Raw genomic sequence first — 1103839 nt, 5'->3', positions numbered from 1 at the left:
CACCAGAGACGGCACAGACAGGGAGAAGCAGCAGCAGAACCAGGACACTGGCATGAAACGGTGCAGGAGCTGACCCATGGAGCAAGAGAGTTGAGTGCCTTTGAGGAAGAGGATTCCTGGCAGAGTGAGGTGCCTCCGGGCACTTATCGGTGGAGCTAAAGGACTTGGAACACTTGCCTGAACAGGCTGGCCCAAGAGGCCCAAGGGGCCGAGGGCCTGAAACAACAAGGAATCAGGAATCAGAAGCTGAAGAGACAAGGAACACAGGAAGCAGAGCTGCCTCAGTCTCAAAGGGTAGGGCCGCAACCTGTGGGGTCTCAAAGGGTGGGGCCACAGCCTCCTAGCTTTCAAAGAGTCAGATCTTCACCAACTTGGTCCTGCAGTGTGGGGCTGACTTTCACAAGTACCAGTGGGATGGGGCCAGGTTCACTGCCCAAAGCTGAGGGAGCGGGACTACCATGCCCAAGGGGCAGAATAACAGTGCCTGCTGGGGTCAAGGTGGCAGAGTTGCCACTCAGACCAACTAGTAGAATGGGGTTGCCCAAATCCAGGGGAGCAGAGTTGCCATCCCAGAGGGCCTGGAAGGCAAAGCTAAAGCCCAGGGCCAAGGGGCCTCTGCAAGAATCCAGTGTGTTGCCAATGCCCAGAGCTGGGAGAGTAGGGCCATTGCCTAACTGGTCTCAAAGAACAGAGGATTATTTTTCAAGCATTGAGAGGTAATGTAATTTGTTCTTCTAACTTGCTAGGTGCCTGTTATTCCTTCTTTCCCTCCAATTTCTCCTGTTTGAATTGGAAATATCTACCACTGAACTTTGGAAGCAGATAACTTGAATTCCAGATCTCACAGATGAAGAGGAATTTTCCAGAAGAGGAAATTTTGGACTTGGAGTTGATTTAAGACTTTTGAGATGATGTAATAGGGTGACTGTGTTTTACATGTGACAAGGACATGAATTTTGGAGGATGAATGTAGAATGTTATGATTTGAATTGTATCCCCCCAAAATGTGGGTCAACTTGGCCAGTTCATGATGCCCAGTACTGTGTAGTTGTCCTCCATGTGTTGTAAATCCTAACCTCTATAATGTTAATGATGCAGGACCAGAGGCAGCTAGGCTAGTAAGACAGGACAAAATCCACAGCATTAAGTTGCATCTTGAGTCAATCTGTTCTGAAATATAAGAGAGAAGGGAGAAGTGAGAAGAGGGACCTCATTATCTCCCAACAAGAAGAGCAAAGAATGGAGTGCATCCTTTGAACCCAGGGTCCTTGTACTGAGGAGCTCTTAAACCAGGGGAAGATTGATGACAAGGACCTTCCCCCAGAGCCATTGGAGAGAAAAAGCCTTTCCCTGGAGCTGACACCCTGAACTTGAAATTCTAGCCTCCTAAACCCTAAGAGAATAAATTTCTCTTTCTTAAAGCCATCCACTTGTGGCATTTCTGTTATAGCAGCACCAGATAACTAAAACACTACATTACTGAGATTTCTCTTGACAAAACTCTTCCGACCAGACATCAGTGAGAGCTGAATCCTCTGCTTACAATTTTACACGTCTAATGTGTCAGAAGATATATGATTAAGAACTGGTGGTACTGAGGAAGGCGGAAGTCCAAGATGCACTGAAGGCATTGGTGAAAAAAAAAGACTCCAGAAATTGAGGAAATACCAATTGAGATGTTTCAACAAACAGAGGCAGCACTGGAGGTGCTCACTCATCTATGCCAAGAAATTTGGGAGATAGCTACCTGGCCAAATGACTGGAAGAGACCCATATTTGTGCCCATTCCAAAGAAATGTGAGCCACAACGGAATGTGAAAAGTATCGAACAATATCATTAATTTCCCATACAAGTAAAATTTTGCTAAAGATCATTCAAAAGTGGTTGCAGCAGGACACCAACAGGAAACTGCCAGGAATTCAGGCTGGATTCAGAAGAAGATGTGGAATGAGGGATATTATTGCTGATGTCAGATGGATCTTGGCTGAAAGCAGAGAATACCAGGAAGATGTTTAGCTGTATTATATTGACTATGCAAAGGCATTCAGCTGTGACCACGTGGATCATAACAAATTATGTGTAACATTGCGAAGAATGGGAATTCAAGAACACTTAATAATATTCATGAGAAACCTGTGCTTATAGCAAGAGGCATGACAATCATGATAAATGGAGAAAATATTGAAGATGTCAAGGACTTCGTTTTACTTGTATCCACAATCGATATCCATGGAGGCATCAGTACATAAGGTCTCTATGAGTAGGAACTCCATGGCCCCAACGTGAACAACAACATGTATATATACCTATATATATATATGTGTGTGTGTGTGTGTGCATATATATATATAATATCTAGGTGAACATACCCACGGCCCTTCCCAAGACATTGAAAAGACTTACTAAGCAAGTGAGGGGCTCTGATGCTTAAGATTCATTAGTTTTATGGTAAATCATCCTCTGCCTAGTGCAAAAAAAAATTTTTTGTTTTTTACACAAAAGGAGAAGAATACTAGTTTTTGAAAAGTGTTTAGCATCTCTGTGTCACATATGAGCTTGCAACTTAGTCCCCAGTTCTTTGTATACATATAGGGCTCACCGCCCAACTAGGCTGTGAGCTCCATCAAGTCAGAGACTATTATTGCTGGCTTTTTATCCCTTGTATCTCATTGCATTGTTTGTGCAGTGAATGGGTACTCAGTAATTATTTATTTAAAAAAAATTATTAGGGTTAATTTTTTAAACAAAATGAAAAGAAGAGGAGCACTTTTAAAATGATTTTAGTGACAACTTAATAATTAGAGGACGTGTGGCACCGTAGGTGTTCCAGGTCTTATGACTACAAATATATTACCCCAAAATGTAAGAGCTTAAAGCAACAAGAAACTTTTTCTTTTTTTCCTCTGTGGTCTCTGTGGGTTGGGAACTTGGTACAGCTCATCCAGCAGTTCTGGCTTAGGGCGTCTCCTGAGGTGGCAGTCAGGCTGTGGCTGGGGGTGGGGTCACCTCAAAGGCTTCTTCACTCACTTGTCTAGTCCCGGGGGTGGAAGATTCAAACAACTGGGCTGGAACAGCTGCAGCTCCTCAGTCATTTCTCTCTGTCTCTTTGTAGTCCCTCCACATAATCTCTCTACCTTGGCAGTTTCTGGGTAGCTGGACTACTTACATGTTGGCTCAGGGCTCCCAAGGTGCATATCCTAAGAGAGAGAGCCAGAGGGAAGCTATTTCACCTTTTATGACCCAGCCTTGGCAGATACGCACCATCACTTCCACCATATAATATTGGTTGAAGCAATTACAAAATTCTACCCACTTGAAGGGGAGGGAACATAAACCACATTTCCTTAAGGAGAAGTATCAGTATCACATTGCAAGAAGAGCATGTGAGATAAAATATTTTGATGTGGCCATCTTTGGAAAATACAATGCACACAATAGAGGACAAAGCTTTCTAGATTTATAAACATTTTTTAAATAATAAAAGTTTTGCTTCTTTAATCCCCTTGGTAATAGCTAAAAGTTTTGTTATTTTCACGCTACACTACTAGGTGCCCTTCTAAGTAATAACGTATTGCACGTGAATGTTTGTAATGACCTTGCATTCAGGATGCACAATAGTAGGTGATGCTTCTCTTCAGAAGAGATGGTCTATTGTGGTATGAGAAGTTTTTTTTTCTTTAGAGTTTTACCCTAGAAGCTCCTTGGCCCCTTGGACCAATAAGCAACACCATGATAAATAGAGAAAAGACCGATGTCAAGGATTTCATTTTACTTGGATTCACAATCAACGTCCATGGAAGCAGCAGTAAAGAAATCAAGAGACATATTGAATTGGACAAATCTGTTTCAAAGGATCTCTTCTAAGTGTTAAAAATAAAGATGTCATTTGAGGACTCAGAAGAGCCTGACCCAAGCCAGGGTATTATCAATCACCTCATATGCATGTGAAACCTGGACAAGGAATAAGGAAGACTGAAGAAGAGTTGATGCCTTTGAATTACGGTGTTGGAGAAAAATATTGAATACACCATGAACTGCCAGAAAAACGAACAAATCTGTCTTGGAAAGAGTACAGCCAGAATGCTCCTTGTAAGCAAAGATGGTGAGACTTCATCTTGCATACTTCGGACATGTTATTAGGAAGGACCAGTCTCTAGAGAAGGACATCATGCATGGTAAAGTAGAGGGTCAGCGAAAAAGAGAAAGATCCTTAACGAGGTGGACTGACACAGTGGCTGCAACAATGGGCTGAAACATAGCAATGATTGTGAGGCTGGCACAGGACAGGGTAGTGTTTTGTTTTGAGCCTGAACTGACCCAACAGCACCCAACAACCACAAGTCTGATTTCACTCTGTGGGACAGTAATGGACGCGTTGTATCTACCACCTCAGATTTCTGGACTCCTGGCAGGTTTACTTCCCTTTAGCCACTGCCTTAACAGAACATGGCATATCTGGAAGGGTCTGCCTAACTAGCCTCATGCCTAGAGTCTCTAACTTCTCCTATCATTTCTACTTTCAGACTCTGGTAAACTACCATGCAATGGGATATGAGATCTGACTTCCTGAGCAGCTACCAAAGTTAATTCCCTTGTGGGACAAATTTTGACCAATTGCAGACAGTTTCAGAGGGAGCCTGCAAATAAATTCTTTTGACTTCCTCCCAGTGATGGTTAGTCTGGAGGCACAGTATTGTTTACCTGGAGGCATCCTGTGAGACTGAGCTGGTGCACCTGCTAAGTGACCAGCTATGTCTCTTTGTAGCTCATCACGCAGCAGTGGCTGGCATAATAATGCCACCCATTACATAATTTTTTTTTTTTCCTGCTACACTTCCTTTTGCACTCTTATGGCCCTCAGATTGCATCTCCCAAAAAAGGCACCAACAATTGATCTTTTTCTCAAATCCGGTATTTTAGAGAACCTAGGCTAAGACAGGGAGCCGTAGTGGTACAGTGGTTTCTAGTGGCCCAGTGGCATGGGGCATGTCGAGATATTCCTTCTAAAGTGGACGATAAGCTAATGCATCTGGCCCTTCACACAACTAAAAAGGAGGCACAACACCTACAAAGCCTCTTTGGATTTTGGAAGCAACATATTCCTCATTTGGCTAAGGTAGAAACCATTGATATTATTAACATTATTATCATTGTCTTTATTTAAACCTGAAGAAGTTAAGATTTGAAGACAGTAAGTGACTTTTACAACATATCATGGCTGAGTAAAAAATCAGGAATTTGAAATAAAGGATTTTTTTCTTCTACACCATGCTGCTTTCTCAAGTAGTGTAGGGGAGGCAAGGCCAAGATGGCAGAATACCCAGGTGCTTATGGTGATCCCTCTTACAATAAAGACCTGAAAAATCAAGTGAAACAATTATATTTATGACAAGCTAGGAGCCCTGAACATCAAAGGCAAAGTTAGAAAATGGACTGAGCAGCAGGGCAGGGAGAGTCAGTTCAAAAGCGGAGAGAAGTTACCGGATCTGAATCACTGAGGTCCCTCAGGCACCATTCCCAGGAGTGGTTGTGGCAGGATGGTAGTAGAATTTGGCCACAGTTTCCTCAAGGAGAAGCAGCCAGCTGCAAAGCCTACTCACACCTCCAGACCCAGAGAAGAATGGTGCTCTTGGAAAAAGCTACGTACGTGCATATATTTTACTGCACCCCCCACCCCCAAGCTGGCTTCAGTGGCTATTGACTTCCCTGGGCCTGAGATAGACCCATTTGAGAGCCCTGAGCCATGCTCTCAGACTTAGACGAGGAATAAATTCACAACAGAGGGAAAAGATAATTTGCCAGCTACACTGACTGGGGGAGCTCAGGACAGAAGTGGCTTCTGCCTAGGCATAAATGGTCCATGGATTTTGAATAACATTCCCCCCTGCATAGACCTGCGTGGGCCTATTTCAGGAGAATAGGCCCTTGCTGGCAGACTACAACTGTTTAAGCTGTGTAGTGGAGAGGGAAGTGTTTGATATCTGACACTGCTTTGCTTATTAAACAGGGCCCTCACCTACCCACATCAAGGGCATAAGGACTGGTGGCTCCACTCAGGTCACACAGCCACCTGTGAGAGGGGTCCAAGGACAAATGGTACCTCCCAGTCCTTACAATGAAAAGCATTGGGTGCCCGTGGTCTGTCTGCAGAACCCACCCACCTGTATGCTCTAGGGAACAAGGACATGCTTTCATCAGAGAAATGTGGGTGATGGTTCAAGCCCCCTGCCTTATTCAGAGTGTGACCCCGCTCTGCAACCAGATACCAGTACCTACACAAATCACCCCTGCCTCTCTAAGACTGTAGGACAGAGCCTGTACCACACACTTGATGACCAGCTACCTGGACACCTGAGCTGAATCCACACAAGAAAAGTGAATGGACTGAAAAGTTCATATATCCTATAACAGCTCTAGCCATCTGGTGGCAGGATGTCTGAGCTCCAAAGGCAAAAATAATCAAGCTAGCTCACTTAAGTAACCTATTTGGGAATATCAAAACAAAACAAAGCAAGGAACTAGGATACAGTAAGCAAACATAATATAAACTAATACAATAACTTGTAGATGGCTCACAGACAACAGTCAATATCAAACCACATAAAGAAATAGGCCATGATTGCTTCAACAAGCTCTCAAAACAGAGAATCAAAGGATCTTCTGGATGAAGGTGCCTTGCTGGAACTACTGGGGGCAGAATTCAAAAGATTAACATACAGAGCTCTTCAAGACATCAGGAAGATCAGGCAATATGCAGAACAAGCCAAGGAACACACATATAAAGCAGTTGAAGAAATTAAAAAGGTTATTCAAGAACATAATGAAAAATTTAATAAGCTGCAAGAAGGCATAGAGAGACAGCAATCAGACATTCAGAAGATTAACAATAAAAGCACAGAATTAGACAACTCAGTAGAAAGTCAGATGAGCAGAATCGAGCAAGTGGAAGGCGGAATTGGTGACCTTGAAGATAAAGCACCTGGCACCAATATATCTGAAGAAAAATCAGGTAAAAAAATTTTAAAAAATGAAGAAACCCTAAGAATCATGCAGGACTCTATCAAGAGGAATAACCTACAAGTAATTGGAGTACCAAAACAGGGAGGGATAACAGAAAATATAGAGAGAATTGTTGAAGATTTGTTGGCAGGAAACTTCCCTGATATTGTGAAAGATGAGAAGATATTAATCCAAGATGCTCATAGAACCCCACATAAGGCAGACTTTAAAAGCAAGTCACCAAGACATATTATAATCAAACTTGCCAAAACCAAAGATAAAGAGAGAATTTTAAGAGCAGCTAGGGATAAATGAAAAGTCACCTACTAAGGACAGTCAGTAAGAATAAGCTGGGACTATTTGGCAGAAACCATGCAGACATGAAGGAAATGGGATGACTTATATAAAGCAATGAAGGAAAAAAATTGAGAGCCAAGAATCATATATCCAGCAAAACTTCTCTTAAAAAAATATATATAAATAAATAAATAATTTTTTCTCTTAAATATGAAGGTGAAATTAGGACATTTTCAGATAAACAGAAGTTGAGGAAATTCGTAAAAACCAAACCAAAACTACAAGAAAAACTAAAGGGAGTTCCTTGGTTAGAAAATCAATAATATCAGGTATCAATCCAAGATTAGAACACTAGACACAGCAATCAGATGTCAACCCAGAAAGGTAAATCTCAAAAATAAATCAAGATAAAAAAAGCTCAAAACAGGGAAACAGTGATATCATTATGTAAAAGAAGGCAATATAAAAATAATAAAGAGGGATGAAGAAATGCAGCCTTAGATCTTTTATATGGAGAGAAAGACAAGGCAATATAAAGCAATAAAAGTTAGGTTTAAACTTAGAAAAATAGGGGTAAATATTAACGTAACCACGAAGGAGGCTAACTATCCTACTTATTAAAACAAAACATGAGAAAAAAATAGAGACTCAGCAGAAACAAAATCAACAACAACGAAGAAGAGGAAAAGACAGTACATAAAAATAAACTACTCAGCACAAAAAATTAAGTGGGAAAAAGGAACTGACAACAACACACAAAAAAGACATCGAAATGACGGCACTAAACTCATACTTACCCATAATTACGTTGAATGTTAATGGACTAAATGCACCGATAAAGACACAGAGAGTGGCAGAATGGATTAAAAAAAAACACAAACAAACAAAAACTCAAAGGATAGAAAAAAATATATCAAGCAAACAACAATCAATAAAGAACAGGAGTGGCAATATTAATTTCTAACAAAATAGACTTTAATCTACCACAGAGGATAAGGAAGGACACTATGTAATGATTAAACGGATGATACACCAGGAGGATATAACCATATTAAATATTTATGCACCCAATGAAAGGGCTGCAAGATACATGAAACAAACTCTAACAGCTTTGAAAAGTGAGATAGACAGCTCCACAACTATAGTAGGAGACTTCAACACAACACTTTCAGTAAAAAACAGGACGTCCAAGAAGAAGCTCAATGAAGACACGGAAGATCTAAATGCAGCAATCAACCAACTTGAACTTAAAGACATATACAGAACACTTTACCCAACAGCAGCCAAGTATACTTTCTTTTCTAGTGCACATGGAACATTCTCTAGAATTTACCACATATTAGGTCATAAAGCAAGCCATAGCAAAATCCAAAACAAGAAAATATTATGAAGCATTTTCTCTAATCATAAGGCCTTAAAAGTAGAAATCAGTAACAGAAAAAGCAGGGAAAAGTAATCAAATACTTGGAAACTGAATAATACCCTGCTCAAAAAAGACTGGGTTATAGAAGACATTAAGGATGGAATAAAGAAATTCATAGAATCCAATAAAAACGAAAACACTTCGTATCAGAACCTTTGGGACTTAGCGAAAGCAGTGTTCAGAGGTCAAATTATATCAATAAATGCACTCATAAAAAAAGAAGAAAGGGCCAAAATCAAACAATTATCCCTACAACTTGAACAAATAGAGAGCAACAAAAGAAATCTTCAGGCACTCGAAGAAAGGAAATAATAAAAACTAGAGCAGAACTAAATGAAATAGAAAACGGAAAAAAAAAAAAAATCAAAGAGTTAACAAGACCAAAATCCAGTTCTTTGAAAAAAATTAACAAAATTGGTAAACCTTTGGCCAAACTGACAAAAGAAAAACAGAAGAGAAAGCAAATAACCCAAATAAGAAATGAGATGGGTGATACTACAGCAGACCCAACTGAAACTTAAAAAATCATATCAGATTACTACGAAAAATTGTACTCTAACAAACTTGAAAATCTAGAAGAAATGAACGAATTTCTAGAAACACAATACGTACCTAAACTAACACAAACAGAGGTAGAACAACTAAACAGACCCATAACAAAAGAAGAGATAGAAAAGGTAATCAAAAAACTCCCAACAAAAAAAGCCCTGGCCCTGACGGCTTCACTGCATAGTTCTACCAAACTTTCAGAGAAGAGTTAACACCACTACTACTAAAGGTATTTCAAAGCATAGAAAAGGACAGAATACTCCCCATCTCATTCTATGAAGCCAGCATATCCCTGATACCAAACCAGGTAAAGACACCACAAAAAAAGAAATTACGGACCTATATCCCTTATGAACACAGGTGCAAAAATCCTCAACAAAATTCTAGCCAATAGAATTCAACAACATATCAAAAAAATAATTCACCATGACCAAGTAGAATTCATACCAGGTATCCAGGAATGGTTCAACATTAGAAAAACAATTAATGTAATCCATCACACAAATAGAACAAAAGACAAGAACCAAGTGATGTTATCAATTGATGCAGAAAAGGCATTTGACAAAGTTCAACACCCATACATGATAAAAACTCTCAGCAAAATAGGAATAGAAAGAAAATTCCTTAACATAATAAAGGGCATTTATACAAAGCCAACAGCCAACATCATCCTAAATGGAAAGAGTCTGAAAGCATTTCCCTTGAGACCAGGAACCAGACAAGGATGCCTTCTATCACCACTCTTATTCAACATTGTGCTGGAGGTCCTAGCCAGAGCAATTAGGCTAGATAAAGAAATAAAGGGCATCCAGATTGGTAAGGAAGAAGTAAAAGTATCTCTATTTGCAGACGACATGATCTTATACAAAGAAAACCCTAAAGAATCCTCAAAAAAAAAAAACTACTGAAACTAATAGAAGAGCTCACCAGAGTATTAGGATACAAGATAAACATACAAAAATCAGCTGGATTCCTCTACACCAATAAAAAGAACATCGCAGAAGAAATCACCAAATCAATATCATTTATAGTAGCCCCCAAGAAGATAAAATCTTACCAGAGATCCAAAAGACCTATACAAAGAAAACTACAAGACACTACTGCAAGAAACCAAAAGAGACCTACATAAGTGGAAAAACATACCTTGCTCATGGTTAGGGAGACTTAACATTGTAAAAATGCCTATTCTACCAAAAGCCATCTATAGATACAATGCAATTCCAATCCAAATTCCGACGCCATTTTTTAATGAGACAGAGAAACAAATCACCAACTTCATGGAAGGGAAAGAGGCCCCGGATAAGTAAAGCATTACTGAAAAAGAAGAAGAAAGTGGGAGGCCTCACTCTACCTGATTTTAGAACCTATTACACTGCCACGGGAGTCAAAACAGCCTGGTACTGGTACAACAGATACATAGACCAATGGAACAGAATTGAGAATCCAGACATAAATCCATCCACACATGAGCAGCTCATATTTGACAAAGGCCCAAAGTCAGTTAAATGGGGAAAAGACAGTCTTTTTAACAAATGTGCTGGCATAACTGGATATCCATCTGGAAAAAACTGAAACAAGACCCATACCTCACAACATGCACAAAAACAAACTCAAAATAGATCAAAGACCTAAATGTAAAATCTAAAATGATAAAGATCATGGAAGAAAAAATAGGGATGCTAGGAGCCCTAATACATGGGATAAACAGCATACAAAACATTAGTAACAATACAGAAGAGAAACCAGTTAACTGCAAGCTTCTAAAAATCAAATACCTATGCTCATCCAAAGACTTCACCAAAAGAGTAAGAAGATTACCTACAGACTGAGAATAAGTTTTTAGATATGACATTCCCGATCAGCGTCTTATCTCTAAAATCTACATGATACTGGAAAAGCTCAACTACAAAAATATAAATAACCCAATTAAAAATGGGCAAAGGATATGAACAGATACCACTAAAGAAGACATTCAGGTAGCTAACAGATACATGAGGAAATGCTCACAATCATTAGGCATTAGAGAAATGCAGATCAAAACTACAATGAGATTCCATTTCTCTCCAATAAGGCTGGCATTAATGCAAAAAACACAAAATAATAAATCTTGGAAAGGTTGTGGAGAGACTGGAACACTTATACACTGCTGGTGGGAATGTAAAATGGTACAATCACTTTGGAAATCGATTTGTCACGTCCTTATAAAAGTAGAAATAGAACTACCATACGATCCAGCAACCCCCACTCCTTGGAATATATCCTAGAGAAATAAGAGCCTTTACACGAACAGATACATGCACACCCATGTTCACTGCAGCACTGTTTACAATAGCAAAAAGATGGAAGGAACCAAGGTGCATGGCATCAATGGATATCAATCGATAAATAAATTATGGTATACTCACACAATGGAATACTAAGCATCAGTAAGGAACAGTGATGAATCCACAAAACATTTCATAACATGGAGGAATCTGGAAGGCATTAAGCAGAGTGAAATTAGTCAACTGCAAAAGGACAAATATTGTGTAAGACCACTATTATAAGAACTTGAAAATAGTTTAAACAGAAGAGAATATTCTTTGATCGTTACGAGAAGGGGGAGGGAGGGAGGAAAGGAGAGATAGGGGTTTTCACTAATTAGATAGTAGTTAAGAACTATTTTAGGTGAAGGGAAAGAACACACAATACAGGAGAGGTCAGCACAACTGGATTAAACCAAAAGCGGTTTCCTGAATGAAATGAACACTTTGCAGGCCAGCATATCAGGGGTTGGGGTTTGGGGACCATGGTTTCAGGGGACATCTAAGTGAATTGGCATAATAAAATCTATTAAGAAAACACTCTGCATCCCACTTTGGAGAGTGGCGTCTGGCGTCTTAAACACGAGCAAGTGGCCATCTAAGATGCATCAATTGGTCTCAACCTGCCTGGAGCAAAGGAGAAAGAACACCAAAGACAAAGCAATTATGAGCCCAAGAGGCAGAAAGGGCCACATAAAGCAGAGACTACATTAGCCTGAGACCAGAAGAACTAGGTGGTGCCCGGCTACAACCAATGACTGTCCTGACTGGGAACAAAACAGAGAACCCCTGAGGGAGCAGGAGAGCAGTGGGATGCAGACCCCAAATTCTCATAAAAAGACCAGACTGAATCGTTTGACTGAGACTAGGATGACCCCGGAGATCATGGTCTCCAGACCTTCTGTTAGCCCAAGAAAGGAACCACACCCAAAGCCAACTCTTCAGACAGGGATTGGACTAGATTATGGGATAGACAATGATACTGGTAAAGAATGAGCTTCTTAGATCAAGTAGACATATGAGACTAAGTTGGCATCTCCTGTCTGAAGGGGAGGTGAGAAGGTAGAGAGGGTCAGAAGCTGGCCAAATGGACAGGAAAAAGGGTGGAGGGAAGTAGTGTGCTGTCTCATTACAGGGAGAGCAATTAGGAGTATATAGCAAAGTGTTTATAAATTTTTGTATGAGCGTCTGACTTGATTTGTAAACTTTCACTGAAAGCACAATAAAAATTAAAAAAGAAGAAGAAGAAGTATAGGACTTGGGGAAGCTAGAGAATGGGGTTGTAGTCCTGACTGTGCATGTAGTTTAAATAAGTAAACGCTGGACATTAAGAGCTCTGTTGTCACAATGGTTAAGAGCTCAGCTGCTAACCAAAAGGCCAGAAGTTCAAATCCACCAGCCACTCCTTGGAAACCCTGATGGGCAGTTGTACTCTGTCCTGTAGGGTTGCTATAAGTCAGAATTGACTCGACCACAATGGGTTTGGTTTGATTTTGGAAGTTAAGTGATATAATAATTAATGATTTTTTTTTTTAACATTTGTTGATACTTTATTATGTGCCTGTTCAAAGAATTTTATATGTTAATTTCTTTAGTTTTTACACAACTTTATGATTTAAGTAGGGTTGCTATGAATTGGAATCAACCTGACAGCAATGGGTTTGTTTTTTTTTTATTATTATTATTATTTTATAGGTGAGAAAACGGAGGCACAAAAAGTTTAATGCCAAAGGTTCATCTACTAAATTGTGGCATCTTTGTACGCTTTAATTTTCTTGACTATTAAATGCGGACATAACTCCTTTCATGCCTACCTCACAGCCTTCTCACAAAGACTGATAAGTGACATGAAAATGCTTGGAAAATTGCAAATAAGTATTTTTAATATTGGATCTGTCCTTTTGATAAATGGAGTGGAAGACCGACTAACCTACATGCAGTAACCACAAATTAGGTTCTAAAGCCTGAAGCACATCCACAGCAGGTGTGGGCCAGGCATCCTGGTGTGGAAATGTCCACTGCTTTCCCTGCTGCCTCCAGATCTCACCCACACACATGGACGCAGAACTCATGAGCCTTCTCTTCCTTCTCTGAGGTCAGCATATCAATTTCCTGCTGATTTTTACTTATTCCAAATATAACACTATAACAATAAAGGGAATTTAGGAGAAATCATAAATCCCCCTGAATCCCATCTCCTCAGTAGATTAGCTAGTTTCATAGGAGTGATTGCTCTTCCAGTCCTTGTCCATAAGTGAACATTTTTACATGGATGTAACTATAGTGCAGGAAAACAAAAAAATTCAGTAATATTTTACTTAATATTATGGGATAAATTTTTCTAACATATTTATAAAGAATCATTGCTGCCCAGATTAAGCCATTTCCCATCTTTATATATAGTTGATTTTCACTATGAACTTGGTAACAGACAAAATCAAGGCAATCAGTGATGGTTTAATACCCCTTTTCCTAAATCCTTTAATCTGACCTTGCCATTATCCTATTTTCCCAGCGCTGAGAGTTCATCAGTATCTAATCAAACTCACCTGAACTTCTCTGAGGGTAAGGATCATATCTGTCTTTTCTTTCCAAGCTTTAAAAATCAACTGTAGGCATGTGACACTCAAAATACCCTTCCCAATGTCTCAGAAACCACTGAAAATCCCATTATACCATGTTTTGCATGGATTTTTCTCTTTCAGCTGCATCACCCAAGTGCTCAGTACACATTAGAAATAAATATTGTCACTGATTATATTTGAAACAAAGCAGAATTTAGAATTGCTTAATTTTATCCCCAAACCTATGCTATGACTTTGATTGCAGTTATTATAGTTTCCTCCTAAGAATTAAAAAACGTAAGGTTAAAATAAGATGTAAATTAAGTTCTCTGAGGGCGGAGACTGTTTCTTTGCTCTGAAATCTACTGTATCTGGTTGTTTAACCATCCCATTTGTTTAATTAATGTTTACAGTAATTAATCTTTTTTCATTTTTTTTTTTATCCTTTTATTTTAAAACCACCTATGGCGCTACATCTGAAATGAGTTCCTCATAGATAGCATATTATTGAATGGTATTGTTTATCCACTGAGGAAATTATTGTCTTTTAAGTGATATATTCAGGCTATTTACATTTGAGGTGGTTATTGATACGGTGGGGTTTAAGTCTACCATTTTATTGTTTGTTTTCTATTTGTTCCATTTGTTCTTTGTTCCTGTGTTTCTCTTTCCTTACCTACTTGTGGGTTATTTGATTTTTTTTTTTTATGATTCTATTTTAATTTGTTTATAATTTTTTTTTAATATTTTGTTTTGTATGATTTTCTTAGTGGTTGCTCTAGGTATTACCATATACATGCGTTAATACCATAGCCTATTGGTATCACCATTTTTTACCACTTCAAGTGAAGAAAGCTTATTTCCATTCTTCCCAGTTTTTAAATATAACTGCTTTAAATATTTTCTCTGCATACATTGATTACAAAAACAGATGTTTAAATTTTTTGGTTCAATCATCAAATATGATTTAAGAAATTCTCATAAGAAGTAAAACCAAAACCAAACCCTCTGTCGTCAAGTTGATTTCAACTCATAGCAACCCTCTAGGACAGGGTAGAACTGCCCTATGGATAGTCTATTATATCTTTTTCTATTTTTACCCATTATGATATTCTTTCCTTTCTGAACCTTTGGATCTTGTTCTGTTATCATTTCCTTTCTGTTAGAAAACTTCCTTTAACCATTCTTCAAAGACAGATTTCCTAACAACAAATTCTCTCAGTTTTTGTTCATCTTTTTTCCTCATTCTTGAAGGATATTTTCCCTGAATATAAAACTCATGGTTCACAATTCTTTTATTTCAGTACTCTTAACTGTTGTGCCATTTCCTGCTGACCTCCATTATTCCAGATGAAAAATCTACTGTCATTCTTATTGACGCTGCACTATAAGTAATCCATCACTTCTCTCTAGCTGCTTTCAAAATGTTTTCTTTGTCTTTAGTCTTCAAAAGTTTGATTTGGTATGTCTTGACATGGATTCCTTTGTGTCTATCCTACTTGGAGTTTGCTCACCTTCTTAAGTCTGTAGGTTTTTGTCTTTCTTCAAACTTGAGACATTTTCAGCCATTATATTTTCAAATAATTTTCCACTACCACTCTCTTCTTCCTTTCTGGGACTCCAATGATATGAATATTAGCTGCTTTGTTATTGTCCCACCAGTCCCTAAGGCTCTGTTCATCTTTTTTTTTTTCTGTCAGTTTTTCTCTCTAATATTCATATTTAGTAATATCTATTGATCTGTCTTCCAGTTCACCGATCCTATTCTTTGTCATCTCCACTCTATTTTGGAGCCCAGTGAGTTTTTTTTAATTTTGGTTACTGTGTTTTTCAATTCTTAAATTTCCGTTTAGTTCTTTCTTATAACTTTTACCTTTTATGAGATTTTCTATTTATTTTCTAATTTGTTTCAAAATAATTGCTGAACTATTTTTATGATGGCTACTTTAAAATCCTTGTCAGATAATTCCAACATCTGCTACATCTGTATATTAGTTTCTGTTTATTGTTTTATTTTGTTTTTCATTTATGTTGCCTTTTTCCTGGTTTTTGGTATGACAAGTGGTTTTCTATTGTATCATAGTCAGTGTATCATAATCAGATGACACAACCTTTGTTGTTAAAAGTGAAGAAGGCTCAAAGCACTTCCTGATAAAGATCAAAGACTACAGCCTTCAGTATGGATTCCACCTCAACATAAAGAAAACAAAAATCCTCAAAACTGGACCAATAAGCAACATCATGATAAATGGAGAAAATATTGAAGTTGTCAAGGATTTCATTTTACTTGGATCCACAATGAATGCCCATGGAAACAGCAGTCAAGAAAGCAAATGACATATTGCATTGGGCAAATCTGCTGCACTAGACCTCTTTAAAGTATTAAAAAGCAAAGGTGTCACCTTGAAGACTAAGAAGCGCCTGGCCCAAGCCAGGGTGCTTTCAGTCATCTCATATGCATGTGAAAACTTGACAATGAATAAGGAAGACTGAAGAAGAATTGATGCCTTTGAATTACAATTTTGGTGAAGAATACTGAATATACCATGGACTGCCAAAAGAACGAACAAATCTGGCCTGGAAACAATACAGCTAAACTGCTCCTTAGAAGTGAGGATGGAGAGAGTACATCTCATATACTTTGGACGTGTTATCAGGAGGGATCGGTCCTTGGAGAAGTATATTATGCTTGGTAAAGTAGAGGGTCGGCAAAAATGAGGAAGACCCTCAATGAGGTGAATTGACGCAGTGGCTACAACAATTGGTCCAAGCCTAGCAGCAATTGTGAGGATGGCACAAGACCAGGCAGTGTTTCATTCTGCTGTACATAGGGTCACTCTGAATCGTAACTGACTCAAAAGCACCTAACAATTACAACAACTTGGTCGTTTTAGATTTTATAGTATGAGACTCAGGGTCCTATTTAATCTTTTCTTTCTTTCTTTTTTTCTTTTTTTTTGCAGTCGGTCCCTCTTTTCAAGTGTAGAATGAGGGCCAATCAAGTATTCATGCTCAGCTTCTCACTGGAAACCACCAAGCATCCCACAAAGGTGGGACACTGACTCACATGGCTCTTTACAGAGAGACAGGGTGGAAATTCAATTTTCTCCTCAACCCAACTGGCACCTTCCCTTTGAAAATGGGGCACTGAACTCCCACTGCTTTGTGGCCTCTAAGTGGAGGTATAAGATCAGATGCCTGCTGGGCTCTGCTGCCACTAGGGAAATGGGAAGCAAAGGGGCAGCTCACATTACTTTGTTTCTTCAGGCTGGGGAAGGAGGCTCAGGTCTTCACTGGGTTCCTTTGACATATGGATAAGGATGGGAGTGAAGTGGCATACTAGACCTGTTTACTTCCACTGCCTGTTCAGTCTCAATGTGCTGGGTAAGGGTAGAGGCTTAGCTCATTTCTAGGCCCCACTGATATTACCCTGGTGGAGGAATCAGAGCATTCCCTGGTTCCTCTGTGCAGAAAATGGAATATCAGCTGCCCACTCAGCCTGTGGACACCACCTGGTAGGGGACTTGGAACTCTTCTCCCTGCTTCTGCCAGGCAGGAGGTGGAAAATTAGCTTCCTGTTGGGGACTGCTGATACCACCCAATGGGTGAACTGGAGCAGATATGCTTCCACAGGGAAGGGGGGTTGGATGAAAGATCAACTTCCTGTTCAGCCCCACTGTAACTACAGGCAAGTGGTGGTGTGGCTTTTCTTTTAATGTTTTGATACAGAAAGGCAGGTATTACCAAAAAGGTTTTCTGTTGTTAGATCACCCTTTTCGTAGTCCTTCAGCTAGGGAGAACAGGCTTTTCTTGGAGATTTTTGCTCACGTCTATTAGTGGTTTTCATTGAAGTCCTCTGCAGCACCCTGCCTGGGATATATTGAAGGCAATAAGGGAACCAGGAAACTCACCATAATGCCATTCCTCAAGTCCCAAGTCCCCTAAACAGCCACCTTCTTCTCTCTATCTTTTAAAGTCTTTTTAAGCTTGTTTGCTGTGTTCTGCCTAGAGTTTTTTAATTGTAGAAAGGAGGACCTTAGATGAATGAGGTTACACTGTCTTGGCCAAACACCAAAGATATTTCTTGTTTTGCAAATTTCCCTGCACATAAGGAGAGTGACTGATACACAGTACCCAACCCATTTCAATAAATATTTAATCTATGAATAAAGGAGTTACACACACACAAAAAAAGGAGTTACACATGCAAAGATAAATATGGTACAGCCCCTCCCCAGAGCAGTTCAGGTCTGGGATCTTTCAGTTCTACGTTCATATTCTAGATCTTCCACTTACGAGCATGGGAAAGTTCTTAAACTCTTTAAGGTTTATCACTTATAAAATGGGTGTTCTAATCGTTCCTGCCCTTAAGTAGCACATTGTCTATTTAGGGAGTTGAATATATAAATAGTAATAACCAAAAAACCACTTTAGTGCTGTAACAGAAATACAAAAAAATACAGCAAATTGAAACAAAGATGTAAAACACTTGTAAGCTTTCTCATACGTTACCTAATTCAACATAACACCCAAAGAAGTCTTGACAAATTAATCATAGTAGTAACCACAATAGTATAGACATTCACTGGGCGTTTACCATGGTAAAGTGTGAGTGCTTTATATGCACTATCTTCTTAAATAGCACAATAACTCTTTAAGATAGATACTTTGCTACCTTCATTTTATAGTAGAGAACATTAAAGCCCAAAGGGAAGAACTAGCTTTCTCTGGGTAACCTAAGTAGTTAATGATGAGTCCGTCTACCCCAAAACTGATAATCCGAAAGACAAAGACAACACTGCCCACTGCAAATAAGGGAATTAAGGCTCAGTTTTATTCATTTCTTCTATCCCCAGCACTTTACACAGTGCCTGGTGTACCAAACATTCAATAACTACTAGGGAAGGGAGAAAGAGAGGGAGGTAGGGCGGGGTGAGGGACAGGGAGGGGAGTAAAGCGGGAAACAGAAGGGAGGTTGGTTCTTTGACTTAGAAAAAAATCATCAGCCAGAAAATGACATATTCATGTGATTTGTGGTAGTGGTAGGACTATAGTAAACGAAAGTAGTTGTTGAAGGGCACCATATTTACAAATATTTAGAGTTCTGATTTATCTTGAGGAGGGAAGCCTGTATACACAGCTGTATTCAGTCCTGGATATTTGTTTGGTCTGTAAATAACAGCACTATAGCAACAGTACAGAGGCTATGCAGAGAACTACTCCTGGATTACTTATCTCACCCAAAACATCCCAGACTTCTGCTACCAGATCTACATGGCAAAGCAAGAGTTTTCTACTCTGATGGGACCCAGGGAGTCAGGACAACACAGAGGTTTGTCAGAGGAACAACCCAGGGAGTTAGAAAATAGTAACAATGGTCAATGCTTGATTATAATTAAATAAAAGTTATATTAGCTTGATGGAATCATATTTCATGTTTCTTGAAAACTGCTATAAATTTGATTTTTTAACACCAATTAGAAGTAATCATATCTCCCCAAAACATTATAATACTTTGGTTATTTTTCATGACCTTTATTCTATCATACAGTGTATAAGGTTATTCTGGTGTGTGTCCATCTTACATTCAGGACATACATGCCTCATGGGAAAAACAAAAAAAAAAAACCCAAACCTGTTCCCACCGAATGGATTCCGACTCATAGCAACCCTATAGGACAGAGTAAAACTGCCCTGTAGGGTTCCCAAGGAGCAGCTGGTGGATTCAGACAGCTGATCTTTTGGTTAGCAGCCAATCAATCTCTTAACCATTGTGCCACCAGGACTCCTCATGGACAGAGGCTATTGTTTTTTTGTTTGTTTGTTTTTTATTTATTTGTCCTCAGTTTCCCTGCAAAATGAGGATATTAACTGATCCATAAAAGCTCTCAATAAATGACTGAGGAGTTAATGAATAATCTTTAGTTCTTCAATTTATCCTCATGGCACCAAATGTAGAGTATTCAGAGGTTGAATATTGTAGTCGGGTGAGAAAATTCAGTCTAACCTGTTGTCAACTTCCTCCCTGCCCCTCCTGTACCAACACATCCTATCTTCTCCAACTACTTTCCCCCCAGCTCTTTAAAAGCAGTGGATCAGACTATTTCCTAAAGCTGTGTTTCCAGTATGGTGGCCTCTACCCACAGATATCTATTTAAATTAAGTTGAACTTCCAGTACCTCATTCGCACTAGTCACATTTCCAGTGCCCCATAGCCACGTGTGGCTCGTGGCTACTGTATTACACAGCACAGAGAAAGAACATTTCCCTCCTCCTGGAAGAAACTTCTGTAGGACAGCTCCCAGCTCTTAACGCAACAGCTTTACTGAAAATCTGACTCCAGCTTCCCTCAGTGTACATCTACGCTTTAAAACGCACAAACATGACTGTGGCTATTTTTTCAGAATAATTTGGAGGCAGGCATAGAGCTGGTAAGAAATGTCTGGGGGGTCATTGTTGAAGGAGCAGACTGATGAAAGTGTCCAGGATATGACTGTGCTCCACATGTGAGTCGGCTCTCTCTGGGACCTGTGTTATTTGAGCAATTTCACGTCAAGGGTGAGGTGATTTGCGTTCTTATGGGGTTGAGAGGTCAGGTCAAAGAACAGTGCATCTCACCATTCTTCTAGGATGTGAGGCAGTGAGTGTGACTCACTTATGCATTTCCCATAAATATTCATGGAGTTAATATATATGTATAGATGCACTTATGTTTTTACTCTATGTGTACGATAAAAATGTCATCTTTATTAGATTTGAAAGAACTAGTGTTTACCATGCTAGTACGACTATTATGCAACTAGAAATCACTTTGAAGGAAGGAAAGTGAGGAGGATGCCTGTGCTGAGGCAGAGGAGCCAGGGTGGCGGCTTGTGGGCAATATGCTCTTTTCCCCAGTCATTTTTTTCACTCTGCCACCGATGGGACTGTGGGCCTGGCTGCCTACTCCATCAGGGGTTTCTTTGATTGTCAGGCTGCTACGACTTCTTTTTTTACCATCCATTTAAAGCTACTGTAATTAAATAAAAAGGGGGGGCCTGGTGGCCCTCTGGTTAAGCACTCAGCTGCTAACCAAAAGGTTGGTAATTCGAATCTACCAGCCTCACCACAGGAAAAAGATGTGGCAGTCTGCTTCCATAAAGACTACCACCTTAGAAACCCTGCAGGGCAGATCTACTCTGTCCTACAGGGTCGTTCTGTGTCAGAATTGACTCCATGGCAATGGATTCGGTTTTTTGTTTTGTAATAAAAAAAAAAAAAATTGGAAATTGCTGATTTTCAAAATGCTTCTTTTATCTGTCTCACCTGGAAACCCTATTTCATTATTAATTTACTGAATGCTTACCTTATGATTGACTCATTATACCCATTAGCTTATTTAATCTTGACAATGCCTTATGAGGGCAGCACTATTAATATACTCATCACAGAGATGAGGATACTGAAGCTAGGTTGAACATTCCTCCCATGGTCATACGGTAGATAAATGTCAGGATTCTCATTCAACATGAAATGCATCATTTCAAAGAAGCTAAAAAAGTGGATAAATTAGGAAGGAAGGAAAAGGATCTAGTGTTGTGTATCATTGTGATTTATGTTTGCAACACAGCTACCACTGGCTAGGGACACTTGCTTAATGTGGAAAGGCCACCCACGCCCTCAACCTGACACCCGTTCCATAGTGCACATTCCTGTTGTGTTATTTCCCTGTGGACACGTTCATTTTCCAACCACAGTCTTCCTTCTCAGCTCCAGCCCTAGGACTGTGAACAGTAGCAGAGCAGGGCTCCAGGTTTTTAGATTGGTGAATTCCCTGTGCACCTGAAACACTTCCCTTAATTTCCTTGGCTTTCATTTTCGTACCCCTGGAAAGAGCCACTGACAGGTGCCAAGGCAGAGCAACCAAGCACTGACCGGCTCTGGTTTCAGATAAGATTATTCACAAAGACAAAAGCCTGGAACATTTAACAAATGCAAGTGTAAGAAGCCAGTTCAGCCTACCAGGGGCAGGGAAAATAAATTGCAGTGTCAACTTAATCAATGGTTCATTGCTGTACTTTTTCAGTGCTTGAACCTTATTAGGATTAAGGCTGCATTGCCTGGCTGAAAATCAATCTGGAATTTTTCAAACAGCTGCAAACTGCAGACATACAATTGCAAATAATTTGACAACTTCTCCAAGTACCTTGGGAAAATCCATGCAGAGCTAAATGGGACTGGTACAGGGATGTGCCTGTAGCTGGGGCTCAGGGGCAGAAAGAGAGGATGAAGAAGCCAGCAGAATCCATGACAAGGTTCCAAATCCAGGGTATGTTGACTGAATTCAGTGTCTGAGATCAGTTTTTAAGATGCAGTGACTGAACACAGGGGTATGAAGGTTAGGCTTTCTCAATATAGAGACTGACTTCAGGCTAAGTTTGGAATAGCAGAGGCTATACAACAATCACTGACTTTCTCTTTGAACCTGACCTAGCATCTAGAGAAGGCTTCAGGGATGATATGGACTACCAGGCTAAAGGGAAAGATGCAAAGGGACGAATCTGGCCAGACAGTGGCAAATACAGGCCTACGTATGCGATCTCATTCAGGTTGCATCTATATGTAAGATGAACAGTGTTTCTACAGAGGACAAGAGTTTCTACAGTTATAAGACTGAGGACATCCCAAAATACACAGTAGGCTCGTGGGTATTAAAAAAATACTTGAATTTTTCTTAAGAAAATGGACATTCAAAATCAGTGAGATCTGGGGAAATCCAGGCACCACCATTTAGTATATAACCTGGGGTGAGGTCATCAACCTCTTTCTCAGTTCTCACAGCTGTCAACAATGTTAATACTTTTCATCTCTCAGACTTGTTGAAAAGACAAAATGAAATCGCTAAATGCTGAGCACCATGATTGGCACATAGTTCATGGTCCCAGATGGTGGAAGTTGATGTTACTAACGTTAGGAAGAGAAAAACTTGGATTTGGGATTAGGTCATGCTCCTTACCCAAAGAAAATTTCTCCAATTAACTAGCATTTTATTAACTTGCAGGCTTAACCAACTACAGATTTTTTGATTCACAAGGAAAGTTCATAGAAATAAATAAAGACTGCAAACTTTTGAATGTTGTAATTTTGTGGAAAACTTTGTGATTTTCAGTATAGTTGTAATAATATATATATAGTTGGTATTTTTTAAACTAGCTATGATGATAGCTTTATGGATGAGAATCACATAAAGCCGATTCCTTAGAAGACAGAGATTCATCATATCCCCACTTTCCCACTTCTACATCATTTCCAGCCACCCATATGGCACCCTTTCTTTCTCTGTTCCTAGCCATGAGGGCTAAGACAGACCTTACAAGTTAAGAGGACACTGTCTTCGGTTGTGTTTGTTAGTTTGCTGGAACAGCTCATAGAACACATGGAAGACGTTATGCTTATGACTATAGGTGGTATTACAGTAAAAGGATATAAACTAGGATGATCATAAGGAAGAGGTGCATGGGTGAGGTCTGAGAAGTCACCCCCTGCCCCCCTTTACTGTCCAGGAAGCTCCCGGAGCCTTCCTGTTCTGGGCTTTTATTGATCAGTTCTGCATGATAGACTAAATCATGGCTCCTGTGGCTACCTGATATTGGCCTCCCTGGTCTGGCCAGCCCCCATTCATAAGCACAAAGACCCTGGTATGGCCTGGAAGTCCTAGACCCAAGGCACACCAATAACTCCAAAGGTTATTCTCCCAGAGCCAAGGACACAGGCCACCTTAATTAGGGTAAAACTAGGTCCTTCACCCCATATTAGCAAACTTCATATTGTTTATTTTTCCTTTAAATAAATATATTACAGGATCAAGTTAATCAGTTCAGATTAATTTTTCTTTTTTTGGGGGGGGGTGTGATGGTGATGGCCAGGCAATATGCCCAATGATGTGAAAGATATGTTCTCTGCCTCTAAGGATCTTTCAGTCAAATGGAGAAGATAGATTGTTAACACACTATTTCAAGATACTGTGGTAGGTGCAATGCTACCTAGGATGCAGCAAAAGTGGTCCAGGGAAATCTTCCTGGAGGAGACTCCCCAGTTAAAAGAAGGGACTGGTCTCATTCCTTTCATCATCAAGAGAGCCTACCATTCTTGAAGAAACACAGTTGGTCTTTAACAAATACTTGTTGAAGAAATGAATGAGTAGTATTGCTGTTAACCAGAACCCCAATTCCTTACCATGTTTAAGTAAGTTACATCTGTGTTAGAATCTCATTATAACTTCTAAAATGTAGGCTGGATAATGAGGATAGTGTATAGGAAATACACCAAACTAAGTACCCAAAGAATAGGTTTTACTTCTAACTTTGCCATTAGCTAGGCTTGGGACCTAGGGTTAAAGACTTCTAAAAATGAAGGGATTCATCCAGTCCCTGTCAGCTCAAAAATTATAATTCTGGTATTCCCTCCTTAGATATTATCTAAAGAGCATTATTAATAGTGCCTGGCATTCTAAAAGGGACTCATTATTCTCTATAAGGTAGTATCTAATAAAAAGGGCCCGATAATCCAATAAGAAACCAAACCAGTTGTCATCGAGTCCATTCCTACTTATAGCGACCCTATAGGACAGGGTAAAACTGCTCGATAGAGTTTCCAAGGGGTCACTGCTGACCTTTTGGTTAGCAGCCAAGCTCTTAACCCAGTAACGGGCTCTGGACAAGTGTTTGTTGAATCAAACCTGTAATATATTGTAGAGGTTCCAATTAATTTTATTAAATTATTCAAAGGTGTAGTCACTGGGTGGTACAAACAGGCTTGGCTGCAAACCAGGTTTGAGTTCACCTAGAGGCACCTTGGGAGGAAAATCTGGCAATCTACTTCTGAAAAATTGAAAACTCTGTGAAACATAGTTCTACTTTGATACACATGAGGTCGCCATAAGTCAGAGTCAACTCGGTAGAAACTGGTTATATCTCTCTCTCTATATATAAATTTTTTTAACACTAAAAGCAACTTTCTGAAAGGCTCTTTCAACTTTTCAACCTGAGTGCTTTGTTGCCACGTCCCTCATGTTAGCAAAGCTCTACAGAAAGGAATTCCATCTACATGCTTTTAGTGCTTCGCTCTTAGATCTGAACCATGGAGTTATTGTAGTTGACAAAACCCAAAAATAACTTTATAAAATGTGGCCTCTTATTCCCCTTAGAGTTGAAAATTCTAAATAAAGTTTAGAATTCACTTCCAGTTTTTTGAGAAGTATATTTTATAATTCTCTGAATTTATATCCATCTCTGTAACATTCTAGGTTCTTTCCTTAGAATGTTCTACTTCCTAAAGAGATAATGTGTCTTATATTTATAAAGGAACCCTGGTAGCTCAGTGGTTAAGAGCTCAGCTGTTAACCAAAAGGTTGGCAGTTCAAATCCACCAGCTGCTCCTTGGAAACCCTATGGGGCAGTTCTACTCTGCCCTATAGGGTCACTATGAGTCAGAATCAACTTGACAGCAAAAGTTTAATATTTATAAAGGAAATGTCAGTGGAACTCTTGCCACCTCTTTGCCCTAGCTTTAGTTTCCAAACAATCAGAACCTTAGCTTTAAAATGATTATTAAAAAAAAAAAAAAAAACCAAACCCATTGCCATCGAGTCAATTCTGACTCATAGCGACCCTATAGGACACAGTAGAACTGCCCCATAGAGTTTCCAAGGAGCACCTGGTGGATTTGAACTGCCAACCTTAATGATTATAAGACTGATTTAATCCAACTCCTTCAATTTGTAGATAACGAAGTAGGCCTAGAGGCATTAAACAATTCCCCAAGCCCTTTCAGTGAGGTTGAGACTAAAACTAGGATCCACTTATTCTGACTTCAAGTTCACAATCTCTCCAATAAGCCATGCATCCCAATTTTCCCTGTTTCCTTTTTGTGCTTCACATACCTTCACTCACTGATGTAGGCATCTTGCAACCTCCACCATATATCCAACTAGTTCATAATCTGTTTAACGTAGGGGTTGGCAAAATTTTTCTGTTAAGGACCAGATAGTAAATATTTTCGGCTTTGAGGTCCTTAGGTCCTCTGTGGTAACTAGTCAACTCTGCCATTATAGGGCAAAAGCAACCATAAACAATACTTAACCAATGGATATATCTGTGTTACAATAAAACTTTATTTACAAAAACAGGTAGTGGGCTGAATTTGGCCAGTGAGATACAGTTTACCAATCCTTGGTCTAGATCTGCCTTCACTATTCCCGATCATAGAAACCCACATACTCTGTTTGTCCGTGTTAGGAATTACAAATACTGTCTTCCCTAATGTAACAGCAAGGTCCTGTGAATTTTATACATTCATTCAACAGAAATCTATTGGACACCTACCTTGTGGAAAAAGAGCAAGAGAGTAAAATAAGTTGTAATAATAATATTAATAGCATATGATAACTATTGAGAATTTACTATGTCCCATTATTGTGCAAAGCACTTTTATACATAACCCTCTCGTTATCCTTACAAGACCCTATGTTATGGATTGCATTGTATCCTCCAAAAACGTGTCACCTTGGCTAGGCCATGATTCCCAGTATTGTGTTATTGTGCACTATTTTGTCATCTGATGTGATTTTCCTACATGTTTTAAATCTTACCTCTATGATGTTAATGAGGCAGATTAGAGGCAGTTATGCTAATGAGGCAAAGAAGCAAGCAGAGAGACAGGGGGATCTCATTACCACCAAGCACGGATAACTAGAGGCATGCATCCTTTTTACCTGGGTTGCCTGCACTGAGATGCTCCCAGACCAGGGGAAAAGAGTAAGGCCCAGGAAGGCTGGGAAACTCAGCCAAGAGCACACAGCTAGGTAGTGCTACAGCTGGGATTTTAATTCAGATCTGCATGGCTTTTATCACTGACTCCTCAAGGTTATGGGGTCTGGTGTCTTGTTACAGAGGAAGCATAGCTCTACCCCTGGATGCATGTGGCCTTCAGTTAATACCAGGGTTCCCTCTGTCTGTTCCTCTACCCGTGATCTTTTGTTTGGCAACAATTTGTGTCCATATATTTGATGTGAGCTATTGAAGCAAAAGAACAACAGGAAATTACAGTGAGATAACACTCTGGGTTTCCAAAGTATATTGGAAGCCAAACTGTAGACATTTTTTTTAAATAGTTTATCACTAAATATGTGTCTTTCAATATGTGTGATTTGTCCACCTACTCTGACCAGCACAGTGCCAGACACTGCTGCTCACACAACCAAGTGTCCAGGTTTTGGAACTCTGAGGTTAAAGGCTGAGTCTTCAGCTAGTTAGCCAAGAGAGCTTGGGCCTCCACTGCACACTGTGGTCCTTACATTCCTCTTCAATAAAACAAGACAGTTATACTAAATAATCACCGAGGCCCATTCTGGCTCTAACAGTCTAGTTAATAAACTTTATATAGGAGGTGAAGTATCATTAAGCAGCCCTTTCAGGGTTAGAGAGTTCTTAAAGAATTACCCTTGCTCCATAAGGTTTTCGTGAAGGGTTTTTCTAGCAGGGCTAGTTCAACCTCCTGCTGATAATTTGCATTTGCACACCCAGATATACTGAATCAAAATCTACATTTTTAACAAAATCCCCAAATGATTGTTATAATAAGAATCACCTCAGGGTCTTATTAAAATGTTAATTCTGATTCAGTATATATGGAGTAGAAATGCAAATTCTCAGCAGAGGGTGGAACCGAAATGAACTGGTTCGAAGCCCTGGCTTCTTGGCACTAAAATTTGACTTGGAGCACCTGGCTTTGATGCAAAGTGTGTGACCATTATAACATAATGGTTAAGAGCCCAGGCTTGGTATTAAACAACCCTGGTTTCTTATCTTACTATTTTACCACTTATTAATTTTACAGCTCCCTTTTTTTTTGTTGTTGGAAAGAGAATGTTTAGGTGGACTGTACAACAGCTCTTCTCTAGCTAAGGCATAAAAAGGGAGAGAAATAACGATTAGGACATTAGGAGGTCCATGGAGTAATAAATTGAAACACTAGTGAAATATGGGAGGGTAGGAGGGGGGAATTTTGGATCCAAATAAAGAAGTAAAGGAAATGAAGTGGATAGGAAGGTATTGAGCTCCCTGTCCATCGAAGGATTCAAATAGTAGCTAGACAATGACTTTTGAAAATTATAAAAATGGGATTCAGACATCAGATAAGAGTGTGGCTAGATAGTTTCCAAGATTCCTTCTGACACTTAGAGTCTGAAAAAAAAAAAAAGAGTCTGTGATCCTAAAAATATATGAAAGAGATTGATTTTTTCAACCCCTGCACTGATGAAATCAACTTGTGGAATTGGCTCAAGGATCCTTTGGGATTAACGTCACCAAACTTCAGAGTATCATGAAGAATGCTTAGTATTGCCTTTTGGAATTCCCAAAGAGCATTTGTTTCCTGCTTTGGAGCCTAGACAGCTCCACAAGTCATTTATTTGCTCACTGTCCTGTGCTGTGACCTTGAACTCACTGTGTTTTTTCAGGTAAGGTAGTCTGTGCCTGAGAGCTACCCAGGTGGCACCATGAAGTTACCACTTCAGGGTTCCCTAGCTTCATGGTCACAATCAACAAAACCCTTGATTGCCATCTGGACATTTACTCTGGGTAATCAGATCTCTCAGTAGAATGAACTGCCTCCACAAGAAGCAGTCTCTTGTCATTAAACTGTAGCGGTTGTATTAAATGTTCTTCTATTCACTTAGCAAACCTTACTGTTGTGCCTTCTACATGACAGGCATGGTGCAAGCCACTGGGATTATGAGAGCTACTTGCAACCAGCCTTCCCTACCCAGACTTCCCATTAGTGTTGTGATTGACAATGTGTTGCATCTGGATGTCTGTGTGTGCAATGCCAGGACTGAGGGGTCATTCCTGAAACTGACACAGGGAAGCACCACTGTTGGATTCAAGTGCAATCAAATCAAAAGTGATGCAGTATCAGCAGTAAAGCACGTGAGATGATGTCTCCTTCACCAGGTACATCTCTGTTTCTGACTTCTTTTAGGTGCTTTGAGAGAATTAGTAATAAATTGCCCAAGAATGTCTATGATCCAGATTTCAGCATGTCTTTTTTTTATTAAGGTCAATTGCTTGGAATGTCTTTTGGAGCTTGTCCATTCCTCCTTGAAGATCACTCAACTCAACATCCAACTCAAAATTCTCCAGGAAGGCTATGGACCCGCCTTCACTGACTATCTCTTCTGTCTTCCCTCTCAGTAGATGTTCCTTGGCATGATCACTGACAGAATAGACCCGCAATGAATATCATCATAATTGCTGTTTTTGTTGTGTGGCGTCAAGCCAATTCCGACCCATAGCGACCCTATAGGACAGAGTAGAACTGCCCCATAGGGTTTCCAAGGAGTGGCTGGTGGATTCAAACTGCTGACCTTTTGGTTAGCAGCCTGCGCTCTTAACCTCTTCGCCATAGTAATGATAAAAAACTGTGGTGCATACTGTCTATTAATACTCAGCACCATCTCTGCATTTCTACACTCTCCCCTCTACCACAAGGGCTAAAAGTCTAAAAGTGATATTTCTCAAGCTTCTCTGCCTCTGAGATTTATATTTGATCAATAAGGCACTTGCACCATATTTGGAAAAGATAAAAGAAAATAGGAAGCTATTATCTCTAGCTCTGTGCAAGCCATGGGCACTGACATACAGAGTGATTGCCAGAAGCTTTCTGGTATGCACCTGATAATCACCCCTTTCAGAGATGCTGGCAACTGAGACCACAGGAGGTGACTTCCCTATGATTCCTCAACACCAGTGCTTTCTGAAATCCAGCAGTAGCCTTCCTAATCTTCTTGCCCTAAGTCCTTCCAAGACATGTAAGCCCCTCTCTCTGTTAAATTCCTTTCTGCTTAAAATACCTAAAGTGGTTTCTGGTTTCCTGACTGAAGCCTGATTGAAATAATTAACTCATATAAGTAGCTCATATTTATTGAGTGTTAACTATTTTCCAGGCACTCTTCTAAATGCTTTATGAGTATTTTCTTGTTTAATCCTCATGACACAATTTTAGCCTTCCTTTTTAGATGAAGAAATTGGAAACAGATGTTAAGCAACTTTCATAAGGTCACACAGTACCTGAATGGAAAAGTTGAAGGTAGGAAAGAGTATCCGAAATCTAAGCAAAGCCAGTAGAGACGAGCCACCCCTTGGAGAAGGTACCTGGAAGAAGTCCAGACAGGCAGTAAGACACAGGGTCCCCCAAAGTATAATGACATGGTAGGTGGTAGAGTGGCCCAGGAAGAGGTACAAGGGCAAGTCTCAAAATTGGGATAATTTGCTCAGCTGCAAACCAAAAAGGTTGGCAGTTCGAATCCATCAGCTGCTCTTTGGAAACCCTATAGGCCAGTTTTACTCTGTCCTATAGGGTCGCTGTGAGTCAGAATGGACTCGACAGCAACGGATTTAGATAGGGAAGCAAGCAGTTAGCATCAATGAGGTCTGCCAGCATGATGCAAGACACTAACTGCTGACATATGATTAAGGGTCAGGACTATGCATCCCAGGAGGACTAATCTAAACTCTTCCTTACCGAGTTTTATATCTACTCCATTGATCCAGCATCCTTAGGATCCACTCACAGGTATATGCTCCAGCTCCTGTCAGTAAATGTTAGCACAGTCCTGCAGTTATTTCTGCGTATAATCCCTCTCCTGCAATAATAGGTCTAGAATTTCCACCAGTTGTGTTATGTTGATATTTGATCTCAAGTATGGATCTGGTGACCAGGGCAGATAGGGCAGATCCTGAGCATAGCAAGCATTATCTTGTAAGGCACATGCCTCATTTGAAGCCTTTTATAGTCTTCAAGAAAGGGGGCAGGTGGCAGACCTCTACCTCCAACAAAGTGAGGGACGGTACTTCTGCAGGTTTAAAAAGCTCAGGGGAATCTGGGAACTCAAGCTTCTCCAGTCAATCTACAAGTATATCCCTATCTCATGTCTTAGAATCCCTCTCCTTCCTCAAGGGGCTTGATTTTGGCACAGAAGACTTGTATAGGCTGGTTTTTGCCTTCTCTGAAGTTCTTCCCTTTTCTAATTAAGTCCTGTGTCTGATCCTCAGATGTGTCTTCCCTCCTGCTGCAGGGGGTGAGGCATCTTTTTAAAGGCTTCCAAGAAGGTCCTCTGCATCTCACTTTGCTTTAAATTGTTGATAACTAGATCTGAGACTATCATTTCCTCTCTTTATTTAAGCAGCAATGCTTACAAGAGCTATGTAATTCCACAGTCCTTACAGTCACTGTTTCCTCATACTTCTTAAATGCCAAGACATTGCGCTAGCTAGTATATCCCCTTCCACATGTATCCCATCCCAGCTCACCTCAGGTGAAATTTTTAGCAGTTGCACTGTTACCACAGGTCAGAGACTATCCACCTACCACCAGCAATGGGGTCCTCACTGCATTCCAGCTAGAGAGTGATCAACTCCAGAGACCTATCCTAGACCACTTTTGGTACCAACTGCCTTGGGTCTGGAAGCAGAATGCTAGAGGGGAGGTGGGAGTGTAAGAGAAGTAAGTTTGGGGGCAGTGCAAATGCTAAGCAAGAACGTGATCTCAGCTGAAGACAAGCTTTGATACCATCCAACAGATACACTCTGCAACACAAAGTGCACTACCGAGTCAGTCCCACTTCGAGGCTAATAGGTTGGCCTTTTATACGCCCAGGCCAGTATATCATTTTCTGAAGTCTGCAGTGGGTGTGTGCGGTGTGTGTGTGTGGTGGCGGAGGGGGGCAACCTGGCTTCCCAGGCAAGGCAGCTGTCACATTGCCAAGGTTAATTCTCCAGAAAGGGGACAGCTGGAAACTGCAATCAGGCAACCCTTACAGCACATAAAGGGGATCTGGCTTAGCCCCAACAGCACCTACTATATAAGAAGAAAGGATTCTTTTGAGAAAAATTAAAAACTTCTAGTAGAATTATTTAATTGACAATTAATTATTTAATTAATTTTTAATATTAAATGAGCATTCCCTGATGAAGAGTGAGTTTCTTATCGTTAGAGAGGTGCAGTTCGCATGGGCTGGTCATTTGGAGAGAGCAGAGCAGTAAATCTAGCTAAACGTTAGGTCCTTTCCACGCCAGAGATGTTATTACTGTACTTTAGTGGTGAGGAGAAGAAACTGGGGAAAATGAATGTGGAAAGAAGAGAGGCTGAGAGGAAAAAACCAAAAAGGAATCAAAGCCCTAGACAGATGTGTGCTTAGCCAGAACATTGACCATGGACAGGTCTGGGGGTGTCTATGAACCCCTGAAGCTGTATGCCAAACTGTGTGTGAGTGGGAGTGAACATTTTGCTAGAAAGACAGTCCATAGCTTTCTTCATATCCTCAAAAGAGTCTGAGCTCTAAAAAAATAAGGAAACAATTGCAGAGATATAGAAGCAGAAATTCCTCATTGGGAACCACCCCTCTCTCCCCATACATTCCATGGCTGGGCTTTCCTTACACTCTTTTGAATGTGTGTGAATTAAATTTCTGTAAAACGAAGTGCCATAAAGTCAGCTTTAACTCCTGGTGAACCCATGTGTGTCAGAGTAGAACTGTGCTCCATAGGATTTTCAACAGCTGATTTTTTGGAAATAGATCTCCAGGACTTCTTCCCAGGTGCCTCTAGATGGACTCCACCCTCCAACTTTTTGGTTACCAGCCAAGCATGGTAACCATTTGCACCATCCAGGACTCCTTAAATTTCTTAAGAGGAAGTTGAAATAAAAATGCCAGAGAACAGTTACTACTTGAAATTCCACCACAGAGCTTACAAGTTTTAGCCTGAAATTTTTCAGGGCTAGTCCCCTCATAAAGAAAAGGAGCCAAAAGTAAATGAACAGCTTTCATTTGTGCTAAGTCTGAAATGAGGCCATTCCTGTTGATTGTCACCAACCCCTGAAATAACCTATCTCTTTGCCACATATATTTTGACTCTGACTTCAGTGAGAGAAAGCCCAAATTTGGGAAGAAAATTACAGGGGAGACAAGGAGGAATCACCTCAGAGAACAGAAAGTCCTACTGTATAGATAACACATTTCTCAAGAATCCAATAAACCTCAGCTCCATGTCAACAGCTTACAGAAAGAAAAAAGGCACACAGTTCTTGTCACTTACTGGGCAGCCCCACTTCACGTTTCAGTGGAGGGCACAGGCCTGACAAGCAGGACATGTCCTTATCTGATTTTTATTACAGCAACATTGATTCTGTCTATTGGATAAGCTCATGGAAGGGATTTTATGGTTTATCTAAATAACTTCCTCATTTTATGAATTAATAAGCTAAGGCCCAGGGCAGAGGAGTATCATGTTTATGAGTGGCAGAGGTGAACCAGACTCGAGCCAGACTGCCTGAGGCCAAATTGCTGTGTGACCTGAAGTAAGCCAGGTAACCTCCCAGTTTACTCACATGTAAAATGGGGACAATGTTATAGAGGACATAACTAGCTCATTCATGGAATTGCTTAGAATAGGTCTGGCTAATGCTGGGGGTTCAATCAATATTAGTCGCTAACATTGTTATTTGGACAAAGGTCATTTGACTCCAAATTCAGTATTTTGTTCAATGAAGAACACTGAGTTGAAATTCTGGGATTTTCGTTTAGTATATGGAAGACTTTGGACACCTGATTTAATGTTCTACAGACTTGTTTTCTTACATGAAATAATAAATCCTACATCATAGAACTGTTTTGGAGACAAAACAAGATAATGAGAGTAAAACACCTCACATCTGAGAAACACAAAATAATGTTTATACCTGTCCCACCTTTCACAACACCTTCTCTGCAGGTCTTTGATTTGAAACTTCATGTCATGTTAATAGAAGGTAAATGGTAGAGAACTGACAGAAAATTAAGTAATTATATTATTTTAATACAATGAATGCACTTTTACCTATATCATCTTTGCCATCATCAGTGCAAAACTATGTCTACTATTAGCCCCATTTTACAAATGAGGATGAAGGGGGTCAGAAAGGTTAAGGAACTTGCTCTAATCTCCAGTAATACGTGCCAGAGACAAGAGTCTAATCCAAGGTGCCAGGTTGCATTCTACCTCTCTGCTCTCAGGCAATGGGGGCTAACGTTCCATTCTTAAGCCTCTCCCATACATAACGTTTTGTGCTAGGCTCTAAGGGGAATACAGGTGAAGGAAGAGTAATGAAAACTATCATTTATGTGGGGTGCCGATGTCCAGGCTGATAGCTAGTGGTTTACAGATGTAATCACATTTAGGAAGATGTGACAACCTGTGCCCAGGAAACCAGCTCAAAGAAGACAGTGCAGTGTCTTGTTGCCTTGTCTTTCAATTTATCATTTGATTGTGTTTTTTTTTTTTTTTTTTTTTCCAAATACTAAAGTAAGCAAAACCGGTGAAGGGGCTCCAAGACCTGTCCACGCAGGTGTTTACTCAGACATTGTTCTTCAAACAATAGCATTAAGTGAACTGGGAGTTGAGAAATAAGCAGTCAAAATCAATTGCATTTGCAGAGTCCATATGAGTTGTTATCTGCACAAATATTACAATGTCATCCATGAATTTAAAATGACTTCCAATCCAATAAGGAGTGCTGTCAGAATTCATTGGCAACTGATGCGAAGTCATGAGCATCATCACATACCTGGTTCTGGACAATTTGGACTTAGGAAGTGAGTTTATCTGAGCCATAGGGTTGTCCCCTTTTAGCCATTTCTTAAAGAATACAGCTGTTACAACCATGGTGATTAGGCTACTTGCTCCTAGTGACCTCCATTCATATCCTTGTCTACATGTTGCCAACGCAGTCTTTAAAAAAATTGTACCCAGACCATTGGTGATTATTTTAGTCACATCCCTTCACATAACTGGCATTGCCATGTTAAGAATAACTACTACTTGCATGCTATTTTTTCAAAGTGTATGTAAATATTTAAGTGTTTGGTGGTGCAGTGGTTAAGCACTCAGCTGCCAACCAAAAAGTTGGTGATTCTAGCCCACCAGCCACTCCAAGGAAGAAAGCTGTAACAGTCTACTCCCATAAAGATTACAGCTTTGTCCATTAAATGGGGAAAAGACAACCTCTTTAACAAATGGTACTGGCATAACTGGATGTCAACCTGTAAAAAAATAAAACAAGACCTATGCCTCACACCATACTAACTCAAAATGGTTCAAAGACCTAAATATAAAATCTAAAATTATAAAGATCATAGCAGAAAAAATAGGGACAATGCTGGGGGCTCTAATACATGGCATAAATAGTGTATAATCCATAGCTAGCAATACACAAATACCAGAAGAGAAACTACATAACTGGGAACTTCTAAAAATTAAACACATATGCTCATCAAAAGACTTCACCAAAAGAATAAAAAGAGAATCTACAAACTGGGGGGGGAGGGAAATATGGCTAAGAACATATTCAACAAGGGCCTAATCTCTAAAATCTATAAAATACTTCAACACCTAAATAACAAAAAGACAAATAATCCAGTTTAAAGATGGGCAAAGGATACAAACAGACATTTCGCCAAAGAAGACATTCAGGCAGGCAAAAGATACATGAGGAAAAGCTCTAGATCATTAGCCATTAAAAAAACAAAACAAAACCCACTGCCGTCCAGTCGGGTGGTGTAGTGGTTAACTGCTATGGCTGCTAACCAAAGGGATGGCAGTTCGAATCCACCAGGCACTCCATTAGCCATTAGAGAAATGCAAATCAAAACTACAATGAGATACAATCTCACCCTGACTATACTGGCACTAATCCAAAAAACAGAAAATAACAAATGTTGGAGAAGTTATGGGGAGATTAAAACTCTTACGCACTGCCGGTGTGAATGTAAAATGGTACAACCACTTTGGAAAATGATATGGTGCTTCCTTAAAAGGCTAGAAATTGAAATACATATGATCCAGCAATCCCACTCCTAGGAATATACCCAAGAGAAATAAGAGCCATCGCATAAATAGACATACGAATACCCATGTTCATTGCAGCACTATTAACAACAGCAAAAATATAAAAAAACAACCTAAATGATCATCAACAGATGAATGGATAAAAATTATGGTACATACACACAATGGAATACTATGCAATGATGAACAATGATGAATCTGCAAAACATCTCACAACATGGATGAATCTGGAGGGAATTATGCTGAATGAAATAAGTCAGTCACAAAAGGACAAATATTGTAGGAGACCACTATTATTAGAATTCAAGAAAAGGTTTACACACAGAAAAAAGCATTCTTTGATGGTTATGAGGAAGGGGGAAGGGAAAATCACTAACTAGATAGCAGACAAGCATCAGGTGGAATGGAAAGACAACACACAATACAGGGTGTCTTAGTCATCTAGTGCTGCCATAACAGAAATACCACAGGTGGATGGCTTGAACAAAGAGAAATTTATATTTTCACAATCTAGTAGGTTACAAGTCCAAATTCAGGGTGTCAGCTCCAGGGGATGGCTTTCTCTCTCTATCAGCCCTGGAGAAGATTCTTGTCCTCAACTTTCCCCTGGTCAAGCCGCTTCTTGTGTGCAGGGACCCCAAGTCCAAAGGATATGCTCTGCTTCCAGTGCTGCTTTCTTGATGGTATGAGGTCCCCCTGTCTCTCTGCTCCCTTTGTTCTTTTATATCTCAAGAGATTGCCTCAAGACACAATCCAATCTTGTAGATTGAGTCCTGCCTCACTAACACAACTGCCACCCATCCTCCCTCACTAACATCATAGAGGCGAGATTTACAACAAATAGGAAAATAACACAGTACAGGGAATCATGGCCCAGCCTAATGGATACACACATTTTAGGGGAGACGTAATTCAATCCATGACATAGGGAAAGTCAGCACAAATGGATCAAAGCAAAAGTGTAGAAATTTCCTAGACACATCCAAACACTTTGAGGGACCAAGTAGCTAGGGCTGGGGGCTGAGGACCATAATCTCAGGAGACATCTAGGTCAATAGGGATAATGTAGTTCGTAAAGAAAATGTTCTACATCCCACTTTGGTGAGTAGTGCCTGAGGTCTTAAAAACTTGCAAGTAGCCATCTAAGATACGTGTATTGGTCCCATCCCATCCAGAGCAATACAGAGTGAAGAAAACCAAGGACAAATAAAATATTCACCCAAAGGACTAAAGGAGCACTTCAACCAGAGACTCCACCAGCTTGAGCCCAGAAGAACAAGATGGTGCCCAGCTAACACCACCAACCTTCTAACACAGATAACAACAGAGAGACATGGACAGAAAGGGAGAAAAATGTAGAACATAATTAATATTAACAAGAAAAGACCAGACTTACTGGTCAGACAATGACTAGAAGAACCCCCAAGACTATGGCTCTTGGATACTCTGCTAACTCAGAACTGAAACCATTCCTGAAGCCCACTTTTCAGACAAAGATTAAACAGGCCTATTTTTTTTTTTTTTTTATAAAGCAAAAAATAACACACATGAGGAACATTCTTCTTAGTTCAATTAAATGTACCAGGCCATACCAGAACCTGCCCTGCACTGATTCCCACCCACCACATCAGCCTTAGTACAAGCCACAAACAACCAATCCCAACCCTTCCCCTTCAGCTGGATCTGACCTGCTGCACCACAGCTGAGCGATGACCATGCCCATTGGATGAGGAGGTGAAAAAGTATCATGCCCACAGATAAGCAAACAAGAAAGAAAGCACAGCCTACCTGCTCAGACATAGCCAAAACCCCAGTGAAAACCAAACCCAGTGCCGTTGAGTTGATTCCAACTCATAGCAACCCTATAGAACAGCATAGAACTGCCCCATAGAGTTTCCAAAGAGCACCTGGTGGATTCAAACTGCCAACCCGTTGGTTAGCAGCCGTAACACTCAACCACTACGCCACCAGAGTTTCCAACATACCCAAATAAAACAAAAAAGTAGGACAAAACAAACAAATCTACAACCAATAAGTGAAACCAATACTGTTGAATGTTCTGAAGACAGCAGACAATATCAAAACCTATGAAAAAAAAGGACAGGATGGTTCCATTAGGCATCAAAAATAAAACACCAGATGACTTTTCAGCAGAAAAAAAGGCACTAAAACTACCTGATAGGGAATTCAAATCTCTAATATTCAGAGCTATCCAAGAGTTGAAGCAAAAAGCAGACACCAATGAGGAAAAAATAGACAAATTCATGGAAAAGGCAGATAAATTCATGGAAAATACAGACAAAAAATGGAAGAATTCAAGAAAATAACACAGGAACAAAATGCCAAAATAAGTTCACAAACAGAAATCAAAAAAAAAAAAAAACACTTAGAAATCCAAAAGATAAACAACAAGATTTCAGAAATGGACAGTGTCATAGAAGGCCTGAGGAGCAGGTTTGAAACAATGGAAGACAGGATCAGATAAAATAGACTTGAAAACATAATTCACCATAAAAGACAAAGAAGGGCACTATATAATGATTAAAGGGATGATCAGTCATGAAGACATAACCATAAAAAATATCTACTCACCCAATGACAGGGATCCAAAATACATAAAACAAACTCTAGCGGCACAGAAAAGAGAAATTGACAGTTCCACAATGACAGTAGGAGACTTCAACACACCACTTTCAGTACAGGACAGAACATCTAGAAAGAAATTCAACAAAGATACAGAAGAGCTAAAGAGGACAATCAGCCAACTTGACCTCATAGGCATATACAGAACGCTCCACCCAAAAGACAGAAAGTACTCATCTTTTATTACACGCATGGAACATTCTCCAGAATAAACCACATCTTAGGACACAGAGTAACCCTCAACAAAATCCAAAACATTGATACCATACCAAGTATGACCACAGCACCATCAAAATAGAAATTCACAGCAGGAAGAGCAAGGAATAAAAAATAAATAAATTACTGGGCAATGGAAGAAATCAGAAATGAAACAAAAAAATTCCAAACGAGAATGAAAACACACCATACCAAAACCTTTGGGACACAGCAAAAACAGTCCTCAGAGGTCAATTTAAAACAATAGATGCACGTATTGAAAAAAAAGAAAATGACAAAATCAAAACATTAGCTACACAGCTCAAACAAATAGAAAGAGATGAGCAAAAAAAGCCCACAGCCACCAGCAGAAAGGAAATAATAAAGAGCAGAAATAAGTGAGAGAATAGTAAATCAATAGAAAGAATCAACATAACCAAAAGTTGGTTTTTTGAAAGGATCAACAAAATTGACAAACCACTGGCCAAACTGACAAAAAAGAAAAAAGGAGAGGATGCAAATAACCCAAATAAGAAATGAAATGGGGGAAATTAGAACAGACCCACTGAAATAAAAAGGATCATAACAGAATATTATGAAAAACTATACACCAACAAATTTGAAATGGACTAATTTCTAGAAACACACTACCTACCCAACTAACACAAAATGATGTTGAAAATCTGAACAGGCTCATAACAAGGGACGAGACTGAAAAGGTTATTTAAAAAGAAAAAAACTCCCCAAAACAAAACAAAAAAAACCCTGGCACAGATGGCTTCACTGGAGAATTTTACGAAACATTTAGAGACGATCTTGCACCAGTACTACTCAAACTATTTCAGAATGTAGAAAAGGAAGCAATAGTTCTGAATTCATTCTATGAAGCCAGCATAACCCTGATACCAAAACCAGGCAAAGACATGACAAAAAAAGAAAATTACATGAATATAGATCCAAAAATTCTCAATAAAATTCTAGCCAATAGAATTCAGCATCATATCAAAAAAATAATATACCAAGTAGGATTCGGGCCAGGTATGCAAGGATGGTTCAACATGAGAAAATCAATCAATGTAATCCACCACAAAAATAAAAGGAAATAAAAGAATCACATGACCATCTCAATAGGCACAGAAAAAGCATTCGACAAAGTCCAACACCTAATAAAAACTCTCGATAAAATAGGTATAGAAGGGAAATTTCTGAACATGATAAATGGCATCTATGCAAAACCAACAGCCAACATCATTCTTAATGGAGAGAGGCTGAAAACATTCCCCTTGAGAACAGGAACAAGACAAGGATGCCCTTTATCACCACTCCTATTTAACATTGTGCTAGAAGTCCTAGTTAGAGCAATGAGGCAGGAAAAAGAAATAAAGGGCACCCAAATTTGTAATGAGGAAGTTAAACTGTCCCTGTTTGGAGATAATATGATACTGTACATAGAAAACCCAAAAGACTCCATGAGAAAACTACTGGAACTAATAGATTCAGCAGAGTAGCAAAATACAAGATAAACGTACAAAAATCAGTTGGATTCCTATACACCAATAAACAGAATAATGAAAAGGAAATCAGGAAAATAATATCATTTATAATAGCCCCTAAAAAAATTAAGTACTTAGAAATAAATCTAACCAGGGATATAAAGGACCTGTACAAAGAAGACTACAAAACACTACTGCAAGAAACTAAGAGATCTTCATAAATGGAAAAACATACCATGCTCATAGACAGGTAGACTCAATATTGTGAAAATGACAACTCTACCCAAAGCGATTTACAAATACAATGCAATCTCAATCCAAATACCAACAGCATTCTTTAAAGAGATGGAAAAATTAATCATTAACTTTATATGAAAAAGGAAGAACCCCCAGATAAGTAAAGTATTTTGAAGAAGAAGAAAGTAGGAGGACTCGCACTACCTGACCTCAGATCCTACTATACAGCTCCAGTAGTCAAAACAGCCTGGCGTTGGAACAAAGACAGATACATTGGCCAATGGAACAGAATTGAGAACCCAGGTGTAAATCCCTGCACCTACAGTCACCTGATCTTTGACGAGGGACCAAAGTCCATCAAATGGGGAAAATACAGTCTTTTTAACAAATGGTTCTGGCAAAACTGGATGTCCTGCAAAAAAATGAAGCAAGACCCATACCTGGCATTACTGGCACAAATCAAAAAAACAGGATATAACAAATGTTGGAAAGGCTGCAGGGAGATTGGGACTCTTACGCACTGCTAGTGGGAATACAAAATGACACAACCGTTTTGGAAAATGATATGGTGCTTCCTTAGAAAGCTAGAAATACAAATACCATATGATCCAGCAATCCTATTCTTAGGAATACATCCTAGAGAAATAAGAGTCATCATGTGAGTAGACATATGTGCACCCATGTTCACTGCAGCATTGTTCACAATAGCAAAAAGATGGAAACAACCTAGATGCCCATCAACAGATGAATGGATAAACAAACTATGGGACATACACGCAATAAAGTATTGTGCAACAATAAAGAACAATGATAAATCTGCAAAGCATCTCACAGCACAGATAAATCTGGAAGGCATTATGCTGAGTGAAATAAGTCAATCACAAAAGGACAAATATTATATGAGACCACTACTGTAAAAACTCATGAAAATGTTCAAACACAAAAAGAAAAAATCTTTGATGGTTAAGAGGGAGGGGAGGGTGGGGATGGAAAAACACTAAATAGACAATAGATAAGCGGTAACTTTGGTGAAGGGTAAGACAGTACACAGTACTGGGGAAGCCAGCACAACCTGTACAAGGTAAGGCCATGGAAGCTCCATAGACACATCCAAACTCCCTGAGGGACCGACTTACTGGGCTGAGGGTTACAGGGACCATGGTCTTAGGGAACATCTAGCTCAATTGGCATAACATAGTTTATAAAGAAAATGTTCTACATTCTACTTTGGTGAGTAGCACCTGGGGTGTTAGAAGCCTGTGAGCAGCCATTAAGATACTCCACTAGTCTCACCTCTTTTGGAGCAAGGGAGAATGAAGAAAACTAAAGATACAAGAGAAAGATTAGTCCAAAGGACTAATGGACCACAACCACCAAGGCCTCCACCAGACTGAGGCCAGTACAACTAGATGGTGCCTAGCTACCACCACTGACTGCTCTGACAGGGATCACAATAGAGGGTCCTGGACAGAGCCAGAGAAAAATGTAACACAAAATTCTAACTCATAAAAAAGACCAGACTTACTGTCCTGACAGAGATTGGAGAAACCCTGAGAGTATAGCCCCCGGACATCCTTTTAGCTCAGTATGAAATCACTCCTGAGGTTCACCCTTCAGCCAAAGATTAACAACAACAACAAAAAAAAACCCAGTGCCGTCAAAGATTAGACAGGCCCATAAAACAAAATGAGACTAAAGGGACACACCAGCACAGAGGCAAGTACTAGAAGGCAGGCAGGGACAGGAAAGCTGGTAATAGGGAACCCTAGGTCAAGAATGGAGAGTGCTGATATGTCGTGGGGTTGTTAACCAATATCATAAAATAATATGTGTACTCATTGTTTAATGAGAAGATAGTTTGTTCAGTAAACCTTCATCTCAAGTACAATAAAAAATTATTAAAAAACAAACAAATAGACCAGGCCAAACGGGCAGCTCTTGCCCAAAAGCAAGAAAGGAGGCTGAACGGGACAGAACTAGACAAATGGACACTGGGAACCCAGGATGGAAAGGGGGTGCATGCTTTCATATTGAGGGGATCACAGCAATGTCACAAAAAAAAGTGTATAAATTTTTGAACAACAAATTAACTTGAGCTGCAACCTTTCACCTAAAGCACAATAAAATTTTTAAAAATAATAAAATAATTGGAAAAAAATTGCAGCCTTGGAAACTTTATGGGGCAGATCTACCCCTATAGGGTCACTATAGTTGAAAGCAACTTGATGGCAAAGAATTTTTTTATTTAAGTGTTTCATTTTATTTTATCCTTACAACTCTAGGAGGTGGAATTGAAATATCATTTCCAGTTTACAGATGAGCTAGCCAGAATGCAGAGAAATTAATTCAGTGATTTTACTCAAGATTGCACGGCTGATAAATTCAGGCATATTTAAAAAAACACTCCCGTAGTCCCAAGTGTTTTTACCTAAAACTTAGCATCGTCATTTGAGAGACCAGATGCTGAGGTTAGACTGAACTGAGTAAAATCCCAGCTTTCATATGTAAGAGCTGTGCATCTTTGAATAGGGCACTTAGTATGTTTAAATGCCAGTTTTCTCATCTGTAAAATAGGGGAATAATTGCACCTACCTCATAAAACTGTGAGGATTAAATAATTCAGGTAGATTACTTAGAACAGTCCCTGGTACATTGTAAGGACTCATTAGATTTTAAATGTATTATTAATACTTCATAGATACAGCAATGGACTAAGACAGCATCCACGTTCAAGCCCTGCCCTAACATTTTCTTACTGCATGAGTTTGGGTAAATGTTTATGTATAGTCTGTCATCCATAATGGAAATGGAAATGCTTTGAAACTTGTAGAATGCTATCAAAGTATCAGAAGTTATTATGTTGGTGCGATACAAACTCCTCAGGCAGCAGAAATAATACTAGTTAACATAATACTGATTCTTTGTACACGTGCTAGGCAGGGTATGCTAAATCATCTGGTGTTTTCTCACAAAGATCTGAAAGGGCAGGTATGAACATCCCCATCCTCTAGATTAATGCACCGAGGCTCGAAGCATTGATGTACTGTGCCTAAAGTCACACAATTAGTAAGTGATCGATGCAGTGGCACACAAAATGAAATCCCGGTCTTGAGCTCAAGCTCTCAGACACAATACCATAAAGAGGAGTTAGTATTTCATAGTGGTAAAGAAAGTGACAACAGCAAAAGAGTGGCATTTGGAGATACTTCTCTGCAAGGCTGTTTATAGCATATTAATGGAACTGGGTAGATTGGGCTTTGCCTGGCCCTGAATGCATCATCAGAAAGTAGTAAACCACCCTTACCTTATAGCTTTGTCGTCTTCACATATGGACGCCATTCCCACCTGGGAGTTTTACTGGGTCTCCCAGGTGATTTCTCATGAAATCTACCTAAATATTTAACTCTTTCAACTGGAACCCACAACTCAAAAAAAAAGTAAAAAAGAAAAACAGAAAGCATCTAAAGACAGCGGCCTCCCCGTATATTCTGGGGAAGGAAATTAAAATGCCATTTCAATGGGAAAAAATTTGAATTTATAATCTTGGGTATTTCAATCTGTTCTTTGGGAGCTTGGCAGTCTTACAAATTTGTTGTCATCTTATTTTAAGGAAAACACTGTGGGAAGTTTGATTGGATTTATTTTTATATAGCCATGCCCCTACTCACCTTATTTAGAAGAGGCCAATCTTGAGGGATGTTTCTTTTTTAAAACTTAAAAATAAATTAGAATAATTTTTTTCCTTCTTCCAAAGAAAGTTTTTCAGTGCATTTTAATAAGGCTCAAACTGTCTCCCGTTATGCCTTCGCTCAAGTTTTCCATGTTTAAATGTCTTTGGATCTTGGCATCTTGATGCCATGGATAGGAATTGTGGCTCCGTTCTGCCAGTCTCCTCCTCCCCCTTCCTCATATGCTTGCTGAAATAGGCTTAAGAGCCATCTGCGTCTCTGCTTGGAAGCAGGCTGAATGTCAGCCCTCCTGGAGGCTCCAAACATAAGAGACTTCCAGAAGATCTGCTGGTCCCACACCCAAATTGCCATGGTTCTTGTGTTGCTGTTTTCTCCTATTAATATTTTAGCACTTGGGTTGGATGAGCTTGGGAAGCCCTTTTGTCTCAGTAGGGAGCAGAAGACAAGCTGCCATGCACAGTATTTTCTCCCACTCACAGACAGTTTGAGAACTGACAGAACCGACTAAAAAGCAATTTTCACTGGGCTACTTCTTTTTTGGAGAAGGACTCAGTAGTCCTGATAAACCTTAAGAAAGGTGGAAAAGAAAGAGGAGAAAAGCATAGGTTGGGTTAGATGTTGAGTAGAAGGAAAGAATAAAAAAGGAAGAAAAGAGATGAAAAAGAAAAGGACTAAATGAGAGAAGGCTGGTATACTAGTTTCCTAGGACTGTCATAACAAACTACCATAAGCTGGGTAATTTATAAGAACAGAAATTTATTGTTTCACAGTTCTGGAGGCTAGAAGTCCAAATCAGGGTGTCAACCATGTTGATTTCGAGGGCTCTGAGAGAGTAACAGTTCCATGCCTATCTCCAAGCTTCTACCCGCTCCCAGCAATCCTTGCCTTTCCTTGGCTTGTAGCTGCAACTTTTGTCATGACATGGCCATCTTTCCTCTGTCTCTGTGTATCTTCTCCTTTCTCATAAGGACACCAGTCATATAAGATTAGGACCCATCTTACTTCAGTATGAACTTGCGTTAAGTTAATGCATAACATCTTCAAAGATTCCATTTCCAAATAAGTTCACACTCACAGGTACAGGGGCTAGGATATCAGCATATGTTTTGAGGGGCACAATTCAATTCATAAGAGTTGAGAAAATTGAGAAGGAAGGAAGCAATTGGGAGAGAAAGGAATACAGGGAGAAAGAATATAGGCCCTAAGCTTAACACTGAGGTTGAAACGATAGGCAAGTCTACAATAGGAAGGAACAATCAAGAGGGAGAAATGTGGAGGGAGGGAGAGGTAAATGAAGATGTCTGTAATGGAGCAGGCATGTTCTTATTCAATCTTCACAATACTCCAGTTAAGCTCAGAGTGGTTTTTAAAGTTGCCTAAGTTACAAAACTCATAGCAGAATCCAGTCGTCACTTATTATTGATCCATCAAGCAAACACTTGTTGAACACCTTGCGAAGAAGTGTCACATACTGTGCCAACTGTCCAAGTGAGAGTTCTGCCTAAGGCTGACTTGGCAGGGATAACAATCTGGGAAAGTTCACAGAATATAAACCAGTGTCTCAGTTTCAGAATCAAATAAAGAGAGTTCTAGATTTGTTGGGATGGCTCTAAATCTTTTAGACTATTGACGGAAGCTCCTTGAATATGGGGTTTATGTGTTACTCAGCTTTCCCTCAGGGAATTGCCTGAGGTAAATGCTTCACACGTTCCACACAGGGTTAGTATCGAAAAAGATCTAGGACCAGAGTATTGTAGGCGAGGGAACCCCAAGCTCAAGATCTGAAGGCTTTTCATGTGCAAAGAAAAAAAGGAGTTCTGAATGACTGAATCTAAAGAATAGGCAAGAGTTAGACTGGTAAGAAAGCACCTTATAGATTGTGGCAAGCGTTTTAGATTTTATTCTAAGTGCAATGAGAAGTCATGGAGGAATTTAAGCAGAGGAATTATGTGATCTAACTTATGTGTTAAAAGAACGATTTAGGCAGGTGAGGAGAAGGGTAGGTGAACAACAGAAAGTTAGTAGACTGGTTCAGTGGTCTGAGTGATAAAAGATGATGGCTTGCGCTGAGTAGTGGCAATGGAAATGAAGAGAAGAGCTTCAGATTCAGTGGTATAGTCAACAGAACTGTCTGATCACTTAAACGTGGGAGGAAGGAAGAATAGAGAATGGAGAATGATTTCTCAGTTTCTAGTTTGAGCAAAACAGTGGACAATGATGCATTTACTAAGCCCTGGAAGAGTGTGTAAGAAAAAGAATTTTTCATTGTTGGTGTTAAGGGGTTGGGGCCATGTAGAAAAAGTAGTTGTCTCTTAGACCTATTAGTTTGAAGTGCATAATAGAGACATAAGTGGAGAAATCTAGTAGACAGTTGGGTGTATAAGTTAAAGTTGACTGGAGAAAGCACAAATTTGGAAGTCACCAGCATATAGAGGGGCGATAGCGTAAACAGAGAAAAGAAGAGGGTCAAGAGCTAAGCCACGATGGTCAGGAGATGGGGATAAGCTCAAAAGTTAAGAAGGAATAACCAATGAAATAAGAAGGAAATTAGGAAGGTGCGGTGTCAGGAGAGCCAAGAGAAGGGAGTATTTCTATAAGGACCAATGAGTTAAACGCTGCTGAGAAGTCCTGCAAAATGATGTAGACGCTGAAATAGGAAAGACGGTGGTCACTGGTGACCTTGGGAAGACCAGTTTTAGTGGAGCAGTTGGTATGGACATGTGATTAGAATTGTTTGAGAAGAGGTATAGAGGAAAGGAATTAGAGTCAGGAAGACTACATAATTCTTTCAAGAAGTTTTGCTGTGGAAGGGAGCAAAGAAATGGACAGTCTTTGGAGATGGACTTGGATTCAAGATAGTACATTTTCTCCCCATAGGGGGCTGAATTTTGCCCCCCAAAAAGGCATGTTCAAGTTGTAGCCCCCAGTACGTGTAAATGTGATATTATTTGGAAATGGGATTTTTGCAGATGTACTAAAGTTTTTTTTTTTTTTTTTGTTACTAAAGTTAAGATGGGGTTATACTGGATTAAGGTAGACCCTAATCCAATTGCTGCTGTCCTCATAAAAAGAGGGAAATATGGACACTGAGACAGACACTCGGAGAGTATGCCATGTGAGAATGGAGGCAGAGATTGGAGTGATTTGTCTACAAATGAAGGAACACCGAGGATGGCAGGCAACCACCAGAAGCTTGAAAGAGGAAAGAAAGGATTCTTCCTTTGACCCTTCAGCGGGAATAGGGCCCTGCTGACACCTAGAATTTTGGATTTACAGCCTCCAGAACTCTGAGAAAGCAAATTTCTATTGTCTTAAGTGCCCAGCTTGTGGTACTTTGTTAAAGAAGCCAAAGGAAACTTATCAAACCCATTGCTGTCACATCAAATCACATAGTGAATGACCCTAGAGGTCCGGGCTATAAATCATTACAGAAGCAGATTACCACACCTTTCTCCTGTGGAGTGGCTGGTGGGTTCAAACCATCAACCTTTCGCTTAGCAGCCAAGCACTTAACCACTACACCACCAGGGCTCTTTAACATTTCTCCTGTAATGTGGAAAGCCTAGGGTTAGGTTTCCCTGAGATGAGGATTCATGTGCAAGTAATTTAGGATGAAAATGTTCCCAGGGGAATTGGTAAGGGTATGAGGAAAGCAAATGGGGAGGTTAGGAAGCCCAGCAAAAGTAAGATCTCTAGCAAAATCCTGCTGGAAGTAGCTTCAGCCTGATCCTCAAAGGGGAGTATGGGGGACAAGGACAGAGGGGGACTCTGCAGTGTAAGTTACCCTCAGAGCTGCCTAGACCTGAGGCAGGGGAGCTGGGCTTTCCCAACCACCTCACCTCTCAGTCATTGGTCAAGGAGCCTTTCCCCTCACACAGGACATGAGAAGAGAAAGCACAGGGAAGGCAGGTGGGTAGCAGAGCTCACAAAAAACAGTAAAAAGGGATCTGAGGGCATCTGAGAAGAGCAATCACTAAGGTTGGTCCCCTGTTCCAAAAGAAGTTTCAGTGGAGACCTGACATATTCCCTTTGGGGAACCTGCTTCTATTATGCAGCATGAAATTCCATTCCAAAGATATTTACTAAACACCTACGATGTGCTTGTTATGAGTTTGTGATGCTGTATAGTATGATTTGCAAGCAAGGGTAAGATTGGAATGTTGGACCTTTCTGCACCATGCTGAGTGGGTCCCTTAATGGACATAAACTTACCATATACAATCCAAAGATGAAAACTTGCAAGTATTGAAGGGATTTAATCATACCTTCAGTATCTGTTTAATGATTACTTTTCAACTTCAAGTCCTGAGTACTCACCTGGAGCTCAGTAAAAAGTAAGTGGTTTTCTTCCTGCCTCTGGCCAGAAATAAAGATTTAGCAATTCAAACTCGACAATTTAGTTGTTGGCATGAAGGAGATAATGGATTTCTCCACTCCCACTGTTCTATTGATGGAAGAAGAATATAGCTAACACCCACAACTTGCAGGAAGAAGACAAGAGTATTACAAAGGCCGATTTCATCTACCCCCAGTTCTGAGTTAGGTGGGTGACAACAAAAAACACGCATTGAATCCCCAGTGTTGTCCATTCTGCGCAGTGCTGAGACTACAAAGATAAATAAGGCTCATCTCCCGCCTTAGAAAAGCTCGACAAAGTCCAAAAATACAGAAACATGTTGTCCCAGCAATCATCAATCAAAACTGTGTGAATCCATCCCCACTTCTTGTCTTAGTGTTTACACTGGACAATACTGTGACATAAACATTTCTTATTCTCACTTTTTGATATCTCCTACCTTCTAGGTAGGCAGAACTGTTGGTTTATTTTAAAATCTTAACTTCCTTGAACAAACTCTTAAAACCAGCCACGCTGGAGCGATAATAAACCCCAGAACCACCCGAGTCTACCTTGAAATCCAACTTCATAAATACTAGAATACTTTCAGGGAAAAAATATGAACCAGCATTGGCCACACCTGGAAAATAAAGGGTTCTTCATATTCATTCATAACAAGCATCATGAAGTTCCTTTCATAACCCTGTGATGTACCACTAGATGCCCCACTTCAAGACTGAGGCACACATCCCACCTGCTGGTGAAAGTGTTGGCGACTAAGACCTGACAGCTATGTTCCTTCCTAAGATTGCCCTCAGTGAAATAAGCTGCCTCTTCCAAGTCATGCCCCTTTCCCAGTGTCAGCCCAGAACCTGATTGATCAGTGACAGGGGTACAAAGGCCTGGATCCCTGCCCCCATTCAGGAGAACTCCGCAGGGCTATCCCAGCACAAAAACTCATAGTGTTGGCAGAGGTTCCTGCTGGGCCCTGCTTCCTTCAATTCTTCCTCAGGTGTTGAGCTAGAGAGCATATCACAATAAGCTTCCAGTATGAAAACATCCAAATCAGAGCCTCTTCCTCAGGTCAGACCACTTGTAACAGTGCTTCTCCAAACCTATGCCCAGGTACTGGTAATGACATATCCCGGCCCTCAACAATGCTCCTCAGTATAAGGCTTACCTCATGCAACACCTGCCTTCGGGGCCCACATCTCTCTACTGTGTGACTCATCTCCCTTACCTGTCCTTCCCTTAAATCTCATCTGCCCAAAATGTTCATACTCTTCCTCTCATGAAATCAGCTTCTAGAAAAAAAGAACAAGATGAGAAAATATCATTTATTAAATAGTAATGTGAGCTTGACGTTTTGCTATGTAATTTCATTTAATTCTTACAGCCTTGTCACCTTCACATCACAGATGGAGAACTGAGATTCTGAAAGCATCAGTAATGGCTCAGCTCACCTGACTTGTAACTGGCTTAGCAAGAGAGAGAACTCAGTGGCTTCTGATTCCAAAGCCTGTGTGCTCTTTCTACCACCCCAGTGGTTCCCTGACTTACATTACACAGGCAGGTAAATTAAAAACAAACATAAAATTGGCAAGCAGAAATACAGCTATCAACATTGGATCTTGCCAAGAATATTAAAAAGGAAAAACCTCAGTCTACTTTTACCATCATTTCATAACAAAAGGAACATTAGCAGAAAATTTTGCAAAAACCAAATCTCAGTATAGAGGATGTTGTTGTTAGGTTCCGTCAAGTTGATTTCAACTCATAGTGACCCCATCTGACAGAGCTGCCCCATAGGATTTTCTAGGCTGTAATCTTTCTCCCACAAAGATGCCGGGTGGGTTCAAACCGCCAGCCTTTTGGATAGCAGCCAGTGCTTGACCATGGTTGTGCCACCAGGGCTCCTTAAAATAGAGGACAAAAACTCACTGCCATTGAGTTCTTCTGACTCATAGCAACCCAATAGGACAGAATAGAACTGCCCCATAAGATTTCCAAGGCTGTAAATCTTTATGGAAGCAGACTGCCATATCTTTCTCCCACAGAGCAGCTGGTGGTTTCGAACCACCAACCTTTTGGTTAGCAGCCAAGCACTTAGCCACCAGGACTAGGCAAGTGTAATAGAAAGCTTTTAGTTTCATGGAAAATTACTCCACATTGCCCTTCTTTTTATTCATTTTTGGTGAAGATGTATAAAAATTTTGTCAAGGATTGGTACAGATTTTGAAAAAGAAAAAAGGCTTACAAATCACCTCTAAAATATCTGGGTTTTATTCACACTAAAGTGTAAATGACCTTTCTAGGTTATTTAGCAAAATATTTTGAAAGTTTTAGAAGCTGTATCTAAGTCAGCTTTGATATGATCAAATGTGCTAAGGACTACATGGGAATGTTACATTTCAAGAAACAAAGTGAAAGAAAAAGGAAATCATATTTTATAACTTAGCTATTTTTTTCCTAGGTCTCAGATCTCAGAACTCAAGAGCTGGCAAGGGTCCAGTTTCCAGTCAGAAGGTTTTACTTTGGCCCTATCCATTCATATTTGAATTTCCTTTAAAAATAACATCCAGCAATTTTTGTTCTGTTATCAGGTACCTATAGCAAGGAAATGTAGCTAAAATTCACATGTTAATAACTAAATGCCAGCTCAGGGTTTGAAATGTATGCATTCAATAAAGCTCTTTGCATATGTTTTCTAATTATTTGGGGAAGTATAATGTACTAATATATTCATAGTAGCAACAAATACGTCTTGTGCAGAAACACTGACATTTACAAGCATCCTTTTGACCTAGAGGGATCCTAAAGCACCTCAGAGATGGTATAAAGATTAGCTGCCCATCCACCCACCACTGAAACGCAGATGCCCTTGGGGTGAAGAGCTGTGTGTCTGAGGCTTTAGTAATGCGGAGAACACACTGCAGCATTGCATGGGGAGGCTCTAATCCCCCACGTATTACAGATTTAGAACTGAAGTAAGGTACTTTGTTTGAAGAACAGAAGTATTTTAAGAAGACTGAGTACAATTCTGAAGTGGCAATCATTCCTTGCAGACAGCTTGTCACAGTCAAAAGGAAGAAGCCTTTGGGAGTTCATCAGCGCAAAGTTTGAATCCCAGCTCCTCTACTTACCACCTGGGGGACCCAGAACACAGCCCGTTTCCTCTCTGTTAAAGCAGGGGTGATAAGGGTAGCACCCTCATAAGCTTCCTGAAAAAGTTGAACGGTTGCATGTAATAGGCGTTAGTTGTTGTTGTCATAATTATATCTGTAAAAAGGGGGCATCATCAATCTGAAAGTATTGTGAGAATAATCAAAATAACAAAGAATGTTTATGGAGGAGGTATTATGTGCCAGGGAGCGTGCTCAGTGCTTTACGTGTGTTATTTTCTTGTATCCTCACAATAAACATATCATTTTACTGAGGAAGAAACCGAGTCACTGAGAGAGGAAGTACCTTGCCCAAGGTCACCACACAGCACTTAAGTGACAATCCCCAAATCTGAAATGTTTAGGTTGAGACTGAACAAATGGTATTTGGTTTATCTCTTTGGAGAATGACTTGGAAACCCACCCCACCTTCCTCCCCCTATTTTATTCTCTGGCAAATTATTCTGAATGGACTAAAGTGAAAGTTCGCGCTGCAGCCCTTTAATTTGTCCTCTCCCAAAATACCCCCTTCAATTCCACTCAGTGCACCAAACTATTATGGAGCGCCTGCTGAATGCCAAGGAATGTTCTAGGCTCTATAGCCACAGAAAGGTTTTCAAGGTGCTGTTCCTCTCCTGTCTTAAAACAAGGCCACAATCCTAATTATCAAGCAGGATAAGCATTATAAGAAAAGCATTAGCAAAATTATATGGACTCAGAGGAAAAAGTAATTAATTCTTGGAAAAACCAGGTAAGTCTGCAGAGTGGAAGTGGCATCTGAGCAAGCATAAAAGACAGTACATTTCTACACAGTCCTTGACAGGGCATCATTCTTTGGAGTTAAGCAGTAGTACTCTCTTTTAAAATGGAAGCCCTTCTTCCTGGGAAGAGGAAGGTATTACATCTCTTACTCTGTAATTTTTTAGATCACTTTCAGCTGCAGCTGGCAGGCCTGGAGGATGTCAGCAGCTAGGCCTTCAGAGAAAAGGAGCAGTAGAGTGGGCCAGAAGACAGGAAGCAGCATGTGGGTGAGAGGTGCCAAGGATACTCTTCACATACTGTACCAGTGTGCACGACTGTTAGCATGGTGCAAGTCAACCTGCCGCTTCATTGGAAAGGGCACAAAGCCTTCTCCAGAAGGAACGAGCTGAAATACTGGAAGGAGGATGATAGTGTAAGTATGTGAAAGGACATTCCACACAGCATGAAAACTTACAGCTTAGAGTCAGTTTACAGCAGTTTAACCAATTCTTCTCAGGGCCCCAGAGGCTGGGGCGATGGATTGTTTAGGGTCTTCTCAGCAATCCTTAGCTTCTATTATTGCATAACAGCTGTTCATTAAGAAACTCATTTCAGTTGCAGAGGGTGAACAATGTACATAGAGGAAGGCAGACAGCTTTTTATTTAAAAATCTGCCCAAAGCTGCAATGATACGTAGAAATACAACATATGAGTTTAGAAGCCAAAGAGATATGGGAGTCTGTTCTTCATAACTAACCAAAACCACTGCCATTGAGTCGATTTTGACTCATAGTGACCCTATAGGACAGAGTAGAACTGCCCCATAGAGTTTCCAAGGAGCACCTGGTGGATTCAAACTGCTGACCTTTGGGTTGGCAGCTATAGCACTTAACCACTACACCACCAGGGTTTCCTCTCCATAGCTAGACTTTACAAATCCCTAGCTGCTTGATGTCTGCCAAGCTAGCTTCTCTAAGCTCCAGTTTCCTCATTTGTAAAACAGGATTTATATTATTTTTTTTATCCTATGTGGTTAATATAAAGCAATATGCAAAACTACAATATAAGCAATACAAGGGCAGGGATTCTTTTTGTGTGTGTGTGAAAAGTCCACAGTGCCTATAATATTGCTTAGCATTTATCAAAAGAATGGATGGAAAAAATACAATAATATTTATCAAAAGCCTACTATGTTATGTGCCAGGTATTGTTCGAGTAACTGGATTCTTTATATAATAAACCGGATGATATCTAAGCGCTAGATACAATGTCTGGTGCATACAACCAAAAAAACAGCTGCCATCAAGTCCATTCCGACTCGCAGCCCCTTGAGGCTTTCAATGGCTATGATCTTTTGGAAGTGGATTGCAGGCCTTTCTCATGAGGCAGCTCTGGGTGGATTCAAACTGCCATCCTTGGTAGCTAAGCACTTAACCGTCAGCTCCAACCAGGGACTCCTTGCTGTTGTTTGTTGCCATGGAGTTGATTCTGATTCATGTGTTGTTTCTCTTTTACAACATCTCAAACAAGTGCACTAGTATGGAAGGAGGGGGTCAACCCAAGCATTACTAACCACTCGTCAGTGGCCCTACACTCTCTCACTATCTGAGTGGATCACCTTGAGCCTGCCATTTGCACTTAACCAGTGGCTGTTCTTTTACGCAATACTGCCTAACCTAGATCTGCCTGATTCCAGCCCTACCAAGCTTGCAAATCAAAGTGAGCATTACTTGAAGCGAATGCTAAACATCTTTCCCATAAAAGGCTTGCTCTGAAATAGCACTGGTTCTCTGCCAGTGCATATCCTAAATAGACACATATTTTAAGCTCCTCAGGTATGTCTTTAAGTCTCCTGTACCCATGAAAGTATTTAGCAGTATTTTGCACACTGTGGGTGATCAGTGAGTGCTTATTAGGTGAGAGAGAGAAGGCAGAGGAGGAGGAAGAGGAGGAGAGGAAGAAGGGAAAGAAAGGAGGGAGGGATCTTAGCCTTTTCAGTACTTCTTGTCTATTTAAGCACTTTTTTAAGGCAGTGGTTCTTGGTTGGCAGTGTACAGAAGAGTCAGCTGCTCTGGGACCTTGTTGAAAATGCAGATTCCTGCCCCATGACCAAAAATTCTATGCCAGTAGGGCTCTGGGAATATACATTTTAACAAGTGTCCCTAGATACTTCTCAAGCAGGTAGTCTTTGGATGCTCTTTGGAGAAACACTACCCTTGGGAAGGCATGATGAACATTGCTGCAAGGAAGGTAAGCAGTCTGGGAACAGACCGTACAGAGGCTGGATACAAAAACATCAGAGTGTAAGCATGGGAGTGGTTATTTTCTTTGAAATCTTGCCACTGTAGAGAGCAGGACTGAAACATTGCTTTTATCCTGCTACACTCTTGCTAATCATTCCAACTAGCTCCCTGCTCCCATTAAGATAAATCTCAATGTCAGCAATGCCCTCCATAAACTGGTTCCTACTTACTTTTCATACTTGATCTCTTTCTCATGCAGGTACCCATCATTCCAAGCAGAATGATCTATGCATTGCCCCAGGTATGCTATAAACATCTCTACATCAACATCAATAGTAGACAAAAAAAAAAAATCAAGTAATTCTCTCAACCTGGCGTGATCTAACACTTATTATTTCTTCAAATCCCAGGACTGATGACACCTCTGACTTCTTGGCTGGTTCCTACAATCCTACTGTCCAGGCCCTCCCAAGCTTAGTTTCTGCAAGCCTCAGGGCCTGATTCTCAAGCCTTTCTTGCAAATCTGTGAGCTTCTACAAGTTTTCAAATAAACTCTCTTTCCCTTATGTTTTCCAGAGCCATTTTTTTAATTTAAATCAAAGAACCCAAACTGATATACACTCTTCCCTTTAACCTTGACTTTTCCCATCGTCCATTGTATAATTTTTATATAGACTTCTCCCATTAATTTTTGACATCCCTCTGATTTTTTCCCCTAATTAAATTTCAAGATCTTCTGGGGTAGAGACTGTGTCTTAAAATTCTTTATATTGGCTCCTCCAAAGAGCTAGGAGAATATCTTGAATAAAACATCTGTGGTTTGATTGGGTAATTGACTATCCCCAGAGGTTCTAAGTCACTTCTCTGGCCTTACCAGAAAGTGTTCCTAACATCCTGACATCAAACTATTTCTGGAATTTTCCAAATCATTAATAATCCTTTGCCAAGCCAATCTAAACCGTGATGGACAGGAAGCATTCCTGTCTGTAACATTTCCCTGGTTCTGTTGTTTAATAGAGATTGCCAGCCCTGTGAACATCTGCTTAAAAGGAAAAACAAAATTCCTCTAGGGTAACTTGATTTCTGATCTTCATCAAGAAATGTCTTGGACTCCAGCACTCATCAGAGCATTTGGAAGTCCCACACACTGATTACAAAATGCAAGCCTACCCTTTTTCCTGTGTTTAGGAGTAAAGGCTGAGCTTTAGAGTCACTGGCCCTCCCTGCAGTTCACCAGGCTCTGTTCCCTTGCCCCCTTCTTTCTAATTATTTAAAACATGCACTCTTCTGTACTACGCCTACTTTTCATGGTGAAAGAGCATTCCTAAATCAAAAGAATTTACTGTAAATGTTGCCTTTCTAATTTCCATATGGAAAACACACACACACAAAGCACAATGTATCTATTAGGAGCCCTGGTGGTGCTGTAGTTAAGTACTCACCTGCTAACAGAAAGGTAGGCGGTTTGAACCCACCAGCAGCTCCATGGCAGAAAGATGTGGCTGTCTCCTTCCATAAAGATTTCAGCTTTGGAAACCCAGTGAGACAGTTCTACCCTGTCCTGTAGGGTCGATATGAGTTGAAATCAACTCAATGGCAAAGGGTTTTGGATTTAACTGAGATATTGTTAATTCACCCTTCGCACTAATTTCATATATTATTTTAAAGTGATTTCATATGTGCTTTCAAATATCTAATCCTTTGGATACATTGAGATTTGAGAAGGCAATGGTAAAAGGATTTGAATATAAGCAATTGTTTTTGCAGCTTGTCCACAGAGCTAAAAGCTTAAGACCTTTTCTTTTGCAGACAGTTGGTGATGTATCAAATAGGCACAGAGATCCTCAGTGTACTCAGTATTGGAAAATACTGTTGACCAGCTTTAATATTTTTTCTTTGTAAGGCTAGTCCCCTTTCCTCTGGTTTCTGCTCATTTCACCCTCTTGTTGTTGCTCTTAGGTGCCATGGAGTCGATTTCAACTTGTAATGACCCATGTCACAGAGCAGAAATGCCCCACAGGTTTTTCTAGGCTGTAATCTTTCTGGGAAGGAGCTCTGGCGAACAATGGTTAAATAATTGGCTGTTAATCAAAAGACTGGCAGTTCCAACCCACCCAGCGCTCCTCAGGAAAAGGACCTAGTGATGTGCTCCCATAAAAATGACAGCCTATGGGCAGTTCTACTCTGTCACATGGGGTCACTATGAGTTGAAAATTGACTCAAAGGCACCTAACAACAACAACAAATCTTTACAGGAGTAGATTTCAGGGTCTTTCTCCTATGGAGCCACGGAGTGAGTTAGGAACTGCTGGGTTAGTTCCAATCACCAGCCTTTCAGTTAGCAGCAGAGCACTTAACTGTCGCACCATCAGGGATCTTATACTTCACTCTCTAGTCCTTGGGAATTCAAAAGAATAGGAGTACATACACAAAGACTGCTAACCTTCAAGATTAGACTTAATTTTTGACAAGAAAAATTATGCTGAAGCCTAATCTCAGGGATATTTTCTACTTTCAGGTGACATTTCTTCTGTGATAATCTAAGAGCATTCAGCCTGAGGTTACAGTAAGAATAAACAAATTATCTTTGAAAGATCTTAATGCTAAAACGCAGATAATGAGTGACACAATTTAGATTTGATCTGAAGTCAGCTTCCATCAAGGATTCCTTAGACAACCAAGTACTGCATTTACAGCATGTATTCTCTTCCAACACAATTGGAAGTGTCACACGCATAAGAAAGACAATGTTTTTTTAATCATAAGAAAACAATGTAACAATGTCTTGCCTGAAACTTCAGTTGAATCCCTCACCACTTATTATTATTGTTATTAATAATAAGCATCTCTGTGTCACTATAACATTCATGGGCCTCCTTACGGTCGTTTTATCTCTAAGCTGATCCTTAACTTCTTCATGAGATGAATCAGTTTTATTCTGATTTTTTTAACAGTAAAACAAAGACATGAAGTAAATAGATAACCTGATCCTGAAATTCTGTCGCTTAATAGAATCCAGAGATCATGTATTTTTTTTTTTTTTTAATTTTCATGGGCTAACATTCTGAAAAATTGTGTGAATTAAAGCAAGAAAAAAAATCATCAATTATTGGGCTCACTGTTTTCACAGATCTCCTCGATGGTAGCTGCATGGGCCTATAACTTTATTTTCCCTCCAATTTTATCAAAGGGAAGAAACACTAACCTAGCACCCAGTCTTACTTAACCTTCTCCAAGCAATTGGCAGAAACTTACTTGAAAATACTGGCTCTTATTCTAGGAATTATGATATCTAATGCTATGTGTGACACAAACCTTGTTTTACTAAGAACAAGGGAGCACTCTAGCTATGAAGTCGACTGTCCAGATGATATATAACCGCAATACAGCGATCAGCCACAGATGTTTCTCTGGCAGGCCAGTCACACTGGATGCAGTTTTCAAACTGGGACATTTATCCATGTTTTTTTTTTTTCCCAATGAAGCTCCCAATGCTAACAGCAAAACTACTAACTTATTTTTCCCCTGCCAGTTCATAGTTGCTTAAAACACAAAAATTCTGTAAGACAAAGACACCAAGCAAGCTTTGGTTTATCTCTTGCAATGATGGTTAGCATGCCCCTCCAGCAAGAAGTGATATGTGCAAACATCTAACACAGTGTACGGCTTGCAGACAGTGCTCAGTAACCGATAGATAATTAAAATAAAGATGAAAAAGTGGACAAACCCCTCTTCTGATTGGCATTTGGCTGATATAAGTGAGGCAGGCATTTTTTCTTGCTCAATAAGTGGTTCTTTCTAATAGAACCACAAAAAAGCCTCTGGACTAGCTTGAGTTAGTTAAGGACAATATATTTCTACTGTCTGTATTTTACCTGCCTATTTCAAGCAATGTAAGCAATGTACCAAGCATATTTTTTTTTAAAAGGAAAGATGGCTTATTATTTGCAGTTGGGAACAAAGAGGGTAGTTGCACCAACTCTATGGCCACAATGTTCCCAGTTTTATTCCCAGGATAGAAGATCAGGGCCACCCAGGGTCACACTGTTCCCTACACAACTCCAGGGAACCGTACAATGGTCAACAGTGGGAATGGCCCTGACGGAGCCTTGCACCAAGCCAAGTGTCTTAGGCTGGCTTCTCTAGAAAGGTAAAATCAGTAAAGCCTATAAATATATAGAGAGAGATTTATATCAAGGAAACAGCTCACATGATTGTAGGGGTTGGAAAGTCCCAAGTCCCTGGATCAGGATAGAGGCCTTTCCCAATTCACAGAGGCGCAGAAGCTGGTGAACCCAAGATGAGCAAGTTGGAGAGCAGGGCTCTGGCTCACAGGCTGTGAAGGTCTAGGAATCCCCAAGTTCAACAGGCAAGACCGGAAGGTTTCTCCCGATTCACATAGCTGCAGGGACTGGTGAATACAAGATCAGCAGGTCAAGAAACAGGACTCTCTCTCACAGGTCATGAAGATCAACGAATCCCAAGATGGACAGGTAAGCTGCTAGCTCAAGTCCTAAGAACCAGAGGTCAGACAAGAGACAGCTGCTGGATCCAGAATAAGCCAACAACTTTTGCAAGGTGAGCAGAAAGGAAGTAGGCAGTGGAAGGCGGAGAGATAAAGGCTGAGGGGGTGGTGAGTCACCACAGGCCCCACCCCAGTGGGTACCACTCAGTAGATTCCACCATGGGGGAGATCGCGTATCAAATTTCAGTAGGGAAGTGATTGTAACATTACACAACTGCCAAAACACTGAGAATCATGGTCCAGCGGAGTTGACACACAATCTTAACCATCACAGTAAGCCTCACTATCAGACGTGAGGGCCCTCAGAGTATCAGTTGAGTAGAATCAGTTTGACTCATGGTGACCTCATGTGTATCAGAGTAGAACTGCACTCTCCAGGGTTTTCAGTGGCTGATTTTTCAAAGGTAGATTCCCAGGCCTTTCTTCCAAGGTGGCTCTCGGTGGACTTGAACCTCCAAACTTTTGGTTAGCAGCTGAGTACGTTAACCGTTTGCACCACCCAGGGACTCCAGGCTCTCAGACTAGATGCCTCTTTCTGGACCATGATGCAGCTGTGCTGTCTGGTTTTTCCTGGCCTGCGGAGAAATGAAGATGACGAATATGTTTGATCTCAGATTATTCAAGCAGATGTAATGTGAATGGGGGGTGTTAGTCCCAGGCTGTGACAAGGGCTCAGCTCTTTATAGAAGGCTCAGTCACCACCTCCTGTGTAGCAGGGAGGGAAGACTTAATTTGTCCCTCTCTCTCAAGGTTATTATTACCTCAGACATGGAGGCTTTCTCCTTATTGTTTTCTCTTCAGAGACTTAGGTCAAAGAACCAGTGTCTTACTACAATTGGCTCAACTTCCTTGTCTTATTCAAGTAGATAAAAGTAAGAAGACATTCTTTTGGTTGGGTCATGCTGACCAATATGAAAAAAATCTGAGTATTTTTTTTTCTATTCATTTTAAGCCAAGACACGCTCGCTACCTGACCTTAGATATAAGTCTTTATGTCTTCTGTTACACTTTGTTCACAAGGAAAGATCAAAATAATACTTTATAAGAGAAGTCCCAAAATACAGACCTACATTACTTTTTCTCATTCTTCAAGTTTAAATGTTTACAAAGAGAACTTCAAAAAACCTAAAACATTTTGTATGTGACAATGTACAGGCAACCTTTGTTCATTCGATAAATAGCAAACACTTTGGTAAGTGCCTGGGAAATAACGGTCAGCAATGCAGATACAGTCGCTGCCCTCAATGAGCCAATAGTCTGTCTCCAGGTTCTTGGAAGGACTCGGAGATTTTGCCAAACTGGATTGCTTTCTATCAGGAAAAAGCATCTCATCAGCGGCATTCCCACAGTAGGAGCTCAGCAGTGGTTAATGGACGATGAAGAATGATCAGTTTCCCCTTGAAACTGACTCAGTACTCCACAAATGTCACCATTTAAATGTGGCCTACATTTTCCCTTCTCCTCTTATTAAAGTGACACTTAGCCTCTTAGTGTCAGCATATTGGCAGCCATGTGCACACAGGTACCTTACTGAAAGTGTAAACATACTGACAAACATGCTGAGAATGCAGATACTGACATTTATTTTGCTTGTGCTTTCAGAGTGGCATTACCTTCCGTAGAAAAGGAGAAACTATGGTGTCTGGGTTGCGCTGTAGACAAACATAAGCCTACGAGTCATAAGCATTTGACCAACCAACCACCACATTAATCCCAGGGCTTGGAGTCACTTAAGTGAATACTGGGGGCCTCCTTTGTTCAGCATGGGTCTCAGCAGTCTCAGGTCCCAGGTGCCTCAGATGCTGATGTCTGTTATTGCCTCAGACTTCACTTAATAAGTTAGAGCTTTATGCATTGGACATTTCCCAGGGGGTTCTTATAGGGCTCCAGGAGATGGAATTGTGGAAGTTCAACTGTCCGGTTAAAATTACCTTTGGTTGTTGTTGTTAGCTGCTGTAGAATTGGCCAAGATTCACGGTGACCCCTTATACAACAAAACAAAACACTACCTGGTCCTATACCATCCTCATGGTTTGTTGCAGATCGAATTGTGGTGATCCACAGGGTTTCCATTGATTGATCTTTGGAAGTAGATAGACAGGTCTTTCTTCTTAGTCCATCTTATTCTGGAAGTTCCACTGAGATCTGTTCAGCACCATAGCAACACCGAAGCCTCAAGTGACAGATGGGTGCACCATGAGGTGCACTGGGGAATTCTACCATTGAAATTATCTAGGGGAGGCCTACTTGTATGACCAAATACTGTATGCTCTGAGAGCACTACCTCAGTACACCATTTCCTCTCATACTTCAGGCCTTTAAATGTGCTTGGACTTTACCACCTTCACCACCTCCAACCCATCCCGCCTCCACCCCCACCAACACACACACATACACACATGTACACAAGTGCAATGCACACCCACACTTATGCACCTGGAAAACTCCTAATTATTCTTAAATCTGATTGATATTCATTCCTCTGTGTCATGGTCCTAGGAGCAGGGCTCCCATAGCACAGTGTTCATGATTCCTTTCTGAAACTTAGGCACTATATTGTAAGAGATCTCTTTGCATCCATGTTTCTTCAACTAATGAAAGAACTCCTCCAGGACAGGGACTGAGACTGGTTTATCCTTTGTACTCACAGTCTCACAGGGTGCTTAGAACACTGTCGGTGGTTAAAAAATTTTGAGTGAACAAATACATGACTTAATCAAATAAACCCAGCACCTCCTAGGTTATTTCATGACCCCACCACCACAAGGGTCACCTGTCAGGAAAATTATCCTCAAGTGGGGCCAGATTTGCTTTGGGTCTAAAGTTAATCCTTAGGCGGACACTCAGAACTTCTGGCTATCTGTGAGTTTTAGGGATATTAGCAGAAGCCATATCTTTTTCTTTTTTAATTACAGCTGAAATATCTATAAATATGAATCGATATTCCAAGAAGCTCTGGGGCTTGGGGGAAAAATATGTGGATTTCAAGGAAAAGAAATATCCCATCTCTGGCACCATCTCAAGTACCAAGAGCTGACTTTCCTTAATGAAGTGTTAATGAAGTGTCAGCATGGACTGGAACATGGCTGATTTGCATACTCCTCAGTTAATAGTGTTAAAATAGGACTGTGTGGTTCTGAATCCTGTTTATTTTATAGAGTTAAAGCTCTTGTAAAGACTATTGATTCCTTTTGGAGGCTCTTAGAGAGTAGTCTAGTAAATTAAAAGAGAATTCATTTGATTACTCTAAAATGGGTACAATTCCAGTTTTCAAAGATTATACATTTTTTAACTCCATTGGGAAATTAAAAGGTGGGTGGCCTTGAATTTCACAGACAACCTCTTGGTCCTGAAATGTTGGGAGTTTTGTGCTCTATAGAAAAAAGAGTCAATAATCAATAGAACTGAAGTCATAAAACCCAGCCATTCACTCTGGACCACAGAAGTATTGGGGATAACCAGCATTACTGGCACAAATCAAAAACAACAGAAAATAAATGTTGGAGAGGCTGTGGGGAGATTGTAACTCTTACGCACTGCTGGTGGGAATGCAAAATGATACAACCATTTTGGAAAATGATATGGCGCTTCCTTAGAAAGCTAGAAATAGAAATATATGATCCAGCAGTCCTACTCCTAGGGATATATCCTAGAGAAATAAAAGTCGTCACATAAACAGACATATGCACACCCATGTTCATTGCAGCACCGTTCACAATAGCAAAAAGATGGAAACAACCTAGATGCCCACCTGCAGATGAATGGATAAACAAATCGTGGTACATACACACAATGAAGTATTACACAATGATAAAGAATAATGATGAATCTGTGAAGTATTTCATAACATGAATGAGTCTGGAGGGCATTATGCTGAGTGAAATAAGCCAATCACAAAAGGACAAATACTGTATGAGACTACTACTATAAAAAGTTGTGAAAAGGTTTATACTCAAAAAGAAACGATCTTTGATGGTTATGAGGGAGGGGAGGGGTGGGGATGGAAAAACACTTAATACACAATAGATAAGTGGTGACTTTGGTGAAGGGTAAGACAGTATATGATACAGGGGAATCCAGCACGACCTGTACAAGACAAGGTCATCAAAGCTCCATAGACACATCCAAACTCCCTGAGGGACCGAATTGCTGGGCTGAGGGCTGTGGGGACCATGGTCTTGGGGAACATCTAGCTCAATTGGCATAACATAGTTTATAAAGGAAATGTTCTACATGCTACATTGGTGAGTAGTGCCTGGGGTCTTAAAAGCCTGTGAGCGGCCATCTTGGATATTCCACTGGCCTCACCCCTTCAGGAGCAAGGAAGAATGAAGAGAACTAAAGGTACAAGAGAAAGATTAGTTAAAAAGACTAATGGACTACATCTACCACGGCCTCCACCAGATTAAGTCTAGTACAACTAAGTGGTGCCTGGCTATCACCACTGGCTGCTCTGACAAGGATCACAATATAGGGTCCTGAAGGAGCTGGAGAAAAATGTAGAAAAAAAATTCTAACTCAAAAAGAAAGACCAGGGTTTCTGACCTGACAGAGACTGGAGAAACCCTGAGAATATGGCCCCCAGGCACCATTTCAGCTCAGTAATAAAGTCACTCCTGAGGTTCACCCTTCATCCAAAGATTAGACAGGCCCATAAAACAAAACAAAACTAAAGGGGCACACCAGCCCAGGGGCAAGGACTAGAAGGCAGGGGACAAGAAAGCTGGTAATAGGGAACCCAAGGTCAAGAATGGAGGGTGTTGAAATGTTGTGGGGTTGTTAACCAACGTCATAAAACAATATGTGTACTAAGTGTTTAATGATAAACTAGTTTGTTCTATAAACCTTCATCTAAAGTACAATAAAAAAATAGCATTGAAGTATTGGGGGGTAAGACATTAGTACCAATGATCCCACTGCATCACTATTTTTTGGAATACAGAGTAATTACCTTCTGAAAAATAGCCCATCAGGAAAATACCTTAAAAATCAATAAACAAATTGTATGTGTATGTGTGTGTGTCACAAAATTACAAAGTACAGTGAGATTCTTCTTGTGGTTTCAAACTATATAATGGTGACAATCCAAATTCATATCTCAATTTTATTCTCCTCCTGTTAGTATTAAGCTTGTATATTCAGGGGGAACTTCCAACTCCTCGACTTGACAACCACATTCTTTTTGCACTACTCACTTATTTCACCAGTCTTCACAATTATGCCCTTTCTTTTTCTTTTTTTTTTTTTGGTTAAAACTAATTGCTGAAATTAACAAATTCAGAATGATCTCAATTATGTCTACCTCTATAGCTCTAAACACGGTTGTTCCTAATTTTCTACTTCATAAATCTGAGCAATGCAAGAACATAAGGTTCATTTCTTTCCAATATGTGCATGGCAAAAGTGCTTGCTTTAATTTTCTCTCCCTGTTTGTTATATAAGGAGCGGGATAATAAACACATACCTGGCTTCCTGATCTTCCTGAGATAACTTCCAACTTTAATACTACCTGAAAAATCTCCCCCATGGAGCGTAAGTAATGACCTTTACAGTATTTCTTGCTTCATGTTCATGTGTGAGGAGCTGTGATACAACAATGAGCAAAGTACAATCCTGCCTTCAAGGATTTTATAGGCTTGTGAAGGAATAAGACAAGAAACCAGTCGACTACAATTCAGTTGTGGCAATTTTTACAATATGGGTTTTTAAGTACACGTATTTCACTGTCTCACCAGAGTGTTACTTTTTGAGCTGGAACCTGGAGGACAGGGAGCTAAGGTGCTGGAAATCTACCGCTCGCCTTTGGAAGGGACAAACCCCGCCATTCTAATGTTGTAAAACAGCTCTGCCCCGAGCCTAATACCGGGAATGTTTGCTAGTGTCCTGGCAATGATCCACAGATACGTTTTAGATTTTCAAACACAAAGTGAAATAAACAGGGTGCTGGCACTGCCTTAACGTGATTGCCTGTTAAAAGGGTATTCAGTTCTTGGAATAGAATTACAGAGCATCCCTTCAAATTCCCAACAGGCTGGTTAACAAGAGTGTCAGTCAGTGAGTTTATCAGGCCCTTGCTGAACTCAGTGCATCACTTAGAACAATAGCTTCACTCTCTAAGGATCACAAAGCTGGTAACAACCAAGCCAAGACTCAGAAAAGAGTAAGCACACGTTCCTGAGTATGGAAATCAATTATTAAAAAAAGCATTGCCTTCAAGTCAATTCCAACTCACAGAGACCCGGTAGGACAGAGTAAAACTGCCCTATAGAGTTTCCAAGGATCAACTGGTAGATTCAAACTGCCAGCCTTTTGGTTAGCAACCAAGCTCTTAGCCACTGCACCATTTATGGTAGCACTTAAAAAGTTCCCCCTCTTCAAGTAACTTGGGTGGAGCGTAAAAGCCAGTAATGATGATGGAGAATTTAGTAAACATTTTTTCATGTTTATGTACTTATTCATTCAACACGTACTTTGAAACGACCACCACGTATCAGGAAATGGCCTAGGAAATGGGGAGATAATCATGAATAAGACATAATCCCTATCCTTAAAGTGCTTACCATTAAGAAATTCAAGTAACCTGCAATTAGAGTAGAATGTTCAAAATATCCAGGCTACTAGGGAACATAGGAGGGGAAGGTAGCCTAGTCCTATGGGATCATGGAAAGTTTCTCAATCAAGGCAATCTCTAAACTCAGGATTTAGAGCAGGGTTTAGGGAGTCCCTGGGTGGTGCAGTTAAGTACCTGGCTGCTTCTAAAGGTTGGTACTTTGAATCCATCGAGAGGTGCCTCAGAAGAAATGACTGGCGATCTATTTCTAAAAGATTACAGCCATATAAAACCCTATGGAGTGCAGTTCTGTCCTGACATACATGAGGTCACCATGACGATGGTCACGGGTTTTTTGAGCTTTTTAGAGACCTTAGCCTGCATTTAAGAAGCCCTAGTTTTTAGTGGCACACAGTGTTTAAGCACTCGGCTGCTAACCTAAAGGTCAGTGGTTCAAACCCACCAGCCCCTTTGCAGGAGAAAGATGTTGCAGTCTGTTTCTGTAAAGATTACAGCCTCCGAAAACCCACAGGGTGGTTCTATTCTGTCCTATAGGGTCGCTATGAGTTGGAATCTACTCAATGGCAATGGGTTTGGTTTGATTTGGGATTTAGCCTGCATTTGTCCTTGGTTAATTCAGACTTTCATCACATATTCCTGGGCCCTTATTTTGTCCTGCAGAGGTCCTGGTGACCCTATCCTGAGACAAATAGAGACTCCTTGCAGTGTCACAGAGCTGGGCCTGGTGTTGTTGACTCACAGGTATGACACAATCTTGCTAAATGAATACCAGTGCTGCTGGTTGATGTGTCTACAGAGTAGGTAAAAATATGGAATGAATCCTACAAATGTTCCATTCATGGGAGCTTATTAATGAAGATATTCTTCATAGTAATCACAGACTTACTTTTCTAAACTTCTAAGGCACAAAAATGTTTCACCACTAGAAGCTTGTATCTATTTGTGCCTGATGGTGTAAGCCGGGAATAATGAAGAATAAAATTATTTATTAATAACTTTACTGATAGGATCTAGAATTGGGAGTTATTAGATATCTGGTGTTTTTCTTAGAGGACACTTTTAATATTATTTTCATTTGACTTTTTATTGGTCTTTAAGCCCAATTTAAAAATCAGACATATGCATTTAAAAATACCTCACTAAACAGCTGTCTTTGTTCCCAGCACAAAATCTTTTTACATTTAACCTATTGAGCCAAGAAATTTATAAATATATTCATATATGTGTGGACCATTAAGTTGTTGAGAATAAATATTTATTAAATTTTTCAGAAATGGTGGACACAAGAGTGTCTACATGGGTCATCCCAAGGAAATGGTATTGGGGTGAGGACAAGCTCCCATTTCTCACTTTTCCCTTTTTAGAACTTGGAATTGCTTTCTTGTAAAAATAAATAGAATAAAAACGGAGGTTCTAATTGCCAAAATTTAGTTCTATGATGAGATCCAGGAAAATATGATGTATTTTCCATGTGTAGAAATTTCTCTCTTACAAAAAACAGATAATGATTTAAAAAAAATACTTCATTACTAAGTCCAGGTGCAATATTGAATTGAAAATTAGTTTCATGTATTATTACCATAATTCCCCTTTGATGTGAAAGTCAAAGGTACAGAATGTGGAAGTTGCAACAATATCAGTAAAAGAATCGTAAAAATAAATGGGCAGAAAATTATATAAACATCAGTTTAATTTCTTAAACAAATGTACTTAATTGTACTTAGGCAGAACCTGTACATGGGCTAAAAGGCAGTAGTTCAAACAGAACAAGGGGATACCGCGTGGTTTAAAATCAGGAAAGGTGTCCATCAACTTTGTATCATTTTACCATACTTATCCAATCTGTATGCTGAGCAAATAATCCAAGAAGCTGGACTATATGAAGAATGCAACATCAGGATTGGAGGAAGACTCATTACAACCTGTGACATGCAGATGGCGCGATCTTGTTCACTGAAAGTGAAGACGACTTGAAATATTTACTAATGAAAATCAAAGACTACAGCCTTCGGTATGGATTATACCTCAACACAAAGAAAACAAAACTTCTCACAACTGGATCGATAAGTAATATCGTGATAAATGGAAAAAATATTGAAGTTGTAAAGGATTTCATTTTACTGAAATCCATAACCAACAGCCATGGAAGCAGCAGTCAAGGAATCAAATGATGTATTACATCGGGCAAATCTGCTGCAAAAGACCTCTTTAAAGTGTCAAAACACAAAGAGGTCACTTGGAGGACTAAGGTGCACCTGACTCAAGCCATGGTGGTTTCAATTGCCTCATACACATGTGAAAACTGGACAATGAATAAGGAAGGCTGAAGAAGAATTGATGCCTTTAAATGATGGTCTTGGTGAAGAATACTGAATATACCATGGACTGCCAAAGAACAAACAAATCGATCTTGGAAGAAGTACAGCCAGAATTCTATTTAGAAGCAAGGATGGCAAGACTTCATCTCATGTACTTTGGATATGTTATCAGGAGAGACCAGTCCCTGAAGAAGGACATCGTGCTTAGTAAAGTAGAGGGTCAGTGGAAAAGAGGGAGACCCTCAATAAGATGGATTGAGACAGTGGCTGAAACAATGGGCTCAAGCATAACAATGATTATGAGGATGGCTCAGGACCAGGCAGTGTTTCGTTCTCTTGTACATGGGGTCGCTATGATTCAGACCTGACTTGATGGTTCCCAACAACAACAACATGAATCAAATATGTGAGCAGGAGGCTTGACTTTAAGCTTCCAAAGCATACCCTGTTCTCCAAATCTTGGACACTGGCATAGTAAAAGAAAAACTATTAAAAAGCTATGGCAATATTTACAAAAGCAACATTAATAAATTGAAATAGATTTTTTAAAAATCAGGTCTTCTCAGCCTGACCAGGCTAAAGTCCTTGAAAACATGCATCAACATTGGGGCAACTAGCTGAGTATCAAAAATTCATCTATGGAAACACATATCAAATCAGGATTTGATGACATGGAATGATATCGTTGACAATTTAACCTATAATAAATTGCACAGAAGCAATGGCAGAAGCAACATGGTAAAGCAGAATCATGAATAAGTTGCTTTAGTAGCTTGGCAGTGCACACTACTGTAAACCATACTGGACCAGAAAATCTGAAGAGTTCTAGCAATATTTATGCTACTAACTTCAGCCTTTGGAAAGACATTTTACCTCTGAAACATGAAGATGATACTTGCCCTTTGTGCACTATAAGGCAAAAAATTTGAGACTTACAACCAAGAATTTCTTGAAACACATTTGAGAAACATTGGAGCTCATTTTTAAGGAAAATAGCAACTCTTCCTAAAGACATCCCTATTTCTAAAACGTCTACTGAAGTGGGTTGGCCCACTGACTTGGCAAGAACATGAGTAAAGCTCTTAACTTTCGTAACATAATCATAATCCTGCCTCCCTCATGTCTGGTGTCTAAAACGTACGGCTTTCACATTATCCAACATCATAGAGTAGCTGCAGGATGGGCACTTGTTAGTTCAATCACGAATTGTCCATGAGCCAGTACCTGCCAAGGGCTGGCTTAAGACATCCGATATTTGAAGAAGACAGGCTAAGGGCATATTAAATACCCTTTCTTCTAAATTTCCCAAGCTTTATTACATTTTAAGTTAGATCATCAGGAAGCAACATTCTCAGACCAAATTATCTCGGTTCTCCATAGAACTGCCTTCACTAATTAATGATAAAAGCTTTTGCCCTGAGCCCTTATGGAGGGTCGATATAAAAAATGTCTCATCAATATTTCTGTAATTTTTGTAATGCTGTAGCCAGGCAGTGCCCACTATGCTCACAAACATCAATTTTCAAAAGGCCCATAGAAATACACCTTATTTAACTTAATTCCAAGAAAAGGTTTGTTTCTGTATGTCTGCCAGTGGACATTAGGTAACTAATGTTTCCTTTTTGCCTTAGACGTCAGGGAATGCAGAGCAAAATTCACACATATCTTAGAAATTAATTCACACTGAGTGCGTGACCTAGCTCTTCATGATGTTTCTTTTAGATAGTTTCTTCTGTTCCAAACATCAACTACTCAATTTACATTGTTTAACATGTAAGCTGATTTCTATCTTTTGCAAGTCTTGAAGGCAAACAGATGAGGAAACCAACATTAATGAACACTTACTCTGAAAATGTGTTTCTCAATAAAAAAAAAAAAAAAACAGCGCTGTCGAGTCCATTCCGACTCATAGCGACCCTGTAGGACAGTGTAGAACTGCCCCATAGAGTTTCCAAGGAGCTCCTGGTGGATTTGAACTGCCGACCCTTTGGTTAGCAGCCGTAGCACTTAACCGCTATACCACCAGGGTTTCCTTCTCAATAATAGAAAAAAAAATGATCTAGGTAGCAAAGCTAATAAATGTCAGAGCTCATATTTGAAACTACTTTTTTTTTGTTTTTATCCAAAGGACATGCTCCTATTTATAACTCTTCTATGCCTCTGACTCTTAATTAATTAATATTAATGTAATTATAATCATAAGCTTATTTTGAGCTGGATTGTTAAGCAAATTAATTCATTAAATACCTATTCCACTTTGCAGTATTGTTGTGAAGATAAAATTAAGAACATGAAAGCACTTTGAAAGAATTTTAAAATGGTATACAAATGCTAGGTTGTTTGTTTTCTACTATCCTGTTACATTGATACTGTAAGATTTAAATTACTATATTAAAATCTATTGGTTGTATGTAAGTAAGTACTTCCAAATCTTTAGTACTTGACTATTCACCCTATTTAGCATTCAATAAAGATTTTTAAACTAGAAAGCAAAAAGGGGTTTTGGTAAAAGTCCTTCAGACATAAAACACTTTACTGAAATTCAGTGATGAATGCCAGCCTAAACTAAACTTCAGCTCATAAATTCTGGTAAAAAAAAAATCCTTATACCATACCTACAGCACCTTTCTGCAAGCCATCTAAAGCCCAAAAGCGAAAACCAAACCTTTGCCATCAAGTTAACTCCGACTTATAGTGACACTTTGGGGCACGGTAGAACTGCCCCATAGGGTTTCCAAGGCTATAAATCTTTATGGAAGCAGACTGCCACATCTTTGTCCCGCAGAGCATTTGGTGGGTTGGAACTGCCAAACTTGCGGTTAGCAGCCGAGCACTTATCCACTGTGACACCAGGCCTCCTTCATTTGAAGCCATGCATTTGAAAATCCTACAGTGACCCTCTGACCTACAAACAGGTATTTTGTACCATAGGTCTGTCAAAGGAGGGGGATAGAGAAACTGTTCCTTTCTTACCACCAGAGAAACAGCCACAGACTATGAAATGATCAACTGTCTCTCAACACAGATGAGAAACTTCCCTTTGCTCTTCATTTCTGCCAGAATCCTCAGCCAATATTAAAGTGCAAACTCATCATATTTGATCCTATTTCATTAAAAAGTTTCTCTCTCTCTTCTCATTCCAGCTCTTTATCCTTCCAGAATATGACTTTCGCTATTTTAGCTCATGACACTAATTATATTTTTCATTTTGTATGTTAGTCCTATATCCTTTAGCTTGTCAGTTAAAAAAAAAAAAAATTAAAAATATACTGCATTGGAAACCATGAATATTCTTCTAAGCTTCAACTGCAAGTGTTGCATAATGAAAGCATCACTATAATGGGAAGATTTCAATGCTGCTTCATTATCAAGAAGGTAAACAACTCAGGAAATCCCTTCAGTAAGACATTGAGCAAACAATAGACAAAATATTTTCTGTATATTATTTTTAACTTAATGAATTGCAATCTCTTCTGCTAGCCCTTGTCCATGCTTTATAATTACTGGTGGTTGGTGTGAGGGGTTTTTCTTACTTTAATTTGCACTCCTAGAGGTCCTTGGACATTGACTATATCACATGGTAAGAAATGTCATGTAGGCTTCTGGTGATCTATAAATTATAAATACAAATAAAATACTAGTAACATTTTACCCTCGGAATCAGGGTGATAAGACAGTTTCAGGCAGTCACTACACTCTATTAGAGAAGTGGTAGAAAGAAAAGCTGGGATTGCAGACATTAGAAGTACCATTCCTTTCTGAAAGGAGCAACTCTAATTCCAAAGAGGAAATTGGGAGGGAGCTGCCTATTGACCAACGCTGGCACATCAGCGTGGAAAGATTCATGGGCCTCCCTTAAAGTCGATGTAAGCACAGTGTTGGGGGAATGGTCTGCCTCAATGTCTCCCATCAAAACTGCCTAAGTAAAGGCCTTAGGCCCAGAGCATTCTCTGATAAGGAGGTTGGGAGTTGAATTGCCTTCTCTCTCCCAATTCCTTCCCCCTATCACAGAAGCCTTCCCCCTGTTCTGGGTACACAGTAACTTTCTTTGTCTCTTGCACATGTGCAGGTGCCACAAAGCACCTGGCCAAACCGAATTCTATATCTGTTTCTGGCGAGGAGGGAATGGGGTCTCTCATGTTATGGCGCAAGTAGGGGGACGTGCCAGATTTTAAGAGCAGGCATCAAGGGGTGGACAGAAGGGGAAACAGGTTTTCTGAGGCTGAGCATGAGTGCCCTTATGTGGTCCAGTAGTTCACTACAGTTTGCTAAGTCACTCTTATGTAAGTTCCTGGCAGGTAGCCACTGTTGTCCACCACCATTATAAAACCTCTGCTCTCCCACTGTGGGGCACAGAGATCTGCTTTGGCTCTGCAGCCACCCAGGACTTGGCCTCATGTGTAAGTCTCCCTAATAAATTCCTTTGCTACCACTTTGGAGTTGCCCACCTCTTTCTTCGGTCTCTCAGCACCCTTCATTTTTGGAGGCAAGTTTTATGTTACCGCTCCATGCCTGGACACACAGAAGGAGTAGCAAAAAATAAAGAAGCATGGGCGTATACTTGTCAGGTTCTCTAAAAGCAGAGCCTGAGGCAGAGATTTGGATGCAATCTGTAAAGGAGAGGAGGAAGCAGAATATAGAAAGGGAAGGAGCCAAGAAAGGATTTCTTTTGTCTCAAGTGAAGTCTAGCCTTGGCCTGACGCTTGAAGTAGGTAAGGCCCTAGGTCAGGGGCAAGCAGACTTTTTCTGTAGAGGGCAAGATAATCTTTTTTGCAACTACTCAACTCTGCCATTATAGTGTGGAAGTAGCCACAGACAATAAAATAAATGAGCATGACTTTGTCACAATAAAACTTTATTCACAAAAACAAACAGTGGGTCAGATTTGGCCCATAGACCATGGTTTGTTGACACCTGTGCTAGAGTATAAATGACACCACAGAGCTGCTGCCTTCTCCCCACCCCAAAGGGCAAGGATTTTGGCCTTTTGTATCCTGTACCTGTCAGTGATCAGCTATGGAGCTGGGGTAGTGGTGATTCATAACCTCCCAGACAAGGTGACTCCTGTTAACTGTGTCAGTGGTTCTCAAACTTCATTATGAATCGGAATTACCTGAAGGGCTTGTAAAAAGAGATTGCTGGACCGTATTCCTAGAGTCTGTCATTCAGTAGTTTGGAACGGGGCCTGAGAATTTGCATTTCAAACAAGTTTCTAGGTAATACTGATTCTGCTTGTCCGGGGACCACAATTTAAGACCACTGAGCTTGGACAATCCTCCAGAGGAGAGCACAGCTGTGAGCCTTAGCAGGCAACACTCACAATGACTGAAGGACAGAGGCACTGGCCTGGTAAAGGGGATCTAGGCAGGGCATCAACAACATCCAGTACAATACTTCAACCAATTTGCAACATGGAAGGAATCAGACTTTAAGAACATATCTCTGAATAAGGCAATATGTTTATTCACAACACATTCTCTTTTTGACGAGGTTGCTCGTTCTTGAGCTGTCCTTCTTGCCTAACCTAATCTGATCCAACTGTTTCTTAACAGTGAGTTATATCCTTCTAAGCATCGTAATTATTTATATGTGTTTTCCACCACACATTTGTTGATGCATCCTTTGGTACTATTTGGTGTACTAATCTTTGTTAGCTTATAAGCTCCTTGAGAGAACAGACTATGTTTTCTCCTAACTTTATAATGAACACTATCAAGGGAAGAGAATTCTATACACTTCATAGCTGCTTTGACTCAATATTTCCCTAGGGAGAATGAAACTGGTAGCTTACAGAAACTAAGGGTTTCCTTATTTAGTCCCTCTCATAACTTCTGTCTTGTTCTTTGCTTATATTCATATTATCATAAAATATATTCCCAGACAATTGACTTTAAGAGCAAAAACATTGAATCTCTCACTAAATTTGTCCTTGTACATATTACAGCCCCAGTATTAATGTCTTCCCTCGAGCACTCTAATTCTAGATCATAGATTCGTTGCAAGGAGAACAAAGCACAAAGAAAAATCTTAATTTATGCCTTATGAAGTCAGTTTTCTGAGACTCCTATAGTTTGAGAGCAAAAAAATAGATCACTGTGTCCTGGACTGAGTATCTAAATCTTACCTTTATCTTTCTAAATATCCTTCAAGGCAAAACAGAGAAATGTGGCTTGGAATTATGGCTGGTTAAACCAGTTTTTAGAGTGAAATAAGTCTACCTGAAGAGTAATAATTGATGGAGTTATCTCAGTCTCAAGTGTTCAAACCCCAACATATACACACACACACACACATACACACACACACGCACAGTGGGCCAAGGAAAACCCAATCAGGATATAAGCCCAAGTAGCCAGAGCTGGAGATTGGGGACTGAAAGGCTGAATAAAATGAGGGATATTATATTCTGGTGTCCAAAGCAATATAAGCTACAGTAGCAAGTCCAAACCAAAGTATTTTAGGTAACATTCAGAGTCAAAAATCAAGGAAACAAAGTAGAAACATCAAGACCAGAAAGCAAGAGCCTGATCATAACCCACAGATGAAGTGAAGATCTAAATAAAATACCAGGAGGAATTAGGTCAGAGCAGGTGATTAATGCAAAGGGAGAGGGGGAGGGTAGACATAGGTGATAAATAAAAGAGGATAAATGTAGGTGATGTGCACCGCTTTCCTTTATTGCTCAGTAGATGTGGGGGACATAAATTAAAAATCCAGGTAAATGCATTATTTTGTAAGATTGAATATTAACATACATAATTTACAACCCAGGAACACTGCTCCAGGTATATAAGCTAGAGAAACTTACAAATGTGCACTAACAGATATGAATAAGAATGTTCAAAACAATATTGTTCATAAAAATAAAAAAAAAAAACCCTGGAAAAAACCCTAAGTATTCACAGGAGAATGGATATATTGTGGTATAAATGCATAATAGATCACTATACTTCAGGGGAAATAAATGGTCTGCAGTTGCATGCAACAACATGAATGAATCTTAAAAATATTGTGCTGAGTGGAGAAAGTCAATCTTTTAAGTCTTGCTTCCAAGTCAGCTATAGAAAGCTGCAAGGGAACGTCACTCTCATCCTAACGACAACATCAAAAGTCAGGTATTATGTAAAATCATAACTTTTCTTGAACCCATCAGGGAGCAGAGGTCATAAGGTAACTATAAGAACTGAATTCTTAAAAGAGGCAAGCCCCTCCAAGGAGACACAGGGCATAGAAATTGTTTTACCTGTGCCAGAACACAAGAGAACAAGGGGGCAACCTAGAAGAAGGTAAGAAGAAATCAGCTAAAATTATTTAAAAATTCCTGCAGGCCAAGTGTGGGCTAGCATATATATTTAGAATAACTAGGAACTCCAGACACAAGGGTAGCTTATAAAAAAAACTCACATACAAAATCTTCTCCACAGCCTCCAGCATATGATCCCAGGAAAGATTAGAGGCAGGACAGGAAGCCAGAGAGATCTCCATTCAGCAGTGCGGATAGGGAAGAGGTGATAGTTCAGTCACAAAACACAACCCAGAAATTTGTTGTTTTTGTTGGATGCCATCGAGTCGGTTATAACTCATAAAAACCCTATGAACAACAGAAGAAAGTACTGCCCAGTCCTGCGCCATTCTTGAAATCGTTGCTCTACTTGAGCCCATAGTTGCAGCCACTATGTCAATCCATCTCATTGGGGGTCTTCCTCTCTTTCACTGACCCTCTGCTTTACGAAGCATGATGCTACTTTGAGGAGGCAGCTCTTCCCCAGTCATATTTTTAGTGACTTCCAACCTCAAGGGCTCATCTTCCAGCACTATATCAGATAATGTTCCGTTGCTATTCATAAGGTTTTCACTGACCAGTTTATTCAGAAGTAGACCACTAGGCCCTTCTTCCTTGTCTTTCTTAGTCTGGAAGCTCCACTAAATCTGTCCACCATGGGTGAGCTTGGTGGTATTTGAAATGCCAGTGGCATAGATTCCAGCACCACAGAAACACACAAGCCCCCACAGCACAACAAACTGACAGATGAGTGGTGGAACCCAGAAATAGAACCACACACATACGGTCAATTCATTTTTTATGAAGGAGAAAAAGCAATCATAAATCCTGCTGGGAAAATTGGATAACCATTGGCAATTTTTTAAAAAAATAAAATAAAAAAGAACGTAATCCATACATTACAGTCTACGCAAATATCAACTTGAAAAGATCATAGACTTAAATGTAAGCTCTAAAACTAGAAAACTTCTAGAAGAAAACAGGAGAAAAATCTTTGTGTTCTTGAAATAAACAATGATTTCTTAGTTATGACACCAAAAGCATAATCCAAAAAGAAAAAAACTGAACTTTATCAAAATTAAGAACTTCTACCCTTCAAAAGACAATTTCTGGATAATGAAAAGTCTAGACACTGACAGGAAGAAAACACTTCCACATCACCTAGCCAATAAAGAACTCATATCCAGATTACATGTATACAATAACAAATAAATCACTAATGCCGCATTCTTCTTCATAGAGTCCAGCTTCTCAGGTTATTTGCTCAGCATATAGATTGAATAAATATGGTGAAAGGATACAACCATGACGCACAACCTTCTTAACTTTAAACCACACATTACTCCCTAGCTCTGTTCAAACGACTGCCTTTTGGTCTAAGTACAGGTCTCTCATGAGCACAATTAAGTGTTCTGGAATTCCCATTCTTCACAATGTTATTCATAATTTGTTATGATACACACAGTTGAATGCCTTTGCATAGTCAATAAAACACAGGTAAACATTTTCTGGCATCCTCTGCTTTCAGCCAGGATCCATCTGACATCAGCAATGATATTCCTCATTCCATGTCCTCTTCTGAGTCCACCTTTAATTTCTGGCTGTTCCCTGTTAATCTACTGCTGTAATTGCTTTTGAATGATCTTCAGCAAAATTTTACTTGTGTGTGATATTAATTATATTGTTTATAATTTCTGCATTGTTGGGTTACCTTTCTTTGGAATGCGTACAAACATGAATCTCTTCCAGTCAGTTGGCCTGGTAGCTGTCTTCCAAGTTTCTTGGCATAGACAAGTGAGTGCTTGCAGCACTACATGCATTTGTTGAAACATCTCAGTTGGTAGAGGCTTGTTTATCACTAATTCTTTGAGGGCTGATTAGACCTCTTCCTTCAGTAGCATTGGTTCTTGATTATATGCTACCTCCTGAAATGGTTGAATGTCGACCAATTCTTTTTGGTACAGTGACTCTGTGTATTCCTTCCATCTTCTTTTGATGCTTTCTGCATCATTTAGTATTTTCCCTGTAGAATCCTTCAATATTGCAACTCAAAACTTGAATTTTTTCTTCAGTTCTTTCAATTTGAGAAAGGTTAAATGTGTTCTTCCCTTTTTGGTTTTCTATTTCCAGGTCTTTAAACATGTCATTATAATACTTTGTTTTCTTGAGCTGCCCTTTGTACATTCCACATTCCAATTATTAATGGCTTTTGCAGCTGTTCCTTCTCATTTTGAGTAGTGCCCCATCAGCAAATAAAGGTTCTGAAAGCAGGTCATTATAAAGTTAAACATAAACTTATCATACAACTTAGAAATTCCACTCCCAGATATTTCCCTAGTGACATACAAACCTAAACAAAAAAGGTGCACACAAAAATTTATAGTACCTTTATCTGTAAGTGCCAAAATCTAGAAATAGTACAATTGGCCCTCAACTAGGGAGTGGATAAACCTAACTGTGGTATATCCATACAATAGAATACTAATAAAAAATAAGATGGAACCAACACTTGATACAGAGAACATAACTGAATTTCAAATACTTTATACCGAATCAAAGAAGTCATAGTTGCCATAGTCAAAAAGCTACCTACTGTATGGTTCCATTTAAACGACATTCTTACAAAGGTAAAACTAAAGGGACAGAAAACAAATCAGTAGTTCCCAGGGAGTAGGGTGGGAGATGGGTGAACTAAAACACTGCACTGGGAATATTTTGGGGGTACGGAACTGTTCTTTATCTTGATTGTAGCAGTGGAAACATGGTTGAATAAATTTGTCAAAACATGAAGACCTGTAAAGAGTGAAAGTACTGTATGTAAATTATACCTAAATTTTTAAAAATAGAAAAAAAAAAAGAAATACTCCTCCCAAAATCTAATAGTGATATCTATATTATACTGTATTTGGTTCACAAAACACACAAATACAAAATGAGGAATACATGGCTGAATATGCACCCATGTAGAAATAGGTATAAATTCAATATGAATAAACACTTCAGCAGAGTTGACCAAAAAGCCAGTTTGGGCTTAGCAGATACATAGAATTCATAATCAGGAAAGGACTAGTAGTACCCTATTTTTCTGTATAACCGAAATGACATCTGGGGCAATAATTCAGTTCTGGTGCCAGGTAGTAGGAGGAATATGAACCATGTAGTACCGCCTGCAAAGGGAATAGTCTTTATCCAGCCAGTGTGAATTTGCTGTCACTGAGGGGAAGTCAGTTCAGTGCTAAACTTCTTAAACTTCTCTTCCATTACTATCTGAAATTAGAGTACATAGACAAGCAGTTGACCGTACATCTCTGCTTTTACTGAACCTCTATATGTGCCTGATGGTTGACAAAGCACAAACCTAATAATGACCTTCTCCCATAGCTTTGATACTCTGTGTGGGAGTTTTGTTTTGTTTTGTTTTTATGATATATATGTTATATTGTATGTTGATACGATTTATGTTTTATATATGAAACTTTGGCTCTCCCTTTGCATATATGCATGCTCTCCTTACGTGTTTCCTTAATAACTTATGATTCATTCACTCATTTGTTAACTAATTAGCTCAACTGCATTTATCAAACACGTGTGTGACTCAACTTGCTAAGTGTTAAAACCCGTTGCCGTCAAGTCAAGTCCGACTCATAGCAACCCCACTGGACAGAGTAGAACTGTCCCACAGGGTTTCCAAGAAGAGTTGGTGGATTCAAACTGCTGACCTTTTGGTTAGCAGCCGGGCTCTTAACAACTATGTCACCATAACAGTGGCAACGGGTTTGGTTTGCTTGATGTTAAAGGTACAATAATGATTACTAATATTTATTTCACTACAATTTAATTGCATTTGTCCTTTATAGCTAACTCTGATCATAGAAAGATACGTTGTTGATTTCTTTTTCTAGCTCATAGCTTTTATTAGTGTAACTGCTATTGTTGTTGCTAGTGTAACTGTTGTTGTTGTTAGGTGACATTGAGCTGATTTTGACTCTTAGTGACCATATGTGATGGAATAGAATAGCACCATAGGGCTTTCTAGACTGCAACCTTTATTGGATCAGGTTGCCTGGTCTTTCTCCCAGGGAACTGCTGAATGAGTTCAAACTGCCAACCTTTAGGTTAGCAGCCAAGGGATTATGCCACCAGGGTTCCTTATTAATGTAACTAGTATACATAAATCTCCTTCACCATACACACACACACACACAACTAAAATGGCTGTTTTCTCTTTTTTTCTCGTGAAAATCTACTTGGGCTTAAAAATCATCTTTTTCATGAAGTTTTCTCCAACTGTCTTAGCTGAAAATGACCTCTCCCTGTTTTCTTTCCTTTAATATAGGGGGTATTCTAAAAGGTGTCGTAGGAGGGTAGGAGAATGACCAGGGATAATGCTATAACTCAAAACTAGTCGTTGTAAAGCTGTTACTGCTCTCAAACCCAATGGCACAGGGGCAGAAAGCGTTACCAGAAGAAGAAAAAAAAGAGAGTCATATACAGATGACCACTTTGAGAGCAGCAGTAACCTGTGTTTAAGGGACACAACCAGCCTGAAGAGACTCCACACAGAGGGAGCCAAGGGAACCTCCCCGGCATCTCTCATTTGGGCTCTCCTTGGCCAAGTCCAACCAAAGGCCTGGGGTGTGGGGAGCCAGATAATCTCACCCATACAGATTAGAAAGTGGTGAAGGATGGAGAGTGAATCTAGAAGTGCAAAGAGAAAGTTGGCAGGGTGTTAAGTATGGCCTTTTTCAGTCATCTTTCTCTCTACTGAGTAGAGTCTTTCAATCTAAAGACTTTGGTCCCAATTCAACTCTGAGAAATTTTTTCCTGTTATTTCTCTTACAACTTCTTCCTCTCCTTATTTTTTTCCCCCCTTGCCTTCTGAACGCGTTATTTTCTGTTTCTGGAATACCTCGTTTTTTTTTTTGTTGTTAGCTTCATTAAATTGTAAACTTCTCGAGGGCAGAGCCCACAGATTATTTATATGTCCCTTACAGCACAGCAGTTTGAACATAAATGACACTACAAAAATGAGCACTAAATTGAATAAAATCTAAATAATTTTCACTTTAAGTGTTGTTTAGATCATGAGAACTTAGAAGAGAAAGGCTTGCAGTAACATTTACAAAGGTTTTTCTGCTTCAATTTTGTTTTGAAAGCCACAGTGGTACAGAAAAGAACCCTAGGGAATATTATTAAATTTTTGAATTAGGAAGAGGAATGACTGTATACCCCATTGATTGATAGCAAAATATAAAAAACATTTAGCTGTTTAATAAAGAGGTACTAAACAAACAATACGGCACTGGGTTTTTTAAACAAACAATGGGGGTAGTGGTGGTTTAGTGGTAGAATTCTTGCCTTCCATGTGAGAGACCAGAGTTCAAGTCCCAGCCAAAGCACTTCATGCACAACTGCTACCCGTCTGTCAGTGGAGGCTTGCATATTGCTGAACAGCTTTCAGTAGAACTTCCAAAATAAGATGAGCTAGTAAGAAAGGCCTGGTAATCTACTTCCAAAAATTAGCCAATTAAGACCTTATGGATCACAATTGTCCAATCTCTAGCCCATTATGGACAGGGCAGCATTTTCCTTCTGTTGTGAATGGGTTTGTCATGAGTCAGGGACAGACTCAATGGCATGTAGTAAAAAAAACACTAATAACTAAAAAATTATTGCACTTAAACTTAATCTGAAATTCACTTGGGGTCTGTGTTACAGCTTAAGTAATGTGATTTAATCCATTGGTTGTCGTTGTTGTTGTTAGGTGCCGCCGAGTTGCTTCCAACTCAAAGCAACCCTATGCATAACAGAACGAAACACTGCCTAGTCCTGAGCCATCCTTACAATCGTTGTTATGCTTGAGCTCATTGTTGCAGCCACTGGGTCAATCCACCTCATTGAGGGTCTTCCTCTTTTCCGCTGACCCTGTACTCTGCCAAGCATGATGTCCTCCTCCAGGGACTGATCCCTCCTGACAGCATGTCCCAAGTATGTAAGATAGAGCCTCGCCATCCTTGCTTCCAAGGAACACTGGTTGTACTTCTTCCAAGACAGATTTGTTCGTTGTCTTGGCAGTCCATGGTATATTCAATATTCTTCACCAACACCACAATTCAAAGGCGTCAATTCTTCTTCGGTCTTCCTTATTCATTGTCCAGCTTTCACAGGCATATGATGCATTTGAAAATCCATTGGTAAGATCTCATATTATTACCTTTCTTTTGTTAAAATCTTTAGTTTTTTCCAATGTCTACAAGATATTAAATTACCAATTAAGTTGTTTTGTCAGAGGAGAAGGGATGATATATATTCCTATACTCTTTAGTGTCAGGAAAAGCCACCAAGGTTTAAATTCTAATTTTACCACCCACTAGCTGATTGAATTTGGTATATTGTTGCCTCTGAACCTCAGATTCCTCATCTCCAAATTGTTCCAGGCACAAATATAACCAGTAGATTGCATGAACAGAACTCAGAGGAGACAATGAGGAACACCCCAGTCATTCAACTGGGCATTTGAACCCATTGTATGGGGTTTGTTCTTTCCTTGTCATTAGATGAAATCTTAGGCAGTCCCCCCAGTTTCTCCACTCACTGTTAGATGATTATACAACCAGGATGGATTACCCAGTAAGCAAGGTATGCAGAGGCTTACTTGTGCTTACTTACTAATCTGTAGTGCAGTTTCACCTGTTTTTCACCACATCTTTGAAATTGTGCACTATGGATTAGTAAGCATATTGCTTGCTGGTTGTCCATTTCAGTATAATAACCCTCCAGAAGTCATTTGAAGTTAAACCTTCTTCCCTCCTCATTCAAGAAGATGGTGAGAGCTGCTTCTTACTTCCCCACCACTTTCCTACCACTTCCTGAACTACATAGGCTCCTCCAGACAAGAAAAAGAAAAGAAGCAAGGGTAGGAAAGGTATTACTTGTTGACATTAATAATCTACCTTTGGTTTCCTCTAGACTTGATGGGAGATTAAATTTCAGTCTCACTGGACTTGGCAGAAGTTTTAAGCTATTTTTCTTGGGTTCTTCATGGACAGCATCATTATTGGGATCTTTGACCTGAGCTCCCATAACTAGAGTAATGCCTCATCTTCCTGGTCCCTTACAATCCTCTCATCTGAGTGGTCCTTTCTACATAGACTCTCCTTTTTGTGGACCCATCACTACTCCCTCTGGAGAAGATCATTTTAAAACAGCTTGGGCAGATTTTATCTCTTGATTGGTGCACGTCTGGTCCCTCAGCAACACTTACCCGTCATTTGACCAGACAAACTCCAGGAGTTCAAGCTTTCCCATTGCTCCTCCTCGCTCTGCTATGGATCCAAATAACCAACAATGGCCTCTTACCTTTAAGTTTTTCTAGGCTTGACCCCTGGCTGCCTATGTGGTTTTCTTGAAGTTCCGTTCACTCAGATTGGAGCGAATGTGGACAAAGTAAGGAGTGGAATGAAAGAAAATGCCTCAGCACTCCAATGGCTTTTCCAGATACATTCTCTAATGGCCACCTCTTGGTTCTTTTAAAGGAGGTTGTTGATTCAAGGGTTACAATGCTGGTGTTTGAATCCTTTTTGGTAAATCCTGCATAGATGATTTGGTACATCAATCCACTATATGGGAACACTTGCATCTGCTGATTTGGGGCCACAGCCAAAACTGAGGCAGGAACAGTTCCTTCTTAACGTCTTGTAACCCATAATAGAGACTCAATATATGATCATCTGGCAGTAATGTGGGTGGGAGAAAAGTTTAATACGATATAGAATAAGCAAACACTACAGAATAAGGTAACAGAAAGATAAAACTAGCAGGGTGCAGGAAACAGTTAAAGGTCTGAACAAATCCCTGTTGGGGAAAGTTAGATAAAGAGCAGAATAACAACACTAATGTTAATAAATAAATAATAATAAAAACCCATTGCCATCAAGTTGATTTCGACTCATAAGGACCCCATAGGACAGAACAGAACTGTCCCATAGGATTTCCAAGTTAATCTTTATGGGAGCAGACTGCCACATCTTCCTACCATGGAGACACTGGTGGGTTCAAACAGCCAGCCTTTCAGGTAGCAGTCAAGCACTTAACCATTGTGCCACTAAAAACTAGTGCCACTAGTGCTCCATAAATAATAGTTGCTAGTTATTGTGCGTTTACTTTCTGCTAAGCACAGTGCTAATGTTTTATAAACAGGATATCTTTTAAACTTCAGGAAACTCTGTGAATTAAGTATCATCATTCCTACAATTCATATAAGGAATCCAAGGCTGAGAGAGTCTAAGCAACTTTCCCAAGGTCATGCTTTTCTGATATTATATGTAGTTTGCTGAATACCTATATATTTATGCACAAGTATTTGATGTCCTCCTGAAGTCCCACGTAAAGAACACTAATACATTGCCAAAACAGGACTCTGAACTTGTGGGACCCAAATAATAATCACAACCAAGTTCCTGGAGCCCAGAGTGTCCAGGTGTCTAAGTTGCAAAGATACTTTCAGTTTCTTTTCTAAAATAAAATACTTTCAGTTTGTTTTCTAAAATAGGAGTTCTTTTATAATATAAAGTGTAACTATAAGTATGAATAGGCTTGATTTCGTTACTATCCAGACACCTCTTAACTAAGATCATCTAAGATATAAGTTCAATATAAGTTAAATCACTTATAACTAGATTTTTTTTCCCATTTATGACACTATTTAGTCTCTTAGCCCCTTTTCTGATTTAAGGAAAACCCATATTTAATAAGTAGGAAGAAAATCACATACGTGAAACATAAGCTGCCAATCATTTTATGCCAATAACTAACTCTTCCTTGCAGAACTTCATGATATTATGTTTCCAGTGGTTCTCTGTGATTTGATGAAAACTTCTTTGAGTTTTCCTTCTTTGTTCCCCATAGTGGTTTCCAAGATTCTTTTGTTTCTTGTGTATCTTGTTGCCTATTAGCTATATTCGTTAATTTGCTCTTTGAGACATCAAATTTACTTTTTTTATGTTAGTCATCAGAAAAGAAAACAAGTAGAGAGATTAGCCTGATCTTACCACACTTGGAAGTACTGAATATGTTTAAATTTAAAAACTAAAATCAACACCCTGGGCCCATGACCCTCAACTGCCAAACCAAAACCAAACCCGAAACCCACTCTTCCTCTGTTCTCTGAGTAACAAATGGCTCCTTCTGCTATTTACTCAAACCAAAAAAATAGGCGTCATCCTTAACTCTGGGCCCTCTCCCCTGCTTCTACATGAAATCACCTCCATGTCTTGTCTACCCAACAACAAAATACATTTCACATATCTCCACTTGCTCCTACCGTCACAGAAACCACCTGGTCCAAACCGCTAGCATCTTTCCCAGCCTCCAAAGTAGTCACTCTACTTTTGTTCTTGCTCCCACCCCAATTCATTCCTCCAAAAACAGAAGGAGCTTTTAGAAATGTGAGCTGGAACTAGTTGAAATAGGAGGACTTCCCGAGACTATTGCCCCAAGAGACTCTTTAAACGAACTGAAACTGTCCCCTGAGGTCACCTTTTAGCTAAAGAACAGATTGGCTCACAAAATAAAGAATATTACTCTTGAGTACTGTGCTCCTTAAAAAAACCCATCTATATGAGACCAAATGGTCAACAGAGAGAGAGAAAATGGTCAACAGTTACTTTAAAAAAAAAGATGAAAAGGTAAGGGGGCAGGGAAACTAGATTACTGGAAACGCAGCAATCATAACGGAAATAATGAGAATGTTCATGCATTCTGAAGAATGTAACCAATGTCACTGAACCATTTGAGTAGAAATTGTTGAATGAGAACATAATCCGCTGTATAAACTTTCATAGAAAACACACAAAAATATTATTTAAAAAAATGTGAACTGCATTGCTTTGCACCCCTATTAAAAGCTTTCAAAAACTTCCTATCTCACTTATATAGAAGTGCAAGAAGAATAAAATCTAATCACTGTAAAATGATCTACCAGACCCTACAGAATCTTACCTCCTCTTATCCCTCCAATCATATGCTGACCTTTTTCTTCTAGCTTCTACCCCCATTTGTAAATGTTTGTGTGTTTGGTGTGATGTTTCTTTCCCCCAGTAGACTGTGAGTTACATCAAGGGAGACCAAGATGATTTTCTCCATCATCCATCATCTGTCTGCAGCAAAACACCTGGAATATAGGTTCTCAGTAAATTTTTGTTGAATTAATAAATGAATTTAGATAAGCGTTACTCTAATTAATAAGAAATACCTTATGTTACATGCAACCAGTGAAATGAATGTTACAAGGATCATGGGAAAATGTTTACAATATATTATGTGGAAAAAGCAAAATAGGAAATGTTGTATTGTACTTAACATTTACAACGTACACACGTTGTAAATATGCATAACATTTACGATATGATTGAATTCATTGGAACACAGAACAGACCTCCATGTTGTTTAAAATCAATCCTGGTTATAAAGGGAGGGGAAACTATTTTAACTGTTACACTGAGGCCTGCCTTCTGAAGTAGGAATTAGCATTTGCCTTAGGAGCAGATGATTCCTTTGTCTGGAAGGGAATGTTTGGAAGAGTCCTTGGTTACACTTGGTGAAACAAAAATCCTCGTCTGAATTGAGGAGATTTGTGGAGCTAAACTGCTCTCCACAATACTGAGCTTGTCTTTAGTGGAAGCAGAGTCACATCCTTGCCACTTTCAGCAAGCAAGGTTGTGTCATCTGCATAGTGCAGGTCATTAATGAGTCTTCCTCCAATCCTGATGCCATGGTCTTTTTCATATAGTCCAGCTTCTCAGATTATCTGCTCAGCAAACAGATTGAATAATTATGGTGAAAGGACACAACCCTGACACACACCTTTCCTGACATTATACCACGCAGCATCCCCTTGTCCTGTTCAAACAACTGCCTTTTGGTCTATGTACAGTTTCCTCATAAGCACAATTAAGTGTTCTGGAATTCCTATTCTTTGCAATGTTATCCATAATTTGTTATGATCCACATAGCTGAATGCCTTTGCATGGTCATTAAAACACAGGTAAACATCTTTCTGGTATTCTCTGCTTTCAGTCAGAATCCATGTGACAACAACTCTGATATCCCCCATTCCAAGAACTCTTTTGAATCCAGCTCGAATTTCTGTTAGTTCCCTGTTGATGTACTGCTGCAACCACTTTTGAATGATCTTCAGCAAAATTTTACTTGTGTGTTATAGTAATGATATTGCTTGGTAATTTTTGCATTCTATTGGATCCTCTTTCTTTGGAATAGACATAAATATGGATCTCTTCAAGTCAGTTGGCCAGGGAGCTGTCTTCCAAATATCTAAGCACAGATGAATGAGTGCTTCCAGTGTTGCATCTGTTTGTTGAAACATCTCAATTGGTGTTACATCAGTTCCTAGAGCCTTGCTTTTCACCAGTGTCTTCAGTGCAGCTTGGATTTCTTCCTTCAGTATCATTGGTTCTTGATCATATGCTCCCTTCTGAAATGATTGGATGTTGACCAGTTCTTTTTGGTACAGTGACTCTATGTATTCCTTCCATCTTCAGTATTGCAACTCGAGGCTTGAATTTTTTCTTCAATTCTTTCAGCTTGAGAAATGCCTAGTGTTCTTCCCTTTTGATTTTCTAACTCCAGGTCTTTGTACATGTCATTATAATATTTTATTTTGTCTTCTTGAGCTGCCCTTTGAAATCTTTTCTTCAGCTCTTTTGCTTCATCATTTCTTCCATTTGCTTTAGCTACTTGATGTTCAAAAGCAAGTTTCAGAGATTCTACTGACATCCATTTTGGTCTTTTTCTTTCTTTGGTCTATTATAAATGGTGTACTATACATTCTTTGTATCAGTAAAATTTATAATAAATTATGTAAACATACATATGCCCTTTTTTTTCTAGCAAGCTGATTGTTAAACATTTTTAGCGTATCACTGAATCCAGGCCACTTCTGTGGCAGGATGGAATTTTGAAACACTTAAGCATTTTTTGGGATACATAGAAAATTTGGAAAGGAGAACCTAATAGTAGGCTGCCCTTCCTGCAATAGAACAGGGTGAGGATTCCAAATATTGGTATTTGGGGATTAAAAGCGAAAGTAATTCTCAAAGACTGGGATTGTCAATACACCTGGGTTACACATACATAAATTACATGTAAGTGGACAAGGATTGGGGACTACTATGCCATGATGAAATATTGCTAGATTTGTGGCTTCATGGGTGATTCTTCTTTCTTTTAAGGATTCTTTATCATCTTGGAGAAATATAAAACATAATAATTACATAATTGTAAAGATAAGCAGTTTTGGCCTAGTAAACTAAGGAATATGCAAACTCAGACTTGAAGTCTAGCTCCCAGCTCGTAACTAACATGGGTTAAGTAGTTTGGTCTTATCGATTCTGTTTCTCCTCTCCAAAGAATAAAGTACCAATCTGGCTGACGAGGTAGCCGCGAGGAATAAGCAATGCAGTAGTTTGTCAACACAGTTTCTTAAAAGAGTGATAGATGGAGCAAAGAACACTCTACATTATAGAAATGCTAGAGGTAAAGCTAAACCGTACTTAAATATATCATGTTCCTTGGTGGTCAGCTGACATCCTTTATCTAAACTGATATTTTGAAATATCTTTGGTCTGTCTGTGGGCAATCCTTCATTAATTTTCCTAAGTGTCATCTCTGCCATTAACTTGGGAAAGTAAGAAATATATTCTAATGAGATTGTTAATTATAGAAAGTGCTTTATTTCCTGACTTGGCATCCTTATAAATCAAATGCTTTGCACTCTAAAAAAAAAACAACAGAAATGCAAAGTTGTTCATTTCACAAGGCCAAAAATAACACACAAAATTTCCAGAAATACCACTATTTTCATGTTGATGATGTGGGGTCCTAAGACTGCCCTTAATAATTTGAAAGATCTCTGCCATTGTAATGACATTTGATTTTTCACATAAAATTTTACATAAATCAATGGTAATATCAAAGAGAATTACTCTGCTAGATGAAAATAATTCAATTTTGCATTTCAATAGGTATAAGAAGGTTGCAATTTACCAGGAAAAAAAAGTTATTTCTTTCAATAAGTAGCCTTTACCCTCTCATTATTTTTGTTACCTCTAATTGGTGTCAAAATGAAATCAATACCACATGCCTATTTCATAAGACTCTTCTGAGGATTAAACGATCTATGGTGCTTAGAACAGGCACACAATACAAACTATAGACATGCTGCTATTATATTACTATTATTATTATCATTCATATTGGCTATGAAAATTTGATTTCAACTCTGTACCTGCCTGGTGATGTATTCCTAAGGTAGATTTTTACTGTCTATCTCATAACTCTCTCAGGTCATCTCCCTTAGCTGAGTTCACATCTCTGACTTTCTTGTTGCTTCATCCAGACTTCTCCAAGATTCTCTTGCCACCTCATAGAAATTAGAGATAGATATTTAGCCCACTAGTTTCAGCGTCCCTGGATTGTGCAAATGGTTAACAGGCTCAGCTACGAACCCAAAGAGGTGCCTGTAAAGATAAGACTAGCGATCTACTTCCATAAAATTATAGCCATTGAAAAACCCATGGAGCACAGTTGTATTCTGAAACGTGGAGTCACCATGAGTTGGAATGCCTCGACAGCAATGGGTTTGGGTTTTTTAGAGGTATGCAGGAAGTAGATCTCCTAGGGCTTTGTGAAGTTCTCTTTTATGAAGCCCAATGATTGGACTGTGATGGCTTTTCAGGGAGTTGTCTCATGGTTAGGAATTTTATTTCTGATAATTTAACTTTATTTTTTCTTTATTCATTCTTCTTAATACTAAACACACAATATTGTTTCTACTTGGTATATTTTTAAAGAATAAATTGCTGACTGCTTTAGCATTATAAAAGTAAAAGGAATAGAAAGATTAAGTCAAAGCTCTCACAGAATTTATGTATGGCATTCCAAATCTTCCATTGTGAGTCCTTCTCATCTGTCCACCACCTTATGTCAGCTACACTCTGTATCTTTTTGTGTCATTGCTGTTTCTATCATTCTGTTCTTACCACCATAAACCAAAACCCAAACCTGTTGGCACTGAGTCACTTCCATCTTATGGCCACCCGACGAGTTACAGAGTAAAACTACTCCCTAGGATTTTCTTGGCTATAATCTTTACAGAATCAGATCACCAGGTCTTTCTTCTGCAGTGTTGCTGGGTGGGTTTGAACCACCAACTTTTAGGTTAGCAGTGGTTAGTAGTTGAGCACAAACTGCTTGCACCACCCAGGGACCATCTTTACCACCACAGAAGTGGGCAAGTAATAGGGTAATCAAAATACCCCATCACTCTGGACACTGTCATGGTTGGGGGTGGGCATGTGACCAAACCAGGGCTGATCAATGTTCTTTGGAGATTGATATGGATGCTAAGAGAGAGACCACCCTCTTGTCTGTGGGATCTGTAGCAGTAAGAACAGTTCAATTCTAGACAATTCTTTCTCACCATATAGAGAAAGTTTGCCAGAGAATTCATTAGTTTCTAATTAAATGAAGTAATTAGCTTTTATGGCATTCATAATATGCCTCAAATACCACACCTAGCAGCACCTTAAAGACATTATCTTATTCAACCTTATTCAACCCTTTGAAACAACCCTGTGAATGAGTACCACATTCCCATTTGCAGATAAGAAGTTTAAGGCTCAGAGAAGCTAAGTAACTTAAACCTGTTGCCGTCAAGTTGATTCCAACTCCTAGTTACCCTAAAGGACAGAGTAGAATTTCCCCATAGGGTTTCCAGAGCTATAATCTTTATGCAAGCAGACTGTCACATCTTTCTCCCACAGAGCGGCTGGTGGAGTCAAATTGTCAACCTTTTGGTTAGCAACAGAGCACTTTAACCACTGTGCCACTAGGGCTCCTTAAGCAACTTAACCAAAACCAAATTGCCAGTAAGTGGCACAGCAAGGTTAAAAAGCAAGATCCCTGTGACTCTGAGGCCCTTTCCATCACGCCCCATGGTGATAAATAGTCTCCATGGAAATGAAAATTGTCCGGTGGCTGGAGCAACCTCTTTTCTCCCAGCGTGGAAGGTAGGTGTGCCTGCAGTGAGAGCGAAGTTGGGAAGAAGCCAAGTCTGGCTTTGGCACTGCATAGCAGAGTCACAAAACTACCTTGAAATACACTCTTCCCAAGGCTGTGACCAGAGCTGTCACAGACGACCTGTTTGCTAGGCTCTTTCACCAGATAAACACATAAAAGGAACAGAGCTTACATGTTACATATAAAGATTTAAAGCAAATCCAAGCCGATAAGTAGCCACTGTGTCTTTCGAACAGTCAATTAAATCCAATGTGACAGATGTAACACACTGTGCTAAGCTCTATGTGTGGATGAGGGGTAGGGATGAAAAGTCACAGGGGTGCTGTGGGGTTACGCACAAAGCTGAGATGAACACTCCTGCCTATTCCGATGTCTAATGTCATTCCCTAGAGTTAATTTTTCTGACATAGTAGACTGACTTCTCTTCCAATGATTTTCTCAAAATACAAAAACAAAACATCTTCCCCTCTAAACACATAACACAAAACCATAACAACACCACACTTCTGTCATTCGCACCTCTTTCCTCTCTTGGTAGTACAAATTCTTCCTAGACATTGCTTTGTGTGAACCGGTAAAAACAGTTTCTGTCAAGTCAATTCTGACACATGTCGCCCACATGCGTCAGAGTAGGCTGTACTCTATAGAGTTTTCAATGGCTGATTTCTCAGAAGTAGATCTCCAGGCTTTTCTTCAGAGCCGCCTCTAGGTTGTCTCCAACCTCCAAACTTTGATGCACATTTGCACCACCCAGGGACACCTGCTTTGTCTGTGACTCTCCTTAATGTCCTTCTCTGCCTTCTGCCAAGCATTGCTGAAAATACACAACTGGAGTATACAATACAGACCTTTGCTCTGTCCCCTTTCCCCAGGCCTAGACAAACCCTGGTCATTGACCAGATTTTCCCTTCCAAATAGAAGGATCATTCCTTTTCCCCTACTCAGATTGCTCCTTTAAAAAACACTTTGCACAGGGGACTTCTCTGAGCTACAATTTACCAACCCCAGTACTTTGTTCTGTTGCAACACAGCTCATTCTAAAGGTCCTTTCCCTGCCTCTGGTTTTCTTAATCTGTGACCTCACAGACTGAGCCCTTCCTTCTGTTGCTACGTGTGGTTCAGTGCAGAATGTACAAACAAACTGTGCTCTAGCTCAATGCAACATGCGTGCTCTCCATGTCAGCTTTGGACCAATGCTGCTCTCCCGTACTGATTTTTCCTAGAAAGTCCTTACTACCTACCAGCGTTAACTGAGCAATCACCATAGACCAGCCACTGGGCTAAGTGGAGCACTCCCATCTTGGGTGTCCCTCAAAGTGATCCTATTGGTTTGAGGTGATGAAGAAGTTTTAGAAATAGACAGAGCTGATGTGGTTGTACAACCTTGTGAATGTAATTGATGCTACTGAATACTTCACTTAAAAATAGTTAAAATAGCAAATTATATGTTATATCTATCTTACCAAATTAAAAAAAAAATTAAGTGATCCTATCAAATAAGTATTGCAAATGAGAAATTCATGATTATAAAGGAGAAGCAACTTAGTAAAAAGTCAAAAGAAAGTGGCATTGCTTGAACTTAAACTTCAGTCTGCTATTTCAAAGCCTATGTTTTTGTTGTTGTTGTTTGTTTGACCCCTACACTCTTGCTTCCCAGGGGAAACACTGGAAATCTGGCATCAGAAGGCCTAAGTTAAAAACCACAGTTCACCTACTTCTTTGCATAGTGGACTTGGAACTCACTCACCTTCTCAGCGGCCATTTCCTCCTGTATGACCTTCCATTCCCCCAAGCTTGCCCTGCCCTTGTTAACTTTGCTCCTTGCACCCGGAATACCCTCCTTGTTTAGTTAAGGACTACCTGCTCTTCAGCCTTCAGCCCTAACCTTCTGGAGGCTAGTTACCTCCCCCTCAAACAGGCTCCCATAAGCCTCCGGGCTCACCTCTGTTAAGTGCCTCATCAGAGTGCTCTGTAAGCATCCCATCCCTTATTTGATCTCAGCATCCCGTCAGTGTGCCTTTGAGGAGCTTCTGACTCATAGAGACCCCATGTGAAATGGTAGTGCTTCCACCATAGGGTTTCCTAGGCTACAGTCTTCACAGGAGCAGATTGCCAGGTCTTTTCTCCCGCAGAGACACTGGATGGTTTCAACATTTGAATTAGCAGCTGAGTGGGTAGCCATTTTGCCCCCAGAGATCCTTATTTGAGTATATAGTCCCAATATATGTATATTTACAAATCATTTACGGTATTATTTTTCTAATACATAACACATATTATAAATCATACAGAAAAATACAAAATTTTAATATGAGGTAAATTTTAAAAGGGATATTTTTTAAAGGCCTGTTAATTATAATGGTTTCAGACTACCTTTATTAGTTAATAATTTAGGGCACAATTTATACTTAGAGTGGGGTTCATCATTAAGAGGGTGGAGATAAATCAATATTTTGAACCATTATCTTGATACTATATTTTTCTGTGACTTCCCAGTAGATCTGATTAGATTGTTATTGTTTTGACTTCGAAATGTGGCTCGAAAGGAAAAAACATCTGCTTTGCCATTTGTTACTGTTTACTTTTTTTTTTTTTACTTGAGCTTGAGTCATTAGTATTACCTTCAATTCGTTCTTTCTCTGAAGGGGTCTTTTTAGCTATACATAATACATCCACTTAACAGAGACACATATGACATAGCAAAATAACATGGCACTTGCTGAAAGCAAGTAAATAAGGGGACTGCCCTGCCCACCACTCAGCTGGCATTCAGAACTCCTGCTCTTTCAGAAGCATGGTCAATGCTCTTTAAGTGACAGACTAAGGAAAAATCCACAAAGCAACAATTGTGGTAGACTAATGTATTTCCTTCTTTTAGATAAAAAATATATATGGGATTTCTGATCTTGTTTGATAATCTTGCCTTACCCAAGGGTATCCCCCTTCCCCAACATTAGGGGACCACTGCTCACACGAGCTTCTGGAGGCAAGGGCTATGTTTTCTCGATTTTTGAAAGTCCAATTAGAAAAACTCTCTCTTTTATTAACAACAAATTGACAAATACCATTTTAAGTGTTTTACCTCCATTAACTATTTAATCTTCACAAGAAGTCTATAAGGTGGATACTTATCATTATCCACAATTTAGAAATGAACAATCATGCTGCAGAGAGATGTTAATTTTGGCCCAAGAAACTGGAGGGATAGAGTCGCCATAAATAAGCTGGGGAATATCTTAGGTGTAGGTTTGGGGTAGGTATTCAATTCTAGATACGTTAAATTTCTCATTTGCAACAAGCCATTGGAATTTTAGTCATTTACGTTTATCCTGATTTCTGATGTAATTGCAGCTACTACTACCATCTTTTGGTTTTTATGATTTTAATTTACCACGCTTTTTCTTTTCTTTTTTTCCTATTTTGTCTTCTCTTTAAAGTGGAACATTTCCCTATATTTCTTTTTTAATTTCACTGCTAGTTTGGAAGGTATAGATTGAATTTTTATTCTGTACTGATTACTGTTAAGATTTTAGCATATGTATCAAAATGCTTTTCATAATGTTGTGTTTAGTATTTCTATCACTCTACCAAACAGCATGATGATCTTGGTGTATTTTATGTTTTAACTATACATTGAAGATCGTTTCTTACCTTGCTACTGCTACTGCTTACTTCCCTTATTATAGTTGCCTAGAGTTTTAATTTCAGTGTAAAAAAATTAGTTATATCAAATCTTATAAAATTTTCAATACTGTTTCAATTTCTGTGTTCAGCAGGGTTTCTTGCTTTTCATTTCTTCCTTCTAGTTTCACTTTTCTTCTTTCTGGTGTGTATTTTTAATCAGAGTCTGAGGATATTAATATCATAGTCTTTTTTTTATACCTGAACATATCTCTTTTTTCTTTCACTCTGAAATGATAGTTTATCTGGGTATATAAATCAGGGTAGGCAGTTATTTTCCTTCAGAACTTTTTTCTTCCTTTAGTCTTCTGAGAAATAATGTAGCTGATGAAAGTCTTATTTCAGTCTGGCTATTGTTCCTTATAGGTAATCTGTCTTCTCTCTCTCTGATAAACCCCTTGCCATCTAGTTGATTTCACTCATACCAACCCGATAGGACAGGGTAGAACTGCTCCATAGGGTTTCTAAGGAGCCGATGGAGGATTTGAATTGCCAATCTTTTGGTTACCAGCCAAATTCTTAATCACTGCGCTACCAGGACTCCTCTGATAGCTTTAAACATATTCTTTTCATCCTTAAGGTTGTGTCTACACGTGTAGTTTTATTTTTATTTGTCCTTATCATCATTCAAAGTATACTTCAAATATGAGAATTTCTGTCTTTTTTCTGCTACATAAAATTTCTCCACATCATCTCTTTAAATGTTGCCCTTAATCACAATTCTAGGGGCTCCATTCCCCATCTAGCTCCATTCACATTACATAATGAGAATTGATAACTTGGAGTTACAGGACACAGATTTATTTTCTTTCATCTTCTCTAGTGCCTTCTTCTAAAAAAATTAAACACATTTTTGGAGCCTTCCAATCTATCTTCTATGTACCTTAACTACTCTCTTTTATTCATTTATTGTTATACTTACTATACATGTAAAGAATATACACAGTATATACATAAGGTATAATATATAGATAACCCGCTGCCATCGAGTCAATACCGACTCATAGCGACCCTTTGGATAATATATAGATATTCATATATTAAATAATATACCTGAGAAATAAGACAAAAACCTTTAAAGCTCCCTTTATATCCTTTCCCAATCTTAGTTACTTCCTAATAATTAGTAACCAGTATTTCTGCATTTTGTTTCTTATGTTTCTTTAAAGTTTTAATACAGATTTATTTATTCCTAAATATTGTTTAGTTTTGTACATTTTTAAAATTTATATAAATGGTATACTTTATGTATTCTTCTACATCTTGCTTTTTTTCACTTAAAGTAATATTTGTGACATGTATTTGTACTAATGGGTGTGTCTCTAGTTCATTCATTTTCACTTCTGTGTGCTATTTCCTGATATAAATATACCCCATGTATTCATTTTTCCATCATTGTACATTTGGGTTAGTACATTATTACAAACAATGCTGCTGTAGATACTATCATACAGGTCTCCTACTAAATATGTGCAAGAGTTTTTCTAGGGTAAAAAAAAAAAAAATTTTTTTTTTTTTTATACCTAGGGGTTGAATTGTTATATGTGCACCAGCAGTGTATAAGATTTCTAGTGATCTATATCCTCACCTGCTCTTGGTACCATAAAAAAAAAAAAAAAAAAAAAATTTTAAGATGTGTTAATTTTTGCTGATATTGTAGATGTGAAATATATTTTGTATTTCCCTGATTACAAGTGAGTTTGACATTTTTTCATATGCTTATCCCTGTGAAATGTCTGTTCATGTCTTTTGCCCATTTTTCTACTGGTTTGTTTTTTTTTTTAGTTGATTTTAGGATTTCTTTTATATTTCCAGTGTTAGAATTTTGTGGATTTTTTGCAAAACTTTCACTTCATGTCTCCTCTTTTCAGTTTTTGAAGCTATCTTTGAATTAAAGAATAGTTTTAAAATGCTAACTTTTTTCCTAGTCTTACTTTGCTGGCTTCACTCTCCAAAGTAATGTTGAAGAGAGTTCACAATAATGGAATCTTTTTCCTCTTCCATATTTTTAAAAAGAATATTCTTAATATTTTACCATAAATTATATTTACTATACCAAAAAAAAAAAAAACCAAACCCAGTGCAGCCGAAACAATTCCAACTCATAACGACCCTACAGGACAGAGTAGAACTGCCCCATAGAGTTTCCAAGGAGCGCCTGGTGGATTTGAACTGCCGATCCTTTGGTTAGCAGCCGTAGCACTTAACCACTACACCATCAGGGTTTCCATATTTACTATAAATATGTTTTTATAGTCTCTTATTTTTTTTTATTTTTGTGTTATTTCTACCTTGTTTAAAAATATCTTTCTCTTCTTTTTTTAATGGGTATATTCCTTAATTTTTTAAGACCATAAATAAATTTATTATATAATCTTTATTCAAATTCTTCTGTTTCATTTATTCTGTGGCAAATTCATCATCTATTCATGGCTTTGTGGGCTTTCTTGGCATTTGTTTTGTTGTTCATTTATTAAACGTATTTTAGAGTTTTGGATTGCAAGCTTATTTTGAGAGAGAGGTTTCTCTGTTTCTCTCTCCTTCTTCTTCTCCCTCCTCCTCTCCTCCTCTTCCTTTTTCTCTCTTCCTCTCTCCTCACTTCTCCTTGTTAAGCTTTTGAACTTGCCTTCATGCTACTGTTCGCAGAACTGGTAGTCAGCTTGCTTTTGCTCAGTTCTTGGTCCTGAGGTTAGGGCCATTTCCTCCAACTTCTATACCTCTATAGCTACACATAAGCTCTAGTCCAGCTGACAATAGATTTTCCCACATCATTTGGAGATGTACCCCTACTGCTGGTTTCAAGCAGTGACTTGGCTCAGGTTGGGAAACGCTTTTAATCCATTTGTCTTCCACAAACTAAATTCTTGGCTGACTCTGCCTATTTCTGAGCAGGAAGCCAGGAGGCCAACAACACATCCTCTCAGCCTTGTTCACTACTTTGCATTTCTATTTCATTTCTGATTCACGGAAATACTCATCTTGATTTAGAGCATAAAAATCTCTTTCAAAATTTCTCATTATATGTGTGCTTGTGTGTGTGTATATGCACACATTTATGTTTACCTTGGAGGAGGAGGGGGTGCTTAAATCCACAATTTACAGCATTTTTGAGATAGAGAGCTCCAATTCATCTTCATATGCCCAGTAATGGGCACAAATTATCTACAAATGTTTGATGAAAAAATGCAGACATGCATGACTCTGTATACACGGATAATAATATCAGCCTTACAAGACTGTTTTGAGGTTTTCATATTTTGTATTTGGCCTTTGTATTTTTCAGGTGGTTTTGAACGGTCTGAGTTGGTACCCTGAGGAATGTCTGACTGTTAGACAGGAGTTTGTAGGAGGAAGACGACTATACTAACCCCCTAATCTGAGTCAGTTTCTGCCTGAAGGCAAATTTAGGAAGCGACTTCATAATTGGAACAGAGGCGTGAGTGCCAGACTTATGAAAGAAGCTGCTTGGTTCTTGGGTGGGAGAAGGCTGTGTGGAAAGGCCAAAGTCAAAGCTTCTGAGCTAGAATAAAATAAGACTCACTGTGTGTGTAATGTGGGATTTAATAATCAGGAGACTCAACCTCTTTGTGAACTGGTCTTTCCATATACAAGTCGTAACCCATAGTGTATTAAAAGCTGGCTAAGAATGTCGGTAAAGTTTTTTCAGTTTCCAGGAGGGAAGAAAGATGGCACTGGGTATAGTAATTTACGTGTTTTCATTAACATTATTGGTAAAAGATTCAAACTATTATTTTATGAGCCCTTCTGATTTAGAAGTGTTTATTATACGTACTCTACAGTTTGGTTACTTATATCCACTTTCCTTAACTTTATTTTACTCCTATGAAATTTAAACATTTTAATAGGAGACCATGGTTAGGAACAGCACTAAAACTCTCATTCTCTTTTTTACACACAGTAAAGCTTGAACCTCCAAGGGGAAATACATTTTAAATGTATTTGTATTTACCATAAGGCAAAGCTCTACTGTCTCTGTTCCCTCTTTGAACCTGAGAAGGATCTCCAAATATGAGGTGCTTTTGAGGTGACCCATCTGAATGGAGGCTGACCCGTGATTAACACAACGGCCATGTCAAGCACCTGGCATACCTGTCAACCTGTTGCTGAATCTGTATTTGGCTGCCAGAAAATCTCTTCTAAGAAATAAAAATAAATGCATACATGAAGGAATTAGACGCTATGGAAATAATTTTGCACAGTTTAAAGATGGCTTTCATGAACTGCAATTTTCAGGAACAAGAATTGGCCTCTGAACAGGCTTTGATAATGGAAATTGAAGCAGTTCTGAAGACGAAAGGAAGGTTAGTGCATTCTAATACCTGCTGAAAGATGTATTTCCTAATATGAGGTGACAGGTATGAAATGAGACCACGAAAAACATTGGCATCTATAAATATATTATTTATATTCTTTCCTGAATCCAGGTACCATACTGTGATTTTTATCCAAGAGTTAAAAAGCTGTGAAACCTGATAAAATTTAACCAAGAGTTCATGTTCTTGTATCATTATAAAAAGAGACCTCTTTTTTCTTGCCCTAGTTAATTCTGTCCACTTTCATTTTAACCCTGGTTTCTGTCAGTTTTTCATCTATAAAAATGTATAGAGTTGAGCCTGATATAAATTCTTCCTAGTTGTTCCAAAGTTATTCATTTCTTATCTCCTTTAATCACTTTCATATAATTTACTTTGATTCCCACAGGATAAACCAGTTTGACCTAAAGATCAGAATGTTCTAATCAAATGCCCACGGTTTCAAAGAAGACAGCATTCTTCTTTGTTGTCCATTATTATTTGATGAGGCCTAAAGTGAGGGAGGGAACCCTGGTGGCGTAGTGGTTAAGTGCTTCGGCTGCTAACCAAAGGGTTGGCAGTTCGAATCCACCAGGCACTCCTTGGAAACTCTATGGGCAGTTCTACTCTGTCCTATAGGGTCAGAATCGACTCGACGGCACTGGGTTTTAAAGTGGGGGAAATGGCATTTAAGAATGCCTAAAGAGCCCTGGTGGCACAACTGTTAAGTGCTCAGCCGCTAACCGAAAGTTGGTTGTTCAAACCCATCCAGTTGCTCCACACGGAAGAAAAACCTGGCAATCTGTTCCCATTAAGATTACTGCCTAGAAAACCCTATGGGGCATTCTACTCTGTCACATGGGTTATCATGAGTGGAAAATCGACTCAATGGCACCTAACAACTACAAAAATGTGCTCCAATCTCTTTCAACTAGCATGTATTATTTAATCCTTAAAACAACCTTATAAAACAGAAATTAACATTTTAGGTTTTATAAATGAGGGAAAAAAGGCTGAGAGAGGTAAAGCAATTTGCCAAGGTCACACAGTAAACAAGTGGTGCAAGAGAAATTCTAACCCAGATTGGCCTGATCTCAAAAGCCCTGCTTGTTACACATCCCTCCACAGATCTCTTCTCTAGCAAGGAGGGCTGTAAGTGTTTAAAAGGAGGTCTTTACCTACCTCCTTTCTTTTCTTTTCAGTTTATGAACTTCAAATGATAAATAACAGGTGTTAAGTGTGTGGACTAGAACTACAAGTCATCTTATCTCAAGTCTTCGTCAGGGGCATAGCGAGGGTAACAAATACCCAGTGGCAATCTCTAAGTTCCGCCCCCCCCCCCCCATTTCATGACGAATAGAAGCTGATAGCGGTGATCGTCAGCACCAACACCTCCCCTCCTCTTGTCCGGCTGCCTCAGTCAGACGCCCTTCATGTTTAGAGCGTCTCAGAATGTCATTACGAACCTCATCTGGTGTCCCTTTGGACTTGTACCCAGGGGCAAGTGACTCCCCCTATCCAATCCTCCCCCCCCTTGCTACTCCTCTGGTCTTTGCTTTGAACTGATTGGGGCACCCTTTGGAAAGAGCTTCAGGAACCCCCCCATACTCTCTTTTCAGTCTTTCACTCCCAGGCCCATGGAATTCCCTCCTCCTCGCTAGACACCAAAGCCCTCTTAGCACCACCCGGGTGTCCCCTGGCCATGTCTCAGGCTTTGTTAACAAATCAAGGCCTCATTCTTTAAACCTATATGATCAGTCAAAAAGAATTTATCAAGGACCTACACCAACTACAAACCATAGTAAAAACAGAAGATACAAGGATAGATAAATAATACACAATTCCTGCCTTCCAGGAGTTTACAGTCTTGTAAGAAAAAAAAAAAAAAAGACATTTAAAAAGGTAAATTATACTACGGTGGGACAAATACTAGAGTCATGAGAGAAGTAAAATAAGAACACAGAAGAATGAGAAGCTAACTCTGCCTGTGGTATTTAGTTCAGGCTTCTCAGAGGAGGTGACCTTTCTGTTGGGTTTTAAAAGTTGCATAGAAAGTTAAATAACTAAAGAAGAAAAAGAAACTTCCAGAAAAAAAGAACTGTATTATAAGGAAGAAAGGATTAAATAAGGCATGAGGGTGGCTTGACATGACTGAAGTCAGAGGAATAAGAGTGGTACAGTCAGTCTGTAAAGATAGGCTAGGAACTATTGCACAGAATTAGTTTTTCAACAAACATCACTGATCATGTACCATATGCCAAGCATCATGTCAGGCAAAGGCGATACAAAGAGAAATGTTTTCTATCTACAAGGAGCTGTTTTATCTGGGCTGTGATACAATGAATTTTGGATGTAGCAATGAAAGAGTATCGTACCTGTTAGCTATTACTCTGTAATTCATCACTGTTAGGTAGTTAAAACAATCATTTATTACCCATCACATATCTGTGGGTCATTGGAGGCCAGGTGATCTAGTCGGACTAGGGAGGCTCTACTTCAAGTATCTCTCAACTTCCTTGGATCAGTGTGCCAGGTAGGTCATGTCCTCATGGCAATGGCAGAAGTATAGGAGAACAAATGGAGGCAAGTGAGGGGGGTCACTTATGTTCCTACATCATTGGTCAAAGCAAGACTTTGGCCAAGCTCAATGTTTAGAGGGAGGAACTATAAATTCATATGGCTAGGGGGACAAATACAGGGAGAGGGGAAGCCTTGGGTCCAATTATTCAATCTACCATGTGCATGGACTTTATAGTCAAATAAAAAAACAGACCTGGTATAATGTGTGATATATATGTATTTATAAATTTAACACATATTTGATATATATCTCACACAAGATAATTTTATATATAATTATTTTCTTAACTAAGACATAGAAGACAAACCATGTTAAGCCCCTTTAGTCTCTACAGTAAGCAATAGCTTGCTCCTTTGGAGTGTTTGACCTCAAACTCTCTCGTTTCTATACTCCTTGTCCTTTTAATTTATTTTTCCCTGTTGTCAAAGAAGGAAAAAGTCTGATTAATTTATTCAAGATAAAATGATAAGAAGTAATAAAGTTGTAATACTGTAAGATCTTTCCAGGAACGTATTGGGGGTCTCTGCCTAGTGGTGGACATTGCTTAACTCATCACAATGAAGTAATAATGGTAGGATTTCAGGCACCTCTGACATCCTTGTGGGTTAGCCACAAACTTCCCACTGCCCCATGTGGGCAGCCACCTACTTTACCCATATGTTAAGCAATTACACTGCCAAGGATACCAAGAAAGTCTCTGAACCAATTTCTCCTTATCAACCATCACCAACTGAGGGCTATGCCAAGGGCTGTCAGGATGCTTTGTAGAAATGGGGATTAAATCTAGACGTCGGGACCGTGTTCACTTCTGTGCTCTGACAATGCCTTTATGCTGTCAGTAATCACTCAGCGTTCCTCCTCCATTATGATTGTCATTAATATCATCCTCCCACCAGTAAATGTGCACTCAGTCTCACTCATATGGCAGCTCCCCCGTGACCTCAGATGTGAAGCCATCTCTAGGCCTCCGTTGGCAATTGAATTATAGCACAAACCATACCAGCCCTTGCCCTGTGAAAATGACAAGGATGCTATGGTGCCCCTGTGCTTCACCAGACAGAAACCTACATCGCTTCTATGGAGAAAAAAAAAAAAAAGCCTAAAGAATGGAAGAAATGGCTCTTTAGGCTCGCTTGTAATAATTTTTTTCCTCTACTTTTAAAAGTAGCATTAAAATTAGAGCATGGTCATGTACAATTGGGAAAAGTATAGAAAGGCATAAAGAAGAAAATAAAGACCATCCATACACCATCACCCGGAGATAATCACAGTTAACATCAGTTAGTGTTTTTCTTTCTTGTCTTAAATAGGCAGTCTTACAAATACATAAATATATATTTTACACAAAATTAGATCACAGAATAGTTGGCCTACTTTTTATTCATGTTTAATATGGTGGTCATTAAACCAGGTCATTGTCAGTAACTATTCTTCAGGAACATGATTTTTATGTGTTTAGAGTTCAGCACTTGCATAATTGTCATAATTGGCATCCATGAGTCAAAAAAATGAAGCCCTCAGTTTAATGACATTTATTGCTAAGACGCTGACCCTCTATTCTCAATGCCTGTCACAGCCTAGTTCCCCTGAAGAGCTTGAGAGGGAGGGCATCAGAAAGTATGTGTGATATTAATTTATTGGAAGAACAGTTCAAGGAAGCAGGAGTAATGGACAAGAGAAGCCGGAAAGGAAGAAGAGCCCATATGAGGACATATTATCAAGTTGGTTATCACAGGACAGCCCAGGAAGCTGAAGAAACAGAATTTCAAGATCATCCATCAAAGGACAAAGAGAAAGACTTTATCCACCATTTCCAGAGGCATTGGTGGATCAGTGGTAGGATTCTCCCCTTCTGTGTAAGAGACCCAGGTTTGAGTTCCAGCAAACACACCCCGTGTGTAGCTACCGTCAGTGGAGACTTGTCTGCTGCTATGATGCCAAACAGGTTTCAGTGGAGTTTCCACACTAAGACAGACTAGGAATAAAGGCCTGGCAATCTACTTCCAAATCTACCAATGAATACCCCATTGACTGCAATGGTCAATCTGTGGCACACCATGGGAATTGTGCAGGTCTGGGCAGTGTTTCATTCCATTGTGCACCGGGTTATCATGAGTTGGGGGAGCCAACTGGATGGCAGCTAATGACAGCAACAACAATCCCTCTGCTGTTGCTCAAAGATACACCCCACAGGGTGTTAATTCTCCTGCACTTTTGCATTGCACACAAATGAACATGAAGGGGTGGGGTCTTGGATCATCAGCCTGAGGCAAGGCACCACCAGGCTGGGCCTGCATGAAGCCCTGGGAGCTGACACCCACAGGTAGCTGGAAAAGAGACAGGTGGATCTGAAGTGGTACAAAAGAGGTAGCTGGTACAATGCCTTCTCTGCCCTGGGTCTAAAATTTATCCTATTTAGAAAAACAAAACTAGACAGAAAACAATAGACGTTGTTTAAAATAAAGATTTTATTGTTAGCTTTACAGTGTCAGGAGACCACGAGAGAAGAAAAACAGAGGGCAGGGGTTGGTGTATAGCAGCCTGCCATTTCTTTCCTTTAAATTCTTCCTAAAAATAACTGCTCCAGGGTGCCTTTCTTTATTTCTTCCCCCCGAGTGAGCATTGTTTGCCTGGTGTTCCCTTGGCATTTTGTGATCTTTTCATACTGCAGTTATCATGACAATCTAGTAGGATGGATTCTCAGCTTAACAGGGTAGAAATTTCTAAATATGACTGTTAAATCTACTCTGTGTGTGTGTATGTATATATGTATACACTCAAAACTGTGACATAAAGTAAAAAATTTTAGAGTAGGGGGACTTCATTTTAATATATAAATAGTATTAAACCCTCACTCTATAAATAACAATGTTTGGAGCAGTTTAGTGGTCATGGAGATTAATTAGATACAATAGCGTGGCTGGGAATAAATAGCACAAGAATACAAATGTTTTCTCCAACAAATACTGCTTGATCATCCATTACGTGCCAGGCATGAGTAGGACATAAACAAGAATAAGATAGATCCCTTTATTTCAACGGCTTTACGATTAAGAAAAGAGCATTCTCTATATTGGTCTCAAGTGTAAAGCGAATTTTCACGTATGTTAACTAATTAGATGTTTATAAATTACCCTGGAAAATGGTAGTTTAAGCCTCAGAGCTCTGAATTAAGAGAGATGCAGTTTCAACTTTGGTTTCTCAACTTAGTTGTTGGTGTGGGGACAGGGCAGGGGGCTGCGAACCATTCCAAGCCTCATTTCCCTGACGTGTAAAGAAAAATAATTATAATCTAGACTTTATTGGGTTGCTATGGGAATTTAAAAAGATAGTCCATGTAGAGCACTTAATATATTGCCAAGTATACAGTCACTCTTCAATAAATTTTACTTCTTTTTATTATTATCCTGATTTCACAGAGTTTTTTATGCATTTTCAGGATCACATGTCACAGTAAGGGCTAGAACCCTTGTTCTCTGGCTCCCAGTTGTAGTGATATTTCCTTTGAAGAATGCTACTGAGAAGTATGGAAGCTAGCTCCAGACTTTCACTCTAATATATAGCATGATATTCTGCATGTAATCAATAATCCATACACACTGTTGAATAACTAATTGGGGGCAGACTCCAAGTCATATTACAGAGTTGCTAATGTATAATAAAAAAAAAAATGATTTTCATTCCTTTGCTTGGCATTGTTTTGGAGAGTATTAAAGATATCGAACATCATTTGTTCTTTTGGTAAATGATATGGTGATAAAAATTGTTAGGTGGTCAGATCATAAACCAAAGTCCAGTGATACTTCTGTGAGTAAATCCTTCAAGAACACATTTTCCTTTTGTGGAGTTGGCCTGAGCACAGAGATATTTAGGAGATAATTCCAGTTCTTATCCACTTGTTGGCGGAGAGGAACAGAAGGTGTTGGAACTCCTTAAGAGAACGATTTTTGCTTCTAACTGAAGAGAGGCTTGTGGTAGAGACTCCCACAGCCCAGGCACCTAGGAAAGGGGAAACGGTTCCTTATCCCTGGAGTCAGGCTCAGTGGTTGTGCAGCAAGCATGAGAAGGCCATGCGGGCATTGAAAGAAGGGGTCACGGTATTGAAGCCCAGCCATACTGAAATAAAGAGACAGAGGCTTCCTTAAAAAAGATCAGGTGGGATGCAATCTGTGGCCTAAAATGTATACCTGTGCTTCTTCTCTGATAACTAAAGTTTCTGAAAAAGCATGTTGTCACACTGTGTCTACTTCAGTACCTGAGTATCACTACAGTGGACTTTCTCACCGTTAATTGGGCATCTACATTGTGCCAGGCGCTATGTAGACACTACTTCATTTAATCCTCCCAACTTTCTGGAATTCATGAGAACTTAAAGCTTAGGGCAGGAACTTTGGTCATTTTTCTCACTGCTATATTCCTAGCACCTAAAATGGTGCTTGGCAGAGGAGGTTCTCCATACTGAATACATGAAGAGGATAGATATTATGATCCACCTGAAACGTAGAAAGGGTAAGTAACCTGTATAAAGCTAGTAAGTGGAGGGGCTGAGTTTGGTGCCCAGATCCATCTAATCCCAAAGCCTGAATTCTCATCTACTGTATTAGTTGATCTTACCAGTTTACCTACTTCTAGGATTTTCCCCTTCCAAAGCCCTTCATATAATACCTCCATTAATCCCCTTACAATATTACCTTCATCTTGTCATTTATCACCTAAAAAACCGAGATGACTCTCCATTGCCCAAAATGAAGTTCAAACTCCTTTGCCTAGCATTTCAGAGCCTATAAAATCTGGTCTTCACAGTATTATTTCCCACTAAAGCTCCCATAGGAAAGCTCACTCTAATCAGGCAGCTCCCCCCGTCCCTTGAGTAGATATTATATTTATTGACAGCCTATATCGCCCCCTTTGTTATGTCATTTGAAATTATCAATTTATTCTGTCCATCTGTCTGAATCCCCTCCTATTTTTTAGGATCACCTTAAGTCCTGCCTCTTCAATGAAGCTTTTCTGATTATCTCAGCCTGTAGTATTCTCATTCCTCCCTTATGTAGATAATGTCCACATGATTACTGGTCTCTGTAAGGAATATAACGCTTGTCTCTGTATCTAGAATATAACCACCTTGAGAGCAAGGATCATGAACCAGCCACTCTAACAAGCACTGTATCTGGCATCTAAGAATTGTTGGTTGAATGATTAATGCAGCTAAGTATATTGGGTTAGGCTAGCTAGAGGTCATATATTGAAAATATGTATGAGGATATTGGCTTGAAACAAACAAACAAAATCCTAACATTCATATCTTGATCCTGTAAAATGTGACTTAACCTCCCTTCCCTCTTGCTTTGCCTCTTCCTGTGTGTATCTGTGCAGGGCAGAGACTGCCAATGCTGCGAGACAGACTGTTTCAAGACATATGTAGGGTCACATCAGCCTGGAGGCTGGGATGGAGTTCAAAGACCCTGGCCAAGATTTTCAACTGGCTCCATTCAAGAGCTGTGGGTATTTGAGTGGCAGATTTTGCTACGAAGATTACTGCCGATGCAGTTTCTCAGTACTTCACCAGGGACATGATTGAGTACCACCCAAAATGCCAAGCCAGGTCAGGGATTGGTACTGTGACAAGCAAGAAATAAGGAAAATTATTATTTATCAACTTTGTTAATGCAAAAACCATAATGATACACTTCCTATATTTAAGATGGGAGGATTATTCTGACTAAACACTACTGTTGACTCCAAATTAACCTGCTGTTAGGGAAATGCTAACTTTATCTGACTAAATGTGTGCCATTTAGGGTAGAGGCAGGGGAGACGCTGTCTCCCTCCTACACTGGCACACTCCACCATAATAAATAAAAAGCTACCCAAGTTCATTCCCAGAAGGGCTGTTTCTCATTCTTTTGGGATAAGAGCACGATTTGTGCTGAGCAGTCCCCCATCAGCAGCTGTTCCCGTTCCCAGAGGAACCCAGTTGCTCCAAGGGAAAATTCTATTTGGAACCATCCCGGGGAACTGGGCCTCTACACCATGGAGCAGAGATACACATTTGAGATCCTAGTGGCTGCTCTGAGTGTTCTTCAAATAGTCACTCACTCAAAAACAAAACAAAACAAAACTTGATTATTTCTTTTTGCTCTGTACAATAAAAGCAGTCTGGGGATTTAGACATACTTTGAAAGAGACAACTATTCAGGGGAGAAAGGAAGCATGTGTAAGGATCACACCGAATTAATATTACTGTTGACCTATCTTCTAGAATAGAATTCAAGCTCCTTGAAGCAGGGACTACGTCATGTTAGGCTCTAGCCCCTCCAATTCTAGAACATAACAGGCACTCAGAAGTGTTTACTCATTTATGCTTGCACAAGTAAATAAACAGGCTAATAAATGAACAAAATAGTGATCTTTTTCTACATTAGCTGTTACTGAATAGATTAGTCCCAAGTTATCAGAATATATATATATATTTTTTAAATCTCTACTGTAAATGACATACAAAATTTCCAGTTTGCTGATGCCCCGTAACTAAAACCTGATATCTACTGAATTTCCTACCAAAAAAATTTCCTACAGCTTCCAAATATTCTAGCCATGACTGGTTAAGCATACATGTTCATTCAGAGCATTCTACCAGATATCTGACCCCAAATTAAAAGAAAAAGAAAAACATAAACTATGGTGTGCTTTCTAAATATTATGTATCAGGACCAGGCCCAGGTGGCTTCCTTGACTCTGACCCCTAATGAAAACACTCTGAGCTACCTTCAGGAGCTGGAGGATGCTTGATAGATTTGCTGGAGATTTTCACACCGCTCTGGCTTCTCTACTAGCTTTCAGGAGCACCGCTTCGATACCTTGTAATGCCATTAATGTCACTCCCAAACAAGCTCAGAAATATGTACTGAGAAATGAAATTTTCTTCAGACATTTCTTCACCTAAGCCTTCCAACTCCAAAAGATAGAAAGCCCTATCATGCGAGTCAATTTTGTCTTAAAGGCAAATAAAAAGTTATTGGCACCAGGTTTCAAATATCTCATGGAAAGTAATACTTGCAGCACTGCTAAAAAAAAAGTTATGATTTTAGTCGCAACTTGTAGGAAATGAAAAAAACTTTCCATGTAACTCTTAAAGCATTTTTTTTTCCCTTTTTTGAGGTGACTAACCTAGCTCAATAATCTGATTATTTCTTAAAACCAACAAGGATTGTTCATAATCGTTGTTGCTAGGTACCGTTGAGTTGGTTCAGATTCATAATGACCTTATGTACAACAAAACAAAACACTGCCCAGTCCTTTGTCATCCTCACAATCATTACTATATTTGAACCCATTGTTGTAGCCACTGGGTCAATCCATCATAATTACTTGCCTCAAAAATCCTGTTTCAACCTTGAAAACATCATGCTAAGTGAAATAAGTCAGGCACAAAAGGACAAATAAATATTGTATGATTCCACTTATGTGAAATATCTAGAATAGGCAAATGAATAGATATGGTTATCATGGTGGGAGTAAGGGGGGAATGGGGAGTTATTGCTTAATGGATACTGAGTTTCTATTGGGGCAATGGGAAAAATTGGGTAATGTACAGTGGTGATGGTTACGCAACATGGTAAATGTTATTGATGTCACAGGATTGTACGTGAAGAAATAGTCAAATGGGCAAATGTTTTGTTCTATATGTTTTTTACCACAATAACGTAAAAAAAAAGTATGATGTACTTATACATACTACAGTATGAATGAACCCTGAAAACATACGCTAGGTAAAAAAGTCCAGACACAAAAGGCCATATACTATAAGATTCAGTTAACATCATGAAGTGTTTAGAATTGGCAAATTCAGAGGCAGAAAGCGGTTGCCATTGGTTAGGAGGAGAAGGCAATGCGGAGTGACTGCTGATAGGTGCGACGTTTTGTTACCAGAATAAGGTTCTTGCTTCTCACTGGTCAGGGATGAACAGATACGGCATGCAGAATTTTCCACACGAGCAAAGCTTTATTGAGGAGGCTTGCAAGTGGAGACAAGGAGGGCCTAGAGCAAGGCCTACCCCTGTCTCACAGAACAAAAACCATGTAGGTTTTTAAAAGTTCTTATAGAGTTGCTATGAGTTGGAATCAACTCCACGGCACTGGGTTTGGTTTTTTTGGGGGCGGGGGCAGTGGGGAAAAGGTTCATGTTTATTCATATGCACAGGTGGGGATATATTAACTATGGTGTGGGTGCTGCAGCTTTCCAAAATGGCTCCTGTCCTGGAGGCCTCTGGGATATTCCTAGCAGGACTTATTATGGGGTGTCGTGCCTGCGCAGTCTCTCTTTCCCTGGGTTTGAGTCCCTGGCTGGGGCTATAGCCCCTCACTGCACCTGGTGGAAGGTCACACAGCGGTCACAGGTGGATGTTCTGTGCATGTCCCTGGGGGCTGGTTTTCTCCAGCTGCTTCTGAAAGACAACTTTAAAGAAGTTTGCGGGCTATTTTCTGATACCTGCCCCATTGTTCTGGGGAATGGCTTTGTTTCTATGCCCTGGCCCATTTCTTGTTACTTTGTTTGCAGATTTGGGGGAGCCCCCTGTTTCCTGTCTTAGTTTCTTTTTGCTGTAAGGAAAATGTTGTGAAATTAGGTAGTGGTATTGATTTCCAACACTCTGAATACACTAAGAACCACTGAACTGAACATTTTAAAAAGATTAATTTTCTGGTGTGAATTATATTCCAACAAAGCTGTTATTTAAAACAAAAAATCTCACTCAAGATTTCAGAAATAAAGAGTTCCCCTGTGACGAGATAGCAACAATGTTCAAAGATCCACAAACTGAAACTCCAGTTCACATTCTTACAAAATTGCACTTAACATGGGCAGGAAAAATCAAAGTTACTGAGGTATAGGCTGCAGAACTTTGCCCAGCCTAATCCACATCTCCTGGTATGATTCTAATTATGTGGGGATGATCTCAAAGTGTATTGGAGCACTTCTTGTTACCACTCACCAGACCTTGGTATCATAAAATCATATGAACCAGGGTGGAGAGGGGAAAACTTGTGAACTGGGCCGAGTAGACAGAGACTGGCTCTCTTCTCTCTGCCAAATGGCTAACTTCCGCTCCTCAGCAAGTCTCTTCACTCGGCTTCAACCTGAAGGGAATTGGCTAGAACACCTTTAGGATACAGTGGATGATTTTCCCTCCAGCAGTGCCTACCTAAGCAAAATGAATTGGTTAATTGAAGCAATTATCTGGCAATTCAAGCCCATACACTCTCCACTGGGGAACAAAGAGGATAATTTGGGGGAGAGGGGATTGCTGAATTAGGCTAATTGATTACAACCTATGCATCTACTTAAAGGTTAAGTTAAAGGTATTTCCATCCTCGAGGACAAAAAGCTGGGGTCCACCTTGGCTTCCTCTGAACTATGAGCATCTGTACGTGTATACAAGGCAATCTAGGCCCACTCACTGCCACTGAGTCGTCAATTCCATCTCATGGCAACCCTATAGGACAGAACAGAACTTCCACATAGGGTTTCTGAGGCTGTAAATCTTTATAGAAGCAGACTGCCACATCTTTCTCCTACAGAGCAGCTGGTGGGTTCAAACCACCAACCTTTTGGTTTGCAGCCAAGCGCTTTAGCCACTGTGCCACCAGGGCTCCTTTGCAATTTAAGCCAGTGGCTCTCAAATTTTAGCAACCCTTAGAATCATCTAGAGAACTTATTGCAGAGCACTGGCGGTACGGTGGTTAAGTGACTGGCTACTAACCAAAAGGTCGGCAGTTCAAACCCACCAGCTGCTCTGCGGGAGAACGATGTGGCAGTCTGCTTCCTTAAAGATTTACAGCCTCGGAAATGCTATAGGGAAGTTCTGTTCTGTCCTATAAGGTGACTGTGAGTTGGAATGGACTCCATGGCAGTGGGTGGTGGGTGGAGAGGACTTGTTAAAACTCAGATTGCTGGGTCCCACCCCTAGGGGTTCTGATGAGGTAAGTTTGGGAAGAAACCAGGAGTTTGCACTTCTAACAAGTTCCCAATTGACGTGGAAACCGCTGATCAGGCCTTTCTCTCATAAATTTAAAACAGTGTGAGGCTTCTTATGATAATCCCGTTCTCTCCCATCTCTAGAAAACCCAAACAAATATGGCTGGGGTACATCTATTCAGTCAACAACCAAATTTTATTGAGCACCAGCTATGTAATGATCAGCTTGGTGATATAGAGATAAAAGGTGAGCCTCTGTCCCCAAGCTGCTCCCAGTTTGGTGGAGGAACAGACACATAAACAGTGAAGACAAGGATGAGGAAGTGTGGGAAGTGTTATCACAGTGGTAAATACAAGGTGCCGTTGGGAGCACAGGAAATACACCTGGACTGAAGGTCATCAGGAAAAGTCCCTGAATTAAGGGAACACCTAAAGGGGAAAAAGAGGAGCATAGATGTTCCTGGGGTAGGAGCAGAATGAGCAATGGCACAGTATCTGGGTGTGGGCTTGCTCAGTGACTGTGAGGAAGGGGATGAGCGAATATGCAAAGACTAGGTCAGAGAGAAGAGCCCTGGTAGCTCAATGGTTAAGAGCTTGGCTGCTAACCTAAAGGTTAACAGCTCCAATCCACCAGCTGCTCCTTGGAAACCCTATGGGGCAGTTCTACTCTGTCCTATAGGGTTGCTATGAGTCAAAATTGACGGCAACAGGTAGATTGGAGAGATAGGCAAGGTGACACACATGAGGATGTCTGAAAGCCATTCATTCAACAGATATTTACTGAGATCTTCCTATATTGCAGACATTATTTTAGGTCCTAGGGATATAGTTCCTGCCCTCCCAGAATGTACGTCCCAATAGGGGTGATAGACATTGGTATGTTTAGGTAGTGGTTCAAAGGATGGAGAATTCTAGAGGCAGAACCATTTCAAGCAGGGGCTTAACAAGGCCCAGATTTATCTCTTAGATCACTCTGGTAGTTAGTGAGAGGAATAGATTGTAGTGAGGAGAGACTGAAGGCAGGGAGTCCAGTCCACTATATCCACTACGGTGGAATGGGCTTCCTATATAGATTTTAGCTTGCCAGGCTTAGTGGGGTAGCAAAGGACTGCAAATAAAGGTGCTAAGTTTGAGAAATCTGTTGATGTTCATGAGTCAGTGTTTCTGGGTCCAACCAAGCATGATGGTAACTTTGGATTGCGGTTGTGGGTAAGCTTCCAGATATCAGGGATCATCTTATGCCATAACTCTGTCCAACATGCACCCCTTTGTACATAGTAGGTTTTCAGTATATGAGTGAATTGATGTCAATGCTTAATAAATTGCTCCATGGAAAGTGTACCGAGAGTAGTATTTCATTTTAATATTAGCTCCTGAATCACAGCCAGAGGAAAATAATTTTTAATCACCACAAATCTTGTTTGAATTTGGATTGGAAGATTTTGAAATGAAAGGAACTGATCCGATTATCAACTCATTGAATCTGCCATTTCCTCATAATTGGTAGCTTTTTCACTTTACAGAAAAATCAACTATATTTGGTAACTGGTTATTTGCAGGTGGGCAAAGTTATCAGATATGAAAATAGATGATGTTATTCTGATTTCTTTTGGACAACAGCCACAGGGAGCAAGGTATTTTTCATTATGCAAATAGTCACATGCAGTTTACTTCTTAAAAATGACATTCATGGCTACCATTTGCCATAGTGAAATAAAATGGGTAGTAACTTGTTTAGCCAAAAGATTCCAAAAGTAAAGTAACGCATTTCATGAATTCAAAATTATGCTTCTTAATTTGGGGCAATGTGCCAACATTTATTTTTATTTTATTTACTTATTTTTCCAACATTTATTTTTAATAATACTTTGCTGAATCTATTAAGATCATAATCAATCAGTTGTTCTAATTTATTCATCAACCTTTTGGAAAGATTTTTCTTCTGTTTGGCTTTGGGACTCTTTAGCACAGGTTTTTTTTTTTTTTTTTTAAATAACTTTCCTTTTGCTTTAGTTAATGAAAATCATGCATTTCTCCCTTCTAGCAAGTAGACAAAAATCTTCATTCTGTGCCTAGAATATTTCCTGGAGGTGTACTAGAGAAGAAAGTGTAGGCTGAAGCAAAAAGCAGCTATGACATGTAGACAAATCAAAAGCCTATGAGCTATATCAACTCTAAGTTCTAAGATTTTATAGAACTTAACAATAAATAATTACCTCACACTTAAATGACATGACAAGTTTCCTTTTTATTCAGAACCAAACTTCTTCATTTACAAACAAGTCATGTTCAAAAGTCTGTAAGTCAGTTGCTTTGAACTTAGCCTTTCCCATCACAGAAATACTTTGTAAATGGTAGTCAACCGGACTAGCCCACACAAGCATATTTTTTCATAATATAACTTGTATCTTGTACTGAAATATGTTGTTGTTGTTAGTTGCTGTCAAGTCAGTTCCAACTCATAGTGACAGTATGCATGACAGAATGAAACACTTCCTGGTCCTGCACCATGCTTACAATCATTATTATGCTTGAGCCAATTGTTGCAGCCACTGTGTCGATCCACCTCCTTGAGAATCTTCCTCTTTTCTCCTGATCTTGTACTTACCAAGCATGATGTCCTTCTCCAGGGACCTATCCCTCCTGACAAGATGTTCAAAGTATGTAAGACGCAGTCTTGCCATCCTTGCTTCTAAGGAGCATTCTGGTTGTACTTCTTCCAGGATAGATTTATTCGTTCTTTTGTCAGGCCATGGAATATTCAATATTCTTCGCCAACACCACAATTCAAAGGCGTCAATTCTTCTTCAGTCTCCCTTATTCATTATCCAGCTTTCACATGCATATGATGCAATTGAAAATACCATGGGTTGTTGGGTCAGGCGCACCTTAGTCTTCAAAGTAACGTCTTTGTTTTTCAACACTTTAAAGAGGTCTTTTGCAGCAGATTTACCCAATGCAATGCGTCTTTTGATTTCTTGACTGCTGCTTCCAGGGCAGTTGATTGTGGATCCAAGTAAAATGAAATCCTTGGCAACTTCAATCTTTTCTCCATTTATCATGGTGCTGCATATTTGTCCAGTTGTGATTATTTTTTCTTTATGTTGCAGTGTAATCCATACTGAAGGCTGTAGTCTTTGGTATTCATTAGTAAGTGCTTCAAGTCCTCTTCACTTTCAGCAAGCAAGGTTGTGTCATCTGCATAGTGCAGGTTGTTAATGAGCCTTCCACCAATCCTGATATCCAGTTCTTCTTCATATAGTCCAGCTTCTTGGATTACTTGCTCAGCATACAGATTGAATAGGTATGGTGCAAGGATACAACCCTGACGCACACCTTTCCTGACTTTAAACCACTCATTATCCCCTTGTTCTGTTCCAAGGAGTACCCTTGATCTATGTACCGGTTCCTCATGAGCACAACTAAGTGTTCTGGAATTCCCATTCCTTGCAATGTTATCCATAATTTGTTATGATCCACACAGTTGAATGTCTTTGTATACTCAATAAAACACAGGTAAACATCTGTCTGGTATTCTCTGCTTTCAGCCAGGATCCATCTTACATCAGCAATGATATCCCTGGTTCCACATCCTCTTCTGAATCCAGCCTAAATTTTTGACAGTTCCCTGTCGATACGCTGCTGCAGGCGCTTTTGAATGATCTTCAGCAAAATTTTGCTTGCATGTGATAATAATGATATTATTCGATAATTACCTCATTCAGTTGGATGACCTTTCTTGGGAATAGGCATAAATATGGATCTCTTCCATTCAGTTGGCCAGGAAGCTGTCTTCCGTGTTTCTTGGCATAGATGAGTGAGCACTTCCAGCACTACATCTGTTTTCTGAAACACCTCAGTTGACATTACGTCAATTCCTGGAGCCCTGTTTTTTGCCAATGCCTTCAGTGCAGCTTGGACTTCTTTCTTCAGTACCATTGGTTCCAGATCATATGCTACCTCCTGAAATGGTTGAATGTCAACTAATTAAAAAAAAATTTTTTATTCAAAAACTCTTTTTAAAATTGTTTGTAAACAATGAGTATTATAAATCTTTTGTTCCTATATTTCAGTCATCTAAACAGACTGAAATATAGGAAAAAACAATTTATAATACCCATTATTTACAAATAATTTTAGAAAGTGATTTTGAATTAAAAACTTAAAACTTTTAACCTCAAGATACTTGAGGAAAAGCAAGTTTAGAAGTCAAGAGAGAGGGTAGATGAAAACTTTTGGTGGAGTTAAGGAAGGAAGTTCCTGGAAACATTCATTCCTGAGTGTCCGATGACATTTGTCTTTTATATTTATAATATGTCAAAACACATGACAGGTGTAACACTAAATATCCTTTATACTTATTAGTCATGGTTAGTGCTGAAATCTAGCTTATAAATAGAGTCCAGAGAGGAATGAAAAGGCCCAATCCTGGGAGTGGTGGTGGTGATAATTAAAAAACTTCAATCATTTTTTTGTAGACTTTTTCACTGTTATATTTCTTTATATGATCATTTGATAAATGGTGATTTTGCCACTAGACAAGATATATGAGGGAAGATACCTCACCACTTTTTGCTAACCATTATATCCTCAGCACTGAGCAGAAAGCCAAGTATATAGCTTCTCAAAAATATTTTTTAATATAAAAATCTAGAAATAGAACTACCATAAGATCCAGCAATCCCACTCCTTGGAATATATCTTAGAGAAATAAGAGCCTTCACATGAATAGGTATATGCACACCTATGTTCATTGTAGCACTATTTACAATAGCAAAAAATACAAACAACCGAGGGGCCCATCAACAGATGAATGGATAGACAAATTATGGTATATCACAGAACGGAATACTACACAACAATAAAAAAAATGATGAATCCATGAAACATCTTATGACATGGATGAAACTGGAAGGCACTATGCTGAATCAAATTAGTTAGTCACAAAAGGGCAAATATTGTATGAGACCACTATTACAAGAACTCAAGAAAAGGTATTAACATAGAAGAAAACATTCTTTGATGGTTACAAGGGTGGGAGGAAGGGAGGGAAAGGGGTATTCACTAACTAGATAGTAGACAAGAATTATTTTAGGTGAAAGGAAGGACAACACAGTACAGGGGAAGTCAGCACAACTGGACTAAACCAAAAGCTAAGAAGTTTCCTGATTCCAACCAAACACTTTGAGGAACAGAGTAGCAGGGGTGGGGATCTGAGGAACATCGTTTCTGGGAACATCTAGGTCAACAGGCATAACAAATTGTATTAAGGAAAACATTCTACATCCCACTTTGGTGACTGGTGTCTGGGGTCTTAAAAGCTAGCAAGAGGCCATCTAAGATGAATCAATTGCTCTCAACCTACCCAGAGCAAATGAGAATGAAGAACACCAAAGACACAAGGAAAATATGACCCTGAGATACAGAAAGAGTCACATAAACCAGGGACTCCATCAGCCAGAGACCAGAAGAACTAGATGGTGCCTGGCTACCACCAATGACCGCCCTGACAGGGAACACAATATAGAATCCCTGATGGAGCAGAAGAAAAGTGGAGTGCAGAACTCAAATTCTAGTAAAAAAGATCAGACTTTATGGTCTGATTGAGACTGGAGGAACCACAGAGGACATGGCCCCTGGACTCTCTATTAGCCCCAAACTAAAACCATTCCCAAAGCCAACTCTTCAGACAAAGATTAGACAGGACTATGAGACATAAAATGATACTGGTAAAGAATGTGCTTCTTAGCTCAAGTAGACACATGAGACTATGTGGCCAGCTCCTGTCTGGAGGCAAGATGAGAAGGCAGAAGGGGACAGGAGCTGGCTGAATGGTTATGGGAAAGGGTAGAGAGAAAGAGTGTGCTGTCACATTGTAGGGAGAGCAACTAGGGGCACATAACAATGTGTGTATTAGTTTTTACATGAGAAATTGACTTGAATTATCATCTTTCACTTACAGCACAATAAAAAAAAATTAGTGAACAAATATTAAAAAAAAAGAATGGTTTAAAGAACATAGAATTGTGAATGTGTTTAAAATTAGTGTTTAAGGAGGCAGGGCCAAGATGGTGGAGTAATCAGACGCTTCTGGTGAACTCTCTTACACCAAAGACCAAAAAAAACAAGTGAAATGATTATATTTGTGACAAACTAAGAGCCCTGAACATCAAAGGCAAAGTTAGAAAATGGACTGAGCAGCAGGAGAGGGAGAGACAGTTCAGAAGCAGAGAGGACCTGAATCGCCAGGAACCCTCAGGCTGTCGTGGGCTGCTGGTAGCGTTTGGCCACAGATTGCTCACGGAGAAACAGCCAGCCACGCAGCCTACTCACATCTACGGAACCAGAGAAGAACAGCACTCTCAGCAAAAGCTAAGTACTTGCATATATTTTACAGCGCCCCCAGCCCCCAAGCCTGGTTCAGTGGCTGACAATTCCCCTGGGCCTGAGATAGGCCCTACTGTATGCCCAGAGCCATGCTCCTGGCCTTGGAGAAGGAATAAATTCACAATCAGGGAAAAGATAATCTGTTAGCTCCACTAACCTGAGGAGCTCAGGACAGAAGTGGCCCCTGTCCAGGCATAAACAGTCCATGGACTTTGAATACATTTCCCCCTTGCATGGACTTGTGTAGGCCTATTTCAGGAGAAAAGGACTTTGTTGGCAGACTGCAACTGTTTCAGCTATGTGGTGGAGAGGTGGGTGTCTGATGTTTGACACCGTTTTGCCTATTAAACAGGATCCTCACCTACCCATATCAGGGGCATAAGGACTTGTGGCTCCACTCAGGTCACCCAGCTACCCACAGCAGGGGTCTAAGGATAACTGGTATTTCCCAGTCCTTACAACCAAAAGTATTGCGTGCCCATGGTCTGTCTACAGAACCCACCCATCTGTGCTCTCTAGGGAACAGGGACACACTTTCCTCACAGACACTCGGGGGGTGGTTGTCAGCCCTCTGCCTTACTCAGAGCATGACCCCTTGCTGCAAATAGATACCTGTACCTACACCAATCACCCCTGCCCCTCTAAGACTGTAGGACAGAGCCTGTACCACACAGTTGATGACCAACTACCTGGACACCTGAGCTGAATCCATACAAGAAAAGTGAATGGACTCCTAAGCTCTTATACCAGATAACAGCTCTAGCCATCTGGTGACAGGATGTTAGAGCTTCTATGGTGAAAATAATCAAGCTAGCTCACACAAGCAACCTATTTGGGCATATCAAAACAAAACAAAGCAAGAAGCTAGGATACAGTAAGCAAACATAAACTAATACAATAACTTATAGATGGCTCAGAGAAAAAAGTCAATATCAAATCACTTAAAAAAGCGGACTGTGATTGCTTCAACAAGCTCTCAAAACAAATAATCAAGGGATCTTCTGGATGAAGGTGCCTTCCTGGAATTACCGGATGCAGAATCAAAAGATTAATATATAGAACTCTTCAAGACAACACAGACTATATAAAGAAAGGGGTCAGGCAATACACAGAACAAGCCAAGGAACGCACAGATAAAGCAGCTGAAGAAATTACAAAGGGTATTCAAGAACATAATGAAAAATTTAACAAGCTACAGGAATCCATAGAGTGACAGCAATCAGACATTCGGAAGATTAACAATAAAAGTACAGAATTAGATAACTCAGTGGGAAGTTAGAAGAACAGAATTGAGCAAGCGGAAGGCAGAATTGATGAGACTGAAGATTAAGCACTTGGCACCAATATATTTGAAGAAAAATAAGATAAAAGAATTTTAAAAAATGAAGAAACCCTAAGAATTTTGTGGGGCTCTATCTAGAGAGGTGGGCTATCAAGAGAAATAACCAACTAGTGATTGGAGTACCAGAACAGGGAGGGATAACAGAAAATACAGAGAGAATTGTTGGTACATTTGTTGGCAGAAAACTTCGGTGATATCATGAAAGATAAGAAGATATCTATCCAAGATGCTCATCAAACTCCAGATAATGTAGACCTTAAAAGAAGGTCACCAAGACATATAATCAAACTGGTCAAAACCAAAGATAAAAAGAGAATTTTAAGAGCAGCTAGGGGTGAAGGAAAAGTCACCTACACAGAAAAGGCAATAAGAATAAGCTCGGATGACTCAGTAGAAACCATGCAGGCAAGAAGGCAATGGGATGACTTATATAAAGCATTGAAGGAAAAAAATTGCCAGTCAAGAATCATATATCCGGCAAAACCATCTCTCAAATATGACTGCAAAATTAGGACATTTCCAGATAAACAAAAGTTTAGGAAATTTGTAAAAATAAAACCAAAACTACCAGAAAAACTAAACAGAGTTCTCCAGTTAGAAAATCAATAATATCAAATATCAACCCAAGACTAGAAAACAGAACAAAGCAATTAGATATCAAACCAGATACGGAAATCACAAAAATAAATCAAGATTAAAAAAACACTCAAAACAGGGAAACAGTGATGTCATTATGTAAAAGAGGACAACATTAAAACAATAAAGAAGGACTGAGAAATGTTGTCATAGACCTTTCATATAGAGGGGAAGACAAGGTGGTAAAAAGAAATAAAAGTTAGGTTTAAACTTAGAAAAACAGGGGTAAATATTAAGGTAGCCATAAAGGGGACTACCAAATCTACTAATCAAAATAAAATACAAGAAAAAAATAGAGACTCAGCAGAAACAAAATCAACTACAATAAATAAGAGGAAAAGACAATATATAAACAAAATCTACTCAGCACAAAAAATTAAATGGGAAAAGGAAACAGCCAACAACATACAAACAAAGACATCAAAATGACAGCACTAAACTCATACCTATCCATAATTAAGCTGAATGTACATGGACTAAATGCAGCAATAAAGACACAGAGAGTGGCAGAACGGATAAAAAAACAGGATCTGTCTATATGCTGCCTACAAGAGACACATCTTTGACTTACAGGCACAAACAAACTAAAACTCAAAGGATGGAAAAATATATATAAAGCAAACAACAATAAAAAAGAACAGGAGTGGCAATATTAATTTCTAACAAAATAGACTTTAAAGTTAAATCCACCACAAAGAATAAGGAAGGAAACTATATAATGATTAAAGGGACAATATACCAAGAAGATATAACCATACTAAATATTTATACACACAATGACAGGGCTGCAAGATACATAAACTCTAACAGCATTGAAAAGTGAGATAGACAGCGCCACAATTATACTAGGAGGCTTCAACGTATCACTTTCAGTGAAGGGCAGAACATTCAAAAAGATGCTTAATAAAGACACGGAAGATCTAAATACCACAATCAATCAACTTGGCCTCATAGACATATACAGAACACTCCATGCAACAGCAGCCAAGTATACTTTCTTTTCCAACGCACATGGAACTTTCTCTAGAATAGACCACATATTAGAACATAAAGTAAGCCTTAGCAGAATCTGAAACATTGAAATATTACAAAGCAACTTCTCTGACAATAAGGCCTTAAAAGTAGAAATCAATAACAGAAAAAGCAGGGAAAAGAAATCAAACACTTGGAAACTGAACAATATCCTGATCAAAAAAGATTGGGTTATAGACGATATCAAGTATGGAATAAAGAAATTCATAGAATTCAATGAGAATGAAAACACTTCCTATCAGAACCTTTGGGACACAGAGAAAGCAGTGCTCAGAGGTCAATTTATATCAATAAATGCACACATACAAAAAGAAGAAAGGGCCAAAATCACAGAATTATCCCTACAACTTGAACTAACAGAAAGAGAAAAACAAAAGAAACCTTCCGGCACCAGAAGAAAGCAAATAATAAAAATTAGAGTAGAATTAAATGAAAAAGAGAACAGAAAAACAATTGAAAGAGTTAACAAAACCAAAAGCTGGTTCTTTGAAAAAATCAACAAAATGGATAAAACATTGGCCAAGCTGACAAAAGAAAAACAGGAGAGGTAGCAAATAACCCAAATAAGAAATGAGATGGGCGACATTACAACAGACCCAACTGAAATTAAAAGAATTATATCCGATTACTATGAAAAATTGTACTCTTAACAAATTGGATAGCCTAGAAGAAACACAAACAGAGGTAGAACAACTAAATAAACCCATAACAAGAGATTGAAAACGTAACTTAAAAACTCCCAACAATAACAGCAACAAAAAAAAAGCCCTGTCCTGGACGGCTTCACTACAGAGTTCTACCAAAGTTTCAGAGAAGAGTTAACACCACTACTACTAACGGTATTTCAGATCATAGAAAAGAACGGAATACTCCCAAACTCATTCTATGAAGGCAGCATATCCTTGATACCAAAACCAGGTAAAGACACCACAAAAAAGAAAATTACAGACCTATATCCCTCATGATCTTCGATGCAAAAATCTTCAACAAAATTCTAGCCAACAGAATTCAACAACATATAAAAAAAAATAATTCACCATGACCAAGTGGGATTCATACCAAGAATGCAGGGATGGTTCAACATTAGAAAAACAATGTAATCCATCATATAAATAAAAAAAGAGACAAGAACCACATGATCTTATCAATTGATGCAGAAAAGGCATTTGACAAAGTTCAACACCTACTCATGAGAAAAATTTTCAGCAAAAAAGGAATAGAAGGAAAATTCCTCAACATAATAAAGGGCATTTATACAAATTCAATGGCTGACATCATCCTAAATAGGGAGAGTCTGAAAGCATTCCCCTTCAGATCGGGAACCAGACAAGGATGCCCTTTGTCACCACTCTTATCCAACATTGTGCTGGAGGTCCTAGCCAGAGCAATTAGGCCAGATAAAGAAATAAAGGGCACCCAGATTGGTAAGTAAGAAGTAAAAGTATCTCTATTTGCAGATGACATGATCTTATACACAGAAAATGCTAAAGGATCCTCAAGAAAACTGCTGAAACTAATAGAAGAGTTCAGCAGACAAACAGCATACAAGATAAACATACAAAAATCAGTTGGATTCCTCTACATCAAAACAAAGAACTTCAAAGAGGAAATCACCAAATCAATACCATTTACAGTAGCCTCCAAGAAGATAAAATACTTAAGAATAAATCTTACCAGAGATGTAAAAGACCTATACAAAGAAAACTACAAGACACTGCTGCAAGAAACCAAAAGAGATCTACGTAAGTGCAAAAACATACCTTGCTCACGGACAGGAAGACTTAACATTGTAAAAATGCCTATTCTATCAAAAGCGATCTATAGATACAATGCAACTCTGATTCAAATTCAGCGACATTTTTTAATGAGATGGAGAAACAAATTACCATCTTATATGGAAGGGAAAGAGGCCCCAAATAAGTAAAGCACTACTGAAAAAGAAGAACAAAGTGGGAGGCCTCACTCTACCTGATTTCAGAACCTATTATACCGCCACAGTAGTCAGAACAGCCTGGTACTGGTATGACAACAGATACATAGGCCAATGGAACAGAATTGAGAATCCAGACATAAATCCATCCATATATGAGCAGCTGATATTTGACAAAGGCCCAAAGTCAGTTAATTGGGGAAAACAGTCTGTTTAACAAATGGTGCTGGCATAACTAGATATACACCCTCAAAAAAACTGAACAAGGCCCATACGTCACACCATGCACAAAAACAAACTCAAAACGGATCAAAGGCCTAAATATAAAATGTAAAGCGATAAAGATCATCGAAGAAAAAACACGGACAACCCTGGGAGCCCTTATACATGGCATAAACAGTATAGAAAACATTACTAACGATGCAGAATAGAAACTAGATAACTGGGAGCTCCTAAAAATCAAACACCTATGCTCATCGAAAGGCTTCACCAAAAGAGTAAAAAGATTACCTACAGACTGGGAAAAAGTTTTTAGCTATGACATTTCCGATCAGCACCAGATCTCTAAAATCTACATGATACCACAAAAATTCAACTGCAAAAAGACAAATAACCCAATTAAAAAATGAGCAAAAGATATGAACAGACAGTTCGTTAAAGAAGACATTCAGGTAGCTAACAGAGACGTGAGGAAATGCTCACGATCATTAGCCATTAGACAAATGCAAATCAAAACTAAGATGAGGTTTCATCTCACTCCAACAAGGCTGGCATTAATCCAAAAAACACAAAATTATAAATGTTGGAGAGGCTGTGGAGAGTTTGGAACACTTATACACTGCTGGTGGGAATGTAAAATGGTACAACCACTCTGGAAATCGATTTGGCACTTCCTTAAAAAGCTAGAAGTAGAACTACCATACGATCCAGCAATGCCACTCCTTGGAATATATCCTAGAGAAATAACAGCCTTTACACGAATAGATATATGCACACCCATGTTTATGGCAGCACTGTTCACAATAGCAAGAAGATGGAAGCGACCAAGGTGCCCATCAATGGATGAATGGATAAATAAATTATGGTATGTTCACACAATGGATTACTACGCATCCATAAAGAACAGTGATGAATCTGTGAAACATTTCATAACTTGAGAAACCTGGAAGGCATTATGCTGAGTGAAATTAGTCAGTTGCAAAAGGACAAATATTGTGTAAGACCACTATTACAAGAACTTGAGAAGTAGTTTAAACTGAGAAGAAAACATTCTTTTGTGGTTAAGAGAGAGGGGGAGGGAGCGAGGGTGGGAGACGGGTATTCACTAATTAGATAGTAAATAAGAACTACTTTAGGTGAAGGGAAAGACAACACAGAATACAGAGGAGGTCAGCACAACTGGACTAAACCAAAAGCAAAGAAGTTTCCTGAATAAACTGAATGCCTCGAAGGCCAGTGTAGCAGGGGCAGGGGTTTGGGGACCATGGCTTCAGGGTACATCTAAGTCAATTGGCATAATAAAATCTATTAAGAAAACATTCTGCATCCCACTTTGAAAAGTGGCATTTGGGGTCTTAAACGCTAGCAAGCGGCCATCTAACACGCATCAGTGAGTCAAAACCCACCTGGATCAAAGGAGAATGAAGAACACCAAAGACACAAGGTAATTATGAGCCCAAGAGACAGAAAGGGCCACATGAACCAGCGACTATATCATCCTGAGACCAGAAGAACTAGATGGTGCCTGGCTATAACTGATGACTGCCCTGACAGGGAACACAACAGAGTACCCCTGAGGGAGCAGGAGAGCAGTGGGATGCAGACCCCAAATTCTCATAAAAAGACCAGACTTAATGATCTGAGACTAGAAGGTCCCCGGAGGTCACGGTCCCCAGACCTTCTGTTAGCCCAAGACAGAACCATTCCCAAAGCCAACTCTTCAGACAGGGATTGGACTGGACTGTGGGATAGAAAATGATACTTGTAAAGAGTGAGCTTTTTGGATCAAGTAGAGACATGAGACTATGTGGGCAGCTCCTGTCTGAAGAGGAGATGAGAAGGCAGAGTCGGGTCAGAAGCTGGCCGAGCGGACATGAAAATAGAGAGTGGAGGGAAGGAGCGTGCTCTCTCCTTAGAGGGGGAGCAACTAGGAGTATATAGCAAGGTGTATATAAGTTTTTGTATGAGAGACTAACTTGGTTTGTAAACTTTCATGTAAAGCACAATAAAAATTAAAATAATAAAATAAAATTAGTGTTTGAAATTATATTTATTAGCCTTCATGTATCCAAAGACAAGGAGAATGGTAGCCACAGAAATTTATTTTTCTGAAGAATAAAGAGTTGGTAGGATAATTTATTAAGTAAAAGCCAAGTCAGGCGTGTCCAAATTTGATTCGGCTGCTGCAGATTCAAAATAAGGGGGGTTAAGATTGACCAGCTTTGAGATGCCAAAGTGGCAAAGAAGGCAATGTACAATCAGTACCGTATCAAGGGTGGGGCATAGAAGAGGTCTGCCCCCGGTGCAGGCGGGGGCCTGGGGGAGGGGGGACACACTGTCTATAGAGAATTAAAAAAAAAGTTAGTCTACTTTTTATTATTACAATTCTAAAAAATATAAACTATAAAATATTGCTCTTTAACAAGATCTTATTTTAGACTAAGTTGTCAGAATTTTTTGTGGTTGCTGTTAAGTGTTAATGTGTGTATTTATATATGTATGTATGTATATATATATATACTTCAATTTAAGACATATTAATTACTTACCCTTTAATAAACATTGTATTCTAATTGTAAGTTCAGAGAACTCCCAGTTGTACAATGGACCCCCAACCCATCCATGGCTACGTAAGTTCGTTTTGAGAGTAAGATTTTAAGAGCTTGCAATTATCCGAGTTCACTTCAGATGTAGTTTGTGCCCCCACCCCTCAAGGTCTGGCCTAAAGTTCCTCATGCACAAAGCCGTTCATAGTCTAGGCTCTACGGAGGCCCTTTAGAGGGACTTTGAAACTACTGAAACAGAATGCAAAAATTGATATGGGTGTGTTTATGTGAGTTTTTTAAAAAAGAGTTTCCGTCGGTTTAAGCCAAGGGATCTTTCACCCAGAAAACATAGAGAGCCACTAGGCTAGATAGTATCCAATGTCTTTTCCGTATTCTCTGGGTATATGGCTTCATAATATACAGAGCCAAATGAAGAAACCTTTGTTTTTAAAAATATTTCTGAGTTACAATTATATGTATATGAATTATATTACTTATGCCATTCTTAATTATAAAATATACTTTTTTACAAAAGGTGGATTTTAAATATGAGGTTTACTTGTTAACTAAGAGAAAAAAGGATATAATTACGTGTTTATATCTAGAAGTGATCCGTTTATATAAATTTTAAGGATGTATCATTTTCTTGTATTGGAATAAAAGTTTGGCTTGTAGTAAACCAAATCAAACCAAACTCTTTGTCATCAAGTCTATTCCGACTCTTAGCGAGCCTATATGACAGAGTAGAACTGCCTTATGGGGTTTCCAAGGAGCTGTTGGTGGGTTCAAACTGCTGACCTTTTGGTTAGCAGCCAAGCTCTTAACCACTGCACTACCGGGGCTCTTGGCTTATAACAGTGATATGAACAATAACCTGTCATACCAGATCTGGAGTTAGAATCACAGAATTCTAGCAGGGAAGGTATATATAGAGTCTGAACTTTGTTCTTGCTTCTAGCACTGACTTTAAATTCAGAAGACATAAAAAAATATATATATATATAGGTGCTTAATGATTCATTTCTAAAAGAATAAAATTGTTAAAGGTTTTTGAGTGCTTAGTTTTTATGGTATGTGAAACGCATGTTTTACATGTATTATCTTATTTATTCCTACAATAACTCTATCATATAGGTACTACTATAAATCCTATATAACATATGAGGTAGCTAAAACCTAGGGAAATAAAATAATTAGTCCCTGGGGGTTCAAGCGATTAACACACATGGCCGCTAACTGAAGGGTTAGAGGTTCAAGTCCACCTACAGGCATCTAGGAGGAAAGGCCTGGGGATCTACTTGTGAAAAACCAGCCACTGAAAACCTTACGGAGCACAGTTCTGACACACACATTGGGTTACCACGTGTTGGAATCAACTCCATCACCACTGGTTTTTCGGCATATATTTTGAGTGTGCTAACCATTTGCGCCACCCAGGGACTCTGGACCCAAGATAACATACCTTTAAATATGGAAAGTCAATTCTAACTCAGTCAGCCAGCCTCCCTCCAGAGCTTGCTCACTCAAGTATTAGCTTAAGCTGACTCCTTGTCATAACATAACCTGACTTTATCTGTTTCAAAAAATCATATTACTAGCGTTCCTTGACAGATCCATTCCTATCCCAAGTAGATAAACACCTATCTGTTGATTAAATGCTTCCAGGGAAGGAAATTTCACCACCTTCCTCAATAGCCCATTGTAGTAACAAACTGTTCCCTAAGGAAACCATTACCGAATGCTTATGGAAGGTAGGCACTGCCTCAAATGTCATGCTAGACAATTTCATCAATACTGTGAACACAGAACCAGACTAAATAGGATTACTGGGCATTTTGAAAAATCATTTTAACTATTCCTTGATGTAAACACTTAGAATTGATGATAAGCGTTTTAGCCTAGGATTACCAGAAAGTAGAGTCTGAGACAAGGACTTACTGGAGTGTGATCCCAGGCAGAATGTAAGGGACACAGGGTGGGAACCAGGGAAGGTAGGCGACTCAGTACACAGAAGCCCATATTATCAAGCTGGCCACTGCTTCAGGAGACTGGCTGCTTAATTCATCTTAATTCATCTGTGGAGCTCTATCAAACATATTTCAGAATTCTATGTTTGATGATGCAAAGAGGAGCATTTATTCATAGTTTCCGTCTCTACTAGTCAAAGATTTACTATAGGGTGTTAACTCTTTCACGTTTCTGGGTTTCAGTCTACACTAAAGCTTCAATAGAGAAGTCCCTGAGTGGGAGGAAGAAAGGGAGAAAAGCATAGGATGAGGCAACGTCAGATTGTACTTTTGTCAAGCTGGTTGAAATCCACTTAGGACTGGTTTTCCTGCAATGTCTAGGCAAGAAGAGACAGGTGAGGCCTAAAGGAATTAAAGTCGTGCATGAGAGCTATGTTAAAACAAGCAACATTGGTTTATTATAGATTTGTAGCTTTTCATTTTTGTGCCCTCTTTTCCTATAAGACTTAAATGTCCTAGAAATCATATTCATGGGGTCTAATAGAAAATTCTCAAACTTCCATCATTTGTTCACTCTGAATATTTATTGAGCATTTTCTTATATTTATTGAATGTGCCAGGCCTTATGCAGGGAGTTGGGGACAGAAATGTAAATATGATAAACAGATTCTCTGCTGTCATAGCTTATTTTTTTATCCTCTGTGCCTACCTTAGTCCTGGTCAATAGTAGGCACTTTGTAAAGAAATAAAAAGATCTTCTAATACAATCAGGATTATTAGCACAATGAGTATTAAATGTTATGCAAATTTTAAATGACCAGAGGGGTGTCCCACTAGATAAACCACTCTATCATCCTTGCAGGAAGTCTCTTACCCATGGCCTGTGATGGCTTATGTCTGCCCTGGGAGTAAAGAGTGTTTATTATCTGTGTACTGCCCAGGGACAGAGGAGGCTGAAATTTAGACAGATTTCTGTACTTATCTGTGAGGTGCCTCAGAGGCATAAGAGAATATTCGGATGAGCTAAAACCCATGTGCACCAGCAGCGCAGCAGTGGCAGAGGCCAGCCTCCACTCACCTGGCCCGCTTCCCAGGCAGAAGGTGGAAGATGCCCTGTTTCACTGCCAGCACTCCTTCCTTGAGCATCCCAGTGGCCAAACAACCATCAGCTGACTCTACCCAAAGTGCCTGGTTTCAGGAGCCAACTTGTTTCAGCACCTCCACAGAAGCACTGGGGTGGGAAATACACAATGCATTAAAATCTCTGATGCAATGTTAGCAGCATTCTGTTGGTAGCAAGGACATATTCATATTGTAAAACCAAAAAAAAAAAAACAAACCCCAAAACAAATCCATTGCCGTCTAGTGGATTCAGACTCATGGTGACCCTATAGGACAGAGCAGAGCTGCCCCCATAGGGTTTACAAGGAGCAGCTGGTGGATTTGAACTGCAGACCACTGGTTAGCAGCTGAGCTCTTAACTACTTCACCAACAGGACTCTATTTATATGGTAGTAAACCTTTAATGCCCTAGAGAGTGGCTGAAATAAAAATAAAATCAGAATAAAAGTATTCAAATTATAACATTTTGGAGGGCAGGTAAATTTTCCCAGCCGTGTTGGTGATTTCCTTGCTCCAGACCATTTTGCCTTCCCTGACAATGAAGCCCTGGCAACACCATGCTGATTACCTTGAATTAGCTGATGTATGGGGAGCTGTCACTGCTCCTTAGAATTCACATTAAACTCTCAGGGCGGAGTGACCAGAGCACGCCGGGTGCTTTATGGGCCAGTCAAGGCAACGAGGCTGCTGGAGGCTTTCAAGGGGAACATTCCACCTGTGGGGAGTGACGGAGCCTTTGTGTAGCTGTGAACAGGGCAGAGGCCCCAGGCTGGGAGCCTGAAGGTAAACCCAACAGGCTCTTCAAAGGGCTCGCTCTAGTGCTGAGCACAAAGCCACCCCAACCCCTCCAGTAGCAACCCCTACCTCCCTTCCCAAAGGGAATTTCATGGTCCCCAAAAGTAACAATTTCCTCTAGGGAAGAGATCTGCAGGCCTGACGGCCCCTATCCCCAGGTGTCAAAGATAGAGTTTAGGAAGAACCGCCTGACAGAGAGCATCCGAGGCAACGCGTCTGCTTGAGCGACTGCTTTAGAGACAGATGTGAGCTGCTGTGTGTGTGTGTGTGTGTGTGTGTGTGTGTAGCGGGGTGCTAACGCTGACTCTTCGCTTCTGGGGGAAGAAAGTCAGAAGTGCGAGGATACACAGAGCGGGAGACGAGTGTGAGTTCCGCCGCAGGAGCGGGTGTGGGGCAGTCGGAATCACAGGAGGGGTGTGGGTGCAAAAGTTACTGGAAAGGCTGAATGACAGGTTTTTAGCCGCAAAATCATCAAGCCCCAAACCAATCACTCTCCCTCCAGAGCCCTTCTCCCCAATTTTGAGAAAAATGTTGAAAAGGTTCTTAGAGCTGGGAAGGGGGGAAGAAAGAGAATGCACCACGTCCCTCTTTAAAACTATTACTGCCCCCTCCTCCACAAGGGAATCAGATGACCCTAGGATACAAAAATGTATGGAAAAGTAGTAGGAGCCTTGTCTGGGATGTACATTTTGAGTCAAGAGGCACAACATTTGATAATCTTCACGCTACAAACTAGCCTGGGTTTTTAGATAAGCCATTTAACTTTTAAAAGTGTCTTAGTTTCCTATCCGTCAAATCAGAGTTACACGTGCTAGACTTCTGCGGGGGGCTGTGGTGCGGGTCAGAGTGAAGGCTGCGTGTGCAAGCCGTCTGAACCCGGCACCACGCTCTACTCGCGGCAAAAAGACACGCTGGTGTTATCCTGGAGCCGCGAGAGAGGAGAGAGAGAGAATCGAAGGAAGACCAGCACTCTAAAATTAGTCCAGCTTCCAGGCCCGGCGCCGGGAGCGCCCTCCAGCTCGCCGCGCCTCCCCCACAGCCCCCCTCCCCTCCCCGTTCCTTCTTCCCAGCGCCACGCTCCGAGATCGCTAGTCATCCCCGACGCTGGTGCTTCGCTCCCCCTCGCCCTCTCCGCTCGAGGTTTGGGAGGAGACGAGAGAGAAGCGCTAGGGAGGGATGAGAGAGGGGCTTGGCGTTGCGTCGGTGTCGGCTGTGATGGGGAGCAGGGAGCAGCTAGGCGGCCAGCAGTAGCGGCGGCGGCGGCGGCGGCGGCAGCAGCTTGGAGCAGACGCTAGAGCGAGCGCTACTCCCGGCAGGCTCCGCTGTGATCTAGGCTGCGGATTGGGATACCGCGCCCCCGACCCCCTCCTCCCGCTGCCTTTCTCCTCCTCCTGGCTCCCCTCCTCCGCCTGCGAGCCACCGGCGGCGGCGTCCGGAGCGCCGTGCGCCTCTGCTCGCGGCCCCAGTCCCAGCGAGCGCACGGTGGGCACTGCAGCAGCAGCGGCCGGGGTGGCCGGCTAGCCCTGGCAGGAGCTCCCAGAGAGGAAGACCACAGGGGAAGCGCCTGGTGGAGCCCTGGAGTCGCCAGCGGAGGCAAGGGTGCGTGGGGATTTTTAGTGTGGTTATTTGGCTGACTGGTGCACCGGCTGGAGCGCGACTCCCGGAGCAAAGCTCCAGCTGCCGGGTGCAAATGGCCTGCGAGGTGGGCCCGCGAAGATGAGAGCCGGCGGAATGCGTGGGGGAAACTTTTCACCTTGTAAAGTTCCTGGCTCTGCGAAGCCTGGAGCCGTGGTTGCTGCCGCTGCAAGCAGGAAAGGAAAGAGGTTCGGTTCTGTGGCGGGAGCCGGGAGGTTGGCGTGGAGAATTGGCCAAGTTTGGGACTTTAGATTTGGGGAGGGGGCGCGAGAGAGGTTGCGGATCAGTGCACTCTTCCTCGGGCCCCCAGGGCCCTGGCTGCACGCTGCAGGTGGATAAGAGGGCAAGGAACCTGTTCAGTCGCCAATGCCTGTCCCTAGCGTTGGGGCTGTTCAGATGCCTAGAGATACACTTGGGGGACCAGGAAGCGCAAGTTGAGTCGACACTTGCCGAGGGCGCCGGGCGGAGCCGGGAGTCTAGTCTCTACTGCCGCCAGGGAGGACAGGGGTGGCCAGACAGCCTTCGGGTCCGCTCCCCACGCCTGGCTCCGGCTTGCGGAGGTCGTGACTAGAATGGTTTGTACTGAATGAAAGCTACTCTCGGAATGGGGCGACAGCCTTGTACAGAGTGGCGGGAAGGAGAGACTTCCTGACAGGGAGAGGGAAAGGAACTGTCTTGGGAGAGTGTTACGATTTTTGGCGGGCGTGCGGGAAGGTTGCTTGTCTTTGAAAAGAAAGCAGCGCGGGTCTGACCATCCTCCGGGCGGAAAGCAGCCCTCTCTCGGTCAGGGGCGGGAACGCGGGGACCGGCTGGCTCCGCGGGCGGGGCTCCATACCTTGCAGTGTTCGGCGAACCCCTTCGCCGGGGCTAGTGTGTGTGCCGGCCGGCGTGGGAGTCTGAGGTTCGCGGGCGGCGAGGCAGCCGAGGTGACCGGAACAGTCACCACTGGGCGCGCGGCGCGCACGAGGTTTCCACCAGTGGGGGTCGCTGAGCTAAAGTGCATCTGGCCCTAGGGCTTGGGCGAGCTCGGGTATTTTTAGCAGAGCTGTGGTCTGTATTCACCTCCTCCTCTCTCTTGCTGACTCTTGTCGCATGTGCTTTCTGAGGTGGTTAAACATTCACCAAGACTAGGCTTTGCGGAAAGCAACTTTTATTGTTCACTTTTCGCGATCTCACTCTCGTGGGCGAGGGTGCGCTCGGGAAAAGGATGCGAAGGCGGCTGCGAGCTAAGGGCGTCGCTTCGGTCCCCTGAGAAGAGCAAGGGGGGCGCTCTCGGGGTGTGCGTGGGGTAGTCGGGGCAGCAGCTGGGTGTAATAATGGGGGCCGATCAGGTAGTGGAAGAGGAGTCCCCGAGAATGGATGTGAAGAGGAAGAAAGCCTGCAAGATCAGGCGAGCACGCCGTAGGAGGCTAGGGAAGGCTCTTGGGAAGGAGAGGCGCCTGCGGCCCCGCGGGCGTGGGCGGCCGGGGGCCGTGCCCCGCGCCGTCTGGCCACTTCTCAAGCCTCCTGGCTCGGTGGCCCCAAGGTCCACCTCGCCGCTGCGCGCGCCGACTGGGACTCGGCTTCTGGTTTGGGCGAACCTGCAGCAGATGCGGCGAAGGGAGGGAAGCGGGGACCACGCTAATGATTCGAGAGTCCTTTCTCCTCCTCACGCTCCTCCCCGCCCCCAGACTTCGGCGCGTTTGTTTTCCAAGTTGGATCCCACTTCCATTTACAAGTGTCAGACAAACCCGCGCGAACCTCCCCCACTCGCCCCGGCCCCAGCCAGACAGGAGAGGGGGAGAGAGGGCTACTTGTCTGGGCAGCGCCTAGGGCGGTGCGACTCTCCCACCGGGAGCTTGACCAGCTTGGATTCCAATTTTGGAGGATACACGTAAATAAACAACACAATTAAATCACACCTGAACACTTGTATTCCTCCGCTTTTCGCCGCTCCTCGGTCGTATTAATATTCCGACTCCAAAGCCTGAATTTTCAAAGGCAAGCCGGGGTGGTGGGAGGAAGGAGGCGGTGGATTTGTGCCCTGGCTTTGTTGCCCGGATTAGATTCTCTGATTGCGCCCGTGCAGAGTTAAGATGCATGCAGAGACTGAGAACCCGCCAGAAAGATTGCAGCTGACTTTGCCCCATCCAAGCGGCGAGTTCAGGTGCTGGAAAAGGGAAGCCGGCCATCTAGGAATTGAGGACTGAGGCGCTCGCATCTCTATTGATTAAAGAGAGCCCAGATTTCGCCTCCACGGGCAGGCACTGAACTTCTCTTAACGTTTATCTAGCGCCTGAATGATGTTCTGGTTTGTGACGTGGAGATTTGAATCTGGGAAGGAAAGACGGGGGAGGGGAGGAGAGAGAATGAAGAAGAAGAGATGGAGAGATTGTGATTCTGCAGAATCCTGGAAATTGCACGGAGACAGCTACGTCTGCCCCCACCCTTTTTTTTTTTTGAGTTTTTAGGTCTCTATGAGTCGGAATCTACTCGAAGGCAACGGGTTGGGTTTTTTGGTATTCCCAAATTGGAGCAGTTGAACAGTGAGAGAATAAAGAACAGCCAAGAAAACCAGGGCGCCAAGAGACAAAGACAAAAAATGCATAATAACTTTAGCGCTTTGATGTGCTTTTTTTCTAATACGGTTGGAGTGGGGGAAGGTCTTTTAACATTCTACAAGGAGAAAACTTGTCTCTTAGAATTCAGTACCAATGCTGATATTCAATCATGAATCCCTGTTGTTGCCTTTTTGGAACTTGGACAATGAATGATGCTGGGGCCAGTTTCTGTGCAGTGCTCTGGGATGAGAAAGTTCCCAGAACTGTCCAGTGATGATGTCTTCATATCGGAGCCACACAGAGAACTCCACATGAAAAGCAGCTGGCAGGGAGATCAGAACTCGGTCAGCTGCTGGGCTGGCTCCATCTCTTGTAGCTGCAGGATTTTCACAGCTCGTGTTTGTTGACCAGTGGCTGGCTATCAAGCTGCCTTCTTCCTTTTTTTTTTTCCCCCCCTTCAAATTTTATTTATTCTGGTTTTTGGCAGAGTCATTTTGGGAATTTTTTTTTTTTAATAGGACTCAGTCTGTTAACTAGCAATTACAGTTGTGCTGAGCTTTTAAAAAATAAAATGAGTAGCAATAAGCAGAGTGGATGCCCACTGACCTGTATGCTATCTAGTTATTTTGCCAGCTCACAGCTTTTTGTAAAGCAGCCGCTCTTCAGGTTGCACACATAAGAACATTTTGATGTGTCAGGTTGTGTTATCATTCCTGCTTTCCTCATACACTGCAGAATGACCTGCTCTAAACTGGCTGATAAATTATGTCAAATAGAAAGAAGTAGGCAGTTACCAGTGAGGAGAGAGTTTTTTTTTTAGCTGGTTTGAGGAGTGCTCCTCCTGTGTTTTTATGCTATATTAATAGCTCATAACACAAATGGGACTGTGGTGGCTTTATCTTACTGGTGGTGGAGTTGGGTGGGGTGTTTCTTGATACCCTCCATCTATTCTGTTGACTGGTGGAAGAAGAGGGAAAAAGGTTAGACTGAGGATGCTTGGTTTTTCATTGTGGGTCATTCCCAGGCTTTCTTTTCTTTCTGCAGGAGTGCTGAGTACAGATCATCTGATGGGATCAGCTGGCCCAGCCCATCAGGATTGATTTCCTTTGATTGCTGGGGAGGGACTATTGATGCATCATTGTCTTTGCTGAGCGTGGCAAACACCAGAGTTGGAATGAAAATTTAAGAGAAACGGATTTGGAAGACCTAGTGGAAGGATGTGCTCACCCAATGCCTTCTTGACGGGAAGAGAGCCCCTGATTTTTGCAGATATGCGTAGTCTTAAAAATGTTAGAGGAAAAAACACAGTCCTGTGTATATTGCTTTGCTCATTGACAGAATTTTCTGGAATTCTGTTTTGATCCCTAATTGTTTCATATGTCATTATGAGTATCTTTCTACCTAGACTGGGCCTGTCTTTTTTAGTCCACCCTCTTGAGGATTATCACAGTGTCTACTGCCTAATAGGGTACAGAATAAATATTTAGGTGACTTCCAATGGGAAGACCTAATGTCTATTCTGTGCTTTGGTCAATTTGATTCTACAGGCTTATCAAACATATTGATTTTTCTGTCAGTTGCAGAGTACCTACTCATTTAATAAGCTTTTCGTTTTATTATTTGTTTGTTTTCACTGCATTGCTTCTCTTGAATGTCTTCTTCGCTGGTCCTCGAATTTCTTTCTGAGAGAAATTTTAGGAGAGCTTACCTTTCCTTTAAAAAAACAAAAAAAGTTTTAGCTTTAATATCATAGATTGAATTTATTGAGAATAATGTATTTGACACTTGTCTACTGGCTTAGAGCCAGTTTCTGGTCTACCAAAATAGGCTATCATTTACACGTAACAGTGACAGATGACCCATTGTAGTAGTCTGGGTTGGAATGGCACCCCCAGGTTAGTCTTAATTTTGACCTACTCTGGGAGTGAGGTTTTTTTTTCTTTGTATTAAGTGCAGTGGTTAAAAATTTAAGGATAGATTTACAGGCATGGTGGTCGTCAGAGAAAATAGAGAACAGATTTCAAAATGTAATGGTCAAACTCTTCATATAATCAAAATGTGTTACTTCCTTCCCTAAGGATGTGGAGGCCAGGGAGGAGGTTTGGGGAGGGTCAAGGTCCTTATGAGGGTGTTGTCTTGCTTGGAAGGAGCCCTGGTGGCACAGTGGTTAAGTGCTTAGCTGCTAACCTAAAGGTCAGTGGGTCCAACCCACTAACCTTCCATGGGAGAAAAATGCGGCAGTCTGATTCTGTAAAGATTTACTGCCTTAGAAACCCAATGGGGCAGTCCTACTCTATCCTATAGGAATTAATGCAGTGGCAATGCGTTTGGTTTTGGTTTTGTCTTGCCTGGGCAGAAAAGTCATGTGGGCGACCCTGAAGGGGCCCTTGAGTAGATTTTAGTATTTCTCCTTTCTGATTTTTCAGGGCTCCAGGATGTGGATCATAGCATTTACTTAATAAAGAAAATTTGTGTGTTAACTCTTGCTTTTTAAATTTACTCCTTTGTTTTTATGTGTAAAGTCACATGGAATTTAAAGTAAATTCCTTTTTATCTCTTAGAAATTGTTTTACTTTTATGTATTCCCTATTTTATTTTTAGTTGTTTCTTTGTTTCTCTTATCTTTTAAAAACATCCTTTAGTTAAAATTTATTTTCAGCAATACTTTCTGAATCTACTTCCCTTCGTAAGGCAGTGGGCAGGATTCAAAGAGCAGTAAAAAGTATTCTTTGCTTCTGTGTGCTTACTCTTGTTGAGAAGATGGGAAATACCCATGTACGCACACTAGAAATCAATATATTCTAAAAACCTACTGCTGTCGAGTTGATAAAACAGTGGCACTGGGTAGAAAGAGGGAGATATTATTAACTGGTGTAAACTTCTAGGAGGAGTATAAAGTGAATATAATCCAATTTAATAATGCTTAGTGAATCTCTAATGTATGCGAAGCACTACAAAATTAATTCTTCATTTCTTTGGGGCAGGGCAGGCCTCATTTTTGGAAGAACATATTCATGGGAAAAGCCAGATGGGCCGCTGGAAATTTATTCAGTATTTTGGAAAGACTCCTTGATTACCTTCCTGTGGTTCCCCACTCCCTAATTTCAAAGAGGAACTTTTAAGACTTTTACATACATCTGGGAGTGTGCGTGTGTGTACGTGCACACGCCCAGGCGTGCACACACGCACAAATACTGCATTTTCCTAGTGGTTAAAAAGGCAACAATTCTGAGTTTTTTAATTTGGCTGCTACCATTTGGTAGTATGTAAAAAGCACTGGTGCAGATAAATTGCTTTTTAGGGAATCCTTTTAAGAATCACTCATTTTTTGGTGTTTGTTTTCATAAAATTTGATAGATCATTCATTGGTAGCACATCGCTATTCAGCAGTTAGATCTGTAAGGCTTCTCATACTACCCCAAGCTCCCGGAAGTGACCCTTGCAGTTCTCAACCTTGACTGCAGGGTAGAATCTCGACCTGGAAACTTTTGAAACTTCTGATGCATAAGTCGTACCTAGACCAATGAAGCCAGAATCTCCAGGGGTGGGACCCAGGCATCAGTATTTTTAAAGCCTCCTAGGGGATGACCGTGGGTAGCCAAGGTCGAGGAACACTGTCTCAAAGGTTGTGGATCAGGTCTAGAGTTTGAATTTACCCTTGTTCAGAGCTCCCAGACTTCAGAGAACTTGAGTGAAAATCAAGAACATGTGCCCTGCATTCTCCTACTGTGAATATAACCCTTGGGCTGTACTGAATTGAAGCACCTGAAACTGAACTGCACTGGCCCAGAAGAAGGTGGCAGAGAAGGTTCAGGGCTTCCATCCACCTGCATTTTTGTTTCACAGTTTTGCCCATGGTTAACATTCCTTCTGTTCCCTGGTATGGATTTATCCACAGTTTGACCTGAGTTTGTTTCCGTCCCTTCTCCAGATAGTAATCATAGCTGGCCCAGGAGCTGGTAAATTAAATGTGAAAGGTTTCAAGCCTCTCCAGGAGCAGAGATTCTTCTCATAATGGACTCTTGGTCTGGTGTCTTTTTTTATATATGTACTTCTGAATTCAATATTTACTGGATTTCTCTTTTTAGTTGTAGGGATCACTGGAGTTGTATTATATATATAAAAAAATGTCCTCAAGGAACTTAGAATCAAGTTGTGGCTAAAGATGTGTACAACTGAGGAAAAAGTCATAGCACTGTTAAATGCAGGAGGTGGAAGGAACCATACATAGCTTAGCAGGCATGTTTTTGGCACGTCAGGAAGAAACTTCTTTCCTACAAACTGATGTACTTGGCGTGTTCTTAGTTTCCCGTCTTCCTCTGAGGCTTAGTTATGAATCTCAGAGTTAGCTTTGGCACACAGAGATTGGAGGTGTTCTGCCCTCTGGGAATTCAGCGTTCATGTCTGTTGCTTGGTTTTTAGCAAAAAAAAAAAAAAAAAAAATCATCTAAGTGGTATGTTAAGTAACCTAGTTTTCAGAATGTGGGTGAAAAGGCCACAATTTTTACCTCGGATGTTTCCCATGACTTGCTGACACTTGTACTTGGCCGAGCAGTTGCAAATAATATTTCAGTTATTCTTTTCTTTCTTTTCTTTTTTGAGATGTTAGAGATAAGCCCAGTTGTTGAGTGAGGCACAGATATGAAAGGTTAACCAGAAGTTTTATTGTAACTTCAGGACTTCAACTAAATGAAATTCCAAATGATCTGATAACAATTATACCCTTTCCAGTGCCCTGGAAGGTTAAAAAGTGAGCACTCTGGGGCAGCTATTAATGGTTCACATTTTGAAATAAGCCCCATATTATTAAAACTACTAAATACTGTTGAACATTACTTAATACTTGTAAACATTTGAATGCTTGCCAGATAACACAGATTAAATTTAGCAGCACATGTGCTTAATGACAGTATAAATGTCCATTTTTGCTATGAGATAAACTGTGTGTGTGTGTGTTTTCTTTAAAAGCAGAATGAGGCCATGTCTTGGGAGGAGGGCAGCTTGGTCTTTCTGAAACCTAGAGTTATCTATTACATATGACATTTTGTTGATTTTTTTTTTAAGTCTAAGTGATTAATATTTTGGACATCTGAAGTCTATTTTTAAGACTATGGTTTGAAATTCTCTGTTTGGCTGTAAGTGGTGGTTAGATGGCAGTTGCTGCTGGGATTGGTTGAGCAGTGTGTTGTGTGATTCATGTGGCATGGTCTCCTGCCAGGCTGGAGCCTGTAGCTACAGCTTCATCAGATTGGCCTGGCTGTAGAGTGCCTCACTGCAAAGAAATGTACACATGAAAGTGGGCCAAATGCAGATGACCTTACCATTGCTGGAGTTAGGAGAGAGAGTGGGGTGTGAATCTTTCTCGTGCTTTTAAAAAATGTTTCATGATAACAATTTCAATTAATGTTTCAGAATTCAGAAGTGTATGCAATCTCCCTTGAGAATTTTGTACGTATCTGATAGGACTGTAAAGGCATTTCAGAATGTCAATTAAATGGAAAAATATGCTGGAGTTGAAGATAATTAAGAAATGTTGAAGTCTGATGTCTACATATTCAGACGCTGTATTAGATGTTTTAATTAGTGAACCAGGATTTGGATTTATTGACAGAAGGTCTCTTTTCATGGCATGTTTCACTCATTAAAACCTCATAATGTCTTGGATCTTTTTAGCTTCTTGACTTCGGAAATGTGTGCCTTTTTTAGATTTTGCAACTGATTAGGATGACAATGCTTCTGCCACTGATGACCAGTTGGAGTGAACGCATGGTATCGTCTAACATGGTATCGTCTAACATTATAGAGCGTTACCAAAGCATTGGGCAGGGCTTAAAAAACCAAAACCAAACCCAGTGCCATCGAGTCGATTCCGACTCAGGGCTTAAACCAAACCAAACCCACTGCCCTCGAGTTGATTCCGACTTATAGCAATCCTATAAGACAGTAGAACTGCCAGCTAGAGTTTCCAAGGAGCGCCTGGCGGATTCGAACTGCTGACTTCTTGGTTAGCAGCCGTAGCACTAAACCACTACGCCACCAGGGTTTCCAAGAAAAACAAGGATTGGGAAGTAAAAGTATTAGAGTGGAATTTTTGCTTTAGCATCTTAAAAGTAGTTTGTGATATTAGTTTCCTCTTTATAGTCATTAGCTCTATATTGCATTTATCTGATGGCAGAGTCTACATTTAAATTTGCATTTCTCTGTATCTTTTTCAGTATGACAGTTGATGGTTTAATGATGGAAATCATTTTTACTCCAGATTGTTGGCATGAAAAAGTTTCCAGTCACACAGTAGATTAGAAAATTGTTTTCTTTTTAAATATTCTTTTTGTGGGATATAATTCATTTTGAACTGTGATGATTATAAATGCTAAATTGTACTATAATTAGTAATGAAATAACTTGGGAACGTTGCAAGGAGTGAAAAAGGGAGAAACATCGTTCAAGGAGTCTCTGAAAATACAGTTTAAATTTTGGCTGCCTCCTGTCCTGGTATTAATGTGATCAGCTAGCTTTATAAGATTTCTTAATTCCTCATCTTCATAGGTGTGCCATTTAAGTAAGAGCTATTTAAAGTAATCTTTTTAGCATTACATCTTTTCTGTAGACTTAGCACATCATTCACAGCCTGGTTGCACTAAGTAGACATTACATTGTTAGCCATTCTGATGGCCTGTGGTAGGTTCTTTGAGTCCCTGTTGTTGTTGGCAAAAGAATGTATTAAGAGTGCTCTTGTTACCTGGGACCAGCTTTTATACAGAACATATTAAACAAATCGGGTGCCTGATTCCTCAGCTGGATAAGTTTCACATAGATAGGCATAGGAAAAAAATAATACAGATGTGAACGTAAGCCAGAAAGACGATGGTGTCAGCATCTTTTGTTGAGTTGAAGTGACATATCTGCTTGAGAGTGCCCTGGATTAACAATGGAGACAGTAATGCCTTCCATTTGTATCCGGGAGACAACTACTATGATGAGGAAATTGCGCTATCTAGGCAATTGATTAGGAAATGTAAAATGAAAACATTATATCTCTAGATCAATTTCCTAGATCTCCTTGAATTATCCAATAATTAGATTATCTTCTTTTACTTTGGAAGTGTAGATTTGGTGTGTGTAATTACTTACGTTAATCACCGTACTCCCAAGTTGTATTCAGCAATGCACACATTCTGCTTAATTTATACTCTTTGTTTTTATATTTCTATTAAATAGGTAGGATTAATAACATATTATACCTCCTCTCCAAAGAGAGAGATGGAGACACAGGTATTTTATGAAATTTGCAACTTTCCTACAGCTCATCAGTGGTTATTATAATAATCAAAGTGAATAAGCATAGATTGCTCTTAAACAATAGATATGTTTTTAAACGTTGAGCATAAAGCACGTTTTTCCAAGCAAATCATATTTGAAATGGATTCAATTAGGGAAAACTCATTGTTTAAGTGGATCCTGTGGCAAATTCTTTTATAAAGAATATTTTCTCTCACTTTTTCTTTGCCTTTTAAATTTAGATTTTTTATATAACAAATTTCTTAAAGATAGGCAAGAACATATACATATTGAAAATATATTTCATTTCAAAGAAATGATAAACTGAAAGAGTTTTGCCTTGTCACTCAGTGTTACTTTGAGAAGAATCAGAGGGGAATCTAAAAGGGGAAAATGGGACTGGAGTTAAAGAAGATACAAATGACCACTTCATTTACAGAGATGTTGTGGAAATGTTAAAACTTAAGAATTTCCGGGCAGTAGCTTTTTAGGGCCAGGCCAATCCAGCCCATAGTCATGCTACTGATAATGTCAGCTCCTTTGTGAAGATAAGCTCACTCCCGTTACCAGGGTACCAGTCCTTGGAGCATCCAGAGATGTACCCCTCATCACTCAAGGCTTCTTATCTTCCGAAACCTCCGCTCCTGCCTTTTGTTCTCCTTAGTGTGTGTTGGTCCTTTATACACCCCCCACCCCTGACCTTCTCCTACCCCTGCGGTCACTGGTTAGAGAGCCCTATGCTGTGCCGAAGGTTTTCCCTAGATCTTACATCCTGTGTTGCTTTTTTCATGTTTCTGCACTCAGATCTCTACTACAGTTTGTATTACTATTAGGGCACATATTACCAGCTGCCTTGTAAGGTAATTCCCTGTGTTGGCATCTCTTTCTCCCTATAGACCATCATTCCCTAGGATGCAATAGCGTGACGTATTAACCACTACCCTCCCACTTGAATTAATGCTAGGTCTTGCCAGTGTTTAGTATTTCAAATGGAATGAACATATTTGTTTCTGATCAACTTGGGTAGTGGTTATTGACTTTTACGACTGAACATCTATGACTGTATACTTAAAAATATCCCTTTGAGCAATAGGACTACATTACAGTGCTGTTACTGGTTGGGTATAGAATATCTGATTGCCACATATTCTAGTTGAAGGAAAGCTCCTCCAGGCACATACACTCAGGTTCTTGATTGGCTCATCTGTCAAAACCGTGAATCTGTAAGTTCCCAACGAACATGGTGAAGACACTAAGAAAGCCTGTTGGATATGTCCACGTATCTGGTGACCTTTCAGTAGCACACTTTCTGTTTTCTCCTCTGACATGTAATGAGTGGTATGTACTTGTGAAGGTTGATGTCCACAGTCAAAGGTAATACAGGCCAGGAGACGGGCATTTTTCAGTGCTGAGTTCTTTCTCTCTCAGGAAAGCATTAAAAAAAAAAAAAATCTGTTGCTGTCGAGTCGATTCTTACTGATAGCAATCCTACAGGACAAAGTGGAACTGCTCCATAGGGTTTCCAAGGAAGGGCTGCTGGATCCAAACTGTTGACCTTTTAGTTAGCAGCCAAGATCTTAACCACTGTGCCACCAGGGCTCCCATGAGAGCATAGTGCATGTGAAAGCACATGGGATTGCCTTTATTACAAGGATCTTTGGAGCCTTTTAAATTTATATTTAAAAATTAAATCATTTGTAAACACCTGTGCTATAGCTATTATTACAGTAAATCACTGTCAACGCACCTCACAATGGATTGAGACATTCCAGTGGGTGCTGAAACATGGAGGTTCCAGGAGTCTCCTTCATCCAGATCTCACCATTGTGGGCAAGAGAATCTTACTTTAGGGTTAGGTGTACAGTGTCTTGAATATAGTAAAGCTTGCATGTGTATAAATGCAGGTACAAAGTTCTATGGCAGTTAGTAATAGAATAGATTCAAATGCGGGTCTTGTTAAATTTAAAATCCCTTGTTTTTTCAATTACACTGTACTGTATGCATTGATTGAGGGGTAGGCCAGTAAAACCAACACATGAATAGGTGGATGTCTTGGGAATCATATTGCAAAAATGTTCAATAACTATTTCTTGAATGAATGGAAATTGGAAAAGACTGTATCTGTTTTTAGACATTTTGTCATTCAGTGAGCCTAACAAACAAAATCTCATTAACACCGAGTCCATGGGAGCATGAGAAATGAGTAATGCTCTTAATTTCTTATTAAGTGATTTGCGTTTATTGAAAATTGGCTTGAAGGTACACTGAACATATTTCATAATATGGATTTAGATGAGTCCAAATCCCTGAGTCTTTCCTGTACTTAGAAATTGCTCACAGTTCATTGTTGGAATAGTGGGTGGAAAGAGGGACATCTTCTTTCTAACAGGATTTGCTGAAAGGAGAAGACGATAAGTTTAGACTTTGGAGATTCTTTTCCCATGCTCCTGTGCCTTTTAGGTTTGTATGATTGTTTCAGATCTGTATTTCTCCAGGCACACTTTGTACGTGTCTACAAGCAGATGAGAGAGAGCGAGGGCACACAGGGGCTGGTAGAGGCAAATGTAAATCTCATTTTTTCCCTATTAACTCGTGGGGCCTGCTGGGTAGCAGCAGGCATTACCAGACATTTAATTGTGTGCTAGGTAAGGCTGGCACAACTCCAGCACCATGGTGGAGCAAGAATTACACTAATCAGCTGGGATATACTGCGTATATTGATTAGAGTTGGATTTTTTAATGCAAAAAAAAAAAAAATCCTTATAAATAGTGGGAAAGTAATTGAGAGTAATTAAAAAGGCAGAGAGTTAATTTACAGTTCTTTAGATGAAAGGGCATTTTGATCCTTTGCTTCCATGCAGATTTCTGGGCAGGCTGGAGAGGTCTGTGAGTGCTGAGCCTAAATGGTGTGATTGCTGTTGCCACTCAACTGGAAAGAGAGTAAATGGGCAGGCTGTGTAGATCAAGTATTGGCAACAAAGTTCCAGTGGTTTCTTCTCTGTGGCTCTCAGCTGACGGAAGTCTACTCCTTTATTTGGGTCTGGAGGGCGGGGACAGCTTTGTTTCTTTTCTTGGCCTCAATAATAACTTTTGGTTATTCTTAATAGCCCCAAGGAGAACGAAGCAGGGACCCCCGTATCCTAGGGAACACTGATGGGAACATTAAACTATACTGGAATTACCTAGAGTCCCAGCTTATTTTGTCATTGCTTCCATCCTTCCCCCAGCTGAGAAGGCTTTGTAGTCATTGATGTCGTCGAAAACACTATCATTAAATGATGACCTGAAGTAGAGTATTTGCACGCTCTTTTTTGCCATCTGAGTCCTTTCATTCTTAGACAGTGCCTGCCACAAAATAGATGCTCAATGAGTGTTTGTCAAATGAATGAATGAATGAGATATTTTAGACAGGTTTTGTATGCTGGGATGATGTAGCATCTTTGAGAGAAGTTATAGATGGTATTTGGTGGAGGGTCAAGCATCATTATGCTCTCAGACCCTGAATTACAAGAAAGTAGGAAAGAGAGAATGCAGGTGGGGGAGAAGGAAGGGACTAAGGTTTATTGAGCACCTACTTATCAGGGCTCTTTGCATATGTACTTTTGTTTTGGTGTTAGTAGCATTTTGTGGGTGGGTGTTAACAACATCGTTTCACAGGTGACAAAGTTATGGATAGGAACTGAACCCAAACCTTAAATGGCAAAATCGGGATTTGAAACCAAAGCTCCAGCTCTTGTTGACAACCAGGGCTTCTCAAGGATAGCCATAGAAATACCTATACGGGTAAAAGAGAATGGACTCCTACTCTCAGAGCTTTGGGATGGAGCCCAAAGATATTTCATAAGCATCAGTCAGATTTCTTTGAGGTCTGAGTGTTTTTCCCCCAAGATTTATGCTAATTTTAGTCTATTCTGTAAGTGTTTGTTTTAATGTGAAATACTATTTTGAATTACTTAGCTATCAGTTAAAGTGCTTACATTTTCTCCTCAAAATCGTTAAGTAAAATGAACCCACCTAAAAGTTCCTTCAGGTATATCCTCAGAGAAACCTCTGGAATTTCCAAGTAGGAAATCTTAGAGGTGGCAGTCTGGTTGGATGAGGGATTGGTGGTTTGTCTTGAAATTGTGTTTCCCTGGCAAGCATAATATTTTACTTTGATTACATGCTTACTTGGGGTGGCCTGGAATGGGTATTAGAGATGGGGAAGGGACTCAAACTCCCCATGATTTCACCTGTTTATCCTGGAGCTTTTAAGTGCCATTGGTGTCACTCTGTTAAGCCAAGTTTGAGGAGCAGGCGTAAAACTATACTGCCCCAAATTATATTAATGTTAAAAATGATGACATTAACACATACTGTGGCTGTGGTTATTTATAAAAGGCTATTTTATTGTCCATTTTTTACTGCATGCATGATAGAGTTTATGGGGAAAACTTAAGAAAAGGAAAATATGGATAAGGAATCCTGAAAAAGGGGACAGTCTCAAACTTCCAGTGGCTCAGTGGACATTGAATTGGTAGGAAAGTTGTACAACATGATGAACTTAAGCCATTAAATGGTGCATGCAAAAAATGTTGAAATGATACTGCCAAAAGACAAGGACCACGTAAGGCTTCCAGAAGCCTGAGGAGGCAAGACAGGATCTTCCCCTAGAGCCTTCAGAGAGAACACAACCCTACCGACTCCCTGAATCCAGACTTCCAGCCTCCAGAACTGTGAAACAATTTCTGTGTTTCGATCCACCCAATTTATGGCATTTTGTTATGGCAGCCCTAAGAAACTAATGGAAACCCTGGTGGTGCAGTGGTTAAGAGTTCAGCTGCTAACCGAAAGGTTGCCAGTTGGAATCCACCAGGCCCTCCTTGGAAACCCTATGGGGCAGTTCTACTCTGTTCTGTGGGGTTGCTGTGAGTCAGAATCTACTCAGTGGCAATGGATTTGGTTTGGTTTTGTTTAAAGAAACTCATACACATGCATCAAGCAGCTGGTCCTAAAATCAGGGTTTGGTTGGTTGGTTTTATTGTGTTTTAATTTGGCAGGCATCTTGCCATCCTGGACAATCTTGATTTGACACAGATACCAAAATGTTTCATGTGTCTCATATGACTAATAAAAATAATGAATGAAAAAAAATGTTGAAATGGCAGATGTTTTATTTTATATATATACACTTAGCACAATAAAGAAAATTCTTTTTTTTTTAGATTTTAATATTTTACTGTGTTTTAGGTGAAGTTTACATGGCAAATTAAGTTCCCATTTAACAGTTTTTATACAACTTTTTCTGTGACATTGGTTACATTCTTCACAATGTGTCAAGATCCTCATTATTTCTATTATTTTTGTTCTGTTCCATTAATCTAGCTTCCCAGCCCCTCCTTAGCTTCTCATCTTTGTTTTAGGGTAAATATTGACCACTTGGTCTCATATAGTTGATTATTTAAGGGAACATAGTATTCACAGGTGATTAAGCTAATCTATTATTTGGATGAAAGGTGACCACCAGGTGTGACTTCAGTTCCAACTTTAAAGGGTATTTTAGGGAAATAGTCTGAGGGGTTCCTCTAGTCTCTGTGAGTCCAGTAAGTCTGGTCTTTTTTAGAAATACGAATTTTCTTCTACATTTTTATCCCTTTATATGAGGGACCTTCTCTTGTGTTCCTGGTTAGAAAGGTCGGTAGTGGTAGCTGGGCACCTTCTAGTTTTTCTGGTCTCAGGCAAGATGAGGCTGTTAGTCCTCTGCACTCATTTCTTCTTTGAGTCTTTGGTTTCCTTCACTCTCTTTTGTTCCAGACGAGTAAAGACCAATAGTTGTATCTTAGATGGAAGCTCGCGAGCTGTTAAGACCCCAGATACTATTCAAACTAGGATGTAAAACATCGTCTTTATGAACTATGTTACGCCATTTGACGGAGTTGTCCCTTAAGACTTTGTTCCCAAGCCTTCAAATCCAGTAAACCAATCCTGGGCAGTGTTTGGTTATGTCTATGAAGTATCCATAACCACATAGGGGCCCCTGTACATGCACACCTGTATGTGCACACCCATATACTTGCACACACCTTCCTATATACATACATGTATACATGTCTACCTGTGTAACCACACACATTTTTTTGGTTGTTATTGTTGTTGGAAAATTATATGTTGTAGCGTTTACCAGAATTGCCTATTATTCTTGCATACTTCTTAGTGTCTTCATTTACCTTGGACAGGTTGTACTGACTTCACCTATGTTGGGTATTGCCTTTCCCATCCCCCAAAATAAGTGTGTACTATCTAGAGAGAAGTCTTGGTGGCACAGTGGTTAAAAGCTCTCGGCTGCTAACTAACAAGGTTGTCCTTTAAATCCGTGAACCACTACACAGGAGAAAAGATGTGACAGCCTGCTTCCATAAAGATTTATAGTCTTGGAAACCCTATGGGGCAGTTCTACTCTGTCCTGTTAGGTCACTGTGAGTCAGAATGTGATTCTCCCTCCTTCCTTCCTCAATCCCTGGTAACCATCAAAGAATGTTGCTTTCTGTGTGTGTACCTATTCTTGACTTATTATAATAAGTGAGACCCTACAATATTTGTCCTTTAATGATTGACTTATTTTACTCGGCATAATGTCCTCCAGATTCATCCATGTTATGTTTCTCGAACTCCTCAGTGTTCTTTGTAGTTTCGTAGTATTCCATTATATGTATATACCACAATTTGTTTAACCATTCATCTATTGATAGGCACTTAGGTTGTTTCCATCTCTTGGCTGTTGTGAATAATGCTGCAGTGAATGTGTTGTTGTTGTTGTTAGGTGCCGTCCAGTCAGTTCTGACTCATAGCAACCCTATGTACAACAGAACGAAACACTGCCCGGCCCTGTGCCATCCTCATGATCGTTGTTATGCTTGAGCCCATTGTTGCAGCCACTGTGACAATCCATCTCATTGAGGGTCTTCCTCTTTTTCACTGACCCTCTACTTTACTAATCATAATTCCTTCTTCAGGGACTGTTTCCTCCTGATTACATGTCCAAAGTATTTGAGACGAAGTCTTGCCATCCTCGCTTCTAAGGAGCATTCTGGGTGTACTTCTTTCAAGACAAATTTGTTCATTTCCTTGGCAGTCCAGTATTCTTCGCAAATAGCAATACCGTAAATCAAAGGTGTCAATTCTTCTTCAGTGTTCCTTATTCCTTGTCTAGCTTTCACATGTGTGTGAGGCGATTGAAAACACCATGGCTTGGATCAGGTGAACCTTAGTCCTTAAAGTGACAGCTTTGCTTTTTAACACTTTAAAGAGGTCTTTTGCAGCATATTGGCCCAATGCAATGTCATTTGATTTCTTGATTGCTGCTTCCATAGATATTGATTGTAGATTCAAGTAAAATGAAATCCTTGGCAACTTCAATCTTTTCTCCATGTATCATGATGTTATTTATGGATCCAGTCGTGAGGATTTCTGTTTTCTTTATTTTGAGGTGTAATCCATACTGAAGGCTATAGTCTTTGATCTTCATCAGTAAGTGCTTCAAGTCCTTTTCAGTTTCAGCAAGTAAGGTTGTGTCATCTGCATATCACAGGTTGTTAATCAGTCTTTCTCCAATCCGGATGCCATGTTCTTCTTCATATAGTCCAGCTTCTTGGATTATTTGTTTAGCATACAGATTGAATAAGTATGGTGAAAGTATACATCTTATGCACACCTTTCTTGATTTTCAACCATGCAGTATCCCCTTGTTCTGTTGGAACGCCTGCCTCTTGGCCTATGTACAGGTTCCGCATGAGCACAGTGAAGTCAGGAATTCCAGCACTGAACCACCACTGCCCCCATCTCCATTTTGGAGATGGGGAAATTGAGGCCCAGAGCTGATAAGTGATTTACCCGTGTGGATATCATTTAGGATGTGTCAAACTCAGGATTCTAACTCAGGTTTGTCTAACTCTACAATTTGTACTTTTTACCTGCATGTTGTTCTTCCTCTACCTAAATGAGCCCTCCAGCAGAAAGACCTTTGGGTTTGGAGTGACATTCTGGATTCCTGGCCTGTGTCTAGCCTTATTCTAGTTACAGTGATCCTGTTCTATCCAGCTTCTCCAGTGCATGGCAAATATGATCTGGTTTTCTAAAATTTGTCTATACATCCAGGTCAGCAGGAAATGAATTGAGTGCCCCCAGAGAGTCACAGTAACAGTGCCGAGGGTCCCTGTTGGAAAGACTTTTTCACTTCCAGCCTAGGTATGACAACACAAATGGAAAAATTAACCACTGCCCAGGAAATGTGGACTTTTGCACCCTGCCTGAGTAATTTACCAGGTGCTGGAGCTAACTTCAGAATTATTGGTTTGTTCTGTGTCCCTGTCATGTCACTCTTGGGAATGGCCTTTAGACTTTAAATGACAGCACTTCAGGAAATTCTCCATGATGGTTCTTGCATGAGGAGAGGTTGAAGAAAGAAGTTAGAAATCAGCTGTTTTGGCTTCTCAGCTGAATATACATTAAAAAAACAAAAACAAAAAACAGAAGATAAAATGTAGAAAATTGCATTAGTTTGGTTAGGGGTCTTATTTGCATAAACGAGTCTTTGAATCACAATTACCCTCTGGTTTTGGACCCTGCTATTCTTGCCTTTCCTGTTATCTTGTCCAAGGTCATTGGTAAAAAGCTTCTCGTTTTATGGAGAAAGACTTCCTGAAATATTGCCCAAAGTAGATTCATATAGCCCGGTGAATAACTTGAGGTTCTATCAAAATCACAAAGTTAAGAGAATTATTTTTTATGCTTTTGGAATGGTAGTTCAGGAATTTGAGTAATAGACAGCTAAAAGTTCACTTTCATTTTGTCTGTCTTTATGACCAAAATGAGTAAAAATCTTTATGTTTTTGGTAATTACTTGCAGTGAAATAACCGTAAATGCGTAAGTCGCATGCTCAAGGCATCATGGAGGAATCTTTTTTGTTTTCACTTAATTGCACTGTGACTGGGTTTAGTTTTGATGCTTCAGACTCTGGGAGAGACATGAACTTATGACATTTTGAAGCTTGGAATCATTTCCTTTCTTCATAAGGCAGAGTTTGAGCATTCATATGGAGCCCTGGCAGCACTGTAGTTAAGCACTCAGCTGCTAACCAAAAATTCTGATTTGAACACATCAGCCGCTCCATGGGAGAAAGGTGTGGCAGTCTGCTTACTTAAAGATTTATAGCTTTGGAAACCCTGTGGGGCAGTTCTACTGTGTCCTATAGGGTCTCTGAGTAGGAATGGACTTGATGACAATAGGTTTTGAGCATTCAAGATTTTATTGAATGCCTTTTCACTCTGTAACTGCTTGTATCACAAAAGCCAGACTTACAATGCTGTTTTTTCATTGTTCTTTTGAAGCCTTGGCTGTATGTGTAATTTACTCCAATGTGTTAAAAGGAAGCATCTTTTCTCAGTAGTGGAAGAAAAAGCCCACATTCTCCCACAGTCGTAGCTGATAATAATAATACTTGCAAGCACAATGTTGTCAAACAAAATAAGATAGGACAAAACAAAAACAAACCCCAAATTGTAATGGAAGGGTTTGCATCAATACAGGCAACAGCCTAAGGCTGTAACAGATACACTTTGAGAGAGTTTGGCTCATTTTATTGACAGTCTGTTGTGAGCAGACATGCATTATTCTTGGCCCAAATGAAATGTTTATCAGTTGACAAAAGCCAGCAACTTACTTACCTGGTTTCACTTTTGGAAATATCCATGAAAGTTATTGTTTTATTGTTCTTTTCAGCTGGTTTTGCTCACGTGAGGACTCAGGAGTAGCTCTTTGGATAGCTGATTTCTAGTCTATTTTACAATCCAAGCTCCTTCTCTGCGCTCCCCCTTACTTGTTGGAATCATTTCTGTTTTACTTTAAAAAAGCAGTTTGCCTAATGTCACAACAAAATAAAGCATGGATTAGAAACAGCATTGATGTTTCAGACTTAATGCCTTTGTGACATCTCATTGCTATGCAAATAAGATTCAAGGAGGTCATCCCTTTAGCAGTTGTTCTAGCCCTGGTATCTACTTGATATTCCTTGGCCAAACTTACTAAGCATTCATTACTGTGCTAGCCTAGGTGTTTAACTCTTTGTTGGCTTTAGACCCGCTTTTTGAGGCAGCTGAACTCACCAGCTCTTTCTTTAGTGGACAGCTTACATTTCCGGAGCCCCCTTGGAGTTCCCTTCTGTTTCCCAGCATTTGTAGGTACCACAGGAAACCAAATCCACATTTTTGCATGATACACATGGTTTGCATGACAAGACTCTTGGGAAAGCTCATTTGTGATGTGTTTCCTTTGCTTGCTATATCAAGTATTTTTATCATTGCTAAATACTGTATTTTTAGATAGATGTTTTATTTACTTGCATTTGTGACAAGTTCTTGCAAATATTTCATGGGAAAATATAAGTCAGTGCTGATAAGTGTTCATGTAATACTTATTTTAAAATTAAATTGCAATTCAAATTTGATTTCATCTGATTTAGCAGATGTGTTAATGGGAAGTATTTACTGAAGGCGGAGGGATCTGATTTTAATTCAGTAGGAACTTACCACCTTTAATGAATACGGATTTTTCCTGGTGTTTCATTTGCTTGGTTAAAGGCTTTTTTTTTTTAATTTGCTAGTCTGATCTTTTTTAAAAAAAAAAAAAAACATGGTTATAAAAAGTATAATCCCCTTCTCTTATGCTTCCAGTTTTAAACGAGCCTTTTTTAGGTTGAGAAACTGGCCATATTTTAAATGGTTAACTCACTAAGCAATTATGCTCTTAGAGATGATTTCATTACAATGGATTTTCTTTGTACATCTGGAGATACAGAGCTGTCTAGACACTGAACTTGCACTGAGATTTTGGCTAAAATAACCACTAACTCAAAGAATGCACAACTTCACTTGGGGTAAGAAAGCTTAGGAACTGTGCAGAGAGGAATTCATTTTCCACCACTGTCTCCTACACATTAAGAATTATAATGATGAGATTGATGGAGTGATTTGAGCAACTATTTATGTTTAACACTGAGAATTCTAGAATGAGGATTTGCCTGTCTTCAAGGATTAAGAAGGCGTCTGTGGATTAAGGTATTGAATCAAATACAAAATTCTTTAAGATGCTACTTTCACCTTTTACAAACTAGTACCTTTCTGAATGTGTCTTATCTGACTTCCTACTGGTGTGAAGGACTGCCCAGACAACTGATAAAGACAGGTTATCTTGAATTCTGCTGAGACAGGCATTACTCCTTCATGATCTTGGTCAAGGGCAGTAAAAAACCGCTAGTGGCTAAAAGAGTGGAACAATATTTGAATGGCCAGTTAAGCGCAAATTTTCAAAGCGCAGCAGGTAAGTAAAAGCTTTAAAACCACTCTTTTGTGTGGTTCCCCACCTCATATCCAGTCCTTTATTAGCTGGTAAGTATTCATGGAGACCCTGTTATACTGTGGCATGGTTCTGGGTGCTAGGAGGGCCAGGGAGATGAATAAAACACAGTTTTTGATTGCAGGGAACTTGCTGGTAGTTGCTTTCAAGTCAGCTCCAACTCATGGTGACCCCATGTAAAACAGAATGAAACATTGCTCTGTCCTGCGCCAGTCACAATTGTTGATATGCCTGGGTCCATTGTTGTAGACACTGTGTATGTTGAGTGCCTTTCAACCTGGGGGCCTCATCTTCCAGTGCTAACTCTGACCATATTCTGTTGTGATTTATGGGATTTTCGTTGGTTAATTTTTGAAAATAGGTTGCCAGGCCCTTCTTCCTAGTCTGACTTAGTCTGGGAGCTCCACTGAAACCTGTCCACCATCGTGACCTTGCTGGTATTTGAAATAACTGGTGGCATAGCTTCCAGCATCATAGCAACACACAAGTCACCACAATATGACAAACTGACAGATGGACAATGATCAGGAAGCTTAAGGGGTTGAGATAGGCCTACTAGTAACCATCAAGAAGTAGAAACTGGTACTGTTGGAATGGATGTGTTCTATTGGTTCTAATGTCCTTTCTGAGCTCATCAAGAATTGATTGCCAACCTGTATCTTATTTTCACCTCCTAAAGTAGGACTCCTTTTTCACTGCTGGCATATATTGATATAGGAGCTAAAAACTAAGTGTGGCTTATTTCTCAGTAGCACCACTAAGGGGTCAGGGTTCTCATGTGCTGCTCCTCATCCGTCCTGGCAGTTTTTGTTTATTCCAGGAACAATTAGAAGAAAATCATATTTTATTTAGTAGATGTGTTCTAAGACAGAAAATGTGTAATTTCATTTTTGGAAGTTTTTTTTTTTTAAGTGGGGAACTCCTTTCACTTTAAAGAAACGCTACAAGTTATTCTTTTGTAAAGGAACAAATATAATTTATGAGTTATAAATTTGGATTTAGTAAAATAGTGTGAGAAATGTAAAATCAGGGAATAGTAGTATTCAATTTGGAGATTAGCCTAGTACCTGGCAGCTGCCTCATCCGTATTATCTTCCTTTTTCTACCTAAACCAGATGCTGAGCGAGAGAGGTGTTGAATGTATCCAACCAATATTGATTAAAATGAAAAGGGGAGACAAAGTTAAAGATATATATTAGCTAAAATGAGATAAAGTCTGAATTTCATTTGTCTCTGCTGTCATTGTTTCCATTACCGCATATGATTCGATTGAATATGTTCAGGCGTGGGTGAATTATAATAGCAGTAAGTTTTCTTTGGGGGCTGCAAGAAAGTTTTAAAAATGAGTTTGCTCAGAGTGAGATGGAAATGTTCATTGCTGGAAGCCTTGATAAAAAAAATTGTCCTGCTCTGTGTTTTAGGAAATTGTCTTTTCCGAAGTAGAAAATTGATAGAAAACTTTAAAAAAAAAAAAAAAAAGAAGAAGAAGTTGTTAGTAGGTCAAGCATTTTGTCTGCTACCCAAGCCGCCGTTCAGTTCAGAAATTTCCTTTCTTGTTACAATAGATGCAGGTTAATAGAATTCCTTACACTCCCTGTTGTCAGCAGTATTTGCAAACAGAGTTCTTCCTGGATCCTCGGCCTGCTTAGTAGGGTAAAATGCTACCAGATGAGTTGCAATACTTTGGTTTTGTGGTCTAGAGTCTGAACCATAAGCCAAAAACTTTAATTTTAGATCCAGATTTCAAACCATGAAATTTTCCTTGGGTATTATTTTAAACAATCCAAAAACAATGGAACAGATCTTTATTAAAATACCTCAAACAGTGAACTTCAGCTCTATTCCTGCTGATTGAATATAAAGATTGATAAAGATCAAGATTTAAAAATGTAAAAAACAAACCAAAAAACCAAACCAGTTGCTTTTGACTCGATTCCAACTCATGGCAACCCTTTGTGTTACAGAGTAAATCTGCACTCCATAGGGTTTATCATGGCTGTAACCTTTCAGAAGCAGATCTCCTGGACTTTCTTCTAAGGGGTCTCTGGGTGGGTCTGAACTGGCAACCTTTTTGTTATTAGCCTAAAAAAAAAACTAGTGCTTAACTATTTGCACCACCTAGGGACTCCTAAAGGAATGAGCACCCAAGCGTATTTAATATCCTTCTTATCATTCCACTGTAATTCATATCGCAATCCTTTTCTTATGCACACAATGGATTAGGATGCTACTCTCTGCCTTAGCACTTTTCCCTCACCTCCAGAGTCAGAATCCTATTTTTTGGTTATCTAGAAGAGGCCTTTGAGTTAGCTTAGCTCAAAAAGACTTTGCAGCCATTAGGTGGTATAAGAAGGAGGAGGGGATTTTTTGAAACGTGAGCTTTTAAAGTTATCATGTCATTTTGTACTGTGTTTGTATCACAATATATAATAGCTGCCTGATTGGACTTCATGCTTTTTTGGGGTAGAAGCCCTTTTATGTTCATTTTTATAGCCCCTGTTATAGTTGCTAGATTTAGCAGAAAAAGGGGTCCTGGTGGCACAGTGGTTAAGTGTTTTAGCTGCTAACCAGAAGGTCGGCAGTTCGAATCCACCAGCTGCTCCTTGCAAACCTTGTGGAACAGTTCTACTTGATAGCAATGGATTTTTTTTTTTTTTTAATAGGGTTGCTAGATTTAGCGGGGGGGGGGGGGGGAAGGAGTTCCAGCTAAATTTGAATTTCAGATAAACAACAAATAATTTTTTACTGTAAGTATGTCCCAAATGTTGCATGGGACTTATTTTTATCTGGCAATCCTGCCAAAATACAGATCATAGCTTAGACTATAGAGGGTTTTGAGAAAGGGTTTGTTGAATGAATGAGCCTCTAAGTGAAAATATCTGGTAGTTAGTTGTTTTCAGTTTAGTTGAAAATACTAATTGAGAGCACAGTAGAGTTCATCATTACATGGATGGGTAATACTTGAAGCCTTGGAGATTGACCACAGTGGTTGCATAGACAAGTGTTCTACACAATTTTAGTGAGCATTGAAATCATCTGGCCTGTTGTTAAAACATAGATTCCTGTGTGCCACCCCAAAATTTCTGATTTAGTAGGTTTGCGGTAGGATCAAAGGATTGTATTTCTAATAAGTTTTCCGGTTTCCAGGTAACGTTGATGCTGCTGGTCCAGGACCATACTTGGGTAGCTACTGTGTAGACTCTAGAAAGGGATTGTTGACAAACTTTTTCTGTAAAGGAGCAGATAGTAAATATTTTAGGCTTTGTGGGCCATACTGTTTCTTTCACAACCACTCAACTTTACCTTTGTAGCTTGAAGAAGCTTGTAGCTTTGTAGCTGAAAGACAATGCATAAATGAATAGGTGTGGCTGTGTTCCAAAAAAACATTATTTACAAAAACAGGCCACTGCCCAAAGTTTCCCTTGAGCCATACTTTATGGACTCCTGCTTTAGAACGAGAAAAGGTGAGAGTTGAGGACAGAACCGATAGCACGCAGATGTTAGAATTGTGCAGAGGAAAAAGAGCCAGAGAAAGAGCAATCTGAACAGTGGTGGAAAATCCAGGGGAGGGGAGTGTCATCCAAGCCAAGGAATCAGATTTTCAAGAACGAAAGCATGAGTCACCATCATCTACTGTCGAAGGGTGATTAAGGATGCAAGAGTGGATGAATACTGAAAGAGGCCATTAGATTTGGCAGTCAGGATGTAATGACTGACCATTGACTGAGCAGTTTCAATAGATGGTGGGGAGGGATGCCTGCCAGATGGCAGTGGGCTGAAGTGAAGGAGGAAGTGGAGGCAGCAAATTTTGAATACTTTTTCAAGAAGTTTGGCAGTAAAGGAAAGGAGGGGATTGCAGCCGAAGCTTAAGGGGAAAGTTGGACCCAGGAAGGTTTTTAGGAGGATAAGAGGAAAACAAGTATGTTTATAGGCAGAAAATGCCAATAGAAACAGGGCCTGGGGAGCAAACACATTGTCTTCTAAGAAAATGTGCCCTGCAATTGTTCCACATGTACTTGAGGTGAAAATACAGGAGAGAAGGATAATTAATGGAGATAAGTTCTCGGAAGAAACAGGGCAGGAAGGGATGAAGATAGACTGCAGAGGGTGCATCTTAGACTGGAGAAGGGAAGCCATGTTTTCTAAGACAATAAAATAAGAGTGGATGAAGATTACTCCTTTACTTTATATTGTGGATAAGGTAAAGATTCTAAGGGAATGAATGAAGGTTTGGAGAAGACATTGTGGCAGATAGTACAAAGATTAGTACAAAGTTTACCAGGCAACATTGAGGCCTCTGCAGGGGTTGAGGCTCATATATTCATGCATGTACTGTTGTATGGCACTTTCTGTAGTCCGTGGGAGCCAGAACTGTAAAAAACACAACAGATAACAGAGATTATTCAGAATTGCAGGTTGTCAAGGGATATGGGTCAAAAGGACATGAATTGATATCATTTAAGATCTCCATGAACGGAAATATTAAGGAAACCTAAGTGGAGGAAGAAATGATGCCAAGACCAGTATATTTGTCACAAGTTGAAGGACTGGAACTCTTTGTGAAATTGGAGAACAGATTTAGAGGGAGACGTAAGGAAGTTGGAGAGGTATAAGAGTTGAAATTATTAAAAGATGTTGGGCTTTCTTAGTGATTTCAGAGATGTGGCAATTCCTAGGCAATTCTGAGGTGGCTGTGGAGTTAGGTTCCCGAAGTGGAGTGGAGGTGAGAGTTGTTAGGAATTGAGGTGAGTGTGTTGGGTATGTTAGCAGGGTAGACCTTGAAGTCATATGGCAGGAGAGGAAAGATTCTTGCCACATTGGATAGACCTAATCCTCTCCCTTTCGACATGCCGGCAATGGGATGAACGGGAATCCTCTCCCTGCCTTAGCCTTTGGTACCTGGCTGAGCTTTGAAACTCCCTCTACTCTTCTGGTTTTTGTAGCACCCTCAATCCTTGCTCTATTTTGTCTCCTTCTGCCCTTGCCAGGTGTGACACACCTTTTCTGTGACTGCTGAGTTCGCCATACATTTTTACTTTCTTTTTCCTCATTTTTTCCACTTGGCAGAAGCATGAAGAAAGATTACAGGTACATAGGATATCTCTGTATTGGTAACTTAAACTTCTGTGACTATCCTTTCCAAATCAGAGGGGAGTCATTTTCCAATTTCTTCTATAAAAGAGAGAGCAAGCCCCCCACCCCCCGCCCCATCAAGCATTACTAGCTGTTAGGCATAACGTCGGAAACCCTGGTGGTATAGTGGTTAAGTGATATGGCTGCTAACCAAAAGGTTGGCAGTTTGAATCCACCAGGCACTGCTTGGAAACTCCATGGGGCAATTCTTCTCTGTCCTCTAGGGTCATTAAGAGTTGGAATTGACTGGGAGGCAATGGGTATGGGTTTTAGGCATAACATTTACTGATAATGTAAGCTACTTATTAAGGGTAATTTTTTCAAGGAAGCCTGCCAATTATAAAATGTTTGGGCTCACATGTCTTTTACATTCAGTCTTCTAACTGCAGAAACATTGCCTTCTAAAAATGAACTGGATCCCTGTCCATTAAAAAAATCCAAGCTTATGCAGATGATATCTTTAATAATAAGGGTAACATTTAAATGAAGACTTAAGAAGGATTTAAAAGAAATCGTTAAATGGTTTCACGGTTGATGATCCCCAAGCCTTTCTTTTCTCTCTTATGTACAGACATCCCTGGGTGATGCAAATGGGTAAGTGCTCAACTACTAAATGAAAGGTTGGTGACTTGAACCCACCCAGAGGTGCCTCAGGAGAAATCTGCTTCTGAAAGGGTCACAGCCTTGGAAACCCTATGGAGTGCATGCAGTTCTATTCTGCGTACATGGGGCTGCCACGGGTTTGGTTTTTGTTTTCTTACCATACAACCATTTTTTTTTTTTTTCACACACAGAGAAGAGGGCTGTGTTTTAAATTTGTCTTTGAAGCTTTTTTTTTTTTTTTTGTGCTAGGGATGGCTTGATTTATATCTCAACTTCTCATGTATCAGTTGGGAAAAAAAATCAGAGAAGATGAATTGGAAGAGTATATCATATTTTAGTATTTGAATCAACATATCTCACATTTGATCTCATGTCTCATGTCTCATACAGATGGCTTTACCTTCTGCATATTTTTCCTCTGGTTTGGAATTGCCAAAGGAAAGATATAAATATGAAAGGTAATGAACATTGGAGAAAGTTTATTTTAATAGCTGTCAGATGTTATGAATGCCCTGTCTGCTTTGCTGGAATGTATAGAAGTTTAGCCTTAGACTGAATCCGTGCAGAAAATTTTACCCTATACTTGACATCTACTGGCATGGTGAGAACTAAAATTAACACAAAACAAAACATAACAGCTCTGCTTTTAAAACTATACCCCATCTATGAGCATTTATATTGCCATTGTAGAAAATAATAAGTATTGGGAGAAAGAGACAGAAAAACAACTGATAAGGACAATACTTGTCTGTCAGACATAGGATCTGACAGCTTTTACTACATGACAATGGTAAGTCTGAATACATTTTGGTAAGGCGTATCTTTTGATGTTCAAATGACTTGTGTCAGATAGACAGTTCCTAAGTGGCAGAATAAATTCGAACAACATAGCTACATTAATAGTCCTCAAAAGCTATAAGAATCGTGGAAGTTTAGGGATAAAGGAAACTTTAAAAAAAGAAAATTCGCAAATCGTTTTTATTGAAAAATATGGAATTACATAAAATTAAGGCTGTATCTGAAGATCCAGGACATCTGGGTACCATAATGAGAGTGGCAGTGAATATTTTTATTTGCAGCCCAAGACTTTTGAGTGAATCTAGGCTAATCTTTTCTTACAGATGAACTGAGGCTCAGAGACGTTGAGTGAATTGCCTAGAATCCCTTAACTAATTAAGGACCTAGGGAAGGGCTGAAATCTAGTATTCTAAAAATCCAAATTTTGTGCTCTATCACAAATTGTCTATCTAGATCTAAACATTTACTAATTTAGAGGAAGGCTGAATTTTCTTTTAAAGTCATGTTGGTCATTTTGGAAGGTTTACTTGTAGTTTTAAAGTAAGCTAAAGTAGATGCATTTTGCTCATGAAATACACAAACACTTTGACAGCTACGTCACTCTGGACGCAAACATCATTTATCACCTCGGATGAAATTGCACTGAGTAATTGAGATGAAAATGATGATCAGAAGGGTAAATGAGAGATTGTAACAAGGCAGCCTGTGATCCTAAGTATAGACCCACCACCTGTGACTTAGGAGAAATGAAAACGCAGAGGCACGTGCAAGCTGAAATGTGCCTCCCCGTCATCAATCAGTGTTTATCAGAATTGGAGGTCTTGGTGAGTGAACTGAATGCTCTCAATCCAGGCATGTCAGTAATTGCCATCGACCAAGCGTTCTGTCACACCTGCCTGCTTTTCTTTCTTTTTCTCTTTAGTTCATTACATATTGATTGACTTCTTGGGTTTTACAAGTTCATAAATCACCTTCTTTTAAGAGGGCTCTTGGCTTTTGTGCGTGTAGACTGAGAGCACCGGGAAAGATTGATACTCGAATCACGGTAACAAAGAACTTCATCTCCCCTCTTTCAGCTTCATATGCAAGAAGGAAGGATCAAAAGACAGTGTCATTATGAGGAAACAGATTTAAAGGCAATGCAAACACTTTATAAAAACTTGCTGCTAGCAGCCAGCCCTTCTCGATCTGATGAAGATCTTACCTTGCACACGTGGAAGTCAGTGACGAGAGCTGGAGAAGCTTTACAACAAAGACCAAAACCAAACCAAACCCATTGCCATCGAGTTGATTCCAACTCATAGTGACCCTACAGGGCAGAGTAGAACTGCCCCATAGAGTTTCCAAGGAGTGCCTGGTGGATTCTAATCGCCAACCTTTTTTGGTTAGCAGCAGTAGCTCTTAACCACTACACCACTAGAGTTTCCTCACAACCAAAAGGAGCATTTAATATTAATTACATAGTAAGATGCAACCCTTGCAAATGACCACAGATTCTGTTACCTGATTGCAAATCAGTAATCTTTATACAGAACAGGATAGATCTGCATCTATCTTGGAGGGTCACCTTTTATATTGCTTACAGTAGAATAGTAGATGAGGTTGTTCCTATGATCTCTTTTGCTCCAAAAATTTTCTGATTGTGTAAATCTTAGGAATTAAAGTTTTATTATGGTTATTATTATTTTAATGATATCAGGTTCATTGTTCTTTCTGATACTGACATTTTTAATTCCTGTTCTATGCATGAATCCAAAACCATTCATTTCTAGCTGTTTATGGATACAAACTGGTCCATAAACAGTGCACGGATATTTTTTCTTTCTTTTTTTTTTTTACCATCTAAGTGTTTTTGACTATAATATAAGCCAGCTATATAGTACTTTTTATCGTAAGGCCTATGCAGTTGTACAATATTAATGCCCTGTGTCCTCTTCAATAAAAAGCAAGTCAACTTTGGAGGTTGTTAATCCAATATTCCAAAAAAAACCCAAACCCATTGCCATTTGAGTCGATTTAACTCGTAGCGACCCTACAGGACAGAGTAGAGCGGGCTCATAGGGTTTCCAGGGTTGTAAATCTTTACAGGAGAAGACTGCCACATCTTTTTCCCAAGCCCAGAAAAATTATATTCTAGGCAGTCTTTAACAGCTGATTTAATTTGGAGATATTCGGCTATTCCTTTCTGAATTAATTTCTGGCAGCCAGTTTAATACATCAAAAGGGAAAAGAAAGCAAAACTGCATTTGTGGATGTCTGTAATTAATAGAGCTGACTTCTGAAGAACCCCAGACTGCTCAACCCTTACATGTGAGAAGTGGTTTATTCTGAAGGGACAGTGCTTTGAAAGAGCAAAACAATTGAAGATTGAGAAGAAGGTCTCTGAACCAATTTCCACTTTTGTGATTCAGAGCCATTGCGTGTATTTTCTTTGTAAGGATTAGGCAAGAGGGGGACAGGAAATACTCTGGGAATAGCTGTCATTTCTTAACAGAATTTGCAAACAGAGTTTATAGGCATAACTGTATCTTTTGCACTAGTTTAGTAAAATGACATCAACACTCACAATGTTGCTACAGGAAGTCAAATCAGAGAAGTGATGTGATAAAGCTAGCCATGTTTGCAATGGATCAGTCAGTTTCTGTGGTACACACGGTGTTTTCTTGAGACAGTTTTAGTAAATATATGTTGTTGTCATTAGCTGCTGTCCTATTGATTCTGACTCATGGGGTGACCTTATGTATAATGGAAGGAAACATTGCATGGTCCTGAGTCATCCTCACCATAGCTAGCATGTTTGAGTCCATTGTTGTGGCTGTTGTGAGAATTCATCTTATTGAGGTTCTCCCTCACCCTTGCTGGTCCTTTACTTCACTAAATGTGGTGGCCTCCTTTAATATTTGATCCTTCTTGATGGTGTGTCCAAATTAAGCGAATTGAACAATGTTCTGTTGTGATCCATAAGGTTTTTCATTGACCAATTTTCTAGAGTAGATCACCTGGCCCTTCTTCGTAGTCTGTCTTAGCCAGTAAGCTCCACTAAAACTTACCCACTGTGGGCGACCCTGCTGGTATTTGAAATTCCTTCCAGGGCATCTTCCAGCATCAGAACAACATGCAAGGCAACATGCAAGTTTCAGAGAAATTCACTTCAAATCAGAGTCCAGACAACAACAAAAAGACAAATACTTTTCAAATACCTCAGTAATGGTAAGCATTACTATTAATTGAAAGCCGCCTGTGCCGCGGATTCTGTAGAGAGTCAGGTAAATCTTACCTGTACCCTCTGAGGTAGATACTGCCATTCACCTTTACAGAGGAGGAACCTGAGCCTGAGGGAGGCTAACTACTTCTTGATGATTCCAGAAATGATAAACGATGAACCTGGAGTTCAAACCTAAGTATGTTTGAGATCAAAACTTTTTCTTTTTTTTTTTTTTGTTTAATGATGCTATTTATCATGTTATACTAACTGAACCATTTCTTAGGAATCCTGTGCTTATGGTTGTTCTTGGAGGTGACATAGGGGAGAGAACCATCTTCCTCTAAATCATGTCAACTCAGAACCTCAAGTAACCCCTTGGCTGCAAGTGCTGCATTGGAACCTGTGTTAGTTTCCTTTCCAACATCTCTTGGCCTTGCCCATCTTAGTCTCTCACAGTCATGTGCTAGGCTGTGGTTCCCAAACTGTGAATCAGAATCTGGGAGATTTAAAATACAGATTACCAGGTCCCACTGACCTAGACGACTTACCTAGCAAAGAACACGTAAGTAAGTGCGTAAACCTTCCGCCGGTAGCAATAAAATGAATTCTTTCTTTCTGAATCTCTAGCAGCAAAACTCCTGGAAAAGTGTCTGTCCACCAGCCCCCCTCTTCCTCTCCTTCCATACAGAATTTTGGGTAGGGAGAGGCAAACCACAAATAATCCATGTTGCTTCTCCCAGGGGGATTTGACAGTCATACTGAGACCACTGTTTAATCCTAAGTACTTCCTGCTCCTTTTAAAATTATTGCCATATCTTTTTTTTCACTGATGAAATGTGCTTCAGAAAGGTCACAGCCTTGAAAATCCTACAGAGCAGTTCTACTCTGAACACATGGAGTTGCCATGAGTCGGAATCTACATGCAGGCGACTAACAACAACCATTTGCATCTGACAGCCTCTGAGCACACCTTTTCTTCCTTTTGGTCAGTGGTGGGCAGTCCTGGGCCCTAGGCACTGGGAAGGACCCTTTACATCCTGACTTAGGGTTGGCCACGATTCCTGTGGTAGTGATTAAGCTGGTTCTCCCCCTTGCCTATTGATGACTGGATCTGGGTAAATGCAGCCACTCAGCTGGAGCAAAATTGGTCAGTCACAACATCATAGGCTGTACCTCTTCATCCCTTTATCCCTGGTACAGGTTCTGCTTCTCTTTCTCCTACCAATGTGCTTTAGACTTGGTTTGCCCTCTTTTTAGGGGCTCTCTCTGGTTGATTTATCCTCACCTTCCTGTATTTAAATACATCATGTAAAACACTCTGACTTCATAGTTATCAGCATTGCCCTTCATTCTCAATGTAATTTGCTTATGTCCTTGATTTCTGCTCTTAGTTCCTCCTCCATGGAATGGGACTTGGTGCTTTCATTTACCAAGGACACCTAGGACATATTTATTGGCTCTTTGGAAAGGAAACCAACTGGAAAGCTTAAGGATAATTATTCAGGACTCTAGATTTATAGAGAACATTTCTTCCCAATAACTCAGGTTTCTTTTAATGTGGAGTAATACCTTTTTTAGTCAAAATTGTAAATGTGATTTAGCTATATTTTTTCTTCCTAGTACGTTTTAAAAAGGCAGTTCCTAAGAAAGTTAGCCTTTGTGAAGTGTGAAGAATGTGTTTACTATAGAAATGTCCAAGGTAAATGGTCCAGGCTGAGAGCAGATTGATTGAGTCACAGAATCTTCAGAGTTGTTGGTCATCTACTTTTGGTGAACTCGGGTATGCCCTGACCCCACAGCCAGAATCTTGACCACATTGGTTATAAATCATATAATTTCATCCCTTGGGAAACTTGGCTTCTTCTAACACTAGCAACAGATACTTTAGGTTGGTAAGCAAACCTTACTTTTCTACCTTATTAGTTTTTTGAGAATTTTAGAAATCTGTAGACTGCTCTTATGGGAAACCCTGGTGGCATAGTGGTTAAGTGCTATGGCTGCTAACCAAAGGGTTGGCAGTTTGAATCCGCCAGGCGCTCCTTGGAAACTCTATGGGGCAGTTCTACTCTGTCCTATAGGGACAGCACTGGGTTAGACTGCTCTTGGCCATTCCGGTGTTGACTTAGAAAAATTCCAGATAAAACCCTTGTGCCCTAGCTCAGAATCTGTCACTTTTTCTAAGAGCGACAAAGCCAAAAAAGTAAATTACCGTGTGTTGAGACTTGCTGAGGAAAATAGCTATGGTGAGAGCAATTCAGAAATGCATAAAAATCTGCCGTGGTCTTTTCCGTTTGTTGCCTAGGTTGTTTAGCCGTCTGGCAAAAAGCAGAGATCCTGGTTTTAATGTTGTTTGCAATTTCAGGCTCAGGTCTTGTTATAAAGTTTGAATTTAAAGCTTCACAGTGGTACCAGGTTCAGGCTAAATTTGAAAGTAGCTGTGGTGGAGATGACTTTAACATTTCCCCAGGGAAGTAGACTGGCAAATTGCTGGAGAGTAGACTATAGGGAACAATCTGAACTGGTCTCTTGGGTTGGACAAATTACCTAATGGATTTTCCATCTCTCAGAATTTTAAGAAGGAAAAAAAAAAATGCTTTTTAAAAAATAACAACAAAAAAGTAAAACCCAAAACTTCTTGCATTTCTCTTCAGGATTTAAAAATATTGCCCTTCTTTCTGCCTTTGAAGAAAGTGTGTGTGTTGGGATGCAGAAAAACAAGGGAAAGAGAAATCGGATTGATGTGTTAAGGAAAACTCCCAAATTATATAGCCCTGTTTCCCTCTTCTTAGTCGTTGCTGACTGCTGAGATTCAGATCAATTCAAGATTGTTTTGGATGCAGCTGTAACTATATTTTAATGAACAACATAACCTGACTGTGATGGAGCATTTTATTTTTCCATGGACTATGAAAGTATTTGTTGAGTGGGTTGGCTGTTTACATACCAGGCTTTACTGGTCAAAGCTGCCAATTATGCAATCAATTTTTACCCAAAAAATCCTCCCTAAACCCCATCTTGCTTGGATATTTTATCTAGGACCAGAAACACGAAACTCATTTTTCCCCAGGTGCATTTTCTATTTCAATGCATTTTATTATTGTTCATGTTGCCCCAGGAAGGACAAAGTCTACTCATTCTCCTACTTTTCTAGCTTTTCTTATTGGTTAGTGTATGTAGGACTGTGCTTGGCTTTGGAAATAAATATGCTCCAATAGAGGGAGATAGCCTGTATGATAATCCCAAATATAATAATCCCGGCAATAAGTGTATGTGCCTTCTGTGTGCCTAATGTGGTGCGACAGCTGAGGGGGACTCACAAGTGATACACACACTAACTCCCCTCTATCTTGAGAGGAAGAAGTAAATCATTTACAGAAGAAACTAAAATACAGGGCATACAATGGCAAGAACTCTGAGTAACCAAACCCAAAACCAAACCCGTTGCCGTTGAGCCGATTCCAAATCATAAAGTGCTACAGAATGTTGAAGGATCAGGGAAGAGGTCATTTGAATTAGCTGTAGCCTTCCCTATGCCAATAAGGTACATTCTAGGTGGTTACAGCAACATAAACACAGGCCCATGGCAAGGAGCAGAGAGGAGAACCATAAGGGACTGACCGTGCTTCTGTTTGGTTGGAGCATTGGTTGTATAGAAAATGGTAGTGGGAGAGAAAATTGGAGTGAGATTTTGAAGAGTCCTGGATGTCAGGAAAGGATCTTGAACTTTATTCACTAGACAGTTGGGCTTTACTGAAAAAATATGAGCATCTTGACATTTGAGATCCATGAGGAATATAGACTTATCTAGAATGAGACAGTATGTACAACGGGTTACAGGGACGGGGGAGCAGAGAGACACACACACACAAAAGAGGCAGATGAGCCAGGGTGAGTTACAATGGGATGGACATAGAGAGGTGGAATGAAGATGGGTAGCAGAGTCCAAAGACCTTGTAGAGGAGGAACCAACAGTTCAGCCACTGAGTCAGGATGGGGAAAAAGCTGACAAGGAGAAACATGGTGGCCTTAACAAAACTAGGTGATAAGGAGGAATGTGTGTGTGTGTGTGCACGTGCACCTGTGTGTGTGTATGTAGTCAAGGGCTGTTGGGCTGGAAAGAGCTGTGGCCAGGCTGGCTTTCTTTCAAAGTCCTGATCTGACACCTCTTTTGCAGCGTAACCTTGGGCAAGCTGTTTCCCTGCTCTGAGCATGTTTCTGCATATGTAAAACACGGCTTTAATTCGTATGATTCATTATTCCAAATAGTATGTGTGCAAGAGAAATAGAAAATGGAATAGTTCAAGCGGTTCTCAGAAAGTAAGAAAAGGAAATAACAGGAAATATGGTATGGAAATCTTCCGAACTTTCTCCTGCCGGGTTAAGATTTAGACTCTTGACATTTAAAGCGGAAAAATACAATTTAAATGAATGACGGGAAGGTATGTTAATTAGTGAAGAGACAGAAGTTTCTCCTTTTGACACTTAAGAATGGCAGTAATTTGGGACAGCAACTACACTGGCTACATTTATAATCAAGGCTAATTGTGCAATGATTAATAGGAAATGGGTTGAAATTTCCAAAGAGGCCACAGTAGTGGACAGCTATAGATATTATAAGGCAGAAAATGAATCCTGTCTCTTCAACCCTGTTATAGGACGGATGACACAAGAAGAGCTGTACATTGGAGAGGTGGTATAGGTGTATTTACTGCTCAGAACTTTAGCATTAAGAAAGAACTAGAATCCCTCTCAACCTCTAACAATTTGTTAATAATTTCATAACATCTAAGTGACTTGACATTTTGTTGAGTTGAAACGTATTGGAAGGGAACCAGACTGTTCACTGAAAACCAATGGATCGAACTTTTCTAAATGCTGGAGGGGACCTAAATGACCTCCCCAGTTTTGAAAAGGAGTCGGTTTTCAACCTGCTTTCATCCCCTCTTCCTTTTGGTATTTTTTTTATGTAGGGAATGGAGACCAGAAGATGTGGTTTGAGTTTGCCTTCAAGTCTTTCAAGGATGAGGCCGTTTTACTTACCAGGGAAAGGATCTGTTACACCCTGAGCAGCTGCTATTTTTGAGGCAGGAAAGCAAAGCTGAAGAGCTTTGTACAGCTGTCATGCAGAATTCTAAGCACCCATTTGATAAAACCTGTCAGTGTGACCCGGTTTCTTGGGCAGATGCAGCCTTTGGCTGTAGCCTTCTTCCTCTCTCGTCCTTTCCTTTCATCAGTTTTGCTTTTGTTTCCTGTTCAGAATGCCCCAGATTTAGCAGCTTAGAAGTGGTGTCTGTCTGTGTGTATGTCAACATTTGTGTGTGTGTGTTTTAGAGTATTCATTTGTGTGCTTGAACTTAGACTCATATTTGCCTTCCAGAAGTCACATACCACAAAAAAAAAAAAAAAAAATTGACCCAAGGCTCTTGAAATTTTGCCCTGTAGGGAAAAGGAAGAGCAGAAATCTTTATCAGCTTTCTTACTTGGTTATAAAAGTGGTAAGGCATGAAATTGGAACAGATGGCATAAAAATACCTGGGCTTATCTCCCTTAGTTGCATTTTGCTGACAATTAAAAAAAAAATGTTTATAACCTCCCACTTTCAGTAGTTCTTTAAGGGCACTCTAAGGCCTTGTGCATGAATATACCAGCGTAACAAGGTCCCATTCAGGTATGTTATAGGAGATGGGCTAAGCACTAATTCTAGATCAGGATGTAGGAGAGGAAGTCTGTTTTATATATCTGTAATAAATAGATTGTAAACCTATCACTTGGTCCCTTGTCTTTGTCCTGAAGTTGAGACAGTGTGGTTACTATCATAGGTTGTACACAAGGGGGTACATGCAAGAAATACCTCCTCTTTGTTACGGTAAGGTGGACTTCAGAACATCATGTAATACAAAGAGTTGAGAAGATTTTCAGAATTGCCAGCTGAATAAATATGCCGACACTCAGGACGTCAGATCTACAGCAAAATAACTTAAGTAGTGGGTATCCTATTTACTTTTTGTTTGTAGATATTAAGCAGCTTGAATAGCTGGGGAAAAAATTGTCATATCATTATCTGTGGGTAGTGTGGTGATAGTTTATTACAGGGCAGAGTTACTGAAAGGGGAAGAGCTATATCATTATTCATATTTAAAAATGCTGTGACAATATACTACTTCAGACGAGTGTTGTTCCAATAAATCATCTCAAAGCCCTGTACTCAGGAGATTTTTGAAAAGATGGTATTTTCAGAGGTAAAATGATTTCAGTTTCTTCACAGGAAGAATTTTAGAACGGAAGGAGGAATTCATCCAAGCAAGAAAGCCATTTACTGAATTTGTTTCATTAAATAGGAAAGGTCTGGAAGAATATGCCCAGTTTAAAGATATTTTATAGCAGCCCTCCTCAGCTGAGGGCCTCAGACCTCTGGGTAATTGGCATGTGTGACAGGCAAGCATTGTCTGTAGACTGAATGAATGTTTTGGGGGTACTAAAAGGCCCTCATATTCACAAGGGTTTAGAATTATGCTCTAAGATACTTTAAGGAAAATGCTTTAGGATTCTTTTTTTGTCTTTTAATTTGACTATTTTCTTATTTATGGAATTTATGGCCAAGCTTCAAGAAAAAAAACCTTACCGTATGGTATTTTAGCTCAGCTCAGATGTTGTCATTGTTAGTTGCCTTTGAGTCGATTCCGGCTCATGGCAACCCCACGTGTACTACTGCTCCTTAAGATTTTCTTGGCTGTAATCTTAATGGAAAACCTGGTGGTGTAGTGGTTAAGTGCTATGGCTGCAAACCAAAGGGCCAGCAGTTCAAATCCACCAGGCGCTCCTTGGAAACTTTATGGGGCAGTTCTACTCTGTCCTATAGGGTCGCTATGAATTGGAATCGACTCGATGGCACTGGATTCTGGGCTGGGTAATCTTAATGGAAGCAGATTGCCAGGCCTGTCTTCTGCGGTGTCACTGGGCGGGTTCAAACTGCTAAGCTTAAAGTTAGCAGTTGAGGGCAAACCATTTGCTCCACGATAACACAACGAAATTACAGCAATTGACTGTTGTTGTTGTTGCTGTGTCGTATTGAGTCAATTCTGACCCATAGCAACCTTGTAGCGTTTCCTAGGCTGTAAACTTTTACAAGAGCAGATTGCCAGGTCTTTTCTCCCAGCGAGGTCCTGGTGGATTTGAACTGCTGACCTTTCAGTTAGCAGCCTAGTGTTCTAATTGTTGGGCTTCTTCAGCAACTGATTAGACCCAGTTTAGTTCCAGGGTAGTAAAAATGGTTAATGCGTTTGACTGCTAGCCAAATGATTGGAGGTTTGAGTCTACCCAGAAGGACCTTGAACAAAAGGCCTGGTGATCTGGTGATCTACTTCTGAAAAATCAGCCATTGAGAAGCCCTTTGGAGCACAGTTCTGCTTTGACACACAGGAGGTAGCCATGAGTCAGAATCCACTCCATGGCAGCTGGTACTGGTGGGATAACATTCAAATGAGAGGCCTAGTAAAGTCCAAGCCTTTGCATTATTTCAACTCCTAGGTAACTAAGTGTTAAAACTTGACTTCTCAAGAGGTTTGTTTTTAAAAGCAGAATAATGTCACAACTAAGCACTGAAGTGCAATATACTTTAAAACTTCAACCCCCTAGTTCTTTTTTTTTTCTTTTTTCATTGTGCTTTAACTGAAAGTTTACAGCTCAAGTTAGTTTCTCATACAAAAATTTATACACACATCGTTATGTGACCCTAGTTGCTCTCTCTGTAATGTGACAGCACACTCCTGCATTCCATCCTGGATTTCCCATCTTCATTCAGCTAGCTCCTATCCCTTTCTGCCTTCTCATCTTGCCTCCAGATAGGAGCTGCCCATTTGAACTAAGAAGCACACTTTTCACGAGTATCATTTTATGTCTTATATTCCAGTCTAATCTTTGCCCGAAGAGTTGGATTCAGGAATTGTTTTAGCTTAGGGTTAACAGAAAGTCTGGGGGCCATGTCTTCTGGGGTTCTTCCAGTCTCAGTCAGACCGCTAAGTCTGGTCTTTTTACTAGAATTTGAGTTCTGCACCCTACTTTTCTCCTGCTCCATCAGGGACCCTCTGTTATGTTCCCTGTCAGGGCAGTTACTGGTGGTAGCCAGGCACCATCTAGTTCTTCTGGTCTCAGGCTGATGGAGTCTCTTGTTTATGTGACCCTTTCTGTCTTTTAGCTCATATTTTCCTTGTGTCTTTGGTGTTCTTTACTCTAGGTGGGTTAGAACCAATTGATGCATCTTAGGTGGCTCGACTTGACGGCACTGGGTGGGTTTAGATAGCCACTGGCTAGCTTTTAAGACCCCAGAAGCCACACCAAAGTGGGATGCAGAAAATTTTCTTAATAAACTTTGTAGATGTTCCCTGAAACCATGGTCCCCAGACCCCCACCCCTGCTACTCTGTCCCTCAAAGTGTTTCGTTGTGTTTAGGAAACTTCTTAGCTTTTGGTTTAGTCCATTCGTGCTGACTTCCCCTGTATTGTGTGTTGTCCTTCCCTTAGCCTAAGATAGTTCTTGTCTACTACCTAGTTAGTGAATACTCCTCTCCCTCCCTCCCTACCCTCGTAACCATCAAAGAATGTTTTCTTCTGTGTTTAAACGTTTTCTTGAGTTCTCATAACAGCGGTCTCATACAATATTTGTCCTTTTGCAACTGACTAATTTCACTCAGCATAATGCCTTTCAGATTCCTCCATGTTATGAAATGTTTTGCAGATTCACCGTTGTTTTTAATCATTGCAGAGTATTTGTTTATCCATTCATCTGTTGACAAGCACCTAGGTTTTATCCACCTTTTTGCTATTGTGAACAGTGCTGCAATGAACATGGGTGTGCATATATCTGTGTGAGGACTCTTATTTTTCTAGGATATTTTCCAAGGAGTGGGATTGCTGAATTGTATGGTACTTCTATTTCTAGCTTTTTAAGGAAGTGGTTGCACCATTTTACATTCCCACCAACAGTGTATACATGTTCCAGTCTCTCCACAACCTCTCCAACATTTATTATTTTGTGTTTTTTGTGTTAATGCTAGCCTTGTTGGGGTGAGATGGTATCTCATTGTAGTTTTGATTTGCATTTCTCTAATTTTTTAATGGCTAATGATTGTGAGCATTTCCTCATGTATCCGAATGTCTTCTTTGGTGAAGTGCCTGTTCATATCCTTTGCCCATTTTTTAATTGGGTTATTTATCTTTTTGTGGTTGAAGTTTTGCAGTATCTTGTAGATTTTAGATATTAGAACCTGATCGGATATGTCGTAGCCAAGAATTTTTTTCCAGTCTGTAGGTTGTCTTTTTACATTCTGCTGAAGTCTTCGGATGAGCATAAGTGTTTGATTTTTAGGAGCTCCCAGTTGTCTAGTTTCTCTTCTGGTGTTTGTGCATTGTTAGCAATGTTTCATACACTGTTTATGCCATGTGTTAGGACTCCTAGCATTGTCCCTGTTTTTTCTCCCATGATCTTGATGGTTTTAGATTTTATATTTAGGTCTTTGATCCGTTTTGAGTTAGTTTTTGTGCATGCTGTGAGGTATGGGTTTTGTTTCATAGTTTTGCAGATGGATATCCAGTTAAGCCAGCACCATTTGTTAAAGAGATTGTCTTTTCCCCAATTAAGGGACTTTGGGCCTTTGTCAAATATCAGCTACTCCTAGGTGGATGAATTTAGGTCTGGATTCTCAATTCTGTTCCATTGGTCAATGTATCTGTTGTTGTACCACTACCAGGCTGTTTTGACTACTGTGGCAGTGTAATAGGTTCTAAAATTGGGTAGTGTAAGGCCTCCCACTTTGTCAAACAGCAAGTTCTTTGACCTACTAGCATTGGCTTGGTAACAAAGCATTTTAGCCATGTCTTTTATTAAAGGCTTCTCAAGTTCATGCCTTCAAATAAGTTAAATCTATTCTATTCTTATTCCCCGCCCACCAGTTTAGGTTTTCTTTTTAATCTATTCCTTCTTTAACTATCTATTCTATCTCTTTTTGTCCTGGAAGAGTAAACATACTCAAGCATTTTGTTTCCATATGACCAAGATGTTTTTTTACAAAGGCTATCATATTAAATTAGCCTTTTACAAAGGCTATCATATTAAATTCAGATGCCACAGCGGCATCTGAAATGTCAGCAGAGTGGTAAGATCATTTTGAGAAAAGAACATTTCATTAGAAATTCTACTATAGAAAAATCATGAAATAGAAGGTCACTCATCTGCCCTTGATGCTTGGTAATAGCTGCTCATAGGTGGTTTTAATAGCTATCAGAATTCCTCATCTTTCCTTCTCATGTGTTTTCCAGAAGTTTTAATGGATCTTTAGAGGACTGGAATAGAGAGAGCAAGTATGTGTCCATTTTTACTGTGCTCTTATGAAGTACTTAGAAGGAATCCTTGGGCTGGTCCTTCTCGTCGGAAATCAGAAAAGATCCCCAGACCTCTCAGTGATGTATCCAGAGTCAGAGATGTAGACAAAGCCCTTTCCTCATCCAGTGAAATTTTTGTTAGTCCTCCCCAAAATATCAGAGGAATTTTTCATATTCTAAAGAAAGATAATTGGAGCAAGCTTTAATTTGGCAATTATTCTGGAATTTCTTGAGCAATTAGAAGACCATTTTTGGGACTGTGATAAAACCAAAGTTAGGAAACATTCTCAGGAAAAGAGGTGTGTGACAATGTCCATGTATCTGAATCTACAACACCAATCATGTAAGGGATTGTAAATGTTTCTGAAGGGCGGTAGCCAGTGCTATCGCAGAAATAAAAGAATAATGAAAGCGTAGACAAATAGGGACAATTACCCTGTGAGCAAGTGGCTCCTGGAATGTAGGTATTCCTCTCTTTGGCTCCTGCTTCCCTGTGGTGATGTCTTAATTTTTTTTTTCTTTTCCTCCTTTATTTTCCTTCTCATTTCATAGGGCTCTTAAGCTGGATACTATGTCCCACGTTGTGTATTCTAATAAATGGGATATTGATCACATCCACCTGGGAATCCTTGGTGGCTTTTTTCCCCAGTGTTCACAGCTCAGGGCTGTGTGGTTGAGCATCTCAGTGTTAACCTAGCCAGCGCTCAGGGCACATTCCACAATTCTAGAGCTTCCATGCAGCGCTTTCTTTTTCAGTTCATTTAACTTGGTTTTCCTCAGGGTGTTAGAGTCATATCACAGTCCGGAATTATATAGAGAGTGTTTGCCCTGATGTTACATCCGACAGTTGTAAATAGCAAATTGATTTCTTGGAAAAGATTTCATATCATCAACGCTGTGGGAGTAGTAATCTTATCATGTTTTATAGAGATTTTAAGGGTTTGCACAAAACTGTTCATCTTTACTCTGAAATCTGCTTTCTCATGTCTGCACAAGATTTGAGGATTAGATCTTCTGAATAAAATTCCAGGTATTCTAAAATGTTTGACAAATGTGGTATTTGAATATAGGTATATGTACTTGTGTAATTTTAATTTTGATTCCTAAGGGCTTAAAAAATGAACAAACTCTGAAGCTTTCTCTCGGTGTGTCATCTCTCAGCATTGATATATGCTGCTCTATATTCCTTTTAATTCTTACTTTTTTTGTCTTTACTTTTTTAATTACATTTCTAGAGTCCCCAAGACCAGAGATCTTCATTTGATATTAGCTCTTAGGACAAAAGAAAGCTGATATATATTGGGCAATTGCTATGTTCCAGGCATTGCTAGAAAGGCAGCGCTCAGAGAAGGTGCTTGCAAGGTAGTTATAGTAACCCCCATTTTACAGACTGCGAAACAGCTGCAAAGTGCCTAACTTGCCTACATACACATAGGTACGTTAGGTCTACTGACCGATCGTTCCCAAACCTGCAATCTGATTTTTTACTCCACCATTAGACCTCATCTACCTGTGTGTTCTAGGTGTCGTTTTGTTGAATTTTGCTAATCTTAATTATACCACCCAGTGCTGTCGAGTCGTAATTATAGAAATGAGAAATAGTAGAAACCAGAATAACATTTTCCTTGTCTCATGAAAAACCAAAGTACGTTAGTGCTCACGCTAACATTCACTTCAGATTTGAGTCTGGAATACCTTGAGTCTTAAATTTCAAGCCTTGTTGTCTTGCTGTACATGTTTCAGGATGGTGGGACATACTGTGTTTGTTCCAACATATTTTTTTTTATGAAAAACAGAACATGAATTGGTTGTCTGTAGTATAAATGAAATGTGTATTGAATGGTTAAATCGTAGAAACTGATCTTGGGTTGTTTTAAGAACCTTAACATTATCTCTGCCCCTTGCCCCATAGAACAAACTACGCATTTAGAGGGTGCTTATTTTTTTTTTTTTTAACCAATAATTCAGAATGACCAGTATCTTATACTACACACTTACTGTGTTTGAGTCCAGGTTGTTATGATGATGGAAATATTTTCATTTTCTCTCTTTTAGAGTATAAACACATGGAGCTTGAATATTGCTTAATTTTGCACTTCATGTTTATCTTTTCCCATTTCATGTTACAGAGACAAAGAGAGGAGGAAGATACTAACCATGCTTCTTCAGAGCTCCAATAATTCTTTTTCTCTTTCACTCCCAGCTCCTCATGGAGGTCTTGGAACTCAGCTTGGCTGTCACTGGGCCATTCTCACACCTTTTCTTAAGAGCAGTTAGAGCGAGAGATCAGACACCTTTTCTTACTATTATCGTTCAAGGATTAACACACATTTATTTCAACTTGTATTTGAAATCTCAATCTCTTTGGGTAAAGAGGATTCCAAGTCAGAGATACTCCATGCCTGCCTTTAGATTATGAGAACTGAATTCTGAGAATATTCTTTGGGAAGCTTTTTGGTACTCAGTAAAGACAACAGCAACAACAAAACAAACAAAAAACTCCAAATAATTGGCATGCCAAAAGTCTAGGAGTCACCTCAGTCTCCCTGGAGCTCTTTGTCTTGTTTAGAGAGACAGCATGAGGTATATACTGCCCTTCCTTGAGACCCACTGTGTGAATTAAAAGGACCACTAAGGAGTCAGTTGGCTGTAGATGGTTCACTACTTTTGAATTTCTGGATATTGAAATCGTGTATTTATCTGAAAACTTACTGCCTTCTGGTCTACCAGACAAAAATTGTTAAGGAGATTAAAAACACAAAACCAAGCCTTTGCTGCCTTGTACTTTCATTTATGCCCTCCTTCCACTCCACTTCCCTCTCTTTCTTCTTTTTTTCTCCTCCCCTCTCTACTCTCCCTTCCTTTAATAATGACCGAGAGCCCGCTCCCTGAGCAGACACACTGTTGGGAGCTGCAGATAAAGTGATGAACGAGGCACCTCTTTTCTGTCTTCAGAGAGCCTCACTGTCATGGGGAAGAGAGATGTGTAAACAGGTAATTGCAATATGGAAATAAACATTCTGTGAGAGGGCAAAGAAAGCACCAAGGGCTTGGACGTGGGGAGGACTTATTGGGCTGGAGACCGGAAGAATAACTGAAGTTGAGGGAAGGGTTGGAGGCTCCAGGCTTCCTTTTTCCTACTCTCCTTTTTTGCCTTCCCTTTCCTTCATCATTTCTTCCTGTTCTTTTTTTTTTAGTTTAACTTTAGAATTTGTCTCAACTGAAATTGTGGTTTCAATAGCTACTTTTTATTCTTATTAAACACAAGACACGATTTGTAATATTTTCCTCCAAGTCTTTAACTTAGAAGGGGGTTTATCTCAGATTCTAAAAGCTTCTTTTAAACAAATACTGACTAGGTTTTCAGAGAGAGAGCAGGTAATAAATAAGGCTCATTTCTTTTCAAAATTCGTCAAAGTAGCTCTCTGAGCAATTCATGCTGTTTACTAGTTTGAGAAACTGGCCTCATGATGAAAAATTACGTTCAAATACCCTTGAAAGTGTATTTTCTTTTTAGTATGGGCAGGAGCTAAAGAAGTGTCTTCAGGACCAAAATGTTATTTATTTCGTGTTTGACACGTACAAATCCTCCTTGATAAAATGTCATTAGGGAGGCATATTGAGCTGTGTGGCCTCAGTTGATAGGTACTTTTCAGCTTTTATCACTGTCTGTGTCAGAAAATTAAGTGTAATCTAGGGTGCTTTCATTCTTTTATTAACTCTAGTGGGTATATTTTCTATTAGGGAATTTACTACAACATTTGGCCTTGGAGAAATGCATGTCCCTTTCCACTCTAACAGCCTCAGCTTTCTCTGTCTGGGTTGGTTGGTGGCTGAAAAAGCCTTTATGCCCACCCTCTGGTTCAAAGCCTTCTGCTCACGGATAGCAAAAATTCTATTCAGAGATTCATCTCGTTTTCAGTTCTGTTTTGCAGAGAAAAGTATGTACTCTATTTGTAAGAGTGGTGCCTGTTTGCCAGAAGTTTAAATGAAATGCCATATAGTGGGTAGAGTAGGCTAAATAGTATCTCCCTCTGCCCCCAAAATTCAGTCCATCCAGAGCCTCACAAACTGTGACCTTATTTGGGTCGTTGCAGTTGCAATTTAAGATGAGATCATACTGGATTAGGGTGGACCCTAAATTCAGTATCTGGTACCTTAGAAGAAGAGAAGAGGGTACTGAGAGACGCAGAGAGAAGAAAGCCATGTGAACACACATAGGAAGAAGGCCATGTGACAATGGAGGCAGAGACTGGAATAATGCAGCAACAAGCCAAGAAGTGTCAGCGATTGCTGGGAGCTACCAGAAGCTAGAAAGAGGCAAGGAAGGATTTTCCCCTAGAGCCTTCAAAGGAAGTCTGGCCCTGCTGGCCATTTATTTCCGACTTCTAGCTTCATAACAGTGAGAGAAAAAAATTTTGTTGTTTTTAGCCACCAAAAAAAAAAAAAAAGAAATTGCCGTCTAGTTCATTCTGACTCCTAGTGAACCTATAGGACAGAGTAGAATTGCCCTGTAGGGTTTCCAAGAATGGCAGTGGATTTGAACTGCCAGCCTTTTGGTTAGCAGCTAAAGGAACCCTGTCCCACCAGGGCTCCTTTAGCCATCCAGTTTATGGCAATTTGTTACTACAACCCTAGGAGACTACAACATGCCATCTGACAATTTGGGTATGCCTTTTCCTGTTCTCATCTGATGATTTTCTTTCCGTGTGATTCGTGCTCTGTAATTCTCAGTTACCTCTGGCATATCACCTGTGGAGTTACATTCCCTGAGCAAATGGCCCATTAGCATGTGTCTGTGTGCTGCCCTGTGCTGATATAAATCTCCCGGAAGAACTTTGGACTTTGGTACTGCTCCACTCTGGTGAGGAAGGACGTTGAAAGATGGCCTGCCTGACACTGCCCTGCCTATCACGGGGCCAAGCTCTCTGAATTCCTACCACGCTGACTAGCCTTTTGTACCAACTCACTTATTGAAAATGTTTGCCAGAAACATATTTGGCATTTGTAAGTTTGTCATACTACTTGTTATTCAGGAGAGCAAAATGGGACAGAAGACAAATACTTTTTTTTTTTTTTTCAAGTGTGCCTACATCCCTCAAAGGTCCCTGGGTGGTGCAAGCTGTTTGCGCCCGACTGCTAACCTAAAGGTTGGTAGTTTGAACCCACTCAGCGATGCCATAGAAGAAAGGTCAGTTGATCTGCTTCCATGAAGGTTACAGCCAAGGAAACCCTATGGGACAGTTCTAGTATGCAACAATGAGTTGGAATTGATGGCAAAGGGTTTGGTTTTTACTTAACACTCCTCAAACATAAAAACAGTGTAGACATTGCTAATTATAGACAAGTTCCTTCATGTTTGTAAAGAATTTCTAAGTAAAATATGAAACCTCCTACCAAAAATCTAATTAGTTACTTATTTCTAATTAACTAAGCATAAGGTTTTTTTTTTTTTTTTTTTAAGGAGAGAATGACTGATATGTTTTGACTAGCAATAAGAGGGAGGGAAGTTCAGGAGCTTCGGGTCCCCTCAGCAGCCCAGTAGGGTGAGCATAGTTTGGGGGAGGGCCCCTGGACCATGAGTGGCAGCTGGGGAGCAATGGACTTTAGGGAGGAATAGGTAAAGGGTTTGTAACTATGGTTTAAAAAAAAAAAAAAAAGTGATGGGAAATGATCCTGAAGAAATAGTTCTACCAATTAGACCTCACCTCCTGTCCATTTTTAATATCCTCTGATTAAGTGGCTGAAATGTAGTTTTACCTAGACGTATATTAAAGGAAAGTAAAAAGGAATTTTTAATTCTGATAGTCCTCATTAGAAGGCATTGGTTAACATGATTTATTTGGAAGGATTACTTTTTTAGGCTCACTTCCTGAATTTCTGAAGTACATCAAGCCTGTGAAAATCCTTTATGGAACTACGTAAGGATGGGCACTTTGCAGATTGGCATATGTGGGCACTTATTCATTAGGATCAGGAAGTTGGTTCTAGAAATCGAAGAGGTAGTACTTCCTCATACAGGTGCTTAAAGAAAAAACCAAACCTGCTGCCTTTAAGTGGATTCTGACTCATAGCGACCCTATAGGACAGAGTAGAACTGCCCCATAGAGTTTCCAGGGAGTGGCTCGTGGATTCAAACTGCCAGCCTTTTGGTTAGCAGCCATAGCTCTTAACCGCTATGCCACCAGGGTTTCCTTTACAGGTGCTTAGATTACTGAATATTGAGTCTCTTCTTCCTTCAGTGTACATTAGAGTTACTGGCTTTTAGAGGATGAAGGGAATTTTGAAATCTGCCCTAAATCCTTCATTTAAAAACAAAACTAATCAACTCAGAGAAAGCAGATGAGAAAAACAAACACTGGTACCAGCTCTGTGCTAATTGCTTTCAGTACATTGTCTCATCAAATCTTAGACCCGAGAGATAGCTATTATCAGCATTTCATAGATGGGGAAGCTGATACTCAAGTTAACGAACTGGCCAGGGACACACAGCAAGAGGTAGAGATGGGTTTTAAATATAGATCTGTCTCGTTCCGATGCCATGCTCTTTCCACTACCCCAAGTAAAGGCCATTCAACTAGTTAGTAATAAAGAGAATGGACTAGGATCTAGGTGTCTTAGCTTTCCTAAACAGTGTTCTGTCCAACACACTGTACTACTTGGAAACATCTGAATATGTATGCCAATTGTAAAAGAGATTTGTGTAGAATTCCTTTCTTAAATTTTTTAAAAAGTAAAAATAATCTTCTTTGAGACTGTAACTTCAAACCCCCCTCCCTTTTTTAAAGTTTGATTCTTTGCATAGAAGCTAATTGAGCTTTCAGACAGCTTTCAGACGCATCACTAACTTAATTTTAATCTCTGGTTGCTGTTCTGTATGTATTTCTTTTCCCTTCAGATAATAAGTATGCAATTGTGGTTACCCTGATTAATGTTTTACATATTTCCTCAGGCATTCATGGAGAATTGACTAAAATATAAGTTACCCTTGGTTTCAGAAAACTTCTGATTGGCGTTTAGAAACATGCTCAAAATATACCCCTTGGTAAGCAGTTGTCCCAACCTACAATTTTCTTTTTTTTTTTTAAGAAAGGGAAGAGGAAAAAGAGGAGACATTTTCAAGGGAGATTTTGGTTATAGCAAAGAGAAACTGTGGTTTGAAACCATTACATTTTCAATTTCAGCCTTTCAGTCTGCATAGGAAAAATTAAAAAATGGATGTATTCAGGTGTTCTTAGAGTGATGAGTTGGGATGGAGTGCACAATCAGCTCTTTTCTCCTCTTAGAGCAAAAATATCACTATATTTTAAATTGCCTTGGATCAGAACAGTGTTTGCTGAATTATTCAACAGTTTGAACTGGTAGAATTAGAGGATTCATTAGGCTGAAGGTCAAAAGTTAAGTTAAAAACATTTCCTTATAGTCATAGATTCACAATGTTGACAGATTCCAGAAAGACTGAGACCTGAGATATGTGTGACCTTAACGAGCTAGAAACACTCTCTTGCTTGGCCGTTTATCCCACCAACCGCTCAGAAATGCCCTAAATTCAAATCATTTAGGCCTTTATTCAGACCTATAAGGAAATATGTACTGGGTAAGATCCCCCTGGTACTTTTCACGGTATGTTTAGATGAGAGTGAAAATTATCCTGTTGATTTATTTTTATTTTCCTGATTGTAGCCATCATTCCATGAGAAAACAAACCTGGGTCATATAATTTGAACAAAGATTTTGTTCTCCAATTGACCTATAAGTTATTGTTGAAGTCATAAGGTGGAAACTCCTTGAAGAGAATTTCTCGTTAGAAGTGATGGCGAAAGAATGAAGGATGATAACAATACTGTGCATGTCCAGAGTGCTAAGCTCTTGTGGGAAATAAAATATTTACCAACCTTTTCCCTAGTTCATTTGTATATAGAGAGTTCTTAGTGTTGAGTATTGCCGTTCTAAAAATAGGAGGGAATGATTTTCAGAATAAGACCCCAAGAACTCCTGTTGCTTGACACCAATTTAGCCGCTATACCCCAGTCTCCTTCTCACTTAGCACCCCACAGGAAAAGTTGAGTTTTAGGGTGTGTTCTACCCTACATCATGTAAATGCCACCCCAAAATTCATTTTCTTATTGTCTGTTAAAGCTCACTTCTTTTAAGATACATTAAGCTATTAGTTCAGACACTTCAAAAATAATTGACGGTGAAGCCTTCTGAGGAATAAGATGTTCACTTACTACTTTGGCTGCGGCCACTGTCCTCTCCCTTAAGGCTCTTCCTCCCCAGGTGATTGATGACATCTTTTTGATCTGCATTTTAAGATTCTAAGCTGCCAGAGGGGGTGAGGTCTCTAAGCAGCATTTGATACAGATGACCAGTTTCTTCTTCTTGAAACACTTTCTTTTGTGAACTTCAATTATATTACCCTGCCCTGGTTGTCCTCCCACCTCTTTGGTCATTCCTTCTCAATCTCCTTTATTGGCCCCCTTCTACCAACCTCTAAATATTTAGACTGTTTTAGGGCTTGAATTTGGTTCCTCTAGTGGCTCAGCAAGGGGCCCTGATGACACAATGGTTAAGTGTCTGTGTGCTAACTGAAAGGTCAGTGGTTTGAACCCACCAGCCATTCCGTGGGAGAAAGATGTAGCAGTCTGTTTCCGTAAAGATTATTACAGCCTTGGAAATCCTATGGGGCAGTTCTGCTTTGTCCTATAGGGTCACTATGAGTTGGAATTGACTCGATGGCAATGGGTTTGGTTCTTTTTACCTATATCTCCCCTTTCCTTCTCATTTCGTACATTGGTTTTAAATGCCTTCTATATGCTGATTGAGGAAACCCTGGTGGTGTAGTGGCTAAGTGTTACAGCTACTAACCAAAAGGTCAGCAGTTCAAATCCACCAGGCACTCCTTGGAAACCCTATGGGGCAGTTCTACTCTGTCCTATAGGGTCACTACTGACTCCACAGCAATGGGTTTGGTTTTGGTTTTTATATGCTGACTGGGTCCCTGAGTGACTGTTAGCTGCCAGCCGAAAGATTGGTGGTTGAAGTGCAACCCAGAGATGCCTGGGGAGAAAGGCCTGGCAATCTACTTCTGAAAGATCACAGCCATTGAAAATCTACAGAGGACAGTTCTACTCCGACACACGGCAGGGCGGGGTGGGAGGAGTTGCCATAAGTTGGAATCTACTCCATGACAACTGATTGGTTGATTAGATTGGATATACTGATTACTCTTAAGTTTGTATATCCAATTGGACTCCCACTCAGATGTCTAAAAGACACTGTATCTATAAATTTGGCCAAAGAGAACTAATATTTCCACCCCCAGCCCACTTTTACCCCCATACTTCCAGTCTCATTAAATGGCATCCCTGTCCACCTGATTGCTGAAGCCAAAAACCTAGGAGTGTTCCTTGTTGATGCCTGTCTTTCCCTCATTCCGCCCATTAGCAAACCCTATCTGTTTTACTTCCTAAATAAATCCCACACCTGACCACTTCACATCTCATCTCCACTGTTAAAACTCTTGTTCATCATCAGTATCTTTCCCTGGGCTGATGCAGCAGCCTCCAACTGTTCTGGTTGCCTCCAGTCTTGTACTCCTGTAGTCCGTGCTCCACACCGGGCTTGAGTGTTCTTAAGGTACCTCACTACCTTGCTTAAAACCTTCTAGTGGCTTCCCGTTGCAACTGTCTTAGTCATCTAGTGTTGCCATAAGAGAAATACCATAAGTGGATGGTGCTAACAAAGAGAAATTTATTTTCTCACAGCCTAGTAGGTTACAAGTCCAAATTCAGGGCGTCAGCTCCAGGGAAAGGCTTTCTCTCTCTGTCGGCTCTAGAGGAAGGTTCTTGTCCTCAACCTTCCCCTGGTCAAGGAGCTTCTCAGAAGCAGGGACCCTGTGTCCAAAGGACACGCTCTGCTCCTGGTACTTCTTTCTTGGTGGTATGAGGTCCCCAACTCTCTGCTTGCTTCCCTTTCCTTTTATCTCTTGAGAGATAAAAGGTGGTACAGGCCACATCCAAGGGAAACTCCCTTTACCTTGGATCAGAGAGGTGACCTGAATCAGAGTGGTCTTACGATCCCACCCTAATACTCTCAATGTAAAAGTACAATCACAAAATGGAGGACAACCACACAATACTGGGAATCATGGCCTAACCAAGTTATATATACATTTTTTGGGGGGCGTAATTCAATCCATGATGGTGACCAGTATAATATCCAGACTTTTTACCATGGCTTTGAGATTCTGCGTGACCTAGTTCCCGTTTACCTCTCTGATTTCCTCTCCCTTCACTGATCCCCTGGTTTTCTGGTCCTTTTTGTCCTGTGCTGTTGAGTCAATGCCAACTCATTCCTCCCTAATGTTGCTTCCTCGCAACCTTTGTCTCCGCTGTTCCTTCTGCTTCCTTTTTTTCCAGGTCTTCTCTCTGCTGCTGTTTGTCATTTGTGTCTTGATTCACCTCCTTCAGGCAGCCCTCCCTGACTACCCTAGCTAAAGCAGTCTCTCCTCAGCAACTCTCTGCTATGCTGTCCTATTTTATTTTCTTCACAGACATTTACAGTACTTCAGATGATTGTGTTTATATGTTTTACATTCTGTCTTCCACCACAAGAGCCCAAGATAAGATTTGGCTCACTGCTGTACCCCAGTGGCCAGGACAGTGTTGACAAACATTGTAGCTGCTCAATAAGTACTGGTTGACTGACATGGAATACTCTACATTTGCTTCTTAATTTCCATAGCTCTTTTGATTTATGCTTTAGAGAAAAAAAAAAAAAAAAAAACCCAGTGCCGTGGAGTCAATTCCGACTCATAGGGACCCTATAGGACAGAGTAGAACTGCTCCATAGAGTTTCCAAGGAGCACCTAGTGGAGTCGAACTGCCGACCCTTTGGTTCATAGCTGTAGCACTTGACCACTACGCCACCAGGTTTTCTGTGCTTCAGAGAGGGAGGTAAAAATTCCCTTTGATATACTGGACCCAGTAAATTGGATTTACCCCATTCATCTGAAGAAACTATCCTGCCAGATCTCATTAATCTTTTTAATGTAACTTGACTTTTTTCTGCCTTCTACTAGGTACTCATTTTGGAAGTGGATTTATTTGATATTGCAAAACTGTTGTCTCATTTTTTAACCTGTGTGTGTGGCCACTCTCAGAAAAAGACTATACCGATTCCTTTCACTTTTCTCTTGTGTTGGGAGTGACTTGCTGTGAGATTGCATCTTTTTCTTTATATTGCTGTATAAGAATTTAGATCAACTCTCTTAAGCAGTCATGGGCTTCCATTTCACTTCTCTGGGATTACAGAAGAGGAAATCCCTGGCTTACTCATGAAAAGGAGCTCTTTTGCTGATATTCCAAATTCCTGCACACATCAGGAATGTAGAGGTGATGGGGGAACTAACACTGAAGGGAGCAGAAGACACAAGAGAGGAAATTGAGGAGATCGTCAGCAGTTTGTTGTACCCGATTCCTGGGTGGAGATCACCCTCCGGGAGAGAAGTCTAGCGCATAAAGCGAAGTGAGCTGGGCCAACTTTCTGCTTACAGATTCTCTGTTCCAGCATAGACTTGGCATTTCTGTGGCACAGTTCAGCTACGTTCTGAGTTCCCAACAACTGTAAGGTATTTGTGAGTTGCTGAGTAGTGGTGGTGATGGGTGGCTTTGGGGGACAGGATGATTGGGAAGATGGTGAAGACCTGGATCGTGTGCTTTAGGAGATCCATATGAAAATAACTAACATAAAAGGCAGAATATGATTTGGTTCAGAAGAAAGGAAATAGGAAACTGCTGTGAGCTTTTAAAAGGGGAAGAGATCACATGTAGCTAGGAGGGTGGATGGGAGAGAATGAAGGATGTGGGGCATGGAGTAGGGCAACCCAGGAAAATAGGCCCCAACTGACTGTAATGTTAAGGAAAGGAATCCTCAGGTCTCCTTCACTTCTGCTATTCCCCACAATCTTGGAAAACTGTGTTAAGGAAGACAATGCCAAGGAAGCCTGTTAGACGTTTTGCAAAACAGGATCTGTTGAGCCAAATAAAGTATTCATCTGCAGACCTGCTGTCTGGCTGACAGGTGGAGATATGCCCCTAAGCCTTGCTCAATGTTGTGTCTGGTAGCAGGGAAACGGCGGAGAAGCCCACCCTGCTGGCCCTGGAGGGCCGGGTTTCTCCTTCGTCATATTTTCTCATGTCTCTTTCATACTGTTTGCCATTGTTATGTACCCTGTACCACTACTTACCTAATTTTTTACTTTGAATTGAGCCTGTATTTCACTTAAATAAATCTAAATCCATACCGGACATCAGTGTCTGTAAAACCGGGCATCAGATAGTCTAGTTATATAATTTACCGAATTATATACCATCTACATTCATCTCGTGTATTTTATATAAGTGATGACAAATCTGTTTATAGAGAACTTGTGTCTTCCTTTTAAATCATTTCAGCTTTTGGAGAAAGTAAAATTACCTTTCTTAACACCTGTGTAGCAGTCCTGTTAAGTCCTCCTCCCACCTCTCCCTCCCACCCTTGTGTGCCTGCCCCACCCCGCCACTCCACTCCTGCTTCCACCCTTTCAGATTCTGTAACATTCTGAGCCTGCAGGGATTGTAGAGGACGTAATAAAAAAGATCTTAGGTATTTTAGGATCTGAAGTGCAATGAAAGGAAATTACTGACACACTGAATCGCCATTTAGTGGGAGATGGTGATATCGATCTGGTAATGTTTCCTGCGGTCCTAGTTGTAATAACTGTATAATATCGTGCACTTTATCAAAATAATTTAAAAAGCTGGCAAATGAAGTTGTTACGGAGCCTCTGAATAAAATGAAATGAAAGTCAGAGGGTCTAGAAGATGGCGAGGGAAGAAGAATAGGAAGGCCTGCAGGACTAAATTAGAGGAAGACTATAAAGCTCTGTAGTAGGAATAGATTTCTGAGGATTAAGTTAATGTCTTCATGGGACTCTGAGTCTCTTGGACTCTGTTATTCTACAGAGAATAAAAAAGAATGCCCTCATCTCTTCCTTAGCTTTAACCTCAGTTTTTCTTCTGAGCTGACGTCAGTTACCATGTAAAGCTGCCTGATTTGTAGAATATGATTATGTTTATTAGAACATTTCTGGTATAATAAACTGACTTTATGAGGGATCAGTTATCAGCAGGTTGCAAGTTTAGTGCATAGCTCAACACATTGGTTTTTATAGTCCATAATGAAATGTCTGCTGCTACCAAAAATTTAATGAAAATTATGATGGTATTTCTCAGCTTCCTTACTGAAAAATCAGATTTCAGTATTTCTGAAACTTTCATTATTTCTTTAATCAGTTGTACTCCCATTACCCTTCATAGGCACTAAAGTTCTAGAATTTTCAAATTTCCTTTAGTATTCTTTCTTTGCTTGCATAATCTGCAATATACCTATAAAGACATGGTTGAGCTTAATGTAGATTTCTCTTTCTTCTTGGAAAATAAACAGCTATTTTTGTTACTAAAATAATACTGTAAAACCTTCTTAATTCGGATCTTCCGTGAAAATATTCTAATAACTTGGAGGGTCACTAATGTTTGATTTTGCATTATCTATTTTTTTTTTTTTTTAAACAGAGCGTTTTCTAAGCAATTAAATAGTACAAATAGATTGCAAATGTTAGGTTTAAATTTAGTCCCAGATATTTAAGCACATTAGAAGAATTGATTTACTTAACTGCTTCAGGTTTCTTTTCACATTTCATCTGTGAATATGATATGTTAATTATAAAGCATTATTACATAATTAAACTATATGGAAATCTCTCCTAGGAGACCTTTGGCCAGGAGTGTACATAGGTTTTTAAACCTCTAAAAATATTTTACACGTAGTAAAATATTTTATATTTTTTATACTTAGTAGAAGCCTTAAGTTATTTCACTGTAGTTTTTTTTTTTTTTTTTTAGCCAGTTTAAAACAGAACTATAGTATATTTATCCTATGCATCATCCTAGAGGCCTCATTTTAACCATTTTCTTTTAAACCCAAAGGAAAAGAGAACACTGCATTCTTGACCTTCCCTAAGACTCTGTGGGCCTCCCACCCTTGTCCAGCCTTTCTTATATGTTTATGCCATTTGGTTTTATTGGCTTTTAACATAAAGAACTTTTCACAGCTGTTGGAAACTTTTAGATCTATATATGAAAGAACAGTGACTATGTAAATAGGATTGTTAGTAGACATTTTTCAAACAAGGGCTTGTTTGTGCATATACACTAAGGTTTCTTCCATATTTTAGCTGCGTATGTCAAGTACTTAATGCAACATGAATAAACATAGCAATAATAACAGAGAGCTGCTGCAGTGTGGGCCATGGACTCTAAACCCTTCATTCTCCACAGTCTTCCCGGGTACTACACTGAGAGCAGGAGCCTCCCCACCCTCTCAGTCTTTCCATGAGTGATGTTGTAAACCTAGACCAGACCCTCCCCTCCTTATTTCATGCTGGATTAGAGCCATAGTCCTCTCCAAGACTCCTCTGTTTTCTTTCTCCTTAGCAATCCATCCAATGCTGTGTTGCCAGAGTGTTTTCCTTCAATCACTCTAAACATTTAACTTCCTCACCCCATCAAATCCAAAAGCCTGGGTCTGAATTTCAAAGGCTGCCATAATTGCCTTCAATCTCCGCACTCAACCTTGTTTTTCTCTAAATGCCTTTTACTCATTTCTGGTTCCATTGATAAGTAAACTTATGATCCTTACTCTTTTTTCCATGACATCAGTTATGGCTCTTCCCCCAGCTTTTCTATAATATATATTTTTTATTTTCCTTCATTGAATCTGAAACTGACATACCCTCCGGAGTCCATCTTGATTCTTACCTTCGTCATGTACCCAAATTCATTGTTCTTCCTCATTTTGAAGATTATACTTGTCTCTACTTTTTGTTTTAGCACGTAAGTGCCCCTTGATAGGTTTACTTTTCAGTAGCGCATCTGCTGCGTAAAATAAGAAACACCTCTAAATGTTTGTTCCCTTGGTACAGATTCTTTTTTTTTTAATATATATATAATTTTTATTGTGCATTAAGTGAAAGTTTACAAACCAAGTCAGTGTCTCACACAAAAACTTATATACACCTTGCTTCTTGTTGCTGTTGTTAGGTGCCGTCGAGTTGGTTCCAACTCATAGCGACCCTATGCACAATAGAACGAAACACTACCCGGTCCTGCGCCATCCTTACAATCATTGCTATGGTTCAGCTCATTGTTGCAGCCACTGTGTCAGTCCACTTCGTTGAGGGTCTTCCTCTTTTCCACTGACCCTGTACTCGGCCAAACATGATGTCCTTCTCCAGGGACTCACCCCTCCTGACAACATTTCCAAAGTATCTAAGACACAGTCTCGCCATCCTTGCTTCTAAGGAGCGTTCTGGCTGTACTTCTTCTAAGACAGATTTGTTCGTTCTTTTGGCAGTCCATGGTGTATTCAATATTCTTTGCCAACACCACAATTCAAAGGTGTCAACTCTTCTTCGGTCTTCCTTATTCACTGTCCAGCTTTCACATGCATATGATGCAAATGAAAATACAATGGCTTCGGTCAGGAGCACCTTAGTCTTCAGGGTGACATCTTTGCTCTTCAACACTTTGAAGAGGTCTTTTGCAGCAGATTTGCCCAGTGCAATGCATCTTTTGATTTCTTGACTGCTGCTTCCATGGCTATTGATTGTGGATCCAAGTAAAATGAAATCCTCGACAACTTCAATCTTTTCTCCATTTATCATGATGTTGCTCATTAGTCCAGTTGTGAGGATTTTTATTTTCTTTATGTTGAGGTGTAATCCATACTGAAGGCTGTGGTCTTTGATCTTCATCAGTAAGTGCTTCAAGTCCTCTTCACTTTCAGCAAGCAAGGTTGTGTCATCTGCATAACGCAGGTTGTTAATGAGTCTTCCTCCAATCCTGATGCCCCGTTCTTCTTCATATAGTCCAGCTTCTCGGATTATTTGTTCAGCATACAGATTAAATAGGTATGGTGAAAGAATGCAACTCTGACACACACCTTTCCTGACTTTAAGCCAATCAGTATCCCCTTGTTCTGTCCGAACAACCGCCTCTTGATCTATGTAAAGGTTCCTCATGAGCACAATTAAGTGTTCTGGAATTCCCATTCTTCGCAGTGTTATCCATAGTTTGTTATGATCCACACAGTCAAATGCCTTTGCATAATCAATAAAACTCAGGTAAACATCCTCTGGTATTCTCTGCTTTCAGCCAGGATCCATCTGACATCAGCAATGATATCCCTGGTTCCACGTCCTCTTCTGAAACTGGCCTGAATTTCTGGCAGTTTCCTGTCAATATATTGCTGCAGCCGTTTTTGAATGATCTTCAGGAAAATTTTGCTTGCGTGTGATATTAATGATATTGTTCTATAATTTCCCCATTTGGTTGGATCACCTTTCTTGGGAATAGGCGTAAATATGGATCTCTTCCAATCAGTTGGCAAGGAAGCTGTTTTCCATATTTCTTGGCATAGACGAGTGAGCACCTCCAGCGCTGAATCTGTTTGTTGAAACATCTCCATTGATATTCTGTCAATTCCTGGAACCTTGTTTTCCACCAATGCCTTCAGAGGAGCTTGGACTTCTTCCTTCAGTACCATCGGCTCCTGATCATATGCCACCTCTTGAAATGGTTGAATATCGACTAATTCTTTTTGGCATAATGACTCTGTGTATTCCTTCCATCTTCTTTTGATGCTTCCTGCATCATTTAATATTTTCCCCATAGAATCCTTCACTATTGCAACTTGAGGCTTGAATTTTTTCTTCAGTTCTTTCCTCTTGAAAAACACCAAGCGTATTCTTCCCTTTTGGTTTTCCATCTCCAGCTCTTTGTACATGTCATTATTATAATTTATTGTGTCTTTTCGAGAAGTCCTTTGAAATCTGCTGTTCAGTTCTTTTACTTCATGAATTCTTCCTTTTGCTTTAGCTGCTCGATGCTCAAGAGCAAGTTTCAGAGTCTCCTATGACATCCACCTTTGTCTTTTCTTTCTTCCCTGTCTTTTCAGTGACCTCTTGCTTTCTTCATGTATGATGCCCTTGATGTCATTCCACAACTCGTCTGGTCTTTGGTCACTAGTGTTCAATGCATCAAATCTATTCTTGATATGGTCTCTAAATTCAGGTGGGATATACTTAAGGTCATATTTTGGCTCTCGGGGACTTGCTCTGATTTTCTTCAGTTTCAGCTTGAACTTGCATATGAGCAATTGATGGTCTGTTCCACAGTCAGCCCCTGGCCTTGTTCTGACTGATGATATTGAGCTTTTCCATTGTCTCTTTCCAGATGTAGTCAATTTGATTTCTTTGTGTTCTATCTGGCGAGGTCCATGTGTATAGTCGTCATTTATGTTGGTTAAAGAAGGTATTTGCAATGAAGAAGTCGTTGGTCTTACAAAATTCTATCATTCGATCTCCGGCATTGTTTCTGTCACCAAGGCCATATTTTCCAACGGCTGATCCTTCTTCTTTGCTTCCAACTTTTGCATTCCAATCGCCTGTAATTATCAATGCATCTTGATTTCGTGTTCGATCAATTTCAGACTGCAGCAGCTGATAAAAATCTATTTCTTCATCTTTGGCCCTAGTGGGTGGTGCTTAAATTTGAATAATAGTCATATTAACTGGTCTTCCTTGTAGGCGTATGGATATTATCCTATCACTGACAGCGTTGTACTTCAGGATAGATCTTAAAACGTTCTTTTTGACGATGAATGCAACACCATTCCTCTTCGAGTTGTCATCCCCATTATAGTAGACTATATAATTGTCCAATTCAAAATGGCCAATACCAGTCCGTTTCAGCTCACTAATGCCTAGGATATCGATGTATATGTGTTCCATTTCACTTTTGATGATTTCCAATTTTCCTAGATTCATACTTCGTACATTCCAGGTTCTGATGATTAATAGATGTTTGCAGCTGTTTCTTCTCATTTTGAGTCATGCCACATCAGCAAATGAAGGTCCCGAAAGCTGTACTCCATCCACGTTATTAAGGTCGACTCTACTTTGAGGCTCTTCCCCATTCATCTTTTGAGTGCCTTCCAACCTGGGGGGCTCATCTTCCAGCACTGTATCAGACAATGTTCCACTGCTATTCATAAGGTTTTCACTGGCTAATGCTTTTCAGAAGTAGACTGCCATGTCCTTCTTCCTAGTCTGTCTTAGTCTGGAAGCTCAGCTGAAACCTGTCCTCCATGGGTGACCCTGCTGGTATCTGAATACCAGTGGCATAGCTTCCAGCATCATAGCAACACACAAGCCCCCACAGTATGACAAACTGACACATGGGGGATACACCTTGCTACATACTCCCAATTACTCTTTTTTTTTTTTTTTTTTTAATGAGACAGCCCGCTCACTCCCTCCACTCTCTCTTTTCATGTCCATTTCGCAAGCTTCTAACCCCCTGTACCCTCTCATCTCCACTCCAGGTATGAGATGCAAACAGTGTCAAGTGTCCACCTGATTCAAGAAGCTCACTCCTCACCAGCATCCCTCTCCAACCCATTGTCCAGTCCAATCCATGTCTGAAGAGTCGGCTTTGGGAATGGTTCCTGTCCTGGGCCAACAGAGGGTATGGGAACCATGACCACCAAGGTCCTTCTAGTCTCAGTCAGACCATTAAGCCTGGTCGTTTTATGAGAATTTGGGGTCTGCATCCCCCTGCTCTCCTACTCCCTCAGGGGTTCTCTGTTGGGTTCCCTGTCAGAGTAGTCATCAGTTGTAGCCGGGCACCATCTAGTTCTTCTGGTCTCGGGCTCATGTAGTCTCTGGTTTATGTGGCCCTTTCTGTCTCTTGGGCTCATAATTACCTTGGGTCCTTGGTGTTCTTCATTCTCCTTTGATCCAGGTGGGTTTTGACTCACTGATGCATCTTAGATGGCTACTTGCTAGAATTTAAGACCCCAGATGCCACTCTTCAAAGTGAGATGCAGAATGTTTTCTTAATAGATTTTATTATGCCAATTGACTTAGATGTCCCCTGAAACCATGGTCCTCAAACCCCTGTCCCTGCTACGTTGGCCTTCGAAGCATTCAGTTTATTCAGGAAACTGCTTTTGGTTTAGTCCAGTTTTGCTGACCTCCCCTGTATTGTGTTTTGTCTTTCCCTTCACCTAAAGTAGTTCTTACCTACTATCTAGTTAGTGAATACCCCTCTCCCTCCCTCCCTCCCTCCCTCCTCTCCTAACCACAAAAGAATGTTTTCTTCTCAGTTTAAACTTTCTCAAGTTCTTATAGTAGTGGTCTTATACAATATTTGTCCTTTTTGGAACTGACTAATTTCACTCAGCATAGTGCCTTCCAGGTTCCTCCATGTTATGAAATGTTTCACAGATTCATCACTGTTCTTTGTCGATGCGTAGTATTTCGTTTTGTGAATATACCATAATTTATCCATTTATCCATTGATGGGCACCTTGGTTGCTTCTGTGTTTTTGCTATTGTAAACAGTGCTGCAATAAACATGGGTGTGCGTATATCTGTTCATGTAAAGGCTCTTATTTCTCTAGGATATATTCCAAGGAGTGGGGCTGCTGGCTCGTATCGTCGTTCTATTTCTAGCTTTTTAAGGAAGCACCAAATCGATTTCCAAAGTGGTTGTACCATTTGACATTCCCACTAGCAGTGTAGAAGTGTTCCAGTCTCTCCACAGCCTCTCCAACATTTCTTATTTTGTGGTTTTTTGGATTAATGCCAGCCTTGTTGGAGTGAGATGAAATCTCATTGTAGTTTTGATCGGCATTTCTCTAATGGCTAATGATCGTGAACATTTCCTCATATATCTGTTAGCTACCCGAATATCTTCGTTAGCGAAGTGTCTATTCATATCTTTTGCCCATTTTTTAATTGCGTTATTTGCCTTTCTGTTGTTGAGTTTTTGCAGTATTATGTAGATTTTAGAGATTAGGCGCTGATCAGAAATATCATAGCTAAAACCTTTTTCCCTGTCTGCAGGTAGTCTTTTTACTCTTATGGTGAAGTCTTTGGATGAGCATAAGTGTTTGATTTTTAGGAGCTCCCAGATATGTAGTTTTTCTTCTATGTTCTTTATAATGTTTTCTATACTGTATGCTATGTATTAGGGTTCCTAACGTTGTCCCTATTTTTTCTTCCATGATCTTTATCGTTTTAGATTTTATATTTAGCTCTTTGATCCATCTTGAGTTAGTTTTTGTGAATGGAGTGAGGTATGCGTCTTGTTTCATTTTTTTTTTGCAGATGAATATCCAGTTATGCCAGCACGATTTGTTTAAAAGACTGTCTTTTCCCCACTTAACTGTTTTGGAGCCTTTGTCAAATATCACCTGCTCATATGTGGATGGATTTATGTCTGGATTCTCAATTCTGTTCCATTGGTGCATGTATCTGTTGTACCAGTACCAGGCTGTTTTGACTACTGTGGCGGTATAATAGGTTCTAAAATCAGGTAAAGTAAGGCCTCCCACTTTGTTCTTCGTTTTCAGTAATGCTTATTTATCCAGGGCCTCTTTCCCTTCCATATGTAATTGGTGATTTGTTTCTCCATCTCATTAAAGAATGTCGTTGGGATTTGGATCGGAATTGCATTAAATGTATAGATCACTTTTGGTAGAACAGACATTTTTATGATGTTAAGTCTTCCTATCCACGAGCAAGGTATGTTCTTCCACTTATGTCTCTTTTGGTTTCTTGCAGAAGTGTACTGTAGTTTTCTTTGTATGTCTTTTACATCTCTGGTAAGATTTATTACTAAGTATTTTATCTTCTTGAGGGCTACTGTAAATGGCATTGATTTGGTGATTTCCTCTTCGATGTTCTTTTTGTTAGTGTAGAGGAATCCAACTGATTTTTGTATGTTTATCTTGTATCCCCACACTCTGCTGAACTCTTCTATTAGCTTCAGTAGTTTTCTGGAGGATTCCTTAGGGTTTTCTGTGTATAAGATCATGTCCTCTGCAAACAGAGATATTTTGAGTTCTTCTTTGCCAATCTGGATGCCCTTTACTTCTTTATCTAGCCTAATTGCTCTGGCTACGACTTCCAGCACAATGTTGAATAAGAGTGTTGATAAAGGGCATCCTTGTCTGGTTCCCGATCTCAATGGGAATGTTTTCAGGCTCTCTCCATTTAGGGTGATGTTGGTTGTTGGCTTTGTATAAATGCCCTTTATTATGTTGAGAAATTTTCCTTCTATTCCTATTTTGCTGTGAGTTTTTATCATGAATGAGTGTTGAACTTTGTCAAATGCCTTTTCTGCATGAATTGATAAAATCATGTGATTCTTGTCTTTTGTTTTATTTATGTGATGGATTACATTAATTGTTTTTCTAATGTTGAACCATCCGTGCTAAGCTGGTATGAATCCCCCTTCGTCATGGCGAATTATTTTTTTGATATGTTGTTGAATTCTATTGGCTAGAATTTTGTTGAGGATTTTTGCATCTACGTTCACGAGGGATATAGGTCTACAATTTTCTTTTTTTGTGGTGTCTTTACCAGGGATATGGTCGCTTCATAGAATGACTTTGGTAGTATTCCATCCTTTTCTCTGCTCTGAAATACGTTTAGTAGTAGTGGTGTTAACTCTTCTCTGAAAGTTTAGTAGAATGCTGCAGTGAAGTCGTCCGGACCAGGGTTTTTTTTTGTTGTTGTTGTTGAGAGTTTTTTGATTACCTTTTTAATCTCTTCTTTTGTTATGGGTCTATTTAGTTGTTCTACCTCTGTTTGTGTTAGTTTAGGTAGGTAGTGTTTTTAGTGTGTTTCTAGGAATTCATCCATTTCTTCTAGGTTTTCAAATTTGTTTGAGTGTAGTTTTTCATAGTAATCTGATAGGATTCTTTTAATTTCAGTTGGGTTTGTTGTAATATCGCCCATCTCATTTCTAATTCAGGTTATTTGCTTCCTCTCCTGTTTTTCTTTTGTCAGTTTGGCCAATGGTTTGTCAATTTTGTTGAATTTTTCAAAAAACCAGCTTTTGGTCTTGTTAATTCTTTCAATTGTTTTTCTGTTTTCTATTTTTATTTCATTTAGTTCAGCTCTAATTTTTATTATTTTTTTTCTTCTGGTGCCTGTGGGTTTCTTTTGTTGCTCTCTATTTGTTCAAGTTGTAGGGATAGTTCTTTGATTTTGGCCCTGTCTTCTTTTTGGATGTGTGCATTTATTGATATAAATTAGCCTCCGAGCACCGCTTTTGCTGTGTCCCAAAGGTTCTGATAGGAGGTGTTTTCATTCTCATTGGATTCTCTGAATTTCTTTATTCCATCCTTAATGTCTTCTATAATCCAGTCTTTTCTGAGCAGGGTATTGTTCAGTTTCCAAGTGTTTGATTTCTTTTCCCTGCTTTTCCTGTTACTGATTTCCACTTTTATGGCCTTATGGTCAGAGAAGATGCTTTGTAATACTTCACTGTTTTAGATTCTGCTAAGGCTTGCCTTATGACCTAATATGTGGTCTATTTTAGAGAATGTTCCATGTGCACTAGAAAAGAAAGTATACTTGGTTGCTGTTGGGTGGAGTGTTCTCTATATGTCTACAAGGTCAAGTTGGTTGATTGTGGCATTTAGATCTTCCGTGCCTCTATTGAGCTTCTTTCTGGATGTCCTGTCCTTCACCAAAACCGAGCTCATTCTTTTTGGTTCTCCTTTGTAGGTGACTTTTCGTTTATCCCAGCTACTCTTAAAATTCTCTCTTCATCTTTGGTTTTGGCAAGTTTGATTATAATATGTCTTGGTGACTTTCTTTTAACATCTACCTTATACAGAGTTTGATGAGCATGTTGGATAGATATCTTCTCATCTTTCACAATATCAGGGAAGTTTTCTGCCAACAAATCTTCAACAATTCTCTCTGTATTTTCTGTTATCCCTCCCTGTTCTGGTACTCCCATCACTCGTAAGTTATTTTTCTTGATAGAGTCCCACGTGATTCTTAAGATTTCTTCATTTGTTTTAATTCTTTTATCTGATTTTTCTTTAAATATATTAGTGCCAAGTGATTTATCTTCGAATTCAGAAATTCTGCTCCTGTGACTTTCTATTTAGTTACCTACTTCTGTAATTTTATTTTTAATCTTCTGAATTTCTGATGGCTGTCTGTCTATGGATTTTTGCAGCTTATTAACTTTTTCATTATGTTCCTGCAGAATTTTTCTGATTTCTTCAGTTGCTTTATCTGTGTGTCCCTTGGCTTGTTCTGCATATTGTCTCATTTCCTTCCTGATGTCTTGAAGAGTTCTGTATATTAATCTTTTGTATTATGCCTCTGGTAATCCAGTTACGCACTTTCATCTAGAAGACCCCTGGATTCTTTGTTTTGAGAGCTTGTTGAGGTGATTGTGGTCTGTTTCTTTATGTGAGTTGATATTGACTGTTGTCTCTGAGTCATCTATAAGCTATTGTATTAGTTTATGCTTGCTTACTGTGTCGTAGCTTCTTGCTTTGTTTTGTTTTGTTATTCCTAAGTGGGTTGCTTAAGTGAGCTAGCTTGATTATTTTTGCCTCCGGAGCTCTGATGTCCTGTCCCCAGATGGCTAGAGCTGTTACCAGGTATATCAGTCTAGGAGTCCATTCACTTTTCTTATATGAGTTCAGCTCAGGTGTCCAGGTAGCTGATCATCAAGTGTGTGGTACAGGCTCTGTCCTACAGTCTTAGAGGGGCAGGGGTGATTGGTGTATGTACCGGTATCTGATTGCAACAGGGTGTCATGCTCTGAACAAGGCAGAGAACCGACCCCCAAGTGTCTTTGAGGATAGCGTGTTCCTGTTCTCCAGAGATTGCAGGTGGATGGGTTCTGCAGACAGACCATGGGCACCCAAAGGTTTTGGTTGTAAGGACTGGGAGTTACTGGTTACCCTTGGACTCCTGTCCTGGGTGGCTGGGTGACCTGAATGGAGCTACCAGTCCTTAGGCCCCTGGTGTGTGTAGGTGAGGACCTTGTTTAATAGGCAAAGCAATATCAAACATCAAACACCCACCTCTCCACAGCACAGCTGAAACAGTTGGAGTCTGTCAATAAGGGCCTATCCTCTTGAAATAGGTCCACATAGGTCTATGCAGAAGGCAAAGCTGCTCAGTGTCCGTGGACCATTTATGCCTGGACAGAAGCTGCTATTTTCCTAAGCTCCCCTGGTTACTGGAGCTGGCAAATTATGTTTTCCTCCAATTGCAAATTTTTTCCTTCTCCAATGCCGGGCGGATAGCTCTAGGTGCTCAACAGGGCCTATCTCAGACCCATGGAATTCACCCACTGAAGCAGACTTGGGGGTGGGGGGGTACAGTAAAACATATGCAAGTAATTAGGTTTTGCCAAGAGTGCCGTTTTTCTCAGGTTCCGGAGGTATGAGTAGGCTGTGTGCCTGGCTGCTTCTCTCAGAGGAAACTGCGGCCGCATGCTAGTACCAACCCACCACCGCTGCTCAGGGAATGGTGCCTTGAGGGCTCTGGATGATTCAGGTCCAATTATTCCTCTCCACTTCCGAACGGCCTTTTCGTCCCCCTACCCTTCAGTTCGTTTTCTAAGCTTACCTTTGACACTCAGGGCTCCCAGCTTGTCACAAATATACTCTTTGCACTTGTTTTTTTTTTGGATCTTTGTTTAAAGAGGGCTCACCGGAAGTGTCTGTCTATTCTGCCATCTTGGCTCCACCTCCAGTACTGATTTTTAAATTCAAGATGTACATTCATTTGTGTTATGTTTTTAATTATAACCTTTTATTTTTGATAATTCCAATTTTCTGTAAAGTTTCCTTATAAAATGAAGGATTTGGGTTAGGTGGTCTCATTTTTAGAGTGTTTTCACTATTAAGATCTGAATTAAATTTAAGAGTGCAGTTTATCACATATTTATGTTGTCATATATATGTGATACAAGTAAAATAACAATATTTTTCAAAAAGAAGCCCACATCCCATTAAATCAAGTTTTCTCAATGAAAAGGAGGCTACTTTAATATATGTTTCCACTATGTTGCAATTCTCCGTGCTTGAATCTCCATGGCCAACTAAAAAAACAAAAAACTGTTGCCTTCGAGATGATTCTGACTCATAGTGACCTTATAGGACAGAGTAGAATTGCCCCACAGGGTTTCCAAGGAGTTGCTAGGGTATTCAAAATGCTGACCTTTTGGTTATCAGATTAAGATAACCTTTTGGTTATCTTAACCACTGTGCCTAGCTCAAACTATTTTACAAAAGAATGCCTAATACATTAAGTATTTTATTTCTATTTATATTATCAATCAGTCTACAATACATTTCTATGCAAAATAATCACAGTATTGTAGAATCATAAAATGTTAGAGCTGGGAATGACTTTGGAAATCAACTCTGAATAGTTGTCTTTAACTAGAGTTTTTACGTGTTCAGGACCACAAGAAAGTGTTTTACGTTGGTCTGTGTGACAAGTTAGATTATTGTTGAAAATATTCACTCCCTTTCCCTACCTCTGTGGGAGGAGTATATTTTCTCACTCCTGTATGTTGGGCTTAGCCATGTGACTTGCATTGGCCTCAAGGATGGTGGAGTCCACTACCTGTCCTTTAACTTCTGATATGGCTAACAACAACTAGAAATCTTAGGCAATGGACTATATTTATGCAAAGATAGAACTGGGACTCCAACCAGCTGAAATATACGGGGTGGGCTAGGCTATGTAGTGTATGGTAAAATTGCATGATTAAGGCATGCTTTCTTACTTTAATAACTTTTTTGATTAACTGATCAACTATTGGATTAGAGAACAACTTTGTTTGGACCATTCCATTGGGGGCTTGCACCTTATAGAAAAGTGGTAGGATAGTCATGAAGAATTTTAACTGTTGATATAAATATTTCTCATGTTTGTGCTTCATTGCAGTAGTTCTTCTTATAGGTAGACATATTGGTTGTTCTACACCTTTAGAATGTTCCTGGGACTCTTTGACTTTTCCATGGTGCAATTTTAGGGTCACAGTTTTGGAGGTCAAATCTAGAAATCTTCTTAGTAACATATATTAGTAGAAGCTGTGGTGAGTGAACAACTTGTGGGCATAAATTAATATAGATATAATTTTTATAATGGTATATAGAGAATATACTTCAGAAAGAATATCTTTTTGAAATATATGTGTACATACATATATATACCCCCCCACGCTTTCCCTGTATAGCCAAATTGTAAGCAACTGTCCAAAAAATGGAAGAATTAAAAATAAGTTGTGATTGAACTTTTTAGTTTTGAATTCAGTTTGTACAAAGTTAACTTGCAACATGCAGTGATTCTTGTTAGGTCCTCCTGGCATTACTGCCAGTTAGAAAAGGTATGAAACTGGAGAAAGGAATGTTTCTCTGGAGACCAGCACATCTCAGGTGATAGTCTGTGTCTTGTATGATAAATACAGTGTGTGCTGATTAAGTGGGCCCAGTTTACTCCTGCGAGTTTACATCGTGGGTGGCTTCCCATCCTATGGTGGCGGGTACTGCTAGAATCTAAGGACCACAAGGATTCCAAAAGAAGAAGAAGAAAAAAAAAAAAAAAAACAAGAGATCTTAAATAGGAAATGCCCATAGCAAGTGGATGAAATCCTAGTTTGAGCAGATCCAAAGAAAGCAATTTCATTTAAAATAACACTGCTCTAGCCTTTTATTGAAGGCTTCAGAAGCCCTTTATATTGTACATAGGACGATGACCTCAGGGTATGCAAAAAACAAAGGTTACCATCAAGTCAATTCTAACTCATGGCAATCCCGTGAGTTTCAGAGTAGTGCTGTGCTCCACAGGGTTTTCAATAGCCGATTTTTCAGAAATAGATCACGTGGTCATTTCCTCAAGATGCCTCTGGGTGGACTTCAACCTTTCAGTTATCAGCTCAAAAGGTTAGTTTTGTCTAAACACCCATCAGGGCCCACCTGCCTCCCTTGGTGTGACCCACCTTATTGCTTGCTCAGCCTCTCCTTCCGCTTACTGCTGCTGAGGCTGGGGTCTTCTTCACAAAGACTGAGTGTAGGTCAATTTGGAGTTAAAGCTCTAAGGTATTGAGGACATGTCATCTGTCAGGAGTAAGCAGAAGAACTGAATACATGTTGACAAAGGGAAGGTTTTGGAGAGAACCTGAACAAAGCATTTGACACTTGAAGCACATAGAATCCAGTTTGCAGGCATCTCAAGGACTGACATCACATCCATGCCACCCCCTCTCTCTTAAATGGGAAGGGGTCCTCCTGATAGAGGTGCTGTACTGTCCTCAAAACTAGCCACTAAATGTTGTAGATTCAAACAGCTTAATATCCCTTGTAAATACCCCTTTCTGTACATTACTGTTGCCTTGTTTCAGGCCATTCTTGCTTTGCTCCTGGATTATTGCTGTAGCAGTCATTCTTCCTGCTTCCAGTTGGCCCCCATCTGTCATTGCTGCAAAATTGACCTTTCTAAATCACAGATATGATCATGCTCTTCTTTTCCTGAAAATATTATAGAGGTTCTCATAACTAACTCCATGATTGAGTTAAATCTCCATAACTCAGCTCCCAAGGTTGTTTATGATTTGGTCCCCATCCTCTTCAGCTTCATCTCCATTCAGCCACACCCTCACCCCAGCATACATACCCCTTTGATCTAGCCTCACCAAATTACTTGAAACTCCTGGAAGTTGTCACACTGTTTAATGCTCAGGTACCTTTATACAACTTGCCCATCTTTTTCCTAGTACTCTTATTCTTTGACTTAATAAATTTCACTTCTAAGAGTCTATTTTAATGGAATAGGTATCTACGTGTGAATATGTTTATTGCTACTATTTATATTAACAAAAATACTGTATTTGAAGCTGGAGTAGGTAAGAGCTCAACTGTTAATCAAAAAGTGGGCAGTTCTAATCCATCACCCGCTCCTTGGAAACCTTATGGAGCAGTTCTACTCTGTCTTATAGGGTTGTGATCAGTCAGAATTGACTTGATGGGAATGGGTTTGGTTTTCCTTTTTTGTTTTGTTTTATTTTGTTTTTAAACATACATCAGTAAGGGGATGATTAATAAATAACTTGCAATGTTATATGGCCATTAGGTTTATGTTTTAATAGATTTTTGATAACCTACGAGAAGATCCATAATATAATGTTACGTGAAAACAGTAGGACACACACACACGTATATTATAATCACACTTATATTTGTTAGTGTGTGTAACTATATTTAGTAAGGAAGGGGAGAGACAGATTGCAAAAGACCATTACAAGAAAATACTTAAAGTTAATAGAAACTCTTTGGGTGGTGGGATTATAGGTGAGTTTTTATTTTTTTCTCTATATTCAAACTTACTCTGTTTTCAGAGTTTCCACAAATATGGGCATGTTTTGTAATCAAGAGAGATATTTTAATTAAACACTTGCAAGTAAGTTTAAGGGTTCACCTGCCTGGGAAGCCTTCCATGAACTCCCCTGCCAATTTGGATGCCTCTCTTCTGAGTTCGTGCAGGTCCTGTGTTAACTTCAGTGTGCATCTCTGCATGCTAAACTATGATATTCTTAAGGGTAGGCACAAGTCTTAATTGACTTTTCCTCAGAGCCGAACACAGTGACTGCCCTACGGTGAGAGCTCTGTCAGTGGTAATGAATAAGTAAACTAGAAACGAAGCCTCTTCTGGAGGCAGGTAGCACCTTGATCGCTGCCTCACACATCAACTGTGTGACAACATGATACCTGAAGAGCACTGGAATCTGGTAGAAATGATTATATGTTTGGGTTACTCCTTTTCCTTGTAGCTTAAGCTACAGTCCTCATATTCAAGGGTCTTATTATACAAATAAGGGGCCCTGGTAGTGCAATGGTTAAGCACTTAGCTGCTAACCCGCTCTGTAGGTTAAAGGTGTAGCAGTCTGCTTCCATAAAAATTACAGCCCAGGAAACTGTTTGGGGCAGTTCTGTTCTGTCCAGTAGGGTTGTCATGATTTGAAATCAGTGTATGCATGGGCACACACGCACAAAATTATTTAAATTTCCAGCCCCACCATTTGACCTGCACAAATTATGTTCCTTCTTTAAAGTCTGTTTCAAATGCCATCAGTTCCTTGAAGCCCTTCTTGATGTCCCTAGCCTGACCTGAAGATTTTAGACCTCTTTAGCAGGACTTGTTGTGTCCTGCCTTGTATTAGTTATTTTTTTCTGCATCTTATTCTGTTACAAGACTTTAAGGATCCTTGAGGGTACAGAGCATGTTTTGTTCAGACGTTAGTGCCAAAAGGTATTTTTGTACATAGCTGCTGCTCTGTTAATGATTATATACTTGTATCACCAATTCCGCGTTACGAATTTTTCTCAGTTGGACTTTTCCTGACCATGGAATTTAAAATTAAAACCTTTCCTTGCTTTGGAACTTCATATTTCCCTGGTCCTGATTTTTTGATGTTGTTTTTGGCTTGCTTGCTTGTTTTGTTTTATTTGCTGTATAGTAATCATCACCATCTAACACACTAAATAGTTTACTGATTTATTTGTCCTAACCTTCAGTGGACTCCCACCCACCTGTTGCCGTCAAGTCAATTCTGACTCACAGCGACCCTATAGGACAGAATAGAACTGCCCGATAGGGTTTCTAAGGAGGGGCTTGTGGATTTGAACTGTGGACCTTTTGGTTAGCAGGTGAGCTCTTAACCACTGCGGCATCAGGGCTCCTCCAGTAGATTGCAGAGATGAATATTTCTGTTGTTCATTGATGTATCCCCAGGACCTAAGACTATGCCTGGCATATAAAAGTTGCTCAGTAAATATTTGTAGAATAAACAGTGATCAATAAATTCAGTTCCATTTGATTCAACAAGAAGGTACTAAGTGCCTCCTATTTGCAAAGCACTATGAAAGAACTGCCCGTAAATCAGAGATGAAAAAGCATGGCTTCTGGTCCACTGAATTATTTCTTGGCCTCGTATATGAGACACCGAACAAAGACCTGATACAGCATGAACTTTGATAAGTACAATGATAAAGATAGTGACAGCGTTCAGCGGCAGTTTGGGGACTAGAAGAATTGGATCCCTCTAGATGTCTGCAAAAGTTTCATGGAGAAAGTAAAATATGAGCCGAGTCTTAAAACATGGGTAAGATCTAGAGAGCCGTGGGGAAAATAAGTACAGATTGTGTGGATGGCAGGAGCAAAAAACAAAAGCAGGAGATGGTAAAGTGAATTTTGAGACAGCAAAGTGGTCATTTGTCTTGGTTTAGGGAAAGGGGGTGGGAAGGAATGGCGGAGGAAAGAGTGTGAATTTTTACCTGTGAACATGAGGCCACTCTATGGGTAATGAGCAAGGCAATGATTTAATGTTTTAGGAAAGGTAATTTGTAGTCAGGAAGAACTGGAGTCAGGGGGAGGGAGAGGAAGCATAGAGATCAGTTGGAAGTCTATTGAAATTGGCCTAGTGTGAATTGATAAAGGGTCGGTTTGGGTGGTAGCTGTTATATCCACAGAGCAAGAAAGTTTATTATGAAAAGTGGTACAGAGATATTGTGAAGACAGAATCAATGGAATTCAGCTTCTTGCCCTGCATCTCCATATGCAGAACAAGAATAGTAATACTTTTTGATCTGTTCTGATGAGGCCGTTTAGAAACTATAATCTGTGTTCAGCATTAACTTTTCTTTGAAAGCAGGTAATCTCAGCATTGGCTGGGACTTCAATGACCATCCAGTCCTATCTTTTAGCTATTGCATTTACCTGAAATTTGCTCTCTGATTTAACTTTTTAGTTATGCTTTGAGGTAAGCATGCTTATCATTGTTTGATGGATGAGAAAACTAAAGTTATAGAGACTGAGTTCTCCATAGTCACGTAAGGAGCGAGTTATGGGGCGGGAAGTGGAGCATAGTCTTTGAAATCCTGTTCCAGTGGAAATCCTAGTTCCGTGCTCTGTTCACAACCCAGGCTAACTCTCTCAATGCCTGGAAAAACCTTCCTCCATTATCCTGGTGTTACCTCTACAGAAGAGATCATACTATGAACCATTTTATTCTCATTAAAGCAAAATCAAACCTGGGACTTCCTTATCAGTGACAAGCTTTGCTCATGAGTTGAGAGGGATTGAGGTTTTTTACTTGACGTGTGGGTTGGAGCATTATAAAGTTCGTCAGTCAAAACTTTTGACACCAAACCGCTGCTTTGAGAATTAGCCTTAAATCATGTTCCGAAGCATCCTACGTGCTGTGACAGTGAGGTAAGCCTGTTTCTATGAGGGCACTGGCTCTGTAACACCTCCTAGATTCTATACTCATTAGTTTTCATGATTTGGTTGTCAGCTTGCGGTTTAATGAGTGCCTAAAGAGTTAAATCCAGTTTCTTTTGCAGCTTTTACAGTTAATGATGGCCTATTCACTTGAATAGGCTTCTGGTCTCACCTTCAATTCAGGAACAACTAAAGGATATGCTTCTCCTACCCCTTCTCAGTGGGATTGGAATCACATGTCTTTGTGCTTTCTGGAAGCATTCATTAAAGAGGTCAGTACATAAAGTGAGAGCCAAAGGGTGAACTGGGTATGTCATTCATTCGTTTATGCATTTATTCCTTTATTTCTCAGACTGCTCATTGGGCTAGGGTACCTTGAGGGGTACAAACTTGACATTGACCTTGCCCTCTATTTGCTTAAAATCAGAAAGAATGATAAGATACTTCTTCCTTGAAGTTGAAACCTTTGCTGATCACTCAAGCAGGTCATAGTCTTTCATTTGTGTCTTCAGTGTTCTTGGGACTTACCTCTTACTAAATCTCTTCTCTGTTTCTATTGCATTTCCGTATTTACATGTCTGTGGATTTCCTGAAGGATGAGGGCAAATCTTATTCATTCATCTGTACCAAATACAGCATCTAGCATAGAATAAGCCCTCAGTAAATGAGTAGTGAATAAATGAAGTTAGAGGCAGAGTTAAGTCCACGTCCATTTGGGTAGGTAGTAGAGGAGGCAGCATGTGAGCTGGCTGTGAAGGTTTAACATGTATAACAGGGAGGGAAAGTGTTCCAGACATAGGATGCAGCATACCAAAGACATGGTAGTGGGAAAGCCTAAAGCCTGTGTGAGCTACCAGAAGTGATTCCTTTTGGATGGACTGTGGGGTTCATGAAGGAGGAAAACAGAAATAATGTTGGAAAAGTTTTTTTGGATCTGATACAGATTTTGCAAGTACCATTGCTGCTCACTGGCCTTTCCATCAATTCTAAAAACTCCATCTCTTAGATTTTAAGGTGAAGAAAAGTGAGGGATTTAGAATGGGAATATTATGTGTCAAAAAACGATATCCATTGCCATCGAGTCAATTTCTACTTATAGTTACTCTATAGGACAGACTAGAACTGCTCCTATAGGGTTTCCAAGGCTGTAAATTTTTGTGGAAGCAGGCTACCACATCTTTCCCAAGGAAGGGCTGGTATGTTCAAATCACTGACTTTGAGTGCTTAACCACTGCACCACCAGGGCTCACATGATGAGAGATTAGAGACTGCAAAATTTTTCATGGAGCACAGGACTGAGTAGGATTAGGGTAGAAGGTAGCGTGACTCTTGCAGTGGGTCCATCCCATCCTCAGGCTCTTTGCTGTACTATTCATTGGTAAGTCTTGGGGTGCATGGTATTTGAGCAAACTCTGTGTTGCCTTTTTTTGGATAAACTTTGCAGAGACTGAAAACTATGAGGCCTTCGTTGCTCTTTCCCCTGGAACCTTGCTTATGCTTCTAACACAGTCCCTCAAACATTGTCCTGGGAACGTGGCAGATCATTCTTCACAAGAAGGCTGAAATGGGCTGATGCTTGTTTGGTTCCCCAGAGCAGAGTGCAGTGCTGGCACGTGGAGGATCCTCTATAAATATCTTCTGAGGGGAATTGAATTGCTGAGATATAGACAGGGATACTGCTGCTCACCTTGGGGACATCAGAAATAGGAGTTTTCATTCATATTGCAGTGAGATGCTCATAGCTCATGGGCAATAGCATTTTCTATTAGGAAGATGACATTACAGGTATTATTTTCCTGGTTCTTTTATGCAGTAGGAATGGGAGGCAAGCAGAAATTGCAGGAGGGCAGCAGCGTGGGATCAGATCCATGTTATCTCTGAGACACCAGTTAGGCAGTGTTAGAAAAGTTGAGGTTGCATGCTGAAGACAGAAGACTGATGTTTTCCATTTTTAAAAGGAGAGGAATGAGAGAGTGCAGAGTATTTAAGGCAGCCATGCAGGCTCTAAGTATGAGTTTCATGTGCACAGCTAAGATGACAACGTCTGAAAACATAGTCTGTTTGTTTTTCCAGTTAGACACACACTTGTATGTGCATCCGGTTTTTACCATGGACAAGCTGTTATCTATTAATGTAGTTTTTTTTTTTTCCCCAAATGCTTAGAGTTTCTAGAGTAGAAGTAAATTGAATATGCTGTGTGAGCTTTTATGTGTGTAAGGATGTGAAAGGGTTAGGATACCAGGAAGAAGTAATACGCATTACAGATAACTGTTATGTCCTGAATGTATTCTATTCAGAGGGTCATCCCGTTCTTGGAGCTCCAGTGCAACTCATTTGAAGAGTGTACCCAAGTGGCTATTTGATTGTCTGTGTGACATCTGGGTATGGGTGGTTATGTCTCTGTTTTTATGAAATAATCTAGCTTAGCCAAATTTGAAATGATTCCACTTACACTTAGGGGAAAGCAAACATTTTGGCAGAAGAATCCTGTATCTGAATCTATTGTGCATGTTCATGATTTTGTGGCATAAGAAGAAGCATTTGTCTATTGTTATGTCAGTGCCAAAATTAAGACATACTGTCTCTACTCATTTATGTATTTGTGTGTGTGTGTGTGTGTGTGTGTGTGTGTGTGTGTGTGTGTGTGTAACTGAGATGGTAGAGGGTGGAAATGGGTAGTGTGGCATATTCGAAGGACTCTATGGTTTGTTTTCCGGAGCCCTGATGGTGCAGTGGTTAAGGGCACAGGCTGCTAACCAAACGGGTCAGCAGTTCTAATCCACCAGCCACTTCTTGGAAACCCTATGGGAGAGTTCTACTCTGTCCTGTAGGGTCACTATAAGTCGGAATCGACTGGATGGCAACAGGTTTGGTTTTTGGTTTATGTTTTGTTTTCTAGACTGTCCCACCTTGCTTCTCTGCCCCTCCTTGCAGGATAACGGAGTGTGGTGGGCAGGATGGCAGGCAGTGAGTGGGTAAGCAGCTTGGCAACAATCTTGAGTGCCACTGCCAATGCTCTTCCCCAACATGAAAATAAAAAGTGTTGGCAAATACTGCTGCTTAACAGCAGCGTGACTCCCCTCCACTCCCTGGAGACCGACGGCCTCCCTTTTCTGTTGGCCCGAGGCTTTCGATCAGAGACGACTCCTGATGTGAAATTCTCCCCGGTTTGGCAGTAGGGTTACACATTGCTGATGATGCTTTGTCATTTCAGCTACTGATTTATTGCAGAGATTCAGTATGCAGTGTCTGGGGATTGGAAAAATTCAGAGTTCAAGCCTACTTTATTGACTTCTAGGCAGGCAATCACGGCCAGTGACAGAATCAGTCCAGGGTTTTTGATTATTCTAAATTTCATGTTTCAGAAGCCTGGATAATCTAGTGGTGAGTAATGGATGTGAATGCCAAGATCCCGGAAACAGCTTTGAGAAACCTTCCCTTGAACACATGGAGAGAACTTACTCCCATTGGTTCATTCAGCAAATACTAACTGGATGGAATGAGTCAGGTTATTCAAATATGCAGCTTGTTTTCAGTGTAGCTGTTTTCCTAAATGACCATGCTTGAATTCGCAGCAGTCTCTGATAACTAGTTCATTTAGCAAAGCCTCCTATTTCCCTTGTCTTAATCATACATCAAGCACTTAAGGTTATGGGCATTTTACTGTAGTGATAGCAGGGGAGAAAAAACTAGCTGTTGCCAGCCATCTTTTCGTTATACACTAAAAGCTCATTTGCCTTTTGCTGTTAAGGCTTGTGGCATCTGCTAGAAAAATGTTCCTGGTGGTTTGGACTGCATTAGGGGTGTAGCCTGAAGTATTCAATGAATCAAACTGTGACTTCAAGTTGGCTCAGGACTCTCTCTTGAGCGAAAGACAATATGTAAGGACTTCTGATTACAGCCCAACCTTCAGCTTTAAGAAGCTGCCCTTTGAGCTTGCTCTGTAAATACTGATTAGTCACAAACCTTCAATTTCGGTCCTTCACCACCCGGAATGGTGCCTGGGTACTGAAGAAAAAGGGCTTTTCCCACTGCAGAAGTGCTTTAAACACTAGATCCTTTTGCAGGGAGACTAAAATAGGTTTCCTATTGTTCAGATGGGTGTTTTAAGTGCTTTGCACGTGTATCTTAGAGAATGGAAGTATTTATTTTTAATGAGAAGAACTGAAGAATAAAAACAATCACAGCCTTGCAGAATTGCAGATCAAAGCTTTTTTTTTTTTTTCGCTATAAAACAAATGAAGGCCTCCATCCTAGGAGCTAGTAAATTCATTAATTTTTAATAGAGGAATAGGCTATAAATGGTAATTTAATTCTTTTGGGAGAAGATCATTTAAGTCGTGTTTAAAAATCCATACACTTAGGTGGTTTGGAGTGAAAACCTGCTGTGATGTCTTAGGTAGGAAATGTACAGTGCAGCGGAGAAACTTGTTCAGATGCACAGTGGGTCCTTCATAACTCTTCTGTTTCTACACAGTGTACAGTATAATGTTTTGTATTTTCCGGGACCCTTTGTCATCCAGTCAATTCCGACTCATAGCGACCCTATAGGACAGAGTAGAACTATCCCATAGGGTTTCCCAGGAGTAGCTGGTAGATTCAAACTGCCATCCTTTTTGGTTAGCAGCCATAGCTCCCAGTAGCTCTTAACCACTGCCCCACCAGGACTCTATAGTTTGCTGTTATTTTGGAGCTGGGTTTCCCACCTTATTGTTTGAATCAGAAATGCCACTGTTGAGAAGGATGGATGTGTGCAGAGGTAATAAGAAACCCCCAACCCTTTCAAATCTTCTCTTTCACGTTTCTTGTAATTGTTTTAAGATCTCCCCTCATCTGTCAAAATACTTGCGCTACTCTCTGAGTGATCCCTTGCTTGCTTTCTTTTAATCTTCAACCATCAGCTGTGAGATTTATTTAAGAAGCAAGCTCTGCTCTCCAAATGACAGTTGGGTCCACGAGTTTCCTTCTTGCATTGGACTTTTAGGCAGCTGATTCTTGGGATTGCTCTCCTGCCCTCCAGGCCTCTTTGGCATTGTGGTGTTGACTTGGGAAGTGCATTCTGCTCAGAAAGGTCACATACTCCCAGGGAGCAGCTGTTCCAGAAATATGCCTGCTGTTAATTGACCATTTTGGAATGGTTGTGGAAGGGGGCACTATGGCATTTGTTAATGTGGCCTGAGTTTGGAACCATTTTGCAGGCACAGAAAACTTGGGAGGCAGATTAGTAGCCTATGATCTAGGTGTGTGCATGGAGGGATGCATTTGTAAAATGGAAATCAATGCTGGACTAAGAAATACATTTTGGGAAACAACATAAATGGTAAAGTCAAAGAAGTGTTGAGGCACACGAGGTTCTGAGATATCGTCTGGGTCTATTCTCTGCTTTGGAGATGAAGAAACTGTGGCTCACAGTGATTAAGGAGCATCCCTTGAGCCTTAGAACCGATCAGTACCTGAGTTCACTTTTTTCATTTCCTGTTGGTTAGCTCTGCACTGCTGTCTTACTTATGCATTTCCGTATCTTAAATCTTTCCTGGAACAAGGCAACACATAAATAAACAAATGAATTTATGCACTCTACAGTTTCACATATTTATTCTTATCAGTCTGTTTATCTGTATTATAAATCTCCATGTGTTTGTTTTCCTTCCCCCACCTCTCAAATTTGGAAGTGCATGAGGACAAACATCTTGTTTTAAACTAAGACAATCCAACAGCATCTAAAATTCTGTCATGTGCCTATGAGTACTCAAATAATGTTGCTAGGGAGAGAGCATCATAAGTCAAATATTTGCATTTTTTGTCTTCCAGATTTGCTGGACCACCCTTGGTTAGCTCTTTGTTGAAAGGCAGTTAAGCCAAGTCTATAAAAAGAAAGGCTTCCCATGCTACTATCTCCCTTTCTATTCCATGCAAATGTGCTGACAACAACTCCTCCGAACTGCTGAAGCCTGAACAATCATCTGCTGTGAGCTTCAGGCTGCTTGTGGGGCTCACCATTGCTTGGAGTTAGAGAGCTAGATCAGGCCATAACCCACAGAGGTGCACAGCTGTAAAAACAACCATAGATAACCCTGTTGTTCATACAAGAGCATATGTTCTATAAATGATCTCTCGGGTGTTTTTAGGCACACATTTTGGTTGACACTTTGGAAACTTCCAGTTTTGAAAGGGATTATCACCTGGATTGGATGATTCCATTGCTTGCTCAGATTGGGCTGATCAATTTTCCTTGCCTTTAAACTGTGTTTTAGTTCCATGTTCAGTTTTTGGGGTTTTTATTTCTGTATTCCTTGATTCTGAATGGTAATTCATTTTCTACTCCCTCTCATCTTGTCCTTCTCTGCTTTCTGTTTCATCCTAATGACATGCCAATTTGTTATAATTTCTTCCATTAAAAAAAAAAAAACCTTTCATTTAATCTCACATTTACTCCAGCTACTTCCCCATTTTCTACTCCTGTTTTTAGTAAAACTCTTCAAAAGAGTTGTCTATACAAATTTGCTCCACTTCATTTCCATTCATACTCCCTTAGCCTCAATCCAGTCAGACTTTTGCCCTCATCATTCCACTGGAACTCTTCTTGTCAGTGTCATCAGTGACCCCATGTTGCTGTATCCAGTGGTCAGTACTGGGTCCTCTTCATATTTGACCTATCAGTAGCATTTAATACAATGGGTCTTTCCTTCCCTCTCCCTTGAGACATGTTCTTCTTTGAAGGAAATACTGGTTCTCTTCTTACCACTCTGCCTGCTCCTTCTCAGCCTCCTATGCTGATTTCTCCATATCTCTCTTACCTCTAAATATTGTAGTGCCCTGGGAACAGTTCTCAGATCCTTTCTCTTCTGAAACAAGATTCATTTCCTTAATGATCTCATCCAGCCTCATAACTTTAATGCTGTCCGTTCATCCTAAATGTATAGCTCCAGCCAGACTTTCACTTATACTCCAGACTTTTATATCCAGTCATCATCCTGACTGGGATCTTCAAAGGGCATCTAAAGCTTAACATGTCCAAAATGGATCTCCAGTTCTTGATCCCACAAACTTACTTTTTGCAGTATTCCTTGTCTCAATAAATGTCAGCTCCATCATCCTTCCAGCTTGGAGTCTCCTGTATTTATTTATACCGTATGTATACACATTTTTTTTTTATACACATATATGTGTGTATGTTTTAACTCTTTCCTGTATATATATATGTGTGTGTTTTAACTCTTTCCTATATCCAGTTTGTCAACAAATCCTGTTGGCCCTATCTCTAAACTATTTCCTGGATCTGACCATTTTTCATGCTACCATCTTGGTCCAAATCACCACTATTTCTTCTTGTTCCTCTAGCATAACAAGTGTGCCACCACCTGAGGGAAAGAATTTGCATTTGCTTTTTTTTTTTTTTTTATAACTTCATGGCCATCTCCCTTACCTCCTTCAGGTCTTTGCTCTGTTGGAGGATGGATTCTTCGTGAGTTCGCTGGCGGTGTTTCTGCCTTCGGTGAGAGCCTGACACATTCAGGAAATCAGGCCTGGCTGGGAGAGTTGAGAAAGTGTAGGGTGAGACTATCACAGATCCCTTCTTCAAGGGTTGGGGCAGTATCCAATCCATACCTCTCAGCTTTGGGACACAGCTCTGTGCTTCAGGCTATGGATGAGAGACAAATTAGCAGATTAGAAACTCAGTTGGAAAGAGGAGGCCAGAGTCTCTGTAGGACAGAGATGTAGTATGTGCCTCCTGCCTCTCTTTGGACAAAGAGATTTGATCTAAAAGCACGTTGTGCTTTGGCAGCCAAAAATCATTTCTGCTTTACTAAGCCTGAGTCACAGAGAAAACCCCTGTGGACTTTGATCACCAAAATCAGAGGGCTTTGGAGCTCGGATGGATTTTGGAGAGATTGTGCAGCACTTTTATACCAGTTTGTTCTTCTGCCATTCAGAACAACATAAGAGATATCCTGCATATTCTTTTTCTCATTTTGGACCTTTGCATGCCCTGCGCCCTCACCTGTTAAACTTGCCTTTGACGTTCCTTGGGTGAACTCAACCTGCCCTTTAGGATTGAGCCTAGGAGCATTAACTCTGAGCATAGCTGAAAAATTTGCAATTATTTTTGTCAAAAGAAAGACTTAGCAGTATCATGGGTTGCAAACTAGTATATTTATTAACAGGCATTGATGGCTGTAATCAAGACAAAGCCTACTGGTGAAACATAGTCTTAGATTAACGATAAACAGAAAAAGAAATTTGAAAATATACTAAGTGTGTATCTTTAGCGTAAGTGTGTCACTACATTGAGTATGGCTTTATCATTATTAGCCTTAGGGAAAGAAGGGGCTAGGTTATTTTTTAATGAACCCAGATGTCCAGAAATGAATTTTCCCTCAACTTTTTTTTTTTAATGTACCCCCAGCAGTTGTTTCGAAGCTAGAGCTGTTGAACGTGACCGTGGGACTGGTTAGCGAGGTGAGGCAGCTGCTTTTGTCTGTGAAGAAACTTAATTTGTGTGACACTTGCCTTCTGTCTTCCAAGAAATTAGCATGTGTGGTTTTAAAACACAGAATGGGGATGCTGCAGTGTTTTTTAAGCAAATTCAGTCTAGGTCCCTGCATATCTGAGTGACTGTGTATAAAAGTTTTTTGCTTGTACTGCCTATGGCTTATTCTACCTGCCTTTATTTGAAAGGGGTGCTTCAGTGTGGGGTTCAGTAGCAAAGAGGGGAACCGACTTGTGTGGAAAGCCTTCTATGTGCCTGGCAGTGGGCTCGATTCATGCTTTGTTCACAAGCTGGCATGTCCTACTGAAATTGGAGGTATTTTAGGAAGGGCAGAGTAATGAGGTTGGGGTATCCTGAACACTTCTGAATAAAATAAACTCCAAATTACCAGAACTGATGGAGGAGAACAGCAGTTTGGGAAACATGGCAGGTGATCTCCCAGGGCCTTTTTGGTTTCCTGAGAGGGCAGGAGCTGGAAAGCAGAGATGAGGGAAAGACCATGGAGGAGGGATGGTGATTTCCAATTGCCCCAAGGTCTGCTCTCTTCCTTGTTTGTTCTGGGGAGCAGAGGGGAAGGGGGTTGTTAGGTTGCTGGGCAGGATATCACCTTTTCTTTGTGAAAAGTCAATAGCTTTTATACTTTTTTTTTCTTAATTCAAAAGTAATTCAGCTATTCTTGTAGAAAATTTAGAGACTATGCATTAACATAAAGAAGAAATTTAAAATCATGCCTGTGACCACATGGCCCTGATATAACCGCTGTTTTACGTTGAGGTGGGACCTTAGATGTTACACATCAAAAACAAAAACAAAACCAATTGCCGAGGAGCCAGTTCCGACTCATGATGACGCCATGTGTGTTAGAGTAGAACTATGCTCCATGGAATTTTCAATGGCTGATTTTTTGGAAGTAGATTGCCAGACCTTTCTTCTGAGGTGTTTCTGGGTGGATTTGAACCTTCAGCCTTTGGGTTAGCAGTGGAACACATTAACCATTTGTACCATCCAGGGACTCCATTACATATATTAGTGATCAGTTTTCTTAATTGAACAATTAAAAAACATTGGTCATGTGGGTGGAGAGAGGCCTCAAGGAAACAATGGGTGGGGGTCTTTAAGCCCTTTTGGCAGCTGGAGACTGATTGTCAGAGCGCATAGGAAAGGACTCCAGCTCTGTTTATAACAATAATGCAGCACAGCCTTGTGGGCTCTTTAATTATTCAGACGTGCTCTGGTCCTTACAATGTCACCAAGAGTAGATAAGGGAGATTTTATCTTGTCCATATTAGAGATGAAGAAAATAAGGTATCAGGGGCTAAAGTAGCTTGCCTACAAATACATAGTTGGATCAAAAAAACCTGTTTCCATCAAGTAGATTCCAACTCATAGCAACTCTATAGGGCAGAGTAGAACTGCCATGAGTTTTCCAAGGCTGTAAATCCTTATGGAAGCAGACTGCCACATCTTTCTCCTGCGAAGTGGCTGGTGGATTTGAACCTCTGACCTTTTGATTAACAGCTGAGCACTTTAACCACTGTAGCACCAGGGCTCACACAGTTGAACAGAGTTCCAGATTTTTAATGAAGTCACTTTTCCATCACATTATAAAATTCATCAACTTATGCCCAACATTCAGTATTAGGTGCCTAATGGAGCCCTGGTGGCAAAATAGTTAAGAGCTCAGGCTGGTAACCAAAAGGTCGGCAGTTTGAATTCACCAGGTGCTCCTTGGAAACCCTATAGGGCAGTTCTATACTCTGCCCTGTCCAGTCTCTACCAGTTGGAATCGATTCGATGGCAACAGGTTTGTTTTTTTAATGCTGTTGTGGAGCCCTGGTTGCGCAGTGGCGGAGAGCTCAGTCTGGTAACCAAAAGGCTGGCAGTTCAAATCCACCAAGCGCTCCTCAGAAACACTATGGGGCAGTTCTACTCTGTCCTATAGGGTCACCAGGAGTCAGAATTGACTCGATGGCAATGGGGTAATGCTGTTGTACTGCGAAGAAGTCTAAGGGATAGAGACATATCCATACACAATTATCATATTATGCTACAGTGGAGGTAAGCATGAACCTCTATAAGTCAGAGAAAGCATCCATTGGGAAGTGATGTGTGAGTGACAACTGGAGAGACCAACAGGTGTCATGTAGAAGAGGGGACAGCAATTGAGGGTTAACTCTATGTTGCTGTCTACCTCTAATGCGATGAAATAGAACTTGTTTTTGCCTTTTCTTTCTTATCTTGTTCTATTTTGCATTATCTTGCAGGATTATATGAAACTTTGTATGCCATGCTAAATCCTCCCCCACTTTCCCCTCTTTTTTATGGAAAGGTGGAATATGAATAAATGAAATAAAATGCTAGCCGGGAGTCAGGCAGTAGTTATGATGTTAATTCCAGGCATGTACTCCTCTCTGTTTCTCTTTTCCAAGTCTTGTCTTTTTAAAGAGATAGTTGAAAGATTTAGTAGAGCTTGCATAATCTCTGTCAATCCCTATTGATCTCTCCTAGTGTAGCTTCCTTGCTTTGTTCAGTGGCCATAGGCATGGTTTCTTCTTTCAAGGTCTTTCTGATCACCTCATCGAGAGCAAATCTGAAATCTGTTTGACTGCTAAGAAAAGGACAGCAGAGAGCTAGATGTTTTCTGTAAAACACATTTCCCATGTTGCTGTCTCATTTACTCATTCAGCTCACATTTACTGAGCATTTACAACTTGCTATAAATTCTTCTAGGTGAAACTACAGGGTGCAAAGCAGAATAAGATAATTCTTCACCCCGAGAGCATGCAGACTATTGCGGGGATTGTAAATACTGCTCAGCTCCTATGCCGACTTTGCTGACAGAGGCTGCTGGGAGCACCTATGGAAAAGGTTTCTGGGGCTGGATTCAGACTCAGCCAGAAGACTGGATTAAGTGGGGACCACTGTGGGTTTTGGGAAGGAGGTTGAGGGACAGGAAGTAGTGACTCGTATGTTACGTATTTGCCATCCTGGGCTAGGAGGTATCTGAATACAGTTCTTTCACTGAATTACGGATGCAGGCTCAAAAGATTGCATCATCTTCATTGTTGTTGTTATTATTGTCATTAGGTGCCCTTGAGTTAGTTCCTACTCATTATGACCGTACGTATGACAGAATGAAGCACTGCCTGGCCTTGCACCATCATCACAATCGTTGCTGTGTTTGAGCCCATTGTTGCAGCCACTGTGTTAATCCATCTTGTTGAGGGTCTATCTCTTTTTCACTGACCCTCTACTTTACCAAGCATGATATCTTTGTCCAGGGACTGGTCCCTCCTAATAACATGTCCAAAGTACGTGAGATGAAGTCTCATCATCCTTGCTTCCATGGAGCGCTCTGGCAATACTTCTTCCAAGAGAGATTCGTTCATTGTTTGCCAGCATCATAATTCAAATGGGTCAATTCTTTTTCAGACTTCCTTATTCATTGTCCAGCTTTGGCACGCATATGAAGCGATTGAAAATACCATGGCTTGGGTCAGGCACACTTTAGTCTTCACAGTGACATCTTTGCTTTTCAACACTTTGAAGAAGTCTTTTGCAGCAGATTTACCCAATGCAATATGTCTTTTGATTTCTTGCTTGCTGCTTCCATGGGCGTTGATTGTAGACCCAAGTAAAATGAAGTCCTTGACAACTTCAGTCTTTCCTCCGTTTATCATGATGTTGCTTATTGGTGCAGTTGTGAGGATTTTTGTTTTCTTTTTGTTGGGGTGTAATCCATGCTGAAGGCTGTTGTCTTTGATCTTCATCAGTAAGTGCTTCAAGTCCTCTTAGCTTTCGGTAAGCAAGGTATGTCATCTGCTATGGCAAATTGTTACTGAGTCTTCCACCAATCCTGATGCCACATTATTTTTCATAGAGTCCAGTTTCTTGGGTTACTTGCTCAGCGTACAGATTGAATAAGTATGGTGAAAGGATACAACCCTGACGTACACCTTTCCTCATTTTAAACGATGCTGTATCTCTTTTTTCTGTTCAAATGACTGCCTCTTGGTCTATGTACAGGTTCCTCATGAGCACAATTAAGTGTTCTGGAATTCTCATTCTTTACAATGTTATCCATGACTTGTTAGGATCCACATAGTCAAATGCCTTTGCATAATCAACAAAATATAGGTAGACATCTTTCTGGTATTCTCTGCTTTCAGCTAAGATCCATCTGACATCAACAGTGATAGCCCTTGTTCCATGTCCTCTTCCGAATCTGGCTTGAATTTCTGGCAGTTCCCTGTCGATGTACTGCTACAACTGGTTTTGGATTATCTTCAGCAAAATTTTACTGTGTGTGACATTAATGATATTGTTCAAAAATTTCCACGTTCTGTTGGATCACTTTTCTTTGGAATGGGCACAAACATAGATCACTTCCAGTCAGTTGGCCAGGTATCTGTCTTTCAAATTTCTTGGCGTAGATGAGTGAACACCTCCAGCGTTGCATCTGTTTGTTGAAACATCTCAATTCATATTCCGTCGAGGCTTGTTTTTCACCAGTGTTTTCAGTGCAGCTTAGACTTCTTTCTTCATTACCATAAGTTCCTGATCATATGCTGTCTCCTCAGATGGTTGAATGTCCAATTCTTTTTAGTACAATGACTCTGTCTATTCCTTCTATTTTGTTTTGATGCTTCCTACATCGTTCAATATGCATCATCTTCAGTGGAAGAGAAATATGAGTGTCCCATGGTATTCAGTTATTTTATGTTTAAATTTTTTTAGAAATACATTTCAGTCTTCTGGAAAATTTTGTCTTTGTTGCTTTTATTCCCCGTCCTACTTAAATTTTATGTTATAGTCTAGAAAGTATTCTCTTTTTGAGGGAGTGATCTTTTGTCTGTGAGGATATATTAACAGGCTTCATCCAAAGCCTGATATTAAGTCAGCTTCTCTGCTTACTGTGGAAAGAAGAGGCCTTAAACCCTTGACTTTTTTCTTCAGTAAGAGTGCTTCTCATCCTTGGCTACACAATAGAATCACCTTGGAATATTTTAAAAACTCTCAGTCCAAGCCCCACTCCAGACCAATTACATCAGAAACTCTGAGGTGGTACACAAACATCAGATTCTAACGTGCAGGCAAGGTTGAGAACCATTGCTTTACCAGGTCAAGTTCAGCCTCATCAGGTTGTGGTCTGTTGAACAATAGTGTGGTACAGCTACTTCTAGTAAATAGGGGGGATAGTACATGGAGAGTGGAGGGAAGAGGCCAGCTTAGAAGAGTCTCTCCACTTAGTGGTCACTGATCAAACTCAGGGTGTACCGATACAGAGGAGATATTGAAATCCAGCTCTAGGCCCACCATCTTTACAGCTCCCTCTGGGTTAAAAGCTCAGTAATTCAACTTCCAATTTCCACAAAGTCTTTGGAAAGCAATACAGAGTTGTAGCTAAAGAGTTCATGGTTAAGACCACTGGCTATAGAGTTGGAAAGAGCTGAATTCAAATTCCAGCCTCTACACTTGCCAGTTGTGTAGCCCTAAGTAAGTTATTTAACAACATTATGGTGCAGTTTCTACGTCTGGTGAGATAGTACATTAATTTCAGGATTGTTTAATAAGGAGTGTTTATTCAGGAATGTTAAACGAGACAGTCTACACAAAGAGTAAGCCCAGCCCTTCATTGCACCAGGTACAGAGGGAGGGCTCAGTGAACGTTGGCTATTATGACAGCTGTGTATCTAGTGTAAAGATCAACCATGAATCTCGTGCCATGAGTGCCATCACATCTGGCAATGCTGAGCATCACCGCCTGTCTGATGATGGAGGAATGGGAAGCAAGTTCAGGAAGCTGCTAGGGGCCAAGTGCATGTTAGGGTCAACTTGCCCTAGCCTACCTACTGCACCAGTTTTTGAGGATCGGTAGAGTAAGCCAATGAAATATTTGATAGGTGTGGGGAAGACTGTGAAAAGGCCCAGTATGAAATAGAGCTGATTTCAGTGCTTAGCCTGCCTTTTCTACCTCATCCCTGACTTCCCTGTTTGCCAGGACCATGCATGAGGGGAGGGCTCCATTGGACATGCTGCCCTGAATCTCAGCAGCCTTGACTTCTTAGCATCCTCCAGGATCAGAACCTAGAAGGACGGACTGACTTCTTCCCTGGATCTGAATGTGCTTCCTGTGCCACTTAGACAATTCAGTGAGACCCAGAGCAGTGAGTGTTAAGTAATCCCCAGATTCCATTTTAATAATTAATGACTCTGTAAGCATCAGAATTACCCACATTTCAAATTCAAATAAGTAACAACACTGTAGCTTGAATTTCAGTTGTCAAGCTTCTACCCTGTGCTCTAGTAACAAGCAAAGCAACATAGGAAAGGAGGAAGAGGAGCAGCCAAAGAATTAGATGGCCCATAAAAAAAAAGCACTCGAATATTGTAGTTGACAGAATTTATTTCATCTTTAGTAGAGTCCTTCTCATCCAAGAAGTTCTCCTGGAATTCCTGTCCTCTGCCAGCCAGAAGCAATCTCTTGTCTCTCCTGAATTCTCACTGACTTTTGACTTTTTTAGAGCAGTTTTAGTTTACAGAAAAATTGTGCAGAAAGCACAGAATTCTCATATGCCCCCTTTTCCCTCTGCACACATTTTTATTAACACTATTATTAACATATTGTATTGATATGGCACATTTTTACAATTGATGAACCAGTATTGATTCATTATTGTTGACTAAAGTCCATAATTTACCTTAAGGTTTACTCTTTGTGTTATATATTTCTGTGGGTTGTAACAAGTACATAACAGCATGTATCTACCATTACAGTGTCATACAGAGTAGTTTCACTGCCCTTAAAATTACCAGGGCTCTACTTATTCATCCCTCCCCTCTCCTTGACCCCCCGTTCACTGACTTTTTTGATGCCACTTTTTCTTTTATTAAAATTACCGGTGCACATATTTCTACAAAATTCTTAAGGGGAAGGGCTTATTTTGGTTATTTTTATATTATCAACATCTAATACAGAGCCTTTTACATAGTAAGTACTCAGTGTTTGTCAACTAACTGGAAACAGTCTTTGGGAACGATCATAAGAATGAATCTGTGCCTTCAAGACCATAATGCTGATCACCTAATGACAACTATTGTTCTTCAGTACTGATATTCAGACCGTTTATACTCCTTATGATACCGTAATCCATTCTATAGGCAAAACTCAAGGCCAAGAGCAGTGGAAAGCTTCCACCATTAATTTTTCCCTCCAAATCCACAACCCTTATGCAAGCGTGCATTTGCGAACGTACTGTTTTCTGTGTTCTGCTGGTTTCTAAGTCTGTGTAGTTATCCTTTAGAATTCTCCCACCTGCTTCCAGATGTCAAAGGGAGGGGAGATTGCTCTTGAGAGCTCATCAATTCTGCTTCAGTGGACGCTGGGAGGATGCATGATGGATAATTTTTTCTGTACATTCTCTTTTGAAATCTTAAATTGTCCACAATCTGTGGCACCCTTTGCTTTATCTGAATTTGCTGGTTAGGTAGTAATTCAAGTAGGAAATTCTGTCCAGCAGAAGCTGGACATAATAAACCAGCATTTGCCTGCCTGGTGGTAAGCTCTTTTTGGAAGAATAAGCTTGTTTCTGTGTGCACAACAAGGAAATGGGGGTGGTGAAGACATCCAGGATAAGACAAGTGGTGATTGACAGCCCAGCTGGTGGAGATGGGTAATTGGAAATTCATGGCACATAAATCTCCCAGTACTTATCTTGAAGCACAGGGAGAGAGAAGATCTGAGCAGGGGAACATTTAACTCTTTCCCCTTTGTAGCTAATCTTTAAGTTCTTCATTTTAACTTTAATTAAATTATGGTTTTCTGTCTTGGAGAGATAAATGTGCTCTGCTTAAGGAAATGACGCTGCGTCTAGTAAATAGAAAGGCGTAGAACTGTTTGAGAAGTTCTTCGTTTTCTCGTTTATTTTGTATTCTCCTTTCCCATTGGTCCCATTCCTTGAGAGTGCAATTATTTCCGTCTATTTTGGTGGGTTTCTGGTTTCTCTGTGTACAGTGATATGTTCTTTATGTGTCTTAGATTTCTTATTTATAAAATAGTACTTTAAAAAATGAGGTAATATTAGATCATTTAGAAGCCCTGGTGGTGCAGTGGTTAAGCGTTGGGCTGCTAACCGAAGGGTAAGTGGTTTGAACCCATCAGTGGCTCTCTGGAAGGAAGATGTGGCAGTCTGTTTCCATAAAGATTACAGCCTAGGAAACCCTATGAGGCAGTTCTACTCTTCTCATAAAGGATCATTATGAGTTGGAATCGACTCAATGGCACACAACAACAACAACATCATCATTAGGAAATTAGTAAGTAACTTGAATGAATAATTGTAGCACAGTGGATGGAATATTCAAAATTCTTGTTGAAGTCTCATGCTTTCTCTGCTTATTTGGATCTTTGGTTCAACATCTCTGAGCTGGACAACCATCTTTTTGTTATCTTTCTCATGATAATCCACTGTATTATTAAAAATAGTTATTAAGCTACATTAATTTTTTCCCCAAGCCAACACCCCTATGCATCTGAAAAAATTAAAAATTTTCAATCTCAATGAATGTTTTGAACTTGTCAGAGCATAAGTGAGCCTGGGAACCTCAGAGCATCCAGTTTGCATCTGATCTTGACTGATGGAGCTCCCTGAATCCTTCTATAAGTGGTATCTCTTTGAAGGAATTGATGTGTTTTATGTGCTGGGCTTCCATGGTCCTTGCCTCATTTTTGTTGAAGTTCAGAACAGTTATCTAATCTTATTGCCTTGTATGCTCAAAGATTTGTGGCCACATCTGAGTGATTTCTTGCTGGCAAATGTTGCATCTGTTTTAGTGCCAGAATTCCTGCTGCTGAGCAGAGCTATACTGTAAGCAGCCAGCTCTCTAAGATTCTGGACCTTCTGTGAGCATGAAGCCCTTTCATCTGGCTGCAGGCTGAGAATGGAGTAGAAATTGGAGGGTTGGAGGAGTACGCTGGGAGTACAGAGACAGAAATGAGAGAAGTCATAAAAGAGGGGTACAGGACAGATTAATCAATCCAAGAGAATACGTTGAGCCTGGGAAGTACTGAGCACTTGTGTGAGGTATCCTGAAAGTACTCAAGAAGGACAAGACATATTCTCTGATGACTTGGAGCCAGTAGACCCTGAACTCTTGTAGAAGCTAACCCAGTTACCTGGGCCGAGCTAGGTCATTAAGATTAGATGGAAGGCTGGACTAGATAATAGGGTACAGTAGGAGACAAGGATGTCACAAACTTTCTTACCTTTTCCAAAGGCCATTGAAGCTCCTTTATGATTAATGTGTGGAGTGGAGTGTGTCTTCTCATATCATGCTTCTTGCTTTGCCCAGAGTGGGAAGACAAGAAATAACCTTGTCAATATGGATTGACTGATTCAATGCGGAGCAAAGTAATAGCAGGAGGATGGGTCACAGGGAATGGGGTGAAGACTTAAAATTGACAATCACAGCAGGAAACCTTTAGTAGAAGTGATTATTAAGCTTTTAAAACCATGTTTCATGTCTTAAAAAGAAGTGCAATTAATATATGTCTCTTCAGTACAGGAAACAAAAAGCCACCTCTTCATTTAAACAACATCAGCAATAGCTGTCAGCACTTCTAATATAAGCTTTACATGGACAGGCTTCCGGGTTCACAGGTAGGTTAAGCTCTCTTTTGTCATCCATAAGGTTTGTTGTGAATTGTAAAACCTTTCATAGCCCCATATCTACAGAAGGAAGTCCAACTCCCCAGCCTGGGATGTCCCAACCTTCCCAGACTGCCATTAACTCATCTTTTTATTCCTCATCTCATATTTTCAACATATATTAGCTGAACCCATGAGGTGGGCATTGTGCTAGATGTTCAGGGTTCAAAATGAGTAAGTGTCCTGTTGCCAAAGAAGGTACATTCCAGCATTTGGGGAAACGTGTGAAATAGGTGCGTACAACTGTTTAAACGTTCTAAGAGTAATTTCTACAAGGTACAAAACTAGAGGAGTTCCCGGGTGATGCAAATGTTTAATGCACTTGGCTGCTAACTGAAAAGTTGGAGGTTCTAGTCCTTCTAGAGGTGCCTTGGAAGAAAGGCCTGGCAATCAACTTCTGAAAACCTTGTGGAGCACAGTTCTACTCTGACACACATGGGATCGTCATGAATTGGAGTTGACTTGTCAGCAACTGGTTGGTAACAAATGTAGACCATAAAAATGGTGTATACTTTCATGCCAGTGATTCTTTGCACATTATATTTTCTGTGCCCAGAATGTTGTTTTTAACAAGTCTTGCGGCAAAGTCCAGCTCTTCAATCAAGCTCATGATCGGAGGTCACGTTTTAGAAATTTTCATGGTCTCTTCCCGTTGGCATATAGTCCTGGGGGTTCACGTGGGAGTTTGGGCATGCACTTACCGTATTGCTGTTTCTGCATTCTCGATTAGACCACGAGGACTTTAGGGAGGGAATTTGTCTTATTTACTTTTGTGAAGAGTAGGGGCTTAATGAAAGTTTACAGGAATGTAGGCAGGCTGTGATAGCAGAGCCTTTGAAATTACTGTTCTGTCTGCCTAAAATGTTCCCGCCCCTCTCCATATCTTTGAAATAATGACTGGCCACAGGGAGGCCTACCCTGACTACATTGTCTAAAATAGCCCCCTCCCTTCATCCAAGTCTCTATCACCTTGTCAAGGTGTGTGTTTTCATAGCACAGGTCACTGTGAAGTTTCTTACTTGTTACTGTTACTACTAGATAGCAGCTCTTTTACAACAGAGCTTGTTGGGATCTTGGTTTGTTCCGGTCACTGCTGTATTCCCTGCACCCCAGCACCTGGCCCATAGAAGGCCTTCAGTGTATCTTCATGGAATACGTGAATGGCTTTCAGTTCCCTTTTTAGCCCTGATGGCACAATGGTTAAGCACTTGGCCGCTAACCAGAAGGTCATAGTTTGAACCCACCAGCCTCTCCATGAGAGAAAGAGATGATGTGGCAGTCTGCTTCTGCAGAGATTACAGCCTTGGAAACCCTATGGGGCAATTCCGCTCTGTCCTACAGTTTTGCTGCGTGTATAGAATCCACTTAACGGCAATGAGTTTGTGTGTGTGTATGTGTTTCTGGTCTAACACACCTTTTTTTTTAAAAAAAAAAAAATGAACTTTTCACAGTTTGGTGTAGTGCTTTCTTCCCTCTCTGGGCTTGTTGGAGTTTATCTGGTACCTTGAAGGTAATGGGAGGAGGACGGCATTTTGCTTTTGCCACATTTCACTCTGTGCCTCTGACTTTTCATAGGGTTTTCCTCAGCAGAAAATAAACCCTTTCTAAATCACGGAGACTCAAACCTCTACTCTGCTTTTTGTTAACTGGCAACCTGTTGTCAGGGTTTGGCTTCCCATCTCCTTACTCTTTCTCAGCTGTTTGTCTCTATCAAGTAGGCTGGCCCATTCTGACACATTGGTTATATTTGAGAGGGAAAAGAGCCTCAATTCTTCTTTATTCCTTAGTGATTGCTGACAGTTTCATAAGGGAGTAAGGACAGGGAGTTAAATAAAGAGGATATTTGGATGACAAAGGAGAGAGGGTACTAGACTGGATAAGCCTGTGACTGGGACATTCTGAAAGAGCTGACAACTTGAGTGTTCAGAGTACAGAGGGCCCAGCGCACTTGGCTGGAGGTGGCTGGGGGAGCACCTCCCTCTCTCACACTGTAAGATCCTGTCCCATAAGAAGGGTTTGGAATAGGCACAGCGTGACCTGATTCTAGTCCCACATTCTCTGCCAACAAGTCATCCTTACCCTTTGCCCATTCTTTTAGAAGTAGGCTAGAGGTGGGTGATGATTGACGGGCATGGAGCCAGCTTAGCTAGATGGCAAATGCCTTGGTCATCTAGTGCTGCTATAACAGAAATACTACAAGTGAATGGCTTTAACAAAGAGAATTTTACTCTCTCACAGTACAGTAGGCTAGAAATCCAAATTCAGGGCACTGGCTCTAAGGGAAGGTTTTTTCTCTCTGTCGGCTCTAGAGGAAGTTCTTGTCATCAGTCTTTCTTGGTCTGGGAGGATCTCAGTGCAGGAACCTCAGGTCCAAAGGAGGCGCTCTGCTTCTGGCATTGCTTTCTTGGTGGTATGAGATACCCCTTTTTCCTGCCTCTGAGATGGCTCATTTCAAGCTCAGCAGGGTAGCAAAACTGACCAGTCCCCTTGGTGGGCCACAATTACCCTATTTGCACAGTCCCACCTAATCATTTGGGTGGGAGTTACAAGACCATGGTGAGAAAGGCCACACAAAAGCAATCCATTGCACCCCAATGTGGAAGATAAAGGGGCTGTGGCAGTTAGTGTGAGTTAATTTCTCATACTTCATATTGACTAGACAAGAAATATTGTCTAAAATCCACAAATTCAGAAAGATACTGCATAAAGGGATAATGATGATCACAGGAAAAGGAAAAACAGAAGCTGTTGATGGTGGTTGTCTCTGGAGGTGGAGCTGGAGAGAGGAGAAAACCCTTTGTTTTTCATTTATTTGTCCTTTGAGCTGTTCTTTTTTTAAATTATTTGTTCTTTTGTTCTGTAACTTTTAAAAACAATTTAGAAAAAACAAACAAAAAAGTACCTGTTCTTTAGAATGCAAGTGTCTTTAGGCTGGGCTCTCTAAAGAAGCATAACCAGTAAAGCACATAAATATATATATAGAGAGAGATTTATATCAAAGAAATGGCTCATGCAGTTGTCGAGCCTGGAACATCCCAAGTCCATGGATTAGGATAGAGGCTTCTCCCAATTCACGTAGCCGAAGGGGCTGGCAAACCCAAGATCAGCAGGTCGGAAAGCAGGGTTCTTGCTCACAGGCTGTGAAGATCAATGAATCCCAAGATTGGCAGGCAAGACCTGAAGGCTTCTCCTGATTCACATAGCTGCAGGGGCTGGTAAACCCAAGATCAGCAGATTGGAGAACAGGGCTCTGCTCACGGGCTCTGAAGAATGAGGAATACCAAGGACAGCAGATAAGCTGATAACTTATGGCCCAAGAACCAGAGGTCAAATGAACAGTAGGCAGCCTCAGGATCCAGAGCAAGCAAAAAGCCAGAATATCTGTCTGCTTATATTTGGATCCAGGCCACACCCTCAAGGAAACTCCTTTTCAACTGATTGGCCACTCATAGCAGATCCCATCGTGGGAGTGATCACAGATAAACCCTGAGAATCATGGCCCAGCCAAGCTGACACACAATCTTAACCATCACAGCAAGTCTAGCACCGCTCTTCAGTGAGGACAGTTACACCTATTATTGTGTGCTTTGGGACTTAGAACAACCTATTATAAGTTACTATTATTGATTCCGTATTATGAGTGAGCCTTTGATTTGTTTCAGTTATTCCCAGGGTGAGGGGGGGTCACAATTATTGAAGTATCAGATACCATAACTAGATCATCATCTGCATGCTTCGTAATTAGGTATGGATTTTTTTTCTTTTTCTTTCCTTAGGTTAAGCTATAAGCACAAGAATCCACAAAATACTCCACCTTTCCCAAAGGGTACAAAGAAGCCCTGACTCACTCTATGTACCACCTAAATCTGCAGGACCTCCTGGGATTCCACTGACCCAATCAAATGAAATGGCTGAGGTTACACCTTCAGTCTCTGGTTTAGGTGTGAAAATATGTGTGCTTGTGTGCGGGTGTGTATACACACCCGCACACAAGCACATATATACCATAACCCTTCCCACCATAAGAAGAACATGGTTGCCTTGATTTTCTGGTGATTTATTAATTAGCATAAGTGGTAGCCAGATGCCCAACAAAAGATGTAAATTATTATTCCATGAAGGTTTTTCAATAATATTGGATAATAATATTCAAACATCCTGGTGATGTTATGTCACAGAAACTGAATTTCTAAAGGAAAAAAATGGTCTTTGTAGCATGGCTCCGTAATGAACTAGACTAGCATTCAGACACCTGAAAAAGCGTGGCAGTTTATTGTGTAGATGTAAGCTATAATGATCTACCTAACCTTTTGTCATGTTAAGCTTTTATTGAAAAGGTAGTTTTATTTCCTAAGGTTTTTTTTTGTTTCAGCCTTGGCACCATTTATTTGTATATTAAAGTTTAATTTAGGGAAAAGAAGAAAAAAATGTGAAACCCAATTGACAAAAATCACCCCATTATGGAATGTTATCTAACTTTCAAAGTGGTCTATAAGGCACTACATTTACAGTGTCCACATTTATAAAGTTTTTTTTCATAATGGCAGCAAAATCCAAACAGAATTTATAGTCCTACTTTGAATTAGAAATAATCTCTAGTTGGAATTTTATTGGTATAGTCACTGGTTTTATTAATCATTTAACAATCATATGGTGTTGATTAATTTTTCTGGCAGTGTTATGTTAATAGGATTTCAAGGAAGGGGAAGAAGTCGTTTCACGTATGTGGGTTTAGTGTAATTTACTCACCAAAGTGGTATTTACTTAATAACAACTGTGGAAATAAGCACAATTCAGGCTTTGTCATCTTCCAGTTTAGTGCATAGCTAATGAATAGAGGGAGCTCTGATGAAAAAAATAGGTTGGTAGAGCTTTTCAGGGGTATGAGTCATGGGGGTGTGCTTTGACCTCATTAGAGTGTTTGCAGTTTGGATGAAAAATGTTTAGTGTCTATCACAGTGTCATGTATCGGTGGATGCTTGGTCAATGCAAATTAATGTGGAGGATTAAAAGTCTCTGTACAGTTTTAAATTTGTGCTGATTCCTAATGTGCGAATCAAGGACCCCTTTAAGTAGAAACCAGTTTTCCAAGGAATTTACTTTGAATTTCAGAGGTACCATTTAGAATTGAACCATTGGCAGTAGTCTTTAGATCCTGTTGCATTGTGTTCTCCTCCATTTCCACTGCTTAGTGCAGGGTGATGAGGTGGGGGCATTTCCAAGTTTTCCGAAGGGAGATCCCCATCACTCTATACCAGTAATTGGCGTTGTGTCTTGTGAGTGCCTTTGGGAAGTTCATATCGGAGAGCATCCAGTTTTCTAATTCTTAAAGGTACCATCTGGATATTTAATAGTTTGTGGGGGGAAGAGTTAGTCTTAATTACATAGAAATTGAAGACTTGAGTCCTACCCTTTCAACCAAGTGGTAGGCATTGCTTCAGTGTTTTGTTCTTCAGGAGTCTAGAAGGTCTTCGAAATTCTGGAAATAAAATTGAACTTAAGAGCAATACGTTTAAAGTGCGTAACTCAGAATTCCAGTAATCCAGCTTTAGTTTTTAAAATATTTTTCCTTTGTGAAACATTTGTAGCTTGGGATGGATAGTCAGAGAATCAATGATATCATAATAGGTAGGTTGGATTCACCTCATAACCTAATCATTTAATTTTGGGTTAAAATTTAGTACCTGGTATTGCAAACCTTGAGAAAGCCTTGACAACATATTGAAAATGTAATTTTGAGGGTTTTAGATTCCAATAATAAATATAATATTCTGTTTTAGAAATTGTATGGTTTTGTAAAGATTTCAACTAAAAGCCCATGAGATTTGACAACATGGTCTTTTTGGCCTTTTTTTAAGGAAGTTTTTAGCGTATGCACCTGGAAAGTAAGGGTCGCTATGAGTTGAAATCGACTTGACGGCAGTGTTTACCTGGAATGTAAGTGAGCTATGCAATGTGGTTTTCAACCTACTCTAACCTTTTGCTCATAAGACTTTTCCCTGCCTAATCCTCTCCAGGTGGTTTTCTGGGCTCCTGAGCCAACTTGGCTTGAGGAATGTGCCTCTTACTACAACTCTCTGTGGGTACTCAGAAAGAGACCTCTTGCTGGCCTCCAGCTTCCTTCATGCATAAAAAACCAGGTTCCGTCAGGGTTTGTATATAAATTATTGCTGTTAGCTGTCGTGGAGTTGGCCCTTGACTCATGGCAACCCCACACACAGTGGGATCAGACCATTGTCATCAATAGGGTTTTCATTGCCTGATTTCCAGAAGTAGATCATGAGGTCTTCCTTCCTATTCTCTCTTAGTCTGGAAGCTAGGCCGAAATGCGTTCAGTATCATAGCAGCATACAAGCCTTCACTGGAAGATGGGTGGTGGCTGTGTTTGAGGTACACTGACTGGGAACAGAGCCTGGGTCTCCTGCATGGAACGTGAGAATTCTATCCCTAAGCTATCACTGTTCTTGTATATAAATTTTGGGGGCAGTTTTTCTGGGAAGTGACTGACCTAGTGGCTTGCTTCTCAGTCCTCTCTTTGCTCTTTCTGTCAGGGTCTAAGACAGGCCTAAATTTCAGGGCTTGTACCTCTGTTTTACAGATGCAGAGAGAAAGAATTGGTGAGGACTTATCCATTGGTTGGGAGGTTCTTCAGTCTTGGTAACAGTGTGGTTATCTCTTTCTAGAGTGAATACCTGCCTCTGCTCTCACAGAATTTCCTGTCTTCTAGTTTGTTTTTATTCATGTGTTTTGCATGACATGACTGAATTTTCAGTCTAATAGCTAATACGTAAAACCAATTTTGCAGCTGTCTCACAGTTGTTTGTAGACATAAAGGGATAAAGATGGGACAAAGATGAGTCCTGTCTTTGGGGTCAGGATGTAGCAGGGTGGGAGATGTAGTCCGTCCTGTTTTAACCTGGATAGGATTATTTGGATGGCCTTTGGTGGAAATGCCAAGTTTTAAGAACTGAAAGAAAGTGAAGAGGAGAGCTTAAAATGGGACTGAGAGAAGCTAGATGTTGCCTTGACCTGGAGGAGGTGAAGTGAGGACATGGCACAAATGAAGACTAGGCTTTGAGATCAGGAATAGTGACTGGGAACAGGTGAACTCTGGAGTGGTGGGGCTGTCCTATTGGGCCCTTTTGGCAGGGACAGGTGCATCTTGCTGGGCAGGGTTGATTCTTTACAAGGGTCATATCAACCTAGACATGACAACTAAATGAAGAGTGGGTTCCTGAATAGGATTCTTGACCAGACATAGGACATAAAACCCGTTAAACAAACCCGTTGCCGTTGAGTGGATTCTGACTCATAGCGACCCAACAGGACAGAGTAGAACTGCCCCATAGGGTTTCTAAGGAGCGCCTGGTGGATTTGAACTGCTGACCTTTTTGGTTAGCAGCTGTAGCTCTTAACCACTGTGCCACCAGGGTTTCTGACATAGGACATAAGTGGGACATATTGGATGAGTTTGCTTAATAGACAGTTGTAAGAAAAGTCACCCATTTCTTTCAAGGTTCTCTGATTACAAGCTGTAGTTGCTAGTGGGAAGCTGATGGCATTTCTCTCTCCTCTCTTTCCTTCAGCCCTCTCCTTCACTGTAGTGGATCTGCTGCTGAATCTCAAAACGCCAGAAGAAGGTTGGAAGGGAAGGCTTCAGAGTTTTATAAATGTCAAAACTCTGGGTGGCACAAAGAGGTGCTGTTTTATTGATGAACCAGAGATAATTGGGGATAAGCCGATTTCTGTAATTTTCTCTTTAAAAGCCCCTTTTCCAGAAGTCTTAGCTGTTCCTTGCAGTAGAATCCCAATTAATAAATGTAGAAGGAATTATGGAAATAGAAAATCACCATTTGGCCAGCACCACAGCAATAATTGTTGCAGGCAAGAATCATCGGTGGATGCTGAAATTAGTGGGCAAAAGCAGGAGGAGAAATACATATCTGTATAGTCTCAAAGTGTCTCCTCACAAGATATTTATAAGTTAAAAAGGCAAAATAGTACTTTTGTAGTAGAGAAACCTGGCAGACACCACCTTAACTAAATGACCAAAGTGTGTATCAGCAGTTATCAAACGTACGAGTATCGTATACCTCTTGATGAGATACAAAAGGTTAGAACATGGTTTCTAAGACATTCTTTATGCAACTGCATGATTGAATTAATCATGAGGTGACATCAGGTAAACCCCAAATTTGAGAAATTCTACAAAAATAACTTCAAATGTCAAGGTCATGTAAGACAAAGAAAGGTTAAGAAAATACCGAAGGTTAGAGGAGACTAAGGAGACATGACAAATAAATGCAGTGTGGGTTCCCAAATTGGATTCTGGACCAGAAAGACATCATAAGTGGGACCAGCCTCTACCCACTGCCGTCAAGTTGATTCCTACTCATAGCGACCCCGTAGGGTTTCCAAGGCTGTAAATCTCTACCGAGGTAGACTGCCACGTCTTTCTCCTGCAGAGCTGCTGGTGGTTTCCAACTGCCGACCTTTCGGTTAGCAATCAGTCGCTTTAACCATTAAGCCACCAGGGCTCCATAAGTGGGAAAGTTAGCAAAAGTTGAATAGTCTGAAGATTAGTTAATAGTATCAGTGTTAATATCCTATAATTGTTATGTGGTTGTGAAAGATATCAACATCTGGGAAAGTTGAGTGACGGGTATGTGGAAACTCTTCATACTAGTTTTTTTCTACTTCTTTGTAAAGTTGAAATTATTAAAAGAAAAAAATACTTTTGATAGGAGACATTAAGCTTTATTGAATTAATGGATTCATTAATTCCCTCATACTCTGTCTCTGACCCCTTTTTCCCTCACACACCCCTGGTTACCCTTTTAAGGAAATAAAAGCATGTAATAGGCTTCTCTTAGAACTTATCATTTTACTTGAATATTCAGACTAAATTTTTTATCTTCTCAAGGCAGCTACTACCCTTTCGCCCCATCACCACTGTCAAAAACCTATATGCTTAGAGAAACACAAAAATTAGTGTGACAGAATATATTTATTGTGAGTAGATACAATTTGAATTAGGTGGTATCAACCTGAACTTATCAGGAAGGTGCCCTGAAAACGGAACAGTGGAAACAGGTTATATGGGTCATTATCATGTTAATTTCACTGAAGCTGGCATCAGAACAGGGCAGGGTTCTAGGCAATTGGAGAAACAGAGTCACTAAGGACATGTCATACATTTCCAGTCAGACTCTGGGGTTCCTGCCCCTCAAAACTGGCTGCATGCAGATAATTCTCTAAAAGGGCCCAATGCCTAAGGCAAAAAGATAAGCTGTTTATATTGCTTGACTTGAAGGTGCCTTTAGGAAAACAGTTCCTTAAAAGCTCAAGGTTCAAAAGAACACCTAAGGACAGATGGCCTGGTGGGTCACCTCAATCCCATGATTTCAGAGATCTAGATTCCAGGAGAATCAAAATGATTTTGTCACCCCAATAAGAGAATATATTCACAGTTCTACTAGAAGTGCGTGTGTGCGTGTGTGTGATGGGGGGAGGGGTTCAAATGTTCCCCAGTACCTGGGTCTTGCCATGGTGATCTTCGTGAAGAAAGTCCCATTGATTTAAGTAGAGGAGCTTTTACTGTGAAGTTATGAAAATTTAAGATTCAAAACTATTCTCTCTACTTAATTTTGAATTCATAATTTTTATTTCTATTTCTATATATTTTTAAAGAAAATCTCCAAAATGATGTAAGCTTCAGGCCCTACAATACTTGAATGAGAATGGAAATATTTTGCATGAGACAGCCTCATACAAGAAAACACAGTGTGTATACTGACCCGTATTCCAAACGGCAGAGAAGAAAACTACATCGACTTGAAGCTGGAGTGGAATATTTCAAAAGTTTTCCTTCATTTAACTACCTGGTTAGGCAAAAATAAAGTCAAGCAATCATCAATCAAATAAAACAACAGTCATTGCAAATGGAAGCATTGTTGCAGGCAGTCTGAAACTGAGGACGTTTAGTTAGAAGTTGTGTTTTACCTCATCTCAAAGATTGCTGCCCACAGGAGCACACTTTTGATGCTTGAAAGCATCATCATTTAAAAATTGACTGGAAATTGCAGCTGTAAACACCAGCTAATATTTGCAACCTCCACCCAGACCCCGGCCACCCATTCATCCCACTTCATTATATCTCTCAGATAAGCTCCAAGCTCAAGGTTCTTCAGCCTTAGATTTTAGAGAAACAGACCTCACAAGAAGAGGCACTGTTATTCATATGCATAAATCTGCGTTACATAAAGTACTGGACCAAGCCAAGGAGCATGAAATTTGGAGTTGGTGTTGACAGCCCCTCATTCCTGTCACTTACTAATTTTATTTCCCCCCTCAGCTTGTGTCATAGCCTTAAAATTCTTTAAACACAGGCTTTCATACTCTGTGATTTAACTCTTTAAAACCTTCAGTAACACGTGGGAGTTAATGATCGCCTCCTTTATGAATGGTTTAAGTTGAGCTTATTCTTATGGAAATTTGATCTCTAGTAATTTTATCGGAGGGAGTTTTAGCCAGCCATAAACCTAGATATTCTAGTGCTGAACCTACCATGTGTGTGTTTTTTTTTTTTTTCCTTGTCACACACTTCTGAAATCGGAAGATTAGAACTGCAACACAAGAAACATAGCATTCCTTTTGAAGTTGCCCTCTGGTTTTCTGATTTTTATAGCTTTTTTGTGGGGTTGGGGGGGAAGAAGTTTTATTTCCATCTCTTTCGTTTAGAGCTGGATTGAATGTCTGTGTTTCCAGAGAAACGATTTGATTTTATAAGTTTGAACGAGTTGTATTAGACAGGAAATAAAATATTGTTAATTGAAGAGCTGTACGGATGGAAGCCTCATTTGAGAGTGGTTCTTTTTTTTTTTTCTTAATGAAATGCTTAACATATAGCAGTATGTTTTCATCTGGGCTAAGGAAAAAAAAAATTCCCCCGTGTGTCTGTCAGTTTGTCGTACTGTGGGGGTTTGTGTGTTGCTGTGATGCAGCCATGGAAGCAGCAGTCAAGAAATCAAAAGACGCATTGCATTGGGCAAATCGGCTGCAAAGGACCTCTTCAAGATGTTGAAGAGCAAGGATGTCACCCTGAACACTAAGGTGCGCCTGACCCAAACCATGGTATTTTCAGTCACATCATATGCATGTGAAAGCTGGACAATGAATAAGGAAGACCGAAGAGTTGACACTTTTGAATTGTGGCGTTGGCGAAGAATATTGAATATACCATGGACTGCCGAAAGAACGAACAAATCTATCTTGGAAGAAGTGCGGCCAGAATGCTCCTTAGAGGCAAGGATGGCGAGACTGTCTTACATACTTTGGACATGTTGTCAGGAGGGATGAGTCCCTGGAGAAGGACATCATGCTTGGCAGAGTACAGGGTCAGGGGAAAAGAGGAAGACCCTCAACGAGGTGGATTGACACAGTGGCTGCAACAATGAGCTCAAGCATAACAACAATTGTAAGGATGGCGCAGGACCGGGCAGTGTTTTGTTCTGTTGTGCATAGGGTCGCTATGAGTCGGAACCAACTCGATGGCGCCTAACAACAACAACAAGGAGAAATTCAATTGTTTGATAGCGAAATGAAATCAGAACCAGAGAGAATAATATCCTTAAGGAGACTTGTTGTGAAGGTTGATGTGGGAATTGAATCATGCTCGCCAGAGAAGTTTCTCTAAAATGTGTATGTATGAGTGGACTCCTTTGCCAGAACACTGAATTATGTTATCAAGAACGCAATGGTCAATAAAGCCGCATGTGACTTAAACCCAGATAACCTCGTATGTGAAACGGCCTACTGACCAGGAAAGACACTGATGATATAGGAGAGGCAATTTTATTGACTTCAAATTCCATTCCACTTAAGATTCTTAAATACATTCAACCAAAATATTACCTTTTTATCCTTACCTAGTGTCTGATACGTGTGTTCCCCCCCAACACCCCATTTGGCTGTCACTCTACAGAAGAAATAAAATAGCAGACCCAGTTTCTGCCAGGCTGTTTTATTTTTTGAAGATACTAAAAAGCAGCTTATTTCATATTGATCATACCAGAGAGCTAGCCAAGTGTGTTAATTGGGTCCTCTGGAATTCTAAACCCCTGGGACAGAAAGCTTTCTAGTAATGAGGGGAAACCCCCCCCGCACAGGATGCTTAAAAATGAAATCCAGGAGACCCCAAGATCCCAGTTGCTGATGATGTGGCTGGCTCATTTTGTATCTAGTTGCTTATTTTAATTAGCTTGTTTTGTGTTATGTTTTCCCCCACCCCTCCTTTCCCGAAAAGCTGTGAAGCCTTGTTTTGAAAACTGCTGCCCCAGAGTGCAACGGCTTGGCTGTCCGGTCCTCATTGTTCTAATGCTCATTCCATATGTGCGTCACATTCTAGCGCTCTACCCCGAGCCCCTCCACCCCCCACTTGTCCCTCCACCATCCTGCCTTCCCTTCCCTGTGCAAGCATTGGCTCACTCATGCTCATTTTTTCTCTGTCTCTCTCTCTCTCTCACACATACACACGTACTTTTCCCCTCTTAGCAAGCTGAGGTAAATTCTTTGAGTTGCTTGCAGGGAGGGTCATTTAAACTTAAAAAGCTGGGTGCTGTGCATTTAGTTTATGGCAAACACCACCTTCATGAAAGTAATTATTCTATTCCTCTCCCCCCTTTTCCTCTTCCCAGCCCTTGCTCTTTTTTGCCTCTTTTTCCAGGACAAAGGTTTTTAAGAAACTAAGATTGCGGCTTCCTTCAGCCCTTTCTTGTTACCGTGGTAGCCGGTATCTCAGACAGTGAAGGATGGAGCAGGGAGGCTGGAGTTTTTATGCACAGCTCTTTGGGGACTGCAGGAGGAGTCCGCTGAGAAATGTGCGTTGCGGGCATGCCAGCCGAGTTTATTATGCTGGTTATCTGTCACTTATTCTGACTAAAAGGTAAGGGGTTCTGTAATTTGTTGCTGCAAAGAATTGGTGCATTGTTCTGTTTCTAAGGCGCTCAACTAATTGGCTCTTGAGTGAAGGTTGGAAGGAGAGTTGTTGCTTGACTTCAGGGCCTTATTCTGTTAGATCTCTCTGATTTGTGAATATCTGAAGGAAACATAATCCTGGCAATCTTATGGCCATTGATGGAAGGTCTATTTACTTGTTTTCAAGAAAAACACTTAATTCCATGATGTTTCTTTCTTTTTCATTTGCCTGTGAAGAGATGCGTGTGCATGTGTAGCCAACATTTTCCATGATTTCTGTAAACTTTGGGAATAGGAGTTGTGATCTTATCCTAAGAAAAGAATATTTTCATTCAGCAGATTGCATTTTCTACCCATAGGAAATCACTGTACATTTCAGTAATCAGAGTGAGGAAAGTCAGACTATTTAAAGGGGATAGTAACATTTACATGGATTGGTCACTCACTCTAGCGTGGGTAAATACATGTCGATAAATATAAATCACCAATTATGCCTCTTGTTTTCTGTGTGTTTAGAGGAGAATTTCCTGCATCTGTCAAGAATTCGGATATGATTTGAACTAGCGACAAAAGAATCTAGAGAGTAATGAGATCTATCAGAAAAGTACACAGACCTTAAGGTTAATTTTTTAAACTTACCTCTTTAAAAAATTGAAACTGGAATATCAGTAGCCTGCCATCTCCAGATAAAATTTGTCTTTGGTTAAAATACATAATTTCAATTACACAGATTACAGACCACTGAGGAAATTATACAGTTGGAAAACAAGCATTTTACTGAAAAACGAAATGATTACGCCTTATTTTCTTAAGTGCTGTTGATTTACGAGGACCCTTTGGTAGTAGTGTAAGATATTTTATTGGGGATGGAAATCCCTTTACTGATTCTATCTTTTATACCTACTACTCAGGGCCTGTTGTATGGGTGTTGAGATCTAGCTCTGTTTATCAGTGTGCCCCATGAGCCATAAATGAAAGAAAGTTTTATGTTTGGATATCCAATTTAAGTCAACTTATTTTATTCATTACCTTACAGAATTTGTTCCAAAGAGTATGTGGGAAATGTTCCCCCAAAAGAACATGTTGATGTATCTACTCAAAGAATTCGGTGATATTAGCAAAACGAACTGGGTTTACTTAGTGATTACATTTTGAGAAGTCGCCGAGTGGTACAAATGGTTAATGCACTTGGCTGCTAACCAAAAGGTTGGAGGTTCAAGTTCACCCACAGGCACCTTGGAAGAAAGGCCTGGCAATCTACTTCCAGAAAATCAGCCATTGAAAACCCTGTGGAGCACCGTTCTACTCTGACACACAAGGAGTCACCATGATTCAGAGTCGACTCGATGGCAACTGGTTAAAAGAAGGTAGATGAATCATCTTTAAAAGGCTAGGGCTGGCTGGCCCCTAATCACCTTCCAAAGGAGCCCTAGTGGCACAATGATTAAGCACTAGGCTGCTAACCAAACGTTCCTCAGGTGGAACCCAGCAACTATTTCTCGGAAGAAAAGACCTGGTGGTCTGCTCCCATTGCCATTGAGTTGATTCTGACTCACAGCAACCCTATAGGATAGAGTAGAACGCCCCCACAGGTTTCCAAGGAGCAGCTGGGTGGATTCGAACTGCTGGCCTTTTGGTTAGCAGCTGAGTTCTTAACCACTGCACCATCAGGGCTCCACCATAAAGATAACAGCCTAGGAAGGCCCATGGGGCAGCTCTGCTCTGTCCTGTAGGGTCACTGTGTGTCGTCATTGACTTGACGGCAACCAACAACAACATTCATCTTCCACAAGGACACAAAACAAATAGTTACTTTTGTAGCAGTGATACCAATAACAGCCCTCTTTGAAATAACTGTGTGCCATCGTCCCGTTGGGTGACTCTCTCATGAATCTCAAAATGATTTAATGATGAAAACCCAGAATACTGAGAACATACTTTCTTTTCATATGTATATTTCCGGTGAGGTTTATCTCCCAGTTGAACCAGTAGGAGTGTGCTTCTTGGGGACTAATAGGCAAGTGCTTCCCAAGCCAATTCCTAAAGCACCTAGGTACGTATTTCATATCAGATGAGGCCTATATCCACGGGCCTGTAATTGCTCTGGCACCTAAGTACTTGTGTTTCTTACCGAGTTTTTCTTCTTCTCTAGTGCTGTAAGGGCAAGAACCTGAAGGGAAAGCTCAAACAAAATGCTAAGAACAATATTAACTGTAACATGAGGGCTTGAGTTGGAATAGATGATCCTTAAAATCATTTCCAGCTTTTCTAATGTCTGAATTTTAGTCTTGATGGCTTTTGTGTTTTATCAATTCTCCGTAAAGTCAGTTCTGCTGTAACACTTGTTTTGAAAACGTAAATTTGTTCCAAAAGCAATTGATTTATTAGGGAATAAGCTGAGCATAAAGCAAAGGTTGTGTTTGCTTATGTGTGATTTCCTCCGCAAGAAACTCAGGTGAATGCAGAAAACTGCACCCAGATGAGTTGTGCCAGGTAGGAATACCCAAAATTCAGATACACACATCTCGAACATCGAACAGCTCCCTCAGTTCACCCACCGGTGTTTTATGAGCCCCACCCAGCCACATGTTGTGTTACAACTTCTGTCCAATTTCAGATAACCCTCCTTCCACCGTTCGCCAGAACTTACAAGCTGCAGCCCTCCCAACGCCCACTTCCACAGCAAACTCTAGGTCTTTTTATGAGGTCAAGTGCCATTTTTATTGTAGTATTTATGTATTTCTTAGCCATTTAACGTGTAAAAACTCTGCTACCATTTTTATTAGGCTCCTACTTAAAAAAAAAATGTGTTACTGACAAAGTTTTTGAGTATTGTGCTCCTAATTCCATTTTTCCCATAAGGCCTGTGGTTTTTAGTGCCTGATTTTGTATAGCGTGATGATTTTTAGGAATGCTTATGTTTTGTTATAGCAGACTGTAATGCATTTGGGTGTGACAAAATCCTGAGGGGCTAGATGCAGAGGACATTTAGCATGTCTTAGCATTGTTTTGGAAGCCGTGGTGGCGTAGTGGTTAAGAGCTATGGCTGCTAACCAAGAGGTCAGCAGTTGGAACCCACCAGGTGCTCCTTGAAAACTCTGTGGGGCGGTTCTGCTCTGTCCTATAGAGTCTCTCTGAGCTGGAATCCACTCAGTAGCAACGGGTTTGGTTTGGGTTTAGCATTGTTTTCTGTGAATGTGGTCAGTCAAGTTAGCATGCTTTTTCCTATCTTGCATTTTTTTCTTAGCGGCTCTCTAGGACTGCCTCAGAGTAACTTTTTTTTTTGTCATCTCCAAATCGCGGGGAAAATTGTATGGCATTGCCCAAAGTGAAGACTGCTGAAAGATGGTTAGGTATTTGGTTCAACCCTAAGAGTAAGAAGAGTTTTGTGGCTTTGGCTAATTAATAATTAAAGTCATTGGGTCATATAATTAACAGATTTAAAGGACCCATGGGGTGATCATTTTCACATTTACCAAACATATCACTAAGCTCTCCGTTGTAGGAAACAAGGAAAAATGCTCATCTGTTTTGGTAGAAGGAAAAGGGGATTGTAATGTTTGGAAGTGGAAGGAGAGGTAAGTATATCCTGCTGGACTTGCCCATTTGTTTTTAATGTCTGCTTATTGTGAGTCTGGGAATTGGGGTTTGGGTGTTTGTTTCTAATGCTCTTCTGGGTTCTGATTTTTGGCCACGAACAGTTACAACCTGATATTGCTCTGGATATTCTCTTGCCACTCGCTGCTAGGTTCATGTTTATCTAACCACTGAACTTGCCCTCCAGAACTCTGCAGAACTTCTCCAGGGGGTTCAACATGACTGGGCTGAATTTGGAGTGGGATTTGGAGCCCTTGAGTTGTCCTAAGGCACCATCTGGTTTCTGGCTGTGTCAGGCTCCATCACTAAGGTCTTTTGTCCCAGCTGTGAAATGGTGCTCTTCTCCCACTCCTTCACTAGAACAGATTTCCTTTTAAGTGGAATCATTTGAAAGCTTTCTGGGCACATCTGCAGTAGTTGGGGAAGGTCAGATGACCACGCTTAGAACTCAGTCACTTGGCTAGAGGGCTTCACTACCATTGTGCCCTAAGCATTATACACTTAACTTCCGTTCATTCTTAAACATGCAGTTTAATTTATAGTCTCTGGTTGAAGAGCAGAAACATAAGAAACATTGATATTGAAATACAGTAAATTGATGAGGAACATAAAAATAATAATCCTTCTAATAGCCATGACATTGTCTTGAGCAGATCCTCAAGGCGAGTTGATGAGGGTTCTTATACAGCACATCTGGTGCTAAAACTTTAAGCACAGCTCCAACTGTATCCATTTGACTATTTATTGAGATTAAGAAGTATTCATACCCATTTTATGGTTATTTGTGGAGAGGTGTTTACAAATTGAAACCTGAAACCATGAAAATTACAAAAAACAATTAAGTTGTTTAAGTATGTAATGAAAACATTTCAAATATCAGTTCACCGAGTTACTTTTTGTCACGATATTGAGTCAATAAACCTCAATGTACATTTTAATATGTGCTTGATCCTAAAATAAACCCATATAATATTTTATTAAATTTTAATTGTCAACAAATCATGCTTTTTCTTACACAGTAAATTTATCAGCACATATTATTAAATGGGGAAAGGTTGAAATTTGTCTTCATACCTAATGAATATTATTAAAATTGTATTAAATGAGCTTTATGATAAAATCTTTAATAATGTATTGATCTCAAGTGAAATGCTTTGCTTTAAATCCTTTATCATATAATATGCAAAAATCATGAAGTGATCAAAAGATTTCCCAAGGGGTTTCCAGTGATTATGCATTGTAGTGAAAAAAGGGTTTCCAAGTAAAAAAAGAATAGAAAATTCTAGCCTGAAAGATCGCCAAAGCCGCTATAGAGTCTACGGTTCTCAGGTATACCATGAACAAAGTGGAATTGGGAATACAAAGATGGGTAGGAAGAAGAGATTACTTAGGAAGTATAAAGAAGACACTCCGTTTTGGAGCTCAGTAAGTATAGAAGGTCTCTTTTAGCTGAAAAAGAGTGAGGTCTCATGTCTTGGACACAGTCTGTGCCCCAAGATAATATGCTTGTTGGCAGCATTATAACAGTTGGTTGTTGAACATATATACACAAAATGTATATTTATCAGTTGCTTTGATTAAAAAAAAAAAAACCTAATCTAAATGCCTGGTTTTCTATTGACAATGCTTCTCTTAATATGCCAAAAATATACCCGCAGCAGTCCATGCTTAACAAGTTGAACTGGAGATGGTTTACCTCTTGAATACTTCACAATTAACGGCTTCGATTAAAATGACACGACCATGTTGTCTATCTGTTTCCTAATGTCTCCACAAAATTAAGCTGAAAAAAATGTATGGAAAAATAAATCAGTGCTAGAAGCGCATAGTGCCCATATTCTCTTTGTGTTGAGGGAGAAAAAAAAGATTAAATTACACTTTGGAATCATTCTATTTCAATCAGCTCTACTTTGATCATAGATCTAGGTTAAGGAAGGTGTGTGGAGCCTCCAGAAACCCTGGTGGCGTAGTGGTTAAGAGCTACAGCTGCTAACCAAAAAGGTTGGCAGTTCGAATCCACCAGGTGCTGCTTGGAAACCCTATGGGGCAGTTCTTACTCTGTCCTTTAGGGTCGACTATGAGTCAGAATTCACTCCACGGCAATGGTTTTGGTGGGGCCTCTATGCTGCTCTATACTGAACTGAGTAAAACTATTTAACAGCCTCATTGTAGGTTTCAACAATAGTTTCTCACATTCCAATCTTTCTCCATTCTGGAGCCAACCTCCTTGGGAAAAGAGAGAACCATGGTTTAATTTGAACAAAGAAGGAATAAACCAGTCATGCTTCTAAGTAATCCTAGGGCATATGGAATATATTGGGTGTGCCACCAAGGGTGTGGCAAGTGAGGAATTTGGGATCCTAAGACTGATGACTCTGAATCTTGACCTGGCATTAGACTCATTACAATATGGCTGAAATCCTAGAATATCCTGCATACTCAGGGCTATTGGTAAGAATTTTTTTGAGTGCAGTCATCAGGGTGAAAAAAAAAAAAGTTTGAGAGAAAAGGAAGAATTATGAAAGCTAGGAGCACACACATTTAAAATGCTTCTCTCTTCTTCCTCCAAATGCATGAACATGGAGATTCATGTAAACTTTTCCTATACTTTAGTTGTATTTGTTTGTCCTAAGAAATCTAAAGGCTAGATTTTCTTTTTTTAAATGGAAATTCTCAGTTTTGCTTGCCACAACTGAGTGACCTCAGATAGACAGTTTTGCTTGAAAACTCAAGTACTTGGTTGTTTAAAGTGCATTAGCGTCAGGAAGGAGGGTTGCCTGGTGTGTTGGCTAAGGTAAACTTGCAGAAAGCCACAGGGGTGGGCTGGTAGGTGAAACCCAAAGAGCAGAAGATTCTGTGTTGAGCAAGAAATAAACGAAGCTGTGTTCTCAGGTGGTGCTCACTATCAAACCCTCTTTGCTGAGTTGGAGTGAAGTCTATGACAAATGTCTGTGCTGGCTTCATGGCTTAAGTGTATGGTCCAGACTAAATAGTAATACCTTATATCTTTTTCCTGCTCACAATTTTTTCAAAGGTTTTCTGGCCTGAATAATCTTAAAATAACATGATCTGTAGGGGACATGGTGGAAGAAAGCATTACAAGGGTTGGGTGCAATCACTACTCTGATTTGAATGATATTAAGCAGGTCTCTTTCTTTAAGTGGGCCTCAGTCTTGTCAGCTTTAAAATATCGTCCGCTGATTCTCATAGTCCTTATTTCCTGTTTGTATTTAATTAGACTAATAGCCCCTACCTGTGATGGAGGTGCAAGCCCTCGTGGCGTAGTGGTTAAGAACTACGGCTGTTAACCAAAAGGTCGGCAGTTCAAATCCAGCAGGCACTCTGAGGAAACCCTATTCTGTCCTGTAGGGTCGCTATGAGTTGGAATCAACGCGACGGTAATGGGTTTCGTTTGGTTTTTGGTGATGGAGATTGGCCCGAAGTGACAGGAGGAAAAGAATTATTCTAAATCTCCTAGCTCTCAAGTACTTTTTTTTTTTAGCAGAAATTATCTGTCTTTACCATGAAAATATTTTGTAAAGCACTTTGCAAATCTCGCCTCATCTGACATCTCATTGTGTAGAGGGAGCATCACATCTTTGCATGGATTTCTAGACAGGGGTAAACTGAGATATAGGTGGATGGTGTGGCAACCTTGATATCCTGTATCCTGTAATGATGTAGTGGTGAGGCAGGAAGTAGTCTGAGTTGCAGAAGAGGAAAAGTTACCTTTTCACTATGAATGAAGACATGGTCTTTTGTGCCTCCAAATTCCATTCTTTCATTTAGTTATTCCAAAGCCTTCTCCCATTTTTGCAGCTCTAAAATTATGAGCATTGTCCTGAGGGTTAATAATGGTAATGTATTTTGAAAATAAAGGATATGGGTGGGGGGAAAGAAATAGGGAGCATTTTAATTCAGTGAAATTTGTAGTTTAAGGTGTATATGCTTCTAAGAGAAGAATCCTCCTCCCCTCCGTATCATCTATCTAGCCCTGAACTATTTCTCCTTTGCTCCTTAGACTTCTGAGAGATGTAAGCTTCTTGAAGAAAAGCTTCAGTTTACAGACATCAGTTCCTTTACTCAGAGGATGCAAGGATTGCAGTTTCTTGGGACTGAAATGTCAATAAGGATAAAAACATTTTTCTTAAGTGTATTCAGTACCACTGACCAATCCAGAATTAATACAAGCTCTGCAAAAGCTCCATTCAGGCCCAGTGTTTGGGGCAGCCACACTGGCCAGGAAGGAGGGGTTGTGGTACAGGCAGACCCTGGGGAGTAAATGCTGCGTTCTGCAGCTGCATCACCACGAAGTGCATCTGCTTAGTTTGACATTCATTAATTCACTCATTTATTCGTAACTACTTATGGAGCATGTTCTCCCTCCCTTGCACTGTCTGAAAACTGGGCTGCAGCAGTTCACGAAACAAACACCTTCCTTTCTTGGAACTCTCATTATAGTGGGAGAACTTTTTCACTTGCTTGTACATGTTTATAATATGCACATGTTATTATTGCATGCTGTGGAGTTGATTACAACTCATAGTGACCCTACAGGACAGAGTATAACTGCTCGTAGGGGTTTCCTAGGCTGAACTCTTTACAGAAGCAGATTGCCAGGTCTTTTCTCCTGCAGAGCCACTGGTGGGTTCGAACCACAAACCTTCTGGTTAGCAGCCAAACACTTAACTCTGCACCACCAGAGCTTCTTAATACACCCATACAAACTAAAAGGAGCCTTCGTGGCAAAGTGTTTAACGGCTCAGCTGCTAACCGAAAATGTTCTCAGTTCAAATCCACCAGCCACTCCTTGAGAACCCTATAGGGCAGTTCTCTGTCCTGTAAGGTCACTATGAGTCGAAACTGACCCAATGGAAACAGGTTTGGCTTTTTTTTTTTTGGTTTGGCGATGCAACAGTTAAAAACTTGACTGGTAATCAAAAGGTTGGCAGTTGTAATCCACCCAGTTAAGAATCCCACAACATGTCAACACTCTCCCTTCTCAATCCTGGGTTCCCTATTACCAGTTTTCCTGTTCGTTCCCTCCTGCCTTTCAGTTCCTGCCAGGGCTGGTGTGTCCCTTTAGTCTTGTTTTGTTCCATGGGTCTGTTCAATCTTTGGCTGAAGGGTGAACCTCAGGAGTGGCCTCTTTACTGAACGGAAAGCAAGTCTGGTCTCTCTTTTTGAGTTAGAATTTTGTTCTACATCTTTCTCTACCTCTGTCCGGGACCCTCTATTGTGATCCCTGTAAGAGCAATCAGTGCTGGTAGCTGGGCACCATCTAGACTCAGTCTAGTGGAAGCCGTGGTAGATGTGGTCCATTAGTCCTTTGGACTAACCTTTCCCTAGTATCTTTAGTTTTCTTCATTCTTTCTTGCTCCTAAAGGCGTGAGACCAATGGCATATCCTAGATGGCTGCTCGCAGGCTTTTAAGATCCCAGATGCTACTCACCAAAGCAGAATGTAGAAGATATTCTTTATAAACTATGTTACGCCAGTTGAGCTATGCAGTGCAAAAGACTTCGGATCTCCCCACAGCCTCTCCAACATTTGTTATTTCCTGTTTGTTGATACGTGCCATTAATGCCAGGGGGAGATGGTATCTCATTGTGGTTTTGATTTGCATTTCTCTAATGGCTAGAGATCTTGAGCTTTTCCTCATGTGTCTATTGGCTGCTTGAATGTCTTCTTTGGTGAAGTGCCTGTTCATTTCCTTTGCCCACTTTTTAATTGGATTATTTATCTTTTTGTTGTAGAGGTGTTAGATTTTCTTATAGATTTTACAGATTAGATCTTTGTTTGATTTCAATAGCAAAATATTTTTTCCCAGTTTGTAGGTTCTCTTTTTACTCTTTTGGTGAAGTCTTTGGATGAGCATGTTTAATTTTTAGAAGATCCCGGTTATCTAGCTTATCCTTTGGAGACTGTGTCTTGTTGGTTGTGGTTTGTATCCTGCTAATGCTGTGTATTAGGGCCTCTAGTGTTGATCCTATTTTTTCTTCTATGAATGTCATAGTTTGGGGCTTTATATTTAGGTCTTTGATCCATTTTGAGTTAGTTTGCATATGTGGTGTGAGGTATGGGTCCTGTTTCATTTTTTGGGGTTTGGACATACAGTTTTGCCAGCACCATTTGTTAAAAAGACTGTCTTTTCCCCATTTGAAGGCCCCTGGGCCCTTGTCAAAGATCAGGTGACCATAGGTGGATGGATTTACATCTGGGTTCTCAATTCTGTTCTGTTGGTCAATGTATCTGTCATTGCACCAGTACCAGACTGTTTTGACTACTGGAGCTGTATAGTAGCTTCTGAGGTCTGGTAGTGCGAGTCCTCCTACTTTATTCTTCTTCTTCAATAGTGCTTTACTTATCCAGGACTTCTTCCCTTTCCATATAAAGAGAATGATAAGTTTTTCCATCTCTTTAAAGAATGCTGTTGGTATTTGGATTGGGATTTCATTGTATTTGTAAATCACTTTGGGTAGAATTGTCATTTTCTCGATGTTGAGCCTGCCTTTCCATGACCATGGTATGTTTTTCCATTTATGTAGATCACTTTTGGTTTCTTGCAATAGTGTTTTGCAGTTTTCTTTGTATAGGTCTTTTACTTCCCTGGTTAGATTTATTCCCAAGTATTTTATTTTTTTTAGGGGCTATTATAAATGGTATTGTTTTTTGTGATTTTCTTTTCATCATTCTCTTTATTGGTATATAGGTATCCAAATGATTTTTGTATGTTTATCTTGTACCTGCTGTTCTGCTGAATCTTTCTATTATTAGTTCCAGTAGTTTTCTCGTGGAGTCTTTTGGGTTTTCTATGTATAGTATCATATTGTCTGCAAATAGGGACAGTTTAACTTCTTCGTTACCAATTTGGATGCCCTTATTTCTGTTTCTTGCCTTATTGCTCTAGCTAGGACTTCCAACACGTTGTTAAATAGGAGTGGTGATAAATGGCATTCTTGTCTTGTTCCTCTTCTCAAGGGGAATGTTTTCAGGCTCTCTCCATTAAGAATGATGTTGGCCGTTGGTTTCACATAAATGCCCTTTATTATGTTGAGAAATCTACCTTTTATACCTATTTTATTGAGAATTTTTTATCAGGAATGAGCATTGGACTTTGTCGAATGCCTTTTCTGTGTCAATTTATATGATCTTGTGATTCTTTTTATTTATGTGGTGGATTACATTGATTTTCTAATGTTGAACCATCCTTGCATACCTGGTATGAATCCTACTTGGTCATGGTGTATAATTTTTTTGATATGATGCTGAATTCTATTGGCTAGAATTTTTACATCTATATTCATGAGAGATATTGGTCTGTATTTTTCTTTTTTTGTGGTGTCTTTGCCTGGTTGTGGTATTAGGGTTATGCTGGCTTTATAGAATGAATTTGGAAGCATTGCTTCCTTTTCTATATTCTAGACTAGTTTGAGTAGTACTGGCATTAGCTCTTCTATGTTTGGTAGAATTCTCCAGTAAAGCCATCTGGGCCTGGGCTTTTTTGGGGGAAGAGTTTTCTTTTCTTTTTTTTTTTTTAAATTACCTTTTCAATCTCTTTTCTTGTTATAAGTCTGTTCAGATTTTCAACATTGTTTTGTGCTAGTTTGGGTAGGTAGTGTGTTTCTAGAAATTTGTCCATTTCCTGTAGGCTTTCAAATTTGTTGGAGAGTAGTTCTTCATCATACTCTGTTATGATCCTTTTTATTTTAGTTGGGTCTGTTGTAATGCCCCCCATTTCATTTCTTATTTGGGTTATTTGCATCCTCTCCTGTTTTTCTTTTGTCAATTTGGCCAGTGGTTTGTCAATTTTGTTGATCTGTTCAAAGAACCAACTTTTGGTTTTGTTGATTCGTTCTCTTGTTTTTCTGTTCTCTATTTCATTTATTTCTGCTTTGATCTTGATTATTGCCTTTCTTCTGGTGGCTGTGGACTTCTTTTGCTGTTCTCTTTCTATTTGTTCAAGTCATGTAGCTAATGTTTTGATTTTGTCTGTTCTTTTCTGATGTGTGCATCTATTGCTATAAATTGACCTCTGAGGACTGCCTTTGCTGTGTCCCAAAGGTTTTGGTATGATGTGTTTTCATTCTTGTGTGATTCTAGGAATTTTTTGATTCCATCTTTGATATCTTCTATTACCCACTGGTTTTTAAGCAGGGTGTTATTCAGTTTCCATGTAATTTTTTTTTCCTTGATCTTCTTGTTGTTAATTTATACTTTGATGGCACTGTGGTCAGAGAAGATACTTCGTATTATCTTAGTGTTTTGGATTTTGTTGAGGATTGTTCTGTGGCCTAAGATGTGGTCTATTCTGAAGAATGTTCCATGTGTGTTGGAAAAGAATGTGTACTTGGCAGTTGATGGGCGTAGTGTTCTGGATATGTCTATGAGGTCAAGTTGGCTGATTGTGCTTTTTAGCTCTTCTGTATCTTTGTTCAGTTTCTTTCTAAATGTTCTGTCCTTTACCAAGAGTTGTGTGTTGAAGTCTCCTACTATTGCTGTGGAACTGTCTGTTTCTCTTTTCAGTGCTGTTAGAGTTTGTTTTATGTATTTTGGAGCCCTGTCATTGAGTGCATAGATGTTTATTATGGTTAAGTCTTCATGATGGATTGTCCCTATAATCACTATATACTGTCCTCCTTTATCTTTTATGGTGGATTTTGCTTTAAAGTCTATTCTATTTGAGATTAGTATTGCCACTTCTGCTCTTTTTTGGTAGTTATTTGCTTGATACATTTTTTCCCCATCCTTTGATTTTTAGTAAATTACGTCTTTGTTCCTAGGATGTGTCTCTTATAGACAGCATATTGATAGATCCTTTTTTTTTTTAATCCATTCTGTCACTCTTTGTCTCTTTATGGGTGCATTAAGCCCATTTACGTGTAGTGTTATTATTGAGAGGTGTGAGTTTATTGCTGTCATCTTGTAGAGCTTTTTTTTCCTGTGGTGCTAACATGTTCTTTGTTCCTCTTACTCTCCTGTGCTGAGTTCCTTTTGTTTGTGGATTTTATTTTCATTTCTTTTGTGTTTATTGAGACTTTATGTTTTTCTTCTTCATTTTGATGAGCAGGTTTGTTAACTTTCTTTGTGGTTACCTTGGAATTTACCCTTATCTTCCTACGTTTGAACCAGTCTATTATTACTTGGTATCACCTTGCCTTCCTCTCCATTAGAATGTTCTATACCTACGCTATTTATTCTCTCTTTTATTGTTCTGACATTGTCATTTACAAATTACCTTCTCTCGTTCCCTGTTGCCATTCTTTTGGTTTTGGATAGTCCTTGAGAGTTCATTTCCTATGTTGGTTTCTGACTGGTACAATCTTGTGTCCTAGATTCAGGCTGTGGTCTGATGTTGTTGGTTCTCAGATCAAAGGACTCCCCTTAATAATTCTTGTAGGTTTGGTTTGGTTTTTATATATTCCCTTAATTTCTGTTTATCTGGAAATGCCCTAATTTTGTCATCATATTTGAACAAAAGTTTTGCAGGATATATTATTCGTGGTTGGCTTTTTTTTTTCTTTCAAGGTTTTATACATATGTCATCCCATTGCCTTCTGGCCTGCATGGTTTCTGCCAAATAATCATAGCTTAGTCTTACTGTTTCTCCTCTGTGTATGACTTTTTGTTTTTCTCGAGCTGCTCTCAGGATTTTTTCTTTGTCTTTGGCTTTAGCAAGTGTGATTATGATATGCCTTGTTGTTTTTCTTTTGGGGTCTATCCTATATGTGGTTTATTAAGCTTCTTGGTTGGTCAGCTTTCCATCATTCATGATATCAGGGGAGTTTTCTGTCAGGAATTCTTCAGTGATCCTGTCTGTGTTTTCCATTTTCTCTACGCATTATGGAACTCAAATCATGTGCAAATTTTTGGTTTTGATTGCATCCCACATAATTTTCAGGGTTTCCTCAGTTTTATTCATTCTTTTTTCTGATTTTTCCTCAGAGTCGTAGCCAAGTGTTTGTCTTCAATTTCACTGATCTTGTCTTCCATCATTTCAAACCTGTTCCTCAGCCCTTCTATGACACTGTCCATTTCTGAAATCTTATTGTTTATCTTTTGAATTTCTAATTGTTGTTTTTGTATGATTTCTAGTTGTGAATTTATTCTTGCATTTTGTTCTTGTATCATTTTCCTGAATTGATCCATTTTTTTTGTCTGTATTTTCCATGAATTTGTCTGCCTTTTCCATAAATTTGTCTATTTTTTCCTCATTTTTGTCTGCTTTTTGCTTCAACTCTTGGATAGCTCTGAATATTAGAGATTTGAATTCCCTGTCAGGTAGTTCTAGTGCCTTTTCTTCTACTGGAAATTCGTCTGGTGTTTTATTTTGGATGCATACTGGATCCATCCTGTCCTGTTTTTTATGTTTTGATACTATCTGCTGTCTTCAGGACATTCTGTAGTTATTTTCTTTGTTCCTTGATTGTAGGTTTATTTGTTTCTTCCTGGTTTTTTGTTTTACTTGGTTATGTCTGAACAGTTGGGCTGTGCATTAGTTGTTTGCTCTTCTGTAGTTATGATACTTTTCACCTTCTTGTCCAATGGGCAGGACCAGTCACTCACCTATGGTGCAGCAGGGCAGGTCAAGCTGAAGGGGAGAGGCAGGGATAGGTTGTTTGTGGCACATACTAGGGCCAACAGAGCAGGCCAGGAATCAGTGCTGTGCCATTCTGGTAGACTGTGCCTGTGCTGCTTGGAGGTGTGATGTCCAGTGCATGGTGCAGGTAGGCAGGAAAGATGGGGGAGGTTGTGATGTATGGAGGTAATATGGGTATGGGAAAGAGGAGAGAGAAACAGGAGCCAAAAACAAACAAAGGAAAAAAAAGTGCAACAGAGTTTGCCATTGGAGTGGAGAGATGAGAAACAGAGAAATGGAGAAAAGCAAAAAGAAAAAAAAAATTGGAAAATAAAAGAAAAGCCCTCAAGGTTCCCAGCGGTGTGTGCTCAAAGACCGGGGATATCTCCCAGGCTGCTCAGTATAGCCTAACTAGAGGGAGTATAGATGTCACACAGCACTACATATTCAGGAGACAGGAAAAGAAGGTATGTATAGACAGATGAGAACTGAGAAATGAAGACAAACAGAAAGGGAACAACAGAGAAGAAAAAAAAAAAAAAGAAATTCCCCTTGGGATCCTGTTTATGCAGCTCTGCAGATGGGGGAATGGCTCCTAAGCTGCATAATGCAGCCCATTTAGAAGGGGCTCCCAACTGTGAAAAGAAAAAAGAGAAAAACAACAAACAATGAGAGAAAACAAAACAGAGGAAAGCAAAATAAAACAAAACAAAACAAGGAAGAAAAAAAAAAAAAACACAGGGTTCCCACTGGCATGGTGTCTGGGCTGGGGACGTGGTTCCCTAGTCAAGCAGGGTTTCATAGGCTTTCAGGAAGAACCAAAGATGGCATAGGGCACCAGGTGTTCGAGAGAAAGGAGGGGTAGGTGGTGAGAGGCACAGAGGAAACCAAAGGAGACGGAAAGAGGCAACGCCAGCTGAGGGTCCCAGCCAGTGTGGATGAGGTAAATTCAAGTGGCCTGGAGCAGAAGCAGTTGCCTCCTGGCCAAGAGACTGTGGCTGGTGGGAAGCAGAGGAGACTGAAGGGGGAGGGGAAGAAGGTTGGGGATTAGGAAAGCATATATTGCTCACTACGGGGTGCTCTGTCTCCATCTGGGAACTATGTGAAGTTGCTTTCCCGTACTCCCTGCCTGCCGATCTGCAGTGTGGGTGGGGCGAATCAAAGAGGCATGGATGCTGCACTTCCAGGCGGGCCAAGCCACCACAGCCAGCCAGGAAGCCTGAAGTTAGAGCAGCAACGAGAGGATGAGGGGTGGGATAGCGTGTATTGGTGGTTACCAGGTGCTCTGTATCCTGCTGGGAGCTCTCTGAAGCTGCTTTCCCATGCTCCCTGTCAGGCTGATCTCCAACAGGAATCCAAGGTGGCGAATCCATGCTGCCGTAACTGATATGGAGCCTCTGCACTTCTCTCTCCTCGCTCTCTGTCAGCTTCTTATTCCACTCGGTGTTTGGCTGAGTTCTTTATCTCTTCATCTGGCACTTTGGATTCCAAGAATGACATTTGTTTTACTTAGTTTTTTGGGTCTTTGTTATGGAGTGACATCATGGTGCTTTTGTCTATGGAGCCATGTTGGCCGGAAATCTGTAATAAATTTCTATTATAAATATATCTGTTAGTGTTATTTGCCATCTCTGATCAAGCATACATAAAAATGAGATTCTGAGAATGTAAGGGTTATGTAAACACTGGATTTCCTTATATTAGTGTTTCCCAAACTTTATTCAGTGTGGTTGAGGAGATAAAAAGGAATTTCCGTGGTCAAATGAGTTTGGGAAACATTGAGCTAAAGGAAATAAGCAAATTTTTCTTAAGCTTGTTTTTCTGTAACTTGTAATTTTGCTAATGTGCGTGTGAATCTCAAACACGGATGATAGTGGTAGATCCCAATTCTGTCGTGATAATTGCAAATTCGAGGACTGCATAGCCTCCCTGAATCAAAATTCTAGGAGGTGAGAACCAGGGATTTTTATTTATAAAAGTTTGGGAGATTATTTTTAGACAGCGAGTTACTCCATTTCAGCAGTGGTGTAGGACACCATTGACATGTACAATGCAACTCTCCTCAGTTTATTTAACAACAGAACCTTTTAGCCAAAAAAAATGCATGTTAACATTTACAGATCTAACAGTTTGAAAAATGCTGTTGCATGCATTCTCTTACATGCTGTTATTAATGGCTTAAAGGAAAAATGGTAGTTAGCAAGTTTATTGGTTTAGAGACTTTACTTTGAGTTGCTGGATATTTTTGTATGTGGTTGTTCAGATACCATTAAAGATCAAACTCATACATTCTTTTGGAGCCAACATTGATGGGTTACCTTTTTTTTTCTAGTGGTACTGATTTCATTTATATAATAGAAATTCATTTTTTTTTATTTTTGCAGCTGATATTCCAAGAGAGTTTCGATGTTATATGTAATAAGCTTTGTTTTGTTTTCTCACTGATCTAAGGAATATTGCTTAAACCCAAATCCCAGAGATGGGACATTTTATAATTAGATTGAATTTGATAATGCCATTGCATAAAATAGGCAAGTCTTTAACGAGAGAAGAGAGTGAAGGTTCTTCTTTAAAAAATCGTGTTTTTAGGGTGGTACTCTAGATTCTTATTATGATGAAGCCAGTGGTTATTGTTATAGTTGTTACCTGCTGTCAAGTTAGTGCAGACTCATGGCGACCCCATGCACGATGGAACAAAACACTGAGGTGGATAATTAAGTGATCTAATTAAGCAAAAAACAAAACAAAAACCCAAAACAAAACAAAAAACTGGTCCTGAATAGAAGATAACTTTTCTGAGGGAAAAAAAGGGGTGGGGGTTGGGTGGTGGTGGCAGAAATCCCTTCAAAGGAATTTAACTTTGTCTTCATGAACACTCTGAGGCTGTATCTCAGAGCAAAACCGTAGAGTTGGGTCTGGGCTGGTCATGCCAGGATTTCCTGCTTGTATGAACAGCCAGGGCAACATGGAAGCACAGTGTATCCTGAATGGAGAAAATAACCTCTGATGGTAACTTTGGTTACAGCCGTTAGTGTCAGATTAAGTCTGAATGCCAACTTCTTTTCATTTGAATATTCGTATATGTGGAAAACTTTTTTGTAAACTCACATTTGAGTTTCTGCTCACTTACTTTGCTCTAAGACAATGTAAACCAGATTACCACTTTTTGAAGTGAATGCGGTTGAGGCGCAATGCCATGAGCCTTGGAATTTATAAGGGCTTTGGAAATTTGCATACAGTCATCACCATGCAACTTAATTGCTATAATGCAGACTCTGGTTAAATGTCGGCTTTGTCCTATGGACCAAGGAAAACCCTTGGATGTGAGATAACAAAGCACCATGCCAGTGCATGAATGGGTGGCCTCTAACCCTTTCTATGACCATTATAATTGATCTAAAGATATACTGAAGAAAAGACCAATTATCGCTAAAGTTCCTGCAAGCTGGAACTCTAGAGGCTTTTACTGAAGACTGACACCAGGAATTTGAGGATGATTCTAGCAGAGGTATTCTAGGAACCAGGACCTTTAATCTGATAACATTTAAAATCCGCTTCAAGCATGTTAAATGAATTACGTCAAGTCTCTGGGGAGATATCTGTGGAATCTGAACATTCTCTGGAGATTGTTGTTTGACATTTGGAGCAGGTGAGAGTCCTACAGCTTGTGAAGTCATTAAGGTGCAATTATGACAAGCTTGACTTGATCCTTTCTGATTTGCCTGCCAGCCTTGACAGCTCCAAACAGTTGGTGGGGACTTGAAGACACTTCTTCTCTGGTTCCTTATAGCACAAACAGGGAAAATAGTCTACTCCCCGTGGCTACAGCTGCATGAAAGAAATTTTTGCTGAGAAGAGGTATAAGGCCCTTATGTTGATGGTTGCTATTAAGTTTGGAACCACGACCCTATTATCAGTGACTCTCTAGGTGTACAGAGTAGGTACAGCAGGTTTTTTTTTTTTTTTTTTTGAAACTCTGCTTTAATTGAAAGCAAACCTTTTTCTCCTTCTGGCAGGTAACTCCTTATTTTAGCTTCTTGTTTGACAAGTGGCTGAAATGGTGCTCGCACTTTTGAAATGCGGGACTGTGACACATCTGCAGCCATTTAAGTGACATAGATTAAGGGTCATTATTTGTAGGTATGTGGACCTTTTGTAATGCATACTTAAGCTCTTGGAGCTTAGGGTCTGGCTTCCAAGCCATATTCATGTTAGCTGAATGGTTTAAAACAGACAATGCCCCTGGAATAGACAACACATTAATATTGCTGTTAGCAGCACTGAGCACCAGAGCCCCACAGACTCTGTCACCTATTAGCTGTGTTTCTAAGCCTCAGTTTCCCCATCTGTGAAAAGTGTCTAATTAAGCCAACCTCTTATGGTTGTCTGAAGGTGAATTGAGACAATATGTTTAAAACACTTAACAATGTCAGATACATAAAAAAAACCAAACCCTTTGCTGTTGAATCAATTCCAGCTCATAGCGACTTGATAGAACAGACTAGAATTGCTCCATAAGGTTTCCAACACTGTAATCTTTATGGAAGCAGGCTGCCACATTTTTCTCCCACGGAGCCACTGGTGGGTTCAAACTCTGAACCTTTTGGTTAGTGGCCCAGGGCTAACCAAAGACTCCTTTCAGGTACCTAGTACGTACTTTATAAATGGTACTGTTATTATTGTTTTCAGTCAACTGCACAAAGATAAAATATACATATGTTTTAATCATCTTAGTGAACAGGGGTCTTTCTCTGACAGTCTAAGTGACTGAGGAATAGAATTTCTGAATTAAGACACCTCTGCTCTCAGGAAATTATCTTCTGTTGGTGGTTATGCCTGAAAGCAGAGCTAAGAGATGGGCCAATGCCAGCAAGCTTTGAATTGTTGGGGTCATATTCTTAAGTCTTTGGTATTCCTTAATTGCTATTTTTAGTTTGATTATTTTTTAAAGTTTTCCCCCCTTAGTTATTTATAAATGTATCTTATTTCAAATTCTTCCTTTTGTAAGAAGACAGGAAATATTTGTATTATTTAGAAATACATTTGGTACCATGTAGTAGAAAGCCCACCTACAGCAGCTTAATTAAATAAATAGAGATTTATCTTTCTAACTTAGTAGCCTGGAGATGAGCGGTTGCTAGTGTTGGTTCCGGTTCTCAGCAATCTTAAGACTTCTGTGATTCTGTTAGGTTTTCTTCCTGAATTTTGCCTCATGGTTGCAAAATGACTGCTTAATTCCAGGCATCATATCCCCAAGGAAGAGGGAAGGGCCATGTTGTTTGCCACTGGAAAACAAAAAAGTTTACAGCTTTTCTTCCCTCTTCCAAATTTTGACTAGTCTCATCGGACTAAACTGAATCGCATCCTAGCTGCAAAGAGGACCAACCATTATAATCGCCTGGGTTTGGCTGTATTTGCTCTCTAAATAAATAGGGTGTTATTTAAGGAACAAGAGGGTAATGAATATTGGGTAGGCAAAAACAAGTCTGGCACAGTGTTGCAGACCCCAGCCTAGTATTTGTGCAAGCTGCCTTCTCAATTAGAGGAATTAAAAGCCGGGCAAGGCAGTTGATTTTCATCCTTCTAACCTTCTTCCGTGTGAACTGAACATGCTTAGAGTCTGTATTATTTATTAGGTGCAATAGAGAAAGAAGGAAGCAGTTTTACCAGTCAACTGCCTGCCCCCGACTCTACCCTTTGCTCCAAGACGACATCCCTTACCTTCATTGCATCCTTCATGGTGGTTGTAGTTGATGGTGGGTATAGTGGATGTGGTATCAGTGACCATGCTTGACCATGGCTAGGTACCCACCTCCCACAAAAGCTATATAAACAAGCATGAAGCCCCTTTGGGACCAAGCACAGCCCTATAGTAGTCTCCCAGACCTGCCATGAAAAAATACCACAAACTGGGTGGCTTATAAAAACAGAAATTTATTGTCTCACAGTTCTGGAGGCTACAAGACTGAAATCAGGGTGTTGGCCATGTTGATTCCGTCCAAGGGCTCTGAGACAGAAGCTGTTCCATGCGTCTTTCCTAGCTTTCGGTGGATCCTGGCAGTCCTTGGTGTTCTTTAGCTTACAACTCTGCCTGCTGCAGTCTTGGCCTCCACTGTCACATCTGTATCTTCCCTCTATCTCTGTGTCTCTTCTCTTTTATAAGGATACCTCTCATGTTGGATTTAGACCCACCCTCCTCCAATATGACCTCATGTTAACTGATAAGATAGTCAAAGGCCCTTTATCCAAACAAGGTCATGTTTACAAGTACCAGGGGTAAGGGCTTCAGCTTATCTTTTTGGGAGATACAATTCAAACCATAACAATCCTTTTGTATGTCCGGTCTACACAGTCTGTAGTCATCAAGTCAGGGCCCTTCTTCTACCCTGCCCCATTTCATCAGAAATTGGGGGCTTATTTCCTATAGGCTTATTTCCTTCCAAGAATCACTTAGAAATAGGGACCTATATTGGCTCAATTATTTTCTAGATTGTTGTTGTTAGATGCTTACGTATATCAGAATGAAATGTTGCCCGGTCCTGCACCATCCTCACAATTGTTGCTGCTTGAACCCATTGTTGCAGCCACTGTGTCAATCCATCTCACTGAGGGTCTCCCTCTTTTTCACTGATGCTCTACTTTACCAATCATGATGTCCTTCTCCAGTGATTGGCCCCTCCTGATGATGTCTCCGAAGTAAGGCCATCCTTGCTTCTAAGGAACATTCTGACTGTATTTCCTCCAAGACTGATATTGTCTAGATTAGAGAGTCAAAGTGTAATGATTTTCTAACAATTCAAGGGATGAAAGCTTTCCTGTAATCAGCAATCATTGGCCTTGTACAAGATAACTGCTTTTTTTTTTTTTTTTAACTTTAGATGAAGGTTTACATAACAAACTAGTTTCTCATCAAACAGTACCTACATTGTTGTATGACATTGGTTAACAACCACACAACATGTCAACACTCTCCCTTCTCAATCCTGGGTTCCCTATAACCAGCTTTCCTGTTCCCTTCTACTTCCCAGTCCCTACCTCAGGGCTGGTGTGCCCCTTTAGTCTTCTTTTTTTCCATGGGTCTGTTCAATCTTTGGCTGAAGGGTGAACCTCAGGAGTGCCCTCATTACTGAGCTGAAAAGGTGTCCAGGGGCCATACTCTCAGGGTTTCTCCAGTCTCTGTCAGGCCAGCAAGTCTGGTCTTTCTTTTTGAGTTAGAATTTTGTTCTACATTTTTCTCCAGCTCTGTCTGGGGCCCTCTATTGTGATCCCTGTCAGAGCAGTCAGTGGCAGTAGCCGGGCACCATCTCATTGTACTGGAATCAGTCTGGTGGAGGCCATGGTAGATGTGGTCCATTAGTCCTTTGGACCAATCTTTCCCTTGTGTCTTTAGTTTTCTTCATTCTTCCTTGCTCCTGAAGGAGTGAGACCAGTGGAGTATCCTAGATGGTGGCTCACAGGTTTTTAACATCCCAGATGCTACTCACCAAAGTAGAATGTAGAACATTTTCTTTATAAACTCTCTTACACCAATTGAGCTAGATATTCCCTGAGACCATGGTCCCCACAGCCCTCAGCCCAGCAATTTGGTCCCTCAGGGAGTTTGGATGTGTCTGTGGAGCTACCGTGGCCCTGCCTTGTATAGGCTGTGCTGGTTTCCCCAGTATTGTGTGTGCACTGTCTTATCCTTCACCAAAGTTACTGATTATCTATTGCCTATTAAGTGTTTTTCCATCCCTACCCCTCCCCTCCCTCATAACCATCAAAGATTATTTCTTTTTGTATGTAAACCTTTTCATGAGTTTTTATAGTAGTGGTCTCATGCAATATTTGTCCTTTTGTGATTGAATTATTTCACTCAGCATAATGTCCTCTAGATGCATCCATGTTATGAGGTGGTTCACAGATTGATTATTGTTCTTTTTGGTACTCTATTGTGTGTATGTACCACAGTTTGTTTATCCATTCATCTATTGATGGGCACCTAGGTTGTTTCCATCTTTTTGCTATTGTGAACAATGCTGCAGTGAACATGGATGTACATATATCTAGTCGTGTGATGACTCCTACTTTTCTAAGATATAGTCCTAGAAGTGGGATTGCTAGGTCATATGGTATTTCTATTTCTAGCTTTCTAAGGAAGTGCAATATCATTTTCCAAAATGGCTGTTTCATTTTGCATTCCTTCCAGGAGTGCATAAGGGTTCCGATCTCCCTGCAACCTCTCCAAATGTTATTTTTTGTTTTATTGATTCGTGCCAATAATGTGGGCTTGAGATGGTATCTCACTGCCGCTTTGATTTGGATTTCTCTGATGGCTACAGATCGTGAGCATTTCTTCATGTGTCTGTTGGCTGCTTGAGTATCTTCTTTGGTGAAGTGTCTGTTCATTTCCTTTGCCCATTTTTTAATTGGATTATCTTTTTGTTGTAAATGTGTTGGATTTTCTTGTGGATTTTAGAGATTAAACCTTCGTCTGATTTGTAATAGCAAAAAAATTTTTCAGTCTGTAGCTTCTCTTTTTACTTTTTTGGTGAAGTATTTTGATGAGCCTAAGTGTTTAATTTTTAGAAGATCCCAGTTATCTAGCTTATCCTTTGGAGCTCGTGTGTTTTTGGTTGTGATTTGTATCCTGTTAATGCCATGTATTAGGGCTTCTAGCATTGATCCTATTTTTTCTTCTATGAACTTCATAGTTTTTAGCTTTATATTTAGGTCTTTGATCCATTTTGAGTTAGTTTTCATATGTGGTGTGAGGTATGGGTCCTGTTTCTTTTTTATTTTTTTTTGCATATGGATATCCAGTTTTGCCAGCACCATTTGTTAAAAAGACTGTCTTTTCCCCATTTGATGGACTTTGGGCCCTTGTTGAAGATCAGGTGATCATAGGTGGATGGATTTACGTCTGGGTTCTCAATTCTGTTCCATTGATCAATGTATCTGTCATTGTACCAGTACCAGGCTATTTTGACTACTGGAGCTGTATAGTAGGTTCTGAGGTCAGGTAGTATGAGTCCTCCTACTTTCTTCTTCTTCTTCAATAGTGCTTTACTTATCCGGAGCCTCTTCCCTTCCCATATAAAGTTAATGATAACTTTTTCCATCTCTTTAAAGAACGTTGTTGGTATTTGGATCAGTATTGCATTGTATTTTGCTTTGGGTAGAATTGTCATTTTCACAATGTTGAGTCTACCTATCCATCACCATGTTATGTTTTTCCATTTATGTAGATCTCTTTTGGTTTCTTGCAGTAGTGCTTTGTAGTTTTCTTTGTATAGGTCTTTTACATCCCTGGTTAGATTTATTCCCAAGTATTTTATTTTATTTTATTTTTAGGGGCTATTATAAATGGCGTCGTTTTCCTGATTTCCTTTTCATTGTTCTCTTTATTGGTGTATAGGAATCCAACTGATTTTTATATGTTGATCTTGTATCCTGCCACTCTGCTGAATCTATTAGTTCCAGTAGTTTTCTCGTGGAGTCTTTTGGATTTTCTATTTATAATATCATATTTTTTATCATCCACAAATAGGGACAGTTTAACTTCTTCATTACCAAATTTAGATGCCCTTTATTTCTGTTTCTTGCCTTATTGCTCTAGCTAAGACTTCCAACACAGTGTTAAATAGGAGTGGTGATAAGGAACATCCTTGTCTTGTTCCTGTTCCCAGGGGGAATGTTTTCAGGCTCTCTCCATTGAAAACTATGTTGGCCATTGGTTTTACATAGATGCCCTTTATTAAGTTGAGAAATTTCCCTTCTATACCTATTTTATTGAGAGTTTTTATCAGGAATGGGTGTTGGACTTTGTCGAATGCCTTTTCTGTGTCCATTGAGATGATCATGTGATTATTTTCTTTCTTTTTATTTATGTAGTGGATTACATTGATTGATTTTCTGGCATGAATCCTACCTGGCCATGGTGTATTTTTTTTTTTTTTATGATGCTGATTTCTATTGGCTAGAATTTTGTTGAGAATTTTTGCATCTGTATTCATGAGAGATATTGGTCTGTAATTTTCTTTTTTTGTGGTGTCTTTTTGCCTGGTTTTGGTATTAGGGTTATGCTGGCTTCATAGAATGAATTTGGAAGTATCGCTTCCTTTTCTATGTCCTGGACTGGTTTGAGTAGTACTGGCATTGGCTCTTCTCTGAATGTTTGGTATGCCATCTGGGCCAGGGCTTTTTTTGGTTGGGAGTTTTTTATTATTAATGCCTTTTCAATCTCTACTATTGTTATGGGTCTGTTCAGATTTTCGATGTCATTTTTTGCTAGTTCGGGTAGGTAGTGTGTTTCTAGAAATTTGTCCATTTCCTCTAGGTTTTCAAATTTGTTGAAGTATAGTTTTTCATAATACTCTGTTATGATCCTTTTTATTTCATTTGGGTCTCTCATAATTTCCCCCATTTCATTTCTTATTTGGGTTATTTGCATTCTCTCTTGTTTTTCTTTTGTCAATTTGGCTAGTGGTTTGTTGAAGGTAACTTCTTTTGTATCCTGGAATTGCAGTTCAGAAGCAAACTGGAAGTTTCTTTTCTTTGGCTCAGTCATTTTCAAGATGAAAAAGATGAAATAGGCACTCTTAAGATATTCCCTATGCAGTATAAATATCTACTAAATAGTATTTATTAAAAGATAGGGAGTTACTTTTGCTCATCATGCCACTTGTTACTGATTTTTTTTCCCTGCGTTGCGGGGGGGGAAGACTTCTCTAGGCTTTCTATTAAAAGGCACCTAGGCTAAATGGAAGAAGGAGCCCTGGTGGCGTAATAGTTAAGTGCTTGGCTAACTGAAAGATCAGCAGTTTGAACCCACCAGCTTCCCCAGGGGAGAAAGATATGGCCGTCTGCTTCTGTGAAGGTTTACAGCCTTGCAAACCCTATGGGGGCAGTTCCGCTTTGTCCTCTAGGGTTGCAGTGAGTCGGAATTGACTCATTTGCAATGAGTAAGCTGAATGGAAGATTTCTTTTTATTTTTTTTCTTACTTGCAAAAGCAGGAGTCAGAACCATGGAATCAGAGAATTCAAGTTTCTTTATAGTTGAAGCGGAGTGAAGCAGGGAATGGACAGAAATAGGTCACCTTATATTTGAAAGACGAGGACAATGAGGAGTTTGCTGGAGGGCTCAGACTTTGAAGGATTCTTATTTTAGGACAAAATAATTCAAAAGAGTCAGAAACCAAGAATTATAGTGTATGACAGCCTTTAAAACATTAAAAACAAGACAAAACAAAAACACTTACTAGCCTGTATACTTTTTCTAATAAAAAGAAATCATATCAGGAATTTTCTTTAATCACGTGGCAAGAAAAGACAAGTGGATTTTCCCAAGATTATTAGAGGGTGGACTGAACATGTCTCTCTTGATATCAGTAGGCTGTGAATGGTTTTCAGATATCATCAAACCCCTACCTTTTTAAGAAAGGGAGACAGTAAAGTGACCCTTTAGTTGAGAGCTGTGGGTTCCAGCCACCAGCGATGCTGACAGCTAGCTGGCAGTAACTCTGGGGAAGTCACTTAACCTAACGAGTTTTCACCAGTAAAACAAGTCCTGTTCAGCTTCTAAAATGAGTGTGTTGCTTTCAGTTTGGAGTGTGCAGTTTCCAGATATTCTAGAAATTCTTGGATTATTGCTCTGATCCTAAGCAGATAAAGATGGGGAGAGAAAAGGTAGAAACTTCCATGAGTTATTGTCTCTACTTTCATTGTCCTCTTTCCCACAAGAAGACACGGTTGTAGTCTAGGAGATTGTTACTTTCAGTTTTACAGTTTAGCCCTGGGCGTTGCATGGGTCCTAGTTACTGTCTTATTCGTGCTGCTCCTTCATTTGGGATTTGGGTATGTTGCTCCCTTCCCTCTTCTTCCCAGTTCTACCTGGAGACTCATAAGTACTTTTGACTTCCATGTCCTACCAGGGGTGGAATAACCAGTAATCTTTGATGTGGTGAAAAACAGGTTAAATTGTGCATTACAGATTTGTAAACAAGTACATGTAAGCCCGTGCATACTTGTCCCCCTGATCAGACACCCACCCTCAGTCATACTTCCTCACTCTGTGGTCATAAAACCAACTGAACTTCTTTTCAGAGTCACAGTATATTATTTCAGGCTATTAAACATACCATGGCTTGGGTCAGGCACACCTTAGTCCTCAAAGTGACGTCTTTGCTTGATTTGCCCAATGCAATATGTCATTTGATTTCTTGACTGCTGCTTCCATGGGCATTGATTGTGGATCGAAGTAAAATGAAATCCTTGACAGCTTCAATATTTTCTTCATTTATTGTGATGTTGCTTATTGTTCCAATTTTAGTTTTCTTTATGTTGAGGTGTAATCCATACTGAAGGCTGTGGTCTTTGATCTTCATCAGTAAGTGCTTCAAGTCCTCTTAAACTTCAGCAAGCAAGGTTGTGTCATCTGCATAACTCAGGTTGTTAATGAGACTTCCTTCAATCCTGATGCCCCATTCTTCTTCATACAGCCCAGCTTCTCAGATTATTTGCTCAGCATTCAGATTGAGTAAGTATGGTGAAAGGATAAACCCTGACGCACACCGTTCCTGACTTTAAACCGTGCAATATCCCCTTGGAACAACTGCCTCTTGATCTATGTACAGGTTTCTCATGAGCACAATTAAGTGTTCTGGAATTCCCATTCCTGGAAATGTTATCCATAATTTATTATGATCCACACGGTTGAATGCTTTTGCATAGTCAGTAAAACACAGATAAACATTTTTCTGATATTCTCTGCTTTAAGCCAGGATCCATGTGACATCAGTAATGCTATCCCTGGTTCCATGTACTTTTCTGAATCCGGCTTGAATTTCAGGCAGTTCCCTGTTGATATATTGCTGCAACTGCTTTTGAATGGTCTTTAGCAAAATTTTGCTTGTGTGTGATATTAATGATACTGTTCTATAATTTCTGCTTTCGGTTGGATCACCTTTCTTTGGACTAGGCATAAATATGGATCTCTTCCAGGCAGTTGTCCAGGTAGCTCTGTCTTCCAAATTTCTTGGCATAGATGAGTAAGCACTTCTAGTGCTGCATCCATTTGTTGAAATATTTCAGTTGGTATGCTGTCAATTCTTGGAGCCTTGTTTTATGCCAGTGCCTTCCGTGCAGCTTGGACTTCTTCCTTCAGTACCATGGGTTCCTGATCATATGCTACCTTCTGAAATGGTTGAAAGTGGATCAGTTCTTTTTGGTACCTTGATTCTGTGTTTTTCTCCCATCTTCTTTTGGTGCTTTCTGTGCCGTCTAATATTTTCCCTGTAGGATCCTTCAGTATTACACCTCGAGACTTGAATTTTTTGTTCAGTTCTTTCAGCTTGAGAAACGCTGAGTGTGTTCTTCCATTTTGGTTCTGCCTCCAGGTCTTTGCATATGACATTATAATACTTTGTGTTCTCTAGCTGCCCTTTGAAATCTTCTGTTCAGCTCTTTTATGTCATCATTTTTTCCTTTTGCTTTAGGTACTCAATGTTCAATAGCAAGTTTCAGCGTCTCTTTTGACATCCATGTTGGTCTTTTCTTTCTTTCCTGTATTTTTAATGACCTCTTGGTTTCTTCATGTGTGATGTCTTTGATGTCATTTCACAACTTGCCTGGTCTTTGGTCATTAGTGTTCAGTGCGTCAAATCTGTTCTTTAAATGGTCTCTAAATTCGGGTAGGATATGCTCAAGGTTGTACTTCGGCTCTTGTGGACTGTTCTCATTTTCTTCAGTTTCAATTTGAACTTGCATATGAACAATTGCTGGTCTGTTCACAGTCAGCCCCTGGCCTTGTTCCGACTGATGATATTGAGCTTTTTCATTGTCTCTTCCACAGATGTAGTCAATTTGATTCCTGTGTATTCCATTTGGTGAGGTCCATGTGTATATTCACTATTTATGTTGTTGAAAAAAGATATTTGCAATGAAAAAGTCGTTGGTCTTGCAAAATTCTATCATTCGATCTCTGGCATCGTTTCTATCACCAGGGCTATATTTTACAACTACCAATAGTTCTTCTTTGTCTCCAACTTTCACATTCCAATCACCAGTAATTATCAATGCATCCTGATTGCATGTTTGATCAACTTCAGACCAGACAAGTTGGTAAAAATCTTCATCTTTGGCTTCAGTGGTTGGTGTGTAAATTTGGATAATAGTCGTATTAACTGGTCTTCCTTGTAGGCCTTTGGATATTATCCTATCACTGACAGCTTTGAACTTTAATGTGCATAGAAGATACTAAACAGAGGTTTCCTCATGATGACAGATAACTGAACTATAATCCAAAGTCACCTGCACTATGGTGAGTCTAGGTATGAACGTCCCTGTTAGAAGCTCATGTTGTTGTTCTTTACCATCGAGTCGATTCTGACTCATAGCAACCCCATGTGTCAGAGTAGAACTGCCCCTTAGGGTTTCCAAGAGTGTCATCTTTTTGGGAGCTGATCACCAGGTCTCTTCTCCTGCTGAGTAGCTGGTCAGTTCGAGACACCAACCTCTTAGTTAGCAGCTAGCTGCCTGTGACTTCTCATTTGCTCCAAAGCTTATATTTCCAAAAACTGGACCTTAGGGAACTCTCTGGGAACCAGATCTTGGCAGACCATTTCCTAACAGGCAGTAGGCTTTCTGCTTTCATGCATCCTTAAGAGCTGATTGCACCTAACACAATCTTGACAGTTAAACATCAAGTTAGCTGAGCCCTGAGGATTCAAGGAGTTGCTAGAGGGAAAACTGCCCCTGTTTGCTAACTTGGTTTCACTTCAGCTTCTGAAAGTTGGGGGCCAACTTAAATTCTTCCCGCTGCGCTTCTGTTGCTGGGCACCTATCTTTTTTTGTTTCTTGCCTGAGACGGTAAACAGAGGAAAATGGTTGCACAAGCATCCAGCTCTTTTGTGATAGCCTGGGAGCCTCATGCAAGGAGTCTGAACACGGAGCAAAAGGGAGGCTACTGCTGAATGCAAAAAAAAAAAAAAAAAAACTCTCATTCTAGCTTGTTAGCTTCTTCAAAGCCCTTGTGAGCTTTACCTATCAGTGAGTCAGAAACCTTGACAGTTTCTGCGATAATGAACTGTTGAGGAGGATCCAAATTTGCACTTTTGTGATAGTGTAGGAAGTTCTTACCCGTGCTTAATAAACTTCAACCTCATTTGATCGTACTTTTTACAGCTGCTGGAAATTTGATATGTTCTTAGCAACAAACATTAAAATGGCTTTGTATTTTGAATGACTTAAAATGAGGGTAGCAAATCCTTAACATGAGAGAAAAACTAACAGACAAACCCAAAAGTTGTAGGGGATCTCAATTCTCTTCCTGGGCATCATTTAAGACCTTGAAACATTGAAAGATTATGGTGTATTTCCCATATGTAAATTTAAAAAAGCTAAGTTAAAAAAATTTTAATTTTAGTGTTAATATATGCATCAGAACATACACACATATCAGTTTCTACGTGTACAATTCAATAACAGTAGTTATATCCTTAATGTTGTGTCACCACAACGTTATCTCGCTATCTCTACATGTATTGTTTCACCACTGTTGACTTAGACTCATTACCCCACACTTCTCATCTATGCTTTAGAGTTACTGTTGAGAATTTGATTTCATAAAGATAATTCTTTAGAAGACCGCAATGCTCATGTCGAACATCCTTTACTAATTTAGCGAAAGAGTTGTTTAGTTTAAAGGTGACTTCAGAGGATATTTTCGGTTAATGGTTTGATGATTTTCTCAAAGCCATAGGTTTGGGGGTTCCTCCAGTCTCAATAGGTCCTGTAAGTCTGGATTCTGTATGAATTAAAAATCCTGTTGCATGTTTTTCCCCTTTTGTGGAGAGTCATCTATTGATTCCTTGATGAAAACGTTCAGTAATGGTAGCCAGCACCATCCAATTTTTCTGGTCTCATTGCTAAAAAAGTAGTAGTTCATGGAGGCAGTTAGACGTGCAGTTCAGTTCCTTCTCCATTACTGGGTCTTCTTCTTCCTCTGCTGCTCTAGACAGACAGAGACCAATTGTTGTATCTTATATGGTCACTTGAAACTTTTAAGAACCCAACAACTACTCATCGAACCAGAGACTGAAACAATAACTCTAAAAACAGTGCTATAGAGAAAAACTTGAATGCTTTTTCAAGTAAAAGCAGAGAGGTTTATCAGCAGTTTAAAACAATTGCAATTGGGGCACTACATAGCCCACTGACAATGGAATAGTTTCTTTATACAAGTATTCTTATCGGATAAAAAGAGGAACCAAACCATAGGGAGGGCAATTATAGGAAAATTAATGAGTATTGTAACAACCACACTCTGATTGATTACTAATTATTAATAGTATAGTTAATGATTACAGATAATTTCACAGGGTGCTTAGACCATGGTCACAAGATGCACACATATATTTGTCTATCTTGTGAAAATATCTTGTTGGCAACAGCACCCAGATAGCACTCTTCCTGAGTACCTGTATTTTGAGGGGTGCATGGTCAGCATATTATGCCTGTATCTCACTGACTGTGCTAAAAGTTGTCTTTTCCTATGACAACAGTATTAGGCCAATGGAGTGGACAGTCTTATGAAGCTATGACCCAGTACCTTCAAACCAACAGAACTAATCCCATGAGTTGTTTGGATTATCACCAACTTTAGCTTCTTCTTCTTTTTTTTTTTTTTGAAAATGCTAAGTTTTGAAATGTCACAAGACTTTATGTTGAAATTAAAATAGTGTATTTCTAGACTTTTGATTGTAGAATTTAGGATTAATTTGTGGAAACTGATCTATCCCCTGTTTGCTTGCTGAGGTTCTAAAAATGTGTAAGTTTAATTATCAGGGGATGTAGCACAACTCCCTAGGATACATTGCCAATTGCCTTTGGACTCTGGGGAAGGCATTTCATCTCTCTTGTATTCAGCTTCCTCATCGGTACAATGAGGGACAGTTTATGCCTTAAATTTCATAACAGCCCTGTGAGGTAGGTGAGGAGGAAAGAAGGACAGAGGGTTTGAATATTTTGCCCAGGGTCGCAATGTGAGCAGGAGTCCACTTCAGTTGTTCACTCTCCAAACTCAGTTTCTTAGCTCCACTTCCTGACCTGGGCTTACTGTTTCCATGTTAATATTTACCCTCCTCAACCCTCTGCCCCCTTAGAATTGTTTTAAATTTTTATAAACTATAAGGACATGGCACTGGGTAATGGACAAACATATGCACATAAATGGAGTACTTTATTGCTTCATTGTTATTTATTTGAGTAAATATTCATTTCAATGTTGCTATTATGCTCTGAAATGTGTAATTGTTTTATTATTGAGAACATTAGCACTTTAGAAGAAAAGGTTTTTTAATATCTGATAAACACTGCAAATATTGAATAATGTGAAGTATTTTAATGAGTTCCCATTGACTTTAGTTTGCAAATTATGGTAATGGACTAAAGGAAGGGATTTCTCATTAGTGAAACTGACAGGAGTACTAGGTGTGTGTGTGTATGTGTATGTGTACGTGCACACATGTGCAAAACATGTACAGTTACACTTACAGCCTTTCAGATGTTGTTATTGAATGCTATACACAGTTGTGTAAATACTAAGAAAATACAACCTGTAACAAAACACTTTATCATGTCAAATAAGAAAGTATAGTTTGAAATTCTGTTTAAGTTTTGTCTATCTCTGGATATAGTAGATCTGGAATAACTTAATGTCATTTAGCACTCCTATTGGCTGAGTTAAATATTTATCTGTGGTCAAATGAATAATGAAACGCAGTGCACATGAGTTATATTTTCTTTCTTTTGCCTTTTTCCTAAATGAGAGTTCCATTGAAACTTCTAAGATATTAAAAGGTTTTCTCTGATCTGAATAAATATTTTCTTTTCAGGCATGGCACGTATTATAGTTTGTTTAACAAAATAAGAGCTGTGGTAGAGACACATGAAATGCAGATAGTGGTCAAATAGCATTGAACATAGCGCTGAGGGCAGGTGCAGAGTATTATTTGAGCGGTAAACCCCTCCTTATTAAAGTCTTTTGTCACGGGGGCCTCTGAAGCAGTTGAAGCTCTTTCGAACCAAAGTGACTGTAAAGCCACATCCTCACTTCTTTGCATGTATCATGGACTGAGATACTTAACTTTCTTGTCTCTGGCTTTCTGAGTATCCTCAGACAATGGAGCTTAAAGTGAACTAAAAACTGAATTTAAAATTTGCTATCAAAATAAATTAAGTGGATAAGATGGCACATTTTATTTTACATATATTTTACCAGAAAAAAAGTTAGTCAATTTTTCATCCTATGTTCTTGAGAATTAATCAGCTTGTTAATTTGTGGAATGAAGATAGCACTGGCATGTGACAAGGGGTTTTATAACTGGAAAATAATGAATTAAGCAATAATACATATGTGAAATATTAAAGCTGGGATAAATTAAGTTGACTAAGGGCTGTGATGTTTTCTTAAGATAGTCTTTTTCCAGTTTAGTGTTCCTTATCAGACCTCCCTGCTTCTTATCTATCTACTCCCCTCAATTATTTCCCATACACGTTAGCTACAGAGCTATAATTTTCCTAAAGCAGCTCTTCCATCACAATGCTTTTTTGATCAACAAAAGAGGAAAGGACAAGGGAGGACCTCTAGAATTGCCTCTAGGTTAAAGCTCATGGTCTTCGGTTTGACATTTAAGGCTTGGAGACCATCATCTTGGGCTTTATTCACCCTATTTTTTTTGTCCTAGGGCTTTCTCCAGTCCAACTAAACTGAGTCACTGATTCTTTCTGGGACACTTTGCCGCATCTGTGTTTTTATTTCCTTTGCTTCTTTTGGAGTTGGGACGAAAAACATCCCAACCTTTCAGTGTAGTTCTTTCTGTCCTTTTTGACCCACTACACATGAGAATTGAATAACAGGCTAAATGAGAGCCTGGGCACTGAAGTCAGATATATCCAAGTTGAAATTGTAGCTCTACCATTTATTAGTTTGAACATGGGCAGGGACCTTAAATTCTCCCAATTTCAGTTTCATCATCTGTAAAATTGAGATAATATACTTCATGGGCTTGCTGTGAGAATAAAATATAGTATTACTTCATGGGCTTGCTGTGAGAATAAAATATAATATGTAAGGCATATGTGATCACAATGGCGGGCACTTGGTGGGTATTCAGTGTTGTGTGTTGTTGAGTCAGTTTCTACTCATAGAGACCCCTTGTGACAGAGTAGAAGTGTCCTGTAGGGTTTTCTTGGCTGTAATCTTTATGGGAAGCAGATCACCAGGTCCTCCTCCCAGGAAGTTGGTGGGTGGGTTTGAACTGCCAACTTTTTGGGTAACAGCTGAGTGCTTATCCGTTTGTGCCACAGGGCTCCTTCAGGTACTCATTAAAATATATTAAATGTATCGTCTTCCTTGGATCTGCTCTATTTTTCTGCTCCTAGACAGCAATTAGTTTCCCCTCTGTGATGTCATAACCCTTTGTATCTCTACTGCAAAATACTTTATGTGTTTTGTTAGTGTTTTCCTTTCCTTAAGCTCCTTGAAGTTTATCTCTTCTAGGTGTCTTACAAATGTTGATTGAATTGAGTCGCAGAACTAGCATACTTAGCAGTTGGATTTAATTGACCTCAGCATAAAATTAAATGGGATTTCTAGATAATTAAAAGTTCCTGGATCATGCCAAGAACCCAAGTATCCTATTTTTATAGTTTAATAACTGGAAATTGGTCTGAAATTAAGCAGAAGACCAGATACTTAAATTATAAGCCCTCTCCAAATGGCTGGGGAAGGCAGAAGAGGTCAAACAGCTTATTGAAGGTCATTCTGCTGGTTCATGATTCTGTATGGAATTGTGTCCAAGGCATTTGGAATTCAGCACCACTGGTCTGATCTACATCCTTCTGCTTCATTTTATAATGTTACAAATATTTATTGTGTCCAAGAGTAATAACTCATACTCTGTTATAATAAAAGCAAAGAGATTTATCGAAGGTTTGAAAACAGAGTCAGGACTAGGGAAACCATTTGATCTTACAGAGCCAACAACTGCTTCCAAAATGATGAAACTGTGGAGACCTTTTAAAAGGTGAGAACAAAGAACCTGAGGTACACTATTTTGACTGGACATTATAAACTTAGATTAACACAATGTGGGTTTTCTGGGAGCAGGGGCTAGGAGAGGGAGATAACAGGATATTTCTCTCTTAGAAACAACTTGACTCAAGTGAAATTGTTCTGGTTAGCAGTCGCCTAGGAGATCCAATTAAGAGTCAACATCAAGACCTTCTTCCTGAGACATTGTTTCAGGAAAGGTCTTCATAGTTCCTGGAAAATAGTTTATTGTTATCTAATAATTCTAGTATGAAAGCAGTAAGTTAAAACTGACAATTTATGCGTTTTTGCTTAGAGAAAATAAATTCAAAGCTTGTAAGTATTAGACAGGACAGTGACTTCTAGTGAAGATATGAAAAACTAACACCATAGAGACAAATTTCCTGACATAGGGATAAGGCAGCCTAAATGTAATCCCATGTGAACTATCAGTGCTGCTAAAAATAAAATTGAAAGAATATCAACAGCCTGCATAAGAAATGAGTAATCAAACAATAGTTTAAGTAACTGGTGAAACAGTTACATTATCATTCTATGAGCCCAAGTCAATAAAATAAAGCTACTTTAAAGGCCATGAGTATGAAGTAGAGAATAATTAATTTAAGGATTTCCATATAAAATAGTCACCATGGGAGGAGGCCAACTAGGTGTAGCACAATTGGAACTACCAGAAAAAGAAAATTATAAGGCACTGTCAATAATTTTAGTTGTCTGCATGAGTCTGAGATTTTAGGTGTAGTGGTGAGGTGAATACAGGTCTGGTCCAGAGGTCTTGGGATCAGCAGTCTACATCAAGTGTCATCTGCTTCTGATCCGTGTAATATGTGAATTTCAGTTTAAGTCCTTTGGTGGGCTGGACAGTCCAAACAGGATTTGCAGTCTTTTTAAATTGGGAGAGGTGCATCTAAGTCTTAACTACCCGTAATTCAGTGGCATAAGGATTAGTAAGGAGAATTACATACAGTCCTTTCCAACAAAACTCCAGGGAATCTTCTAGCGAATATCTTTTCTAATATACATGATCCCTTGGAACAATATCAGGTAGATTTTGAGATTTTAGTTTCAGCTATCAAAAGCTGCTTTAACCTGTGAAAACGTTTCTTAGAGTATTGGATTAAAGATTGACACTATTTAATATTAGAGTCAGTATAAACACACTAAGAAGGACCATTTGATTTTGAAGAGCTACTTTTCTTATAGTTATTTCAGTATTCGTTTTTTTTTAGTCCACAGGCGGAATAGTTTAAAACATTCTGAATATCCTTAACTATAACCTTAATATGTGTTATAATTATTTTTAATCTATAGGATATTTTGTAACTAACATATTGTTATTAGTTACCGAAGTAACTGATTCTTACATGAAAAGAGGGAAAAGAAAATAAAATGGTTTCTTATATCTAAAAATTAGAACATTGAACATCAGCAGTATTCTCATGAAGACCTTATGGTAATTCTTTTAGTTTATGCAGTCTTATGGACCTAATCTAACCCTATGGAGCAGTTCTACTGTGTCTTATAGGGTCACTATAAGTTAGAATTGACTTGATGAAATTTTTTTGTTTTCCTTTTAATGTAGCTAATCTTGGTTCTGTGTTATTCTGGATTAGCAGCAACATGAAAAATCTTGTCATTTTCTACACAAGCATTCTAAAAATCTTCATTACGTCTAATAATATTCATGTCTGAAATAATATATAAGTTCGGTATAATCCATTTTTTGTTGACATATCATGTTCAAGTGTCTTCAGCAAGTCAGTGAAGTAAAACTTATCTGTGGACAACAAAACCTAATATGGCCATGATTAACGTATAATGATAATGTGTTTTTAAAAGTGAAAGACTTGATGAGAATTACAAAAGTAATGCAAAGGCAAATAAAGTCAATTTAGACAAAATATCTGTAAATCTTATTTTCAAAGAGCTTCAGATATAACACATAATAACCTTGAGACATAATGCTGTATAGTCAGGATACATCAAAAGTGTATTAAGATTATCAAGTATTTAAACATCTGAAACAATGTGAATTTCTCTAATTAAACCCTTGCCTTGATGATGCTAGATTTAAAAAAATAATTAACTTGCAACCAAGTTAGTAATTGAAATAATAAAAGTATGACATAATATCATGTGCTTGTTTGTTTAGTATCATGCAGATATTACTGACATAAATTTTAATTCCAAGAAAATTTGGCACTTTCTTTGATTTGACAACTTGTTTTACGCAACTCATAACATTAAATAAAACCTTTTCTGTATTTTTTCTTAAAACAAAAATAAATCTTTTTTTTCCAAAATAAATGTTTTGTGGCATTTTACAAAGTTTCAAAATTATCAGGAGTTTATTATAGATTACTGAGAAACAATACTTAAGTTATTCCATGCAAAGATTTTAAAGGTAAAAACCATAGTTTTTTTTTTCTAAAAACCATGTAACTTGTTTTTAACTCAGAAGTTTTATTCTAATGAGAGATCAAACCCTTGTTCTCAAAGCAGATTACATAAAGAATAAATTAACTCTAACTTAGTGATTGAGGAAAATGTTATTTTGACAGCAAGAAACCCAATTCTTTATGCTTCAAAGGTCAGCGGAGCAAGGGCGGGGGTCTGGGGAACATGGTTTGCGGGGACTTCTAAGTCAATTGGCAAAATAATTCTATTTTGAAATCATTCTGCATCCCACTTTGAAATGTGGCGTCTGGGGTCTTAAATGCTAACAAGCGGCCATCTAAGATGCATCAATTGGTCTCAACCCACCTGGAGCAAAGGAAAATGAAGAACACCAAGGCCATATGACAACTAAGAGCCCAAGAGACAGAAAGGGCCACATGAACCAGAGACCTACATCATCCTGAGACCAGAAGAACTAGTTGGTGCCCGGCCACAATCGATGACTGCCCTGACAGGGAGCACAGCAGAGGACCCCTGAGGGAGCAGGAGATCAGTGGGATACAGACCCCAAATTCTCATAAAAAGACCAAACTTAATGGTCTGACTGAGACTAGAGGAATCCCGGCGGCCACGGTCCCCAGACCTTCTGTTGGCACAGGACAGGAACCATCCCCGAAGACAACTCATCAGACATGAAAGGGACTGGTCAGCGGGTGGGAGAGAGACGCTGATGAAGAGTGAGCTAATTATATCAGGTGGACACTTGAGATTGTGTTGGCAACTCTTGTCTGGAGGGGGGATGGGAAGATAGAGAGAGAAAGAAGCCAGCAAAATTGTCAGGAAAGGAGAGACTGAAAGGGCTGACTCAAGAAGGGGAGAGCAAGTGGGAGTAGGGAGTGAGATGTATGTAAACTTATATGTGACAGACTGATTGGATTTGTAAACGTTCACTTGAAGCTTAATAAAAGTTAATAAAAAAAAAAAAGAAACCCAATTCTTTATATTTTATTTCATATTAAGACTCTTAAAAATTCTTATGATTTAACCTGTTAGACCTTTAGTTTCAATAAACAAGAAGTTTAATTATATCAAACAAATATCTCTGACAAGCTTTCTGAATTCTTTGTCTTTGTTATATATTTCTCATAGCATAATCTTTAGTGGCAAGCACATTTATTATTAGACCCAGATGTACGTACACATATCTTTTCTATGTGGCGTAAGTTTGGGCTTGGCTTCCTTTTTTAATATCTTTAGCTTTCTATTTAACTTTCCTCTGACTTTCTACTATTTTCTATAAATCCATCTACATTTTTCTTTCTCATTTTGAACAACCCTGTTTCATTTTAGGACAACATTTCTGTGTTTTCTTTTAAGAAAGCATATTCCATATATTTAACTCAGCTTAAGTTACCCAAACAGATTTTCAAAACTACTTTAAGTTGACATATTATAAAACCTAAAAACCTTACTAGAATGAATTTACTTTTATCAACTCCTGAGAATATTAAACTCATAAAAACCCATTGTCATTGAGTTGATTCCAACCATGGAGACCCTATAGGATGGAGTAGAACTGCCCCATAGGATTCCTGAGAATATTAGTGCTATTTAATTTATATAATTGCTTATTTATTGTTAAACCAATCAGAGTAAGTTCTTTGAAAAAAATTATAATCTAATTTTAATAATACCATCTGGAGGTAAAAAATTATTCATATTTATAACCTTATATTTTGCATACTTTATAAGATCTGTTACAGAGGTGATTTAGGATAATTTGTTTCTTTTTAAGGCCTTGTTATATTAATTAAAATAAATGATTTATCTTTTTAGTGCACTTTTTAATATATATTAACTTGTATCAAAGGTTTTCAGAGTAATTACCAAAAACCCAGGCATAATAAATTTTTTTCTTGGAGTAGAAAAAGAGATCCTGAAGAAAAATGGTAACTGCCATCCATGGCCTTTAACTCGATGAAATACAGAAACTCAAAAGTACAATTAGAGGCAAGTTTTCAACACAGTGTGAAACAGGAAAGCTACATAAATCTATTGACTTGTAAGACTAGCTCCAAACTTAGGCTGATATAATACTATACAACATAAATAATACAATTTCTTAACATTAAACAAAATTTCCTCAGAGAAGAGAGAAGACAACATAAAGTGGGAACTCATTTTCTCAACGTGATCACTAAGAGTCTAAATTATTTCTCAGCATATTCAGCTTATAGTTGTTTTTAAACATGAACTATAAATCAGCATCCTGGTAGAGGCAAATCCAGGCTCATGTATTTAAGAATGTTTTTAAAGTCTTTTTTAAATTAATTCATAAAAATTAGAGCCATCAATAAACAAATTTGGCAAAAGCAGTTTATCCAGCTATCTGGTAATTAATTTTGAAGGGAGGAATCTTTGGGTAAATTTTGCAGAAACCTCAGTTATTCATGGAGCTGCCTCTAGTATCTCAAATGTAGGCAGCACAGTCAACCAGTTGCTTGGTAACAAAAAGGCATCCCCGCTTTTTGCCTGATTATTACATAGACTCCAATTGCTGTTGGGGTGATTCTGAATCATAGCAACCTTATAGGACAGAGTAGAACCACCTCATAGGGTTTCTAAGGAGCAGCCGGTGGATTCAAACTGCTGACCTTTTGGTTAGCAACTGATCTCTTAACCGCTTCGCCACCAGGACTCCTTACATGGACTAAAACCTGTTGCTGTCGAGTCAATTCTGACTCATAGTGGCCCTATATGACAGAGTAGAACTGCCCCATGGGATTTTCAAGGATTGGCTAGTGGATGCGAACTGCCGACCTTTTGGCTAGCAACTGAGTTCTTAACCACTGCACCACCAGGGCTAGCTCATATAAATAAAGAAGTTCAGGCTTTAACAAGGATTTGACCAACTTTTGGAGCCTTTGAATTATGGTGTTGGTGAAGAACATTGAATATACCATGACCTGTCAAAGGAAAGAAAAATCTGTCTTGGAACAAGTACAGCCAGAATGCTTCTTAGAAGCGAAGATGGCAGGACTTCGTCTCATGTACTTTGGACATGTTACCAGGAGGGGTTAGTGCCTTGAGTAGGACATCATGCTTGGTAAGGTAGAGGGTCAGCAAAAAGAAGACCCTCAGCAAGATGAATCGATACAGTGAAACAATGGCCTTAAACATAGCAATGATTGTGGGTGGCGCAGGACAGGGCAGTGTTTTGTTTGTTGTACATAGGGTTGCTATTAATTAGAACTGACTTGATGACACCTAACAACAACAACAACGTATTGCTTACAGATAAATACTCAAAATAGGCATACTTGCAAGAACTATTAACCTGCATGTAGAAAAAGTGAAATAAATAGAGAAAATGAGAGCAGAACGTTAAAAAGTTTTCAAAATGATCACCAACTTAAATGGTTCCCAATCAGGTAATGTCACATTATGGGACCGAACTGCCACTTTTCCTCTGTGAATTAAGTCATGAGCTCAAACAGGACCCCTGGTGGGGTTCTTAAATGTGCACTCTATAGGAAAGAGCAAGTAACCTTACAAAATAGGCAGGAGCTGTCATTTCCTTCCCTCTGTGATTTGGAACTTGTCAGAAAGTTCAAAATTGAACTGAAAAATGAAAGTGCAGAAGAGAAATATAACCAACCATAATCTCTAGGAACTCAATGCAAAAGTCAGTGTGCAATTCGGGCAGCTATTTACCTGGGATGGCTTCGGACCCTGGGAAAGCAGAAAAGGGCACAAAGAGTCCTGTGTGGCCATAGCTCCAATTTTATGATGCCTGGGTAGCCAAAGGGGATGTACCTCCGAACCCCAGTTCTGACACCATTATATGTCCAGGAATAATAACTCATATTCTCATAGTAAAAACCAGGATATTTATTGAAGGTTTTAAAACAGTGCAGACTTGGGAAACTATTTGATCTTACAGAGTGAACCAATGCTTCCAAAATGGTGAAGCTGTGAAGCCTTTTTAAAGGATAAGAAAACAACCTGAAGTGGACTATTTTGATGGGGCATTACAAACTTAGATTAACACAAGGTGGGTTTACTGGAAGTAGGATGTAAAAGGAGGTGGTTACAGAATATTTCTCTTTTAGAAATAGCTTGCTTAAGTGAAATTTTTCTTGTCAGCAGTTGCCTAGGAGATCCAGATAAGAGTTTAACATCAAGACCTTCTTCCTGAGACATTTGAGGAAGGGTCTTCATAGCTCCTGGAAGATAGTTTATTGTTATTTTCCCAGGTTAACCACAAAGAAAAGACAAAAAAAAAAAAAAAATTCTTTATATCTAGTTACAGGTCTCAAAGAATGAGTCAGTAGGTTTTCATGTAGCAAAAGAAAGGCAAGATGGAGTAGGGCCCTGTTATGGTTATCTAGTGCTGCTGTAGCAGAAATACCACAAGTGGATGGCTTTAACAAAGAGAAATTTATTTCTTCACAGTAAAGTAGGCTAAAAGTCCAAATTTAGAGTGTCAGCTCCAGGGGAAGGCTTTCCCGGTCATCAGTCTTCTTCCAGACTAGAAGCTTCTCCACACAGGGCCCCTGCATCCAAAGGACATGCTCTGCTCCCAGTACTGCTTTCTTGCTGGCTTCTTTCTTTTTAGTCTCAAAGAGATTGCCTCAAGACACAATCCAATCTTGTAGCCTGAGTCCTGCTGCACTAACACAACTACTGCCCATCTTCCCTCATTAACATAATAGAGGCAGGATTTACAACATGTAGGAAAGTCACACAATACCAGGAGTCATGGCCCAGCCAAATTGATACACATATTTTTGGGGGGACATAACTCAGTGCATGACGGGCCCCAAACCCTAAAGCAGCCATTTTTACTTTAGTCAGATGCCTTAGTTTACTTGCTCTTACTCAGTGGTAATAGCATTTTCTCTGGAATTTAGGTTTTCATTAAGTCACATTAGTAATGTGAATTATGTATTAATGATAACAATGAACTTCCTTGAATAATTGAAGATATAACAGAATCAAGGAGGTAAAGGAAAGCAGCTGTTTGCCACTGGTGATGTGTGACCCGGAGAGCAGACGTAGTAAGTACTCAGTGTCTAGCTGCCACTCCGCACCTCACTTCTTCTCTCTACACACGAGTTTCCTTTCTGAATCTCCTTATCTGGTGAGGAGTTTGGAGCCACAGCCTTGGAAGTTAAACAGAAGTCTTCAGATTCTAGTCTTGAGGTATCTAAGACAAGAAAACCATGAAGGTTTCTTTCAGCCTTTAGTCATGTTGAAATTATCATCTTTGTTACTTCTGCATCGTAAATATATGTGTATGTTTTAATTAAAAAAAAAAAATTTTTTTTTTCTCCATTAAGGCAGTAGCAAGACATTTTTGAAGAAAGGGCAAGATGTTAGGAGCTCTTCAGTTATAATCCACACATTTGAGTTACAAAGTATTAATACTTAAAGTATCTCATTCATCATGACCTGACCTCCTCTGATCACCCCCTTCAAAAAATAAAAAGCCATAAAACTAATTGCTGTTACTTATGGCAACCTCATGTGCCTCAAATCTGTGCTTCATAGGGTTTTCAGTAGCTGCTTTTTTCCAGAGGTAGATCGCCATGCCTTTCTTCCTGGTGCTTGGGTGGACTCCAACCACCAAAAAAGTGAAAGGGGAGGAAAACTTCTTTATTTTGTCCCTACTGATTGTGTGGCTCTAAGTAGATAAAAATTTATAAGACAATTAAGGTTGAAAATTGCATTGTTAAGCAAAATAGTTGACCTGTATTGTCTTTTCCTCTTATTTAGAGTGATATCATGAGGAAAGAGGAGTAATCACTTAAAGAGGGGAATGGGATTATATTTAGTAGATCTTTGTGGAGTTAAGAGCAAAGTATTTTTAATTTCAGTAGAAGCATCTTACTAATGCTTCATGATTTTTTGCCAGGATCCACTTTTATCAGGATCCATCTTTGTTGTTGTCGGGTGCCTTTGAGTCGATTTAGGCTCAGATCCCATGTGACAGAGTAGAATTTTCCCATTAGTTTTTCTTGTCTGTAATCTTTAAGGAAGCAGAAAGCCACGAGTTTATCCCTCAGAGCCACTGGGTGAGTGCAAACTGCCAATCTTTTGGTTAGCAGCCGAACACTTAACCATTATACCACCAAGGCTCCTTGGATCCATCTTATGCACCCACATAGGATGTTAATCTGCCACCTAAGATTTTGTTTCTTTCTTCATTATTAATTTCAGTCAACCACAGAAGGATTCCAGAGAATGCTGTTGATACAGGAATGATTCTTCACATAAACTTGGAGGGGACACTCTAAGTGTGAATAATGCCATTCACATCTAGCTTCTTATTCTTTCCCTGGTAGAATGTGAAAACACCACCTTGAGGAGAAAAGACAGCTGCCTCAATTATGGGAAGACTTTGAAATAGCCCCAGGCCAGCATTTGTGAAACCTGTTCAGAGCTCCTTTCTTCTGTCAGTGAAGAGCTGACTCAGATAAGAATTGGTCACAATTAGGCTTATGTGAGGGAATGTCAAGGTGGAAGGAGCTGTGTGCTCCCCATTCATTAGACCTGTGGAAATTCTTATCCTGAAGGGACTTGTGTTTCTAGGATCTCGATGAACTCTGCATATATTAGAAAGAAGCAGCACTTAACCATATTAAATGTCTGATGATGCTGTGCCGGCAACATTAGATACAGAACTAGCTCTTGCCATGTACTTTCTGATGTTGGACTGCCCCGCTTCCCCCTATCCTATGTGTTGGATCCATCTGTTGGTCTACTGGGGAACCTAGATCCTTGCTTTTGTTAACAAAGTAAAAAAAAAAAAAAAAAAGAAAAAAAAACCTCAAATGTCTTTCCCTCCTGACTTATAAATTGAATGTATGCAAAATTTCCAAATGGCATCAAATTGAAGGTTTCACTCCTTTGACTTTTAGGTTAAGTGTTGATTATGGCTTTTTTGACAGGCAGGGGATTTGGCAATCAATAGGGTGATGGACAGAACTTGATGTACTGAGTTATTGTGTGCTTCCTTGGGTTTGAGTGAGGCAATTGTTTGCAATTAGGTAGTCTACACTAACAATTCCCTTTCACCTCTTCCGTTTCCTGTTCCCCATCCCCCAAATTCTGGCTATGCCTAAAATCTCGGATGCTTTGCATTGTATGTCAAGATATAAATCTGACGTAAATATGTAAACGCAGTCGTCTTTCCAGAGAAGGCTAACGGTTTTGAGGTGATCCTAGTCCAGGATCAAGGGGGATGCAATGCATAAAATGTATAAATTATGCACATGTTGTTAAGAAAAGACTTTGGAAATGAAATTAAAAGGGAATCAGTGGAGAAGGAAGAAAACAAGAAGATCATTCCAAAATTGCCCCCATAACTAAAGTAAAGTATAAACTTACTAAGCATTGAACTGATGTGTGGTCAATCATGTCGGTGTTTATTCTATATAATCTATATGTGAATTGTGAGGGGCAAATTTATACAAATAATTTAATCCTCTGCTCCCTTCTTTATTTAATAGGTCAGCCTTACGATGACCTAGAACAGAAGTGAAATAATTTTTTTTTTATATAAAGACAAATAATTCTATAGCTTGTTTAAGAGTATCCTAAAACTACCAGATAAGGTGTCTTGACTGTTTCTTTGAGAAACATTGAATCCAATTACACTGTTGAGTGGAAGAAGTAGGCCATAAACTATGGCTTTCAGGTGAGAGTCCATTGGAATATTATAAATAAATATGCTCTTTGTACTTCTAGAAAATCATTTTAAAACATAATAGCATTTAATCATTTGTTTTGGTCCAGAGCTTGGGTTCCATGCTGGTGCTGCCATCACCTAGACCTTTTCTGAGCATTGCCATTCCACCTGTGTGGCAAGACTGTTGCACTGAATTACCTCTTGCAATTCTATCCTCTTGAGATCCCTAACTCTGAAAATACCAACCTTCAGGTTAACCACTTAAAAACAAAGATGAAATAGCAATGCAAAAGGTTTGACAACGAGGTAAACACTCATTCTATTAGAATAGAATGAGTGCCAACTATTCTAGCTGCAATTCTAGCTGATATTATAATTTCCCAATTCAACAAATATTCATTGAATGCCTGGTATAAGAGTTTGAAGAAAATATGTGATGCAAAGGGCAGTTGGTGTCTATATGTCTGGTTAGAGTCATTTATTCGAAGTAGTTTTTCATGAATCGTATCATTTAATCTTTCTCCTAAAACAAGTAAATAATGGAAGGGTGCATTGTTACCCACGTGAGGATGAGAACTAACAATTTCTTTTTGATGTGGAAAATAGAAATTCTTAAAAATAATCATGTGGACTAGTGGATTCTCGAAGCTCAGAACTCAAAGTGCTTTATGTACATAAAAAGAAAAAAAAAGTTTTTTTTCTTTTATGTACATACTTTTGCTTAATTCATTATCGATATCATTTATTCATGTCTCAGCATTTAGGAATATTACACATGGTTATTGAAAAGCAAACTTCTGGGCTTACATTTGTAAGGGCTAAATGACATTTACTCATAATGGTCAAACCACTTGGGCTTCTTTCTTTGGTTAAAAAGTAAAAGAGGAAGTAGGAAAGGCATATTAAACCCAACAAAAGAAATCTGCTCTAAAATAAAATTCAGATCTGAACCTCTTGGGTGGAATGGTTTGGTAAAGGTTAAACAAACTTTCTCTCAGTCTTGTGGGACTTTTAAATAAATTTCATCAAAATTCTTGTCAGCTTCCCTGTACAGCTGTCCCTAAACATCTGCTGTAGATGCTTAAAATTGCTGCTTCCCCCTTTCACAGTTTACATATGCTTGTGTAAACTATTTATTTGTAATACATAATTAGTGGCAAAGTGTATACTTGGTTTTTAACTGCATATACTCAGGGGTGGACTAGAGCAGAATTGCCTTTTTAGCTGTATGGAATGAGTACTTGGTTTAAGCCTTGTCAAAGCAATGATCCTGTTTACTTCCCAGCAGCTGTTGCCATTGAGGGGTGTTTAAAAATCTGTATAGGTTATTGTAGTTTGGGGTAGAATTGTGGGGTGCTGTGCTTGGATTCTCAGTTGAGGGCAGTGTTTGACAGCCACTGCTTTGTAAAGCATGCTGCAAAGTAAAATGATTTCCCCAAAGCCATGGAAAAGTGAGGCCTCTGAAATGCCTGTGAGGCTGTGGTCTTAGTAGTCATGCAGAGAAAATTATGTAACCCTCTAGAGATGGAGCCCTATGTTGACCTGGAAAGATCAGTCTTCTAGGGTCTTGATTTTGTTGGCAGAATAAATGCTTCTGTAAAGAGTGAGATCCAAGTCAGGTTGGAGAACATTAGTCCTTGGGAGGAAATGGGCTTCTAGCTGTCAGGGTGACTGATGGCATTGCCACATGTGAACACTTCCTGGAGAAATCAGGTCAAATGGTTCTACCACTGGAAGGTGAAGGTTCTTTCATTTTCTGTTGTGGGCGGGAGCTCAGAACCCAGCCAGATTCTTAATTATGGGGATGTAAATTATCCAAGCCCCAGCAGAGGGTCACCCAATTCGTAGCACCTGATACCTAGAGCTGGCCTCATCTGGGTTGTTAACTTGGCAGCAGAAGAGCTCTATGAATTGGCTCTGCTATGCCGCTATTCCTCACAGGAATTCTGTATACTTGGTTCTATGCTTCTCACTATAATTGCCCTACATGCCCTACCCATTGCCATCTAGTCGATTCCGACTCATAGCAACCCTATAGGAAAGAGTAGAACTGCCCCATAGGGTTTCCAAGGAAGCGGTTGGTAGATTCCTACCGCTAACCTTTTGGTTAGCAACTGTAGCCCTTAACCACTGCACCACTACAAATAAAAAATAGTGCCATCTAGGGCTGCATAATTGCCCTAGTTTCTCTAACCCAGAGTTTCTCAATCTCAGCATTATCAACATTTTGGGCCAGATAATTCTTTGGTTTGGAAGGGTGTCCTGTGAATCGTAGATGTCTAGCAGCATCCCTGGCCCTCTACCTATTAGATGCTAGTAGCACCTCTTTTTTTTGTTGTGGCAAACAAAAATGTCTTCGGCCATTGCCACTGTCCTCTGGGGGTGGGGGGAAGGGGAGAATTGCTCCCAGTTGAGAACCATTGCTAATCTTGAGGTTTCATGAGACATTTATAGTTCATCTAACAACAAATATTTACTGAGCATCTACTATGTGCCAAGCAGTATGTTTGGTGTGAGGCAAGGGAGATGAGATAAGAGACAGTTCCTTCCTTCTTATAGTTTATAGTTGCTATTGAGGCGTGTTTAAAAATCTATTTAGCTTGGAGTAGAAATGTGGGGTGTTGTGCCTGGCTTCTGTTGTGCATGGGAATCAGAAGAGCCTGCCCTGAGAGATACAGAAGCTGAGGTGATTGTGCGTATGTGCTTTGGCAATGGGGAATTGGGGAAGGGGAGAATTGAACTCGGGAAACAACATGTGCAAAGCACCTGAGGCAGATGGTTCTCTGCCAGCAATGAAAAGAAGGCCAGAGTGGCTGGAATTGCACAGAGTAGATTGAGACAAGGCCAGAAAAGAAGACAGGGCCAAATTCTACAGAACCTTCTCAGTCTTGTTGACCATTTGAGTATTATCCTGCAAGTGTGGGGAAGGCATGGAAGTGTTTCTGCATGGGTGTGATATACTCGGATTTGAAGCATGGAATGTTATGAAGGGAGAGAGAGGTTGTATGAAGGCAGGTCAAGGAGCTGAGGCTGTAGGGACACTGACGCTTCTTACACAGGCCACTAGTGCCTGGCTTCTTAGTGGCACTATCAGTCTCCTCATCATCCATCAACTTTTGATCTACTTCATCTCCAAAGCCCAGCATTTGAGCTCACTGAGTTCTTACACATTCGTTTTCATTCATTTTCTTTTTGAACCTACTGTATTTGATTGTTTTCTCACTTCTCGATTTCAGTTTAAAATTTATACCAGGGTCACAAAAGAGAGGGATGCAAAACAAGCAGATTATCCTTGGTGATAGGACTTTATTTCACTGATACACTGCAGTGTGGCCCAGGAAGCCACTTCATTAGCCACACCCCCCCCGGGTCCTAATCTTTCCAAAATTGGAATGTGCTATATCCAGAGATCCAGAATCCCAGAGATTCAGAGAAGTAGTTCGGCATCTCTTAGGGCGAGCTCGGTTGGCCTGTCTTCTCCATGTTTACTTAATGATTGATCTCCTCTGAAGGGAGCCCTGGTGGTATAGTGGTTAAGACCCCAGGCTGCAAACCAAAAGGTTGGCAGCTCAAAACACCAGCTACTCCTTAGAAACGCTGTGGGGTGGTTCTGCTCTGTCATATAGTGTCGCTATGAGTTGGAATCAACTTGACGGCAGTGGGTTTGGTTTTTGGTTTTTTGGTCCTCTGAAGACAGAATCTGCCCTTGGCCTTTTGCCTTCACTCTGTGGCATTGCCTCTGGTGGGCAGAGTTCTCATCAGGCCAGCGCTGAGGCACTCAACCTTCTCACCCCTGGTCTGTACATGGTTGCCTTCAGATTGTAAGCCTGTCCTGGACCTACTTTGCTAAGGCTCAAGTTGTTTATGCAGAAAATAGCTGGGTGCTTGCAAGTTTTCTGACAACTCCTTCAACTTGCCTCTATAAAAATGTCTACAAAAGGCCCTGTTCCTTTAAGGAAATACACTTCCTTAAGTGAAAAATATTAAATATATCATGGACTGCCAGAAGAACAAACAAATCTGTCTCAGAAGAAGTACAGCTAGAATGCTCCTTAGAAGTGGGGATGGTGAGACTTCATCTCATGTACTTTAGACATGTTATTATGAGGGACCAGTCCCTGGAGGACATCATGCTTGGTAAAGTAGAGGGTCAGTGAAAAAGAGGAAGATCCTCAACGAGATGGACTGACACAGTGGCTGCAACAATGGGCTCAAACATAGCAATGGCTATGAGAGTTGTACAGGACCAGGCAGTATTTCACACTGTTGTCCAAGGGTCACTATGAGTCAGAACCGACATGATGGCACCTAACAACAACAAGAAGTGAACATGCAAGAAGAACATACTGACTCATGATTCTGCAGCCTTGAGCGTTTTAGTTGAGATGGGGGCTAGATCAGTGCTTAACTGTCCATGTTAAACTCTCTGGCTGGGCCTTCTTTATGACTCCACGGAAGACTCCTTGGAGTCCCATGTGAGGTTTCAACCTGGGACCCTGGTCTCATTAGCATTAAGTACTAATCCAGGTAATGTTGGTATCGACATATCAAGTAATAGTAAATAACCTTAATGGGGAGTATGGGGGAATTCAAGGAACAATTTGTATTTTTGCATTGTTTGCTAAGACAGTGATAGCAATGTGAAGAGGTGATTGACAAGACTGCTGAACTGTCAGCAATCTTTCAGACTACATTTCTGTCTTTTTTTTAAATTGTACTTTAGATGAAGGTTTACAGAACAAACTAATTTCTCATTGAACGGTTAGTACACATATTGTTTTATGATATTGTTTAACAACCCCACAACATGTCAACACTCTCTTAACCTTGGATTGCCTATTACCAGCTTTCCTGCCCCCTCCTGCCTTCTAGTCCTTGCCCCTGGGCTGGTGTGCCCCTTTAGTCCCGTTTTATTTATGGGCCTGTCCAGTCTTTGGCTGAAGGGTGAACCTCAGGATTGACTGTTACTGCGCTAAAAGGGTGTCCAGGGGCCATACTCTAGGGATTCTCCAGTCTCTGTCAGCCCAACAAGTCTGGTCTTTCTTTTTGAGTTAGAATTTTGTTCTACATTTTTCTCCAGCTCTTTCTGGGAAGACCGAATTTTTTGACCCACATCCAAACTATTTTAAAATCTTGCAAATTTTATTACTGCCTCTCTCTAAATAAAGGAGCCCTGGTGGTGTAGTGGTTAATTGCCCAGCTGCTAACTGAAAGGTCAGCAGTTGGAACCCACCGGTTGCTCCTCAGAAGAAAGATGTGGCAGCCTGCTTCTGTAAAGACTATAGCCATAGAAAGTCTGTTGGGGCAATTCTACTTTGTCCTGTGGGGTCACTATGAGTCAGAATCAACTTGACAGCAACAGGTTTGGTTTTGATTTTTCATTTCCAAATAATTTTCTTTGTCTGCTCTTATAATTTCTCTCTCTCTCTCCCTAGTGAGTTCATCTTCCAAATGTGAAGCTGTTTTGCCATCTTTTCCTCCTTTTGGGTTCATCAAGATTGTGCCTGAGATACTTTCTTAGTGACTCAGCCAGTTCCTGATTGATACATTGTTTCTTTTTTGCACAATTATTCTTTCTCCCTGACCCCTTTGCCCTGTTCCTCAACCGTCAGGAGGTGACACAGAGTATTATTCCATTGTAGATAGTTGAGTATACAGTTCTACATTGTGTACCTATCAAGTGCTGCCGCCTTGCATTTGGGGTCATTTAGCCAAATAGGCATTTCCAGAACAGCGTGCTAGAGCCTGTGGTCTGCTTTGTTCAGAGCAAGATCTGGTCCCAGGTGGAACTGTGGAAAAATTTGGAATTCAATTGAATTCTCTGGCAGTCCTCTGTAATCCTCAGGATTTTTAAAAAAACATACCATTTATATCATTTATCATATCTTCCTTTGGAGTTTCAGCACTTTTGAAAAGGAATCCTGATACCCTTTTACTTCATTTATGTCCTAGAGCTCTGTGTATGCTGGAGGCCTCCCATCAACACATTGCTTTCCTCTTGCCCTACCTCTTCCATTTATTTTCCCACTGGAAGCCGAGATCTTGTCTCACAGCAGGAAGAGTGAGCAGTGAAGGAAGCCTCTCCATATTCTGGCTACTTCATTCTGGATTTTATTATATAGAATACTCTAGGCCCAGAAAGAAACTCATTTTTAAAGGGACGTGGCAATCAGGATGGCTGAAAGGATGTTAACTTTGGGAAATATGGCAGATGACAGAGTCTTGACTCAGCAGTAAAGACCTGTTGTTGCAGAAGGCAGCAAGGAGAGGGCTTTGAGATCACCTTTCTTCTTAATTGCATTTGGCCCCTAACTAGGGAAATTAATGCTAATTAAAGATACTTGTTGCATTTAAAACTATCTGGTCTCTTTTCTTAGGAAGCCATTACTGAAATTCTGACCCATGTTAAAACCCATTGCTGTGAGTCTATTCCGACTCATAGTGACCATATAGGATCAAGTAGAACTGCCCCATAGGGCTTCCAAGGAATGGCTGCTGGATTCGAACCGCTGACCTTTTGGTTAGTAGCTGAACACTCAACCACTGTGTCACCAGGGCTCCTGACCCATATTATTCCTGAGTAAATGCTGTTACTGGAAAAGGCTTGTGGTTTCTTTTCTTTTTATCTTAAGCATAAGAGAATACTAATGTATTTACCCTTTGGTTTCTGTCAGTGAAGCCCACCAGAGAAAAACTGAAATCATGCATTTTTCTAGGACATTTTCTCAGACAGCCAAGCATTGGAGCAAATTATATCCTCTCCATACTTTTTTTTTTTTTTTTTTCACTTACCCTATGATGAATTTCTTTCTCCAGAGGGAGAAGTGATTTTTAAAAAGCCTTGAACAACATGCTAATCTTTCCTTCTGATAGCCCCTGGTTGAATTACCCCTGAATTTGAAGCATTTACTGATGAAATGATACTTGACATTAACCAGTGTTATATGGAAATATTTCTAGCACTTGGGAAAAAATAAAGGAGGGTATTCATAACACTGCCGCTGTGTGGCTGGATCTTCCATTTTTCTCAGAACCAACTTGAGTTACACCTGCTTCATGCTGACTGACTTTTTTCCTAAGAGACCATTCTTAGACAACAGAAAGATTTCTACTCTTGGAAAAAGTTAGAATTTATGGTATTATTATAATGAAAAAGGTTGGGTTTGGGTAATGTTCTGCTTGGCTAGTTGCCAGAACCAATGGGGGACTCTGGTTTGGGATTTTTTTTTTCTTTCTGCAGAATGACAGAAGGTGATATTATATCCTTGTAAATCAAATACCCTTCTTGCCTATAAAGCCCTATTTAAACAAGGGGCTCAAAGTAGACAAGGAGAATTTTCCAGAGACAAGTGAAATATGAACTTAGCCTTAGGTTTTGCATCTTAGGCTATTTTTGCTTTTGACTTTTGACTAAATGAAAATAGAAATTGCAAATATGAAAATGTATGGCTGATTATTTGACATTAACAAAGTTCTTCCCCTCATGTTAGTCTTTGTAGCTCACAGAACTGTGCAAATTCTCTATTTAGCTTTTTCTTTAAATGGGAAAAAATAGCACAGCAAACTATAGAGCAGTTATCTGTCTTCTTTTTTTTTTCATTGAAATGTGGAGATGTGTTTATATTGAAGCAGTTTGTTCATGGATAAAAACCAGTTGCTATTGTGGACACTGACTCATGGCAACCCCAGTATGTATCAGAAGAGAACTGATTTTTTAGAAGTAGATCTCCAGGCCTTTCTTCTGAAGTACCTCTGGGTGGACTCAAACCTTCAACCTTTGAGTAAAAAGACAAACAAGTCCTTTGCTTTGGGTTGATTCCTAGTCATGGCGACCCCATGTGTTACAGAGTAGAACTGTACTCCATAGCGTTTTCTTGGCTGTAAGCTTTTTGGAAGCTGATCTCCAGATTTCCTTCTGTGGAGACACTGAGTACTTTTGAACTGCCAACCTTTAGGTTAGTAGTTTCGCATGAACCATTTGCTCCACCCAGGGACCTTTGGGCCTCCTTTTTCTGGAACATGCGCAATGCATAACTGGTTTATAGTTATTTCTAAGAAAAACCTACGCTCAGTACTAAGTTCCTCTTCACTCTTACATAGATGCTTGCTGTTTAGGCCATTTGAATTCACAAGGAACACAAGCCATTTACTTCTGGTCAGGGTTTTATTTTTCCAAATGTTTGTGGATAACCCTTAGTTAAAATGAAAATTCACCAACCTAGGCATGGTATAGGAGGAAGAATAATGAACTAGCCTCAAGAATCTTGGGATTACACCCCACCACCAAAGCTTTACAAGCAGTGTTTGACCTGTCTGATTCTCAGTATCTGGCTTGGACTCCATCACTCTTTCCCCAACTATATTCCACAAAACTCTCTTTCTTCTTCTTTTTCTTTTCTTTATTTATTTTTATTGTACTTTAGATGAAGTTTTGCAAAGCAAAGTAGCTTCTCATTAAAAAACTCATCTCTATATGTGATGAAGATAGGGGCATGTGGGTGAATTCATGATCAAACAGATTTTAGAAATTTGCATATTATTTTTCTTTGGATCACAATTTACCTGATATAGTTGTGCATACAAGTAGTTAGTATACCATGGAACTTCATTTCCAATAGTGGAACTAGATGATAAACATATATGGTACTTTCCTATAAGAATTATGACTACAACTCAGGGTAAATTATTAGAGAGTGACTAAGGATCTTGGGAGATGGGGTGGGTTTATTTTGGTACATATTTAAGGGTCCCAAGAAGTTCTGACTTAAGAAATCTGCTTACCTTTGTTTAACCAGTGTTTCCTAAAAGTTTTTTTTTTTTTTTAGGTACATACCTATTGACATCTCAGAGAATTAGTGTTACATGGAATATAGTTTGAGAAGTGGTAGACTACCTGTTTCCCTGGAGACTCTAATTTTTATGATTCTAATTCTTAACTTGGAGCCCTGGTGGCATAGTAGTTAAGAGCTACAGCTGCTAACCAAAACGCTGGCCATTCAAATCCACCAGGTGCTCCTTGGAAACCCTATGGGGCAGTTCTACTCTGTCCTATAGGGTTGTTATGAGTCAGAATCGACTCATTGGCAACAGCTTGAGTTTGGTTTGGTTTTTTAATTTCTAACTTGTCTGAAGCACACTTTTGTCCTTTTTCTGGGGCATTCTATAGAGTTGTGTGTATGCTGACTAGCTCAGTTTCATTCAACAAAACTAAATTGAGCTCTTGACTTTTCAATGTGATTTGCTAGATACTAGAAGAAGAAATAAGGCCAAGAGCTTACCTTCAGGGAGCTTACAGTCCAGTATGTAACTTAAAGACACATATACATAGCTTTAATATAAGGAAAAAATGCTATCAGGGAGGTAAAAACCAAAACCAACCCCGTTGCTGTCTAGTTGATTCCAACTCATGGTGATGCCGTGTATTACAGAGTAGAACTGCTTTATAGGGTTTTCTTGGCTGTAATCTTTATGGAAATAGTTTTCCAGGCTTTTCTTCTGCAGAGCGGCTGAGTGGGTTAGAACTGCCAACCTCCAGTTTAGTAGCTGATCACGAACGCTTGTGCCACCAGATCCTTATCAAAGAGATGTAAGAGAGAACCATGTATGTATCTAAAATAAGAACTGAGTTTAGCATAAGGTTCTCAAAGTACGGTCCCAGGTACAGTATCTCTTTGAAGCTGTTAGAATTGTAAATTCTGGGTCCTCCCCAGGGACCAATGGGGTGAAAAACACCGGGGGTGGAACCCAGCAATCTCAGCTCTAAAAAGACCTGCAGGGATTTTGATGCTTGCGTAACTCTGAGAATCACAGCCTTAGAAGGAGCGGAGCTCACTTTTGGATTGAGAATTAGTGATAGCTTTATAGAGTTGGTGGCCTTTGGAGTGAACCTTAGAAAATGAGTAAAATTTTAGTCGTGGACATAAGACCTGTGTTCTTAAAGAAATGAATAGCCATATCAGAGTCAAATTCACAATGGAGATCTTAGGTCCAGTTTTAGCTTGTTTACTGGCAAGCTGTGTGATCTTGTCAAAATCACTTAACCTCTTGGACTCTGTTTCGTAAACTATAAAACTAGGGTGTTGAGCTAGACAATTTTATGGTCCTTTTGGCTCTAAAATTTGGTGACTTTCCGTGACTCTGGCCTACTATATTATTATATAATCTGAGTAATGGCATGATGTGAATTATTTGTGACTCAAATAGCTAATATATTGCCATATTCACCCTCCAGCTACAATGGTTTGTATCAAAAAAATACAGAGTAAACATTCTGCTTTCTTTCCAGGCAGCTATTAGTGTCAGCCAGAGAATAAAACTTTATTCCCAAGTGTGTCATACAGACAGTCTATAACTGATTTCAGGAGCAAGGACCCAGAACATAAAGTAGTGCCATGGGGATGGTAATTTTGGCGGTATCAGATCAGGCTGCTCTGGAAGATAGGGTTTAGCAGTATCTGGCTGTTCTGGGACTCATCATCGCCAGCAAAAATCCTGCTAGAAGTCCCCAGGAATTAAATGCCAGGTCTGAGTAGTAGTATTCTAATGCGGTTACAGTTTCCGAAGTTGAAGGTATACATCTGGGAGTTGATAATAGCCCTTGGCCTGCATTACCATGCACAGGGCCCCCTTCCAGCCCTGACCCAGACCCCTGGCAGGAGTCCAGGATCTGTTGAAGGGCTTTCAAATTAGGACGGGCTACCTAAAAAAAAAAAATTTTTTTTTTTTTTACCTTGTGGACGAACCCCATCTCAACTCTTTATCTTTAACAGTTTTCCCTTTGTATGCTTTCTTCTAAACACCTTAAAAATAATAATCTCAGTTAATATTTATCGAACGCTTAATGTGTGCCAGACACTATGCTAAGCCTTTTATATGACACTAGGGACTCTTATAATCCCTATTTAAATATAGGGAAACCGAAGTTTCCTCAAATTTAAGTATTAGCCCAAGGTTACCCAGCCAGTAAGAAGCAAAGCCTGGATTCAACTCAGGCTTCTCTGACATTTGAGTCTATACTCTTTACACTCTATATATGAATCCTCTTTGCTTTTAGTAAAAAAAAAAACGACATCCTTTCCATTATTTTGAATTGGCTGTTCTATTAGAAAGAAACCATCAGAGTAGGTTGTGAATTTTGTCCTCTATCTTGTGGTTCACAGATTTTGTCTTCTCTAAAAAAAGGACTTAATAACAATAACTAGTAACCAGTTGCCATTGTGTCGGTTCTGATTCGTGGCAACATTGTGTGTCAAAGTAGAACTTTATTCCATATGGTTTTCAGAGGCTGATTTTTCAAAAATAGACCGCCGGGCTTTTTTGCGAGGTGCCTTTGGGTGGACTTGGACCTCCAACCTTTTGGTTAACAGCTGAGCATGTTAACCATTTTTAATACCCAGGGACTCGTAGTTAATGACAACACCAAACCAGGAAGTCAATCCATTATCATTGAGTTGATTCTGACTCATAATGACCCTGTAGGACAGAGTAGTATTGTCCCGTAGGTTTCCAAGGCTATAAAATTTATGGAAGCAGACTGCCCATCAAACTGTAGTGGCTAGTGGGTTTGAACCTCTGACCTTCTGGTTAGCAGCCAAGACCTCAACCACTGTGCCACCAAGCCTCCTTAGTGACAATACTAGCTAAGAATTATATACCAAAAAACAACAAACCCACTGCCGTTGAGTTGATTTCAACTATAGCTACCCTACAGGACAGACTAGAACTGCCCCATAGAGGTCACAAGGAGCACCTGGGGGATTCGAACTGCCAACTTTTCGATTAGCTGCCATAGCTCTTAACTGCTACACCTCCAGGCTTTCCAAGAATTATATAATACTCATTAAATTCTGTTTGGTATGTACTCTATCATTCTCATTTTATAGGAGAGGAAAGTGAGGCACAAAGAAGCTAAATAAATTGCACATGTTTACACAGCTAATAAATGGCAGAGCTGGGATTCAAACCCTGGCAGTCAGGCACCAAAGTCTGTATTCTGGAACGTCTGTGCTCTGCTGCATTTGCATAGGTGAGGGCCCAGTCACAGCACACACCCCAGCAGGGACTGACCTTCTGTTTGCAGTTCTAACAAGGTCACCTTCATCAAGGATGCTTGTAAATGGGAGGCTTTTTGTGTATTGACTTTGTCCTTTTTTGTTTTCACAGCCCAGCGTAGTGCATTTCCCAAGCACCATTTCTGTCTGTGTGACGAACCCTTTTAAAATATAAGATATAGGAAGAGATGAAGCAAAAATAGAATATTTTTCAAGATTCCTTTTTTCTATTCTCAAGACTCTTTTATTAACAGAGGCCATTGTAATGTCAGCAGAAACACCTCCACCTGGTTACCAAAGAGACCCCAGGAACCTTGGAAAGTCAACACACTCCCAGAGACCGGGCCTTGGTGAGAGCTGTTCACTGCCACTGAGGTTTCTGGTATTTAACCTTAAAAAATCTGTTTCCAAGTAAGACCCACACTGAAGTCCATCCTAAAGGAGTGGAAAGGCAGGATGGGGAAGCAGGGCCAGGGCTGCCCCTGCAAAATAAATGTCTCAAAGATTGATGGCTAGATGATCTCTTTGGAGATTATATAAAAAATTATTGATTATGTTACTGGGTTGTAGAAAATAGGCTCTGAGGTTGGGAACTAAGTGCTTCCTTTAAACTAATCCAGAAGCAGTGGAATAAATCAATGTACATCAAGGGCGTCTAAAATACCATAACTATCATATTGGCTTTGCAGATAGCTTGGCTTCAATGTGGAAAAAGCAATACTGTTTTTTAAAACATCCTGAGAGTTGTCTTGGCATGCTAAAAAGGAGGCAAAATCTTATTCTGGCATTTACTGTGCAAGATTTTACAGAATTCCTTAATTATAGTGCTCATTTATCTCCTAAATCAATGAGAAAACTGCAAAAGCTTTTAATTAATTTGTGCTAGGTGGGACTTTTTTTTTTTTTTTGAGAAAATAAAGATTCAAAAACCTTCTAAGATATTTTAGTTTCAACAACTGAAGCCAACAGGCTTAGTCCAGCCTAGTCTTTTGGAGTTAAATCCAAATTTCAGTACACAGTAATACTGTTCCATTTAAGCTTGCGTTTGGAAGTATTTTCTGTTTGCTTTTAAGGCCATTGATTCTAGTTCATAAGCAACTAATTCCCGCAGAGTATATCTTTCTTGCTGGATGAAAAACTCAATATGCAAAAATACCAATTTTCACATAGTTAAATTCCATGAATAAGCCGTGTGCTATGAAGACATTCTTTGGTTTGAAGGATTCACAGAGGGTTTGTAAAAGCAGCCACTCCCCTAAGGCACTTAACGTTCCTTATAAACAGCTAACTACTTGGGAGGAGGTAGTAATACCAGAGGGTCATAAGGTGGCAGAATAAGAAGATCACTGCAAAACGATGATAAACCGTGGCTCGAAAATGTTATTAAGTCAAGGAAAAGCAAGTACCATTGACACAGCCTTCAGTTCAGGATCGGCTCTGAACCCAGGTATTAGGGGATTCTCTTCATCGTTATAGGCCTAGTTTTCTTACCTATAAACTCAGGAGATTAGGCCAGATGATCTTTAAGGTTCCTTTGAGCCTGCATAACTCCGTGATTCTGTTTCCTGAAGAAAGAGGTGCTGATTTTTGGGGGGTTTAGAAACTGAGCTTATTGAAGACTTCTGGACCTCTGGTTATATCTAAACTTTAATGTCCTATTTAGCAAACCAGTACTGTGTACCTCCAACATGAGTTACACCACACCCCCACCAGGTTTCCGTCCTTTGGCATCCAGGGCTAGAATGGGCGGCAGACTAAGAGTTCCAAACCCAGTTGCTGTCAAGTTGGTTTTGACTCACAGCGAGCCTGTGTGTGTCTGAGTCGAACTGTGCTCCATACAGTTTTCAATGGTTGATTTTTTTGAAGTAAATCTCTAGGTCTTTCTTCTAAGGAACCTCTGGGCGGACTTGAACTGCCAACGTTAACGGTTAGCAGCCGAGTGCATTCCATTCACAGAGTTCAGCTGAACTGAGTTTACCATTGAGACCGTTTTTTACTCTGATGACTGTGGGATTCAGATTCCTTGGATGAGAAGCAGCAAAACCGTTCTCACAGGCAGTCTCTTCAGTTTAGACTAGTAAGCGGGGAATGACGGAGAAACTGAATTGGGATTTCTCAGGAACCTGCTGAGGGAAGACCCAGTTTTCTACCTCAAGGGGATAGCACTGCTTTTGGTCATTTCCTTAAAAGAGCGGTATCTCATTCCACCGTGTTCACAGTGAACCTAAAAATACGTTTCTGCTTTGCAGCATTTTCAGATGCTGAAATAAGAGTCTATTTAGGTTATTGGGTATTAGGAAAGTTCCTGCTCCTGTGTATCTGTGATCGCTAAAGAGGGGCCCGTCACTCCCATTTTTGGCTGAGCGTGTTCTCCAAAAACACCTCCAATCACACGGATTCCAAGGGATTCTCCTTTCCCCTGAGTAGGACATTTGAACCTACCTTATTCATGAAACCAAAATACACCATTTTGCTAAGGAAACGTCCTCTGAAATGACTTGCAGCCCAATAGTTTCTTTCCAGGGACCTACAGCCAAAGGGTTGCTAGCTGCCATCTGTCTTCCTTCTTGCGTGGTTCCCTATGCCAGTTCCCCACGGCCATCCTGCTTCACACACTCAGCACCTGAGGTGTTCCCCAAGGACAGACAGCCAGAGCAATTGCATGTGAAATTGACTTTGAGATTCAAGTTCTTTTATCAAGAGTTATCCCACCTCCCTGTTTTTCATTTTTGCTGTCTAGCCTGCCTATAAAAAAACCCTGTTGCTGTTGAGTCTATTTAGAATTGCAGTAGCCCTGTAGGACAGAGTGGAACTGCCCTCCCACCCCCCATAGGGTTTCCAAGGCTGTAATCTTTATTGAAGCAGACTCTTACATCCTTCTCCTGCAGAGCGTCTGGTGAGTTCAAACCTTTGACCTTTCAGTTAGCAGATGAGCGCTTGACCATTGTGCAACAGGGCTCCTTATTCTGCCTATAAAATTCCTATATTAAACTTTTTACTTTCTCTGACTGCTTACTCAGTGTTTCCTATTACTTCAGCAGATGAGAGCAGCAGGACAGATTTCATCCCCAGGTGGGACCAAACACATGCCTGCTCAGCGTTTTGCTTTATGGGGGTCTTCTGTAGAGCAGCGTTGGAAAAAAAAAAGAAAAGCCTTATAGGGTGTGTAGAGAGCCTGAGTTCTCATCCAGACTCTCCTACTATGAAAATGAGGTTTCTTGTCCTCATCTACAAAAAGGGCTTAATAATACCTGCCTTCTCAAACTTGGATATGGAAACATTTTATAAACTCTACTTTGTAATATTTTAAAATGTTACTCGTCTATAGGGAATTTCTCAGCTTACAGCCAGTAATCAGAACTAGTTTAAATCCGGAAAAGAGATAACCAAATAGAGATGTTGAGTGGGTTTTATGCTTTTCCATCAATGATAACTGTTAACTAGTTTAATAGAATTAAATTATGCCACATATGTTTCTATTGTCATTAGCTGTCATGGAGTCTTAAAAGTAAAAGTAAAATGCACATGGAATGAACTCTTCCCAATCCTGCACCCTCCCCATGAGCAGTTACGGATCAGACCTTTGTGATCCATAAGGTTTTCATTGGCTGAGTTTCAGAGGTAGATTGCCAGGTCTTTCTTCCTAGTCTGAAACCTGTTTAGCATCATGGCAACACACAAACCACCACTGATAGATGAGTTCAGGCTGTGTATGAGGTGCGTTGACTGGGAATGGAACCTGGATCTCCTGCATGGAAGGCGAGAATTCTGCCACTGAATCACCAATGGCCTGTATATATATGTTTCACAGGGGCTTTAATTATTTCAGCCTTGCTTACATATAATTCAGAGAGGACGATGGCATGGTGGAGCAGAGAATAAACTTTAGAGTAAGAAACACTAAGATTTGAGGTCTTTGCTATGTACAAGCTGAGGGACTTTGGTTGGGCCAGTGCTCCAAACAAATGGGTTCAACTTCTCTGATCCAGTTTTCTAATCTGTAGTTGGATACAATAGTAACTATTGCTTAAAGTTGTTTTGAGGAGTGAATAAAATACAGTGAAAATGTCTGCCATTTATTATTTATGCCTAACTTACCAGTGTACCCTCTAAAGAATTCATTTCCTACCCCCTGTCATCCCAACTCCCTCTCATCTCTCTACCTGCTCCTGAGGAAGAAGAGAATTCAAGAGGCTCAAGAGTGTGGCTTGGTGGAAGAACCCATATGTGGGGCTTCTGCAAATTCTACCCCATGAGGGCGTAAATAGACTTAACTGTTCCTTGTTAAATAGACCTTTTCCCCTCTATTTTAAAGACTTTACAGATTTTGATGGTTAAAATGGGCAAGTGTTTTCAACATTTAATCTACGTAGTCATAAAGTATGGAGACTGGATATTTAATGGTGGCTGATAAAAATGATTGGAAGTACCTCTTGTAATTGGTTAGGCTTTTCTTTCTCGTAATGGGTCTTATCTCCTGTATTCTGAGTGGCACACACAGTTCCCTCATGGATATCACTAAGATCATGTAACTCCTTAGGGATCATCATTTCTGCTTTGTTTGCTTCATGATGTTTTGGCTCTTGCGGGTGGTATGGGATTGTGAATAAATCTTGACCATCTTAAAAGTAAAAGTAAAACATGGTGGTGATATCTTTCTTTAAAAATTATTGAAGTAATTATATAAAATTTGATGAATATTGTTCTCTGAAGAGAAATTAGGAGATGCAGATAAGCCTCCAAATCCCACAACATAGTTCATCCCTTTTAAATGTAAAATGCAGTTTGCTTATAGATGTTTGCATCATACCATATGGCACAGACACTGTTTCATGATCTTCACTGGTCACTTAGCGTTACATCTTTCCACGTCTGAAAATATATATCTCTATCATTATTTTTAATGGCTGCATAGTATTCCATTTTATGAATACACCACAGATTAATTGATTCTCTATAGATAGGCATTTGCTATCTTTTGAATTTTTGCATTTTCAGCTGTGCTGTGATGAATATTTTTAAATTATTTCTCAACGAAGGCAATTTCTGAGTCAAAAATAAATGCATTTTTAAGTCTTCCAATACATATTACTCCATTGACCTTGAGAAAGGAGAGATCTTATACCAAACCACACTTTAACCAGCACTGTAAAAGTGTTCTTGAAAAACAAACAAAATAAGGTTAAATCCTAGTGACTTTTAATTCCCTATCATCCAGTACTGGTGAAGTTTCTAATTTTTTCTTTTATTGCTGTTCTAGTAAAAAGATTTACAATAAAGTTTTAAAAATGCACTGGTTCATTATTACTTAATATTAATTTTATTAACTATTTCCGATTCCTTCTCCTATTTGTCTCTAGGTTAATTTGTCTTTTCTCTCTTTTTTTCCCCTTCAGGATGGAAGTATGATGTAATGGATATAATTATGGGATACTGTGTGGGCACACGGCCTCCTCCTTGCCTCATCCTCCTGCTTCTCAAGCTTTTGGCCACTGTCTCCCAGGGGCTGCCAAGGACTGGGCCCCTGGGCTTCCACTTCACACATTCCATTTATAATGCTACTGTGTATGAGAACTCAGCAGCAAGGACCTATGTCAACAGCCAAAGTAGAATGGGCATCACCTTGATAGATCTGTCCTGGGATATCAAATACAGAATAGTATCTGGAGACGAGGAAGGCTTTTTCAAAGCAGAGGAAGTCATCATTGCAGATTTCTGTTTCCTCCGAATAAGAACTAAAGGTGGCAATTCTGCCATATTGAATAGGGAAATACAGGACAATTATTTATTGATAGTTAAAGGTTCTGTCAGAGGAGAAGATTTAGAAGCATGGACCAAAGTGAATATACAAGTATTAGATATGAATGACCTGAGACCTTTGTTTTCACCCACAACATACTCTGTTACCATCGCAGAAAGCACACCTTTAAGGACTAGTGTCGCCCAGGTGACAGCGACAGACGCAGACATTGGTTCCAACGGAGAATTCTACTACTACTTTAAAAGCAAAGTGGATCTCTTTTCAGTTCACCCCACCAGCGGTGTCATCTCTTTAAGTGGACGTTTAAATTATGATGAGAAGAGTAGGTATGACCTGGAAATTTTGGCTGTGGACCGAGGGATGAAACTCTATGGAAACAACGGAGTGAGCAGTACTGCAAAGCTTTATGTTCACATTGAACGGATAAATGAACATGCCCCAACTATCCATGTAGTCACTCATGTTCCTTTCTCACTGGACAAAGAGCCGACGTATGCTGTAGTGACCGTCGATGACCTAGATGAGGGGGCTAATGGAGAGATTGAATCTCTTTCCATTGTGGCTGGGGATCCTCTAGATCAGTTCTTCCTGGCCAAGGAAGGAAAGTGGCTGAACGAGTACAAGATTCAGGAGAGAAAGCAGATTGACTGGCAGAGCTTTCCTTACGGCTACAATCTCACTCTTCAAGCGAAAGACAAGGGGTCACCTCAGAAGTTTTCGGCACTGAAGATAGTCCACATTGCCAACCCCCAAAGGGATGCTGTCCCAGTGAGATTTGAGAAAGAAGTGTACGAGGTGAGCATCAGTGAATTTTCCCCTCCTGGTGTGGTGGTTGCTATAGTAAAATTAAGTCCCGAACCGCTAGATGTGGAATACAAATTATCTCCTGGTGAGGATGCAGAGTACTTTAAAATTAATCCTCGGTCCGGTCTGATTGTCACAGCACAGCCACTGAATACCATTAAGAAGGAGGTTTATAAACTGGGGGTGACAAACAGGGAAGGGGATTTAAAAGCACAAGTCACCATAGGTATAGAAGACGCCAACGACCACACCCCAGAGTTTCAGCAGCCGCTATATGAGGCTTTCGTGAATGAAAGTGTTCCAGTGGGAACGAGCGTTCTGACGGTTTCAGCTTCTGATAAGGATAAAGGAGAAAATGGATACATCACCTACAGTATCGCCAGCCTGAATTTGTTACCATTTGCCATTAACCAGTTTACAGGTGTTATTAGCACAACCGAAGAATTGGATTTTGAATCCTCCCCAGAAACTTACAGGTTTATTGTAAGAGCCTCTGACTGGGGCTCGCCATACCGACATGAAAGTGAGGTAAATGTGACTATTCGCATAGGAAATGTCAATGACAACAGCCCTCTCTTTGAAAAAGTTGCTTGTCAAGGAGTTATTTCATATGACTTTCCAGTTGGGGGTCACATTACAGCTGTCTCTGCCATCGATATCGATGAACTTGAACTTGTAAAGTACAAAATCATATCTGGAAATGAACTTGGTTTCTTTTATTTAAACCCAGACTCTGGTGTTTTACAACTGAAAAAGTCACTCATGAATTCTGGCATTAAAAATGGTAATTTCGGCCTCAGAATTACAGCAACTGATGGAGAGAACTTCGCAGACCCCATGTCTGTTAACATTTCAGTCCTCCATGGGAAGGTTTCTTCAAAGAGCTTCAGTTGCAGAGAAACACGTGTGGCTCAAAAGCTGGCAGAGAAACTGCTCATTAAGGCAAAAGCGAATGGGAAATTGAATCTGGAAGATGGATTTCTTGACTTTTATTCAATTAATAGACAGGGACCACACTTTGACAAGTCTTTTCCTTCTGATGTGGCTGTGAAGGAGGATCTGCCAGTTGGTGCTAACATCCTGAAGATTAAAGCCTATGATGCCGACTCTGGCTTCAATGGAAAGGTGCTGTTTACAATATCTGATGGAAATACAGACAGCTGCTTTAATATCGATATGGAGACTGGGCAACTTAAAGTCCTTATGCCCATGGATCGAGAACAAACAGACCTCTATCTCCTTAATATCACCATCTATGATTTAGGTAATCCACAAAAGTCTTCGTGGAGGTTGCTGACCATCAATGTGGAGGATGCTAATGACAATAACCCGATTTTTCTTCAAGACAGTTACTCAGTTAACATTCTTGAAAGTTCAAGTATCGGTACTGAGATTATTCAAGTGGAAGCCAGAGACAAAGACTTGGGTTCCAATGGTGAAGTGACTTACTCCGTCTTGACAGATACACAGCAGTTTGGCATCAATAGCTCAACTGGAATTGTTTATGTAGCTGACCAACTGGATCGAGAATCTCAATCAAACTACTCTTTAAAAATAGAAGCCAGGGACAAGTCAGAAAGTGGTCAGCAACTATTTTCCGTTGTCACTCTTAAGGTGTTTTTGGATGATGTCAATGACTGCTCCCCAGCTTTCATTCCCAGTAGCTATAGTGTGAAGGTTCTTGAAGATCTCCCCGTTGGCACCGTCATTGCTTGGCTGGAGACCCACGATCCAGATCTTGGATTGGGGGGTCAAGTGCGCTACTCTTTGGTCAATGATTATAATGGGAGATTTGAAATCGATAAAGCAAGTGGTGCCATCCGCTTAAGCAAAGAACTTGACTATGAAAAACAGCAGTTCTATAACCTCACGGTTCGGGCCAAAGACAAAGGGCGGCCTGTCTCTCTGTCATCTGTTTCCTTCGTTGAGGTGGAAGTGGTGGATGTCAATGAAAACCTCCACACCCCGTACTTCCCAGACTTTGCTGTTGTTGGATCTGTAAAGGAAAACTCACGCATTGGAACAAGTGTGCTGCAGGTGACTGCCCACGATGAGGACTCCGGGAGGGATGGAGAGATCCAGTACTCCATCAGGGATGGCAGTGGTCTTGGAAGGTTTAATATAGATGACGAGAGCGGTAAGTTTAACATTTTGTGCCAGAAGTGTTGTTTCACCTTTCAAATCGTCAACATTGGAAAGGATATTCTGGCAGTAAAATAGACTGACAAATGAGGTTGTATATGATGCAGAGATGACGCCAGTAGAAGCTTCCTAATAGAGTTATGTTGGATTGTAAAAAGACTTGTTTATACACTAAAGTCTTGGGTTTCCAAGGAAATTCCTGATTTTTTATTGTTTGTTACTCCTACTACCAGGTTATCTTTTGATAAGCGTAAATGATTGTCACCTCTGTTGATTGCACACTTGACCTTCACTAAATTAAGAGCCCTGATAAAGTAAATTACATTTGAATTGGCTTTAAATTAGAAGTGTGAAATAGATTTTCAATGGATTTGTGTATGAATCCTTCCACTTACAGTCATGCTTTGCTGAAGCGATACTGCATTAGTTGCTTGGCTCTTTGATGTGTCACAGGCACGATTGGCCCTTGAATGACAGACGTTCACTCTGCGCGTGCTTCATAAATATATGGAGGTGTGCCTCTACAAATAATCCAAATGGTAGCATAGAGGAGGTGTGTTAAGGATTGTATTTATAAAATGGATTTTTAAGATTTTATTTATAAGAATTGATTTTTATAGGAAATATTTTTGAAGAGAGGGCAAACTTGCCTTAATATTTTCATTGCCTTCCCACCTACTGATTTAGTCTCCATCATACATACAGACATGGACTTTTTTTTTCCATACCAGTTACTGTGATTATTTCTCTTTAAAGGTACATTTGCGTGGACACATGTGTGCATGTGTGTCCCTTTATCAGTACTTTGTATTTCTCTAGTCGTCTTCTTTAGATGGTAGAATATCAAGATTAAGGGCTGTGTCTTCTCTATTCTCATGTAAATGGTAATATTAGCACTTTACAGTTTTCAGCACACATTTACATACATTAAATCATTTTTCTGCAGCACTTATAGGATGCTTTGCTCCCAGTGATGATGATGATGGCAATGATAATGCAATTCCGAGTAGGCCTTGGGAAGGTGTCATTATAGTGATCACTACCTATATTTCAATATTACTAGAAAAAGGATTTGAGAAACTGCATTAAGTATTAGATGAGAGTTACAAAGCTGTAAGTACCGTCTCAAACTTTTAAACTGTAATTTTGAAAATGACAAGCTCTAATTATGGCCAGTGGAAATTGTAAAACTTGGACTCCATAACCACAATGAAGGAAAAGGTAAATATCAGGATACTTGAGCCCTGATTTAGCCACATACTATACTTTTTTACATATCCTTTGTCATTCACTTGGAATATGTTTCCATCCTTGAAGCACAAAATGAGAAAGTAATCTTTACTGAGTACCTACTCTGTGCTAATACTTTATGACTACTAATGACTTCATTGAGTACTTAACATGTGCAAGACACTATACAAAGGGCTTTATATTGTAGGTCTTATTTAATTCTCCCAGTGGTCCCATGAGGTAGGGCTAATATTCAACAACTTACGAATTGAGGTTCAGAGAAGATATATAACTTGGAGCCTAGTTTCAAACTTGGAGTCTCTGGGTGGTACAAACTGTTAACATACTCACCTGCTAGCAAAAAGGTTGGAGGTTCTAGTCCACCCAGTCCCTAGAAAGAAAGGCATCTACATCCAAAAACTCAGCCATTGAAAACCCTACGGGGAGCAGTTCTACTCTGACGCATGTGGTGTCGCCATGAATTGGCATCAACTCCATGGCAACTGGTGAAGTTTCAGACTTATTGCTGAGTAACTGTAGTATACCATGCTATCTCCCATCTAAAAAGAAGTATGAGTTTCCTTGCATGTTCTTAGTTACGCTTGAATTTGGTATTGATCTCAAAGCTGCAGTGAAGTCCCTACAACCCTGGACACACTGATTGCTGGCACTGACCATTAATCATTCTTCCTCCTTGCCTCATATTTTTACTGTTTGTATGTCTCTCCCTTGACCAAGACCAGCTTTTGGACTCTGGTATGTGGGTAGGTAGGTCAATAGGAAGGTGTTCAGATGAATCATTTAGCACTGCTTTTTTTTTTTTTTTTTTATATGGATGACTATATCCAGCTACTCCGGGCTGTTTTTCTCAGTAAATTGCACTTTGGTCTCGCTTGATGCAGTGAAGGGCAGGAACAATTCGGTGAGAGTGGCCTAGATTTTCACCATTTGTACTGTGTTATTTTGTTCTGATGTTGGGTGTTATTTTAGGAAATATGTGTATAGTTTCATCTGATGATAAACTGCCCTTATAATTCTTGACTCCATGAGTTTGATGTCCTTTGCCTTTGTGGAAGAAAACAACTCACGGCTCTGCATTTGTTCTGCTGTAGTCTGATTGTATAAAAGAAATCTGCCATCGATAATAATAATGCCACTCATATTTTGGCATTTTGATATGCTTTGTGGCATAAAAAGCTCTTTCCTATAAGAATTAATTCCTTTGGGTTAAAGAGTAGCTACGTGAGTTGTGCAAGCTTTATCCAATAGAGAATAGGAGCTGGATCTAGAACTCACTACATACGATTTTGATTTATTTTCCCATAGGATTTTTAATTTTTGCAACTATAGTAGCAATTTCCTTTCCCCTTTATCATCCATCTCATTCTGTTTCCCTGCCTTAGAAAATAATACTGCGTTTTCCTCTACGTTGTAGAAAAAATGATTTTGACTGAGTGTTGAAATCTTTTATGAAGATTAGATTTTCTACATGATAATATTCTTAGCCATCTTATTTCTTCTCCTCGCACTCTTGAATATTTTAGTATCCAAACCAAAGAAGCTGATGAGGAGTGACAGCCTAGACTTGTACCACGGTGTGCTAAGGTTGAGGAGAGGGCTGGTAATTAGATGTCCAACAAGAGAAGCCATCACTGTGGTACAGTTGGAGTCATACTATTGTTGAATGATCCATTAGCTGTTTGCCTCCAAGTGCTAAAAAAAAGTCAAGATTTGAGCTCCTGGCAGAATGCATGACTATTTATCCCAGCAGCTGTTACTGAGTCTCAAGTCCAGACTGTATTGTTTTCATTTGACCCTTGGGCATAAAATGGACTAAACTTGCTGGGATCTTGCCTTTGGAGTTTTGCATTTAAGTCACATGTCAAAGAGTGTTGGAAAGTGTGCATTAGTTAATGGTTCTCAAACTTTGGTGTGCATATGAATCACCTGGAGAGTTTGTTAACAATGGAAATTTCCAGGTCAGGTGTCCAAAGATTTTAATTCAGTGGCTCCAGGGTGACAGTTCAGGCATTTTTAATGAAGCACTCTAAACATTCCTTCTGCAAGTGGTTTGAAAATGCAACCTTAAATTTTCTTGGGCTCCTAAGACAATTGGCTACCAGATAGGTCTTTTCTGTAGAATCCTTGCCCTTCTTCTTTTGAATGGCAGAGAATTGAGCCCATGCTTGAGAACAATTTCTTTTCTAGTCAATTTTTACAATCCAAATAAATCTTTTATAATTCATCACTGGTGATTTTTTTTTCAGAGTGCCTTCCCCGATGGCTCTAAAATCGATTTCTGTGCTTCAGTAGTTGTAACGCTTCTGCTTTGTGAGACTGTGGATTACTTGGTGCATTTAGTAGCTTTATGTTCTTGACTTTATTTTAAGCTCAGCGAACAAAACCATACCTTTGGCATTCTTTACCATGCATAGGCATTTAATAAATGTTTAGTAATGTGCACAGGAAAGGGATTAACTGAGGAGCCCCAAATACATTGGATTTGATCGCAATTTAAATCACTAGTCCAGAAGATGGCAATTTAATAATTTTTTTTTTTCCTTCACAAAGAATGCATTCTTATTCTTGGCCACAGGTAGAATTCATATTCTTAGCTACTCGAAAGTTTCAGAAGGTTTGGAAAGAGCACATTGGACATTTTAAACAATGATTTTCTATTAGGTTTTTTTTTGTAACTATAAACTGGAAAATTATTTCACCATTTTATCTGAGGTTAATTAAAGAAGTATTTAATTGGGATAAACATTTTCCAGTTCAGCACATTAATCTTGGATAATTAGGAAGATATTTTTGCCATCCATTATTATTAATTGTTTTATTTATTCCATTTATCAAGTATCTATAATGCCAGGTACTGTACTAGCTACTTTTCAGGCACTATTTCTGATTGTCACAGTAATCCTGCAAGGTAGGGTTTTATTGAGGCTTACCTAATCAAAGTCACAAGTCTGATAGTTGGCAGAGCTGGGATTTGAACTCACATCCAATGGACTGCCAGTCTGATTCCCCCACACCTCCACTCCAGCACGTCATCATAGCCTTGTTCAGCATACGTGTAATTGCTGCATAACAATCAAAACATCTCAGTGGCTTATAGAAATAAACTTTTTTTTTCCTTGCTTCTGGGTCTATAGGAACATCTGAAGCAACTTTGTTCGAGAATATGAGTTGAGTTAAGGTCTGTTCCACATGTCATCTCATTCCAGCACCCAGGCTGCAGTAGCATCCGCTACCTGGGAAGTGATATTCTCAAGGCGGAGGGCAGGAGCACGAGAGGGGATGGAAACTGCTCAAAACTGGCCCACATTCCATTGGCCGAAACAAGTTATAGGGCCAAGGTCAGCATTGATGGGGGCAAAGAAGACTCCTTTGGACAGGGGGAGGAGGAAATGAATACCAAATAATAATACACAGCCTGACACAGCACTCTTGTCTGCCTGATCTAACACTAATTGAACGCCACCTTTGTGTGAGGCACCAGGCCAGATGCTAGTGACAAGGAAGTACAGGCATAGGACATGCGCCTTCTGTAGTGGGAAGTTTCCCCATCTGAGAGGTCAGAATGCAGCTCTTCATGATGATTCTGGTGACAGAGGAGGCAGCAGTTAAAATGTATCAGCCCAGACTATGTGCCAAGTTCTGTGCAAAGTGCTTTATGCAGATGGTCTCGTTCAGTCATCTTTTGAGGTAGGGACAGTTGTTTTCCTTGTTTTTACACATCTGGTATCATAAGGTAGACCCTGGTGACATAGTGGTTAAGTGCTACGGCTGCTAAGCAAAAGGTCGGCAGTTTGAATCCACCAGGTGCTCCTTGAAAACCCTATGGGGCAGTTCTACTCTGTCCTATAGGGTCACTATGAGTCAGAATCAACTGGAAGGGAATGGTTTTTTTCGTTTGTTTGGTATTATAAGACAAAAACCCACATGCACAAAGCAAGTGCACTTACATTTACATTTCTCTATATAGAGGTTCTAGCAAGTATTTTTAAACTTACCTGAGCATAGATTTTCCTCTTTATTTCAAATGTTTGATAGAACATCAGCAAGGGCTAAGGAAACCTAACGTGCACTTGGATTCAAACAGACACCCAACAGAGGCATCTCAGACACACAATTTGCTGTAAGTCTAAGTACTATTTTTTGACAGCAGAAAATTTCACCCGTAAACAAATACAGCTTTGTAACTGTGGTGTTTAGCTGTCTCCCATTTGCCTGTCCAGATCCACTCTCTATTCTTCTTTCTGGTCTGTGCCCAGGAGGTTGACCTGTATGGGTTGCATCAGTGGGCTCCTTTGTTTTCTGACTTTTATTGTCTCTGCCAGTGGGAACTTAGAGAGGAAGAGGGAGAGTTGGGTCCAGGCATTAATCTCCTTCATACTCCAAGCTGGGTACTATGGGCTGCCTGCATCCTAAGATGGATGGCAGCAGCTCCCTGCTCTTACTAACCCTAGAGTACTGCATAAACCTTGTCCACAGCTTTGTAAACAGCCTGTTTTTTTAAACTCCTCTCAATTACCCAGTTGAGTATGCCATCTGTTTTCTTCCAGGACCTTGACTAATAAAATCTTTTTCTTAAGTAAATATTTCTAAAACAGATTTCAAGTTTAAAAATATTTCTAAGACTGATGTTTTCCAGGAATTCCTATTAACTCCAGTTTATGCAGTGCTACCCTGGTGTGTTGATATATTTCACTGGAGCTTTGGAGAAATAGTAACCAAAAAACCCAAACCAGTTGCCATCGAATCGATTGCAACTCATGGTAACTCCATGTGTATTAGAGTAGAATTGTGCTCCATAGGGTTTTCAGTGGTTGATATTTTGGCAGTAGATTGCCAGGCCATTCTTCTCTGGTGTCTCTGGGTAGACTTGAACCACCAGACTTTCCATTAACAGCCGAGCGCATTAACTGATTGTACCACCCAGGAACTCCAGAGAAACAGTAGAGAGATAATATCATCCAATGCTTTCATTTTACAAGGAAAGACAGTGAGACCAAAGGACTTTGTCTCCACCTCCAGCTTTATGCTCTCCACCTCTTTTCTGCAGTGAAAGGACCACTTTTGCTTTGCTGAAGACCTTGTCTTACCAAGCATAAGAAAAACAGGGGTTTGGCTGGATGGTGTAGGAATACAATCAGTCTAGCTCTAAAATGGTGTGATGCTGTATGTTTATCCCCTATGGGGAGGATTCATTTCAGCTGGTGGCCAAGGAAAGAATCAAGACGTATAATTGAGTAGCTTTTATTAACTTCATTCTATTGAAGAATTGCTTACTAGCTTCTAGCACTGAGTCCAGAACCTTTATCTTCAGTCTCTAATCATTAGATAGTCAAGAGTAAGTGAACAAAAACCAAGAGAGAGAAAGTTGTATTGTTAGAAATATGACGGGCTTTTTGCCATCTAAGAAACTGTCAGCCCCAGCCCAGATATTTAAAAGGATGGCTAATTCCCATGGTAGTATGTCTCTTGCATAATGTAATGTGATATAAGCTTCCTTCTTCTCATATTCAGAGGCACCAGAAATCATATTTTATGTTACGTGTGGCTGTTAATCTTTCAAGCTTCTTTTCCCTGAACTTGCATAGTAACTCCTCTTTGAAAAGTTGAGGAGTAAGACAGATGTTATTTGGTGGCTTTGGTGTAATTCATGATAAACCCAGATTAAATGGCATTCCTCGTCCTCAGTCTTTTTGAGATGATATTTTTACCCCTACTTGTCTAGATCAAAAGAGACTCATTGGATTTTGGCCCAGGCTTGCCCTTAAAATTTTCCCCTTGTGATTAGAGAAAGCAAGCAAAGGATAGGCATGAAGTTATGATCAAGTGACAGCAGAAATTTTTCTTGACTCTGGATTTTTAACCTTACCTCTAGACTTTCAGATCATAATTAATCTAGAGAAAATAATGTTTCCCGGAGGAGCCCTGAACACTCCACAGCATTTAGATGAACTTAGTAGTTGTCATGTAAGCCAGGTGGGAGAGAGGATTAGATGCTTCTGGAAAATAATGAACAGCATGTCCTTATTACTCTTTTCAGCAGGTGCCTTTTTCTTGACCTTTTCTTAACTGTCGGCTGAAGCAATTTAGGCTTTAATAGGGGACTGTTGGTTGAAATCTGTAATTACGTCTGCTTTGTGTATCAGGCCTAAGCTGTTATTGTCCCTGTGTTAACTAGTAAATGATAAAAATGATGACAATCATAAAAAGGTAATTCAGAAAGGGTAGCAAGCCAACAACCTGGAAACTTGTGTGGTCTTTTCTCTTTAAGTGGTCTTCCTCTTATATTTAATAATACAAGTTTTCAATGGCGTATCTGGGCCTTCATGTCAGGGTCCGTATTTCCCCAGTGCAAAGTGATGCTGAATTGTCAGTATTTCTTCAGTTAACAGAAGGCAAAGTTTCAGAAGCCTAGTAAGCAGAGCTTGCAAAACCTCTCAAAAGCTTGCTTCATATATTAGTGGCTCTCTAGAAGGTAGTAGAATAAATTCATTGCCCTTCATGACTTTGGATAGCTTGCATCTCATTTCAGTCTTCTAAAAATGCTTTTTTGCAGGTGTTTTGTATGCACATTGAAGGATACTTTCATTTATCATTATAGTTGAAAGAATTATAGAGTTTAATAAATATTTATGCCATGCCACTACATTCACAATGTTTCATTGAAAAGAAAATGAAATGAAAATGGGCTGTAGTCTGTATTTTTAGCTTGCCAGTTTTTATGAAAGCATGTCTTATCGACAGGCAGAATCTACGAAGAGCTGTATGTAGGATTCAGTTCAATTTATATTAAATTCTGGGCACTAGTATATGAATTATTAAATATAATAGGACTCTCCAAATTTTCCCGTTGGACATTATAGGATTTAGTGGCTCCTCTAGGGCCTCCCTCTATGATTAGATTCACAGATTTCGTAGTTAATATTCTGGTTGATGTTTTTCCTATTTTTAAAAAATATCTTATTGTGTTTTAAGTGAAATTTTGTGGAGCAAATTAGGTTCTTATTTAACAATTGTTATATAAATTATTCTGTGACACTGGTTACAATTTCCACAATGTGTCAACATTCTCATTATTTTCATTTGTTCTGTTTCCATCCAACTAGCTTCCCTTCCTCGCTTTGCCTTTTCATCTTTGCTTTTGGGTAAATGTGGACTGTTTGGTGTCATATAGTTGATTTTTTAAGGAAGCACGTTACTCACAAGTAATACTGTTTATTTGGTAACTCAATTTATTATTTGGTAGAAAGGTAACCTCCAAAAACAGCTTTAGTTCCAAGTTCAAAGAGTATCTTAGGGCAATAGTCTTGGGAGTTCCTCTACTCTCTATCCAGTAGGTCTGCCTTTTTTAGGAATTTGGGTTTTGTTCTTCAGTTTTCTCCCATTCCGTCGGGCCTTTCTATTGTGTCCCTGGTGAAAATCTTTGGTAGAGTTAGCTGGGCACCACCTTGTTCTTCTCGTCTCAGGTTAGAAGAGGCTGTGTTTCATGTGGGCTCTGGTTGCTTTTAAAAATCAATACATTGGTGAGAATAATACCAAGTTAAAAAAACGTATTGAATGTGAAAAGTCTTGAGCCAGAAAGTGAATAAAGTTTGAAGGCATTAAGATAAAAATTTAAAGTACACACCACATACATATATACACGCACACACATTGAAAGATATTATGACAAAACATAAAGACCTTGTGGTTTACTCCCAATCTATAAAGTAAAGCTTAAACAATTTTCATATTTTATTCCTCCATTTGCTTCCTTAAAAAGCTTGCCCTTTCTCCCTTTCTTCTTCCCTTCTTCCCTTTTCTTCTCCCATTCCCACATTTGTAGCACATCCATTATCTGTTGGTAGAGTGCTTTGCACTGAAGGGGATATGTGGATGATTAAGTAAAAACCCAGTGGTAGAGACAGAAGAACATGTAATTGCAAGCCGTGTGATACATGTTGCAATATAAGTGTCTTGTGCTAGTCATTAATCATGTTCATTGTGGCCTTAGCATCACCCTTTGGCATTGTGGATGACTTTTACAAATTCCAATTGGAGGCAAGTCAGTATGAGAGATAACTAGAACATTAAAGTGAGTTGATGATGATATATAAGCAAAGCTTAATTGTGGAGGAATGTCTAACTCCAGAAACGGATCCACATGTTGTAGGGCTTGAAGCTCATACAATTTTGAGTGCCTGCTTTGAGAAAAGGTATAAAAAGTTCTAACAACAAAATTATTGTATTTGTTTAGAATGAGAAATCACAGAAAGTTACAAGTTTAAAAGTCAACAAATACCACAAATATCACAAAACTCAGAAAAACGATATAATATTTTTATTGATTAAATGTCTGACACACACACCTCTCTAATGCTTCTTTTCCTACCTTTTTGGTTGCATTTTTGGCTTGATTGTTCGTATGATAACAATTTTATAATCATTTCTGTAGAAAGTATGGAAAAATAATTTACTTTTCCTCTAGCATGGTTGATTGAAATTTGGTTTTCATTACTAAGAGTTTAGAAATATTTCCTTCAATTCACAACTTTTTTTTGATAATGCCATATAAATTTTCAACATTGGTGTCAAATTTAGATAAACCTCTATCAAGGTCCCTTCTCATATGGGCTGTTACAGATATGCTAGCTCTTGGCAGTACTCTTGTCAGTGCTCTCTAAACAATAATTCTAGTAATTTCTATGTCTGAGAGTCTCATCTGAAAAAATACAATAAAAAATTTATAGTGCATTTATAATTGTATAAGATCTCTATGAGTCAGAATGGACTCAACGGCATACAACAACATGTTGCAGTATTTAGGAGAGAACTTCCATTTTGGCAAAAACCAAATCCTTCAGTGATAAGTTTCCATGTCTGATGACTGGGGAATTTTCTTACAGACTAGCTTCTGACTCTGTACATTTCAACCCCAGTTTCTCCTCCACTGCTATGCTGGCACCACAGGATATATTCATATGGGGGCACAAATTCTGGTGCTTCACTTTCAATCCGGGTGTCTCTGTGCAGTGGGTGATTGGAGTGTTCTTGGAAACCATTCCTACCCTGGGATGTCTAATACAGTTTGTCTACCCATGAAATTGATGGTGAATCACATAAATAAAAAAACATAGATAGACACCATTAAATGCAAATGAAATATATCCTTCACTCAATTTTCTCTTAGCTAGATCTCAAAAATGCCTATAGACACTATGGAATGTGATGGAGGGAAGTTGGAGAGGAAAGAAAAAGAAGCTATAATTGATTGTGGTTAAAATATTTTACTTTTGCAGTGTTTTCAAAAATGTATGACTGTGTGAACCATTGCTAGGGCCCTCCTTTTGGGTTCGAAAGTTTTTGCTTTGTTAACTTCGTCTTAAATGTGCATCTAGCTAGCGGTGTTAGTAAATGAACAGCTTTCTGGAAGAAATAAATGTTCAGAGTCATTAGAGGGAGTGACTGAGCTGGGCCAAGCCACAAAATCTAGTCCTGATTTGAGGATTTGTGTGAATGACATCTACTGCAGGTTTAAGTTTGCTGTCATTCTGATGTTTTATTGTACCAGCAAACAAACGGTGCAAAGGATACAAGACCAAACTTGCATGTGCATGAATCTGGCTCCTTGGTACCTCCATGCATCTCAAGGAAGGGCCCTGAAACTTCTATACCCAATGCAACCCATAAAGAGTAAGAAATCCGCAAGTTCAAGAAAAGGAAGAACTTTGAGTTCACTGCCTTTTCATAGCAGTGGGCTCTTGAGAGAATTGCAGTGCTCCTTGGGCCCACTCTCTTTTATAACACTCGTTCAGGAATTCACCAGGTACAAATACACCGGAATCCAGGAAGCAAATGAAAATGACCTTTGAGAGTTGTCCTAATAACTGTTACAGAGCCTTTTCATGTAGACTCATTAACCTTACCCCCAAAAGTTGTACCTTGGTGGTTTCACCTAAACCATAAGGAGTTTCATTTAACCATAATTTGTACATTGTTACTATTATTTATTATAAATAATTATCTAATTTATTCTTATTGTAATTTATGTGTTAGTGACTCATCTCATAATCAATAATTTTCATCCTATGGGTCATTGGCTCTACTGGCTACAGTGTTTCTGATTTTATTGTCTGGAACCTTAGATAAAGCACCATGACTATTACACGTAAACACTGATTTGAGGTCAGCTGTGATAGGGAATTCTATATTTGGGACATCCATATGTAAGGCCCTGAGATACTTCCTCAATGAGGCTGTGGAGAGAGAAAGTAAGGTTAAGGCCTTCCATGTATGTTGATCTCCTGCCTTCATGCATACCACGTGTGTCTCACTGAACCTTGTTGGAGTTATGTGTTTCTTCCTTGCACCTTGAAGATACTTCTAATGGATACACATGGGGTTGCCATAAGTTGGAATTTGACTCCATGGCAACTGGTTACCGGCTTTGGTTAAACTGAATGAGTCTTGAAACAAAAACACGGTGATTGAATTTTGGATAAGCATTTCATAAAACATTACACAAGATGCTAAAAGTGCGTGCATAATCTTCTTCCACTTGACTGGTAGTTTCATCCTAAAAACCCTTTGCTGTCAAGTCAATTCCAACTCATAGTGATCCTAAACGGACAGAGTGGAACTGCCCCATAGGGTTTCCCAGGAGCACCTGGGTGGATTTGAGCTGCCGACCTTTTGTTTAGTGGCCATAGCTTTTAACCACTAAGCCACCAGAGTTTCCAGTTTTATCCTAGCAGGTAAATAATCAGAATTAGAGTGTATGAGAGTTCCATTTATGGTCGCTAAATTGTGTTTCACAACTGGGATAGCGTGGCATTCAGGGATGTTAATGCTAACTCAAAATTTTATATTCAGTAGTCATTCAGTATGACTCAAAAATGTATGATAATACTTGAATTTAGAATTTCATAATTTGGCAGGGTACACTCAAGAATCAGGATGTAGGCAAACATGCACTTGGGAGCCTTTTACTAAACAGCCTTTTTTTTACCAAAAAAAAAAAAAAAAATTGCACTAATATACATGAACTTTCATGTTTTGACCCAGACCTTATTTACTTTTACTTTGCACACAATTCTAATAAGTTAGACTCCTTGATATGTAATCTACAGTATTCTAGAAGTTGCAAAGCAGATATATTGCTATAGGTAGGTACACTAACAGCAATGAGCGGGAAAAAACACCTGTTAATTAGGCAGCAATAGGAATAAATAGCTAACCTCCATTGTGTGTTTATTATATACCAGGCATTAAATAAGCATAAACTCATTCAATTTTAACAAGGGTTTTATGAGATAGGCGCTCTTACTATCCATATCTTATGGATGAAGAAACGAAGCTTGATTTTAAATTATTTGTCCAGGATTTCACAGTTAATGGTAGAGTTAGGATTTGAATGAAGTAGGTCAGCGCCAGATGCTGAGCATCTAATCACTAGACTTCAGATATATTCTGGATAAATAGCCTTAAGTATCTCCTTTAGGGCTTAAACCGAAAGGAAGCTCATCACTTCATTACCACACAGTGTAATAGCTGATTATTATAGTGAAGAGTCTGAATTACTGTAGTAGCTCAGGTTTCCTAAAAAACAGAGCCGGAGGGGTACATTACAAGTTAATACTTTATTAAGGGTATAATCCCAAGGGAGTGAGAGTGAAGGACAAAGGGAAGTGAGGCTGGAAAGAAGGGAGTCTTAATAAGTGGCGCTTTATTAAGCTAGTCAGAGCTACACAACAAAACTCAGCCTGTTTTTACTCATACTGAATGTCTCTAGGGAGGCCACATAGAACAACTGCATCTTGGAACCCTTGGGTGAGACTTGGAGCAGAAGGGCAAGCAATTTCTCTGCTAGCTTTTTCCCGTTTCCAGCCTCTTATTGGTCAAATCTGCTGCATAGAGCATTAATCTCCCAACACTTTTGGGTTGTGTTCCATGACCCTGGTGAACTAGTGGGAAGCTGGTGCTTTCAGTATTCATTTGCTATAGTCTCTCTTGTCAGTTGGCGCTGTGGGGGGTGGTACTCCTTAGTCTGTTGTGGTAGCTATTGGGCATTCCTCTCATGAAGTTAGGCGAGCATTTGAAGCTTAAGGGACGGTGGATCTGTTGGGCTGAGCAGATCTTAGGATTGTACAAACTGGGTCTGGGCTAAAAGTTGCAGTGCATTTTGGAAAAATTAAGAAAAAAAAAAAAGCAACTTAAAACCCATAAAATTGTGATGCCTACATCTCATAGGGTCACTATAACAACAACAACCTGGACAAATGGTGGTACAATGGTTAAGTGCTCGACTGCTATCCAAAAGTTAGGCAGTTCGAACCTACCAGCTGCTCTGAGGGAAAAAAGACCTGGAAATCTGCTCTTGTAAAGATTATAGCCTAGGAAACCTTACTGGGAAGTTCTACTCTGTCTTATATGGATGTTGTGAGTCAGAATCGACTAGTCCGCACACAACAACAACCTGGGGAAATGCTCAACTACTTGGAAAACTCAACTCCAGAAACGACACACTCCCCAAATGTTTGATTTGTCCAAACTTGATGCTCCTTATTTCTCTGGACACTGGATTGCTTAGAGTTGCAAGAGAAAGAAAAAAGTGCCAGCACTTTGTATTCTTTGACTGATGTGGGCAAAGCACCATTTTACTATCCCTCCTTTCTTGGGAACATCCAGTGTCAGAATGCTCTATAACTAGATGTATGTGCATGAATTCATGGGCTAGAAATGGAGAAGCAGGCCTAGAGACTGAGGATTCTGAGAGGGTTTCGTCTGCTGAGTTTATATTCCCATCTTCATTCTTAGTCACAATATAGTGACCATCTTCATTATCCTCCTTGTCATGGATTGAATTGTGTCCCCCCAAAATATCTGTTGACTTAACTGGGCCATGAGTCCCAGTATTGTGTGATTTTCCACCATTTTATGTGATTTCCCTATGTGTTGTTAAATCCTATCACTATGATGAAATGAGATGGATTAGTGGCAGTTATTATATTGATGAGATACACAAGATTAGATAGTGTCTTAAGCGAATCTCTTTGAGATGTGAAAGAGAGAAGTGAACAGAGAGACAGGGGGAACTCATACCACCAAGAAAGCGGTGCAAGGAGCAGAGCACGTCCTTTGGACCTGAGGTTCCTGCGCTGAGATGCTCCCAGACCGAGGGAAGACTGATGATGATGGCCTTCCCCCAGAGCCAACAGAGAGAGAGCCTTTCCTCTGAATCCAGCACCCTGAATTTGGACTTCCATCTCACTGGGCTGTGAGAGAATAAACTTTTCTTTGTTAAAGCCATCCACTTGCAGTATTTCTGTTAGAGCAGCACTGGATGACCAACGTACTCTTTCTCTTCATCGTCATCAATACCATCACCACCATCATCTAGCTCTTATTGAGAGCTTGCTATCTGTAGATACTCTGCACGGTGTTTTGCACATATAAGCTTATTCAATCCCCACATCAAATTTATGAGGTAGATGTGCTTTGTTTTAGGCTGAGTTCTCTAGAGAAACAAAACCAGTAAAATATATAAATGCATATAGAAAGAGATTATCAAGGGAATGGTTCAGGCAGTTTTGGAGGCTGGAACATCCAAAGGCCTTGGGTCAGGATGGAGGCTTCTCCTGAGTCACGTAGACGCAGGGGCTGGCAAACCCAAGATCGGTAGGTCAGAGAGTAGGGCTCTTTCTTGCTCACAGGCTGAGAAGATAGACAAATCCCAACATCGGCAAGCAAGACCGCAGGTAAGCTGCTAGCTCAAGCCCCACCGGAGGTCAGGGAAACAGGAGCTAGCTGCAGTATCCAGAGTGAGCAAAAGCCCGTGAGTATTGCCAGAATCTCCACTTATATTTGATGCAGGCCACATGCCCAAGGAAACTCCCTTTCAACTGATTGGCTACTCACAGCAGATCCCATCGTGGAGGTGATCACATTATATTAAATCTCACCATGGAAGTGATCACAACATCATACAACTGCCAGAGTACACAATAACTGCCAAACCAATGAGAATCATGGCCCAGCCAAGTTGACACACAACCTTAACCATCACAGGCTTGTTACCCTAGATTTATGGGTGTGTAAACTACAGTTTAGACAAGAAATTTGCCTGAATTCACAATGCTAGCATGTGGCTGAGCCAGAACTTCAATTCAGGATCATCTAACTGCACAGCTCTGGCTCTTAGTCCTGACCACATATTGCTCCTGGGGTCTGCATATTTGTGTTGGCATGGAAAAATGTTTCTTCTTGCGCATCTTGTTTTCTCATGTGCGTTTGGTGACAGGAACTTAAAGGGAATATCTGCAATATTTAGTCATTCAATCTAATATACATGATATGTAATATTATTTTGGAGCCCTGGTGGCACAGTGGTTAAGCATTCAACTGCTAACCCAAAGGTCAGCAGTTTGAATCCACCAGCTGCTCCTTGGAAAACCTATGGGATAGCTCTACTTTGTCCTATATGGTCACTATGAGTCAGAATCAACTTGACTACAATGGGTTGTTGTTGTTGGTTTTTTTTTTTTTTTTTTAAATATTATTTAACATAGAATAATATGCAACGGAATCGACTCGAGGGCACTGAGTGGGTTTTTAATATGCAACATATATTATTTACATTAGGTCCCTTGGTTGGGGGCTCAACTACTAGCCTAAAGGTTGGCAATTCAAACCCACCCAACCATGCCACAGAAGAAAGGCCAGGCAATCTGCTTTCATAAAGATTACAGCCAGATTATAGCCAAGAAAACCTATGCAGTAGTTCTACTCTGTCACATGGATTGCTATGAATCAAAATCAACTCGGTGGCAAAAGTTTTTCTTTTTTTTTCCTTATGTTACCTTTTATCATGTTGAATATATCAGGCATTGTTCTATATGCTGAGTTAAAACAGTTAGCCAAATAGACAAAAATCTTTATCATTGTAACATTTCAGTGGGAAGATAGATGATAATTGAGGTAAATAAGCACAATGCATAATATGTTAGATGTTTTTAAGTGCTAAGCAGAAAAATAATGCAAGTAAGCAGGGAAACAAGTGCTGGGGTGGGGTGGGTTCCAAAAAAGGCCTCACCAAGAAGGCCACCTCTGGATAAAATCCTGCAGGAATTTTAGGTTTGTAAACTGGTCATGTATAACTAATACTGTTTGTGATTAAAAAAAAAAAAAAGGCACCCTGGTGGCACAGTGGTTAAGCTTAAGCACTCAGCTGCTAACCGAAATGTCTGGGGTTCGAACTCACTAGCTGCTCCACTGGCAAAAGGTGTGGCAGTCCTTTGTAAAAGATTACAGCCTCGGAAACACTATGTGGCAGTTGCTCTGGGGTTGCTATGAGTCACAGTGACTTGATGACAATGGGTTTGCGTGTGTGTGTATGATTTTAAAAAGAAAAAATTTATGAAATGTGGAAGAATATAAGAGATGTAAATACAGATTTGTTTGAACACAGAAGTATACTGCTTTAAAGTATTTTCCAGTGAATCAAGAGTTTTCGTATGCCCCAGAAGACAGACTCTACGTTAACCCAGAACTAAAATCATTCCCGAAGTCAGCTTTTCAGGCAGAGATTAGACTGGACTGTAAGACATAAAATGATACTTGTGAAGACTGTGCTTCTTGCTTAGTTCAAGTAGATACACAAGACTGAATGGGCAGTTCCTGTTCCGAAGTGAGATGAGAAGGCAGAATGGGACAGGAGCTGGTTGAATGGACATGGGAAATCCGGGGTAGGAATGGTCAGTGTGCTGTCGCATTATAGGGATTGCAGCTAGGGTCACATAACAATGTGTGTATAAATTTTAGTATAAGAAACTAACTTGAGCTGTAAACTTTCACCTAAAGCACAATAAAAAAAAAGAAAAAAGAAGAAAAAAGTTTTCATATAAATTTCTTTTAAATCCATTGTGTCTGCACTATAAGAGGGAAAATTGTATCTCCTTTGGAGTCCCATTTTTTCTGAATACTGGTTTACAGACAACAATTGTACTTTTAGTATTGTTAAGTGCTTTGTCTTTAAATAAATTGCATTAAGCAACCGCTATGTCGAGTGTGGACCCTTGGTGGGGTACTGGTTAAGAGCTTCAGGTGCTGACCAAAAGGTTGGCAGTTTGAATCCACCAGGCACTGCTTGGAAACCATATGAGGCAGTTCTACTCTGTCCTATAGGGTCGCTATGCGTTGAAATCGACTTGTGGGCAGTGGATTTGGTTTTTTTGTTTTGGATGTCAAGTGTGTTGTCCTAGTTGCTGTGGGTAGGGCTTGGCCCCTTAGAGAATTTCCATTCTAGTTGGGTGGATACATACATGCTGGAAAAGTAGAAGCATAACTATTCTGTTTAATAAAATAAACACACCAAAGTTACTAATGTTCAAAGAATTAGTATAATTTCATACACTTCCCACTCAAATTATACTTGAATTGGAATTTTTGTTGTCCGGTGACTGAAACCCATTGAATTCAGTACTCTTAATTCCCATTCAAGGAGAGTGAGACTTACTGAGATGAGGTGACTTTCCCGTGGCCATATAGCTGGTCAGTGGCACAGTTGAGGCTTGAACTCAGGACTTAGAACACGGGTACTCTTTTGTTCAAAGCCGTTTTGATGATTTAGAAGGTGTTTCTCTTTGATGTCTTAGGTTGTGATCATTAACAGTATTTGTTACTGAGACGTGGAGTTGCTGGCACGGCTGTTACTAAACCTAACCTTTTACTAGATTGGCTGATGCCAGTGTTGATTGTGTGTACACTTTATACTTACAGTGTGAGGTTTATAAAATCCCTTTATGGCATTTTATAACTTAGTGTTTTAAATTTTCTTTTTTACTGACCTGAAAAGAAAACATATACAACATTTGAAGCAAAGGGTGAAAGCGTATTTTTCTTTTTGTCACAGAACCTCAGCTTTTAGTCACATAGTCCTTAAATTAAATCAGCATATGCAAACATTCTTTTTCCCAAAGTGGTTTTCTACTGTACAGTTATTATGTTGTTTTTGGTTAGATAAATAAGCCCAACATTAAAACACTAAACATTAAAATGAGAAGACAGTAGCATTGTTGTTATAAAATGTTAGCGAGCTATTAAAATCACAAACACAACCATCTCCTTGTGGCCCCAGGTGGTACATGTTAAATAAAGTGAAGTCCCTTTGGACTCCAGTGTCCCTGGGTTTAACACTACCAAGTTCCAAGAAATTGCCACTGAGGCCATTCTGACTCATAGTGGCTCCAAGTGTGTCATAGCAGAACTGTGCTCCTTAGGGTTTTCAATGGCTGGTTTTTCCCAAATAGATTGCCATGCTTTTCTTCCAAGGTGCCTATGTATGGACTTGTACCTCCAACCTTGTGGTTAGCAGCCAAGTGCATCAACCACTGGAACCCTGAGATGTTGAGATTCTATGATGGAATTGATTGAGCAGGCCGTTTAGCTGGGAGCAGGTGGGGAAAAGGTTTCTGCATTCTTTTGTCCAGATCAAACCAAGGCAGTTTCTCCAAGAGTGAGGTCAAGTTTCTAGCCCTTTAAAAAAAAAAAATTTTTTTTTTTTTAGTGAAATTAAATTATCTGCTTTGCCTGACAGTAGTCTTGGTTTCCGGCAAATAGAACTACAGTGGGAAAGTGATATCGTGTGGGTAACACAAATGTACTTTTGGCTCTCAGGCAAATAGTTAACCATTCTGGGCACCTCGAATGTTCACTTAACATACAGCGTTTGGTTAAACCACGTTTGGGTAATTGGCCTGTCACAAGGTTTCTTTTTGTTGCAGGGGAATATTTTCTAGTCAGCCCTTGGGATTCTTAAAGATGTTGGAAGCAGCAGCACTGCTGTGTTTTGGCTTCTAACCAGAATCTTAATAAAAGTCAGAAGGCCACTGTCCCTCTCAAATGGAATCTAAAATCTTTTACTGTGGATAGAGGGTGCCATTTTTTTCACTTGGGTTTTTGTTGTTATTGTTTTCTGCCTTTCAGTGTTTCTGAGTCACTCAAATTTGGCAATCCTTGCTACAGAGACATGAACCCCAAATAATTGTTCTGAGAAATGCAGAAAATATTGAGCAGAAGGCTATTGGATTTCCATAAGTAAGCAAATATATTCCAAGAGCTCATAGGTGAAAATCGCTTTTTATTTGATGAGCCATTTTTTATTGGGAGGTAACGATTATGTCCCGGTGAAAAATATGGTGTAAATCCCCTTCCAGTGGACATTAAAAAGATGACTTTGAATTGGATGCAGCTTTAAAGGGTTGAAGCATGTAGAGGTATAAATTTTCAAACCTGTGAATTCTGCCCAGGACTTTATAGGAAGACGTGGGAGAAACCCAACAAGGCCTTGTGCACGGGAAAAAATGTTCATGACTATAGTCTGTGATTTCTTGAAGAAGGACGTAGTGTTGTAATGGCTAAGAGTTTTAAAAGTACTGTTGCATCTGCCACCCTATTTTATTGTCACAAGAACCTGTGAGCGATCTAGTGCTGTCTCCATTCTACAACTAAGAAAACTGAGGCACACATAGGTTTAATGACTTGCCCAAGTACTTTGTCTGTCTAACGTATCATACTGTCTCCTTTTGTGTTTAAGAGTGTGTTATTTTAAAGACTTGCAACTTGAACCTGGAGTGTCCTCAAAGTCTGACTATATTATTCTTTCAGAAACACTTAACTGGGAACTGAAGCAATTGCCGTTGTATTTAAATTTAATTGTTTATGCAGGATAATACAATAAATCAAACTGGACTCCACATATACCTAGGAAATAAAAACTGTTGTCTAGATGCTTTTTTTTTTGAATTGTGGGAAATATGTAAGTAACAAAACATTTGCCGTTTCTGTAATTTTCCCATGGACAGTTCAGTGACATTAAATATGTTCGTCATGTTGTTTACCCATCACCATTAACCATTCCCAAACTGTCCAGTCACTTTTAAGTCATATCTAGGTTCCATGTTCTGCATTCTGTCTGTATTAAGATTCTGTTCAGCTCCCTAGACAGCAAGTGATGAAACTTTTCCAAATGATATTTATACTTCCAAGGCGTCTTACTGGCTATTTCCACCTAGCTTGGAGGGGCCAGCTGGCTCTGTTATACTCGCTGAGCGTGCCAGAGTTGTGGGTGTAAGACCCAGCTTGAATTTATACTCCGTTGGCAGGCAGTACTTTCTCTTGCTTCAGGGTCAGTTGTGTATTTCTCTTAGTCCTTTTGCTTGATTTTAAGCTCTTTGCAGGGAGGCTTTATTTCTGATGCAACATTGTATCCTGTGGAGCCCTGGTGGCACAGTGGTTAAGAGCTCAGCTGCTAACCAAAGGATCAGCAGATTGAATCCTCTTTGGAAGCCCTGTGGGGCAATTCTGCTCTGTCCGATAGGGTCGCTAGGAGTCAGAATCGACTCGACAGCAGTAGAATTGTGTCCTGTGTCCGGCTCATTCAGAGCCTGGCCTAACAGCACTGTTGTTGTTAGCTCTCATTAAGTCAGCCCCCGACTCATGGTGGTGACCTCATGAACAGCTGAATAAATGCCATCCAGTCCCATGACATTCCTGTGATAGAGTGCAGATTGGACTGTTCTCATTAGCTGATTTTCAGAAGTATAGTGCCAGGCCTTTCTTCCTAGTCCATCTTATTCTGGAAGCTCTGCTGAAACCTGCCAGCATCGTAGCAACACACAAGCCTCCACTGACAGACAGGTAGTAGCAGTGCATGAGGTGCAGTGGCCAGGAGTAGAACCTAGGTCTCCAGCATGGAAGGTAAAAATTCTACCACTGAACCACACTGCCACGTAGACATGTAATGGTATAATGGCATATATTTTGGGAAGGAAAGAAAGAGAAGGAAGGGCTGGCTATGTATCTCCAATAGCAGCCCTGTGTCTGTCTCATTGCTTTCCAAAGGTTGGATTAGATGAAGGAGAGATGTTCCCTGGCCATCAGCTTCACCTTTGAGTATGTGGTACTTTTTCCTGTACCTTGTCTCTTCTTCCATGGTTTATGACTTAGAATAAGATGTGTAGATTAAAAAAAAAAAAGAGAGACTCTGATGATCTGTGAAGAGCTGCACTGCAAATACTGGAGTTTGTGTCTTATTTTTTCCTGTCCATTTAAGAGTGATACCTTGTATTTTAAAAAAGTATTTGACTTTTCAAAAATTTTCACTACTTCTTCTCATTTACCCCAGCAGAGTGTTTAGCTTATATTTATGACTTCTTTCTCCTTGCACTAACAGAGCCAACAAAATGTCCACAGAGCTGCCTGTCACTTTCTTCTAAATATTGTCATCTTAGATTTCCAGTGTTTCATTGTCACCTGGCTTGCTCTTCTCTTATAATGCATTAAATACTGTCTTGGCCAATTCTTAGGCAGACTCTTTTTTATTTATTTTTATTGTGCTTTAAGTGAAAGTTTACAGTTGAAGTCAGTTTCTCATACAAAAACTTATGTACACATTGTTATGTGACCCTAGTTGCTCTCACTACAGTGTGACAGCACACTTCTTCTCTCCACCCTGTATTTCCCGTGTCCCCCATTCAACCAGCTCTTGTCCCCCTCTGCCTTCTCATCTCACCTCCAGACAAGAGCTGCCCACTTAGTCTCATGTGTCTACTTGAGCTAAGAAGCACACTCCTCACCAGTATCATTTTATGTCTTATAGTCTAGTCTAATCTTTGAGGCACTCTTTTTTATATTTTTATTACTCAGGAGACTTCATCCTCAAGACAGTTATTTATTATCCTTCTTTCTTCTCCGTCTTTCAGTAAGGTCTCTGTTTTGGTGACTGCAGCCCCCCTTAACCCTGCCGCCCTTCAGCAGGTGCTGCCTCTCACACCCTGCCTGGGTGGAACTTTGGTTCATTGCAGCCAGTGTTTTTTTTTTCATACAGAGGCAAGCACTGTGTGATTTCCTTATGTATTCATTTCACCCTTTGCCATTCCAAAAGGAAAGCAGTGGGCATTACCAGCACTCAGTAGTGCCTGCCCCCTACCTTCAGACGTTCATAAATTTGAAGCACAAAGCATTAAATCATCAAACATTTTTGCGTTCACCAAGCCATAGCTTTGTTTCTCTTCTGGCAGGTAACGTAATGGAGTTGATGGAGTTACTCTGTTTCATGGGGCCGGGACAAAGGCCCCCATGAGCAGGAAATTATCTTTTTTGTATTTATTGGGCAGGGCTAAGGCTATCTGGTGGTAATCCAGATCCACCTAGATTATTCCATTTTTACCTCTACCAAAATCACTTTGCTGGACTGTTAATGAGAAAAAGGCCTGAAACCTTGGACTTGGCACTTCATGTATTGATAGAGGGAGACTGTTGTGAACAAATGAAAGGTTTACTGGTCAGCTTGGGCTTTGGCTTCCTTGGTTGTTCATATTCCTGGCCAGAATCTTAGGAGGGGTGATCAAAAATATCCTAAGTCAAAAAAAAAAAAAAAAAAAAAAAACCAGTGTTTTTCCATTTGGATTTAAGCTTTGCGTTTGTCACTGTTTCAGAATTACTAACACACTGAGATAGGGTCCTTGGAGTAGAAGTATTTAGCTCTGTCCATATGAGGCAGAAAAAAGCACCATAAAGAATCAGTCCAAGTATATAGCAAGGTGTATATAAATTTTTGTATGACAGACTGACTTGATTTGTAAACTTTCACTTAAAAAAGCACAATAAAAAAAAAAAGGAATCAGTCCAAGATGTCCAAGAATAGAGCTGTGAAGTTAGGTGACGTTGAAGGCCAACCTAAAGGGACTAGTTAGTTCATTAAATGAAATAACATTTGGAGGAGATAGCCATGAGAGACAAGAGATGGATAGTGCTATTCCTTGATGATGTTTTTGGGTTGCATTCCCATCATGTACTCAGATTCCCAAGGGCATGTGTTTGTGTGTGTATTCCATGAATGTAGGAACGATTGTGCTGCCAGGATATTGGAGTCAAATTTTATAGCAGAGACTTTGTGTGGGGAGGGTTAAATGTAAATGCACCTGTCACATAGAGTGATGAGTGCAGTATCTTACCTTCAAAATTCCCATTTATGGCTGATCTTTGATACTTACCAGGCCTCTTGCTAATACCTAGAGTGCACAGTTAGTTTGGACCTGGTACACGAGTGTTCCACTTACTCTGTGACTCTCAGTATTTTGTGGCCCCAGGTCAGTTCTGCATGCCCTTCTCCTCCCCACTTCTGAGAAGGCTTGGCCATCTGCTTGATCTGTCAACTGCCGTTTACGTAGCTGTTTCTTTTCTTCTTTTTCAAATGTCCCAGAACAAACCATGTTGACCTGTTGACTGCTCCATCATGTAAGGTTGCACCCAGTGACTTTCACAGCAAAACCCAGCTCCTGTTACTCATAGGCCAACTCTTTTTCTAGACTTTACCTTTTGGTGACACTTTGGTCTTTGATTTGGCAGCTAGAATTACTTTGTAGGTTGGGAAGGATATGGGGTTACATTTCCATGAATGGGTGCTCGGCTGACTTCTCTATGTCAGTGAGCTGGTGATGGGATTATTTCCTTAGGGGAACCTTGGAATTTTCCTTTTTTTAAAAAAAAAATAACCATACAATATAGACATAATAAAGAACTGGATGTAATTCAGTTAAATTATCCCAATGGCTAAAGAGAAGGTGGGATACTAGAGATTGGATCTTCTTTTATGTTATCATGAATCCAGGACATATATTTCAGGAATAAAACTGTTATCTTGCATTATCTTCCCTTTAGTCCTGAGAAACAGTTTTAATTCTCATGGAATCCAGATATCGGGGTTTCATGGAGTTGCGGTGACTCACCCAGGCCATTGTCCTGCGATGTTCTTTTGAACTTTGAGCCTTGGAGAAGCTGGTTTCTAGAAGTCAACTTCAGGTCAAACAATGGTCTAGATAAATTAGTAAAGACTATTTTGCCTTGGCATTGTACTGCTTTTAAAAGAATTATCTACTTGCAGTTTCTACCACAGAAACTCCAAAGATCAGACTAGCTCTATGTTTTAGGGTAAATCAGTAATTATTTTAATTGTTCTTTAAGATAATGCTGTATGAAATCCTTGCTGACCACCAATTTTTTTTTTTTTTAATCAGTTCTGGTCCTTTTTCTGTGACAGTGTCCATAAAGTGGGATGTAAGAATCTTTGGAACTTCTTTCTCCTGGGAGCATTGTTGACTCTCTAGTGGAAATGTTACCCCAATTTGCAAGTTGTATATTAAATAAGCTTTAATCAATTTCTATTATTGGCTTGATGTGATTCTTGTTTTAGCAGTAATGAAAGAAGGATGTTAATTTTTGAAAGTACCTTAGACATGATTTTTAAGAAGTAAGCCTATATATATATATATATATACAGTAGCAGGGTAGTTAAAATATAATTGATTAATTATTTTACTCATTTTAACATTTTATTTTTATTTTTTGGTGAATGCTAGCAACAGTCTGGGAAAATTTTGGAAAATGTATGGATTACTCTCATTTTAAGTACATTTCATTTTTGTACTTAAAGGGAAATATTTCTGAAATATTTACTAAGTGTTTATTATGAAAAGAAACATATATCTGACATTAAAAAGAGAATGAAGGAAAAATGAGATGCTGTCTTTTTCACAAACATTGGAAGGTAATTTGTGTCCCTTCAGCAGTATCTTTGCTTTGTATGTTTTTGTTGTTTCTTCATTGAAATATTAAAGCTACTTTCAGAGGGCCAGATCTCATAAAATTCTGGGATGTTAAGGAGAAAATGGAACTCTTTGGCTCAAGTAAATTGCATATTATGTTACGAGACAGCAGACTTCATGAAAATGCCTCATGCGAAGGGGCAGGAGCTGGATTTTCCTTTGATTTCAGATTTTAATATTGACTTTCAGTGTTTAATAGTAAAAAGACATGCCTTCACATGTATTTTTAATTTCCTCAAGCTTGAAAGTTGCATGAGTCCTAAACTGGCCCTTAGAAGTGGATTTCACAGTCAGTATTTAAAATATAAAAATCACTGAAACTCTTAGTGGGGGGTTGACTAGAGTGTCATTTTCAGGCACAAGCAATATTTACATTGCCCTTTGTTCAATATTTTGTACAGTTTTCATTTGGTCAATCTGGTTATTATTAAAGTGACAAAGCTAATGGAATTTCCTGCTGAGGTTCTCTCTCCCAGGAAGGCACCTTGAACAAAACTTTTCATTTACTGAAGGGAGACCATTGTGAATCCTGCCTCACAAGAAAGACCCCTAAGGGTTGAACTGGAACATTCTTCCATTCTACCTGAGTGTCACTTGGTTTTCATCCTTCTGTCACCACCTAGGTGCATATCAGCCTCCAGCTTGAATATATTTCAAGAGATGCTCTTTGGCCTCTTCCTGAGTTAAAAAACAAAAAAAACTTTCTGAAGTTTTTACCTTGTTTACGTTGTGCTGATCTTGAGATAGAAGGCAGTGGTGGTTCAGGGGTAGAATTCTTGCCTTCCATGCAGGAGACCCTGTTCATTTCCTGGCAAATACAACCCATGCATTGTCACCACCCAACGTGTTGTGTGTTGCTGTGATGCTGAACAGGATTCACTGGACTAAGAATAGGAAGAAAAGCTTGTCAATCTACTTCTGAAAATCGGCCAGTGAAATCCTTACAGATCACACAACCCAATCCCATTGTACATGGGATTGTCATGAGTTGGGAGTTGACTTAAGGGCAGCTAATACTACCACCAGCAATAATCTTGAGATAGCCATAGTATGAGGTCTTTTCACAGGTGTGTTGAAAGAGGTGTTCATAGACACGGCAAGACACAGGATCTGTCATTTCATGTGACTATGCTCTGGTTCAATGCTTCTCAAAGAAGGGTCTGCAACAGGTCAGTAGGTCTAGGGTGGGTCCAGGCATCTGCATTTTAAACCAATATCCTGATGATTCTGATGTAGGTGATATGCAGACCACAAAGACCATCCTAGCAGAGTTGAAATCGTTGATTTTTTCATCTAACATATTTATTGTCTCTCCTGGTCTGAGTCATGTGGAAATTTGGTGAGAAGTCTATGACCTAACCCTGATCATTAGCAAAAATGTTAACAGATACTAGACTGAATTGAGAGCCCTGAGGCAAGCCACTAGAGACTTCTCTCCATGTTGATGCTCTGTCTTATGAGTATGGAAACGCAATCAGTTTTAAACCTATCACACTGGCTTGTCCTGTTATGTCCTCTAGGATCTCACGAGAGATTTTGTCAAATGCCTTGCTCACATCAGATATGCTAAGAGCTACAGAATTCTGTGATCCATCAGTTTAGCAAACACCTTCTAAAAAGGAAAGGAAAAAGAAAAGGAATGGTATCATGAGAAAAGGAAAAGAAAGATGAGATTAATTTGGCATGATATTCTCTTGCTGATCCAAAGGCATAAATTTGAACCAACAAATTTCTTTGGTTGTTTTATCTGGAACCCTCAGATTATAAAATATATTTCAGCTGTCACTCTAGCTTAATGAAGAAACCCACCTTCATTTTTCAGAGGTTTCCCCTTCCCACACGAACATATGCAAACATATTTTGTTGTTGTTGTTAGGTGCTGTTGAGTTGGTTTCAACCGTGACCCCATGTGACAGAGTAAAACTGCCCCATAGGGTTTTCTAGGCTGTCATTTTTATGGAGCAGATCGCCAGGTCTTTTTCCCATGGAGCCACTGGGTGGGTTTGGAGCACCAAAAAAAGCCAAGTGCTTTAACTTTGGCACCACCAGGGCTCCTTGACATAAGTATGATAAGTCTTTAATACTAACCTCCCTCTTTGTGGAATGGAAAAGGGAATATTTTAAGCCTGAAGCAGTGATTTGGAGGAGGAGTGCAGAGAGGGGGCATTTCTCTGTAAAAATCTCCAGAAGGCTTCTAACTGGTCATTCCTCGTGCCCTTTCATCCCCAAGAGTCAGATTACCCACCTTAGTGTAGGTGCCCCCTCCTCCCATCATGGGTGAACATTCCTCATAAATTCATCATGTTCCTTGTATGGGTTCGGGAGGAAAAAGGTGGATAATTGCTACCCTAAAAAGAAAGGGAAATTTCTGAGGTACGTTTCAATGAGAAAAGTACATTTCTCAGCACGTTTATTTCTAAAGGAAAGAAAGTTGTTGGGACGCGTGTCTCTGAATCCTGACCATGAAACCAGAGAAAAGAACTTTGACTCACAACTCATTTAAGTTAATACTTCTCAGCCCTCTGCCCCACAACGTGGGTGATTGCTTGTGAAAATCCGAAGCACACCGAATGTGAGTGCCCACAGAAGCCGGAGCATCAGAGCAGTCCCACACTGCTCTCCTCCCTGGTTGATTGATGGGTCAAAGGCACTGCCCTCCTGATGTACAGATTAGAAAAGTGGGGGAAGCAAATTAATTATATTCAAAAGGAATTTAAAGTAGATAATCAGTGCAGTGTAAGAGACTGGGAGCTGTTTACAGATGTGGCAAGATGTAGAAGAATCATTACTGGCTTTGTCTGGAAGAAGTGTGGGGCTCCACTTCTCCAGCTAATTAAAACGGGCTTATCTGTCCGTTTTGTTATTCATAAAGCTTGCTTCCACAGAGCTGCTGTTTTTCTAATAGGATGGGGGAATGCTGGGTTTCTGTAAATGTGGGTCAACCATGTGATGGAGTGACCCAGATTTCAGCAGATGCCCAGAAGAAAGAGCAGGAGAAAGGATCTGCCAGCTTCGGGCTGCACAGCACAGCGTGTGGCACACCTACTCGACGTGCTGACAGCAGAACTTGAACTTGAACGATTTCACTTGGAAATCACTTTGTAGTGCTCCTCCTAAGGAAGCAGCACCGACCACCGTGTCTTCATGTTTATTCTCTATCACATCTCATTCGAAAGTCATGAAGCATCCTTTTAAGCATTTAAGTTAGGATAGCATCTTTATTAGCTGCGGCTGTGGCTGAGATAGCTGGTAGCTCAGGAAGTGGGCTGGTGTCCCCAAGAGTCCATCGGTGGAGAGTCTGAAACTGGACTCAAGCTGACTTTAGATAGCTCATCTCATTAGCATTTTATTAGCACTCTGCACATTTTTTTCCTGTAATGTAGCAACTGTTTTCACTGCATGTTCAGCTAATTTTTTGTGTTATAAATTATGGTTAAGATTACGTGGCCATGGTATAAAAACTAGAATACTTGCATTAGCAAGGAAAAAAAAAATCTCAATAAAATTAAAAAATGAGAAAAAAAAAAAAAACTTAGCCTTACTACCACCACTCAGACATAATTGCTCTTAATATTTTGAGGCAGTGAACAAGAGGTTGTTTGGATTAATGTGCTCTGCAATCAGCTACCTGAAATGAAATCTCAGCGCTGCTATTTCTTTTTTTTTTTAAATGTTTATAGCAACTTTATTTTTTTAGTTTTTTTTTAATTGTACTTTAGTTGAAGCTTTACAGAACAAACTAGTTTCTCATTAAACTATTAATACACATATTGTTTTATGACATCAGTTAACAACCCCACGACATGTCAACATTCTCCCTTCTCAACCTTGGGTTCCGTATTACCAGCTTTCCTGTTCCCTCTTGTCTCCTAGTCCTTGTCCCTGGGCTGGTGTGCCCCTTTAGTCTTATTTTGTTTTATGGGCCTGTCTAATCTTTGGCTGAAGGGTGAACCCCGGGAGTGACTTCATTACTGAGCTAAAAGGGTGTCTGGGGGCCATACTCTCGGGGTTTCTCCAATCTCTGTCAGACCAGTAAGTCTGGTCTTTTTTTTGTGAGTTAGAATTTTGCTCTACATTCTCCTCCAGCTCTGTCTGGGACCTCTAATTGTGATCCCTGTCTCAGCTCTGCTATTTCTCAGCTGTGGGATTTGGGCAGATTACTTGATCTCTCTTTCCTCATTTATCAAATATGGATGCCAATCTCAGGAAAGTGCCTTGAAACGCATAAATCAATTTGAACCTAGTTAACATTCAATAAAGGTTTGTTGGAAAAAAAACACTGAATGAATGCTTAGGTAAAATGTTTCTCATGTGGTATGAGGTAGTTCATGTATCTGGTCCTTAGTTCGGTCTTGAAAAAACACGAAAGACATTAATGGGCTTGCCTAACCCAATGTGTGCATAGTAAGTACCGAGTGAGTGTAAGTTATTACTACTGCCTGGCCATAATTGGTATTCATTAGATATTTGTTGAATGAACGGATGTCAGTCGCTGTCCTTGGGTAGTATAGATGAGTAGGGAAGACAAGAGAAAACTCATGGAACAATAAAAAAGTTGTTAGCTGCTTGGTAGAGGAGAGCTCCCTAAGGGCTGTTTTATTTGGGAGGTTTCCTTCATATGTTCAGCTGATTAAGCTCCTTTCATAACAGCGTGAGTGATACTGGCTTGATCATCCCATCACAGAATGGGGAATATGCCATAGCTTCATTCATTTGTTTATTCATTTTCTTTTCAACACGCATATCCTGAATGCTTATTGTGTGGCAGGAATGGTGCCAGACTCTAGAGATCCAAAGGCATTTTCAGAGCCCACAGTGTTATTTGGGAGACCTGTGTCTCAAACGGGAATTACAACACAGTGGGAGCTGTGGGCTGTGAGCCAGTATGTGTGAGTGTGTGTGTGTTGGGGCGAGGACATCCTTTTCTCAAGGCGGTCCTGTTGGGATCAAGTCTTGATTTAAAAATAGGTATTAGCCTCACATGGTGGATGGGGCTTATTACAAACCAAGGACACAAGAGCAATGTTTGCAAAGATTGAGGAGAGTGAGGAAATGGGGAAAGTGAATAAAAAATAAAAATAATTGCTATCAAGTCAATTTTAACTCGTGGAGATGCCATATGGGCCAGAGTTTTCAATGGCTGATTTTTTGGAAACAGATGGTCAGGCCTTTCCTCTGAGGTACCTCTGGGTGGACTGGAACCTCCAGCCTTTTAGTTAGCAGCTGAGGGTGTTAAATGTTTGTACCACCCAGGGACTGCAGGAAGGTGAATCAAGCCTGTTGCTGTCAAGTTGAGTCCGACCCTATAGGACAGAGTAGAATTGCCGCATAGGATTTCCAAGGAGCAGCTGGTAGATTCAAACTGCTGACCTTTTGATTAGCAGCCAAACTCTTAACCAGTGCACCACCAGTGCTCCGGGAAGGTGAATAAAACGCAAAACCCATTGCCATCGAGTCGATTCTGAGCCATAGCGACCCTATAGGACAGAGTGGAACTGCCTTGTAGAGTTTCCAAGGAGTGCCTGGCAGATTCGAACTGCCGACCCTTTGTTTAGCAGCCGTAGCACATAACCACTAGGCCAACAGCGTTTCCAGAAGGTGGAGAGTCATCAGCAGTTACACATGGCTAGAGGTCTGGGGTGAGTAGGGGCATGTTAGGAGCATGAAGCAGCTCTCCTTTAACTTTAGTCCTGAGTGGGGTTGGAGGTCACTGAGTGATTTTTGAATGGGGAGAGGCATAACCAGAGCTGTAGTCCAGAAAGCTGGCTGAAAACCATGTGTGTATGAGGTAAGGGGTAGAAGAAAGGGGTCCAGATGAGACCCAGGAAAACTACTTGTAGGAAATCCAGATATAAGGGACTAGAGTAAGGGTGGGGCAATACAAATGAATCCAAGGACCGTGTCCACCATTTTAAGGAGAGAGAATTTACAGGTTTTGGTGACCAATGGTGGATCTTTGAAGTCCTGGTGGCACAATGGTTAAGAGCTTGGCTGCTAACCAACAGTTTGGCAGTTTGAATCCACCAGCCGTTCCATGGAAACCCAGTGTAGAAGTTCGACTCTGTCTTATAGGCTCTCTGTGAATGGGAATTGGCTTGATGGCAGTGGTTTTGTTTGGTTTGGTTTTGGTGCATCTTTGTGTGTATGTTGGGGGGGGTGGGAGGTTCATGAGAGTGACTAAGAAAAGATTATGGATGGTTCTCAAGTTTCTGGCTTGTCATCCTATAGATGGAATGGTGACATCTTTTATCTAGATTAAAAATATACAGAAAGAACAAGGAAGAGTTGGGAAGATCATGCACATGTAGATTTTGGGGAGCCTTTGACACATCCAGGAGCCCTGGTGTTGCAATGGTGAAGCACTTGGCTGCTGAAAGGCTGGTGGTTTGAACCCACCAGTGGCTCTGAGAGAGGAAAGAACTGGCATTCCACTCCCTTAAAGATTATAGTCTAAGAAACCCTATGGAGTGGTTCTACTTTATCCTATGGGGTCGTTATGAGTTGGAATCAACTCGATGGCAGCCACCATCACCACCACCAACAACTGACACATCCAGTTAGAGCTACCAGCTAGGAGTGGCACAGAGGAAAAGCCAAGGTGGAGCTGATGCTGGCAAACATGAGTTTCTTTCTGCAGATTATCTTCTAGTTGGATCAACATATATCTGTTGATTTTTCCTCATTAAGCTTCAGGAGCTACTGGCTTACATTAAGTCCTGTCTTCTTAGAGTAATTGTCCTGTCAATAAAGAACCATGGTATGCTGTCCTTGTTTTAAATACAGTACAAGGATCATTTCTGGTGAAGGGAATTAATCTGAATAGCTAATTTCCCTTTTTGGGCTTTTTGCCAGGCTGTTTGAGGCAGCACTTAGAAGCAGAGAGAAGTAGATTAACACTGACCATAGTTTTTGATGTTTTGGCTCCAAGCTGATAAAGTAATGAAATTTTTATGATTTCAGCATGGTTTTGTGAACGTGTCACAAATGTTTATCTTTTTGGGGGGAAATCAAGGAAATACCTGTTCTGTAGGGACCTATGCCCTAACCTTGTGGTACAGCGTGTATCTTTCCCCACATTTACTGGATCAGGTCATTTTAATACCTCTCTTCAGAGGAAATGCTACCTGACCTCTTGAACGTCACTGTGGAGGTGGAAAGTAATACTTACTGCTCATTTGTACTTATTGTGCTAATGCTTTGGGTCAAAATATGCCCTGGCATGGAAATAGAGGGGAAGCAATATACAGAAAAATGAAGATGGGGCTATAATTCATTTCTTAATTGTTCTAAAGCCACATATTTTTAAGCGGCTGAATAAAAAATTGGGTTCCTGATTCAACATCATTTATTTAAGGCATATTTGTTGTGTACCAGATACTGCACTATTTTTTTTTTTTTAGATCTATAAAATAACAAGGCATCGTAGTCCTCACCTGAAGAAGTTAATTAACTTCCAGGGAAGATGGACTTGTAAACAAATAAATGTAAAGCAATGAGAAAAACACTGTAATATAAGTATATCAAAAATGTGATGGTGATTCGGGGCATAATTCCTGGAAAGTGCTAAGAAATTCTGTCCAAAATGAAAGGTATTTGAGCAGTGCCTACTCTCGTCTACCTTGTTTGAACTGGATGGCAGACTTGTTGAAGGCTGTATCATTTCCCTGAACTTCTTTGCATGGTATCTGTGCTCCTTCAAATGCATTTACTGCTTTGGTTTTGTGTTGCAGTTTCTCAGGTAAGAGTCTTATCTCCTACACTATCCTGGAGCTACTTCAGAGCAAGACCCTTGCCTGTTCAACTCTTCATCCCCCGCCATGCCCAGCAAGTGCCATACCTACACATAAAATCTCTCATTTTATACTCAGAACAGCTCTGCAATACAGGTGTTATTGTTAGCCCCATTTTTACAGATAAGAAAACTAAAGACTCAGAGTGTTGAAAACTTTTCTCAAGGTTATGCAGCTAGTTAAGTGAGAGCCAAGACCAAACCCAGATTTTCTGATTGTAAATCTTAAGTTCTTTTCATTAAACCACCTTAATCACTAGAATTACCCATATTTGGAGGTAAGTGTGGGATTAATTCCCTGTGGATGCTCTGTGAATAATCAACCATGCAAGTATGAGCTCCTACTGTCTTAGTTTGCATTTCCCAGAATTTGAGCTTAGACAGATTGTTGGGGCTGGGGGTGGGGGTGCTCACGAGATTTGAGGAAGAAATTCAGGAAAGGTAACCAGTGAAGGACAGGTTATTAGCCACTTACCACAGTGAACAACTTGAGTTTAATCTAATGGAGAAACTCTGGAAAATGGTATAGAACACATTTCAGAATTAGTCTAAGGGGCGAGGGAGCTGGGGTATAGAGGCACAATTTCTGTTCAGTCTTTGGTTGAGAGGTGTTGAAGAGAGGGAGGCCATTAATTCCTTTGCACTTTCAGCTTGCTATGCGGTGGCTTTAATTGGTCCTACAAAAACCCTTCATGTCCAGAGATATAGATGTGGTGGGAAGTCATCCAAAGCTCCTTGAAATGGTAAGGTCCCAGGGATATCAGCCAGACACTGACAATGTCACCTATACCTACCACCTTCTTCGCATGGATCCAAGGTCATAGATCAGTGTCTTGGGCACCTGGTTTTTCCCCATAAAGGATATAACAATAATGGCTACCCTTATGGATTAAATTGTGTTCCCCAATATAGATATGTTGAAGTGCTAACCCCCAGAACCTGTTAATGTGACCCTGTTTGGAAATAGGATCTTTGAAGAGGTCATTAGTTAGGATCTTTGAAGAGATCATCAGTTAGAAGAGGTTATAGTGGAGAAAAGTGGGTCCTAATCCTATATGACTGGTGTCATTATGAAAGAATAGATACATGGAGACAGGGAAACAGAGGAAGGACATCATGTGAGGCTGCAGCCAAGGCTTGCAAGCCAAGAATACCTACAGCCACAAGAAGCTAGGAGGGAGGCATGGAATCATTTCTCTCTTAGAGTACTCAGAATGAATCAACATGCCAATTACCTGATTTGGACTTCTAGCCTTCAAAACTGTCAGACAATACATTTATGTTCTTATAAGCCATCCACTTTGTGGTCCTGGCACTGGGCTAGGCACTTCAACACACCTCCATTCTATACACATCCTCCCTACACTCTTCACAACTTACGACTCCAATTCTTGTTTCACAGACAAGGAAATAGTGGAGGAACTTAAAATCTAGTTGGAGAGTTAAATAAAAATAGATTTAAGGAATAAAGGCAAATGATATTAGAAATAGTTTTAGACAGAATATACTCAATCACTAAAAGCATAGTACATAACAGTTACTACCATTCGTTGAGTGGTATGAACGTGACGTATTCTTGGTGAAGCACTTTATAATTAATCTTCTCAGTAGCAGTTAGAAGTGAGTTCTGTTGCTTTTCTCTTTTGCTGATAATAAAATGGCAGCACAGAGAAGTTAATTGCCAGTGATCATATATTAGTAAGTATCAGAGATTCAGACTAAGGTTTGTCTGATTCCAGTGCTCATTTGCTAAAATACTATGGAATTCTAGCGATATTAAGATAAAAAATTTTGAGTTTTTCTTTTCCACACTGTCTTATGTTTGGTATTTCTAGTCAGCCAGTAGTCTTCTCATTGCCTTGTGGGAAATCAGGGGCACTCTATGAGTCGGAATTGACTTGATGGCAATGAAGTTTATTTTGTTTTATTTTTTTGGATGGCAAGGACCAGAGTAACAGAGACATGTCCTTTGAAAAGCAATGAAAGCAAAGAGAAAGAAACTTTTTTTTTTTCCTTTTTACAAAATAAGCTCTTGAGGTCTGCATCATCAATGATAGTTTTAAAAGCAAAGTTTTTGATCATAAGAGCTAAGTTTTGTTGGGAGAAGAAAGGTCTTCTGAGAATAAAAAATGGCTTCTAAAAAAGATAAGAATAGAGTTTACGCCATAGAGATAGATCAAAAAGATATTATAGGATGATCTAGAAACTCCTCTACCACCACCACCACCATCAGCCCTCCCAATACTAGCTGAGGATCCTTGGGTTAGAAATAGAGAAGGAGAGTTAGGTAGGACTTGAGCTGGGAGGAGGAGTCTTGGGCCTACCGTGATGGGACTGAACCTGGGCTAACCCTCAAGGAGAAAAGCAAAGTATGGAGAATCTACCAAGAGCCAGCTGTGGCTACCCCTGGATCCCGGCCAAATCCTGCTCTCGTTCATCTTTGGAATGAGCACCATAAGTCACTTGTACCAAGGAACCACGGTGGTTGCTCACCACTGCTTTCAGGGCCTTCTTTTGATGGCCATCTGCATGTTGTTTATGGATTGTTCACCAGAACTGATATTTTCTTGTGCTCCAACATACGGCTAGCCTCGATGTGAATCATCCATTTTGACGTTCCACCTTTTATGACCCAGGATACTCATAAACCCTGAAATCGTAGCCCAGTTCTTACCTGGTTGAGACTGATTATACTTCCAAAGTGAGAAGAGCATGTTAAATGGCTTTCTGGAGCAGTTGGGGCCAAAACCAGCACTATATTGGACAATACTCTGTTGTGATCCATATGGTTTTCACTGACTAATTTTCAGAAGTAGATCATCAGGCCTTTCTTCCTTGCCTATATTAGCCTGGATGACCTGCAGAAACCTGTTTACCATGACTGACCCTTGATGGTATTTGAAATACCGGTGGCAGAGCTTCCAGCATCACAGCAGCATGCAAGCCACACAGTATGACAAACTTATAGACAGGTGGTGGTTACACATTTAGGGATGTGGAAGAGACTTTTGGAAGACAGACTTTACCTGATTTTTTTTTTTTTAATGTGTGTGTGTTTGCATCCATGTGTGCCTGTCTGTGGGGAATGGGGAGGGGCTCTGTTTTGCCACCAGCCTCCTTGTGAAAGGCGTTGCTGTCATCACAGTGAAACATGTGGCATCAAAGCAGCAGCGGCAATTATGCCACCATTTGGATGTCTGTGCTGTGGCAGCATCTGCTGATGCTTTGAGACGACTCTGCCAGGATTTTGCCTGCCAAACCATCCAAACCATATGTTCTCATCAGCAGTAATACCCACATCCCCAAGTCTTTCAGGGGCGAGGCATCATAGATCAACCACCGACATCTCGGGCTGGATGAGCACAGCTTGTGTTTGCCTTTGATGGCTGAGGGGAAGGGATGAGATGCTTTGTAATTTTGATTTCAGAAACAATAGGTATTAAAAAATAATGTTGAATTTACTTCTGATCCATGCTAATTGACAGTGTAACTAATGGGTTAATTAATTACAAAGAGTGCTGTATTTTTCCAAGGTCTAATCTACTGGATCGTTGTAAGTGAGACACATCATTAAACCGAATAGCATGAAGGGCCTCACTCTGAAGCAGTTCTTTTTCTAAGTGGCAGAAGAGAGTTTCTTAACTTCTGGCAGGGGAGGATCTCATCTTCCACTGGCACTAGCACGTGAATCTTAAATGCTACTGACTTGTCATCTCATGGTATCTCAAGGCTTGTTCTTGATTGCTTTCTAGTTGTTTCAGATGTGTATGTTTCGTTCTCTATCCCTTCTTCCTCCTGAGGAAGTGATAAGCCTGTCATGGATAAAAAAAATTTTTTTTTTTTTTTTTATACAGCCTGCATATTCCATTACTTTTCCACTGCTGAGAACCCAATACAGCATCAGGCACTTAGGAATTACTCAGTAAATCACTCAATAAAAGACTATCATTGAAAAAATAAGGTTTGTTTAGGAGGCATTATAGTTTTATAGTTGGAATCACTGGGTATTGCAAACAGTTAACATGATTGCCTGCTAAAAGAAAAGCTGGAAGTTTGAGTCCATCAAGAGGCACCTTGAAAGAAGGTCATGGAGATCTACTTCCTCAAAATCGGCCACTGAAAATGCTATGGAAGACAGTTCTACTGACGTACATGGGATTGCTGCGAGTCGGAATCGACTTGATGGCAATTCGGTATTCAGTATGGTTAAGTCATACGCAGATTAGAAAAATTCAAATTTTATCAAATGTTCTTCTACATATAACAAGAATGAAAGCTGAGAACTCTTTCATTTTCAAATTCAATTCATAATCTTTCCAGAGTGTCTCTTTTAGTTATCTAGTGCTACTATAACAGAAATACCACAAGTGGATGGCTTTAACAAAGAAATTTATTTTCTTGGTCTGGTAGGCTGGAAATCCAAATTCAGGGCGTCAGCTCCGGGGGAAGGCTTTCTCTCTCTGTTGTCTCTAGAGGAAGGTTGTTCTCATCAATCTTCCCCCAGACTAGAAGCTTCTCTGCTCAGGAAACCCAGGTCCAAAGGACACCCTCTGCTCCAGGTGCTTCTTTCTTGGTGGTATGAGGTCCCCAACTCTCTGCTTGCTTCCCTTTCCTTTTATCTCTTTTAAGATAAAAGGTGGTTCAGGCCACACCCAGGGAAACTCCCTTTACATTGGATCAGGGATGTGACCTGACCAAGAGTGTTACATCCCACCCTAATCTTCTTTAACCACAGGCAGGGGTTATGGTTTATAACACCTAGGAAAATCACAAAATAGAGGACAACCACACAATACTGGGAATCATGGCCTAACCAAGTTGACACATATTTTTTGGGGACACAATTCAATCCATGACAGTATCTCTAACAGTCCACAATTAATAGGGAATGATTTCTTTTTTCTTACTATATGTGCCATAAAGTATTTGTTCCTACTTACATAAAATAAAAAAAAAATTTTTTTGATAAGGGTTATTAGAATCTTTAAAAAGCATATAAGTTTTTAGTATTTTTCTACTCCTCCATAACTCTTTTAATTAAAATAAATTGAAGATATCCCTAAAATTAAACTCCCATTACAGCAGGGATGTTCTGTTTTCTGCCACCCACGTTGGCTAGAAGCATACCTGGCACATTGTAGGTATTGAATATTTGCTGAATGAATGAGTGGATAAACCCCAAATCCTTCCTAACCTGTATACAAGTTGTGTTTAATAACCACTTTCATTTTAACATTATTAGTCAAAATGTTTTCAGGTTTACTGTATATTTTTTCTATAGTGTTTCTAGATATGGATATTGCCCCCCCCTTTTTCCTAATAAATTTTTTGTTTTGTCTTTCTGTAACCACTAAAAGACTTAGAGTTTAAATAGAAATGACTTATTTGATGGTATTGAGATTATTCAGCACCGAGAGTCTCACCTGTCACATAGTGGGTACTCAATAACTGAAAACATTGCGGGCTGTCTGATTGACTGTCACTTCCCTTCTACATAACCGGTTGCTGTTGAGCTGATTACAACTCATAGTGACCCCATGTATGTCAGATTAGAACTGTGCTCCTTAGGGTTTTCAATGGCTGATTTTTTGGAAATAGATTGCAAGGCCTTTCTTTCGTGCTGCCTCTGAGTAGACTCAAACCTTCAACCCTTTGGTTAGCAGCTGAGCGTGTTAAAGGTTTGTGTGGTCGGGACTCCCCTTCTACATAAGGAAACCTCTTTGCTCATTTGTGTTGATAAATCATGACTGTGTATCATCTGGCCTGGGTCTTTCTTACCCACTTTGTCTCTCATCATTGTCCAAGAGTCCAGCACTCCAGTATCAACACCTCTCTCGCTACTCACACAGATGCTCTTTACTTCTTGCTGCTCTCTCTGCCTTCCCTTTCCTCCTTGCTTTGCATCCTTGTGACCTAGATTCAGCATTACCCTCTCTGGTCTCTCCTTATTCTGGACAGCCTGGGCTCCTTGTTCCTACTTCCCAGACAATATTTAACACATTGAAGCAGAGTGTGCAGGAGTCCCCGGGTGGTGCAAATGGTAAATGTGCTCAGCGGCTAACCGAAAGTTTGGAGGTTTAAGGCACCTTCCAAGAACGTCCTGACAATCTACTTTTGAAAAATCAGTTATTGAAACATCATGGAGCACACACATGGGGTTGCCATCAGTTGGAATCAACTGGAAACTGTGGTGTGTGCTATGAATTGGAATTAACTCGATGACGGCAGGTTTGGTTTTGGGTTGGGGGGTCTCTGCCCTTAGGTATTGAGACTGCCAAGCCAGGGAAACTAGCTTTTTCACCTTTATAATCTTCCCTCTCTCCCATCCCCTACAGTTATCTCATCCTGATACCTAGTCAGTAACCAGCATATTCCAGGCGCTGTTAATGTTTACAGAAGGAATGACCGATAGCTTCCCCCACACACAAGTGTAGGGTCAAGTCTGAGATATGTGTAATAAATCTGAAGGAGTGGAGCCAAAGTACATCCACAAGCCAGCCATTTTACAGTTACCATTTTATTTAATCCTCACAACTCAGCGAGGTAAGTATTATTATTATCCATTTTATTCCTGAAGAAGAAGAGGTATGGAGCTACTGAGTAATGTTAACGTGTTAGTAGGTGCAAACCAAGAAATGTTTACTTACCTAAACCCTTGTTGCCGTGCTCTGCTTAGCTGCTTGGCTAACTCAAATACAGGTGCATTATATTGACCAGAGGGCCATGATTTATAAATCCATTCATTTGCTCCTCATTCTACCTGGCAGTAGAAGTTGCCATTTATATGTAAGAATAACAGCATGGAGTGGTTTGTTCCCAGCGGGCCTTGGGTATTGAGGTATGGTATGATTCAGCCGCCTCTCCTAGTCCAGCGGCAGAGACTAGCCAGGGAACCCCATGGAAGTGTTATGATTAGAAGCAAAACTGCAGCTTATGAATAAATAAGGTGGCTGGTTTCCCCATCTCACCATCCTATACTTAATAACAGACTAAGTCATTAGGTTTCAATTTTTGTCCCTTTGACACACTTTATTGGGTACACACATTTTTAAATGAATGAAATTTGGCAAAAATGCAGTTTTTCTGAGTTAATGATAATATGACCTGATAGCGCAGAAGTTATGTGGCACTTACTTATGTCATTAACTCATACTTTAGACTGTAGCAAAGCTAAAACTGTTTATGAAGCACTTCTTGTTTTGGCCTTTGTTCTAAAAAAAAAAATTAACTGGGATTTTTGGGATTTGGGCATTAAGCAATATATTTGCCCAGATGTTAAAAGTTAATTTCTAAGGGATGAGAGATCTTGTTTATGGTACGTGAAGGAAGCTTATAGGGAATTAGTTTAATTGTGTAAGAATATTGAGCAATCTTCTACCGTCTGCTGTCAACAGCACATGGGTCCCTTAAGGTCCGCTTTTCCATTACTCTGATTTTCTCCCTGTCGGGATGGAGTTTCCAATATCATTAACACACCTCACATAGTTGCTTTTGAAGCTTTGGCTGGGCTAAATCATTTTTTACTTATGCAAAGTGAATTGGCTAAAACCTTTCCCCCAAATACCTCCCAGAAACAGCTATTTTTGTTTTCTCTTGCAAGTGACACATGGCCAGTCTCACAGTATATCACTAGATTACCAACTACTCTGTTTAATTGTGCTGCTCTTTCCACCAGCCTTCCCAGAAAAGCTCTTTTTTTTAGGAATTCTCTCCTGTAAGTACTACTTCATCTCTCTTCTCATTTCTCATATTCTTTTTTTTTTTTTTTTTAATCCACTGCCTCCTATCTCAAGGTCATTGCTCAAATAGATTTCAGTGAGAGTGTGTTCTCCTGTGTTATGGTGTAATGTTTTACAAAGTTCTTTTGACCATAAGTCACGATATGAAATAAACTTTACATTGTGACCCAGAAAACACTCTCATACACACACACTTTCACAAAGCAATACCTAACCTTAAATAATGTCTGTTCTATTTAGTCTATTCAACTTTTTTTATTATTCTATCCTCTTAATAAAATATTTTGGTTGCTAGTCGCTAAATTGGCTTTACATCAGTTTGAAACAGTTAGGATAATGGTTTTGAGTTTTAATTCTGGCTTCTCTGATTTTCAGTTTTCTTCTAAAAGAATGGAGATGATAACCCTGACTTTACAGAACTGTAGTGAGAATTAAGAAGAAAGTATGAGGAAGTACTTGGTAAATTAAGTGTAATAGAAACGAAGTCGAACGAGTAGGAAGTTGTGAGCAGTAACTTTTAACCTACTCAGTGGAACTAATTAGAATCCTTCGTATCTGATGTGGTCAGGACCTATAGTTGTTTGTTAATGAAAACATTCCATGAAAGCAATGGATTTTTACCAATTATGTACGAATATACACACCTACATTAAAAGAAACAAAATATTCATTTGTTCTCTGATCTTTTGGTATAGGACCAAGGATTTTCGTTGGTGTCATTTTATTAAGAGTCCCATGGTTGAAATTTCACATCATTTTTCATGTCTAAAACCCACATCATCTGCAGTTTCGTTTTTGAGATTCTTTAAAATGGAGTAAAATATTAAAAATGCTTACAAAGTAATCTGAGTTCAGAATTCTGCCTATTATCAATTCTCCTGCAAAGTTTTATGATTGTCTTGCCTGCATCTAACTTGATGCCTTTTTTTTATGGTGATGAAATGTGTATAACAAAACATTGCCGTTTCAACCATTTTTTACTTGAATAATGCAGTGACATTATTTACATTCCCCATATTGTACGACTGTCACCACCATATTCATTTTCAAATTTTTTCATCACCCTTCACAGAAACTGAGTACCCCTTAAGCAATACCTCCTCATACTTCCCTCCCACCTGCCTCTGATAACCATTGAACTGCTTTGGTCTCTATATGCATTTGGATAGCTGATTTTTAAAAATCGACTTTCACTCAACTTAATTCTGTTTATGTTTGTTCTTTGGCTTATCCAATATTTAAATTATAAAGTATTGTTAATGAGTAAAACTTGCATAAGTAACTTGGTGGTGGCACTTGGCTGATTCTCGATAAGCGTATGGCTCAGTTGGTGAAAGCAGAAGGGGAGGTGTCCTGAAGATGTCCTGCTGAACATGAGCCTTCAGTCAAAGTCATGAGCTGGGTTCATATTTTACAAAGGAAATGGAAAGCAATGGTTGATTTGGTGAACTGGGTAAGTGGAGATAGATTAAGGAAGCCTTTATTGGTTTTTTAACAACCGCTTATACAAACCAGTTTTCAGCGGCAGGCAGCCTAGGTGACTTGTCGTTGTTAGTTACACTGTTTAGTTAGCTCCGACTCCTGGCAGCCTTAGGTATAATGGAACAAAACATTGCCCAGTCCTGTACCATATTCATGATCACTGATATATGTGAGTCCACTGTTGCTGCCACATGTATTTTGAGCATCTTTCAACCTAGGGAGCTCATCTTCCCAGCACTGTGTTGGACAAAGTTCTACTGTGATCCATAAAGTTTGCATTGTCTAATTTTTGGAAGTAGATTGCTAAGCCTTTCTTCCTAGTTCGTCTTAGTCTAGGTGCTCTGCTGAAACCTGTCTACCCTGTGTGACTCTGCTGCTGTTTGAAATACTAGTGGCATGGCTTCTAGCATCACAGCAACATGCAAGTCGCCACAGTACGACAACCTGAAAGATGGATGGTGGCTCGGTGTTCAGGGGACTGCTTATCTAAATCCTCTTCAGGCCTCCTGATCTGTGCATCCACCACAAATGCAGTGTTTGTAATTGGGAAGGCAAAGATGGCTCAATAAGTAAGTATATCATGAGTGAAAGAAAGGAGACAAAAAAGTGAGTTTTGGTAAGTGTGTTCTTTGTGTGTGCTAGGCTTTGAGGGTATTCTTGGTATGGACTTGGGATATATGTTCTTATATCCATGCATAAATTATTGGCTCCTTTTGCCTCTTTCCCAGCGTCTCTGAGATTGTCCGGAAAAGGATGCCTACTTCACAGTGGAAGAACTTTCTATACTGATGTAGGTGATTTTTTTTTTTTTTTGCCTGTTAGTATTTTTATCTAGCAAGATGAGTTTGAGCTGAACTTTTAAAAAGGCAGATGTGTATCTTCATTAGGTATTTGTTATGAACTGTCAAGTGGTGATTTATTAACTTGGCGAGATGACGCCAAAAAAATCCACAGGAGGTCTGCAGCCTGGGCTTAAAGGAATTGAGAGCCGTTTTCTCTGTAACTGTCTTAGCCTTGGATCACTTATCCATAGAAGGACATTACTTTTGACTTTGGTTGTGTTCTCTCTGCAGATCACAGTCCTCCAAAACAGATTGGCTTGGTGCTTAGGAGATAAGATCAGTGAGAAATGGCAAACATCAAATATGAGCCAGATTATGAAAGAATCCAAAATAAATACATCTGAAATTAAAAAGCTTTGGGGATTGGTATATTAAATGGTCGTATTATCTTACATTTGTGTAGTACTTATTCTTTGCCAGATGTGCATTTTCTTACAATGAGCCCAATGAGGAAGGTACTTTCTATTCACTTTTTTTCCCAAAGAAACTGAAACTTGGATATTAAAGTGCTAGATAAATAACAATAAGGTAAACCAACCAAACAGCAGAAAGATAAAAGCAGAAATTATGTATGATACATGGTAAAATAATGAAATAATTGAGATGATCAATGTCATAGATTGAATTGTGTCCCCCAGAAATATCTGTCAACTTGGCTAGGTCATGATTCCCAGTATTGTATGGTTGTCTACCATTTCGTCATCTGATGTGATTTCCCTATGTGTTGTAATCCCTGTCACTATGATGTAATGAGATAGATTAATGGCAGTTATATTGATGAGATCTACAAGATTAGATAGTGTCTTAAGCCAATCTCTTTTGAGATAGAAAAGAGAGAAGTGAGTAGAGAGACATGGGGACCTCATACCACCAAGAAAGCAGCGCCGGGAGCAGAGCATGTCCTTTGGACCTGAGGTTTCTGTGCTGCAATGCTCCCAGACCAAGGGAAGATTGATGACAAGGACCTTCCTCCAGAGCCAATGGAGAGAAAACTTTTCCCTGGAGCTGATGTCCTGAGTTCGGACTTGTAGCCTACTAGGCTGTGAGAGAATAAATTTTTCTTTGTTAAAGTTATCCGCTTGTGGTATTTCTGTTATAGCAGCACTAGATGACTAAGGCAGATGACTAAGACGATCAACAAAACCAAAAGTTAGTTCTTAGTAAACATTAATAAAATAGACAAATCTTTGCTAAGTTTGATCAAGAAAACTGAGAAGAAACACAAATCAGTACTATTCAAAAGGACACATAATTACAGATTTAGTAGAAATTAAAAGACGCTTTTAAGTATGTGTACACACTGACCATTAGAATGACATGAACAACAATGTGCCGTTATTTTTGAAGACCCAAATCAAATGGACAAAATTCTGGAAAACATACATCGTTGTTTTTGTTAGCTGCCATTGAGTTGGCCCCTCACTCATGAAGACCCCAGGCAGAAGAGAGCAAAATCCTGCTGGTCCTGTTCCACCGTTGTACTTCATAGGGTTTTCTTTGGCTGATTTCCAGAAGTAGACTACCAGACATTTCTTCCCAGTTCCTCTTATTCTGGAAGCTCTGCTGAAACTTGTTCAGCATCATAGCAAGAAGTAAGCCTCCACTAACACGGGTGGTACCTGTGCACGAGTTGCTTTGGCTGGGAATTGAGCCCAGGTTTCCTGTATGGAAGGTGAGAATTCTACCACTGAACCACCAGTGCCTTCTGGAAAATATATAAATTACAACAATCGTTGAAAGAAGAAGTAGAAAATCTGCTATTTTGAAATCATAAAGAAGATGATTACCAGTTTTAACTGTGACATGACAAGAACTTAGAAGTGGCTACTTTCACACTTATAGCAGGAAAAAATGGACAAACTGAGAATCAGTGACTTTCTTGAACCTATCAGAAACTGAGGGTGCATGGTAAGCCATTAGCCAATAATATGGAGAGTTGGACGCATACAAAAAGGTGTTAAAAAAAAAAACAAAAAACAACCAAACCTGTTGCCATTGAGTCAGTAGCTCCTGAGATTTGCTTACCTGGGGCAGAAGCTGCCAGATGTCATAAGCTGGTAGGAACATTTTAATAGTCATTTTGATGAATTCCTAAAGCATGAGATCAGACTACTAAGACAGTGAGAAGCTTCTGGGGGCCACAGATTTAGGGGCCCACAGTAGTGTCACTAGGGGGTGCGGGCTGCAGTGGGTGACACTGTCAGAGGAGTTGACACCAAAATGACTGTCTATAAAATTTTCATGCAATGTTTCAGCATGAATTTATTTTTTTTAATAAAAATATTCCTGTAGTTACTTTGGTGAGGGGCATCTGGGGTCGTAAACACTAGCAAGCAGCCCTATAAGATACATCAATTGGTCTCAACTCACCTGGAGCAAAGGAGAATGAACACCAAAGACACAAGGTAAATATAAGCCCAAGAGACAGAAAGGGCCACATAAACCAGAGACTTCATCAGCCTGAGACCAGAAGAAGTAGGTGGTGCCTGGCAGGGAATACAACAGAGACTCCCTGATGGAGCAGGAGAACAGCAGGATGCAAACCTCAAATTGTAGTAAAAAGACTGGACTTAATGATCTAATTGAGACTAGAGGGACCCTGGAGGTCATGGTCCCCAGAGTTTCTGTTAGTCCAAGACTGGAACCATTCCTGAAGCCAAGTCTTCAGACAGGGATTGGACTGGACTATAAGACAGAAAATGATATTGGTGAGGAGTGAGCTTCTTGGCTCAAGTAGACACATGAGACTATGTGGGCAGCTCCTGTCTGGAGGTGAGATGAGAAGGCAGAGGGGAACAGGAGCTGGTTTAATAGACACGGGGAACACAGGGTGGAGAGGAGGAGTCTGCTATCTCATTAGAAGGAGAGCAGCTAGGAGTACATAGCAAGGTGTATATAAGTTTTTGTATGAGAGACCGACTTGATTTGTAAACTTTCACTTAAAGCACAATTAAAAAAAAATTCCTGTAGTTAGTTATGACAACAAAAACATTTTTCATAAAACCAGCTTACATGTATCTATATACCTACAAGACTAAAACTATGCTAATTTACTTTTTGAACCTTCTAATGCCTTCTGGTCAGAACTGTCATTATTACCCAGTTACAATGACACTTCAAATCTTGTGGTTTCATCTGTGCGTGCTACAAGCACGTGGTGTTGTTTTCTTTGCTGCTGGTGTTTTTGCAGTTGCTGATTTTGTCAAATTTTCTGATGTTTTAGGCACAGTATTGCAGTAATTAGTATTTCTGAATCTATATAAATAACTTTTTTGAGGATGAAGTAGTAATTAAAGGAAAAGAAGAAGTAACATTAGTACAAAAAACATTATTAAGGATTCTGTATGTTCTGACACGGGAGGAGGTCCATAGGAGATGACACCGTGAGTTACCGCACTAAGTGACACTAACCCTAGTAATGCCACTGAGGGTCCGTACACTTTCACAAGCTTTTCCTCAAGGAACCCCACCGGGTTCTTAGGTGGAGGATTCAAGAAAACTCCCTACATGGATCTGGCAAAAGGAGAGGGAGAGTAGCCGTTGTGAAACTCTCCCAGATTTCTCCTTATTGAGACCTGGTTTCCAGTAGGAAGGGCTTCTCCACAGGGCAATTCTGAAACCTTATCCCAGCTGGGGAAAGGGAACTACACCCCACTCCAGAACCCTTCAGATATCGTATCTCACTTAAGGGGACAAAAGTAAATAAAAGTTATAGAGGGCTTCGGGGAAGTAGACTGGGGATACTCTAGCCATAGACGGGACTAGGGGACCAGGGCAAAAATAAAGCTTTAACCCTGGAGAGGGATAAGCACATCTGAAGGCACACCCTTGAGACACAGGCCCACCAAAAGACTGAGACTTAATTGGAATATTAGAGAACACTCCCTTTTCCCACACCCAACACAGTACCAAGAAGCTTCCAGTAATAACAACAGTGGATTATTCTTATCATTATTCCAGCTAAAAAAGCTGGAAGGCGCAGACTCTGAGGAGCAATACAAAAGAAAGCCAAAAGTCAGGAGGGGAGGAACAAAAAAAGCCCAGTAGAGGAATTTGAAGCTTCTGGAATGTATAGCTATAACAAACATTAAACACAACCCAACTCCTAGCCAAATTGATATAAATTCTCACACTAAAGGCCTATCTACGTCAGCACGTAATACCCTATACAACATGTCCAGCTTTAAAAAAAAAATTACAAGGTATGCCAAAAGGCAAGAGAAAAAACACAGTTTGAAAAGATGAAGAATCACCAGAACCAGACCCAGATAAGATACAGTTTTTGAAATTACCAGACAGGGAATTTAAAATACTTATTATATGTTAAAGGCTCTAATGTAAAAAGTAGGGTGATGTATGAGTCAGTCTGCTACAGCTAGAAGGAAAGATTTGACTGAAGAATTGTGAAAAGTAAGTATGGAGAAAGTTTATTAGGGATTCTATTCTGTAAAGAAAAACAAGTAAAGGCATTGGAACTTTCATTTATGAATTCATTCTTTTGCTCCTTCATTCAGCAAATATCGAGAATCTACTCAGTCTTTATTACCATCTACAGAGTGCTATTATGAGAAAGGGTTCAAGTATTAAAAAGGCATTGTTCCTGTTTTTGAGAAGCTTTACACCTAGAAAGACAGATGTGTCTATAACTAAAATACAGTGTGACAGGTGCTATACTAGTGGAATGTATGATTGGGTATGGGAGGACCAGAAGAAGGAGTGATTAATTTTGTCAGGCAGGAGGAAGAATAACAAGGGGCTGGGAAAATGTAGTCCTGAGTAAACTACTCTGGATAACTTAGAGTAGAAGATCCATCTTTGTCAAATCCCCAGCACTATTTCTTACTGAGCTTTTGGTGGTCCTTGGAGGTCTTCCATCTGTATTCAGTCACACCTTGACCCCACTGTTTGTGGGTCATGGCATCAGAGCTCAATATGGCAGGAGGATTAAACTGTCCTCCCAGCAATTCTTCCATAAGGCCTCTTATTTACTGCCCCCTCCTGTGTTCTTGTTCATGGCCAGTTCTCCCGAAGCACAGCTCTCCTGTTTGGTAGTCACATGTTTCACTTCCTAGTGTAGAGGTTTTATCTGCTTACCACATGTATATACATTACTCTGATCATGGAGGATGCCCTCCCTTGATATGTTAAAGGAGTCAAAGGATCGTCGAGGATGCACCTGGTACCATCATTAGAACAGCACCTGCTGTAATGTGAAGTTTATTGTGCCACAGCCCCCCTCAAACTTGCAAAGAAGTTTATTATTCAAGACCTTGTTGTAACATGGTCTCATTCAATACTCTTTCCAGAAATATCTAAGGATGGTATTAGAATGAAGATCCAATTTATGCGTTAAAATCCATGAATCATTTGCAGAACCTTTAGAAAAGTATGTATTTGGGGTATAGAGAGGGTGGTAAATGGGAGATGCTAGGAATTTTGTGTCCTTTGGTAATTTGTGTGGACTTTAAATTCTTTATGACTTCTGGCATTTTACTCTCTTTTAGCAAAATTGTTTTATCTTGGGCTTTTTTCAGTTCCCTAGTTAAATCTCTAAACATTTTGCAACTTAAAATATTTCAAGATATATTCTTGAAATTTGAAGTATGTCTTGTTATTGTAAAAGCTAAAACAAACAAAACCTTTATTCCTTGGCTCATGAGTACATGTTGCTGGATTTATACAGAGCTGCTTATATAATTCCTTCCTACTTTCCACTAAGAGCTCAATTTTTGTTTCTTAATCTGGCAGCAGCAGGATTTTAAAGGATTTCTCTTTTACCATTTGAGCCATAGATTTGATAACTTTGTCTTAATGTTCCTATGGAGATTGTCTCGATCATTGAGAAATAAACTATTTTGGAAGTTAGCAGTCTAGAGAGCTGTAGCTATTTGATTTCTGGTTCCTTGTGTGACCCCAGGCCATGATAAAACCATATTTTAGTAATAGTTTGTAAACTTCCTTTCTAAATGTATTTTTAGCACATAAGGGGTCCTAAAAAATTCCTTCAGAACTAATTGTTCCTTTCTTAAATTAATTCCTTACCCAAAAACCCAGACTTAAGTGCCTCCTAAATTAGAGTAACCAAGGGAATAGCATTCTCATTTCCCCAAACATAATCTGGTTTCTTTGCTTCTGGAACATGATTCATTTGTTCATTTCAAAGCTGCACAGACTGCAGTGGACTTCCAGAATTGTTTCAAAAGGAAGAGGTAACTTCCTTACACCACATACAAAAATTAACTCAAAATGGGTCAAGAACTGAAATGTAGGAATGAGAATGAGAACCACAGAACTCTTAGAAGAAAACATAGGGATAATACTTTAGGACCCAGTTTTTAACAATGGATTCTTAGATAAGACACTGAAAGCACAAGCAACAAAAGATGAAATAGATAAATGGAACTTTATAAAAATTAAAAATTTTTGCTCATCAATTTCAATCAATAAAAGGAAGAGATTATCTACAGATTGGGATGGAATTTGGGGGAATCATACATCTAATAGGGGTTTAACCTGAAAAATATATAAAGAACTCCTACAACTCAACAGCAAAAAGATAAACAACCCAATCAAAAAAGGGTTAAGGACTTGAGTAGACAGTTATCCAAAAAAGAAATACCAATTGCCAACAATCACTTGGAAAGATGCTCAACATCAGTAGTCATTAGAGAAATGCAAATTAGATATCACTACACCCCCACTAAGAGGCTATGATAAAAAAATTGAAGACAACAAATGTTGACAAGGGTATGCAGAAATTAGAACTCTAATCCATTTCTGTGGGATTTTAAAATGGTGTAGTCACTGTAGAAAGCAGTTTGATGGTTCCTCAAAAGTTAAACATAAAATTACCATTATTGTTGTTGCCAACTGCTGTGAAGTCAGCCTCCAACTGAAGTCAACCCCATGCATAACTGAAGGAAATGCTGCCTAGTCCTGTGCTAGCATAATAGGTTGCAAATCAGACTGTTGTGATCCATAGGACTTTCATTAGCTGATTTTCGGAAGTAGATTTACAGACCTTCCTTCCTAGTCTGTCTTAGTATGGAAGACTCTACTGACAGATGGGTGGTGGCTACCCATGAGGTACTTGCCAGGAATCAAACCCAGGTCTCCCACATGGAAGGTGAGAAGTCTACCACTGAACCACTAATGTACCATAATTACCATAAAAACCAAACCAAACCCATTACCCTCAAATCAATTCTGACTCATAGTGACCCTATAGGACAGAACAGAACTGCCCCACAGGGCTTCCAAGAACTGGCTGGTGGATTTGAACAGCTGGCTTTTTTTGGTCAGCAGTCCACCTCTTAACCACTGTGCCACCAGGGCTCCATAATAGTTACCATATGACCTAACAATTCCACTCCTAGGTATATACTGAAAAGAAATGAAAGCAGGACTACATACAGATACTTGTACACCAATGTTCATGGCAGCACTATTCACAAAAGCCAATAGACGAATGGATAACTAAACTGTGCTGCATCCATGCAGTGGAATATTACTCTGTCACAAAGAGAAATGGAGTTCTGATAACATGCTACAACATAGATAAACCTTGAAAACATGCTGATGGAAATAAGCCAGTCACAAAAGGACAAATATTGTATGATCTTACTTACATGAAATATCTAGAATAGGCAAATATATGCAACTAAACTTTATCAGTGGTTACCAGGGATAAGAAAAAAATTTTTTTTTAATTTTTTTAATTAATTTTATTTTTTTATTTTTGGTTACCAGGGATGAGAAGGAGGGGAAAAGAAGGAGTTGCTGCTTAGGCGACACTGAATTTCTGCCAACGGTGGTGAAATAATTTAGACGAGGATAGTGATGATGTGATGATGTTTGCCCAACATGGTGAATGTAATTAATGTCACTAAATTGTACATGTAAAAAATGTCAAAATGGCACAGGATTTGTTACATATATAATCCATTACCATCGAGTTGGTTTTGACTCTTAGCGACCCTATTGGACAGAGTAGAACTGCCCCCATAGGGTTTTCAGGGTGGTAATCTTTATGGTTTTCATTGGCCAGTTTTTTCAGAAGATCTTCAGGGCCTTCAGGAAAGCTGTGCGTCAGGGTTGTATCCTTTCAACATACTTATCCAATCTGAATGCTGAGCAAATAAGCTAAGAAGCTGGACTATATGAAGAAGAGCGAAGCATCAGGATTGGAGGAAGACTCATTAACAACTGCCGTACGCAGATGACACAACCTTGCTTGCTGAAAGTGAAAGGGACTTGAAGCACTTACTGATGAAGATAAAAGGCCACAGACTTCAGTATGGATTACACCTTAACGTAAAGAAAACAAAAATCCTCACAACTGGACCAATAAGCAACATTTTGATAAATGGAGAAACGATTAAAGTTGTCAACGATTTCATTTTTCTTGGATCCACATCAACGACCATGGAAATAGCAGTCAAGAAATCAAATGTTGTATTGCATTGGGTAGATCTGCTGCATAAGACCTCTTTAAGGTGTTAAAAAGCAAAGATGTCACTTTGAGGCTTAATGTGTGCCTGACCCAAGCCATGGTATTTTCAATCACCTCATACGCATGTGAAAACTGGACAATTAATAAGTAAGATGGAAGAAGAATTGATGCCTTTGAATTATGGTGTTGGTGAAGCATTTTGAATACACCAAGGACTGTCAGAAGAACAAACAAATCTGTCTTGGAAGAAATACAGCCAGAATGCTCCTTAGAAACAAGGATGGCAAGACTTTGTCTCTTGTACTTTGGACATGATATCAGGAGGAAGCAGTCCCTGGAGAAGGACATCATGATTGGTAAAGTAGAGGGTCAGTATGACACAGTGGCTGCAACACTGTGTTCAAACATAGCAACGATTGTGAGGTTGGTGAAGGACAGAGTAGTGTTTTGCTCCTTTGTACATAGGGTCGCTATGAGTTGGAACCAACCCGGCAGCACCTAACAACAACACTATTTATGGAAGCAGACTGCCACATTTTTTTCCCGTGGAGTGGCTGGTGGGTTCGAACCCTTGGCCTTTTGACTAGCAGCCTAGTGCTTAACCACTGTACCACCAGGGCTCCTTTGTTACATATATACTTACCACAATTAAAAACAAACAAATGAAAAACAAGAACAAAGGAGACCTTCCTGCCACATGTTCTACATGATCTTGGCTTGCACGGGGCCTTTGATTTAAACCCCTTTCCAGGAACCCGTAACAACAAATCATTGTTCCCCAGTGTGTAGATTCCAGGTGCCTCTGGATTCGAGATGATGGAATTCTCTAAACATTACCCCCTAAAATTCTTTAGGAGATAATGCAAGGGAGTAGGAGGGACAGACTCTGTTTAAGAAATATAGGGAGAAAGTGAGATTGAGCAGTAACACTTAAGAGATATTTTTGAGAAAATGTATTGATTCATTCTCCAACAGTTCCCCAACTGAGCAAATACCAAGTGCCAGGAGGTATGCTAGGAGCCGGGGATAAAGGAGTGAGAGGCAAGGCAGTCACAGTTCTCGAAGGACTTCTTAGAGTTGTGCTCCTTCAGTCCCTACTCTCTCCTAAACTTCTGGAATGCTGCCTAGCATATAGTAGGTGCTCAATAAATATTTGTTGTGAAAAAGCACAAATAAATACTAAAAAAAAATTTGTCTGACACCCCGAACCAAAAAAACCTGTTGCCATTGAGTCAATTCTGACTCATAGTGACCCTATAGGGCAGAGTAGAACTGCCGCATAGGGTTCCCAAGGAGTGGCTGGTGGATTCAAACTGTTGACCTTTTGGTTAGCAGCCAAGCTCTTAACTACTGCGCCACCAGATATCAGATATATGTTATTTCTGAAGTTTCTCAGTGCTGTACGTTACTGTTAGTTCAAGCGTTTGTTGTAGCTTGCCTGTATAACCTCGGGTTGATTTGAGAGGAGATACCCTTGATTACAGAAATATAACTAGTCAGGACTAATCAGATTGAAATCTAATGTAGTCACCTAATTTAATGAAGAGAGAAAAAATTACCCAAACAAGAGCATGTGTAATTATGTTAAATTTCATGACTTTGGGGTCACAAATGGCTTTTTCTTCATGTTCATCTGTCATGAATTAATTCAGTTGTTGCTGACTGTTGAGCAGCTTGTAAGGGCCTTTATAATAAAAGGGCATTAATTTCTGTTAAATTATGATAAGCCTCTTGCAGAATCATATATTTCATTTCTATGGATGCAGCTAATAAGGTGACAGTGAAAGACCAGAAGGATCGGAAGGAGGCTTCTGCTACAGAAAATGGTGGGGAATGAACCTTCCCATCCCATGAGGCAAAGTGGCAGGGAAGAACCTTGGAGTTGGATAGCTTCAGGTTTGAACTCCAGGCCTTTCTCTGTTCAACTGTTTGTCTTCTGACCAGTTGCTTAAGCTCTCGGAGCCTCAGTTCCCATAGCTATACCAGTTGCCATGAAGTCAATTCTGATTCATGGGACCCCATATGTGTTGCAGAATAACCCGGCTCCATAAGGTTTTCAATGATTACTTTTTTGGAAGCAGATCACCAGGTCTTTCCCCTGAGGTGCCTCTGGGTGGACTTGAACCTCCAACTTTTCAGTTAGCAGTGGAACAATTTAACTGTTTACAGGGACTCCTAATTTTACCATGGAACTAATATTCACAGTTGGGAGATTGTTGTTCTTAGGTGCTGTTGATTCCAATTCATAGTGACCCCGTCTGAATAGAAATTCCCCATAGGATTTTCTTGGCTGCAGTCTTTAGAAGAGCAGATGACCAGATTTTTCTGCCACGGAGCTGCTGGATGGGTTCGAACTGCCAACCTTTCAGTTAGCGTCTAAGTGCTTAACCATTTGTGCCACACAGCAACATGACAGACCAAGCTCAGGGCAGGACACTTGGTGGGTCTCATCAAATACCAGCCCTCTACCTTTACCGCCTTGTGGCTACTCAAATTTTGTCTTCCTTTGCCTGGTCAGGCTGAGCTCAAATTTCGCAGGGTTGGTGATAACCCTTGCAGTGATTTATGGAGTATATTTCAAGAGGGTTGAAAAATCTTTAGAAGCATGGGTCAAATATGTAAGTGTATGCATGGAATGTATGACTATTTGAATAAATGGTGATGTGAAGAAAATGAGAGGATTAGCAAGAATATTAACTCTTATGGAAATTACAGAATAGCAAAGCTAAGGAAGGCATTTTTAATGATGTGAGTAAATGAGAGACTGACCTTAGTTCTGTTCTTTCAAATTATGGGATTAGGTAAAGGGCTTGCTTTGATGAGAAAATAAAATGAAATAATTTTCAGGGGAATCCCATTTTACAATAATGCCTATCTTTAAATATTTTTCTTTAATAATCCTGTCAACTGTTAATGAATTAAACATTATGTATGAAAGTGTTGTTTTTATTTCCTGTGCTGCAAATAAGTCTCATGAGGGAAGATGCTTCATCTTCCCTGGGCTCTCTTCTTGTGGTACTGAAATTAAGTTCCTCCGGCCAAGTGTTATATACAATTCTTATTCATGATTTTAGTGCAGATGTTAATAAATGTCACCGCAGTATATTTTCTTTCTTTATTAACTGAAATTAATGAAGTTTTCATATATATATGTATATATATACACACACATATACATACAGCAGTACAGCCTTGAACACTAACACGTTTAAAGAGAGAGATTTTTTCCTTTTTTATTTCTGAAAAAAATAAGTTTTTGTGTATTGTTCCAGCTGTGTTCTAATACCTTTATAGATTTTTGTTCAATATGCTGCTTGTACTGTGTGTATTAAGCCCTCTAATAAGCTAATATCAGGCCTCTGCTGCAATTTATTTGTGGAATTTCCTCAGCTCACCAAATGCATCTTCTTTCATTCATTCAGCCTGTTGTCAGTTGGTGCTATTTAGTGTGACAGGAGGGAGGAAAAAAAGCTGTGCTTTAAAGTGCTGTCAAATTATTATCTTTTTTTTGGTCCAAGTCCTTTGATTGGATATTCAAAAGAAACCCTGTATTTTAGGACATTGAGTACAAAATTAGATCAGTTCCATAAGCTAATGACCATATTTCACAGTTATGAGCCAGAATGATTGCAGGGTAGTGCTTACAGCTTGGAGAGCCGCATTTTGTTGTGGTTCTTAGATGAAGTGAACTCGTATTTTTTATTTTCTTTTGTGTTTTGCCAGCTTCAGACAGCATCCTGTACCAGCGGTTGGGATAAAAAAAAAAAAAAAAGATAACAGACCTTTAAATTTCCCTGAATTGAGTGTGGTAAAATGGACATAATCCTTTTGACTGCTAAATCATGCTGCTGCGTTGGCTTACCTCCTCGTTTGTAAGAAGAGGCAGACAAGGAGCATGCATTATTCCGACCTGAGAAAAGGGGGGGATTGCATGGACTAAGCGGGGCTCAAAATGGAAGGGATTAAAAAAAAAAAAAAGTCCGCTTTTGAGATCTCTTTTACCTGAGGATCTTTTTAGTGTTGTTACTACACCTGCTCTGTGTGGGGTGGCTGGATTTTTTTATTATTTGTTTTTCATCAACAAACGTACTGTAGCTGTGTGATTGCATAAATCCAGAAACCTTTTGTGCTGTTTTCTGCCTTGGCTTCCTCACCTGCATGCTATTGCATTACGTGGCAATGCAGAAATTCTCTGTACTTGAATTTTTTTATGGTGTGCGCATTTGTGTACTCACATGTAATCATTCTGGGTCTAAGTTGGGGGAGGGTGGAACGTGACCCATGGTTCTGAGACATCTGAGGGATTACGATATGATGCCCAGGGTTGGGCATGCGATCTGACAACTACCTTTGTCCAGTCAGATTGAGTTAGCTTGAAGCCCAAAAGACACCCCCTAGTTTTTCCACTAAAAGGTTCTTATTTTTTGCTGTTGTATGAACTCTTGTGCCATTTTGTGCTTTTAGTTCTTAGCCAATAAGTAAGCTTAGTAGCTGATGGGGGAAGGGTGAGTTTACTGAATAATTGGCCAGATCATTTTCTGGCCCAGACTTCAGCTGCACCCAGCATGATTCCAGACATGCCAGGTCCTTATTTGCTCGTTGACCTCCCTGGCCTCACTGCCAGAACCAGGCAAAATAAACAATAAATAAAAAAAATGTGGCTCCCTTCCTGCCCTTTTTCTTGGAATATAGTCCAGGAGACATAAGCCAAAACTCTACCATAATGAGGAGAAATAAACCTCATGGGAAGAAATTTTCATATATCATACTAGATTGCATATTTTTCTTTATTTTGAATGTTAGGCACAGTTAGTATATGGGACAACTCACATGCATAGATCAGAAGGTAGTAATCTTCTGGAGCGGAGTCATTTAGGCAAGGAAACGGGGTAAAGAAATTTCATGAAAATTTATAAAGCCCATGAAAACCTCTGGGTAAGTTAGATCTACCCTACTTTTTAGGGAAAAAATTAAAGACATTTTTCTTTCTTTAAAAAAATTTGTGTTGTGGCAAAATATGTTGCTGTTAGGTGCCCTCGAGTCGGCTCCGACATGTCGTGACCTTACGTATAATGAATGAAAAGCTGCCCGGTCCTGCGCCCTCCTCACAGTAGTAGTTGTGTATGAGCCTATTCTTGCGGTAGAAAAATACATGTAACTGAAATTTAAAGGCAGTGTTTTTTGAGTCCTTCTCTGTGACTGGTACTGCAGAAATTTCAAAGTCAAATCAGACCAAAGCCTAGTTGGGATCTAGAAGAAATACTCTGGTTTAAGAACACATAATGGCAGATACCTGGAGAAGTACAGACACATTTTTACGAGAGGTAAAAGTAGAGAGAGATTGTGTCTAGTTCTGTCCTACTCAAAGTGTGTCTGTAAACCCGCTGCTTGTTGGGAAAGCAATTTCATGGGACTCATCTGGAGTTACTAAGTTAGAATCCCTGGGGGTGGAGCCCAGGAACCTGTGTTTTGACAAGCCCCCCAGGTGATTCTGATGCTCGCTAAAATTTAAGAAGCACTGGCTCTGTCCAGTGTACAAGGAGAGATTATGGGGTTTCTTGGAAGAGGTGCTGTTTAAGTTGGACATGAGGAGTCAGCAAAGAATGAGGAGACACTGTGGGAAAGCAAAGTTCACAAAGTCCTTAAACTGACACCTATTTAGAGCCTCCAAACTCTTATAATGAAAGATTTATTTTATGTTTAATCTAAATTCGTCGTGCTCTCTCATGAGCCTGTGTCCTGTGTTTTCATTCTCAGTGGAATTATGAATCATGGTGATCGTATTTGGTATAATAGCCTTTACTATATTTCAAGAAGGATATTACACTCTTTTCTCCCCCAGGCTAATTAATCCTCATTAATCAGCCTTTTCTCTTACCTTCCAAACTTTTTATCATTTTCATTGCTCTTGTCTGGGCTTTTCCCAAATTTTCCATATTTCTCTAAAGTTTCAAAGACCCAAACTCTACCTTGTGCTGTGTTGAGGACTTTGCCTGTGCAAGCAGAGTGATGAACATCTTAGTCCCCACATGTTACTTTTTCTTTATGAGAATTTACCTGGAGAAGTATCAGGGCGTTGTTTTTAGTTGCCATCGAGTCCATTCTGACTTACGGTGACCCCAGATGTTAGAGTAGAACTGCTCCATTAGGTTTCTTGGCTGTAATCTTAATGGAAGCAGATTACCAGGCCTTTTCTTCCGTGCCACTGCTGGGTGGATCGAACTGCCAACATTTAGGTAAGTAGTTGAATGCAAACCATATTTCTTATGGTTGGACTCATGGGGTGTTGGAGATTGTTCACATGGGGTCCTTGGATCCAAATAGGTGCCAAGCATTGCCTGGAGATTCGACAGCTATTATGATTCCCATGTATATGCATTTTTCCCCCCAATGTATTTACCTATAATCGGGATTAGTAAAATTCAGAATGTGTTAAAAGCTCTACTGAATCGATAATTCTATTACCGTAAAGATTAACAGCCTTGGAAACCTTATGGCGCAATTCTGCTCTGTTCTATAGGGTCCGTATGAGTTGGAATTGACTAGAGAACAACGAGTTTGTATGTGTGGATGTGTTCTTCATTAACAAAGAGTCAAAGTCCATCTGTCATGGTGGAAATCTACAGAATATTTAATGTCAGCAAAGGAGCCCTTCTATGTTGGAAAACAAATTTGTTGGTGCATTAGGCCAGACAGTGGGCATGCTGGTTTGTCCTTATTTGTACAATAGAGAGAATAGTATTTACCTTTTAATGACATTTCTTGTGACAACAAAGAGGTTACTGATATAAAAGAACATAGTAAATATTTAGCAAATGGTAATTATTATTCGTGTATATTGGCTCTTTTGTCTTATACAAGCCTTTCAGTCCACCATGATCATTTGTTCTGTTGCTCCTAGTGTGTTTAGATTGCCCCTGCCAGACGGGGTTACATGTTTCTCCCGCTACACTTCCTTTAAAGATTACAACCTAGGAAACCCTCTGTGGCAATTCTACTCTGTCCCTTACGGTTGCTATGGGTCAGAATCGACTTGACAGCACACAACAACAATAGCATACTTCTGTGTTCTGATCACTTTCTTGTGTTCTGATTCCTGTGGGTAGGGGATAAAGAAAGGGCTCAGTTTTGAGGTTCCTTAGCCAGAGTTGGCCATCCTTGTGGAGTGTCATCCCCTAACAGACCCCCTCATACACTACTGGATGTCCACAATGTCAGCGTTTCCTGCTTGAACCAAAGGCTGTAAAGGAGGAAATGTTACCAGGTGGGTTTACTGAATAGTACAAAGCTGAGAATTTAAGACACTTTTCTTACGTAATCATTTATGTTTTCACCAAGAACATTATGTCTGTACACGCTGACACACAGGAGAGGAAAATTTCTTATTCAGGAGTCTGCAACATATTGAGGATTAAATAAATGTTCTCAGCAGAGCTGCGATGAAGGTGTGGCTGGTCTCAAAGGGCCCTCTCCTGTAGGAGATGCAGTTTTACTGGCCTGTTCTCACCCTGACTCTGCTGGGATCTGTGTGTATATGTTGGTGATGTTGGCACAGGTTGTCCTTTCAGTGGTTGCCATGCAAACTGGCTACGGCCACACCTACCTTCTCTGTCTGCTTTGCATTTTGTGTGAGGAGGTGTGAGAATGCTGTTGTAAAGGCTCCTGTGATGGGTCACTGCGTGGTTAGTGATACTCCATTCTTAGGATTTCTTCTTGCTCTGCATGCTGGGATATCATTCCTTAGCTTTGTCATCTCCGTTTGGCTTCTTCCTTAGGCTTTGAGTTATCTTGCTTACAACAAAATTCACCTCCCTAAAATAAAACAAGCTGGGAGAGAGCATCTCCCAGCCACCCTCACCTCCCACCCAATTCATGAGCAGAGAACTGGGCACTCTCATGGGACCAAGATTGCAGCAGAAACTAGTGAACAAGTGAGAGCTCAACGTTTAAGGAGAAGCAGAAAAATCCTTCTTGGATTTGGTGACCTGGTAATGCAGGACACTTCAAGTCAATCAGAAAGTTAGACTCCCCGGTAATTCCCCTTTTGTTGTGTCCAGGCACTCGTGGCTTTTTATTGCAAAGTAAAATGTAGTTACTTTCATAAAACCGTATTTTAAATTTAGTCTGCCCCTTCTTATTTTACCTTCTTAAAGCATTGTTATCAGTTTTGTACGTCCCTGCTACCTCTTGGCCTAAAGGAAATACAGCGCATGGGCTTGGATGATTTTCTTTCTTGGAAACATGCTTGACAAAGCTGTATGTAATAAAAGGATCATTTTCTCAGCAGGAGAACAAAACACACTACTCTCTCGCAACTGGGCTTTAAACAAAAATCTAAAGAATACACTTACTCAGATAAATTTGGCTTGCATTTTAATATTTTTGCAGTGACATCTCTGCTTCAGAACATTCCCAATTGAAAAATAGAAAACTTTCTTTTTCTGATGTTCTAGGGAAAAAATAGATTCTCCTGCCAATTTTAGAATGAATAACCATGGAGCCTGTTTAACTTGTTCTCTATGTAAGTTATAAGCTTAGAATAATTCTGCCATTTCACAATTTGAAATGTGTTCTCATTTGATCTAATTTATTCAGCAGTGAGTGCTGATGGCATTGCACAGATTGACCAGCCTCTTCCCTTGTTACATGCCTTGGGTACTGCATTCCTAGATGTTTGTGTGTTCCTGGCATGTCTGAATCAGGATGGGCATGGAATCAGGATCCTTGGAGTGGGAACAGATGCTGCAGGCCGTTAACTAATCTAGCCTCCTGCTTCACTGAAGCAGCTGAATTGCATTTTATTCACCTCATCTTGGCCACAGCTTCAAAAGAGTGGCATGTCAGTAGACCATACTCTTCCTCCACGCTGCGAATATCAGTGGTTGTGGTTTAGGAAGACACTGATTGCCACGGTTGGAAAAACACATTCGGAGTGTCAGAAAGGAACAAAAATACCAACATGTGTAAATCCGTGTGCCAGCAGATGGATCAAAGCATCTGAAGACTAGGTCTAAATATGGGGGTTTCCTCTGGCAGAACTAGCTTTGCAAGGCCAGGTCTAAATTGGCCCCTGAAATATGCTCTGGGAGAGAAAGGGAAATGTTCCAATCTTCCAGTATAAGAATTTCTTATTTTGAACCCTTTTCTTACAATTTGGAAACCCTGGTGGTGTAGTGGTTAAGTGCTACTGCTGCTAACCAAAAGGTCAGCAGTTTGAATCCAACAGGTGCTCCTTGGAAACTCTAAGGGGCAGTTCTACTCTGTCCTATAGGGTCACTAGGAGTCAGAATTGACTCAATGGCAACAGGTTTTTTTTTTTTTTTTTTTTTTGTCCTTAACAATTCAGAGCCAATCATCATCACTTAGACAGGACACCTTGAACCTTTTTTTTTTTTTCTTTTCCATGTTAACGTTGTTGTGTGCCGAGTAGATTTCGACTCTTAACGACTACACAAAACAGAGTGGAACTGCCCCATAGGGTTTCCTAGGCTGTAATCTTTACGGGAGCAGATCGCCAGGTCTTTTCTCTGGTGGAGCAGCTGGTGGATTCAGTTAGCAGCTAAGCACTTAACAATTGTGCCCCCTGGAGCTCCTTATGTTAACATTCCAGATCAGACCAGGTGCCACGACTCATAGCGACCCTATAGGGCAGAGTAGAACTGCCCCATAGAGTTTCCAAGGAGCGCCTGGCGGATTCGAACTGCTGACCTTTTGGTTAGCAGCCGTAGCACTTAACCACTGTGCCACCAGGGTTTCCATGTTAACATTAGTGATAATTAATTTATGCGGCACTTGAGTCAATATATTTTAGGCTTTTTTCTCTAAGTGGCAAAGTGAATATATATCGTTCTCCTAAGCACGTGTAAGATACCAAGGACAGAGCTGTCCAGATCAGATGATTAATTTCCAAACTTTGTCAGCTCTTTACCTACTACACAAAATGGACTTTGCTTGAGACATAAAACAGTTAAAGTAAATGTCACCAGTCCCTTGAAAGCAGTTAACATCTTAGCAACCTGCCCCCAGAAACTTTACGTGATAGATGAGATTTTATGGGGTCACTTGTGAGACATCCTTGTTTAGTAGGTTCTGGTTCAGAGGGCAAACACACAGAGAAGGTGACGAGACCCTCTCATGATGGCTCTTCTAGCATCCTTCACAGGTGAAGATCTGTCCATGTCCTGCTGAGAAAGATGGATGTGTCTGACCTTCAATTGGAGCAGAGAATGGGCACTGTAACAAATGCGGGAGGTTAGGAAGTATCCTAGGGATTTTGGCCAGGGCAGCTTGAATTTGTGCCTTGGAAGATACCAGCCAGGCAGAGCAATTTTGGGGCCGGATCAGGCGAATGGAGGAGAGGATAAAGAGAACGTCGAGCCAACTGTGTGATTCTATGTTGTTAGGTGCCCTTGAGTCGGTTCCAACTCATAGCAACCCTTCGTACAAAAGAATAAAACTCTACCCTGTCCTGCACCATCCTCACAGTCGTTGCTAAGTTTGAGTGCATTGCTGCAGTCACTGTGTGATTCCATCTTGTTGAGGGTCTTCCCCTCTTTCACTGACCCTCTACTTTACCAAGCATGAGTCCTTCTCCAAGGACTGGTCCTGCCTTTGGGTTTAAAAGTGAATTTCTCGTCCTCGCTGCTTTTGCACAGCCTGCTGTTTTGGTCAGTTCTTAAGAATCCATGGTGATCTTTTCCCTCCTTTAAAAATGCTAACATATTATGCAAGTTATTTCTAAATCACAGCTGTGGGGGAGAGTTCACTGTCGGCTGGTAACCAGGTTGTGTTTCTCATTAGATCATTAAACCCATTCCGGGGACTCAGTTTTGAATTGTGTACTCTCAAATTCAATGTCCAAAAATGCATTTTGGCTACCTCTTATGTGCTATGGTGCGTTCTGGGGATACCAGAATAAAATATATACTCTGTTCTCCTAGAACATATCATGTAGTAGGAAGACAGATGTGTAAACCAGTAACAACAAAGTAATGCGATGAGTCATTGTAGCCACAGAAACAAGCATAAAATAAAGAATTGGCATGAAAGAGGTCACAGTGTGACTCAGGGAAGTCTTCAGAGAGCAAGTGACATCTGAAGAGAATTGAAAGGTGCGCAATGGGGAATTTACTGGGCAGGGTCATAGTGTGGGCAAAGTTATGTAGGTGGAGTTTTTATGTACCTTGGTCCTAACAGACTCTTGATAAGAAAAAACTAACGTACAGAATATTAAAAACAAAAACAAAAAAAAACCCAAAATTAAAGTAATAAACTTTGACTTTTCCCATACTAACATACAGCACCATTGGTGTCCACTTCAAGTGGTAGTTGTCCTTAAGCTCAGGTGGGAAGTATCCTTCTTAAGTCCCAGAGAGGAGATAATAGCAATAGGTTTTACAAAGTGCTTTATCCTTAAATGGCATTTTATAGGGAGAAAAGTGAGACCCAGGAAGGTTAAGTGGCTGCTTAGTGCCTCAAGACAGTGAGAGCTCTCTTGCTGTTTATCCAGACATATTTCCATTTCCCAGGTTAGAAGGGAGACAGGTGTTTTGGTTGTAAAACCTGTTGCCATCGAGTCAATTCCAACTCATAAAATCAGCTATAGGACAGAGTAGAACTGCTCCATAAGGTTTCCAAGGAGCAGCTGGTGGGTTCAAACTGCTGACTTTTTGGTTAGCAGCTGAACATTTAACCACTGAGCCACCAGGGCCCCCTTTTGGTTGAATTCAGGGGTGAATAATGGAGCCCATGAAAGATTCAGAGCCCTGGTGGTGCAGTGGTTTAGCACTTGGTTGCTGACCGGAAGGTCAGCAGTTTGAACCTACCAGGTACTCTGCAGGAGAAAGATGTAGCAGTCTGCTTCCATAAAGATTAAAACCAAAAACCTAAAGCAAACCTGTTGCCGTCAAGTCAATTCTGACTCATAGTGACCTTATAAAAACCCGACAGAGTAAAACTACCCCACAGAGTTTCTCAGGAGCACCTGGTGGATTCAAACTCCTGACCTTTTGGTTAGCAGCCTTAGCTCTTAACCACTACGCCCCCAGGGTTTCCCCATAAACATTGTAGCCTTGGAAATCCTACGGGCAGCTCTGCTGTGTCCTACAGGGTGGCTATGAGTTGGAGTCAACTCGATGGCAGTGGGTTTGGTTTTTTGGGTTTTTTTTTGTGAAAGACTTTGCATCAGGGCCGTTTTTACTGGCTCAGTGTCTTTTGCCTAGCAGGTGCTCAATGAATACCTGTTGAGTAAGAGAGGTGGGGATGGGAGATTAGAATTCAAGTTTCGATTCAGTTACTGATTTGGACAGTGATCTTTAAAAAGTTACTTAAAAGAGTCTCACTTGCCTCTTGGTGAAAATGAACTCTTTGTATAGTACCTAAATTCTCTTCCAACTCAGATTTCATTACCTATCACAACATTTTTTAATAAATTTTTATATACAAAGGAGACAATTTTATTTATCTGGAAAATACCTCTATTTTAGTTATCCAGTGCTGCTATAACAGAAATACCACAAGTGGGTGGCTTTAACAAACATTTATTTTCTCATGGCTTAGATAGTTTAAAAGTCCAAATTCAGGGTGCCAGCTCTAGGGCAAGGCTTTCTTTCACTGTAGGCTCTGGGCGGAAGGTCCTTGCGTCTTCTCAGCTTCTCTGTTCCTTGGTGATCTGCATGTGGTGTGGCATCTGTCTTCCCCCTTCTCTGCTTATCCTGATCTGCTCTTTTTATATCTTAAAGGTGATTGACTTAAAACATACCCTACACTGATATGGCCTCTTAACATAACAAAGAAAACCCATTCTCTAGTGGGATTATAACCACAGGCATAGGGGTTAGGATTTACAACATGTATTTTTTTCGGAACACAGTTTAATCTGTAACAACCCCATACTGGGTAACCGAGGTATTCCGTGTCACTTAGTAAATCTATCGCTTAGTCAATATAATTTATGTCATGGTAACCTCAAATCCTGAAGCGGCCAGCTCTTAGAAGGCTGGAAAAGAAATTACTTTAAAATTGTCGTTTAGGTGTAACAATAACGGAGCCCTGGCTGCGCAGTGGTTTAGACCCTGGCTGCTAACCAAAAGGTCGGCAGTTCAAATCTACCAGCTGCTCCTTGGAAACCCTATTGGGCAGTTCTACTCTGTCCTAGAGGGTTGCTATGAGTCAAAATCAACTCAACGGCAACCAGTTTGGTAGGGGTTTTTATAACAAGAACAGCAACAACAGCAAAACTTCAGGGAAAAAGTTTAAGGATTTTCCTCCCACCTACAACCATGGCCTCCCAAAAAGAAAACAAACCATTTCCATTTTTTACAACCATGGCCTCCCAAAAAGAAAACAAACCATTTCCATTGTAACATCAGACATCTATTAGATTCTGTGCCTCTTTGTGGTTTAAGTGGCATCCTGTCATGTCAGGTCATCAAATACTGATAAAGTGCCTGAACTTTGCTGGGAATAGGGTTAGGTGCTATATATGAATAACAAAGACAGGGCCTCTGCCCTCACAATGATTTCAGTCTTTGCAAAACAAAGATGCTTCTATTGTAGCTTTTAGGACATCATTGGCCCTGGAGAGAAAAACAGTTTTACAACCTGTAGACTTCCCTGTCAAATATTAATCTATCTTTTAAATAATTATCAATGAAGCAAAGGAGCTTTCAGAAGAGGCTTTGCCTTTTGGCCTTCCCCTAGGCTACTCTTTTTTCTCCTCCATTCCCCCCATCCCACCCCACCCTTTACTTTCACCGAGTGAACATCCGTGAGTGCAGGTTTCTTGTTTCCCTCTCCCAAAGTAATAATTCTATCTAAAATTATTCATGCTGTCTATGGAAACTTCTTTGGGAACCAGAACTGTTACCTCTGGATTTTATTTTCCTTATATAGGCATTCTAATTAGGAAACAGTTTTCATGAAAGCTGAATGTTTCTGTTGCTGTTAAATTTTCTTATGTTTCATGGCGGTATGCACTGGTGGTATTTTCTTCTCACTGTAGCATTCTTAAATGTGGTTTAAGTGACTTCCACATTTTTAAATAGACATGTCTTCCAGGAAAATCTTTTAATAGATTGCAGGGAGGTGGGTGATGGGCATCTATATTAGATCCAGGACAATGCATGAGGCCCATGTTTGGCTAATCACGTTATAGGATGCCTGGAGCAGAGAGTTTGGGGCTTGGAAAAACTGAAGATTCCCATGATAAGTAATTATAAGATATAGAACAGAGATAGGGAGAGTATGTTACATTTCTTCTAGACATCAGGTTTCCTTGAAACCTTCAGTGTTTGGGAATGGTGCTTATCTCCATGATTGGGTTGGGTAGGAAACAGAGGAATTTTGAATTTCCACTTTGTGCCCTTCCAGTACTATGTATTTATTACTGGTGTTGCTGTTGTATATTTGTTCATCTCCAGCTGTGTACCTGTCACTAAAGCCAGGGCCACTGACCAGTCCTAAATAAGATAAATAACAATGGGGAGCTAGTGAATCCATTTCAGTTGTGCTCTTTTTAATTTCTCTGGGAGACTTCATGCCACCCCTCAGGCTAAATGACAGAATCGCAGCCCATTCTCTTGGCCTAAAAGATACTTGCTATCTCTCAGCAAGGGGCTCTGCTTAGGGTCTTCATCTAAGCAAGGTACAAAACTTGGTTTATATGAGAGATCATTCCCTTAAGGATTGTTCAAGGTAGGAGAAGCATGGGAAGCCCATTTAGATTTTTTTTTCAATTTAATTTTTGCTGAAAATATGCACAGCAAAACCCATTCCCATTTCACAGTTTCTAGACGTAATTATCAGTGACATTGGTTATATTCTTTACATTGCGTCAGCCTTCTCCTTTTTTTCTGTTCTAGTTGTTTCACTTCTGTTTACTTAATCTCCCCGCTCCCGAACCTTCTCATCTGTGCTTAGAATAGCTGTTGACCTTTTGGTCCTGTATTGATAATTTTTTAAAGAAATGGTATACTCAAGGGTGATAATTTTTATTCTTTGGGCTAAAATGTTACTCAGTTTAAAGATGACTTCAGGGAATAGTTTCAAGATTTGAAAAGCAACTCAGGGCCATAATTTCAGGGACTCAATAGGTCCAGTAAGTCTGGTTTCTTTAAGAATTTGAAGCTCTGTTCCACGTTTTTCTCCCTTTTTATCAGGATTCATCTGTTGTGTTCCTGATCAGAGTGTTTAGTAGTAGTACCTGGGCACCATCTAGTTCTTCTGGTTTCAAGGTGATATAGGCAGTGGTTTGTGTACACAGTTGGTCCTGTGGTCCATTTCCTTCTCTGATTCTTGGATTTCCTTCTTTCTCTGATGTTCCAGACAAATGAAGACCAATAGTTGTATCTTAGGTGGCTCCTCTAGCTTTTAAGACCCCAGATACTACTCACCATATTAGAAGGTAGAACATAAACTTTAAGAACTGTATGCCAATTATGTCCCACTTAGATTTTAAACCAACTCTGATTGCTGCAGTTGATTATAAAATTAAGTCTAATACCTTAGAGCAACAGTCAACAAACAATAGCTTGCAGGCTGCCTGCCTGTTTTTGGAAATAACGTTTTGATGGAACGCCACCACACCCATTTATTTTCATATTGTTTATGACTGCTTTTGCACAACGATGGCAGAGTTGACAAGTTTATGACAGAAACCATCTGCCCCCCAACGCCTAAAATATTTATATAGTCCTTTACGAAAAAAGTTTGCCAACCTCTGCCTTAGGATATTTATGGTACTTACTAGTTATTAGGATCATTCCACTGATAATTATAAGTCATAAAAAGAAAGGAGCTAGTGATAAGTTCAGACATGGCAGTTTCTGCTTTCCCCAAAGTGGTTAGACATTTTTTAACCAGTCAGTGTTGTTGCAATGAAAGGAAAGGCTGAACCAAGCTTGCCTTTGGATGTTTACATGAGTTCGACCACTGGGTTATTCAGTCTTACTTTAGGGAGACCTCCTATAGCCCCTGTTCTCATCTCCAGCCCAAATTAATACAAAGTGAGATTTCATATCAAAGTTCTACTTCAAAAGATTTGAACAGTTCCAGAAAACCTGACTAGATTGAGCCCTCAACAAGCCTTTCAACCCTTTGATGGGGGCTGGGGGGAAAGAGAACTATCCGTCATAACTAAATCCTTACTACCAATAGTTTAAATTGTATAGATTCTAGGACTTTGGCAACTTGAATCAGTAAATCTTTCCTGTGTTTCCTTTAAAAAAAAAAAAAAAAGAGAGAGGGAGAGAGAAATACACAAACAGATTAAAGTGCACTTACGAACCCAGCTGGCTTGTTTTTATGCTCCCAGAGGAGCACTTGATTCCAATTACACTATTTTTCCTTTTTATCAAATTGCTAAGAAACAGTAACTCAATTGATTTAAATGATTTCTATCACACATAGCCTTTAAGACAAGTAATCGGTTTATTATGTTCAGTCATAAAGATGGTATTTTACTTCTATGAATTGTATTTTCAGCAGTGCTCATAAAATACCCAGTTTGACTCCGTTTATTTTCTCATTTTCCATTAACCGATGCTTTCCTGTCTCAGATAATTCTCCCGCCTGTTGATATTGTGCAACAATAGAAATGTGTCTTTCAAAAGAACAAACAAAACATTCTTTGAAGTTTGGATAGGATAATTTTGTTTGAGTACGTCTCAAAGAATTTTTCAGTTAGGTGTGTTAGTCACAGTCTACCTTTAATGTTGTAACTTGAATATCCCTTTGAATTTAATTGTATTAATTTTGGTGGCTTGCTATTTAATACTTTCTTAAAGCTGAGAGCCTAGACATCAAAAAAAAAAATTTTTTTTTTTCCTATGCTTCAGATAATAAGATCTGATTCAATTTTTATTTATTCAGCTCTGGATGTCTGCAAAAGTAATTAGAAAAGATCCTAATTTTGTCCTGTATTCATAGGCTTCAATTTGGTGTTTAATTGTCTTTCAGTCTGGTGCTAAAGCCATCTAGGACCTGCATAAGGCATCTGAATTATTTTTTAGCTCCCTCCTGTTTTATTGGCAAGTGACCATGTGTATGGCAATTGAGCAATTGTGTGCTTACATCAGTTTATGAAATTTGCATTAGCAACTTTTGTAGAGCTTAATATTTTTGTCTGTAAACAGACTTGAAGAGGAAGCTTTCTGAAATACTGCCTTTTGGTTAAACAATGTGTTTTGCATTTTATTAAAGGACAATCTATCTCAAAACTTTCCCTTTTCTCTTGGCCATAGCTCCTGCTTTGTGCTCTTGAAGATCAAGGAAACTTTCCATTTGTGGGGGAAGCCAGGGCTCCTTGGGAGGTGGGTGAAATGCAGAAGAAAGGGAAAAACATTTTCTGAGCTGCTAACCAAAAGGTTGGCAGTTTGAACCTACCCCAGTGGCTTTGTGGGAGAAAGACCTGGAGATCTCCTTCTGTAAAGGTTACAGCCTAAAACACCTTATGGGGAAGTTCTACTCTGCTATGTGGGGTCGCTATGAATCAGAATTGACTCGCTGGCACTTAACAACAACAACAGGAAGAATGCCAGTCAGTTTGCTCAGCCCTCACATGCAATACCATAGCTTCTTTGCCCTGTAAGCAGCTGTTTTATCCTCCCCATGTGAGAAGAAGAGACTGAGACTTAGGTGAGGTAGCTTTTGTCTGAGTCATCCAGCAAATGTAACAAAACATAGTTTTCAGTGAAGGTCTGACTGCTCTAAAGGCTGTGAGCTGTGCCTTGTGCTCCCTAGTCTGCCCGTCTGCAAGTGAACATTTCTGTCACATTTTCGTTAGGCTCTCTGACAAATTTGCTTGAACGTGCAATCAGGAGTGACATCTAATTATTGTAACATTGAGTCAATTTCCTTTCTTTCCCTCATAACCTCTTCTGACGACCATTTTTCTCCTTGTTTTATTCCGACCCCTTTATTCCTGACCTAGACCTCTCCTGTCTCCTGCGCCCTTTACCTGCCAATTCTAAGCCTGTCTCTGTCCCTTGTACTTGGCCCTTCCTCGTAGTATCAGTTCCTAGGAGCAACTTATTCGTTTTTTTTTTTTTTTTAATTGTGCTTTAAGTGAAAGTTTACAAATCAAGTCAGTCTCTCAGACAAAAATTTATATATCCCTTGCTATGTACTCCTAGTTGCTCTCCCCCTAATGAGAGAGCACGCTTCTCTCCACCCTGTATTCCCCTGTCCATTCAGTCAGCTTCTGTCCCCCTCTGCCTTCTCATCTCCCCTCCAGACAGGAGCTGCCCACATAGTCTCATGTGTCTACTTGAGCCAAGAAGCTCACCCCTCACCAGTATCATTTTTCTATCTTATAGTCCAGTCCAATCCCTATCTGAAGAGTTGACTTTGGTAATGGTTCCAGTCTTGGGCTAACAGAAGGTCTGAGGACCATGACCTCCAAGGTCCTTCTAGTCTCAGTCAGACCATTAAGTCTAGTCTTTTTACGAGAATTTGAGGTCTACATCCCACTGCTCTCCTACTGCATCAGGGATTCTCTGTTGTGTTCCCTGTCAGGGCAGTCATAGGTTGTAGCCGGGTACCATCTACTTCTTCTGGTCTCAGGCTGGTGGAGTTTCTGATTTATGTGGCCCTTTCTGTCTCTTGGGCTCATAATTACCTTGTGTCTTTGGTGTTCTTCATTCTCCTTTGCTCCAAATGGGCTGGGACCAATTGATGCATCTTAGATGGCTGCTTGCTACAGTTTAACACCTCAAACGCCACTCACCAAAGTGGGATTCAGGATGCTTTCTTAATAGATTTTATTATGCCACCTGACTTAGATATCCCCTGAAACCATTGTCCCCAGACCCCTGTCCCTGCTACTCTGGCCTTCGAAGCATTCAGTTCATTCAGGAAACTTCTTTGCTTTTGCTTAGTTCAGTTGTGCTGACCTCTCCTAGGAGCAACATTTTTTTTTTTTTTTAACTTTTATTGTGCTTTAAGTGAAAGTTTACAAATCAAGTCAGTCTCTCACACAAAAACTTATATACACCTTGCTACATGCTCCCAATTGTTCTCCCCTGTAAGAAGACAGCCTGTTCCCTCCCCCGCCCCCACCTTTTCCTGTCCATTTCACCAGCTTCTAACCCCCTCTACCCTCTCATCTCCCCTCCAGGCAGGAGATGCCAACCTAGTCTCAAGTGTCCACCTGATCCAAGAAGCTCACTCCTCACCAGCATCCCTCTCCACCCCATTGTCCAGTCCAATCCCTGTCTGAAGAGTTAGCTTTGGGAATGGTTCCTGTCCTGGACCAACAGAAGGTCTGGGGACCACGACCACCGGCATCCTTCTAGTCTCAGTCAGATCATTAAGTCTGGTCTTTTTACAAGAATTTGGGGTCTGCATCCTACTGCTCTCCTGTTCCCTCATGGGTTCTCTGTTGGGTTCCCCGTCAGGGCAGTCATCGGTTGTAGCTGGGTACCATCTAGTTCTTTGGTTTATGTGGTCCTTTTTGTCTCTTGGGCTCATAATTACCTTGTGTCCTTGGTGTTCTTCATTATCCTTTGGTCCAGGTGGGTTGAGACCAATTGATGCATATTACATGCCTGCTTGCTAGCGTTTAAGACTCCAGATGCCTCTCTCCAAGGTGAGATGCAGAATGTTTTCTGAATAGATTTTATTATACCAGTTGACTTTGATGTTGTCTGGAAACATGCTACCCAAACCCTCGCCCCTGCTACGCTGGCCTTCAAAGCATTCAGTTTATTCCGGAAACTTCTTTGCTTTTGATTTAGTCCAGTTGTGCTGACCTTGCCTGTATTGTGTGTTATCTTTCCCATCACCTAAAGTAGTTCTTATCCACTATCTAATTAGTGAATACCCCTCTCCCACCCTCCCTCCCTCCTTTCGTAACCATTAAAGAACATTTTCTTCTGTGTTTAAACTGTTTCTTCAGTCCTTATAAAAGTGGTCTTATACAATATTTGTCCTTTTGCAACTGACTAATTTCAGTCAGCATAATGCCTTCCAGGTTGCTCCATGTTAGGAAATGTTTCACAGATTCATCACTGTTCTTTATTGATGCATAGTATTCCATTGTGTGAATATACCATAATTTATTTATCCATTCATCTGTTGAGGGGCACCTTGGTTGCTTTCATCTTTTTGCTATTGTAAACAGTGCTGCAGTGAACATAGGTGTACATATATCTGTTCGTGTAAAGGCTCTTATTTTTCTAGGATATATTCCAAGGATGGGATTGCTGGATCCTATGGTAGTTCTATTTCTAGCTTTTTAAGGATGCGCCAAATTGATTTCCAAAGTGGTTGTACCTTTTTACATTCCCACCAGCAGTATATAAGTGTTCCAGTTTCTCTACAACGTCTCCAACATTTATTGTTTTGTGATTTTTGGATTAATGCCAGCCCTGCTGGAGTGAGATGAAATCTCATTGTAGTTTTGATTTGCATTTCTCTAATGCCTAATGATCGTGAGCATTTCCTCACGTCTCTGTTAGCTACCTGAATGTCTTCTTTAGTAAAGTGTCTGTTCATGTCTTGTGTCCATTTTTTAATTGGGTTATTTGTCTTTTTGCAGTTGAGTTTCTGCAGTGTCATGTAGATTTTAGAGATCAGGCACTGATCGGAAATGTCATAGCCAAAAACTTTTTCCCAGCCTGTAGGTAATCTCTTTACTCTTTTGGTGAAGTCTTTGGATGAGCATTGGTGTTTGATTTTTAGGAGCTCCCAGTTATCTAGTTTTTCTTCTGCATTGTTTGTAATGTTTTGTGTACTGTTTATGCCAGGTATTAGGGCTCCTAATCCTGTCCCTATTTTTTCTTCCATGATCTTTATTGTTTTAGATTTTATATTTAGGTCTTTGATCTATTTTGATTTCTTTTTTGTGCATGGAGGTATGGGTCTTGTTTAATTTTTTTACAGATGGATATCCAGTTATGTCAGCACCATTTGTTAAAAATACTGTCCTTTCCCAATTTAACTGTTTTGAGGCCTTTGTCAAATAACTGCTCATATGTGGATGCATTTATGTCTGGATTCTCATTTCTGTTCCATAGGTCTATGTATCTGTTGTTGTACCAGTACCAGGCTGTTTTGACTTCTGTGGCGGTATAATAGGCTCTAAAATCAGGTAGAGTAAGGCCTCCCACTGTGTTCTTTTTCAGCAGTGCTTTACTTATCTGAGGCCTCTTTCCCTTCCATATGAAGTTGGTGATTTGTTTCTCCATCTCATGAAAGAATGTCATTGGAATTTTGGTTGGAATTGCATTAAACGTATAGATCATTTTTGGTAGAATAGACATTGTTATGATGTTAAGTCTTCCCATCCATGAGCAAGGTATGTTTTTCCACTTATGTAGGCCTCTTTTGGTTTCTTGCAGGAGTGTATTGTAGTTTTCTTTGTATAAGTCATTTACATCTCTGGTAAGATTTATTCCTAAGTATTTTATCTTCTTGGGGTTTACTGTAAATGGTATTGATTTGGTGATTTCTTCTTCGATGTTCTTTTTGTTGGTGTAGAGGAATCCAACTGATTTTTTTGTTTGTCTTGTATCCTGATATCTGCTGAACTGCTCTATTAGTTTCAATAGTTTTCTTGAGGATTCCTTAGGGTTTTCTGTGTATAAGATCACGTCGTCTGCAAGTAGAGATAATTTTACTTCTTCCTTACCAATCTGGATGCCCTTTATTTCTTTGTCTAGCCTAATTGTTCTGGGTAGGACCTTCAGCACAGTGTTGAATAAGAGCGGTGATAAAGGGCGTCCTTGTTTGGTTGCTGTTCTCAGGGGGAATGCTTTCAGGCTCTCTCCATTTAGGATGGTGTTGGCTGTTGGCTTTGTATAAATGCCAACAGCCATTTATACATTTTTATCATGTTGAGGAATTTTCCTTCTATTCCTATTTTGCTGAGAGTTTTTATCATGAATGGGTGCTGAACTTTGTCAAATGCCTTTTCTGCATCAATTGATAAAATCATGTGATTCTTGTCTTTTGTTTTATGTGATGGATTATGTGAATTGTTTTTCTAGTGTTGAACCATCCCTGCATACCTGGTATAAATCCCATTTGGTCGTGGTGAATTATTTTTTTGATATGTTGTTGAATTCTATTGGCTAGAATTTTGTTGAGGATTTTTGCATCTACATTCATGAGGTCTGTAATTTTCTTTTTTTTGTGATGTCTTTTTGGTATCAGGGATATGCTGGCTTGATAGAATTAGTTTGGTGGTATTCCGTCCTTCTCTATGCTCTGAAATACCTTTAGTAATAGTGGTGTTAACTCTTCTCTGAAAGTTTGGTAGAACTCTGAAGTGAAGCCGTCCAGGCCAGGGCTTTTTTTGTTGGGAGTTTTTTGATTACCTTTTCAATCTCTTCTTTTGTTATGGGTCTATTTAGTTGTTCTACCTCTATTTGTGTTAGTTTAGGTAGGTAGTGTGTTTCTACGAAATTATTCTACATTTTCAACTTTGTTAGAGTACAATTTTTCATAGTAATCTGATATGATTCTTTTAATTTCAGTTGGGTCTGTTGTAATATCGCCCATCTCGTTTCTTATTTGCTTCCTCTCCTGTTTTTTTTTATTGTCAGCTTGGCCAGTGGTTTATCAATTTTGTTGATTTTTTCAAAGAACCAGCTTTTGGTCTTTTAATTCTTTCAATTGCTTTTCTGTTTTCTATTTCATTTAGTTCAGCTCTAATTTTTATTATTTGTTTTCTTCTGGTGCCTGAGGGTTTCTTTTGTTGCTCTCTTTCTATTTGTTCAAGTTGTAGGGATAATTCTTTGATTTGGCCATTTCTTCTTTTTGTATGTGTGCACTTATTGATATAAATGGACCTCTGAGCACTGTGTCCCGAAGGTTCCGATAGGAAGTGTTTTCATTCTCATTAAAAAAAAAAAAAAAATTTTTATTAGATTCTATGAATTTCTTTATTCCGCCCGTAATATCTTCTATAATCCAGTCTTTTTTGAGCAGAGTATTGTTCAGTTTCCAAGTGTTTGATTTCTTTTCCCTGCTTTTTCTGTTATTGATTTCCACTTTTATGGCCTTATGATCAGAGAAGATGCTTTGCAATATTTCAGTGATTTGGATTCTGCTAAGGCTTGCTTTATGACCTAATATGTGGTCTAGAGAATATTCCATGTGCACTAGAAAAGAAAGTATACTTGGTTGCTGTTGGGTGGAGTGTTCTGTATATGTCTAGGAGGTCAAGTTGGTTAATTGTGACATTTAGATCTTCTGTTTCTTTACTGCGCTTCTTTCTGGATGTCCTGTCCTTCACCGAAGGTGGTGTGTTGACATCTCCTACTATTATTGTGGAGCTGTCTATCTCACTTTTCAATGCTGATACAGTTTGTTTTATGTATCTTGCAGCTCTGTCATTGCGTACATAAATATTTAATATGGTTATATCTTCTTGGTATATTGTCCCTTTAATCATTATATAGTGTCCTTCCTTATCCGTTATGATGGATTTAACTTTAAAGTCTATTTTGTCAGAAATTAATATTTCCACTCCTGTTCTTTTTTGATTGTTGTTTGCTTGATATATATTTTTCCATCCTTTCAGTTTTAGTTTCTTTGTGTCTCTAAGTCTAAGGTGTGTCTCCTGTAGGCAGAATAGGGGCAGATCATGTTTTTTAATCCATTCTGCCACTTTCTGTCTCTTTATTGGTGCATTTAATCCGTTTATATTCAGCGTAGTTATGGATAGGTATGAATTTAGTGCTATCATTTTGATGTCTTTTTTTGTGTGTTGTTGACAGTTTCTTTTTCCCACTTAATTTTCTGTACTGAGTAGATTATCTTTTATATATTGTCCTTCCCTCATATTCGTTGTTTTTGATTTTGTTTCTGCTGACTCTCTATGTTTTTCCTGTATTTTATTTCGATGAGTAGGGTAATTTTTCTCCTTTGTGGTTACCTTATTATTTACCCCCATTTTTCTAAATTTAAATCTAAGTTTTATTTCTTTGTATCCCCGTATCTTCCTCTCAATATGGAAGATCTATGATTACATGTCTTAGTCCCTCTTTATTATTTTAATGTTGTCTTCTTTTATATAATAACATCACTTTTACCCTGTTTGAGCCTTTTTTTTTTTTTAATGTTGCTTTGTTTTTTTGATTTCCCTGTCTAGGTTGACTTCTGATTGCTCTGCCCATTGTTCTAGTCTTGGGTTGATACCTGGTATTATTGTTTTTCTAACTGAAGAACTCCCTTTAGTATTTCTTGTAGTTTTGGTTTGATTTTTACAAATTCCCTAAACTTGTGTTTATCTGGAAATGTCTTAATTTCACCACCATATTTAAGAGACAGTTTTGCTGGATATATGATTCTTGACTGGCAATTTTTTTCCTTCAATTTTTTAAATATGTCATCCCATTGCCTTCTTGCCTGCATGGTTTCTGCTGAGTAGTCTGAGTTTGTTCTTATTGGCTCTCCCTTGTAGGTGACTTTTCATTTATCCCTAGCTGCACTTAAAATTCTCTCTATATCTTTGGTTTTAGCAAGTTTGATTATAATATGTCTTGGTGACTTTCTTTAAATATGTACCTTATGTAGAGTTCAGTGAGCATCTTGGATAGATATCTTCTCATCTTTCACAGTATCAGGGAAGTTTTCTGCCAACAAATCTTCAACAATTCTCTCTGTATTTTCTGTTATCTCTCCCTGTTCTGGTACTCCAATCACTCGTAGGTTATTTCTCTTGATAGAGTCTTACATAATTCTTAAGGTTTCTTCATTTGTTTTAATTCTTTTATCTGATTTTTCTTCAAATATATTAGTGCCAAGTGATTTATCTTCAAGTTCAGAAATTCTGCCTTCTACTTGTTCAGTTCTGCTCCTCTGACTTTCTACTGAGTTGTTTACTTCTGTAATTTTATTGTTAATCTTCTGAATTTCTGATGGCTCTCTGTCTATGGCTTTTTCCGGCATACTAAATTTTTCATTATATTACTGAATAATCTTTCTAATTTCTTCAGTTGTTTTATCTTGTTTTCCTTGGCTTGTTCTGTGTATTGTCTCATTTCCTTCCTGATATCTTGAAGGGTTCTGTATATTAAACTTTTGTATTCTGCATCTGGTAATTCCAGGAATGCATTTTCATTTAGAAGATCCCTGGATTCATTGTTCTGAGAGCCTGTTGAGGTGATCTTGGTCTGTGTCTTTATGTGGCTTGATATTGACTGTTGCCTCCCAGCTATAAATAAGTTATTGTGTTAGTTTATGCTTTCTTACTGTGTCATAACTGCTTGCTTTGTTTTATTTTGATGTGCCCAAATGGCTTGCTTGAGTGAGCTAGCTCGATTATTTTCGCCTTTGGGGCTCTGATGTCTTGTCCCCAGCTGGCTAGAGCTATTATCAGGTATATCAGTCTAGGAGTCCATTCACTTTTCTTGTATGAATTTAGCTCAGGTGTTCAGGTAGCCGATCATCAAGTGTGTGGTACAGGCTCTGTCCTACAGTCTTAGAGGGGCAGGGGGGATTGGTGTATGTACCAGTATCTGATTGCAGCAGGGGGTCATCCTCTGAACAAGGCTGAGAACCGACCCCTGAGTGTCTCTGAGGAAAGCACATCCCTGTTCCCTAGAGCATGCTGGTGGGTGGGTTCTGCAGACAGGCCATGGGCACCCAATGTTTTTTGTTGTAAGGACTGGGAGGTACATGTTATCCTTGGACCCATGTCGCGGGTGGCTGGGTGGCCTGAGTGGAGCTACCAGCCTTAGGCCCCTGATGTGGGCAGGTGAGGATCGTGTTTAATAGGGAAAGCAATGTCAAACATCAAACATCCACCTCTCCACTGCACAGGTGAAACAGTTGCAGTCTGCCAACAAGGGCCTATTCTCCTGAAATAGGCCCACACAGGTCCATGCAGAAGGGAAAGGTGCTCAAAGTCCCTGGACTGTTTATGCCTGGACAGGAGCCACTTCTGTCCTGAGCTCCCCTGGTTAGTGGAGCTGGCAAATTACCTTTTTCCCCAAGTGCAAATTTTTTCCTTCTCCAAGGCCAGGAGGATGGCTCTAGGTGCTCATCAGGGCCTATCTCGGCCCACGGTATTCAGCCACTGAAACTGGCTTGGGGGTCGGAGGGAGCAGTAAAATATACGCAAGTATGTAGCTTTTGCCGAGAGGGCCGTTCTTCTCAGGTTCTGCAGGTGTGAGTAGGCTGTGTGGCTGGCTGTTTCTGTCTGAGGAAACTGCAGCCAAATGCTAGTGCCAGCCCGCCGCTCCTGCTTCTCTGGGAATGGTGCCTGAGGGCTCCCCGTGATTCAGGCCTGGTAACTCCTCTCTGCTTCTGAACCATCTCTTCCTTGCCATGCCCCTCTGTTCATTTTCTAAGCTTGCCTTTGATGCTTAGGGCTCCTAGCTTGTCATAAATGTACTCATTTCACTTGTTTTTTGGGGTCTTTGTTGTAAAGAGGGCTCTCCGGACATGTCTGTCTATTCTGCCGTCTTGGCTCTGCCTATCTAGGAGCAACTTTTGATAAGAAATTGCTGTATTAAACTAGGGCCCCTTTGTGACCCCTCTAGGTAGAGCTAAATCCCATCCTGAAGCTGTGGAGACTTGTTCAGTCACTGGAAGCATCTAGTAAAAGACGTATGAAGGGGCTGAGTTTTGAATGGGCTTTGAAGGAGAACTTTGGTGGAGCACTTGGGGTGGAGGAGGTAGGAGGAGAGCACTCTGTGAGGAGAAGGAGGAGGAAGAGGAGGGGGAGGGAGAGAGTGCTTGACCAGAAACTGAGGGCAGAAGGTTGGGGAGTGGATGGAAGGGTGTATGTGTGTGGATGAGCATGCTTGCATTGGATAGAGAAGGAGAAAAGCATGAAAAGGAGGATTAAGCTGGGACATGGTGGAGCTAGAATGTGAGCATGGGGCTTGGGGTTTATTCTGTTTACAGTGGAGAGCTACTGGAACTCAGTGCCTCCCACTCTACCTGGTACAGACTGTTAGTGGATATTTTTTGGGTGGCCAAGGATTAGATATGGACTTTATGCTTCTGCAAGGGAACTTAACTGGGCTGGAGGAAAGTGAACCAGAGGCAATATAACTCAATAAAATGATATTCATTCTCCCCCTTCTCTGTGTGTATGATTCACAGGAACCTCAAGATGCACTAAAGAAAAAACACTCTACAGCTGTATCTCTATTTGATTAGTTTACATTTACTATTGCTTTCTTTATATTTAAGAGAAATAGTATGAAAGACTGTACAGGGTGTAGAAAAAGTGAAATATCTGATACTCATGCCCCTCTCTTCCCCCCTCCCTGTCTCCAGTGTATACTGAGACAATAATTAACACTGCTTGCTGGATAGCAGGATTCCTCTAAGTCACTGCTTTTCAAAGTGAGTTATGACCCTGTCCACGGATCATGCAATGAAGTTAGTGGGTTGCAAAGAACATTTGAAATGACATGTAGTAAAATATAACAGCCCATTGCATTGCACATAATAAGGGTTAGTTTTGTTTTGTGACATAAAATATACTTCTTATTGTGGGTCATAGAGAAGTTTGAAAAGCAATGTCGTAACTGAAAGGGGCTCATTAGGATACCATCAATCTTTCTTTAGCTCAATCTGTAGGATGATCATGTATCATCTAAACCAAGACACATTTCAGGGTAGAAGAAGTAGCTGTTAATAATTATGCCACAGCGACAACCAGGGCTACCTCAGGCAAATTAAGAAATATGGTCATCCACCTAAGGAGGACAAATGGCGGCTGGACACGGCTAGAAAGCTTTCTTTAAAGTCCAGAGGCTGTGCTGAGATCGGGGCTTTTGCCAGGATTGTGTTTGCAACGTTTACATTCATTCATAGTTATTAGCAACAAACTTGATGATATTGCCATTGTCATATTTGTGGCTTCTGAAAACAAAATTTTTTTTAAAAAAGGGTTTGACATTCTACTTCATCCATTTAGATAGCATTATGACTAGATGTGAATTATATATACCTGTTTTGACTTAAAGTTCTTATAATTTTTTTATGAAAAGCCACAAAGCTTGGAGAAGAATGTTTCTTAACAGCTTTTCTGCACAGAACACGCTGTTTGTCTTATAGAAATTACCTCAAACATAACTTTCTAAGTCCGCAATGACTTGCCACTTCTCCTGCTCCAGAGTGAACTGTGAAGTCTCTGACAAGTGGCCAGAGAATCCGTAAACACTTTGTTCCTTACTAAGTAGGAGGAGCTAACTACTGGGATGGTTTGTCCTGCACTAGGCCATGACAAATAATCCCTTAGCAGAAATTGAACTTGGGTCTTGGAAGGGTCTTTAAGGAAGGAGAAAGAATTCTGCAAAATTCCATACTGAAAAATGTCAAAAGGGAACTCTCAGCCCTTCATCTTTGCTGGCCTCATATTCAACCTAGTGCAAAATTCCCTAAGGTTTGTATTTTGTATAGTTTTGGAAGTATTGTTTGCCTATTATAGAAAATTTGTAAACTATTGAGGAAGTTTGAAGAAGGAGAAAAATTTGAAAATGGTGACTCTGATCCAATTGTAATGTGATCATTAACTGTTGAGTATTTTCCTGTGATCTTTTTTTTTCTGGGAGCCCTAAAAAAAAAAAAAAATTGAGGTTGCATTGATTATATACTTCTATGCCTTACACTTTAATTAGGTGATTTAATGATAACAAATACCCTTTATAAAGGTATGTTTAATGTTTGTGTAATATTTCACCATATGAGAATGTCACACTTAAATTGTTGAGAGTTCTTCCCTGTTGTTTTCCAATTCTTTTCCCTTGTCATAAAGATGCTGCAGTGAACAGCTTTGTGAAAGCAACTGTTCCGTTTTTAGGATTTTTTGAAGATACCCTTCTGGTTGCTTTAAGATACCTTTCTAGTTGTTTTTGGATAGGAGGATTCTAGTACCCCCACTGGACTTGCCTGCTTTGAGTCCTGAGGTTGGCTGGAGAAATCCCCATGATCAGCCCCCTTGGAGACCCTTCAAGGAGGGCTAAGCTACTTGGTAAGTGGCAACAGAGTCTGGGGAAGTCATTAACTTGGGTGAGAGGATTGAACTTAAAAGATGCTGACCAGGGAAGAGGCACTGTCATTCTTCGAGTGCTTCACCTCGTAACAGATTAGTGGGCACTGATGATTCCAGCACTTGAGAACTCATAGTCCAGGGAAATAAGGTAAAAGTGAAATGGAAATTGTCTTGCTGGCGTGCTCATGTTCCTCACTGGTGGTATATTATGAACATGACTCCAGCAAGAGGATGAAGGGGGGCAGTAGCTATCTTAAAATCTCACCTGTAAGCTGTTTCCATCATTTCTACTAACAAAGTATAGAGAGAACTCATGTCTTCAGTAATTCCTTATATTCTTTTTTTTTTTTGGTGCTTTAGGTGAAAGTTTACAAATCAAGTCCGTCTCTCACACAAAAACTTATATACACCTTGCTACATACTCGCAATTGCTCTCCCCCTAATGAGGCAGCCTGCTCCTTCACTCCGCTCACTCTTTTCATGTCCATTTCACCAGCTTCTAACCCCCTCTACCCTCTCATCTCCCCTCCAGGCAGGAGATGCCAACATAGTCTCAAGTGTCCACTGATCCAAGAAGCTCACTCCTCACTAGCATCCCCCTCCATCCCATTGTCCAGTCCAATCCCTGTCTGAAGAGTTAGCTTTGGGAATGGTTCCTGTCCTGGGCCAACAGATCTGGGGACCATGACCACCGGGGTCCTTCTAGTCTCAGTCAGACCATTAAGTCTGGTCTTTTTATGAGAATTTGGGGTCTGCATCCCACTGTTCTCCTCCTCCCTCATGGGCTCTCTCTTGTTTTCCCCATCAGGGCAGTCTTTGGTTGTAGCTGGACACCATCTAGTTCTTCTGGTCTCAGGTTACTGTAGCCTCTGGTTTATGTGGCCCTTTTTGTCTCTTGGGCTCGTAATTACCTTGTGTCCTTGGTGTTCTTCATTCTCCTTTGACCCAGGTGGGTTGAGACCAATTGATGCATCTTAGATGGCCGCTTGTTAGCATTTAAGACCCCAATCACCACTCTCCAAGGTGGGATGCAGAATGTTTTCTTAATAGATTTTATTATGCCAGTTGACTTAGATGTCCCCTGAAACCATGCTACCCAAATCCCCACCCCTGCTACGCTGGCCTTTGGAGCATTCAGTCTATTCTGGAAACTTCTTTGCCTTTGGTTTAGTTCAGTTGTGCTGACCTTGCCTGTATTATATGTTATCTTTCCCTTCACTTAAAGTAGTTCTCATCCACTATCTAATTAGTGAATACCCCTCTCCTACCCTCCCTCCCTTCCTCCTCTCATAACCATCAAAGAATATTTTCTTCTGTGTTTAAACTATTTCTTTAGTCCTTATAACAGTGGCCTTATACAATATTTGTCCTTTTGCAACTAATTTCAATTAGCATAATGCCTTCCAGGTTGCTCCATGTTTTGAATGTTTCACAGATTCTTCACTGTTCTTTATTGATGCATAGTATTCCATTGTGTGAATATACCATAATTTATCCATTCATCTGTTGAGGGGCACCTTGGTTGCTTCTATCTTTTTGCTGTCGTAAACAATTCTGTAGTGAACATGGGTGTGCATATATCTGTTGGTGTAAAGGCTCTTATTTCTCTAGGATATATTCCAAGGAATGGGATTGCTGGATCGTATGGTAGTTCTATTTCTAGCTTTTTAAGTAAGTGCCAAATCGATTTCCAGAGTGGTGGTACCATTTTACATTCCCACCAGTAGTGTATAAGTGTTCCAATCTCTCCACAACCTCTCCAACATTTATTATTTTGTGGTTTGTGGATTAATATCAGCCTTGTTGGAGTGAGATAGAATCTCATTGTAGTTTTGATTTGCGTTTCTCTAATGGCTAATCATTGTGAGCATTTCCTTATGTATCTGTTAGTCCTTATACTTTAAAACAAATCAGTGGTGAATATAATCTTTACCGATGGCTAGTCTAGAGAACCCTCAGGTTACCCTATTTCTACATAAAATGTGGTCTGGCAAGTTTGTGCTCACCCCTAAGAGGTTGCGGCACTCTAGAAGCCTTGAGTAGTGATTCAGTGTGGAGAGAAAAAAAAAAATTTTTTTTAAGCCAAGTGGAATTCAGGGATCTGGGAGCTCTCCTGCCTTTACCATTTGTAGAGACTTTGGTACTGGTTCACAGCACTGACTCCAGAGCCAGGCAAATCTTGACTCAGAGTCAGTGTCCACTATTTACTACCCGTGTAGAACAAGTGACCCAACCTTTCTGGGCTTGCTTCTGTTTTCTCCTCTGTAACATGGACATGTCACATCTTCTTCCAGAGTTGTTTTGGGAACTGAATACGATAATGTACTTTTGGCAGTTTGTACTACTTGATGTATGACAAATATCCATTCAATGTGGCCATTTTTCTTTTATTAACCAATGGCCCTGATGATCTCTAAACCAGCAATGCAACAGTGGATAGCTTTTCCCCAGTGTCTATACTGTGATCACTACTGATTGGCAGTTAAATTGTATTCAGAGAAACAGCCAAGGGAGATACTACCACTCTTAAGGGCTTTATTCTTTAGGACCCTTCCTCCCTTCTTTTTATTCTTTATATTTTCCTTATCTACTCTGTGTCGGCGAACAGCGGTGGTTCGGTGGTAGAATTCTTGCCTTCCATGCGGGAAACCTGGGTTCAGTTTCTAGCCAATGCACCTCATGTGCACCCACCACTCGTCTGTCATTGGAGGCTTGTGTGTTGATGTGATGCTCAAGAGGTTTCAGCAGAGCTTCTAGACTAAGATGGACTGAGAGGAAAGACCTGGCCATCTACTCCATAAGCCAGCCAGTGAAAACCCCGTGAATCACAATTGTGTTCCGCAGTTGATCCTGGGAGTGGAGCTGGACTAGGCAGCTTTTCGTTCCGTTACACATAGGCCACTATGAATTGGGGGTAAACTTGAAGGCAGCTAACACCAGCAACACTCTGTATCCAGTTAGTAGTGTGCTAGGTGCTGGGGATTTTAAATTGAATTAAACACTCCTCCGGACCTCATCTCTTTGCTGTGGTCAAGTACTTCTTGGATTACTAATGTATAAACTCATAAATTCAAACACATCTGATGGTAGTTACTCATTTATCTGTGTCACCTCCTAAAAATTTATGGGCCAGAAGGGCTATTTTTCTTTCCTTTAGTTTGATTCCCAAAGTCATCTTTGCCTTGACAGGACAGGGGTCCCTTTGTGAAGAAACAGGTTCCCACCCTTCAGACTTCAGACATTGTTTGTCAGATTAGCATAATGTCATGGCCAAGCTTTTCATAACCCCGTTCCTAACCCTGTTACTTCAGGGGTTGCACTGGCATCGGGGACCACTGTTCTTTTGGGCAAAGATGAAAATCTGCTTCTCAGATACTGGAGCGAGGTTCTGTCAAGACAAGCCTTTGGCCTGGTGAGCTGTGCCAGCTTTCTTACCCATCTGTTCCATTTTGGCCTAGAAATTCCCAATTTCTGACTGGTCCATTTTGATATCTTGATTCCTGTTCTGTGGCATTTTCTTTCCTAAGCACAAGTTGGGATAGAGTGATGCCTTGCTCAGCAGCAGCTGAATGCAAAATCAAGAGAAGGCCTATTGATTTATTTTAACTTGTCATGGAAGCCTTCAGAAATTTTAGTCTTGGGTGAGAAGCAGCCTAGGACACTGGTTTGCCAATGCTGTCTCAAGTCCTGTCTTTGCATTTTTTGTTAATGTTTATGCTGGCATTCTCGTCAGTGGACAGATGGCTGAGAAGTAGTAATAGCAATGGCATTTATTCAGTGTGTTTGTAATTTTTTATCTGTCTCCTGTAAACTTGGAGGACAAAACCTTATTTACCCAACTAATATTCTGAGTAGGCAGAAAATAAACTCTCATCCTTATCGTGAAGGATGCAAAAGGCTTGAAAAAGAGACATGTGAAATGTTTTAAAAATCTCATAGCATATCAGTATTGACAATTCCTTAGTGGTTATTTAACGCACTTTCACACGTTTTAACAATGAGAAAACTTATGACCAAATTAAATTTTTTTACCCGATGTTAACTGCGTGATGGTGGACTCAAGCCTTAGGGACTGGGTTTGAATCGCACTCTCCCTTTTGTTAGCTGTGTGACTTTGGAAAAGCTGTTTAACCTCTCCAAACTTCAATTTCCTCATCTATATAAACGGGAGGATTTATCTCAGTCTAAATGGGACAAGGTTGCTACTGCTTAATGCACTTGAAATTCGCAGTCAACAAGTGTTAGTCATTATCATGATGGAGTATGGAAAACAGCAGGAATGTATGCACATTGAGCTGGGCAGAGAAGAAGGAACAGCTTTTCAACAGTTGTCAACAGGGGATGAGGATATTCCAGGAAGGAAGGACACAGGCAGAGGCAGGGAATTGAGGGTCGTAATGGGAACATTGGGGATGACCCAGCCTGGTTGTGCTGTGTAACGCATGACTGCAAAAAGTGAGAGGCAAACTCTGAAAAATAGCTAAAACCTGATCATGGGCAGTCTTGAATCCAGGTCAACAAATTTGAACTTTGGTTATTAATCTAGAGGAGGTCACTGAATGGCTTTAATTTGTGTGTGTGTGTGGTGTGTGCTATTTGCATGTATGTGAGAGAGAGAGAGAGAGAGAAAGAAAAAATGAGACAGAGACATGATTAGATCTGTGCTAAAGGGTAAAGTGGGAGTAGTGGGGCATTGGTGGTTTAGTGGTGGAATTCTCCGCTTCCATGTGGAAGACCTGGGTTCGGTTCCTGGCCAGAGCACCTCATGCACAGCCGCCACCACCTGTCTGTTAGTGTTGTTGTAATACTGAACAGGCTTTAGCAGAACTTCCGGGCTGAGACAGACTAGGAGGAAAAAGTTGACCATCTACTTCTGAAAATCAGTCAATTAAAACTCTGTGGATCATAAGGGTCCAGTCCCAAGAGGTGGGGGCCAACTCAGTGGCGTGGCAGCTAAGAACAACAAGGGAGAGTAATTAGATGACAATGTGCAGGAGGGAAAGCACTCTTTTTTAAATGTGGAAGCATAGCAGGCAGCCCGACAGTGTCTATTGGCAATTTGAAAATGTATCCTCCTTCTGACCTGGCAATTCTACTTTTAGAAAAGCATGCAGAAATAATAAGTGGATAAGTTCCAGGATTCATTATAATGTTTATAATACAAAAAATAAAAACTAGAAACAGCCTAAATATCTAACAATGTGGCTTGGTTAAGTGAATAAGGATACATCTATATAATTTCATGTTGTGCAGCCATTACAAATGATGTTATTTGTCAACTTGGGAAGATCACCAGGATATTGCTAAAATGATTTTAAAGGTTTAAGATATTATATTAGTGTGATCCCATTAAAAACTGTCTGTTTGTGTAAAAGTCTACCTTCATTCATAAAAGTCCAGAAAAGATATAAACCAAAATATTAACCATGATTATCTTTGAGTGATTATGTCATAGGTGAGTTTTTTAAACTTTGTACTTTTATATATTGCTCGAGTTTCAAATTTTATAATCAAAGCACAATTTTAGTTAAACACAAAACGAGGGTTTGAAACTAACCAGGAAATTATTGCTGTGATGTGGGAACTTAAAGCCTGACTCAAGATCATGACAGCTGGAGTAGAAAAGATGTGCGTGAACTGAGAGAAGACAAAGCTGTCTACTGTTTCCATTTACAGGGTTTTATTCCCCTGGCCTAGAAGGTGCTCTTCCCCAAGGTAAATGCTAAGCCTCCAAATTGATGGTAATGGGATATAAGAGCTATTGCAAATCTGCAGGTTTCTACTGTGCAGCAGTAGATAGTTGTTTTTGTTCTTAGGCACTGACTCGTAGTGACCCCACGTGACAGAGTAGAACTGCCCCACAGGGTTTTCTGAGCTGTAATCTTTATGGAAGCAGATCGCCATGTTTTTCTCCTGCAGAGTCACTAAAAAAAAAAAAAAGCGGAGTCACTAGGTAGGTTCAAACTGCCAACCTTTCAGTTAGCAGCTGAATGCCTAACCATGGTGTCACCAGGGCTCCTTCAGTAGATTGTGGTACCATGAAAAGTTTGGTTAAACCTATCAGATCCATGATTAAGCCCAGTGTTTACACAGTCATACCTGCTGTAGGATGCCAAGGAACCCAGATCTGGTAAAGGTTACGCATGTGAGGACACAAAAAATCGCAAACAGATCTAGAGGCAGAAGTTCTTGCATTGACATATTGGCTGTGGGGAGAGCTTTACTTTGTTTTAGCATCAGAAATCTCGAGATCGATTTCATGCTGCATATAATTCCATCTTCTTTGATGTCAAAACTTCTTCACTTACAGAAGCTATTCCTGCATAGACTTTAACAAAAGTCCTTAAAAAACAAACAGAAAACACAAAGCTTTTTTTTTTTTTTTTAGTTCTCTGCAGCAGGCAGGCTCCAGTGACTCTGATCTATTGATCTAAAACAGAGAACAAAATGTACTTGAACATTCTTCTTTCGTATACTCTACCTTATTAGGTATATTTATTCCATAATGTGAAAGCTAGATCCCTCTGTAAGATAACAAAAAAAAAATTCTGTAAGGAAGCACCTTCAATAAGAAACACATGGTTTTATTTAAGGACATTTCTAAAGTTCACCTTTTTTTTTTCAGCAGACATTTAATGACTGTCTGCTTCGTAGAAGCACAGTTGCTCTAGTAAATTCCAGAATAAATATGACAGGGTGTCTGCCCTTCAGGACCTCATAATTCAACCCCTGCTTTATAGTCGAAGTAAATAACACATGCAAACATCCTCCTACAAGACCTGCTGAAATGTGCCATCAGAAACATACACAGTGTTCAAGTTGGGTGGACTTCTCGCTGTGTGATTGGCAAGCTAGTGTGGTAGGGATGAGGTTGCCTTTGAACCTTATAGGACGCATATTCATAAAAGGTGTGTTCTAGGTGGAGAGAACTGTCCAAATCAAAACAGAGAATTGGAAATGTACAGGATGGAGTTTGGTTAATGTCTTAATTTTATTTTTCCCTAGAACCAGACCTGGAGACAAGAATTTGAATGCATGTAGTTTATTAGGGAGGGGATCCCAGGAAACATTCTGAGGGGAGTAAGGAAGAAGACAGGGCTGGGAAGGAAGTCAGAAAAGTGTGTGCTGTTAAGCCAGTGACCTCTGTGGGCAAGTAGAGCTCAATCCCACTGGGGAGCTCTGGAAAACAGTTTGGAACACACCTCAGGTTTCTTCACTGAGGAGCCGGTTGTGTCTCTCCACAACTCTGCAATGGTCATTGGTTGAGGACTGCTTCCAGGTGCCCTCCAGCTTGCCCTGCACAGACAGAGTGTGCTCCCATGACTGGAATGAAAAACTCTTTGGCAGAGGGTCATAGGTGGTGTTTGGAGTTAGAGACTTTAGCACTTAGAGAAGAAAGAGAATAGAATGTTGAGGGAGTGCCGCTATTAAATGATTGGTCAGTGACAGACGCATCAACTGAAGAAACTGAGGAAAGGAAAGAGACAAAGTAGAGTGCCATGCAATGTCTTGGGAGTCAGTGAAAGGGGGAGTTTCAGTAAGGAGGGAAAGTTGAAAAGAAAGTAATGCTTTACCAAAGGAGAAGGTAACAATTGGACTTTCGAACCCCAAACCATCCAACTATCCTTTTGCCTGAGGGATATGATGGAATACGCTTGGCTCTGTAAGCTGGGAGGGGTGGACTCTAGTTCTGGCTCTGCTATTACCAGACCTCTCTGGGTCTCAGACTCTTGTTGTATAAAATGAGATGGTTGTTTCCAATCTCTTCTAACAATAAGATGTAATTAGTATGAGTTCAAAGATGTGGTATTACTCCTGCCTCAGTACTTGTCATTCATTAAGTTCATAAGTGTATTGCATGTTACACTGAGAAGTAATCCAATTTCACAGTTAAATAAAGCACTAATTTAAATTACTTTTGAAATTAAAATGTTAATAGAATACATTTTCTGGTTATAATAAATGAACTCTCAAGCATCTCCCTCCTCCACCTACACACACACATACATACACACACACCTCTCTCTCTCTCAGCCCTCCATTTTGTATCTTCTCTGTCTGTTCCTGTCCTCCCCCCTCATCTTGGACTCTAGAACTGTTTTTATGTCATGTTGTTTTACCTATGGCTGTTTTGGCAGCAGGAATTATATCTCTTTCCCTGAAAGAGAGTTTTACATGGAGCATGTGTTTGAAAGATTAATACAAGCATTTGCTTCTGAAAAAAAATTTAATCTTGCTTTCCATAGTAATGAAAAATGAACAATCAAAAGCAGTAAATTATGTCTGGAAGATAATAAATACTTCTGAAAGCATTTTAGCACTGACTGTGAATTATACCCGACTCCATTGGGAGGGGTATGACCAATTGGGCCTCCACCGTGTGTGGCGGCCTTTAATAAAGGTATTCAGCCACTTGATTCATTTCATTGCTCCCTATCAGAACCCAGAGAATCTGCACTCTGTCTTGTGGATTTAAAACTGAAAATGGCATCTCATTCCAATTAGGGGAGTTTTTGTTTAAACAGCCATAGAACAGGCTTTATCTATTTCTGCCCCTTGACCAACACACAGACCTAAGTGGACATGAGTTAGGATTTAAAATATAAATAGTATCAACTATAATTAATTCTGGATCCAGCCACTATAGGCAGGGAAGCTCCTGGGAATTTATTTCACGCAGAACCTCATCAATTTCCTGGGCATGGATACTACTTGAGTACACTCTAGAAAGATTCCTCAGGGACTTACTCTCTCACCTTCAGCTACCCACCTTCTGCAGGCACATTCATAACCTGGGATTACTCTAGAAATGAGGTATTTTGAAAATCAGTGAATCTACCTAACAAGATATTCTGTGAGGCATTGAAACCCTAAAATCAATGTCTGGCTTTCTTTTCAGATGCTAAATGTAGGAAACATTTAAGCATAGGTATTCAAATTTCTGTGTTCAATGCCACAAAAACAAATAAATAAATAATGAATGTGTCTGTACCCTCTCTGACTTGAAGAAACTTAAAAACTAGTTGGCAACCATAGACCTCATGCAGTTTCCAAAGCAGCAGTCAGACACAACCACCAAGAGATTCCTGCAAAGCTGATATGGTGAAGAGTATCAAGACATGATTCAAATTAAGCTCCTTCATCATATGCATCTTCCTGGTGTTCTTGTACCAAGAGAGACCATTCTTTCATATTACTAACAAAAAAATAAAAGTTGTGCCCTTCTCTGATGAAGCCCCCAGGTCTTGTCTTTTGTAATCCATGTCTTGTGAAGTAAAGAGAATGCCGCAACTGTAACTCTAAAGACCCGAGGTTCGGTTTTTCCATACTACTTAATAGCTGAGGTATTTGAACTGAGTTGCTTGACTTCACCAAGGATCAGTATCCTCTAAAATGGAGATAAAAATTCCCTTCTTATTATTCCCCCTGCCAAAAAAATTAATAACAAAAGAAACAGCACAGGATGTATGAAAGCCCTTTGGGAACCCTGTAAAAAAAGCCCATTGCTGTTGATTCTGACTCATAGTGACCCTATACCAAAAACCAAACCTGTTGCTGTCGAATTGATTCCAACTCATAGCGACCCATAGGACAGAGTAGAACTTCCCCATAGGATTTCTAAGGAGTGCCTGGTGGATTCAAACTGCCGACCTTTTGATTAGCAGTGGTAGCACTTAATCGCTATGCCACCAGGGTTTCCAGTGACCCTATGGTGACATGCAAACACAAGTTAGGCATGGTCTGTTGATTCACTTGCCAAAGATGGATTCCTCTTATATGTCTGTTCTGAGTCTATTGTAATTGTGAATATAACTATTTGAAAGTCTCAGTGAAGAAATATTTTCAAGTCTTGTACCTTTGCACAAGTTTGTGTTTTCAAACCTACAGGTGCAATTTTTGAAAACCCCCTAAATCAGTGAGAGAAAAATTAAGTCAACAAACCAGTCTTTTGAAAGAGGAGAGGCTCTTCCTAGGTTATGGTTTCTAAAAATAAGCTTTCCTAATTTGGCACAGCTGTTGAGGAGCAGAGATGAGCTGTCAGTAGCTGAATGTCCCCAAATGTACCTTGTGTTGTTGTACCGTCAAGTGCTTGTAGAGTTACTGAGAAAATTCCTGACATATGTATTTTGTTCTAACAACTTAACACAGTTGGCTTTTTTTATTCTGTTTTTATAGAAATGTTCAGATTCTCCTGGATTCTTTTGAACTGTTGCCAGTATGTGACTTAAGCCCTTGACTTGGCCACAAGAACAGCAGTTGAAACCAAAGATGAATAGCCATGTGGTCTCTTACACATGAGAATTGTTCAGTTCATATTTTAAGTTACCAAGGCCAGCCTAACAAGAAGCGTGTATTTTATTTTCTTTCTTAATACCACACTTTGAGATATCTCCTGAAGGGCTGTTACGAGAAACCAGTCCATTCTATGTGGGAAGATGGCTGTTTCTCAATGAACTCTTAATGGCTTGTTCCAAAGTGTCATGCTGTTATTGATGGTGTAATAACAACAACAACAATAGTAATAATAGAGGAAGGAAGTGATTAAAATAATGCCCTTGACATTGTTTATTCTTTTATAATTAAAAAGTATTTTATGCGTTAGTATCTAACTTAACCCAACACCCAGTGAGATAGTTAATGTTGCAAATGAGGAAACTTAGTTTTTTTGAGAAATGACTTCCTTTATATCATACAGCTTAAAAGTGACCTAGAAGCTCTGGTTCAAAGTCTGATGTTTTCTTCTGCCAGACAACTGATTCCATCTTTATCTGCATTCATATCTCTACATGTACAAATAGAACTTTGTGAACCATATAAGTAAGGGTATATCTGCCTAGAAACTTGGAGTTGGAGTGTAGTTCTGCTTCCTTGCTCATCTCTTACTCTCAGTGGTGAGGGATTTGGAGCTGTTCGCTTGCAGAGGTGATGTGCCCGTTATTGATCTATCCCTTAGTCCATTTACCTGTTTAGATGAGGATGCTGAGTCCCCAGAGGGTAAGTCACACAGTTATGGAGTAGAAGACTTCAAACTTGAACCCAGGGCTTTTGTCCACTGTCCTTTCACATTCACTCTTACATGTTCATGCCGTTCACCTTTTCTCAACAAATGCGCAAGTGCTAAACAATGCAGAGTGTACAGTATGATCTAATCTATTTGTAAAAAGACTTAGATCAGTGTGTCCTGCACAGAGAAAGTGCTCTATAGAAAATGGATAAATACATGAAATAAAAATTGTATCATGAGAAGAAAGAATGAAACATCAGTGAATTGTTAGGCTTCATCTCAGACATAGGGGGGAAATGGCTGCTGAGCGCCCAGGAAGAAAAGTATTTTATATGAAGGTAAAAAATGTTGATTAGGGAAAAATAGAGTTTTTTGTTATTTTCTTAGATGCACCCTAGTTTTTAGGATAGACGACGTGGTTTTACAGAAGTCAGATGTGAATTCACAGTATTTCTGATTATAGCAGCTGTCAATGCAAGTTCACTACCCCCCCCCCAACCCCTTCTCAAAGACGCATCAACAGGACAATAGGAGAAACTGCAAAGTTGAAATGAGATGATTACTTCCTTTCCATGAATGGGATGTATGTAGGATATTAGAAGGAAAAGATACTATCATTTTAATGGCATACAATATTAAATTCAACATCCACCGTGTTCTAAGTCAGTGGCTCTCAAACGTGGCTGCCTTTTAGAACCAGTTGGGGATTTTTTTTTTTTTCTAAATAATATTAATGCTCAGAGTATCACCTGAAAGCAGTGGAATCAGAATATCTGGGAATAAGGCTTGAGTAGCTCTGTCTTTAAGAGCTTCCCAGGAGATTCTGATGTGTAGTTTGGGTTGAGAACTCCTGGCTTACATTGTCCTCCCAGAAGAGTTTGCAACTGGTTCCTTTCAGGAAAGGAAAACAAATCATCCATGTCATGTCCGAGTTGTTGAAGGTTGTTATTTACAGACTATAAGAAGATATCCTCTGTAGATCAGTAATGGGCAAACCTGGCTGATCGTACAATCATCTGATGATATTTTAGATTAAGAATGGTCTACTGCTTGTTTTCCATGTATTATGTGTCAGTGTATGTATGTAAGGAGCCCTGGTGGTGCAGTTGTGAAAGTGATCTACTGCTAGCCAAAAGGCAGCGGTTCGAAACCACTAGCAGCTCCACGGTAGAAAGATGTGGCAGTCTGCTTCTGCAGAGATGTACAGCCTTGGAAAACCTATGGGGTTGCTATGAGTTGGAATCAACTCAATGGCAGTGCATGGGATGGATGGATGGATGGATTGCCTTCAATAAGGAAAAATTACCTATAAATTCACGAACCAGGGGCCTGTTCATATCTTCATTAGATATTTCAGTAAAAAGAGTATTAAGGGCACTGGACGTGATTTTCGCAAGTAGGTGTGCAATTTCACGGTTTGCTGTTTTGTAGTAATGACCTCAGGTTAATCAGTATTTTCTCTTTCTAAAACCTGCTGTGAGGGCTAAAGGTCTGATGCTAACAAATTATATCTTTCACAATTGAAGTGTAAATGGAACTCCTAATTCATTTGTTTGCTAATCATCCCTTCTTATGAATACACTAATCAGGCTCTTTGGGCTCTTTGGGGAATTTACTTCTCAAGTGCAGTCATTTATATATGGCAACATTTCATGGACCTAAAGTCACTGATTCCCAGCTGTTATGGACGGAACTGTGTTCCTCAAAAAGGTATGTTGAAGTCCTAACTCATGAACCTGTGAATGTGACCTTATTTGGAAATGGGGTCTTTGAACACGTTATGAGTTACATTAACATGAGGTCATATTAGATTAGGGTGGGCCCTAATTCTGTGGGACTTGGTGTCCTTACGAAAGAGGAGAAGCTGCACAGAGACAGAGACAGAGACAGAGACAGAGACAGAGACAGAGACAGAGACAGAGACAGAGACAGAGACAGAGGAGGGTTCACCATGTGACAATGAGAGCAGATGTAGCTGCAAACCAACGATGGCCAAGGAACGTCTGGAGTGACCAGAAGCTAAGAGAGAGGCGTAGAAGAGTTTAGGGCTGTCTCAGAGCCCTCAGAAGAAATTAGCATGGCTGATATGCTGATTTGGACTTACAGCTTCCAGAACTGTCAGACAATAAATTTCTGATCTTATGAGCTGCCTAGTTTGTGGCATTTTGTTATGACAGCCCTAACAAAGATACTAAGATACCAATCAAACAAGCTAAGATCAGGTTGGAAGGGAAAATCAAACTAAATGTCAAAATAATAACTTGGTCAAATGTGGCTGATTCTTAGAATCACCTGAGTATGTATTTCAAAACACGGATTTATACGGAGGGCTACCCCTGAGTCTTGGGCTGGGGGCAGGGGACAAGAGTTCGTATATAAGAGGGCCTGTAAATGATTCAGATGGTATTTTAGCGAGTTTGTGTAACACATTTTCCCATGTCCTGTGTCATGAATGATGCTAAATACTTTACGTGCGTAATCTCGGAGCAGCCCTATGATATGTGTTTTTATTCCCATTTTACATAGGAGGAAACTGAGGCCAGTGGAGGGGTCACTGGTTACTTGCCCACTGTTTCTGGGCTGGTAAATGGTGGTGGTGATTTTTCCCCAAAACCCATGCTCTTCACAATTATTACTCTCTATGGACTCTAAAGCTTACCTATCAATTCTCTCATGAGATCTTTTCTCAGTCTGTTTTATCTTCTTTTACATCTAATTTTAACAAGCTTGGTTTTCAGACTTCCTAATCAATATTAGCTTAGAATAAGCAGCTTCGTAATCAAATATACCAAAGTGAGAAACTATGAAATTGACATTTTCAGGGAAGTTGGTTCCTTTGTATAATTCTCTTATTTTAAATTACAAAAAAAAGATATACTACTATTTTCTTGAATATAATGTTTCTGTAATATATTTTCCCATGTATTAAATTGTAAAAATATCCGTGTATTTTAGAGACTATATTCGTAATCCCATCTTAATACAAAAACTGTTTTTATTTTTGTCTACTATCATCTAGTCTTTGACCTGCTGGCGATTTACTATCATTGCTAATCGAACATATATATTTTCCATATCCAGTTTTCACCTTCTATGCAAAAACATTTTTCATGGTTCCAGATAGTTCCTAATAATCAAAGTAAATGTCTGCAAATGGATTTTTGAGTTGATGTATCTGAATTTGCAGTCTCACATCTTAGTATTTCCAATCCCTTTTTTCTCTTAAACTCATTTGGATTGTAAGCTTTGTGAGATTGACCACCGTATCTAAAATTCATCTCTAAAAGTAGAGAGCTGGGAATACAGTCTGCAATATTACAAATAATAATAACAGCAGTTGTTATTAATAAATTCTGCTAATACAAATTAGTTGATTGAATGTTGATTCAATGCAGCTTAATAATTATTATTGAAATATCCTCTAACTAACTGGAAACGCAACACACACACAGACACATACACACACACACAAGGCGCTTGTAAGAGCAAGTTTTAGCACATGGGCTAAAAGCCCTGCTCCACTCTTCACTCCCTGTGTCACCTTGGAGGTGCTCCTTAACCTTCCCGAGTCTCGATTTTATTTTCTGTGAAGCAAGGACAATCACACCTACTGGTTGGTGGAGATGAAAAGAGAGAAATTAAAAAAGCACTTCGGGCAATGCTGGCTGGACCCACTAAATGCTTAGTAACAGTGAGGTAATATTATAAGGAATGTTTCATTTTACCCCAAACTGAAATATAGAAATTGCACAAAATAAGGTAGCGCCTGTATATACAAGGGGATGAATGTAGGAGCATACTTGATTTGGAAAAAAAAAAAAATTAAAAGCTTAATTTAGAAAGAGAGGTGAAAAAAAACACACAAAAAACTTGCTGATCTGGGTGAGGTTTCCCTGTGTCCTTGGCCAGAAAAAATGTCTTCATGTAAGCATGGCTTCCTATGACTCCTGAGCCAGCATGAGTCTTCAGAGATGCGGAAGCGTTTTTGGAAGAAGAGGAAAGAAAAGTACCAGAGTGGCTCCTTTAATCCAAGGCTAATCCTATGAGCAGTAAACCCAAAACCAAACCCACTGCCATCGAGTCGATTCTGACTCATAGTGACCCTACAGGATAGAGTAGAACTGCCTCCATAGGGTTTTCAGGGTGTGCCTGGAGGATTCGAACCACCAACCTTTTGGTTAGCAACTGTAGCTCTTAACCACTACACCACCAGGGTTTCCCCATGGACAGTAGGAGGGAAAATAGACAGCTCTGTCCAGAGCAGCCAGTCCCATTGTAGAAGGGTGGATGCTGAGTAAAAAACTGTAGAAACAGCTTTCCCTCCGCCCACAGGAAGGCATCACCCAGAGTTAGGTTTAAGTTGACCTGGAATTTTTAAAGTTCACTCTAGAGCTATGGGGAGGGTTTGTGGGAGATGACAGAGTGAAATCGCTCTGGAGCCAGGTGGCCTGGATTCAAATTCTGGCCCCACCACTTACTAGCTATGTGACCTTGAACAAGTCTTTTTGCTTTTTCTGTGGCAAATTTCCTTAACTGTAAAACCAAAAAAACTCATTGCGTGGAGTTGATTCCGACTCATAGCAACCCTATAGGACAGAAGTAGGGGTAAAAATAGCACTTACCTTCTAGGATTGGTGTGAAGATTCAATTAGTTTATGAAAGTGCTTGGAATAATATATGGCAAAAAATAAGCATTCAGTAAATGTTAGCTGTGAAGCTCTGGGGGCACAGTGGTTAAGAGCTCAGGCTGCTAACCAAATGGTCGGCAGTTAGAATGCACACTCTTGAAACCATATGGGTCGGTTCTGCTCTGTCCTATAGGGTCACTATTAGTTGGAATCGACTCGATGGCAGTGGGTTTAAATGTTAGCCATCATAATCCACCCACCCTCTGAGGGCTGAGTTGTCAGTTTTGCTCTCTCCAGGGTTTTCCCCCTCCTTTTTTTCATGACTGCAGTTGGATTTATGTGCATTTCCATTAAGAGGTGATGCTTGCCAGTTTCTGGTTCTCTGGGGCAGATAAATGGATGGCATTATGAATTATAAATCCTGAGCCCATTCTGTTATTAAATTACTGTCATGGAAACGGTTACTTTTTTATATTAAGAGTTGTTTATGATGCTTACTAATCTTTAAGATGCAAAATCTGCATTCTGACAGTCATGGGCAGCTCTGGACACGTTTGTATCCAGAGGAAAACTGTCAACAGTCTACACATTTCTGAGGTTAGAACATGAATTGGTTTTTAGCAAAGGTGTTTGCTCAAGATGCAAACTGCATTGATTGCTCTGTCATAATAAACTCCTTCGAACCACAGGTGGACTTTTTGGAAGGTCTGGACTCCCCTGGCTTCGTTAATGTGTTGCCCTTGTTGCCTGCTGGAAGTGTGCTGGGAAGACACAACGGCTGCTTTCACACTGCCTTTCTCCCAGTTTTTTTGCATTCAGAATCTCGGAGGTTTGACTTGTCACTAAGCCCAGTTTAGAGCCACTGATCTCTGGCTGTGAATTCTGCTGTTAGTTTGCCCATGCTGTTATCCCAAGGATCAGGGATGTTGTTACCCAGGTCGTTTCAAAGTACAGTGTGTGGCTGCTCAGGTGTCAGCCTGTGTTTAGAGTCGGGAGTCCTGTGTGGCTGACTGGCATATTGTTGCTGGGCTCTCTTGGGTCACGAGTTCAGCAGGGTATATGAGATTTCACTCCGGCCAGCATTAAATGGAGTCTTACACTGGACTGAGCTCAGTGCTAGGCAGGTTCAGACGTCTTCTCATTTACTCCTCAAAATATCCTGACCCCCATTTGCAAATTCTTGAGGTGCCTGAGGGGGCCCAATACAGAGCATCACTCCTCTCAGCCTGAGTTCTGAACGACTTGAGATACAAAGGTAAAGAGCAAAGATGGAGGCCAAAATATTGACTTATCAGTTAGAGATGCCAAGCCGGAGGATGTAGATTGGTGTGAGGGACAAATGAGCTCGCAAAGATTGAATCTCCAGGTCAGGCAGAGGTACACAGCAATCACAGCAGCAGTGAAAGGCCTCCGCCTGCTACCCTAGTCCCAGTAGCATCTGAACCCTGGGAGGGGCTGCTGCACTGGGCCTCCCCGTGGGCAGCTGAATCTCAAGGGGAAGAAGTGTAGAGCTGAACAGAACATGCTCAGTTATTCTCCCCAAAGCTACTAAACCAATGAGTCACCCTTTCTAGAGATAAAAGGAATGAATCGGGTGTTAAAGAGAGGCCAGAAGTAAGCTCGGAAAAAATATGTGCCCATGGGAACCAGTGTGGGGTAAAGTTCCAGTGAGGAAATTAAGGCAGAGAGAAATTTAGTAATTTGCAAAAGGCTTCCCAGCACCGCAGCAGTACAGCAGAAATTTCAATACAGTCTTCCCACTCTTTCTACTTAGGGCGAACCAGAGCTTTTCTCCAAATTGAAAAATTGGAATTATGACATTGAAAAAAGAGCTGTGGAAGGTCATTCAGTTCATCCTTTGGAATCCGAAAGAAGATTTTACATAAATTATCCAAGAAATACAGCTAGGTATTTCCTCCCGTAGGTTTGCTACCATCATGTATTTGGTGTTAATTCTCTGTTGAAAAACCTGGCTGCCTTATCTTTTGCAACGTAGGCTATTTCCTGCTCACGAAAGTATCCTGGTCATTGGATTTCTTCCCTTTAAAACTGATGTTGACCAAAACCCACATCTGAGAAATTAGAAAACCAGCTTTCTTCCGCATCTCTTGCCTCGCCGGTGGTAACTATCTCCTTGGCCAGAGATGCTTGCTGCACCAAAGCTGACGGGCTCTGAGGCCTGTCTGGGTGCCCCCAGCCCAACCTGACTGTACTTGGCATTTGCAGTCCAGCTGAGGCCCCGCTGCCCTAAGGCAATGTTAAAAAAAAAAAAAAGACCTTATTTCAAATGTAATTAACATGATGTTTAATATTTAAAATTCTTAATTGCATTTTTACAGTTTTAGTATTGGATGGCTGAACTGAATACTCTGCAAGGACAGCTTGCAAGCCTTCCAGAGAGGGTGTGGGGCCCTGCTCTCAAATTGCATTCATGTTCAAAGAGCTGCTTCCTGTGGCTCTTGGGGGTGGGGATGGGATTTATGGGTGTAATTCCCATTAGGAGGCTTCCTGGAAGATCTTTATGAATGAGCTAGATAGAGAGGCTGAAGGAGACAAAGTGTCACGGCCTCTAGTTTCTACATGGCCTTATGAACCACACATGGGTGGAAACAATTAGTGGGAACAAGATTTGCTATATATAGGGAATTAGGAGGAAAAAGGTAAATCTTGCGCCCAGAATTAAACACAGGAATTTGAAAGTGTATCTCCTTCAGTTGAATTGGCAGATATATTCCAGAAGCCATGCTATGTTTGAAAAGCCAAAGTTGGCTTACCTCATCAATGGTAATTTTAGGAGTCTAAAATATCCTTTGCCTTTGTGGCTGTGCTAAACTGGCAGTATGGTGAAATTATAGGTTGTTTAAAATATTCTTTAAAATATTGTGAACTCAATCAATTTGCATTGTTTAAAAACTAGCTTTTTGGTATAGTCCATTTTAGTTGCAATATTGAAAATCTTGTTAAACTGGGGCTTCCAAATATGGATTCCTTGAGAAATCAAGAAGTTTTGGTATAGGTTCCTGATGCTTACTGGTCAGTCTCTTGAAATTTACCCTGGAAATAACTGTCAAAAACCATCGAACAGCTCTTGTTTAGAATTCTACAAACTTCTTCCTTTTGAAAAATCTTTATCTTCCCTTCCCTCATGGCTGAAACATCAGTGAATAAGGAGGAAGGTTTAAATGGTTTTGCAAAGTGACAGTTCAAGTACTTGCCTGTCTGAAAGAAGCTTCAACTTTGAGGGATGCCAAAGAAAGCATCCCCTTGTAGCGCAAAGAGCGTTTCTGGAGTATAGCTGGGTTCATTGGCAGGTCATTCTGGGGGAGCTTTTCCTAAGCAGTTTGATTTGGGTTGTGGAGCTAGTGAACCTATGGCACAGCTCTTCTGATAAGGTTGTAACCAGCCTTCCATAACACGTCCTGTCTTTGATTCCCTTGAGCTAGCGTTATTCTTTGGACTGTCAAACTGGCACCTTCGGATATTTCTATGACCTTGAAAATTAGAATAATTAAGTTTCCTCGGGGACCTCAGGACTTGATATGCGTAATTAACAGCAGCCAGCATTCCCTGGAGGCCAAATTTATGAAAGACATTAAAGGAGGAAAGAAGCAAACCTTTTGAATGAGGGGAAACGAACATTAGTTACAGTGCGTGTGGCAGTATTTGCATATTCCTTCTCATGTGTGCATAGATATTTCTCTGAAATTTAATAATGCGTCTTCCTTTTATTTTTCTTGGTAGCTCCATCATGTGAAACAGAGGGAAGTGAGTAATTGTCGTTGGAATTAATGAACAGGCGTGAGAACTGAAAAACTCCTGCAGAGGGAAGAAAAAAGTTAGTTGTAGGCTACCTTAAATTTGTTGCAACAAAAGCAATTTTTAGAATATACCTTTCATATGTACATATTGTTTCCAAGCTGTGACAGTGCCTACCATTGGGTTGGTCACATAGTGAGTATCTAATAAATGTGCAGTGAATGTTTTTGAGTGAACTAGCTCCATGCATTTTAAAAGTTATTTTCTGAATAGCACTATTTTCTCTGAAATATTTTCTTTAAATGTATATAGATAGGTAGATAGATTCACATGGGGTCACCACAAATTAGAATTGGCTCAGTGGCAACTAACAACAACAACAAGGTAGATACATAAAGGATAGATAGAGTCCACTAGGATGCATTATCTGTCTGTCATCTATCTATCTATCTATCTATCTATCTATCTATCTATCTATCTATCTATCTATCTATCTATCTATCTATCTATCTATCTATCTATCTATCATCTATCTATCTATCTATCTAACTATCTATCTATCTATCTATCTATCTATCTATCTATCTATCTATCTATCTATCTATCTATCTATCTATCTATCTATCAATCTGTCATTCATCACTCTGAGTACTGGTGTTTGCTTTCAGCCAATGAAAGTTAAAAGAACAAACAGTGATAACCTCTCTGCCAATGAGTATTAGCTTTCCATACTGTAAATGCTCTCTGTTGGTGAGCTCTCCTAATGGCGTGCTCTGGATTCTCCTTCTGACCTTTATTCCATGTTGTTGGAACTGATGGCAAAAAATATGCAAGAGTATCATTCTAGCTATAAAAACATTACAGTGGCTTTAGACACCTTCAAGGAAGTGGTCCAGGAATCCAATAGTAGAGACCATTAAGCAGTGAAAGATTAGTGGAAGTTCTTTTTTGTCATGAAGGGCGTCGTAAACATCTTTGCCACTGGGGAGGGTTTGATGAATAATTTAGAAATATCAGTTGATAGACAACAGGGCAGGGAAGAGATTTTTCTGAAGAGCATGGAAGGATTGCTAAAGTGCTGTGATGGGAACATAGGCCCATAGGGATAGTGCTGGAGCGACTGCAGTAGTGACCTTGGACACATGATTCAGTTATTGTTCAATGGAACAAGCACATATTCACCCCCGATAGACTAGAATGACTGCAAGGAGGTGGGAAAAGGAGCTTAAGTACCCAACAACCATCCATCATGGCTATCCTAAATTGATGTCCCTATTTTTTTTTAATGATCTCTACCCACCATGACCCACATCATTGCCAATTAGGTCTTCTCTCCTAAAAGAAATCAGTTTTGAGAGGATCTGGATATTAAGAAATTAGCCATAAGATGTTCCTAGGGCTTGTGAATGAGTCATAGCAAGACAGATTATTGCTCAAATGCTTCTTTTCTTCCAACAAAACCAAATGATGTAGGGTAAATATTCATCATACCAAGTTAACTGTACATCTATAGGTTAGGCCAGGCCAAAAGGTATATTCCCCTTTCTTATAGCTTCTTTATTGTGGTAGTCAGCACTCCAAGGTTTCCCATTCCAAATAAAAGACTGACTTTTTTGTGCATCTCCAGAATTTGTGGCACCCATGTTTCAAATTAAGACAAGAGCTGTTTCCTAAAACTTTTTTTGAAAACATTAGTTCCACAAGGCCCTCCATGAAAAAAATAAAAGTGACGTGTGGTCACATAAGTCTAAAAAACACTAGCCACTTTTTTTTTTGGCATACTTATAAAAAACCATTCGCCATCAAGTCGATTCCAACTCATGGCAACCCCATATGTGTCAGAATAGGGTTTTCAATGGCTGATTTTTCCAGAAATAGATCAGCAGACCTTTCTTCTGAGGTACTTCTGGGTGGACTCAAAACTGCCAACTTTTGGTTAGCATTTGAGTGTATTAAACATTTGTACCTTGTACCTCAGTAGCCACTTGTTACAAGGGGCTACCATTTTGTACAACACGGGTCTATACCAAGGTGGCCTTCCATGGAAAAATCTCCTGCCCTTCTTTCCAGCAGTACAATGGAACCAATTCTGATTTAATCTCAACAACATCATCTGGAATTAGGCTAGACTCTGAGAATCATTTGGAAACACTAGTGGCGTGGTGGTTAAGTGCTACGGCTGCTAAGCAAGAGATCGGCCATTCGAATCTGCCAGGTGCTCTTTGGAAACTCTATGGGGCAGTTCTACTTTGTCCTATAGTGTCATTATGAGTCAGAATTGATTCGATGGCAGTGGGTTCTTTTTGTTTGTTTTTTTTTTAAGTAAAAGACATGCAGGCATGCAGCATTTGTATTTCTTTGCTGTTTCTATCTCTTTCAGCTCAATAGTTGCCCAATGTGGAGGGAACACAATTGATTGAAGCCTTTATCACCTGATGAAAGGCAGCAGGAAGGCAGTTCAGAAATCTTACTTAACCTTCTCAGGATCATATTTAATTTTATTTAGGGTAGGCCCTTGCATTGACTTTCTGTGTTCTTGAACCCTGATAGGCATGTCTGTGTGGTAAAAATTATACTGAGACTTATTTGACAGAACCATGGGACGGGTCTTTGAGGACCAGAGAAGTTTCAAATGCAGTGTAATTAGAGTAGATACGTATGCCTGTATTTTTCAGGAAATAGCTAATGACGGCAACTCAACATTTACTTAGCGTTTTCTGTGTTTCAAGCCTTCTTCAATATACACCATCTCTTTTAATCCCCACAGTTCTGTGAATTATCTCATTATAACCAGTTGCTGTGGAGTTGACTCCGACTCATGGCGAACCCTTGTGTGTAAGTGTAGAACTGTGCTCCATAGGGTTTTCACTGACTGATTTTTCAGAAGTAGAACCCCAGGTATTTTTTCCAAGATACTTCTGGGTGGAATCGAGCCTCCAACCTTTCAGTTAGCATCCGAGTGCATTAACTGTTTGCACCACCCAGGGTCACCCTACCTCATTATATGCAGATGAGGAAAATAAGTCTTGGGCAGTTTAGGGAAATTTGACCAAGATCCCACAGTCATTACCCATTGCTGATGAGTCGATCTGCTGAATGCTGGAGCCCACACTCTTACAAAACATGAAATTCCCATGTACTGTCCCATCCAAGAACTAGCAACATTCCTGGATCAGCTGAGATCAACACAGTCAGGGTGGTATGGCTGTAAACTAACCACCAGGCAAGACTATCCTTTGGAAGAATATCCTTGACACTAGAATGGTCTTCAAATTCTATCTCCAATTCTGTGAATGTGAAAATCATCGTATTTTGGTTTAAAAAAACATTGGAGAGTAGGTGGGGTACAGTACTCAGATCCTAGTTAAAAGAAGAGACTTACTCGTCTGACTGAGACTGGAGGAATCCTAGAGGACATGATCCCTGGACCCTCTGTTAGCCCAAAACTAAAACCATTCTCAAAGCCAACTCTTCAGATAAATATTACACTGGACTATAAGACATAGGATGATACTGGTGAGGCTGGTGAGGAGTGTGCTTCTTAGCTCGGGTAGACACATGAGACCAAGTGGGCAGCTCCTGTCCGGAGGTGAGATGAGAAGGCAGAGGGGGACAGGAACCAGTTGAATGGATGCGGGAAATATAGGGTGGAGAGGAAGAGTATGCTGTCACATTGTAGGGAGAGCAATTAGGGTCACATGACAATGTGTGTAGAAGTTTTTGTATGAGAAAACTGACTTGAATTATTAACTTTCACTTTAAGCACAATGAAAAAAGGAAAAAAAAAAAAATTGGAGAGTAGTTTGAATTTAGCCCTGGAGAGCTAAGATTGTTATCTGGGTATAGATTCAGTTTATCCCTGTCTTTCAATGCGATGACTCTCTCTGTTCCCAGAAATTGTGGCTCTGACAAGCTCCTGCTGCAGTTACTTCATTAATCTTACTCTACCAGACACCTGTTCACTACTGTGCAGTGTCAGCTGATATCATACAGTAATTATGTTGTTAATTCATGGGCTGATGTTTTCCAGGCTGAAGCATGGCTTCCTGTAGGCAGTGATCTGGGAAATCAAATCAAGGAGGTAAGGAAAAGCTTGACAATTGTCTGCTTCTACTAACTTGGTTATATGACATGACTTTGGGTGGAAAGAATGCCATTTGTTGAATATGTTTTTTTTCATAGGGCTGGTCCTCAGCAGAAATTCGGTTCACTGAATGGTGGTTAAAAACAAAACAAAACAAAAAACATGAACTCTTGAGTGAGACTTAATTAGACTTGAATCCTAGCTCCACTCTTTACTTTGGAATCTTGAGGTCACTTAATCTCTTTGTATTTGTTTTCTTATTTGCGTAATGGAAATAATAGTAGGGCCAACATCATAAGATGTAAACTCTTAGCCCAATAAATGCTCAATAAATGTTAACTTTTATTATTATTATTTAACATATCTATCAATGCCTACTTTTTGCTTAACAACATAGAGAAACCATTTGGAGCAAATTGGTATTTGCTGTGGATTTAATTGTGTCCCCCCAAAATATGTGTTGATAGTCCTGGAAAACCTATGGGGCAGTTCCGCTCAGCCCTAGATTGGAGTTATAAGTCGATCAACTGGCTGGCGATGGATATATATGTGGAAAGGAGCCCTAATGGTGCAACAGTTAAGTGTTCAGCTGCTAACCTGAAGGTTGGGGGCTTGAACCCCCTCAGCAGCTCTGTGGGAGAAAGACTTGGGGATCTGCTCTCATAAAGATTACAGCCTAGTAAACCCTATGGGGCAGTTCTACTCTGTCATATGGGGTCACTAAGAGTCAAAATTGACTCAACAGCATGCAATAACAACAACGCGTATATGGATATAATCTTATTTGGAAATAGGCTTTTTTTTTTTTTTTTTTTTAAATTTCAAAGAGGCCATAACAGTGTAAGGTGTGTCCTAAACCTAATCATTTCTGAGTTATAAGGAACGACATAGACACAGATGAGGCAGATGAATATAAAGCCCAGGAACTCCACGGATTGCTGACTGTTAAAAGCTGAAATAGCCAAAGAAGAGTCTCCTCCTACAACCGTACTCTGAATTTGGACTTCCAGCCTTCTGAGCTGTGAGGAAAAAAAAATTCTGTTCTTTAAAGCCACCCACTGGTGGTATTTCTGCTACAGCAACACTAAGAAATGAAGACACTGTTTTAGTTTAGCTTTGGGTGATAAGGGTAAATAAATAGGCAGAGATAAGATAGAAGGATATTATAGATTAGGAACAAACAGTATGTGTGGTCTGGTGTGGCTTGGTCCCTTGAGCCCTAAGAATCTTCAAATGAGAGTTTTGCTTTTGGTTCTACGTAATGTGATTTCTGAAGGACTTGGAAAGAATCTTGGTTCTACTATTTAGCTGAGTGATCTTGGGCAAGTTTCTAGAACACTTTATTTTTTCTTCTATAAAAGTACAGATAATACTAGTACCTACTTCATAGGGTCACTGTGAGGATTAAATGAGATGACTTATAGCATATAAAACCCCTAAACCAATGCCTGGCCCATGGTAAATGTTGTAGAGTAATTAGTTACTGTTTTTATTAACAGTACTATTACTTACGAAGTCCATAGTTCACTGGGGAGGCAGACGTAGCACCTATGGTTTGTTGTCAAAAGTGTGATATAACTTGCAATCGAGGACAGTAATATCCAGCATTTTTACCCCAAAGTTCCTCCTTTTTATTCTCTCTTCACTGACTCTGTTGAAACAACAAAGCAAAACAACATAAAGCTTTTGTTTTCTTATTACAACAGCAGTGAATACACAGATGTTGTAGACAAATTATAAAATATAGATGAGGAAAGTGAGGAGGGAAAAACAGATCCATAATCATACCACTGAGATATAACTCTTAATACCTTGAAAGATAGCTTTTTGTACCTTTGCCTTTGTGTGTGTGTGTTGTTGTTGTTAGTTGCCACTGAATTGATTCCAACTTGTGGTGACCCCATGTGTGCAGAGCAGAACTGCCCATAGGGTTTTCAAGGCTGTGATCTTTTGGAAGCAGATTACCAGGCCTATCTTCCAGGGTGCCTCTGAGTGGGTTTGAACCACCAACCTTTCAGGTGAGCACTTGTGTGTGTGTGTGTGTGTATATATATATATAATTTTTAAAAATGGAATTATGCTATCCATACTTTTTTGCAATCTGCTGTTCCGTATTTAATAGTAACTTGTGAATAAAAAAAAAAAATTTTTTTTTTTTTTGTGAATACATTTATCTAACCTTTCTCTTCACTTATGAGCTATCTCATTATCCAACATTTCACATTTACTACAGTAGTAAAAAATTTACTATCTGACTACTTGGCGTGTTGACGACATACATCTGGCAGTAACAAAGGCTGAGGTGTGAGGCAAGTGTAACACTGGCCTTGATGGCTAAGGTTATGTATCAACTTGTTGGCCCATGATTCTCAGTGGTTTGGCAATTATGTAATGATGTAACCTAGCAGTTATGTCATGATAACTTGGCAACTATGTAATGATGTAACTTGACAGTTATGTAATGATGTAGTTATCTTCCATTTTGTGATCAGATGTAGTCATCCTCCAAACTACTTGGTCTTTGGAACCTAACCATGTCGATAAGTAAGGAGACAGTGTACTAATAAATGCTTATTACCAACAAATGTTTTTTAATGACTAAGTACTATTCCATGGTATGGATACACTGTAATTCATTCAACCAATTCACTGCTGTTGGGCATTTAGATGTTTTTCTTTTTTTTTTCCCATTATGGTAAGCAGCACTATGCTGACAGTATATTATACCTGAATGGCCATGCAGTCCATTACAGTGTTTTGTTTGATCTAAATGCCTGGATAAGAAATGGAGGCCATGGATCTGTAACTATGAGGTAAGGGCCAAGGGGAAACTGTTGTCCACTTTCTGGACAGGCCATGACTCAGGAGCAAGGCAATCCCAAGCAGCAAGTCCAGGCGAGGAGGACAGGTAGAATGTAATATGTTGCTCTGATGGTTAAGGTTGTGTGTCAATTTGGCTGGACCATGATTCTCAGTGGTTTGGCAGTTATGTTGTAGTTTGACAGTCATATAATGATGCAGTCACCTCCGTGGTGACATGTTAATATAATGTGATCATCTCCATGATGGAATATGCTATGAGTGGCCAATCAGTTGAAAGGGAGTTTCCTTGCGAATGTGGCCTGCAGCCAGTATAGGTGGACTTTCTGGCAAGGCTCTATGGCTTTTGCTTGCTCTGGATCCTATAGCTGGTTCCTGTTCATCTGACCTTCAGTTCTTGGGATGTGAGCTAGCAACTTGCCTGCCGATCTTGGGATTCGTCAACCTCCATGGCCTGGTTCTTGGGTTTGCCAGCCCCTGCAGCTATGTGTGTTGGGAGAAGACTACAGCCTGACACACAGACTTGGAACTTTCTAGCCTCTACAACTTTGATCCATTTCTTTGATATAAATCTCTCTCTCTCTCTCTCTCAGTATGTATATATCTATATACATACATACACAGAGAGAGAGATGCTTTGCTGGTTTTGCTTCTCTGGAGAACCCAGCCTAAGACAGTTGAATATGGGAGAACAGGCAAGATAAGCAAAAAAGAGCCTATATAGGACCTATAGATGAAGATTAGAAAGACCATCCAGTTAGGAGGAGAGGTCTTTTTGGGAGCACTAGGCCCTGGTGGCATAGAGTTTAAGTGCTACGGTTGCTAACCAAAGGGTTGGCAGTTCGAATCCACCAGGCACTCCTTGGAAACTGTATGGGGCAGTTCTACTCTGTCCTGTAGGGTCGCTATGAGTCGGAATCGACTCGATGGTACTGGGTTAGGCCCCTGAGCCCCTCTTTCCCTTTGAATCTGTGAACCTTTGCCTTGGGAGATCAGAGAAGTACCAAAAGCTCTGTGAGCTGGGCAACTAGAATGCCTTCTTGAAGAAAATGTGTTGGGTGATAAGTAGAAATGAATTGGTAGAGAGGAAATGTAAGGGTGTTTGAGGTTGGGGAATAACATACAATTTGGTGTGGCTTGAACCTGTGAGCTCTAAGAAGCTAGCAGTGTGATTTGGTGATTGTGATCATTCTGGGGAACCTATGTTAGCTGCCTATGAGTTACTTTGCAAAGGGCGCCCGGGTTAAATGAGGAAGAAAAACTAATCAGTGAACATCAGTAGATATCCTTGCCTTAAAAAAATAAAATCCATTAAAAATTCCCATATTATTCACATCAGTCTAATCTCCCAGAATTACAGTCTTTAATATAAACCAGTTACCAGTTGCTGTCAAGTTGATTCCAACTCGTAGTGACTTCATGTGTGTCAGAGTAGAACTGTGCTCCATAGGGTTTTCAATGGCTGATTTTTCCAAAGTAGATCACCAGACCTGTCTCCTGAGGCTCCTCTGGGCGGATGTGAACCTCTAACCTTTCAGTTAGCAGCCAAGCATGTTAACCATTTGTAACACCCAGGGACTGCGTATTTAATATGGTCACACATTAAAAACAAACTGGAACGTTTTAGAATGTTGCATCAGACTTAAAGCAACAGCCCACCTGTCTCTCACCTGGCTAGGGGTCTTGGCTGAGAAGAAAGCATCATGTTCCTCTTTAAAGTCTCCTACTTAGGACCAGAAAAGAAATTATCTTCTTTTACCCAACACACCACCTATTGTTAGGTGGCTTCTTTTTTTTTTTTTTTTCTCCCCTGCTATGGTAAACAGTGCTATGATGAGATTGGTATTCCAACTCAATTGTTTTAAATATTTTAACTAATGGAATTTTATTGTATTTTTGTCATAGGGATTTGAAGCAGTGGGCACAACCATGCAAGACTGACTGATAAATAATAAATGTCATAATGGCCATTAATCTATATTTGGAAGCAGTGTTTTCCTTGCTCATTCCAGGTTCTGATATTGTAATCTTCGCCCTTGTGTATGTAGATTTATATAGCTGCACTTTCCATGGAAACATTTTCTTTAATTTTCCATAATCTGTAACATATTTTTTTTTTCGTTATCTACTCAGGAAAGGATGTTCTTACAAGAATGAGGTCGAGCTCATTTTCTGTAATTTGAAACAAAACTTTGAGAAACCCAGCTGTTTTACCTGCACCCCCTTATTTCTGTGATTTTCCTTCCCACGCACCAGTCAAGTGAGCTTTCTTCATTTATGTTCTCACCTGCTCAGTTTCTAGCATGATCCAGGGCATTGTCACTGTAGGTTTAAGGGTGGATGGGTTTTCATTTGTTTCTTCAAATGAATGGCTCTCCAAATGGTGCACTTTTCTAGTGGGTGATGTACTATGGAGAGAAATGGAAAGAGGCAGCATAATTTTGTATGGCCTTGGGCCTGAGTAGCCTGTGAGTTAGGGATGATACCAGTTGAAAGGAGAACACTGAAGCCCTTGCTCTCTCTGTGAATGACTATCAATGTTTTAGTCCATTGTCTTCGTTGAACAAACATTCATCAGCCAACACTGTATGTGACTTCCGTGGGCCAACCTCAGGGCTTGAGAACTTTTTGCTGACTTTAAGCCAAATTTGCATCTGTTTATTCTAATGTGTTAAGAAAGTTTGTTGTTGCAGTTGTTGTTAACTGGCATCAAGTCTGCTCAGATTTATGGTGACTTCGTGTATAACAACAAGGTGAAACATTGCCTGGTTCGGTGTCATCTTCATGATTGGTATGTTTGAGTCCATTGTTGTGGCTATCGTGTCACTCCATCTCTTTGAGAGTTTCTTTTGTTTTCGCTAATCCTCTTACTTTACCAAACATGTTGTTCTTTTCCAGTGATTGTCTTTCCTGATGATGTGTCCAAAGCAGGGAGCCAAAGTCTCACCATCCTTGCTTCTAAGGATCATTCTGGTTTCATTTCTTCTAAGACTGATTTGTTTGTTCTTCTGGCAGTCCACGCTGTTGTTGTTATTAGGTGCCACTGAGTCAGTTCCAACTAATAGCAACCCTGTGTACGACAGAACAAAATACTGCGTGGTGCTGCACCATCCTCACAATGGTTGTTATTCTCAAGCCTATTGTTGCAGCCACTGTGTCAGTCCATTTCTTTGAGAGTCTTCCTCTTTTTCACTGACCCTCAGCTTTACCAATCATGATGTCCTTCTCCAGGGACTGGTCTCTCCTGATAACATGTCCAAAGTATGTGAGACATAGTCTCACATCCTTGCTTCCAAGGAGCATTCTGGCTGTACTTCATCCAAGACAGATTTGTTTGTTCTTTTGGCAGCCCATGGTAATTTCAATATTCTTCGTCAACAGCATAATTCAAAGGCATCAATTCTTCTTTGATCTTCCTTATTCATCGTCCAGCTTTCGCATGCATATGTGGTGATTAAAAACACCATGGCTTTGGTCAGGTGCACCTCAGTCTTCAAGGTGACTTCTCTGCAGAACTTTAGAGAGGTCTTTTGCAGCAGTTTTGCCCAATGCAACGCGTCTTTTTATTTCTTGACTGCTGCTTCTGTGGACGTTGATTGTGGATCCAAGTAAAATGAAATCCTTAAAAACTTCAACCTTTTCTCCATTTATCACGATATTATTTATTGGTCCAGTTGTGAGGACATCTGTTTTCTTTATGTTAATTTGTAATCCATACTGAAGGCTGTGCTCTTTGGTCTTCATCTCTAAGTGCTTCAGGTCCTCTTTAAGCAAGCAAGGTTGTGTCATCTGCATTTTGCAGTTTGTTAACGAATCTTCCTCCAATCCTGATTCCCCATTCTTCTTCATGTAGTCCAGCTTCTTGGATTATTTGCTCAACAGATAGATTGAATAAGTATGATAAAAGGATACAACCATGATATATCCAATATTATATGCCAACACCGCAATTTGAATATATCAGTTATTCTTCTGTCTTCCTTTCTCATTGTCCAGCTTTAGCACGTATATGAGGTGACTGAAAAGACCATGGTTTGGGCCAGTCACACTTTAGTCATCAAAGTTTATTTTATTTCCCTATATCAAAAAGGCACTTGCTCAAAGAATGAACCCTAATGTAAACCGTGGACTGTAGTTAGTACATCAGTACTGGTTCATCAGTAGTAACAAATGTACCAAAGGAAGGCAAGCTGCTCATAATAGGAGAAGCTGTGTTGCAAGCGGATGGGGCATATGGGAAATATCTATACTTTCTGCAGAAATTGCCTGTAAACCTAAGACTGCTCTAAAACGTAAAGTCTATTTTTTAAAAAAATGAAAGGCATTTTCTGACACCTTCACTACAGCACAGATCTGGTCCATGGCACCTTAAACAGCGGAAGGACCCTGTTAGAGTCCAGCCCAGGAAGAGCAAGAGGCCTGAGTGATGTGGTGATGGGCGCAGGTGGACGTAGTAGGAGGCCCAGTCTCCAGTGTGCATGTTATAGAGCCTGCAGCTTCAGAACCTATTTCAGACAGCTAGAGGGCTATGTGGAACTCCTCACCCGTGGGGAGCTCCAGGTGGCCCCCAGAGCTGCTCCTATAGGGCACAGGAGGAGAAAGAGCCTGCTGGGGAGCTACAAGTGAAAGCGCAGCTTCCTGGGCTGGCTCTGCCCCTCACTAGTGTCGCTGCTTGGATAGATCACAGCTTGTCTCTGAGCCTTAGTGACACGTCTCTTCCGTATTATGGTGATGATGCTACTAAGCGTGCCTACCTTTCCATCTATTGTCAGGTTCCATTAATATAAGCTCCTCACATTCTTTAAAACTCTCTAACGTCACTGTCTACGCCTAGAGCAGAGGAGTTAATCGGAAGTATTTGATGATAGAATGAATGTAAAGTACTCCATGGATAATTTTGGTTAAACTTTTTAAATTTCAGAGCAGATAAGGTTTCATTCAGTTCAGGGTACGGCAAGTGCCTCAGTGGCCTAAATGGCAAATAGCCAACAGTGGTGTGATGTCATGATGCAGTCTGTCTTGTCAGACATTGAACTAATGATTTCCCTGGAGCCCAAGGATTGGAATTTAGCTGTTTGAGGACATGATGTGTTTTTGCCATTACTTCGAATACTAGTTCATCTTTAACTTTGCATGACTGGTCTGTGTGCCTGGAGCTCCTTCAAAGTGTAGTCTTAAGCAAGAGGGCTATGGTTAGTGCAAGGCAAAGAAAAAAATATGTTTTCCTTTGCTTTGCCTTTATCCCAGGGTTTATTGCTGCCAGAGACCTATTTATTAGCCAGCTTTAAAAAGCAGATGTTCCTCTGTCTTCTTCTTTCCTCCAATGATGCCTGCCTTGGATATTTGGGCACAGATTAATTTCAGACGATGTTCTGTAAAGTGAGTCCTGGGAAATGGATTTAGTGTTTCTTTCAGAGGTTAGAAAAATGGAAGCATAAATATTGAATCCACATATTAAAGAGAGGGTAGATAATTAAGCCCTTGTCTGGTTCCCGGCAGCTTGTTGATGTGTTTTTATTTTCTAGTGAATGAGTGATGTTCTTCAAAGGGAGGCGCCATGTGGGAAATCAGATCTCTGCTGAAGCATAGCGGCGATCCCTGTATTGTCATGTTCTGCACAGGTCCGGCTCTAACACACAGCAAGCAGCGGGGCTGGACTAATTACGCAGCTGTCAGATCGCACAAATGACTGGACTGGAATTGCTGCTTCCTTTTCTGTGACAGAGTTTGTTGCTTTGGTGTTCACGTTTTTAACAGTAGTGTTTCAGCAGGCAAGGAGACATTCACAGGAAATTAAGAGCTTTCTGAAAACGGTATTAGAAAGTGTATTTGCACATGCTTATGGCCCAGTGAGACAGAGTTTGCTTCTAGCTCAAAGCCGCCATTGAGTGTAAGACAAATAGGTGAAATTTAGATTCAGGCGGTAAGGGAATGACCTTTATACCTGGCAGAAACACAGTCACAGCACGCACAACACATGGGCCAGTAAGCCTGCTCTCTAATATTAGATATCTGTTAACGGGAGTCATATAGCAACATATAATTATGTAATGGGAAGTTTTTGATAAGGTATATTCCTCTGTGAGTAGGGGAGGGGGTTCCTCTCCTGAATAAACCATCACCCAGCCCTACAGACATACTGTGAAATCAACCAGAAGCCAAATATGAGATCCTTGTGTGCTTAGCTGCATGAACCAGGAAAAGGTTTGAAGGGCCATTGGGTGCCTAGCCATACTGGAATCTGTGGCTAGGGAAGAATCAGTAATACTGACCTATTTTTCTTTAGAATTTGATATTTTGTTTGTCATGAATAGTATTCGTTCTTATTTTATTTTTTTTAATATTTTATGAAGATATAATTTATGTAGATGACTGAGCTTTTGGACAGCCCTTTAAATTTTGCACCTGGAGAAAGGACCTCATTTGCCCTGCCCTTGTCCTGAATCGGTCCGAGGGTCCTTTGTGTTTTTCTGTGAGAGGAGAGGAGAGGAGAGAATAGGTAGCTTTATCCATGCTGATCCTGCTGCCAGCACACTCGCTTCTCCTCCCACTCTGCCTGGTTGTGTGGTAGTAACTGAATCAGGCATCATTCCCCCCTCCGTGTAGTTAATGGCCTGGAAGTAATGATAGACATAACCAGATTAAACACATTTATAAAAATCAGAGTCAACAGATTTATAAAAATTAAGAGTAAGCACATTTATAAATATATATGTAGTATACATACATACATACAAAATGCAAGAGTTATGAAAAAAAAAGAACACCGTAATGTGAAAAGGAATGGGGGTATGTTAGGGACATCTCACAGAGGAGCTGACATTTAAATTGGTATTCCATGAGCGGAAGCTGTCCACCAGACTGCTGTAGAAGAGAATTCCAAGCACAGGGCACAGTATATGGGAAGAGTCAAAGTTAGAAATAAAGATTGGCTTGTTTGAGCAACTGAGTGGTAGATGGGGTGGAAACACACTAAAGGAGGTGAGACACATGAGAGGACACTGGAGTGGGAGGCAGGGGCTAGATTACATAGAGCCTTTGAAGGTTAAGGAAACCCTGGGTGGTGCAGATGGTTAACCCTAACCAGAAAGTTGGAGGTTTGGGTTAACTGAAAGGTGCCTTGGAAGAAAGACCTGGCAGTCTACTTCTGAGAAGTCAGCCATTGAAAACCGTATGGAACACAGCTTAACTCTGACACAGATGGGATTGCCATCAGTCAGTTGACTCAACAACAATTGATTACTGGATGGTTGAAGGTTAAGGTCAGAAATTTAGGTAGGGGAGTAATATACTTTAGAAGACATATCTGAGAAACATTACCCTCCTCACCTCTACCTCGGCACCCCCACAACTTCCCCTATATCAGTGCACTAATTGCTTGTTTACGTGTTTGAATCTTCTTCTAGTCTGAAAACTCTACAAGGACAAGGAATGTGTCTCAACTTTTCACTCGCATTCCTTGTGCCTAGCACGGTGTTTAATAAATACTTCTGATATAAACTAACCTTCAGTGTCCAAGAAGACAATATAGAGACCACAGACCCACTTGGCTGAGAAAAAGGCAGGGAATTGGGAGAGAAGAAGCCAGGCACAGTGCCTTGGAGATACTCCTGCCTTTAAGACTTTGGATAGCAATCTTCCAAAAAAAGAGATTTGGGACTAAGGAAAGCTCTTTTCTATATCCATTGAAAGTCTTAGCATCAAAATCCCATACTTTGAATACATGAGTGTTTTTATTCTATATGTGTTTTCTTCAGTTAATTCTCTTTTTCCTTGGGTTAGAAAGAAAATGCCAGCTCAGCCCAGCTTTAAGGAGATTTTTTCTGGAGTTTTAAGGAGGATTCACCAACCTTTTGTTTTTGGAAGTGGGAGGGGTGGGAGAAACCAAGCTGAGGGAACACCTAGGGGAAGAGGGAACTCAGGGAAGGAGCGGAGGACCACTTAGAGAACTTCCCCAAAGGAAGTCTTTCCCCTTTCATTCTCTGATAAAAACCTTGGATGTTCTGTGCATTGTTTTACCCAGAGCCATTCCTTCACTCATGCAGAAGAGCTCAATATTTAAATTATTAATTAGCTTTCATGTTCTACATCCTGATGCAGTGACTAAGTCTCCTTGGTTAACGCTTTTCATTAAGAATTGTGTTTTAGGAATTGGAAATCTGACAAAATGTAAGAGGTTAAAAGAGTGAATTTGTCTTATTCCCCTGGCTAAGAAAATATCCAACACCTCATGTTCTCTTTTGTCCTTTGTCTCAGAGAGAAATAAGTTTCCTGCAATCAACTCTAATACCTATTAAGTGTCTTTTACACCCTTTGTTCTTTCCTTCTGCAAACACATGCTGGTGTCTGCTGTGACTGGGAACTGTGTTAAGCACCAAGATGCACAAATCTCTTGCCCAGCGTGGAGAGATCCCACCCTTGCTGATGTGGGAGATGACAGAGGGTTGTTGGGAGCACACACGTAAGCTCATTTTGCCTGGGTCTCTTGGGAGGTCTTACAGAGGTGCAAATATACATGCAAGCACTTAAAAGATGCCTAATAAATGTGTAAAACTGAGACCACATTTACAGATTATTTACTAAATTTAGTCTGTGGGATTTTGCTGTCCTCTTACACTAGCCTTTACTGAACAAAAGAGTGGTAGTTATTTCTTAGCAAATTATTGAATTATTTGTGTGTGCATTGGGAAGTAATGTAGCACAGTACTGGCTCTGAAACATGATGGCTTGAGTGAAAATCCCAGCTTGAATGCCTCCAAAGTTCAGTTTTCTTACCTGTAAAATGGGAATAATACTAGAATGTGACTGATAAGGTGCCTATGAAAATAAATGAAATAATTCACCTAAAGCACTTGTTGTTGTTGTTGTTGTTAGGTGCCGTCGAGCCGGTTCCAACTCATAGTGACCCTATGCACAACAGAACGAAACACTGCCCGCTCCTGTGCCATCCTCACACTCGTTGTTATGCTTGAGCTCATTGTTGCAGCCACTGTGTCAATCCACCTCGTTGAGGGTCTTCCTCTTTTCTGCTGACCCTGTACTCTGCCAAGCATGATGTCCTTCTCCAGGGACTGATCCCTCCTGACAACATGTCCAAAGTATGTAAGATGCAGTGTCGCCATCCTTGCCTCTAAGGAGCATTCTGGCTGTACTTCTAAGACAGATTTGTTCGTTCTTTTGGCAGTCCATGGTATATTCCATATTCTTCGCCAACACCACAATTCAAAGGCGTCAACTCTTCTTTGGTCTTCCTTATTCATTGTCCAGCTTTCACATGCATATGATGCCATTGAAAATACCATGGCTTCGGTCAGGAGCACCTTAGTCTTCAGGGTGACATCTTTGCTCTTCAACACTTTGAAGAGGTCCTTTGCAGCAGATTTGCCCAATGCAATGCATCTTTTGATTTCTTGACTGCTGCTTCCATGGCTGTTGATTGTGGATCCAAGTAAAATGAAATCCTCGACAACTTCAATCTTTTCTCCGTTTATCATGATGTTGCTCACTGGTCCATTTGTGAGGATTTTGTTTTCTTTATGTTGAGGTGTAATCCATACTGAAGGCTGTGGTCTTTGATCTTCATTAGTAAGTGCTTCAAGTCCTCTTCACTTTCAGCAAGCAAGGTTGTGTCATCTGCATAATGCAGGCTGTTAATGAGTCTTCCTCCAATCCTGATGCCCCGTTCTTCTTCATATGGTCCAGCTTCTCAGATTATTTGCTCAGCATACAGATTGAATAGGTATGGTGAAAGGATACAGCCCTGACACACACCTTTCCTGACTTTAAACCAATCAGTATCCCCTTGTTCTGTCCAAACAACTGCCTCTTGATCTATGTACAGATTCCTCATGACGACAATTAAGTGTTCTGGAATTCCCATTCTTCACAATGTTATCCGTAGTTTGTTATGATGCACGCAGTCAAATGCATTTGCATAATCAATAAAACACAGGTAAACACCATCCTTCTGGTATTCTCTGCTTTCAGCCAGGATCCATCTGACACCAGCAATGATATCCCTGGTTCCACGTCCTCTTCTGAAACAGCCCTGAATTTCTGGCAGTTCCCTGTCGATATACTGCTGCAGCTGCTTTTGAATGATCTTCAGCAAAATTTTGCTTGTGTGTAATATTAATGATATTGTTCTATAATTTCCACAGTCGGTTGGATCATCTTTCTTGGGAATAGGCATAAATATGGATCTCTTCTAGTCAGTTGGCCAGGAAGCTGTCTTCCAAATTTCTTGGCATAGATGAGTGAGCACCTCCAGCACTGAATCTGTTTGTTGAAACATCTCAATTGATATTCCATCAATTCCTGGAGCCTTGTTTTTTGCCAATGCCTTCAGAACAGCTTGAACTTCTTCCTTCAGTCCCATCGGTTCCTGATCATATGCTACCTCTTGAAATAGTTGAACATCAACTAATTCTTTTTGGTATAATGACTCTGTGTATTCCTTCCATCTTCTTTTGATGCTTCCTGTGTCGTTTAATATTTTCCCCATGGACTCCTTCACTCTTGCAACTGGAGGCATGAATATTTTCTTCAATTCTTTCAGCTTGAGAAACACCGGGCGTGTTCTTCCCTTTTGGCTTTACATCACCAGCTCTTTGCACATGTCATTATAATACTTTACTTTGTCTTCTTGAGATGCCCTTTGAAATCTTCTGTTCAGTTCTTTTACTTCATCAATTCTTCCTTTTGCTTTAGCTGCTTGACGTTTGAGAGCAATTTTCTGAGTCTCCTCTGACATCCATCTTGGTCTTTTCTTTCTTTCCCATCTTTTCAATGACCTCTTGCTTTCTTCATGTATGATGTCCTTGATGTCATTCCACAACTCATCTGGTCTTCGGTCCCTAGTGTTCAATGCATCAAATCTAATCTTCAGATGGTCTCTACATTCAGGTGGTATATACTCAAGGTCATATTTCGGATCTCGTGGACTTGCTCTGATTTTCTTGAGTTTCAGCTTGAACTTGCACATGAGCAATTGATGGTCTGTTCCACCGTCAGCCTCTGGCCTTGTTCTGACTGATGATATTGAGCTTTTCCATTGTCTCTTTCTACAGATGTAGTCAATTTGATTTTTGTGTGTCCCATCTGGCGAGGTCCATGTGTCGCCGTTTATGTTGGCGAAAGGAAGTATTTGCAATGAAGAAGTCATTGATCTTGCAAAATTCTATCATTTGATCTCTGGCATTGTTTCTATCACCAAGGCCATGTTTTCCAATTACTGATCCTTATTCTTTGTTTCCAACTTTCACATTCCAATCTCCAGTAATTACCAATGCATCTTGATTGCAGGTTCGAGCAATTTCAGTCTGCAGCAGCTGATAAAAACCTTCTATTTCTTCATCTTTGGCCCTAGTGGGTGGTGTGTAAATTTGAATAAAAGTTGTATTAACTGCTCTTCCACGTAGACGTATGATTATTATCCTATCACTGACAGCGTTGTACTTCAGGACAGATCTTAAAATGTTCTTTTTGACGACGAATGCAACACCATACCTCTTCGAGTTGTCATTCTCAGGATAGTAGACTATATGATTGTCTGATTCAAAATGGCCAATACCCGTCCATTTCAGCTCACTAATGCCTAGGATATCAATGTTTATGTGTTCCATTTCATTTTTGATGATTTCCAATTTTCCTAGATTCATACTTCATACATTCCAGGTTCCGATTATTAATGGATGTTTGCAGCTGTTTCTTCTCATTTTGAGTCTTGCCACATCAGCAAATGAGGGTCCTGGAAACTTTACTCCATCCATGTCATTAAAGTCAACTCTACTTTGAGGAGGCAGCTCTTTCCTAGTCATCTTTTGAGTGCCTTCCAACCTGGAGGGCTCATCTTCCAGCACTATATCAGACAATGTTCTGCTGCTATTCATAAGGTTTTCACTGGCTAATGCTTTTCAGAAGTAGACTGCTGGGTCCTTCTTCCTAGTCTGTCTTAGTCTGGAAGCTCAGCTGAAACCTGTCCTCCATGAGTGACCCTACTGGTATCAGAATATCGGTGGTGTAGCTTCCAGCATCACAGCAACATGCAAGCCCCCTGCAGTACAACAACTGACAGACACGTGGGGGCTTAGTGTAGTGACTGGCCATTAAAAAGCATCCAATAAATTGTAGTTATTTTTATTGCTATCAGAATTGACTTGGAGGCTTTATAAAAAACTGGCTCTTGGTCCCCACTGAGACCCACTTGACCAGGTTTTCTAGGCAATTTCCAGAAATCTGTGATTGTAACAAGCACCCCAGCTGATTCTTACACAGGCACTTTGGCACCCATGTTTGTACTGGGGATTGTTAACTACAGGACTTCAAAGAATAATTGCCTGGTCTTCAACGTTGGGAAAACGTGAGCTTCAGTTGCATTTCTCCACCCCTTTCTGTCTGTCTGACTTGAGACAATTGCCCAAATTCCCAGAGCCTCTGTTTCCTAATGTGCAAAACAGAGATAACAACAACCAAGGTTTGTGGTGAGAATTAAGTGAAACAATGAATGTCAAGGACTTAGCACTTGACGCATAGTAAGCGCTCAGTAAAGCGTGAGCGCTGGGCTCTTGGGCATGTGCCAGCCATTGGGTTAGATACTGGAGATCCAAGGTAATAGACATCTTCAAGTCTCGTGTATAAAGGATGACTGATGCTTTAATTAAGAATAGCACAGAATCTTAGCCTTGGAAGGGCCCTTAAAGATCACCCAGTCTCATCTGGTAGAGAAATTGGTCATTTAACATTCCCGTTGAGTGGTGGTTGTTTAAATGTTGCACAACTCTATTACAAGTGCTCTCCCTTATAGCGAACCAAAGCCTAACTCTTTAGCGTTCTAATTATTGGTTCTTACATATAGGTCCCTCTGGGTCCCTCATCCATGGTTGAAGTTGCCCTCCTGATACATCTGAAAGCAGATGTCGTATTCCCCCTGACTTTACTTTCCAAGTCAACATGCCTAACTTCTTCAGTTGTCTGTCATATGGGATGATTTGGCGCTTCCCCCTGCCCTCGTTTTCTCCTCATTAGAAGGGATACCTTCAGTCGTAAGGGAAGCTCAAGGAATAGCTATCATGGCATGGATACCCCAGCAGAAGTATATATTGTTGTGGTTACTTGCTGCCAGTCGACTCCAATTCATGGCAGCCCATGTACAACAGAATGAAACGTTGCCTGGCCCTGAGCCATCTTCATGATGGTTGGTATGCTTAAGTCCGCTGTTGCAGCCGCTGTGTATTGTGAATGCCTGCCAGCCTGGGAGGCTCATCTTCCGGCACTATATCAGACAATAATCTGTTATGGTCTGTAGGGTTTCCATTGGCCAGTTTTTGGAAGTAGATCACCAGGCCTTTCTTCCTAGTTTGTCTTAGTCTGGAAGCTTTGCTGAAACCTGCCCACCATGGGTGACTTTGCTGATATTTGAAATACCAGTGGCATAACTTCCAGCCTCTTAGCAACACTGCAAGCCACCACAATGTGGCAAACCGACAGATAATTGGTAGAGAAGCATATATATAGGGCCACTTAAAAGGCCTATGTGGGAACTCTTTCTCATAATGAAATAATGCTATTGCATGTGATCATCACACACTGACCAGTAATGCTGAAGCGGTTGGATTTGATTATTGTGGAAGAACATTGAAAGAATGAATAGGAAAAAGAAGTGCTTTCTGAACAAGTCTTAGAATATCTCTGAGCCTTAAGCTAAGCCTCCAATTTCTGTTAAAGAGGTATTTCTTTGGAATGCAGAAATATCTCTAGCACACAAAGCTCATGTGGCTTTACTCTGCTTATAACAAATAAAAATGCCCTGGGACCTGTTTGAGAGGACAATGCCATTTAAACCTGAGAGCTAATGAGAAGGCCAAAGCATACATTTGATAAGCTTTGTCATCTTTTTGTCTGCAGATCATAGACCTTGCATTTTAATTTACTATTCATAATGCTTTCTTAATGAGTTCCAGTGGATGGCCATTGAAACATGCTGGAGCAGCTGCCAACGTGATCTGGGGGGGAAAGTGCTTATTTGATTTACGTGATACGCAGTTAGGGTAACTAATATTTGCAGCCAGGGTACAATAACGGCAAAGAAAAAAAAAGCTTGGGTATTACTGTGGACAGGAGAAAGGTGCTAAATCAATTTATTTTTCCTGTGCGTGTGAAAACTCCTAATTGCAAGCTAATGGGATTGCATTTAAATATTGAGCGTCTTGGTAGACTGTGAATTGCTTCATGCCAAAAAGTGCATATTAAGCCAGTGCAATTATCAGAATTATTTTTTAAGTGAAAATTGAGTTGAGGCTTCCTGGTACTCATCTTGGCTATATTATAAAGCATTGCCTTCAAAGTAAATTGTGGCTTGGTGGAAAAAGATTAAAGATCAGAGGCAATTCCTAAGAGTAAAATATGAACAAATTTACAGATGTCATTGTCATCATCATAGTCACAAACAGTATTTATAGGGGTTAGTGTTAAGTGTCAAAAAGGACTTTCATAAACATCACCTGATTTAATTCTCTTAACAATCTTGTACAGTCCATATTATTGTTCCCACCTTTCAGATGAGCAAATGGGGACTTTTAATAGCTGAATTAATTTATCCAGGCGAGGAAATGATCGAACTATAATTTGAACTCCAACCCTCTGATTCTAAATTTTATTACCTGTCCTGGCTACCTTGGAACACTGTAGTCTCAAAGAAATCATGCTATGAAAATATTTGTTCAATTGTAAAGTACTACCTATATGAATGTATGGAATGATTATTACTATTATAAGCTATAAACAGCTAGACCACAGGGTAAGGGCAGTGCTGGTTCAGTGGTTCCATGCAGGAGGCCCAATTCAATTCCTGGCCAATGTCCCTCATACACAGTCATCACACATCTAACAGTGGAGGTTTGTGTATTGCTGTCATGCTGAACTGGTTTCAGACTAAGATGGACTAGAAAGAAAGGCCTAGTGATCTACTTTTGTAAATCAGCCAATGAAAACCTTATGAAACACAATGGCCCTATCTGCAACCGGTCATGAGAATGGCTCAGGACTGGGCAGTGTTTCATTCTGTTGTTCATGAGGTCACCATGAGTCCGGGGCCTACTCCATAGCAGCTAATAAGGACCACAGTGACAGCAGACCAAATAGTGGAAAGGAAAACAAACCAAGACCTCTAAGCACATAAGTAAGAAGAAAATGGATTCTGGATGTTGAGTCCTTAGAGTTTTAGTTCTTATTTCTGAAAGCATGAGTCAGGCAGTCACTTCCACACACAACATCTCTCACCTTGTCTCTATCATCCCTGTCCACTTGGTCTGGCCGAGTCGCCCCATCTTTGCCTCCTTTCCTAATGTCTTTTGACATGTATAGCAATTCTTATCTTTTTTTTTTTTTTTTTTTGTGGACACACACACATACATCCCTCATTGCTCCCACGCCTCTTAGTTAATATCTGCCTTCTTCCATTGATCCTTACTTCCTTGGGCTAATCAGAAGATTGATGATCCCAGCTTCACTTCCTACTCTGTCTAAAGATGAAAACTCATGATTACCTAAGTCACCAGTCCCCAAATCCTATTATACCCTTGGTGCACTGGGTTATACATAACTTAAATAGTTAATTATGTCTGTATATGTCCAGGGCTCATTAGTTTTATACTTGTTTCCTGGTGTTGGTCTTTCATACATCGTCCGTCCCTGAAGGCTCTGCCTGCTTCATCTGCACTGTGTAATGCCCAAAATGAACCACTTGATGATGAGTGTTGCTGAGGACTAACCTTACCAGTGTGTCTTCTAATCTAGAGGTAACATTTGACTGAGATTTCACTGTTTCTCCAGCTCTAGGACTGTAGCATTAACTTCTTTCTCCTTCCATGTTAGAAGAAAGGAAAATATAAATATGAATATATATATATTTTTTGTATAGTCTCATATCAGAACGCTTGAGGCCAGCTGTGTTTTAGAGTTCAGAATTTTTCACATTTTTTTGAAAAGCAATGGGGCAGGGTCATATACTGTGACATATGCGTGACACCCTCAGCAAGGTCTAGGGCAGCATCTTGTAATCAAATCCTTTAATATTTCACTTCCAAAACATATGGGGAGTCACACTAGTGGGCTGAGTATAATAGCTTCACATCGGGCAGGTTGGGTTTAATCATTAAATGATGTCTGGTTAGTTCAGGTTTTGCAGTTAAACGAGTTCTCAGAGCTTTGGGGATTTCAGAATTGTGGCTCGATCAGGAATTGTAGCCCTCGAATAACAGAAAAAATCACTATATAAAGTAATCCTCAATGCCACATGACTTGTTATAAAAAAAAATTTGGCTTTCCATTCTCTAATTGGACAACAGTATACGTTTTCTTGGACTTCCTGGGCTGTGCAAATGGTTAATGTGATCAGCTACTAACTGAAAGTTTGGAGATTCAGGTTCACCCAGAGATGCCTTGGAAGAAAGGCCAGATGATCTACTTTGGAAAAATCAGCCATTAGAAAACCCTATGTGGTACAATTCTGCTCTGACCCACATGGGGTTGCCATGAGTCGGAATTGACTCCACGGCCACCAATTTGTTCTTATGCGTTTTCTTTCTTATAATAATAAAATGCATCAAATGAAAATATGGTTGACCTAGGCTATTGCTTTATAAACTTGATAGAAGCCTTAGAAATTTCTGTTGACATATATACACTTTCTTATAGTGTCTATAATGCACTGACTCTCTGTATATTCTGAAGAGAAGTGTACTGCCATTGCCTCTTTTTCCCTCTGAGAAATTGAGGCAGGATCAGGATAAAGGCAAACAATGTTTGAAGGTAAGAATAATTTTAGAAGCTTTGCGCCAACCTCCGTAATTTTTTTTCCCGAGTATTTTTTACCCCTAGATGTGAGCCCACAGCCAAACTACCAAGGTGTCCTGTTATCCCAAAGCCATTTTCAAATGTATTCTGAGTTTGAAAGCCGAATAGTAATTTCCCAGCATGGTTTCATTGTCTATTAGGGTCATGGCTTAACGAACCATAGGACTGATCAAGGTCATTGTATATGTTAGAGATGATTAAAGACGAAAAGACAGGCATGTGGGATCTTGATTGTTTCATTCAAAAACCCCAAATTGTTCAGGAACTCATAAATTAGTCCTGTTTAATGTTTATGAAGATAATTAGGGAAAGATTGCTTCAAAGTAATAACTGTTATAAAAATGAGACCTTTTTAAAACCCTGATTTATAAAGCACTTATTTGCCTTCAAGAATTTTGGGGGCTGATTTATAAGCTGATTCACCATCTGTCTCTTCTTGGCAAAACAAAGAGAGATGGTTGGATACTATTTTAGGAGCCAGATTAAAATATTAATTGTATATTTTACAGGAGCAGGAAACAGGATAGAGGGGAGGAGGGGAGTTAGTATTTGCCTTTGACCATAGTGACTCCTTCCTAGAAAGTGTCTTCTTAATTGTTCTACTTTATGATTATTTAAGATGAAAATATACTCTAAATAGAAAAAAGTAAAGCTTGAAGCCAAATGGTGTTGCCAGTAGGCTTTTAATCAAAGCTTTTAGGGTATGCTTTTGGAGTATTTGTTTAGTTTACATATTGTAACATTTAAATGTCTGGGGCATTTTATCCAAAAATGCTCCAATTCCAACTGCAGAAGAAGTCACTGTTTCTTAACGATCAATGAGTCATGTTTTTCATTTATTGAGTGCCTCCACGTGTCACACATAGGTGTTTTATTTTCATTATCTCTGAACATTTGGTAGTGCAAATGGTTAACATGCTCAATTGCTAACAGAAACATTGGCAGTTCAAATCCACCCAGAGGCCCCTTGGAAGGAAGACCTGGCAATCTACTTCTAACTAATAGTCCATTGAATACCTTATGGAGCACGTTCTACTCTGACACACATGGGGTCACCATGAGTCAGAGTTGACTCAATGGCAACTGGTTGAAATGTCCAGAGCTAAGCAAGGTTGATACTGTTAATATCCCCCTTTTTATGATGAGCAAATTGAGACCAGAGAGGTTAAGTAATGTGCCCAAGTCTTGAACCCGGATCTGTCAGACTCTAAAGGAGGTGCTGTCTCTTCTATTCCACACTTAACCTTGTTCTTTAAAGTTTTATATAATTATAATAAAATGTTTCATAAACTAAAGACAATGTTTCCAGTGGTCCCCACCACCAGATTTTGGGGTCAAGGTGTTTTTGAATCAGTCTTCTCATTCTGAGTCAATGTCTTCTACCATCAGCTATATAAAATATACTTGTTTCATAACCATCACAATCCAGTTTTGGCTATATTTTCTGCTTAGATCTGGATTGACTCTCCTTAAACTGTCCTGAAATGTAAACATGATCATAGAAACCATATGTCTACTCTATGACTGGGCTACAAATTGCCTCTCCCATCCCTTGCCTGTTTGTCTTAATTATCTTATCTGTCTTACTTACATTGTAAGTCCTTTGGGAAACACTGAGCCCTGCTGTACGTAGAACCCATGGCACTTCTCAGGTCATTATTTTCCATTAGGTGAGACAGTGGTGATCCAAGAGTGATCATTTTCTGTGGGTTTGGCCAAAATGTCTGGCCTTGGAAACAAAAGTCCTGCACACAGGTACACACTGGTCTTATTTACAGCTTTGAATTCTACTTGCAACCTGGTGCTTTTCAAAATTCTGTCTATTGGATGAACTTTTCCTTTGATAGTCCAATTTTGAAAGAGTTTCCCCATTATAATTGTACACACAACTTTTTAAAAAGTATTTTATATCCTTATAGAAACTTTGGAAAAATATGTATGAATAAAAAGAAGAAAATATACTTGTAAATCCAAAGACTTAGCAATAATTGTATTTAGTGTCATATTTTCCTTTGAGAACTTTTTTGCAACCTACTTAATATATTTTGAACATTCTTCTATGAATTAAACATTCTTCTATAGTGTCAGTTTTAATGTTCTCAAAGCAGTTTATTTTATGGATATGCCAATCTCTTATTGGAGACTTTCATGTTTTTTATGGCTATTATTTAAGTACATTGCTTGTAATATTTTCCTACTATAAATGATCCTTTGATGAGCATTCTTGGAGCCTAAATCTTTGAGCACACTTTTATTACTTTCTTAGTTTTAATCCATTGAAGTATAATTGTTGGGTCAAAGGGAATAAGCATTTTTAAAAAAATGCATAGTATTAATTTGCTTTCTATAAAAGTAATAAAGGATTAATACTCAAATATAAATTATACAAACTCTACAAAAAAAAAAAAACACTCCAATAAAAAAAGCAAGCAACAGGGGAGGTCAGCACAACTGGACTAAACCAAAAGCAAAGAAGTTTCCTGAATAAACTGAATGCTTCGAAGGCCAGCATTGCCGGGGCAGGGGTCGGGGGACCATAGTTTCAGGGGACATCTAAGTCAATTGGCATAATAAAATCTATTAAGAAAACATTCTGCATCCCACTTTGAAGAGTGGCATCTGGGGTCTTAAACACTAGCAAGCAGCCATCTAAGATGCATCAATTGGTCTCAACCCACCTGGATCAAAGGAGAATGAAGAACACCAAGGACACAAGGTACTTACGAGCCCAAGAGACAGAAAGGGCCACATGAACCAGAGACTACATCATCCTGAGACCAGAAAAACTAGATGGTGCCCGGCTACAACCGATGACTGCCCTGACAGGGAACACAACAGAGAACCCCTGAGGGAGCAGGAGAGCAGTGGGATGCAGACCCCAAATTCTCATAAGACCAGACTTAATGGTCTGACTGAGACTGGAAGGACCCCGGTGGTCATGGCTCCCAGACCTTCTGTTGCCTCAGGACAGGAACCACTCCCGAAGCCAACTCTTCAGACATGGATTGGACTGGACAATGGGTTGGAGAGGGATGCTGGTGAGGAGTGAGCTTCTTGGATCAGGTGGACACTTGAGACTATGTTGGCATCTCCTGCCTGGAGGGGAGATGAAAAGGTGGAGGGGGTTAGAAGCTGGTGAAATGGACACAAAAAGAGAGAGTAGAGGGAGAGAGCAGACTGTCTCATTAGGGGGAGAATAATTGGGAATGTGTAGCAAGGTGTATATGGGTTTTTGTGTGAGAGACTGACTTGATTTGTAAACTTTCCTTTAAAGCACAATAAAAATTATTAAAAAACAAATGAGCAACTGTATTGACTAAAGAATTTACAGAAGTGTAAACCCAGAGGGTCAGTAAACATGAAAAGGTGCCCATTCTCACTAGGAATTAGGGAAACAAATTAAAATCATGAGAACCATTTCACATCTATCAGATTGGCAAAAATTAAAGCTTGGCTATAACCAAGTGCTTTTGAATCTGAAGTATCAGAAACTCACACACTACTAGGGAGCGTGTAAATTGATTTAACAGCTTTGGAGAACAATTTGATATCTGGTAAAGCAGAGTTCAAAAACTTCATTAGATAGTATTTTAGAGACATTCTTGTGGAGTAAATACGTTAAAAATCACGCATTATAATGAGAAATTCAAGGTAGGGAAATAGAAGGGAAGAATGAATAGGGTTTCTGTTATATCTATAAAGCTTTAGCTCTTATGCTGATAAGCAGTACGTCAGTGTATTTTTTTATTCTTCTATATTCTTATTGCTCTGAAATATTTAACCACAATCAAGTGAGCTGTTTGTACTCCCGCCAGCACCGTAAGTGACTATCCATCCCCCCACCACCCTCATCAGTACTAACCACCCCATTTCTGGTGGCTATTTGGTAACCTGGTCTCCACAGCTTAGCTTCGGATTTTTTTCTGTGAATTGTGATAGGTTTGACCTGACTGATGTATCTACACTCTGTAATTTAGTTTGCCTTGTGATAACTAACAAGTATTTTGAAGACACTAACAAGAGTCAAAGGTATATCCTAAGACAGGAAAACAAATTTTCCACTGTGAAAAACTACCTGGCCTTTGTAGATAACTTGTTGTTCCATCTAAGCTGATAACTCAAGGCGATGTATGTTTTTGAGACTCTACTCTGTGCAACATGCAGTACTGGACCCAGGATGCAGGAGGATGATTATAGAAGGGTATGAGGCAAGATCTCAGATTTCAATGAGCCCACAGTGGGATGGAATTTTCTGCATGAAAATGGAACTGCTGTAACACCCTGTCAGAGTCTGAAGGTACTCATCAGTGTAAGCACAACATAACTGCCATGGCCTCCAAAATGCCCTACCACCTTCACATTTGTTCTCCCTTTATCTATCTTACAGGAGCTCTGGTGGTGCATGGTTAAACACCTGGCTGCTAACAGAAAGGTGGGTGGTTGGAATCCACCAGGCGCTCTGTTGGAGAAAGATGTGGCAGTCTGCTTCCATAAAGATTACAGCCTTGGGTCAAGAACGGAGAGTATTGACATGTCGTGGGGTTGCTAACCAGTGTCGTAAAACAATGTGTGTACTGATTGTTTAATGAGAAACTAGTTTGTTTTGTAAATTTTCATCCAAAGCCCCCCCCCCCAAAAAAGATCCACAAATAAAAGGAATTCAGCACAGGAGAGTAAGAGGAACAAAGAAAATGTCAGCACCACAAAAAAAAAAAAAAAAAAAAAACCACTACAAAAAGATTACAGCCTTGGAAACCCTATGGGGCAGTTCTACTCTGTCCTATAGGGTTGCTATGAGTTGAAATCAACTTGACGGCAATGGATTTGGGTTAAGTTTGGTATCCATCTTACACAGCAGCCCATGGAGGGTGGGTGTCTTTGTAAATCACAAGTCTAGTAACGTCCTATACTTAAACTCTTGGCAAAGCTAAATGATGTCCAGATCTTTAGCTTGGTCTATGAGGTCCTTCATAATCTTAGCTCTCTCCACAGCTTCCAGTTTGTTCTTCTGCTTTTGGAATTTGCTTTTGCCCTTTATCTGCTTGGCAAACCCCACTTATCCTTTAAGACTTAGCTTAAGTGCCAACTGTTCAGGAAAGTCTTCCCTGATCCTCAGCCTCATGAGTGCACTCAGCACCTCTGTCCATCAGTATCCACACATTACATCCTCGGTTGTGATTCTTGATTTGTGTATCTATCTCTGTAATTAGGCCTATAAGCTTCTTAGAGTCAGAGAATGTGTTCTTCGTGTTTGTGTATTCAGTTGGCGCAATACTTACCATATAGCAGATACTCAGTAAATGTTTGGTTATTTATTTGGATTTAGTAATAATTTAGGAATAATTGTGTGTGAGTACATGTGTGCATGTGCCAGCATGAGAAAAAGTGAGATGGAAGGGGGTGAATGGGTGAGAGAGAGAACATGCAAATAAATCAGCCAATGTCTTATTATAGTTTCACCTATCCTGTCTTTTGCATTTCATCTTGTTCCTTTAGGATCCTTTTTTAGTTGATTACAATTATTTTGACATTTCAGCCAGTATTTGAAACATCATCTAATTTAACTTCACCTGCCTCATGTTTGATTCTCTCATCTTAGGCATCAACAGAGACAGAAATAGATTGGGTTTTTGGACTTATTCCTGTGAAGAAGTGTGATAAATCTAAGTATTTGTGAGACCTTTACTAACTTTATTTTGTTTTTCATTTGAATTAAATACTAACTTCTCAACCTGGGGTCCCAGTATTCATGTATTTTATGCCTCATACCTAGGAAATTAGAGGACTTTGGCCAGCAAGCCCTCTCACAGAGAAAACACTGTAAACTTAGGGATTGGCACAGAAATTTAGAATGTTTGATTTTCATATACTTAAAAAGTATACATAGCATTCTTACAATTCTAGTCCAAAGTATTTTTCTTTCTTCATGGACCTTCTGAGTAGGAAGACTGTTAAGGGAGTGATCTCCTCAAGGCATCCGTGTATTTTCTGGGACCTGCTATAACATGAGGCCTTTGTTGGGGCACTTCTGTCAGCATGTGACTAAAGCTAGGAACCACAAATGCTGCATAGATAACTTGCCATTGTTTTAGCTGCTGTTGAGTCTGTCCCCGACTCATGGTGACCCTATGCACAACGGAAGGAGGCTTTGCCCAGTCTCGTGCCATCCTCATGACCAGTTGTGATCAAACCCTTGTGACCCATAAGGTTTTCACTGGCTGATTTTTTGGAAGTAGATTGCCAAGCCTTTCTTCCTGGTTCATCTTAGTCTGGATGCTCAACTAAAACCTGGTTAGCAACGTAGCAACATGCAAACCTCCACCGACAGACAGGTAGTGGCTGTGCGTGACGTGCATTGGCCAGGAAACAGAACCTGGGTCTCCTGCATTGAAGATGAGAATTCTACCACTGAACCACCAGCGTTCCCTCTTGTTATTAGGTGCTGTTAAATCAAACTGGACAACATAGGTTCAGTTGTCAGAAGATAATGGGCCAGCCTTCTTTTCCTTTGGGCTGAAAGAGTCCTCTCAGACTGCTCCAATGATCTCTTATAAATCCTGTGCTAAGGCTCACTCCTCTGCTTGTTCCCATCTCAAGTGCAATGTCGTTTTGCATAATGGGGACTCCTAGGTCAGATAATAGGCTACAGTAATCTGTTAATGAAGAGTGATTGTGCCAATGTCACATTTCATTGCCAGAAATTTATTACCAGGAGCAGATACAATAGAACATACAAATGTTTCACACACAAAAAAGAGCATACAGTATATAAAATGTAAAAAATAATGGTCAACCCCTGTCTTAGACTGGGTTCTGTGGAGAAGCAAAGCCAGTAAAGCATATAAATATACATAGAGAGATTTATATCAAGGAAATGGCTCATGCAGTTGTAGAGTCTGAAATGTCCTAAGTCCATGGGTCAGAATAGAGGCTTCACCTAATTGACATAGCTGAAGGGGCTGGTGAACCTAAGATCGGCAGGTCAGGGAGCAGGGCTGTTGCTCACAGGCTGTGAAGATCAATGAATCCCAAAATGGGTAGGCAAGACTGCAGATAAGCTGCTGGCTCAAGTACCAAGAGCTGGAGGTCAGTTGGACAGGAGCCAGCTGCAGGATCCAATGCGAGCAAAAAGTCCCCGAGAGCCTTGCCAGAACATCCACTTATATTTGTTCAGGCCACATGGTCAAGGACACTCCTTTTCAACTGATTGGCTACTCACAGCAGATCTCATCATGGGGTGATTACATATCAAATCTCAACACTGAAGTGATCACAACATTATAAGACTGCCGAAACACTAAGAGTCATGGCCCAGCCAAGCTGACACACAATCATAACTATCACGACCCCTTAAGAAAGTGTCAAGTCACTCCCACCCATCCCAGTGCCGTCGAGTCGAGTCACTACCAAAAAAAAAAAAAAAAAAAAAACCCAAACTCATTGCGTCAAGTCAATCCTGACTCACAGCAACCCTACAGCTATCTACAGCCAAACTAATTCTGGACTTAGGTGTAGTGGAATGGGCACAAACTCTACTGTAATTGGTCAAAATTCATTTATTGAATGTTTTCATCCTGCCGGGTGTACAGGGGTGAATGATGTTGTGGGTTGAATGTTGTTGTTCTTGTTATGTGCTGTTGAGTCAATTTTTGACTTATAGGGACCCCATGTGACAAAGTTGAACTACCTCATAGGGTTTTCTAGGTTGTAGCCTTTATTGGGAGCAGATCACAAGGCCTTTCTCCAGTGGAGCTGCTGGGTGGGTTCGAAACTCCAATCTTTCAGTTAGCAGTGGAGTGTTTAACCATTGGGCTGTCTAGGCTCCGAGTTGAATAGCGTTCCCTCAAAATTCAGTTCTGCCTGAAACCCCAGAATATGACCTTATATAGAAATAGGGTCTTTACAGATATAATTAGTTAAGATGAGATAATACTGGATTAGAGTGGGCCCTAAATCCAATGACTGGCGCCCTTATAAGAAGGCCATGTGAAGCAGGGCTTCGAGCCAGTTTGGAATGGTTCGGTAATTGCCGACTTAAACAGGGGTAGTGCACACATTGCATAGCAGCCAAATGTGTTGCCCATTGAATTTTGACCCGAGGAGGAAACAAACAACACTGTCTCTGTTAATGATGGCAGCCGACCACACTGCTTTGAATGTGCCACTCTCCATGGTCCTGCCTATAATCCAATTTCTGGCTACCCAAAAAAAACCAGTGCCAATGAGTTGACTCTGATTCATAGCGACCCTGTAGGACAGAGTAGAACTGCCCCATAGAGTTTCCAAGGAGTGCCTGGTGGATTCGAACTGCCGACCGTTTGGTTAGCAGCTGTAACACTTAACCACTATGCCACCAGGGTTTCCAGAATCTCTGGCTACTTGGGTCAAAATTCAACAGGCAACAGATTTGGTTGCTATGCCACCCATAGGCTGCCCTCATTTATGTTGGCAATTACTGAACTGTTCTGGTTTGAAGCCCTGATGTGAAGACACCCAGGGAAGAATACCATGTGAAGACAGAGACTGGAGTGATACAGTTATAAGCCAAGAAACTTCAAGGATTTCGAGGAGACGCAAAAAGCTGGGAAGAGTCAAGGAAGGATTCTTCCCTAGAGCCTTTAGAGGCAGCATGGCCCTGCTGGCATCTTGATTTCAGTCTTATGACCTCCAGAACTCTGAGAGAATAAATTTCTATTGGTTCAAACTACCAAGTTTGTGGTAATTTGTTACGGCAACCCTAGAAAATTGGTACAAATCAGATAGATGTCATCCCTGCCTTCGAGGTGTTTATAGCATAGTAGGAGAAAGACAAATGCTCAGAAGAGAGTAATAAGTGTCTCAATGAGAAAGGGGGACACTGGGAGCCTAGAGCAGGGGCCAACTGCTGTAATCTAGGGGCCAGGGAAGGCACTATGAGACAGAAATCAGATATCAAATATCAGATATTATTCAAAGCTAAAACCTGAAGGTTGAGTCAGTGTTACGAACTAAAGAGGTAAAGAGAAAAGTGTTTCCTTTGACTTAGGTAGTATCAAGGGTAAAGGAGCCCCTGTGCTGGTGCAAACAATTAAGCACTCAACTCTAACTGAAAAGTTGGCTGTTGGAACCCACCCAGAGGCACCTTGGAAGACAGGCCTGATGATCTGCTCCCAAAAGATCACAGCCTTGAAAACCCTACGGAGCATTTGTACTCTGCACACGTGGGGTCGCCATGAGTCGGAATTGACTTGACAGCAACTAGTAACAACGAGGCTAAAGGCTGACATCATATTACTGATGGAAACCCTGGTGGCGTAGTGGTTAAGTGCTACAGTTGCTAACCAAAAGGTCAGCAGTTCGAGTTCACCAGGCACTCCTTGGAAACTCTATGGGGCTATAGGGTTGCTATGAGATTACTCATAGGCTGATGATAGAAGAGAATTGCTGTTTTAAGTCTTAATCTTCATGAGTCTTGCTCAAAGGCTATTTTTGTATATGTATATTTCGCCATCGTCATGGCAAAGTCTTGAATATAGGAATTGTGTTTCTCCTCCTCTAGTTTCTGGGATACTACTCTTTCCTAGTTTGCCTATCTCCTTAGAGATTCTAGGAGCCTCTATCTTTCTTTATCTTCTGTTTTCAGGGACCTAAAAAACACTTTGCTCATCTCCTGGTAGAGCGCTCCACATAGTAGCAGTTCTCTGTCGTCTATTTTATCCTGTCTGTCTATTTTTTGTCTTTGGGTCACTGATGAACAATAGACATGGGCATACCCTAGGATGCTGCCCTGGATTGTTATTCACTGGAGGGGTTCCAGGGTCAGCAGGAAGGTGAAATAGTTCAGAAACAACCTACATATACATATGAAAAGCTGACTATATGCTCCCCACAGAGACAAAGCCTTGAAATCCTTCCTTTTATGGATAGAAGCTTTCAGTTCCAAACTTTACAAAATACTAGCATTCTTTGTTAGCTCTCCCATAGTTGCTTGTTCACAAGAGAAAAGTAAAAAAGAAAGGCAGAAAGAAAGAAACAACAAATCCCAGCCAAACAAGAAATATGTGGAGAAAATTCCAAATTCTTAGAGGAAGAGTTTTGATTATAATTTGTTCACTTACTTATGTGTATGAATTTGGAACATGATATTTTAAATCTGAAGTTACAAGCTAGAATAATCGTGGTCAAATATAAATTGAAATTTATTTTTAGGGAGTCACTTCTTTACAGATCCTCATAAAAAAGGCTTTATTGAGAGAGCAGATCATAAAATCAAGTGGAAAAAAAAAAAAAACTAAAGACCAAAGGTTAATGTGGGGCAAAGGAGGAAGGTTAAGTGATTTATGAGACAACTCAAGTGAGAGATCAACTCCTTTTCAAGGTTCATGTGTCTAATGCAGGCACTGGGCTGGCCGGCAGTGAGTGTGTGTGTGTGTTTGTGTACACCTGTGTGAGCGTGTGTGTGTGTGTGTGTTTGTGATGGGGGAGAGTTCCAGGGTTGGGTTAATGGGTAGTAAAAGGATATCTACAAAGTACTGAGAATATGACTTGGAAGATATGAATCAAGAGGGCAACCTTTAACTCATTCTGGCTTTGGATGAATTACTATCTTTTTGTTGAATCTACCTGACCAGATCAGCTAGAAGCAATTGACCAGATGAAAACGTCAGGCTAATGATAATATCTATTATTTGCATAACCCAATTTCGAAACCATTCATATAAAATATCTCATCTATGCACATTTGAGTCATAAGAAAAATTACAGCAAAATCAAGCTTGCTCCTGTCTTCCATAGGCTACTGTTCCTTATTGTGGAGGCAGAAGGAGGGTTGGAATTTTTCTGGACTTATCTGCAGAGCGTCATCACACTCGGCACAAGCACATACTTCACACATGCAGAGCATGTGAAACGAGGCAGTAATGTGAGGTGCCGTAGAAGGTGGAGGGCATTATTTCAGCAGTTTACTTGTATTGGCATGGAAAACATTTTAATGCATTTACTCAATCAAACACAACCATTGGACTGCGGGGTCGGTGATGATCTCTGTGAAAATGCGCCAATCCCTGCCCTCATGAAGCTTATAAGCTTATAAACTAAGATACCAGAAGAGCTTGAAAATAAAACACATATGGAGAAGGAAAACTCACATTTACTAATGATGTGCCGCGTATTAGGAGTATCTGCAGTAGTAGAAGATCAGGTTGAAGAAAGTGGTGCAGAAGGAGCTAAAAACTAACTAAATTCGTTCTGGAAAATTATAGCAAATTACCCAGACCAAGTAAATCTGCCGTCACTATTTGTTTACTTCTTCTGCCACCCCTACTGCCATGAGAGACCTTGTTTTGTGTCACTAGTTTATTTAATCCTATTCTAACTGCTATCAGCCAAAGGTGATAATGTAAAATGTAAATGGTTTGTTTTAATTGCACTGAAACTTCCTCCATGTGCTGCCTTTTTGTTCCTTAATACCTGATGGAAGGTTCATTGATGAACTTTATTAGTGAATCCAAAGGGACTGTAATTGGCTCTTCGTTTATTGTTTTTAATTGAGACTGTCTGACTGCTTTATTTAAAATACTTTCCCACAGAAGAGAAAGGGGATTTCTATGGTAACATGAGACTATTTGTTCTGTGTAACAGATGACAGTGTACATTTCCCTATTTTCAGGTTTCTGGTGTGAGATGTATTTTTGCCCATGGCCTCATGGTTTTGTTGGTGGCAAACACAGCATTCCAAAAATACAAACTGTCTGACATCTAGTTTAGGAGATTGAATAAATAGATACAAAATGAGACATGCAATCTAAACCCAAAAATTGAATGTGCCTTTCTTCTGTTCTATGGTAATTCCTGTATCTGTCCTTTGTAAGGATATCCTTTTATACCTATCCTTTTGTTCTTACAGATATGTCTTTACATTAAATGGTCCATTTTGTTTTTCCTCTTGCCTTACTTATTATCTCACTAGAATCAACTGCTCATTCATCCCTCCTACCTGCCTCTCCTCTGGTCATACTGTGGTGGCTTGCTTGTTGCTATGATGCTAGAAGCTATGCCACTGGCATTTCAAATACCAAAAGGGCCACACACGGTGGACAGGTTTCAGCAGATCTTCTAAACTAAGACAGAGTTAAGAAGAAGAACCTGGTGATCTATTTAAAAAAAAAAAAAAATGACCAGTGAAAACTTTATGAACAGCAGGGAACATTGTCCAGTATAGTGCTGGAAGATGAGCCCTTCTGGTTGGAAGGCACTCAAAATACAACAGGGGAAGAGCTGCCTCCTCAAAGTAGAGTCCACTGCAATGATGTCAATGAGTAAAGCTTTGGGGACCTGCATTGCTGATGTGGCATGACTAAAAATGAGAAGAAACAGCTGTGAACATCCATTAGTGACTAGAATGTGGAATGTATGAAATATGGATCTGGGAAATTGGAAGTCATCAAAAATGAAATGGAACGCATAAAGATTGGCATCCTAAGCATTAATGAGCTGAAATGGACTTGTATTGGCCATTTTGAATCAGACAATCATATGGTCTACTATGCTGGGAATGACAAATTAAGGATGAATGGTGTCACATTCATTGTCAAAAAAACATTTCAAGAACTACACTGAAGTACACCATTGTCAGTGATAGGATAATATCCATACATCTACAAGGAAGACCAATTAATACAACTATTATTCAAATTTACCTGCCAACCACTAATGCCAAATATGAAGAAATTGAAAATTTTTACCAACTTCTGCAGTCTTAAATTGATCAAACATGCAATCAGGATTGATTGGTAATTACTGATGATTGGAATATGCAAGTTGGAAACAAAGAAGAAGGATCAGTAGTTGGGAAATATGGCCTTGGTAACAGAAATGATATAGGAGATCACGTGACAGAATTTTGCAAGACCAATGACTTATTCATTGCAAATACCTTTTTCAGCAACATAAATGGTGACGTATGGACCTCACCAGATAGAATACACGGGAGTCAAATTGACTACATCTGTGGAAAGAGACAATGGAAAAGCTCAATATCATCAGTCAGAACAAGGCTAGCAATGACTGGGGAACAGACCATCAATTGCTCATATGCAAGTTCAGCTTGAAGCTGATGAGAGCCAAAGTATGACCTTGAGTATATCCCACCTGAATGTAGAGAGTATCCCAAGAGTAGATTTAACACATTGAACATTAGTGACCAAAGAACAGACAAGTTGTGGGATGACATCAAGGACATCATACATGAAGAAAGCAAAAGGTCATTAAAAAGACAGGAAAGAAAAAAACAAACAAACAAAAACAAAATGGATGTCAGAAGAGACTCTGAAACTTGCCCTTAAACATAGGGTGGCTAAAGTGAAGGGAAGAAATAATGAAGTAAAAGAGTTGAACAGAAGATTTCAAAGGGCAGCTCAAGAAGACAAAGTAAAGCATTTTAATTAAATGTGCAAAGACCTGGAGTTAGAAAACCAAAAAGGGAAGAACACAGAATTTCTCAAGCTGAAAGAAAAAAATCCAACCCTCAAGTTGCAATATTGAAGAGTTTCATAGGCAAAATATTGAATGACAAAGGAAGCATCAAAAGAAGATGGAAGGAATACACAGAGTCATCATACCACAAAGAGTTGGTCGATGTTCAACAGTTTCAGGAGGTAGCATATGATAAAGAACTGATCATCTATGCCAGGAGTTTGGAAGGCAGCTACCTGGCCAACTGATTGGACCCAGCCCAGTACCCTCGAGTCGATTCCGAAGAGATCCATGTTTGTGCCCATTGCAAAGAAAGGTGATCCAACAAAATTTGGAAATTATCAGGCAATATCATCTATATCATACACAAGTAAAATTTTGCCCAAGATAATTTGAAAATGGTTGCAGCAGTAAATTGACAGGGAACTACCAGAAATTTAAGCCAGAATCAGAACAGGACGTGGAATGAGGAATATCACTGGTGATATCAATCAGATGGATCTTGGCTGAAAACAGAGAATACCAGAAAGATGTTTACCTGTGTTGTATTGACTATGCAAAGGTTGTATGGATCATAATAAATTATGGATAACATTGCACAGAATAGGAATTCCAGAACACTTACTGTGCTCATGTGGAACCTGTACATAGACCAAGAGGCAGTCATTTGAACAGAACAAGGAGGTACTGTGTAGTTTAAAATCAGAAAAGGTGTGCTTCATTTCAGGACTGTATCCTTTCACCTTACTTATTCAATCTATATGCTGAGCAAATAATCTGAGACTGTACGAAGAAGAACGGGGCATCAGGATTGGAGGAAGACACATTAATGACCTGTGATATGCTGATGACACAACCTTTCTTGCTGAAAGTGAAGAGGGCTTGAAGTACTTGCTGATGAAGATCAAAGTCTACAGCCTTTGTCTATGGTTTACACCTCAACATAAAGAAAACAAAAATCCTCACAACTCGACCAATAAGCAACATCATTATAAACAGAGAAAATATCAAAGTTGTCAAGGATTTCATTTTACTTGGACCCATAATCAGCACCCACAGAAGCAACAGTAAAGAAATGAAATCTTGTATTGCTTTGGTTAAATCTGCTGCAAAAGATTTCTTTAGAATATTAAAAAGCAAAGATGTAACTTTGAAGACTATGATGTGCCTGACCCATGCCATAGTATTTTCAGTGGCCTCATATGTATGCGAAAGTTGGACAATGAATAAGGAAGATCAAAGAAGAATTAATGCATTTGAATTATGGTGTTGCCAAAGAATATTGACTATTCCACGAACTGCCAGAAGAACAAACAAATCTGTCTTGGAAGAAGTACAGCCAGAATGCCAACTTATACCCAAGAATGGCAAGACTTCATCTGGCGTACTTTGAACATAGTATCAGGAGGACCAGTGCTTGGAGAAGGACATCATACTTAGTAAAGGAGAGGGTCAGTGAAACAGAGGAAGACCCTCAAGGAAATGGATTGACACAGTGGCTGCAACAATGGGCTCAAACATAGCAATGATTGTGAAAATGGTGCAGGAGTGTGTTTTGTTATGTCCTACATAGGGTCCCTATGAGTTGGCTCCTAGCAACATAATAACACCTTTCCTGTAACACTTAATGTGTATTATTAGTGCCCTGTTTGTTTTATTGTCTATGCTCAGGCTCTGATGTGAGCATCTTGAAGGCAGAGAATGAGTTATTCATCTTTGTAGCTCTTACACCTAACACAGCTGGTGCCTGACCCTGGAGCAGATGTCCAGTAAATGTAAACGGTTGAATTTGTTCAAGGTTCACTGAATTTCTCTATGTCTGTATTAGAACAGGAGATCAGCTAGACAGCTCAGGCTATGCAAGCCATAATGAGTCTTGACCTTGCTTAGCTTACAAGAGCCTGCTCTGGGAGGTCCGTCAAGATGGTAACATGGCATGGATCTGTGAGACCATGTGGCTCATTAGAAGTCAGTAATACTATCCCCGATAATAGCCTTTGTAGAAGCCAGAAGACCTGTATACCTGTGAGTAAACTCGCAGGGCACGTTCCTTTCCTGAAGTGTCCTTGGGGAAAAATTGCAGCATAGAGAAGCTATGTAATATAGCTAGCAATAGGTTAAACAATGGCTATGCGAGGCCAGGCAAACGCTTTCAAAAGAAAATATTTCCTAAGGCCTGAAAACGCTAGTTTTGGCATTCAAGATATTTCTCTCAAAGAGATTGTCATCAGCTGGTAACTGAATTCATCACCTTGACTCCCTCTCGAGCTAGTTGCACTCTTGACTAAAGTTTTGACAGATGACAACAGCATTTTCCCAGTCATCCAGACTTGATACATTGGAGACTCTTTTTTTTTTTTTTTTTTTCACTTCTCTGACTTCCTTATGTAGTTAGTTGCCAAATTCTGTAGGTTTAACTTCACCGTGATGCTTGGTGTCCACCTCCCAAGTCGACATCATTGTTCTTTTGCTCAGTTAGCTTTGTTTTGTTGGTAGGTGCCGTCGAGTCCATTCCGACTCATAGTGATCTCATGTGACAGACTGGAATTCCACCATAGGGTTTCCTACGCTGTAATCTTTATAGGAGCAGATTGCCAAGTCTTTACATCTCAGCACTTAACCGTTGCACCACCAGGCCTTCTTCATTTGGCCCTAGTGACTACATATTACCACCTACAAGATGAATTCCAGCCTCTTTGTTTAGGAGGCAGCACGTAAATCTGGAATTCTTCCATATACTAGCTGTCATGGATTGAATGATGTCCCCCCAAAAATGTGTGTAACAACTTGGTTAGGCCATGGTTCCCAATATCCTGTGGTGGTCCTCCATTTTGTGATTGTAACTTTATGTTAAAGAGGGTTAGGGTGAGATTATAACACCCTTACCAGGTCACTTCCCTGAGTCAATGTAAAGGGAGTTTCCCTGGGGTGTGGCCTGCACCACCTTTTATCTCTTAAGAGATGAAAGGGAAGCAGGCAGAGAGTTAGGGACCTCATACCACCAAGAAAGCAGTGCTGGGAGCAGAGCGCATCCTTTGGACATGAGGTTCCCACGCTGAGATGCTCCCAGACCAAGGGAAGACTGATGACAAGGACCTTGCTGCAGAACTGATAAAGAGAGAAAGCCTTCCCCTGGAGCTGGAGCCCTGAATTCGGACTTCTAGCCTACTGAACTGTGAGAGAATAAACTTCTCTTTGTTAAAGACATCCACTTGTGGTATTTTTGTTACAGCAGCACTAGATGACTAAGACACTAGCTAAGGGTCCATAGAGATGTCTCTTAACTACTTTGACTATCAGATTTTTTTACACTGAAAAATGAGGTCAATGATATTATCTAACTCATGGAAATATTGTATTAAATGAAATAGTATCGCTAAAATAAGTGTAACAAGATTGACTCGAGTTTAATAACTGAACGTCACTGGAATTTACCCAAACACGTCATTAAAAGTCAGGAAATGGTGATTCTACAGGCATAGTTGAAAATGGTTATTCAAAAATAATTTACTTTTATATTTATACTGCATAGAAATGTAAACACATAAGTCACACACATAGCAACGATGCACAGGTGCCCTAGATTGTTAGTTTTTTGTTTTTTTTTTGGTTGACTTTTAACTTTTTTCCTCAAAGAAGTATAAACTGAATGGGCAGAAACTGAATATTCTGCTTCTAGTTGTTTTTTTTTTTTTTTAGCTGTGCATATGCAGTGCATATATTTAGGGCGAACCGGCTAAACTTGACAATATGAGGCGGTTTTTGACCTTCCAAAATGGCAGTTTCCAATGGTTTAGCCTAATAATAGTCAGTCACACAATGTGTGCTGGTTGTTTCATTGATAATTAAAACTGTTTGTTTTTAAATCTTTCCCAATCATTTACTTTCAGTGGGGAGAACTTACCTTGATGAAAAGGTTATACCCACTTTAGTGCCAAACCGCCTACCCCCCAAAAAGAAAAAGAAAACCCTATAAATATTTGTAAGAATTTTTTTTAATTCTCATCAGTGGGGTTTGAAATAATTCTGTGGGTTTGTTTCTGTTCATTTCCTTGCACATCAATATGTAAACCTAGGATAACATCAGTGTGATCCCCACCCTCAGCATTTCAATGTTATGTTACACACTCACACACACACATACTCTAGAAAGGAAAGGACACTGGAATGTGTACATATAAGGCAGGAAACTGGATTTCACCCCAGAATACTTGCTGGCTAATGGTTTGACTTTGGGCAGGTCGCTTTCTGGACCTCTGTTTCTTCATGTTATTAACAAAAAGATGAGTCCAGATGACCTCCGTGAGATTCTTTAATTTGTATATCTTTCCCTCAGAGCTCTCTAAAATTGAAGAACTTTTCATGATAATATGTTACTTATAACAGCTGAGAAAATTGGTGTCTTACAGCGTTTTCTGACTGTGCCAAATTCCCATTTCTTTATAAGAGAATATTGTCATCTCCATTAATGCTGAAACGGTGTCCTGGTTGCACAATGGTTAAGAGCTCCACTGCTAACCAATAGATGGGCAGTTTGAACCCATCCAGTGGCTCTGTGGGAAAAAAGACCTGGCAATCTGCTTCTGAAAAATTACAGCCAAGAAAACCCTTTGTGGCAGTTATACCCTGTCATACATGGTCGCTATGAGGAAGAATTGACTCGATGGCACTCAACAACGACAATGTTAATGCGGAATACTTTCCTCTTGCTGTGTTGGTGATTGATATGGCTGCTCTGGCAACAGCCGGTTCTTGGGCCGGAAGAGGGTAGAAACGCCTGAGATGTATGACCCACCAGCTCAGTTCAAGTCTTCCAGCTCTGTGAGGCAGGCAACTGTCACAACTCTCAAGCTTGGAGAGGGGAAGGCAGGGTAAAGGAGAATGTAAGTGGCGCACCTGCCCACCTTATTTGCAATTCAAGGCAAAAGTCAAAATAGTTTTGCCCTTTCATTCACCTGCAGAATCCCTGGGTGGTGCTAACTGAAAGGTTGGAGGTTTGAGTTCACCCAGATTTGCCTCAGAAGAAAGGCCTGGGAACCCACTTCTGAAAAATCAACCATTGAAAACCCTATGTAGCACAGTTCTACTCTGACACACATGGGGTTGCCATGAGTCGGAATCAGCTAGACAGCAACTGGAAGAAACATTCATATGTAATGCTTATAACTTCTAAGTATGCTTTACAGTTATTATCACATTTTATTCATTTATTACATCCACATTTATTGAGTGCTTACTGTATGCCATACATCAGACAATTTCCACTTGAATTGTATAAAGTGCTTCAGAGAAGACGTTCTAGTGGTTTGAAAGCATATAAGATGAATGACTTATCTTCCACTGCTCTGCATGAAGGATCGTAGAGCCGCCTATGGAAAGAAGGCCAATGGGCCTAAAGCACAAAGAGGAGGGAGATCCATGTAAAGTAAAGCATGTCAGGGCAGTTGGAGCCAGATAGTGTTAGGCCTTTTAGGCCTTTTGAAGGACTTGGGATGTTGTTCACATATGTTAAGGCTTTTATCCCCTAAACAAGTTCCTGATCTAAGTAGAAAAGATATTACAATTGCCACTTTACAGATTTTATAAATGACTGAAACTGGCTAAAATGTCCAGTGTCTTTCTCAAGATCACGGGCCAAAAAAAGGCAGACCCCCAAAGTTTTAGCATGCTTTCCTCACATTCTTTTGTTTACTCACTTGCTTTAACAATGATTTATGAATATATAGTATGTGCCAGAGAAGCAAACTTGAAATGGAGTGAGTTCAGAGACTTTTAATATATTTTGGAGCCAGCTGTCTCTATGTACCCTAACTGTGGCGCGAACCTATACGAGAGCTTTTGCCCCGGAATCAAGGAAAACATTTGTACTGGAAATTGCACTGGTGAGTTTTTTGGAATGAGACCCAGGGTGTGAAAGGCGAGAAGAACAACTGACTTTGTGTTCTGCCTCCCTGGTGGGTTTACATGAGATAGGTTTTCTAGTTTTCTCTAAGATTACCAGCAAAAGGCAAAGGTTCCCTTTCAGTAGTGTTATGTAATGCATGTGGATTTTCCTGGAAAATCAGAGAAGCTTCAGGGTCTGTAAATGGAAGCAATGGGCGTGTTATTGTGAATATAAGGAAATGTAAACGCTTCGTTATAAGCACAAGGGGAATTGTCCAGTGGGTGATTTTGACTTTAATAAAATACTTTCACTGAATGATGTATAACCAAAAGTAAATAAATAAATCATGTGGAGTCAAATTATGACTTCACAGATGAAACAGTAGAGAAGATACTTAGAGGAGTGGCTGGCAAATGTTTGTTGTGTGGATGAATGTTTGGCTAAGGGAAGATGCTAAACTGCTATTATATCAAGCCCTTTTGTTCCATTGGAAAAGTGACAACTTACTGTTGCAAACTTGTGAGTTTCCTCCTTGAAAAAGATGAGTAAGAATGTGCTTCACTTAGGAAGGAGTTCCTGGGTGGTGCTAACGGTTAACATGCTTGGCTGCTAACCTAAAAGTTGGAAGTTAAGTCCACCCAGTGGCACCTCAGAAGAAAAATCAGCCAGTGAAAACCCTATGGAGCACAGATGTACTCTGACACGTATGAGGTTGACTCGAGTTGGAATCAGCTTGATGGCAACTGGTTTGATTCGTTGATAAAAAAAACTGAACTGGTGATCAGGAAGAAAGAATTGAATTGTCAGTGCCGTCTCTGCTTAATTTTGTTATCTGTTGAGTTGGTATTCCGTATGTGAGATATACATGTCAAGGAAAGTGCTAGGCCATTCCAGTCAGTTAAACTGTAATCACATGGTTTCCATTCTTTGCTCATCCAAATAAAAGTACCTGGGTAAAGATACTATTTAAATTATATATAGGTTGAAAGGAAACCCTGGCGGCATACTAGTTAAGTGCTACAGGTGCTAACCAAAAGGTCGACAGTTCGAATCCACCAGGCGCTCCTTGGAAACTCTGCGGCGCAGTTCTACTCTGTCCTACAGGGTTGCTATGAGTCAGAATCAACTCGATGGCAACGGGTACGGTATGGGTATAGGTTGAAAATTATGTTCGTGAGGAATAACTACCTCTTCACATTTATTTTGGTATCTCAGTAATGTTTCTAGCTTTGCATTATTGTTTCAGAAATCAAAGTCTTGAAAAAAGAAAAAGAAAATTCAGAACATAAACTATCATGTTACAGGGAAGTTGTAAGTTCAAGGGAGCAGCCAGTTGTCCTTTTTTAGTGCATTTATGAATTAATCCAATTTATTTTGTTAAGAAAAATTTTTGAGAAGTGTTTCTAATTGAAGTTGTATTTGGGTTTATTCACTTATTGGTATTCAAGGAAAACTAGAGAGTAACACCACATTTGTTCAGATAATTTCTTAGGATTTTAAAAAGCATTTTGACTAATAAAATGAATTGAGTCAGCATCTAAACTGTAAGTGTTTTGTGCTTGCCACTCTGTTGTTATGTGTCGTCAAGTTGATTCTGACTCATAGCGACTCTATAGGACAGAGTAGAACTGCCCCATGGGGTTTGCTAGGCTTTAATTTTTAAGGAAGCAGACTGCCACATCTTTCTCCTGGCTGGTGGGTTTGAAATGCCCACCTTTCAGTAGCAGCCAGGCACTTAACCATAGCACCACCAAAGCTCCTCCTTGCAACTCTATTGTTGTTGTTGTTGTTATTTGGTGCTGTCGAGTTGGTTTCAACTCACAGTGACTCTGTAGGACAGAGAACAACTGCCCCCTAGGGTTTAAAAGGAGTGGCTGGTGGATTTGAACTGCCAGCTTTTTGGTTGGCAGCTGAGCTCTTAACCGCTGTGCCACCACAGCTCCTCTCGCAACTCTAGTTCTCCCTAATTACTATACCTTTTTGATTTTTCTGCTTTATGAGATTTCAGACCAGGGAAGATTTTGCTGACTAGGAAGCAGAAAAAATAATAAATATCTGAGTCTTGTGGCCAGTGGGACACTGTCTTAGCTATCTAGTGGTGCTATAACAGAAATACCACAAGTGGGTGGCTGTCTTATTCATCTAGTGCTTCTGTAACAAAAATACCACAAGGGGATGGCTTTAACAACTAAATTTATTCTCTCACAGTCTAGGGGGCTAGAAGTCTGAATTCAGGGCGCTAGCTCCTGGGGAAGGCTTTTTCTCTCTGTTGGTTCTGGAAGAAGGTCTTTGTCATCAATCTTCCACTGGTCTAGGAGCTTCTCAGTGCAGGGACCCTGGGTCCAAAGGACACACTATGGTCCAGGCTCTTCTTTCTTGGTGGTATGAAGTCCCCCTCTCTCTGCTCGCTTCTCTCTCCTTTTATCTCTGATAGGCCACACCCCAGGAAAATTCCCTTTACATCAGATCAGCGCTATGACCTCAGTTAGGGTGTTGCATACACCCCTAATTCTCTTTAACATAACGTGATCTTGCCTGATTAACCACAGGCAGAGATTAGGGTTTACAACACAGAAGAAAATTATGGAAGCCCTGGTGGCGTAGTGGTTAAGTGTTACAGCTGCTAATCAAAGGGCCGGCAGTTTGAATCTGCCAGGTGCTTCTTGGAAACTCTATGGGGCAGTTCTACTCTGACCTATAGGGTCGCTATGAGTCAGAATCAACTCGACGGCACTGAGTTGGTGGGTTTAGGAAAATTATAGGGGAAGACTTTCTCTCTGTGTCAGCTCTGAAGGAAGGTCCTTGTCTTTCTGAGCTTCTGTACCTGGGCTATCTTTATGTGGCTTGGCATCTCTCTTCCCCCATCTCTGCTCTGCTCCCTTGTTTAATCTCTTCTATGCCTCAAAAGATATTGACTCAGGATGCACCCTACATTAATCTTTCTTCATTAATGTGACAAAGACAACCCATTCCCAACCACAGGCATAGAGGTTAGGATTTACAACATGTATTTGGGGGGGGACATAATTCAATCCATAACAGACGCCGTAGTAGTAAACAGAATATCTGGAATAAGACTTAGGAAAAAGATCTGCCAGGTGCTCCTTTAAAAAGACATTATTTTAAAATGGATACATTTTTTGTGAAACACACACAAAGTGTACTTTAGAAAGTTCTAGTTTTCTTTCATTTCACTCCACAGAGATAATGACATTTAATAACTTGATGCTATTTTTTCAGATTTTTAAAACTGTATTTTATTTACGTATACATTTACTGGAATTGTTGAACTTGGTCTTTTTACTTAATTATACGTTTGGGCATTGGCCATGTCAGCACACCTAGGTAGATCTCATTCTTTTTAATATAGTAAGGATGTACCATTCTATAAACTTCGCTTGTGCTGGTGAAATTTGGATAGTTTTCATTTTTTCACCATTTCCAAAATTATTACAATGAATAGTCTTTTCCACTGATGAGGTTATTTCTGTAAGTTAAAATTCTTACAGTGGATAGTATAGCTTTAATAAGGACACCAGTAGTGGTTGATGGGAGTCCTTGGGTGGTACAAACGGCTAAGGTGCTCAGCTGCTAACCGAAGGTTTGGCAGTTTGGAGTCCACCCAGAGGTGCCTTGGAAGAAAGGCCTGTTGGTCTACTTCCCAAAAAGCAGCCATTGAAAACCCTGTGGAGCACAGTACTACTCTGACACACATGGGCTCACCATGAGTCAGAGTAAACTCACTGATGACTGGTTTTAGTGGCTGGTAACTCTTGGAACCTTTTTATGGGCCAGGTCTTCTGCTAAGCAGTTGTAGTACCAAAACCTAACACCAAACCCAGTGCCATCAGGTCGGTTCCGACTCATAGCGACCCTGTAGGACAGAGTAGAACTGCCCCATAGAGTTTCCAAGGAGCACCTGGCAGATTCGAACTGCCGACCCTTTGGTTATCAGCCATAGCACTTAACCACTACGCGCTGTAGTATTTTCTTTTAATCCTTGCAACAACCATATTACATGGGTTCTCTTACGTTTTGCCATTATATACTAAATCTTAAAGAGATAAAATAACTTCCTGGAGTCACCTTACAGGAAAGAGGCAGAACAGGGACCCACACTCAGGTTTTTCTGATTCTGTGGCCTATCACTGACCTTCAGGCAGCCCACCCCCTTGCTTGCATCAGCATTAGAAGGGCCCCATCCAAATGCATTCCATTTTCTCAGCTGGAGCTTCTGCTCCAGATCCTCACAGTGCTGCTCTGGCAGCCAGGTGTAGAAACCTCTAGGACCTCTTCTTTTGCTCTTAAATCTGGAGACAGGCCTGAGCAGTCAGTTCAGTCCCTCGTTCTTTGGTGCTTGGGCCCTTCCTTGGCTCCACATTGGCCTCCATTGTTGAGACTGCATTCCTGGCAGAAGGTGCAGCTTACCTAAATCTGAGAGAGAGAGGGAGAGGGAAAGTTCCCTCCTGGTCTCCTGGATTTATGACCCCTTTGCTCTGCCAGCCAACAGAATCCAGCTCACCAACAGTCTCAGAAGCAGTCACAAAGAGCAGCTATCTTCATAAATCGGGGGCTGGCGGGGGGAGGAAAAAAATACTGCATGTACAAAATGGAAAGATGTTCTTCAGTGTCCTGAGTTACGCTGACAAAGCCAGTTACCGAGAGCAGCAAAATAAATAAATTGAGAGATGTTGGCATTGTCATTTGGTAAAAGGCATATTGCAGACACAACCACCATCCAGTGCCAACATGCCAACAAGCTAAGTACAGTAGAATGTACAGATAACACTGTATTTGCATGGACTCTGGGCATCAACTGGCAGGAGTACATTTATCTGAAAATTTTCTATACATTCATCATAACCCAACTCCGTTCTAATTCTTTCCCCATTTCTCCCCTTCAAACACTTACATTTCTAGCCTATATTTTGTTATTTTAGAACCAAACTGCTTTATAATGTTTCTTTATGCAGTTCTCTGCATGCTAGGCTGCGAGATCGTGTGTGGTCAGGAATCCCATCACATTTATCTTTTGTCCTTGCTTATATTTCCATCTAGCCTTCTCTTCTTTTTTCCTTCCATTTAAGTTTATTAAGCACCTCTTCTGTGCTAAGCACATTGTATCCCAAGAGGTACGATGAGGAGTGTGGAAAGTACAGCTAAGCCTCTCATCAGGCTTACTGTATGATAGAAAGGGCCAGAAAACCTAGACCCTTGATTAGTATTTGGCACAGAGAAGGCACTCAATAAATGCTTATTTATTACACTGAGTTACTAAATGCTTACAGATAAAGAAGCTGATACTCAGGGTTATTAAGACTTGCCCAGACATAGAACTTGAATTAAGATTATTGCCTATAGCTATGAAGCTGTTCCCCACTAGACTGCCCAGTTAATGGTAGTTATTATTGTCGTCGTTCACAAAGGTGAGGACGGCATGTCATGTGTCATATTTATTGTTCATAATGATCCAAAGAATTAGCATGTCATACAGATGGGGGTCAAGGGCTGTAGCCCCTTCACTTTTTAATATGTGAATGTCTGCGTGAATTTTCTAAAAGGTTGTCTTTTTTTCCATGGCATGTTTTCTGGCACCCAGACAAACCCAGTGCCATTGAGTCGATTCCGACTCACAGCGACCCTATAGGACAGAGTATAACTGCCCCATAGGTGTGTGTTTTCTGGCACAGGACCCCAGAATTAGCCTTTTTTTTTCTAAGTAATGTAAATTAAAAAAAAAAAATTCTTGTTACTTCAGAACATCCATTGTGATATTTGTTCCCTCACCAGTACCACCAGTTACCATGGAGCTGATTCGGGCTCATGGTGACCCCATGTAGGTCAGAGGAGGCCTGTGCTCCGTAGAGTTTCCAATGGCTGATTTTCAGAAGTAGATGGCCAGGCCTTTCTTCTGAGGCTCTTCTGGGTAGACTTAAAACCTCCAACCATTTAGTTAGCAGCTGAGCACTTAACTATTTGCCCTACCCAAGAACTCCATGAGCAAATTTATTTATTTATTATTTTATTTACTTTCTTATGCTAGACCTGTTACCATAGATTCCTAGGTCAGGTAACTTTTCCCCATTTTTAGAATTTTATTAGTGTTTACCTAGTATAAGCTAGAGAGAAAAACCTCTGGAAGTTATTGCTTAAAGAATGTTTTTGACAAGGGCGCCTGTTTGCACTTAGATGGGTAGATACAGGTACAGCATGCAACTCAAATGAACTAGAACAAAGAAAGGGCGAAAATGAAAATTACTTTAGAACAATGCAATATAGCCTTCTTAAGCATCCCTCAGAGATGGAAAAACAGAGATTCAAAATGTTGGATGATGGAAGTGGATAATAACAATGCCTCAGATTTATTTTGTGTAAATTACAGAACTACAGAAATAATAATAATAATAATAAAACCCACATCAAATCATTTAATCTAAAACCCACAGTTTATTGTATGTAGGTTAGATTAGAACGACTGAGTCACTCTTGATATCTCTCCACAGAGCAATAACTGTAAATTTTACCCTATAGGTTCACTTCTGTGTTGCATCTTCAGCTAATAACTGCTGTTAATAATATTCGGAAATCAGACACCCCAGTTGCTAGGCTGTAACTGTAGCTTGTCTGTAGGTGAAGTGAATTTATTTGTTCATAAGGAAGTTAATTGGATAAGTAATTTTTGAGAGATGCCTTTGGGGATATGAATGTGTAGAGAATGTGTGAGTATGTATATTTGTATATATGTTGGTATAACTCAGCAGATAGTTCGGTATATAATTTTGAAAAGCAAGATTTACAGGTTAAAGAGTATAGAGGTAAGCTTATATGTGGGTTTCCCTAGAGAAATATAGGCCGCTTTTAATATTCGATTGACTTTAGATAAAACAATTCAATGAATTATTTTAGCAAATAATAATGCAATGAAAGCAGGACCTTTTTAACTCCTTGAAGGAAGACCTAGTGTTAGGTTAAATGTTTGTCCATAACTTAGTCTGGAAACTGTGGTACACAGTAGGCACTTGATAATGTTGAAGATTGAAGAAGTTTGTTTGTCTCCCTTCTGCACCATCTACTCAATGTCAGATTTCGTTTTGGAAGACACGAGAAGATTGAAGTGTCCCCAAGTGTCCCGAGCAAAGTCCAGAAAGCAGTGCTTTCCAAAGCTGTGCTTCTCTAGAGACAGAAAAGGGCCAGACTGAAGCTGTGTTTACACAATTGAAATAATTGGCCCACATATAGATAGACCAGCTTATTTTAATCATCTTTTTAATGAGGGCACCAAATCCAATAGATTGCACAGAAATTAAAGGGCCTAAACACCAAATTAACATTTGAACAGCTAATTCTATGGTCATGTGTATATTATGTGACGGAAAACGTTTGTCCCCACACACAGGCATACAAGCACACGGATACTTACAAATCCGTAAGTACTAAACAACCCCAGGCCCCATGGGAATTCTCAGGCGGATGCTGGAGCAAACCAAAGGCATGGAGACTGTCCTGATTCGTGAAGAATAAAACACCACGTTTTACATACACTAAGAATTGTACCATTTTTAAAATAATTGGTAATGATTTCATGACAGGATTCCTGATTGGGCAACTGGCTAATTACCTTATCAAAGCTCTGTGAATCTGTTCCTTGATGAATGTTGTTGTTTTGTGCTGTCAAATTGATTCTGACTCATGGCGACCCTGTATGACAGGATAGAATTGCCCCATAGGTTCGTCACTAACCTTTCAGTGAGCAGCTGAGCGCTTCAGCGTTGTGCAGCCAGGGCTCCTTTCCTTGAGGAATGCTGCCCCTAAGTAGGCAATTCTGAGCATATTCTGCATGCAGGGAATAGAAAAAGGCAAAGCCACGAGCCCAGATTTCATTCAGTGTCGTTGTACTTGAACAACAAAGGAGCTGACACTGTACACTGTAACTTTCATTGGCAGGAGATATGGGAAAGACGTGGATAATTTCCATTATTAATTCCTCTAAGGACTCATGTGCGAAATAGAGGAAGGACTCATGTGCGAAATAGAGGAGAGCCTGCTGTTTTTTTGGTAGACTCATCTTTGTTTTGCTTTAATTTGCTCTCAGGATAAAACACTCCGGAATTATCCCTTGGGGGGCTGTTACTACGGATTGGTTAGTTACTTTATTGACTGTGTATTAACACTTTCTGGACTGGTGTTCTGCCCGTTTCTTCACTAAATTATACTTTCCAACCTCAGCAGATAGTGACGCCTGTTTCTGAGGAATATTTAGTTGTAGTTTACTTTTACATGAATCAGCTGTTTGTTGGGGCTATATATCCATCTCATATTTCAGTAGTTAATAATGAGGGGTCAAATTACAAAGTACAAGAAAAAGTAGGGTTTGATTTCATTCTTTCATTCATTCCTTATTTTATTCAGTAAGTGTTTATTAAGTAATTCCTTTGTGTCAGATACTAGAGTCAAGTGCAATTCAAAAATCCCAGATTTTTATATCCTTCCTGTTTACCTGAAGCCCTGGTGGTGCAGTGGTTAAGAGTTACGACTGCTAACCAAAAGGATGGCAGTTCGAATCCACCACCCTCTCCTTGGAAACACTATGGGACTGTTCTACTCTGTCCTATAAGGGTCACTATGAGTCAGAACTGACTCGACGGCAACTGGCCCTGTTTAGCCTATCCAAATCACAGCACCCAAAACTCCAAAATCAATGACTACAGGAAGCTTGGTCACCTTCAGAAGTTTCTTCATGTCTTTATTGTCTGTTCATCTCTATTCTTTAAGCCTTTGTTTTATCTTTGCATAGCCAAAAGCCCATGAAAGTGATTTTCCTAAACAACACAGCTTTCTTCTCCAAAGGTGAATTCAGATTTCTGCCTTTGTAGACACAGAGAACTAGAAGAAACTTTGAAATTAGTCTTCCCTTATATTCTATCAAGGTTTTGGCCCACTCTCCCACTGTCATCTGATCCCAACTAGTAAAACATTCTCTTACGGGAATGTTTTTCGCAAATATTAGGGAGTTTAACTTTGATTGGAGAAGAGAGAAGATGTTGACTTGGGGGCGGGGGAGGAGAAGAGATGGGTAAGTATAGAAGAATCTCCACTCTTTCCAGAAGAAACTTCTCCTCCCCGTAAGACAGGACAGAAAGATACAGTCCCTGCCTCCAAGTAGTTTTTCATCTAGTAAGGGAGACAGAAGAGTTAATCCACAATTACAGTATTTTCTCATCTGTGCCAAGAGCAGTGACTCCCATAGAATAGGGTTCTCTCCAAGTAACTTAGAATCTTCCCTGAGGGTGTTCGTATAACTCTGTCTAATCTGTTTCATGTTATTTCTTTCACAGAAGGTAAACTATAGAAACTGGTTCCTGGAAGGGTATACCAAGCATTCCAAGGGATCTGCACATAAGGTGTTTTTCTAGTGAACAAAAGAGACTTGTGGTGGCTCATTTCAGTAACATAGGAGATCACAGTCTTGGTGTTGCTATTACTATTCTAGGTATCAGAGAAAAAAAAATATCCCCCTTTCAAAAGCAAGATTTTTTATCTACAATATTTAAATTTAGAATCAGGAGTCTTACATATTATGTGGTCTAATCTCATTTTACGGAAGAAACTGAATCCCACTGATATTCATAATAGTAGCCTATATTACTGAGCACATGTTTGTGTCAGACATCCAGGCATAGCTTACATTGATTCTTTTTTAACTCTCACAACAGCCCTAAACTCTTAGAAGTAGATCCCACAAGAATACAATGATATAGATAAGGAAGTTGAAGCTCCGTGAAGTTAAATAACTTGCCCAAGGTCACACAGTTGAGAAAATGGCAGAGACTTGAACCTAGATCTTAATGGCTCCAAAGCCCATGCTCTTAATCATAGTGATAAACTGCACAGGCCAATAGACCTAATATAGTTCCTGGTCCTTTTGATCTCATCTTCTAAATGTCTCTTGAATCCATAGTCTGGAATTGTGATTCCCAAACTTGTGTATCATAGTCACCTGGGAGATGACAATGTCCTAGACCTCACCCCACTGTGGTGGACAGACTCTAAGGTGCCCCCGCCCCCCATGGTCCCTATCTCCTGGTGTTCATACATTTGGGAAATCTCCTTTCCTATGCAAGAAACCTGTGACTTGCTTCTGACCAATAGGTTATGGGTTATCAAAGGTGTCGTGATGTCATGCCTGTGATTATGATACATTATATAAGACTCTATTTTGCTAGCAGACTTGCTCTAGAGACTCTGCATGCTGGCTTGACAAAGTGCGTGGTTATGTTAAGCAACCCACATGGCAAAGAATTGCAAGCGGCTCCTTATTGCTGAGGATACCCTTCAGACAGCAACCAGTAAGAAGCTAGGGCCCTCAGTTCTACAACTGCAAGTAGATGAATTCTGCAAACAACCTGAGTAAGCTTGGAAGCAGTTTCTTCCCCAGTTGAGCCTCCAGAGGAGAACACACTCCAGCTGACACCCTGATTGCAGCTTTATGAAACCGTCAGCAGAGAACCCAACTAAGCAAACAGATGATAAATGCATAGTGTTTTAAGCCACTCCATTTGTGGTAATTTGTTAAACAGCATAGATAACTGATACACCCCCAGAGTTTCTTATTCATTGGGTTGGGGATGGGGTCAAGATTTTGCATTTGTAAGAAGTTTCCAGGAGATGGTAATATTACTGGTCTGGGGACTATACTTTGAGAATTACTCACCTAGACCCTACACAATTGCATTCTTTCTTTCTTGTTCTCTGAATCTCATCACATCGTTTTCTACAGTGCAGCTAGAGAGTTTCTCAAAACACAAATCTTATGTTACCACTTCCTAAAGGTCTTTTGACCACTTCCACTGCTAGAAGATAAAGACACCAAGTCCTTACCCTGGCCTGCAAAGTGCATGCTCTGCTGCTGTGGCCTCATGTCCAGTTCCACCTCCCCTGCTTTCTCTCACTCTGTCCTCCTGTTCTAGGGTTCCCTCCTCTGCCTGGCACCCCACCCCTACCTTCGAATTAACTTCTGATCTCTCTTTATATTAATTCCTTCTCACCTCTCAGCTCAAGCGTTACCTCCTCAGCAAGTCTTCTCTGACCTCAGCCTGAATGAGGAGTCCTTGTATATGGTGACTTGGGGTTTACAAGTATGGGCTCTGAAGTCTTTCTATCTGCCTAGGTTTGAATCTCAGCTTCGCTACTTACTACCTGTGGAGCCTTGAACAAGTTAATTAACTTCTCTGTTTCGTCAACATTAAAATGATGACCTAATTTACTTCATCAAATTAGGAAAATTAACAGCTTCCACATTAAAATGAGGGTGATGGTAGTAGGTTATGCCTCAGTTTTGGAGAATCAACTGAGTTAAATATACAGGATGACATCTGACTCACAGTCAGCTCTCACGAAGTGACGGTGGCTGCTTTTCCTGCTGTTGTTATTATTGCTGTGATCTGTATTTCTTTACTTCCCCATTTGAAGTTTTGCATTTGTTAGTGTCCATCTTGCCTTCTACATTGTAAGCTCCCTGAGAGTAAGAACCATGCCCGCTATTGCTTCTCGTGGTAGCCGCAGTGCTTTGTGAGTATCTGGCACATCACGGACAGTCAGAAAATGCAATTCATATTTGAGGAATGAATGCATAGTGTCAGGGTCAGGATCCAAATCCAGGGTCATAGACCAATATGTATTTCCAGATGAATATTCTTGTCACAAGGTTAGCATGCAGTTTCCTCCTGTATTTCAGTTCCTTATTATACCAATTCTTTTAGCCCCCATCAGTGCCCTTGACCCCCTACCCAAGCTGTGGTGAGATTGTATGGAGAGTCCCTTAGGGCTGGCCTTAGGTCTGGGGTTCCAGTGGAGTCTGTACCATCAAGTATGGTTTGGTTTCTTCGTGGAGCAAAGAGGAGAGGTAGTCTTTAATTGTACTTGAGTGAAACACTTGAGGATCTTTGCTTCCTGTGATTTTTCTTACTATTTAAATGTCTTTCCAAGGTTGCAGCATCTTCCAGATGCTAACGGGCATCATTGCTCTAAACCAAAGTATAATATTAGCTTCTCTCTGAGATGAAGTACTGTGTTCCCAGAACTCAGCTACTGTTTGTCAGGGCTGGTTAGCATGCTGGAAAATACATTATGGTACAGCTCTCCTACGCAGTGGGCTGCAGCAGAGCTTAGTTCCCTTCTTGAGTCCGTGAAAAGAAATGCATTTTGTATCATTTTATTTTTTATTTTTTTACTTTCTTCCAAGAGCAACAAAAGAGTTAGCCCAGAAAACTCCAGTCTGCAAGGTTCTCTGGAGATGTTCCCGCTCCCTACCCTATTTCATTAACCTTTCTTCTAAAACTACTTTTGAATGTCTGGGTTTAATTAAGAGTTTTTGCATACTCTCCCCTTGGCTTACTCTTTCATCTGATTTGAGTTGAACCTATACATTTTTTTTTTTGAGAATTAATTATAATTGCTTTTGACAAAGGAAATAGTTCTTTTTTATGTCTGTAAATCCTTAATGCTGGCTTATATGCAACTAATGAGAATAGCCATAATCAGTTCTAATGGTCTCTACTGTCTACCTACTTTTGCATATAGAAACATAATTCATATTTCAGAAAGGCTGGGGCTGAATGGTTCTTTGTTCTGTGTTTAAAATATTACTTCAGTGTTCACTGAAAAGAACTTTTATTGCTAAGGAGCAGAAGATCTGAATTTGAGTCTCAACTCTACTTTCAGCTGTGGGAACATGGGGAGAGTCTTCAGTTCCCTTAAGTCAGTCTCCCTACCTTTCAAATGAGATAACACCTTCCTGAGTAGAGGTGGTTATTGAAAGAAATCATATTTGTGAGAAAAATTTATAAAGTGTTCTTTGCATGTGATTATCGTTGCTAATTCAAATCATGCTGACTTGGCTTTTTTGAATTTGTTTGAATGTTACATTCAGAAAAGAAAACTGAATTTTTATTATTGTTTTTTTTAAAAAAAAAATCAGACAATAACCTTACAACTGTTTAGCACTTACAGTTTATAAAGCATTTTCACACATGGGAAGCCATTTCTTGCTGTCTGGTGGAAAGAGGAAGGGAATCTTGCTAGGTAGCTTGATGTATACATTTCATTTACCCAGAGACCTTGTGAGGTGGCTAAGATTAGCTCCACTTTTCAGATAAGATAACAGGATCAGGGTCCAAGTTCACACAGCTTAAAGTTAGATCTTTATAATTTATCATTCCCTTGACCTCACTGGCATAATTCTCTTCTGTGAAAGAAGATTGTAAATAACACAGTAAGGGGCCTTGAATTTGCGAGAGTGGACCAGTATGCAAATTCTTTTAAACTTTAACCTTCACCTATGTTAGCAGAAAAGCCTGAGACTAGAAGGAACCTTCAATGATGTATTCCTCTACTTCGTTCTTAGGGAAGACCACTGTAACCAAGATCCAGAGCTAGCACCAAAATACTCCAGCTCAGTAGCCCTTATCTGGGGGTAGATTTGCCCCCCAGGTGACATTTGACAATGTCTGAAGACATTATTTATTGTCGCTACTGGTGGGGTTGCTACTGACATCTAGTAAAAGTGGAGGCAGTGAAGGTTCTCAGCATCCTACAATGCACACGCCAGCACATCCCCAGCAAAGAATTAATACAACCCAAAATGTCAATAATGTTGAGGTTGAGAAACTTTGCTCTAACTGGGAGGACCAGGGAAGGCTTCCTGGAGGAGGGGACACCAAAACTAGGGTTTGAAAGATAATTAAAAATTTTCCAGGCAGACAAGGGGGAAAGGTCATTGCAGACAAAAGTTATGGCATTTGCAAAAGTACAGAGGCCCGAAATTCTGCTTGATCTTTAGGAATTTCTCAGTTGTTTGGCATTGCTGCAGCATTTTTGAGAGAGGTAGTGGATTGACACGAGAGCCATGTGTTAAGTTCCTCTTCCCTAACAGTAATTCACATGAAGAATTCGGTTGCAAATTTATTTTGTTACCGAGGATAATTCTTTCCGGCAGACAATCTGTAAACATCATCACCATTTCTTAACATAATCATGCAGCAACTACTGTAAACTGATGATACAAGCAGATGTTTGAAGCTGACTTCAGGTCCTCACAACTCTGAACTTGTTTCCCCTCCACGGGGTGTCCGTAAGGGTTGAACCACATGCAGGTGAAGCACCATCTTGAGATGAATGCGTCTTTGTATGTAGTCACAGCTCCGGTTACAGTGCCTCGAGCGTGGTCTATGCTTCAGAGAAGTTTGATGAGGGCAGCAAGCAGACGGTTCTTATGCAGTAATGTGGGGCTGTGGACCCTCTAGTCAATGCTGTTTGCTACACCTGTCCTGGGTGGCAAAAACCGATAAGAGCTTGGCTACTAACCAGAGGGCTGGTGGTTCAGACCCATCCAAAGGCTCCTAGGATAAAAGGCTTGGTGATCTGCTCCTGAAAGGTCACACCCACAGAAAACCCTGTGAGAGCACAGTTCTACTCTGCAAGACATGGGGTTGCTAAAAGTCAGAATCAATTTAATGACAACTTTTTTTTTTTATGTGCTTCTAAACCAATTTATCATTTTTTTATATATGTGCTCATAATAAAGAAGACCTCCCTCCTTTGTACCACATCAGAGCTTCAATTTAGATAAAAATCAATTATGTATTGATCAATTACACGCCCTACCCCTACCCCACTTTTAAAAAATAGAAACTTTGGTTTTGTTTATTTATTTTTTTGTTTCTTTTCTTTAGATGAAGTTTTACAGGGCAAATTAGTTTCTCATTAAACAATTAATACACATATTGTTTTGTGACATTGGTTGCCAACCCAACGATATGTCAACATTCTGTCCTCAACCTTGGGTTCTCCATTTCTATTTGTCCAGCTTTTCTGTCCCTTCCTACCTTGTCCTTGCCCCTGGGCTGGTGTACCCATTTATTCCCATATACATGGTTGAGCTACGTGTGTTATTGTTTGTTTTATAGACTTGTCTAATTTTCGGCTGAAGGGTGAACCTCAGGAGTGACTTCAGTACTGAGTTAAAAGGGTACCTGGGGCATACTCTCAGGTTTCTCTGGTCTCTGTCAGACCAGTAAGTCTGGCCTTTTTTTGTGAGTTTGAGTTTTATTCTTCATTTTTCACCTACTCTATCTATTATGATCCTTGTCAGCTCAGTAGGTAGTGGTAGCTGGGCACCATCTAGCTGTGCTGGAATCAGTCTGGTGGACGCTGTGGTAACTGTGGTTCATTAGTCCTTTGGACTAATCTTTCCCTTGTGTCTTTGGTTTTCTTCATTCTCCCTTGTTCCATATAGGGTGGGACTAGTGGAGTATCTTAAATGGCTGCTGTCAAGATTTTAAGGTCTCAGATGCTTCTCATCAGAGTAGGGTGTAAAACGTTTTCTTTATAAACTCTGTTATGCCAGTTAAGCTAGATGTCCCCTGAGACATGGTCCCCAGCCCTCAGTCCAGTAATTCGTTCCCTCAGGGAGTTTGGATGTGTCGATGAAGCTTCGATGACCTTGCCTTGGTCAAATTGTGCTGACTTCCCCAGGACTGTGTACTGTCTTACCCTTCACCGCAGTTACCATTTATCACCACTTAGTGTTTTTCCCTCCTCACCCCTCCAATCCCTCATAATAAACCTTAGTTTTAATCCTGCCCTTAGCCTTTGCTTGCTGTGTGACTTCTGGCAAATGCCTTAACCTCTCTAAGCTGCAATTTCCACATCTGTAAAATAGAGATCACAATACTTAGTAAGGTTGCTTTCTGGAGTACAGATAATACACAAAGAATAAAACAGTCTAGTAGATATGCTAAATAAATGTTAACTGTAGTAGTACTGTCACAATGATGTGATGCAATTGTACGAAGCATTTTGGATTATGGTTTGAAAAATATGAAGGTTAATAAGACAAGTTCCTATCTTTTGGAGCTCATACTGAGAGCTTCCCCTCTCCAGCCTCTCATGACATTGAGACCACTTAGTCCCACCATCAAAACCTGGTACCAACCCTTGTGGAAGCAGTGCTCAGCCTGAGCTTTGTGACCCTGGGTAAATTATTTAACTTCTGTGAGCATCACTTGGTGATTTGTGAGAATTAAATGAAATAAAACATTTCAAAATTCTTGGCACATAGGAGACACTGAACAAATGCTAGTTCCCTTCACCCTGAGGCAGTCATCATCAAGATGTTCTGTGGATTTTACTGCTGGCAAAAACAAATGAGGTTAAATAAAAGTCAGGGGTAAAAATAAGGGGAATTACAGAGTTTTCGTTTTGTTCAGTTTTTCTTTTTTTTTTTTTTTAAGTTTTACAAAAATTGCAGACTCAACTCTTCACACCCTCAAATTTGAGTGAATTTTAGATGACTTGTCATTCTCCAAGGTGAAATTTATTTTTCTGCTTTGATCTCTAGCTCTAGTACAAGCCATTTCTTATAGATGGTTTTGACCTTGGGTGGAGAGGTCTCAACCCTGCCTGCACCATTCTGTCCTGGGTTGCTGTTGTTAGGTGCCATTGAGTTGATTTTCCACTTTTAGTGATCCCAGGTGACAAAGCAGAATTGCCCCATAGGGTTTTCTAGGCTGTAATCTTTATAGGAGCAGATCACCAGGTCTTTCTCCTGCAGAGCAGCTGAATTATATCCCCCCTGTCCCCATCACTGTCTGAAGGAGCCCTGCTGGTGCAGTTGTTAAATGCTCAGCTGCTAACCAAAAGGTTGGAAGTTCAGATCCACCAGCACTCTTTAGAAACCCTATGGGCCAGTTCTGATCTGTCCTATAGGATTACTATGAGTTGGAATTGACTCTTTGGTTTTGGTTTTGGTAGTTACTGCTTAATTGTATTCATGTGGAACCTGTACATAGACCAAGAGGTAGTTGTTCAAACAGAACAAGGGCATACAGCATGGTCTAAAAGCAGGAAAGATGTGTGTCAAGTTTGTTTCCTTTCACCATACTTATTCAGTCTCTTTGCTGAGCAAATAACCTGAGAACCTGGGCTATATGAAGAAGAACAGGGCATCAGGATTGGAGGAAGACTTATTAACAACCTGTGAAATGTATGTGACAAAACCTTGCTTGCTGAAAGTGAAGAGGACTTGAAGCACTTACTGATGAAGATCAAAGACCACAGCCTTCAGTATGGATTACACCTCAATATAAAGAAAACAAAAATCCTCACAACTGGACCAATAAACAACATCATGATAAACAGAGAAAAAATTGAAGTTGTCAAAGATTTCCTTTTACTTGGATCCACGGTCAATGCCCATGGAAGCAACAGTCAAGAAATCGAAGGACACATTGCAATGGGCAAACCTGCTGCAAAAGACTTCAAAGTCTTGAAAAACAAAGATGTCACTTTGAGGATTAACGTGTGCCTGACCCAAGCCGTGGTGCTTTCAGTCGCCTCATATGCATGTGAAAGCTGGACAATGAATAAGAAAGACCAAAGCAGAAATGACATCTTTGAATTAGATATTGGCAAAGAATATTGAATATACCATGGACTGTCAGAAGAATGAACAAGTCTGTCTTAGAAGAAGTACAGCCAGAGTGCTCCTTGGAAGCAAGGATGGTGAGACTTCATCTCACATGCTTTGGACATGTTATCAGGGGGGACCTGTCCCTGGAGAAGTACATCGTGCTTGGTAAGGTAGAGGCTCAGCAAAAAAAAGTAAGACCCTCAATGAGACAGATTGACACAGTGGCTGCAGCAATGGGCTCAAACAAAGCAGTTGGACAGTGTTTCATTCTGTTGTACATAGGGTTGCTAAGAGTTGGAATTGACTCTATAGCACCTAGCAACAACAATCACTGCTTGAAGGAGCCCTGGTAATGCAGTGGTTAAACACTTGGCTGGTAACTGAAAGGTCAGAGGTTCTAACCCACCAAGCCGCTCAGCGAGACAAAGATGTGGCAGTCTGCTTCAGTAAAGATTACAGACTTGGAAACCCTGTGGGGCAGTTCGGCTCTGTCCTCCAGGGTCACTGTGAGTTGGAATTGACTCAAGGGCAACTGGTTTTGTTTAATCACTGCTTAAAAGGAGCCCTGGTGATGCAATGATTAAGTGTTTGGCTGCTAACCAAAAGGGTGGAGGTGTGAACCCACACAGCGGCTCCATGGGAGAAAGACCTGGCTATCTGTTCCTGTAAAGTTGACAGCCATGAAAATTCTATCAGGGCACTTCTACTCTGTCACATATGGTCTTTATGAGTTGGAATTGACTTGAAGGCACCCAACAAGGATCACTGCGTGAACTCTAAGATTTTCCCCTCTTGTTCAGTCACTTCTGCCCTGGCCTCCTGGGGTCTAGGGTCTGCTTGCATTATAGCTTCTGGCAGAGGACAGACTTTTCCTGCCTATACCCAGAGCTTCTGGTCTTTAGCTCCTGGTTTTATTCTGAAATGTAGATACCACCTGGCTCTTTATTTGGAGCGCTGGTGGCACAGTGGTTAAGAGCTCAACTGCTAACCAGAAGGTCAGCAGTTTGAATCCACCAGTGGCTCTTTGGAAACTCTATGAGGCAGTTCTGCTCCGGCCTATAGGGTCACAATGAGTCAGAACAACTTGAGGGCAACAGATTTGGGTTTGTTATGCAGGGTACTACATCAAGCCCTTAGAGCTCCTCTGGCCCAGACTGAACTTCATCTGGAGTTCAGGTGTCTTCAGTAGTCTTCCCCGTCCCGACTCCCAATCTTTTGTTGTTGCTTCAGGTACCACTAACTGTTTGCTGCTCTTTGAATAAGCTAAAGTCTTATACTTTTTCATGCGTTCTGATTGGATTCCCTTTCCACCATCAAGGATCAACCTGAATGTTACCTCCCAGTCCTCAAACAAGAGCACTTTACTTCCTTCTGTGTATCACATGGGAGCCCTGATGGTGCAGTGGTTAAACACTTGTCTGCTAACCTGAAGGCTGACTGTTTGAACTTAGTAGCTCCGTGGGAGAAAGACCTGGCGATCAGCACCTATGAAAATTACAGCCTAGAAAACCTATGGGGTAGTTCGACTTTGTCATATGGGTCAGTGTGAGTTGAAATTGACTCAACGGGACCAAACAGCAACAACTGTATCACATAGCCTTTGTGAGTATCTTCATTATAATATTTACATTGTATTGTTAGTTTTCATGAGTGTCTGTAGGATTGTTTTGAGTTCTTAGGCAGGGACTGTAAGAAATGAATCTTCATTGAATCCATAGCCCCTGGTATGATATGAGCACTGAATGGGTTTCCCTAATGCATAAAAGTGAGACAGGAAAAGAAGCAAAAAAGACTTAAACACATGCGGCAGGTATGTGACTATGAGTAGAGCTCTCAGACTTCATGCCCTCAGTACCTTTGGGAACTAAATACATGGGAAGCAAGACACCAAGAGAACCTGGAGTCTCAGAGGCTGAGCTGGAGCCAGCAGTGGGCTGGGAGAATGGCCTATGGAATGAGCAGGAGACAGACAGTCCTGGGTGCAAATCTCCATCTTATCACTTAGTAACTCCATGACCTCATGCAAATTGTTTAAGTTCTTTGATCCCAAGTTTGTTTAGGGAGGAATACGAGCTGGCATTGACTTGATGGCAATGGTATGTAGTTCATATCATCTACTTAGAGATAATACATTTAGCCCATAGTAGACAATCAATACAATACAGGCAGTCCTGGGTTACGAACGAACTCCTGTAAAGCTATCACAGTAAAAATTTGAAGTTTGTACAATAGTTCATAGTAACAAAGGGGGGTGATACTTTAAGACATGCATCAAAACGTTGTTATTACTGTACTATTATGTTAAAGTGTTCGTGTGCATCTGGGAGTGTTTCTTTAATTCTTTATGCATAGAAAGGTACACTATATACTATCTACTAAGGCAAACATTTGACTAACTGATGTTAGATACGAACCATTCCTAACTGTTTTGACTTACGCACAAATAGGACTTAAAGACAGATTTAGGAACGGAACTTGTCCCTAACCTGGGGACTGCCAGACGTCATTATTGTTAACTTCAGGACTGAAGATGTACCTATTCAGCATATGACTGACTTCAGGTTGTTCCCTGCATGTATCTGTTACCCCGAGGATACAGGGTCTACTCTTATTACTGTCATCATGATTATTAATAATACAAGATTAATGTGGGGTTCACTTTACATACGTGTTCTTAATTTTTTTCAATTACCCTAAAAGAAAAGAGGTGCTATCATCATGCACTGGTGGTGCAGTAGTTAAGTGCTTGGCTGCTAACTGAAAGGCTGCTCCATGGGAGGAAGATGTGGCAGTCTGCTTCCATAAAGACTGTAGCCTTAGAAACCCTATGGGGCAATTCTGCTGTGTCCCATAGGGCTGCTATGACTTGGGATCAGCTTGACGGCAGTGGGTTTTTTTTTTCTTTTGGTATCATCATTTTTTTTTTTTTTTTATCATCATGCCTAGTGCACAGATAAAGAAATTGGATTAGCGAATGTAGGTGACTTGCCCAACATGTCACATAATATGTAAGCGCTGGAAGGGGGATTTAAAGCCAAGCAGTGCGCCTGCAGAACCAGCACGTCTCCCCACTGTACTATAGGCCGTGTCCTGCCTTGTCATGTACTCACCTCTGTGAGGAAACCTCAGTGGCATAATGGTTAAGAGCTACAGCTGCTAACCAAAAGGTCGGCAGTTTGAATACATCTAAGTGCTCCTTGGAAGCCATATAGGGCAGTTCTACTCTGTCCTATAGGGCTGCTATGAGTTGGAATCGACTCGACGGCAATGGGTTTTTTTGGTTTCGGGTTACCTATGTGAAGCTGTCCTGAGTACTATGGAAACTTTGCAGGAACAAGGGGAAAATGTAATTCTGACCTTTAAAAAACCCTGTATATCAAGGCTTCAAATCTGGACTACCCAGGAAGGGACCATAAGACCAGATAATAAAACACAATAATAATGCATAAATTTGAGAACTGTTGATGGATTAAATCTGTTGCACAGAGTATGGGTGAAGGCATGGATTAGGATCACCCGTCAGCATATAACCCACCCTGTCAGTTGTCCCACCTACTGAATGACATGTAATAAAAGCCAGTGTATTTTACAGAATATGTACGCTTTTGCTTAAAGAATATTCAGGCCGAATCAAGGTTTTGCTCATGCCTGGCACATCGAATTAAAAGTTTAAACGATGAGACCACTAAGCATAGTTTAGGGTCAGCATGAAACCTAGTTCAGGAGATACACTTTTTATGCCTCTGTTTCAAGCGCTCAGGTTAGCAGCAATATGTACAGTCATGTGTCACTTAACATCCACCATAAGTTCTGTGAGATAGGACGTTATGCGATTTGGATGTGGTGCCGCCACCATATTATATACAGGCAGTCCCCAGGTTAGGCACCCAGCCCTGCTTGCTGTTCTGCCTGCCTGCGAAGAAAGAGCATCCAAGCCAGCAGCCCCAGCCCCTGCCTGCCCACCAACAAAGCCCAAGAGCTATAGCCACTGGATACAAGAGGCTGGCCTTGCTGGGTGCCAGGCTGAGGCAGTGTGATGGGGACTTTGCTACAGTCCATGTGCAAGGCGGGGGAGCACGAGGGGTGTGTGAAGAGGTGACTGCAGGGACATGGCTGGGGAAGGGTGTGCAGGTGCTGGGAGCGCGGCTGGCGGTGGCCATGGTGGCTGAGGCTCTGGCTGCCTCGGCTGCTTCCTGATAATGTGCAGTCACCCTGCGCAGCTGCCCCGAGTCAGGAGCCTGAGAGTGGCCACCCAGTGCCCTCAGCCAGAGCAGAGGAGCTGTGGCAGGTGCTGCTCTGCACCGGGAGTGAACTGCTGCATGGTTGCTGGGTGGGGGTTTGAAGCCAGGAGGCAGAGGGGCAGAGGAGAAGGCGGTGCTGAGATTGGGATGTGCCCTGGAGCCCTGCTGCTTGTACACTCCGGAGATAAGAGGTCTTTAGAAGCATTAGTGGGAAATAATAAACAAAAAGAGAGCTGCTTTTCCTTAAAAACAAAAAACAAAAGCTTATGGGACCGCAGACCTATATGTGGTCAGGCATTGGCTGAAAGGCCATTACACAGCACATACCTACCTGTACTGTATTTGAAAAAAAAAAAATTCAACAATATGTATGACTTTTTCCCCCCACCAGTCCATGATCTTCTCAAGCATGCATAATGTCTTCTGTTTAATAAAAAATTATTGTATTTGCCTAGCAAATTATACTTTCCAAAGTGCCTTGATAAACCTGTCTCATTCGATCTTCATAGCAACTCAATAAGGTAGGCAGGGCAAAGAATATGATTCTTTGTGAATAGATGAGATGGCTGAGGGGCTTCTCAAAGACGAGTTACCCAAGGTCACACAGTTAATTAGTGACAGAACTGGGGCTGGAATCCAGTTCTCTCGGCTCAGCGTACATCTCCCAAATGCCTATTTCTGTATGATTGGACAGCTGCAACAATTTGTACACAATGAAGGGTTCAACAAATGTTGACTGGTTGATTTGGCTTAAAACAATTGAAGATATTTTTCACTATAATTTTCATTGTTTCTCTAAAGTAGCTTAAAAAAAAAGGAAGAAAGAAAACCGTTTGATGTGGCGTCGACTGTGACTCATGACTGCCCATGTGTGTCCGATTAGAAGTGAGCTCCATGGGGTTTTCAGTGGCTGATTTTATGAAAGCAGACTACCAGACCTTTCTTCCAAGGCACCTCTGGGAGGACTCGAACTACCAGCCTTTTGGTACTTAAGTGCTACAAGGCTAGCACTTAACCATTCTCACCGCCCAGGTGGCCTTAAAGTAGCTTAAGAACACATTATTTCTGGTTGACTGGTGTGCAGGAGAGAAGGAGCAAACAAATCATTGATCAGTTTTGAAAGATATTTTCTTTAGACACCTAGAAAGTTTTCAGAGTGGGGAACCACTCTCCTTTCAGACAATGACCAACACAGACTCTCCTGTCTTCAGTCATGACTGGGATTAATCCCCCTGAATCTGGTAAAATGGAGTCCAGCATCATGTTGAAGAGGACATCATTCAGCTCCATTGACTCCGAGACATAACATCTATTAAGGGGCCTGAGAGAATAATAAAACTATGTTCACAGTATGTTATTTTCTCAGGTTCTTGATAGAGTAGTTTAACAGAGTTCTTTGTAGTATAAGCCACATGGGCTGGGATGATTTTGTTCTTTAGCTCTTAGCTATTTGAACCTAAATCAGCTGGTTTAAATCAGAATGGGAGAGACATTTCCAAGTTCTAGCTATTTATTTTGGTAATCTGTAACATCTTCATTAGACATGCATTTTGTCTGGTGTTGATCCATCCAAGAGACGAGCACTGACAATTCAGTGCATAAATGTTTGAGGCCTGTTGATGGATTCAATTTGTTGAACAGACTATGAGTGGAGGCTTGGATTAGGGCCATTCTGCCTGTACTTAAGCCACCCCATCAGCTATCCCATCTACCGAATGGACATTTAGTATGTCAAGGTGTTTTACAGAAATGTAGCCTTTTGCTTAAAGAATATTCAAGTTGAATCAAGACTTTGCTCTTGATTTTATCCCCAGTGCCCAGCACATAGTAGTCAGTAAATATTTGTTGTATGAATATGGTATACCATCATGGACCTTCATGATCTGTTCCCCCTACCTCCACACCTCACCCTCCACTGCTCCCCTCTCCACTTCTAACCCTGGAGCCCATCCATTACAAGTATACCATACTGTTTCACTCCTTCTTGGAAAGCCTCTCTAACTACAGCCTCCTCTCTTGCCTGGCAGTTGTATCATCCTAAGAACTCAGATCACATTCTCTTCCTCTCTGGGACCTACTGTGACACCTCAGCATGTCAGAGTTCATGGCATCCCCATTTGTGCCTCCCTTTCCTCTGCACACAGTTTTGTGATAATATTTAGCACTTAATTGTCATGTGTTTGGGGTAGCTCTAGGTGCTGCTGGACCATAATTGTGAGCTCAAGGGCCTCTGATTTACTCACACTTGTAGTTTTGTCTCTGGAGCCCTGGTGGTGCAGTGGTTAAGAGCTCAGCTGCTAACCAAAAGGTCGGCAGTTCGAGTCCACCAGGTGCTCCTTGGAATCCCTATGGGGCAGTTCTACTCTGCCCTATAGGGTCCCTATGAGTCAGATTTGACTTGATGGCAACGGGTTTGGATTTTTTTGTTTTGTAGGTCTGTCTTTAGTTCAGTGGTGGCCACATGGTTGTTGTTAGCTGCCATCGAGTTGGATCCAATGTATGATGACCCCATGTACAACAGAAAGAATTGTTGCCCCGTCCTGGACCTTCTTCATGAGCCCATTGTGGCAGCCACTGTATATCTGAGTGTCTTCCAACCTAGGGTGGAGTCCCTGGGTGGCACAACCAGTTAAGTGTCTGACTACTAGCCAAAAGGTTGGCAGTTTGAACCCATACAGAGGCACCTTGGAAGACAGGCCTGGTGATTTGCTTCCAAAAAGTCACAACCTTGAAAACCTCATGGAGCACAGTTCTACTCTGCACACATGAGGTTGCCATGAATAGTAATCTACTTAATGGCAACTAACAACAACTAACCTAGGGTGCTTATCTTCCAGCACTATATAGGCTAATATCCTCTTGTGGTCCATAGAGTTTTAAGCTGCTGATTTTCAGGAGGCCTTCTGATCACCAGGCCTTTCTTTTTAGTCTGTCTTAGTCTAGAAGCTCCTCTGAAACCTGTCTGTCATGGCCGACCCTGTTGGTATTTGAAATATTGATGGCATAGCTTCCAGCGTCATAGTAACACGCAAGCCACCACAGCATGACAAACTGACAGATGACTGGGGTACACAGTAGGCACTTGCTAATTCTTTGGGTTGAATCAAGGAAAGAATACTGCAGGCAGCCCAGTAGTATTAGACTTGCACACCACTTTGCAAAGGGCGGAGGGAGATTAAGTTTTATAATCTGAGAGAGTAGGGTTTAAAGACTCTTCGGTGCAGTTGGAGAGAGCCATAAGAGAGAACTAAAGGCAACATTCCAGAGAAGGAAAGTGCTGAAAATTCTGCCTTGCATTCCTGTTGATCATCGTAAAAAGGATTTACATGCACTCCAACTTCTTACTCTTCACGGTGAGTACTTTAACACTTAGCATGCCAGAGGCTGGCCTGTATCTGGCCTTTATCTGGCTTCATCACTATGGTTGAGAGTGTTCTGCACTGAACCTACTTTTGGTCACGGAATTCAGTAGCATTTATTTGGAGTTTATCTGGAATTCTGTAGCCTATGTTGGGTCTCTCTGGTACTTCTTTTCATAGTTCCCAGAGCTTCCACTTCCATGACTAATTTATTGCACTTCCAGTGTTGATCACCACACTTCGCCATAGTGGAATGCTTAGTTTCTGTCCCCCTTAGCCTTTTAGCTATAACGGGTTAGGGACTACAACTCTCCCTGCTCCATGGCACTGAGGGTCTGAGCACATTGTTGATAGATAAATGAGTCTGTATCAGGAGGGTTATTTCTACAGAGAGAATTCAAATTAAAGTTAATGTCTGTGCATTTTAAATACCAACAACAGTTGCTTGGTGCAGAGCAATTGGTTGGAAAAATATTGTATTAGTATGGAAAATTTTGTATAAATAAAAAAGGAGTAGCTCTTGTACATACATTTCTCCTTTTATTCTCGTGACTCTTCTAGGAAGTAGATGTCAGTCTAATCCTGACTTTACGAAGGAGGAAACTGAGGCTTTGAGAAATTCAATACTTGGCTGGAGGTCACACCTTAACCCAGGTCTGTCTCCAGATTTTATGATATGACATCATCTGGTGATTATTGAGTATACAGAGTTTAAATTGGTAAGAAGCCATCAATCAATAGTACAAGGATATCATAGAAAGGAATCCAGTTTGTGGTCGTTTTTGTAAGGTCTTACTTAAAAGCAAAAGATGTACTAGAGGACTTTTTTGAGTTTCTTCTGTCCAGCTGCCTTCATGTCAGCCCTCGACTCATGGCAATACCATGCATAATGGATCAGAATGCTACCCAGCCCTACGCCATCCCCATGATTGGTTGTGGATCGGGCTGTTGTGATACACAGGATTTTTACTGGCTGATTTTTGGAAGTAGAGTGCCAGGCTTTTTCTTCCTAATCTGCCTTAGTCTGAAACTTGTTCTGTATCATAGCAATACACAAGCCTCCATTGACAGACAGGCTGTGCATCATGGCTGAGCATGAAATACATTGGCTGGGAATTGAACTTGTGTGTCCTGCAGAGAAGGTGAGAATCCTCCCACTGAACCAGCAACAATCTCTCTTCTCTCCCTGTTGTTGTGTGCCATCAAGTCAATTCCTACTCATAGCAACCGCATGTACAGAGTAGGACTGCCCTAGAGGGTTTCCTAGGCTGTAATCTTTATGGGAGCAGATCGCCAGGTCTTTTCTCCTGCAGAGCTTCTGGTGGGTTTCAACCACTGACCTGTTGGCTGGCATATGAGTGCTTTAACCACTGCACCGCTAGGGCCCCTTTCCATAAAGATTGTAACCTAAAAACCCTATGAGGCAGTTCTACACTGTCACCTAGGGTCGTTACAAGTTGGAATCAACTGGATGGTACCCAACAACAACAAGAAGCTTGGAAGCGTATTTTTTTTTTATTTTATATTAAGCGCAACTATTCATTTACTATTCAAATGTTAATTTTAAGTGATAGCTGAATGAAATCTTTTTAAAAGAACCCAGCAGAATATATCTTTAGTGTTCATGGATTTGACATCAATACTTTCGATTATTCAAAAAATTCTTTGAAAGTGCTTGATACAGGGCAATTCTTAATTTTGTTGAGAATCTAGTTTCAATAACCTAGCTTTTAGATACTGCGTGGAAGCAAAGGGTTTGCAGAGTTAGTGAGCCTAAATGACTGCCCAGCACCCACATCTGAACTTGGCTTTGTTGTTCTCCATGTCCTCTTGTACATGAGCAAAGCCTGGATTGCTTTGTGGAAAATGACCATCATCTAAGCGCTAAACTATGGAAAAACTTAGGAAGTCAGTTAGCTTGTGCTTTAAGAGATTCCACAAGAAATGGGACTTTTCTCAGAAAAGTAATAGCATAGAATGAGAAAAGACTACAATAGCATCTGAGACTCTGGCTATTAATGCAGGGCATCCGTTCTCTTTAGAAGTGTTAGGAGGTTGATAGAAGTAGACATTTTTGATGTTGAGATTGGGACTGTACTGAAGTCTAAGCAATATGCTAGTAATAAACAAAAAACCCCAGTGCCAGCAAGTCTATTCTGATTCATTGTGACCCTGTGGGACCGACTAGAACTGCCCCCGCAGGGTTTCCAAGGCTGTAAATCTTTACAGAAGCAGACTGCTACATCTTTCTCCCACAGAGCAGCTGGTGGGATTGAACTGCCAACCTTTTGGTTAGCAGTGCAGTGCTTTAGCCACTGTGCCACCAGGGCTCCTTGTGCTAGTAATCGTAAAAATAAATAATGTTGTAAAATTCAAAATGCTTTTATGCCTCCTTGGACTTTCACATTCCACAGTGTACTGTCAGCACTGAGAGAGACCCTATAGATAGATGCTCAATAAATATTTATTTACTGGATTTAAAAAGGCTCCTTACATTAAAATGATAACACTTATCACATATATTACTGTATGTATTTATTTCCTTTAAGGACCCATTCCCAGGAATTTTTATTGGTCATATAATGGTAGTTTAGCTTAACTTACTGTATTACTTGGTTTTTGTTGTTGTTGTTTTTTTGCGGTTGTTGTTCTTAGCTGCCATCAAGTTGGGCCCAGACTCATGGCAACCCAATGCACAAATGGGATTAGACCATTATAGTACATAGAGTTTTTACCAGCCAATTCTTCAGAAGTAGCTCTCCGGGCCTTTCTTCCTAATCCCTCTTAGTCTGGAAGCTCCACTGCAATGTGTTCAGCATCATAGCAATACTCAAGCCTCACTGACACATGACTGGTGGCTGTAAATGAGATGCTTTGGCCTGGAATCAAACCTGGTTTTCCTAGCCCCTATTTTTAATTTTAGATATCTTATTATCTATGAAATGGAATGCATAAAGATCAATATCATAGGCATTAGTGAGCTGAAATGGACTGGTATCGACCATTTTTTTAAAATGTATTTTATTTTTAAAGAACAGCTTTAGGTTTACAGAAAAATTATGCAGATAATACAAAGAATCCTCACATGTGCCCTGTGCATTGCTTTTCCTATTATTAACACCTTGCATTGCTGTGGTACATTTGTTACAACTGAAGAACTAATATTAATACAATATTATTAACCAAAGTCCATAGTTTACATGAAGGTTCACTTTTTGTATTGTACAGTCTATGGGGTTTTGACAATGTACAATGTCACGTGTCTACCATTGCTGTATCATACAGAATATTTTCACTGCCCTAAAAATGCCCTGTGCTCCAACTATTCATCTCTTCCCCTTTCCCCAAACTTAGCCAATCAACTTTTTAGCACATCAAACCCTTCCTTTTAATTTATAAATATTGGTATTGACAACCCCGTTGCAGTTGAGCCAATTCCGACTCATAGTGACCCTATAGGACACAGTAGAACAGCTCCACAGAGTTTCCAAGGAGTTCCTGATGGATTTGAACTGGGTATCGGCCATTTTGAATTGGACAATCATATGGTCTACTACGCCAGGAATGACAACTTGAAGAGGAATGGTACCCAACACCCACATCTAATTCATTGTCAAAAAGAACATTTCAAGATCTATCCTGAAGTGCAATGCTGTCAGTGATAATATTCATATGCCTACAAGGAAGACCAGTTAATATGACTATTATTCAAATTGACACACCAACCGCTAAGGCCAAAGATGAAGAAATTGAAGATTTTTACCAAATACTGCAGTCTAAAATTGATCAAACATGCATTCAAGATGCATTGATAATTACTGGTGATTGGAATTTGAAAATTGGAAACGAAGAAGAATCAGTAGTTGGAAAATATATCCTTCTTGATAGAAATGATACAGGAGATTGCATAATAGAATTTTGCAAGACCAACCACTTATTTATTGCAGATACCTTTTTTTCACAATGTAAACAGAGACTATATACATGGACCTCAACAGATGGAATACACAGGAATCAAATCGACTACATCTGTGGAAAGAGAGTATGGAGAAGCTCAATATCATCAGTCACAATAAGGCCAGGGGCCCACTTCAGAACAGACCATCAATTGCTCATATGCAAATTCAAGTGGAAGCTGAAGAAAATTAGAACAAGTCCATGAGAGCCAAATTACAACCTTGAATATATTCCACCTGAATTTAGAAACCATATCAGGAATAGATTTGACACATTGAACACTAATGACCGAAGACCAGATGAGTTACAGAATGACATCAAGGACAGCATACATGAAGAACGCAAGAAGTCATTAAGAAGACAGAAAAGAAAAAAAAGACCAAAATGAGTGTCAGAAGAGGTTCTAAAACTAGCTCTTGTACATAGAGTAGCTAGAGTGAAAGGAAGGATGAAGTAGAAGAGCTGAACAGAAGATTTCAAAGGGTGGCTTAAGAAGACAAAGTATTATAATGACATGTGCAAAGACCTGGAGCTAGAAAACGAAAAGAGTGGAACACACTCAGCATTTCTCAAGCTGAAAGAACTGAAGAAAAATTCAAGCCTCAAGTTATACTATTGAAGGGTTTTACAGGGAAAATACTGAATGATGCAGGAAGCATCAAAAGAAATGAAAGCAACACACAGAGTCACTGTACCAAAAAGAATTGATTGACGTTCAGCAAGTTGAGGAGGGAGCATACGATCAAGAATCAATGGTACTGAAGGAAGAAGTCCAAGCAGCACTGAAGGCACTGGTGAAAAACAAGTCTCCAGGAATTGAGAAATTTCAACAAATGGATGCAGCACTGGAGGTGCGCATTTGTCTATGCCAAGAAACTTGGAGGATAGCTTCCTGGCCAACTGACTGGAAAGATCCATATTTGTAACCATTCCAAAGAAAGGTAATCCAACAGATTGTGGAAATTACCGAACAATATCACTAATATCACGCACAAGTAAAATTATGATGAAAATCATTCAAAAGTGGTTGCAGCAGTACATTGACAGGGAACTGCCAGAAGTTCAAGCCAGATTCAGAAGCGGATGTGGAACAAGGGATATCATTGTGATGTTAGTTGGATCCTGGCTGAAAGCAGAGAATACCAGAAAGATATTTACCTGTGTTTTATTGACTATGCAAAGGCTTTCGACTATGTGGATCAAACAAATTATGGATAACATTGTTAAGAATGGGAATTCTAGAACACTTACTTGCCCTCATGAGGAACCTATAATAGATTAAGAGGCAGTCCTTGGAACAGAACAAGGGGATACCTTGTGGTTTAAAGTCAGGAAAAGTATGCATCAGGGTTGTATCCTTTCACCATACCTATTCAGTCTGTAGACTGAGCAAATAATAAGAGAAGCTGGACTATGTGAAGAAGAACGGGGCATCAGGATTGGAGGAAGACTCGTTAACAACCTGCGTTATGCAGATGACACAACCTTGCTTGCTGAAAGTAAAGAGGACCTAAAGTATTTACTGATGAAGGTCAAGGATACAGCCTTCAGTATGGATTACACCTCAACACAAAGAAAACAAAAATCTTCACAACTGGACCGATGAGTAACATCTTGATAAACGGAGAAAAGATTGAAGTTGTCAAGGATTTCATTTTACTCGGATCCGCGATCAATGCCCATGGAAGCAGCAATCAAAAAATCAATGTATTGTATTGGGCAAATCTGCTGCAAAAGACCTCTTTAAGTATTGAAAAGCAAATATGTCACATTGAGGACTAAGGTGCCCCTGACCCAAGCCATGATATTTTCAGTTGCCTCATATGCATGCAAAAGCTGGGCAATGAGTAAGGAAGCCTTAAGAATACTGAATATTCTACAGACTGCCGGAAGAAAGAACAAATCTGTCTTGGAAGAAGTACAGCCGGAATGCTCCTTGAAAGTGAGGATGGTGAGAGTTCATCTCATATACTTCGGACATGTTATCAAGAGGGACCAGTCCCTGGAGAAGGACATCATGCTTGGTAAATTAGAGGGTTAGCGAAAAAGAGGAAGACCCTTAATGAGATGGATTCACACAGTGGCTGCAATAATGGGCTCATGCTTAACAACGACTGTGAGAATGGTGCAGCACCAGGCAGTGTTTTGTTCTGTCGTACATAGGGTCACTATGAGTCAGAACCGACTCCATGGTACCTCACAACAATTATCTCTAAAGATATTTTATCTTCTAGTAATTGATTTATGTTGGAGATAAAAATACCTGCACCTATTATGACAGAATTGATGCTTTGTTATGCTGGCCAACATGATTAGACTGATTGTAAAAGATGTTTGAAGGTAGAAAAATAAGATGAACGTTTTCACCTTTGTGAAATCCGTTAACTCACGTTGTGTTCCGAATGTGCGTTTGTCCCTTATGTTTTTCTCTCTGTCTCTGAAACATCCTTCCTGAAAATTTCTCCCATATCGGGGCAAAGTAGTAAGAGGTAATTTTTTTAAGCCAAATGTGACAGAACAAATATCAGCATTCATGAATGAGGTTTTTGCAGTAGGTAATAGTGTAATCGGTTTTGCCAACGGTGGAATGTACAATCCTATTAGAGATGGGGAAAAGGAGAAGTGTCACCTTAATTTACTTCCAGGCAGTAGATCAAAACTTGAGGTGCCTAGGGCTGCCTGTGTAAAGATACTTTAATCACATAATAAAAACATTTTTAGTCTTCTGCCTGCTTTAGATGAGGGAAGATCCTCCTAAATTAATAAATGAAATTCATCCAACATAGCATCAGTCTGGCAGTCATGATATGCTCTTCTTAATCTTTGTGAACATTAAATCTGTTAAAGAAACTTAGCAGGCTAAATGTTTTCTCCTACCTTGCCCATGTTCATTGCAGAAAAATTGGACTATGGCCTTTGGATGTGACTGATGTTGCCCAAGAAGGAATTGCTCCAAAACTAAGGGATGTCAAACTTTCCCATTCCACAACCTTTAGATAGGAACTGTCTTCTATTGTCTGGTACCTTGGGGACTGAACTCATTATAGTAACCATCAAACTAGAAAGTCTTCAACTGGGGGCATTGCTCATGTTTGCTTTCTGGCTGTATGGGGAATGTGATCTTTAATTAGTTCAGGTTGTAAAATATTGCCAAGAATTTCCCAGGCAGACTTTGCTTCGCTGTCTAGGTCAGCAAATGCAATTCAGTTTTAATTGTGGCTGAGCTATTGTCTTAGACTGGTATTCCTAGAGTGCCTCTTACCAATTAATGGTAATATACTACTGGGAAATCATGTTGCCTTGTGAAGACCGTAAATACCCATGCCCTAACAGGCTATCTATTAATAGTAATACAAAGTCAGGGACCTAATGCCATTAAATGGTGGTATTCATGTGTGAAAGCCTTCTAGTAAGTACTTGAAGGAATTTCAACAGTCAGTTCTTCCTGTGTGAGTGTGTGGGTGTGTGCGTATGCGCGTATTCGTGTTTTCTCCCTATTCCTTTCTCTCTTCTTTGTCTTTCTGTTGGACTCTTTTCTAATATGAATTTCCATTTGCTGCCAACTCAGTGATTGATTGGGCTCAGGGAAGCAACATGTGCCAGTAGTTGCCTTTGAACCTGCACTTCAGATGTGTAGCATTTTATTTCCTCTCCTGCCTCTTGGCTTATCATCAATTCTAACAGTGAATTTTGACATGTGCAAATTAATAATCATTCAGTCAAAATGAATATGGTGACCTCTGTGCTCAGACTGTCTAGTAAAAGAAGGAAGATGCAGTGCTCTTGACCTCGAGGAGTTCACAATTTAATGAGAGAAGAAAAAAAAAATTTTTTTAAATATATATTTCCATCTGCCTCTAATAGTCTGTCAACTTATAATAGTTGAGTGTAACCCAGACTTTTTGTATTTGCATGTGTTATACTTCTGAGAATAATAGTTAATTTTATGAAAGACAGACTTCAGAATTGAAACCACCTCTCTAGGCTAGAAAGTAGGGCCAAAAGCAAAACAACAAAAAATTACAGGAACAGAAATGTATGTTTAATTTAGGTTCAGATATGTGGTTGTAGAGATGCAGGGTGGACAGATGGCCTAGCAGCTTATTTGAAAAGTACTTTGTTTGATGTTTTATGTGGGCGTAACCTGGATGTGAAGCAGAATATAAGGTAGTTTGTTCCTGAGAAGCTTAATGCAGCCTGTGAGGACACTGATGGACAAGCGTGGGTTTTAGAGTAAGCAGTTCTCCTATACTCTTTCCTGGGCAGACCATGTGCATCAGGAGTTTCAGACTGAATGTCATCCAGAAGAAGACGAGCAGCGTGGGGAGGGAACTGGTAACAGCGATTTCATAGGGAGATGTCCAAAGACAACTAGGAATGTTGGACCTGGAGAAGAATAGAGATTCACTAATTGCTTCAAGATAATGAGAAGGGATGTGAAGGGGAAGTAGAATACATGTCTTGTGCTGTTTCAGTGGAGTCCCGGGGTGGTACACATGGTTAAGCTTCTACCACAAATGGAAAGGTTGGTTGTTCAGATCCTGCCAGAGGCTCTTTCAATTGGTGGAAAATGTAGACAGGCAAATATATGAATCAGATATGAAAAAGAACTTTCTAGCAACCAGAACTACCTATTGGTGGAATGCAAAGCCTTGCAAAGTAATGAGATCATGAATATTAGACCTTCAGACCTAAACAAAGGGATGCTAAAAGTTGAGACCTATAATAGATGGACGTTTGGATTTTGGTGACCGTGATGACTTCAGGTGCTGATGTTCTCAAGATACGCCAAATGGACATGGAAGCAAATCCCGATTCTATCACTTGCTAACCATGTGACCTTGAAAAAATTACTTAAGCTTTCAAAATTTGTGTGCTGATCTCTACCATGGGTTCATACAGTACCTGTGAGTACAGCGTAGTAAGCACTCCATAAAAGGTCGCTTTTATTGCTCCTAATCTTACACAGCCACTCTTCCTTTTATGATTTGTCTGAGAGGTGAGGTGAATCAGCTTAACATCTGCTGATGAAATCCTGATACAGTGCTCCGTTCACAGTTCCTTTGTATTGTCAGCCAGGGTTCAGTTTTCCAGGTGGGTGTCAAAAAATCCTGGCAGTTTGAATCAGTGGGTGGCCACAGAAAATTTCCAGTCTCTTTTGCTTCTTCCTTACATCACTAAAACTTGCAAAGTGATATTTGATCCTTGCATTGTAGGAAAATACCTGCTTAAAAAATGCATATTGCTTTATAAAAACAAACTAATCATTTAAAAAGAATAATCTTAACAGTAATAAAGGCTAACATTTTAAGAGGGCTTTTTTTGCCAGCCACCGTACTAAGCATTTTATATAGTAAACAACTAGTGTTTTCTATTATTATTATATTGTTGTTGTTGTTATTAGTGCCTTTGAGTGGATTTTTGACTCGTAGTAACCCCATGTGACAGAGTAGGACTGCCCCTATAGGGTTTTCTAGGCTGTAATCTTTATGGGAGCAGATCACCAGGTGTTTCTCCTGCAGAAGCATTGGGTGGGTTCAAACTGCGAACCTTTTGGTTAGCAGTCAAGAGCTTAACCATTGTGCCACCAGAGCTCCTTTTATTATTATAATAGTTCATTAAATGCATTAAGTTCTTTAAACCATAAGCAACTTCATGAGGTGGCATGCCTATTGTATAGATAAGGAGGTGGGTATATAGAGAACTTGGTCCTTGGACAAGGGGGCACATCACTGTTAAATAACAGACATAAGGTTAGGATCTTTCACCCTGAATTTTGACTGAAACTCCAGAATCAGGGTCCTTTACACTTCACCAGTAGTTTTCCAACTTTTTTGGTCATGACCCTCAGTGAGGAATATATTTTCTATCGCAGCCCAGCATTCTTACTCTTTCTCACTCTTACGTATACACTGTAAGTTTTACAAAGCTCTGTTGACCCTTCATATATACAACACACTGATTTTTCTACTGTATTTCATTTAAAAAATATACTAATTAGACCTACTAAGCTGATTTCATGTCTTAATAATTGATCATGACTAATTATAATTTTAGAACAGTACACACTTTCTCTTTCTGGTCGTATAAAACCAAAAAACCAAACCCATTCCCATTGAGTCAACTTCCAGTCATAGTGACCCTATAGGAATAAGAAATCCTATACATTAGATGGATTAGAGTACTCATATATGTAAAAGAATTTGCATCTTACTCTCTTGAGGTGTTCCCATAAGGCGGTCCCATTTCACAGCAGCAGAGATTGTGGTAAAGGAGAGGCACATTATATGAATCATGTTGTCCAAATGAATTACTGCTGTCGTCTGAATTAAAATAAAACAGGTACATTGTTCCAAATCAAAGTCCCAAGTGACTTGAACATTTCCATCAGAGATTGTGAATTGTTATGTAATGGAAACTAAATAGTTGTAGTTTTTCATTTTAGAACTACATTAGCTGTCAGGTTTTGATCAGACACAACAGTCAAGTAGTGCCATGAAAAATACAATAGGAGAGTCAGAAGACTGTACAGATTCCATGAATGAGCCCAACTACTTGGGAGGCCAGTGCATAGACCTGGGCATTGAGGAACTAACTTATTTTAGTTGGCCCTTCAATTCTCACTTATTTTTTTCTACCTAGTTTTTTTTTTTAACAATTCCTAGCTTCTATGTCTATTTGTTTAAGTGGTATTTGAAACCTCTTCTGGTCTCTGCTCAGGACTCAGGTTTGATTGCAGAAACAGGAGTAAGGTATTCCAAAGGTCTGTTGGTTGTGAACAACTGTTACTTAGGAGTTTAATATTGGTTCTCTGCAGGAAATCATGCAAATGGCTGATTAGCTCTACCCACTAAAAATAAAGCATTTTTATAGCTGATTTTGAAATCCTTTGTTGGCCATGTCTTTGAAGCACTCCTTTAATTGGTTATGAATAAATATACCTTTGCCTCCCCTTCCTTACTGTAATTTCTCTTTCTGCAAGAACAGTTATCTTGATCATGGGCTTTATGATCTTTCCAACAAGATTTACCTGTTGGTATGTTCCCTGGCAGGACATTTCTATGAATAGCTGCAGTTCATGAACTTTCTCTTTCATTCGATACACATTTGCTGAGTGATTATGTGTTTCAGCTCCCTTATTTATCTTTCAGTAAGAAGATAAATAAGACATTGCCCACTCTTAAAACATTCATTGGGGAGTCATACTTATAAAGAAAATGGCAAAATAGTGTATAAATGCTCCAATAATGGTAGGTGTAAATATAGTGGTGAAATAAGTGACCAAATCTGTTTTGGGGGTTAATGGTATCACAAAGCGGAAAGCGCTCAATTTGTGCCTTAAAGGTGGGGGAGAGCATATTTCAGGACGAGGGAATAACGTGGGGAAGTTGGGAAACCCACCGCCTGTTTGTCCTTTTGCTGTACTGTGGTAGCTTGCTTGTTGCTATGATGCTAGAAGCTCTGCCACTGATATTTCAAATACCAGCAGGATCACCCATAGTGGACAGGTTTCAGCAGAGCTTCCAGACTAAGATGGATTGAGAAGAAAAGCTTGGCCAATGAAAACCCTATAGATAACAACAAAATATTGTGTGATATAATGGTGGAACATGAGCTGTCTAGGTTGGAAGGCACTCAAAATACACAGTGGCTGCAACAATGGACCCAAGCACATGAACAGTCTTAAAGATGGCACAAAACCTGGTGTACATGAGGACTCCACGAGTTGGAGCCCACTCAGCGGCAGCTAATAACAACTGCTGGAGAAGAGAGATTCTGTTTCTGGGGTGTCTGGAGTATACAGGAGGATGAGTGCAGGAGGTGAAGGAGATGAGTTTAGAGAGGAGTGGAAAAATCCTTGAAATGACCTTGTGTGCCTAATGGAGATCGTCCAGGCTTGCCTGCTACCTCCTCTGAGCCAACTCTATATGTTGGCCCACCTAACTGATTGTATACAGGCTGGATTTCTCTGCTTATTTGCTCTCTGGCCTCTGCTGGGGAGGATGGCTACGGCTGATGCTCCCTCTGCAATCGCTCTTGAACTTCCTGGGACTGTCTTTTTGGAGACGAGCAGACATTCCACTTGATTCATGGTTTTGGGTGCCTCTTCACACCTTGGTCTCAGCTGCTGGTGGTACAGCAGATGCATTCATGAGGGAGTTGGTGCTGAAAGTGCCAGTATGCCTCTAGTATGCATGGCTGCCCTCTCTGGGGTGTCTCTGCAGCAGAACAAGGCTATAGGACTACATCTGCTGCAGCTTTACATGGGCTATGTGAATGCTGTGCCAACCAGCGAGGAGTTGAGTCGTTCTCAGCTGGGCCTCCTGCTGTTTTAATTAAACTTTGCTTGTAGAAATAGTTCTTGTTTCTACTCTCCTGGGGCTAACTAGGTGTTTTTTGTTTTTTTTTTGCTTTTCAACTCATTGCCACATGTTGGACACTGTTAATGAATGTAACAAATGATAATCATTCTCTGCTGGGCTCTTCCTATACAGTCATCAAAGCTCCCTTGGGAGGGGAGGCATCATTCACTCGTTCAATGAATATTTACTGTTCAGGTACTATATGCAATGACGGCCAGGCACGCCGTAGGTGCTGTGTTAGGCGGTTAAGTCAGACAGATTACGGTCAGTCTAGCAAGGGAGTTGACATTAACCCCAACATTAAGGTCATGACATGTGTTGAAACCCACTCCTCTGAAAGACAGGACCCTATATCTGTGGTTAATAGAACATGCTGTAGGTTTTGAGGAGACTCAAAAACCAGAAACTCCACATGCAACCTGCATTCCAGAATGATCTCCTGAATCAACAGGGCTACTCTTGCATTTTCTTTTTTTTTTTAAGTTAAATATATTTTATTTTTGTTGTTGTCATTGAGAATATACACAGCAGTACATACACCAGTTCAACTGTTTCTATATGTACAGTTCAATAACATTGATTTGATTCTTCAAGTTGTGCAACCATTCTCACCCTCCTTTCCTGAGTTGTTCCTACCCCATTAACATACATTCACTGCCCCCTCTGATTCCTACCTAATCTTTCGAATTGCTGTTGTCAGTTTGATCCCATACAGGTAGTTCTTAAAAGGGCCTAATGCTCAAGGCAGACATTTTTTACTAGTTAAGGCAAACTACTATTTTGTTTTAAGAAGACATCAGGGGATATTTTTGGTTTAAGGTTTAAAGATTATCTCAGGGCAATAGTTTCAGGGGATCATCTATCGCCTTTGGCTCCAGAAAGTCTGGAGTCCATGAGAATTTGAAATTCTGTATTGCGTTTCCCCCGCTTTGATCAGGATTCTTCTGTAGAATCTTGAATGCGTAATGGTAGCCGGGCACCATCTGGCTCTCCTGGTCTCATGACAAAGGAGTCAGTTGGTCATGGAGGCATGCATTCCGTATCCTCCTCCTATTCCTTTCAACACCACCTTTCCCATTTTTTTGCTTTCTGTTGCAACCTCGAATTGTTATTGTTAGTCGCCATCGACTCAACTCCTACTGGTGGCAGCCCTATGTAAAACAAAATGAAAGATTGCCCCCAATCCTGTGCCATCTGTATGGTCGTTGGTATGCTGGAATTTCACCTCTGCTGGACTCTGAAGTATAGATGCCTGAAAGAAGGGAGAGTGGATGTAGCGTGTCTTATTGTCACGAAACCATCCTGACTTTAATCTACTGCCTGAAATACTGAGTGATACTTCCCAATACCAGCCTCATACATTTTTTATTTCAGTGATTCAACTTTCCTTTGGGTATTAGATATTTTATCAGTAATGTCTTAGGAATATATTCCCTGTCAGGACCCTTCACTTGAGCTGTCCACACACATTTTTCTAAATAATGTGCTAATATAAGGTCAGAACATTTTTCATATTATCTTGAATTTTCACAGTAACCCAGCTATCACATTATTATTGCTTTTTTTTTTTTTAAGTTCCTAAAATAGTTGTTTCTGATTCTATGCATATTACTGGCTTCATATTATGGGCAGTACCTAAATAAATGTTCTTAAAAAGGGAGAAAGAGCCACATGATTTTTCATTTCAGTCTTGAGGAATCTGCATAGCAATTTGTTTGCAAATCTCAATTATTTGTTCTAAAACTAACATTTACCTGTTATTGCTATTTACATAGTTCAGAATCACGAAGCACATTAAATACAGAAATTTTAAAAGAGCTAGCCTGTCTGCAGCATGAAAGCAGCATGCTAGCAACAGACCAGCCTAAAGGAAAACAGCATTCTCCTTCCCCTTCTTCTCCTCTCCTCTTTGCAACTCAACGTCTATGTATTACCAAATATGTAAGCCTTGTGCATACATACACTGAATTCTGTTTTAAGGATTCTCCTTTTGTTTTCTTGTCAAAGCCTGGCTTAACAGAGTGAGTTTCGTATTTGTCTGTGTCTTGTCGGTGCCTCTGGTGCTGTAGACAGGGCAAGTGGGCACATTTCATCTCAATTACGTACAGATGATGAATACAAGGCAGAGTGTGTGTCAGAGGTTAGAACCACTTAATGGGATGAAATGCGAATGAAAATTGGAAAACAATCCAAGAAATCTATAGAAGATGAGAACGGGAGAAACTCAATTAGAGAATACCACACTCTTTCCTCCTCCTAGGCCCTGGTTTCTTTGCACTATTGTAGTTGCTTATTTGGTTATAAATAGGAAAGCAAAAAGTTTATTGTTTCCATTATAAAGAAAGGTAAGGTGATTTCAAGGATTTTATTCATGGGCACTGTTGCTTATGGATAGTCCATATAACCTGATCAGCCTAACCTAATTACTTCAGTATGATGTTGTCTGTATGATTTGGACAGCACTGGTCTAAGGAAAAAGCAGGTTGGTGAGATTTAACCTGAAAAGATGAAAGGAAATAGAAGTTCCCATGGTAAGCTTTTATAGACTTGTCATAATAATTGTAGTTATGAGTTTTTAGGTCATACAACACATATATAGAAGGGTAAAAACAACAACACTAAACTTAGATTCCAGTTCACCTTCCTTCGTTTAGCCTGTTTCACTTCCGTTTACCTAGAATGTGTTTTTCCGAGGGAATAAATTCCACCCTTTTGATAGCAGCAGTTTCTGTATTGTATGTGCAGTTATCCCCAGTAAAAATATTTTCTTGGTAAACATCAAATCAGCTGTGAAAGTCAGAGTGCATTCACTTGAGAAAAGAATAAGAGAGCTATACGCTTTCATTATTTTATTAGGAAGTTACTGAAGACTGCAACTCCTTATGGGGCAGTAAGCATGAGGTTTATAGATGCAGCCTTACTTACTATTTTCTTATTCTGATATAGAGAAATGACACAAAAAAAAGGAATCAAGTGTTCCCTTTGACTTAGATGAGAAAAAGTTTTCCAGAAAGAAAAATATCCACAGAGTTTCAATATAAGAGAACTTTAAGTAGTTCAGACCCATTTTTAAGAGTAGACCGTGTACCCTTACTGCGTTGCTTACCAAGTAAATCCGTGTGCTCTTGTGAGTATGTGGGTGCCTGTGTGCATTAGAAAGCATTTGCCTCAGTCATTTCAGTTTAGGAAATCTTGTTTTCAAGTCTAACTTCTTCAAAGTAAAAAGCCTTTTCTAGGGAAAACTCAAATTGCTCGCCCAAATGCGGGCTAGTGTATGTCTGGTCTGCTCGGAGACCCCAGATACTCTTTGTGCTGCATTAGAGGTGGTAGGGAATAAGTCTAAAAATTGTATTAAAGTATGGCTAATATCTGACAGCACGTCCTCCTTAAAATGATCTTACTTGAGAGCTAAAGATTATGTTCTCACATTTCATTTAAAAATCACACAGCACTTTTCAAGGCCTAAGAATTTGGTGGTATAGACAAATTTTAATATAGTTAATAAATATTTCTGCCTCATTAAAATCTTTCTTTTTTACAAAATTTTCAGCACCACCACTCTGTCAATGATCACACCACAAATGTATGGCATTTGTCACTGAATAAAATGGTTAAAATACAAAGGGGCCTGGTTTAAGGGTGTTTATTTACATGGTCAGCTGTTATCTCTCTAGATAATAAATTATAGTATTTTTTAATTTTTTATTTTGTTTTTAAACAGCAATACAAATATTGTAAAGATTTTGTCAAAATGTGTTCAAAGCTGTTAGTAAGAGTTTAATTGGTACAACTTTTCTGGAAGGCAATTGAATCAAACACATTTAGAAATGTATGCTATGATCCGTCAATTCTACTTCTAGGAATTTAGCCTAAAAAATAACTGAAAGATAATAAAGATACAGGCATATTCATCTAAGCATGATTTATAATAGTGAAAAAAAAAAAAAACACCTGAAATCCAGAAGGAAGAAATTCATCAACTAAATGGTGATCATGATGTGAATATCTCAACAGATGTTGATTGAGCAGCTACAAAGACTGTTCTAGGGTAGAAAACAATAATCTAACAGAGAAAATTCTTGCCCTGATGGAGCTTACATTTCAGTGTGTTAGTGGGCCAGTGGGTAAGTGGGTAATACTGCACAGTTACTAAAAATAATTAAGTAGAATGATAAGTTATTGACAGAGCCCTGGTGGCCCAGTGGTGAAGAGTTTGGCTGCTAACCAAAAGGTCGACAGTTAGAATCCACCAGGCACTCCTTGGAAACTCTATGGGGTGGTTCTACTCTATCCTATAGGATTACTTGATTGGAATCAACTTGACGGCAATGGGTTTGGTTTGGTTTTGATAGTTATTGATGTGGAACGATGTCTCATATGCAATGATAAGTGACGATCCAAGATTACAGAAAAAGAATGCTGATTTGGGGTGAAAATATTTAATATATGTGCAGAACAAAAGGCAATACTGCAAAAATATTAAGTTATTAATACTAGGCCATGAAATAGAGTGCTTTAAAAAAAAACTTATTTATATTGGATGTTTTCTTCTACAACGAAGCCTTTAAATTAAAAAAAAAAAAATTACCTAGTAACCATGACACAAAAACTCCTGCTAGACAAAAGGTCTATCTATCATTGAAATATGTTGTTGTTCTTAGGTGCTGTCAAGTCAGTTCTCATAGTGACCCTATGTACAACAGAATGAAACACTGCCCAGTCCTTTGTCATCCTCACAATCACTGTTATGCTTGAGCCCATTGTTTTAGCCACTATGTCAATCCATCTCGTTGAGGATCTTCCCTTTTTTTGCTGACCCTCTACTTTACCAGAAATGGCTTCTTTCTCCAGGAACTGATCCCTCTTGATGACATGTCCAAAGTTTGTGAGGAGCATTCCAGCTGTACTGCTTCCGAGACAGATTTGCTCGTTCTTTAGGCAGTCCGTGGTATATTCATTGAAATCTAGGAATAGAAAAAACCCTCAGCTCTCCGGAGATAGCCATTATTTTGTCTACCATTGCTGTCAGAAAACATTCCTAGATATCTAACTGAAATCCTTTGTGCTGCTGTTCAATGCTCATTACTTCTTCTAAGGAAATAGACTCCAGCAAATCATGGTCTTTCATATAATACCCTGCACATTTCAAACACTTAAAACAAGCCATTTTTCTGCTCTATTTCATAAACTGTCTGGAGTATTTTCCCCTGGCTTGAGAGTTCAACCTTCCTTTCTATTCAGCTGTATGAATCCATATCATTGCCCTGTGATTGATAAGTATGCTAATTCGCACAGGCCCCAGAAAGGGTTTGATTCTGAAAGTAATTGGGGTAATAGGAAAGATGAAACTGAACAAAAGCTGGATGTATGGCTCACAGCCTAGTGCCCTGGTCTCCTTCCTGTTTGCAGGTGGTTGGTTCCTGGCGACAGCTACACATGCTAGAGTTACTGTACAGAGGGCAGGTGTACATTTTAAGTCCACTAAAAACTGGTCCTGAAAACTTCATCTTTAAAAATTTAGATACCATGTGTGTGTTTTCCGATCCTACAGAACTTCCTGGCCAGCGAGCCTTTAGAGCGTGCAGCTAGGTTTTAGAATTTCTGATCCCAGACAAGGAGAGCTGTCCACTTTCATTAACTCCAAAGAAAAGCTTGAGCTCAGCCTGCAGTCCCTTGTTTTAATCTCACGTGCAGCCCTCCAGCTTCCAGCCTTGGGAAGTAAAATGGAATGAAAGTACCTTGAGTTTCAGACGTAATTTTTCCCGACCGTAGTGTGGGTTTTTCTTCTCTTTCTGAAAAAAAAAAAAAAAAAAAATCTAATTAATGGGACTTGGTTGGTGTAAGGAGGAGGGAACAGAGTAGAACAAAAGTATCGGGGGGGATAAGAATTGGCCTGAAGAGAGAGCCCATTGTTAGTGCCTAGCCGGTGTGTCATCTGGGGGGCCTGTAGGCATTGATTCCGACTGCCTGCCCTGTGTACCTGTGGGCAGTGCAGCAGTTGAGTATCGTCTGGTATCTTCATCAAGCTACCTCTTTGCTTTCAGGTTTAAAAGGTGTTGCCATGACTCCATCTACACTCTGGTTAGCAGAGGGGTAGTTCCAAACTGGACATAATTTTACAAAAAAAAAAAAAAAAAATGCCTTATTAAATAACTCACATATGCAAAACAGATTTTCACAGTCAGTTAACTATCATTCTGCATGTACATTGTTGTTGTTGTTAGGTACTGTTGAGTGGGTTTGCAACTCACAGTGACCCCATGGGACAGGGTAGAATTGCCCCATAAGGTTTGCTAAGCCCTAACCTTTACAGGAACAGATCTCCAGCTCTTTCTCTCACGGAGCTGCTTAGGCATTGTGCCGCCAGGGCTCCTTGCATATATACATTATTAGAGGAGTCTAAAATCGATTTTAAACTTAATCTATCTCCACTTTGTTATGCCTAGTCATTACAGGATAGCAAAATGTCTGGCTGATGTGACTGTTGTTGTTTGTTTGCTTTTCTAATGTAGTTATTTGTGAGGATGCTTGCTATGAAGTGCAAGAAATCTAAACTTGCCTGAATTTACCAAATGTTATGCTGTTATCCTTCATTATTATTCAACATTGAGTGTTCCAGATTTCAGGCCATCTTCCTAGAATAGAAAAATAGAGAAAAACAAGACAGGATGCTCCCTAACTTAAGAATTAAGAAGCTCATAGTAGAATGGTTAAAAAAAAAAAAAAAAAACTTGTGGTCGAGTTGATTACAACTCATGGTGACCCCATGTGTTGCAGAGTAGAACTGCAGTCCACAGTGTTTTCAAGGTTGCGGTTTTTCCAAAGCAGATTGCCAGGCCTTTCTTCTGAGGTACTCCTGCGTAGGTTCGAGCCACCAACCTTTCAGTTAGTAGTTCTGCACTTAACCATTTACACCACCCCAGAACTCCAGTAGAATGATAGAGGAACAGAAATAAAGTGCTAAGTAAGGTAAAGTTGGTAGAAGTAGACCAAGCCCCAGCTGACTGAGTGAGGGGGCTCTCCGGATCCTTTTTGAGATTTGAAGAACAGAGAAGGGGGTTTGGAGATGCAGGGAATGAAGGAGAAGCATGTGCAGATGTGTACGGAAGCAAAGGAGTAATGAGATATTAAAGCAAGAGTCAGTATTCCAGTTTTCCTGATCACGAGCCAACCAAACATCTGAGAATTTTATCTGAAGATAAAATATGCATTGTACCAACGTTTCGAAATTGAGAAAAGTAATGAAACTGTTAGATTTGCTATTACCAAAGAGCTGATACTAACCCCATGTGAGGAAAGCATGGGGATGGAATTGCCTTCTTTTTCATGATAATAGATACATATGGATAGATCAGCAGGCACCTCATGAAATGAAAACAGCATGTAGCTCCTATTAAGAGCTCTAGATCACAGGCCTGGCTTTGCCACTTGATTAATTGGGAGATTCACTTAAATTACCAATTAAAAAATATATATATATATGTGTGCGTGTGTATGTATACACACGCACACATATATATGTACATATTAAGGGATATATTTATATATACATACATACACACATATATACATACGTATAAATGTATGTATTAAGGGATATATTTAAATAAGCTATAAACAAAATGTTGTTGTTGTTGTTAGGTGCCGTCAAGTTGGTTCCAACTCAGGTACCACAGAATGAAACACTGCCCGGTCCTGCACCATGCTCACAATAGTTGCTACGCTTGAGCCCATTGTTGCAGCCACTTTGCCAATCCACCTCATTGAGGGTCTTCATCTTTTCTGCTGCCCCTGCATTTTACCAAGCATGATGTCCTTCTCCAGGGTCTGATCCCCCCTGACAACATGTCCAGAGTATGTAAGACACCGTCTCGCCATCCTTGCTTCTAAGGAGCATTCTGGTTGTACTTGTTCCAAGACAGATTTGTTCGCCAACACCACGATTCAAAGGCATCAGTTCTTCTTCAGTCTCACCTTATTCATTGTCCAGCTTTCAAATGCATATGATGTGACTGAAAATACCATGGCTTGGGTCAGGCACACCTTAGTCTTCAAGGTGATGTCTTTGCTTTTCAACACTTTAAAGAGGTCCTTTGCAGCAGATTTGCCCAATGCAATGAGTCTTTTGATTTCTGCTTCTATGGGTGTTGATTGTGGATCCAAGTAAAATGAAATCCTTGACAACTTCAGTCTTTTCTACATTTACTATGATGTTGCTTGTTGGTCCTGTTGTGAGGATTTTTGTTTTCTTTATGTTGAGGTGCAATCCATACTGAAGGTTATGGTCTTTAATCTTCATCAATAAGTGGTTCAAGTCCTCTTCACTTGCGGCAAGCAAGGTTGAGTCATATGCATGAAGTAGTCTGTTAATGAGTCTTCCTCCAGTCCTGATGCCCTGTTCTTCACATAGTCCAGCTTCTCAGATTATTTGCTCAGTATACAGATTGAATAAGTATGGTGAAAGTATACAACCCTGGTGCACACTTTTCCTGACTTTAAGCCATGCAGTATCACCTGTTCTGTCCAAAAAACTGCCTCTTGATCTATGTATAGGTTCCTCATGAGCACAATTAAGTGCTCTGGAGTTCCCAATCTTCGTAATATTATCCATAATTTGTTATGACCCACACAGTCTAATGCCTTTGCATAGTCAATAAAACACAAGTAAACATCCTTCTGGTATTCTGTGCTTTCAGCCAGGATCCATGGACGTCAGCAATGATATCCCTGGTTCTACATCCTCTTCTGAATCCGGCCTGAATTTCTGGCAGTTCCCTTTCAATATACTGCTGCAGCCACTTCTGAATGATCTTCAGCAAAATTTTGCTTGTGTGTGATATTAATGATATTGTTTGATAATTTCTTCATTTGATTGGATCACCTTTCTTGGGAAAAGGGATAAATATGCATCTCTTTCAGTTGGATGGCCAGGTAGCTGTGTTCCAAATTTCTTGGCATAGATAAATGAGCACCTCCAGTGCTGCATCTGTTTTTTGAAACAGCTCAGTTGATATTCCATCAATTCCTGGAGCCTTGTTTTTCGCTAATGCCTTCAGTGCAACTTGGACATCTTCCTGCAGTACCATTGATTCCTGATCATATGCTAGCTCCTAAATGGTTGAATGTCTGCCAGTTCTTTTTGGTATAATGCCTGTGTGTATTCCTTCCATCTTCTTTTTTGATGCTTCCTGTGTCGTTCAATATTTTCCCCTTAGAATCCTTCATTATTGCAACTCGAGGCTTGAATTTTTTCTTCAGTCCTTTCAGCTTGAGAAACGCCAACCGTATTCTTCCCTTTTGGCTTTCTACCTCCAGGTCCTTGCACATATCATTATAATACTTAACTTTGTCTTCTCCAGCTGCCCTTTGAATTCTTCTGTTCAATTCTTTTACTTCATCATTACTTCCTTTTGCTTTAGGTATTTGACGTTCAAGAGCAAGTTTCAGAGTCTCTTCTGACATCAATTTTGGCCTTTTCTTTCTTTCCTGTCTTGTTAATGACCTCTTGCTTTCTTCGTGTATGATGTCCTTCAACAACTCCTCTGGTCTTCAGTCATTAGTTTTCAACAGGTCAAATCTGTTCTTGAGATGGTCCTTGAATTCAGGTGGGATATACTCAGGGTCATACTTTGGCTCTCATTGAGTTGTTCTAATTTTCTTCAGTTTCAGCTTGAACTTCATATGAGGAATTGCTGGTCTGTTCCACAGTCGGCCGCTGGCCTTCTTCTAACTGATGATATTGACCTTTGCCATCGTCTCTCTCCACAGATGTAGTCAGTTTGATTCCTATGTATTTGACCTGGCAAGGTCCATGTGTATAGTTGCAGTTTATGTTGGTGAAAAACAGTATTTACAATGAACAAGTCATTGGTCTTACAGTCTTGCAAAATTCTGTCATGAGATCTCCAGCATCGTTTCTGTCACCAAGGCCATATTTTCCAACTATGGATCCTGCTTCTTTGTTTCCAACTTTTGCATTCCAATCACCAGTAATTATCAATGCACCTGATTACATGTTCAATCAATTTCAGACTCCAAAAGGTTGGTAAAAATCTTCAATTTCTTCATCTTTGGCCTTAATGTTTGGTGCGTAAATTTGAATAGTAGTCGTATTAACTGGTCTTCCTTGTAGGTGTATGGATAGTATCCTATCACTGACAGTGTTGTACTTCAGGATAGTTCTTGAAACGTTCTTTTTGACAATGAATGCAATGACATTCCTCTGTAAGTTGTCATTCACAGAATAAGTAGACCACATGATTATTTGATTCAAATGACCAATACTAGTCCATTTCAGCTCACTAATGCCTAGGATATTGATGTTTATGCATTCCATTTCATTTTTGATGATTTCCAATTTTCCTAGATTCATACTTCATACATTCCATATTCTGATTATTAATGGATGTTTGCAGTTGTTTCTTCTCATTTTGAGTTGTGCCACATCAACAGATGAAGGCCCCGAATGCTTGACTCCATCCATGTCATTAAAGTCAACTCCACTTTGAGGAGGCAGCTCTTCCTCAGTTGTCTTTTGAGTGCCTTCCAACCTGGGGAGCTCATCTTCCGGCACTATATCAGACAGTGTTCCGCTGCTATTCATAAGGTTTTCACTGGCTAATTCTTCTCAGAAGTAGACTGCTGTGTCCTTCTTCCTAGGCTGTCTTAGTCTGGAAGCTCCGCTGAAACTTATCCACAATGGATAGGTTGTGCTGCTATCTGAATAGTGGTGGCATAGCTTCCAGCATCACAGCAACAGGCAAGCCCCCACAGTTCAACAAACCAAATATGTGATATAAAATATATAAAGTATATAGAAGTATATGTGTGTATACTAAGCTAGATTCTATCCACCCACAGTGTGTCTACTCTCAGTTCATCCCATTTTAGCTCCTTTCAATTGTGTCATACATTCCAGACTTGCTGATAGGTATGATCTTTATACCAAGAGTAGAGTGGTCCTGGTTGGGTCTATAAGGATAAAATTTCCAGTCTTTAATTATTACCACACTCTGTGTAAAACGGTGATCCCAGTTAAGGCATTAAGAGCCTATGCAAGTGGAGGGATGAATAGAAAAGGAAAGAATAATAGCGTCTGTCTGATCCTACTGGAGGCAGGCAAGGGTTGACTCAAAGTTGTTATGGAGTACATGAAGGAATTCCATGAACTCTCAGATACAAATCTAGGACTAGGTTGATTCTGGAGGAAAGAAACAATTTAAAATTACATTGAGGTGTTAACATTGGGGGAGGCTGGGCAAAGGGTGCAAGAGAACACCCTTTACATTTTTTTTGCACCTCCTGTGAATCCATAATTATTTTTTTTAAAGGTTAAAAAATTTTAAACGCACTCAACCTTTGGAGTTAACATTTTAAATGATCAGAAATGAGGATTAAATATATCACTTACAAGTAAACCAGATCTATTAGGGACATCTATGGAGAATATGCAATCATGGTGTTTTCAAAGATTTTTCTTTTAACTGGCTCAGGATCTATAATACTTATCTTGGCAGGATAATCTTCATTATATTATAAGTACTTGACACCCATATCATTCTGTAAACTATATGTTGACAGGTGGCTTTTGAATTGTGGTGGGGATTTGGGTATTATCCTTTTGGAGCAAGATGTCATTTGGGACCTAAAGTGTGGCATATAAGAATATAGCTCGAGAGTTGGTAAGGTAAACAACCTATCATATGATATCTGTCTGATTATGAATAGTTCCCTACGTTCTTTCTCTGTTACTGCAGATATTTAGAGCTTATTAGATGAGCACGATATACATATACTTTTTTCCTAATAAATATGTTTGTGAATATAAAAGAACAATTATAGCTCATTTGTGCTTCATGCTGGGATCAACTAATTCCAGTTCATGCTGTGCACAGTTTTGCAGCAACAAATAAATAGATAAATAAATAAATGCTGTCTGTTTATCTACTTATACAACTAAATATTAAGATACGTGAGAGTTCTGGTGTGCTATCTTTATTACACAGCAAATAAATATGAAACAGGAAAAGAAAATTTTATAAACATAAGCACATCTCAAAAATAAGACCATAAATGATAATCAAGACATTGTGCCACTGGCACAATAGACATATAGATCAGTAGAATAGGACTGAGAGTCCAGAATTAAACCTGTACCACTATATAGTCAACTGATTTTCAGCAATAGTGCCAAACCCATTCAATGGTGGAAAGAATAGTTTTTTCTACAGTTGGCACTGTGATGACTGGATGCAAAAGAATGAAGTTGGACCCTTACTTCAAACCATAGTAAAAAATTAACTTAAAATGAACCAAAGGCCCAAATGTAAGAGCATAAAATATAAAACTCTTAGAAGAAAACACAGATGTTAATCTTCATGACCTAGGATTTGGCAAAAGATCTTAGACATGGCACCAAAAGCATGAGAAACAAAAGAAAAAAGAGATAAATTGGGATGCATAAAAATTAAAAGCTTTTTTATTCAAAAGACACCATCAAGAAAGTCGGAAGACAGCCCACAGAATGGGAGAAAATATTTGCAAATCCTATATCTGACAAGGGACTTATACGTGGAATACATAAAGAACATTTAGCACTCAAAAATAAAAAGACAAATAATCCAGTTTGCAAATGGGCATGAATATGCCTTTCTCAAAAGAAGGTATTCATATGGCCAATAAGCGTACGAATATGCCCAGCCTCTTAGTTATCAGAGAAATGCAAATCAAAACTACAATGCCATACTACTTCACACCCACTAAGATGGTGTCACGGATTGAATTGTGTCCCCCCAAAATATGTGTCTCCTTGGCTAGGCCATGATTCCCAGTTGTGTGATTGTCTATTATTTTGTCATCTGATGTGGTTTTCCTATGTGTTGTAAATCCTACCTCTATGATATTGATGAGGCAGGATTAGAGACAGTTATATTAATGAGGCAGGACTCGATCTATAAGATTAGGTTGTGTCTTAAGCCAATCTCTTTTGAAATATAAAAGAGAGACGCCAGCAGAGAGACAGGTAGACCTCAGTCACCAAGAAAGCAGCCCTGGGAGCAGAGCGCATCCTTTAGACCTGGGGTCTCTGCGCTGATAATCTCCTAACCCCAGGGTAAGATTGATGCCAAGGATCTTCCCCAGAACCAAAAGAGAGAAAGCCTTCCCCTGGAACTGGCTCCCTGGATTCAGACTTCTAGCCTTCTGGACTGTGAGAACTGTGCTACTGTAATAGAAATCTCACAAGTGGATGGCTTTAACAAACAGAAGCTTATTCTGTCACAGTCTAAAGGCTAAAAGTCCAAATTCAGGATGCCAGCTCCAGGGAAAGGCTATCTCCTTCAGTTGGCTGTGGGGGCATGTCCTTGATCTCAATCTTCCCCTGAGCTAGGCGTTTCTCAGCATCAGGACCCTGGGCCCAAAGGACGTGCTTTGCTCCTGGCACTACTTTATTGGTGGTTTAAGGTCCCCATGTCTCTCTGCTGGCTTCTTTCTTTTATATCTCAAAAGAGGCTGGCTTATGACACACCCTAACTTTGTAGACAGATGTTGTCTTACGTATCTAGTACTGCTATAACAGAAATACAAGTGGATGGCTTTAACAAAGAGAAATTTATTCTCTCACAGTCTAGGAGGCTAGAAGTCCAAATTCAGGGCGCCAGCTCCAGGAGAAGGCTTTCTCTCCCTTTTGGCTCTGGGGGAAGGTCCTTGGCATCAATCTTCCCCTGGGCTAGGAGCTTCTCAGTTCAGGGACCCTGGGTCTAAAGGATGCATTCTGCTCCCAGTGCTGCTTTCTTGGTGGTATGAGCCCCTGCCCCCATCTCTCTGTTGGCTTCTCTCTTTTATATCTCGAAAGAGATTGGCTTAAAGCACAACCTAATCTTGTAGATTGAGTCCTGCCTCATTAACATAACTGCCTGTAATCCTGCTTCATTAACATCATGGAGGTAGGATTTACAACACATAGGAAAACCACGTCAGATGACAAAACGCTGGGAATCATGGCCTAGCCAAGTTAGCACACATTTTGGAGGGACACAATTCAATCCATAACAGATGGCTAGAATCAAAAAGTTAGATAATAAGTTTTGGCAAAATGTGGAGGAATCAGAACCCTCATACACTGCTGGCAAGATTGTAAAACGGTGAAGCCATTCGAAACAGTCTGGTTGTTCCTTAAATGATTAAACATAGTTACCATCTGATCAGCAATTCCACTCCTAGATATATACGCAAGAGAAGTGAAAACATATGTCCACATAGAAACTTATACATGAATGTTTATAGCAGTATTATTCATAATAGCCAAAAAGTGAAAACAACCCAAATGTCTGTGAACTAATGAATGGATAAGCAAAACATGCTATATCCATACAATGTAGTATTATTCAGCCATAAAAAGGAATGAAGTACTGATCCACGTTACAACATGAATGAACTTTGAAAACATGCTGAGTGAAAGATTCCAGTCACAAAAGATTATCATGTATATATGATTCCATTCATGTAAAAGTCCAGAAAGGGAAATCTATAGTGATAGAAAGTAGATTATTTGTTGCATAGGTGCAGGGGACAGGGATAGGGTCACCATAGCTAAAAGCTAAAGGGTTTTTTTCTGAGGTGATGGAAATCTTCTAAAATTGACTGTGGTGATTGTTGCTAATATCTGTGAATATACCAAAAACCATTGAATAATCCCCCCTCTGAAAAAAATTGCCTAGCATACTTTGTATGGTACATGAATTATAACTCAATAAAGCTATTAAAAATGGGCATAAAAATCCTAGCTCTATTTCTAAAGACTTTTTCTAAGTGACATTTTCATAAATCTCAGGGGTAAAATGTAGGTATTTCATCTGAATCCAATTTGAGCATTTCAGTGATAGGTAAAAATGTGAAAGACAGATGCACCCCTATCTAAGATATTCCACCTGTGGCCTTTCCACTGAGCTGCACTACCTGGTGTGTTCGATGCTCACTGTGAATGGTTTATTATTATTTTTTAATAAGGGGCTATTGATCATCCCACTCAGTGTGTATGTGTTGAATGAACAGAGGCCATGTCCTGTTGACTTGGAGACAGAGATCAGGTTGGAGGAAGGACTGAAAGTCACATTCTAGTATGTGAGGAAGAAATTCTTAGCCCGGAGAAGAAAACCCTGGAAAGGGAGGGGCATTTTCTGATACTTAAAATGCTAAACTCATAATGCTATCAGGGTTGAAAGGTGATTCGTAGACTAGTTCTCTTTTATTCTGGGGTGTCGGTGGAGGGTATGGCTAGAAATAGCATCTGAAATTACAGAAGCCTCAGTGTGAAGAACCTTACATTGTTTAAATTGCTTCCTCAGTAGTGAATGTCCTGTCACTTGATTCAGGGCAAAGGCTCTGTGCCCAGTCAGTGGGGTTGTGGGAGAGACGCTTGCATTGGGTGGCCAGTTGGACCCGTTTTTCTTTGAACTCCCTTCCAGGTCTGACTGAGTGAGACTGGATTATCCCTTCAATAAACTGTCCTGTTGCTGACTCAGTGCCAGAAGTCAAGTTCATTCATTAACACACATTTATGGGGTACTTGCTCTGTGCCAGGCACTATTGTGGGCCGTGGACGACAGCAGTTAACCAAACCGACAGAGACTTTGCCCTTATAAAGCCTTCTGTTTAGTAACAGATGAGTCTTTTCTGGGGAGGAATACTCCAGGACTGTTGTTAATGAACCAAAGATATGTCACAGACATTTATATATACATACAATTTTATAAATCAAAGCAGACACTATTTATAATCAGTACTTTTTTTTTTATTCTACAAAAGTAACCAAGATGTACCAAGTAGCACTTTTTTATGACTTCCACGGAGCCAATATGGAGAACTCCAAATAGGAAAGTATGATATTAACTGAATATTGTTTGCTCAATTAATAACACGTCTCCATCAGGAAAAAAAAAAAAAGATCTCTAGACATGGTATCCTATGTGGGTTTAACATGTGTATAGAATTAGAAGACAATACACTATTTTAATTAACAACTGGTCTGGCTCTGCTATTTACTGGTTGAGCGATTATTGACAAGTTTGGGAGGATTTACAAATGGGCAAGAGAAGACTTTTGGGAATAGTGTATAGATATGTTATCCTGATTGTGGTGAATGGTTATCATGGATGACAAAACTTACCAAATTGTTTACTTTAACTATGTATAGTTTATCATATGTCACTTAGGCTTCAGTAATAAAAATAAAGTAGTGAAGAGTGCATAGACTGCACCTGTCACACTGCCAGGCATACAACTACTCAGTCAGTGGTCCTGGCATAGAGGTAACGATGGTGGTTGTTACAAGGTTAAGGGCTCAGGACATATGATTTCGGAAATCCTTGGTCAACCTCAAAAGTGAGGTTTTCGTTGATAGAAAAGGTCACGTGTATTTATATCTCAGTTGTGACCCTGTAGATCATCATTAGCTGTGAGGGCACAGAGGAAATGAGGGCATATTATCACTAGACATCAGTTGTGTTAATGTGATTAATGTAAAGCCTTGAATGAGTCTTACAATAATTGTTAACACATTCCCAAGTCACACTTTTCATTTTGTCCTCAGATTTTTGGATCATGAAATTGACACCTGAACACTGTTTTCTAAGATACTCATTTTCATTTCTAGTTAATGAGTAAATATAGCCATAGACATGCTTTATTTTAGAGAGAGAGAATTCTGGTATCTAGGGGACATGTCTGAACCTTCATTAAAAAATAGAGTGAAATGTCATCCATATATTTTAATTTGCATTAGTGGATGCCTATCATCCAAGGACTTCTCAAAAATCCTTTAATGTCTAATGCTTGTCATATACCATCTTCCAGTTTGACAGGTGGAAGAAAAGAAAATTAAGTGACTTCAGGGGATCACAGAGCAATTCTGTGACTGCACATCCGTGTATTGTGTTTATACACACGTGCATGGTGGGTGAACAGGCAAGGTGGCAGACAAAGCTGTCCAAACCTTTTTATTTTTAGTTCTTTGATTTTGTTGCTTCTGGAGTTATATTTTCTTCTTAGGGACCTTACTTTGCTGTTCCCTGAACAGGCCAAGTACTTTCCTGAAAAGGTGTATGTCGTGGACAAATCCTAAAGACTATGCAAGAATGCCACATGACCAGAGAAGGAAAAACATCTAACACGACAGTCCTTTCCAAACTTTTCACCTCCCAAGATGGTCCTTTACTTTGGACCGTGGTTACTGTTTTCAAGGCTTGTGGTATTTGCTGTTCAGATTCACACTAATTTAACATGTATTCAGCATCTACTATGTTGGAAGCATTTTGCCAAGCTTTTTGTATACATTTAATGATCACTACAACACTGAGAGATGGGTAGTAAATCTAAGCTTGCTTGGGTTAAATACGTTGTCCAGAGTCAAACAGGTCATAAGTAATGGAGTCTGGATCTGTAACTAGGGCATAAGAGGCAGACAAACCTGGATTCTTCCGCAATTAGCTTTGGGACCTTCGGTGAGATGTTGTTAGCTGCTGTTGAGTTGGCTCCTGACTCATGGTGACCCCATGCACATTAGGACCAGATTTTTGTCCCAAGATATCAGTCTAAACCAGGTGAGGCTGTGGAGTTTTCCCCTCAGTAGACCTTTTCTCATTAGAGTTCTGTCTTCTTAGTAAGATTGAGCCCCTTGAGGACAAAGACCCTCTCTCATTTATCTCTGTTCCACCACTGTCCAGCACAGTGTCTAGAAAATTCTTGTGAACCGAAATGTGAGACCTCAGGTCAAGAGATGTTCAGAGCTTCCATAGAGCATTTTTGCCACCCATGTCTCCCACCGTAGCTCACATCAAACTGCCCTTTGTCTTCATTTCAGAGACTGCTTGCCCTGTCACCCATCCCTCTTCTGATGTAGTGGGATTGTAATCTGAGCAGAAGCACTCCTATTTCCGTGGGGGCAGCACCACCCATGTCTGTTTGGTGACGCCCAGCTACCACGGCTGTGAGTGTCCCATAAGACTATGATCAGCCTGTGTCCTGTACTCATAGGGACATTCGTGCCAGGCCAGGTCTTCAGCTCCCAGAGCCCTCTCCGGACCTTAACGTAACGTTGATATTGTACCCTCTCTCAACCCAGTTTATCAAGTCACCTATTTTTCAGTCAGTGAGCACACAGAACTGTTTAAAATCATTATTTTTTTACTCTTCCTTTTTTTCTTCTTACTCTGTTATCTACTCATCTAGTGCCATATTGGCATATCTACTGTGTCTCACTCATGGTTCTACAGGAACCCGTGATGTTTTACGTATTCCCAGTGAGGATATTTAACATTGCCTTTTTTCGCATGGCATGACGCTGTGCAGGGTTTTTTGGTGAATAACTTTGGGGCTGAAACTTCAACATCAGTTGGGTTATCTCTCCTTGAATATCTTAGCTATTCTAGTTTAAGGCAACTGAGTATTCAAGCCTAATTTTCTTTTGGACAGATACCTCATTCCCTCACAGTTGTTCTACTTGATAATTTGCTTATGCATGGTCTATGGGCCAAGTTATGTGCCTAATTTAGTTAAAAGTTCAACAGAGAAACAAGAATTCAGAGGATTCAGGGAAGAGTTGGAGAGCTATTTCTTGCCCTTTTCCATGGATCTCTTTTAGGGTATAGAAATTTACATGAATTCAACACTTTCCATGAGCATCCTGACTCCTCGTAGAGTTTTTGTTACCCAGGACCCAAAGTTACCTTAACATAGTGGACATTGGTTATGGTCTTGCCCCGTTGTGATTTTCTCTAGTTTGGGGATTATGGTGAGGGCTTTAAAGACATAGAAGATCACTCTGTTTTTACTTTCACTTTTCTGGCAGACATTGGATTTCCTGGTTGGCACTTGTTTCAACCGTGAAATGGGAAAGGCAGGTTGGGCATTTTTCTGCTTCTAATTTAAAATAATTGTCCATGAGCCTTTCTGAAAGTGGCTCTGAGTTTACTTAGGGCCCTTCGGAGAGTTCGTGATGGGGATACAGCTCATTCATAAAGTGTGTTGCATGGCTTCTTCTCTGATTATTGTGGAATTACTGTGTCATTTGATTTACAGGGTAGCAGTATGAAGGAGGTTTACAGCTTTGCATGCAAAATGTTTTCATCATAACAGGCAAAAGAACATTTGAAAAAAATTTTTGGTTTTTGTGAATGAAGAGATTAGATTGATAATTGATCGTAGAAGAGGTTTTGTTGCATGGAGAATCAATGCAATATTAGGTCAAACTGAGATAGTGACCTTATATTGCACTGATTTCCCGTGCAACATGGAAATGTTTGACTCCAAGCTCACTCTCTTCCTATTGTTCCATATTGTTTTTTTTTGAGTATGTGTGTTGAGACATGTTTATTCCCCAAATTCAAAATAAAGTATTTATGAATGTAACAATACTTCACAAATGATAGAACTATTTAATATAAAAAAAAAAAAGAAAATTATTTTGTTATGTAAAGAGTGGCATCTTAATTTAACTTTGTATTAGGAATTTTGGTTTTTTTATATGCCAAGGTTTTTTTTTTAAGGTTACTTAAAAAAAAAAAAAAAGCACTAGTTGCCATCAAATCAATTCTGAACTGCCCCATAGGGTTCCAAGGGGACCCTTTATGGAAGCAGACTGCCACATCTTTCTCCTGTGTAGTGGCTGGTAGGTTCGAACCACCCGCCTTTTGGTTAACAGCCGAGCATTTAACAGCCCTTCTGAATTTGGGATTATTTACTCAATGCCTTTCATTTTCCCTGTAGCAATCATCCTGTCTTTGTTTTCTCATAGGGGTCATCACTACTGCAGACATTCTTGATCGAGAGACAATGGGGTCGTACTGGCTGACAGTGTATGCCACAGATCGGGGTGTTGTTCCACTCTATTCCACTATTGAGGTCTACATTGAAATTGAAGATGTGAACGACAATGCCCCACTGACCTCGGAACCTATTTTTTATCCTGTTGTCATGGAAAACTCTCCAAAGGATGTATCTGTCATTCAGATCCAGGCTGAGGATCCTGACTCCAGTTCCAACGAAAAACTGACATACAGGATTACAAGTGGGAATCCTCAGAATTTTTTTGCCATCAATATCAAAACAGGTAAGGGAATACTCTTATCACATTTTCAGTTGGTCATCCAGCTTTGAAATCCATCAGCCTGACACTTGCTATACCAGCTTATTTATTTTATTGTCTGGGAAACAGCATCTTCCTTTCTGAGTATAGTTTCTGAAAAAGTAAGCTGAACTCTGTCTGGTAGGTTTTAATTTCAGCTGACGCTGAAGGGAAGTGATCTCAGAGAAATCAGAGGCTTTCTCAGAAAGCACGGTATTGGCATTAGATTTACTTTACTTATAATGACAAAAAGTGGCTCCCAGGCCCTCAGAGACACTACTGCCCCTTCTCTTTCTTGGGAGAGAGTGCCCTGGCCCATGCTGGGTTCTGTGGGTAAAGCTGTCTGGGCCACCTCTGCCTCTGGGAGCTTCTCCTTTGCTTGGCCTTTGTCCAGCTCCCCATGTGATCTCCAGAAAGTCTGAACTTGAAGCCCCCGATTTTCTTGAGATTGCTCAACTACCCATCAATGAAGTGCCAGTATTCAGAACTTAGTGTCTCAATCTTTGCAGAAAATATGCAAAAATTTAATTTTCTGATTTTGCTAAAAAATTTTCTAGAGATTGCAGTGAAAGTTTAATTTGTTGAATGAGGATCAGAAAAGCCTAAGGATGAATAGAATTGTGAGGTTTGGTTGAACGCATTCTGAGACAAGTATGCACACTGGGACATGCTTTGCAGAGTAGATCTCAGCAGTTCGTTGCTTACATGTGATCCGTTTCTTTCTTTTAAGAACCTGAGCAAGGGTTGAAAAATAAAAGAATGGGAGTTGCAATGGATAAGGTTTTAATTAACTGAAGTTTAGAATACTGTAAAAAATATTCTGTTGATATTTTACTCTGGACGAGTGAGTTGATACTGGTCAGAAAGTTAGGCTAGGTTGATGTTTGTTGATGTGGACGCAGATTCAGCTTTCCTAGTGGACTGTTGATACAGTTAATAGTTATTTCTCCTGCCTGTATTTGTCAAAGTAAAAGCATAAAGCTGAATCCCAAGCATTTTATAAATGTCAAATGCATATTAACATAATCTGAAGAGAATGCCAAGGTTTTTTTCCCTGAAACTATTGATTTTCTCTAATTATGAATGGATCATTTTGTTAAGTAGACTTTTGCCTAACAGGGTTGAATCAGGATCTGACTTTCATTTCATTATAAAAGAGTGGTCTTCAGCTACTGTGTGTGAGGTCTGTTTGAACTTGAACGAGAGGACTCAGGGGTTTGGAGCCTAGCCCAATCTCTCAGAGCCCCGCTGAGGGGTGATCTCCGTACATCTGAGCAGCCCCTGAGCTGTGCTGTGAAGCTCTCCTGACTCACTTTCTTGTTACAGCAAGAGCTCCATGAAATGTGGTGAGAGAGAAAAGAATGGAGACATTTTAGAAAGTGGGGGGAGGGGCAGAATAAACAAAGACTGAAAAAAAAAAAAAATATATATATATATATCCCAGTAAAGGAGTTCAGGGCACAGACATCTTCACATTTCACAGCACTGGTAAGCCTGAAACACCCCCACCTCCCCCCCTCCCATCATATTCCACATCTCCAATTTTGATCCTCTTGCTACTTGAGTTGTTAAGTCATTAATAAGGAGCCCAGTACCATCTTTTTAGTAGGTTAAAAGATACTGCAAAAGGGCTGTTTGAACTGTTCTCTTCCTCCACTTAGGACTGAAAATACAGAAAGAATAATTGTCACAGACTTACACTGCATATTATGTGCAGAGAAGAACACGTAGACTCATGTCACTAAAGCTTTCTTTTATGTAGTTTTAAAAGTTTTCACATAACTTGTCAAGGAGCCCTATATTATCACAATTTGGCTTACATTGCATAAGAGCCTTAATCATATTCATAATTTCTCTGTCCTTGCCTGAGATTTTTTTAGAAGCATTTGTGCCAGCAGTGACATTTTAGTCTAACTTCCCTAGTTGTCTAAAATGAGTATATAACGTACTTTGTAATTCTTAGGCACATGATAAGAAAACACTGGATTTTGTTTCTCCATTTATTCATTAATCAAGCATTTATTGTGCCTACTCGTTTCCAAGCAAAGATCTAATAAATAAGAATATAAACTTAAAATGTTGTCCCAGCCTTTCAGGGACCCAAAGTTGTATGAAATTAATAGAATAATTAACAAATACTTATAGTGAAAGTGTGCAATAATTGATTTGGTAGTGGGGTCTCACACATGGGATTAGAGGCAGTGATGATCAGGGAGGGCTTTGTGGAGGGAGTAGCATTTGAGGTTAGAAGTCCTGGGTTTCAAATCTCTGCCACCTCCTAACTGGGAAATACTTGAGACTATAGGAGGGAAAACAGACTAAGTCATACAGACCTGGCCTCTCCAGCTTTGTGACCTTGGGCAAGTTATTGAACCTCTCTGAATTTCAGTTTTCAGTGAGAACGGATTATCGCAAGGAATATAGGAGTCTTCCTGTGAAATGCTTACTTAGCATAGTTGCCTGGCACATAGAACGCCCCACCCCCAGCAAAAGTTGATACCCCATTCTTATTGTTTAACAGTGAATACAGTTACCTTGTTTATTCTCTTTGGACCTCAAGCTCTTACTGGAAAATGAAGAATGATCTTACTGCACAGGGTTTGGTCAATATAACACATTTCAGTAATGAAGCCAGATGTGTAGCTAACGAGTATTTAGGAAAGAATTGTGCATTAGACTTTTTCAATTTAGTGTTGACCCTAGTAAACTGACCTTTCATTCCTTCTACTGTAGTAGAGTTTTATTTTTGCAATGAACTACATAATAAAGATTAAAATGATTAATACAAACTCAATGTCGATACTTATGGTGTGCATCTTTCAGCACATAACAGAAGTCCCGGACCCAAGAAGGAGAGCTTTCTCTAATGAACGCTCTGTTCACCACCCAAAGAACCATTTTTTTTTTCCCTACCAGATCTAGAATCACGTAGAATCAGTAGTTTGTGGACCTTTTTCAGTAATTCCTGCAGCCCAAGAATTAAAACAAAAGCTGTAATCTTATGAGGTCCTTTCTGGCCTATGTAGAGAACCCATGATTAATTCCATGCTGAACAATTGAATTAAATCAAATGTAGCCTCCTTGCATGCATGGTTTAGGTAATTGATAACCAGCATCTTGACCTTGTGTTCTAAGGAGGATACACCCAACAGACTGATGTTCACTTTTCCCTTTGGATGAGCAGGAGCCTTGCTTCGTTCAAGCACTTGCAATGAACACCCAAGCCAGCCACTCAGTGGTCAACCAGACTGACTTGGGAAATAAGTAAGAGATGCCTGGGTAACATTCAGAGGCGGAGGCTTTCTCTAGGACTTCAGAATGTTTATTTTGGTCAAGAAGAAAGTGGTGTTTCAGTGGTGGGATTCTCACCTTCCATGTGGAAGGCTTGAGTTTGATTCCCGGCCAAGGGATTTCAGTTGGAGCCATCGCCCAGCTGTCAGTGAAGGCTCATGTGTTGCTATGATACTGAACAGGTTTCAGCAGAGCTTCTAGAATAAAATGGACTAGGAAGAAAGGCCTGGCAATTTATTTTCAAAAAATCAGCCAATAAAAACCCTATGGACCACAGAGGCCTGATCCCATTGTGCATGAGGCACCTTGAGTAAGGGCTGACTCTACAACAGCTAAGAGCAACAACATAGTATGGAAGAGGGCAGTGGTGATTCAGTGGTATAATTCTTGCCTTTCATTCCAGAGACCTATTTTGATTCCCCACCAGTGCACCTCATACACAGCTACCACTCATCTGTCAGTAGAGGCTTAAGTGGTGCTATGATGTTGAACAGGTTTCGGCAGAGCTTCCAGACTAAGATAGAAGAAAGGCCCAGAGATCTACTTCCGTAAGTCAGCCAATGAAAACCTTGTGGATCACAATGGTCTGATCTACAACTGATCACGGCAGTGGCACAGGACCAGGGCATCATTTCATTCTTTTGTGCATGGAGTTGTCAAGAGTTGGGGGCCAACTTGGTGGCAGCTAACAACATAGTATGGAAACACTTAGCACAGTGCCAGCATTTACTAGAGCACTCAATAAATGCTAGCTATTAAAAAAATAATAATAATAATAAATTTTTTTTATTATTACTATTTAATAAATTACAAATAATAATATCATTATTTAAGGTATCTAAATGTCACAAATGGTTTGCACTCAACTAGTACTCTAAAAGTTGAGGGTTTGAACCCACCCAGCACCACTGTGGAAAAAAGGCCTGGTGATCTGCTTCCATAAAGATTAGAGCGAAGAAAACCCTATGTAAAAGTTCTCCTTGTTACACATGGGGTCGCATGAGTCAGAATTGATGAGATGGCAATGAGTTTGGGGTTTTTAATTATATTATTGTTATCTCCCATTCTTCACTGCATAGAAGTGTAAGCTGCAAGCATCCTGCTTCAGAATTTCACTGTCTTTTGAGGAAGACATACTTGAAAGGCAGCGCTGCCTTACCTTACTAGTTGGCATACAACACTGAAATTTTCAGTTGTATTTTAAGAAGTGTATTATGCAGTATTGTGTACCATGGCAGTTCTAGACCCTGGGTGTTGGAGGCGGGTTGATATAAAAAAAGTATAAGAAAGTTTCTGCACTCAGGGAATTTTAGTCTCATGGGAAAGATAGGACTTGAGCAACAGTATAAAGCAGTTTATAAAAATAAATGGTCAAACTCATTGAGATTCATATAGGCAGTAAACAGGGTAATATGTCAGAGCAGAGGAGGCCTGTGCTACCTAGAATAATCACTTCACACAGCTGATGTTGGGGCCCTGGTGGCACAGCTGCTAACCAAAAAGTAGGCAGTTCAAATGCACCAGACACTCCTTGGAAACCCTATGGGGCAGTTCTCCTCTGTCCTATAGGGTCTCCATAAGTCGGAATCGACTTGAGAGTGACAGGTTGGGTTTGGTACAGCTGATGTTGGTCCTAAGAACGGGTAGATCTGCAGAGAAAGAAGGTTCAAAAGCCAGAAGACTATCCAGAGTGTGACAGAACAGAAGCAAATTAAGTGAATGTTGAAAACCCAACCATTGCTACATGAGCTAGTTTGAGAGGCATTATATCACTGGGGATTAGGGATTGGTATTTTTAAAGAGTTATGAATGTCTGAAGTGTTGTAAGATAATAGAAGTAGCAAATATGAACATCACTTTTCTTTTTTAAGTTTGTTAATGTTACGTTCTAAAAAGTCTTAAGCTCTTTATCTCTGTTCTCAGAGGCCTTAAGTTAGAAAACACATACGTCCGAGAGATCCCTTGATTCTTTGCCTCGGTTACATATAGACCCAAGAGCAGCTATGCTGTATTCAGAGCCTTTGAAAGCCGTTCTTGCTTGACCCACATTTTCTGATGTTAGATTATTCATGGCTTGGCCTTTTCTCAGTTCCTTTCTGCAATTACTATGTCTCCTTTGGCCCATGGTACGTTCCCCAGGATCTCTACCTGAGTTTCAGTGGAGGTGAAACTCAGCTTTTTTTCTTTCCTTTTTTTTTGTGAGTATGTTTGAATAAACCTGGCTAAAATATGTTTTATGTCTGTGTAAACTAGCTGCCCTTCATGAGAGGAAGAGAAGATGCCCTTCAAAAGCGTGTCTCCTGCAGGGATGCCTATAATTCTATCCTTAATGATGGATTCCTGTGGGTTTAGATTTTTTCCCTATTAAAATGGGAAGGAAGTACCTTATTAAAATATTGGGTATCCTTAGTTTGTTAACTGACTCCAAATAATAGCAGATTGCTATGTGGTATTTGGAAACCCTGGCGGCTTGGTGGTTAAGAGTTCAGCTGCTAACCAACAGGTCAGCAGTTTGAATCTACCAAGTGCTCCCTGGAAACTTTATGGGGCAGTTCCACCCTGTCCTATAGAGTTGCTATGGGTTGCAATGGCAGTGGGTTTGGTTTTTGCTTTTTGTGGTGTTTGGCTTAAGACACAGCAGAGGTAAGTGTTAATGGGAGGAGTAAAAAGAAACTTAGACCAGGGCTTCTCAAGCTTCAGTGTGATAATAATAATAGCTTAGCATGCTTGTTAGAATGCAGATCCCTGGGGTACAGCCCGGTAGTTTGCATTTCTAGCAAATTCCCTCAAGGTACTGATGCTGCTCTCTTGGAAGTCTGGTGATCAAGGCTCAAGAATTATTTGTTGTAACCAAAGGGAAACAGAAGAGGAGGGAGGTAACAAGGTACTGAGAGATAGACCTGAGGATAAGGTAGCTGACTTTAGACAATTTGTCCATATTCTAGTGCCTTCTAGTAATGCTGGGGAGTCCCTGGGTGGTGCAAATGGTTAATATGATCTGCTGCTAACTGAAAGTCCACCCGGAGGTGCCCTGGAAGAGAGTCTTTGCAATCTACTTCCAAAAAATCGGTCCTTGAAAACCATATGGAGCACGGTTTTACTCTGACACACATGGAGTCGCCATGAGTCACAGTTGACAAAACGACAACTGGATTTTATAGTGTTAGAGTTTTGAAAGTTGACTCTAAATTCAAAATGCTCTCCCAACCCGCCCCCAAAATCAACTCTCATGCTCTTGCTTCTACTTTCTGTTTTGTTAAGTGGAGAAAAAATGAAAATCTTGTCTCTTTAACTGACAGTGAGTGAAGAATCACTGATTCCTAAGAATTGGGGTTAATAAAAAACCTGAGTTGTATTATGTTTGGATACACTTTATTATTTCCAAATATGTTCAATTAAGTAGAATTCTTTACTAAACAAAGTTCATTCAGACCAACTTTAACGAATAAACAAGCATTTTTTTAGCATATCATTGTAAAGAAAGATGTTCGCTCATAAGAGTGCTGCTCAAAAATAATCAGGTACCCTAAATAGGCTAAGCCTTAGGTTTCTGCACAGACCTACTGGGTGGTACTCTGCTTAGAACACCGCTTTTACTGGAAAACAGAAGGAACTCTTACTTCATGTATATATTGAGATTAAAAGCAAAAACAAGATGAAGGACAAGGGTATGAATATTAGTGTTTTTTATACAAAGTGAACATTGTGGAAATGTCTTGTTACAGCCTCTTATTCCTTGTTTCTTCCTGGCTGGCATGGCCTTTCCCGATGGAAAGCTAAATTCCCCTGAATGAGTAGAAATGGCCCCTGAATGATGAGCCGATATTCATAAGTACCAGCATGAAGCAGATAATATAGTGAATGAGTATGTATGAAACTGTAAATCACCCTGGCTCTCTCTTTTCAGCCATGAAAGGAGGCCTTGTCCTATAGAACATTAAATTGTGTTCATTTAATCCAACAAGTCCAGTAGAACAAATCGGGCTCATGCAGATTTATCACAGAAGGTTATTTAAATTCAGCAGTGACCTTTGCATTCACATGAATGTGCTCCAAATGAGCAAGGACAAAGGAAACTTTCTGCACTGTCATTATGTCCCCGTGAGGCTGTGCATTCGATCAACTTATAACTGTGGCCTGGGGGAGACTGAAGGTGCGGAGGGCTTGCTCAGGGCAGGCCATCACAAAGGACAGCATGCCGTCTCCTGTGTGGACTCTGAGGGTGGCTGGCACTGCTTTCCTGGGGCTTGATTTTGTTCAGATACCTGTTATGAATGTAGGTACCAACTTCAGAGTTTCTCAACCTTGGCACTATTGACATGTGAGACCGGATAATTCTTTGCTGAGAAGGGCTTCTGTGCAGCGTAGGATGTTTAGCAGCATCCTTGTCCTCTACTAGATGTCAGAACCAAAAACAACCTAAACCCATTGCCATCCAGTGGATTCTGACTCAGAGTAGAACTGCCCCATAGGTTTTCCAAGGCTACAACTTTAAGGAAGCAGACTGCCACATCTTCCTCTCTCAGAGCAGCTGGTGGGTACAAACTGCCAACCTCTTGGTTAGCAGCCCAGCGTTTTAACCACTGCGCTACCATGGCTCCTGCTAGATGCCAAAGCACTCCTCAAACATCATATGATGCCCCCGGGGGGACAAAGTCGTTGAGACTAATGTGTAACACTTTGCAGGACCCCATTCTGTATGGTCCTTAGCAAAGCACCAAGTACAAAATTAGAGACTGGTGATGGAGGTGTGATGGTATTGTTAATCAAAAAAAAAAAAAGTATGCATGTGCACATACACATGTATATGTGTACACAATTATATACACGCACAAACACATATACTGTTAACAATAAAATGAAGTGAAATAAAATTAAAAAAGGAAAGAAATCCAAAGCTAGCTTTCACTTTCCTCTCTGACTAGAGGTACTTTGTATTTTAAAAGCCCTATGAATATTTGGGAAACCCTGGTGGTGTAGTGGTTAAGAGCTACGGCTGCTAACCAAGAGGTTGGTAGTTCGAATCCACCAGGCACTCCTTGGAAACCCTATGGGGCAGTTCTACCTTGTCCTATAGGGTCACTACAAGTCAGAATCGACTCGAGGGCAGTGGGTTTGGTTTTTTTGGTTTTATGAGTATTTGAGGAAACCCTGTTGGTGTAGTGGTTAAGAGCTATGGCTGCTAACCAAAAGGTCTGCATTTCAAATCCACCAGGCACTCCTTGGAAACCATATGGGGCAGTCTACTCTGTCCCATAGGGTCACCATGAGTTGGAATCAACTCTACGGAAGTGGGTTTTTTATGGGATGAATACCTAAAGGACCCTGGTCGTGCAGTCTTTATGCTTGGCTGCTAACTGAAAGGTCAGAGGTTCGAACCCACCAGCTGCTCCTCAGGAGAGAGATGTGGCAGCCTGCTTCCATAAAGATTACAGCCTTGGAAACCCTATGGGGTGCTTCTACTCTGTCCTGTAGGGTCACTATGAGTTGGAATCGAATCATTGACAATGGATTTTTATGAATACTTGAAATCAAATCCACTAGAAATAAAAAGAATAAAACAATAACAAATTTGCAAACAGAATGAATGTGGATAAAGTTATATTTTTATCAACAACTAGTATTTGGAGAGAGGATTTGGTTGGTAACAAAATTCTCATCGGAGTAAGTTTTACACAGCTTTTTTTCAGAAAACAGCATGAAGAGATTATTTTGAGGGTTTCAGGGTTTATTCCCTTGAAAGAAATGCTTAAACAGCTCCAAATTCATTCTTGCTCTGTCAGCTTTCTGAAGGGTAAATATGTGAATTGTTTCTTTCCTGGAATAAAGGTGGATGGAAAAGAAAAGTAAAAACACTCTCATTTGACCTTGATTGGGATTCTGCAGTGATGTGTCCAGATTAAGGCTAAGGTCTTTGGGCTCACTAGCCAGTATGCACAGCTCATTTATAAGCCCCGGTGAACTGGTAGATCCAAAGGGACTTATACCAGTGTCCCAGATCACCATCTTTGGATGCATCATAGGACTGAGAAGACTTCAACTCAGGGGGAACTGGTGCCACCATCAGTAATAGGAAGGAAATCTTTGACCCCCAAGTTAAGTCAAGTTTCATAGGACAGGGCATCTAGGTAGGCAACAAACAGCACACGTTTTACTCCCTTTGTGAGAAGCAGATTTGAATCTTTGAGTTAATGTGACTATTAATTAGAAATATGGTTTTTTGTTGCTTTTTTTTTTTTTTTTTTACATGCAGGCATGGAAGCTTTGGTAAAAGGAAGAGAAGAAGGAGGACAGAAATGATTGCATGGCCCTGGTTGGAGCCTTTCCTAACCACGTAGATGGCTCTTCCGGGTCATCCTATGAGGCTAACAGTGTTGCTAGGTTGTCCATGCTGCCAAGCCACTGAGGAGGGATGAGCAGGAGAGGTGGTGTGCCTTGGTAACCATCCTGCCCCTGGGCTCAGCTGCTGGTGGTGAAATGAATGAGAATTATTTGGGAGGGTGATAGAGTCACGTAAATAAAGCAGATGATGGAGAGGTATATGTATAAAAAAAGAGATTGATTAAGGTCATAAATTTCTCTTTTATTTCTTCTATCTAGGCGTTAATTCCACAGCAGTAATTTACTGCAATGGTTTATTACTTTCTTCTGTTCTGAGGGAAACAGTGAATTTTAATTGAAACCACTACACGCCTCTCTCCATTCTTCCATGCTATTGTTAGGAAATCTCCTAAATATTCCTTGCCATGTGCCGCCTCCTTCAAGGAATGATGGGAAGGTGAGAAGAAGAAACTTAACCCAGGGCACATCTGCTCTGTACCCTGTGCCTGACTGGGGTTTGAATGTATTTTCTCATTTAGCTCTCACTACAATCCTGGGAAGAAGCTAGGGCTCTAGGCCCTTAAGGTGAGGTGCCCAAGGTCACCCAGCTGGTCAACACAGAGCTAAAATTGGTCTGATTAATGGCCCATGATGCTAAAAACAAATGCCATCAAATTTTTAATGTGTGAGCCACTTCAGTAAACACATAAATGATCCTAGGGCTTTAGTGCTCAGAGAAATCTTTCAGATGATCGTGCACCAACTCTTTGTTTTATAGGTGCAATCCAGGGTATAGATGGGAAGGTGCCAGATTGCCTAAAGGAGTGAAGCTAGTTGTCAGCACCAAGGGCCACTGACTTCTAGTCCAGTGTTCTTTTCACTGGACCAAATGTTAAGACATTTAGCAGAATTAAGCCTGCCTTTTAGTTGGTTGGAAACCCTGGTGGCATAGTGGTTAAGTGCTACAGCTGCTAACTAAAAGGTCGGCAGTTCAAATCCATCAGACAGTCTTTGGAAACCGTATGGGGCAGCTCTACTCTGTTCTATAGGGGCGCTATGAGTCAGAATCAACTTGATGGCAAAGGGTTTTTTTTTTTTTTAAGTTGGTTAGTTTGTTATTTGTTTCTTTGTTTTGTACTACCTGTGATCTAATCGACTTGGGTAGTTCTAAAAGGTCTGACTGTATGGGGGCTTGGGTGAGAGGCTTGGATGGCATTTGAATTACTATAATCGTTACAGGACTTCTGAGAGATCTTCCAAGGATGACACTATCAAACCTTATGGGACTGACTGGTGGGGCGGGTGAGAGTGTTTGTATGCAGGGCCAATACTAACACATGGAAGTTAGTATTGACTGGCATCTCAGGGTGCCTTATAAATCAAGATCTCATCAGAGTTTCATTTATTTTGCCATTTTTTAGTCTTTTAAAAACAGATTTTCTGGATGTACGTTTCTTTAAAAACACTGACAGTCAGTACCCAAAGAGCTATTACAGGTGAAATGTAATTTCACCACTGACTTCGACAGCCTTAAAGTCAAGTTTTAGGATCGTTACCACTTTATATTCTCCTGCTTTTGCTCATCTTCTGTCATTTTTGAATGACTTTGTTCTATCTTCTTGACATTCTTAAAACAATGTATATGTATCTTGGAAATCCATAAATTTTATTCACATTGAAGTAGATTATCCTAGGAAAACATACGAAACTCTGACAATAAAATTACGAAACCAGTGCTTGGTGAGTTAGTGGTGGCAGTATCATTACTTTGTAGCAAAATGACAAGTATCTTTTAAGCACTTTGCCACTTATAGGCATTCTCCTTCAGATAACCCTGGGAGGGAGAGAAGCCACATAGAGTAGTGCTTAAGAGCTTGGGCGCTGGAACCAGACTTCTCTGGGTTTGAATCCCAGCGCTATCACTCTCTAGCTGTATGATGTTGGGCAAGTTACTTAACTTCTCTTGCTTCAGTTTCCTTCTCTGTGTAAAATGGGGCTATAGTATCTAACAAATGGCCTTGTCATGAAGATAAATGAATTAATATATGTAAAGTACTTTAAAAATATTTAACACATAGTAAACTCTCAATAAATGTTAAATATTATCTTCTTTGCCTTCTGGATACTATTTTATTCACATGTGCAGAGTGTTCTAAATTTTTTTGGCTAACTAGGTACCCATGCTGTATGATTAAGATCTTAGATATTGTTGTTTTCAAACTACAAATAAAAATAACACTTTACCTATCAGTTCATTGCATTCATGTAAGATTGCATCTGTCTGCTATGTTGACTCACCATGTGTGTAATTGTCTAAATTGAATTGTGGCTGAAAATTAGACTGTGATGGGTCTAAAGAGAGAGCCCTCTTTCAGGCTTCTAGAAACCTCCTTATTTTAGATATTTCTGTTTCCCAAGAATAAAATAGTATAATGCCCTGGAAAGAACACTAGTAGTAGTAGTAGTTGGTGATCCATATTTTAGTCTAGTCCCTGCCACTAACAGTGGACAAAGTTGACTTCAAAGCTGCAGGCCTTAGAATCCTTATCTGTAAATCAAAGCGTTTGGACAAGAATCAAGACCTGGCATAAATACTCACAATCCCTATTTCCTGCTCCCATGGCAGACATTATTAATCAATTGTAGCACCCTTTCAGACTGTGCCCACACTTGGCATCCCTTTCAGCCTAATACTGAAGGAAAGATGATATTTATTTACTGTTGAGGGGCCTGAGACCACCTCTACCTCAGATAGTCTTTGAGGCTATAAATGACAGCAGCGTTGAAGGAAATGGAAAGACGGGAACTTAAGGGAGAGACACTGTGGAGATACAATTGGCCAGGACTTTGTGACTCTGAGGTGAACATGGGAAGTGAAGACAGTGTTTCAGGTGTAGTAAAAAAGACACTAGGCTTAAAATCTCAGAGAGATGATTCCCACCTGTGGACACTTTTTTTTTTTTTAATTGTGCTTTAGGTGAAAGTTTACAGCTCAAGTTAGTTTCTCATACTAAAATTTATATACACATTGTTATGTGACCCTAGTTGCTATCCCTATAATGTGACACCTATAATGTGACAGCACATTCCTCCTTTCCACCCCGGATATCCCGTGTTCGTTCAACAAACTCCTATCCTTTTCTGCCTTCTCATCTCACCTCCGGACAGGAGCTGCCATTTAGTACACCATCTACTTGAACTAAGAAGCACACTCTTCATGAGTATCACTCTGTGTCTTATAGCCTGGTCTGTTCTTTGTCTGAAGAGTTCGCTTTGGGAATGTTTTTAGTTCTGGGTTAACAAGGAGTACGGGGGACATGTTTTCTGGGGTTCCTCCAGTCTCAGTCAGACCATTAAGTCTGGCCTTTTTAGAATTTGAGTTCTGCACCCCATTTTTCTCCTGCTCCGTCAGGGACTTTCTGTTGTGTTCCCTGTCAGGCGGTCATTGGTTCTTCTGTTCTCAGGCTGATGGAGTCTCTGGTTTATATAGCCCTTTTTGTCTCTTGGATTAATATTTTCCTTGTGTCTTTGATGTTCTTCATTCTCCTTTTCTCCAGGTGGGTTCAGATGAACTGATGCGTCTTAGATGGCCTCTGGCTAGCTTTTAAGGCCCCAAATGCTGTGAACACCTTTGATGATATCTGTCCAGTACATTACATTCCCTTTTCTCCAAGTATTGCCCCCTCTAATCCTTCTCTCCTTGTTGTTGTTTGCCGTTGAGTCGATTCCCACTCATAGCAACCCTGTAGAACAGAGTAGAACTGCCTCATAGGGTTTCTTAAGCCATAATCTTTATGGGAGCAGATGGCCTGGTCTCTTTTCCCCAGGAGTGTCTGGTGGGTTCAAACTGCCAATATTTCAGTTTGTAGCTGAGCACTTAACCATTACGTGACCAGGGCTCCTTCTTCCCTCCTTATCCCAGTTGATTAGATTGGGGTAGACACTGGGACCAAGACTCTCTCTTCCAGGAATTTGTTATTGGGATTCAGAGATAATATCTGGCTCTGGTTGAATTGAGGGGTTGTAAATTTGAAGAGTGCGGCGTGGCTGTATGCATGAAAGAGCTGAGACAGAAAGAGAGAGAGTAGGACTCTGATAGGCTCAATCCTAAAGGCTTTTCAATGTCTGGTCTAAGTATGATTGAAACTCAGCTGCTCCCTGCCCTTAGATTTTCTCATATGCCTTGTACTAATAGTGCATATTTTTGCCATCAAATTTTGAAATGTATTTCTTTTTTATAAATGGAAGTACCATAACACTGTCGCTGTGGAAACCAAATCAGAAGAGAGGCTCAAGAAGGAAGAGATGTTCCCTGTCAGTTGCTGCACAAAGTTTAAAGACTAGAAGAAGCCTTTAGATTTGGTAATTAGGAGAGAGATCAATGAAAGCTATTTGTCTTTATTTACTAAGTCACATTAGTGCTGGGATTTTTCATCTATATTAGCTTGGACGTTGACCACCAATTTTTAGCTTTCATTTGTGAACTGCTGTGGGTCACGACCTAGAAATATTTGTGGTTTCTAGCATGTGGTTGGATTAAGCCCTGTCTCTCTTTATTAATGATCTTAGATGGAGATTTGCTGGTTTAGATTTTATCTGTAGTGTCCCATGGGAAAGTTTGCAACAATTCTGTTAAAAGTGAATTATTCCATTTTTAGGTAACTCTGCTTAGCCTTAACCTGCTGAATAAGATTTGCATGATAACCACCTGTCTTCTCACATTTCACCCTGGATCCCAGTGTACTGATGAGAAGGATGGACCTGCCCACTGGAGTCATGTCGCACTCACATACTAGCCTTATGGCAATGGGCAAGTGACTGAACTTCTCTAAGGCTCGGGTTGTCTGTCAGCAAAATGGGAATATACTAATTGAGTTGTTGTGAGGATTAAATACCAGAAAAAAAAAAAAAAAAACCTGTTGCCATGGAGTCAATTCCAACTCATAGCGACCCTAAAGGACAGAGTAGAACTGCCCCATAGGATTTCCAAGGAGCAGCTGGTGAATCTGAACTGCTGACCTTATGTTTAGTAGCCAGGCCCTTAACCACTGTGCCACCCCCAGAACTCTGAGGATTAAATAGGCTAGTGTATGTCATAAAGCACTTAGTTTAGCCTTGCATATATGAAATACTCAATAACAATGTTTAGCTACTAGACCAAGAGCCAAGCCAAGATATTATTAAATGCATTCATTCTTCAAGAGAATTTGCTCATAAAGAATCCTTTCTTGAAAACTAATGATTAATCAATCTGATTAAATGTCTTCAAAGTCTCGGATGTATACTTTATGCTCCTATTTTATGAGCACCTGTTGCATACCAGGAGTCCCTGAACAGTGCAAGTGCTTAAAACACTTGGCTGATAACCTAAAAGTTGGAAGTTTGAGTCCACTTATGAAGAAGGGCCCGGCAGTCTACTTCCAAAAACTCAGCCGTTGAAAACCTTGTGGAGCACAGTTCTAATCTGACACGCATGGGTTCTGCGTGAGTCTGAACTGACTTGATGGCCACTGTCAAAATTGCATACCAGGCACTGTGCTAGGCACATGTGGTACAAGAATGACTAAGACAAGAGCCTTATACTTATTTCACCGTAACTGTCATGTATTGCTGCTATCACACAGCTTTAAAATGAAAAGACTAATTAAATAATGTTAAGGTTTTTTTTTTTTTTAATGGGATTTTTTTTCTGACAATAATGAATCATTATAATATTTATTGGCTGTTTCAGGAAGGGAAATCCCTGAGAACGTGAGTGAGGAGATGTAAAATAAATCTATCACATTAGAAACAGACTACTACCAGCAAAAAATGCGGAGCCTTTGCCGGTGCACTGTTGTTAAACATGTGGCCATTGCAGGTATTTCAGTTAAGCAACACAAATCCAATTTTGCCTCCTACCACTTAAGTAAATTTCTCTTCTCTGTAAAATTTCCTGTTTTATAAAGACATACTTCATCCTGGCCGTGTACATACTAAACTGCCCTTTTTTTTTTTTTTTTTACCTAGTTGTATGGCTTTCTATCACAGTGAGAAATGCTTTCTTCCAAAGAAGTGATGTTCATGAATGGGAAATAGGGATATATATTAAAACATTTATTGCAAAACTAGATTTAGACATATTTCTATAATTTTAGCATTTAAATATCTTTAGTGACCAATGAAATGGCTTTTGGTACCTGATAATCAGGGCCTTCAAATTCTCACTTTTATACCTAATCAAATATAGTTGGTGGATTTATATTTGCCTGCATATGTTCAGAAATATTAGAGAGGTTTTCAGTAGGTCTCTATCAGTGCTTTGCTGGGTTGTAATCACCAGTAAACGACTTGAATTATTTTATTATTTTTCATTCACTCTGATTTCATCAGCTTTTGTAGATTTTGGGTGCTGTGCATAGGGGCGGAAGGCACACACACAAAAAAATACAAAACTTCTCAAACCTAAGAGAATAAACAGACTGTTTACAAAACAAACACACTTTATAATAAAAGAAAAACCTATGTTTGAGGGTGAAACATGAGCTTATTGTTGAACTTTCATCTTGGAATTTTGTTCATATCAAGTGTCTCCTGAGACCAAGATCGTAAGTATGTTTCCAGATAAAATTTTACAGATAACTGAAGTTAAACCTGTTAGGTGCCAAAACTTTAAAAAAAAAAAAAAAAGTATATTTCGGAGGGGGCAGTGGTGGTTCAATGATAGGATTCTAACCTTCCATGTGGGGACCTGAGTTCGATTCCCGGCCAGTGAACCTCACATGCAGCCACCACCCGTCTATTAGTGAAGGATTGCATGTTACTATGATGCTGAACAGGTCTTTTATGAGTAGCTCCAGACTCAGACAGCCTAGGAAAAAGGACTTTTAGCAGAGCTTCCAGACTTAGACGAACAACGAAGAAAGACCTCTTTGATCTAATTCTGAAAATCAGCCAGTGAAAACCATATGGATCACAACAGTCCAGTCTGCAACTGATCATGGAGATGGCACAGAATTTCCTTCTATAGTGCATGGGTGGAGCCCTGGTGGCGCAGTGGTTAAGAGCTCAGCTGTAACCAAAAAGTCAGCAGTTCAAATCGCCAGCTGTTCCCTGGAAACCCTATGGGGCAGTTCTACTCTGTCCTGTAGGGCTGTTATGAGTTGGACTCAACTTGAACCAATAGTTTTTGGTTTTGATGTGTGCGGTTGCCATGAGTTGGGGGCCTACTCAATGGTAACTAACAACAACATGTTTCAGAAGCACTTTCTGAAGTATATTAAATGTGGTTATCAATTTTCAAACATAGTACTTCAAACATAATGATACACCCAGGGTGGCTTCATGGGCTTGAGACCTCTATGCAGTCGCATAGGATCCTGTGCGTAGAAGGGCCACATGCTTGGTTTAATATCCTATTGTGGTGTCTTGAAATTCTTAGTCATTTTTGAACAAGGGGCTTTGCCTTTTCATTTTTCACTGAGTCCTGCCAGAAATGTAGCTGGTCCTGAGTACAAGGTTTTCAACTGGACTGTGAATTTTTGTCTGGGGTTCCATCAACTGCAGTGATGTTGGGTCTCCTCTTGAACTCAGCTTGCCAACAATTCTGAGATCAGTATGCCTCTCTCTTCCAGGGCTCTGCCTTCTAATTTGCTGCTTCTCATCTGCTGAGCTATCATATAAATGAGGTATTAGAATAGTAAGTAGGTTGAGAATTACTAGGCTCTGAAGGGTGACCTTGAAGACTCCTCCCACAGAGTAAAAGTGCAATAGTCTCAGTAGCCTGGCTTTGCAGCATTTATTTCTGTGATCTGAGGCCACTTTTTGAACTTCTGGATTGATTGCTTCGGTGAATAGCCTGTCTCTATATGAACACCAGGTGGGAGCATACAATTCTGGCCTGTTTCCATTAAAGGAAAATTGTTTTAAACGAAGAATCTAAAAGCCTGCTTTTCATTTCAAAATTAATCATAGAGGGTAAGAAGGTAAGTAAGATTTCTTCTAATAGACTCCTGTTGCATAAATGTTGTAAACTATGAAGGTGCACTCTTGGCCAAGCAGATCCTTTGGATTCCAATAATTTTTGTCACTTCACATTGTTCATGAAACTTCAAGGTAGTACTCTTGGTGTTGTCTTCCTGTCCCAAAGTGAGCCATGGAATACCTTTTCAACACAGGTCACATTTGTTAAGCTCAGCGTATAAATGCACAACTTCATTTTTTGTTGTCTACTTAGAACCATTTCTGAAAAATCGAAGTGGAAAGCTTCTCTATGCAACGATTTCTAGTTTTTTGTTTTTTTTTTTTTCCTGGTTTCCAAGCTATCTGCAGCAAAATAAAGCAAAACCAAGTACATAATTCTGTTTTTTTTTTTTTTTTGTTTGTTTTTTTAAGCTATTCATAGTATAGGAAATGTGCTGTCATCTGTATTACAAAAAATATGATTTTTTTTCTGAGAATTTTTAAAATTGTGATTTAGATGAAAGTTTACAGAGCAAATTAGTTTCTCATCAGCTAGAACACAAATTGTTTCGACATTGCCTGCCAGCCCCTTGATGTGTCAACACCCTCCCCTTCTCCACCCCACGTTCACGGTTTCCATTCGTATAGTTTCAGCACTTCACATTGTTCAAAGGGTGTCCAGGGGCTATACTTTTGGGGTTTCTCCTGTCTCTGTCAGACTAGCAAGCTTGGTCTTGTGTGTGTGTGTGTGTGTGCAAATTTGAATTTCGTTCTACATTTTTTTCCCTATCTGTTTGGGACCCTCTACTCTGATCACTGTCAGAGCACTCAGTGATGGTAGCCAGGCACCGTCAGGTTGCTCTGGGCTCAGTCTGGTAGAGGCTGTGGTAGTTGCAGTCCTTTGAACTAATCTTTCCCTTGTGTCTTTGGTTTTCTTCATTCTCTTTTGCTCCAACCAGAATGGGACCAGTAGATGTATCTTAGATGGCTGCTCGCAGGCTTTTAAGAGCCCTGTCACTACTCACCACAGTCGAGTGTAGAACATTTTCTTTATAGACTATGTTACGCCAGTTGAGCTAGATGTCCCCCAAGACCATGGTTCCCAGCTCTGAGCCCAGTAGCTTTGTCTCTCAGGGTGTTTGGATGTGTCTGTGAAGCTTCTACGACTTTGCCCTGGTCAAGTTGTGCTAACTTCCCCAGTACTATGTACTGTCTTACCCTTCATCAAAGTTACTACTTATCTACTATTTAGTTAGTATTTTTCCCTCCCTATTCCTCCCTTCTCTCATAAAAAATATGATTCTTAAGATTGAGAAATGGGTTGTTTCTTACTCATTACTCATTTACTCATTCATTCATTTATTCAATCTTCAGCATAGTGTAACGAGCACCTACTCTGTGCCAGGCATGTGTGTGTGTACCCCGCTGGAGTACAGTGGGAAATAAGGTAATTGTTATTCATTCCAAGGACAATGCTTTACATAGCCCACATGATCTAAGGGCATGTTGAAGGAATGAATGAATTAAAGAGTGAACACGTGTTTTGGATAGTATGTATCATTTATTAATATTTCACAGGGGTTTCTGATCTTCTCCTTGTAGTGAAAGGCACTTGCATCTTTCTGAAATCTAACCATGGCTGAAATTCTCTTGGCCAATTGCTTTTGTTTAAATTTTCATTTGACATTTGAGCTATTTTCAAAATGTCATCTCTGGATTCATTTGCCTCTGTGGAATTGAAAGAAATTTCATATTGAATAAGCTGCAAGTTAGCAGAATATGTGTAATACTGGAGATTTCATAAATGTTCAAAATAAAAAATATAGAGGTCATTAGTCACTTTTTAAATCAGTGTATCCTAGGTTAACTGATGCTGGGAGTTGCAGCACCAGTTTCATGCTAGGTCTTAACATTAACTGAAATTGTTAAAAAATTGGGCATGGTTAAAACAATGTCACTGTGACTTGTACCTCTGTGACACTGTCATTCTATTCTGTTGGATTTTAATATGATTTGATAAGTGGCAGGATAAAGCAGGTAATTATTTTGGAAATGCCTTTTACTTTCATAAATATGAGAAATACGGTAGTTGGTCTTTGTTACTAGAAACCATAATAATAATTATAGCCATAATTGTAATTTGTATGATACTTCACAATATTCAAATGTTCGTGTACATTATCTATGATAGGTTTAAAATAACTTATCTTACAAAATGAAAGTGTACCTAGGGAACCTATAAAGCATCTCTACATGAGCAAAAGCTCTCTAAAATTAGAATTTGGTACCTCAGAATCAAGATCAACAGACAAATTAGGATTACTAGACCACCAAATCTGTCTTGGAAGAAGTACAGCCAGAATCCTCCTTAAAAGCGAGGCTGGCAAGACTCCATTTTGCTTACTTTGGACATGTTATAAGGAGGGACCAATCCCTGGAGAAGGACATCATGCTTGGTAAAGTAAAAAGTCGGTGAAAATGAAGAAGATCCTCACTAAGATGGGTTGATACAGTGGCTGCAACAGTGGGTTCAAACATACCTACTGTTGTGAGGATGGCACAAAACCAAGCAACATTTCGTTCAGTTTATACATGCGGTTCAATGAGTGAGAACCGACTCAACAGTACCTGACAACAAAAAAACAACCATCCTACTTAAATCCTTTATTCATGAGGAAGGCCAACTACCATTGTATGGGTAGTTAAAATAAAGGGCCGGTGTAAAAATAGGGCCAGGCATCTATAAAACTTACTATCAACAAAAGAATGGAAGCAATGGTTTTGGGGCTTATGGGTTGGATCTGTAAGATAAAAAAAAAAAAAAGATAAACTCATCATAAATAAGACAAATTCAACCTTCTCTGGCCTTTAATGAGTTGTGTCTTGCTTTCTGTATTTATTATGAATTAGTAAATTCATAAATTCAACAAACATGTGAGAAAGCTACTATATGTCAAGCACTGTGTTAGGCCCTGGGAGTACAAATTGAGAAACATGTTATCTCTCCAAGATAGATAGGGTTTGCCCATAACAGCATACTTCCTGCTGACTTTTCTTACCATTTTAATAGTACTTCATTTCATTTTTATTGATCCACATTGAACAAATGCTTCCTTACCCTTTATAACTTCAATATCCTCTGTATCCCAGGGTCTTTGTCAAGAAAAGAATGATCGTAAACCAACACTTCAATGCTTTAGGGGAGCTTCTCTGTGTGTGAAACCCTGTGGTCAGCCCTTTTGTGGTGAGAAGAATCCCAGGTGGTCCCGTTTTAGGGCATAGAGTACACAGTTAAGCATTGAATTGTTCAAATTTCTAAAGGAATGGTGACAGCGAAAAGCAGATATCTTTTCAAAGATAAATGTAAAACTATGGATTTGTTACAACCACCAATCAAATATGCCCTGGGACAAAGTGTGCGTGTCATCACTTGCCTCCCTCAAATTGAGAAGGAAACCATGCTGGGACTCACCAGGGCAGCCTTAGCAGAGGGGCCTCAGAGCCCGGCCCCCAGCCACGGAAGCACTTGGGATCCACAAAGGCTCCTGGTGCTTCCGTATGTGATAGTGTCCTCTGGGTTTGGGGTGGACTAACCAGCTAGCTCACCCTCCAGGGAACCATTGGTCACATGTGTTCAGATGCTATCGCAGAGAAGGTACTGATGCAGCCCTAACAGATTTGGAGAGTTCTGTGTGCCAAACACCATGCTAAGGTCTTATTGAATCTTCATAACCGTTGAAGGTGTGTGCTGCCATGGTCACCATTTTATAGATGCTCAAAGAAATTCAGTGTCATTCAAAGCCCAAGTCCTTTCCTCAGTCTTTAAAGACAGGTCTGGTCTGCCACTGTCCCACAGCCCCCTTGGCACCATAACCACCCTTACCACTCTGTCCTCTTGCTCACTCCTCATTACCCTCCTCTGTCACCTTAGCACTCAGGTACGTTCCTGCCTCTGGGCCATGGCACCTGCTGTTTCTGTTGCCTGGAACACTCTTCCCCTTGACACTTACCTGACTGAGTGACTTGCTCCCTCAGGGCCTACCTCACCTGTCTCCAACCCTCTAATATCTTCTCCTTCTTTGGTCACCCCGTTGAATATCATAACCCTGTAGCTTTTCCTGTGCCCATCTCCTCCTTCATTTCTTTCTGTATCACTTATCACTATCAAACAAAGTTACCTCTTCATCTTGTTTATTCCAAATTTCTTGCCCTACAATGTAAGCTCCACAAGGATAGGGATTTTTATCTGTTCACCATTGTATCTTGTGCCTTGAACAGTGACTAGCAAGAACTAGGTATTTAGTAAATATATGTTGGATGAAAAGAACAGTAAATTCCCCAGAATTCTCACTCCCATCAAAAAGAAAATAAGTATTATTGTTGTTAGTTGCTGTTGACTTGGCTCTGAGTAATGGTGACCTTATTCAGAATGAAATGTTGCCAGGTCCCGTGTCATCTTCATCATAGTATGTTTGACTCCATTGTTGAGGCTGTTGTGTCAATCCATCTCATTGAGGGTTTCCCTCGTTTTCCCTGACACTCTCCTTTACCAAAGATTACGTCTTTTCTAGTGGTTGGTCTTTCTTAGTGATTGGTCTTTCCTGATGATGTGTCCAAAGTGAGCAAACTGAAGTCTTGCTATCCTCACTTTTAAGGAGCATTCTGGTTGTGTTTCTTCTAAGACTGATTTGTAATGAATAATGGGGCCCAAATTTTTACTTTGGCTAGCTGTACATTAACCTTCCTAATCAAGATGTTGGGGAGTAGGTAAGATTTGAACTCTATCTTCAAAATTGTGTAGGTGTTGGTAGGTTTCTTAAGGAGAGAAAAGGCAAGGTGTACATATACCCGTGGAAGCAGAAACAGCCAGGCACATTCCTTTCTTCATTGTCCTGGGTTGCTTTGGGAACTTGCTTTGCTAAGTACCTACTTAAAGCCAACTTTTTATTTTTCCTACTCTTCCTGGGTGTTTCATGCTAAACGAAAACCGTTTCAGAGCTACCTCTAGATATGTTGTTGCCTAGCAAATAAGCTTTCTATAACCGATAGTTGCATGCGACCAGCCATTTCTAAAATTACACTTTTGATCCTGGAAAAATTCACTCTCTACTTAGATAAAAATTGTCCTTTTTTTCCCACTCCTCTCCGCGTGCTTGTTAGATTTTTCCATACGTTGTTTATAATAACTTTTCCTTGTGGCTGAAGATAACAGATTTTTGCTTTTAATTCAAGAAATGTCGTCTGCTGTAATGTTTTGTAACATGATACTTTCCAAGTTTCAAAGTGAGAGTGTGTTGTCTGTGTTTTTGTGTGTGAATCTGCAGAAAGGGTGATAATACCCAGGGACTGCAGTGCTGGGGAGAGTCTGCCCTTCCATTCCTGTCACTGTGTTTAAGCAAATGTAAAGAATTTTTTTTTTTTTGTCATTGTAATTTAAATTCAGAAGGAGCCTATTTGTATGGTAATCATAAGCTAAGGAAAACAGTGTTTCATTTCTCCCTGGGATTTGTTTTCTGACATCTTCACATTCGCCCATACTTTAACCTGGCAACAGCATATTAACAGCAATTCATACTCCATATTTTAACATGTAGAACAGTACCCAAAAGATTAATACATGATATGGAGAAAGAATGAAGAGGGGATGTCGAGACCATAATTAATTTTGCTTTCATATACCATATGTTGTTACGTTCTGGTCTTAACTGAAATTACAGTCACCGTGGAGTTTTCAATATTAAAAAAAAAAAAAAAAACTATACACAGTGACTAACATATAACATTGCCCTTCTTCTAAAGATGAAGCCTCCAATGTGGGGATACAAATGATAATCTCATCTTTTGTATTCATTATTTTTCAACAAGATTGGGGGGGCAGAACGGGGTAATTTTCTTTCTGTGAGAATGATCAGGAAGAACCCCTTAACTAAGTGCTCACCTGACTTGCCCTGAACACGAGACAGAGATAAAGAGATTTCACTCCAAATTTGAAATGATTACTTCACGTTCTTTTCTTAAACCAGAGAATTGTGAGGCTAGGTGTTATATCTTCAATCACATCAAATGACACTTACTTGTTCACAAACCAAACTCAATGGGATTAACCTCTTGCATGATCTCATTAGATGAGGCGATTCACCCAACATCTTAAGGTCTCTTCAAATCAGGAGTCATTTGCTCAGATGTAGGTACCCAGAAGATAGGTTATATAAGGGAGTGAAATGGTTAAAGAGCTTCTGCTTCATCAAAAGGGGGGCACTGGCTATGTGGTTCCAGCCAGAAGCTGTGAAGCTGGCCAAATGGACGGTCCCACCCTTAGAACAGAGACTGCCAAGACTTTGTCTTAAGTACTTTGGACGTGTTATCAGGAGGGACCAGTCCCTGGAGAAGGACATCATGCCTGGTAATGTAGAGAGTCAGTGGAAGAGAGGAAGCCCCCCGATGAGACGGATTGACACAGTGGCTGCAACAATGGGCTCAGATATAGCAATGATTGTGAGGATGGCACAGGACCAGGCAGTGTTTCATTCTGTTGTACATAGAATTGCTATGAGTCGGACTGGACTTGACAGAACTTAACAACAACAACCCTGTCTGAAAGGGGGCCAACCAACCAATCAATCAGTTGTCATCAAGTGGATTTCGACTCATGGTAGCCCCGTGTGCATCAGGTCTTTCTTGTGAAGCACCTCTGGGTGGGCTCCAAACACCAACCTCTTGGTTAGAGGCTGAGCAAGTTAACTGTTTGCACCACCCAGGGACTCCTAAAAGGGGACAGCCACTGTTTTATCCCAGAGGATGATTCCGTGTTAGAACATTGCACTCAAGTGGCCAGATCTTCTCTTACTTTAGGAGACACTGCAGATTACTGTTGTTATGTGAAATCTGATTGTTATACAGGCCAGTTCAAGCCTTAAGAACAAACAAAGCATGCCTATGGCCTTAATATTTGCAGGTCCGGGATCAATAAGAGAACAAATAGAGGCCCACATACCTGAAGTATAAATATTTAAAAGTTATAAATCAAGCTAACAAAACAGTTAATAAAATACGTTCCATGCTCCGACTTTGACAAATATTCGAACCTGGAAGGCCCAGTTTGACATTAGAGTTCTCTGTGTCCTCTGAGTACCAGAATGAGTTAGAATGGGGAGAGCAGGCCCTGCCCACCTCCCACTCTTTCTCAACTTCTGTTCTGATTCCCTTGTTCTGTCCCACATGCCTGTGTGTGCACACCCCAGGCCACATGTCCAAGCTCTGCTCTCTCCCCTGTAAACAGCAGCCCCTTGGCCAACTCTCAGCTCTGCAGATGTGCACTGAGAAGTCATGGCCCGCCCTAGGAGAATTGCCCTGGGAGTATGCTGGGGTCATTTGGGGGTCATTCTAGACTAAGAGTAGGAGTTTGGTCTAGACCAAGAACTGGAGGGTGGTTTGGAATTTAGACTCTAGATGGTATGTGGAAAATTGCACATGGCCTCCAAGTTGGCACATGGCTTTTCATGCTCCTGGCCCTATGAGGAGACCCGTGGTTGAAGGAGAACAGGGGCCTCTGTTGCTCAGACCTAAGGGCAGTACTGAATTGAAACCTCTAGTTTAGATTGAAATTTAGATTCATAAGGTCCCTAGGTGGTGCAAAAGGTTTGCACCTGACTGCTAACCTAAAGGTTGGTGGTTTGAACCCACCCAGGACTACTGCAGAAGAAAAAGCCTGACAATATTAGCTTCCATTAAGATCATAGCCAAGAAACCCCTATGGAGCAGTTCTACCCTGTAATAAATACATTGGGGTCACCATGAGTTGGAATCGACTCAATGGCAACCATCACCACCAACAACGACAAATTTAGAGTCATAGAATATTTGTTCCAGGAGGGATCTTAGAGATCATCTTCTTAGTCCCCAAGCCCTCAGTTTATACAGGAGGATCCTGGCTTATAAGAGGTTGCCTTACTATAGACTCACGGGCTTATTAGCGAGAGGTATCTGAACTTAATTGCTAGCCCATTCACTTACTAGGTGGGTGACATGTTACTTAGCTTCCTTGAGCCATGGTTTGCTCCTAGGAAAATGAAGATGAAATGAATTTTATTTTGACTTTTCTGGCCAGTTATGGTTGGGACTTTTGAAGAATGGTTCATCCTAACCGAGCACCCTCCGTAGGGAAGGTCTGTTTCATGTAACTATGTCTCAGCCACAGTTCTTTGCTTAGGCTCTCTTTTTGGGTTAAAAACAAGGGCAGTCGTGAGTTGCTTTTCCAGTTCTTGAATTGCCTCTTTTCCTTAAAAAAAAAAAAGAGCAATAGAGAAAGGAAATTAGGAAGATAATATTGGTTAAAGGTGAATAAATTCTGTCTTTTCTCTATCTGAATGGTGGTAACATTTCAATTTCTAAGACCCTTATAACCATGTTCAAAGCTATGTGTAATTTTTGAATTAAATTTTTTAATTTAAATTTTATGTGCAAAAGCCCTAAATTTTTGTACTAAAATTACACATAGCTTTGAACATGGTTATAAGGGATAGCTTCAAACATGGTTATAAGGGTCTTTGGTGGCGTGGCACCGTGGTTAAGTGATACAGCTGCTCACCAAAAGGTCAGCAGTTCAAATCCATCAGCCACTCCTTGCTCCTTAGAAACCCTATGGGGCAGTTCTACTCTGTCCTCTAGGATCACTATGTGTCAGAGTCAACTCGATGGCAAACAGTTTGGTTATAAGGGTCTTAGAAATTGAAACGTTATCACCATTCAGTTACAGGAAAGACAGATGTGAACTTGTTCATGTTTAAGCAACATTGTCTTGCTAATTTCCTTTCTTTGTAGCTCATGAAAGGAGCCCTGGTGGCACAGAAGTTAAAGTGCTTGGCCACTAACCAAAAGGTCGGCGTTCGAACCCACTATTATTCCACAGGAGAAAGATGCTTCTGAAAGATTTACAGCCTTGGAAACTCTATGGGGCAGTTCTACTCTGTCCTACAGGGTCGCTCTGAGTCGGGATCGACTTGATGGCAGTTTTTTTGTTTTTGGCCAATAGTGAAGACTGTCATGGATTGAATTGTGTCTTCCAAAAATAAGTGTCAACTTGGTTAGGCCATGATTCCCAGTATTGTGTGGTTGTCTTACATTTTGTGATTTCCTATGTGTTATAAATCATAATCTCTGCCTGTGGTTAAAGAAGTTTAGGGTGAGATGTAACATCCTTGCCCAGGTCACATCCCTGATTCAATGTAAATGGAGTTTCTCTAGGGTGTGACCTGTACCACCTTTTATCTTACAAGAGATAGAAGGAAAGGGAAGCAAGCAGAGAGTTGGGGACCTTATACCAAGAAAGCAGTGCTGGGAGCAGAGCACATCCTTTGAACCCGGAGTTCCTGCGTGGAGAAGTCCCTAGTCCAGGGGAAGATTGATGACAAGGACCTTCCTCCAGAGCCAACAGAGAAAGCCTTTCCGTGGAGAAGGTGCCCTGAATTTGGACTTGTAACCTACTAGACTGTGACAGAATAAATTTCTCCTTGTTGAAGCCATCCACTTGTGGTATTTCTGTTACAGCAGCACTAGATGACTAAGACAACGACTATTGACAGTTGGCATCAAGCTAATATTCTTTTATTTAGTATATTAAGTCAATTGTTTAAAAAAAAAAATGCACTGTCTTGGAGTCAATTCTGAACTGAACTGCCCCATAGAGTTTCGAAGGCTGTAAATCTGCTTTACGGAAGCAGACTGCCACAACTTTCTCTGCAGAGCAGCTGGTGGATTTGAACTGACAACGCTTTAGTTAGGTACTGTGCCACCAAGGCTTCTCTTGAAAAAGAAAGTCTGGCTAATGGGGCTGCCAAGATCATAATACTGTCTGATCCTAAGCCTGAAAACCCCATTAAAGAATACTTCTTTTATGTGCAGAAGAGTTCTAAATACCTAAAAATGTCATGATCACCCCTTCATCTGGGAAAGGTAATAGATATTATCAGATACTTACTTGCTCGCAGACTCGTTCATGTTTTTCATGACTCCAGCATTGTGCCCAGTATCAGGACATTTTCATTTAGAACAAGCAATCACCCACATTTTGGTACAAGGGGGAGAGCTAGTTGTATATCAGGATATTTCAAACCAGGAGCCCATTCCAGAAGGTTTCTACTGCTTTTCTCATAAAGGGACCATTTAGTTTTTATTATACTAGCGATTAAGGATTTATTTTTCACTCACCATCAGCCTATCAGTCAAGTACCTTTCTCTCCTTATTGGTTTCCTGGCCCCAATGAACTGGAAGATGAATTTTGTTGTGGTACTCAAATAATTGTAGAATGAGCTATATGAGAATGTTATGTCTTTGTCATTTAGGGAAGGTATAGGTGGATGAGATGATGACAATGACCATGTCAGTGGTGATGACAATGGTAACTTATACTGTGGTGTATCTTTGCCAGGCATCCTTAATGCCCATTATTTCATATTCACAATAACCCACTGAAGAATGTGGTATTAGCATGATTGCTCTCAATTTATCATTGAAGAAACTGAAATTCAGGAAACTAACTTGCCAGAAGTCATGCAGCTAGTAAAGGACAAGGTCCAGACTGAACACCAGATTCACTGACTCATGATCTCGTTATGGTTCAGTATGCTATGGATAAAGAGATAAATGATAGCCAACATTGTTTCATGATAGGAAATGTTTTACACGTATACTCTCATTTCTTTTCATACCAACAAGCTAGAGGAGAGTTTTATGATTAACTGCATTTTACAGATGAGTACATTGTGGCTCAGAGAGCTTTAGAAATGTGTCCAAGTCACACAGCTTGCAAATGGAAGAACTGATGTTTAATCAGCTCGGATATACTCTACCACTTTTAAAGTGTTGTATTGCCTTTTGACCAGAAAGGGGGAAAATCTTCAAGAATTAAAAGTCAAATTTTGTTTTAAATAACATTCTAAGATATTTAGCAGATAATGTTGAGGAGTGAAACCATAAGAGAGATGCTCTTTGTATTTAAGTTCCCCAAACAAAAACTTCCAAATGGATCCTTTTATCAGGTTGTGTGAGCTATTGTGTACTGTATTGCCTCCCAGTTTAGATGAATAGACCATCAGCCAAGCGAAGAGAGCTGGCAAGCTACTCATTGTGCTTTTGTAAATGTTCAGTGATTAAAGTAGATAACTATTAATACTATTTTATGCCTTTTTTTTTTTTACAGAAGCTATTTTTTTTTTTTTATATTTCTCTGTAGATTTAAATATATATACATGCTAGCTAAAGATTCAGAATTTTCTCCAGGGACTTTTTCTTAAGTGTCCTTTTTCTGAAGTTGTCCTCTTGTGACCTCCCTGCATTAGCCATGATGACCACTGGAGGTATTGGCCAAATCCTCTTCCCTGCTGACCTGAGTAGCCTCTCTGCAGAGTCCCCTGCTAAGACAGAAATTCACAAACAATAGGTGGCCATTGCCAGCAATTTGAACACAGCAGTCCTGGTCCTTGGCAGCAGTTACCAACAATTGGCAAGCTATTACCCAAATCCCCTGCCAAGAGAAAGCTAGGATTTTTGGAATTACCTTGTCCCTCTCACCTGCATGCCACATTTCTCCCTCTCTCTCTTTTAAATAGGTTTTGTGTCCACAAATATATTTCTTTACAACTTTCCTGGTGGAGCTGCATTGGGTTTGGAGTTGGTGTATTTGGGTTTTTTGAGAGGTGCTTTGAGAAATAAGTGACCTTCTACAGTTCTTTCCTTGGGTGTGAGATTTGATTTAGAAGTACTCTTCTTGATGTGTTATTGGCACCTTAACTGACAATTATGAGAGGATAGATTATATACCTACGTCTATGCTATATGTCAAAGTGCTGAGTGATAAGTCATATCTGACTTTACCTTTTAATACAAGGATAGAATCAAAGGTATTCAGTGCTTATGTAACCCAGCCTCCCCATTCAACAGAGAAGGAAACTGATTTGGCAAATCAGTTACACAAAAGCTTAATCAATTTGCCATATGTCATGGACCTAATTTAATTTACTGGGTGCTCATTGACCCACTTGTTGTGTGCCATTGAGCTGATTTCAACTCATAGTGACCGTATATGCCAGAGTAGAACTGCCCCATAGGGATTCCTAGGCTGTAATTGTTTCTGAAGAAACTACAGAGGACCTGGAACCTGAACTCATTTATTAACTCATAAATTCACTCATTTATTCACTCAACAAGATTGACTGAATGCTTACTGTGGGCCAGGCACATCTTGGACTTTGGGGATAGGCCAGCAAACAAGGTGCATGTGGTTGCTACCATCATGGAGCTTGCAGTCCAGTGGGACACACAGATAATAGTACAGTGTGATGAGAAGAAGTACAGTCAGTTCTCCTTATTGTCAGTGGTGATGTTCTATAAAGTCCCATAAACACTGAATTAGCAAATAATGAGCCATTGCTCCATGGGGAAATATAAGGTTAGGTTCCTTCAAGCTGCTGATTACATTTTCATCAAGCAATCAATAAATAAACTTATTTTATGTAATTTTATGTTTAGAGATGCCTTATTTAATATGTATTGTTGATTCATTAAAATTAAACTCAAGGCATATCTAACACACATACTTTCTCCATAGACATATCACAGCCTGCTTGCACATAAGAACATTGGACAGCCCTTCAGCACTGTGCTTTGGGCCATTTTAAACAGAAAAACCACCCCCCAAAAAAGTGCAAACATGCAAAAAATATGGCACTAAATAGACCACGGAGAGCACACTTGTTTTTAATGTGAAAGCTGAAATAAGAACACAGAGCATCGCTGTATTGGACTTCAGCTAAGAATGTGCGCATCAGGCAACTCAAATTTTCGCTGCTCCCTGCGTGTCTGCAAATAACCACCAAAGAGCCACAAGTATTGATTTTGGGCTTACAAATGATTTTTAGTGAGTAGGTTACTTCACTAGTAGGGAATCCATGAATAATAAGGATTGACTGTACTTTGATGAAAGGACTAGACAAGGTTCTGTAGAAATGTAGTGTTGGGGACACTGAAGTGAGATTCCAGGGATCTGAGGATGAGTTGTATATCAGCAGATGGAGATGTGGTAGAAGGGTTTTCCAGAAGGGGGGTCAGCATAAAGAGGAAGAGAACATGTCGCATCTGTGCAAGAGCCATGTGCTGTTCTTTACATGCCATATCTGTTCTGAATCTCACAAGAATGTTAAGCAGTATACATGTTAGTAACAGAGGGTAACTCCATAGCTTCAGACGATGCATTGCATTGGGCAAATGTGCTGCACAAGACCTCTTTAAAGTGTGAAAAATCAAAATGTCACTTTGAAGACTAAGGTGCACCTGACCCGAGCCACGGTATTTTCAATTCTTCTTCGGTCTTCCTTATTCATTATTTAGCTTTTGCAAGCAACTGATGCACTTGAATTATGGTGTTGTCGAAGAGTATTGAATATACCATTTACTGCCAGAAGAACTAACAAATCTGTCTTGGAAGAAGTACAGCCAGAATGCTCCTTAGAAGCGAGGGTGGTGAGACTTTGTCTCACGTACTTTGGGCATGTAATCAGGAGGGACCAGTCCCTGGAAAAGGACATCGTGCTTCGTAAAGTAGAAGATCAGCAAAAAAGAGGAAGACCCTTGACAAGATGGATTGACAGTGGCTGCAACAGTGAGCTCAAATATGGCTACGATTGTGAGGATGACGCAGGACGGGGCAGTGTTTTGTTCTGTTGTACGTAGGCTCGCTATGCGTCAGAACTGACTCGACAGCACCTAACAACAACACAACAACAACTCCATAGCTAGCAGATGGAGGAGCAGGATTCTAACAAGTTTGTATGATTTAGAGCTGTACTCTTAAGAAACCAGTTATGGGAAAGAATTGTAATGTGGTGTTTGCTGTGGACCCCTGGGGTGTCCAGGACCCTGGATGATCCAAGAGACAGACACTGCTTTATTGGCAGCAACTGTGAAGAGCCCCTAGTCTGCCTGAAGCTCTGTGTGGGCTACAGTAAAATCATATTTTATTGTGTTTTTGGTGAAAATGTACACTGCAAATTAGGTTCCCATTTGGCAGTTTCCACACAAACTGATCAATGATACCAGTTACATTTTTCACAATGTGTCAATATTCTCTTTAATTGTGCTCTGGTTGCTCCATTTCCAGTACTCTAGTTTCCCTGCCCCCTTATAGTCTCATCTTTGCTATGGAATAAATGTTGACCTTTTAGACTTGTACAGATGTTTTTTAGTAGAGCACCTGTCTAACGGGTAATGTCTTTTACTTTGTGTATCTGCTTTTCTGCCAAAAGGTGATCTCAGGAGATAGTTTCAGTTGGCCCCAGATCTCTTGCTCATCCCTCTGATCTGCCTCTGCAGAATCCATGCTAAGCTGCTTCTCTGGCTCTGCAGCCCCTACCCATCCTAAGTTATTGCTTGTCCCCTGCTCCATATGTAATACTTGGGTTCTCCTTCTCCTGGTAACTGGGCTACCACTTCAGTCTGACCTCAGGCTCCTCTCCTGTAAATTGTACCAGCCTCAGTCCTTTGAGCATGACCCAGCCTTCTGATTCTGAACACCTCTGGCCCCGATGAGGCTGAACCTCAGATAGAACGCTTGTAGCTATCCACACTTCATCCTCCGTATTCCCATCTGATTCCTTTGGGCAGGGCCAAGCTGCAAAGCCTGGTACAGACTAATTGGAGACCAGCAAATATCCCACATTTCACCAGATTTTTAGGTCCAATCCGGGGGTCATCCTTTGAAAGAACCTATAAACCAAAAAACCAAACCCATTGCCGTTGAGTTGATTCTGACTCAGAGCTGTAAGTTCAAATTTGTATTTTCTGGGACTGTCTGGATTTCTCTACTTTAGGAAAACTGTTGGGACAATACTTATCCATCTCAGCTAGCATTAAAATAATTCTCCCCTGCTTTCCAGTGTTTAAAATAGGGAGACTCATTCCTTTGGCTTTGTCCCATCTGACTTGTTTCTCTGTTGCAGCTTGACTCTAGGTAATCTTGTCCCTCTCTACTGTGTTTGTGTGTGTGTGTGTGTGTGTGTGTGTGTGTGTGTGTGTGTGTGTCTGTTAGAGAGAGAAAGAAATCTCATCAACAAACCATTTTTTCTGCTGAAGTTTGTATAAACACAATTTTCATAGACCGTGCATTCAACCCTTCCATATTTAACAATGACTGGCTGCTATTGGGAAGGAAACCTGGTGGTGCAGTGGTTAAAGCACTTGACTGCTAACCCAAAGGTCCATGGTTTGAACCCACCAGGCACTCCTCGGAAGAAAGATGTGGCAGCCTGCTTCCGTAAAGATTTATAGCCTTAGAAGCCCTGTCCTGTGGGTTTGCTATGAGGCAGAATCAACTCATGGCAATAGGTTTGGTTTGGATTTAGCTGCCATTGCAGAAATAGAATGCAGGTCAGGAAATTTTTCTTCTTTTATAATTCTGTATTACCTTAGTACACTCAAAAAAGCCATTCCTTATTGAAACTGGTTATGTTATTACAGGAGACATGTTATGGGCTTGTTGTTTTGACAGTGAAATGTCTTTAGACTAAAATTTTAAATTACTTATCCAGCTAAGGTATTTTGCTCTTTAATAATACTTCTCAGGTATTGAGGTATTGCTCATTTCAAATTTCAGTTTTTTTTTTTTTTGAACTCTATCAAGTAAGAATGAAGTGACAAATTCAGTGAGGTGTAAGATAAGTCTGTCTTTATGTTTCTTGGGGCAAATCACATTTTATCTTAGTGCAGCCTTCCTGCTTTTGGTTTGCTTGAAGAAATTAATTTGACTGTTTATGATGTTATTTAATTTTCAATAATTAGTCAAGCATATATAACCACAGACATCTATGTAGTAGGCAGATGGATCAGCAATTGTGCATGTAATTAGAAATAACTCTTGAAATACAAAAGTAGATTTTAATATTCAGCATCTAAAAAATTGCTAACATTACAAATTGCCTGTCCCTGGGGTTGCAGCCAGTGATGTAAAAATTTAAATATAAGAATTCAGATGAAATTTTCAGCCTCTTCAGCACCAAGCATTTATTGAATTACAGTGGAAAATCGTAGACAAATCACTTAAAGGGACACTCTTTCTTTACCTAACAAAAACTGTAATATGTGTGTAACTAAATATACCTTGAATATTTAAATTTTCATAATTTAGATTGGAGCATCTCTTTTTATAACACGAGTCCAACATTGAAATGGAAAAAGTCAAATGAGAATTGTATTATTAAATACCAATTTACTTTTAAGATCTTTATAGAGAAAAAAATAGAATACTCTTTTCTGTTTTTAAAATAAAGGATATTGTTGTTATTAGTCGCCCTTGAGCCTGATTTACGGCGACGTTGTGGGTCCAGAGTACAACTGCTCCACAGGGTCTTTAAGGCTATGACCCTTCAGAAGATTGCCAGGCCCGTCTTCTGAAGAACTCCTGGGTGGATTCGAACCGCCAACCTTTCAGATAGTAATGGAGTGCTTAACCGCTTGCACCATCCAGGGACCTAAAATGAAGGATAGAGTTCATATTTACTACTGTCAATAAATATAAGGAATATATTTCACTTCTCCATACTTAGGGAAAGGCAGAGTCTTGTGGTTAAATGAGTTCTGATTCTGGATTAGCGAGTTCTGGATTCAAGTCCATGATCTGCTATTTATCAGAGATATAACTTTGAGCAAATCTCTTCATCTCAAAGTCACCGTATTTATTGACATTTTTGCTGTGGTAGTTAGTGTTACAGTTAGTGTTTTCTCTTAACAGCATCTAGCATGGTCCCTGGAACCATGGAAACATTTTAATAAAAAATTATTGAAGGACAAAAAGGGAATTGGAAATGTGAAAGAGAATAAAGGAAGCTAGAGACAGAGAAATAAATAGATTGAGAAAAATCAAAACAGGAAGACTCTTCTGTTTTCTTTTTTTCTTCCAAAAACAACAGAGAAGTTCAGATTTTCTGGGAGTAATATCACCATCTTATGGCCGTTTATAATATTGCTGCTGAAAATTAGCATACTGGTTGTATTTTTGCAACTATAAGCATCACATCTTTGTAATTAAGTCAAAGGCTAAATCTTGACCATATACCGGTTGTTTTCTACCCCCCCCCCCCTTTTTTTAAGCAGTAATACTGGTATTAGGTATATCACCAATGTTTGTGGAGTTCCTACTTCCTGGGCTTTGTGAGATAACAGAAATGAAAGAAACACAAGTACTGGCTTTAAAAAATTTAGAGTTTGGGGTGACTGGCTGCATTTCTTCCAGAGAGATAGAATCCACAGCAGGGCTGTTCTGACTTGGGCTCTGTAAATCACCAGGAACCTGTTCAGCTTTAGAATATAAGGCTGGTATTACACGTGAAAACCGGAGGCTTATACAGAAAACTGAGCCCTGGTGGCATAGTGGTTAAGAGCTTGGCTGCTAACCAAAAGTTCGGCAGTTTGAATTCACCTTGGAAACTCTATGAGGCAGTTTTACGTGTCCTACAGGGTCCCTATGATTTGGAATTGACTCAAGGGCAAAGGGTTATATGCAAAACAATGAATAAACAACGAATGGTATGGTCTTGGGTCACGCCAGGAACAGACCTAAACCTTGGAGACATTGCTAGGGAAATTAAGGACATAATTCCAGAATCTACTATCTCATTTTCTCATTGTGAGGGTCAGGGTACTATAGGATTTGATCCAATGCTGTAAAAAATGGGAAGAAGGAAAATGAATGAAGAAGTTGACAGCCCTAATTGTCTACTGCAGACCCATAACTAGAAGAGGTAATGGTAGAAGTAGAAGGAAATGACGTTGGCTTAGTGGATGAGATTGATGTCTTTAACAACTAGAACCTACCTCTAATCCCAACCTTTCATCCCAGTTTTTCTAAACATAATGTAAAAGTCATGGAGTGTGTCCTTTGGCTCTACTTTTGTGCCAGGCCCTGTATTTTTCGTAGCCCATACAAGCTGGTTATGAGGCAAAGGAGTCCCCTTTCCTTGTAAGGAACCATGTCGATACATGGCATCTCGTGGTTTTGCCATTCTGTTTGCTGGCCATGTGCACTGTCCTGGCTGCCACTGGAGAAAGTGGAGAACAGCTTCTCTTAGCTTCTTAGTACTGCTGTAGCAGAAGTATCACCAGCAGGCGGCTTTAACAAACAGAAATTTATTTTCTCACAGTTTAGGAGGCTTGAAGTCCCAATTCAGGGTGCTGACTCTAGGGGAAGGCTTTCTTTCTCTGTGGACTGTGGGGGAAGTTCCTTATCTCTTTTTGGCTTTGTTCTTCTCTTCCTTTGCGACCTTCATGTGGCCTGTATCTTCCCCTCTATTCCTGCTTCTTTCTCTGAGCCTAATCTGCTCTTTTTATATCTCAGGGGTGACTGGTTTAAAACACACCCTCCACTGCTTTGGGCTCATTAACATAACAAACAAGTCCTTTCACAAATGAGATTACATCCATCCATAGGTATAGGGGTTTAGGATTTATAATACCGTTCAATCCATAACATTCTCCAAACCTTCTCACTCTGCCATGTCTGCTGCAGAGAAGCCCATAATTCGACGAGATGATACCACTGGAGATTAAAGAGCTGGTGGAACCTCTTTTATTTTTTAATTGTTGTAAAAATATATGTAGCACAGCATTTGCCAACTCAATGTTTTTCACGTGTACAATTCAGTGATACTAATTACATCAATCGTGTCGTGGTGGCACATTTTTATTTATTTGTATCACTGTACTAATTCACTAGTATCTTAAAAAAGAATAATAATAAGAAGAAATGTTTTTCAATCCTGATGTCATGACAAAAGCTTAGTGACTCCTCCAAAAAAAAATTCTCATTTCTTTTTTTCCCGTAATGTCTAGTTGGTGCATTAAATTGAAAATTTGCTCCAAGCCCAAATAAATTTTCTCTTCCTAGAAAACGAATGGTTTGATGAGATAATTCTGAGATTCTGTGATTGTCACTATGTTACTACTACAATGTAAAAGGGATTGTACTGCAGTATTAATGCTTTAAGTGGCTGAGTATAGAATGAGATAATATATTGGGGTTTTGTGTGTGTGTGTGTGTGTTATGGTTAGGAATAATATTCTTAATCAAGTCTACGTTGGAAAAAACTTGAACTGCATGCCATTAAATTAGTTTTAAATGGAAATGGGAAGCTGTGGTTGCTTGAAAATGTTTTCCTTTTTTATTAAACCAACTGCCCTCTGGGATAACAGTTTGTATACCTGTAAGTCCTGGGCCAAACTTGGTTTTTTGTTAGGCTTGTATTGATTTGTTCACTGAGGCTTGTCTAGGCCACCTTCTGGTCAGTTCTTTTTCGGCTAACACGTAGAGCTGAGCTGAGGAGAGCTGTTCCCTTATTGCTACCCCTTTGTGAGGAGCGGAAAGGGAAAGCAGTGGCCTGTGCCAACTAATCCTTGCAGCTACACTTCCTTCTCGAGGCTGGTCCAGGGCAGGGCTCAGCTCAGTCGGTGGCAGAATCAGCAGTCTTCACAGATTCGTTTTGAGAAGTATTTGCTGCTCTACGTTTTTAACTGGAAACACACATAAATTACCGCTGCCATCAAACTGATTGCAACTCATGATGACTCCTTGTGTTTTCAGGGTAGAACTGTGCTGCATAGAGTTTTTAATGGCTATGATCTTTTGGAAGTAGATTGCCAGGACTTTCCTTGGAAGTGCCTCTGAGTGGATTCAAAGGTCCAACCTTTCGGTTGGTAGCTGAACACTTAACCATTTGTGCCACTCAGGGGCTCCTAAATTAACACCAAAACAAACAAACAAAAAAAAAACCCACTGTCATCGAGTCAATTCTGACTGATAGTGACCCTATAAGACAAAGTAAAACTGGCCCACAGGGTTTCCAAAGCTGTAAATCTTTATAGAAGCGGACTGCCCCCTTTTTCTCCTGTGGAACGGCTGGTGGGTTCAAACTGCTGACTTTTTGATTAACAACTGAGCACTTTAACCACTGCACCCAAGGATCCTATAAATTACTACACTCACCCTAAAGCCCTACATTTTGGCATCCCTTTCTATAGTCTATCGATTAGCGTGCACTTTGTGTTTACATCTCGGTTCTGCTCCTACTGGGTTGTGATCAGGAAAGTTAAATATAAACCCTGAAGGTCTGGATCTACTCATTTGTAAGATGGAGCTAATAATAGCATCTTCCAAGCCCAGTTATTTCGAGGATTAAGTGAGGTAATATATACACAGTGATTAACGCAGTGCCCTGGGGACATAAATTCTCAACAAATGTTAGCTGTTAGTTATTGTTGTTTTAATGAGTTCACCCATACCCAGTTCAGCTCACTGTAGAGGACTTCACTTTTCTGGAATCTTCTCAAGTAGAGGTTATTCTACACAACATGGTGGAGGAGGGTTCAACGTAAATTCTCTCCATCCTTATTGCTGTTATCCACCAGCTGCCCCAGTGGTTTCCCATTGTGCTCTCTACCTACTTAGTGTCTCCTTTCCTATCCTTGTCCTCACGGTTATTCTTGGGGCCTGCAGTGCTTGTGGCTGATTACCAAAAGTCCATCACTTGAAACTAAACCATCATCTCTACTCTTCAGCTCATTTCCATGGCAAGGTTAGTGTCTTTTCATCAAGTCCTACCCCTGAAACTGAATTCTCACAACCACTTAGTCTCTTTTCCATGCTCATGTACCTCCCCACCCACTGAAAGCCAGGGTTATTCATCACCCACTGAATGCTAACTCCTATTTACTTACCAAGAAGCCCTGTTGGCACACAATGATTAAGTGCTCCAATGCTAACTGAAAGGTTGGTGGTTCAAACCCACCTAGCAGCTCTGCAGGAGAAAGACCTGATGATCTGCTTCCGTTAAGATTACAGCCAAGAAAACCTTGTGGGACAGTTCTACTCTGTCACATGGGGTTGCTGTGGGTTGGAATCAACTTGATGGCACCCAGCAACAACATTTGCATACCTGTCTTCCAACTAAATTCTAAGCTTCCTAGACTCCTTCATGTGTCTTTGTGCCCTTGATCCAAGCCTGGCTTAGGGTAGGGATTCAATTAATATTTGCTGAATTCGTGTGAAATAATACATTCTGATTTTCAACTCTGTAACTAGTCTCTAACTGCTTTGGCAAATATATTTTTCATCTCTCTTGTATTCCCTATTATGTTCCTTCCAGTTTCAGCTTCAGATTTTCCCATTGTCCTGCCTCTCCATTCCTCCATCTTCATTTTCTGCAGAATTATTTGGCTTATATTTTATCAAGGGTGTTGATACCACCTTAGGTGAGCTCACTGACCTTCCCTTTAAGCTGTCTCCAACTTCACTGTACGTCAGTAGCACCCCACCATGGCAGGGGGGACCTGAGGTGCCTCTTCCTCCCAGGTCTTCCCTCCACCTGTGCCCTGGAGTCCTTGTCTGACTGGTTCATGTGCCTCCCTTTGGCCTGAACCAGTGACTTGTGTGATAACAAGGGCTCAGTGGAATTTTGTTAAATTTAATTGTTAAATTCCTTCCCAAGGAGCTGTTCAGAGCACTACCTTAAATTGTCCTGAAGTTCTTCTTGGTTCAATGCACTCAAACGTCATATCTCTGCGCCCATCACTGCTTTGGGCTTTGTGGGCTGTGACCAACATTCAGGCCTGAAATCAGTTGGATCTCTGTTCTGTTTAACCAGAGCCAGTTTATGTCCTCAGCCCTCTTCCCAAGATGTGATTGGTCATTCTTGATAAACTGCAGAGGCAGGTGCTGAGCATACACTGAATGGAGGCATGGTGTGTATAGAGCCTGCAACTTCTTGCCTTAGTTGGACTGTAGGGACCCTTTGTAAATCCCTGAGCAGTTGAGAAGCATGAGAACACGTGTGTTTTAGGAAGACTGTCCACTGTCCTCATTTGGAAGGGAGGGAAATGGTATCATGTAATGCCTTAGCTGTCTTGAAATCCTGGCCTCTGCTGTACCACAAACCTAGGAATGGTCTGGATTTAATAAAGAAAATAAAAGAGCTTATCCTCTATTCCTGAGGGATGACTTGTTTGGGGTGAAGATTCACCAGGATTGCCTTTGACAAAATGTGAATGTTTCATAGATGCGGAAACTCTTGCAACCTATATTATGGGCCTGATTTTGGAGTGGTTTGTTTTATAAATTGGCCAAGCGTCACATGGAGGCAATGGTGGTTCAGTGGTAGACTTCTCACTTTCCATGCAGGAGTCCAGGGTTCAATTCCTGACCAATCCACCTCATGTGCAGCCACTATTCTTCTGTCAGTGGAGGCTCGCCTATTGCTCTGATGCTGAACACGTTTCAGCACAGCTTCCAGACTAAGACAAACTAGGAAGAAAGGCTTGGCAATCTGCTTCCAAAAATCCGTCGGTGAAAACGCTGTGGATCCAAACAATCCAGTCTACATGGGAATGAAGCAGGGCCTGGCAGCATTTATTCCACTGTGCATGGGGTCGGCATGAGTTGGGGGTCTACTCAACAGCAGCTAACAACAACAGCAACAGGTATCAGATGCCATTATATTCAGGTGCTTACTGCTGGCTACCAGCTTGTGAGAAATGCTTTGAGATGTGAAGCATCTCATAAAGTGCATCAGTCTCTATGGGGGAGCCTCAGCTTGCTGGGTGCACACCAGACTTCATCTCCGAGAGACAGGGATGTTTTCTGTCCTCTCGGAGGCTCTTGGTTGTCAAGGGGCTTGTTCTAGGGAGCATAATTACAAACCACTGATAGGAATTTATGTGAATAACTTCAGAAAACGTTTGTTTAGTTAAGAAGGAATTTTGCTTTCGCAGAGATAAGCTCTTGCCTAACCAGCATTAAATTACCCTTCAAAGGGTCTCTCAGAAGTCCAAGAGTGAGTGCAGTGTGCATTATATTACATTCATGTGTGTGAGTGGTCTGTGTGTGCGCGCCTGTGCTGCCGAGTATAGAAAAACTGCTTTCGTATTTTGAGGGTTATTTCCAGCAGACGATGAGGCTGTCCAATTTATCCTTGGCACTGAGCAAGCCCTATTTGTCTCTGGCATGAAGCGGGCTTAGCTCATCTGGTGCCGTCTCTGGTTATCACACTACTCAGCAGGGGTAATTTGTTTTGTTTTATTTCTGTCCCAAAAGGTAATTAATAATACAGGGGAAAAATTGTTTGTGTGGTATTTTTATATTTTTGATTACCCAAGGAAATGTTTTTCAGGAACCTTTCCAAAGAGCTGCTTTTGCACCTGGCTGGAAATCTGTGCTCCTCGGTGACAAAGAACCAACTTTTGGAAGACTTCCAGGGGTCCATTCCCTCACTTTCATACAGTTATAAGTCCCATTTAATGTGGGTCAAGGAGGATTTTAAAGGGTATTAAAACATATGTCAGTGAATAGTCTTTGGTGCATACGAATACTGAGCCAGAACCTTCTTTTCCAGTACAATGTTCTGGCCTCTGCCAGTGATTTAAAGAACTCCTACTGGCGGCTAGGCATTGTGTTCAATCCTTCCCATACATCTTGTTTAATCTGCACAATCATCCATTTCAGAGGTGAGGAAATTGAGAGTTATGGTAACATAGTACTCAGAACCTGCTTTTATATTTTAAAAGAGTAATTTTCCCCAACCCTAAGCTCTTTTTTTAAAAAAAAAAATATTTATTTTTGGTGGCAATATATACAACCAAACATACATCCATTCACAATTTCTATATGAACAGTTCAGTTACAATGGTTACATACGTCACATTTTGTCACCATTCTGTCCCCATTAATTTAAGCTCTCTGCCCCTTCAAGTTCTTATCTGTGCTTTACAGAAAAAAAACTTTTGTCAGTTTACCCTTATGTTGTTGTTGATAGGTGCTGTCAGGTCGGTTTCGACTCATAGCAACCCTAATGGCCAACCCTAAGCTCTTCATCCCTATGCCAGGGTGGCGAACTCATATGTCTGCTGGGCCAGGGCAGGTTAATGTAGGTTGCAACCAACTGGTGAGCACTTGCTCCTTCTGAGGAAGCAGTCACTGTTGTTGCTCATTGTTGCCAGGTAACAGTGTGAGCCACTGAAGCCAGGTAACTTTGAGTTTTCAATATAAGCTGAAATTATGGCATTTTTCATTATAATTCTCTAAGTTTGGTCCAATTATTAGTTCCTTTATTCAGAAGAGACAGATTGAGGCTTAAAGAGAATAATCACCTTTCCCGAAAGCATTCAGTTAATAAGTACTATAATTGGCATTCAAACTTGTTTGTCATCTTCAGAAAATCCTACTATGTACTTTGGCTCCACTTCTGTGACTCCACGTGAATTTTCACACCCACTGGGCAACCTCCTACTTTCTTTTTGGGTAACAGCTTTATTAAGATATAGTTTACATACCATAGAATTCACCCACCTAAAATGTACAGTTTAATGGTTTCCAGTATATTCACAGAAGTGTGCCACCCTCGCCACAATCAATTTTAGAACATTTTCGTCACCTCAGAAGAAATCCTGTACCTTTAAGCTATAACCCACCCTCAGTCTTCCCTTCCTTTATCCCTAAACAACTGCTAATCCACTTTCTGTGTCTATAGATTTCCCTACTATGGACGTTTTCTATAAACAGAATCACATAACGTAGTATTTTATGACTGGCTTCTTTCACTTAGTATGTTTTCTTTTAGGAAGCAATCATGTTGTAGCATCTATCAGTGTCCCATTCCTTTTTATAGCCAAGTAATATTTCATTGTGTGCATACACCATTCATCAGTTGATGGACATTTAGGTTGTTTCTACCTTTTGGCTGTTAAGAATAATGTTGATATAAACATTTGTATACAAGTTTCTATGTGGACATGCATTTTCACTTCTCTTGGGTATGTACTTAGGAGTAGATTTTCTGGGTCATATGGTAACTCTATGTTTAATTGTTTAAGGAACTGCCAGACTGTTTTCCAAAGTGGCTGTACTGTTGTATATTTCCACCAGCAGTGTATGAAGGTTCTAGTTTCCCCACATTTTTGTAAACACTTGTTATTTTCTAATGTCTTTATTATATCAATCTTGCTTGTATGAATTGGTATCTAATTGTGGTTTCGATTTGCATTTCTCTGATGATGCTGAGTGTCTATTTAGATCCTTTCCCCATTTTTTCAAAATTGGATCATGTGTCTTTTTATTATTGATTTGTAAGAATTCCTTATGTATCCTTGATACAAGTACCATGTAAGATACATAATTTGCAAGTATTTTTCTCAGTCTGTGCATTGTCTTTTCAGTTTCTTGATAGTGTCCTTTAAAACATAACTTTATTTTTTTTAATGAAGCCCAATGTATCTATTTTTGTTGATGCTTGTGTTTTTGGTGTCCTTTTATCTAAAATGCCATTGACAAATCCAAAGTTGCAAAGATTTACCCCTGTGTGTTCCTACTTATTTTTATTGTTCTAAAACATATTTTCTTTTTTCTGGGCATATTTTATGTTTGTAGAATACTGAAATGTTTTTTTTAAAAAAAAGATTGTGTTTATATGTTTTACATGATTATGCAAACTTCTGCCACCAAATTGAGCCTTGACTTTTTAAAGACCTCCTTTCCTCCATCAAACATTGTTTTCTATTGTAGGTGATAAGCAACTTCTGGTTGGGGCTTTACTCTTGTTCATTGGTCAGTTTGTGAGTGAGTCTTGTGTATTTCAGCTTCCCCATGCTTTCTATGATTTTTACGTGTCTTTGCTATTATTCTGCCTGTTGCTCTCACAGATTGGCCTTATAAAAGTATTTCTGCAAAAACTTTTCATACTTTAAAAAAATTCTGAGAGAAGCTTTTAGAAAAAGAAGAATACCTGTCAATGCACTACCTTCTTATATTATCAACTCTTTGACAGGATATTTAAGAGGTGATTTAAGGCTGGTTAGGCAGCACTTATCTATGGGAAAGAAATTTTCTCTTTCAGTTACTTAATAGCCTACCTGAAGCACTCATAAGAAAAATTCCCCAAATTTCACGAATGTTTTTGTCACCTCCGTACCCTAGTGTATACAGTGTGGCTGACACTTTTATAGCTAGTCTTCTTCAGTACCGACAGTCTTTCAGATCCTTCTACTCTGAGTGTGTATGCACATGCATGTTTACTGAAAATGGTTCCATTATAACACTTTTATCTGCCTTATATATTGATAATGTTCTGAAAGCTCTTTGATGGAAAATGCTACATTTATACAAAGAAAAGTCAATCATTTACTTGTTTAATTTTCATAAAGTTTTCACCAAAATCCAGGCTGTTAAAAGTACCTTTGTTGTCCTCATGTGCCGTCAAGTGTATTCCGACGCATAGCGACCCTACCAGACAGAGTAGAACTGCCCCTTAGGGTTTCCTAGGCTGTAATCTTTCTGGGAGCAGATTGCCAGGTCTTTTCTCCCGTGGAGCCACTGATGAGTTCAAACCTCCAACTGTTCGATTAGCAGCCAAGCGCTTAACCATCGTACCACCAGGGCTTCTTCAAAAGTACCTTGGAGTGTTGAGATGTATGTCTTTGCGTGTGAGACGTTATCCAACTCCATAATAGACCCTGTGTTTCAGAGTCCTCAAGTTCTCACTGAATTTCTTCTTGTGTTTTCTCAGAAGGAGTACTGACTTGTTTCATATTGGAATCAACCATTTGATAATTTTAAGCAATCAACAGAAATGTCTCTCGTCCATGAAGAAGGAAAATTTGGGGGCGGGGGGCAGTTGATTTTAATAATGTCCACATTCAAGAGCTAAACTGAAAAATTAAATCCCGTGCCCAGAGAATTGTTACCTTCTACTTCTCTACCCTTTTGTGTGAAGGCTTTCACCTCCTCACCTGCAGTATTAACTGATCCCTTACCTGATTCTATTTAACTGATTGACAATCGCTTTTCCACCCTTCACCAGATAACGTGAAGTTTTTACCTATGTGAATCATGTATTTCTATACAATGTGTTTATGTGACTGCCTCCTATACAAGGCAGCCACATATCCAGTATAAAACAGGAAACAGGAAATTCTTTATGGAGACTATCTTCTCTTTAGCTCTATCTATCTACCTATCTAGCTGTCTGTATCTCTTTGACACTCTCAAGTTCTCCACCTACAGCATCTCACACATTTTCTAGAATAGTCCCTTGCATCTAGAAGTGCTAGATAAATATATGCTTATTTTTTAAATTCATGTTCTCCCAGTTGCTCTGACGCAAATTACTTTAACTTGCAGGGCCTTAGTCGTCTTAACTCTAAAATGGATGTAATGTCTTATGGTGCTGTCGTGAGTACTGACTGAGATAATTTATATGACTAGCTTTGAAAGCTGTCGAGTACGATGCATATAAAAAATCTTAATTTTATAAAATTTGACTTTTAGACTAAATTTGGAAAAAGCTAGAGAAAGGCACGTCTGCCTCGTGTTTCTCTGCTCTCTTCCACACATAGATTTTTTTCCCCCAAGCCCAGTGTCACCTGTGGAATAATTGCTCAGAAAATATTTTTTAACTTGTTACTGGCTCCTACTTAATTCTCTGTATATAAAAAGAATTCTCTGAAAAGAATTCTCTGTATATCATGTGAACTCTGTAAAAGCATCAGCAAATATATGAGAAAGAGAGGGGACCGTAAGTAATTATGGCGATTTGCTAACACAGTTGTCTCCCAACTTTCCGATCAGTAAAACGTTTTTGGGCAGGTACCTCCATTCTTGTATGATAGGTTAAAAAATAGATCTAACTCAACCCACTTCAAAAACTAAAGGGTTAGGAAGTCAGCATAGGTGGACCAAAGCAAAAGCTAAGAAGGTTCCTAGACACATCCAAACATTTTCAAGGACAGAGTAGCTGGGACTGGGGCCTGGGGACCATAGTTTCAGGGGACATCTAAGTCAATTGGCATAACAAAGTTTATTAAGAAAATGTTCTACATCCCACGTTGGTGAGGGGCATCTGGGGTCTTAAAAGCTTGTGAGTTGCCATCTAAGATACATCAATTGGTCCCATCCCACTTGGAGCAAAGGTGAATGAAGAAAATCAAAGACACAAGGAAAATATTAGCCCAGAGAACTAAGGGACCACATGAACCAGAGACTCCACCAGCCTGAGACCAGAAGAACTAGATGGTGCCTGACCACCAATGACTGCCATGACAGGGAACACAACACAGAGCCCCAGATAGAGCAGGATTAAAATATAGAACAGAACTCAAATTCAGGTAAAAAGACCAGACTTAATGGCCTGACAGAGACTGGAGGAACCCCCAAAACTATAGCCCCCAGACGCACTGTTAACCTAGACTGGAGACCATTCCCGAAGCCCACCCTTCAGACAAAGATTAAACTGACTTTCCCTCAAGCTAACTTACTTTGTAATGTCCCTGGATGGCACAAACAATTTGCACTCAACTGCTAACCTAAAGACTGGCCATTTGAACCCCTCCAGCAGTGCCAAGGAAGAAAGTCCTGCTGAACTGCTTCCGTAAAGATTACAGCTAAGAAAACTCCATGGAGCAGAGTTCTACTCTGCAACATGTGGCTACCATGAGTCACAATAGACTTGATGGCAACAGGCTTTTTTTTTCTTTTTTTTTAACAAGTTTAACCTATTTGAAACCACATTTGGTCAATCCACAAATATTTATTGAATGTCTAGTGGGCGACCTGGCACTGTTCTAAGCACAGTATATCAGCCAACAAACAGTCTCTGCCCTTACTCTGTTAGTAGTGAATCAGCAGAGCGGAAACAATAAAATCATTTGGTAATTTCAGAATACATTTACTTTAACTCCCCAAATCAAAAGAATTTGAGTTTTTACTAATATTTAACATGCAGATTAATACTGGCACCATCGCCTTGTCCATGAGTTAGTGATAACCTACCGGCACAGTGTTCACAGTAACCTGAAGATATCACTAGATACTGAGGAAGTGGGCTATTTTTTACATATATATATTTTATATTGTACATGCACTTTATAGCGAGCAAAGAATAGTTCATGTATGATAATGTCGTGTTGGGATTAATGCTAACAATGTAAAGAACAGAAAATGTGTCCCTGTTAAACCCAGACACACAAAACTGTAACAGAACCTCAGGCAACAATTAGAACATAGTGATTAAACTGATTATAATATAGTCGTTACAGTCCTCAAATATTTCTCCATCGCTAACAGGATGAAGTCCATATTCTCGGCCTGGCGTACAAACATCTTCACTATCTGGCCTCTGCCTGCTTTTCTAGCTGGTTAACTCTTTTTTATATTTGCATATGCCTTGAATGTCATCCTCACTCTATTTGCCTGACAGTTTCCAACTCGTCCTTCTAAACTCTGCTGCAAGATCACCCACTCTGTGAAGTCATCCCGGACTTTCCAGACAGTTACTCACACTGCTCTGACCTCTGGTGGCATCTTCACGTGGATGCCTGTCAGCCCTCTGGTCACTGCATTTTAATTATCTTTACCTTTCTTTCCCTCACTAGGCTATGAGCTAGTGACACCAACCTGTCCTCATGAAAACCGTCCTTATCCAAGCTAAAGCTGTTTAGCTTTGGGGATGTTCTGGATATGGCTTAATTTTCAGGAATTAAAAAGTCTTCTTTTCCCCCAAAGTGTCTACCCCATCAGCTGTCACAGGACTGAAGTTCACTGAGCAGCTGTCCAAGTCCCATCTTTGCAAATAAGGTAAGAGCATCCAAGGGGTGTCGTAATGCCCAGTGTGTGCATGGCCGCCAGTCCACCTCATTTCAGCTGTTAAGTCTTTGTGCCTCAGTTTCCTTTCTGTAAAGTGAAGGTAACAAGCATATCTATTTCCTAACACTGTTGTGAGGTAGGAGTAACGTGATACATTCAGAGCTCTTAGAATATTCAGCAAATGCTGGTTATTACTGTTCACCACCACCCGTCTGTCAGTCTCTTGTACTGTGGTGACTTGCATGTTGCTATGATGCTGGAAGCTATGCCATTGGTATTTCAAATACCAGCAGGGTCACCCATGGTGGACATGTTTTAGTGGAGTTTTCAGACTAAGACAGACTAGGAAGCAGGGCCTGGTGATCTACCTTCAAAAATTAGTCAGTGAAAACCCTATGAATCATGGAAGGTACCGTTTGATTCTCTCTTTGTACTCTTTGATGTCTCTGATATAGGAGGACATCAAGTTTGGTGAAATAGAAGGCCAGTGGGGGCATAGGGGACCCTTGGTGAGATGGATTAGCACATGGACTGAATACGCTGGCAATTGTAAGAATGATGAAGGACCCGGCAACATTTCATTCTGTAGTATATAAATAAGGTCTCAATGAGTCAGAGTTGACGGCAGGTCCAACAGCACTATTATTAAAATGCAAAGTCTACACACTTACGTAAAAGCATATGTGGCCTTCAGTCAAAGTATAAATGACATATCAGGAACTTGCTTGTTTTGAATAAGTTTGATGAGGTGGTAGATGGAGGGAATCAACAAGAATAAGGGTAAAGAAGGGTAAGCATGGGACACCAAGAACATTGTTGCCTAGTTTTCCCAAGAGACATTGTGAAGTTGGATAAAATAAAATGAAATAAAATAAAAATATCAAACCTGTTGCTGTTGAGTCAATTCTGACTCAAAGCAACCCTATAGGACAGAGTGGAACTGCCCCGTAGGGTTTCCAAGGAGTGGCTGGTGAATTTGAACTGCCAACCTTTTGGTTAACAGCTGAGCTCTTAACCACTGTGCCACCGGGGTCCCTAAGTTGGATAGATTTCCTGTTTTACTGCTGCTCATGCAAGGTATATTGTTTTTCTTATTGTTGCTTTCTCCAAGAGAATTGTTCAATGTGGTGTCTATCTTATTGTATTCGTGAGAAATTTACTAGACACATCTCTGTGCAATCAAAGTACCCCCCTTTAATTCTATCATTTTTTTATATTAAATAAAAACAGACTGCTCGATGTGTTCCTTAGGAGCCTGGTGTATGCAATGATGACCTTGAGCTACCGTAGGAGCCTTTACTGTCTCAGTGGCTCATTGCAGTAATTGGCTGGAAAAGTGATTTCCAACAGCTCATACTATCTGGAGCTACGACTTTGAGCTCTTCATTTCGCCACAGGCCTCCTTGTCAGCCTGTGATATGTTATTACTCTCCTTTGTCTGATTATATATGCTCTTTTAATGTTTCTGATAGAAGGTATCTGGAGTCCACAATTTTGGTTGGCAGTAAGCACTGTGGTCAGTGTTTTCGTGACAGTCGTTTTAGCACCATGTAGTAATACTGAGCAATAGCTGTTGAACAGGACAAGACGAATGTGAATTTGGCTAACACGGAAAACAATAATTGAATTAAGTTGAATTCACTCTTTAGCCCTCTTTTCTCTGACAGTGCTTTTCAGCTTCTGCCATGTAATAATAATAATAATTAATAGCAGATGCACGTGTTTTGCCTCTCCCCTCAATTGTGATCTCCCTGAATACAGGCCTGGTTCTTAGTCGCCCTTGTGTTCGCCCATACAGCAGTTTCATGAACATATTGAGCCTTTAGGAGATGTTTGATGGAGGACTATATGGTGTTGGATAATCATTAGTGATGCTACCTTAGGAAGCTTTTGCAAAGTTTTAAATATGGAAATTTGTAAACATGCCCAAAAGGAAAGGGAATAGTATAATAAACACCTGTATGCCCATCATCCAGCTTCAACACTCACCAAAATTTAGCCAATCTTGTTTCATCTATGCCTCCCATACTCCCTTTTTTCCATCACAGTATTTTGAGAGAAAAATATGGGAAAAATTTTGACAGTTGTGTACAGATAATTCAGTAAATTCAATAAATGCAAAGCGTATTTTCCATTGTCAGTCTTCAAGGGGTATTGCTAAACACAAGCTCTATGTAGCATTTTAATGCCTCTGATCAAGAGAGACACAGTCTCTGTTTGTATCCCGTTTTGTCCACATAGAACCACTCTTCTCCAGTGTTCCCTCAAGATTCCCGCTGTTCAAAACTAGTGGAGCTAAACTAAGAGCAAGGCATAATTTCAGTGACAGAGCCTGGAAGCTTCTTAATTCATTTGTTTACTTATTCTTTCATTCAGTGAACATTCCCCCCCGCCGCATGGAGTTGCTCTGAGGATGAAAAGAGATAACGCCATAAAGCACTTGATATAGTGCCTGTCATCTAGTGAGCATTCAGTAAAGGCTATTGATTACCATTTTATAATTAGTCTATGCCAGGGATGTGTTGTGTGCTAAGATGAAAAATAAATAAACTTATCCTCAGCACTCTTGAGAGCTCTCTAGCTAGAAGCATCAGGATCATTGTAGGTATTATCAATAGAGCCAAGAAATGAAGACTGAGAGAAGGGTAAAGATGTCGAGCATAGAAAAGAGAGCTGGATGAACAAGCTGTGTGTAGGTGGAGGGAGGCTTCCGAAGGATTCCTTCCCCTGCACCTTTAGGATGAGGTGTCCCTCGGTGGTACAAATGGATAATGCGCTCAGTTGCTAACCAAAGGGTTGGTGGTTCGAGTCCATCCAGAGGAAAAAAAGCCATTGAAAACTCTATAGAGCACAGTTCCACTCTGACACACTTGGAGTCGCCATGAGTGTGAATCGGCAAGGCAATTTTTTTTTTTTTAAATCCTTCTCCAAGCCTATACTATGCAATGCTGGGGCAAAGGCAGCCAGGGGCAAGAGGAAGGGGTGGGTAGTGGCTGCCTATTGGGCTCTGAGAGTCAGTGACAAGGGACAGCTACCACTCAGGGCCTGCACTCAACACCTAACAGTAATGGAGCTCAGTTCAGCCTGTGGAGCCCTAAGTTAAAGGCTGCTTTAAAAAAAAAAAAAAAAAATTTTTTTTTTTTTAGGATATCAGCACCACCCAGTAGTATCACACGTATCTTTGAAGTTTTTATTATGACTTAACATGGAGTATTCTGAAACATTATCTTTGGCCTAGCATTAGAATATTTAATCCCATTGTAAACTCACTACCGTGTCTTTCACATAGGCCTGATAAGACTAGAATATCGGCTGTCCTTTTTTTTCTTTATCTGTGTCTATAGTTCCCCCTCAGCTTTTCCTTTAGTGCTTAGCTCTTCCCTTTTGCTTCTTGGTTTTCTTTTTCTGTCTAAACATTATTTTTCCTTTGTTGTTCCTTCCCCCATTTTGATTTTCTTCCACATTTGATTTCTTTCTTTTCTCTCATCACCCCCTCGCTGCTTTCTCTGGCTTTGCTCTTGGATGACTTTGTGAGAGTAATTCAGAGATGCACTTATGAAAACTTCTGAGAACCTCAGCATTTACATGTCAGAGATTTGGGGATGATAAGAGAGCTCGAAGTCTTATCCTTACATTGGTGTCTGGCTCTTAAAAGCCTAATAAATACCTGGCCATCTGTTCCTTTGTTTATTCAGACAGTGTTGGTTGAGTGCCTCTTTGGCCCTGGCACTGGGTGTGCATATGGACTGCCCTCAAGGACTTACCACCCCGTGTACCTTATAGTGAAATATCGTGTGCTTAAAAGACGTCATGTCATGAAAGGGACTGGTCAGCGGGTGGGAGAGAGACGCTGATGAAGAGTGAGCTAATTATATCAGGTGGACACTTGAGATTGTGTTGGCAACTCTTGTCTGGAGGGGGGATGGGAGGATAGAGAGAGAGGGAAGCAGGCAAAATTGTCAAGAAAGGAGAGACTGAAAGGGCTGACTCAAGAGGGGGAGAGCAAGTGGGAGTAGGGAGTGAGATGTATGTAAACTTATATGTGACAGACTGATTGGATTTGTAAACGTTCACTTGAAGCTTAATAAAAGTTATTAAAAAAAAAAAAAGACGTCATGCTTTGTGCAACTTGAATAGAGTAACCTTATTGGAAGGAGCTCTGCTGGTGCAACGGTGAATTACTCAGCCACTAATCTAAAGGTTGGATGTTCTAACACACCCAGTGGCTCCACAGGAGAAAGACCTGGCAATCTGATCCCATAAAGATTAAAGCAAACAAATAAACAAAAAACTCAGCCATTGAGTTGGTTCCAACCTATAATAACCCTATAGGATAGAGAAGAACTGTTCTATGGTGGACTCGAACTGCCATCTTTTGGGTTAGCAGGCAAGCTCTTAACAACTGTGCCACCAGGGCTCCCCATGAAGATTGCAGCCTAGAAAACCATTTGGGGAGTTCTACTCTGTCCCATGGTCCAATATGAGTTAAAATCAACTGGATGGCACCCAACAACAGCAACGGCAATCGTACAGTGATCTGTAATTTTCAGGAGTCCCTGGGTGGTGTAAGGTTAATACATTTGGCTGCTAACTGAAAGGTTAGTGGTTCGAGTCTACCCAGAGGTACCTGGGAAGAAAGTCCTAGTGATCTACTTCCCCAAAAATCAGCCACTGAAAACCCTATGGAGCACAATTCCGCTCTGACGTGGGGTCACCATGAGTCAGAATCCACTCAACAGCAATTTTAATTTTTTTAATGATCTTAAAGATACTATTTACTTAAGTTACAGTATCATTCCATCAACAAGTTTCATGAGTAACTCTCAAGCTCAAAAGCTGATAGATTTTGAAATGAGATTCAGCCTGAACCCAGTTAGGATGAAATGATAACCCTGAGCGGCTGACAATGAAAATAAAATGAAATCAGCACTGCCGACAGTTCCGCGTTTTCTCACCCATGCACTAAATGTCAACGGGTATTTTCAAGAACGCCGCTCTCCGTGCTAAGACAGTAGGTTATTCATACCTGACCATGATTTAAAAAAAAATCTGTCAATATCGCAGCCTTAATAATAGAGTTAAATGAAAGACAGCACGTGGCAATTCATCATTATAACCACTAACATGTCAAGAGGAACATAAAAATTCAGAATCTCACAGGTATGAATTAAAGTAACTGTGTATATTGAGTTGCTTTTAACAAGTTAGCTAGTAATTGAAGTAGCTAATTGCTGAACAGATGAGTTGTCCTCATTCAGCCTACTTGGTTACCATGACAACAGAGCCCTTCAGCTTCCTTAATATACGTTGAATTTTCAGCACTTAGGATTTTTAGTATTTAATTTCTTTGTGAATTACCCAAAAAGCATGCGGTATCTTGGTAACCTAATTAAAGAAACTGATGCCACGTGGGGAAACCCTGGTGCTGAAGTGGATAAGAGTTCAGCTGCTAACCAAAAGGTCACTGGTTCAAATTCACCAGGCGCTTCTTGGAAACCCTATAGGGCAGTTCTTCTCTGTCCTATGTGGTGGCTATGAGTCGGAATTGACTCAGTGGCAGCGGGTTTGGTTTTTTTTGGTTTGGGGATGCCATGTGAAGGTGTGCCTAGCATTCAAGTGAAACGGAGAAGTGGGATGATTAGAAATATACCTCTGTTAAAACTGAGAAATACCATGACTTAGCTTAGGCAACATTGATGAATTGGACAGAACTAGAGTTTAATTTTTTTTTTTTTAACGGAGCCCTGGTGGTGCAATGGTTAAGCACTCGGCTGCTAACCAAAATGTTGGCGGTTCAAACTCACCAGTGGCTCCACTGGAGAAAACACCTGGAGATCTGCTCCCATAAAAATTGCAGCCTAGGAAACCCTATGGGACAGTTTTATAGGGTCACTATGATTCAGAATCAACTTGACAGCACACAATAACAACAACAGAGTTACTTTACCTTTTAACTTACAGTCTAGTTCCTTTATTTCTTCTTCACCTTCTCTGTATCTTCGACTGTGTTAATTTAGCAAATTGTGCCAGGATTTGTACAAATGTTAAAGGCGCAAAGGTGAAAAAAGATGCCCCTTTTTCTCAGAAGCTAACGGAATAAAAAAAAAAAAACTCCCCATTGCCATTGAGTAGATTCTGACTCATAGCGACTCTATAGGACAGAGTAGAACTGCCCCATAGAGTTTTCAAGGAACAACTGGTGGATTCCAACTGCTGACCTTTTGGTTAGCAGACATAGCTCTTAACCACTACGCCACCAAGGTTTCCACTAATGGACTAGCACCTGCTAAGTTACCATCTCAGGCCATAATGCTTAAATAACTATGCTATAGGAGGGCCCTGAAGGTGTGGCTAACTCTTTGTCCAGTCATTGACACCTTGGGGAATGGTGGCTGTGCTGGTGGGGGATAAAGAAAGCTTCCCAAACAAGTTGAAACTTATCCCAGCAGGAAGGCTATATATAACTCCTGGACCTATCCATTCTGCTTTCTGTCTTGTTGGAAATGACCACAGGCAACCACCGTCATTACTGGTTGTAGTTGGTTCGATAGGAGTCCCTGGATGGTACAAACTGTTAAGCACTCACCTGCTAGCTGAAAGGTTGGCTGTTTGAATCCACCAGAGGTGCCTCAGAAGACAGGCCTGGCAATTTACTTTTGAAAGATCATAGCCTTAAAAACCCTATGGAGAAGTTCTACTCTGCACACCTGAGGTCTCCATGAGCTGTAATCAACTCGGCGGAAACTAATAACAACAAGTGGGTTGAATAGTGTCCCCAAAAGATATGTCCAAGTCCTAACCTCTCATACGTGTGGATGTGACCTTATTTAGAAATAAGATATTTGCAAATGTTATTAAGTTAAGGCTTTCCTAATAAGATCTTCCTGGGTTTGGGGTCGCTGTGAGTCAAAATCAACTCGATGGCAATTTTTTTTTCTTTCTTTCTATTCTAAATCTAATGATGAGTGACCTTGTAAGAGAACAGAAAAGGAAAAGACATAGAGACACAGAGAGAAGGCCATGTGAAGACAGAAGCAGAGATTGGAAGTATGCTGCTCTGACCCAAAGAATGCCAAGCACCGCCAGTAGCCACCAGAAGCTAGAAGGCATGGAATAGATTCTTTCTCAGAGTCTCCAGAGGGAACCAACCTTACTGACACCTTGAATTTTGGACTTCTGGCCTCCAGAACTGTGTGAGAATATATTTCTATTGTTTTAAGCCACCAAATTTGTGGTAATTCGTACGGCAGCCAAAGGAAACTAAAATACTAGTCTAGATTTAAAAAATTAATAAATTCGAATCACCTGCAAATCAGCCCCAAACTGGCACATTCCTCTCAAAGCAAGTTTAATAAAAGAGCAAACTTTTATTTTTACAATGTTGACATGCATTGTATCATCGCAATGGCCTTAAAGAGAAGAGACGTTGGATTTACGTCTCCACACTAGTTGAACATAGTGTAGCAGTGGGTGAGGCTGGTGTCACAGTGCAGAGTCACACACCTCTTTAGAAATGCTATGATCTTTGGGGGCTAAAGTTAAATACAAATATCTGTGATGATACCGTATGAAGAGAGCAACAGGAAATTAAAACCCCACACCCAACCTCCATTCCCACACCAAGCACAAGAGAGACTTTGGAAATGTGTTCATGGTACATGCCAGAGCCACTGAGGTATCCGCTCCCATGATGCTGTCCCCTCCAAATCTCTCAGTGGATTCCAAACTCCTAAACATGGCAGCTGGCTCAAGTGGAAAGAGCTCTGAGTCCTGCCCTACCTTCGACTGTGTGCCTCTGAAGCAAGAGTTCAATTTTGCAGAGCTTGAGTTTATTGATAAGATGGGTGCTAATCATGCCCAGCACAGGAGATGTTGCTTACCAGTCTCCATCATGGAGGGCAGGAAAGCACTGTATTTCTCCTGTGCAGTTGATTTATTTTCTTCTAATTCAACCTGTAAATCTTAAAGCAGCTCATTTTCCTTCTTACTTGAATGGGTTTGAGGTTGAGCCAAATCATGGTGAGCATCTGGTTTTTGGCACTCCGCTCTGTGGACAATGTATTGTGCATTACTATTGGCTAACATTTGTGGAGCGTTTGCTGCGTGTCAGACTCTGTGCTAAGCATTTTACATATATTCGTGGCTTTATTTCTTATAGCAACCCTGTGGTGGGGTGGTGGTGCTCTGATTATCATCTCCTCTTTCCAGATAAGGAAACTGAGGCTTTGACCGTGTCAGTCATTAACTCAAGGTTCCACCACTAAATGAATAGAGATGCTGGCCTGCATTTGGATTCGGGTCTGGTAGCTCCCTCTAGACCCTATGCTCCCAACCACAAAAAAAATGGTATTTTTATGCCTTATCGCTTGCTTTTCAAAAATTGTCCTATCCAAGTACAGATGATATAAGTATTACTTGTCCTAATATAGATAAACCCCAACTCAGTATCTGGAGCACTAAGGGCACATCATAAATTCTGTTTCTTCGGATTCTCGTTCAGTGGGCTCCCACCCAGTCCAGTTGCATTCAATTCCTGAGGCAACACCACGAATTGATTATAAATGATTTATCAGAAATAATAATAATAATACATTGTGTATGAGTCTGCAATTAGTGTCCTAAAATGAAACGAATTTACAGTTAAATATTATTTATAAACCTTTAGTACTTTCAACTTAATTATGTAAGTAAAAGTATACAAGGTCCTTCTAAAGATCTTGTAAAATAATTATGGGGGGCGTGTCTCTGACAATATTTACATTTCTCTTCCTATCTTAAGACTTTGTTTCATTATCTGTAAAATGGGGCCGATAGTAGTTACTTTAGAAAGTCATGGTAATAATTTAGTGATAGGTTGTTGTTATTTGTTGCTGCTAAGTCAGCCTCAACTCGTGGTGACCTTATATATAACAGAATGAAACGTTGCCCAATCCTGTGGCATCTTCATGACTGCTGGTAGGTTTAAGTCAACTGTTGTAGCCACTGTGTCAATCCGTCTCGCTGAGCATTTCCCTCACTCCCTCTGACTCTCTACCAAACATGATGTCCTTTTCTAGCACTTGGCCTTTCCTGATGACATGTCCAGAGAAAGGGAACCCAAGTCTTGCCATTGTCACTTCTAAGGAGCATTCTGGTTGTATTCCATTCCTGCTAAGACTGATTTGTTCGTTCTTTTGGCAGACCACACTATGTTCAATATTCTTTCCCAACAAAAGCATATGCTTACTTCTGGCACTTCTAAATGGTGTCGTTTGTTAACATGAACAAATGCTATCTGCCTTTCTCCTTCTCTTGCTCCTCCCTGCTGCTGCTGTTGCTTTTTCTCATTCTTCTTTTTGTTTTCCTTTTTTAAATATCTAAATAAGTTCATAGGTCGAAGGAGGATTTTTCTTTTGGACTGTTTTCAGACTAGAAATGGAAAGTTGGAGTTTAGGGTAAAATAAATATACTTAAAAGTATGAGAGGCTTTGCCTTTTTACGTTATACTAAAATATGCCACCCTTAGTTTGAGATTTATTACTAATTACTTTAATAATTAGCTGTCTTATAATGAGTTGTAAATTGACAGTTGAAAAATGTGTGTGGATCCTAAGTTTTATCTCAGCCCATGTAGGTAATTGCTTAGACCTGGGACTGGATTCTGCAGCATATGAAAATAGAGTAGTTTCTAAAGGAAGGAATTCAGGTTCTTAAAGGGTGACGATTAAGCGCTCCGCTGCTAACTAAAAGGTTGCTAGTTCAAACCCACCCAGCGGCTCCATAGGCGATCTGCTCCCATAAAGATTACAGCATAGAAAACCTTATGAGTCCATTCTACTCTGTCACATGGGGTCGCTGTGAGTCGAAAACCGACTGGACAGCACCTACCAACAACAACAAAAGGGTGACTGAAGCAGCAGCAGTCTCTTCAAGGGGCCAGCTTTGCCGCAGAGCTGTTCCCGTTTTCCCCGGTGATTAGGGGCCTCCCTACATTAATTTCTAGAGAATATTTAGTTGCTTGGTTTGGTTTCAGTTACTAGTCATTTTCAACCTTAGCGTGACCTTGCCTGAGTCATTAAATAGCATCTTGTGGTAAGGTCTTTGGGACCTTTATACAAACAGGTGGGTTATATCGCAAGTACATTTGTAAATCCTTAGCCCAAGAGGAGAGTTCATATTTCTGTGTTATAGATCACGTGTTCATTCCCATGCAAGATGTATACGCTGTTCTTATTTCAGTAAGTGCCATCTGTGAAACACTTTTAACCATTGGGATCGTCAGTTCAAATTCCAGCCACTGTGATCAAATGCTAAAAATCATAGACTTGGCCAGAGAACACTAAGCTTGCATACCCTGTTGAACACCTCCTCTGAAAGTTGGCAGTAATCCTGCTGCAAAGGCGCCAATCAGTTGAGCATTTCCTGAACATGGTAAAGAACAGCATTCTTGAAAAAAATTTTTTAAAAAACCTCCTTCTCAAAGATTTTGCTTTTGATAACCACAAAGACAGGAGAGAAGCAATGCACTCGTTACAGTGAAATTTTAAACTTCCTCCAGAAAGAAAAGCTGCTTTAGAAAAAATTAATATCATAGCAATGAGATTCCTATAGGCAGGCTGCCTAGGGCTTAAAAAAAAAAAAAAATTAACAGTGCATAAGACTGTTGGGAGATATCCAGACAATTCTTTAAAAAAAGGTATATCTGCCCATAATTTATAATTTGGGGTTGTTTTATTTCTTTCAATTGTGTTTTGTGAGAAACTGAAGAGAGAGAGAAATTGAGATTGAGAGAAAGATCCATGAAAGACACAAAACCAGAACTAGAAAATACAAACATTGAAACGTAAATCATTTACATGTTTTATATATATATATTAGAAATACGTCGGCAAATATTTGTGGATTCCCTATAGGAAAAAATGGGGCCCTGGTAGCACATTGGTTAAAAGCTCGGCTGCTAAACAAAAGGTCGGCAGTTTGAATCCTTCATCTGGTCCTTGGAAACCCAACCCTGTGGGGCAGTTCTACTCTGTCCGATAGGGTCGCTATGAGTTGGAATCGACTCTACAGCCAGGGCTTTTTTTTTTTTTTAAATAGGAAAGACACAAGATGGCAATGAACAGCAACATAGGAAAGACCAATCACTAGAAAAGTACGTACTGGTTAGTAGACGGTCAGTAAAGGTGAGGGAAACTCTCAATAAGATGGATTGATAGGATGGCCACAGCAATGGACTCAAACATATCAGAGATTGTGAAGATGGCACAGGATCAGGCAACGTTTCATTCTGTTACCATACATGAGGTCTCCATGAGTTGGTAACTCACAACAACAGCAGTACATGCAGAAGGATGGGATACATTTCTAGTATGCAAACATTTTTTTAATTTTTGTGTTTAAAAATGATGTACCAGCTAATAAATTATTGACACAAAGAAGTATTAAATAGTTCCCAGTAAATAACCATTTAAATATTAAATGTTATGAATAAAAAAAAGAGAAGAAATTAAGTGTTTTGATCAACACTGACTAGTCATATTTAAAGGATTGTTTAACTCTCTTTATGAACATATAAATGTGTAAACAATTTTAAATTATAAAAAGCATTAAAAATTCAGGGGTCTGAGGATAGTTTGTTCACTTGTAGTGATAACTTGGGAAGCACTGTTCCTGTACGCCCTGATTTGCCTTGTGGCATGGCTTTCATGACCATTTACAAAACAAAAACGCAGAGAACCTAAGTGATCCACTTCAAGTCCCACATCTAACAAGGGGTGACCCGTGGTGACCTGTGTCTCCAGGCATTCCACTGTACCATGTTGCCTGCAACACAATTACACTGAAAATATTTCCTATTTTGATAATGGACTGCAAAATTGAGAGAGATTATTACACTGGGCTGGCTTCTCACTGCAGTACGTAGCAGAGATCTTGGAAAGAGCATTCAGTCCTAACCCCGTTTTACCAGTTTTCCAAACCTTAATCACATACTCTTCATAAGCCTCACTTTCCCTGTTTGTAAAATAAGGGGTAATAAAACCTTATTTCTCAGGGATAAATGTTTTCAGGACACATTAGATCACTTATGAGAGAAGCTTTATGTTCTTTAGAAGAAAAGTACATGATGAAGTAACATTTTTCACCATAATCGTCTAATATATCATAAAAAACAAATGCTGGAAAGGTAATTAAGTATGTGGCTTTGACAGAGGAGTTGAAAGGAATGACAAACTGAAGAAAATAAAAATAGTTATCTTGGTGACTGGAATGGTACTACCTTATAAGGGCATTTCTGAGTCCATAGTTCACTAAGACAGTTCTTTATTAAAAACAAGATGAGTATCTATAGCTCTATTAATTGTGTTGTAAACCAACGTCCAGATTAATCTAAGAGTAAAATATTGTAACAAAGGTCAGTGGTCTGGTCTTATTACACTACAGTCAGGACCCTACAGTAAATATATTTGGGAAAGGTCAGGAATGGATCAGTGAAAATTATTCAAGAATTAGGAAGCAGAACCTGTTAGGAAAGGTTGGGGGGACAGAATAAAGTAAAAGATAAGGCTGAAGAATGAGAGAAATATGACAAGTGGATGGTGAGTGTAGGACAGAATGAAAAAAAATTGGTTTCAATTATGGCCAAAGAATTATAGGTAGTGCCCAGGCGAGACCCTGCTGCCTCTGAGAGTTGTAAGCTACTGGAATGTACTATTGATTAAATTTACAGACTCTCTTTTTTTTTTCTGGAGATGTATTCAATAATAGGCCACCCTTCTATCTCAGCAAATTGCTGGAGGCTATGGATAAAAGAAGGAGCCCTGGTGGCACAGTGGTTAAAGTGCTCGGCTGCTAACTGAAAGGTCAGCGGTTTGAACCCAGCAGCCACCTCACAGGAGAAAGGTGTGGCAGTCTGCTTCCGTAAAGATTTACAGCCTTGGAAATCCTATGGGCAGGTCTAACTCTGTCCTATAGTGCCTCTAAGCCAGAACCAACTTGATGGTAACAGGTTTGGTTTTTGGTTTGGGTGGATAAAAGGGTATACTCTTTTTTTTTTTAATTATGCTTTAGGTGAAGGTTTGCAAAGAAAATTATTTTCTCATTGAACAATTAATACACATACTATTTTGTGAGATTGGTTGCCAACCCCACGACATGTCAACCCTGTCCCCTTCTCAACCTTGGTTTCCCCATTACCAGCTTTTCTGCCCGCTTCTGCCTTCTTGTCTTTGCCCCTGGGCTGGTGTGCCCATTTAGTCTCGTTTTATTTTCTGGGCCTATGGATCTAATGTTTGCCTGAAGGGTGTACTTCAGGAGTGACTTCAGTAACGAGTTAAAACTGTGTCTGTGGGCCATACTCTTGAGGTTCCTCCAGTCTCTGTCAGACCAGTAAGCCTGGTCTTTTTTCGTGAATTAGAATTTTGTTCTACATTTTTCTCCGTCTCTGTCCAGGACTCTCTATCGTGATCCCTGTCAGAGCAGTCAGTGGTGGTAGCTGGGTACCATGTAGCTGTGCTGGACTCAGTCTGGTGGAGGCCATAGTAGTTGTGGTCTATTAATCCTTTGGACTAATCTTTCCCTTGTGTCTTTGGTTTTTTTTTTCATTCTCCCTTGCTCCAGGTGGGGTGGGACCAGTGAAGTATCTTAGATGACCATTCACAAGCTTTTAAGATCTCAGACGCTACTTATAAAAGGGTATATATTCTATCATATATTGTGGCTATACTTTAAGATAAATTTGGGGACAGAGTGCTTCAGTAGATGAAATCTATCACTGGCAGAGCTGCACTATTTCAGGATCCCAATCAAATGCTACTAGGCATAATAAGTGAAGACCTATGTTCCACTTTAAAGAAAAAAATACAGCTACTTGTTTCTTGTAGCTACAGAATTCCCAGTGGCTTAACAATTTTTTTTTTTTTTTTTAACAATTGTATTGGAAAGATCTCCCCATAATCAGCATCTGGAAACCCTGGTGGCATAGTGGTTAAGAGCTACAGCTGCTAACCAAAAGGTCAGCAGTTCAAATCCATCAGGTGCTCCTTAGGAACCATATGGGGCAGTTCTACTCTATCCTTTAGGGTCACTATGAGTCAGAATAGATTCCACAGCAGCGGGTTTGGTTTTTGGTAATCAACATCTGTTATGAAAAGATATTGCAGGTCATGGGTATCACCTTATGGAACTTGCACCCCACATGGAAGAGTACTGAATGCCATCTTTAAAAAAAATTATCCGAAGTTTATAAAAAAGCAGTAATTACATTATCTCTGAATATTTCAAAATAATTAATATGCTTTAAACACACTGGTAGTTTGGATAAACAAATAATTTGGTATAGACTAGAGTATTACATTAATATTTATGCACAATAGCAACTTGAATTGCTTAAGGCGTGTAAAGAAACCTGGCCATAATCTTGCTTTTGTTATTTCCTTTTTAAGCCAGCATGGAAAAAATCATATCTAGATAAGATTTGTGTCTGTTTTAAGCAAAAGAATAGGTCAAGATGAGTAATGACTCCTATCTCTTATCCAAGTTCTTACTTTTCACATTAACTCCAGTTTTATTTTTCTAGCCAACTCCAGAGCATCCTTACTTAGATGCCTCAATATACCCGGAACTCTTTACAATACCCAGTGCTCTGTTTCATCCACTGTCACTACCATGATTTTTTATGTCACCGTGTTTGAAATGTTCATCCCCATGTACCTGTCAAAACCCTACCCATTATTTAGAGCCCAACCCAAAAAAACCTCACCCCCAATTTGGGAAGACAGTTTCTTGCCTTGGACACACTCGCTTTTGGCACTTACCAAAATCTGTCTTACATTATACCTGTTTATCTTATCCTCAGTGTTTCTCTTTTGCTTAGGAACGTTTTGAAGCCATTGATGTCCTCACTGAAAAGCTTAGGGTTTTGCACATACTGAGTGCTTACTAAATACCTGTTGTACTGAATTGACTTCTGCCTCCTCCGTCCTCGTCACCCACTTTCTCTAGAGCCCTGTTCTTTGTGCCTTCAAACCAAATGCCTTCTGGCCAGTCCTACTTTTGCCATCCTAGTCTGGATTTGTCTCGGTGATTTAGGGCTGAATTCCTGCCTCAGCTATGTCTTCGAAGCCTGTTTGGCTTCCTTGACAGTCTCACCCTCTCCCGCCAAGCTTCGGGATCCCTATTAAAACCTCAGAGCTGTAATTTAGCAGCTCAGGGAACTTTTCCAACCATTGCCTCCTTTATCCCATCCCATATCTTCATGTTTGCTTTGGGATTCTTAGTTCCTAGATTGTTTTCTTGTGCTTGGCTTTGACTTTTCTGGCTAAGTCCCATATGTCATTGCTACCTGGATCATTCTAGCTTTTGTTTTCTATTTCATTTCTTCCCAGGAACTGACCATACTTTCTCTGCATTTGTTATAGCCCAAACACAAGTCTGCCCCAGATCCTAACAGGGGCACAGAATTTTGTTCTTCTCCTTACGGCTCCTATATGCCTAGCAAGTCTGTTTCTTACACCAGCATCCAAACTCCTCTATAACCTGACCTTACCCTATCTAGCCACGCTTCTTTACATGTCTTGTCACAACAGTCCCCCTCCTCATAGCCAGGCTGTTCTTGGTGACTCTTGAGGATAACAACCCTATTCCCCCTTGGGGCTTTTGCTTAGGCTGGTCCCTCATCTAAAACTCCCTCCTTCTTATTCTAATGTTTTCTCGACAATTCCTTTAGGACCCATTTCAAGGTCTACTCTAATTCTGATGAATTATCCATGAATTCAGGCCACCTGACATTTTTCCCATCCTCAGCTACACATAGCACTTACAATTTTGATTGTGACTGAATTGTCATCCTCCGATTGTTCCAGGAATAAGCATCTCATTTTACCAGCTAGCTCATAAGATTACCAAAGGAGAGATCACTTCTTATTCACCATTGCACATTCCTCAGAAAATATGATCGTAGTTGTGTGTGTATATATATCTATATACACACACATACATATACATATACTGACATATGCCAGCTATGGTAATAAATCCACTACATGAATTATTTAATCTACAAAACTAAGCTCACCAGATAAAATACAGGGCACAAATATTGCATCCTCTTATAAAATTGTTATCCTAAAAATTTATTCATTATTCATCTGAAATTCACATTTAACTGAGCATCTTGTGTTTTAATTTGGTAAATGTAGTAACGCTTTACACAACATAACCTAATACCTAGTTACAAAGGCATCTAGCATTCACAGATTAAAGTTCTTACTAGTACCAAGCAAACAAATGTGCAAGTTCTTGTGGCAAGATAAAAATTGCCTTTAGGTAGAACAGGTTTTGAATTCCGGCTCTGCCCCTTGCTATCTGGGTGATATTGGGCAAGTTTAGTAAACTAGCTGATCCTTCATTTGCTTGTCGAAAAAATATTGGTTATAAAATAAAAACTGCCTTTCTGGGTTACTGAGAAGATTAAAAGAAATACTATGACTTGGCTAGTTTTGAAACTCCGTAAGTAATAGCTATTATTATTATTATTTTACTATTATATATGATGACTTTAATCAGGTGTACCTTTCACCCTATCGGCCATTTGCCCGTAGCTTCATCAGCTGCCTTTCATATCACAAAGACTTTACATTGACAACACCATTGATGATCATAGTGGTGGTCCTTGGATTCTGCAAAGACCAATGTTTGCATTTTCAATTATTTTTTAGATGATTTGTATAGTTTTAGAAGTGGTTTTTACCATACAGGAAGTGTTTTTTTTTTTTGCACTTGACATTTAGCTAAGCCTGTTCCTAAAAAGCTGAGAAACACAGTTGGAGATATTTTTCTTTGCCATTCCATGTTATTGTCCAGATGCCTGTGAACCAGATTGTACAGTCAAAGGTGGCAGCATATACTGAGTTAGTGTTTCACTTTGTGGCCATGTTAGCACCATCTATTTATGAAGCAGTTACGGTCTGGGAATATAAAATAGAGGCTAAAAAGGCTACTTACCAGGCTACTGACACAATGGTGATAATGGCAAAGAAAGTTCTATAAAAAAAGTGAGGAATGTATATATTTTAATACTTTGAAAGTCTGTGATCCTCACAAAGGCGTGTGAGGTAACTGTTTATAAAGTAGGATATTTCTTTAGGGACCACTTCATACTCTAAACATGCTGAGGAGCATTTTCCATAGATTGAAAAAGTTCCAGGAAAAAAAAAAAAAGTCTGATTGGGAAATTAAGTCATTATCTCAGCTGGAGGCCAGCATTTTGCCTTGAGCTAAGTTTCGAATAGCCTGTGGAATTTACTTAGATTATTTGAGCTAGAGATTTGTAATTTAAAGTGATACCCTTTGTATTTATGTAGAGGTTTTCATTTTAGGAATGCTGACTGCTGAACAAACACCTTATCAAACATCCTGTGGGGAGAAAAAAAGATAGAAATGATAATAGCAGCCATTGAAAATAAAGTTACTTGGAAAGTAATTAATATTTGCAAATTCTTGATATATAGCCCAGATTCTGTCCTTACGATGTGGATATTCTATAAAAACAAGGGGTTAAGGGCTGGATATGATAATGAGTTTCGTTTTCAGTGTTTGAAATATTAAACAACCGAAACCAAACCTGTTGCTGTCCAGTTGATCCCAACTCATAGCCACCCTATAGGACAGAGTAGGATTTCCAAGGAGCGGTTGGTGGATTTGAACTGCTGATATTTTAGTTAGCAGCCATAGCTTTTAGCCACTACACCACCTAGTTTTGCACTGTCTTTCTTCAGCATTCTTGCCGGGACTTCCTAGTTAAAAAAAGCTTAGTTGAATTCATTCATGTCTTAAACTAGTTGTCTCATCAGTGACATTTTATAGTATTATGTTGAAGAGTGAAATTACAAACGTCCATGAATAAGTATTAAAATAATTATCATTGAATTGTTCTTAAAAAGTAGGGGACACTATTCTAAATGCTTTACATATATGAACACATTAACCCTTACAGCCATCCTATAAGAGTCCTATTTGAAAGACGGGAGAAACAGACGTACAGAGAGGTAAATTGCCCAATGTTCACAGCTAGGCAGATTCAAGATTCAAACCTAGGCCGTTTGATTCCAGAGACCATACCGTTATAGCTATTATTCCCTGCTACCTAGTCTTTTTTCTTTTTCTTTTTTTTTTTTTTTTTTTGCATTAAATGCACCATACCTATTGGTACAAAAATAATAGTAATAATAATAGCCTTCCTTCCTTCCACCTCAGTCAAAACAGCAAGCCCAAGTGAAGGGGGATGGCTGGTCAGGGTCAGACCTACTCAAGGAAGGTTCCTAAGCAGGATGGCCCATGGAGATCAGAGCTGGATGAATGAGAGTGCTGACAAAAGCCCTGGCTGGTGGTGTCAGGACACCAGTGACATATTGGGGTATTGAGCAAATAAATAAGTGTATGCAAGTCAGGTTTCTCACTGTCAGAGGAGGGTGTTACAAATAAGAAAAGGGGGAATACTAGAATGATTCTTGTGATGTTAGACTGGATTTGGAGATATTGATGTGAACTCGTGTTTTCAGGATATAGTTAGTATAGAAATAAACATAGAGGTAAGGATGTAAGTATGTGTGAGAGTGTATGTATTTATATACAAACATGTTTCTTAGCTCTGTCTAGTAAGAAAGCCTGAGTGTCTGATACCCCCTAGCAATGGGAATACCTAGAGCCCAGACTGTAGCCCTCAAAAATGTTAAGTTAATGAAGGTCAAGGAAGGACTGAAGAATGTCTTCCTGATTGAAGGAGACTAGAGACATGACTACCAAGTGCCACACGTGATCCTGGATTAGATTCTTTTATAGTAAAGGACGTTATTAGAGCAAGTAGTCAAATTTGAATGGGGTCTCTGAGTGAAGGTATATGGGAATTCTTTATAGTATTCTTGTAACTTCTCTGTAAGTTCGAAATTATTTCAAAATAAAAATTGAAAGAAATAGTAAAGGAAAATAATAATGGCAAGGATAATTGTTGTTACTAATTCTTTTTGTCAGTAAATTTAAAATTTTGGTATTTAACCAAATCCCCAGAATCAAAGTTTATTAAACTCTAGTAATCATGGATTAAAATGAGTCTGTTAATTGCAAATAATGAGTCTGAATAAAGGCAATATTTTTATACACTTCCTTTTGGGAACAGATTTTGATTCACTGAAATACCACGCTTTGAAGAAATGGGCTGCATTTCAGCAAGCTCTTTACCTGAATGGCTTTTGTAAAATCATGTTTCTGAATGGTATTAACTGGAGAGTTTTTCAGAACATAGACTCCAGGTAATTAAGGGAAAGGTGCTTTCGTCGCCTTGGAATATTTCAAATATGAGAGGCAGGACAGTGATAAAAAGTATAAAGCCACCCAGATATCCAAATGGTATATTTTTGCCTGGAATAGTAGCTTTGAGAATCTTCTTACAGCTAATTTTCTTCTCCTACCCAACTTTCTTTTTTCTAGATATGGGCAAATATCAATATGACATTTTTCTAAGGATTTTTAAAATTTATGATAAATCAAGCCCACTTTTATAATCATCTTAAAACGAATTCAATAAACTTTATTTACCATCCTCAAGTTAAAAAAAAAAAACACAAAAAAACCACTGCCGTCAAGTCGATTCCAACTCACAGCGACCCTATAGGACAGAGTAGAACCTCAGGATAGGGGGCTTAATCTGTAGAAAGTGAGGGTATTTAATCATGCTAAATTGGTTATTGGTGTAATTTCATTACACTGGATTCCATGTGTCATCTCTTCTGTTGTATCAGTAGAGTGTAGATATTTTTAACTTTTTACTATTATTAGAAAGTGCTGTGATCGCACAGGAAGAAACAGTCTCTGATGATTACGAGGTATGAGAGGAGTTGTGAGGGAAAAACACTAACTAGACAATAGGTAAGTGGTAACTTTGATGAAGGGTAAGACAGTACACAATACTGGGAAATCAGCACAACTTGACCAAGGCAAGGTCATGTAAGCTTCATAGACACATCCAAACTCCCTGAGGGACTGAATTACTGGGCTGAGGTCTGGGGACCATGGCCTTGGGGGACATCTACCTCAATTGACAAACATATTTCATAAAGAAAATGTTCTATATCCTACTTTGGTGAGTAACATTGGGGTCTTAAAAGCTGGTGAGCAGCCACCTAAGATACTCCACTGGTCTCACCCCACCTCGAACAAGGGAAAATGAAGAAAACCAAAGATACAAGGAAAATATTAGTCCAAAGGACTAATGGACCACAATTAACCACAGCCTCCACCAGACTGAATCCAGCACAACTAGATGGTGCCTAGCTGCCACTCACAACTGCTCTGACAGGTTTCACAGTAGAGGGTCCCAGACAGAGCTGGAGAAAAATGTAGCACAAAATTCTAACTCACAAAAAAAGACCAGACTTGCCTGTCTGACAGAAGCTAGAGAAACCCTGAGAGTGTGAACCTCAGACATACTTGTAACTCAGTACTGAAGTCATTCCTGAGGTTCACCCATCGGCCAGAGATTAGACAGGCCCATAAAATAAATTGAGACTAAATAAGCACACCTTGCCCACGGGCAAGAATGAGAAGACAGGAGAGGACAGGAAAGCTGGTAATGGGGAACCCAAGGCCCAGAAAGGGAGAGTGTTGACATGTCATGGGGTTGGCAACCAATGTCTCAAAATAATATGTGTATTATTTTTTAATGAGAAATTAGTTTTCTCTGGAGACTTTCATCTAAAGCACAATTAAAAAAAAGTGCTGCGATCAGCAACTTTGTATGCTGTTGTTGTTAGGTTGAGTTGATTTTCAACCCATGGTGACTCCATGTAGAACTGCCTCATAGGGTTTTCTAGGCTGTGATCTTTATGGAAGCAGATCGCGATATCTTTCTTCCTTGGAGTCAATGGGTGGGTTTAAACCAGCAACCTCTTGGTTAGCAGATGAGCTGCTTAACCACTGCACCATCAGTGCTCCTTCTATACTAGTCTGTTTTTATTTAATCCTTAGAACAAATCCCTGGAAGGAGATTTGAAGGTCAAAGGAACACATATTTTTGAGGCTTTTGAGAAATGTTGCCAAATTATTTGTAGTCAAATGAAATTGCTCCCACCTATTTTAACTGCGTAAGTCATTTTAAATATTAAAAATGCTATGGTGTGACATTTTCAAAAGCCTGGCGGCGTAGTGATTAAGTGCTAAGACTGCTAACCAGAAGGTCGGCAGTTAAAATCCATCAGGTGCTCCTTGGAAACTCTATGAGGCATTTCCACTTTGTCTTATAGGGTCGCTATGAGTCAGAATTGACTCAGTGGCAGTGGGTTTGTTTTTGTTTTGTTTTGTTTTAATAGTGTGACATATTTAACAAACTAAAATAAAACCTCGATTTTGAATGTTTTATTGTATTTTTTAAGTGGTGAGAATCTGTTGACCCAGGGTCACACCATGGTGCTTGAGAACATAGAATTTCTCATCCCCAGGAAGACTTAAGTGAATATGGGAGCTCAAGTTCTGGCCCCTGAAAAGTGTTTTACCAATTGCGTCAAGTCAATGATGGAAGATTAATGTGGAATGCAAGCCTCCTCCTTTTAAGAAGCACTTGCTCCTTCATGCCGTTTACCATTCTTTGCTTTTTAGGAATAGGTGTTCCATAGGAGGCAAAATTCCCCTATTCTATTTTCAATCCTTTTGTGGCCCTAGTACCTAAAGCCAAATCTCAACAAGGACCAACACTGGAATTGGAGTGAAGTTGGCCATCAGCACTGACTAATAACCCCCAAGCCCCCATTTACTCAAAGCCTGTTGTAAAATCCCTCACCAGTCCTCTGAGTCTCTGAACTAACCCTTCAGGCGTTTAGGCAGTCGAGCTCCCAATTTGAGGGTGACCATATGGGCCTAAGGATCTAAGTTCTGACCTTTTCCATCAGGTTTATGATCCTAGTTTGGAGATCATGCATATCTCCAACAACGCTGTCCTTTCTCCACCATTAGAACAACAGTGTTCCTAATGATGGTTTCTGTTGCTATACATTTTTAATATCATTTTGGAATGACTCACAGATTGTGTCATTTGCTTTTTGCAGTAAGATGCTGATCGAGGAAAGAGATGAAATGTTTTCTCTTTCCAGTAACTTTCTAGTGTGGTACATCCATTAAATCCAGCTACACATGTAACAGAATGTACTATTGTTATTGGCAGTGACCTCGTTGATTAATTACAGGCTGACCTCTTGACAACTCCCTACTGATTTTACTTCCTGAGTGATTAGTTCCAACGTTTCTCATGCAGTTGGAGTAAAGGAGGCTTACAATAATAGTCCTGCTCCGGAACACTCTCTGCTCTACTGACATTAATTAACAAAATACTTCACAGAGGAAAATACGTATTTAGTCTGTTGTAGATGAAAAAGGCTAAGAGACTTGCTCAGACCATTCAGCAAGTCCTGGTACCCATCAGATGGGATGAAAACAAATCAGCCATTCTTCTTTTAGATGTTAGAAAGATGGGTTGGTCCACAGAAGAGCAAAGATCCACAGAAGAAAGCATGTGGCACATTTCCCACAAAATATGATCATCTCAGCCTGGCCCTCATTCTGTATCTTCATGGAAAGGTGAAATTCAGCCACTCTCTAATGGTTTTGGAAAGGGTTTATATTAGGGAATTAATGAGGAATTATACTAGTTGGAATAAAAATTAGGCTGTCACAACAAAGAGAACCCCAAAATACAGTGGTATAAAGAAAGACAGAAAGCTTATTTGCCTGTAATGTAGCAAGTCTGAGACTACAGTCTAGGTTGATGGGGTAGCTCTGTTCCATATGGTCAATCAGAAATCAAGATTTTCCCATCTTGTCGCCATCTTCTTGGGTATTGCCTTTACCTCACGGTTGATGCTGAGTCATAGGCACATCTATGTTGCAGCTCATGGTAAAGAGAGAGAAAGAACTCCACGACATAGGACTTGACCTGGAAGGTTGCATTCCATTGGCCTGAACTAGCTATACCTAGCTATAAAGGTGGTTGAGCAATATATATAGTTTATCTGGGTGGCCACAGTTTTCCTTTATTGTGAAATAGAGGAGAGCAGATACTGGTATCTCTACGGGAGCAGTCTCCACTAACTGTTCATTTGCTTAGGCACTTTTCTTTTACTATTGAAAGTTTTTCAAAGAGACTAGCACTTGTAGTGTAGATAATACTTGTAGATAATACTCATTGAATGAGTTGATTCTGGTATAAAGAAATATGGCAAGTTCTAATGTACAGATATCAAGTTCTGCCTTTTACCCCACAGATAAATACACTGTAGGTAAAACTTTCTCCTCCTGATTTAATCATTCTGTTTACTTGAGCCTAAACTTGCTCACCTGCTCAGCAAACTGGATATATCGTATTTGCTTTACTTGAGTAAGCTTTTCTTCTTGAACGACTTTTGATGCTTTTTCTCCCTCTCTCTTTCTCTCCACATAACTGCACTCCTTCCCCTCAGATCTCAATAACAGAGATATGACACATATAACTGAGGCCTAATTGAGGCTATTCATATTGTGAGGCTGCTGTCTTCTTCTATATCATACACCGTTTGTCATAAAAGGATGCTTAAATACGGGAAATCAATCTTGTACTAACAGTAGGCCCGTGGAACACCAGCCTGCTACGTCAAGGCAATATAAATGGATGTCTGGATGCCCCTGTTTAGCCCAAATTGCCTAAATTATATTTCAGTAGATTTTTAAGTTGGGACAGACTTCTCTTCCTATAGAACTTCATCTTTTTCCTCACTGGTTTTATTTTGGTGTCATTTAATATCATTAAAAAAAATATTCTTCAAGCAGCTTCTATGATTCAAGTTTTGTATATGACTCACGTGCTTAGTAGGTGAAGGCTGACACATAGAAATTTATTTTAGTCCAGGGAACTTACTCATAATTGGTAAATTGAGGTATAAGTAATATACTGTAGGAGTATAGGAGAGGGACTGATGAATTAAAAATGAGAAGATCTAGCAAAAATGAGAAGATCTAGCAAAGGATTCATCAAAGAAGATTTGAGCATGGCTTTAAACCTTCAATGCACAATATGGTAGAAACTGTGCTCCTGCCGGGGGCAAGAACTAAGGTCGAGATGGAAAAGTTTGGAAACAGGATACGTTGGTGTGATTGGAGGAGGTTAGGGAGGAGGAGAGAAAACTATATAAGTAGTAGAAGCCAATGGTGGAGGGATAAAAACGCATGTGAGAAGTTATGTAGTAGGAAATGACCAGGCTCACAAAAATAAAATTTCCCATCATGAAATGAAACTCAGATTTTAATTAGTTATCCTTACTTTTGTCATACCCTAAAAATTACTGACTGTATATAAAAAGATTAAAGAAAAGAGTTCTTGAAAATTAAAAACCAGTTGCCATTGAATCGGTTCTGACTCATAGCAAGCCCAAGTATGTCAGAGTAGAACTGTGCTCCATAGGGTTTACAATGGCTGATTTTTCAGAAGCAGATCTCCAGAGACACCTCTGGATGGACTCAAACCACCAAGCTTTTGGTTATCAGTTGAGTACCTTTTGTACCACCCAGGGACACGCTTTTGAAAACTAGTGTTTATTTATGCATAAAACAGTCCTTTGTGTCTTACAGTAAATACCTTCTTTGGTCAGGTGCAGGTGCTTCAATATGCAAGAACTTATTGAACATCCACTATACACAGGGCACAGTGTGTTGAATTAGAGGAACAAAAATGAAGGGTAAATATGTAGCAGATATTTGTTGTTTTTGCCTATGTCCATTCCCTTCCCTTCCCTCACCTTTTGGTAACAACCCCTCCCTCAATCTCAGTTTATGTGGTTGGGTGAGCCAGGATCTTGACACAGAGCCTAGGCTACACTAATTGGTTACAAGGGAGAATGGGCTAGAAATTGGGAAGGAGTCTCACAGACTCATTTCTACTACTGGACAGATAATTCAAGCACAGGCCCATCTAGGCTGACCTCTGTAGATGTTCTAAGTCAAATCCAAAAGAGAAGAATCTAATGGCCTGGGTGGTTTATGATAGGATCTCTGAAATGCCAATTCAAATGCAGTACTTCAAAAGAATTCTATTTATCAAACCAAATTTAAATTTACCTGTACTAGGAGCAAAGCAATAAGAAAAATATAAAACCCCTTAAAAAGTACTCATGATGGCCTTCTGGCTTTGAGAATGTGGCTTTGGTGACTTCATATCCTCTTAGGTTGAAGTTTAATATCCTGCATCTCTGAAATAGGAACCAAAATAGTTTATGGTTGCTAATGGGCCCCTATGCCTGCCACAAATAGGTTTCCTCATTGGGTTGGTTTCCACAGTACAGGTCTTACATGCATGTAGGACTAAGAGAGAGGAACATTCTGGGCAAGGTGATTTTGAAAGTACAATATTCAGGAACACTGTAGAATGTATTAGTGTATTTCTGTCAATCCAAAGAGTGTATTACTTTGGCATAAACAACCACATCAATAGCAACAGAAGCAAAGAAGATAAGACATTCGTTTTGTTAATTACATCACCGTTAATCTCCTTATTTCACCTATAATGTTATCTTCTCAGAAACAGTTTGTATGTCTCATACAGTTTCACTGTTGCAGAGATACTAGGAATACCACAAGTCATTTTTTTGCTAAACTATTTTATAAGTATACCAGCTGTTTTACAAAGCACATGACAGGAGCTTAAAATATTTTTACTCCTAAAAAGGCATAGGATTTTATCATTTTAGCTGCAGGCAGAAGAGCACATGAATTGTTGCAAAGGAAAATGAACATTTTCTGTCTCTGTGTCTTTAGACCTGTCTTGTTTCAACCGTAGTTAAATTGAAGCAGTGAGTTATCTGGCCATTTATCCAGTATTCATTTTAGGCTTTAAGGATACACAGTAAATAAGACACAGTCCCTCCCTCCCCTTAATTCCTTCTCCTCCGTGTGGTCCAAGGAGCACATATAATTTTTAAACTTGCCTAGTCACTAACTCTCTTGTGAACAATGATTTCATCCAACGATAGATCATGAATCTTCTCATTTGATTTTAATTAGCCATTCGGCAAATGTTTATGGAGTGCCTATTGGATAAAAAACCCTGGGCTAGATCTTGCCAGGCTCTGGGAGTATTTCCTTTACAGTCTGCAGCTGATCGACAATTAATTACTGAGTGACATCAGGTAGCATTCAGGTACATTCCATATCTTCCACTTTCTAGAAGGTTAGCTAACATAAGACTCAGGGTCTGCAACACAGGCCCAGTTGCAAAACACAGCACTCTGTCTCAAGGCTTCACATGAACGGCATCTCACTCAGGGTTATGAATGGATTCTATTTAAATTTTATTTGCTAATCTCTGTTGTAACACATGCTATTATAACATATGATTTGATTCCCTGACTAGCCCAGGAAAGCCTATTGAAGCAAAAAATTATAGTTAGGGATAGCAGGTTTTGTTATAAAGCATTGTTTCAGTCATTTCCAGGTTGGGATGTCAGAAATACACCATCCCTGCTCTATGTTGCACCTCCTACCTTAACAAAAACAGGAGGAGCAAAGAGCGCTTTTCCCCAAGCCTCCCTTCAGCCGTTTATGCCACAGTGAGGGCCTCAACTCTAGAACCAGAAAGAATCTAGAGTCAGGGATCAAGGAGCTGGGATGAGGGTGAGCTGCAGGAACTTTTGGATATCAATAATTTCACTTACACATCTGCCTAAGAGAATGATTTTTGTCTTCCTTGTCTTCAGGTCTTCTGAACCGTGAAACCCTTTTTCATCTTGAAAGATAGAAGTCGAACTCTGTATACTAAGTCCCTTAGTGCCTCAGTCATCCGCTTATTTGTTCAGTCAGTTGGTCAGACTTTGATTGAACACATCTCTTCAGTACCTCGTATGTGTCAGGCGCTGTGCTGGGCACGGGGATTACGTGGTGAACAAGACAGCGTCACCTCCAAACTCCTAAGACTTAGGGTCTGTTTGTATTTATGTATATCCGCCAGTCAAAAGCTATTAGTCAAAAGACTGCCTGTGTATCAGATTTTCCAATAGTACGCCTGGTTGTTTTACTGTAAAATCCAGTCCACCCTTCCCCTTGATATTTGCTGCCAAAATCCTTAGTATGCTTCAGAACACTTTCTATTTTGGTAGTGCTTCTAAATGGCTGTGAGGTGGATTGCTTACATGAAGAAAAACATATGGTAGGGTTAGCCTAAAATAAAATACTGTTATAAAAAGCATGCATGTTCAAGTGCTCATTCATCCATCTTGTTCCTTTGGAACTAGAAATAAGAATAATCTCGAAGTCCACAGGTACTACACAAACCATTGTGCTCCCCCCCCCCCCTTTTCATTTGTAAAATGAAGGCTTTTCTTTGGCAAACATAGTGGGATGTGACAGGGATAGGAACCTCTTGGTTGAACCTGACTTCAATACCACGTGAGTTCATAAGAGGTCATGGAGGCAGTGGCTCATGAAGCAAGTATTTAGGGGCCAAGTCCCACACATACTCTGCCTCTCCCCAGCCTGTGTGTCCCTTAGATTCACCTTAGATTGCATTTCTGAGAAGATTGGAATCTCTTCAATTGAGTACAGAGATGTAGGAAACTGAACAAAAAGTGTTTTATTTATTTCCTGACAGGCTTTTAACAGGCTGTGGTTATAATGGGAGAGAAATGCATTCTGCCCAAAACACAAATTGCTTTTCTTCGCAAACATTACTGCGGTACTTCCTGGCCCAGGGTTTCCCTGGTTGTTGAATTTGGTCCTTTCTTTTGTTGGTTTCTGAACTAAGAAAGGAAAGAACAAGACTTTTGTAACCCAAATAATGAAGTAATAATTAAGCCCTAATAGAGTTAAGCTTATTCCCACATCTTATTCCAAGGTACAGGACGTACTTTCTCATTAAGATGCATTGTAAGTACTCATTGTTAGTTCATCAGGCATTAGAATAACTCAATAAATAAATATGACCTCATTCATATAGAGTTTCACCCCTGAGACTGACGCATTAAACGTATATATTTAATGTTATACAGTAAGACTGTGAGACAAACTTCCTAGACTGGCTCCCTCACCCCCATTATCATGTTCTCATGCCTGAGATCTTTATACTGGGAGCAGGGAAGGGTGATTGACACCCACCTGTTCTGGACTAGTGCAGAACAAGAGAAAGCACTGGGCAACGTTTGCGTGTATGCCTCAGGAAAGATTTGGGGGATGGGGATGGTAGAGAGCTGGTTGGTGTGAGAAGGCTTATGAAGGTGATGTTTCCCAGGCTGTCCTTATCTGTGCCCAGCTTCCACATGTTAACTACTTTTTTGGTAAGAAACATAATACATTTTTACATATATTCTCCTTCTAAGAATTCTTGGGGAACACCTAGCCACATCAGGTGAGTACATGGTTTGTGAGGCCATCCTCATTGAAGGACCTGTGGAACCTGACTCTACCACTTGCTTCTCCCCCTCTGTACAAACCCTACTTTCTAAGGAGTGCTAGCGACGGCTCCAGAATTTCTGTATAGGATGGGTTTAGAGGAGCAGTCTGTTTGGAACAGACTCCAGAAACTTGCCTGGAAGCCATATTTGCAGAGCCAACACAGTTTTTTTTTTTTTTTTTTTTAGATTGCATGTACATTCAAGGTGACTCGTGGAGCTGATGGAGGTTATGAGCACCATGCTTTGGTGCAACCTGCAGATATAGTGCTTCAGTCAGCAAGCCGCCCATACACCCCTTGCCTCTCTGTAGTCATCTTGCTGTTGGCTCTATCATGCTTAGACAGTTCAAGGGAGCAAGCCATGAGTGTTCTCAGAATAAGCATCTTTCTCTATTTGTTGAGTCGGATACCATGTTGTTTGGTGTCCAGTTATAAGAACAACAAACCTGGCTTTCCTCCCAACTTCCTATTGCCATGTTTATAAACAACTTTTGACCAAACAGCCTACATCACGCTTCCATTTTGTCAGATATCCAGACTATTGCAGTACCACCAGTAGCCAGTGCTCTGTTCCCTCCTCAAAGTCAAATGAATTCTCATGAGCTTGATTGTAGTTACTATGTAGCTCTTTCCTAGTGTTGCTGTTGTTAATTGTCGTCACATTGGCTCCAACTCATGGCAACCTTATGTATAAAAAAACAAAACATTGTCTGGTCCTGTGCCATCTTCCTGATCCTTGGTATGTTTGAGTCTACCCTGTGTTACTCAGGTTTTGTGAATTTCTCTCCCCAAGCTCATCTCCTTTATCCCTTGAATGGCCAACCTTGACATTTATTGTGGATTTTCTTCCCTTTGCTGTCTGGTTAAGTCTTTTTGTCATCTCTGTGCTAATTGCATACTTCTCTCTGTCCCTTTTATCACCTCCTACAAACCAAACCAGTTGCTGTCAAGCCGATTCCAACTCATGGCAGCTCCATGTGTGTCAGAGTAGAACTGTACTCCATAGGGTTTACAATATCTAATATTTTGGAAGTAGATCGCCAGGCCTCCAACCTTTCAGTTAGCAGCCAGCCACGTCAACCGTTTGCACCACCTTGGGACTCCATCAACTCCCACACCACCTCAATATTTTTTTTCCCAACTCCAATCTCATTGCATCCTCATGCATGAACTAGTGATTTACAAAGTGTTTTTCATAAATTAGCTCAATTATTAAGAACTTGTCTGGTGCCACGTATAACCCAGTCATTTATGGGTAGTGTCCTAGTTAGAAATTACTCTAGGGGGATTTCTCTTATAGCTGCATTAACTGAATAACTGACAACCTTTACATAGTCATCCGTAGTATCTTTTCAAAGCAAATAAGTATCCCCTCCCTCACTTTTTTCACTTTTTGCTAACATTTAATTGAGCACTTACTAAAGGACCCTTAGCGGCACAATGGTTAAGTATTTGGCTGCTAACTGAAAGGTTGATGGTTCGAACCCATCCAGCAGCTCTGCATGAAAAAGACCTGGTGTTCTGCTCCAGTAAAGATTACAGCCTAGAAAACCATATGGGGCAGTTCTACTGTGTCACATGAGGTCATTTTGAGTCGAAATCAACTTGATGGCACCTAACAACAACTAATAGATAGGCACTTTCTAATACTCATGGAAACCCTGGTGGCATAGTGGTTAAGAGCTACGGCTGCTAACCAAAAGATTCACAGTTTGAATCCACCAGGCGCTCCTTGGAAATTCTACAGGGCAGTTCTATTCTGTCCATTAGGGTTGCTATGAGTTGGAATTGACGACAATGGGTTTTTGTGGTTCTAATCCTCATAGCAAATCTATACAGTATTGCTACTCCCATTTGAGAGCTGAGAAAACCAAGACTCAGAGTGTAAGTCTTCTCAGACTCACAGAACTGATGAAGGGGCAGAAGCAGTGTTCAAACTTTGGTCTCTGTGGCACCAGCCACGCTATACTGCATGTGTTATAGGAGACCCTTCATGGATGACGAGTTCTTGGCTTTTGGAAGCCCCTTCAGACATTTCTCCAAGCAGTTCTTTCATGACTGCTTATTTGCCTGGAGAACAAGAGTAAGAGGTCTGGCATACTCCTTTCCTGCCTGAGAGATAGCCAAAAATATTGACCAAAGTGTTTTCTGAGAATATTTTGGGGCTTTTCTTCTGAAGAGGTTTGTATTATATATTATTGATAACAGGATACAAAACTAAATGACCCAGAGCTCCATGACTAACTTCAAGTTTATAACTAAGTTCAACATGCCAGACGGATGTAAATCAAAATGAGAAAAGTCTTTGGGAAAATGTTGGAAATATTAAAGTAGAAAAATACATCAGTAGCACAGGGGAATACGAATGGTCTAATTCATTTAAAAGATCAGTGTTTTATGCTGAGTTTCTTAAGAGAATTTACACAAAATGTCTTTTTCTAAAGAAGCCCATACTTGAAGAACTTTTTTTTAATCCATACTGAAGAATCTGATGGATCAAAATGAAATGATCAAACATGAACTGGTACTGTAAAGGCTAGCTGACTTTTTCTTTTTTTTAATAGGTTTCTTAGGTTTGAGAAGAACATGGCTTCGTCTTTGCTATGTGGGAGTTCACACAGAAATCACCTGTGTAATAAGGTATACAGGACTTAAACTTGGTATACCATGTAATAGTTTCCCTAGTGTTTTGAGGACATCATTTGAGCTTCACACAACTTTGTGAGAGAGATATGGTATGTTATGGATTGAACTGTGTCTCCCAAAAATGTGTATCAACTTGGCTAGGCCGTGAATCCCAGTATTATGTAGTTGTCCTCCATTTTGTGATCTGATGTAATTATCTATGTGTTATAAATCCTAGCCTCTAGGACATTATGCTTGGTAAAGTAGTGAGTCAGAGAAAAAGAGGAAGACCCTAAATTAGATGATTGACACAGTGGCTGAAAGGGTGGGCTCAAGCATAACAACGATTGTGAGAATGGTGTCAGACCAGGCAGTGTTTCGTTCTGTTGTACACAGGGTCACTATGAGTTGGAACTGACTCGAAGGTATCTAACAACAACAAGATGTTAATGAGGCAGGATTAGAGGCAGTTATGTTAATAAGGCAGGACTCAATCTACAGGATTAGGTTGTATCTTGAGTCAATCACTTTTGAGATATAAAAGAGTGAAGTGAACAGAGAGGAGAGTGACCTCATACCACTAAGAAAGAAGAACCAGGAGCAGATTGTCATTTGGACCTGTGGTCCCCGCGCTGATAAGCTCCTAGACCCAGGGGAAAATTTATGACCAAGACCTTCCCCCAGAGCCAACACAGAGAAAGCCTTCCCCTGGAGCTGGCACCTGAATTCAGACCTCTAGCCTCCTAGACTTTGAGAGAATAAATTTCTGTTTGGTAAAGCCACCCACTTGTATTTCTGTTACAGCAGCACTAGATAACTAAGACAGAGCAGATGCACTTAATCCCATTTTATAGATGAGAAAACTCAGGCTCAGAAAAGCTAAGTGATTTGCAAAACATTTACATAAAAAGTAACAGGAACAATAGAAGCCAGACCTTGCAAGATATCATAGTATAATGGATAAGTTGATGGACTTTAGAATTACACAGACTGGGAGTAAGGCTTGGCTTCTCTGTTTATTAACTGGGTAACGTTGGGTGGGTTCTAAGCTCTCTGAACTTCAGTTTCCCCTCCCTACATACTCTTGACTTCTTGTATCTTCTTTTTCTTTTTATAGCTATTCTCCTTACCTCTCATTCTTAGCCATCACTTCTTGCTGTCAGAGTCTACCTGTAATAACCCTATTAAAACAAAACTAAACCAATTGCCATTGAATTGATCCTGACTTGTGGTGATCCCGTGTGTTGCAGAGTAGAACTATACTCCATAGAGTTATCAAGGATGTGACTTTTGGGGAGCAGATTGCCAGACCTTTCTTCCCAGGTGCCTCTAGATGGGTTTGAACCACAAAGGTTTTGGTTAGTAGTCAGTTGCTTAACTGTTTGCACCACCTATGGCCCTGCCACCTTATTAACTCTGCTGTAATTGTTCCACTGTAACCCACAGTTGTGAATTGAGAAGCTTGAAAATCGTGGTTGCTAGAATAGTGCCTAAAGCGAGAGTATGTAGAGAGGCCTAGGCAGCCTCTAATGAGTTAAGTGCAAGAACTTCTGTTTATGCCTCACTTTCAGCTGTATCTCACAAGGTCAAGGTTGCTGCCCTCAAGGGAGTTAAAAGACGGCTGGAAAGAGAAGACTTACATTTCTAAAGGTGCAGCAGGACGAGATATTTATAATAAAGTGCATTAGGAGTTCAGATTAGGTGTAAGTCGTTAGAGAAGGCTTTGTATAACAAGAGGGACTTAAGCTAGATCTCTAAGAACTGGTTAGATTTGTATATTCATTCAATATGTATTTATTGAGTGTCTATTATGTGCAAGGTTTTGTTCTAGACACAGAAGCTACAATAAGCCAAACAAGGCTTCTGCTGTCAGGGAACATACATTGTAGTGAGGATAGAAAGACAAAAAACAAGTAAATCATTAAAGAAATGAGAGTTTCTGAGAAGGATAGCTGCTGAAAAAAATAATAAAATATAAAAATATGAAAGAGAGTGATAGAGACTGATTGGGATGAGGGTCGTTGTTGTTCTTGTTAGGTGCTGTCCAGTCAATTGCGACTCATAGCAACCCTATGTACAACAGAACGAAACACTGCCTGGTCCTGCATCATTCTCACAATGGTTGTTGTGCTTGAGCCCAGTGTTGCAGCCACTCTGTCAGTCCATCTCATTGAGGGTCTTCCTCTTTTTTGCCGACTCTCTACCAAACATGATGTCCTTCTCCAAGGACTGAGCCCACCTAATAACAAGCCCAAAGTATGTGAGATGAAGTCTTGCCATCCTCGCTTCTAAGGAATATTCTGGTTGTATGTCTTCCAAGACAGATTTATTTATTCTTTTGGCAGTTCATAGTATATCCAATATTCTTTGCCAACGTCATAATCCAAAGGCATCAGTTGTTCTTGGGTCTTCCTTATTCATGTCCAGCTTTCACATGCATATGAGGCAATTGAAAATACCATGACTTGGGTCAGGTGCACCTTAGTCTTCAAGGTAACATTTTTGCTTTTTAACACTTTAAAGAGGCCTCTTGTAGCAGATCTGCCTGATGCAATACGTCTTTTGATTTCTTGACTGCTGCTTCCATCGGTGATAATTATGGATCTAAGTAAAATGAAATCCTTGACATCTTACAACCTTTTCTCCATTTATCATGATGTTGCTTATTGGTCTGGTTGTGAGGATTTTTGTTTTTTTTATGTTGAGGTATAATCCATACTGAAGGCTGTGGTCTTTGATCTTCATCCGGTGAGGGTAGCAGGAGCTATTTCAGGAAAGGTGATAGGGAAGGCCTCTGTAGAGGCGAGGTTTCAGCCGAAACTTGAATGGCGAGAAGGATCGAGCCGTGGGAAGAGCTGAGAAACAGAGTTCCAGTAAAGGGAAAAAGCAAATGCAAAGGCTTTAAGGCTGCAATAAAGTTGGTAACTTCAGGAACCAGAGAGGAGGCCACTGAGACAGATCCAAGGGGAGAAAGAGAGATGTCACCAGAGAGGGAAGCAGGGCTGGGACACAGGTGTTTAGATTGTGTTGGAAGTGCGTCAAGAAGCCGGAGGAAGGTTTTCGGTGGGAAGTGATGTGAACCAGCTATTTAAAAAAAAAACAAAAAACAATGTGGCTGCTGTGTGGAAGGGAAGGTGAAGGTGGCGGGAGTGGAGACGAGGAGAGAAAAGGCAGGCAAAGACATTCCTAGCAGGTATCTTCAAGTAAAAAAGCATGAAGTGCAAGGGGTGTGTGGGGGTGGGGGGCAGGGGCGGGTTAACCAGTAATCAAAGTATACACGAGCTTACTTGTGCTTACTTACTAATCTGCAGTGCACAATTTCATCTGTTTTTCACCACATCAGTTGTGTGCTACAGATAGTGAGTAGGTACAAGCAAGCCCAGGCATACCTTGCTTATTGGGTAATCCATCCACAGTGTGTGTGTGCTGTAGGGAGATAGTCTGACCAGGAGGAAGTGCTAAGGTTAGGGTGAACGATACAAGGTTGGAAGGAGGCACATAAATATGTGGACTCTTAGAATTGAATCTATTACATACAGAATAAACTTCTGCAGCTGAGAGGGCCATGTCTGTGTTTATCCCTTCTGCAAAAGGGTTTGGGATTGGCTTCATACCAGTTAGTCCCAAGAGTTGATTGCCTCTGAAAGTTCACATGAAAGAAGTAACAGTGTACCCAGTTCCTGATTTCAAAACGATTGGTACCTAAAATCTGCTGGCAGGCAGCCTATGTGGATCTGGGGCTCTGGAGCCTTGGTGATTCCAGCCAGGTATTTAGAACACCTGCTTCTCTCTTTATAAGAATAATAATAGCTGACATTTATTGAGTTCTTGCTGTATGCAAAGCATAGCCCTAAGCACTTCTGTGTATTACCTTTTTAAGTTCTCACATCCCTAGGGAGTGAGTACTATTTTCATCCCTATTTTGTAGATGGAGAGATATGGACGGATCAGCCAATCACTTGTGCAATACGACAGCTAATGAGAGGTGGAGCCAAGTTTGAACTGAGGCAGCCTGACTTTGAAGTCCATACAGTTTACCACTCTACCACCCTATTGTCTTATTGCTGGGTGCCATGTGTCTTAACTCCCTAAGACTGCCACAACAAAATGCCAAAAAGTGGGTGGCTTGAAAGAACAGGAATTTATTGTCTCACAGTTTTGGAGGCTAGAAATCCAAATCGGGATCCTGGCTGTAGGAGAGCGTCCTTCCTTGTCAATAGCCCCAGGAGTTCCTTGGCATTCCTTGATGTCTGTCTTCCCTCTCTATTTGTCTCTCTCCTTGTGTCTATTATACTCTTCTTATAAGACACCACTTAGAAGTGATTAGGTTTAGGACCCACCGTAGTCTGGTATGACCTCATTAATATAACAAAGGAAAACTGCATTGCCAAACAAAATTATGTCCACATTTCTTTTTTTTGAGGGGGGTGTAGGGAGAGGGCACAAGTCAATCTATAACATCATGTTCTTGCAAGACTCTTCAGGGATACAAGTGTGGTTGAAGCATTTGCAAATTTGAGAGGCAAAGATAAGATGGCTGCCCAGCACTCCAGAAAAATGCTTGCTATTTGGTCTGACCCCCGTGTACTTGTTTTCCTCATTGCTAACAGCTACTATAATACACTGCAGCCCAAAAGTGGCTTCTTCCTTGATAGATGGGTAGTAAATGTTTATTGTTGGCTTTATTCCAAAAAATAACACAAAAGGAGAGCAGGCTTCCAGAGCCCTGTGAACAAACGATTCAGGAGACTCAGGGTTGGTTAATTTTCATTCCATTTATTTGTTGGTTCTGCCAGGAATCAGCCAGAAAATAAAAGTAATCATCCTGGCAGCTTGTACTCACTTTTCAACAAAGATTTAATAGCCCCATGCTATAGGGAAGGTTCGCATTGCAAAGACTTCATTACTTGCCGTATGCATACTGTGAGATAGAGTGATAAATCATTTTACCCAAACTTTACTAATCAGAATAAATGGAGAGAAGTCATGTTGTGATGGCTTATGTTTTCTGAGTAATTCCCGAAGTTTGGTAAGCTTCACTGGGCTTCCAAGTCATTAGTGAGAATTATGGGCTTTCTCCAGCTCTGGGCTGCTGACCGATCTTCCCTAGTGGCAGCTATGCCTGTCACATGCTGCCCTAGGAAAAGCATTTCCAGGGCTGTGCAATTCCATAGTAATCACTTCCTTCCAAGTGATTATGAAGGGCTTAGGCCAAAAGTCCGCAACTTGACCAAAGTCTAAATGTGGGGAGAATAATGAACTGTGTTTGTTAACCTGCAATTCTCAAGGCTAATTGCTTGATTGTTTCAATGAAAAGTTTTTACTTTTGATTAGAGCCTTATGAAGTAAAACTGTGCCTCAATTTCAGCAAGGCACTGGACTTACAGAAGTTCTGCATTTCCCATAGAGGTGGAGATTCAGCTTAGATCATTAGATATCCCCTTCCGTGCCATTCATTCTCTCCCCCATCAAAGCCCTCACTGGGGTCTGCTTCTTCTGGCCCATTTGTTTCTCCATGCCCCACAACTTTTGCTTCATCCTTGGGTTGTCACAACACCTAACATCAACAACACCTCACATCAGGCTTTGTACATCATAAGTGGCTACCGTGTGTTTGTAAAATTGAACAGCTCTGAGCAGTTCGTCAGATTGCTCTTGAGTAAGTAGCACTGGACAAAGAGTACCAAAAGGAGGCACGATTCCTGCTTTTATGATACATTTTTCTTGTCTGACTTTTACCATTCCAGGATCTGTTTTCACATAGACTGAATTCTTACACAGTCTGCATCCTGAAAGCAAGCTGAAGTGCATGTTTCATCTTGCCCTTAAGGTTTAGTCTAAACTACCCTCCCAACTGCTTATATTTAAAATGCAGTGATGTGCACCAGGATTTTCCTAGGAGGAGGAGGCCAAGGTGGTTTTCATTTGCAGTGAAATGGATGTCATATGCGTCCTTTCCTTGAGGTCCCCCTCGGTATTTACATATGTTCAAGGTTCCACTTCGTTCTGTGAAAGTGCCCATCGGCTGTGCTGATGAGTTTTCTATGTTCCCAGCCAGAGGGGCAGCTCCTGAGAGTATACCTCCCACCGTAATACTGTTGGACAGATAATAAAATGTTCAAAAAAGGCTTTGAAAAAAAGTTAATGTTAATATATATAGACTAATTTTCTGGGCAGGGATTATTTTCTTTTTTATTATGAATTTGGGCTTGGAGAGTGAGGAATAACATTATAAACTTAATTATATTTAATTAGACTTTAATATCTTCTGCATCTACAGCACTAGGCTGGGAATAGCAAAGAAATAAAAGATACAAGAATTGTCCTTTTTGCCTATGATTCGTTTCTAATACTCCGTGGGTGGTCTCCAGTCCCATAGTCATTCCCCTTAGGCCAAACTGTACTATATGTCAAGACTACATCACTCTTCCAAGTGGAGAGTTTCCTCCAGCTACTTAAACTTTATGTGAGGATTTTGGCATTCACTGCTTTTCAGAAACTGACCCCAATGTATATACCCATCCCACATCACTTTCCTTTTCCAGCTGAAGCTGTGGACCCTAGGAAGGTTGGCCTCTGCTCCTCTGTGCCCTGCACTGACATGGGACCCCCACCCCTTGGCCAAGTCAAGGAAGAAGAGGTGATATAGGTAATGGTTAGAGCAAAGGATTCGGGATCAGGCAGCCTTGGGTTCCAATTTGGGCTTTGCTTTATACTAGCTGAAGGAGCCCTGGTGGTACAGTGGTTAAGCACTTGGTTACTAACTGAAAGGTTGGTGGTTTGAACCCACGAGCAGCTCTGTGGAAGATAGATGTGGTGGTCTGCTTCCATAAAGATTAACCCCAATGACCATGGTCTTGGGGAACATCTAGCTCAATTGGTATAACATAGTTTATAAAGAAAATGTTGTATAGTCTACTTTGGTCAGTAACGTCTGAGGTCTTAAAAGCCTGTGAGAGGCCATCTAAGATACTCCACTGGTCTCACCCCTTCGGGAGCCTGGGAGAATGAAGAAAACTAAAGATACAAGGGAAAGATTAGTCCAAAGAACTAATGAACCACAACTACCATGGCCTCCACCAGACTGAGGCCAGTACAACTAGATCGTGCCCAGCTACCACCACTGACTGCTCTGATAGGGATCACAACAGAGGGTTCCAGACAGAGATGGAAAAAAATGTAAATGTAAATCACAAGAATATGGTCCCTGGACACCCTTTTAGCCCAGTAATGAGGTCACTCCTGAGGTTTACCCTTCATCCAAAGATTAGACAAGCCCATAAAACAAAACAAGACTAAAGGCGAACAGCAGCCCAGGGGCAAGAACTAGAAGGCAGGAGAGGTCAGGAAAGCTAGCATCAAGTTTGAGAAGGGAGAGTGTTGACATGTTGTGGCATTGTTAACCAATGTCATAAAACAATATGTGCACTAACTGTTTAATGAGAAGCTAGTTTGTTCATCTAAAGTACAATAAAAAAGAAAAAAAAATTAACCCCAAAACAAAAACCATTGTCGCTGAGTTGATTTCAGCTCATAGTGACCCTATATGACACAGCATAACTGCCCCATAGGGTTTCCAAGGCTATAATCCTTATGGAAGCAGACTGCCATGTCTTTCTCCAGCAGAGCAGCTGTTGGGTTCAAACTGCTGACATTTTGGTTAGCAGCCAAGAACTTAACCACTGTACTGCCAGGGGTCCTTTAAGATTACAGCCATTAAACCCTGTGGGGAAGTTCTGTGCTGTCCTAGCTGAGTGCCCATGAAAAAATTATTTCAACTTTTTGAACTCTATTTTCTTTATCTGTAAATGGACATATGTCATGCCTTCTGAGATGTATTCATGAAGATGAAAATGAGGTAAGTATGTAAAGCACTAAACACAATGCCCAGCCCATGGTAGGCACTTGATACATAAAAGCTCAAACAGGGCCACCTCCTTGTGAAACCTTCCCCCCATTCCCCAAACATCATTAATACCCCCCTCCTCCTACACTTGGAATCTGTGTCGCAGACTTCCTACAAGGCAGATGCACAGATTTCTTCTTTTGAATTCCCTCACATCACCTAGTCTAACAGACAGGAAGGGCTTGACAAATACCTGTTGACTCTTGTCTAAGTGACAAAAGTGATCCTCCCTCCTCTTGTCGAGGACATGTATCAGTAGCATGTGTGTCACAGAGGTCATTTCGAAGATCACTGGTTTCCAGGTTGGATTGTGGAGTGACAGCAGCAATGGGCATTCCCTCATCCCACAAATATCTACCACGTGCCAACTGTTACCCAGCCTTGAGCATGGTCCTGGGGATACAATGATGAGCAGAATAGACACGATCTCTGCCCTCAGACAAGTGATTGCCTGGTGGGGAAAAAAAACCTTAAATAAGCACACGCATTACTATATAATGAAGTAGAAGATGAAGATGTCATGGGAAGGAATAAGGGGAGGAGGGGACTAATGTAGTTTGGAAATTCAGGACAATTCCCTCTGAAGGGTACCAAATCAAAAACCCACTACCGGCGAGTCAATTTGTGTGTGTGTATGTGATTTAGGTGAAAGTTTACAAAGCAAATTGGTTTCTCATTAAACAGTTAATATACAAATTGTTTTGTGACATTGGTTGCCAAGCCCACAGTGTATTAACATGCTCTCCTTTTCCACCCCAAGTTCCCTGTTTCCATTCATCCAGTTTTCTTATCGCTTCCTGCCTTCTCATTTTTGCTCTTGGTCTTTCAATTTTGACTCATAGCGACCCTATAGGACAGAGTTTTTAGAATTGCCTTATAGGGTTTCCAAGGCTGTACATCTTTACGGAAGCGGACTGCCACATCTTTCTTCTACGGAACCACTGGTGGTTTCAACCCCCTGACCTTTCAGTTAGCAAAAACGCTTTAACCACTGTGCCACCAGGGCTCCTCTGAAGGGCACAAACAACATACTAATAATAGAAACCACTTACAAGTTACTGTACATACAATACCACATTAAAAAATAAACCTCAAAACGATGCAAGAAAATAGGTACTGGTATTCTTCTTTTACACATGAGAAAATGGAAACTCAGAGAGAGTCATTCTTAACCCAAGTCAAATTCCTATGAAGTGGCAGAGCCTGGATCGAGGCCAAGAGTATCCACAGTCCAGAGCCTCTGGTTGGGTGATCAATTCGTAATCCTCCTTGCTAGGGTGCCTTTGCCAGATATCCCCAAAGCATCAGTTTTCAGAATGGGTCACTAGCCAGGGAACCGTGCTTGCATGAGGCAGACAGTAAATTCAGTGAACACAGAATGTCATCCTTTAACCAAAAACTCATGTTCTCTCCATTTACAAGCTGCATGAGTTACTCATGTGATAAAGCTTCTGCTTTTCCCTTCATTAGGCCGTCAACAACTGGTGACTGACTCCCAGTCCTTGACTCCCTCCTGGTTTACATTTATTTCTATAAAGTCAAGAAAGCATCACAGTGTTTTCTTAGTCAAACGAGTTATGAGATTTGTTATTGCAATGTTTGTGCCTCATAATTCTGTCCCAGAAGTTTCCTATTGATTTTCTTTTTTTTTTAATTACTAGGCAAAGATTCTGTTCTCATTTAGGAGGGAGCCACATCATCCCTTCATCTTCAGCCAGTTTGCAGGCACCCCTCTTCCTGCTGGAAGGGGAGAGAACCTGCATGTGCTTCCACTATGATGAAAACTTCTCTAGATCAGGGATCTGGTACCCAGCAGGCCCAGTAGCTGGGCATCGTCCAGATTTGAAGGAGACACGGTCTACTTGGGGCCACTTCTGACCTCCCACCTCTTCTTTCCAGCTCCCTGATGAGCAGACATACCCACTGGCTGAAGACGATGATAGCAATGATAAAAGCACCTTGATTTGTTGAGTGTTTTCTCCCCAGCAGTCATTCTGCTAACTGCTTAGTTAGCATGGTTTAATTTAATCCTCCTCAGCCTTCTGAGGTCCATATTATTAAGTCACATTTTAGAGTTGGGGAAACTGAGGCTCAAGCAAGTCCACTGGTTTACCAAGTGGCAGACACAGCTGGTAAAGTGCACAACTAAGACTCAACCCCAGTTCTGTTTGAATCCCAACTTGATACTTATTCAGTTTGTGTGGGCTTTGGAACAGATGGGGTGGGAAGTACTTATACTCTACCTCAGTTTCTTATCATTTGGGTCATTGGCTCATTGAGGGTAGCCCTGCCCGAGCAAGGGGTGATGAAAGTGGTCCTAGGGTTTTGTTAGATTATAAAGCTGCTTTGGCAGCTTCCTGCACCTTCATCCTCTTTGTCCCCACCCACCTCACCATTAGCAATGAAGAGACGTAACCAAACTATTATGTCCTAATTTTCACCTGAGACAAATTAGCTAGTGAAAACCCTATGGATCACAATGGTCGGATCCTGTTATACCTATTCTATTGTTTGTATCCCTTGGTTGAAAGATCTCAGTTGGGAGCTCAGTATTTTTGTAGATTGGAATTTTCTGTGATGTTCAGAGATTTTTGTTGGTCATCACTGAAAATAATTGCTGGATTTTTCCTCATGACATTTTCTCAAGGAGACCCAATTATTTTCATTGTACTCTTTCATGTACCACCCTGACATAGACCAGGAAAGGGAGAGAAAATGACTAGCCCAGAGTCGTACAACTAGCTGACTTAATCTACCATCCATTTGATTAAAGAAACATGGCAGCAATTACATTGATTTTTTTTTTTTTTAATCAACATCTAGAGAAATTTTAATGCTGCGTTTGGTTAACAACAGAGAATATCCTGTTTCCTTAGGGGACTTTATCTGTTTTTGAAAACACCAGCTTTGAAGCAAATGTTTAGGGATTTCCTGCATATATGAAGGGATAATTATTGTTTTGCTATTCAGCCTTAAAACAAATTAATCAAGCAGAAATATATTTTAAACATGTATTTAACTATAAGATAAACAATTCAAATGTTGAACATACTTTTGAATACCATGTGATTAAAATTGTCCCCATATTTCATGTACTATATGATGTTATAGGATGTCATAGGAGGGGAGGCCTGGTGGAGCAATAGTTAAGTGCTTGGCTGCTAACCAAAAGGTTGGCAGTTCAAACCCACCAGCCACTCCAAGGGGGAAAGATGTGGCAATCTGCTTCCATAAAGATTATAGCCTTGGAAACCCAGTGGAACAGCACTCAGTCCTACAGGGTTGCAATGAGTCAGAATCGACTCACCAGCAATGGGTTTGGGTTTTTTATATATTATATTATTTTCTTCATGTAAGTCACATTATTTAGTCATAAAATTGATACCAGTCTCTCCTTTAGCTTTCAAACGGAAAAGGCAACAATTTGCTTTCCTTGCTGATTTTTTTGGAGGATACCTCTATACCTATGAGTAAACGTGTGCTTGGCCAACCTTAGTATTACTGGTTTCTACTTTCCATACAATTTCCTTTGTCCTGATAAGACTTTGGATCAGTCTCTCTCTTATCTACCTAAGTTTCCTTAGACAATGTGGTCAAGGAAATAGAGTAACTTCCATTTTTGAACATTTACTTTTTCTTTCACCTTAAAATGAAATACTACAAATACCATGACACCAAACATTATGGTTGAGGTTTTAAGTGTGTTCAGGAAATTAAAAGCTGGGGTCTCTGCAGGAACCATAAGATAATGATACATGGATGATAAGTGTAACAAATTTCACATATATCAGAAGGACCTGAGTCATCACTGCATTTTTGCTTTGAACAAATACCGACTCCCTGACCTTAGAATCTTCAAACGTTAAGTTAATGCATTTATTTCCATTTCCAGTGAGTTGTCTGAGACGGTGTTACACACATGAGCTCTGATGGGTTTTTTATTATCAGGATATTGATACTTGCCAACGTTCAGTTAATTTACTTTTCATTTTCAACTCTTTATGGAATGATATGCTGCTAGTTGTTACCTTTCAATCTTGTGTTCATGCTTTCATATTGCAATTACTCAGCTTTTAATAGGAAAGTAAATGGAAAAATCCTGGTTGGGTGTAAAATATGTGAAGTTCGCAGGCTACAAATTTTCTGGCTGCTTCTTTTTCTTGCATCCTGACTCGAAACTTCTCCAGCCTTTCTCCTGCCTCCTGACAGTGTAATGGAACAGGTTATAGCTTTTAAAATGGGTTAGCTGATGGCACAGTAGTATTCCTGGGTAATTATGATTATAGTAATCAGAGAATTGATAAGAACCTGACAGTGAGATCATGTCCTCCATGAAAATGCAGTCCTGAGTTTGGCAATGACAAAAACTCCTCCTGTCCAGCACCAGCACAGTGTTTTACAGCAGTCGTCAACACCTGGGAAACAGCATCTCTGTGGAGGACAGTAAAAGTTACTTCAGAGAGTCAACCAGCCAGTGAATGCTCTGGCGACCTCCCGTTTGCAGGAGCCTGTTGTGAGAACTTAGGAAGCAAAGTGTTGCCATGACCTGGATTCCGGAGGTTCCAGCCTCCTGGCACAGAGCAAGGAAGGGGGAGCATTAAGATAAACGGTAACTATTCCCTAAGATGTTTCTTAATTTTTCACTTTTAGTGGCTGTGGTTTATTAATCCAGCTGTTTTGTTTTGCATACATTTTAAGCAGTGTGTCCATCCTTGAGCACTTACTCAACAAGGAAGCCCTTTCTTTCCCACTGATATTTATTCATGATTGCTGAATAATTAACTGGGGGTCCTTAGGTTCTCGGAACTCAAGTGCTCTACCTACACCTCCATCTCCACGGGGTCACTGTGCCACTTCCACAGCAGAAACGAATTTTTAAGTAAGTCCTTAACAGACAGCAAGTGCTTATAGAGAAACAAAATGGGGATGGGGAGGTGGTGGTTCTAGTTAATAATTAGTATAAATGTTGCTTTAGACCTGTTTGTAATTTATAGATGGCTATATGTATTTGGGAGCCCTGGTGGTGCAGTGGTTAAGAGCTGGACTGCTAACCAAAAGGTCAGCAGTTCGAATCCACCAGCCACTCCTTGGAAACCATATGGAGCCGTTCTACTCTGTCCTATAGAGTTACTATGGGTTGGAATCGACTCGACAGCAAAAGGTTATATGTGTTTGTTTTGTGCGTGTGAGAATGTGTCTGTGTTTGGTATCAGGCACGTAAGTTTGTGTGAACCTGTGTTTGAAATGTGTACCGCACAAATCTCTGGTGGGATCTGAATTTGGATTTGCTCTATAAATTCATGAAAAACAAATACTTTGAAATCTCATTATAACTTGGCACTGTCTATGTTGAATTCAGTGGTGGACAAAGCAATATATTTTAGTATTAAAGCTTGTTTGTGAATTTTAAAAAAATAGCAAGAGAGCAAATACACAAGTGAAAACCAACAACTCCCAGGGCTGCAAATAAAAGAGTGTTCATCTTCTAACTAAGAGAGCAGACTGGAAGGATGTAGAGTGTGTGAGAGAGAGAAAGACTACAATATAAGCACATCATTTCCTACTGGATATCACTTCAATTGCCCTCAGTAAATGATCCTGGAAGCTGTCTCATTTATTATCAATTTTGGAGGCTCACACATTGGATAATTGACATCGAACTACTGGAAATCAGCAGACGAAAGCTGCCTTTCCCTGTTACTAAATGCAATGAAGTATTATTTATTAAATCTGAAATTTTGTCAATAATTCTAGAAATGAATTTCCATTCAGGCTTCTTCCTTGTCCACCTTAATAGTGCACAAAGCATTTTTAAACAGGTTCCTTGTAATTGTTTTTTATTTAATACAAACTTTATTAAGTTGATATTAAGTGAAAATATCAACTTATTAAGTTGATATTAAGTGAAAATGTGAGGTAATTTAATTTTGATTAAACTGGCATTTACTATTGCACTGGTATAAAGGATTTGCTAACGAAATTAAATTATTGAACTAAATTAATCATAAAAACTGTGTTAGAATGGGATATTTCAATCACCCTTTCAGGAAGTATTTATTGAGCATCTAGTAGATACATAACATTTTGTAAGACACATACTTTTCTTAAGGACATTATCTTTTTCATTTTTTTAGATACCAATGGAACTTTGAAGAGTAATTCTAGGGAGTCCCATCTAATTCTTAAGATAGGTTTATGTTATCTCTGAAAGCACTTTGATGACATTTATTTAGTTTATAATATACATTTGAAAATTATTAACTGGGACATCTTCAAAATTTTTCTAAAGTTTAATCACTTCCATTTTCCAGACTAGTGTGTAGTCCCAAACTCTCTTTATTAGACTTTGCAGTGTCTTTTTTCAGTTTCTTCCTTCTAAGTTACAAGGCCCATATTTCCTCTTTTTACCTTTGAACTCTCAGTTTTAGTGTCATGTCCTCAGAGAAGTGTTCCTTGGCTTCACAGACCAGGTTGGATTTCCTTCTTACATGATCTCAAAACACCCTATATTTCTTTATAGCACTTATCATAATTGGAAGTATATAAAAATATACTTAAAATATATATATGAAGATTTTTCTTTAGTGATGTCCTCTCTTCTGTCCTACAGGCTTCACGGAACAAAGACCATGTTTATCTTGCTCACTGACAGTGCCGGGCACATAGTGAGCACTTCAGAAATATTTGCGGAGGGAATGATTGATTGCACAAAGATGCAACAAACTTCATTTCTGTGTCTTCACATGAGACACTCTTACACATTTATATTAGTTTTAATAGGAGACCATATCAAGATCCAGGATTAAGGATGGAATGACTTGCAATCTATAACATGTCTTATCCTGCTGGCCCCTTTTCCACCTTTGATCTTCAAAAATGTGTTTTTTCATTCAGGGAAATATTAGTAAAGTCAAACGAGAAGATTATTGAGTGACAGCCTTCTTTCTGGTACTTAAGTTAATATACTCCAGTGGTATAGGAATAATTGGGGGAGGACGGATATTTGATTGCAATTGTCTTACCAGAAGTTTACAAAAAAATATTGTGTGGAGAAGCCAAAAAGTTCAAACAACTATACACCTCATAAGCAAGAAGAGTAGTAAAGTTGAGTCCGTGTAAGAAAACTTGACGAGGCCTTTTGCTCTTACCGTATGCACTTTAACAAATTTCTTAACCTTTCTGTGACTCCTCTTCAAAATGGGGAAAATAATAGGACCTATAATTGGAATCTAGTCAATGGCAGTTGGTTTGTTTCTTTGTTTTTTTGTTTGTTTATTTATAGGGTTGTTCAAACATGGAAAACATAACACTTGAAAAGTACCTAACAGTGCTTGGCACATCATGAACACTCAGTATATATCAAATATTTTGTATTTTTTCCTATATTTAAAGTTTAACCCAAAGTGATAGCATCTCCACAATTTTATTTCCTTTTTCTACTGGCTATAGTGCTGTTCCATACAAAACCATTTCAATTTTATACTAAATCATTTTTTCTTTGTCCCAGAATAATCATTGAAACGACAATTGGTTACTTATCACATCCCCACCTTCACAAAAAGCCCCCATTTTGCAAATTGACCCCAGGTCCACATCTAATAGTGAGAATGATAAGACACAATTTATCAGTTTTGCCAATGGCTTTTTTCTCAGTTGAAGAAATAGGAGGAGGTTGGAGAAAAGAACAGGGCTTTGAATGCTGGTCATTGGGTAGCACTGACAAAGCAGTGTAAGAAAAACAAGAAGCAATAAAAGCAGGGACTTGTTTTTTCTGAAAACAGACAGAATTTAGATGCAATTCTGCCAGAAGACCTGTTTTTTTAATGTGGGGAACTGAGTTGATAAATATTGGATAGAAATGACACAGATTGTGCCAGAGAGAAGTGATAGCATTCCACCCAATTTCACAAAAATTGAAGACCGTACTCTGAACCAGACCTCTTGTTAACTTAAATTCTAGTATGGTGACAATTTAAGTAGACTGTGTAGTATAACACAGAATGAGTTGTTCAAAGGAAGTGCTGTGTGAAGCTCAGAGGTGGAAGAGGTGGCACCTGGTTGGAGAAATCAGGAGAAATTTCAGGAAAGATATTGGAATTGCAGGCAGACCTTGAAGGATGGAAGCCCTTGTGATAGGTGAAGCTTAGAGCCCTGAAAAGGCACTGCAGGTAGAAGGAATAGGATGAGCAAAGACACAAATGTGAGAAGATGTAGGAAATGGTGATGTTTCCATTAAGCCTGAATGTAAGCTATGCATATGTTGGGAGGGGGAAACTGAGTAACAAAGCTTTAAAAAAGTAGGAAGGAATCATACAGATAACCTTGAACCCATTGCTGTCGAATGGATTTTGACTCATAGTGACCCTATAGGACACAGTAGAACTGCCCCATAAAGTTTCTAAGGAGTGCCTGGCAGATTCGAACTGCCTTTGGTTAGCAGACGTAGCATTTAACCACTATGCCACCAGGGTTTCCAGAGCTAACCTTAACCCATTGCCGTTGAGTTGATTCCGACTCATAAACTTAGTCACCAAAATAAAATTTATCTCCTAAATGTGGGGTCATTAAATTTGTTTAAATGAAAATTATAACCCTATCAAACTTAAGGATCCCCTTCTCTGATTCTAAGACTGGAGTTCCAACAAATCATATTGGAGTATACAAAACGGTCTGTGAATGCAATCTTTCTGTCCTGTCCTTTTCATGTTTTATTAAAATAATGTCTTTCAGCCTTCTTTGGTCAGGAAGACTTTGGAACTCACCAGGTAACAAGGGAAAGACTAGGTCATTCATAGTTGTAACCACTAACCTCTTCAGTTCTGCTTGTTTGTGGAATTTAGAAATCATTCTACCTATTCTATTTAGAGGAAACCCTGGTGGCGTAGTGGTTAAGTGCTTCGGCTACTAAGAGGTCTGTAGTTCAAATCCGCCAGGCACTCTGTGGAAACTCTATTGGCCAGTTCTACTCTGTCCTGTAGGGTCGCTATGAGTCAGAGCTGACTCGAGGGCAGTGGGTTTGGTTTTTTATTCTGTTTAGAACTCAAGGAAACCAGAGAGCTCTTTTATTTTTTCTTTGTTTAAAATTGTTTTATTGAGGTAACATTCTCATAACATATTTACTATTTTAACGTGTACAATTTAGTGACATTTAATGCTTTCACAATGCTATGCAACCACCACCTCTATCACGTTCCAAAACATTTTCATCACCCCAAAAGAAGGCCCCAAACCCATTAAGCAGTCACTCTCTGTTCCCCACTCCCTCCAGTCCCTTGTTGTTAGGTGCCTTCTAGTTGGCTCTGACTTCTAGTGACCTTATGTATAACAGAATAAAACAACACCGGGTCCTCTGCCATCCTGGTAATCATTGCTGTCTGAGCCCATTGTTACGGCCACTGTGTCAATCCACTCCAGTCCCTGGAAACCACCTGTCTGCTTTCTGACTCTATGGATTTACGTATTATGACTATTTCATGTAAATGGATTCACTTTCACGTAAAGTATTGTTTTTAAGATCATCCACATTGTAGCATGTATTAGCACTTCATTCCTTTTTATGGCTGAAAAACATTCCATTGTATGTATATATTGAATTTTGTTTATCCATTCATCCATTGATTGACATTTGTGTTGTTTTCACCTTTTGGCTATTGTGACTAATGCTGTTATGAATATTCATGTAAACATATTTATTTGAGTACCTGTTTTTAATTCTTTGGGGTATATACCTAGGTGCAGAATTGCTGGGTCATAAGTCTATGTTTAACTTTTTAAGAATCTACAAATTATTTTCCACAGCAGCGGCACCATTTTACATTCTCACTAGCGGTATATGAGGGTTCCAATTTCTCCATATCCTCACCAACATGTTATTTTACACTCTTTGTTTTATTTCATCATTTATGGCCATTCCAGTAGGTATGAAGTGATATCAGGGAGTTCATTTTAAAACACCTTTACTGAGTGTGAAAATATTGAGTTCAAAAATAATTAGGTTTGATATTAAACCCAAAAAAACCAAACTCATTGCTGTTGAGTTGATTCTGCGTTATAGCAACCCTAAAGGACAGAGTAGAACTGCCCCACAGGATTTCCAAGGAGCAGCTGGTGGATTCGAACTGCCGACTTTTTGATCAGTGGTCAAGCTGTTAACCACAGTGCTGCTGTGGCTTTTTTGTAAAAGCCTTTATCAAATGAAGTTTCTTTCTTTTCCTAGCATGTTGAGTGTTTTAATTATGAAAAAAAAGTTACATTTTGTCAAATACTTTTCCTGTGTCTCTTACGATAATATATTTTTTGTCCTTTATTCCATTGATATGATGTATTACATTAATTGATTTTCAGATATTAAGCCAACCTTGCATTCCTGAAATAAATCCCAGTTGGTCATGGTATATAATCCTTTTTATACATTACTAGATTCAGTTTGCTAGCATTTTGTTGAGAATTTTTGTGTCTGTATTCACTACAGATATTGGTCTGTAGTTTTCTTGTGTTTCTTAGTATGTTTTCGTATCAGGGTAATGCAAGCCTCATAGAAGATTGTTTGCGTACAGTTGTTCATAATATTCCCTTACAGTCCTCTTTATTTTTGTAAGGTCAGTAGTAAAGTCTCCTTTTTCATTCCTGATTTTAGTAATTTAAAGTTTTGTTGTTGTTTTGGCCAATCTAGCTTAAGGTTTATCAATTTTGTTGGTCTTTCCATAGAACCAAATTTTGGTTTGGGTGATGTTCTCTATTGTTGTTTTGTATTTTATTAAATTTTCAATCTAATCATTATTATTCCCTTCCTTCTACTCTCTTTAGGTTTAGTTGCTCTTTCTTTTCCAGTTTCTAAGGTGGAAGCTTGGGTTGTTTACTTGAGATTTTTCTTCTTTTTAAATGTATTTGCTTTCAGCTATAGATTTCACTCGAAGCGTTGCTTTAGCCGCATTCCGTAAGTTTTGACGTGTTGTACCTTCATTTTCATTCGTTTTAAAGTATTTTCTAATTCCCTTTGTGAGTTCTTTTTTAACCCCTTGGTTATTTAGGAGTGTGTGTGTGTGTGTTTTCAACTTACACATATTTGAGCATTTCTAAAATTTCCTTCTTTTATTAATTTCTAATTTCATTCTATTTTAGTGGGAGAACCAAAAGGGAATAAATTTGTATGATTTTGACCATTTTAAAGTTATTGAAGCTTGTTTTATGGCCTGACATACAATCTATTCTGGAGAATATTCCACGTGCACTTAAGACAAATGTATATTCTGCTGCTGTGGGCTGGAGCATTCATAGTTGTTTGTTAGGTCAAGTTGGTTTGTAGTGTTCTTCAGATCCTCTATTTCCTTTGTTGATCTTTGCTTAGTTTTTCTAGGTAGTATGTTCTTGAACATAGAAATCTTAATACTATAAATTTTTCTCTGATTTCAGCTTCATGTTTTAAATTCCTTATCTTTATCCGTAGCAGCTTCATATTAATGAAATCTAATCTTTTTTTCCAAGTTTCAATCAAGCCTTGTTAAAGCTAATAAAGGAACCTTTGGTTGTTTTCTTTTTATTCAATACCTGGTCTCTCTTATTAATACAATTATTTTTGTACTAAACATTATTTATTAATCAAAGAGAACATTCCCAATAGTCTCTGGCCTAGCAATTCTTTGATGGCAGCAGAGTATATACATTGTTTTGTTCTATTGTATGAATCAGAAGCGACTTGACGGCACACAACAACAATCACAACAGAGTACATACAACACCAAGTGTTTATACAGCAAATACATACAAGGAAGAGAAAGAGTGAGATCATTGTTGAGTGAGATTTGATTGTGAATCTGTCAGTGTTGCTTCCTCAGGCTTGACTCCTAGAGAGATTTGAGATTTTCCCTTGTGATTAGAAAAAGGCACATGGTGGGTATTTATATATAAACCTTCTAACTGAAACATCACACATCAGAAGTCACGCTTGACCTGTTTCATGAGATTTTAAGAGCAATAGTGGAAAATCAGTTAAAAGGCGAGGAAGGAGGGTTTTTCAAGTGCAGGGTCATTTAGAGTTCTCATTTGAGCTCTCCTGGTTTCGTGGTGATGTCACAGAGGTTAATAAAAGGGAGTTTAAATCTTCTGCCTGAAAAGATACTCTTCCTTAAGACTCCCTGTAAGAGGCTTGGCTGCAAAAGCAGCCTCATGTCTGCCTCTGCTGTGTAAACAAGCTTTCTCTTAAGGAATTATGACCCTGTTCTTGGGTGGTTCCATGGCAAGATATCAGTCACTGACCGCGAGATCCCAGAGTGGCCTCCCAGAAAGTTTGGATTCAAGGCACCTCCAGTAATGAGGCTGACCCTTGTGATGACTTTAAGTGCTTTCCCTCCTTACTTTTGAAAGCCTTGGTTTTCAGTCCTGACAGTGTCTTAAGACCTTAGAAAAGAGCCTGAACTCAAAAATTTCTTTCATCTCGACCATGTGGCAGCCTAATCAAATATTGCAGAAGAAGAAGGTATGTACCCACCAGTGATCAATGAGCTTACTGAAGACAGAGAGCTAGTCTACCCATTTTAGTATTTTCAATCTTCCCCGTACCACCTGCCTTCCTCACTGCCCTCCGATGCCTGCTTAATGTACAATACACAGTAGCGCATACACTCCATAAATACTTGTTGGAATTGCATTGAATAGACTTGAAGAACTGGTCTTAAAATTAAATGGATTTGCAGAGGATATCTGAACCCAAGTTTTTTGTTTGTTTTTTATGTGTACAGAAAGGAGAGTGGCAGTATGCCATATCGCCATTGTATGACGACAAGGTAATTAAGTTCTTGCTTACTCCTTTAGAAATGATACTAAATTGTGAAAAAAAATAGATAAAGAAGGTTAGATACTGTGATTACTTTTTTAAATATCATTTAGTACGTTATAAAGTTAGTATCATCTAGAATAGGTAAATGTAAAGTCAGTCACAAAAGGACAAATACTGCACGGTCTCATTACATGAAATAGACAGATGTGGAGAGACCAAAGGCTATTAGTGGTTACCAGGGGTGAGGAGAAGAGGAAAAGAGGGAGTCATTGCTTGGCGGGGGAACAGGGGCAGAGAGGCTGAGCTTCTGTTAGAAAAAGATGGTGGTGGTTGCACAACATGATGAAAGTAATTAATGTCACAGAATTGTACACATCATAAGTGTTGAAACAGCAAATTTTTTGTTATTTATATACCACAATAAAAACAAATTAATAAATATTAAACATTAGTATCACCTGCTTCTAAATAGTGAAACCTTTTAATCCGTGCAATAGATATTTATGAAGCCCTTACTGTGTTCTCAGCACTATGCTAGATACAAAAACAGAAAAGGATACAAGACATGGCCCCTGCTCCCAAGGAGCTCGTAGGCTGATGGTGGAGTTGGGCAAGAAAACAGCTATTACAGTTATATAAGAAGTCTTTTGACAGAACCCTTGCATACATACTACTAGAGTAGTTTAGGGGAAGCTTCCTAAAGAAGCCACTGGAAGTGATGGCACCTAGTTGTGATTGTGCAAGATTTTGCCAGAGGAAGGAAGAGCAAGTGGGAGGATATTCCTTGCAGAGGGAGTAACATGAACAAAAGCACAGAGATGGGAGAGCCTGGCAGATTCAGGAAACCAGGTAAACCTAAAACCATGGATTTGAGAAAAGGGGAAATTGAAGGAAAAAAAAAAAAAAGTCTAGAAGCTGGTTGGGTCAGATCCTGAAGGGCTTGGTATGTTTAGGCTAGGGGACTTCTTCTATCTACCTGATGCCAAGAGGCACATCCCCTGAAAGGTCGGAGGCAGATTTTTACTGTAGAAAGAATTCTTTGTCAACAATGAGAATTTGGAGGTGACAAGACTAGAGGCCAGCCGACCAGCTGGAGTCCTCTGGTGGTGATCCAGCTGAAAGATAATAGTGTCCTGAACTAATTAATGTCTAATGATGGGGACAAGAGAAGTGAACAACTTCCCAAGATATTAAGTAGATAGAATCAGTGGGACCGAAGACTGCTTGGCCCTAGCTTCAGAGAGAAAAGGAAATCTGAGGAGGTGTCTGGTTTGATGGGCGTGGGGCTGTTCTCGGAGACAAAGAAGACAGGAGAAGGAGATGTGATGAATGCAGGAGAAAGAGGGTGAAATTGGTTTCATGCTCTGCTGCCCATGCTGCATTTTTCTTAAATATATTTTATTATAGTATTATGGTCACATAGCTGCTGGCTTCTGTGACTTTTTTATGCCAATGCAGCACCTTCATTTCTGTGTTCCTCTTGCTTTATTGGTTTAGTCTTCTGACTGGACCCAAGGGAGTGGCTCTGTGGGAAAACTATGGGCTGTCCTGCTTATACATATGCTGTCAGATTCTATAGCACTAAAGACATTCTGCTTAGACGATATTAATCTGTGTTGCAACCCTACCCCCTCAAAACAGTGCCTGTCATTGCTGAGAATGACACCTGAGGCCAGTGAAACCAGCCTCTAGAAACTCTCCATAGTCATATCGTCAGCTGGTGCCCCCAACAAAACTCATACTAGAATCCCAGAGAGCAGATATGTTACTGTCAAATTTAGCAGCTAAATGTACTCAGACACCACACCGACTCTCTTCCCCAAAGTTGTCATTGTCTATGATCATTTGGTGCTCAATGGGGTGAGGTCAAATGGGGAGATTGTCGGCCTCCAGGTCAGTAAATCCAAATACTTGGCTCCTCTTTTTTTTTTTTCCCTAAGCAAGATGGTCAGTGGTATTCAAATTCGGAGACACAGATTTAGCTAATCCCAAACTAAATTCCTACCCTTTATCACTTTGAAACACTGGGGCTTTTAGAAGGCAAAGATGAATTGTGGTCTAGAGAGGAGAATCACATTAGGCAGAGGGACTTCCTGGGTTTAATGAAAGTACTGAAATTGATGAGCCTTGTAAGTGACTTGCCAAATTGCCTGACAAAATAATTTCCACAGATAACTCCTTATTTTTCACACAAATGCAAGAAAGTAGCCAGAGCTTTGAAGTGAAGCAAACAAATGATATCCTAATGGAGGATTAGCTGGAATATGCCTGAGGTTTGGAAAACCACCAAGAATTACTCCAGAAAACACCTTTTACTATAGCCCCTGGAGCAGCCCCAAAGCCTAACTTTGGATTTATCCAAAGATTTTCCAGCACCCTCAATTTAAGAAAGGCAATGGAATTATAGTTGCCTAAATTAATATTAAATAAAAAAACCAAGCCAGTTGCCATTGTGTCACCTCCGACTCATGGCAGCTCCCCGTGTGTTAGAGCAGAGTTACGCTCTGTAGGGTCTCCAATGGCTGATTTTAGGTCACTGGGCCTTTCTGCCGCGTCGCCTCTGGGTGGACCCAAACTGCCATCCTTTCAGTTAGCAGCCAAGTGCTTAACTGTTTGTCCTACCAAAAGACTCCAAATTAATATTCTTGAAAGTTAATTTTGAAAGAAAGACAATTGAGATAATAGTTTCAAAAGTTGGTATTTGATTTGGCATCAGTCAGAGATAACAATCCCAGGACCTTTTAGGTTAGAGAGGTTCAGGAAAGAATTTATGTGCATTGGTTTTTGTTTCGTTTTTAGCTAAAAATGAAGCTATTTTGGGATTAAAGGAAATTTTAAATAGACACGGCATATCTCAATTTTTGTTCTTTAAAAAAAAAAACCAATGCTTTCTTTAAAGAATTCCTTTATAAAATGGCTCAGTGGCTTCTGTGTCTGACAGTTGCTTTGGTCCTTTTCGTGGGCTAATGAGCCAATTATTATATCCCAGAAAACACTAAAGTTTCACATATATGCCAGCTCCAGAATGAATGGGAAGTAGTTCTAGAACTTTGGATGAAACAATTAAGAGAGTGTTTGGGAGGAACGAGAATGATTGTGAAGAGATTTGGGTTTTCTCCCTGAACAAAGCGATAAGAGAGCAGGGAGTAAATGGGATGGCCATTACAGGGCTGTCAGGGCCGATGTCCACTCCATTGGATCTGCCAGCTGTTAAGCTTGCTTATTTTGCTTCTCATGAACTATGCATTGTCCTTGTGCTGGTATGGAGGGAGCCACGTAACTAATGCTCTTCGTCCCAGTAAGAGCCATTTGATATAACTACATTTTTAATCTACCCAGTGATATCTTTAACAAAAAATGAGTGAATGTTATTAATGAGGCTGCGACGTTGTTGAAATAAGCATAGACTTCCTCACCCTGTGAATTTCAGTCAGGCTGCAAAGTCCCTTTTAGTAGTCATGGGTAATCTATGGATGCGTTACTTTTTAAAAACCTTGAGAAAAAATTAAATGTCGTTGAATCATTGGCCTCTTCTTTGATATATGTATAACTCATATTAACATTAATGAGTGTTCATCACAGATGAATTAGAGAGAGAGGTCTCTTTATATAAAGGTTAGTAGGAAGCCACAGAAGAGTCATTCAGTGGCCCTCTATGAGCAAATGAGGTCGATGGGTTGAGTCTTAGGTGACAGTTCTGTTGCATCAGAGAAGATAAATACTACCTAAGGAAGTACAACTTTATGAGGGGCTGGGGAAGGATGGAAAAAGGCAGCCACCTCCTCTGAAGTTCTCCTTACTTAACAGTAAACAGAGAGGAAGGGAGTCTTTTGTGAAAGTGTTCCCTGGGATTTAACCTGTATTGATATAATATGGTTCCTAAATTTCCAGGATCTTATAGTTGGATGGGGGCAGCGAGAGGAACGAGGAGAGGGGACAGAGGTGCCCACTTAGGAAAACATTTATTAACACTAAATAATGAGGACTAGGTATTTAGGGTCGCTATGAGTCGGAATTGACTTGGCAATGGGGAGGTAATAGGGGGGAGTAGCAGTAGCACAGGTGGCATGGTAGTTAACACCTATGGCTGCTAACCAAAAGGTTGGCCATTCGAATCCACCAGCCAGTCCTTGGAAACCCTGTGGGGCATTCCACTTTGTCCTACAGGGTCGCTTTGAGTTGGAATTGACTGGACAGCAATGGATTTGGGTTGGTTGAGTTTTTTAGGTGATAGGGAGTGTGGGGAGAAGCTGTGATTCTAGCTAGAGAGGACTGTGTCTAGTCTCATTTCATGGAAGGGTTTGCTCTCTTTGTACTTGGGTTCCTCATCAATAAAATAAAATCTTTGAACAGGTTGTCTTCAAGTCTCCCCTCCCTCTAACAGACAAAGGTAATGTCTGAGCAGCATTGTAAGTGAAACAAGCCTCTGAATAAAGAGACAGGGTCCAGTAAAGAGCATATTGTAGCTCTGACACCTATTCTGTGACCTCTGGAGGGCATCCCCAGCCATCATTTCCTCCTTTGGCACATGGGATAATACAACTCTCCTCGTCGGGTGGTTGGGTGGGATACTTGATATCCTTAAAGCCCAGGGCATAGCATGGTGTCTGCACATAGTGGGCCTTCAGCAGTGGGGCCTTTACTACTGAGTATTGCACACCTAGAGCCCCTGGTGGTGGTGCGATCTGCTAATGCACTTGGCTGCTAGCCACAAGGTTGGAGATTTAACTCCACTCAGAGGCACCTCAGAAGAAAGGCCTGTGGAAAAATCAGCCATTGAGACCCTGTGGAGCACAGTTAGTTCTGCTCTGACAGAGGAGGGGTCGCCGTGAGTCAGAATCGACTCCAGAGCAAGTGGTTTTCCTGCACATATGCATTGACTCATTTGCACGCTCAGCAAATATTCCCCAGTTTTTTTTAAAACAACTCTTAGAATGTAAATTTCATCTCTCGTTTACTAGGGAAGCTTGCTATTTCAGAGGAATCTTATTTGACTCTCTTCATCAGAAGATTGTTATAATGCTAATTAAACAAACAACAACAACAACAAAAAAGCCCATTGTTTCCAAGTGGATTTCTACTCATAGCGACCCTGTAGGGCAGAGTAGAGCTGCCCCACGGGGTTTCCAAGGCTTTAAATATTTGGAGAGGCGACTCCCACATCCTTCTCCTGCAGAATGGCTGGTGGGTTCGAAGCGCTCACCCTTCAGTTAGCAGTTGAGCGCTTAACTGCTGTACTACCAGGGTTGATTAAACCCATTGCCATATGAATGATGAATGCTAATTACCTACTCATAATTTATCTGGTTTATTAAGTTTGCTTCTGTTCTTTGGCGTTTCCTTAAAGTGGAGCAAAATGGAAAGCTTACTAATATCTTGCTCCATGCACTGCCCTCCTTTTTTGTGAGCAGCGGTGATGATAAGTGATGACTGACTTCAAGAAAAATGCCTTTGCCCTCTTCTCTTGAAGCATTAAACTTGGGGAAGCTTTTCTTCCAGAGATTACTCTCCTAGGTTGAATGGTCTTTAAATTGCAATTGACAGAGTGCTTAGTGAAACGCTATATTTAGGAACTATTGTGTACCTATGTCTATTATCTGTGTTTCCTTTTCTCTTCCACAAGGCGGTGTTTCCATGGAAAAGGCGCATTTGTTGCTTAGGAGATTGTCCACTCTTGTCTTCTTGCTTATCCTTCCCATTTAGGCTTAGACAGGTTTGTAATATCATTCACAGTTGCTGTGGAGACTATTATGATGTCATGCATGTGGAGCTATTATTTAAGGTGGCGATTTAGCAGCTGTATTTTGTGAAATAAGGGGGGTGCACACGCGAATGCGCATACGCGAGTGCGCGTGCCCGTGCGCAACCACACATGCGCACCCCCACCCACACATAAACACACACCGGTGCAGAAATTCTTCCTTGAGATGATACTCTCACAGACTTTTTGAAGGAAAAAGTGCATCAGGCTTTCTTTTCATAATTCAGGAGGATTTATATTCTGCTCTCAGGCAGACTGGCTTCTCAGTGATTCAGGATTAAAACAGTAACAAGAGAAAGAAGGATGCAAAATTTTCTCATGTAAGATACCACCTCAAACTGCAGCACTCTGTACCAGAGCCAATTAATTTGCAGCTTGTACCCAAATCTTTCCCCACAAGCTGATCATTCTTCATTAATCAGTATAACTGAAAAAGAATGAAGATACAGTAGCAGGGAGAGAATTCCATTACTCATAACTATGCTGGAAATTTCATGCTGCTAATAGGAAAATGAAAGAAGGGAAACTGACATTTTTATTGAGTGCTTACTATGTGCTCAGCTAGGATCTTCTGCCTCTTTTCTCCTTGTCCCACCCCTCTCCTTCTCCTCTTCACACACACCAGACTGTCAGTATGCTCAAATTTCACATTCATAATCCCTGTTCCCTACTTTCAATTCATTCATTGACTCTTCTCAGTCTGGCTTTTACCTCTCTTGCTCCAGTGAAAATTTGTTTGCCAGGATCACCCCCCTCCCTAACTGCTGAATGCAGTGGATGTTTTGGTCCATGTGGAACACAGGACAGGCTGGGCCACTCCCATCTTCGAACTCTGTCCTTCCTTGGCACATGTGACATCGTGCACTCGCAGTTATCCCTTGGGTTTCTGCTGACAATTCCTTCTTGATATCCTTCATAGATTCTAATTATTAAACTACCTTTTAAATATTGGTTTCCTAAGGATACCATGATCAACCCTATAGGCTCTAAATAATTTTCTCCATTCTTATGGCTTAACTACCACAGATAATGTTAATAACATCTGCATGTACCTAAAACCTTGACCATTTCTTACCTAAGCTTCAGATTCATAGATGTCTGTGTGCTAGGAATATGTGTCTCAATCCCCTATTAGCTCCTTAGGTTTAACTTGACCAAAACTTCCCACTTAATCCTCTGCCGTATGTTTTCTTCCAGCAGGAATCTCGCTATCAACAAAGCTAGAAACTTTAAGTCATTCTTGTTTAATTTTTTCACCCCCAACATTTAATAACAATTACCAAATCCTTTCAATTGTACTCTGAAATATTTCTTCAATGTGTTTCTTCCTTTCTGTCCTAGCTTCAGACCTTCATTACCCCTTAGGACAGTCTTCCAACAGGTTCTCCCAGGTATCTAGCAGTAATTTATGTTCCTGCTGCCCCTATTGGATGGTTAGCTCCATGAAGTTAGAAAATATGGGTTCTTCATGCTATATTCTCAACATCTAGCCAGATGCCTGGCAGGTGATCAATAGAGTTGGTTAAATGAAAGCATGAACCATCTAGCACTCAGCTTCTTTGGGAATTCTTACTTACAGTTCAAACATAAAAGCAATGAGCTTGAGGCCTTGGAGTGTTTAAAATCTGAACTCCAGTAACCAGACTGGCATTGGTATTAAGTCTAGAGTTTTGCAATTTATTTCCCTCCTTCAGGTATTCAGCACCAAACTAGGTCAGCTGGAATCCATATTGACAGAGCAGGCTATTTCATTTAAAAAAAAATGACCTTTCTCTACCTTCATGCTATGGATCCCAAGTTTACTGTGAATTACTCAGGCTGGTATCTTCTCTCCTGAATTACTCAGATTAGCAGTGTATTATAGGCATTGTCAGAATGGCTTGGGCCTTCTCTGTCTTAAAGGATCACTACGGCAGTTTCCTCACAGAGTCTTTCTCTGTTGGATTTTTCACAAAATAGGAATATTTGCTGCAAAGAAATGAAAAATTATTGAAATCATTGAAAAATTAACACTCCTCTTTCCTTTTATCCTCAGTGTACCATGCACTAGAACATTTCCCTTCCATAAAAGACCCAGGTTCGACCTCAAACGCAGCCATGACCCGTCTTTCAGTGGAGGCTTGTATGTTGCTATGATGCTGAATAGGTTTCAGTGGAGTTTACAGACTAAGATGGACTAGGAAGAAAGGCCTGGTGACCTATTTTCAAAAATCAGCCAGCAAAAACCATGTGGAACACAGTGGTCCGATCTGTAACTGATCATAGAGATGGTGCAGGACCAGGCAGCGTTTGGTTCCACTATTCGTGGGGGCCAACTCAAGGGCAGTTAACAGAAACAGCAACAACAACAGCACCATGCACAGGCAGAAGGTGTAGCTAAGGGCAGCTAGTGCTTGTCCAGTCACCTTGTGACTTGAGAGGACTGCGAGCTTCCATCTTATTGGACATTATGGAAGCCACCCAACTTCTCTCTGCCTCTACCTCTCCCTTATAAAACCTGATGCTTTTTCTGGCTCTTCCCTGGATAACTGGATTATGTATAAAGGATATTTGTAGTTTCTGGGAGAAAATATATCACCTTAAATAAGTGGTTATTAGTGTAGCCAAGGGTGATAGGTGACATTTGAAAGATTGTGTCTATAGTTACTGTTTTAAAGATGATATTTGTGGTATTTTTCTTTGCTTCAGCCACCATTGATGAAAGATCACCAACATACAACATCTGTGAAGACTTGTATGGCAGTTTGCTGCTTAACTTGCCATGCAGTAAATGTAGCCATTCTAGCAAGACCTTGACTGTCCATGCTAATGAGGACCAGGCATGGTATGGATAATTTAAATCTACAGATAATATAAAAATCTCAAGTCAGCCAGTATTTTCTGTCTCTTGCTGCTGTCAAGCCAGCAGTCATTTAAATTTCACATCCTCTTCCTTCCCTTCGCCTTTCATGAAAGGTGCTAATGAGAGGCAAAATGGCCAAGAGGCAGGCAGGTTACTGGAGAAGGAGCTGTAGCAAGGGGATGAGCCAAGGCAACAACTGGATAATCACCTCCTGGAAGTTGGCATCAAAAAGCATTTATTCAACTTGTCTTGACTGCTCCTGAAGATTAGGCAGTCACTTTTTTTTCTACTCTGCAGACATGAACTGAGGTCCTGTGAGGACAATGCGAGAAGAGAGCCATGGAGAAGGTAAACCAAATATTGCTGTACACAAACTCCTATAGTATAACACAGCCCTTGATCAGTGTGCCGTGGCTTCAGAGGCATGAGGCAGAGAAGCATCGATGGGATTTCACCTCCTGGCCTGTATATGTGCTCTTTCAAATTTGGCCGTGGTTTTGGAATCAAAGGTTAATACCTCTTCTGGGCCTGGGGTCAAAAAGAAATGCCTATCGATTTCTCAGTCTTTGGAGAAACACGTGTGCTAGAGCACAGGGTAGCCGGGGGCTGGTTGGAATGCACAGGTATTTTCACTGCTTCTGAGGAACTGTCTCATGTTCTATGAAACATTGTTACCTGTGTATATTCCCTACACGTTTTTTCCTATTTTCATACCTGCTGCATTTACTGAGGATAATTAACCGAAGTCTTTGTTTTAGAATTTGTTAATATTTGCATACTATGCTACATTTTACTGGTTCTTGATTTTTTTTTTCATTCCCGAATATTTGTGGGTTGGCTAAATGTCATCAACTGTTTACTCCTGCACAAGAGGCCTTATGAAGAAAAGGAGCGGGTTTTTTTTATATATCACTACAGTTGAGGCTGATGATATCATCAGTTAGAATAAGGCCAGGGGCTGACTGTGGAACAGACCATCGTTTGCTCACATGCAAGTTCAAGTTGAAGCTAAAGAAAATTACAGTAATTCTGCCAGAACCAAAGTATGACCTTGGGTATATCCCACCTGAATTTAGACACCATCTCAAGAATAGATTTGATTCAATGAACATGAATGACTGAAGACCAGATGAGTTGTGGGATGACATCAAGAACAACATACATGAAGAGGGCAAAAGGTCATTAAAAACACAGAAAAAAAAGAAAAGACCAAAATGGATATCGAAAGAGACCCTGAAACTTGCTCTTGAACATAGAGTAGCTAAAGTGAAAGGAAGAAATGATCATGTGAAAAAGCTGATTGGAGGATTTCAAAGGGTGGCTTGAGAAGACAAAATACTATGACATGTACAAAGACCTGGAGTTAGAAAACCAAAAGGGAAGGACACACTTGGCATTTCTCAAGCTAAAGAACTGAGGAAAAAATTCAAGCCTCTAGTTGCAATATTGAAGAATTCTACGGGCAAAAAATTGAATGACACAGAATACATCAAAAGGTGATGGAAGGAATACATAGAGTCACTATACCAAAAAGAATAGGTCAACTTTCAGCCATTTCAGGAGGTAGCATGTGATCAAGAAACAACAGTACTAAAGGAAGAAGTCCAAGCTGCACTGAAGGCATTGGTGAAAAACAAGACTCCAGGAATTGACAGAATACCAGTTGAGATGTTTCAACAAACAGGTGCAAAGTTGGAAGCGCTTCCTTGGTCTATGCCAAGATATGTGGAAGACAGCTACCTGGCCAACTGACTGGAAGATATCCATATTCGTACCCATTCCAAAGAAAGGTGATCCAGCGAAGTGTGGAAATTATCGAACAATTTTTATCATTAATATCAGATGCAAGTAAAATTATGCTGAAGATCATTCAAAAATGGTTGCCACAGTGCTTTAAGAAGGAACGTTTCAAGCTGGATTCAGAAGAGAATGTGAAATGAGGGCTATCGTTGCTGATGTCAGATGGATCTTGGCTGAACGCAGAGAATGCCAGAGATGTTTTATTGACTATCAAATGCATTTCACTGTGTGGATCATAAAAAATTATGGATAACGTTGAAAAGAATGGGAATTCCAAAACGCTTAATTGTGCCCATGTGAAACCTGTGAAAAGACCAAGAGGCAGTCATTTGAACAGAACAAGGGGACACTGCATAGTTTAAAATCAGGATAAGTGTGTGTCTGGGTTGTATCCTTTCATCATACCTATTCAATCTGTATACCGAGCAAATAATCTGAGAAGCTGGACTATATGAAGAAGAATGCAGCATCACTATTGTGGGAAGACTCATTAACAACCAGTGATATGCAGATGACACAACCTTCCTTGCTGAAAGTGAAGAGGACTTGAAGCACTTACTGATAAAGATCAAAGACCACAGCCTTCAGTATGGATTACACCTCAACATAAAGAAAACAAAAATCCTCACGACTGGACCAATAAGCAACATCGTGATAAACGGAAAAAAGATTGAAGTTGTCAAGGATTTCATTTTACTTGGATCCAGAATCAATACCCATGGAAGCAATTGTCAGGAAATCAAAAGATGCATTGCATTGTGAAAATCTGCTGCAAAAGACCTCTTTAAAGTGTTAAAAATCAAAGATGTCACTTTGAGGACGAAGGTGCACCTGACTGAAGCCATGGTATTTTCAGTTGCCTCATATGAATGCAAAAGCTGGACAGTGAATAAGAAAGACAGAAGAAGAACTGATGCATTCGAATTACAGTGCTGGCAAAGAATATTGACTATACCATGAACTGCCAGAAGAACAAACAAATCTGTCTTGGAAGAAATACAGCTAGAATGTTCCTTAGAAGCGAGGATGGCCAGACTTCATCTCAGGTACTTTGGACATGTTATCAGGGGAGACCAGTCTCTGGAGAAAGACATCATGCTTGGTAAAGTAGAGGGTCAGCAGAGAAGACGAAGATAGATTGACACAGTGGCTGCAACAATGGGCTCAAACATAGCAACGATTGTGAGGATGGCGCATGACCAGGCAGTGTTTTGTTCTGTTGTACATAGGGTCGCTATGAGTCAGAACTGACTTGATGGCACCAAACAGCAACAAAAAATTGATGCCAATGTAAATCTACTGTAATGCGTAGATTTATCCACTCCTATCATTCTGACCGGAAACCCTGGTGGTGTAGTGGTTAAGTGCTACGGCTACTAGCCAAAAGGTCGACAGTTCAAATCTAGCAGGCTGTCCTTGGAAACTCTATGGGGCAGTTCTACTCTGTCCTATAGGGTCGCTATGAGTCGGACTGACTCATCGTCAACGGGTTTGGTTTTTTTATCATTCTGTCCTGAGGATCCCTGGTGGAGCAGTGGATGAATGCTTGGATGATAACTGAAAAGTCAGCCATTCAAACCTGCCAGGCTTTCTGTGGGAGAAAGACATGGCAGCCCGATTCTGTAAAGATTTACAGCCTTGGAAACCCTATTGGGTAGTTCTACTCTGTCCTGCATGGTCGCTGTGAATTGGCATCAACTTGACGGTAATAGGTTTGGTTTTTGGTCTTTTATCATTTTGACCTACCACCTTTCTGTCAGTTTGTCATACTGTAGTGACTTTGGTTTTTATATGATGCTAGAAGATATGCCACAACTATAGTTCAAATGCCAGCAGAGTCACCCATGGAGAAAAGGTTTCAGCAGAGCTTATAGACTAAGACAGACTAGGAAGAAAGGACTGGCAGTCTATTTCCAAAAATTAAGCAATGAAAACCGTATGGATCATAGCAGAACATTGTCTGATAATAGTGCCGGAAGATGAGCCCAGTAGGTTGGAGGGCATTCAAAATACATCACGGCTACAACGATGGATTTAAGTATACCAACAATGCCCATAGGGTTGCCATGAGTCAGAGTCCACTCGACAATAACAAAATCATTCCGTCTTACTACTCCTACAGATATTTAAGACAAAATTTTCAGCAAGATGTTTTCTTTTTACTGATACTACCCATTGCCGTTGAGTCGATTCTGACTCATAGTGACCCTGTAGGACAGAGTAGAACTGCCCCACAGGTTCCCAAGGAGCAACTGGTGGATTCAAACTGCCGACCTTTTGGCTAGCAGCTGAGCTCTTAACCACTCTGCCACCAGGGCTCTTTCTGATATTGATATTTATGGAAGAGTTTGCTAAACCAGGCTTTACTGTATGCTGCAGGTATTTTTCCTCTGGAATTGATTTAATCTGTAGTACATTCAAATATACTTAATAATAAGCTATATCATGAGAGGTTCTACTTCATTATTAAAATATCAGGAACACTGATGAAGTCGTCAGCATTCTGTTTTAATTATATAGAGAGAAAAAGAGTTCTTAGACTTCAACTCAGGGTGTAATTTTTTAAAAATTATTTAAATTGACTTTGAAGCACCTTCTAGCCATTTGTTCAACACTTAAATTCCTCAGAATGTCTGCTGTTTTTCCTCTCATTTTTGACATTATTATCTTTCTGGAAACAGAGCTGCTATTTAACTCAGCTAGTACTGAACAGAAACTGATAATTCTCTTTTGATGTAACTGGAGTGACTTAAGTACTTACAGTCTTTTGTGTTAAGAGAAGATTAAAGAGTAGGAGAAAAATGTGTTGCTGTCTGACAACTTAAAATAAATATTTCAATATGAAGTGACCATAATATCTTTAGGGAAAATGTACTGGGTCATCGGGTGTTCATTAACAAAGCCTTAGAGACGTAAGCGGCTCCTGTAAGACCCTCTATTCTGCAAAGATGCAAAGGTGTCCTTTGAGTTTGGTTATGATCTGTGATTGGGCAGAAGAAAGTGAGGCTAAGTTATCCCAGGGACTCTTCTTTCTGTAAGTCAGAGATTTGTCATAATCTTATCTATAATCCATAACCTAGTCAATGCTCTTCAGAAATTGTAATTCCTTTCAGTCATTATATCTTCTTGAAAGACTTACTGCATCAGAAGCAAGCATGATTTGAGACGTTTAGGTAGATTTTAGACAAATTAGATCGCCCTGACTGTTGCGCAGTGAGTTTTAAGCAGCTCTCAAAAACATCCTTGGGCATTTATTAGCCTCTGAGAAGACAAAGATCCAGCAATAAAGGAGAAATCGATGTGTTAAAAGAAAAAAAAAGATAATAAGGTCAGCAAGATTCATAACGGCTGTTGGGCTGTCTATTGAGTAGCACTGTTTGGAATTTACTGGAGACTCTGCTTGTACCGGCTTCGGGCTTCGAGCTTTAGAACTCTTCCTTTTGTTTAGGTGTGGGAAGCAAACTACATCGCTCAGTAAGCCGGTTTCTCTCAAAAGAACCATGCTGACAATCCAGCTGTGTCCTTTTCATTGTTAGCTTCAGCCATGTCATTGTTCCAATGACTTAATGACCTATCCCAAGTAAAATTAATTTACCTTGGCTATTTTTTTTTTTATAAACATCAATAAGGAGCCCTGGTGATGCAATGGTTAAAAGCGCTTGGCTGCTAACCAAAAGTTCTATGGTTTGAACAGACCAGGCTCTCTGCAGGAGAAGGATGTGGCAGTCTGCTTCCGTAAAGATTACAGCCTTGGAAACCCTATGGGGCAGTTCGACTCTGTCCTACAGAGTCTCCAAGAGTCTGAATCCACTCAATGGCAATGTATTTTTATAAATACCAATATCACTCTGTCTTCAGTGTTGGTCCTGTATATCCTCTCTACCTGAGGTTTGACTGTCACTGCAAACTCACCATGTGCCAAATGATTTGTAGCTCCATCCCATAACAGTTTCCTCACCCTCCTCTAACCTGCCCAGTTCTGACTGCCAGCATTCAAAGCATCGCATCACTCATTTAACTACAGCAGCTCTTTACTGAGCAAACATTCAGGGCCAAGCATTATGCTGAGAGAGTCAGGATCAGAATGAGAAGGACATACAAAAATATACAAAAATGGAAAGACACAGGCCCTGTCTTCATGAAGCTGCCAGTCTATTATGGGAATGGCGTAAGGGAGGGAATGAGTGTTTGAACTCCTTGCATATCTCTTCTTCTCAGAGCTTCAGATGTGATCAGAGATGTCCAGATCCATCGTCTTGTTTTCTCAGAAGAGAAAATGGCTAATAAGTGTTGGGAAGAATGGATCTGATTATTGTACCCTTTGTTTCACTAACAACAAAATAAAGACAGTGTTATGGATTGAATTGTGTCCTCCCAAAAATATGTGTTGACTTCCTGGCTCTGGTACCTGTGGATATGCTCCCGTTTGGAAATAAGGATTTTCTTTTGTTATGTTAATAAGGCCATTAGCAGTGTAGGGTGGATCCTAAGCCTAATCTCTTCTAAGTTATAAAAACACCAGAATAGACGTAGAGACACAAATGAAGCAGAGAAGACAGACGACATTTGAGGACCCATTTACAAGCAAAGGAACGCTGGGGGTTGCCAGCAGACACCAGAAACTAGTAGGCTCACAGAGGAACTGACAGAGCTGAGACCCTGACTTCGACTATTAGTCTCTGGGACTGTGAGAAAATAAATTGCTACTCTTTAAAGAACTGGGTTTAAACAGCACTAAGACAGGCAATGTAACCAGCCTCCTATCCTGCTAAAAAGATTAAGGTAATTTCGCTCACTTTTGCAGTGAATCATTACAAAGAGTAGTTATAACTATAGGTTATTTTAGGAGCACTGGTGATGCAGTAGGCACATTGTGAATGTTTATCTCTGTGTGGTTTTGAAAATCTTCCAAGACAACAAGTGCAAGGTAACTGTGAATAGTGGGATTTATCTTTCCTTACTGAGCTCCTGAGTATTTTCCATACCATGGAGATGAGTCTAACTCTATCATGTGTGTGGATAATGACATCTTCTCATTATACACAGGGCTTTTGTTTTTTAAAATAAATGAACTAGCATGTCAGGCTAGAGAGCTCCTGGAAGTAAATTCAGCTCTCAGCAAAACCTGTGTGTTGTTTGAATATTACCTTTTTTGCCTTAATATACTGCATTGTCCTTCCTTCAGGTGACAGATACTATTAAGATTTGGGAGGTCCACGTACTTCATGTTATGTTGGATGCATTTGTGAGATGCATCACAGCCATGTGGAAATACTGATCTCACTGCGTGGATTTTATTGACTTTAATTTGCGGTAAATGGAGCTCACTAAAATGTCTTCCAGAAAAGTTGAGAAGTATTCTTTGGGCTGATTGATCGGATGATTTTTGCATATTGAATTTAAGTTATATTAAATAATATGGGCATCAAATATGTGTGTGTATGAATGTGTGTACATAACCCTGAAATTAGGTATCTAATCATGATCTATTGAGCATGACCTTGACCCAAATGCATTAGTCAGGGGCCTTTTAGGACATTTTTTCCTTGGACATTCTTTATTCTTGTTTCCGTGTCACTTTGCCTTAGCTAAGATCTCAAGTGTATACTGTCATGATTTTCAGTTTTGATGACATCTCTCTAATTCTTCTTTCACCTGTAAGTGAATTAAGCTATGTTGTATCATAAATTTGGACTTCGTGGAGATTTTTTAAATGGGAAAAGCCATGTTTGGTGCTGTGATACTTAAATCTAAATGTACACGAGTGCTGAAATGTCCCACTTCCTTCTACATATTTGGCCCTACTGTGGACTTTAGGGAAACCCTGGGGGCACAGTGGTTAAGTGCTATGGTTGCTAACCAAAGGGTCAGCAGTTCAAATCCACCAGGCGCTCCTTGGAAACTCTATGGGGCAGTTCTACTCTGTCCTATAGGGTTGCTATGAGTCGGAATGGACTCGACAGCACTGGGTTTGGTTCGTTTTTGGTTTATGTACTTTAGAGTTGAATCAGAGAAACTGCCTGCCTCATACCAAATGTCAGTGTCAATAATAGCTTTCAGAAGCCATGAAGACACTCCCATGTGAATTTAGTTTTTCTGGATTCTTAATGTGACTCTTCACTTATTATGAAGAGCATATCTGATTTCCAATACTCTTCTTCCAAAATTTCAGTGTTCTTTAAAGAAACTCAATAATGGTTAGTTTGGTAGTGATATTAGTTATGTTTTAGATTACAATAGTCATTGACTCATTATCGATTTCTTAGAGCCCTAGTACTCTGACATGAGCCATGTCTAACTAATAAGGTGCTGACCCCATACCCAAACACAGTCAGGGTATTTCATCCTCATATACCCACATTTCTCCAGATTATTATGATACGGTAAGAATATTGGTGCTAATAGCCAGAGGCACAGACAAATTAAGTCAGGCTGCCTTCCAGGCCAAATTCCCTCTTGTTCTGAGGTCAGCCTGCTAGCCCTTCTCCAGTATGTGGCATCAGCATAGGTGTAAGCGGGGAGAAATAACGACTACAGCACCCTCTTAGACTTAAAGATGTCAGGGGGTTCAGATTTTGTGTCTGTCACTCTACAGCAAGATTCCTGGACACTACCTTTAATGATGTCCACCGTTCTCCTTATGTCGGGGAGTATCTTAGTTATCTATAATAGAAATACCACAAGTGGATGGCTTTAACAAAAAGAAGTTTATTCTCTCAAAGTCCGGTAGGCCAAAAGTCCGAAGGGTGCTGGCTCCAGGAGAAGGCTTTCTCTGTCGGCTCTGGAGGAAGGTTCTTTGTTATACTTGAGCCCATTGTCGCAGCCACTGTATCAATCCATCTCCTTGAGGGTCTCCCTTTTTTTCACTACCCCTCTACTTTACCAAGCATGATATCCTTCTCCAGAGACTGATCCCTCCTGATAACATGTCCGAAGTATGTGAGATGTAGTCTCACTATCCTTGCTTCTAAGAAGGATTCTGGTTGTAGTTCTTCCAAGACAGATTTGTTTGTTCTTTTGGCAGTCCATGGTATACTCAGTATTCTTCATCCACACCACAATTCAAGACATCAATTCTTCTGTCTTCCTTATTTACTGTCCAGGTTTCTCATGCATGTGAGGCAATTGAAAACACTATGGCTTGGGTCAGGCACACGTTAGTACTCAAGGTGACACCTTTGCTTTTTAGCACTCTAAAGAGGTCTATTGCAGCAGATTTTCATAATGCAATGCATCATTTCTTTACTGCTGCTTCCATAGCTGTTGGTCATGGAACCATGTAAAATGAAATCCTGACAACTTCAATCTTTTCTCCATTTATCAAGATGTTGCTTATTGGTCCAGTCGTGAGGATTTTTGTTTTCTTTATGTTGAGGCGTAATCTATACTGAAGGCTGTGGTCTTTGATCTTCATCAGTAAGTGCTTCAAGTCCTCTTCACTTTCAGCAAGCAATGTTGTGTCATCTGCATATCACTGGTTATTAATGAGTCTTCCTCCAATCCCGAGGCCCCGTTCTTCTTCATATAGTCCAGCTTCTCAGATTATTTTCTCAGCATACAGGTTGAATAGGTATGGTGAAATGTTACAACCCTGATGCAGCCCTTTCCTGACTTTAAATCATGTGGTATCCCCTTGTTCTGTTGGAACGACTGCATCGTGATCCATGTACAGATTCCTTATGAGTGTGATTAAGCATTCTGGAATTCCCGTTCTCTGCAATGTTATCCATAATTTGTTATGATCCACACAGTCGAATGCCTTAGCATAGTGCATAAAACACAGGTAAACATCTTTCTGGTATTCTCTGCTTTCATCCAGGATCCATCTAACATCAGCGATGAGATCCCTAAATATGGTACTTGGCAATATATCTGAGTGTAAAAAGACCACCCTTGCAGCAGAAATTTCTGAGAGCTGTCTGCATTTCCTGAACCAGTGAGGATGTAGTTTGCAGGCTTCTGGGGGCCTTCCAGTTCTCAGTGTGTTGTGTTCTGCAGTCATCTGCCAGCCTGTTGTGACATTTATTCACAGGCAGATTCTATACTGTTGGCAATTAATTCTTGGTCTTATGGACTACATGGGTTTAGCCACTTTTCAAGTTTTTTTTTTTTTATGTTTGTTTTTAATCTAGAGTGAAATTTTTAATTTACATAATAACCTTACAGAAAAAAGGGCTTGGAAATACACTAAGAGTCATGAGCTTGGCATTGGAGGCTTCAATGGTGGACCTTAGCCTGTCTTTTCCAGCTTGATTTACTGCTGTGTTGTCTACAAATCCTGCATTCGAGGCATCCTGCCATGTTTTCAAACATGCCTACATGCTGCCACTCCAGATCTTCCTCCTTGGAATGCCCATTTTCCCAACTCTTCTGTCCAAACTCTACACATCCTTTTAATGCTTCCCAGGTCCTGGCAGTCTTCATTTTAGCATTGTGAAGTTTTTATTCTTTTCTCTGTGTTTAAATGTATTAAGGCAGTGAGTTTGGAGAGGCTACATCAGGGTCTTCCAATTGGTTGTGAATACAGAAAAGAATCCCACAACAAATTTTAAATTCTGCCTGCCCCCCGGCTTGCTGTATACTGGTCTGGGTAAGGAGCTTTGAACACTGACAACTGTGGTCAGAGAACTATTCCTCCTACTTATTAGTCACCTTACCTCACAGAACATGAATTGTTTTTTTTTTTTAATCTGAAAAATAAAAATGCTGATACATTTCCTCATTGGATTTCTGTATAGACATGGTAAATAAGATAATACATATAAAGCATTGGGCGTCGTGCCTAAATCATAGTAAGTGCTCAGTAATTATTAGTTGTAACTATGTTTGTTATTATTTTATGGTTATTAATAGAACAGATTAAAAATATGAGAGAGTTTTATTCTAAACACATACACATAAAAATAAGGACCTCATTATGAAACAATTCATATGAATCATTACCATAAGTTTCATGACATATATCCTTTTGAATATTGAACAAACTGCATACTCACCTTTGAATATATATTTCATTCATACAGGTAACTGAAATTCTTTCAGGTAGCCTAACTTGGCCTAACATTTAAAGATTCTTTCTGTCCTGTATTTTTTTGTTTCTAGTCAATTCCCATTTTCCATTCATTCCCAGTGTCCTTGTTTCTTTTCTGTGTATAAAGAAGTTGTTAAATGTGATTGGCCAGTGGGTCACAGTCTCTTTTGTTTTGAGTTCCATCATGCAATTGGGGATGATGATGAATTTAGATCCCAAGTGATAAAAAAAGATGCTTGCCATATAATATTTCATATATATATATATATATGTATATATGTGGTGGAAACCCTGATGGCATAGTGGTTAAGAGTTTGGCTGCTAACCAAAAGGTTGGCAGTTCAAATCCACCAGGCACTGCTTCTTGGAAACTCTATGGGGCAGTTCAGCTCTGTCCTAGAGGGTCGCTATGAGTTGGAATTGACTCAATGGCAGTGCATTGGGTTTGGCGTATATATATATATATATATATATATATATATATATATATGACTACACCCTTTGCTGCGAGACCTATAGAAAACAGAGTTGATAGGAGATGACAAAGCACTCTTGTTAGGTGTCCATTGAAGGAGATTAAATTCTTATGAAAGGCATTTGTCCAACCTGGGTCACCCGTCCGTCCCCACAAATGGGAACAACTACAAGTGGGGACTACAGGAGGTCACGTGATGCATGTATCTAAAAAAGGGGCCTGTGAACATTCTTTTGTGATTAACCTTCATAAAACCCAAGGAACCGATCCAAGACAGCCATGGGCGCAGGTAGAGGAAAAGTACCTGCCAGATCTGCCTTAGCCTCAAGACTCATCCTCTTTCCCATTATCGCCCTGACCGTCATTGCTCTGGGTCCCTAGCGCTGTGACATAAAGAGGCCCTGTGCTGGAGCATGGCCAACTGTTCCTTTAGTTGTCATTGGCAAAGCCCAGCAAGTTGGCAGGGGGCAACAGCATCAGGACACAGCGCTGATACAATTTGATATTTTAACCTCTGGTGCAAAAATGGACTGTCATCTCAATTATTGTCCTGGCCCTACACAAGTGTTTGACTAGCAGGGAGCCCACTCTGCTAAGCGGATGTGGAAATGTTCTTTGGATTTCATCCTAACCAGAGATTCAGACTATATTTAAATCAGAAAGAAAAGCTTCTCATATTCCAGAGACAGTTGCTATTATCTTTTTCCCTTTAATTTGTGTCTTTTGCCTATCGGAGGGTTAGCTGAGCATTTCTGGAGAGCAATGAGACATGGGCTTCTCACCCCTCACCCCTTGGGAGGGTCTTTGGTTCCTAGGGAAGCAGACTGCGTCAGGGCTGACATTTTCCCCTGGCTTTCACCCTGACGTTTGGCCATCAACAAGCCTTCCCCTAGGCGGCTAGAATGCTGGGGCATTCCCATAATGGGAACTCTTAGGAACAACTGTCCTAGCCCCCGCAGAGTAGAACAAAGCCCACAGGGAAGTCTGACAGAGACGAACAAAACTGACCCTTATTCTGTGCGAGGCATTGCACTGGTGCTTTATCCGCATTATATCATTTGATCCACATAGTAACCCTGTGAGATGGGTATAATTACCCGTGAGTATACCAAGTTCCAAAGAGGTTAAGTTACTTGAAGCTCATCTGGACCATCCTGGGACTTGAACCTGTGCCTGCAGACTGCAAATCTTTGCTCTTTCTGCTGCACTAGGGTGCAAATTAATGCAGATACCTGGTCCTGCCCTGATTGGAATTCTTCTCCACTGGGACCCTGGGTCTGCACCTTCAGATGCAAAGGGATACTTGAGATGCCAAGCAGCCTGAGAAAGCCAGCCAGGCCACTCAGGCAACCCTGCATTGATCTACTCTTGGCATCCAAACTTCTGCCCAGACGCTTCAGCAAAAGCCCCCATCAGACAGTGCAGTGTCTAGAAGGTCCATGGGTCTGTTATAAGACCCGGGTGTGAGTCTTGCTTAGGCTTCTCACCTGCTTTATAACTTTGGGCAAGTCCCTTAGTATCTCTGATCCATCTTCTTCATCTGTAAACTTGGCACAGTATCACCTGTCATGCTTCCAACAAGACAGATGACGGAGGTGAAGATACACTGTAAACTATTAAAATGGCTGTACGAATGTGTTTTTACAAGGAGATCCATATGCTCAGAGATAGAGGTAGATCACCCTTTGCATTATGAATTCCCCAACAGTGATCCCTCCACTGCTTGTGCACATACACTCCGGGCCATCAGTACTGCCCCTCTTCACTTTTGCCTGTGGAACAATGTTGGGTTGGGTCTCTAATGCCTTTTTGATTGGAACATGACGATGATAATTGTAAGGCCAATGTTTTATTGACATCCAAACATGTACAAATTGCCTCGCATAGTGCACAGCACTAAATAGATGTGTAGTAAATATTTGATAAATGAATGAAAGAATGAATGGATGCCTTCCAGATTCTTTTCTGCTGCCATCATATCTGGGAGGAGAAAGTGCCGACCTTGCACCATTCTTGCCCATGCCCGGGCCCCTGCACTGCTCCCTGCCAGGGCAGCCCAGGGTGGTCTCCAGGGCCAAGGGTCGAGGTGGCAGCCCCAGAGCTTTCCTTCTGACAGGCAGGCCAGGGGGGTTGCCTCTGAAGCACGAGTTGACACATACCATCACTCTTTAATAGAAGTGCCTCCCCAATGCCAAGCAGCCCCCTCAGGTCCAGTTCATCATCTTGATTTTTCCCTCTGTCAACTATTTTAGTATTTTGCCCTCTGGATCAGTAATCATGATGCTAAATTCTGTTATGCCAGCCAGACATTCTGGATATTCTTGATCCTTCTCCAGGGGAGCTGCCAGAGAGGTAGTTCCTGACACCTGTCACTGCCCATGCTTTCTCCTGCCAAGGAAGACACACATCCCCTGATAACCTCTAATCCCTGGCCTTGCGCCTGAAGTAAAATGTTGCTTCCTAATGCCACCTTCTCATGGACTCCTCCCTGGAGACAGGTTTTGATGAATTCTCTGTTACAAGTTCACTGGCGCACGTGATTACGTCCCCTCGCCTTGCAGTGCAGAGATGTTGTTGCCATGTGACTTGACTGTCCTGAGGCCAAAAAACCAATAAAGATGACATACCAGGCTTATTATGTGTACGACTACTTTTTCATAGCTCATCGCCAGCCCAGGTATTGCACTTAGGGGGCAGAGTCAGAAGTTAATTGAAATGGCTGCCACACTGCATCTGGCAGAGAAGCCTTTCTCTAACATGCGCGACTGGTTATGTCTCCGTTTGGAAATTCTCTTTTGCTGTGCAAAGCAGAAGTGGAAATATAAAGTCTCAGAGAACAGGGACTTTATTCTTGATTGGAGTGAAAATGTGACAGAAGCAAGAGTCTCGTTGAGAAAGTGCCTCACTCGTTGTCAGCACTTTCCTGGAACAGAGTCATGCATTTTTCAAAAATGTTTTTTTATAATCCTCTTGCACTTTATTTACTTCAGCCCATGTTAAAAAGTTTTCTGAGGAGATAGCAAAGAACAATTCTTAAAATGTGTGAATACCAAACGTAAGATAAAAAACATAATTGCAGTTTAGATTTCAGATTTATTTGAAAAGGGGATAATGATAGTAATTACCCAGTTTGAGTTTTGTAGAAGGCTAATTAGATCCCCAAAGCATTTGTATGCACAAGGAAAACCATAAATACAAAAGACCATCTGGTCCTTATCAGTTTACAACACTAACACTGTCTGTAATTATTTTTTCTATATTGTTTTGATGTTGACGTTTTATGAAGCAATACATTCTACCCTGGTTAGAGAATAACCTACATTTCTGAAAAGGTGGGGGTTTGCCCCTTTTTTCCTAATAAAAGTTTTAGGGCTCCACAGGCAAAAGAGACTTTGCTTTTCAGAGGAACAGGTAAACATCTTTTCATTATACCCATTGTACCAGAAATGTGTTGTTTATAAACTTCTCTGGCTTATCTGACTTGTCTTGTTAGTAACTTAGTCTTCTAAGTACATGGATTCAGTTAAAGGATTTGTTTTCTTAAGTAAAATTGAGAATGACACATTTATCTGTATTGTATGTGCGTGGATATGCAACCTTCATCAGTCACTTTGTGTAGTTAGCCCTGTGTCTGGCAATTTGGATATTACAAAAGTAACATTGCCTATCTCCCCAACTAGAATATCAGCGTAATGAGGGCAGAGATTTTATCTTATTCATTGCTGTATCTCCAGCTTCTGTAATAGTGCCTGATACATGGTGAATACTAAATAGCTATTTGTTGAAGTAATGAAAAAATGAAGTAGAATACATGATTTTAGCCTGAAGATGCTTATAATTTTGCTATCACTTGATACATAACAGACATGCCAAAACTTAGTGGCTTTACAACCAACGGTTCATTCAATCCCAAGATTTTGTTAGCAAGGAGTTTGGGCAGAACTCAGCTGGATATTATTTTGTTATTCATGACGTTGATGGAGGTTACTTCCTGGTATTCAGTTGGCGAATGAACTGGCTTAAAGAGTCCAGGCTTCATCACATGCCCAGTGCCTTGATGGGGTGGCTAGAAGACTGGACTCAACAAAGTGACTATAAATCAGGGTACCTACCTGCAACCTTTCCTTGTGGCTTAAACCTCCCAACAGCCTGCCAGCTAAGGGCTTCCAGAGGGCAAGACATAAGTTTCCAGTTGTCTGAGAGGATAGGGCTGAAATTTGCATAACATCATTTCCAAGTCAAACAAGTCACTAAGGCCAGCCTAGATTGAAGAATAGGTTAATTAGACTCTACATTCTTAATGGAAGAAGTAAAAAAAAAAAAAAAGTACCGTACCATCTAATTGAACAAAAAGGCATGCAAACTGAACAACCCTAAAACACTATTTAAGCAATACTCAAGTATAGTAACTTCCATGTAGATAACTATCACGATGATTGTAGAATGAGAAATTTAACATGATCAAGGAGAGCTCCATGAATGCCATGCATGAGTTTTGAGCTGAGCTTTGAGGTAAGGATAATGTTTCAAGGATAATGTTTCAAATCATAAAGGTAGGTTATATATAAAAAGGAAAATATTCCCAAAGAGGGAATGGAAGTAGAGCCAGGATTATCAGCACTAACAACGTTTCTTTATCTAGCAGCTGCTAGTTTGCAGCACATTAGGGATAAGAGGACATGACGATCAACATTTTTGGAATGGCACTGTATGTAGGAAGCAACATATATAATTTATGACTGCATCTTTTGTGAAATGTTATTTGCATCCTTCTAAATAGAATCCCTTGTAAGAGTTATCTTTCAGCATTATTCTAGGCATAGCTTTGTTAGCTCTGTTTTGCTTCCTTCTTTCTGATAAGAACTAGGACAATTCTTATTTTATTTTTCTCATTGGCGTCCCGGAGACTCAGAGGCAAAATTGGAGCTAGGGAAATTATATCAAGGCTTCTGTTTAGCATTTTTGCAACAAGTGTCATTTTTAAGGAGCCATGGTGGTGCAGTTGTTAAGCACTGGGCTGCTTAACCAACAGGTTGGCGATTCAAACCCACCAGCCACTCCGAAGAAGAAGATGTGGCAGTCTGCTTCCTTAAAGATTATAGCCTTGGGAACCCTATAGGGAAGTTCTACTCTGTTGTATAGAGCCTCTAAGAGTTGGAATCGATTCGATGGTAATGGGCAATGCTTTACTTCTCTTTGTTTTGTTATTTCATTGTATGAATCTTTTGTCCTAATCCACCACAAAAACTCCACAAAATCAATTGAACAAACATATATGGAGCACTTAATATATATGCTAGTCTTTACCCATTGCCATCAAGTTGACTTCCACTCATAGCTAGTCTTTAGAATTAGGAAAAAAAAAAAAAAAAGAATATAAATAGCCATGAACAAATATGATAGATACTTACTCAAAAAGAACATATGCTCTAGCTAAGGATCCATGTTTAAGTGGATGTTAAGGAGAACAGCAAATATGAGGGATGAACTCCAAATTAGGTAATTGTGAGAGATAAGATGAACAGATGAGTTGTGGACACCTGATTGAGTCTTTGAATGCTAGCATGAAGAACCTAGCCCTAATTAGAAAAGACTGCTTCAGTATGAGATAGTATTTCAAACTAATATAAAGTGTACTTTTCTCAAGGAGTTGAATATTTCTTGGATATTTTCTTCTACATTGTTCCTTTGAATGTTCAAGATGAGCAACAAGCCCTGCGAGGGACCCTGGGAGAAACCAGGACCCATAAGACACATACAGTGATCTTATAGTAGAGTTGGGGAGACAACAGTTTGGTTATTAGCAACCAGAAGTCTATCAGTTAAACTGTTTTCCTCCCATCGTGTTGCTGAATCTTAATTCCTCTGGCCCTCTAAGTAAAAAAAAAAAAAAAAATTTTTTTTTTTCTAAGTAAGAACATAAGAACATAGGAAATAGTAGATATTTGCCTCATGTTTAATGGGGGAAGTGGAGTCTCCAGCATGGCTGAACAGGGTTTCTTAATAAGCATTAAATGTAGAGAACAGGAAATCACTAAATGTAATAATATTGTGCTTGATTCCGATGCATTACATTTACCCTGTGAAAGAAAGTGTACCTAGTCTTGTGTCTTAGTTATCTAGTGCCACTGTAACACAAATACCACAAGTGGATGACTTTAACAAGTAGAAGTTTATTCTCATGCAGTTTAGGAGGCTAGAAGTCCAAATTCAGGGTACCAGCTCCAGGGGAAGGATTTCTCTCTCTGTCAATCTTCTGCTGGTCTAGGAACTTCTCAGCACAGGGACCCTGGGTCCAAAGGACACACTCCACTCCCAGCACTTCTTCTTTAGTGGTATGAGGTCCCTCTCCTCTTTGCTTAATTCTCTCTTTCATGTTTCAAAAGAGGTTGACTCAAAATACAACCTAATCCTCTAGATTGTGTCCTGCCTCATATTAACATAACTGCCTCTAATCCTGCTTCATTAACATCATAGAGGCTAGGATTTACATAGGATAATCACATCAGATCACAAAATGATGGACAACCACACAATACTGGGAATCATGGCCTAGGCAAATTGACACTCATTTTTGGAGGACACAATTCAATTGATAGCATCTTGCTTTACCGGTAGACCTGGATGTCAGTTGGTTACTTTTACCTCCTAGGGACAGAATGATCTGAATGAGGATTTCATTAGAATTCTGCTTGACCATGTCCTAGAAATAGGAAAGTGGCCAAGAGACCAGAGACATCGGAGGTAAAAGTGTCTTAATCCTCATTCTGAAGGTGTGGACCCTCTTATTCTATTGTAGCGGAGAATGTGGTGAGTGAGGTAAGGAAGATGATCAGTTTCTTTCTGATTTGTAAATAGCAGATGAATCAAGTTACCATATTTTAGTTTGGAGGAATCAGATTGTCTGCAAAGGGGGTACATGAGTGTCTTAGTTATCTAGTGCTACTATATAACAGAAATACCACAAGTGGATGACTTTAGCAAAGAGAAATTTGTTCTCTCACAGTTTAGGAGGCTAGAAGTCCAATTTCAGGGTGCCAACTCTAAAGGAAGGCTTTCTCTCTCTGTTGGTTCTGGGGGAAGGTCCTTGTCATTAATCTTTCCTGGGTGTAGGAGCATCTCAGCCCAGGAACCTCAGGTCCAAAGGACACACTCTGCTCCTGGCACTACTTTCTTGGTGGTATGAGGTCCCCATGTCTCTGTGTTCCCTCCTCTCTTTTATATCTCAAAAGAGAGTGACTTAAGACATAACCAAATCTTGGAGATTGAGTCCTGCCTCATTAACATAACTGCCTGTAATCTTGCCTCATTAACATCAGAGAGGGAGGATTTACAACACATAGGAAAATCACATCAGATGACAAAATGGTGGACAATCACACAATACTGGGAATCATGGCCTAGCCAAGTGGACAGACATTTTGGAGGGACGCAATTTAATCCATAACAGTGAGGAAAGTTACTTGAAGCGTAATGACAGTAATTGGCATGACTGAAAACCAGACAGAGCACTTTAAAAAATTTGTATATGAATTGTGTTTTTGACCAATCTTAACTATGTACTGTTGTGGATGCTGTGGTGTGCTGCCCAGGCTCCTTTAGGGTCTAGACACTAGAAGTTTTGGCAGTTGATAATTCTCAGTTGATTCCGTTTCTGGGAATTGCTTTGAGCTGAAAAGAACCACCTCCCCCTTGCTGGGGATAGTCCACATCCAAAGGTATATAATGGACTACCTTTCTCTAGGCAGAACAACTCTGACAGACCATTTCAGCTTCAGAGCTCCCCCTGGATCAGCTGAAGCCTTTGTTGCAATTCAATTACTACTCCTTCTGCCTAATCCCACTCCCTTCCTTGGCCCACATTGTTGATCCCGTGATCAAGTAAACTTTCTGCAAACTAATCTCTGTCTCAGTCTGTTTCCCGAAGGACCAACTCTAAGATATGAGCCATCTACAAAATTGTGTCACAAGACTGGGACTCAACAAACAATCGTTAAGCCATGTGTTTTTTTGCTAGGATATCTTGACAAACACTGAAGATACACATTTAAATAAAACCTGTGAAGATCCCACAGTCTGAAGCTGTCCAGATACAACAGGGGTCACCAAGGAATCATGCAAGATGTCTTTGGGCAAGGTCCTCCAGGACTGAGCAATGGCTTTTCTTTTCCTCCATTTTCCCTTCTATTTCCCATGCCTTCTTTCCCCAGTCCTGTTTAGAGTCCCTCCACCTTCATTTGTCTTTATAATTCAGCCTCATGTACCTGCCCAGTGAAGCATAAATGGTGATATTTGTCTTTTATGTCTAGTGTGCAGAACAGTGTCTGTGCACATGATGAAACAGGTCTCACCGTGGATTGTGATAAAGACCGACATTTCTCACTAATTATAAAGAATATTGGATTCCTGGATCTATTGATTTCCATTAACTTGTGTGGAGTTATGAATCTTAAAATGGAAGTGCATGGCTATAGATACCCTAGGATAGTATTTTATGGCAAACAAGACTCTAGAGAGTACAATAAAAAAAAAAAAAAATCAGCTTTCAATGCTCATCTTAGGGTTTTATGACTTAAAGAATTGCATGTACTTTATCTGCAACTGTCTCCCAGGCATCTTTGTAGCACTGGTCTGATCAAGAGAGAGCTGCTGCTGAGGTGAGTGCAAAGCTCTAGAACTCTCCTGAAGTTGACCATTTTCTTCCTTCACTCACCTTCTCTTACCTGTTGTTGAGGAGTTGTCTCCCTGACATATGATCAGCATAATTGCCAGTACATTTCTGTTCTGGGCATCCATCATCTATATTTTGGAAAGATACTCTCCAAAGTAACATACCAGGTGTTGCCAGCTTGGCAGGATGCTTTGTTAGACCCTCATCTCAGTGAGGTGCACACATTGCCATGCAATGCAGGGTTAGTTAGTTGTTGTTATTGAGTCGCCTCCAGTTCATAGCAACCCATTGAATCAGCTCTGATTCATAGTAACCCCATGTACATTGGAATGAAATGTTGCCCAGTCCTACACCATCTTTATGATTGCCAATATTTTTCAGACCATTGTTGAAGCTATTATCATGCTTTCCAATCTAGGGACCTCATTTTCCAGCACTATATCATACAGTGTTCCATTGTGATCCACAGGGCTTTCACTGGCCAATTTTTAGAAATAGATCACTAGGTCTTCCTTCCTAGTCTGTTACAGCCTACAAACTCCACTGAAACCTGTCCACCATGGGTCACACTGCTGAAATTTAAAATACTGCTGGCATAGCCTGTAGCATCATAGCAGCACACAAGTCACCCCAGTATGACAAACTTTCAGACAGTGGTAGGTATGCATTTCCGGAAAGGAAAATGGGCTTTGTGTCTGGATTACACCAGGTTGGTCTGTCTTAGATAAGCATTGATATCAGAGATCTAAATATTGTATGATTACTGACAAAGTCAGAAGTGAATCCTCCTTCATCATCTTTTCTCATTTGTTCAGCAAATATTTATTAAACACTCAATTTGCACCTTCATATATGTGTATTTCCTTTTCCTTTCTACCCCTTTCCTTTCTCCCTTTTCACATTGTTATTTCTATAGCAAATAAATGAGGAAGCAGGCAGCCCTTTCCAAAGAGACTACATCTTAGTGGGTTTTTATCTGTGTAAATGAAGAAGTTTCATCAGTTTGTCCCGGAGCAGTCAAAATTCAGAAAATTGGTGACTAGCTCCAAAAGGAGCTGATAAAAATTTTCAACTACTACAAACAAGTATGTTGTTGTTGTGTGCCATCAAATCGATTCCATATTAGAACTACTACTTCTTAGGGTTTCCTAGGCTGTACTCTTTATGGGAGCAGATTGCCAGGTCTTTTCTTTCATGGTCCCTCTGGGGGTTTGGACCACTGACCTTTCTTTTCTGTTAGCAGCCGAATGCATAACCATTGCACCACCAGGGCTCCTTACAATCAAGTATACACCTATCTAATTGTTCAGAAAGCTGGTGTCTGCTCTTCCTCCTGGGTATCAGGATGCTGCTAGGAATCAAAGAAGGAGCAGTGAATAATCTTGAGAAATATTTTTTCCCAGTCTGCGGTGGAGTCTAATGAACTATTCCTTCTGCATTGCAAGAACATAACTTTCTGGTGACTTATTACAATATCGGCATCTTGGGTCTTCTGGATATAGGATTTTCCCCCTGCCAGGGAGTTCCTGACAAATCTTAATACTCAGTGTTCTTTTTTCTAGTCTCTCTCCTTCCATAATTCTGTCCTTTTACCCATTTCCTTTCTCATTTGAATATTCAACCATTGCTACATGCATGGACTGGTATTTATTGATTATGGAGTAGTGGTTTCTTAACACAGAGACTTTGGAATCAGACACCACAGGCAGTAAATGTGCTATTAAATGTTTAACAACCAAATCACCCATCCCCACAAAAAGCCCTGAATTGTAATGCTGACTGATTTCCATGGTGTAAATACTCCCACCATGTCCAATTTCAAGCCACCAAAGTGAAGTCACTGAGTGTGAAATGGGGTCAGTCTAGAAATTTTTCTCCTAAAGGGTCATTGTGAATATTAAATGATATTTCATATATTATGGGTTGAATGTTGGCTCCCCAAAAGATCATTCCCCAGAAGCTGTGAATGTGAACTTATTTGGAAAAAGGGTCTTTGCCTAAGGTAAGGCGCTTATGAGAAGATCATTCTGAATTAGGGTTGACCTTACATCCAATGTCAAGTGTCTTTATAAAAAAAGAGAGAAGAAAACACATAGAGGAGAAGGCCATGTAAAGATGGAGGCAGAGGTTGAAGTACTACAAATTCAATTCAAGGAACGTCTGAAGCAACCAGAAGCTGGAAGGGCAAGGAAGGATTCTTCTCTAGAGCCTTCGGAAGGAATATGGCCCTGCCAACATGTTTATTTTGGACTTTGGCCTCTAGAATTGTGGGAGAATGAATTTTCTTGTGTTAAACCACCAAGTATGTGAGAATTTATTACAACAACCCCCAGAAACTAATACAGGCACTTATCACATAGCTGCCATTCAGTGAGGGTTAGCTATCTATCAGGGCATAGTGGACACCTTAATCTCATCAGTAAACCAGCTCTAACTCTCTCTTGAGTGAACATTACTTATGTGAGGTTTCCACTACAAACTAGCCCAGCTCGTTTTGTTGGTTTCAGTTGTAGAAAAGAGCTGACCTTTTTTGGTTTGAGGGGTACACTTAACAGGCAGAGTGGGGCTGGGAGCCCTGCTCATCTCCTATAGTTCCATCATCCTCTTCAACAAGCAATTGTTAAATGGCTACTATTCACAAAAGGAGTGTGTTATGCTAGATATTGTGAGGAGAAGATACTTGAGCATGTCTAGACCTTCACTTAAGCAGTTTACAGCCTAGTGGAGAGAGAGACAGACATTTATCCAAATAACATAGGTGCTGCAGGATAATTACTTCTAAGGGAATGGTTTGGACTTGGCCAATGCACTCAGCTTCAGGGACAAGCAAAATAGGGAACATGATTTCCTGGTGTGTTGCTTTTCTCATCCCTTCTAGGGCTGTGTATTGCTTTAGACTAGAGTCTGAGTGGGGGAAATGTGTGTCTTTTAATATGAGTTGAATCATTTTTTTTTTTTTTTTTAGTCTCAGAATAAAACCATATGCCCTTCCTCCACAGGATTCCATCTTGGCCAGCCCAAGTCAACAGATAAACAACAAATGCTTTCACATGTGTGTAATGGTGAGAGCAGACACCTCTGCCAAAGAGTAGATGACCCACTGCACATTTTTCTGATCTATTTACCTCTTCTGGATTGGGTAGCAAATGGGTATTGACATAGGCAATGCCACAGCTGGACTTACTGAATTTTTTCTATCCAACTGGTGAACTTCTGAGTGCTTGAATATTGTGTGTGACGTACAGGACACACAAAGAAATGGAAACCCATTTGATAATTGACATAATATATTCATTTCAGTTGTTTGTCTTCTTGTCTGGACTGTTAACTCTTTGAGAATATGAGACTCACTATTTTATGTTCATCCTCCAATTAAAGCTGGCATTATTGAACAGGAAGACTATTTGTAATCATTGTGTAATTGCAGCAAACTGTGAGGGAGGTGTTATTATTATGCCTTTTATATACTTACTGAAACACTAGATTTGGTAACCTCCCCAAGACTCCACAGCTCATCAGCGGTGAAACCAGGGCGGTCTGACGCCAGGGCCTCGGCTCTCAATGCCTCTGCTATAACCACCTCCCACTCTTGGCCACTCTACATCAAGGCACTGCCCCAGGTCCCGTGGGGGATAAACGATGTACCAGGCTTGGGAAGAGCCCTATTCTCATCAAAGCTGTAAGACATGTGCATCCAGTCGCCTGTCTAGTTAAAGAGGTCAGATATTCAAATTAACATAATTTGAAAATGTTTCACTTCACTATGCTTTTAAAGCCATAGGACTGATTTTGCATTCAAGAATTTACTAAGGCACTTTGAAGAGATAAACTTACATAAAACTTTGACCCTCGTTTTCCAACAAAGCCAGCTAAATCTGGTCCTATGTTTCTCAGAGCCACAAACAAGGCTTTGATAAAGCTCAGGAACCAAGTAGCTTGACCAGGATAAAGACGCTGTGAACACCATGCTTCTCCTATTCTCTCTGACTTACCAAAATGCCATCTTCTTTGCACGAATACTTCCCCTTGTTTTATTTGCTCCTCAGAAATAGGGAAGAAAAATTAGGAGTCTGAAGACACTTAGCTATTTTATTAAATATGTATGCATTTGTATAGAATTTTACAGCATCCCTCTAAATACAGAAGTTGGAAGATGCTCTGTAAAGGTGCTACCACCTTCTTCAGCCCTGGCTTATGCCTTATTTCCATTGCCTATATTCTGTATTTGAGCTCACACTGCTTAAAATCCCCTTGTCACCTTGTCAAATTGTGTGTGTGAGTATGCCCTTTATTATCCAATTAAAATTGGATAAGTTTTAATAAAAAATAGGTTCAGTTCTCCTCCATGAAGCCTTTTCTAATTCCCAAGCCAGAATTCGCTGAGCCCACTTTTGTGCCCCAATGATATTTTATACAATTCCCGTGGCCCTCGTGTGCCCACCTGGTGGTATTATAAGTGGTGTGTGCCTGGTTTCCCCAAGATCCTTTGGAGGTGATAAGCTTCTTGAAGACAGAGCCCTGAATCATCTACGCATTCTACCCTCCCACCAATATGGCGCTTGTATATTAGTGCTCAGTCAGGGCTATCAAATAAAATAGCTGCTTTCCAAAAATGTATTAAAGTATAAATATGTTGGGGAGAGTCCAGAACTCCCCTTCCTAAAGCAATTGGTTGCTCTGGCAATATTAAGAAACAATTGAGTCTTCTTCACAATAGATCTTAAACCATTACATTGTTAATTATTTCCATATATTGCAGTTGGGAAGTTCAGTTCCTTGCTATTCTTTCCCACTGTGAACCTAACAAATGACATTTTATCTTTTTGGCTGCCAAAGTATGGACCTAATTAACGTTAATTCTTGAGTGAATTTTAAATGTATCTACTTTTCTTTTTTATTTCTCCCTGGAATAGATTATTTGTGCTGCCTACAAAACAAAGACTCTAACGGTCATAGAAAAACAACTCCTGAACATATTGCCCACCACTCCTCGAAACTCTCCATAAATCTTACGGCAATGTCTCAATAATTCTAAGCCTTCAGATCTATTGGTTTTCAAATTTGCTTATAATTTGTGAAATTACGCCATTTTAAGCCATTGTTCGTTTCTTTTGCTATGGCATATTTTCAAATTAATTTGAAAATCTTTCTTTGCAAACGATGCACAAATCCACTTATTCAAGGGCCGTTAGATATTGCACCCTCTGCAGCATCCAGGAAATAAATTGATAAGAGACTAATTCATGATACATTTTCTTCAAAATCCCAACCGGTTTTACCAGGCTGGTTTCCTGTATTACTCCCTTTGACTTTCTTAAGTTCCAGCCAGGATGGGTGTGGTTTTGAAATCAACAAGCTCTGCATTTGGATTATCTCTACGTGAATGATTCTCAAAACTGTACCTTCAGCCTGAATGTCCAACTTTCTTCTGTATGTCAGTGTTCAGATGGCTGATAGGTTTTACCAACTTAAAAAAAAAAAAACTTAAGATGCATAAAATAAAACTCTTGATTTCTCTATACCCCGTCTCCTCACCCTTACCACAACCTGCTCCTCTTTCCATCTCCTCCATCTCCCGCATCACATATGGAGCTACCTTCTACACAGTTAGCCATACCAAAAAACAAACAAAAAACTAAGCAAGTCACCCGTTATTTCTCTTTCTCTCCGTCCTCACATCCTAGCAGTTATCAAGTTTTGTTGGCATTTCCCTAAACCCACCACTCCTACTGTCTTCACTACAAAAACCATAGTCCAAACCGCCATCATCTCTCACCCAGATTGCTGTGTAGCCCAACAGGTCGCTCTGCTTCCATTCCTGTCTCCTGCATTACAGTTTCCACACAATAGCCAACATGGTCTTTAAGCTTCCACAGATCATATCAGTTTCTTGTTTATCACCCTCCAATAGCTTCCTTCTGGTAGAATAAGATTAAAATTCTTATAAGGCCCCCAATATGCTATGTGATCTCACCAAGACATCTCCTGCCACATCCTTGTCTTCATGTAGCACAGCCTCCCTGGCCCTCATACAAGTTCCCATCTCAAGGCCTTTATATTTGCAGCCCCTCTGCCTATAATGAGTCCCTGGGTAGTGCAGTTAAGAGCTCAACTACCAGCCGAAACATTGGCAGTTTGAACCCACCCAGGGGAGCCTAGGAAGGTAGACCTGGTGATCTGCCTCTGAAGGGTCACAGCCTTGAAAACCCTATGGAGCAGTTCTACTTTGCACATGTGGGGTCACCATGAGTCAGAATTGGCTCCATGACAACAATAACTGCCTGTAATGCTGTCTCCCCAGGTCTCTGAAAGATTATCACCGTATTATTATTCAGGTCTCAGTTCAAATGACGCCTGGTCAGTGAGGTCCCCATATGCGTCTTATTAAAGTAAATCACACCTCCCCCCACACGCACCATTCACTCAGTGTGCGTCCACTACCTTACTTTATTCTTTTCTGCCATTTATCACTATCTGAAATAAGTAAATGAGTTAATGAATGAGATTGCTTCAGAAGAATACAGGCAGCTGAAGGGCAGCAGCAGGATCAGTTTTGTTAAGCTCTGTATCCCCAGCACCTAGAACAATTTCTGATATTTTATAGACACTCGGTAAATATTGATTAAATGAATGACTGAACTTAATGAAGGAAGGAATCCTGGCTCTATCACTTTGTAAGTATGGACGTATTGCTTAATCCTTCTAAGCCCATTTACCTGTAAATGGGGCTTATCGTCAGGGCAAGTTGTAGTAATTCTATAAAGTTCTTTGCAAAGTAAGCAATAATAAATGATAGTTATCGCTGTTGTTATTTCTCTGTGCATTCTCTCAGCATTTCTTCTGCCTGCTCCAGACTCTCCCTCAGTAAGCTGCACTACAAACCTTCTCTGGCCCTTCTGACTCTGACCAGTCTGCATGCTTTGCCTTAAGCCTGGCATCTACCCTTCTCTGCCTTGTGTTCAGCTATTCATTCTTTTAGTGCCTACAGTGTACCAAGCATTGTGCTGGGAGCAAACATTTATTTTTGTACACTAGTATTGATTTGGAGCCCTGGTGGTGCAGCGGATAAGAATCAGCTGCTAATCAAAAGGCCAGCAGTTCAAATTCACCAGCAGCTCCTTGGAAACCATATGGGGCAATTCTACTCTGTCCTGTAGGGTTGCTATGAGTCAAAATCAACTGGACAGCAACGGGTTTGGCTTGGTTTTGTTTTTTTATCAATTTATTTCTGAAGCTTGACTGGAAGCTTTTTGAGAGTAAGTCTGCACCTGATTCCATTTTGTAACCTTACATTATTCAGGATTGCACCTTTAGTCCTCATTTCATACATATGGCATGAATGAGTCAATCAGTCACCCTAACTGAATGCTAAGATACTAGATATACTAAATCCATTTCATCTTGCTCTGCTGCACCTTCCATGGCTGCATTTCACGGGGACACAAGAGGGACTCTTTGTGAGATGCTTGAACTCTTTGCCCACCACACAGGCAGAGGCCCACAGACCTCTGACTCTGGGGTGTTTTGAGCCACTGGAGCTTGATTGCTTTAGCCTACATTTGATTCAGGCCATTAAATCTGCTTCCTTCGATAAATGTTCCTACTGAGAACGTTGATTGCTAGGTAATCTAGGGTTTAGAAACAAAACTACATAGTGTTCAGTGGTATGAAAATGGGGCTTGGTTGTTTAATTTCTTTTTGTCACACCGTAGGTTACGAAACACAAGTGGCCAACTGCTAATGAATTTGCTTTGCTCTGCTAAATCCCACACAGTTGTTGGGTGCCATCAAGTTGATTCAGACTCATAGTGACTGTCCCGTAGGGTTTCCTAGGCTGTAATCTTTACAACAGTGGATTGCCAGGTCTTTTTTCCCACAGAGCTGCTAGTAGTTTCAAACTACTGACTTTGAGTTAGCAGCCAAGTGCTTAACCATTGAGCCACCAGGGCTCCTTAAAACCCACTCTGGACCTACACAAACCCCAAGTGTGACTTGGGGCTCAGAAATGAATCCTTGCTCTGCCTGGGTTCTTGAGCCACCAAGGTATTGTTGCCTTTTCAACTTCATTCTTTGCACCTGCATATATTCATTTTCTCCTACAGATTTGTTTTTATAACCCAAGCCACCTGCTCAGTCCACATTGCCCAACTTCTTAATATAATGACACAACCAAACCACCAGACACTGACATTAAATTTCTACTCCTATGGCAGACCACCATTAGTTCTGCTGTTTTTGCCATCCCAATAATGGATCTCAAGTTTAAATTTACTTTGTAATTCAGAACAACCATAGTTTTGTTAATTACTCTAAATGGTTTTGTTTAAAAATACTTAGCATTAATGGCATTCTTCGGATTTTTAAGAGTGAGTTACAGTTATTAATTAGCCGATTAATACAGCATCCCTGGGTAGAGGACTTTTATCAGCCTGGATTCCATTTTATAGATGAAGTTGCTGAACAGATTGACTCAGAGTTGCCCCTTGGAGCTCTATTTTTCATCATTTACCTCTCTGCACCCACCCCCCTTCCCAGGCTTATGTCATCACCTCTTCCCTTTTCTAAATACCTGGTTTACAGATTGTGGCGGGGCGGGGAGGGAGCCTTGCAACTGTGACACCAAAGAAAACAACCACCAGGAATTAAGCCTGTGCTTGGGGAGGAGAGATTTGTGTTGAACTAAGAATTTATGCCTCAAAACTAGTTGCCATTGAGTTGATTTTGACTTAGGTGTGTCAGAGTAGAACCGGGCTCTGTATGGTTGTCAACGGCTGATTTTTTGGAAGTAAACTGCCAGACCTTTCTTCCAAGCTGCTTCTTGGTGGACTCAAACCACCAGCCTTTTGATTAGTAGCCAAATGGATTAACCGTTTGTACTACCCAGGGACTCAAACTGTTTATATTTTATGTTCTATATTAACAGGGAGTCCCATTGTTAAGCATTTTCCAGATCTCTCTGTAGAGAACATGCCTGATTTTCTATGTCATCACCAAAAACATCCCCCTTTCTCAAGAGGCAGATTGGGCTGGTCCCTATTACACTGAATGGTTGGGCCAACTTCTGTAGTGCATCGAGCCATCCAGCCGATAAACAGAGTGACCAAATTGTACCGAATAAAGATACTCATGAAAGGTTGAATTTATGTAGGGAGTTCAAGAGAATTCAGGGCTGATCAAGAAAAGAGATATATAACCATGAGGCAGCAGTGTGGCACAACAAACTCTTTATTGGGGCCACATTGACAGCTGCATGCAGAGGGTGGTCCCCCACAGTTGAAGGTCTTCTAGAGGCAAGTGGCACAGGGGGCCGCCCGAAGGGGAAGAGGGCATGAAACACCCTGGGGGAAGAGGGGAAGGGAGGTGGGGGTTCATATGCACCTTAGGGAGGTCCTGCTGCAGCAAGGTGGGAGTCCTGGGTCAGAGAGCTCCCAAGGCAGCAGCACCTCAAGGTCCTTATAGCTATAGGATTTTGTCTTATCTGGAGCCAGCAGATGTTGGGCACGGTTTCACGGAGTATGTAAAGCAGTCCGGCTCTAGGTGGCTAAAAATCTGCTTATTAGAGCTATTTTTAAAGTAATTGGATATGTATAAATTTGAGTTTGGCTGGTGGACGTTTTTGGGCTAACAGCCCTCAGCTTGCTACGGAGAAGTGAGCAATGTGGGGCCAATATACGGAGGCCCTTTTGACTTCTTGATATAAAAAATCAAAACAAAACCCATTGCCATCCGGTCAATTCCAGCTCATAGTGACCCTAATTTACTATTTCCTGGACAACAATTTTGCTGGCAGAAGTTTGTTTTGTTGTCAGTTGCTGTTGTGTCTGTCCCGACTCATGGGGACCTCATACGTGCAGAGCAGAACTGTGCTCCACAGGGTTTTCAAAGCTGTGAACTTTCAGAAGCAGACTACCAGGTCCGTCTTCCTAGGCACCTGTGGTGGGTTTGAACCTGCAGCCTTTCAGTTAGTAGTCAAGCTCTTAACCGTTTGCACTGCCCAGGGACTCCCGGCAGTCAGCAGCATTTGATTATTCTTTTCTGTGTGTGTGCACATAGAAAGGAAGGAGTGGGTGTAGCCCTGGACTTTGAGGTAGCCAAGGTTATGTTGGGGTAGCCAAGGTAACTCTACACAGGGTGAGATCAACATGTAGAGTAGCAAAGAGCACCTTCAAGGAGGCTGTGAAAGGAAGTTGGAGCGTGCTGTGGAATTCACACATCTTCTCTGAAGCTCTCCCAGATGAATTCCACAGCATTTTGTCATTCAACTAAATATTAAAAGGCATATTTATCACATTTTCAGAAGACATAGAAGTAAAAGAAAAAGTGAATACTTTCAAATAGTGTATCAGATTTTAGGACGATCTCAGGTGGCAAGAATAGACCGATGATAACTAAATTAGTTGAAGCCAGATTCAAATTCAGTTCGTTGCTCCAAAGCCTGGGCCGCATTAGACCTGACAAATCCTTTACAAAGGATACGGTACTCCCACCACGTGTTTAGTGGTCAGACAATATCTGAATTTTTATGTGCAATTCTGGACTGTCTAGACCAGTCCTGAACAAGAGAAAAATAAATACATATCCAATTTTAAATTCTCTACCAGCCACAATAAAAAAGGTTTAAAAAAAAAACAGGCAAAATTAATTTTTACGATGTATTTTACTTAACTCTATACATAAAATATTGTAATTTTGGCCTATAATAGATAGAAAAATATTAATTAGATATTTTACATTCTTTTTCATACTACGTCTTTAAAATCCCATATGTATTTTACATGTACAACACATTTCAGGGAAACCCTGGTGGCATAGTGGTTAAGTGCTACGGCTGCTAACCAAAGGGCTGGCAGTTCAAATCTGCCAAGGGGTTCCTTGGAAACTCTACAGGGCAGTACTACTCTGTCCTATAGGGTCGCTATGAGTCAGAATCGACTCGACGGCACTGGTTCTTTCTTCTTTCTTTTACACATTTCAGTTCAAATGTGGAGTTTTCCTCAGAAATACTTCATTTATGTTTAGTTTCATAAAATTTACAATTGAAAAAAATAGGTTCACGTATCCAGTTTGTTTCAAGCATATACCAAAGTTTTCCAAGAAGTGAATCAAGATCATTTTTCCAAATTAACTTTGAACTATTTAAAATGAAGGGAAGTAAAAAATTCAGTTCCTCACTTGCACTGGCCACATGAGGATGGTGGCTACCACACTGGACAGCACACATGTAAACTAGACATCGATCACAGTGATGTACAGTGTCTCAGGGCCTGTGGGCAGAAGAGAAGGAATTATTTTGCCATCCATCAGGGATGCAGTGGGAGGAAGCTAGACTGAAAGCCTCTAACTTGCTCTGAGTTCATCCCAGGTTTTGAGACTCCAGTCCAACAATCTTGCCATTTTGCCTTGCTGCCTTCATGGAGGCTGTTGACTCAGTGCTAACTTAAGAAAACAAGGCCAGAGCATTTTTAATCTTTTTCATTGTTACTAACCACCCATCTTTTCAAGTTCTTCTCTAAAAGTAGACATGCTTATAGTTGCTCAAAGACCCATCACATATTCTGAATAAACCATCTTTTGGAGAGACAGCTGGAGCTACCTGCTTCATAGGCTTAGCATAAAAAAATCGATTCCGACTCATAGTGACCCCATAGGACAGAACTATCCTATAGGGTTTACCAAGGAGCGGCTGGTGGATTTGAACTTCTCAACTTTGGGTTGGCAGCTGAGCTAAAATTTTAAACGCCTAATTTTTAACAAGTAGTTGTTGTTTTCAGTGTCTTGGTCGTTGTCATCATCATCATCATCAGTGTTGCCATCATCCCCCTCTCCCTTTTCAGTCATCAAACCCTCACTGCCCAACTGCTTTTTCTGTTTGGAGGTGGGAGAAACTAGAGTCTCATTATCTCATATTAAACTATGGAGTTTGTGGAAAATAGAAAATAAATAAAAATATGCTAGGCATTTTTGCATAACTTTCACAGAGGAAAGGCAGGTTAGTTCTCCGTTTGCTTTTCTAACAGCGCAGAAAACTGAAATTCACAGAGGTCAGCTAGCTCTCTCAAGATCACATAGAAGGGTGCAGATGTAAGCCCAAGTGGAGACTGACTCCCAGTTCCTGATGCCCCTGCCCTTCACTTCTGTTGGAGAACAGAGTTCAGGGAAGGTAACAAGACAGCAAGATTTCATGCTAACATAATTGTGTTGTAAATTAAGTTTCTACACCCAAATTAGGTTGTAGTCATTAGCCTAGAAAGCTGATGGAAGAGCTCCCTTCAAAGCCCTTTGCCATAAATTCGTGTCTCTGAACATCAAATAAGGTTTGCTTCTGTTCCTGAGAATAAACCAGTTGCAGTCAACCAAAAACCAAACCAAACCCATTGCCGTCAAGTCGATTCTGACTCATAGCAACCCTATAGTGACTCTATAGGACAGAGTAGAACTGCCCCATAGGGTTTCCAAAGAGCACCCAGTGGATTCGAACTGCGGACCTTTGATTAGCAGCCATAGCTCTTAGCTACTACACCACCAGGGCTGCAGACAAGTTGATTCCAAATCTCATGTATGTCAGATTAGAACCGTGCTCCATAGGATTTTCAATGGGCGATTTTTTGGAAATAGATCACCTGGCCTTTCTTCTGAGGCACCTCTGTATAAGCTCGAACCTCCAGCCATTCAGTTAACAGTCGAACACATTAACCATTTGCACCACCGAGGGACTTCCTTCCTAAGATTACTCACAAACATCCTATGCCTTTCCATACTGTCTCCTCATCACTTCCCCGATTTTACAGATGAAAAACTCAGAAGTTTCTATGAGGAAAAAGTAAGATTAGGGTGGGAACCTTGGTTTCTTATGAAATAATGTCTCAGGAAGGCTACTGCCTAGGTTTGGACCCTGTGTTGTAAAGCCCGGAGCATAGGGAGGAAAGTGTGAAGCTGATGGTGGAAGATGGCCTTGTTCCCAAACCGTGAGTGATGAGTGCTGATTGACGATGATGAAGCCACAGTGCAGAGAGTAGCCACTCAGGGGAGATGATGAAGTGCCTGCCACGGCGAGCACCTCGGGAAACTCCGACTGGACATACTGCACATGTGGACACCAGCCCTGTGAATACGCTGTTCTTACACTGGCACTCTTAGAGGCAAGTTGAAAAGATTCTAGGAAAAAAGGAAGCATCAGCCAAGCTGAGAGACCTTTCCTAGGGTTTTCGCTGAGCCACATGTTGAGAAAATGGTTTTTCTTTTCAGATGGCATATAGAAGAAACTTCAGGGGAGAGTTAGTGTAAAAATGAAATGCACCACTTTAAATTTTTTACCCCCTTGGTCTGATGAACTGTTGGGAGTACCATGTAAGTAGGAGCATTATAAAAACCCAGATAACTCATTGACTATCTTGCTCTCTGTGTATTTTTTGGCAAAGTGTTTTAGCTTCTAACCTAAGAGAGTAAACTGCTGATTTGAAATACATAAACATTTGTGGTGGTGAAGGAGGGTTTACAAAGGTGCTTTTGAACATCAAAGACCCAATTGAATACCAAGGGCATCTAGGTATATTTTACAAAGCAGTCAGGACCAGGAGAGGGGTGACAGGAACCAACCTGGAGGAAGGTGATAGAGATAAGCAGGCAGCGTCCTTTTGGAGTTCAGGGCAGAGGTCTTCCACCGAGATGTCCCAAATCAGGAAATAATCCTGCAATAGGAAATAGTCATGCCCAGCCCAGACTGTGATCTACTCTTATCTTAAGTAGGACTGAGAGGTGCCCAGAGGTGGTCACTTTTTGAAGGTGACTGTATGCAGAGAGGAGCCCTGGTGGTGCAGTGGTTAAAAGCTCACCTGCTAACCAAAAGGTCGGCAGTTGGAATCCACCAGTTGCTCCTTGGAAACCCTATGGGGCAGTTCTGATCTGTCCTATAGTGTTGCTATGAGTCGGAATCAACTCAACAGCCATGGGATTGGGTTGCTTTGTTTTGGTAAGTGGAGAACAGAGAATGAGAAGTCTGGGTCTTTACAGCTGTGATTTTAATTGTTTTCTTAAACTGCGGACATAGCCTGTCCTTGCTCTGGGTTTCACGGCTTTGAGACAAAGGTAATAATAACAGAATCAGCCTGTCACTGACCTCATAGGCTGAAAGGCTTTCGTCTATAGCTGTCACTTCAAATTTTCTCTAAAATTGTAAGCTCATAAAATATATCTTGTTTTAGATTATTTCTTAAACAGCGACAGCTGTCTTCAGTGTGGGCTTTTTTTTTGGACATTTAGGCCCAGTGGCCACAAGAGTTATATCAACAGATCTAATAAAAGTTAAATCTTCTAAAAAATATTATTCTGCATATCTGTCTATCCACACACATATTTTTTAATCTGGGCACTTCATTATCTAAGTACTTTACAGTGAAGAAAAAAAAAAAAAGTTGCAGATTGAGCCAAAGAAATGTGTTGAGTGGTACTGGAAATGGCTTAAGACCCAAGAGGAGCCAATGGAGTTTGGAAGATAAGACAGGGTGAGTGAGGGAAAGAACGGTGGCACCCTAGAAAGTACCCATGTGGTAGCTATTCAGACCCTGGTCGCCGAAGTTTACATCCAACACACAATGACATCTTAGTCAAGAGAACACAGAGATGTTCATGGTATAAACTTGATAAAATGTCATCTCATTAAGGGAACAGTAAGGTGTGTGAACCCTGGCCATGGTCCATGATGTTTCTGGAGCTGCTGCACAGCTATGAGAAGAGATGCCCTTACCATATGTGGTAAAACCTTGAAATGAATTCCTTTCCAAGATCCACGTCCTGCCTCTGAGGACCCCCTAGAGTCATGAAGACAGTTTCACACATGGACTCCAAGGCATAATGGATGGGCCTTAAAGTGTGTTATTTTTACACTGTCATATGATGAGCTGGCATCTTTTTAGTCTTTTTCCTTTTAGAGCGTGTAGACATATGTCCACTCAAATAAATAAATGTCCCTATCTCCACTCACCTGTTTGGAAGCATCAAGAAATCCAACACCCAGGAAGCTGGGAGAGCACTTTAAGGCCAAGGTGATATTTGGGATAAAGCTGGAGACAGTTCACACATATTTGTGTTTAGAAATTGAAAAAGATGTTCCAGAAAGAAGTAGAGGAAGGAAGGAGACGTTTTACAAATGATCAATAAACCAACATCGAATCTTTTTTTTACTAAAATAAACACTGGTTATTTATATAGCCCAGGTGGAGATTGCGAGAAAGGAATTATAAGATGGAGAGATACAAAGAATCTTTGTGTTTTGTTTGACCACCAGAGGATCTTCAAGCAGATGTCTGAAGACACATGCGTAACACATCTGTGAAAGTGGGTGATTATTATACAGAAAAGTGACTGTCTTGGTAGTCAAGCAGATGATCTGTGTTTTGTCTACATCTATACTAATATACTGTTATTATAATTATTAGAATGGCATTAACATGAGAGACCAATTGCTGGCCAGTCAATTCTGACTCATGGAGACTCCGCGTATGTTAGAGTAGAACTATGCTCCATAGGGTTTTCAATGGCTGATATTTCAGAAGTAAATCACCAGACCTTTCTTCCAAGGGTAGACTCTAACTGCCAACCTTTCAATTAGCAGCTGTGCCCATTAACAATTTGCACCACCCAGGGACTACAGAAACGTAGGAGGTTTTCTTTTTTTTTTTTTCTGTGCAGAATCTAGGGACATAGCTACTCACATTGGCACTTGAAATCCAAGGTGTTCATGTCTTGTCAGTTTATGTGGAGCAAGAACAGGGCATCTTATTCCAGGGGCCATTACCAGGAGCAGGCACAAGTGTGGTATCAGCCTTGCAAGCACAGCAGAACGTAGAAGCAGCAATTGGAGGCAGAGAGAGAATCTTTCTACTTGTTTCTGCATCACTAACTCTTGGGTGATAGCAGAGTTTACAAAGAAGAGGCCGCCTCTACTCTGAGGTTCACTCCTCATTAACCTGACTCCTTTCCAGAGGAATTCCTTTCTAAGGAGAGGTCGAATTATGCAGTTTTCCATGAAAAATATTAAACTATTAACAGCTGAAGTTACAGCCTGAATTGAGCCATAGTCAGTCACAGATGCCTGTGTTTTCATGCCATTAACAATAATCATAAAAAAAAAAAAATCTCATGAGCACATAAATATCAAAACATCAAAATTAAATTGCCAAATAAAACTCTCTCCCCCTCTTCTTATGTTCTTGACACCCTGGGCCTGGCAGAAGGGTCATGCCAAATAGAGATGTTGATGAACACCCGAGAAAAAGGAAACTCTAATCTTCGTCATTTTGTCAGTTCCCCAAGTCATTTGTCTCGTTTCATCACATCGTTGTGAGGTCCCTATTCCCTACTGGGGCCTGGCTGATCAGCTCTGAAGGTTTTAGCTGTCGGTGTGATAGGTGAACTCTGGTCTCTTAAGCAGAGCAAAGAATGCTTTATGTCCTAAGCCCAAGGAACCATTTCAGTTCATCTTGTGGGAATGGCCCTGTTCCATATCAGCTCTTAGTCTGGTGTAGGAAAGTAGCTTATGGAGTTGGTGATGAGGCAAGCCGCAGGAGGTAAAATCATGCATTAGACGTGTGAACCACCCGTTCAGGGAGCCCAGAGGAAGATGAAAGAGCCCTGGTGATGCAACAGTTAAGTCCTTGGCTCCTAATGGAAAAGCTGGTGGTTTGAACCGACCCAGTGCCTCCATGGGAGAAAGACCTAGCAATCTGCTCCCTTAAAGATCACAGCCTAGAAAACCCTGTGGGGCAGTTCTACTCTGTCATATGGGGTGCCTATGAGTGAAAAATTGACTTGATGGCACACAACAACAACAGGAAGAGAAGGTTGTTTACTACCAAGGAAGCTGGGAGTGCGTTTTAAGGCCAAGGTGATATTTGGGATAAAGCCTGAGGCATGGCACATCCCATCCTTCGGAGTGAGCGTGGCTGGGAAGGAAACACCGAGCTGAGGCAGCAGGGCAAACACCTAGCATCCGGGAGGAGCTGGATATTCAGGAGCAATGAGTGATTTTTTGGCTTAATCATTGGTTTGAGGGAGATAAGACTGGAAATAAAGGTTGAGACTAGATCAGAGGGGGCTTTGAAGGCCAGGAGAAGGATTTTAGACCTGACGCTGGTGAGAGCGCAAGAGCCAAAGGAGGTTATTAGACAGGAGAGTGACATAGACCTGCAGTTCAGGGAGAGTATAATTTGAGTATAGTTGCCCAGTCTCTCCTGAGTTTCAGACCGAAATATCTAATTACCTCTTGAGCAGTTCCATCTGGATTTCTTACATAAAATCTTACATGTAGCATGTCCAAAAGTTCTGCCATCTAAAACTGTTCTTCCCCTTTGAGAAATACATAACCACCCACCCAGTTGGTCAAACTAAAAAAAGAAACCTTATCCTTAAGTGCCCTGTCTCAATTCTCTCACCAAACCAGTCATCGCATCTGGTGGATTGTAAGTCCTACTGTACGAACCTGTTGATCTCCTCTTACTCTTCAACATCCCCCTGCCATAAGTCAGGCCTGCATCAACCAATCCAGCTTGATTTTTTTTCTCCTTTCCAGTCCAACTTCTGTGTAGCTGCTGATTCTTGTTTGAAGACAGAGATAAGCTCATGTAAATCAGAGATTCTAAAATCACCATCGGCTGTCCATTACCAAAGGATAACACCACTCTCTTTAGAATATCATAAAAGAACGTAATTTGGCCTCCTGTACCCTTTCCCATAAAAATTCAACCTTGGAAACCCTATGGGGTAGTTATACTCTGTCCCACAGGGCTGCTATGCATCGAAATCCACTTGATGGCAGTGGCTTTGGTTTTTGGTTGGTACCTTTTCCCCTTTAAATATTGACATCCATACCCTTACCCCCACATCATGTCTGGGCTTGTGTTTCCCCAGTGCATGCTTGTTCTCATCCTCAGCATGGCATGTCCTTTCCTTGGCTGGCAGACTCCTGTTCATCCTTCGAAACCCAATCTGATTATTTTCCTTTGTTCTGCTGTCAGAGGGATCAGCTCACTGCTCTGGGTTCCATCAGCACATAGTACAGAAAGCGAATAATATAGTATGTTTAATCTGTTGCATTATAATCAGTAATTGTCCAATAACTGCCTCTCCCACCAGGCTGTGATTGACTTGAAGGCAGTGACTTGGTCTGATTGGTCTTAGCTTTCCTCAGTTGCCTGATACTCAGGAGACACTAGTCAATGTCTGTGGAATGAATGAAGGAAGGAGGTGACTGCAGTCAGAATGTTGGTGTGAGATTGATTATTGATCTGCCATTTAATATCCAGGTTCTCAAATCTCCTTTTAGTTTACTTTTTATTCTTCTAGAAAATGAGTCAATAGAGATAAAACATCTAGCACAATATCTGCACTTGATGAATGTGTCATTCCCACCAACACGCACACACTTTATAGAGGTGATTTATATCTCTCCAAAGAATAACAAATACCAATATAGCTTATGAAAGAGAACATGAAGTGAATAATGAATTTGATATATACTTTCATTCCAGAATTTTAAATATTAAACTAACTTCTGATTCTTGAGGGAAACACCTTCCTTAGATAATGCATTCAAATATTAGATTGTTTATTTACTTGTTTGCCAGTTGAACGGGCACTTTGATGAATTCCTCTTCTTCTATTTGTTTTTCCTCCCTGTTCCCCACCCTTCACTCCCAACAAGAGTGGATCGATTATTTTGTATTTTCTTTGCAGTATGAGATTTAATAAAGAAGGGACCCTTTTAATTTTGGTCATATGTTTGTTCTGAAATTCCTGCCCTAAAAGTTTTCAGCGAGGAGTTGTATTTGTCTCATTTGTCCTCCATGACAGCTGCTGTGCTGACTTCTGCTCAGACTCCTCCAATAGCTTGTTAGGTCATTTTTTAGCCAATTATGTCCTACAGTTAAAATCATTTTAATACTGTGAGACAGAAGAGGTTAGAAGCGTCTCTGTTTGCCTCAAAAATAAGTTAAGATTCTTCCAGAACTTCCCAGAAATGCATGTTGGCATGCAGTTTAAATGCCACCACCCCGTCGCACCTGACCTCACATTGTCTCTGTTGTACACTTGCCAGAGAGACTGAGCCATTTACCAGATGCATCTCACAACGTGACGTTGTCAAGTACAGAATGACTGCAGTAAAAATAACAGATTTTTGAAAATTTAACAAGTACCAATTGTAGTTATGTTCCTCTGGTTCTGCTGACAGTAAGGTTTCTCATTCTAATTAATAAAAAACTGAAGAAGGAAAATATTCTAAATAGGAAAGACTAGTTTTTTGTTTTTTTTTTTTTAGTGATAGCAAGAGATATATTTCTCAGAGAACCTACGAAAGAGCTCTTCTAAGCTCCCTGATTTGAACTGTAAAGGAAGTGGTGTCCCCTTAGTTGATGGTCTCTGAAACCTTTGGAAATTAAAGGAATAATGACCAGAAATCTAGCCAAGTGTGAACTCAGACGTTCCTCAGTTCATGGTTTCAGCTCCAAGCCCTGGAAGGGAAACAGTGTATATGCTTATGTTCTTCCTGTCTTGTGTTCTCGGCTCTTTTCCACCAGGCTCCTTTGAGAGCGTTTTGGTTCATACTGTTGCAAAGCCGTGGTGTTACAACGACAGTGACATTTCTGTTGGTGGAGGGATGCCAGGTTGGTCTAATGTGTTCTTTTTCCTCTACCTAGAAATTGCTTGCTTACCAAGCTTACATTTTCCCTGTTAGAGATGCTATTCAGAAACAACTTCTCTGCCTCATTTGATGCAAATTTTATGACACTGCCTGTTGGCAACTTACTACTAACAAGAAGCTCAAAAAAGAGTTGAGTCATAAAAGTAGTGAACTAATCACATCAAGCTGGAGAGGAGTCAGGGTAAAAATCCATTTGATGGTTTCATTGTTAAAGATGTTAGTTTAGCAAAGGAACAGTTAATACTTAATAGATTATTTATCCAGATTTTAATTCTTGTTCACAGTTAAGGATCAAGATGAATAGCATTTTTACAATGTCCTTAAGAGACAGGTTGCTGGTGTAAATTGCTCTGCTAAGGTGAGAGGTAGCAGCATGACACAGCTCTTGGGGGGAAGGTAGGAGAGCTAAGATGTAGTATAGCCTTCTCATTGACTACAGCAAGTGAGGGTGCAAGGAAGGAGCACAAAGCAGGGATGGGGCAATTATCATGGGCCCATTTCCTCATATTCCATTGGCTGGAGTCAGTCACATGGCCATAGCCAGCTGCAAGGGAGGCTGGGAAATCTAGTACAGCTGTATGCCCAGGAAGAAGAGGAAGATGCTACAGTAGTAGCTAGCAATTTCTGCCACAGCACAGGACCGGAACCAAGGCAGACTGGATCTCATTTTCCTCATCTATAAGATTTTTTGAATAGGTAATGCCTAAGCTTCGACTTGTAACTCTAATCTGTGATTCCAAGTTGGTGGTAGATCTGATTCTGCTACATCAATGGCAGTTAATTCTTAGAGGAATATTCCAAAGTTACAAAGCAATAAACAACAAGAAAAACTACTGAGAAGTGGGCTACACCACTTTCTTTAAAAGGAAGTGGTCCATCTGGCCTCTTTCCTGTTCCCATAGCATGGATGAGGTAAGCTTTTCTTCCTCTTCTCACCAGCCCCTTCTACACTGTCCCCTCTCCTACTTAACCCCAGCAGACTCATAAACAAAACACAACAGAAACAAAACACCAAGAAAACATCCCCACACCACCATCCCCCCTCCTCCACTCCAAGGTAATTTTGGACACAAGCCAGCTCCCTTTGGGATGGAGGCCAAGCATTTTGGCAGATCCCTTTGGAAGTCTGAAGCTGGAGCGCTGACAGTCGAGACCTTAGCGAATGTGCCTGCAGAGGAGCCGTTGCTGATTAACGACATGCACACATACAAGCCGCCCAAAGAATGTTGGCTCTTGCTCAGGCGGTGATGTCATCCTTAGCAACAGGTGGCAACCCACTTTCTCTGCAGCTCTCCTCATGGAGGTCCTAGTGTTCCCAGTCATGAATAAGGAACAATAAGGCGACCACAGGGTTAACTGCCACTTTCACTGGGGCCTTTGTGGAGCTGGGGCCTTTCCCATAGAAATGTCACTGGCTTGAACTGATTTCTTTTTTTCTGCTGCCCAAATGTCAGACGGTCATATAAACGTGGATCATGAGTAACTTTCACCACCGAGGCCTTTCAACAGCAGCAAAATGATGTGTGTGCTTTCCTTGTGCAAATAGAGGTGAACCTGGCTCAGGAAAGTGCAGTAGGACCGGAGCTTGCCTTTGTCTCCCCCTTAGGAAAGACGTTCAGAGCAGCATGAAATCTGAATCACTTGTTGGGTTAATATTTCACCTTTTTGTCTCCTCTGCTTTGGGAGCAGAATGTGTCTTCAGGACTGGATGGCAGTACAACAAAGTTAGATGACCTCACTTGGAATTCTTACAGGAAGCTGCCAAAGACCTCCTGACGGTAGCATGTGTCAGGATTGAGGCTGGCCAACTTGGATCTCCATTTACAGCTCTGAATCATGTAACACCACCTTACAAGTGCACATCCTCAGTACCTCCCATGCACTCAGCACCAAAAAATGTAAAACATAGAGAAAAGTGAGACATGATCCTGGCCTGTAAGGGGATTCAGTATGTGCAGTGGGGGCTGGGGATCCCTGTTTTTATGAAAACCCAGGCAGTTCTGATTCACACTGGCTTCCAGTGTAGAAACAGAAATTTCACCGGTGATAGAGAAATAATGTGGGCTCTGTCTGGACTTTAACAGTGTGGGTTTGAGTCTGGATGCTACCACCTGCAAACTGTGACCTTGATCAAGTCATTTAACTTTCTCGAGCCTCAGTTTCCATTATCCATAAAACAAGGAAAACAGTACCTTCCTCTCTGGATCATTGTAAGGTTTAGAATAAATGTATGTCAGGCTCCTAGCACCATGCCTGACATAGTGTAAATTGCTCAGTCTATGGATTTGTCTTTACACTAAGCCTCAGTTTCTTCCAGTTCTTGTCTGTAAACTGTGGAGGTTGGACTAGATAGATGACTTCTAAGTACCTTCTTATCTATAGTACTCTGTGGTGTACTCTGGCATTGGTGTAAACATTAAGGGTAGATTGTGTCCAAGCAGCATTAAGCTCCCCAACAGGGACGGTAATTCTCTCCCCCATTCTAGGTGGAATGTGGAAGTCATGTACCAAGCAGGGCATGTAGACAGTAGAACCAAAGGCTGCCTATGGGAGGACAGAGATGTCTGCAGCGATTTTAATTTACAAGATTCCAGGGGGTCCTGTAAAACAACCCTGGCTTTCCAAGACATCTTTTACAGTACCATCAACCATGATTTATCGCAGCCCATTTTAAGTTTATTTATGGTTTCACCCTATTCTATGCCCTGAGATAAAGAATCTAAGTTGACTCCTGCCATATTCTAAAACTGATTCTTACTTGTGCTAAAATAATTCTTTCATCCTTCAGAGCTCAGGCTTGGTTTCAGACAGACAGATCCCAGCTCTACACCCTTCTAGCTTTATGATCTCACACAGTCGCATAAAAGCTTCTGAACCTACGGAGCACAGACCACCATGTCTATGCTGTACGGCTACTGTGCAAATTAAGTGAAACAGCTCTTGCCCTCTACAAGCACATGGGGGATCCTCAACACACCACAGCCCCTTTCTTGTGATTTCAGAGGCAAGCCCGTGTTCATTGTGTCTGTGCCTTTGTGATTATACGGATTTTGATCGTATCCCTTTTTGTGCCTGTTACTTCCAGACCCTCTCTGTCCAACACAGAACTTATACTTTGAACACATCAATTACCTGTCCCTGAGTACTTTGACTGTCTTTTTTATGACCCATATGAGCAAATAGCATTATTTTCCATTCAGGATTAAGATCATCTGTTCCATCTTATCAAGAGCCTGTTTGGCAATATAACAGTGGTTGCAAGCATGTACTTGGGACAGAGGAAACCCTGGCTCCAGTTCCACCCCAGTTCCCTACTGGCAACAGGTCCTAGGGCAAATGATTTAACTCTGAGTCTGTGTTTCCTGATTCATAAAATGGGAATAATAAAGGCAAGCTCACTTTGCGACTGTGAAAATTACATGAAAGCATGTAAATAAATCGCAAAAAAAATAAATAAATAAATCGCTAAGCAGTTGTTATTAATGTTGTTCATTCTGTCTTGAACCCCTGCTGAGAATTTGCATTTTCACCCCCAGATATACTGAATCAGAATCTACATTTTAACAAGATCCCCAGGTGATTCTTATGTTTAATAAATTTTGAGACCCCCACCCCCACCCCGCTCTACTAGTGGAGCCCCGGTGGCAAAGTGGTTAAGAACTCAGGCTGCTAACCAAAAGGTCAGCAGTTTGAATCCACCAGCTGCTCCTTGGAAACCCTGTAGAGCAGTTCTACTCTGTCCTGTAGGGTTGCTACGAGTAGGAAACGACTCCATGGCAATGGGTTTGGTTGGTTTTGGACTCTACTTTTTTTAGTGGTTCGCAGAATTGGTTCCTAGCCAGCAGTATCAGCATTGCCTGGATACTTGTTAGAAATGCAAATTCTCCGCAGGGGTTCAAACCGGAGAGAACCGGTTGGAAGCCCTGCTACAGATGAGCCATTTAACCCCTGTCTGTTTTCTTAGCTGTCAAAAGGCATAATAATTCATCTGAAACAGGTACCACAGTAGTGCTTTCTGGCTAAAAGGACGTAATGTCATCCTATTAGTGCTGTTTAGAGGTGACTTTTGTTCCTGATGACCTGGCAACTGCTTTATAGAAATGTTTTTGAGGCATGTGCAACCTCTGGTTTATCTTAAACAAATATGTTTGTGTATGGATGTTTTATTCCTCCTGGTTGAAATACCTGCTTTCGATTCTGGAGCATTCCCTAAAAGCAGAATTCACCTTGACAAATTTCAGACGAGTGCTAAAACCAATGCCTCTCCCCCTCTAAATAGACAAAAGCACTATGCAGCGTTTTCTAGATACGGATCTGCAGCCACGTTGCATGTTTCTTTTTTAATGAAACGCAGCAAATAGCATTCTTTTAGCGGATACTCAAATTACCTCTGGAAGGAAGTACACGGTTAATGAGCTGAACTGCCTTGTTTGGGGGGATGAGTTGTGTTGACATATCGGGTATCATTTTGAGCCAGAGTGTCTGAGTGACTGGGAATTAGGGCCAGACCATGTTTCTTCACACAAGTTTCCTGAATTCCATTGCCTGAAATTTTCTGTAGCAAAGCAGGAGCTAGATTATTTACACTGTGATAACGTCTGCAGAAGAAATGCCTTGAATTCCAAAAGAGAGACAGTATTTTATAAATAGGTCACACCTGTGGTGAGGAAGCGAGACAGGTTAGGTAGGGTACCCGAACAAATTGTCTGGACACAGAAACACTTGGTGTCTAGCCAGAGCTTACTCATAGGAAAAGAGGAAGCCTCAGGGAGCCTCCGGACCCTGTGTTGATAATCCATCATGTCACTCCCTTCCTCAAAAACCCTTAAGTAGCTTTCCATTGCTGTAAGAATTTTTTTTTTTTTTTTAAACATGGTCTACAAAGCCCCTGGGTGCCCCTCCAGCCTCGCCACACATTGTCCCTTGGCTCACCCTCCTGTAGCCACCTGACCTCTTTTTTTTTTTTTTTTAATTGTGGAAAATATTGTAGTAAAACATTTGCCATCTCAACATTCCTCACAGGTACAGTTTAGTGACATTAACTTATGCCCCTCATCTTGTTCAACCGTCACCTCTATCCATTCCCAAATCACCCTTAACAGAAGCTTCGTTCCCCCTGTGCACCAAATCCTTCTTTCTGGCTTCCTCCTACCCCTAGTAACCACTAGTAACCTTTGGTCACTATGTACTTGCCTATTCTGCATATTTCCTGTGAGATCATGTAATATTTGTCCTTTTGTGACCGACTTGTTTCACTCAGCACAGTGTTTTAAGGTGCATCCGTGATGTAGCACGCATCAGGACTTCATTTCTCTTTATGGCAGCAGTTCAAATCCACCTGCCACTCCTTGGAAACCCTATAGAGCAGTTCTACGCTGTCCTGTAGGGTTACTATGAGTCGGAATCGACTCAACAGCAATGGGTTTGGTTTTTGGTTTATACTTTCTATCGCATCCTCTAGTTTTCCTTCAAAGTAGTTACTGTAGTTTCCAGTCTTATATTTTTGTACCTATTTGTTTAATGCATGGACTAGAAATTCCATGGGGGCAGGTATTGTATCTGGTTTACTCTTCATTATATCCCTTTAATATCTGACTATAGTGCTTAGATAATAATAGTGACTTATTAAGTAACTTCTGTAATGAATGAGTGAATGAGGCCCTTGGTAGGATTAACTGCTAAACGAACGAAATAAAATATATAGTGGGTCCTCCTTGTATCCCAAGGCCCATCCATCTAATCATAGGCCACAGAACCTGGTACCCTAACATTATTATCCTGTCTGAAAGACCCTTCCAGAGACACACTGTCCATTCACGTGGTCTGCAACCTGCCCATTGGTGAATGGGATGGAATATCTTCATAATAGAATTGGACTTTGCAATGTTTCAAAGCATTGGACACTTGGAAGTAAATACTCTTGAGGACTGCTTTTTGTTTTAAATGGCCATAATTTGTGATGGAAGGTCTCTAGTAGCCATAATGTTGTATATTACCTGGTGACAGACACACCTGCAAGAATGAGGGCAGGTCTCAGTATCGGTTAGAGTCACCAGAGATGATCAGCCAGGACAGTTCTCCCCACCTCTTTGCCTCTTTGTGATCTGACCAGATATACAGACTAGGGAGCTTATTTAGGGGAAGATTAACATGACGGAACATGTTCCGAAACCCTTGAATTGAATGGAGGCACTGTATGACATTTATCCTTGAAAGACGAAGGGGAGATCCAATGTGTGCCTTTATGTATTCAAAGAGCCACCACGTGGAACAGGAGTAGATCATCCTGTGTTTTGCTGGAGGCCAAAACTAGGTGAACATTATAGGGATATACATTTTAGTCACTACAGGGAGGAGTTTATTTGGTCTATTTTGGATCCAAAAGTGAAGGATAACTTGTCATGAAGCTATGAGGAGAATTCAGGTAGAGGTTAGCTGGCCACTTGGTAGAGATATTGCAAAAAGGATTCATGTGTTGGTTCTGAAGTGAAGTCTGCAGCTCCCATCAAATCTGTCGTTAGCTGCTGTTGAGTCACCTCATGTGTATGGAGTAGAACTGCTCCGTAGGGTTTTCAAGGCTATGACCTTTTGGAGGCAGATTGCCAGGCACGTCTTCTGAGGTGCCACTGGGTGGGTTCTAACTGCCAACCTTTTTGCCAGTAGTCCAGTGCTTAATCATTTATGCTACCCAGAGACTCTTGTTTTTCTGGGGTCATTACTAAAAACCATTCATCAGTTTGATTTGGCTTTTGATTTAGGCTACTTTACTTCAGGCCTCGGGATCAGAACGTCAGGCTACTTTTCCCAGTTCATTTCAAAGAAGAATTAAATTGAAATTATATTATTTCCTCAGTTTTATATGACCAACTTATACTCAGTACTCTGCAAAGAAGTCATAAACTAAAAAGCCTTTTACAAGTGCCATTTTTATTTATCTTTTTACTGTTAAGTATCCAATTATGTTCAATTCAACAAACACTAATGAACATCTATTATATGTATCCATCCAAGAAACCTCTATTGCATATTTACTATGGGCCAGGCTGTGTCAGATACTGAGGATGCAGAGATGAGAAACATAGACCCTGCCCTTAGGGAACTTATGGTCAAGTTCAGACAAGTACACCGGCAATAACAGTCATGTGGTGAGTACTATGAGAGAGTTTGCACATGGTGTTGGGTGAGTGCAAAGACTGCTGTATAAGTCAGCCTGGGTGAAAATATGCAGTAACGGAGGCATCCAAGTGGAAGCTAATTGCTAGACAGTTGGATACGGAGAAAGATAAGACACGTTTTCTGTCTTGCCGGAGTTTACAGTTAGTATTTTGGTGTTTAGAATATACCTAAATATCCACAAGGTGCAATTTAGCTCTTTATGAGTAGAACTATCATCTTATATTCTTACGACATGGCCATTGTATATTACTTTTCAAACTATCTGGATTCCAGTCTTACAATAAAAAAAATTTCCTAAGAGTCTGGAATGGAGATGGTCTCAAATCTGAAGATTGGTATAAACCAAGTGAATGATAAGCCCTCCTTGACTTCTCCTGGTCCCTTCTTCACTTACTAATAGAAACACTTGTGGGCCAGATAAGGTGCTAGATGTGATGGGGAGGTGACGAGGAATTTGGAGACATAGAGGGCTGAGCACTGTGATATTGGTACCTCCAACAACTCTGTGTTGCTGAAGTTTAGGACAACGAGGGAAAGGAAAATTTAGGGGTGAGTAAAAAAAAAAAAGTTTTTTTTTAATATGGTGCACAAGGAGCCCTGATGGCGCAGTGGTAAAGCGAACGGCTGCTAACCAAAAGTTTGGCGATTCAACACCACCAGTGGCTCCACAGGGGAAAGATGTGGCAGTCTGCTTCCATAGAGATTTATGGACTTGAAAACCCCATGGGGCTGATATGAGTCAGAATCAACTCAATGGCAGTGGGTTTGGTTTAGGAATATGGTGCACAGAGCCCCTGGATGGTGCAAATGGTTAACATGCTCAGCTGCTAACTGAAAAGTTAGAGGTTCGAGTCCACCCAGAGGCACCTCAGAAGAAAGGCCTGGTGATCGATATCTGACACACATGGGGTCACCATGAGTCAGAATTGACTCAGTAGCAACTCGTTTTTAATATGGTGCTCAAGGAAGGGTGGCTCTTAGTGCAAAAACATTGAGAACCTGGGATCAGTGTTACTACTCTTTCTCCCCTACCCTTCCCATCTCTCCTCTTGATTCTGAATTACATTACTTTACCTTGCTTATTAAAGGCACAAAACGGTCTAGAAAAAAATATCATTAGGGCTTAGGAAGGAGCAGGATAAATGAGTTACGTTTATGAGGATTCTTCGTAATTTGGACCTTCTCTGAGAATTAGATCTACTAGGTCTTATTCCTTGTTCCTCCTCTGAAATTGATATTCCTCTAACTCAGGCTTTATTTATTTTTTTAAACCATTTTAATGGACTAAGAATGCTTGCTACCCTTATAATTTTGAAAGATGACCTGAGGATTCATTTCAGGTAGCTTTAATAGTCGAGAAATTTGATTCTCAAGTGGGAAGCCTGAATGTTATACTCTTTGTGGTCCTCGATAACACGTTTATCGTCCATGTGTTGTACTGAGAAGCCAAATGACCAGTGAGAAAAACGTGTTTTCATAGATTCAGAAAGAATCTTATCTGTGCAACTGAGTTAAAAAAAAAAAAAAAAAAAAACAGTTCCTAAATGCACAGCTAGGTCATTTGAAAATCTTTTCTTTGCCTTTGTATCCTGGTGAACTTCTCACCATAGTATAAGGACCTAAGGTCCATCTCAACAGCACTTAAACTTAGAACTCAATGGGTAGCAATTAGGAGAAATTTAAAGTATACCCGGGAGGCTCCAAAAGTAAATATTTCTCTGGGCAGATGTGTTATAGCGGAATTAACTGAGTGTTTGTGCAACTGCAATGAATCGGAGAGATAACAGTCTTTATTGCCTGTAGATGTAGCCTGTGATTTCAAACTACAAGTGGTGTTAAATGTTCCCAGTAGAGGTTCAGGCAGTTTGCTGAGCAAACCATTACTGCTGCCAGGTTATAATCACACTGCCTTAGGTTATTTGTCCAATTCTAAGTAATGAGGTTCCCATCACCCTCCACTTGAGGTGTGTTTATCTTTCGAGAACTTGGGTCAAACTGAACTTAAATTTCACTTGATCGTATTCTCCGCTAAAAACCATTCCTGGAGCAGTGGAATACAAGATTCGTTTCTCTCCTATTATTCCTTGTTTAAAGGTGTTAGAAGAGGAGAAATGATCTCCCCTTTTAGGTTGATTGGGTAATTTGGGGTGATTACTCAAGCCTCTCACTTTAACAGGTGAGAAAGCTGTAAAGAGACTGCTGCAGCCTAGATGCTCTGGTCTTCTCTGTATTTATCCTGAGATCACTTGACAGTATCAACCTTTTGTGAGATCCCTGCCAGCGTATACAAATGGGAGGGGTGGGGGATAGAGTTAGAGCCCATGGGGGCCAGAAAAATGAAGTAGTAAGTGCCTGGAATGCAGCGAACAGCAAATAATCTGTTTCAGTTTAGGATTATTGTTGTTACCTTACTGTAATACAGTGCATTTAAGCAACACAAAATGGAGCCTGGTTTAGTTTGGGCCCATCAGAGGCCAAGATACGGCAGGGATTCACCCCATGGGCTAATCATGTTTGGTAAAGTAGCCGGTCAGTGAAAATAAATGAGAGAAACCCTCAATGAGATGGATTAACACAGTATCCTCAACATTGGACTCAGGCATACCAACAATCACGAAGATGGCACAGGACCAGGCAACATTTGGTTCTGTTATGCATGAAGTCTCCACGAGTCGAACCAACACAACAGCAACCAATAACCACAATAACCTACTATGCTCCAACCCCCGTGCTAGATGCTTTATATTTGTGATCATAGTTTATATTTCCAATAAGCGCATAAGGTTGCTATTATTCCCCCACCTAACAGATAAGGAAAGTCAGTCCACCCAGGGACACATAGTGAAGCTTGGATTTGCATCCAGCTGGTTTGATTCTGATCGTCTTAGCTTAGACATGGCTGAGGTCAGCACAACCACCACAAAGGCATTTCACGCTCAGGCACGTCACTCCCGAAAAACTCCTGCAGGACCTAGAGACCCTTAGTGCTTAGCCCTGCTGTCACAGCAGTTAAATGCCCAGCTGATAACCAAGAGGTTGGCAGTTTATACCCACCCAGCAGCTCCATCGGAGAAAGGCCTGGAGAGCTGCTTCCTAAAGATTGCAGCCTAGACATCCCTGTGGGGGCAGTTCTATTCTGTCACATGGGGCCACTATTAACCAGAATTGACTCAATGGCACCCAACAGCAAAGGCAACAGTGCCTAGCCTAGAAGCATTCAATACACTTCTGTTGGGTGAGCCAGTGAATGAGATGAAATTTAAACAGGATTTTGAAATAGGTAAGATTAAGAAGAAGTAGACCTTAGAGCATGGCTGTTTAGTCACGAAATGGCTGAATAGTTTGTCATTGCACTTCCTTTCTTATTCGCATCTTTATATTGGAGCTTTAGCCACTGCTTTTTTTTTTTTTTTTTTTTAAATCAAAATAGTACTTCTTTTGAGTAGCTCTTTTAAAGATGTCTTACTTGGATTCTTTCATCTTCATTCATTCCTTCAACTGGTAATTATTATAGCACTATGTATTTTTTTTTTTTTTTTATGTATAGGCACAGTGCTAAGGAGAGCAAGGGTTCGAAGAGAAGGTTGGAATCTGATCACGAAAGGCCCTGAATAATCAGGTCGAGTTGGGACTTTGTTCAGTAGATTATTAGACTTGGTGATAAGGAAGTCATGGATGGATGATAAATGGATAAACTATGTGGGTAGAATTGTTATTTTTATCCCTGTTACAGATATAGGAGCTGGGTCACAGAATGGTTAGGTGACTTGTGTAAGATCATAAATCATATGATCGTAGAAAACTTCAGGGGAGAAACTTGAAATTTAGAGTTCAAGTTTCTCTGGAGTTTGTCCCATTACTTTATGCTGCATTCTTTCTTACTAAAGCCCATAAACTTCCTTACTAAAAAACAGGGCAGGACAGAAGAAAATAGATAGCTGAAAACTCCTATCCATGGACTTGCCAATGAACAGCCCCATTTATACAGATAGAATACAAAGGAGAAAAAAAAAAAAGGAGCAAAAGGGACATATAAATAAGATACACTTGCCCACAGGAACGGAGAGCGGCTTTGATGATCTGATTTGCAGGAACTCAGAAATGAACTCTGAGATTTGAATCCAGTCCATTGACCCAAATGAGATTAGATCTCTTAACCTTCACACTGACCTCTTTGGTCTGATGGTGGAAGTTACATCCATCTCCCTGGAATTTCCTGACAGCAGGGTGCTGACCTTGAGGCATTGCTATGGGACCAAACTTCTAATACTGACATTTTCTGATAGTTGTTCCCTTAAGGCTCCTGGGTTTTTGGAAGACAATAGAGTTCTAAGGTTTTCCCAAGCTTTCATATGTTCTAAACTCTCAATTTCAAATCAATAGTTTAATTGTTCAGTATTTACATCTTGGTAGTTACATGGAATTATAGAAGTTAAATATTATGCTTAATAGCTACATAGGGGAAGAGCAAAGAACACATGGAGTACTTTTTGCATTGCAGGTGCTATTGCACACCTTATCCGTTTCATATTCACAGTGGTCTCATGAGGTAGATATGAGCATTTCTGTTTTACGAATGAGGAAACTGAAGCTCAAAGACTTGGAGTCACTTGTTCAGGATCATTTATCTGGAAAGCAGTAAGGCTCAGAGCCAAACATGGTACTTTCTTAGTCCTTGTCCACTGTCCCTCAGACTAGTTCCCTGATGGAAATCATTCAGAAACTTTCAGTGGTAGAGTCAAAAACAGTATTCAAAACATGCACTGTGAAAATTAAAATAGAACAAAAAGCATGCAAGACATAAATGCAAAGGAAGGAGGACTTCAGCAAAGTCTTTAAGTGACTTGCCTATAGGCACTCATTCTGTCACTCGACTGTCATTTATTAAGGGCCTACTGTGTGCCAGGCTTTCTCCTAGGTGCTGTGGATATGACAACAAATAAGCTAGAGATGAAGCGTCTGCTTTTGTCTGCCATGCCTCGTAGAGGAGACAGACAACAGACAAGCGAACAAATACAGAAACACGATAATTTCAGTGATGATCAGAAGAAACTGAAATAAGGAAGGGGGAGACTTAGGTGGGGTAGCCAAGGAAGAGAATTGTTCCCTCTGGAGGTGACATCTGAACTGAGATCTGTTTGATAAAGAAGGAGCCAACTATGCAGAGATGGGGTGGGAGTGTACTGACAAGGACAAAGGCTTAAGACAGGAACCAACTACGTGTTCAAGGAACAGGAAGAAGAGCAGAGGGGCTGGCACCCGATGGTGGATTGTTAAGTATGAAGACTTTGTTTTCCAAAAAAAAAAAGTGGGGGGGAGGGTTTAGCAAGAGGGAGAGCTGGAGGAGGACAGACCTAAGGGGAGAGAACTTCAGAGAAGGAGTAATGGAAATCCATTTGGTGATGGTCTTGGCAGAGTTTTTAGGAAAAGCATGGCTTTTGAGTCCCTTCAGGGTCTCTTTTGATTGACAGGGACCCAACAGGACATTTATTTGGATTGATCCTATAACAGCTCAGTGGCTTAAGCCAAAAACATGGTCATACATTTGAAGCAGTATTGGAGTAGAAGGGAGAGGGAAAAGACCCCAAACCCACTGGGAAATGAAAAGCAAAAACTCTTACCTAAAGATGCTTTTTCAGCCTCAGCAAGGTGAATGGAGGAGTCTCAGGACAGATTTCAAAGTGTTCCTTTGTCATGACACCCATCCTACTGATGTCTAATTATTTGCTTATGTAGTCATCCACTACTCGAGCATAGGTAACATGAGGACCAAGAAAGATCTCCTCGTTGCTGTAACTCCAGCGCCTAGTCCTGTGCCCGGCATATAATAAGCGCTTCGTAACTGTTTGCTAATTGAATGAATGAAAGAATGAATGAGAGACAGAATAGGAATAAAGTATGAAGATGGGAAACTGTTCCTATGCTTTTTCAAATAATGTGGCTAAATGGTGGAGTTATTTTAGGGAAACAGTCGAGGATAAAATTGAAAAGGGAGAGGAGCCTTATGCTACAGTATTAAGAGCAAGGATTCCAGAGTCAGATAACTTGGTTGAGTTTCAAATCTCTGTTGCTTACTAATTGGGTAACTCCCAGCAAGTTACTTGGTTGTCCTAAGCCTGCGTCTTCTGATCTGGAAAATGGGGATAATAATAATATTGAGTAATGGTGATTTCGGCTGTGGAGAGGACCAAGTGAGGTTTTGCATGTAAAGTCCTCAGGATGCTGCCGGCCAGGTAGGGAATGATCAGAAAATGGTAACAGTTGTTACTTTTAGTGAGAAGCTGTGGGGAGATTTTAGAAACGTGTGATTAGGCAAGAAAAACCTAATGAAGTTATAAAGAGGTTCTGAGTGCTTTTGAACTGGGCCTTCACCTAATTGGAACTAAGCGTTGGGCAAATCCAACAAGTCATTGTTCCTCTTTAGGCTTCATTTCCTCATCTGCAAACCAAAGTAGAAGCCAGGACAAGGTCACGAACACTGTATTAGGCTGCTTTTTCAGCCTTGAAAATCTGCCATTTGATAAGTTAGGCCTTCAGTTGTGATCTGCAACTAGAATGACCAACCATCCTGGTCTGGCCAAGACTAAAAGGGTTTCCTGGAACATGGAACTTTCAAGTCTCGGGCAAACTGGGTCAGCAGGTCACCCTACAAAAGTGTTGCTTCCCTGAGGTGAGTGGGGAAAGCTTTATTTAAAGGTGCTGTCCTAGCATCACTACACTACTGCTTTGTTAGGGTACTTATTTGTAATGTGGCCTTGGTCCCTTTTTTCTGAGTCCAACAGGAATGAAGAGGAAAGTTTTTCCATTTTCACCTATGATGCTGTTTTGTGATGTGGAAAATATAGAAATGCTTCCATGTTAAACATTACAAAGCACTTTGTGAACAGAGCAGAGCTGACTGCCTGCTCTGCCTGTAGGAGAAAGGCACTATTTTCCTTCCATTCTCAACAATCAGTAAAACAAAATTGCATGGTCGCCCCTAAGGTCTCCGGAAGTAACTTTGGGACAGGACTGGAGGTCCTTCATGCCTGTGTGCTTTTTCCTGTCCCATCAGAATATGGTGAAATGGCCTTCTGCTCCTTGTCATCTGGAAAACTTCTATTCTTCCCAACCCAAGAAACCACTTTCTGGGAAGTCTTCCCTTGCACCCCCAGGTGGAGTGAAAGGCTGACCCACTGTGCCCCTCATGTTACCTTTTTGGATAATTCTACCTGAGCCCTTAACCACAGGGCTATATTACTTATTCACTGCCTGTTCCCCATTACTCCCAGTGTTCCCTGAAGGTAAATACCCCAGTGCCAAGGCGAGGTGGGGGGATGGATGCCAGAATTACAGTTCATGTTATATTAAAACCCAGAGTCCAGAATGGCTGATGAGACTAGGGGGATGTGCCCTGCCCTCTCTCCCATCTACTGCCTGTCCTGTTTGCCAGTGGAAACCCTTCCAACGAGTTTCTTTTCCACGGTAAAAATGAAGCCCATTAATATAATTTCAAACCTTAGTCTATCTAGCATGAGTCCCCAGGTTTTCTCCAATGTCATTCCAAAGAATGAAAATTACAGCAAAATTAAATAACCTTGTTGAGTGGATGCTGAACCAGCCGCCAGTTCCATGACATGCTGCGTCGACAAGTACAAGTAGTAATTATCCACTAATTACAACCACAGTAGAACAAGCTCGTTTTCCCGAGAATGAAAGACTGACACAGTGTTGTGAGTGGTTTCAACATCCAATCGCAGGCTCTATGTGTGCACAGCCATTTCTTTCAGAGATACTGAATTTCTCAGAACATGAAACAAAGAAGGTGAAAATTTCTTTTAATCTTGATGGCATGTTTATTTGGCTAGTTGGTTTTTAAATGGGAGTCTTGTGCACCTACCCATTACAAACCATTAGCCCCAAATAGATAACACTAACCTGCTGAAAATGTAAAGGCAACAGTTTGCAGGTGTGCTTCCAGCTCTTAGCTGGACTCAAATAGGACCGGATGGAGGTCGATTTTGTGATGACGAGAAAAGGAGTAAGGAAGGAGAGACAGAGGCACCTGAATGCGAGTGCTCAGCAGACACAGAACCAGCTGCAGCTCCTAACTTTACATTTGTCCAGTGGTGCTGTGGTTAAGAGCCTGGGCACTAACCAAAAGGTCAGCGGTTCGAATCTACCAACTGCTCCTTGGTAACCCTTTGGAGCAGTTCTACTCTGTCCTGTGTGGTCACTATGAATCAGAATCGACTCAATGGCAGTGTTTTCTTTTTTTTTTTTTTCCTCTTTTCTTGTGCCCACTTTAAGGTCAATCATTACTGTCCTCACCTCTGAAATAAAAGCAAAAACCGAACTGCCTTCTTTCAACTCCACCACAGGAATGAGTAAAGGAAAGCCATTTACAGTCTGCTGGCTCAAGTGCAGCCACCACCCTTCTGTTAGCAGAGTTTTCAGTCTAAGATGGACTAAGAAGAAAGGCCTGGCTGTCTACTTCCAAAAAATCAGTCATTGAAATCCCTGTGGATTGTAACAGTCTGATTCCATTGTGCATGTGGTTGCCATGAGTCAGGGGCCAGCTCGATGGCAGCTAATAGCAACAAGCATGAATTTAGGATTCACACAGACCTAGCTACTAATGAAAACCAAAAACAAAAACAAAAAAAGCCCAGTGTCATAGAGTCAATTCTGACTCATAGTGACTCTATGAGACAGAGTAGAACTGTCCCATAGAGTTTCCAAGGAGTGCCTGGTAGATTTGAACTGCCGACCTTTTGGTTTGCAGCCGTAGCTCTTAACCACTACACCACCAGGGTTTCCAGCTTTGAATAAGGTAACATAATAAATGATACATATTTATATTGATTTTGTGGATAAATATGGAGTACACAAGGTCTTAGAGATAGAAGCTCTTCTAGGCTGCCCACTGGCACTCTGATAGCAACCCTAGTCCCCGAGCCAGTATTTACTGCTCTCTCATTCTTTCCCAACTTTACTAACTCTTTCAATGACTCTCTTACTTTAATGCCAATTTTGCTGTGGTTGTTGTTTTTCATTCCTAAACAAGAAACTAAAATGCAAGCTAAGTCACGCTTTCCATAAGATATGTCTGATATACCCCATTAACACACTCCTTACTAGCTTCTTGGTAGCAATTTAAGAGATAAATCATCAAACTTCAGCCAGGGAGTGTGATCCTACAAGGCTCTTTGACTTGTTCTCCATTTTGATATGCACCTTGGAGTGTTTCTGGACCAAGAGAAGTCAGAGGTTGTCTGTTTTCTGCCACCTCCCCATTTCTGTTCTTCTCCCCAACTGTTTTAATATTCTTTGGGAAATGAAACATGGGCTGAGCCCTCTCTGACAGGTTAGCAATCTCTACTTCTGTGTGACAGATTCTTGGATTAACAACATAATTTAGTCAAACAAAAAGTGAAGGCAAAAGAGAAATAAAATACATATTAGAAAGAGTCAAGAAAAATGTATTAGCATTGGCAATCTGTCATTTCTACCCATTAACCTCAATTAGCCACACATACTGCAGGCTCTGACATATGGCTTTATGAACTTGGACCACTTTATGTGAAAAACCTAAAACAATAATTATCACAGCACATAATTCCTTTCTGAATTTATTTGGAAATTTTTCCCAAAAGGCTGAAGCTTTTATAAGCCATCATATAAATGCTGAGTAAACATTCCCACATACAGGACTGCTACCTGCTTTGGGGACGTGTGTGCATGTATGTGTCTATACACACATACACATCTTCAATAGTACGGTTTGTTCATAGAATAAACTTAATTGATCACCATCCATATGCCAGGCACTGTACTAAGCAGGAAGGATACAAAGATTAGCCAGGGCTCAGAAAAGGTATTCCCTTAACCAACATTGAATGAATAAATACACAGTTGCCTTGGAGAAGCCAAAGTCTATTGAGGGAAACAAACATGCAAACAGAGTACAAAGTGATAGAGCTATAAGCAATTGTTTACAAAGTTCTCTGCAAAGACCGGAAAGAGTATACAACTCTTCCCTGAAATGATACAGCATTTTCCCAAGGAGTTACAAATGATTGTAACCCCTCCTTTATTTATATGGTATTAAATATCGTATGTTGCCCCTACTGAGGAAAACGTTATTTGGTCCCCCATTGACTCCTTGCCGTTTTACACAGGAAGATACTGAGACACCCAGCATTTTTAAAGATTTGCCCAAAGTTGCTCTGTTGATAAATGATCAAGCATGAACTTCATCATTCTTGCAAGAGATGTTACTTCTTCTCAAAGAAAGGAAAGACAGTGGAACGCCTTACTTCAGCCTTTCATGAAGTAGGATTCTATAGGAGTTGAAAATGTGTATTCTAAAATATTTCGAACATGAACATTTACTGCTTTAAAATAAACACATAAGGTTAATGCTACTATTAACAAAGTGTTGCCAAACAAAAGACCTGCTGGACAGACTCTAATGAGTAGTTACACAGGCTGTTTGCAATTAGATCATCAAAGTGGTGGTTGTTAAAATTAACGTGCTTGGCAAATGGTTTGTCTTAAGTCCATTAAATATTCCCCTGAGACCTTTCCACCCTGTTAATTTGCCTAGGTAGTACAAAAGTTAGACTTCAACCTGCCACGGAACTATTACATGTTCTCAGATAGGTGGAATGAAAAATAATGAGGTATTACAGTGTGTATATAAATTTAGGACAAAAGGAAAGGATTGGATTATGTGAAAATTAACTGGAAAAATGTGTGATTTTTAAAAAAAAGTGTTATGTCAGTTTTCTGATAACATTCAAAGTTCTCTGTAACAAGTGATATTTCTCCCAGATTTTTTCTTTTTTTTTTAAATTGGGTTTCAAAACATTGCTCCCACCTAAGAGGTCTTGGAAAAATTATAGAGCAAAGATGATCTTAAAGAATGGCATGCCAACAATCACACATTCTCTGAGTAATTTGCACTTTATCTACCCTCCTGGTTTTATCTGTCACTTGAAAACAGATGCAGAAACAAATCATTTGCAGTGAAAATAATTTCTAAAAGGGAGTGCAGAGATTCTTTTCACACCTCTGGAATGTGGCAGGAATTAAAGAACTTTATAGTGTCCATTTGAACAAGCAGAAGGCAACTTCAACTTTCAGTTGCCTGGTTATTAATTTTTCAGACTTTGTATTAGGGGTAACCAATCTAGAGACAATAAAGTGTTCCTTTTGAATAAAATTAGAAATAACATTCCAGTGCTCTTGGGGTTTTTAATAAACATAAAAAATAACACACTGCCTATTTATACCTGTTGTTTCTGTTTTTTAAACAGCATCTGCTAAGCGCAAGGTACCATGCTAAGCAGTTCATATGTATTGCGTCTAATTTAAAAGCCTGTGAGGGAACTGTTACTGTCCCCATTTTAGTGATGGCAACACTGAGATCAGAGAAGCTATATATCGTTTCCCTGGTCACACAGCTAAGAAATAGCAGAGCCAGGATTTAAATTCAGGTTTGGCTTTTAAAAAGGTTGACCTTTTTCACTAAGCGCCTCTCTCATTAATCTCAGCTACAGATTTGAGATTTTTACTTTTCCCAACTTCTCTACCTGTCAGAGTCTTATTTTCTGTTAAAGATCTAGCACAAATGCAACTTAGCTCCCTTATCTTTTCCAATCCTACAATTCAGCATGAACCTTTATTTCTTCAGGGCTAATGAGGTTGTCCGTCTAGGGTGCTATTAGATCATGCTTTGCATCATAGTTATTTGTGTACATGTCTGTTTCCCTCACTGGACTGTTAATTCTGTGAGGGCAAACATGAGGACTTATCATTGTATCCTCTTGGCTCTTCCGAAAATGCCTTGTGTTCCCATATACTTTTGTAGGGAGGAGGTATCATCACCTATGGCACGGTGTTTTATCTCTGCACAGAGGGCCCTGGGAGCCAGATGGAGCTGGGAGATATGTAATACTATAGGCAGTCTAAGAAAGTATACCAGGATGAAGAGGCCAAACTGTAGGTGAGATAAGCCAGTGTATTAAACACGTGTCAGAAAGCCCTGAGAATCTGCTGCTCAAAAAATCAGCCCTTGAAAACCCTCTGGACCACAGTTCTACTCTGGCACACATGCGGTCGCCGTGAGTTAACAAGGTAGTTTAATCCTTGCTGGGAGGATTCAGACTAGAACTGTATAGAATTCAGATGAGGACATGTAGGAGACTCGGTGCCCCATTTTATTGGTCTTTACATTGTTTTGTTTATAAAATTAAGTGCTGTTCACTGGACCATTTAGATGAGCCAAAAAATTTACTTCCATACTTCATCATTCAGAGATAATCACTGTATATATTTTGGTATATATCCTTCTAGACCAGTGGTCCAGGGGGAATCATCTGGGCTTTTGTTTTTGTGTTTAAATCCCGGCACCTAAGCCTCATCCCATACCAACTAATTCAGACTCGATGGGTGTGGAACTGTGGCGTCAGTGTTTTTTAAGCTCTCCAGGTTATTCCAAGGCACAGCCAAGTCTGAAAACCAGCAATGGTCTAGAGTAGGGCTTCTCCAAATTTAACGTGCATATAGATTACCTAGGTCTGAGGTGGGGGCTACGATTCTGCATTTTCTAACTAGCTCTCAGGTGATGCTGATGCTGTTAATCAGTGTCCTAATTCTAGTAGCAAAGATATGTACTATCTTTTCAATAAAAATTTAGCAATGCATGAATGAGCGGCTTCTTATCAGTGAGTCTTAGAACAAGTCACTTAAACTGTGGGCCTCTGTTTACTTATCTGTCAGATGACAGATGAGTAATAGACATTTTACCATTTTAGCTACCCAGGATCTGAACATTTGATGGAAATCTCAAGATGGGAAGATAGCCAGCTTAGATCATTGAACAGATACAATATTCCAGACACTATTCTAGGAGCTGATAATAAGAGATTATTTGAGCATTTAATGTGCCAGGAACCAAGCTAAGCATTTAAAATAGATTATTTAAATGAAGAAGCCTCATTTTACAAATCAGGAAGCTGAAATTTAGGGGAACTAAGTAGCTTGCCCAAGGACATGTAGCTACCTAGGGGTGGAACAGGGATGCAGAGCCGGGCAATCAGACTCCAGAGCCTTAGTAAGGGTTAGCGTATTGCTAGCCGGTACGCCATGATGTTTCCCAGACTAGATCATCTCTAAGACCAATCCATTTAGTGGAATTTAGGTTACCAGCCACTTCTGCTTCCTTATTTTGATCATTCAATATTCAGAATTATGCAAAAAAAAAAAAAAAAACCCTTGGCAGAAAGAGAGAAGAGAGATGTGTGCCATATTGCACATCTGAGCACACACATCGGTGGTATGTTAATGGCACCTAAAGATGGCATCATTTCATACGACATCCTTAATATCGGCTCGCCATCTGCAGCTTAATTTCTCTGAAGAAATCCAATATGGTATTCAAGGTTTAGCTAAATAGCCTGGAGACTTCTTCAGGTGGTGTATAAATGTCTCCCCATCTCGGCTGCATCAGAAGGCAGAGCCGGAAGGCTATGTGAGATTGGGAGGGAGAGCCGTGGGGATTGGTGGTGACAAGAGGAAGTGAGGAAAGAACAGATGGGACTGGTAAGTATCCAGGTATTCTGGCAAAATTAGATGCGTACACAGCAGCTCTGGTCCTAATTGTGTGTGTGTGTGCATCTGTGACTCCGTGCACGTGTGTGGGAGTATGTGGCAGGACCACTAGGTATTAGAGTTATGCAGAGGAAAGGGCATTTGGAAATATCCCCAGCCATACAGCATCTTCTTCACTACTCCCTCCCTTTTGGCTGCTACCCTATCCTTCACTCTGATGACAAGTTGCCTTGACCCAGATGCCCCTAATTGATCTAGTCTATTGTGAGTTTTTTTTATAGTGAGCGGTACAGTGAGAAAGCAGGGCTTTCCTGAGCATCAGAGCTCTCCCTCCAGGCCGGGGCCACTCCATCTGTCAACTAGGCTAAAGGGAAGGCGCAAGTTGTGTGTCAGAATTGACACTTTTCCAAGTATGCTTTTTTCCTTCTCTACCTGTAGCAACTCTGGAGTCCTGAATCCAAAGGGGAAACTTTCTGGCAGAAGAATACAGTGTGTGCTTTTCCTGATGCAAAGGCAGACCTGAGAAATGCCAACCCTTGGTTTGCAAAGAAAGAAAACGAAATGTATCTGTTGCAGAAAGCCAGCAGCTACGAACCATGCTTGACCCACAGCGTCTTCATACTCTGGTTTAAAATGCACCCTCACTTTTACGATGTTAAAGCTTCTATTTCCATCTCAGAAATCCCTATTTAGAAAGATAAGTCCTAGTTGCAGCCTTAAGCTCCATCAGTGATTTCCTCTGTCAAATTTCCTTAAGAGAATTTAATAACAGCCTTCTGTGTTCAACCAAGCAACTCGAAAACTTTATACCTGTTGCAACAGCTCTTATTTAAGAAGTGTGTCTGATGGGGCCAACCTCCAGAATCCCTTTTATTTACCTCTCATAGCTGATTTTGCAGCTTCTGTATTTTTCTTTTTTTAAGCTTATGGCTATTCTTTTCTTTTTAAAGAAATATCATATGTCTAAGAATGGACATAGTTTTTTTTTTTTTTTAAGCAAAACTGATATATATCTGAGGGCAGTGGTAGTTCAATGAGAGAATTCTCACCTCCCATGTGGAAGACCTGGGTTCGATTCCTGGCCAACACAGCTCTTATGAAACCACTGCTTATCTGTCGTTGGAGGCTTGCATGTTACCGTAATGGTGAACAGGTTTCATCTGAGCTTGCAGACTCAAAACCAAAACAAAACCCACTGTCATCAAGGTGATTTCAACACAGAGCGATCCTGCAGGACAGAATAGAACTGCCACATAGAGTTCCCAAGGCCATAAATCTTTACGGAAACAGACTGCCACGTCTTTCTCCCACAGAGCAGATGGTGGGTTTGAACTGCTGACCTTTTGGTTAGCAGCGGAGCCCTTTAACCACTGTGCCACCAGGGCTCCCTTTCAGACTAAGACAGACCGAAAATAAAGACCTGGTGATGTACTTCTGTAAATAGCCAATGAAAATCCTATGGATCACAACAGTCCAATCTGCAAATGGTCATAGGAATGGCACAGGACTAGGAAGCATTTCCTTCCACTGTGCTTGGGGTGACCATGAGCTGGGTGACAACTCGACTGCAGTGAACAATACATGTCTTTGCTCCAGTTTTAATTTTTCCCAATTTCACAATTCTGAAATGTGCATTTTCTGTATGTCCATTTTATTTCTCTCTAAATTCAGTTTGCATCCTTGTATCTATGTATAAATATAGCAGGGAGCTTTTTAAAGCTCTTTAAATGGTCTAAATAAATGAAAGAAGAAACAGAGGTTCTAGGTGTCAGTATATTGTGGAAGGGACAATCGACATGGTAACAACCAAGGAATTGTTTTGTCCTATCCAAAAACGTATTCTCAGAGCTAAATGACATTTTTGACTACCCCCCTTTTGAGAAGTACATATACGAGTGTTTAGGTGTTGATTTTGTGGATGAAGTAAAAACCAGAACACAACACTTCTGTTCCTGACTCCGTGACTCGTCCCGGTCCTGGGCAGCTGAGGCTCAGGACCATGGAGAAGAAAGTGAAGTCTGATGAGGGGGCAGGGAAGGAAGAATAATGACTGACTCTTTTTTTTTTTTTTTAATAATTTACTTTTTGTTCTTGTGGTAGAAAATATACACAGCAAAATACACACCAATTCAGCAGTTTCTTCATGTACGATTCAGCGACATTGCTTACATTCTTCAAGTACCTGTCTCTCTGCTTGCTTCTCATTTTTATGTCTCAAAGAAGGTTGGCTTAAGACACTACCTAATCTTGCAGACTTCATCAATATAATTGCCACTAATCCATCTTATTACATCATAGTGATAGGATTTACAACATATAGGAAAATCACATAAAATGGTGAACAATCATACAATACTGGGACTCATGGCCCAGCTAAATTGACAGATATTTTGGAGGGACACAATTCAATCCATGACACTGGGATCACGCCTCTTGGCTCCTAGGCAGATGATTTACCACCACCCTACACCCTCTTCTGCTAGGCAGACAAAGAAGACTCTTCAGAGAACCTGGGTGTAAATCATGGCTCACCCACCTTTTAACTGGGTGACCTTGGGCAAATTGTTTAACTCAGTTTCTTCCTGAGTTGTAATAGTGCCTATTTCTCCGATCTATTGTGAGATTAGGGTCGCTATGAGTCAGAATCGACTCAATGGCACTGGGTTTGGTTTGGTTTTGGGTTATTGTGAGATTAAATGAGATAATGTATGTGAACTGTTTAGCATGGCTCCTGGCTCACAGTCAGTACTCAGTAAATGTTGGATGTTGTTGTTGTATGCTGTTGAGTTGATTCTGACTCTTAAGAGACCCCACAGGACAGAGTAGAACTACCCTATAGGGTACCTAGTCTGTAATCTTTAAGGGTGCAGATCACCAGGTATTTTCCTCTGTGGAGCCGCTAGACTTTTGGTCAGCAGCTAAGTGCTTAACCATTGTGCCACCAGGGCTCCTAAATGTCAAATACTAGTATATTATTATTTGCCCACCTTGTCCCATGAATTGGGTATAAATCAGGATATAGGAGAACCATGGACTGGCCACAAAGCCCCTGGGGAGAAATCTTCAATCAGTAGCTGGAGGAGGGGGAAAAGGCTATCAGAAACTTCTCTAATGACTTCCAACTATCAGCACGGAAAAGGGTTCCAGAAATTGGAAAAACATCTATTTTTATTGAAAGAACAGAGGCGACTGGACAGATAACTTTAGTTTCCCTGCAATGGGACCATATGGCCATTCTGTTTAAAACAGTATCGAGAACTCTAGAAGATTGCATCTATGTCACCCTCATTCAAACTAGTATTTCTTGGCAACTATAAGGTTCTACGTTACACCAGGTTCTATGTTAAAAATCAGAAATGTAAGATGAATAAGATCTATTCACTACCCTTTTGTTTGTATCCAGTTAAAGGAGACTGAGTCTAACAAATAATTAGAGCAAAATATTGGGTGCTGTAATTGTTGTTTTTGTTAGCTGCCATTGAGAATGACCCCATGTACAATGGAATTTGACTATGTGATCCATAGGGTTTTCACTGGCTGATTTTTGGAAATAGATCACCAGGCCTTTCCTCCTACTCTGCCTTAGCCTGGAAACACCGCCGAAACCTATTCAGCATCACAACCACACACAAGCCTCCACTGACAGATGAGTGTGACTGGGAATTGAACCCAGTCTCCTGCATGGAAGCTGAGAATTCTATTACTGGACCGCATGTGTATTCAACAAATGCGACAGGCACACACTGATCTAAGTTCTTGAGCTCAACTCCTGAACTACACAGGTTCTGCCTTCCTGAAGCTTGTCACCTAGAGGAGGGTCCAAAGGATAGATGAGTTACACGCAACACTCTGGATGAGGACAGGTGGGGGAAGGTTTCATTGAGAAGGTGACACTTCTGAACTGTCTGGAAGGATGGCGAGGGGTTCACTAGGTTCCAGGGGGTAGGGGTGGAGAAATGGTAAGCAGAGGAAACGGAATTTGAATAGCACAGAGAGTAAACAAGTAGTTCACAAGGGTTGGTAATTCCAATTGCATTTTTAATACCAAGCCCAGCTCCCAACAGTCTCAGAGAATTATGCTGAAACTGCTAAGACCTGCGCTGCTTCAAGGAGCACTTGAAGAACATGTGAATGCCACTGCAGTAGATTACACAGCTGCGACCAGGACACCCACAGGGAGAAAAATCAGGGAAGAGATGTCATCCTTACAAGTATCACTTCTCGGACCAGAACTACTTAGAACATTGGGAGTTCTCTTTTGAACAGGCAGCCACATTTTCGTGCTCAGACTGTTTCTCTGAGAGGCCGTTAGAGTCCCCATTCACCACAACAAAAAATCATAAAGCAGCCTTTTCTAAAATAATTACACAGTTCCAGCCATATGCACGCCCACCTCCCCTTTACTGAGTATCATTCACTTAGGACTGGCATAATTCCCCTCCTAAATTGGAGGTTTGCATATGTAATTATATCAAATGATGTGTTTGTTTATATCTCCAAACCACATTCAAAAGCTCGTCTATGATTTATCTTTGAAATTCAATTTCATCATGTCAATCCCCCATTTACTGTGCCCAGTGGGTCTACAGTTACATGTGTGATGGGCACACCTCTCCCCTGCATCGATTACAGAATGGGGCTCCTTCCACATGATGAGTCAGAGTGGTTGGAGAGGAAGGTTGCTCTCTTTTATCCTCATCTCTATTCCAAGGCCCCACTGCATTCAGCTAACAACCAAGCGGTTAAAAATAAAGATGCAGCATTGGTAATTTTGGCTAATTCCTCTGGACTGTGAGAAATGGCTCACTGCATTCCTTCCTGCAATGCATGACAGTGCTGTAAAAAACTGTGAAAAATGACAGTGCTGCTGAGGTACCATTGCTCATCTGCAGTATGTACCTTTAGAAGGAAGAAAGCTCCTTCCCTTGTCGGTGGTGCAAATGGGTTAACATGCTTGACTGCTAACCAAAAGGCTGAAGGTTTGAGTCCTCCCAGACATGCTTTGGAATCAAGGCCTGATGATCTAGTTCCGAAAAATCAGCCATTGAAAACCCTATCGAACACAGTTCTATTCTGACACACGTGGGGTCACCATCAGTTGGAATCAACTTGATAGCAACTAATTTGGTTTGATAACGAGGCTTATTTTTCAGTGTAAATAACTACCAGTTTTTTCTTTAGCCCAAATATTCTGTTCTTTGTTTCTATGTTCCAGATTCCCCCAGGGGCAAACCTGGTCATTCCACTCACCTTCTTCCTGCCTGATTCCTAAACCAACTCATTCATTCATTCATCAAGTATTTTTAAGTATCTTCTTCCAAACATGAAAAATGTTAAAACCCAAAAGGCAGAGTTTATGATTTCCTACTGATTTTTAACAGCTTTGCTGTTGTTAGGTTGTTGTTAGGTGCCCTCGAGTCGGTTCCGGCTCATAGTGACCCTATGCGCAACAGAACAAAACACTGCCGGGTCCGGCGCCATCCTTACGATCATTGTTATGCTTGAGCTCATTGTTGCAGCCACTGTATCAATCCACCTTGTTGAGGGTCGTCCTCTTTTCCACTGACCCTGTACTCTGCCAAGCATGATGTCCTTCTACAGGGACTGATCCCTCCTGACAACATGTCCAAAGTATGTAAGACGCAGTCTCACCATCCTTGCTTCTAAGGAGCATTCTGGTTGTACTTCTAAAACAGATTTGTTCGTTCTTTTGGCAGTCCATGGTATATTCAATATTCTTCACCAACACCACAATTCAAAGGCGTCAATTCTTCTTCGGTCTTCCTTATTCATTGTCCAGCTTTCACATGCATATGATGTGATTGAAAATACCATGGCTTGAGTCAGGCGCACCTTAGTCTTCAGGGTGACATCTTTGCTCTTCAACACTTTGAAGAGGTCCTTTGCAGCAGGTCTACCCAATGCAATGCGTCTTTTGATTTCTTAACTGCTGCTTCCATGGCTGTTGATTGTGGATCCAAGTAAAATGAAATCCTTGACAACTTCAATCTTTTCTCCATTTATCGTGATGTTGCTCATTGGTCCAGTTGTGAGGATTTTTGGTTATTATTTATGTTGAGGTGTAATCCATACTGAAGGCTGTGGTCTTTGATATTCATTAGCAAGTGCTTCAAGTCCTCTTCACTTTCAGCAAGCAAGGTTGTGTCATCTGCATAATGCAGGTTGTTAATGAGTCTTCCTCCAATCTTGATGCCCTGTTCTTCTTCATATAGTACGGCTTCTCGTATTATTTGTTCAGCATACAGATTAAATAGGTATGGTGAAAGAATACAACCCTGCCGCACACCTTTCCTGACTTTAAACCAATCAGTATCCCCTTGTTCTGTCCAAACAACTGCCTCTTGATCTATGTAAAGGTTCCTCATGAGCACAATTAAGTGTTCTGGAATTCCCATTCTTCGCAGTGTTATCCATAGCTCGTTATAATCCACACAGTCAAATGCCTTTGCGTAATCAATAAAACACAGGTAAACACCATCCTTCTGGTATTCTCTGCTTTCAGCCAGGATCCATCTGACATCAGCAATGATATCCCTGGTTCCGCGTCCTCTTCTGAAACCAGCCTGAATTTCTGGCAGTTCCCTGTCGATATACTGCTGCAGCCATTTTTGAACGATCTTCAGCAGAATTTTGCTTGCGTGTGATATTAATGATATTGTTCTATAATTTCCACATTCGGTTGGATCACCTTTCTTGGGAATAGGCATAAATATGGATCTCTTCCAGTCATTTGGCCAGGAAGCTGTCTTCCATATTTCTTGGTATAGATGAGTGAGCACCTCCAGCACTGCATCTGTTTGTTGAAACATCTCAATTGATATTCCATCAATTCCTGGAACCTTGTTTTTTGCCAATGTCTTCAGAGCAGCTTGGACTTCTTCCTTCAGTCCCATCGGTTCCTGATCATATGCCACCTCTTGAAGTGGTTGAATATTGACTAATTCTTTTTGGTATAATGACTCTGTGTATTCCTTCCATCTTCTTTTCATGCTTCCTGCACCATTTAATATTTTCCCCATGGAATCCTTCACTATTGCAATTCGAGGCTTGAATTTTTTCCTCAGTTCTTTCAGCTTGAGAAACGCTGAGCATGTTCTTCCCTTTTGGCTTTACATCACCAGCTCTTTGCACATGTCATTATAATACTTTATTTTGTCTTCTCAAGAGGCCCTTTGAAATCTTCTGTTCAGTTCTTTTACTTCATCAATTCTTCCTTTTGGTTTAGCTGCTCGACTCTCAAGAGCAAGTTTCAGAGTCTCCTCTCACATCCACCTTGGTCTTTTCTTTCTTTCCTGTCTTTTCAGTGACCTCCTGCTTTCTTCATAGATGATGTCCTTGATGTCATTCCACAACTCCTCTGGTCTTCAGTCACTAGTGTTCAATGCATCAAATCTATTCTTGAGATGGTCTCTAAATTCAGGTGGGATATACTCAAGGTCACATTTTGGCTCTCGTGGACTTGCTTTGATTTTCTTCAGCTTCCGCTTGAACTTGCATAGGAGCAATTGATGGTCTGTTCCACAGTCGGCCCCTGGCCTTGTTCTGACTGATGATATTGAGCTTTTCCATCGTCTCTTTCCACAGATATAGTCAATCTGATTTCTGTGTGTTCCAACTGGCGAAGTCCATGTATATAGTCGCCGTTTACGTTGGTGAAAGAAGGTATTTGCAATGAAGAAGTCGTTGGTCTTGCAAAATTCTGTTATTCGATCTCTGGTATTGTTTCTGTCACCAAGGCCATATTTTCCAACTACTGATGCTTCTTCTTTCTTTCCAATTTTCGCATTCCAATTGCCAGTAATTATCAATGCATCTTGATTGCATGTTCGATTAATTTCAGGCTGCAGCAGCTGATAAAAATCTTCTGTTTCTTCATCTTTGGCCCTAGTGGTTGGTGCATAAATTTGAATAGTAGTCGTATTAACTGGTCTTCCTTGTAGGCGTATGGATATTATCCTATCACTGACACCGTTGCACTTCAGGATAGATCTTGAAACGCTCTTTTTGACGATGAATGCAACATCATTCCTCTTCGAGTTGTCATTCCCAGCGTAATAGACTGTATGATTGTCCGATTCAAAATGCCCAAATACCAGTCCATTTCAGCTGACTAATGCCTAAGATATCGATGTTTACGCATTCCATTTCATTTTTGACAATTTCCAATTTTTCCTAGATTCATTCTTCGTACATTCCAGGTTCCGATTATTAATGGATGTTTGCAGCTGTTTCTTCTCATTTTGAGTCGTGCCACATCAGCAAATGAAGGTCCGGAAAGCTTTTCTCCATCCACATCATTAAGGTCAACTCTACTTTGAGGAGGCAGCTCTTCCCCAGTCATCTTTTGAGTGCCTTCCAACCTGGGGAGTTTATCTTCCAGCACTATATCAGACAGTGTTCTGCTGCTATTCATAAGGTTTTCACTGGCTACTGCTTTTCAGAAGTAGACTGCCAGGTCCTTCTTCCTAATCTGTCTTAGTCTGGAAGCTCAGCTGAAACCTGTCCTCCATGGGTGACCCTGCTGGTATCTGAATACCAGTGGCATAGCTTCCAGCATCACATCAACATACAAGCTCCCACAGTATGACAAACTGACAGACACGTGGGGGTTAACAGCTTTATTGATATATAATTTATCCACAATAAATTTCACCTATTTAAAGTGTATAATTCAATGATTTTTAGAGTATTTACAGGGTTCTTCCACCATTGTCATAGCCTCTAATGATAGAACATTTTCATTACCCCAAAAAGAAACCTTATACCCATTAGCAGTCGGTCCCCATCCCATATCCTCTGATTTCCTTTTGACTAATTTCACTTTTGACTGAGATTTTTTTCCCCTTCCTTTTCTTTGTATAAGGAGCCCTGGTGGTGTAGTTGTTAGAGCATTTGGCTGCTAACCAAAAGGTTAGTGGTCCAAACCCCCCAGCTGCTCTGCAGGAGAAAGATGTGTCAGCCTTGGAAACCCTACGGGGCAGTTCTACTCTGTCCTGTGGGATCACTATGAGCCAGAATCGACTTTACAGCAAGACAACGTGTTTAGGAGCTCAGGGAACTGAAACCTACAGAGCTTTTCCTGCCTTTCCTCCAGGAACAGAAAGTGCTCAGTGTCCACACAGTTCTCAGTTCACTACTACACATGTTGTTTCAGACTTTTCTGGAAGGCTGTCTCTTTCTCTGTTGGCTGATTACGGAAAGCAGATGGAAACGGAGTCATGCCACTCTCCCAGTTACACATGTGCTTTGTGAAAATAAAGTGAATTTCCTAAAGGCTTTCCCCAAGAATAATCAGGAGAAAAAGCTGACCTCTTCCCTGGCACAGTCACACCACAATGGGCCATGGCCGGATGACCCCAGGAGAGGAGGACCTGAAATGACCTGGGAGTCCTCAGGGAAACAAAGGGCAAAGGGGCTGCCAGTCTTTTGTGCCTCGAAGAGCAGCAGGCGAGCAGCAGAGTGGAGGCTGACAGCTCTTTCCCCCATTTATAGCCTCAGTATAACAAGTTTTTCTTATTTCCATGGTGTCCTCTAACAGAATGCCTCACTGAAGAGGTGGTAAGGCTCAGTGAGAACCTCTCACCTCCTTGTGGGAAGAGGAGTTGCTTCTCACTTGGGAACAGCCTCAGCGTGACTTATGACCTTGTCGAATTTCTAAAAATGAAGGCAGCAGATTCATGTGTTAGACACCCACTGGTGTGACCACAGAGACACTTAGTCAATGTGAATCAGAGAGCTGTGCTCCCATTTATCCCTCCTTTATCGCCCCCACCCCAAATACGCTCACACCTCTCTCTCTCTCTCACACACACACACTGAGCTCAGTGGTCTGATCCAAATGCTGGAATAACCCAGTGTATTTCATTCTTGGATGCGGCTGGGCAGAAAATTTAACTTCCGTAAAAAGTCATAGTGAGATTCATCAAAGGATGAATAAAGCCTTTTTCTTAGAATCAAAGGACCATCTTAGGCTTTATCCCAGGAGATTCTGATACAATCAAATTGGGATGGAGTGAGGGACAATATCTGTGTGTTTTAAGTTTCCTAGGTGATTATGGCAGACTGCAAGCAAAGGGAAGTCACTGATCCTCTCTACCTTGAAACTCTTAAGAGCAGTCTTCTCTTTATAATCCCTGACCTTGGCTCATCTTTATATGCTAAGAGTGCCTAGCACTGCACCACTCACAGAGATGAACTCAGGAAATAGTTTTAAATTAATACAAATGGCACATACCCTCCCCACACTCAAATGCCCTCCCCCCACACAAAATAAACACATTCTAAGTCTATAGCAAAACTGAAGAGTAGAATGCAAATGATCTTTCTCTTCTACAGAAACTTTTGTTAACTGCATATTAATGAGTTCCTATTCTATGTACTGGAGCTCTGGTGGCACAGTGGTTAAGAGCTCAGCTACTAACCAAAAGGTCGGCAGTTCAAATCCACCAGTCACTCCTTGGAAATCCTGTGGGGCAGCTCTACTCTGTCCTGTAGGGTTACTATGAGTCAGAATCGACTTGATGGCAAGGAGTTTGGATTACATGTACTAGGCCAGAGGCTAGGTAGGCACCAGGGCTTCAGAATGAAAAGGCAGGTCCTTCCCATGAAGTAACTCCGTCAATCTAACTAGTGAGAAAATACAAACATACGAGCAAAGGATTATACACCTGTTGCTGTCAAGTCAATTCTGACTCATAGCAACCCTACAGGACAGGGTAGAACTGCCCCATAGGGTTTCCAAGACTATAAATCTTCATGGAAGCAGACTGCCACATCTTTCTCCCATGGAGCTGCTGGTGAGTTCAAACCGTGGACCTTTTAGTTAGCAGTCAAGAGCTTAACCACTGCCCTGCCAGGACGCCTTTAAAGGATTATAGTGTTGGGCACTAAGAATAATCATCGCGGAAAGTGTGGGTCATTTGGGGCTTAAGAGAGATGCAGCCAATCCAGTAAGAGAGGGTCAGGGATGGCTAACACCTGAGCTAAATCTTAAAGAATCTGTGGATGAAGCAATGGGGTGAGGCACACTCCAGAGAGAATTCATGGAAAGGCAGATCATTCGTGCAACAGAATCTTAACCCTTTCAAGACCCAATTATTTTCTATTTTAAACTTTTTGTTGATACCATGTGTTTTCAGTAATGGAATGCATGCTGAGTCATTGAGTGTGTTTAAATTTTTGGTTGGTAATATAGATTTTGAGAAATATATGAAAATAAATGACTTGTAGGAGCCTGTCTGGCCCACCAGTCTTGGGTAGCAGGCTTTATTACAGGGCACCTTCTATTTGGATACATAGGGCACCTCTGATTTTGTCTAATACCCCAGCTATCTTGCTTCAATGAACGTTTCTTTTGCCTTTCACTGTCCCCACTGAAGGGAAGCAAATATTTTCAGCAGGAAAAGTATACACCCAAAGAACTCCAGAGGCATAAAAGGTGCATGGGATACCATATGTTCCATGAGTCAGGAAAGGGTTTTAATTATCCTCTATGGGGAGGGCAGAGAGATGAGGGTGGAGGGGGTGAGGTCAGCTTTTAGGAGCCATGCCATGGAGTGGGATCTTATTCTGATGGCTATGGGCAGCCATTTTACCTCCTTTCTGGCTTTCTCTAAAATCTGTGGACTGCCAGCCACCACTTCAGTGTAAAATGGAAGCTTGAGGCCAGGAGCTTCTCCACAAACTCTGATTAAATACATTTTCTGTATTTCGTACACCTCATGGACACTGAAAGTCAGCTTTTCATGTGGTTTTCTCTCTGTTCTTTCCCCGTCAGTCAGGATATACCATGAAAACAACCCAACTCATCTTCTTTTCAGAGACTTTGTGAAATCTATAAGTGGAATGTAAATTTGACCCCCTAATTGCCATTTGACAATAATAATAATAAAGCCTGCAAAAGACAAATTGGCGCAATAAGCTGGGAGGCCCTGAAGGTTTTCTCTTCTCATTCCCTGTTCTTTGTCTCTGTACTCAAACGGGTGATTTGTTTATAAGAAACACCATTCAGAGAAAAGATAGCTATTTTCCCATGTGAAACTTATTTTGTGTAAAGATTTAAACACATACAACAAAATAATAAAGTTATAGTATGAGTTCTTCAGTGTATAAGAGCTGTTAAATTTGAAGTAATTATGTATACAAGTCGTTACTACAGAAGTAACCTTCTTTGTCATGTAGAACAAAAAAATTATATAAGCATATAAAAATTAAATAAGAAAGTGCTGTTTCGTAGCTGAGTCTAATCAGCAACAACAACCTATTAATTTTTCAAGAATTCTAAAATCATTAATGAGGTTCATATGGTAGAATTTCATTTACATGCAAATGAATCATAGAAACTCCTCATTATGAGAAAAACGATGATTCTGTAGTGAGTTTTTATATATCCCCCCAAATTATTATAATACCTCAACTGTGGTAAGCAGACTTGAGGCAAATTTTGAAAGTTTTCTTTGCAAGTTTTATTTTGTGTCAAGAGGAATTTCTGAGGCCATCTGATTCCCACTGGGGATTGGAGAGTTACTGTACCCCATCACTTCTGTTTTTCCTTTAACTGGACTTGCTTCCCATGCTCAGTCAACTACTTGCCCCAGATATTTTAAAATTCAAATATTCTCGTTTCTACACAGGTCTGATTACGACAACATCAAGGAAATTGGATCGAGAACAGCAGGCAGAACATTTTCTGGAGGTAAGTGCATAGAGGGAACTAATGTTCCTTAAATCTGACTTTCACTAAACTTCTTTAACCTTCAACATCAACTTGAACTTTGATGAATTTGAGCAGTGGGTTTGAAAAATGAAGAGATTTCTCTTGGGCTCATTGGTTCTGAATTGGGGATTCCTGGTGTATTCCTTCTGAATGTTCTTCTGTGTGCTGAGGAGGGGTGGCAGAAAAGACTTTGCCTGTTACCGAAAACGGGAGGATTTATCAACATCTCTGCCTTGACTTCAGGCCCCTCTGTCAATAATCAGAAAAAAAAGTTCAGGAGCAGAGCCCTGTAAGCCACCGCAGCTTTGGGATATAAAACGAGAACGAGCAAACGTGTTACAGATAAAGTGAAGTATATCATTTGTGAAGAAGTGTGCTGCTTTACTCTTTATTTCTTTGCTTGTGGAGACGGTTGAGGAAGAGAAGGCTGCTAGTTGATTCACTGCCCGAAATGGCTGTTTCTGAAACCGTAAAATGTACTCCTATAACTCATTAAGACAGAAACCGCAGCAATATAAGCTGTAAGAGCATTATTTCTGGAGAAAAAAAAAAAAGGTAGAGAGAGGAAGGTATGGGATGAGAAAATAGATAGGAAAGAGCTTTGGGGAACATTCCTTCTATACATATCGGTTATATTTTCTGGAAGCTTGAAGTCTGAATAGTATGTATGACGCTGTGATTGAGGTGTGGCAGTATGAAAGGGAACAGGTGATAGGTAATACGCAGAACTTAGGGCTTTGTTAGGGCTTTCTAATGCACCCGTACTTCTCAAGTGATCCCTTAGTTCTTAAGGGCCACATACGGGAATCCACCGCTCCTCCTGACACACACACAGACACATACGCGCACACACACACACACACACACTCTCTCTCCTTAAATCTTGTGCTAGGATCATTGATTTCAGAAAGAATTATCTCCCGATGTTCTCCTTTAAATCATTCCATCACTAATGACCTACTGAAAGAAAGCTGTACAATTTCTTGGAGCACTTGAGTCCTGGAGCTGCCCTGCTATGATTAGCTTGAAGGTTTGAATAACACTGTTTAATTGCTCTGGGCCTCGGTTTCCCCTACTGTGAAATGTGGCAAATAATTACTACTCCATATACCTCAGAGGATCACTACTAGGACCAAACATTATATTTCATATCAAATATTTTTTAAAATGCTTACAGCATTACACGTACTAAAAGATCATTATTGTTATCCTACAGCACTCTAATAATCCTCTTGTAAAACATTGCTATCATCTCATAAAGATGAAAGATTCCAGGCTGCCAAAAAATAATTATTACAATTTTTTTTCAAGATTATGTTAATGGGCTGCAGTGCCTCTCTGGTCCAGAATTATAGTGCATTTGCCAGAATAATAACACCTTCTATTATATTTATGTGCTCCCTTGCTTTCCAGAAGACAGCCCGGGACTCCTGGGGAGGCTGTGTTCTCAGCTAGTTGAACCCATTACCTCCCAGCGGGGAGAAAGGAAGAAGTCTCATTAGCTGGGGAGCCTGGCTGAGATCACTCACTGCCTGTCCCTTGCAAGGTGGTAGTATAGGGGCAGTGGTGCAGAGTGTGACTGTCACAGGATATACCTGTGGTGGGAGGAAGTGACAGGAGTGCATTCCAGGCATTTAAATTAACTTTTTGAGAGAATCCTTAGCCCTTCACCCCCTTTTTAGACATACCCAAATACTGACCAAACATTCGGGGACTTCATACTAACACAGATAGGGACCTAGAACATTATTTCTCAGTATCTGACATAGTCTACCTAAGGATTTAGTGTAGCATAACAATTAACAGCCTCATAAAGTTATTGGGAGATTAAAATGTGAATTTTCTGTATTTTAATTTTGTATTTTTAATTTTTGTATCCGTGTAAGGCATCCAGGCCAGTATCTGGCACTACGTAGGTGCTCAATAAAGTACAGTTATGATGGTTGTGGTTTGAATTGTTACCATACGGTGTCACAATACCTGAACCCTCCCAAAGATTCAGCTTCATCCCCACACTTCAGGCAACTGAACCCAGGTCAGCAACCACAGGACTGAGTCTGCACGCCCGGGAGGGCCTCAGGTGCTGGGATTACGCAGTGGACAGGGAAGGGTGGGCCATGTGCAATAAATGAGGAAATGCTGTATCTTCAGATGTGAGCTCTCTGAGGCCATTAAAAGAAGATTCTGTGAGAGTGCCTGAAAGAGGGGTTGGTAGGTAACATCCAATGGGCTGGTTAGGAGGGCCTCTTTGAAGAGGTGACACCCAGGCTGAGACATGATGCCAAGATCAGTGTGCTCAAGAAATCAAATGAGGCCATTGTGATTAAAGGTTTAATGGCAGGGGGTGGGTGGTGTGGGTGATAAAACTGCAGTAAGGATTCTGAATTTTTTCTTGAGTTCAGCAGAAAGCCACTGGAAGGTTTAGCAGAGGATGACGTGAGGTGATTCCCATTGTAAGAAAAATCGCTGGCTGCTCTGCCAGGCGGAGATGGGTTGGGGTAGGGCACTAGAGGCATCGGGAAGACTGTGTGAGAGGCTTCTGGAGGGATCCAGGTGAGAGACCATGGTGGTTTGGACAAGGGTGAGGGCTGTGAGTTGAGAAGGGAATTGTTGCCTAATACAAATCCTTTCATTGTTGTCTAATACAAATCCCTTCAGGATTCTGAGTAACAAGAGTAATCTGGCTTTTCTCAAGTTTTCAGAGTGGAGATTTTAAAAACTGTAGGTCATCTGAACCATGCCAACCTGCTCTTGAGCACACACTGCTGCTCTGCCCACTTCCAGGAGCCAGGTCACATGTGCTCCTTAGTAAACCTCTGCTCAAAGCTTTCAAAAACCAGTTGAATCTCAATTTCTTCTCTCTCTCTCTCTCTCCCTTCTCTCTCTCTTTTTCAAACAGTCTCTCTTGCTCTCTCTAAGTTTTTAGCCACTTTGGTTTGTCTGTGTTGTTTTTTCTATATGGCATTGATGTGACTGATTGAATGACATGCATTTCTTTTTTTCCTGAATGGATCATGGGAGGAATATTGCTTTTAACTTAACCCTGCAGAAAAATGAGCAGAGTATTATCCTTGAAAGTACAGGATAGAGTGCTCTGTTGTACACAAATTTTTTAAGTGCTGATACATTTTGTGAGTTGTAGGTGCTGGGTATGGGTAATTAACCTCCTGGAGAGTCCTTAATTGCCAAGATAACCCTATGCTCCTATTAAACCCATATTAACCTTCTGGCTCTGTTTCATATCTCTCCACCCCAGTAAAATAAAATTGACTGTTTTTGAAAGGACCCATTTAGAAGCTGACCTGGTAGGTACATTTCTGAGTAGTTAACCAGGAGGGCATTAATGATTTGTTTGTAGTTTGCTATCTCCATGAGAGAAGGCACCTGATTTGTGTACAGCTGGTACTCTGCCTGTACATTGATCTAAGATATTTAGCTTGAATGTGAAGGAGCCCTGATTGCAGAGTGGTTAAAACGATAGCCTGCCAACTGAAAGGTTGGCTGCTCGAAACCACCAGCAGCTCCATGGGAGAAAGATGTACAGCCTTAGAAACAGGTATACAGCCTTAGAAACCCTATGGGGCAGTTCTACTCTGTTCTATAGGGTCACTATGAGTCAGACTCCACAACAATGAGTTTTTAGAACATTTGCCGTAAGTCTGTGACTATAAAAGGAGAGTTGCTATTATCAGAATTCAAAGATCTTACTAAAGGGGCAAGAGCAGAAAAAACTGTAGACAAATCATGGGCACAGCTCTTATTCTTTGAATTCCAAGTTTTAGCCCTTGCCTGCCTTGGAAGTCTGTTATGTGAAAATATTGGCCTGATCTTCTCTCCCTACTATAAAATGCAAAAACATGAAATTCTTAGCTCACTTAGTCAAAGTCATATACATTCCTTGATAGCCAGTAATGATTCCAGTGGAAGGAGTAGGCTAATTCTAGCAAATAGATACAGAGAGTTGATAATGGATGCATAAACTAAACAGTGAATAATTTTTTTTTCGCTTAGCAGTTGTAACTTTAGCTCTGATTACCTCATTATTATCTAAGGCAGCTATGAAATAAGGAAATAAATTCACCAATTCTTTCTTATGTTGTAATCATTTGTATAGATTGTTTTGTCACTTACTAGATTTAAGTCCCTTTTGGGCATGAAACTTGATTTATCAGGATAGTTAATGGAGCTAGTATGGAGCAAGGGTGGTAAATTCAGGCAGGCCTGAGATTATATTTGGGCTCGGCTGACAGAACTGATAGGAGCCCTGGTGGTGCAGTGGATAAAGCACTTGGCTGCTAACCAAACGGTCGGCGGTTCAAACCCACCAGCCACTGCACAGGAGAAAGATGTGGCAGTTTGTTTCCATAAAGATTTACAACCTTGGAAACCCTTGGAGCAGTTCTGCTCTGTCCTGTGGGGTCGCTGTGAGTCAGAATTGATGGCATGGGCTTGGTTTGGGTAGCAGAACTGATACAGGCAATTTAACCTTCTGGGCCCTCTTCCCTTCATCTGTAAAATGGGCATAACAATTCCTACCATAAGGTTGGTATAAACAGTCAATGAAACAACAGAGTGAAAGTAAGTGCTCAAGCCTCTGTCTGTTAGACAATAAGTGTTCTGTGAACAGTGGTGTTGGCTGTCAGCGCAAACTGCTTTATTTATCTCTGGATTCAGAGCATTTAATTCAGTACTTGGGAAACAGGTCGTGTGAATGAATGACCACGCTAACCAGTGCCAGTTGCCATCGAATTGACTCCAACTAAAGGTGCCCCATGTGTGTCAGAGGAGAACTGTGCTCTGTAGGGTTTTCAGTGACTGTGAGCTTTGGGAAATAGATCAACAGACCTTCCAAGGTACCTCTGGCTAGAACTGAGCATCCAACCCTTCGGACAGCAGCTGTGAGTATGTTAACCTTTTGCATCACCTAGGGTCTCCATGCCCGTTATGGGATGCTGCTGTTATGCACAGCATTATCTTTTTGGACCAGGGACTCCGCTGAGAAACATTTATTTTACCCCTAAATGAGATGTGGAGGAGGATATTAGCATATGGGAAAGGGCACAGGCTTGGAGACTGAAAGAAGGCTCTGCCTCTTTCCAGCAGCAAGACTTTGCCGTGTTAAATTAATTCCAACATTCCATTTTCTCATCTGTAAAATGGGAGGAATAACATCTACCTCATCATTTTTATGAGGATTAAATAAGATAAACTGCGTAGGGGGCTTGGCCAAATAGAAACAGCTAAACAGTTGCTTGTCTCCTCCTGCTTTCCCACCCCCTCCCTCTTTCCCCTTGTCCTCAGCAAGCGCATGTCAGTTTCCTTCCTTTTTCTGTATGGCTCCAGTAGTTTGAATAACTTATAGCAGTTCAATTGTCCTTAAAAGATATATCCACTTAAATTATCCTATAGTCCTGGCTTAATTATCTGTGAATCTTTATCTTGTTAGCTGAAAGAGTATGATTTTCTCTCCGTTTTGATCTGGAAATGCTCCTCTGTTCAAGGCTGGATGGTTTTGATAAAAGTCTCCCAAAGAGAACAGAGAGAGTATTTTATTTGCAAATCAAAAAAGATGACAAGGCCCAGTAACCAGTATAAAGACAGCAGATGAGAATTTATGCTATGTGTGTATTTGTATAACACGAAGTAGCCCAGAGAATGCAGTGAGATTCTACAGGGAAGTCAGTATAAATAACACAACACGTTGCAGAGGAATATGCTAGATCTATTAAAAAAAAAAAAAAAAGGAATGTAAATTATTTAGTGTTTGTCCTCTTAACTTACTCATCCATCCTCTTTTGTACAAGACAACTCATGTGACTCTTTTTTCTTCCTGTCTGAAATTCTCGTCCCTTTTTATAGTTTTATTTTTCTGAGGGGAAAAAATACTGCTCTTCAGTAAGTTTTTATAACATTTCCTCTTGCCTTAGGATGCAAATTGATTTCTTCAGTGAGTGCACATCCTTAGTGGTTTCTTTGGTTAGCATCTGCTTTTGAAATGATGATTATTTCTGGTGAAGAATCACGGGCCCATTTCAATCCATTAAGCAGTCCCCATTTTCATAACTTAACTCCAAGGAAGACGGAAGTTTCTCTCTGTAGTCTTCTCTTCCTGCTACCCTCAAAGAACTCTGCAGGAAGCAGCGATAGGGTACCTATGTCTAAAAACTGTTCCTTGTAGAAGGCATGGAGTTTCTTGGTGGTGCAGATGGCTGGCCACTAACTGAAAGGTTGGAAGTTCGAATCCACTTAGAGGCACTTTGGAAGAAAGGCCTGGTGATGTACTTCTGAAAAATCAGCCAGAGAAAACTCCATGGAGCAGAATTTTCCTCTGACACACATGGGGTGCCATTGGTCAGAGCCGACTTGAGGGTAACTGGTTTGGTAGCAGGTGTTGACCTGTGCAGGAGAGATGATCAAGACTTCTGTTTTACAGAACTCCCAGGAGAGGGGTTCTCACAGTAATACGCAGTAAATGCTTTGTGATGTGGTTCCTGATCTCCTTCTACCCTCTCCGTCCACAACCAACCCTTCTCAGGCCTTAGTTGTTCACACTGTTATTGCATCAACTCCGAAAAAATTAATGGAGACTCCATCTTCCTGTTATTTCTTCCTTTCCTAGAAGCTTTATTAGATGCCTACTCTGGCTTGGCATGAGGTTGGCACCGAGGTTCTGTTATTGGCATTAGTGTGTGTTTCTCACTGGATCGTTTTTTCTTTGACTTTCACATTAAGGTCTATTAGTACTAAGCTCTCCGGATTTTATGTAGAGAGTTACTTTGGTTAGCCGCTGTCTTGGAGTCAAGGAGTTGTTTTTCATTTATATCATCCAAACTGCCTCTCTCCCATTTTATAGGTTTAAAAAAAAGGGACCTAGAAAAAGGAGGTGATAGAACCAAGGTCATGCAGCCACTTCATAGTAGAGCGTCTGGTACAGGTCTTCCTCTCTTTATATGATAGATATGGCCCTGAATATCCATCAGCACATTGAAATATGGCAAACTGAATCATGTCCTCCCACTCCCATTTTGTAAGCATAGATTTACCCATGTGTCAGGTCAGCCCACTCTCAAGGATCAGAATCTTCTAGAACATATCTGAAAAGAGGAGGCTTCTCTTACTCACTCATTGGTTGTCCACTTACCACCTCCTCAGCTGTTCCTTCATATTCCGCCCCCACTGCCTGCTCAGCCCTGAGCTCCAGAACACGGTCACCCCGCCCCCAGAGATGCTGTGCTCAAGCAGCTAGTACCAGCATGGACTCCAGAGGGGGTGTGAGTGTAGAGAGTCCAGACTTTCTTTATGGCCTGTCCCTGTGCCTCCTCCTCACACCACCACCTCACAAGGCCACATAAATACACCAGACTTTACTAAGGGACTGGAGATGCTGTGAGCAATTATATCGTCAGAAGATAAAACCTCCATCTAAGTATGATTATTTCCATGTTCCATACTCCTAGGAAAAAGTGTCCCCAAAATTAAAATTCTTCACAGAAGGGTCACTCATGAGGGCACATTGGTTGCTGGCTACTTCCCTCCCTTCAAGTCATCACCTTTCTTAGTTCCTCCTTCCTCCACTCTCTTCAGTGCAGGTTTCCAACCCACCATTTCTGGAAACCCAGGCCCTTCACCCACAGGAATTGTTCTTGCCAAGGAACAACTCCCTCCCCAGAAGGAGATTTTTCTAAATCTGTGTCATCCTTAAGTCCTAAATAATGTCCCAGGAGGGTATCAGCAGGCCAGCCAGGATAGACTTTGGCACTCTTAGTCCAGATAAACAATAGGTATTGGTGGTTGTCGCTATGAGTCAGAATCGACTTGACGGCAGTGGGTTTGATTTTGATTTTTGACTTATTGGTGGTGGTGCAAGGAGTTAACATGCTCAGCTGCTAACTGAAAGGTTGGCAGTTTGAGTCCACTCAGAGGTGTCTTGGAAGAATGATCTACTTCCAAAAAGTCAGCCATTGAAAGCACAGTTCTATTCTAACACATGCGGGGTCACCATGAGTCAGAGTGAACTCAACAAGTGGTTTACTGTTTATTTATGTTGGTGGCAGTGGTGTGGGGGGGGAAGGTGAGCAATGGTTACCATTCCAAACCCTGTAGAACATTCCAGGTTGGTATATCCCCTTAAGAACAGACTTTTTCTTGTCTCTTTTTTTTAATTGTTGTAAAAATATATATAGTATAAAACTTGCTATTTTAACTAACAACAGTTTTTTTGATATCTTCCCAGCAATATGAATTGCAGACTTACCATTTTATTTGCTCCATTGGCCAGGGAGTAAACATTGAATCAAGCACAAATAAACAAGTTTTTTCAAAGCAAATAGTAATGCTGAAAGACAGTACACTCAAAGGAAGGACTGTAGGATGCCACAAGGCTAGGCAGGTAGCTTGGAGGAGCAGTGTGTGTGTTTGTGTGTGCGCGCGCGCACGTGTGCACACACGTGTATGTGTGTTTGGATGGAGAACATGACCCATCTAAAAAGGTTATTCATTTCTCAGCTCAGCCACGTGGGAGGTATGGGAGCAGACAGGCCCAGTATCATCGGAAAGTCTTTTTTTTTCCAAGAAAAATTGAAATTATATTTATATGTCAAGTCTCACTATCTTAAATATTGACAACTACTTCATTTTTTTAACACTCTTATAATGGATTGAATTGTGTTTCCCAAAAATGTTGTTGTTGTCATTGGGTGCCGTCGAGTTGGTTCCAACTCATAGCGACCACATGTACAACAGAATGGAACACTGCCTAGTCCTGTGCCATCCTCACAATCGTTGTTATGCTTGAGCCCATTGCTGCAGCCACTGTCTCAATCCATCTTGTTGAGGATCTTCGCTGGCCCTCTACTTTACCAAGCATGATGTTCTTCTCCAGGGACTAATCCTTCCTGATAGCATGTCCAAAGTATGTGAGATGTAGTCTCGCCATCCTTACTTCTAAGGAGCATTCTGGTTGTACTTCGTCCAAGACAGATTTGTTCGTTCTTCTGGCAGTCCATGGTATATTCAATATTCTTCACCAACACCACAATTCAGAGGCGTCAGTTCTTCTTCTGCCTTCCTTATTTGTTGTCCAGCTTTTTCATGCATATGAGCTGATTGAGAACACCTTGGCTTCAGTCAGGCACACCTTAGTCTTCAAGGTGACATCTTGCTTTTCAACACTTTAAAGAGGTCTTTTGCAGCAGATATGCACAATGCAATGCATCGTTTGATTTCTTGACTGTTGCTTCTGTGAGTGTTGGTTGTGGACCCATGTAAAATGAAATCCTTGACAGCTTTAGTCTTTTCTCCATTTATCGTGATGTTGCTTATTGGTCCAGTTATGATGATTTTCGTTTTCTTTATGTTGAGGTGTAATCCATACTGAAGGCTGTGGTCTTTGATTTTCATCAATAAGTGCTCCAAGACCTCTTCACTTTCAGCAAATAAGGTGGCGTCATCTCCATATCACTGGTTGTTAATGAGTCTTCCTCCAGTCCTGGTGCCCCTTTCTTGTTCATATAATCCAGCTTCTTGGGTTATTTGTTCAGCACACAGATTGAATAAGTATGGTGAAAGAATACAACCCTGACACACACTTTTCCTGACTTTAAACCACACAGTATCCCCTTCTTCTGTTCGAACCACTGCCTCTTGATCTATGTACACATTCTTCAGGAGCACAATGAAGCGTTCTGGAATTCCCATTCTTCACAATGTTATCCATAATTTGTTACGATCCACACAGTCAAATGCCTTTGTATAGTCAATAAAACCCAGGTAAACATCTTTCTGATATTCTCTGCTTTCAGCCAGGATTCATCTGACATCAGTAATGATACCCTGAGTTCCACATCCTCTTCTGAATCTGGCTTGAATTTCTGGCAGTTCCCTGTTGATATACTGCTGCAGCCATTTTGAATGCTCTTCAGCAAAATTTTACTTGCATATGGTGTTAATGATATTGTTCGATAATTTCCACATTCATTTGGATCACCTTTCTTGGGAATAGACTTAAATACGGATCTCTTCCAGTGAGCTGACCAGGTAGCTGTCTTCCAAATTTCCTGGTATAGATGAGTGAGCACTTCCAGTGCTGTATCCATTTGTTGAAACATCTCAATTGGTATTCCATCAATTCCTGGGGCCTTGTTTTTTGCCAATGCCTTCAGAGCAGCTTGGACTTCTTCCTTCAGTACCATCGGTTCCTGACCATATGCCACCTCATGAAATGGTTGAACATCAACCAACTCTTTTTGGTATAGTGACTTTGTGTATTCCTTCCATCTTCTTTTAACGCTTCCTGAGTCATTTAATATTTTCTCTGTTGAGTCCTTCGATATTGCAACTCGAGGCTTGAATTTTTTCTTCAGCTCTTTCAGCTTGAGAAATGCCAAGTGTGTTCTTCCCTTTTGGTTTTCTACCTCCAGGTCTTTGCACATGTCATTATAATGCTTGCTTTGTCTTCTCCAGCCGCCCTTTGAAATCTTCTGTTTAGCCCCTTTACTTCATCATTTCTTCCTGTTGCTTTAGGTACACAATGTTCAAGAGCAATTTTGAGAGTCTGTTCTGGCATCCATTTTGGTCTTTTCTTTCTTTTCTTTTTAATGACCTCTTGCTTTCTTCATGTATGATGTGCTTGATGTCATTCCAGAACTCATATGGTCTTCAGTCATTAGCGTTCAACACATCAGATCTACTCTTGAGATGGTTTCTAAATTCAGGTGGGATATGCTGAAGGTCATACTTTGGCTCTTGTGGACTTGTTCTAATTTTCTTCAGTTTCAACTTGAACTTGCGTAGGAGCAGTGGATGGTCTTTTCCACAGTTGCCCCCTGGCCTTGTTTTAACTGCTGATATTGAGCTTTTCCATTATCTCTTTCCACAGGTGTAGTTGATTTGATTTCTGTGTATTCCATCTGGAGAGGTCCACGTATATAGTCACTGTTTATGTTGGTGAAAAAAGGCATTTGCAATGAAGAAGCCATTGATTTTGCAAAATTCTGTCATGCGATCTCTGGCATTGTTTCTATCACCAAGGCCATACTTTTAAACTAACAATCCTTCTTCTTTGTCTCCAACTTTCGAATTCCAGTCACCAGTAATTATCAATGCATCCTGATTGCATATTTGATAAATTTCAGACTGCAGAAGTTGGTAAAAGTCTTCAATTTCTTCATCTTTGGCCTTAGAGGTTGGTGTGTCAATTTGAATAATAGTCATATTAACTGGTCTTCCTTGTAGGTGTATGGATATTATCCTATCACCAACAGCATTGTACTTGAGAATGGATCTTGAAATGTTCTTTTTTTTTTTTTGTTAACTTTTATTGAGCTTCAAGTGAACGTTTACAAATCAAGTCAGTCTGTCACATATAAGTTTACATACATCATACTCCGTACTCCCACTTGCTCTCCCCGTAATGAGTCAGCCCTTCCAGTCTCTCCTTTCGTGACAATTTTGCCAGCTTCCCTCTCTCTCTATCCTCCCATCCCCCCTCCAGACAGGAGATGCCAACACAGTCTCAAGTGTCCACCTGATATAATTAGCTCACTCTTCGTCAGCATCTCTCTCCCCCTCACTGTCCAGTTCCTTTCATGTCTGATGAGTTGTCTTCAGGGATGGTTCCTGTCCTGTGCCAACAGAAGTTCTGGGGACCATGGCCGCCAGGATTCCTCTAGTCTCAGTCAGGCCATTAAGTATGGTCTTTTTATGAGAATTTGGGGTCTGCATCCCACTGATCTCCTGCTCCCTCAGGGGTTCTCTGTTGTGCTCCCTGTCAGGGCAGTCATCAATTGTGGCCGGGCACCAACTAGTTCTTCTGATGTCAGCATGATGTAGGTCTCTAGTTCATGTGGCCCTTTCTGTCTCTTGGGCTCTTAGTTGTCGTGTGACCTTGGTGTTCTTCATTCTCCTTTGCTCCAGGTGGGTTGAGACCAATTGATGCATCTTAGATGGCCGCTTGTTAGCATTTAAGACCCCAGACGCCACATTTCAAAGTGGGAAGCAGAATGTTTTCATAATAGAATTATTTTGCCAATTGACTTAGAAGTCCCCTTAAACCATGGTCCCCAAACCCCCGCCCTTGCTCCGCTGACCTTTGAAGCATTCATTTTATCCCGGAAATTTCTTTGCTTTTGGTCCAGTCCAATTGAGCTGACCTTCCATGTATTGAGTGTTGTCTTTCCCATCACCTAAAGCAGTTCTAATAAAAAACCCTCTCCCTCCCTCCCTGCCTCGTAACCACAAAAGTATGTCTTCTTCTCAGTTTTTACTATTTCTCAAGATCTTATAATAGTGGTCTTATACAATATTTGTCCTTTTGCCTCTGACTAATTTCGCTCAGCATAATGCCTTCCAGATTCCTCCATGTTATGAAATGTTTCAGAGATTCGTCACTGTTCTTTATCGATGCGTAGTATTCCATTGTGTGAATATACCATAATTTATTTACCCATTCATCCGTAGATGGACACCTTGGTTGCCTCCAGCTTTTTGCTATTGTAAACAGAGCTGCAATAAACATGGGTGTGTATATATCTGTTTGTGTGAAGGCTCTTGTTTCTCTAGGGTATATTCCCAGGAGTGGGATTTCTGGGTGGTATGGTAGTTCTATTTCTAACTGTTTAAGATAATGCCAGATAGATTTCCAAAGTGGTTGTACCATTTTACATTCCCACCAGCAGTGTATAAGAGTTCCAATTTCTCCACAGCCTCTCCAACATTTATTGTTTTGTGTTTTTTGGATTAATGCCAGCCTTGTTGGAGTGAGATGCAATCTCTTCGTAGTTTTAATTTGCATTTCTCTAATGGCTAATGATCGAGAGCATTTTCTCATGTATCTGTTAGCTGCCTGGATATCTTCTTTAGTGAAGTGTGTGTTCATATCCTTTGCCCACTTCTTGATTGGGTTGTTTGTCTTTTTGTGGTTGAGTTTTGACAGAATCATGTAGATTTTAGAGATCAGGCGCTGGACGGAGATGTCATAGCTGAAAACTCTTTCCCAGTCTGTAGGTGGTCTTTTTACTCTTTTGGTGAAGTCTTTAGATGAGCATAGGTGTTTGATTTTTAGGAGCTCCCAGTTATCGGGTTTCTCTTCGTCATTTTTGGTAATGTTTTGTATTCTGTTTACGCCTTGTATTACGGCTCCTAGAGTTGTCCCTATTTTTTCTTCCATGATCTTTATCGTTTTAGTCTTTATGTTTAGGTCTTTGATCCACTTGGAGTTAGTTTTTGTGCATGGTGTGAGGTATGGGTCCTGTTTCATTTTTTTTACAAATGGATATCCAGTTATGCCAGCACCATTTGTTAAAAAGACTATCTTTTCCCCAATTAACTGACACTGGTCCTTTGTCAAATATCAGCTGCTCATACGCGGATGGATTTATATCTGGGTTCTCAGTTCTGTTCCATTGGTCTATGTGCCTGTTGTTGTACCAGTACCAGGCTGTTTTGACTACTGTGGCTGTATAATAGGTTCTGAAGTCAGGTAGAGTGAGGCCTCCCACTTTCTTCTTCTTTTTCAGTAATGCTTTGCTTATCCGAGGCTTCTTTCCCTTCCATATGAAGTTGGTGATTTGTTCCTCTATCACCCTAAAAAATGACACTGGAATTTGGATCGGAAGTGCATTGTATGTGTAGATGGCTTTTGGTAGAATAGACATTTTTACTATGTTAAGTCTTCCTATCCATGAGCAAGGTATGTTTTTCCACTTAATTAGGTCCTTTTGAATTTCTTGTAGTAGAGCTTTGTAGTTTTCTTTGTATAGGTCTTTTACATCCTTGGTAAGATTTATTCCTAAGCATTTTATCTTCTTGGGGGCTACTGTGAATGGTATTGATTTGGTGATTTCCTCTTCGGTGTTCTTTTTGTTGATGTAGAGGAATCCAAGTGATTTTTGTATGTTTATTTTATAACCTGAGACTCTGCCAAACTCTTTTACTAGTTTCAGTAGTTTTCTGGAGGATTCCTTAGGGTTTTCTGTGTATAAGATCATGTCATCTGCAAATAGAGATAATTTTACTTCCTCCTTGCCAATCCGGATGCCTTTTATTTCTTTGTCTAGCCTAATTGCCCTGGCTAGGACTTCTAGCACGACGTTGAATAAGAGCGGTGATAACGGGCATCCTTGTCTGGTTCCCATTCTCAAGGGAAATGCTCTCAGGTTCTCTCCATTTAGAGTGATATTGGCTGTTGGCTTTGCATAGATGCCCTTTATTATGTTGAGGAATTTTCCTTCAATTCCTATTTTGGTGAGAGGTTTTATCATAAAAGGGTGTTGGACTTTGTCAAATGCCTTTTCTGCATCAATTGATAAGATCATGTGGTTTTTGTCTTTTGTTTCATTTATGTGATGGATTGCATTAATGGTTTTTCTGATATTAAACCAGCCTTGCATACCTGGTATAAATCCCACTTGATCGTGGTGAATTATTTTTTTGATATGTTGTTGTATTCTATTGGCTAGAATTTTGTTGAGGATTTTTGCATCTATGTTCATGAGGGATATATGTCTATAATTTTCTTTTTTTGTAATGTCTTTACCTGGTTTTGGTATCAGGGAGATGGTGGCTTCATAGAATGAGTTGGGTAGTATTCTGTCATTTTCTATGCTTTGAAATACCTTCAGTAGTAGTGGGGTTAACTCTTCTCTGAAAGTTTGTTAGAACTCTGCAGTGAAGCCGTCCGGGCCAGGGCTTTTTTTTGTTGGGAGTTTTTTGATTACCGTTTCAATCTCTTTTTTTGTTGTGGGTCTATTTAGTTGTTCTGCTTCTGAATGTGTTAGTTTAGGTAGGTAGTGTTTTTCCAGGAATTCATCCATTTCTTCTAGGTTTTCAAATTTGTTAGAGTACAATTTTTCATAATAATCTGGTATGATTCTTTTAATTTCAGTTGGGTCTGTTGTGATGTGGTCCTTTTCGTTTCTTATTCGGGTTATTTGTTTCCTTTCCTGTATTTCTTTAGTCAGTCTAGCCAATGGTTTATCAATTTTGTTAATTTTTTCAAAGAACCAGCTTTTGGCTTTGTTAATTCTTTCAATTGTTTTTCTGTTCTCTAATTCATTTAGTTCAGCTCTAATTTTGATTATTTGTTTTCTTCTGGTGCCTGATGGATTCTTTTGTTGCTCAGTTTCTATTTGTTCAAGTTGTCGGGACAGTTCTCTGATTTTGGCTCTTTCTTCTTTTTGTATGTGTGCATTTATCGATATAAATTGGCCTCTGAGCACTGCTTTTGCTGTGTCCCAGAGGTTTTGATAGGAAGTATTTTCATTCTCGTTGCATTCTTCGAATTTCCTTATTCCCTCCTTGATGTCTTCTATAACCCAGTCTTTTTTCAGGAGGGTATTGTTCAGTTTCCAAGTATTTGATTTCTTTTCCCTAGTTTTTCTGTTATTGATTTCTAGTTTTATTGCCTTGTGGTCTGAGAAGATGCTTTGTAATATTTCGATGTTTTGGATTCTGCAAAGTTTTGTTTTATGACCTAATATGTGGTCTATTCTAGAGAATGTTCCAGTGCCCTAGAAAAAAAAGTATATTTTGCAGCAGTTGGGTGGAGAGTTCTGTATAAGTCAATGAGGTCAAGTTGGTTGATTGTTGTAATTAGATCTTCCGTGTCTCTATTGAACTTCTTATTGGATGTCCTGTCCTTCTCCGAAAGTGGTGTGTTGAAGTCTCCTACTATAATTGTGGAGGTGTCTATCTCACTTTTCAATTCTGTTAAAATTTTGATTTATGTATCTTGCAGCCCTGTCATTGGGTGCATAAATATTTAATATGGTTATGTCTTCCTGGTCACTTGTCCCTTTTATCATTATGTAGTGTCCTTCTTTATCCTTTGTGGTGGATTTAAGTCTAAAGTCTATTTTGTCAGAAATTAATATTGCTACTCCTTTTTTGCTTGTTTGCTTGATATATTTTTTCCATCCTTTGAGTTTTAGTTTGTTTGTGTCTCTAAGTCTAAGGTGTGTCTCTTGTAGGCAGCATATAGACGGATCGTGTTTCTTTATCCAGTCCAAGACTCTTTGTCTCTTAATTGGTGCATTTAGTCCATTTACATTCAGGGTAATTATAGATAAATAAGTGTTTAGTGTTGTCATTTTGATGCCTTTTTATGTGTGTTGTTGACAATTTCATTTTTCCACATACTTTTTTGTGCTGAGACGTTTTTCTTAGTAAGTTGTGAGATCCTCATTTTCGTAGTGTTTGACTTTATGTTTGTTGAGTCGTTACGTTTTTCTTGGCTTTTATCTTGAGTTATGGAATTGTTATACCTCTTTGTGGTTACCTTATTATTTACCCCTATTTTTCTAAGTAAAAACCTAACTTGTATTGTTCTATATCGCGTTGTATCACTCTCCATATGGCAGTTCTATGCCTCCTGTATTTAGTCCCTCTTTTTGATTATTGTGATTTTTAACATATTGACTTCCGTGATTCCCTGTTATGAGTATTTTTTTTTTTAATTAATCTTCATTTGTTTTTGCGATTTCCCTATTTGAGTTGATATCAGGATGTTCTGTTTTGTGACCTTGTGTTGTGCTGGTATCTGATATTATTGTTTTTCTGACCAAACAATATCCTTTAGTATTTCTTGTAGCTTTGGTTTGGTTTTTGCAAATTCTCTAAACTTGTGTTTATCTGTAAATATCTTAATTTCTCCTTCATATTTCAGAGAGAGTTTTGCTGGGTATATGATCCTTGGCTGGCAGTTTTTCTCCTTCAGTGCTCTGTATATGTCGTCCCATTCCCTTCTTGCCTGCGTGGTTTCTGCTGAGTAGTCTGAACTTATTCTTATTGATTCTCCCTTGAAGGAAACCTTTCTTGTCTCCCTGGCTGCTTTTAAAATTTTCTGTTTATCTTTGGTTTTGGCGAGTTTGATGATAATATGTCTTGGTGTTTTTCTTTTTGGATCAATCTTAAGTGGGGTTCGATGAGCATCTTGGATGGATATCCTTTCGTCTTTCATGATGTCAGGGAAGTTTTATGTCAGGAATTCTTCAACTATTTTCTCTGTGTTTTCTGTCCTCCCTCCCTGTTCTGGGACTCCAATCACATGCAAGTTATCCTTCTTGATAGAGTCCCACATAATTCTTAGGGTTTCTTCATTTTTTTTAATTCTTTTATCTGATTTTTTTTTCAGCTATGTTGGTGTTAATTCCCTGGTCCTCCAGATGTCCCAGTCTGCATTCTAATTGCTCGAGTCTGCTCCTCTGACTTCCTATTGCGTTGTCTAATTCTGTAATTTTATTGTTAATCTTTTGGATTTCTACATGCTGTCTCTCTATGGATTCTTACAACTTATTAATTTTTCCACTATGTTCTTGAATAATCTTTTTGAGTTCTTCAACAGTTTTATCAGTGTGTTCCTTGACTTTTTCTGCAGTTTGCCTTATTTTGTTTGTGATGTCTTGAAGCATTCTGTAAATTAGTTTTTTATATTCTGTATCTGATAATTCCAGGATTGTATCTTCATTTGGGAAAGATTTTGATTCTTTTGTTTGGGGGGTTGGAGAAGCTGTCATGGTCTGCTTCTTTTTGTAGTTTGATATGTACTGCTGTCTCAGAGCCATCTCTGGGAAACTAGTTTTTCCAGAAAATCCGCTAAAAAAAATGCAGTCAGATCCCTGTCAGAATTGCCTTTGGGTTGGTTATAACCGCCACCTTGTTCCCTGTAAGGATGAAAGTCTGAGATTTGGATTATATATGCTTGGCTGTAGCTGGTTCTGTGTTTTTAGTCCAATTAGGGGTGGATTTTTGGTCCCCGGGTTTTCTTTGTTGTTTTTTTTGTTCCTTCTCTCAGGCCGAAAGAGTGGGTTAGGAAAAGACCAAAAGAAAAAAAAAGGGGGGGAAGCAAAGCCGCCGCGGAGCCGTTCTCCCTCTGGCTCAGGCAATTCCAATGTTAATGAAGCCGCCTGGGAAGGGTGGGGGAGGGATCAGAGAGATAGGAGAGTAGCACCTCAGAATATAGCCAGAGTTGCTTGTCTTGCTTGGAATGACTATTATATCTGAGATTTCCGTGGGGCGTGTTACCTATGTGTGCTGGCTGTGTGGAGATTGCCCCCAGGGGTCTGGCCCTCTGAATCCACCCGCTGCCAGTCTAAATCCTAGCGTGAAGGTTCCCCTGCTGGGACAGTTTACTCCCGGCTCCAAAATCAGTCGCTGCCTCCCGGGGACTTCTCATCCTGCCAGCCGTCGCCGCGCCGCCTCTGCGGACCGGCTGGGCCCCCTCCCGGGGTTAGTTCAGGGGAATGGAGCAGCTCTCCATGCTTGCGCTGTGCCAACGCCCAGTCAAAATCCCGGCGGGATGGTTCCCCGGCTGGGACGCTGCTCTCCCAGCTCCAAGACCAGTCACTGCCTCCCGGGGACTTCTCCCACCGGCTGCATCGTCACGCTGCCTGCGCGAACCAGCTGGGCCCCCTCCCGGGGTGAGTTCAGGGGGTTAGGGCTGGGCCCCTTGTTTGCACCGTCAGCTCCCCTGGGCTCTGCCCTAAATCGGGCGCCAAAGGTTACCTGACTGGGACCCTGGCTCCAGGCTCCGAAAACAATCACTGCTTCCCTGTATTTGTTCATTTTCCGTCTCTAAATCTGTGTTTGTTGTTCAGGGTTCGTAGATTGTTATGTACTTGATCGATTCACTTGTTTTTCCGAGTCTTTGTTGCAAGAGGGATCTAAGGTAGCGTCTCCCTAGTCCGCCATCTTGGCCCTGACTCAGAAAGCCGAAATGTTCTTTTTGACGATGAATGCAACACCATTCCTCTTCAATTTGTCTTTCCCAGCATAGTAGACCATATCATTGCTTGATTCAAAATGGCCAATACCAGCCCATTTCAGCTCATTAAAATATGTATGGTAAATCTTAGCCTCTATGCCTGAGTTTATAATCCCATTTGGGAATGGGTTGTCTTTGTTATGTAAACCAGGCAGAATTAGTGTAAGGTGTATCTTCGATCTATCTTTTTTGAGATACAAAAGAGATTAAACAAGCAAGCAAAGACAGGGGAAGGGATATGACAAGCCATGTGAAGATCAACCAGAAGCAGAAGCTCAAAGAGACAAGGACCTTCCTCCAGGGCCGACAGACAGAAAGCCCGTGCCAAGAGCCGGCACCCTGAATTTGAACTTCTAGCCTACTATGGCTTCTAACCAAAAGGTTGGCAGTTGGAATCCACCAGGCGCTCCTCAGGAATTCTATGGGGCCGTTCTGCTCTGCGATATAGGGTATCTATGAGTCGGAAGTTGTCAGGAGGGATCAGTCCCTGGAGAAGGACATCATGCTTGGCAGAGTACAGGGTCAGGGGAAAAGAGGAAGACCCTCAACAAGGTGGATTGACACAGTGGCTGCAACAATGAGCTCAAGCATAACAACAATTGTAAGGATGGCGCAGGACCAGGCAGCGTTTCGTTCTGTTGTGCATAGGGTCGCTATGAGTCAGAACCAACTCGATGGCACCTAACAACAACGTGAGTCAGAAACAACTCGATGGCAATGGGCAGCCTCCTAAACTGTGAGAAAATAAATTTGTTTGTTAAAGTAACTCACTTGTAGTATTTCTGTTATAACACTACTGCATAACTAAGACAACCATGTAAGCCATTGATGCATTCAAATTGTGGTGTTGGCGAAGAATATTGAATATACCGTGGATTGCCAAAAGAATGAACAAGTCAATCTTAGAAGAAATATAATCAGAGTGCTCCTTTGAAGTAAGATGGCGAGACTTCAACTTGCTTTTTATGATCAGGAAAGAGCAGTCACTGGAAAAGAACATAATGTTTGGTAAAGTAGAGGATCAGGGAAAATGAGAAACCTTCAATGAGACGGATTGACACAATAGCTACAACAACAGACTCAAACATACCAACAATCATGAAGATGGAGCAGGACCAGGCAACGTTTCATTCTGTTATATACAAGGTCAGCATAAGTCAGAGCTGATGTAAGGACAACCAACAACAAAAAGGAGCCCTTGTGGTGCTATGGTTAAGCACTGAGCTGCTAGCCAAAAGGTTGGGGTTTGAATCCACCAGCCACTCCACAATAAAAAGATGTGGCAGTCTTCTGTCATAAAGATTCTTCGTTGTTGTTAGATGCTATCGAATTGGTTCCTTGTTTTTTGCTAACGACTTCAGTGCAGCTTGGACTTCTTCCTTCAATACTATCGGTTCTTGATCATATGCTACCTCATGAAATGATTGAATGATGTCGACCAATTCTTTTTTGTACAGTGACTATCTATTCCTTCTATCAAAGATTTACACTATTGGAAACCCTGTGGGGCAGTTCTACTCTGTCCTGTAGGGTTGCTATGAGTCGGAATTGACTTGACGGCACACGGATAACAAGCCAATGTGCAGTAAATACAGGCCCCTGTTTTGCAACCTTTGATATAGCAAATGATTTCTTTTTTTACCTGCCTCATATTTTGTAATTCTCTCACAATGGAGAAAGTCCTTCGCATACTGTGTAGAATGATATTAGTTTCTTGTCTTCTCTTTATCCCACGTCTCTTCAAAATGTACCCCTTTGGGCATGTAAAAAGTAAGAAACGTGCCTTTGGCTGAGCCTTAAGGGATCCTGTTGAGGTCGGAAATGATGGTGTGTGAGGATTTGGGTATGTTCTCAGTTGAGAGTGCTTTCCTTTGTGTCTTTGGATGATTACAGAGAGTCGCATGGGTGTCATTTCTGCAGTGTCTGACATTGGCAGCAGTTCTTCACTTCTTAACTTTGCTTGTCTGGGCACTCAGTTAGCCTCCAAGTTAATCAACTGCAGGCAAACACTTGTATACTCCAGAAGAGCCATCTGGAATGATTCCTCAATTCCGTAAATAACTGCCTCTAATTTACCTGTTTGTGAAAGGTTGTGTTTGTTTTCTTTTCCCTTAAATTTGAACACTAATTAGTAGAGTTACAGTAAAGGAAACCTGTTCCCTTGGACCTAAGAATGTCTTTCCATCCAGCAACTCAGCCTGGAAATGGAAACGAGCCTGCCTTTGCTACTCTGCTCACCCTGGGCTGCCTGGGGAAGATAATTGCTCCAAGCAGGTCACAGGTCTCCTTGAGCCGTGTGTGCAGGTTGGACAGGGCTGAGGCTGTGCATTTTTTTTCACTTGTGAATGAAGTGCCCAAGGCAGTGCTATGTTGCTGCCTCCTTCAATCCTTCTGGGGCAACCAGCTGTAATATCACTAAGTGCTGGTTGGGTCCTGGGGTGGGGGAAGGAGGGAAAGAGTGGGGGAACTTCATACCCTGCAGGTCTGGTATTACACAAATGGCATATCCCTTCTCAGAGAAGAAATTCAGGCTTCCCTGCATGGCGCTGAGCAATTGTGAGAACTCCCCAGTATGATTCACACATCCCAGATGCTCCCACTGGCTTCTCCTCTGTAGTGCTTTCTTGCTGTTGAGTGTAGTATTATGTTGATGTTGGGTGCCATCAACTCATAACAACCCCATGTCAAAGAGTAGAACTGCTCCATCGGGTTTTCTTGGCTGTAATTTTTATGAAAACAGATCACCAGATCTTTCTCCCTTGGAGCCACTGGGTGGGTTCGAACTGCCACCCTTGAGGTTAACAGCTGAGTGCTTAACTGTTGCATCTCCGGGGCGCTTCTCCATAGTGCAGTGATGATAAGTTGACCCTGTGCCCTTTGCTTCCATAGCTCCTTCTCCCTCTTTTCCATTGCGTTGCTTTCTTGGTTTATTTTGTGCATCACACTCTCTGAACTGTGGAATGATCTGTCCAGCCTAATTTTGTTTGGTCCCTTCAGAAGCCATGGAAGCCCTTAGATTCTGACTTAGAAATCCAGAGGGACAACAGGGCCACCAGGAGATGTGTACGACCTAGTTAAATGCTTTGTCTGTGGGAAAATAAAAAATGTAATGGCAGCAGGTTTGGAACGTAAGATTCCAACTCCAGTGCCTCTGTTAATAAAGGGGAAATACTACTTTGGTTTGCTTCCTGCCTGCAATAGATAGCTTTGTTTAAACGAGCTGTTGTTACAGGACCCTTCAAGTGACTTGCTTTTGTGGCAGGTCAGGGGCTACCAGCCTCATCTATTTTGTGCCAAGACTGGTTTTAGTGAAATATTGACCGTGGAAGGATGCTGAACACTCTAATGAAAATAGGTCAGGAGGACTTGAATGCCAGAGCCAAAGGAAAATAGATGGGTGTGTTTGACCACATGCCATCAGTCCCTTCAAAACAGAGTAAACCTATAATAATTTGGGTTATTTCAATTTTTTGGATGTAGCAAAGTATGTATTTTACACAATTATTCCATTTAAATTAGTGAGAAATAAAACATCTGTTATAAAGTCGTGTCCTAATTGTAATAATCCTTTTAAAGTTTGTATCAAACTAATCTTGTACTATAATGGAGATTACTGTTGTTGTTAGCTGCCATCAAGTCGGCCTTGACCCAAGCACAATGGGATCAGTCTGCTGTGATCCGTAAGGTTTTCACTGGCTGATCTTTAGAAGCAGATTGACAGGTCTTTGTTCCTAGTCCGTATTATTCTGGAAATACCACTGAAACCTGTTCAGCCTCGTAACAACACTGAGGCCTCCACTGACAGACAGGTGGTGGCTGTGCTTGAGTTGCACTGGCTGGAAACTAAACGCAGGTCTCCCACATGGAAGGCAAGAATTCTACCACTGAACCAGCACTGCCCCCATGATGTACAATAGGAAGGGTTAAAAGCATAGTATTTGTCGCAGGCAGACAGACCTAGCCACACACTAGTTGTGGGACCTTAAGCCCGAGTACTTAACCTGTCTAAGCTTCAGGTTCCTTACCTGTAAAACTGGGACAATAATAGGACCTCCTTCATAGGATTTTGTGAGGATTGGCATGCTGCCCATACATTGAACATATAAAATGTTTAATATATGTTATCTATATTATTAGCAGGTTAAAAGCATTTCTGAAGCATCCTTATTGTGGCAGAATTCAGAATATATATATTTTGGCTCATAGTTATAGAATGTACTCAGGGTGCTTTGGTTTTCACATATGAATGTGTCTAGTGCCTATTCAAAAAAGTATTAATCCTTTGCTTCCTCCCTTCTCTAAAGAAAAAGCCAAAGTGTAGGAGATTCATTGGCTTCCATTTCCCAGCATCCATTTAAGTGAACTGTGACCATGTAAATTGGAACGGCCCATTCTCCCAGAACAGGCTGAATGTGGAGTTGACCGTGTATATGGCACAGCTGAGATGGAGGTTGTTGGGGTTCTCCTGGTGGCCCTGTTGTCCCTCTAGATTTCTAAGTCAGAATCTAAGATGAGGACTAAGGCATCCAAGCTCAAATGGCAGAGCTATATCTTTCCCAAGAATCCAGGAGCTTGATAAATTAAATATTCCTGAGACTAGGATGGGGCAGATTATCAACTTCTCCAAACGGTGCCTGCACGGCCTTGTCACTAACCTCCCAGGTATCCCCCAGAATCCTAATCGCCTTGAGGCCTTAAATTGTATCTAGTTGTTAATGCAATAAATGTGTTTTTAAGCACATTTCGAACATATGATGGGGATTTTTGTGTGTGTTTCATTCAAATGTCAATATCTGAATTGTGTAGAAATAATAAACTCGTCATGAGTATTCAGGAGATTCTCAGTGGAGGTAATCAATCGCATGACTAATACCCAGCAACAGATGCTGTAATTCAAAAGTCATTGTCTTATGGTAGTCTCAAACCCCGCCTCTCCTTCAGGGCATCCTCGGTTCTGTTACAGAACTGCAGAGTGAGCTCCCCAAGCTTCTGCAACTTCTCCTTCCCAGACCTACGTTCAGTGAAGGTCAACAGTTGGAAGAAGGGCCAGAGCTGTGTACCTCCAGTACCTAGAACTATGCCTGGAACAAAACGGACACTCAATGAATCTTGCTTGAACTTGAAGTTTAGGGCTTCCTGTAGTTCACAAACAAGATAATCCATGCTTCCCAGGGTACAATGATCTGTACTGACCAGAGGTCCACAGAAAGTAGATGCAGCACGCAGAGAAGATGCCTCTGGGCTCCTGTGGGACCAGTTGCCATGGCGGAAGGGGAAGGACTTCATCCCCCTGTATCTCAGTTAGTACAGAGGATGCCCGCTAACCCCAACTCATGTTAGGGCCTAAAAGCAGTTCCTAAATCACATTTACCTACCTGAAATCTATCATCCTCCAGCAATCATAAATATATAATTCAAAAGGAAGAGCTTAGATTTGTCATGAGGTGCTTGGTAGTAGTAATTTCTGGCATGCCACAATACACTTTTAAAGATGTTGATAAATCTTAAAATTAGACTGAGCTTGGTGCTAGTGTATGCTTTGCTCTCATGTAATTTGAGATAAAATCTACTTTTAAGATACTACTGTTAAATAAAACAGGAAAGGCACAATATATTTAAAAATATATCAGTACTCAATAATAGCCCTCTTAGGAAGCTTCAGAAAGACAAAGCTCTTTAGACTAGGCAGCTAGTACCCACAAAGCAGAGGGCTTCTGACCAGTCCAGCCCTGGTGTTCAGGAAAAGCAGAATATCTTCTGACTTCCTCCTTATATTGTTGTTGTTAGCTGCCATCAAGAGATGGCCCCAACTCACAGCAACCCCATATACAATGGGACCTGACTATTGTGAGCCATAGGGTTTCCACTGACTGCTTTTCAGAAGTAGATCAACAGGTCTTTCTTCCTAGTCTGTTTTAGTCTGGAAGCTCCACTGAAACATTTTCAGCATCATAGCTACACGCAAGCCTCCGCTGGTGGCTACTCTTGAGGTACATTGCCCAGAAATTGAAGGTGAGGATCCTACCACTGCCTTCCTTCTCCATATCCAAACCCATTGCTGTTGCGTCATTTCCGATTTATGGTGACCCCAAGTGGTACAGAGTAGACGGAGCTGTTCCATTGAGTTTTCTTGGCTGTAATCTTTACGGAAGCAGCTCACCAGGCCTGTCTTCTGTGGCACCTCTGGGTGGGTTCAAACCTTTCAGCTAGTAACCAAAAAACAGAAAAGAAAGAAACCCAAACCCACTGCTATCGAGTTGACTCTGACTCATAGCGACCTTATAATAGTCAGAGGCAACAGTTTGTGCCACCCAAGGCATCTTTCTTTACATATTCCAAACCAAAAAAACTGAACCCTTTGCTGGCTACTCAATTCCGACTCACAGCGGCCTATAGGACAGAGTAGAACTGCCTGCGTAGGTTTTCCAAAGCTGTAATCTTTACAGAAGCAGACTGCCACTTCTTCTCCGACTCAGTGGCTGGTAGGTTAGAACCACCGACCTTTCGATTAGCAACCAAGCACTTGACCACTGTGCCACCAGGGCTCCCATCTCTCTATATAAACCAAAAACACCAAACACGTTGCCATGGAGTTGATTCCGATTCATAGTGACCTTACAGAGTAGAACTGCCCTATAGGGTTTCCAAGGAGTGGCTGGTGGATTCGAACTGCCGACCTTTTGGTTAGCAGCCAAGCTCTTAACCGCTGTACCACCGGGCTCCTTCTCCATATATATATATATATAACCATTGCATTGGAGTTCATTCCAACTCATAGTGACCCTGTAGGGTGTCCGATGCTGTAAAGCTCTGCGGAGGCAGACTGCCACATCTTCTTCCCCAGGAGCCGCTGGTGTTTTGGTTAGCAGTTGATCGCCTTAACTGCTGTGCTACCAGGGTTCTCTGCATACGTAAAGGGACTTAATTTGTTTTTAGGAGCCCGGGTGGCACAGGGGATAAAGCATTTGGTTACGAACCGAAAGGTTGGTGGTTTGAACCCACCAGCTGCTCCGGGGGAGAAAAGGTGTATCTGTGCTGGCAGTCTGCTGCAGTAAAGATTTACAGCCTTGGAAACCCTATGGGGCAGTTCTACTCTGTTCTATAAGATCTCTATGAGTAGGAATGGACTCGAAGACAATGAGTAATTTGTTCTTGCTTTGTTTTAAATAGAATGCTGTGAAAGCAACTTTTGGCTCCATCTGCTGCCGTATGATGGAGTTTTTCTCTCCTTGCCACTGAGAATAGGTTTGGTAAAGCCTTGCCTTTGCCTTTACATGTTCCATCATTGCTATTAGAAGGCTTACAAACCTCTCTTCATGAGGTGGAGAAGTCAGAAAGGCTGCAGTTAAATTTAAAGCCACATGATAGCCTTGCCAGCAAGGAGCTGCCAGGGATGCAGACAGCCTCTGCAGTATGTAAGAATTAGAGATGCGCTTGTTTAGTTTCTGCTGGAGGACATGATGGGTTTTTTATTTAGCATTCTTACAACAGGAGAGGTTGTTCTGTCTCTATCAGCTATAGCTAGGACACGCTTGCTCCCCCTCTGGATGAAGAATTTCAAATCTCTCTGTGCAAGGCTGTGACAGACCCACGATGTGTACTTTGATACATGCACAAAAACCATTTACCCATCTGCAAAAACGATGCTTCCAGGAGCACCTCGTTAAAAGTTCCTGTCGTACCACAAGGACATCAACATACAAGGAAGAGTGAACTCAAATTTCTAACGGTTTAAAGCATGTATACATCTCAGTGAAAGGGAGAACATTTGAGTTTATCCCAAAACTCTTCTAGCAATTTTATAGTGTCTGAGGTAGGATTTTTGAAAAACCAATCATTTTTAATTATAGAAATAATACATCTTCAGTGTAAAAAATAACAACAAAGTGATAAAGATAAGCAAAAAAAGAGAAAATTTTAACAACACCCATAATTTCCCCATGCAGTGATAATCACTTTATACACTTTGGTGTATAATCTCTAAGAACTATTTGTATTCAGGTATATATGCACACACACATAAATATATGCATGTATGTAACCATGAATCAACTTTGTCACACAGATTGAAATAATACTGCACATATTGTTTTGTAACCTCTTTTTTCATTTATTAATTTATTGTGGGCATTTTCCTATATTAATACATGTACATTCAGTATGTGATTTTTTTATGGTTGCATGGAATCTCATCAAACAGTGGTCCGTCCTGTGTTTTTAATGACCTTAAGTAGTGGACCGTCTGTCACTTTTTCTGGAGGAATCCACAGATACAGCCTGGCCCCCCAGCACCCCCATGTATTTTAGAATCCATATATTTTAATTTCTTTCCTTCACTTCATGTGTACTTGGGACTGGATTTCTATCATGCTGGTTGATGCCCACTATCAGGCCGTTTACTTACCCCTTCTGTGGATCAGCCTGCCTGAGGATCAGCTGAAAAAAAGACCCACTAATGTAATTTGGCAGGTTGTTTTAGACACTTGACAGCACATAAATAAAAGCAAAAATCTTTGCTGGTGTTGTCATACTCTGTAGCATTCACTTCTTGAAGGAAGAGTTAAACAGCGTTAAGAACATTTACATAAATCTCTTTGAAACACGTGAAAAAAGACAATTACATATTAACTCCTATCATTTGGAAAATTTTATCGGAAACTTGAACGTGTAGCCTGAGATACCTGAACAGTTTGCCTGCGAATATGAACTACTCCTCTGTCTTCCGCTGCACTTGCTATGCTACCTTGTAACATATTCTTGTTGAAGGCAAAATGATATATTGTAAGCGTCTTTTCACAAAAGCACACATAAATCCCACAGAATCATAAAACTTCAGAGCTAAACAAGACCTTAGAAATCATCTACTAGATGATGGATTATTTAAATCCCAAATTAAAGATCAGGGTAAACATTTGCCAAATGTGGGCATGCAAGCGACACTCACGTTTGGCATAGCCGAGTGCATTCTCCGCTGGTGACGAATTGTGGTGTAAAAGAGGGAAAGGATCCAAACCAAACTGTAGCTGAGGCTTGACATGTCTTTGAGAGGGCACATATGCCTTCCCATATTTAAAAACAGAATCCCATCAGACGATGCAAAGGACAACCAGTAGAAAGAAGGGCAGACCTCGACTCCCTTCACACATTCCCCGTCAGTTCCAACTTGGAGCTGTTAAGTTAAAGGGACTCTGGAAAGACTCTAGTGTGTATGCCAAGAATAAGTCATCTCTGTACTCAGAGAAACTCCATTTTCAGGCAACCTTGAAATGTGGTTTTCAGCAAAGGAGGACAAGAAAAATAACATGATTCTATGAAATATCTCTTTCTGAGGGTGAAAATTAAAATATATATATAATGCTAAAATAAAAAAGAACAGTGAATATATATATGTATATACACACATACATACACACACGTATAAATATATATAAAACCCAGTGCCCTCGAGTCAATTCCGACTCATAGCGACCCTATAGGACAGAGTAGAACTGCCCTATAGAGTTTCCAAGGAGCGCCTGGCGGATTCAAACTGCCGACCCTTTGGTTAGCAGCCATAGCACTTAACCACTACGCCACCAGGGTTTCCTACAAATATATATACATATATATTTGTGAAACCATGGATTACAGGGCCCTTAATGACTATTTAAGGAGTCCTGATAATGGAATGGTTAAGGAGCTCAGCTGTTAACCAAAAGGTTGGCAGTAAAAATCCGCCAGCCGCTCCACAGGAGAAAGATGTGGCAGGCTGCTTACATAACGATTACAGCCTTGGAAACCCTACGAGGCAGTTCTACTCTGTCCTGTAGGGTCACTGTGAGCTGGAATGGACTCTAGCACAACAGATTTGGCTTCCTTGTTTGTTTGTTTAATGACCATGTTTGCTTTCCTCCTGGCATGGAGTTTATACTTTTTAGGCTCTATGTGAGCATTTGCATGTGAAAGCTGGACAATGAATAAGGAAGACTGAAGAAGAATTGATGTCTTTGAATGATGGTGCTGGCAAAGAATATTGAATATACCATGGACTGCCAGAAGAATGAACATTCTATCTTGGAAAACAATACAGCCAGAGTGCTCCTTGGAAGCAAAGACGATGAGACGTCATCTCACATACTTTGTACATGTTATCAGGAGGGACCAGTCCCTGGAGAAGGACATCATACTTGATAAAGTAAAGAGTCAGTGAAAAGAGGAAGACCCTCGACGATATGGATTGACACAATGGCTACAACAATTGAAAGGATGGTGCAGGACCTAGCGGTGTATCATTCTGTTGTACATAGGGTCACTATGAGTCGGAGCTGCCTCAATGGCACCTAACAATAACAAGTAAGCATTGGCAGAATTGGATTGAAAAAATGTTCCTATGCCTCCTCTTTATTGAGCTTGGACAGAAAGGGAAGAGATAACAAATCTCAACTCAGTTACAACTAGTTCATTTCTGGGAGAAGCTTTAGCTATCTAGGCCAGTGCCCTGGCATTTTTGAGGACATAAAAATATGTAAACTTAGACATCTGACAAATGACAAGACCAGCCTAGAAACCAAGAAAGAACCTATGAGATTGCTAGTTGGTAAAACTGGTGTTAGTTGATTTCTGGACCTCTTACAGTTCAACTTGGTTTTGTCATCCATGACAAGACCATTTGCCACCAGAAGGGTACAAAAAAGCAATGTATTGGACTCTGTGTTTGCTTAATAGGTGGTATCATCGAGAGATGCCTACATTTTTGAAAGCCAGCCCTTCTTTGTTGTTGTTGTTAGGTGCCATCAAGTGTATTTTTGACTCATAGCAACCCATGTGACAGAGAAGAACTGTCTCATAGGGCTTTCAAGGCTGTCATCTTTGCAGGAGCAGATCACCAGGTATTTGTCCCATACAGCCACTGCTTACAAGGTTGAAATCAGCACTTTGGCCAGCTTACATATGATATTGCACACCACCGATCACTTCACACAGGTGTTCAGGCAGAAAGTCTAACCTAGCAGATTAAGAAGGCAAGCCAGTGGAAAGTACAGCTGCTAGAAGTGATAAATAGGCCCAGCGATGGCTTCCTACTATCAGGAATGATAGGTGAATCTTTGAGAAGGTAGCTGCCCTTGACTGCCACAGCCGAGGTTTGGAGTAGGAGTTCAAATGGGAAAAGAATTCTAAGCAAAGGCAATGTATTGTTCCTACTGCCTTTCTGCTCTCTCCTTGATTGTCACGCATTTCAATGGCATCCAGATGTTCCATTATTTTAGCTACCAACTTGGGAAATTACATTGTAGTTACTTTCAAAGTTGTCAGAACACTAAACTCAACAATGACAGTTTATAACCCATTTTCTCTAAAGTGCTTTTTTTTTTTTTATCTTTTAACCCTGATGGGCTGGCATTTAAATAAAGTAAGTCAGGATTCTGAAATTCAATTAGTTTTTGTATATGCAAAGTTATTCTTTGAGCTGGTTCACTTGCATATTGGGTATGGCACATACATACTGAGTATACTGTACTTTAACTTCTCCATTTGTATCTAGATTTATTAACAATAGGACATTTGCTTCATGCTTTAACTTTAAATATTTGCATTTTTTATTTTGAGACTCAGCTACTTAAATTCTTTGAGAACTCAGATATATACATTTTCAGAAAATTGAAGGCTAGTTGTAAAGAGCAATATTTAGTCAATGAACCTTATTAATTTTGAAAATGCATTCTCATAGTTGAATCAAAAACATAATGGTATGTATATCATTTTCTATATTTGACTGATTTAAGATTTCCCAGAAGACTCTGTTTGTAATTTTCAGTTGCAAGGGAATGAAATTCTTCTCTTTAATGCCTACAGCATTCTTATGGTAATTTTGAAATTGGGAGACTTGGCCATATTCATCAATGGTAACTGTAGAAAATTGGCCACTTTCAAATCAAACAAAAGCATAGAGAACCTTGAGGATACTTATGAAAGGGGAAACTATTTCCAACAAGTCTAGTTACAGTGTCTATTCCTAAAGCAGATGAATGGGTGAGTTCTCATAAGACTATTGGTGTTGCTTTTTTTTTTTTTTTTCCAAATATAGGCTGCTTGTATTATCTGTCTCTACAGTACTTAGCACCCTGTTGGACTCAATAAATATGCAGTGGTGATAATATTATTGCTCCAAATTCATTTAGCACTTCCACATCTTTTGAGTGTCTCAATGTTCTGCCTACTAGGTGCAGGGAATTTTAATTTAATGCTCATTCTGAGCCTTAAAGCTTGGAAGTGTAATGACCCATGTGAGATAATCCTCCACTCCAGCAGGACATTTTTTGGAGCAAAGCCATTGGGTAGTCCAAGAACTCATTAAAAAGCAGAGAAACTTTACTTCCCACACTAAAATTTGGGAGCTCAGTGTACTGGTTTTTCCAATCCCTACTCTCCAAGTCATTCATCCACATCGTAATCCCCTAAAACACACACAAAAGAGGAGAAATAGAGAAAATTTGAGTCAATCTCTGGTAATTAACAGCTCTGACCAACCTCAAAGAAACTACTATCCATGGCAAAGAATGAAATACCAGTCAGGAGGAACTGGAATGGGGTTCTTTAACAGGGCAACCCGCTTAGTTCCTTCATGTAATTCAGTTCTCACTAGACTTTGGGATACCTGATGGTTGCCACATATTCTCCCCTACAGAATTGCATTTTCTTCTTGGCTTAGTAAAAACTCACCACAGGTAACTTTGATATCAATAATATCCTTGGTGCCTAACACAGCTATTGACCCATAATAGGTAATCTGTAACTATTTAGTTGAATGAATGACTAAATCATCCATGAAGGATCATTCCCAATTATTCTAGAAACCCCGGCTCTTGGTTATTTTTTTATTTTTTTGCTTCTTTAAAAAGAGAAAACTGTTGAGGTTACCTAAAAAAACCTGTAACTCTTTACAGTATATAATTTGGGGCTTATAGGACAACTAGCCTACTTTTTAAAAATCTAACTTACCAAGAAAGACAGTAAAATGCTCTGGGACTATTTAAATTGATATTAATGTAAATTAATTCATGAGGCTATTTAAATATTTGGCATGAGATTCAGCTAATAGCTCCTGGTTGTTAAATAAATAACTAAACGTGCACACATATGCACATACACACAAGCACAAACATATAGATGTGAGTACTTCTGACACATAAAACATGGTAATTACACTCAAGCTTACCCTGAAACAGTTGGGGACACCAGATTAACGCAAGTGAAGCAATAATTAATTGAAAGTTAGTGCCCAATTGTGAGAAACAACTTGTATATGCTGGGAGAATTAAGGGCTGAATTTATCAAGGAGGACTTCATGGAAAAGGGGAGACTTCACCTGGGCCTTGAGTAAGAAGATGAGCAATGTGAAAGAAGGGAACACACATGATCCAAGGTATAGCCATAGAGAGGGAAGGATAGAACCCTTGGAAGACTGTGAGCAGAGTAGCATAACTTCAAGAGGAAGTAGGATTTGGAGAACGGGAGCTGAGGGGAGAAGGGGCAACAGGGAAAGTAGTTTCAGTTAGGTACATGAGGAAATAGAGAACCATGAGAGGTTTTTTGAGCATAACGGTGATGGGATGAAAGTGGTATACAAAGATAATTTATCTGGTAAAAACGGACTTTGGAGTAAGAAAGAGACTGGTGTCAGAGAGGCCAGTTAAGAGGAGTCAGATGCAGTGTGAGGGGATTGTACCTGACAGCAAGTATGATAAAAGAAACATGGAAGACTGGGCAAAACTTGGTGATTAAATGGGAGAACGAATGGAGGAACAAAGGTAGTTATTTCCCACAGATGTCAGAAGTCAGGAGCAGACCTGTGTAGACGTCATTTGTTTTGTTGACTTCATTTCTGTTTCATCCCTTTAGATTAAGTGATGCATTCATCACGCCAGCTGCTAACTGCTTAATTAGCTCCTTCTCATTCACTATTAGTATATGATCTCAGGATTTGTCTACTCTTACCCGGTGTTCTGAGTTTCCAGAGCCCAAAAATGCCTTGCATAAGTGTTTTCTAAAATAAAGAAATACATATATATCAATATATATGGAAACCCTGGTGGCATAGTGGTTAAGCGCTATGGCTGCTAACCAAAAGGTCAGCAGTTCAAATCTACCAGGTGCTCACTGGAAACTCCATGGGGCAGTTCTACCCTGTCCTATAGTGTCACTATGAGTAGGAATCAACTTGACAGCAATGAGTTTGGTTTGGTTTTGGTATATATACATATATATATAATTATAATTTTCCTTTTTTTTAATTGTAAATTTACATGCATTTGAGTTTTACTCATCTCCATACAGTTCATGACTCTGCATTTTGTAATCACCCTAGCAACTGCAGAGTTCTAGAACAGGTGAGTTTGACTTGGGATTTTAATTTTCTTACTGCATGTGTACTTGGGACTGGAGGAATAGGCAATCCATTCACCAGGGCCACTTTGTCTGATGAACCCATCACCCCAACTGAATTGCTTTCATGTAGAGATAGAATCTAGAGAGAGAATCACTGTGGGGAGGGAGAGGGACTTCTCTGTTATAAATTGCATTCATGGTCTAATGTTCTTACATAGACTAGCATAGCTGGAAGAAACCCGTTGTCACAGGCTGATGTGTAGTCTTGGTGGAAAGAGCCTGCGTGTAGGCTCAGGCAGACCAGAGATTGAATCACGATTCTGCCATGTATTTGCTGAATCATCTAGAACAAATTGCTTCTATGATAGTTTCAGTATCCACAGCTATAAAATGGGGATAATAATCAACTACTGCCTCAGGTTGTTTCAAGTGCTATGTAGAAAGCATGTGTGGGGTGACCAGCAGAGGGCCTTGCATATAAGAGTGTGTGGGCTATTGTTAGTTTCCTTCTTCAAGGCACAAATCCTATGTGTTTCATTTTGTTGTTCCTTTTTTTGTTACTCAATAAATATTTTTCTCAATGAATGCAAAAGTAGAGGAGCATTTTGAGGACTAGTAAAAGCAGCAATGTTTATAGTCCAATAGATTCGTTTGCCTTCCAAGAGGGCAACTGCTCCAGCACTTCAGCCAAAGGGCATCCATACGACTGCAGGATGTCATTGCACTTCCAAAGGCAACCATTTATCCCCATCTCCTGAGTCTGTCAGGAGGCTCATCATGACTCACTCGCCTACAGATCGGGTGGTTAATTATGTTATTAGAATGTCAGAATTATCTGAAATGGCTTTGTCACCCACCTGACAAGATAACTCATTTTGATACCAATGTGTTTGGAATGACTGAAAAATGTGGATGATGTATGAACATATATGGAAGCTTTTATCAAAATTCTTTATGACAGACTGTTTTTTTCTTTTACTCTTGTGCTTCAGCTATCTCTTTCTTCTTAAATTAAAATGGATTTTAGTTCACTTCTACAACCATTTCTTAAGTGCCTAGGATATGAAGGTTCTGTGCTCAGTGTGATGGAGGTGTAAGGAGACTAAGACCTGGTCCATAAGGACCCAAGGCTCACCTCTTAGGAGTGGGGAAGCCCTTCATCAGGACAAAATTACCAGTCATGATCTTCATCACAAGATTTTTACATAAAAATGAAAGAAGTAAACTGGATGGTGCCAAACTGGATTCAGCTAGATTGTCATGATACCAAAAACCAAACACATTGCTGCTGAGTCAACTCCGACTCATAGCGACCCTACGACAGAGTAGAACTGCCCCATTGGGTTTCCAAGGAGCAGCTGGGGGATTCGAACTGCTGACCTTTTGGTTAGCAGCCAAATGTTTAACCACTGTGCCACCAGGGCTCCAATGATTGTCATGATGGATTATAAAAGTGGCCACAAAATTTTGCAGCTCCTCCTATCAAAAAGTGGAGATTATTTCCACACCCCTTAAGTCTGGGCTGGCTTGGTGACTTGCTGTGAACAAAACACGTGGCAGAAGTGACATTGTGCAGTTTCTGAGGCTACTTCCCAATAGTTTCTGCATTTATTGTGACATTGCCCTGTTTTCATGATGTTGTGATCACTCCAAAGAAGCAGGATGGTCTCCCCCAATATGTTAGTTCAGATATCAAGACCAATGATGCTACCCCTCACTCCAAGAGGGCATGAAAAGTCTTGCTTACTGACATAATGAGACTTTCTGGGAAGAGCAGAGCAGGCTCCCAAGCTAGTCCAAAAATGAATTGGGAGACCAGGGAAAGGAGACTGGCTTGGTCTTTTATGATGATTGGGGTTGGGACTGGATTGAGTGCAGCCTGGGCCTTATATGAATTTCTTTTTGTCACCAAAGGCATCAGCTCTCCCAGATGTGGGGCACAAGGGGAAGAGGGCATGCTGGGCTGGAAAGCTGCCAGCAGTCAAACTAAAAAGAGACAGACTCCTTATTACAAGTGTTGTCATAGCATTTAGCACCTAAAATTGTCTCTCTTTTTAAATTAACGTGTGTATTGTTTATTTCTCGACCTTCTCCAGCTCTGCAGTAAGCTCAGTGATGACTGGCACCAGGTCCGTATCATTTTCCACTGAATTTCCAACTTCTAGATTAGTGCGTAGAACATAGTAGGAGCTCAGTAAATATATGTGATTCGATGAACTTCCACAAGTGAACATTAGTTTTGCAGTATTCAAACCTGATGCTTAGAGTCCCATCCCAGAACAACTGTTAGGTAATTCTAATAATCTTAATTTCGAGTGACCTGTATCTCCTCTCAGTTGATACCCCCATAGGAATGGCTGAGAAATGTTAGCCTTTGGTTCTGCTGTATGCTTTGTGTTAAGTCAGACTGCCAGAGCACCATGTACCTAGATTGGGTTACTCTGGCTTCCCATGGAAATATTTTTATAGTATCATGTCCGTGATTTTCACTGAAATTGTTACAGTACATGGCCATATACACTTATCTCTGAATAGTTTGTAAAAATGCTGCTCAGAACACTGTTCTCTATGCTATTCACTGTCCTCTAGACAAAAACCCATGGGGCAGACATTTCAGAGTTTAGGGCTGACACTAGGGGGCGTTTCCTCTTCTATTAAATGAGAAATTTAGCCAATGATTACAGAACTAAGTGTTGTGATAAACTGTAGTAGTTTCCCTTACCCGAGGTTTTCTCATATTGTTATTCCCTGCCTATCTTTCCTCCCACCCCCAGCTATTATATTTTTACCTTTCTTTTAATGTATATATACCGTATTTTGTGCAAATAACGTGTGCCTTCTACATTTCTTTGCCATCCATGCCCACCCCCACCAAGGTATTTTTGTAAGCATGCTATGCTAATTTTTTTTTTCTTACAACAACTTGTGAAAAAAAAATTGGCATAGTGGTGGGGGAAGGGTGCAGTTGGCAAACAAACATAGAAGGTGCATGTTATTTGTGTAAAAATGTGATGTGTGTCTATACATATATATATACACATCTCTCTCCCAAGTCATCTCAAACTTTTTTTGGAAGTAGGTAAGGTATTAGTAATTAATAAATGGATTTTTATTTCTGAGATGCAATGGAAAGTCTCAGTAAGACTTGTTTTTTCTCTGTTTAAGAGAAATCTGGTGCTTGGGGAAATGCTCACCCTTGTTTCTCCCATAGCACATTTTAAGTGGTCAATAAATGTTTGCTGAATTGCTTTCTCCTGGGATTTTCCGCATTTCACAGGAGGTTGATTAAAGTCATTTATGACCCCAACTTGTAGAATATAGAGATCTGGATTTGAAATATATCCACTTTCTAGAGATATCCTACAGGATATCTTTTAAGTAGATTAAGAGGTTGATTTTCATCTGTATCTTTCCACTGCTTAACGTAGTGCCCCTTGGCACTAAAAACTGTTGTGGAATAATTGCTAACTGATCTTCAGGAGCACTTTAATATCTTTGAATCTCTGGAATTGATTATCTCCTTTTACCTAGAGCTTGATGCTCTGCAAATGAAACAGGAAGTCACTGCTAATATAGTTGTTTCAACCTACAGTTGAAAATGCTTTAAAAACATAATCTAGTGAAACTTTAGGGAATAGATGGGTACAGATAAGGTTGGCTATATAGTTTCTAGAAAATAAATCTGTTCCCTGCCTTTTTTAAACCATATAATTGAAAATATGTTTTCATTGAAAAACATGTCTTGAGATACTGAACTGTGAAGCATTTGGTGAAGAAGAAATTTTAGTTTGATGATACTGCACGCTGGGTGAGAGAGTAGTGGAAATGTTTTCTCACAGTTTTAGAAGTTTGTATCACATCCTCAACTCTAGTTATTATTTCTATATTCTTCAAGCCGTTTCCCAATTCTAACTTCCAGCTGCTGGAGCTTGACTCTTCTCCATCTTTTTAGTAGCAATTTGGAGTGTCTTAACAGCCATCTACATGTGCTTAATTTTTTTGCATTTCTTAAAATGAATTATTATTAAGCTACATCAGTGCTTCAGATTCAAAATTTGCTGACTAAATTTTGCAAAAAGATAATTATAGTTGAACTCAGTAGTTTAAGGAGCCCCCATATACTTCTTGAAATTCTTTGTAAAAGTGACAGAACCTCCTCTGTATTATCCCCTCAGGATTTTTGTGCCATAATCCAGGATTCCAAATATCATAGCATGGTTTTTTGTAACAGGGCAAACTACATGTGTTGCAAGATGGGCATGTGCTCGCAATATGCAGAATAAGGCTAATGCAAGGAATAAGCTGTAAGAAAACTGAATTAGAGGGTAAAGAGCCTTGTCAGCTATGCATAACGGAAAAATATGGAGTAAAAAAACTGTGTCCTTTTTGGGGTGAGGCAAATGTTCTAAAATTAGATTATGGTGATCATTGCACAATTCTGTGAATATATTAAAACCTATTGAATGTCACACTTTAAACAGGTGAACTTTATGGAGTGTAAGTTATATCTAAATAAAGCTAATTTAAAAAAAAAAAAAGAAGAAGAAGAAAGGAAGTTGCATCCTGATGAAGGAAAAGTTGGTGCAGGACCGGGCAGTGTTTCGTTGTTGTGCGTAGGGTCGCTATGAGTTGGAACCGACTCAACGGCACCTAACAAGCAACGACGATAACAATGCGATACAGGCTGTTGTTGGACACTCAAAGGTACAAAACACAACTGCATCAGTTATCTGTGGCCACGTAACAAAGTTCAGTGGCTTAAAGCAACCATTTAGCTCATGATATCATAAGTTGCTGGGTGGTTGTTTGTGTCTCGGCTGGCTCAGCTGATCTCTGCTAGGCTTTTTCAAGAGATTGTGGTCAGCTGGCTGGAAGGCTGGTTGATGATCCAAGAGAGACTCAGACGTGTGTCTGGCAGTTGATAAGCTGTCAGGAGAGGTGCCCAGTTCTCCTCCACGTGGCCTCTCATCCTCTAGCTTGTTCACATAATGGTTTCAGAATTCCAAGTGCAGCAGAAGTAGAAGCCACGAGCCTCTTGAGGCTCAGGCTCAGAACTTGCACAGCATCACTTACTTCTGCTGCATTTTATTGGTCAAAACGAGTCATCAAGACAGCCTAGAGTCAAGGGATAGGGAATTAGACTCCATCAAGACCCAGGTTCGAGACCCAGGTTCAGTTTCCAGCCAAAGCATCTCACGTGCGGCCACCACCCATCTGTCAGTGGAGGCTTGCACGTTGCTGTGATGCTAAACAGGTTTCAGCAGAGCTTCTAAACTAAGATGAGACTAGGAAGAAAGGCTGATGATCTACTTCCTAAAACCAGTGAAAACCCTATGGATCATAGCAGTCTGATCCACAACTGGTCATAGGATAGTGCAAGACTGGGCAGCATTTCATTTCATTGTGCATAGGGTCATCATGAGTCAGGGATGGCCTTGAGTTGGGGCGGGGTGGTGGAGGGGCAGACACAGCAGCGACTAACAACAGCAACAACTTGATAGAACTTGCTGACAAATTTTGTGGCCATTTTTACAGTTCACCACAACAATCTAGTCAATCTGGTTTGGTGCTATCCGGTTTACTCTTTCCATTGTAATTAGAGTAAGTCTCCTGAGAAGATGAATCTTGGCCCAATATATTGTTAAATATACATAGTGATAATATTCCATGTATATTAAGCCTTGGATTAATCACCCCAGTGGAAGGGGGCAACAGGGCTAGTAGCAACTGTTGTTAAAAATTGTTTAAATTTTGTTTTGCACTTTTGCCACAGATTTACCTAGTATGAAGATTATTTTATATTCCTAAAGTACACATCACTAAATAGGAACCCAAAGATAGAGGAGCAGGGAGAACCCCAGATGAGATTAAAATAGTCCATACAGCTGAGGGAAGTGGTGGATTGATGGTAGAATTCTCACCTTCCATGCAGATGACCTGGTTTCAATTCCCAGCCAATGCAGGCCATGGACAGCCAACACCCATCTGTCATTGGTGGCTTCTGTTTTGCTGTGATGCTGAACAGGTTTCAGTGGAGACTCTAAACTAAGACAGACTAGGAAGAAAGACCTGGCAATCCACTTCTTAAAATCATCCAGTGAAATCCCAGTGGGTCACAATAGTTCAGTCTCCAACCAATTATGGGGGTGGTGCAGGACCACGCAGTGTTTTGTTCCATTGTGCGTGGGATCAACCTGATGGCAGCCAACAGCAACGGTCCACACTGGGTGACTGAGAACCAACTGCATTATAACTTACATTTTGCTTCTGGTCATTTGCCAGCTAGAACTTTCTTCACAGCAGTGGAAAAAAGTTCAGGAGTAGAACAGAGCATTCACATGAATACAGTAAGAAACACAAGACGAGAGTGGGAAATAATGCTTTAAACCCCATGGACTAATGTGAGAAAAGAAATTCCTAAAATCAGCAATCTCTGTTAAGCTACCGTCAAAAGGAAAATCAGCAGCAGGTAGTGGGAATTTGCCCAAGATGATTTTACAACCTTGTTAAAGCTGTGAGACCATCATCCCACTCCTCTTCACCCTTAACAGGTAAAGAGCAGAACACTCAGGCCCAGCCAGAAAAACCGCTCTTAACACCACTGATGTTTGACATAAGCTGCATCTCAGCGAATGACCTTTATCCACAACCATTAAAAATCTTTACAATCCAACTTTGAAATTTTTCTTCAGGTCCAAGCATGGTTCTCAAAAAGAAAAACCCGCTCCCTCACAACCTAATCAAAGTACTGTTTAGTTTGATTTCCTGTTCCTATCTTCTGTAAACACAGCTCCCAATGTGATGGTATCAAATTCAATATCTGCTTCTAAGCTATCTGACAGAAGGCATAGGGGGCTGGGGGGAATGATCTTTTTACTTAAGAAGTTTGTTTTTTAGCTGATTCTATATCTATAGAAGGTCTAGTATCTTAAAAGGTATTTTAAAAGCCATTTTCCTTCTATCTCTGTTGCCTCAGATATAGTTGAGATATTTCTAATAAAAGCACTAGACAAGTTTCTTAGTAGCATGTTAACTTAGTATGATTAAGAGCTATTATTTTTTTCTTGAAAATAGGGATCCCTTTCTTTGCTAAGGAGCCTTAGTGGTGCAGCGTTTAAGAGCTCAGCTGCTAACCAAAAGGTCTACAGTTCGAATCCACCAGCTGCTCCTTGGAAACCCTGTGGGGCAGTTCTGCTCTGTCTTGTAGGGTCACTATGAGTCGGAATCAACTCGGCAAAGGGTTTTTTGTTTTCTCTGCTATCATCCCCAGGTTAATACATTTCCATAGAGACTCCTTTTCAGCATTTCTGTTTATTGAGTCAAGAGTGGAATAGTGACAAAAGCATTCTCAGGGTATCACACTGGAGAGGTTCCTCATGTCTCCATTATCTCTCCACAAGTATATAGTTATTTTCTAGATTAATTTTTAAATTAATCAATTACAGAACTAACTTTGCTATCTAGAGCTCCAAGTCACTTCATCACATTTACTAAAATACAACTATAAAACTTATAGAAATTCACGTTAGATGCAATTGTTTTAACAGTTTTGATGACTTCTAGGATGTTCTAGTTAGGAGGGTTTTTGTTTTTTTTGTTTTTTTTTTTCCAATGGTAGCATTTTAAGGGATAGTCAGTTTCTCAAAAACTAAGGATCACAAGGTGGTTTAATCTTATAAATATGTTTAATATTCAGTATATTTTATGTTCAATAGCCATAATTCCAGCATGACGCCAGCATCCCGTATATTTATTATACGTATTAATTTGCTAAAGTAGCACCCAGAAGGACTACAGCAATAAGAAAGACTGATATTTTGGTTACCAATTTCTAGAAACACAAATCTTAAGCTGATGTATCCTTTGAATAATTAGTAAAAGAAAGATAAAATGTCTAAAGATTGGAAATAGTTTAAATGCCATTCAAAAGGATGCAAAGAGACTCTGATGCCTGAAACAATCCCTTCGCACATGACATGATAAAATTTAACAAGTAAGTTGCCCAAAGCACCAAATTAAGGCTGATAAATCACTGTGGTTGAAAGTATAATAAGAATGGTTAAGCACTGAAAAAAATTGAAAATGGCACTCAAAAACAGCTAAAGAAATCCGGAAGGGCTAAAGCCATCCCATCTCAAGTGATAAGCTAATTTGTTAGCATCTATTAACTGGGAAATATATAGGATATGTCATCTTGGTAGCAGCATGAAAAGTGAAAACTGCCCAAAGCAGTAGAAAGGAAATAAGGACAGGATTACTCAAAGGAACAGGAGACTATCAAATTTTGGTATGTTAACCATACATGTGAAATTATAAAGGAAGGATTTAAAAGGTAAGAAATCAACTACGAAATGACAAGAAGTAGAAATAGCAAGGTCAAATTGGTATGCTACTCAATAAAAGTGGGTACAATTCTACAACTGCTAAAATTTGGGCAAGCAGAAGAGTACAGAAAGAGGATTCAAAAGAAATCAGTGCAGTCTAAAAACTTATTAAAGAAAGTGCTAAAATGTGAATTAGTGATTATAAGAAATGTATCTTAATATTCAGTCTATTCAGCAGAAGTCTAAACCACTTTATGACCCTTAACTCTCACATTACAGCCACTAAAATCCTGCTAAGACAAAATTTAAATATGAACATCTAAAGAGTCCCTAAAATCTTCAATAGCTGTTTAAGCCACCCAGTCTAATAATGAATTTCCGTAAACTTCATAAATAGTTCAAGAAAAAAATTTTGGTGAATTTAGCACATTGATTTTTGGCAGAGTGGCTTTTAGCAAACTGGTCATTCTGTGTATTGCTTATTTCAGCATATTAATTTTTAACAACTTAGCTTTCTTCTTGTTCTGGTGCCCTCAGAGAAGAAAACTGTGGAAAATCAAGACTTCTTTTTTTAAACAACTATCAGATGTCAGCAGTCACTGGCTAGGAATTTGGGTATACAGTGGTGACTGAAGCAGGCATTGCCCTTTGAACTCATGGAAGTTGCAGTCTGTCACGGAAGGCAGACATTAAAAACAAGTTATACAAACAGTTATTTAAAAAGTTATGATAACTGCTTTAAAAAAAAAAAGTGTAAAATAAAAGTAAGAGGAGGACCTGGTAGCTAGAAGTTTTTATTTAGTAATTGAACATTCTGCAAAATAGAAAATGTGTTTTCTTTCCCTGCCTGAACAGATTGTAGGAATAGAGTTGGACGTTGTTACCCACATCAGGTACTGCAGCGCTGTGGTTGGCCGCAGGTACAAACACAGACAGAGGGCCACGCGAGCACTGAGAGAGGAGCAGCGCCTGGCTTTCTTAAAGTCGCTAGTGTTCATCAGAGGCACTGAGTGTTACCAATGGTGAACACGCTCAGCTGCTGATCAAAGGTTGGAGGTTTGAGTCCGCCCAGAGGTGCCTTGGAAGAAAGGGCTGGCAATCGACTTCTGAAAAATCAGCCATTGAAAACCCTATGGAACACAGTTCTATTCATGGGGTTGCCATGAGTTGGAGTTGACTCAGTGGCAACTGGTACTGGTAGTGTTCGTGTGTGTGTGTCCTTTATTTTTATCACATGACGTAGAGATGATATTTGTCTTTAAGGCATCGTCCTAAACTTCCCATGTGTTTCTGTATTTTGGCTTCCCCATAGGCTCCAGTCTTCTCTCTGCTGCTTGCTGTCCCTGTCACCACTCACCATGGCTGCCACTGTGGCTAGTCTCCCCAGCTACCTTTGATTTTCTTTTCTTTCTATTTTTTCAGTTCTGTTTCTGTCACCTGCTGCTCTTCTCAGGGTTCTTGGGCTTGGAGAGAACACACCAGTGAGTCATAAAGGATAATTTTCAATAATGTAATTTTAAAATAATCCTTTCACCTCCCTGGCTCTATCATATGTCTTCTTATACCTAGGAACTAAAACAGTTTCTCTAAAATGAGTAGAGTTTGTTCTTGACATAATAGTTGACCCTTCATTACAAAATGTCGTTCTAAGTCAAGTTCATTTTTTGCTTATCTTCTTTCTACCCCACTCCCAAATTTGCATTTATTGAAGCAAAATTCTTCAGAATGTTAGTGGCACCATTAGAATGTCCTTCCATCCAACATTCTTAATCATCGTTCTAAAACTTGGCATATTATTATTGAAAATGAAAATGTGTAGAGGAAACTAATTGATGTCCTACTTTCCAGTTACTCTTAAGTCTATTTTTATCCAAATAAGAATTTCTGAAACATGCATGTATCATTGGTTCTCAATTGGGGGGTAATTTTGCCCCCCAGGAGGCATTTCGCAATGTCTGGAGATATTTTTTGTTTGTCACAATTTTTTGTTTGTTACTGGCATCTACTGGGTAGAGGCCAGGGATGCTGCTAAACATCCTACAATGCACAAGACAGTCCAAAACAACAAATTTCATGGCTCAAAATGTCAACAGTGCCCTTGTTGAAAACTGGGCATAGATTAGTAGCACCCGCCTTTCAGCTTCATCTCACAGATGTTCCCAGCTCTTTTCCCACTGATAGGTGCAGATATGCCGTCTTACAACATGCATTTAAACCAGAAGACCTGGCATCACTCAAATAATCCGGATTCACTTCTTTCTTCTCCTTCTTGGTCATCCTTACATAGCAGGTGACTTTCCTAACATCTCCAGTCTAGGGTTGTGAAAGGTCCTTACTCTCTGGTGGCTGAAGGATTTCTGTGAGACCTTAGATTCATTCTTCTGTGGGTGGGGGGAGGTGAGGAATAAGGACAGTAAGAGGATCCGCGAGGGCACAATTGTTGTTCCTTCGTCTGTGTCCTCCCTTTGTATCTCCAGTAGTTTTGTTTTGTTTTGTTTTGTTTTTTGGATAATTTAAGGGCAAAGCTTCGGTTTGCTAAGTAAATTAAATGATGACTTGATGCTAGTACCTAGATAATGGTAGCACATAAACAGCACTTAATAAATGTTTGTGAAATGAATGATTTTAATTGTATTGTTCAGAGTTTTATGTTCAGCTGTAGATCATAAATTCCAGCATATAGTTTCCCTTCCCCTTCCTCGGAATTGCTCTGACTTCTTTTACTTTTCCTAGGTGGTTTTATTTTTACCACTTGGGAATTTATTTTTTACTCATTTAGTTTAGTTCTTTAATTTACTTATTATTTTTTATCTTAGGTGCTGATAGCATTGCTGGAAAGGTATAAGAGATCATTCCTGTCTTTCAGTAGTGAGGAAGCAAGACTTGAGTAAAGGCAGTGTATAATTATAATACAGTGACTGGCTGAATGTTACAGAAATCTATTCATAAAAATCCAAATAGAATTTGTATCATAGGGGAGAGCCTTGTAGAAGTGAAATGACTCAATCCTACGCTCCTGAAAGTAGGGTGGGATTTGAACAGGTATACTTTCTGCTATATTTAGTACTGGGTTGTCATTGTTAGGTGCCGTCAAGTCTATTTTTAATTCATAGTGACTACATATGACAGAGTAGAACTGCCCCATAAGGTTTTCTTGGTTGTAATCTTTACAGGAACAGATCGCCAGGTCTTTCTCTCACTGGGTGAGTTTTAACTGCCAACTTTTCAGTTAACAGTTGAGTGCTTAACTGACTCACTACCAGGGCTCCTTAAGAGCACTTATTCTTTCATTTATTACTCACTCACTCGTTCAGTATTTTGAGTGCCTTCTGTGTGTCTAGGGAGTCAAAGATGAATAAAATGCTGTTTTTACACTCAAAGAGCTTGTGGTGTATTGAGGGAAATGGACAGTAGACAAAATGTTCTAAGAGTTTGGTAAGTGCCATGCAAGGTATCACAGAACAGGGTTGCTTGACTTTGAGGGTGAAGAGGTGATGAAGGATGGGTTCCCTGAAGAGATAACCACTGAGTTTAATGTATAAAAAATATATATATTGGAAGTTAGATCCAGGAAGAAGACTAAACAGAGTGTTCCAGGAATAGAGAAGAGCAGGTTTGAAGAGGAGTAGGTAGTTGACTGGTGCCTACAGGGAAAGCGAGATATGGAATGGGGCAGGGGACAGAGACAGTGGGAATATGATTAGCATCAAGGTTGAGAAGTGAAGCTGATTGTCACCAAGATTTGTGTGCCATTTTAGAGGCTTTGGGTACAACTAAGAGCTATACAGTACTTAGTAACTACTTAATAAATAAATTAAATAATTCGGTGTTCTGGAAGGCTTAGGGTGAAGACTCAAGTGGACTTGGCATGTTTTGGGGATACTAACCCAAGGGTCATGTTTGAAAGTTCAGGAAACCAATTTGAATCGGTAGGATGAGGCAAGACTGTGATGGAAATTGGTAGTCCTGGTGGTCTCTTACCTTCAAAGCAATACAGTGCTTTCGTACCGTGAGTACAATGTCCTAGATGGGGCAAAGGCTGGAGGCATGAATACCAGCCGTGACTGTTGTTTAGTTATCAAAACTATATGGACCTGATCAAGGGGTTGGCAATAGAAATGAAAAGATAGATAGCAGTCTTTTGGAAAAGAGAACCAACAGTAAAAGAAGGAGAAGGAAGAGTTTATAACTATACATTTAAGTTAATGAGAGCATGGTGAGTCCCTGGATAAAACAGACAGCTGTGCTTTGAAAGATGAATTGAGTTTGGCACATTGATGTTTTACATGAGAAGGAGCCAAAAAAATGAAACTTCGTATTTGGACCTTGGGTATGTGTGATGAAAGCTTGTGCAAGAATCTGAAGCTAGAGGTACAGATTTGGGAATCAGCAAAATAGGAATGATTGTTTTGAGAGAAAATAAAGGCTTCTTCATGTTCTTTTTGTCAGTTTTTGAAAGAAATATTTCTAGTGTGAATTAGTTGCTTTGATCTGCAATTTGATTAACAGAGCAGCACTTGTAAGTATGCTTTTCTTTGCTAGAAAAGCATCTGCTTAGTAGGTGCCACTGCCTAATAAGCCAGGATGTTCTGGGTCCTCTTGTGATAAATTGACACCTTTGGAAGCTGCATAAAATTTTCTAGTCTCCGGAGTACTCTGTGATAATCTGATGTTTTAATACATAAGAGAACTTCACTACCTTAACTATGATAAGAGCTCTTAATAACTGGTCCCTGAGTGTCAGAGTCTATCTGCTTCTGAAAAAGAATAATCCCTCGAGGGGAGAGAGAAGAAAGCTAAGATTCAGCTCTGTGTCACCTGTGTCAGGGACACCTTCATATATTTGAGTGTCTAATATGTGCCAGGCACTGGTTTGGGTACTGAGGATACAACAAGTTCTCTTGGGGGCAAGTTAAACAAACAATCACAAGGAGCAAGAATAAGAGCTCAAATAGAGGTCTGTTACAGGCTATGAAAGTGCTAGAGGAAGCAGAGACTGACTTTGTCTAGGGCAGTAGGGTAAAAAATCACGATGGAATGACATTTGAACTGAACCTTAAAGCCTGTTCTAGCAGATAAACGAGATGTTGTCTGTTGGTTATCCAGGTACCAAATGTATATTTAGCACCTGCAATGTGTCTGGCACTGTTTGGGGACTGGAGATATAGCAGCAATGAGACAGTTACAGTGCTGGCCCTCTTATACCTTGTGTTTTAGTAGGATGAGATTGACAAGACTCATGTTAACAAGCAAAATAATGTAATGAAGTGAGCTGGGGGATTGCTTGAGCAAATGCAGTCACTTCTCTGAGGAGATGGTGGTTGAGATAAGACATAAATGAAGAGAAGGAGGTAGGTAGGGGATAAGGTTTACAAGCTGAAGCAACAGCAGGTACAAAGGCCCCACACAGGAATGAGCTTGGTATGTTTCCGGGACCGGAAGAGGACACTATGTGTGCTAGACCCAGTAAATGGGAAAGAAATCAAAGGGTGATGGGATTGAGGAAGTAATTGGGGGAATGGCAGGTTATGTAGGGGACTTTAAGTTGTGGTTTTACTCTTAGTGTAATGGAAAGGAGTCATGGGTTGAAATGTGTCCCTCAAAAATGTGTGTCAACTTGGCTAGACCGTGATTCCCAGTATTGTGTGATTGTCCACCATTTTGTCATCTGAGGTGATTTTCCTACGTGTTGTAAATCCTACCTCTATGATATTAATGACGTGGGATTAGCGGCAGTTACGTTAATGACACAAGACTGGATTTACAAGATTAGGTTGTGTCTTGAGCCAATCTGCTTTGAGATACAAAAGAGAGAAGCTAGCAGAGAGAGAGAGGACCTCATACCAAACAAGAAAGTAGCACTGGGAGCAGAGGTGTATCCTTTGGACCTGAGGTTCTGCATTGAGAAGCTCCTAGACCAAGGGAAGATTGATGACAAGGATATTCCTCCAGAACCAACAGAGAGGGAAAGCCTGCCCCTGGAGCTTGTGCCCTGAATTTGGACTTCTAGCCTCCTAGGCTATGAGAGAATAAATTTCTCTGTGTTAAAGCCATCCGCTTGTGGTATTTCTGTTACAGCAGCACTAGATAACTAAGACAAAAGTTATTGAAGGATTTTACACTGAGAAATGGAACACAGGGAAAAGGTCCAGGCTAGAGATACAAAGCTGGAAATCATAAGCATATGGATGGTTTCTGAAGTCAGAGATAGGAGAATGTAGATAGAAAAACCCTGTGCAGTTCAGCATCTTGATAAGACTACAAAAGAGGAGGTAGTGAAGGCGGGAGGAAAAGCAGGCAAGCATGGTGGGCTCTGGAAGCCCAGAGAAGACAGGGCTTCAAAGTGGTTGTGGTCAGTGGTGTCAGAAGCTGGTGACAAGTTAAGATGAAGACACACCTGACCATTGTCTTTGGCTAGTATAGGACACTGGTGGAATTAAAAAGATCTCTTTTAATGAAATAACCACAAAAATCAAACCCGTTGCCATCAAGTTGATTCCGACTCATAGCAACCCTATAGTACAGAGTAGAACTGCCCGACAAGGTTCCCAAAGAGCAACCGGTGAATTCAAACTGCCAGCCTTCTGGTAAGCAGCCAAACCCTTAACTGCTTCGCCTCCAGGCCTCCTTTAATGGAATAAAAAACCGTTGCCGTCCATTTGATTCCGGATGGAGACAAAATCCCTAGTTGGATGAGGAGGGGATTAGGAAGTGAGGACAGCAAATAAAGATAACCCTTTTGAGAAGTTCTGCTGTTAAGGAGAACAAAGAAATGAAGCAATGACAAAATGACGTTAGTTAAAGAAGAGGGATTTTTGTTGTCGCTGTTGTTATTTTTAAGATGCTAATATGAAGGACTAACTAAATGACCTAGTACTGAGGGAAATAAAAACGATGATGCAGGGGAAAGTGAAAATGGAAGGAGCAGAGTCATGAGTAGGATAGAGGGGATCCAGGCTGGGTAAGAAGGGCAATGAATGTGGGACGTGGTAGATAGTGGATAAGTGGAAAGGCCAGTGGGTAGGAGAGGGCACACATGAGTAACAGTACTGATCGCTTCTTATGGAGCACAGTTCTACTCTGACACACATGGCTTAATGTTTTATGTTATTCAACCCACTGTACTAGGCATGGTATGTTGGAATTGATGGCAAGCAGATGATCATATATGCTTTACAAAATTATCCCTCAGCCTGCAATGGGGAGCGTGAATTATAGATGGAGCATGACAAGATAAAGACATCAGTTAGGATCTTATTGCCCTGGACTAGCTATGAGGCGCAAACGACTAGACTACGACGGGTTTTTTTTTAGATGAAAATAAATGGGGATCGAACTAAGGTAGGGGGATGGAGAAGAAAAGATGGATTTTAGGTAGACTTAGGTGGTAGAATTAACAGAACTTGTTGGCTAATCGAATATGTGAATAAACAGGGAAGGATTTTAGAGTGCTCCATTAGGGACTCCTAGTAGAGTTTTGAGCCAGTCATTTCTACTTAGAGCATGCGTATCTGACCTGCCTTGTGCTGAACGATGAGCCTGATTTTTCTGACTCCAACACTCTTCTCCTTGATTGTTTGACAGTTTGGGAAGTAGCATTAACACTTTCAGGTCACTAGGGGGCTAATCATAGCCATTTTCATGATTGTAAAACTTGAATTGCAGCTTTGAGAGAATAATCATGGCAGTTCACACAGGGGTCTTTCCTAGAAGATGATTTTACTGCCTTAGGACAAAGCCATTTGCATTAAGACCATTCCATGAGGCCGGTGTCATGAAAATCATTATTTGTACAGTTTTTGCTCTCCAGTTCTTAGCCACTCCAGAGGCCCACTGAATACTAAATCCATTGTTCAGTCCAGATGTCTGTGTGTGTTAAATTGATGGACACAAACTGTACATGAATGAATGACTGAAAGGATGGATGGGTGAGTGATGGATAGACTGACGATTAAATAGATAGATAGAAATTAATAATAGCAGTTCATGCTCTTTTTCCATGAGCACACTGGCAAATTTCAAGGAAAATTGGTTTATAAAGATTAGTAAAAAAAGAGAACTTACATTTACTAAACATCAGCTACGTGCCAGGCTCCATGCTGGACCCTTGTATACCCACCGCTAGACTCAAAGCTCTTGGAAGGCATGAGTGTAGGGTCCTTTCCCTTTGAATCCCCAGTGGCTAACCTAGTACCTAGTAGGTGGTGTTTGTTAATAATTAACATAAGTGTTTTCATATATTTCTGGTAAAATCTCTGTGAGGTGGATAGATATAACAGATGTGGACATTGAGGCATACATTAAAGAACATGCCCCAGATTGTGCAGCTCAGAAGTTACTAAGAAGCCAGGATTCTAATGCAAGTTTGCCTGATCCAGAAGCATTTTTTTCCTCTTTATCTATGGTGGAGAAGGGCCTTTAAAGGCACTCTGTTATCTTAGTTGAGTTCCTGCTCTGTTTCCTAGTTGGGAACCAAGTTAACTCTTCCAGGTCCTGGAGAAGCCTCTTCATTATTGACAGCCAGCATGTGTGGCTGACTCAGACATTTCACATCTTGGTCTGGAGCTGCTGTTTGAGAAGCACCTCCAGAGAGTCCCAGCTGAGGTGGGTCACACCTACCAGTTTCATGAAATGATCAAGGTAATGACTTTGGTGATCCCAGCCTTGCAAGTTGCACACCAAACCCATGTATGCACCCTTCAGGGAGCAGGTCTCTGTAATTCCTTACCCACAGACCACAAGACCGCGTTCAGGTAACCATGAAAATGATTCCCCTTGATTCATTCGGGCCCAGTTACACTGCAAAGGATGAAATGGAGTAGAAGAATGACATTTAGAGGCAGAACTATTAAGTAATAGAGAATAAATCATGTCAATTGGCCCTTAAGGTGTTTGATCAGACCCACAGAAGACTGGCAAGAGAATAAACTAGTTTTAAGGGATCTGCACCTTCTCTCTGAATCCCTTCAGGGTTTTGGGAGCTGTTAGCAATTGTCCTGCCAAACTATCCAGAAAGTTCCCAGGCCTCATTTAGCTACTAATATTATAGAAATTCCATCTTTATTAAGAAAGTCATAAATATAGCAATATCTACACCTTTTGAAAATGAAAGATTTCTAGTATCTGGGCTATAAAATTAGTATTTAATCCATCTGTTTAAAAAATCTGTCGCTCAGATGCAATTTCAGTCACTTCTAGGGTGGTCTTTTATTTCTTCTTACTTTCATGTGTGTGAAAAGCAGGTACTGTCCTCCCCACCCCAGCCTGTCTCATTGATGTCTTTAAAAAGCTGGAACCAGACTGATCACAGACCTTTTTGCCATAAAGAGACAACAAAATGTGGCTAAGGAGGAAGAAAGACTTAACTGTGAATTCTTTTCCTGATATGGCTAATTTATTTCCTCTTATACCTTTTCAAAACGGTGGCAAGGTGGCATCTACTTAGAGTGTATTTAATTGCAACTTTCAGAAGACCGAAACAGTAATGCCTCATAGAATCCTCTGTCACAATTCAAAATGTTTGGAAAAGCAGAAGATGAAGTGTACTGTCAGCTGAGAGGGAAGGAACTGGACTTCTGAGTAATCTGCCTGGTCTACTGATTACACTCTGTAACAGAAAGGATACACCAGCCCTTGGATTTAGTCCCTGATTTTCATTCATCTGGGGTCCTTTCATTGTGAGCAGGGTTTCTCTCTGAGCAGCCATGGTACTTATGGTCAAAGGAATAGCAAAGAGTATTTTGTTCTATTATAATGTGGTGGCGTCAGATCCAAGTAATTTGATTCTAATCCCTACCTACAGCAATCCAAAGGCAGGTTAAGGACCTCACCCAGAGCATCTTCCTAAACCACAGTAATAGGATGTGTGTATGTATATGTAACTCTGTGTGTGTGTGTGTGTGAATGCTTATTCATAAAGGGAACACATGATAAAGTCATGCGAATAACAAAATGATGACCTGGCCAGTAGATGAGAATTGATCTTCTTAGTTTACAGATTTCTCACTGTATTTGTTATCTTTTCTCACGTCAGTGGAATTAGTTACAGTAATCTGAGCGAATAAACTTTGTTTTAATATAGAAAATGCAGTATTCAAATAGCACAGTAAAAGTAAGTCCAGGAGCCCTGCAGACTCAGGAGTTGCTCAGCTAGGTAACAGTGCTATCAAGACACCTAGCTTCTCTGCCCTGCCACCCTCAGAATTGGGTCATAGAGAAGCTAGCTTTCCTCTCGGTCCTGAGAAACAACAAGGGCTGCATATTTATTGGCTTATGTCGTGCGAGAAGGCAAAAAGAATCAGGGGCAAATAACCATGCATCTTGTAAAGCCGTAATTTTTAAATTTAAAAAGGATGTGTAAAACCTATGATCTTTTCTTCTTTAGCACTGTCTGAGAAATACAGGTCTTATGGACCAGTAGAACATTGAGAAGTCTCTGGGCTGCCCTCAGAAGCAACACAAATAAGTCAGTCCAGATAGATTTTAAAACATTCCACTTTACGAAGAAGAATTCCATAGTCACGTTATAAAACAAGAAATCAATAATACCAATTTCTTTATCAGGACAGTTGATTTCCCAAAGGTGAAGGGAATTCCTTTAAAACACCTTTCCCAGAACACTAAGGAGGCTTTTAAAATGGCACCAGTACATCAGTGATCTCAGCAGGAGTTGTTAGAAAGACTACCAGACTACCGTCTCTCACTTCCTCCACCCCTTCATTACTGGTAAACGTGACTTTGATTCTTCTAGAGGGTAAGCTCATTGGAGGGCAGAATCCATGTTTTATCATCGTATTTCTCTCTCACCCACAGTACTTCCACATTGCCGGTCCTCAGGAAGTAGTCACTGAATACACACTACATACTTGAGACCAAGAATCGTGGATTCAAAATATTCTGATCCACACAATACAATACTTTCATGTATGAAGACATACCACTTCCCCACTTGTGCAGCAGTTTCTTTAAGTTGATTTCTTCCTTAGGATTGCATGTGAATGTGAGCTTGTGCCATATGAGTCTGCAAGAGTGTTGTAGCATCAGCCTGGATTTCACAAAGTGCTAGCTCTTGTGAAACCATGCTGTCACCTATAAGCTGAGTAACGTTAGGCAAAGCTTCGACCTACCTCTTTTTCGTCTGCTGTCAAATGGAATTAATATTGCTTGTCCAACTTTCCTAGTCAAGTTATTGGGAGAATCAAATAAGATCACATATATGAGAACTTTGAAGGAGTGGTATAATTGAGGTGGCCTCAATGCTACCATTTTTGTCAAAACCCCAGATTATGAAAAACTCCTCTCACTTTGTGGTTTTCAGTCAAAAATCATACAGCACACCCACCAATCTCCAAAACATCAAAGAAGATCATTGAAACTTGAGTTGGCTCGGGGGTCCTAAGTCTGTTTATGCAGGGAGAAGCTGTGTGAGAGGATAGGTGGGTTTCACACTCAGCCTGCCCTGGATGGCAGCCATGTATCCTGGGCTTCTGACTGTCAAACTTAGAAACTAAAGGGCCTGAACCCAGATAACAACCACACATCACCGCATGAAGGAGCCCTGGTGGCGTAGTGGTTAACACGTTCAGCTGCTAATCAGAAGGTTGGCAGCTCAAACCCACCTAGCGGCTCCATGAGAGAAAGACCTGGTGACCTGCTTCTGTAAAGATTACACCCTAGGAAGCAGTATGGGGCAGTTCTACTGTCACATGGTCACTATGGGTCACTATGAGTGGAAAATGGACTCCACGGCACCTAACAACATCATCACCATGTAGGCTTCAGCTGTTGCCGACATTCCTTATGCAACCTTTTTGTTTGTATCATTTCTGGAGATTTCCATGAAGGCAGTTAGCCCAAATGTTATTGTAATAGTTTAAATCATTGGAGCATGAAAACTGATAGCTTTTTATGATCTATAGATATCCCCTCCAGTAAGTTTATTCAAGAATCATTTTTATTATAAGCTTCCTGTTGGGTTTTGTATTCTAGTAAAAATGTAATATGTTTGGGAGCTTGGTAAGCTGATGCCTCTTTCTATCAGACTACAGAATTCCAAGGGCATTTTCCACATATTTTGGTGAATTATTTTTTTTTTTTACTCTGGCTGAATGTGGAACCCGTATTATCCTACTTTGACAAAGCAAGAAGGAAAGGATAGATGCTCATTTACAAAGTCGTGTGTTTTAAGCCTGGAGTGGGATTTTTCAGGACGATTGGAGCAAATAACTCAGTTCAACCTTCCGTGAGTGTGCACTGTGGTGTTAAATCTGGCCAAATGCTTGGCAATCTCTGCTGCTTCTCACACATTCTGAAACGTGGTTTGGGAATATTTCTCCCAAAGTGCTTTTGCCATAAACTAAAAATAGCTTTGGCTGCCCACTAAATAGAGCCCTTTCAAAGAGACATCCATTATTCATTACTCACACTTCTCCAACACTCCCACCAGTGATCTCAGAAGCTTTCACACTAGGTACTTGTGGGCTGGATATTCTGAGGAAAAAAAGTTGGGAGGGAAAGGAGAGAAAGTATGAGTGTCCCGGCAATGTCATTGCCCTGGTTTACAGAATGAATGGTGAGTGTAGAACCCTTGAGTGCAAGGACAACTGTTGGCCGAGTGAACACAGCAAGTAGTAGGGGATCATCTTTCCTGGTGATAGCGATGATCAGAATAATACTCCAAGAATGGAGTTCAAAATTGTAAGCCTTCATCTGTGAAAATTGCTATATTATATTTTCACCCAGTAGAGAAACCACAGCTTCTTATTGGAGGTGTTCTGTGTCAAATGCTTTGTCACTGTTTTTGGCCGGGCGAAAGGACTGTTTCTAGAGTTTACGGAGGCACAACTGAGTTATACATTGTTAATGGACTCCTGGAGGCAGTGCAACTCTCATTTATCTTTCATGATTTAACACGTTTAATCTATTTTGCCGTTGGCGTGGGCAGAAAGTTCACCAGCCACTGTTTTTATGTTACTTTGACCAGGTGATAAGGGCTACCTGGGGCGTTACGCTGAGAATGTTCTTAGCCGGCTGCCTCCACTGTCGAAAAAGCAAAAGTGAAGAATCATTTGAGACTTTAAATGGAGCTTAAATAAATGAGTATTGACTGAGAGCCGAGTGGAAGTTTTAGGCTTTAAAAAAAAAAAAAAGTTCTTTCAGGACATTATTCACTTGCTTAAATTATTGGATTTCTGCCTTCATTTGATTTCGTAGCTAGAAGATAATTTGGCATTTTTTCCCCTTATCTCAGAGAAAGGGATAAAAAATATGTAAATACTTAAAAAGAAGACTTGCATACTCAGTTTTGTAACAGTTGCTCAGATTTTCAAAACTTACCACAAAAGGGGTATTTTTACTGCAATAGTTAATATTGCCAGGCTTTTCATTTGACTGATCAGGTTTATATTTGTGACTGGTTCCATTTTCTGGCTACCTGGAAGCACTTCACTGCTGAGCTGTTGATGTCTCAGTTTTCATGCCTCAGGTAGATTACTTCTTCCATGCATTGCCTTCATTCATCCTGTTCTAGGCACTGAGAATAGAAAGGTAAAAGATACAGCCTGCCCTCAAGGAGCTCACATATACACTTTTAGGAGAAACAGACAATTTCAACAGAAACAGACAATTTCAACACAGGCTCGTGCTTGGGCTGGAAGAAATTAGCATAGATTCCAAAGGAAACCGCAAAAAGGAATGTATCTTACATTCCCCTGGAGTGCAAGAACTGGCTGAAAATAAATACACATGTAATAGATTTGTTGCACAGAGATACGTGGTAAATACTTACTAAATATTGGATGTTGATAATAACATTCACCCTTGAACTTGTCATTCTAAGCTATTTAAGTCTACTGAGTTGATCTTTATTTAAAACTTACATATACTTCCTTCTGTTTTGCAAAAGTGATTAAAACCATTTAAATATCTAAGATAAGCCATCTTTATTTAGTAGCTGTATCCTGAGACATATTTCCCCAGGGATTTTAATTTTAATGTGTAAAGACCAAACATTACCTGTTGTGTGATGAATACAAGAGTACACAGGGTTTTTTTTTAATAGCTCTATTAGTGAGATAATGAATAATGTTCGTTTCTAACCAACAGGATATCTACCTAATTTACCCAAATTTATTAGCAATCTCAGATTCTTGCTATGACTCAAAAATAAAAATAAAATGCCAAGTAGAAGCAAAACAAGTAGGAAAACAAAGCAGAATAAATAATTTCTTCCTCAATGCAGGGCCTTGTTCCTGACACCTTTTATGAAAACCGAAAAGAAATACAGTGATTGATACGACATTGACTCTGCCCCCAAGGATCTTACAATCCAGTTAAATGTAAGGGTGTTAAGAATGACAGACATGTAACAATTAGATATGCAAATGGTGGCAGGTTAATGCATGATCAAAGTCAAGTGAAGCATAAAATATAGCAATTCTCCCTGAACGTGGTCTCTGAGAAGGCATCATAAAGGAACACACCAGTGCATTGGGCCTTGGAGGATTTTATAAGGACTATAAAAACAAGAAGGAGCCCTGGTGGAGCAGTGGTTAAGTGCCTGGCTGCTAACCAAACCCACCAGCCTTTCCATGGGAGAAAGATGTGGCAATCTGCTTCTGTAAAGATTACAACCTTGGAAACCCTATGGGGCAGTTCTACTCTGTCCTCTAGGGTCGTCGTAAGAATCAACTTGATGGCAATGGGCTTTTTTTTTTTTTTTTTCTCGGTTATAAAAATAAGAGACAGGATTTCATGCAATGGGAGCCCCACAGCTGCAAGGCATGGAAGTGCGTGCTCCATGTTGGCAAGACAAACTTTGAGCTCCTTGAGGGAAGGGAGCCCATCTTGCTTACCACTGTATAACCAGTGTCTAAAACACTGCTCATCATCAGCACTGGTTAGGCGTGTGTTAAATTAAGTGACCTGATTGTGTAATTGGAACTTGAAGTATAGAGTAGATAGAAACTAGAGACTGAGAATCGCTTGAGGGACAGGTTGTAGCAATACTAAATAATCTTCTATGTCTATACAAGAGTATAAGGAGTGTGGACTTTATCCTGAAATTCAACATTTCCCAGGGTGTGTTCCCTGGGATATCAGATCTGAAGGATGTTAATAAGCATCACTCGGCAAAATAAATTTGAGAAATACTGGCTTAAAGTTCAACTTTTTTTTTTTTTCCTTAAACTTTCTCTGACCCTTTACCCTACTCGTGGGCACTGCAAGGCTCCAACAGGCCCCTAACATGTTCCTCAAACTTCTAGGATCCTGAACCCTCTTTTAGGGCAGTTTGCAGTGGACTACGAACCTAAAGGTTGGCTGTTTGAACTCACCCAGCGACTGCAGAAGAAAGCTTTGGCAATCTGCTTCCATAAAGAATATAGCCAAGAAAACCCAATGGAGCAAGCAGTTCTACTGTAAAACAAATGAGGTCACGACGAGTCGGAATCAACTCAACAGCAATGGTTTGGGGATTTTTGTTTTTTTGGTACCTTACAGGAAGGGTGTTCTCCACCACACAATTTATGAAATCTCTAAGCAACAAGGCACCATTAAAGAACTTTTAACAGTAGATTGACATGGTCAGAAATTTTATTTTATTTTGTTATTGAGAATATACACAGCAAAACATACACCAATTCAACAGTTTCTACACATACAATTCAGTGACATTGATTACATCCTTCAGGTTGTGAAACTATTCTCATCTTCCTCTTCTGAGATGTTTCTTCTCCATTAACATAAAGTCACTACCTCCTAAGTTTCCTATCTAATCTTTAGAGTTGCTGTTGTCAGTTTGATCCCATATTGACAGTTCTTAAAAGAGTATAATCCTCAAGGCAAACATTTTTCACTAGTTAAGCTAAACTATTGTTTGGTTTTAAGAAGACTTCAGGGAATATTTTTTATTTAAGGTTTCAAGATTATCTTGGGACAGTAGTTTCAGGGGTTCATCTATTCTCTATGGCTCCAGAAAATCTGGAGTCCATGAGAATTTGAAATTCTGTTCTGTATTTTCCCTTTTTTGATCAGGAAACCTCTGTAGAATTTTTGATCAAAATGTTCAGTCATCGTAGCCAGGCACTATCCAGTTCTTCTGGCAAAGGCAGCAGGTGTTCATGGAGATAATTACCACACATCCCATATCCTCCACCTATTCATGACTCCCCTTCTTCCTCTGACATGGTCTGAATTTCACTTTAGAAGACTGGTCTTCTACAGACTGGAAAGCAGTGAAGCAAGACTGTCGTTGTTGTTAGGCGCCATCAAGTCATTTTCAACTCATAGCGACCCCATGTGTGCAGAGTAGGACTGCTCCATAGGGTTTTCTGGACTGTAATATTTACAGAAGTAGATTGCCAGGTCTTTCTCCCATGGAACCACTGGGTAGGTTCATAATGCCAACCTTCCCATCAGCAGCCAAGAGCTTAACCTTCTACACCATCAAGGCTCCTTGAAGCAAGACTAGAGGTAGAGAAACCTGGTTGAAGACAGGTGTAACAGCTTAGGCAGGTGATAATGAAATCTTGATGCCAAAAAGAGAGAAGAATGGACCAAGAGATCTAACTTGCCAGGGCCACCCAGGGGAGGATAAACCAGTAAGCATGGTATACACCATCCTCATGGAGCAAGGTACGCACGGGCTTAATTGTATTTACTTGCTAATCTGTGGTGAGCAATTTCACGTGAGTTTCACCACATCTTTGGCGTGGTGAGGGACAGGTGAAATTGTGCACTGCAGATTGATGGGAAGGCACAATTGGGCCGGCGGGTACCCCGGGGCCACCGTTACACTGATACAGATTGTGCCTGTGCAGGAACACCTGGCCGAGTGGATCAAAGGGCGTTGAATCCTGCCCACTTTCTTTGTTGACATGATGTGCATCCAGACTCAGGGCTGCATCCATGCTGAGGAAGAAACACCTATTTCTAGCTCACCGATGGCAGTGTCCCAGGTTAATGGCCGATGTTGGAGGGAAGCAAGAGAAGTGTCTGAGATGACTCATATTTCTTGTTGAAACCATTCTATGGTGAGAGATGCTTTAATTTTTTTTTTTTTTTTTTTTTTTTTGGACTTCTTTTCATTCTTGTAAAACCAGAGTATCTGAAACCATGATACCTGGAGAAGGAATGGCTGCAACTGTAGTGTTTTGAACAGTCTCTGCCAAGAGCTATGGTTTTATCTCTACTACCCATTAAAATATACATACTATCAGTACAGAGAGATTTTTCACCAAGAATATGAACCAAGGGTTACAAACTCAAATGCCCACAGAGCCCACTCAGGCATCATAAATGTGTGAAGTGTGTAGTAGGCTTGGTGTCTGCATATTAAACTTACAGTAATGTTCTTCCCTTACAAAAACAAATATGCTCTTCCATTTCTCTTTAAATATGCAATCTTCTCCATCTATATATTTTTTATTACCATTCTTGATAGGAACATGGATAGTGAGAACTATATCTCAGTTCTAAGAAAAACTTCTGCACAATAGTGATGATGAATGGCGACTGTCACAGCTGCAGTGTGGCAGACACAGTACAGTGGAGGGCCAGATATTCTGATTTTTTAGGAGAAGCTAGGAATCTGAATTTTTATGCGAAATCTCTCTTTTCTAAGATTGGCACAAGTGTTTGCCATACACTGTGTGGGCCAAGCCAAAGTATATCTCTGGGCCACCTAGTTTATGATCTCTATACCATGAACTGGAGCCCTGGTAGCACAGTGGTTAAGTATTTGTCTGCTAACCAAAAAGTCAGCAGTTCAAACCCACCAGCTTCTCCTTGGAAAGACTATATGGCCTTTCTCCTCTGTCATATAGGGTCTCTGGGAGTCAGAATCCACTTGACTGCAATGGGTTGGGTTTATACCATAAACCAGTTGCTGTTGAGTCAATTCCAATTCATGGTGACCCATATGTGTCAGAGTAGAACTGTGCTCCATAGGGTATTCAATGACTGGTTTTTCAGAAGTAGATTACCAGGCCTTTCTTCTGAGGTGCCTCTGGGTATATTGAATCCCCAACCTTTTGGTTAGCAGCCAAGTGCATTAACCATTTGCCCCACCCACGATCTCTACCCTGGTCTCTATGTGCTACAGTGCATACACATGGACCTAATTTTTTTAAGTTGATGGATTTAAACTTCATATTTTTTAGGTAGACAAGGTGTTAAATGACCTGCTAAGTTGCACTGCAAACCCATGCTGAATTGCTGAGTGGGAGGAGAGAAGCCATGTTTCCGGAGCTAGTAATTAGAACCATGTTCTTATTTTTGCCTTAAGCCTTTACTAAGGAAAGAAAAGCCAAAACACTGGTGCCTGGTGGAAGTATTAGTGCTTCAATCCAAGCCACTATCAGTAGAGCTAAGGTACAAGAATCTGTCGGGGTGAAGGTAACAAAGTGTGCTGTGCAGTGCTGTGTCATGGAAGGGAAGCTACCAGCATACACTTTCTGTTGTAATACTCACCTGGAGGATTCTGTTTCACTGAGAGGGGAACGTGGGATAGTACATTGACTAAGGCCTTGGTGTCAGGGGAATTGTGAAATAGTTCAGGGGGACTGAATCCCGGGGCTGATGTGATGTCACATCTCGGTCCACAGCAGAACTTTCTTAATGGCTCACATGTGAGCACGTAGATTAGACCCATCTGTCTGAAAGGGGGAGTTTGCACATGTGTGGTAATCACCATCATTTTAAAGAAACTTTGAGGAGGTGTTTAGTTCCTGCTGATAGGGAAGATTAGAATCAAGCAAGTTTTATGAATAGAAAATGATGAGCAGATGAGCCTAGAAGGAAATGGAAATGCAATGAGATTAGTAGCTGGTGCGCACCTCTCTGCAGGGAAAAAAGGTTTAAGAGATGTCAGGCTGGGCAATACTTTATTTCCTAAAGTGCAAAGAAGAGAGTTGGACAAAGCTGTAATATTAACAGCTGCTGCCAAAGTGAATTGGTCAAGGATCTTTATAAAAAGCTGCTGCTTAACAGTTCCTGGGTCTGTACACGGCAAGGAAAAGATGTCTTCATTATCCTGAGATGCAAGGTTCAGGCCTGCATGCAAGCAACAAACATTTAGTGAGTGGCAACTGTATGCTATGAGGCAGGGGTGGTTCAGTGGTAGAATGCCCACCTGCCATGGGGGAGACCCGGGTTCAATTCCCGGCCAATGTACCTCAAGTGCAGCCACCATCGTCTGTCGCTGAAGGATTGTGTGTTGCTTTGGTGCTGTACAGGCTTCAGCAAAGCTTCCAGACTAAGATGGACTAGAAAGAAAGTTCTGGCAATCTACTTCCAAAAGTCAGCCAATGAAAACCCTATGGCAGTGGTCTGATCTGAAACACTGACCATGAGAATGGCACAGGACCGGGTCACATTTCATTCCGTTGTGTAGGGGGTCGCCATGAATCTGAGGCTGACTCCTTGGCAGCTAACAACAACTACAGCTGCGTACTAGCACTGTGGGACCCCCTGGAGCAGTTGAAAGACTAGGCATATACACCCCATAGGAGGCAGCCCTCGGGGGCCCAGGATGGATTGTGAGCTGGTCCCACCCCCTGCCTCCGCACCGGGGCTTCCGGATAACATGGCATTTTTGGTCAGAAAGAAAGCTCACACAAACGAATCATGTGATTCAGTGCCCTAAGGCCTGGGTTCCGTGGGTAACAGAGCCTTTCTGGTTTGTGCCTTTTAAAGAACTTTTTTTTTTTTTTGAAAATCGAAATTTTGAAAGGCAGTTCAGAGTAACTCTCATCAGTCAATTTATCTAATCGCTTGTTCCCGAATGATTGGTAATTATAACATTTAGGGAATGAATTTTTCTTTTTTTACATGTCTTTGTAAATGCATACAGAACACACACCCCGTTCTCTCCAGGAAGCTGCACCATGCCTTCTAAATTCACTTCTTCCCAAATGCTTATCTACCTGCCTACCTTTCTTGTTTCTTTTCTCCCTTCTTGTTTTCCTCCCTGCCTCACTGTGTGCCTTAATCCTTTCTTCCTCCTTTGTTTCTCCTTTCCTTTCTCCCTCCCTCCCTTCCTTCCTTCCTTTGCTTTCACCTACATTCCCTCCCCCCACTTTTTTTTTCTTATTTCAAGTGAAGGCTTTCCCCTTACAAAAATTAACCATTCCGTAAATTTATCAATGTACAGATGCTAGCCAGCCATTGCCATTGAGTCAATTACAACTCATAGTGGCCTTATAGAGTAGAGCTGCCCCACAGGGTTTCCAAGGCTGTAATCTTTACAGAAGCAGACTGCACATCTTTCTCCCTGAGAGTAGCTAGAGGGCTGTAACCACTGACCTTTCAGTTAGCAGCTGAGCACTTAACCACTGTGCCACCGGGAGCCCTCATATAGTACAAATACCCAAAAAAAACCATTGTCATCAAATCGATTCCTACTCATAATGACCCTACAGGACACAGTAGAACTGCCCCTAGGGTTTCCAAGGAGTGGCTGGTGGATTCCAACTTTTGGTTAGCAGCTGTAGCTCTTAACCACTGTGCCACAAGGGCTCCCAAGCAGGGCTCCCTAATACATATAAAACCTGTTGCTGTCAAGTCGATTCCAACTCACAGTGACCCTATGTATAGTACATATACTTCTCCAGGATTTCCAAGGAGCAGCTGGTGGATTCGAACTGCCAACCTCTTGGTTAGCAGCCGAACTCTTAACCACCACACCACCAGGGCTCCACATCTCCTTAAATACATGATTATTGAAATTTGAAATAGCAAGGACAGAAATATTCCTCAATCAGCAGAGAATACGTGCCCCTCAACTGTACCCAATTATTGGTAGCAACACGAAATGCGGAAGACAGGATGGGAAATGACCAGGAGACCTACTCATATCCAACTGATTTCCTAATGCCGAATTATAGGTCAGATAAAAGAAACCACATGTAATGAAAGCGAGAGCAAATGTTTTAATGCTAACTTCCTACTTTATTTCCTCCATGGAAAATATGTGCGATCGTGTAGGTTAATTTTAGTTCAATGATTTCACCTTTCAGAAAGTTTATCTTCGAGAATTGCTTCTCCTTTGAGACCTACCCTTTAATTGACTGTTTGCTCAGAGTTTCCTTTGCAGAAGTGACAGGAAGCCCTTGTCTTCCCAGGAATGCAATGGTCTGAGCCCATAAGCAGAAAGGTCTGAATTCCATCTGCAGCCTTTCCATCAGCTCCTGAGTATTCTTTGAGAAGGTCATTTCTCTGTTTTTCCACCTGTGAAGAAGAGATAACGTTTTTGACCACTATGCTACCTTGGGAGGATTAAGCATAAAATGTCCATGAAATATTTTGGGAAAAAAAGAAAAACAGAATAAATACCACATCGACTCTAAATGGATTTCTTCTTCATTGTTTTAAGTTACAAACTAAACATTCTGAAAAACACCTAAACTAAAACCTCAGCAATATTGAAATCACACAAATAGATCTCTGATAATTTATTAATTTGACTTCCTTTGAAGTTCAAAGGCAGCTAGGAATAGTAGAGAGATTGGCGTTATTGCTGGTAGGATGAGCTTAGGCAAAGAAGCTCATCTGTTTAGGCCTCAGTTTCCTCATCTGTTAAACAAGCCTATTGAAACAGAATAACATATAAACTCCCAGTTATCTTTTTTTTTAATTGTGATTTAGATGAAAGTTTATAGAGCAGATTATTTTCTCATTAAATAATTAATATACATATTGTTTTGCAACATTGGTTGCCAATCCCATGATGTGTCAACACTCTCCCCTTCTCGACCTCAGGTTCCCCCTTTCCATTCGTCCAGTTTTCCTGTCCCTTCTGCCTTCTCATCTTTGCTTTTGGGCTGGTGTGCCCTTTTAATCTCCTATATATGGTTGAACTATGTGTGTTATTGTTGTTTTATAGGCCTCTTTAATCTTTGGATGAAGGGTGAACTTCAGGAGTGACTTCACTACTGAGTTAAAAGGGTGTCTAGGGAAAATACTCTCAGGGTTTCTCCCGTCTCTGTCAGACCAGTAAGTCTGGTCCTTTTTACGTGAGTTTGAATTTTGTTCTACGTTTTTCTCCCACTCTGCCTGAGACCCTCTACTGTGATCCCTGTCAGAGCAATCGGTGGTGGTAGCCAGGCACCATCTAGTTGTTATGGACTCAGTCTGGTGGAGGCTGTGGTAGTTGTGGTCCATTAGTCCTTTGGACTAATGTTTCCCTTGTCTTTGGTTTTCTTTATTCCCCTTTGCTCCAAATGGGGTAGGACCAGCAGCTGTATCTTAGATGGCTGCTCACAAGCTCTTAAGACCCCAGATGCTGCTCACCAAAGTAGGCTATAGAAAAGCCCAATAACTCTGTCCCTCAGGGAGTTTGGATGTATTTATGAAGCTTCCCTGACTTTGCCTTGGACAAGCTGTGCTAACTTCCCTAGTATTGTGTACTGTCTTACCCTTCACCAAAGATGCCACTTATCTATTATCTAGTTAATGTTTTTCCCTCTTCACCCCTTCCCTCCCTCATAACCATCAAAGATTGTTTCTATGTGTAAACCTTTTCTTGAGTTTTTATAAGAGTGGTCTCATAGAGTATTTGCCCTTTTGTGACTGATTTATTTCACTCAGCATGATGCCCTCCAGATTCATCCGTGTTGTAAGATGCTTCGCAGATTCATCATTGTTCTTTATCATTGTCTAGTATTCCATTGTGTGTATGTACCATAATTAATTTATCCATTCGTCTGTTGATGACCACTTAGGTTGTTTCCGTCTTTTTGCTATTGTGAATAATGCTGCAATGAACATGGGTGTCCATATGCTTATTCGTGTGACGGCTTTTATTTCTCTAAGATATGTTCCTAGGAGTGGGATTGCTAGATCATATGGTATTTCTATTTCTATCTTTTTAAGGAAGTGCCATATCATTTTCCAGAATGGTTGTACCATTTTGCATCCCCACCAGCAGTGCATAAGAGTTCCAATCTCCCTGCAGCCTCTCTCTCATTTATTCCTGATTTCTCTTAACATTTGAGGTCTCTGTTTTTCTGAGTATAACAGAAGTAAGGAAAGGCAGTTTCCCTTTACCCTGAGGGTTTCAAGTACATGCAGGAACCTGTCAGGGATAGGAACATACTGGACAGTGGGTCCCTTCATCTATTTGCCTACCTGTGTGGTGACCACAGAAAGGTGACACCTGAGCACATGAAGGGTGAGAACTGTGCTGTCCACAAGTTTTGTCAAGTGTTGTTGTCGTTAGCTGCTATTGAGTCGGCCCCCAACTCAAGGCAACCCCAGGCACAATGGAATGAAACACTGCCTAGTCCTGCACCATCCGTAGGATCAATTGTGGATGGGACCATTGTGATCCATAGGGTTTTTTTCACTGGCCAATTTTCAGAAGTAGATCACCAGGCCTCTCTTCCTTGTCTTAGTCTGGAAGCTCTGCTGAAACTGGTCCACCATGGCTGACTTTGCTGGTATTTGAAATACTGGTGGCATAGGTCCTAGCATCGCAGCAACATGCAAGCCACCACAGTACAACAAACTGGCAGATTGGTGATACCTAGTAAACACTTGTTATTGTTGTTGTTGTTAATTGTCAGCAAGTCAGCTCCAACTCACGATGACCTTATGTATAACAGAACAAAACATCACCCACTCCTGAGCCATCCTCATAATAATGATTGCGGGTATGTTTTTTTTTTGAGGTACACGGTAAATAAGAGATAACAGAGAGAAACCAAAACTACCCAGACCCTCCTTCTTCCCATCCCCTTTATCAAGAAGAATAATTTTCATGCTGAAAAGGGTAGAGCACATGTTGTGTGAGGGGACTGAAAATGTTGAAATGTAACAAAATAGTAGGAGAGGATCTAGCTGCACTAAATAAGTTTGGGTCTCAAGTCTAGGGGTGCTGAAAGGGGTTGCAGCCGTGACCCACAACTCAGTGGCAGTTTTTAAGAAACTGAGAACAGGGAAAGTGCCAAAAGACTGTAGACAGTCAAAGATGGTCCCAATTATCAGAGGGAAAGGGCTTGATTCTAGAAGTACAACTAAGAGCTTGCTGTTGATCCCAAGCCACACTTGGGAGGGAATTTTAAACAGATGGCTAACAGATGCTTCTGCATAGACCGTGCAGTGTAGGGAAAAGAGCAGGGGCTGTGATGCCAGACGGACTTGAGTGCAAAACCACGCTCTGTCACTCGCCTGCTGAATGGCCTTACAAAAGTTAGTAACTTCTAAGCCTCGTTTTCTCCAGCCGTAGAATAGAAATGGCAGTGCCTGCAAGGTTCTTGTAAAGGAAGAGTGACAATCTTACGTAAATTATCAAGCAGAGGATTGAGCAAAGCAGGCAGGAAATAAGAGATCTAGAGGCAATAAGCATAATGGTTTAGACCAGAGGTCAGCAAACTGTAAAGGGAAACGTCGTAAATATTTTAGGCTTGTGGCCCATATAGTCTCTGCCTCAACTACTCAACTCTGCCTTTGTAGCTTGAAAGCAACCATAGATAACATGTAAATGAATGGCTGTGGCTGTGTCCCAATAAACTTTATTTAAAAAATAAGCGGACAGAGGCGGAGCCAAGATGGCAGACTAGGCAGACGCTACCTCGGATCCCTCTTACAACAAAGACACGGAAAAACAAGTGAATCGATCACATACATAACAATCTACGAACCCTGAACAACAAACACAGATTTAGAGACGGAGTACGAACTAATACGGGGAAGCAGCGATTGTTTCCAGAGCCTGGAGCCACCATACCAGTCAGGTACGGCACAAGCACAGAGAGCTGCTCCACCCCCCGAACTAACCCCGGGAGGGAGACCAGCCGGTTCCACGGGCGGCGTGGGATGCAGCCGGTAGGAGAAGTCCCCGGGAGGCAGTGACTGGTCTTGGAGCAGGAAGAGCAGCATCCCAGCCGGGGAACCGTCTTGCCGGGATTTGGACAGGACGCAGGTACGGCATAAACACGGAGAGCTGCTCCACCCCCCTGAACTAACCCGGGGAAGGGGCCCAGCCGGGTCGCGCGGGCGGCATGGGACGCAGCCGATAGGAGAAGTCCCCTGGAGGCAGCGACTGGTATTGGAGCGCGGAGAACAGCATCCCAGCCGGGGCACTCGGTCACGGCACAAGCACGGGAAGCTGCTCCACCCATCTGAACTAACCCCGGGAGGGGGCCCACCTGGTTCGCAGGAGCGGCACGGCCATGCGGCTGGAGGGACGAGAAGTCCCCGGGAGGCAGCGACTGATTTTGGAGTCGAGAGTGCACCGTCCCAGTAGGGGAGCCTTGACGCTGGGCGTGGGGCTGGAAGCGGAGGATCTAACCGTGACTCTAGCGAGCCAGACCCCCCGGGCAATCTCCACACAGCCAGCACACATAGGCGACGCGCCCACCGGAATCTAAGATATAATAGTCATTCCAAGCAAGACAAGCAACTCTGGCTATATTCTGAGGTGCTACTCTCCTATCTCTCTGTTCCCTCCCCCACCCTCCCCAGGCGGCTTCAGTAACATCCGAATAGCCTGAGCCAGAGGGAGAACTCTGATAGGGGTCTGACTGCATTTTTTTTTAGCGGATTTTCTGGAAAAACTAGTTTCCCAGTGATGCCTCGGAGACAACAATCCATATCAAACCACTTAAAGAAGCAGACCATGACAGCTTCTCCAACCCCCCAAACAAAAGAATCAAAATCTTTCCCAAATGAAGACACAATCCTGGAATTATCAGATACAGAATATAAAAAACTAATTTACAGAATGCTTAAAGATATCACAAATGAAATTAGGATAACTGCAGAAAAAGCCAAGGAACACACTGATAAAACTGTTGAAGAACTCAAAAAGATTATTCAAGAACATAGTGGAAAAATTAATAAGTTGCAAGAATCCATAGAGAGACAACATGTAGAAATCCAAAAGATTAACAATAAAATTACAGAATTAGACAACGCACTAGGAAGTCAGAGGAGCAGACTCGAGCAATTAGAATGCAGACTGGGACATCTGGAGGACCAGGGAATCAACACCAACATAGCTGAAAAAAAATCGGATAAAAGAATTAAAAAAAATGAAGAAACCCTAAGAATTATGTGGGACTCTATCAAGAAGGATAACTTGGGGGTGATTGGAGTCCCAGAACAGGGAGGGGGGCAGAAAACACAGAGAAAATAGTTGAAGAACTCCTGACAGAAAACTTCCCTGACATCATGAAAGACGAAAGGATATCTATCCAAGATGCTCATCGAACCCCATTTAAGATTGATCCAAAAAGAAAAACACCAAGACATATTATCATCAAACTCACCAAAACCAAAGATAAACAGAAAATTTTAAAAGCAGCCAGGGAGAAAAGAAAGGTTTCCTTCAAGGGAGAATCAATAAGTTCAGACTACTCAGCAGAAACCATGCAGGCAAGAAGGGAATGGGACGACATATACAGAACACTGAAGGAGAAAAACTGCCAGCCAAGGATCATATATCCAGCAAAACTCTCTCTGAAATATGAAGGCGAAATTAAGATATTTACAGACAAACACAAGTTTAGAGAATTTGCAAAAACCAAACCAAAGCTACAAGAAACACTAAAGGATATTGTTTGGTCAGAGAACCAATAATATCAGATATCAGCACAACGCAAGGTCACAAAACAGAACATCCTGATATCAACTCAAACAGGGAAATCACAAAAACAAACAAATTAAGATTAATTAAAAAAAAAATACACATAACAGGGAATCATGGAAGTCAACAGGTAAAAGATCACAATAATCAAAAAGAGGGACTAAATACAGGAGGCATTGAACTGCCATATGGAGAGTGATACAAGGCGATATAGAACAATACAAGTTAGGTTTTTACTTAGAAAAAGAGGGGTAAATAATCAGGTAACCACAAAAAGGTATAACAACTCTATAACTCAAGATAAAAGCCAAGAAAAACGTAACGACTCAACTAACATAAAGTCAAACAATATGAAAATGAGGATCTCACAATTTACTAAGAAAAATGCCTCAGCACGGAAAAGTATGCGGAAAAATGAAATTGTCAACAACACACATAAAAAGGCATCAAAATGACAGCACTAAAAACTTATTTATCTATAATTACCCTGAATGTAAATGGACTAAATGCACCAATAAAGAGACAGAGAGTCACAGACTGGATAAAGAAACACGATCCGTCTATATGCTGCCTACAAGAGACACACCTTAGACTTAGAGACACAAACAAACTAAAACTCAAAGGATGGAAAAAAGTATATCAAGCAAACAATAAGCAAAAAAGAAGAGGAGTAGCAATATTAATTTCTGACAAAATAGACTTTAGACTTAAATCCACCACAAAGGATAAAGAAGGACACTATATAATGATAAAAGGGACAATTGATCAGGAAGACATAACCATATTAAATATTTATGCACCCAATGACAGGGCTGCAAGATACATAAATCAAATTTTAACAGAATTGAAAAGTGAGATAGATACCTCCACAATTATAGTAGGAGACTTCAACACACCACTTTTGGAGAAGGACAGAACATCTAGTAAGAAGCTCAATAGAGACACGGAAGATCTAATTACAACAATCAACCAACTTGACCTCATTGACTTATACAGAACTCTCCACCCAACTGCTGCAAAATATACTTTTTTTTCTAGCGCACTGGAACATTCTCTAGAATAGACCACATATTAGGTCATAAAACAAACCTTTGCAGAGTCCAAAACATCGAAATATTACAAAGCATCTTCTCAGACCACAAGGCAATAAAACTAGAGATCAATAACAGAACAACTAGGGAAAAGAAATCAAATACTTGGAAAATGAATAATACCCTCCTGAAAAAAGACTGGGTTATAGAAGACATCAAGGAGGGAATAAGGAAATTCATAGAAAGCAACGAGAACGAAAATACTTCCTATCAAAACCTCTGGGACACAGCAAAAGCAGTGCTCAGAGGCCAATTTATATCAATAAATGCACACATACAAAAAGAAGAAAGAGCCAAAATCAGAGAACTGTCCCGACAACTTGAACAAATAGAAACTGAGCAACAAAAGAATCCATCAGGCACCAGAAGAAAACAAATAATAAAAATTAGAGCTGAACTAAATGAATTAGAGAACAGAAAAACAATTGAAAGAATTAACAAAGCCAAAAGCTGGTTCTTTGAAAAAATTAACAAAATTGATAAACCATTGGCTAGACTGACTAAAGAAATACAGGAAAGGAAACAAATAACCCGAATAAGAAACGAGAAGGACCACATCACAACTGAACCAAATGAAATTAAAAGAATCATTTCAGATTATTATGAAAAATTGTACTCTAACAAATTTGCAAACCTAGAAGAAATGGATGAATTCCTGGAAAAACACTACCTACCTAAACTAACACATTCAGAAGTAGAACAACTAAATAGATCCATAACAAAAAAAGAGATTGAAATGGTAATCAAAAAACTCCCAACAAAAAGAAGCCCTGGCCCAGACGGCTTCACTGCAGAGTTCTACCAAACTTTCAGAGAAGAGTTAACCCCACTACTTCTGAAGGTATTCCAAAGCATAGAAAATGACGGAATACTACCCAACTCATTCTATGAAGCCACCATCTCCCTGATACCAAAACCAGGTAAAGACATTACAAAAAAAGAAAATTATAGACCTATATCCCTCATGAACATTGATGCAAAAATCCTCAACAAAATTCTAGCCAATAGAATCCAACAACACATCAAAAAAATAATTCACCCTGATCAAGTGGGATTTATACCAGGTATGCAAGGTTGGTTTAATATCAGAAAAACCATTAATGTAATCCACCACATAAATAAAACAAAAGACAAAAAACCACATGATCTTATCAATAGATGCAGAAAAGGCATTTGACAAAGTCCAACACCCATTTATGATAAAAACTCTCACCAAAATAGGAATTGAAGGAAAATTCCTCAACATAATAAAGGGCATCTATGCAAAGCCAACAGCCAATATCACTCTAAATGGAGAGAACCAGAGAGCATTTCCCTTGAGAACGGGAACCAGACAAGGATGCCCTTTATCACCGCTCTTATTCAACATTGTGCTAGAAGTCCTAGCCAGGGCAATTAGGCTAGACAAAGAAATAAAAGGTATCCGGATTGGCAAGGAAGAAGTAAAGTTATCACTATTTGCAGATGACATGATTATATACACAGAAAACCCTAAGGAATCCTCCACAAAACTACTGAAACTAACAGAAGAGTTTGGCAGAGTCTCAGGTTATAAAATAAACATACAAAAATCACTTGGATTCCTCTACATCAACAAAAAGAACACCGAAGAGGAAATAACAAAATCAATATCATTCACAGTAGCCCCCAAGAAGATAAGATACTTAGGAATAAATCTTACCAAGGATGTAAAAGACCTATACAAAGAAAACTACAAAGCTCTACTACAAGAAATTCAAAAGGACATACTTAAGTGGAAAAACATACCTTGCTCATGGATAGGAAGACTTAACATAGTAAAAATGTCTATTCTACCAAAAGCCATCTATACATTTAACGCACTTCCGATCCAAATTCCAATGTCATATTTTAAGGGGATAGAGAAACAAATCACCAATTTCATATGGAAGGGAAGGAAGCCCCGGATAAGCAAAGCACTACTGAAAAAGAAGAAGAAAGTGGGAGGCCTCACTTTACCTGACTTCAGAACCTATTACACAGCCACAGTAGTCAAAACAGCCTGGTACTGGTACAACAACAGGCACATAGACCAATGGAACAGAATTGAGAACCCAGACATAGATCCATCCACGTATGAGCAGCTGATATTTGACAAAGGACCAGTGTCAATTAACTGGGGAAAAGATAGCCTTTTTAACAAGTGGTGCTGGCATAACTGGATATCCATTTGCAAAAAAATGAAACAGGACCCATACCTCCTACCATGCACAAAAACTAACTCCAAGTGGATCAAAGACCTAAACATAAAGACTAAAACGATAAAGATCATGGAAGAAAAAATTGGGACAACCCTAGGAGCCCTAATACAAGGTATAAACAGAATACAAAATACTACCAAAAATGATGAAGACAAACCCGATAACTGGGAGCTCCTAAAAATCAAACACCTATGCTCATCTAAAGACTTCTCCAAAAGAGTAAAAAGACCACCTACAGATTGGGAAAGAATTTTCAGCTATGACATCTCCGACCAGCGCCTGATCTCTAAAATCTACATGATTCTGTCAAAACTCAACCACAAAAAGACAAACAACCCAATCAAGAAGTGGGCAAAGGATATGAACACACATTTCACTAAAGAAGATATTCAGGCAGCCAACAGATACATGAGAAAATGCTCTCGATCATTAGCCATTAGAGAAATGCAAATTAAAACTACGATGAGATTCCATCTCACACCAGCAAGGCTGGCATTAATCCAAAAAACACAAAATAATAAATGTTGGAGAGGCTGCAGAGAGATTGGAACTCTCATACACTGCTGGTGGGAATGTAAAATGGTACAACCACTTTGGAAATCTATCTGGCGCTATCTTAAACAGTTAGAAATAGAACTACCATACAACCCAGAAATCCCACTCCTCGGAATATACCCGAGAGATACAAGAGCCTTCACACAAACGGATATATGCACACCCATGTTTATTGCAGCTCTGTTTACAATAGCAAAAAGTTGGAAGCAACCAAGGTGTCCATCAACGGATGAATGGGTAAATAAATTGTGGTATATTCACACAATGGAATACTACGCATCGATAAAGAACAGTGACGAATCTCTGAAACATTTCATAACATGAAGGAACCTGGAAGGCATTATGCTGAGCGAAATTAGAGGCAAAAGGACAAATATTGTATAAGACCACTATTATAAGATCTTGAGAAATAGTAAACCTGAGAAGAACACATACTTTTGTGGTTACGAGGTGGGGAGGGAGGGAGGGTGGGAGAGGGTTTTTTTATTGATTAATCAGTAGATAAGAACTGCTTTAGGTGAAGGGAAAGACAACACTCAATACATGGAAGGTCAGCTCAATTGGACTGGACCAAAAGCAGAGAAGTTTCCGGGATAAAATGAATGCTTCAAAGGTCAGCGGAGCAAGCGCGGGGGTCTGGGGAACATGGTTTGCAGGGACTTCTAAGTCAATTGGCAAAATAATTCTATTATGAAATCATTCTGCATCCCACTTTGAAATGTGGCGTCTGGGGTCTTAAATGCTAACAAGCGGCCATCTAAGATGCAGCAATTGGTCTCAACCCACCTGGAGCAAATGAAAATGAAGAACACCAAGGCCACACGACAACTAAGAGCCCAAGAGACAGAAAGGGCCACATGAACCAGAGACCTACATCATCCTGAGACCAGAAGAACTAGTTGGTGCCCGGCCACAATCGATGACTGCCCTGACAGGGAGCACAGCAGAGGACCCCTGAGGGAGCAGGAGATCAGTGGGATACAGACCCCAAATTCTCATAAAAAGACCAAACTTAATGGTCTGACTGAGACTAGAGGAATCCCAGCGGCCATGCTCCCCAGACCTTCTGTTGGCACAGGACAGGAGCCATCCCCGAAGACAACTCATCAGACATGAAAGGGACTGGTCAGCGGGTGGGAGAGAGACGCTGATGAAGAGTGAGCTAATTAAATCAGGTGGACACTTGAGATTGTGTTGGCAACTCTTGTCTGGAGGGGGGATGGGAGGATAGAGAGAGAGGGAAGCCGGCAAAAGTGTCAAGAAAGGAGAGACTGAAAGGGCTGACTCAAGAGGGGGAGAGCAAGTGGGAGTAGGGAGTGAGATGTATGTAAACTTATATGTGACAGACTGATTGGATTTGTAAACGTTCACTTGAAGCTTAATAAAAGTTATTAAAAATAAATAAATAAATAAGCGGACAGGTTTGGCCCGAGGGCCATAGTTTGCAGATCCCTAGCTTACAAACATATACAGTGGCAATGCCTCATCCCAGTCTCACAGCAACAGGATACGTAAAAGAGCAAAACGCTGCAAGGTAACGGATAGGGCCATTGTGATCTATAGGATTTTCATTGGCTAATTTTCAGAAGGGGATCACCAGGCCTTCCTTCCTAATCCATCTTAGCCTGAAAGCTCTACTGAAACTTGTTCAGTGTTGTAGCAACATACAACCTACCACTGACAGATAGGTAGTGGCTGTATTTGAGGTACATTAGCTGGGAAACAAACTCAGGTCTTCTACATGGAAGCCGAGAATTCTACCACTGAACCAACAATTCCCCAAGAGCCAAACTAACCAAAAACAAAAAAAGCCCATTGCTCAAGTCGATTCTAACTCATAGCGACAGAGTAGAACTGCCCCGTAGGGTTTTCAAGCAGTGTCTCATGGATTCAAACTGCAGACCTTTTGGTTAACAGCCAAGCTCTTAACCACTTCACCACCAGGGCTCCCAGAACTACGCTACCTCATTTAAAATGAGGCTCTGCCACTTAGGAGCAGTGTGACCTTGAACAAGTTCTTCAGTTCAGTTTCCATGTCTGTCAAATGAGTACAATAATAGTTTCTCTCTCATGAGATTTATGTAACAATTAAAGGAGACAATGCATGTACCATGCCAGTGAGTGCTTATACATAGTAAGCTTACGATACATGTTACCTATTATCATTATGACTAATAATTTGGAACAGAGAGCCAGAGTTTCCATAAGATGAAATTTAATAGGGACACATATAAAATCCTGCACGTAAAGCCCCAAAATGGAAACCACACACTTATAGTTTATTGCTTTTCACAGGAGAAAAAAAAAAAAAGACCTATGTGGTTTAATTCATTCATTTCACAGAGCTGTGTGACATGGCTACCACCCAAAATAAGCGTAGTCATGTACCAAATACATAGATGTAAGATTGTTTCTAGGACGATGGAGGCAGCTTGTACAAGTCTAAGTTTGATACACTGTTGCTGTCTCCTGGCCATCATATTTTAAGAAGGAAGCTAGTAGTAGGAAAATATCCTGAAAGAGGTGACCAGTATAATTTATGACTATTTCACCCGAAAGATGATTGCATGAATTAGAGTTTTTCAATTTGGGATGAGAATCTGCAAATGTCTTAAAAGCTTACATGAGTGTGTGTCTTAGTTATCTAGTGCTGCTGTAACAGAAATACCACAAGTGGATGGCTTTAACAAAGAGAAATTAATTCCCTCACAGTGGAAATCCAAATTCAGGACGCCAGCTCCAGGGGAAGGCTTTCTCTCTCTGTCAGCTCTGGAGGAAGGTCCTTGTCATCAGTCTTCCCCTGGTCGAGGTGCTTCTCTGCGCAGGAACCTTGGGTTCAAAGGACACACTATAGTCCTGGCGCTGCTGTCTTGGTGGTATGAGCTCCCCCTGTCTCTCTGCTTGCTTCTCTCTTTTGTATCTCAAAAGAGATTGGCTTAAGACACAATCTAATCTTGTAGATCTCATCAGTATAACTGCCGATAACCAGTCTCATTAACATCATAGTAATAGGATTTACAACACATAGGAAAATCATACCAGATGGCAAAATGGTGGACAATCACACAATACTGGGAATCATGGCATAGACAAGTTGACAGATATTTTGGGGGGGCACAATTCAATCTCTGACAGTGTGGCAGTTTTAAAGAATAGCTCCCAAATTTGTTTGACCCTCCTCTCATCCGGAAGTGGGGCTTCTGACCCCTCTCCTTTAATCTGGGCTCTGGGGCTCTTGGCCAATAGAATATGGAGCAAGTGAGGCTTTGGTAGTTTCTCAACCCCAGCCTTAAGAAACTGGATGCTTCTACTTCCTGTCCTTTCGGACATGGTTGGAACACAAATCTGATACTGTGAGGGAGCACAGACCACGTGAAGAGACCACGTGTCGGTATTATAGGTGACTGCCCTAGCTAAGGTCCCAGCCAATGGCCACCACCAACTGACAGACACAAGAGGCCCAGCTACATATATATGACTGCAATTGCATGAGAGATCCCCAGGTAAGAATGTCTCCATTCAACCCCAGAAACTATGAGAGATGATAAAAAGATGATAATTATTTTTAGCCACTTAGTTTGGGATTAGAGAGCCCTGGTGGCACAATGGTTAAGTGCTTGGCTGCTAACCAGAAGATTAGTGGTTGGAATCCACCAGTCACTCTGAGGGAGAAAGGTTACAGCCTTGGAAACCCCTTAGGGTAGTTCTACCCTGTCCTGGAGGGTTGCTATGAGTCAGAATCGACTCCACAGCAACAGGTTAATTTGGGATTACCCAGGAGTGGGTAACTGGGGCAATGTGGAAGAAGGAATTTACTGTTTCTGTGAGGTTCTGAAGGCTAGAACTAGTCTAGAGGAAGCTACAGGCAGGTAGATTTCAATTCCGTATTTAAAATACCACCCTGGTGGTATAGTGGTTAAGAGCTCTGTTAATCAAAAGGTCAGCAGTTCAAATCCACCAGGCGCTCTTTGGAAACCCAATGGTGCAGTTCTACTCTGTCCTATAGGGTCACTGTGAGTTGGAATCGACTCGATGGCAATGGTTTTTGGCTTCTGTGAAAATTAAACCTCTCAAACAACAAATGGGCTGCTTTATAATTCATAAGGGATTGGGTTATCCTTATGTAAAAAAAAAGTCAGCTGATCCAAAATATTTCAGAGGATTTGGGGCATGGGGGACGGATAGATTTGGTAGAAACTTATGTTTGCTTGCTTATCTCCCAATGTGTTTTGGGGAGAGTTTTGTACCTAGAAGGCCCTGGCTAAGTATTTCCTTTATTCATTCAGCAAATATTTATTGAGTGCTTGCTGTGTTCTAGGCACTATTGCTAGGGATATATGCGAGGGGTAAATTGTGAACAAAGGAGATGAAAATACATGCCCTTATGGAGTTCATATTCTAGCAGAGGTGGATATGTAATAAACAAACACATAAGTGAAATACATAGTTTATCAGGCAAGGATAAAGTACCAAAGACAAAAATAAAGCAGGGGAGGGATATATGTAACCAATGAGGAGGAGTTTATGATTTTAAATATGATGGGCTGGAAATGACCATTTAGGATGGATTAATGACTGAGGAGAATGCCAAAATGGAACTCTCCAGCTAAAAAATATTAAATATATTCCCAGGCATTTATAATCACTGGAGCAGCTTAAACCATTGAAACCCATTGCCGTTGAGTCGATTTCTGACTCATAGCGACCCTATAGCACAGAGTAGAACTGCCCCATATGGTTTCCAAGGAGCGCCTGGTGGATTTGAACTGCAGACCTTTTGAGCAGCTTACATTCTTATATTCTACTGGAGGGATGGAGACAACAAAAATAAATACAACGGGCAATTTCAACTAGTGAGAAGTGTGACTTTCCACTAGCTGCCGTAACATCAGAATTCTCAATGTCCATCCATTTTTGGTCCCATCAAGCTCCTGCATCTTCCAGGGAAAGACTTAGAAACATGTTCCTCTTTTGTAGCATTGTCATCATAGTCAGTTTGGCCCGTGTTGATTGCCTCCGGCTCTGCCCAGCATTCACAGATCACAAATGCATCATATAAAAATGACATGTGCTGTATTTGTATTGTCCTTTCAGTGGTACTGAAATATTTGTGGTTCCTTTTTTTTTGTTGTTAGGTGCTAGCTGTTCCTTCAGGCCTTTGATTAATTGCCAGAACACTGGTTATTGATCGGTGATGAGAGCAGAAAATCTAGTTTAGGATGGCTTGGTATTCTCTTGTCAGGTTGTGCAGAGTGAGAGAATGCATGAGTTGTTTCTAAACAATGGCTAATTCCTTGCATCATTAATGAAAAATGATGTGGTGGGGGGAGCACAGTGATGGGGACTTTTCTCTGTTTTGCTCTGTTCTCCAGCCCTGCTACTTCTTCCATATGGACTAATTCCAAGTGGTGGTAAGTGGATTGAGGCCTAGCAGTGTAAAGCATGAGGTCTAAGAACCTGATGAAATATGCCAGGCATAAATTATGGCAGGGCAGATGATAATGGAAACTAAGACATGGAGAGTAGCTGTGTAGTTCAATTCAGCAAACATTTATTGACAGTATACTAGATTCCAGGAATAAGAAGAAAAATACAGGGTTCCTGCCCTTAAGTAACTCAGCCTGTGGAAGAAGTCAAACATGTGAATAGATCATTTCAGTCAAATGTGAATAAATATCCACAATAGTGTCCACAGTTTTGGAAATGGCTAAAAATAATTATGAGTGAGTGTGGAATTGGTAGTGTTCTTAGTGACATCAGGTGAGTATGAATCCCAGAGTTGTTGCTGTTATTAGCTACCATTGGGTCGGCTTCCAAATCATGGTAGCTCTGTGCACAACTATTGTGATCCACAGGCTTTTCACTGACTGATTTACAGAAGTAGCTCACCAGGCCTTTCTTCCTAGTCTATCTTAGTCTGTAAGCTCCGCTGAAATCCGTTTAGCATCATAGCAACATTCAGGCCTCCGCTGACAGACGGTGGTGGCTGTGCTTAAGGCGCATTGATGGAGAGTCAAACCCAGATCTCACATAAGGAAGGCAAGAATTCTACCACTGCACCCCCACAGAGTGCATGATTAGAACTTTGTTTCCCTCTAGCAGGCTCCCATTCATCAAATCATAGAGCTAGAAGGGACCTGGGAGATTGTATGTTCTCAGTCTCTTTATTGCTCCCACATCTGAGCATTCTTCTCATTTATTATCATAAGGAAGACTTTGGAGTAAATTAAATTTTAATTTCATTCAACAACATCTGATTGGCACTTACAGCTATGCCAGGTGCTAAAACATAAGGATGAATAAGATACAGTCCTTGACCTCAAGTTGTTCACAGTCTGGAAGGGTAGAGTAGAAACCGACAAGCAAACAGACTGTTAAAATGCAAGGCGATAATTAGTGTCCTCGTGCTATGCACACAGTGGAGTGGGTGTACAGTGGGGGCACCTATGTCAACCTCCAGAAGGCAGGGAATTAGCTTTGTAGGAGTGTTTGTATTGAAGCTACTAGAATAAGCCAGGATATATTTCTAGGCAAATGCATTCCATGATGACAAAATGGCTGTGCAATGGAATGTAGGTGACCAAGCATGGCATTTCAGGACCTCCCAAGCTCACAGTATAACTGAAGCAAGGATGGCAGGAAAGAAGTGGATAGTGCATGGTGATAATCAAGGGATCCAAATCCACAAAGGGCATGTCCTCAAGGAACCCATGAAGAGTGTTATGCAGGTCAGGGGCATGATCACATTTTTCAGCAAGAAATAACACTTTAGAAACAAAGAGGAAGCCTGGAGGCAGGGAGACCAGAGATTACTGTAGCAGTCCAAGCAAGATACAAATGAGGTCTGCCCTAAGGCAGTGTGACAGAGGAGCCTGACATGTGGGGGATGCACGTGAGCCATAACTGCTGGTCCCTGTGACTAGCTGAATGTGGATAGTTAGAAGGGGGACATATAGGTGAATGCCCAGGATTCTGTTGTGGACCCCTGTGTGAGTAGGTGGTGGTGTCATTCATTGAGTTGATGAATATAAAGAAGGAGTTGGTTTGAGGGTAATGATTTCAGTTTGTGACTTTTGAGGTGTTGGGTGTATGTGAGAAGACCAGAAAATAGACTACTAATAAAGTTAGACATGTCAGTTTGGAGGTCAGGAAATAGACTTAGGCAGAGATAACGTATTTGGGGATTATCAACATACAGATGGTGGTTGATAGGAGGATGGGTAAGGAGGTGGAGGAGTATTGGGCAGAAAGGCAGCTTAAGGCTATGTTATAAAGGGCTCGAATGAGCCAAGATTTTACAAGGTTAGACTGCCCTGACTAAAGAGGTTGTCCAATCAAGGCCTCAATTAGTGCCTTTTATTCATTAAATAAGCATTTGTGGAGAATTTTCTATAGGACTTGACGCAGGTGTATGAGCAGTGAACAAAACACACAAATCCATCCTTACCCTTACTCAGTTTATAAACTACTGTTTATACTGTTGAGTTGGTTCTGACTCACATAGCTACCCTATATACCACAGAATGAAACCCTGCCCAATCCTTTGCCATCCTCATAATCTTTGTTATGCTTGAGCCCATTGTTGCAACCACTGTGCCAATCCATCTCGTTGAGGGTCTTCCTCTTTTTCAATGGCCCTCCACCAAGCATGATGTCTTTCTCTAGGGACTGATGCCTCCTGATAACATGTCCAAAGTATGTGAGAAGTAGTTTTGCCATCCTCACTTTTAAAGAGCATTCTGGTAGTACTTCTTCCGAGACAGATTTGTTTGTTCTTTTGGCAGTTCATGGTATAGTCAATATTCTTCACCAACACCACAATTCAAAGGCGTCAATTCTTCTTTGGTCTTCCTTATTCATCCTCCAGCTTTCACATGTGTATGAGGTAATTAAAAACACCATGGCTTGGGTCAGGCGCACCTTAGTCTTCAAGGTGACATGTTTGCTTTTCAACACTTTAAAGAGGTCTTCTGCAGAAAATTTGCCCAATGCAATGCATCTTTTGATTTCTTGACTGATACTTCCATGGGTGTTGATTATGGATCCAAGTAAAATGAAATCCTTCATAGCTTCAGTCTTTTCTCCGTTTATCATGATGTGGCTTATTGGTCCAGTTGCAAGGATTTTTGTTTTCTTTATGTTGAGGTGTAATCCACACTGAAGGCTGTGGTCTTTGATCTTCATCAGCAAGTGCTTCAAGTCCTCTTCACTTTCAGCAAGCAAGGTTGTGTCATCTGCATATCACAGGTTGTGAATGAGTCTTCCTCCAATCCTGATGCCCCATTCTTCTTCATATAGTCCAGCTTCTCAGATTATTGGTTCAACATACAAATTGAATAAGTATGGTGAAAGGATACAACCCTGACATACACCTTTCCTGACTTTAAACCACAAAGTATTCCCTTGTTCTGTTGGAACGACTGCCTCTTGATCTAGGTATAGGTTCCTCATGAGCACAATTAAGTGTTGTAGAATTCCCATTCTTCCCAATGTTATCCGTAATTTGTTATGATTCACACAATCGAATGCCATTGCATAGTCAATAAAACATAGGAAAACATCTTTCTGGTATTCTGTCCTTTAGCCAGGAATCATGTGACATCAACAATGATATCCCAGATTCCATGTCCTCTTCTGAATGTGGCTTGAATTTTTGGCAGTTCCCTGTTGATATACTGCAGGGGCCACTTTTGAATGATCTTCAGCAAATTTTTACTTGCATGTGATATTAATGATATTGTTAGATCATTTCCATATGCAGTTGGATCACCTTTCTTGGGAATAGACATAAATATGGATCTCTTCCAGTTGGTTGGCCAGGTAGCTGTCTTCCAAATTTCTCGGCAGAGACTAGTGAGCACTTCCAGTGCTGCATCCGTTTTTTGAAACATCTCAATTGGCATTCCGTCAATTCCTGGAGCCCTGTTTTTACCAATGCCTTCAGCACAGCTTGGACTTCTTCCTTCGGTACCATCAGTTCCTGATCATACGCTACCTCACGAAATGGTTGAACATCGACCAATTCTTTTTTGGTATAGTGGATATGTGTATTCCTTCCATCTTCTTTTAATGCTTCCTGCTTTGTTTAATATTTTCCCCTTAAATCCTTCAGTATTGCAACTCAAGGCTTGAATTTTTTCTTCAGTTCTTTCAGCTTGAGAACTGCCAAGCATGTTCTTCACTTTTGGTTTTCTATCTCCAGGTCTTTGCAGATGTCATTATAATACTTTGTCTTCTCGAGCTACCCTTTGAAATCTTCTATTCAGCTCTTTTACTTCATCATTTCTTCCTTCTGTTTTAGCTACTTGACATTCAAGGGTAAGTTTCAGAGTCTCTTCTGACATCCATTTTGGTCTTTTCTTTCTTTCCTATCTTTTTAATGACCTCTTTCTTCATGTATGATACCCCTGATGTCACTGCATGACTCGTCTGGTCTGGTCTCTGGTCATTAGTGTTCAACACATCAAATCTATTCTTGAGATAGTCTCTAAATTCAGAGGGGATATACTCAAGGTTGTACTTTGGTTCTCATGGACTTGTTCTAATTTTCTTCAGTTTCAACTTGAACTTGCATTAAAGCAATTGATGGTCTTTTCCATGGTCGGCCTCTGGCTTTGGTCTGACTGATGATATTGAGCTTTTTCATCGTCTCTTTCCACAGATATAGTTGATTTGATTCTTGTGTATTCCATCTGGCAAGGTCCATCTGTATAGTCACAGTTTATGTTGGTGAAAAAAGGTATTTGCAATGAAGACGTCATTAATCTTGCAAAATTCTGTCATGCAATCTCCAGCATCGTTTCTAGCACTAAGGCCATATTTTCCAACCACCAGTCCTTTTTCTTTGTCTCCAACTTTTGCATTCCAGTCACCAATAATTATCAATGAATCCTGGTTGCATGTTTGATCAATTCCAGACTGAAGAAGTAAGTATAAGTCTTCAATTTCTTCATCTTTGGCCTTAGTGGTTGGTGTGTAAATTTGAATAATAGTAGTATTAACTGATCTTCCTCGTAAGCGTATGGATATTATCCTGTAACTAACAGCACTGTACTTCAGAATAGATCTTGAAATGTACTTTTTAATGATGCATGCAACACCATTCCTCTTCAATTTGTCATTCCCGGCATAGTAGACCATATGATTATCCTATTCAAAATGGCCAATACATGTCCATTTCAGCTCACTAATGCCTAGGATCTCAATGTTGTGTTTCATTTCATTTTTGACAATTTCCAATTTTCCTAGAGTCATACTTCAAGCATTCCATGTTCTGATTATTAATGGATGTTTGCAGCTGTTCCTTCTCATTTTGAGTTGTGCCAAATGACAGTCCCAAAAGCTTGACTCCATCCACGTCCTTAAGGTTGACTCTACTTTGAGGAGGCAACTCTTCCCCATTCGTATTTTGACTGCCTTCTACTCTGAGGGGCTTATCTTCTGGCACGATAGCAGACAGTGTTCTGCTGCTATTCGTAAGGTTTTCACTGGCTAATTTTTTTTTTCAGAAGTACACCGTGGGCCCTTCATCCTAGTCTGTCTTAGTCTGGAAGCTCAGCTGAAACCTATCCACCATGAGTGAACTGGTGGCATAGATTCCAGCATCACAGCAGCACACAAACCCCCACATTACGACAAACTGATAGATGGATGCGGGAGTTTATAGGTGGAGAATCATAGATTTAGTTAATCTCTGCAATAGTAAGTGCTACCAAAGAAAAGTTTAGGGTGATTTGTTGTTGTTGTTGTTAGGTGCCATCAAATGGTTTCCAACTCATAGTGACCCTATGTGACAGGGTAGAACTTCTCCGTAAGGCTGTCTTGGCTGTAATAAAGTTCTCTTGGCTGTAATTTCCACAGGAACAGATCACCAGGCCTTTCTCATATGGAGCCACTGGATGAGTTTCAAATGCCAGCCTTTCAGTTAGCTTAACCATGGTGCCACCAGGGCTTCTTATGGGTGATTCAAGAGTACATGATTTGGAGGAAGGGGAGAGTGGGAGGTGGTACTTGGTCTCCGAGATCAGTGAAGACATTCCTGAGGAAGTGATGGTTCAGCTGGACCTGCAGGATGAGTAGGATGAGTAGGCAGAAGGGATGGGGAGGGCACTCTGGAGAAAGAGGACATCATGTTCAAAAGCCCTAAGGTGGAAAAGAGCATGGTGTGTTGAGAAGGCGTCCTTGGGAGGTGCAAACCATTAATGTGCTTGGCTGCTAACCAAAAGGTTGAAGGTTCAAGTCCACCTAGAGAAGGCTTAGAAGAAAGTCTTGCCATCTACTTCTGAAAAATCAGCCATTCAAAACCCTGTGGAGCACAGTTGAACTCTGACACACATGGGGTCGTCACAAGTCGGGATCAATGCCACGGCAGCTGGTGGTAGTGGTGTGGAAGGACCCGAAGATTTCCTGCGCAGCCTGAGGGAGAAAGAGAGCTCAGTGCTTAAAATGAGGTGGTGGTGTAGGCAAAGTACGAGCTCCTTCATGAGCCTTTGCTGTTGCCCCCCCTTCCCTGCCTTCAGATACCTCGAGGACCTGGGTCTATAAATCCAGGTCTACTCCAGAAGAACAATTCTACAGCTACAGGATCCTTGAGGGAGAGGTGAGCTGCAGCCATCAGGGCCTCTCTTGCCTTGGCAGAACCTGAAGCAGCACCCAGATCTCCATCGGGGAGCCCAGTGCAGGGCATCCATTCACAAGGAACGGGGAGGTGATTTTGTGCTCAGTGACAACTTGAAAGTTGCCTGGAATGGGAAAGGGAATGTTCAAGCAGAAAAGAGAGGCAGAGGAGTTGAGCAGCCAAAAAAGCAACGTGTTTTGGTCAACACAGCTCACCTGGGAGTATAACATTGTAGTTTGGTGGCAGCATCAGAATGTGCCTGTCCAGAACTTGGCGTGTCCAGGAATTAGCTCAAGTGAAAACCGAGCCTTGCAGCATATTGGCCCTTGATGTGTTTCTTTTGTGAAACACAACAAACCAATTGGGAAAATACCTTGGAAAAAAAAAAGCTTGATTGATTTTGGAAAGAAAGCAAGAACTCCTATGAAGATTTATTTTAAGTCTATTAACGCCATCCTCCTAGGCAGCTTAGAAGAGGAACTGAACTAGACCGCAGTTCCATTTTTGCAAAAAGCCTTTAATTTGTTTTCCCACACTTTTGCCCTTTTATTCAGTTATTCCTGTCAAGTTGCTTTATCAGGTGAAAAACTGTATGGCCAGGTACCGTAACTCACTGTTGTTTTTCTCCTGTTGATACTGAGTACATCCTTCTGTTCCTTCCAGCCTCCAAATATACATTCTAGAATAATAAGCTGTCTTATTCAAGGCAATGACTTAAAGAATAAATATAATTCCTTCCAGGTGTTGTGGTTAAACAGAAAACTAAGAATTGCCAAAAGTTCAATACCTGGCTCTAGCACTTACGATGTGACCCCTGAGCCTCTGAACACAAGAAAAACAGTAAATGTATGCTTCACAGCTTAGATAGCTGGTTCTAAGCATATTTGACAGTTAAAATATGTTTTTAACAATCTGTGAAATGGAAATAAACTTGTTCTACCTACTGATGAGGCTGTTGTAGAAAATAAATGAGATAATGCATAACAGAGTGCTTTATAAATTGTCATATCATCCACGTTAGGTGCTATTGTTATTGTGATTATCATCACTGACCAACAAGATTATTCGCGCTAAGATTTGCAGACTCTTTAGATCTGCCATGCAAATTTTTTGCACATATGCTTTTCTTTTCTCTCCCCTCTCTCCATATTCATGAACACACATGAGAATAGCATCTCAGAGACATAGGAAGGAGCATCCAAACCCCTCCCAGCTTCCTGGAGGGAAAAGACAATTTTTTTGTGTGACTGTTAAAAACATACTTTAACTGTCAAGTGTACTTACAACTAGCTATCTAAATTGTGAAGCGTACACTACAGTTTTCCTTTTATTCAGTTACAATGTAAAAATCACAAATTTTACATGAAAATGGGAAAAAAAGAAAAGAAATTGAGTATTGAAAGAGTTTGTGTGGTGATAACATTGCCCAAAGATGAGGAGAAACACCCATGGGTTAACATGCAATACTGATAGTGTCATTTTTGTGTTTTTTAATTTACTTAAATTTACTTAGCTTGTATGAAAGAAGCCCTGATGGCATAGTGGTTAAGTGTTCAGCTGCTGACCAAAAGGTTGGCAGTTCAAATCCACCACCTGCTCCTTGGAAACCCTATGGGGCAGTTCTACCCTGTCCTGTAGGGTCACTATGAGTCAGAATCAACTCGACGGCAAGGAGTTATGAGTCTATATAAGCTGGTGTGTTTTATAAAGTTGATTCTATTTATTCTCCCTCTCCACTCCACACCCCAGCCATCCCTACTTCCCTCCTCTTCTTTCAGCAGTGATTTCCATTACTGGGTTTGGGTTGTCCCTGCTTGTGCAATAAACTATGAAAAGCTATGCGTTTGATATGAACTACAGGTATAAGAAATGTTGAGATGCCCTAGTGTACAGAATAGATCTTTTGTGAGGTGCAGAGGGGGAGGAGTGGCAAGAAGAGTTTTTTCCCCTTTCTGATTGCATAATGCTTTCTCATCCCAAACTCAGGTGACTGTGACCGATGGCGGCTCCTCTCCCAAACAGTCGACAATTTGGGTAGTGGTTCAGGTTCTGGATGAAAATGACAACAAACCTCAGTTCCCAGAGAAAGTCTACCAGATCAAGCTGCCAGAACGTGACCGAAAGAAGAGGGGAGAACCCATTTACAGGGCTTTTGCTTTCGACAGAGATGAGGGCCCCAATGCAGAAATCTCCTACAGCATCGTGGATGGGAATGATGATGGGAAGTTCTTTATTGACCCTAAAACCGGCATGGTTTCTTCCAGAAAGCAATTTACAGCAGGGAGTTATGACATCCTAACGGTAAGATATTCTGAACCTCAAAAACAATAATGGGGGAGGGGTTACTTTCTTATCCATGTATATTTCTTTGAGCAATCAATCTTTAGAATAAAAAAGTACATCCACAAATTAAACAAATTTCTGGGAGAGAAGTACTGGTGAGAACTCTAGATTGTTTTGATGATATCCCATTAATAGTGAGACAGTTTCCTTTGCTTGTGTCCTGTCTGCAAACCTTCTCAATTCCCAGTCCACAGATGCTCCACACATACTCAGCCACACCTCCTGTGACCTTAAGTCATGTTCAGAGTACTGAGCATATGTACAAACTGAAGGTAAAGGAACAGCAGTGTGAAATGTTCAACTCACCACTCAACATATCACTCAACATGTCCTCAAAGAAAACAACTTTTGTAATTGTTGACAATGCAATAGAACATGAATTTAGCTGTATAAATTGTGAGACACAAATGCAAGCTATGCTTATTCTCTAAAATGTGTAAAACTCGAGTGAAAAAGGGACAAAATTTTTTACTGTTAGAAAATTAAAAATGGAAGCAAACATGAGCACCATCTCAAGTAGAGACTTCAACTCCCATATCTAAGGTACCAGCATGCTTTCCCCACCCCTAACGATTTTACACATGTAGTACCTATGATGGACACTTTTCAGTGTTCTAACAACTATCAAGAGTTGACGCTATCCATTGTCCTTCTCTTTGTCCTCAGCTTTCTCTGCTGTATACAGTCAGTTCTTTATTATTTTAAGGAATGATCTGATTCCCTTGATTTATCTTTTCACTTTCATGGTCCGGATTTGGGTTTCTTTCCCTGCCCAACAGCATATCCAGAACAGAGAGCAGAGGAAATAAAAGAAGATAATAAAAAAAATCTCTGCTTCTACAATTAGCAGCTCTATTACACTACATGCTATTACAGCTATGTGAGACTTGCAGTTTGGGAACTTCATGCCCCTCCCAGATCCCCTTTACCAGGCTAGTGTATCTATTCCCCAACTGCCGCGTGTTTGGCTGCTATGGGCTCACAGATGCCCTCTTTTCTAGAAAAGCATCCTTGACTAAACAGGAGCTTCCTGGACCAAGAGATTATACCCACCACACATACACACTTACACTCACACATCCCGACCCCAGCAGCCCACAGCCAATGATGAATTTTCACAGGGATATAAAAAGGGCAACCTCATTGTCTCTAGGTGGAACTAACTCCGTGGTTCAATTAATGCTTCAGATCTCCCTGTGGGATCAGGCTGAGGTTGGACTTCAGCTGAGACTATATTCTTGTTCAGCTCCTTCCCCTGCTGTATCCTGCTCTTTTCACTACCTTTCTCCTGAGCGCACTCCCGCAGAAAATCATGTGTACTTAATCCCCATCTCAGGCTCTACTCCTAGGAAACCTGACCTGAGACATATATCTCCAAGGGTGTTCCATGTTATAGGGATTTTTGTGGGGGAGGCAAAGTGATTGTCCATGAACATTCGGGTGCTATGAATTGTCACTGTATTTAAAGGCTGTGCCTGTAAGTGTTGTTTTTAAAACATAATATTTAAAAATTCCTTTTTTTTTAATTTAATTGATTTTGTCAGTGTTTTCTTCTTGCTGAACTTGACCTTCAAGTCCAGGATACCATAGTAGTTCACCCTGCTCAGCTGGGCAAGGAGACAAGCTTTCCTCACTCTTTTATCAGCTGACTTATGACCACAGAAAAGAATCTTTAGTACCATCCTCCCACCCCCCACCCCACTGCCTCCAGGAGCTCATGGTTCCACCACGAGCATTCTATTACGCTCCCTTGGAGTTGGCGCAACTGACCAAAAAACAAAGCATTTTGCTGTGGAGTTGATTTTGACTCATAGCAACCGATAGGACACAATATAGAACTGCCCCATAGGGTTTCCAAGGAGCATCTGGTAGATTCGAACTGCCAGCCTTTTGGTTAGCAGCCATAGCTCTTAACCACTAGGCCACCAGGGCTCCTTGGCACAATTGAAGGGTCTCTAAAGTCATTAGAGTAAGGCTGCTGCCTTTCCCCCACCTATCCTACCACCCTTTTGCAACACTGTGTCAGGGGAGTGCTCTTCCAGAACAAAGCAGAGGAAAGAGCTGCAAAACATGAGTGCACACATTCAAACACACGCATACACACACACAGCCACATTTCCATACACGTCATTCCACATATTAAGTAGGGATTCACAATGCATTTTATTCCCTTTCTACCGTCACCACCAGAAGTAAGATTCAGATTCATGTTACAGAGAATCAAATTAGTCATTCATGCTCATATAACTACTGTCCATGTCCATAAAACACTAAAAATTTTCAGTGCAACATTTGTTTTCCCAGCCTTCACATCCGTAAAGTTGGCAGTGGCTCCAGCCACCTTCTGGTGAATGTGGTGTGGGACCCCCACATGGCTAAGTTGCTTCTCCCCCATTCGTGGACCACATTCTCTCCAGATCTCCACTGTCTTCTCCCCCTTGCTGACACAGTGATGAGGATGGATCCTTGACCCACCACCACATGCAGTGACAGATCCAAACTTCAACAAGGATCAGAGCTCTAAGATATAAAAATGTTCTTCTCTGTTTTCTCCGTGTATGAGTAGATAAAGGCGGTGGACAATGGGCGCCCACAGAAATCCTCCACGGCCCGCCTCCACATTGAATGGATTAAGAAACCACCCCCTTCACCTATACCGCTGACCTTCGATGAACCATTTTATAACTTCACAGTCATGGAAAACGATAGAGTAACAGAGATTGTAGGGGTGGTATCTGTGCAGCCAGCTAACACCCCTCTGTGGTTTGACATAGTTGGTAAGTTCGAGTCCTGCAGAGCAGTACTGGGCAATGTCATAATTGGCTGTTTGGAGCAACTAGCAAGAAAACTAATGATTAGTGCTAAGATTAAAAGATGGATAGTGCTGGAATGCAAAAGAGCCAGTAAAATGAATAATCAACCTGTGCTTTCGTTCTGACTCTGTAGCTAAGCTGAACAGAAAGTGCTCTCTGGCTGGATTTTCCATAGTATGTTATTTACTGCAATCTTAATGTCTTTCTGTGTGTCATTTAAATTCTATTGTCACACTTGGCTAATCTCATTTCTAAATGTATTGATGGTACTAGACTTGCTGTCTTTCATTTCTCTCTTTTTCTTCACCTTTTTTCTGCATTCTGTTCTTTTTTTTTTTTTTTTTTTCTGCTCCCGACTGCCCTGCTTCAAGGTGGCAAGCATGCTCGAGAGATGTTCTATATTCTACAGACAGCTTGTGGGCAGAACTGTTCAACAGAAGGTACCCTTAGTGCAAACACATTTGCTAAAATACAGCTATCCAATCTGCCTTTTACGGGTTTTTTTTTTTTTTTTTTTAAGCAAATTAAATTACATCTTTCATAACTGCCTGTGACAGGCTGAAGTGCAGCCCACGGGTTTCATACATGCCTCTACTGCATTACTCGTATCCAGTAACTCCTTTGTTTAAGGTTTGATGGGTTTGGAGTTTGGGGGGTTTGCTTTGATTTTTGTTTAATTTTTTTCCTTTTCTTTTGAGGTATGTGGGCTTTTTTGTTGTTTTGTTTTTATCCTTTTGTAGGTTGGTTTATTTAAGTGGGCCTTTTCCAATGGAAAAATAGATTAAAATGTATTTCAGCCCCTCTGTTTCACAGCAATAGTGCCATTCATATATACCAAAAAGCCACACCAGGAGAGCCCCCTGGCTGCTTTCCGCAAAGGAAGGGCAGGAAATAGAACCTAGATATATTGCCAGTGAGCTTCCCATGCAAGCTGATAGAGAAAGCAGATGTAAGCATACAGGATAGATCTTGGGAGCTAACCTTCAAATTCCTGGAAGCAAGCAAGCAAGCACGCTTGGCTGGAAAAGGAGGGGGGTGAAACAGCACTACTGCCCTCAACAAACCAGCAGGGAGAGACGGTGGAGATGAAATGAGTGCCAAGGGCCGGGGGAAAAAATAGGCTGTTGCTAAGAGGAGAAATGAGGAGCATGTATGCCAGCCCGGATGTGACATGGAGCTGAGCCGAAGCTGACTTCCCACGGTTCTCCATGGGAGACAGGGAATCCAGGAGAGAGCTGGTCTGGAGGAATCATTTCCTTCCACATGTCACTGCCTGGATAGGATGGGCCGGAACCTGCCTCTCCTCCCAGGAACAGCAGAGTCTGGGGAAAGCATTTAGAATGTTCCACATCTGTTTTAATGAGACACAGAAAAAGAATGCCTTGTGGTCCTCAGTCCAACCGTGGTAGAGGGTCCTCTGAACTCCCAGAATGAAAGGGCTTGTTTGCTACATATTTCATTTTCCCGAAAGGCAGTAGAACGTCTTTATTTTACTTAATCGGCATTAATCATACCGTTCTTATACATGGCCATCCTCATTCCAAGCTTTCAACTCCTTCTTCATCTCCACTTAGCATATTTGAAATTGAAGCTCTTCTGATCCATGAAAGATGTCTCCGCTTCTTTATCTTCTCAATAATTTTCAGCTCATGAAGATATTGTCATCTGCAGCTTCTTTCTTGGTGAAACAAAAGATGCACATGTTCATAACCTGGTTGTCTGTACGTTCTTTGACAGTTCCTTCATTACCACCCCCAATCAGAGTCACGGAAGATGCATTTCAGTTTCAACATGTGTCCCCAGTGCTGGGCCTCCAGGGACATGGGCAATATTGATTTCTTTTAAATACCCCAAACAAGAGTGCAGTGGAAACCCAACAGGCAACAAGGCAACTGTTGTGTGGCCCTTGGGCTGTGGGAGAAATCGTTCCTCTCTCATCAGCCACTGGTTTATTTCTTCCTCCCCTGGCACTCCAGTTTGTAAGCACCTCTACCTCCTGACAGTGCTGCTTCTTTCCCTGGCACCATGCCTGTAACCTCCTAACCTGCGGCATGTCTCTCATCTACCGCCTCGACCCCAGAATGCCCTCTGTGGTACTCCACTTTAAAGATTGTACAAGCTCTCATTTCTCTGATGCTCAATCTACCAGCCTCCTGACCCTCATTATCTAGGTCCATTTTGCAACTCTTTAGCATTCTTTTTTTTTTTTAGCATTGCTGCATGTGTCCGAGTGATTGTGCGTAGGCAAGCATGCCTACTAGTGCTGCATGGAACCTCACCTGCATATTTTTCATGGCAGCATTATTAGTGTTATTGTATTTTTTTATTTGCATTTCTCTTGTCACCATTCTTAACATGGTCAAGACCCATGTTCTCTCCTCCTTCCTCCTGCCGGTGCTTCTGTTGCTGCCCACCCAGGGCAAATGGAATAAACAGTGCTGACCAAAGGAGGTGCCACAGGCAGCCAATCGATTAACCCGACTGATTCCTCTTGAAACCTATCGAGAGTCAGGGTGGCTTTCCACTGTATTCTCAGCCATAGTAACTACAGCACCTTTGACAAAATGAGAACATCACTAGTCCAAGAAGAGAGGGGCATTTTACAGATAGGAACCTCCTTGGAAGGAGTCCCTTTAGGCTGCTCCAAATATAGATCCAGAAATTATTCCCGAGAACATGGCATCTACTTTCACGTTTCTCCCTCTTTGTTCTTCTAAATGTTACACTCTTCCTATAGAATACCCTCAGTTTCAGTGCACTGAGTAGTTGTCTTAATGAAGACCTACAGGGCTGTGCCTGTGGTCTAGACTTTGCCGTCACAGAGATTTCACTGTAGATCTGGTAAAGTCTCACTGAGCTTCTCTTACAAATTCAACTTACTGGGCCAGATGCCCAAACAAAACATGATTTTCTTTCCATCCCCACATCCAGCCAACAGCATCTTGAAATTCCAACTCTTTCTTTCACCGCAGAAATAAATCTTTTCCCCAGATGCTGATAGCTTTCAGTATCAATATGGTTCCCCTTCCACCAAATCTCCCTATTGAAAATCCTTTCTAATCTATCAGAGTCATTTTTTTTTTTCACTTTGCTGACAACATCCTTCCCCTTCTCTAAATACCTATTGTTTTCTTTATCATATTCAGATGTTTTGTTCTCGCTTTCAAGATTTCTTCCTTATTTATCTTTGGCCATTGAAACCCTCATCTCTTCCCCCCTTGCTCTGTAACTAACCATCTGCCTTGGCCAAACTAACAAAGAGGAAAGAGAGGGAATAATCAGTAGCTTAAGACTTAGGAAACTTATTCGTGGACTGTAGTTGAATGCCAAGAATCGACATAAAAAAATAAATAAACTCATAGTCGAGTCTAACTCATAGTGACCCTATAGGACAGACTAGAACTGCCCCATAAGTTTCCAAGAAGCAGCTGGTGGATTCAAACTGCTGACCTGTTGGTTAGAAGACGAACTCTTAACCACTGCATCACCAGGGCTCCAAGAATAGACACGGTGCATAAAATTTCAGCATGGAACTGAAATGAGGTCTCAGATTTACTTATAGGTCTTGCCTTGGTAGATGCTGTTATGAATCTTCTAAGCAGAGTCAAGATTTGATTCCATTTGAGGCTTAGTACCTTCAGACGCCTATCCAGATAATCACAGGTACAGAGACCACAGCATCCTGGCCTAGCACTTACAGCTTACAAATGCTGTGACTAATGAATCCTCATTAAGTAAACAGAAGTAGGGTTTCAGCATGCTTTCCTTCCTGAAAGTTTTGTCTTTGCACCAAATTCTTGCTTTAAGTGCATTTCTTTTGAATTCACAAAACCTATGTGGTGAGCAAGATTTTGTTCCCAAGGTTCCCAAGCCTGGGCCCTTGCACCAAGGACCCGCCAGACACTTACATGTGCCTCCAAAGAGACCACTGCTTACGATGTTAAGTAGCTAGACTCTCCTCAGCTTCCAAAAGCAGAAGTCCTACTTGTAACCCAGTTAAGAAAGCTGTAATTAAAAGGAAACATAATAAAGTTCAGCTGTTCTGTGTTTAAACAGCCCAACGCACAGCATGTTCCTTCTTTGTGTTAAAAGGGAAGGAAAATGAAGGGAACAAAAATAACCCAGAATCCTTTGTGGCTTTATCACATATCTTCACACTTCTCAGGAGACCATGATTGCAAGTCAGCAGCTCCTTGATTTACATACTCTCTGGCGTGCAAGCAATCTGGTTCACAATTCAGTCCCTGTATCTTTCTTGTGATGGCAAATATTTGTATTGTAAAAGCTACCATCATTACACACTCGAAATAATTCCTTTTTACTCACAGTTTGACAACGGATGCTGCCACCCATTTTTTGCTTTTCACCTGATTTAGACTAGAAATACATACAGTTTTCGTTTTGGTAGTAAGCACTTAAAGCGTCTTTATTTATTTGCAGAATGACATAAAGAGAAGAAAGGCTATTCTTTGAAAATAATTCTCTGGTGTTGAGTGCTAGCACATAGATCCAACTCTACCTGAATACTTTCTGTGTTATAGATACATGAAGGACACTTTGGCCCTGAGTTTGTCATAGATTCCTGCAGATCCTTAGGCTCTTGGCTGCTGTGTCTCATCAGCTCATGTCTGTCCTTCTTGAACTTTGTCCCCAACAGAGCCATCCTTTGTTTAGGGTTGAGAGAAGTGTTATTATTGTTGTTAGTTGCTGTCGAGCCCGTTCTAACTCATGGCAACCTTATGCATAACAGAACAGAATGTTGCCCAGCCCTGTGCCATCTTCACGATCATTGGTATACTAGAGATCATTATTTTGGCTATTGTGTCAATCCATCTTATTGAGGGTTTCCCTCATTTTCCTTGACCCTCTACTTTACCAACCATGATGTCCTTTTCTAATGACTGGTCTTTCCTGATGATGTGTCCAAAGTAGCAAGAAGTCTCACCATTCTTGCTTCTGAGGAGCATTCTGGTTGTAGTTCTTCTAAGACTGATTTGTTTGTTCTCCTGGCAGTCCACCGTACATTCGATATTCTTCATGGACACCATGATTTGAATACAGTTAAACTCTTTGATAGCACTAGCAGTGGCCATGTTCTCTGACCAGAGCTTGGGCATCTCTGGGTCATGTGTAACCAGGTGGCCATATCTCTTTATCACAAAACTCTTTCCTGCACTTTCCGACAGAAGCCATGCTCATCCATGTACCATTTCTAATACAGCTATTCCTCCATCAGAATGACTCTTGCTCAAAATTGTTCAGTTGACATTAAATACTTTATTTCTCCTGTTCTATATTCAGTCTCTAAGTTGGTCACAGACATGCCTCTCTTATCTCCGTAACAACAGTATAGCACATGGGAGCACATCTAGAGAGACTTTAGGAACATAATAAAGTTTAAACAACAATTCATAGATGCATTGCTTTAAAAAGATTAATTTTAAACCGAATTTGGAAGGGATTTTTCATCCTACCACTGTTTCTGATCTCCACCCGGTCTCTCCTGCCTTTGATATAAATATCCTTTTCAGCCCCATACCGTGCTTGCTTCACCCCAAGGCAGAAAATTATTCATGATCAAGCCATAGCTGGTGTTAACATTTTTCTTAAGTTCAGCATACATGCTGAACTTGAATGAACAGCTTGCGTACAACTCCCTTAATTCATTGAGATTCAGCAGCTCAGTGTTTTCAAAACTTCTCACATAACACTTTCCCCTTGGTGACTACTAGATTTTGGTTGATATTTTTTAAAATTACACACAGAGTGGAACGGAATGAGATGCTAGAGGAGGGACCTGGAAGCTTCCCTAAAGGAGAAGCTATGTAATTTTCACCATTGGATCTCTTTATGAGAGATGGTGATGCTTCGAAAGCTTATTTAAAGAAAAATTTGACTACACCACGGCCCAGTGCCCTGCTGCCCACAGCATTAAAGAAGTAGCTTCTGGCTAAAAGTAATTTCATTCAAGTCCCATTTTTGGAGCTTTTTAGGACATCCCTACTTGCTTCGTTTAACTTTAGAACCCAATAAAAATCCAACGTGCCTCTTCTGCTCTTTGTTTACTTTTTTACACCCGTCTTGACCGAAAATGGTCAGAGATGTGTCCCAGACGTGAGTTATCTGTTATGTGGGCTGTTCACAACCTCGCTTTAACCATCTCTGCCACATACCCCTGCAGCAACGCTCAGGCCGTGACTCTTCCACCCCCCCACTTTGTTGAGACTCAGACCAGCTCGGCAGTGTCCTCCCTCCTCCTCACCTTTTGTTTAGCCTAATGCTGCTGCACCAAACACACTCTGGCTTTGCATGTTCTGTTACTGGCTCTGAGGAAGCACACCTTGTTTAAACAGAATGCTGCTAGTGCAAATGGACTCCTTGGATTTGGTAATTCTCTCCCCCGACCAATTGAACATGGTCTCCTCTGAAAATGAAATCACCTTTTAGGCTAAAATGGAACCTGAAAGATGAGACCTGGGGGAGAGAGATGGAGTCGTTTATGAAATGGGATGCTTAAGTGGTAGGTGATTACGGCACGTCAGGGTTGATGGTGAACTGCTGGTCTAGAGTCTGTGTCCCTTGTCAGAAATTCATTTTAGGAACCTTGTTATGAAATCTTGGTTTAACTAGGAACACAAGTGCTCTGGAAATGAGTGTCAGAGACTGCTAACTAGACTACTAGACTGAGAGGTTCTTGCAGGCTCTCTGAGGTACTTTTTGGTCTGCTTTTCTATTTGTAGATACCCTCCACCGCTTTAGAAGTTTCTAGTCTAGAGTATTTGAAACAGTAAAACAAATAAGGGAGAAACGTACACACACACAAATACAGGAAGAGAACTGTCCAGAATGGCAACCATAAAAGTAACCAAAAGTGATATTTGCTTTAAAAGATGACCAAAAGGAAAGTGCACAGTCTGTATGCTATATGTAAAATATGCAAATTTTATGCCACTGAACACATAAAATAATATATAGTTCTGTATAGGGCCCTGAAGGAGAACATATAGGATTGCCGCATTCAAATAATAACTTAAACTGGAAACCTTTGCCTGTATATTCTGAACTATAATGTCATGTAAACATCATTTTCATTAATGTTTCACCTGGAGCAAAGTCTAGTTCCATAATTGGCATGGTTTCTAGTTGGCATTATACCTACAAATTTTCACTTTCTAAAATAACTTTGAAGGATGACCCTTTCCCCACCCCGCACACCCCTAAAAATAAGGGTCCTCGGATATAAGGAAGTAAACATGTAAGTTAAGAAGCACCCTAAAGGTAATTTAAAATATATTTTAAACTGGGTTTTCATACCCACTAGAAGCAGGCTGAGCATTTGCAGAATCGTCCTTTCGTCTACACAGATCTTAGGAAGGAACACTGTGTTCTGTCTCTGGAAGTTTCTATGGAAAAGTTTCTTCAGAATGTACCAGTTGATCGCAAATGATTTTTCTTTGCCTGTTAGGATGGTTATTTGAGACACTAGAACCAGCCTTACATTTTATTTCATGGGGTTATCAGCATGAAGCATTTCCTTTGAAAAAGAAATGGTGACCTAAGGGGGCTGGCTTCCTTTCTCAGCCTAGATCTCCTCTCCTTTCTCCTTATGCTATCCTTCAAAAAGTTTTTTTGGAGTTAATACTTGGTGCTCCTCAGTAAATCAGTTAAAGATATTAACTGGAAGATGAGTTTCTATTTAGATGAAATTTTTGAAAAAGCATACAATCTCCAAGCAATTCTCTGGTATCCCCATATCTCCACAACTTTAATTAAATGTCAAGAACAATTATGTTCTCTCTAGTAATTAAATAATCTTAAGCGTATATGACAGCTGCAAGCAATAAGTATTTGAAATATATATGCCCAGGTTTTTGGTTTTTTTTTTTAAGTGAGCCATATTATTTGTCTCACTATACATCAAATTCTAGTATTTCGGGTAAAAGTCTCCTTTCACTTAACTCATCTGGCCATTTATAATTGTAATATCATAGAAATGTATTGTTCATTGATCGGCAAAATGAAATACAAGGAATGTCAAACGTAAGAGAAGCCAGGGTTTCATTTATAAAATATGAAATTCGATGAATGCACTGGTCTACGTGTAATTAAATGAAATTACTGTCCAAGAACAAAAATAATTGACACCATGAAATTTTAGATTAAAACAAATAGAGCTTGTGAACATATATTGAATTAAAATCCTTTTAGTATTTATGCCATTATATTCTCTATCCCTTAAAAAACAAAAATCTTGCACTTTGGAATAACCGTAAACCACACTTTGGTTCACAGAGATGGAGAGAACCAGCAGTGATCTCAACAATGCCATAGTTATCGTAAGCATACCATCCACAGACTATGAATCCTACCTGGCCAAGGGGAAAAAAGTAAAATTTCCTAAACTTTTATATAAATTGTTTAATAAGTTGTTGTTACATAAGCTGATGTTTTTCTTTACTTCTTTCCAGATTTCATTTTGTATATCTCCCATAAACCTACTTGTTTAGGAGAAAGATAATTCACATTATCTTTTTTAGCAGAAAAATAATTCATATATGTATTTCTATAAATGCTTCCATTTTCAGATGGAGTTTTTAGTATGAAATTCCACTTTTGTCTTTTTCTTACCTTTGAAAGCATTTAAAATTTTATTTCTGACATAATTGAGGGAATCTGAACTCTACAAACCAAATGTTTACCATCAATCCTAGAACTGATTGAAGAGAGACTACTCATCTTAGTTAACACTAATTGGACTATTTATTTATTTATAAAGTAATCTACTTTGGAAAAACAAAAGGGTGTACAAATTGGTAGCACAGAAGTCACCAGGGATTGAAGGGTCTTTAGCTTTCTAAATATTTGATGGAGTCAGTTTATGCTTCACTACTCTAACATTACTGCTAAGGTTTTTCTTTGCAATACATTCTTTTTGTGTGACATTTGTTATGCATTGTAGAGGCTGTGTCTTGAAATATGAATTAAGTTAGAAATAAAGCAGTCCCATTTAAGAAGTACAAAATTGAGCCATAGGGATGCCTGTCAAAAAAATATTTCTGTATAAGAGCTCCCTTTAAAGACATATGTTTCGATGCAGGTAATAACTTCTCAGCTATGCTAATTTCACGTTGTTTTTGTGAAATCATCAGGGGGGAATTTTGACAGCTCTTTTGACGCAGAGAAGGGTGTCGGGACAATTGTCATTGCAAAACCTTTGGACGCTGAACAGAGGTCCTTCTATAATATGAGTGTGGAAGTCACCGATGGGACAAATGTTGCTGTCACTCAGGTAGGCTATTAAATCGCTGAATAGTGGCAACGCTGAAAGGCTTGCTAAAGTCCAGGGTACAAGCAATTAAAAAATGTATTGGGAAACTGTTAAATTGGTATATATGTTTTGTTGTGTATATTTTCACTACAATAAAAAAAAGTATTCAAGTAGTAAATTAAGTCTATGAATATCTAGTGTTTAAAAAAATAATCTAAGACAACAACCTACGAAAAAGTTCTACCAATGCTATTGTATAACTTAGCCACCTCTTTCAAGAAATTGTGAGCGCTTGTACGTGGAAGAACAAAATATCTTTGTTTTCTGATCATTTACTGTATATTTATCCCTTTGACAACCAGCCAGCTTTTCATGGATTTACGCAAAGGAGGATTTCTGTATCATCTGAGTTAATGCACCGTGATATTCTTTACCTCCTCGTTTTTCAGTCATGAATAGAAAGTTAAAAAACAAAACCAAAAAAAGCATTACCGTTGACTCAATTCTGCCTCTTAGTGACCCCACAGGAGAGAGTAGAACTGCTCCATAGGGTTTCTTAGGCGTTTTTTTTTAATCTTTACAGAAGCAGACTGCAACATCTTTCTCCCATGGAGCTGCTGGTGGGTTCCAAACTGCCAAGGGAAAGACAGTCAAGCGCTTTAACCTCTGTGCCACCAGGGCTTCTCCTAGAAAGTTAGAGCTAGAGAATACCTGAGAGTCCAAATTCATTTTAGACTCAGATGAGCTAAATAATATATCCAAGGTCACACATCCGATTAATGAAGAGCAAGGATTGGGATCTAGGTATCCTGGCTCCATTTCCCGTTCTAGACTCTATGCCAGTGGGTCTTTATCCTGGCTGTCCAGGAGAATCCCTGGGAACGAGGCAATTAAAAACACCGATGCCTGGGTCCCACCCCCAGAGATTCTGTGTGATTCTAACGTGCAGTCAAAGGTTGAGGACCTCTGCTAATTCTCTGCTACTAGAGTTCATAAGGAAAGACATTGAGATCAAGGAGGAGAGGAAAATCTCTTGGCTTTTCACATTATCTTCTTAAACGAGACTAACAAAAGTCAGATATCACTACAGGGCAGATTTTCCCTAAGTGGGAGAAGATTTTTTGGTTTATTTTTTAGCACCAGATGCTTGGCCAGTTGTGGCAGAGAGCAGGCACACGGGCATCTGCCATCACTCCTTCCTCCTCCTCGCTTCTCCCTCCCCGTCCTATGACCCAAAGTCCTTTTTCCTGCTGAGCCCATGTGTGACCTCAGAACCCTTCTCAACACAATTCTTCAGGTAGTAAAGATGAACTTTTCATGAACCCTGAACTAAGCAAGTGCTGATTTATATAAAATCTGATATAAGTTCCACCAGCTGCCTGTCAGTTTGTGGTATTGTGGTGTCTTGTGTGTTGCTGTGAAACTGGAAGCTTTCCCACTGGTATTTCAAATACCAGCAGGATCACCCATTGTGAACAGGTTTCAGTAGAGCTTCCAGACTAAGACAGACTAGGAAGAAAGACCTGGCAATCTACTTGCAAAAATTAGTCAGTGAAAACCTTATGAATCACAACAGAACATTGTCTGACTCACTTGCTTTGGACAAGTCATCAGGAGGGATCAATCGCTGGAGGAGGACATCATGTTTGAGGGCTAGGGAACAGGACGGAGTCTCTCAGCAAGCTGGATTGGAACAATAACCACAAAGATGGACGGGAATATGCTGGTGATCATGAGAATGACTCAAGACCAGGCAATGTTTCATTCTGTTGTACATAAGGTCACCATGAGTCAAAGTTGACTTGACGACAACTATCTATTTAGTTCAAAAAAATGAAAGAAAGGGAGGACGAGTATTTCATGTGCTTGTCTAGTCAGCTGCCTTTTAGTTGGAAGCTGTTCCAAAACTCTGATGAAAATCTTTCTTCTGAGTCTGTTTGTAATCATAGAACATAGACTTTGAAGGAAATAAGGTTCACTTTAGTACAACCCTTTTATTTTTCATTCGAATAAACTGAAGCCCAGAAGGGGAAGTGATTTACACATGATGAGGCAGCCATTGTGTAACAACTCCTTGTCCTCCATCCAGTGTCCTTTCCCCTGTAATTAGGATGGCCATATGACTCTGTTTGCCTGAGAGAGTCCCATGTATAACTGTTGTACTGGCATAATAATAATACCCCATTCACTCTCAAACTTACCCCAGTTGGGACAATAAATTCTACTAAAACTATAACTGCTTCAGGATATTTTCAAGACAAAAACACAGACACATGGTTGAAATCCTATGAGAATCACACGATCTAGAATCTTATTCCAAAGACTAATGCAAAATAACCCACCTGCAGTATTGCTAAATATTTAGTACAAAATCACTATGAAAATTTTTTTTAATAAGCCATGTTGTGATATATCCAGCCACTACATTTTAGCACCACTTTTAAAACACAAGACGTATTTGGGTAAAATACAAATAAATTGTGGGACTATATTCATTGCCATAAATTTCTTCTAGGCTTTTAAACAGTTGAATTAAATGGTAATTCAGTGTGCTCAGAATGTTTTATATATAGATACTCCTTAAATATTTTCAGAATGAATGAATAGTAGATCATATTCAACAGGATCTATATGGCAGGTATGCTGTACCTCCAAGACACACAACAGCTTCATGTTAAGAAAAAAAAAAATTATCAATGAAATTGTTATTTTAGAATTTCATTAGGGCCAGGTGAGAAACCATTCAACAGCATTTATTCCACAAATATTTCTCAAGCTCACCCTACGTGCTAGGAGCCTGAGGATATCATGATTCGGAGTTGTAAATCCAGATGACCAATGCACACCCACTCATTTTTACTTAATAAGAGAGCATATAAGACTTTAAATGTACACATGGTACAAGTCCCGTTTTCATTGATTTTATTTCAGACAAATGTGCAGTTAGTCTCTCCCAAGCAACTGGGAAGAAGTTAGAGGCTCAGGATGAGTTTGGAGGGTCCTCTTGGCAAGGCTGGTCTAAGTAGGTTCATAAAAGGTATCAAGAGATTTTGTCGTCAAAAGCATCCATATCACTTTCTGTCTCCAGGCCATGACCTTCTCAAGAAGTGGGAACGAATGGTTTCCAAAGGTACAAACTTGTGTGTCATCGCCATTATCATCAGAAAACTATCACACTGTCAATTGGGCTATGTTAGGGCCCAACACTTCCCCAGCCTCCACCAACCGGGCCTCTCTTGACACTTTTGAGGGCTCCTCGGACAGTGGTGACAGGAGCAATTCTCTGAATTAGGCAGTACCCTCAGTGTCAAGGACATTTTTACAAGTGGATTTTTTTGGGGGCGGGGGGGGAAGGCATTCTGAATTTTCTTTTAGAAACCCCTAAAGCATGCTCTAGTCCATGACCCTGGACAACAGAGTGATTCCACCATCAAATAGCTGCCCTTCACCAAATAACTAAATAAATGTTTTGTAGCTCAAAACACCTGTTCAGTTTTCTGCTGGAAACTTTTCTCTAATTTGTTCATTTGGAATCATAAAACATAGTATGACCGAACCTAAAACACCAAACCCAGTGCCGTCGAGTTGATATCGACTCATAGCGACCCTATAGGACAGAGTAGAACTGCCCCATAGAGTTTCCAAGGAGTGCCTGGCAGATTTGAACTGCCAACCCTTTGGATAGCAGCGTTTCCCATAGTATGACACAGGCTTCAAATCAGCCGTAAACAACACGGCGAGTTTTGCTTCGCAAATGTTACATACATAGATCAGAGCTTCAGGGATTTCTGTGTCTGCATGAAAACCTTTCCTTCATCTTTCCTTTGCTCTTGTTCTCCCAACTCTCACAGCATCCTTACACCTCAAAGCTACGATATCTGCTGACAAATAAACATACTTTTTCTTTACTGATTCCCTAGTGTTAAGTACAGAATGTAAGAAGGCCCTAAGTCTGGGAGATCTGGGAACTCCATTCCTGAGGTTAGCCTTGCCCTCAGCAGCCTGGAGGATTCCGTTCTGCCTTGGTCTCAAAAACCATGTGTTTGGGAGTCCCTAACTAGACTGCTTCCTTAAAAAGCAGATTTTACCTTGAAGATTTAGGGAGAATTGAATCACTTTTGTCAAAGCTGCTCTATTCCTTAGATTAAGGGATTCCCAAGGGACACATCCTTCATCAAGGGTTTTCTCACATCTCCTTTAGTGTCATCTCCCTCTTAGCAGATGAGAAAGGGCATGGCCCAGATTTTCCTTGGATATTTAGATTAGGAAATTGCTAGAACAAATGAAGTTGCACATAGATAAAATAAGGCAGCAAGCCAACTCTTAAAATATGAGACTTAATATTAAAAAGTTAATAATGATAAAATTTCACTGTATGTAAGTAATAGAGCTGTGCTTGACAACTTATGAGTAAGTCAGTTTTTAAAAATGGATTCCAATATTAAAGGCAGCATGGAGCTTTCTATTGAAAGTAACCCTCTGATTAATGTTTCTGGAATGAAAGTGCTCAAGTCGGTTATCTATTCTGTAAATTAGGATTTCTGGATAGCAAGGCATGTAATATTTGCTCATGTATATGTTATGTATATTTATAGTTCACATTTTTATGTATTATGTATAAATTCACATTTATATCATGTAAATACCCATGGACATGCTAAAACAGAATGTATACAGAATTGGTTCTGTAAAACCCAGGTTTGAGTTTGGCCTTGCCATAGTGACTTTGGACACATCCCTTAACTTTTCCGATCCTCATTTTCCCCATTAGCGAATGAGGGATAATAAAGTCTAAGAAATGATAGAGATTTATTAAACCATAAAAAAAAAGTACAAGCTGACATGATTTTTGTACTTACAGATTCAAAAACTTTTAAGCTCAGAGAGAATACAAGGAACACCATCCTTGAAATCACAACTATAACATCTTTCCCATATGATTTTGAAATGGCAACAGAGGCAGAATAGAGTTTCAGTGATTTATGACTTAATCGGCCTAATAAAGACAGGGCCTTTACCCTACAACTCTCCCCATGGACACTTCATGCCACAAGCCTTTGTAAAGCAGGTCTTGGCATCTACCCAGACTTAGCTTAGATGAGCCTGCAAAACCCAAAGTGTTTGTGGTGGGCAGCATTGAAAATGTCTCTGAAGAGACTTCCTACATTTAGGTTTCTCCGGCTTTGATTCCATTGTACTTCTTTAGGCCTTTCAATTACCATTTTGAGCACAACATCTTTGAGAGTTACTTTGCTTTGTTTGTTAGTTCGGGAGCTCACAAATGGCCCCAACTGTGGGAAATAAAAAGCAAATGAGGAGAAGGAAGTCTTTTACAGAGAAACGCTTGTTCTGACTGTAGATTAGGCACAGGACAAAGCAAGCAGAAAGAGGCAAGCTTTTCAAGAGCACATCAACTTTGAAACTTCATGAAGGTCAGGGCAGCTTTGCTGGCTGGAAAAGCTTTTTTATCCTATTAACATAACTGCTTTTGTGGACACAAATATTTTACCATCTCGAATAAGCTAACTTGAACTTTTTAAAGGAAAGAATTGGTATTCAAAGAATCTAGTATGGTTTTCCAAATACAGTAGAGATAAAACAATACCCAAAACTCTACAGGCACTCTTCTCAAACCCTTTTCCTACCACAACCTAGAAGGCTTGCCCCATGTAAGGCTCCCTCCCCTGGGCAAGTCCTAGCACGGTTGATAGTACTTTCCCTTTCTCTCACTCAAAAAAGCACATCTGTGCCAGAGTGAGTGTTGGTGCTGCTATTTATAAGGATAACCGTGGTCTGACTGCATTTATTTTGTTAAGGGAAGTATCATTATTTTGTTTCTAAAACACAGGATTATTGTTTAAAAAACGTTCGTGGTAAAAAATATATAACACAACATTTGCAAATTCAACATTTTTATATGAACGATTCAGTGACATTGACTAAATCAATCATGTTGTACAACCATGACCTATATTCTTTGTCAAATTTCCCATCATCGTTAACAGATACTCAATACTTCCTAAACAATGCCCCCCTTCCCACCTCCCTCCCACTCATGGTGGCCACTAATAAACTTTGCATACATCTGCCTATTCTAGAAATTTCATATCCTTGCAGTCGTACAATATTTGTCTTTTTGTGACTAACTTCACTCAGCATAATGTGGGCGAGGCTCATCCATGTTGTAGCATATATCAGGACTTCATTGTATCAGAACTAACCAGCTCTTCTGGGCTCAGTAGTATACCATTGTATGTATGTATCACATTTTGCTTATCCATTCATCTGTTGGTGGACATTTAGATACCCACCTTTGACTATTGTTAATAGTGATAGAGCTAACATTTGGTGTACATGTGTCTGTTTGAGTCCCTGCTTTCAGATCTCTTGGGCATATACCTAGGAGCGAAATTGCTGGGATAGTTCTGTGTTTAACGTTTTGAGGAACCACCAAACTATTTTTCATAGCATTTTACCAAATTATTTTCTATAGCATTTTTCATTCCCACAAGCAATAGATGAGGATTCCAATTTGTCTACAACCTCACCAACATTTGTTGTTTTCTTTTTTTTTATCTTAACTATCGTGGTGGGGAAGTGGTATATTGTGATTTTGATTTGCATTTTTTAATGGCTATAACTTCATTTATTTTTAAAAGTAAATAATTATTTTAGAATGCAGGCAAGCACCAGCGTCTTATTTAATGGAGAATCAGTGGAGGCTTTCCTATTAATTTACGGATAGGACATGAATATTCACTATCTCCACTACTGTTTAACATTGTGCTAAAACTATTAACCAATGCAATTAGATAAGAGAAAGCAATTTGTGCCATAGGTATGGTAAAGGGAAAAGCAAAACTCTCACTATTTTGCATCTAGTATAATTATATATCTGAAATCTCAAAAAAAGAAAAACTACTGCAAAAGATAGGAAATTTTAGGAAAGTAGCAAGTTATAAAATTAACATACAGAAATTAATAGCCTACATATATACATACACACACACAGAGACATATATATATATATGGAAACTCTGGTGGTGTACTGATTAAGAGCTACGGCTGCTAACTCAAAGGTCAGCAGTTTGAATCCACCAAACGATCCTTGGAAATTCTGTGGGGCAATTCTACTCTGTCCTATAGGGTCACTATGAGTTGGAATTGACTTGATGGCAACGGATTTGGGTTTTTTTTTTTTTTTTGATAAAGCCTCTGTAATTAAAACATTTCATTACTGCATTAATAGACAAACCAATGGCACAGAACAGAAAATTCAGAAATAGACCAATTGCAGATGAAAATTTAGTATATAATAAAGGTGGTTTCTCAAATCAATGGGGAAGTGAAGGTCTTTTAAATTAAAAGTGCTATGGAGGAGGGCGGGGCCAAGATGGCTGACTAGGTAGAAGCTACCTCAGATCTCTCTTGCAACAAAGACTCAGAAAAACAAGTGAATCGATCACATACATGACAATATACAAACCCTGACCATCAAACACAGATCTAAACAGTTGACCTAAGTGACAGAAACTCAGCCAGCACAAGCAGCCTGCACACTGATGCGGCTAACAAGAGAACGAGCAACCACGAGGAAGCAGTGACTGTTTTTGGAGCCTGGAGCCAGCGTGCTAGTCAGAAAACCTTGGCGCTGGGCTTTGGATTGGGCGCAGGGGAGCTGAGCATGGCATCCTGAGACGGCACAAACACAGGACGCAGCCCTAGCCCCCAGAAGTGACCACGGGGGAAGCCCAGCCAGTGCACGCAGGCAGCACAGCAACGCAGCTGACAGGAGGAGAAGTCACAGGGAGGCGGCGACTGGTTTTGGAGCCTGGAGTGTGGCGTCCCAGCCGGGGAACCTTGCTGCTGGGCTTTGCACTGGGAGCGGAGGAACTGACCACGGCTTCTGAGACAGCACAAGCACAGGACGCGGGCCTGACCCTCGGGGACAGTCTCAACCCAGCCGACGCACACAGGCTATACACCCCTTGGGAATCTCAGATAAAACAGTCATCACCAAGCAAGATAAGTAACTTCTATATTCCTGGTCAGCGACGGCACTGGGGTCGGGTAGGGGACTCTCTCCTATCTATCTGATCCCTACCCTCCCCTTCCCAGACGGCTGCATTAACATTGGAATTTCCTGGGCCAGAGAGTGAAGTGCTCTGCAGTTTTTTTGTTTTTTTGTCTTTTCCTAACCCATTCTCCTGCCTGAGAGAAGCAGCTACAAAAAACCCAGGGACCAAAAATCCTTCCCTGACTTCCCAAAATTGGACTAAAAATGCAGAACCACCTCCAGCCAAGCATATGAGATCCACAGTCTTGGGCTTTCATCCCTACAGGGAACAAGGTGGCTATTATAATGCAAAGAGAATTCTGATAGTGGTCTGACTGTAATTGTTTTAGCAGATTACTGGAAAGACAAGTTTCCCAGGTCTGATATCTCTACCTATTAAGCAGAGACCTCACTGACCCACAATGGGGAACTGAGGGATGAAGCACCACCCAAACCACCTAACCTCCTGCCACAGGGGTCTGAGGATAGTGACATCTACCAATCTGTACAGGTACATGCATTGGATGCCTAAGGCACAGCTGCAGAGCCTACCCACCAAAGTGCTTTAGGAATAGAGACACACCTACCTCACTGGCACTTGGGGGAAGCCTGTCAGCATCCTGCCCCCACCGGGATGTGACCCCCTGCTGCTACTAGAATCTGGTGCACACAACTATCACCACTACTCCTCTAAGTGAATAGGTAACAGTCTACACCACACACTTGGTGATCCAAAATCAGATTCTACTCAAGAATAGTGAATGGCTTCTTAGGCTTATATATCTGGTAACATCCCAAACCAGCTGGTAACAGGACATAAGTGATTCAAAGGCTACAACAATTAAGACAGCGCAATCTAGTAGCCCATCTACATATATTGAAAGAAAACAAAACAAGGCTCAGTCAGCAAATATAAAATAAATCATTACAATATCTTATAGATATCTCTGAGACAGTAGTCGATATCAAACCACATAAAGAAGCAGACCATGATTGTATCTACAACTCCCCAAATTAAAGAATCAAAATCTTTCCCAAATGAAGATACGATCCTGGAATTGCCAGATGTAGAATATAAAAAACTAATTTAAAGAATGCTTCAAGACATCAGGGATGACCTCAAAAATGAAATAAGGCAATCTACAGAAAAAGCCAAGGAACACACTGATAAAGCAGTTGAAGAAATCAAAAAGATTATTCAAGAACATAGTAGAAAAATTAATAAGTTGCAAGAATCCATAGAGAGACAGCATTCAGAAATCCAAAAGATTAACAATAAAATTACAGAATTAGACAACGCAATAGGAAGTCAGAGGAGCAGACTCGAGCAATAAGAATGCAGAGTGGGAGATCTGGAGGACCAGGGAATTGACACCAATATAGCTGAAAAAAAATCAGATAAAAGAATTTAAAAAAATGAAGAAACCCTAAGAATCACGTGGGACTCTATCAAGAAGGATAACTTGCGTGTGATTGGAATTCCAGAACACGGAGGGATAACAGAAAGTACAGAGAGAATAGTTGAAGATCTGTTGGCAGAAAACTTCCCTGACATCATGAAAGACAAAAGGATATCTATCCAAGATGCTCATCGAACCCCATTTAAGATTGATCCAAAAAGAAAATCACCAAGACATGTTATCATCAAACTTGCCAAAACCAAATATAAACAGAAAATTTTAAAAGCAGCCAGGGATAAAAGAAAGGTCTCCTACAAAGGAGAATCAATAAGAATAAGTTCAGACTACTCAGCAGAAACCATGCACTCAAGAAGGCAATCGGATGACATATATAGAGTACTGAAGGAGCAAAACTGCCAGCCAAGGCTCATATATCCAGCAAAACTCTCTCTCAAATATGAAGGTGAAATTAAAACATTTACAGATAAACACAAGCTTAGAGAATTTGCAAAAACCAAACCAAAGCTAGAAGAAGTACTAAAGGAAATTGTTTGGTCAGAAAATCAATAATATCAGATACCAACACAACACAAGGTCACAGAACAGAACATCCTGATATCAACTCAAATAGGGAAATCACAAAAACAAATTAAGATTAATTTTAAAAAGAAAAAAATGCTCAAAATAGGAAATCATTGAAGTCAATATGTAAAAGATCACAATAATCAAAAAGAGGGACTGAATACAGGAGGCATAGAACTGCCATATGGAGAGGAAAACAAGGTGATATAGGATAATACAAGTTAGGTTTTTACTTAGAGAAATAGGGGTAAATATTAAGGTAACCACAAAGAGGTCTAACAATTCCATAACTCAAAAGCCAAGAAAAACATAATGACTCAGCAAACATAAATTCGACTACTATACTAATGAGGAACACACAATTTACAAAGAAAAACTTCTCAGCACAAAAAAGTAAGTGAAAAAATGAAATTGTCAACAACACACACATAAAGGAATCAAAATGACAGCACTAAACACATACTTATCTATAATTACACTGAATGTAAATGGACTAAATGCACCAATAAAGAAACAGAGAATCTCAGACTGGATAAAGAAACACAATCCGTCTATATGCTGCCTACAAGACACACACCTTAGACTTAGAGACACAAACAAACTAAAACGCAAAGGATGGAAAAAAATATATCAAGCAAACAACAATCAAAAAAGAGCAGGAGTGGCAATATTAATTTCTGACAAAATAGACTTTAAAGTTAAATCCACCACAAAGGATAAAGAAGGACACTACATAATGATTAAAGGGACAAATGACCAGGAAGATATAACCATGTTAAATATTTATGCACCCAATGACAGGGCTGCAAGATACATAAAACAAACTTTAACAGAACTGAAAAGTGAGACAGACACCTCCACAATTATAGTAGGAGACCTCAACACACCACTTTTGGAGAAGGATAGGACTTCCAGTAAGAAGCTCAATAGAGACACGGAAGACCTAATTGCTGCAATCAACCAACTTGACCTCATAGACTTATACAAAACACTCGACCCAACAGCTGCAAAGTTTCCCTTTTTTTCTAGTGCACACGGAACAGTCTCTAGAATAGATCACATATTAGGTCATAAAACAAACCTTTGCAGAATCCAAAACATTGAAATATTACAAAGCATCTTCTCAGACCACAAGGCCATAAAAGTGGAAATCAATAACAGAAAAATCAGGGAAAAGAAATCAAATACTTGGAAACTGAACATACCCTGCTGAAAAAAGACTGGGTTATAGAAGACATTAAGGAGGGAATAAAGATATTCATAGACTGCAACGAGAATGAAAACACTTCCTATCAAAACCTCTGAGACACAGCAAAAGCAGTACTCAGAGGTCAGTTTATATCAATAAATGCACACATACAGAGAACTGTCCCTACAACTTGAACAAATAGAAAGCGAGCAACAAAAGAATCCATCAAGCACCAGAAGAAAACAAATAATAAAAATTAGAGCTGAACTAAATGAATTAGAGAACAGAAAAACAATTGAAAGAGTTAACAAAGCCAAAAGCTGGTTCTCTGAAAAAATTAACAAAATTGGTAAACCATTGGCCAGACTGACTAAAGAAATACAGGAAAGGAAACAAATAACCCAAATAAGAAACGAGATGGGCCATATCACAATAGACCCAACTGAAATTAAAAGAATCATATCAGATTATTACAAAAAATTGTACTCTAACAAATTTGCAAACCTAGAAGAAATGGATGAATTCATAGAAAAACACCACCTACCTAAACTAACACAATCAGAAGTAGAACAACTAAATAGACCCATAACAAAAAAAGATATTGAGAAGGTAATCAAAAAACTCCCAACAAAAAAAAAAAGCCCTGGCCACGGCTTCACTGCAGAGTTCTACCAAACTTTCAGAGAAGAGTTAACACCACTACTACTAAAGGTATTTCAAAGCATAGAGAATGATGGAATACTACCTAACTCATTCTATGAAGCCACCATATCCCTGACACCAAAACCAGGTGAAGACACCACAAAAAAAGAAAATTACAGACATATATCTCTCATGAACGTAGATGCAAAAATCCTCAAAAAAATTCTAGCCAATAGAACACAACAACATATCAAAAAAAATAATCCACCACGACCAAGTAGGATTTATACCAGGTATTTTTTTTATGCAAGGTTGGTTTAATATTAGAAAAACCATTAATATAATCCACCATATAAATAAAACAAAAGACAAAAACCACATGATCTTATCAACTGATACAGAAAAGGCATTTGACAAAGTCCAACACCCATTCATGATAAAAACTCTCAGCAACATAAGAATTGAAGGAAAATTCCTCAACATAATAAAGGGCATCTATACAAAGCCAACAGCCAACATCATTCTAAATGGAGAGAGCCTGAAAGCATTTCCCTTGAGAACGGGAACCAGACAAGGATGCCCTTTATCACCGCTCTTATTCAACATTGTGCTAGAGGTCCTAGCCAGAGCAATTAGGCTAGACAAAGAAATAAAGGGCATTCGGATTGGAAAGGAAGAAGTAAAACTATCTCTATTTGCAGATGACATGATCTTATACACAGAAAACCCTAAGGAATCCTCCACAAAACTACTAAAACTAATAGAAGAGTTTGGCAGAGTCTCAGGTTATAAGATAAACATACAAAAATCACTTGGATTCCCTACATCAACAAAAAGAACATCAAAGAGGAAATCACCAAATCAATACCATTCACAGTAGCCCCCAAGAAGATAAAATGCTTAGGAATAAATCTTATCAAAGACGTAAAAGACCTATACAAAGAAAACTACAAAGTACTAGTGCAAGAAACTAAAAGGGACCTACATAGGTGGAAAAACATACCTTGCTCATGGATAGGAAGACTTAACATAGTAAAAATGTCTATTCTACCAAAAGCCATCTATACATACAATGCACTTCCGATCCAAATTCCAATGACATTTAATGTGATGGAGAAACAAATCACCAACTTCATACGGAAGGGAAAGAAGCCCCGGATAAGTAAAGCATTACTGAAAAAGAGGAATAAAGTGGGAGGCCTCACTCTACCTGATTTTAGAACATGTTATTCAGCCACAGTAGTCAGAACAGCCTGGTACTGGTACAACAACAGGCACATAGACCAATGGAACAGAACTGAGAACCCGGATATAAATCCATCCACATATGAGCAGCTCATATTTGACAAAGGCCCAGTGTCAGTTAACTGGGGAAAAGACAGTCTTTTTAACAAATGGTGCTGACATAACTGGATATCCATTTGCAAAAAAATGAAACAGGACCCATACCTCCCACCATGCACAAAAACTAACTCCAAGTGCATCAAAGACCTAAACATAAAGACTAAAACGATAAAGATCATAGAAGAAAAAATAGGGACAACCTTAGGAGCTCTAATACAAGGCATAAACAGAATATAAAACATTGCTAAAAATGATGATGGGAACCAGATAACTGGGAGCTCCTAAAAATAAAACACCTATGCTCATCTAAAGACTTCACCAAAAGAATAAAAAGACCACCTACAGATTGGGAAAAAATTTTCAGCTATGACATCTCCGACCAGCACCTGATCTCTAAAATCTATGTGATTCTGTTAAAACTCAATCGCAAAAAGACAAACAACCCAATCAACAAGTGGGCAAAGGATATGAACATGCATTTCACTAAAGAAGATCTTCAGGCAGCTAACAGATACATGAGAAAATGCTCTCGATCATTAGCCATTAGAGAAATGCAAATTAAAACTACGATGAGATTGCATCTCTCTCCAACAAGGCTGGCATTAATCCAAAAAACACAAAATAATAAATGTTAGAGAGGCTGCCGAGAGATTGGAACTCTTATACACTGCTGGTGGGAATGTAAAATGGTACAACGACTTTGGAAATCTATCTGGCATTTTCTTAAAAAGTTAGAAATAGAACTACCATACAACCCAGAAATCCCACTCCTCGGAATATACCCTACAGAATTAAGAGCCTTTACACGAACAGATATATGCACACCCATGTTTATTGCAGCACTGTTTACAATAGCAAAAAGCTGGAAGCAACCAAGGTGTCCATCAACGGATGAATGGTTAAATAAATTATGGTATATTCACACAATGGAATACTATGCATCGATAAAGAACAGTGACGAATCTGTGAAACATTTCATAACATGGAGGAACCTGGAAGGCAGTATGCTGAATGAAATTAGTCAGATGCAAAAAGACAAATATCATATAAGACCACAATTATATGATCTTGAGAAATAGTATAAACTGAGAAGAACACATTCTTTTGTAGTTACGAGAGGGGGGAGGGAGGGAGGGTGGGAGAAGGTTATTTACTGATTAGTTAGTAGATAAGAACTTCCTTAGGTGAAGGACAATACTCAATACAGGGAAGGTCAGCTCAACTGGACTGGACCAAAAGCAAAGAAGTTTCCTGGATAAACTGAATGCTTCGAAGGTCAGCGGAGCAAGGGCGGGGATTTGGGGACTATGGCTTAAGGGGACTTCTAAGTGAATTGGCAAAATAAATTCTGAGAACATTCTGCATCCCACTTTGAAATGTGGCATCTGGGGTCTTAAATGCTAACAAGTGGCCATCTAAGATGCATCAATTGGTCTCAACCCACCTGGATCAAAGCAGAATGGAGAGCACCAAGGTCACACAATAACTATGAGCCCAAGAGACAGAAAGGGCCACACAAACTAGAGACTTACATCATCCTGAGACCAGAAGAGCTAGATGGTGCCTGGCCACAACCGATGACTTCCCTGACAGGGAGCACAACAGAGAACCCCTGAGGGAGCAGGAGAACAGTGGAATGCAGACCCCAAATTCTCATAAAAAGACCAGACTTAATGGTCTGACTGAGACTAGAAGAATCCCGGCGGTCGTGGTCCCCAAAGCTTCTGTTGGCCCAGGACAGGAACCATTCCCGAAGACAACTCATCAGACATGGAAGGGACTGGACAATGGGTTGGAGAGAGATGCTGATGAAGAGTGAGCTACTTGTATCAGGTGGACACTTGAGACTGTGTTGTCATCCCCTGTCTGGAGGGGAGATGGAAGGGTAGAGAGAGTTAGAAACTGGCAAAACGGTCACGAGAGGAGAGACTGGAAGGAGGGAGTAGGCTGACTCATTAGGGGGAGAGTAAATGGGAGTATGTAGTAAGGTGTATATAAGCTTATATGTGACAGACTGACTTGATTTGTAAACTTTCACTTAAAGCACAATAAAAATTATTAAAAAAAAAGTGATATGGACATAACTGGAGAACCATGTGGGGGAAAACAAAAAAAACTTGGATCCATCCCTCATATGATTAAAAAATATATATATATGATACACCAGAAAAAATTCCAGATGGATTAGAGATACAAATGTAAGAAAATGAAACATACGAATACTATTTTTTAAAAAATAGGTGTATTCATGTATAACATGGGAGCGCGGAAAATATTCTAAACAATGATTTAACATGCGTAAATAATAAGGGAAATTAAAGAAAATAAATAAGAACTTTTCATTTCGAAAAAAAAAACTATGACAAAACATATTTGCGATTCATATCACAAAGCTTCCAAAAATAAAGAAGGAAAAGACCACCTAGCCCACAGAAGAATGTGCTGATATAACAGTTAAACAGAAAAAGAAATGCAAATGGATCTTAAACAGATGAAAAGATGCTCAAGCTTACTCATAATAAGAAAAATGCAAATTAAAACTGTACTGAGATGCCATTACTCATTTATCAGATTGTCAAAAAAAAATCCAAAAGATTTATCAAGTACTCTGTTGGAAATGCTCTGGGAAGATAGTCATTCCTATATATTGTTTGTGGTAGTACAAAATGAGAAATTCCCTGGGGAGGGGAATATGGAAACACATAAGCACTTATGCTTTGATTCAGCAGTCCCACTATTGTTGTTTTTAATTGCCTTGGCATCGGCTCTGATTCATGATGACCTTACGTATATAACAGAACTAGACGTTGCCCAGTCCTGTGCCATCTTATGATCATTGGTATATTTGAGCCCATTCTTGTGCCTTCCAACCTAGGGGGCTCATATTCCAACACTAAGTTGGACAATATTCCTTTGTGATCCATAGGATTTTCATTGGTAATTTTCAGCAGTAGATCCCTAGGCCTTTCTTCCTAGTCTTAGTCTGGAAGCTCTGCTGAAACCTGTCCACCATAGGTGACCCTTCTAGTATCTGAAATACTGGTGGTGTACCTTCCAGCACCACAGCAACATGCAAGCCATCACAGTTTGATGAACTGACAGACAGGTGGTAGATCCCCCTTTTATGGACTAAAAGATACACTAGCAAAAATGTGGAAAGACATGAGCACAAGGTTCGTCTTCGTACACTATTTCTAAAAGCAAGTACACCCACTCCTCAGTTATTGACATGGTTTGGTTCCAAAGACCAGGTTGTTATGTGAAAATGAGCATTATATGAAAATGGAGGATGACTATATCATTACATAACTGCCAGATTACATCATGATGTAACTGCCAAATTACATCATTACATAACTGCCGAACCACTGAGAATCAAGGCCCAGCCAAGATGACACATAACCTTAACCAACATAGCCCGTGTTACTCCCACCTTGCACCTTGACATTCGTTATTGCCAAATGTAGATTGTTAATGGACAAAATACAATTATTGTAATTGTGAACTGTCAGATAAGGAGATCGTCAATAAGTGAGGAGTAAGTGTATTGGAAATGTCTTAAATTAACACGTATAAAGGACTGGTTGAATAAACTATGATATATCTACCGACTGGAGAAGTATCTGTACCCCCGCAAAGTCATCATCAGGATATAATGCAGGATTTCTCAACAGTGGTGCCACTGACATTTTGAGCTGAATGATACTTTGTTCAGGGGACATAGGGAGCTGTCCTGTACATTGTGCGGTGTTCAGCAGCATCCCTATCTTTTACCCACTAGATGCCAGGAGCACTCCCTCCCCAGCTGTGACAAGCAAAAATGTTTCTAAAAAAAAAAAATGTTTCTAGACACTGACAAATGTCCACTGGGGAGCAAAACTGCCCCTACTTGAGAACCACTAATATAATTGTGCATGAAATATCACGGTGGAGAAAAGTATGTATAAAGTGTTTATAGTAACAAAATAAATAGATATAACATTAAAAACAAAATTATTACCTATAGAAGAAGAAAGAAATAGAGTGGAGAAGAATGGTACAAAAGCTAAACTTCTTTGAATACACCTTTTTTTCTAAATTTGACTTTGATATCGTTGCATAAAATATGAGAAAACATTAAGTGTTAAAAAGGCAAGTCTAAGAAAAAAGATCTCAGGAACCAACTTGAAGAGGTCCCACTGGTCAAAGAAGGGCCAATTTTGTATCAGTAAGAAGTCTAATAACTGCAATGGACTGAAATATATCAAATGTGTTTAAATTCATGAGTTTGTCTTGATGCCTGGGGAAAGAAAAAAGAACTCTTTGATCACTTTAGGAAGATACTAGGCAACTAACTCATTGTTTTGAAATGATGTATAAAGGGAAAGAATTAATGTATTTATCCTACCTTTCATGTATGAACTGTACTTAAGAGTAACCATATAGTTGATGAGAAGTTTCTTTTTTACATACTATTCCAGCTAATACATGAGGAGGAAATCATAGAATTATAACATTGCCATTTTGCAATTTTTGATTAATTAATATTATGCTGCCAGATGTAAGCACACTGTACCACCTACTAAGGAATTCTGTCATGAAAAAAGGAAGGGAGGAAGGGAGGGAGGAAGAAAGGAAAGGAAGAGAAAATAATTGAACCTGAATATTATCAAGCTTCCTAGATCATACTACCAGTTTTCAAAAAATACAGGGGACAGGTGGACATATAGAAGAACACCACACTTATGAAATGAGTAAAATCCAGACTGTGGGAAGGGCTAAATGGCTTGATTTCTTCAACACAACTGTAACAACATAATAATTGCAAGGAAATAGGAGATGGAGGGAACACCTATAGATTAAAAATAATTATAGGACCAGGTAGAATGTTTGGACCTTATTTTCATCCTAGTTAAAAAAACTGTGAAAAAAATATGTAAACATGCATACATAGGAACACATACAACAGATTTAAAAGCAATTAATGTGATTACCAACTGAATATTTGATGGTATTAAGGAATTACTGAGAAAGGCCAAAGGTGAATTGATGCCTTTGAATTATGGTATTGGTGGAGAATATTAAATATACCATGAACTTCCGGAAGACTGAACAAACCTGTCTTGGAAGAAGTACAGCCAGAATACTCCTTAGAAGCAAGGATGGCAAGACTTTGTCTCACATACTTTGGACATGCCATCAGGAGGGACCAGTCCCTTGAGAAGGACATCATGCTTGATAAAGTAGAGGGTCAGCGAAAAAGAGGAAGACCCTCAAAGAGATGGACTGACACAGTGGCTGCAACAATGGGCGCAAACATAACAATGACTGTGAGGATGACATGGGCCTGGGCAGTACTTAGTTCTGTTGTACTTAGGATATGAGTCGGAAATGACTTGACAGCACCTAACAACAACAAGGAATTACTGTTTTCTCTGCTTAGGTGCCATGATGTTTGTGTGTGTGTGTGTGTGTGTGTGTGTGTGTGTGTGTGTGTGTTTAAGAGTTCTTATCTTTTCTAGACGCGTACTAAAATGATACGATGGTCAGGATTTGATCGTTGTCAAAGTTGAGTGATGAATGAGAGTTCATTAAACTATTACTTTTATATGTGTCTGGTAATTTTTATAATAAAGTGCTTTCTAAAGACAGTATTTGAAAGCTTCATATTGTAACCGTTATTAGTACCATGTTCTTTGCTAGACACTTCCCAACTGAAGGAGAACTGCAGTGGTAGACACTACAGTTGAAGCTCTGAATGCTCTGTGAAGGCCCCCTCTGTGCTCATTCCTCCCTTTCCTTTGCTTTATCTTCATTGCTTTTGCCATCCTGTCATCGCCTCCACCTTAAGTCCACTATAAGAAGCACAAAGCAAGAACTTACGATAATTGAAGCTTAGCAAACTAAGGTCACCTTGTGATGTCTTGCATTGTGTCTCAGGTAATTCTGTGGAATTATCACCTCTGTTTAACAGTCTCAGTTGGTCGATTAATAGTGAGAATATTGATCAGCTCATAGTTTATATTCCTGGTAATGTGAACTACTGGTTTATCCTCAGCCTGTAATTACACAGTGTTTTTACAAGAGACTTTCCTATGTGTTGAGGCATCTGCTAGAAGCTAAGATCCAAGGACAGGAAGGGAGAAAAAAGGGAGGGGTCCTCTTTTATTAGCAATGAATGAATTGGCATTAGTCATTACTCTTGTCTTCTTTTAACTATAGGTATTTATCAAAGTGCTGGATAATAATGATAATGGCCCAGAATTCTCTCAGCCGAATTATGATGTGACGATTTCCGAGGATGTCCTTCCAGATACGGAGATATTGCAGATTGAAGCCACGGATAGAGACGAGAAGCACAAACTGAGCTATACCATCCACAGCAGCATTGACTCTGTCAGCATGAGAAAATTCCGAATCGACCCCAGCACTGGTATCCTCTATACCGCCGAGAGACTGGACCATGAGGCCCAAGACAAGCACATTCTCAACGTAATGGTAGGACCAAACTGCTAACTTGCCATCCTGGCAGAAGCCTTAACTATTCCAGGCACACACCTTAATCTTCACATGTGCAGGGTCCTTAAATTTTGTAAGTAGTAGTAAATCTGATCTTTTCACGGCTGAGTTGCACTCATTTTTGCCTTTTTTATCAGGGAAGAATTACTGTTGTTAGGTTAAAAAAAAAAAAGACTGTATATTTTTGCCAAACTGAAATATTAGATAAGTTCTGCAGACAGTGGCTGCTCAGTAAATGCTGCTGACAGACTGACTGACTTGAAAGGGAAGGAACAGGCCATGTTTCCATAAATCTTCCAGGCTCTAGTATTGGTTTGCATGCAAAAGAGTTTATGGAAAAGTTTACAAGATGTTCTTCAAGAAATTAATCACAAGGGTAATCATTTTGCAACACTCAGACCTTAGAACTGATCTATTGCTTATTGTATTGGCATTGGACCTAGTAGTAAACACCGGCACACGCAAGAGATCACAGAGCATACCAAAGCCTGAGAGTGTTCATTCTGAACTTGGGTTCATGGGGCCTCCAAATTATGTAAGAAACTTTGCTTTACTTTTAAAGTGGAACTTTCATATTTCCCATAACTGGAAAGTAGAGATGAATAAGAAAATCCTTGATTAATTTATGGGCTAAGATCTGTTCCTTTTACCACTCAAGAACCCTATGCACACTGCACAGCCACTGCGTAACGAAGCCCCTACTGCATTCCTTGAGACCAGGTGGACAACAAAGACTTAATCTTGTGTGCCGATGGTCTTTAAAACGCACCACAACTTTACCAAGTCCCAAGCAGCTAAAAGTGATGTTCCATTAGGTGTTACTCTTCTTTCACAAGACTGGAAACCTTCTCAGGTCATGAGGAAGCTTGAGTTCCATGCCTGGGGTTATGGTTTCCTGCCTAGACTCCAGGGAACAGATGCGGTGACTCACAGAGGTCATCCAATCCATCCCTCTGCCTCTTGTTTCATTCATTCATTCATTTAACAAATATTTTTTGAATACCTACTGTGCACCCTGGGAGCTTATATTCAGTTGGAACAGATCTAGAGTTCAGTAATCCCAAAATGAAGAGTTTGGCTTGGTCCTTGGGTGTGGCAGACTAGACTTCACACAGTGAAATTCAGCAATCACTCAGTCGCTTTTACCTGTGCTTTCCTTAGGGGCAGAAACTTTGTGCAGGTGACTAACTCCATTCTCACGGTTCCTCAAGCCATTTCTGTTCATCCTCTTCTTAACAAACGGCCTCTACCATTTATCATTCGTGTAAGTGAATATTTAGAGAGAGCAAAGAACTCCTTTGTACTGCCCTTCTCCAAGTTAAGCCATTTTAGTCATTTTGTTCATTCCTTCTAGGTACTATTTCTGAAAACCCTTTTCTCTTTGATGGCTCTTCTCGATATGTTTTCTAATTTCTTCACATGTCTCTGAAGTCATGGAGTCCAAAATTGAACAAGCCAAGAGCACACACTTGATTAATGCTAAATCAAACTATAGCAAAATCATGTGGTTAGAGTTAAACAATTGATTGTTCGCAAGCTTCTGCTGTATGCAAAGCAAGGGAAAATTCAAACCATTCAGGCAAGGTTCGTTGGTGAAGTCAAAATGAGGGTGTCACATTTTAGGAATTAAGATTCTATTCATGTTCCTGGTGGCCAGAATACTCTCTCACCTCTGGGTCTTTGTATATTGCTTCTTCTTGCCTGAAATATGTGCCACACACACCCCACTTCCCCCTTTTACCGTTTCAACTTATTCTTGTTACCTATTCCAGGGAGCTGAATACTGTTAGGCTCTTATTACTCACTCCCGGGTGCCTTGCATTTATCCCATCTTGCCAATTACCACTTAGCTCTATATGTGTCTATTTACTTGGTATTCACCACTCAACTACAAGCTCCTTAAGAGCAGGGACTTATTGTCTAATTCACTGCTGAACTGCCAAGAGTCAAGCCAGGGACTTGACTGATTTTATATATATTTATATATATATATATATATATATATATATATATATAAAATCTGTTATATATATATAATCTGTCATATATATATATATGTATGTATATATGTTGCCATTTAGCCTATTCCAACTCATGGAAACCCCGTGTGAGTCAGAGAACTGTACTGCATATTTTCAATGGCTGATTTCCACAAGTAGATCACCAGGCCTTTTTTCCTAGCATGTCTTAGTCTGGAAGTGTCACTGAAACCTCTTCAGCATCATAGCATCACGAAAGCCTCCACCGACAGACAGGTAATGGCTGTACATAAGGCGCATTGGCTGGAAATTGAACCCCAGTCTCCAGCATGAAAGGCAAGAATTCTACAACTGAACCACCCAGTGCCCCATTTAGGTGACAATAAATGTTTGTTGAATGAATGAATGACAATGCCTATCCCTTCTTTTGTTTCCCTTTTTAGAATTGCCTCCATCTACCTTTTTTTTTTTTTTTACCATTCCATTAGTAGCTGTGTACACAAATAACACGGTGATATCCAGGCATCAGCTCCACGAACACAGACTGAGCATCACCATGGGCCAGTCATGAGCCTGAGCAATAAAGATGATGTGGCTCCTGTTCTCAATTAGTTCACAGTTTCCTAAGTTCATAATACCACCATTTATTGAGTACCTACTGTGTGCCTAGAACTGGGTCAAGCACTTTGCATATATTATCTCATTTTGTTCTCACTACACACATAGCCGTATGGGTTCTTTGCAATGTGAGGTGTTAGTCCTACTGCTTCTTGTATTTTGCCTAAAGGTCAGAGATCAGGAGTTTCCTTATCGAAGAAACTTGGCCCGGGTCATTGTCAATGTGGAAGATGCCAATGATCACAGTCCTTATTTTACCAGCCCACTGTATGAAGCATCTGTGTTTGAATCGGCTGCTTTGGGATCAGCTGTTCTGCAGGTGACGGCACTGGACAAAGACAAAGGGGAAAATGCAGAACTCATATATACCATAGAAGCAGGTGAGAGCTGTTACACCACAGAGATTTCAGCATAATGCATGGCTTTTGACACTCAGTAGTATTTATCACCATGTGAAATTCAGATAGTTATCACCGGAATGTCTCCAAATGAATTTTTGGCCAAGTGATCACCCTATTTGGGTGATGATGGTGTATAAAGTTCTTGGCGTTTCAGCAACATATCTTCCGTCATTGACAGCAAGGAAAGGGTTCCCTTCTTTGTGTTCAATCTTGGATTTTTCTGGAATGGAGAAGAAAGAAGAAATTTGTAATAAACTCAGCGGCTTTTACCTAGAGGTCAACAACCCATGGCCTCAGACTAAAATGACCAAAGCCTCCTGTCATCAGCTGTCCAGCTCTTTTGTGAATTCAATCTTACATGCCTTTGTTTACTTGTCAGTAGGTGGGCTGTGGGCTCCAGGAATTCCTACACTGCCACAGTTAGCTCAATTTCACTTCATTGGCGGCCATCTGGGGACCAGAGGTAGTTGGTAGGTGTGCAGCCAGAGCTGCCCGCCTCGCCTGCCAGGTAAATACAGGCTTTCATTTTGTTAAATTGGAGATTTAAAAAAAAAAAAAAACAATTTTAACATCTATAAGGCAAGACCATGGTTTACGTGATCCTTTAAAGGCTGGCAGCTAGAAAACACTCATGACAGAAGAGATGAATGTCCAAGCAAGGGGGAGGACTGTGAACCTAAAAATAACAAATATCCTTTATCTGCTCTATTTTCCCTTCCCCGTTCTGCCTTTTTTGAATATTCAAGCCACATATTTTCAAAATGTTCGGCAACATTATGTCTGTCATGCCTGATGCCAAATGCTGTCTCCTTTCATGCCAGCATTGGAAAGGTTCCTTTCCCTTGATTTTAATGTGGAGCATTTTGTAAGTGGTTGAATTAAAATATGAATGCTAGAATGACAGTTGGGAGCTAAAAAATATTAGAGAATCAAAGCCCACAGACATTAAAAAATTTTCCTGCACTGAGTGATAATCTTAAAGTATTTCTTTTATCCGGCACCCACATTTTACCTGGGCCTGTGCTAAGTTCTACGTGACAGCAACAAGAACAAAAACGATGCTGGTTCATAACAACCAGGTGCCCCGAGGTAATTCACCTGTTTATTTCCCAGGGTTCCATGGAACTTCCTTTAAGCCCAAAGCCTGACCAATATATCCTTAGAAATACTATTTGGCGTCTCTTGATTATCACCCTTCATTTTTATCATTTAATGGTACAGTCTTTGTTCATTTGACTCCACAACTCATATGGGGAAACATCTTTTTCAAAAAAAAAAAAAAAAATGAGTATTTGATATCACAGAAATGTCACCTAAATCAACAACTGTTTATATTCTGCCTCTGGTTTCTTCTGATCTTTTTTTTTTTCTTTCCTTTTTCCCACATTCATTCATGCCTATATGTTGTTTTATGTCATTGCAATCGTTTAGACGTAGGGTTTTATTTTTACCTTTCTTATTTCTAAATATTCCCTAAACATTAGTCCATGTGTCTATGTGCTTTTTATATTTGTCACTAGGACTACTATTCCTACTCCCCCTAGATAGCCAGATGATTTTTAAATCTATTTGGAGGTTCTCACAGAGTAATGAAACTCACCACCTAGCAGAAGAGTCTGCCTCGCTTATCTTTTAACCTCTGAGGACTACAGCACAGTGTGAGAGGCAGATCCCAGAAGCTTCAGTACTTTGAAGCAAATGACAAGTCATTGTGTAAAGTGCACATTTTATTTAAGTTCTCTCCCACAAACCTCAGATAAGCAAGATTTGACTCTGTTTATTGGTGGACCATAAATTTCCTCTCTCTTGCCTGGCTTCTAAAGTAACTACTGCAGCTTTTTATTTTGGCCTGATGAACCAAGGTGGAATTTGAGTGCAGAGCTTCAGGTCTTATATTTCATTCAGGTTTTATCTTTGATGCCAGTGGTGGTTCATAGGTGGCTCTGAGATGGGGCAGTACAGGAGAGACCAGGACAAAGAGTTGAGTTAGGAGAGGGGCATATTGGGTCCCAAGACGCATACAGCTGGAAAATTAAAAAATTTTTTTAGATATAAGTCTACTTTCAATCATTCAACAAATAATTACTGAGCACCTTTTTTGTGCCAGGCACTGTGCTGTGTAATAGATAAGTAATGATAAGTAAGGTAGGCACAGCCTTTGCTCCGCAGCCATGAATTCTGAGAACACAGAGGTTAGTTTCCAAGGATTCAGTGGAGCAGGAAGAAAGAAGCAGGAAGTAAATTCCAAGAAAATGAGTCGGTAGGTTGAAAAAGGAAAGAGCTAGACCTGATGTATGAGCATAGCATCCTATCGGGGTAAAACTAGGAAGTCAGCGGCTGTGGGACAGCAGGGGTAGCAAGCTGTACTCAAGGTCAAAGCTGGCTCCCATTTATCCTTGTCATATATGTCTTACTGGATACAGAAACAATGTGCTGAGCCTAGAGCGAGGAAGGACTTACCTGGAAACTGTGGTGGAACACCTTAACCAATGCACACAGAGAAACCTGGCTTTTTTTTTCATCATTCAGGGGCACAAGTTGGTGCCATTCATTGGAAGATGGCCATGGCTCAGGTATCACTGTATCTTCTCTTCTGGAATGTTGAAGAGAAACGATACTTGGCTCTTTGTAAGGGTCTATGAATCAAATGTTGGATTCACATAATTCCATAGTGCTATTAATTGAAAATTTGAAAGCTTGCTCATGAGGTCATTGAACTTCTTGCTTTTGTGATCACAAAGTGGCCATGTTTAGGTCTCCAAGTAAAAACTCATGCTGTCATCCAAGGCAGTATTGTTAAATATGCACGTTTTGGGGCTAGAATCAAATACGCCTCTTTACTGGATATGGTTCCCCCTTCAAAAATATGAAAGTGTCTTATTGAAATAAATTTTATATGAACATGTCTTTTTTTAGACATGGAAAAGCTTATTTAATAAGTATATAGGAGGAAGATGCAGCTGTACTTCCTGTGTATTTTAATAGACACATTATATAACTGTCCTCTGAATCCTGGAGCCCATCTTAATGATTTTGACATTTAAATTGTCGTATGTCTGCTACAGTAGAGTACTTGAAAAAGCAGGAAAAATCCAGATATAGTTAGATAACCAAGATATTTATTTGTTTTTATTTAAAAGAATCTAGACACACAAGCGTGTGCATTCTCAGAGAAAGGGCAGAATGCCTGAAGAGAGAAACAAAAAGCAACTTGATGAGGTCTGCTTCTTCAGGCAGTTCAGTACTTTTGAGCTCCATTTCACCTTCTACCTGTTTGACATGCTTCAAGTTCTGAGTTCCACATTTTTTTCTCTCTTATTTAAATCATTCTCAACAATCCCAAACTTCAAACTACTGAAGATTTCAGAGGCAAAGCTCTGAACTTCTACAGTGTCACAAGTCATGGCTGTTCCCATTCTAGATTTGTCAAGAGGGTACAGGCCAGTTTCTCAGTTTTGGAAGGGTTATTCTTCAGAGTTCTTGGCTTCAATATGCAGGTTCAGATTATCAATAACTTCCTACTTCACCAGGAATTCCTCAAGCGCTTAATCAATAGGATGGGTAGAGTTTGGAGCAACTGCCCTATGATTTTTTAAGTCTAATTCTGTTTCTGTGTGTGTCCATGTATGTGTTTTGGGGCTTGGGAGAGAGCTAGAGCAGGAGAGAAGAGTAGAAGGTAGTCAGGAAAAAATCCCCACAACTTACAAAGCAAATGGTTACTTGGGAAGAATTTGCCTGAACAAAATCACCGACATCAAAATAGTGTTTTGGATAATCTCAGTTGTGATAGGGTGAAACGGTACCAATTCTGTGTAGCGCAACTTACCTTTGAGATAATCTGAAACCAAATAACTACATTATAATGTTCTGAAACTGCCCCTACATCACTCTTTCTGTTAAAGTGGAATACAGAGGCACTGGTTTAGGTATGAATACCTTTATACCAGCCTTAGGGGATTCCAGCTCAATCTGTTCGTCTTCTCACAAGGCTAAGAATGAGAAGCTCTATGCATTCTTAGTGGAAAAGCCTCTCCTGCAAGCCCTCTTGGAAACCCTGGTGGCGTAGTGGTTAAGAGCTACAGCTGCTAACCAAAAGGTCGGCAGTTCAAATCCACCAGGTGCCCTTTGGAAACTCTATGGGGCAGTTCTACTCTTGTCCTATAGGATCGCTATGAGAATCGACTCGACAGCAACAGGTTTGGGTTTTTTGTTTTTTGTTTTTTTTTTAACAAGCCCTCTCATTTCCTAACTTGAATGTTCACAGTGCTGTGTTGTGGTGGTGGTGGTGGTTGTTTTTGTTGCTGTTTTTAACCTGAATTAAGAAGCTGTTTTTGTTAATTGCCACTGAGTTGATTCCAGCTCATGGTGACCCTACATGTGCAGGATAAACAGTGCTCCGTGGGGTTTTTAAGGCTGTGATCTAGCAGATCGTGAGGCCTGTCTTCTGAGGCACCTCAGGGGGGAGGGAGGTGGTTGAACTGTCAACCTTTCAGCTAGTAGTCAAGCCCTTCACCACCTGCGCCACCCATGGACTCCAAAACTTAGTTCAGTTGCTTTTGAATATCCCTAAAAGAATCCTCTCATTTTATTTCAGAATGCAGTGGAATGAGTACAATTAACTGCTTTATATTTTTGAAGAATTAAATATCAAAAAAGATCTTGATGACCCACTTGTAACTAATTTTCCCCCTGATTTCTGCATTTTAGGGAACACTGGGAACACTTTTAAGATTGAACCAGTCCTGGGCATCATTACAGTTTCCAAAGAACCAGACCTGACGACAATGAGCCAGTTTGTCCTGTCAGTCAAAGTCACAGACCAGGGTTCCCCACCGATGTCTGCTACTGCCATTGTGCGCATTTCTGTCACCATGTCTGATAATTCTCACCCCAAGTTCACACACAAAGACTACCAAGCAGAAGTAAATGAAAATGTTGATATTGGAACATCAGTCATTCTCATCTCGGCCATCAGCCAATCTACCCTCATTTATGAGGTCAAAGATGGAAATGTTGATGGGATGTTTACCATAAATCCATATTCTGGAGTCATCACCACTCGGAAAGCACTGGACTACGAACGTAGTTCTTCTTATCAACTCATCATTCAGGCCACTAACATGGCAGGAATGGCTTCCAATGCCACAGTCAATATTCAAGTTGTTGATGAAAATGATAATGCCCCAGTATTTCTCTTTTCTCAATACTCAGGCAGCCTAAGTGAGGCTGCCCCAGTCAATAGCATTGTCAGGAGCGCAGATAACAGCCCACTGGTGATTCGAGCCACTGATGCTGACAGCAGCCGGAATGCTCTGCTGGTGTATCAGATTGTGGAGTCCACAGCCAAGAAGTTCTTCACTGTGGACTCCAATACAGGTGCAATCAGAACAATTGCCAATCTGGACCATGAAACCATTGCCCATTTCCATTTTCATGTGCATGTGAGAGACAGTGGTAGCCCCCAACTGACTGCAGAAAGTCCTGTTGAAGTCAACATTGAGGTGACAGATGTGAATGATAACCCACCTGTGTTCACACAGGCTGTGTTTGAGACTGTCTTACTTCTGCCTACCTATGTTGGAGTGGAAGTTCTGAGAGTTAGCGCCACGGATCCTGACTCTGAGGTGCCCCCTGAACTGACATACAGCCTAAAGGAAGGCAGCTTGGATCAGTTTTTCATTGACTCAATCAGTGGTGTACTCACCATAAAAAACAACAACCTCTCCAAAGATCATTACATGCTGATAGTTACGGTGTCTGATGGAAAGTTCCACAGTACAGCCATGATCAACATCATGGTTAAAGAAGCCATGGACAGTGGCCTCCACTTTACACAAAGCGTTTACTCCACTTCAATCTCAGAGAACAGCACTAACATAACCAAAGTTGCTATTGTCAATGCAGTTGGAAACCGCCTTAATGAGCCCTTAAAATACAGCATCTTAAACCCAGGAAATAAATTCAAGATAAAATCTACCTCAGGGGTCATTCAGACCACTGGAGTCCCCTTTGACCGCGAAGAACAAGAGTTATATGAGCTGGTGGTGGAAGCCAGTCGTGAGCTAGACCATCTGCGTGTGGCTAGGGTGGTGGTCAGGGTTAACATTGAAGACATAAATGACAATTCTCCAGTCTTTGTGGGCCTCCCTTACTATGCTGCTGTGCAAGTTGATGCTGAGCCTGGGACTCTGATTTACCAAGTGACGGCCATTGACAAAGATAAAGGTGCAAATGGGGAAGTGACCTACATCTTACAGGATGACTATGGCCACTTTGAAATTAATCCTAATTCAGGGAATGTTATTTTAAAAGAAGCATTCAACTCTGACTTGTCCAACATTGAGTATGGAGTCACCATCCTAGCCAGAGATGGTGGAAAACCCTCTTTGTCTGCATCTGTGGAACTTCCCATCACTATTGTCAACAAAGCAATGCCTGTGTTTGATAAGCCCTTTTATACAGCATCCATCAATGAAGACATCAGAATGGACACCCCCATACTAAGCATCAATGCCACCAGCCCAGAAGGCCAAGGAATCGTATATATCATTATTGATGGGGATCCTTATAAACAGTTTAACATTGACTTTGACACCGGGGTCCTGAAAGTTGCTAGCCCTTTGGATTTTGAAATTACACCTGTTTACAAGTTGACAGTAAGAGCCAGCGATGCCCTTACTGGTGCCAGGGCTGAAGTCACTGTTGACTTGCTAGTTAATGATGTAAATGACAACCCCCCTATTTTTGATGAACCCACATACAATACAACATTATCAGAGGCATCTCTCATTGGGACACCTGTTTTGCAGGTTGTCTCTACTGACGCAGACTCAGAAAATAATAAAATGGTCCATTATCAGATTGTCCAGGATACTTACAACAGCACAGATTATTTTCACATAGACAGTGCAAGTGGCTTAATCCTGACAGCTCGTATGCTGGACCATGAGTTAGTACAACATTGCACGTTGAAAGTCAGAGCAACAGATAGTGGATTCCCATCACTGAGCAGTGAGGTCCTGGTTCATATCTACATCTCAGACATAAATGACAACCCTCCCATTTTTAATCAGCTCATTTATGAGTCATATGTGAGTGAATTAGCCCCCCGGGGTCATTTCGTGACCCGTGTACAAGCCTCTGATGCAGACAGCTCTGATTTTGACCGGTTGGAATATAGCATTTTATCTGGGAATGACCGAACGAGCTTCCTAATGGACAGTAAGAGTGGAGTCATCACACTGTCCAACCACCGGAAGCAGCGGATGGAGCCATTGTACAGCCTGAATGTGTCTGTCTCTGATGGGCTGTTCACCAGCACCGCACAGGTGCACATCAGGGTACTTGGAGCTAATTTGTACAGCCCTGCCTTTTCACAAAGCATGTACGTAGCTGAGGTGAGAGAGAATGCAGCTGCTGGGACCAAGGTAATTCATGTTCGAGCCACAGATGGGGATCCAGGGACATATGGGCAGATCAGCTACGCCATCATCAATGACTTTGCCAAGGACCGATTCCTCATTGACAGCAATGGGCAAGTCCTAACAACAGAAAGGCTAGACAGGGAAAATCCTTTGGAAGGAGACATTAGCATTTTTTTGAGGGCCCTTGATGGTGGAGGGAGAACAACTTTCTGTACTGTGAGGGTGATTGTTGTGGATGAAAATGACAATGCTCCCCAATTCATGACTGTGGAATATAGAGCCAGTGTCAGGGCAGATGTTGGAAGAGGCCACCTGGTCACTCAGGTTCAAGCCATGGATCCAGATGATGGAGCCAATTCAAGAATTACATATTCCCTGTATAGCGAGGCCTCGGTTTCAGTAGCGGACCTCCTGGAGATCGATCCTGACAATGGCTGGATGGTCACAAAGGGCAATTTTAACCAGCTGAAAAATACAGTATTGTCATTCTTCGTCAAAGCAGTAGATGGGGGCATTCCAGTAAAGCACTCCCTCATCCCTGTGTATATCCACGTCTTGCCCCCTGAAACGTTCTTACCTTCATTCACCCAGTCTCAGTATTCCTTTACCATTGCAGAAGATACAGCCATTGGGAGCACAGTGGACACCCTAAGGATTTTGCCCAGTCAGAATGTCCGGTTTAGCACAGTGAATGGGGAACGGCCAGAAAACAACAAAGGAGGTGTCTTCGTCATAGAACAGGAGACAGGTACTATCAAGCTTGACAAGCGCCTTGACCACGAAATCAGCCCTGCTTTCCACTTTAAAGTAGCAGCCACTATACCACTGGACAAGGTAGACATTGTGTTTACTGTGGATGTAGATATCAAGGTACTGGATTTGAATGACAACAAGCCAGTTTTTGACACATCAAGCTACGAGACAATCATAATGGAAGGAATGCCTGTGGGCACCAAACTCACGCAAGTGAGAGCTCTGGATATGGATTGGGGAGCCAATGGGCAGGTCACTTACTCGCTCCAGTCAGATTCCCAGCCTGAGAAGGTAATGGAAGCATTCAATATCGACAGCAACACAGGCTGGATCAGCACCTTGAAGGACCTGGATCATGAGACAGATCCCACATTCACTTTCTCTGTGGTAGCCTCCGACCTTGGAGAAGCCTTCTCCCTTTCTTCTACTGCTTTGATCTCTGTCAGAGTGACAGATATAAATGACAATGCACCAGTCTTTGCCCATGAAGTGTACCGAGGGAATGTGAAAGAGAGCGACCCGCCGGGTGAAGTAGTAGCGGTCCTTAGCACGTGGGACAGAGACACTTCTGACATTAATCGCCAAGTGAGCTACCATATTACAGGTAAGCCCCACCTCCCATCATTTTCATTGTATGCTCAGCTTTCTAAAAAAAAGATGGAAGATGGCAGAGTGTGGGACTAGGAGAGAAGGAAGATGAGATGAACTGAGAATAATGAAACCTCTCTGGGACTATATAAAGCGTCCCTGAATGGCCTTAGATTTTCAATCATTGCTAACAAGGTTAATTTCACAATCATTGGTTTGCCTGCCATAGGTTGCCCAGATTGTTACCCTAGTCCTTGTGCCATTTTTTATCATTTTTAAAAAGAGTCCAGCAAACTGTCTCAGTTGAAGAAATGAAGATAACAGGTTTTGGTTTTGTTTCATTTTTTTCGTGGGGAGATTTTTTTTTTTTTTTTAACTCCCCACTCCCCTAACCCCTGGCAACCACTGATTTTTTTGTTGTTGTTCAATGGATTTACCTATTTTAGATATTTCATGTAAGTGGGGCCATACAGTATTTGGCCTTTTGTGTCTGGTTTATTTTACTTAGCATAATGTTTTCAAGGTTCATCCACGTAATGGTGTGTATTAGAACTTCACTCCTCTTTATAACTTTATAATATTCCACTGTATATATGTACCACATTTTGTTTAGTGATTCATCTGTTGATGGACATTTAAGTTGTTTCCATCTTTTGGGTAGTGTGAAGAAAGCTGCAATGAGCATTGGTGTACAAGGATCCGATTGAGTCACTGCTGTCAATTCTTCTAACTGTATACTCTATTTTTACAAAGAAAACATGCACCTTCTATGTTTGTTTGCCAACCATGCCCACCCCCACGAGGTATTTTCATAACCACCACTATGCCAATTTTTCTACACATGCTGTAAAAAATAATAAGCATAGCGCACTTACGAAAATACCTCGAAGGGGGGAGGGCACAGTTGGCAAACAAGCGTAGAAGGTGTGCGTTATTTGTGTAAAAATAGAGTACTTAGGGGCAGAATTGTTAGGTCATATGGTACTTCTGTGTTTAACTTCTTTTAGGAACTGCCAAACTGTTTTCCATGGTGACTATACCATTTTACATTCTGGTAGGGAGATATATCTTTAACTATGTTTCTTTCAACCTTTCCTAGTACTGATAAAAACAAATGGTTTGATCCAAATAAAATTCACTTACAAGTTTCTCCTGGTAATAAACATACTTATTATGCACACACAAGCACATATATAAATTAAAAAGCAAAGTTTGACCTTTTACTGACAAATCCTAAGTTATAATTTTGTATCAAGTGGTATTTCTATCTGATAACTCAATTTTCTTCTGTTTTTTTTTTATTTTGGTTGTTTTGTTTTGTTTTTGTATCCTTCTAAATAGTAAGTTCAACAGGGAAGCCAAGATAGACAGATAAGTCCACCAAGAGTATAACAAAATTGTCACCATTGTTCCAAGAGGCCAAGAATTTCATGACTGAGTGAAGAAGGGGTGTCCCTGACCAGCAATAGCTTCCCAGGGGGAAGTGGCCTTAAACCGCCAAAGAGGAGAGGGTTGATGGTGTGGAGACTGTCTTCCTAAAAACGCTTGGGGGGTTTAAAGCTAGTATTTTGATGTTGTGACATTCAAAGGCAGAACATAAGCAAAGTGCCAAAAGATTTTAAAGAATCCATCAATACTTGTAGTCAGGTGGCTTCCCTGTAGAAAAACTGCATTATTCAGAGTGAAAAATGAATTAATTAGAATGCCCTTAGGACACAGAATCTGCTTAAGCGCGTTAGTGAAAAAGTTAATGAATCACTGCAGAATAAGCTCTGCGGTGGGGCATATGTGTCAGTGCTTGGATTGCTACACCTCGGTGTTACTCTTCCCTGTTTTCATGGTGTTTTCTGTTTAAATCTCTTTTCACATTTTATGTTTCATCTGATACTTTTGGTCCTTTGACATTAAAATGTATATTTCTGCAGTAAAGGCATGAAGGATAGTAGTAAGCAAAGAAAGAGATAAGTAAAGCATCTCTTTGATTTATTTGTGTTCAGTTTCTGAGCAAAAGCTTCTCAGGCATTCTAAGGGATACTTTTCTACTCGGAAGAGTTGTTGAATACTCAGCCTTAATTGTTTATACGCAGCCTCTGAATTCTCAATGAATGATTTAGAGGGACCATCCCATCAACTTTATCCAAGTACTGAGTACAGAGCAGCTTAAAGCTACTGTTCCTGTTCGCAGTGCCAACCACCAACTGATTTTAATTAGATTTAACTTTTGCTCTTGATGTAACGTAACTTGGCTGTGCTGCCTCAGATGAACAAAAGACTATTAATCATTTTATTTAACAAAAGAACGGTATGGGTTCGCACTGAAAGCATTTAATAGAGAGGTTAGATTTTTGCGTGCTGAAATAATATTCGACTAAAGCATAATTGACTCCTCGCCAGTGGTGGAGGAAAGTGATATCCTAGGGAGGACCCTGCGCCTCACCAGAAGCACATTTCTCAACCGCGACACTCCTGACATTTGGGGCCGAATAATTCTTTGCTGTGGGAGGGCTACACTGTGAATTTTAGGATGGGTAGCAGCAACTCTGCTAGATTCCAGTAGCACCATCCATCCCCAGTCAATGTAACAACCAAAAATGTCTACAGATTTTGACAAACGTCCCCTGAGGGCAAAATTGGCCCTAGTCGAGAACCACTGCACTTGAGGAACGTACAGCCCTCACCTTTTCTGTGTTGTATCTCAATATGGTTCTGTTTATCCTGTGGTTTATCCCATGGTGAATGAGCCCTGGTCACACAATGGTTAAGCACTTGGCTCCTCACCCAAAAGTTGGTGGTTCAAATCCACTCAGTGGTACCTCGGGAAAATAACCTGGCAATCTGCTCCCATAAAGATAACAACCTAGAAAACCCTAGAGGACCATTCTGCTTTGTCACATGAGGTCACTGTGAGTCAAAAATCAACCCAATGGCATATACCAATCAACAAACAACAATCACATAATTGTCAAGGTCCTTGGACTTATTCCCCACCCCCGCCCGCCATGCCTTTTAATCTAGAGTATGCTCTTTCCCACTGTAAAAAACCTAAATGCACAGACACCAGAAATTAATGTAACGGAATATATTTATTGTGGGTAGATGCAATTCAAATCAAGCAAAGTCAAAATGAAAGCATGAGGAAGGCGCTCCCAAGAGGGGATAGTGAGAACAGGTTATACAGGTGGGAGCCAGACACGGTAGTCACCTGAAGGTCATCGTAAGTTCCTTTCATGTTGGTTTCTTAGGAGACAGAGTCAGGGCACGTGCAGGGTTTCAGTGTCAGTCCATTGTGAAAGCAGAGTCAGTGAGGACACGCCATGTATCCTAAACCACAGCTTCCAGTCAGACCCTGGAGTTCCTGCTTCTTGAACCTGACTGCACACAGATAATTCTCCAAAAGAGCCCAATATCTAAGGCAAAACAGTCTCTGCTAAGCTGCTTACTAAGCTATCACTTGACCTGAACGTGACTCCAAGAAAACCAGTTCTTTAAAGGATCAAGGTTCGAAAGGCATCTAAGGGCAAATGACCTGGGTGAATCGCCCCAACTCCATGGACCCAAAAATATGAATTCCAGAAGAATTAAAATGGTTTCTCACCACTCAATACTTCTGGTAGGACCATGGTTTTTGCCCTGTACTTTTTTAGGATTCATTGCTAAGAAGGTAAGATGACTCCACTTTTTCAATGAAGAAACCAACCAGCAGTAAGATATGTTTTCTTTATTTATGTCTAATGTCTGTCATCCCCATTGGAATGTGAACTCCACCACAAAAGCAAGGATTTTTTTCTGATTTGCCCAGAACAGTATCTGGCCCAGAGTAGGTAATATATACCTGTTGACTGCCCGAATAAATGAAAGGTCGATGAGCACATTTTGCCTGGCAGAATTCTTGCCAGCAGTCTTGTCTAGTGTTCCTTCGTGTTTGAAATGACATTATTTCCCTCTTAGGAATTAAATGGTCAAGGTAGTTTGTTTCTTCCTTCTTTTTTCCTTTTGTTCTCCAAGCTGCTTTTGTCTCCGTGTAGCTTAATGATATGGGAAAGTAATATTGCTGGGGTCACTGTAGTGTTTTCCGCATCATAAAAAGATGATTCCCTTCATCTCTTCTACTTTTCTTCCACTTTCACCAGCTTTACCCTGATAAATTTAGTCTAATTGTAGCGTTTATCTTTGAACTGTTCCTTAAATGACCCCTCATTAGTACTATTTTAGACTTATAGGTCTCCCTACATCATGTAAACTTTTCTTCCCCAAACTCCAGTCCTTATAAGAAGAGAGCAGCTGTATAATAAAGACTTCATTAAAGAATTCCTTAATAGAACTGACTGCCTTCCCTTGATTGCACAATCAACAGCTAATGAAACTGTCTTGGTAACAAGAGCTATGGTGTATTACATCTTCTCTTGAGACTAAGTGGAAAGACAGTCGTATCATCTTGAGAAGACGATTGATTGTTCACAGTTTGAATTTGATTGTCCTTAGGGGGAACTAAACAAGAGATCATCTCCAGCTTCTCTAAGTGGGTTTTATTCTCTTGGAAAGTTACTGTTTTACTCGCCACACAAACCAAGCACATAAATATCATGCTTTGTTCCACAAGAATCAACATATAGTAAATGCTACAGTTTAGGGGGTACCTGGATGACCCTACACGGGCCTGTCCCCGTAGCTGTAGATCAAGGCACTTCATTGCACATTTTCACAAGCTCTTTTTTCACTGCAGGAGGGAACCCCCGAGGAAGGTTTGCCCTGGGCCTGGTGCAGAATGAGTGGAAGGTCTATGTGAAGAGACCACTAGATAGAGAAGAGCAAGACATTTACTTCCTCAATATCACTGCCACTGATGGGCTCTTTGTCACACAGGCCATGGTGGAAGTGACTGTCAGTGATGTGAATGACAATAGCCCAGTCTGTGATCAGGTGAGATTTGGGTTCATATCTCATCTTTGACTAGGCTTCCCTAAATTAAATCAAGACTCATTTCACTTTTCTCCTTAAGACCAGCCTAATTTCTGTTTTTAGCTTCTTGATCAGTGAGTTCCAATTGGAGACAGGAAGGTCAGAGGTGGTGTCTAGAATGAAATATTGTAGACATGAAAATAGTGTAGATAGCAAGATCAGATACCTAGTGTTGCCCAAAAAGCGTGAGTCTTAAAATCAAATAAGTCTTAAGTAATCAAAAAGCACCTTATGGCTTATTCTGCCTAAAATCACTGCTTTCATAAAAGAGAAATGGAATGCTCTTAAAAGATAAATTACTTCTATCGGTTTACACAGCTGGTTAGTGGCAGTGTTAGTTCTGAGCCCAGGTCTCCAGGCTCCTCTTGAAGTAGCCTTTCCACTATTGCGCCTAACACGACAGTCAGTGACAGGGGGCAGGACTAGATTTTATAATTTTTTACTGAAATTAAATCACTATTTACCATTTTCGTTACCTTGTAGACCAAGAGACAGTATTGGTGCTCTATAGCTTAGAAAAGGAGCCCTGGTGGCGCAATGGTTAAGCTCTAGGTTGCTAACCAAAAAGTCAGTGGTTCGAACCCACCAGCCACTTAGTGGGAAAAAAGACCTAGTGATCTGCTCCCATGAAGATTGTATCCTAGGATACCATGTGGGGCATTTCTACTCTGTTCCATAGGGTCGATATGAGTCATAATCAACTCCACGGCACACAACAACAACATAGCTTAGAAAGTTTCTGTTGGTGCAATTTAATGAACAGCTGCTAACTGAAAGGTTGGAGATTCAAGTGCAAACAGAGGTACATCAGAAGAAATGCTTGGCAATCTACTTCCAAAAAACCAGCCATTGTAAACCCTACAGAGCACAGTTCTACTCTGATACGCACGGGTCACCATGACTCAGAGTCGACTCAAGAGCAACTGATAAAAAAAAAGAGCAACTTATAAAAGTGTTGCAAATAGATTTGATCTCTCATGCTAATACCCAATGTCAGTAGTGATTCTTTAAACAATTGAAGGGCTCCTAAGGCCCCACTGGGGCTTAGCAGAAAAGAGGATCGTGATCAATTCATGATGTGTGTCTTGGTTACCACAAGGTCTATTTTGTTTACCTTTGTACTCTTAACACCTAAAACAGTATCTAGCACATAGTAGGTGCTCAATAAATATTTGTTGAATGACTGGGCATTGGAGAGGCAGTGCGTCAGATATACCAAGTCTCATCATTTATTGTTGTTATATAGTTCTGTGGTAGAGGGGAAAAAATAGCTAAATTACATAAATGCATTCATTTTAAAAGAAATCATGGCAATTGTTCCCAAAATACTAATTACCTCTCCTTACCTTTGTCCAGGTTGCATATACAGCATTATTTCCTGAAGACATTCCATCAAATAAAATTATCCTGAAGGTCGGTGCTAAGGATGCCGATATTGGATCCAATGGCGATATAAGATACTCACTCTATGGATCTGGAAACAATGAATTTTTCCTAGATCCAGAAAGTGGTAAGGAGAAATTTGTTTTTTGGATAAATGCCATTGTTTATCCACGAGAGAAGTTAAACTCTCACATGGTCTCATCACTAGTGAGTGGTTAATACACTAGAGCGTAGTTGTGATGCTCTGTTTTCTCGGACTTTATCTAGGAAATGCAGCAAGCACATGGTGTCAGAAGATAGTCTAGAGCACACAAATTTTATTTGGCTTATAAAACTTGCCCTGACTTGACCTACATTTATTAGCATCATGTAGTCAGACATCTCTCTTTGCTTCTACTGTGTCTATATACGTGCGTTAAGGCATCTGCCTATAGAAGGTGTAAATAGAGTTTCATCACAAATACAAGTTTCCATCCAAACCAGACAGCAATGCATAATAAGACAGCTTTGCCATGCCGAAGTCCCTTTTGGGCCCCAGACAATTGTCTGGGTTTTATTGAATATTCCTGCCTGGTTTCTCCTAAACTGTGGACTGTTAGGTTTACATACATATTCAGGTAGGATTTACAATGTGAAAGGTTATATAAGCCAAAGGCAGATGCATGCATTGAAGGCCAATGCTAATGGAAAAGATATTTTCTGTGGAGGCCACTTATTTCAGTGTTATGTTCATCCAATGGCAATTTTTAAGTAAAGTTTGAATAGCTTGTATATTTCCAGTTCTCTGTTGGTCCTAGTGAATAGTGCCTACTGAGTCTCCAAAAAATGTCATGGCTCATCCCTAACCCCTCTCTCGTGTCAGTTGAATCTTACTGGGAAGCACTGACATGGGAATATGGACCTGGTTATTATTTACTTAATAGCTAGCATTTACTGATTAGCTAGTAAATGTAAAAGCACTGTATGGGATATTTGTGGTAGACTCCAAGAAGAACAAAACAAACCATGCCCAAGGGATGGTGTAACCCAGTGAGGAAGACAGACAGGTAAATCAATAATAATAATAATGAAAGGCAGAAGAGAATGAGTACCCAGGAGAGGTATAAGTGGAGGTATCTGAGCACAGAGGAAGTAGTAGCCAATGTTCTGATAAGAGGGAAGAGGAAACTGTTTTAGGAGAGAATTGGCATTTGAACTGAGCCAGGATTTCGGTGGCTAAAGTGGGACACCACAGGTCACAGGGACAGTGAGAGCTTGACTCATCCAAGGAATGGCATGTACCACAATGGTACTGGCGAGAGGAGCTAGAGAATGGCTTGTGAGAAAAATGGCGGGAAAAATAGCTTTAGGCCAAATCATGGAGAGCCTTAAATATTGCCCTGAGAAGCCACCGAACATTTTGCGGCAGGAGTGGGAAATGATCCATCCTGCTGGGGATAAGCCATAGGAGGAGCTGCTTTATCAATTAGATGGCTTGGCCTGAATTATGTCTACCAATTTTATTTAAAAGTAATATTTCATGAGTCCAACTTCTCATCAAATAGCATTTGTTTAGGTCTGTCACTGTGCTTCTTATCATTGTCTATTGAAACTTAAACTAAATTTGGGGGCTGATGTCCAGCACCTGTACATCTGTTCCAGTGGTTAAAATACAGACATATCTCCATGCTGACAGGTATACAGCTCCCACCCCAAGCTCCTCAAGCGTCCCCATCGAAGGGCCTAATCCCACCTCTACAGGCTCATCTGCCATCCAGCAACTAAAAGGTTAACCCTGGCTTAGTAGAGGTTCTTCAAGACCCTGCTCTAGTGCTAAAGCCAGCCTCTGTTATGATTGCTTTGCTTTCCTTTAAAAGATGGGATAAAGATACATTGAATAGCCAGAAGCCAGGAGACTCCCCTCTGGGTCTATGGGGGTATTGATATTACTGACCATTAGAGAATTTAGGATACCAGTCTATTCTCAATACTTTTTTTTCTGTAGATATAGCAGAAATACAGAGACATAGTAGATATCCTGAGCAGATCTTGAGAAGTTTAAAGACATATGGAGCTTCTCCAAGCAGGCAAAAGAAGCCCTGACACCACAGGCTTCAGAGCAGGGTTAATTACAGGCCTTTGAAGCTTGTTTGTTGGTGCATCCACAGTACCATAAATTTTTCCCTACTGCCTAAAACTTTGAATTTGATGTCTTTTTCCAAGTGTGGGTCACTTGGGCCAAATACCTTTGCTCCTTCCTGTATTGGGGATTCTGTATATAATTAATTATCTACTCTTCAAAGAAAGGCCAAGCCAACCATGCTGCCATTGATTTTCACAGGTGAGTTAAAAACTTTGGCTTTGCTGGACCGGGAGCGGGTCCCTGTGTACAGTCTGATTGCCAGGGCCACTGACGGAGGTGGCAGGTTCTGCCAATCTGACGTCCACCTGATCTTGGAGGACGTGAATGATAACCCTCCGGTATTTTCTTCCGACCACTACAATGCCTGTGTCTATGAGAATACTGCCACCAAGGCTCTGTTAACCAGAGTCCAAGCCGTGGATCCCGACGTTGGTAAGTCAGTTGTGCTAACGGACTTTGTCCCTGTTCATGTGCTTGCTGTGTCATCTACAAGTTGCTGCCTTGCCTTTGGTTTTCTGAGAAACTTCCTCAGCCATCCTTGGCTCCTTACCACAAGACCATGTACACTAAACCACATTTCAGCTCTTCAGTCGATTGCTTCATTTGCATCCCTCCTCTTCCTAGTGTTTGAAGAAGAGATGGTATGAATTCCTTTACCTTCTAACAAAGGATTGTCTTTTTTTTTTTTTGCCTTTTGAACAAAAATAATAGCTTCCTTACTTGGCCTGTTTCTCCTGAATATAGTTAAAATGCTGTGTTGTGCGGCAGGGAGAATTCATTTCCATTTCTATAAAGAATTGCATCACATGCTTCAACTGAAATATGACAATCTCGATTTATTGTGGTGCCCCATAGTGCAAAGACCAATTACTAAATGTGCTGCCAGTCCAATGTGGATTTTTTAAGCTGTCGTTTTTTTCCAGAGTATTTTGGTCACGTAGAAACTGACGTTACTAGGCGGGGTGGGAGTGGGGGAGATAAGAAGGAATTAGAATTGAAAGTTACTAACAAAGTTTGCGTTAAAATCCACTTTACATAATGAGATGGTGAGTTGGAAGAGACTAGAGTTAATTGCTAGGTAGTTCTTCTGAGAATGCATAAGTTATTGAGGTGACTGTGTGATGGAATATAAATAGGAAAGGGCATATAGACAGCCTCTTGGTTGTGCATTTTAAGAGCCGTAAATCAGAGGACTAGGGAATGATGGGGTGTGTCTGCTATGCTAAACAAGCCTTTATATAATTCAATGTCTTATTGCTTAATTCTGAACTGAAAGAAAAATTATCGGACTAATGGAAAAGTAAATACATGATAATTAGTTGGAAACAAACGTACAGCCCAGGATCTCTGCATATTTCCCCTTAGAGAAATTAGTGGCCACATTTTGCATTATTGCTCTTACTTCATTAGCATAATTTTCGAGGCTGAGAACCAACCCCTTAAAAGTCTGCATATTATAGAGCTTTGTAAAAATTAAAAAAAAGAAAAGGTAAACAGAAAAAGACTCTTGTTGGGATATCATTAAGTAATACTTACAAATCCTTATTTTTTTTTTTTAAAGAGAAGGTTCCTAAACATTCTCAGGACTCTTATTAGCAGACTTTTGGGGAAAGAGGACAGAAATAATGTGAATGAATAATTTCTTTTAATAATTTAAATTTGATTTTGAGAGTTTTGTGTTTGGGACATAAGTAAAGTTTTAAAAGCTGACCTATTGCTAACCTGTAAGTTAGCAAAAATTTTAAAAACTAGAATTTTTCCACCTACTCCCTTCAAGAAGAATTAGGTATATTCAAGGTTTTAGAGATTGGAGACAGACGGAAGGGTTTGATTAGTGCACTTGATGTTGTTTCAGACAGTGAGGGGGATGTTTATTGACTCATAGACATGGTCCTTGGACCTGTTTTGCAAGTAGTGAAGAATATCCAATTATCTAAACTCCCCTTTTTGCTTCTTTCTGAGTCAGCTGGCTGGGTTGGGAGGAAAGGAGGAAGGCATGTCTATATTCTTGGCAGTTAACAGGGTGGAGATGAGAAAGTCTTTAGGACCAAAACTGTAATGAAGACAGTATTGTCACCTTGCTGTACTCATTTGCGCTAATTGTTAGTTGTCATGGTGTCAGTTCCAACTCATGGTCACCTCATATATAACAGAACTAAACATTGATCAGTCTTGCACAATCTTCATGATCATTGGTATGCTGGAGTCCATTGTTGCAGTCACTGTGTATTTTGAGTGTTTTTTAACCTAAGAGGGTTATTCTGTTGTGATTCATAAGATTTTCATTAGCTAATTTCTGGAATAGATCCCCAGGCCTCTCTTCCTAGCCTTTCTTACTCTGGAAGCTCTGCTGAAGCCCATCTATCATGGGTGACCCTTCTGGTATTTGAAATACTGTGGCAGAGCTTCCAGCTTCATAGCAACACACAAGCCACCATAATATGGCAATTGACAAATGGGTGGTGGTTTGCTAATTAGCAAAAGGCATATATGTTCAGAGCTTTAAACAGAGACAGAGGTTGGCAGACATGTATAATGTGAATTCACCAGACCATTGTATCAGCTTAGAAGTAAGTTAAATTCTAGCATGGTACAACAGATTCTGGCTCATTTTCTCCACTTTTCTAGATCTCACTTAGCTTTAAAATAAGTGCTGAACTAAGATAGCTGAGGAGGTATAAATAAATACTTCCAAAAATACCAGTTAAACACCATCTATGCTCCAGCCGGAATCGACTCGACGGCACTGGGTTTCGGGGATGCCCGAAGCACCATGCTGAGGAAGCGATGGTTAAGTTCTTGGTCATCCCTGCAGGGGGTTCCAGTGGCAATGGCCTCAGTCCAGCTGTGAGTCAAACAAATGTCAACAGTGTTCAGAGTCCTTGAGTGTCAGTGTCTGGTGGCTTATGACATTTGCATTAGCGTCCTGATCAGAACACTTGCTTTTTCAGGGTGACCATTACTCAGTCTTTTGCAATGGATCACTTATAAATGTGAGCTGTGTACTGAGATTTCCAGATTATTCTGTGAGGAATTCATTTTGGGGCCAAACCCAACCTCTACCATGAAGCTGAAATCGTACACCAATGGCTGTTAGGCTGAATCCAACCCTCAAGTATCTTTAGTTTGACCTACACGGTGTTCAAAAAAAGATTGAGTTAGTTGTCAATATTTAAAATTCAGGAGATTTTTATTAGAAATGTAGATTTCCAACTTCTTAGAAAAGCAACTCAGCAATTGGCAAGCCCACTGTCCCGCAATGGCAGGAGCCCAGTAGCAGCTGCCCCCTGGATACCAGCCGTGGTTTTTACCCTCCCTTCACTTATATTTGTTACCACCTGACTTCAGTGGCATTTGGGTTTGCAACCCCTTCTCTAAAGTGATGAGGAAATGTTTGATTTTTTTTTTAACTTTTTATTTTGAAATAAGTATAGGTTCACTGGAAGTTGCAAAAATATGTACTTAGTGAGAGTCCCGTACATGTTCCTCCCAGCACCCTCCTCCCCAAGGACAACACCTTGAGTAACTATAGTAGACTATCAACACCAGGAAATTGACATTGGTGTGATCCACAGAGCTAATTCAGATTTTACCAGTTTTGTGTGTGTGTGTGTATATGTGTTTCTCTGCAGTTTTATCACCTGTGTGGAGCCCAGGTGGCACAGTGGTTAAGAGCTATGGCTGCTAATCAAAAGGTCAGCAGTTTGAATCCACCAGCTGCTTCTTGGAAACCCTATGGGGTGGTTCTTCTCTGTCCTATAGGGTTGCTATGAGTCGGAATCGACTCAACGGCAGTGGGTTTTTGGGTTTTGGTAGCTTCATGTAACCACCACATTCAACTTAAAACTGTTCTATCACCACAAGGCTCCCTCCTAGTACCCCCTTATAGCGACTCCCACCTCCTCCCTGCACCCCTCTCAGTCCTTAACCTCTGTCCTCCATGTCTATACTTTTGCTGTTTGAAGAATGTTACTTAAGTGGAATCATATAATATGTAACCATTTTTAAGTTATGGCTTTTTTTTTTCCTGCATAATTTCCTGGAGATCCATTCAAGTTGTCTAATCGGTTTTTTATCCTAGTGAAGAAGAACGTTGGCTCCATTTGTGTAAATTACAGGGATATTTGGTTCATGAAGTTCCTTTTGCTAATCATATTTCTTTTACTTGAAGTTGTTTTCACCAGCACTGGACTACAATATACACTAACTTGCCATGGAGTCGATTCCAGCTTATGGTGACACCACCGTGTGTGCCAGAGTAGAATTGTGATTATAGGATTTTCTGTGGTTGTTTTTTTGGAAGTAGATTGCCGGGCCTTTCTTCTAAGGTACTTCTGAATGGGCTTGAACTTCCAACCTTTCAGTTCGCAGCCAAGCACGTTAACCATTTGCACCATCCAGGGAGTAATCAAAGAACCAAACCAGCTGCTGTCGAGTCGATTCAGACTCATAGTGACCCTACAGGACAGAGTAGAACTGCCCCATAGGGTTTCCAAGGTGTGCCTGGTGGATTCGAACTGCCAGCCTTTTGGTTAGCAGCCGTAGCTCTTAACCACTACGCCACCAGGGTTTCCATCCAGGGAGTAGGTCACTATAAATTGCAGAGAAAAGACAGGGATATGGTAATCTGAAATCTGAATACATAACTTCGTAAATTCAAAGCTTTTGCAATGACTTGCCAGACCTTTAAATCCTCGTTTTCTTATTTTTAAAAATATAATTGATTTTAGCCAAACAACTCTCTTTTACACTGAATTCATTATTCATAACGAACTAAGGTTAATGTTAGTGTCATTACCTAGGGCAGAAATAAAATAAAAACAAGGGAGAAAAAGATCATTTTAACACTAATTTTATGAGCTCTGAGAAATAGCGTGACAACTATCTAGATTTTAGCATTCAATTCTTAGTTTTCCTGTAAAATGGAAATATCTTCAATCCCATAAACTAGTGACGTGACTTCATGACCCAACATTTGTAAAAATCCTTTCAGTACAGATGAGGAGACTTTGTTACACTAACTCTGGGGCTAATATCCTTCTATTTAGTCTGCCTCTTAGAGAAGGATGGATTTATGCCCAGGTTCCCAGTTTTGAGGGTTTTTTAAAGCCAGCAAAGGAATATGCAGTGGTGAGCATCAGAGCTAAAATTTGTGACTATTTTAGATAAAATGACATGAAAATAAAATATAAACCTGCACTGGAAAATATGCTATAGCCCATGATATATCGAGAGGCCAATTTCCAGGAATTTGAGATCCAAGAGGATAAGTTTTTCCTCTTATGGACTGGGGATATAAAGCAAGGAAATGTTCTAATGAGCAACTCACTCACTCCTTTCTTGTAAAATATTTTCCGCAAGACTTGGAGCTTTTCTCAGAGGAAGTTGGAGCTCGAAACACACATTACAGTTATTTTCCATTCGATTTAACAAATATGTAATGAACAGCTAGGTAGTAGGCACTACAGAAGAAACTGCAAGATTCTCAAAGGCAAGAGATGTGCAGTGACAGGGTTCAGGTAACATGAAGCCTAGTGAAGAAGGCGAATCAGAATCACACAGACCTTGGCTATAAGGCAGAGCTCGCGGAATGAATACGAATTCAAAAGCCAGAAGTCCAAAGCATTCAGGAAGACAGGTTGTTGTTGTGTACCTTCGAGTCAATTCTGACTCAGGAAGACTAGAACCATGAGGATAAAGTCAAAACGTTAGGAAAGTGTGGACTCAACTAAATAGCTGGAAGAACACCAGTGGTCTACCACAGAGGAGAGGTAGATAAGATGGAAAAAGACCAGGGCCTGATTGTGGTGGTTCACGAAGGCTGGAAGTTATGTACCTAACACAATGGGAAGAAAAGAACCACTGAACATTTTCAGAAAAGAAATCGTAAGATCTGGATTTGGGGATTTCTTGGCCCAGTGGTTAAGAACTCAGCTGCTAACCAAAAGGTCTGCAGTTCAAATCTGCCAGCTGCTCCTTGGAGACCCTATAGGGCAGTTCTACTCTGTCCTATAGGGTTGCTGTGAGTCGGAATCGACTTGCTGGCAGTGGGTTAATCTCTTAGGAGCCTCTAAAATGGTTTGGATCAAGGCAAAACAAGAGTGAGAAAAGCTGCTAGGAGTGTATTGAAAAGGGTTTAAGAGTCAAAATTACAGTAGTAGTTTTGGGATTTAAAAGGAAGAAGCAAAGAAGAAGGAGAGAGATTTCCGATGTGATACCTGGAGATCTTGGTAATTGGGCTGAAATCAAGGAAGACAGCCTAGTCAGCATTTCAAACTTGGGGGCCAGGTGAAGGGTACTTCAGGATCAGTACCCTTCAGAATGGTCTGAAATAGGAGCTGGTCTAGAGAGAAACATGAAAAATTGGGGATGCACTGTGAATTAAAGTGCGGGCCTTTAGAAAGAAGCCAGGAATCAAGATAAGAAGTTTGCCTATCATGACAATGTGCTGAGTGCTCAGGAGAAGAGAATGTCTGAAAATGCTCAAGGAAAAGTACAGAGAAGAGAGAACTTTAGGAAACACTTGTATTTAGTGGTGCAGAAGAGCAGCGTAACCAAGAGAAGAAACAGCGTCAGAAGTCAGAGGAGAAAGAGGAAGACCACACAGTTGCAGTGTCACGAAACCCTAGATACATGAAGGATGACACTGAGCAGAACGCCCCATAGAACAGCTGATGATATTAAGGGTCATTATTGATCTTAAGTATAGTAATGGTATTGTGATTATGCTGTACGAAAAGAGTGCCCATTTTGTAGTGATACGTAGTAATATATTTACAAACAAAATGATAGAATGTCTGGGATTTGCCCCAAAAATAACCCAGGGGGAGTGGCATGGGTATAGATGGAACAATTTGGGCCATGTTTTGATCACTGTAGAGGCTGAGTGAGAGGTACAGTGGGTTCAATACACAATTATACCACTCCTTCTACTTTCACATGTTTTTAAATTTCTATAATAAAAGTTTTTTATTATTATGTTAAGGTAAATAATGCCCCCATGTAACTACACATGCTAAGGTAGAGGACTTCAGGCATGATTGGATACAGGGGACTCTGGCTTTAGGATGTATTGTCTCTTTGCATCAAATGCTATCATTTCATCTACGTTAACTTCGTTCTTGCACCGGTTAACTTCATTCTTGTGCAGGTTAACTTCCTTCTTGTACAGGTAATTCTACTGTGGGCACAAGTTGCCTGTCAGGAGCTCTGGGAGCCACCTCCTTCCTGGGTCACATCCACTGGGGAGAGTGACAGCCTTTTCCTGAGAAATCGCTGATCCTTGGGTATAACTGGCTCTCAGTCAGTCATGTGTCAGTCTTTGGTGCGAAGAGAATGGGATGTACTGGTTGGCTTTGGCCTTGGACCCAGGTTTCTTCCCCAAAGCCAGGCGAGCCACTGCATCCTGAGACACACCTAGGCATAGAGTAAGGAGGGGCAGTTCCCTAGGAGGAAATGAAGTTCAGTTACCAGAGGGATCCATGAATGCTGGATGGCAAAACCACTACAGGAAAGTAGGACACATTTTTCAGGGAATTAAAGAATAGTGTGACCATGAGGAAACAAAGAGAGTGGGTGAAAACTGCTGCATTTGACATTGGACAGTGAAATGGAAGGGAGAGTGAAATGGTAGCCAAAGAAGCTGTCTCAGTCAGAAAAGGTTCTTTTAGAATACAGGAAATGAGTTTGTTTGTAGATAAGTTTATTTGTAGAAAAAGAGAACTTGAAGAATGCAGCCTGGAAAAGACTGGTGTCTCTCTGTCACTGTCCATTGTCCAGAACTACTCACATAATCTGACACACCTGGAAAGAAGGCTAAGATATGTAAAGGAGCCCATGGAATATTTGGTGAGCACCAATTGTGTCTGGCACAATGGTGAAAGCAGGAGAGGGTGAGATTACTAATGTGAGTAGGAAAGGTTACCCAAAGCAACATGGAGGGACCCCCTTGACCTTAGAAATGAAAGGAAGGAGATCGGAAGGAAGGGAGCGAGGGAGGGAGGGAGGGAGGATGGAAGCAGGAAAAAAGCTCAAAGTAAGAAAAGAAGAAGAAGCTGCTGAAGAAAATTAGTGGGAGGCACAGCATCTGCCCTGAGACATCTCCATACAGTAAGAGGTTTTGCCATCAACAGAGACTAACACGGCAGTGACTGGGCAGGGAGTTCTGAGGAGAGTGAGGGAACTTTGTTTCTGGTGGCTAGAGAAAATGTGATAGAGAAGCAGCAACAAATGAGGAGGCAAAATGCCCCATCCCTTGAGGGTTCTGTAGGTGCTGGATTACATGATTGTATTGGGTCTAATCAGTGACCAAAATATATTAATAGAAAATACGAAAGTTCTCTCTCTCAGTCTTCCAGAATAATGCCATTATGCCCCCTAAAGTTAATAGTTACTCATATTAGCAGGGAATAGAAAAGAGAAAACTTTTCCATTTTTACCTGAGTGTTTGTTTCTTCACTCTTCTGAGCATCCTGTTTTGTGCAGCAGTGGTTCAGTGGCAGAATTCTCACTTTTCATGTGGGATGCCCAGGTTCAATTCCCAGCCAGTGCACTTCAAGTGCAGCTACCACTTGTCTGTCAGTGGGGGCTTTTGTGTTGCTATGATGATGAACAGATTTTAGTGGAGCTTCCAGAAGACAGACTAGGAAGAAAGCCCTGGCAATCTACTTCCAAAAATTAACCAGTGAAAACCCTGTGGGTCACAAAAGTCTGATCCCATTATGCACGGTGTCACCATGAGTCAGGGGATAACTTGATGGCAGCTAACAACAACATTCCCTATGATAATGGGAGCTTGCTATCCATGTTGGAAGTTCATTTACCGAGTATTTCTTGAGGGAGATGACATTGGGGAGATGGCATTAGGACCTCTGTGCCATACTCTCATGGGGCAGAGGCTAGATTGAACATGCTTTTCCAAAGCACGAATCTTGTCAGATGAAGTGAAAGGCTGACCCACTGTCTGGGGGCTTTATTGGCTGAGAGGAGTGTAGCTCTCTAAGAAGGAGCAGAAAATTACTTACCTGAGGGGTTGTTCTTGTTAGTTGTCATTGAGTCGATTCCAACTCATGGCCCCATGTGTGCAGATTAGAACGGCTCCAAAGGCTGTGTGTGACCTTTCAGAAGCGGATCACCAGGCCTGTCTTCTGAGGCACCCCTGGATGTTCAAGGCACCAACCTTTCAGCTAGTAGTTGAGTGTTTAACCATTTGTGCTAACCAAGGACTCCTACCTGAGAGGGAGTGTTCACTAAAATACCAATGAGGATCCTTAAAAGATCTTTCTGACCAAGCCAGTTTAAACAAGCCCATCCAATTGTTTTCCTGCTTCTACTGACTCATCCCAGGCTTCTGTATCTGCCATTTCTTTGAAAGCCATAATGAGAGATTTGGAAAGAAAAACAAAGAGGTGAGATAAGTCTGTAGGAAAGTGTTGTAGACAAGACGCTGGCAGTCTGACAGAGAAGCATGTAGGGTGCTCTGGTTTAGCAGCTCCCCGGCAGGGAGTCTGAGGGAGTGTCACTCACACCAGTCTGTAAGAATCTGAAATGCTGTCACACCTGGAGCTTTCACGCCACTGGAAATTTGATGGCCAAAGATACCTGTGATGGTGTCTGATTTTAAGTCTTCCATTATCACCCTTGATTTCATAGAGGAAAATAAATATACATCCAGTGTTTACTCTCTGAAACCCCAATCTAGAGAGGACATGTTATTATTGGATGTTGCTGAGTCGATTCCGACTGGCAGCAATCCCATGTGACAGAGTTGAATTGCCCCATAGGGTTTTCTTGGTTGTAATCTTTACAGAAGCAGATTACCAGGTCTTTCTCCCCCAGAACTCCTGGGTACGTTCGAACTGCCGACCTTTTGGTTAGCAGTTGAGCGCTTAACTGTTGTACCACCAGGTCTCCTTAGAGAGAATGTAGCTAAATATTTTACCTTTGCACCATGCCCAAATAGCAAAAGAAAAAAAAAAGCCAAACCTGACAGAAAAGGTAAAGTCTGAAGCGTCTTTTTCCACTGCATTTAGCATCTGGGTTCGTGGGACTATGAGGAGGAACAATCTGGAATCAGAAGGAAACTGGCTATCTCTATGTACCTCACCCCAGAGGCATGCAGATATGCTGCCATTTCTCCCTTTTAGGGGTTCCCAAATACTGTAGTGGAACCCTAGTGGTGCAGTGATTAAGAGCTTGGCAGCTAACCAAAAGGTCAGCAGTTGGAATCCACCAGCAGTTCCTTGGCAACCCTATGGGGCTATTCTACTCTGTCCTGTAGGGGTGCTGTGAGTCGGAATCAACTGGACAGCAACAGAATTTTTTTTTTTTTTTTTTTTCAAATACCATAGTAGACAGCTTCCTCACAGCCTCAGACCCCAACTGAGACAACACCCCTGTCCTTCTCTGACCCTGCAGATCAGGCCACGAGGTGTCCCCAAATGTCCCCAAGGACATACCTCATATAACCAGACTGGTCAAGAGGCCACATGGTCAAGAGCCCCTGCTGATTAGTCAAGTGGCCTGTGATTTAGTGCCTTGTGCTACTTCCAAGCTGTGCGACCTTGGGCAAGTCATCCTCCTCCGTCAGCCTCAATTTCTTCTTCCATAATGTTAGAATGGCAATAATAATGCTTGTTTTGCCAAAAAATTAGTGTGAAGCTCTCCCAGGAGTAAATGGAAAAACATTTTGAACTACATCAGGCCACATTTTTCCCTCATTTTTGAAGTTAGACATCCCTGCTTTGAGCTCTTGCAGCTCTTCCCGTTTACCCTGACATCCATCTGCTTATATTTCCCTTCTCTATCAGTCTTCACCCCTCCAGGGCAAGTCGGTGCTTAGTGAGAATTTTAAATGATAACAACTGTAGTATGGCTAGTATCATCTCGTTTTTGAGCTGCTACTACATATGCCAGGTGTGATGGCAAGGGCTTTATATACACATTCCTACTTCTTACAACAACCTCACAAGTTGGCTTCGTTTTTTGTTTTTTTTTGTTTTTGGTCTATTTTAATATTCTAATAAACTCCAAGGGGTTAAGTAGCCTGCCTTGGGCCACAAGCTAGTTAGTGGCGGGGCTAAAAAAAATTATAAGAGGGGCCAGGCAAGGGTTGCTTAAGAGGTAGGAAGCTAAGAGTTATACTGTATAGTCCAGGCTCCCCCCTTTTCTGCCCCCATTGCTGTCCAGTCGATTCTGACTCATAGCAACCCTACAGGACAGACTAGAACTGCCCCATTGGGTTTCCAAGGAGCAGCTAGTGGATTCGAACTGCTGACCTTTTGGTTGCCACCATAGCTTTTAACCATTGTGCCACTAGGGCTTCACAGTCAAGGGCAGTGTTCTCAAAAAGTGGCCTGTGGACCAGCAGTATCAGCTTACCTGGTAGCTTGTTGGAAATTCAAAATCTGAATAAAATATCCGAGGCTAGTGGTTCTCAGACTTGAGTGTTCATCAGAATCACCTGGAGGTCTTGTTAAAACCCAGATTCGTGGCACCCTCCCCCAGGGGCTTCTGATTCAGCAGGTCTGAAATGGGGCCTGAAAATTGGCATTTCAGACTGGTTCCCAGGTGATGCTGATGCTACTGGGCCCAGAACCACACTTTGAGAGCCACTTGCCCAGGAATCCTTTATCTTTTTGTGTCAGGAACACCTTTGGCAGTTTGGTGACCACCTATATAGATCTCTTCTCAGAAAAATGTTTTTGAACTCATAAAATAAAGTACATAATGTTATAAATACAATGAATTTGCCAAAATATTTTTTTGAATTAGTATGTAGTAATATGAACGTTTCCTTTAATACATTAAATAACGAGATCTAGCACAGTGGGTCTAATAATTTCCATATTTTGAATTAGGGGTAAGCAGAGTTATCTGCAACAACTGTAAAGTAATATGCAAGTATCTGTGATTTTTATTGGTTATGAAGTCATGCTGCTCATACTCCTGTGATTTGTTGCCTACATTTAATTGATCGTAATGCTACATCCAGCTAGATGTTGAAAGAACCCATTGCTATTAAGTCGATTCTGACTCACAGGGACCCTACGGGACAGAGTAGAACTGCCCCATAGGGTTTCCAAGGAGCAGCTGGTAGATTCAGACTGCCAGCCTTTTGGTTAGCAGCCAGTCTCTTAACCACTGCACCACCGGGGCTCCAGATAGAGTTTAGTGAAAATAAAGATGTAAATTATTCCCCCTCTGTGGCAGGCAGCCTCTAAGATGGTCCCCAAGGATCCCACCTTATATATTCACATCCCTCCCCTTGAGAGTAGGCTGGACTTATTGACTTGCTTCTAATGAATAGAACGTGGAAAAGCGATGATGTCATTTCTGATTAGGTTGCATTATGGATTGATTTGTGTCCCCCCCAAAAACATACATTTAAGCCCTAACCCCTGGTACCTGTGAATGTGGCCTTATTTGGATATAGCATCTTTGCAAATGTAATTAGTTAACACTGGTGTAGGGTGGGCCCAACTCCAATATGACTGGTGTCCTTGTAAGAAGAGGAAAAGAGACAGAGACATGGGGGAGCACTATGTGAAGACACAGAGAGAGACTCAGATGGAAGAATGACACGTGACAATACAAGTAGAGAATGGAGGCAGAGATTGACCATATGCCAGGAATACCTGGGGCTACCAGAATCTAGAAGAGACAAGGGAAGATCTTCCCCGAGAGCTGGCAGAGAGAGTATGGCCCTGCTGACACCCTGAATTTGGACTTCCAGCCTCCAGAACTGTGAGAGAATAAACTTCCATCGTTTTAAGCCACCCAGTTTGTGGTAATTTGTTACAGCAGCCCTAGGAAACTAAGACAGGTTATAAAAAGCTTGTGACTTCCAACTTAGGCACACTCTCTCTCACTCTTTCTTAATTGCCCACTCTGGGGGAAGCCAGCTGTGGTGTTGTGAGGCCCATGTAGCAAGGGATTGAGGCCTGCCAACAATTATGTTAGTGAGTGTGAAAGTGGACCCACACTCCCACCCCAAGATAAGCCTTCAGATGAGACCTGTCCCTACCCGACAGCTTGACTACCACCTCACAAGAGACCTTGAGCCAGAGGCACTTAGCTGAGCCATGCCTGGATTCCTGACTCACAGAAACCATGACATAACAAATATTTGTTGTTTTATGCTGCCAAGTTGTAAGGTGATTTGGTACAAAGCAATAGTTAACTAATACACCTTCCAAATTCATAGACAGCCTGAATTCTCTCCATATATCCTTACTAGGCATTATCCTTCCACAGGCCCCACTCTCTATGGAAGAAGGGCCCACACCCTCATGAATTAACAGTTCGGCCAAGTTGGGAGCACAGCTGCTTTGACATGGACTAGATGAATGATGTTGTAACAGCTGTTGGCTGCTCCTCAGAGCTACTCACAGGGATTCTCACTGGGTCATTAGGCCCAATGCCTATGGAAATGTTAGTCACAGTAGATCTTAGGAAGTCACCATAGAGAAGGCCCTGAGATGAAATCCATCAAGACCCTTGTTTTTCTAAAGAGGAAACTAAGACAGAAGAACAAAGAGGCTAACTCAGGATTATTTAGTGACAGAGCTGAGTGGAAAAGATGGGTATCCTGACTCTTCAGTCCAACACTTTTGTCTGTACTCCAGTAACTTCCACCAGAAGAGGTTTCAAGAGGGATTCCATTCTGGTTTCAACCTGTCCTCTCTTAAGTATCATATCTTTTATGTTTTTTCCTAAATCCCTTGGAAATTGTTACCTCTAAGCTCCATAGGTCAATGATTTCATATGTTTTTTTCTTCTTCCCCAAAGCTCTGTTAGTCTCTGTAGTGTTAAATCTTTGATGGCAGCTGAGGGACTATTAAAATGTCAGTAAAAAATTAAATAATCGCCCCTAAAGACTGAGAGACATGAGTCATTGTCTAGGGGACATTGTGGTCAAAACCCTTTGCTGTCGATTTCGAAAAATACAATCTGATGTTTGAAGCCCGTCTCTAGAGAGCTTAGAAAACGTATACATGTGATCTCACTAAGGCAAAAACAAACCTTGGTACTACCACCTGTAGATGGAGAAACTCAAGTTCAGAAAGATTAGGTGGCTTCTCCCAAGGCACCTGTTCACTAGATAGTGGTCCTGAGTAAAGGGCCCTGGGGCCCCACAAACCCTTCCCTGAATTCTTTACCTCCTACCAGCAGTATCAGAACACCTTCTGCAGTGCATACAGCTAGATGGCAGAACCATGACACCTCACTATCTCTGTGTCACATCTGCCTGTCTCTTTGGGAAGCAATATCATACCATGGCTTTGGGATGAGACCTGATAAAATATCTGCTCCAACCCTGGCTACCTATCTGACCTTAAAGACGTCCCCCACCCACTTTGAACCTCCACTTCTTCCCTGGAAAAATGAAGACGTTGATTCCGTTTTCTCACCAGACAGTGCACTCCTGGAGGGCTAAGATACCAGCCTGTTCACCTGTGTATCCCCTCTCCAGTCTCATTGCGGAAGCTGTGTAGTGCCCGCTGTCACACAAAGCTTAAGTTGAGGGTACAAAGTGGACCCTCCCACCCAAGAAAATAGTATCCCTTCACTTGATTTCACTATCCGTATGTCAGTTTTTTGTACTTGGTGGCTTGCATGTCACTATGATGCTAGAAACAAGGCCACCAGTATTTCAAATACTGGCAGGGTCACCAATGGTGGGCAGGTTTCAGCAGAGCCTCCAGACTACAACACACTAGGAGAAAAGGCCTACTTCTGAAAGTTAGCCAATGAAAACACTACGAATCACAGAATATTGTCCCAGACTTTGACTCTCCTACTTTGGAGTGTCAACAAGTGGCACAGATCACTGGAGAAGGACATGTTTGGTAAAGAGGAGGGCCGGCAAAGGTGAGAGAAACCCTCAATGAGATGAAATTGACACAATGGCCACAACCATGGACTCAAACATACCAATAATCGTAAAGATGGTGCAGGACCAGGCAACATTTCGTTCTGTTTTACATGGGGTCACCAGGAGTGGGAGCTGACTCCATGGCAACCAACAACAACGACAATCAGTTGATATGGGCCGTAGGAGCCAACTCCTTCCAAATTCCAGGATCCATCAGCAGAGATAAGGGACTGCACAAAAATCAGACCAACTGTAGTCATCAGCCCTGACAGTGCATCCGACTCTGCTTGAGAGCTTTTCAAAATAAACAGGAAAGGGTTTCATCTCCAAATTGTAATTCAAAAAAGTTGGGATAGGGCTGGACACCTTTATTTTTATTTCTCCGTCTCTCTCAACTTGACTGTTGCTGTCTTGCCAGGTTTAAGAAACTTTGCATTTGACATGTATAAGTTGTTGTTACTCTTTTTAAAATCTGGCTTCCTCCAAAGGGGTCAGAACACAGTTGTCAAATGAGACAGCTAATTCCTTCCAGAAAGGGATATTTTAAAGTAGCTTTATATATATATATTATTGTTTTGAATATATATATATATATAACACATTTGCCAATTCAACATTTTTCATGTGTACAATTCACTGGCACCAATTACATTAATTATCTTGTGCAGCCATCACCAATATCCATTGCCAGATTTTCCATCACCATAAACAGACACTCAATGCTTCTAAAAATGAGTTCCCCTTCGCTCCTCCCTCCTGCCCTGGGTAACCATGAAAAACCTTCCACCTCTATACACTTGCTTATTCTAGGTATATAATAGAGGTTATAGAATATTCATCCTTTTGTGACTGACTGACTTCACTCTGCGTAATGTTTCCAAGGTTGATCCATGCTGTAGCATGCATATATCAGGACTTCATTTCTTAACACAGATTTTTAACACGGTCACCCAACAGGGAATCCCGATGTCTAACAATTGATCACAGGGATTCATTCCCTTGAGCTCACCCATTCACATACCACCTCATCCATAGATGCCACAAACTGGTGACAAGACTCGGAGTTGTCCAATCCTGACCCAGCATACAGTAGTGCAGAGAATGGATTTAAGGGCGTTGGTAGAGTGTCTTGGGGAATTTCCACTCCCGGGCATTTTGTACAGAATCCAAGGATCCCCAGCTTTGCCTTCCTGCCTCTCCAGGATGTGTTGAGGCTTAGGGGAATGTGCTTATCAGCTCTGCCCCAGGATACAGTCTCTCACTTCACCTTGTGAAGCCTCCTTGGCAGGCGCGATTATGTTGTCCATCATCTGGTGAACGCTTTTAACAACTTCTCATGCGTTACAAAACCCCTCTCAGCCACACACCCGCTTCGCCTCGCTCCTTTCAATCTTCCTTCTTCTTTCTCTGCTAATTAATATATTAACATGTGCCCAGTTTTTGGTGTAGCTATAATTGTTTATAAAAGCTCTGGGAACTTGTAGTTGGCTGTGCAAATAGACAGTTCACCTCCTACCATTCTGAACTTCTGATTTAGCAATACCGAACCCAGCACTCTTCTTTGAGTACGCCTGGTAATTTTGGCATCCTTAACCTCACATGGGTTCACATCACCTGAAATACTCTTCCTGTCACTTTTCTACTTTGTTGCTATTTGCCGTTGACTTGATTCCATGCGTGCAGAGTGGAACTGCTCCACAGGGTTTTCAAGGCTGTGACCTTTCTGAGGCTGATCACCAGGACTGTGTTCTGAGGCACTTCTAAGTGGGCTTGAACTGCCAACCTTTCGGTTAGTGTTCCACTGCTTCACCATCTGCTCCACCCAGGGACTCCACTTTGGTGCTTTTAATAACACCTATCTTTCCTCCGGAAACCCTGGTGGCGTAGTGGTTAAGGGCTACAGCTGCTAACCAGAAGGATGGCAGTTGGAAGCCACCAGGCGCTCCTTGGAAACTCTACGGGGCAGTTCTGCTCTGTCCTATAGGGTCGCTTTGAGTCGGAATTGACTCGACAGCAATGGTTTTATGGGTTATCTTTCCTCCACGGCTCAATTCAATTGTTTGCTTCTCTGAGAAACTTGCTGTGATCATCCTTCTCCAGCAATTAACTATATACATGTTTGTCTCCTGAGAAATTGAGTCCCTTGAGAGGAGAGGTGCTGTGACCCATGTCTTTGTACCCCCCAGTGCCTGTCATGTGGCAGGAGTTCTGTAAGCATTTATTGAATTGATGAATGAATAAATCCAGTGATCACACTTAGTGGCCCACATAGGAAATATTTTGAGTATAATTGTTGGGTAGCAGTCCAACACAGAAATTCTATGCACCAATAAAGATGGGGTTTTGAGTAATTACTTGATGAATGAATTTACTTACCCTTAATTATCCAGGCCTAGCATTTAGCATTTAGCATAGCGCCAAGCACACTGCAGGTGCTCGATAAATATGTGATATTGGTTGAGAGTGTTTACACCCAGATAAGCTGCAGCTTTCTCGGCATCACAGAAGGCTGTCTCACCCAGAAACAGAGCCGGTTTCGTGGGCTTGCGGTCTGCGCCATCACACAGGGCCCCATGCTTACGAGAGCCCCATGCCTGGTTTAATGCTGTGCTGTGGCCGTGCTGAACTTTTTAATGATTTTTAGCAAAGGGGCCCTGCATTTTCATTTTGTACCAAAAAACTAGTTGCTGTCCAGATGACTCCAACTCATGGTGACCTCATGTGTGTAAGAGTAAAGCTGTGCTTCGTAGGGTTTTCAAGGGCTGATTTATTCAGAAGTACATTGCCGGGCCTTTATTCTGAAGCACTTCTGGGTAGACTCAAACTTCCAACCTTTTGGTTAGCAGCCAAGCACATTAACCATTTTCACGACTACCCGAGGGCTCATCATTTTGTACAGGACCCTGCTAATAGTGGAGCCAATCTTGTCCAGCAGAGCTGCTGCCAGCCCAGTGGGCAAGTCCATGGGAGCCTTACGGTCAGGGTCTCCATGACTCTGACTGGTGCAGCACTCTGCCTTTCTTCTGACTATCAAAAAGCCAAGGGGCTATAGACCTCAGGAACTGGTGTTCCGCCTGGGGGAATATGCCTGCTTTAACCATCGCCCAGTGAAAAACTTTTAAAAGAAGTAATTAGAGAATCTATTTAAAAGTAATTGCTAACTTGAAAAGTAATCGCTAATTCCTTGGACCGTTTTATTTCCTATCATCTGAAGGCATATTTCAAAGAGAAAAAAGAATGGTCAGTTCGAGCTGTTTCACTGTAATAGAATTTTATTTGCCTCCCACAGAAGATGAGAGAAAAATTGTATGTTAGCCATTTTCTTCTACTGCTTAAACTGTAAAAAAAAAGTTTCAAAATCCATATCTACTGAAATGACTTCATAATCAGACCTTTGCAAATACGATTTTCTAAGTAAACTCAGTCTCTTTCTGAGCACAAACTAAAATGAGGACTAGAAATATCCAGAAAATAAAATCCTTCTACAATGTACTTTTTCTTTTTTTTTTAATTATTTCAAATGGTATATATGTTGAGAATTAAACTGATCTGGTAAATAATGCAAAAATTTGACTGCTCTCCAAAACTGATATTACAAATTATTTTCCATGTACGTGATTTTTATAATAGTTCTTTTACTCCTTACAAATATGATCTCTGTCGACTGCACAAAAATTAGAAGGATAAATGAAAAGGAAAAACAAGTCAGTTCTAAACACTGTTGCTATTTTCAGCCTTCCCCCCGCCCCTGTGCCTTTTTTTCTTTATACATATGGGGTCATAAACTAGGTATTATTTTGTAACCTGCTTTTTTCCACTGGCCTGCAAACATTTCCGTGTCATTATACATTCTTTTCCATTTTTATATGATGCTATATAAAAAAAATAAAAAAATAAAACCAATTTTTTTTTTTTTATATATAATACTCGGAAACCCTGGTGGCATAGTGGTTAAGAGCTACAGCTGCTAACCAAAAGGTCAGCAGTTCGAATCCACCATGTGCTCCTTGGAAACTGTATGGGGCAATTCTACTGTGTCCTATAAGGGTGCTATGGGTCAGAATCAACTCGATGGTAGTGGGTTTGTTTTTTGGTTGTTTTTTGGGGGGGGTTAATAATATTCTGTGATATAGATGTACCATAATTTTTTTTAACTAGTCCTTATTTTTGGATTTTTCAATGAGTAGTTTCTCACTGAACTTGCATATGAGCAATTGATGGCCTGTTCCACAGTCGGCCCCTGGCCTTGTTCTGAGTGATGGTATTGAGCTTTCCCATCGTCTCTTTCCACAGATGTAGTCAATTTGATTTCTGTGTGTTCCATCTGGTGAGGTCCATGTGTATAGCTGCCGTTTATGTTGGTGAAAGAAGGTATTTGCAATGAAGAAGTCATTGGTCTTGCAAAATTCTATCATTCGATCTTGGCATCGTTTCTATCACCAAGGCCATATTTTCCAACTACTGATCCTTTGTTTCCAACTTCTTTGTTTTCCAACTACTGATCCTTCTTTGTTTCCAACTTTCGCATTCCAATCGCCTGTAATTATCAATGCATCTTGATTGCATGTTCGATCAATTTCAGACTGCAGCAGCTGATAGAAATCTTCTATTTCTTTGTCTTTGGCCCTAGTGGTTGGTGTGTAAATTTGAATAATAGTCGTATTAACTGGTCTTCCTTGTACGTGTGTGGATATTATCCTATCACTGACACCGTTGTACTTCGGGATAGATCTTGAAACGTTCTTTTTGATGATGAATGCAACACCATTCCTCTTCAAGTTGTCATTCCCAGCATAGCAGACTATATGATTGTCCTATTCAAAATGGCCAATACCAGTCCATTTCAGCTCACTGACACCTACCATATCGATGTTTATGTGTTCCATTTCATTTTTTGATGATTTCCAATTTTCCTAGATTCATACTTCATACATTCCAGGTTCCGATTATTAAGGGATGTTTGCAGCTGTTTCTTTTCATTTTGAGTCATGCCACATCAGCAAATGAAGGTCCTGAAAGCTTTTCTCCATCCACGTCATTAAGGTCGACTCTACTTTGAGGAGGCAGCTCTTCCCCAGTCATCTTTTGAGTACCTTCCAACCTGGGGGGCTCATCTTCCAGCACTATATCAGACAATGTTCCGCTGCTATTCATAAGGTTTTCACTGGCTACTGCTTTTCAGAAGTAGACTGCCGGGTCCTTCTTCTCAGTTTTAGTCTGGAAGCTTAGCTGAAACCTGTCCTCCATGGGTGACCCTGCTGGTATCTGAATACCGGTGGCATAGCTTCCAGCATCACCGCATCACAGCAACACACACGCCCCCACAGTATGACAAACTGACATCAATTGCTCATATGCAAGTTCAAGCTGAGACTGAAGAAAATCAGAGCACGTCCCCGAGAGCCGAAATATAACCTTGAGTATATCCCACCTGAATTTAGAGACCATCTGAAGAACAGATTTGACACATTGAACACTAGTGACCGCAGACCAGACGAGTTGTGGAATGACATAAAGGACATCATCCATAAAGAAAGCAAGAGGTCACTGAAAAGACAGGAAAGAAAGAAAAGACCAAGATGGATGTCAGAGGAGACTCTGAAACTTGCTCTTGAGTGCCGAACAGCTAAAGCAAAAGGAAGAATTGATGAAATAAAAGAACTGAACAGAAGATTTCAAAGGGCCTCTTGAGAAGACAAAGTATTATAATGACATGTGGAAAGAGCTGGTGATGTAAAGCCAAAAGGGAAGAACACGCCCAGAGTTTCTCAAGCTGAAAGAACTGAAGAAAAAATTCAGGCCTCGAGTTGCAATAGTGAAGGATTCCAGGGGAAAAATATTAAACGACCCAGGAAGCATCAAAAGAAAATGGAAGGAATACACAGAGTCATTATATCAAAAAGAATTAGTCGATATTCAACCATTTCAAGAGGTGGCATATGATCAGGAATCAATGGTACTGAAGGAAGAAGTCCAAGCTCCTCTGAAGACATTGGCAAAAAACAAGGCTCCAGGAATTGATGGAATATCAATTGAGATGTTTCAACAAACAGATTCAGTGCTGGAGGTGCTCACTCGTCTATGCCAAGAAATATGGAAGACAGCTTCCTGGCCAACTGACTGGAAGAGATCCATATTTATGCCTATTCCCAAAAAAGCTGATCCAACCAAATGTGGGAATTATAGAACAATATCATTAATATCACACACAAGCAAAATTTTCCTGAAGATCATTCAAAAACGGCTGCAGCAGTATATTGACAGGAAACTGCCAGAAATTCAGGCCGGTTTCAGAAGAGGATGTGGAACCAGGGATATCATTGCTGATGTCAGATGAATCCTGGCTGAAAGCAGAGAATACCAGAAGGATGTGTACCTGTGTTTTATTGACTATGCAAAGGCATTCGACTGTGTGGATCATAACAAACTATGGATAACACTGCGAAGAATGGGAATTCCAGAACACTTAATCATGCTCATGAGGAACCTTTACATAGATCAAGAGGCAGTTGTTTGGACAGAACAAGGGGATACTGATTGGTTTAAAGTCAGGAAAGGTGTGCGTCAGGGTTGTATTCTTTCACCATACCTATTTAATCTGTATGCTGAACTAATAATCTGAGAAGCTGGACTATATGAAGAATTACGGGGCATCAGGATTGGAGGAAGACTCATTAACAACCTGCGTTATGGCAGATGGCACAGCCTTGCTTGCTGAAAGTGAAGAGGACTTGAAGCACTTACTAATGAAGATCAAAGACCACAGCCTTCCAGTATGGGTTACACCTCAACATAAAGAAAACAAAAATCCTCACAACTGGACCAATGAGCAACATCATGATAAACGTAGAAAAGATTGAAGTTGTCAAGGATTTCATTTTACTTGGATCCACAATAAACAGCCATGGAAGCAGCAGTCAAGAAATCAAATGACGCGTTGCATTGGGCAAATCGGCTGCAAAGGACCTCTTCAAAATGTTGAAGAGCAAGGATGTCACCCTGAAGACTAAGGTGCACCTGACCCAAGCCATGGTATTTTCAATCACATCATATGCATGTGATAGCTGAAGAGTTGATGCCTTTGAATTGTGGTGTTGGCGAAGAATATTGAATATACTATGGACTACTAAAGGTTACTAAAAGAATGAACAAATCCGTCTTGGAAAAAGTGCAGCCCAAATGCTCCTCAGAGGCAAGGATGGCGAGACTGCATCTTACATACTTTGGACATGTTGTCAGGAGGGATCGGTCCCTGGAGAAGGACATCATGCTTGGTGGAGTACAGGGTCAGCAGAAAAGAGGAAGACCCTCAATGAGGTGGATTGACACAGTGGCTGCAACAATGAGCTCAAGCATAACGATTGTAAGGGCGGCACAGGACCAGGCAGTGTTTCGTTCTGTTGTGCATAGGGTCGCTATGAGTCGGAACCGACTCGACGGCACCTAAGAACAACAACAACAGTTTCTCGTTCCCCCCCAACAAATGTAAAATCTGTTAAGCAATAGCTTTTTTTATATGTATGAATACTTTATATACATTTTTTAATATTAAATATTCCTGATTTCTTCACTCTGCACCTTTTCCAGGTTCTTTAATTCTTTTCAATGCATGCTTCTGCAGTGGGCACATCCCCAAACCACCCCTCAGCCACGTGTGCTGCCTCGGCAAGGTTGTACACTTGCTTGGGTCCCCTGGTTGTTCCTTCTTTAGTTCAGCATTCATTTCTCAATGGCTATGTGCCTTTTTTTTTTTTTTTTTTTATGTGCCGGGTTCTGTGTTTAGTAGTGAGGTACGAAGATGCGTAAGACACAGTCCCTCTGGGGTACATTAATCCAGCTAGAGAGACTGATTGCATAGCTGCAATTCACAATAGTGCAAAAATAGAGGCAACTTATATCAACTTATTGAGGCTTAATTTATATCCAATAACACAAACATATTTTAAGAGACAAATTCATGAATTCTGATGAATGTATTCCCCGGTACATTCTGATGAATGTACCGTCTGGGCTCCTAATGGAATGTTGTTCAGCCATAAAAAGGAATAAGGTACTGACACATGCTGAAGTTTAGGGTAAACCTTGAAAACATTATGCTAGGTGAAAGAAGCCAAACACAAGGTCACATATTGTACAATTCTATTTATATGAAATTATCGGAATAGGTAAACCCATAGATATATAATGCAGACTGGTGGTTGTCAGGGTCTAGAGAGAGAGGAGAATGGGAAAAACTGCTTAAGGCGTAAGAGGTTTTCTTTGGGGTGATAAAAGTCATTAGATAGATGGTGGTGGTGATTGTACAACATTGTGAAGGTACGAAATGCCAAATAAAAATAGAAGGAAAAAAAAAAAAGTAACAGCATGGTCTCTTAAGGATAAGCCTGAACAGCCCCATAGCAAAGGAGTACAATGATATATTTAAGAACCAAAGCTTTGTTTATAATTTTTCTTCAAAGGATACTCCTTGTAGCTTAAATAAGAACATGCCTTAATTACCAAGCCTGGGTCATAAAGCCTGTGAAATTTAAACATACTTTTGGGGCTTCAAGTACTGATAAATAGGCATTAATGAAGGCAGGAGAAATTGTTGGTTCAAAACAAGTTGCTAGATTGCCTGGGATGTGGCGACTAACTGCAAACAGACATGAGGGAGCTTAAGGTGTGATGGCAATTTTCTATATCTGGATGGGGGTCATGGTTACATGGGGGAATACATTCATCAGAATTCCTGAATTTGTCTCTTAAAATATGTTCGTGTTATTGGTTATAAATTAAGCCTCAATAAGTTGATATAAAAATAAGAGATTACAAAGCATCTTTAGAATCCTGTACAAAAAGGGGGTAAAATGGGGAACAGAATTTCAAATTGAAAATGGAATCCATCAAGGCTGGATGAGCCCCTGAATGTATTACCCTGAGATAATCTTAAACTTTAAACCTTAAACCAAAACTATCCCCTGAAGTCTTCTTTGAACAACAACAAAAAAAGTTTATTTAAGAAATTTAAAACTCTATTAAGGAATTATCTATGTGAGATCAAATTGACAATGGCAACTCGAAAGTTTGGATGAGAAGCTTGGGGGCAGTGAGTTTCAGATAATGGTGGTGCAGTAATGTGGAAAAGGATGGCAAGAATGGTGGCACCAGTGTCACTACATGTAGAAGTCATTGAAATGGTGTATCTTTGGCTGTGTATGCTTTCACCAAATGAAAATTAAAAGGTAATTTTTTTTTTTGAAGTGATTAGGACCAAAATTAAAAGTATTAGTGGAATTTGATTGTTTAAGTTTCAAATTATTTCTTCTCCACAAATCTAATGGAAATAAATGCAGAAAGCCAGTTCAGAGCAGTTTAGTTCACTGCACATTTTTTGTGTGCCACCTATGGGCCAGACCCCGTGTAGGTGCCAGAGGAGATAGTGGCGAGTGCCATAGCCAAGGCCCTGCCCTAACACAGTCAAAACAATTACCAGCATAAGCCACCAAAGCAAGCATAGCACAGCTCTAGAAAGGTGCCATAGGCTTAGCGACCCTGGTCTTAGGAAGAGGGCAGAAAATATTCTTAAAGACCAGGTTAAAAAAATCTCAACGTACTTACTGTGTGGTTTCGGTGCTGATTCTAACACTCTCAAATATAAAGCTGCTTTATTCTGACACCAGGTTAGATCTTCAGGGAAGATTCCAGCAGTGGGCATCATTTCTCACTGAAGTGTTTAAGAGTTCTGCTGTAAACTACAAGGACGAACTCTGAACAGTTAACCAAATGTATAAATCGGCTGTGTTGGTTACATTTTCTTCCCATCTAGAAGGTTCCAATAGCTTATCATCATCAGGTTTAATGGGTCTATGATGATGCTGACCCACTTGGGCTCAGGTCCAGCAACATAATGAGCAGTCGATGGGACAGACCATTGGAAATATGAATGAAACCAGCTCCATTTGCTTAACTTGGGAATGAATCACAGTGATGAAAGATAACCTTCAACCTCAGCTAATCTGAGTCCTATCATCTTAAAAACAAAGAGACCATGGAGTTAAGACCAGGGGTAAAAACAAAGTCTATATTCCAGGACCAGACCACATTGCCCTCATTTTAAAACATTTAAAACTTCTACTTTTTGTGTATAGTTCTAAGTCCAGAAATTTCATTTCTCCATTTGGCCAAACAGAGGAAACTGTTATTGTCATTGTGCACCATGGAGTTGGTTCTGACTCATTGTGCCTAGGCTGGAGTCTTCACAGGAGCAGATCGCCAAAGTCTTTTCTCCTGCAGAGCGGCTGGTGGGTTTAAACTGCCAACACTTACCCATTGTTCCGTCAGGACTCCTGAGAGGAACCCAGCCGTTATTAAGAAGTCTTCCAAGAGAGAATCTAGATGCCCTTGTCAACCCACCCCGGGGTTTCATAGCCTTTCCTATTAGGGAATTTTTACAGGCTACAGGTTTTCCCTGCTATCCGAAAGTAACGCATTCCTATGAAACTTTTTGTAAGCCTAAATGGCGTAAAGGAAGAAGTAATTACCATGAATGTATATGGGAACAAATTTTGACTGTTCCCAGACCCAAAAAAAACCCATCAAATCATACCAAATAACACATAAAACCTAAAATAACACTAACGTATAGTAAAGGAATGATACAATAAATCGGATAAAGCACAGATGGCTCGCTCACAGGCACAGTTCAAAGCGGTGGCGCCTTCATGTTGAGATGCTGAGTGTACTTCTCAGGAAGGAGCTTGGCGAGGACGGAGACATTCCTTAAGTACACAGGCCCAGAGGGGCGCCCCCTTCCTGGGTTAGGCCTGCTGCCCGGCTAACCACCCTCCCCAGGTTGGGCCTCCTAGAGTGTCCAGCATCTCAGCCTTTCAGAGGGACTGGGAGCTGCCCCACCCCACCCCCATACCCCAGGTATGGCAGGAGCTAGGAGGAGAGGGGGGCAGGCAAGGGTAGAGACCTCAAGGTCCCAGGGAAGAAGCCAGGAAGAAGGGCCAAGTTAGCCACTCCCAGGTACCTGCACCTGTGCGTGGGATGGAGGCCCCCAGCAAATGGCACATGTTGGGGGATGGGGGAGATTGGCCTTGGCTCTGGGGTGCCCCCACTGGAGGCTCCCCCTCCTAAGAGGAGGGGATGAGACCAGCCCCCCTCCTCCCCTTCCTGCCCAGGCTCTCTGGGAGGCGGGAGAACGTGGATCATGCACCCCTGGGGGCCTGGACAGAGGGGAGCAGACAAAAGAAGCGCAGTGGAGAAGGGGTGTGCTGGAGGAAAAGAGGGAGTCACCGGGCAGGAAGAGCTGGTTGGAGACCCTCAGCACTGCCCTTTTCCCACCCTCAGGGAGCTGCAGAAGACTCTGAGGCCACTCTCACGTCTCAGGGGGTGCTGGCTGCCTCTTTAATGACTTGCTGCAAAACAAACAAACACTGGAGCCATTTTCCTTTTTCCACTTTTCACCTTTTTCTTAAAAGGAAAATTCAGATTTCTCACCATTAGAGAAAACAGGTACTAATGTGCGTCTTTCCTAAAAGCCAGGTAAAGCCAACTTTCAAAAAACAGGGGATACTTGTATTTCCTCCAACCACTCTCCACAAAATGCTACTACCTATTACTTCCTTATCTGAAACCTGGTGGCCTGAAACCCTGATGGCGCAGTGTTAAGAGCTACGACTGTTAATCAAAAGGTCGGCAGTTCAAATCCACCAGATGCTCCTTGGAAACCCTGTGGGGCAGTTCTACTCTGTCCTTTAGAGTCGCTATGAGTCGGAATCGACTCGACGGCAATGGGTTGCTTGGTTGCTTGGTTGGTGGCTGGGTGGCTGGGTGCGTGGGTGGGTGGTTGGTTGGTTGGTTATTACTTCCTTATGGGAGTCCCTGGTGGTGTAGTGGTTAAGTGCTACGGCTAACCAAAAGGTTGGCAGTTCAAATCTACCAGGTGCTCCTTGGAAACTCTATGGGACAGTTCTACTCTGTCCTATGGGGTCACTATGAGTCGGAATTGATGCAACGGGTATTACTTCTTTAGAGCAAAAAGGGATTTTAATCATCCTCTGTTTACTTGGTTTTAATCCTCTGAGGGCTGCCAGCTCCATTTGCAACAGTTAACGTGCAGAAACTTCACTGGCAATGAAAGTCATACCTCTTGGTAGCCTGGCATTTCAGCATTTTAAGGAGCTAAGTAGCTCCGTCCTTATTAAATTAGGCTCAAATTGGAGATGAGAATTACATACTTAAAAACACAGATGCAAAATGATGGATTAATGTTACACCTTAATGTAACACATCGTGACATGCAGTAAGAGCGTTAGGCCAATTAGCAAGCGAGTCTTCGGCTCAAGTTCATCATTTCTGCATGTAGCAAAGGCACGGTGATTTGAAAGGCGGCATTTGTCAAACACCCTTAGATAGAAAGTTTCCTCTTTAGTGACATAACCTGCATTCATTTATGTTAGACAGCACCCCATTGTCTGATAACACGACAAAGACCCAAGTGTTGTACCAAAAGTACTGCCTCCAAATTTGCATTTACGTGTCTGACTTTATTTCTGAAAATCATTAAAATCCATTGCAATTGTGTCTAAATTTGGGTTTTAATATATTCCAGATACATACTGCTCTTTTCTTGAGAGCTAACGATTCATAGGTGATGCCATTTAGCAAGTTTTTTTGGTGTGGTCCCCACCCCTCTCTTCTGGTCTTGCTTCCGTATCAGTCTGATAGGTAAAAAAAAGAATAAATCTCCCAGTTTCTCTTAGTATGAATGCCCAAGATACTGTCAGAGGCAAAATGAATGGAGGGTGGGGTTGGAGTTTGGTCAGCACTTTGTGGGGGAGGGGATGGCTTTCTGCTGTGGTAAAGCAGAGAAATCCTGTCACCAAGTTTAAATTAACAGAATCTGCCTGGAAGGGAGCCCTGGTCTTTGTGTGGCTGATTAATGTCAGCCTTGTAAATGCAGCACTCCAACAACAGGGCCAGCCTGGGGAGTGGAGAGCTTGGAGAACATGGCAGCTCCTGCTTAGGGGCTCTGAGCGGAGTGCCTCTGAAGAGGGCTGGGTGAGAAAGCAGCAGACTGAGCACACAGGTGATATTTTTAATTAGATTTCAGCTCTCTGTCCCAAAGAAGGAAAAGCAGGCAGCCTTTAAAAGTGCCTTCCCTTCAGGCCTTGCTGCCACAGAGCTCAGCAGTGCAAATCCAACCCCTGCCTCTCCTAACTCAGCTGGTTGTAGCACCAGGGCTTCCAAAAACAGTGAGTCAGTCAGTCATTACCTCCCTCATTAAATGATCTTCTGGTCTTAAGAGGAAGGGTGTCCGCAGACACATCTCCTGGAACCCTTGAGGGGTTTAAGCAAGGAGCCTGGGCAAAACAGGTCCTTGCTTGTTGTCCCTCCTTCTCTACCTTAAAATGCTAGTGGCACCAGGCAAGCCCATCGGCACTTGGTTTATGCATCAGTGAAATGGGTCATAGTTGGCAGTTATGCTCAGATGAAAGACCCTGCATGAATTTCCTGCCCAATGCTTTTGTTGGTAAGCATGGAGTTCCGTATGTTAGAAGTGGAATTCAAACCCACAGGGAATGTGTGTGATTTGAAAACTTATGCGGTGTATTTATGTCAGTTGCTCATGTGTTTCCATAGATGCATTTTTGTGACTCTGAGAGGTATCCTGAGACCATCAAATCAATCAAGGCAGCATCTGGGGCACACAACCAGTTCTGACACCCAGGCAGAGCTATTGTTTTGAGGAGCATGCTTGATTTGATTGCCTTTGCAACCCTCTATGTTATATGTATTTAGCTCAGGAACTTGTGTTAAAGAATTTAATTTTGCAGCCACTCCAGAAATAGCCAGAAAGCATCCCTAAAACCTCTTCTCCAGGCATTATTTCAAGGGCCAGCAAGAGAAAAGGAAAGCCTGCTTTTTTTTAATCCCAATACCAATAAAATCAGAGGTTGATGTTTATATATCACAGGGTGTTGTTTTCAAAAAGAAATAAAAGTAAATGATGAAACTTCGGAAAAAATGGACTCTCTGGAATGGAACCAAGAACTAACTCTCAGTGTTGACCTTTTGGTTAAAGCCACATAATGCAATTTCTGTCATTCCCTCTAGATATATTATTTTATTGGTTTGCTGGGAATTTGGGCTTAAGGGAAATTGTACGTTAGGGAAGGAAAATGTTTAACTCATTGCCAAATGTTTGTCCCTATGGCGAGGGGTTATAACAGAAAAAACACATGCCTAGACCTTACACTATAAGAGCTTGTAACCTAATGTTCTGTGATTCACAGAAGACATTTTCAAATGGTTGTCATGGCTAAAGACCCCTGATTAATGACTATCTTCATTAAGAGCATTTAGAATCAAAATAGTGCTTTTCAGCCTAGAAAGTTGCCACATTTTGCTTTTTATAAGTCTTAATTCTAAAAGCTAACTTGCAGTTTATAAACCATTTTGAAGTGCTAAGATCCTAATGAAGACAGTGAAATCCATCTTTGCTTGAGAAGCAGAAGTCAATCCAATTATCACTAATTAATTTGTTGGTTATTTGTGGCTATTTCCTGCTTGATATGTTTTAGTTTTGATATACAATAAGATAAAATGGTATTTTGGTAACTATGTGCTTTTCTTGAAATCAAAGAGTTGGAGATTACTGTGTGTCTGGATCCTCTCACCTCCTTGATGGAGCGCTCCAAGATTCACTGACCCTGGATTTCATTTTTCTCTCTACACTCCCTTATGACTCATTCATTTCTGTGGCTTTGCATGCCATCTGTACGATGATGACTCTCAAATTTATATCTCCAGCTCGGACTTCTCCTCTGAACTCCAGCCTCCTGTATGTCATTTCCCAGTTGACATCTCCATCTGAATATCAAATGCCCGTTTTAAACTTAATCTATCCAAAACTGGACTCCCTGATCTTTTGTCTGAAGCCTAATCCTCCTGCTGTCTTCTCTCTCTCAGTTAATGATAACTCCCTCTTTCTAGTTACTCGGGCCAAAACCTAGGAGTCATCGTGGAATCCTCTCTTTCTTTCACATCCCACCTCCTACTATGATTCATGATCGGAAAACATTTCTTTCTCACCACCCCCAAGTTCAGAATATATTTAGAACCTGATCATTTTACACCACATTCGTGTTCCGTATACATCCGGAACACCATCACTTCTTACTATCTCCCCATTCAAAGAACATCCAGACCTGATCACTTTTTACCACCTCCACATACAGAATACATCCAGGAGTTGTCCACCTGTAAAAAAATGAAACATGACCCATACCCCACACCATACACAGAAACTAATTCGAAATGGATCAAAGACCTAAACATAAAACCAAGAACTATAAAGATCATAGAAGAAAAAATAGGGTCAATGCTAGAGGCCCTAATACATGGCGTTAACAATATACATACCATAACTAACAATACAGAAACACCAGAAGATAAGCTAGATAACTGGGATCTTCTAAAAATTAAACACTTATGCTCATCACAAGATTTCACCAAAAGAGTAAAAAGAGATCCTATAAACTGGGGGAAAAAAAGGTCTAATCTCTAAAATCTATAGGAAAATCCAGCACCTCTACGACAAAAAAATAAATAATGCAACCAAAAAATGGACAAAGGACATAAAACAAAGTGAGACTAAAGGGGCACACCAGCCCAGGGGCAAGGACCAGAAGGAGGGGGGTGAACAGGAAAGCTGGTAATAGGGAACCCAAGGTTGAGAAGGGAGAGTGTTGACATGTCGTGGGGTTGTTAACCAATATCATAAAATAATATGTGTATTAACTGTTTAATGAGAAACTAGTACTGTAAACCTTCATCTAAAATACAATAAAAAAAAAAAAATGGGCAAAGGATATAACAGACACTTCACCAAGAAGACATTCAGGTGACTAACAGACACATGAGGAAATGCTGGTGATCAGTAGCTGTCAGAGAAATGCAAATCAAAACCACAATGAGATACCATATCACCCTGACATTACTGGCACGAACCAAAGAAAATAGAAAATAACAAATGTTGGCAAGGCTACAGAGAGCTTGGAACTCTTATGCACTGCTGGTGGGAATGCAAAATTGTACAGCCATTTTAGAAAATGATATGGCCGCTTCTTAAAAAGCTAGAAATAGAAATACCATATGATCCAGCTCCCCCACTCCTACAAATATATCCTAGAGAAATAAGAGCCATCACATGAATAGATACATGCACACCCATATTCATTGCAGCATTATTCACAATAGCAAAAAGATGGAAACAACCTAAGTGCCCATCAACAGATGAATGGATAAATAAACTATGGTACATACACGCAATGAAACACTACACAATGATAAAGAACAACGAGGAGTCTGCGAAATGTCTCACAACAGAGATGAATCTGGAGGCCATTATGCTGACTGAAATAAGTCGATCATGAAAGGACAAATATTGAATGAGACCACTGTTATAAAAACTCATGAAAAGGCTAACACAGAAACAATCTTTGATAGTTATAAGGGTGGGAAAAAGTAATGAGGAAAAAACACTAAATAGACAATAGGTAAGTGGTAACTTTAGTGAAAGGTAAGACGGTACACAATACTGGGGAAGTCAGCACAACTTCACCAAGGTAAGATCACAGAAGCTTCATAACACATCTAGACTCCCTGAGGGACCAAATTACTGGGCTGAGGGCCGGGAACCATGGTCTCGAAGGACATCTAGCTCAAATGGCATAACACAGTTTATTAAAAAAAAAAAAAAAAAAAAACTGTTCTACATCCTTCTTTGGTGAGTAGCATCTGGGGTCTTGAAAGCCTGTAAGTTTAGATGGCTATCTAAGATACTCCAAAGGTCCAGCCCCATCTGGAACAAGGGAGAATGAAGAAAACCAAAGACATAAGGGAAAGATTAGTCCAAAGGACTAATGGACCACAACTACCACAGCCTCCACCAGACTGAGTCTAGCACAACTAGATAGTCTCTGAATACCACCACCAACTGCTTTGACAGGGATCACAATACAGGGTCCTGGGCAGAGCCAGAGGAAAATATAGAACAAAATTCTAACTCACAAATAAAGACTAGACTTACTGGTCTGACAGAGACTGGAGAAACCCCAAGAGTATGGCCCCTGGACACCCTTTTAACTCAGTACTGAAGTCACTCCTGAGATTCACCCTTCATCCAAAGATTAGACAACCCCATAAAACAAAATGGGACTAAACAGGCACACCAGACCAGGGGCAAGGACAAGAAGTCAGGAGGGGACAGGAAAGCTGGTAATAGGGAACCCAAAGGCAAGACGGAGAGAGTGTTGACACATTGTGGGGTTGGCAACCAATGTCACAAAACAGTAAGTGTATTAATTGCTTAATGAGAAACTAATTTGCTCTGTAAACCTTCATCTAAAGCATACACACACACACACACAAAACGAATACATCCAGGAGCCCATCACTTATTACCACCTCCATGTTCTAAATAGACCACTTCTAGCCACCGCCACCATGACCACCCTTGTTCAAGCCGCCATTATCATATGCCTATATTACTGCAGGAGTCTGCACTGACACAGACTGGCCTCCTGTTTCCTCTTGCGGTCCTTCAATCTGTTCACAACTGGCAGCCTGAGTGATCCAGTTAAAATCTAAGTCAGATCATGTGAGCCCCCTCCTCAAAGCCCCCTAGTGTCTTCCCACCTCAACTAGAATAAATGTCACAGTCATTAAATGGCCACCATAGCCCCACACAATCTGCTCCCTGCCCCCTTGTTGCTCTGGTCTCATCTCCTACTTCTCTTCTCTTGAGGCTATTCACATTGGTGTCCCCAACAGTGCTTCTCAAACTTACCGGATATGTTCCCACCTCAGGACCTCTACCTTTGCTGGTGCCTCTGTCTAGAATGTTCTTCCCCTATATATCTGCACTGTTTACTTCCTCACCCCCTTCAGGTCTTTCCTCAAATGTCTACTCTCCTTGGAGGCCTTCTCTGACCACCTTGTTTAAAATTATAACTCCCGCAATGCCGCCCCAGCACTCCCTGTCTCCGTTTATGATTTTATTTTCTCCACAGCACTTTTTACCTTCTAACATGCTAGTTATTTTTATTTGGGGGGGGATAGAATTTGCATGCCATAAAATTCACCCCTTTAAAGTGTATCAAACCAAAAAACCAAACCAGTTGCTGTCGAGTCGATTTTGACTCCTAGCGACCCTACAGGACAGAGTAGAGCTGCCCCATAGAGTTTCCAAGGAGCACCTGGCAGATTCATACTGCCCACCCTTTGGTTAGCAGCTGTAGCACTTAACCACTATGCCATGTGTTTTTAGTATAGTCACAAGGTTTGTACAACCATCACCATTATTTATTTCCAGAACATTTTTGTTACCCCAAAAAGAAACCTTGGACCGATTAGCAGTCGCTCCCCTTTACCTCTTCCCCCCCCCCCAAAAAAAAAAAACCAAACCAAACTCCTACTAGAATGTAAAATTCTCCTCAGGAAATTTTCGAATCTTTTGTTCATTGCTGAATCTCATCTCTAGCGCCCAGAAAAAGTGCCCAGTATATCCTAAATAAATATTTGTTGAAGTAATTGATTAACTAATTTGTACTTCTTTTTCTGTGATATATCGTGACCCATGTATCGGTTGGCATCTCAGCATTTTTCTTAAAAATCTGTTTGTTTGTTTTTTTAACGGCACTGGGTTTTGTTGGGTATGTTAAGAGTATCTATTTATATTTGTTGCAAATGTTTCCCAGTTTCCTTACCTTTTAATAGAGTGGTATATTTCTTACAAACTGAAATTTCGTCATTCAAAGTACCAGAGCTCTCCATTTCTGTAATTTCTGTTTATCTTTGTATGGCTCTTCAAAAGTTGGCAAAGCCATAAAATCTAATGCAGAGCATTGGGCCACGACGTTCTTTTTGCTCACATTCTCGCGTCTCCCCAGGCATCAACAGGAAGGTGGTGTACTCCCTGGCAGACTCCGCCGATGGATTCTTCTCCATTGACGGCTTGTCTGGCATCATTATCCTGGAGCAGCCACTGGACCGGGAGCTGCAATCTTCCTACAGCATCAGCGTGCAGGCCACTGACCAGGGCCCTGGGCAGGCCCTGTCCTCTTTCACCACCGTCACTATCACCGTCCTGGACATTAACGACAACCCCCCTGTGTTTGAGAGGAGGGACTACCTTGTAACAGTGCCTGAGGACACCTCCCCTGGCACTCAAGTCCTTACTGTTTTTGCCACCAGCAAAGATATTGGCACAAATGCTGAGATTACATATCTCATCCGGTCTGGGAATGAACAAGGGAAATTTAGAATCAACCCAAAGACAGGTGAGTAAATAGCAACCTACTTAGAATTCAGGGCTTCATTATGTCCTATTAATGCTCTAACTGCCCTTCAGAGTGGCCTCTTCTTCCTCCTTCTGCTTCCCTCACAGTAGAAGCAAATCTTCTCTTAGCATGGCCTACATGCAGATCCAGTGTGTCCTCCACCATTCCACATAAAAGGATGCCCCTGCTAAATGTTAAGCTCCAAGCTGTGCAGTTGTGGAGATGATGCAAACAGTTAACATGCTCAGCTGCTAACCAAAAGTTTGGAGGTTCAAGTCCACCCGGAAGTGCATTGAAAGAAAGGCCTGGTGATGTACTTCCAAAAAAATCAGCCACTGAAAACCCTATGGAGAATAGTTCCACTCTGACACACATGGAGTTCCCATGAGTAGGAATCAACTTGGTGACAACTGAGAGCTGGGGGATCTGTGTGTTTATTTGCCAAATATATGACCTCCAGGTTGGCTGCAGGATTTCTCTATAAGAGGGCTTGGGAGCAGCAATGGGGTTCATAGGCGGGGCCACAGAATTTGTCTTGAAGTAGTATTTGCATACCATACACAAGAACTTGTTTTTCTCTTTTCCGTGTTTTGTTTGTATGTTTTTTACTTGGATGATCTATTTACGTATTTGGAAGTTTTCCTAGAGATTAGGCTCCTTTGTCCCTTCTACACTTAGGCTACCACTCTCAGGTTCCCTGCCACAGGTAAGTGATCTGGATGGTGATTTGCAGGCCCTCTCAGCCCAGCACCCCAAGTGGGATTATCAATCAGTTGGAACTGGTGCTGTATGTGAACTCTGTCCTCCAGTCTTAGTCATTTCTCACCAGGCCTTTTTCCAGCTCTGGGAGAATGTGTGCATCACCCAGGGAAAAGGTGCTTAGGAAGAAACTGAGAGAATAAAGAGACAGCCCTTGGGCTTTCTCTTCGGATCCATAACAAGTAGGGGTGCTTTGAGTAAAGATGGTAATTCAGAAAACAAGTTTGGGTATTCCTTGAAGAGTAAACGTACTCACACTTTTATTTTTATAAAGTATATTAATATTTTTCAAAGCACTTTCATGTATTTCATTTTGTTAACCTATTTTCCTGTAAATAGGCAAGGTAGTTCGCATTTTGCAGATAAGAAAGGTGAGTCTCAAACCTGTAAGTCTTTGGGCGTATTTCCCTCTTATCACTCTAGAAGTAGGCACTTGTTGAGCAAGGTAGGAAAGCAAGTCCATTCTAGCTCAGTAATGCAAACAAGAAACTATAGTAATTACCAACATTTATTTAATATGGCGAATATGCCAGGTTCCTATGATATTGTTTTGTATTTTTCACGTTTTCCATACAAGAAAGCAGAGATTTAGAAAGGTTAAAAAATTTCCCTAATGTCTCCTGTTAGTAAGTGAGGGTTTTGGGATTTGAACTCAGATCTCCCTGACACTAGAATCTATGCTCTGATCTCTATGTAATACCGTCACAGGGGATGCAAAGCTGAAGGAGATACATACCTGCTCTGCCCCTAAGTATATATATATAAAAAAAAAAAAAGTGTATAGGAATGTGGAAATGTTGTTGGAGGAATTGCATTAGCAGCTTCTCCCAGCAGTAACTCTGTTTATTAAGGTCTTCACTTCGAATTAAAATGTATGGAGATTTTCCTCATTTAAATATGTGTTAGCCTTAGCCTGCCTAGTTATGGCCATTGTATATGGACACCATGGGAAAGTGGCTAAGTAGTGTTTAAATTTGGCATTGGATAATGAGACCGGGATGCAAAGTAAAGCACTAAGGGTGGTAATTGCTAAGAAAACTTAATTATGGGGGAAAAGAAGCCATGGTTATAGGTATGACTTCTGTTTCCTGTCTAGTGTAGAAAGAGCCTGTGGGTAGCCTTAGCTCGTAGAAAGGTTTTCAGTCTGGAAGTGTGAGCAAAGGTGACAACCTTACCTTGGACCTGATGATTGCTCCAGTGGGAAAGAAGGTAACTGCCCTTAACAACGTCACAGGGAGAACAATGACCAGTTGCAGAATGCAGTGCTGGATGATCTTGCTGGAAAGGGTTAGGATGGAAGGGATATAGCAGTACAGAGCACCTCCTAGGCGCAACACCCAGCTAGCTGCTTTCACTTGTTCTGCTTGCTTAATTGGTGGTTTAGTGGGAGAATCCTCACCTTCCATGGGAGACACCTGGGTTTGATTCCTAGCAGATACAACTCGTGTGCAGCCACCACCCATCTGTCGGTGAAGGCTTGCATATCGATTGCTATGATGCTGAATAGGTTCCAGCAGAGATTCCAGATTGAGATGAACTAGGAAGAATAGCTTGGTGACTTACTTCTGAAAATCAGCCAGGAAAAGGGCTGTGGATCAAAGTGATCATGCGGATGATGTAGGACCAGGCAATGTTTTGTTCCACTGTGTGTGGGGTCTTTGTGAGTCGGAGCCAACTCCACAGCAGCTAGCAAGAACAACTTAATTTATATAACACTTGATACAGGCACTATCATCTCCATTCTATAGTTGTGGACACTAAACTCACACTTAATATTTGGCCACTGGACTGTTTGTTTCCCAGGTATTGCCTTTTCCACTATGGCACCATACTTTGAGATTTCTGAGATCTTTGCTCTCTCTTTGCCATAATTGTTTTAGATAAGCACATTATCCCTTGATAAGGCACCTTAGCTGTTAATTCAGTTTAGTTCAGCCTGAGAGTATCTACTTACTGACAAGAGGTGGAGTCATACATTTCTATACACACAGCTCATTCTCAGTCTGCCTGGGTTTTACCTGAGGGATGAAGAGATACATATCAGGGATGCTGGTTCCTGTCCCTGCTTCCCATTGCGTCAAAATGAACAATGCCAGCGATTTTCTAGCTGCTTGAGAGAAGTTTTTTGAGAGAAGTTTAGGAATTGTTACAGAAACACCCACGGACCTTCAGTTTTCTCAGTGCTGTGTTTGATGGATAGCTGTGTTTTAACTGACAGCATTAATCAGACTTCGGAAATGCTTTCAGTAGGGCTTTAAATGAACAGATTACTGTATATCTAAAATCTTGGCTGGAAATGATATTATAAATATTACCAAGATTATGGAACCGCTGACCAATGTGTTTACCTAATCAAATCTAAAAGTCTCCATTTTTCTCCAAAGGGGGGATTTCTGTCTCTGAAGTCCTGGACTATGAATTATGTAAAAAGTTTTACCTGGTAGTAGAAGCCAAAGATGGGGGCATCCCAGCCCTCAGCGCTGTGGCCACAGTCAGCATCAACCTCACTGATGTGAATGACAACCCTCCCAAGTTCAGCCAAGACATCTACAGTGCCGTCATCAGTGAGGACGCCTTGGTCGGGGACTCTGTCATTTTGGTAGGTGACAGTATGGGGGGTTCAGATGCCTGTCCCTTCTCCCCATCCTCTTCTGTCTCTGATTCTTGCAGCATCAGGCAGTGGGTGGTCACAGCCCTCTAATAAATAACAATACATTCTTTTTTAAAAAAATGTTTATCGTGGTAAAATATACATAACGTAAAGCTTACCATTTTAACCATTTTTAAGTGTACCATTCAGTGACATCAATCACAACATTGTGCAACCATCACCATCATGCAATTCCAAAACCTTTTCAACACCTCAAACAGAAACCCAGCACCCGTTAACAGCAGCTATTCGTTCCCGCCTTCCCCCAGTTCCTGGTAACCACTAATGAACTTTGGTCTCTGTGCAATTGTGTATTCTGGATATTTCATATAAGTGGGATCATACAATATTTGTTCTTTTGCATCTGACGTATTTCACTCCGCATAATATTTTCAGGGTTCATCCACGTCATAGCATGTGTCAGAATTTCATTTTGGGCAGGGGACTGACTGATGCTCCATTATGTGTGTGAAGACCACTTTTTTTTTTTTTAACCCATTAATCTAGCAATGTATGCTTGGGTTGTTTCCACCTTTTGGCTTTTGTAAATAACAATGTGCATTCTTTACACATTAGAGGTGGACTTCCTGAGCCCTCTCTCCTTCCTAGACATTACAAGACTATTTCCATACACAGAAATCCCAGCATTACCAATGGAGGGCAGCAGACACTGGGGCAGTATGTTTGCTGTGTGGGAAAGGGGAGCTTTCTTGGCTTTCTGAACACGGAAATACATAGGTTTAGAAAATGCCTGACTCAGCGACAGAGGCCATTGCTCTGCACAAATCAAAAGAAATTATGAAAGCCCCCCTGTCAGGTCTGAGCTCTGTCCTTCCTAGCTCAAGGCCTAAAGAAAATCAGGCCTAACAAGCATCAGGCTTTAGGCAGTTAAGAATTAACATAGAAACAAAATGGCAACTTTTGTACTGGTGCTGCCCTCCATCAGACAACTGACCATCTCTCCCACTGGGGCCAAGCTCCTACCCATCAGAGCTCTGCCCATTTTAATAGACCTGGGACCCTGAGAATAAACCTTTCCTCTGTCCCTTATGTTGTATCTTTTCTTTGTTTTGCATCTTTTCCATGAAGCTAATAGCAGAAGATGTAGACAGCCAGCCTAATGGACAGATTCAGTTTTCCATTGTGAATGGAGATCGAGACAATGAATTTGCTGTGGAGCCTGTCTTGGGACTTGTGAAGGTTAAGAAGAAATTGGACCGAGAACGGGTAAGCTAGTTTAAGCCAGCAGCTCCCTTCCAGTCCACACCCACCTCTGCACTGGAATCAGGGACACAGGCCATGTGTATGAGCAGGAAGTTTCTACATTCTAAGCAATGAGAGTAAATAGGGATGGGCTAAAGTACAGCATGAAGTATTTTGGGTTACACTTTCGAAAGAATTCCCTGCCAATTGATGCTGGCAGTTTCTTCCTTATGGGAAGTTTAAGGAAAAGGCAAAATATGTGTCTCTTTGTGGATAGTTTGAAATTTCTTCCTTCCTGGAGCAAAGAGGCAGGAAAATACCCTCAACATTGAGATCCTGTGGTTCTGGCTTCATTAGACACTTTAGCCCTACCAAACAACCATTCAAAGGTATCCAGGTCAGAAAGAATGACCCAGAAGATTTTTCTGCCTGAGGTTAAACTAAGTTTCTAAGCATTTTCACTCTCAACCAAAAATAGGAGAAATTAAAGATGGAAAAAGATGCCATAGAAGATGCTGAAAAGCAGAAAGACTTCACTGTGTGATATATTCCCATGATTTAAGAAGTATTAAAATTGGCAAATAGGACGGATGAGTGGTGACAACCCTAGAACAAAGGCCTAGGGTCGTGGTTCTAATGGAGGGAGGCATTTTTACCCCCAGGGGGCATTTGGCAATGTTTGGAGATATTTTTGACTGTCATAACTGGGTGGGAGGTGCTGCTGGTATCCAGGAGGCAGGGATAATGCTAAATATCCTAAAATGCACAGGTCAGCCCCAGACAACAAGGAATGATCCAGCCCCAAATGTTAGTGGTGCCAAGATTAAGGAATTCTGGCCTAGAGAAAGTGAAGGTGGCTGATCTTTAACGAAGCACTGCCTGGTTCTGGAATCCCTCTGGGTGTGAACAGAAGGAATAAGTGCTACACTTCTTTACTGCCAGCGCTTTGTGCTTTGACAGGTGTCTGGATACTCTCTGCTTGTCCAGGCAGTGGACAGTGGCATTCCTGCCATGTCATCAACTGCAACTGTCAACATAGATATTTCTGATGTGAACGACAACGGCCCGGTCTTTACACCTGCGAACTATACTGCTGTGATTCAAGTAAGCAAATCTCACCTACCAGACCTCGCCCTTATGCACTCAGCCTCTTTTTCTGCTGTGATTTACTTATTATGGTTAACTATTATTTTTAGGTAGATAGATAGATAGCTGCCATTGAGTCAACTCATGGAGACCTTATGTACAGCAGAATGAAATGTTTCCCGATCCTATGGCATCCTCAGACTGGCTGGCATCTTCAAGTCCATCACTGTGGCGATTATGCCAGTCCATTTCATCCAGGGCCTCCTTCACCCTCTTGGACACTCTACTTCACCAAACATGATGTCTTCCTCTAGCAATTGATCCTTCGTGATGAGGGATCCAAAGCAAGCAAGTTATGAGGGTTCTGTTATTATCCATAAGGTTTTCATTGGCAACTTTTCAGAAGTAGATCACCAAGCCTTTCTTCCTAGTCTCTCTAGGAAGCTCTGCTGAAACTTGTCCAGCATAAGTGACCCTGCTGGTATTTGAAATACCACTGGCATAGGTTCCAGCATCATAGTAACACACAAGCCACCAGACAGGTACCCAAAAAACAAACCCATTGCCATTGAATTGATTCTGGCTCATAATGACCCTATAGGATAGAGTAGAACTACCCCCATAAGGTTTCCAACGATCTCTGGTAGAATTTGAACTGCTGACTTTTTGGTTCGTAGCCATAGCACTTAACCACTGGGCGCCAGAGCTCCACCAGATGGGTGGTGGACTATTATTGTTACCTAGTATCAACTCATCCTTTCATCGGGTTGGTGGGAAGAGAGCCTGATTCTTTTCCCCCTAACTGATTCATAAACATTGATAAGACCCACCACTACTGGGTTCTTTGAGGTGTTGATTGCTTTACGTACATGATTTATCCTCACAACGACAACGTGAAGCATTGATGATGGGTTGCCCCCACTTTATAGTTAAAGGAGCTGATCTGAGAGGTTAAGCAGCTCATCTAAGGTCATGCAACTGCTAAGTGGGAGGGTCAGGATTTGAACTCAGGTCTGTCTTCTGCAAAAACTATCCTCTTCCCACAATGACAGGCTGCCTTTAAGCAACCTTGTGCTATTCAGGCAGAGAAGTTAGACTCATGGAAAATGTCTCATCAGTCAAAGGGAGATTGGGCACCAGATTAGAGCTGCTGCTCATTATAATTAATTTCTGCCTTAGTCTTCTAGTGCTGCTGTAACAGAAATACCACAAGTGGATGGCTTTAACAAAGAGAAGTTCATTCTCTCACAGTCCAGTAGGCTAGAAGTCTGAATTCAAGATGCCAGCTCCAGGGGAAGATTTTCTCCCTCTGTCATTCTGGAGGAAGGACCTTGTCATCAGTCTTCCCTTGGTCTGGGAGTACCACAGCACAGGAACTCAGGTCCAAAGGATGCACTCTGCTCCCGGCACTGCATTCTTGATGGTATGAGGTCCCCATGTCTCTCTGCTCGCCTCTCTCTTTTGTATCTCAAAAGAGATTGGCTTAAGATGCTATCTAATCTTGTAGACCTCATCAATATAACTGCTACTAATCCATCTTATTACATCATAGTGATAGGATTTACAACACATAGGGAAGTCACATCAGATGACAAAATGGCAGATAGTCATACAATACTGGGAATCATGACCTAGCCAGGGTGACAGGTATTTTGGGAGGACACAATTCAATCGATGACAATCTCCCATAAGCAATTTGTTTAACACTTTAAATCCACCTGCTCTTTAAAAGCAGATTGTGATTTTCTGCTAGTATTCTGCTATCAGGGACTGACTTTTCCTCTCTATTTTATTTCAAAGAAATTTCATGAGCACAGTGCTAGGCACTGAGGTACCTCCATTTCCCAGTGTTTCTAGAAGCTAGAAGCCCAACTTCAGGAGGATCTGGAGACTTGACCCTGGAATATTATTAATGTGAAGGACTTAGAGGAAGGAGACAGGGGTTAATATCCATGTCGTAGGGGTCCGCAGATATTCTAGAGAATCAGCTCTTGCCTCATCCAAAGTGACCTCAGAATCACCCCAGTGATTTTCAGAGCTATGTGGGTGCAAGGTGAGATGAGAGGAGACCAGGCCATGAGAGGCCCCTTTGGAATAACATTCAAGACTTTGAGCCTGACCATCCATAGCCAACTTCCTCCCTGTACCACTGAGGTGTCCAGGAATCAGGCTGGGAGGCAGTCATAAGGCAGGCAGCTATCTGCTTCATTCCCGCTCCCTTGTAAGCGTAATCCAATTCCTTCACCAGGGGTATTTTTGTTTTCCCCTCCTCTCTAATCCTTTCTCCAGCAGCTGTGCATTCTTACCCCTCTCCTTCTCCCACAAAGCTCCACTGGGGGGGTCTGCACCTTCCTCCATTTCTCTTTCCCTCACAGGTTGCGCTTCTCCATGACTCTCTCCCACAGTGGCACTCTCTGCCTCTCACTGCTTCTGTGTGCTTGCCCTACAACAAAAAGGCTTTGCGTATTCAATATTTGGTTTTATGGCATGCATCGGTCAGCCTGACAGACTGTGTTCAAAGGCACAGCAGGAAGTCAGCAGTGAAAGAACCGAGAATCTCTAGCCCGTGGGCGGGGACCGTGTCTCCTAGTAGAAGCCCGGGCCTGTCTGTATCATATTTCACCCTTTTCTTTCTCAGAGGGTGACCCTGAGGGCACACATTTTCTCTCCCTCTTCCTCTCCTCTATGGAGGAAATGGCCTTGATAAAGTGAGCAAACAAATCAATAAATCTCCTGTTTTGTGTGGTGCTGAGTATGTTGTCAATGTGAAATAGTAAATCTACGCTGGGCTGAGGTGGTCCCACGAGCGATTCCAGGGGGAGTTGGTGCCTCATTCTTGAGGACCAAGAGGGCACTGGAGAAAGAGGAAAAGAAGGAGGAGGAAAATAAGAGGGCTTCTTTCTTTCTCCTTCAATAAAGTTCCTCCCTTTTTCCAACCCAGAATGACTTCCTTATACCAACACTTTTTTTTTTTTTTTTGAGAATCAAATTTTTTATTTGTTCATTTCTTGCATCTGAAATACTTGTCGATGACATCCTTGGCCCAGGATTCTTTGCCATAGTCCTTAACAACCACGCCACTGCAACCAACCACTTTGCGGGGGTTTCCCTTCTCTGCCACTTTTGCCTAGGCCTGAGGCAGTGGCGATTCAGTGGTAGAATTCTCACCTTCCGTGTGGGAAACCCAGGCTTATTCCAAGCCATTGTACCTCGTGCACAGCCACCATCCCTCTGTCAGTGGAGGCTTGTGTTGTTGTGATGATGAAGAGGTTTTAGCAGAGCTTCCAGACTAAGACAGACTTAGAAGAAAGGCTTGGTGATCTACTTCTGAAAATCAGCCAAGTGAAAACCCTATGTGTCACAATGGGCCGATCTGCAACCAATCATAGGGATGGTGAAGGATGGGGCAGCATTTCATTCCGTCGTGTATGGGGTCGCTATGAGTCAGAAGCCAACTCAATGGCAGCAAACAACAATAACAACCCATCCCCCTAGTTTCTTATTGTCATAAACCTTGGCAGCTTCTCGAATTCCCTGTGCTAGGCCCTCATGGACCAGGGCGGTCTTCAGCACCTCTTGTAAAGCAGTATCAATGTCCATTACACCTCCAGCAGCAGTGCCTTCCTCAGCCGTGGTTGTGGGTTGCAGGTGAAACCAAATCTTGAATGTACCCAAACTTCCAAGCCTTTGTACAACTCAGAGGTGGCAGGAAAAGAACCCAGCAGCACATGGTTTTTATAAGACAAATTCAACACATAAAACTTGAACATGCCTGCCCCATGCATGACTCCCTTCCAGACTTCAGTGTATCATTGTCTTCATTTCTGTGACCCACGCTCACTTACTCCTAAGTCAGCATCATCAAAAGGTCTGAACTGATACAACAGACTTCAGGCCCAAGCTGTGGTCATGCTAATGTCTAAACAGAGTAGGGCAAGAAAACCAATGCCTGAGGCACAGAGGAATTTAATTTGGCATTTTCTAAGTGAGGATAACCTTACCACTCGAAGAAGGAGTGATAAAGTCTTTGTATTTCCATTCTGGGGAAAAGGCAGAGAAGTTCTGCAAAACAATGCGTAAATAGTCAGTCCCATCTGGGCTTCCAAAATGTCTGATGAAGTTTAGGATTTTCTTTCTCTGCATTCTCAAGTTGAAAAATATTCTACCCTCTCCCATTTCTTTAAGAAGCACATCCAAACTGTGAAGTCCAGTTCTTTATGTGGCGTATGCTTTGTATATTTATTATGAAGTTGCCAGCATGTCCCCTAAAAGTCCCATGTTGTGACACTGTGTCACGGTGTTGGGTCTCAACATCACGGTGTTATGACATGTGAGGAAATGCCTTCCCATCCTGGCAAGCTGATGTTTCCTTGGCCTGAGAGAATTTTCAACATGGCCACAAACGCTGGTGAGCACCATCTATTCCCAGAGCTGCTCAGGTAAACTCAGGGTATTTCAGGGTGTAGCCCGAAACCATCCTTGGAACTTAGAAACCCTTTCAACACAAGCCCTTATCTGCTCACCTACAGTTTATTGTCTCATGGAGCAGTCGTGGGGAGAGAGCCAAGGATGGAAAATACAATGCTTACAGGCGCCAGCATGTTTTCAGAAGACAAGATAATAATCACAGGGATTCCCTTCTGCTAAAAGCCCTGTTTCCTAGCACAGTACTCACAGCCAGCAATAATAGGTTTGTGTTTTTTTTTTTTTTTTTTAATGTGAATAGAGGTGTAATTTCATCTTCTTTTTTAATATACTCTTTTATGCAGGAAAATAAGCCAGTAGGCACCAGCATTTTGCAGCTGGTGGTGACAGACAGAGACTCCTTTCACAATGGGCCTCCCTTCTCATTCTCTATTTTGTCGGGGAATGAAGAGGAGGAGTTTGTGTTGGACCCACATGGGGTCTTGAGGTCAGCCGTGGTCTTCCGGCATACAGAATCCCCGGAATATGTGCTGTGTGTCCAGGTATGGTCTCATTCTCTGTCCATATCAGGCTTTCACTCCCGCTTGCTTCTGTGCCCGTTGGTTGGTTTTTCTTTGTTGAGCAAGTCAACATAATTCATTACCATGCAGGAATGTTCCCCTTTTAATCTCAAATTCAATTTCACACCAATAAAAGCGGTCTCTGTGTGTGAAATTGAACAGGAAGGAAGGGAAGCATCATTGTTCAGGAGGGACATTCCTGTAGGGTGTGCCAAGCAGACAATCACTGGGCTCAAATCTGCATTCTGGAAATTTCTGGGGTTCTAACTGGCCCCTAAAGACACCTAATTGTCCAAGGCTTGCTGCTTTAAACAGGGTATTATTTGTTGCATTACCCCAACAGAGGAAGTTACCCGTTATTGTCTTAATGTGTTTGAGTCATATGGTGGCCCCCACTTTTGAAGAAACTTCCTCTTGGTAGAGTTGACCTCCCCCAGTAAGGCCAACATGGACCAGGCACTGAGCTGGCAATGACCTTGAGAAGATGACCCAGACTCCCCACATTTCAGTTCTTCAAGGCCTTCGTGCTGTGTGAAATGAATGGTACAGAAGTGCAAAGGCAACAGGGCTTGAAAGGGTATAGGTAGGAGCTGGAAATGAGAAAACACCAAAAAGTTCCCATGTATGAATTTTACCAATGCCAAGGTTATAGTCCCACCACTGAAACTGAGTGACCTTTTTTTTTTCCACAACTTCTCACAGAGGGCAGCCTAAACTCATTATCAATGGTGGTAATAATGAAGATAGCAATTCTTTGTATTTCTATATTCTTAATTGCATACGTGATCTCTTTTGGTAAGTTGATCTTATACCACTCCATGAAACCTCCCAAATTAATGACTTCCAGCTCTGAGCCTGTCAGTGAACCCCTCTATTGCCCCTCCCCATGTAAATAATTTTATATCACAGTGTAGGTGCTCAGAGGCACAGAGCTATCTTCAAACCCTCCTCACAGAAGCTAATACAGTTCTTTGCATATTCTGTCTAGTCGTTAGAGACCAAAGATTTGACATCTCAGGCTTTGAAATCTCCTTAGAGGGCTTCCTCCCTCTATCCCTCATAATAAACTTCCAGCAAGTCCTGTGTTCCTTACCTCATTAGGTTCCTATTTGTGTCTGTTACACTCTTACTACCCCTGCCCCGGTTTTGTCCACAACACCCCATACTGGTACTATTGCAGGAGCCTCCTGGGTGATTCCCCTGGCTTCAGCCTCATTCTCTTATTTCCTCCAAGATTAATCATCCCACTTGGATTCTGTCAGTCCCCTAAACAAGGGATCAGCAAACTACAGCCTCTGGGCCAAATCCTGCCCTCAACTTGTTTTTGTAAATAAAGTTTTATTGGAACACAGCCTTGCCTATTCTTGCCTACATATTGTCCTTGGCATCTTTCATGCTACAATAGAAGAGTTGAGTAGTCACAAGAGAGACCAAATAACCTGCAAAGCCTAAGATATTTGTTATCTAGCTCTATACAGAAAAAGTTGACCAACCCTCGACCTAAACTAAAACCATCTCTGGCTCCCTGTGCCCTGAAAACGTGTAGCCTGCAGGCTAAATTCTAGCCTAGACTGTTTCAGATTTCTAATGCCAGTGCCATTAACAGGCATCACTCTCCAGTCTTTCTCAGGCCACAGGCCCATTACCCTCTATCACTTTAAACCCAGCAGCTACACCCATTTCTGTCACCTTTCCGGTCTCTGACATTTGATTGGGCAATTTTTCATCTATAAAGTTCAAACCCATCACTCTCTTTAAGGCCCTCCAGGGTTTGATTTCAAGTTCAGCCTAACTTGCTAATGTTATCTCCTTCTGCATAAACCTTCCATTTCAGCATCTCTGGTTCACATAGCCCATCAAGTAAAGCATGTGGTGATGTAATGATGGTAATAACAAAAACAACAACAATCACATTAACTATCATGCTTTAAATACTTTCTATGATCCAGGAAAGATCTGTTGTTACAGTGGTTGTTCTGTCAATTCTTAAATAAAGATGGAAGAGAAAGAGGTTTTTTCAAGCTGTATATTATTCCTACTGGAAACCCTGGTGGCGTAGTGGTTAAGTGCCGCGGCTGCTAACCAAAAGATTGGCGGTTCAAATCCACCAGGTGCTCCTTGGAAGCTCCATGGGACAGTTCTGTTCTGTCTTATAGGGTTGCTATGAGTCGGAATCGACTTGACGGCAACGGATTTGGGTTTTGTTTGCTTTTTTTTTTGTTATACTGGTGTACTGTTCTTTGTTCTAACTTTTAGTATGGTGTAATTCCCACTTAAATAATACAGTTTTTTAAACGGACAGAAAGGTGCCATCTGGGCCAATCAAAAGTCATGAATTCAACAGAGAACAAGGATTCCTCCTCTGAGTGGGAACACCACTTTGTGGGGTCTCCCTGTGTTTTCTGTCCAAAATTAAAACAAGGCCAGCCTGTTGTGGGCATGTTGGGTCTCATAGTACCTTCTATCTTCCCCCCTTCCCTCTCTACCTCCCACCCAGCTGTATTGTGTTGACACATTTTATTGTTCGTAACAAAGTGTGCATATGGGAACTGAAGGTGATAAATATTCCTCTTACTTAAATGCACGCCTTCAGCAGTTTATAGCAGAGTGGCAGGGGATGAAGGAAGAAGCAAACATGGTTCAAGGTACAGATGTCCTCTGAGGTTTTTTATGATGATTACAACTTTGTCTTAGTACTTTGCCTTTCCCTCTCTTGGTTGCTTTAGGCGAAGGACTCAGGTAAACCTCAGCAAGTTTCTCATTCCTACATCCGTGTGCGGGTCATCGAAGAAAGCATCCACAAGCCCACAGCCATCCCCTTAGAAATTTTCATTGTCACCATGGAGGACGACTTTCCTGGTGGGGTTATTGGGAAGATCCACGCCACAGATCAAGATGTATATGACGTGCTTACATTTGCCCTGAAATCAGAGCAGAAAAGCTTGTTCAAAGTGAACAGTCACGATGGAAAAATCATCGCCCTGGGAGGCCTGGACAGCGGCAAGTATGTCCTGAACGTCTCGGTAAGTGACGGCCGCTTCCAGGTGCCAATCGACGTGGTCGTGCACGTGGAGCAGCTGGTGCATGAGATGCTGCAGAACACCGTCACCATCCGCTTTGAGAACGTGTCCCCCGAGGACTTCGTGGGGCTGCACATGCTGGGGTTCCGGCGCACCCTGCGGAATGCAGTTCTCTCCCAGAAGCAGGACAGCCTGCATATCATCAGCATCCAGCCTGTGGCAGGCACCAACCAGCTGGACATGCTGTTTGCGGTGGAGATGCACAGCAGTGAGTTCTACAAGCCAGCCTACCTGATCCAGAAGCTGTCCAATGCCCGCAGACACCTGGAGAATGTCATGCGCATCTCCGCCATCCTGGAGAAGAACTGCTCAGGGCTGGACTGTCAGGAGCAGCACTGTGAGCAAGGCTTGTCTCTGGATTCCCATGCGCTCATGACCTACAGCACGGCTCGCATCAGCTTTGTGTGTCCGCGTTTCTATAGGAACGTGCGCTGCACCTGTAACGGTGAGTGCTGTGTAGAGTGCCTCCCTTTCTCCCGAGATCTTAGGAGACTGGTAGTTATTCCTAACACACAGGCATTCATTCATTCACTCATTCCAAAAAATATTTGTTGACCATCTACTATGTGCCCAATAGACCCTGGGTGGCACAAATGGTTAAGAGCGGGACTACTAACTGAAACGCTGGTGGTTCAGACCTACCCAGAGGTGTCTCAGCAGACAGGCCTGGTAATCTGCTTCAGAAAGGTCACAACCTTGAAAACCATATGGAGCAGTTCTACTCTGCACACAAGGGGTCTCCATGAGTCTGAATTGGCTCAACAGCAACTAACAACGACGACCATGTGCCCAGCATCGTGATAGATGCTGGGCTACAGGGGTAAACAGGACAAGTTCAGTCCCTACTCTCATGGAGCTTGTAGCTTAGTGAGCAGTACAGATGTACTGTATTATTAGAGGAAATACGTAAGTATTTATTATACGTAAGTATTATTAGAGGAAATACAAAGTCCTACGGGAAGACCCATTTCCTAAAGGAAGTGTCCACTAAGATAAAGGATAAGCAGGAATTAGGCATATGAAATAAGGAACCCTGGTGGCGAAACAGTTAAGCACTCAGCTGCTAACCAAAAGTTTGGTAGTTCAGACCCACCCAGCAGCACCACAGGAGAAAGACCTGGTGTTCTGCTCCCATAAAGACTACAGCCTAGGAAACGCTACAAGGCAGTTCTACTTTGTCACATGGGATCGCTACGAATCAAAAATCCACTCGAAGCCACCTAACGACAACAATTCATACTAACAACAACAACTACAAACATGTGAAGAGGGTTAGGGAGAGAGAATGTTTCAGGCCGAGGGACAGCTTGTGTGAGCAAGACGAAGGGCAAGAAGGAAACCTACACTGAGGGGACTGAAAGGGATGATGACAAAGGAACCCTGTGAGTAGGCCCAGTGGCCACACAAGGGCTGTTAGCCAAGATGAAGAATTTAGAGATTATCCCAAGGCAGTGGGAACCAGTGACTGATTTGAAGTGAAGAAGTAACAGGATCAGATCCGTCTTTCACAAATTGCATATTGGCTGCAGAGGGGAATGGATTCGAGGCGGTCAGACCAAGGCAGGGAAACAAGTTGGGAAGCTGTTGCAGAGGGTAAGGGCAGTTCGATTTGCTTCAGTGAAAAACAGAGGTCAGATGTCCAGGAACACAGTCAAGGGATGGATTCAGCCCTCCGAGCTGCAGGGATGGAACGGTTCATGCTTGCTGATGTAACTACAGTCGTTGAACCTCGACCTGTGCTGGTCAAAGGCCGTGGCTATGCAGAGTCGTCGGCTCATGTTGGCTCACAGCATTCACTGAGAAACATCGCTCTCATCAATTCACTGCCCTCTTCTAAGAAACTTGCACCTAGAATTTCTTCTAGCCAGTGCGAACTTGGCCCCAAAGGACTGTGGCCAGATGAGAGTCTGTCTGTAAAACAACATCCTTTTAGGTAATTGGAGGCAGGCAGGGCCCCTGGCCTCTTCCCTTGTAGAAAGTTCTTGGTTGCGGTTTGGAGAATGAGTTCATCCGAGGAAGGCCCCAGCGTCCTCTGAGAGACATTTTGGCAGTCTCCAAGCAGCCCAGAGGAGTGCCAGCCGCTCTGTGGGTAGTAAATTCTGCTTGTGTTTTCACCAGGCAGAAGCCATGATGTCCAGACCTGTTGCATATGTAAATTAGCTCTAAAATAGCTCAAAGCATGCATACTAGGTGAAATGCACTTCTGGCAGATGTCACCAACATGTGGAATTTATGAATGCCAGCTGTCCATGCCTTACCTAGATTTTCTTTGTAGGCGAACCAATTTATGCGCCAAGCTCTGCTAGGGCCTTAGTGCACCAACTCACAGCAGGGTTCAACGGAGGTTCAGGACAGGACGGAGCAGGCCTCACAGGAGAAACTATACCCGCAAATTATTCCTTGTGCTCTGAAAACTCATTTCATTCAGCAAAGATCTGTGGAAGCAGCAGTGTCCCAGGCACTGAAGATTCAAAAGTGAAAAAGACAGGGTCCCTGCCCTTAGGAGCTGGCTGTTGTGAAGTCATCTTACAAGTACCTATTTGCTATAATGTTGTTGCTGTTAACTGCTGTTGAGTCGGCCCCAACTTAGGGTGACCCCACGTGTTACAGAGTAGAACTGCTCCATAGGGTTTTCCTGGCTGCAGTCTTCCCAGAAGCAAATTACTAGGCCTTTCTTCTGCAGTGCCACTGGGTCTGTTCAAACTGCCAGTCTTTTGGTTAGCAGCTGAAAGTTTTCTGTGATATTGGTATACCAGAGACCACTTATGTGCTGGGTCTCGAGCGTTCAGTATGAGTTCATCAAGAAGATACAGAGGGCAGATGGGCTTTTCAGAATTTTTTTGAAAGAGGAAATTAGAGGGATAAGTTTTGTTGTGTGACAGCAGTGGTGGTTCGGTGGTAGAATTGTTGCCTTGCATGCAGAAGACCCAGGTTCAATTTCTGGCCAATGCGTCTCATGCACAGCTGCCACTCCTCTGTCGGTGGAGGCTTGCATTTTGCTATGATGCTGAACAGGTTTTAGCAGAGCTTCCAGATCAAGACAGACTAGGAAGAAAGGCCTGGTGACCTACTTCTTAAAATCAGCCGGTGAAAACCCTGTGGATCACAATGTCCCCATCCGCAACCAAACATGGGACTGGTGTAAGACATGCTGCATTTTGTTCTCTTGTGTATGGGATCACCTTGAGTCGGGGGCTGACTCTAAGACAGATAATAATAATTTTGTTGTAGATAGGAGGACTTGCCCTGCATTTTGCATAAGACAAACATTAGAGTCAGCCTAAGAGACTAATGTTTTAAGTGCAATAAATTCCAAGGTACTGTCCTTGCTAACTACTCCTGTTCTCCAGTCCCTATAAACCCTTTCTACTCACAAGAAACCCAGCGTGCCAGAAGTTTCTGTGATCCTGTCCCTGGCCATCCCAAGAGAAGGCTTCTGGGTTTGAAAAGTGAGCAGTTCTTCAACAAGAGCTTTGTACAGAATCAGGCCAAGCTCTCAGCCCTTCTCACCTTCAGTCACTCATATGATTAGCTGTAGAATAAAATACTGAATTTTAGCAGTAAATGGACCTCAAAAGATCCTCTGGCCCAGCCCACCTTCAGTGGGTGATGTGTAATAGTCTGCATTTTATAAATGTGGACACCTTGCCCAGGGTCAGGAGTGGCATGCTGATTCAATAAGGGTTCATCCTGGGCCCTTCCTTTGTGATCTGTGTCTTAAGTACAGGGACTCTCCCACTTTTTATGCGACTCATAACCCCAGTGCTGTGTAGTCTGTAAGAATAACCCCATTTTTCCTGACTATGTATTGCCAGCCTCGCAACATAGTCCCAGGAAGGCAGAGGTTCTCTCTGGCTCCAGTGTGCATGGGGCTAGCTAGAAATGGCCATCCCTGAGCCCCGCACCCAGAAATGACAGTAGGTGTAAGGCGGAGCCTGTGAGTCTTCCTGTGTAGCCTGGGAGTGTTAGTGGACGAAATCAACCTTTGAGAAATCTCATAGGAAGATGAGAAGGGAACAGTTTCTTCCTCCAGGTTTGGGGGACAAGTTCTTAGTGGTAATAGTAATAGCTCTCTCACATCTTCTCAAGTTTTCTCTGAAATAAACATTTAATGAACAATGATAAAGGATAGCATTAGGCAATTTCAGGCATCTTCTTATTTATTGGAAAGGATAGGTAATTAAACTCAATAAATGGACCTCTCAACACACACAGACACACACAACTAATATTGGCTCTGCCCTGCCCCCGACACACACACACATACAGCTAATATTGGCTGCTCATCTGTTTACCCTGGGAGGTCAGCAAATTCATTAAATGGACTTTCCCACCACTTGGAATAATTAACATGATAAATGGAAGTAGCTGCCCATTCTGGACTGTGTTGTAATGTTTATACAGAGTTGGCCTCAATAATCTACCCTCCTCCCAATTTCTAACTCGTCTTTTTCTCATGCAGAATTTTTGGGTCCAATTACCATCATTAGCATCTTGAACCAAAACGCTGAGTTGCTTTGACAAAATGAAAGCAGACTTGAGTTTCATTGCCAAATAGGCTCATTAAATTCCACCTACCATTGAACATCATGTTTAAACAGAATTTAGAGAGATAAGAAGTTCTGATGCCACGAGATGGCTTCTAGTGACAGCACAACACCAGCTTAAACCAATGAGGAATGATAGAGATGCTGGAGCTCCTAGAAGTGGAGAGGAACGGGCACCAGGCACAGCCTATGGGGCTGTGCTGATTGTCCAATTTTTCAAATTTTCATTGATTTTCAAAAGTCTGATAGAGACATATACCAAAAGCCTAACATTTTTCCAGGGGAATGGAGCCCCAATGGGACCAGTGTGTTTATGAGAGTAATGGTGGAAATGTATATCTGGTTTGTCAAGGTTTTTATTCAAACGGAGCACAGAATGGAACCCAGAGCTCCGCATAAAATGAATTGAGCGTTTACCATGGGTGAAGCATTGTGCTAAACAGAGATGAGCAAAGCAGCATCCATGCCCTCAACCAGTGGGATGGCAGATACCCAAACAGTCTATGATAACTATAGGACACAGTCCTAAAGGTTTGCTCCAGGGACTATGAGGAGCACTGAGGCACTGGAAAAGATGAGAGCAGAGCTAGTTCTGAAAGGATAACTAAAATTAGGTAGGTGGTGGAGAGAGAGTTCCCAGGTTAAGGAGCATTAGCCTCAAGGCATGGAGGTGAGAAAAAGTGTGCAGTTAAATACACAGATGAAAGCAGAAACAAACGTAACTAATATTGACGGAGCCCTTACGAGGCACTATGTTGTTTTTCATACATATGTAATTGCATTTAATCTTCACAATGATCTTAAAGAGTAGACATCATTAACCTTGTTCAAAAGTTGAAAAAAGCTAAGATTTGTAAAAATCAGTTGACTTGATCAAGGTCACAGAGCTAGTAAACGGTAGAAAACCAGGACTCACCCTGGTTTTACTCAAAACAGTCATAGCGTTTCCTAGGCACTGCACCTTTCTACCTCTACACAGGTTTGGAAGGAGCTTGGGAGGCATCCAGAAGTCTTGTTTGTTACATTCCTGACACAGGAATTCAGCAACTGTTTGAATACTAGTGCCAGGAGCTCACTACCTCACAAGACAGCCCAAAGTCATCCTCCTTGTAATGTCACCCAGTTTTATCCCCATGGGCCACACAGAACCCGATTCATCTAACCCTTCCTCGTCCACCTGCTCTCCAGAAATCTAAGGATGGTTGTTATGACCCCTTGAATACTCTTTTCCTAGCCAACAACCAAAGTTCTTTTGCTCCTTGACTGTAAACAGATATGTGCTAGAAGAGTTGTAGCTGACATAGGGCACAGAGGAGGCATAAAGAGGGAGTCATCAGTCCTACTTGGAGGAGTCCAAGATAGACATTGGAGACAGTGAAGCTTGTCATACTGGGTCTTTTCCAGGCAGGAGATGCATCTTAAGCAGAGACAGCAGTGGAAAGAAATACCAGGGGCTTTGGGCACACCCTGGTTTACTCATTCACTCAACAGTTAGTTACTGAGTGTAACTTATCCGAGGCCCTAGACTGGGTGCTGCAGAGACAATGGTGAACAAGGCTGGTGATGTGGTCCCTGTCCTCACGGAGTCTACGGTCTAGCATGACAGAGAAACATGCTTTAAGCAAACGACAAGGAGCCAATTTGGACTGGAGGATAGGAAGTTAAGGACAGTCCTGGGGAGGAATACCACAGGACAGATGCACAGAGCCTGAGGCTAGAAGGTCATCATAATGCAGTTCTAATCACTGCAATAAAATAAAATGATGAAGGCTTCTGTGAGGCACTAAGCCACTTAAAATTTGGCCACGATGAGTTTTTCAAAAGCAGAGAAGAATCTGAGATTGGGTTTGTATTTGGTGTGGGGTTCGTTAAAGCTAATTAATCTGAGGAGCATGTCAACAGCCCCAGTCCTGGTGGTTTTGAATAACTCTCAGTGTTTGCAAACTGGGAAGTTTCCAGGTTTTATTCATAACAAATACGTCTCTGTAGATCCTTTACCTCCAGCACACACGAATCCCAAAGTGCCAGGAGAGGGTCCCCACCCTGGTGGCAGTAGCCACTTTTCAGTGTGTGGATATTCCTTTAAGTATTCCTCTGACACACAGTTACCCCAGATAGGATGTCTTGAATGAAACTGCACTCAGCCTGAAATCATCCAGAAAATAGAACTGAGCCAAGCAAACACCATTCCATATGATTCTGTGCTCCTGGGGGAACCACGGGAGGCTACTGCAAAGCTGAGACCTCAGGATTTTAAGTTCAAAACGTCTTACAGGCCATAAATTAAGAGGGAAGCTTATTGACTCACGTGACGTTTGCCAGAACGTGGAGTCTTGGTGAAGCGTGGAAATTCAGGGGGTGGAATGTTTACCGTTAGTTACTGGGTTCTTCATTATAATGTGGCAGGGACACAAATCAAGAGATTGAATCAGCTCAAAGGGGTGGCGATCATAACCAGAGCTAGATACTGGTGTATTGGCTAAAGGCATAGGCTTAATCCAGGGGGCTGTGGGGATGCTGGGGAGGCACAGGAGAGGGTCGTGAAAATGCTAGGGAGACCCTTCCAAACTCTCAAGATCATCTTCCTCCTGCATATTCCAAAGCTCTGAAGCTTCTGCTCAAGGGAATTGCATATGGTCAACTGTATAAAGTGATGGAAATTTCCACCTGAAGAGTTGAAAACCTTCCTTCAGAGAATGCTTACACTGTGTGCCACATTCCCCTGGTGGAGGGCTGTGTGAAGAGAACCTCTCCACCCGAGACGGAGAAGGCGGGGAAGGCGGGGAAGGGTCTGATGTGTCTGCACGTGCCCTGTGACGAGGGCCAATTAAAAAGCTCCAGGCCTTTGTTTATGCCTTCAGTGCTCACAGTATTTTGTATCATCTCGAAACCTATAAATCATAAATTGGCCTCTGTCCTGTACTAATTCAAGCTAGTAGCTCCAGTCTTGAGACTTTGTAGTAATTTCTTTTAATATAAAACTTTTTTCTTTACTAAGTACTTTCGTATAGTACTTTCGTACACTACCCCATTTAATACGCACAGTTCTGTGAGGAATAATCGTTCTCATTTTTCAGAAAAGGCAGTAGAAACCCTGAGAGGCCAAGTGGTGTGTTCCAGGTCACACAGTGACTAAATTTGTTGTTGTTACCTGCCGTTGAGTTTGCCCCCAACTCATGATGACCCCATATACAAGGGAACAAGACGCTGCCCTCTTCTGCACCATCCTCATGATCAGTTGCAGATCAGACCACTGTGATCCAATATCAGGGTTTTCATTGGCTGGTTTCTTGGAATTAAGTTGCCAGGCCTTTCTTCCTGGTCCATCTTAGTCTGGAAGTTCCAGTCAAGCCTGTTCATCATCATAGCAACACAAGCTTCCACTGACAGGCAGTGGCTGCGCATGAGGTGCGCTGACCAGGGAATAAACCTGTGTCTCCTGAATGGAAGGCAAATGAATAAATAGTTAGGGCTAATATGCAAGTCTTCTGCTTGTCAGTGCAGTACTCTTTCCTATTACGCTATCCCACCTTGCCAAGGGAGCCTGGAAACAGACCTTCCTCTACCTGCTTTACGTGGTGACATGAGCTAAAAATATCTGATCTTTCTGTCCTTCCCTGATATACAGCAAATGGCATCAGTTGGTTTGATAAAGTAGGGCCTTCTTCCTCAGTAGCCACTAGGGCACTGAACTGGTGGACGTCTGAAGACAAAGAGCACAAAGGTCTACAAGCCCCCACCCCTTGAGCTGTCACCGAACACAGCACAAGTTAATTAAACCTGGATTATTTCATTATAGTTAACAAGATAAGCTTTCTCCCAGAAGCCAACAGGAGTAGACACAGTTGTCTCTTAACTGTACTTGGGAGCTTAGGAGGCACTTTCTTCCCCCAGAGAGATCTTTGAGGCTCTTAACAATAATAGGTCTATACAATTCCCTGAGAAGGGAATGACATAAGCATGTGATTTCTAAAAAGAGATTAAAATCCTTAGCATCCGTTTAAAGCGTACTGGGTTTTATGTGGCTAGAGAATTTAGAGCTTTGACTGGGAAGAGACCTTGTCCCCAGGAAAGTGTCTCCAGGACCCAGGCCTGGGTACATCTGAGGCCAAGGGGTACATGACATTGCTCAGGTTGGAGCACAAAGCTCAAGTCCTTTGGCAATATGTATTTCAGAAAGGACTTAATTGCTACGATAGTTTGTAGAGAGGAGAGGATTGTAATATTGGATCTGTTGTTTGTCTGCTGCCGTCGAGCTGCTCCCACCCTCTGATTCATGGTAACTGCATGCACAATGGAATAAAGGATGGCCCATAGTGACCCATAAGGTTTTCATTGGCTGATTTTTGGAAGGAACATCACCAGGCCTTTCTTCGTAGTCTGTCTTTGCCAGGAAACACCACTGAAACCTGCTCAGCATCATAGCAACACACAACTTACCACTGATAGACAGGTTGTAGCTGTGCATGAGATGGATTGGCCAGAAACCAAACCTGGGTCTCCTGCATGGAAGGCAAGAATTCTACCACTGAACCACTAGTGCCCCGGTAGTGAATATAAGGAGTATTTAGCTTTGAGAGACCTGTTCTTCCATAGCTAGAAAGTCTTTCTCTATTCCGAACAGACTGTAGTTTGTACCCCATGTGCACAGGCTCCCACCTGTCCCCAGGTAAGGAGAATATTACATTTAAATGAACCTCCAAACTGTAATCTACCTTCCTGTTTCCTTGGGCCACAAGAGAATGGGTCATGAGCAGAGTGAGCTGACAGCAGCAGCTGGAGCCCTAATGTTTATTGCTGCATACATCCTAGGCTGGGACGCAGAAGAAGGCCCTAGAGGATTTTTAAAGTATGGGGCGACAGTTCCCTTGCCAGAAACTGTCCTCTTTACCTTAAAGAACCTGTTTTAAGAAAGAGAGAGAGAAAAAGAACCTGTCAAAGTCAATGGCTGCTGGAATTAATACAAATACGCATTGTTGCATATGTAGTATTTATAGTAATATGTTGTTAATGTTATAATATACTTTTAATAATTATATTAATATGTAGTTTAATATAATATTTTATATAGTCTTCAGAGTTTTTGTAGTGGGAATTAGGTCTAACATAATCCATTAATTCATGACTGTGTTTGAATCGTTTGATCTGCTATGGGTTATGACACAAGGAAACAAGAAGAAAAAAAGCTGTGCGTTTCAGCTCCAACTGTTGTTCTAAGTGGCTTTGTGCTATAACCCAAAGTAGGAGATGTAGGTGGTGAAGTGAGAAGCCCTGTGTTGCTTATGGGGGCAGGGCTGATGGCTAGAGAAAGGTCAACACATGTGAATAAAAGGAGGTTGTTGTGTGCTGTTGAATCGATTCTGACACATAGAGACCCTACAGGACAGAGTAGAACTGCCCCATAGAGTTTCTAAGACTGTAATCTTTTTCTTCTTTTGTGAAATTTTATTTTGTTGTTGTTGAGAATATACACAGCAAAACATACACTTCAAACGTTTCTGCGTGTATAATTCAGTGCCACTGATTACATTCTTCAAGTTGTGCATTCTCACCCTCCCTTTCCAAATTGTTCTTCGCCCATTAACACAAACTCACTGCCCCCTAAGGGTCCTATCTTTTGAGTTGCTTTTGTCACTTTGATCCCACATAGATAGTTCTTTAAAAAGTGCTGCACATCTTTCTCCCATGGAGTGGCTAGCGTATTTGAAGCACTAACCTTGCGGTTAGCGGCCGAGCACTTAACCACTGCACCACCAGAGCTCCTTTGAATAAGAGGTGGAAGTACTCAAATGCTGCTTTGTTCCAATATACAGCATTTAACTTTTGTTATAGCTATTTAAAAAAAAAAAAAAAGTTACCATAATTCCTGATGGAAAAACAGCCTTGCCATCATGGGTCTGAAATTATCTAGCCCTTTTTCTCCTTTGAAATAGTGGCGTTAAAACTGGATTTTTTATAATACAAAGCTTTTCATCAATGCAACCATTATATTTGAGCAGAACAAACTGTAAGTGTAGTTTGTAGAAATTTACAGAGAGAATATCCCCAGGCTGGTTAAAATAAAAAGAAAAAAAGACGTGTCATGGACTGGAAAGTAACAGACTTCTTAAACACATAACCTCCTGAGTCCATGTCTAGTTACAAGGTGGTGCCCAGGTCATCCAACGGTGGCACCTATTTGATAGGATGTGTTTTGTGATTCCTTTACACACATTGCCACCTCCATGTGGCAGAGGTTAGCCTTGGGCTTAGTTTGCATGTTTTCGCATATACTACCTTGTTATCATCGAGGACCTATCTAGAAGCGTGCAGGCCAGCAAAAACTAACAGAAGCCGGGCACGGAGACGGCTGTTGGCTGGTTGAGTTGTGAACTTACGGTGAATGAACATGAAGACAGGCACGTGGTTAAGCCACTAAGCTATGGTTGCTTCATTACCATGAAACGCAGTTCCTTTTTACTTAGAGGATCTCACCCTTCAGACCTGTGTTGAAATACTTTCTTCCTCTGTGAAGACTTCTGACATTCTCCCGGGAAACAGAATTGTTCCTCCTCTGGTGCTTCCATTGTACTGATTTATCCAGGAGCCCTGGAGGCCCAATGGTTAAGCCAGGGGCAGGTGAACCAGTAAGCTGAGCAAGATACCTATTGAGGGGCTTAATTATATTTACTTGCTAATCTGTGCTGATCGTTCACTACGTCTTTGTTGTGGTGGGGGACAGGTGAAATTGTGCACTGCAGATTGGTAGGAACCCACAATTGGACCCATGCATACCTTGCTTATTGGGCAATTTGGCTCAGGGTTAAGCACTCAGCTGCTAACCAAAAGGCTACCGGTTCCAACCCACCCAGTAGCTCCAAGGGAGAAAGACCTGGTGATCTGATTCCCTAAAGATTAAAAATAAAAAGCCAGGAAAATCCTATGGGGCCATTCTGCTCTGTCACATGGGGTCACTATGAGTCAGAATCGACTTGATGGCACCTAACAACAACATCTCCAACAAACCAATTATCTTATTCTATTTTAACCACATGTTTTCATGTTGTTTCTCTTGGGGAGGGAGTTGTTGTTGTTAGGTGCCATCCAGTTAGTTTTGACTCATAGAGAAGTCCCTGGGTGGTTGTTTTAGGTCCTAATGCTGCTGTAACAGAAATACCGCAAGTGGATAATTTAAACAGAAGTTTATTCTCTCACAGTCTTATAGGCTAGAAGCCCAAATTCAGGGTGCTGGCTCCAGGGGAAGGCTTTTTCTGTGGGCTCTGGGGGAATGTCCTTGTCATCAATCTTCCCTTCATCTAGGAGCTTCTCTGCACAGGGACCTCAGGACCAAAGGACATGCTCTGCTCCTGGCACTTCTTGGTGTATGAGGTCCGTGTCTCTCTGCTCACTTCTCTCTTTTAATATCTCAAAAAAGATTGATTGAAGATACAATCTAATCCTGGTAGATTGAGTCCTGTGTCATTCACATAACTGCCTGTAATTCTGCCTCATTAACATTATAGAGGTGGGAGTTTACAACACACAGGAAAATCATATCAGATGACAAAATGGTGGATAAACACACAATACTGGAAATCATGGCCTAACCAAGTTGGCACACATTTTGGGGGGATACAGTTCAATCCATAACAATGGTATAAATGCTTAAGCGCCAGTCTGCTAACTGAAAGGTCAGCGGTCCAGATCCAACCAGGGGTGCCTCAGAAGACAGGCCTGGCAATCTGCTTCTGAAAGGTCACAGCCTTGAAAACCCTGTCGAGCAGCTCCACTCTGTACACATGGGGTCCCCACAAATGGGGAGAGAGAGGAGGGATCATTTCTTTTTTTCTTTATATACCAGACTTACTGCCTAGTTACCCTAAACAATTAGCCTTGAATGAATGCACCAATAGTTACTTAAAACTGGTTAGCAAAAGCATCTTGAAATAGGTCACGAGATGGCAAACAGCTGTTTTAAGTTCCATACATGGCACAAATAAAGATTTCTTGGGAATAAACTGGAAAGGTGGATTTCAGGGCACTTAACACCTTTTAGAACCATTTGTAGAGATCATTCTAAATTTTCGGTTAAAAAAATCCATCTTCTAAGACTTTGTAAGCTGGATCAGTGCCAAGAATGTCTTTTATGGCTGAGCTGTAAACCAGTGGAAAATAGGATTTATACATTCTGAGTTTTTTGATGCTAATTCCATGGCCCCTCTCGAGGATTACGGTTCTTAAAATGTTTATATGTAGTTAGCATTAAAAGTCTGCTTTCTCCTGGACAAAGAAATGACTGAATAGTGGGGCAATATGCTTAATGATGAGGATAGAGTAGATAGAGTATGGAAGGAAAGGAATATGATATGGGGCCAGATCTTGCTGAGGGATGAAGCTGCTGATGGCCCACATGTGCTTGGTTCCCCAGAAGGGGCACTCTTTTAAAACCAAAACTAAACCCATGAGTCGATTCCGACTCATACAACCCTATAGGACAGAGCAGAACTGCCCCATAGGGTTTTCAAGGAGCGCCTGGTGGATTCGAAATGCCAACCTTTGGTAAGCGGCCATATCTCTTAACCACTACACCACCAGGGTTTCCGGGCACTCTTTTAGGCCACTGTTAACCCATTTAGAAGGAGCTCTGGTGGTACAGTGGTTAAGCACTGAGCTAGTAACCAAAGGGTGACAGTTTGAAGCCACCAGCCCCTCCACAGTAGAAAAGACCTGGCAATCTGCTCCCATAAAGACGTAAAAGAAAAAAAAAAAAAAAACCAGTTGCCATGGAGTTCATTCCGACTCATACTGACCCTAATAGGACAGAGTAGAACTGCCCCATAGGGCCCGTAAAGATTACAGCCTAGGAAACTATGGGGGCAGTTCTACTCTGTCATATCAGGTCACTATGAGTCAGAATTGACTCCCCGTACGCAACAACAGCCCATTTAGGAAATCACCGGTTCACTGGTGGGTTATTTCTAATTTGTATCTCCTTCTTTATAGTCCTTCTACTGCTTAGACTCTCACCAGGTGGAAAATGGCCTAATTACTTTTGGAATACCCAGGACCTTTGAAAATGCACTTCCTTCAATGGACGCATATTCCTCAATGCCAAGGTTTTGAAATAACTCACTTGGGGGCTGAATTCTGCCCTAATCAGTGACTCTGCTTTCCAGATTTTTTTTCCCCCCTGAGGGATTAACCTTTCATCTTACTGTGCTGCGACTATGGAACCAGGTAGAAAGGAAACCTCCTTTTGCCAGGGATAGTTCTGCTATTTTTGAAAGCTCGTAGGGTACATTTACAACTAATGAATAAAACAGCATATAGCAGACAAGATTAGGAAATAAACGTGAGTTATGCTTTCACAGTTTAGAATTAGTCATACTTTTCTTTTAAAGTCTTTTTTCCTCCTTTGAAATCAGCAGTTAACATGTTCTGAAAGTCTACCCCAAATTTTTCAGAGCACAAAGGGCGTATAGAAGAAATCTCAACTCATGGGATGCATTCAAATGGCCATCTGTGTATAGGAACACACCACCACCACCAACAACAAACACTACCAGAGCCCTAGCGCCATGCTTTTTTTCCAGCTGAAGTTGATCCAGTCCCATTCTCAGCATATTTTAGCCTAAAAGGAGGAGCTGCATTTACTCTTTGCATCTGATCTGCTTCAGTCTGGCAGTGAGATTTTAGCAGGTGTGGGGCACCTCAGAGGAAAGGCCTGGCAATCTACTTCCAAAAAATCAGTCATTGAAAACCCTATGGAGCGCAGTTCTGCTCTGACACATGAGTTGGAATCAACTCAACGACAACTGTTGATGGTGGTAGGGACTAGGACAGGTCTTCACACCGGTAAAGGCTATGCAGATGCTCCTGCTTGTAGGCGGCCTCTTTGTTACTCAGTGCAGAGCCTGGAGAACCCAGCTCTTGAATATTCCTATGCTCCCTGGAGTGTAGCGTGACTCCTTTTGTGTTTTGATCATGCATGTTCCCCCTTTGTCACAGGAGGACTGTGTCCGGGGTCCAACGATCCTTGCGTGGAGAAGCCGTGCCCAGGGGACATGCAGTGTGTCGGTTATGAAGCCAGCAGGAGACCATTCCTCTGCCAGTGTCCACCAGGGAAGCTTGGAGAGTGCTCAGGTGCAGAGTGGGGTGAAATAACAAGGGTCTAATTTTGTATTCCTGCAGCATGTGCCCTTGGGTAAATTTCACTGCCCAAGCCCTTCCAGGAGACGTTTCTGTCTGCATGTAACATTCTTCTTCAGAATAGACCACAGCTAACTGCCACCCGCAAATATACTTGGGATTTATTACAGCTGTAGCCTGTGCTAAGCAAACATGTAATGACTGTGGACTCTGTACGGAAGGGGGAAACCACACATGTTTTTTTAATTGTGTCACATGGATGCTAAGAGTATGAAATTACGGAAAATAGGAGACTGTTGGGCAGAGGAGTCAGATTATCTGTGGCATGGCCTTTGATGTTTAGAGGCTTGTACAAATCCATAGCCACAGATCAACAGAAGGTAGAGCTGAGCCTATCCTATCGACCTTTCATAGAACAAAACCAACCTGGAGCACCAATTAAGCACAGATTCTCCACTGGAAATGTATAGTTAACTGTGTGATCCAGAAGTAAGAGGGGCTCACCTCTGTGTCTTAAGGGAAAAAAAAAAACAGCATTTATGTGATTTCAGACAATCCTCCATTTCTGATCTTCCCTCAATTTCAGTGCTTCATTTCATTCAAACATTCTCTACTGCTTCCTTCCTCTGAAAAGAATATTTTTCACCATTGGTACCGGTAGAATCTTCTCTTTGTTATAGGGTGTATTGAAAATATAGGCCTACTGATACTAATTTTGGGATCCAAGAAATATTTATTGAGTGTTGATAATAATAGTATTTATGGTGGGGATAAAGAATTATTATGCCTAGTATGTGCAAGGCACTTTGTTAAGCGTTGGGGTTCTAGAAATCCAGCCTTTGCAAAGAGAAACACTGTTCTTAAAAAAATGGAAGCCATATCTCTTTCATAGTTGATTTAAAAAATGAAGCTGCCCATAAAGTAAAGGTATCACCAGGATACTTGCCTTTGAGGTCACCTAAGGTTTAGGCTTAGAAGATAATTATGCTGCCCACCCCCTTGCACACAGCAGGTGGATGTGTGAGGTGACAATAAAGCCCAGTCTCCTAACTTCAGATCTCCCTTTCTGCAAATCTCCCTTCTCCTTTCTATATAGAAAACTTTTGATGGTCTGTGATTATCATCCAATTGGTATATTTCCACACTTTCCACCTTTCACCCCAGGAAGACAGCTTTTCAGCCCTTACTTTGCTTGTTAAAACATAAAATTGTGGGCAGGAAAAAAAGGGGTGAACTCAGAATTGGGCAATGAGGGTATGACCAAAGATTTTGGGAAGGGAAACCTTAAAATTGATGGCCAGAATATAGGATGGTGAGTAATTTTATGAATTTTCTTTACATCAGTTGCCCTTTTCCAAAATTAGTACCAATGACATTAAATTGATTATTTGGGGTTGGGATGCTTGGGAAACGTGGATAGTATTTAAAATGGTTTTGTTGTCTTTCCTTTTTTTCATAGGACTGAAATTTCTGGAGTGCCTAGGTGATCAGAAGGGGGTGAGGTTCTCAATAGGTATTTTTTAATAGTGCTCAGTTTTGGAGAGTGAGAGGTGGAAATTTAGTGACACTAAGAAAATCCAGGTTACAAAATTTACCAAGCTGCCCTTGGCACAAGACACCTAATACTTTTTAAGCAGCTGACTGGTTAATAATTTTTTCACTCTGAAATTTGAGTGTGATCGGAAATAGAGAACCGGTTTTTAATAAAAAATATCTTCTTCTCAATGCCTTCATCAACTTCCTGTCATCTTCAATCAATGTGCTTGGTAGTTGCTGGCTGATCGCACGCACCTCTGCTTGTTTCTGGATGTTAAAAGTATATGTGTCTTCTCATAATGGTCCTTGCAGGGCACACCTCTCTCAGCTTTGCTGGAAACAGTTACATCAAATACCGGCTTTCTGAAAATAGCAAAGAAGAAGACTTTAAGCTAGCTCTGCGTCTGCGAACCCTGCAAAGCAACGGGATTATAATGTACACCAGAGCAAATCCCTGCATAATTCTGAAGGTAATTAAAATGGGTTATCTTTTCTTGCAGTCAGTTCTCATGTTAATGTTTTGGCTCTTGGACTGAGGACTGTTGAAATCATTTTGCCTTTAAGTTCAGAAGACCAGAGGAAGACTTTAGGGCAAAGGTAAACATCAGCAGAACTGGGAAGTATGCCAAAAACACCCCGTTTTCTGTTTGAAAATTCAGCTTCAAAATTGGCTCTTGGTAGACTGTGGCATCTCCCTCTAGAAAAGGTTCAAGCACTGCCGTCCTTTGAGCTGTAATCTCTCAACAGTTCACTAAAATGTATCTTCTAATCAATTCCACTACAGGGGTGGTCTTTTAAAAACACTGGCTGTGTCTTATTCCACCACTGACCTCTGAAGGCAACTTCTATTCTTGCTTAGGGAGAAGGTTGGAGATTTGGGATATAGAAGAAGAATCCATATGTCTTATGGCCCAAGGAGCCTAATCTTTCAAGTTTTCCCAGCCTCAGAGCCCATCTTTGTACATCATTTGATTTTTATAAATTTAGTGTAATAAATTTGTTATGTATGTTCATTCCCATTTGATGAAGCAGAGGATAGAATTTCAGAGAGGTTAAGTTACTTACCCGAGGTTGCAAAGCTAATAAATGGCAAAGCCTGTACTAGCATTCCAGTCTCTCTCATTCCAAGCTCTTAACCTACATGCTATCTCTAGCTCTCAGTCTTGCTACTACAGCTCATTTTATCAAAAACCACTTTCCGGGCATCTGTAGACCCAATTCAGCCTCCAGGTACAAGAAGTGGAAGAGGGAGGAAGAAGACATATTTTAGCTAATGCTCTCCTGACCAGCTGCTATATGTGTCCATTATAAGCGCTTTGCAGAAACATGCAGAGTCTGTCCAGTAGGGAGTGCCCACTCAAGTGGAAAAGTAAGAAATCTTTTCCTTCCCCGGTTTCCATCACTAGGCTTAACTGGAACCATGCTGGGTCTTTCTAGCCTCTATCCTTGATTGTTTAATATATCACATCCAATTTGATTAGGTGGCCCAGGTTTTAATCCTAGGGGCCGATGACTGGGAGGGTAAATATGTAGGTTGTTAAATGCCAGTAGCCTCTTCTAACTATCACATAGAGTTTTCCTCACCCACGTCTAATATTGCCAGATATCACTTGGTGGCCCAGGTGAGTGAGCAGAGGGTTGGAGTTAAAAAGTTGGCTACTTTTGTGGGGAATCTCCCACTCTCCAGAGCCCTGGTGGTGCAGTGATTAAAAGCTATGGCTGCTAACCAAAAAGTAAGCAGTTCAGATGCACCAGCTGCGCCTTGGAAACGCTGTGGGGCAGTTATACTCTGTCCTATAGGGTCACCATGAGTCGGGATCAACTTGATGGCAGTGGATTTTCATTCATTCAACTCAGAGAATTATTTCAGCTTTGGAAAGGAAAGCAATGATTTTAAAACAAAGTAAACTGCACTCTGCATGTATTTTTAGAGAACAATGAATTCAAATAAGATATTTATGATGGAAGAAGAAAATTACAGAAATCGAAGTCCTGTCATGTCCTCCTGATCCCTGAATCAGCCTGCCTTGGGTCAGCAGATCACTTTCTAGTAGCCCTGCTGGGAAAGTGCACTGCCCATTTGGAGGTTTCAGCTCTGGGGGCTTTGCTCAGATCTCACTGACCTTTTTCCCTCCTCCTTCAAGCTCTATCTGGGCTGGTGGTTGCAGAGCACCCTTATGAGGCAAATACTTGCTATTAGCAAATTTCTTATGTTGTCGTTGGATGCTGTTGAGTCGAATCTGACTCATAGGGACGCTATATGACAGAGTAGAACTGCTCCATAGAGTTTCCTAGGCTGTAATCTTTATGGGAGCAGATTACCAGGTCTCTTCTCACACAAAGTAGATGGCGGGTTCAAACCACCAACCTTTCTGTTACAGCTGAGCACTTAACCGTTGTGCCACCAGAGCACAAATACTTCTTGTTAGCAAATTTCTCAAAGAGCGTTAACTTTGAGAGAGGACAAAAGTATTGGATCTGAATGACTTGATCCTAAAAGGGACCATGTCACTTGGCACTTCACTAGCAAATGTCCAAAATGCACAAGTCCCTGGAGATAGGAAGAAAAATAATTAAACCTTTTAGGCAGCTCTAGCTCCTAAGGTATATTGTATTTCATGAAACCAGCGTATTCCTGAAAGTTGTGTAAATTGAACCTCTGGAAATGGAATTCTTATAAACTAGGTATGGTTGCTGTTTGAAGGAACCATCCCATTAATCCCTGCGTGATGTGAATAATCACCCCCAATCTCTCTTTTATAAATTTGCTTTTCATACGTTAGGTTTGCCTAAAGCAGGACACAGCTATACTGAACTATTGTACATATTCCCTTACAGTCACTAGGAGTATCCGCTTAGGGAATTTGAATCTGTTTGCTTAACATTTTCAGCCTCATGCAAGATTTAATTTCATTGGCTTTAGGTATAGTGTGTGCCTTGTACTTTGGTTTAATGACTAAGCTGACATGCTTTGTTTAAATCGCACCTCTTGGTTATATTTTCCCAGTTAGAGCACATTCTCTAAAAAGTACTTAAGACAGTCAGTGGGGTGAAGGGCACCCCTTGAAGACAGTTAAAGAATTGCATGACAAATGCTCATGGACAGGGGTGCCACTGTCTCTTAACTGCAATAAAAGGCGCTTGTTTTTCTGTTTACCATTGATACCCTGCTTCCTCTAAAAGAGATCCGAGGCTTACCATAAACCACCAGCTGCAAAAAAATCAAAACACCATTAACACGAGAATAAAAGGTTAAGAGCCACCAGTGAAGTGGGGAATGGTGGCTCATTTTTGAAAAACCTTGACTAGTAGGAGCTACTTTAGTTGAACACAAACGATAACTCTGAGTTCCCTGGCGGCCAAAGCAAGAATGAAAATGGTGCAATAGGTTTTGTAGTTCTACTCCCACCTACAAAAGAAACATGCCTGAACACCAAGACAGATGTGTCATACACAAGTAACTTTTTCCCTATCAATCTTTTGACTCCAATATTATGGCAAAGCTCAAGGAGTCCTTGGTTATTACTAATCTAAAAATATCACATTTTACCTTTTTTTCCTAATTTTTTTTTGTGGTAAAAAAAAATTCACCATTTCAACAATCTTCACAGGTACAGTTTGTTGACATTAAATATGTTCATGTTGTTCAAACATCACCATTAACCTCTCGGAAATTTTTTCTAACACACTTACCAGATAACAAACCCTGGTGGCGCAGCGGTTAAGAGTTTGACTGCTAACCAAAAGGTCAGCAGTTCAAATCCACCCACCAGGTGCTCCTTGGGAACCCTCCAGGGCAGTTCTACTCTGTCCTATAGGGTCGCCATGAGTCGGAATCAACTCAACGCCAACAGGTTTGGTTTTTTATTTTTATTTTTTAAATGGAAGTTCAGTGCACCACATTTTACCTTTTGGGGAAATTATAGGTGATACATTTATTTATTTTGACAACTATCAGACACATGGCTAGCTTGAGACCCTAGAGCTAAAACAAACATGGTCAGAGAAAGCTCATTTGGTTTGCAATCACATTTGGAATGACCACGCCTTTCCCGCATATGCAGATCAGAAGAGTAACTAGGAAGCTGTTCCTCAAAAGACTCAGGAGATTCAAGAATCTGTGTAAGACCGTCACTGAGAGTGAGTTAGTTTATAATAAGCCAAGCCCATTGCTGTCTAGTTGATTCCGACTCATACAGAGTAGAGCTGCCCCATTGGGTTTCCAAGGAGCTCCTGGTAGATTCGAACTGCCGACCTTTTGGTTAGCAGCCATAGCTCTTAACCACTACACCACCGGGGTTTCCAGTTTATAATAATGCATTTTATAATAATAAAATACTTAACAGTTTTGAAAATATTTTTGCATGCATATATGTTTGATTCTCATACCCTCGTGAGTAGGTATAAGGGTCCTTTCTTTGCCCACGAGGAAACTGAGGTTCAGAGAGGATCAGTGACTTATACAAAATGATAGCTCGTCAGTTGCATGTCTGGGTCCTTGGTGGAGGCAAGCAGGTAGAGATGCTATAGGAGTTTATCAAGAGAAGAGATTCAGAGAGGTGGGGAAATCATTTCTTCATTCATTTATTCATTCAGAACATATTCTTGAGCACTTAGTAAACACCAGGTAATGGCAACCTTGAAAATGGGTTTTTAAAGTCACTTTTTTATTATTTAAAAATCAGTTTTATCAAGGTAGAATTTGTATACTATAAGATGCACTGGTTTTAAGTTTATAAATTGAAGAATTTTTTCTTTTTATTATTGTTGTAAATATATATATATAGCACAACATTTACCAGTTCAGCATCTTTCACACGTACGACTCAGGCAGTATTTTAAACAATCTCCTTTTAAAAGAATATTTAGTAGCCCTCTTACAAGTTCCATGATTACGGTGCATTTGCTAGAGCCAAGCACCAAGGATCTGAAACAGTAAGACGTTCTGCCATACTTTACACTTTTTACTCCTTTAGCTCCAATATCTTGTTTCCCAATCCCTGAGCCGCTGGAGATCCAGATTAAAGCATATCACTGATTTCAAACAACCCTGAGGATCTAAATATTTTGTAACATTAGGGCCACACTCTCAGAATTCTGCATTTCATTGAACAAATTGCCTACCTGCCCCCTAAGCGCCCCATTTCAGTATCACTGGCGTACACATTTTATAGTTTTCATGCACACCTCAATTTCTATTAAAATAGCTTGCCCCCGGATTTGAGACGGCTTCATCCTCTTAAAAGGTAGATACTTTATATAAAACATTGAAACCCTATTCTGAAGATAGAAACTACATGTGACCAGAGTATATTTTCCCAGTCTGAAAAGGCTTGTCTATGAAAAGAACAAAGTGTCCTTTTCCCTCCTTTGCATAATATCTACCTGTGAAATAGCAAAAGATGATTAGTGTTTTGCAAGCTAATATTTGGCATCAGCATTCTACTTTGTCATACAAACAAGGCTTATTAACTGCAAACTCCAAGAATTCTGACAGGGGGAGTGATTTTTGTTTTCAAAAGGGTGAGAATCATCTAGGCACTTAGCTTCCTATTCATTTAGCAGTTGCTGCTTTTATTTTTTCAACGGGAAAAAAAAAAAATCCCAAAAGGAAACAAGCTGTACACCATGTCAATGTGAGATAACTTTATGTTCCTTGGTTACAGAACTTCCATGTATGTGAGCACAAGAGAGTCACACCAGTTCTTTTGAGTGAATTTGATACTTGGTTATTTTCTCAGGGATTTGGGGGGCGGGGGACTGGAGAAAGAACAAAGTAATATATTAATTGAATACCTCCTTTTATAAAAAACTTAGATGAATTGTACCCTGTCCACCAGTAGATTTCCCTTGATAGATGGGCAGGCACCATTTTGTAGCTGCAGAGCATAACAACAGATGGGCTGCGCCAGAAGAAGGCAGTCCCCAAAGTCACATTTGATCATTTTATTACTTACATTGATATACAAATATGGATATTATCCAGGAGTTGTTACTGAGCAAGTATTCTGGTATGATTTACAATATCCATTCAGTCCATTTTGTTGAACCAAAAATAAATAAATAAAATAACAAAGGCAACAGCATAGATTACACATGAAAGCTCTCTGAAATGAAAATAAATGTTTTTCTCTGGTCTTTTTGCATTCGTATGCATACGGCATATGTGTGTACCAATTGTGTACGATGTAGTTGACTGTTCTGCAGTGGACACAGTCTCCTTGTAAAATAAGCCACAGCAGTTATCTCTGTTCTCCAGCTGCCGTTGTTGTTAGCTGGCATAGAGTCAGTTCCAACTCATAGCAACCCTATGTGTGCAAAGTGGAATTGCTCCATATGCTTTTCAAGGCTGTGACCTTTCGGAAGCAGATCGCCAGGCTTGTCTTCCAAGGCACCATTGAGTGGGTTCAAACCACAACCCTTTCAGCTAGTAGTCAAGCACTTACCCCTCTGTATTACCTAGGGATTCCACTCCTCAGAAGGGGTCCCAAACCCAGAGAACCCAAGCAATTCTCACCAGGTGACCTGGGCAGTACGTCCCAAAGCCTGAGTTAGGTTCCTCATTCCAATATCCTAGGGCTCTGCCTGGTTTACAGAGCCCCCTGACTTCAATATACGCACATTTACATTGCACAAACATGCAAACTTTGCATGTATATGAGTACAGGAAGCCCTGGCAATGCAATCGGTTAAGCACTTAGTTGCTAACAGAAAGGTTGATGATTCAAATTCACCCAGCAGCTCTGCGGAAGAAAGTCCTGTCAATCTGCTTCTGTAAAGATTTAAAAAAAAAAAAAAAAAAAAACCTGTCGCCATCTCTATTCAGCTGAGAAAACTCTATAGAACCATTCTACTCTGTAATACATGGGGTTGCCATGAGTCAGAACTGACTTGACGGCGTCTAGCAACAAACATGAGACGGTACCAGAAAATCCATATAGCCACAAGGGCAGAAATGAGAATCCCTAAGAATTAGTTGTTTGTGGAATATATTGAAACATAGATAAATATACTGTGAGTATAACATATTTGGGAAAGACTGTTTCAGTATATTTCTGTGAATTCATTTGATATTTATACCTTCTTTTTTTTATCTGTTAGTGACCAGAAAGGTCTGTATTGTCTTCCCTCCCCTCCCCTCCCCTCCCCTTCCCTCCACTCCCCTCCCATCTCCTCCCTTCCTTTCCCTTCCCTTCCCATCCCTTTCCCTTTTTCCTTCCTTCCTCATTTTCCTTCTTTTCTTCTCTGTACAAGTGTATGTCTTCTACCAAGGTTTTAGCACAGAACTACAAATGCCAAAAAATCAAAATGCAGGCCAGCCCTCCTTGCATGTTCAGCCACTGACCTGTACACAGACCCTCCTACTGGGTCTCAGACAAAGGCCAGGAAAGTAGATTCTGTCTTACAGTTACAAGCTATGAATCCTTTCGTGGCCCAATATAAATATATTAGATAGACAGGGATGCAGCCCTCATTTCCTGGATCCTAAAGCCACCTGCATTCCTAGGAAATGTAGATGGGGTGGATGATGGAGGATTCAAAGGCCAGCCCACCTCCTCAGCAACAGTTGAGCCTAGGCCTCCACGGAAGTCCAATCCCAGAACCTACAACTCTTTGCCAGCCAGTATCTTTCAATGGCACACACTTTCTTCTTGAGTTTAATGTCCCTCTGGGGTTATTAGCCTGCCCTCAGAGCACCAGTGAAGTCAAAGGAGCAGGCCCGTCTCTCTCGTAATTCATCACAGGCCAGACACTGGGAATAGACACAAGGTGTGAGCAGGTGTTACCAGAAGCTCCTTCTGGAAGGCCAGATGTCGTTAAATATGCATATAGTGTAAACAAGTGGCAAACCCTAAGTGCTTTGTGAGATTTTCTTACCCAAAATAGTAACAGTTCTAAAGGATTTTTTAAGAATATGCTGGTATTTAATATGGAGTCCCTGAGTGCTGCAAAATCAGCCACTGAAAACCCTACGGAGTGCAGTTCTACTCTGACACACATAGAGTCACTATAAGTCACTGCCAACTGAAAAGTAGCTTGTTTTTCATTGTTTTTATTTGTTTGTTTGTTTTTAGTGTTTAATATATAAACCAAAAAAAAAAAAAAAACCATCACCATTGAGTCAATTCCAACTCACAGTGACCCTATAGGACAAAAGAGAATTGCCCCATAGGGTTTCCAAGGAGTGACTGGTGGATTCGAATTGCCAGCCTTTTGGTTCACAGCCAAGCTCTTAACCACTGTGCCCAGGGCTCCATCTAATATATTAAAGAACAAAAAAACCAAACCCATTGCCATTGAGTCGATTCCAATTCATAGCAAACCTATGGGACAGAGTAGAACTGCGCCATAGGGTTTCCAAGGAGCATCTGGTGGATTTGAACTGCTGACATTTTGGTTAGTAGCCATAGCTCTTAACTACTACACCTCCAGGGTTTCCACTTAATATATAGGGATGTTAAAACCTTATATATATATGCAGCTGGGAACTAGGAAATCTCTTATTTCTGCCTGTCCTCTTTCTCTCCCCTGTAGCACCCTCACACAAACTTACTGGGGGTGCGGGTATGTATTTGTATGACTGTTTGATTTACGGGCATCTCCTCCACTAGCCAGTAAGCCCCAGAAGGACAAAGATGATAACTCTTTTGCTTACCATGGTCTCCATGGCACCTAGCACACTGCTTGGCACATAGTAAATGTTCAATAAATATTTTTGAATAAAGATGAGTGAATTCACAGAAATCGTTCCTGTGGCAGTAATACCTAAGAATGGTGCAGAGAATAAACAGACGCCTAACCAAGATATTGCTGCAAATTTTAAAAGGGCGAGGTCCCAAAGAATAGGAACATTCTTAAATATAATTGTGGATTTCTGAAGCTGTGGTCAATTACTGTTTTTTAACCAAGGAGATTTATGAAATATCAAGCATATATTTGCAGGGCAGATAATGGGCCAAGGGGGGGCTGTTAAAAATCAAACTACAACAGATTTAAGATTCCATCCAAAGCAGTGTCCAGGAATAGATTGTGAGATGATTGTTAAAAAAAATGCTCTGGTTTTCATTTCCCGCAGATTGCGGACGGCAAGCTGTGGTTTCAGCTGGATTGTGGCAGTGGCCCCGGTATCCTGGGCATCTCGGGCCGCGCTGTCAATGACGGGAGCTGGCACTCGGTCTTCCTGGAGCTCAATCGCAACTTCACAAGTCTGTCCCTGGATGACAGCTATGTGGAGCGGCGCAGAGCGCCCCTCTACTTCCAGACGCTAAGCACCGAGAGCACCATCTACTTCGGGGCCCTGGTGCAGGCAGATAACATCCGCAGCCTGACGGACACGCGGGTGACGCAAGTGCTGAGCGGCTTCCAGGGCTGCCTGGACTCGGTGGTGCTGAATAACAACGAGCTGCCCCTACAGAACAAGCGGAGCAGCTTCGCCGAGGTGGTGGGCCTGACAGAGCTGAAGCTGGGCTGCGTGCTCTACCCAGACGCGTGTGAGCGCAGCCCGTGCCAGCATGGGGGTAGCTGCGCTGGCCTGCCCTCTGGTGGTGAGTGCCCTGCACGGGTGGGGAACACCAGCCGGGCAGGGGTGGCGGAGAGATGGACCTATGGGGGCTCCGACCAACCGAGGCTGAGCACCCGCATTCATAAGCAACACAAGAACCCTCAGAGAGAGGAATGTTCACACCCAAGATGTTTGTAAAAAAAAAACACCTTAATCCCCTTTTAGAGGCCTCAAAACTTGACAACTACAGGCCTGCCCAGTGTAGCCTGAAGAATCCATTTGCAGCTTCCCAGAGGCCAGTCCAGTGACCACAGGAGCCAGACACGCCATCACCATCTCCCCCTCCCTGGCCACCTTGCACGCTTTCAGTCCTCAGCAACTTGGACAGATAGAGCCTCTTTTTAAATATTTGGTGGAGCCCTGGTGGTGCAGTGGTTAAGTACTCAGCTGCCAACCAAAAGGTCGGTGGTTCGAACCCATCAGCTGCTCCATGGGAGAAAAATTTGGCAGTCTGCTTCTATAAAGATTACAGCCTTAGAAACACTATGGGGGCAGTCCTACTCTGTCCTGTAAGGTCTCTGTGAGTTGCAGTCAGCTTGACAACAATGAGTTTGGTTTTTATTTTGTTTTCGTTTTTAAGAATTTGTCCTTTTGAGCCACGTGCATGTCACTGGAGAATTAGTAGAGGTTTGGGTATAGTTTATAAACAGTCCTGTCACTGAATGGAATCACTGGTTAGAGATAGGGACATAACTTTACTAGAAGTTTAGGAGAAGGAGGGAGCCCCTAGATGGTGCAAACAGTTAATAGGCAAGGCTATCAACCAAAAGGTGGAATTTTGAATCACCCAGAGGTGCCTTGGAAGAAAGGCCTGGAGATCTACTTACAAAAAATCAGCCACTGAAAACCTTATGGAGCACAATTCCAGCCTGCCACACATGGGGTCGCTGTGAATCGGAATACAATCAACAGCGACTAGGAAACTGCTAAGGAGAGGGGGAGGGTGAACTTCACCACCCCAGGAGTGGAAAACAGAGTGGAGATGCTTCGGTGGAGCATGCTTTTGAAATGTGTGTATTAAAATAAGACTAGTGACAACTCTATAAAGGGGTAGAAAGTCAAGAATAAGAGAAAAGGAATTTTACATGAAATCTCAGGATAAACAGTCAATGAAAGCATGATACATTTCTTTACCGCGATAAGTTTTTTCTCCCAGAGACACATCATGAAGAAGAGAGAACAAACTATATAGGGTAGTCAAAAAAAAAAAAAAGGATTTATAGAGGGTTTCTATTGTTTGAGAGAAAAAGCCAAGATTATTTCAGTCCTGGGAGTCTGAAGACGAAAGAATCCTTCAACTTTACCCAGAATCTGTGTTGATGTAAACTAGGTCAGGCACTCGCCCCGTTCGAAGGCTCTGCCACCTCCTAACAGGCCAACCACTGATTCCGCTTCAGCCCCTTTGCAGAGTGGCTCAGCAGTAGTGTGATTAGCAAATTTAAACCTTCCTCACAAATTACGTAAAGATTCTGCTGTGCATATTACCATCTAAGGTTCAAGAAGCCCAACTCCAAATTTAAAGTGCATTTTATTATTAGAATGTTATAAACTGCCCATGAAATGATGCACTGCCCAAGTACAAATACCAAAGTTATTTAGACTTGCATATGTTACTACCACAATGAGGGCCAAGTACCCTGGGGGGAAATTTCTGCCGTCTCAATTTAAGAAACCTCTTTGCTGTTTTTACTATCTCAGCAGTATATGTAAATAAAGGGTTGTTATGGCGCCATAATTCCCGAATGATGGGCAGTAACTATACTTCAGTGGTTCTATAAACCAGCCCATTATGACAAGTCATGGCCACTTTTTCACCAGGCAAAACAATTCTGCTAGTGTGAGCCATCTACGATATATAAAAGGAGCATATAATTAAATTGAGTTGAAATAGAACACCATTCCGTGTCAAATGCTGGTTACAAAGCCACAAATCATAACAAACTTTTAACGATGGCAGGACGTTGTTTTTGCTGGCAAAGCTATGAGCTTCCACAGTGGGTTATCTTAAAATAATAATAATAATCATGGTATTAAGGAAAAGAACTATGGGATCATGCTCTCCAGTGCGTGTTTTCCTTTCTTTCAAAAATTGCCATGAAATCTTTATGCTAAGTGTTCAGTGATGGTCCACATCAGAAATAGCACTTTCCTCTATTTTGTAATCTCCTTCTGTTTTACCAAATTTCATCGCTGAGAATCCACCTGCTGTAAGCTTTCACGTGGCCCAAAGAACTTGCTTTCCTCTCCCAAGGGGCCAACCCAGCCTGTACAGCACACTCTCTCCAACTCCTCTTTGTCTCCCTGCTTCCCACTCCCCACTGTGACGGGACATGGGCTAGGGATATCACTATAGGTACTTTTTTCCCTCTTACCAGTTTAAGTCTCTCCTCAGTACCTGGGGATTTATATTTTCCTAAAATGGAGACAGTATCTTTCCTCTGCACCATCTACTCAGCTCTCTTCTCTCAAGACCCTATTGCCTCTCATTTCAACATCTCTTTAGTTGAGGGGGCATCCCTGTGTGACGCGAATGATTATTACCAGCTTGGCTACTAATCAAAAGTTGATGATTCGAAGCCACCCAGAGGCACCAGGAAAAAGGGATTGGCAATCTACTTCTGAAAGATCACAGCCACTGAAAACCTTATGGAGAACAGTTCTACTCTGAAATGTATACAGTCGTCATAAGTTGGAATCAACTCGATTGCAACTGGTTTGGTTTTAGTTGTTTTTTGTTTTTCTGAGGGGCCCACAAGAACAGCTCCCCACCATGGTGACTCCAGCGGTCCCAGCCCAGTGGTCCTTATCTCAGCAGACCCCTAGGCAATCTGGGGCTCTTCCACACAGCAATACTAAGCCCAAAGCCAGGAAATCTGCAAAGACGGCTTCTGTTGCTTCTCTGAGGAGCGAGAGGTACAAGATTCTTCCTCTGATGTGTGAGGAGGTACCCACCTGCTTCCTGGCTATAGGGATGAGAAAAGAGGAGGAAGAATCCATTTTCTTGCCCCCATTATCGGTTCATGTCACAGGAAGTTTTTCTAGGTCCTTGCATCCTATCTGCGAATTCCTGAAATTGGTGCCCAAAAAAGGCAAAGAAAGAGCCAATTTTTTGGCCTTCACGACATACCTATGAGCTATGTAGCAAATAATCTTGTCGCTTAAAATAAGAGAAAGCCCGTCTTAGTTGTCAGTGATAGTTTAAAATGAACAGTAAGAATGTGTCTTTAATGTAAATATTTTCATGCCTCAAGAATTTCCTCAGGCGGGCAGGGAGGTCCAAGAAGCTAATCACAGAGGAAGACAGTCTTGCATCCCCAGATCAAAGGCTAGGATGCCTTCAGTATTCGAAGAGGAAATAGGAGCTAGAGAAAGTAGAAAGAGGTGCTTAAAATGTGGCTCCATGCATGTGAGAATGCTGATTATACAAGCTAATTGCTGGATCATCTAACTGTTCTTTGGACCCTGTGCTATGTGGTACACCAAAATTCCAGGACATATATTGTACCAAAATTGTCTCCATGACTGATGGAAAATGCTGGAATATTGGTCTTTGGCTGTCCTGGCCACAGACTTCACTATCCAACTGTCGCTTTCCCAGCACATTGTTCCAGCACATCCAAGTCCTTAAGCAGGCAACCCACAGCAAGAAGCATTGGCTTTCAGAGAAGCAGAATCCCTCCCCAACCACCCCAAACCCAATCAAACCCTTGGCATGAAGACCAGGGAAGCTACGTCTGCTAGGTTGGAATGACATGGTCAGCATGTTTGACCAGTGTTATAACTCTGGCTGTCCCAGGATCAAGCCATGGGAACCCCAGGGGAGTCAGAGCGCAGAACACTGACTTATAATAAGAGTGTAAATATGACTCTGTAACTCAACCACAGAGGGAAGGCTCTCTCGGTAAAGCCTTGCAATTATGTATATTTCATAAACATGAACTGGAAATAGCAACCACCATGGAGAAGAAAGGACCTGGTCCCATTCTGACCCCTGTATTTCCAGACCCAGTAGGCAGGGAGCAGCCCAGTGAGCTCCCGCACTCTGAGTCTGGAGCTAAAATAAAGAGCGCTCAGTCTTCTGTGCCTGCACCTTATTCCATTCAGCTAAACCCCATTAAGGGAAAACTTAGTTGAGGCTAAGCTGTAATTTGGTAAAACAGTGCAGCAAGCAAAGCAATCAATTACCAAGCTAGAAACAGTCAATGAGACAGCTTTGCATAAGACTAGAAGCCTCACTCCTGAAATGAAAAGTTGGGTAAAATCTTAATTCACTGTAAGAGCTACCATGTTAAGACGTGTGCTTGGTATGTACTATGCATTTAGTTTTCACAATGATGCTCTGGGATCTCCGTCAACCCCCACCCATTTTACAAAGAAATGGGCAAGAGTAGTTAAGTAACTAGCCCAGCTAGTAAAGTGAAGCCAAGATTTAACCCAGGTTTTTTGTGTGTGCGTGTGGAGCCTCCCTCGCAGGCTTTGCTCTTCACCCTTGCTACTCAGAGTGGGTTCCAAGGACTGGGAACCTCAGCGTCACTGGAGATGTTAGAAATGCAGGTTCCTGCCAGTGCGCCTCAGGCACAGACACCACCTGTCTTTCAATGGAGGTCGCGTGTTACTGCTATGTTGAACAGGTTTCAGCGGAGGAGCTTCCAGGTGAAGACAAACTAGGTTTTAAGAAAGGCCTAGTGATCTACTTCTGAAAATCAGCCAGTGAAAACCCTGTGGATCACAATGGTCCAATCTGTAACTGATCGTGGAGATGGCACAGGACTGGGCAGCTTTTTCTTCCCTAAGTAGGGCCAACTCTGGTGGCAGTTAACAACACATCCGAACCCATACTCGCTAAATTAGAATTTGCATTTTGGACAAGATCTCCCAGTGAAACTAATTTCCTTCCTAGTCTCTGAAATTCCTGAAACCTGAGATCATTCCTAGTTCCTTTTTGTTTTCTCATTGCGTATCATTGCCCTCAAACTCTGGTGTGCATCAACGTCACCTGAGGACTTCGTTAAAACGCGACCTTGTTATAGATGAGTCTCTTGATTTTTAAAGAAAAAGAAGAGAGTATATTTTTACTTGCCTCCATCATTTGTTGTCCATTTCAGGGGAACTTTCTGCTAGGTCACTGGATTGTATTTGCAAATTCCTCAAATTTACCACCAAGAAAATTTCTCAGTGAAAAGTTGGGGTGAGGGGTGGGGAGAACCCAAACCTACAGAATCAGAATCTATGTGGGTAGAATTCAGGCATCTCCATTTTTAATAATCCTTCAAGGTGATTCTATGCACATCTGAGTTTGAGAAGTACTTAATATTTGGGAGCTCCAACAAACTTGGTATTTGCAAGAATACAAGTCAGTAAATTCCAAGAGAAGTCAGCAGACATAAGACACTCAGAAACTGAAAGTCAGATGTGCAGCTTTTTAAAATTGTTTTCATTGAAAAATTAAGTTTTTTCCCAAAACAGTCAGGAGTTTTGGGTGATCCTGAGCCCCTCTTCAAAGATAGAAATAATAGTGTCTGCTCACTCTCTTAGCAATTGTGGGTATTCAATCTATCAAAATGCATGAAACAGCAAGTTCTTGGAAGTTGCATATAGTTGGGCATAGAAGTGTTTTCAGCAACAAAGCTCCCTGTGCTCCTTTGGGTCATGCTTTGCTGGGTATTTCTGTCCTTAACTTGTAAGGGTCTAGATAAATTCACTCCATCAAATTGTAATTTAAGTGCCTGCTTTGCGCTGAGCATTGTGTTTACTGCTGTCTCTATAACCCATGGTTTCCATTTGTGTGTCGCCCTCCCCGACAGCCAGCTTAAGAGAACTGACAGGGTTCCCCGTTTGTGCTCCCCTCACTGGTGAACCCAGCGCAAGAGGACAGAGGAGGGAGAAGCCATGTTCCCAGTGAATATATTATGTATATAATTTGTCTAAGCTTCGCAGTTTATGAAAAAAAGTTTTTAGGGGGTGACTCTTCTAAATACTGAGTTCATCTTTGTGAAGGATCTTCATCAAGTAGCCTTGACCTTACCTTTATTTCCTGCTTCATTTCAAGGCTCAATTCACTTAGAACTTGATTCTAAGTCTCAAATACTGCATTTCAAATGATCACTTTATTTGTAATCTTAGCAATTAATATTTATTGGAAATATTATTGGAAATATTAGCACCTTGGAAAAACTTCATGGTGATGGTATTAATAATATAGATACTAATAGAAAAACTGAAAACTCAGGATATTTGCAGACACAAAAGAACAGGCTGAAAGTGGAGCATTCACTGTGTGCCTAGCGTTATGAACCTATTAGGAGTTTTCAGATTCTCAAAGGACATATTAGAGGCTCCACCCAATATTACAATATGAAATGTAAGCCAGATTTCATTCTTGGGAAAGTCACAGGTCTCACTCTCAAAGGTTTTTCTTTTACAGGGTTTATAAGGCCCTGCTTTTGGGTTTCAAGGAAGAGGAAAAGTTAGAGTGACTAAAGTTGAAATGGCAACCAAAAGATGGAGGCCATGATCAGCAGCTGACCCCCCGTGCCTACTTGTGATTCCCACATGACAATGCTTGCACCAGTTTTCTCGCACTGATTGAGAATTCTCATGGACTAGAGCTTTGAATGTTTCCCAACATCAGCCTAAAAATCAGAGTAAAAAACTCCCATGGCTCTCATTTGTCTGGTTTATGAGCATCACAGAGATAAAGCTTTTTTCAGAACCCACGGTAATTATAAGACTTACGACAATAAAGCACCTAATGTTTGTGTGCTGCACTGTGGTTTATGAATCTGCGAAGTGTATTATCTCCTGTGAAGTGAGTATGCATGAGTCTCACTTATCAGATAAAAATAGGGAGGTTCTTAGAGGTCAAGGGCCTCACCGTGATCTCACCCAGCTGGTGGGTAACAGTCAGGACTCAAACACACTTCCAGGGCCTGACTACTACATCATAGCTGCCTCCTGAAGTCATGGAAGTTTTTGGAATCTCTAAATGAAATCCATAATTCAGCAAGCATAGTGGTGGTTGCTGGCTTCTGATCCCAAGTGCTTGTTGCACATTTGTCATTATTCAACCTTTGTGCAGCAGGCAGATGTTTCTTTATCAAGGCAGCCAAACCCTATCAGAACCCTATGTTTACCTATACCAGTGAGCAGAGCAGAGGGTGGAGCCTTTACCTAGATGAATCACGTTGAAAACTACTAAGAAGTTGAAGAAGTAAGATAGGACTTGTCTTGATTATTTGCCTACCTAAAAACCTAGTGCCGTCAAGTCAATTCCGACTCATAGCGACCCCATAGGACAGAGTAGACTGCCCCCTACACCGCCCAAATTCAATATATAATTGCTTAGGCCATTTCTATTTGTGCATTTAATAGGTTTTGCAATGTTCTTTGAGCTAGGAAGGGAGGGAGCATTTTAAGTCCATCTGGGTGCAGATTTTAAAACCATCTGCATCTGCTTTAAGTAAAAGGATTGTAAACAAGAGCGCAGCTCTGAGGCAAGGCTTAAAAATACTCATTTTGCCAAGACTTGAGAGGAAAGAAGCCTATGGAAAAAAAAAAATTTTTTTACGTGTATTTCAGTGCTAATAGGACCATTTTCTTTTAATAACCTAAGAACTGTTATAAAATGGTGTCTGCTACTTACTGGCTCTGTAACCTTGAGCAAACCATCTTATTTCAGCCTCAGTTCCCTCATTTGTAGAATCACTTTAATAATAGTATTTATGGCATAGGGCTGCTGTCAAAAATTAAATGAGATAATGCATAAAAGGGTCTTAGAATTTATCCTAGAACATGCTAAGGCTGTCTTTCTTGTTAATGATTTCCTTACTTGATATTCTCTCCCCTTCAGAAAAAAAAAAAATCATTTTTGTAAGATTTTGAGATTATCCACTGAATTTTATTTTTCTTTTACATTTACAACAATGTTAAATATTTTTTATAATTAAATAATGCTGGATAGCTCTTCGAATTCTGTTCCCTTGTACTTTTTATCAACATATGGTAATGCTTGAAAAGAGCAGGAACTTTATTGTTATTATCTTTATTATTAAAGGGGTGTCTGACATTGACCCTCTCACTGTGTCTCATCTGCTCCCTGGAGAGCAGTAGGGAGTAGCTAAGAGCCCCTTCCTCTTATTCCTAGCAAGTAATGAGTTGTGGCTCACTGACAAGCTCCAATGCTAATACAGTCTCGTAGAAAGATTTAAGAATCAGAAAGCCTGGATTCAAGTTCAAACTCAGCTGCTTACTAGCTGTATGGCCTTGAGCTAGTCACTTAACCTCTCTAACACTCCATAGAGTTGGGCTGTTAATGGAGGCCTGTTCTTTCTCTTCACAGAGTTACCATGACCCATTATAAACTCACTAAAAGAGATTTTATAACACTAAAGCATTAGATCACTTAGGATCATTATGGAGACTTACTGATATTATAATAATTATTAATAATAAGGTCTAGCCCAGGATAATGAGATAATACTTTGTGAAATCAGGATAATTTTTACTAAACTGATTTCACAGAAGCAAAAACAAAAGCAAAAAACTAATCTATTTTTTTCAATCCAATTGCTCATTATGTTAACATAAAAGCTCCTCCAAATTTAAAGTTCTAAAAGCAAGATTTCTTCCAAAGGGTGTCTACCTGCTGTGCTCCATGGGTGTGAAATTATGAGAACCAGTCTTAAACAGTTTGCTTCTCTTTTTGATAAGCAAAAGAATCCAGATAGGGAGTGTAATGAAGCATGGTTGTTCAACATACAGTTCAGGACGATACTGAACAGTTCAGGACTCTGGAGCCAAGCTGCCTGGATTCAAATCCATACAAGCTCTGTGACCATGAATAAGGAAATCAACTTCTCTGTGCCTTGGTTTCCTCATTTGTAAAATGGGAGTAATAATAGTACCTCTTTTATGGGCTTGTTTTAAGAATTTAATGAGTTAACTTGTATAAAGTGCTTAGCACTGTTCTTAAGGTATAATAAACGCCCTAAGTGTTAACTATCATTAATGTCATCATCAAAATGGACAGCAAGTTTTCTCAGATGTAGAACAGAGCTCCTTGTCCTGAATTGTGCATGGTTTGCCCCAGCTTAGGTCTGAGCCCCCCACTCTATGCTCTCATTGCATCCTGTGCCAACTCTCGTGGCAGTTTCATAGTTGTCTGTGTGCTTGTAGATTGTGTATTTCTGTCCTTGTATTCCCGTGCCTGCTACAATCCCTGTTCCAGTGGTGCACTGGCAAACCAACTCCTCTAAAAATAAAAGCCCTGTTTACAGTGTTTGCCAATTTCTATGGTGTCAGTATCCCAACCGCAGGCCATGTCAGGCTACCAGTGGCTTAATAAGAGGTCTGCCAAATTCCCGAAATTTAAGAGTAAGCTCTCAAGACTCTGTGTGAGCTGGCTCCAGGACATCATTACCTATTGCTTAGGCACTCAGTCAGTGTGAATGGGTTAATCAGTCAAGCTGGCTGCTGCATCAAGTGGTACGAGATATTCCACAAAAGATAATGAAAATGACAAAATGCAGCATGAAATGTGAGTAAAATAGTGCACTAGAGCTAGTGCCTTGTTTTAAATTCTGATTTTCCAAGCACAGATACCAAATCACCTCTCTGCTATCAAAAAAGAAATCAATCCCACGACCACAGTTAGAATCCAACTTCCATAATAGTGACTTAAATTTTTCTCATTTTCAGCCATCCCTCTTTTACTCCCTCCACCCCGACTTCCTCTGCTACAGTTTTATTTCAGAAATTGTCAGTGGCTTACAGAATAGAAGCTGGAGAAGGAGTTTTACCTGAGTTTCCCTACCTTGCATTAGACTTCCGGTCCTTGACCTCCCTCCCTCCTGGTCATTGACACACTTTCCAGAGTCCTGTACTGTGGTTGTTCTGTTCCCTAATTCATCCTCACAAGTTACTCTAAGTAATAGGCCATCCTGGGGAGGGACTAGCCAGATGATACAAAGAAGCATTTTTCCCATTCATCCTTGCTTGTGGCAGTCCCCAATTCCATAAAAGTGAGCAACTTCCCAAATTGGAAAACAGTAGGCCCAAGTCAGCATAATTGAAAGCACATGTATCTCAGACTATTGCCTCCTGCCCACGGACTTCAGGCAGGCTTTCTTTGGGCACAGTTTGCATCAACGATGGCCTTTTTTTAGTGCCCTGGCATTTCATTCAAGAGTCCATTGTCCTCTTATGTGTGTGTGTCTCTCTCTTAGTCTCAGCCTCTGACCCTTTTTTGCTTCCTGGCGCCAGAAAGACTGAGGCTACACAGTTCTCATCTCTTGGGAAGGTAAATATTTCTCTCCTGCCTCATACACCTGCCACCTGAAGATGAATCTTTCCCTCTCTGACCTTATGAACAATACACACGGACTTACACAATCATAATATTCTATATACGGGAGTTCTCCCTAGAGTGGAGTTGGTAAAATGTCCATGAGAGCATATGCTATTTTATACATCTTTAATCTTATATCTATAGAGATCAATCTATAAAATCCCAACATCGTCACTGACTACTTGAGTAGCAGACTAACCAAGAGTCCTTGAAGTTAGACTCTATAGTTCTTCCTCCCATTTACAAAAGATCTTAGAAGTAAGGAAGACCTCATTGGTCACTTCAAGTTAATGACACAGAACCCCACTACAAGGAACAAAAAAAAAAACTCATTGCTGTCAAGTCGATTCAGACTCATAGCTACCCTATAGGACAGAGTAGAACTGTCCCATAGGCTGTCCAAGGACACCCTAGCTGCTCTAGTGGATTTGAACCGCCAACATTTTGGTTAGCAGCTGAGCTCTTAACCGCCACACCACCAAAGGATTTCTAATAAGTCATAAACCCATAGAGATGCAAAGAATTAGAAAAGAGGTGACCCCAACACAAGTTTGGAGGTAGAGACAGATTGACAGGTGGTAAGGAAGATAGAAGACTAGAGAAGCTCTGAGGAACCTAAATTCTAGCTGGCAGAGGGGAAGGCTGAGGACTGAATCCTCAAAAGTCTCAGGCATTGGAAGCAGCAGGCAATTCTAAAGGGAAGGTGATAGAAATGTTTAAAATAAGAGGATGTGGTGGAAATCTGTTTAAGGGGCAGTCAGATTCCCACCCTTACCCTGCACAGCCAGGCACCTGCACCTGCCCTACCCTGGCAAATCCTGGGGGCTTTTCCTCTGGAGATGGTGATGTGGAACATCACAGTATGGAAACCACCTGGCATTAAGTTGCATAGAGGAGTTAAATCAAACATGTGCTCACTGGATGCTGAGGCCCACAACACCCCTCCTCTACCACCACATAGCCCCCCAAATGTTAGTAAACAAGCCTTCACCCTTCCTCCAGGCAGGCGATAAATAAAGTCATTGTTGAGGAAATTGACCAACTCAAAGGTACTGGCACTGCTGACATACCTTACTCATGTGCTCAGAGGGTACCATCAGATTTCTGATTTTCTAGTGCCCCATCCTTAAATATGAGCCGATAAAGACTACCAGACAAGTAAGGAAATCCTCTAACTTGCAAGATAGAGACCGAAACAGAGAAAAGCAACTCGGAGGAAACTAGGCAGGAGAAAACTTCAAAGTTGAAGTATTATTAATATCCTCAGAGAGATAAAATATTGTAACCACGAAACAGGAACAGGATGCTATGTGTCTTAAAAAGAAAATCCTCAGCGAACAAAGTAAAGGGCTTTTTGAAAATGAGAACATAAATGAAAAACTCAATAAAAATTTCAACAGGTGAAGATGAGGAACCCTCTCAGAAAGTAAAGCAAATACCCAAAGAAGTGTAATATAAGAGAGAAAAGATAAGAAAATTAGAGGAAGATCCAGGAGATCTGAGACTCAAACAATAATAATTCCATAAATACAGAACAGGGAAGACAAAGGAAAAGAAATCATCAATGAAATTATTAAAGAAAATTTCCCCAAGTTAAAGAACAAAAATTTCCAGATTGAAAGGATCCACTGAGTACCCAGAACTAGTTGAAAATAGACCCACAGTAAAGTATGATGTAAGATCTCAGGAAATTGGGAGCAAAGAGACGATCCTCCAAGCTGTTATAAAGAAAAAACAGGTCACATACAAACTATCAGAAGCCTAAATGACTTTGGACTTCTCAACAGGAACATGGAAGAGATGTTAGTTTCCCTCTAGAATTCCTTACACAGCCAAATAATCAAAGAGATGTAAGGGTGAAGTAAAGACATGTTAGCTGGAAAGGTCTCACAAAACTACCTCCTATAAATCCTTTCTCAGGAAGCTACTGTGGAATGAGTTCTAATAAAAATGAGAAGTGTGTTAGTCATCTAGTGCTGCTATAACAGAAATACCACAAGTGGACGGCTTTAACAAAGAGAAATTTATTTCTTCACAGTAAAGTAGGCTAAAAGTCTAAATTCAGGGTGTCAGCTCCAGGGGAAGTCTTTCTTCTCTGTCCACCTTCTCATCAATCTTCCCCCAGACTAGGAGCTTCTATAAGCAGGAACACCAGGTACAAAGGATGCACTCTGCTCCTGGCACTGCTTTCTTGTTGGTATGAGGTCCCCCTGTCTCTCTGCTCGCTTCTTTCTTTTATATCTCAAGAGATTGCCTCAAGACACAATCTAATCTTGTAGGCTGAGTTCTGCCTCACTAACATAACTGCCATGCATCCTCCCTCATCATAGAAGCAGGGTTTACGACATACAGGAAAATCATACAATACCAGGAATCATGGCCCAGCCAAACTGATACACACATTTTTGGGGGGACATAATTCAATCCGTGATAAGAGGGTAAAACAAGAAATAGAAAGACATAGCGTATAAGAAACACAAGTTCCAACACAGGAGACTGGTAAAGGCATCCCTGGGAGGGCAGCAACACAGCAGGGCAAGAGGGCAACCTGTTCAGAGTAGAGCCTGTCAGAAGGCCTCAGGAGAGGCTTCTTCAGGGGATGAAAATGGAGGACACCAGATGCACCTAAACATGTAGAGACCTAGTCGATGAAGAGTTTCGAGTTGAGTTAATGTCATTGTTAGCTGCCTTCGGGTCTATTGCTAGGCCTGTCTTCTGAGGTGACTCTGGGTGCAAACCAGGGCTTTGAACTGGTTCTTCTCGTTTCAGTCATGGCCAAGGAAGCGAAACCAGAACAGGAACAATAACCAGAACTGGAAAAAATACCAGTTGAGGCCCTACTAGAGAACAAGGGCAATGTATGCACTGTATTCCAAATCTCTTGCCCATCGGATTTTGAGCAGAGTCAGAAACAGCGGTGCTCCACTCAAAGACAGGGGCCACCTGCACTGCTCTGAATGTGTGTTGCTTTCCACAGTCCTGCCAATAATCCAATCTCACGCTTCATGCTCCTGAAAGGGTTCACTGTGTTATTTTCCGACTCTCCCATGCCAGGGCTTCAACTTGTAGTTTTTCCAGTTTTGATTATCATTCCTGATCACCCAAACTGTAAAAAATTGAGTCTGTTCCATTTTCACTTCCGTTGGCCATGACTGAACCAGTTCAAGCTGGTTGGAAACCCTGGTACAAACTACCAACCTTTCAGTCAGCAGTCGAGCGCTTAACCGTTTGCAGCACCCAGGGACTCTGAATTAACAATGAGCAAGCAAAAACACAGATAAACAAGTATTACTCCAGGAAAAACAAAAAAGTTGTACATGAAAATAAAAATAATCATAGTCTACTACATGGCTCTCCTATAAATAATATTTCATAATTAGTCATAAAAATGTAAACACTGTTGATTTAATGAAAATTGCAATATTACAATATATTGGGAGGTAGAGGACATCAGAAGTGTCCCTGTATGATGAGGACTAAAGAGTAGAAATAAAAGACAGTTAAATTCTGCTTTTTCTAGTGGAAAGCCCAAATAAAAATAATCATAAAGGAGCAAAATATCATTATCAGTAAATATCAAAATACTAAAAGGGATGCCCAGGTCACCTCTAAAGAGAGGATAATGGGAGAAAGGCTGCTGCCCTTCAAAATAAACCTTTACTCTTTACTGTATGCATGTGTAACTGTAATAAATAAATAAATGAGCAAATCTGAAGGTTTTTTGTTTTTATAGTAGGGGAAAAGGAAACTACTGATTATTCATCTTTTCCCTCTCTGAGAGGTAAATAATGTGTTCTATTTTCTCTAAGAATCTTATTTAAACCAAAAAACCAAACCCGTTGCCATCAAGTCGATTCTGGCTCAGGGTGACCCTGTAGGACAGAGTAGAACTGCCCCATAGGCTTCCCAAGGAGCAGCCGGTGGGATTTGAACTGCTGACCTTTTGGTTAGCAGCTGACCTCTTACCCACTGTGCCTTCAGGGCTCCAGAATCTTATGTAGTCCAATATTCAATACTTTTTGCAGTGGGGATATTATTACCTATTTCCACCCGGTGGGTTCATGAGTAAAGAAAGGGGAAAAGACATGAAAATTGGGCTCCAAATAGGGGGATCTAGGTGACAACTGGACTTCTTCCATTACCCTGTGAGTGTATGTGAGTCTGAGGTTCATCTGAGTTAACAAATACCCTGATTTTACCTGCCTTCCTTCCAAGTGAGGGTTTCAATTCTTGACTAAAGAGCTGGGTCTAGGAAAGGAATGGGTAAGGTACAAATGATAAACCACGCTTCTCTGCCTTCCAGGTAATAGTGTGGTTGGGAAAGCATTCTCCCTCCATCCTGGTCTCTGCTCTGGGAGCCCGTTTCTCTTACTAGGCTCACTAGCATTCATGTATGTTGTTAATTAGGTGACTTTTTGTGGACTCACGGAGGATCCAAATGCTTACTTGTAGCAAGATGTGTTCTGAATTCAAAATAATTAGCTATCTTTGGAATGTGGACCCTGCTTCAGATTTGGTTCAACAAGTAATTAGAAGGACATGTTACGGCTGCACTCTGAGCATTCCCAGTGGCGTCCACCACAGCTCATGAGGACCTCTGTTTCCCCAGGCTATCAGTGTACCTGTCTCTCGCAGTTCACTGGAAGAAACTGTGAATCTGAGATCACAGCCTGCTTCCCAAACCCCTGCCGAAATGGAGGATCCTGTGACCCAATCGGAAACACTTTCATCTGCAATTGTAAAGATGGGCTCACAGGAGTCAGGTAAGTGAGCTTGCCCAGTGGTTTTTCTCTAGGCTGCTGCTTGTTGTGGGAAAATAAATCAATAAACAACTAACTGGGATAATGTGACAGGCAAAAGGTTAACACATTTAATATATAAAGAATGATTACAAGGAACTAGAATGTTAAGAGGGATTATCTCTGTGTAGTGGAGTTACAGGTAATTTCTTTTGTTTTGTTTTACCTTTGTATTTCTCTATATTTTAATATACTGTAACTAGGAAAACAAATATTTTAAGGGAAGTTATCCATGCCACTTAATATTTCTAGTATAATTCTGAAGCAGACATACCACCCATTTCCCCAGAACCGATTAACTGGATTCTACTGCCCAGCATTTTATGATCATTCTGAGAAACTAAACTTACCCTTCCTTTGCAAATGTTTTCCCCCCAGAAATAAGGAAAATTATTTCCCAGATGGAAAGGGAGTGTTTTAAGATCTTCGTAAAGCACCACTTTGAACCATCCTTGATCATTTTAGAAGTATATATATGTAATCTTAGCCAACTTTGAATTGTTGGATGTAACGTAAAGTAATAAAGCTGCATTTATTTTTAAATAGTCTGTAATTCTAATTTCCAACTGACCTGGCTTCTATCTGTTCAAATTAGGGACATTCGACTTCACTGTAAAGGGTGGATGGCCAAAAATGCAAGTGATTGGGTCTTCGAAATGAATAGATCAGAAGGATTGCTGAAGTAGAGAAAACACAAGTAGGAAAGGAGGTCTATGTTCTCAAATAATGTTAAACTAAGAAAGAGCAAGACTTTAATGTTTGCTTTAGAATTATACTCAAAAAAAAAAAAGCAAGTATTAAAAAGGCATGGATTGCTTTACAGGGAATGAAATCGATTGAATTATTTCTTTAGAATGCTTTTGTCATTTTCTCCTGATAAAGTATATTAGCACTAACTTTTTTTTTAACATAAGTGCAGAATGCGGAAGAAATGTAGCTGTGTAGCCCTCATCCCACCTGTCTACCCCCTGCCACCCCTAGCTTCCCAGAGGGGCCAAAAATGACTGTAACCGCTAGAGGAAACTGCCAAAACCAAAGACTTTTTCCCCTCTGGTTCACAGCTCTTTAACTGCAATTCTACAATCCCAAAAGCTCTGAGAGCTAAAAAGGTTTTGAATAAATTGGTGGCAAACTAATTTGGTGGCAAAACCCTACCAAAACTACTCTGAGGCTAATTTATCATTTTTATTTCCTCATTTAGTGTAAATATCCATGTGTTTCACTGTAGAAACACTGATATAGTTGACTAAACCAGCCCCTATGCCAGCCCTGGAGTCTCTCGGTAGTGCAAATGATTAACAGGCTCGGCTGCTCACCATAGGCTGGAGGTTTTGAGTCCACCTAGAGGAGCCTCAGATGAAAGGCCTGGCAATCCACTTTCAAAAAATCAACCATTGAAAACTCTGGAGCACAGTTCTACTCCGACACGCATGGGGTCTCCATGAGTGGAAATCAACTCAAGGACAACTGTTTTGCTGTTGTTTTATTTTTAATGACAGCAGCAGTTTGGGAGGGGGGGAGGGGGTATTATATAATTAGGTAGATATGCACTGTATGACCCTTCTAAAATTGCAGATTTTGAAGTTTTGAAACACATCTGGGCCTGTAAAACCTCTTCGGTAGCAACCGTTGTTTCTCGTCTCCTCTCCCCACTACAGCCTTTCCCCTCCCCCACCTGGGTCGAATCAGAACAACTGGGAGAGACTGGGTTCTCGGAGCGAAACATCTTAACTCATGAGGATGACTCGAAGCCACGGGTGGGCCCATAAATGCCTAAATTACCCCCTTCCCCAACACACACCATCTTTGCCATATTTCATCTGTTCCTGTTAGGTGCTTTATTTTCTTTTAAAGAGGCTAGTCTTTATTGAGCCCCAGTGTACAAGCCTCCGTCTCCAGGTCCTGATGTTTGGGAGGGACTTTGTGTGTTTTGTGGCTATAGGTGTGAAGAGGACATCAATGAGTGTGAGCGAGAGGAGTGCGAGAACGGGGGTTCTTGCGTCAACGTGTTCGGCTCTTTCCTCTGCAACTGTACGCCGGGCTACGTGGGCCAGCACTGCGGGCTGCGCCCCGTGGTGGTGCCCAACATCCAGGCCGGCCACTCCTACGTGGGGAAGGAGGAGCTCATCGGCATCGCCGTCGTCCTGTTCGTCATCTTCATCTTGATCATCCTCTTCATCGTCTTCCGCAAGAAGGTCTTCCGTAAGAACTACTCCCGCAACAACATCACGCTGGTGCAGGACCCGGCCACGGCTGCCCTGCTCAACAAGAGCAATGGTATCCAGTTCCGGAACCTGCGGGGCGGCGGGGACGGCCGCAATGTCTACCAGGAGGTGGGGCCCCCGCAGGTCCCTGTGCGCCCCATGGCCTACACTCCATGCTTCCAGAGTGACTCCAGGAGCAACCTGGATAAGATTGTGGATGGGCTGGGGGGCGAGCACCAGGAGATGACCACATTCCACCCCGAGTCACCCCGCATCCTGACAGCCAGGCGGGGCGTGGTCGTGTGCAGTGTGGCCCCCAACCTCCCTTCAGTGTCACCCTGTCGCTCGGACTGCGATTCCATCCGGAAGAGTGGCTGGGACGCAGGAACTGAAAGTGAGTGGGCAGTGGTGCCTCATCGTTTATTCCACAGGTGTTTGCGGGAATGCCCTCTGCATTCTCCATGACTTGTTCTGTCATTTAATTTTCACATCAGCCCTGAAACATCTTCACTTAGAAATGGGGAAAATGAGGCTCAGAGAGGGTAACATAAGTAACAACTAGTGAGACCAGTCAGTAGTCGATCCCAGGTCTGCCGGACCCTAAACCCACCCTCTTCTCCCAATAGCACATTAGGTGGTAAGGAAAGCTGCACCGTAACATAAGTGACCTACAGAAAGTGCGCTCTGATGGTATTTCTAGTCAGAGTGAAGACGTGAGAGAAGCAGAGGGCCATTTGAATTGGGCCATACGGGATTAAAGGATCTGGCCAGAGGAAGGTATTCCATATAGAAGGACCCTCATGATCAGAGGAAAAGCAGGTCATTCTGTTTAGCTGGAATTCAGGGTCCCCAAGACAAGAGTGTGAACCACAAGTCTAGAAAATTGGTCTGGGCCAGATGGTGGTGTTTCCCTCTCCTTTAGGCCTCACCCACTAGTATTCTAGGCACAGGAAGAGCCGCAGGTGCAAAGGCCCTGGGGTGAGAAAGAGCTTGTTGTGCTGAAGGACACAGAGGAGGAATACAATTGGAGCTTGGTGAGCACCAGGGCAGAGTCGACTCATTTTAAAAGTAACACCATTGCAGGTGTTTAAGCAGGCAAGTGGCATGATCTGATTTAGAGTTTTAAAAGATGGGTCTGGCTGATCCAAGGAGAAGAAACTGAGCAGGACCAAAGAGAGTAGGAAGCAGATAGACCAGTTAGATGGCCTCTGTAAACATCTAGGTAAGAAATGCTGGTTGTTTTCCTGCCCTAACAGCAGTCAGAATGAGACTAAGGCAACCTCTGTTACAACATCTGACTTTTCATTAGACCAAATGGCTTTATATTTGAGTAACAGCCATGCCCTAGGCAGCAGCAGTTTCTGAAGGCTATGATTACTATGGTGTATGTTGGGCTGAAGGCTGAGGAAACCAAAAAAAACCAAACCCACTGCTGTCGAGTCGATTCTGACGCATAATGACCCTATAGGACAGAGTAGAACTGCCCCACAGAGTTTCCAAGGAGCGCCTGGCAGATTCGAACTGCCGACCCTTTGGTTAGCAGCTGTAGCACTTAACCATTATGCCACAGAGGCTGAGGAAACAGGTTTCAAATGGAGTTAGAGCACATGGAGATAAAAAGTGACTTCGTGGAGGAAGGAGGCATTCTTACTGGTGTCTTTAAGCATGAGTAAGATATCTGTGAAGTCCCTGGGTGGTGCAAACAATTAAACTGCTCGACCGCTAACCAAAAGGTTGGAGGTTTGCGTCCACCCAAAGAGGACTTGGGAGAAAGGCCTGGTGACCTACTTCTGAAAAATCAGCCATTGAAAACTCTATGGAACACAGTTGTACTCTGACACACATGGGGTCACCATGAGTCAGAATCACCTAGAAGATATCTGCAGGGAAACTATTGGAGAGGGCCTTGCAGAAGAAGGAAGTAGGTTGATCAGTGTAGAGGAGCTATGAGGGGTTACTTGAGTGATGTGTGTGGTTCTGGTGTTAGGAGAGAGGTCAAGGCCAGAGGTGAAGGTTTGAACATCGTCTGCATGGGGATGGTGAAATCTCTCTGAGGGGGAGCTCACAGAAGGAGCAAGAGTGGAGAGAGGAAGGTAAAACTGGGCCTTCAAAAGAACCTTGGACAATGCCTGCATGAGGGAGGTGAGTGAAAGGGAGGGGTCAGAAAGGGAGAGAAACAGTTGCCAACAAAGAGATGAGGGACAGAGGAGAAGGCAGCTGTGCAGAGGCTGAAGGACGAGACAGTGTCAAGGGCATCAGCAGTATCAGTACTATAAAATCGTCAAGAAGGACACAGCTAGGGAAAAAAAAGAAAGAAAACTACTGAGCTCGATGCCTAGAATATTCTTAGTGATCTCAAGAGAGTTTCAGTGGCATCCTCAAAGCAGAAGCCAGATTTTGAGGGTTAAGGAGGAAGAGATTTGGTGAGAAAGCAGAGGCATCAGAAGAGCATAAAACAGTACAACTGTGTGCTGCACGATGCTGGGTCATCTCCTTAAATCCTCCCAACTGCCCCTTGTGGCACCGTTCACCAGCCCATCATTGCAAAGGGAGAAAACTGTGGCTTGACCGAGTTCAATAACTTGCCTAAGGATACATAACTAATAAGTGGAGGAGTCAGAATTCGAACGCCGTGCCTGTCAGGAGGCTGAGCATGAAGCAGGGAGAGGGATAGCAAAGGAAGAGGCTTCCTTGATGACGACAAAGGCTGAGGATCAGTTCATCCTATTTCAGTGCCGCCCCAACCATGCTGTTTGCTAATCCTGTCTTTTGGTATACAAAAACCAAACCCAACCCAGTGCTGTGGAGTCAATTCTGACTCACAGCGACTCTTTAGGACAGAGTAGAACTACCCCATAGAGTTTCCAAGAAGCGCCTGGCGGATTCGAACTGCCGACCCTTTGGTTAGCAGCTGTAGCACTTAACCACTACGCCACCAGGGTTTCCTCTTTTGGTATACACACCCATATTTTAAGTAGTTGCCCTTGGATTTTAACCTTAAATATATCCCCTTTCAAGTTATCTATAGAGTTTGACTTCACTCCAGGCTTGCCAATGCACTAGCTAATAGAAAAGCTCTTTTTTATTTAGCAATGAAAAGGTGGAGTAGTGGTTGAGCGCTGCGGCTGCTAACCAAAGGGTCAGCAGTTCAAATCTGCCAGGCGCTCCTTGGAAACTCTATGGGGTAGTTCTACTCTGCACGATAGGGTGGTTATGAGTTGGAATCGACTCAATGGCAGCAGGTAATGAACAGAAAGATTTTGACTAAATGGAGGAGTGAAGAGAGTTTTATGCCCGGCACCATATTCACGAGGTGGATCATCTGTCCTTTTCTTCCTTGTGCTCAGTGCTAAGCCAGGTGCACACCTTATGCTTTCCTGAGGCACATCTTATTTTCTGCTGTATGGCTGTTGAGAGGTGAATTTCTCCCTGCCATCTCTCTCCACTTATATTAGTTGTCTATCCAGCCCGTCATTTTGCTATGGCTTCAGCATCTGACAGCAGATGCAGAGCCACCGTGGCTGCTGCTGACATCACCCTTTGTGGAAGAAGCAGGGATTTCTGTGGCCATGAAGAACAACTGTTCCCTTGATCACAAGTCTGTCTCTTTGTACCATCATGTTCCATGATGCTTTGAGGCAGTTCCTGGTGATCATCTCCCTCCCTGCCCCCCACACTTCGTAATGTGATGGCTTTATTTCCAGAATCTACCTCAGGCCAAAACTCAGATTTCCCCCCAAAGTATTGTTGGGTTTTTATGGAATACATTTCCTTCTTTGTTAAGCAAGGCAGAGGTAGCTGGCAAGACAATCTCTGGATGACTAATTCGTTTTTCACTTGACAACCTCAAGATATGGGCTGTTTTATTGCTTCTTTTAGTCCATCAAATAAGAAAGTAGCCCCATAGAATGTGTGTGTGTGTGTGTGTGTGTGTGTGTGTGTTGCTCAGGCTGTGTGTGTACTAGCAAAGAGGGAGGAAGTGTGTGCACAAGACCACATCCATACCATTGACTGCCCCCACGCAGAACGCTGTCATTCCCAAAAATAATGCGACGCTGCCCTCTAGAAGGCCAAGCTGAAAACTCCACTCGCTCCCCAGAGAAGGAATTTAGGATAAATGTAATGGCATTCTTGCCTATAAAATATTTAATCTCATTTAACCTGGTGTTGACACCACATCGGTTCGTGTAAATGATTTAAATTAACTCTGAATGGCAAAGCCACTTCATCCTCGCTTCACTCTTCCCTTCGTCACTTTGCTTCGAGGAGGGAATAGCTACATCCGGCTGTCAGCTATTTGGAAGCTCATTTACCAAGGGTTAAGGGCTTCGAATCCATGATGTAAATCACTTGATTGACAGACCTTTGCCCCCAAAGGCACAATCAGTTTTCTATTGTGAGGCTAAATGATTTTCTCCAAGCCAATGAAAGAGCCAGCCCAGAGACGTGAACTCTGGAAGGGCAGGGCTGGAAATTTGCACAGGGTAACTAGTGTCATTTCTGCTTTCTCTGTGGCTGTCCATGAAGACAAAGGAGTTGATGACTCCGGAGAAGTAACCTGCTTTGCGGGCAGTAATAAAGGCAGCAACTCAGAGGTTCAGTCGCTCAGCTCCTTCCAATCGGATTCCGGTGATGACAATGGTAAGTAGTCATCAGATTTTGCTTCATGGGGATGTTTTGCTTCCTGCGCTGGCAGACACTGGTGGGGAGGAAGGTGATGCAACCAGCTTAGTTAGTCAAGCCTTTTGATGGACTTCATTACTGGAGTGTCTTTGCTGAAGATGCACTATGGATCTGCAGCTAGGAGCAGGTCTGCAGAGCTGCCTCAGGGGTTGATGAAGTTACCTTGGCCCTCCAGTAATAAGTCCTCTTTGATCTGGTTCACGATGGAGCTACCTCATCTCAAATAACGCTCTCTAGCGAACAGCGCACTTTATTTCTTTGTTTAGTTTTACTGGTGATCTCTTCCCTCTTCACATCCAACCTCCCATCATTAGAAATCAGTTCTACTAATTTCTTCCTTCCCACGGGACAAGTTCCATCGTCATTCATCTGAACTCTCCTTATCCTTTAAGGCTCCTTGGGTGGTGTACACAGTTAAGCACTTGGCTACTAGATGAAAGGTTGGTGGTTCAATCCCACCCAGAGGCACCTCAGGAGGCAGACCTGGGGATCTGCTTCCAAAAGCTCACAGCCATGAAAACTCTATGGAGCACAGTTCTACTCAGAAACACGTGAGGTCGCCGTGAGTTGGAATTGATTTAACAGCAACTGGTGTCATCCTTTGGCAACATGGCCTGGAGAATCTACTAAAAGCTATGGATCAGGTCCTTAGAAAAATGCACACACACCCAAAATGTTGCATGCAATTCTATATGACTCATGGGCCTCACTGACACTCCAAAGCTGCTCCCTCTACCTCTTATGAATCTATGTTTATAGAGAAGGTTCTAATGATGGACTGGGTTTTCTGAGCTGAGGAGTCAGCTTTGGAGGATGTGTTGGTCTCCCCAGAGCAAGGAAGGAGAGCAGAAATGGTCATAAACAGTGAGAGATTACCAATTTCAAGTAGTCATCCACAGAGACAGGCAGCCTTACTCCAGTCTATACATTAGGTCATCTTATTTATCAGCAATTAGCAAAAATTGGATGTTTATTAATATGTGTAATCATTCACCCCATAAACCCTTGCTGAGTTTCTCCTGTGTGCCAAACCCTATGCTGGGCATGGGGAGTACAACATGAAAAGAACATTGTCCTTGCACCCCAGGTAAATAAAGGAACAAGTGAGTTCTGAGACCAGAGAAGCAACTGGGCAAGTAAAATACTCTAGCTCTGCAATCCCCCTGGCCCCAAATCCCTTCCACCTCCTACCCTAATACTTGGAGCTCCTGAGAGGTGCAGAAGCCTATGTCTCCTGCTGCTGGAATAATAAACCATATAACAGTGAATTTCTTCTGACCATTTTCTAAGTGAGGATAATGGCCCACCTCCAGATCTTTGTGCTGCCTTTTTTTCTCAGCCCCAGCCAGAAGAAGATCTGTAACTGATTTTCATTTTATGTGGAAGCAACCGAGAACATAGTTTCCAAACTCTAGGTACCAGCTCCAGCAATGATGCCTGCTTGACTGTTCTCACCCATACTTGACCTTTCATGCTTAGCATTCTGGTTGGTCCCAACTAAAGCGAATCGTGTTAGGAATTTTCAACAAATTACTTTATATCCTAATCGCCTCTCTACAAGCTGCTGGTATCAGGTGCTTCTTGTTGTTTTTGTGTGCCATCCAGTTGATTCCAGCTCATAGGCACCCTATAGAACAGGGTAGAACTGCCCCATAGGATTTCCAAGGCTGTAATCTTTTTGTAAGCGGACTGCCAAATCTTTCTTTCTCTATTGGACCAGCTTGTGGGTTCAAACCACTGACCTTTCAGTTAGCAGCTGGGTGCTTAACCACTGAGCCACCAGAGCTCCTTATCAGGTGCTTAGGCAACCCATATACTTATTGCCATCAAGTCAATTTCCACTCATGGCAGCCTCATGTGTTGCAGATTAGACCTGTACTCTATAGGGTTTTCATAGCTATGACTTTTCAGAAATAGATCACCAGGCTTTTCTTCCAAGATGCCCCTGGGTGGGTTCAACTTCCAATCTTTCAATTAATAGCCCAGCACTTAACCATTTCTGCCACCCAGGGACCTCTAAGGCAATCCACATAGACCACAGAAATTTTCCTGGATTGTAACTGTTTGAGAGACCAAATACTGATTTCTGTCCACACTTAGACCCAGGAACACGTTAGGTAGGAGCTGGGCCTTGAGTCATTTTAGGCTATGGGGAGCATTGTGTGAGTGTGAAGCTGTCACACCTACAGAGGTTTTCCTCCACCACTGGCATTTGGACACGGGTTTGGATAGCATGACTGACAAATAATTATCCCTGGGAATAGTGACATCTTCTTCTGAGAGCCTGTGGGAATTGCTAATGAGAAACTAGCATGAGCAAGATGACCCACTGCCTTCCACTGGGCTGGTCAGTGTGTATTTATGGCCCAGAAGGCCCTGCCAATCATGCCTTTCAGGAAGACCGGCTCCCAGTTTGCTGCCATTTATTTCCCTTCCATTCCAGGAATTCTCGGGACTCCCTAGATGGAAGTGTCCATTGAAGCACTGCCTAATGATAGGATTGTGGGAAAGCTTTGGGTGTTTACATGTTGCGTCTTTGTTGTTGCTGTTGTTGGTAAAAGAAGTTAGCATATGTTTAAAATACACAACTAACCTGAAGTTGTCCTTCCCCCTCCTTCTCGCCTGCTTTTCCTGACCACAAGCATCCATAGTGACTGTCATTCAGCTTGTCAACAATGTAGTTGACAATATAGAAAATGAAGGTATTTACTTTTTTTTTTCCATAGCATGTCTTTGTCTAAAGAAGTATCCGTGTGGAAATTTTGATTCCTTATTACTTTAGACTAGAGGTGATTTTAGTCAAGTGGCAACAGAGGGAGCAGTAAACAGGTGGTTTCAAATGAGACACTGGTTGTTTATTGATTAAATTTTACAATGTTGAAAAAACAACTAGTTTGTAATGTTTAAAATATTGGGCAACTCTTTTTTTTTTTTTTTTAAATCCCTTCCAAGAGAAGAGGACCCAGTTAGTTGGCATCCAGATTAATACTAACTTCATTCTTAGAATTGACATGTTATTCATTGCACACGTACCGTGTGCTGGGAACACTTAACTAATAATCATTCATAGTGACAATATTATGGGGATTGATTTTATTAGCGCCTTAATGAGACTACGGCCTGGTATGGATGGAATTTATTTTTTTATTTCCTAAATAACAATGGAAAGAATTTTAAAAAGCTAAAATTAGTCATAGCATAGACCTTTCAGAACATATTTTTGTTTTAGTTTCTGGTTTGTTTGTTTGTTTGTTTGAAGTCATTTAAAATGTTCTATTTTATCCCTCTGTACATGGCTTGGATTGTCAGTCTTACTTTTCACTTTATATCTAAACAGTGTCTGTCATGGATCAAGGACAGAACTACAACCGAGGTGACTCTGCCAAGACTCCAACATAACATTTTATTTATGCATTTTGATTTGCTGAGTCCATTCTTACCCTTTCCTTCTTCCCCCATCCTTTCTGAGTTCTTTGATCTGAATTTTGCATGCTCCAGGTGTCTCGTGTGCTCAGTACTGAGGTGAAAGCCCCACCAGCTAGAGTTCCTCCCCCAGCCTTGTCCCCTGTGTGTGACTCATCCACTTGCCTGCAAATGCCCCTGCCCTCTGTGGTCCATGGTCCAACTGGTTCTCTCTCCATGAGCATGCTGCCAGCCTTGCTCTGCACATAGCGTGTGGATAGGGAGAGGGGTGGGGTGGGAGCCCTAGAATTTTGTTCTTCAGCACATCCTTGCTGGCCAACTCGCATGGCTCGATGTGAGGCTCTGCAACAGCCAAGCACCATCTCAGGGCTGCCATCACCTTTTCTCCCCTGCCCCTGTGGTAGGCCCTTGTAAGGAGTACATGGATGACCCTGGCTTCTTAGGGTCCCTTGGATGTTAGGAATTGCATGTCAGGTCCCTTCTCTTCCTTTCTCCCTGTCCTGCCTCCACTCCAGCCTGGAGGAAGTTAACTGTCTTGGCTTTTCTCTCACAGCCTATCATTGGGATACCTCTGACTGGATGCCGGGGGCCCGCCTGTCGGACATAGAGGAAGTCCCCAACTATGAGAACCAGGATGGAGGCTCTGCACACCAGGGCAGCACACGGGAGCTGGAGAGCGATTACTACCTGGGCGGCTATGACATCGACAGCGAATACCCACCCCCTCATGAAGAGGAATTCTTGAGTCAGGACCAGCTGCCCCCTCCCCTGCCAGAGGACTTCCCGGACCACTATGAGGCCCTGCCACCCTCGCAGCCTGTCTCACTGGCCAGCACACTGAGTCCAGACTGCAGGAGAAGGCCACAGTTCCATCCCAGCCAGTACCTCCCTCCTCACCCGTTCCCCAACGAAACAGATCTGGTAGGCCCGCCTGCTGGCTGTGAATTTAGTACTTTTGCCGTGAGCATGAACCAGGGCACAGAGGCCACGGGACCAGCAGACAGTGTGTCTTTACCCTTGCACAATTCCAGAGGCACCTCGTCCTCGGATGTGTCAGCCACCTGCGGCTTTGACGATTCCGAGGTAGCCATGAGCGACTATGAGAGCGTGGGGGAGCTCAGCCTCGCCAGCCTTCACATTCCATTTATCGAGACTCAGCACCAGACCCAAGTGTAGGGGACACATCTCAGGTGCTCTGCGCTGTTTGTTACAGAAAAGTCGAAGGAAATTGGCTGGGCTCATGTCTCAATGGAGAGTGGTCTGTTGAGCAAGAAGGAAATACTGTATTTTCTGCTAGGAACTTCTTCCCAAGTAATACAGTCACAAGCAAGCCCAATTCCAATTGGGTGAAAACGAAAGGCTCAGAAATTGTTCCTGAGAGGTAACTGAGAACCCTTGCAGTACAGACGTATCTTCGTCGCAAAGAAGGCATACTGAGTTTTCAAAGGGAGAAAAATGATTTCACCCACTAAGTTACATGGTAGCTCTTTGATGGCTTTGTACAGTATTGTGCCCTGGAAAGTGTTAGAGCTTCAGTCCGGCAGTATTATTAACTGGCAACAATCAAAGAGGCATTGTTGCATGTAATGTTGAGCCAATAGCGGGGTGGGGAGTGAAAAAAGTAGTTATGATTGTTGGAAAGTCAGTCTCTTAGGTAAAAGACAAGAGGAACAAATATTATTAAACCAACAAGAAAATGGGCTGAAGCCTTTAAAATCAACTCTATTTTTTTTTTAATAAGCTGCACAATTTTCAGCTATAAAACTAGGTTTGAGTAACATGTTTACTGTGCTCAATTATTTCTGCTTGTTTGTTTGTTTTAAGCATCCAATATAATATAGTTGGGTTTTATGATCTTTGAGAAAGGTATCCATGAAGAGCAATGTGAGGATATTTGGGTGCCATTTTGAGGGTGGGGGAGAAGGTTAACATTGTTTGAACATTAGAAAGAGTGCGATTATCTGGTTTTTTGTTTGTTTTTTTTTTTTTTCTGTTAGATATTCCTGGCTGGAACTGCAATTTTAACATTGCTACAGAAATTGGCCTTTGTTCTTGAGAATCAGAAAATGAAAAAAAAAAAAAAAAACTAGTGTATTGTTATATAAAATGAGAGCTATTTAAAAGGTTAAGCAGAATTCACAAATTCAGAAAAACACATATATAATATTTTCAGAGTTTTCAGGCTGGATAATCACATTTCTTGATAATGCAGGTAAAAGGTGCTTGTTATTCTAAATTGATAACGTCACTATAAATGCAATTATGTTTAAAAAAAAGTAGACTTGTTGTTGTGTAGAAATTATAATAGTGTCTGTGTGTGGGCCTACGTACAACTGTGTACTTGCACTCAATAGGGCTGCTCTTGAGGAAGGCTGACGTGAAGGCTTTGGTATATGGACCATGTTGAAAACCCTGCCGATGCGGCAGAACTTCCAATTACTCTGATCTCTATGTTTTGTTTTGTTTTGTTTTTCTATGTGACGTTAGGGAAACACCAGATGCCATATTTTTACTCCGGTTCACTTGACTTTATTTTGGTACTGCCATTTATATTAACACAAAGCAAAACTGTCCTTTTTAAAAACAGTATTTTATTATAATTGTCCAGTTCTAAATTCTACTTGAAAAATATGTAATGTTTAATTATACCCTGGGGTTCTCCTCTCATCTGACATACAGGCTTTGGCCATGGATTTGCAAAATTGACAGGAGAAATTATTCCACTGGAAATACAGTAACACACTACTCAAAACTTCAGGCTGACAAGTTGAGTGAAAGACTTTCCTCTTTTGCTTCAATCACATTATGGCCGCATGTGCGGTGACCATGGTAAATAAATGCATATTTGCACTATCTGCTTAATGAGCAAATCTCTGTGTCCACAGTTTCAGATGACATATGGCATTGGTGTGTAAATTGTACTGTTCCAAGTCTGCCTATCGTCCACTCAGACATATTTTTAGTTGTTTCAATTGCATTTAATCCACTTACATCTTTGTAAGAGTCAGTGTTTCTGAACCGTTCCTTTGCATTCCTGAGTAAGTGGACACACACTTGACAGGTTTTTCAGCCTTTCTCCTCTTCCTGTCTCTTGGTCAGACCTCCTCACAGAGGTATTATCCGCACCGTGGTCTTGAAATAAATGAATTTCACTAAGGCTGCTTTCGAGAATAAAGTTTTTGGTACTTTTCTTATGTAAGAAGCATATCTGCAAGAATCACGGAGAAAATGACAAACTAATGGTCCAGAATAGAATCACTGTTACACTTTTAATAAGGCAATGACATAAAAACCATCAAAGTGAAACCAACAATTCATTCCTTGCCCCCAGGAAATATTAGATCAAGAGTAATGCCTATGAGTTACCACTGCTTACACAGCGTCTCTTCGAGGGAGAATGCCTGACTGACGCAGTAACGAAGGAATAAATAGATCCTAACGCATCTGTGAAATCACGGAAGAAAATCACGCCACTCTTTGCTCTGACCTATATAAAATACCTCTTTCTTCGGAATATCACCGCCTGATTTTCTACTGCAGAGTATCTCTGCAGCTGTATGTATACCAGACAAGGATGTGGCATTATCTTTAAATATCGTATCTCTTCACTTTTTGGAAAAATAGATTCCCCTATAGATTAAGAAATGGTTTGTAGTGAGGCCAAGATGGAGTCAGGTGGGATGACTGCCGATTCAAAGAGCTAGAAGGAAACAAGTTCTGCTAGTCCAGTCCCTTAATTTTATAAAAGAGGAAACAAACCCAGAGAGGGGAAGGGACTTGCCTATGGTTACACAGGAAGTTAAGTGGCTGAACAGGGACCAGAACCTGTCCAGTTGGCTGATATTCTTTCTACATAACACTACTCACCACTAACTGCCTTGGGCGTGGCAGCCACCTGCTTCTGCTAGACTTTCCACCTGCCTGTCATTGATGTTTCTTTGCAGGCCATCTAGCAAGGTCACAGTTACAGAATTCACACATTTCTTTGGACATTTATCAAAATGCTACTTTTGCCAAATGGAAGTTTTCTAAAATGGGGGTGGAATGATCATTATACAACTGGACTCAGACCAGTTACACACAGTGATGAAATTTTGATTTTAATATCCCTCACTGGGTACAGTTTTGGTTTTCTTTCTTTTTTTTTTTTTCTTACCTGTCTCAGTTTTGGTTCCTACCCTGCCACCCTAATGAACCACATGGAAAATACTTAAGCCGATTGTTGCGTTTCCCTTTTTCTAACATGTGCTACCTCCTGGGAGCCATTTTTCCATAACCTGTTGTAGGCACTTTACCTGTATTGCACACATTATGGTTAGGTTGAGGGTAGGTGGATTGTTGGTATTTGTCATATAATAAGTAGAAGCCATAGGGTAGCAAAAGATGAATAAAAGTAGGTGTTCGACTTACTCCCTTTCCTCTATGAGTATTTGGCTGATAGATTCCTTCTGCATCAGCTTTCTATATACCCATGAAATGCCATTCTAGAAAACATAGTGATATGAGTAGGTCAAATCCATGCATCTGAGGTTTAATCTATCGGAGAATCAGTGTTAAGGCCTGGAAAGGGAATGTATAATGCATTCTTGAAACTTACTTGGAACTGCCCCTTGGAATTACTAGCACAGTCTGGAAAAAAAAAAGTAAAATATATATTCTGTTGACCCCTCCTACTTATTCCCATAAAACCCAACCTGCTGCCTCCCCTAATGCCGAGTCTACACAATCAAAGTCAGGGAAATTAAGAAAAGAGATTATCAAAATAAATCATTTAAGAACCAGAAAACACTTTCAGGTGAAATAATTCAGGAAGATCAAGTGTTCGTTTTGCATGGATTGTCAAGATAATTGTCTGGCCTCTTCACTCCGCTGCTCTCTCTGCACATAGATATGGCTAAGGTGGTTAGTCTGTCATGTTTTATGTTTTCAGTTTCAAACTATAGGAAATGGAGATTGGAGGAGGCATTTCTTCTGTGTCTTATTTCGTGTGGCCTTTGAGAAGGCGGTTATGTATCTTTGCTGGTTTGTGTCCTGCAACGTTCAACTGCACATTATTCTGATGAAAATCCACAATGTCTTTAAGCCTCTGGCTATGGAATTGTGGGGCTTAAAGTCACCGTTTGTGGGTTTGCCATCAGTTACTATTTAGCCAGCTGGCTAAGTGATAGGAAAAGAATAAGATATTTCTTTCCTTATGTAATAATGAAAAGCAATAATTACAAGTATGTAATATTACACAAAGGCCATAATTAGTCTCTTCCAGTGTTTAGGATGCACTAAAAAATCGTAGTCATTTGGAGTGTTTGGACCCGTTAGTCTGTACCGTAGTACCCTTGCAACAAACCAATACCTGAATTGTTACTATTTCACAATTTTATAAGCCCATACTACTGCATTTCGGGAAGTGACAAATGTGTTTGGAAATGGAAGCAGTTCTTTTTTAAGCACTGTATCAGAAAGGTTGTCTTGTAAATTTACCTGTTGCAAACAGGCTGGTTTGTAAAAGATGTATGTTTTGGTGTTTAAGATGTTTATAAAATTGTATATAATGGTTTTGATTTTCCAGGCTTTTGTAGATAACTGCATTTGATGCCTATCAGGATGCTTTAATTTGGGGAGGGGGGCAGGGGTAGGAGGTGTCAAATAGAATTCTAAGTCATCCAAGCTTTTGGTCTGTAAACTTTGAGGTAACTACACACACAAAAAGAGGATTTTAGATTTGCAAACAATGTTGTTTAATCATTTCAAACTGTACCGTAACCTTCCTTTGGTTCTACTGTTTTAACTTTTTCCGTTTTCAAGAAAATGTTATCGACTTTTTTTTTGAAATGAGTGTGTTCTGCCCAGTTACTAAGTACTTGATTTTTATACCATTGCAAATTCAGAATGAGACGTTTCATTTCTTCACACACACACACACATGCACACTCACCTGAACTTGCACACACATCAGACACCAAATCTTATGCAAAGGGGAAAGAGACACTTAAAGTGAGTCTTGTCCCTGATGGAAATGGATTGTTCCTGCATATATTGCCATTGGCAGTATCCAGTCTTGTGTTCCTTTTCTAAAAAAATGAAAAAAGAAAAAAAAAAAGACAGCCAAAAATAAATAAATAAAAGTCCCAACAGTGTACAGGTTTGTAACTGCCAAAATTTGATGGTTAAAACAAGTTTTCAAGTAAAAAAAAAGAAAAAAATAGCAACTGTGTTCTTGACTCTTTTTAAGCGTTTCTTTTTACTTGTCTTTAGTTAATGGCTTACATGGCCCTTACAAGGTCATCCTACAGTCCATGGTGGAAAGATCAAGCATGCTCTTTAATCCTGTTGTTTGATGCCCTCAAGTCCATTGTGACTCATAGTGACCCCACGTGACAGTATAACTGCCCCACAGAGTTTTCGAGACTATAGTCTTTATGGGAGCAGACCACCAGGTCCTTCCTCCACAGAGCTGCCGGGGGGTTGAACCATGAACCTTTTGGCTGGTCAGCAGCTAGGTGCATAACCACTGCATCATCAGGGGTCCTTCTTTAGTCCTAGCCTGCGTCTTAAACAGAGGAGTCTCTGGTCTGAGAGCTTCCCCCAGAGCTTTAGGGGTGGGCGTGGTGTTTTCAGGGACTCTTGACCTCCAGAAAGTCATCCATTTGTTCTGGATGGCCTCTGTTGGAATCTTCTGTAACTTCATACTGGGCGCATACCTGTGGGGGTTTTTCGTGATACAAATAATGAAAACGGTGCTGGAGGCTTGAATAAGGGTCATTAAGTCCTACCTCCCTAAAAATCTCTGTTAACCAAAGCCCTGCCCCTTCTAGGCAATGTCTCCAATACTTGCTCCTTTCTCTCAAAAAAAAAAAAAAAAAAGGCTTAATTAGTAGTTAACTATTCCTCCAAAAACCACCAGAAAATTTTGCATATGAGGTTAAAATATATACAGGAGGGTTGAGGGGGTAAGTGGACTGAAACCAATAATCTAAAGAGGAAGTGATGTCACAAGACGTTAGCCTGGGACCAGGAAGGACTCCGGAAGGGGCAGAGCACCCCTTTGGCTTACCTTGGTAAGGCAGTGCTGGCTCTAAGAGTCACACTGGTTTCCCTGCTGTGAGGAGGCACTTCCTTAGGCCACAGGAGCTGCACTGGAGTGGGCCATGCCTGCAGCCAGCAACAGCACTCCACCTGCCCCACCTGACCAGGATCCCAGTGCCATGGAGCCATGTGCCTGGGGATGGCTCTTGGCTGGGCATTTGCCTTTTCTTTACAGGGCTGGCAGTTAAGTGTCTGGCTCTGTACCCTAGAGCTTGCCTTTGGCAGTACTCACTGCACGGAAATCCTCTGGTCACTTGGCTGTCTCCCCCACGGTGTGCAAGCAGAGAGAACCCCAATTCATTGCATTTGCCTATTTCTGTGATATAAATCTAGTCCTGCCTTGGCTGATTTCAAGCTACCAACTGGCTTACAGAATTGCTGAAAGTCTAACAGCTCTGGCATACCAATATGAGAGCTCCCTCATGCCACTGGCTCCCCCACCTGGGCTATAAGCTGCTTGAAGGCAGAATTACATCTAAATATTATCTTTGTATCTTAGGTTACCAGTACAATATCTGCCTCACATTAACCATTTTTGAATGAAAAAGTGATAAACTGTCTCCAGCTAAATCCGTTTGACCTCACAAATTCTTCATTTGATAAATTTAGTATTTGTAATGAGGAAGATTTAAAGATAGGTAAGTGTTGAAAATGATGAAGTTGCCTGTCTTTCAACCCAGCATTACAGTGGTGTGTTCATTGAAGTGAGTACCAGGAAAATACTTCTGTCTGGTTTTCATTTGGCCATCTTTTGCAGAAGGAGCATTAGTTTAAATTTCCATCCTTACCTCAAAAGTGATAGAGCAACCCAAAACCCATTGTCATTGAGTCAATTCTGACTCATACTGACCCTATAAGACAAAATAGAACTTTACGAAAGCAGACTGCCAGAGGAGAAAGATTCCTTTAGCAGCCAAGTGCTTAACCACTGCACCACCAGGGCTCCTTAGAGCCACTCAGAGATGTCAATTTAAGAAATAGCCCTGGTGTCCTGGGGAAAGAGAAAACAAAAAGACATTATGCTTTTAAAGTTGGAAGAAAGTACACGTTATATCATTCAAAGTGGAACAAAATTTCTTGGCATTTGGAACCATTTGGAAATGATCTCACAGAGAAATTAGCTTTCTTCCTTAAAGATGGAGCCCAAGGCCTGCAGGAACACCTAGTATTTACTGAGCACCTTCTAGTGATAGGAGTGCTGGGTGTTCTCACTAATGTGATAGGATTTAATCCTCACAACAACCCTGCAATGTAGGGATTCCCATTTTACAAAGGAGCAAACCAACCCACTCGGCAGTGGCAGATCCAGTATTCAAATTCAAGTCAGTCTAACTTCCACGCTGTTTTCATTACATCATGATGCTGCTTTGCTTTTGAACCATTTGTTTTTGTTTTTTGCCGACGAGTCAATTCCAAGTCATAGAGACCCTACAGGACAGAGCAGAACCACCCCATAGAGTTTCCCAGGCTGTAATCTTTACAGAAGCAGATCCCCATGCCTTTTCCTCCATGGAGCCACTGGGTGGGTTCGAACTACCAACCTTCTGGTTACCAGCCGAGCGCTCACTTGTTGAACCATCAGGGCTCCTTTTTTGAACCATAGAGACATTTATTTCTAAAAGGTGAAATTCATCACTCACCATGTTTTCCTTTTCTTCAAGGAGTGTACCTAGTGAAAGATGAAAAGAAAGACAGGTGGGTAAGTTTCTGCTTGCCACTTGGCTGTCCGAGGAATAGCACAAGGGACACCACCAGGAAGAGGGCAGGACCCATGATGAGTGACCACTGGAGAAATGCTGGTGCTCACATTGGGATTATGGGTGGGAGGAGAATTTTATATCCACCAACATCACCACCTGGGAAGCTGGCTGTCTCCAGCTTAATCAAGGAAAATGGCAACATTTCCAGTGTAGGCTTTAAACTTGGTTCCCAAACGACTAGTTCTGGAACAGCTGCAAAGAATCACCATCTGGAGACAATATAGGTCAGAATAGGGCTCCAGAAATCTAGGACTCTAGCAAGCCTGCCAGGTGATTCTGACCCAAACTTAGAGCTAAGGAACACCGCAGATTGTTTATTTTAGAGCGTAAACAGTAAAGGTCCAGAAAGTATTCTTGAAGTTACAGGCCTACATAGAGAGAGCTCCCTGCTCCCTTTCTTCTCTGACAGCCTAGATTCTCTTTTTACCCCTTTATCTAGGGTTTGGGTATCTAACCTTTCTTGGCATCTCTTAAATTCCTTTTTGATGGACAGTGAGCAAGAGCAATTTTGGCCCAAATAACCTCTGTAAACAGTATATGCCCTCTGTCTCAGTCCTAAGAACTATCATCGCCATATCTCCTCCCTCCACCAGTTCACATGCCAGAGTCAGAGATCAATGGTAACTGTCCAACCCCATGCTGGACAGAACTCCTTTGAGCCTGGTCTGCGGAATGTCTAGCAGGATTTGTCATAGAAGCCCAGAAGCAAAAACAGCTAAGCTTCAGAGGAAATGTTTGCTGGAGTTTTCCTTGCTCCTTCACAGAACATGTTCTTTGAAGGAAGTCTTACCTAAAATCACAGCGATAAGAACTCCTTGAGCAAATCCTACAACGCTCTGGAGATGTGAGGGACACTTACTCATTATTCCATTTAATATTCAAAAGAAATTTTTGCAGGTTAAGACTCAAGTAATTTGCATAAGGACACACAACTAATTAATGACAGAATCAGAATTTGAACCAAGGTCAGCCCAAAGTCCCTGCTTTTTTACACAACACTGCACTTGAGAAGTGTATGATAAGAGCCACGGGTAGTTCAGTGGTAGAATTCTCACCTTCCATGCAGGAGGGCCAGGTTCAATTCCCGCCCAGCATACTTCATGTGCACCCATCACCCATCTGTCCGTGGAGGCTTATATGTTGCTATGATGCTGAACAGCCTTCCAGACTAAGATGGACTAGGAAGAAAAGTCTGGCAATCTACTTCCAAAAATCATCCAGTGAAAACCCTATGGATCACAATGGTCTGATCCACAACCAATCAGGGGGATGGCACAGAACTGGGCAGCATTTTGTTCCACTGTGCATGGGTTTGCCATGAGCCAAGGGCAAACTCAGTGGCAGATAACAACAAACACATGATAAATGTTCATTTAGCAGACTAAGAAACCAGTGATTTGTCTCTTGTTTTTTTTAGTTTTCTTCCTTCTGACCCCTCCTTTGCTTACAGCCAACTCTTAACCTTTGGAGACTTCCTTTAGCCTCCAACTCCTAAGTTTCTGAGCAAATAAAATAGGGAACACTGGGACCTGCAAATTGAAGCAACACGTGTAAAGATCTGCTGGAGGCCAGTGGGAAGGGCCAGTAGGTTGTTCCACATAATTTAGCAAATGTTTCTATCTTCATTCTATGCTGGTTCTTTGAGATAAAAGGGCTTGTTTCTAGCTTGGGAACGGTTTTCTGCAGAAAGATCACTTTTTTTTTTTTTCTATCCATGTGTCAGGGGTTCCTGAGGTAATCCTCCAGTTCAATGGTTTGCTAGGAGAACTCATAGGACATAGCATATGGTCAGACTGATGGTTATGATTTATTGCAACAAAAGGATGCAAAGCACAATGGCAAAGGGAAAAGGTACATGGGTCAAAGTTTGGGAGAAAACAGGCACAAGCTTCCAAGGGTCCTCTCCCAGTGGAGTCGCACAAGATGCACTTAATTCCTCCAGCAAGGAGTTGTGACAAACCATGTGACGTATTGCCAACCAGGGAAGCTCATTAGAGACTAAGCGCCCAGGGTTTTTACTGGGAACTGGTAGGTACCCTTTAAGGAGCTCTGGTGGCACAATGGCTAAATGCTTGGCTGCTAACTAAAAGCTTGGTGGTCTAAACCCACCCAGCAGCTCTGCAAGAGAAGTACCTGGTGATCTGCTCCCGTAAACATAACAGCCTAGAAAACTCCATGGGAAGTTCTACTGTGTCACATGGGTTCGCTGTAAGTCGAAAAATCAATTCGAAGGCACCTAACAACAACAACAGGCACTCTTTGCCTGGCGCATATAAAAATTCCAGACTCCTAGAAGGAAAGGAGATGTTCAGTGTAAACTACGTTGTTTGCACAAATAGCTTAGCACAGTGAGCCACTCTTATCAGTTAAGGAATGGTAGGAACTCTCCCAATATCCAAGTTCCTAGATGCCTGCCAAGGGCCAACCTTGCAAGCAGCCCTTTCAAAGGACAGCAGTCTCAGGCCTGCTATGTTAACACTTTTCTGCACAGTCCCTCTGAAATTTCAACCAAATGGACACTCCCCTGTTTGCCTACACTCTTAGAATTAACAAGGTCCATTTTTCACAATATACGTTGTGAGTATGTTGGAGCCCTTTGTGTGGTCTGCAGAGTGTTTCTCCTCAAACTTTTACCTGCCCTGCTCCTTGGAAGCAAAGGACCTGGGCAAAATGACTCTGCCTGAAAACAAGCTGGTCAAAGAATGATTGTGTCAAATCAATGACCTGAGCAAAACTGTCATGTCTGGTTACTAGTTTTTGGATGACTAGTAGTTTCGCAGCACAACAGGCAGCTTTCCAACCTGGACAAGCATCATGAAGCATTTTGGTCCATTTCTCAAAACTTTTCAACTTTATCTCCATTCTCTTACTTTTTGAATTCTAATTAATATTCAGCCAATTATGCCTGCTCAGTGCTGTTTTTAATAAAGAAGATTTGGAACAATCTAAATATCAAACAATAAGGGATAACTTGGAACAAACTGGCACAAAAATCCGAGCAGCTTAACAAGCTCAGCATGAACAAGTAGCTTACAAATAGAAAATTTAAAAACATTTTTAAAGAAACTTGTTTCCTTAATTTCTTATTTATATTGTTAATTTTTTTTCTTTTTCCTTATTTCCAAAGTAGTACAAAATCATTACAAAAATGAGAAAAAGAAAACAGGCAAAAAAGGGCATAAAGAATCTCTGTAATCCCATGTCTCCAAAAACAATCACAAGTGTTAGAAGCATATTCTTTCAGGCCATTTTCAATGTGGCCATATATATTGGCATATATGTCGTTGTTGTTGTTGTTAGGCACCATGAAGCACAACAGAACGAAATACTGTCCAGTCTTGCACCATCCTCACAATCCTTGTTATGCTTGAGCCTAATGTTGCAGCCACTGTGTCGATCCGTCTCATTGAGTATCTTGCCATCCTTGCTTCTAAGGAGCATTCTGGTTGTACTTCTTCCAAGATAGATTTGTTCTTTCTTTTGGCAGTCCATGTTATATTCAATATTCTTCACCAACACCACAATTCAAAGGCATTGGTTCTTCTTCACATTCTTCCTTATTCATCATCCAGCTTTCACATGCATATGAGGCGATTGAAAACACCATGGCTTGGGCAAGGTGCACCTTAATCTTCAAGGTGACGTCTTTGCTTTTCAACACTTTAAAGAGGTCTTCTGCAGTTACTGCAGCAGATGTGCCCAATTCAATGGGTCTTTTGACTTCTTGACGGCTGCTTCCGTGGGTGTTGATTGTGGACACAGGTGAAATGAAATCCTTGACAACTTCAATCTTTTCTCTTTATCATGATGTTGTTTATTGGTCCAGTTGTGAGGAATTTTGTTTTCTTTATGTTGAGGTGCAATTCATACTGAAGGTAGTGGTCTTTGATCTTCATCAGTAAGTGCTTCGAGTCCTCTTCACTTTCAGCAAGCAAGGTTGTGTCATCTGCATAACGCAGGTTGTTAATGAGTCTTCAGGTTGTTAATGAGTCTTCTTCCAGTCCTGATGCCTTATTGTTCTTCATATAGTCCAGCTTCTCAGATTAATTGCTCAGGATACAAATTGGATAGGTATGGTGAAAGGATACACCCCTGATGGATACTTTTATATACATAAAAGGAGGACCTTTATAAACATATTCTTTGAAGTTTCTTTTTGTTTTTAATATCGCTCCAAGTAATAGATGACTACTGTACTGGGTCGAATAACACTCTCCGGAAATTAATGTCTACCTAGAACCTCAGAATGTGGTCTTATTTGGAAATAGGGCCTTTGCAGATGTAATTAGTGAAAATGAGGCCATACTGGATTAGTATGGGCCTAAATTCAATATGACTGGTGCCCTTATAGGAAGAAGGAGAGACACACGAATGCAGGGAAGAAAGCTATGTGAAGATGGAGGCAGAGAGCCAACAACCACCAGAAAGTAGGAAAAGGCCAGGAAGGATTCTTCCCTAGAGCCCTCAGAAACAGGGTCCTGCTGATATGTTGATTTCAGACTTCTAGCCTCCAGAACTGTGGGAGAATAAATTGCTGTTTTAAGCCACCCAGTTAGTGGTAATTTGTTACAGCAGCCCCAGGAAACAGATACAACTACTTCTGATGAAAAGACAGAAGCAATGAAAAGTCCCTTCCACGCTGCAGTGGTCTTTCCTACACTACCTTCACCTGCAAAATAAATGAAATCATTCCTTTAAAAGTACAGGAGGCTTTTCTTAAAGATCAGTTTTTATTCGAATTATTCTTTCAAGTGCCTTTTATGTGCTCTTCTTCCTTGGTGAATTCTTTTTGACCCATTTCCTGATCTAATCCCTTCGTCCATGGCATTCCACAAGATTCAAGCCACTCCTCCCGTATGGCTTTCTTGAGCTACATGAAACCCTGCAACTTTTGCAAGATGCATCCTTTCATTTGGCCTTTAGTTGCATTGAATTGGTACTAAGTTTATAGAGTCCACAGTCAGCAAGAGACAGACCTTGACTTGAGACTCTAGTGCTAAGCAGGGAGAGGTGTTGGAGTGAAGACTATTTCTACAAGTTTTCAGTCCATTGGTGAATATCTTCTTTATACGACTGCCTTTACTTCCCCACTCAACCTTATAAACTGCGAGGATTCAGATAATGAAGACTCACTGTATATGTACAAATACACATACTTAGATGGTGGGTGCTATTAGGATCCAGAAATACAATCCTATTCTATATGTTGTCCTGAAACTTGCTGTGTTTACTTAACCATTTGTCTTAGACATACCGTCAGTGCCGTATCCTTTTAAGTGGCTGCATTGTTTTCATATTGTGCTTTTCCATGATTTATTTAATCACTCCCTTACTGCTGGACTGTTTTAACGTTTACATATTACAATGTTCCTATGAACATCCTTGTATGGATGTGCAAATGTGTTAGTATTTCTGCAGGATAGATTTCTGGAAATAGAAATTTTAGGTCAAAGGGTTTGTCCATTTTTAATTCTGGAGTTTATCCTATTTTAACTGTCTTCAAATTGTTTACCAAAATAATAGTCCCACCAATAGTTACACATCCTAGGTAGCAAACTTATATAGCTCACTCTCTTCACAAACTGCATGGAGCTGGCCCCATTTTCCAATCACTGTATTGCTGCTCCAGGTCCTCTGGACATCCTAGGCTGGGGACTGTTCTGCAGCTCTTTGCCACCACCATGAGAACTGGCCCCTTTAGCTTTTGCTCCTATAAACTTTGTCACCTGTACCATTCTTCTCTGCCTGTCTAAGAATGGGGACCTGAAGGAAAGGCAGGGCTTGTAGGGAAGGGCCAGACAGCTAGCTGACAGTCACCAAGAACCCGTTTCTTCTGAAACACCAGCTGCCCGGCTTTTGGGTCACATGTTTGGTCAGGAGCTCCAACAAAATAGATTTTACCAAGAAAAACGTTTAAGTAGATTGATTCTATAGGGCCTGAATGCTGAGGTACTCACTGCATCCGGCCATGTCTGAACAATCGTTACTCCACAACCTCTAACCTTGAAATTGTTTATCTCTGTGATGTAGAACACAAGGAATCCTTAAACTGTGAATTTCCCTATAAGCTTTTATCTGTTGAAAACAGAAAAGGAACATTTAGAGGGGTCATAACGGAGAGTTTACGAGGCTGTGGAGTCAGGCTCTAGCACTTTGTTCCTCAAACCAGGGTCCACAGACCAGCAGCGTCCGCATCATCTGGGAGCTTGCTGAACTACAGAATTCCAGACCCACTGAGTCAGAATCAGCGAATTAACAAGCTCCCCAGGTGATTCAAATACACACTGATGTCTGAGAAGCACGGCCTTAGATTTTTGACCTGGACTCTGATACCTTCCAGCTGTGTGAACTTGGGTACATTACTCATCAGTGTCAAATAAATAAACAAATCCAGACTTTGATAGAGAGAGGCTATATTCAGAAAGAAAAGGGGTAATGGGGTAATTACAATGGGGGGGGGGCAGTCCAATGTAATAAGGAAAACACTCCCCCATTAGATCAGCAAGCATCTTGAAAATTAGGGAAAAGGCATTTTTCTTTTCTAGAGACTGAAAGTAAAAAGGGCCAGAAAAAAAAAAAAAAACAGGTGAGGTGAGAGGGCTACATCATTGGGTAATAAATCAGAAGGTTTTACATTGAGGCCAGACTAGTCTCTGGAAAACCAAAAACCAAATCCCTTGCTGTCTAGTTGATTCTGACTCATGGTGACCTCACGTATTATAGAGTAGAACTGCCCCGTAGGATAATCTTTACAGAAGCAGATCTCCAGGCCTTTCTTCTATGGTGCTGCTTGGTGAGTCTAAAGGCAAGAAATGGGAATGTGGAGAATCTGGCCTTGTCATAGATAAATAAAGGACCATCTGTGAGTCTTATCTAAGTCATTTGGGATGAATGGTTATTTGCAATAAGCCATCTTCCTGAACGCAAAGGATGGGACAATTTCTTTAACCATCCCTGTTTTCCTGTATCACAGGATTCAGGTAAAATTTAACATTATCATCACCTTGCACCCTAGTTTCTTTATTATAAGATAAGGTTGGTTACAAAAAGATAACAACACAATCCATACGAGGAGCTTTGTTCTTGTCGTTAGGTGCCCTTGAATCAGTTCCAACTGATAGCAACCCCATGTACAACAGCACGAAACACTGCTAGGTCCCATGTCGTCCTCACAGTCCTTGCTATGTTTGAGCCCATTGTTGCACCCACTCTGTTGATCCATCTCATTGAGGGTATTTCTCCTTTTTGATGACCCACTACTTTATCAAGCATGATGTCCCTCTTCGGGGAATGGTCCCTCCTGATAACATATCCAAAGTACATGAGACGAAGTCTCACTGTCCTTACTTCTAGGGAGCATTCTGGTTGTACTTCTTCCAAGACAAATTTGTTCGTTCTTCTGGCAGTCCATAATATATTCAATATTCTTCACCAACACCATAATTCAAAGGCATCCATTCTTCTTTGGTTCTCCTGATTCGTTGTCCAGCTTTTGCATCCACGTAAGGTGTTTGAAAGAACCATGGCTTGGGTCAGGCACACCTTAGTCCGCAAAGTGACATCTTTGCTTTTTAAGACTTTAAAGAGGTCTTTTGCTGCAGATTTGCCCAAGGCAATATGTCATTTCTTGATTGCTACTTTCATGGGCATTGACTGTGGATCCAAGTAAAATGAAAATCCTTGACAACTCCAATCTTTTCTCCATTTATCATGATGTTGCTTATTGGTCCAGTTGTGAGGATTTTTGTTTTCTTTATGTTGAGGTGTAATCTGTACTGAAGACTGTGGTCTTTGATCTTCAACAGTAAGTTCTTCAAGTCCTCTTCACTTTCAGCAAGGAAGGTTGCGTCTTCTGCATATCACAGGTTGTTAATGAGTCTTGCTCCACACCGGATGCCATGTTCTTCTTCATATAGCCCACTATCTCAGATTATTTGCTCAGCATACAGATTGAGTAAGTACGGGGAAAGGATACAACCATGACTCACACCTTTCTTGATTTTAAAACGCACGCTATCCCCTCGTTCCTTTCGAACGACTGCCTCTGCGTCTAAGTAGAGGTTCCTCACGAGCACAATTAGCGCCTAATGAAGTAAGCACTCAGTGGTAGCTACATGTTATTTTTTCTAATTTGCATCCAGATCCCACTGTGTAAAAGGGGCTTTAATCATTTTCAGCACAGGAGTCCACTCTAGTCTAGCTGGGGGAGAAATAGTTCAGTTCATCATGATTTAAAAAAAGAAGTAAGAAAAACCCTTTGAATTAAGCTCATGTGTTCCTTTGGAGTCATGTTTTCTGAGAAAACTCTTTGGAGCATTATCCAGCCTCTTGTTTAAATAAACGTGTTTCACATAGATAGGCGGTACAGGGCTTTGATGTCGTTGCTTATCCACGTTGAGGCTCATCATCTCTCAGCCATTTTCTAATGGAGCCGAGTCTCTGATCAATTTTGGGAGCTGCCTTTTGAGGCAGAGTCTTTAAGGCTGTATCATTTCTGTGACCCAGAAAGAAACTGCATTTAACTAGGTCACAAAGGAATTCAGTGGCAGGTGACAGGATCTTGGTGTGTGGGAAGGCTAACAGTCTGGATGCTTGTTTTAAATGGTTGGAAATTGACTTTGAGAGGAATGACATTAAAATGACCAAAAGGGCAGCAACTTCAGGGACAAAACTGAAATGCAGTGATAAGATTTACTGTGTAAATAATTCACCTAGTACAGAAAAAGACTCCGGATGGGCTCTGAGCACAAAGGGTTTCTTTTTTTTTTTTTTTTTTCATGTCTCAGAATATAATTAAGAATTCAGGATACAAGGTAATTAGAGAAACTGTAACCTGGAGGCACACTGCTGAATTATTCTGATCATTTTTAACAATGAGAAAATTTAATTTCCTAGTCATGTGGCATAGATTTTAAATTTGGATAATATGAAGAGAAATGTTAATATATTGCAGCCAGAAAATTAAATTATTTCTTTTGATTTTCCAATAAAAATCAGGATCAAATGATAAAATCTAAAGCATGGAAATTATTGTCAGAACTAAAAAATACTTACACAAATTACAATTGAATCTCATGACTTTCTTAACACTAAATTGCCTGTGTTGCTCTCTTTGAATTGTGTGTGCAACTAAATAAATATATTTCATTCTTTGATGTTATATATTGGGGCAAAGGAGGTAAATAAGTCATTCCGATTATAATTGAGGTGATGTTGAGCTTCCAGTGAATTACAACTCACTTTCTTTGACCCATAAAGACCGTCAACCTTGTTGAGCTTCTGATTATTTTTGTTGTTGGGTACTGCCAAGTCAATTTCAACTCATAGTGATGCCATGTGATAGAGTAGAGATGCCCCCATAGGCTTTTCTTAACTGTAATCTTTATGGGAGCAGATCACCAGGTCTTTCTCCCACAGAGCTGCTGGGTAGGTTTGAACTCTTAACTTCTTGGTTAGCAGTCAAGAACTTAACTGTTGAGCCACCAGGGATCCATTCTAATTTAACTCGTAGAGTTAAAAATTAAGGATTAAGCCCTAATAAGAGCCCTGGTGGCAAAGTGGCTAAGAGCTCAGGCTGCTAACCAAAAGGCTGGGAGTTTGAATCCAACAGCCACTCCTTGGAAACCCTACGGGGCAGTTCTACTCTGTCCTATAGGGTCTCTATGAGTTGAAATTGACTCAACAGCAATAGGTTATGGTTACACAGCATAAATAGCATACAAACTATAATCGACAATACAAACACACCAGAAGATAAGCTAGATAACTGGGATCTTCTAAAAATTAAATATTTATGCTCATCAAAAGACTTCACCAAAAGAGTAAAAACAGATCATACAGACTGGGGAAAAAATTTTTTTTGGCTACAACAAACCGAACAAAGTTCTAATCTCTAAAATCTATAGGAAAATTCAACACTTCTACAACAAAAAGACAAATAATCCAATTAAAAAATGGGCAAAGGATGTGAACAGACACTTCACCCAGAAGACATTCAGGCAGCTAACAGACACATGAGGAGATGCTCAAGATCACTAGCCATTAGAGAAACACAAATCAAAACTATAATGAGCTACTGTCTCATTCCAATATTACTGGCATGAATAAAAACACAAAAAATAACAAATATTGGAGAGGCTGCAGAGAGCTTGGAACTCTTATGCACTGCTGGTGGGAATGTAAAATGGCACAATCATTTTGGAAAACAATATGACACATCCTTAAAAAGCTAGAAAGAGAAATACCATATGATCCAGCAATCTCACTCCTAGGAATATATCCTAGAAAAATAAGAGACTTTATACCCATAGACATATGCACATCCAGGTTCACTGCAACATTTTTCGTGATAGCAAGAAGATGGAAACAACCTAAGTGCCCATCAACAGAGGAGTGGAATAACAAACTGTGGTACATGCACACAATGGAATACTACACAACAATAAAGAACAATGATCAATCTGTGAAACATGTCACAACATGGATGACTCCAGATGGCATTACGCTGAGTGAAATAAATCAATCACAGAAGGACAAATATTTATGAGACCACTGTTATAAAAACTCATGAAAATGTTTACATACAGAAAGAAACAACCTTTGATGGTTACTAGGGAGGAAAGGGGTGGGAAGAGAAAAACACTAACTAGAAAATAGAAAAGTGGTAACTTTTGTGAAGGGTAAGACAGCACAAAATACTGGGTAAGTCAGCACAAGTTCTCCAAGGCAAGGTCATAGAAGCTTCATAGACATGTCCAAACTCCCTGAGGGACTGAATTACAGGGCATCTATACAAAGCCAACAGCCACATCACTCTAAATGGAGAGAGCCTGAAAGCATTTCCCTTGAGAACGGGAACCAGACAAGGATGCCCTTTATCACCGCTCTTATTCAACATTGTGCTAGAGGTCCTAGCCAGAGCCATTAGGCTAGACAAAGAAATAAAGGGCATCCAGATTGGCAAGGAAGAAGTAAAATTATCTCCATTTGCAGATGACATGATCTTATACACAGAAAACCCTAAGGAATCCTCCAGAAAACTACTGAAACTAATAGAAGAGTTTGGCAGAGTCTCAGGTTATAAGATAAACATACAAAAATCACTTGGATTGCCTACATCAACAAAAAGAACATCGAAGAGGAAATCACCAAATCAATACCATTCACAGTAGCCACCAAGAAGATAAAATACTTAGGAATAAATCTTACCAAAGATGTAAAAGACCTATACAAAGAAAACTACAAAGTACTAGTGCAAGAAACTAAAAGGGACCTACATAGGTGGAAAAACATACCTTGCTCATGGATAGGAAGGCTTAACATTGTAAAAATGTCTGTTCTACCAAAAGCCATCTATACGTACAATGCACTTCCGATCCAAATTCCGATGACATTTTTTAATGTGATGGAGAAACAAATCACCAACTTCATATGGAAAGGAAAGAAGCCCCAGATAAGTAAAGCATTACTGAAAAAGAAGAAGAAAGTGGGAGGCCTCACGCTGCCTGATTTTAGAACATCTTACACAGCCACAGTAGTCAAAACAGCCTGGTACTGGTACAATGACAGGCACATAGACCAATGGAACAGAATTGAGAACCCAGATATAAATCCATCCACATATGAGCAGCTGATATTTGACAAAGGCCCAGTGTCAGTTAATTGGGGAAAAGATAGTCTTTTTAACAAATGGTGCTGGCATAACTGGATATCCATTTGCAAAAAAATGAAACAGGAACCATACCTCACACCATGCACAAAAACTAACTCCAAGTGGATCAAAGACCTAAACATAAAGACTAAAACGATAAAGATCATGGAAGAAAAAATAGGGACAACCTTAGGAGCCCTAATACAAGGCATAAACAGAATACAAAACATTACCAAAAATGATGAAGAGAAACCAGATTAACTGGGAGCTCCTAAAAATCAAACACCTATGCTCATCTAAAGACTTCACCAAAAGAGTAAAAAGACCACCTACGGATTGGGAAAGAATTTTCAGCTATGACATCTCCAACCAGCGCCTGATCTCTAAAATCTACGATTCTGTTAGAACTCAACCACAAGAAGACAAACAACCCAATCAAAAAGTGGGCAAAGGATATGAACACACATTTCACTAAAGAAGATATTCAGGCAGCTAATAGATACATGAGAAAATGCTCTCGATCATTAGCCATTAGAGAAATGCAAGTTAAAACCACGATGAGATTCCATCTCACTCCAACAAGGCTGGCACTAATCTAAAAAACACAAAATAATAAATGTTGGAGAGGCTGCGGAGAGATTGGAACTCTTATACACTGCTGGTGGGAATGTAAAATGGTACAACCACTTTGGAAATCTATCTGGCATTTTCTTGAAAAGTTAGAAATAGAACTACCATACAACCCAGAAATCCCACTCCTCAGAATATACCCTAGAGAAATAAGAGCCTTTACACGAACAGATATATGCACACCCACGTTATTGCAGCACTGTTTACAATAACAAAGAGCTGGAAGCAACCAAGATGTCCATCAACGGAGGAATGGTTAAATAAATTATGGTATGTTCACACAATGGAATACTACGCATCGATAAAGAACAGTGATGAATCTGTGGAACATTTCATAACACGGAGGAACCTGGAAGGCATTATGCTGAGTGAAATCAGTCAGAGGCAAAAGGACAAATATTGTATAAGACCACTATTATAAGATCTTGAGAAATAGTATAAACTGAGAAGAACACATACTTTTGTGGTTACGAGGCGGGGGAGGGAGGGAGGGCAGGAGAGGGTTATTTACTGATTAGTTAGTAGATAAGAACTACTTTAGGTGAAGGGAAGGACAATACTCAATACAGGGAAGGTCAGCTCAACTGGACAGGACCAAAAGCAAAGAAGTTTCCAGGATAAACTGAATGCTTCGAAGGTCAGCGAGCAAGGGCGGGGGTTTGGGGACTATGGCTTAAGGGGACTTCTAAGTCAATTGGCAAAATAATTCTATTATGAAATCATTCTGCATCCCACTTTGAAACGTGGCGTCTGGGGTCTTAAATGCTAACAAGCGGCCATCTAAGATGCATCAATTGGTCTCAACCCACCTGGATCAAAGGAGAATGAAGAACACCAAGGTCACAAGATAATTATGAGCCCAAGAGACAGAAAGGGCCACAAGAACCAGAGACTTACATCATCCTGAGACCAGAAGAACTAGATGGTGCCTGGCCACAACCGATGACTGCCCTGACAGGGAGCACAACAGAGAACCCCTGAGGGAGCAGGAGAACAGTGGGATGCAGACCCCAAATTCTCATAAAAAGACCAGACTTAATGGTCTGACTGAGGCTAGAAGAGTCCCGGCGGTCATGGTCCCCAAACCTTCTTTTGGCCCAGGACAGGAACCATTCCCAAAGACAACTCATCAGACATGGAAGGGACTGGACAATGGGTTGAAGAGAGATTCTGATGAAGAGTGAGCTACTTGTATCAGGTGGACACTTGAGACGGTGTTGACATCTTCTGTCTGGAGGGGAGATGGGAGGGTAGAGAGGGTTAGAAACTGGCAAAACGGTCACAAAAGGAGAGACTAGAAGGAGGAAGGGGGCTGACTCATTAGGGGAAGAGTAAGTGGGAGTATGGAGTAAGGTGTATATAGGCTTATGGGTGACAAACTGACTTGATTTGTAAATTTTCACTTAAAGCAGAATAAAACCTATTAAAAAAAAAAATCCTAACTCACAAAAAAAGTCCAGACTTACTAGTCTGACAGAAACTGGAGAAAACCTGAGAGTATGGCCCCCCAGACCCCCTTCTAGCTTGGTAATGAAGTTACTCCTGAGATTCACCCTTCAGCCAAAGATTAGACAGGCCCATAAAACAAAACTAGACTAAATGGGCACACCAGCCCAGGGACAAGGACGAGAAGGCAGGAGGGGACAGGAAAGCTGATAACCCAAAGTCGAGAAAGGGAGAGTATTGACATGTGGGCTCAGCAACCATTGTCGCAAAATAATACGTGTATTAATTGTTTAATGAGAAACTAATTGTGCTGTAGATGAAGGTTTACTCACTGTTGCCAACCAGAAAAATATCTTGTTGGCAGAAGCACCCAGACAGCACTCTTCCTGAGTACGTGTATTCTGAGTGCAGGTGGTCACTTGGTTAAGATCCCTTGGAGCAGATCATTTCACATTCTGGTTTTGACCACCAAGGGGTGGGGGGGATTCCTTTCCTCAAAAAACATAGCTGTTAGTCTAGAAATCCAAATTAAAATTAAATGGCATGGTCAGCATATTATGCCTCTGCCTTACTGACTGCACCGAAAGTTTTCTTTTGCTGAGACACAGCTGGAGATCTGAGGGGAGAGAGAGATGAGAAGAATCCTTAACCTTCTGACACTGGCGTTAAGGAGGATCCCTGCTAGACATCCCTAAATCATAGGCCTATCCATTGAGGGGTTTTGTTTTAGAGAATGAGAGCCCTTGGAGGCATGGATTCTGCCAAGAGGACTTGAGGCCAGGCCCAGGCGCAGCATCAAACTCCAGCAGGCCACAAGGAAGAACCTCACTAAGCAGTGGATGCTTTCTAGAAACTTCACACCATGCTCTCCAAAGACAACGTCTACACACTTCTGCGTGGACTCTCTAGAAGCTGCTTTTGCAGGGCAAACACAATCTTAGGTTTTACGTTTATTTGGGGGCAACTGAAGGAGATTACTGAGTTCTAAAACACCCTCAAATTCACACCGTGGCGTGGCCACTGATCACGCGCTTAGCCTCAGAGGCCACCAGGATGAAATACGTCACATCTGGGAGGGTTGCTAGCCTACTAAACCACACGCTTCTCCAGAGCAGAAAGCCATGCCCTCGCAGGGGCAGATTAACCAGTAAGATTGTTGTGCACCTGCTTACAGTAAGCAAGGTACACACATGCTTAATTGTGCTTACTTACTAATCTGTAGGGCATAATTTCACAATGGTTTGTGAGATTGTGCACTACAGGTTAGTAAGTAAGCACAATTCACCTTGTTTATTAGATAATCCATCCCTGTCTCTTAGTCACCTCTGAATGTCTGGCTCCAGGGGCTGGGGAGATGATCCATGTTCTTTATATGTTTTTATTTTCACTATAAAAGCAATCTATCCACATTTTTAGTCAGAAGATGAGTAAAGAAGAAAATAAAAGTCTTTCCCATCCCCAACTTATTCCTCAGAGGCACTCCCAGATACTATTTTGACGTATATCCTTCCAGTCTTTTTTCTATGGCTGTGTGAAATTTGTCTTACAGAGATGGGATTTGACTGTGTATAGTATTCTACAGCTTGCCCTGGACACCTTTCCATATAAGCACATTCTTTTAGCAGCTGCATAATATCCATTGTTTGAGTGCACCCGAATTTAGTAGTCCCCTTACTGAGGGGGGTTTTACATTCTTTCCAGGTTGGGGCTGTGACAACCAACACTGCAGTGAATGCTATTGAGCATAATATCTTAACAGTCCCGTGGAATTTTCCTGTAGGGTAAATGTCTAAAAGTGAAATTCTTAGACCAAAGGGTATATCCATTTTAAATGTTGCCAGATGTTGTCCATTTAATAGGTGCTTAATTAAGAAATGCTTGTTGAAACAATTTGAAAAGACTCAGGGTTCTAAGCAAAGGCAGCTGAAGAGGAAGGAGAAAGAAACGGAAAGGGAAGGGAAAGGGGGAGAAGGGAGATTAAGAAGTGGAAGAAATCGAGAGCAAAAGAAATGCTCAGGTGCTGTGAGTTTTCAACTCCTGACTTAGACACAAATAAAACCAAGGACGTCATGACCTCTTTAGGGGAGATTGTAGTAGGTGAGTATGTTGGGGATGTTGTTAGGTGCCATTGAGTCGATTCAGACCCTTAGCTACCCCATGTGACAGAGTAGGGTGTTCTAGGCTGTAATCTTTACGGGAGAAGATTGCTAGGTCTTTCTCCTGAGGAGCAACTCGTGGGTTCAAACCACCAATCTTCTAGTTAATTAGCAGCTGAGTGCCTAACCATTGCACAGCCTGGGCTCCTTATGCTGGGGAAGGGGGTGAACAATTCAGATTCACCTGGAGCATCTATAAGCAGGATGAATTTTAGTGACAAACACCACAGAAAAGAAACCTAACTCTTCCAAACCTTACTAAATGCTAGATGCTTTACGTCTTTACCTCATTTAATCCTCACAGAAACCCTGGAGAAGAGTTTAATCCCAATTTGCATTTTGCTCTGCCTGTACTGTAAATAGTACTTCATAGCCCTGAGGGTTTGTGCAAAATTGCTCCCACAAGGTAAGCTCCATGAAGACCATGCTCTGATTTGTCATAACTTTAGTGGGCTCAAGTATAACAATGATTACTAGGATGGTGCAGGAGTGGACAGTGTTTCATTTTGTTGTACATAGGGTCACTACGAGTCGGAACTGACTTGACGGCACCTGACAACAACAACAAGCTGTTAGAACAGTGATGGATACAAAGAAATTGCTGGACAAATATTCATTGAATAAATGAATGAATGAAAACCAAAAGTCATTGAGGTTAAGTTAAATAAGTATGAAAAGTATCTTGCCCACCGTATGCACTCAGTTCATGTTCGCTGCCTTCATAAGCAAAAGACTAGTGGCTGTGGATTATAGCAAGGCAACCCCATGTGTGTCAAATTAGAACTGTGGTTCATAAGGTTTTCAATGACCAATTTTGCAAAGTTGATAGCCAGGCCTTTCTTCCGAGGTGCCCTTTCGGTTAACAGCCAAGTGCATTTACTTCTTGTTGTTGTTGTGTGCTGTTGAGTCAATTCTGACTTATAGCGACCCTTTAGGACAGAGTAGAACTGCTCCATAAGGTTTCCCAGGCTGTAATCTTTATGGGAACAGATTGTCAGGTCTTTTCTCCTGCAGAGCAGCTGGTGGCTTATAACTGCCAACCTTTTAGTTAGCGCCACCAGGGCTCCTCTGTAAAGGTTTGTTGTTGTTATTGTTGTAGATTACAGCCAAGAAAACCTTATGGAACACTTCTACTGTGCAACATATGGGATCGCCATGAGCACCTCCCAAGCAGCAGATACTGAATCACACTATAGAAAGTATCGGAGCAAGGGATAAACTCCAATTTGCTTCCTCCAAAACCACTGACTTCCCACTGCACCATACGGGACATCCTTGGCTGAGGGACTGCTCCTAGAAGAAGTGGGATTTGCATTCTGTGCTTGGGTTGAAATTCATGCAAGGAAAGGGTTGAATAATTGAGAGCAACACATTTTGGGTCTAGTTGCTTGGTGTGTGTGTGTGTAGATGGGGGTGTGTAGGGGAGAAAATACAAATATTTTCTTCTGTAGAATTTCCTCTTGCAACGTACAGACCAGTTTTCATCCTTGCATTAAAAGAACGTGGCACCAGCGCTGAGCAGTTTCTGCCACACACCCGGGTAGCTGTGGCAATTACACCATTTTGGATAATTGTCTCATAATTGCTGCTATGATTTAAAATCTAATGTTATCCTCCAATTGTTCTGATGTCTTTTCATGAATAATGCAATCGTCCCATGAGCCCTCTGCCAGTTTCTCATTTAGATTGGCCCTGTGTTTGAGTTATGCACCATTGTCGAACACACCATTGTCTCCCAAAACTAACGCAGCAGAAACAATACAGCGAATAATTAGGACTTAGCTAATTATGGAAAACGGGACTGTGAGTAAGTAAGGTATGAAATTTTTCTCTGGAAAGATTTCCAGCCCCCAATTGGCCTATAGGTAACCAGAGATGAAACAAGGTAAAGGACCGACTTCGCTTTGAGGGTCTTAGTCTGCTGCTCTCTGTGTCTACCTGGCATGCCTGATTTTGTCTGATGTGGAGGGATTTTTCTTTTCAGAACAGATGGAAATAGATTTTTCCATAGGGTGACTTTTTATCAGTTGAATTATGTTGTTGTCATCAAATGCAAACAGCTCTGTAAACAGGAGCTGGTGAGTCTCCCTCCAAGGCCAAAATACCAATTGTTTCTATGAATGGGCAATGGCAGCTTGGATTTCTGTTTCTGGTATCTGGGCCTTGGTTTAACATAACAAGAAGAAATCAGTCGTGTTCAAATGAATGACAATAGAGTCATTTTAGAATTTCAGCTTAGCTTCTACCCAGGGTAGGGTCCATCCCAATCTTGTAGCATCTTGCTCATTTATGTCTATGCCAAGGACATCAATGCCACCGTTACTAGGCCCTCTCAGGCCTAATGAAAATAAGTAGAACTCAGTGGCCTACCCTGCCCACCTAGCAGTGAATGGAAGTATCAGGTCTAGTCATGAAAGAGGTGGGAAGTTCTTTTTGCATGAGGGCTCAGGTTAAGTTTCTGAGAAAGCTTAAAGCCTACACTTCTCATCTAGAGGAAAGACCTGAGCCTCTGTCCACCTGAGCACTCCATGGCTCCATGGACCTCAGCATCAAGGCCCACCAATGATCTGTCCATCTCTTGACATTCCAAATCTGCAAGCCAGCCATACCGACCTCCCTGCTCTGGCACAGCTCTGCACTATACATGATTTCTCAGAGGGCAATTTTTCCAAGTTTTCTCTGATTCCTCAAGCTCCACTGTTGCTCCTCTTGGGTTCTTCCATAGCCTCCTGGCATTGGCCCTATCACAGCATGTCTCACATCATAAATTCTCATTTTCTATTTATTTGTCTATCTCCCTTTCCAGACCATGAGACCTGGGTGGGCAGGACTAAGTGTTCAGCTCAGTTCAATGGCAGTTGTCATCAATGAATATCTGGTTATCTCCCCACCTTCTGGCCTCAGTTAGGTGAGCTTTCCACAGTGAGTCTGTAAGGACCAGGGGCTACCAGCTTGTTGGGTAACACCCCGGTGGCACCTGAACCCAAGGTCAGCCGCATCTCCAAGAGACTGAAGAAACACTCTGGAACCAGCAATCATGACATATGGTTTATTTGGGAGGCTTACTTACAGGACCATGGCCCAGGGCGGCAGCTGGCCACCTAGCAAGGGACACAAGTTTATATACCATTCCAGCCGGGACCAAGTCTCATTTTTTTTCTCCCTCATCCTTGGGCAGTCCTTGTTCCCAGGGACTTCACATCCAGGCCCAGGTGTTTTCCTTCCTGTTGTTAAGGCATTCCTCAGCCTTGGCCACCGGCCCAGTCATGCCACTCCCAGCGTTGTACCTTAGCCTGAGTCACCAGCATGCTTCAGGGAAGAGAAAAGCTGATTCCATTAGGAGGGGATACACATAGCTAAATAGCATTACCCTACACTGCTCCAGCCTGGGTTGCCCAACTCATCCAGCGCACAATGAGTTGCCTTCACACAGGCACAGACCACCCCAGGGAGTCATTTGAGAGCTACAGAGCCTCCTAAATTGGCTCCAGGAAACAGGCTTAGAGCTGAAGGGACTGGAGGGTTTTTAAAGCACTGGAGTCTGACAGACAAAGGGACAGATGGAAATCTGGGAGCCAGGGTTCTCTTTCCTTGGGTCTGAGATGCTAGGGTCAGCTTTGCTGCTGGGGATTTGTGGGAAAAAAGGCACCTATGGGGTGCAGCAGGCTTTCACCTGAGAGGGTGAGAGTAGCAAAGCTTCACCAGCATTGATCCATGGCTGGAGAAAAAGCAAATCTGGGCTTCCAGAAAGTGGCGAAGGTGGGTAGGAAAAAACATGACTTCTCAGGGAAGAACGAGTCCAAGGACTTCACCCGGAGTGCTCCCCAATAATATATGCCATGTGCGTCAGCTTTATTCTACACCACAGGGTGATTGTTTAACATCTGGAAGTACCCTAATTGAGAATACACACTTTTTTTTTTCAGTTGTTGAGTCAGTTCCAACTCATGATAACCCTATGTGTGTCAAAGTACAATTGTGGTCCATAGGGCTGCCAATGGTTGATTTTTCAGAAGTAGGTCACCAGGCCTTTCTTCGGAGGTGCCCCTGGGTGGACTCTAACCTCCAATCTTTTGGTTAGCAGCCCAGCATTTTACACTCTTGCACCACCCAGGGACTCCATGCATACTCTAAAACCCCCGAAAAACCAAACCTGTTGCCGTTTAGTTGATTCCAACTCACAGTGACCCTATAGGACAGAGTAGAACTGTCCCAAATGGTTTCCAAGGAATGGCTGGTGAATTACTACTGACCTTTAGGTTAGCAGCCGAGTTTTTAACCACTATGACACCAGGACTCCTTGCATACTCTAAAAAAAAAATTATTTAGCATACGGTAGAGGAATTAGACGCCCACGCTTCAGAGGTTATTACTACAGCCTCAGACTTATTTATCTCCAGTCAGTACCAGAGGGTTTGCTATTTGCCATAATGGATATTAGAAATGATTTTTCATTGGTGAGTGAGTGGAATTCAAGACATGTGCATTGACTAGAAATATCGTACAGGCACCTTCTTGAACGAACAGGCAAATCCAGCAACCTCTACACTCTAAAGTGGCAGCCAGGGCCTAGGACGCCATGCTGTGTTCTGTCATTTTCAGAGAATCCCATTCCCCACTAGAAGACTAGATGAAAACTACTGCCAGAATACTGTCACATCTCTCCCCAGTGACTACATGCAAGGTGCTTGTCAGAGAGTGAAAAGACAGGTTGCTGAGACTTCAAACTACATAATAGACATATGACAGTCTTGTACCTGCCAATAGACATACATGTAGGAGAATTCAGTATGAGACTTGCTTCATTGTACCAACTAGTAGCAGGAGTGAAGCTCTAACTATTGGGGTCCTCTAATACCTGCCAACAAAGAACCTAATAACTGTGAATGACCAAGGTGGCTTAGATCTATTTGCAACAGTAGGCTAAGGGCAAAATGAAGAGGCCCTGGGCCAAAGACCCTGGGTGGGGCACTTGACTACTAACCTAAAGGTTGGCTATTCTTACCCAGCAGCACCACGAAAGAAAGGCCTGGCAATCTGCTTCTGTAAAGATTATAGCCCAGAAAACCCTATGGAGCAGTTCCGCTTTGTAACACACGGGATCTCCATAAGTTGGAATCTGATGGCAATGGGTATATGGGGCACCAGTAGGTACTGGCCCCATGGCCTAAGAGAAGACGAGTGTAAAATCTTACTAGAGAAAAGGCCAGAGCTCATACATGCAAGACCACTTATAGCCACAGTTTGGTATGAAATTTTGGGCAATTCTGGGGATTCTCTTTGCAGTGCTGCACAGAAATGCTCTTGGAGTTTCTAATGGAATGAGACCCCACCATTTAACTGCAACATTTTCTGTTTCATTTGTTCCAACAAATGTTTCTGAGCTCCTACTCAGGTGAGAAATTCTAGAGTAGAAGATGTGGCACTTAGAAATTTAACCCTGATATTTTTAGTTTTCTTTTCAAATGGAATTTTTCAAGGCATCCTTAAGAAACAAGCACCAAAACTATGATTATTCTTAAGACTGAAGAGGATATTGGCAGCCAGTCATTCACTTATTTCAACAAATATATGCCAATACTCATTCATTAACTTTTCAACAACTGCCTACAGAGTACGTTATAGGGATCCAGGTTACATGCTAGGTTAGATGTTTTGTTTCCCAACCACTTTAAGCAAAGCTGTAGTTGTGATTTACAGAATTCTAAATAAAGTATTCTGAGGACAAAAATGACTAGCCATTTTTCACGGGTCCCAGGAAGGAGGTGGGGAATACAACAGGCCAGCAATCTGCATTCTATCCTGACCACAGGTGCCGAACCTACTCAGCTTCTCCCGTCCAAGCTGGGTGACCTTTGAAGACACTGACAGGCTCCAAAGCTTGGTCCAGGCCCATCAGGCACTGATTCATGTTGATAACAGCTGAAATTTGACAGGTTGCCTGGCACTGAAGACAGGTGAGCTTCTTGATACCTGGCGTGGTGACAGCTCTGATATGACATCCTGCTATTATTTACAGGTTTGTGTTGAGCTTGGAGTTTCCGAGGGGATTTGCACTTGAGAGGGAGCCAATGTGACAGGCAGGAATAGGTAATGTTATTGATCAGTGAGAAAAATAGGCCAGTGCACTCCTACTCAAACCTGAGACTTCAAAATCTCAGGAATGGGCAGGAATAGAGATGGCATTCCCAAATTTGGCCCCAGAAAAGATTCCAACAGTCTCAACTGGGACTTGACACATTTTAACAGTCAGCATTCTCAATGTTTGAAGCTTAGTGGTTTTTCCAGTAGGGAACTAATCATAATTGTTGTGCAGTTGATTAATTTCTCCTTCCAGGAGGACACGGTCTGCATGCGTATCCTAGCACCTCCTAGCAGGTGCTTATGAGCAGTAGACACTCCTCCATGTTTGAATAACTCCCTTAATTATCTCAGTCTAGACTGCCCCCGAAACTCCAGCCCGTTTCTAAGTGTCTCAGCATCCCTATTAGTAGGTAATCCACCTGCACCACTCCCATCCAGGAAGTGGCAGCTCCAAAATTCTTCAGGCCAAAAACCTGGGCATCATTCTTGACTCTCCTTCCCCGTACCCAATATCCAATCCATTAGAAAATTCTCCCAGCTCTGCTTACAAAATATATTCAGAGCCACTTCTCACCACCTAACTCCAGATTACCATGCTAGTTCAAGTCACAATCTTATCCAAGTTATTGCAGTAGCCTCCAACTGGTCTTCGTGCTTCACATCCTTCATGATCTACTGTCCACCTCTTTTACCATCCTTTCTTGCTCACTTTCTTCATGCACTTATCTCCACCTAAGGTTTACCTTGTGTCTCCACCCACTAGATAAGTCCATGGGGTTGGAACAGCATCTGGCACACTGTTTAAGCACTCAGTATTTGATGGATGAACGAAGAGCACACTGCAGGCAGACCCTGGGGTCCTGACTCCCAGCACATGCTGAATGAGCACAGAATTTAAGCTCCATGAGGAGTTATCACCCTGTTACACCATTAATGGGGGGGGGGGGACAACTAGGGAGCAAAGGCTACAGATGTCCATCCATTTATTCCTCACTCTCTAGGCATATTGACCTAACATAGGGTAACATGTGGAGCCCTGGTGGTGCTGTGGTTAAGGAGCTTGGCTGCCAACCGAAAGATCAGGAGTTCAAGTCCACCAGCTGCTCCGTGGAAACCCTATGGGGCAGTTCTACTCTGTCCTATAGAGTCTCTATGAGTTGGAATCAACTCAACAGCAATGGGTAAGTAAGCAGGTTAACATGTTGGGCAGAAGCTTAATTCTGAGCCCAAGCTTCCAAATGATCTGCTTGGAACCTCCACTCCTTTATTAGTTGGTCTTTGGTATCTACTGTCTTAGCAGAACACCTAGCACCAGGAATCCTACACACTATTGAGTTGGGACTGCTACAGACATCTTCCCGCATATCTCCATGAGTATGCTTTTCATATCCCAGAACAATTCAACTTCCCGATTCAGAGGGCAGGCCTGAGAAGCAGGTTTTGGAGTGAAATGAGGGAATGGCTGGGTATGAGACTAAGTATAAAAATGATGTAATTTCGATTTCTCTACCTAAATCACACACAGGGAATTAATGCTTTGATGCCAACAGGCTTTATAGTTAATTATTCTTCCTAGATGTTCCTCATCTGTCTCATGCTTCCCTCCTTGGAAGAAATCAGGACTGCTAGTTAAGTTTCAGTAATTTCATTCAGTAAATACATGGAATGTTATATATTTTTGAGAAGGGGAGGAGCTGAGGAAACTGTAAGGAGCAGGCTTCATTTCTTGCTGGCTATCATAGCTGACTTGGTGACCTTGCCAGCAATGGAGGACTTCTTATCCACTGCCTTGATGACTCCAGCTGCCACTGTTTGTCTCATGTCCCAGACTGCAAAACGGCCTGGAAGGTGGGGAAAAAAAAAAATGTGATTTCTGGATAGTAACCTGGAAGGAAAAGGCCTTTAGCCCATGCCTCTGTTACAGAATGGAGGTTGTGCTTTCTTCCCATGACTCAGTAGCAACCCATGGCTCACCTAGAGGTGGGTACTCAGAGAAAGTTTCCACACACATGGCCTTGTTAGAGACCATCTGCACAATGGCTGCTTCGCCTGACTTCAAGGCCTTAGGGTTGTCCTCCAGCTTCTTGCCTGTGCGCCTGTCAATCTTTTCTCTCAGTTTAGCAAACTCGCAGGCGATGTGGGCTGTGTGGCAGTCCAGCACTGGGGAGTAGCCAGCATGGATCTGCCCAGGGTGGTTCAGGACAATCACCTGGCAGGTAGACAGGATAGAATTGGAAGAGTCACAAGATTAATGGCAGCTAGCCCTAGGATCTGGAGCAAAATCTTCACAAACCTGGGCCTCAATCTTAATTAGGACTGATTCCTAAGAAGGAGACCCATCACCACCATCCCTGAGGCCCTTGGCTTCCTGGAGCCTCACCTGTGCCACAAAGCTGCCAGCCTTCGTAAGGGGGTCATTCTTGCTGTCTCCAGCCAGATTCCCACGCCTTATGTCCTTCACAGACACGTTCTTCACATTGAAGCCCACGTTGTCACCAGGCAGGGCCTCAGCCAGGGCCTCATGGTGCATCTCCACAGACTTGACCTCTGTGGTGACGTTGGTGGGGGCAAAGGTGACCACCATTCCAGGTTTCAGGAAGCCAGTCTCCACACGGCCCACAGGCACAGTGCCAACACCTGTCCAGTGGAAGAAAGGAAGTCAGAGTTGCCCCGGATTCAAATCATCCGGGCTCCAACAGGGATGCCAAACCTTTAGTCCTTTTGTTCTGACTGCAAGCTGGCTCCTGGGAGGTGCCTGCCCCCTGGGTTTAAGGACAAAGAGGCAGTTACAGAACAGGTAGAAAACACATAAAACACAGGGATGGATCCACCAGCTCTCTAAGGTAGTGGACAAGTTCAAAATGCTGAGTTCTCCTATACTTCATCCTAGCTCAGAGAAGCAATGGAGTCAGGATTTGAACCAAGGCAGTCAGACTCCAGAAGAAGCCTGGTGGCTACTTAAAGGTGGTGGTTCAAACCCAGCCAGTAGCTCTGGTAAAGATTCTAACCACACTCATTTCTATTCACAGCAACACTACAGGACAGAGTAGAACTGACCCCTAGGGGCAGACTGCCACATGTTCCTCCCATGGAGCAGCTGGTGGCTTCCATCTGCCCACCTTTTGGTGAGCAGCCAAAAGGTATGCCACCAGGGCTCCTTACTACAGGCTAGAAAACCCTGTGGGGCAGTTATACCTATCACTGTGAGTCAATTTCAGACTGCAGAGCTCATTCTTAATTCCTAAATGAGCAGTCTACCCTCCACCCCATCCAGCCCCTCACTCACCTCCGATCTTGTACACGTCTTGCAGAGGCAACCTCAGGGGCTTGTTGACTGGGCGAGTGGGTGGGAGGATGGAATCCAGAGCTTCTAGCAGTGTCACTCCGGTGACATTCCCCTCCTTCCTCTCCATCTTCCAGCCTTTGAACCAGGGCATCTGCAGGGAGGGTTGAGGTGGAGGTGAGTCTGGGGCCGTGGTTCCCAGTAACCCCCACCCAGGGCCATCTGAGTTCCGCCTGGAACGCTCATGTTTGTGCTGGGCTCCAGCATGTTGTCCCCGTGCCAGCCCGAGACGGGCACGAAGGCCACGGCGGCCAGGTTGTAGCCTATCTTCTTGATGTAGGCGCTCACACTTCTTTAGTGACCTCCTGGAACTGTGCAGGGTTGTAGGGGGGCTCAGTGGAATCCATCTTGTTGACCACCGCGATGAGCTGCTTCACCTCCAGTGTCTAGGCTAGCAGTGCATGCTCGCGGGTCTGCCGGTTCTTGGAGATGCCAGCCTCGAAGTTGCCCATGCCCTGGTGGGATAGACAAGGCTGCAGGAACAGGGAGGTTTGATGAGGGGGTGCCTGGCAGACGGGAAGCTGGCTAGAGTTTTGGTAGGTCCCAGATCCCTTTGAGAACCTGAGGAACACTGCCAAGAAACTCACAGATGTACAAGGGGGCATTTGTAGGGCCCCTCGCTGCTGTGGACAGGGGTCCTGCTGCCATGAGGTGAACCCTCACTTAGCCCCATAAATGAGCTTTTAGTTCCTTTTTCCTAACCTACTTATCTACTTGATGAGCATCAGAGGACCTTGTCTTACCCCACCCCCAGATCAACAGTTTTTGAGTGATAGAACTGATGATTGGCATGGGTGAGGACAACCCTTCCCAAGGGCTTGGACATTAAAGCCTGAGCTTTCTTCTTCCATCCAGAGGTCCCTGGGACCATTGGCTTTAGCACCTGGAAAGTGCCTGTGATCATGTTCTTGATGAAGTCCCTGTGGCCTGGGGCATCAATGATGGTGATGTAGTATTTGCTGGTCTCAAATTTCCACAAGGAGATATCAATGGTGATGCCACACTCTCTCTCTGCCTTCAGCTTGTCCAGCACCCAGGCGTACTTGAAGGAGCCCTTGACCATCTGGTGGGGTTTGGGAAGAGTAGGTAAAATGCATTAATGGAGAGCCAACAATTCCATCTTAGATCCTGCTTTCTGCACTCTGCAATCAGACCTACCCATGAGGATGACCTCCCTTCTCACCTCCCCACCTGGGACTGCCAGACAGGGCATGCCTCACCTCTGCAGCCTCCTTCTCAAACTTCTTGATGGTTCTCTTATCGATGCCACCACACTTGTATATGAGGTGCCCAGTGGTGGTAGATTTGCCAGAGTCCACATGTCCTATGACAATGATATTGATATGGGTCTTCTCTTTGCCCATGGTGTTGGGTTGCAGAGTCACTACTGGACAAAAGAGTGGGGAAAAGTGAGGCTGAATTGCCTCAGGACTGCTCCCTCCTCTATTCCTCTCCATTCCACAGCACCTAACCCAGAGCTTGAAATATGGCAGGGGTTCAGTAGCTATAAAGTGAAATAGACTTTCCCAGGCTATACCTTCTGGACAACGCAAGCACTATATCCAGTACTTCCAAGCAGTCCTAGCCCATCCTTTCTCCTGTGGGGTGCCATGCCCAGAAAACCTGGGGTTTAGTCAGTCCTGGTCCAGCCACCCCCTCCCACTCCTAGTACAAGAGACCCTACCACTCTGTAGTTTGCAGCTACTCCCCTATAAACACTCACCTCCAAATAAGAAGAAGCAAAGTATACCCACAGATCTTCCAGAGCCAAAAAAAAAAAAGAGCCAAAGCTGCTGTGAATTTAAAGCCTCAGGTCTCCTGCTTTTATGAGCCCAGCACTTCCTACCCTCTGGCCCCTCCTTTTTTGTTTCCCACCAAATTAGAAATGAAAGCCTGATCCCCTTAGAAAATGCCGCTCCCTACTCCCAGGCACAACTCCCGAATAGCCTTGCATGATTGTGTGATTGGATGAAGGGAGGGTGGGTGAGGCTCACTAATACTTTTTTGGTGGAATGGGGGAAAGGAAGGACCTGGAAATAAGAAATAAATGAAAATACTGTATAGAATAAATGCTGCATAGTACTTTACTTGAAAAAAAGACCCTCAACTAGATGGATTGACACAGTGGCTGCAACAATGGGCTCAAGCAAAACAATAATTGTGAGGATGACACAAGACTGGGCAGTGTTTCATTCTGTTGTACATGGGGTCACTATGTGTTGGAACCGACTTGGTGACACCCAACAAAAACAACAGTACTTAGTGCAGACGACTCCTCAAGACTCAGCTGCAGAATCATCATTCATTCATTCATCATTTATTGAGCAACACATTGCCTGACACTCTGCTGGAGGCTGGGGACCTCAAAAGAAGTAGTCACAGCTTCTCCTCTCGAAAGCTCCCAGGCTCCTGGGGAGGCAGCTGTTCCTGCTGAGTCTTCTCTACTTCACCAGTCCAGGATTGCTTAGAGAGAGAGAGCTGGTTGGGCTGAGTTGGTATTGGTTGTGTCTGTATGAAGCCTACTCTGGGGCCGATCATGTCCTCATCCTTCCCTTGGAAGTCCTTGCAGGGTTCAGTCACATAGTAAATGCTCACCCCTTTCCCCTGCTCTTTTCCTCAGCCTGTGCCTGGGCCCAGCATCACTGGAGGTCAGTAGTCTAGACTTGTGGGGTACTTGGTCCCATGGAACCCATCTCCTTTTGCACTCTCCATTTCTCATTTTTAAGCTGCCGTGTTCTACCCTTGCCCCTAAAGAACCAAGAAACTCTGGAATGCGAAAGAAGTGAGGAAGCATCTCATTTATAGCAGAATCTAACATGTAGGGAGGTAAATCACTGTCCAAAGATTCTGCAATTCTTTGTTCCCCACAATCAGTAATTCTTCCTCATCCAGTCATCTTCTAGAAAAAAGGAGGTAGCGCGCCCTATACACCAATGTTCACTGAAGCACTTTTCACAATACCCAAAATGTAGAAACAACCAAAAAGTCCATCATCAGATGAGTGGGTAAACAAAACGTGGTACTACGTACAATGGAATATTCCTCAACCATAAACAGAATATAAAATCCTGGTATATGCTACAATATGAATGAACCTTGAAAATATTATGCTAAGTTTGATAAGCTAGTTGCAAATGGACAGATACCATATGATCTTATTTATATGAAATAAGTAAATGTACAGAAACCAAAAATTATTAGTGGTTACCAGGGATGTGAGGGAAAACCCTGGTGGCGTAATGGTTAAGAGTTATGGCTGCTAACCCAAAGGTCTGCAGTTTGAATCCACTAGGCACTCCTTGGAAACTCTGTGGGGCAGTTCTACTCTCCTATAGGGTCGCTATGAGTCAGAATTAACTCAACGGTAATGGGTTTTTTGTTTTTCTTTTTTTGGTTTAGGGATGCGAGGCAGGGGGACAGAAGGAATTTGTGCTTAGCGAGTGTTGAGTTTATGTTAATGATGGTGGAATAATTTGGAAAAGGATAGCGAGAATGGTTTTACAATGGGAAGAATATAATCAATGTCATTGAGTTATACATCTAGAAATTGTTGAATTGGCACATGTTTTGTTGTGTATATTTTCATCACAATAGTAATAATTTAAAACTACCCAAAAACTTAGTGGCTTAAAACAACAACAAAAAAAGCAAACAAGCAACAAAAAGAGACAGAGCAATTGAGTCCATTCATTCATTCCACTACCATCTATGAGCTAACACTGTATGCTTGGCTCTGCTCTGAGAGCTGTACTTGCAAATATGAGTGACACAGCCCATCTCTTTGAGGGGTTCACAGTCTGGTAGGAGAGACAGATGATGACAAAGAAATAATTTCAATGTAATGAATAAGTTATGAGGGCTGTGAATGAGGCACATTAGGGAGATTCCCAGGCGTGTAGGTAGGTGAGGACAGGTTTATAGAGAAGCGTATCTGGCCTTCAAGACGAAGGCAGGGCTTGCCAGGGGTAGGAATCAGTGTGAATACAGCCTTCTATTTGGCAGGAGGACAGGGAATGGATGAGAGAAAATGATGACTGGAGAGATGAGGAAGGAGGGGGAGGTTATTATGCATTAACTCCTCAGAGTTTAATTTTTCTCGACTGTAAATCTAATTATGCAATTCCCTTGCTTAAATCTCTTGTTTACTCTTTATTGCCCTAAGGGGGGAAGGGTACTTTGTTCATTACATGGAAAGAAGCTCAGAGGCAACAGAGACTGGAGGCAGGCAGAACCTTAGGAGGCCACCTCAGGAGTCTGGGAAGGAGAAGATGGAACCTGAACCAGGCAGTAAAGTTGATAAGCATTCAACATATTTAGAAAGGAGAAAGATGGGAGACCACAGGGGCTAAAGGGAGCTCTTGCCATTAGGAAGGAGAACATTCCTTTATCAAAATCGCCTCCCTCATCCCAATGTCAGGGCCAAGCCCCTAATGCAGCTTCCAAAGGACCGTGCTATGAACTCTAAAGAGTCAGAGTCTAGATCCCTTCCCAACTGCACAGCCAATCCACACAGTGGGACTGAGCTGGTCATACCCCTCTCTGGGTCTGAAATTTCCCAGTTTTAATATGAGATGATATTACCATCTTGTTTCAGCCACTTGAACTAGCACAAAGGCAAATTAAGTATATATGATTTCAGTTTGGAGTCAGATAGTTGTTGTTGCCAGTTGCCATCAAGTCAGCTCCAGCTTACTACGATCTTATGTGTAAGAGAAGGAGACATTACTCTGTCCTGTGCCATCTTCATGATCATTGTTGGTTTGTTTGAGTCCATCATTGTGGCTATTGTGTCAGTCCAACAGTCCATCCTGCTTCCTCTGTTTACTATTTACTGTGTGAACTTAGTATCTGGGATCTTCAGTTTCCTTACCTATAAAATGGGATAATACTAACCGTCCAGGGTTATCATGAGGAGTAAATGAAATAATGCATGCACAGTGCCTGGCACATGGTAAGTACTCAACAGGTATTTACTATTAAGGAACCCTGGTGGCACAATGGTTAAGTGCTTGGCTGCTAACTGAATGGTTGGCAGTTTGAACCCACCGGCGACCCCATAGGAGAAAAGACCTGGTGATCTGCTCCTATAAAGATTACAGCCTTGGAAACCTTATGGGGCAGTTCTACTCTATTCTATGGGGTTGCGATGAGTTGGAAATGACTTGGTGGCACACAATAACAACAACAGAATTTGTTATATCTTCCTCTCCTTGTCGTGTTGCTGGACACCCCTCACCATGAAGAAACACACTCACATGTAGACAAAACAGGAGGATCAGAGACATGGAATGATTTGCCCAAGGTCACAGAATAAATTAATAAAGAAAGGATGATACTGCTCAGTCTATGAGTTTTCAAGCTTCCTCCGAGACAAACTGTCGCCTCATTAAGAATTATTATTACAGTTCTTCCATTTGAGCCATTTGCATAGTATCTCAGTGGTCTTGGCTGACTCAGAACTGAAGGAATCATCAGAGTTAAGAGGTTTTCTGACATTGAAATAAGCTGAAGGGTAAATGTTCCTGATAGAATGACTTCTGCCTCCTAGTGTAACTGGCTGTTGCTGGGGAAATACTCCCATTATTTACAAATTTGAAGGGACCTAGCCATTCATTATCACTTTATTAGAATAGTATTTACAATCCATAAATGTAAAGTCATCAGAGTTTCTGGAATGGGGTGGTTAGGAATTAGAAATGGATCTACAGAGACTGTAATGCCATCTTCAGGCAATTAGAATGAAATAAAATCATTTAGGGCATGAGAAGCACAATGCTAAGTCACTGAAATCAATGAAGTGACACGGTCAAGAGGCTCTTATAGGGCAAATGCATAAGTACAAGTAGAAGTGGCTTTCGAGCACCAACTAAACAGAGAAGGTTAATTCCTGAAGGACTAGACGATATGGCTAGTTTTGCCACATGAGCTAAACATATTTGTCAATTATTTTGTCTATTTAGATGATTATTAACCAAAGCCCTTGGGTCTCTATAGTTAGTGAGCAAAGTTGTAGCTGTTGGATTCTCCACTTTATCAAAGTTTCTAGACCCCAGAGAGCCCGTTCCAGACACAGACTGAGTCAGCACAATAACACCAGTATATTGTAGAGAAAACAAACAAAACAAAAAACTGGAGTTAGTGATGAAGTCTTTGAAGGTAAAGGCTCAACACCTACTTTATAACATCTCTGCTTTTACTCACTTAATTCAGAACAATTAGAGCGGCCACAGTAGTTTTTGTTGGGCATCTGAGTAGATCTAATTTAAACAAAGTGGTGGAGTTATTGGTATTGTAGACATGTCCTCTGTGTCCCTAGTAGGCATAACACCATTTAGTTTGGAGGAAGCTTAATTTAGATTATGGATGTCTCTAGGGAGGGTTAGGTTGGGGTAGAAATGTGGAAGGCGTTTCAATGATTTCCTCTACCAACCAAACTTCTCGTATCCTATTTAGAAAATAGAGCTTTTCTAAGTGAAAGAATTTTTTTTTTTTAAGTGAAAGAATTACTACTTTTTAAACATTTTATCGTGTTTTAGGTGAAAGCTGACTTAGCAAATTAGTTTCCAATCAATGATTCCTCACAAATTGTTCCGTGACATTGGTTGTAATCCCCGCAATGTGTCAGCATTCTCCCCAATTTCTCCCTGGGCTCGTTTCCATTAGTCTGGTTTCCCTGTCCCTGTCTGCCTTCTCATCCTTGGTTTTGGGCAAAGGTTGCCTTTTTGGTCTCCTATAGTTGATTTTTCTAAAGTGCACATTCTTTATGTTTATTTTTATTTTATTGTTTATTTTATAGACCTGTCTATTATTTGGCTGAAAGGTGGCCTCCAGGAGTATCTTCAGTTTCAAGTTAGAAGGTTGTCTTAGGGCAATAGTCTCGGGGGTTCCCCCGTCTCCGTCAAACCAGTCAGTCTGTTTTGTTTTTTAATTTGAATTTTGTTCTACCTTTTTTTTTTTTAGCACATATATTGTTTTACGATATTGGTTAATAACCCCACAATATGTGAACGCTCTCCCTTCTCGACCTTGGGTTCCCTATTACCAGCTTTCCTGTCCCCTCCTGCCTTGTAGTCCTTGCACCTGGGCTGGTGTGCCCCTTTAGTCTTGTTTTGTTTTATGGGCCTCTCTAATCTTTGACTGAAGAGTGAACCTTAGGAGTGACTTCATTACTGAGCTAAAAGGGTGTCTGGAGGCCATAATCTCAGGGTTTCTCCAGTCTATGTCAGGACAGTTAAGTCTGGTCTTTTTCTGTGAGTTAAAATTTTGTTCTGCATTTTTCTCCAGCTCTGTCCGGGACCTTCTATTGTGATCCCTGTCAGAGGACTCCGTGGTGGTAGCCAGGCACCATCTAGTTGTACTGGACTCAGTCTGGTGGAGGCTGTGGTAGTTGTGGTCCGTTAGTCCTTTGAGCTAATCTTTCTCTTGTGTCTTTAGTTTTCTTCATTCTCCCTTGCTCCCAAAGGGGTGAGATCAGGTGAGTATCTTAGGTGGTCACTCACAGGCTCTTAAGACCCTAGACCCTGCTCACCAAAGTAGAATGTAGAATATTGTCTTTATAAATTATGTTATACCAATTGAGCTAGATGTTCCCCGAGACCATGGTCCCCACAGCCCTCAGCTGAAATAATTATTTTGATTTAGTTCAGTCCAGATTTAAGAGTGAGAATGAGCAGGGAAAGCTGACTTTCCCAGAGCCTAAAAACACTGAATAAGGTGATATTCAGTCTGCAGACCTGCCGAAGTAGTAAATTAGATTCTAAGTAGGAAAGAGTTATTTCTTTGCAACAAATATTTGCAAAGCATCTTTTACATGTCAGTCTCAGAGCACAAGACAGACTATGATATCAGCTCTCCCAGAGTAAACCACTTAAGGAAGAAAACAGGGACAGGCTCACTCATATCCCACCCTGGAAGCTAGAGTCCAGAGCTGGAAGGGACAAAGGACTTAATATTCAAGTGACTCTAAATTAGTGGTTTTCTGCTAGAATGACCCTTGTTTGGACTGAGGAACAGAGACAGAGGAAGAGGGACATTTTTTCTAAATTCTAGAGCTTGACAATTTCAGGGAGACCTGGTAATCTGGGAAGCTCTGGTCAAACCATGTTAAAGGGAAAGCTTTTCCTCTGAGCTGTTGGAGCTTCATTCATTCAACGAGTATTTCCTAAGCATTTTCTGTGTGTTACTGAGCCCCTACCACAATGCTATGGATGGGTATTTTTACCTGACCTCCATTTCACAGATGACTCAGAGAAGTAAAGTGAGTTGTTCAAACCACACAGCTAGCATGTAGGCAGTGGAGCTGGAATTTTCATCAAGACTGTCTCCTTCTAAAGACAACACTCTCATCCCCAGCCAAGACATGTCCCCTCTTTAGTAGTCCTGAAGGCATCATTCTAGTGCAGCACCTTTAAATGTGGAAACTGAAGCCCAGGCAGGTCAAATTCAATCTTATTTGAGTCTACAAACATTAATTGTATGCCTACAATGTGTCAGGCTCTGTGCAAGAAGGATCCTCAAGCCAACTAGGGGGACCCACCCACAGTAGGATAACTATTGGAGTACAAATATCTGCACACGTTCAGTGGAGCACAGGCTCTCGAGAGATGCTGCTGATTGATTTGACCACAAGTGCCATTTCCCAAGCATCTGTCCAACACAGGAAGCCTCCAGGAATATTTACATCATCACTTTTCTCCTCTGGTGCTCTGGAGGTAACATCTATTTTTGCCATCACTGCAGAGTTAATTTTAAGGCTCCCAATCTCTTTGGATCACTTTGAATCACAGGCTACACAGTAATATAGGGGCATAAAACCAAAAGTAAATGGCTTCTGAACTTCAGCCCAGAAGTGGGGCAGGGAAGGGGATTGAAACTGAGGACGTGAGAGCCGGATCCAAGAAGAGCTCAGGGGAAGAGCTGGAGCAGAGAAGGGGCTCCTTTCCTCTGTGGCTGAACAGGGAGGAGGGTGAAGCAGGATGAGGTGGTAGTGGTGACGTGGGGGGTGCTAAGGGCAGAGTCAGAGGTTGAACATCCCAGGAGTTTCCTGTTGAAGACTTGATATGTTTCTGAGCAGCCAGTAGAGATGTTAGCAGATAACTGCCTTTTCACTCAGTTACTCATTCATGGCGCAACAGAAAAGAACATATTTCCAATCCTAACTTTTGTCATTGTGAGGCATGTGATGCTAAAGTGGAAATCAGGTCACAGATATCCCATAGATGTGAGCACCCTTCCCTCCCTCGACTCTGCACTCAGGTTCTATCTCCATTTTTCAAGTGTGACTTTAGATAAGCCATTGATAGTCTCAGAATCGAAGACTCATCACCTGTAGAATAGAACTGATAACCATTCCTGCCCTGTCCCTCTACCATAGTCCTGAGGAGAATCAGAGGAGAGTATGGGTTGGAAGCAAGGCTGTAGGCTCCATGAGGGACCCACAAAGCAACTGTACTCAAATTATGTAGACACTGGGGGCCGAAACTTAACTCTGCAGTGCTGACAAAAATAGATGCTACTCCCAGAGCCTCTGGAAGAGAAAAATGATTATGTAATATTACCAGGGGCGTTCTTTGTTAAATGTGATGTTTAGGAACCAGGCCTGACTCATTCATTGGTATTTGCAAGGTGCCAATCACAGTGATCTGTACGGATCAGAAGTTCAATGAATGAAGTGCTCAGATACTTAAGTGTCTGTTTATTAGTATTTAAAGCACCTAACACATCTGAATTCATGTTGTCAGCCTGTGAACTCATACGTGTTTGATGAATACCTTAGTTTGCTTTGAAAATAGTTTTACTTGGTCTATTAAGAGATAGTAAGACATAGGGAAAAAAAAATTAGAGGATAAAACAAGAATATCCTTCCTTGAGAAGTCTCCCAAGGCAAATTCACTGTCGCTTATCTCCCCAGACACACATCTGCCCTGCTGCTAATCAAGGTGTTAATGATCCAGGGTCGACTGTGCGCCAGGTGAACAACTCAAATATTATCCCGAGGAACGTCGGCTCTCCCTGCGTTGTGTTTATAATTTAACTGTTACTTAGCATTTATGGGTAACACACATAACTTGAAAATTGTTTTACAATCATTTTATAGTTGCTCTGTGAGAGATAATTAAAGCAAAACCACTTTTAATGAAGCTACTCAAAGGGACGAAGTTGTCGTGCCAATAATGTGCTATATAAATGCAAATTATCAGGATCTGTATTACAAGGAAAACTGCTTATATCATTTTTCATGGGACCCACATGTAAACATTATAATAGTTCTGTTTATAGAGCACTTCTCTCCCTAAAAGATAAACACGCCTACACATGCATTATTTAACAGATCTTCCCAACACTGAAGGATGAGTAAATCCATTCATTCGTTTGTTCATTCTCAATTTCATTGAGCACGTCTGTTTAAGGGATCATGCTCAGTGCCAGGAGAACACAGGTTAGTGGGGTTTCCTCAAGAAGCGTCCATTCTGACAAAAGAAGTAAAACATGCACGAGATGACTGAATGTAAGGGAGACACCAAGCAGTATAACTTAGTAGAAACAGTATTGGCTTTGAGATTTAGATCAACATGGTTCAAGCTCTGGTTCTGCTACTACATCAGAAAGACTTGGGTTCGAACACCCCCTTTACCAGTCGTGGGACCTCTGTGAGTCTCAGTTTCCTTATCTGTAAAATCGGGACAATAGTACTCATCTCAAAGGAGCTGGCATGTGGAATGTAAGAGTGTTTAGCAAAGCAGTTATAGCAGGTTCTCAACAAACGGTAGTTATTGTATTAATCTGAAGAGCCCTGGTGGTGCAGTGATTAAAGTGCTCAGCTGCTAATCAGAGGGTTGCCAGTGCAAACCCACACCCCGCACCTTGGGAGAAACTTGTCGCAGTCAGCTTCCCTAAAGATTTACAGCCTTGGAAACCTCTATGGCGCAGTTCTACTCTGTCCTACGGCAATAAGTTTTTTTAGTTTATAGGGTACTATGAGTTGGAATCCACTCAACCACAGTGGGTTTGGCTTGTTATAATAATAATACAGCAATGGTAGAAAAAATACATCACAATGAGACTTTGTGTGACGGAAATCTTACTTCTGGCTGGGACTGGGTAAGGGTCGAGACAGATGGGCGGGGAATCTAGGAGGGGTTTAAGAAGGATGTCAATCCAAGAATCTAGGACTCATCTTTGATTCCCTTCTGCCTTACCCACAGGCGGTCTGGTGACTCTACTGCTAAAAAAAAACAAAAAAGAAACTGCTAAACGTATCTCAAATCCATCCCCCTATTCCAAATGCACCCCAGCAGTGCCATCTGTCTCAGGTACGTCAACACGTCTGCTTACCCCATGCAGATTGCCCACGACCTCCCAGACACCTCGATGGTGCCTTCTGGGGCGCAGGCGCAGGGACTGCGCTGCGCTCATGGAGAGCTTGTCGGCCCACGCGCAGACCCGCGGGCTGTCCGGGGCAGGTGGGGAGCGGGGTACCGGCGGGAATAGGGGTGCCAGCACATGGTGGAGCCTCCTCGCCCAGCTGAGTCTCTGCGCTGCAGGCCCGACAAGTGGCCGCTGGTGCACTCATGCCCTCCCACCCCCCACTGAGGCTGCGCCCAGCACGGACTCCCAGCAAGAGGGGCTGGAGTTCACACCAGGTCCTGCTCGGAAGACGGCCTGGCTGCCTTGAGGGCGCCGGCGACCACCACACTCTGCCTTACGTTTGCGCGCGGCCTGGGCTGCCCTGCCCGCAGAGTCTCCTTGGCAGGGCCCGCGCAGCAGAGGGTCAGGGACGGACGCAGACAAGCCCTCTGTCCCTTGTGCTCCCGCAGCTTGGGGCCAGGGGACACCCAGTAGAGGCTGAACGTCCCTGGGCCGTGGCCCCAAGCAAAGGAAAGATTTAACCCTTCAGGGAACCGGGGTCCCTGGCCTGGGGGAGTGTAGGACTGCCTGGTTGGGTGGCGCAGGGTTAGCACAGGGGGAAACAATACCTCAGGGAAGGGGCAGGTGGCGCTGGTGCTCTCCTTAGTCCCCCATGCTGCTGAAGCGCCCTGGGTCTACAGGGACCCAAGGAATGAGGGCCTAGACTGGGTGAGAGCCCTGCAGCGCCACCGGAATTGTCTCATTAAACCTCCACGCTGCAAACCTGAAAAAAAAAAAAAAAATTCAAGCAAGTATCAACTCCCACTTAAACAATTAAAAAACAAAGGTGTCATTTAGTGGATTCCAGTTCATGGTCACCTCATGTGTGTCAGAGTAGAACTGTGCTCCACAAGGTTTTCAATAGCTGGTCTTTTGTAAGTAGATTGCCAGGCCTTTCTTCCAAGGTTCCTCTGGATGAGCTTAAACCTCTAACTTTTCAGTTAACAGCTGAGCATGTTAACTGTTTATACCACACAGGGATTTCTGGACAATAATAGTCACCGCCTAACACTTCTCACTGATACCTGTCTCATTCTGCCCATCTTTCACCAACCCCTTCTCCACTTACAGCCAGAAAGTTCTCTCTTTAAAACCTAAATCCAGCCTTGCCACTCTCAATATTCAGTGGCTTTCCATCTCACATAGAATAAAAATTCGAACTCCTTACCCTGACGTAAATAGCCCTCTATAATCTAACCTTTCCCTGCTTCTCTGGATTCAGCTCACACTACACTTTTCCCTTCCTACAGCCTTCCTTCTGCTCCTATGGGCTTTACAGTAGCTGTCTGCTTTCCCTAGAATGCTTCTGACACTCGTCTTTGAAAGGCTCGTTCCTTCTTGTCATTTAAAATCAATTCAGTGTCTTCCCAGAGAGGCTTTTCCAAACACCAATCTAGAGCCATTTTACTACTTCCCGTCGGTGACTATTTTCTGCATAGCACAGTTATCTGATATTTTCTTGTTTGTTTGCCTTCATGGTTATTTATTATTGGCTGCCTCTCCATCTGCCCACCTCCACTAGACTGTGAGTGCTACAAGAGCTGCAGCCTCATCATTTTCACTGATCTTTTCATGGGATCCTATAATAGTGCCCAGTACATAATAACTAAATGTTTGTTGACTAAATACATCAGTGAAGTGGCTTTTTTTTTTATTGTGGTAAAAATACATATATCAAAGCATTTGGCAAGTCGATGATTTTTACACGTATAATTCAGGGACATCGATTATGTTCATCAGGTCGTGCAGCTGATGCTGTTGTTGTTAGGTGCCGTCGAGTAGATTTCCGCTCATAGCAGCTCCATATGACAGTAGAAAACCCTTAGGGATTTCTGGGCCATAATCTTTACAGGCCAAATCTCCAAGTCTTTCTATCATGGAGCACCTAGATAGGTTCGTACCTCCAAGCTTTCCATCATCAGTCAAGCACTTACCCACTGTACCACCAGGGTTCCTTGAACAACAATTACCACTATCCTTTTCCAAAGTATTCTACCACCCTTCACAGAAGCTCAGTGCCCATCTAAGAAATGACTCCCCTTACCCCTTCCTTCCTAATTGAGGTGGTATTTTAACAAGGCCCATGAACATTGGTTTCCTTTTTCCTGCATCAGTTGATAGTGTGGAGGGGGATGACAATTGAGTAGGAAAGGTTACGACATTTGAGGGCACACTGAGGAAATATAGAGACCTGGTGGCACAGTAGTTAAGTGCTCAGCAGCTAACCAAAAGGTCAGTGATTCCAACCCACCAGCTACTAAGTGGGAGAAAGGTATAGCAGCTGGCTTCCATAAAGATTACAACCTTGAAAACCCCATTGGGCAGTTCTACTCTGTCACTATGAGTTGAAATTGACATGACAGAAGGCAGTAGAACGGAAGCAACAAGGGATAACGTTAGATAGGTGAGTTGAGGAAGTCGTCAGCATATGGAGGAAAGCTATGTTTCTAGGCCTCAGGAAATTAAACTGTGAAAAAGAAGAAATGATGAGCAAATCCACTTGTAACTCATGAGCTTAATGTTTTGGAGAAGAAACCCCAACTGAGCAATAATCTTTACATTTTAAGAGCCTGAGGAGCCAATAACAATGTAATCTCAGGGGAATTGAGTCTTTATTAAAAAAAAAAAAAAACTTTTTTTTTTTTTTTTAATTAGCATGGGTAAAATAGCAGTCTCATCCTTGGTTTGAACAGAGCTATCAACTCGACGGCACTGGGTTTGGTTTTTGGGTTTGGATCCACATTAGATTCCACAGGAACACTGTTTTATAGGAAGAAAACCTATTTTAGAGGTCACCATACGTATTTAACTGGGGAACCCTTTTTTAGAGGCACACCATTAACCACTCATGGAACTAAAGCACTAAAGAACATAGTTTGAAAAATACTCATCTAAAATACAGAAAAATGAAACAAAAGAAAGTTTAGGATGGCAGTCATATTTCTCGTTGTAAAGAAACAAATCACACTCCTGTTTATCTTTGGCATGTAACAGTCCTAAGACCCTCTTGCAGTCCAGATTTTATAATACCATCTGTAGCATATTATTTCTTCTACAAAATGTAGTATGAATATGAAAGTGACATTTAAATGACCCCTTCAGCCCTTGTTGATTCTATAAACATGAGAAGAACCAAAACAAAACCTGTTGCCGTAGGGCTGATTCCAACTCATAGCAAACCTACAGGACAGAGTAGAACTGCCCCATAGAGTTTCCAAGGACAGCCTGGTGGATTCAAACTGCCGACCTTCTGGCCAACAGATGCAGCTCTTAACGACTATGCCACCAGGTTTTCCAAACATGGGAATAAAGCCCTTTTGTTAAAACTGCTGCTGTCATTTTTTACAGAGTAGAACACACAGGAGTGCCCTGTCTCTGACAATTGGATCCACATGAGCTATGCCTGGGCCAGTCTCTTCATCCCACACACCACACAGCTATCTTGGGCCTAGCCTGGGAAGATATAAGACTCATACTTCTGAGCGATTTTGATGGAAGAAGGGTGAACAAAACAGCAAGTGTAACTGCAAAGATGATCACTTCAGTTGTCACCTGAAGATTAGGTTACGTGTAAAATAGCAACAATAATCATCAAGAATAAATATTTACCTTCTTCATGCCTGACACAGTGTTGAGCAGTTTTCTTGGATTGTTTCATTTCACCCTCAGGAAACCCTGGTGGTGTAGTGGTTAAGTGCTACCGCATTTAACCAAAGGGTCAGCAGTTCAAATCCACTTGGCATTTCTCGGAAACTGCATGAGGCAGTTCTACCCTGTCCTATAGGGTCGCCATGAATTGGAATAGACTCAACAGCAATGGGTTCGGTTCGGTTACAGCCCTATGCACTGGGTGCTACTGTAATTCCTATTTCACAGATGAGACAACTGAGAAACAGGAATCCCACTGGAATGTTGCTTTCCTGGTGCAATGCATATGGATCCCTTTATTCTCAGTCTTCGTTACAGAAGTGAAATTTCACCTGGACCTGCAACAGAACATTGGGTATTTGCATTTGTAATAAATAGGCTGAGACTCTAACAAAAAGACAGCTTGAGCTTGAAATTAAGATCTCCAGCTCAACTTTTGAAACCTTCTCAGGAGTACTCTCCCCTCCAATATCTTTATCAACTGGTGGCACAAAATTGATAAAATGATAGCCGTTCAATGTTATAACAAGATATAGGGAAGATAGATGTATTGATGATGGTGGGAAAAACAAGGATTTTTAAATGGATATGGAAAGATAAAGCAAAACAAAAACAGCCTAGAGGAAGCTGGTAAGAGGAGTCGGTAAGCAATTTATAAATGATGTTGAAGAAATGATGAAATGCATTTTTGACTTCTGGTGTGAGGGGCAGAGTTGCTCAAAGTTAGGACGAACCTCTGGAGCCTTTTGCAGCAGGTTTGCCCGAGGAAATGTAAGTTTGATTTCTTGAATGTTGCTTCCATGGGCATTGACTGAGGATCCGAGTAAAATGAAATCCTTGACAACACCAACATTTTCTCCATTTATCATGATGTTGCTTATTGGTCCAGTTGTGAAGATTTTAGTTTATGCTGCGATGCAATCCATACTGAAGGCTGTAGTCCTTCATCTTCCTCAGTAAGTACTTCAAGTCTTCTATGCTTTCAGCAAACAAGGTTGTGTTATCTGCTTATCAAAAGTTGTTAATGAGTCTTTCTCCCATTCTGATGCCATTTTCTTCTTCATATAGTCCAGCTTCTCTGAATATTTTCTCAGCATGCAGACTGAATAAGCATGGTGAAAGGATACAACCCTGACATATATGTTTTCTCACTTCAAACCATAAAGTGTCACCTGGTTGTTTTCTAACAAGTGCCTCTTGATCCATGTACAGGTTCCTCATGAGCACAGCTAAGTGTTCTGGAATTCCTGTTCTTCACACTGTTATGTATAATTTGTGGTGATCCACACAGTTGAATGCCTTTGCATAGTCCATAAAACACAGGCAAACATCTTTCTGGTATTCTCTGCTTTTAGTTAAGATTCATCTGACATTCAGTAATTATATCCCTAGTTCCATGTCCTCTCCTGAATTGGGCTTGAATGTTTGGCATCTGCTTGTTAATGTACCACTGCAGTTTTGTTTTTTTTTTTTAATAATCTTCAGCAAAATTTTAATTGCATATGATAGTAATGATATTGTTTGATAATTTCTGCATTCTCTTGGATCATCTTTTATTGGAACAGACACAAATATGGATCCCTTCCAGTTGGCTGTCCAAGTTATCTAGTTGTTGTCTTAGTTATCTAGTGCAGCTGTAACAGAAATACCACACACAGACGGCTTCAACAAAGAGAATTGTATTCTCTCACAGTCTAGTAGGCTACTAGACATCAGCTCCAGGTAAAGGCTTTCTTTCTCTGCGGGCTCTGGAAGAAGGTCCTTGTCATCAATCTTCTCCTGGCCCAGGAGCTTCTCTGCACAGGAACCTCAGGTCCAAAGGACATGCTCTGCTTCCTGAGCTGCTTTCTTGGTGGTATTAGGCCCCCCTGTCTCTGGTTGCTTCTGTCTTTTATATCTCAAGAGACTGACTGAAGACACAGTCTGATCTTGTAGATCTCATCAACATAACTGCCAATAATCCCATTTCATTAACACATAGGTTTTACAACACATAGGAAAATCACACCAGAAGACAAAATTGTGGACAATCACACAATATGGGGAATCATGGCATAGTCAAATTGATACACATATTCCTGGGGGACACAATTCAATCCATGACAGTTGTCCACCAAATTTTTTCCATAGTCAAGTAATCACTGCAAACCCCGCAACCATTTGTTGAAACATCTCAATTGGTATTCCATCAATTCCTGGAGCTTTGTTTTTCACCAACGCCTTCAGTTCAGCTTGGACTTCTTCCTTTAGTACCATCACTTCTTGGTCATATGCTATCTCCTGAAATGGTTGAACTTCAACCAATTCTTTTGGTATGGTGATTCTGTATTCCTTCCATCTGCTTTTGATGCTACCTGCATCTTTCAATATTTCCCCCATAGAATCCTTCAATATTGCAACTCCAGGCTTCAATTTTTTCTTCACTTCTTTCAGCTTAAGCAATGCTTTTCTAACTCCAGGTCTTTGCACATGTCATTGTAATACTTTGTCTTCTCGAGCTGCTCTTTAAAATCTTTTGTTCAGCTATTTTACTTAGTCATTTCTTCCTTTCACTTTGGCTACAAGTTCCAGAGTCTCTTCTGACATCCATTTTGGTCTTTTCTTTCTTTCCTGTGTTTTTAACAACCTTTTGCTTTCTTCATTTATGATGTCCTTGATGTCATTCCACAACTCATCTGGTCTTTGGTCATTAGCCTTCAATGTGTCAAATTTATTCTCTAGATGGTCTCTAAATACAGGTGGGTTATACTCAAGGTCATAATTTGGCTCTTGTGGACTTGCTATAATTTTCTTCAGTTTCAACTTGAACTTGCATAGGAGCAATTGATGCTCCAATTTGCAATTGGCCCCAGGCCTTGTTCTGACTGATATTGAGCTTCTCCATTGTTTCTTTCTACAGATGCTGTCGAATTGATTTCCTGTGTATTCCACCCAGCGAAGGCCATGTGTATAATTACAGTTTATATTGTTGAAAAAAGGTATTTGCAATGAATAAGTTGTGGGTCTTGCAAAATTCTATCATGCAAACTCTGGTGTCCTTTCTATCACTAAGGCCATATTTTCCGACTACTGATCCTTCTTTGGAAACCCTGGTGGCATAGTGGTTAACTGCTATGGCTGCTAACCAAAAGGTTGGTAGTTCGAATTCACCAGGCACTCCTTGGAAATTCTATGGGGCAGTACTACTCTACTCGGGATCCACTGGACGGCATTGGGTTTGGTTTTGGTTTTTGGATCCTTCTTTGTTTCCAGCTTCTGCATTCCAAAAAACAGTAATTATCAGTGCATTTTTATTGCATTATATAATGGGTAAGAAAGAATAGAGACAAATTAAACCTCCCTTTTGCCCCAATTATAAGTCAAATTTCATGTCCAAAGAATACCAGAACCCTGGTAACTGTCGTTCTGCAGAAGCAGGGACAACTCTCCTGTGACTCAGTGCTAGGAAAATGGTGTGTATGGTCAAAGCCAGCCCAGGCTCCCCAGGAGTAGGACGGCCACATATCCTTTGAGGGGACAGAGAGAGGGGAAGGCAGCAGGTCAGACTCTCAAGAAGAAAGAGTGGCAGGTAAAAAAAAAAGAGCATCCCAGCTGCGAGTGGGGAGAGGTAGTTATGAGATTATATACACCTGGCAGAAATCAGTATCTATAAATATGAAGGTAAAAAGATCTTTAGGCAGTCTCAACAATATTTGTAATTAAATATCTAATATTAGTTTAGAGAAGGAGTTGGCAAACTATGGCCCAGGAACCAAATCTGGCCTGCCACCTGTTTTGGTATCCCCTGTGTCCTAAGAGTGGTTTTTACATTTTGAAATGGTTGAAAAAATAAAAAGGATATTTCATGAAAGTGAAAATTATATGAAATTCAAATCTCAGAGCTGTGAAGTTTTACTGGCTCATGGACACCCTTATTCATTTTCATGTGTTGCTGGCTGCTCTGGTGCTTCAATGGTAGAAATAGTAGTTGTGACTGAGGGCCTATCTTTGTAATTACTAAGTCTGAAATGTTTATTATCTGGACTTTTTACAAAATGTTTACCCTCGTTCAGAGCATTTGTGTTTTAGTATGTTCTGTCAGTCACTCAGAAAACATTCTTGAGCACCATTCTGCCCAGGTATTAAAGAGACCAAGACTTAGGGAGGCAGGGAAGAGAGATGAAACCAAACATAAACTGCTCTTAGTTCTTTAATAGACAAAGGAACACACTATGAAGCAAGGTGCTTTTCACATCTCAGGATAATTCAACTTCATGACACATTGGATAGGGCAGAGAAGCAGGTTTGGGAGTGAAATAGGGAATGGCAGGATATGAGACTAAGGTATGAACACGATGTAATTTAGGGTCCTCCAGCTAAATCACACCCAGGACAACAATGCTTTGATGCCAGTGGTAGATGTTCCTCATCTACCTCATGCTTTCCTCCTTGGAAGAAATCAGGACCACTAGGTAAGTTTTAGTAATTTTACTCAGTAAGTACATGGAATGTTAAATATCTTTGCAGAAGGAAGGAGCTGAAGAAACTGTAGGGAGCAGGCTTCATTTCTTGCTGGCCTTGACAGCTGACTTGGTGACCTTGCCAGCACTGGAGGACTTCTTATCCACTACCTTGATGACTCCAACTGCCACTGTTTGTCTCATGTCCCGGATTGCAAAGCGACCTGGAAAAGAGAATAAAGAATGATTTCTGGATAGTAGCCTAGAACAAAAAGCCCTTTGGCCTGAGCCTCTGTTGCAGAATGGAGGTTGTGCCTTCTTCCCACGACTCAGTAGCAACCCATGGCTCACCTAGAGGTGGGTACTCAGAGAAAGTTTCCACACACATGGCCTTGTTGGGGACCATCTGCACAATGGCTGCATCGCCTGACTTCAAGGCCTTAGGGTTGTCCTCCAGCTTCTTGCCTGAGCGCCTGTCAATCTTTTCTCTCAGTTCAGCAAACTTGCAGGCGACGTGGGCTGTGTGGCAGTCCAGCACTGGGGAGTAGCCAGCATGGATCTGCCCAGGGTGGTTCAGGACAATCACCTGGCAGGTAGACAGGATAGAATTGGAAGAGTCACAAGATTAATGGCAGCTAGCCCTAGGATCTGGAGCAAAATCTTCACAAACCTGGGCCTCAATCTTAATTAGGACTGATTCCTAAGAAGGAGACCCATCACCACCATCCCTGAGGCCCTTGGCTTCCTGGAGCCTCACCTGTGCCACAAAGCTGCCAGCCTCCATAGGGGGGTCATTCTTGCTGTCTCCAGCCACATTCCCACGCCTAATGTCCTTCACAGACACGTTCTTCACATTGAAGCCCACGTTGTCACCAGGCAGGGCCTCAGCCAGGGCCTCATGGTGCATCTCCACAGACTTGACCTCTGTGGTGACGTTGGTGGGGGCAAAGGTGACCACCATTCCAGGTTTCAGGAAGCCAGTCTCCACACGGCCCACAGGCACAGTGCCAATACCTGTCCAGTGGAAGAAAGGAAGTCAGAGTTACCAAGAGGGGTGCCAAGCTTTTTGTCCTGGAAATAAACTCGTCCTGTGAGACCTGGCTGCCTGGGAGGTACCTGGCCCCTGGATTTAAGGACAAAGGAGCACCTACAGAAAACACATGGATGGATGCACTAGCTCTCTAAGGTACTGGACAGGTTCAAAATGCTGATTTCTCATCCTAGCTCAGAGAAGCAATGGAGTCAGGATTTGAACCAAGGCAGCCAGAACCCAAAGGAGGCCCAATGGCACAATGGTTAAGTGCTGAGCTGCTTAAAGTTTGGTGGTTCAGACCCACCCAATGGCTCTGGTAAAGATTTCAACCAAACCCATTCCTATCACCACTGGATTTCCATTCATAGTGACCCTATAGGGCAGTGTAGAACTTCCTCATAGTGCTTCCAAGTCTATAAATCTTTATGGAAGCCGGCTGCCACATCTTCCTCTTACATAGCACCTGGTGGGTTGGCATAGCGGCAACCTTTCAGTTAGCAGTGGAGCTCTTGAAGCACTGCATTTGCCTGGAAAACCCTATAGGGAAGTTCTACCCTGTCATATGGGTCACTATGTGTCAAAATCAGACTCCAGAACTCGTTCTTAATTCCTAAATGAGCAGTCTACCCTCCACCCCATCCAGCCCCTCACTCACCTCCGATCTTGTACACGTCTTGCAGAGGCAACCTCAGGGGCTTGTTGACTGGGCGAGTGGGTGGGAGGATGGAATCCAGAGCTTCTAGCAGTGTCACTCCGGTGACATTCCCCTCCTTCCTCTCCACCTTCCAGCCTTTGAACCAGGGCATCTGCAGGGAGGGTTGAGGTGGAGGTGAGTCTGAGGCCGTGGTTCCCAGTAACCCCCGCCCAGGGCCATCTGAGTCCCACCCGGCAGACTCACGTTTGTGCTGGGCTCCAGCATGTTGTCCCCGTGCCAGCCCGAGATGGGCACGAAGGCCACGGCGGCCGGGTTGTAGCCGATCTTCTTGATGTAGGCGCTCACTTCCTTGGTGATCTCCTGGAACCGTGCAGCACTGTAGGCGGGCTCGGTGGAATCCATCTTGTTGACCGCCACGATGAGCTGCTTCACGCCCAGCGTGTAGGCTAGCAGCGCATGCTCGCGAGTTTGCCCGTTCTTGGAAATGCCGGCTTCGAACTCACCCACACCACCAGCCACAATGAGCACAGCACAGTCGGCCTGCATAGACGGGGCCCCAGGAACAGAGAGGCTTGGTAAGGTGGTGTCTGACCGGGTGGGAAGCCCGCTAGAGCTTCGGAAGTCCCAGATCCCATTGAGAAGCTGAGGAAGGCTACCAAAAACTTAAAAATGCACAAGGGACATTCGTGGAGCCCCTGGCTGCTATGGACAGGGACCCTGCTGTGGAGAGTTAAGCTCTCATCTAGTCCTATAAATGAGCGTCTAGCTCCTTCCTCCCAGACCTGCTGATCTACATGTCTGAGCATCAGAAGACCTGGTCTTAACCCAGCCCCAAATGAACCCCTTAGAGTGATGAAACAGATGATTGGTATGGGTGAGGACAACCCTTCCCCAGGGCTTGGACATTAAAGCCTGAGCTTCCCCCTCCATCCAGAGGCCCCTTGGGCATTGGCTTCAGTACCTGGGAAGTGCCTGTGATCATGTTCTTGATGAAGTCCCTGTGGCCTGGGGCGTCAATGATGGTGATGTAGTATTTGCTGGTCTCAAACTTCCACAGGGAGATAATCAATGGTGATGCCGCGTTCTCTCTCTGCCTTCAGCTTGTCCAGCACCCAGGCATACTTGAAGGAGCCCTTGCCCATCTGGGGGCATGGCGGGGGGGGGGGGTGGGGGGGTGTAAAATGCATTAATGGAGAGCCGAACAAGTCCATCTCAGACCCTACTTTCTGCTCTCTATAACTAGACCCACACATGAGGACGATCTCTCCCTACCTCTCTCCCCACTATATCCAGACAGGGCATGCCTCACCTCTGCAGCCTCCTTCTCAAACTTCTCGATGGTTCTCTTGTCAATGCCACCACACTTGTATATGAGGTGCCCAGTGGTGGTGGACTTGCCAGAGTCCACATGCCCGATGACAACGATATTGATATGGGTCTTCTCTTTGCCCATGGCGGTGGGTTGCAGAGTCACTACTGGACAAAAGTGGGGATGAGTGAAGCTGAATCATCCCAGGACTGCACCCTCTCTCTATTCCTCTACACTCCTGTCAGGTACGTGGTCTGCATTCCACAGCACCTAGCCCGGAGCTCAGGATACATCAGGGGTTAAGTAGCTGTAAACTGAAATGCACTTGCCCAGGCCGTACCTTCGGGACAACCCCAGTGCTATATCCAGTACTTCTAAGCAGTCCAAGCCCATCCCTTCTGCTGTGGGGGGGGGGGGGTGCCATCCCCAGAAAACCTGGGGTTTAGTTAGTCCCATTCTTCCACCCCTCCTATTTTTAGTACAAGAGACCCTACCAACTCCATAGTCTGTACTCCTCCCCTACAAACACTCACCTGCAAATAAGAAGAAGCAAAGCTGACCTCTTTGTCCTCCAGAGCCAAAGCTGCTGTGACCTTAGATCCTCAGGTCTACAGCTTTTATGAGCCCAGAACTTCCCATCCCCCTAGCCACTCCTTCTTTTGTATCCCACCAAATTGGAAAGGAGAGCCTGATCCTATTAGAAAATGCCACTCCCTACTCCCAGACCCAGCTTCTGAACAGTCTTGCATTATTGTGTGATTGGATGAAGGGAGGGTGAGTAAGGCTAACTAATACTTTTTTTGGGTAGAATTGCTGGTAAGTGGAATGGGGAAGGGAAGGGCCTGGAAGTAAGAAATAGATGAAAATACTGTATAGAATAAATGCTGCATAGTACTTTACTTGGTGTAGATGACCCCTCAAGACTAAGGTGCAGAGTGACCCAGGCCATTCATTCATTCATTCATCCATTCATCTTTCCTTAAGCTTCCTGATGCTGTGTTAGAGGCTGAGGACCCCAAAAGAAGTAGTCATGGCCTCTCCTCTCAAAAGCTCCCAGGCTCCTGGGAAGACAGCTGTTCCTGCTGAGTCTTCTCTACTTCACCAGTCCAGGATTGCTTAGAGAGAGAGCTGGTTGGGCTGAGTTGGCAGTGGTTGTGTCTGTATGAAGCCTACTCTGGGGCTTAAGATGTTCTCATCCTTCCCTTGGGAATCCTTGCAGAGTTCAGTCACATAGTAAATGCTCACCCCTTTCCCCTGCTCCTTTCCTCAGCTTGTGCTTGGGCCCAGAATGACTGGAGGTCAGTAGTCTGGACTTCTGGGGTTCTTGGTCCCACAGAAGCCCATCTCCTTGAACACTCTGCATTTCTCATTCTTAAGTTGCCATGTTGCACCTTTGCCCCTAAAGAACCAAGAAACTTCAGAATGTCAGCGAAGTGAGGAAGCATCTCATTTATCCCCTTCCACATTTTATAGAGGAATCTAACGCCTAGGGAGGTAAATGATTGTCCAAAGATTCTGCAATTCCTTATTCCCCACAATCAGTAATTTTTTCTCATCTGGTCACTTTCTAGAAAAAGAAAAATAGGCACATATGACTTAACTTAAGGGAGACAGCAAGCTGTCTAACTTAATAGGAACAGTATTGGCTTTGGCATTTACATTGACATCGTTCAAGTCCTGGTTCTGCTGCTACATCAGATGGATTTGGGTTCCAGGACCACTTTTACCTGCGATGGGACCTCTGTGAGTCCCAACCCTTATCTGTAAAATTGGGACAATAATACCCATCTCAAAGGAGCTGGTATGTGGAATGAACAAGTGTTTCATAAAGCATTTACATCAGGGTCTCAATAAGTGGTAGTTATTATATTAGTAATAATAATGCAATGAGAGTAAAAATACACAATAGTGGCATTTGCATGAGGGAAATCTTATTTCTGGCTGGGACAGGGTGGGGGTGGGGACAGATGGATAGGGAATCTAGGAGGGGTTTATGAAGGATGTCAGTCCAAGAATCTAGGACTCATTTTGATTCCTTTCTTCCTTTCCCTCAGGGAGTCTGGTGACTACACTGCTAAAACATATCCCAAATCCACTCCCTTATCCCAAATCTACCCCAGCAGTGCCATCTTTCTCAGGGAAGTCAACATGTCTGTCTAGCCCAATGCAGGCTGCCCCTGACCTCCCAGACACCTCAATTGTGCCTTCTGGGCTGAGGGCTCCGGGACTTAGCTCTGTTTGCCGTGAGCTTGTTGGCCCACATAACCACCCACAGGCTGTCCCAGTCATGTGGGGAGCAGGGAGCAAACACAGAGTGGGGTGCTGCACGTGGTGGGGCCTCCTCCCCCAGCTGTCTCTCCTGAACTGCAGGCCTGAGCAGTGGCCACCAGCGCACCCATGCCCTCTTGTCCCCACACTGAGGCCATGCCCAGCATGGACAAGGGATAATGTGTGGTTTGAAGTCTGGAATTGTATATATCAGGGTTGTGTCCTTTCAGCATACTTATTCAATCTGCATGCTGAGCAAATAATCCGAGAAGCTGAACTATGGAGAAGGAAGTGGCATCAGAATTGGAGGAAGACTCTTTAACAGCCTTCGATATGTGGATGATACAATCTTGCTTGCTGAAAGTGGGGGGGAGGGGGCTTGAAGCACTTACTGATGAAGATCAGAGGCTACACCCTTCAGTATGGATTGCACTTCAACATAAAACAAAAAGCCTCACAACTAGTCCAATAAGCAACATCATGATAAATGAAGAAAATATTGGAGTTATCAAGTATTTCATTTTACTTGGATCCACAATCAATGCCCATGGAAAGCAGCAGCCTAGAAATCAAGAGACGCATTCCATCAGACATCTGCTGCAAAAAGCCTCTTTAAAGTGTTAAAATGCAAAAATGTCATTTTGAGGACCAAGCTGTGCCTGACCCAAGTCATGGTGTTTTCAATGGTCTCATATGCATGGGAAAGCTGGACAGTGAATAAGGAAGACCAAAGGTAAATTGACCTCTTAGAATTGTGGTGTTAGAAAAGAATATCAAATATACCAAGGACTGCCAGTAGAAGGAACAAATCTGTCTTGGAAGAAGTACAGCCAGAATGCTTCTCAGAAGCAGGGATGACAAGACTTCATCTCATACATTTTAGTCATGTTATCAGGAGTGACCAGTCCCTGGAGAAGGTCATCATGCTTGGTAAAGTAGAGGGTCAGCAAAAAAGAGGTAGATCTTCAATGAGATGGATTGACACAGTGGCTGCAACAATGGGCTCAAGCATAACAATGAAGGTGGGGATTACACAGGACAGGGCAGTGTTTCGTTTTGTTGTATAGTGTCACTGAGTCAGAATCAACCCTATAGCACCTAACAACAACAACGTAGCCCTAAGTGATGGGCGCTATTGTAATTCCTATTTTATAGATGAGACAACTGAGATACAGGAATTCCATTGGAATGTTGCTTTCCTGGTGAATGCATATGAATCCCATTATTCCCAGTCTTCATTGTAGAAGTGGCCTTTCACCTGGACCTGTGACAGAACATTGGATATTTGCATTTGTAATAAATAGGCTGAGACTCTAAGAAAAACAGAGCTTTAAAAGGCCCCTTGAGCTTGAAATTAAGGTTTCCAGCTCAGCTTTTGAAACCTTATCAGGAGTGCTCTCCCCTCCAATAACTATATCAACTGGTGCCAGAGAATTGATAAAATGATTGCAACTTTCAAGTTCAAGTTTATAACAAGATATGGGGAAGATAGATGTATTGGTGATAGTGGGAGAGACAGAAATTTTTAAATGAATATAGAAAGATAAAGCAAAACAAAATAACCTAAAGGAAAGTGGCGAGGGAACTCAGTAAGTGAGACAGATAAGGTTAGCTGTGCTGAACAAAAGAGGTGTTAAAAGATAGGGTTAACTGTGCTGAACAAAAGAGGTGTTAAAAGATTACTACCTAGAAGTTGGGTAAACAGGAACCCACCCTGTCAACATGAGATAAGATTGAAACAACCCAGGAATTACTATCTCCTTTCTAGTGTTTTTCTAATCCCCTCCTCCTTTACAGGCTCTGCATGTACAGAAGAACAAAGTGTGGCCGCTGTTTAACCTTCCTTAGCTCTCCGAATTAGCCCTCCAAAGATGGTGATGTAGTGCTGAAGATCAAGTGTGCTTGGGCTATATCCCATAATAAGTGAAGCCAAGGGCTGCTGAGAGGACTCCATCTTGAATACCAGTGGGTTCCATCTTAGATTCCAGATGCGTGTGCAATCTAATTAGCATACACTGACATTCTGAGAAGTACCCGTTCCTTGAAAGAAGCCCACTAAATATTCATTACTCTATTGCCTCCACCAAATCCATATAAGCCCTAGCCTTGCTTCCCTTTTTGATTCAGTCTTTCGGAGAGGCTTAGATCCCCGCTGACTCCTTTTGCTTGACTCAAGAAAAATAAAGCTTGCTGAAGACCAAGTTTGTCTTTCGCTTGTATTCTTACTTGGGAAAAGACAAGGACCCTTTGTGTCAGATTGGCAATTGGTAACCTAAGTACTTTATAATGATGGTGGAGAAAAGATGAAATGTACTTCTAACTTCAGGACTAAGGGGCAGAATTGCTGGAAGTTAGGAGAAAGCTCTGGAGTCAGACCATGTGGGTCAAAACCGTACTCTACTAGTTTCTAGCTAAATGTCTTTAGACTAGTTAACCTTCATGAGCCTCAGTTTGCATCCTAAAATTGAAATTAATACTATCTTTACCCATTTTTTTTTTACCCATTTAGAGTTGCTTTGAAGATTTAATGAGATAGCACATAGCATAGTACCTGGTCTATATTAAATGTTCAATAAGTGATAGTTTTATTATGTCTCTCATCTCAACAAGCCTGTTCATACTTCCAAAAATTGAGTCTACTAACCTTCTTCTCTTAAATAGGTCTTGAAAGAGCGAGAAGCCAGTCTTATAAACAGAGAAACCTATTTTACTTTAGAATTATTTTATACATAAGACATGAAAATTATTTTATACACAGTGTGAGTGCTCAATAAATGGCACACTTTAGAATTATGAACCATTGTTCACAATTATATAATGAATAAAAAAGGATAGAGGCAAATTACACCTTCCTTTCACCCCAATTCTAAGCCAAGATGCATGTCCAAACAATGCCTGAGACTTTGTAACCCTGATTTTGCAGAAGCAGGAACAAATCACCCACAACCCACTGCTGGGGAGTTGGCCTGTGTGGTCCAAGCCAGCCCAGGCTCCCCAGGAGTAGGACAGCCACAGGTCCTTTGAGGGGACAGAGGAAAGGAAAGCAGCTGATCAGACTCTCAAGAAGAAAGGGAAAAGGATGAAAAAAGAGCCTCCCAGCTGCCAGTGGGGAGAGGCAGGTATGAGGCTCTATACACCTGGTAGAAATCACTATCTATAAATATGAAAGTAAAGAGGTCGTTAGGCAGTCTCAGCAAAAAGTGTAATTAAACCAATAATCTATTGTTAGTTTAGTGCAGGAGTTGGCAAGCTATGGCCCATGAGCCAAATCTGGCCTGTCATGTTTTTGTATGGCCGGTGTGCTAAGAATGGTTTTTACATTTTGAAATGGCTGGAAAAAAAAAAAAAAAAAAAGAATGGCATTTCATGATATGTGAAAATTATATGAAATTCAAATCTCAGAACCATAAATAAAATTTTATTGTAACAAGATACCCTCATCTATTTACATATGTTGATGGTTGCTTTGGCCCTGTAATGTCAGAGTTTGGTAGTTGTGACCAGCTCGCAAGTCTGAAATATTTACTATCTGGACTTTTCCAGAACAAGTTTTCCCTCGTTTAGAGTACTGTGCTTTTTAGTGTTTTCTCAGTCAGTTGTTCACTCAGCAAGCACTCTTGAGCACTGTTCTGTCCAGGCACTAAAGAGACTGAGACTCAGGGAGGCAGGGAAGAGAGATGAAGTGAAACATACAGTCCCATACTGCTTTAATAGAGGAATGAACTATGGGACGAGTGGCAGGACGAAATGGCCAGCTAGGAGTGGGGAGGTAGGAGGGTTCAGTAAAGATTTCCTAAAAGAAGTAACAGTTGACCAAGTTCTCAAACGTGACAACCGCATAATGAGAGGTAGGCCAGATGATCTGTTAGGTGCTATTGAATCAGTTGCAGCCCACAGCATCCCTATGTACAACAGAATGAAACACTGCCCAGTCCTGAGCTATTTTCACAATCCTTGCGATGTTTGAACCCATTGTTGTACACTGTACAATTCATCTCATTGAGGATCTTCCTCCTTTTCCCTGACCCTCTACTTTACCAAGCGTTATGTCTGTCTGCAGGGACTGGTCCCTCCTGATAACATGTCCAAAGTATGTGAGACGAAGTCTTGCCTTTCTGGCTACTAAGGAGCAGTTCTGGCTGTGCTACTATCACCATTTTGCAGAACAAAGGTGGGGAACAAAGGTGACTTCTGAATCACCATGTAAGAATGTAGGCAAGAATGCAGAAAAAGATACAGAAGCTCAAGGGAGGCCAATGGCTTGCTTAAGGTCACATGGCAAAGCAAGATCAGGGCAAGTCCAGAAACTTCTTCCAGGCTTCTCACTTCCAGACCTGTGACTGTGACCTACAGAATCAGCCTATATGACAAGGGAAGAACTGTCTGTGCAACAGGCTGGGAAGCCAAGCAGAGGGAACAGGTGAGGTCACTTTCCCAAGAGGTAGATCAGATTCAGTAATGGAAAAAACCGTCAGGAGTGGACACCCAAAGTGCTAGCTGGTGGGGAACAAAGGTGACTTCTGAATCACCATGTAAGAATGTAGGCAATTGCTTTATGGACCAGAAGTTCCTGTTCTGAAAAGTTTGTGCTGTTTGTATGTTGAGAAGACTGACATCAAAGTCTGGATGTGTTCCCTTCTTTGAAATCATTGAGAAAAGCCCAGGTTCGGAGTCTGGTTTATTTCCATCACTCTGGTCTGAAACATATCCGGAGCCTTGGAGAGGATTGTCTTTTTTAAGTTTAGGCATGTTCTAGCCATTTCTTATTTGCTTCATTTTGTTTTGTTTTAGTATATGTATTAAATATGTGCCATGTGTTAGGAACTCCTACATTACATCATTTCAGTAAATCGTGGTGACTAGTAAATTACAACTGTGCTGAACACATACACATTTCTTCTCCTTACATTCTCATAACAACCCTGTGAAATGCAGGCTTGCAAATGTGGACATGGAAGATCAGGGTGAGAGCGGAAGAGGAAAAGGGAATGGACATTAGTGGAGTGACAGGACAGGTGAGTTAGGAGCCTTGGTGGTACAGTGGTTAAGCCCTTGGCAGCTAACCAAAATTCCAGTGGTGCAAACCCACCAGGCACTCTGTGGGAGACAGATGTGGCAATCTGCTTCCGTGAAGATTTCAGCCTGGGAAACTTTATGAAGCAGTTCTACTCTGTCCTTTAGAGTTGCTATGAGATTGAATTGCCTCAATGACAATGGGTTTTTTTACAGGTCAGTTAAAAAAACAAACTCATAGCCATCAAGTCAGTTTTGACTCATAGCAACCCTACAGGACAGGGTAGAACTGCCCCATAGGGTTTCCAAAGCTATAATCTTTATGGAAGCAGGCTGCCATATCTTTCTCCCATGGAGCGCCTGGTGGGTTCAAATGCTGATCTACTGGTTAGTGGCCAAGTGCTTTAACCACTGCGCTGCCAGGCCTCTGTAGGTCAGTTACTGGACTTTTTTGTTGTTGTTGCTACATTCACATTTTATGCTTACAGAAGTCCTATAGGTAGTTTTATAAACAATTCCCACATTATAGGATAAGGAGACAGGGTCAGAGAGACTAATTTTTCCAAGGCAGCCCAGCCATTAAGCAGAAGAAACAGGATCTAAGCCTGGATCTTTCGATTCCAAGTTTAGTGATCTTTGGGTCATACCAGGCCCATCAGTGTCAGGGAACCCCAATCGGTGAGCTGATCCATCTGCAGAAAGAACGCAAACTAGCAGATGGCTTATAAAGTGACGAGATAACCTCAACAGTTAATGGCATAATAACTTTTGAAAACTTACACCACTTTTCGACTCTCTCGTTTTGTTTTCCACTTAAAATAACTTCTTCATCCCAAAACACACTGACGAAATAATTACACGGAGTGCTATTTTGACATTATGGTTTCAGGTAAAGGCTTACCCACTGATTTACATGACACAAAAATTTCTAGTCTGAGAATATCATATAGAACAAATTGGAATTGCACTTTACGGTTGGATAAGCTCAAGATATTTTACTTTATGTATGAAGCCAGGAGAGAAGAGAAAATGTGGCATCTTGTCTAACTCTTCAGCCTGCTGTGTGCCTTTGCTCTGTTTCCAAGTGTTTCAAAGTGTTCTCATGTTTAGCCCTTGTTTTGACTTACAGATGTTTTTATGTGTTATGACTTCATCCTTAAGTACAATTTGAGTGCTTGATGACCATAAACCCCCCAAAAGTTAAAAAACTGGTGAAGAAAAATGGTAAATCATGAAGAAAATAAGTACAATAAACTTTTATTACATTACATTTTTATGGGAAAACTATTAACCTTAAAAGTTTTATTACTTATAAATTTGCTTTTGTTTTCAATTGATACTTTTTGTGTGAAAATGATTTGTGTGTTTTGTTTTGACATGGACCACATCACAATTCTCCTCACTAATACTATATATATATACATATTTTCATTTAAGGATCAATCCAGTAAACATGACCAAGATATACTTCTGAAAGGCAAGATCGAAATGTGATTATAACTTCCTTCATCAACTCTGTTATCTCTTCTTTGAAAACAGACTGTGTTAATCACAAGGAGCTAAGAATGTTGGTGCCTGAGATTGGTCTGCATGATGTCCAGAGAAGGGTACCCCAATATCAAGGGCATCCTGACCATTGACAGAGATATTCTTGCTTATGGCTTTATTGGAAAAGGATGCCTGATGATGGTAGCTCAAAGACCCCGGCTAATAAGATCACCTAATTGTTCCCTTTCTTGGTTTTCATAATTAGAAAGCACCATAATTATAATGATTTAGCTTCCCATGGAGACTGTTCTAGAAGAACAAGAAAACATGCATCTTCAGGTCCTCCTGGCCATTGTCTGAGGTTGTAAAGGGAAAAAAAAAAAAGGAGGAGGAGGAGAAAGAGGAGGAAAGGAGGGGGAGGGGTATGAGAAGGAAATAAAGGAGAGGGAGGAAAAGGAAAAGAGAAGAAAACCTGAAAATTGTTTTATACATGAGTCTTTTATGAGTTTGTTAAGACTAAGTCTGGTTTCCTCGGGGGGGAGCTGAGGGCCACACCCAGCAGATAATTATCCTTCCTTTATCACACAATGGGTAGCCATTCAGGAAAGCTGGTCCTGAACACACAATTGGTCTCCTTTCTGATCCTTTCAAGCACGGGTAATGACAGCCTTAGGGCAAAGAACCTAGATAATTGTTAAATGAAGGAGTGCATGATTACTCAGAGCTCTGTCTATGGGGGAAACCCTCGTGGCATAGTAGTTAAGTGCTATGGCTGCTAACCATAGCGGTTGGCAGGTCAAATCCGCCAGGCACTCTTTGGAAACTCTATGGGGGCAGTTCTACTCTGTCCTATAGGGTCCTTATGAGTTGGAATCGACTCGACAGCAGTGGGTTTGGTTTTGGGTTCTGTCTATGGGTCAGAGCTAAAGTAAGGGAAAACCGGTAGTCATGGAGTTGATTCTGACTCATGGCGAACCCATGTGTGTCAGAGTAGAACTGTACTCCATAGGGTTTTCAATGGCTAATTTTTCAAAAGTAGATTGCCAGGCCTTTCTTCTGAGAGGCCTTCGGGTGGACTTGAACCTCCAACCTTAACTGTTTGCACCACCCAGGGACTCCAAATGAGGCTAGGCCTAAGTCCTTCTTGTGTTCCCACTGAAGTACCAATGCCAGAGTAGAATGAATGCAAAAACCCAGATATCTAGCAGAATATCCAATTTGATTTGTCAGAAACACAATTATTTTGAATCCATGAGATTAATTTACTTGCTACGTACTTAAAACATATTATGCTTAACTCTTACACACTGTACAAGGCTCAAAAGGTACCAGATAGTATATAGGGAAAATTTTTGCACTCACACCTGTCCCTCAGTCATTTTTTCTCCTCTTTGAAGGCGACAGTGTTACTAATTTTTTCACATCCAGAGAAATTTTCAGCATATCAAGCCATTACATGTACATAACATTTTTCAAACAGATAGTAGCATATGATACACACTATTCTGCCCCTCCATCTTTGTTTTTGCATTGAGTTTTTGTTTTTATCATTCACAAAGAGCTTATTTTTTCTGGTTGCATACTATTCCATTATATGGATGGACCATAATTTATTTAACCAGGCTCATTTTGGTGGGCTATTAGGTCGTTTCCCATTTTTGCCATTATGAATCATGTTGCAGGGAATAACACAAGGTAACAAATATTTTATCATGCAAAAACTTTAAGCCAAATTGTTGGTGAACATTGACATTGCCTGAAACTGCTCTAGGTATCTTTAGTGGCTTTTGAACATATCCGAGGGTGGGGTGTATATCAATCTGCTACTGACCTTGATCTAGGGAATGGCACCATTTTCTCCACACACAGAGAAGAACACCACCATCAACTAAAAATACGTAGCTATGGATGTAAATAGTTTTCGGGCTCCATAATCTTGAATCTATGTCCAGTCCTTCCTCTCATTCCCTGTCCCGTATCCTAGTTCTTGCAATCTCAACGCTGACTTGACTTGACCTCCCCTGAGGGTTCTTCTCAGAGCTGCTGGTTATCATGGCCTGATAATAGGGAGGAGATACTCTATTTTCAGCTTTGGGATTTTGGGCCCTCTCACTCTAACAGTAGAAATTCACCCAGGTAGAACTAGAGCATTTGCAGAGTCCATATCCTTACTAATTAAAGCTTACAGCATATGAAAACTCCTTTAAAGAGCTATGATTTATTTTTCTATTCAGACCCTTAGGTGTTGTGATCAGTAAATGAAAATCCAATACCTTTCTTTACCATGAGATGTTCTTTGTCTTATCTCCAAATTCCTATAAACCTACAAGAGGGAATTGAATGTAAAAACTGGATACAATGGTTTCCTGTGGGGGTTATTAGTAGTGAGGAGACATAAACCCATTACCGTTGAGTCGATTTCAACTCATACCAACGCTATAGGACAGAGTAGAACTGCCCTGTAGGGTTTCCAAGAAGCACCTGGTGGATTCAAACCGCCAACTTTTTGGTTAACAGTTGAACTCTTAACCAAGGTTTCTCAATGGCAATGTGTTTGGTTTGGTTTTTTGTGGCGTGTTAATCATCCTGCCGACTAAACTCTTAAATTTAATCCCTTACCATTTCTCACCCACCGCAAAGCCAACTTAGCCTTAGGGTGTGTGGCCCTGACACCCACAGATCCTAGCTCAGGCTCCAAGAGACCCGAGTGATAGCAAATGGAAGACACACAAGAGGACTTCAGGTTCTGCACATATAACACAGCATACAGAGCACAGGCTGCCTGGAAACTTATTCTAGCTTTGCTACTTATTAACTGTGTGACCTTAATCAAGATACTTAACTTTTCTGAGCCTCGGTTTCCTTATCTGTAAAATGGGGATAGTATCACTACCTACTTCATAGGGTTGTATTAAGTGAATTCATCTATAGAAAGGACTTATAACAGTGCATGAATATAAGCTCCCAGTAAATGTTAGCTATTATTATTATCACTTATACTTATCATTGAATTGTAGGATGGTAGCATCCAAGTCAGAGCTGTCCTGAGAAAAAATACCTCAGTCTTCATAGCCAGGTTATTCCCTCAGCAGTTGAATTTTTGCTTTAAGTAAAATGCATTTCCTCTTGCAAGGGTTGATTTACAAGAACCATTCATACATCACTTTATGCAGTCATTCTCTACAGTTAAATGCTGAAGCCCAGGGATAAAATCTATTTATTTGGCAAATACTCGTTATTAATCCTGCCCTTAATATTTGCAGGACTTTGGGCTAGAGTACAAATGCAGGTCCACAGAGCATGTGCCTAAATATTTAGCTATTATAAATCAAGATAGCAAAGCATTGAATAAAACAGTATATCCTGCCTTGAGAATTTCACTTTCGAGATGACTTGGAAAGCTAGGTTTGCGTTTAGAATTCTTGGAATTCTCAGCATTCTGTGCCATATGGTGGCAATGGGAGGATTGCTGACCCTGACCCTTTCCCATGGGCTGACCCCTTCTTTCCCCACCACAGATTCAATTCTGCAACCTGGGTCCCTTGCACACAGACATGTGGATGCTCCAGTTTGCATGTCCAAGCTTCACGTACAGCTTCCCCAACCCTGGTCATCAGCCACTCCCTGGACATGTTGTAAGCCTAGTGGTGCTCACCCTGATGGCATCATCCATCCTGCTGAGGATAGACCTGGGTAAGAGGTCCACACAGGCAATGAAAGTAGATTCTGCACCTTTGGGACATGCAATTCCATGGTCCTGAGCACATAGAAGGGAGACAAAACACCCAGGTGGACAATTCTTCTTGGCCTTGTGAATTCCTTACCGGTCTGAAAGTGTACAGGTGGATAGTGGAACAAGGGGCAGGGGCCCTCCTTGTTTGGGTCTAAGGGCAGTACCCCTTATTAAGCCCCTTTTTAGTGCCCACATTGCTCTTGACACTGGAGACAGCACGGTGAGAAGACAGACATGGAGCTTAGTATGGACAAGCATTAAACAACTACCTATACAAATAATGAATGTCAATTGTGATGATAACATGAAAGCAAAATCTAAGGCATTATGAACATGTGGACAGACAGCTCTGACTTCATCTGAGGGCTGAGGAAGTTTTCCTGAGAAAGCTACATAAGCTGAAATCTGGAGGATATTGGCAAGGAAAAGAAGGGGTGAGGAAGCCTTCTAAGCAGAAGAAACAGCATGTGCAAAGGCCCTGAGGTGAAAAGGAACTGAAAGATTAATGTACCTGGAACACAGAGCAAGAAAGAACATCGGATGAGATAAGAGACTATGAAAGTGTCAAATATTTCAGGGTGGGTAGGAGTTTGGTTGTAATGGGAAAGTATTAAAGGATTTTAAGCAGGGGATGATCTGATGAGATTTACGTTCTTAAAACTTCTGCTTGTTTAAAGCTAGAGAAGGGATTAGGGTGAGGGGACACAGCAATGACATTGAGAGGGCAGATGGGAGGCTAATGATGGTGGCTTAGAGAGGGCATGGAAAGAAGCAGATGGCTTCAAGGCACGGAGATTTAACAGAACAGGAGCCAAATGCATGTGGAGGTGAACCATGGGGAGGCAACGAAGATGAGTTTGTATGTGTCTCGTTTAGCAGCCGGATGGGTGGTGGGGCATGATTGGTGGTGGCAAGCAAGACATGTTGAGTTGGAGGTAACTTTGAGAAAGCCAAATGGAAACGCTGAGAAGGACCTTAGAGAAGGTGTCCAGAATGGATCTGCCTTTGAGTAGAAAGAGGGCTGTTGAAGCCTCGAGGGGATTTGTGGTCACCTAAGCAACCTCTCACTGCAGGCCTCTCATCTCAGGGAGAGGAAACCAGGGTGGGCTGAGCCCTAGGGCATCCCAAAATATCCTGTAGAACTCCATGACTTAGCTCTTCACCACCATCGCCCTGGACCACAGCACCAACATCCTTCTTCCCCACACAACAGAGTGATCTTTTAAGAACACAGTCAGATTTTGTCTCTCCTCTGCTCAAAGCCCTCCAGGGACCTCCTGCTCACTCAAACAAAAGCCCAAGTTCTTACGGAGGCTGCCAAGTCAGCATCCCCACCCACCCTGCCATGTCCCCCATTACCTGTCTTACCTCATGGCCAGCTTTTCCCCCTCTCCTTCCTGCGTGGCACGGTGTTCGCACGGGGTATTCCTTCTGCCTGGAAAGCTTTTCTTTGGGATACTGCATGACTTGCTTCCTTAGCTCCATGTCACTTTCTCAGTGAACAGCCCCGAATACCCTATTTAAAATCATAACCCCCACTCACATCCTAGCTCTCCCATCCGTCTTCCCACTCAACTGTAAGCTTGGTAAGGGCAAAGAATTTTATCTTGTTTTTTTTTTTTTTTTTTATTATTATTATTTCCCAGCACCTAGGAGAGTGCCCTGACACATATTTGGTCTTCAATAAAAATTTGTTGGATTAAAAAAAATCAAATAAATAAATCTAAAACTCAGGTAGAGTGGTAGGAAGTTGGCAAAGGAAGCTAAGATGCATCAGCCATTTAAGAAGGATGCCCAGCCAAAAAAGTAAAAAAATGGCATTAAAAAATGTGTACGAATTATCGATGCCCAGAGCGGCCTGTCGTTCTCCAGCGTGAAGGTCCAAGAGAAGTCCACCTGGAAGATGCCGTGGGCAGCATCAGGTTCTTCTCTGACCACATGTCAGCCCCCAGCGCGGAGCTGGAGCGGAAGAGCAAGAACCTGAAAAACAACGTGCTACGGCTACCTCTGTGTGAAAAGACCATCTCTGTGAACACCCAGCGGGGCCCCAAGGAGGGGCTGCTGTGCGCCTTCAGCCAGGCCAGCTGCTGCCACGTCATCTGAGGGGGGCCCGCGCTCCGTCCCACTCAGAGCTGTGAAGCCCGCTCATGTCACTGTTCCCTTTCTGTTGTACCCTTTGGCGGTGGGCGCCCGGAGCAGTTATTTATTTACATTGTCATTTGTTCGCCTGACGATGTGACAATGCATGGTCTTCGTGCATGCTGCTAGACACTTCTTTTCCAGCTGAAAAGTCTATTGTGTAATTTTTACTTTTATAATTTTAATGTGGATGATCCGGATTCAATTAAAATGTATATTTGGAACGTGATATAAATGGAGCACTTAGGAATCTGATGTTCTGCACTTAACCTAGAGAGAGAGAAAAAAATGCTTTTGTTTGCTTGTGAGCAATCTCAGTTCCTGTCCTGACCGTCTGTGACGCGGAGACTCCGTGCCCTGAGGCACGCTCTGGGGTGTCCGCGGCCGGCAGAACCAAGGCAGCAGCGTTGTGATGGGCCAGGCCCGGGCGCCACGGGAGGGCGGCTCAGCGCGGGCCTGTGTGGAGCCCCCTGAGAGCAGCCGGTGTCTGCACTGGGACCTTAGCACATGATTCGAGCCGACCCACACCTGTTTGTCTTAAGCGCTAGTGTGGAAACAAGTTTGGGCTCTGAAAATTTAACGAGAAAAAGATTTTCCTGTTTTTGTAATAGGTGAGATGAAGTACCTAGATTTATAAAGCAGCTTCCCCCGTAGTGTTACATCAGTTACAAGCAGACAATCTTACTTTGTAATGTGATGAAGTGAATTGATGTCTTAACTCTACTGGTAGAGTGTGTGTCTGTCGCACAGAACAGCACAGTGCTCTGTGTCAGCCCTTCCTGTGGGTGCACTCAGGGGTGCCTGTGACACCATGTAGACAGAAGAGACGACAGGGCACAGAGGCGCACACAGACGTGGGCAAAGTCTAAATCCCATAAATGAAAAACAACAAAAACTTGTTGGGATCTAGGAGCCTGGTAATTACTTGTCTCTTTTTTATCTCCATTCTTTTATATCCTTTGACTCAGCTATGAAATTGGCTAATCAAAAGAACACATAAAAGGGTAAAATTCACACAATAAGAAAAAAAAAAAAGGTTGCTTTTTTGTCCTTCTTTTCTTTTTTGCTGTTTTTCATGTTGCCTTCCTGCCAAAATAATAAAGACCTCTTGCTTTAAACTCTTCCTGTACAAAGACTACTTTTGACCAGATAGTCATCTTTTGTGGCATTTTATCTTCTTAGGACACGCTATATTGCAGATTGCTAATTGCGGAAGGGGCCAGATGTTACTTTTTCATGCTGTGCCCTGGGGGTCTTAATGTTTAGTGACATCGGTGCTAGGGCTAAGTCCCCACCAGTGGCTGGGACACGGGGCCTTCCCACCCCTCACCTGTCATGGCCCTGAAGTGATGGACTGAGTTGCGCCTGGTCACGTGATTTGTGGAGTGGGCAGAGCACCAAAGAATGCATTATGTTGGCCGTGGTCCCTTCAAGTACACACTGACTCAGCTAACTTTAGGAGGAATATATTTTACTCAGAACTCTGAATTTCACAGTATACTGACTAAACTAAGTAAAAATGATACTTAAAACACTTCTTTTACTTTCTAGACCTAGGCTAGATATGTTTTAAGCTACAGCTCTAGTTCATTGTGATATTTATCTAAGAACAGATGTGTGGGTGAAGCCATAGAACATATTTGCTTGAAATTCTTGAGTAGGGAACTTATAAAGGGCCAGAAATAAGATGTGTGGTTCACACAAATAGTGAGCGTAACATCTGTATTAAACGTAGGAGAGAAGTTTATAAAGGGCATTGGCAATAAATTCTTTGTTGCAGCTGTTCTCCAAGTAATGTAAATACTTTTCCTGTGCTTATGTATAGCCTTGGAATGGCACCTTTTAACTACCCCTTATGTGTTTGGTTTTCAATGGTTTTTTATATTCAGATGTATATATGGTGCTCACTTTAGGCTCAGCAGTGTTGACCATTTATGCTGCATAGCTGTATTATAGCCTTATGAGTTGTGTGTGGTTGGTTGACCCTCTGGGTACACAAATGTTACTCCAAGTGATGTCTTATTCATTTGTTCATAAGTGAATGGTTGTGCATGTGTTGTATGTCATAGTATGTCGTCACGTAAATGGGAAGGAGCGAATAACCATTACAGTAAGATAATATTGGACCAAACTACTTACTTGGTCTAAACAGTTTCTTGTACCCCTTAACCTGTCTTCAAAAGTTGCATATAGTTACAGTAGTGTATAAATTGAGTATTGCGGAAAAGCAGTTAGTCTTGTATTTTTCTGTGTGTGTGTATATATAATTGTGTACTTCTGGCAATTCTATCTGTATTTAAAGATGTGCCAATCTTGACACCGATTTTAAGAATAGTGGTGAGACTGAAATGAATTAAAGGTATCCCTACCAAGTAAGAATTGACGTGTGTTAAGAGGGTACAGAATTATCAGCCGATTTGGTCAGTTGCTTACAATGCCGGTTGATTTTCCTCATTGCGTAAACATTGGCAGGTATGTGACAAATGAGATAAAAAAATCCAAATAATAAAGTGGCATATTGGTGTTCAGCAATATTAAAAAAAAAAAATGTGTATGATAAAAATAAATAAATAAGCCAGTGACCAGCTTCCTTTGGAGATGAAGCCAAATGAAGTCTAGCAAATGGCCTTTGTACTCCTGTATGGACTAGCTAGTCAGCCTCATAAGGGTAGAAGTTTTCCTCTCCTTGTTTATTCATTCCCAACATCTGCACAGCATCTGCACAGTGTCTGCAGCACAGCAGATGTGCAAACATATGAATAAAACGACAGAGGGCCATTCGTTGGTGACCTGAGTTGACGGCAGTATGGGGTGGGTGAAAGAAGCATGAAGAGGTGGGCGATATTTAGTGGGCTTACATGAAGAGGTTGGTGGTTATTAAATAGAATAAATCAAAACAAAATGTAGGAGTGTTGGTCAGGGGGTCTAAGTTCTGTGAACCTCAACTTTCTTATTTATTTGGAGAAAATAATTTATGATCTCTTCTGGCTTTTTTATTTTATGACTTTGTGTAGGTATCAAAATGATGATGCTGGCTCCTAACAGCATCTGAAGATAATTGAGAGGATTGCTTAGTATCAGAGAGAAATCCCATTAGAATCACCGGGCATGGATTTTGTCTATTGTCAAAACTCTCCACGAAGCAACAATACCTTAAGTCATGAACGAGAAGTAACTAGCCTGAAAACCTCTGCTATTTGTATTTGGGGATATTGAGTGGCCATTGTCCTCTGTGGCCCACCCCAGGGATTCCGGGACTGCTGACTCCCAGGCTTCCAGTGGGGGACAAGCTACTTCACAGTATGCGCTTCCAGAAGACTCTATGTGTGAAAAGACTACTGGATCTAGACTCAGATGATCTGGGTTCACACCTAGATCTTCCACTTGGAGAAGGGAAGCCACGCTGACCAAGCGGAACGTCTGTGAGCCTCTGCTTCCTGACTGTGAAGAGGAGAATAATAAGACCAGACAACTACACAAAGACACTAGTGGAATCCATCAGTAATAGCTAAGCTTAATTTTCTATGAGTCAGCCACTATTGAGAGCTGTTATGGATTGAATTGTCTCCCTGAAAAATAGGTGCTGTAAATCCTAAACCCCTAAACCTGTGGTTGTAATCCCATTTGGGAATAGGTCTTTCCTTTCTTTGTTCTGTTAGTGAGACTATATCAGTGCAGGTTGTGTCTTAAGCCAATCAATCACCTTTGAGATATAAAATGAGCAGATCAGGCACAGAGAAGCAGGCACAAATGGAGGGGAAGGTACATACCACATGAAGATCATCAAAGGCACAAGGAACAGAAGCTGAAGAGAAAAGGACCTTCTCCCTAGATCCAACAGAGAAAACCTTCCCCTAGAGCCAGTGTCCTGAATTTAGACTTTTAGGCTCCGAAATTGTGAGAAAATAAGTTTCTGTTTGTTAAAGCTATTCACTTGCAATTTTTCTGTTATAGCAGCACTAAGAAACTAAGACATGAGTGCATGATATATTAACTCATTCTTTCTCCATAACGCTCTGAAAAACCAAAGCCCATTGCGGTGGAGTCGATTCTGACTCACAGCAACCCTACAGGACAGAGTAGAACTGCCCCAAAGGGTTTCCAAGAAGCACCTGGTGGATTTGAACTGCCAACCTTTTGCTTAGTAGTGGTAGCCCTTAACCACTACGCCACCAGGGTTTCCAAGCTCTCTGAGAGGCTACAATTTTCATCCTTACTTCACAGATGAGGAAACTGAGGCACAAAGCGATTAAGTAACTTGCTCAAGGCCATGCTGCAGAGTCGGTACCTCCAGGCAAGAGTGACTTGGGGCATTTACTGAGTCCTGAGCACCTTGTATAGATACTATGTTTAATTACCACAATAACCTGAAATGCCATTATCATGCTTCTTTCATGGATGAGGCGCCTACATCACAAAGATTACATTACTTGCCCAAGATCACAGAGCCACTCTGGAGTAGTTCCAGGGTGGAAGCCAAGGTTTACTGGCTTTCAAAGCCTGTTTTCCTCCTACTACATCAAAGTGTTTTATCGAAACAAGGTATCACATGGAAAATGCTTGCAACTTGTAAAGCTCAGAGCTTTCTAGAGGCTTTTATAGATAAGAAAACAGATTCAGAGTGGTAAGTTAATTTGCCAACATCACACAGATAGGAAAAAAGAGGGTCAGAACTAGTCTGCCTGCCCCCCGCCCCCCCATGATTTCTATGCCCCTCACACTGAGAACCTTTAGGCCCTTGGGTACTAGGTAAAGTGCTCTGCATAAAGGTATATCCTACTAGAGAATTGACTTTATTCAGAGATTTGGGGAAAGCATTTTTATATTAAACATATGTGATACATGGGTGTACCAGAATGTAGCATTCATATGAGTTTTCTTTTTTATAATAAAATACGAGACTTCAAAGCAACATTGCTTTTTGCTACAACAGCTTAGGACTATCCCCCCAGATCTCTCCGGGTATAGATCAGTCCTTCTGGCCAGCAGCGGTGCTAGGCGGAAATTTAAGGAGCTGCTCTCTTCCTTCCCGTATCACGCAACCTGTCACTCTGCTGTGGGTCTCTGGCCCTCACCCATGTAGGCTGATTCTGAGTTAATACTGCCTGAATTCGGGAGGGGTGCAACAGATGACCTCGTAAGGAGCCCGTGGATCCCTGAGATTACCCTGATGTTACAGACAAAGGGTGCGGTTACTTTTTTTTTTAACCTAGTTCATGCATCTGTCATTGTTCTGAAACGCAGCTTTATTTTAAAACAAATTAATGTATTAAAACATGTTCTCTAAGTAGGCCTCTGAAAACCCTGGTGGTATTGTGGTTAAGAGTTTGGCTGCTAACTAAAAGGTTGGCAGTTTGAATCCACCAGGCGCTCCTTGGAAGCCCTGTGGGGCAGCTCTACTCTGTGCTATAGGGTCACTATGAGTCGGAATCAACTAGACGGCAACAGGTTTTTGTTTTGTTTTGGTTTCTGGCAAGTCGGTCTCTAATGTTCCCCCAAGTGCATCCAGACAAACAGATATAGCTGTGAGTGTTTCAATAGTTATTTTTAATTGGGAGACTGCACTGTAGTCTAGATTCTGTGGGTGTGTCATACTGTGACAGCCTAGGCATATAACCTCTATGGGACTAAGTGACTTCACTTGCAGAACAAATTGCTAAGGTTCATGTCCACTCTGATGGGGTCTGGAGCCCACAGTCTATGTAGAGACTAGCTAAAAATATGAGCTCCCTGAGAGCAGGGTCTTTTTTGTTTATTGCCTAGAACAATGCAGGGTATACGGTAGGTGCTCAATTCATATTTGCTGAATGGATGACTCAATCTTCCCAACCTATTGCCTGGCAGAATCAGAAAACACAGGGGACAGGACATCCAGACAGGTGACCTGGAGGAAATGAGCATCTGGCTCATCTTTGTCCCCACCCCCAGCTAATACTAGCCCAGAACCTGACAAGGTGGATGCTCACGGCTGAATTTTTAAATTGCAATAAGAATGGTCGCCAGACAGATGTGCGAGTGGTCTCAGTGCAATGTGGTCATTCGCTGTCTGCAGACTCCAAAATATCAGGGACAAGATGCAGACACAAGGGCACTTGTATCTTCTGGTCTTGTTTTTGTGCTGGCAGGGGTATCGATTGCTATTGGAGAGACTAGATTCTAGTCTGGATTCTGTAGGTATCTAAATCAACTCACAATAAGGTACAAGAGGAATAGGTGTTTGTGTATGTGTGCTGCTTTTGCCTCTTGTAAACATTGCCTTACATGGTTTAAGCGGAGGCTTTTCCCTTTTCCCCGGGTCACTGGTTGCATTTTCCCTTCTCTACCACTGGGTGTCACCAAAAACCAAAAAAAAAAAAAAAAAAAAACACCGAAGCAGTTGCCGTTCTGACTCAGGGCGACCCTATGGGACAGAGAACTGGCCCCATGGGTTTCCAAGGCTGTAATCTTTAGGGAAGCAGACTGCCACATCATTCTCCCGTGGAGCGGCTGGTGGGTTCAAGCCACGACCTTTCAGTTCGCAGCAGAGCCCTTAACCACTGCGCCACCAGGACTCCTTACTGGGTGTCACAAACGCCCACAATAGTACTCCCTTTCTTTCTTATAAAGCAAATGGCAAGTTTGTTTGTTTGTTTGTTTGTTTTTAATGAATGAGAACCTCTGCCTCACTGAAGCAAGGTCGTTTGCCCCTTGGTTGGTGCCCAGGAAGGGGTAAGGGTAGGGAAAGTGTGCGGGATGAGGTAGGGGGAGATCTGAGGAGAAATAATAAGGGTGTAGGGTAGAACTTGGAGGCTGTTTCTGCAGGAGACTGGGTCTCTAAAGATGAATCAACTTAAAAACACTCAGGAAGAAAAGGATTATTAGCAAGTCCATGTGTATGTTCAAAATGCTGAGTGACTGAAGCTTGGGAAAGTTATTTTATTGGCTCTTTTTTCTCCACTAGGCTGTGAGTCTCAGTGTTCTTAGGTTTCCCATTCCCAGTGCCTGATGTAGCTCCTGGGTCATGACAGACAGGAAGTAACTGCTAGAAGGAAGCAGAAAGGGAATGAGGAAGGAGTAGAAAAGGAAAGAGAGAATAGAAGGCATTTACATGTGGCAGGCACCCTTGGAAACCCTATGGGGTCGCTGTGAGTCAGAATCAACTCCATGGCAGTGGGTTTGGTTTTTGGTTTATGTACCCTTTGAGGAAGCTTGGTGGCTCAATGGTTAATTGTTGGGCTGATAACCAAAAGGTCAGCGATTTGAACCCATCCAGCAGCTCTGTGGAAGAGAAACCTGACAGTCTGCTCCTGTAAAGATTGTTGTTAGGTACCATCGAGTCAGTTCCAACTCATAGCGACCCTACGCACAACAGAACGAAACACTGCCCGGCCCTGAGCCATCCCTACAATCTTTGTTATGCTTGAGCTCATTGTTGCAGCCACTGTGTCAATCCACCTCTTTGAGGGTCTTCCTCTTTTCTGCTGACACTGTACTCTGCCAAGCATGATGTCCTTCTCCAGGGACTGATCCCTCCTGACAACATGTCCAAAGTACATAAGACGCAGTTCCTCCATCCTTGCTTCCGAGGAGCATTCTGGCTCTACTTCTTCCAAGACAAATTTGTTCGTTCTCTTGACCAAACCCAAAAAACCCAAAACCCACGGCCGTTGAGTTGATTCCGACTCATAGCAACCCTATAGGACATAGTAGAACTGCCCCAAAGAGTTTCCAAGGAGTGCCCGGCAGATTCAAATTGCCGACCTTTTGGTTAGCAGCCGTAGCACTTAACCACTACACCACCAGGGTTCTCCTGGCAGTCCATGGTATATTCAACATTCTTCGCCAACACCACAATTCAAAGGCATCAATTCTTCTTCGGTCTTCCTTATTCATTGTCCAGCTTTCACATGCATATGATGCAATTGAAAATACCATGGCTTCGGTCAGGCACACCTTAGTCTTCAAGGTGATATCTTTGCTCTTCAACACTTTATAAAGAGGTCCTTTGCAGCAGATTTACACAATGCAATGCGTCTTTTGATTTCTTGACTACCGCTTCCATGGCTGTTGATTGTGGATCCAAATAAAATGAAATCCTTGACAACTTCAATCTTTTCTCCAATTATCATGATGTTGCTCATTGGCCCAGTTGTGAGGATTTTTGTTTTCTTTATGTTGAGGTGAAATCCATGCTGAAGGCTGTGGTCTTTGATCTTCATTAGTAAGTGCTTCAAGTCCTCTTCACTTTCAGCAAGCAAAGTTGTGTCATCTGCATAACGCAGGTTGTTAATGAGTCTTCCTCCAATCCTGAGGCCCCGTTCTTCTTCATATAATCCAACTTGTCAGATTGAATAGGTATGGTGAAAGAATACAACTCTGATGCACACCTTTCCTGACTTTAAAACAATCAGTATCCCCTTGTACATAGATCAACTGCCTCTTGATCTATGTAAAGGTTCCTCATGAGCACAATTAAGTGTTCTGGAATTCCTATTCTTTGCAATGTTATCCATAATTTCTTATGATCCACACAGTTGAATGCCTTTGCATAGTCAATAAAACACAGGTAAACATCCTTCTGGTATTCTCTGCTTTCAGCCAGGATCCATCTGACATCAGCAATGATATCCCTGGTTCCACGTCCTCTTCTGAAACCAGCCTGAATTTCTGGCAGTTCCCTCTGAATATACTGCTGCAGCCGTTTTTGAATGATCTTCAGGAAAATTTTGCTTGCATGTGATATTAACGATATTGTTCTATAATTTCCACATTTGGTTGGGTCACCTTTCTTGGGAATAGGCATAAATATGGATCTCTTCCTGTCAGTTGGCCAGGAAGCTGTCTTCCATATTTCTTGGCATAGACGAGTGAGCACCTCCAGCGTTGCATCTGTTTGTTGAAACATCTCAATTGATATTCCATCAATTCCTGGAGCCTTGTTTTTTGCCAGTGCCTTCAGAACAGCTTGGACTTCTTCCATTGGTTCCTGATCATATGCCACCTCTTGAAATGGTTGAACATCGACTAATTCCTTTTGGTATAATGACTGTGTGTATTCCTTCTATCTTCTTTTGATGCTTCTTGCATCATTTAATATTTTCCCCATAGAATCCTTCACTATTGCAACTCGAGGCTTGAATTTTTTCTTGAGTTCTTTCAGCTTGAGAAATGCCAAGCATGTTCTTCCCTTTTGGTTTTCCATCTCCAGCTCTTTGTGTTCTTCCCTTTTGGTTTTCCATCTCCAGCTCTTTGCACGTCATTATAATACTTTATTTGTCTTCTCAAGATGCCCTTTGAAATCTTCTGTTCAGTTCTTTTACTTCATCAATTATTCCTTTTGCTTTAGCTGCTCGACATTCAAGAGCAAGTTTCAGAGTCTCCTCTGACATCCATCTTGGTCTTTTCTTTCTTCCCTGTCTTTTCAGTGACCTCTTGCTTTCTTCATGGATGATGTCCTTGATGTTATTCCACAACTCGTCCGGTCTTTGGTCACTAGTGTTCAATGCATCAAATCTATTCTTCAGATGGTCTCTAAATTCAGGTGGGATGTACTCAAGGTCATATTTTGGCTCTTGTGGACGTGCTCTGATTTTCTTCAGTTACAGCTTGAACTTGCATAGGAGCAATTGATGGTCTGTTCCACAGTCGGCCCCTGGCCTTGCTCTGACTGATGATATTGAGCTTTTCCATCGTCTCTTTCCACAGATGTAGTCAGTTTGATTTCTCTGTGTTCCATCTGGCGAGGTCCATGTGTTTATGCTGGTAAAAGAAGGTATTTGCAATGAAGAAGTTGTTGGTCTTGCAAAATTCTATCATTAGATCTCTGGCATTGTTTCTATCACCAAGGCCGTATTTTCCAACTACTGATCCTTCTTCTTTGTTTCCAACTTTTGCGTTACAATCTCCAGTAATTATCAGTGCATCTTGATTGCATGTTCGATCAGTTTCAGACTGCAGCAGCTGATAAAAATCCTCTATTTCTTCATCTTTGGCCCTAGTGGTTGGTGCGTAAATTTGAATAATAGTCGTATTAACTGGTCTTCCTTGTAGGCGTATGGATATTATCCTATCACTGACACTGTTGTACTTCAGGATAGATCTTGAAACATTCTTTTTGATGATGAACGCAACACCATTCCTCTTCAAGTTGTCATTCCCAGCATAGTAGACTATATGATTGTCTGATTCAAAATGGCCAATACCAGTCCATTTCAGCTCACTAATGCCTAGGATATTGATGTTTATGCGTTCCATTTCATTTTTTGATGATGTCCAATTTTCCTAGATTCATACTTTGTACATTCCAGGTTCCAATTATTAATGGATGTTTGCTGCTGTTTCTTCTCATTTTGAGTCGTGCCACATCAGCAAATGAAGGTCCTGAAAGCTTTACTCCAACCACGTCATTAAGGTCGACTCTACCTTGAGGAGGCAGCTCTTTCCTAGTCATCTTCTGAGTGCCTTCCAACCTGGGGGGCTCATCTTCCAGCACTATATCAGACAATGTTCCGCTGCTATTCATAAGGTTTTCACTGGCTAATGCTTTTCAGAAGTAGACTGCCGGGTCCTTCTTCCTAGTCTGGAAGCTCAGCTGAAACCTGTCCTCCATGGGTGACTCTGCTGGTATCTGAATACCTGTGGCATAGCTTCTAGCATCACAGCAACAAACAAGCCCCCACAGTATGACAAACTGACAGACACATCCCGTAAAAATTACAGCCAAGATAATCCTATAGGGCAGTTCTACTCTGGCACTTGGGGGCACTATAAGTCAAGGCACCTAATAACAGCAACAAAGCAGCCTCTAAGCTGTCCCCCAATGATCCCTGCCTTCTGATATTCACACTCTTGTGTAAGCTTCTACCTATGACTGTGGGCTGGACCTAGGGACAAATTTCTAAAGAATAAATCAGTTGCCTTCAAGTTGATTCCAACTCATGGTGACCCCATGTGTTGCAGAGTAGAACTGCACTTCACAGGGTTTTCAAGGCTGTGACTTTTTGGAAGTAGACTGCCAGCCCTTTCTTCCAAGGCTTTTGCATCACCCAGGGACTCCACAGAATACGGCTAAAGTGATGCAATGTCACTTCTGCAATTAAGTTCCAAAAAGATCGTTAACTTCTGTCTTGAGTGCCTTTCTTGCTCTCTGACTTTCTTGTTTTTAGGGAAGTCAGCTACCAAGTTGTGAACCGTTCTATGGAGAAGTCCATGGGGCAAGCGACTGACGTCTTCCGCCAACAGCCAGCAAAGACCTGAGGCCTGCCAATAGCCATGTGAGTGAGCTTGAAAGAGCGTCTCCCCCTAGTGGATCCTTGGGATAACAGCAGCCTCAGCCCACATCTTGATTGCAGTCATGTGAGAAAACCCTGAGTTAGCCACTTCCAGGTTCCTGACACACAGAAACTGTGAGATAATTTATTATGTTGTTTCAAGCACCAATTTTATGATAATATTGTTACCCAGCAACAGGTAACTAATACAGATTTTGGTACCTGGAAGTGGGCTGCTGCTATAACAAATACCTAAAAACGAAAGAGTGGCTTTGGAACCAAGAAGTGGGCAGAGGCTGGACGGGTTTTGAGGAGAGTGTTAAAGAAAGTCTAAATTGCCTTGAACAGATGTTTAGTAGACATCCAGACTTTGAGGCCACTGCTCTTAATTATTTTACTTCAGTGCCTGTGGGAAAATGCAGATACTCCGCACATATGCAAGAATCTTCTGGCAAATTTTTGTGTTCCTCTTCAGCAACTCAAGAGAAGTTATTGCTTTGTATGTTTTTAAACACAAGCATGCTATTATTGTAATTACCCAGCAGATATTTGAGCTCATTTTATGTGCCAGGCATCCTGCCAGGCATTGGCAAGACAAAATGAATAAAATAATCTTTGCCCTTGAGGACATAATCTAGTACAGTTTCTCTCTGTAGTTGTTTTTGTTTTGTATTACAAATGGATCCCAGGTTGAGAAACCCTAACATCTTAAGGCCATGTGTATCCATTTTACACCATTCGAGATGTGATCTGATTTCAGCTGAGTCCACATAAAGAAGCTCTTTTCTCAGGAACCATTTTCTCCTTCTCAGAGCTATAAAGTAATGTCAGCATGACCAGCTCCAAACAGTATGCCAAAGGTGTTATATTGGGACAGATTTGCTAAAAATCTCAGATGCACTTCTTTGGACCACATTTGACTCAAGGGTGCTGTTATGAATTGAATTGTGTCCCCGAAAAATGTGTGTCAACTTGGCTAGGCCATGATTCCCAGTACTGTGTGGTTATCCTACATTTTGTGATATGGTCTGTTTATCCTATGTGTTGTAAATCCCAACTCCTATGACGTTAATGAGGTAGGATTAGAAGCAGTTATTTTAACGAGACTGCAGGACAGGATTAGGCTGTATCTTGAGTCAATCTCTTCTGAGATATAAAAGAGAGAATAGATCGGAGAAGAGGGAGACCTCATTACCACCAAGAAAGAAGAGCCAGGAATGAAGCATGTCCTTTGGACTAGGGGTCCCCGTGCTAAGCTCCTAAACTAGGGGAAGATTGATAACAAGGGCATTCCCCCAGACCCAACAGAGAGAAAGTCTTCCCTTAGAGATAGTGCCCTGAATTCGGACTTCTAGCCTCCTAAACTGTGAGAGAATAAATTTCTGTTTGTTAAAGCCATCCACTTGTGATATTTCTGTTATACCAGCACTAGATGACTAAGACAAGTAGTTTATTAAACATGCAGACCCTAGAGGAAAGAGAATGGCCTGGGAGTCAGCAGACAGGAGTTCGTGTCTTGCTCTATCTTGAGTTTGACTGAGTGGTGTTGGGCTAATCAGTTGGATTTTCCATGCTTCAGGAGAATCAGTAAAAATGGAGAAACACACCTACAGGGTTGTTAAAAATCTTACACATGACAATGTAGGTGAAAATGCCTTGGAAAAAAGTTCAAGTACTCCTCATGAGCATGGTGATAATCTTACCATATTTATGAAGATCAGATTATAATTTCATTCCTTTTTCCTGGCAACAGTTTCCTGTGTTCTGACAACATTCTCACAAGTATTTCAGGGAAAAGCACCATCAGCCAGCAAAATGTTCTAGATTGAGAAATAAGCTTATAAAATTTATGAAAGCAAAATGAAATGCTCCTTGTCCATTTCATCCCTGTGAGATTCAACAGGGCACAATAGCTTCACTTCCTTCACCTGCAACTTCTCCTTTCCTTTCCTCTTCTCGTCTCTTCCCTCTGCCTTCCCTCCCCCCTCACCTCTCCTTGAAGAAGAAAGGAACTAAAATTCATTTAACAAAATAAAGAGCAAGAGAATGGGGGGGGGAGGTACTTTCATACTCTGTTGTTGCAACTATAAATTGGTATAGCCTTTTAAGGCGGCCACTTGGCAGTATTTATCAAAAATGTTTAAATGTACATACCCTTTGACTCCACAAAGCCCACTTTCAAGAATTATCTCTATAAAAAGTCCAATTCCAGGGATTATTTCTACCAAAAAAGAAAAAAACTGGCAAATGTGTGTATTATTTTAGAGAGATAATCATCACAATATTTGTTAAAATAATAAAGAATTGGAAAGAATATAAATGCCATGGCATGGGGGGTGTTTATTATTGTACAGAGACATTATGGAATACTACACAGCCATTGAAAAAAATTCAATAGATCTATATATACTGCCAGAGTCACTGGGCGGTACAGACACTGAAGCGTTGGGCTACTAACAAAAAGGCTGGCCTTTTGAACTCACCCAGAGGTACCTTGAAAGAAAGTTCTGGCAATTTGCTTCTGAAAGGTCACAGTCATTGAATTCCCTATGGAGCATGCATGGTTCTACTCTGAAACACATAGAATCTCCACTAGTTGGAATTGATTTAATGGAAACTCATTTGGTTTGGTTTTTATACATATTGGCATGGAAAATGTCTAGCATGGACCAATAACTCAAAACTTGCCTCCAAAACAGGAGGGTGCTAAGAGACTGAAGAAAGAGGTAGACAACTCCACTGTGACAGCAAAGGAGTTTATCAGGGAGACTTACAGATGAGGCGAGTCCTGGGCAGCTGCAGAACTAAAGCAGATCTCCACACCCTGCAGTGAGGGGGCAGAGGTTTTACAGTGAGAGTGAACAATAGTGGCTACACTCTAGGGACTTACATAAGGATGACTTACGAAACCGTAGTGAACTAGCGGACCACATGAGGGCACTCAAGTTCAGCCTCCCAAAGCTTGTTTCTCCTTCAGTCCATCCCTCGAGGCTAGGTCTTAAAATCTGGCATGCTCCCCACATCCACACTGAATTTTTTTTCAGGTACAGTGGATAAATGAATCACCTTAAGCCTGCCTGAGATGCAGTCCTTTCTGCCCATGGCTGCTATGCGGAAGACAAGCCAGGGATGTCTCAGCTTCTGATTTTTAGAGAAAGGATACATTGATTTTGGACATTTGCAAATGTTGGCTCAATTTAAAAAAAAAAAAAAAAAACACTATATGGACCAAAAGGGGATGCCTGTCAGCTGCACCTGGCCCATGGGCCTCCAGTTTGTGACTCCATTAGTCTTTACTGTAGGTTCTTGAAACACATCACCTAGCAAGAATTCTGACATGGTTCCATGCTCTGACTTGGCTCTGACAGGGCTCACACTTAGCCATTGGTAAAAAAGCTTCCCCCCCCAGGTGCTTTCTGAACTACTAGACAACCTCCTGGGAAGTGTACTTTACCTACTACCTTGTAAGCTTTGCTTAATGAACCAGCTGTCCTGAGAGCCCAGTGAATTCTTAAGTGAATTCTGCACCTTATTAAAATTTTGGAAACCCTGGTGCCATAGTGGTTAAGAGCTACAGCTGCTCACCAAAAGGTCAGCGGTTCAAATCCACCAGGTTGGAAACTGTATGAGGCAGTTCTACTCTGTCCTATAGGGTTGCTATGAGTCAGAATTGACTTGATGGCAATGGGTATTTCTTATTATAATTTTAAAAAACAGACAAAACAGAAAAATCTAGAAAAGATGTAAACAACCTCATGCACTCTGTCCATTCCCCAAGCAAGTGCCATTCCCTCTGCAGAAGTCATCACTATTAACTCCTGAGGCACTGTTTTTAATTTATTATTCTCAGAGCACTAAATATTTTGCCCAAAGAGTTGGACAGATATGGGAGCTCTTCTTAGAAGGAGATGAAAGAGAACCAGCAGGTTTGCGGGTAGAGATGTTAAATCCATTTTTAAAGCATCCAGTATCAGGTACCAGTAGACTAATTTGAGGCATGTCGTGAGGATATTTGATGGAGTTCATCAAAATAGCTGGGCTGGCCATGCACTGTGGGTGGAACCTGGTCTCCAGCAAACATCACTTCCAGTGAGCCCACACCCTGTGTATGACAGGCAACCTCACTAATCCATGCCCCACTTCCTTCATAGAGAGAAAAGCCCTGTTCTCAAGGGATAATCTGCTACATATACTGGCTCAGGGCAGGTCTCTCTCCCCAGTTTCTGGTAAATAAATCTTTTTGAGTCTTTTGGACTCAGATAAAATGGGCAGGAGTTGAAGTGAGAAAAACTGGAGCTAGATTTGGTTCTGGCTGTTTCCTTCCGATGTCCCCACTCAGAGTCTCTGTCAACATTGGGGATGGAAGCAATGAAGAACAGCTGTGAGACAGGAAGAGCGATGGAAGAGGGTTTTCACTTCACATGAAAAATGTTTTCCTGCATTCAAGAAGTGTCTTTAAGCACTTACTGCATACGAGGCACTATGTCAAGCACTAAAAGGAAAAAGAAGACGGTACAGTCCATCCTCAAACTGTTTGAGTTTAATGAGGGAGAGAATATACATTTATTAGAAACCAGCAGGGAGCCAAATGGGATCTAAATGAAGGTGAAGTGGAATACAGAGAGAGGTAGGCATAAATAAGAAATGAAATCAACACCCATGTAAGGATACCTGAGGAGTATACACCTGATTTCCCCAACTTGAACATTACTCCTTCACCTGAGCCTCAGGATTCTGTCTTCTCCCAGGAAGCATCATTTTTATGGGGGAGGGGGGAATGTTGCCATCGAGTTGATTCTGACTCACAGCGACCCTCTAGGACAGAATAGAACTGCCCCATAAGAGTTTCCAAGGAGCGGCTGGTGAATTCAAGTTGCGACATTTTGGTTAGCAGCTTAACTCTTTAAAAGAGCTTTACAATTTTAACTACAGTATTTTCTAGAGCAAAAATCTGGACAGATGTTGTGGCAATGAATTTTTTCTCACTAATTCTTAAATTCATAAGACTTAGATCATACTTAATTATCCAATTATAACTACTTGATATTATTGAAAAAGGTACAATTAGGTGCACTGGGAAATCTGGAACTGACGTTTTATAATATCACTTGCTGCTTTGTCCATGCCTTCCCTGCCTTGTCTGGGGCCTGACTGCCAAAATTTAACCTATTCTCTTTGAGAAAGAAGACCTAAATTATGTGGCTTTTATAGATTATAAACTAATCCCTGCACTAAACTGGCCGATCCTCAGGACTGTGGGCTGTTCATTTCTAACTTAGACTTGGCTTATTATTTTACCCAGTAATTAGGAGGGCTCTGCCATAGTTTATTGATATAGAGCTGCTAAGATATTTTTTAAGGATTTTCCCTACTTTCATAGTGACTGGTGTTTTGAAAGAATTGGGACTAACTAACCCAAGAGGGCATTCACAGGTTTGTCCAGGGATTGAGGAGAAGGGGCTTCTCACGAGCCACAGAAAGGGAGGCTAGAGGGAGAGGGCAGTAGTGCAGACATTAAACAGCGAGGCTTCCCTTGGAATTCATTTCATTCATTCCAATCCAATGGGAATTGTGGGACGCCTGACTCTCTTAGTCATCTAGTGCTGCTATAACAGAAATACCACAAATGGATGGCTTCAACAAAGAGAAACTTACTCTCTTGCAGTTTAGGAGGCTAGAAGTCCGAATTCAGGGTACCAGCTCTAGCGAAAGGTTCTGTCTCTGTCCCTTCTGGGGGAAGGTCCTTCTCATCAAGCATTCACTGTTCTACAGGCTTCTCAGCACAGAAACCGTGGGTCCAAAGGACATGCTCTGCTCCCGGCACTGCTTTCTTGGTGGTAAGAGGTCCTCTTCTCTCTGCTCACTTCTTTCTTTTATATCTCTAAAGAGCTTGGTGTAAAACACAGTCTAATCTTGTAGATTAAGTCCTGCCGCATTAACATAACTGCTACTAATCCCATCTCATTAACATCATAGAGATAGAATTTACAACACACGGGAAAATCATATCAGATGACAAAATGGTGGATAATCACACAATACTGGGAACCATGGCCTAGCCAAATTGATATTTTGGGGGGGACACAATTCAATTCATGTCACTGCCACATATACAGCACCGGGCACCATGAGGCTGATAGAAAAGAAGTACTCAATGAAATAGGCTCACAAACTAAAATGTCTATAGGGATGAGATGGGTAAGACAAATGAATGAGTGGATGCAATCGAGAAGCACATGGCGCCCTGGGTCTTGTATTCATCTATGACTGAAATGTTTAACTTTTCTCTTTACTATAAGGAAACAGCACAAGCATAAGGATTCAGAGCAATTGATTCTACTTTGGTATCAAGAACACAATAGAGGAAACAGTGTGGTGGTTTCTCAAAAAACTAAAAATATAACTACCATGTTGTTATTAGGTGCCCCATCCAGTTGGTTCTTACTCATAGCGACCCTGTGAACAACAAAATGAAACATTGCCCAATTCTGCACCATCCTCATGATCCTTGTTATGCTTGAGCCCATTGTTGCAGCCACTGTGTCAGTCCATCTTGTCAGGGTCTTCCTTTTTTTCACTGAGCCTGTACTTTACCAAGGTGTCCTTCTCCAGGCATTGGCCACTCCTGATAACACGCCCAAAGTATGTAAGACGAAGTCTCGCTGCCCTCACTTCTAAGGAGCATTCTGGGTGTCTTTCTTCCAAGACAGATTTGTTCATTCTTTTGGCAATACATGGTGTAGTCGATATTCTTTGCCAACACCACAACTCAAAGGCATCAATTCTTCAGTCTTTCTTACTTATTGTTCAGCTTTTGCATGCATATGAGGTGATTAAAAACACCATGGCTTGGGTGAGGAGCACCTTAGTCCTTAAAGTGACACCTTTGCTTTTTAACACTTTAAAGAGGTCTTTTGCAGCAGATTTGCCCAATGCATTTCATCTTTTGATTTCTTGACTGCTGCTTCCATGGGCATTGATTGTGGATCCAAGTAAAATGAAATCCTTGATGACTTCAATCTTTTCTCCATTTATTATAATTGCCATATGACCCAGCAATTCCAATCCTGGATACATACTCAAAAGACTTCAAAGCAGAGACTCAAAAAGATATTTGTACACCAATGTTCATTGCAGAACTATTCATAATAGCCAAAAGGTGGAAACAACTTAAGTGCCCATCAACAGATGAGTGGATAAACAAAATGTGGTATACACATACAATGGAATACTACTCAGCCAGTAGGAGGAATGAAGTCTTGATACAGGCTACACTATAGATGGGAGCTTGAAGACATTATGCTGAGTGAAATAAACCAATCACAAAAGGACAAATGTTGTATGACCACACTTATATAAAAAGACAAGAAAAGGCAAATGCTTGCAGACCAAAGTTTATCTGTTACCACGAATGGGAGGAAGGGGAAAACAGTGATGGAAAAATCACATTGATTAAGGGTAGGTTTGCATAGCCATTTGAAAATTGCTGTCAATAAGCTGTAAACCTGTAAAAAGTTGAATGGCAAAAACAACAAAAACACAATGGAAGACTGTGTGTACCTTGGAGAGTACAGGTCCCATTTAAGGTGGGTGAAAGAGGCAGCCCCTGTTAGGCTGTGACGAAAGTCAAGGAGCTCTGATGACACTATAGTTAAGCGCTGGACTGCTGCTAACTGTAAGGCTGGTAGCTCGAACTCACCCAACAGCTTTGCAGGAGAAAAAACCTGGTGATCTGCTCCAGTAAAGATTACAGCCTGGATTTCATAGGAAACCCTATGGGGCGGTTTTGTTCTGTCATATACGGTAGGTATCAGTTAGAATCAACTCGATGACACAAAACAACAAAATAGTCAACTCATTGAGACATTGGCAGTTCAGGTAACAACAACATTCTTCTTCTTATTAAAAGGGCAAGTGGTTGTCTCAACTATGTTGCAAACGGGTTACTAAAAGAGAATTTGTATTATATTCTTTGTGCATTTCATACCAAGGGAGAAAAGCCATCATACATTTAATAAAAGAAATGAATTCTGTTAGACAGCTGGGTTCCAAACTCTCTTGGCCACTCATGAGCCATCAACCTTGGCCAGACATTTATCTCTGAGAGCTTGTTCACTTTTCCAGTTGGACCAATAATATCTGCCACCCAGAACTATTGAGAGATGATGTGTGATGTGTGAAAGTGTTTTGGGAAAGGTTTCAAATGCTATTCAAGTAAAAGGTATTATTGTTGCCATGGGGGAAGCTGAGCTTCCATGGATAGGTTTTGATTGGAATTTAAGCTTGGCAGTAAGCATAAGGAGAACCATTTCTTTTCTGCTCATTTTTGTAACCCTACGGCACTTTGTTGGTATTCAAAATGTTGAATTAATTTTGTTAAGAAACCAACTAGGAATCTTGAATTTTTCTCATCCCTCTTCCGGCACTGGGTACTGGGTTTCTTCCCTTTGTCTCTCTCTATTCCTGGGTTTGATTTTTCCTCCCAGATAATTTCATTTCACTGTTGGCAGTGACTATTGGTTTCGCATATTGTGAAAAGAATCGTTTTTAGTTAAGAAGCCCTCAGCCTGGAGCAATGAAAGCAATCACTGCACTTCTACATTGGATGCCAAATTGGGGATTGCCTTCTTCCGTAGACATGCTCTCTGCATTGGAAGGGACAACTGCAAAAGCCCTGGGGCAGGGTACAGATGGCTCACAAACCCCTCAACAAATTCTATTATCCTTAGGAGCAATCCTAGAATCTTCACAGCGACCTTGAAGGCCTTCCAGGATCAGGTTCCTGCCTGCATCTCCCGCCCAATTTCTAGCCTCTCAACCTGGGTCATCTTCCCAGCTCCTTGAATGTAATACCCTCTCTATTAAATCTCTTGATCACCTTGGGTGTCATAATTCCAACTTCTCACCGTCAGGACTTTTTTCTCTAGGTTTGCTTTAGTTTGTCTTTTTGATTGGGGAGGGGGAGTGGAGGGGAGATTCTATTTTGGCTGAGATTGTATGAGTCCCGGGGTACACCCCGACGACAACACTACTTCTTCCCCTGTCCTTTGAAGGCATTGGTCAGCTGTACCAGGACGCAACACCGACTTCTTAGGCAGACAAGTACTCAGATCCCTGGTGCCCAAGGGTCTTAGAATATGCTGTTGTGGATATAGACAAGGGAGATGATCACATCCCAAGGCAGCACAAGGTAAATTCCCATTGTGTCTCATGCTCAAATAGTTTAGGGGAGTCCCTGGGTGGTGCAAAGTGGTAAAGTGCTCAGCTGCTAACTGAAAGGTTGGAGGTTCAAGTCCACCCACAGACACCTCGGAAGAAAGGCCTGATGATCTACTTCTGAAAAATCAGCCATTGAAAACCCTGTGGAGTGCAGGTCTACACTGACGTATGAGGTGTCACCATGAGCTGGAGTCGACTCATGGGCAACTGTTCTTTTCGTGCTTGTTTTACTCAACGTGTGTTATTAGAACGTGTGACTGGACTGTGGCAACTTAGACTGTATTCAGCTTGCCTATTGCTCTGAGAGACATTGAGAGCCAGAGAAGTGCCACTACATCTTTGCTACATATGTACACGTAAGAGCAGGGAGAACCTGGCTGCCCCATCTTCCTGAACATACACCTTGACATGCCATCTAGCTATGTCTCCTTCTCCTCTTCCTTGTTGCTCTCCTGCCAACCTGCTGGTCATTCCTCCTCATTCATTGGGCACTGACCTCCTGACTCAGTGTTCTTGTTCTCCCACTACCATTATATCTCACCCTGGTTTCTCAGTTCCTCAACCTTCTCATTTCCTTCCAGTAAGCTTTTCCTTCACTGTCCTCCAGTGACCCACTTCCATAATCACCCCCAGAGCCTTTACATCAACAGAATCAGCACCTTTCTGAAATCTCGGTTCTAAACACTTAGTCTCTCAATACCACACTTTATTTTTTAATTCATTTACCACAATTATTTGAGTTCATAAGTTCTCCAATCTCTGATACTACCTCTTCCTCAGGGAACGTCAGTGCCCTTTTGTTTTCTCATTCCTCATCATTTAACTTAGATTCCAGGATCCACCTTATTATCACGACTTTGCATGATCATCTTCTGTTATTTGCTCTCAGCTTGAAAACCCCAATCCCGTATGAAGTTCACTCTGCCTCCTCCACGCCTGCCCTGAGCAGCTCCAAGTTGCTGACTAACAAACATTCGACCAGGCCAACTGGCTTCATTTAAAGCCATGATCTTAAGCCTCACAGGGACATTTCGCTCTCCTGACAAACCTGCTACACTTTCCTGATTAACCTTCCCACTTTCTGAAATGACATTTCGTAATTTCTCCTGTCTTCAAACCTCTCACACTCCTTACCCTTGAACCCTAGCTAATGAGGTAGCCTCAAACTCCCTGAGAATATAGACCCAAAAAAGTCAAACCCATTGCTGTCGAGTCAATTTCAACCCATAGGGACCCTATAGGACACAGTAGAACTGCCCCATAGGGTTTCCAAGGTCATAATATTGATGGAAGCAGACTGCCACATCTTTCTCCTGTGGACAGACTGGTGGGTTCAAACTGTCTACCTTTTGGTTAGCATCCAAACATTTAACCATTGAGCCACCAGGGCTCCTTTGAGTATGTAGAAGGCAGAGCAAAACTCCCTTATCTCCTTATACCAATTTAGAAACACTTCTGAATTTGTACCCAGCTTCTACTTCTTGCCTGCTGTTGAGTAGAAAGTTTCTCTCTTCCTAACAATAATATTCTTCCTTGGGCTCTGGATTCCAGCCCTCTTATCTCTCAAATAATTTGTCCCTTCAGTCATCCCCTCCTTTTCCTGGGTCATCCGTCCCTCCTTCTCCACTGCATCCTTCTTTTTTTGGCGGGGGGAGGGGAAGGGAGGAGTGTATAAATTACATGCATATAGATAACATCCCCAAATTTTATATTTGTGTTTCTTTCTAGTCAATCCTCACCTCCATAGGCAGCCAATGTTTCCGTCACCATAGATTGTTTCTATCAACATAGATTAGCTTCGGCTGTTTTGCACTTCGTGTAAATGGAATTGCAGAGTAACTAGTCTTTCGTGTCTGGCTTCTTTTGCTCAACATAATATTTGTTAGATTAATCCATGTTGTGTGTATGTCAGTAGTTTTTATTGCAGAATAGTGTTCTGTTGTATGGATACACCACGATTTGTTTATCCCTTCATGTTGACGGACATCTGGGTTGTTTCCAGTTTGGGGCTACTATGAATAACACTGCTCTGGACATGCTTGTCCAAGTCTTTTGTGGACATATGTTTTCATTTTCATTTGGCATTGCTGGTCATAGGATAGGTAAATGTTTAACTTGATAAGAAGCTGACAAACAGTTCTAGAAAGTATCTGTACCATTTCGCATGTGTGAGAGCTCCAGTTGCTTTCCATCCTCACCAAATTTAGGATTGTGAGTCATTTAGATTTTAGTGATTCTTGTGGGCATGAAAAGTGCTTAGAACAGTGTCTGGCATAAAACTATTCCTCAAAAGATGTTAGCTGTTATTATTATTACTATCAGATTAAGTGCTCAGACATTTTGAATACAGAGCATTTGAGTTCCTTCTTTCCTTTATCCATGTCTCCCCTTCTTGTCCCTCCAAAAACCATCGGTATTGACCATACATCTATTAAGCATTGACATACTTTAATAGAGGCTCATAAATCTCTGAAAGTATTGTTTTGGCTTTATAAAGAGGACAGGGCAGAGACACAACCAATGCCTCCCACCATACACAGCAAGTGCTTAATAAATGGTGCACTTTCATCTTTATCCTGCGCTGCGGTAGCCCTCTACCCTGCTCTGCTCTGGAATCTGTTACCACGACGCCCCGGGGGTTACGTTTTCTTCGGAGGTGCACAGCCCCATGGCACCTTTCTGGCAATGCGTCGGCAGGTCCACCTCACCAGCACCTTCTCAGGTCTGCAGACCCGGGCGTCTTTTCCGGGGCACAGTTTCTATATGGGAAGCTGTAGAGAAAATCGGGGTACTGTGGCGGAACCCCACTCACAGGGGCTGCTGCCAGATGAGCTCTGCAGCCTCACCTGGGCCGCCAACGTGCCGGACTCCCTGTGGCTGTGCCTGTGGCAGCGGGGTCCCAGCCGCTTCTGAGCACGCCACCGAAGGACGCACTTCATTCTGCAATGCCTGCGCCCCAAGTCCTTCCTCCGGTTGCTACATTTTCTCTGCTCCCTGCCCTTGATTAATTCTCTTCTCTGAGTCGCTCCTCACCGGCCGCCTCCCGCGCCTGCGCCGGCTGGGTTGGGAAGGAGCGCCCAGCTCGGCACTGCGCCTGGCGGCGAAAAGGGGCGGTTTGGCGGCCAGCGCGCGGCGCCGGAGGGTCGGCTATGCCAGAGAACAGCTCCTTCGCTAACTGCAGCGCGGCAAGCCGACTTGGGGCGCGCCCAGGCCGGCTGGAGGCAGATGGCACGCGGCCCTCCGGGACCCCCCGGCCTCCCTGGGTGGCGCCCGCGCTGTCCACAGTGCTCATCATCACCACCACCGTGGACCTCATGGGCAACCTGCTGGTCATCCTCTCGGTGCTCAGGAACCGCAAGCTCCGGAACGCAGGTGAGTGCCACTCCGGCTGCTGGGGGCCGGCGCTTCCCTGCCCTGTGGTCTTGGCACTGAGCTTGCTATCCACCGCCTCGCCCCTTCTCAGCCCTGGACTCCCGTTTCTTTCCACACTAACCCAGCCCCCAGGTTTGGTCCTGCACTCAATGTTTTATGCCAAACACTGTTCTAAGCAGTTTTTACACCCACAAGAAATCACTAAAATCAAAACGACAAGAATCACTAAAATCAAAATTTGGTGAAGCAACTGGAGCTGTCATACATGCGAAATGGTAAAGATACTTTCCAGAACTGTTTGTCAGTTTCTTATAAAGTTAAACATTTACCTATAATTCCAAATGAAATGAAGAGTTAAGATGAGTTGCTGTCTCCGCCGACGTGCGGTGGTTCTGGCGCCTGCCTCTTGGAGCTGCCCAGGGTGCACTTGACGCATCAGTTTCAGCGCGAATTGGGCAAAGTTTGTGGGCTCCCCCCCGCCCCGCCCTGCTCTCTTCTTGTCAGGACCCCAGCGCTCTGGAAGCCCATGGGCTGGACGCCATCGCTACCCACCCTGTTTCAGTTTCTGCAGTTCCAGACGGTACGCCATCTGATCACAGAAATCTCACGACCTTTGACACGTCTTCCTCTGCTCCTATCTAGCACTGTGGCTTTGCGTAGTCAGTGCTTAGAAGACATTGGCTGAAATAATGACTGAATTAATGGAAGCATTCTGGTGAGCTTTGTGTTGGAAACTTCTCTCCAGGTCGTTCTGAAGACCCGATTCCAACGGAGAGCTTGCACAGGCGGACGTGGCAGGCGCTGCTTGCTCTGTGTGCATTGCTTTGAGAGAACGTGCTCTTTCCTGAAGACGGGGAATTGGTGGGCTTAACCGAAAATTAAAAGGATGATTTGGCTAAAAACTGTTGCAGTCCTGAAAAATATTTTTTTCCCTTTCACTCCATTCTCAATTCACCATACTCAGCTCTTCAAGGGAAGAAACCAGAGGGAGGGCAGTCTCAGAACTCCAGCCCCACAGGCCATTGGGGCGTGCTGACCATTTCAGCCTTGGGCAGACGCTCAATGAACTGCTTGTTGATTTGTAATTTTCCAGTTCGTTCCTTAGGCGGCATCTCAAATATTAGAGCTAATTAAAGTGGAAAAACAGCAGCAGAAAGCCAATTGCATACCTTAAAAATGTTTTTCTGAGGAGTTAGATCATTCAAAATAGCCAATTTTATTGAATGGTTAAACGTACATATGTATTTTTGTGGCCCTGTGACTCAAGGATCTAAAACACAAACAAAAAAAATAAAAATGTAAGCTTCTCTCCATAATATGGGGGAACTTAACATTATTAAGAAGAAATAAGCTTTCTAACTCAATCATTTCAATACTGGCGGTCAGTGTTACCTGGGATAGCATTTTCAAGGTATTATTATGTCCTGTGAGTAAAAGCTTAGTATTAGTAAAGAGTAGCTGATGATTCCAAAGCCTGTTGCCATTGATTCTGACCCGTAGTGACCCTGTAGGGCAGAGTAAAACTGCCCCATGGGGCTTCCAAGTTTACAGTAGCAAACTGCCACATCTTTCTCCCTCGGAGCAGCTGGTAGGCTCTAACCGCTGACCCTTCAGTTCACAGCTGAATGCTTAACCACTGTGCACCGAGGATTCTTAGGTTATGATTAGAAAACTATGTTTAATATTTTTGATCATACTGTCGGTTTGCAGCAGATGCAAACATTGTTTTCCTGCACAGGGAGGCAGGATGAGGCAGCCCAAGGCTCTCTCCCCTGTGGGGAGTGGGGGTGGACTGTCCAGGTTCTGTCATTGACCATTTCTCTCCTTGTCTCTCACCCTGGGTGGCACAAGAGGTTTGTTGTTGGTTACTAACGAAAAGGTTAGAGGTTCAAGTCCACCCAGATGTGCCTTGGAAGAAAGGCCTCGTGATCTACTTCAGAAAAATCAGCCATTGAAAACCCTTTGGAGCACAGTTTGACTCTGACACATACAGGGCTGCCATGAGTCATAGCTGGCTTGACAGCACCTGGTGGTGACCTTAGGAGAGGTGACTAAGAGGAGTGGCTGCTGTTTCCTTCTGCCTGAGGGAGATAAGCGTCCTCTCCTCTCTTCCATCCTGCCGAGGGATGGCCTTTTCCGCTATCCCTGCAGGGACCGCTGAAACCGTAGTGATTTGAGAGTGTGGTGCGATGGGCAATGAGCATGTTAAATGGCCGGCACATCCTCTGTTTTACCCTTCCTGCCTCATGTTGTGTCTGCTATAGCCCAGCCCCGGGGGAAAAAAAAAAAATTAACACTGTGTCTAAGTGACATTCGCTCCTGACACATCTGTGGCTGCTCCAGTCATGCAATTTAGCCAGTTTTTATTTGACTGTCAGTTTTATGGGTGACAGTCTTGAAAAATTGTGATATTGACTTTAACTAAATGACTTGGCTGAACAAGATTTCAAAACCTATAGCACCTTGAATAGTTAGCATCCATCCTATCATCAGGCCTTCTTTTACTAAAGAGTTTAGATTTACTTTAAGAAACACTTATCTCAGAGGTTTCTATAATTAAGTCTGGCACCTTAATTCATCAGTGTTGGGAAGATAGGATCGTGACAATGAGAATACACATATTTCCAATAACCAAGGCACAGCCCCATTTTAAGGACGCAGCATCTTTCTCGGAGTATGTCAGTATATTTTACTTGACTATTACAGACCCAGTACCTGTGGGCAAACCCTGTCTATCCTCTTGTCATCTGTAACAGGGATGTTCCTAATGGCAGGATAAATGGTTAGATTAATTGTCCTTTGCCTCAGGACTACCCTGTTTGCAGCTCCTGCTGCTGCATGTGGTGGGTAGACTTTTTCAGAGATGCCAGTAGAGGAAGGCAGACAGAGAAGAAGGGAGGGAAGACAAGAGGTAGGTTCAGGACCCACCCACCTTAGAAGGTAAGGCCAGGTTTGCTTTACTCTTCGCTGTATTCTCAGACAAGTCCTTTAGTGGAGCAAATGATTACGTGCTCAACTACTCACCGAAAGGTTAGTGGTTCGAACCCAGCCAGGGGTGCCTTGGAAGAAAGGTCTGTCAATCTGCTTCCAAAAGGTTGCAGCCCTAAAAGCCCTGTGGAAAGGTTCTATTCTACAACACATGGGTCACCATCAGTCAGAATTGACTTGACTGCAACCAGTTTTGTTTTGTTTGTTGTTGTTGTTTTTATATTTCTAGAGCTTTGCACAGAACACGGCACCAAGTTAGCGTTTCACTTGTCAGACTGGTGTTTCTTCAGACTAGCCACACTTTGGACTCTCCTGATGGCATTTGGGGACTTCCTCCATGCCAGCCACTGCCACTTTGACCTTTGGTTTAGATGTGGTCAATGCCAACCCTTGTGTTTTTTTTTTTCTTAATCTCTTCTTCTCCCTGATCTTCTGCAAACTTCCTTCGTTAGGTTCCTTCTCTCTCTTCTCTATTTTCAATCTCCATTTTTTACTCAGTTTACACACACACACCACCCCATATACTCACACCCAAGGGTCTCCTATCTTTAAAAGAAGATAGAATCTTTCCTTGACATTATGTCTCCCTCTAGCTTTAATGCCACCTTTCCCCTTCCCTTCTCAGCCAGACATCTTAGTAAAATAATTTATATTCATCGACCCTACCTCATTGCTTCAGATTCCCCCCTTAGTCCTCTGGGATCTGGCTTTAGCCATTAAGCTCTTGGTTGTAGAATCCACCAGGAGTTTATTTCTCAGGCCTCCTCTGAAACTCCCCTCTCTCCTGTGTGTGACGCTGAGATTCACTCCCTCCTTGCAAACTTTCATTCCCTTGCTTTATATGGTCCTAGTTTTTGCATCTCCTTCTCCTCTTTGTCTCCCAGACCTGAACCCTGGGAGCCTTTCTTGGCTCCTCCTTCTCCTTCATTCCCCACATCCTAATGGTTTTGCCTTACAGTATTTCTCAATGTTGCCCTTTCCTGCCCTCCCTACCCTTACTGCCCTAATTTAGACCCTCACCATCTCTTGAACTAATGAGGTCCATAGTCTCCTGGACTGCTGTCTCCACTCCCTCCTCCAGTGCCTATTGCCATGCCATAGAGTCACCCCCGCCTTCACTGACTGCCCCTCATCTACAGAACATCCAGCTCCTGAGTACAGTTTGCATAACCCTCCACGGCCAGCCTAGTCCACCAGCCACGTCTCCTTTCTCTGTGTCCTCTCACTCATGCCAGAGTGAGCTGCTGCCACTTCTCAAACATTCCATACTCTTGGATGCACTGTCCCCTGCCTCTTTTCTGCCTGGTGACTATCTGATCTTCCTTCAAAACCCTTTCCAACTCGCCTGTTGTTGTAGTTGGCTGCCATCAAGTCGGTTTTGACTCATAGCAACTCCATGTGACAGGGTAGAACTACCTCATATGGTTTCCTAGGCTGTAATCTTTATGAAAACAGATTGCCAGATCTTTTTTCCCACAGAGCCACTGGGCGGGTTTGAACTGCCAACCTTTTGGTTACCAGCCTAGAGCTTAACCATTGTACCACCAGGGCTCCTCCCAACTCCTTTAGAGAGTGGTTAATGTTTATTATTAATCTATGACTGGGCTTAGTTAGTGTATCCCTCCTCAGCCTTCCATGATACCTTGTATCTTCCCCAATACAACACTTTCTTCACTGTATTTGCCTCTCTCCCCACCGAGCAAACCCTGGTGGTGCAGTGGTTAAGTGCTTAGCAGCTAACTGAAAGGTTGGCAGTTGGAACCCACCAGCCACTCCACAGGAGAAAGTCTGTCAGTCTGCTTCCATAAAGATTTACAGTCTTGAAAACCTTATGGGGCAGTGCTGTAGGGTCGTTATGAGTTAGAATCAACTTGACAGCAACAGACCCCACTGGGCTGTGAACTGTTGAGAGCAGAGACTTTTATTCCATTTCCATCCACAGAAGCCAGGCACATAGTAGGAACTGAATACAAGCTTGTATTCAGTACAATTTTTCAATACAAATTGAAAATGGACAAGATACTAGGAAAGCATGGGACAGAAGCAATTAATTTTGCTTCAGGAGGTGGGGTAGACCTCGGTTACAGTACTCAGTGCTGCTCATGTGTCAGTATGGTCTACATGAAATTGAATTGCTTGGAACACTAAAAGTCCAAAGTACAGGTCACTCTTTTCCTGACTGGTGTGCCTGCTCTCTGATTGCTCCTGTGTGAGTAGCATTGCTCAGCAGGTTCCAGCTACACTCCTAAAATTGTGCCCCCGGGACTCCTTTCAGGGAGTTTGCCCCCTTGCTGGTCTCGCTTGTGGTTGCCTGTCAGCTGACTATAAAATGTGAGCCTCCTGCCATTCCGGGCACTATCCAGGCAGTCATGCACACAGAAGAATGCTGAGAGAAACGCTTCCTCACTGTAGCACTGAGTTAGTCTCCACTGAAGGCACAATGGCATCAATTGTCCTGCTCTATAAAAAAAAAAAATTTTTTTTTTTATAGACACCAAAACCAGGGTTGTTTAATGTGATTGCTGTCAATAAGTTGTACACCTATAAAAAGTTGTCAGCAAAAGTTGCGTAATAGATATATTTACAACAATGTCAAAAAAAAAAAAAGGTAGCTGCTGAGGCTGCTTCTGTACGACCAAACACCTCATGGGATTTGGTTCCTTGGTTTGGTGGTTTAGGGCCATGGTTTCATGGGACGTCCCAGTTAATTGGCCTAATAATAAGTTTAGTGCTTCTGTTCTACCTCCTAATTCACTGTGTAGTGCCTAGGGGTCTTAAAAGCTTGCAAGTGGCCATCCAAGGCACAACCATTGGTCTCTATTCACCTGGAGCAAGAGAGGATGAAGAAGAGTTCGGAATAGGAGGAGGAAATGGGATGTGTGGCTAATGGCCTCCATGAACAACTGTCTCCTGTGCTATGAGACCGTAAGAACTGGATGGTGTCTGGCTACCATTACTGAACATTTTGATCAAAGATTCTGTAGAAGAATCCTAGTTAAAAGGAAGGAAATGCAGGACAAAATTTCAAACTTTCATGAACTCCGGGTTTCCTGGAGCCATGAAGATTACATGAACCCCTGAAACTATTGCCCTGAGATTATCTTTAAACCTTAAACAAAAAATATTCCCTGAAGTCTTCTTAAAACCTAACAATAGCTTAGCTTAACTAGTAAGGAATGCCTGCCTTGAGCATTGTGCTTTTTAAGATCTGTCTGTGCGGGATCAAATTGACAACAGCAACTCTAAGGATTAGGTAAGAAACTTAGGGAGCAATGATTTCATGTTAATGGGGGAGGAACGACTCAGAAAAGGCAGGTGAAAATGGTTGCACAACTCAAAGAATATAATGAATGCCACTGAATTTTATGTGTAGAAACTGTTGAATTGGTTCTGCTATGTATATTCTCAACAATAACAATAAAATAAATTATTTTTTTTTTAAAAGTTGCTGTTGAGTCGTCCCAACTCATGGTGACCCCACGTGAGTCAGAGTAGAACCACTCCATAGAGTTTTCAATGGCTAATTTTTTTGGAAATAGCTCTCCAGGCCTTTCTTCCAAACTCCTAAGGCTAGACTTGAACCACCAATCTTTCCATTAACAGCCAAGCCCATTAACCATTTGCACCACCCAGGGAATCATCGTAGATATAATGACCCTAATTCCCCAGGCAAAAATCAGAATCTATATTTCTGACAGTGGATTTTTGTACTTCTGCTGGGGTAGAGTTGACCGTCTGGAAGGTGTTGTTTGTGAGTGTTATTGTGATTTCTAGGGTGTTTTGGTAGAGAGTCATCGGAAACAGGAAGGCCCTCAATAAGATGGATTGACACAATGGGCTCAAGCATAACAAAGATTGTGAGGATGGCGCGGGACAGGCAGTGTTTCGTTCTGTTGTACATAGGGTCACTACTGGTCAGAACCAACTCGATGGCATCCAACAACAACAACAGTGTGTTTTGATGATTTGTAAGGAGGAATGATATGAAATACTTGACATTGGAATTGTCCAGGAAAACACGGAGGATTTGATTGCTGAACACCCTATCTAGGTTCTTCCCTGACCATACCAGTGAAGACCCCCCTCCTTCAGGCACCCAGAAGTGCTAAGAGTCTGCACCATCTCTTGTTCGGAAGCGTTAGTTGCCTTGTGGGTTCATAACGGGAATATTCTGCGTGTTCATGTGTTTTGCATTCTCAGTCAGATTAGGGCAGAGCCCATGTGGCCTCTTGTTCTTGCCCCCTTCCTCTCCTCCACATGTTGACTGAGTGACTGATGAATGAATATATACCATGGCCTGGACAAAGCCTCTTTGAAGGTCTGAAAAAAAAAAAAAGTTGCCGTCGAGTTGATTCCGACTCATAGCAACCCTATAGGACAGGGCAGAACTGCCCCATAGAGTTTCCAAGGAATGCCTGGTGAATTCAAACTGCCAACCTTTTGGTTAGCAGCTGTAGCACTTAACCACTGCGCCACCAGGGTTTCCCTTGGAAGGTACGGAGGGAAATTAACAGGTTATCAGTGCTTGCCCCTCCAGGATTTTCTGGGATAAGGTGGACCCCACTTCATCCAAGTTTTATCCTACCACTGGTCACTCACTGAGATGTCACTTGGTGACAGGTGTCTTCTGACCTGCTGAGTGCTGTGAGGTTTGGGTGCTTGTTATCAGCTAAAGACCAAGCTGGGCTACCTTGGACCCCCTCCCTAATGTTGCCCAAGCTTTCCAACTTCGCATTTTGGCCTCAAATACCTTGTTATCTCTTCACTGAGCAAAAATGAGTAACTTTAAATCCCATAATTATGTCTTTAGCTGAATATTCAGGAAAGCCCATAATCCTCTTTAATTCCTTCTGTGTAGCTTTCAGTAGCTCAAGGGTATAAAGATTTTCATGTTTGACTGTCTTTCTTTTCAGAAAGTTGGATTCTGTATTCAGATGAGATACAGCACAAAACTCAGAAAATACAGAACGCGGGCCTTACAACGTACAATACTTGCTGCTGGAGGAGCAAACATTAGGGAGTTGGGAAGTAAAGTCCCAGTCCTCCGGGAGTTTACAATCTGGAGGCAACACCCTACCTTCTTTGTTGTCCCCACCTCACGGCTGCTTCCTACATCTTATCTCACAGGAATCCCATTCCAACATTATCAGCTTCCTTCTTGATCTTTCTATGAAACTAAAAATAATATTAAAACAACCATTATAAACAACAGACCACATTTACTAAGTGCCTATTATGTGCCAAGGAGCCCTGGTGGCACAATCGTTAAGCGCTTGGATGCTAATCAAAAGGCTGGAGATTTAAACCCACCCACACACTCAGATGGTAAGGGCAGTGGAAGATGGTAAGGGCAGTGGAAGAAGATGCTTCAGAATTACCTTTTCTGTCAAATTTAACTTTTTTTTCTCTGCTTTTGCTTTTGGTGCCCAGTGCAAAGGTAATATATTTAGCTAAGTCCCCTCTAAAGAGTCCTGGTGGCATAATTAAGCACTCAGCTGCTAACTGAAAGGTTGGCGGTTCAAACCCTTCGCAGGAGAAAATTCCTGGCAATCTGCTCCTGTAAAGATCACAGCCACGCAAACCCTGTGCAGCAGTTCTACTCTGGCGGGTGGTTTCTCCACCCACCAACAACAATTATGTGCCAAATACAAGTCTCTCTCGTAATAAAATAAAATAAAAACTACAAAACTTCACCTCAAAGTACTTTCCAAGTACCACTCCATTTTTTTTCCTTGGAATTTGTCCTTGCTGATAGTCGGAGCTGACTCAGGAGCAACCAACAACCACCTCACTAATGACCTCCTAATTGCCAAATTAAGTGGGTACATTTCTTTCTCTCTTTTGTGGCATCTGACTCCAATGGGGGGGAACGCTCTGCACACTTGACCTTGACACTTCCTTTTCCTGGTTTCCTCCCATTTCTCTGCATATTCTTCCTGCCTCCTTCACCGTGATGGCTATGAGTAATTCAAATAAGCTCTCCAAGTCTCAGTTTCTTTAGCCACAAGATGGAAATCTTAAAAGATTCTTGTCCGGAACAATGGAGCCAATTTATGTAAACACACTGTAAACTGTAAGGTGCTACCCCATTGCTGTTGATATTAAGTGTACTTAAAGTAATGAAATACTAAAAAATACTACCAATAATTTCCAAAAGCTCTCTTTCAATAGCTATGGAAGAAAGATTTGTAAATGGATATTTCTTATGTCCTTATATATGTATGTTTTACCTTTTAAGTGGTTGAAACACCCCTAGTCCGATTTTTGTTTGCTTAGCAAACCTTTTTCTTATTTGATTAGAGCAAAGTTAAGTTTCAGCTCAGCTCTTATATGATTCATCTGTGCCCCTAGGATTTTCATAACTAGTGTGATTTTGGGAGAAAACAGTCTCTTCCCTCAAGAAATTTGGGAACTAATTGGGAGCTTACATCAATATAGACATGTGTTGTTTTAGTAAACCCTAGTGGCATAGTGGTTAAGAGCTATGGCTGCTAACCAAAAGGTCGGCAGTTTGAATCCACCAGGCGCTCCTTGGTAACCCTATGGGGCAGTTCTACCCTGTCCTATAGGGCTACTATGAGTGGGAATCGACTCAACAGCAGTTGGTTTGTTTTCTGGGTATTTGCAGGAATATTGAGTTTTTAGTAAGTAATGTTTTCAGTTATTTCAAATGTGTAGCCTCAGAACATAGCTAGTAAGAATATCTCATATGTAGTTATTTCTTACGTACTTTCCCGTGCAAGATTGCGTTTGAGGCCAACAGTCATTCTGAGACTGAGGCAGTAGTGTTACAACAGCCTTGGCGATTTTGCTCAGCTGTACCTGCCTGACTAGCCTCAGCCCCTTCCACTGCTGGGCACCCAGTCCCAGGCCGACTTGGATCTTCCCGACTGTTCCCACTACACCTGGTTATGGCCTCCCTCCCAGCTGTCACCACACTGAACTGAGTCTGCTTTCTCCATAGGACTGTTGGCTTCTGAAGGGCAGGGGACATCCCATTCATCACTGGCCCTTCCCTGGCACACACCCAGAGCATGATAATTGCATTACACATTTCAGTGGGTAGAAGGATGGAAAGACGATGACCTAGAAGCATACAAATTTTAACCTTACTAGAAATGACAAACTGTATGTTGGCTTCCACTATCATAACCAGTTGTCATTGAGTTGATTGTGATTCATAACGATCCCATGTATGTCAGAGTAAAACTGTGCTCCATAGCACAGTTTCAATGATTTTTCAGAAGCAGACTGCCAGGTCTTTCATCCGAGGGAGCCTCTGGATGGACTCAAATTTCCAATCTTTTGGTTAGCACCTGAGTGCATTTGTACCACCCAGGGACTCCTCCACTATCATGTTGTGTGCTGTCAAGTCGATTTCAACTCATGGTGACCCTATGTGACAGAGTACTACTTGCCCCATAGATTTTTCTAGTCTGTAACAAGTCAGAATCAACTCGATGGCAATGATGTTAATTTTTGGTAATCTCTTTAGGAGAGCAGATAGCCAGGCCTTTCCCCTGTGGAACATCTGGGTGGATTCGAATGACCAGCCCTTTAGTTAGCAGCCAAGTGCTTGATCATTGTATTACTAGGGCTCCTTTCCACTATCATAAGAAAACAAAAACCTGTTGCCATTCAAACAATTCTGACTCATAGCAACCCTATAGGACAGAGGAGACCTGCCCCATAGGGTTTCCAAGGAGCAACTGGTGGATTTGAACTGCTGACCATTTGGTTAGCAGCCAAGCTCTTAATCACTGTGCCTCCAGGGCTCCTTCACTATCATAGCTGTCATTAATATTGTTTTTATTTGTTTAATTGTCTCTTCTATGAGCCTATAAAACTTGTGAGGGCAGAGAAGGAGTCTCCTACCACATTTCCCTAAGCATCTAAGTCCCATAGTCAGAGCAGGCACATAATGGGTACTCAGGAGTATTTGTTGAGTAAATAACTCAGTGAACATATGTTTCTACAGCATCTTATAGCTCACTGACCAGGGACAATTTAAATCCAACCAACTCTTCTTTTGGGTGTAGAGGGTAGGCACAGGCAAAGCAGCCAGACATGGAGGTAGCTTTACCTTCCAGGGAGCCCTGGTGGTGGAGTGGTTAAGAACTCGGCTGTTAACCAAAAGGTTGGCAGTTCGAATCCACCAGCTGTGTCTTGAGAACCCTATGGGGCATTTGTATTCTGTCCTATAGGGTCACTATGAATCGGAATCAACTGAACAGCAGTGGGTTTTTTTAGTTTTCAGAATTCTCCTAACTGATGAAGCTTAGGTAGCTCAACCCTGGCAAGATCTCATTAAGAAATGTATTTCCCAGAAAGGAGAAAGGAGGAGAGGGGGGCAGGGGCATTGTGGTTGACGGATGTGTGAAGGCATGTGCCTTGTGTGTGAATACTGGAAGGGAGTTCCATATTAGTGAACAAGACCTTGTCAAAGCCTCTCTCTGCTAACTCACCCTGTCTGATGCGGCAGATGGAAATAAGTCACACCAGAACTCTCAACCTAAATATTCATTAAAGCTGGTGCAGAGGGCAAGCAGTGGTGCTGTATGTGTCCTGATTGACTGCTCACCTGTCTGGGGAAGAAATGGGTAGAGAACTGGACCTTCTTCCCCTTGAGTATCACCCAGATAGGACCTAGCTTCCTACAGATGGGAGACAAAACAAGAATTTTTTTCACCTCATTTGGAATCATGTCAAGAAAACTGAGGGACGGTAGGACATCTGGACAGATGAATCTAAAGCTGAACTGGTTGATTACAGTCTTTTAGGAACAGCTGGAGTAATAAAAAAAAAAAAATTTTTTTTTTTTGTCAAAACAAGAATTTTTTTCACCTCATTTGGAATCATGTCAAGAAAACTGAGGGACGGTAGGACATCTGGACAGATGAATCTAAAGCTGAACTGGTTGATTACAGTCTTTTAGGAACAGCTGGAGTAATAGGGAAGAGTAATTGAATCACTTTCCACGTGGTGTTGAATGTGTTGTATCCACTATTTACCAGCTGTTTGCCAGCCTCCGGGCATTATTAGGGGTTGAGCCACGTTGACACGGCAGAGCTTGACTCGGCTTTCTGGGGAACAGCTGGCTGCGCTGGCTGGCACTGGCTCCCAGCAGTGGTTGGCTTTCTCGGCACGTGTTTGCAAGCGCGAAAAGCTTGTTTGCTGCCCAGCCAGGAGTTCAGTGGGCCCTGCAGAGGCCAATATTCCTGTATTGGAAAGAAGTGATTTTCTTCACAGAAACAGCCATGTGGACTGTGGTGAAGGAGAGCTCCAAAAGAAAAGGAGGGAACAGATGAAGGAATAGTCACGGAGAAAGAATTTCCATAACTTGCCCAAGTCCTTACAGCTAGAAAGTGGCAGAACTGAGATTACTCCACGTCTGGAGTCCCTGGGTGGCACAAACAGTTAATGCTCTCAGCTGTTAACCAAAAGGTTGGAGGTTGAAGGCGCTTCGGAAGAAAGGCCTGGCAATCTACTTTTCCAAAAGATCAGCCATGGAAAACCCTATGGAGCACAGTTTTACTGTGACACACATGGAGCTGCCATGACTCAGAGTCAACTCAACAGCAACTCTTTTTTTCTCCGACTCCCAGCACCACCTCCAAGTTTCAAAAGTTTTACAAAGAATCAGGGCTCGTGATTCAACTGAACCCAAGAAATTTACGTGAGGGATTCCCTTGCTCTCTTGGGACCAATGAGGTCTGTGTAGGGGCATCAGCAATTGAAATTCTCCAATGGAGACAATGAACAGGGCTGAGAATTAAATGAGCAGAGCCTGAGATCCCTCCAGACGCCAACTAGGTCCTCCGATGTGCGTTTCTTGCCTGGCAGTACCAACCAGAAAGAGAGGTTTCCAGTCTGTGAAGTTACGGTTTTGTTGTTTTTAGATGCCACTGAGTCGATTTCAACTCATAGCAGCCCCATGTGACAGAGTAGAACTGTCCCATAGGATTTTCTAAGCTGTTAATCTTTATGGGAGCAGATCGCCAGGTCTTTTCTTCTGCAGAAAGGCTGGGTGGGATTAAACTGCCAATCTTTCAGTTAGCAGCGAGCACTTAACCATTGCACCACCAGAGCTCCTATTCATAAAATATTAGAATAGGAAGGGACCAAGCAGTTCCTACCGCACTCGGTACTAGCTGTAGCTATTGACTTATCATCCCCCTTGATGAACTGCTCTCTGAGGGTAAAGGCTCATCTTAGATCCCTACTGCTGGGCTTGAAGCCTAATACATGGAAATACTTATATTTTTGAATACTTAAAAATCTTCTTTGCATCTCTTTGTTATCCCCACTTCTTAAATATTTAATGATATTATTGAGCAGTATCAAAATCATAAACATTCAGTCAAATTCTACCTGTGTTAAGTTTCCACTCTGCGGCCGGCACATAGTCACACACCAACTGGCTGTTTAGCCCTTGGAGCTCTTGTTTCGTCCTCACAGCAGCCTCAGCAGGTAATCTGTTCTCCCCTCATTTACAGAAGAGAGATTCAGGTCATAGAGCTAGAATTGGCAAAGCTGGGACTTGAACTCAGGTCTTCTTACATCTAAGTTAAGTGCATTTTCAGTACAATCATTATCTTTTAAGCATACAGTAGATGCTTAAAAAGTACGGCACTTGGTAAATGAAACACAAGACACTGGAGACGGAGCTGCTCATGGCCTGAGCTCCATTTTGCCGAAACTTTCGATTTCTTAGTGCTTTATTCATGTGTCAGTGTTGGTTTTAGAATGCAAAGCCTTGAGGAGCAGAGGCTGTGTTTTTGATGAAGCTCTGACTTCTTCCTAAGACTCTGGCCCAGAACACACCTGAAGCATATTAACCAATGGCTGTTGTGGTTTCCTGAGGCTTTCCCTGCTTGACTGAGCTCCATGCAGGAGAATGTTCCATTCAAAGGAAAGACAATTCGGGAAGCCTGAAAATGTGGACACAAAGCAGGGAGGCCCCCTAGAGGCTGAGATAGAGAATGCAATAGCCCCTACCCCCTCCACAGAGCTGGGACTCTGCTGTGAGCAGCCAGGGCTACGCCAGGTGTCTGTCAACATGACGACATGGCTAGGAGCGTAGGCCCCAGATAAGGCACTCCAGGAGGATACTGGAAACGCATGGTTCCCCCTCTTAAAATCTTTCTACTCTAGCTGAAAAGGCAGTTCACATGTAGAAAAATGACTTAAAGACAATTAGAAAGTAGCTTGCTGACCACTGGGAAGAAAATGCAAAAGGCAACTGTCAGATAGATGTGCGAGGAGTCTGGGGTGGGGGTGGGTGGTAAATCCACATTCCTGGACTCCTTGCTGGAGCTTAAATGATGCTCTGAGTGTCTGTGGCTATCATGGAAATAATTATCATATATGGGCATCTGTGATATCTCCAACACTTTACATCATTATTGAATTTTCACAGCTATACTGAAAGAAAAAATTGCTATCGAGTTGACCCACAATTGTGGCGACCCCACGTGTGTCACAGTAGAACTGTGCTCAATAGGGTTTTCAATAATGACTTTCTGGAAGTAGATCTCCAGGCCTTTTCTCTGAAGCATCTCTGAGTGGACTCAAACCTCCAGTCTTTTGGTTAGCAGCTGAGCGCGTTAACCATCTGCACCCGCATGGACTCCAGAGCTATACTACAAGGTAGGTAACAGTATTCTTATTTTACAAATGAGAAAAGTGAGTAAATGAGAGCCTAAGTAACTTGCCTCAGTTGTACAGCTAATAAGTAGCAGAAAAGCAGTTTGAACCCTGAACTCTGTGTCTCTTAACAGTTTCCACTCCCAGAGCAAAAAGTAACTCAGTGAAGGATGGGATGTTCTATCGAACAGAAATCTTGGGGTTTCATGCTGACTTTTTTTTTTTTAACTGTACTTTAGATGAAGGTTTACAGAACAAACTAGTTTTTCTTCAGTTAGTACACGCATTGTTCTATGACACTGGTTAACAACCCCATGACATGTCAACACTCTCCCTTCTCAACCCTGGGTTCCCTATTATCAGCTTTCCTGTTCCCTCCTGCCTTCCAGTCCCTGCCCCAGGGCTGGTGTGCCCCCTTAGTCCTGTTTTGTTCCCTGGACCTGTTCAATCTTTGGCTGAAGGGTGAACCTCAGGAGTGACCTCATTACTGAGCTGAAGTGTGTCTGGGGACCATACTCTCAGTGTTTCTCCAAGCCTCCGTCAGGCCAGCAAGTCTGCTCTTTCTTTTTGAGTTAGAATTTTGTTCTGTGTTTTTCTCTAGCTCTGTCCAGGACCGTCTATTGTGATCCCTGTCAAAGCAGTCAGTGGTGGTAGCTGGCCACCATCTAGCTTTACTGGACTCAGTTTTGTGCAGGCCGTAGTAGATGTGGCCCATTAGTCCTTTGGACTAATCTTTCCCTTGTATGTTTAGCTTTCTTCATTATTCCTTGCTCCCAAAAAGGTGACGCCAGTGGAGTATCCTAGATGGCCACTCACAAGCTTTCAAGACCCCAGATGCTACTCACCAAACTAGAATGTAGAACATATTCTTTATAAACTATGTTATGCCAATGGAGCTAGATGTTCCCCGAGACCATGGTCCCTACAGCCCTCAGCCCAGCAATTCGGTCCTTCAGGGAGTTTGGACTCATGCTGACTGTTGCTTCTTGTTTCCTGCCCCAGGTAATTTGTTCCTGGTGAGTCTGGCTTTGGCTGACCTGGTGGTTGCCTTGTATCCCTACCCACTAATCCTCGTAGCCATCTTCCATGATGGCTGGGCCCTGGGGGAGGTGCACTGCAAGGCCAGTGCCTTCGTGATGGGCCTGAGCGTCGTCGGCTCTGTCTTCAACATCACTGCCATCGCCATTAACCGCTATTGCTACATCTGCCACAGCAAGTCCTACCACCGGATATGCCAGCCCTGGCACACACCCCTCTATATCTGCCTGGTCTGGTTCCTCACCATCGTGGCCTTGGTGCCCAACTTCTTTGTGGGGTCCCTGGAATATGACCCACGCGTCTACTCCTGCACCTTCATCCAGACGGTGAATGCCCAGTACACGGTGGCTATGGTAGTTGTCCACTTCCTCCTCCCCATCACTGTGGTGTCCTTCTGTTACCTGCGCACCTGGATGCTGGTGCTCCAGGCCCACAGGAAGGCCAAGTCGGAGAGCAAGCTGCGCCTGAAGCCCAGCGACGTCCGGAGCTTTTTCACTATGTTCGCGGTGTTTGTGATCTTTGCCATCTGCTGGGCCCCGCTGAACTGCATCGGCCTCACTGTCGCCATCAACCCAGAGGAAATGGCTCCCCAGGTCCCAGAGGGGCTCTTTGTGACCAGCTACTTCTTGGCTTATTTCAACAGCTGCCTTAATGCCATCATCTATGGGCTCCTGAACCAGAACTTCCGCAGGGAATACAAGAGAATCCTCTTGGCCCTGTGGAGGAACCCACTGGACTGCTTTCAGGAAGCTTCTAAGGGCAGCCATGCCAAGGGGCTGCAAAGCCAAGTCCCACCTGTTATTAATGACCAGCACCCTGTCCAGCCAGATGCTTTCTAGCCTGGATCTGAGGCTCACCAGCTGGCACAACAAAGCCATGAAATGGTGGGAGCAGATTTGCTCGAAGGGTGAGACCAGCCAGACTGCTAGGCTGTGCAGCCCTGTTTTCATCAACAGCACACGGCCTATGGAGTTTCATCCTCTGGACAAGAAGCCCATCAGCACCCTTGGTTCAGGATGGTCAGGAGATGCCTACAGGAATTGAGGGTGCATTCCAGGGAGCACATGCCCTGGACTTGGCAGACACTCTCTCAGTGGTTTGTTGAGAGCTTGACTCATACAAGAAGCAAGAAAGAAACAGAATGAGGAAAAGCCTGGGGCAGAAGAGGTCAATTCCTTCCCATGGACTTCTCCTTCACACTCCTCCTTTGGCCTCCTTGCTACTCTCTCCCCTTCCCCCCCCCCCCCCCCCCCCCCCACCCAGGAATGTCAGGAATGAATATCTTCCTGTTAGCAAGGCCTGTGGTGCTGAAAGGTTGGTAACTCTGGAGGGGTTGGGGAGGGGGGGAGGGGGGCAGAAACAAGCATTTCACATTTTCTTCCATCAACGCCCCCCTGCACACACACCACACTACACACTATACACACCATTACCACCACAAACACACCACACCACAAATATGCTACATACATCACCACCACAAACATTCTACACACATAAATCAACATACCACAAATACACACACCACCACAAACACGCACACACAGCACATTACAAACACACTACGCACCACCACCACCACAAACACACTACACACACAACACGGCACAACACAAATGTCCTACGCACATCATGTTAGTTGCCATAGGGTTGATTCCGATCATGGTGACCCTGTTTGTACAGAGTAGAACTGCTCCATAGAGTTTTCAGAGCTGTGACCTTTTGGAAGCGGGTTGCCAGGCCTGTCTTCTGCGGTACCTCTGGGTGAGTTCAAACCCCCAACCTTTCAGCTAGTAGTTGAGTGTTTAACTGAACTACACACACGACACACTACACATACCACACCACAATCATAGAACACAAACGCACATGCACACACACCCACAGCCCTTAGGCATCTGGAGCACAAAGTCTGCCTGGCTTCCTGCCCTGTTTCCACCTTGTTCAAGTTTTGTGACTCGAGGTGAATCACCTAACCTCTTTATTCCTTAGTTTGTTCATCTTAAAATGGGGCTCACAATGAGGCCTACTGCCCAGGGTTGTTGCGAGGATTCACTGAGAAGGCATTGCCTGGTACATGGCTAAAAAAAATGGCTAGCCCTCAGTAATCATTAGCTTTTATTATTATTCTAACTACATAAAAATAAAGGATAACATTGAAGGAGAAAGATTATACACAAAGACTGGGAAGGCGGAGGGGAGAAAGTGGGGGTGGGGAATAGGGAAGTGGAGCAAGGACTGCTCCCCCCAATTCCTTTCTTATGATTATGTATTTATGGCTTATACGTTTACATAAATCTCAGGTCTTCATTTAGCACCAACTGACTTCCTTCTTCAACTCCACAAACATTTATTGAGTGCCCCTTGTGGGCTAGTCTGGCAGGAGAAACAAAAGCTATGTTCTCTGCCCTCTGGGAGTTAGTAGTCTGTTGAAACAATCAATATGGTAGAATCAGCTAACGTTTATTGGGTGTTTGCTTTGTATCAGGCACGGTGGTATGTGCTTGCTCTGTACTAACTTATGTAATCCTTACAAAGCCCTTTGAAGTAGAGGTTATTATCCATATTTATAGTAAGAAACTGAAACTCAAAGAATTGAAATAATTTCCTGAGTTTATAGAGCAATTATGTTCAGAACTAGGTTTGAAGTCCAACTCTGTCTGGCTTCAGTGCTCCACTTCTGTTTCCCACTCCCTTTGAGATCTGTGCCAGGGGCAAAGTGGAGCTCGGTAAGTGCCCCAAGAGAAGAATACATAAGGTGTTCGAGGGGCTCCAAGGCTCATTCTGCTGATTTGGAAGGGTCTGATGTGCTGACCGCTTAACATTATGCTAAGATCCTCTCCTTTCCCCTGTAATGTGAAGGACCCAGGTTGGATGCTATGCTTAGTCACTGAGTCACCTGGGAGCTTGTTAGAAATGCAAATCTTCTGCGCATCACCACAAAGGTTTCAATTCTGCTGGGAATCTGATTCTGACACAGGAGATCCTTGACCAAAATTATTAGGAATGTAGATATCACTGCCATGGTTATCGGGATGTTGGGATCCAGTTGCTGAGTGTGGGAGTCTCCCCCAGGGAGACCTTGCAGTTCAGACCTCGGTCTGAAAGAGACACATAAGGGTCCTTAGGCATCTCCTTAAGCCAAGACCACTTTCCTAGGCTCTTTGAGAGCGTGGGGCTAACGTGGTCAGGCATGTGTTTGTTCTCTGTCCTTTCTGCTTCCCCCCCGCCAGGCACCAGCTATAGGGATTTTCCCTTCCTTCCCAACTGGAGGACAGGGAAGTGTCATTTCTTGGCAAGAAGGTATCTCCCATCTGCTCCCATTACTCCCATCCCTTAGCTCTGAGCTGTGTGTCTTGCACAGGCTCACTAGTCGTTACTGTTGAGGGAACAAGAGCTCTCTCTTGATTGGCCTGGACCCTCAGGTGTTACCTGCTTTGCCAGGCCTCAGTACTGACAGGCCACTAACTAGGACCTTCCCTTGTTTCCATAGGTTTTGGTAATGAACCAGGAACCTAGAGAATGAAGGAAAGTGGGAAAAATCCAGAACATTGAGCCGTGCACATACATGGACTGGCCTCACACTGCTGGCCCTGATTTCAAATAAAGATGATTTTACTAAAATAGTGTGGGGCTCTATCTATTCTCTGCCTTCCTGACTCTGGACAATCTGGTGCCACCTGACTATCTTCTTCCCCATTCCTCTGGGCCTTTCTTCCTGGATCTCTCAGTTTTCAGCTCTCTGTAAAACCCTCAGACATCAAGGGAACACAAGTCCAGGTATATATACAGATTTATGGCTGGGCCAACACCTCGGGTGATCCAACGTGTGGCCTCATCCAGCAGCCCCACCAGATTACAGTTGAAGTTGAGACAGACACACACAACCATTTATGCTTTCCTTTGGGCACCCCCTTACTCATCCATCTATTCCTTCTCATTCTGCTTTGCCCACTTCTGAAATGCTGGAATTGCTCATGGGGCCTCTGCTAGTTGCTTTTTATGCTCCTTATGAGTGGTTTTCCCCCAGCGACGTGCATTGGAATCACTTGGGGAATGCTTAAACACTACAGAATCACAGCCTTTGGGAGGTGAGTGGAGAACACGAGCATGTATTTTGAAAACCCTCCTTGGGTGCTTTCGATGGGCAGCCCTGGTTGTGAACCCAAATCCAAAAGATTGATTTTACATGCCTCCCCATATATCCCCAGCTGCCTGATGTACATCTCCAAATGCTGGCTAGAAATAGCTAGGATTTACTGAGTGCTCACTGCATGCCAGGCACTGTTCTAAGGACTTCAATTATCAGATTTAATCTCTACAACAATCCTGCAAGAGATATACTGTTATTTTCTTCAGGTAAGGAAACTGAGACACAGAGAGATTGTGTAATGTGCTGAAGATCACACAGATAGTAAGTGGTGGAGCCAGGCTCTGAAACCAGGTCATCTGACTACAGAGCCTGTACTCTTAATCACTAGCTATACCACCTCCCTCAAACTCAGTGACCACAAATGCACTAATATCCCTAAGATCTACCATGTATCTGGATTTCTTATTTCAGTTAACAGTGACACCATCCAACCAGTCTCCCAGTGAGAAGTTTTAGAGCATCTCCTTTGCCGTTTATATTTAATCAAAAAATAGATAATTCTGCCTCAAAAAATCTCTTCAAAAATGTGGCAGAGGCATTTATGATGTACAAAAATCACAAGAGGCTGTCTCTTCTACCTTAACAATGATAACAAGCCAAATAAGCTACAAAATCATTTTTAAAAAAACCTCATAAGAGTTTTGGATGTAAAGAAACCTAAATGAACTAAATTCCAGAAAATGAGGAATATTTTCCAGAAAAGAAGAGACCCACAGCTGCTTTCATTCAAGGCAGATTGGTGGAAAAAGAAGGAGGGATGGCTGGTAAGGAGAAGCCAGTGATGACTAGGATGGCATGAGAGATCAGAATCCAGAGGAATCCCAGCCACACAGTGAGGTGGCACTTACCTGCCGATCCTTTTCCATGGGCCTTCACCAATGCATTGGGGGTGGTATACCAAAGGCTAAGGCTAAATTAAGAGAGCTGAGAGAGGACCATTGAGGCATGCAGGGCCTTCCCCAAGTATAAGAAAATGACTTGCTGAAGACTTCAGGGCTGGGCAGTGAAGTGTTGAGACTAATCGCTCCTAGACACTGTTCATGGAGAGATCTGCAGCCATACTCCAAAGGATGAGGTAGGGCTGCAGGGCACAGAGAGATAATTGAGGCACAGAAAGCTGAAGTAGGACTGGGTAAAAAAGGGCTTGCCAGCTCCCCAAAACTTGGCCGCTGGACTGTGAAGTAGATAGAGATTTTTCACAGGCAAGAAAGCTGGCAGCTGGGCTGTAAAGCCTAAGGAGACTCCAGAGTCTCATCAGTGCTCCTATTTTTGTGAAGTCACCCTAACCTTTATGTTATTATAATGTCATTTCAAGAAAAAAACTACACACCAATATCTTTTGTGAACAATGATGCAAAAATCCATGATAACATATTAGTAAATTGAATCCAGCTACATATTAAAAGGATAATACTCATGGCCAAGGTGGAGAAGGGACTTCCCAGGAATGTAAGATTGATTTAACATGTGAAAATAAATCAATGTAATGTATTATATTAGCAGAACAAAAGAAAAATTATCTCAATCGATGCAAAACAAATCATTTTACACAATTCAACATTTACTCATGATAAAACCTTTCAGCAAATTAGGAATAGAAGGAAACTGGCTCAGTCTCAATAAAGGATATCTACAAAAAACCTACAACAATATCAATTATACTTAATGGTGAAAAAATGAATGCTTTTTCCCTAAGATAGGGAACAAAAATATCTGCACTCCCCACTCCTATTCAATATTTTACTGGAAGTCCTAATCATTACAATAAAGCAAGACAGAGAAATAAAAGGTATACAATTATAAAGTAAGAAGTTAAACTGTTTATCCTCAGATTAAATGATTGAGTATATAGAAAATTCCATATAATTAAAAAAAAATTTTTTAAGCTACCAGAACTAGTAAGTGAATTCAATCAAACCAGGAATACAGTTTCAATTTACAAAAATCAATAGTTTTTCTGTATGTTAAGCCAAAAAAGCAAACCCATTGCCATCGAGATAATTCTGACTCATAGTGACTCTATACGACAGAGTAGAGCTGCCCCACACGGTTTCAAAGGAGAGCCTTGTGGATTCGAACAGACAACCTTTTGATTAGCAGCTGTAGCTCTTAGCCACTACGCCACCAGGGTTTCCACTTCTCTACATTAGCAATGTGCAAATTGAGAATAAAATTTAAAAACAATGCCATTAAAACAATTGAACACAGAAATAACTGAGGGAAAATTAACAAGACTTCCACACTGACAACTACAAAACATTGTTGAGAGGAATTAAAGAAAACCTAAATCAATGGAGAGATATACCATGTTCATGGATTAGAACAATATTGTTAAAACTCATTTATAGATTCAATGGAAGTCAATCAGAATCCTAGCTAGTTTTTTTTTTTTTTTTTAAGAAATTGACAATCTGATTCTAAGATTCACATAAGAATTCAGAGGATCTGGAATAACCAAAACAATCTTGAAAAAGAGCAAAATTAGAGAACTAACATTACCTGCTTTCAAGATATACTATAAAATTATAGGAATGTGATTTTGTCACAGGGATGAACAAACAGATCAGTGGAACAGATTAAAGATACAAGAAATTAATTCATACGTGTGTGGTCAATTGATTTTCAACCAAGCCACCAAGTCAATTCAAAAGGAAAGGAAAGCCTTTCTAATAAATGGTGCTGGAATAAATGGATACCCATACTGGAAAAAACAAAATGAACCTTAATCCTTACCTCACTCCATACGTGAAAATGGATGGATTTTTGTGTATAGATTTTCAAGATGGATCATAGCCTGAAATGTAAAACATAGAATCATAAATGTTCCAGAACAATACACAGGAAAATATCTTCCTGTCCTCAAAAAAAAAAAAAAAGTCCTTAGGGTAGGCAAATTTTTTTTAGCTGAGACACGAAAAGAAATAACTGTAGACTTCATCATGATACACTGGAGTTCATCAAAATTAAAAATTCCTGCTAATTCAAAGATGCTATAAAGAAAACAAGTAGCAAGCGAAAGACTGGAAAACATATTCACAATACATATATCTAACAAAGGACTTGTATCCAAAATATATAAAAGACATCTACAACCCAACAATAAAAAGACAAGCAACCAAATGAAAAAGCAGACAAATGAAAAAAGTGATTCTCAACCTAAACCTCACAACTTATACAAAAATTAAGTAAAAATGGATCATGGATGTAAATGTAAAACTATAAAACTCTTAGAAAAAATTAGAACAAAATTATCAGAATTTAGGACTAGGCAATGAGTTCTTAGACTTGATCCAAAAAGCACGAAAAGGAAAAAATTGATAGATTGGACCTCATAAAAATTAAAAAGTTTTGCTTTGCAAAAGACCCAGTTAAGAGGATGAAATGGCAAGCTACAGACTGGGAAAAAATGTTTGCAAACTATGTATTTGACAAGGGACGAGTATGTAAAATATATATAAAGAATTCTCAAAACTCAACAGTAAAACAAAAACAATCCAATTAGAACATGGACAAAAGAAGCAGACATTTCACCAAAGAGGATATACAGATGGCAAGTAAGTATGTGCAAGGTGTTCAACATCATCAGTCATTAGGGAAATGCAAACTAAAACTGCAATGAGATGCCACACCTATCAGAAAGACTACAATAAAACAGCTATAACACCAAATACAGGCGAGGATACAGATAAACTTAATCACTCACACATTGCTGGTAGGAAAGTAAAACAGTACAACCTCTCTGGAAAGTAGTTTTGGCAGTTCCTTATAAAACTAAGCATGCAATTACCATAAACCCCACCAATTGTACTCCTGAGCATTGATCCCAGAGAAATGAAAACTTATGTTGACCCAAAAACCGACACACACGAATGTTCATAGCAGCTTTATTTGTGAAAGCCAAAAACTGGAAACAGCTCATGTTCTACAGTGAGTGAATGGTTAAACACACCATGGTACATGTGTACCATGAATAAGCAATAAAAAGGAACAAATTATTGACACACACAACTCAGATAAACCTCCAGGGAATTATGTTGAACAAAGAAAGCCAACCCCAAAAAGTTCTATACTGTATGATTCCATTTATAAACATTTTTGAAATGACAGATTAGCCGTTGCAGGTTTTAAAAACATGGACCAGAAGGGCCGTAAAGAGATGGATGTGTTTATAAAAGAGCCGCATGAGGGATTCTTGTGGTAATTGAACTGCTCTGTCTCTTTACTGTGTTGTGGATATAGGAACTGACACGTGTAATAAAATTGTATAAAACTAAATGTAACACACATACACACAAATCAGTATATGTAAAATGGGGAAATTTGAGTAAAACTTGTGGACTGTATCAAGGTTAATATCCCAGTTGTAATATTACACTATAATTTTGCAAGATGTTACTATTGGGGTAAGCTGGGTGAAGAGTACATGGGAGCTCCCTGTATTATTTCTTACAACTGCTCATGAATCTGCAATTATCTCAAAACAAAAAGGTTAACTGAAAAATGGGTGAAAGACTTGAACAGCCACTTCACAAAACAAGATGTATCGATGGCCTACAAAAGCAAGAAAAGATTAATTATCAAGAAAACATAAATTAAAACCACAATTACATAACATGTTCTATTTTCTAGAGTGGCTTAGTGCTGGGAGCCCTGGTGGCGCAGTGGTTAAGAGCTCAGCTGGTAACCAAGCCAAATGGGCAGTTCAAATGCACCAGCCGCTCCTTGGAAACCTTATAGGGCAGTTCTACTCTGTCATATAGGGTCACTATGAATTGGAATTGACTCGATGGCAACGGGTTTGGTTTATCCTTCTCTCACATTAGAATCACATTAGAAGCTTATGAATGCTCAGAAATTCTGACTTAATTGGTTTGTGGCAGGCCAGTCATTTTTTTTTTTTTTTTTTAAAGCTTCCCAGGTGATTCTAGTGCGCAGCCAGGGCTGAGAACCGTGGCCAGGAGATGAATTTGGTTCACAGATGGATTGTAAAGGCATTTCTCAAAGCTGACTCTCGACACATTCTCTGCCACCACAGCTTTGTAGGAATAAGTGTACTGTCTCCCAGGAGGGCTGTCTCGAAGAACAATACACATTTGGTTGTATGAACTAACAGTGTGTTCTCAAATACACATTTGCCTCTTTATACAGCCAACAGAGACACAATAAAAGTAAAAGATTTAACTGGCCTAATTTCCTTTTTTTTTTTTTTAATTTCCTTAGCAAATAAATTTAGATAATTAAATGTAAAATTTTCAAAAAAGTGTTTCTGTTTTTCTAGGGCAAACTAGTTTTTGGCAGTTAAAAAGATGATAACTACTAATGTAGTTCTCTGTTTCTTCTTTTTGGAAAATCCTATACTGGCAGATCTGAAATATATCCATAGCACATCAGTAAATTTATTTTAGAGTAATGAGATACAAACTCAGAAATTGATGAGCTACCCAAAATGCCAAAATATGCAGGCTGGCGAAACCCACCCAGAAGCTAAAGCAACAGACCAAGTCAAACCAATCGCTGTCAGTTCCAACTCAGGGCGACCCCATGTGTGCCTGGGTAGAACTGTGTTCCATAGGGTTTTCAATGGCCGATTTTTCAGAAGTAGATTGTCAGGCCTTTCTTCTGAGGTGCTTCTGGGTAGACTCAAACTTTCAACCTTTCAGTTTGTAGCCGAACATGTTAACCATTGGCACCACCACCCAAGGGCACCAGATCAACAAAGGATCTGGTGAAATGACGCTGTCTGCCAATACCAGGCTTCAGGTGGCCAGTGTACAAGCCAAACAGGCCAGTTTGAGAAAGGGGTTTCCAACAGCTGCCACAGGATTGTGGAATTGGTTTGCCAAGTCAGCTGCCCCATTCTGATTCTTTTGCTGACTGTCCCACCTTTGCTGGGCACTGTGCAGGGTTGGGCAGGGAGAAGGGGAGTGAAGATATGAATCATACGTGGTCCCTGCCCTCTTGGCAGCTTAGAGTCCTGTGGGGAGGGACTTCTGATACAGGAAGAAAACTCTTTCTAGGCTTTCCTATTCTTGGCCTCCAGCCACATGAGTAGTAGAGAAGAAGCAGTAATGACAATGATGATGATGGAGAGGAAGACAAAGAGGGCCGTAATAATAGTTACACAGCCATTTATCCTTGATGGAGTGCACACCGTGGGTTATTCTCTGTATGAGTGCTTTAAACCCTCATCGCCTTTATTTCTGATAACAACCCTGTAGGTTAGTTATAATTATCCCCAGTTTAGGGATGAAGAAACAGAAGCTCAGGTTAGGTAACTTTTCTCAATTTATACATAGATTCATCCTAGCTGAGTCCAAGTGGGACAATCTGGGGCTTCCTTCAAGCCTCAGTTTTCCCATCTGTAAGACAGAAAAATCACATTTACCCACCACCACAGAGAGATAGTAAAAGACTAGGCTAGTGAGATATGCACCGGTTGTGAGGCAGTGCATGACTGCTGAAAATCATGGCTGTATTATTGAAAGCCCCATTGTGTAAATATTTCATAATGTACCTGTTAGTCTGACAGGCACACCAACTGGTATCAATTTAAATTGCCTCCAAGCAAGCATTTTCTTTTTCCTTCAAGATGCCTTTAGTTTTGCTTCAGTATTCAATGAGAGTATCTTGGAGGGGGCTCTTTCTCCCCTGGGAGCCCAGTAATCAGGAAGTATTTGCTCTTTAACAGCCAGAGTATCACAATGTTTTTCTAATTGCACACGGATGTTAATAAAACAAAACCTTCTTAATGTTTGACCAAGTAGCGATTACTGCGTAAGGTTCTGCATAGCTCTTACCTCACGTACTGAGCCAATACATGGCTATTGATGATGGATGCATTTCAAGGGAGGCTTTTCTTCAGCAGGGAAATTAATCTTGATGTGGGGCATGAAAATTCCCAGCCCTCGTATTCTTTGGCTATTTATTTTCCTTAGTATAGATTGCAAATCACATCATTTTCTTCTTCATCCCGCGAAGGGAAATTATAGCCTACTTCTGGGTTTTTTTTTTTTTTTTTCTGGGTTGGTGCAACCCACTAGGTGTGTGGAGATAGCCACTGAGCCTGCATAGCCAGCATCACCCAAGAAACAAAGTCCCACCTGCGTCCGGAGAAGAAAACAAGTGAGATGTATATGACTGCTACATAGATGTCTGCTGGGAAAGGCTTTTTGACAACATCTTGGGGTTATAGGCTGCAGTGAGCCCTACAGACTTGCAAAACATTTTTCTTTCTCCTAAGTGGCAATGGCGGATTTTGATACAGTGATCAAATACTTTTAGAAGTGAAAGGGGCCACTGCTAATAATTATGTAATGATAACAGGTGCAATCAGACTGTCCTGGCAAGTTGAGATATTGTCTCCCTTGGTTTAGTGAAAATACAACAATATGAGAAAAATCTGCAAGAAAGCTTCGAGACAGCAGATCTGGCAAAACCAGAAACAGCTATGTTAGCTTCTGTCTACATGAAGCCAAATGCTTGCATGAAAAATGGAAGGCTTCCACAAATGAGGGGTTTAAAATGAAACACTTCTCTAAACGCCTGCCTTTGCCCTCTCCAAGGCTTGCTGTGAAGACTCACTGTAATCATGTTTGCAGAGCGCCTGACAAGAGAGCGCTCACCCCTGTTAGCCGAAGGTGGGGATGATGGTAGGAGTGTGAGGAACAGTGTCAGCATTGTATCAGCAGTTGTGTTAATGGTAGCAGTAGTAACAACAGTAACAACAATGGGAGAAGTGTTGGCAGAAGGCCTCTTCAGAAGGGCCGTAGCTAGTCAGCATGAAGGCCCTGGTCACCGAATGAAGGAGCAGGCATACGATGATGGGAGCAGACTGGTATGGAGTGGAGGCGGTGGTGCAGTGGGATCCTTTGGGTTTACAGATTTAGCCTTCAACAGGCAGCATGATATTGTGATCAAAGGTATCTGGAATTAAATATCGACTGATCACTTGCTGGCAGTGAGAACTTAGCCTCAGGCTCCTTATCCGTGGAAGAAGGAGGATAATATACACCTCCCATTCAATAACCCATTGCCATCAAGTCGATTCCCACTGATAGTGACCCTATAGGACAGGGTAGAACCGCCCTATAGGGTTTCCAAGGAGCAGCTGGTGGATTTGAGCTACCGACCTTTTGGTTAGCAGCCGAGCTCTTAACCATTGCGCCACCAGGGCTCCCCTATGGCTGCAGGGAGGATTAAATGGCTGCATGTCATCAAGTGCCTGGCACAGCACCCCGTTCATAGTAGTTCAGTAAAGTATCTGCCCCGTCCATATAACTTCATATACGATGAGGGAAAACTGAAATGGCAAGACTGAGAGGAAGCTCCTATGCTTTATGCTCTTCTTTTAAAACCAGGTTTACGTGGTTGTCATTTTTCATTTCTTTTCTTTTATCTACACTGAACACGCAGCTTTGAAAACCACTTAAAAAAAAAAAAAAGCACACTAAACCTTAAGCATCATGCATTTATTCCTACTTGAGTTTTATTCACAGGTTTCTGTGGAACGTGCCTTTGTACATCACAGCCTTCCTCATATGGAGGCCAGCGCCGGTCCCCCCCAGTGTCCTCCCAGCTCTGTAGCTGCGCCTTGGGTTAAACACTGTGGCCAGATCTCAGGCTGGGGTGTGAGGCCTGGCAGGTGCTTGTGAGCACGCAGTTAGTGCCAGGGTTGGACATACGTGGGGAGGGACTAAGGAGCCTCACTTATTAGAGTTATAATTTGACAAGATTAATCTGACAACAGAAGGTACGATGGTTGAAAGGGAGAGAGACCAGAGGACAGGGGCTATTCAGAATACTCTAAATTCTAGGGAAAATACCAAGAAATCCCTACCCAGGGTAGTAGCAGTGTGAATAGAAAGCAGGTTACCAATGCTGTGAACATTGCAGTAATAAAATCTGCAGATTTCAAGGTACCAAAAAAAAAAAAGACCAAATCCATTGCTGTCAAGCCGATTCCAACTCATAGCAACCCTATAGAACAGAGTAGAGCTGCCCCATAAGGTTTCTAAGGAGCAGCTCGTGGATTAGAATTGCTCACCTTTTGGTTAGCAGCCAATCTCTTAACCACTGAACTACCAGGCTCCAGATTTCAAGTTAGGTTATAATGAATTATGTATTAATTCTTCTACCTAGCACTTAAGGTCACCATAGCTTGGAACAACCCACATTTCAGGCCTCACCTCCCATTTTCTTCCAACCTGTTATGGATCGAATTGTGTCCCCAAAAATGTGTGTCAATTTGGCTAGGCCATGATTCCCAGTATTGTGTGGTTGTCCACCATTTTGTCATCTGATGTGATTTTCCTATGTGTTGTGAGTAGTAACCTCTATGATGTTAATGAGGCAGAAATACAGGCAGTTATGTTAATGAGGCAGGACTCAATCTACAGGATTAGGTTGTATCTTGAGTCAATCTCTTTTGAGATATAAAAGAAGAATCGAGCAGAGAGGAGAGGGACCTCATACTACCAAGAAAGAAGCACCAGGGCTGGAGTATGTGCTTTGGACTCAGGGTCCCTGCACTGAGAAACTTCTAGACCCAGGATAAGATTGATGACAAGAACCTTCCCCCAGAGTCGATAGAGAGAGAAAGCCTTCCCCTAGAGCTGGCACTCTGAATTTTGGACTTTGAGACTCCTAAACTGTGAGAGAATAAATTTCTTTTTGTTAAAGCCTTCCATGTGTGATATTTCTGTTATAGCCGCACTAGATAACTAAGACACTGTCACAGGCGCCAACCTGAGAATTGAGGCCATCCACACTTACACTCTCATAGCTTAACTATTGGGCCAGAGTACCCAGACCACATGTGACAACAAGACTATTTGTTCCATGAAAACTGTTGCTCAGGAATATAAAATTGTATACCACTAACTAATTTCACAGTTTGCTTCAGAAAACTCTTATAAACCAATTTGTCCAGGCAGAGTTTGCTTACGTAGCCAAACAGTGATGCTATTGCAAACACCTTCTTATTAAACAAGTTATCAAAAATTGCTTCACAATTTGCATTGATTACATCACAAACCTTGCCCAACACCAATTAATTTCCACCTTGAAAAATTTAAACCTTAAACCACTTAAACCCAGGCACCCCCCAAACCTTAGAAATATTTTTCCCCTGCCTTCCCTCTTCTGAGACACTACTAAAGCCACCAAGATGGTATCCTCCCTTACTGTAGCAGGTCTAACACACTTAATTTTATTTGATCAAGAGGCTTTCTCTTGGTCTCTTAGAGAGTTGGCAATCATCAAGCCAAACTTGATGTCTGAAAGTATGAACGATTCCTACTGTCTTGCCCTGCAAAGGTAGCACTCTCTGCCTGCTTGAACCCTGCCCATTCTCAGAGACCATGATGGTGCACTGCTTTCCCCACAGGAACATTTACTGTTCCCTTTATTCTCTGAGGTCTCTCCCCTCTCTAAACCTGTTACACGCAGTCTTTCTTCACCTCATATTAGAGCTGTTTGTGTATTTGTTTTATTGCTGTTTTTAGACATTGAGTCCTGAGGACAGGGACTGGAGTGCCATCTATATTTCCTATGAAGATCTCAACACAGTGCCTTGCCCATTATAAGCTCATTCTAAAAATGCTTTCAAAGCAGGATTTTGAACTGGTTCTAAATGCTTCAGTCATGGCCCACGGAAACAAGTGCAGTGTAGGTGTTGCATAGCAACCAAATCTCTTGCACCTTAGGCTTTTGACCCAAGAAGGAAACAGGTAGCAGTGCCCTACTCAAAGATGATGGCCAGCCTCGATGTTTTGAATGTGGGTCACTCTCCATAGTCCTGCTGTTACCAGAGAATAGCCTTGGTTCTTGTCTTCAGTGTAGGAAAGAATTCAAACACTGAGACAAATAGTGGCAAGCGAGCGTAGGTTTATTAGCAAGCAGAGGGTTAGTAGTGAAAGTACACTTGACTAGGGAGCATCAAGCTGGCTACTAAAGTAGAGAAAGTATCTAAGTGCCCCAGTAGTCGTTTTCTTAGGGTTTTATACCCTTCTTGTCTCTCATCTCTCCCTGTTAACTTTTAACAGCCAAGACAGGGATTCCTATCGAGACCATTTCCTTGGCTTAAGATTTAATTACCAAGTTAGGGGCCTTATCAAGTTAGGGAACCCTATAGGGATCAGTTCCTTGGCTTAAAGTTTAACTACATAGGGACCACCTTATTGAGGAATGTCACCACCCCTTGTCTCTTCCTCTTCCCGAGTGCAAGCTCTCCCCCTCCCACTTACACTGCCAATAATCCAATCTCCCGAATCAGGAAACTTTCAGGAGCTAATAATCCAATCTCCTGGATCAGAAAACATCCAGGAGCCTGATGTGGAAGATTGGATTATTGGCAGGACTGTGGAGGGCAAAACAATCCAAAGGGTGGAGTTGGTAACCATCTTTGAGCAGGGTACCACTGGCTGTGTCCTACTTGGATGCGTCAAAAGCTGACTTGCAAGAGATTTGGTTGCTATGTTATGCACATGCTGCCCTTGTTTCCGCTGGCCATGACTGAACTGTTTCCAACCAGTTCAAAGCCCTGCCTTGTTTCCTTCAGCCATGACTGAACCTTTTAGAACCAGTTCAAAGCCCTGTTTTAAAAGATTCCCAAGCATTCAAGGAGAACAAGTCAAAGGGAATGTAAAATCGTTATTTCTCCCTTACGGCAAAATTCTAAAAATGAACTCTCTCTGTTATAATTTAGAATTGCATTTGGCTTTACAAAATAGGCTTCTTCTAGTTCTTTCCAGAGTGCTTTCTGATTTCTTTTAAGTCTCTCTTGTACTCTTTATACACACAAATGTGAAATCTACACATCAAAGTACACCAGTTAACCTGAGATTGTCCTTTCCTGTTGTTGCAGCTCTCTTCTTTTTTCTGTCTTTTGTATCTTTGGTTTAGGGTTTTGAGATATTTATCTATTTTTCCCCCTTATTGTGACTCCTATAAGAAACATGAGACAGCTTAGCAGTGTAGTGGAAATTAAAAATTTGGCAAAGACCATCAGAAGAGGCTTGTGAAAGCTCTACAGCAGTTTTGTTCCCAACTGAGGTGTGTGTTCCCTATAACTGAGGTCAAAAAGATTAATCTACTATAACATTTTTCTTGATGAGAAAAAAAAAAATGGCATGGTATGTGCTTCTCTATTTTCTTAAACAGAAGACATGCCAATGTAATCTAAACTTTTTTAATGACTTATCCCCCTGACCATTCACACCACACAACTGAAGATAGCCCTTGGTCTACTATTTTGTCTTCGTCTTCCTTTACTCTTGGGCATTAACTCTCATTCATTCTAGTGTTAGAATTTGTGACTATAAAAGCCCCTTCTCTTCTACATTGCCTCTTCCAATCTGCTATGGCCTGGGAAACAATTCCTCCATCTCAGCAGATGTTTGTGTTAAATGAGAGTTAACTGGCTATAAGTGAGCATCCAGGCCTTCGCATGTGGAGCTGGACAAGTTTTCTAAACTTGGGGGAACTTTAGGTTCTAACCTTCTCTTTGCTTAAGCAGGATACATTTCTTGTCCTCAGAAAGAGGAACCACAGATGTCATCACATTTTCAAAGAGATTTTTGAGCCTCAAGAAGTCGGAGTGCTGCAGGTTTGTGATAGCTATTCTAGTTGTCATTTTTCTTAGGTCATGTGGTGGATACTGTTAAGAGATACTAACCAAAAGAAGACTGATTTTGTGTGAGTTGGCAATCTGCACAGTTAAAACTGCTGACTTTCCAGCACTGAGGATAGCCATGAATTCAATTCTGGCCAATGACAAGTAGGCAGAAGTCCCAGGGCGGGACTCCCAGAAAAGCTTTTTAATGGAAGCCAAGTCAGCCGCCATGTGCTTCTTCACTTCTTCTAGGTTCCCTTTCCCCTTCTGTTCATTTTTGCCTGAAACATGTTTATAAACCTAGAATTAGAGTAGTCACCTTGCAACCTTGAGACCAGCAAGCGCTAAGGACAGCAGAGAAGAAAAGGTAGGACATTCTTAAGGACATCTTTGAGCAGGTATACCTGCTAGGGACTGCCTACATCTGAACTTTGTATTACCTGAGGAGAATAAACCCCTTACTTAGTTAAACTGTTACTTGAATTTTGTTGTAATTAGGTTGACCAGCTGTCTTAGTTATCTAGTGTAGTTATAACAGAAATACCACAAGTGGATGGTTTTAACAGAAATTTATTCTGTCACAGTTTAGGATGCTAGAAGTCTGAAATTAGAGTGCTGGCTCTAGGAGAAGGCTTTCTCTGTCTGCTTGTGGGAAAGTCCCCATCAATCTTCCCCTGGGGTCTAGAAGATTCTAAGAGCAGGGGCCCTAGGTTCAAGGGATGCCTTCTGCTCCCAGCTCTTCTTTCTTGCTGATATGAGGTCCCTTCCCTCTCCTTTTATCTCTTGTGAGATGGAAGGTGATACAGGCCACACCCCAAGAAAACTCCCCTTAAACATCTGATCAGGGCAGTGACCTGAGTAAGGGTGTTGTATCCCACTCTAATCCTCTTACAACTGATTGGCTGATCATATCAGATCATATCATGGGGCATGATTACATCATTACATAACTTCCAAATCACTGAGAATCATGGCCCAGCTGAGGTGACACATATTCAATCCATGACACCAATCATCTCAGCTTGCCAGGGTCTGAGGGGTTTCCCTGGACAAGTGACTAAAACTAGGAAAGTCCGGAGCAACCCTGGACTGTTAGTCACCCTAATTGTTGTTGGTAGTAATGATGTTGTTAAATACAGCTGGATAAAATACCAACTGATACATTTCTTATAAGTGATCGAACTTTAGAAGGCTAAGTATTTCCTGAGACTTATTGCTTCAGTTTGAAATCGCAATTTTACTTCCTTTCAACAATCAGATGTCAATCTTGAGGAGTTAAATGTTTTGCTTGAAGTGCTTCAGCCACAAAGATCTGTTTTATGAGCATTTACAGGAAATACAAAAAAAGTAATATAGCACAATTGCCATAAACACAGACAAACTTTTAAAACATCGGAAACTCCCCAATTGCTGTGCCTTTCAGGATTCCTTTTAGGGGCAACAGGCTTCCACTTGGAGGTCTCATTAAAAAAACAAACAAACAAAAAAAACCCAACTCATAGCGACCTTGTAGGACAGAGTAAAACTTCCCTATATGGTTTCCAAGGCTGTAATCTTTATGGAAGCCAACTGCCACATCTTTCTCTTGTGGGTGTCTGATGGGTTCAAACTGCCAAGAGCTTTGGTTAGCAGCCAAGAGCTTAACCACTGTGCCACCAGGGCTCCTTGGAGGTCTGGTAAACCAAGGCCAAACCCGTTGCCATCAAGTAGATTCCAACTCGTAGTGATCCTATAGGACAGAGTAGAACTGCCCCATAGAGTTTCCAAGGAACGGCTGGTGGATTTGAACTGCCAGCCTCTTGGTCAGAAGCTGTATCTCTTAACCACTGTACCACCAGAGCTTCTGGAGGTCTCAGAGACACCTCAAAATCAATATGCCCCAAACTAAACTGTTTATTCTCCATTGGCCCAAATTTATTTGCCCCCCGCCCCCCCGGCCCACCACTGTAATCTTCTCTGCTTCTTCACTTGGTTTTTGATAACACCATCCATCATGTCACTTAAGAGAGAAACCTCATCCACTACTCCTGTCTTCCTTCTCCTGCACTTCCTCTCCCTTCTCCCAGGCTCACCCATCCAAGCAGTCATATAATCCTGTAGATTCTATCCCCCAGATGTCTCTTGACTTCATCCTCCTTCTCTCCATCTTCCTTAGCACTCTCCTAAAAATGCTCCTATGTGTTACCCAAACTATTGTCATGATGGCTTATCTGGTCTCTGCCTCCAGTCTGGTCCCCTCAAATTCATCTTCCAAGTGTTGCTAACATATTTAATTTCTGAAAAATCAAATTGATTGTCTCATACATGAGAATATTATTTTGACTTCCTTAATGTAGTCCCACCCCCATCATCAGACATTTCCATTTCTCACTGTTTTCTGAACTTGTGCCATGTTCTTTTACACCTCTCTGCCTGTGTTCATTTGGACCTCTTGCATAAAATGTCCTTCCCTGTCTTTATGATCAAGCATAGATGCCTGCATTTCTGCAACATGTTCTCCAGGCATTTACTTGCTCTTCATTCTTGGGTCCTATATCCATATTCATCCTTCTTCTATAGCCCTATCTCCTGTCTGTCTGCCTATCACCCTTATAGAACTGTCAGTTTCAGGGCAGATACCACGTCTTATTAATTTTTGTATTCCCATTGCTGACTGTGCATGGTGAATAGGAACTACTCAAGATATATTGCTGAATAAGCAAATGAAATAATAAGATGTAGCTGGTAAAAAAAAAAACTAGTTTTTAGTGGTATATAGCAGGAGTCAGGGGTATAATAATAAAGTCAAGTTTTTTATTCTTGTTGTTTCCCACTGTTGTGGAATGAATTGTGCCTCCCCTCCCCCAAATATGTGTTGAAGTCCTGGTCTCTGTACCTGTGGATGTGATCCTGTTTGGAAACAGGGGGTTTCCTTTTGTTGTGTTAATCACTTCTGAGTTATAGAAAGAACAGAATAGACACAGAGACACATGCACAGTGGTAAGATAGATGCCATGTAAGGACCCATACGTAAGCAAAGGAATACCAAGATTTGCTGGCAAACACTAGAAACTAGGACGTAAGCCCACAAAAAGAATCCACATGGCCAAGATCCTAATTTGGACTTTTAGCCTCCAGAACTGTGAGAAAATAAATTTTGGCTCTTTAAAGCCACCCACTTGTGATATTATTGTCATGGCAGCATTAGGTCAGTAAGATGCCCAGTGTTCCTTTAAACTCTTCATAGATCACTCTTTTGAGCAGGATCCCTTTAAACAGTAACCCAGAGACATTTATAGTATGCAGTGTTCATTTGGCCCTTGGGATTATGTACCATTGACCTATCACCAAAGGGAAGTGAAATTGCTCTCCAGATGCAGTAGAAACTCTCCTTCCCTCTGCCAAAGCTCTCTCCCGCCATTCTTTGCCTTCTAGAGTTCCCTGGGGGGAGTTAGTGTACTGTGACCTTCTAACTACAGAGGTCACATGTTAAGCTCTCTGAAGACTCCCCGGGAAGCCCATTCACTAGGCTAGCACCTTTCAATTTCTTCTCTTCTTTGGGGAAGTGGGTGCTGTCTTCAAAATTTCTCCTCACCAAATTCTTATCACTCCACTCTCTAGACACCCTTGCATTCTCTTGTAGCTGAGGGCTTTCAGGGTCATGAAGCAGGTTTTCAAACATTTCTTGTGGAAATCTGCATCTGCATCTTGATCACCTTTTTCACAATTTACATTGTTGTCTGATCAATATTTATCTTGGCACCCCAATCAAAATTTCCAAATTAACACCCTGTTGCAAAAGAAATACTACATTTAGAGATAACTTGTATGATGCAAACGTCCTTGGAAAGGGAATATATTAACTCCAGGAGGAGGAAAAAAAAGAAGAAAGGGATGAAGATTTGTTGAAAGCTACTGTGTCCCAAGCTATGTGCTCGGTGCTTTAAACATGTGGAGGGGGGGAGGTCCTGCCTGAGTGGAGTGGAGGTTTGGACATGCTGAGGGAAATCGGGTGACACCATTATCTAGACATATTCCTTATTTTGCACAGGTGCTCTGTTCCTAATCAAAGCTCAGGTATACATAGACAAAGATTGATGGATTTCCAGGGAGGTTGCATTGGAGGATGACGGAAACCTAGAGAGAAAAATCATCAAGAGTGAGCAAAAAGAGTCAGGCACAGTGGGACAGACTCAGCAGCAATGCCTGAGTGCTGGTGACATGGAGGACAGGAACCAATCCTAGAGATTCTTGGCCTCATCATGACTATGTCATATAAGGCTATGGATGTTTTAGGACTTGAACAAGCTTAAACAAGTACAAACAAACATACCCTTTTTTACCTTGCCACATATCCCTGGACCATCACAGTTCACTCTCTCTCTTTATTCTTCTTCTCTCACACTCTTCTCCTTTGCCCTGTTGCGGTAACAACCACATCCTATGACAAGTCGCAGAGCTATTATCAGGAAAGATGGAAGAGGCAAGTCTGCCCAAATAACTCTCCCATTCAATTTAGCCTCAGATTTCCTGACGAATCTGATGGGCTTTCAGGGTCTTGGATAGATTACTCTGTCCACATATCTCTAGAAAGTTTCTGGCTGGTTCTGGGCTTTATTCTGAATGTTAGGACCAGATTGGGTTTCCTTTGGTCCTCTCCAAATATTATCTGATTGGCCATATATGAAATGAATATAAATTACAAACTTGGATAAAAACAAAGGTGAAAATTTCTAAGGCAAAAGAAAATGACTCCAGTCCATAAGGACAGCAGGTTATATCCTGGAGTGCAAGTGAAGAGCTATTTTCCAAGCATGTTGACCCCCAGACCCCTGCTGCTTAAGTAGGGGACCCCCTCTCTCTTCAATTAGATTGGAGCCCCTTTCGAGTGTACTGCCATCTCTGGCCTGCTTCTGTCACCAGCTAATCCACATACTGTAGTCAGCGTCATCCTTCTGAACTGACTGTACCCAAAGACCATGTTTCAGATCTGGAAAAGGTGGACTTCCCCTCTCGGAATTTCAGTTAGGGGTTTAGGTTGGATGGAATTTAATATGTAGCCTGGGACTAAGCCCCCTTTATTTCAATGATTTGTCGAATCTTCCCAGGAGTTTATTTGTAGGCAACTTTTATTGGCCAACTTGCCGTTGATGCACATACCCTGTTGTCTGGTTTACCCCATTACCAATGAAAACCTCTTAATAGGCCATGCGTGTGTGTGTGGGTTAACATTTTGCCTCTTTAAGTGATGAATCATTATTAATTCAGCTTGAAGAGAAAATAATCTGGTTACTTAACCTATTATATTATGTATAAATATCTATCTATGTATCTGTCTATCTACCTACCTACCTACTTGTCTATCTATCACAATAACCTGGATGTTGCAACAACACTTTATGCGTCCATGGCTCTAATCTCACTCTGGTCTAATATCTTTCATACTCCAACCAACGTGACTTTTCTAAAATGTAAAAATGAATATTTCATCTTCCTTTGAAAATTTCTCTTATATCTCTTCACATTTATAAGTTCAAAAGTCCTTCATGATTTTGTCCTGGATCGTCTCTCCAGCCTCATCACCAGCTGCTCTGTCTGGCTCTTTCCCTATTCTCCAACCCCTGAGGTCTCAATGTTTCCTTAGTGCTCTAGCTGACTTGTGGTCTGTGCCTTTGTCAGTGAGGCTCTGCTAGGTCACCCGGCCTGTCCTCTTCCACCTGATGTGCTCATATTTAACCTTTACCAGTCCCAGTATCAGTTACTGTCAAATCTATTCCGACTCAGGGTGACCCCATCTGTGTAGGAATAGAACTGTGCTCCACAAGGTTTTCAGCGGTTGGCTTTTCAGAAGCAGATCACCAAAGCTTTCTCACGAGGTGCCACTGCGTGGATTGGAGCCTCCAACATTTTGTTTAGAGCCAAGTGCACCACCCAGGGACTCCTTTTGTCCTTTAGGACACAGATATGAATCCCCGCCTTTTCTCCAAGCTCCTGTATCCCTACTTTGGTCACCACTCTATCTGGTACTTATCTTCATCATAACTTTTTATTTCAATACTTGTTCACATTTCTGTGTACCCTAACTAGGCTGTAGCTGTTTGGGGGCAAGGTCTGTGTCTCAATTATTTTTGTCTTTCCTGTGCTTAATACAGTATCTGGCATATAGTAATCTTGGGCTCATGTAAAGCATGCTGCAGTAATATAAAAGAAAATCAGTGGAACAGAAAATAGTCCAAAGACCTGTCCATTTATATTGGCAATTTAAGCATACAAAAAATGTTATTGTAAATCAGTGAGAAAAGAACAGATTGTTCAGTAAATTGTATTTGGAAAGCTATCTCTTCATTTTGAGAAAAACCAAGTAAGATCTCTTACTCATACCCCACACAGTTATGAATTACAAAACTAAACATAAAAAAATTAAGCCAGGAGAGTACTAGAAGGAAGTATAGGAGAACATTTTTATAATCTTTCTAAGATGGCAAAATATCTAGAAACCTTAAAGAAAAAGATTGGCAGATCTGACTGATGGTATTAAAAATTTAATACCATCATTTGGCAAAATACATTACAAACAAATGTTAAAAAGCAAACAACAGACTGGGAGAAAATGTTTATAGCACATATAGTAGAAAAGTAATACTATCTAAATATGGTTTATTAAAAGCTTTTATATTTCAGTAAGAAAAAAAGACAATCTTCCCAATATAATAATGCAAAAAATAGTCAAATGGACAGGGTGCACAGAGGAAGAACTAGAAATGACTTGTAAACATTTGAAAAGATACTCAATCAAAAATCAAAGAAATGCTGATTAATATAAATGTGATGCCATTTTCCATTCACTAGATGGGGAAACTTGTAGAAGATTAAAGATAGTGTTGGCAAGGATATGCGCAGTATTATTCACCATTATAGCAATGTAATTAAAAAATATATTTCTCAAAATTTTAAATGTACATATCCAACAATTTAACTTGTAGAAATATGTAACCAGCTGATATAATAATATATATCACCTCATTATTTGTAGCCCTGAAAAATTGAATTGAATCTAAGTGCACATCAACAGAGTCATGAGTAGAAAACAGTATATGCATACTATAAAAATTCTTTATATACTACATAACTGTTCAAAAGCATGACATAGCTTTATCTACTGACATAGAATGATGTCTGTTATATAGGGCTAAATGAGGGAGAAAAAAGATTATAGAAGGCCATGCATAGTGTGGTATCATTTTTTTTTCTTTTTACTAAGAATAATACCTCATATATATGTGTGTTCTTCTATTTATAATCTGTATATGCCTAATAAAAAAAGTATGGAGGTATACTTACCAATTTTTATTCTGGGGAAAGAGATGTACTGTGGTTAGAGGGAAGGGAACGTCATTTTTTATTTCATATACTTCTTTGTTCTTTTTTTTTTAAAACTGTGAGCATGTCTTATTTTTATAAATAAAAATTAAAGATAAAACTTTTTTTTTTTTAAGTATTCACATAACTAGGACCCTTGTCGTCTATCATGATATCACTGGGCAAGGATGGCTTAACCACAGCAAAATGGGTTAGGCAGAGCAGGGTCAGGGTGAACTCTCTGGATCTACAGGTGCTAAAGGAGGCATGGGGTGAGACAGACGTAGTTACATTAATGCGACTGGGAAGAAGGAAGTACATCCAGGACCTAGAACCTGCTATTCACGGACAATGGTGAGAGATACCAGGTCCTGCAAACAGCCAATGTCCATGGTCCCACAAGATATCCTCATGGGGGAGTGACTAGAAGAGGAGGCAATATTTAGAGGTCTAGCTGGAATGCTACTGGCATGAGGAATCAGAGACCCAGCCAAAGTCTTAAGTGCAAGGACAGGACCTCAGCCCTTAGGACGGAGTGGAAGGAGATAGCAAGATCAAGGCAGAACCTTCTGAGGACACATAAACTCAAGTCAAAGGGAATGCAGAGACCACAGTTATGGAACTGTGAAGAGTAAGGCAGACCCCAGTTATAGAACAGAGATAAGATAGACATTAGCATGTGCACTGACCAAGTATATGGGACATGGTCAATTCTACATTTGAAGCCAAGTGTTCTCAGGTCTTGTTAAGGAGACCATAAGGGATGAAAAACAGGCGGGCATTGGTGTCACTCAGGGTAGCTAAGAAAGTGGTACGGAACTTGGTCTCTTGTTTGATCCCTCAGAGCTGTACATGTTTTGTCTAGATTGTGGATCAAAGAGAGGAATGCACAACACACTTAAAGGAAAGACTATAATAGTATTGACTCATTTTGAGAATAATTAGAAATTGAGAGACAGGTCATTGTTACACACACCTCCACATTAGGCCTCAGTCCATAAATCTTGATGACTCTGTCTCCTGAACTCTCCTGCAGCCAGTATCTCCTTGCAGTTGAGGGAGTATCAGGCAAAATGAACAGACACAAGTGTTGTCTTAGGTTTAGGACCCCCTTTATCACTCAAGGTAAAGACTTCAGAACTCAGAATACTACATTTTTATCTGATGCATGGGAATGGATAAAATGTTGAACTACATTACAGATGAAGCTGAAATTAATTTTCATCAGTCTCCATATAAATTATTCATGATGAAAAAAAATTAAGGTGAGTAGATGTGATATATCACCATTAGTCTTCATTTAACCCAGCTGAGGGGTGGGCCAGGAGGAAGACGCATTGCATATATCAGAAAAATGGGCAGAATTGATGATAAATTCATATTCACTTCCTTTTCAGAGTAGTCAGGAGTCGCTCTCATGAACCCAAAATTCATATTAAGTGTACAAATTAGCTCCATGCTTTCATTTGAAAGCAATGTCTGGTTTGTTCTGTCTTGCAGTAACATAATTATTTCAGCAATGCAAATTTGTGAAGAAAACTGAGGGAAAGTTTCAATGACTGAAACATTAAAGCTGTAATCCCTTAATCGTTAAGTCTTGGATGGGATGAGCTCTCTCAGAATCTGACACCCATGAAAGGAAAGAGGGTTCAGTATTTTTTGGACTTTGCTTACACATAATCATAAGTCAAAGCAAGACCATCCCTGGAAAGTATGGAGTCAGGTGTGATGATCAACTTCACAATCCTTTCCTAGCCACCAAACTCCTGTTCTCCACAAGGAATGAAGACTGAGGCAAAGCAGAGAAAGGCCCTGGCCTAGACAGGCTCCAAGTATATAGAGCACCACCCAAGTATGTCACAGAGGGAAAAGGGCTGGGAAGGATCAGGGAGGTAGAAATTACTTCACACAGCAAAAATTTAGTTTGCTGTCTTAGTTATCTAGTGCTGCTATAACAGAAGTACTGTAAGTGGATGGCTTTAAGAAAGAGAAATTTATTCTCTCACTGTCTAGGAGGCTAGAAGTCCGAATTCAGAGTGTCAGTTCCAGAGGAAGGCTTTCTCTCTCTCTCAGCTCTGGGGGAAGGTCCTTGTCATCAATCTTCCCCTGGTCGAGGAGCTTCTCAGTGCAGGGATCTCAGGTCCAAGGGACATGCTCTGCTCCTGGTACTACTTTCTTGGTGGTATGAGGTCCCCACAGACTAAATTATGACATAGGGCTGGAGAGCTTATGTAGATCTGAGGTAGGCAAATGAAGGTGTACTGCTGGCCTTGCCAGCTGAAGGCAAGCTGCTTCTGGTGGTCCTTTGAAACAGGTATGGAGAAAAAGGCATTGGCCAGATCAATAGCTGCATACCAACTATCAGCAAATGTATTAATTTGTTCAAGCAATGAAACCATCTGGAACAGCAGGTGCAATTACAGTCACTACCTGGTTAAATTTTCCAAAATCTGCTGTCATTCTCCAAGATCCATCTGTTTTTTTGCACAGGCCAAATAGGTGAGTTGAATGGGGATGTGGTGGAAATCACCAACCCATTATCCTTCAAGTCCCTGATGGTGGCAGTAATCTCTGCAATCCCTCCAGGAATGTAGTATTGCTTTCGGTTTACTATTTTCCTAGGTAGAGGCAGTTCTAATGGCTTCCACCCTGCTTTTCCTACCATAATAGCCCTTACTCCATTTGTCAGGGATCCAAAGTGGGGGTTCTGCCAGTTGCTGAGTATATCTGTTCCAATTATGCATTCTGGAACTGGGGAAATCACTACAGGATAGGCTCAGGGACCCACTGGACCTACTGTGAGATGGACATGACTTTAGATTCCATTAATAACCTGACCACCATATGCCCCCACTCTGACCAGTGGGTCTCCTGGAATTAGTGTCAGTTCAGAGCCAGTATCTAGTAATTTCTGAAAAATCTGATTATTCCCTTTTCTCCAATGAACAATCACTCTCATAAAAGGCCATAGATCCCTTTGGGGCAGGCTAGGAGAAAGATTAACAGTATAAGTTTGTAGCAGTGTATTGGAGTCCTTTCTCAAGGGGACCTGAACTTCCTTTATTCAATCAGCCCCACGTTCACTCCCAGAAGCTTGGAATGTCCTGTGGATTCCTCAGACTTGTGGCTGGCATCTGCCTATTTGACAGTCTGAAGGATGATGTCCTTTTAACTTGTAAACTCTGACCTAGCTCTGGGTGGCTAGGGTCAGAGAGAGAAAGTGCCAGGAGGGCAGCTGGTGACAACATTGGAGAAGTGGGACATGAGGACTGGATTAATCCTCACATTTTGTGGATTGGATTCATGTTGTTCCTTACAGTGCAGGCAGCAAGTGTAGGGTGGAAAACTGAAGTTTTCTCAACTGGCAATCCATGAAGTTCCAAGGGTGTCTTAGGCTGGGTTCTCTAGAGAAGCAAAACCAGTAAAGCACTTAAGTATATATATAGAGAGAGAGAGATTTATATGAAGGAAATGCCTCACACGATTGTAGAGGTTGGAACGTCCTAAATCCATGTGGGCCAGGATAGAGGCTTCTCCTGATTCATGTAGCTGCAGGGGCTGGTAAACCCAAGATCAGCAGATCAGACAGCAGGGCTCTTGCTCACAGGCTGCAAAGATCAATGGATCCCAAGATTGGCAAGTAAGCTGCTAGCTCAAGTCCCAAGAACTGGAGGTCAGGTGAACAGGAGGCAGCTGCAGGATCCAGAGTGAGAAAAATCCCACAAGTCTTGCCAGAAAGTCCACTTTTATAGTCAATGCAGGGCACATGCCCAAGGAAACTTACTTGCAACTGATTGGCTACTCAGAGCAGATCCCATCATGGGGTGACCGCATTATATCAAATCTCATCACGGAAGTGATCATATCATCATATGGCTGCCAAACTATATCATAACTGCCAAACCACTGAGAATCATGGCCCAGCCAAGTTGACACATAACCCTAACAACGATCACACCAACTTTGTTGCCAACCAATGTATTTTCAGATGCATTAACCAGTTGCCATTGAGTAGATTCTAACTCATTGTGACCCAATAAGTGTCAGAGTAGAGCTGTGTTCCATAACGTTTTCAACATCTGATTTTTTTCTGAAGTATATCACCAGGCCTTTCTTTGAGGTTTTTCTGAGTAGACTCAAACTTCCAATGATTTGTTTATTAGCTAAGCCTGTTAACCATCTGCACTACTCTGAGACTCCTCAAATTCATTAAATCAGCACATTTCTGCTGGGTCTTGTGTTGGGTGGTGAGGACACCAAGGTGAATAGGTCAAAATTCCTGCCTTGAAGAAATCAATGTTGTTGTTAGGAGCCATCGAGTCAGTTCCGACTCATAGCGACCCTATGCACAACAGAACGAAACACTGCCCGGTCCTGTGCCAGCCTTACAATCATTGTTATGCTTGAGCCCATTGTTGCAGCCACTGTGTCAATCCACCTCGTTGAGGGTCCTCCTCTTTTCTGCTGACCCTGGACTTTGCCAAGCATGATGTCTTTCTCCAGAGACTGATCCCTCCTGACACATGTCCAAAGTGTATAAGATGCAGTCTCACTATCCTTGCTTCTAAGGAGCATTCTGGTTGCACTTCTCCCAAGGCAGATTTATTCATTCCTCTGGCAGTCCATGGTATATTCAATATTCTTCACCAACACCACAATTCAGAGGCATCAATTCTTCGGTCTTCCTTATTCATCGTCCAGCTTTCACATGCATATGATGCAATTGAAAATACCATGGCTTGGATCAGGCGCACCTTAGTCTTCAGGGTGACATCTTTGCTCTTCAACACTTTAAAGAGGTCCTTTGCAACAGAATGCAATGCATCTTTTGATTTCTTGACTACCACTTTCATGGCTGTTGATTGTGGATGCAAGTAAAATGAAATCCTTGACAACTTCAATCTTTTCTCCGTTTATCATGATGTTGCTCATTGGTCCAGTTGTGAGGATTTTTGTTTCCTTTATGTTGAAGTGAAATCCATGCTGAAGGCTGTGGTCTTTGATTTTCATTAGTAAGTGCTTCAAGTCCTCTTCACTTTCAGCAAGCAAGGTTGTGTCATCTGCATAACGGAGGTTGTTAATGAGTCTTCCTCCAATCCTGATGCCCCGTTCTTCTTCATATAGCCCAGCTTCCTGGATTATTTGCTCAGCATACAGATTGAATAGGTATGGTGAAAGAATACAACCCTGACGCACACCTTTCCCGACTTCAGACCAATCAGTATCCCCTTGTTCTGTCCAAACAACTGCCTCTTGATCTATGTAAAGATTCCTCATGGGCACAATTAAGTGTTCTGGAATTCTCATTCTTCGCAATGTTATCCATAATTTGTTATGATCCACACAGTCAAACGCCTTTGCATAGTCAATAAAACACAGGTAAACGTCCTTCTGGTGTTCTCTGCTTTCAGCCAGGATCCATCTGACATCAGCAAGGATATTCCTGGTTCCACGTCCTCTTCTGAAACCAGCCTGAATTTCCGGCAGTTCCCTGTGGATATACTGCTGCAGCCATTTTTGAATGATTTTCAGCAAAATTTTGCTTGCATGTGATATTAATGATATTGTTCTGTAATTTCCACATTCAGTTGGATCGCCTTTCTTGGGAATAGGCATAAATATGGATCTCTTCAATACTCTTCAATCAATAGTCAGGGAAATAGGCACCTAGATAAATAATCACAATGTAAAAGGTGCAACGATAGAGAAAGGCCAGAATACCACGGGAGTGTTTCCTTTGCTTATTGGGATTGTGAATGTGTGTAGTTCTGTTCTGTGCTCAACTACTAGCTGCAAGGTTGGCAGTTCAAATGCACCCAAAGGCACCTCAGGCCTGGCAAACTGCTTCTAAAAGGTCACAGTCTTGAAAACCCTATGGAGCAGTTTTACTACGCACATATGAGTCAGAATCAACTTCAAGGTGAGTAACAACAACAACACGGTATTGTGTGCATAAGAGTGTAGGCAACAGGCACTCTCACAGGGTGCTGGTTGGAAATGTAAGTTGGTACAAACTTTACTGAGATGATTTGGCAAATCTCTCCAGATTACAAACGCACCTACGTTTAATCTAGCACTTTCTTAGGAATTTGTCCTAGAGGTGCACTCACCCTTGTGCATAATGTAACAGGTTAATCATTGCAGCATTGTTTGTGACAGAAAAATATTGGAAACAACCTAATTGTGCATCACAGGAGACTGAGCAAATAAATGTCAGCCTGGTGCTTTTTCTGGTGCTACAATGCAATAACGTGTGCCATACAAGAATGAGGAGGTTCTTTATGGTCTGCTATAGAATGATCTCCAAGATATAGTACTGAGAAAAAGCATAAGATGTATGTAAAGAGGAGAAAAAGAATAAATATAAGTATTTGGCTGTATATGTACAAAAGATCTCTAAAAAGTCACAATAAACTGATCAATGTATCACCGTGGAAGGGGAAAACTGGAGGGGTAGACTACAGGAACGTACAAGAGAGCGTTCACCTTATACTTTTATACCTTTCGAAGTTTGAATCATGCAACCATATCGCCTATGAAACATAATTATATAATAACTTTAAAGAATACACTTTGTAGTATGGTCTACTTTGACTGGAATTTGGGTTACGCACAAGTGTGATGGAACCCCTGGGCGGTGCAAACGGTTGAAACACTCACCTGATAACTGAAAAGTTGGAAGTTTCAGTCTACCCAGAGGTGCCTCAGAAAAAAAGCCTGGTGATCTACTTCAGAAAGATCAGCCACTGGAAACCCTTTGGAGCATACGTCTACTCTGACACACTCAGGGTTGCCATGAGCAGGAGCTGGCTCACTGGCAAGTTGTTTATGAGTTTGGTGGGTGGTGGGGTTGTGGAAGATGAGCCCCAAGAGGTTGGAGGTGAAAGAATTTTTACCCCCACTTAGGAAGAACCGTGTGATGGTGTGGTGGCATGGCATTCACAGCACTGGCCGTGAGGGTGAAGAGCTATGGCTTTAGAATCCCACTTCTGCCACTGACTGGCTACCTGGGGCCTTGAGCAAGGTGTTAGGGTCCTTCAGCTCATATCTACCTCTCAGGTGAGGTAGCTTGTGAGATAGTGTCTGGCTCAGTGCTGGGCTCAGGGGACTTCCAGTAAATCCATCTCCTCCTCTCCTTCCTCTTCCTTTCTTCTTTCTGTTCTGCCCTAGGCTGACTCAGTTCTTGGATTTATACCTACAGGCAGTCTCTGGGTTATGAACACGCTTGCCCCTTATGGTTATGTAAATTTGCCCTAGTTTCGAAACGACTGAACCAATTCCTACTCACAACAAATTCTTCATCACAATCACCTTTGCTTGCTGTGTGTGCGGGTTTTAAATCACTGAAAAGGCTTCAAGAGTTTTCTTGCACTAACTTAAGTCTAAATAAGAACTGTATGCACCTATTTCGACTTACCTACAAATTCAACTAGAAGACACAGTTAGGAATGGATCTTGTTGGTAACCTGGGGACTCTCTGTATGGATCAGAGAAACAGAATGCCTATGTCGTTCATTCTCACAGTGATTGACGAGCAAGCCGTTTAATTCCATGTTGCCCCGTGGTTTTCAGTGTCCTTTTTTTCTACAGTCAAAATGGCAGTTAAAAAAACAAAATCAAGGTCCATTGTTTTAATTATTTTGTCCACCAGGGGACATGTTAGCACAGTTTCATGCAACTCAGAGGGAGGTCTCATGAGTCAATAAGGCACAGAGAAAATGTATTGAAAATGGAATTGAACGTGAGAGGCTAATACTGAACACAGAAGTGTACCCAGATTAGCTCTGGCAATTCCATTTAACCTGACTCTTGCCATTAGAAAAATATCATTGCTCTGTAGTTTACTTCTCTGCCAGAGTGACTAGGTAGTTGAGCAAGGCTCAAGATGTCATGCAGGCAATTTAGAATCATGGTAGGGAAAGGGAGAAGTTGGTTTAGAATGCAGTATGCTTGCTAATAACCAGAGGCTGGGGATTTGGGTTCTGTCAGAAGCCAGAGCATTCGTGGAGCAGGGCCTGAAGGCAGTGGGGACCAAGACCCTAGAGCCACCCCTGAGAGGGGAATGGGAGTGGGTGGGGTACCCACGGACTTATTTATTTTGGAAAAAGTTATTGTTTTGGTTTATATATTTTTATAAACTGAAACATGCCTCTCCACTTCTCCAGGTGTCTTTCCTTTTTTATTTGTTTATTCAACACACATTTATTGTCAATTATTAGCCCAGAATTGTGTAAAGCAATCAGAATACAAAGAAAAATAAGGCAGATGTCCACCTTCCCCTCTTCTCTACTGAACGTGTTTTCTTCAGTTCAGAATGTCCAGCAATATCAACATGAAACACCACACACACGCACACACACACATATGCACAGCTGATTGTTGCTAAATGATTGGTAGTATAAAAACAGTGAAAAGCATCTTATGTTTCTGTGGAGAGATTAGGCCAGGTATTGGCATGTGAATTTGATGCTTCCCCAGAAAAGACCATCAAGAAGGTAATGCTAAATCAAAAGACTCAGTATGCATGTTACACCACCTCAACTAAGTGGCCAAATTTAGCATGACCAATAATAGAACAAACTGACATTGTGCACCTCCTGCTATAGGGTCACTGTGAGTCGGAATCAGAATCGATTGGACCACAATGTGTTTGGTTTTTTTTTTTTTAATATATAAGGGAATCAGGAATGGGAAATATACAATATTATCTGAATCTAATTAGGAAGAAACAATCAGAAAATGGGTGTTCTATAAGACAACTGGCCAAGACTACTAAAAATTGACAACGTTATGTGTGGTGGCCACCTTCCGAGAGGCCCCCAATGATCCTAGCCTCCTAGTATTCCCACACTGAATAGGTCTGACGTGTGTAAAAAATAGCATATTGTGGAAATGACTGTATATATAACTTCTGAGGCTGGGCTGTAAAAGATATTGTGACTTCTGTCTTGCTCTCTCTTGGACAGGTCACTCTGGAGGAAGCTAATTACTGTGTTGTGCGGACTCATTCCCAGTTATATGGAGAGTCCCACGAGAGAGGAGCTGAGGCCTCCTGCCAACAACCAGAACCACCTTCCCAGCCATGGGATTGAGCCACCTGGGAAGTGACCCCCAGACTCAAACAAGCCTTCAAGAGACTGTATCCTCAGGCGACCTATTCACTGCAACCTCATGAGAGACTTTGAGCCAGAACAGCACAGCTGGGTTATCTCCAAATTTCTGACCTACAGACTCTGTGGGTTAATAAATGTTTACAGTTGGTTTGAGCCAGTAAGTTTTAAAGGAATTTATTATGCAGAAATAGATAACCAATATATCGTGAAAGACAATAAAAACAAAATATTGCCATTGAGTCAATTTCAACTCATAGTAACCCTATAGGACAGGGTAGAACTGCCTCACAGGGCTTCCAGGAAGCAGCTAGTAGATTTGAACTGCTGAACTTTTGGTTAGCAGCCAAGCTCTTAACCACTGTACCACCAGGATTCCAGATGATAAAAGGCAAAGGAATTATTCTAGATTGTTATTGTTGTGTGCCATCGAGCTAGTTCCAACTCATAGAGACCCATGTGACAGACTAGAACTACCCCCATGGAGCCGCTGGGTTGGTTCAAACCGCCAACATTTCATCTGAGCACCTATTTGTCCAATGGGGCTCCTTTATTCTAGATTAAAGAAAACTAAAAGGGCATGTAATGTACAAACCTTCACTGAATCCTGAATGAGGGGAGAAGACACCTAACAGGACATTTGGGGGACCTTGGGGAAATTTGGATAACATTATCAAAACAATGTTGAATTTTTGATACGTGATAATGGTATTGTGGTTAAGTGGCTGAATGGCTTTTTTTCTTAGGAGATGCAAGCTGGAGTATTTAGAGGTGAAATGTCAATGTGCTGGTACTATTTAATACTTTCATATATAAATCAATTATAAATTTATACAGAAAGATTAAGCAAATGCAGTGAAATGAATCTCAGGTTAACCTTTAGAGAGCATAAACTGTAGCTATAGAGTGAACCTTGGAGAGCTCAGGATGAAAGATCCATTGTTTTCCTAATGTCGCTAGGTGGTCCAAATGGTTTATGTGCTCAGCTGCTAACTGAAAAGTTGGAAGTTGAAGTCCTTCTAGAAATGCCTTGGAAGAAAGGCCTGGCAATCTACTTCCCAAAAATCAGCCACTGAAAACCCTATGGGTTCACAGTTTTACTCTGACACACATGGGGTTGTGATAAGCTGGAGTCAACTCAACAGCAAATGGTTTCCCTAACAACTGAACATACAGATGAATTCTAAGCAACCCTGATGAGTAGAATTTCTTCTCTATAGTTAACTTGGACAGTCCAATCCAAAGGTGACCCTTCAGGCCTTCACCTGCCTTTGCCCTAAACTTCTGCCCCAGACATTGCTGTGTCTAAAAGGTCCCCTTTTGTGAGCCAATATCTGGGTTCAGCCTGTGTTGCCCTCCTCCTGCACTCTCTGGCTGCTTCTGGAAGGCAATGTCAGTGGCTCTCATTCTAGTAACCCTTGGCAGGGCCTCTGTAATTCCAGGCTCGTACAGGTGGAAACTCCTGATTTTGTCTTGGTCAATACCACCAGCCTTCTCTACCATTCCTGCCCCCTTCCAAATATTACAGAGACCTCTCTTCTCCTGTTCTGCCTTTCTCAGAAAGGAGAGAAAACCTACTCCGTCCTCAAGGCTCATACTCAGACTTGGATCTTGCCAGTTATTTCCCAGTTACTTAGCCCAGTAGCTGAGGAAAAAGGACTCTGAATCACCGCCTTCCAGTCCTTCTTGAGACTCACCCAGGTGGAGGGGAGCCACTTGAACCTTCGGAGGGCATTCCTTACTTTGACTGATACACAGCCTGCTCCTTGGGGGGATTTGTCTTTCAATTCTGAATGGTGGCCCAAGGTGGCCATTCGCGGGACATGCAAGGGCCCTCAAGTGAGAAGCTCTGATCGCTTGCGTGTAACTCAGGCCTAGCTCCAGGCCTGAGGGCTTTTGAGTTTGCAAAATGCCTTTACATATAGCATCACATCTAATTGTCACAAGTACCTGTGAGGTCAGCAGGTATGATGTTATTCCCATTTGAGAGAGGAGGCACTGAGACTCAGAAAGGTGGGTGACTGGCAGAGCCACCCAGCAACTAAGTGATGGAGATGGGCCTCCACTCTAAAGGAGGCCAGGATTGTAGGAGGTGCACGTGCTTTCCTGATAGACCTGACTGCAAATCCTGACGTTACCATTTCTTAGGCATACAGCCATGGACAAGTTAGTTTCTCTGAGTCTCTCAGTTTCCTTATTTGTAAAACAGGGCTAAAAATATTACCTCCCTAATTTTATGAGGTGTCCCTGAGTGGTGCCTAAAGACTGGTGGTTCAAACCTACCCAGAGGCACCTCACAAGAAAAGCCTGGAGATCTGCTTCCAAAAGGTCACAGCCTTGAAAACCCGATAGAGCAGTTCTACTCTGCACACTGGGGTCACCATGAGTCAGAAATGACTCGATGGCAACTAGCAACAACAACAAATTGAGATAAGATGAATATTAAAATACTGGAAAATAGTAGGTGCTCAATAAATTTTTGTTTTCTCCCTGCTAGCCCAAAGTCCTCTGGCTACCCTATACAGTTTCTCTTACTAGAAACACTTCAGCCTCTTTAAGTCTGGGAAATCACACTCTCGTTTTTGATCAGGGGGTTAGTGACAGAAAAGAAAAGCTCGTTGCTATGAAAAGCAGTCGCATTTTGAGCTTATAGGAAGGCATCTTAGTTCTAGTGTGAGCATCTGCTCCTGAGACTTGCGCGCAGCAGAAGTCACCTGGAAGCCAGGGGCCAGCTGTGCAGACCATTAGCTAGTTAAACTGCCAAGCTGTGTGATGTGAAGAGCCGAGGAGAGGCCGACTTCATAGCCGGGGCAGGCTTGTCACTCATCAGGCAACAGCTGAAGGCATGCAGGTATCCAACAGGTTTTCTAACCCACTCAGGTCCTAGGAATACCATTAGCACCAGTATTGGATCACTGTGCATTTGCCTAGCTTATTTCCCAACAAGAATTCAGGGAGACTATCTGCTCTGCACTTCTGGGCTCTTCGGGGTCCATGAGGAGGCCTTGGAGCCACCCTGGCTTTGGATTGGACAAATGGGTCAAGGAGGGTCCCGAAAGTTAACAGGTCCACTGAGGTTTGCCTGTTCTTGTGTCCTAGATGGTGAGGACTTGGGGGGAGGCTGCTAACTGGGCCTGCAAGGACCCCGGGCTGGGTTCAACTTGCCTCTGGTATAGAGTGTGGGGTGGAGATACAATTACCAGAGCAGCCTGCTATGGGCTTCTGGTTAGAGCCAAGGTAACAACCTGAGCCCAAGATAAAATCAAACAAGAAGAGATGAGGCATTAAAAAGCAAATAGCTTAGGGACTGTGTGCTGATATCAAAATAGATGGAGGGAAGATAAACCTAGAAGAATTTCCAGAGCCAGAATTCAGGGATGGACAAATGACTTTTAAGGGACATCTGTGGCCACTGGCATGGTTAGGCCATGATCAGTTAAAGGGGCCAAGGAAAGAGAGCATTATTCATTTTTATGTTTCTAATATACCTAACACATGGTAGCTACTCAGCAAATTCTGTTGAATGAATGGATTTATTCAATGAGGCCAAAAGTAAGGCCCAGCTTTAAGCTTCTCCTTTGACCTGGTAGAAGGGACTACTATGGAAAAACTCTTGTCCCTTCTATCCCCCTCTGGTATAAATCAAGACATTCAAGAGATTATTTTTATTCTTTTCTTTATGGGTTGGGAGCTGTATTCAGTCTTTCCAGATAAGACATAATCCAAAATATCCCTAATGCTCACCAACAGTAAGTTCTACTTCTGAATTCTGAGGAGGGCCAGACCTTTCCCTGGTGTGCTCAGAGCAGTGAAGAGATGGATTCAGAAGCAAAATGAACTGAGAAAGATGCAACCTAGAAAATGCTTTCCAGTTGCTGTGCTGGGGGGCACTGTAAATTACTACAGTAGGATCCTGAGCTCCACCACTGGAACATTGCCATGAGAGACTGCCGGGGAGACTAATCCCCAGCTGACGCTATTGGGGTGGCACTAGGTCGCACAACTGACTGACACACAGGGAATTTGCTTTTGACTAAAAGCTCCTTCCTGTTTCTTCACGATATTTGTTGTGGTTAAGTCATGTCTTTTCCCTCCCTGGACTTTTGCAATTTATTTTTGCTTACTTATTTGTTTTTTAACCAAATTAAAAATTAAACCAGTGCATAGTATTTTTTGAGATTTGATTCATCTCTCCAGTCTGACTAATCCTTTTTAACTCTATACAATCAAATATATTCAAGATTTATTGAGCAGCTACTATGTACCAGGTGCTTCCTGTATTGCCTTTAATTTTCATAACAAGCCTGAAGGTATTATTGTCATAACCATTGTATAGGTTATGAAAGTAAGGCTCATCAATGACTCGCCCAGCAGAGGCAGAGGTAGAATTTGAAGCCAGAATTTTTTAGCTCTGAAGTCCATGACTTATCTAGATTATGATATACTGAAATAGCAACTCTGAAAAGTATGCTCTCTAGGCCATCTAGTCATCCATGTGATTGATGAAAATACTGAACCTGGCACCTGACACCAGGGCCTGAGCCCACACACAGAGCCCTGCCACTCAGCAGTTCTGCCTTGGTCATCTTCTCAGCGTAAGGCCGTTCAGGCAGTTGTGGGTCTCCCTGGTACTTTGCTCTTAGTACAGATTTCTCCATGCTGACTAAAAGGATATCATGGGTTTTCATGTAGGGCCTTGCCCAAACAGAGGAGCCATATGTCCTTACATTCGATATATATTGGTCTAATCTGTTTTAACAAGAAGGAAATTAGCTTTGTCTACCATAACTTAAAAAAAAAAAAATTTTTTTTTTTACCATAACTTGTTACTTAAAGAAACCTCTACCTTCCTTCCTCACTTTCTCCTTCTCTTCTTGGTACCTTTATCTTGTCTTAGTAAGGATTTCAGATGTCTTATAGGAAAAAACCTACAATACAATGGTTTGATAGTTAATATTATATGTCATCTTGGCTAGGCTCTGATTCTCAGTGGTTGGGCAGATACTAGACTCGTTCTTCCACAATGTAATATAATGTAATTATATTCCACGATGTGATCTGATGTGATCAGCCAATCGGTTGAAAGGGGAGTTTCCTTGGGGGTGTGGCCTGCCTCTAGCATATAAATGGATCTTTTGGCAAAGCTCAGGCACTCTCAACTCTGCAATCCTGTGGTCCAGTAGAGGTCTCCAGCCTAGCACCCGACCTATGGATTTGGGACTTGCCAGCCCTCACAGTCGCATGAGCCATCTCCTTGAAGAAAATCTCTCTGTGTATAGTTTCACTACTTTTACAGTGAATTAGTACAGATTTATACAGTCTCACTAGTTTTGTTTTTCTAGAGAACCCAGACTAAGACAAATGGTAAACCACAAACAAGCAATATTAAGTGGGACCAAGGAGTTATAAATCAGAATAGGAACATCAGCCAGAGGCAGGAAATATAATCTAATTGTACAGACTGTAAAAATTTTCATAATTGATATAGTTGACGCCTGAAGCTGCTTCCTAGCAACTCACAATAAAATTTGAGACTGTACATTACATAACCTTTATCAAAATTGGAGAAAAAAATCATGCTGGTTACTTAGCAGGAAAAAACTTTGACTATTACTTAGCTCTAAAAGAAAATGTTCACACTTTGTTAAGAGTACTAAAATCAAATCTAGGTGCTCACGATCAACCCTTCCAGAATCTTTTTTTTTCTTTACAAAAGTTTATTTTAGCTCAAAAGCTATATAACCAAAGTTATCTTAATTCTACAAAGAAGGGAGAGGGTCTTTGACTTCATGCCACCGTTTCTTTAGAACCTCATCTTTTTCATCAAATCTGGCCACAAATCAAATTTCTGTGTATCCCTGTTTTTAGGTAATTCATCTTGCAGAAGAGGCCAAGTACAAACACGAAAAGTAACTGGCTAAACAAGTAGGAAAGTGTTTCATAATGATGTTCAAAGATCATACAGTTCAGGGTTAATCTCTGGAACTTGATCTGGACCTCGACTTTGAGCAAGATCTAGAACAGGATCTTGATGTGGATCTGTTAGAAGCTTGTAAAATCTACTTTCTTTCTCCTTATGAGAATCTAGTCTCTAGTATTTTCAACAACTTTTAGAGGGTAGCTACAGCTGCTACCTAAAATTGAGGGAAACATTTCCTAGCAAAAAATAAATAAATAAATAGACTCTTCTTATTGAAAATGATTGCTTTCATTCAACAAATTTTAGAATGTACTCTGTGTGGAATTAAATGATAAATTCAAACCATGAATGAGTCTCTGAAAAAGTTAGAAGAAACTCCTCACTTATCAACATGGTTAGATTCCAAAGACCAGGTCATTATGCACAAATTGATGTTATACAAAAACAGAAGATGACCACATCAGGTCACAAAATGGAGGATGACTACGTCATTACATAGCTGCCAAACTATATTATATAACTGTCAAGCCACTGAAAATCACAGCCCAGCCAAGCTGACACTTTACCTTAACCATCACAGCCAGCGTTACTCTCACTTTGCACCTCAGTGTTTGTTACTGCCAGACATACGCCATTAATGTGAAAAATAGTCACATAGTAGATTTTTTACTGTTGTTGTAAATGCAAAATGTCAGATAACAAGTTAGTCAATAAGTGTATGTTACCATGATATTTGATGACAGAAAATAATTTTGTTGAAATAAGTATTTTGAGAATTCAAGTGCTCAACTGTTTATTGTGCTTCTCATCAAATAAGAAAGACAAAAAATACAGTTGATTTTTGTTATTCATGGCAATTATGGTCTATAAAGTCATTGTGAACACTGAATTAGTAAATACTGAATCATTGCTCCTGGGGAAACACAGAGTTGGGTTCCTGCAAGCCTCTGGTCACAACATTTTCATCAACAGATCAATACATAACCTTGTTTTCTGTGTGTTTCCATTTAAAGATCTCTTATTTAGTGTATAGTGCTGATTCATTAACTTTGAAATCATGGCCAACAGCACTATAACTCATGCCTAAATGAAGCTTATCAGACAAACATATTTCCTCTTTAAGGTACAGCACAGCCTTCTTGCATTTAGGAACTCTAGAAATTGTGTCAGCACTACACTTTGGGGCCATTTTAAACAGCAAAATCACAAAAATGTGGAAAAAAAAAAGTGGCACTAAATACACTGAGCAGAGGGCACTTGCGTACAGTATGAGAGCTGAAACAAGAAGGCAATATTGCTTTGCTCAACTTCAGCTAGAAATGTGCACCTTGGGTGACTCAATTTTTTTGTTCTTCTGCATATGTACACAAAAGTGCTGTGAGTATAGACTTCAGGGTTACAAATACATTTTAACAATTTGGTGAATTTGCAAATATAAAATCCATGAATAAAAAATATGGACTTATTTACATTCTATGACCACAGGAACACAGTGAAACAGGAGCACTGTTAGAAAACAGGCAAGTGTGACAAAAACCAAAAAACCAAACCCATTGCTATCGAGTTGATTCTGACTCATAGTGACCCTAAAGGACAGAGTAGAACTGTCCCATAGAGTTTCCAAGGAGCACCTGGTGGATTTGAACTGCTGACCTTTTTAGTTAGCAGCCAAACTCTTAACGACTACGCCACTAGAGTTTCCAAGTGTGACGAAGTTCTTGCTTAAATTTAAAACATTGCATGCTCTGCTTCTTTTTCCAGTGGTGAAATATAATACATACAAAATAGTGTATAAACTATATATGTAGTTTGTGAACAATTGTAAAGTAAATGCTCATGTAACTACCACCCTAAGTAAGAAAGAGAATACTTTTGTAACCTAACCCCACAAATGCCAGTAGATTTCCATTAGTCCTTAAACTAGCCGGAGCCAGGTTTGGCCCACCCTGCATGTACTGAAGGGCCAGCTGTGACTGCTAATTGACCTCAACAGAGGATGCAGCAACAAGTGGAATGAATGAGAAGGAAAATCATCACCTGGATCCTATTCTAAAGCAAGAGGTCTGACAAGAACCACATCACCCTGTTTCCTGGCCACCTTCTAGAATTTTCCTTCCCCAGGATGTCTGCGCAGCCACCATATTACTGCCCAAATCACATATAAACCCTACTTTCCAGTAGCTCGGAAACCCTGGTGGCTAGTGGTTAAGTGCTACAGCTGCTAAGCAAGAGGTCTGCAGTTCAAATTCACCAGGTGCTCCTTGGAAGCTCTGCGAGGCAGTTCTACTCTGTCCTACAGGGTTGCTATGAATCAGAATCAACTCAATGGCAGTGGGTTTGGTTTTGGTTTCCCAGTAGCTCAGGGAGTCAGATCTGAGGAACTTCCTCCTGGCTCCTTGCTCCATGCATTGCAATAAAGTTACTTTCTCAAAGACCAGTGTATAGATTATTGGCAGGCCTGAGAGTGCCTGACAAGGACCCACCTTCCCAGGTTCGGTAACACTGCCGGTACTCCAGGAGCCCCCTCATATCCCTTTCCCATCACAAACCTTTCTGCTCCACAGAGTTAACTGCTACCCTGAATTTTGTAATAATTTTTTCCTTTCTTTTCTTCATAATTTCCTGACCAATATATGTAACCTAAATAATATAATTTGGTTTTGCCTGCTTTTGAATTTGGTGTAAAAGAATTATACTGTGTGTATTTTTTATGCTATAAACACTCATCTGTCCTGGGGTACAGGTGTGTGTGTTTTGCTAAGGCATATACTGAGGACTGGAGTTGCTGGGTCTTAGGATATGTGCATCTTCAAATTTCCTAAATGAACCCCAATTGTTTTTCAAAGTGGCTGTACCAATTTATATTCCCTATCCTTGCCACAGAGCCCCAGTGGCGCAGTGGTTAAGAGCTCAGCTGCTAACCAAAAGGTCAGCAGTTCGAATCCACCAGTCACTCCTTGGAAACTCTATGGGACAGTTCTACTCTGTCCCATAGGGTCACTGTGAGTCAGATTCAACTCGGCACCAAGGGGTTTGATTTGTTTTGTTATCCTTGCCACAGGAGTCCCTGGGTGGTGTAAATGGTTAACATACTTAGCTGTTAACCGAAAGGTTGAAGGTTCAAGTCCACCTAGAGGTACCTCAGAAGAAAGGCCAGCGATCTACTTCCAAAAAATCAGCTATTGAAAACCTTATGGAGCATAGGTCTATTCTGACACACATGGAGTCACCAGGAGTTGGAACTAACTTTGACAGCAACTGTTGGTGTTTTTTGTTTTTTTTTTTTTTTTGCTGGTTTATCCTGGCCACTGCCAGTCAGGAGGGTATACAACATTATCATCTGTGGATTTAATATGCGTTTCCCTGATAGTAATATTGAGCACTTTTTCATGTACTTATTGTTTGTTTAGGTCCCTTGGTGGTGCAAATGGTTTGTGATTGGCTGCTAACCAAAAGATTGGCGGCTGGAACCCACCAATTCAAGGGCTGGACTGTTTATTCTGCAGCACCATGGAAGAAAGGCCTGGAGATTTGTTTCTGTAAAGATTGTTGTTGTTGTGTGCCGTCCAGTCGATTCTGCTTCATAGCAACCACACAGGACAGAACGGCCCCGTAGGGTTCCTAGGCTGTAATCTTTACAAGAGCAAATCGTTAGCTCTTTTCTCCTGCAGAGCGGCTGGTTCTTTTGAAACTCTGACCTTTCAGTTAGTAGCCAAGCTCTTAACCATTGCGCCACCACGGCTCCTCCATAAAGATTATAGCCCCCCCAAAAAAAACAAAAACCCTATGGAAGCAGTTCTACTCTGTAACACATGGAATCGCCATGAGTTGGAGTCAATTCAACAGCAATGGGATTGTCTATTTGGGTCTCCTTGATGTAAAGTGATTTTTGTCTATTTTTCTAATGATTTGTCTCCCTTTTCTTATTGATTTGTAGAAGTTTTCCATATATACTGAATACTAGCATTTTGTTGGTTTTCTGTGACATGGCTATCTTTTCTCTATCTATGACTTGTCTTTTTATTCTCTTTATGGTGTTTTCTGAGGAACTGAAGTTTTTAATTTTTAATGTGGTCCAATTTATCAATTTTATCTTTATTTATTTATTTACCTTTTTAAAGAATCATCCCCTACCTTTTATAACTTTGGCTTCTACATGGAATTGATTTTGTGTATGGTCTAAGGTAGGAGTACAATTCCATTTTTATCCACTCTAACATCCAGTTGTCTCAGTACCGTTTATTTTAAAGACTGACATTCTTCCACTAATCTGTGTTGACACTTCTGTCATGTTTCAGCACCCATATATTGATTTATTTAAGAGCTCTCCACTGTTTCATTGATCTATTTATGCCTGCACCAATACCACATTGTTTTAATTACCATAACTTTATAATTAGCCTGACATCTGGTAGACCAAATTCTCCACCCTGTTCTTAAACATTTCAGGATCTTAGCAACTTCCATAAAGCCTTAGAATTATCTTGTTGGATAGCACAAATATTTTGTTGGGGTTTTGATAGGAATGACAAAATCTACAGATAAATTCGGAGAAAAATTACATTCTAAAATATTGAGCCTTCTTATAATCTTAATATATAAGTTAGGATAGGCCAGTATATGCTGCAATAACAAAACCTTCTAATATCAGTGATTAAAACAACAGAGACACATTCTTCAAAATACACATCTCCATGTCAAGTTAGCAGGCAATATGCTCCACGGTTTCCTCACTCAGGGATCCATGCAGGCTGACAGAGGCATGGCCATCTGAAATGTTGCTGATTGCCATGGCAGGGGAAGGGATCGTGGTGAATCACACATTAAAAGTCTGCCAAGAATAATACAAATCAGTTACCTCTGCTCATATTTTACTGCCAAAGCAAGTTACAAACGTGGCCACACCGTCTTCAAAAGAACGGAAAAGTACAATGCCCAGAAGGAGGATAACTTGAAATATTGGTAAACATCCCTAGTGACTAATATACTTGTCAACTCCTCAATGCTTTTAAGGAACTTTTAAAAAAAAAACATAATGTTTCCAATATTTGTAGTTGTTTGTAGAAGGAAAGTTGGCCCAGAGAGTCTAGGTTGCTATTACCAGAAATGAAGGTCACAGTCTGTTTCTTTTTCCATAATTACATTTCCCTTTTTAATGTCTGTTGATATATAATGAGGCTTGGTTAAATATCTCTCTCTTGTTTAAAACATCTCTCTTTCCCCCACCAATAGTCCCAGGAAGTTAAGAAGCAAGCTGTGATTCTTCATGATATTTGACTATTTTAACTATAAAAATGTCATTTACTTTCACAGGACTATAAACTATAACCACACGTTTGTTATAACTACAAAACTTGTTTAACATTTATTTTAGGAAAATCTAGTTGTTTTCTTAAGCTATTAAATATATTTGTTGTGGGTAATTGATTTTGCTCACAACCTTTAAATACATTCACCAAGTCTTGTATCAATTAACCCTTAACTCTCTTTAACACACAAGCCTAATATTTATCAACTTACTACTTAATACAGGAGCTCCTTGGAAACTCTATGGGGCAGTTCTACTCTGTCCTATAGGGTCGCTATGAGTCGGAATCGACTCAACAGCAGTGGGGTGGGGACTACTTAATATACTATGAGTGGTTTCTTTCATTAGAAGGAAGACATTATATTCTAGTGAAGATTTTTCTCTCTGCAGCCTGCTTGAAATAAAAAGCTCCTCTAGCAGTTTCCGGTTCAAATACAATATGAAGATCCTTCCTTCCCCATGAAGGTCAAGTACTTTTGAACCCACAGGAGATAGACAGTGAACAAGACCAGTAAGGCCTGTGATCTCATGGAGCTGACACTCTAGAGCAGGAGTTGACAAACTGTGGGCTGTGGGTCAAAGCTACTCCCTCTGCCTCTATCTGTTGCCTCCGTGACCCATGCCCAGACGAACCTTAGAAACTGCATGTGAAAATGGCGTGCCTCAGCCTGGGACTTTGAACGATGGAGAGGGGTCTTTTCCTTCTCCCCCACTATGAGTGAGAAGCAAAATTCTATTGAAATAAGCCCTTCACATTTAAGAAATATGGACACTCGGAGCTTTGGGTAGTAGACGAGATGAGGATACACCGGATTAGACGCAGGAGAAGGAGTAGCAACAAGAGACAGGTCTGGGGGGAGAGATTAATGAACGTGTGCGAGTCACCGGATCCAGTACACAGCTGCATGGAACTGTCTGGCGTTCATGTGATAGTTTCAGGCTGGCGAGACTAGATCTGGAAGGTGTCATTATTCTAAGGGTAATTAAAGCCTTCTGTGAAAGGGATCGGTCACAAAGGAGTTGAATATTTCTTCTCTCTAGGCACAGAGCCGATGTGCAGAGCTCCATCATGATGTCCCAGTTCTTTAACTGTAAAACAGTTATCTATTCCAAAAAAATTGTTTTTGGTTTTTTGCTCTATGAACTATACCAGAAGGCACCTGTTTCCTTTGGAGCTATAAAGTGACTCCTCCCTTTCATTACCAGAGCCTGAAAAACAAAACAAAAAAACACAGGAGAATGCTGACCCCTGGTTCTGTTTCATAGCAAATGAATACTGATTAGAACAACATGCTGTCTGCCCTTCAAATGGGAAAAGATTCAATAAACCAGCTACTAGCTACACTACAGCAATGACAGAGGGAATCCAGGTTAGCAACTTCTCTAAAAATATTCTCCCTGGGGCAATTCTGCTGTCAGGAGTGAACTGTGAGTTAAACAAACTTTTCTGATTAGTGCCATTTGAGTGTTTTTCTTTTTTAGCACTCGCAAGGGGGAAAGGGTGAATGATGCTGTACACACCCCTCTAAATAGCTTAAATTTATCTACCTCCATTTCAGCTGCCATAGAAGTCATTCCAGAAAGCTTTGTGCCTAGTAATGCAAATGAACGCAGAAACACGTAATGTGAACGCGCCCAGCAACGTTATCATTCACCAACAGTTAGGTTCTTTTGGAAATATTAGTACCCTCCGGTAACTAGAAAGGCTAGGAGCTACTGGTCTCTTCTCCCCCCGATATTGCTATCAGGTGGTAAATTTCAATAGAAGCAAGTTGGCCAAGTTTTGCCATAGGTACATTTGTTCGTTCAGGCACAGAACAGTCCTGTAGTCTTTTTCTGCGCATGTGGTAGAGTCCTGCTCCCTGTCCTTAGGCACTTCATCAAGCACCTGCCTGGAAATTTCAATCCAAGACTGGTGCCATGATTTTGTGAAGGCTTCTAGTCAGATGGGGAAGACAGGGTCCACTATTAAGTGAAGGAAAACAGGACCAAAGGGAACTCTCAACCTGGAGATCCCCTCTGAAGGTGTTGGACTGCAGGGCTCACTGGATTCTTGTTGAATTCTTGTAAAATCTTTTTCTCTGGCCACATATGTAGAACATTATTCATTAATTAAAAAAAAAAATTATATCTAACATGCCTTACCTCTGGTATAGATTTAGATAACAATATTTGAAGAGTCTGTGGAGTTCTAATAGTTTCCTCCAAATGCCAACTATTTCTAAAGTGTAAATTAAGTTAACCTGCACATGGACCCATACCATGCTATTAAACTAAGAGAGTCCCTGCGTGGCACAAACGGTTAAGCGCTCGACTACTAGCTGAAAGGTTGGTGGTTTGAAACCACCCAGAGGCACCTCCGAAGATAAGCTTGGCAATTTGCTTCTGACGGTCCAGCAGCCTTGAAAACCCTGGGGAGCAGCTTCATTCTGCACACACGAGGTTGCCATGAGTCGGAATCAACTCAACGGCAACAACAACAATTTAAACTATTTTAAAATAAATTACTATACAGAATGCAACAACATACTGTATTTTTTTTAAATATAAAATTCTAACAAAGTCATGTTCTACATGCCAATTGACCTTTGATGATTCAGACCATTGCTGGTAATACAAAATGCACCCTCACGTATCACTAAAAAATTAGAATCTACCCCCACAAAAGAGAATGATGCCTGAAACAAAACAATCCATCAACATAAATATCGCTCATTTAGATACAATCTTGGAAGGAAAAGACTTGATTCTATAGATTCTGGTACAGCAACCCTCTAACTCGCTCCTCACCTCTCCAAGACATTTGTAGAGAAGGGTTAAAATCACTCCCAAAAGATTCATTTCTGTTCACCTAAGTACCACTTTTCATCAACTTTATTTTTTGGGGGGGAGGGGGGTGAAGGGCAGTAATTTTAATTAATACATTTTGTCAACAAGGTGTAGGGATGCCTTGTCAGCATGAGTATAGCACCCTTTGATCTCTAAAATAATATGTAAAGGTTTCTTAGCACCATCATGGACAGAGTAGTTCCAAAAATATGTCCTATTAAAAACTTAATAAGCCAATAAGCTTGTTATCAGGGTAATAAGTCTTGGTAACAGTTAGATGGTATAATATTGATCTTCACTGTAGCATTTAAGAAAGAAGCTTTCCGCATGGGTTATCTCTGTATTTACATAACAGCTCAAATGGAATTCAAATCTCTAGAAATTAAACTGAAGCAAAGGAACTTTTAGAAGTGGGGGAAAAATTATTATTTGAGGACATTAGAATGAGATACAGTTTATTGATTTGAAATGGTTCGAATGTTTATTTCTTAGGCCATTGTTGAGAACCTTCTTAACAATCTGGAGCCTACTCACAAAGACATACTATTTGCATGGTTATTAGAAGGAGAGATGTACCTCTCAATTTCTGTTTTAGTTTTGCTTCGATGGGTGCATAATCGGAGCCTATTCCTCTTTTCTCTACATTAGAGGATGTATGGATGGTTTATCTGATAATTTAACTGGGCCACCCTGATTGATCCCTGAACCTCACTGTTATGAATTGAATTGTGTTCCCAAAAAGTTAAGTTGAAGTTCTAACTTCCATATCTGTAAAGATGATCCTTTTTGGAAATTGAAGTTTTCTTTTGTTGTGTTAATGAGGTCATACTAGAGTAGGGTGGGTCCTAAACCTAATCACTTTTGAGTAGTGCCTTATGAATACAGAAGAGTAGACACAGAAACACACACAGAGGAAGAGAGATGCCAAGTGAAGATACAGCTACAAGTAGCAAAGGAATGCCAAGAAACATCAGGGGCTGCGGAAGCAGAAAGAGACAAGGATCATTCCTAGAGCCCACAGAGAGAGAAGGAGGGAGAGAGCCTAGTTTTACCAAAGCCCTGGATGCAGACTCTTAGCCCCCAAAACCGGGAGACAATACATCCCTGTTCTTCAAGGCCAACCATTTGTGGTATATTTTGTTATAGAAGCACTAGGTAACTGAGACACTCACTGCCTTACGCTGGGTTCTCTAGAAAAGCAAAGCCAGTAAAGCATATAAATACATATATGGAGAGAGATTTATATCAAAGAAATGGCTCGTGCGGTTGTAGACGTTGGAATGTTCCAAGTCCCTGGGTCAAGCTGCTCCTGATGCACATAGCCACAGGAGCTGGCCAACCCAAGGTTGGCTAGCCAGAGAGCAAGGCTCTTGCTCACAGGCTGTGAAGATCGATGAATCCCAAAGATAGGCAGGCAAGACTGCATGTAAACTGCTAGCTCAAGTCTCAGACAAACAGGAGGCAGCTGCATGATCCAGAATGAGCAAAAGCCCCCAAGCCTTTCCAGAATATCCAACGCAGGCCACACACCCAAGAAAACTCCCTTTCAGCTGATTGGGTACGCACAATGGATCCCATCATGGAGGGAATCACATAATATCAAATCTCATCATGGAAGTGATCACACCATTATACAACTATCAAATCACTGAGGATCATGGCCCAGCCAAGTTGACATACAACTTCAACCATTACACTCACCTTCCAGTAATGCAAAAGCAAACATTTTGAGGGTGAATATGGGAAATTTTTTTACATATTTGAATGTTGTATATTGGGAAATGGTGGGAGGTTTGTTGCTATACTCTTTCAACCTATGTGCCAAATGTTTTATTTCAAAGATCAGTATGGAAGTATGTTTTAAATTTATTGTGCATACATTACAAAAAGCAATCCAATTTTTTTTTTAATTTTTAGAAAAAAAATTTTTCAGGACACATATTTCCATCTTTAAAGGCAATTGTTGTTTACAATATGAATATGAGAAAAGCTGCAATAAAAATGGGGAATCTAAAACTCCCTCACATGGAGAGAAATGTACACGTGATAAGCCTGCTAATAGTTGGATATTGTGCTACAAGCATGTGCTCTCTATTTGGAATTTAAAAATTACTAATTTGTACATGAGGGGCAGTGTTGGTTCAGTGGTAGAGTTCTTGCCTTCCATACTGGAGATCCCGGTTTGATTCTAGTCCAATGTACCTCACGCGCAGCTACCAGCTGTCTGTCACTGGAGACTTGCCTGTTGCTACGATGCTGAACTGGTCTCATTGGAGATTCAAGACTAAGATGGACTAGGAAAAAAGACCTAGTGATCTACTTCCAAAAACCAACCAATGACAACCCTATGGATCACAATGGTCGGATCTGCAATGGATCACAAGGATGGCACACTACCAGGCAGCACTTTGTTCCATCGTGAATTAGGTCACCATAAGTCAGGGGCTAACTTGATGGCAGCTAACAACAGCATATACGATAAATATACATATATACAATAAAACCTGCAAAGCCTGAACCTATGTAAATAAAAACCTGTCAGAGAAGGAAAACTCAAATATTTTCCACTAAAACAAGCGATAGAAAGGTGGTAAGGCTGAACCCTGTCAAAGGCGGAAAACTTGCAAGACCTGGAGAAACCAGGCAGAACTGTCAAGTTTCAGCTCTCACAGGTTTCACTGTATTATGTATGTAGGCTGTAATACTGATATAGTTTGGCTGAAAGCCAAAAAATGTCTCCGTGGTGTTAACACAGCAAGCCTATCAACCTTCTGGGAGGAAGTACTTAGATGCTTACAGGAACAGAATTTAAGTTTGAAACACATATTATTAAGAGTATGATCCAAAAAAAAAAAAAAAAAAAAAAAACCCAGTGCTGTTCAGTCGATTCCGACTCATAGCGACCCTATAGGACAGAGTAGAACTGCCCCATAGAGTTTCCAAGGAGCGCCTGGTGGATTCAAACTGCTGACCCTTTGGTTAGCAGCCGTAGCACTTAACCACTACGCCACCAGGCTTTCCAAGAGTATGATAGATGATGTTAAAGGTACAGTGTTTAGGGAGTATATGTCCAACAGCTCCTAGAATTTGGCTAAGGCAGAGCTATTGGTTATTCTTTATTGCTATCATAAAGCCCTCAGTCCCTAAAACAGAGAGGGATACCTCTGGCCCACATATGTCATTCCTCACATGTGCTAAGAACTGTTTGAGGGGGTCACCTGGCCTTCCTGAGATATACAGGGACATGCTCTGTGCAGTCCCACAGACAAAGTATCTGCAACATGAGCACTCTGAAAATTATGCAGCAGTTATGCATAGGAAGTCTGAGGAGCCATGAGCAATGATGGGAAGAATTAAAAAATGTTTTTACTTTATTTCTTTTTTGAAAGGCTAAAAACCTACGAGAATTCTTTATATGAAGTTTTCATTGTTGAATATAACCACAAATTTTGTTTTGGGAACTCAAACCAGACACTATAGTTTATAGAACTGCAGGGAGATGGGGACAGTCATCAGGAATTTGCAGAGCCCTGGACGGAGCTGAGTTCAGAGGTTTACGTCCAGCTCTGATTGTACCAAGAGACGGTGTAAGCAGCCCATTGTCTTCACACAAGTCCAGAAGGCTGGGGAATTCCTTATTGCAAAGTAAAAGAAAGGTTATTGGTGATAGATTGATGAAGATAACTTGCTGGCGGTAAAGAGTAGGCCGTAGAACATTAAAATCTATTCTTCATGCTCAGATAATTCACAGTAACGTTCAGCATCTTGTAAGGTTTAGTCGCTTGGAAGCTCACACTTGTTTTTGCTGCAGCTCTTTCCCAGCTCCCAGAGACGGGTAAGATACTGCTGGTGCCCCAGGCAGGGGTGCTCCCAAAGCCTGGGGGTCTTCCTTTCCGAAAAAAAAAGATACGGCAGGGAAATGTGGACTTATTTGAGGTACACAGAATGTGGCTGTTACGTGACCATGGTGTCTTAGTTTCCTAGTGCTACTGTAACAAAAGCCACATGTGGGTGGCTTTAAAGAAAGGAAATTTATTTCTTCACAGTTTAGGAGGCTTGAAGTCCAAATTCAGGACATGTTTCTAGGGGGAGGTTCTATTTTGTCTGTTTCAGCTTCTAGTAGCTGCCAGCAATCCTTGGCATTTCTGGACCTGTAGATGCATCTTCTGTACATGTCTGTCTTCATATTACACGTTCCCTCTGTGTGTGCATCTGGTCTATTTTGCTTTTTTAAAAAATAACTTATAAGTCATTAGGACCCACCCTATTCTGGTATGACCTCACTAACATGAAAAAAAAAAGAAAAACCCTATTTCCAAATAGGATCACATCCACAGGTACAGAGGCTAGGACGTCAGTACAATTTTAGGGGGACATAATTCAATCCACAACACATGGTGAATGGGAACACTTGGTTTTGGAGGGTCAGTAATGCCCCCAATGATTTTTATACTTTGATCGTTACAGTGGAATATAAATGTGAGAATGTTTCCAGATTGACTCATATCTGTAACCAGCACCACTTAACTTAAAAGCATAAACACCAATACAGTTGCAAACATATTTTTGTAGCAGCTGTCAATCATCACAGCATGAGAAGTCTAAACGGCTTCTCCCTACCCTCTGCTGTTCAAAAGCTTGTTCAAAACGGCATAATGGAAAGGCAGATCCCACAAAGATTAGCTTTCAAGAAATGACACTGAGTGGTGTTTTTAGTGTATCTCCCCAAAGAAACATGAATGTCAAGTTTTGCTGTGGAATATGTGGAGGGCCTGTTTTAAAAGATAAGTTTCTCTGGTTTTTGCACCCTAAAATACTTGGATTGTACACAAGAAGCCAGGCTACACGGCTCACATTAAGTTATGCAGCAGCACACATGTTCAGGAAGAAGGGGAGCTTGGGGCCAATTTTAATCTTAAAACTGCTGATTTTCAAGACTGTTTTGGACCCACATTTCAAAGTCTTAGGGTAAATATTTTCTAGGAGATGGTGTGTGGCCACACAAATTTGCACTATGTTCTAAGTTGTCAGCAGTGCCTGATGGTGCCTAAGGAATCTGGATCTATTGGAAATACTCATATGAGCCACCCCAAAACAAAGCACAGATAAAAAGAATCTAGTTCTTATAATCTCAACAGTTGCTCTCAAAAACATGAAGGATAAAATCCTTCTATTAACCCTAATGAGGGCTTCATTTTAACCAAAGGTGGGTACTGACTACTGGTGAGAGAGCCAGTAAGATCCCTTGGTTGTTAGCAAGTTCTGCTCTCCCTCTGCTTCTGAGGCTTCTGATGACTTGTGAGTGGAATTTAAGAAGAAGTTGTATCTGGTGATCTGTCATCAGTTGGGACAAATGAAAAGTGCACCTCTACACCTGTACTGAGGAAAATATGGTTGTCATTTTCACTCACCGTCTAGACCTGTGCCGTCCAATGCAGTAGCCGCTAGCCACATGGGGCCACTGAGCTCTAGAAATGTGGCTGGTCCAGACTGAGATTTGCTCTATGAAATACACACCAGGTTTCAAAGACGTAGTAGTTTAAAAAATAAAATATCTCTAATGATTTTTATATTGATTACATGTTGAAATGGTAATATTTTAGATGTATCTTATTAATGAAAACATATTATTAAAATGAATTTCACCTGTTTCTTTTTACTTTTTAAATACAGCTACTAGAAAATTTTCTGTTACAAATGTGGTTTACATTTGTGACTCGTGTTAGGTTTTTACTAGACAGCATTGATCCAGAAAACTCATGCTGTTCTGATTTAAATCAAGAGGGAAAGATAAAGCCTACAGCCATGCTTTAACACCAGCTCTTGTCCAGCAGTGTGGACAAAAAGAGGAGATGCTTAGACATGTTTCTTATGAGGGTCAGTACCTTCTGCCCATCATTATACGCTTGGCGCACCGAGTTTGGATGACGTCTGTGAGAAGTCTTTGTGGTGGTTGTTAGCTACCATTGAGTCCGCCCCTGACTCATGGCGACCCCATGCACAATTGAATGAATCTCTGTCCAGTCCTGGGCCATCCCCATGATTGGTTGTGGATCGGACCACTGTGATCCATAGGGTTTTCAGACGGGTGGTAACTGCACATGAGGTTCATTGGGTGGAAACAAATCCAGGTCTCCTGCATGGAAGGCGAGAATCCTACCACTGGATCACCAACACCTCTTGAGAAATCTTACAGTGTGAGCTGGTGCTACAGAAAAAACCCAGGGCTCCTGCTGGATAAGATGCAGCCACATAAGCAAGTGGCCGTGAGGTCAGAAGAGGGTGATAGGAGTATTCCTCAATGTGCCATTACTAACCTGCTTTGCTTTGCTGTGCAACCTGGCGGAGGCAAGCCCAGCACAAGAGAGGGACATATCCATCAAGGCGTAACCATGAGCACGTTCCATTGTTTATTCTTAAGCAAGCGTCCTCACAGGCAGGGCCGGATTACCCAATAAGGAAGATATGCATGGGTTTACTTGTGCACACTTACTAATATATAGCGAACAATTTCACCCGCTTTTTACAACACCAAGGCTGTGGTGAAAACCATGTGAAATTGTTCACTACAGATTACTTATATAAGTAAACATAAGTCAGCCCGTGAGCAGCATTCTTACTGGTTAATCCACCCCTGCTCATGGGGATCAACTGGACAGAGAAAATTCAGGTGATGGAGGTGTGGGAGGGTTCGTGGCTTCCCAAAAATGTCTTGTCTGGTGAACCTGAGGATGTAAAAACGATCCTGATGTTGCATGTGTACAGCTGCTAAAAAAGGGAAGGTCTGGCTTATTTTGTAAAAATGGGGAGAGCTTTTATGTGTCTTCCTACTTTTAAAACAAAGTGAAATAAATTTCTTAGTTTTTAAGTGTGGGCGTAAGGTATGGGCTTGGGAAGAGTGAAAAATAGCCCATACGGTAATACAAGACACTGTGGGTCAAATTATGGCTGACAGATTATAATCTTTATTACAACAGTTGATGGAACTTCATGGGCAGATACATGTCTGTAGAGAGTGGGAGGCTGGCCAACTGCAGTTTATTATTGCCCCATCACCAAATGTTTTATTTATAAAATAAATAACCATCCTGTTATTTCGATAGAAAAAGAAAACATTTTTATATTCTGGCTAAAAGATAATCACATCCAATGTTGGTATAAGAAATGAAAACACACACACAGAGTGATGTAGCCACGTTATGGAATATGGAATAAAGAGTAAAAAAAAATGACCAGTTGCTTTACAGAAATGAATTTGAAAGGACTACTACCCAGATTTGCAATAATCTGAATATCAAAAAGATTAATAGCTGATCAATCATAATACATCAAGAAATTAAAAACTCACAAGGTATGTTGTTGTTGTATGCCGTCTAGTCGATTCCAACTCATAGCAACCCTATAGGACAGAGTAGAACTGCCCCATAGAATTTCCAAGGAGCACCTGGTGGATTCGAACTGCTGACCTTTTAGTTAACCACTACACCACCAGGTTTTCCCTAGGGTTGTTAGGCTGTAATTTTAATGGGAGCAGATTGCCAGGTCTCTTCTCCCGTGGAGCCCCTGGTGGGTTTGAACTGCTGACATTTGGGTTAGCAGCAGAACTTAACTATTGCGCCACCAGGGCTCCTCCACCAGCTATAATGATCTTCATAAAAGGGGAAAGGATAAGATAAAGCTCTTCTTTACAGAATGCCAGTTTACAATTATAAGAAGAATAACTGAATTAGAAAGTCAGTATTTTCTAGAAAGTTATTATTTTCAAACCATCATTATAATAATTGATTCAGGCAAGGATCTTCAATGGTTGCTAAAATCACTGGGTGATAGTTGGTTAATAAGATATTTGCATGGTGCCAAAGTATTAGCCCAAAGATTTCTTAATAATTCAGGAGTGAAAATACACCTTCATCATAAAGAAGTCTGATGATCATCTCTTTAATTGAGTGACCAAACTTACGTCACTGATTGTGGGACACCATGACATTACGCGCCTCCTGACATGAAGCAGTATGAAATACACAACGTTGTCTCTGAAGCATTCTTGCCCAAAATGTTTATCCTGAATTCAGTCAAGACTAGAACTGCGCCATCCAATATGGTAGCTACTGTCCACGTGTGTCTATTGCACAACTGAAATGAGGCTAGTCCAAATTGAGATGTGCTGTGAATGTAAAATACTGGATATTGAAGACAGTATGAGAAAAAAGAATATAAAATATGTCATATTGATTACATTTAAAAATGATAATATTTTAGATAGATTGAATTAAATGAAATGTATTATTAAAATTAATTTCACTTTTTTTTTTTTAAGGAGCAGCCTTAAAATTTTAACAGAACAAGGCTCAAGCACTTCAAGAGTCTTCACAAATTAAAGACAGACATTTATATCACTTGCCCCGGTGATGCTTCAACAGACCTGGACTGCTATGGTTACTGTAATTAAGGAACAACTTTAAAAAGGCCCTTTAAGGGTGAAAAGTATTGCTTGGCTGATAGATCAGGTTCACATTTAATTAGAAAATGGAATTATTGACTAGGCCTACCATAAGCCCCTCCATCGGGATCTTCCTTCCTAATTTTATAAGTCAGGAAGAACAAATACTCATTGAGATAATATTTGCTGTGACTGGTTACATACAGTCACTTTTTCTTAAGTTCCCTCCTGGGTTTTCTCTTCTGTTTTGTAGAAGTCCCACCTGTGCTTTGGCCAATTTCTTTACTGAACACAGTCTTTTAATGTTGCCCAACAAACTCACATCCACACTTTGTAACCGCCCTGAGGTGAGGCCTAAAATACCAACATTCCTTTCAAAAGAGACACAACCTTTCAATATAAGCCTCTGAAGCTTCTTCCCTTTCCTTGCCCCAATCATCATGAAACTCGATGAAACCGCATTAATTCTAACCCAGCGTGAATCCTGTTTAACCTTGCTACAGTTTCCAATTCTTAACCTCTTTTTAGAAAACCATTTGTTCCCCTTTAATAGTTTCTTCTCTCAGACACAGGTGTACCTTTACAAAGAGAACGGGAAAAAGAAAAGGATACCTTGACCTGGAGGTCTTAGTCAATGCAATAGGCAAGTAAGATAAATTAATTTTGTAAATATCAGGCGAAGAAATAAAGGTTTCATTATTTATAGATGACATGATTGTTTATAGAAAAAATCCAAGGTAAACACCTGCAGACAAATTATTAGGTTTAAAGGGTGATTTTAGCATTGTCATTGAATACAAGGACTGTAAATATAAATAAATAAAATAAATTGTATTTTGATGTACCAGTAATAAACAATTGGAAAATGACATTTAAAAAATACTGTTTACAATAGCATCAAAAATGCCAACTAATTAAAAATAAACCTAACACGGACGTACAATACTGCTATACTGAAAATTATTGAACATTACTGAGAGAAATCTCCACTCCTAAAGCAGTGTAGGTACATACTGTGTTCATAGATTGGAAGATTCAGTATTATTAAGATGTCAATTATCTAAAAAATGATCTATAAATTCAATGCAATCCCAATAAAAATCAAAGCAGGTTTTTTTGGTTAGAGATATAAAAAGCTGCTTCTATTTATAAAAATGCAAGAAAAAGAATTGCCAAGACTACTTTGAAAGAGAAGAACAAAATTAGAGGACTTAAACTACCAGGTTTGAAAACTCACTATAAAGCTATAGTAATTAAGAGTTTGTATTGGGGCAATGATAGACAAAGAAACCATCGGAATGGAACAGACAGTCCAGAAACAGACCTATATTTGTACAGTCACTTCATTTACAATAGGCACTACTGCAAGTCAGGGGAAAAGGTTGGTCTTTTAAATAAATGTTGCTGAAGCAACTGGGTATTCATACTGAAAAATAAAAAATTAACCTTGACCCATTCCTCACACTGGAGGAAAAATTCTAGATGCTAAAGGTAAAACAATAAAAATTTAAAAGAAATTATCTCCATGACTTTGGGGTAGACAAAGCTTTCTTTAATAGGATGCAAAGGGTACTAACCATAATAGAAATGAGGGGTCAATAAAACTTTATTAAAATTAAGAACTTCCTTTCCTTAAAATATATCATTAAGAAATTGAAAAGGAAAGACATTAACCAGGAAAAAGACTCATAACCAGAATATATAAAGAACTCCTGCAAATCAGTGAAGAAAAGACTAAGAACTCAAAATAAACATGGGCAAAGACTTAAGCTCTTCCAAAAGAGGATATCCAAGGGATCAATAAACATATGGAAAGGTGTTCAGCATTGTTGCTTTTCAGAGAAATGCAAACTAAACCATAATGAGATACTACTACACTTTAACTACTACACTATCAATACCTAAAACTACAAAGACTGAGAATTTCAAGTGTTAGGATGGAGAGCAATTGGAGCTCTCACACATTGTCGGAGGAAGTATGAGCTGTGAAATCATTTTGAAAAGCTTTTTGGTGGTATTTATTAATACTTAATTTCCAACAGAAATAAATACATATGTTTATCAAAAGAAATGCCCAAGGTTATTGACAGTAGTAGTATTCATCATTTCCCCATACTGGAACAATCTAAATGTTCATCATCGGGAAAAAGTAAGATTGTGTATAGTCACCTGATGGAATACTATGCGGCAATGAAAAAGAAAGAACTAATACACGCGACTTGGATAAATCTCACAAACATTGTCCTGACTGAAACAAGCCAAACTCATAATAGTACATATTATATGATTCCATTTATATGAAGTTCAAGAACAGGTAAAATTAATTAATGATTATAGAAGTCAGAATAATGGTTACCTCTCGGTGAGAGGATTCACTGCGAAAGTATGGTCGAACTTTTTTATGGAGCTGTGTGCTCTATATCTTGATCTAGGAGGTAGTTATGTGAGTATTTACATGTGGAAATTTTCATTAAGGTATATACCAAAAAAAAAAAAAAAACCCATCACCATCAAGTTGATTCTGACTCAGAGTGACCCTATAGGACAGAGTAGAACTGCCCCATACGGTTTCCAGAAGCACCTGGTAGAATCAAACTGCTGACCTTTTGGTTAGCAGCCATAGCTCTTGACTACTACTCCACCAGGGTTTCCATAAAAAAAAAGGTATATACTTAAGATAAATGCATTTTGGTGTACATCTGTATACCTCAATTTTACAAAGTATTTTTTGAAAAACAATAAATATTTACCTAGTCGTTTTGTGCCTGTTAAAGGAAATGTAAGTGCAAAAATACTTTAAGAATTGTCTCCATTTTGCCATAATTGTTCAGAAATATAATTCCTTCATGTCAGAACAAACTTCTGTTTCTAGAACGTAATTAAACCTCATTAACATCTAAATGGGGTCTTTGGATGAACTTTCCTGAAGCTAGATAGTTCAGACCGAGCAAATCTTTGTGTAGCCTACAAGCTCTAGCAAGCACTGTTGGTTGCCTTTCCAGCACCATTTCTCCTTTATCTCTTGCTAGCCGAGCCTCAATTTTTTTTTAGTGTCCGCAGGTTCTCCACCTGACTTCTAGGAGATTGACCCCATACTGAGTTTGATGGTAAGCCCTGACTCAGCGAATTATGGTGGTTTTAGTTCCCTTGGAGGGATTGGTGTATGGGTGACCACATGACATGGTCCTATCTGAGCACATGGAAGGAGAGGTCTGCTATGGGTGGGTTTGGGGAGATGCTTCTGGGAAAGGTTTGTCATTTCTAAGAAGGGGATACCAGAAGAGAAGTTCCTTTTTGCCTCTAGATGCTGTTTCTGGAGGTGCAACTTAGAGCTGTGGCAGTGATCTTGATGGAAACCAGTCCTGAAATGAAGCTGATGCTGAGGGTCACAGCAAAAAGGTGAAGGTCTCTGGGTCTTCTATAACATTAATGTTTGTATGTTGCCTGCTGTTCTACCTCAGAATTTCCTGTAAGATAACTGAGGGTTTTCTGTTATTTGCAAAACTAGTCATTTTAAATTCTCAAATTCTTCTCTCTCTCTCTTCCTCTCGCCTTAAGACCTTTGCATGTGCTTTGCCCTTTGCCTGTATTATCTCCTCTCCCTCATTCCCTTTGCTATTCAGCACCTTCTCATCCTTCAGATTTCAGCTCAAGCATCATTTCCTCAGGGAGGGACCTCTCACTCCTTTAACTAGGTCAAAACCGCACCCCCCCCCCAAAAAAAAACCTATTGCCAGTCAATTCCAATTCATAGCGACCCCACAGGACAGAGTAGAACTTCCCCATAGGGTTTCCAAGGCTGTAATCTTTACTGAAGCGGACTGCCACACCTTTCTCCCATGGAGTGGCTGGTGGGTTCAAACCGCCAACATTTTGGTTAGCAGCCCAAGTACTTAACCACTGTACCACCAGGGCCCCTTCTGACTAGGTCAGGCCCCCTTTAATCCTCTCTCCCAGTATGAAGCATCCCAGACAGTCCTTCATACTCCTTATCACATCCTGATTTTGAGACAGGAAATTGCATTCCAGAACATTATAAGCCTTATTCTGCCTGTAATTGTGCATATAAAGGACTGTGCCCTCTGGGTGAATCATAAAGTCCAGTAAGATGGCATTCTTTTCATATTTGACTTGTCTCCTTAGCCCAAATTCCTCCAGTACTCAAGGGCTGAGATGAATTTTCCCAGAGCCCTCACAGACACTAAGATGACCATCTCTATGCCCCTGATGCTGTTTCAGGAAACACCATATGATGGCATCCATGTTTTGATTGCATGTGAACAGGACTTCTTTATAGCTTTCATCCATTTTATCAAGATTCCACGAGACTAATGGATCTTCCTGGAGGTTCACCCAGGGTGTTGCCCAAAGGACAGCTATTCCTGAGGCCCTGCTTCGTGGGATCAGCAATCTGAGTGTTGTTTGCCGATTCAAGGCCATGAACCAATGAATGCGGCTGACACACTGGCGTAGCCTTGAGTCTGGTCGCAACAAGCGACTTCTCTGCACAGCTGGAAGGACAGCCAGGTGAGTCAGCCTAAGGCTGGCGGGAGAGCATTTTTCTATCTTTCCAATATGCTGGATGACTTACTCAGTTCCATAATCTTCACCTCCTATTTCACCTACCTTCTCCCAGGCCACACCTCCGTTTTCTCCTGAAAACTTCCCCAGGTTCATCCTTGGAGAAAATTTCCCAATCTTTAATCTGAAACTACATTATCTTCCTAACTGAATACAAATTTTGATCTTCTGTGTTCTATTCTTCCCTTAAAATGCTCATAGGCCTCACCAGTTTTTTTGCCAGCTGCTGTTGAGTTGATTCCAACTCATGGTGACTCCATGCGTGTCAATGTAGAACTGTACTCCATAGGGTTTTCAATGGTTAATTTTTTCAGAAGTAGATCTCCAGACCTACTGCTGATTCCTTCACTAGCCCACTTTCTCCCCATCTCTCAGCTCCTCTCTGACAGTATTTCCTTCCCTTTTCCCATCCTTTCAGCCCCTGTGATTAAGAGGCTTATCTGCAGACAGGACTTGATTGAGAGGTTGACTTGCTGATTTAAAAACAAAACTAAATGCACTAATTAGATCTTTCTTAAAATGATCAAACCAGTTGCATGTGCAGAAAATTTCAAATCATGGCTTCCAAGCAGGTAGGAGCTGTTTCCTGTGAAAGTATAAACAGTCTAGAGAATGGAGTACTGAGATTTTGAAGGACTTAAAGATTCAAAGGGCAAACAGGCACTAGCAAGTTTATCAGCGGTGTAGGAATTACATTCTGGGCAAAGACAATGATGAAAAAGCAACTTATGCCAGAAACCTACATTACAGGTCTGCTTGCCTTCAGTCTTTGAAGTGTCTGGAGAGACCATGGGTTATGTGAATGACGGAGTATGTATTCTAGGTTCATCCTTGGAGAAAAGAACGGTGTGAGCAAATTATATTAATTGCCTTGTTGGTACCCAGCAGCTTCATTTCATTCATTTTAAAAAGAAAGGAAGTCTAATTGTGTTTCTAAATGTGGGGATTGTTCTTGCCTCTGGAACTCTGGAGCCTATTATTAAAATGATAATTCCCAGCCCAGTAAACTGAAATGGTATTCTGGGTCAAGATAAGAATTTTCCTTTGTGAATAATGCATAGCACAAACTTGTTACCAAGACTTTTTTTTTTCTCCCTAGGTTTTAGTGCTATTTGTTCTCTGGAGGAAGTCTTTGTTCTACACTCTTGAGAATACTCTCAACTTGGCACTTTCTTGGATCCTGGGGTATGTTGAAGAATTAGTTATTGTACAAAGACTCCCCAAGACCTTGAACAGACAGAGAGACAGGAGACTTGCATTCTATTCTGTTCCTGGCCCTGCCCCAAACCAGGCCATAAGTTGGTCTCCTCCTCTTTCAGAGCTTAGCTGTGTTGGTGTTGTTAATTGTTGTCAAGTCGATTCTGATTCATAGCGAGCCCCATGTGACAAATTAGAAGTACCCCATAGGGTTTTCTTTTGTGGTTGACTTATCTGACTCAGCATAATGCCCTCCGGATTCATCCCTGTTGTGAGATGCTTCAGAGATTTACCATTGTTTTTTATCATTGTGTAGCATTCCATTGTGTGTATGTACCATAGTTTGTCCATTCATCTGTTGATGGGCACTTAGGTTGTTTTCATCTTTTTGCTATTGTGAACAATGCTGCAATGAACAGGGGTGTGCCATAGGGTTTTCTCGGCTGTAATCCTTACGGAAGCTAATCACCAGGTCTTTTTCCTGAGAAGCGGCTGAGTGGGTTCGAACCATCAATCTTTCTATTACACCCAAGTGCTTAACCATTGTGCCTGTAGAAGGGGAGTAATAATATTTACTCTGCTGACCTCACAGGCTGTTGAGGGGGAAAAGGCTTTATTAAGTATGAAATGCAGCACATTACACTATTCTTACAGCAACAAGCACCTTGCTGTAGAGCGCTTTGTATGCCTGAAGGCTGCTTGGTATGGAGCAGAGATACTGGAACTCTCAGCAATTTTCCTGCTTTCCATAAAGAGCTCCAGCCTCTTATGTTGCCACTGGAGCCCTAAAATGTTGCAAGAATCAGCATAGTAACCCACTACCAAGTCAAAGACACTGGGGTGGTAGATGGTCCCGATCTTCAAGGAGCATATAGTCTAGCTGAGGAAAGAAGACATACAAGTCTGAAAAGTTTATGGACGGCAGAATATAGTTGATTTCTTTGCCTGGTTTCTAAATGTGAAGCATCTCAGTGCTCTACCCTCTGTCCTCTTCTTCATCTTTGCTCTTTCTATGTATTTCATCCCCTGTTATGAATTTAAATATCACCTATATGCTGATAACACCTGTAACTATATCCTCAGCCCTGACTCCACCCAGAGCTTTACAGTCTATATGGAAATTGTCTAATCGCATCTCTTCCTCCTTAGAAGTCTAATAGTTTTCTGAAATCCAACATATCCAAAATCAAGCTCCTAATCCTCTGCCTCACCTCCCCGTTTCTGCCCACCCCTTACTCTCCCTTATCCTTGTTAGTGGTGTCACTCTCCTCCCAGTCACGATCTTCTTGCTTTTTTCAGTTTCTTCATGAAAATATTTACATCTGATATTGTGTGTTTATTTTCTTACATGTTTATTGCTAGAATCCCTGAACTAGAATGCCTATCACACAGTGGGAACTCAGTATTTGTTTGAATGAATTGTCAAAAAACAGTTATATAGATGGTAACTGCATTCAGAGAAAGACTCCCCTGGGTGAAGGAAGTAATGGCAGACTCCATGCAGTGATGAGCTAGTGCCAACTTGTACCAGGATTTTGAGAATTTTCAGAAATTTTGTGAGCCAGTTGTTAAATATAGCCATTATCAATAATTAAATTGTATACATTTACTATTAAATAAATTATATTAAAAATAAAGGTAGTAAATACTCAAGGCTCGTCATTTTCTAGTTTTTTTTAATGAAATTATTCACTTTTATTATATTGATGGTTGAACTACTTTATGGAGGTGTGCTACTGTGCATCTCTTCCCAATTCCACATTCACCTAGTAGATTGAAATTGGCCGTAGTGGAAGAATTTACACTATGGTTGTCGGTAAATACTACAAAACAGTCCCCCCTAAATGCAGCCTCTCCACTCCCAGCCCAGAGAATTGCCTGTTCAACAATTACCAGCACACTAACGATTCCATGTAAAAGGTGTTTTTAAAGGCTGGTGAGGATTCATATAGACAGAGTTGGCTGGGAGTAGGACTCTAGGCAGTAGCCACAGCATAAGCATAAGCAAATGTTCAAAGGAAGACGTAAGCGATTCATATTTGAAGACTGCTGTTTGCTCTGTGTGTGTGTGTGTGTGTGTGTGTGTGTGTGTGTGTGTGTGTGTGTGTTTCGGTTAGAGCTGGGGAAGTGCGGAATGGAATCAATCTCTCAAGGCCTAGAATTCTAGGCTAAGGGGTTTGGATTTTATTCTTTAAGTGATGTAACACCTCTGAAAATGTTCAGCAGTCATGTGATATGAAAGCAGGTAGTAAATGCTCAGTGAATGCCTGAGGAATGAAACCAAAGGGGATCCTTTTAGCAGAGCAAACACTTATTTGCTTATCCAAGTCTGTAGAGGCCTACACAATCATTTCGAATGTGTGAACTGAAGATGTTCACAAGCGAGGAAAATTATTCTTTCAGTGAGAACTGACTTCTCCAGACTTTGTGTCAACTGAATGAAATTAAACAGAGGCTATATTTGGGCTAAATATTGGGGGTCTCTTGTCCCTGAATCAAGAAAACTCATGGAAAATCTAGAACCAAAATGTTGTTTGGGGGTGATCAGTAGGAGGAAAGTTCAACATGATTAACTGTATCCACAAGGAAAAAATCACCATGACTTTTACTGCCAATAAATCTGTTAACATACCTTCTCCACTGACCTGGCAACGTGAGCACATGTAGTTTTCAGTATGTTTATTTAAGGTTGTGTTTCTTTGCACAGTTCAAATTCATTAGTAGCAGCTGAAAGTAATTAGAGGGCTAATTAAAACGTTAATGAGATAGCTAAGCACTAATGACATGATCTCATTGTTATCCATTCAATGGTGCTCTTTGTGTCTCATCTATGACTGGGAAAGAGCTCACATTCTGCTTAATACAAAAGGGGTCTTGCCATTTTTACTCTACCAACATTACAATTATGAACGTAGAAAGAAAGTCTTGGGGAAAGAAGAGAAACTTGTTGCCTCCCCCCTAACAAAAAGTGGATGATAAATCCACCAATGTGAGTGATATCTGAAAACCAATCCAACTTCCCTTGATATAAAGACAGGTATATGTAGAAAGGAGCCCTGGTGGCACAGTTTGGTTAAAGCCCTCAGCTGCCAACAGAAACGTCGGTGGTTTGAACCCACCAGCCGCCCCATGGGAGAAAGACTGGCAGTCTGCTTCCATAAAGATTTACAGCCATGGAAACTCTGTGGAGCCGTTATACTCTGTCCTCCAGAGTTGCTATGAGTTGGAATCAACTCAACGGCAGTGGCTTTAGTTTTGGTTTGCTATATATAAAGATAAAAAGAATTTCAATGGGAAAGGGGGAACACTGATACCAATGTGTTTTTAACAGAACAGGAAAATGCAAAGCTTTACTAGGCAACATTAAGCTCCTTTGTCTAGAAGTGTATGTTCAATATTAAAACAATGAGATACTGAGAAACTTTTTATTCATTGTGTTTTCGTGAGCCCGTTCAGCAATGTTAACATTGTCTGGTAAGAAATGACTATATTGCAAATGCTGTTTTTTCTGAAATGAGGAGTCCAATAGAGAAGATTTACACCATCAGTCAAATTCAAAGCAAGTATTTACATAGCCGCTTCTACAAAAAGCCTGCTGGGCGATTTGATGATGATGATAGTACATCTTAGTGAAATCTCTAAGGAAATGTGTATAAAACCAAAAACCAAACCCACTGCCGTCGAGTCGACTCTGACTCATAGCAGCCCTATATGGCCTAAATACAGAAAACTGACTGTTGTAAGAATCAGTCAAAACTAGTCAACACTGTACAGATAGGGAACTCTCACTGAAAACACAGTAAAATCATACTTAAAAAATAAAATAACAGGTGTGGTTTCTGTCTCTTTACTGGACTCTGACTGATACAGAGGCTTTCCGGCGCTTATGATGGCTCATTGCTAAACACCTGCAAATGCAAAACATGGAACTGAATATTGTGTATTACATTATGTATTATTATGTATTAATCATATGTAAGACATAAGATTACAATTACAATTACTCATTATGTATGACATTATTATATATTACTCAGGCAATTATTGGAAACCCTGGTGGCATAGAGATTAAGAGCTATGGCTGCTAACCAAAAGGTCGGCAGTTTGAATCCACCAAGTGCTCCTTGGAAACCCTGTGGGGCAGTTTTAGTCTGTCCTATAGGGTCACTGTAAGTCGGAATCAACTCAATGCCAATGGATTTTTTTTTTTTTCTCTCTTAGACAATTATTATATAGATTCAGAGCTTTGAATATGCCTCCTGGGAATTATGATATTTATTAAGAACATTAATATATCTGCTCGTTTGTTTATGGCATTATGTGGGAACAAAATGATGACCTCGTGGAGGAAAATAAATGGAGAGCATGGTGCAAGCCATGATGGGGATGATTTATCATTGATTTCGATTCTGCTTTTCATGTGTGGGTCTCTGAAGATGCAGGCAAAAGGCAAGCACAATACACAGGGAAGGCAACAGAATCTCTATGAAATGAATTTTAAGAAATGTGCATTTAGTACTGCAATAAACTGCTAGAAAGAAATTAACTCAAAATAAGAGAGTGGAAATTCCCTGGGAGAACTGTGGACCAGCATACTAGGAAATTTAAGAAAAGAAATCAATAGGGAGCAGAGTCTAGGACGATAAATGTCACTCATCATTTGAATTAACTTTTTTTTTTTCCCTCAAAGTCATAGGATGCGAACAGTAATGAGTTTTAATCATGGGTAAAAGCACACTTTACTGATCATTGTGGCAGTTTTGATATCTTTTTCAGGTACTGTGGCGATGAGTGCATTCTGCCTCCAAAATGTCTGAGGGCTTCAGTCTCTTTACAGTTCTCTTTGTAATAATCCCCAACTTGATTCAAAATCTGACTTTATGCCCCAGACCATGCAGATGCAGAGTTCTGCTGAGCCATTTCTATGCTATCTGCTCCCAGAGCTTTCTATAAACTCCCTATTGGGCTGGGAAGGATGTGCAGGGACACTGGGTGCTCCCAAAGAAAACCAGCTTCCTGTGGCGTAGCTTAGCTCCCGTGAACTGAGCTGCACAGTTCCTGCAGAGACTGTATTCCCACCAGGGGTCCCTATCTGCTCCAATAGCTATTGTCGGATGCCCACAGGGACCCTGATTCTCTGAAAAATGGCAGTCTGGGTGGATTAGCCAAGGTTTCTCATAAGGCTTCTCAATACTCCCTTAATATTTCTTCCTTTCCCTTAAATTATTCGCTTGTTGTTGTTAGGTGCTGTTGAGTTGGTTCCAACTCATAGAAACCCTATAGAACAGAGTAGAACTGCCCCTATGGGGCAGTTCTTGCTTTTACCTTCCTGGATTTATGGGTGGATGAGAAGACCCAGCAGAGAGCACCAGGCAATCATCAGCACCTCTGCTTCTTCCATTCATCAGTCCTAACAACCTTGAAATTTGGAGTCAGAAGCCTTTCTTTCTAATAGTGATAATCTTTTTGCCTAGGCTTCCAGGAAGTTTAGAACAAAATTTTATGGTAATAACGTTAGTCATGCAATTCCTGGGAGTTGGTAATGGCATTTTTTCTTTATCATTATTTTCTTCCTAACATTATTATCCTGCTTGAAAGCCCTTTATTATGAGCTACTTTAAAATCCTTTTAAGAAATAGGTGGAATATACATACATATTTTCATACAGACACAGTTTGGTTAAGATTACATATCAAGTCAAGATGCGCTAGTCCATCTTAAAGGGCCAGTTCAGAAAAAATGGCATTATTCGTATTATTCCATGAGACTTTTATATGCTGTCTGTGTTTTCATGTTTGTCATTCAGAAGACAGCATTGCAAACTTCTCCACAAGTGATGAAATGAGATGGCTGCATGGCTCCCTACAGGGTTGAGCTTCAAGGTTTTCATATGATTTTTCTAGAAAACGAATGTACACCAACACCAATAAATGCATTTATTTTCCCAACTCAGGAATGAATCAAATACATTGCTGTTTTTGATGGCCAATTGTCAAATACTGTTTCAAATATCTTTGGGTCCTCTTCCCTGTGTTTTTGTAGAATTATCATTCACCATTTTGTTCTTTGAAAATAAGACTAAGAAAATTAAAAAAAAAAAAATTTTTTTTTTAAAATTAGGCTTTGAAAATATCTAAGGACTTCAATAAACAATCTGACTTAAAAAAAAAAAAAAAGATGCTTTAAAGCTCTTAGTTTGAAAGGTAGAGAAGTAGAAGGAAAAATTTCCCCAAGAAACCAAAAGTTACTGGCTGCCAATGTTGAATCACTTCTACTTTCCTTCTGGTAGATGGTGAACCACACGTCATTAATTATTATAGTAATGATTTGTAATAAGTATAATAATAAATAATAAATGTTGATAATAAGCATAATAATGATAAGATCTATTAGTTTTTCATTGCCGACCACTGTGCTAAGAACTTTATGTATTATCATTTAATCCTTATAACAAATCGATGAAATACAAAAGAGAGTAAAATAAGGTCTCTCTTTGCAGAAGGAAAGTATGCAAATAAGAGCGTTTCTTTAAGGCGGGAATCAGCTTCAGTAAAAGGAAAAAACATAAAGGGGAATACTCCTGAAAAGACTCAGTTTATCCAGGTGTCGCACCATAAAGGCCTTATTAGTGCTGATAAAGAAGATGAATCAAAGATTATAGAGCCAAAGCCAGGCCTGTTTGCTGATCCCGAATAGGATTAAATTGATTATACCATCTTCTCTATCAAAGTGACACTTCACTGATGTTCTTCTGCTCAAGGCAAAGTACTAAAGACCTTCATGATGTTAACATTTTTAATTAAAAAGATCTGCCCTTATCCGTGTAAAATGTAAACCTCTCACCATGAGTCAGGATCAACAAGATGGCAACTAACAACAACAACAACATGTTTGATTAGATATCAAGGTTTGTAGAACACGTTTAAATAATTATAAGAAATCATTAATAAATTATACATATTATCAATCACTTTAGATGTAACTGAACTTAAAACCCAAATCAAACCAGTTGCCATCGAGTGGATTGCAACTCATAGCAACCCTATAGGACAGAGTAGAACTGCCCCATCTGGTTTCCAAGGAGTGGCTGGTAGATTTGAACTGCCCACCCTTTGGTTAGCAGCCGTAGCTCTTAACCACTATGCCACCAGGACTTCCTAACTGAACTTAAAATGACTTTATTGGCTTTCTTCTCTCACTCTCTCTCTCTATTTCTGCCTCTATCTCTACCTCATCTCTCTCTGTCTGTCTCTTATTTCCTGCCTAAAGTTTTTTCCTCTTTCATACCAATACATAAGAATTGTTGCCAAAGATACTGGAATTACATAAGGTAATTCCAGTATCTTTGGCAACAATCATTTTGTTATCTTGCCCCCTATACTGGTTCAAAATAAATATGCTCTGGCAACTTTATAAAAACCTAAAACAACACAGGCACCCTGGGTGGTGCAAAGCATTAAACTGCTTGGCCACTAACCAACAAGTTGGAGGTTTGAGCCCACCCAGAGGCTCCTTGGAAGAAAGGCCTGGTGATCTCCTTCCAAAAAAGCAGCCATTGAAAACCCTATGGGAGCATAGTTCTACTCTGACACACATGGGGTCACCAGAAAGAATTTTTGTTTACTCTTAAACAGAGGTAAAATTCCCAATTGAGGTAGCCAAGACCCAAAAAATAACTTTCTAATGGTCACATGGTTAGTAGACAACAGAGCTGCAATTCAAACCCTCGTCTGCCTGACTTGAAAACCGATGTTTCTGGCCAAGAAAGCAAAAAATTATATTTTACAGAATTTATCACTTGTAAGATGGGGTAATTGTAAAAAATAATCATTCTGAGAGCTAATACTTATTATAATCTAGCCCTATTCTAATGATATAAATATATTAATTCACTTAATTCTCAAACAACCCTATGGGATAGGTACTACAGGTAAGGGAACTAAGGCATAAAGCTTCAGCTAAATGCCTGACCCAAGGCCACAGAGCAAGGGGTGAAACTGCAGACAGTGTGGATCCAGAGCACACACGCTAACTAACCGCAGTGTTAGACAACTTACAACAACTAACAGTGTTCATTTCTGCCATCACAATGGCAGCAAAACTATAATGCTTCTAGGAATTAATCTAACAAGAAATTGCAAATATGTATGGAGGAAATTCCTTGAAGATATTCCTATTTTTTAAAAATCTAAAAGTCATGTAACTAAAAGGAGAAATGCCCATCTTCATGGCTACTACCTCTCAGGGTTGCTGTGAAAATTAAATGAGTTAGTACACTGATACGTGTAAAGCCCTCACAATAGTTCCTGGACGTAACAAATACTCAGTAGTATTTGCTATCTTTTTTTTTTTTTTTTAATAATCAGATTGTAATGTATTGAATTGTATCCCCACAAAACAAAATGTTGAAATCCTAACCCTTGTACCTGTGAATGCAACCTTGTTTGGGGAAATAGGATTTTTCTTTGCAGATGTTATCAGTTAAGTTAATGGCCTCATATTGGAGTAGGGTGGGTCCTAATCTTATAAAAGAGGAGGACCCATTGCCATCGAGTCAATTCGGACTCACAGCGACCCTATGGGGCAGAGTAGAACTGCCTCACAAGGTTTCCAAGGGTGTAATCTTTACAGAAGCAGACTGCCACATCTTTCTCTCCAGGAGCAGTTGGTGGGTTCCCTTCCAACCACTGACCTTTTTTAGTTAGCAGCATAGCCCTTAATATTAACTACTGCGCTGCCAGTGCTGGAAACAGATACATACAGCAGGAAGACAGACCCTATGTGACGATGGAGGAGGCAGATGTTTCTAAAAGCCGTAAAGAAACACCAAGGATTGCCAACAGACACCAGAAACCAGGAAAGAGGCATGAATCAGTTCCTCTCTCAGAGGCCCCAGAAGAAACTGACACGGTTGAGACACTGATTTGGACTTCTAGTCTCCAGAACTGTGACAAAATAAATTTCTGTTCCTTAAAGCCACCCACCTTGTGATATTTTGTTACAATAGTCCTAGGAAACTAAGCCACAGATATACCACACACTGGTAATGTGACCTTGGACAAGGTCAAATTTTCCTCCTCATCCATAAGAATTGAATGAGATAACAAGTAAAACAAACCCTTGCCCAGTGTGGCTGGTACATGGGAGGGACTCCACTGATGATGATTGTCTTTCTTCTCTAGAACACAGTGTCTTAGTATTCTTGTTAATCTGCTCACCAGTGTTCCTCAGGCTTTGAGATTTCAGGTACCAACAATGTTTCTTTTCTCTTGCTTTCTCTTACATGTGAGGAGTTGATGTATAGTTGGTAGGTTTTTGGTTTTGTTTTTTGCCAAGGGGGGGGTCATAAAAATAAAACAAAATAATTATCATCAAGTAACTTCACCATTTCATTTATGACATTTTTAACACTAAAAAAAGAGAGACAGAAAGAGAAGACTTTGCTTTGGAACAGTAGCATTTTTCACAATCTGTTCTACAAAAGATGTCTTAAATGGGAGTGGAGCAAATAGAGCTGTTTGGGATTCTGGGCCATATTCCTCATTAAAATGAAAGAGGCCCTGTTTTTATTTATTTCACATATTGTGACTTTTGAGAAAGACTTTATTTGAAAATCGGGATACTTTCTACCAAATAAACAGCAGCAACAACAACCAGTTCTTGACTGCTAGCACTCTGGAGTGCCTGTATGAAGCTCTCTAAATTCTTCAAGAGTACTTTGTCTTACATGTCTCCTTACATTACGCTGGCATGTATAAGTAAGCAAAAGCACGATTCTCTTTTCATGTCCTTGTCAATGAATCCGTAACGTCTGCAAACCCTGCTTGGTCCATTTCTTCCATTGTTGCCAATTTCTTCTCCCAGTGAAGTAGTATCCTTCACAGAGCTAAGTTCTAGATCATTCTAGGTATTTTCTAAACTGCCATGGAATTCTTAGGCAATCTCCAAATAATGGAATGAGAGCTTAGTACCCACATTTTCTACACCAAAGAAAGCATTCATCAGCTGCATCTCCCTTTCTCTCTCTCTCTCCTTCTTCTTTCTACTGGGCTTTGAAATTTCCCAGCAAATAGTACTCCCAAGTGGCCAGCTCCTCTGACTATCACTTCAGGCTGACAGTTTCATACAATAATATTTTTTAGATCATTTGGTTTCAAAAATAAGTGACAGCTCTATTCTCCCCCTCTTTTCATATTTTTGCTGGTAACTATTTATTCTTCATCTATGCTCCATATGAGTTTTCTTCACCCAAAGAAAACACCAGCTACTTAGTGCCATGAAGCAGCTGTTTTAAGACATCTATTAACTGTCTTTTGATATTAATGATTTTGCTAGCTATATGGCATTGACTCGATAGCAGTGGGTTTGGTTTTTTTTTTTTTTTTTGATGGCAGAAAGCTGTATTGTAATAGTTTATGCAGCATTTAATTAAGAAATAAAGTGTAATGGGATAAGGTTTCTGAGCCTCATTAACCACACTCTAGAGGGTCTAGTTGGTCTTCTGATATGTATTTTCCTCTTGCAGGCTGTGTCATTTTAATGAACTCCAGCCCCAGAAGATAATTTGCAGAATTATTTTATTTTTTCTGACCTGAACACTTAATGAAGCAGCATTTCATTAAATGAGTATATCCTTGAATAAAATGCCAGCTTTTTCTCCACCTTCACAGAGTATAGGCACATTCTGTACTTCAAAAATAACTGAGATTTCTTATGCTAAGAATGCTAGAAAGGCTTTGTGGTCTACAGGACTTTGTCTCTGGAGTTCAGTCTAAGGCCTGGGTCTGAATTTCAGCTTCCATTCATTTGGTTTGATCTGAGGAAACTCGTTTAGACTCAGAGTCACAGTTAACTTGCATATAAAACAAGGATAATAGTACCAACCTCACAGAGTTGTTGTAAACATTAAATTATACACAAAATACTAACTCAAAATAGATCATAGACCTAAATGTAAGAGATAAAACTGTAAAATTCTTAGAAGAAAACATAGACGTAAATCTTTGTCATCTTGGATTAGGCAATGGTCTCTTGGGTATGACATCAAAAATACAAAAGAAAAATAGATAAATTGGACTAATTTAAAAATTTTTGTGCTGTCTGTGATGCCTTTAGGAAAGTGAAAAAACAATCCACAGAATAGGGGAAAATATTTCCAAATCATGTATCTGATAAGCAAATTGTATCCAGACTATTTGAAGAACTCTTATAGTTCTACAATAAAGACAACCAAATTAAAAAATAGGCGAAGTGTTTGAATAGACATTTCTCCAAAGAAGATATACAAATGTCCATTAAGTACATGAAAAGAAGCTCAACATTATTAGTTATTGAGGAAATGCAAAGCAAAACTACAACGAGCTATGTACCACTTCACACCCAGCAAGATGGGTAAAATAAAATAAGCAGACGATAACAAGGATTAGCGAGGCTGTGGAGAGATTTGAACCTCATACATCGCTGGTGGGAATATAAAATGGTGCAGCCACTTTGGAAAGCAGTTTGTAAATTCTTCAAAATATTAGACATAGAGTTACACTATGACCCAATAATTCCATTCCTAAGACTAAAAAGAAATAAGAATATACAACCACAAAAAACCCATACGTGAATGTTCATAGTGGCATTATTTATAACAGTAAAAATGGAAGCAACGCAAATGTCTATCAACTGATGAATAAACAAAATGTGTTCAGAATAAAATGGAGTATTATTCAGCCATAAAAAGGGATGAAGTACTGATACATGCTACAACATCATAAATTATAAAAAAAAAAAATTATGCTAGGTGAAAAAGGCCAGTCATAAAAAACCATATATTATATGATTCCATTTATACGAAATGTCAGCAAAAGGCAAATCTATAGAGACAGAAAGTAGACTAGTGGTAGCCAAGGGCTGGGCCAGGGAGGAGGAAGTGGAAGGAAATAGGGAATGACTGTTAATGGGTACAGTTTCTTTTGCAGGGACAAAAATGTTCTAAAATTAGATTATGGTTAACCATTATGGTTACACAACCCTATATTAAAAACTACCAACTTGTACACTTTAGGTGAATTTTATGGTATGTGACTTATATCTCAATAAAGCTATTTTAGAATGGAATAAAATTAGATAGCACTATTAAAAGCTCTATCAGACAGTAAAGCACATAATAGACATGCAGCAAGTTTTAATTCCTTTTCCCCCAGGCAGTCATAAACCCTGTTGGCTTTCTTGGTCTTTTTTTCTTTCTTTCTATTTCATTAATTTCTGTTCTTGCCATTATTTTCTTCTCATTTCTTTAGATTTAATTTGCAGTGCTTTTTGCAATTTTTTTAGATGAATCCTGAACTCATTAAGTTTGAGCTTTTCTTCTTTTCAAACACATGCATTTAACACTACAGGTTTTCTTTAAGCTTTAGTTAGCTACGTCCCACATGCTTTAATATGCACTATTTTTATTAGTTCAAAATATTTCTTATTTACTATTTGATATCTTTAAAATTTAGAAATATATTAGTTTCAGAACATACAATGATTTTCTAGTTTATATTTTGTTATTAATTTCTAGCTAAATGTGTGTGATCAGAAAAATATACTGTATGAATTTCATTCTTTGAAGTTTGTTGCAAGTTGCCTTATGACCCACGGGAGGTCTGTCTGCATGTACAGTGTTCTAGATATGCTGGTTAGGTCAAGTTTGTCTTGCTGTTCAAATCTTCTTTAGTGTTAATGATTATTGTCTGTTTTTTCTTTCTGTTACTTAGAGAGCAATGTTAAATCTCCCACTATAATGGGGCAAATCTGCTTCAAAAGGCCTATTTAAGTGTTGAAAAGCAAAGCTGTCACTTGGAAGACTAAGGTGCAAACTCACTCAAGCCATGATATTGTCAATCGCTTCGTATGCACGCAAAAGCTGGACAGTGAATACAGAAGACCAAAGAAGAATTGATGCCTTTGAATTAAGGTGTTAGCAAAGAACATTGACTATACGAGGGACTGCCAGAAGACTGAACAAATCTGTCTTGGAAGAAGTACAGCTAGAATGCTCCTTAGAAGTGAGGATGGCAAGGCTTCATCTCACATACTTTGGACATGTTATCAGGAGGGACCAGTCCCTGGAGAAGGACATCATGTTTGGTAAGGTAGAGGGTCAGCGAAAAAGAGGAAGACCCTTGGCAAGATGGAATGACACAGTGGCTGCCAACGATGGGCTCAAACATAGCAGTGACTGTGAGGATGGTGCAGGACTAGGCAGTGTTTCCTTCTGTTGTACACAGGGTTGCTGTGAGCCGGAACCAACTCAATGGCACCTAACAACAACAACAGAATTCTTAATGTGTCCATTTTTCCTTGTAGTTCCATCAATGTTTGCTTTATATACTTTAAGGCCATGCTATTTCATCCATACAAATGTAGAATTGCTGTATTATCATGGTGAATTGAACCTTTTATGGTTATGAGGCACCTCTTCAATCTCTAGCAATGCTTCCAGTTTTCACATCTATTCTGTGACTCATAGAGACCCTAAAGGACAGAGTAGAATTGCCCCATGGGGTTTCCAAGGAGCAGCTGGTGGATTCGAGCTGCCGACTTTTTGGTTAGCCGCCTGAGCTCTTAACCACTGCACCACTAGGGCTCCGACATTGACATAAAATCCGTGGCTATCGAGTCGATTCCAACTCATAGCGACCCTATAAGACAGAGTAGAACTGCCTCATAGAGTTTCCGAGGAGCGCCTGGTGGATTTGAACCGCTGACCTTTGGTTAGCAGCCGTAGCTCTTAACCACTATGCCACCAGAGTTTCCGACATTGACATAGCTACATCTTTTTTGGTCCTTTTACATTCAACCTTCTATATCTGTCTACTTAAGAGGTATCACTAGTAAGCGACATGTGTTTGTTTTTTTTAATAATGTCCGAACTTCTTTACCTTTTAATGGAGTGATTAGGCTATTTACATTTAAATATAATTACTGATGTATTTGGGTTTCTGTCATCTTAGTATGTGCTTTCCATTTTTCCTGACTGTTTTATGTTCTTTTTCCTCTCCTCTT

At 40.9% G+C, this 1103839-nt stretch overlaps 3 protein-coding genes and 2 pseudogenes across 9 annotated transcripts; 2 read left to right on the top strand and 3 right to left on the bottom strand.

Moving 5' to 3' along the window:
• The first annotated feature begins 130191 nt into the window (after positions 1-130191).
• On the top strand, positions 130192-923659 carry FAT3 (FAT atypical cadherin 3). Of its 7 annotated transcripts, none has more exons than XM_049889551.1 (28): positions 130192-130712; positions 296264-299569; positions 499385-499699; positions 680367-680428; positions 765947-766261; positions 768870-769080; positions 778266-778405; positions 797799-798074; positions 800862-801072; positions 805801-809874; positions 814582-814778; positions 816174-816327; positions 818521-818754; positions 852139-852528; positions 855672-855886; positions 857027-857164; positions 858101-858244; positions 862996-863193; positions 865938-866736; positions 880826-880960; positions 882815-882972; positions 891579-892047; positions 907019-907172; positions 909151-909806; positions 913940-914053; positions 916738-916797; positions 917433-917468; positions 918072-923659. In XM_049889551.1, the coding sequence occupies exons 2-28, from the start codon at positions 296281-296283 to the stop codon at positions 918692-918694; spliced, it is 13767 nt and encodes a 4588-aa protein (XP_049745508.1). In that variant the 5' UTR covers positions 130192-130712; positions 296264-296280; the 3' UTR covers positions 918695-923659. The 7 variants fall into 7 exon arrangements, with proteins under 7 accessions (XP_049745508.1, XP_049745513.1, XP_049745514.1 ...); XM_049889553.1 differs by lacking the exon at positions 130192-130712 and adding an exon at positions 130723-130936; XM_049889552.1 differs by lacking the exon at positions 130192-130712 and adding an exon at positions 130946-131323.
• LOC126078831 (40S ribosomal protein S12-like) lies at positions 861228-862540 on the bottom strand. Its single transcript, XM_049889652.1, has 3 exons — positions 862481-862540; positions 861701-861886; positions 861228-861353 (listed from the first exon to the last, which is right to left on the bottom strand). Exons 1-3 carry the CDS (start codon positions 862538-862540, stop codon positions 861228-861230), a joined length of 372 nt encoding a protein of 123 aa, XP_049745609.1.
• A 26387-nt stretch (positions 923660-950046) lies between the features above and the next one.
• LOC126079431 (elongation factor 1-alpha, oocyte form-like) lies at positions 950047-953034 on the bottom strand (annotated as a pseudogene).
• An 18231-nt stretch (positions 953035-971265) lies between these two features.
• On the bottom strand, positions 971266-974304 carry LOC126079429 (elongation factor 1-alpha, oocyte form-like; annotated as a pseudogene).
• Positions 974305-1011954: 37650 nt separating this feature from the next.
• MTNR1B (melatonin receptor 1B) lies at positions 1011955-1029152 on the top strand. The gene is made up of 3 exons (XM_049889715.1): positions 1011955-1012148; positions 1012292-1012641; positions 1028278-1029152. Exons 1-3 carry the CDS (start codon positions 1011955-1011957, stop codon positions 1029150-1029152), a joined length of 1419 nt encoding a protein of 472 aa, XP_049745672.1.
• The last annotated feature ends 74687 nt before the right edge of the window (positions 1029153-1103839 follow it).

Source organism: Elephas maximus, chromosome 7, assembly GCF_024166365.1.
Source record: "Elephas maximus indicus isolate mEleMax1 chromosome 7, mEleMax1 primary haplotype, whole genome shotgun sequence".
Taxonomy (NCBI): Eukaryota; Metazoa; Chordata; class Mammalia; order Proboscidea; family Elephantidae; genus Elephas; species Elephas maximus.
This window is presented reverse-complemented; position numbering and strand designations above follow the sequence as displayed.

Coding starts and splice junctions, on each gene's coding strand:
- LOC126078831 (XM_049889652.1), bottom strand. CDS start 862,540: ATGTTGAGACCCAACACCGTGACACAGTGTCACAACATGGGACTTTTA. Junction 861,887..862,480: donor GACTTTTAGGGGACATGCTG/GCAACTTCATAA, acceptor GGTACATTCAAG/ATTTGGTTTCACCTGCAACC. Junction 861,354..861,700: donor TAGGGGGATGGGTTGTTATT/GTTGTTTGCTGC, acceptor CCTCAGGCCTAG/GCAAAAGTGGCAGAGAAGGG.
- MTNR1B (XM_049889715.1), top strand. CDS start 1,011,955: ATGCGTCGGCAGGTCCACCTCACCAGCACCTTCTCAGGTCTGCAGACC. Junction 1,012,149..1,012,291: donor GTGCCGGACTCCCTGTGGCT/GTGCCTGTGGCA, acceptor CTCTTCTCTGAG/TCGCTCCTCACCGGCCGCCT. Junction 1,012,642..1,028,277: donor CCGCAAGCTCCGGAACGCAG/GTGAGTGCCACT, acceptor TTCCTGCCCCAG/GTAATTTGTTCCTGGTGAGT.
- FAT3 (XM_049889551.1), top strand. CDS start 296,281: ATGGATATAATTATGGGATACTGTGTGGGCACACGGCCTCCTCCTTGC. Junction 766,262..768,869: donor GGAGTTATGACATCCTAACG/GTAAGATATTCT, acceptor GTGTATGAGTAG/ATAAAGGCGGTGGACAATGG. Junction 852,529..855,671: donor TAGAATCAACCCAAAGACAG/GTGAGTAAATAG, acceptor TTTTCTCCAAAG/GGGGGATTTCTGTCTCTGAA.